Source organism: Phyllobates terribilis, unplaced genomic scaffold (genome assembly GCF_046119375.1).
Source record: "Phyllobates terribilis strain yellow unplaced genomic scaffold, ASM4611937v1 Scaffold_1__5_contigs__length_1240528914, whole genome shotgun sequence".
Classification (NCBI taxonomy): Eukaryota; Metazoa; Chordata; class Amphibia; order Anura; family Dendrobatidae; genus Phyllobates; species Phyllobates terribilis.
The window spans coordinates 167,567,466-168,720,898 of record NW_027362761.1 but is presented as its reverse complement, the minus strand read 5'-3'; the positions used below and the strand labels follow the sequence as shown (position 1 = coordinate 168,720,898).

At 45.4% G+C, this 1,153,433-nt stretch overlaps 1 protein-coding gene across 1 annotated transcript; it reads left to right on the top strand.

Moving 5' to 3' along the window:
- The first annotated feature begins 262,554 nt into the window (after positions 1-262,554).
- LOC141166145 (doublesex- and mab-3-related transcription factor 1-like) lies at positions 262,555-794,236 on the top strand. Its single transcript, XM_073652547.1, has 6 exons — positions 262,555-262,770; positions 342,795-342,981; positions 436,971-437,254; positions 547,707-547,872; positions 769,829-769,870; positions 794,082-794,236. The coding sequence occupies exons 1-6, from the start codon at positions 262,555-262,557 to the stop codon at positions 794,234-794,236; spliced, it is 1,050 nt and encodes a 349-aa protein (XP_073508648.1).
- Positions 794,237-1,153,433: the final 359,197 nt, after the last annotated feature.

Sequence of the window (1,153,433 nt, the reverse complement as noted above, 5' to 3'; positions counted from 1 at the left end):
GGGGTAAAGATGAACTCCATAATGTATGTGGAGTTTCTCAAACAGCACTTCCTGCCATGGTTCAAGTAGAAGAACCGTGTATTCCGCAGCAAGATCATTTTCATGCATGATGATGCACCGTCTCATGCTGCACATAACACATCTGCATCTCTGGCTGATATGGGCATAAAAAGGGACAAACTTATGGTGTGAACCCCATGCTCCCCTGACCTCAACCCCATTGAGAACATCTGGAGCATCATCAAAAGGAGTGTCTATGATGGCGGGAGGCAGTTCACATCTAAGCAACAGCTCTGGGAGGGTATTCTGTCCTCATGCAAAACAATTGAAGCAGAAACCATCCAAAACCTGACAAATTCTATGGACGAGAGAGTTCAGAAGCTCCTTTCGAACAAGGGTTCCTATGTGCAAATGTAACATCACCTAGAATAAAGTTTTGAGTTGAAAACTGTTTGATTTCAGTTTCTAATAACCTGCTAATGCTTATAATTTCAAAAATGACCATTTTTTTGTTCTTTATTAAAATGAAAAGGTTGATCGAAGAGTGTGGGGGATCTAAGAGTGTGGCAACCCAGTAGTCAGGATTATTTTGAATTCTGACAATCTGAGGGTCATGTTGCAGGTAGTGCAGCAAGAAGGCACTCATGTGTCTTGCGCATCTAGGAGCCCCAAAATTATTTTCCGGGCTAGATGCAGCTAAAAATTATTATTAATTTGAAAGCTGGTGGAGCTTAGTATAGATGGCCTAATAGAATCAGTACTGCAAACTGCTACAAGGCCCAAATTATTTTCCAGCCAAGATACAGATAAACATGATTAGTCATTTTAAATCTGGTGGAGTTTAGTATAGATGGCCTAATAGAATCAGTACTGCACACTGCTACAAGGCCCAAATTATTTTCCAGCCAAGATACAGATAAACATGATTAGTAATTTTAAATCTGGTGGAGTTTAGTATAGATGGCCTAATAGAATCAGTACTGCACACTGCTACAAAGCCCAAATTATTTTCCAGCCAAGATACAGATAAACATGTTTAGTAATTTGAAAGCTTAAAACGGTTGGTGAAGTGATTTTAACAAATCATCAAGCTTTTACTCTCCCCAGGATGACACAGGGGTAGAAAAGTCATTTCGGATCCATGATTTGTTCATCATTATGAACGTGAGTCTGTCTACATTATCAGTGGAGAGCCACGTGCGCTTATCTGTCAGCACACCACCAGCTGTACTGAACACACGTTCAGACAGAACGCTGGCTGCGGGGCATGACAAGATCTCCAAGGTGTAAGTGGCGAGCTCTGGCCATTTATCCAGATTGGAAGCCCAAAAAGAACAAGGATCCAGTGACACAGTCATGGCTTCAATGTTTACTTGGAGATACTCCTGTACCATCGTCTCTAGGGGTTGACTATGTGTCAGACTTCTTGTCTCCTGTGGCCTTGCAAAGGATGGGCTAAAAAAGTAGTGAAATGATTCCGCAAAATTGATGTTACCAGCAGATACTGTGTTTCTGTTACGTTTTGAGTGCTGAACACTCGACGGTCCCACGGTTGGCAAGTTGGAACTGTGAGATTCACTACGTGCACCACTAGTATTTTGTGGAAAAGCACATGTAAGATTCTGCAACAGTCTCTGCTGATACTCCTGCATGCGTGCATCTCTTTCTATGGCAGGAATAATTTCTGCAAATTTACTTTTGTACTGGGGATCTAAGAGTGTGGCAACCCAGTAGTCAGGATTATTTCTAATTCTCACAATTCGAGGGTCATGTTGCAGGTAGTGCAGCAAGAAGGCACTTATGTGTCTTGCGCATCCAGGAGCACCAAGTCCCTGTTGTGTTGGTGGCGAGGTAACAATCATGCTTCCTTCCTCTTCCCTCTCCCCCCGACCTCGCACAACAGAAATGTGATCAAGGTCTCCCTCATCTGATGAGTCTTCCATCAGTTTGTCCTCCACTTCTTCCTGGGCTGCCTCAGTCGCTGCAACATGTGCAGAGTTGAATTCCACTGGGTAGGCACATCGCATTTTAGCTGCTGAAGTGGCAGGCCCAACGACTTCTGTAGAGATGTAATTCGCTGAGCTGCGGGATGCGAATGGCGGAAGTGGGCAAACAGCGACCGTGCCCTCTGCAGAAGGCCATCTAGTCCGGGATAGTGGGCTAAAAATTGCTGGACAACCAGGTTCAACATGTGAGCCATACAAGGCACGTGTGTGACATTGCCCCGGCGAAGGGCCGCACCCAGGTTTGCAGCATTGTCGCACATGGCCTTCCCTGGTTTCAGGTCCAGTGGAGACAACCATTCATGAAACTGGTTCTCCAGAGCTGACCACAACTCGTCAACTGTGTGACTCACATTTCCCAGACATTTCAAAGTAAAAACCACCTGATGACGTTGAGCCCTGCTGCCAGCATAGTAAGGAGGTGTGCAGGATCCCTTCTGCGCAGTTAGAAAGCTTGTGTCATGACCAGACAGGCTTTGGGTGCAGGTGGAGGACCGTGAGGAGGTTGAGGAGGCAGAAGCAGTGGAGGAACTTTGTGATAAAGAGGATTGACGCACAACTCGTGGGGATGGCAAGACTTGGATAGCAGCCCCTTGTCCTGCTATCACCATAGTTATCCAGTGCCCAGTCAGCGACATGTAACGCCCCTGTCCATGCCTACGCATCCAAGTGTCTGTGGTGAAATGCACCATGTCACACACAGAGTTTCTCAAGCGGTGATGTTGTGTGCGACATGCTGGTGGAGCGCAGGCACACCTTTCTTTGAGAAGTAGTGCCGACTGGGCATCTGGTACTGGGGCACTGCGACGGACATAAGGTCTCAAAAATCCTCTGTGTCCACCAGGCAAAAAGGCAGCAGTTCTGTAGCCAAGAGCTTGCAGATGGTGAAATTCAACCTCTTAGCTTTCTCATGGCTAGGAGGAAATGGTCTTTTACTTGTCCACATCTGAGGGACCGAGGGCTGGCTGTTGTGCTTAGACGGGGTTGAGAAGGGTGTCCCCGGCAAACTGCCGGTCTGTGAGGAAGATGCAGGCGGACATGTTAGGTTGACTTGATACAAAGGTGGTTCTATCGATGTCGGACAGTGCTGAACACCAGCTGGTGTTTCCAACTCCAAAGAAAATGATGACCTGCCAATCACGCTGGCTGTTGCGGGTAAAGAGGTGGCAGGTCTGCGCCCCAAAACAGGTGTGACTGCTGCCCCCCCTAGTCACAGAGGATGAAGAGTCCGCGGATGCACAAGATGTGGCAGACGGTGGTTGGTCCGGCCGGCTAGGCCGCATTGTAGCACAGTGAGCTTCCCACTGCAACTTATGCTTCATATCCTTGTGCCGGATCATGCATAAAGTGCTCAAACTATGTATTTTTTGGCCTCTACTTAGCTTTTGCAGACAAATGTTACAGATAACACGAGTTGGGTCATCCTTATCGATCTGAAAAAATGCCCAGGCTATGCAAAACTTAGCACCCATGCGACCTGAAGAGCCACCACGACTTGTGGTCAGAGGCAGTGTTGTGTTTGAGGATGCAGTTGTTGACGTGCTTCCAGTACTACGTCTCTGTCCAGGAAGGTGCAACCTGACCTCGTCGTCACTAGCATCCTCCTCCACCTCCTCTGCTGACCTCATCGACTGGCTGACTGTGGGTTGACAGTAAGTGGGATCTCCAACCTCGTCATCATCACCCTGTGTGTTATCACACCTGTCGTCCTCAGAGCCAACCTCTTCCTGCCCTGACAAAAAACTCAAGTTGTCGCTCCAATCAGGTATTTTTATCTCATCATCGTCTTTCTCATTGTCTCCACCAACAGGAGTTACAGTTTGGGAACGAGGGTCTACATTATCGTCAGAACCTTCTGCGTCTGTTCCTCGATCCGACTCATAAAGATTCTGGGCATCAGTGCAGATCATTTTCTTGTCTGGATTCACAGAAGCTCTGGAGCCGACCTCTGATTCCCAGGCTATAGCATGAGTAAACAGCTATGCAGACTCAACCATCTGTTCTACCCCATACTCAGATGGGCAGCTGGAGACTTGGGAGATGTGAGGAAGCAAGTGCGATTGGGGTGATACCTCTGAGGACTGGAGTATTTGTGATGTTGAAGTTGAGGTGGAGGTGATCCCACTTAAAGGAGCACTTGATATCCGTTGAAGCACTTGCCGTTTTTGTGCCTCACCTGGAAATAGTAGCGATTGGCGTGGCCATAAGAAAGGGATCTTATCACATTGTCCGCTAAAAGAAGTAGACATCTTAGTTTGGCGGGAAGATGGTCTTTCTTCTGCAGATGTTACTGTTGCTTTAACACCCACCCCACGGACACAACGTTTTTTTCCCTTCCCAACACGCCTATTCCCCTTTCCACCAGCAGCAGGCCTTTTTCCACTCATTTTGGTGGTTAACTAATTCACAACTCTGGAGTTGTTTGCACAAAAAACAATGGATGGGAACCGAGCTGAGCTGAGTGGCCAAACTGTGGTATTAGCCCAAAAGTATTGGCTGGGTTAAATGCAGATAAAAATTATATTGAATTTGCAACCTGGTGGAGGCTAGTATAGATGGACTAATAGAACAAGTCCCACACACTGCTACAAGCCAAAATATTTTTTCAGAGCTAGATGCAGATAAAAATTATATTGAATTTGCAACCTGGTGGAGGTTAGTATAGATGGACTAATAGAACAAGTCCCACACACTGCTACAAGCCAAAATATTTTTTCAGAGCTAGATGCAGAAAAGAATTAGATTGAATTTGCAACCTGGTGGAGGTTAGTATAGATGGACTAATAGAACAAGTTCCACACACTGCTACAAAGCGAAATATTTTTTCAGAGCTAGATTTAGATAAAAATTATATTGAATTTGCAACCTGGTGGAGGTTAGTATAGATGGACTAATAGAACAAGTCCCACACACTGCTACAAGCCAAAATATTTTTTCAGAGCTAGATGCAGAAAAAAATTATATTGAATTTGCAACCTGGTGGAAGTTAGCATAGATGGACTAACAGAACAAGTCCCACACACTGCTAGAAGCTGAAATATTTTTTCAGAGCTAGATGCAGAATAAAATTATATTGAATTTGCAACCTGGTGGAGGTTAGTATAGATGGACTAATAGAACAAGTCCCACACACTGCTAGAAGCCAAAATATTTTTTCAGAGCTAGATGCAGATAAAAATTATATTGAATTTGCAACCTGGTGGAGGTTTGTATAGATGGACTAATAGAACAAGTCCCACACACTGCTACAAGCCGAATTTTTTTTTCAGAGCTAGATGCAGAAAAAAATTAGATTGAAATTGCAACCTGGTGGAGGTTAGTATAGATGGACTAATAGAACAAGTCCCACACGCTGCTGCAAGCCGAAATATTTTTTCAGAGCTAGATGCAGAAAAAAATTATATTGAATCCTCTGTGTCCACCATGCGGAAAGGCAGCATTTCTGTAGCCAAGAGTTTGCAGATGGTGAAATTCAACCTCTTAGCTTTCTCATGGCTAGGAGGAAATGGTCTTTTACTTGTCCACATCTGAGGGACCGAGGGCTGGCTGTTGTGCTTAGACGGGGTTGAGAAGGGTGTCCCTGGCAAACTGCCGGTCTGTGAGGAAGATGCAGGCGGACATGTTAGGTTGCCTTGATCCAAAGGTGGTGCTATCGATGTTGGACAGTGCTGAACACCAGCTGGTGTTTCCAACTCCAAAGAAAATGATGACCTGCCAATCACGCTGGCTGTTGCGGGTAAAGAGGTGGCAGGTCTGCATCCCAAAACAGGTGTGACTGCTGCCCTCCCTAGTCACAGAGGATGAAGAGTCCACGGATGCACAAGATGTGGCAGACGGTGGTTGGCCCGGCCAGCTAGGCCGCATTGTAGCACAGTGAGCTTCCCACTGCAACTTATGCTTCATATCGTTGTGCCGGTTCATGCATGAAGTACTCAAACTATGTATTTTTTGGCCTCTACTTAGCTTTTACAGACAAATGTTACAGATAACACGAGTTGGGTCATCCTTATCGATCTGAAAAAATGCCCAGGCTATGCAAGGCTTAGCACCCATGCGACCTGAAGAGCCACCACGACTTGTGGTCAGAGGCAGAGTTGTGTTTGAGGATGCAGTTGTTGACGTGCTTCCAGTACTACGTCTCTGTCCAGGAAGGCGCAACCTGACCTCGTCGTCACTAGCATCCTCCTCCACCTCCTCTGCTGACCTCATCGACTGTCTGACTGTGGGTTGACAGTAAGTGGGATCTCCAACCTCGTCATCATCACCCTGTGTATTATCACACCTGTCGTCCTCAGAGCCAACCTCTTCCTGCCCTGACAAAAAACTCAAGTTGTCGCTCCAATCAGGTATTTGAGTCTCATCATTGTCTTCCTCATTGTCTCCACCAACAGGAGTTACAGTTTGGGAACGAGGGTCTACATTATCGTCAGAACCTTCTGCGTCTGTTCCTGGATCCGACTCATAAAGATTCTGGGCATCAGTGCAGATCATTTCCTCATCTGGATTCACAGAAGCTCTGGAGCCGACCTCTGATTCCCAGGCTATAGCATGAGTAAACAGCTCTGCAGACTCAACCATCTGTTCTACCCCATACTCAGATGGGCAGCTGGAGACTTGGGAGCTGTGAGGAAGCAAGTGCGATTGGGGTGACCCCTCTGAGGACTGGAGTATTTGTGATGTTGAAGTTGAGGTGGAGGAGAGCCCACTTAAAGGAGCACTTGATATCCGTTGAAGCACTTGCTGTTTTTGTGCCTCATCTGGAATTTGTAGCGATTGGCGTGGCCGTAACAAAGGGATCTTATCACATTGTCCGCTAAAAGAAGTAGACATTTTAGTTTGGCTGGAAGATGGTCTTTCTTCTGCAGATGTTACTGTTGCTTTAACACCCACCCCACGGACACAACGTTTTTTTCCCTTCCCAACACGCCTATACCTCTTTCCACCAGCAGCAGGCCTTTTTCCACTCATTTTGGTGGTTAACTAATTCACAACTCTGGAGTTGTTTGCACAAAAAACAATGGATGGGAACCGAGCTGAGCTGAGTGGCCAAACTGTGGTATTAGCCCAAAAGTATTGGCTGGGTTAGATGCAGATAAAAATTATATTGAATTTGCAACCTGGTGGAGGTTAGTATAGATGGACTAATAGAACAAGTCCCACACACGGCTAAAAGGCAAAATATTTTTTCAGAGCTAGATTTAGATAAAAATTATATTGAATTTGCAACCTGGTGGAGGTTAGTATAGATGGACTAATAGAACAAGTCCCACACACTGCTACAAGCCAAAATATTTTTTCAGAGCTAGATGCAGAAAAAAATTATATTGAATTTGCAACCAGGTGGAGGTTAGTATAGATGGACTAATAGAAAAAGTTCCACACACTGCTACAAGCCGAAATATTTTTTTAGAGCTAGATGCAGAAAAAAATTATATTGAATTTGCAACCTGGTGGAGGTTAGTATAGATGGACTAATAGAACAAGTCCCACACACTGCTACAAGCCGAAATATTTTTTTCAGAGCTAGATGCAGATAAAAATTATATTGAATTTGCAACCTGGTGGAGGTTAGTATAGATGGACTAACAGAACAAGTCCCACACACTGCTAGAAGCTGAAATATTTTTTCAGAGCTAGATGCAGAATAAAATTATATTGAATTTGCAACCTGGTGGAGGTTAGTATAGATGGACTAATATAACATGTCCCACACACTGCTAGAAGCCAAAATATTTTTTCAGAGCTAGATGCAGATAAAAATTATATTGAATTTGCAACCTGGTGGAGGTTTGTATAGGTGGACTAATAGAACAAGTCCCACACACTGCTACAAGCCGAATTTTTTTTTCAGAGCTAGATGCAGAAAAAAATTATATTGAATTTGCAACCTGGTGGAGGTTAGTATAGATGGACTAATAGAACAAGTCCCACACACTGCTACAAGCCAAAATATTTTTTCAGAGCTAGATGCAGATAAAAATTATATTGAATTTGCAACCTGGTGGAGGTTAGTATCGATGGACTAATAGAACAAGTCCCACACACTGCTACAAGCCAAAATATTTTTTCAGAGCTAGATGCAGAAAAAAATTATATTGAATTTGCAACCAGGTGGAGGTTAGTATAGATGGACTAATAGAAAAAGTACCACACACTGCTACAAGCCAAAATATTTTTTTAGAGCTAGATGCAGAAAAAAATTATATTGAATTTGCAACCTGGTGGAGGTTAGTATAGATGGACTAATAGAACAAGTCCCACACACTGCTACAAGCCGAAATATTTTTTCAGAGCTAGATGCAGATAAAAATTATATTGAATTTGCAACCTGGTGGAGGTTAGTATAGATGGACTAACAGAACAAGTCCCACACACTGCTAGAAGCTGAAATATTTTTTCAGAGCTAGATGCAGAATAAAATTATATTGAATTTGCAACCTGGTGGAGGTTAGTATAGATGGACTAATATAACATGTCCCACACACTGCTAGAAGCCAAAATATTTTTTCAGAGCTAGATGCAGATAAAAATTATATTGAATTTGCAACCTGGTGGAGGTTTGTATAGGTGGACTAATAGAACAAGTCCCACACACTGCTACAAGCCGAATTTTTTTTTCAGAGCTAGATGCAGAAAAAAATTATATTGAATTTGCAACCTGGTGGAGGTTAGTATAGATGGACTAATAGAACAAGTCCCACACACTGCTACAAGCCAAAATATTTTTTCAGATCTAGATGCAGATAAAAATTATATTGAATTTGCAACCTGGTGGAGGTTAGTATAGATGGACTAATAGAACAAGTCTCACACACTGCTAGAAGCCAAAATATTTTTTCAGAGCTAGATGCAGAAAAAAATTAGATTAAATTTGCAACCTGGTGGAGGTTAGTATAGATGGACTAATAGAACAAGTCTCACACACGGCTAAAAGGCAAAATATTTTTTCAGAGCTAGATGCAGATAAAAATTATATTGAATTTGCAACCTGGTGGAGGTTAGTATAGATGGACTAATAGAACAAGTCCCACACACTGCTACAAGCCAAAATATTTTTTCAGAGCTAGATGCAGAAAAAAATTATATTGAATTTGCAACCAGGTGGAGGTTAGTATAGATGGACTAATAGAACAAGTACCACACACTGCTACAAGCCAAAATATTTTTTTAGAGCTAGATGCAGAAAAAAATTATATTGAATTTGCAACCTGGTGGAGGTTAGTATAGATGGACTAGTAGAACAAGTCCCACACACTGCTACAAGCTGAAATATTTTTTCAGAGCTAGATGCAGATAAAAATTATATTGAATTTGCAACCTGGTGGAGGTTAGTGTAGATGGACTAACAGAACAAGTCCCACACACTGCTAGAAGCTGAAATATTTTTTCAGAGCTAGATGCAGAATAAAATTATATTGAATTTGCAACCTGGTGTAGGTTAGTATAGATGGACTAATATAACAAGTCCCACACACTGCTAGAGGCCAAAATATTTTTTCAGAGCTAGATGCAGATAAAAATTATATTGAATTTGCAACCTGGTGGAGGTTTGTATAGATGGACTAATAGAACAAGTCCCACACACTGCTACAAGCCGAATTTTTTTTTCAGAGCTAGATGCAGAAAAAAATTATATTGAATTTGCAACCTGGTGGAGGTTAGTATAGATGGACTAATAGAACAAGTCCCACACACTGCTACAAGCCAAAATATTTTTTCAGAGCTAGATGCAGATAAAAATTATATTGAATTTGCAACCTGGTGGAGGTTAGTATAGATGGACTAATAGAACAAGTCCCACACACTGCTACAAGCCAAAATATTTTTTCAGAGCTAGATGCAGATAAAAATTAGATTAAATTTGCAACCTGGTGGACGTTAGTATAGATGGACTAATAGAACAAGTCCCACACACGGCTAAAAGGCAAAATATTTTTTCAGAGCTAGATTTAGATAAAAATTATATTGAATTTGCAACCTGGTGGAGGTTAGTATAGATGGACTAATAGAACAAGTCCCACACACTGCTACAAGCCAAAATATTTTTTCAGAGCTAGATGCAGAAAAATATTATATTGAATTTGCAACCAGGTGGAGGTTAGTATAGATGGACTAATAGAAAAAGTACCACACACTGCTACAAGCCGAAATTTTTTTTTAGAACTAGATGCAGAAAAAAATTATATTGAATTTGCAACCTGGTGGAGGTTAGTATAGATGGACTAATAGAACAAGTCCCACACACTGCTACAAGCCGAAATATTTTTTCAGAGCTAGATGCAGATAAAAATTATATTGAATTTGCAACCTGGTGGAGGTTAGTATAGATGGACTAACAGAACAAGTCCCACACACTGCTAGAAGCTGAAATATTTTTTCAGAGCTAGATGCAGAGTAAAATTATATTGAATTTGCAACCTGGTGGAGGTTAGTATAGATGGACTAATATAACATGTCCCACACACTGCTAGAAGCCAAAATATTTTTTCAGAGCTAGATGCAGATAAAAATTATATTGAATTTGCAACCTGGTGGAGGTTTGTATAGGTGGACTAATAGAACAAGTCCCACACACTGCTACAAGCCGAATTTTTTTTTCAGAGCTAGATGCAGAAAAAAATTATATTGAATTTGCAACCTGGTGGAGGTTAGTATAGATGGACTAATAGAACAAGTCCCACACACTGCTACAAGCCAAAATATTTTTTCAGAGCTAGATGCAGAAAAAAATTATATTGAATTTGCAACCTGGTGGAGGTTAGTATAGATGGACTAATAGAACAAGTCCCACACGCTGCTGCAAGCCGAAATATTTTTTCAGAGCTAGATGCAGAAAAAAATTATATTGAATTTGAACCTGGTGGAGGTTAGTATAGATGGACTAATAGAACCAGTCCCACACACTGCTACAAGCCAAAATATTTTTTCAGAGCTAGATGCAGATAATAATTATATTGAATTTGCAATCTGGTGGAGGTTAGTATAGATGGACTAATAGATCAAGTCCCACACACTGCTACAAGCCAAAATATTTTTTCAGAGCTAGATGCAGAAAAAAATTATATTGAATTTGCAAGCTGGTGGAGGTTAGTATAGATGGACTAATAGAGCAAGTCCCACACACTGCTACAAGCCAAAATATTTTTTCAGAGCTAGATGCAGATAAAAATTATATTGAATTTGCAACCTGGTGGAGGTTAGTATAGATGGACTAATAGAACAAGTCCCACACACTGCTACAAGCCGAAATATTTTTTCAGAGCTAGATGCAGAAAAAAATTATATTGAATTTGCAACCTGGTGGAGGTTAGTATAGATGGTCTAATAGAACAAGTCCCACACACTGCTACAAGCCAAAATATTTTTTCAGAGCTAGATGCAGATAAAAATTATATTGAATTTGCGACCTGGTGGAGGTTAGTATAGATGGACTAATAGAATGATGCTATGCACAAAAGGTTTTACTTCACTAGGTGCAGTAAAAAAATTTGTATTCTATACACAGGTGGTGTAGCTTGCAACACAGATAGGCTACTCTACTGACTAACACACATTTCAAGAGGCCAAAAAGGATTTGCTAGATTTAGCCAAATGCTGTGAAAAAAACTTGCACAGCACTGGCACAGACCTGCCTGGCAAAAAGTGATAGGAACTGATGTAACCTAGCCCTGAAAAGGACTGCAATTACAATTAGTCTTTACTCCCAACCTATCTATTTAAGAGCCCAGACCTGCCTGATAAAAGTCGTAGGAAATGATGTAACCTAGACCTCAAAAGTACTGCAATCACAACTATTCCCTACTCCCAAGCTATCTGTAGATTTGTGCGAAAATTGGCTTGAAATTAACAAAGTATAGCACACATAGCAACAGCGGTGCCGTCTAACACGCAGCTGCTGCAGTGAGTAAATGGTGGCGACGGGGAAAATGGCTGGGTCTTATAGGGCAAGGACATGTGACATAAACTGCCAATGACACATGCCCTTGCTTGTGTGAAAAAAAGCAGTTCGCTCCGTGTGTGCGCTGCTGATAGGCTGACAGATTGCACCTCCCCACTGTAAATGCCAGAAAGAGAAAAAAAAATGGAGATCTTCATTATTTCTGCAGAGATCCATCCCCTGCCCCTCCCCCCACCCCGCTGTACACTCAAACTGCATATTAACATTAATTTTCAGCATTACTGAGAAAAAATCCAGTTATGATTTTGGTGCACGAACAGTTATCGAACATAACCTCGAACAGCCAAATTTTTTTAAAATTGTTCGTGTTCGTCGAACGGCTCGAACACCGCCCAAAACAGCTCGAATTTGAGATTGGCGAACAGTTCGAGTCGAACACCGCTCATCTCTACTCATGATGTGGTCACTATCCTCCCCTGACCTCATCCCTATTGAGAACCTTTGGAGTATCGTCAAGCAAAAGATCTATGAGGGTGAGAGGCAGTTCACATTAAAATAGCAGCTCTGGGAGACTATTCTGACATCCTGCAAAGAAATTCAAGCAGAAACTATCCAAAAACTCTCAAGTTCAATGGATGCAAGAATTGTGAAAGTGATATCAAAGGAGTCGATTGTTAACATAAAGATTTGGAAAATTTGTGGATACCCTCCTCGCTGCCAATTATTGAAAATTATTCACAGGATATTATTAAACTTGCACTTTTTATTCAACATGTTTCAAAATGTCAAGCACTCTTTGACACTTTGAAACACGTTGAATAAAACCTGCAATGGGGTAGGGTTTTTTTTCTATTGGTTTATTTTGAATGAGGCATAAGGTGGGTGACTTGAACTTTCATATTTTTAAATATATTTTTTTTACTTTTCACTTGCTTCAACCGTCACCTTATGAGACTTAAAACTGCGATCTTCTGATTGCTTGTGCTACACATAGCAGGGCTTCAGCCCTGCTATGTATAGCAGACATGATCATATGCTATGAAACCCGGCCACTGCTCGGTGCTCATAGCAGATTGGCAGTGATAACCACGAGGGTGTTCTGCAGACCCTCAGTTCTCATGCGAAACCATCAGCTCTCTGCAATCATGTGATAGGGGTGCCGATGGGCGGGGTTAGTGACGCGCTTCCGGTGTGCGCATGTTAAATGCCGTGGTAAGAGATTGACAGCGGCACTTAACATGTTAACAGACGCGGGTGAATCGCGATTACACCCGTGGCTGTTAGGGGCACAAGACAGCTGATCTAATCAGCTGTGATGTGCCTCAAAAGATGCGAGCTCAGAGCCCGCATCAAAGGGAGGGAGGCGACCTATGACGTACCTATACGCCATAGGTCGTGAATTGGTTAAATGGAATCTGACATCTGATGCATGCTGCCACAGGCAGCATGTATCAGACTCTGCCTGCGTGATTTCAGCCATATATGTTTAACTTTAATACTCTTCAGCATACGAGAGACTAGTTAGACATATGGGTCCTCTGGGGCTTCCCCCCACTCGCCCAGCAAATTCATCAAAAGTAGCGGCTTTCCTTCACCAGAAATATTATTTTTGAATGAATTTGGCACATCTTATTCTTGCATACCCCTCACTAAGACTGAGGTACAAAAGTCAGGTCTAAAAGGGGTTGTTGCTCGTGCAAAGTACATTTTAATCAATTATATAATTAAAGTGGTTGTCCACTATTTTAACTTTGATGTCTTTTCCTTGGGATAGGTCATCAATGTCAGATTGGTGGGGGTGTGACACCCGAACCGTTGCTGATAAGCTGTTCTTGATGTTGGTGGCTTCCAGAAGTGCTCAGTTACAGAACTGCTCCGTCAACTGATAGTGGCCACAGCCGGGTATTGCACATCCATCCCCTATTCAAATCATCAGATAGATCATCAGTGTTAAAGTTTTGGACAACCTCTTTAAGTTCCACAGTTGGATGTGTTAAAAAAATGTTCCTGTGCCACTTATATAGTGCCATTAAATCCACAGGGCTTTATAGACATAATCATCACTGTCCCTAGTGGGGCTCACAAAGTTTCCCTAACTGTATGTCTTTTGATAGTGGGAGGAAGCCAGAGAACCCAGAGGAAACCCATGCAAACATTGGGAGAACATACAAACTTCTTACAGATGTTGTATTTTGTGGGATTTGAACCCAGCACCCCAGTGCTGCTAGGCTGCAGTGCTAACCACTGTTCCACGATGCTGTCCATACGTAAAGTGTAATGGCTGTGTCTGACCGTGCATGAACATGGTGTGATCATACCACAGCACCTGCTTCTAGTATACATCCTGCCTACAGTAAAAGGGTTTTTTCCCACAAACAGATAACATTTTAATCAATAGATCTTGGAATAAAATGAGTTCCACAATTGGATGTGGAACTTATTTCTGTGAGGTAAAACAAATACAGGCAGGGAAATGTTTTTTTCTGACAGAAAGAATCAGCTGTGATCCCCTGCTGTAATTTCTGTATACTCTTTTCCTTCCTCCCCTGCCCAGGAGGTGTGGTATGATCAGACCGTGTTTCTGCACGGTTAGACACAGCCATTACACAGTACACAGCAGGGGCACATTTATAAGATTAGCTCAGCACAGGAACATTTTTTTATAACTAAGTTTTTATTGCATTTTTAATATAATATTACATACATGGAGAACATGAACATTCAATCAAATCAGTGGAAGCAATCAAGACAAGATAATCGTAACGAGTATCATTTCTATCAATCAGGAAAGCTAAGCTAACAACCAAAAAGAGATGAAATCTAATATTGGTATCCATTCTTAAATTATTGTTTAACAAGAATAAAGACATGACAAGACAAAAACCATAATGATGGGGAGGGAGGGACAGAATAATAGCTATAGTTATTCCAGGTATCTGGACAATGCTACTATTTATATCCATAGACTTCAAGTGTCTCGATATGAAATGTATATATCCCATAGATACCACACCGATCTATGATGTTCCATTGTGTTGTTTAGTATAGCTGTAAGATATTTCATACCTCTAATATCCTGTATTCTCAGTTGTAATTCTTTAAACTAAGGAATCTGGGTCGACTTCCACTTATATCCTATCAGACTCCTAGCAGCAGTTGTTATATGTAGCAGGAGTTGTTGCGTTTTTCTACCGAGCTGAACTGATGGAATGTTTAATAAATAAAATTTTAGGATCTAAAGGGACCCGAAGGCTAATGACTCTAAAAATCAGAGACCTAACATTATCCTATAGACCCTGAAGGACCGGGCACAACCAGAACATTTGGGGTAAATCCCCACTGATGATCCACACCTCCAGAAAATGTCAGGAATAATGATGAGGGAGCACTAAAATGCTCGGGTACTCGTTGCTCGGCAAATTGGAATGCTCGAGTGCACGTTTCGAATAACGAGCCCAATGAAAGTCTATTTGAAACTCAAGCATTTTTCTGGCAGCTCCCCCCGGCGGTCTGCAGAGGGCCTAAAAATTGTCCAAATTGATGGGAACAGTGCTCAAATGACATGGGAACATCATGGGGAAGATGCCTGGAAGCATTTCCGACTCCCAGGTCACTGCTGTCAACAATGTTCTCAGAGGTATTATGCCACTTTTACAGACTCACAATAAAACATGCAAAAACAAAACCAAAATGGATTTTCCTGGGAAATATGTTAAGGAACATCCTTTCCAGGGTAATGACTTGTATATAAGGTAAAATAAATAACCAAAAACAAAAATTCTCCTCCACACCCTGGGCTATGTTCACACATAGCGTTTTTGATGTGTTTTTGCACTTTTGCAATGCTTTCAACCATGACAAATGCATTCACCGGGAAATGTCATTTTAACATTTTACAACCTTACCTGGCCATGTGCTTTGTGAAACATCATCAGACACATCCTGTTTCATTTATGAAGGTGGGATTGTGAAAGTTACAAACACTAATTTTACAGCCTTCCTGTTCTTAAAGGGCCAGCAGTCGGCTATGATTTGCTGTTCCCATTATTAAAGAGTGGGTCTCCTATACTGTTATTGCATATGTAGTGACTGCAAGGGCTGCCAAAAATTTGGACGCACTCCAATATCTCTTTGAAGAGACATAAAGGAGGATCTCAGTAAAAAAAATGTTCCTATTATAAAATTATTAAAAATTTGGGAAAAACCACGCTAGCAATTTAAAGACACATAGAGCTGGGCCACAGTACCAAGTACGACATGTTCCCATTGTAAAGGAGAGGGTCTGCTATACAGTTATAGGGTATGCAGTGAGTCCAATGGCTGCCAAAATTTAGGAAAAACCCCACTAACAATTTAGGTTTGTTATACAGTTATAGGGTATTCAGAGAGTCCAACGGCTGCCAAAATTTAGGGAAAACCCCACTAACAATTTAAACACACATAGAGGTTGGCCACAGTAATGACATTTTCCCATGAGAACTGAAAAGGTCTGCTATACAGTTATAGGGTATGCAGTGAGTCCAACTTCTACCAAAATTTAGGAAAAACCCCACTAACAATGTAAAGACACATAGTACTGAGCCACAGTAACGACATGCTCCCATTAGAAAAAAGAGGGTCTGCTCTTCAGTTATAGGGTATGCAGTGAGTCCAACGGCTGCCAAAATTCAGGAAAAACCCCACTAACAATTTAAACACACATAGAACTGGGCCACAGTAACGACAGGTTCTCATTAGAAAGGAGAGGGTCTTCCATCCAGTTATAGGGTATGCAGTGAGTCCAACGGCTGCAAAAATTTAGGAAAAACCCCACTAACAAATTTAAAGACACATAGAGCAGGGCCACAGTAACGACATGTTCCCAATAGAAAGGAGAGGGTCTGCTATACAGTTATAGGGTTTGCAGTGAGTCCACCAGCTTCCAAAATTTAGGAAAAACATCGCTAACAATTTAAATACACATAGAGGTGAGCCACAGTAACGACATGTTCCTGTTAGAAAGGAGAGGGTCTGCAATACATTTATAGGGTATGCAGTGAGTCCAACGGCTGTCAAAATTTAGGAAAAACCCCATTAACAATTTAAACACACATAGGGCTGGGCCACAGTAACTACGTGTTCCCATTAAAAAGGAGAGAGTCTGCTATACAGTTATAGAATATGCAGTGAGTCCAACGGCTGCCAACATTTAGGAAAAACCCTACTAACAATTTAAAGAAACATAGAGCTGGGCTACTGTAACGAGTACGACATGTTCCCATTAAAAAGGAGTGGGTCTCCCATACTGTTTGCCTATGCAGTGAAGCAATAGTTGCCAAAAATTTGGAGGAACTCCAATGTTCCTTGCAAGAAACGGAGAGGTCGGAGGGGTTCCTGAAAACAATGTTCCCATTATTAGGAAGTGAGTCTTCCATACTGTTTGCAATGCAGGGAATGCAACGGCTGCCAAAAATTTGGAGGAATTCCAATGCCCCTTGCCAAGAGACGTAGAGGCCAGAGGGCCTCCTGAAAATAATGCACCCATTATTAGAAAGTTTGTCTCCCATACTGTTTGCCTATGCAGTGATTACAACAGCTGCCAAAAATTTGGAGGAACTCCAATGTCCCTTGCAAGAGACGTAGAGGTTGTAGGGCCTAATGAAAACAATGTTCCCATTATTAGGAAGTGGGTCTCCCATACTGTTTGCCTATGCAGTGAATGCAAGGGCTGACAAAAATTTGGAGGAACTCCAATGCCCCTTGCAAGAGACGTAGAGGTCAGAGGGCCTCCTGAAAACAATGTTCCCATTATTAGGAAGTGGGTCTCCCATACTGTTTGTGTATGCAATGAATGCAATGGCTGCAATAATTTAGAGGCACTACAATGCCCCTTGCAAGAGACATATAGATTGCAGGGCCTCCTGAAAATAATGTTCCCATTATTAGGAAGTGGGTCTCCCATACTGTTTGCCTATGCAGTGAATGCAACGACTTCCAAAAATTTAGAGGATCTCCAATGTCCCTTGCAAGAGACATAGATATGGTAGATATAGTGGTGATATGGAGAAGGATGAGGAGGTAGACAAGAGCAAACAGATAAAATCAGGAAGTGTATACCCATGTCTGGGTGTAAAGACAGAGGTGCATGGGAATAGAGTTAGACCTCCCAAAAAAAACACTGTATTTGAGTTCATGTTACACTGCTATCATTCAGTGGTGTTGAGAAATCTGGCCCAATCCAGCTCTTGTTCATTTTTATAAGAGTCAGCCTGTCAGTATTTTCAGTTGACAGGCGGATGCGCCTTTCGGTTATAATTGCATCGGCGGCACTAAATATAATTGCACCGGCGGCCCGCTCTGACAAAACGCTTGCGGCAGGTCAGGCCAGGGCCTCCAAGATCATGCCACTTGTCCAGCTTGGATACCCAATAATGATAAGGCACAGAGGAATCACGGAAGACGTTGGTACGGTCAGCAAGGTACTCCCTCACCATCTTCTGAAACTTTTCCCTACTTGAGAGAATGCCCCTTGCCTCAGGGCTTCTGCGATGGGAGGGTCTGAGAAAACTGTCCCAGAACTTTGACAGTGTTCCCCTGCCTCTGCTGGATTGCATTTGTGTCTCTCTCGCCTGTACTCCTTTGTTGTCCAGCGAACTGTGACCTCTGCCACCAGCGTTTTCTGATGGGAATTTTTTAAATAATTATGCAACAAGGGCCTTCTTGTACTGCACCATTTTATTAGGCCTGTCCTGTAAAGAAATAAGAGACAGAAAGTTCTCCTTGTCGCGTGGGTCTAGAAGTGTCAGCAACCAGTAATGCCTGTCACCCAAAATTTGGACAATGCAAGGGTCACGGGAAAGGCAGCGTAACATAAACTCAACCAAGTGTGCCAGACTGCTAACAGGCAAGACTTCCATGTCCTCACCAAGAGGATGACTGACCATACTCTCATCCTCTTCTTCCGCCCTGACCTCAGGCCATCCACGCTGAACAGTCGGTATGACAGTTGTGAAGATAGTACCATCTATAGCCCAGGAAACTAGCTCCTGTTCTTCCTCCTCCTCCTCCTCTTTCTCATTGTCATCCAATCCACATTGGGATGAGATGAGGCTGATCTGTGTGGAATCACCTTGTATGGTTTTTTGCTCTATCTCGCCGTGCTTCGTCTGCAATGCATCCTCTTTAATTGTGAGCGGAGAGTGTTTCAGGAGACAGAGAAGTGGGATGGTGACGCTAATTATGGCGTCATCGCCACTCACCATCTTGATGGACGCCTCAAAGTTTTTGAGGATGGTACATATGTCTGACATTCATGTCCACTCCTGAGGTTTTATGTGTGGAGTCTGACCTGAATACTGATGGCCTTGTTGATTCTAGTAGTCAACAACTGCCCTCTTCTGCTCACAAATCCTTCCCAACATCTGAAATGTAGAGTTCCAACGTGCGGGGACATCGCAGATCAGTCAATGAGCTGGAAGCACGGCAAGGGCGGTGGAAGCTGTAGCTGACTTTCTAAAATGGGCACACATGCGGCGTACTTTGACTAGCAGATCTGGGTAGGTTTTGAGAAACCGGTGAACCATGAGGTTAAGCACATGGGCCAGGCATGGTACGTGTAAGCTCAGAGCCCCCACCAGGTTCCCGAAATTGTCACACACCATCATGCTTGGCTGTAGGTTCAGCAGTGTCAGCCACAGATTTGCCTGCTGTTTCAGAGCTGTCCACAACTCTTCAGGGTTGTACTGATTGTCACATAAGCATTTTAGCTTCAGCACAGCCTGTTGCCGCTTGGCCGAGGCAGTGCTGCAGTGCTTCCAGCTTGCGACTGATATGGTCATTTCGGAGATGAAGGCTGAAGAGGAGGAGAAGGTGCAGGAGCTGTAGAATTTGGGGGGCAACCCTGGTTGATCCAAAGTCCGCAATCCTCTGTGTCGGGAGGACATGTTCCATCCCAAGGTCCGACTGGGTCCCGGCTTCCACTATATTAACCCAGTTTGCGTCAGCGCGGTGTACCATCCCTGCCTTCAAGCACTTGTCCACGTGTCCGTGGTTAGGTGGACTTTCCCAGTAACTGCATTGTTGAGGGCATGGCTAATATTGTGGGACACGTGCTCGTGTAATGTGGAGACTAGTGTTGAGCCACCCCCATAGTGTTCGGGTTCGGTTCATCGAACACCGTCGAGCACAGTTAAAACCAATGGCAGGGATTGTCTGCCACTCACTGTAATGCCACAGCCATGGTGGTTGTGGCATTACAGTGGTTGCCCAAATTAATGGGAACAGTGCTCACAGCGAACATGAAAAGCAGGCAATTCAGCAGCGGCATCCACCAGTACCCGACAGTTTAGAACAGAAAGAATAGAGCATCACACATAGATTAGATAGATAGAAACATGTCAGTCACATATATAATAAGTATAGTGACAGTGTTGGTTACTGTACTTGTCATTTAGTGTTAAAGGATTTATTAAAAAAAAATAATAGTGTTTTCATGCACCCGTCTCTTTAAAAAAGTCGGCCGGCAATTCAGCATCGGTAGATTAGATAGATAGAAACATGTCAGTCACATATATAATAAGTACAGTGATAGTGTTGATTACTGTACTTGTCATTTAGTGTTAAAATAAAGGATTTATTAAAAAAAAAATTGGCATGGGGTTCCCCGTAATTTTAGTCTCTAGCGAAGGTTAAGCAGATGTTTGAAGCCTGGGAAGGGGGTAATACTCACAGAGCTTCCCAGGCTACTAATATCAGCCCCCAGCTGAATACCTAGCCTTTACAAGCTATTAAAATGGGGCACCCAAAAAAAAAATTTCGTGGGGTCCCCCCTATTTTAATATCTAACAAAGGCTAGGCAGACAGCTGGGGGCTGATATTAATAGCCCAGGAAGAGTGCCATTGTGGCGCCCCTGAGGGTTCAGTCGCCACAGAGGTACTGCACCTCACCCAGAGGTGTGGTGTCTCCCTTCTCTAAGGTAAGGAGGGAGTGCTGCACAGAACCTCACACACCTGCATCCAACACTACACTGCTCCAGGCCGGCTGGAGGGGCAACATGCAGAGCGCAGCTGCAGAGCCCTGACCCTGGCTGGAGTGGGGGAACCCAAAGGTAGGAGGAACCAGTAGTAGGTGTGGGAGGAGGAAGTAGTTAAAGGAAGCACTTTAGTAGGAGTATAAATAGGGAAGCCATCTTAGGGTGGCAGTTCAGTAGTAGTGTGAGTTCTAGGGAGCTGTTCAGAAGAACTGCTCGGGACTGTTCGGAGGAACAGTCCTGGAGCAGAGTCTCAGGAGGAGATCTACTCCACAATTAGGGCCAGGTCAGAAGGCCCCTGAGGGGAGCAGGGAGTAGGCTCTGTTCTACAGAAAGGATCCCAGGGGGTACGGCGCGTGCAGGACGGCACCCGTACGCCCCGCATCTGTCAGAAGACAGAGGGATTGCTGCGGCATTTTAATCCCCCAGGAGGGTCAAGTGGGTCCCAGATCCGACGTACAGGAAGGACTTCCGAACACCCGAAGAGATTGAGAGTGGGCAGCACAGAGCAGGAGGGAGAAGGACCAGAGTAAAGACGTCCAAAATAGGAACACGAGAAAGTGGGGTTCTGCCAGTTATTCCCAAGTTGCCTGAGGAAGGATTGGGCCCCTGCCTGGTGAGCGCAGCGTGTCGTGAGAGGCCTACACCTGTACAGTGCGCCTGTGGACCATCTGAAGAATTGTGAGTAAAATCTCGGATGACTGCACCGTACTGCCTCCGTCCATTCTTTCATCGGCGCCATTGTTCTCTCCCTGCACTACAACGCACTACAACGCCCAGCGCAACCACCATTCACCTACACTGTCCTGAGGCCCGCTCCACCTGTGGGGAGCCGTCCCATCATTAGCTGCCCTAACATCTGCCTCAGAGGACTGTTGCAGCGCTGGTGATCCTCACCAGACACCACAGGTGGCGTCACGAACTCTCTAAAAATAAACCCCTTTTGCACTGACCGCCCTGGGTCACGGACCAGGCCAGCCACCGTGATATTCCCCGCCAACCGGCATTCAGAGGCCCAGCTGCCGTGCACCCCACGGCCCTGGGGGCGCGTCACCATGAATATTGGCATCCTCCCAGGCTAGAAACACCAGCCGTCAGCCGCCCCAGAAATGGCGCATCCATAGGATGCGCCAATTCTGGCACTTAGCCTCGCTCTTCCCACTGCCCTGTAGCGGTGGCAGTGGGGTAATAGGGTTGGGGTTGATGTCAGCTTATAATGCCAGCTGACATCAAGCCCAGGTTAGTAATGGAGAGGCGTCTATAAGACACCCCCATTACTAACCCCATAGTCAAAGTTAAAAAAAACACAAACACCCAGAATAAAGTCCTTTAATTGAAATAAAGACACATTCCTTTAATGTTCTAAATTAAACCCTACTTACCGTATCGCCCATTCCAGCTGAAGCCAATGTCTTCTGCAATAAGAGTAAAATAATAAACCAACCTCATCCTTACCTTTCCATGGTTCCCAGGACAGCTTCAGCTCTGCTACATTGACATGACAGGCTGGATCGTAGCAGAACGCTGCCATCCAGCTTGCCATGCCGCAGACACTGAGAAGCTCCTCAGTGAAGCTCCTCAGTGTCTCGCTGTGACGGCATCCAGATGAGCTGAGTTCATGCCCACACTGGGATGGCATTGGGATGACAGGTTGGATCGCAGCTGAGCGCTGTCATCCAGCTGGACAAGCTGGATGACAGCGCTCAGCTGTGATCCAGCCTGTCATCAGAATGCCATCCCAGCGTGGAAGAATTCTCCTGCTCAAGCGCTGAGCGCAGGAGAATTCTCCCACGCTGGGATGGCATTGAGATGACAGACTGGATCGCAGCTGAACGCTGCCATTCAGCATGCCATCGTTTATAGACACTGCAGAGCGCAGGCATGCTTGCGCTCTGTAGTGTCTCTGAAGGATGTCAAGTTGGATGGCAGCATTCAGCTGCGATCCAGCCTGTCATCTCAATGCCATACCTGCAGACCCGCAGCATGTCATTTTCTCTTGTGTGTCTGCATGTGGACTTTCCCCATAGATTAACATCTATGAGGAAAGTTCACATGTAAAAATATTGTGCCACTCGTTTGCATAAAATAAGGGTGAAAGCTGTGCGGCTATTCTGCAACATCGGGGCCGCAGGCGGTTCCTGACCGTGGGCACATACCCTTAAAAGTTAAGAGAATCCTAGAATGTCTACTATGTCTTCATAGCAGAAAAGTTGTTTATTGAACCATGGCTTAGTCTGAGTATTGTTTAGGCTATCCGGTAGTCTAGGATTAAGCAGGAAGGAAGTCAGGGGGGAATGTTCAGAGATAAGAGGGAATGTTTTAGAACATAAGTCCCATATAAATTTAGTAAAGGTTATTGGGCCCAGCATATGTGTATCCAATTTATTAGAGGAAGTCCCCCAAAGGATGGAATTGGGATGTATTGGGGCTAGTCAAAGTCTCTCAACCTCCATCCATCTAGAACATGTTCTCTGGTTAGACCATGCAGGGATATGGTGTAGATGGGTAGCACAATGATGCTTAACAACATCAGGGTCTCCCAAACCACCCCTTGACTTGCCTGCCAATGAAATTAGATTTTTAATCCTATGCCTTTTGTGTTCCCACATAAACAGAAGGATAAGAGATTGAATATTGCTTACCTCTTTATAAGGCCACGGCTCCACAATTAGTATTTGGTTAGTATTTTTTCACAGAAGTGGGAGCCAAAACCAGGTAAGGAACAATCAGAGAAAGGGTATAACAGAAACAAGTGCGCTAATTTTGCATTTATCACCCACTCCTAGTTTTGGCTCCCACTCCTGAGAAAAAATACTGACCAAATACTGATAGTGGAGTCATGGCCTAAAGGACACTTACAGGTAGGGTTTCAAACAAGTAAAGGAGCTTCGGAAGTAAGGTCATTTTGACAGCTGAAATTATCCCAAACCACAAGATTGGGAGACCATCAGTCTCCTGGTTCTGTAAACAAGTTAGGATAATTATGTTGGTATATTGTTTTGTAGCTTGATGTCAGTCGTATTCCCAACTATGTCAGAGAAGATTCTTTCCACTTATAGTTGTCATTTTCTTTTAATTGGTTAACCAATGTAGTCAGCATATTGAGGGTTATGGATGATTGGGTCAAGACTAGTGTTGAGCATTCCGATACTGAAATATCGGGTATCGACTGATATTTGCGGTATTGGAGTTCCGATACTGAGTTCTGATACTTTTAGAATATCGAATACCGGAATCGGAAGTTCCCATACTGCCTACGCTCTGCAGTGTCTCTGAAGGATGACAAGCTGGATGGCAGCGCTCAGCTGCGATCCACCCTTTCATCAGAATGCCATCCCAGCGTGAGAGAATTCTCCTGCTCTCACGGAAAGCGCAGGAAAATTTTCCCACGCTGTCAGTGACGTGCATGAGGTGAGCCGAGTTCATTGGACATGACTAGTGTTGAGCCACCCAGTAGAGTTCGGTTCGGTTCGTCTAACACCGGGATGTTCGTGGAACTGTTCGTCGAACACCTTAGAACACTGTCGAACATCGTCGAACACCGTTAAAACCAATGGCTGGCAAATAAAAACAAATAGAAAATACCTTCAAAGGTGTCCAAAAGCTGACAAACTGCTCAGAAGACACTCTCTTTAAAAAAGCCGGCCGGCAATTCAACATCGGTACCCGACAATTTAGAACAGAAAGAATAGAGCATCACGCATAGATTAGATAGATAGAAACATGTCAGTCACATATATAAGAAGTACAGTAACAGTGTTGGTTACTGTACTTGTCATTTAGTGTTAAAGGATTTATTAAAAAAAAATAATAGTGTTTTCATGCACCGTCTCTTTAAAAAAGCCGGCCGGCAATTCATCAGCGGCATACATCGGTACCCGACAATTTAGAACAGAAAGAATAGAGCATCACACATAGATTAGATAGATAGAAACATGTCAGTCACATATATAATAAGTACAGTGATAGTGTTGATTACTGTACTTGTCATTTAGTGTTAAAATAAAGGATTTATTAAAAAAAAAATTTGCGTGGGGTTCCCCGTAATTTTAGTCTCTAGCGGAGGTTAAGCAGACTTCTGGGGCAGATGTTTGAAGCCTGGAAAGGGGGTAATACCCACGGAGCTTCCCAGGTTACTAATATCAGCCCCCAGCTGAATACCTAGCCTTTACTAGCTATTACAATGGGGGATCCCCAAAAAAATGACATGGGGTCCCCCCTATTTTAATAGCTAGCAAAGGCTAGGCAGACAGCTGGGGTCTGATATTAATAGTCCTGGAAGGGTGCCATGAATATTGGCCCCCTCCCAGGCTAGAAACACCAGCCGTCAGCCGCCCCAGAAATGGCGCATCCATAGGATGGCACTTAGCCTCGCTCTTCCCACTGCCCTGTAGCGGTGGCAGTGGGGTAATAGGGCTGGGGTTGATGTCAGCTTATAATGCCAGCTGACATCAAGCCCAGGTTAGTAATTGAGAGGCGTCTATAAGACACCACCATTACTAACCCCATAGTCAAAGTTAAAAAAAACCACAAACACCCAGAATAAAGTCCTTTAATTGAAATAAACACTCAATTCTTTATTGTTCTAAATTAAACCATACTTACCATCACGCCCATTCCAGCTGAAGCCAACGATCTCCTGCAATAAAAATAAAATAATAAACCAACATCATCCTTACCTTTCCATGGATCCCAGGACGGCTTCAGCTCTGCTACATTCACATGACAGGCTGGATCGCAGCCGAAAGCTGCCATCCAGCTTGCCTTGCCGCAGACACTGAGAAGGGCAGGCATGCTTGCGCTCCTCAGTGTCTGGCTGTGACGGCATCCAGATGAGCTGAGTTCATGTCCAATGACCTCTGCTCACCACATGCACGTCACTGACAGCGTGGGAGAATTCTCATGCGCATGCGGTGAGCGTGAGGGAATTCTCCTGCGCTCACGGCAAGCGCAAGCACAGGAGAATTTTCCCACGCTGTTAGTGACGTGCATGAGGTGAGCTGAGTTCATTGGACATGATCTCGGCTCATCTGGATGCCATCACAGCCCGACACTGAGGAGCGCAAGCATGCCTGCGCTTCTCAGTGTCTGCGGCATGGCAAGCTGGATGGCAGCTTTCGGCTGCAATCCATCCTGTCATGTGAATGTAGCAGAGCTGGAGCCATCCTGGGAACCATGGAAAGGTAAAGATGAGGTTGCTTTATTATTTTACTTTTATTGCAGAAGACATTGGCTTCAGCTGGAATGGGCGTGATGGTAAGTATGGTTTAATTTAGAACATTAAAAAATTGTGTTTTTATTTCAATTAAAGGACTTTATTCTGGGTGTTGTGTTTTTTTTAAATACTTTACTAGAAATTCATGGCGATCATGTCTAATATTGGCGTGACCCCATGAATTTCGGGCTTAGGGCCAGCTGATAATACCAAGCTGGCCCTAACCCCTTTATTACCCAGTGAGCCACCGCACCAGGGCCCCCATTTTAATAGCTAGTAAAGGCTAGGTATTCAGCTGGGGGCTGATATTAGTAGCCTGGGAAGCTCCATGGGTATTTACCCCCTTCCCAGGCTTCAAACATGTGGCCCATCCGTCTGCTTAACCTCCACTAGAGACTAAAATTATGGGGAACCCCACGCAAATTTTTTTTTTAATAAATCATTTATTTTAACACTAAATGACTAGTACAGTAATCAACACTATCACTGTACTTCTTATATATGTGACTGACATGTTTCTATCTATCTAATCTATGTGTGATGCTCTATTCTTTCTGTTCTAAATTGTCGGGTACCGGTGTATGCCACTCATGAATTGCTGGCCGGCTTTTTTAAAGAGACGGTGCATGAAAACACTATTATTTTTTTAATAAATCCTTTAACACTAAATGACAAGTACGGTAAGCAACACTGTCACTGTACTTCTTATATATGTGACTGACATGTTTCTATCTATCTAATCTATGTGTGATGCTCTATTCTTTCTGTTCTAAATTGTCGGGTACCGGTTTATGCCGCTGCTGAATTGCCGGCTTTTCATGTAATACATTCTACATTATTCTTAGTTGTTTTCCTTCATGTAGAATTAACCTACAAAGAAAGAAAGGGTTTATTTTCATTCCGATATTTGTGTCCCATTGACTTGCATTGGTTTCCGGTATGGGAATCGGCGATATCCGATATTTTTTGGGTATCGGTCCGATCCAATCCGATCCGATATTTCCCGATATCGGAAGGTATCGCTCAACACTAGTCAAGACGTATAGCTCCAGCTAATGGTTCTATATGACAGAGTAAAGAGGACAAAGAGCATCCCTGATGGGTTCCATTGTGAATTGAGAAAGGTTGAGAAAGCGCATGCTGGAGTTTGATCGAATACAGACTTTTCAGAGCTGTAGCAAATGGTCATGATAATCCAAGTTGGTTTAAAGGGAATCTGTCACCCCCTGGGAGATTACAGACTTCTACTATGGGCATACAGGTTATAGAAAAGTAAATCTATGCATACCTGTATGGTCCATAGTAGAGGTTTGATTGCAGACAAATGTGTTTTTATCAACTCGGCTTTGCACAGGCTTGGCGTCCCCTGGATGCCAAGAAAACCCCGTGTATCTTCTTAGTAATCCCCGAAATCCCAGCCTATGTGTTTATTTACCATATTCCCCCCCTCCCCTTCATGTCACAGTGCCCTGTGACGTGCACTTGTCTCCCTCACTTCCCGGGCATACGTAAAACGCTGCTCACATAAAGTGCGCTTTGTTTCCTCCCGACCCTGTCTGTCTGCACTGCGCCACAGAGTTCTATTGCGCAGGCACCAGGAAGTGAGGGAGAACAGTGCACATCACAGGGCCCTGTGACATGCAGGGGAGGGGGGAATATGATAAATAAGCACATAGGCGGGGATTTCGGAAATTAATAAACAGGCGGTGATTTCTTGGCACGTGGGGGACGCCAAACCTCTGCAAAACCGAGTTGATAAAAACACATTTCTCTGTAATCAAACCTCTACTATGGGCCATACAGGTATGTATAGATTTACTTTTCTATAACCTATATGCCCATAGTAGAGGTCTAATAAGTCCCAGGGGGTGACAGATGGCCTTTAAAGTTTCAAACATGAAAGGCCAACCTAAATGGTCAAAGGCCTTGTCAGCGTCCAAACTTAGTAAAAGTGCTGAGTTCTCCATCTTATTTACTACTTCTATGAGGTCTATAACTTTTCTTGTATTTTCCCCTCCCTGTCTGCAAGGTATAAGCCCAACCTGGTCTTTATGAACCAGATGAGGGAGCCAAGTTGACAGGCGCAATGCTAATATTTTAGTGAAGATTTCTAAATCTGTTGAGTAGGGCTACGGGACTGTCATTAGTGCATTAAATAGGGTAGCTAAGTGGGGTGTTAAGAGTGTTTTAAATGTTCTATAATATAAGTAGGTCAATCCATCAGGACCAGGTGATTTACCGTTAGGGAGTGATTTAAGAACCTCATCTATTTCTTCTGAGGTAATTTCCTTATTAAGGTAACTTTTGCCTTCCTCAGGAAGTCTACATTGTTGAAGGAAGAATTGATTGTTTGCCCTTTTCTCTTCTAGGTTGGAAGGGGGGTTATTCTTAAGGGAATTTAGATTAAATAAATAATCATGAAAAATCTTAGCAATTTTGGCAGGATCATAAAGGGTTTACACCTCTACTGTCTTTAAGTGCATATAAAGATGTTTTTCCTCTATCTTCTTAAAGTTGCTTTGCCAGAAGTGAATGGGATTTATTCCCCTTATCATAGAACTTTTGTCTGCTGTATAGTAATACTTTTTCAGTTTTAAGAATAGTAATATCCCTCAGCTGGGAACGAGTTATGACAATGTCCTTATCATTTAAGGTTTTTAGTAGATCAGTCAATAGGTCTGTTCTGTCTTTCTTAATGCCAGAACCTATTGCTATGCAGGTTCCCCTTAGAACAGCCTTGTGGCCTTCCCATACAGTTGAAAACCTAGGGACTGAGTCCTTATTGGTCTCAAAATGTTCAACAATTCCTTCCTTCAACTCATTTTTGTAAATTATGTTTTTAAAGCGCACCTGTCAGCAGGATTGTGCTCAGTAAACTCCATACACTGTCAGGTGGGCACCATTACACTGATTAAAATGATAGCTTGGTGGATGAAATCCGTCCTGTGGTTCTTGTGTAATCTTTACTTTCAGCTTGGAGATAATGATACACTTGTGCTTTGGGGTGGGCTCTATCTGTTTCCTTGCTTGCTTGTTCAGTTATATGTTCTTATTACAGCTCACTGATGACTCACTGACCTGCCTCCTATTTTACATAATGCATTTAGTAGTGAGGGGCTAGGTAAAATAGGAGGCAGTTCAGTAAAGGCACAGTGAGCTGTCATAAGAGCATACTGATGAATATGTAAGCAGATCACCACATAGAGCCCACCCCACAGGCCGCCCCGAATCACGAGCATATCATTATCTCCAAACTGAAAGTAAAGATTACACAAGAACCACAGCACGTATTTCACCAACTAATATATCATTTTAATCAGTGTAACGGTGCCCACATTACAGTATATGTAGTTTACTGAGCACAATCCTGCTGACAGGTGCCCTTTAAGGAAGGTTTTGGTCATCCTCCAATAACTCTTTTTTGTCTGGATCGATGATTGATTTAGGGTGAGTATCATAGGTGCATGATCTGATCATGCGATCACATCCTTGTTCACCTCTTATGTAATTCTTGGTGTTTGAATATTTCCAAAGAAGCAGTCTATCCTGGTGTGGGTTCCATGTGGAGGACAAAAAAAATGAAAAGTGTTTTTTGTTGGGTGATTAATACGCCACAGATCATATAAAGTATAATTGCGAATCGTTTTCCTAAAATTAGCTGATAATTTACATTGCGACTAGAGATGAGCGGTGTTCGACTAGAACTGTTCGCCAATCTCAAATTCGAGCTGTTTAGGGCGGTGTTCGAGTTGTTCGACGAACCCGAACGATTTGCAAAAAAATCGGCTGTTCGAGGTTATGTTCGATAACTGTTCGTGCACCAAAAGCGTGTCCTGCATGTCTGGCGCTATTTAGAGCACCAATCATGCAGGGATTGTCTGCCACTCACTGTAATGCCACAGCCATGGTGGTTGTGGCATTACAGTGATTGCCTAAATCGATGGGAACAGTGCTCACAGTGAAACATGAAAAGCCGGCAATTCAGCAGCGGCATACACCGGTACCCGACAATTTAGAACCGAAAGAATAGAGCTTCACACATAGATTAGATAGATAGAAACATGTCAGTCACACATATAAGAAGCACAGTGACAGTGTTGCTTACTGTACTTGTCATTTAGTGTAAAGCATTTATCAAAAAAAATAAGTGTTTTCATGCACCGTCTCTTTAAAAAAGCCGGCCGGCAATTCAGCATCTGTACTGTACCCGACAATTTATAACAGACAGAATAGAGCTTCACACATAGATTAGATAGATAGAAACATGTCAGTCACATATATAATAAGTACAGTGACAGTGTTGCTTACTGTACTTGTCATTTAGTGTAAAGGATTTATTAAAAAATATAATAGTGTTTTCGTGCACCTTCTCTTTAAAAAAGCCGGCTGGTAATTCAGCAGCGGTACCCGACAATTTATAACAGACAGAATAGAGCTTCACACATAGATTAGATAGATAGAAACATGTCAGTCACATATATGTGAAGTACAGTGACAGTGTTACTTACTGTACTTGTCATTTACTGCAAAGGATTTATTAAAAAAAATAATAGTGTTTTCATGCACCGTCTCTTTAAAAAAGCCGGCCGGCAATTCAGCATCTGTACTGTACCCGACAATTTATAACAGACAGAATAGAGCTTCACACATAGATTAGATAGATAGAAACATGTCAGTCACATATATGTGAAGTACAGTGACAGTGTTACTTACTGTACTTGTCATTTACTGCAAAGGATTTATTAAAAAAAATAATAGTGTTTTCATGCACCGTCTCTTTAAAAAAGCCGGCCGGCAATTCAGCATCTGTACTGTACCCGACAATTTATAACAGACAGAATAGAGCTTCACACATAGATTAGATAGATAGAAACATGTCAGTCACATATATAATAAGTACAGTGACAGTGTTGCTTACTGTACTTGTCATTTAGTGTAAAGGATTTATTAAAAAATATAATAGTGTTTTCGTGCACCGTCTCTTTAAAAAAGCCGGCCGGCAATTCAGCAGCGGTACCCGACAATTTATAACAGACAGAATAGAGCTTCACACATAGATTAGATAGATAGAAACATGTCAGTCACATATATATGAAGTACAGTGATAGTGTTGGTTACTGTACTTGTCATTTAGTATTAAAATAAAGGATTTATTATTAAAAAAAATTGGCGTGGGGTTCCCCGTAATTTTAGTCTCTAGCGGAGGTTAAGCAGACAGCTGGGGCAGATGTTTGAAGCCTGGGAAGGGGGTAATACCCACGGAGCTTCCCAGGCTACTAATATCAGCCCCCAGCTGAATACCTAGCCTTTACTAGCTATTAAAATGGAGGACCCCCCCAAAAAAAATGACGTGGGGTCCCCCCTAATTTAATAGCTAGCAAAGGCTAGGCAGACAGCTGGGGGCTGATATTAATAGCCCAGGAAGGGAGCCATGAATATTGGCCCCCTCCCAGGCTAGAAACACCAGCCGTCAGCCGCCCCAGAAATGGCGCATCCATAGGATGCGCCAATTCTGGCACTTAGCCTCGCTCTTCCACGCTGCCCTGGTGCGGTGGCAGGGGGTAATAGGGCTGGGGTTGATGTCAGCTTATAATGCCAGCTGACATCAAGCCCAGGTTAGTAATAGAGAGGCGTCTATAAGACACCCCCATTACTAACCCCATAGTCAAAGTTAAAAGAAAACACAAACACCCAGAATAAAGTCCTTTAATTGAAATAAAGACACAATCCTTTATTGTTCTAAATTAAACCATACTTACCGTCACGCCCATTCCAGCTGAAGCCAACGATCTCCTGCAATAAAAGAAAAATAATAAAGCAACCTCATCCTTACCTTTCCATGGTTCCCACGACAGCTTCAGCTCTGCTACATCGAGATAACAGGCTGGACCGCAGCAGAACGCTGCCATCCAGCCTGTCATCCCGCAGACACTGAGAAGCGCAGGCATGCTTGCGCTCTGCAGTGTCTGGCTGTGACGGCATAAAGATGAGACGAGTTCATGTCCAATGAACTCGGCGCACCTCATGCACGTCACTGACAGCGTGGGAGAATTCTCCTGCACTCAGCACTTCAGCGTGAGAATTCTCCCACGCTGTCAGTGACGTGCATGAGGTCAGCTGAGTTCATTGGACATGAATGAGCTCACCTCATGCACGTCACTGACAGCGTGGGAAAATTCTCCTGCACTCAGCGCTTCAGCGTGAGAATTTTCCCACGCTGTCAGTGACGTGCATGAGGTGAGCGCATTCATGTCCAATGAACTCAGCTGACCTCATGTATGTCACTGACAGTGTGGGAGAATTTTCACGCTGAAGTGCTGAGTGCAGGAGAATTCTCCCACGCTGTCAGTGACGTGCATGAGGTGTGCCGAGTTCATTGGACATGAGCTTGTCTCATCTTTATGCCGTCACAGCGAGACACTGAGGAGCGCAAGCATGCCTGCGCTTCTCAGTGTCTGCGGGATGACAGGCTGGATGGCAGCATTCTGCTGCGGTCCAGCCTGTCATCTCGATGTAGCAGAGCTGAAGCTGTCGTGGGAACCATGGAAAGGTAAGGATGAGGTTGCTTAATTATTTTACTTTTATTGCAGAAGACATTGGCTTCAGCTGGAATGGGCGTGACGGTAAGTATGGTTTAATTTAGAACAATAAAGAATTGTGTGTTTATTTCAATTAAAGGACTTTTTTCTGGGTGTTTGTGTTTTTTTAAATACTTTACTAGAAATTCATGGTGGTCATGTCTAATATTGGCGTGACCCCATGAATTTCGGGCTTAGGGCCAGCTGATAATGCCAAGCTGGCCTTAACCCCTTTATTACCCAGTGAGCCACCGCACCAGGGCCCTGGATGAGTTGGGTACAGCGCCAGAAGATGGCGCTTCTATGAACGCGCCATTTTCTGGGGCGGCTGCGGACTGCAATTTGCAGCGGGTGGGGCCCAGAAAGCTTGGGCCTCCCTGCGCTGCGGATTCCAGCTCCCAGCTGCCTAGTTGTACCTGGCTGGGCACAAAAATAGAGCGAAGCCCCACGCATTTTTTTTTAAAATTATTTCATGAAATCCATGGAATAATTAAGAAAAAAAGGGCTTCCCTATATTGTTGTGTCCAACCAGGTACAAATAGGCAGCTGGTGGTTGGGGGCAGCCCGTCCCTGCCTGCTGTACCTGGCTGGACACAAATATAGTGCGAAGCCCCACGTCAATTTTTTTTTAATTATTTCATGAAATAATTTTTTTAAAAAAGGGCTTCCCTATATTGTTGTGTCTGGCCAGGTACAAATAGGCAGCTGGTGGTTGGGGGCAGCCCGTTCCTGCCTGCTGTACCTGACTGGACACAAATATAGGGCGAAGCACCACGTCAATTTTTTTTAAATTATTTCAGGAAATTCATGAAATAATGAAAAAAAAATTGATGTGGGGCTTCGCCCTATATTTGTGTCCAGTCAGGTACAGCAGGCAGGATCGGGCTGCTCCCAACCACCAGCTGCCTATTTGTACCTAGCCGGACACAACAATATAGGGAAGCCCTTTTTTTCTTAATTATTCCATGAATTTCATGAATTAAAAAAAAAAATGCGTGGAGCTTCGCCCTATTTTTGTGTCCAGCCAGGTACAACTAGGCAGCTGGGGGCTGGAATCTGCAGCGCAGGGAGGCCCAAGCTTTCTGGGCCCCACCCGCTGCAAATTGCAGTCCGCAGCCGCCCCGGAAAATGGCGCGTTCATAGAAGCGCCATCTTCTGGCGCTGTACCCAACTCATCCAGGGCCCTGGTGCGGTGGCTCACTGGGTAATAAAGGGGTTAAGGCCAGCTTAGCATTATCAGCTGGCCCTAAGCCCGAAATTCATGGGGTCACGCCAATATTAGACATGACAGCCATGAATTTCTAGTAAAGTATTTAAAAAAAACACAACACCCAGAAAAAAGTCCTTTAATTGATATAAACACACAATTCTTTATTGTTCTAAATTAAACCATACTTACCGCCACGCCAATTCCAGCTGAAGCCAATGATCTCCTGCAATAAAAGTAAAATAATAAAGCAACATCATCCTTACCTTTCCATGGCTCCCACGACAGCTTCAGCTCTGCTACATCGAGATGACAGGCTGGACCGCAGCAGAACGCTGCCTTCCAGCCTGTCATCCCGCAGACACTGAGAAGCACAGGCATGCTTGCGCTACTCAGTGTCTGGCTGTGACGGCATCCAGATGAGCCGACAATGAACTCGGCTCACCTCATGCACGTCACTGACAGCGTGGGAAAATTCTCACGCTGAAGCGCTGAGTGCAGGAGAATTTTCCCACGCTGTCAGTGACGTACATGAGGTGAGCCGAGTTCATTGTCGGCTCATCTGGATGCCGTCACAGTCAGACACTGAGGAGCGCAAGCATGCCTGCGCTTCTCAGTGTCTGCGGGATGACAGGCTGGATGGCAGCGTTCTGCTGCGGTCCAGCCTGTCATCTCGATGTAGCAGAGCTGAAGCTGTCCTGGGAACCATGGAAAGGTAAGGATGAGGTTGCTTTATTATTTTTCTTTTATTGCAGGAGATCGTTGGCTTCAGCTGGAATGGGTGTGATGGTAAGTATGGTTTAATTTAGAACAATAAAGAATTGTGTCTTTATTTCAATTAAAGGACTTTATTCTGGGTGTTTGTGTTTTTTTTTTAGCTTTGACTATGGGGTTAGTAATGGGGGTGTCTTATAGACGCCTCTCCATTACTAACCTGGGCTTGATGTCAGCTGGCATTATAAGCTGACATCAACCCCAACCCTATTACCCCCTGCCACCGCTACAGGGCAGCGTGGAAGAGCGAGGCTAAGTGCCAGAATTGGCGCATCCTATGGATGCGCCATTTCTGGGGCGGCTGACGGCTGGTGTTTCTAGCCTGGGAGGGGGCCAATATTCATGGCTCCCTTCCTGGGCTATTAATATCAGCCCCCAGCTGTCTGCCTAGCCTTTGCTAGCTATTAAATTAGGGGGGACCCCACGTCATTTTTTTGGGGGGGGTCCTCCATTTTAATAGCTAGTAAAGGCTAGGTATTCAGCTGGGGGCTGATATTAGTAGTCTGGGAAGCTCCGTGGGTATTACCCCCTTCCCAGGCTTCAAACATCTGCCCCAGCTGTCTGCTTAACCTCCGCTAGAGACTAAAATTACGGGGAACCCCACGCCAATTTTTTTTAATAATAAATCCTTTATTTTAATACTAAATGACAAGTACAGTAACCAACACTGTCACTGTACTTCATATATATGTGACTGACATGTTTCTATCTATCTAATCTATGTGTGAAGCTCTATTCTGTCTGTTATAAATCGTCGGGTACAGATGCTGAATTGCCGGCCGGCTTTTTTAAAGAGACGGTGCATGAAAACACTATTATTTTTTTTAATAAATCCTTTGCAGTAAATGACAAGTACAGTAAGCAACACTGTCACTGTACTTCATATATATGTGACTGACATGTTTCTATCTATCTAATCTATGTGTGAAGCTCTATTCTGTCTGTTATAAATTGTCGGGTACCGCTGCTGAATTGCCGGCCGGCTTTTTTAAAGAGACGGTGCACGAAAACACTATTATATTTTTTAATAAATCCTTTACACTAAATGACAAGTACAGTAAGCAACACTGTCACTGTACTTCATATATATGTGACTGACATGTTTCTATCTATCTAATCTATGTGTGATGCTCTATTCCTTCATGTCTAAATTGTCGGGTACCGGTGTATGCCGCTGCTGAATTGCCGGCCGGCTTTTTTAAAGAAAGCGTCTTCTGAGCAGTTTGTCAGCTTTTGGACACCTTTGAAGGTGTTTTCTATGTGTTCCTATGTGTTTTTGTTTGCCTGCCATTGGTTTTAACGGTGTTCGACGGTGTTCTAAGGTGTTCGACGAACAGTTCGACGAACAGTTCCTCGAACATCCCGGTGTTCGACGAACCGAACCGAACCCGAACACTACGGGGGTGGCTCAACACTAATTGTGACCCATTTGGTAAGGAACCACTGAGGGATAACCGATCCATTGAGTCCGAGAATATAACATTGAAATCTCCTCCAATTATCCAAGTGGATGAAGGAAGGTTTGAGAGCTTTAAAAACACCTGATTTAGGAATTGATTTTTTAGGTTTTAGGTATGTATACATTGCACAGTATGATTGGTATGTCTCTATATGTCCCTTGGAGTAGGATGTATATACCTTGGGGATCACTAATTGTTGATATAATTTGAACCGGACATGTCCCAGATATCAGTTTTGCTACTCCCGCTTTTTTCTTAGCCTGGGAACCCAAGTTGATCGTTGAGTATAAATGTTTGGCAAAATTGCAATTCCCTTGCAAGCGTAGATGTGTTTCCTGTAAAAAAAGCTATATCTGCTCGTTGTTTACGTAATTCATTGAAGATCATATGTCTCTTGATGCTTGAACTGAGACCCTTAACAATTAGAGTTAACATTTTAGCCATCATGCCTGATAAAGTGTTGTGGAGCATATGAGGTTCTACCTAAAACACCATTCTGTTGGACTACAAGTTCAAGACTTACCAATTCCCACCCCAGGATTAGCGAATGGCCCATTGTTAGCTTCCAGCTATTCTGAATTCTGGTGGATAATATACAAGAGGGAGACAAGGACACTACACATATCATAGGAACAAAAATATATACACATCAAAGATCTTGCCAATAGGAGGAGAGAGAGGGGGTACAGAAGGTAATATCCCCCCATCTTCCACCCCCCCCCCCTGCAAGGGTTATAGCAAAAATTTCAATAAGGACTATAGAAAACAAGTGATAACTTTTACCGCCCTCAACATTTTCAAGGGGAAAACCGGGTAAAAAATAAACCCTTTTAGGGGGTTAGCGGCTGTGGAAGCCAAGCCCAGGCACCTAATAGAAAAGGTAAGGCCCAGTTAAGGAGGAGAGCAAGACATTCCCTAGATATAACAAAATATGAGAGAAAGCAAAATGCAGTTAACGATAATTAGTTTGACAACAATCAAATATTCTGTAAGGCTAAGTGCTCACGATGCAGAAATGCTGCGGAGCGTTTCTGCATCTCACTGACAGAAAAAACTTGTGCGGATTTTACATGCGTTTTTTCTGCCAGGTAGAAGCGTTTGTGAAGCGTTTTTAACATGAGATTTCGCATGTGTTTTGTCAACCGCTTTTCCAAGCGATTTTAGAATCACTTGGAAAAGTGCTTGACTACTTGGTCACACTATATAAATCCATGCAACCGGCATGGATTTATGTAGTGTGACCAAGTTATGATGCTACAAATGCAGCATCAATAGTAAAAAAAATAATAAAAATGGTGAAAGATAAAAAAAAAACATTATACTCACCTTCCGATGGCCCCCGATCTCCTTCTCCGGTGCGTCCGCTGGGATCAGACAGGGGGCCATCAGAAGGTAAGTATATGTTTATTTTTTATTTTAATTCTTTTTTAACTACAGGTACTATGGTACCCGGGTATGAAGGAGAGTCTCCTCTTCTCCAGACCTGGGTACCATCCGCGCATTGAATTGCATAATATCTGCATGTGTACGTGTAGTCATGCGGATATTATGCGGTCCAATGCAAGTCAATGGTGGCTAAAAAGCTGCGATTCCACAAAATTAATGGTTGTGCTGCGGATTTTTCCGCAATGATAATCCACAGTGGAAATTTCCACAGCATGTGCACAGCACATTCGGATTATCATTGGGAAACATGGCGAACAACTTAACATGCATTTTTAATGCGTTTTCGCGGCGGAAATGGTGCCGCGGAAACGCATTAATTCCGCATCGTGGGCACGCAGCCTTAAAGTGATCAGATGTATGGTCGAGATCATCTAAGATCTAGACTTAGTAACAAACAACAGCATTCTTCTTAACCCAGTCATCCTGGAGAACAGGGTCCATCAAGTCAGATCTGGCTGTTCTGGTGTTCTAGGGGGAGGACCGCCCCTTTTGAAGCTCACATTCTGCCACAATGGGGAAGACGGAGCAGAAGGCAGTTCCGATTCCCAATCCGCTAAATTAGGCAGTTCAATCTCCAGGTCAGAACAAAAGGTCGGCAGATCCTTGTAAGAAAGTAGGGTCGTTATATGTCCATCCTTTTTCACCATAAGAGCAAATGGAAATCTCCAACTATATCTGAGACTCTTGTTCTTCAGATAGAGGAGAAGTGGTTTAAGGTGTTTTCTTCTCTGGAGGGTAATCCATGAGAGGTCCGGGGTACAGCTGAATGAGGGTTCCCTCGAACGCAGTTCTGCGGAGTGCACGAGCCTTAGACATTATGTCCGGTATTAGCTGGAAGTCATGTACGCAGCAAATCACATCATGTGGTTGGGCTTGAGATCCCTTAGGGTGTAATGCTCTATGTGCTCTGTCCAGTTTTATTTTGTGGGATGCAGGATGGCCTAAGATAGAATTGAATATCGACTCAAGTATTGCATGGAGGTCCTCTGACACAGCTGCCTAAGGGATAACCCCTTAGTCCTATATTATTGCGTCGACCTCTGTTGTCTAAGTCTTCAAGATGTTTGTTGCTTCGCCCAGAGCTTTAACATATGATGTGACACTTTCTATATTTTGGAAATGTACTGTCTAGTGCTATCATGCTCAGATTCTGTAGAGTCCACCCTGTCTGCAAAGAGCTTGACATCGTGGCGTATGGATTTGATTTCTGCTCTACAGACATTTTTGACTTCCGAGACAAGTGACTTGAAGTCATCTTGGGTGGGTAATTTGCGGAGATATTTTTCTAAAAGATTGTGGTCTGAGGCAAAGTCCATATCTCCTGATTCAGCATATGAGGTAGGGGAGGTCTTGGGAACCATCCTCATTATCCTGGGGGGAGACCAGGGCAGACAGTGATGGCATTGCTCCTAACTCCATATTTGGGGGATCAGACCATGTAGATTTATTTTTTGTCAGTCCCATTTTGTGAACCGATTGCGTTACGATTTTGGATTTTTAACCCCTTCCCGACCAGTCGATTATATGTTTTGACACTTTTGTTTTTTCCTCCCCTTCTTTCAATAGTAATCATTTTTTGATTGTTCTGTTCACATAGGGTTTGTTTTATGCGGGACAAGTTGTACTTTTGAATGACACTTTTCAATTTATTATCTAATGCACAGGAAAGTGGGAAAAAAATTCCAAGTGCGGCAAAATAGTAAAAAGAGCAAAGTTCCACAATTGTTTTTTTGTTTTTTTATTTACCATGTTCGCTATATGGTAAAACTAAACTGGCAATATGATTCTCCAGGTTAGTACGATTACGCAGATACCAAACATGCATAGTTTTTTTTATTTAAGTGGGGAATTGTAAGAAAACATTTTTTCCGAGACTTGTAACATTTATCAATTTTTAGTTGATGTTGCTGTGTGGGGGCTTATTTTTGCACCCTGAGCTGACATTTTTACAGATACCATTTTGACAAAGATACAATGTTTGATCGCCTCTTACTGCATTTTTTTGCAGTGCTGTGGCTTTCAAAACAACTCGCAATTCTGGTATTTCAGTTGATTTTTTCGTTATGTTGTTTACTAATTGGGTTACCGTATTTTGCGGACTATAAGACACACCGATCACATGTGAGTGCCGGGATTAGTTTTTGATGGACACATCATTTCTCCTCATGCACCACGAAAGGATTGCAGAGTGCCAACCGCTTTTTTAACGTTATAAGTAGTGTTGAGCCACCCCCGTAGTGTTCGAGTTCGGTTCGGTTCGTCGAACACCCGTGTGTTCGCCGAACTGTTCGTCGAACTGTTCGTCGAACACCTTCGAACACCGTTAAAACCAATGGCAGGCAAACAAAAACACATAGAAACACATAGAAAACACCTTCAAAGGTGTCCAAAAGCTGACAAACTGCTCAGAAGACACAACTAACACATGGAAAAGTGACAAGTACATATAGTCATGCGAAAAGAAAAGAGGTGGAGGAGTAAAAGGAGGGGGAGACACAGATATAGGCATGTCATGCCCTTCTAAAATCCAAAAAGTGAGAAGCCGACACGTTCAGTCCGCTCCTGCCCGTGCCACCTCCGTGTCGCCGGGTTTGTGCCAGAGCCACGGTGAACCCTGACGGCCAGCCCCCCTCTCCCAATACTGGTGCCTGTCCGCTGGTGGGTCGAGCGAGCCCCCCTGTGGTGGAGGCAGCTCTAAGCTTTTTAATTTAAATTGTCTCTCTAATTTGAATAAATACACTTTAAATCCATTTACAAGGATCTATTGGAGGGCAAGTCTCATGCCAGCAGCCACGTAATTCCAGCTCCAGTAGCGTCCACTAAAGCTGCTGCAGTTAAAAAGCTTTTATAAGGATCGAGCTCGGCTGTCCACCGCAAGGCATCCTACTGCCAGTCCGAGCCCCTATGCCTTGGGGTGCCTCCTGATGCTCTTCACTGAGTATCCCGTGGTCCCGAAGCATTTCCTTTGAAAAAATGAAGTGTCCAAACTACAGGTGGTGTAGCTTGCTTAACAGCCGGGATAATCCGCTGACTAGCAGACCCTGCTACTAGGCACAAAGTATTTCCTGGGCTAGATGCAGTTAAAAATTTGTAATTAGATACTCTCGTTGGATGCTGAGAAAGCATTCCATAGAGTCTCCTGGCACGCCATATATGATTCTCTTAAAAAGCTTGGGGTAGGGGTCTAGGGGACCCTTTTATAGCCAAAATCACGGCCCTGTATCGCAATACGTCACCTAGGCTGAAGATAAATGGAACTGTAGCACCCTGAGGGCTCGGTTGCTACAGAGGTATTGCACCTCACCCAGAGGTGTGATATCTCACTCTCAGGTAAGGATGTAGTGTGGATCAGGACCCGACACCTGCATGCATTACACACATTGCCGTGGGGCAGGGCGACCAATATGCCCCTGAGATGGGCACGACAGTCCCTGTCCCTGGCTGGAGTGGGGGGAGGGAACACTGAGGAAGGGGAACCCTGTAGTGCAGGAGCAGGGAGGAAGCAGTTCCTGGGTGCATTGAGAAGGGAGTATAAAAGGTGGGCACCATCTTAGTTCAGTGCAGAGAAGTCTGAGCAGAAGTGGCAGGGAGCAGGGGCTCTGCATGAGCTCTGCTCCGGAGGCGGGCCTAGTAACAGAGGCCCAGGCCTGGAAGAGGGAGAAGGAAGGAAGAGGAGCGGAGAAGGCTCCAGGAACGAGGAACGAAGGGATCTCAGGGGTGCGGACGGGCAAGTCACCACCGCACGCCCGAATCCACCTGCGTGGAGGGGTCAGGCCAAAGGGGGAGACCGGTCCCCGAAACTAGTGGAGGCAGGAAACGACCCTCAGCTAGAAACAGGAGCCTGTGACATTTTATGTGGAGCAGCCCCTCGCTACACCCGCTAGGAAGGCACCAGATAGGGTCAGGGAAACTGGCGCCAAGTTTACCAAGAGGAGGCCCGAGGCAGCCGGACAGAAGGGTTGGTAAGAAAGGCCAGACAAAGGACACACAAAGGGGGTCCTGTGAAGCACTCCAAAGTTATCTGGGAGTTGTCTGAGCCCCTCACCTGGTGAGCACAGTACGACGTGGGCAGCCGTTACCTGCAGACGTGGTCTGGATAATAAGAACTGTGAGTAAAGGCCCTGGACTGCATCACTGACTCCGTGTCATTACTGCTGCTGCCCTGCACCATCACCCCCATCCTCCGCATACACTGCCCTGAGGCTATACTCCTCCCATGGGGAGTTATGCTACGCTCTGCTGCACCCACAACACCAGCCTCAGCGGTCTGCCCTGGAGCGGCGGTTCACTCTGACCGCAATCCACGGGTGGCGTAGTCGGACATTTAAACATCAAAACCACATCAATAGTTCCACCACTGGTTTGACTGCCCTGAGCCACGGAACCGGGTTGCCGCCACGGAGACTACAACCACCAGCATCCACCAAAAAGGGTCCGGCTCCGGGTGTTCCAAGGCCCAGGGGGCGCGTCAGAACATTTTCATCACCTTTCACAATCACCAATGGGACAAGGCAGGGATGTTCTCTGTCCCCTCTCTTATACATCCTAGTGACGGAGCACCTGCTCTCATCAATTCGCCATAACCCCAATATTAGGTGGATTGAGGTGGGAGGCACCGAGTACAAGTGCTCTCTATTTGCTGATGATGTCCTAGTATATATCACTCAGTCACATATATCCATCCATGCTGTTATGGCTGAAATAGATCACTTTGTTACATGGTCAAATTTTAAAATCAATGCAGCGAAGTCTGAGGCCCTCGATGTCTCCCTCCCCAAATCCATATAGGATTCCATCCAGTCCAACTTTCCCTTTGCCTGGCCCTCACAGGGTATCAAATACTTAGGAATTCCTATTCATAGAGACCTCTCCCATCTATGTTATCTTAATTTTGGGCCCTTTATTGAACAACTCCATACAGACCACGGTTGGCAAGTTAGAACTGTAAGATTCACTACGTGAACCACTGGTGTTTTGTGGAAAAGCACATGTACACTGTGTTCCAAATTATTATGCAAAAAGTGTTTAGGAGTGATAAGGGAAGAATTTGTTTGTTTGTCAGTTAAACTCATTGATGGTGATGTGTGTCAGGGCTCTTTATATCACTGTAAGCAATTGCAGACACCTGTGCTAATTAGTTTGGCAGGTGTGTCCAATGAAAGGCAAGACTACTTAAGAAGGCTGTCTCACATTATTAAGCAGCCTACATTTTCTGCCAAAATGGGAAAGAAAAAGGATGTGTCGGCTGCTGAGAAGCAACAAATTGTGGAGTGTTTAGGTCAAGGCATGACTACAATCAACATTGTGCGATGATCAGGATGAAGTGTCTTGGCAATCAAGAAGTATGTAGCTGATTCACAGTACACACGTGTGCGTGCTGATAAGGGCAAATTGAGGACTCTTTCCTACAGGCAATTACGTCAGGTTGAAAGAGCAGCGGCAAAAAAGCCTTGTCATAGCAGCAGACAAGTTTTTGAAGCTGCTGGTGCCTCCAACGTCCCCCGAACAACAAGATGCAGGGTCCTTCAGAGGTTTGCAGCTGTGCATACGCCATCCTGTCGACCTCCTCTATCCACTTCACACAAGCAGAAACGGCTCCAGTGGGCCAAACATTACATGAAGACTGATTTCAAAACTGTTTTGTTCACGGATGAGTGCCGTGCAGCGCTCGATGGTCCAGATGAATGGAGTGGAGGATGGCTGGTTGATGGACACCCCACGCAAACACGGCTACAGCGCCAACAAGGAGGAGGTGGAGTAATGTTTTGGGCTGGAATCATGGGGAGAGAGATTGTCGGCCCCTTTAGGATCCCTGAAGGCGCTAAAGATGAACTCCATAATGTATGTGGATTTTCTCAAATAGCACTTCCTGCCATGGTTCAAGAAGAAGAACCGTGTATTTCACAGCAAGATCATTTTTCTGCATGATAATGCACCATCTCATGCTGCACATAAAACATCTGCATCTCTGGCTGATATGGGCATAAAAGGGGACAAACTAATGGTGTGACCCCCATGCTCCCCTGACCTCTACCCCATTCAGAACCTTTGGAGCATCATTAAAAGGAGTGTCTATGATGGCGGGAGGCAGTTCACATCTAAGCAACAGCTCTGGGAGGGTATTCTGTCCTCATGCAAAACAATTGAAGCAGAAACCATCCAAAACCTGACAAATTCAATGGACGAGAGAGTTCAGAAGCTCCTTTCGAACAAGGGGTCCTATGTGAAAATGTAACATCACCTAGAATAAAGTTTTGAGTTGAAAACTGTTTCATTTCAGTTTCTAACAACCTGCTAATGCTTATAATTTCAAAAATGACCATTTTTTTGGTCTTTATTAAAATGAAAAGGTTGATCGAAAAGTTTGGGGGATCTAAGAGTGTGGCAACCCAGTAGTCATGATTACTTCGAATTCTGACAATATGAGGGTCATGCTGCAGGTAGTGCAGCAAGAAGGCACTTATGTGTCTTGCGCATCTCGGAGCCCCAAAATTATTTTCCGGGCTAGATGCAGCTAAAAATTATTATTCATTTTAAATCTGGTGAAGCTTTAGTATAGATGGCCTAATAGGATCAGTGCTGCACACTGCTACAAAGCCCAAATTATTTTCCAGTCAAGATACAGATAAACATGATTAGTAATTTTAAATCTGGTGGAGCTTATTATAGATGGCCTAATAGAATCAGTGCTGCACACTGCTACAAAGCCCAAATTATTTTCCAGCCAAGATACAGATAAACATGATTAGTAATTTGAAAGCTTAAAACGGTTGGTAGGGTGATTTTAACCAATCATCAAGCTTTTACTCTCCCCAGGATGACACAGGGGTAGAAAAGTCGTTTCGGATCCATGATTTGTTCATCTTTATGAACGTGAGTCTGTCTACATTATCAGTGGAGAGCCGCGTGCGCTTATCTGTCAGCACACCACCAGCAGCGCTGAACACACGTTCAGACAGAACGCTGGCTGCGGGGCATGACAAGATCTCCAAGGCGTAAGTGGCTAGCTCCGGCCATTTATCCAGATTGGAAGCCCAAAAAGAGCAAGGGTCCAGTGGCACAGTCGTGGCTTCAATGTTTACTTGGAGATGCTCCTGTACCATCGTCTCTAGGCGTTGACTATATGTCAGACTTCTTGTCTCCTGTGGCCTTGCAAAGGATGGGCTAAAAAAGTGGTGAAATGATTCCGCAAAATTGATGTTACCAGCAGATACTGTGGTTCTGTTACGGTTTGAGTGCTGAACACTTGACAGTCCCACGGTTGGCAAGTTGGAACTGTGAGATTCACTACGTGCACCACTGGTATTTTGTGGAAAAGCACATGTAAGATTCTGCAACAGTCTCTGCTGATACTCCTGCATGCGTGCATCCCTTTCTATGGCAGGAATAATTTCTGCAAATTTACTTTTGTACCGGGGATCTAACAGTGTGGCAACCCAGTAGTCAGGATTATTTCTAATTCTCACAATTCGAGGGTCATGTTGCAGGTAGTGCAGCAAGAAGGCACTCATGTGTGTTGCGCATCCAGGAGCACCAAGTCCCTGTTGTGTTGGTGGCGAGGTAACAATCATGCTTCCTTCCTCTGTCCTCTCCCCCCAACCTCGCACAACAGAAATGTGATCAAGGTCTCCCTCATCTGATGAGTCTTCCATCAGTTCGTCCTCCACTTCTTCCTGGGCTCCTGCACCTTCCTCACTAGTTTGGCTGCTACCATGTGCCCTGGTAAAACCATCTCCCCCACCCTCACATGCCTGCCGCCTTGGTGCTGCCGACCGTCTTGACCTTGCAGATGTTAGCCCTTCCGCATACAACTCCTCCTCCTCTACTTCCTCCACCTCCTCTTGTGCCACCACCTGACTCCGAATTCTGTTTAACATGTGCTCCAGCATGTAAATCACCGGAATAGTCATGCTGATAATGGCATCGTCAGCACTAAACATCTTTGCCGCCATTTCAAAACTGTGCAGAAGGGTGCATAGGTCCCTGATCTGAGACCACTCCTCCAGCGTGATTTGCCCCACCTCTGGATCTCGTTGGCCCAGGCTATACGTCAGAACGTATTGCACCAGGGCTTGTCGGTGCTGCCACAGTCGCTGCAACATGTGCAGAGTTGAATTCCACCGGGTAGGCACATCGCATTTTAGCCGGTGAAGTGGCAGGCCCAACGACTTCTGTAGAGATGTAAGTCGCTGAGCTGCGGGATGCGAACGGCGAAAGTGAGCACACAGCGACCGTGCCCTCTGCAGAAGGCCATCTAGTCTGGGATAGTGGGCTAAAAATTGCTGGACAACCAGGTTCAACACGTGAGCCATACAAGGCACGTGTGTGACATTGCCCCGGCGAAGGGCCGCACCCAGGTTTGCAGCATTGTCGCACACGGCCTTCCCTGGTTTTCCCTGGTTTCAGGTCCAGTGGAGACAACCATTCATGAAATTGGTTCTCCAGAGCTGACCACAACTCCTCAGCTGTGTGACTCACATTTCCCAGACATTTCAATGTAAAAACCGCCTGATGACGTTGAGCCCTACTGCCAGCATAGTAAGGAGGTGTGCAGGATCCCTTCTGCGCAGTTAGAAAGCTTGTGGCATGACCAGACAGGCTTTGGGTGCAGGTGGAAGACCGAGAGGAGGTTGAGGAGGCAGAAGCAGTGGAGGAACTTTGACATAAAGAGGATTGACGCACAACTCGTGGGGACGGCAAGACTTGGACAGCATCCCCTTGTCCTGCTGTCACCATAGTTACCCAGTGCCCAGTCAGCGACATGTAACGCCCCTGTCCATGCCTACTCGTCCAAGTGTCTGTGGTGAAATGCACCCTGTCACACACAGAGTTTCTCAAAGAAGCGGTGATGTTGTGTGCGACATGCTGGTGGAGCGCAGGAACACCTTTCTTTGAGAAGTAGTGCCGACTGGGCATCTGGTACTGGGGCACTGCGACGGACATAAGGTCTCGAAAATCCTCTGTGTCCACCAGGCGGAAAGGCAGCATTTCTGTAGCCAAGAACTTGCAGATGGTGAAATTCAACCTCTTAGCTTTCTCATGGCTAGGAGGAAATGGTCTTTTACTTGTCCACATCTGAGGGACCAAGGGCTGGCTATTGTGCTTAGACGGGGTTGATAAGGGTGTCCCCGGCAAACTGCCGGTCTGTGAGGAAGATGCAGGCGGACATGTTAGGTTGCCTTGATCCAAAGGTGGTGCTATCGATGTCGGACAGCGCTCAACACCAGCTGGTGTTACCACCTCCAAAGAAAATGATGACCTGCCAATCACGCTGGCTGTTGCGGGTAAAGAGGTGGCAGGTCTGCGCCCCAAAACAGGTGTGACTGCTGTCCCCCCAGTCACAGAGGATGAAGAGGCCGCGGATGCACAAGATATGGCAGACGGTGGTTGGCCCGGCCGGCTAGGCCGCATTGTAGCACACTGAGCTTCCCACTGCAACTTATGCTTCATGTCCATGTGCCGGTTCATGCATGAAGTACTCAAACTATGTATTTTTTGGCCTCTACTTAGCTTTTGCTGACAAATTTTACAGATAACACGAGTTGGGTCATCTTTATCGATCTGAAAAAATGCCCAGGCTATGCAAGGCTTACCACCCATGCGACCTGATGGGCCACCACGACTTGTGGTGAGAGGCAGAGTTGTGTTTGAGGATGCAGTTGTTGACGTGCTTCCAGTACTACGTCTCTGTCCAGGAAGGCGCAACCTGACCTTGTCGTCACTAGCATCTTCCTTCACCTCCTCTGCTGACCTCATCTCTTGGCTGACTGTGGGTTGACAGTAAGTGGGATCTCCAACCTCATCATCATCATCCTGCCCTGACAAAAAACTAAAGTTGTCGCTCCAATCAGGTATTTGAGTCTTATCATCGTCTTCCTCATTGTCTCCACCAACAGGAGTTACAGTTTGGGAATGAGGGTCTACATTATGGTCAGAACCTTCTGCGTCTGGTCCTGGATCCGACTCATAAAGATTCTGGGCATCAGTGCAGATCATTTCCTCATCTGGATTCACAGAAGCGCTGGAGTCGACCTCTGATTCCCAGGCTATAGTATGAGTAAACAGCTCTGCAGACTCAACCATCTGTTCTACCTCATACTCAGACGGGCAGCTGGAGATTTGGGAGCTGTGAGGAAGCAAGTGCGATTGGGGTGACACCTTTGAGGACTGGAGTATTTGTGATGTTGAAGTTGATGTGGAGGAGAGCCCACTTAAAGGAGCACTTGATATCCGTTGAAGCACCTGCTGTTTTTATGCCTCATCTGGAATTTGTAGCGATTGGCGTGGCCGTAAGAAAGGGATCTTATCACATTGTCCGCTAAAAGAAGTAGACATTTTAGTTTGGCTGGAAGATGGTCTTTCTTCTGCAGATGTTACTGTTGCTTTAACACCTACCCCACGGACACAACCTTTTTTCCCCTTCCCAACACGCCTATTCCCCTTTCCACCAGCAGCAGGCCTTTTTCCACTCATTTTGGTGGTTAACTAATTAACAACTCTGGAGTTGTTTGCACAAAAAAACAATGGATGGGAACCGAGCAGAGCTGAGTGGCCAAACTGTGGTATTAGGCCAAAACTATTGGCTGGGTTAGATGCAGAAAAAAATTATATTCAATTTGCAACCTGATGGAGGTCAGTATAGATGGACTAATAGAGAAAGTCCCACACACTGCTAGAAGGCCAAATATTTTTTCAGAGCTAGATGCAGATAAAAATTATTTTTAATTTGCAACCTGATGGAGGTCAGTATAGATGGACTAATAGAGAAAGTCCCACACACTGCGAGAAGGCCAAATATTTTTTCAGAGCTAGATGCAGATAAAAATTATTTTTAATTTGCAACCTGATGGAGGTCAGTATAGATGAATTAATAGAACAAGTCCCACACACAGCTAGAAGCCCAATATTTTTTCAGAGGTAGATGCAGAAAAAAATATATTCAGTTTGCAACCTGATGGAGGTCAGTATAGATGGACTAATACAACAAGTCCCACACACAGCTAGAATCCCAATATTTTTTCAGAGGTAGATGCAGAAAAAAATATATTCAGTTTGCAACCTGATGGAGGTCTGTATAGATGGATTAATAGAACAAGTCCCACACACAGCTAGAAGCCCAATATTTTTTCAGAGGTAGATGCAGAAAAAAATATATTCAGTTTGCAACCTGATGGAGGTCAGTATAGATAGACTAATACAACAAGTCCCACACACAGCTAGAAGCCCAATATTTTTTCAGAGGTAGATGCAGAAAAAAATATATTCAGTTTGCAACCTGATGGAGGTCTGTATAGATGGATTAATAGAACCAGTCCCACACACAGCTAGAAGCCCAATATTTTTTCAGAGGTAGATGCAGAAAAAAATATATTCAGTTTGCAACCTGATGGAGGTCAGTATAGATGGACTAATACAACAAGTCCCACACACAGCTAGAAGCCCAATATTTTTTCAGAGGTAGATGCAGAAAAAAATATATTCAGTTTTCAACCTGATGGAGGTCTGTATAGATGGATTAATAGAACAAGTCCCACACACAGCTAGAAGCCCAATATTTTTTCAGAGGTAGATGCAGAAAAAAATATATTCAGTTTGCAACCTGATGGAGGTCAGTATAGATGGACTAATACAACAAGTCCCACACACAGCTAGAAGCCCAATATTTTTTCAGAGGTAGATGCAGAAAAAAATATATTCAGTTTGCAACCTGATGGAGGTCTGTATAGATAGACTAATACAACAAGTCCCACACACAGCTAGAAGCCCAATATTTTTTCAGAGGTAGATGCAGAAAAAAATATATTCCGTTTGCAACCTGATGGAGGTCTGTATAGATGGATTAATAGAACAAGTCCCACACACAGCTAGAAGCCCAATATTTTTTCAGAGGTAGATGAAGAAAAAAATATATGCAGTTTGCAACCTGATGGAGGTCAGTATAGATGGACTAATACAACAAGTCCCACACACAGCTAGAAGCCCAATATTTTTTCAGAGCTAGATGCAGAAATAAATTATATTCAATTTGCAACCTGATGGAGGTCAGTATAGATGGACTAATAGAATGATGCTATGCCCAAAAGATTTTACTTCACTAGGTGCAGTAAAAAAATTGGTATTCTATACACAGGTGGTATATCTTGCAACACAGATAGGCTACTCCACTGACTAACACACTCTGCAATAGGCCAAAAAGGATTAGCTTTGCTAGATTCAGCCAAATGCTGTGAAAAAAACTTGCACAGCACTGGCACAGACCTGCCTGGCAAAAACTGATAGGAACTGATGTAACCTAGTCCTGAAAAGGACTCCAATTACAATTAGTCTTTACTCCCACAATCTATCTATTTAAGAGCACAGACCTGCCTGATAAAAGTCGTAGGAAATGCTGTAACCTAGTCCTTAAAAGGACTGCAATCACAACTATTCCCTACTCCCAAGCTATCTGTAGATTTGTGCGAAAATTGGCTTGAAATTAACATGGTATAGCGCACACAGCAACAGCGGTGCCGTCTAACACGCAGCTGCAGCAGTGAGAAAATGGTGGCGACGGGGAAAATGGCTTGGTCTTATAGGGCAAGGACATGTGACATACACTGCCAATGACACATGCCCTTGCTTGTGTGAAAAAAAGCACTTTGCTCCGTGTGTGCACTGCTGATAGGCTGACAGATTGCACCTCCCCACTGTAAATGCGGGAAAGAGAAAAAAAAAATGGACATCTTCATTGTTCCTGCAGAGATCCATCCCCTGCCCCTCCCCCCACCCCGCTGTACACTCAAACTGCGTATTAACATTAATTTTCATCATTACTGAGAAAAAATCCAGTTATGATTTTGGTGCACGAACAGTTATCGAACATAACCTCGAACAGCCGAATTTTTCTCAAATCGTTCGTGTTCGCCGAATGACTCGAACACCGCCCAAAACAGCTCGAATTTGAGATTGGCGAACAGTTCGAGTAGAACAACGCTCATCTCTAGTTATAAGACACACCGGACCAAAGGGGAAGTGGAAGCGGCTGCATGCGCAGATTGAGATCACAAGAGCAGAGATCTCGTCTATTGAGATGTGGGCTCCCGATATCCCAGTCTGCTCATGCGCCGCCTCTGGTGACTGTTTTTCCGAAGACCACCTAGGGAAATCAATGGGAAGGAGATTCCGCTGACATTTTATGAAAGCTCAAGGCTCGCAGCCTTGTACGGCCGGGACACCCCCTTTTCCCCGCCGGCCTCGTGTTGCAGTGACTCTGCCTCCTGTGACCCTGCTTCACCGCAGCCAGTAAGCTACATTTGTATTATAAAATTGTGGGGGAAAAAGTGCGTCTTATAATGCGAAAAAGATGGTAATTTATTTTATATTTTGATAGATTGGACTTTTATGAACCTAGTGATACCAAATATGTGTATATTTTGATTTATTTCTTTATTTTTAATGGGGGAATAGGTGGGTGATTTGAACTTTAATATTTTCTATTTTCTTCATATTTTTTTAAAAACATTTTTTTTACTCTTTCTACGGTATTCGTTAGTCTTCTTACGGGGCTTGAACCCCCAGTCTTCTCATCTGTAGTACTATACACAGCAATACCACAATATTGTTATGTATAGTGAAAAATCACGGTCTACTATGAACACCAGCTACAGGCTGGCTCTCACAGTAGTAGCATCATGACAGGCTTGGGGTTTTTAAGCTGACCCCAGACCGTCATAGCAACCCATCGACGCCTCACGAGCGCGTCATAGGCGAGCAGATAGGTGCATAGAATAATGCGCCCGCCTGTTGGCACGGATTAGATAACACTGTCACAGATAACCCCTTTACCTCCCAAGCCCGTTTTCACCTTCATGACCAGACCAAATTTTATAATTCTGACCAGTGTCACTTTTTGAGGTAATAACTGTGGAACGCTTCAACGGATCCCACTGATTATTAGACTGATTTTTCGTGACATATTGTACTTCATGATAGTGGTAAAATTTGTTCGATATGACTTTCCTTTATTTGTGAAAAATCGGAAATTTGGCAAAAATGTGGAAAGTTTAACAATTTTCAAACTTGTAATTTTTATGCCCTTAATCCAGAGAGTTATGTCACGCAAAATAGTAAATAAATAACATTTTTCACATGTCTACTTGACATCAGCACAATTTTTGAAACATAATTGTTTTTGTTAGGAAGTCAGAAGGGTTAAAAGTTGACCACCAATTTCTCATTTTTTCAACAAAATTTACAAAACCTTTTTTTTAGGGACCACATCATGTTTGAAGTGACTTTGAGGGATCTATATGACAGAAAATACCCAAAATTGACACCATGTTAAAAACTGCACCCCTCAAGGTACTCAAAACCACATTCAAGAAGTTTATCAACCCTTCACGTGCTCCACAGGAATTAATGGAACGTGGAAGGAAAAAATTAGCATTTAACTTTTTTTCACAAATTTTTTTACTATAGACCCAATGTTTTGAATTTTCAGAAGGATAACAGGAGAAAATGGACCCCAGATTTTTTTGCAATTTCTTCTGAACATGCTGATACCCCATATTGGGAAAACCACTGTTTAGGCACATGGCAGGGCTCGGAAGGGAAGGGAGCACCGCTTAACTTTTTAAAAGCAAAATTTGTTGTAACCATTAGGAGACTCCATGTCATGTTTGTAGAACCACTGATGTGCCTAAACAGTGGAACCCGCCCCACAAATATCTAGGTGTGTGGAGAGCACCTTGAACCCCCAGATGCTTCACAGAAGTTTGCAACGTTGAGCTGTGAAAATAAAAAAAATCACGTTTTTCCCCACAATTTTAGCCCCAATTTTTTTATTTTCACAAGGGTAACACCGGTAACCCAGATGTGGTCGAAAACTACTTTTGAGGCACATTGCAAAGCTTAGAAGGGAAGAAGTGCCATTTTGGAGATCACATTTTGCTGGAATGGTTTGAAGGTGCCATGTTAAAATGGCAGAGCCCCTGAGGTGCTAGGGGCACAAATTACACCTCTCAATGAATTCATCTAGGGTTGCAGTGAGCATGTTGACACCACATGTGCCTCACAGAAATTTATACCATTGGGTGGTGAAGAAAGAATAGTTACATTTTTGCAGGTAAAATGTTGTTTCAACCCCAAATTTTTTAATTTTTATAAGGGCTAATAGGAAAAAATGTATACAAATATCTAAAGACTGACCTTCACTTCCAAAACAGAAAACTGGTGTGTACAGGTGCTTACTAAGAGTAGCCATCTCCATATATAACCAATGAATAAAGTAGCACTCCACATATGTAGGATCCTGCTACATATATGGAGATGGCTTCTCTTAGTAAGCACCTGTACACACCTGCTTTCTATTTTGGAAATGACGGTCAGTCTTTTGATATTTGTATACATAGACTTTCTGACTAGGCACTCCACCTCTAAGCCTCAGGCGGTTTTAATTATAGCAGAATCCGACCTTCCCATATACATGTAGACTGTATGTCATGTAGAGGATTCACATTAGGCAGGTTCCCAGCAACGAGAGTCGCCTTACCGTGGCTATCGGGTACACATGAATTGGCCAATTAATGTGCTAAGAATTCTCATTTATTTCTATTTTCTAGATCAGTAATGCAATTCAAATTTTATATATTTCATGTTTGCATACTATAGTATTATAGTGTGCTACTTTATTTGTTATTAATAAGAAAAAATGGACCTCTCAGTTTGTTGTGCAATTTCTCCTGAGCACGCCAATACTCTACATGTAATCATGAACTATTTTTGAGGCACTGTGAAAAACTCTGAAAGGAAAGGGCGCCAAAATTTACTGCATATTTTACTGTTATGGTTTGCAGGTGCCATGACCCACTGGGAGAGCCCCTGAGGTACCAGAACAGCAGAACCCCCCATAAGTGACACTATTTTACAAACTACACCTTTCAATGAATTCATCTATGGGTGCAGTGATCATATTGACAACACGGGTGTGACACATAATTTTATACCAATTGGATAGTGAAGAAAAAAATAATTACACTTTTACCACCAAAATTTTGTTTCAGCACCAGATTTTACAATTTCACACTGAGAAATGGGTAAAAATGGCACCAAACTGTGTCACATCATTTTTACCGAATGTAGAAATACCCCATATGTGGCAGTGCAGTACTGCTTAACCACACTATGAGACTTGGGAGGGACGGAGCACTAATTGCCTCCTGGAGTGCATATTTTCCTAGAATAGTTTGCAAACTCCATAGACAGAGACCCCAAGTGCTAGAAGAGCAGAATACCTCCCTCAAGTGACCCCAGTTTGAAAATGATACCCCTTTGGGAATCTATCTACAAGTGTAGTGATTATTTTGACTCCATGGGTGTTTGCTAGAAACAACCAGCAGTGGATGTTGCTGAGTGAAAATTGCAAATCTGCTATTGAAGTGCCCGTATGTTGTAGTGCCCAGTAGTGATGAGCGAGCACTAAAATGCTCGGGTGCTTGAAGCTCGGGTCGAGCACATTGGAATACTCGGGAGCTCGACCCGAGCAACGAGCCCAATGTAAGTCTATGGGAAACTCGAGCATTTTTCTGGCGGTTCCCCCCTGGCGGTCTGCAGAAGGTCAAAAATTGCCCAAATCGATGGGAATGGTGCTCAATTAAATGTCAGGCAGGCAGAATATATAGGCAGACAGGCAGGCAGGGTATATAGGAGAGTGCATGAAAAACATAGCAGGGCACTTGGAACACACTAGTGCCCTCCGATTTTCATGCACCCGTCTCTTTAAAAAAGCCGGCCGGCAATTCATCAGCGGCATACACCGGTACCCGACAATTTAGAACAGAATGAATAGAGCATCACACATAGATTAGATATGTAGAAACATGACAGTCACATATATAATAAGTACAGTGACAGTGTTGGTTACTGTACTTGTTATTTAGTGTTAAAATAAAGGATTTATTAAAAAAAAAGAATAGTGTTTTTGTCTCTTTAAAATAGCCGGCCGGCAATTCATCAGCAGCATACACCGGTACCAGACAATTTAGAACAGAAAGAATAGAGCATCACACATAGATTAGATATATAGAAACATGTCAGTCACATATATAATAAGTACAGTGATAGTGTTGATTACTGTACTTGTCATTTAGTGTTAAAATAAAGGATTTATTAAAAAAAAAATTGGCATGGGGTTCCCCGTAATTTTAGTCTCTAGCGGAGGTTAAGCAGACGTCTGGGGCATATGTTTGAAGCCATGGAAGGGGGTAATACCCACAGAGCTTCCCAGGCTACTAATATCAGCCCCCAGCTGAATACCTAGCCTTTACCAGCTATTAAAATGGGGGACCTCAAAAACATTATGTGGGGTCCCCCCTATTTTAATAGCTAGCAAAGGCTAGGCAGACAGCTGGGGCTGATATTAATAGCCCAGGAAGGGTGCCATGAATATTGGCCCCCTCCCAGGCTAGAAACACCAGCCTTCAGCCGCCCCAGAAATGGCGCATCCATAGAATGCGCCAATTATGGCACTTAGCCTCACTCTTCCCACTGCCCTGTAGCAATAGCAATGGGGTAATAGGGTTGGGGTTGATGTTAGCTTATAATGCCAGCTGGCATCAAGCCAGGTTAGTAATGGAGAGGCGTCTATAAGACACCCCAATTACTAACCCCATAGTCAAAGTTAAAAAAAACCACAAACACCCAGAATAAAGTCCTTTAATTGAAATAAACACACAATTCTTTAATGTTCTAAATTAAACCATACTTACCATCACGCCCATTCCAGCTGAAGCCAATGATCTCCTGCAATAAAAATAAAAAATAATAAAGCAACCTCATCCTTACCTTTCCATTGTTCCCAGGACGGCTCCAGCTCTGCTACATTCACATGACAGGCTGGATCGCAGCCGAAAGCTGCCATCCAGCTTTCCATGCCGCAGACACTGAGAAGTGCAGGCATGCTTGCGCTCTGCAGTGTCTCTGAAGGATGACAAGCTGGATGGCAGTCCAGCCTGCATACATGATGAGGACAAAATGCTGATAAAACAATTCATCGTGGGTTAAGGTCCCAGGAGGAGAGCGGAACTGTGCGGTGGTGGGCCTTAGATCATCCAAATGCCACCTTTGACACCCTGAAGGACATGACTATTAAGGGCCTTCAGCCCCTGGAAACATCAGGTGCTGCTATCCAGTGTTACCAGGGTGGGGCCACCCAAATGGCCACAGCACTCACTGCCCCTTCTTTAGCGGCTGAGACAAAAGTGCAAACAGTGCCCCCTAGTGAGCTGGACAGCCTGCACTCTGAAGTGCATCAGCTAAGTAAAACCCTGACCACTGTCCTGAGCGCCCTGCAGCTATGGACGGAGCCCGAGCCGGAAGGAAGGATCCTACTCGCCGACATTCCTGAGGATGTCCCCTGGATGAGTAGAAGAAGGAGGACAACGCCACCCTGTGGGAGGACCAACGACCAACGTCGCCCTCCAGGAGAACTCATCTGCTACCGTTGCCACAAGGCAGGCCACACCGTGCGGATCTGTCCTTTAAACAGGCAAACCCTGGGGCCAAGGGCCGACACCCAGGAGTAGATCAACCAGGCCCATCTAGCTGGTACGACCGGTTTGTAGGAGGAAGGCCTTTCCTGTCCATCTTGCTGGATGGCATAGCAACACCTGCATTACTGAACACCGGCTAACAGGTAACCATCATACCTGATGTCCTCTACAAAAGGTACTGGTCCATAGATGAACTCCACCCGCCAGCCCTGAACCTCTCTGTGTATGCCTCTAATGGTCTTCCTCTTAACCTAGTGGGGACGTGACAGTGAAGGTGGGGAGAGTGGAACTAAAGGACCAAGGACTGATTGTCATAGAATCTAACCCTGGTGATACCAATCCATATATGATACTTGGTACAAATATTGCTGGTAACTGTTTGGGAGAAGTGTTGTTTTTACTCCAACAGATTGCTGACACTGCCAAGCCAGGTAAGAGGAAGGTGCTCCAGAAGGAAATTCACGCCCTCCTGTACCAGCAACAGGTAAAGCTAACCGGTGGTGAGATTGGTAATGTACGGGTGACAGTGATTCCCCCAATGAGTGAAATGCTGATTTGGTGTAGGGCAGCAATAGGTCTCAAGGGACAGAACTACCAGTTGGTAGTAGAGCCCATCAGTTCAGAACACAGACCTACACTCTTAATTGCAGAGGGGTAGTTGATGTACGCAATGGGAGGGTACCCGTACGTCTCCTAAATTGTGGGGAGGAGGAAGTTAAATTGCCACAATACACCACCGTTGCCAGACTGTACACTGTGAATGATGATGCCATACACACAGTTGAATCCTTGACCCCATCGGATACAGTGGAGGATGATGACTCCGAAGCTCAGATGGAGGAATGGTGTCAACAGTTCCATGTTGGGACTGACGCCACTCCTTTCCATCAGAAACACAGTGTTTACAGAGTGATTCAGCAATATGAACAGGTGTTTAGTAAACACCCAGTTGATTTTGGAAGGGTTAAAGGGGTACAACACCACATACCCACCGGTAACCATCCACCCATTAAGGAGCGTTACAGACCCATACCACCAGCACATTACCAAAAAGCCAAAGAAATGTTGCATGACATGAAAAAGGCAGGGGTGGTAAGGGATAGCTGTAGCCCCTGGGCAGCTCCCCTGGTCCTGGTCAGAAAAAAGGACGGTAGCATGAGGATGTGTGTAGATTACAGACAAATTAATCTAATAACACATAAAGATGCATACCCTTTGCCCCGTATAGAGGAATCCCTGGCTGCCCTAAAATCTGCCAATTATTTCTCTACATTGGATCTCACTAGCAGGTACTGGCAAGTCTCTGTTGCTGAGGAAGACCGGGAGAAGACAGCCTTCACCACCCCGATGGGATTGTGCGAATTTAACAGCATGCCATTTGGACTCTGCAATGCACCCGGAACGTTCCAGAGGTTGATGGATTGTTGCTTGGGACACCGGAACTTTGAGACAGTGCTGCTATACTTGGATGACGTTATCGTGTATTCGATGACGTATGAAGACCATCTAAAGCACCTGGCGGAGGTATTTGAGGAATTGTCCCGGTATGGGATGAAACTAAAACCTTCTAAGTGCCACCTGCTCAAACAGAAGGTTCAGTACCTGGGACACGTAGTCAGCTCAAAGGCAGTAGCAGCAGACCTGGAAAAGGTCATTGCCATCCAGAAGTGGCCTGAACCAAGGAACGTCAAAGATGTACGTCAATTTCTGGGACTGGTCGGGTCCTACAGGAGGTTCATTAAGGACTATACCAAAAAGGTAGCACCTCTACAAGATCTCCTGGTAGGACAGTCCAAAAGAGGTAAAAGTCCCCCATTCCAGTGGGGCAAAGAGCAGACTGAGTCCTTTGCATCAATGAAGGAAGTCTTAACCGGTGAGGAAATCCTGGCTTACCCCGACTACAGCCAACTTTTCCTGTTGTACACCGATGCCAGCAATGAGGGACTGGGAGCTGTGTTGTCCCAGAAGTAAAACAGCAGAGAAACGGTAATTGCCTATGCCAGTAGGAAGCTTCACCCTACTGGGAGGAACCCGGAGAATTACAGTTCCTTCAAGCTGGAGTTCCTTGCCTTGGTCTGGGCTATCACTGAAAGATTCAAGCATTAACTAGCCTTAACTAAATTTACAGCCTTTAGCGACAATAATCCCTTGACACACCTGGAGACAGCCAGGTTGGGAGCCATGGAACAGCGTTGGGTGGCCAGACTGTCGAATTATCAGTACACAATCAAGTACCGGGCTGGTCACAAGAACACCAATGCTGATGCTCTGTCAAGAATGCCCCACCAGTCAGACACTGAGGATGAAGTGGATGACCTAGAAGAAGTTGTATTACCTGCTTTTCACAGAAGCGGAGAGGTCCACGAGCAACACACCTCCAGAAGACGTCATGGTAGGACGCTGAATCCTTTACCTCATCACAGTTGAAATGAGACCCAGGACAGTGACCGGGTTGTCAGCCTCAACAAAGGACTGATAACCCAAGAAGGTTCTCACCTGGAGAAGGATGCTCCTCCACAAGCCAAACACCTGTGGAATGAGAGAAGCCGGCTGTTCCTCTACAGAGAAAAGCTGTGCAGAAGGTATGTCAACCATAGAACCCATGAAATGGTGGGGCAGATTGTAGTACCCAGGATGGATATCCAGATGGTGTTAGAGGCCTACCATGACCAAGCAGGTCACTTTGGCTGGAAGAAGCTAGAAACCATTTATTGGTGCGACCCCCCGCCAAACCTGCTAGGAAGGCGCCATATAGGATAGCGGGAAGCGTAGGCCAACGCTTACCCGACACGGTCCGCGGTAGCCGGACAGAAGTTTGGTCACTGGTGGGGCACGAGAGGCCAGAGAAAGGACAGAAGGGGGTCCTGTGCCATACTCCTGAATTGCCTGGGGGTTGACCGAGCCCCTCACCTGGTGGACGTAGCACGGCTTGGGCAGTCATTGCTGACAGAAGTGACTTGGATAACAACTGTGAGTAAAAGACCCTGGACTGCATCATTGGACTCTGTGATTTCTGCTGCACCTGCACCATCACCCCCAGCATCCACTTACACTGCCCTGAGGCTACACTCTTCCCGTGGGGAGTTATCCTACCCCTGTGCTGCACACCAACACCAGCCTCAGCGGTCTGCCTCGCAGCGGCGGTTATCCCTGACCGCAATCCACGGGTGGCGTAGTCGGACATTCACAAAACACTGATAAATAGCCTGTCACAATTTGGTCTGACCACCCTGAGTCACGGGATCGGGTTGCCACTACCCCCAGCATTGTACAGAAGCCTGGTTCCGGGTACCCCACAGCCCAGGGGGCGAGTCAGCTTTGGCGTAGTCGGCAGGATTGTGACCAACCCGCCACAAACAGGTATTGCGTGCCTGAAAAGAGACTGTTTCACTGTATTGAAAATGGCGCCCGCCCCGGCAGAACTGACGCGATAATGTGCGCGCCAAAAGATAACAGGAAGCCACCTCCCATCGTGGGCCAGGTCCCAGAATGGCGCCAAAGAAGGAGCCCACCCCCAACAGCCATGCGTGCGGCTGTAGAGATGTCCATCAAGGTGGGGGGGCTGCCCCTGAGAGTGATTGTCAGCAGATTGCCCCAGGACCAACCCCAACAGGGTCGGAAAAAGAAGAAAACCGAGGGGCAGGGTGTGGTTTGGATCAGTCTCGCCAGATCACACCTGGAGATGGAGAGGAGCATGAACTCCAGCACCCTGGCAAGCGGCCTGCTGCAGGACGAGGCATCCCCGTGCAGCCTCACGGAGCTGATGGCTCACCTCCCCGCAGAAGACCCTGGGTTCTTGCGGACAGCACTGGAGGAGTTGGACCGGAGGATGATCCGGGCGCAGAGGGAAGTCATCGTCGGATGGAGGGAGGAGATGACTCGGCGGGTCGCGACCCGGCTGCAAGAGATGCTGCCAGCACCCGGCAGTGCGCCTGCCCCCGAGGACAGACAGAGGAGACCGGAGGCCGAGAACAGCACTGCCGCGGAGGCAGGTAAGGCGGACACCCCTGCCCCGGGTCCTTATGCCGTAAGCTTACCCCTGGATCTCGCCACAGAGCCAGAAGTCCCGGGAGCCGCTGCAGCTTCCACGCTCCCGCCGCATACACCTGGGCCTCAAGCCGCGAACACCGCCGCTGAGCCACGCCCCACGTCATGCCCCCTGACCCCGGGTGCGGTCGAAAGCAGCCCGCTCCAGGCCCGGTCACAAGGCTTGACCTTCCCAGACGCCTCCCAACCGCGTGCGCCTCCGATCCCGAAGCCACCACCCCTTGGGACAGCCAGCTCGCCGGACCAGATGGAGAGCCGGTCCGTGTACCAGAGGGATGGGTTCACCACAGTCAGCGGAAAAACCTTTCCGCAGATGTCGAGGTCCCACTTGCTCCGCTCTTGCCCCTACCACAGCCAGTCATCGTCTCTCAACTCCCGGAGGAAGAGGTCCAGGTAGGATGGGACCAGACTGGGAAGGATTTGATGGGGATCGCACATTAGACGCGGTCACTCGCAGTCCACAGGCGAGAGATCTGTGAGCAGCTTGCGAGGGAGGAGCGGGCACGGTGCCGGAAGAGGGAGCAGCTGCAGGCCCGAAGCGCGGAGGAGAAGACACAGACTCGTAGAAACCCCCAAGCAGCATGCGGTCCAAAAGTAGCTGGGACCGTGGTGAAGTTCCACCAGGAGAAAGGGTGGGGGTTTATCCAGTACTCTGCCACAGCCACAGACCTCTATGTTGACAGGAGGGATGTGGAGGGTCACCTGCCAGCGGGTCACCCGAAGCGGGAGTTGTTCCCGGGAGATCGGGTAATATATACCCGACATCGAGGCCTAAAAGGGTGGTATGCCCTCAATGTTCAGAGGGTGGAGGAGGAACAGTACCAAGATCATTGCTACCCAGATGACCCGGATGGGTCTGAAGAACACTTTGAGGAGGAAGAAGGTGCGCAAGGAGGACACCGCTACTGAGGAGCGGCAGCGTACAAATGTATATAGTTACCCGTCAGGGTAAGGAGACTGTTACCTAGAGTTACCCGGCATCGGGTCAGTTAAAACCGGCTGAGGACTGGGAGCAGCCAACTTAGTGAACTATCCGGCCGAGGACTGGGAGTGGTCAATTCTGTAAATAGTTGCACTTCCTAAAATGCCCCCTACTGGTTTTATAAGAAACTACAAAAACTGACCTCAGAACAAAAACCTGTTAGAGGTGGCCGAAGATGAGGTCCAGCAGCTGGATCAGCTATGCCCTGCAGCCACCCCAGGGCCTACATTGAGGGTTTATGAACGGGTCCCTCCTGTTAAAAGTTTTGCCAAGTTTGCACTTTATTGAAAAATGGACACCTGGTCGCAAGTTGCACAGTGGCCAATGAAGAAAAGAATTTACTTAAAAGAAAAAAATGTTTTACCTGAAAAAGTTTTATATATAGAATTGTTATATATGCTGCTTGGAGAGTTACATGATATTGAAAATGTTTTGCATGATGAAAGTGTTTCCCATAAAGGGAATTGAATAATGTCGGCCGTTTTATAACCTAACTTTAATTCTGCATGTCTTGTAAATCAAATGTTTTTACTCTTTTCCAGCCCGAGGATGTGCTGTGGTTTACCAGGGGGGGGGATGTAGCGCCCCAAGGGTTTGGTTGCTACAGGGGTATTGCACCTCAACCAGAGGTGTGATATTCCACTCTCAGGTAAGGATGGAGTGTGGACCAGGGCTCAGTTAGCTGCATGCACACACACACACTCACCCCATTTCCAGGGGACAGCTCGATGGTGCTCCCAGCTGCGGGCACAACTGACCATGTCCCTGGCTGGAGTGGGGAGTGGGGAGAGAACTCAGTGGTGTAGGAGCAGATAGGGGGCGGTTTCTGGAGCATAGAAAGGAGCTCATTGGGTGCAGGTCACCTGAGCTCAGACACACAGAAGCAGATAAAAGGTAGAAGCCATCTTAGTAGTGCAGAGCAGAGTAGCAGTTCAGTCAGAGCTGACAGGGAGCCACGGCTCAGCCTGAGCTCAGCTCCACGAGGCAGGCCTAGAGAGAAGGCCGGGGCCAGAGAGGAGAAGAGGAGAAGGAGAAGGAAGGAAGGAGAAGAGACAGAGGAGTGGAAGCGCTCCAGAAACAAGAAGGCAGAAAGGACCCTAAGAGAGCAGAACGGACTGCAACCGTTGCAAACCCACATTATATCGGGTGAAGGGTCAGGCTGTGGAAGGGTACCAGATTCCCAAGTTGGTGGAGGTAAATCATCCCTCAGCCAAGAACCGGAGGTCGTGATCATTTATTGGTGTGACCCCCCGCCAAACCTGCTAGGAAGGCGCCATATAGGATAGCGGGAAGCGAAGGCCAACGCATACCCGACACGGTCCGCTGTAGCCGGACAGATGTTTGGTCACAGGTGGGGCACGAGAGGCCAGAGAAAGGACAGAAGGTGGTCCTGTGCCATACTCATGAATTGCCTGGGGGTTGACCGAGCCCCTCACCTGGTGGACGCAGCACGGCTTGGGCAGAAGTGACTTGTATAACAACTGTGAGTAAAAGACCCTGGACTGCATCATTGGACTCTGTGTGATTTCTGCTGTGCCTGCAACATCACCCCCAGCATCCACTTACACTGCCCTGAGGCTACACTCTTCCCGTGGGGAGTTATCCTAACCCTGTGCTGCACACCAACACCAGCCTCAGCGGTCTGCCTCGCAGCGGCGGTTATCCCTGACCGCAATCCACGGGTGGCGTAGTCGGACATTCACAAAGCACTGATAAATAGACTGCCACAATTTGGTCTGACCACCCTGAGCCACGGGATCAGGTTGCCACTACTACCCCCAGCATCATACATAAGCCCGGTTCCGGGTACCCCACGGCCCAGGGGAGAGTCACTAACATACTTTCTGCTTTCGAAGCTGAGCTATTCAAGGAATTCTGTCACCTGTATGGATGCAAGAAGATCCGGACTACGCCATATCATCCGCAAACCAACGGTATGTTGGCAAGAGCAGTACAGGAGGGTGCAGGCCTGTGTCGAAGACAGTCTAAACAAGATGAGAGAAAATACAAGAAGAGCAGTATAACAAACATGCACCAGCAGAACCCTTGGCACTAGGAGAAGTAGTGCTATAGCGGAAAAGACGAGGTCACAAGCTCGATGACCAGTGGGAAAGAGAGCCCTACACAGTGTTAAACTACAAATTTGACAACACCAAAACCTGACTGATCAGCAAGGATGGAGGTAAGACAACTGCAACAGTCTCAAGAGACCACTTGAAAGTGTGCCCAGGTCTACTGAAGACACCAGAGGAAGAAGCACCTCTTGTAATACCGGAGAAACCCAAGGAAGATGTACTTCATATAGTTCTAGGAGACTTCCCTGCGGACTGGCCTCAACTTGATGGAGCAGTTATTATACCAGTAATACACTTCTGTCAACCACCTGAAGAGTCTACACCACAAGAAGAACCTATGAGCGCCCTAGAAAAACCTGCTTAGGAACAGGAAGAGTCCCCAGTAAGAATAGGATCACCAATTAAAGCGGAGCCTGAAGGCCCAGTAATCAGTGCACTTACCAGTCCCATAGAGAGATTTAGGCAGTTTTATAATCTACCAGCACATAGATCTGACAGGTTAACAGAGAGTGCATGCACAGACACCAGTATCACCCCAGTGCTTCGAAGGTCCACATGCAGCACACAGGGCCAAAGCCCTGCCAGGTATAGGGAATAGATACAAAATGCCTATAGTGTAAATAGTTACCCAGTTGGGTATTGCCTACTTTTATTTATTGTGTGAAGGTGAAATTAATGTGTGCCTTTAGTTACCCATAAGGGTATAAAGACATGTAGGCTGAGGACTGTGAGCAGCCAAAAACTTTCCCTTGTAAATAGTTGCGCTTATCAAAGTGCGGCATTATTTGTTTCATAAAAAGACCACAGAACAAAAACCCATTTGGCGTGGCCGAAGACGAGGTCCAACACCTGGATCACTTATGCCCTGTCGCCATGCCCAGGGCCTACGTTGAGGGTTTTCAGGCGGGTCCCTTATGTTAATCTTGTTACGCTTTCATCAGTGAAATGGACACCTGGTGACGGGACTTACTGTAACCTTGTTATTGTTAATTATTGTTACATGTTTAAATGCTTCAGTCCAGGAGTACTGAGTTGTACTAGGCGGGAATGTGGCCCCCTGCCACTACAGGTACCACAGGACACAAAAGGGTGCATGGACTGACTTCTCCACAAGAGGCCCTCACTACATGCAGACACCTCCACCCTTCCACCTCATACCACCAGAGGGAGTCCTGATATATATACTGGAGGGTGGAGTTAGGCAGTCAGTTTAGTCTGAGAGTGTGCTGGCACTGAGACCAGTGAAGGAGCAGCACGTCTGCTGCTGTGCTGAGGGCCCCGAGAGTGACCTAGGCAAGAGGAGAGGAGAGAGGAGTTAAGGGGGCAGAGGAGCATCTGATGCTCACCCCAACACACAAACCGGACACCGGGTCTGCGCCTACAGGGTCCTCTATACCCAGTAGGGACTACCGGCATGCCAGGAGGCTTCCAGACTCCCTGCTCATCCTGAAGCTACCATCAGATACAGGACTAGGAACCAGAAAACAGAAAATACCCAAAATTGACACCTTGTTAAAAACTGCACCCCTCAAGGTACTCAAAACCACATTCAAGAAGTTTATCAACCCTTCACGTGCTCCACAGGAATTAATGGAATGTGGAAGGAAAAAATTAGCATTTAACTTTTTTTCACAAATTTTTTTACTTTAGACCCAATGTTTTGAATTTTCAGAAGGATAACAGGAGAAAATGGACCCCAGATTTTTTTGAAATTTCTTCTGAACATGCTGATACCCCATATATGTGGGAAAACCACTGTTTAGGCACATGGCAGGGCTCGGAAGGGAAGGGAGCACCGCTTAACTTTTTAAACACAAAATTTGTTGTAACCATTAGGAGACTCCATGTCATGTTTGTAGAACCACTGATGTGCCTAAACAGTGGAACCCGCCCCACAAGTGACCCCATTTTAGAAAATAGATCCCTCATGCAATATATCTAGGTGTGTGGAGAGCACCTTGAACCCCCAGATGCTTCACAAAAGTTTGAAACGTTGAGCTGTGAAAAAAAAAAAATCACGTTTTTCCCCACAATTTTAGCCCCAACTTTTTTATTTTCACAAGGGTAACACCGGTAACCCAGATGTGGTCGAAAACTACTTTTGAGGCACATTGCAAAGCTTAGAAGGGAAGAAGTGCCATTTTGGAGATCACATTTTGCTGGAATGGTTTGAAGGTGCCATGTTAAAATGGCAGAGCCCCTGAGGTGCTAGGGGCACAAATTACACCTCTCAATGAATTCATCTAGGGTTGCAGTGAGCATGTTGACACCACATGTGCCTCACAGAAATTTATACCATTGGGTGGTGAAGAAAGAATAGTTACATTTTTGCAGGTAAAATGTTTTAACCCCAAATTTTTAATTTTTATAAGGGCTAATAGGAAAAAATGTATACAAATATCTAAAGACTGACCTTCACTTCCAAAACAGAAAACTGGTGTGTACAGTTGCTTACTAAGAGTAGCCATCTCCATATATAACCAATGAATAAAGTAGCACTCCACATATGTAGGATCCTGCTACATATATGGAGATGGCTTCTCTTAGTAAGCACCTGTACACACCTGCTTTCTATTTTGGAAATGACGGTCAATCTTTTGATATTTGTATACATAGACTTTCTGACTAAGCACTCCACCTCTAAGCCTCAGGCGGTTTTAATTATAGCAGAATCCGACCTTCCCATATACATGTAGACTGTATGTCATGTAGAGGATTCACATTAGGCAGGTTCCCAGCAACGAGAGTCGCCTTACCGTGGCTATCGGGTACACATGAATTGGCCAATTAATGTGCTAAGAATTCTCATTTATTTCTATTTTCTAGATCAGTAATGCAATTCAAATTTTATATATTTCATGTTTGCATACTATAATGTTATAGTGTGCTACTTTATTTGTTATTAATAAGAAAACATGGACCTCTCAGTTTGTTGTGCAATTTCTCCTGAGCACGCCAATACTCTACATGTAATCATGAACTATTTTTGAGGCACTGTGAAAAACTCTGAAAGGAAAGGGCGCCAAAATTTACTGCATATTTTACTGTTATGGTTTGCAGGTGCCATGACCCACTGGGAGAGCCCCTGAGGTACCAGAACAGCAGAACCCCCCATAAGTGACACTATTTTACAAACTACACCTTTCAATGAATTCATCTATGGGTGCAGTGATCATATTGACAACACGGGTGTGACACATAATTTTATACCAATTGGATAGTGAAGAAAAAAATAATTACACTTTTACCACCAAAATTTTGTTTCAGCACCAGATTTTACAATTTCACACTGAGAAATGGGTAAAAATGGCACCAAACTGTGTCACATCATTTTTACCGAATGTAGAAATACCCCATATGTGGCAGTGCAGTACTGCTCAGCCACACTATGAGACTTGGGAGGGACGGAGCACTAATTGCCTCCTGGAGTGCATATTTTCCTAGAATAGTTTGCAAACTCCATATACAGACACCCCAAGTGCTAGAAGAGCAGAATACCTCCCTCAAGTGACCCCAGTTTGAAAATGATACCCCTTTGGGAATTTATCTACAAGTGTAGTGATTATTTTGACTCCATGGGTGTTTGCTAGAAACAACCAGCAGTGGATGTTGCTGAGTGAAAATTGCAAATCTGCTATTGAAGTGCCCGTATGTTGTAGTGCCCAGTAGTGATGAGCGAGCACTAAAATGCTTGGGTGCTTGAAGCTCGGGTCGAGCACATTGGAATACTCGGGAGCTCGACCCGAGCAACGAGCCCAATGTATGTCTATGGGAAACTCGAGCATTTTTCTGGCGGTTCCCCCCTGGTGGTCTGCAGAAGGTCAAACATTGCCCAAATCGATGGGAATGGTGTTCAATTAAACGTCAGGCAGGCAGAATATATAGGCAGACAGGCAGGCAGGGTATATAGGAGAGTGCATGAAAAACATAGCAGGGCACTTGGAACACACTAGTGCCCTCCGATTTTCATGCACCCGTCTCTTTAAAAAAGCCGGCCGGCAATTCATCAGTGGCATACACCGGTACCTGACAATTTAGAACAGAAAGAATAGAGCATCACACATAGATTAGATATGTAGAAACATGACAGTCACATATATAATAAGTGCAGTGACAGTGTTGGTTACTGTACTTGTTATTTAGTGTTAAAATAAAGGATTTATTAAAAAAAAAGAATAGTGTTTTTGTCTCTTTAAAATAGCTGGCCGGCAATTCATCAGCAGCATACACCGGTACCAGACAATTTAGAACAGAAAGAATAGAGCATCACACATAGATTAGATAGATAGAAACATGTCAGTCACATATATAATAAGTACAGTGATAGTGTTGATTACTGTACTTGTCATTTAGTGTTAAAATAAAGGATTTATTAAAAAAAAAATTTGCGTGGGGTTCCCCGTAATTTTAGTCTCTAGCGGAGGTTAAGCAGACGTCTGGGGCAGATGTTTGAAGCCATGGAAGGGGGTAATACCCACGGAGCTTCCCAGGCTACTAATATCAGCCCCCAGCTGAATACCTAGCCTTTACCAGCTATTAAAATGGGGGACCTCGCAAAAAAATTATGTGGGGTCCCCCCTATTTTAATAGCTAGCAAAGGCTAGGCAGACAGCTGGGGCTGATATTAATAGCCCAGGAAGGGTGCCATGAATATTGTCCCCCTCCCAGGCTAGAAACACCAGCCGTCAGCCGCCCCAGAAATGGCGCATCCATAGAATGCGCCAATTCTGGCACTTAGCCTCACTCTTCCCACTGCCCTGTAGCAATGGCAATGGGGTAATAGGGTTGGGGTTGATGTCAGCTTATAATGCCAGCTGGCATCAAGCCAGGTTAGTAATGGAGAGGCGTCTATAAGACACCCCAATTACTAACCCCATAGTCAAAGTTAAAAAAAACCACAAACACCCAGAATAAAGTCCTTTAAATGAAATAAAAACACAATTCTTTAATGTTCTAAATTAAACCATACTTACCATCACGCCCATTCCAGCTGAAGCCAACGATCTCCTGCAATAAAAATAAAATAATAAAGCAACCTCATCCTTACCTTTCCAGCTCCAGCTCTGCTACATTCACATGACAGGCTGGATCGCAGCCGAAAGCTGCCATCCAGCTTGCCATGCCGCAGACACTGAGAAGCGCAGGCATGCTTGCGCTCTGCAGTGTCTCTGAAGGATGACAAGCTGGATGGCAGTCCAGCCTTCATACATGATGAGGACAAAATGCTGAAAAAACAATTCATTGGGGGTTAAGGTCCCAGGAGGAGAGCAGAACTGTGCGGTGGTGGGCCTTAGATCATCCAAATGCCACCTTTGGCACCCTGAAGGACATGACTATTAAGGGCCTTCAGCCCCTGGAAACATCAGGTGCTGCTATCCAGTGTTACCAGGGTGGGGCCACCCAAATGGCCACAGCACTCACTGCCCCTTCTTTAGCGGCTGAGACAAAAGTGCAAACAGTGCCCCCTAGTGAGCTGGACAGCCTGCACTCTGAAGTGCATCAGCTAAGTAAAACCCTGACCACTCTCCTGAGCGCCCTGCAGCTATGGACGGAGCCCGAGCCGGAAGGAAGGATCCTACTCGCCGACATTCCTGAGGATGTCCCCTGGATGAGTAGAAGAAGGAGGACAATGCCACCCTGTGGGAGGACCAACGACCAACGTCGCCCTCCAGGAGAACTCATCTGCTACCGTTGCCACAAGGCAGGCCACACCGTGCGGATCTGTCCTTTAAACAGGCAAACCCTGGGGCCAAGGGCCGACACCCAGGAGTAGATCAACCAGGCCCATCTAGCTGGTACGACCGGTTTGTAGGAGGAAGGCCTTTCCTGTCCATCTTGCTGGACGGCATAGCAACACCTGCATTACTGGACACCGGCTAACAGGTAACCATCATACCTGATGTCCTCTACAAAAGGTACTGGTCCATAGATGAACTCCCCCCGCCAGCCCTGAACCTCTCTGTGTATGCCTCTAATGGCCTTCCTCTTAACCTAGTGGGGACGTGACAGTGAAGGTGGGGAGAGTGGAACTAAAGGACCAAGGACTGATTGTCATAGAATCTAACCCTGGTGATACCAATCCATATATGATACTTGGTACAAATATTGCTGGTAACTGTTTGGGAGAAGTGTTGTTTTTACTCCAACAGATTGCTGACACTGCCAAGCCAGGGAAGAGGAAGGTGCTCCAGAAGGAAATTCGCGCCCTCCTGTACCAGCAACAGGTAAAGCTAACCGGTGGTGAGATTGGTAATGTACGGGTGACAGTGATTCCCCCAATGAGTGAAATGCTGATTTGGTGTAGGGCAGCAATAGGTCTCAAGGGACAGAACTACCAGTTGGTAGTAGAGCCCATCAGTTCAGAACACAGACCTACACTCTTAATTGCAGAGGGGTAGTTGATGTACGCAATGGGAGGGTACCCGTACGTCTCCTAAATTGTGGGGAGGAGGAAGTTAAATTGCCACAATACACCACCGTTGCCAGACTGTACACTGTGAATGATGATGCCATACACACAGTTGAATCCTTGACCCCATCGGATACAGTGGAGGATGATGACTTCGAAGCTCAGATGGAGGAATGGTGTCAACAGTTCCATGTTGGGACTGACGCCACTCCTTTCCATCAGAAACACAGTGTTTACAGAGTGGTTCAGCAATATGAACAGGTGTTTAGTAAACACCCAGTTGATTTTGGAAGGGTTAAAGGGGTACAACACCACATACCCACCGGTAACCATCCACCCATTAAGGAGCGTTACAGACCCATACCACCAGCACATTACCAAAAAGCCAAAGAAATGTTGCATGACATGAAAAAGGCAGGGGTGGTAAGGGATAGCTGTAGCCCCTGGGCAGCTCCCCTGGTCCTGGTCAGAAAAAAGGACGGTAGCATGAGGATGTGTGTAGATTACAGACAAATTAATCGAATAACACTTAAAGGTGCTTACCCTTTGCCCCGTATAGAGGAATCCCTGGCTGCCCTAAAATCTGCCAATTATTTCTCTACATTGGATCTCACTAGCAGGTACTGGCAAGTCTCTGTTGCTGAGGAAGACCGGGAGAAGACAGCCTTCACCACCCCGATGGGATTGTGCGAATTTAACAGCATGCCATTTGGACTCTGCAATGCACCCGGAACGTTCCAGAGGTTGATGGAGTGTTGCTTGGGACACCGGAACTTTGAGACAGTGCTGCTATACTTGGATGACGTTATCGTGTATTCGATGACGTATGAAGACCATCTAAAGCACCTGGCGGAGGTATTTGAGGCACTGTCCCGGTATGGGATGAAACTAAAACCTTCTAAGTGCCACCTGCTCAAACAGAAGGTTCAGTACCTGGGACACGTAGTCAGCTCAAAGGCAGTAGCAGCAGACCTGGAAAAGGTCATTGCCATCCAGAAGTGGCCTGAACCAAGGAACGTCAAAGATGTACGTCAATTTCTGGGACTGGTCGGGTCCTACAGGAGGTTCATTAAGGACTATACCAAAAAGGTAGCACCTCTACAAGATCTCCTGGTAGGACAGTCCAAAAGAGGTAAAAGTCCCCCATTCCAGTGGGGCAAAGAGCAGACTGAGTCCTTTGCATCTATGAAGGAAGTCTTAACCGGTGAGGAAATCCTGGCTTACCCCGACTACAGCCAACTTTTCCTGTTGTACACCGATGCCAGCAATGAGGGACTGGGAGCTGTGTTGTCCCAGAAGTAAAACAGCAGAGAAACGGTAATTGCCTATGCCAGTAGGAAGCTTCACCCTACTGGGAGGAACCCGGAGAATTACAGTTCCTTCAAGCTGGAGTTCCTTGCCTTGGTCTGGGCTATCACTGAAAGATTCAAGCATTAACTAGCCTCAACTAAATTTACAGCCTTTACCGACAATAATCCCTTGATACACCTGGAGACAGCCAGGTTGGGAGCCATGGAACAGCGTTGGGTGGCCAGACTGTCGAATTATCAGTACACAATCAAGTACCGGGCTGGTCACAAGAACACCAATGCTGATGCTCTGTCAAGAATGCCCCACCAGTCAGACACTGAGGATGAAGTGGATGACCTAGAAGAAGTTGAATTACCTGCTTTTCACAGAAGCGGAGTGGTCCACGAGCAACACACCTCCAGAAGACGTCATGGTAGGACGCTGAATCCTTTACCTCATCACAGTTGAAATGAGACCCAGGACAGTGACCGGGTTGTCAGCCTCAACAAAGGACTGATAACCCAAGAAGGTTCTCACCTGGAGAAGGATGCTCCTCCACAAGCCAAACACCTGTGGAATGAGAGAAGCCGGCTGTTCCTCTACAGAGAAAAGCTGTGCAGAAGGTATGTCAACCCTAGAACCCATGAAATGGTGGGGCAGATTGTCGTACCCAGGATGGATATCCAGATGGTGTTAGAGGCCTACCATGACCAAGCAGGTCAATTTGGCTGGAAGAAGCTAGAAACCATTTATTGGTGCGACCCCCTGCCAAACCTGCTAGGAAGGCGCCATATAGGATAGCGGGAAGCAGAGGCCAACGCTTACCCGACACGGTCCGCGGTAGCCGGACAGAAGTTTAGTCACTGGTGGGGCACGAGAGGCCAGAGAAAGGACAGAAGGGGGTCCTGTGCCATACTCCTGAATTGCCTGGGGGACGTAGCACGGCTTGGGCAGTCATTGCTGACAGAAGTGACTTGGATAACAACTGTGAGTAAAAGACCCTGGACTGCATCATTGGACTCTGTGTGATTTCTGCTGCACCTGCACCATCACCCCCAGCAACCACTTACACTGCCCTGAGGCTACACTCTTCCCGTGGGGAGTTATCCTACCCCTGTGCTGCACACCAACACCAGCCTCAGTGGTCTGCCTCGCAGCGGCGGTTATCCCTGACCGCAATCCACGGGTGGCGTAGTCGGACATTCACAAAACACTGATAAATAGCCTGCCACAATTTGGTCTGACCACCCTGAGCCACGGGATCGGGTTGCCACTACTACCCCCAGCATTGTACAGAAGCCTGGTTCCGGGTAACCCACAGCCCAGGGGGCGAGTCAGCTTTGGCGTAGTCGGCAGGATTGTGACCAACCCGCCGCAAACAGGTATTGCGTGCCTGAAAAGAGACTGTTTCACTGTATTGAAAATGGCACCCGCCCCGGCAGAACTGACGCGATAATGTGCGTGCCAAAAGATAACAGGAAGCCACCTCCCATCGTGGGCCAGGTCCCAGAATGGCGCCAAAGAAGGAGCCCACCCCCAACAGCCATGCGTGTGGCTGTAGAGATGTCCATCAAGGTGTGGGGGCTGCCCCTGAGAGTGATTGTCAGCAGATAGCCCCAGGACCAACCCCAACAGGGTCGGAAAAAGAAGAAAACCGAGGGGCAGGGTGTGGTTTGGATCAGTCTCGCCAGATCACACCTGGAGATGGAGAGGAGCACGAACTCCAGCACCCTGGCAAGCGGCCTGCTGCAGGCCGAGGCATCCCTGTGCAGCCTCATGGAGCTGATGGCTCAGCTCCCCGCAGAAGACCCTGGGTGCTTGCAGACAGCGCTGGAGGAGTTGGACCGGAGGATGGTCCGGGCGCAGAGGGAAGTCATCGCCGGATGGAGGGAGGAGATGACTCGGCGGGTCGCGACCCGGCTGCAAGAGATGCTGCCAGCACCCGGCAGTGCGCCTGCCCCCGAGGACAGACAGAGGAGACCGGAGGCCGAGAACAGCACTGCCGCGGAGGCAGGTAAGGCGGACACCCCTGCCCCGGGTCCTTACGCCGTAAGCTTACCCCTGGATCCCGCCACAGAGCCAGAAGTCCCGGGAGCCGCTGCAGCTTCCACGCTCCCGCCGCATACACCTGGGCCTCAAGCCGCGAACACCGCCGCTGAGCCACGCCCCACGTCGTGCCCCCTGACCCCGGGTGCGGTCGGAAGCAGCCCGCTCCAGGCCCGGTCACAAGGCTTGACCTTCCCAGGCGCCTCCCAACCTCGTGCGCCCCCGATCCCGAATCCACCACCCCTTGGGACAGCCAGCTCGCCGGACCAGATGGAGAGCCGGTCTGTGTACCAGAGGGATGGGTTCACCACAGTCAGCGGAAAAACCTTTCCGCAGAGGTCGAGGTCCCACTTGCTCCGCTCTTGCCCCTACCACAGCCAGTCATCGTCTCTCAAGTCCCGGAGGAAGAGGTCCAGGTAGGATGGGACCAGACTGGGGAGGATGTGATGGGGTTCGCACAGGAGACGCGGGCAGTCACAGTTCACAGACGAGAGATCTGTGAGCAGCTTGCGAGGGAGGAGTGGGCACGGTGCCGGAAGAGGGAGCAGCTGCAGGCCCGAAGCGCGGAGGAGAAGACACAGACTCGTAGAAACCCCCAAGCAGCACGCGGTCCAAAAGTAGCTGGGACCGTGGTGAAGTTCCACCAGGAGAAAGGGTGGGGGTTTATCCAGGACTCTGCCACAGCCACAGACCTCTATGTTGACAGGAGGGATGTGGGGGGTCACCTGCCAGCGGGTCACCCGAAGCGGGAGTTGTTCCCGGGAGATCGGGTAATATATACCTGACATCGAGGCCTAAAAGGGTGGTATGCCATCAATGTTCAGAGGGTGGAGGAGGAACAGTACCAAGAGCATTGCTACCCAGATGACCCGGACGGGTCTGAAGAACACTTTGAGGAGGAAGAAGGTACGCAAGGAGTACACCGCTACTGAGGAGCGGCAGCGTACAAATGTATATAGTTACCCGTCAGGGTAAGGAGACTGTTACCTAGAGTTACCCGGCATCGGGTCAGTTAAAACCGGCTGAGGACTGGGAGCAGCCAACTTAGTGAACTATCCGGCCGAGGACTGGGAGTGGTCAATTCTGTAAATAGTTGCACTTCCTAAAGTGCCCCCTACTGGTTTTATAAGAAACTACAAAAACTGACCTCAGAACAAAAACCTGTTAGAGGTGGCCGAAGATGAGGTCCAGTAGCTGGATCAGCTATGCCCTGCAGCCACCCCAGGGCCTACATTGAGGGTTTATGAACGGGTCCCTCCTGTTAAAAGTTTTGCCACGTTTGCACTTTATTGAAAAATGGACACCTGGTCGCAAGTTGCACAGTGGCCAGTGAAGAAAAGAATTTACTTAAAAAAAAAAAATGTTTTACCTGAAAAAGTTTTATATATAGAATTGTTATATATGCTGCTAGGAGAGTTACATGATATTGAAAATGTTTTGCATGATGAAAGTGTTTACCATAAAGGGAATTGAAAAATGTCGGCCGTTTTCTAACGTAACTTTATTTCTGCATGTCTTGTAAATCAAATGTTTTTACGCTTTTCCAGCCCGAGGACGTGCTGTGGCTTACCAGGGTGGGGATGTAGCGCCCCAAGGGTTTGGTTGCTACAGGGGTATTGCACCTCAACCAGAGGTGTGATATTCCACTCTCAGGTAAGGATGGAGTGTGGACCAGGGCTCAGTTAGCTGCATGCACACACACACACACTCACCCCATTTCCAGGGGACAGCTTGATGGTGCTCCCAGCTGTGGGCACAACTGACCATGTCCCTGGCTGGAGTGGGGAGGGGGGAGAGAACCCAGTGGTGTAGGAGCAGATAGGGGGCGGTTTCTGGAGCATAGGAAGGAGCTCATTGGGTGCAGGTCACCTGAGCTCAGACACACAGAAGCAGATAAAAGGTAGAAGCCATCTTAGTAGTGCAGAGCAGAGTAGCAGTTCAGTCAGAGCTGACAGGGAGCCGCGGCTCAGCCTGAGCTCAGCTCCACGAGGCAGGCCTAGAGAGAAGGCCGGGGCCAGAGAGGAGAAGAGGAGAAGGAGAAGGAAGGAAGGAGAAGAGACAGAAGTTTGGTCACAGGTGGGGCACGAGAGGCCAGAGAAAGGACAGAAGGGGGTCCTGTGCCATACTCATGAATTGCCTGGGGGTTGACCGAGCCCCTCACCTGGTGGACGCAGCACGGCTTGGGCAGAAGTGACTTGTATAACAACTGTGAGTAAAAGACCCTGGACTGCATCATTGGACTCTGTGTGATTTCTGCTGTGCCTGCAACATCACCCCCAGCACCCACTTACACTGCCCTGAGGCTACACTCTTCCCATGGGGAGTTATCCTACCCCTGTGCTGCACACCAACACCAGCCTCAGCGGTCTGCCTCGCAGCGGTGGTTATCCCTGACCGCAATCCACGGGTGGCATAGTCGGACATTCACAAAGCACTGATAAATAGACTGCCACAATTTGGTCTGACCACCCTGAGCCACGGGATCAGGTTGCCACTACTACCCCCAGCATCATACAGAAGCCCGGTTCCGGGTACCCCATGGCCCAGGGGAGAGTCACTAACATACCTTCTGCTTTCGAAGCTGAGCTATTCAAGGAATTCTGTCACCTGTATGGATGCAAGAAGATCCGGACTACGCAATATCATCCGCAAACCAACGGTATGTTGGCAAGAGCAGTACAGGAGGGTGCAGGCCTGTGTCGAAGACAGTCTAAACAAGATGAGGGAAAATACAAGAAGAGCAGTATAACAAACATGCACCAGCAGAACCCTTGGCACTAGGAGAAGTAGTGCTAAAGCGGAAAAGACGAGGTCACAAGCTCGATGACCAGTGGGAAAGAGAGCCCTACACAGTGTTAAACTGCAAATTTGACAACACCAAAACCTGCCTGATCAGCAAGGATGGAGGTAAGACAACTGCAACAGTCTCAAGAGACCACTTGAAAGTGTGCCCAGGTCTACTGAAGACACCAGAGGAAGAAGCACCTCTTGTAATACCGGAGAAACCCAAGGAAGATGTACTTCATATAGTTCTAGGAGACTTCCCTGCGGACTGGCCTCAACTTGATGGAGCAGTTATTATACCAGTAATACACTTCTGTCAACCACCTGAAGAGTCTCCACCACAAGAAGAACCTATGAGCGCCCTAGAAGAACTTGCTTAGGAACAGGAAGAGTCCCCAGTAAGAATAGGATCACCAATTAAAGCGGAGCCTGAAGGCCCAGTAATCAGTGCATTAACCAGTCCCATAGAGAGATTTAGGCAGTTTTATAATCTACCAGCACGTAGATCTGACAGGTTAACAGAGAGTGCATGCACAGACACCAGTATCACCCCAGTGCTTCGAAGGTCCACATGCAGCACACAGGGCCAAAGCCCTGCCAGGTATAGGGAATAGATACAAAATGCCTATAGTGTAAATAGTTACCCAGTTGGGTATTGCCTACTTTTATTTATTGTGTGAACTGAAATTAATGTGTGCCTTTAGTTACCCATAAGGGTATAAAGACATGTAGGCTGAGGACTGTGAGCAGCCAAAAACTTTCCCTTCTAAATAGTTGCGCTTATCAAAGTGCGGCATTATTTGTTTCATAAAAAGACCACAGAACAAAAACCCGTTTGGCGTGGCCGAAGACGTGGTCCAACACCTGGATCACTTATGCCCTGTAGCCATGCCCAGGGCCTACGTTGAGGGTTTTCAGGTGGGTCCCTCATGTTAATCTTGTTACGCTTTCATCAGTGAAATGGACACCTGGTGACGGGACTTACTGTAACCTTGTTATTGTTAATTATTGTTACATGTTTAAATGCTTCAGTCCAGGAGTACTGAGTTGTACTAGGCGGGAATGTGGCACCCTGCAACTACAGGTACCACAGGACACAAAAGGGTGCATGGACTGACTTCTCCACAAGAGGCCCTCACTACATGCAGACACCTCCACCCTTCCACCTCATACCACCAGAGGGAGTCCTGATATATATACTGGAGGGTGGAGTTAGGCAGTCAGTTTAGTCTGAGAGTGTGCTGGCACTGAGACCAGTGAAGGAGCAGCACGTCTGCTGCTGTGCTGAGGGCCCCGAGTGTGACCTAGGCAAGAGGAGAGGAGAGAGGAGTTAAGGGGGCAGAGGAGCATCTGATGCTCACCCCAACACACAAACCGGACACCGAGTCTGAGCCTACAGGGTCCTCTATACCCAGTAGGGACTACTGGCATACCAGGAGGCTTCCAGACCCCCTGCTCATCCTGAAGCTACCATCATATACAGGACTAGGAACCACGAAGGCACCGGCATCCAGGGATAGTGGTTGCCAAAGAAAAGTCCTACTACCAAGTGGTCAAGTGAGAGAGCAACACAACATAGGAGCTAGGCCGAGTTCCAGATGGGCCAGAAGCTTAGAGAGAGGAAGACACGGATCAGGAGGCCTTATACCCACTCACTGGGGAGAGTCCTGAAGTGCACCCTTCCTGGCAAGTACCCTGGACCATACCTGCCGTTACACCAGTAAAGGTACTGAAGCGAATCCCCTGTGTGCGTGTCATTCCTCCTGACCTGGCCACCTCTCGCCTGCATCCCATCTATCAACCCTGCCCCGGGGGCCCGCTCCACCTGTGGGGAGCAGAAACATCCCAGCTGTCATCCCATCACCCCCCCGGAGGTCTGCCGCAGCCATGGTAACCATTACCAGAAACCACAGGTGGCGTCACGAGACAAACTGTTGACAAACTCCCTTTTAAAGAGTGACCCCAGGGTACGGGCCCAGGAGCCGACTGCCGTGACATCCCATAGAAGGCCCGGGTACCGAGTCCCCCATATCCCCCCTGAGCGAGTCACATACCCTAAGTGATTAGATGACTTTATTCTTCTGGCTTTTGCGATTACAGCGATAGCAGAATTATATTGTTTTTTTATTTCAAATTGTAATCTTTATTGAAATCAGGTATTCAATTTTTACAGGAAAAGAAAAAAAAATTAACCATTTTAAATTTTTCACTATCATTTATAGGTTGTCAACCAATTTTATACTATAGTAATACTTTAACATTTAGTTAAACATTTTCAAGTATATAAAGAGCAAAAACTCACGAACAAACAAACAGATAGACTCAGACAAAAGGAAAGGGGGGGATATGATATGGAATTGTGGCACCCTGCTACTACAGTTACCACAGAACCCAAAAGGGTGCATGGACGGACTTCTCCACAAGAGGCCCTCACTACAAACAGACACCTCCATCATTCCACCTCATACCACCAGAGAGAACCCTGTTAGGGATATATATACAGGAGGGTGGAGTTAGGCAGTCAGAGAGTCTGAGAGAGTGCTGACACTGAGAGCAGTGAAGAAGCAGCATATGAGCTGCGGTTCTAAGGGCCCCGAGTGTGGCTGAGGCAAGGAGAGAGGAGTTAAGGGGGCAGAGGAGCATCTTAGGCTCAGCCCAGGACACAAGCTGGACACCAGGTCCGTGCCTACAGGGTCCTCTACACCCAGTAGGGACAACTGGCATACCAGGAGGCTTCCAGACTACTGGTCATCCTGAAGCTACCATCAATTACAGGATTAGGAACCTCTAAGGCCTCAGCGTCCAGGGATAGTGGTTGCCAGAGAAAGGTCCTACTCCCAAGCTGACAGGTGAGAGAGTGAAACAGCATAGAACTAGGCCAAGTTCCAGGCTGGCCAGAAGCTTAAGGGAGAGGAAGAAATGATTCAGGATTAAATCCCCTGTGTGCGTGTCCGTCATTCCCCCTGACCTGGCCACCTCTCACCTGCATCCCTTCCATCAACCCTGACCCGGGAGCCCGCTCCACCTATGGGGAGCAGAAACATCCCAGCTGCCATCCCATCACCACCGAGGTCTGCAGCAGCGCCGGTACTCATTACCGGGAACCACAGGTAGCGTCACGAGACAAACTGTTAACAAACCCCCTTTTAAAGAGTGACCCCAGGGTACGGGTCCGGGAGCCGACTGCCGTGACATCCCACAGAAGGTCAAGGCCCGGATACCGAGTCTCCCCCATATCCCCTGGGTGAGTCATCTCTTCCTGGATTTAGTGTCCATTGCCAGCGGGTACTGTGTGCCATATTTGAACTGTGTTTGAACTGTGGTGAACATCACTGCCATTACCGCGTCGCCACGCGGGAAGAAGAGGGGCGTAACCGCAGGAACCATACAGACGTGACCGTTGGTAGCGCGCGAAGCTCAAGCCCCCCCTCGCGCTCGGACGCAGCACCAGGAAGCGTCAGGTCCTAGAAGGAGACCGTCGTCTCCGTAGCTGCGGCCTATTTGAAAAGGAAAAAGAAGGTAGGCTACAGTTTATTAGGGGGGCGCAACCATGGCCGATGACCAGCAAGACGCCGGAGCACCAGTTAACGCTCCTGATGCTCAACTCGCACCCGGCGCTGTTCAGACCGGAGCGGCCGCCCCACCAGCAGGGGTTGTGACTCCGGTGATACCCATGGCCATGCCGTATGTCCCTGGAGCGAAATGGCTTCCCCAGTATGACGGCAAACCAGACACCCTGTCTGGATTCAAACGGAAAATATGCAGTGTACTGGACATGTACTCAATGACTGGTAACAGAGAGCCGCTGTTGTGCTGGGACAATTCACTGGTGCCGCAGAGCGGGAAATTGAAACCTGGCCAGCCGCAGACCAGGAATCAGTATCTATTATATTCAAGAGACTGCAAACTGCCTTTGAAAACCGCACTGAGACAGATCTTCGGATGAGGTTCTACCACTGTACCCAGAAACCTGAGGACAGTATCCGGGACTATGCCTGGCATTTACAAGAGGCCCTGCGGGCCCTGAAACAGGTTAGTCCAGCCAGCATACATGATGAGAACAAAATGCTGACAGAACAATTCATTAGCCTTCAACTTATTGACTGGGACAAAGTTCTTAATCAATGGAATACGAATAGTAAATGGGAAACCTTCAAAAGAATTCTGAATACTCAGTGCGAGAGGTATATACCGTATGGGAATAAAAGGGCCAGAAATAAGAGGAAACCAATATGGTTGAACAAGAACGCAAAAGGGGCGTTAAATAGCAAAAAAGAGGCATTCAAGAGATTAAAACAGGAAAACAGTAAGGAGGCACTAATGTGTTACAAGGAAAAAACAAATAAAAATAGCGAAGGAGGAAACAGAGAGACGTATTGCTAGGGAAAGTAGATCAAATCCCCAACTGTTCTTTACGAATATAAATAGTAAAAGGATTAAATCGGATAATATTGGACTGATAAAAAGTGAGGAAGGCAAAATCATAGAGAAAGATGAGGATAAAGCTAATCTATTAAATAATTTTTTTTCGACAACTTTCACAAAGGAAATCGAACTAACAGGAGAAATGAGAAGTGACAAACTTAATCCTCCACTAAGTATGACAAATCTAACCCAAGCTGGGGTACAGAAACGCCTCAGTAACATTAAAATAAACAAATCACCAGGACCTGATGGCATACACCCACGGGTACTAAGGGAACTAAGTAATGTGATAGACAGACCGTTATATCTTATATTTAAGGACTCTGTTGAGACTGGGTCTGTGCCACTTGATTGGCGACAGGCGAATGTAGTGCCAATATTCAAAAAGGGAGCGAAAAGTGACGCCGGAAGCTATCGGCCGGTGAGTCTGACGTCCGTTGTGGGCAAAATTTTTGAAAGCTTCATTAAAGAGGCAATTACGGAGCATCTTGATGCTAATAATCTTTTAATCCCGAACCAACATGGATTCATGAGGAATCGCTCCTGCCAAACAAACCTGATTGACTTCTACGAGGAGGTTAGCTCTCGAGTAGATCAGGGGGAACCAGTGGATGTCGTGTATCTCGACTTCTCAAAAGCATTCGATAGCGTGCCACATAATAGGTTGGTATACAAAATGAGAATGATGGGGCTGGGGGAAAATGTCTGCAAGTGGGTAGCTAACTGGCTAAAGGATAGAAGGCAGAGGGTGGTTATAAATGGAATATACTCAGATTGGGTAAGCATCACTAGTGGGGTACCACAGGGGTCTGTACTAGGCCCAATGTTATTTAATATCTTTATTAACGACATAGTCAACGGGATAAATAGTAAAATATCAATATTTGCAGATGACACAAAGTTATGCAAAACAATTAATACAAAAGAGGACAGTGCAGACCTACAGAGGGATTTGGGTAGGTGGAGCATTAAATGGCAAATGAGGTTTAACGAGGAGAAATGTAAGGTCATACATATGGGAAGGAAAAATGGAATTCACCAGTACTCACTGAATGGGAAATCATTGGGGAATTCAGAGATGGAGAAGGACTTGGGCATCTTGATTGATAGCAAACTAAATTGGAGTGTCCAAAGTCAGGCCGCTGCTGTAAGGGCAAACAGGGTAATGGGACGTATCAGAAGAGGTATAGCTGCAAAGGATGAGAACATTGTTCTTCCACTGTACAAAGCACTGGTCAGACCACACTTGGAATACTGTGCTCAGTTATGGGCCCCAATATATAGAAAGGATATAAATGAGCTTGAAAAGGTACAAAGGAGGGCAGCAAAATTAATAAAGGGAATGGAGGGACTGCAATACCCAGAGAGGTTGTCAAAACTAGAACTATTCAGCCTGGAAAAGAGAAGGTTGAGGGGGGACATAATAAATGTGTACAAATATGTTAGGGGACAGTATAGAGATCTTGCCCGGGATTTCTTCAAAAGGAGGGATATTACGGTAACAAGAGGGCACTCACTAAGACTGGAAGAGAAAAGGTTTCAGCACCAGCATAGGAAGGGGTTCTTTACGGTAAGAGCAGTGAGAAAATGGAATTCACTGAGTGAGGAGACGGTAATGTCGGATGCACTACACCAGTTCAAGCGGGGACTGGATGCATTTCTAGATACCAGTTAGATTTCAGCATATACTTAAAAATAAAATAAAATAGTAGGTTGATACAGGGATTTATTCTGACTGCTGGTTTCAGAGTCGGGAGGGAATTTTTCCTCAGGTGAAGATTGGCCAAATCATTTGGGGTTTTTGCCCTCCTCTGGATCAACTTTAGCAATTACAGAACTAACAGGTCGAACTTGATGGACGCAAGTCTTTATTCGGCTTTACAAACTATGTTACTATGTTACTGGGGGTTGAGGTCCAAGGAGGAGAGCAGAACTGTACGGTGGTGGGCCTTAGATCATCCAAATGCCACCTTTGATACCCTGAAGGACATGGCTATTAAGGGCCTTCAGCCCCTGGAAATGTCAGATACCGCTATCCGGCGTTACCATTGTGGGACCACCCCAATGGCCACAGCACTCACTGCCCCTTCATCAGCGGCTGAGACGAAAGTGCAAACAGTGCCCCCTAGCGAGCTGGACAGCCTGCGCTCTGAAGTGCGTCAGCTAAGTAAAACCCTGACCACTGTCCTGAGCGCCCTGCAGCTACAGGGGGAGCCCGAGCCAGATGGAAGGATCCTACTTGCCGACAGTCCTGAGGATGTCCCCTGGATGAGTAGAGGAAGGAGGACAATGCCACCCTGTGGGAGGACCAACGACCAACGTCGCCCTCCAGGAGAACTCATCTGCTACCGTTGCCACAAGGCAGGCCACATCGCGTGGATCTGTCCTTTAAATGGGCAAACCCTGGGGCCAAGGGCCGACACCCAGGAGTAGATCAACCAGGCCCATCTAGCTGGTATGACCGGTTTGTAGGAGGAAGGCCTTTCCTGTCCATTGTGCTGGATGGTGTCAAGCAAAATGTGTTTTTGTCCTAGTTTTAAAAAATGAGAGATGTCTTAAATCTCCACCCACCTGTTCAATTGGAAGGGACATACATAGAACTCACTCTAGCTTTCCCCAAACCTCAGGAATTTTAATAACCACCATAAAAAATCTCAGCCCAAGAGAACAAGCATTCTGGTGTAAACTGGATTTTCCCTCCAAGATCCTATTGTCTAATTGTACAAACGTTTAATGTCGATTTTAATAATGCACATGATGGTCACAAACACAGGGACCACATTTTTGGAATGCTCACCTTTTTCCAATTATAATAGTATATCTTGCATAACTGAGTAACCACCGGAAGCCCGGGAAATGGGTTCTGAGCTTCTGAGCGTCATAGAGATATCATATTTAATATCCATCTTCATGAATATTGGTGACGGCAAGCATGATGTCTCCATCTTAAATGTGGGACCCCCCCACACCAAGATATGAAATCTGAAGGATTTCTATGTCTTATGCAGCTGGGTGGGTTCACAAAACTGAGCCACCGTGTGAGGTAAACACCATGGGTGTCTCCTAAGGTTTTGGCCCCTTACTAAAAACCAGAATGGGCATTTTAAGTCATTCTTGCTAGGGACGTCAGACACATGCACACCTCGCTGCATGGAAGAATCACATCTAATTTCCGGGGAGCCGTCCCCTCCACAGAATCTGAGACCATCACCTCATGGCGCAGGTTTTGCTATTACTTATCCCTTTTATTTTAATAACTGTTTTATGCATATATGTAAATTGTCTCTTTATAATATCTTGTATATCTTTTGTAAACACTGCCCACTTTCAGGAGTAAATCATTATTATTTACCAGCTTCGTTCTTCTTGTCCTATGTCGAGCAAACACATTCCTCACCTGCTAATTCACGTTACCTAACAGGTACCTGATCACCCTGTTAAGCGATCGGTGGTGGCAGTATACCAGTATTTATGTGATATTGTGGTTTGAGGGTGGCTGGACGGAGGTATATATACGTTCCTGGAAGGAACTGTTGGTATATATACGTCCTGTCACATCACGTGCCACAATAGTCGACATAAATTAGAGCAGCTGCGCCCGTGCTTATCCTCAGTCAATACCGTGTTTGACCAGCAGGATAAGGGGGCACCAGAGGGCTGCAAAGTCTGACCAAGTGTCCTCCCTGACAGATGGCATAACAACACCTACACTACTGGACACCGGGTCACAGGTAACCATCTTACCTGATGTCCTCTACAAAAGGTACTGGTCCATAGATGAACTCCACCCGTCAGCCCCAAATCTCTCTGTGTATGCCTTTAATGGCCTTCCTCTTAACCTAGTCGGGGTTAAGGAAGTGACAGTGAAGGTGGGAAGAGTGGAACAAAAGGACCAAGGACTGATTGTCATAGAGTCTAACCCTGGTGATACAAATTCATATATGATACTTGGTACAAATGTTGTTGGTAACTGTTTGGGAGAAGTGTTGTTTTAACTCCAACAGATTGCTGACACTGCCAAACCAGGGCAGAGGAAGGTGCTCCAGAGAAAGATACGAGCCCTCCTGTACCATCAACAGGGAAAACTAACAGGTGGTGAGATTGGTAATGTATGGGCGACAGACCCGATACCCATTGTGATTCTCCCAATGAGGGAAATGATGATTTGGTGTAGGGCAGCAATACGTCTCAAGGGACAGAACTACCAGGCGGTAGTAGAGCACGTTAACTCAGAACACAGACCTACACTCCTAACTGCTAGAGGGGTAGTTGATGTACGCAATAGAAGGGTACCCGTACGTCTCCTAAATTGTGGGGAGGAGGAAGTTAAATTGCCACAATACGTCACTGTTGCCAGACTGTATACTGTGAATGATGCCATACACACAGTGGATTCCTTGACCCCACCGGATACAGTGGAGGACAATGACTCCGAAGATCAGCTGGAGGAATGGTGTCAACAGCTCCATGTTGGGACTGACGCCCCTCCTGTCCATCAGAAACACGGTGTTTACAGAGTGGTTCAGGAATACGAACAGGTGTTTAGTAGTGTTGAGCGATACCTTCCGATATCAGGAAATATCGTATCGGATTGGATCGGGCCGATACCCAAAAAGTATCGGATATCGCCAATTCCGATACCGGAAACCAATGCAAGTCAATGGGACACAAATATCGGAATGAAAATAAACCCTTTCTTTCCTTGTAGGTTAATTCTACATGAAGTAAAACAACTAAGAATAATGTAGAATGACATGAAAAGCCGGCAATTCATCAGCGGCATTCACCGGTACCCGACAATTTACAACAGAAAGAATAGAGCTTCACACATAGATTAGGTAGATAGAACCATGTCAGTCACATATATATGAAGTACAGTGACAGTGTTGCTTACTGTACTTGTCATTTAGTGTAAAGGATTTATTTTAAAAAATATTAGTGTTTTCGTGCACCGTCTCTTTATAAAAGCCGGCCGGCAATTCAGCAGCGGTACCCGACAATTTATAACAGACAGAATAAAGCATCACACATAGATTAGATAGATAGAAACATGTCAGTCACATATATAATAAGTACAGTGACAGTGTTGCTTACTGTACTTGTCATTTAGTGTAAAGGATTTATTTAAAAAAATATTAGTGTTTTCGTGCACCGTCTCTTTAAGAAAGCCGGCCGGCAATTCAGCATCTGTACCCGACAATTTAGAATAGAAAGAATAGAGAATCACACATAGATTAGATAGATAGAAACATGTCAGTCACATATATATGAAGTACAGTGACAGTGTTGATTACTGTACTTGTCATTTAGTGTTAAAATAAAGGATTTATTTAAAAAAAAATTGGCGTGGGGTTCCCCTTAATTTTAGGCTCTAGCGGATGTTAAGCAGACAGCTGGGGCAAATGTTTGAAGCCTGGGAAGGGGGTAATACCCACGGAGCTTCCCAGGCAACTAATATCAGCCCCCAGCTGAATACCTAGCCTTTACTAGCTATTAAAATGGGGGAACCCCCCCAAAAAAATAACGTGGGGTCCCCCCTAATTTAATAGCTAGCAAAGGCTAGGCAGATAGCTGGGGGCTGATTTTAATAGCCCAGGAAGGGTGCCATGAATATTGGCCCCCTCCCAGGCTAGAAACACCAGCCGTCAGCCGCCCCAGAAATGGCGCATCCACAGGATGCGCCAATTCTGGCACTTAGCCTCGCTCTTCCCACTGCCCTGTAGCGGTGGCAGTGGGGTAATAGGGCTGGGGTTGATGTCAGCTTATAATGCCAGCTGACATCAAGTCCAGGTTAGTAATGGAGAGGCGTCTATAAGACACCCCCATTACTAACCCCATAGTCAAAGTAAAAGAAAAACACAAACACCCAGAATAAAGTCCTTTAATTGAAATAAACACACAATTCTTTATTGTTCTAAATTAAACCATACTTACCATCACGCCCATTCCAGCTGAAGCCAACGATCTCCTGCAATAAAAGAAAAATAATAAAGCAACCTCATCCTTACCTTTCCATGGTTCCCACGACAGCTTCAGCTCTGCTACATCGAGATGACAGGCTGGACCGCAGCAGAACGCTGCCATCCAGCCTGTCATCCCGCAGACACTGAGAAGCGCAGGCTTTATTTAAAAAAAAAATGGCGTGGGATCCCCCATAATTTTAGTCTCTAGCGGAGGTTAAGCAGACGGCTGGGGCAGATGTTTGAAGCCTGGGAAGGGGGTAAAACCCACGGAGCTTCCCAGGCTACTAATATCAGCCCCCAGCTGAATACCTAGCCTTTACTAGCTATTAAAATGGGGGAACCCCCCCAAAAAAATAACGTGGGGTCCCCCCTAATTTAATAGCTAGCAAAGGCTAGGCAGACAGCTGGGGGCTGATATTAATAGCCCAGGAAGGGTGCCATGAATAATGGCCCCCTCCCAGGCTAGAAACACCAGCCGTCAGCCGCCCCAGAAATGGCGCATCCATAGGATGCGCCAATTCTGGCACTTAGCCTCTCTCTTCCACACTGCCCTGGTGCGGTGGCAGGGGGTAATAGTGGTGGGGTTCATGGCAGCGCCAGCTGCCATGAAGCCCAGGTTAGTAATGATGGGCGTCTGTAAGACACCCCCATTACTAACCTACAAAGTGTTAAAAAGAAAAGACACACTACACCCAGAAAAAAATAATTTATTTGAAATAAAACACACCATTTTATTTAATTCTTAGTTTACTAAAAATAATAGTTACCTGTCCACGTTCCTGCGCTGATCTCCCATGCACAGCTGTCACATCTGGAGATGGTGACAGCTGTGCATGGCTACTGTAAGCTCACACTGCCGGGAACACGTCCGCTCCTGGCAGCGGGAGCCACTGACTGAGGTCACCGGAGTGCATTCAGTCAGCGCAGCTCCGGAGACCTCCTTTACGGCACTGCTGTACCGTGGGAATTTCTCACGATACAGCAGGGCCGTAAAGGAGCTAACCGGAGCAGCACTGCCTGAACTCCGGTGAACCCTTACGGCCCCGTCATTCTAGCAGCGGCAGCGGTTCAGAGCGGTCACATTCTATGTGGCTGCTCTGAACTGGAGATCATCGTGGGACACTCGTGGACTACTACAGAGGGGTAAGGATAAGGTTGTGGTTTATTATTTTATATTTTATTACAGGAGATCGATGGCTTCGGGGAATTAGGTGTCTAGGTGAGTATAGGTGTAGTTTTTTATTTTTTACTTTATTTTAGGTGGCGATCGGCGGGGACAGGTAATGTATGAACTAATTTATTGTAGGTAACCACTGGCCACCAATGACATGTATTTAAAATTTATTGGGGCACAGTAGGGCAATTTAAATAGCAGGATCAGGCTGATGGGAACTACTGCTCCCATCGAGCTGATCCTGCTGGCACGAGTGGACGGGGGACAGACATAGGCCGATGGGAGTAGTAGTGTCACATCGGCCTATGTCTGCCTGCACGCACAGACACCGCGCACACCCGCACAAACATCGCACAGACACCCCGCACACACACCCCGCACACACACCCCGCACACACACCCCGCACACACATCCGCACACACACTAATCATGACCGGTCTGATGGTCTGGGAGGTGAGGCTGACCTGTGCGGCCGTGGGAAAGTTCATGTGAGTTCATGCAGTCAAGCATGAACTCACATGAACCCTCTGAGGGCACCGCGGCTACTTCAAATGAACAGCTGATCGGCATCACCTGATACCTCAGCTGTTCATTTGAAATAACCGGCGGGAAAGCGCAGCACAGAACGGGAAAGCCGGCGGTGAAGTCTTTTCACTGCCGGCTTCCCCGCCCGGGTCCTTCGCTCCTTGGTGCTGCGCTCCCCGCCCGGTCCTAATTTACAATTGGGATTGGAGGTGGCGAGGGGAGCGGAGGATCGGGGTGGGAGGCTGCGGGGAAGCAGTATGGGGCTGTGTGATTGTTTAAAAGCCGGCGGCTTTTTACCGCGCGCCGGCTTTTAAACAATCAGGAGAATTCTCCCCAGCCGGGATGGCATTCTGATGACAGGCTGGATCGCGCTGCCATCCAACTTGTCATCCTTCACAGACACTGCAGAGCGCAGGCATTATGGGAACTTCCGATTCCGGTATTCGATATTGTAAAAGCATCGGAATTAAGTATCGGAATTCCGATACCGCGAATATCGGCCGATACCCGATATTACAGTATCGGAATGCTCAACACTAGTGTTTAGTAAACACCCACTTGATTTTGGAAGGGTTAAAGGATTACAACACCACGTACCCACCGGTAACCATCCACCCATTAAGGAGCGTTACAGACCCATACCACCAGCACATTACCAAAAAGCCAAAGAAACGTTTCATGACATGAAAAAGGCAGGGGTAGTGAGGGTTAGCTGTAGCCCCTCGGCAGCTCCCCTGGTCCTGGTCAGAAAGAAGGACGATAGCATGAGGATGTGAGTAGATTACAGACAAATTAATCGAATAACACATAAAGATGCATACCCTTTGCCCCGTATATAGGAATCCCTGGCTGCCCTAAAATCTGCCAATTATTTCTCTACATTGGATCTCACTAGCGGGTACTGGCAAGTCTCTGTTGCTGAGGAAGACCGGGAGAAGACAGCCTTCACCACCCCGATGGGATTGTGTGAATTCAACAGCATGCCATTTGGACTCTGCAATGCACCCAGAACGTTCCAGAGGTTGATGGAGTGTTGCTTGGGACACCGGAACTTTTAGACAGTGCTGCTATACCTGGATGACGTTATCGTGTACTCGAGGACGTATGAAGACCATCTAAAGCACCTGGCAGAGGTATTTGAGGCATTGTCCCGGTATGGGAAGAAACTAAAACCTTCCAAGTGCCACCTGCTCAAACAGAAGGTTCAATACCTGGGACACATAGTCAGCTCAGAGGGAGTAGCACCAGACCCGGAGAAGGTCACTGCCATTCAGAAGTGGCCTGAACCAAGGAACATCAAAGAAGTACACCAATTTCTGGGACTGGTCGGGTACTACACGAGGTTCATTAAGGACTACAACAAAAAGGCAGCACCTCTACAAAATCTCCTGGTAGGACAGTCTAAAAGAGGTAAAAGTCCCCCATTCCAGTGGGGCAAAGAGCAGACTGAGTCCTTTGCATCAATGAAGGAAGTCCTAACCGGTGAGGAAATCCTGGCTTACCCCGACTACAGCCAACCTTTCCTGTTGTACACTGACGCCAGCAACGAGGGACTGGGAGCTGTGCTGTCCCAGAAGCAAAACGACAGAGAAAAGGTAATTGCCTATGCCAGTAGGAAGCTTCGCCCTACTGAGAGGAACCTGGAGAATTACAGTTCCTTCAAGCTGGAGTTCCTGGCCTTGGTCTGGGGTATCACTGAAAGTTTCAAGCATTACCTAGCCTCAACTAAATTCACAGCCGCTGAATCCTTAACCTCATCACAGTTGGAAGGAGACCCAGGACAGTGACCCGGTTGTCAGCCTCATCAAAGGACTGATAACCGAAGAAGATTCTTACCTGGAGAAGGATGCTCCTCCACAAGCCAAACACCTGTGGAATAAGAGAAGCCGGCTGTTCATCTACAGAGAAAAGCTGTGCAGAAGGTATGTCAACCCCAGAACCCATAAAATGGTGTGGCAGATTGTTGTACCCAGGACGGATAGCCACATGGTGTTAGAGGCCTACCATGACCAAGCAGGTCACTTTGGCTGGAAGAAGCTGGAAACCCTGCTGAAGGACCGGTTCTATTGGGTTGGAATGTGGAGCTCCATAGAAAGGTGGTGCCGGAATTGTGGGCCCTGCAGCCTCAGAAGGAAAGACTATGGCAGCCAGAAAGCACCCTTGCAGTCCATCAAAACAACCCAACCCCTGGAGATTGTCACTCTGGATATCCGGACAAGTTGCTATCAGATCAAGGCCCTGCTTTCGAAGCTGAGCTATTCAAGGAATTCTGTCACCTGTACGGATGCAAGAAGATCCGGACTATGCCATATCATCCACAAACCAATAGTATGTGCGAGAAAATGAATAACATCATTATAGATCTGTTAAAAACCCTGCCTTTGGAAGAGAGGAGCCAGTGGCCAGACAAACTACCTGATCTAGTGGACCTGTATAACCACATACCCATGAGTTCTACTAATTGTACCCCAGCGTACCTCATGAGAGCAAGACCAGGAAAATTGCCCATGGACCTGGAGCTCGGAGTGGTAGAACCTGCTGCAGATACGTCCACTGAAGACTGGGACACAAGTCGGCAAGACCAGCACAGGAAACTACAGGCCTGTGTCGAAGACAGTCTAAACAAAGTGAGGAAAAGACAAGAAGAGCAGTATAACAAACATGCACCAGCAGAACCCTTGGCACCAGGAGAAATAGTGCTAAAGTGGAAAAGAAGGGGTCACAAGCTCGATGACCAGTGGAAAAGAGAGCCCTACACATTGTTAAACTCCAAATTTGACAACACCAAAACCTGCCTGATCAGCAGGGATGGAGGTAAAACAACCGCAACAGTCTCAAGAGACCACTTGAAATTGTGCCCAGGTCTACTGAAGACACCGGAGGAAGAAGCACCTCTTGTAATACCGGAGAAACCCAAGGAAGATGTACTTCATACAGTTCTAGGAGACTTCCCTGCGTACTGGCCTCAACTTGATGGAGCAGTTATTATACCAGTAATACACTTCTGTCAACCACCAGAAGAGTCTCCGCCACAAGAATAACCTATGAGCGCCCTAGAAGAACCTGTTCAGGAACAGGAAGAGTCCCCAGTAAGAGGAGGATCACCAATTGAAGCGGAGCCTGAAGGCCCAGTAATCAGTGCACTTTCCAGTCCCCTAGAAAGATTGAGGCAATTTTATAATTTATCAGCATGAAGATCTGACAGTTTAACAGAGAGTGCATGCACAGACACCAGTATCACCCCAGTGCTACGAAGGTCCACACGCAGCACACAAGGCCAAATCCCTGCCAGGTATAGGGAATAAGCACAAAGTGCCTACATTGTAAATAGTTTCCCAGTTGGGTATTGTCTACTGTTATTTATTGTGTGAACTGAAAATAATGTGTGCATTTAGTTACCCGTAAGAGTATAAAGACTTGTAAGCTGAGGACTGTGAGCAGCCAGGAAGTGTCCATTGTAAATAGTTGCACTTATCAAAGTGCCCCCCTTATTTGTTTCGTATTGCAAAGACCACAGAACAAAAACCCGTTTGGCGTGGCCGAAGACGTGGTTCAACACCGGGATCATTTATGCCCTGTAGCCACGCCCAGGGTCTACGTTGAGGGTTTTCAGGCGGGTCCCTCATACTACTCTTGTTGCACCTTCATCAGTGAAATGGACACCTGGTGACGGGACTTACTGTAACATTGTTATTGTTATTACTGATGTTGTTACCTGTTTGAAATGTTTCAGTCCAGGAGTACTGAGTTGTACTAGGGGGGAATGTGGCACCCTGCCACTACCGGTACCACAGGACCCAAAAGGGTGCATGGACTGACTTCTCCACAAGAGGCCCTCACTACAAACAGACACCTCCACCCTTCTACCTCATACCAGAGGGAGCCCTGTTAGGGATATATATACTGGAGGGTGGAGTTAGGCAGTCAGAGAGTCTGAGAGTGTGCTGACACTGAGAGTAGTGAAGAAGCTGCATGTGAGCTGTGGTTCTGAGGGCCCCAAGTGTGGCCGAGGCAAGGAGAGAGGAGAGAGGAGTTAAGGGGGAAGAGGAACATCTCTGGCTCACCCCAGGACACAAGCCGGACACCGGGTCCACGCCTACAGGGTCCTCTACACCCAGTAGGGACAACCGGCATACCAGGAGGCTTCCAGACCCCTGGTCATCCTGAAGCTACCATCAATTACAGGACTAGGAACCACGAAGGCCCCAGCGTCCAGGGATAGTGGTTGCCAGAGAAAAGTCCTATTACCAGGCTGACAGGTGAGAGAGTGAAACAGCATAGAAGCTAGGCCAAGTTCCAGGCAGGCCAGGAGCTTAATGGAGAGGAAGAAACAGATCAGGAGGCCTTATACCCGCTCACTGGGTAGAGTCCAGAAGTGCACCCTTCCTACTAAGTACCCTGGACCATACCTGCCATTACACCCTGTAAAGGTACAGAAGCAAATCCCATGCGTGCGTGTCCATCATTCCCCCTGACCTGACCACCTCTCACCTGCATTCCTTCCATCAACCCTGCCCCGGGGGCCTGCTCTGCCTGTGGGGAGCAGAAACATCCCAGCTGCCATCCCATCACCCCCGGAGGTCTGCAGCAGCGCCGGTACTTATTACCGGGAACCACAGGTGGCGTCACGAGACAAACTGTTAACAAACCCCCTTTTAAAGAGTGACCCCAGGGTACTGGCCCGGGAGCCGACTGCCTTGACATCCCACAGAAGATCAAGGCCCGGGTACCGAATCTCCCCCATATCCCCCTGGGCGAGTCAGAATGTTATGACTTATTTATCGCCATTAGTGATGAGCGAACACGCTCGCCACTACTCGGCACTCGCCCGAGCATCATGGTGCTCGACAAGCTCGGCACTCGGCGAGTATTTCCAGGGTTGCTCGGGCGGGAACTCGGGTCCACTCCCTGAATGTTTGGCGCGCTTTAGAGAGCCAATGAACATGCAGGGATTGCCTGCCATGCTCTGTAATGCCGTAGCCATGTTGGTTGTGGGACTTACAGTGATTGGCTGGCCGCACAGCATCATCAAGTCTATATAAGACCTGGCACCGCCATGCTTGTCACATTCACTCCGGATCAGACAGTGTAGGGAGAGCTGCTGCTGTGTCAGGGAGAGATTTAATCATGTATTAGGTAGTGTAGGGAGAAAAACCGTACATTACACATATCCATCTTAACAAACAGTCCTTTCGAGGACTAACTAATAGAGATGAGCGGTGTTCGAATTGAACTGTACGCCAATTTCAAATTCGAGCTGTTTTGGGCGGTGTTCGAACCCGAACGATTTGCAAAAAATCCGGCTGTTCGAGGTTATGTTCGATAACTGTCCATGCACCAAAATCGTAACTGGATTTTTTCACAGTAATGCTGATAATCAATGTTAATACACAGTTTGAGTGTACAGCGGGGCGGGGGGAGGGGCATGGGATGGATCTCTGCAGAAATAATGAAGATCTCCATTTTTTTTTCTCTTTCCCGCATTTACAGTGGGGAGGTGCAGTCTGTCAGCCTATCAGCAGCGCACACATGGAGCGAAGTGCTTTTTTTCACACAAGCAAGGGCATGTGTCATTGGCTGTGTATGTCACATGTCCTTGTCCTATAAGACCCAGCCATTTTCCTCGTCGCCACCATTTTCTCACTGCTGCAGCTGAGTGTTAGACGGCACTGCTGCTGCTGTTAGCGCTATATTGTGTAACTGAATTGCAAGCGAATTTTCTCTTAAATAGACAGAAAGGTTTAGGGAGTAGGCACTAGTTTGTAATTGCAGCCCTTTTGAGGGCTAGGTTACAGCAGTTCCTAGCACTTTTAGCAGGCAGGTCTGTGCTCTTAAATAGACAGTAGGTTGGGAGTAGTGACTAGTTGTAATTTCAGCCCTTTTGAGGGCTAGGTTACATCAGTTCCTATCACTTTTTGCCAGGCAGGTCTGTTTTAGTGCTGTGCAAGTGTTTTTCACAGCATTCGGCTAAATCTAGCAAATTCTTTTGGGCCTCTTGCAGTGTGTGTTAGTCAGTGGAGTAGCGCATCTGTGTTGCCAGCTACACCACCTGTGTATGTAATACAATTTTTTTACTGCACCTAGCCAAGTAAAACCTTTTGGGCATACTAGCAGTGTGTGGTACTCATTGTATTAGGCCATCTATACCAAGCTCCACCAGCTTTCAAATTAATAATAATTTTTAGCTGCATCTAGCCCAGAAAATAATTTTAGGCTTAGTAGCAGTGTGTGGTACTCATTGTATTAGGCCATCTGTACCAAGCTCCACCAGCTTTGAAATTAATAATAATTTTTAGCTGCATCTAGCCTGGAAAATAATTTTGGGCATATTAGAAGTGTGTGGTACTCATGGTATTAGGCCATCTATGCCAAGCTCCACCAGCTTTGAAATTATTAATAATTTTTAGCTGCATCTAGCCCGGAAAATAATTTTGGGCTTAGTAGCAGTGTGTGGTACTCATTGTATTAGGCCATCTATACCAAGCTCCACCAGCTTTGAAATTAATAATAATTTTTAGCTGCATCTTGCCTGTAAAATAATTTTGGGCATATTAGCAGTGTGTGGTACTCATTCTATTAGGCCATCTATACTAAGCTCCACCAGCTTTGAAATTATTAATAATTTTTAGCTGCATCTTGCATGTAAAATAATTTTGGGCATATTAGCAGTGTGTGGTACTCATTCTATTATGCCATCTATACCAAGCTCCACCAGCTTTCAAATTCCTAATAATTTTTAGCTGCATCTTGCCTGGAAAATAATTTTGGGCCTGTAGCAGTGTGTGGTACTCACTCTATTAGGCTATCTATACCAAGCTCCACCAGCTTTCAAATTCCTAATAATTTTTAGCTGCATCTTGCCTGGAAAATAATTTTGAGCCTGTAGCAGTGTGTGGTACTCATTCTATTAGGCCATCTATACCAAACTCCACCAGCTTTTAAATTACTAATAATTTTTAGCTGCATCTTGCCTGGAAAATAATTTTGGGCCTGTAGCAGTGTTTGGTACTCATTCTATTAGGCCATCTATACCAAGCTCCACCACCTGTGTATCTAATAAAATTGTTTTACTGCTTCTAACCCAGCCAATCTTTGGGCTAGTACCACAATTTGGCCACTCAGCTCTGCTCGGTTTCCATCCATCGTTTTTTGTGGAAACAACTCCCGAGTTGTCAATTAGTTAACCACCAAAATGAGTGGCAAAAGGCCTGCTGCTGGTGGAAAGGGGAATAGGCGTGCTGGGAAGGGAAAAGAAGGTTGTGTCCGTGTGGTAGGTGTTAAAGCAACAGAAACATCTGCAGAAGAAAGACCATCTTCCAGCCAACCTAAGATGTCTACTTCTTTTAGTGAACAATGTGATATGATACCTTTCTTACGGCCACGACCATCGCTACAAATTCCAGATGAGGCACAAAAACAGCAGTTGCTTCAGCGGATATCAAGTGCTCCTTTAAGTGGGCTCTCCTCCACCTCAACTTCAACATCACAAATACTCCAGTCCTCAGAGGTGTCACCCCAATCACACTTGCTCCTCACAGCTCCCAAGTCTCCAGCTGCCCGTCTGAATATGGGGTAGAACAGATGGTTAAGTCTGCAGAGCTGTTTACTCATACTATAGCCTTGGAATCAGAGGTCGGCTCCAGAGCTTCTGTGAATCCAGACGAGAAAATGATCTGCACTGATGCCCAGAATCTTTATGAGTCGGATCCAGGACCAGATGAAGAAGGTTCTGAGCATAATGTAGACCCTCGTTCCCAAACTGTAACTCCTGTTGGTGGAGACAATGAGGAAGACGATGATGAGACTCAAATAGCTGATTGGAGCGACAACTTGAGTTTTTTGTCAGGGCAGGAAGAGGTTGGCTCTGAGGACGACGGGTGTGAGAACACACAGGGTGATGATGACGAGGTTGCAGATCCCACTTACTGTCAATCCACAGTCAGCCAGTCGATGAGGTCAGCAGAGGAGGTGGAGGAGGATGCTAGTGACGACGAGGTCAGGTTGCGCCTTCCTGGACAGAGACGTAGTACTGGAAGCACGTCAACAACTGCATCCTCAAACACAACTCTGCCTCTGACCACAAGTCGTGGTGGCTTTTCAGGTCGCATGGGTTCTAAGCTTTGCATAACCTGGGCATTTTTTCAGATCGATAAGGATGACCCAACTCATGTTATCTGTAACATTTGTCACCAAAAGCTAAGCAGAGACCAAAAAATCCATAGTTTGAGTACTTCATGCATGAACCGTCACATGGATATGAAGCATAAGTTGCAGTGGGAAGCTCACTGTGCTACAATGCGGCCCAGCGGGCCTGGCCAACCACCGTCTGCCCCATCTTGTGCATCCGAGGCCTCTTCATCCTCTGTGACTGGGGGGACAGCAGTCACACCTGTTTTGAGACGCAGACCTGCCACCTCTTTACCCGCAACAGCCAGTGTGATTGGCAGGTCATCATTTCATTTGGAAGTGGAAACACCAGCTGGTGTTGAGCGCTCTCCGACATCAAGAGCACCACCTTTGGATCAAGGCAACCTAACTTTTCTGCCTGCATCTTCCTCACAGACCGTCAGTTTGCCGGGGACACCCTACTCAACTCCATCTAAGCACAACAGCCAGCCCTTGGTCCGTCAGATGTGGACAAGTAAAAGACCATTTCCTCCTAGCCATGAGAATGCTAAGAGGTTGAATTTCACCATCTGCAAGCTCTTGGCTACAGAAATGCTGCCTTTCCGCCTGGTGGACACAGAGGATTTTCGAGACCTTATGTCCGTCGCAGTGCCCCAGTACCAGATGCCCAGTCGGCACTACTTCTCAAAGAAAGGTGTGCCTGCGTTCCACCAGCATGTCGCACGCAACATCACCGCTTCTTTGAGAAACTCTGTGTGTGACAGGGTGCATTTCACCACAGACTCTTGGACGAGGAGGCATGGACAGGGGCATTACATGTCGCTGACTGGGCACTGGGTAACTATGGTGACAGCAGGACAAGGGGCTGCTGTCCAAGTCTTGCCATCCCCACGAGTTGTGCATCAATCCTCTTTATCTAGAATTCCTCCACTGCTTCTGCCTCCTCAACCTCCTCTCGGTCCTCCTCCTGCACCCAAAGCATGTCTGGTCATGCCACCAACTTTCTAACTGCGCAGAAGGGATCCTGCACACCTCCTTACCATGCTGGCAGCAGGGTTCAACGTGATCAGGCGGTTTTTACTTTGAAATGTCTGGGAAATGTGAGTCACACAGCTGAGGAGTTGTGGTCAGCTCTGGAGAACCAGTTTCATGAATGGTTGTCTCCACTGGACCTGCAACCAGGGAAGGCCATGTGCAACAATGCTGCAAACCTGGGTGCGGCCCTTCGCCGGGGCAATGTCACACATGTGCCTTGTATGGCTCACGTGTTGAACCTGGTTGTCCAGAAATTTTTAGCCCACTATCCCGGACTAGATGACCTTCTGCAGAGGGCACGGTCGCTGTGTGCTCTCTTCCGCCGTTCGCATCCCGCAGCTCAGCGACTTAAATCTCTACAGAAGTCGTTGGGCCTGCCACTTCACCGGCTAAAATGCGATGTGCCAACACGGTGGAATTCAACTATGCACATGTTGCAGCGACTGTGGCAGCACCGACAAGCCCTGGTGCAATACGTTCTGACTTATAGCCTGGGCCGACGAGATCCAGAGGTGGGGCAAGTCACGCTGGAGGAGTGGTCTCAGATCAGGGACCTATGCACCCTTCTGCACAGTTTTGAAATGGCGACAAAGATGTTTAGTGCTGACGATGACATTATCAGCATGACTATTCCAGTGATTTACATGCTGGAGCACATGTTAAACAGAATTCGGAGTCAGGTGGTGGGACAAGAGGAGATGGAGGAAGTAGAGGAGGAGGAGTTGTATGCAGAAGGGCTAACATCTGCCAGGTCCAGACGGTCGGCAGCAGCAAGGCGGCAATCATGTTAGGGTGGGGGAGAGGGATTAACCAGGGCGCATGGTAACAACCAAACTAATGAGGAAGGTGCAGGAGCCCAGGAAGAAGTGGAGGACGAACTGGCGATGGGCATGGAAGACTCATCAGATGAGGGAGACCTTGATCACATTTCTGTTGTGCGAGGTTGGGGGGGAGAGGGCAGAGGAAGGAAGCATGATTCTTACCTCGCCACCAACACAACAGGGACTTGGTGCTCCTGAATGCGCAAGACACATGAGTGCCTTCTTGCTGCACTACCTGCAACATGACCCTCGAATTGTCAGAATTCGAAATAATCCTGACTACTGGGTAGCCACACTATTAGATCCCCGGTACAAAAGTAAATTTGCCGAAATAATTCCTGCCATAGAAAGGGATTCATGCATGCAGGAGTATCAGCAGAGACTGTTGCAGAATCTTACATGTGCTTTTCCACAAAACACCAGTGGTGCACGTAGTGAATCTCACAGTTCTAACTTGCCAACCGTGTGACTGTCGAGTCTTCAGCACTCAAACCATAACAGAAACACAGTATCTGCTGGTAACAGCAATTTTGCGGAATCCTTTCACCACTTTTTTAGCCCATCCTATGCAAGGCCACAGAAGATAAGAAGTCAGACACATAGTCAACGCCTAGAGACGATGGTACAGGAGTATCTCCAAGTGAACATCGTAGCCATGACTGTGTCACTGGACCCTTGCTCTTTTTGGGCTTCCAATCTGGATAAATGGCCGGAGCTCGCCACTCACGCCTTGGAGATCATGTCATGCCCCGCAGCCAGTGTTCTCTCTGAACATGTGTTCAGCGCTGCTGGTGGTGTGCTGAGAGATAAGCGCACGCGGCTGTCCACTGACAATGTAGACAGACTCACATTCATAAAGTTGAACAAATCATGGATCCGCAAGGACTTTTCTACCCCTGTGTCATCCTGGGGAGAGTAAAAGCTTGAGAATTTGTTAAAATTACCTGACCAACCGTTTTAAGCTTTCAAATTAATAATAATTTTTAGCTGCATCAAGCCCGGAAAATAATTTGTGCCTGTAGCAGTGTGTGGTACTCATTCTATTAGGCCATCTATACTAAGCTCCACCAGCTTTCAAATTACTAATAATTTTTAGCTGCATCTAGCCCGGAAAATAATTTTTTGCCTGTAGCAGTGTGTGGTACTCATTCTATTAGGCCATCTATACTAAGCTCCACCAGCTTTCAAATTACTAATAATTTTTAGCTGCATCATGCCTGGAAAATAATTTTGGGCTTGTAGCAGTGTGTGGTACTCGTTCTATTAAGCCATCTATACTAAGCTCCACCAGCTTTCAAATAAATAATAATTTTTAGCTGCATCTTGTCTGGAAAATAATTTTGGGTATAGTAGCAGTGTGTGGTACTCATTCTATTAGGCCATCAGCTTTCAAATTAATAATAATTTTTGTTCTCTCTGAACGTGTGTTCAGCGCTGCTGATGGTGTGCTGACAGATAAGCGCACGCGGCTGTCCACTGACGATGTAGACTGACTCATGTTCATAAAGATGAACAAATCATGGATCCGGAAGGTCTTTTCTACCCCTGTGTCATCCTGGGGAGAGTAAAAGCTTGAGGATTTGTTAAAATCACCTCACCAACCGTTTTAAGCAACTCTGGGGCAATTGATGCCACTTAAGTGGTGTGTGTGCCCCAAATTTTTTGAAAAAATGGAGACTCTTTTTGGAGTCCCCTTGCTGTGTTTTACGTGACGTTGGCATCGTCAATTACAGGTGGGTTGGGTCTTCTCCCCCCTTTTAACCGTAAGAAACTACATACACTATGGCTTGGGGTAACACAGATGGTTGAGTGTGAAGAGCTGTTTACTCAGAGGTCTGCTCCAAAGCTTCAGCGTCTGCTAGTCAGCACAGTAACCCAGCTGTGAAGCAAGCTGCACCGCCTGTGTATCTAATAATGATTTTTAACTGCATCTAGCCTAGGCAGACTGTGGTGGCCCCTCAACCAAACCCAGACGCTCAGCCCCCTACCGCCCCCCTTTCATTGACAATACAATCATGTAACTCTTACAACTGGATGGGTGAGGATCTGTCACAGCTTTATTAACTGTTTATACTCATGACATTAGAAAGGCATTTTATTTCTAAAATAATTCAGCTTGTTGCAGCATGCCCTGTGCCTCCAGTCTCCACAACGGCAAGTGGGCCAACAAGTGTAACTCTCCAACATGTCCTTTCTATTTCCAGGCCACGGAGGATCCTGTGTACTCGTATGCAGGACTCTAACTCCCATCCATTACTCTTAACGCTTGTTCCACTCTGTCCTGGAGTCCTGACTGGAATATGTCCAGTCCAATATCCATTAAGTGAACACAGTCGGGCTGTATGAGGCCTGCTTTATCTCCTTCCAGTTGTCCGCCTCTGTCTCTTATAAATTTTGGCATCCAAATATTTATTAGCCGCCTTGTCCGTTTGATGGCCGTGATGTCTCGGGCACCTTGCCATACCGCGCTCGGCACAAACTCTGACTATTTTTGTGAAAAATTTTCTGAAGCGCTCAGTGTCTAGTTTCATTATTGCCATTAGTTATGCGCTCTTGTGATAACCTAGGTCATTTCCCTGGCCTGTATAACTAAGATGACCGGACCTCTTGCCTCTCTCCCTACCTTGATTACCTCCATTAGTACCTGTGGCCATTGCAGGCCTCTAATACCTCTCCAGTTGAAATATGTGTTATGAAACTCTAATTTCTTCCCGCCTGGGCGGACTTTCGCCTTTTTTTCTGCCCAATATATATATGAGTGGCCTATCACCCACACTGTTGGCTTAGCATCACCTGTAAAAGAAACAAACCACGTTAGGATAACAAGTCCGGTCTTATGTATCTCGCCAAACACGTGGATCGCCATCTTCCTATCCTCTGAACTTCCGTTTGTGACAGTCCTGCTCTTGCTGCTTCAGTGGCCGCACCTATGCGGAATGAGTGTGTCCCATAATCTTTGGGGTGGTTCCCTGCCGATGTTAGGCATTTATTAAATATAGCTTGGAACTGGTATCTTGATAATGGCGTTCCATCAATGTGTGATAGGAAGAAATTACTTTGTGATCTGATGGTTATATATGTTTTTACTATTGTTACCTGACTCAGCGTACCATTTATGGGTTGTAGAAGTACCCAAGTGCCCCTGCCCGCTGGAACCATTTTCGATTTGCGTATGCATAGACGTATTGCATTATTGGCTATGACTACATCCTGGTGTAATAAGCCTCCACTGGTGTTAATTTTGGATTGAGGGACTAATTCGCTTATTAGTGTTGCTTAGTGTTGCTTCGAATTGTGAGTATCATGTTAATGGTGTTAGGGATATGATGTGAGAAATCAGTTTTAGTGCACGGGACGGGACGTCTACACTCCTGACTTGGCTGACCCCTTTTCCACCCTTTTATGGATTGTCTGATGATGAATCTCTTTGTCACATCTCCCCAATTCAGTAGTTGGAAGTGAAATGCTACTCCGGTCAGACACCGCTGCCCTGACACCCCTGATATGCCCCTCATCATTAGCTGGTGGAGAAATTCTATGGTGACTTGTAATCTGGCATGTTCATATTGGTCAACCCGTCTGCCTGCTACTAGTCATGTCCACTGTTCCCATGCTTTTCCGTATGCTTGCCACATCGATGGGGCAACTGACGCTCTGATTAATGGCATCAACTATTCTCCACTAGATCCCATAGGGAGGGTGGGCAACTGTTGCCCGATGGGTGGGCGTTGGGGAGGAGCTCTGTGAAAATCTGCCAATTGAATTGTGATAAAGCGTTAGCAGCAGCGTTAGACCCCTCAGCATCGTGGCTAGCGCGGACCCATACATTGTGTTTTAGGCACAGGAATGCTAGCCGGCGTAGTAGGCCTAGCACTGGGAGAGACGATGATGCCTTATTATTAATGAAGTGCGCTAGGCTGGTGTTTTTTGTTATGAAGAGTAAATTTTTGTTAGCCTGGCGCGTGCCCCATATTTCTATTGCTACCACTATTGGAAACACTTCCAGGACTGTCTGTTTTTTCGTCAGCACTTGTTCTGCCCAATACAGAGGCCATAAGCTTGTGCACCATTGGTTATTTAGTATCACTGCATATCCGCCTGATTCTGCCGTCCCGGTGAATAATCTTAGTTGAATGTTGGACTGTTCTGCTGACATAAATAATGTGTGACCGTTGAATGATTATAAGAAGGTTTTCCACACCTCCAAGTCCGCCCGTAGCTGCCTGCTGATTCTGATTGTATGACTCGGTTTAGATGCCCCTTTTGTTGCGGGCGATAAATGAAGAGAAAAAACCCTTCCGACTGGCATCACCCGGCTCGCAAACACGAGGAGACCTAGTAATACTTGCATCTGCTGTAGTGTGACTTTCCATACTGCGCAAAAAACCTAGATCAGGTGTAATGTTTTGGTATTTTTTCCCATGGGAGGCGGAACAACCTTGCTGTGGTGTCGATTTCGATGCCTAAGAACGATTTTTTTTATTTGTGGGGCCTATGTTTTTGGTTGGGCATAATGGGACTCCAAACCGACGGGAGATGTTTGTGAATTCGTTGAGTAAGGGGCAGCGAAAGTGGATGACCAATCGCCACATGGCTTAAAAAGAAAGGAAAAAATCAGCTCACCCACCTAGAAGATCAACAGCACGGAGCCAGGAGTGCTACCAGACGAACATGAGGAACCAGGAAGATTCAGCTAAACAAATCTTCTAAAATCCACTTTTTATTGGGTCATACAAAAAATATTTTAAAAGTCCACCTTGGAGAAGAACAGCAAATGCGTTTCGAACTAAAGGTTCTTAATCATTGCATAGCAAAAAAACAGCAAGGAAGAGGTATTTATATGTCATGTCCTGCTATGCACCTGTTCAAGGCTGAGTTAATCAAAAATTTAAACACACATACCATGTTAAAATCGGATAGCATAGAAACAATGCATATAAATGTAAATAATCCAAAAGAAAAAGTAAAGAAGAAAAAAGGAACATATATGTAATAATAATCTATAAATGATCATTCATAATGATTAGTATTGAGCGAGCACTAAAATGCTCGGGTGCTCGAAGCTCAGGCCGAGCTCGCCGTGATACTCGGGTGCTCGACCCGAGCAACGAGCCCAATGTTAGTCTATGGGAGACTCGAGCATTTTTGCGGTGGCACCCCCGGCAGTCTTTTAAAAGCCTAACAAGTGCCCAAAACGATAGTGACAGTGCTCAAATGACATGGGGACAGCATGGGGATCGCCCCAGGAAGCATTTCTGACCCCCAGGTCACTGCTGTCAACAACGTGGTCAGAGGTATTAAGCCACTTTTACGGGCTCACAATAAAACATTCAAAAACGAAAGTGAAACTTTTTTCTGTGAAATATGTTAAGGAACATCCTTTCCAGGGAAAAGACTTGTGTATAAGTTAAAATAAATGACCAAAAACAAAAATACTCCTCCACACCTTCGGCTATGTTCACAAGTAGCATTTTTTATGCGTTTTTGCACTTTTGTATTGCTTTCAACTATGACAAATGCATTAAACGGGAAATGTCATTTTAACATTTTACAACCTTATCTGGCCATGTGCTGTGTGACACATGCATAAAGTGCTGAAAAGACATGGGAACAGCATGGGGAAAACCCCTGGAAGCATCTCTGACTCCCAGGTCACTGTCTAAAAGTGTGGCCATCATAAGTGATCCTTGCCGCATCAGAAGATGCAGACTTGCAACTATCCCCATGCAAGTTCTAGTCCCAGGGCAGTGTTCAATTGTACCTCCCCTATTCCTTGCAATACAAGCGCAAGTATGCAGCCTGCCACCCACCCCCCCAGGCTGCAATACCATACTGCTTGCTTGAACTTGAAATTGGGCCTTTTAGGCATGTGGAGGTGGAATCTGGCCACCACGTCATGGCTGTGTTGGCAGCCTTGAATCCATACTCAGTCCACAGCCGCCCGGCGGCTGGGTGTCCATACTCGGTCCCCAGCCGCCCCGCGGCCGGGTGTCCACACACGGTCCCCAGCCACCTGGGGGCAGCCAGGTGTCCGTAAACGGTCCCCAGCCGCCCCTATTTCTCCTTGGAACATCCCCCCCCACACTTTTCTTAGCCCGACCTGCTTTAGGCAGCATTGGACGAGCCCACCAGAAAACCAGACTCCTCCGGTGGGCCCTGACTTCTCCATCGGTGGAGTTGAGAGTGCCAAGGTGAGGAGCATGATGATGATGACAGAAGTTAGCATCTGCTATGCTTTCTTTTAATACAAGTGTAAGTGTGCAGCCTGCCACCCACCCACCCCCAGACTGCAATTCCATACTGCTAGCTTGCACTTGAAATGGGGCCTTTTAGTTTGGAGGAGGCCGAAGCTGGCCACTACCTCATGGCTGCTTCGGCATCGAGGTATCCATACTCAGTCCCCAGCTGCCCCTATTTGTCCTGGTGTGCCTTATACATAAGATTAAGCGCGTATACCAAAACATTACCTGTGCCCTCCCCAGTGCATTTAGTGGGAAGGAGAGCCTATTCCGCTGTAGTGTGTGCATGCCAAACCCCTGTTCATGGTACATGCGAAGATGCCTCCCACCTTGCACCTGTCATTGCAGACTTGCAACTATCCCCATTCAAGTCCTTGTCCCAGGGCAGTGTTCAATTGTACCTCTCCCATTCCTTGCAATGCAAGCGCAAGTATACAGCCTGCCACCCACCCACCCCCAGGCTGCAATACCATACTGCTTGCTTGCTTGCACTTTAAATTGGGCCTTTTAGGCATGTGGTGGCGGAATCTGGCCACCACGCCATGGCTGTGTCGGCAGTCCCCAGCCTCCTGGTGGCCGGGTGTCCCCGCTTGCTCCCCAGCCTCCAGGGGGTGGCCGGGTGTCCATACTCGGTCCCCAGCCACCTCTATTTGTCCCGGTAAGCTTTCCCACACTTTTCTTAGCCTGGCCTGCTTTAGGGCAGCATTGGCCGAGCCCACCGGACTATCAGACCCCTCCGGTGGGCCCTGGCTTCTCCATCAGGGGAGTTGAGAGTGCCAAGGTGAGGAGCATGATGAGGATGATAGAAGTTAGCATCTGCTTTGTTTTGTTATAATGCAAGTGCATGTATGTAGTAGCGGCTAGGCCTGAGGTGGTCAGCGTTTTGGCGCATATCCTACCTCCTCCAAGGATTGCTGGATGTTTTCCTGCTACTATCCAAGTTCTATGACTCCCGTTAAAACAAATCTTCAGGTGATAAATGATGGATGAGGTAGTGGCAAAGGAGAAAGAGCAGGAGGAACAGGGACCATTCACATCAATATCAGGCCAGTCAACCAGATATGTCTTGTAGGATATGTTTCTGCAACAAAAGGAGCGGTTCGGTTACACGGTTATAGGGCATACAGTGAGTGCAATGCCTACCAAAAATTTCGAGGCACTCCAATGTCCCTTGGAAATGACATGGAGGTCAGAGGGCGTTAACTAAACCTTTTTTTCCATTTATAGCAACTGGGTCTCCTGTGCACTGTTGGCCTAAGCAGTGAATGGAAGGCTTTCCAAAAATTATGAGGAACTGCAATGCCCCTTACAAGAGCCATGTGTGGCACTCCAGGGGTCTGGCCACCACAGTAATAGAGATATTACGTCGAAGAGCAAGTGGGAGGTTTCCTGGTCAGGATCCTTTAAACATGCAACATCCTCCTGCCCCAGTCCTGGGAGGGGAGAATTCTCCCCTTATAAACTGGATCTGGGGCGGGGTTGAGTGAGTCAGAGAAGAGAGAACAGTCAGAGGCCAAGTGAGAGCAAGGGAAAGTAACAGCAAGGAACTCTGTAGGAGCTAGGAGCTAAAGACCAGGGGCTTGAAGCTGAGCAGAGCTCGCCCTGGCAGAAGACAATAGGAACCGGACACATGAGTCCGACGCTGTGAGGACTTATATATTCAGCAGCAGAAACAAGCCAGCAGGGGATTTCAGGTCCTCTGGCCATAGAAGCCCGGAGGCTCAGTCACAAGCAAGGGACCAGCACCGCCATCGTGGAGTGGAGGCTAACAGAAGGCCCCAAGTCACCAGCCATACAGGTGAGCACTACACGGTACACTCAGGGACGTGGGCTACTTCTACCTGCTTACAGCAAGGTAGCCCGGAAGAGTGCAGACAGACGGGGAGGCCTACAACTCCACCTGGCCAGGGGAACTCATGCTTGCTCACAGACTGACCAGGCCTCTTATGCTAGCCAGTACTCCCGGGAGGGTCTACCTTACAATCATCAGTAAAGACCCTGAACTGCACTGCAAAGACTCTGAGTCGTTCCTGCTGCGCTCGTGCACCATCACCCCCATCATCCACACTCACTGCCCTGAGGCTATACTCCTCCCGTGGGGAGTTATCCCATTCTCTGCTGCGCACACAACACCAGCCTCAGCAGTCTGCCTCGCAGCGGTGGTACTCCCTGACCGCAATCCACGTGTGGCGCAGTCGGACAATTAACCTCAAAACCTAAGAAAGACTGCCACTGGTTTGACCAGCCTGAGCCACGGGACCGGGTCACAGCCACGGAGACTACAGACCCCAGAGACCCGGCACTGGGTATCCCACACACGTGTACACACGGCCCAGGGGGCGCGTCACATGCAGAACAGCATATTACAAACATAAGTCCCATTATTGGGCAGTGGGTGTCCCATAGTATTTGCTTATGCCTTGCAAGCAAAAGCTGCCAAAAATTAGGATGGAGCAACTTGCAATGCCCCTTACAAGAGCCATGCAGTACAACATATTACAAACATAAGTCCCATTATTGGGGAGTGGGTCTCCCATAGTATTTGCTTATGCTTTCTAAGCAAAAGCTGCCAAAAATTAGGATGGAGCAACTTGCAATGCCCCTTACAAGAGCCATGCAGTACAGCATATTACAAACATAAGTCCCATTATTGGGGAGTGGGTGTCCCACAGTATTTGCTTATGCTTTCCAAGCAAAAGCTGCCAAAAATTAGAACAGAGCAACTTGCAATGCCCCTTACAAGAGCCATGCAGTACAGCATATTACAAACATAAGTCCCATTATTGGGGAGTGGGTCTCCCATAGTATTTGCTTATGCCTTGCAAGCAAAAGCTGTCAAAATTTAGGACGGATCAACTTGCAATTCCCCTTACAAGAGCCATGCAGTACAGCATATTACAAACATAAGTCCCATTATTGGGGAGTGGGTCTTCCATAGTATTTGCTTATGCCTTTCAAGCAAAAGCTGCCAAAAAGTAGGACGGAGCAACTTGCAATGCCCCTTACAAGAGCCATGCAGTACAGCATATTACAAACATAAGTCCCATTATTGGGGAATGGGTCTCCCATAGTATTTTCTTATGCTTTCCAAGCAAAAGCTGCCAAAAATTAGGACGGAGCAACTTGCAATGCCCCTTACAAGAGCCATGCAGTACAGCATATTACAAACATAAGTCCCATTATTGGGGAGTGGGTGTCCCATAGTATTTGCTTATGCCTTGCAAGCAAAAGCTGCCAAAAATAAGGACGGAGGAACTTGCAATGCTGACACCCTGGTGGTATAGTGGTGCTGGAGGCTGAGGATAAGGAGAAGAAGATAAAACAGCCGAAACGAGGAAGCGTATACCCATGTGTGGAGCGGTGCATGTGAATACACCTCCCGAAATAACACAGTGGATTTGACTTTATGTTACTCTGCTGTCATTTGGTGGTGATGAGAAGTCTGGCCCAATCCAGCCCTTGTTCATTTTGATAAGGGTCAGCTTGTCAGCATTGTCAGTTGACAGGCGAGTGCGCTTATCAGTTATAATTCCACCAGCGTCACTAAAAACACGCTTCGATAACACGCTAGAGGCAGGGCAGGCCAGGACCTCCAAGGCGTACAGAGCGAGTTCATTCCAAGTGTCCAGCTTGGATACCCAATAATTAAAAGGCACAGAGGAATCACGGAGGGCACTGGTACGGTCTGCAAGGTACTCCCTCACCATCTTTTGAAACTTTCCACTCCTTGTGAGAGTACCCCACGCCTCAGGGCCTGTAAGCTGAGTGGGTGTCAGAAAACTGTCCCAGAACATTGACAGTGTTCCCCTGCCTCTGCTGGATTGGAGTTGCATCTCTCTCGCCTGTACGCCTTGGTTGGGCAATGAACTGTGACCTCTGCCGCTAGCGTGTTCAGATGGGAATTTTTTTAATAGTTCTGCAGCAAGGGCCTTGTGGTACTGCCCCATTTTTGTAGACCTCTCCACCTCAGGAATAAGAGAGTGAAAGTTCTCCTTGAAGCGGGGTCTACAAGTGTCACCAACCAGTAATGACTGTCACCCAACATTTTGACAACGCGAGGGTCACGGTTAAGGCAGCGTAACATAAAGTCAGCCATGCGTGCCAGACTGGTAAGGGGCAAGATTTCCGTGTCCTCACCAAGATGACGACTGACCATGCTCTCCTCCTCCTCCTCCTCTTCCTCCTCCCCCCTGTCCTCAGGCCACCCACGCTGAACCGACGGTATGACACTTGTACAGGTACTACCGTCTACAACGCATGATAGCAGCTCCTGTTCTTCCTCCTCCTCCTCCTCCTCCTCCTCTCCCTCATTGTCCCCCAATGCACGTTGGGATGAGATGAGACTGGGCTGTGTGTAATCGCCCGCTACGGCTTCTTGATCCATCTCATCATACTCTGGCTGCAATGTCTCCTCTTTAATTCTCTGCAGAGAGCGTTGCAAAAGACAGACAAGTGGGATGCTGACACTAATGATGGCGTCATCGCCACTCACCATCTTGGTGGCCTCCTCAAAGTTTGTCAGGATGGTACATGTGTCAGACATCCAGGTCCACTCCTGAGGTCTTATGTGTGGAGTCTGACCTGAATATCGATGGCCTTGTTGCAGCTGGTACTCCACAACTGCTCTCTTCTGCTCACAAATCCTTAGCAACATGTGGAGGGTAGAGTTCCAACGTGTGGGGACATCACACACCAGTCGGTGTGCCGGAAGCTGCAAACGCTGCTGCAACACTGCAAGGGCGGCGGAAGCTGTAGCCGACTTGCGAAAATGAGCTGACAGGCGGCGTACTTTCACGAGCGGATCTGGCAACTCGGGGTATGATTTAAGAAACCGCTGAACCACGAGGTTAAGCACATGAGCCAGGCATGGTACGTGTGTGATCTCACCTCGCCTCAGAGCCGCCAAAAGGTTACGGCCATTGTCACACACGACCATGCCGGGATGTAGGTTCAGTGGTCTCAGCCACAGATCTGCCTGCTCTTTCACATCTGTCCACAACTCACAAGCAGTGTGAGGTTTATCACCTAAGCTTATGATTTTCAGCACAGCCTGTTGCCGCTTGGCGGAGGCAGTACTGCAATGCTTCAAGCTTGTAACTGATGTGGTGATATCTGAGATGGAGGCTGAACATGAGGAGGAGGAGAAGGATGCACAGGAGCTGTACACTGTGGGGGCAACTCTGACTGACATAGGGCCCGCAATCCTCGGTGTGGGGAGGATGTGTTCCGTCCCAAGGGCCGACTGGGTCCCGGCTTCCACTATGTTTACCCAGTGTGCCGTCAGAGAGATGTACCATCCCTGGCCACAAGCACTTGTCCACGTGTCCGTTGTCAGGTGGACTCTCCCAGTAACTGCGTTGTTGAGGGCACGGCAGATGCTTTGGGACACGTGCTTGTGTAGTGCGGGGATGGCACAACGGGCAAAATAGTGTCGGCTGGGGACCGAGTACCGAGGGACGGCCACCGCCATAAGATTGTGGAAGGATTCTGTCTCCACCAGCCTAAAAGGCAGCATTTCCAACGCAAGCAGTCATGAAATGTGCGAATTTAGGACTGTGGCCTGTGGGGCGTTAGCTGCGAATTTCCGCTTTCGTTCAAAGGTCTGGGATATGGACAATTGAACGCTGCGGTGGGACGTGGACGTGGACGTTGATGCTGTTTCTTGAGAAACTGCCATAACAAGCGAAGAGTGAGAGGAGGGGGCATCTTTACATGCAGTATGGACAGGGGATTGCCTTGCACACACAACAGGGGGTTCTATTGCACGCACAACAGTGGAAGAAGCAGTGGTGACACCCGCTGACACTGGTCGTGGACCCTGGGTTTCGCCCCACAAAGTCGGGTGCTTTGCTGCCATGTGCCTGATCATGCTGGTGGTGGTCAGGCTGGTAGTTTTGTCACCCCTGCTGATGCTGGCATGGCAGGTGGAACATATAGCCTTTTTAAAGACTCGGACTCTTTAAAAAAGTTCCAGACTCTGGAAGACCTACCGCTTGTACTGGCAACATCCCTCGTGTTGGTGTTACGGGGAACGGTTGCCTGCCTTCTGTCTGCGGTCACCACACTGCTTCTTCCTGCCTGTTGGGGTACTCTGCCTCCCTCCCCCTGTGTGCTGCTGGCCTCACTCTGCATGTCCTCTTTCCACGTTGGGTCAGTTACTAGATCATCCACCACGTCCTCCTCTTCCACTTGTGCACCACGATCCTCTTCCTCACTTCCTGGCAATTGTGTCTCGTCATCGTCCACCTCTTGTGACAGATTGCCAAAAGTCGACTTCTTGTGGCTGTTCAAATATTTGGGCATCGCAACATGGGATCTCCTCTTCCACCTCTTCAAGCGTATCAGGCGAGGGGCCAAATATGGAAATGGACCAGTGAACAGCTCTTCAGAGTGTCCAAGTGTGGGATCATTTGCTGTCTGACGACACTCGGCATGGTGGGAGGAAGGAGCATCAGGGTGAGGAGGAGTATGTGGTCGAGACTCACGGCTACTAAGAGTTGACCGTGTGGAAGGCAGACTGGAGGTGGTGGTGCCCAGGTAACTGGAAGTATTATCTGCTATCCAATTAATAACCTGTTCACACTGATCAGTTCTCAATACTGGTGTTATTCTGTGCTTCCCTAGTAATTCGGTCACCTTTGCCACAGCCCCATCCTCTGCACGAACCATCACCAGAGCGTCCACTTCCACGTCCCTTGCCACGCGCCTTGCCCATTGTAAATGAAGTAAAATAGCTTACACTTGCACTATCAATGGAAAAAGGGTAATAAAGAGTAGATTAGAACCGTGAAAGAGGAAAACCACATTTATTCTTTACTGGGGTATACCACACTTTTTTAAATAGAGATATTTGCGGCTGAACAGTGAGCGACACACTCAAACTGCTTTTTTTTTAGATACCAAAGGCCCAAAACTGGATAGTACAGCGATTTGACCCGTGGAACTGTGAAACCACACTGGGATGTCGGGCCTACACAAGACTATTTTCAACAGATATATTTTTGTGTCACAACAGACAGGAGACACTATTGTTTTTCTTTACGGAAAATATACCAAAACCTGAAAAATAGAGATTTTTTACCGTGGGATGGCAAAACCACAGTTATTGCTTACTGGGGTATACCACACTTTTTTAAATAGAGATATTTGCAGCTGAACAGTGAGCGACACACTCAAACTGCTTTTTTTTTAGATACCAAAGGCCCAAAACTGGATAGTACAGCGATTTGACCCGTGGAACTGCGAAACCACACTGGGATGTCGGGCCTACACAAGACTATTTACAACAGATATATTTTTGTGTCACAACAGTCAGGAGACACTACTGTTTTTCTTTACGGAAAAAACTACCAAAAGCTGAATAATAGAGATTTTTTACCGTGGGATGGCAAAACCACAGTTATTGTTTACAGGGGTATACCACACTTTTTTAAATAGAGATATTTGCGGCTGAACAGTGAGCGACACACTGAAACTGCTTTTTTTTAGATACCAAAGGCCCAAAACTGGATAGTACAGCGATTTGACCCGTGGAACTGCGAAACCACACTGGGATGTCGGGCCTACTCAAGACTATTTTCAACAGATATATTTTTGTGTCACAACGGTCAGGAGACACTACTGTTTTTCTTTACTGAAAAAACTACCAAAACCTGAATAATAGAGATTTTTTACCGTGGCATGGCAAAACCACAGTTATTGTTTACTGGGGTAAACCACACTTTTTTAAATAGAGATATTTGCGGCTGAACAGTGAGCGACACACTCAAACTGCTTTTTTTTTAGATACCAAAGGCCCGAAACTGGATAGTACAGCGATTTGACCCGTGGAACTGCGAAACCACATTGGGATGTCGTGCCTACACAAGACTATTTTCAACAGATATATTTTTGTGTCACAACAGTCAGGAGACACTACTGTTTTTCATTAGGGAAAATATACCAAAAGCTGAATAATAGAGATTTTTACTGCGGGATGGCAAAACACAGTTATTGTTTACTGGGGTATACCACACTTTTTTAAATAGAGATATTTGCGGCTGAACAGTGAGCGACACACTGAAACTGCTTTTTTTTTAGATACCAAAGGCCCAAAACTGGATAGTACAGCGATTTGATCCGTGGAACTGCGAAACCACACTGGGATGTCGGGCCTACACAAGACTATTTTCAACAGATATAATTTTGTGTCACAACAGTCAGGAGACACTACTGTTTTTCTTTACTGAAAATATACCAAAACCTGAATAATAGAGATTTTTTAACGTGGGATGGCAAAACCACAGTTATTGTTTACTGGGGTATACCACACTTTTTTAAATAGAGATATTTGCGGCTGAACAGTGAGCGACACACTGAAACTGCTTTTTTTTTAGATACCAAAGGCCCAAAACTGGATAGTACAGCGGTTTAACCCATGGAACTGCGAAACCACACTGGGATGTCGGGCCTACACAAGACTATTTTCAACAGATATATTTTTGTGTCACAACAGTCAGGAGACACTACTGTTTTTCTTTACGGAAAAAACTACCAAAACCTGAAAAATAGAGATTTTTTACCGTGGGATGGCAAAACCACAGTTATTGCTTACTGGGGTATACCACACTTTTTTAAATAGAGATATTTGCAGCTGAACAGTGAGCGACACACTCAAACTGCTTTTTTTTTAGATACCAAAGGCCCAAAACTGGATAGTACAGCGATTTGACCCGTGGAACTGCGAAACCACACTGGGATGTCGGGCCTACACAAGACTATTTACAACAGATATATTTTTGTGTCACAACAGTCAGGAGACACTACTGTTTTTCTTTACGGAAAATATACCAAAACCTGAATAATAGAGATTTTTTACCGTGGGATGTCAAAACCACAGTTATTGCTTACTGGGGTATACCACACTTTTTTAAATAGAGATACTTGCAGCTGAACAGTGAGCGACACACTCAAACTGCTTTTTTTTTAGATGCCAAAGGCCCAAAACTGGATAGTACAGCGATTTGACCCGTGGAACTGCGAAACCACACTCGGATGTCGGGCCTACACAAGACTATTTTCAACAGATATATTTTTGTGTCACAACAGTCAGGAGACGCTACTGTTTTTCTTTACGGAAAAAACTACCAAAAGCTGAATAATAGAGATTTTTTACCGTGGGATGGCAAAACCACAGTTATTGTTTACAGGGGTATACCACACTTTTTTAAATAGAGATATTTGCGGCTGAACAGTGAGCGACACACTGAAACTGCTTTTTTTTAGATACCAAAGGCCCAAAACTGGATAGTACAGCGATTTGACCCGTGGAACTGCGAAACCACACTGGGATGTCGGGCCTACTCAAGACTATTTTCAACAGATATATTTTTGTGTCACAACGGTCAGGAGACACTACTGTTTTTCTTTACTGAAAAAACTACCAAAACCTGAATAATAGAGATTTTTTACCGTGGCATGGCAAAACCACAATTATTGTTTACTGGGGTAAACCACACTTTTTTAAATAGAGATATTTGCGGCTGAACAGTGAGCGACACACTCAAACTGCTTTTTTTTTAGATACCAAAGGCCCGAAACTGGATAGTACAGCGATTTGACCCGTGGAACTGCGAAACCACACTGGGATGTCGTGCCTACACAAGACTATTTTCAACAGATATATTTTTGTGTCACAACAGTCAGGAGACACTACTGTTTTTCATTAGGGAAAATATACCAAAAGCTGAATAATAGAGATTTTTACTGCGGGATGGCAAAACCACAGTTAGTGTTTACTGGGGTATACCACACTTTTTTAAATAGAGATATTTGCGGCTGAACAGTGAGCGACACACTGAAACTGCTTTTTTTTTAGATACCAAAGGCCCAAAACTGGATAGTACAGCGATTTGATCCGTGGAACTGCGAAACCACACTGGGATGTCGGGCCTACACAAGACTATTTTCAACAGATATAATTTTGTGTCACAACAGTCAGGAGACACTACTGTTTTTCTTTACTGAAAATATACCAAAACCTGAATAATAGAGATTTTTTAACGTGGGATGGCAAAACCACAGTTATTGTTTACTGGGGTATACCGCACTTTTTTAAATAGAGATATTTGCGGCTGAACAGTGAGCGACACACTGAAACTGCTTTTTTTTTAGATACCAAAGGCCCAAAACTGGATAGTACAGCGGTTTAACCCATGGAACTGCGAAACCACACTGGGATGTCGGGCCTACACAAGACTATTTTCAACAGATATATTTTTGTGTCACAACAGTCAGGAGACACTACTGTTTTTCTTTACGGAAAAAACTACCAAAAGCTGAATAATAGAGATTTTTTACCGTGGGATGGCAAAACCACAGTTATTGTTTACTGGGGTATACCACACTTTTTTAAATAGAGATATTTGCGGCTGAACAGTGAGCGACACACTCAAACTGCTTTTTTTTTAGATACCAAAGGCCCAAAACTGGATAGTACAGCGATTTGACCCGTGGAACTGTGAAACCACACTGGGATGTCAGGCCTACACAAGACTATTTTCAACAGATATATTTTTGTGTCACAACAGTCAGGAGACACTACTGTTTTTCTTTACGGAAAATATACCAAAACCTGAATAATAGAGATTTTTTACCGTGGGATGGCAAAACCACAGTTATTGCTTACTGGGGTATACCACACTTTTTTAAATAGAGATATTTGCGGCTGAACAGTGAGCGACACACTCAAACTGCTTTTTTTTTAAATACCAAAGGCCCAAAACTGGATAGTACAGCGATTTGACCCGTGGAACTGTGAAACCACACTGGGATGTCGGGCCTACACAAGACTATTTTCAACAGATATATTTTTGTGTCACAACAGTCAGGAGACACTACTGTTTTTCTTTACGGAAAATAAACCAAAACCTGAATAATAGAGATTTTTTACCGTGGGATGGCAAAACCACAGTTATTGCTTACTGGGGTATACCACACTTTTTTAAATAGAGATATTTGCGGCTGAACAGTGAGCGACACACTCAAACTGCTTTTTTTTTAGATACCAAAGGCCCAAAACTGGATAGTACAGCGATTTGACCCATGGAACTACGAAACCACACTGGGATGTAGGGCCTACACAAGACTATTTTCAACAGATATATTTTTGTGTCACAACAGTCAGGAGATGCTACTGTTTTTCTTTACGGAAAAAACTACCAAAAGCTGAATAATAGAGATTTTTTACCGTGGGATGGCAAAACCACAGTTATTGTTTACAGGGGTATACCACACTTTTTTAAATAGAGATATTTGTGGCTGAACAGTGAGCGACACACTGAAACTGCTTTTTTTTTAGATACCAAAGGCCCAAAACTGGATAGTACAGCGATTTGACACGTGGAACTGCGAAAACACACTGGGATGTCGGGCCTACTCAAGAATATTTTCAACAGATATATTTTTGTGTCACAACGGTCAGGAGACACTACTGTTTTTCTTTACTGAAAAAACTACCAAAACCTGAATAATAGAGATTTTTTACCGTGGGATGGCAAAACCACAGTTATTGTTTACTGGGGTATACCACACTTTTTTAAATAGAGATATTTGCGGCTGAACAGTGAGCGACACACTCAAACTGCTTTTTTTTTAGATACCAAAGGCCCGAAACTGGATAGTACAGCGATTTGACCCGTGGAACTGCGAAACCACACTGGGATGTCGTGCCTACACAAGACTATTTTCAACAGATATATTTTTGTGTCACAACAGTCAGGAGACACTACTGTTTTTCATTAGGGAAAATATACCAAAAGCTGAATAATAGAGATTTTTACCGCGGGATGGCAAAACCACAGTTATTGTTTACTGGGGTATACCACACTTTTTTAAATAGAGATATTTGCGGCTGAGCAGTGAGCGACACACTGAAACTGCTTTTTTTTTAGATACCAAAGGCCCAAAACTGGATAGTACAGCGATTTGATCCGTGGAACTGCGAAACCACACTGGGATGTCGGGCCTACACAAGACTATTTTCAACAGATATAATTTTGTGTCACAACAGTCAGGAGACACTACTGTTTTTCTTTACTGAAAATATACCAAAACCTGAATAATAGAGATTTTTTAACGTGGGATGGCAAAACCACAGTTATTGTTTACTGGGGTATACCGCACTTTTTTAAATAGAGATATTTGCGGCTGAACAGTGAGCGACACACTGAAACTGCTTTTTTTTTAGATACCAAAGGCCCAAAACTGGATAGTACAGCGGTTTAACCCATGGAACTGCGAAACCACACTGGGATGTCGGGCCTACACAAGACTATTTTCAACAGATATATTTTTGTGTCACAACAGTCAGGAGACACTACTGTTTTTCTTTACGGAAAAAACTACCAAAAGCTGAATAATAGAGATTTTTTACCGTGGGATGGCAAAACCACAGTTATTGTTTACTGGGGTATACCACACTTTTTTAAATAGAGATATTTGCGGCTGAACAGTGAGCGACACACTCAAACTGCTTTTTTTTTAGATACCAAAGGCCCAAAACTGGATAGTACAGCGATTTGACCCGTGGAACTGTGAAACCACACTGGGATGTCGGGCCTACACAAGACTATTTTCAACAGATATATTTTTGTGTCACAACAGTCAGGAGACACTACTGTTTTTCTTTACGGAAAATATACCAAAACCTGAATAATAGAGATTTTTTACCGTGGGATGGCAAAACCACAGTTATTGTTTACAGGGGTATACCACACTTTTTTAAATAGAGATATTTGTGGCTGAACAGTGAGCGACACACTGAAACTGCTTTTTTTTTAGATACCAAAGGCCCAAAACTGGATAGTACAGCGATTTGACCCGTGGAACTGCGAAAACACACTGGGATGTCGGGCCTACTCAAGAATATTTTCAACAGATATATTTTTGTGTCACAACGGTCAGGAGACACTACTGTTTTTCTTTACTGAAAAAACTACCAAAACCTGAATAATAGAGATTTTTTACCGTGGGATGGCAAAACCACAGTTATTGTTTACTGGGGTATACCACACTTTTTTAAATAGAGATATTTGCGGCTGAACAGTGAGCGACACACTCAAACTGCTTTTTTTTTAGATACCAAAGGCCCGAAACTGGATAGTACAGCGATTTGACCCGTGGAACTGTGAAACCACACTGGGATGTCGTGCCTACACAAGACTATTTTCAACAGATATATTTTTGTGTCACAACAGTCAGGAGACACTACTGTTTTTCATTAGGGAAAATATACCAAAAGCTGAATAATAGAGATTTTTACCGCGGGATGGCAAAACCACAGTTATTGTTTACTGGGGTATACCGCACTTTTTTAAATAGAGATATTTGCGGCTGAACAGTGAGCGACACACTGAAACTGCTTTTTTTTTAGATACCAAAGGCCCAAAACTGGATAGTACAGCGATTTGATCCGTGGAACTGCGAAACCACACTGGGATGTCGGGCCTACACAAGACTATTTTCAACAGATATAATTTTGTGTCACAACAGTCAGGAGACACTACTGTTTTTCTTTACGGAAAAAACTACCAAAAGCTGAATAATAGAGATTTTTTACCGTGGGATGGCAAAACCACAGTTATTCTTTACTGGGGTATACCACACTTTTTTAAATAGAGATATTTGCGGCTGAACAGTGAGCGACACACTCAAACTGCTTTTTTTTTAGATACCAAAGGCCCAAAACTGGATAGTACAGTGATTTGACCCGTGGAACTGCGAAACCACACTGGGATGTCGGGCCTACACAAGACTATTTTCAACAGATATATTTTTGTGTCACAACAGTCAGGAGACACTACTGTTTTTCATTAGGGAAAATATACCAAAAGCTGAATAATAGAGATTTTTTACCGTGGGATGGCAAAACCACAGTTATTGTTTACTGGGGTATACCACACTTTTTTAAATAGAGATATTTGCGGCTGAACAGTGAGCGACACACTCAAACTGCTTTTTTTTTAGATACCAAAGGCCCAAAACTGGATAGTACAGCGATTTGACCCGTGGAACTGCGAAACCACACTGGGATGTCGGGCCTACACAAGACTATTTTCAACAGATATATTTTTGTGTCACAACAGTCAGGAGACACTACTGTTTTTCTTTACGGAAAAAACTACCAAAAGCTGAATAATAGAGATTTTTTACCGTGGGATGGCAAAACCACAGTTATTGTTTACTGGGGTATGCCACACTTTTTTAAATAGAGATATTTGCGGCTGAACAGTGAGCGACACACTCAAACTGCTTTTTTTTTAGATACCAAAGGCCCAAAATTGGATAGTACTGTGATTTGACCCGTGGAACTGCGAAACCACACTGGGATGTCGGGCCTACACAAGACTATTTTCAACAGATATATTTTTGTGTCACAACAGTCAGGAGACACTATTGTTTTTCTTTACGGAAAATATACCAAAACCTGAATAATAGAGATTTTTTGCCGTGGGATGGCAAAACCACAGTTATTCTTTACTGGGGTATACCACACTTTTTTAAATAGAGATATTTGTGGCTGAACAGTGAGCGACACACTCAAACTGCTTTTTTTTTAGATACAAAAGGCCCAAAACTGGATAGTACAGCGATTTGACCCGTGGAACTGTGAAACCACACTGGGATGTCGGGCCTACACAAGACTATTTTCAACAGATATATTTTTGTGTCACAACAGTCAGGAGACACTACTGTTTTTCTTTACGGAAAATATACGAAAACCTGAATAATTGAGATTTTTTATCGTGGGATGGCAAAACCACAGTTATTGCTTACTGGGGTATACCACACTTTTTTAAATAGAGATATTTGCGGCTGAACAGTGAGCGAAAAACTCAAACTGCTTTTTTTTTAGATACCAAAGGCCCAAAACTGGATAGTACAGCGATTTGACCGATGGAACTGCGAAACCACACTGGGATGTCGGGCCTACACAAGACTATTTTCAACAGATATATTTTTGTGTCACAACAGTCAGGAGACACTATTGTTTTTCTTTACGGAAAAACTACCAAAAGCTGAATAATAGAGATTTTTTACCGTGGGATGCCAAAACCACAGTTATTGTTTACTGGGGTATACCACACTTTTTTAAATAGAGATATTTGTGGCTGAACAGTGAGCGACACACTCAAACTGCTTTTTTTTTAGATACAAAAGGCCCAAAACTGGATAGTACAGCGATTTGACCCGTGGAACTCTGAAACCACACTGGGATGTCGGGCCTACACAAGACTATTTTCAACAGATATATTTTTGTGTCACAACAGTCAGGAGACACTACTGTTTTTCTTTACGGAAAATATACCAAAACCTGAATAATTGAGATTTTTTACCGTGGGATGGCAAAACCACAGTTATTGCTTACTGGGGTATACCACACTTTTTAAATAGAGATATTTGCGGCTGAACAGTGAGCGACACACTCAAACTGCTTTTTTTTTAGATACCAAAGGCCCAAAACTGGATAGTACAGTGATTTGACCGATGGAACTGCGAAACCACACTGGGATGTCGGGCCTACACAAGACTATTTTCAACAGATATATTTTTGTGTCACAACAGTCAGGAGACACTACTGTTTTTCTTTACGGAAAAAACTACCAAAAGCTGAATAATAGAGATTTTTTACCGTGGGATGGCAAACCACAGTTATTGTTTACAGGGGTATACCACACTTTTTTAAATAGAGATATTTGCGGCTGAACAGTGAGCGACACACTGAAACTGCATTTTTTTTAGATACCAAAGGCCAAAAACTGGATAGTACAGCGATTGGACCCGTGGAACTGCGAAACCACACTGGGATGTCGGGCCTACTCAAGACTATTTTCAACAGATATATTTTTGTGTCACAACGGTCAGGAGACACTACTGTTTTTCTTTACTGAAAAAACTACCAAAACCTGAATAATAGAGATTTTTTACCGTGGGATGGCAAAACCACAGTTATTGTTTACTGGGGTATTCCACACTTTTTTAAATAGAGATATTTGCGGCTGAACAGTGAGCGACACACTCAAACTGCTTTTTTTTTAGATACCAAAGGCCCAAAACTGGATAGTACAGCGATTTGACCCGTGGAACTGCGAAACCACACTGGGATGTCGGGCCTACACAAGACTATTTTCAACAGGTATATTTTTGTGTCACAACAGTCAGGAGACACTACTGTTTTTCTTTACGGAAAAAACTACCAAAAGCTGAATAATAGAGATTTTTTACCGTGGGATGCCAAAACCACAGTTATTGTTTACTGGGGTATACCACACTTTTTTAAATAGAGATATTTGTGGCTGAACAGTGAGCGACACACTCAAACTGCTTTTTTTTTAGATACCAAAGGCCCAAAACTGGATAGTACAGCGATTTGACCGATGGAACTGCGAAACCACACTGGGATGTCGGGCCTACACAAGACTATTTTCAACAGATATATTTTTGTGTCACAACAGTCAGGAGACACTATTGTTTTTCTTTACGGAAAATATACCAAAACCTGAATAATAGAGATTTTTTGCCGTGGGATGGCAAAACCACAGTTATTCTTTACTGGGGTATACCACACTTTTTTAAATAGAGATATTTGCGGCTGAACAGTAAGCGACACACTCAAACTGCTTTTTTTTTAGATACCAAAGGCCCAAAACTGGATAGTACAGCGATTTGACCCATGGAACTGCGAAACCACACTGGGATGTCGGGCCTACACAAGACTATTTTCAACAGATATATTTTTGTGTCACAACAGTCAGGAGACACTACTGTTTTTCTTTACGGAAAATATACCAAAACCTGAATAATTGAGATTTTTTACCGTGGGATGGCAAAACCACAGTTATTGCTTACTGGGGTATACCACACTTTTTTAAATAGAGATATTTGCGGCTGAACAGTGAGCGACACACTCAAACTGCTTTTTTTTTAGATACCAAAGGCCCAAAACTGGAAAGCACAGCGATTTGACCCGTGGAACTGCAAAACCACACTGGGATGTCGGGCCTACACAAGACTATTTTCAACAGATATATTTTTGTGTCACAACAGTCAGGAGACACTACTGTTTTTCTTTACGGAAAAAATTACCAAAAGCTGAATAATAGAGATTTTTTACCGTGGGATGGCAAAACCACAGTTATTGTTTACTGGGGTATACCACACTTTTTTAAATAGAGATATTTGCGGCTGAACAGTGAGCGACACACTCAAACTGCTTTTTTTTTAGATACCAAAGGCCCAAAATTGGATAGTACAGTGATTTGACCCGTGGAACTGCGAAACCACACTGGGATGTCGGGCCTACACAAGACTATTTTCAACAGATATATTTTTGTGTCACAACAGTCAGGAGACACTACTGTTTTTATTTATGGAAAATATACCAAAACCTGAATAATAGAGATTTTTTACAGTGGGATGGCAAAACCACAGTTATTGCTTACTGAGGTATACCACACTTTTTTAAATAGAGATATTTGCGGCTGAACAGTGAGCGATACACTCAAACTGCTTTTTTTTTAGATACCAAAGGCCCAAAACTGGATAGTACAGCGATTTGACCCATGGAACTGCGAAACCACACTGGGATGTCGGGCCTACACAAGACTATTTTCAACAGATATATTTTTGTGTCACAACAGTCAGGAGACGCTACTGTTTTTCTTTACGGAAAAAACTACCAAAAGCTGAATAATAGAGATTTTTTACCGTGGGATGGCAAACCACAGTTATTGTTTACAGGGGTATACCACACTTTTTTAAATAGAGATATTTGCGGCTGAACAGTGAGCGACACACTCAAACTGCTTTTTTTTTAGATACCCAAGGCCCAAAACTGGATAGTACAGCGATTTGACCCGTGGAACTGCGAAACCACACTGGGATGTCGGGCCTACACAAGACTATTTTCAACAGATATATTTTTGTGTCACAACAGTCAGGAGACACTACTGTTTTTCTTTACGGAAAAAACTACCAAAAGCTGAATAATAGAGATTTTTTACCGTGGGATGGCAAAACCACAGTTATTGTTTACTGGGGTATACCACACTTTTTTAAATAGAGATATTTGCGGCTGAACAGTGAGCGACACACTCAAACTGCTTTTTTTTTAGATACCAAAGGCCCAAAATTGGATAGTACAGTGATTTGACCCGTGGAACTGCGAAACCACACTGGGATGTCGGGCCTACACAAGACTATTTTCAACAGATATATTTTTGTGTCACAACAGTCAGGAGACACTACTGTTTTTCTTTACGAAAAATATACCAAAACCTGAATAATAGAGATTTTTTTACTGTGGGATGGCAAAACCACAGTTATTTCTTACTGAGGTATACCACACTTTTTTAAATAGAGATATTTGCGGCTGAACAGTGAGAGACACACTCAAACTGCTTTTTTTTTAGATACCAAAGGCCCAAAACTGGATAGTACAGCGATTTGACCATGGAACTGCGAAACCACACTGGGATGTCGGGCCTACACAAGACTATTTTCAACAGATATATTTTTGTGTCACAACAGTCAGGAGACGCCACTGTTTTTCTTTACGGAAAAAACTACCAAAAGCTGAATAATAGAGATTTTTTACCGTGGGATGGCAAAACCACAGTTATTGTTTACTGGGGTATACCACACTTTTTTAAATAGAGATATTTGCGGCTGAACAGTGAGCGACACACTCAAACTGCTTTTTTTTTAGATACCAAAGGCCCAAAATTGGATAGTACAGTGGTTTGACCCGTGGAACTGCGAAACCACACTGGGATGTCGGGCCTACACAAGACTATTTTCAACAGATATATTTTTGTGTCACAACAGTCAGGAGACACTACTGTTTTTCTTTACGGAAAAAATTACCAAAAGCTGAATAATAGAGATTTTTTACCGTGGGATGGCAAAACCACAGTTATTGTTTACTGGGGTATACCACACTTTTTTAAATAGAGATATTTGCGGCTGAACAGTGAGCGACACACTCAAACTGCTTTTTTTTTAGATACCAAAGGCCCAAAATTGGATAGTACAGTGATTTGACCCGTGGAACTGCAAAACCACACTGGGATGTCGGGCCTACACAAGACTATTTTCAACAGATATATTTTTGTGTCACAACAGTCAGGAGACACTACTGTTTTTCTTTACGGAAAATATACCAAAACCTGAATAATAGAGATTTTTTATGGTGGGATGGCAAAACCACAATTATTGCTTACTGAGGTATACCACACTTTTTTAAATAGAGATATTTGCGGCTGAACAGTGAGCGATACACTCAAACTGCTTTTTTTTTAGATACCAAAGGCCCAAAACTGGATAGTACAGCGATTTGACCCATGGAACTGCGAAACCACACTGGGATGTCGGGCCTACACAAGACTATTTTCAACAGATATATTTTTGTGTCACAACAGTCAGGAGACACTACTGTTTTTCTTTACGGAAAATATACCAAAACCTGAATAATTGAGATTTTTTACCGTGGGATGGCAAAACCACAGTTATTGCTTACTGGGGTATACCACACTTTTTTAAATAGAGATATTTGCGGCTGAACAGTGAGCGACACACTCAAACTGCTTTTTTTTTAGATACCAAAGGCCCAAAACTGGATAGTACAGCGATTTGACCGATGGAACTGCGAAACCACACTGGGATGTCGGGCCTACACAAGACTATTTTCAACAGATATATTTTTGTGTCACAACAGTCAGGAGACACTACTGTTTTTCTTTACGGAAAAAACCACCAAAAGCTGAATAATAGAGATTTTTTACCGTGGGATGGCAAAACCACAGTTATTGTTTACTGGGCTATACCACACTTTTTTAAATAGAGATATTTGCGGCTGAACAGTGAGCGACACACTCAAACTGCTTTTTTTTTAGATATCAAAGGCCCAAAACTGGAAAGCACAGCGATTTGACCCGTGGAACTGCAAAACCACACTGGGATGTTGGGCCTACACAAGACTATTTTCAACAGATATATTTTTGTGTCACAACAGTCAGGAGACACTACTGTTTTTCTTTACGGAAAAGATTACCAAAAGCTGAATAATAGAGATTTTTTACCGTGGGATGGCAAAACCACAGTTATTGTTTACTGGGGTATACCACACTTTTTTAAATAGAGATATTTGCGGCTGAACAGTGAGCGACACACTCAAACTGCTTTTTTTTTAGATACCAAAGGCCCAAAATTGGATAGTACAGTGATTTGACCCGTGGAACTGCGAAACCACACTGGGATGTCGGGCCTACACAAGACTATTTTCAACAGATATATTTTTGTGTCACAACAGTCAGGAGACACTACTGTTTTTATTTATGGAAAATATACCAAAACCTGAATAATAGAGATTTTTTACAGTGGGATGGCAAAACCACAGTTATTGCTTACTGAGGTATACCACACTTTTTTAAATAGAGATATTTGCGGCTGAACAGTGAGCGATACACTCAAACTGCTTTTTTTTTAGATACCAAAGGCCCAAAACTGGATAGTACAGCGATTTGACCCATGGAACTGCGAAACCACACTGGGATGTCGGGCCTACACAAGACTATTTTCAACAGATATATTTTTGTGTCACAACAGTCAGGAGACGCTACTGTTTTTCTTTACGGAAAAAACTACCAAAAGCTGAATAATAGAGATTTTTTACCGTGGGATGGCAAACCACAGTTATTGTTTACAGGGGTATACCACACTTTTTTAAATAGAGATATTTGCGGCTGAACAGTGAGCGACACACTCAAACTGCTTTTTTTTTAGATACCAAAGGCCCAAAACTGGATAGTACAGCGATTTGACCCGTGGAACTGCGAAACCACACTGGGATGTCGGGCCTACACAAGACTATTTTCAACAGATATATTTTTGTGTCACAACAGTCAGGAGACACTACTGTTTTTCTTTACGGAAAAAACTACCAAAAGCTGAATAATAGAGATTTTTTACCGTGGGATGGCAAAACCACAGTTATTGTTTACTGGGGTATACCACACTTTTTTAAATAGAGATATTTGCGGCTGAACAGTGAGCGACACACTCAAACTGCTTTTTTTTTAGATACCAAAGGCCCAAAATTGGATAGTACAGTGATTTGACCCGTGGAACTGCGAAACCACACTGGGATGTCGGGCCTACACAAGACTATTTTCAACAGATATATTTTTGTGTCACAACAGTCAGGAGACACTACTGTTTTTCTTTACGGAAAAAACTACCAAAAGCTGAATAATAGAGATTTTTTACCTTGGGATGGCAAAACCACAGTTATTGTTTACAGGGGTATACCACACTTTTTTAAATAGAGATATGTGCGGCTGAACAGTGAGCGACACACTCAAACTGCTTTTTTTTTAGATACCAAAGGCCCAAAATTGGATAGTACAGTGATTTGACCCGTGGAACTGCGAAACCACACTGGGATGTCGGGCCTACACAAGACTATTTTCAACAGATATATTTTTGTGTCACAACAGTCAGGAGACACTACTGTTTTTCTTTACGGAAAATATACCAAAACCTGAATAATAGAGATTTTTTGCCCTGGGATGGCAAAACCACAGTTATTCTTTACTGGGGTATACCACACTTTTTTAAATAGAGATATTTGCGGCTGAACAGTGAGCGACACTCTCAAACTGCTTTTTTTTTAGATACCAAAGGCCCAAAACTGGATAGTACAGCGATTTGACCCGTGGAACTGCGAAACCACACTGGGATGTCGGGCCTACACAAGACTATTTTCAACAGATATATTTTTATGTCACAACAGTCAGGAGATGCTACTGTTTTTCTTTACGGAAAAAACTACCAAAAGCTGAATAATAGAGATTTTTTACCGTGGGATGGCAAAACCACAGTTATTGTTTACAGGGGTATACCACACTTTTTTAAATAGAGATATTTGTGGCTGAACAGTGAGCGACACACTGAAACTGCTTTTTTTTTAGATACGAAAGGCCCAAAACTGGATAGTACAGCGATTTGACCCGTGGAACTGCGAAAACACACTGGGATGTCGGGCCTACTCAAGACTATTTTCAACAGATATATTTTTGTGTCACAACGGTCAGGAGACACTACTGTTTTTCTTTACTGAAAAAACTACCAAAACCTGAATAATAGAGATTTTTTACCGTGGGATGGCAAAACCACAGTTATTGTTTACTGGGTATACCACACTTTTTTAAATAGAGATATTTGCGGCTGAACAGTGAGCGACACACTCAGACTGCTTTTTTTTTAGATACCAAAGGCCCAAAACTGGATAGTACAGTGATTTGACCCGTGGAACTGCGAAACCACACTGGGATGTCGGGCCTACACAAGACTATTTTCAACAGATATATTTTTGTGTCACAACAGTCAGGAGACACTACTGTTTTTCTTTACGGAAAAAACTACCAAAAGCTGAATAATAGAGATTTTTTACCGTGGGATGGCAAAACCACAGTTATTGTTTACAGGGGTATACCACACTTTTTAAAATAGAGATATTTGCGGCTGAACAGTGAGCGACACACTCAAACTGCTTTTTTTTTAGATACCAAAGGCCCAAAATTGGATAGTACAGTGATTTGACCCGTGGAACTGCGAAACCACACTGGGATGTCGGGCCTACACAAGACTATTTTCAACAGATATATTTTTGTGTCACAACAGTCAGGAGACACTACTGTTTTTCTTTACGGAAAATATACCAAAACCTGAATAATAGAGATTTTTTGCCGTGGGATTGCAAAACCACAGTTATTCTTTACTGGGGTATACCACACTTTTTTAAATAGAGATATTTGCGGCTGAACAGTGAGCGACACTCTCAAACTGCTTTTTTTTTAGATACCAAAGGCCCAAAACTGGATAGTACAGCGATTTGACCCGTGGAACTGCGAAACCACACTGGGATGTCGGGCCTACACAAGACTATTTTCAACAGATATATTTTTGTGTCACAACAGTCAGGAGACACTACTGTTTTTCTTTATGGAAAAAACTACCAAAAGCTGAATAACAGAGATTTTTTACCGTGGGATGGCAAAACCACAGTTATTGTTTACTGGGGTATACCACACTTTTTTAAATAGAGATATTTGTGGCTGAACAGTGAGCTACACACTCAAACTGCTTTTTTTTAGATACCAAAGGCCCAAAACTGGATAGTACAGCGATTTGACCCGTGGAACTGTGAAACCACACTGGGATGTCGGGCCTACACAAGACTATTTTCAACAGATATATTTTTGTGTCACAACAGTCAGGAGACACTACTGTTTTTCTTTACGGAAAATATACCAAAACCTGAATAATAGAGATTTTTTACCGTGGGACGGCAAAACCACAGTTATTGCTTACTGGGGTATACCACACTTTTTTAAATAGAGATATTTGCGGCTGAACAGTGAGCGACACACTCAAACTGCTTTTTTTTTAGATACCAAAGGCCCAAAAGTGGATAGTACAGCGATTTGACCCGTGGAACTGCGAGACCACACTGGGATGTCGGGCCTACACAAGACTATTTTCAACAGATATATTTTTGTGTCACAACAGTCAGGAGACACTACTGTTTTTCTTTATGGAAAAAACTACCAAAAGCTGAATAATAGAGATTTTTTACCGTGGGATGGGAAAACCACAGTTATTGTTTACTGGGGTATACCACACTTTTTTAAATAGAGATATTTGTGGCTGAACAGTGAGCTACACACTCAAACTGCTTTTTTTTTAGATACCAAAGGCCCAAAACTGGATAGTACAGCGATTTGACCCGTGGAACTGTGAAACCACACTGGGATGTCGGGCCTACACAAGACTATTTTCAACAGATATATTTTTGTGTCACAACAGTCAGGAGACACTACTGTTTTTCTTTACGGAAAATATACCAAAACCTGAATAATAGAGATTTTTTACCGTGGGATGGCAAAACCACAGTTATTCTTTACTGGGGTATACCACATTTTTTTAAATAGAGATATTTGCGGCTGAACAGTGAGCGACACACTCAAACTGCTTTTTTTTTAGATATCAACGGCCCAAAACTGGATAGCACAGCGATTTGACCAGTGGAACTGCAAAACCAAACTGGGATGTCGGGCCTACACAAGACTATTTTCAACAGATATATTTTTGTGTCACAACAGTCAGGAGACACTACTGTTTTTCATTAGGGAAAATATACCAAAGGCTGAATAATAGAGATTTTTACCGCGGGATGGCAAAACCACAGTTATTGTTTACTGGGGTATACCACACTTTTTTAAATAGAGATATTTGCGGCTGAACAGTGAGCGACAAACTCAAACTGCTTTTTTTTAGATATCAAAGGCCCAAAGCTGGATAGTACAGCGATTTGACCCATGGAACTGCGAAACCACACTGGGATGTCGAGCCTACACAAGACTATTTTCAACAGATATATTTTTGTGTCACAACAGTCAGGAGACTCTACTGTTTTTCTTTACGGAAAAAACTACCAAAAGCTGAATAATAGAGATTTTTTACAGTGGGATGGCAAACCACAGTTATTGTTTACAGGGATATACCACACTTTTTTAAATAGAGATATTTGCGGCTGAACAGTGAGCGACACACTGAAACTGCTTTTTTTTTAGGTACCAAAGGCCCAAAACTGGATAGTACAGCGATTTCACCCGTGGAACTGCGAAACCACACTGGGATGTCGGGCCTACTCAAGACTATTTTCAACAGATATATTTTTGTGTCACAATAGTCAGGAGACACTACTGTTTTTCATTAGGGAAAATATACCAAAAGCTGAATAATAGAGATTTTTACCGCGGAATGGCAAAACCACAGTTATTGTTTACTGGGGTATACCACACTTTTTTAAATAGAGATATTTGCGGCTGAACAGTGAGCGACAAACTCAAACTGCTTTTTTTTTAGATATCAAAGGCCCAAAGCTGGATAGTACAGCGATTTGACCCATGGAACTGCGAAACCACACTGGGATGTCGAGCCTACACAAGACTATTTTCAACAGATATATTTTTGTGTCACAACAGTCAGGAGACTCTACTGTTTTTCTTTACGGAAAAAACTACCAAAAGCTGAATAATAGAGATTTTTTACAGTGGGATGGCAAACCACAGTTATTGTTTACAGGGGTATACCACACTTTTTTAAATAGAGATATTTGCGGCTGAACAGTGAGCGACACACTGAAACTGCTTTTTTTTTAGGTACCAAAGGCCCAAAACTGGATAGTACAGCGATTTCACCCGTGGAACTGCGAAACCACACTGGGATGTCGGGCCTACTCAAGACTATTTTCAACAGATATATTTTTGTGTCACAATAGTCAGGAGACACTACTGTTTTTCATTAGGGAAAATATACCAAAAGCTGAATAATAGAGATTTTTACCGCAGAATGGCAAAACCACAGTTATTGTTTACTGGGGTATACCACACTTTTTTAAATAGAGATATTTGCGGCTGACCAGTGAGCGACACACTCAGACTGCTTTTTTTATAGATACCAAAGGCCCAAAACTGGATAGTACAGCGATTTGATCGGTGGAACTGCGAAACCACACTGGGATGTCGGGCCTACACAAGACTATTTTCAACAGATATATTTTTGTGTCACAACAGTCAGGAGACATTACTGTTTTTCTTTACTGAAAATATACCAAAACCTGAATAATAGAGATTTTTTACCGTGGGATGGCAAAACCACAGTTATTGTTTACTGGGGTATACCACACTTTTTTAAATAGAGATATTTGCGCCTGAACAGTGAGCGACACACTGAAACTGCTTTTTTTTTAGATACCAAAGGCCCAAAACTGGATAGTACAGCGGTTTAACCCATGGAACTGCGAAACCACACTGGGATGTCGTTCCTACACAAAACTATTTTCAACAGATATATTTTTGTGTCACAACAGTCAGGAGACACTACTGTTTTTCATTAGGGAAAATATACCAAAAGCTGAATAATAGAGATTTTTTACCGTGGGATGGCAAAACCACAGTTATTGTTTACTGGGGTATACCACACTTTTTTAAATAGAGATATTTGCGGCTGAACAGTGAGCGACACACTCAAACTGCTTTTTTTTTAGATACCAAAGGCCCAAAACTGGATAGTACAGCGATTTGACCCGTGGAACTGCGAAACCACACTGGGATGTTGGGCCTACACAAGACTATTTTCAACAGATATATTTTTGTGTCACAACAGTCAGGAGACACTACTGTTTTTCTTTACGGAAAAAACTACCAAAAGCTGAATAATAGAGATTTTTTACCGTGGGATGGCAAAACCACAGTTATTGTTTACTGGGGTATGCCACACTTTTTTAAATAGAGATATTTGCGGCTGAACAGTGAGCGACACACTCAAACTGCTTTTTTTTTAGATACCAAAGGCCCAAAATTGGATAGTACTGTGATTTGACCCGTGGAACTGCGAAACCACACTGGGATGTCGGGCCTACACAAGACTATTTTCAACAGATATATTTTTGTGTCACAACAGTCAGGAGACACTATTGTTTTTCTTTACGGAAAATATACCAAAACCTGAATAATAGAGATTTTTTGCCGTGGGATGGCAAAACCACAGTTATTCTTTACTGGGGTATACCACACTTTTTTAAATAGAGATATTTGCGGCTGAACAGTAAGCGACACACTCAAACTGCTTTTTTTTTAGATACCAAAGGCCCAAAACTGGATAGTACAGCGATTTGACCCGTGGAACTGCGAAACCACACTGGGATGTCGGGCCTACACAAGACTATTTTCAACAGATATATTTTTGTGTCACAACAGTCAGGAGACACTGCTGTTTTTCTTTATGGAAAAAACTACCAAAAGCTGAATAATAGAGATTTTTTACCGTGGGATGCCAAAACCACAGTTATTGTTTACTGGGGTATACCACACTTTTTTAAATAGAGATATTTGTGGCTGAACAGTGAGCGACACACTCAAACTGCTTTTTTTTTAGATACAAAAGGCCCAAAACTGGATAGTACAGCGATTTGACCCGTGGAACTGTGAAACCACACTGGGATGTCGGGCCTACACAAGACTATTTTCAACAGATATATTTTTGTGTCACAACAGTCAGGAGACACTACTGTTTTTCTTTACGGAAAATATACGAAAACCTGAATAATTGAGATTTTTTATCGTGGGATGGCAAAACCACAGTTATTGCTTACTGGGGTATACCACACTTTTTTAAATAGAGATATTTGCGGCTGAACAGTGAGCGAAAAACTCAAACTGCTTTTTTTTTAGATACCAAAGGCCCAAAACTGGATAGTACAGCGATTTGACCGATGGAACTGCGAAACCACACTGGGATGTCGGGCCTACACAAGACTATTTTCAACAGATATATTTTTGTGTCACAACAGTCAGGAGACACTACTGTTTTTCTTTACGGAAAAACTACCAAAAGCTGAATAATAGAGATTTTTTACCGTGGGATGCCAAAACCACAGTTATTGTTTACTGGGGTATACCACACTTTTTTAAATAGAGATATTTGTGGCTGAACAGTGAGCGACACACTCAAACTGCTTTTTTTTTAGATACAAAAGGCCCAAAACTGGATAGTACAGCGATTTGACCCGTGGAACTGTGAAACCACACTGGGATGTCGGGCCTACACAAGACTATTTTCAACAGATATATTTTTGTGTCACAACAGTCAGGAGACACTACTGTTTTTCTTTACGGAAAATATACCAAAACCTGAATAATTGAGATTTTTTACCGTGGGATGGCAAAACCACAGTTATTGCTTACTGGGGTATACCACACTTTTTTAAATAGAGATATTTGCGGCTGAACAGTGAGCGACACACTCAAACTGCTTTTTTTTTAGATACCAAAGGCCCAAAACTGGATAGTACAGTGATTTGACTGATGGAACTGCGAAACCACACTGGGATGTCGGGCCTACACAAGACTATTTTCAACAGATATATTTTTGTGTCACAACAGTCAGGAGACACTACTGTTTTTCTTTACGGAAAAAACTACCAAAAGCTGAATAATAGAGATTTTTTACCGTGGGATGGGAAACCACAGTTATTGTTCACAGGGGTATACCACACTTTTTTAAATAGAGATATTTGCGGCTGAACAGTGAGCGACACACTGAAACTGCATTTTTTTTAGATACCAAAGGCCAAAAACTGGATAGTACAGCGATTGGACCCGTGGAACTGCGAAACCACACTGGGATGTCGGGCCTACTCAAGACTATTTTCAACAGATATATTTTTGTGTCACAACGGTCAGGAGACACTACTGTTTTTCTTTACTGAAAAAACTACAAAAACCTGAATAATAGAGATTTTTTACCGTGGGATGGCAAAACCACAGTTATTGTTTACTGGGGTATTCCACACTTTTTTAAATAGAGATATTTGCGGCTGAACAGTGAGCGACACACTCAAACTGCTTTTTTTTTAGATACCAAAGGCCCAAAACTGGATAGTACAGCGATTTGACCCGTGGAACTGCGAAACCACACTGGGATGTCGGGCCTACACAAGACTATTTTCAACAGGTATATTTTTGTGTCACAACAGTCAGGAGACACTACTGTTTTTCTTTACGGAAAAAACTACCAAAAGCTGAATAATAGAGATTTTTTACCGTGGGATGCCAAAACCACAGTTATTGTTTACTGGGGTATACCACACTTTTTTAAATAGAGATATTTGTGGCTGAACAGTGAGCGACACACTCAAACTGCTTTTTTTTTAGATACCAAAGGCCCAAAACTGGATAGTACAGCGATTTGACCGATGGAACTGCGAAACCACACTGGGATGTCGGGCCTACACAAGACTATTTTCAACAGATATATTTTTGTGTCACAACAGTCAGGAGACACTATTGTTTTTCTTTACGGAAAATATACCAAAACCTGAATAATAGAGATTTTTTGCCGTGGGATGGCAAAACCACAGTTATTTTTTACTGGGGTATACCACACTTTTTTAAATAGAGATATTTGCGGCTGAACAGTAAGCGACACACTCAAACTGCTTTTTTTTTAGATACCAAAGGCCCAAAACTGGATAGTACAGCGATTTGACCCGTGGAACTGCGAAACCACACTGGGATGTCGGGCCTACACAAGACTATTTTCAACAGATATATTTTTGTGTCACAACAGTCAGGAGACACTGCTGTTTTTCTTTATGGAAAAAACTACCAAAAGCTGAATAATAGAGATTTTTTACCGTGGGATGCCAAAACCACAGTTATTGTTTACTGGGGTATACCACACTTTTTTAAATAGAGATATTTGTGGCTGAACAGTGAGCGACACACTCAAACTGCTTTTTTTTTAGATACAAAAGGCCCAAAACTGGATAGTACAGCGATTTGACCCGTGGAACTGTGAAACCACACTGGGATGTCGGGCCTACACAAGACTATTTTCAACAGATATATTTTTGTGTCACAACAGTCAGGAGACACTACTGTTTTTCTTTACGGAAAATATACGAAAACCTGAATAATTGAGATTTTTTATCGTGGGATGGCAAAACCACAGTTATTGCTTACTGGGGTATACCACACTTTTTTAAATAGAGATATTTGCGGCTGAACAGTGAGCGAAAAACTCAAACTGCTTTTTTTTTAGATACCAAAGGCCCAAAACTGGATAGTACAGCGATTTGACCCATGGAACTGCGAAACCACACTGGGATGTCGGGCCTACACAAGACTATTTTCAACAGATATATTTTTGTGTCACAACAGTCAGGAGACACTACTGTTTTTCTTTACGGAAAATATACCAAAACCTGAATAATTGAGATTTTTTACCGTGGGATGGCAAAACCACAGTTATTGCTTACTGGGGTATACCACACTTTTTTAAATAGAGATATTTGCGGCTGAACAGTGAGCGACACACTCAAACTGCTTTTTTTTTAGATACCAAAGGCCCAAAACTGGAAAGCACAGCGATTTGACCCGTGGAACTGCAAAACCACACTGGGATGTCGGGCCTACACAAGACTATTTTCAACAGATATATTTTTGTGTCACAACAGTCAGGAGACACTACTGTTTTTCTTTACGGAAAAAATTACCAAAAGCTGAATAATAGAGATTTTTTACCGTGGGATGGCAAAACCACAGTTATTGTTTACTGGGGTATACCACACTTTTTTAAATAGAGATATTTGCGGCTGAACAGTGAGCGACACACTCAAACTGCTTTTTTTTTAGATACCAAAGGCCCAAAATTGGATAGTACAGTGATTTGACCCGTGGAACTGCGAAACCACACTGGGATGTCGGGCCTACACAAGACTATTTTCAACAGATATATTTTTGTGTCACAACAGTCAGGAGACACTACTGTTTTTATTTATGGAAAATATACCAAAACCTGAATAATAGAGATTTTTTACAGTGGGATGGCAAAACCACAGTTATTGCTTACTGAGGTATACCACACTTTTTTAAATAGAGATATTTGCGGCTGAACAGTGAGCGATACACTCAAACTGCTTTTTTTTTAGATACCAAAGGCCCAAAACTGGATAGTACAGCGATTTGACCCATGGAACTGCGAAACCACACTGGGATGTTGGGCCTACACAAGACTATTTTCAACAGATATATTTTTGTGTCACAACAGTCAGGAGACGCTACTGTTTTTCTTTACGGAAAAAACTACCAAAAGCTGAATAATAGAGATTTTTTACCGTGGGATGGCAAACCACAGTTATTGTTTACAGGGGTATACCACACTTTTTTAAATAGAGATATTTGCGGCTGAACAGTGAGCGAAACACTCAAACTGCTTTTTTTTTAGATACCAAAGGCCCAAAACTGGATAGTACAGCGATTTGACCCGTGGAACTGCGAAACCACACTGGGATGTCGGGCCTACACAAGACTATTTTCAACAGATATATTTTTGTGTCACAACAGTCAGGAGACACTACTGTTTTTCTTTACGGAAAAAACTACCAAAAGCTGAATAATAGAGATTTTTTACCGTGGGATGGCAAAACCACAGTTATTGTTTACTGGGGTATACCACACTTTTTTAAATAGAGATATTTGCGGCTGAACAGTGAGCGACACACTCAAACTGCTTTTTTTTTAGATACCAAAGGCCCAAAATTGGATAGTACAGTGATTTGACCCGTGGAACTGCGAAACCACACTGGGATGTCGGGCCTACACAAGACTATTTTCAACAGATATATTTTTGTGTCACAACAGTCAGGAGACACTACTGTTTTTCTTTACGGAAAATATACCAAAACCTGAATAATAGAGATTTTTTTACTGTGGGATGGCAAAACCACAGTTATTTCTTACTGAGGTATACCACACTTTTTTAAATAGAGATATTTGCGGCTGAACAGTGAGAGACACACTCAAACTGCTTTTTTTTTAGATACCAAAGGCCCAAAACTGGATAGTACAGCGATTTGACCATGGAACTGCGAAACCACACTGGGATGTCGGGCCTACACAAGACTATTTTCAACAGATATATTTTTGTGTCACAACAGTCAGGAGACGCCACTGTTTTTCTTTACGGAAAAAACTACCAAAAGCTGAATAATAGAGATTTTTTACCGTGGGATGGCAAAACCACAGTTATTGTTTACTGGGGTATACCACACTTTTTTAAATAGAGATATTTGCGGCTGAACAGTGAGCGACACACTCAAACTGCTTTTTTTTTAGATACCAAAGGCCCAAAATTGGATAGTACAGTGATTTGACCCGTGGAACTGCGAAACCACACTGGGATGTCGGGCCTACACAAGACTATTTTCAACAGATATATTTTTGTGTCACAACAGTCAGGAGACACTACTGTTTTTCTTTACGGAAAAAATTACCAAAAGCTGAATAATAGAGATTTTTTACCGTGGGATGGCAAAACCACAGTTATTGTTTACTGGGGTATACCACACTTTTTTAAATAGAGATATTTGCGGCTGAACAGTGAGCGACACACTCAAACTGCTTTTTTTTTAGATACCAAAGGCCCAAAATTGGATAGTACAGTGATTTGACCCGTGGAACTGCAAAACCACACTGGGATGTCGGGCCTACACAAGACTATTTTCAACAGATATATTTTTGTGTCACAACAGTCAGGAGACACTACTGTTTTTCTTTACGGAAAATATACCAAAACCTGAATAATAGAGATTTTTTATGGTGGGATGGCAAAACCACAATTATTGCTTACTGAGGTATACCACACTTTTTTAAATAGAGATATTTGCGGCTGAACAGTGAGCGATACACTCAAACTGCTTTTTTTTTAGATACCAAAGGCCCAAAACTGGATAGTACAGCGATTTGACCCATGGAACTGCGAAACCACACTGGGATGTCGGGCCTACACAAGACTATTTTCAACAGATATATTTTTGTGTCACAACAGTCAGGAGACACTACTGTTTTTCTTTACGGAAAATATACCAAAACCTGAATAATTGAGATTTTTTACCGTGGGATGGCAAAACCACAGTTATTGCTTACTGGGGTATACCACACTTTTTTAAATAGAGATATTTGCGGCTGAACAGTGAGCGACACACTCAAACTGCTTTTTTTTTAGATACCAAAGGCCCAAAACTGGATAGTACAGCGATTTGACCGATGGAACTGCGAAACCACACTGGGATGTCGGGCCTACACAAGACTATTTTCAACAGATATATTTTTGTGTCACAACAGTCAGGAGACACTACTGTTTTTCTTTACGGAAAAAACCACCAAAAGCTGAATAATAGAGATTTTTTACCGTGGGATGGCAAAACCACAGTTATTGTTTACTGGGCTATACCACACTTTTTTAAATAGAGATATTTGCGGCTGAACAGTGAGCGACACACTCAAACTGCTTTTTTTTTAGATATCAAAGGCCCAAAACTGGAAAGCACAGCGATTTGACCCGTGGAACTGCAAAACCACACTGGGATGTTGGGCCTACATAAGACTATTTTCAACAGATATATTTTTGTGTCACAACAGTCAGGAGACACTACTGTTTTTCTTTACGGAAAAAATAACCAAAAGCTGAATAATAGAGATTTTTTACCGTGGGATGGCAAAACCACAGTTATTGTTTACTGGGGTATACCACACTTTTTTAAATAGAGATATTTGCGGCTGAACAGTGAGCGACACACTCAAACTGCTTTTTTTTTAGATACCAAAGGCCCAAAATTGGATAGTACAGTGATTTGACCCGTGGAACTGCGAAACCACACTGGGATGTCGGGCCTACACAAGACTATTTTCAACAGATATATTTTTGTGTCAAAACAGTCAGGAGACACTACTGTTTTTATTTATGGAAAATATACCAAAACCTGAATAATAGAGATTTTTTACAGTGGGATGGCAAAACCACAGTTATTGCTTACTGAGGTATACCACACTTTTTTAAATAGAGATATTTGCGGCTGAACAGTGAGCGATACACTCAAACTGCTTTTTTTTTAGATACCAAAGGCCCAAAACTGGATAGTACAGCGATTTGACCCATGGAACTGCGAAACCACACTGGGATGTCGGGCCTACACAAGACTATTTTCAACAGATATATTTTTGTGTCACAACAGTCAGGAGACGCTACTGTTTTTCTTTACGGAAAAAACTACCAAAAGCTGAATAATAGAGATTTTTTACCATGGGATGGCAAACCACAGTTATTGTTTACAGGGGTATACCACACTTTTTTAAATAGAGATATTTGCGGCTGAACAGTGAGCGACACACTCAAACTGCTTTTTTTTTAGATACCAAAGGCCCAAAACTGGATAGTACAGCGATTTGACCCATGGAACTGCGAAACCACACTGGGATGTCGGGCCTACACAAGACTATTTTCAACAGATATATTTTTGTGTCACAACAGTCAGGAGACGCTACTGTTTGTCTTTACGGAAAAAACTACCAAAAGCTGAATAATAGAGATTTTTTACCGTGGGATGGCAAACCACAGTTATTGTTTACAGGGGTATACCACACTTTTTTAAATAGAGATATTTGCGGCTGAACAGTGAGCGACACACTCAAACTGCTTTTTTTTTAGATACCAAAGGCCCAAAACTGGATAGTACAGCGATTTGACCCGTGGAACTGCGAAACCACACTGGGATGTCGGGCCTACACAAGACTATTTTCAACAGATATATTTTTGTGTCACAACAGTCAGGAGACACTACTGTTTTTCTTTACGGAAAAAACTACCAAAAGCTGAATAATAGAGATTTTTTACCGTGGGATGGCAAAACCACAGTTATTGTTTACTGGGGTATACCACACTTTTTTAAATAGAGATATTTGCGGCTGAACAGTGAGCGACACACTCAAACTGCTTTTTTTTTAGATACCAAAGGCCCAAAATTGGATAGTACAGTGATTTGACCCGTGGAACTGCGAAACCACACTGGGATGTCGGGCCTACACAAGACTATTTTCAACAGATATATTTTTGTGTCACAACAGTCAGGAGACACTACTGTTTTTCTTTACGGAAAATATACCAAAACCTGAATAATAGAGATTTTTTATGGTGGGATGGCAAAACCACAATTATTGCTTACTGAGGTATACCACACTTTTTTAAATAGAGATATTTGCGGCTGAACAGTGAGCGATACACTCAAACTGCTTTTTTTTTAGATACCAAAGGCCCAAAACTGGATAGTACAGCGATTTGACCCATGGAACTGCGAAACCACACTGGGATGTCGGGCCTACACAAGACTATTTTCAACAGATATATTTTTGTGTCACAACAGTCAGGAGACACTACTGTTTTTCTTTACGGAAAATATACCAAAACCTGAATAATTGAGATTTTTTACCGTGGGATGGCAAAACCACAGTTATTGCTTACTGGGGTATACCACACTTTTTTAAATAGAGATATTTGTGGCTGAACAGTGAGCGACACACTCAAACTGCTTTTTTTTTAGATACCAAAGGCCCAAAACTGGATAGTACAGCGATTTGACCGATGGAACTGCGAAACCACACTGGGATGTCGGGCCTACACAAGACTATTTTCAACAGATATATTTTTGTGTCACAACAGTCAGGAGACACTACTGTTTTTCTTCACGGAAAAAACCACCAAAAGCTGAATAATAGAGATTTTTTACCGTGGGATGGTAAAACCACAGTTATTGTTTACTGGGCTATACCACACTTTTTTAAATAGAGATATTTGCGGCTGAACAGTGAGCGACACACTCAAACTGCTTTTTTTTTAGATATCAAAGGCCCAAAACTGGAAAGCACAGCGATTTGACCCGTGGAACTGCAAAACCACACTGGGATGTTGGGCCTACACAAGACTATTTTCAACAGATATATTTTTGTGTCACAACAGTCAGGAGACACTACTGTTTTTCTTTACGGAAAAAATTACCAAAAGCTGAATAATAGAGATTTTTTACCGTGGGATGGCAAAACCACAGTTATTGTTTACTGGGGTATACCACACTTTTTTAAATAGAGATATTTGCGGCTGAACAGTGAGCGACACACTCAAACTGCTTTTTTTTTAGATACCAAAGGCCCAAAATTGGATAGTACAGTGATTTGACCCGTGGAACTGCGAAACCACACTGGGATGTCGGGCCTACACAAGACTATTTTCAACAGATATATTTTTGTGTCACAACAGTCAGGAGACACTACTGTTTTTATTTATGGAAAATATACCAAAACCTGAATAATAGAGATTTTTTACGGTTGGATGGCAAAACCACAGTTATTGCTTACTGAGGTATGCCACACTTTTTTAAATAGAGATATTTGCGGCTGAACTGTGAGCGACACACTCAAACTGCTTTTTTTTTAGATACCAAAGGCCCAAAATTGGATAGTACAGTGATTTGACCCGTGGAACTGCGAAACCACACTGGGATGTCGGGCCTACACAAGACTATTTTCAACAGATATATTTTTGTGTCACAACAGTCAGGAGACACTACTGTTTTTCTTTACGGAAAATATACCAAAACCTGAATAATAGAGATTTTTTTACTGTGGGATGGCAAAACCACAGTTATTTCTTACTGAGGTATACCACACTTTTTTAAATAGAGATATTTGCGGCTGAACAGTGAGCGACACACTCAAACTGCTTTTTTTTTAGATACCAAAGGCCCAAAACTGGATAGTACAGCGATTTGACCATGGAACTGCGAAACCACACTGGGATGTCGGGCCTACACAAGACTATTTTCAACAGATATTTTTTTGTGTCACAACAGTCAGGAGACGCTACTGTTTTTCTTTACGGAAAAAACTACCAAAAGCTGAATAATAGAGATTTTTTACCGTGGGATGGCAAAACCACAGTTATTGTTTACTGGGGTATACCACACTTTTTTAAATAGAGATATTTGCAGCTGAACAGTGAGCGACACACTCAAACTGCTTTTTTTTTAGATACCAAAGGCCCAAAATTGGATAGTACAGTGATTTGACCCGTGGAACTGCGAAACCACACTGGGATGTCGGGCCTACACAAGACTATTTTCAACAGATATATTTTTGTGTCACAACAGTCAGGAGACACTACTGTTTTTCTTTACGGAAAATATACCAAAACCTGAATAATAGAGATTTTTTTACTGTGGGATGGCAAAACCACAGTTATTTCTTACTGAGGTATACCACACTTTTTTAAATAGAGATATTTGCGGCTGAACAGTGAGCGACACACTCAAACTGCTTTTTTTTTAGATACCAAAGGCCCAAAACTGGACAGTACAGCGATTTGACCATGGAACTGCGAAACCACACTGGGATGTCGGGCCTACACAAGACTATTTTCAACAGATATATTTTTGTGTCACAACAGTCAGGAGACGCTACTGTTTTTCTTTACGGAAAAAACTACCAAAAGCTGAATAATAGAGATTTTTTTACCGTGGGATGGCAAACCACAGTTATTGTTTACAGGGGTATACCACACTTTTTTAAATAGAGATATTTGCGGCTGAACAGTGAGCGACACACTGAAACTGCTTTTTTTTTTAGATACCAAAGGCCCAAAACTGGATAGTACAGCGATTTGACCCGTGGAACTGCGAAACCACACTGGGATGTTGGGCCTACTCAAGACTATTTTCAACAGATATATTTTTGTGTCACAACAGTCAGGAGACACTACTGTTTTTCTTTACTGAAAAAACTACCAAAACCTGAATAATAGAGATTTTTTACCGTGGGATGGCAAAACCACAGTTATTGTTTACTGGGGTAAACCACACATTTTTAAATAGAGATATTTGCGGCTGAACAGTGAGCAACACACTCAAACTGCTTTTTTTTTAGATACCAAAGGCCCAAAACTGGAAAGCACAGCGATTTGACCCGTGGAACTGCGAAACCACACTGGGATGTCGGGCCTACACAAGACTACTTTCAACAGATATATTTTTGTGTCACAACAGTCAGGAGACACTACTGTTTTTCTTTACGGATAAAACTACCAAAAGCTGAATAATAGAGATTTTTTACCGTGGGATGGCAAAACCACAGTTATTGTTTACTGGGGTATATCACACTTTTTTAAATAGAGATATTTGCGGCTGAACAGTGAGCGACACACTCAAACTGCTTTTTTTTTAGATACCAAAGGCCCAAAACTGGATAGTACAGCGATTTGACCCGTGGAACTGCGAAACCACACTTTGATGTCGGGCCTACACAAGACTATTTTCAACAGATATATTTTTGTGTCACAACAGTCAGGAGACACTACTGTTTTTCTTTACGGAAAAAACTACCAAAAGCTGAATAATAGAGATTTTTTACCGTGGGATGGCAAAACCACAGTTATTGTTTACTGGGGTATACCACACTTTTTTAAATAGAGATATTTGCGGCTGAACAGTGAGCGACACACTCAAACTGCTTTTTTTTTAGATACCAAAGGCCCAAAATTGGATAGTACAGTGATTTGACCCGTGGAACTGCGAAATCACACTGGGATGTCGGGCCTACACAAGACTATTTTCAACAGATATATTTTTGTGTCACAACAGTCAGGAGACACTACTGTTTTTCTTTACGGAAAATATACCAAAACCTGAATAATAGAGATTTTTTACCGTGGGATGGCAAAACCACAGTTATTGTTTACTGGGGTATACCACACTTTTTTAAATAGAGATATTTGCGGCTGAACAGTGAGCGACACACTGAAACTGCTTTTTTTTTAGATACCAAAGGCCCAAAACTGGATAGTACAGCGATTTGACCCGTGGAACTGCGAAACCACACTGGGATGTCGGGCCTACTCAAGACTATTTTCAACAGATATATTTTTGTGTCACAACGGTCAGGAGACACTACTCTTTTTCTTTACGGAAAAAACTACCAAAACCTGAATAATAGAGATTTTTTACCGTGGGATGGCAAAACCACAGTTATTGTTTACTGGGGTAAACCACACTTTTTTAAATAGAGATATTTGCGGCTGAACAGTGAGCAACACACTCAAACTGCTTTTTTTTTTAGATACCAAAGGCCCAAAACTGGATAGCACAGCGATTTGACCCGTGGATCTGCGAAACCACACTGGGATGTCGTGCCTACACAAGACTATTTTCAACAGATATATTTTTGTGTCACAACAGTCAGGAGACACTACTGATTTTCTTTACGGAAAATCTACCAAAAGCTGAATAATAGAGATTTTTTACCGTGGGATGGCAAAACCACAGTTATTGTTTACTGGGGTATACCACACTTTTTTAAATAGAGATATTTGCGGCTGAACAGTGAGCGACACACTCAAACTGCTTTTTTTTTAGATACCAAAGGCCCAAAATTGGATAGTACAGTGATTTGACCCGTGGAACTGCGAAACCACACTGGGATGTCGGGCCTACACAAGACTATTTTCAACAGATATATTTTTGTGTCACAACAGTCAGGAGACACTACTGTTTTTCTTTACGGAAAACATACCAAAACCTGAATAATAGAGATTTTTTACCGTGGGATGGCAAAACCACAGTTATTGCTTACTGGGGTATACCACACTTTTTTAAATAGAGATATTTGCGGCTGAACAGTGAGCGACACACTCAAACTGCTTTTTTTTAGATAGCAAAGGCCCAAAACTGGATAGTACAGCGATTTGACCCATGGAACTGCGAAACCACACTGGGATGTCGGGCCTACACAAGACTATTTTCAACAGATATATCTTTGTGTCACAACAGTCAGGAGACGCTAGTGTTTTTCTTTACGGAAAAAACTGCCAAAAGCTGAATAATAGAGATTTTTTACCGTGGGATGGCAAAACCACAGTTATTGTTTAAAGGGGTATACCACACTTTTTTAAATAGAGATATTTGCGGCTGAACAGTGAGCGACACACTGAAACTTCTTTTTTTTTTAGATACCAAAGGCCCAAAACTGGATAGTACAGCGATTTGACCCGTGGAACTGCGAAACCACACTGGGATGTCGGGCCTACTCAAGACTATTTTCAACAGATATATTTTTGTGTCACAATGGTCAGGAGACACTACTGATTTTCTTTACTGAAAAAACTACCAAAACCTGAATAATAGAGATTTTTTACTGTGGTAGGGCAAAACCACAGTTATTGTTTACTGGGGTAAACCACACTTTTTTAAATAGAGATATTTGCGGCTGAACAGTGAGCAACACACTCAAACTGCTTTTTTTTTAGATACCAAAGGCCCAAAACTGGAAAGCACAGCGATTTGACCCGTGGAACTGCAAAACCACACTGGGATGTCGGGCCTACACAAGACTATTTTCAACAGATATATTTTTGTGTCACAACAGTCAGGAGACACTACTGTTTTTCTTTACGGAAAAAATTACCAAAAGCTGAATAATAGAGATTTTTTACCGTGGGATGGCAAAACCACAGTTATTGTTTACTGGGGTATACCACACTTTTTTAAATAGAGATATTTGCGGCTGAACAGTGAGCGACACACTCAAACTGCTTTTTTTTTAGATACCAAAGGCCCAAAATTGGATAGTACAGTGATTTGACCCGTGGAACTGCGAAACCACACTGGGATGTCGGGCCTACACAAGACTATTTTCAACAGATATATTTTTGTGTCACAACAGTCAGGAGACACTACTGTTTTTCTTTACGGAAAATATACCAAAACCTGAATAATAGAGATTTTTTTACTGTGGGATGGCAAAACCACAGTTATTTCTTACTGAGGTATACCACACTTTTTTAAATAGAGATATTTGCGGCTGAACAGTGAGCGACACACTCAAACTGCTTTTTTTTTAGATACCAAAGGCCCAAAACTGGATAGTACAGCGATTTGACCATGGAACTGCGAAACCACACTGGGATGTCGGGCCTACACAAGACTATTTTCAACAGATATATTTTTGTGTCACAACAGTCAGGAGACGCTACTGTTTTTCTTTACGGAAAAAACTACCAAAAGCTGAATAATAGAGATTTTTTACCGTGGGATGGGAAAACCACAGTTATTGTTTACTGGGGTATACCACACTTTTTTAAATAGAGATATTTGCAGCTGAACAGTGAGCGACACACTCAAACTGCTTTTTTTTTAGATACCAAAGGCCCAAAATTGGATAGTACAGTGATTTGACCCGTGGAACTGCGAAACCACACTGGGATGTCGGTCCTACACAAGACTATTTTCAACAGATATATTTTTGTGTCACAACATTCAGGAGACACTACTGTTTTTCTTTACGGAAAATATACCAAAACCTGAATAATAGAGATTTTTTTACTGTGGGATGGCAAAACCACAGTTATTTCTTACTGAGGTATACCACACTTTTTTAAATAGAGATATTTGCGGCTGAACAGTGAGCGACACACTCAAACTGCTTTTTTTTTAGATACCAAAGGCCCAAAACTGGATAGTACAGCGATTTGACCATGGAACTGCGAAACCACACTGGGATGTCGGGCCTACACAAGACTATTTTCAACAGATATATTTTTGTGTCACAACAGTCAGGAGACGCTACTGTTTTTCTTTACGGAAAAAACTACCAAAAGCTGAATAATAGAGATTTTTTTACCGTGGGATGGCAAACCACAGTTATTGTTTACAGGGGTATACCACACTTTTTTAAATAGAGATATTTGCGGCTGAACAGTGAGCGACACACTGAAACTGCTTTTTTTTTTAGATACCAAAGGCCCAAAACTGGATAGTACAGCGATTTGACCCGTGGAACTGCGAAACCACACTGGGATGTTGGGCCTACTCAAGACTATTTTCAACAGATATATTTTTGTGTCACAACAGTCAGGAGACACTACTGTTTTTCTTTACTGAAAAAACTACCAAAACCTGAATAATAGAGATTTTTTACCGTGGGATGGCAAAACAACAGTTATTGTTTACTGGGGTAAACCACACATTTTTAAATAGAGATATTTGCGCTGAACAGTGAGCAACACACTCAAACTGCTTTTTTTTTAGATACCAAAGGCCCAAAACTGGAAAGCACAGCGATTTGACCCGTGGAACTGCGAAACCACACTGGGATGTCGGGCCTACACAAGACTACTTTCAACAGATATATTTTTGTGTCACAACAGTCAGGAGACACTACTGTTTTTCTTTACGGATAAAACTACCAAAAGCTGAATAATAGAGATTTTTTACCGTGGGATGGCAAAACCACAGTTATTGTTTACTGGGGTATATCACACTTTTTTAAATAGAGATATTTGCGGCTGAACAGTGAGCGACACACTCAAACTGCTTTTTTTTTAGATACCAAAGGCCCAAAACTGGATAGTACAGCGATTTGACCCGTGGAACTGCGAAACCACACTTTGATGTCGGGCCTACACAAGACTATTTTCAACAGATATATTTTTGTGTCACAACAGTCAGGAGACACTACTGTTTTTCTTTACGGAAAAAAATACCAAAAGCTGAATAATAGAGATTTTTTACCGTGGGATGGCAAAACCACAGTTATTGTTTACTGGGGTATACCACACTTTTTTAAATAGAGATATTTGCGGCTGAACAGTGAGCGACACACTCAAACTGCTTTTTTTTTAGATACCAAAGGCCCAAAATTGGATAGTACAGTGATTTGACCCGTGGAACTGCGAAATCACACTGGGATGTCGGGCCTACACAAGACTATTTTCAACAGATATATTTTTGTGTCACAACAGTCAGGAGACACTACTGTTTTTCTTTACGGAAAATATACCAAAACCTGAATAATAGAGATTTTTTACCGTGGGATGGCAAAACCACAGTTATTGTTTACAGGGGTATACCACACTTTTTTAAATAGAGATATTTGCGGCTGAACAGTGAGCGACACACTGAAACTGCTTTTTTTTTAGATACCAAAGGCCCAAAACTGGATAGTACAGCGATTTGACCCGTGGAACTGCGAAACCACACTGGGATGTCGGGCCTACTCAAGACTATTTTCAACAGATATATTTTTGTGTCACAACGGTCAGGAGACACTACTCTTTTTCTTTACGGAAAAAACTACCAAAACCTGAATAATAGAGATTTTTTACCGTGGGATGGCAAAACCACAGTTATTGTTTACTGGGGTAAACCACACTTTTTTAAATAGAGATATTTGCGGCTTAACAGTGAGCAACACACTCAAACTGCTTTTTTTTTAGATACCAAAGGCCCAAAACTGGATAGCACAGCGATTTGACCCGTGGATCTGCGAAACCACACTGGGATGTCGTGCCTACACAAGACTATTTTCAACAGATATATTTTTGTGTCACAACAGTCAGGAGACACTACTGATTTTCTTTACGGAAAATCTACCAAAAGCTGAATAATTGAGATTTTTTACCGTGGGATGGCAAAACCACAGTTATTGTTTACTGGGGTATACCACACTTTTTTAAATAGAGATATTTGCGGCTGAACAGTGAGCGACACACTCAAACTGCTTTTTTTTTAGATACCAAAGGCCCAAAATTGGATAGTACAGTGATTTGACCCGTGGAACTGCGAAACCACACTGGGATGTCGGGCCTACACAAGACTATTTTCAACAGATATATTTTTGTGTCACAACAGTCAGGAGACACTACTGTTTTTCTTTACGGAAAACATACCAAAACCTGAATAATAGAGATTTTTTACCGTGGGATGGCAAAATCACAGTTATTGCTTACTGGGGTATACCACACTTTTTTAAATAGAGATATTTGCGGCTGAACAGTGAGCGACACACTCAAACTGCTTTTTTTTAGATAGCAAAGGCCCAAAACTGGATAGTACAGCGATTTGACCCATGGAACTGCGAAACCACACTGGGATGTCGGGCCTACACAAGACTATTTTCAACAGATATATTTTTGTGTCACAACAGTCAGGAGACGCTAGTGTTTTTCTTTACGGAAAAAACTGCCAAAAGCTGAATAATAGAGATTTTTTACCGTGGGATGGCAAAACCACAGTTATTGTTTAAAGGGGTATACCACACTTTTTTAAATAGAGATATTTGCGGCTGAACAGTGAGCGACACACTGAAACTTCTTTTTTTTTTAGATACCAAAGGCCCAAAACTGGATAGTACAGCGATTTGACCCGTGGAACTGCGAAACCACACTGGGATGTCGGGCCTACTCAAGACTATTTTCAACAGATATATTTTTGTGTCACAATGGTCAGGAGACACTACTGTTTTTCTTTACGGAAAATATACCAAAACCTGAATAATAGAGATTTTTTACCGTGGGATGGCAAAACCACAGTTATTGTTTACAGGGGTATACCACACTTTTTTAAATAGAGATATTTGCGGCTGAACAGTGAGCGACACACTCAAACTGCTTTTTTTTTAGATACCAAAGGCCCAAAACTGGATAGTACAGCGATTTGACCCGTGGAACTGCGAAACCACACTGGGATGTCGTGCCTACTCAAGACTATTTTCAACAGATATATTTTTGTGTCACAACGGTCAGGAGACACTACTCTTTTTCTTTACGGAAAAAACTACCAAAACCTGAATAATAGAGATTTTTTACCGTGGGATGGCAAAACCACAGTTATTGTTTACTGGGTAAACCACACTTTTTTAAATAGAGATATTTGCGGCTGAACAGTGAGCAACACACTCAAACTGCTTTTTTTTTAGATACCAAAGGCCCAAAACTGGATAGCACAGCGATTTGACCCGTGGATCTGCGAAACCACACTGGGATGTCGTGCCTACACAAGACTATTTTCAACAGAAATATTTTTGTGTCACAACAGTCAGGAGACACTACTGTTTTTCTTTACTGAAAATATACCAAAACCTGAATAATAGAGATTTTTTACCGTGGGATGGCAAAACCACAGTTATTGTTTACTGGGGTATACCACACTTATTTAAATAGAGATATTTGCGGCTGAACAGTGAGCGACACACTGAAACTGCTTTTTTTTTAGATACCAAAGGCCCAAAAGTGGATAGTACAGCGGTTTAACCCATGGAGCTGCGAAACCACACTGGGATGTCGGGCCTACACAAGACTATGTTCAACAGATATATTTTTGTGTCACAACAGTCAGGAGACACTACTGTTTTTCTTTACCGAAAAAACTACCAAAACCTGAATAATAGAGATTTTTTACCGTGGGATGGCAAAACCACAGTTATTGTTTACTGGGGTAAACCACACTTTTTTAAATAGAGATATTTGCGGCTGAACAGTGAGCAACACACTCAAACTGCTTTTTTTTTAGATACCAAAGACCCAAAACTGGATAGCACAGCGATTTGACCCGTGGAACGGCGAAACCACACTGGGATGTCGGGCCTACGCAAGACTATTTTCAACAGATATATTTTTGTGTCACAACAGTCAGGAGACACTACTGATTTTCTTTACGGAAAATCTACCAAAACTGAATAATAGAGATTTTTTACCGTGGGATGGCAAAACCACAGTTATTGTTTACTGGGGTATACCACACTTTTTTAAATAGAGATATTTGCGGCTGAACAGTGAGCGACACACTCACACTGCTTTTTTTTTAGATACCAAAGGCCCAAAATTGGATAGTACAGTGATTTGACCCGTGGAACTGCGAAACCACACTGGGATGTCGGGCCTACACAAGACTATTTTCAAAAGATATATTTTTGTGTCACAACAGTCAGGAGACACTGCTGATTTTCTTTACGGAAAATATACCAAAACCTGAATAATAGAGATTTTTTACCGTGGGATGGCAAAACCACAGTTATTGTTTACAGGGGTATACCACACTTTTTTAAATAGAGATATTTGCGGCTGTACAGTGAGCGACACACTGAAACTGCTTTTTTTTTAGATACCAAATCCCCAAAACTGGATAGTACAGGGATTTGACCCGTGGAACTGCGAAACCACACTGGGATGTCGGGCCTACTCAAGACTATTTTCAACAGATATATTTTTGTGTCACAACGGTCAGGAGACACTACTCTTTTTCTTTACGGAAAAAACTACCAAAACCTGAATAATAGAGATTTTTTACCGTGGGATGGCAAAACCACAGTTATTGTTTACTGGGGTAAACCACACTTTTTTAAATAGAGATATTTGCGTCTGAACAGTGAGCAACACACTCAAACTGCTTTTTTTTTAGATACCAAAGGCCCAAAACTGGATAGCACAGCGATTTGACCCGTGGAACGTCGAAACCACACTGGGATGTTGGGCATACGCAAGACTATTTTCAACAGATATATTTTTGTGTCACAACAGTCAGGAGACACTACTGTTTTTCTTTACGGAAAACATACCAAAACCTGAATAATAGAGATTTTTTACCGTGGGATGGCAAAACCACAGTTATTGCTTACTGGGGTATACCACACTTTTTTAAATAGAGATATTTGCGGCTGAACAGTGAGCGACACACTTAAACTGCTTTTTTTTTAGATAGCAAAGGCCCAAAACTGGATAGTACAGCGATTTGACCCATGGAACTGCGAAACCACACTGGGATGTCGGGCCTACACAAGACTATTTTCAACAGATATATTTTTGTGTCACAACAGTCAGGAGACGCTAGTGTTTTTCTTTACGGAAAAAACTGCCAAAAGCTGAATAATAGAGATTTTTTACCGTGGGATGGCAAAACCACAGTTATTGTTTAAATGGGTATACCACACTTTTTTAAATAGAGATATTTGCGGCTGAACAGTGAGCGACACACTGAAACTTCTTTTTTTTTAGATACCAAAGGCCCAAAACTGGATAGCACAGCGATTTGACCCGTGGAACTGCGAAACCACACTGGGATGTCGGGCCTACTCAAGACTATTTTCAACAGATATATTTTTGTGTCACAATGGTCAGGAGACACTACTGATTTTCTTTACTGAAAAAACTACCAAAACCTGAATAATAGAGATTTTTTACTGTGGGAGGGCAAAACCACAGTTATTGTTTACTGGGGTAAACCACACTTTTTTAAGTAGAGATATTTGCGGCTGAACAGTGAGCAACACACTCAAACTGCTTTTTTTTTAGATACCAAAGGCCCAAAACTGGAAAGCACAGCGATTTGACCCGTGGAACTGCGAAACCACACTGGGATGTCGGGCCTACACAAGACTACTTTCAACAGATATATTTTTGTGTCACAACAGTCAGGAGACACTACTGTTTTTCTTTACGGAAAAAACTACCAAAAGCTGAATAATAGAGATTTTTTACCGTGGGATGGCAAAACCACAGTTATTGTTTACTGGGGTAAACCACACTTTTTTAAATAGAGATATTTGCGGCTGAACAGTGAGCAACACACTCAAACTGCTTTTTTTTTAGATACCAAAGACCCAAAACTGGATAGCACAGCGATTTGACCCGTGGAACGGCGAAACCACACTGGGATGTCGGGCCTACGCAAGACTATTTTCAACAGATATAATTTTATGTCACAACAGTCAGGAGACACTACTGATTTTCTTTACGGAAAATCTACCAAAAGCTGAATAATAGAGATTTTTTACCGTGGGATGGCAAAACCACAGTTATTGTTTACTGGGGTATACCACACTTTTTTAAATAGAGATATTTGCGGCTGAACAGTGAGCGACACACTCAAACTGCTTTTTTTTTAGATACCAAAGTCCCAAAATTGGATAGTACAGTGATTTGACCCGTGGAACTGCGAAACCACACTGGGATGTCGGGCCTACACAAGACTATTTTCAACAGATATATTTTTGTGTCACAACAGTCAGGAGACACTACTGTTTTTCTTTACGGAAAATATACCAAAACCTGAATAATAGAGATTTTTTACCGTGGGATGGCAAAACCACAGTTATTGTTTACAGGGGTATACCACACTTTTTTAAATAGAGATATTTGCGGCTGAACAGTGAGCGACACACTGAAACTGCTTTTTTTTTAGATACCAAAGGCCCAATAGTGGATAGTACAGCGGTTTAACCCATGGAACTGCGAAACCACACTGGGATGTCGGGCCTACACAAGACTATTTTCAACAGATATATTTTTGTGTCACAACAGTCAGGAGACACTACTGTTTTTCTTTACCGAAAAAACTACCAAAACCTGAATAATAGAGATTTTTTACCGTGGGATGGCAAAACCACAGTTATTGTTTACTGGGGTAAACCACACTTTTTTAAATAGAGATATTTGCGGCTGAACAGTGAGCAACACACTCAAACTGCTTTTTTTTTAGATACCAAAGGCCCAAAACTGGATAGCACAGCGATTTGACCCGTGGAACGGCGAAACCACACTGGGATGTCGGGCATACGCAAGACTATTTTCAACAGATATATTTTTGTGTCACAACAGTCAGGAGACACTTCTGATTTTCTTTACGGAAAATCTACCAAAAGCTGAATAATAGAGATTTTTTACCGTGGGATGGCAAAACCACAGTTATTGTTTACTGGGGTATACCACACTTTTTTAAATAGAGATATTTGCGGCTGAACAGTGAGCGACACACTCAAACTGCTTTTTTTTTAGATACCAAAGGCCCAAAACTGGATAGTACAGCGATTTGACCCGTGGATCTGCGAAACCACACTGGGATGTCGTGCCTACACAAGACTATTTTCAACAGATATATTTTTGTGTCACAACAGTCAGGAGACACTACTGTTTTTCATTAGGGAAAATATACCAAAAGCTGAATAATAGAGATTTTTACCGCGGGATGGCAAAACCACAGTTATTGTTTACTGGGGTATACCACACTTTTTTAAATAGAGATATTTGCGGCTGAACAGTGAGCGACACACTCAAACTGCTTTTTTTTTAGATACCAAAGGCCCAAAACTGGATAGTACAGCGATTTGATCCGTGGAACTGCGAAACCACACTGGGATGTCGGGCCTACACAAGACTATTTTCAACAGATATATTTTTGTGTCACAACAGTCAGGAGACACTACTGTTTTTCTTTACTGAAAATATACCAAAACCTGAATAATAGAGATTTTTTACCGTGGGATGGCAAAACCACAGTTATTGTTTATTGGGGTATACCACACTTATTTAAATAGAGATATTTGCGGCTGAACAGTGAGCGACACACTGAAACTGCTTTTTTTTTAGATACCAAAGGCCCAAAAGTGGATAGTACAGCGGTTTAACCCATGGAACTGCGAAACCACACTGGGATGTCGGGCCTACACAAGACTATTTTCAACAGATATATTTTTGTGTCACAACAGTCAGGAGACACTACTGTTTTTCTTTACCGAAAAAACTACCAAAACCTGAATAATAGAGATTTTTTACCGTGGGATGGCAAAACCACAGTTATTGTTTACTGGGGTAAACCACACTTTTTTAAATAGAGATATTTGCGGCTGAACAGTGAGCAACACACTCAAACTGCTTTTTTTTTAGATACCAAAGACCCTAAACTGGATAGCACAGCGATTTGACCCGTGGAACGGCGAAACCACACTGGGATGTCGGGCCTACGCAAGACTATTTTCAACAGATATATTTTTGTGTCACAACAGTCAGGAGACACTACTGATTTTCTTTACGGAAAATCTACCAAAAGCTGAATAATAGAGATTTTTTACCGTGGGATGGCAAAACCACAGTTATTATTTACTGGGGTATACCACACTTTTTTAAATAGAGATATTTGCGGCTGAACAGTAAGCGACACACTCAAACTGCTTTTTTTTTAGATACCAAAGGACCAAAACTGGATAGTACAGCGATTTGACCCTTGGAACTGCGAAACCACACTGGGATGTTGTGCCTACCCACGACTATTTTCAACAGATATATTTTTGTGTCACAACAGTCAGGAGACACTACTGTTTTTCATTAGGGAAAATATACCAAAAGCTGAATAATAGAGATTTTTACCGCGGGATGGCAAAACCACAGTTATTGTTTACTGGGGTATACCACACTTTTTTAAATAGAGATATTTGCGGCTGAACAGTGAGCGACACACTCAAACTGCTTTTTTTTTAGATACCAAAGGCCCAAAACTGGATAGTACAGCGATTTGATCCGTGGAACTGCGAAACCACACTGGGATGTCGGGCCTACACAAGACTATTTTCAACAGATATATTTTTGTGTCACAACAGTCAGGAGACACTACTGTTTTTCTTTACCGAAAAAACTACCAAAACCTGAATAATAGAGATTTTTTACCGTGGGATGGCAAAACCACAGTTATTGTTTACTGGGGTAAACCACACTTTTTTAAATAGAGATATTTGCGGCTGAACAGTGAGCAACACACTCAAACTGCTTTTTTTTTAGATACCAAAGACCCAAAACTGGATAGCACAGCGATTTGACCCGTGGAACGGCGAAACCACACTGGGATGTCGGGCCTACGCAAGACTATTTTCAACAGATATATTTTTGTGTCACAACAGTCAGGAGACACTACTGATTTTCTTTACGAAAATCTACCAAAAGCTGAATAATAGAGATTTTTTACCGTGGGATGGCAAAACCACAGTTATTGTTTACTGGGGTATACCACACTTTTTTAAATAGAGATATTTGCGGCTGAACAGTGAGCGACACACTCAAACTGCTTTTTTTTTAGATACCAAAGGCCCAAAACTGGATAGTACAGCGATTTGACCCTTGGAACTGCGAAACCACACTGGGATGTTGTGCCTACACAAGACTATTTTCAACAGATATATTTTTGTGTCACAACAGTCAGGAGACACTACTGTTTTTCATTAGGGAAAATATACCAAAAGCTGAATAATAGAGATTTTTACCGCGGGATGGCAAAACCACAGTTATTGTTTACTGGGGTATACCACACTTTTTTAAATAGAGATATTTGCGGCTGAACAGTGAGCGACACACTCAAACTGCTTTTTTTTTAGATACCAAAGGCCCAAAACTGGATAGTACAGCGATTTGATCCGTGGAACTGCGAAACCACACTGGGATGTCGGGCCTACACAAGACTATTTTCAACAGATATATTTTTGTGTCACAACAGTCAGGAGACACTACTGTTTTTCTTTACCGAAAAAACTACCAAAACCTGAATAATAGAGATTTTTTACCGTGGGATGGAAAAACCACAGTTATTGTTTACTGGGGTAAACCACACTTTTTTAAATAGAGATATTTGCGGCTGAACAGTGAGCAACACACTCAAACTGCTTTTTTTTTAGATACCAAAGACCCAAAACTGGATAGCACAGCGATTTGACCCGTGGAACGGCGAAACCACACTGGGATGTCGGGCCTACGCAAGACTATTTTCAACAGATATATTTTTGTGTCACAACAGTCAGGAGACACTACTGATTTTCTTTACGGAAAATCTACCAAAAGCTGAATAATAGAGATTTTTTACCGTGGGATGGCAAAACCACAGTTATTGTTTACTGGGGTATACCACACTTTTTTAAATAGAGATATTTGCGGCTGAACAGTAAGCGACACACTCAAACTGCTTTTTTTTTAGATACCAAAGGCCCAAAACTGGATAGTACAGCGATTTGACCCTTGGAACTGCGAAACCACACTGGGATGTTGTGCCTACCCACGACTATTTTCAACAGATATATTTTTGTGTCACAACAGTCAGGAGACACTACTGTTTTTCATTAGGGAAAATATACCAAAAGCTGAATAATAGAGATTTTTACCGCGGGATGGCAAAACCACAGTTATTGTTTACTGGGGTATACCACACTTTTTTAAATAGAGATATTTGCGGCTGAACAGTGAGCGACACACTCAAACTGCTTTTTTTTTAGATACCAAAGGCCCAAAACTGGATAGTACAGCGATTTGATCCGTGGAACTGCGAAACCACACTGGGATGTCGGGCCTACACAAGACTATTTTCAACAGATATATTTTTGTGTCACAACAGTCAGGAGACACTACTGTTTTTCTTTACCGAAAAAACTACCAAAACCTGAATAATAGAGATTTTTTACCGTGGGATGGCAAAACCACAGTTATTGTTTACTGGGGTAAACCACACTTTTTTAAATAGAGATATTTGCGGCTGAACAGTGAGCAACACACTCAAACTGCTTTTTTTTTAGATACCAAAGACCCAAAACTGGATAGCACAGCGATTTGACCCGTGGAACGGCGAAACCACACTGGGATGTCGGGCCTACGCAAGACTATTTTCAACAGATATATTTTTGTGTCACAACAGTCAGGAGACACTACTGATTTTCTTTACGGAAAATCTACCAAAAGCTGAATAATAGAGATTTTTTACCGTGGGATGGCAAAACCACAGTTATTGTTTACTGGGGTATACCACACTTTTTTAAATAGAGATATTTGCGGCTGAACAGTAAGCGACACACTCAAACTGCTTTTTTTTTAGATACCAAAGGACCAAAACTGGATAGTACAGCGATTTGACCCTTGGAACTGCGAAACCACACTGGGATGTTGTGCCTACCCACGACTATTTTCAACAGATATATTTTTGTGTCACAACAGTCAGGAGACACTACTGTTTTTCATTAGGGAAAATATACCAAAAGCTGAATAATAGAGATTTTTACCGCGGGATGGCAAAACCACAGTTATTGTTTACTGGGGTATACCACACTTTTTTAAATAGAGATATTTGCGGCTGAACAGTGAGCGACACACTCAAACTGCTTTTTTTTTAGATACCAAAGGCCCAAAACTGGATAGTACAGCGATTTGATCCGTGGAACTGCGAAACCACACTGGGATGTCGGGCCTACACAAGACTATTTTCAACAGATATATTTTTGTGTCACAACAGTCAGGAGACACTACTGTTTTTCTTTACCGAAAAAACTACCAAAACCTGAATAATAGAGATTTTTTACCGTGGGATGGCAAAACCACAGTTATTGTTTACTGGGGTAAACCACACTTTTTTAAATAGAGATATTTGCGGCTGAACAGTGAGCAACACACTCAAACTGCTTTTTTTTTAGATACCAAAGACCCAAAACTGGATAGCACAGCGATTTGACCCGTGGAACGGCGAAACCACACTGGGATGTCGGGCCTACGCAAGACTATTTTCAACAGATATATTTTTATGTCACAACAGTCAGGAGACACTACTGATTTTCTTTACGAAAATCTACCAAAAGCTGAATAATAGAGATTTTTTACCGTGGGATGGCAAAACCACAGTTATTGTTTACTGGGGTATACCACACTTTTTTAAATAGAGATATTTGCGGCTGAACAGTGAGCGACACACTCAAACTGCTTTTTTTTTAGATACCAAAGGCCCAAAACTGGATAGTACAGCGATTTGACCCTTGGAACTGCGAAACCACACTGGGATGTTGTGCCTACACAAGACTATTTTCAACAGATATATTTTTGTGTCACAACAGTCAGGAGACACTACTGTTTTTCATTAGGGAAAATATACCAAAAGCTGAATAATAGAGATTTTTACCGCGGATGGCAAAACCACAGTTATTGTTTACTGGGGTATACCACACTTTTTTAAATAGAGATATTTGCGGCTGAACAGTGAGCGACACACTCAAACTGCTTTTTTTTTAGATACAAAGGCCCAAAACTGGATAGTACAGCGATTTGATCCATGGAACTGCGAAACCACACTGGGATGTCGGGCCTACACAAGACTATTATCAACAGATATATTTTTGTGTCACAACAGTCAGGAGACACTACTGTTTTTCTTTACTGAAAATATACCAAAACCTGAATAATAGAGATTTTTTACCGTGGGATGGCAAAACCACAGTTATTGTTTACTGGGGTATACCACACTTTTTTAAATAGAGATATTTGCGGCTGAACAGTGAGCGACACACTGAAACTGCTTTTTTTTTAGATACCAAAGGCCCAAAACTGGATAGTACAGCGGTTTAACCCATGGAACTGCGGAACCACACTGGGATGTCGGGCCTACACAAGACTATTTTCAACAGATATATTTTTGTGTCACAACAGTCAGGAGACACTACTGTTTTTCTTTACGGAAAAAACTACCAAAAGCTGAATAATAGAGATTTTTTACCGTGGGATGGCAAAACCACAGTTATTATTTGCTGGGTATACCACACTTTTTTAAATAGAGATATTTGCGGCTGAACAGTGAGCGACACACTCAAACTGCTTTTTTTTTAGATACCAAAGGCCCAAAACTGGATAGTACAGTGATTTGACCCGTGGAACTGCGAAACCACACTGGGATGTCGGGCCTACACAAGACTATTTTCAACAGATATATTTTTGTGTCACAACAGTCAGGAGACACTACTGTTTTTCTTTACGGAAAAAACTACCAAAAGCTGAATAATAGAGATTTTTTACCGTGGGATGGCAAAACCACAGTTATTGTTTACAGGGGTATACCACACTTTTTTAAATAGAGATATTTGCGGCTGAACAGTGAGCGACACACTCAAACTGCTTTTTTTTTAGATACCAAAGGCCCAAAATTGGATAGTACAGTGATTTGACCCGTGGAACTGCGAAACCACACTGGGATGTCGGGCCTACACAAGACTATTTTCAACAGATATATTTTTGTGTTACAACAGTCAGGAGACACTACTGTTTTTCTTTATGGAAAATATACCAAAACCTGAATAATAGAGATTTTTTGCCGTGGGATGGCAAAACCACAGATATTCTTTACTGGGGTATACCACACTTTTTAAATAGAGATATTTGCGGCTGAACAGTGAGCGACACACTGAAACTGCTTTTTTTTTAGATACCAAAGGCCCAAAACTGGATAGTACAGCGATTTGACCCGTGGAACTGCGAAACCACACTGGGATGTCGGGCCTACTCAAGACTATTTTCAACAGATATATTTTTGTGTCACAACGGTCAGGAGACACTACTCTTTTTCTTTACGGAAAAAACTACCAAAACCTGAATAATAGAGATTTTTTACCGTGGGATGGCAAAACCACAGTTATTGTTTACTGGGGTAAACCACACTTTTTTAAATAGAGATATTTGCGGCTGAACAGTGAGCAACACACTCAAACTGCTTTTTTTTTAGATACCAAAGGCCCAAAACTGGATAGCACAGCGATTTGACCCGTGGAACGGCGAAACCACACTGGGATGTCGGGCGTACGCAAGACGATTTTCAACAGATATATTTTTGTGTCACAACTGTCAGGAGACACTTCTGATTTTCTTTACGGAAAATCTACCAAAAGCTGAATAATAGAGATTTTTTACCGTGGGATGGCAAAACCACAGTTATTGTTTACTGGGGTATACCACACTTTTTTAAATAGAGATATTTGCGGCTGAACAGTGAGCGACACACTCAAACTGCTTTTTTTTTAGATACCAAAGGCCCAAAACTGGATAGTACAGCGATTTGACCCGTGGATGTGCGAAACCTCACTGGGATGTCGTGCCTACACAAGACTATTTTCAACAGATATATTTTTGTGTCACAACAGTCAGGAGACACTACTGTTTTTCATTAGGGAAAATATACCAAAAGCTGAATAATAGAGATTTTTACCGCGGGATGGCAAAACCACAGTTATTGTTTACTGGGGTATACCACCCTTTTTTAAATAGAGATATTTGCGGCTGAATAGTGAGCGACACACTCAAACTGCTTTTTTTTTAGATACCAAAGGCCCAAAACTGGATAGTAAAGCGATTTGATCCGTGGAACTGCGAAACCACACTGGGATGTTGGGCCTACACAAGACTATTTTCAACAGATATATTTTTGTGTCACAACAGTCAGGAGACACTACTGTTTTTCTTTACTGAAAATATACCAAAACCTGAATAATAGAGATTTTTTACCGTGGGATGGCAAAACCACAGTTATTGTTTACTGGGGTATACCACACTTATTTAAATAGAGATATTTGCGGCTGAACAGTGAGCGACACACTGAAACTGCTTTTTTTTTAGATACCAAAGGCCCAAAAGTGGATAGTACAGCGGTTTAACCCATGGAACTGCGAAACCACACTGGGATGTCGGGCCTACACAAGACTATTTTCAACAGATATATTTTTGTGTCACAACAGTCAGGAGACACTACTGTTTTTCTTTACCGAAAAAACTACCAAAACCTGAATAATAGAGATTTTTTACCGTGGGATGGCAAAACCACAGTTATTGTTTACTGGGGTAAACCACACTTTTTTAAATAGAGATATTTGCGGCTGAACAGTGAGCGACACACTCAAACTGCTTTTTTTTTAGATACCAAAGGCCCAAAACTGGATAGTACAGCGATTTGACCCTTGGAACTGCGAAACCACACTGGGATGTTGTGCCTACACAAGACTATTTTCAACAGATATATTTTTGTGTCACAACAGTCAGGAGACACTACTGTTTTTCATTAGGGAAAATATACCAAAAGCTGAATAATAGAGATTTTTACCGCGGGATGGCAAAACCACAGTTATTGTTTACTGGGGTATACCACACTTTTTTAAATAGAGATATTTGCGGCTGAACAGTGAGCGACACACTGAAACTGCTTTTTTTTTAGATACCAAAGGCCCAAAACTGGATAGTACAGCGGTTTAACCCATGGAACTGCGAAACCACACTGGGATGTCGGGCCTACACAAGACTATTTTCAACAGATATATTTTTGTGTCACAACAGTCAGGAGACACTACTGTTTTTCTTTACGAAAAAAACTACCAAAAGCTGAATAATAGAGATTTTTTACCGTGGGATGGCAAAACCACAGTTATTGTTTGCTGGGTATACCACACTTTTTTAAATAGAGATATTTGCGGCTGAACAGTGAGCGACACACTCAAACTGCTTTTTTTTTAGATACCAAAGGCCCAAAACTGGATAGTACAGTGATTTGACCCGTGGAACTGCGAAACCACACTGGGATGTCGGGCCTACACAAGACTATTTTCAACAGATATATTTTTGTGTCACAACAGTCAGGAGACACTACTGTTTTTCTTTACGGAAAAAACTACCAAAAGCTGAATAATAGAGATTTTTTACCGTGGGATGGCAAAACCACAGTTATTGTTTATAGGGGTATACCACACTTTTTTAAATAGAGATATTTGCGGCTGAACAGTGAGCGACACACTCAAACTGCTTTTTTTTTACATACCAAAGGCCCAAAATTGGATAGTACAGTGATTTGACCCGTGGAACTGCGAAACCACACTGGGATGTCGGGCCTACACAAGACTATTTTCAACAGATATATTTTTGTGTCACAACAGTCAGGAGACACTACTGTTTTTCTTTATGGAAAAAACTACCAAAAGGTGAATAATAGAGATTTTTTACCGTGGGATGGCAAAACCACAGTTATTGTTTACTGGGGTATACCACACTTTTTTAAATAGAGATATTTGTGGCTGAACAGTGAGCTACACACTCAAACTGCTTTTTTTTTAGATATCAAAGGCCCAAAGCTGGATAGTACAGCGATTTGACCCATGGAACTGCGAAACCACACTGGGATGTCGAGTCTACACAAGACTATTTTCAACAGATATATTTTTGTGTCACAACAGTCAGGAGACTCTACTGTTTTTCTTTACGGAAAAAACTACCAAAAGCTGAATAATAGAGATTTTTTACCGTGGGATGGCAAACCACAGTTATTGTTTACAGGGGTATACCACACTTTTTTAAATAGAGATATTTGCGGCTGAACAGTGAGCGACACACTGAAACTGCTTTTTTTTTAGATACCAAAGGCCCAAAACTGGATAGTACAGCGATTTGACCCGTGGAACTGCGAAACCACACTGGGATGTCGGGCCTACTCAAGACTATTTTCAACAGATATATTTTTGTGTCACAACAGTCAGGAGACACTACTGTTTTTCATTAGGGAAAATATACCAAAAGCTGAATAATAGAGATTTTTACCGCGGGATGGCAAAACCACAGTTATTGTTTACTGGGGTATACCACACTTTTTTAAATAGAGATATTTGCGGCTGACCAGTGAGCGACACACTCAAACTGCTTTTTTTATAGATACCAAAGGCCCAAAACTGGATAGTACAGCGGTTTAACCCATGGAACTGCGAAACCACACTGGGATGTCGGGCCTACACAAAACTATTTTCAACAGATATATTTTTGTGTCACAACAGTCAGGAGACACTACTGTTTTTCATTAGGGAAAATATACCAAAAGCTGAATAATAGAGATTTTTACCGCGGGATGGCAAAACCACAGTTATTGCTTACTGGGGTATACCACACTTTTTTAAATAGAGATATTTGCGGCTGAACAGTGAGCGACACACTCAAACTGCTTTTTTTTTAGATACCAAAGGCCCAAAACTGGATAGTACAGCGATTTGACCCTTGGAACTGCGAAACCACACTGGGATGTTGTGCCTACACAAGACTATTTTCAACAGATATATTTTTGTGTCACAACAGTCAGGAGACACTACTGTTTTTCATTAGGGAAAATATACCAAAAGCTGAATAATAGAGATTTTTACCGCGGAATGGCAAAACCACAGTTATTGTTTACTGGGGTATACCACACTTTTTTAAATAGAGATATTTGCGGCTGAACAGTGAGCGACACACTCAAACTGCTTTTTTTTTAGATACCAAAGGCCCAAAACTGGATAGTACAGCGATTTGATCCGTGGAACTGCGAAACCACACTGGGATGTCGGGCCTACACAAGACTATTTTCAACAGATATATTTTTGTGTCACAACAGTCAGGAGACACTACTGTTTTTCTTTACTGAAAATATACCAAAACCTGAATAATAGAGATTTTTTACCGTGGGATGGCAAAACCACAGTTATTGTTTACTGGGGTATACCACACTTTTTTAAATAGAGATATTTGCGGCTGAACAGTGAGCGACACACTGAAACTGCTTTTTTTTTAGATACCAAAGGCCCAAAACTGGATAGTACAGCGGTTTAACCCATGGAACTGCGAAACCACACTGGGATGTCGGGCCTACACAAGACTATTTTCAACAGATATATTTTTGTGTCACAACAGTCAGGAGACACTACTGTTTTTCTTTACGAAAAAAACTACCAAAAGCTGAATAATAGAGATTTTTTACCGTGGGATGGCAAAACCACAGTTATTGTTTGCTGGGTATACCACACTTTTTTAAATAGAGATATTTGCGGCTGAACAGTGAGCGACACACTCAAACTGCTTTTTTTTTAGATACCAAAGGCCCAAAACTGGATAGTACAGTGATTTGACCCGTGGAACTGCGAAACCACACTGGGATGTCGGGCCTACACAAGACTATTTTCAACAGATATATTTTTGTGTCACAACAGTCAGGAGACACTACTGTTTTTCTTTACGGAAAAAACTACCAAAAGCTGAATAATAGAGATTTTTTACCGTGGGATGGCAAAACCACAGTTATTGTTTATAGGGGTATACCACACTTTTTTAAATAGAGATATTTGCGGCTGAACAGTGAGCGACACACTCAAACTGCTTTTTTTTTACATACCAAAGGCCCAAAATTGGATAGTACAGTGATTTGACCCGTGGAACTGCGAAACCACACTGGGATGTCGGGCCTACACAAGACTATTTTCAACAGATATATTTTTGTGTCACAACAGTCAGGAGACACTACTGTTTTTCTTTATGGAAAAAACTACCAAAAGGTGAATAATAGAGATTTTTTACCGTGGGATGGCAAAACCACAGTTATTGTTTACTGGGGTATACCACACTTTTTTAAATAGAGATATTTGTGGCTGAACAGTGAGCTACACACTCAAACTGCTTTTTTTTTAGATATCAAAGGCCCAAAGCTGGATAGTACAGCGATTTGACCCATGGAACTGCGAAACCACACTGGGATGTCGAGTCTACACAAGACTATTTTCAACAGATATATTTTTGTGTCACAACAGTCAGGAGACTCTACTGTTTTTCTTTACGGAAAAAACTACCAAAAGCTGAATAATAGAGATTTTTTACCGTGGGATGGCAAACCACAGTTATTGTTTACAGGGGTATACCACACTTTTTTAAATAGAGATATTTGCGGCTGAACAGTGAGCGACACACTGAAACTGCTTTTTTTTTAGATACCAAAGGCCCAAAACTGGATAGTACAGCGATTTGACCCGTGGAACTGCGAAACCACACTGGGATGTCGGGCCTACTCAAGACTATTTTCAACAGATATATTTTTGTGTCACAACAGTCAGGAGACACTACTGTTTTTCATTAGGGAAAATATACCAAAAGCTGAATAATAGAGATTTTTACCGCGGGATGGCAAAACCACAGTTATTGTTTACTGGGGTATACCACACTTTTTTAAATAGAGATATTTGCGGCTGACCAGTGAGCGACACACTCAAACTGCTTTTTTTATAGATACCAAAGGCCCAAAACTGGATAGTACAGCGGTTTAACCCATGGAACTGCGAAACCACACTGGGATGTCGGGCCTACACAAAACTATTTTCAACAGATATATTTTTGTGTCACAACAGTCAGGAGACACTACTGTTTTTCATTAGGGAAAATATACCAAAAGCTGAATAATAGAGATTTTTACCGCGGGATGGCAAAACCACAGTTATTGCTTACTGGGGTATACCACACTTTTTTAAATAGAGATATTTGCGGCTGAACAGTGAGCGACACACTCAAACTGCTTTTTTTTTAGATACCAAAGGCCCAAAACTGGATAGTACAGCGATTTGATCCGTGGAACTGCAAAACCACACTGGGATGTCGGGCCTACACAAGACTATTTTCAACAGATATATTTTTGTGTCACAACAGTCAGGAGAAACTACTGTTTTTCTTTACGGAAAATATACCAAAACCTGAATAATAGAGATTTTTTACCGTGGGATGGCAAAACCACAGTTATTGTTTACTGGGGTATACCACACTTTTTTAAATAGAGATATTTGCGGCTGAACAGTGAGCGACACACTGAAACTGCTTTTTTTTTAGATACCAAAGGCCCAAAATTGGATAGTACAGTGATTTGACCCGTGGAACTGCGAAACCACACTGGGATGTCGGGCCTACACAAGACTATTTTCAACAGATATATTTTTGTGTCACAACAGTCAGGAGACACTACTGTTTTTCTTTACGGAAAATATACCAAAACCTGAATAATAGAGATTTTTTACGGTGGGATGGCAAAACCACAGTTATTGCTTACTGAGGTATACCACACTTTTTTAAATAGAGATATTTGCGGCTGAACAGTGAGCGACACACTCAAACTGCTTTTTTTTTAGATACCAAAGGCCCAAAACTGGATAGTACAGCGATTTGACCCATGGAACTGCGAAACCACACTGGGATGTCGGGCCTACACAAGACTATTTTCAACAGATATATTTTTGTGTCACAACAGTCAGGAGACGCTACTGTTTTTCTTTACGGAAAAAACTACCAAAAGCTGAATAATAGAGATTTTTTACCGTGGGATGGCAAACCACAGTTATTGTTTACAGGGGTATACCACACTTTTTTAAATAGAGATATTTGCGGCTGAACAGTGAGCGACACACTGAAACTGCATTTTTTTTAGATACCAAAGGCCAAAAACTGGATAGTACAGCGATTTGACCCGTGGAACTGCGAAACCACACTGGGATGTCGGGCCTACTCAAGACTATTTTCAACAGATATATTTTTGTGTCACAACGGTCAGGAGACACTACTGTTTTTCTTTACTGAAAAAACTACCAAAACCTGAATAATAGAGATTTTTTACCGTGGGATGGCAAAACCACAGTTATTGTTTACTGGGGTATACCACACTTTTTTAAATAGAGATATTTGCGGCTGAACAGTGAGCGACACACTCAAACTGCTTTTTTTTTAGATACCAAAGGCCCAAAACTGGATAGTACAGCGATTTGACCCGTGGAACTGCGAAACCACACTGGGATGTCGGGCCTACACAACAAGACTATTTTCAACAGATATATTTTTGTGTCACAACAGTCAGGAGACACTACTGTTTTTCTTTACGGAAAAAACTACCAAAAGCTGAATAATAGAGATTTTTTACCGTGGGATGCCAAAACCACAGTTATTGTTTACTGGGGTATACCACACTTTTTTAAATAGAGATATTTGTGGCTGAACAGTGAGCGACACACTCAAACTGCTTTTTTTTTAGATACAAAATGCCCAAAACTGGATAGTACAGCGATTTGACCCGTGGAACTGTGAAAACACACTGGGATGTCGGGCCTACACAAGACTATTTTCAACAGATATATTTTTGTGTCACAACAGTCAGGAGACACTACTGTTTTTCTTTACGGAAAATATACCAAAACCTGAATAATAGAGATTTTTTACCGTGGGATGGCAAAACCACAGTTATTGTTTACTGGGGTAAACCACACTTTTTTAAATAGAGATATTTGCGGCTGAACAGTGAGCGACACACTGAAACTGCTTTTTTTTTAGATCTCAAAGGCCCAAAACTGGATAGCGCAGCGATTTGACCCGTGGAACTGTAAAACCACACTGGGATGTTGGGCCTACACAAGACTATTTTCAACAGATATATTTTTGTGTCACAACAGTCAGGAGACACTACTCTTTTTCTTTACGGAAAAAACTACCAAAAGCTGAATAATAGAGATTTTTTACCGTGGGATGCCAAAACCACAGTTATTGTTTACTGGGGTATACCACACTTTTTTAAATAGAGATATTTGTGGCTGAACAGTGAGCGACACACTCAAACTGCTTTTTTTTTAGATACAAAATGCCTAAAACTGGATAGTACAGCGATTTGACCCGTGGAACTGTGAAACCACACTGGGATGTCGGGCCTACACAAGACTATTTTCAACAGATATATTTTTGTGTCACAACAGTCAGGAGACGCTACTGTTTTTCTTTACGGAAAAAACTACCAAAAGCTGAATAATAGAGATTTTTTACCGTGGGATGGCAAACCACAGTTATTGTTTACAGGGGTATACCACACTTTTTTAAATAGAGATATTTGCGGCTGAACAGTGAGCGACACACTGAAACTGCATTTTTTTTAGATACCAAAGGACAAAAACTGGATAGTACAGCGATTTGACCCGTGGAACTGCGAAACCACACTGGGATGTCGGGCCTACTCAAGACTATTTTCAACAGATATATTTTTGTGTCACAACGGTCAGGAGACACTACTGTTTTTCTTTACTGAAAAAACTACCAAAACCTGAATAATAGAGATTTTTTACCGTGGGATGGCAAAACCACAGTTATTGTTTACTGGGGTATACCACACTTTTTTAAATAGAGATATTTGCGGCTGAACAGTGAGCGACACACTGAAACTGCTTTTTTTTTAGATACCAAAGGCCCAAAACTGGATAGTACAGCGATTTGACCCGTGGAACTGCGAAACCACACTGGGATGTCGGGCCTACACAACAAGACTATTTTCAACAGATATATTTTTGTGTCACAACAGTCAGGAGACACTACTGTTTTTCTTTACGGAAAAAACTACCAAAAGCTGAATAATAGAGATTTTTTACCGTGGGATGCCAAAACCACAGTTATTGTTTACTGGGGTATACCACACTTTTTTAAATAGAGATATTTGTGGCTGAACAGTGAGCGACACACTCAAACTGCTTTTTTTTTAGATACAAAATGCCCAAAACTGGATAGTACAGCGATTTGACCCGTGGAACTGTGAAAACACACTGGGATGTCGGGCCTACACAAGGCTATTTTCAACAGATATATTTTTGTGTCACAACAGTCAGGAGACACTACTGTTTTTCTTTACGGAAAATATACCAAAACCTGAATAATAGAGATTTTTTACCGTGGGATGGCAAAACCACAGTTATTGTTTACTGGGGTAAACCACACTTTTTTAAATAGAGATATTTGCGGCTGAACAGTGAGCGACACACTGAAACTGCTTTTTTTTTAGATCTCAAAGGCCCAAAACTGGATAGCGCAGCGATTTGACCCGTGGAACTGTAAAACCACACTGGGATGTTGGGCCTACACAAGACTATTTTCAACAGATATATTTTTGTGTCACAACAGTCAGGAGACACTACTCTTTTTCTTTACGGAAAAAACTACCAAAAGCTGAATAATAGAGATTTTTTACCGTGGGATGCCAAAACCACAGTTATTGTTTACTGGGGTATACCACACTTTTTTAAATAGAGATATTTGTGGCTGAACAGTGAGCGACACACTCAAACTGCTTTTTTTTTAGATACAAAATGCCCAAAACTGGATAGTACAGCGATTTGACCCGTGGAACTGTGAAACCACACTGGGATGTCGGGCCTACACAAGACTATTTTCAACAGATATATTTTTGTGTCACAACAGTCAGGAGACACTACTGTTTTTCTTTACGGAAAAAACTACCAAAAGCTGAATAATAGAGATTTTTTACCGTGGGATGGCAAAACCACAGTTATTCTTTACTGGGGTATACCACACTTTTTTAAATAGAGATATTTGCAGCTGAACAGTGAGCGACACACTCAAACTGCTTTTTTTTTTAGATATCAAAGGCCCAAAACTGGATAGCACAGCGATTTGACCCGTGGAACTGCAAAACCACACTGGGATATCGGGCCTACACAAGACTATTTTCAACAGATATATTTTTGTGTCACAACAGTCAGGAGACACTACTGTTTTTCTTTACGGAAAAAACTACCAAAAGCTGAATAATAGAGATTTTTTACCGTGGGATGGCAAAACCACAGTTATTGCTTACTGGGGTATACCACACTTTTTTAAATAGAGATATTTGCGGCTGAACAGTGAGCGACACACTCAAACTGCTTTTTTTTTAGATACCAAAGGCCCAAAACTGGATAGTACAGCGATTTGACCCATGGAACTGCGAAACCACAGTGGGATGTCGGGCCTACACAAGACTATTTTCAACAGATATATTTTTGTGTCACAACAGTCAGGAGACACTACTGTTTTTCTTTACGTAAAAAACTACCAAAAGCTGAATAATAGAGATTTTTTACCGTGGGATGGCAAAACCACAGTTATTGTTTACTGGGGTATGCCACACTTTTTTAAATAGAGATATTTGCGGCTGAACAGTGAGCGACACACTCAAACTGCTTTTTTTTTAGATACCAAAGGCCCAAAACTGGATAGTACAGCGATTTGACCCGTGGAACTGCGAAACCACACTGGGATGTCGGGCCTACACAAGACTATTTTCAACAGATATATTTTTGTGTCACAACAGTCAGGAGACACTGCTGTTTTTCTTTATGGAAAAAACTACCAAAAGCTGAATAATAGAGATTTTTTACCGTGGGATGCCAAAACCACAGTTATTGTTTACTGGGGTATACCACACTTTTTTAAATAGAGATATTTGTGGCTGAACAGTGAGCGACACACTCAAACTGCTTTTTTTTTAGATACAAAAGGCCCAAAACTGGATAGTACAGCGATTTGACCCGTGGAACTGTGAAACCACACTGGGATGTCGGGCCTACACAAGACAATTTTCAACAGATATATTTTTGTGTCACAACAGTCAGGAGACACTAGTGTTTTTCTTTACGGAAAATATACCAAAACCTGAATAATTGAGATTTTTTACCGTGGGATGGCAAAACCACAGTTATTGCTTACTGGGGTATACCACACTTTTTTAAATAGAGATATTTGCGGCTGAACAGTGAGCGACACACTCAAACTGCTTTTTTTTTAGATACCAAAGGCCCAAAACTGGATAGTACAGCGATGTGACCGATGGAACTGCGAAACCACACTGGGATGTCGGGCCTACACAAGACTATTTTCAACAGATATATTTTTGTGTCACAACAGTCAGGAGACACTACTGTTTTTCTTTACGGAAAAAACTACCAAAAGCTGAATAATAGAGATTTTTTACCGTGGGATGGCAAAACCACAGTTATTGTTTACCGGGGTATACCACACTTTTTTAAATAGAGATATTTGCGGCTGAACAGTGAGCGACACACTCAAACTGCTTTTTTTTTAGATATCAAAGGCCCAAAACTGGAAAGCACAGCGATTTGACCCGTGCAACTGCAAAACCACACTGGGATGTCGGGCCTACACAAGACTATTTTCAACAGATATATTTTTGTGTCACAACAGTCAGGAGACACTACTCTTTTTCTTTACGGAAAAAACTACCAAAAGCTGAATAATAGAGATTTTTTACCGTGGGATGGCAAAACCACAGTTATTGTTTACTGGGGTATACCACACTTTTTTAAATAGAGATATTTGCGGCTGAACAGTGAGCGACACACTCAAACTGCTTTTTTTTTTAGATACCAAAGGCCCTAAATTGGATAGTACAGTGATTTGACCCGTGGAACTGCGAAACCACACTGGGATGTCGGGCCTACACAAGACTATTTTCAACAGATATATTTTTGTGTCACAACAGTCAGGAGACACTACTGTTTTTCTTTACGGAAAATATACCAAAACCTGAATAATAGAGATTTTTTACCGTGGGATGGCAAAACCACAGTTATTGCTTACTGGGGTATACCACACTTTTTTAAATAGAGATATTTGCGGCTGAACAGTGAGCGAGACACTCAAACTGCTTTTTTTTTAGATACCAAAGGCCCAAAACTGGATAGTACAGCGATTTGACCCGTGGAACTGCGAAACCACACTGGGATGTCGGGCCTACACAAGACTATTTTCAACAGATATATTTTTGTGTCACAACAGTCAGGAGACACTACTGTTTTTCTTTACGGAAAAAACTACCAAAAGCTGAATAATAGAGATTTTTTACCGTGGGATGGCAAAACCACAGTTATTGTTTACTGGGGTATACCACACTTTTTTAAATAGAGATATTTGCGGCTGAACAGTGAGCGACACACTCAAACTGCTTTTTTTTTAGATACCAAAGGCCCAAAATTGGATAGTACAGTGATTTGACCCGTGGAACTGCGAAACCACACTGGGATGTCGGGCCTACACAAGACTATTTTCAACAGATATATTTTTGTGTCACAACAGTTAGGAGACACTACTGTTTTTCTTTACGGAAAATATACCAAAACCTGAATAATAGAGATTTTTTACCGTGGGATGGCAAAACCACAGTTATTGCTTACTGGGGTATACCACACTTTTTTAAATAGAGATATTTGCGGCTGAACAGTGAGCGACACACTCAAACTGCTTTTTTTTTAGATACCAAAGGCCCAAAACTGGATAGTACAGCGATTTGACCCGTGGAACTGCGAAACCACACTGGGATGTCGGGCCTACACAAGACTATTTTCAACAGATATATTTTTGTTTCACAACAGTCAGGAGACACTACTGTTTTTCTTTACGGAAAAAACTACCAAAAGCTGAATAATAGAGATTTTTTACCGTGGGATGGCAAAACCACAGTTATTGTTTACTGGGGTATACCACACTTTTTTAAAAAGAGATATTTGCGGCTGAACAGTGAGCGACACACTCAAACTGCTTTTTTTTTAGATACCAAAGGCCCAAAATTGGATAGTACAGTGATTTGACCCGTGGAACTGCGAAACCACACTGGGATGTTGGGCCTACACAAGACTATTTTCAACAGATATATTTTTGTGTCACAACAGTCAGGAGACACTACTGTTTTTCTTTACGGAAAATATACCAAAACCTGAATAATAGAGATTTTTTACCGTGGGATGGCAAAACCACAGTTATTGCTTACTGGGGTATACCACACTTTTTTAAATAGAGATATTTGCGGCTGAACAGTGAGCGACACACTCAAACTGCTTTTTTTTTAGATACCAAAGGCCCAAAACTGGATAGTACAGCGATTTGACCCATGGAACTGCGAAACCACACTGGGATGTCGGGCCTGCACAAGCCTATTTTCAACAGATATATTTTTGTGTCACAACAGTCAGGAGACGCTAGTGTTTTTCTTTACAGAAAAAACTACCAAAAGCTGAATAATAGAGATTTTTTACCGTGGGATGGCAAAACCACAGTTATTGTTTAAAGGGGTATACCACACTTTTTTAAATAGAGATATTTGCGGCTGAACAGTGAGCGACACACTGAAACTTCTTTTTTTTTAGATACCAAAGGCCCAAAACTGGATAGTACAGCGAATTGACCCGTGGAACTGCGAAACCACACTGGGATGTCGGGCCTACTCAAGACTATTTTCAACAGATATATTTTTGTGTCACAACGGTCAGGAGACACTACTGTTTTTCTTTACTGAAAAAACGACCAAAACCTGAATAATAGAGATTTTTTACCGTGGGATGGCAAAACCACAGTTATTGTATACTGGGGTAAACCACACTTTTTTAAATAGAGATATTTGCGGCTGAACAGTGAGCGACACACTGAAACTGCTTTTTTTTTAGATACCAAAGGCCCAAAACTGGATAGTACAGCGGTTTAACCCATGGAACTGCGAAAGCACACTGGGATGTCGGGCCTACACAAGACTATTTTCAACAGATATATTTTTGTGTCACAACAGTCAGGAGACACTACTGTTTTTCTTTACGGAAAAAACTACCAAAAGCTGAATAATAGAGATTTTTTACCGTGGGATGGCAAAACCACAGTTATTCTTTACTGGGGTATACCACACATTTTTAAATAAAGATATTTGCGGCTGAACAGTGAGCGACACACTCAAACTGCTTTTTTTTTAGATATCAAAGGCCCAAAACTGGATAGCGCAGCGATTTGACCCGTGGAACTGCAAAACCACACTGCGATGTTGGGCCTACACAAGACTATTTTCAACAGATATATTTTTGTGTCACAACAGTCAGGAGACACTACTGTTTTTCTTTACGGAAAAAACTACCAAAAGCTGAATAATAGAGATTTTTTACCGTGGGATGGCAAAACCACAGTTATTGTTTACTGGGGTATACCACACTTTTTTAAATAGAGATATTTGCGGCTGAACAGTGAGCGAGACACTCAAACTGCTTTTTTTTTAGATACCAAAGGCCCTAAATTGGATAGTACAGTGATTTGACCCGTGGAACTGCGAAACCACACTGGGATGTCGGGCCTACACAAGACTATTTTCAACAGATATATTTTTGTGTCACAACAGTCAGGAGACACTACTGTTTTTCTTTACGGAAAATATACCAAAACCTGAATAATAGAGATTTTTTACCGTGGGATGGCAAAACCACAGTTATTGCTTACTGGGGTATACCACACTTTTTTAAATAGAGATATTTGCGGCTGAACAGTGAGCGAGACACTCAAACTGCTTTTTTTTTAGATACCAAAGGCCCAAAACTGGATAGTACAGCGATTTGACCCGTGGAACTGCGAAACCACACTGGGATGTTGGGCCTACACAAGACTATTTTCAACAGATATATTTTTGTGTCACAACAGTCAGGAGACACTACTGTTTTTCTTTACGGAAAAAACTACCAAAAGCTGAATAATAGAGATTTTTTACCGTGGGATGGCAAAACCACAGTTATTGTTTACTGGGGTATACCACACTTTTTTAAATAGAGATATTTGCGGCTGAACAGTGAGCGACACACTCAAACTGCTTTTTTTTTAGATACCAAAAGCCCAAAATTGGATAGTACAGTGATTTGACCCGTGGAACTGCGAAACCACACTGGGATGTCGGGCCTACACAAGACTATTTTCAACAGATATATTTTTGTGTCACAACAGTCAGGAGACACTACTGTTTTTCTTTACGGAAAATATACCAAAACCTGAATAATAGAGATTTTTTACCGTGGGATGGCAAAACCACAGTTATTGCTTACTGGGGTATACCACACTTTTTTAAATAGAGATATTTGCGGCTGAACAGTGAGCGACACACTCAAACTGCTTTTTTTTTAGATACCAAAGGCCCAAAACTGGATAGTACAGCGATTTGACCCGTGGAACTACGAAACCACACTGGGATGTCGGGCCTACACAAGACTATTTTCAACAGATATATTTTTGTGTCACAACAGTCAGGAGACACTACTGTTTTTCTTTACGGAAAAAACTACCAAAAGCTGAATAATAGAGATTTTTTACCGTGGGATGGCAAAACCACAGTTATTGTTTACTGGGGTATACCACACTTTGTTAAAAAGAGATATTTGCGGCTGAACAGTGAGCGACACACTCAAACTGCTTTTTTTTTTAGATACCAAAGGCCCAAAATTGGATAGTACAGTGATTTGACCCATGGAACTGCGAAACCACACTGGGATGTCGGGCCTACACAAGACTATTTTCAACAGATATATTTTTGTGTCACAACAGTCAGGAGACAATACTGTTTTTCTTTACGGAAAATATACCAAAACCTGAATAATAGAGATTTTTTACCGTGGGATGGCAAAACCACAGTTATTGCTTACTGGGGTATACCACACTTTTTTAAATAGAGATATTTGCGGCTGAACAGTGAGCGACACACTCAAACTGCTTTTTTTTTAGATACCAAAGGCCCAAAACTGGATAGTACAGCGATTTGACCCATGGAACTGCGAAACCACACTGGGATGTCGGGCCTACACAAGACTATTTTCAACAGATATATTTTTGTGTCACAACAGTCAGGAGACGCTAGTGTTTTTCTTTACGGAAAATACTACCAAAAGCTGAATAATAGAGATTTTTTACCGTGGGATGGCAAATCCACAGTTATTGTTTAAAGGGGTATACCACACTTTTTCAAATAGAGATATTTGCGGCTGAACAGTGAGCGACACACTGAAACTTCTTTTTTTTTAGATACCAAAGGCCCAAAACTGGATAGTACAGCGATTTGACCCGTTGAACTGCGAAACCACACTGGGAAGTCGGGCCTACTCAAGACTATTTTCAACAGATATATTTTTGTGTCACAACGGTCAGGAGACACTACTGTTTTTCTTTACTGAAAAAACTACCAAATCCTGAATAATAGAGATTTTTTACTGTGGGAGGGCAAAACCACAGTTATTGTTTACTGGGGTAAACCACACTTTTTTAAATAGAGATATTTGCGGCTGAACAGTGAGCAACACACTCAAACTGCTTTTTTTTTAGATACCAAAGGCCCAAAACTGGATAGCACAGCGATTTGACCCGTGGAACGGCGAAACCACACTGGGATGTCGGGCCTACACAAGACTATTTTCAACAGATATATTTTTGTGTCACAACAGTCAGGAGACACTACTGTTTTTCTTTACGGATAAAACTACCAAAAGCTGAATAATAGAGATTTTTTACCGTGGGATGGCAAAACCACAGTTATTGTTTACTGGGGTATACCACACTTTTTTAAATAGAGATATTTGCGGCTGAACAGTGAGCGACACACTCAAACTGCTTTTTTTTTAGATACCAAAGGCCCAAAACTGGATAGTACAGCGATTTGACCCGTGGAACTGCGAAACCACACTTTGATGTCGGGCCTACACAAGACTATTTTCAACAGATATATTTTTGTGTCACAACAGTCAGGAGACACTACTGTTTTTCTTTACGGAAAAAACTACCAAAACCTGAATAATAGAGATTTTTTACCATGGGATGGCAAAACCACAGTTATTGTTTACAGGGGTATACCACACTTTTTTAAATAGAGATATTTGCGGCTGAACAGTGAGCAACACACTCAAACTGCTTTTTTTTTAGATACCAAAGGCCCAAAACTGGATAGCACAGCGATTTGACCCGTGGAACGGCGAAACCACACTGGGATGTCGGGCCTACGCAAGACTATTTTCAACAGATATATTTTTGTGTCACAACAGTCAGGAGACACTTCTGATTTTCTTTACGGAAAATCTACCAAAAGCTGAATAATAGAGATTTTTTAACGTGGGATGGCAAAACCACAGTTATTGTTTACTGGGGTATACCACACTTTTTTAAATAGAGATATTTGCGGCTGAACAGTGAGCGACACACTCAAACTGCTTTTTTTTTAGATACCAAAGGCCCAAAACTGGATAGAACAGCGATTTGACCCGTGGATCTGCGAAACCACACTGGGATGTCGTGCCTACACAAGACTATTTTCAACAGATATATTTTTGTGTCACAACAGTCAGGAGACACTACTGTTTTTCATTAGGGAAAATATACCAAAAGCTGAATAATAGAGATTTTTACCGCGGGATGGCAAAACCACAGTTATTGTTTACTGGGGTATACCACACTTTTTTAAATAGAGATATTTGCGGCTGAACAGTGAGTGACACACTCAAACTGCTTTTTTTTTAGATACCAAAGGCCCAAAACTGGATAGTACAGCGATTTGATCCGTGGAACTGCGAAACCACACTGGGATGTCGGGCCTACACAAGACTATTTTCAACAGATATATTTTTGTGTCACAACAGTCAGGAGACACTACTGTTTTTCTTTACTGAAAATATACCAAAACCTGAATAATAGAGATTTTTTACCGTGGGATGGCAAAACCACAGTTATTGTTTACTGGGGTATACCACACTTTTTTAAATAGAGATATTTGCGGCTGAACAGTGAGCGACACACTCAAACTGCTTTTTTTTTAGATACCAAAGGCCCAAAACTGGATAGTACAGCGGTTTAACCCATGGAACTGCGAAACCACACTGGGATGTCGGGCCTACACAAGACTATTTTCAACAGATATATTTTTGTGTCACAACAGTCAGGAGACACTACTGTTTTTCTTTACCGAAAAAACTACCAAAACCTGAATAATAGAGATTTTTTACCGTGGGATGGCAAAACCACAGTTATTGTTTACTGGGGTAAACCACAGTTTTTTAAATAGAGATATTTGCGGCTGAACAGTGAGCAACACACTCAAACTGCTTTTTTTTTAGATACCAAAGACCCAAAACTGGATAGCACAGCGATTTGACCCGTGGAACGGCGAAACCACACTGGGATGTCGGGCCTACGCAAGACTATTTTCAACAGATATATTTTTGTGTCACAACAGTCAGGAGACACTACTGATTTTCTTTACGGAAAACCTACCAAAAGCTGAATAATAGAGATTTTTTACCGTGGGATGGCAAAACCACAGTTATTGTTTACTGGGGTATACCACACTTTTTTAAATAGAGATATTTGCGGCTGAACAGTGAGCGACACACTCAAACTGCTTTTTTTTTAGATACCAAAGGCCCAAAACTGGATAGTACAGCGATTTGACCCTTGGAACTGCGAAACCACACTGGGATGTTGTGCCTACACAAGACTATTTTCAACAGATATATTTTTGTGTCACAACAGTCAGGAGACACTACTGTTTTTCATTAGGGAAAATATACCAAAAGCTGAATAATAGAGATTTTTACCGCGGGATGGCAAAACCACAGTTATTGTTTACTGGGGTATACCACACTTTTTTAAATAGAGATATTTGCGGCTGAACAGTGAGCGACACACTCAAACTGCTTTTTTTTTTAGATACCAAAGGCCCAAAACTGGATAGTACAGTGATTTGATCCGTGGAACTGCGAAACCACACTGGGATGTCGGGCCTACACAAGACTATTTTCAACAGATATATTTTTGTGTCACAACAGTCAGGAGACACTACTGTTTTTCTTTACCAAAAAAACTAACAAAACCTGAATAATAGAGATTTTTTACCGTGGGATGGCAAAACCACAGTTATTGTTTACTGGGGTATACCACACTTTTTTAAATAGAGATATTTGCGGCTGAACAGTGAGCGACACACTGAAACTGCTTTTTTTTTAGATACCAAAGGCCCAAAACTGGATAGTACAGCGGTTTAACCCATGGAACTGCGAAACCACACTGGGATGTCGGGCCTACACAAGACTATTTTCAACAGATATATTTTTGTGTCACAACAGTCAGGAGACACTACTGTTTTTCTTTACCGAAAAAATTACCAAAAGCTGAATAATAGAGATTTTTTACCGTGGGATGGCAAAACCACAGTTATTGTTTACTGGGGTATACCACACTTTTTTAAATAGAGATGTTTGCTGCTGAACAGTGAGCGAAACACTCAAACTGCTTTTTTTTTAGATACCAAAGGCCCAAAACTGGATAGTACAGCGATTTGACCCGTGGAAATGCGAAACCACACTGGGATATCGGACCTACTCAAGACTATTTTCAACAGATATATTTTTGCGTCACAACAGTCAGGAGACACTGCTGTTTTTCATTACGGAAAATATACCAAAAGCTGAATAATAGAGATTTTTTACCGTGGGATGGCAAAACCACAGTTATTGTTTACTGGGGTATACCACACTTTTTTAAATAGAGATATTTGCGGCTGAACAGTGAGCGACACACTCAAACTGCTTTTTTTTTAGATACCAAAGGCCCAAAACTGGATAGTACAGCGATTTGACCCGTGGAACTGCGAAACCACACTGGGATGTCGTGCCTACACAAGACTATTTTCAACAGATATATTTTTGTGTCACAACAGTCTGGAGACACTACTGTTTTTCTTTACGGAAAAAACTACGAAAAGGTGAATAACAGAGATTTTTTTACCGTGGGATGGCAAAACCACAGTTATTCTTTACTGGGGTATACCACACTTTTTTATATAGAGATATTTGCGGCTGAACAGTGAGCGACACACTCAAACTGCTTTTTAGATACCAAAGGCCCAAAATTGGATAGTACAGCGATTTGACCCGTGGAACTGCGAAACCACACTGGGATGTTGTGCCTACACAAGACTATTTACAACAGATATATTTTTGTGTCACAACAGTCAGGAGACGCTACTGTTTTTCTTTACGGAAAAAACTACCAAAAGCTGAATAATAGACATTTTTTACCGTGGGATGGCAAACCACAGTTATTGTTTACAGGAGTATGCCACACTTTTTTAAATAGAGATATTTGTGGCTGAACAGTGAGCGACACACTGAAACTGCTTTTTTTTTAGATACCAAAGGCCCAAAACTGGATAGTACAGCGATTTGACCCGTGGACTGAGAAACCACACTGGGATGTTGGGCCTACTCAAGACTATTTTCAACAGATATATTTTTGTGTCACAATGGTCAGGAGACACTACTGTTTTTCTTTACTGAAAAAACTACCAAAACCTGAATAATAGAGATTTTTTTACCATGGGATGGCAAAACCACAGTTATTGTTTACTGGGGTAAACCACACTTTTTTAAATAGAGATATTTGCGGCTGAACAGTGAGCAACACACTCAAACTGGTTTTTTTTAGATACCAAAGGCCCAAAACTAGATAGTACAGCGGTTTAACCCATGGAACTGCGAAACCACACTGGGATGTCGGGCCTACACAAGACTATTTTCAACAGATATATTTTTGTGTCACAACAGTCAGGAGACACTACTGTTTTTCTTTACCGAAAAAACTACCAAAACCTGAATAATAGAGATTTTTTACCGTGGGATGGCAAAACCACAGTTATTGTTTACTGGGGTAAACCACAGTTTTTTAAATAGAGATATTTGCGGCTGAACAGTGAGCAACACACTCAAACTGCTTTTTTTTTAGATACCAAAGACCCAAAACTGGATAGCACAGCGATTTGACCCGTGGAACGGCGAAACCACACTGGGATGTCGGGCCTACGCAAGACTATTTTCAACAGATATATTTTTGTGTCACAACAGTCAGGAGACACTACTGATTTTCTTTACGGAAAATCTACCAAAAGCTGAATAATAGAGATTTTTTACCGTGGGATGGCAAAACCACAGTTATTGTTTACTGGGGTATACCACACTTTTTTAAATAGAGATATTTGCGGCTGAACAGTGAGCGACACACTCAAACTGCTTTTTTTTTAGATACCAAAGGCCCAAAACTGGATAGTACAGCGATTTGACCCTTGGAACTGCGAAACCACACTGGGATGTTGTGCCTACACAAGACTATTTTCAACAGATATATTTTTGTGTCACAACAGTCAGGAGACACTACTGTTTTTCATTAGGGAAAATATACCAAAAGCTGAATAATAGAGATTTTTACCGCGGGATGGCAAAACCACAGTTATTGTTTACTGGGGTATACCACACTTTTTTAAATAGAGATATTTGCGGCTGAACAGTGAGCGACACACTCAAACTGCTTTTTTTTTTAGATACCAAAGGCCCAAAACTGGATAGTACAGTGATTTGATCCGTGGAACTGCGAAACCACACTGGAATGTCGGGCCTACACAAGACTATTTTCAACAGATATATTTTTGTGTCACAACAGTCAGGAGACACTACTGTTTTTCTTTACCAAAAAAACTAACAAAACCTGAATAATAGAGATTTTTTACCGTGGGATGGCAAAACCACAGTTATTGTTTACTGGGGTATACCACACTTTTTTAAATAGAGATATTTGCGGCTGAACAGTGAGCGACACACTGAAACTGCTTTTTTTTTAGATACCAAAGGCCCAAAACTGGATAGTACAGCGGTTTAACCCATGGAACTGCGAAACCACACTGGGATGTCGGGCCTACACAAGACTATTTTCAACAGATATATTTTTGTGTCACAACAGTCAGGAGACACTACTGTTTTCCTTTACCGAAAAAATTACCAAAAGCTGAATAATAGAGATTTTTTACTGTGGGATGGCAAAACCACAGTTATTGTTTACTGGGGTATACCACACTTTTTTAAATAGAGATGTTTGCTGCTGAACAGTGAGCGAAACACTCAAACTGCTTTTTTTTTAGATACCAAAGGCCCAAAACTGGATAGTACAGCGATTTGACCCGTGGAAATGCGAAACCACACTGGGATATCGGACCTACTCAAGACTATTTTCAACAGATATATTTTTGCGTCACAACAGTCAGGAGACACTGCTGTTTTTCATTACGGAAAATATACCAAAAGCTGAATAATAGAGATTTTTTACCGTGGGATGGCAAAACCACAGTTATTGTTTACTGGGGTATACCACACTTTTTTAAATAGAGATATTTGCGGCTGAACAGTGAGCGACACACTCAAACTGCTTTTTTTTTAGATACCAAAGGCCCAAAACTGGATAGTACAGCGATTTGACCCGTGGAACTGCGAAACCACACTGGGATGTCGTGCCTACACAAGACTATTTTCAACAGATATATTTTTGTGTCACAACAGTCTGGAGACACTACTGTTTTTCTTTACGGAAAAAACTACGAAAAGGTGAATAACAGAGATTTTTTTACCGTGGGATGGCAAAACCACAGTTATTCTTTACTGGGGTATACCACACTTTTTTATATAGAGATATTTGCGGCTGAACAGTGAGCGACACACTCAAACTGCTTTTTAGATACCAAAGGCCCAAAATTGGATAGTACAGCGATTTGACCCGTGGAACTGCGAAACCACACTGGGATGTTGTGCCTACACAAGACTATTTACAACAGATATATTTTTGTGTCACAACAGTCAGGAGACGCTACTGTTTTTCTTTACGGAAAAAACTACCAAAAGCTGAATAATAGACATTTTTTACCGTGGGATGGCAAACCACAGTTATTGTTTACAGGAGTATGCCACACTTTTTTAAATAGAGATATTTGTGGCTGAACAGTGAGCGACACACTGAAACTGCTTTTTTTTTAGATACCAAAGGCCCAAAACTGGATAGTACAGCGATTTGACCCGTGGACTGAGAAACCACACTGGGATGTTGGGCCTACTCAAGACTATTTTCAACAGATATATTTTTGTGTCACAATGGTCAGGAGACACTACTGTTTTTCTTTACTGAAAAAACTACCAAAACCTGAATAATAGAGATTTTTTTACCATGGGATGGCAAAACCACAGATATTGTTTACTGGGGTAAACCACACTTTTTTAAATAGAGATATTTGCGGCTGAACAGTGAGCAACACACTCAAACTGCTTTTTTTTTAGATACCAAAGGCCCAAAACTAGATAGCACAGCGATTTGACCCGTGGAACGGCGAAACCACACTGGGATGTCGGGCCTACGCAAGACTATTTTCAGCAGATATATTTTTGTGTCACAACAGTCAGGAGACACTACTGTTTTTCTTTACTGAAAATATACCAAAACCTGAATAATAGAGATTTTTTACCGTGGGATGGCAAAACCACAGTTATTGTTTACTGGGGTATACCACACTTTTTTAAATAGAGATATTTGCGGCTGAACAGTGAGCGACACACTCAAACTGCTTTTTTTTTAGGTACCAAAGGCCCAAAACTGGATAGTACAGCGATTTGACCCGTGGAACTGCGAAACCACACTGGGATGTCGGGCCTACACAAGACTATTTTCAACAGATATATTTTTGTGTCACAACAGTCAGGAGACACTACTGTTTTTCTTTACGGAAAAAACTACCAAAAGCTGAATAATAGAGATTTTTTACCGTGGGATGGCAAAACCACAGTTATTGTTTACTGGGGTATACCACACTTTTTTAAATAGAGATATTTGCGGCTGAACAGTGAGCGACACACTCAAACTGCTTTTTTTTTAGATACCAAAGGCCCAAAATTGGATAGTACAGTGATTTGACCCGTGGAACTGCGAAACCACACTGGGATGTCGGGCCTACACAAGACTATTTTCAACAGATATATTTTTGTGTCACAACAGTCAGGAGACACTACTGTTTTTCTTTACGGAAAATATACCAAAACCTGAATGATAGAGATTTTTTACCGTGGGATGGCAAAACCACAGTTATTGCTTACTGGGGTATACCACACTTTTTTAAATAGAGATATTTGCGGCTGAACAGTGAGCGACACACTGAAACTGCTTTTTTTTTAGATACCAAAGGCCCAAAACTGGATAGTACAGCGATTTGACTCGTGGAACTGCAAAACCACACTGGGATGTCGTGCCTACACAAGACTATTTTCAACAGATATATTTTTGTGTCACAACAGTCAGGAGACACTACTGTTTTCTTTATGGAAAAAACTACCAAAAGTTGAATAATAGAGATTTTTTACCGAGGGATGGCAAAACCACAGTTATTGTTTACGAGGGTATACCACACTTTTTTAAATAGAGATATTTGTGGCTGAACAGTGAGCGACACACTCAAACTGCTTTTTTTTAGATACGAAAGGCCCAAAACTGGATAGTACAGCGATTTGACCCGTGGAACTGTGAAACCACACTGGGATATCGGGCCTACACAATACTATTTTCAACAGATATATTTTTGTGTCACAACAGTCAGGAGACACTGCTGTTTTTCATTACGGAAAATAGACCAAAAGCTGAATAATAGAGATTTTTTACCGTGGGATGGCAAAACCACAGTTATTGTTTACAGGGGTATACCACACTTTTTTAAGTAGAGATATTTGCGGCTGAACAGTGAGCGACACACTGAAACTGCTTTTTTTTTAGATACCAAATGCCCAGAACTGGATAGTACAGCGATTGGACCTGTGGAACTGCGAAACCACACTGGGATGTCGGGCCTACTCAAGACTATTTTCAACAGATATATTTTTGTGTCACAGTGGTCAGGAGACACTACTGTTTTTCTTTGCGGAAAAAACTACCAAAAGCTGAATAATAGAGATTTTTTACCGTGGGATGGCAAAACCACAGTTATTGTTTACTGGGGTATACCACACTTTTTTAAATAGAGATATTTGCGGCTGAACAGTGAGCGACACACTGAAACTGCTTTTTTTTTAGATACCAAAGGTCCAAAACTGGATAGTACAGCGATTTGACCCGTGGAACTGTGAAACCACACTGGGATGTCGGGCCTACTCAAGACTATTTTCAACAGATATATTTTTGTGTCACAACGGTCAGGAGACACTACTGTTTTTCTTTACTGAAAAAACTACCAAAACCTGTATAATAGAGATTTTTTACCGTGGGATGGCAAAACCACAGTTATTGTTTACTGGGGTAAACCACACTTTTTTAAATAGAGATATTTGCGGCTGAACAGTGAGCAACACACTCAAACTGCTTTTTTTTTAGATACCAAAGGCCCAAAACTGGATAGCACAGCGATTTGACCCGTGGAATGGCGAAACCACACTGGGATGTTGGGCCTACGCAAGACTAGTTTCAACAGATATATTTTTGTGTCACAACAGTCAGGAGACACTACTGATTTTATTTACGGAAAATCTACCAAAAGCTGAATAATAGAGATTTTTTACCGTGGGATGGCAAAACCACAGTTATTGTTTACTGGGGTATACCACGCTTTTTTAAATAGAGATCTTTGCGGCTGAACAGTGAGCGACACACTCAAACTGCTTTTTTTTTAAATACCAAAGGCCCAAAACTGGATAGTACAGCGATTTGACCCGTGGAACTGCGAAACCACACTGGGATGTCGTGCCTACACAAGACTATTTTCAACAGATATATTTTTGTGTGACAACAGTCAGGAGACACTGCTGTTTTTCATTAGGGAAAATATACCAAAAGCTGAATAATAGAGATTTTTACCGCGGGATGGCAAAACCACAGTTATTGTTTACTGGGGTATACCACACTTTTTTAAATAGAGATATTTGCGGCTGAACAGTGAGCGACACACTCAAACTGCTTTTTTTTTAGATACCAAAGGCCTAAAACTGGATAGTACAGCGATTTGATCCGTGGAACTGCGAAACCACACTGGGATGTCGGGCCTACACAAGACTATTTTCAACAGATATATTTTTGTGTCACAACAGTCAGAAGACACTACTGTTTTTCTTTACTGAAAATATACCAAAACCTGAATAATAGAGATTTTTTACCGTGGGATGGCAAAACCACAGTTATTGTTTACTGGGGTATACCACACTTTTTTAAATAGAGATATTTGCGGCTGAACAGTGAGCGACACACTGAAACTGCTTTTTTTTTAGATACCAAAGGCCCAAAACTGGATAGTACAGCGGTTTAACCCATGGAACTGCGAAACCACACTGGGATGTCGGGCCTACACAAGACTATTTTCAACAGATATATTTTTGTGTCACAACAGTCAGGAGACACTACTGTTTTTCTTTACGGAAAAAACTACCAAAAGCTGAATAATAGAGATTTTTTACCGTGGGATGGCAAAACCCCAGTTATTGTTTACTGGGGTATACCACACTTTTTTAAATAGAGATGTTTGCTGCTGAACAGTGAGCGACACACTCAAACTGCTTTTTTTTTAGATACCAAAGGCCCAAAACTGGATAGTACAGCGATTTGACCCGTGGAAATGCGAAACCACACTGGGATGTCGGACCTACTCAAGACTATTTTCAACAGATATATTTTTGTGTCACAACAGTCAGGAGACACTACTGTTTTTCTTTACGGAAAAAACTACCAAAAGGTGAATAATAGAGATTTTTTACCGTGCGATGGCAAAACCACAGTTATTGTTTACTAGGGTATACCACACTTTTTTAAATAGAGATATTTGTGGCTGAACAGTGAGCGACACACTCAAACTGCTTTTTTTTTAGATACCAAAGGCCCAAAACTGGATAATACAGCGATTTGACCCGTGGAACTGCGAAACCACACTGGGATATCGGGCCTACACAAGACTATTTTCAACAGATATATTTTTGTGTCACAACAGTCAGGAGACACTGCTGATTTTCATTACGGAAAATATACCAAAAGCTGAATAATAGAGATTTTTTACCGTGGGATGGCAAAACCACAGTTATTGTTTACAGGGGTATACCACACTTTTTTAAATTGAGATATTTGCAGCTGAACAGTGAGCGACACACTGAAACTGCTTTTTTTTTAGATACCAAAGGCCCAAAACTGGATAGTACAGCGATTTGACCCGTGGAACTGAGAAACCACACTGGGATGTCGGGCCTACTCAAGACTATTTTCAACAGATATATTTTTGTGTCACAATGGTCAGGAGACACTACTGTTTTTCTTTACTGAAAAAACTACCAAAACCTGAATAATAGAGATTTTTTACCGTGGGATGGCAAAACCACAGTTATTGTTTACTGGGGTATACCACACTTTTTTAAATAGAGATATTTGCGGCTGAACAGTGAGCGACACACTCAAACTGCTTTTTTTTTAGATACCAAAAGCCCAAAACTGGATAGTACAGCGATTTGACCCGTGCAACTGCAAAACCACACTGGGATGTCGTGCCTACACAAGACTATTTTCAACAGATATATTTTTGTGTCACAACAGTCAGGAGACACTACTGTTTTTCTTTACGGAAAAAACTACCAAAAGTTGAATAATAGAGATTTTTTACCGAGGGATGGCAAAACCACAGTTATTGTTTACGAGGGTATACCACACTTTTTTAAATAGAGATATTTGTGGCTGAACAGTGAGCGACACACTCAAACTGCTTTTTTTTAGATACCAAAGGCCCAAAACTGGATAGTACAGCGATTTGACCCGTGGAACTGCGAAACAACACTGGGATATCGGGCGTACACAAGACTATTTTCAACAGATATATTTTTGTGTCACAACAGTCAGGAGACACTGGTGTTTTTCATTACGTAAAATATACCAAAAGCTGAATAATAGAGATTTTTTACCGTGGGATGGCAAAACCACAGTTATTGTTTACAGGGGTATACCACACTTTTTTAAATAGAGATATTTGCGGCTGAACAGTGAGCGACACACTGAAACTGCTTTTTTTTTAGATACCAAAGGCCCAAAACTGGATAGTACAGCGATTTGACCTGTGGAACTGCGAAACCACACTGGGATGTTGGGCCTACTCAAGACTATTTTCAACAGATATATTTTTGTGTCACAATGGTCAGGAGACACTACTGTTTTTCTTTACTGAAAAAACTACCAAAACCTGAATAATAGAGATTTTTTACCGTGGGATGGCAAAACCACAGTTATTGTTTACTGGGGTATGCCACACTTTTTTAAATAGAGATATTGGCGGCTGAATAGTGAGCGACACACTGAAACTGCTTTTTTTTTAGATACCAAAGGCCCAAAACTGGATAGTACAGCGATTTGACCCGTGGAACTGCGAAACCACACTGGGATGTCGTGCCTACACAAGACTATTTTCAACAGATATATTTTTGTGTCACAACAGTGAGGAGACACTACTGTTTTTCATTAGGGAAAATATACCAAAAGCTGAATAATAGAGATTTTTACTGCGGGATGGCAAAACCACAGTTATTGTTTACTGGGGTATACCACACTTTTTTAAATAGAGATATTTGCGGCTGAACAGTGAGCGACACACTCAAACTGCTTTTTTTTTAGATACCAAAGGCCCAAAACTGGATAGTACAGCGATTTGATCCGTGGAACTGCGAAACCACACTGGGATGTCGGGCCTACACAAGACTATTTTCAACAGATATATTTTTGTGTCACAACAGTCAGGAGACACTACTGTTTTTCTTTACGGAAAATATACCAAAACCTGAATAATAGAGATTTTTCACCGTGGGATGGCAAAACCACAGTTATTGTTTACTGGGGTATACCACACTTTTTTAAATAGAGATATTTGCGGCTGAACAGTGAGCGACACACTGAAACTGCTTTTTTTTTAGATACCAAAGGCCCAAAATTGGACAGTACAGCGGTTTGACCCGTGGAACTGCTAAACCACACTGGGATGTCGGGCCTACACAAGACTATTTTCAACAGATATATTTTTGTGTCACAACAGTCAGGAGACACTACTGTTTTTCCTTACTGAAAAAACTACCAAAATCTGAATAATAGAGATTTTTTACCATGGGATGGCAAAACAACAGTTATTGTTTAGTGGGGTATACCACACTTTTTTAAATAGAGATATTTGCGGCTGAACAGTGAGTAACACACTCAAACTGCTTTTTTTTTTAGATACCAAAGGCCCAAAACAGGATAGCACAGCGATTTGACCCGTGGAACTGCGATACCACACTGGGATGTCGGGCCTACGCAAGACTATTTTCAACAGATATATTTTTGTGTCACAACAGTCAGGAGACACTACTGATTTTCTTTACGGAAAATCTACCAAAAGCTGAATAATAGAGATTTTTTACCGTGGGATGGCAAAACCACAGTTATTGTTTACTGGGGTATACGACACTTTTTGAAATAGAGATATTTGCGGCTGAACAGTGAGCGACACACTCAAACTGCTTTTTTTTTAGATACCAAAGGCCCAAAACTGGATAGTACAGCGATTTGACCCGTGGAACTGCGAAACCACACTGGGATGTCGTGCCTACAGAAGACTATTTTCAACAGATATATTTTTGTGTCACAACAGTCAGGAGACACTCCTGTTTTTCATTACGGAAAATATGCCAAAAGATGAATAATGGAGATTTTTACCGCGGGATGGCAAAACCACAGTTATTGTTTACAGGGGTATACCACACTTTTTTAAATAGAGATATTTACGGCTGAACAGTGAGCGACACACTCAAACTGCTTTTTTTTTAGATACCAAAGGCCCAAAACTGGATAGTACAGCGATTTGACCCGTGGAACTGCGAAACCACACTGGGATGTCGGGCCTACACAAGACTATTTTCAACAGATATATTTTTGTGTCACAACAGTCAGGAGACACTACTGTTTTTCTTTACTGAAAATATACCAAAACCTGAATAATAGAGATTTTTTACCGTGGGATGGCAAAACCACAGTTATTGTTTACTGGGGTATACCACACTTTTTTAAATAGAGATATTTGCGGCTGAACAGTGAGCGACACACTCAAACTGCTTTTTTTTTAGATACCAAAGGCCCAAAACCGGATAGTACAGCGATTTGACCCGTGGAAATGCGAAACCACACTGGGATGTCGGACCTACTCAAGACTATTTTCAACAGATATATTTTTGTGTCACAACAGTCAGGAGACACTACTGTTTTTCTTTACGGAAAAAACTACCAAAAGCTGAATAATAGAGATTTTTTACCGTGGGATGGCAAAACCACAGTTATTCTTTACTGGGGTATACCACAATTTTTTAAATAGAGATATTTGCGGCTGAACAGTGAGCGACACACTCAAACTGCTTTTTTTTTAGATACCAAAGGCCCAAAACTGGATAGTACAGCGATTTGACCCGTGGAACTGAGAAACCACACTGGGATGTCGGGCCTACACAAGACTATTTTCAACAGATATATTTTTGTGTCACAACAGTCAGGAGACACTACTGTTTTTCTTTACGGAAAAAACTACCAAAAGCTGAATAATAGAGATTTTTTACCGTGGGATGGCAAAACCACAGTTATTCTTTACTGGGGTATACCACAATTTTTTAAATAGAGATATTTGCGGCTGAACAGTGAGCGACACACTCAAACTGCTTTTTTTTTAGATACCAAAAGCCCAAAACTGGATAGTACAGCGATTTGACCCGTGCAACTGCAAAACCACACTGGGATGTCGTGCCTACACAAGACTATTTTCAACAGATATATTTTTGTGTCACAACAGTCAGGAGACACTACTGTTTTTCTTTACGGAAAAAACTACCAAAAGTTGAATAATAGAGATTTTTTACCGAGGGATGGCAAAACCACAGTTATTGTTTACGAGGGTATACCACACTTTTTTAAATAGAGATATTTGTGGCTGAACAGTGAGCGACACACTCAAACTGCTTTTTTTTAGATACCAAAGGCCCAAAACTGGATAGTACAGCGATTTGACCCGTGGAACTGCGAAACAACACTGGGATATCGGGCGTACACAAGACTATTTTCAACAGATATATTTTTGTGTCACAACAGTCAGGAGACACTGGTGTTTTTCATTACGTAAAATATACCAAAAGCTGAATAATAGAGATTTTTTACCGTGGGATGGCAAAACCACAGTTATTGTTTACAGGGGTATACCACACTTTTTTAAATAGAGATATTTGCGGCTGAACAGTGAGCGACACACTGAAACTGCTTTTTTTTTAGATACCAAAGGCCCAAAACTGGATAGTACAGCGATTTGACCTGTGGAACTGCGAAACCACACTGGGATGTTGGGCCTACTCAAGACTATTTTCAACAGATATATTTTTGTGTCACAATGGTCAGGAGACACTACTGTTTTTCTTTACTGAAAAAACTACCAAAACCTGAATAATAGAGATTTTTTACCGTGGGATGGCAAAACCACAGTTATTGTTTACTGGGGTATGCCACACTTTTTTAAATAGAGATATTGGCGGCTGAATAGTGAGCGACACACTGAAACTGCTTTTTTTTTAGATACCAAAGGCCCAAAACTGGATAGTACAGCGATTTGACCCGTGGAACTGCGAAACCACACTGGGATGTCGTGCCTACACAAGACTATTTTCAACAGATATATTTTTGTGTCACAACAGTGAGGAGACACTACTGCTTTTCATTAGGGAAAATATACCAAAAGCTGAATAATAGAGATTTTTACTGCGGGATGGCAAAACCACAGTTATTGTTTACTGGGGTATACCACACTTTTTTAAATAGAGATATTTGCGGCTGAACAGTGAGCGACACACTCAAACTGCTTTTTTTTTAGATACCAAAGGCCCAAAACTGGATAGTACAGCGATTTGATCCGTGGAACTGCGAAACCACACTGGGATGTCGGGCCTACACAAGACTATTTTCAACAGATATATTTTTGTGTCACAACAGTCAGGAGACACTACTGTTTTTCTTTACGGAAAATATACCAAAACCTGAATAATAGAGATTTTTCACCGTGGGATGGCAAAACCACAGTTATTGTTTACTGGGGTATACCACACTTTTTTAAATAGAGATATTTGCGGCTGAACAGTGAGCGACACACTGAAACTGCTTTTTTTTTAGATACCAAAGGCCCAAAATTGGACAGTACAGCGGTTTGACCCGTGGAACTGCTAAACCACACTGGGATGTCGGGCCTACACAAGACTATTTTCAACAGATATATTTTTGTGTCACAACAGTCAGGAGACACTACTGTTTTTCCTTACTGAAAAAACTACCAAAATCTGAATAATAGAGATTTTTTACCATGGGATGGCAAAACAACAGTTATTGTTTAGTGGGGTATACCACACTTTTTTAAATAGAGATATTTGCGGCTGAACAGTGAGTAACACACTCAAACTGCTTTTTTTTTTAGATACCAAAGGCCCAAAACAGGATAGCACAGCGATTTGACCCGTGGAACTGCGAAACCACACTGGGATGTCGGGCCTACGCAAGACTATTTTCAACAGATATATTTTTGTGTCACAACAGTCAGGAGACACTACTGATTTTCTTTACGGAAAATCTACCAAAAGCTGAATAATAGAGATTTTTTACCGTGGGATGGCAAAACCACAGTTATTGTTTACTGGGGTATACCACACTTTTTGAAATAGAGATATTTGCGGCTGAACAGTGAGCGACACACTCAAACTGCTTTTTTTTTAGATACCAAAGGCCCAAAACTGGATAGTACAGCGATTTGACCCGTGGAACTGCGAAACCACACTGGGATGTCGTGCCTACAGAAGACTATTTTCAACAGATATATTTTTGTGTCACAACAGTCAGGAGACACTCCTGTTTTTCATTACGGAAAATATGCCAAAAGATGAATAATGGAGATTTTTACCGCGGGATGGCAAAACCACAGTTATTGTTTACAGGGGTATACCACACTTTTTTAAATAGAGATATTTACGGCTGAACAGTGAGCGACACACTCAAACTGCTTTTTTTTTAGATACCAAAGGCCCAAAACTGGATAGTACAGCGATTTGACCCGTGGAACTGCGAAACCACACTGGGATGTCGGGCCTACACAAGACTATTTTCAACAGATATATTTTTGTGTCACAACAGTCAGGAGACACTACTGTTTTTCTTTACTGAAAATATACCAAAACCTGAATAATAGAGATTTTTTACCGTGGGATGGCAAAACCACAGTTATTGTTTACTGGGGTATACCACACTTTTTTAAATAGAGATATTTGCGGCTGAACAGTGAGCGACACACTCAAACTGCTTTTTTTTTAGATACCAAAGGCCCAAAACCGGATAGTACAGCGATTTGACCCGTGGAAATGCGAAACCACACTGGGATGTCGGACCTACTCAAGACTATTTTCAACAGATATATTTTTGTGTCACAACAGTCAGGAGACACTACTGTTTTTCTTTACGGAAAAAACTACCAAAAGCTGAATAATAGAGATTTTTTACCGTGGGATGGCAAAACCACAGTTATTCTTTACTGGGGTATACCACAATTTTTTAAATAGAGATATTTGCGGCTGAACAGTGAGCGACACACTCAAACTGCTTTTTTTTTAGATACCAAAGGCCCAAAACTGGATAGTACAGCGATTTGACCCGTGGAACTGAGAAACCACACTGGGATGTCGGGCCTACACAAGACTATTTTCAACAGATATATTTTTGTGTCACAACAGTCAGGAGACACTACTGTTTTTCTTTACGGAAAAAACTACCAAAAGCTGAATAATAGAGATTTTTTACCGTGGGATGGCAAAGCCACAGTTATTGTTTACTGGGGTATACCACACTTTTTTAAATAGAGATATTTGCGGCTGAACAGTGAGCGACACGCTCAAACTGATTTTTTTGTAGATACCAAAGGCCCAAAATTGGATAGTACAGCGATTTGACCCGTGGAACTGCGAAACCACACTGGGATGTCGTGCCTACACAAGACTATTTTCAACAGATATATTTTTGTGCCACAACAGTCAGGAGACACTACTGTTTTTCTTTACGGAAAAAATTACCAAAAGGAGAATAATAGAGATTTTTTACTGTGGGATGGCAAAACCACAGTTATTCTTTACTGGGGTATACCACACTTTTTTAAATAGAGATATTTGCGGCTAAACAGTGAGCGACACACTCAAACTGCTTTTTTTTTAGATACCAAAGGCCCAAAATTGGATAGTACAGTGATTTGACCCGTGGAACTGTGAAACCACACTGGGATGTCGGGCCTACACAAGACTATTTTCAACAGATATATTTTTGTGTCACAACAGTCAGGAGACACTACTGTTTTTCTTTACGGAAAATATACCAAAACCTGAATAATAGAGATTTTTGACCGCTGGATGGCAAAACCACAGTTATTGCTTGCTGGGGTATACCACACTTTTTTAAATAGAGATATTTGCGGCTGAACAGTGAGCGACACACTCAAACTGCTTTTTTTTTAGATACCAAAGGCCCAAAACTGAATAGTACAGCGATTTGACCCGTGGAACTGCAAAACCACACTGGGATGTCGTGCCTACACAAGACTATTTTCAACAGATATATTTTTGTGTCACAACAGTCAGGAGACACTACTGTTTTTCTTTACGGAAAAAACTACCAAAAGCTGAATAATAGAGATTTTTTACCGTGGGATGGCAAAATCACTTTTATTCTTTACTGGGGTATACCACAATTTTTTAAATAGAGATATTTGCGGCTGAACAGTGAGCGACACACTCAAACTGCTTTTTTTTTAGATACCAAAGGCCCAAAACTGGATAGTACAGCGATTTGACCCGTTGAACTGTGAAACCACACTGGGATATCGTGCTTACACAAGACTATTTTCAACAGATATATTTTTGTGTCACAACAGTCAGGAGACACTACTGTTTTTCTTTACGGAAAAAACTACCAAAAGCTGAATAATAGAGATTTTTTACCGTGGGATGGCAAAACCACAGTTATTCTTTACTGGGGTATACCACACTTTTTTAAATAGAGATATTTGCGGCTGAACAGTGAGCGACACACTCAAACTGATTTTTTTGTAGATACCAAAGGCCCAAAATTGGATAGTACAGCGATTTGACCCGTGGAACTGCGAAACCACACTGGGATGTCGTGCCTACACAAGACTATTTTCAACAGATATATTTTTGTGTCACAACAGTCAGGAGACACTACTGTTTTTCTTTACGGAAAAAACTACCAAAAGGAGAATAATAGAGATTTTTTACTGTGGGATGGCAAAACCACAGTTATTCTTTACTGGGGTATACCACACTTTTTGAAATAGAGATATTTGCGGCTGAACAGTGAGCGACACACTCAAACTGCTTTTTTTTTAGATACCAAAGGCCCAAAATTGGATAGTACAGTGATTTGACCCGTGGAACTGCGAAACCACAATGGGATGTCGGGCCTACACAAGACTATTTTCAACAGATATATTTTTGTGTCACAACAGTCAGGAGACACTACTGTTTTTCTTTACGGAAAATATACCAAAACCTGAATAATAGAGATTTTTGACCGTGGGATGGCAAAACCACAGTTATTGCTTGCTGGGGTATACCACACTTTTTTAAATAGAGATATTTGCGACTGAACAGTGAGCGACACACTCAAACTGCTTTTTTTTTAGATACCAAAGGCCCAAAACTGGATAGTACAGCAATTTGACCCATGGAACTGCGAAACCACACTGGGATGTCGGGCCTACACAAGACTATTTTCAACCGATATATTTTTGTGTCACAACAGTCAGGAGACACTACTGTTTTTCTTTACGGAAAAAACTACCAAGAGCTGAATAATAGAGATTTTTTACCGTGGGATGGCAAAACCAGTTATTGTTTACTGGGGTATACCACAATTTTTTAAATAGAGATATTTGCGGCTGAACAGTGAGCGACACACTGAAACTGCTATTTTTTTAGATACCAAAGGCCCAAAACTGGATAGTACAGCGATTTGACCCGTGGAACTGTGAAACCACACTGGGATGTCGTGCCTACACAAGACTATTTTCAACAGATATATTTTTGTGTCACAACAGTCAGGAGACACTACTGTTTTTCCTTACTGAAAAAACTACCAAAATCTGAATAATAGAGATTTTTTACCATGGGATGGCAAAACAACAGTTATTGTTTACTGGGGTATACCACACTTTTTTAAATAACGATATTTGCGGCTGAACAGTGAGTAACACACTCAAACTGCTTTTTTTTTTAGATACCAAAGGCCCAAAACTGGATAGCACAGCGATTTGACCCGTGGAACTGCGAAACCACACTGGGATGTCGGGCCTACGCAAGACTATTTTCAACAGATATATTTTTGTGTCACAACAGTCAGGAGACACTACTGATTTTCTTTACGGAAAATCTACCAAAAGCTGAATAATAGAGATTTTTTACCGTGGGATGGCAAAACCACAGTTATTGTTTACTGGGGTATACCACACTTTTTGAAATAGAGATATTTGCGGCTGAACAGTGAGCGACACACTCAAACTGCTTTTTTTTTAGATACCAAAGGCCCAAAACTGGATAGTACAGCGATTTGACCCGTGGAACTGCGAAACCACACTGGGATGTCGGGCCTACACAAGACTATTTTCAACAGATATATTTTTGTGTCAGAACAGTTAGGAGACACTACTGTTTTTCTTTACCGAAAAAACTACCAAAAACCTGAATAATAGAGATTTTTTACCATGGGATGGCAAAACCACAGTTATTGTTTACTGGGGTATACCACACTTTTTTAAATAGAGATATTTGCGGCTGAACAGTGAGCGGCACACTGAAACTGCTTTTTTTTTAGATACCAAAGGCCCAAAACTGGATAGTACAGCGATTTGACCCGTGGAACTGCGAAAACACTCTGGGATATCGGGCCTACACAAGACTATTTTCAACAGATATATTTTTGTGTCACAACAGTCAGGAGACACTGCTGTTTTTCATTACGGAAAATATACCAAAAGCTGAATAATAGAGATTTTTTACCGTGGGATGGCAAAACCACAGTTATTGTTTACAGGGGTATACCACACTTTTTTAAATAGAGATATTTGCGGCTGAACAGTGAGCGACACACTGAAACTGCTATTTTTTTAGATACCAAAGGCCCAAAACTGGATAGTACAGCGATTTGACCCGTGGAACTGTGAAACCACACTGGGATGTCGTGCCTACACAAGACTATTTTCAACAGATATATTTTTGTGTCACAACAGTCAGGAGACACTACTGTTTTTCCTTACTGAAAAAACTACCAAAATCTGAATAATAGAGATTTTTTACCATGGGATGGCAAAACAACAGTTATTGTTTACTGGGGTATACCACACTTTTTTAAATAGCGATATTTGCGGCTGAACAGTGAGTAACACACTCAAACTGCTTTTTTTTTTAGATACCAAAGGCCCAAAACTGGATAGCACAGCGATTTGACCCGTGGAACTGCGAAACCACACTGGGATGTCGGGCCTACGCAAGACTATTTTCAACAGATATATTTTTGTGTCACAACAGTCAGGAGACACTACTGATTTTCTTTACGGAAAATCTACCAAAAGCTGAATAATAGAGATTTTTTACCGTGGGATGGCAAAACCACAGTTATTGTTTACTGGGGTATACCACACTTTTTGAAATAGAGATATTTGCGGCTGAACAGTGAGCGACACACTCAAACTGCTTTTTTTTTAGATACCAAAGGCCCAAAACTGGATAGTACAGCGATTTGACCCGTGGAACTGCGAAACCACACTGGGATGTCGGGCCTACACAAGACTATTTTCAACAGATATATTTTTGTGTCAGAACAGTTAGGAGACACTACTGTTTTTCTTTACCGAAAAAACTACCAAAAGCTGAATAATAGAGATTTTTACCGTGTGATGGCAAAACCACAGTTATTGTTTACTGGGGTATACCACACTTTTTTAATTAGAGATATTTGCGGCTGAACAGTGAGCGACACACTCAAACTGCTTTTTTTTTAGATACCAAAGGCCCAAAACTGCATAGTACAGCGATTTGATCCGTGGAACTGCGAAACCACACTGCGATGTCGGGCCTACACAAGACTATTTTCAACAGATATATTTTTGTGTCACAACAGTCAGGAGACACTACTGTTTTTCTTTACTGAAAATATACCAAAAACCTGAATAATAGAGATTTTTTACCATGGGATGGCAAAACCACAGTTATTGTTTACTGGGGTATACCACACTTTTTTAAATAGAGATATTTGCGGCTGAACAGTGAGCGGCACACTGAAACTGCTTTTTTTTTAGATACCAAAGGCCCAAAACTGGATAGTACAGCGATTTGACCCGTGGAACTGCGAAAACACTCTGGGATATCGGGCCTACACAAGACTATTTTCAACAGATATATTTTTGTGTCACAACAGTCAGGAGACACTGCTGTTTTTCATTACGGAAAATATACCAAAAGCTGAATAATAGAGATTTTTTACCGTGGGATGGCAAAACCACAGTTATTGTTTACAGGGGTATACCACACTTTTTTAAATAGAGATATTTGCGGCTGAACAGTGAGCGACACACTCAAACTGCTTTTTTTTTAGATACCAAAGGCCCAAAACTGGATAGTACAGCGATTTGACCCGTTGAACTGTGAAACCACACTGGGATGTCGTGCCTACACAAGACTATTTTCAACAGATATATTTTTGTGTCACAACAGTCAGGAGACACTACTGTTTTTCTTTACGGAAAAAACTACCAAAAGCTGAATAATAGAGATTTTTTACCGTGGGATGGCAAAACCACAGTTATTCTTTACTGGGGTATACCACACTTTTTTAAATAGAGATATTTGCGGCTGAACAGTGAGTGACACACTCAAACTGCTTTTTTTTTAGATACCAAAGGCCCAAAACTGGATAGTACAGCGATTTGACCCGTGGAACTGCGAAACCACACTGGAATGTCGGGCCTACACAAGACTATTTTCAACAGATATATTTTTGTGTCACAACAGTCAGGAGACACTACTGTTTTTCCTTACTGAAAAAACTACCAAAATCTGAATAATAGAGATTTTTTACCATGGGATGGCAAAACAACAGTTATTGTTTACTGGGGTATACCACACTTTTTTAAATAGAGATATTTGCGGCTGAACAGTGAGTAACACACTCAAACTGCTTTTTTTTTTAGATACCAAAGGCCCAAAACAGGATAGTACAGCGATTTGACCCGTGGAACTGCGAAACCACACTGGGATGTCGTGCCTACAGAAGACTATTTTCAACAGATATATTTTTGTGTCACAACAGTCAGGAGACACTACTGTTTTTCATTACGGAAAATATGCCAAAAGCTGAATAATAGAGATTTTTACCGCGAGATGGCAAAACCACAGTTATTGTTTACTGGGGTATACCACACTTTTTTAAATAGAGATATTTACGGCTGAACAGTGAGCGACACACTCAAACTGCTTTTTTTTTAGATACCAAAGGCCCAAAACTGGATAGTACAGCGATTTGACCCGTGGAACTGCGAAACCACACTGGGATGTCGGGCCTACACAAGACTATTTTCAACAGATATATTTTTGTGTCACAACAGTCAGGAGACACTACTGTTTTTCTATACTGAAAATATACCAAAACCTGAATAATAGAGATTTTTTACCGTGGGATGGCAAAACCACAGTTATTGTTTACTGGGGTATACCACACTTTTTTAAATAGAGATATTTGCGGCTGAACAGTGAGCGACACACTCAAACTGCTTTTTTTTTAGATACCAAAGGCCCAAAACCGGATAGTACAGCGATTTGACCCGTGGAAATGCGAAACCACACTGGGATGTCGGACCTACTCAAGACTATTTTCAACAGATATATTTTTGTGTCACAACAGTCAGGAGACACTACTGTTTTTCTTTACGGAAAAAACTACCAAAAGCTGAATAATAGAGATTTTTTACCGTGGGATGGCAAAACCACAGTTATTCTTTACTGGGGTATACCACAATTTTTAAAATAGAGATATTTGCGGCTGAACAGTGAGCGACACACTCAAACTGCTTTTTTTTTAGATACCAAAGGCCCAAAACTGGATAGTACAGCGATTTGACCCGTGGAACTGAGAAACCACACTGGGATGTCGGGCCTACACAAGACTATTTTCAACAGATATATTTTTGTGTCACAACAGTCAGGAGACACTACTGTTTTTCTTTACGGAAAAAACTACCAAAAGCTGAATAATAGAGATTTTTTACCGTGGGATGGCAAAGCCACAGTTATTGTTTACTGGGGTGTACCACACTTTTTTAATTAGAGATATTTGCGGCTGAACAGTGAGCGACACACTCAAACTGCTTTTTTTTTAGATACCAAAGGCCCAAAACTGCATAGTACAGCGATTTGATCCGTGGAACTGCGAAACCACACTGCGATGTCGGGCCTACACAAGACTATTTTCAACAGATATATTTTTGTGTCACAACAGTCAGGAGACACTACTGTTTTTCTTTACTGAAAATATACCAAAAACCTGAATAATAGAGATTTTTTACCATGGGATGGCAAAACCACAGTTATTGTTTACAGGGGTATACCACACTTTTTTAAATAGAGATATTTGCGGCTGAACAGTGATCGGCACACTGAAACTGCTTTTTTTTTTAGATACCAAAGGCCCAAAACTGGATAGTACAGCGATTTGACCCGTGGAACTGCGAAAACACACTGGGATATCGGGCCTACACAAGACTATTTTCAACAGATATATTTTTGTGTCACAACAGTCAGGAGACACTGCTGTTTTTCATTACGGAAAATATACCAAAAGCTGAATAATAGAGATTTTTTACCGTGGGATGGCAAAACCACAGTTATTGTTTACAGGGGTATACCACACTTTTTTAAATAGAGATATTTGCGGCTGAACAGTGAGCGACACACTCAAACTGCTTTTTTTTTAGATACCAAAGGCCCAAAACTGGATAGTACAGCGATTTGACCCGTTGAACTGTGAAACCACACTGGGATGTCGTGCCTACACAAGACTATTTTCAACAGATATATTTTTGTGTCACAACAGTCAGGAGACACTACTGTTTTTCTTTGCGGAAAAAACTACCAAAAGCTGAATAATAGAGATTTTTTACCGTGGGATGGCAAAACCACAGTTATTCTTTACTGGGGTATACCACACTTTTTTAAATAGAGATATTTGCGGCTGAAGAGTGAGTGACACACTCAAACTGCTTTTTTTTTAGATACCAAAGGCCCAAAACTGGATAGTACAGCGATTTGACCCGTGGAACTGCGAAACCACACTGGAATGTCGGGCCTACACAAGACTATTTTCAACAGATATATTTTTGTGTCACAACAGTCAGGAGACACTACTGTTTTTCTTTACGGGAAAAACTACCAAAAGGTGAATAATAGAGATTTTTTACCATGGGATGGCAAAACCACAGTTATTGTTTACTAGGGTATACCACACTTTTTTAAATAGAGATATTTGTGGCTGAACAGTGAGCGACACACTCAAACTGCTTTTTTTTTAGATACCAAAGGCCCAAAACTGGATAGTACAGCGATTTGACCCGAGGAACTGCGAAACCACACTGGGATATCGGGCCTACACAAGACTATTTTCAACAGATATATTTTTGTGTCACAACAGTCAGGAGACACTGCTGTTTTTCATTACGGAAAATATACCAAAACCTGAATAATAGAGATTTTTTACCGTGGGATGGCAAAACCACAGTTATTGTTTACAGGGGTATACCACACTCTTTTAAATAGAGATATTTGCGGCTGAACAGTGAGCGACACACTGAAACTGCTTTTTTTTTAGATACCAAAGGCCCAAAACTGGACAGTACAGCGAATTGATCTGTAGAACTGCGAAACCACACTGGGATGTCGGTCCTACTCAAGACTATTTTCAACAGATTTATTTTTGTGTCACAATGGTCAGGAGACACTACTGTTTTTCTTTACTGAAAAAACTACCAAAACCTGAATAATAGAGATTTTTTACCGTGGGATGGCGAAACCACAGTTATTGTTTACTGCGGTATAACACAATTTTTTAAATAGAGATATTTGAGGCTGAACAGTGAGCGACACACTCAAACTGCTTTTTTTTTAGATACCAAAGGCCCAAAACTGGATAGTACAGCGATTTGACCCGTGGAACTGCAAAACCACACTGGGATGTCGTGCCTACACAAGACTATTTTCAACAGATATATTTTTGTGTCACAACAGTCAGGAGACACTACTGTTTTTCTTTACGGAAAAAACTACCAAAAGCTGAATAATAGAGATTTTTTACCGTGGGATGGCAAAATCACTTTTATTCTTTACTGGGGTATACCACAATTTTTTAAATAGAGATATTTGCGGCTGAACAGTGAGCGACACACTCAAACTGCTTTTTTTTTAGATACCAAAGGCCCAAAACTGGATAGTACAGCGATTTGACCCGTTGAACTGTGAAACCACACTGGGATATTGTGCTTACACAAGACTATTTTCAACAGATATATTTTTGTGTCACAACAGTCAGGAGACACTACTGTTTTTCTTTACGGAAAAAACTACCAAAACCTGAATAATAGAGATTTTTTACCGTGGGATGGCAAAACCACAGTTATTCTTTACTGGGGTATACCACACTTTTTTAAATAGAGATATTTGCGGCTGAACAGTAAGCGACACACTCAAACTGATTTTTTTGTAGATACCAAAGGCCCAAAATTGGATAGTACAGCGATTTGACCCGTGGAACTGCGAAACCACACTGGGATGTCGTGCCTACACAAGACTATTTTCAACAGATATATTTTTGTGTCACAACAGTCAGGAGACACTACTGTTTTTCTTTACGGAAAAAACTACCAAAAGGAGAATAATAGAGATTTTTTACTGTGGGATGGCAAAACCACAGTTATTCTTTACTGGGGTATACCACACTTTTTTAAATAGAGATATTTGCAGCTGAACAGTGAGCGACACACTCAAACTGCTTTTTTTTTAGATACCAAAGGCCCAAAATTGGATAGTACAGTGATTTGACCCGTGGAACTGCGAAACCACAATGGGATGTCGGGCCTACACAAGACTATTTTCAACAGATATATTTTTGTGTCACAACAGTCAGGAGACACTACTGTTTTTCTTTACGGAAAATATACCAAAACCTGAATAATAGAGATTTTTGACCGTGGGATGGCAAAACCACAGTTATTGCTTGCTGGGGTATACCACACTTTTTTAAATAGAGATATTTGCGACTGAACAGTGAGCGACACACTCAAACTGCTTTTTTTTTAGATAGCAAAGGCCCAAAACTGGATAGTACAGCAATTTGACCCATGGAACTTCGAAACCACACTGGGATGTTGGGCCTACACAAGACTATTTTCAACCGATATATTTTTGTGTCACAACAGTCAGGAGACACTACTGTTTTTCTTTACGGAAAAAACTACCAAGAGCTGAATAATAGAGATTTTTTACCGTGGGATGGCAAAACCAGTTATTGTTTACTGGGGTATACCACAATTTTTTAAATAGAGATATTTGCGGCTGAACAGTGAGCGACACACTGAAACTGCTTTTTTTTTAGATACCAAAGGCCCAAAACTGGATAGTACAGCGATTTGACCCGTGGAACTGTGAAACCACACTGGGATGTCGTGCCTACACAAGACTATTTTCAACAGATATATTTTTGTGTCACAACAGTCAGGAGACACTACTGTTTTTCTTTACGGAAAAAACTACCAAAAGCTGAATAATAGAGATTTTTTACCGTGGGATGGCAAAACCACAGTTATTCTTTACTGGGGTATACCACACTTTTTTAAATAGAGATATTTGCGGCTGAACAGTGAGAGACACACTCAAACTGCTTTTTTTTTAGATACCAAAGGCCCAAAACTGGATAGTACAGCGATTTGACCCGTGGAACTGCGAAAACACACTGGGATATCGGGCCTACACAAGACTATTTTCAACAGATATATTTTTGTGTCACAACAGTCAGGAGACACTGCTGTTTTTCATTACGGAAAATATACCAAAAGCTGAATAATAGAGATTTTTTACCGTGGGATGGCAAAACCACAGTTATTGTTTACAGGGGTATACCACACTTTTTTAAATAGAGATATTTGCGGCTGAACAGTGAGCGACACACTCAAACTGCTTTTTTTTTAGATACCAAAGGCCCAAAACTGGATAGTACAGCGATTTGACCCGTTGAACTGTGAAACCACACTGGGATGTCGTGCCTACACAAGACTATTTTCAACAGATATATTTTTGTGTCACAACAGTCAGGAGACACTACTGTTTTTCTTTACGGAAAAAACTACCAAAAGCTGAATAATAGAGATTTTTTACCGTGGGATGGCAAAACCACAGTCATTCTTTACTGGGGTATACCACACTTTTTTAAATAGAGATATTTGCGGCTGAACAGTGAGTGACACACTCAAACTGCTTTTTTTTTAGATACCAAAGGCCCAAAACTGGATAGTACAGCGTTTTGACCCGTGGAACTGCGAAACCACACTGGAATGTCGGGCCTACACAAGACTATTTTCAACAGATATATTTTTGTGTCACAACAGTCAGGAGACACTACTGTTTTTCTTTACGGGAAAAACTACCAAAAGGTGAATAATAGAGATTTTTTACCTTGGGATGGCAAAACCACAGTTATTGTTTACTAGGGTATACCACACTTTTTTAAATAGAGATATTTGTGGCTGAACAGTGAGCGACACACTCAAACTGCTTTTTTTTTAGATACCAAAGGCCCAAAACTGGATAGTACAGCGATTTGACCCGAGGAACTGCGAAACCACACTGGGATATCGGGCCTACACAAGACTATTTTCAACAGATATATTTTTGTGTCACAACAGTCAGGAGACACTGCTGTTTTTCATTACGGAAAATATACCAAAACCTGAATAATAGAGATTTTTTACCGTGGGATGGCAAAACCACAGTTATTGTTTACAGGGGTATACCACACTCTTTTAAATAGAGATATTTGCGGCTGAACAGTGAGCGACACACTGAAACTGCTTTTTTTTTAGATACCAAAGGCCCAAAACTGGACAGTACAGCGAATTGATCTGTGGAACTGCGAAACCACACTGGGATGTCGGTCCTACTCAAGACTATTTTCAACAGATTTATTTTTGTGTCACAATGGTCAGGAGACACTACTGTTTTTCTTTACTGAAAAAACTACCAAAACCTGAATAATAGAGATTTTTTACCATGGGATGGCGAAACCACAGTTATTGTTTACTGGGGTATAACACAATTTTTTAAATAGAGATATTTGCGGCTGAACAGTGAGCGACACACTCAAACTGCTTTTTTTTTAGATACCAAAGGCCCAAAACTGGATAGTACAGCGATTTGACCCGTGGAACTGCAAAACCACACTGGGATGTCGTGCCTACACAAGACTATTTTCAACAGATATATTTTTGTGTCACAACAGTCAGGAGACACTACTGTTTTTCTTTACGGAAAAAACTACCAAAAGCTGAATAATAGAGATTTTTTACCGTGGGATGGCAAAATCACTTTTATTCTTTACTGGGGTATACCACAATTTTTTAAATAGAGATATTTGCGGCTGAACAGTGAGCGACACACTCAAACTGCTTTTTTTTTAGATACCAAAGGCCCAAAACTGGATAGTACAGCGATTTGACCCGTTGAACTGTGAAACCACACTGGGATATCGTGCTTACACAAGACTATTTTCAACAGATATATTTTTGTGTCACAACAGTCAGGAGACACTACTGTTTTTCTTTACGGAAAAAACTACCAAAACCTGAATAATAGAGATTTTTTACCGTGGGATGGCAAAACCACAGTTATTCTTTACTGGGGTATACCACACTTTTTTAAATAGAGATATTTGCGGCTGAACAGTAAGCGACACACTCAAACTGATTTTTTTGTAGATACCAAAGGCCCAAAATTGGATAGTACAGCGATTTGACCCGTGGAACTGCGAAACCACACTGGGATGTCGTGCCAACACAAGACTATTTTCAACAGATATATTTTTGTGTCACAACAGTCAGGAGACACTACTGTTTTTCTTTACGGAAAAAACTACCAAAAGGAGAATAATAGAGATTTTTTTACTGTGGGATGGCAAAACCACAGTTATTCTTTACTGGGGTATACCACACTTTTTTAAATAGAGATATTTGCAGCTGAACAGTGAGCGACACACTCAAACTGCTTTTTTTTTAGATACCAAAGGCCCAAAATTGGATAGTACAGTGATTTGACCCGTGGAACTGCGAAACCACAATGGGATGTCGGGCCTACACAAGACTATTTTCAACAGATATATTTTTGTGTCACAACAGTCAGGAGACACTACTGTTTTTCTTTACGGAAAATATACCAAAACCTGAATAATAGAGATTTTTGACCGTGGGATGGCAAAACCACAGTTATTGCTTGCTGGGGTATACCACACTTTTTTAAATAGAGATATTTGCGACTGAACAGTGAGCGACACACTCAAACTGCTTTTTTTTTAGATACCAAAGGCCCAAAACTGGATAGTACAGCAATTTGACCCATGGAACCTCGAAACCACACTGGGATGTTGGGCCTACACAAGACTATTTTCAACCGATATATTTTTGTGTCACAACAGTCAGGAGACACTACTGTTTTTCTTTACGGAAAAAACTACCAAGAGCTGAATAATAGAGATTTTTTACCGTGGGATGGCAAAACCAGTTATTGTTTACTGGGGTATACCACAATTTTTTAAATAGAGATATTTGCGGCTGAACAGTGAGCGACACACTGAAACTGCTTTTTTTTTAGATACCAAAGGCCCAAAACTGGATAGTACAGCGATTTGACCCGTGGAACTGTGAAACCACACTGGGATGTCGTGCCTACACAAGACTATTTTCAACAGATATATTTTTGTGTCACAACAGTCAGGAGACACTACTGTTTTTCTTTACGGAAAAAACTACCAAAAGCTGAATAATAGAGATTTTTTACCGTGGGATGGCAAAACCACAGTTATTCTTTACTGGGGTATACCACACTTTTTTAAATAGAGATATTTGCGGCTGAACAGTGAGAGACACACTCAAACTGCTTTTTTTTTAGATACCAAAGGCCCAAAACTGGATAGTACAGCGATTTGACCCGTGGAACTGCGAAAACACACTGGGATATCGGGCCTACACAAGACTATTTTCAACAGATATATTTTTGTGTCACAACAGTCAGGAGACACTGCTGTTTTTCATTACGGAAAATATACCAAAAGCTGAATAATAGAGATTTTTTACCGTGGGATGGCAAAACCACAGTTATTGTTTACAGGGGTATACCACACTTTTTTAAATAGAGATATTTGCGGCTGAACAGTGAGCGACACACTCAAACTGCTTTTTTTTTAGATACCAAAGGCCCAAAACTGGATAGTACAGCGTTTTGACCCGTTGAACTGTGAAACCACACTGGGATGTCGTGCCTACACAAGACTATTTTCAACAGATATATTTTTGTGTCACAACAGTCAGGAGACACTACTGTTTTTCTTTACGGAAAAAACTACCAAAAGTTGAATAATAGAGATTTTTTACCGTGGGATGGCAAAACCACAGTCATTCTTTACTGGGGTATACCACACTTTTTTAAATAGAGATATTTGCGGCTGAACAGTGAGTGACACACTCAAACTGCTTTTTTTTTAGATACCAAAGGCCCAAAGCTGGATAGTACAGCGTTTTGACCCGTGGAACTGCGAAACCACACTGGAATGTCGGGCCTACACAAGACTATTTTCAACAGATATATTTTTGTGTCACAACAGTCAGGAGACACTACTGTTTTTCTTTACGGGAAAACTACCAAAAGTTGAATAATAGAGATTTTTTACCTTGGGATGGCAAAACCACAGTTATTGTTTACTAGGGTATACCACACTTTTTTAAATAGAGATATTTGTGGCTGAACAGTGAGCGACACACTCAAACTGCTTTTTTTTTAGATACCAAAGGCCCAAAACTGGATAGTACAGCGATTTGACCCGAGGAACTGCGAAACCACACTGGGATATCGGGCCTACACAAGACTATTTTCAACAGATATATTTTTGTGTCACAACAGTCAGGAGACACTGCTGTTTTTCATTACGGAAAATATACCAAAACCTGAATAATAGAGATTTTTTACCGTGGGATGGCAAAACCACAGTTATTGTTTACAGGGGTATACCACACTCTTTTAAATAGAGATATTTGCGGCTGAACAGTGAGCGACACACTGAAACTGCTTTTTTTTTAGATACCAAAGGCCCAAAACTGGACAGTACAGCGAATTGATCTGTGGAACTGCGAAACCACACTGGGATGTCGGTCCTACTCAAGACTATTTTCAACAGATTTATTTTTGTGTCACAATGGTCAGGAGACACTACTGTTTTTCTTTACTGAAAAAACTACCAAAACCTGAATAATAGAGATTTTTTACCGTGGGATGGCGAAACCACAGTTATTGTTTACTGGGGTATAACACAATTTTTTAAATAGAGATATTTGCGGCTGAACAGTGAGCGACACACTCAAACTGCTTTTTTTTTAGATACCAAAGGCCCAAAACTGGATAGTACAGCGATTTGACCCGTGGAACTGCAAAACCACACTGGGATGTCGTGCCTACACAAGACTATTTTCAACAGATATATTTTTGTGTCACAACAGTCAGGAGACACTACTGTTTTTCTTTACGGAAAAAACTACCAAAAGCTGAATAATAGAGATTTTTTACCGTGGGATGGCAAAATCACTTTTATTCTTTACTGGGGTATACCACAATTTTTTAAATAGAGATATTTGCGGCTGAACAGTGAGCGAAACACTCAAACTGCTTTTTTTTTAGATACCAAAGGCCCAAAACTGGATAGTACAGCGATTTGACCCGTGGAACTGCGAAACCACACTGGGATGTCGTGCCTACACAAGACTATTTTCAACAGATATATTTTTGTGTCACAACAGTCAGGAGACACTACTGTTTTTCTTTACGGAAAAAACTACCAAAAGTAGAATAATAGAGATTTTTTACTGTGGGATGGCAAAACCACAGTTATTCTTTACTGGGGTATACCACACTTTTTTAAATAGAGATATTTGCGGCTGAACAGTGAGCGACACACTCAAACTGCTTTTTTTTTAGATACCAAAGGCCCAAAATTGGATAGTACAGTGATTTGACCCGTGGAACTGCGAAACCACAATGGGATGTCGGGCCTACACAAGACTATTTTCAACAGATATATTTTTTTGTCACAACAGTCAGGAGACACTACTGTTTTTCTTTACGGAAAATATACCAAAACCTGAATAATAGAGATTTTTGACCGTGGGATGGCAAAACCACAGTTATTGCTTGCTGGGGTATACCACACTTTTTTAAATAGAGATATTTGCGACTGAACAGTGAGCGACACACTCAAACTGCTTTTTTTTAGATACCAAAGGCCCAAAACTGGATAGTACAGCAATTTGACCCATGGAACTTCGAAACCACACTGGGATGTTGGGCCTACACAAGACTATTTTCAACCGATATATTTTTGTGTCACAACAGTCAGGAGACACTACTGTTTTTCTTTACGGAAAAAACTACCAAGAGCTGAATAATAGAGATTTTTTACCGTGGGATGGCAAAACCACAGTTATTCTTTACTGGGGTATACCACACTTTTTTAAATAGAGATATTTGCGGCTGAACAGTGAGAGACACACTCAAACTGCTTTTTTTTTAGATACCAAAGGCCCAAAACTGGATAGTACAGCGATTTGACCCGTGGAACTGCTAAACCACACTGGGATGTCGGGCCTACACAAGACTATTTTCAACAGATATATTTTTGTGTCACAACAGTCAGGAGACACTACTGTTTTTCCTTACTGAAAAAACTACCAAAATCTGAATAATAGAGATTTTTTACCATGGGATGGCAAAACAACAGTTATTGTTTACTGGGGTATACCACACTTTTTTAAATAGAGATATTTGCGGCTGAACAGTGAGTAACACACTCAAACTGCTTTTTTTTTTAGATACCAAAGGCCCAAAACTGGATAGCACAGCGATTTGACCCGTGGAACTGCGAAACCACACTGGGATGTCGGGCCTACGCAAGACTATTTTCAACAGATATATTTTTGTGTCACAACTAGTGTTGAGCCACCCCCGTAGTGTTCGGTTTCGGTTCGGTTCGTCGAACACCGGGATGTTCGAGGAACTGTTCGTCGAACTGTTCGTCGAACACCTTAGAACACCGTCGAACACCGTTAAAACCAATGGCAGGCAAACAAAAACACACAGAAACACATAGAAAACACCTGCAAAGGTGTCCAAAAGCTGACAAACTGCTCAGAAGACACTCTCTTTAAAAAAGCCGGCCGGCAAATTCAGCAGCGGCATACACCGGTACCCGACAATTTAGACAAGAAGGAATAGAGCATCACACATAGATTAGATAGATAGAAACATGTCAGTCACACATATAAGAAGCACAGTGACAGTGTTGGTTACTGCACTTGTCATTTAGTGTAAAGGATTTATTAAAAAAAATATTAGTGTTTTCATGCACTGTCTCTTTAAAAAAGCCGGCCGGCAATTCAGCATCTGTACCCGACAATTTAGAACAGAAAGAATAGAGCTTCACACATAGATTAGATAGATAGAAACATGTCAGTCACATATATAATAAGTACAGTGATAGTGTTGCTTACTGTACTTGTCATTTAGTGTAAAGGATTTATTTAAAAAAATAATAGTGTTTTCATGCACCGTCTCTTTAAAAAAGCCGGCCGGCAATTCAGCAGCGGTACCCGACAATTTAGAACAGAAAGATAGAGCATCACACATAGATTAGATAGATAGAAACATGTCAGTCACATATATATGAAGTACAGTGATAGTGTTGGTTACTGTACTTGTCATTTAGTATTAAAATAAAGGATTTATTATTAAAAAAATTGGCGTGGGGTTCCCCTTAATTTTAGGCTCTAGCGGAGGTTAAGCAGACGGCTGGGGCTGATGTTTGAAGCCTGGGAAGGGGGTAATACCCACGGAGCTTCCCAGGCTACTAATATCAGCCCCCAGCTGAATACATAGCCTTTACTAGCTATTAAAATGGGGGACCCCCCAAAAAAAATGACGTGGGGTCCCCCTTAATTTAATAGCTAGCAAAGGCTAGGCAGACAGCTGGAGGCTGATATTAATAGCCCAGGAAGGGAGCCATGAATATTGGCCCCCTCCCAGGCTAGAAACACCAGCCGTCAGCCGCCCCAGAAATGGCGCATTCATAGGATGCGCCAATTCTGGCACTTAGCCTCGCTCTTCCACGCTGCCCTGGTGCGGTGGCAGGGGGTAATAGGGTGGGGGTTGATGTCAGCTTATAATGCCAGCTGACATCAAGCCCAGGTTAGTAATGGAGAGGCGTCTATAAGACACCCCCATTACTAACCCCATAGTCAAAGTTAAAAAAAAACACAAACACCCAGAATAAAGTCCTTTAATTGAAATAAAGACACAATCCTTTATTATTCTAAATTAAACCATACTTACCATCACGCCCATTCCAGCTGAAGCCAACGATCTCCTGCAATAAAAGAAAAATAATAAAGCAACCTCATCCTTACCTTTCCATGGCTCCCACGACAGCTTCAGCTCTGCTACATCGAGATGACAGGCTGGACCGCAGCAGAACGCTGCCATCCAGCCTGTCATCCCGCAGACACTGAGAAGCGCAGGCTTGCTTGCGCTGCTCAGCGTCTCTCTGTGACGACATCCAGATGAGCCGAGTTCATGTCCAATGAACTCGGCTCACCTCATGCACGTCACTGACAGCGTGGGAAAATTCTCACGCTGAAGCGCTGATTGCAGGAGAATTTTCCCACGCTGTCAGTGACGTGCAGGAGGTGAGCTGAGTTCATTGGACATGAGCTCACCTCATGCACATCACTGACAGCGTGGGAGAATTCTCCTGCACTCAGCACTTCAGCGTGAGAATTTTCCCACGCTGTCAGTGACGTGCATGAGGTGAGCCGAGTTCATTGGACATGACCTCGGCTCATCTGGATGCCGTCACAGCGAGACAGTGAGGAGCGCAAGCATGCCTGCTCTTCTCAGTGTCTGCGGGATGACAGACTGGATGGCAGCGTTCTGCTGCGGTCCAGCCAGTCATCTCGATGTAGCAGAGCTGAAGCTGTCGTGGGAACCATGGAAAGGTAAGGATGAGGTTGGTTTATTATTTTTCTTTTATTGCAGGAGATCGTTGGCTTCAGCTGGAATGGGTGTGATGGTAAGTATGGTTTAATTTAGAACAATAAAGAATTGTGTCTTTATTTCAATTAAAGGACTTTATTCTGGGTGTTGTGTTTTTTTTAAATACTTTACTAGAAATTCATGGCGGTCATGTCTAATACTGGCGTGACCCCATGAATTTTGGGCTTGGGGCCAGCTGATAATACCAAGCTGGCCCTAACCCCTTTATTACCCAGTGAGCCACCGCACCAGGGCCCTGGATGAGTTGGGTACAGCGCCAGAAGATGGCGCTTCTATGAACGCGCCATTTTCCGGGGAGGCTGCGGACTGCAATTTGCAGCGGGGGGGGCCCAGAAAGCTTGGGCCTCCCTGCGCTGCAGATTCCAGCCCCCAGCTGCCTAGTTGTACCTGGCTGGACACAAAAATAGGGCGAAGCCCCACGTACTTTTTTTTTAATTATTTCATGAAATTCATGAAATAATTAAGAAAAAAAGGGCTTCCCTATATTGTTGTGTCCGGCCAGGTACAAATAGGCAGCTGGTGGATGGGGGCAGCCCGTTCCTGCCTGCTGTACCTGGCTGGACACAAATATAGTGTGAAGCCCCACTTCAATTTTTTTAAATTATTTCAGGAAATTCATGAAATAATTAAAAAAAAATTGACGTGGGGCTTCGCACTATATTTGTGTCCAGCCAGGTACAGCAGGCAGGAACGGGCTGCCCCCAACCACCAGCTGCCTATTTGTACCTGGCCGGACACAACAATATAGGGAAGCCCTTTTTTTCTTAATTATTTCATGAAATAATTTAAAGAAAATTGACGTGGGGCTTCGCCCTGTTTTTGTGTCCAGCCAGGTACAACTAGGCAGCTGGGGGCTGGAATCCGCAGCGCAGGGAGGCCCAAGCTTTCTGGGCCACCCCCGCTGCAAATTGCAGTCCGCAGCCACCCCGGAAAATGGCGCGTTCATAGAAGCGCCATCTTCTGGCGCTGTACCCAACTCATCCAGGGCCCTGATGCGGTGGCTCACTGGGTAATAAAGGGGTTAGGGCCAGCTTGGCATTATCAGCTGGCCCTAAGCCCGAAATTCATGGGGTCACGCCAGTATTAGACATGACCACCATGAATTTCTAGTAAAGTATTTAAAAAAAACACAACACCCAGAAAAAAGTCCTTTAATTGAAATAAACACACAATTCTTTATTGTTCTAAATTAAACCATACTTACCATCACGCCCATTCCAGCTGAAGCCAACGATCTCCTGAAATAAAAGAAAAATAATAAAGCAACATCATCCTTACCTTTCCATGGTTCCCAGGACCGGTCCAGCTCTGCTACATCGAGATGACAGGCTGGACCGCAGCAGAACGCTGCCATCCAGCCTCTCATCCCGCAGACACTGAGAAGCGCAGGCTTGCTTGCGCTCCACAGTGTCTCTCTGTGAGGGCATCCAGATGAGCCGAGTTCATGTCCAATGAACTCGGCTCACCTCATGCACGTCACTGACAGCGTGGGAAAATTCTCCTGCACTCAGCGCTTCAGCGTGGGAGAATTCTCACACTGAAGCGCTGAGTGCAGGAGAATTCTCCCACGCTGTCAGTGACGTGCAGGAGGTGAGCTGAGTTCATTGGACATGAGCTCACCTTATGCACGTCACTGACAGCGTGGGAGAATTCTCCTGCACTCACCGCTTCAGCGTGAGAATTTTCACACGCTGTCAGTGACGTGCATGAGGTGAGCCGAGTTCATTGGACATGAACTCGGCTCATCTGGATGTCGTCACAGAGAGACGCTGAGCAGCGCAAGCAAGCCTGCGCTTCTCAGTGTCTGCGGGATGAGAGGCTGGATGGCAGCGTTCTGCTGCGGTCCAGCCTGTCATCTCGATGTAGCAGAGCTGAAGCTGTCGTGGGAACCATGGAAAGGTAAGGATGAGGTTGCTTTATTATTTTTCTTTTATTGCAGGAGATCGTTGGCTTCAGCTGGAATGGGCGTGATGGTAAGTATGGTTTAATTTAGAACAATAAAGGATTGTGTCTTTATTTCAATTAAAGGACTTTATTCTGGGTGTTTGTGTTTTTTTTAACTTTGACTATGGGGTTAGTAATGGGGGTGTCTTATAGACGCCTCTCCATTACTAACCTGGGCTTGATGTCAGCTGGCATTATAAGCTGACATCAACCCCAACCCTATTACCCCCTGCCACCGCACCAGGGCAGCGTGGAAGAGCGAGGCTAAGTGCCAGAATTGGCGCATCCTATGAATGCGCCATTTCTGGGGCGGCTGACGGCTGGTGTTTCTAGCCTGGGAGGGGGCCAATATTCATGGCTCCCTTCCTGGGCTATTAATATCAGCCCCCAGCTGTCTGCCTAGCCTTTGCTAGCTATTAAATTAGGGGGGACCCCACGTCATTTTTTTTGGGGTGTCCCCCATTTTAATAGCTAGTAAAGGCTATGTATTCAGCTGGGGGCTGATATTAGTAGCCTGGGAAGCTCCGTGGGTATTACCCCCTTCCCAGGCTTCAAACATCAGCCCCAGCCGTCTGCTTAACCTCCGCTAGAGCCTAAAATTAAGGGGAACCCCACGCCAATTTTTTTAATAATAAATCCTTTATTTTAATACTAAATGACAAGTACAGTAACCAACACTATCACTGTACTTCATATATATGTGACTGACATGTTTCTATCTATCTAATCTATGTGTGAAGCTCTATTCTGTCTGTTATAAATTGTCGGGTACCGCTGCTGAATTGCCGGCCGGCTTTTTTAAAGAGACAGTGCATGAAAACACTATTATTTTTTTTGATAAATCCTTTACGCTAAATGACAAGTACAGTAAGCAACACTGTCACTGTACTTCGTATATATGTGGCTGACATGTTTCTATCTATCTAATCTATGTGTGAAGCTCTATTCTGTCTGTTATAAATTGTCGGGTACCGCTGCTGAATTGCCGGCCGGCTTTCTTAAAGAGACGGTGCATGAAAACACTATTATTTTTTTTGATAAATCCTTTACGCTAAATGACAAGTACAGTAAGCAGCACTTTCACTGTACTTCGTATATATGTGTCTGACATGTTTATATCTATCTAATCTATGTGTGAAGCTCTATTCTTTCGGTTCTAAATTGTCGGGTACCGGTGTATGCCGCTGCTGAATTGCCGGCTTTTCATGTTTCACTGTTGGCACTGTTCCCATCGATTTGGGCAATCACTGTAATGCCACAACCACCATGGCTGTGGCATTACAGTGAGTGGCAGACAATCCCTGCATGATTGGTGCTCTAAATAGCGCCAGACATGCAGGACACGCTTTTGGTGCACGAACAGTTATCGAACATAACCTCGAACAGCCGAATTTTTTGCAAATCGTTCGGGTTCGTCGAACAACTCGAACACCGCCCAAAACAGCTCGAATTTGAGATTGGCGAACAGTTCTAGTCGAACACCGCTCATCTCTAGTCACAACAGTCAGGAGACACTACTGATTTTCTTTACGGAAAATCTACCAAAAGCTGAATAATAGAGATTTTTTACCGTGGGATGGCAAAACCACAGTTATTGTTTACTGGGGTATACCACACTTTTTGAAATAGAGATATTTGCGGCTGAACAGTGAGCGACACACTCAAACTGCTTTTTTTTTAGATACCAAAGGCCCAAAACTGGATAGTACAGCGATTTGACCCGTGGAACTGCGAAACCACACTGGGATGTCGTGCCTACAGAAGACTATTTTCAACAGATATATTTTTGTGTCACAACAGTCAGGAGACACTACTGTCTTTCATTACGGAAAATATGCCAAAAGCTGAATAATAGAGATTTTTACCGCGGGATGGCAAAACCACAGTTATTGTTTACTGGGGTATACCACACTTTTTTAAATAGAGATATTTACGGCTGAACAGTGAGCGACACACTCAAACTGCTTTTTTTTTAGATACCAAAGGCCCAAAACTGGATAGTACAGCGATTTGACCCGTGGAACTGCGAAACCACACTGGGATGTCGGGCCTACACAAGACTATTTTCAACAGATATATTTTTGTGTCACAACAGTCAGGAGACACTACTGTTTTTCTTTACTGAAAATATACCAAAACCTGAATAATAGAGATTTTTTACCGTGGGATGGCAAAACCACAGTTATTGTTTACTGGGGTATACCACAGTTTTTTAAATAGAGATATTTGCGGCTGAACAGTGAGCGACACACTCAAACTGCTTTTTTTTTAGATACCAAAGGCCCAAAACTGGATAGTACAGCGATTTGACCCGTGGAAATGCGAAACCACACTGGGATGTCGGACCTACTCAAGACTATTTTCAACAGATATATTTTTGTGTCACAACAGTCAGGAGACACTACTGTTTTTCTTTACGGAAAAAACTACCAAAAGCTGAATAATAGAGATTTTTTACCGTGGGATGGCAAAACCACAGTTATTCTTTACTGGGGTATACCACAATTTTTTAAATAGAGATATTTGCGGCTGAACAGTGAGCGACACACTCAAACTGCTTTTTTTTTAGATACCAAAGGCCCAAAACTGGATAGTACAGCGATTTGACCCGTGGAACTGAGAAACCACACTGGGATGTCGGGCCTACACAAGACTATTTTCAACAGATATATTTTTGTGTCACAACAGTCAGGAGACACTACTGTTTTTCTTTACGGAAAAAACTACCAAAAGCTGAATAATAGAGATTTTTTACCGTGGGATGGCAAAGCCACAGTTATTGTTTACTGGGGTATACCACACTTTTTTAAATAGAGATATTTGTGGCTGAACAGTGAGCGACACACTCAAACTGATTTTTTTGTAGATTCCAAAGTCCCAAAATTGGATAGTACAGCGATTTGACCCGTGGAACTGCGAAACCACACTGGGATGTTGTGCCTACACAAGACTATTTTCAACAGATATATTTTTGTGCCACAACAGTCAGGAGACACTACTGTTTTTCTTTACGGAAAAAATTACCAAAAGGAGAATAATAGAGATTTTTTACTGTGGGATGGCAAAACCACAGTTATTCTTTACTGGGGTATACCACACTTTTTTAAATAGAGATATTTGCGGCTGAACAGTGAGCGACACACTCAAACTGCTTTTGTTTTAGATACCAAAGGCCCAAAATTGGATAGTACAGTGATTTGACCCGTGGAACTGTGAAACCACACTGGGATGTCGGGCCTACACAAGACTATTTTCAACAGATATATTTTTGTGTCACAACAGTCAGGAGACACTACTGTTTTTCTATACGGAAAATATACCAAAACCTGAATAATAGAGATTTTTGACCGTGGGATGGCAAAACCACAGTTATTGCTTGCTGGGGTATACCACACTTTTTTAAATAGAGATATTTGCGGCTGAACAGTGAGCGACACACTCAAACTGCTTTTTTTTTAGATACCAAAGGCCCAAAACTGGATAGTACAGCAATTTGACCCATGGAACTGCGAAACCACACTGGGATGTCGGGCCTACACAAGACTATTTTCAACCGATATATTTTTGTGTCACAACAGTCAGGAGACACTACTGTTTTTCTTTACGGAAAAAACTACCAAGAGCTGAATAATAGAGATTTTTTACCGTGGGATGGCAAAACCAGTTATTGTTTACTGGGGTATACCACAATTTTTTAAATAGAGATATTTGCGGCTGAACAGTGAGCGACACACTGAAACTGCTTTTTTTTTAGATACCAAAGGCCCAAAACTGGATAGTACAGCGATTTGACCCGTGGAACTGTGAAACCACACTGGGATGTCGTGCCTACACAAGACTATTTTCAACAGATATATTTTTGTGTCACAACAGTCAGGAGACACTACTGTTTTTCCTTACTGAAAAAACTACCAAAATCTGAATAATAGAGATTTTTTACCATGGGATGGCAAAACAACAGTTATTGTTTACTGGGGTATACCACACTTTTTTAAATAGAGATATTTGCGGCTGAACAGTGAGTAACACACTCAAACTGCTTTTTTTTTTAGATACCAAAGGCCCAAAACTGGATAGCACAGCGATTTGACCCGTGGAACTGCGAAACCACACTGGGATGTCGGGCCTACGCAAGACTATTTTCAACAGATATATTTTTGTGTCACAACAGTCAGGAGACACTATTGATTTTCTTTACGGAAAATCTACCAAAAGCTGAATAATAGAGATTTTTTACCGTGGGATGGCAAAACCACAGTTATTGTTTACTGGGGTATACCACACTTTTTGAAATAGAGATATTTGCGGCTGAACAGTGAGCGACACACTGAAACTGCTTTTTTTTTAGATACCAAAGGCCCAAAACTGGATAGTACAGCGATTTGACCCGTGGAACTGCGAAACCACACTGGGATGTCGTGCCTACAGAAGACTATTTTCAACAGATATATTTTTGTGTCACAACAGTCAGGAGACACTACTGTTTTTCATTACGAAAAATATGCCAAAAGCTGAATAATAGAGATTTTTACCGCGGGATGGCAAAACCACAGTTATTGTTTACTGGGGTATACCACACTTTTTTAAATAGAGATATTTGCGGCTGAACAGTGAGCGACACACTCAAACTGCTATTTTTTTAGATACCAAAGGCCCAAAACCGGATAGTACAGCGATTTGACCCGTGGAAATGCGAAACCACACTGGGATGTCGGACCTACTCAAGACTATTTTCAACAGATATATTTTTGTGTCACAACAGTCAGGAGACACTACTGTTTTTCTTTACGGAAAAAACTACCAAAAGCTGAATAATAGAGATTTTTTACCGTGGGATGGCAAAATCACATTTATTCTTTACTGGGGTATACCACAATTTTTTAAATAGAGATATTTGCGGCTGAACAGTGAGCGACACACTCAAACTGCTTTTTTTTTAGATACCAAAGGCCCAAAACTGGATAGTACAGCGATTTGACCCGTTGAACTGTGAAACCACACTGGGATATCGTGCCTACACAAGACTATTTTCAACAGATATATTTTTGTGTCACAACAGTCAGGAGACACTGCTGTTTTTCTTTACGGAAAAAACTACCAAAAGCTGAATAATAGAGATTTTTTACCGTGGGATGGCAAAGCCACAGTTATTGTTTACTGGGGTATACCACACTTTTTTAAATAGAGATATTTGCGGCTGAACAGTGAGCGACACACTCAAACTGATTTTTTTGTAGATACCAAAGGCCCAAAATTGGATAGTACAGCGATTTGACCCGTGGAACTGCGAAACCACACTGGGTTGTCGTGCCTACACAAGACTATTTTCAACAGATATATTTTTGTGCCACAACAGTCAGGAGAAACTACTGTTTTTCTTTACGGAAAAAATTATCAAAAGGAGAATAATAGAGATTTTTTACTGTGGGATGGCAAAACCACAGTTATTCTTTACTGGGGTATACCACACTTTTTTAAATAGAGATATTTGCGGCTGAACAGTGAGCAACACACTCAAACTGCTTTTTTTTTAGATACCAAAGGCCCAAAATTGGATAGTACAGTGATTTTATCCGTGGAACTGTGAAACCACACTGGGATGTCGGGCCTACACAAGACTATTTTCAACAGATATATTTTTGTGTCACAACAGTCAGGAGACACTACTGTTTTTCTTTACGGAAAATATACCAAAACCTGAATAATAGAGATTTTTGACCGTGGGATGGCAAAACCACAGTTATTGCTTGCTGGGGTATACCACACTTTTTTAAATAGAGATATTTGCGGCTGAACAGTGAGCGACACACTCAAACTGCTTTTTTTTTAGATACCAAAGGCCCAAAACTGGATAGTACAGCAATTTGACCCATGGAACTGCGAAACCACACTGGGATGTCGGGCCTACACAAGACTATTTTCAACCGATATATTTTTGTGTCACAACAGTCAGGAGACACTACTGTTTTTCTTTACGGAAAAAACTAAAAAGAGCTGAATAATAGAGATTTTTTACCGTGGGATGGCAAAACCAGTTATTGTTTACTGGGGTATACCACAATTTTTTAAATAGAGATATTTGCGGCTGAACAGTGAGCGACACACTGAAACTGCTTTTTTTTTAGATACCAAAGGCCCAAAACTGGATAGTACAGCGATTTGACCCGTGGAACTGTGAAACCACACTGGGATGTCGTGCCTACACAAGACTATTTTCAACAGATATATTTTTGTGTCACAACAGTCAGGAGACACTACTGTTTTTCCTTACTGAAAAAACTACCAAAATCTGAATAATAGAGATTTTTTACCATGGGATGGCAAAACAACAGTTATTGTTTACTGGGGTATACCACACTTTTTTAAATAGAGATATTTGCGGCTGAACAGTGAGTAACACACTCAAACTGCTTTTTTTTTTAGATACCAAAGGCCCAAAACTGGATAGCACAGCGATTTGACCCGTGGAACTGCGAAACCACACTGGGATGTCGGGCCTACGCAAGACTATTTTCAACAGATATATTTTTGTGTCACAACAGTCAGGAGACACTATTGATTTTCTTTACGGAAAATCTACCAAAAGCTGAATAATAGAGATTTTTTACCGTGGGATGGCAAAACCACAGTTATTGTTTACTGGGGTATACCACACTTTTTGAAATAGAGATATTTGCGGCTGAACAGTGAGCGACACACTGAAACTGCTTTTTTTTTAGATACCAAAGGCCCAAAACTGGATAGTACAGCGATTTGACCCGTGGAACTGCGAAACCACACTGGGATGTCGTGCCTACAGAAGACTATTTTCAACAGATATATTTTTGTGTCACAACAGTCAGGAGACACTACTGTTTTTCATTACGAAAAATATGCCAAAAGCTGAATAATAGAGATTTTTACCGCGGGATGGCAAAACCACAGTTATTGTTTACTGGGGTATACCACACTTTTTTAAATAGAGATATTTGCAGCTGAACAGTGAGCGACACACTCAAACTGCTTTTTTTTTAGATACCAAAGGCCCAAAACCGGATAGTACAGCGATTTGACCCGTGGAAATGCGAAACCACACTGGGATGTCGGACCTACTCAAGACTATTTTCAACAGATATATTTTTGTGTCACAACAGTCAGGAGACACTACTGTTTTTCTTTACGGAAAAAACTACCAAAAGCTGAATAATAGAGATTTTTTACCGTGGGATGGCAAAATCACATTTATTCTTTACTGGGGTATACCACAATTTTTTAAATAGAGATATTTGCGGCTGAACAGTGAGCGACACACTCAAACTGCTTTTTTTTTAGATATCAAAGGCCCAAAACTGGATAGTACAGCGATTTGACCCGTTGAACTGTGAAACCACACTGGGATATCGTGCCTACACAAGACTATTTTCAACAGATATATTTTTGTGTCACAACAGTCAGGAGACACTACTGTTTTTCTTTACGGAAAAAACTACCAAAAGCTGAATAATAGAGATTTTTTACCGTGGGATGGCAAAACCACAGTTATTCTTTACTGGGGTATACCACAATTTTTTAAATAGAGATATTTGCGGCTGAACAGTGAGCGACACACTCAAACTGCTTTTTTTTTAGATACCAAAGGCCCAAAACTGGATAGTACAGCGATTTGACCCGTGGAACTGAGAAACCACACTGGGATGTCGGGCCTACACAAGACTATTTTCAACAGATATATTTTTGTGTGACAACAGTCAGGAGACACTATTGATTTTCTTTACGGAAAATCTACCAAAAGCTGAATAATAGAGATTTTTTACCGTGGGATGGCAAAACCACAGTTATTGTTTACTGGGGTATACCACACTTTTTGAAATAGAGATATTTGCGGCTGAACAGTGAGCGACACACTGAAACTGCTTTTTTTTTAGATACCAAAGGCCCAAAACTGGATAGTACAGCGATTTGACCCGTGGAACTGCGAAACCACACTGGGATGTCGTGCCTACAGAAGACTATTTTCAACAGATATATTTTTGTGTCACAACAGTCAGGAGACACTACTGTTTTTCATTACGAAAAATATGCCAAAAGCTGAATAATAGAGATTTTTACCGCGGGATGGCAAAACCACAGTTATTGTTTACTGGGGTATACCACACTTTTTTAAATAGAGATATTTGCAGCTGAACAGTGAGCGACACACTCAAACTGCTTTTTTTTTAGATACCAAAGGCCCAAAACCGGATAGTACAGCGATTTGACCCGTGGAAATGCGAAACCACACTGGGATGTCGGACCTACTCAAGACTATTTTCAACAGATATATTTTTGTGTCACAACAGTCAGGAGACACTACTGTTTTTCTTTACGGAAAAAACTACCAAAAGCTGAATAATAGAGATTTTTTACCGTGGGATGGCAAAATCACATTTATTCTTTACTGGGGTATACCACAATTTTTTAAATAGAGATATTTGCGGCTGAACAGTGAGCGACACACTCAAACTGCTTTTTTTTTAGATATCAAAGGCCCAAAACTGGATAGTACAGCGATTTGACCCGTTGAACTGTGAAACCACACTGGGATATCGTGCCTACACAAGACTATTTTCAACAGATATATTTTTGTGTCACAACAGTCAGGAGACACTACTGTTTTTCTTTACGGAAAAAACTACCAAAAGCTGAATAATAGAGATTTTTTACCGTGGGATGGCAAAACCACAGTTATTCTTTACTGGGGTATACCACAATTTTTTAAATAGAGATATTTGCGGCTGAACAGTGAGCGACACACTCAAACTGCTTTTTTTTTAGATACCAAAGGCCCAAAACTGGATAGTACAGCGATTTGACCCGTGGAACTGAGAAACCACACTGGGATGTCGGGCCTACGCAAGACTATTTTCAACAGATATATTTTTGTGTCACAACAGTCAGGAGACACTACTGATTTTCTTTACGGAAAATCTACCAAAAGCTGAATAATAGAAATTTTTTACCGTGGGATGGCAAAACCACAGTTATTGTTTACTGGGGTATACCACACTTTTTGAAATAGAGATATTTGCGGCTGAACAGTGAGCGACACACTCAAACTGCTTTTTTTTTAGATACCAATGGCCCAAAACTGGATAGTACAGCGATTTGACCCGTGGAACTGCGAAACCACACTGGGATGTCGTGCCTACAGAAGACTATTTTCAACAGATATATTTTTGTGTCACAACAGTCAGGAGACACTACTGTTTTTCATTACGGAAAATATGCCAAAAGCTGAATAATAGAGATTTTTACCGCGGGATGGCAAAACCACAGTTATTGTTTACTGGGGTATACCACACTTTTTTAAATAGAGATATTTACGGCTGAACAGTGAGCGACACACTCAAACTGCTTTTTTTTTAGATACCAAAGGCCCAAAACTGGATAGTACAGCGATTTGACCCGTGGAACTGCGAAACCACACTGGGATGTCGGGCCTACACAAGACTATTTTCAACAGATATATTTTTGTGTCACAACAGTCAGGAGACACTACTGTTTTTCTTCACTGAAAATATACCAAAACCTGAATAATAGAGATTTTTTACCGTGGGATGGCAAAACCACAGTTATTGTTTACTGGGGTATACCACACTTTTTTAAATAGAGATATTTGCGGCTGAACAGTGAGCGACACACTCAAACTGCTTTTTTTTTAGATACCAAAGGCCCAAAACCGGATAGTACAGCGATTTGACCCGTGGAAATGCGAAACCACACTGGGATGTCGGACCTACTCAGGACTATTTTCAACAGATATATTTTTGTGTCACAACAGTCAGGAGACACTACTGTATTTCTTTACGGAAAAAACTACCAAAAGCTGAATAATAGAGATTTTTTACCGTGGGATGGCAAAATCACATTTATTCTTTACTGGGGTATACCACAATTTTTAAATAGAGATATTTGCGGCTGAGCAGTGAGCGACACACTCAAACTGCTTTTTTTTTAGATACCAAAGGCCCAAAACTGGATAGTACAGCGATTTGACCCGTTGAACTGTGAAACCACACTGGGATATCTTGCCTACACAAGACTATTTTCAACAGATATATTTTTGTGTCACAACAGTCAGGAGACACTACTGTTTTTCTTTACGGAAAAAACTACCAAAAGCTGAATAATAGAGATTTTTTACCGTGGGATGGCAAAACCACAGTTATTCTTTACTGGGGTATACCACAATTTTTTAAATAGAGATATTTGCGGCTGAACAGTGAGCGACACACTCAAACTGCTTTTTTTTTTAGATACCAAAGGCCCAAAACTGGATAGTACAGCGATTTGACCCGTGGAACTGAGAAACCACACTGGGATGTCGGGCCTACACAAGACTATTTTCAACAGATATATTTTTGTGTCACAACAGTCAGGAGACACTACTGTTTTTCTTTACGGAAAAAACTACCAAAAGCTGAATAATAGAGATTTTTTACCGTGGGATGGCAAAACCACAGTTATTGTTTACTGGGGTATACCACACTTTTTTAAATAGAGATATTTGCGGCTGAACAGTGAGCGACACACTCAAACTGCTTTTTTTTTAGATACCAAAGGCCCAAAATTGGATAGTACAGTGATTTGACCCGTGGAACTGCGAAACCACACTGGGATGTCGGGCCTACACAAGACTATTTTCAACAGATATATTTTTGTGTCACAACAGTCAGGAGACACTACTGTTTTTCTTTACGGAAAATATACCAAAACCTGAATAATAGAGATTTTTGACCGTGGGATGGCAAAGCCACAGTTATTGCTTGCTGGGGTATACCACACTTTTTTAAATAGAGATATTTGCGGCTGAACAGTGAGCGACACACTCAAACTGCTTTTTTTTAGATACCAAAGGCCCAAAACTGGATAGTACAGCAATTTGACCCATGGAACTGCGGAACCACACTGGGATGTCGGGCCTACACAAGACTATTTTCAACCGATATATTTTTGTGTCACAACAGTCAGGAGACACTACTGTTTTTCTTTACGGAAAAAAACACCAAGAGCTGAATAATAGAGATTTTTTACCGTGGGATGGCAAAACCAGTTATTGTTTACTGGGGTAGACCACAATTTTTTAAATAGAGATATTTGCGGCTGAACAGTGAGCGACACACTGAAACTGCTTTGTTTTTAGATACCAAAGGCCCAAAACTGGATAGTACAGCGATTTGACCCGTGGAACTGTGAAACCACACTGGGATGTCGTGCCTACACAAGACTATTTTCAACAGATATATTTTTGTGTCACAACAGTCAGGAGACACTACTGTTTTTCTTTACGGAAAAAACTACCAAAAGCTGAATAATAGAGATTTTTTACCGTGGGATGGCAAAACCACAGTTATTGTTTACTGGGGTATACCACACTTTTTGAAATAGAGATATTTGCGGCTGAACAGTGAGCGACACACTCAAACTGCTTTTTTTTTAGATACCAAAGGCCCAAAACTGGATAGTACAGCGATTTGACCCGTGGAACTGTGAAACCACACTGGGATGTCGTGCCTACAGAAGACTATTTTCAACAGATATATTTTTGTGTCACAACAGTCAGGAGACACTACTGTTTTTCATTACGGAAAATATGCCAAAAGCTGAATAATAGAGATTTTTACCGCGGGATGGCAAAACCACAGTTATTGTTTACTGGGGTATACCACACTTTTTTAAATAGAGATATTTACGGCTGAACAGTGAGCGACACACTCAAACTGCTTTTTTTTTAGATACCAAAGGCCCAAAACTGGATAGTACAGCGATTTGACCCATGGAACTGCGGAACCACACTGGGATGTCGGGCCTACACAAGACTATTTTCAACCGATATATTTTTGTGTCACAACAGTCAGGAGACACTACTGTTTTTCTTTACGGAAAAAACCACCAAGAGCTGAATAATAGAGATTTTTTACCGTGGGATGGCAAAACCAGTTATTGTTTACTGGGGTATACCACAATTTTTTAAATAGAGATATTTGCGGCTGAACAGTGAGCGACACACTGAAACTGCTTTTTTTTTAGATACCAAAGGCCCAAAACTGGATAGTACAGCGATTTGACCCGTGGAACTGTGAAACCACACTGGGATGTCGTGCCTACACAAGACTATTTTCAACAGATATGTTTTTGTGTCACAACAGTCAGGAGACACTACTGTTTTTCTTTACGGAAAAAACTACCAAAAGCTGAATAATAGAGATTTTTTACCTTGGGATGGCAAAACCACAGTTATTGTTTACTGGGGTATACCACACTTTTTGAAATAGAGATATTTGCGGCTGAACAGTGAGCGACACACTCAAACTGCTTTTTTTTTAGATACCAAAGGCCCAAAACTGGATAGTACAGCGATTTGACCCGTGGAACTGCGAAACCACACTGGGATGTCGTGCCTACAGAAGACTATTTTCAACAGATATATTTTTGTGTCACAACAGTCATGAGACACTACTGTTTTTCATTACGGAAAATATACCAAAAGCTGAATAATAGAGATTTTTTACCGTGGGATGGCAAAACCACAGTTATTGTTTACAGGGTATACCACACTTTTTTAAATAGAGATATTTGCGGCTGAACAGTGAGCGACACACTGAAACTGCTTTTTTTTTAGATACCAAAGGCTCAAAACTGGATAGTACAGCGATTTGACCCGTGGAACTGCGAAACCACACTGGGATGTCGGGCCTACTCAAGACTATTTTCAACAGATATATTTTTGTGTCACAACGGTCAGGAGACACTACTGTTTTTCTTTACTGAAAAAACTACCAAAACCTGAATAATAGAGATTTTTTACCGTGGGATGGCAAAACCACAGTTATTGTTTACTGGGGTATACCACACTTTTTTAAATAGAGATATTTGCGGCTGAACAGTGAGCGACACACTCAAACTGCTTTTTTTTTAGGTTCCAAAGGCCCAAAACTGGATAGTACAGCGATTTGACCCGTGGAACTGTGAAACCACACTGGGATGTCGTACCTACACAAGACTATTTTCAACAGATATATTTTTATGTTACAACAGTCAGGAGACACTACTGTTTTTCTTTACGGAAAAAACTACCAAAAGCTGAATAATAGAGATTTTTTACCGTGGGATGGCAAAACCACAGTTACTCTTTAATGGGGTATACCACACTTTTTTAAATAGAGATATTTGCGGCTGAACAGTGAGCGACACACTCAAACTGCTTTTTTTTTAGATACCAAAGGCCCAAAACTGGATAGTACAGCGATTTGACCCGTGGAACTGCGAAACCACACTGGGATGTCGGGCCTACACAAGACTATTTTCAACAGATTTATTTTTGTGTCACAACAGTCAGGAGACACTACTGTTTTTCCTTACTGAAAAAACTACCAAAACCTGAATAATAGAGATTTTTTACCGTGGGATGGCAAAACAACAGATATTGTTTACTGGGGTATACCACACTTTTTTAAATAGAGATATTTGCGGCTGAACAGTGAGCAACACACTCAAACTGCTTTTTTTTTAGATACCAAAGGCCCAAAACTGGATAGCACAGCGATTTGACCCGTGGAACTGCGAAACCACACTGGGATGTCGGGCCTACGCAAGACTATTTTCAACAGATATATTTTTGTGTCACAACAGTCAGGAGACAATACTGATGTTCTTTACGGAAAATCTACCAAAAGCTGAATAATAGAGATTTTTTACCGTGGGATGGCAAAACCACAGTTATTGTTTACTGTGGTATACCACACTTTTTTAAATAGAGATATTTACGGCTGAACAGTGAGCGACACACTCAAACTGCTTTTTTTTTAGATACCAAAGGCCCAAAACTGGATAGTACAGCGATTTGACCCGTGGAACTGCAAAACCACACTGGGATGTCGGGCCTACACAAGACTATTTTCAACAAATATATTTTTGTGTCACAACAGTCAGGAGACACTACTGTTTTCTTTACTGAAAATATACCAAAACCTGAATAATAGAGATTTTTTACCGTGGGATGGCAAAACCACAGTTATTGTTTCCTGGGTTATACCACACTTTTTTAAATAGAGATATTTGCGGCTGAACAGTGAGCGGCACACTCAAACTGCTTTTTTTTTAGATACTAAAGGCCCAAAACTGGATAGTACAGCGATTTGACCCGTGGAAATGCGAAACCACACTGGGATGTGGGACCTACTCAAGACTATTTTCAACAGATATATTTTTGTGTCACAACAGTCAGGAGACACTACTGTTTTTCTTTAAGGAAAAAACTACCAAAAGGTGAATAATAGAGATTTTTTACTGTGCGATAGCAAAACCACAGTTATTGTTTACTAGGGTATACCACACTTTTTTAAATAGAAATATTTGTGGCTGAACAGTGAGCGACACACTCAAACTGCTTTTTTTTTTAGATACCAAAGGCCCAAAACTGGATAGTACAGCGATTTGACCCGTGGAACTGCGAAACCACACTGGGATACCGGGCCTACACAAGACTATTTTCAACAGATATATTTTTGTGTCACAACGGTCAGGAGACAGTACTGTTTTTCTTTACTGAAAAAACTACCAAAACCTGAATAATAGAGATTTTTTACCGTGGGATGGCAAAACCACAGTTATTGTTTACTGGGGTATACCACACTTTTTTAAATAGAGATATTTGCGGCTGAACAGTGAGCGACACACTCAAACTGCTTTTTTTGTAGATACCAAAGGCCCAAAACTGGATAGTACAGCGATTTGACCCGTGGAACTGTGAAACCACACTGAGATGTCGTACCTACACAAGACTATTTTCAACAGATATATTTTTGTGTTACAACAGTCAGGAGACACTACTGTTTTTCTTTACGGAAAAAACTACCAAAAGCTGAATAATAGAGATTTTTTACCGTGGGATGGCAAAACCACAGTTACTCTTTACTGGGGTATACCACACTTTTTTAAATAGAGATATTTACGGCTGAACAGTGAGCGACACACTCAAACTGCTTTTTTTTTAGATACCAAAGGCCCAAAACTGGATAGTACAGCGATTTGACCCGTGGAACTGCGAAACCACACTGGGATACCGGGCCTACACAAGTCTATTTTCAACAGATATATTTTTGTGTCACAACAGTCAGGAGACACTGCTGTTTTTCATTACGGAAAATATACCAAAAGCTGAATAATAGAGATTTTTTACCGTGGGATGGCAAAACCACAGTTATTGTTACAGGGTATACCACACTTTTTTAAATAGAGATATTTGCGGCTGAACAGTGAACGACACACTGAAACTGTTTTTTTTTAGATACCAAAGGCCCAAAACTGGATAGTACAGCGATTTGACCCGTGGAACTGCGAAACAACACTGGGATGTCGGGCCTACTCAAGACTATTTTCAACAGATATATTTTTGTGTCACAACGGTCAGGAGACATTACTGTTTTTCTTTACTGAAAAAACTAACAAAACCTGAATAATAGAGATTATTTACCGTGGGATGGCAAAACCACAGTTATTGTTTACTGGGGTATACCACCCTTTTTTAAATAGAGATATTTGCGGCTGAACAGTGAGCGACGCATTTAAACTGCTTTTTTTGTAGATACCAATGGCCCAAAATTGGATAGTACAGCGATTTGACCCGTGGAACTGTGAAACCACACTGGGATGTCGTGCCTACACAAGACTATTTTCAACAGATATATTTTTGTGTCACAACAGTCAGGAGACACTACTGTTTTTCTTTACGGAAAAAACTACCAAAAGCTGAATAATAGAGATTTTTTACCGTGGGATGGCAAAACCACCGTTATTCTTTAATGGGGTATACCACACTTTTTTAAATAGAGATATTTGCGGCTGAACAGTGAGCGACACACTCAAACTGCTTTTTTTTTAGATACTAAAGGCCCAAAATTGGATAGTACAGTGATTTGACCCGTGGAACTGCGAAACCACACTGGGATGTCGGGCCTACACAAGACTATTTTCAACAGATATATTTTTGTGTCAAAACAGTCAGGAGACACTACTGTTTTTCTTTACGGAATATATACCAAAACCTGAATAATAGAGATTTTTTACCCTGGGATGGCAAAACCACAGTTATTGCTTACTGGGGTATACCACACTTTTTTTAAATAGAGATATTTGCGGCTGAACAGTGAGTGACACACTGAAACTGCTTTTTTTTTAGATACCAAAATTCCCAAAGCTAGATAGTACAGCGATTTGACCTGTGGAACTGCGAAACCACACTGGGATGTCAGGCCTACTCAAGACTATTTTCAACAGATATATTTTTGTGTCACAATGGTCAGGAGACACTACTGTTTTTCTTTACTGAAAAAACTATCAAAACCTGAATAATAGAGATTTTTTACCGTGGGATGGCAAAATCACAGTTATTGTTTACTGGGGTATACCACACTTTTTTAAATAGAGATATTTGCCGCTGAACAGTGAGCAACACACTCAAACTGCTTTTTTTTTAGATACCAAAGGCCCAAAACTGGATAGCACAGCGATTTGACCCGTGGAACTGCGAAACTACACTGGGATATCGGGCCTACGCAAGACTATTTTCAACAGATATATTTTTGTGTCACAACAGTCAGGAGACACTACTGATTTTCTTTGCGGAAAATCTACCAAAAGCTGAATAATAGAGATTTTTTACCGTGGGATGGCAAAACCACAGTTATTGTTTACTGGGGTATGCCACACTTTTTTAAATAGAGATATTTGCGGCTGAACAGTGAGCGACACACTCAAACTGCTTTTTTTTTAGATACCAAAGGCCCAAAACTGGATAGTACAACGATTTGACCCGTGGAACTGTGAAACCACACTGGGATGTCGTGCCTACACAAGTCTATTTTCAACAGATATATTTTTGTGTCACAACAGTCAGGAGACACTACTGTTTTTCATTACGGAAAATATACCAAAAGCTGAATAATAGAGATTTTTACCGCGGGATGGCAAAACCACAGTTATTGTTTACTGGGGTATACCACACTTTTTTAAATAGAGATATTTGCGGCTGAACAGTGAGCGACACCCTCAAACTGCTTTTCTTTAGATACCAGAGGCCCAAAACTGGATAGTACAGCGATTTGACCCGTGGAAATGCGAAACCACACTGGGATGTCGGACCTACTCAAGACTATTGTCAACAGATATATTTTTGTGTCACAACAGTCAGGAGACACTACTGTTTTTCTTTACGGAAAAAACTACCAAAAGGTGAATAATAGAGATTTTTTACCGTGGGATGGCAAAACCACAGTTATTGTTTACTGGGGTATACCACACTTTTTTAAATAGAGATATTTGCAGCTGAACAGTGAGCGACACACTCAAACTGCTTTTTTTTTTAGATACCAAAGGCCCAAATGTGGATAGTACAGCATTTTGACCCATGGAACTGTGAAACCACACGGTAAGGTCGGGCCTACACAAGACTATTTTCAACAGATATATTTTTGTGTCACAATAGTCAGGAGACACTACTGTTTTTATTTACGGAAAAAACTACCAAAATCTGAATAATAGAGATTTTTTACCGTGGGATGGCAAAACCACAGTTATTGTTTACTGGGGTATACCACACTTTTTTAAATAGAGATATTTGCGGCTGAACAGTGAGCGACACACTCAAACTGCTTTTTTTTTAAATACTAAAGGCCCAAAACTGGATAGTACAGCGATTTGACCCATGGAACTGCGAAACCACACTGGGATGTCGGGCCTACACAAGACTATTTTCAACAGATATATTTTTGTGTAACAACAGTCAGGAGACACTACTGTTTTTCTTTACGGAAAAAACTATCAAAAGCTGAATAATAGAGATTTTTTACCGTGGGATGGCAAAACCACAGTTATTGTTTACTGGGGTATACCACACTTTTTTAAATAGAGATATTTGCGGCTGAACAGTGAGCGACACACGCACACTGCATTTTTTTTAGATACCAAAGGCCCAAAACTGGATAGTACAGCGATTTGACCCGTGGAACTGCGAAACCACACTGGGATGTCGGGCCTACACAACACTATTTTCAACAGATATATTTTTGTGTCACAACAGTCAGGAGACACTACTGTTTTTCTTTACCGAAAATATACCAAAAGCTGAATAATAGAGACTTTTTACGGTGGGATGGCAAAACCACAGTTATTGTTTGCTGGGGTATACCACACTTTTTTAAATAGAGATATTTGCAGCTGAACAGTGAGCGACACACTCAAACTGCTTTTTTTTTTAGATACCAAAGGCCCAAAACTGGATAGTACAGCGATTTGACCCATGGAACTGCGAAACCACACTGGGATGTCTGGCCTACACAAGACTATTTTCAACAGATATATTTTTGTGTCACAACAGTCAGGAGACACTACTGTTTTTCTTTATGGAAAATATACCAAAACCTGAATAATAGAGATTTTTTACCGTGGGATGGCAAAACCACAGTTATTGTTTACTGGGGTATACCAGACTTTTAAATATATAGATTTGCAGCTGAACAGTGAGCAACACATTCAAACTCTTGTTTTTTTTAGATACAAATGGCCCAAAATGGATAATACAGTGGTTTGACCCGTGGAAGTGCAAAACAACACTTCTGTTTCTCTAGCCTACACCAGACTATTTTCAACAGTTATATTTATGTCTGAAAAATCAGAGACACGCTTTTTTTTGGGGGGGGAACGACACACCAAAAGGTTAATAAGACGGGTATTTGTACAGTGTGAAGGAGGAAAAAAAATGGAGGATTTAGATGAAAAAAAAGGATTTTTCCTGGCCCCCGACACCTGGTGCTAAGTCCAGCCATTTCAGCAACAGGAGCACACAGGACTGTAATGCAGCGTTTGCTGGTATAACCACTGTGTCTCCTATACAGCCTGCCTGCCTGGTATCTGGAATGGATATTAGTCCTGAAAAGGACTGTTTCTTTGTTCTGGCAGCCTTTACAGACCCTACACTAACTATTTCGCAGTTTATATCTCTCCCTAAATCAGCAGCGCTGTCCCTACACTGTCTAATCCGGAGCGACTGGGTCCAAGATGGCGGCGCCCGGTTTTAAATACTCGAGGTGACGCTGTGCGGCCAGCCAATCACTGTAATGCCCACAAACAACATGGATGCAGCATTACAGTGACTGGCTGGCAATCCCTGCATGTTCATTGGCTCTGTAAAGAGCGCCAAACATGCAGGGCGGAGACCCGAGCTCCCGCCCGAGTAACCCGGAAATGCTCGGTGCTCGCCGAACATCCCGAGTAGATATGAGCGTTGTTCTGCTCGAACTGTTCGCCAATCTTAAATTCGAGCTGTTTTGGGCGGTGTTCTAGCCGTTCGGCGAACACGAACGATTTGAGAAAAATTCGGCTGTTCGAGGTTATGTTCGATAACTGTTCGTGCACAAAAATCATAACTGGATTTTTTCTCAGTAATGATGAAAATTAATGTTAATACACAGTTTGAGTGTACAGCGGGGTGGGGGGAGGGGCAGGGGATGGATCTCTGCAGGAATAATGAAGATCTCCATTTTTTTTTCTCTTTCCCGCATTTACAGTGGGGAGGTGCAATCTGTCAGCCTACCAGCAGCGCACACATGGAGCGAAGTGCTTTTTTCACACAAGCAAGGGCATGTGTCATTGGCAGTGTATGTCACTTGTCCTTGCCCTATAAGACCAAGCCATTTTCCCCGTCGCCACCATTTTCTCACTGCTGCAGCTGCGTGTTAGACGGCACCGCTGTTGCTGTGTGCGCTATACCTTGTTAATTTCAAGCCAATTTTCGCACAAATCTACAGATAGCTTGGGAGTAGGGAATAGTTGTGATTGCAGTCCTTTTAAGGACTAGGTTACAGCATTTCCTACGACTTTTATCAGGCAGGTCTGTGCTCTTAAATAGATAGATTGTGGGAGTAAAGACTAATTGTCATTGCAGTCCTTTTCAGGACTAGGTTACATCAGTTCCTATCAGTTTTTGCCAGGCAGGTCTGTGCCAGTGCTGTGCAAGTTTTTTTCACAGCATTTGGCTGAATCTAGCAAAGCTAATCCTTTTTGGCCTATTGCAGAGTGTGTTAGTCAGTGGAGTAGCCTATCTGTGTTGCAAGATATACCACCTGTGTATAGAATACCAATTTTTTTACTGCACCTAGTGAAGTAAAATCTTTTGGGCATAGCATCATTCTATTAGTCCATCTATACTGACCTCCATCAGGTTGCAAATTGAATATAATTTTTTTCTGCATCTAGCTCTGAAAAATATTTGGGCTTCTAGCAGTGTGTGGGACTTGTTCTATTAGTCCATCTATACTGACCTCCATCAGGTTGCAAACTGAATATAATTTTTTTCTGCATCTAGCTCTGAAAAAATATTTGGCCTTCTAGCAGTGTGTGGGACTTTCTCTATTAGTCCATCTATACTGACCTCCATCAGGTTGCAAACTGAATATATTTTTTTCTGCATCTACCTCTGAAAAAATATTGGGCTTCTAGCTGTGTGTGGGACTTGTTCTATTAATCCATCTATACAGACCCCCATCAGGTTGCAAACTAAATATAATTTTTTTCTGCATCTACCTCTGAAAAAATATTTGGGCTTCTAGCTGTGTGTGGGACTTGTTCTATTAGTCCATCTATACTGACCTCCATCAGGTTGCAAACTGAATATAATTTTTCTCTGCATCTAGCTCTGAAAAATTATTTGGCCTTCTAGCAGTGTGTGGGACTTGTTCTATTAATCCATCTATACAGACCTCCATCAGGTTGCAAACTGAATATAATTTTTTTCTGCATCTAGCTCTGAAAAAATATTTGGGCTTCTAGCTGTGTGTGGGACTTTCTCTATTAGTCCATCTATACTGACCTCCATCAGGTTGCAAATTAAAAATAATTTTTATCTGCATCCAGCTCTGAAAAAATATTTGGCCTTCTAGCAGTGTGTGGGACTTTCTCTATTAGTCCATCTATACTGACCTCCATCAGGTTGCAAATTGAAAATAATTTTTTGTCTGCATCTAGCTCTGAAAAAATATTTGGCCTTCTAGCAGTGTGTGGGACTTTCTCTATTAGTCCATCTATACTGACCTCCATCAGGTTGCAAACTGAATATATTTTTTTTCTGCATCTACCTCTGAAAAAATATTGGGCTTCTAGCTGTGTGTGGGACTTGTTCTATTAATCCATCTATATAGACCTCCATCAGGTTGCAAACTGAATATAATTTTTTTCTGCATCTACCTCTGAAAAAATATTTGGGCTTCTAGCTGTGTGTGGGACTTGTTCTATTAGTCCATCTATACTGACCTCCATCAGGTTGCAAACTGAAAATAATTTTTTGTCTGCATCTAGCTCTGAAAAAATATTTGGCCTTCTAGCAGTGTGTGGGACTTTCTCTATTAGTCCATCTCTACTGACCTCCATCAGGTTGCAAATGAAAAATAATTTTTATCTGCATCTAGCTCTGAAAAAATATTTGGCCTTCTAGCAGTGTGTGGGACTCATTGTATTAGTCCATCTATACCAAGCTCCACCAGCTTTTAAATTAATAATAATTTTTAGCTGCATCTAGCCCTGAAAATAATTTTTCTTACCAATAGTGGTAGCAATAGAAATATGGGGCGCGCGTCTGGCTTACAAAAATATACGCTTCATAACAAAAAACACCAGCCTAGCGCACTGCATTAATAAGATGGCATCATCGTCTCCCCCAGTGCTAGGCCTACTACCCAGGCTAGCATTTCTGTGCCTAAAACACAATGTATGGGTCCGCGCTAGCCACTATGCTGAGGGGTCTAAAGCTGCTGCTAACGCTTTATAACAATTCAATTGGCAGATTTTCACAGAGCTCTTCCACAACGCCCACCCATCGGGCAACAGTTGCCCACCTTCCCTATGGGATCTAGTGGCGAATAGTTGATGCCATTAATCAGAGCGTCAGTTGCCCCGTCGACGTGGCAAGCATACGGTAAGGCATGGGAAGAGTGGACACGACTAGTAGCAGGCAGACGGGTTGACCAATGTGAACAAGCCAGATCACAAGTCACCATAGAATTTCTCCACCAGCTAATTATGAGGGGCATATCAGGGGCGTCAGCGCAGCGGTGTCTGACCGGAGTAGCATTTCACTTCCAACTACTGAATTGGGGAGATGTGACAAAGGTTCATCATCAGACAATCCATAAAAGGGTGGAAAAGGGGTCAGCCAAGTCAGGAGTGTAGACGTCCCGTCCCGTGTCACTAAAACTGATTTCTCACATCATATCCCTAACACCATTAACATGACACTCACAATTTGAAGCAACACTACTGTCTACTGCATTTGTGATCGCCTTCTTCGGGGCGCTATGCATAAGCGAATTAGTCCCTCAATCCAAAATTACCACCAGTGGAGGCTTATTACACCAGGACGTAGTCATAGCCAATAATGCAATACGTCTACTTATACACAAATCGAAAACGGTTCCAGCGGGCAGGGGCACTTGGGTACTTCTACAACCCACAAACGGTACACTGAGTTGGGTAACAATAGTAAAAACATATCTAACCATCAGATCACAAAGTAATTTCTTCCTATCACACATTGATGGAATGCCATTATCAAGATATCAGTTCCAAGCTATATTTAATAAATGCATAACATCGGCAGGGAACCACCCCAAAGATTACGGGACACACTCATTCCGCATAGGCGCGGCCACGGAAGCAGCAAGAGCAGGACTGTCAGAAACGGAAGTTCAGAGGATAGGGAGAAGCGATCCACGTGTTTGGCAAGATACATAAGACCGGACTTGTTATCCTAACGTGGTTTGTTTCTTTTACAGGTGACGCTAAGCCAACAGTGTGGGTGATAGGCCACTCGTATATGTATTGGGCAGAAAAAAGGGCGAAAGTCTGCCCAGGCGGGAGGAATTTAGAGTTTCATAACACATATTTCAACTAGAGAGGTATTAGAGGCCTGCTATGGCCACAGGTACTAATGGAGGTAATCAAGGTAGGGAGAGAGGCAAGATGTCAGGTCATCTTAGTTACACAAGCCGGGGGAAACAACCTAGGTCATCATAACAGCGCATAACTAATGGCAATAATGAAACTAGACACTGAGCGCTTCAGAGAATTTTTCACAAAACTAGCGATAGTATGGTCAGAGATTGTGCCGATAGCGGTATGGCAAGGTGCGCGAGACATCACGGCCATCGAACGGATAAGGCGGGTAATAAATATTCGGATGGCAAAATTTAGAAGAGGCAGAGGCAGTGTAGTGGTACGACACCGACAAATGGAAGGAGATAAAGCAGGCCTCATACGGCCCGACGTTGTTCACTTAATGAATATTGAACTGGACATATTCCTGTCAGGACTCCAGGACGGAGTGGAACAAGCGTTAAGAGTGATGGGTGGGGGTCAGAGTCCTGCATACGAGTACGCAGGATCCTCCGTGGCCTGGAAATAGAAAGGACATGTTGGAGAGTTACACTTGTTGGCCAACTTGCCGGAGTGGAGACCCAGGGCATGCTGCAACAAGCTGAATTATTTTAGAAATAAAATGCCTTTCTAATGGAATGAGTATAAAGAGTTAATAAAGCTGTGACCGATCCTCACCCATCCAGTTGTAAGAGTTACATTATTGTATTGTCAAGGAAAGGGGGGCGGTAGGGGGGCTGATCGTCTGGGTTTGGTTGGGGGTCCCCACAGTCTGCCTAGGCTAGATGCATTTAAAAATTCTTATTAGATACACAGGCGGTGCAGCTTGCTTTGCAGCTGGGCTACTACACCCAAAGTATTGCCTAGGCTAGATGCAGTTAAAAATTCTACGCTGACTAGCAGACACTGAAGATTTGGAGCAGACCTCTGAGCTCTTCAGACTCAACCATCTGTGTTACCCCAAGCCATAGTGTATCTAGTTTCTTACAGTTAAAAAGGGGGGGAGCGACCCAACCCACCTGGAATTGACGATGCCAAGGTCACGTAAGACACAGCAAGGGGACTCCAAAAAGAGTCTCCATTTTTTCCCAAAATTGTGGCACAGACACCACTTAACCCTAGAACGCATACCTGGGGCCTCGCAGGCCCGACCTGTTAATTGTTTTCTATTTTCTGCAAGATTACTTTAGTTAGAATTTTGAAAATCTAGGTATTCTTCATGTATATAGTTGTTTGTCATTTGAGTTTGAGTTATTCCATGTTATTTGCACACGAGCCTAAAAGGCCCCAGGTATATGAAAGTGTAGATTTTTATGGTCATGCGTTCTAGGGTTAAGTGGCATCAATTGCCCCACAGTTGCATAAAACGGTTGGTGAGGTGATTTTACCAAATCCTCAAGGTTTTAGTCTCCCAAGGATAACACAAAGGTAGAAAAGTCCTTGCGAATCCATGATTTGTTCATCTTTATGAACGTGAGTCTTTTTACATTCTCAGTGGACAGACGCGTGCGCTTATCTGTCAGCACACCACCAGCAGTGCTGAACACACGTTCAGAGAGAACACTGGCTGCAGGGCATGACAAGATCTCCAAGGCGTGAGTGGCGAGCTCCGGCCATTTTTCCAGATTGGAATACCAAAATGAGCAAGGGTCCAGTGACACAGTCATGGCTTCGATGTTCACTTGGAGATACTCCTGCACCATCCTCTCTAGGCGTAGACTATGTGTCAGACTTCTTGTCTCCTGTGGCCTTGCAAAGGATGGTCTAAAAAAGTGGTGAAACGATTCCACAAAATTGCTGTTACCAGCAGATACTGTGTTACTGTTACGGTTTGAGTGATGAAGACTCAACAGTCCCACGGTTGGCAAGTTAGAACTGTGAGATTCACTACGTGCACCACTGGTGTTTTGTGGAAAAGCACATGTAAGATTCTGCAACAGCGTCTGCAGATACTCCTGCATGCGTCAATCCCTTTTTATGGCAGGAATTATTTCGGCAAATTTACTTTTGTACAGGGGAACTAAGAGTGTGGCAACCCAGTAGTCGGGATTACTTCGAATTCTGACAATCTGAGGGTCATGTTGCAGGTAGTGCAGCAAGAAGGCACTCATGAGTCTTGCACATCCAGGAGGACCAAGTCCTTGTTGTGTTGGTAGTGAGGTAAGAATCATGCTTCCTTCCTCTGCCCTCTCCCCTCAACCTCGCACAACAGAAATGTGATCAATGTCTCCCTCATCTGATGAGTCTTCCATGCCCATCGCCAGTTCGTCCTCCACTTCTTCCTCGGCTCCTGCACCTTCCTCAACAGTTTGGCTGCTACCATGCGCCCTGGTTAATCCCTCTCCCCCACCCTCCCATGCCTGCCGCCTTGGTGCTGCCAACCGTCTGGACCTTGGAGATGTTATCCCTTCCGCATACGACTCCTCCTCTACTTTCTCCACCTCCTCTTGTCCCACCATCTGACTCTGAATTCTGTTTAGTGTGTGCTCCAGCATGTAAATCACCGGAACAGTCATGCTGATAATGGCATCGTCGTCAGCACTAAACATCTTCGTCGCCATTTCAAAACTGTGCAGAAGGGTGTGTGGCGCCCCTGAGGGTTCAGTCGCCACAGAGTTACTGCATCTCACCCAGAGGTGTGGTATCTCACCCTCAGGTAAGGAAGGCATATGGCTCGGGACCCTAACACCTGCATCCAACACATACCCGCAGTGGGGGTAGGGCAAGATTGCTCCTAAGGGAGAGCACAGTCCCAGGTCCCTAGCTGGTGGAAGGGTCCTATGTAGTGGGTGCTTAGGGGATCAGCTTAGCAGAGCACATGACAGGAAGAGTATAAATAGGAAGCTATCTTAGAAAGAGCAAGCCATTCAGAGGAGGAAAAGTGACAGGAGCAGAGGCTCGGCATGAGCTCTGCTCCAGAGGCGGGCCTAGCCTGGGAGGCCCAGGACTGAAGGAGAGAAGAGAGGAGTGGGAGCAGGAAGGCTCCAGGAACCGAAGGGACCCTAAGGCTATGGGCCGTGCAGAAGGCCACCCATACTCCTGCTGCTACCAGGAGGTAGAGGGGTCAGACCAGATAAGGGGAACCGGTCCCTCAACTAGCGGAGAAACAGCAAGGCTCAACTAGAAACCGGAGGCTGCAGCATTTCATGTACTGCAGGTAAAAGTCCACACCAGTCTCAGTAAGAAGGTAGCCACATAGGACCCAGGGGACGGAACACAAGTCGCCCGCCAAGGCCCGAGGATACCGGATAGAAGTGTCACTGGGTGTGAGGTGCAGGTAGAAGGCCAGAGAAAGGACACACAGAAGGGGGTCCTGCTAAGTACTCCGGAGCTATCTGGGGGTGGACTGAGCCCCTCACTGAGTACGCACAGCATGACGGGTGAGATTGCTCTGGTACCTGTAATCTGGACTGCAACAACTGTGAGTAAAGATCTTGGGACTGCATCACACGGACTCTGTGTTCATTACTGACTCCCTGCACTACAACCACCATCATCCACCCACACTGCCCTCTAGCTACACTCTTCCTGTGGTGAGTAATAATACCATTGCTGCAAAACCACCAGCTTCAGAGGACTGTTCCGCAGCGGCGGCCCCTTTTGCCCCACTCCAGAGGTGGCGTAGTCGGACATTATAAAACCCAAATATACAAATTACCCTTGGATTGACCGCCCTGGATCACGGACCGGGTCACCGCCACAGTGACTACAACCCCCAGCATCTACCGGCCCGGCTCAGGGTACCCCACGGCCCAGGGGGCGCGTCAACTTCATAGGTCCCTGATCTGAGACCACTCCTGCAGCGTGATTTGCCCCACCTCTGGATCTCGTTGGCCCAGGCTATACGTCAGAACGTATTGCACCAGGGCTTGTCGGTGCTGCCACAGTCGCTGCAACATGGTCAGAGTTGAATTCCACCGTGTCGGCACATCGCATTTCAGCCGGTGAACTGGCAGGCCCAACGACTTCTGTAGAGATGTAAGTCATTGAGCTGCGGGATGCGAACGGCAGAAGTGAGCACACAGCGACCGTGCCCCCTGCAGAAGGCCATCTAGTCCGGGATAGTGGGCTAACAATTTATGGACAACCAGGTTCAACACGTGAGCCATTCAAGGCACGTGTGTGACATTGCCCCGGCGATGCAGCATTGTCGCACACGGCCTTCCCTGGTTGCAGGTCCAGTGGAGTGAACCATTCATGAAACTGGGTCTCCAGAGCTGACCACAACTCCTCAGCTGTGTGACTCACATTTCCCAGACATTTCAAAGTAAACACTGATGCCTTGAGCCCTGCTGCCAGCATAGTAAGGAGGTGTGCAGGATTCCTTCTGCGCAGTTAGAATGCAGGTGGCATTACCAGACAGACTTTGGGTGCACGTGGAGGACCGAGAGAAGGTTGAGGAGGCAGAAGCAGTGGAGGAACTTCGAGATAAAGAGGATTGACACACAACTCGTGGGGACGGTAAGACTTGGACAGCAGCCCCTTGTCCTGCTGTCACCATAGTTACCCAGTGCCCAGTCAGCGACATGTAACGCCCCTGTCCATGCCTACTCGTCCAAGTGTCTGTGGTGAAATGCACCCTGTCACACACAGAGTTTCTCAAAGAAGCGGTGATGTTGTGTGCGACATGCTGGTGGAGCGCAGGCACACCTTTCTTTGAGAAGTAGTGCCGACTGAGCATCTGGTACTGGGGCACTGAGACGGACATAAGGTCTCGAAAATCCACTGTGTCCTCCAGGCGGAAAGGCAGCATTTCTGTAGCCAAGAGCTTGCAGATGGTGAAATTCAACCTCTTAGCTTTCTCATGGCTAGGAAGAAATGGTCTTTTACTTTTCCACATCTGAGGGACCGAGGGCTGGCTGTTGTGCTTAGACGGGGTTGAGTAGGATGTCCCCGGCAAACTGCCGGTCTGTGAGGAAGATGCAGGCGGACATGTTAGATTGCCTTGATCCAAAGCTGGTGCTCTTGATGTCAGAGAGCGCTCAACACCAGCAGGTGTTTCCACTTCCCAATGAACTGATGACCTGCCAATCACACTGGCTGTTGCAGGTAAAGAGGTGGCAGGTCTGCGTCCAAAAACATGTGTGACTGCTGTCCCCCCAGTCACAGAGGATGAAGAGGCCGCGGATGCACAAGATGGGGCAGACGGTGGTTGGCCCAGCCTGCTAGGCCGCATTGTAGCACAGTGAGCTTCCCACTTCAACTTATGCTTCATATCCATGTGCCGGTTCATGCATGAAGTACTCAAACTATGGATTTTTTGGCCTCTACTTATGTTTTGGTTACAAATATTACAGATAACACGAGTTGGGTCATCCTTATCATTCTGAATAAATGCCCAGGCTATGCAAGGCTTAGAGCCCATGCGACCTGAAGAGCCACTACGACTTGTGGTCAGAGGCAGAGTTGTGGTTGAGGATGCAGTTGTTGACGTGCTTCCAGTACTCCATCTGTGTCCAGGAAGGCGCAACCTAACCTCGTCGTCAATAGCATCTGTGACGCCCCGCTGTGCTTGGTATCACATATCCTAGAAGAGTGTATTGATGGAATCCTCCACAAGAGGCCCCCATAAACATTCACACATCTCCACCTTCCACCTCAGACCAGCAGAGGGAGCCCGTTAGGGATATAAATAGGGAAGGTGGAGCTAGGCAGTTCAGTTCCTCTGAAGAGTTCCTGCAGTAGAGAAGCCTAAGAGAGGTCAGTCTGCAGTGGAGCTCAGTCTAGTCTAGAGAACTCAGTTAATAGTTCAGCAGTGGAGCACGAGGCTCCTGCTAACTAGATTCAGTAAGGCATAACCGGAATCCCTGGAGAACTACAAGTCCCAGGATGGCTAAGGTGCTGATACGTAACAGAGCCAGGAGACGCTTTGGCCCCGCATAGTGGGAGCGTGAACTCCAAGAGAAGGCCCTACCACAAGGTCAGCCAGTGCAGGACAGAGACAAAGTTAGGCCTAGCTCCAGGCAGGTCAGAAACTTACTACGCAGAGGCAAGAAACAGGAGGCCCTACACCCGCTCATTGGGGAGGATCCTGATATTCACACTTCACCCTACAGTGCTCCGGGATGTGCCTGAATTTCCTCCAGTAAAAGGTACTGAAGTGACTACCGTGTCCGTTCCCATTCTTGCTCTGACCCAGCTGGGTCTCGCCTGTCCTGCATTCCACCTGCATACGCTGCCCTGAGACCTAGCTCCACCTGTGGGGAGCTATACCATCGAGCAGCCTTATCACGGGTCTCAGTGGACTGCTGCAGCGCTGGTGCTTCTCACCAGATACCACAGGTGGCGTCACAAACTCTTATAAAATTAACAATTATCCACTATTTTAAAGAGTGACCCCAGGGTACGGGCCAGGAAGCCGACCACCGCGACATCCCCAAGGCCAGGCAAAGGCCCGGGTACCGAGTCATCCCCATCCCCTGGGCTAGTCACATCCTCCTCCACCTCCTCCGTTGACCTCATCGACTGGCTGACTGTGGGTTGACAGTAAGTGGGATCTCCAACCTCGTCATCATCACCCTGTGTGTTATCACACCCGTCGTCCTCAAAGCCAACCTCTTCCTGCCCTGACCGAAAAGTCAAGTTGTCGCTCCAATCAGGTATTTGAGTCTCATCATCGTCTTCATCATTGTCTCCACCAACAGGAGTGACAGTTTGGGAACGAGGGTCTACATTATGCTCAGAACCTTCTTCATCTGGTCCTGGATCCGACTTATAAAGATTCTGGGCATCAGTGCAGATCATTTCCTCGTCTGGATTAACAGAAGCTCTGGAGCAGACTTATGTTTCCCAGGCTATAGTATGAGTAAACAGCTCTGCAGACTCAACCATCTGTGTTACCCCATACTCAGACGGGCAGCTGGAGACTTGGGAGCTGTGAGGAAGCAAATGCGATTGGGGTGACACTTCTAAGGACTGGAATATTTGTGATGTTGAAATTGAGGTGGAGGAGAGCCCACTTGAAGGAGCACTTGATATCCGCTGAAGCACCTGCTGTTTTTGTGCCTCATCTGGATTTTGTAGCGATGGGCGTGTCCGTAAGAAAGGGATCGTATCACATTGTCCACGAAAAGAAGTCGACATCTTAGCTTGGCTGGAAGATGGTCTTTCTTCTGCAGATGTTACCCCCCCACTGCGGGGGGGCTCGACCCACCAGCGGACAGTCACCAGTATTGGGAGAGGGGGGCTGGCCGTCAGGGTCCACCGCGGCTCTGGCACAAACCCGGCGACACGGAGGTGGCACGGGCAGGAACGAACTGGCCGTGTCGGCTTCTCACTTTTTGGATTTTAGAAGGGCATGACATGCCTATATCTGTGTCTTCCCCTCCTATTACTCCTCCACCTCTTTTCTTTTCGCATGACTATATGTACTTGTCTCTTTTCCATGTGTTAGTTATGTCTTCTGAGCAGTTTGTCAGCTTTTGGACACCTTTGAAGGTGTTTTCTATGTGTTTCTATGTGTTTTTGTTTGCCTGCCATTGGTTTTAACGGTGTTCGAAGGTGTTCGACGAACAGTTCGACGAACAGTTCGGCGAACACACGGGTGTTCGACGAACCGAACCGAACTCGAACACTACGGGGGTGGCTCAACACTAATCCCGAGTAGCGTGATGCTCGGGCGAGTACCGAGCAGTGTCGAGCATGTTCGCTCAACACTAATAATGATACATGAAATCATGTCTGATGTTTAAACCCGCTGTTACACATGTATTTAAGGTATAAATCCACCAACTTTCTCTGTTAAGGAGCTTTTTCCTATAATCATCCACCAAATCTCCACCAATCGCCACGGCCCACGGAGGGGACACCACAGTCAGTGAATCCTTCCTTATTTAGTATAGAGTCTACCAATACTTTGGGCATATTAGCCCAGCTGTGAAGCAAGCTGCACCGCCTGTGTATCTAATAATAATTTTTAACTGCATCTAGCCTGGGCAGACTGTGGTGACCCCCAACCAAACCCAGACGCTCTACATCTAACCCAGCCAATCATTTGATAGTATTGCTAGTAGCAGAGTCGCATGGGCTGACATTTGTCACCAAAAGCTAAGTAGAGGCCAAAAAATCCATAGTTTGAGTACTTCATACATGAACCGTCACACGTATATGAAGCATAAGTTGCAGTGCGAAGCTCACTGTGCTACAATGCGGCCTAGCGGGCCGGGACAACCACCATCTGCCCCACCTGTGTCATTCTGCGGAGACTAAAAGCTTAAGGATTTTGGAAAATCACCTCACCAACCATTTTAAGCAACTCTGGGACAATTGAAGCCACTTAAGTGGTGTCTGTGCCACAATTTTGGGAAAAAATGGAGACTCTTTTTGGAGTCCCCTTGCTGTGTTTTACATGATGTTGCCATCATCAATTCCAGGTGGGACGGGTCTCTCCCCCCCTTTTAACCGTGAGAAACTACATACACTATGGCTTGGGGTGACACAGATGGTTGAGTCTGAAGAGCTGTTTACTCATACTATATCCTGGGAATCAGAGGTTTGCTCCAAAGCTTCAGTGTCTGCTAGTCAGCGGAGTAGCCACCGCCTGTAGATCTAATTACACTTTTTTTTTTCAAATTCAAGTTTTTTTTTATTTTTGTGTTGAAAAAGTACAAGAAAATACAATATACATAGTAAAAGGGATAGTATAACTATAAATCTATGCATAACGACAGTACGTTGGGGGGTACAGGGAGGGTTTTCCATCAATATCCAGATCAAGCATGTATTTTTCCATATGAAAGATAGAGAGAGAGGGAGCGGACCACGGCACACCACCAATCAATAGAGTACGAATATGATCATTGTTGTGCCGACATCACGGATAACTTTAGTTGGGGGCTAGATGGTAGGCGTCAGAGTTTTGCAAATCAGTCCAATCCCTCGAAATCACACAGTATCTATCAACATCAGCCGGTGAGATGGCAATCAGATGCTCTATCCTATTAAGGAGGGAGATCTCCGCAAACCATTCCTCCACAGTGGGTGGGTCTCTGCTTTTCCAGTGTCGTGGAATGACATTCTTAGCCGCCTGTATTAGGTAGCCTATTGATTACCATTTATAACTACGTTTGCTTATTGGTAACATTGATAAAAGGAGGGCTTCTGGTGTATTAAGGATAGTCAAACCAGTTATTTTCTCAATCATAGGAGCCACCTTTGCCCAAAATGCATTTATTATAGGGCATGCCCACCATATGTGTGACATTGTCCCTTCCCCCTCCCCACATCTCCAACATCTATCTGAGACCACTGGATACCATCTATGAAGGACTGCTAGTACCCGGTACCATCAAGAGATAATTTTGAAGGAGGTTTCCTGAGCTTTGGACCCTATTGAGGTTTTATGTGTTAGGAAGAAACATTTATCCCATTGTGAGTCAGAGAAGGCCTTCCCCACTTCCCTTTCCCATGCACCGCAGAATCCTGGCCTGTTGTCAGTTACCTGCTCAATGAGGAGATTATACAGTAGGGAGATGGAGTGTGTAGGGGGTGACATTGATAGGCTCAATTTTTCAAAGTTTGTGAGATCTCTATGAAGATGTGTGCGCTTCTTCACAGTTGAATAGAAGTGTTGTAACTGGCTATATTCAAAATTAGACTTCAGTGAAGTGGCTCTTCCCTGTAACAAGTCATTGAGGGGGAGCAGCGAAGTATTGGAGATGACATGAGAGAATAATATCGGATGGGATTTATTTGAACCGAGAAATCTATTTGCAGATAATCCTGGTGGGAAATTTGGATTATCTGAAATCAGGAGCAAGGGGCCCTGGGGGTCGATTGAGGATAAGCTTTTTTTTTGGGATCTCAAAGCCAAAGCAGTGCCATAAGTACTATATGACATGAGGCCAAGAGAGGGGACAATTAAATGGGCGCACCATGGGAGAGTGGTAAGAGCTTTAGGACAAATGGATTGAGCTATTTTGACCCGCAATTTCCCCTCCGAATGATGGAAGAAGTCCAGGATTCTAGCGTGTACTGCTGCCTTGTAATGCCTTCTACAATCCGGAAGGCTAAGGCCCCCTTTTTGTTTCTGTCTGATCAGAATGTCCCCCCGAATGCACTGACGCCCACTTGCCCATATCAATCTGCAAAAGCTACTGCGTAGTCTTTTCCAAAAATTTGAGGGAATTACCACGGGAATGGTTTGGAAGAGGTATAAGAGTTTAGGTAGGATGTTCATTTTTAGTATATTTATTCCTTCACCGGCCAAGAAGTAAGATCTCTATGGAGTTGTTCAATAAAGGGCCAAAAATTAAGATAAAATAGACCTGAGAGGTCTCTATGAATACGAATTCCTAAGTATTTGATACCCTGTGAGGGCCAGGCAAAGGGAAAGTTGGACTGGATCGAATCCTGTATGGATTTGGGGAGGGAGACATCGAGGGCCTCAGACTTCGCTGCATTGATTTTAAAATTTGACCATGTACCAAAGTGATCTATTTCAGCCATAACAGTAGTGATGGATATATGTGGTTGAGTGATATATACTAGGACATCATCAGCAAATGCAGAGCACTTGTACTCGGTGCCTCCCACCTCAATCTCCCTAATATTGGGGTTATCGTGAATTGATGAGAGCAGGGGCTCCATCACTAGGATGTATAAGAGAGGGGACAGAGGACATCCCTGCCTTGTCCCATTGGTGATTATGAAAGGTGATGATAATGTTCCATTTATCTTCAGCCTAGCTGACGGATTGCGATACAGGGCCATGATTTTGGCTATAAAAGGGTCCCCTACCCCAAGCTTTTTAAGAGAATAATATATGGCGTGCCAGGAAACTCTATGGAATGCTTTTTCAGCATCCAACGAGAGTATCTAATTACAAATTTTTAACTGCATCTAGCCCAAGCAATACTTTGGGCCTAGTAGCAGTGTCTGCTAGTCAGCGGATTAACCCAGCTGTTAAGCAAGCTACACCACTTGTAGTTTGGACACTTAATTTTTTCAAAGGAAATGGTTCGGGCCCCCGGGACACTCAGTGAAGAGCATCGGAGAGGCACCCCAAGGCACAGGGGCTGGGACTGGCGGTAGGACGCCTTGCGGTGGACCGCCAAGCTCTATCCTTATAAAAGCTTTTTAACTGCAGCAGCTTTAGTGGACGCTACTGGAGCTGGATTTACCGTGGCTGCTGGCATGACACTTGCCCTCCAATAGATCCTTGTAAAAGGATTTAAAGTGTACTCATTCAAATTAGAGAGACAATTTAAATTAAAAAGATTAGACCTGGCTCCACCGCAGGGGGGCTCGCTCGACCCCCCAGCGGACATTCACCAGTATTGGGAGAGGGGGGCTGGCCGTCAGGGTCCACCGCAGCTCTGGCACAAACCCGGCGACTTGGAGGTCACACAGGCAGGAACGGACTGGCCGTGTCGGTTTCACACTTTTTTGGTTTTAGAAGGGCATGACATGCCTATATCTGTGTCTCCCCCTCCTTTTACTCCTCCACCTCTTTTCTTTTCACATGACTATATGTACTTGTCACTTTTCCATGTGTTAGTTGTGTCTTCTGAGCAGTTTGTCAGCTTTTGGACACCTTTGAAGTGTTTTCTATGTGTTTTTTATGTGTTTCTATGTGTTTCTATGTGATTTTGTATGCCTGCCATTGGTTTTAACGGTGTTCGAAGGTGTTCGACGAACAGTTCGATGAACAGTTCGGCGAACATACGGGTGTTCGACGAACCGAACCGAACTCGAACACTACGGGGGTGGCTCAACACTACTAACTAATCCATCTGCAGAGATATCAGGCAGGCAGTGTATATAGGCAGGTAGGCAGGGTATATAACAGACTGCAGTGCACATAGGACAAGAGGCTCCATTCCAGTTCTGCCTTCTGCTGCTGTTATATTTCTAGAAATAGGCCCAGGTCTCAGGGGCCAGGAATAATTTTTTAGCATATTAATCCTCATAATTTGCTTAAAAAGCAATCCAGAGAACACCGTTTTTCTGCGCCATTTGCTTGTTGGCACTGCAGAATACAGCCAGGTCCTTTCCATATTACAGCGCTAAAAATCCAGCTATTTAAAACTGTGTTTTCTCTGTCACATGGATCACATATATGTTTTCAGAAAATACTGCCATTTCTGGCCCGCATTAAATTTTTTTTCAGTGTGTCAGCAAAGTTTTTGACACTGGTTTGCTGTTCAAAACAGTTACCTACAGGCCAGGTATTTAAAACTGTGTTTTCTCTGTCACACGGATTACATATACGTTGTCAGAAAATACTGCCATTTCTGGCCTCCATTAAAAAAAAATTTCAGTGTGTCAGTGAAGCAATTGGCACCAGATTACTGTTCAAAATAGTTACCTACAGGCCAGGTATTTAAAACTGTGTTTTCTCCGTCACATGGCTCACTTATACGTTGTCAGAAAATACTGCCATTCCTGGCCTCCATTAAAAATTTCCTTTAGTGTGTCAGTGAAGCAATTCACACCAGTTTGCTGTTCAAACTACTTACCTACAGGCCAGGTATTTAAAGCTGTGTTTTCTCCGTCACATGGATTACATATATGTTTTCACAAAATACTGCCATTTCTGGCCTCCATTAAAAAATTTTTTCAGTGTGTCAGTGAAGCAATTGACACCAGATTGCTGTTCAAAATAGTTACCTACAGGCCAGGTATTTAAAACTGTGTTTTCTCCGTCACACGGCTCACATATACAGTACGTTGTCAGAAAATACTGCCATTTCTGGCCTCCATTAAAAATTTCTTTTAGTGTGTCAGCAAAGTTTTTGACACTGGTTTGCTGTTCAAAACAGTTACCTACAGGCCAGGTATTTAAAACTGTGTTTTCTCCGTCACACGGATTACATATATGTTTTCAGAAAATACTGCCATTTCTGGACTCCATTAAAAAAAAATTTCAGTGTGTCAATGAAGCAATTCACAGCAGTTTGCTGTTCAAACTACTTACCTACTGGCCAGGTATTTAAAACTGTGTTTTCTCCGTCAAACGGCTCACATATAAGTTCGCTCCAAACTCAGTCATTTGTAGTGAGCTTGGAAGATACTGTCCTCCATTTAAAATGGGCAAGGCACGTGGCAAGGGACGGGGAATTGGACGTGATGGTAATGGTGCATACAGAGGCTGAGGACAAGGCCGTGGGCAAGCCGAAATTGTGCCACAACAAACACCCACATCTTCTCGCCTGAGCAGTGTCAAAAGGTTGTTGATTGGATAGCATATAATGCTTCCAGTCACTTAGCCACCACCACCACCTTCCACACGGTCAAGTCTCAGTAGCCGTGAGTCTGGACCGACCGCATATTCCTCACCCTGATCCTCCTTCCTCCCACCATGCCGAGTATCCAGAGGCAACTGATCCCACACTTGGACACTCTGAAGAGCTGTTCACTTTTCCATTTATAGATTCCGGCCTCTCGCCCGGTCCACTTGAAGCGGGGCAAGAGGAGATCGCGTGTAGCGATCCCCAAATATTTGAGCAGCCACGGTCACACGAAGGCAACGGTGGGAAAGTGCCACAAGAGGTGGATGATGATGAGACACAATTGCCAGAAAGTCAGGAGGAGGACCAGGCTGCAGAAGTGGAAGACGAGGTGGTGGACAATATAGTAACTGACCCAACCCGGCAGGAGGACATGCAGAGCGAGGACAGCAGCACACAGGGGGAGGGAGGCAGAGCACCCCAACAGGCAAGAAGAAGCAGTGTGGTCCCCACAGACAGAAGGCAGTCAACTGTTCCCCGCAACACCAATATGAAGGAAGTTGCCAGTACAACTGTTAGGTCTTCCCGAGTCTGGTTGTTTTTAAAAGACTCTGCCGATAACCCCAAAAAGGCCATTTGCACCACCTGCCAGGCCATCATCAGCTGGGGTGGCAAACGACCACCCTGACCACCACCAGCATGATCAGGCACATGGCAGCAAAGCACCCGACTTTGTGGGCCGAACCCCAGGGTCCAGGAACAGTGTCTGCGGGTGGCACCATTGCTTCTTCCGCTGTTGTGGATGCAAGGCAATCCCCTGTCCATGGTACATGCGGAGATGCCTCCTGCCCTGCACCTGTCGTTGTACAATCTCAAGTAGCAGCATCAGAAAGCATGTCCTTGTCCTTATCCCAGCGCAGCATTCAGTTGTCCATACCCCAGTCCTTGGAACGCAAGCACAAATATGCAGCCAACGCCCCACAGGCCACACTACAATATTCTCACATTTCACGACTGCTTGCGCTCGAAATGTTGCCTTTTAGTCTCGTGGAGACGGAAGCATTCTGCAACCTGATGGCGGTGGCCGTCCCTCGGTACTCGATCCCCAGCCTCCACTATTTCTCCCGGTGTGCCGTTCCCGCATTACACAAGCACGTGTCCCAAAACATTAGCCATCCTAACCACGAACACGTGGACAAGTGCTTGTGGGAAGGGATGGTACATCTCGCTGATGGCAGACTGGGTTAACATAGTGGAAGCCGGGACCCAGTCGGACCTTGGGACGGAACACGTCCTCCCAACGCCAAGGATTGCAGGCCCTAGGTCAATCAGGGTTGCCCCTGCGGTCTACAGCTCCTGCACCTCATCCTCCTCAGCCTCCTCCTCTTCAGCCTCCATCTCCGAAATGAACACATCTGTCACAAGCTGGAAGCACTTCAGCACTGCCTCGGCCAAGCGGCAACAGGCTGTGCTGAAACCAATATGCTTAGGTTAAAAATCGCACAATGCTGAAGAGTTGTGGACAGCTCTGAAAGAGCAGGCAGATCTGTGGCTCACACCGCTGAACCTGCAGCCAGGCATGGTCATGTGTGACAATGGCTGGAACCTGGTGGCGGCTCTGAGGCGAGGCGAGCTCACACACGTACCATGCCTGGCCCATGTGCTTAATCTCGTGGTTCATCGGTTTCTCAAATCCTACCCGGAGCTGCCAGATTTGCTTTTTACATTACGCCACCTGTGTGCCCATTTTAGAAAGTCAGCTACAGATTCCACCGCCCTTGCAGTGTTTCAGCAGCGTTTGCAGCTTCCGGCTCACAGACTGGTGTGTGATGTCCCCACGCATTGGAACTCTACACTGCAGATGTTGGGAAGGATTTGTGAGCAGAAGAGGGCAGTTTTTGAGTACCAGCATCAACAAGGCCGTCGGTATTCAGTTCAGACTCCACACATAAGACCTCAGGAGTGGTCATTGATGTCAAACATATGTACCATCCTCCAAAACTTTGAGGACTCCACCAAGATGGTGAGCGGCGATGACGCCATAATTAGCGTCACAATCCCGCTTCTCTGTCTTCTGAAATGCTCTCTGCTCACAATCAAAGAGGATGCATTGCAGGTGGAGCACGATGAGATGGAGCAAGGAACCATACAGGGTAATTACACACGGCCAAGCCTCATCTCATCCCAACGTGGATTGGGTGATAATGAGGAAGAGGAGGAGGAAGGACAGGAGCTAGTTTCATGCACTATAGACGGTACTACCTGCACAGCTGTCATACCGTCTGTTCAGTGTGGGTGGCCAGAGGACAGAGAGGAGGAGGAGGAGGAGAGCATGGTCAGTCATCCTCTTGGTGAGGACACGGAAGTCTTGCCTGTTAGTAGTCTGGCAGGCATGGCCAAGTTTATGTTACGCTTCCTTTCCCATGACCCTCGCGTTCTCAAAATTTTGGGTGACAGCCATTACTGGTTGGTGACACTTCTAGACCCACGCTACAAGGAGAACTTTATATTTCTTATTCCTGAGGCGGACAGGTCTACAAAAATGGGGCTGTACCAGAAGGCCCTTGTTGCCGAACTATTAAAAAAATTCCCATCTGAAAACGCTGGAGGCAGAGGGCACACTTCGTTGGACAACCAAGGAGTACAGGCGAGAGAGACACAACTTCAATCCAGCAGAGGCAGGGGAACATTGTCAAAGTTCTGGGAGAGTTTTCTCAGACCCTCCCATCGGACAGGCCCTGAGGCGCTGCGTACTCTCACAAGGAGTGCAAGTTTTGGGAAGATGCTGAGGGAGTACCTTGCCGACTGTACCAACGTCCTCCGTGATTCCACTGTGCCTTATAATTATTGGGTATCCAAGCTGGATATGTGGAATGAACTTGCTCTCTATGCCTTGGAGGTCCTGGCCTGCCCTGCCGCCAGCGTTTTATCAGAGCAGGTTTTTAGTGCCGCTGGTGGAATTATAACTGATAAGTGCATCCGCCTGTCAACTGAAAATGCTGACAGGCTGACTCATAAAAATGAGCAAGGGCTGGATTGGACCAGACTTCTCCACACCACCGAATGATAGCAGTGTAACATAAACTCCAATCCAGTGTCTTTTCTTGAGAAGTGTATTCCCATGCACCTTTTCACACCCACACATGGGTATACGCATCCTGATTTTGGCTATTTGCTCTTGTCCTCCTCCTTCTCCTCATCCTCCACCACCATATCACCAGGGTGACCGTGGTCCGTGATGCAACACCCACCTAATTTTTTTAAGGGGTGTTTATGATGCCCATAAAAATTTTTTTGATACAGTATGTTCTTGTATAACCCCCCAGGGGTAAATGTTTGTCAGCCCATACACTTAGTGCAAGGGCATTACAAAAATAGGAGGCCCGCTCGTTTCTAATGGGAACATTTTTTTATGAGGCCCTCCTCCACGTCTCTTCTAAGGGGCATTGAAGTCCCTCCGAATTTTTGGCAGCCCTTGCATTCACTGCATAGGCCAACACTATGGGAGACTCTATCCTTTCTAATGGGAATTTGTCATTCCTTGTTACTGTGGCCCTGCTCTGTGTGTCTTTAAATTCTTAGTGGGGTTGTTCCTAAAATTGTCAGCCGTTGGACTCACTGCATACCCTATAACTGTATAGCAGACCCTCTACTTTCTAATGGGAACATGTCATACCTTGCTACTGTGGCCCTGCTCAATGTGTCTTTAAATTCTTAGTGGGGTTTTTCCCAAATTTTGGCAGCCCTTGCAGTCACAGCATCGGCATAATTACTTATAGGAGACCCACTCCTTTATAATGGGAACATTTTTTTTACTGAGACCCTCCTCTATGTCTCTTCAAAGGGGTATTGGTTGCGTCCAAATTTTTGGCAGTCCTTGCAGTCACTGGATACGCAATAACAGTATAGGAGACCCACTTGCTGATAATGGGAACAACAAAGCATAGCCGGCTGATGGTTCTCTAACAATAGCTATGGCCGACTGCTGGCCTTTTAAGAATAGTAAGGGCTGTCTGATGTCCCTATAAAAATAGGCTTCATGACTTTCAGAGTCCCTCCATCATAAATAAAACTGGAAGTGTCTGATGATGTGTCACACACCACACTGCCAGCTAAGGTTGTAAAATGTTAAAATGACATTTCCCGGTGAATGCATTTGTCTTAAAAATAAACTTAAAAAAACAAAACAATAGGATCTTTCTTTAGTATAAAAAACAGCGTCACCAATTTAACAACAATGTAATCACATTGTTCAGCTCATGCACCTCCTCCTCCATCTCCGAAATGACCACATCAGTCACAAGCTGACAGCACTGCAGCACTGCCTTGGCCAAGTGGCAACAGGCTGTGCTGAAGATAGCATGCTTAATGCTTAATTGACAAACCACCCAGTGCTGCAGAGTTGTTGAAAGCTCTAACACAGCAGCATGATCTGTGGCTCTCACTGCTGAACATACAGTCAGGCATGGTCGTGTGTGACAATGGGCAGAACCTGGTAACGGAAAAATGACAGCCGGGGTAGATACGGTTTCCGTCTATGCCAGTCCTTTCACTGAGCTAAAGAATATGGCTGTGGTGAAATACAACTCCCACTGACAAGATGTTTCAGATTGAAAAACATTGTGCCCACCAGAGGATTTGATTCTGAGGGCTAACCTTTCTCCCCCTCTCAAGAGCCCCATAGCAGCTGCAAAGTTAGCGCTATCATAAACTTTCCTGAGGTAGAAGCCAAGGCACACCAGATGATTCTCTGGGGGGACCGTCCAACCCTGTCGATAATCAGTCATGGCTAAGAAAAGTGTGTGGAAAGGTTCCCGGACACTCTATGGCTGCTTTTTTAATGTGGATCGGCCATGCTTATGCATATTATTTCTCAAACCGCATTACAGATCAGGCCATTGTCCAACTCTGTATTCAAGAAATTAAATGCGCAAAGAAAGATGTGTGTGTGTATGTCAAAGCACCACCGACAAGGGCGAGTTGATGTTGGATGGACTGCCATTGCTTCTGCAATAAGCTGCATTACAGGACTTCCTGTGAGAAATGACATGCAGGGTAGATAGGGTTTCCCACTATGCCAGTCCTTTCACCGAGCTAAATACAACTGTCAGCAAAAAAAAGTTGTGGACTGGCTCCGTACCATCCCTGGCCACATTCACCTGTCCACGTGTTTGTGGTTAGGCGGTCCTTCCCAGTAAGTGCACTGGGGAGGGCATGGGTAATGTTGTGGGACCCATGCTTGTGGAAGGCAGAGGCAATACCGGGAAATATAGTGGCGGCTGGGGACCGAGCATGGACACCCAGCCGACGCCGGCATGAGGTTGTGAAAACCTTCCACCTCCACAAGCTTAAAAGGCCATATTTCAAGTGCAAAAAGCTGCCCACAAATCTGGCAGTTTAGTGTTGTGGCCTGTGGGTGGGTGGGTGGCTGGCTGCATACTTGCACTTGCATTCCAAGTAACAGAAAACTAAGCAGATGGTGGCCTCTATCATCATCATGGCCTCACCTCGGCTCTATGAACTCTCCTGAAGGAGAATCCAGGGCCCGCCGGAGGAGTCTCCGGTTCTCTGGCGGGCCCGTCCAACCCTGCCGAAAAGCAGCCCTGGCTAAGAAAAGTGTGGGGGAAGGCTTTCTTGACACTGTATGGCTCCTTTTTTAATGTGTATCGGCCATGCTTATGCATGTTATTTCTCAAACCGCATTACAGATCAGGCCATTGTCCAACTCTGTATTCAAGAAATTAAATGCGCAAAGAAAGATGTGTGTGTGCGTCAAATCACCACCGACAAGGGCGAGTTGATGTTGGATGGGCTGCCATTGCTTCTGCAACAAGCTGCATTACAGGACTTCCTGTGAGAAATGACATGCAGGGTAGATAGGGTTTCCCTCTATGCCAGTCCTTTCACCGAGCTAAATACAACTGTCAGCAAAAAAAAGTTGTGGACTGGCTCCGTACCATCCCTGGCCACATTCACCTGTCCACATGTTTGTGGTTAGGCGGTCCTTCCCAGTAAGAGCACTGGGGAGGGCACGGGTAATGTTGTGGGACCCGTGCTTGTGGAAGGCGGAGGCGATACCGGGAAATATAGTGGCGGCTGGGGACCGAGTATGGACACCTGGCCGCCGCCGGCATGAGGTTGTGAAAAGCTTCCACCTCCACGAGCTTAAAAGGCCATATTTCAAGTGCAAAAAGCTGCCCAGAAATCTGACAGTTTAGTGTTGCGGCCTGTGGGTAGGTGGGTGGCTGGCTGCATACTTGCACTTGCATTCTAAGTAACAGAAAACTAAGCAGATGGTGGCCTCTATCATCATCATGGCCTCACCTCGGCACTATGAACTCTCCTGAAGGAGAATCCAGGGCCCGCCGGAGGAGTCTCCGGTACTCTGGCGGGCCCGTCCAACCCTGCCGAAAAGCAGCCCTGGCTAAGAAAAGTGTGGGGGAAGGCTTTCTTGACACTCTATGGCTCCTTTTTTAATGTGTATCGGCCATGCTTATGCATGTTATTTCTCAAACCGCATTACAGATCAGGACATTGTCCAACTCTGTATTCAAGAAATTAAATGCGCAAAGAAAGATGTGTGTGTGTGTGTCAAATCACCACCGACAAGGGCAAGTTGATGTTGGACGGGCTGCCATTGCTTCTGCAACAAGCTACATTACAGGACTTCCTGTGAGAAATGACATGCAGGGTAGATAGGGTTTCCCTCTATGCCAGTCCTTTCACCGAGCTAAATACAACTGTCAGCAAAAAAAAGTTGTGGACTGGCTCCGTACCGTCCCTGGCCACATTCACCTGTCCACGCGCGTTTGTGGTTAGGCGGTCCTTCCCAGTAAGTGCACTGGGGAGGGCACGGATAATGTTGTGGGACCCGTGCTTGTGGAAGGTGGAGGCGATACCGGGAAATATAGTGGCGGCTGGGGACCGAGTATGGACACCCGGTCACTGGCGGCATGAGGTTGTGAAAAGCTTCCACCTCCACGAGCTTAAAAGGCCACATTTCAAGTGCAAGCAGCTGTCAAAAATTTGGCAGTATAGTATTGCAGTCTGTGGGAGGGTGGGTGGCTGGCTGCCTGCATACTTGTGCTTGCATTGCAAGGAATGGGGTAGGGACAACAGAACGCTGCAGTGGGACAAGGACGTGGACGGTGATTGTTGCAATTCTGCAACGACAGGTGCATGGTGGGAGGCATCAAATTCATCTATTGTGAATTTTGACGTATGTTTAGGATAATTATCCATTTGTAGAAGCCTCCCTCTTTTAAACTTCAGCTTTTTTACAGATGGAGTTATGTTTGCATCAAGAATCCTAAAGCATGATTGATCAAACCCCATGATTAATTGTTGGCGAGATGTTCTTTTACAGAAATTGTGTGCCCTTTTTTCTCCACACATACCTTTGATTATTGTTGCCAAAGAGTTCTATTTTAACCTCATCAGTCCACAGGACTTGTTTCCAAAATGCATCAGGCTTGCTTACAAGTTATTTTGCATACATCTGATGTTGAATTTTATGGTGAGGACACAGGAGAGGTTTTCTTCTGAAGACTCTTCTATGAAGGCCATGTTTGTGCAGGTGTCTCTGAACTCTAGAACAATGTACCAGAACATCAGAGTCTGCTAAATCTTTCTGAAGGTCTTTTACAGTTAAGCGGGGGTTCTGATTTGCCTCTCTAGCAATCCTACAAGCAGCTTTCACTTAAATTTTGCTTGTTTATCCAGACTTTATCTTGACCTCCACTGTTCCTGTTAAAGCCATTTCTTAATTTCATTTTGAACTGAGTAAAGGGCACTTGAAAACGCTTTGCTATCTCTTTATATCCTTCTGCTTTGTGGGCCAACACCATTTTCAGAGTGCTAGGCCGCTGCTTAGAAGAACCCATAGCTGCTGTTTTTTGGCACAAGGGTTTTTTATAAAGCTGGTAAAGTCGCATCACCTGGCCTTTCATGATAATGAACAAACTATAAGCCTAACAGGCTAATTAAAGTCTGAAACTTTGGTCAACGTTATCTGAGCACACAAATCTCCAAGTGTGCCCAAACTTTTGCATCGGCCCATTTATCTTTTTGTAATTTTAAAAATGTAAAAATTACTAATATATATATATTTATTTATTTTTTGCCCAAAATACAAAAGAAATGAGTCATCTTTAACTTTAGGCCTTATGGAGATAATTTCATCTTCAACTTGCTTAACTGTTCACAGTAACACTAATTTTGACCAGGGGGGGCCAAAGTTTTACATGCCACTGTATCTTCTCACAGAAACCCAACATGTTGTTTAAACACGACTTATCTTTCATGAATCCATGCTAATTGTCAGTTATTATGTTATTCTCTGTGATATATTTTTGCAGGTCATCTATTGTAATGCCTTAAAACATTTTGCACACCACTGATGTCAGACTTCGGCCGATTTCACATATCCGTATATTTCCGGTACCGGAAAAAAATGGTATAGAAGATATCCGTGTGTCACACGTGTGGCAAGCGTGTGCCGCATCAGGATCACATGTACCACCGCTTGTGAATCAGAGCTGCAGTTTACGCTGTTCCCAATTGCCAGGTGCTGAATGCTGCCCTCATCATAGTTCCGTGCCGGTGCTGTGATCAGCACCAGCAGGGACAATGATAAGGGTAATAGTAGTCTGCTCCTGCAGTGTCCACATGTAAAAATAAGAATAAAATAAAAAATCCATATACTCACCTAAGTGTCCCCCACTGTAATCCATGCGGTCGATCAGAAAAGGAGCCGGGGAGAATGAGCTGCTGCAGTGATTTCTACTGAGCTCAATGAGTGACAGAACACCGCTCCTGAGCTCAGCAGAAATCCAGCGCCCTCTCGCTGCAGCGGCTCATTCTCCCCGACTCCTCTGCTGATTGGACACATGGATTACAGCAGGGGACCCTTAGGTGAGTATTTGTATATTTTATTCTTACTTTTACAGGTGGACACTGCGGGAGCAGACTACTACTAACCTCATCATTCTCTCTGCTGGTGCTGATCGCAGAGCTGGCAGGGAACAATGATGAGGGCAGCATTCAGCACCTGGCGCTTGGGAAAAGTGCTAACTGTAGCGCTGCTTACCAGGCCCCGGTACGTGTCACACTGATGAGACATGGATGTCATTCGTCTGTCTTCAGCATGAGACACTTTAGCGTACCATGCATTCGCAAAAAAACTGACATGTCAGTGCATGGAGCAAACAGACACACGATCCATGGAAGTACACTGACATGTGCGCAGACCCATAGATTTGAATGGGTCTGTGTGTGTCAGTGTCTCCAGTACGTGCAGAAACTGTCACCACACGGCACTGACCATATTACAAGATAGTCTAAGAAAATGAGATACAGTGATCTGTCAGTTACTGAGCTCAACTCCCTCAATATCCATGAAAGAATGCCATCTGGTCTGAGGGATTTGTCAATATTTAATTTGCCCAGATACCGAAGTCCTTCTCCTTGTGTGAATTTACTTTTATTGGGTGGTGAAATTTGATACCCAGCCCATGCAATTCATTGAAAATCTGATTAAATGAGCCATTCGCAGTTTCACTGTACCGTCCGCGTGTACTTACATGTGCATGGCTTAATCTTTGAGACAAGCATATGCTACTGGCAGGATCAATCCTGATGTGCTGAACAAATGATCTGGAATTTTCCACTCAGGATTGTCATTGCTTTTAAATCCGCAGCATGTCCATTTTTTGTAGCATTTCTACAGCGTTTCCCGCCTATTGACTTCAATTGAACAGCAGCAAACCCGCAGGTATAAATATACTTGCGGATTTGCTGTGGATTTGACTGACTCAATTGAAATCAATGAGCCAAATACGCTGCAAAAACGCAGAAAGAATGGTATCCGGGCCAGGAAAGAAGACTACTTCTCCCATCATCCGACTGTGATTGATGTGGCTGCTGTATAAGTGACCCGAATCACATTGGAACACTCGGATTACGTCATGACAATGGACAGGTGAGGGATATGGTTTTTACAGGAAATGAGGGATTCGAGGATTAGGAGAACAATAAATAAATTATTAAAACCGTGTGTAATTTTATTTCAATAAAAGACTTTATTTTGGCCGTGTTTTTATTGAAAAACCATCATAAACCTTACTATGGGGTGAGTAATGAGGGCGTCTATAAGACGCCTTTCCATTACTAACCTGGGCTTCATGTCAGCCGCTAATACAAGGCTGACATGAACCCCAACCTAATAACCCCACTCGCCACCACTACACGGCAGTGGGAAGGCCAGAGGCTAAAGCGCCAGATTTGGTGCATCTTATGGATGAGCTATTTCTGGGACTGCTGAGAGCTGATATTATTAGCCGTGCAGGGGGCCAGGATCCATGACCCCTTCCCTGGCTGTTAATATCAGCCCACAGCTGTCTGCTTAGCCTTTTTTGGTTAGACTTTATAAGGGGACCCTACATCAATTTTTTTCTGGGGTCCCCCTGTAATCTACCCATAAAGGCTAAGTAACTAGCTGTGGGCTGTTATTAATAGCCAGGGAAGATTTTTGGCTAATGGCCACTACTAATATCAGCTCCCAGCGGTCGGCTTTTCCTCTGCTGGTTATGAAAATGACTCAGGAGTCCAAGCAATATTTTTTTTTAAATTTAGGCTCTGTGTCCGTGATCTGTACTTAGCAGTGCCTTGAATGCAGCATATTTTTGCTGCGTCCAAAACACTGCGTTCTATTGTATGCAATTAAATTCGCATGTGTTCACTGAACTGTGCGGATTCACCCCATTCAATACATTCTAGTGGTCAACTTTCTGTTGTGGAAATTAGCAAGAGAATTTGACATGCTCCAAGACATCCAACCTCCAACTGGCTGTCATTTACCGCCCCCCAGGGCCAGCCACCACCTTCTTAGACCACTTCACCACCTGGCTACGTCACTTCCTTTCCACTGACATCCCCACTATCATCATGTGCGATTTCAACATCCCCATTGACACTTCCCACTCATCTGTCTCTAAGCTTATATCCCTCACTTCCTACTTTGGCCTTGCTCAATGGTCTTCAGCCCCCACTCACAAAGATGGCCACAAACTGGACCTCATCTTCACCCGCCTCTGTTCCCTGACCAACCTCTCTAACTCTCCTCTCCATCTTTCTGACCAATCCCCCATCCAGAAACTTGAACACCCTCGCAGAAATCTTAAACACCTCAACCTACACTCACTCTCTGAATCCCTCCTCCCTCTTGCAGACATAAATTCTTTACATGATGCAGATGCCGCTTCCACCTTATATAACACCACAACAGCTGCAGCTCTTGAATTGATCGCCCCCTCATACATAATACCACAGCTCGCTCAATCAGCAGGCAGCCCTGGCATACAGCCTGACTAAAAAACTGAGACGGGCTTCCAGGATTGCTGAGCGGAGATGGAAAAGGTCCCACTCCAACGAGTACTTCATCGCATTCAAACAAGCCCTCACTACTTTCAGGTCCACGCTCACTGCATCAAAACAAACATATTTCTCATCTCTCATATCCTCCCTGTCAATTCTCTCCTCCATCCCCCAGCACCTTCTCCCTCTCCACTCATCTCTGCTGAAAACTTTGCCTCATTGTTCAAGCAGAAGATTGACAGCATCAGACAAAGATTTTGAGATAAGTCCTCACAGTCCCTCCTCATATATACTCAAGTCTCCTCCTCCAAAACCAGCTTCTCTGCCATCTCTGAAGATCAACTTTCCCCTTTACTCTCCAAGTCACATCTCACCACCTATGAACTTGACCCAATCCCGTCACACCTCATCCCAAACCTTACCGCAGTCTTCATCACAACCCTAACCCACCTCTTCAACCTGTCACTAACAACTGGTGTCTTTCCCTCATGCTTCAAACATGCCTCGATCACACCCATCCTCAAAAGCCATCCCTTGACCCATCCTCTCTGTCTAGCTATTGCCCCAAATCACTTCTCCCCTATGCCTCAAAACTACTGGATCAACACGTCCATCTTGAGCTGTCCTCCCACCTCTCCTCATGCTCCCTCTTTGACTGCCTCCAATATGGCTTCCAACCGCACCATTCTACTGACACTACTCAGTCCTTCTCCTTATGGACCTGTCATCTGCCTTTGACACAGTAGACCATTCCCTCTTACTACAGACTCATCTCTCGGCATTAGAGACTTGGCCCTATCTTGGATCTCCTCATACCTAACAGACCGGACATTCAGCATCTCCCACTCACACACCACCTCCTCATCTCGCCCCCTATCTGTCGGTGTTTCCCAAGGTTCAGTTCTAGGACTCCTGCTCTTCTCCATCTACACCTTCGGCTTGGGACAGCTCATAGAGGCTCACGGCTTTCACTATCACCTCTATGCTGACGACACACAGATCTATCTCTCTGGACCTGATATCACCTCCCTACTAACCAGAATCCCACACTGCCTGTCTGCTATTTCATCTTTCTTCTCTGCTAGATTCCTAAAACTTAATATGGATAAAACTGAATTCATCATATTTCCACCATCTCGCTCAACCCCCCATCTGACCTATCTATTAAAATCAATGGCTGTCCACTCTCCCCAGTCCCCCAAGCTCGATGCCAAGGGGGAACCCTTGACTCTGATCTCTCCTTAAAATCTCATATCCAATCCCTTTCCATTTCCTGCCAACTCCAGCTGAAAAATATTTCCCGGATCCGCACATTCCTCCACCACGAATCTGCAAAAACCCTAGTGCACGCCCTCATCTTCTCTCGCCTCAACTACTGCAATCTCCTGCTCTGTGGCTTCCCTTCTTACACTCTCGCACCCCTACAATCTACCCTAAGCTCTGCTGCCCGACTAATCCACCTGTCCCCCCGCTATTCCCTGGCCTCTCCTGTCTGTCAATCCCTTCACTGGCTCCCCATTGCCCAGAGACTCCATTTCAAAGCCCTAACCATGTCATATAAAGCCATCCACAACCTGTCTCCTCCATACATTTGTGACCTGGTCTCCCGATACTTACCTGCACGCAACCTCCGATCCTCACAAGATCTTCTTCTCTACTACCCTTTTATCTCCTCTTCCCACAATCGCATACAAGATTTCTCTCGTGCATCCCCCCCTACTCTGGAACTCTCTACCCCAGCATATCAGACTCTCGCCTACCTGAAAAGCCACCTCTTCCAACAATCCTACAACCTGCAGTAACCCTGGCTCCACCATACCACTTCATGACCAGCTGTACCCTCGCCTACTGTATCCTCAACCAACCCTTGTAGGTTGTGAGCCCCCGCAGGATATCACCCAAGTGCAGTGCGATTCCCGCCGATGCCAGCAACAGAGGAGATGGAGAAATTGATTTCTCCATTCTTTTCACAGCTGTGCTGCTATCCTATCTGTGCGAAAGGATCGGAGCACTTAGCACTGACTCTCGGTTCCCGCTCGCAGCAGAGCAGGTGCCGAATGTCATTAGCATATCGCATCCGATGCTATTGCATCGGATGCCATATGCTAGTGGGACCCTGGCCTAAATAGGAGACTCTGTGAAAGATGCTGGCAGTTAATACCATGATTGTTTTCAATTGTATCAGTGAACCACAATTTCACGTAATCTTTTCTGAGCTTCCATACAGGATTGTGGGAGGGAGATTTGTGCATTTGTTGCTTACTCCCTGCTTTCTTGCTTTCTCCCACTCATATCACACAGCATTCAATGTGTTGCCAAGTTTTGTATTTCTTGAGAACAAGGCAGTAACATTTTTCTTTTAATACAGGATTGTAGCGAGAAAAGTTTCACTCCACCTTTCTGATCTTTACATGTGGAAAGAAGCAAGATGTCCATCAACGTAGAGCCACTTAAGAAGATGCAAAGCTCTGTCTCTATAAGGGGCAATGGAAAGATTACATCACGCTTACCTAAGTGTGCCCGTTGCAGGAACCATGGCTATTCATCTCCTTTGAAGGGTCACAAGCGTTTCTGTATGTGGAGGGACTGCCAGTGCAAAAAATGCAGCCTTATTGCAGAAAGACAGCGTGTTATGGCTGCCCAGGTAAATAGGAATTTATTTTTGTTTTTATTTAAGGTTTTTTTCATGTTTTTTTTTCTTGTAAGGTGTAAATATTTCATTTGTACATAGATACAGAAATATCCAATTTCAAAGACTATATTCCACAGTACTCTCCAAATGTCCATTCAGTTTGCTTTATTCACAGATTTCAGGTGCATATGAAGAATAGTATCCCAGAAAAACCTAGGGGAATTTCACATGTGAGTATGCTTTCTCAAGGCCTCAAGAAAATAATGCATTTTCACACATGAAACAGCTTGGGTTTCCTGGGATTCTATTCCTCTTGTACATCTTCTTATCCATGAATAAAGGATATTCAATGAACATCTGGTGAATGACGTGGACTATATTCTTTGACGTTGCATTGTTCTATGGTTCTACTTTGTATCACTGAGCACCATTGAAAGTGCCTATTCGAGCTGCAACTAAGGATCTGTATTTGTATCCTTTAGGGTTCACTCACATCTGTGTATATAAAATCCCTCAGATTCTCAACCATAAAAGTTGGAAAGTGTCAGGCGTATGTCTTTCCGTATGTTATGCGAGTGCTATGTGAGTTTGGGATATTTTTCTTGCCTAGCATCCATATGACATGCGTATGCAATTCGTATGCAATGTGTTTTTAACATCATCTTTTACACACTATAATGCTTTTTGTAGCTTAAAACTTGTTTACAAAACTAATATAGCAATCTTCTATACAGTTATAGATAGATGATGGAAACATATAACTTATAATAGATAGATAATAAATAGATATATGATAGATAGATAGAATAGATAGATATCTTGCGGATATATAATTTCACAAGCATCCTACATATTATAAACTTGCACCCTTTACAACCTTTAGTGACTTTCATGTGGAGTTTATTTTCCAGCTTTTCAGGCCTGTTTAACCTAATAAATAAATAAACAATTAAAAAATGATGTGGGGTCTCCCCTATTCTTGATATAGTTAGCAAAGGTAAAGCAGACAACTGAGAGCTGATATTATCAGGCTGGAAAGGCTCACTAAAAAGGACAAAAATTAAAAAAAACATCATAGAAAAGGAAACAGTCTTACCAGCACCAGGTCAGATTACCAATGTACTAGCAGGATGCAGCCGACCCCCAGGATAAATCGGACCTGGTGTTGGTAAGACTGTTTCCTTTTCTGTCATGTTTTTTGAATTTCCGTTTTTTTTCTGTGAGCTTTTCTTAATTTTAGTGTTAGGACTCGCAAGTTTGAGGACCCTTGATGAGGGTTGCGAATTTGTGTATCTTGGCCAAAATATTGACCAATACCTCGTGTAATGTATTTATTTTATACATTATTTTTCATCTTTTTATTGCACATTTTTCCATTTTATGCAGAATACAGCCAAGCCCTTTAGTGTTGTTTGGGTGAATTGGGGCATCTTGTCTTGTGGGGTGCACTTATATTGTCCTTGGCAGCCCATCTGATCTAATAGTATGGTTGTCATCAATAGGCTATAAGCCAGACAATTTGCATCATACATACAGGTGCATCTCACTAAATTAGAATATCATGAAAAAGCTAATTTATTTCAGTTCTTCAATACAAAAAGTAAAATTCATATATTACATAGAGTCATTATAAACAGAGTGATCTCTTTTAAGTGTTTATTACAGTTCATTTTGATGATTGCAGCCAATGAAAACACAAAAGTCATTATCTCAGTAAATTAGAATACTTTAAAACAACAGCTTGAAAAATGTTTTTAAAATCCAAAATGTTGGCCTGCTGAAATGTATGTTCAGTAAATGCACTCAATACTTTTTCGGGGCTCTTTTTGCATCAATTACTGTATGAATGCGGAGTGGCATGGAGGCGATCAGCCTGTGGCACTGCTGAGGTGTTATGAAAGCCCAGGTTGCTTTGATAGCCGCCTTCAGCTCGTCTGCATTGTTGGGTCTGATGTCTTTCATCTTCTTCTTGACAATACCCCATAGATTTTCTATGGGGTTAAGGTCAGGCAAGTTTGCTGGCCAATCAAGCACAGTGATACTGTTGTTTTTAAACCAGGTATTGGTGCTTTTGGCAAGGTGGACAGGTGCCAAGTCCTGCTGGAGAATGAAATTTCCATCTCCTAAAAGCTTGTCGGCAGAGGGAAGCATGAAGTGCTCTAAAATTTCCTGGTAGATGGCTGCGCTGACTTTGGTCTTGATAAAACACAGTGGACCTACACCACAGATGACATGGCTCCCCAAACCATCACTGATTGTGGAAACTTCACACTAGATCTCAAGCAGCTTGAGAACTGAAATAAATTAACTTTTTGATGATATTCTAATTTAGTGAGATGCACCTATACCTGTGTGACTGGCATCCTATGCAAACCTCACCTGTGTGCATTTTTAATACTACACCGTCACCCCCTCCATGAATTGGTAGGTTTGTGAGTGGCTGTCCGCATCCGTATTTTTCACCTGTGCTGCCTCTGCCTTTATCATGGGGGTCTGCAGCATCCTGCTAGTCTATTGGTAATCTGACCTAGTGTTGGTAAGACTGTTTCCAGGCTGGAAAGGTCCCTGGTTATTGGACCCTTTCCAGCCTAAAAATACCAGCCCGCAGCCGCCCCTGAAGTGGCGCATCACATTAGATGTTCTTTGCCTTCAATCTTCTCCATTGCCCTGATGTGTTGGCAATCAAGGGTTGGGGCCTCGGGTTGATGTCAGCTGTGATTTGTCAAAAATAAAGTATTTTTGGTATGTGTATTTTTTTTATTACTGGGCTAGTAATGGGGGTGTCTATCAGATGTAGTCCGACGTGCAAGTCCTAGTCCGACGTAGTCCAGGAAATCCGATGTAATATCGGGAATCTGACGTAGTCCACAAATGGAAACCTGAAAAACATAAAAAGATAGAAATAGGACACTGGACCTCATTCACCAATCTATTACAAAAAAAAGGGTCCCACGCAGGTCCGACGTAGTCTAGCACTTCCCACAACGTTCCCCAATTTTCTCTTTAAAAGCCAATGGAGCCTTGTTCTTAGTCTCCATAGACTTTTAGTAGCAGCCACTCCCGGCTCACACTGTTCTCTGCGAGACCTGGCGGCTCTGAACAGCGATGACTTCAGTAACGATAACGCTCATCAGAGTGGCACAGACACAGAGGACAGCACCATTACCCTGATTGCCACGCACCAGAGTAATCGGGGAGAGTGAAGGCAAAGCGCCAGAATTGGCTTATCTAATTTGATGTGCCTCTTCTGGGGTGACTGTGGGCTGGTATTTTTAGGCTGAGAAGGGCCTAATAATCATGGACCTTCCCAGAATGTTAATATCAGCTCACAGCTGTCTGCTTTACCTTTGCTGGTTTCATAAAATAGGGGGGCCCATGTCGTTTTTATTATTTTTTCATTAGGTTAAAAAAGCCTAAAATACTGTAGAATAAACTTCACATGAAAGGCACTAAAGGTGACTGTTTATAATATGTAGGGGGCTTGTGAAATTATATATCTGCACTATATTCATCTATTCTACTGTATCTATCACCTATCTATTCTGAGGGTTCTGGCTGTGATTTTCCACTGCTTGATTGATGACATTTCGTGGTTCCTTTGAGATGTGTGCGTAAATATCGGACGGCATACAGATGATCCGTGTGCCGTCCGATTTTTTTTCACACACCCATTGACTTGCGTTGGTGAGTCTCGTCTGATATACACTGCCATACATAGCATGCTGTGATTTTTTTCCTCAGCCTCAGTAAATAACATTAGTGCGAGTTCAATGCAATTTTTTATCACAATACTTGCATTGTATTTATACGCAGATGTGAGCAAACCTGTAAAGGGAACCTGTCAGGTCCCCCATGCCCTCCAACCCAGCAACATTCCCATATGTCTTACTATATCCCCTGCCTAACCAACCCTTATAATGTTATTCACTTAAATCCATGTTTAAAAAAGTATTTATAACCTACGTTTTTCTTATGCTAATTAGACCTTTGACTATTCCATGGGCATTAGTTTCTCAAGACCAGTCTGCCCTCTTTACATGTTATCATGCCCCTGTGGGCTTGAGGAAAAACTGAGGTTATAAATAGTGATGAGCGAGTGGGCTTGGCACTGCTCGTTATTGATCGAGCATTAAGATGCTCGGGAACTCTCATTACTCGACAAAGTATCGTGGGTGCTTGAGCGCAATACTCGAGGCCCTGACCCGCATATTTCACTGCTGTTAGACAGCCAATCAACATGCGGGGATTGTCTGCCATACACAGTAACGCAGTAGCCACGTTGGGTACTGGAATTACCATGATTGGCTGGCTGTATTGTGTCATCGGGTCTATCTAAGACCCGAGAGACCTGATGCTCGGCCCATTGACCTCTGCAATTAGAGCATAAAATTAATATTCACTTCTTCCCCCACTCATCTTTTGGCACCAAGAGATGGGCGGAGGAAGCAGTGAATATACATTTAGAATTTACATCTGCTTATCTGGCAGATGAGTTATTTAATACAAAAGACAGTCCACATCCTTACATTCCTGCCCTCTTTTAACAAGGTCGTCCTCTACCATTCTGGAACCTAGAAGACAACATGTAGCATATAACATTCGCATAAAACCATTTACCTTCTCTTCTGGGGTATTGAGCGTCCATTGATGGTGAGTGCACTAACACCAAAAATTAAAGACCACAAGTTCTTCGGCCGGTAGGCCAACACAACATCCGCCAACAGTCCATGGGCACATACCATGTCCTTCTGAGTCCTTTTTTCATAAAAACAATGGCCCTTAGCCCCACACAGCAACAGCTCCAGCAGTCCAGGAGCATAGTCCATACAGGCCTGACTTGGCTCGAATCTTTGGGTTGTTCACCCCCCCCCCTTAGTTTGCTAACAACAGTCCCTTCAGGTTACACAGTCCATAAAAGCAGAAAGGGTTTGAGAGTCCCTTAATCCAGCAGGGTCATACGCAACTGTGCTTAAAATCATCTGGGAGGGGGAAAACCATAACTCTTTGGCTGTCCTGGCCAACATCCAGGGGGTTCCCGGTTAATTTGGGGCCTCCTGCCCTCTGGAACACAAAACAGTTCCTTCCATGCATCCTTTTTGGTGTAACTGGCACAACTGGACCGCTTGGGCCGCATCTATCATTTTTTCCACCATCTTGGATACCGTGCCTGCCTTACACCAGGGTTTCCCTCACTCCAGCCTGTCTGAAATAGGGAGTTGAGTGGGGGCTCTAAGACACGATCACGGTGGCCGGAGCACTGGCCTCCTCAGTCAGAGCTGGATTTCTGCTTCTGGTGGTGGAGGACAAGCTCCTGGACCACAATTCCCCACTGTTCTTTTTTGTTCACCCAATAGTGCTGGAAAGTGCCTCACTGGAAGGCGTTGGAGCTTTTGTTGAGATGTTTACCGGTCGCAGCTGTTCGGCCGCCTGAGGGTTCACTTTTTCCAGCCGTATTGCCCCGGGGTCTTTCTCACCTGGAGGAATAACAGTCACCACGACCATATACTGCCCTTGCGGTCTGTTCTTTTTTGGCGAAACGTAGGCGATTTCCTGATCATATATCTTGTTCACAGTGATCGCCTCTTGTATTAATTCATAGACTTTCGCAGAATTGCAGTGCCACACGCCCCTATGTCATACGGAAGCTGACTTCGCCACCTCTGGGATCTGCAATTGAGCCCGTACCCACTTCTACTTTTCCCTCTCCCTCTTCCCGTGGATCACCCGGGATACCCATCGGATCTTCTCGGGGGCTGGGGTTTCTCCATGTACATGCGTGGTAGGCAAGTGGGAGTTGCTTCCGGGACCGGGGTCTTGTTAGGGGGTCGGGGAGAACTTACGGCTGTCACCGCCAGCAGGGCCTTCAATCGTGCTGCTCGACTGCAGGGCTTCAACCATACTGACACGGCCGCTTCTTCTCAGAGGTCAGGCTTGGGCTTGGGGACTGGTCCAGAAACTTTGGCCTTGAGGTCCTGTTCCGGGTGCTGTTTTTTTCAACAGGTTCGGCGAGATCCAGCAGTGGCTCCAGTACTCCCGGCCGCATCTCCTGCTCCTGCTCTCTCATCCTTTGCTGCTATTCAGTTCGTCTGGACCCACTGCTTTGTGCTGCGTTATGATATCTCTCCTTAGTCACTTGTTTGTCTCTCTGTCTGCTCACCAACAATGGCGCTGGCCTGCTTTTCTGGGGGTGCACTTTTCCATGGCTCCCCCTCTTCCTGGGTGTAGCTACTTCCGGTTCACCTGCCCATTTTCTGGCAGTCTCTGCCCACTCTCCATTGACTTACTGTAATGGGTGTGGTTTATTTTTCTTTCGTTGCACCCATTGGGAGTGGGTACTGCTCACCATAGACTGGCTTTTCTAAACAAGCCACTTCCTAGGGTGGACGGATTTTCGCGCAGTTCCTCTTGTATGGCCACAATGGGCCGGTCCATCTAGCCTTTTAGCGCAAATCACTGCCATCATGTCGTCGGTGTTCAGCGCCATCTTTGTTTACACAAGATCCTTCCCTGCATCTGTCAAATTTTCTTGATGCATGAATCGATGCTACCAACTACGCCAAATGTAATGTGCTATAGAGCAGTAGTCATTACTGAGCTGCTGTATGGTTTTGCTCTAGTACTTTACAGACAATGGGTGTCCCAGTCCCAGTGTACTGTAGGGTGTGGGGTGTATCACACTCACTTGTAGGCTGCAGGTCTCAACTGCCTCCAGGCTTCCGTCCACAGGAACCGCCACACACAATGCATAGGACACCAAGTTCTTTGTAACAGTCAAACATGTAGTAGACAGTTCATAAAGTGGGATAGTGTAAACATAAATCCTCTAAAACTAGATTTTATTTAACAATCTTAAAAACACCAAAAACATCCCATGTGATAAGAGAAATATACTCCCGTCACTAAATGTAACTAGGCAAAAAACATTAAAAACCAACATCCCTACAGGATATTATTAGGCCATACAGGCGCAGATAGTAGATACTTATTTTGCCCTATTAATGGCCTGAAAAGATCCGGCCTATTATGGGGTTAGCACCCTAAGGTAGCGAGTTTGGCGCCCCCGTTCCTCGACGGCTGTCTCTCACTCACCCTGTTATGCCCTATGATGGTGAGCTAAACACAGAATGAGTAACTGCCTATTCTAATATATTATGCACTAGCTATTGAACCCGTTCTACTCTTGGGTGGCGAGCATTTTTATTGGTATATGGTCTCCCATGCCAGTATGTGCTGCCCCCCTCCTTGTATTTGTGCTGCCCCCATCCTGTCCCCCCCATCCAATCCTGGTATGCATGGCACCCCTCACCCCCAATCCTGGTATGCGTGGCACCCCTCACCCCCAATCTTGGTATGCGTGGCACCCCTCTCCCCCAATCCTGGTATGCTTGGCACCCCTCACCCCCAATCCTGGTATGCGTGGCACACCTCACTCCCAATCCCGGTATACGTGGCACCCCTCATCCTTATCCTGGTGTGTATGGTATCACTCATCCTGGTATGCATGGTACCCCATCCCTCATCCCTATCCTGGTGTGTATGGTATCCCTCACCCTGGCATGCATGGTACCCCATCCCTCATCCCTATCCCGGTATGCATGGCACCCCTCATCCCCAATCCCGGTATGCCTGGCACCCCTCATCCCAAATCCCGGTATGCGTGGCACCCCCAATCCCGGTGTGCATGGCACTCCTCGCCCCCAATCTCGGTATACGTGGCACCCCTCACCCCCAATCCAGGTATGTGTGGCACCCCTCACCCCAATCCCAGTATGCGTGGCACCCCTCATCCCTATCCTGGTATGCGTGGCATCCCTCATCCCTATCCTGGTATGCGTGGCACCCCTCATCACTATCCTGGTGTGTATGCCATCCCTCATCTCTATCCCGGCATCCGTGGCACCCCTCACCCCCAATCACGGTATGCATGCCACCCCTCACCCCCAATCCCAGTATGCATGTTACCCCTCACCCCCAATCCCGGTATGCGTGGTACCCCTCACCCCCAATCCCGGTATGCGTGGCACTCCTCACCCCCAATCTCGGTATGCGTGGCACCCCTCACCCCCAATCCCGGTATGTGTGGCACCCCTCACCCCAATCCTGGTATGCGTGGCACCCCTCATCCCTATCCTGGTATGTGTGGCACCCCTCATCCCTATCCTGGTATGCCTGGCACCCCTCATCACTATCCTGGTGTGTATGGCATCCCTCATCCCCAATCCCGGTATTCGTGGCACCCCTCATCCCCAATCCCGGTATGCGTGGCTCCCCTCATCCCCAATCCCGGCATGCATTGCACCTCTCATCCCCAATCCCGACATGTGTGGCACCCCTCATCCCCAATCCTTGTATGCGTGGCACCCCTCATCCCCAATCCCGGTATACGTGGCACCCCTCACACACAATCCCGGTATGCATGGCACCCCTCACCCCCAATCCCGGTATGAGTGGTACCCCTCACCCCCAATCCCGGTATGCGTGGCACTCCTCACCCCCAATCCCGGTATGTGTGGCACTCCTAACCCCAATCCCGGTATGCGTGGCACCCCTCATCCCTATCCTGGTATGCATGGCACCCCTCATCACTATCCTGGTGTGTATGGCATCCGTCATCCACAATCCCGGTATGCGTGGCACCCCTCATCCCCAATCCCAGAATGTGTGGCACCTCTCATCCCCAATCCCGGCATATGTGGCACCCCTCACCCCCAATCCTTGTATGCGTGGCACCCCTCATCCCCAATCTCGGTATGCGTGGCACCCCTCATCCACAATCCTGGTATGCGTGGCACACCTAATCCCCAATCACGGTATGTGTGGCACCCCTCATCCCCAATCCTGGTATGCGTGGCACCCCTCACTCTCAATCCTGATATGCATGGTCCCTTCACCCCCAAATCCTGGTATGCGTGGTACCCCTCACCCCCCAATCCTGGTATGTGTGGTACCCCTCACCCCACAATCCTGGTATGCATGGTCACCTCACCCCCCAATCCTGGTATACGTGGTACCACTCACCCTCAATCCTGGTATGTGTGGTACCCCTCACCCCACAATCCTGCTATGCATGGTCCCCTCACCCCACAATCCTGGTATGTGTGGTACCCCTCAGCCCACAATCCTGGTATGCATGGTCCCCTCACCCCACAATCCTGGTATGTGTGGTATCCCTCACCCCCAATCTTGGTATGCGTGGCACCCCTCACCCCCAATCCTGGTATGCTTGGCACCCCTCACCCCCAATCCTGGTATGCGTGGCACACCTCACCCCCAATCCCAGTATGTGTGGCACCCCTCACCCCCAATCCCGGTATGCGTGGCACCCCTCATCCTTATCCTGGTGTGTATGGTATCACTCATCCTGGTATTCATGGTACCCCATCCCTCATCCCTATCCTGGTGTGTATGGTATCCCTCATCCTGGTATGCATGGTACCCCATCCCTCATCCCTATCCCGGTATGCATGGCACCCCTCATCCCCAAACCCGGTATGCCTGGCACCCCTCATCCCAAATCCCGGTATGCGTGGCACCCTGCACCCCCAATCCCAGTATGCGTGGCACTCCTCGCCCCCAATCTCGGGATGCGTGGCACCCCGCACCCCCAATCCACAAAAACCAACAATTCAGAATTATTATTATTTTTTTTTTTTCGTTTTTTTTATGCCAATCCATGTGCGATAAAATTGATAAGGCAGTGTTATTTTTGGGTCAGTACGTTTACAGTGATACTATATTTATGTAGTTTTTTTATGTTTTGGCGCCTTTACACAATAAAAACTATTTTATAGAAAAAAATTATTTTTTTGCATTGCTTTATTCTGAGAGCTTTAACTTTTTTATTTTTCGGCTGATGGAGCTGTATGGTAGAGATGAGCGGTGTTCGACTAGAACTGTTCGCCAATCTCAAATTCGAGCTGTTTTGGGCGGTGTTCGAGTTGTTCGACGAACCCGAACGATTTGCAAAAAATTCGGCTGTTCGAGGTTATGTTCGATAACTGTTCGTGCACCAAAAGCGTGTCCTGCATGTCTGGCGCTATTTAGAGCACCAATCATGCAGGGATTGTCTGCCACTCACTGTAATGCCACAGCCATGGTGGTTGTGGCATTACAGTGATTGCCCAAATCGATGGGAACAGTGCCAACAGTGAAACATGAAAAGCCGGCAATTCAGCAGCGGCATACACCTGTACCCGACAATTTAGAACCGAAAGAATAGAGCTTCACACATAGATTAGATAGATATAAACATGTCAGCCACATATATACGAAGTACAGTGACAGTGTTGCTTACTGTACTTGTCATTTAGCGTAAAGGATTTATCAAAAAAAATAATAGTGTTTTCATGCACCGTCTCTTTAAAAAAGCCGGCCGGCAATTCAGCAGCGGTACCCGACAATTTAGAATAGAAGGAATAGAGAATCACACATAGATTAGATAGATAGAAACATGTCAGTCACATATATAAGAAGTGCAGTGACAGTGTTGATTACTGTACTTGTCATTTAGCGTAAAGGATTTATCAAAAAAAATAATAGTGTTTTCATGCACCGTCTCTTTAAAAAAGCCGGCCGGCAATTCAGCAGCGGTACCCGACAATTTATAACAGACAGAATAGAGCTTCACACATAGATTAGATAGATAGAAACATGTCAGTCACATATATATGAAGTACAGTGATAGTGTTGGTTACTGTACTTGTCATTTAGTATTAAAATAAAGGATTTATTATTAAAAAAATTGGCGTGGGGTTCCCCTTAATTTTAGGCTCTAGCGGAGGTTAAGCAGACGGCTGGGGCAGATGTTTGAAGCCTGGGAAGGGGGTAATACCCACGAAGCTTCCCAGGCTACTAATATCAGCCCCCAGCTGAATACATAGCCTTTACTAGCTATTAAAATGGGGGACCCCCCCAAAAAATGACGTGGGGTCCCCCCTAATTTAATAGCTAGCAAAGGCTAGGCAGACAGCTGGGGGCTGATATTAATAGCCCAGGAAGGGTGCCATGAATATTTGCCCCCTCCCAGGCTAGAAACACCAGCCGTCAGCCGCCCCAGAAATGGCGCATTCATAGGATGCGCCAATTCTGGCACTTAGCCTCGCTCTTCCACGCTGCCCTGGTGCGGTGGCAGGGGGTAATAGGGTTGGGGTTGATGTCAGCTTATAATGCCAGCTGACATCAAGCCCAGGTTATTAATGGAGAGGCGTCTATAAGACACCCCCATTACTAACCCCATAGTCAAAGTTAAAAAAAACACAAACACCCAGAATAAAGTCCTTTAATTGAAATAAAGACACAATCCTTTATTGTTCTAAATTAAACCATACTTACCGTCACGCCCATTCCAGCTGAAGCCAACGATCTCCTGCAATAAAAGAAAAATAATAAAGCAACCTCATCCTTACCTTTCCATGGTTCCCACGACAGCTTCAGCTCTGCTACATCGAGATGACAGGCTGGACCGCAGCAGAACGCTGCCATCCAGCCTCTCATCCCGCAGACACTGAGAAGCGCAGGCTTGCTTGCGCTGCTCAGCGTCTCTCTGTGACGACATCCAGATGAGCCGAGTTCATGTCCAATGAACTCGGCTCACCTCATGCACGTCACTGACAGCGTGGGAAAATTCTCACGCTGAAGCGGTGAGTGCAGGAGAATTCTCCCACGCTGTCAGTGACGTGCATAAGGTGAGCTCATGTCCAATGAACTCAGCTCACCTCCTGCACGTCACTGACAGCGTGGGAGAATTCTCCTGCACTCAGCGCTTCAGCGTGAGAATTCTCCCACGCTGAAGCGCTGAGTGCAGGAGAATTTTCCCACGCTGTCAGTGACGTGCATAAGGTGAGCTCATGTCCAATGAACTCAGCTCACCTCCTGCACGTCACTGACAGCGTGGGAGAATTCTCCTGCACTCAGCGCTTCAGTGTGAGAATTCTCCCACGCTGAAGCGCTGAGTGCAGGAGAATTTTCCCACGCTGTCAGTGACGTGCATGAGGTGAGCCAAGTTCATTGGACATTAACTCGGCTCATCTGGATGCCCTCACAGAGAGACACTGTGGAGCGCAAGCAAGCCTGCGCTTCTCAGTGTCTGCGGGATGACAGGCTGGATGGCAGCGTTCTGCTGCGGTCCAGCCTGTCATCTCGATGTAGCAGAGCTGAAGCTGTCGTGGGAACCATGGAAAGATAAGGATGATGTTGCTTTATTATTTTTCTTTTATTTCAGGAGATCGTTGGCTTCAGCTGGAATGGGCGTGATGGTAAGTATGGTTTAATTTAGAACAATAAAGAATTGTGTGTTTATTTCAATTAAAGGACTTTTTTCTGGGTGTTGTGTTTTTTTTAAATACTTTACTAGAAATTCATGGTGGTCATGTCTAATATTGGCGTGACCCCATGAATTTCGGGCTTAGGGCCAGCTGATAATGCCAAGCTGGCCCTAACCCCTTTATTACCCAGTGAGCCACCGCATCAGGGCCCTGGATGAGTTGGGTACAGCGCCAGAAGATGGCGCTTCTATGAACGCGCCATTTTCCGGGGTGGCTGCGGACTGCAATTTGCAGCGGGGGTGGCCCAGAAAGCTTGGGCCTCCCTGCGCTGCGGATTCCAGCCCCCAGCTGCCTAGTTGTACCTGGCTGGACACAAAAACAGGCGAAGCCCCACGTCAATTTTCTTTAAATTATTTCATGAAATAATTAAGAAAAAAAGGGCTTCCCTATATTGTTGTGTCCGGCCAGGTACAAATAGGCAGCTGGTGGTTGGGGGCAGCCCGTTCCTGCCTGCTGTACCTGGCTGGACACAAATATAGTGCGAAGCCCCACGTCAATTTTTTTTAAATTATTTCATGAATTTCCTGAAATAATTTAAAAAAATTGAAGTGGGCTTCGCACTATATTTGTGTCCAGCCAGGTACAGCAGGCAGGAACGGGCTGCCCCCATCCACCAGCTGCCTATTTGTACCTGGCCGGACACAACAATATAGGGAAGCCCTTTTTTTCTTAATTATTTCATGAATTTCATGAAATAATTAAAAACAAATTGAAGTGGGGCTTCGCACTATATTTGTGTCCAGCCAGGTACAGCAGGCAGGAACGGGCTGCCCCCAACCACCAGCTGCCTATTTGTACCTGGCCGGACACAACAATATAGGGAAGGCCTTTTTTTCTTAATTATTTCATGAATTTCATGAAATAATTAAAAAAAAAGTACGTGGGGCTTCGCCCTATTTTTGTGTCCAGCCAGGTACAACTAGGCAGCTGGGGGCTGGAATCTGCAGCGCAGGGAGGCCCAAGCTTTCTGGCCCCCCCCCCGCTACAAATTGCAGTCCGCAGCCACCCCGGAAAATGGCGCGTTCATAGAAGCGCCATCTTCTGGCGCTGTACCCAACTCATCCAGGGCCCTGGTGCGGTGGCTCACTGGGTAATAAAGGGATTAGGGCCAGCTTGGTATTATCAGCTGGCTCCAAGCCCAAAATTCATGGGGTCACGCCAGTATTAGACATGACCGCCATGAATTTCTAGTAAAGTATTTAAAAAAAACACAACACCCAGAATAAAGTCCTTTAATTGAAATAAAGACACAATTCTTTATTGTTCTAAATTAAACCATACTTACCATCACACCCATTCCAGCTGAAGCCAACGATCTCCTGCAATAAAAGAAAAATAATAAACCAACCTCATCCTTACCTTTCCATGGTTCCCACGACAGCTTCAGCTCTGCTACATCGAGATGACTGGCTGGACCGCAGCAGAACGCTGCCATCCAGTCTGTCATCCCGCAGACACTGAGAAGCGCAGGCATGCTTGCGCTCCTCACTGTCTCGCTGTGACGGCATCCAGATGAGCCGAGGTCATGTCCAATGAACTCGGCTCACCTCATGCACGTCACTGACAGCGTGGGAAAATTCTCACGCTGAAGTGCTGAGTGCAGGAGAATTCTCCCACGCTGTCAGTGATGTGCATGAGGTGAGCTCATGTCCAATGAACTCAGCTCACCTCCTGCACGTCACTGACAGCGTGGGAAAATTCTCCTGCAATCAGCGCTTCAGCGTGAGAATTTTCCCACGCTGTCAGTGACGTGCATGAGGTGAGCCGAGTTCATTGGACATGAACTCGGCTCCTCTGGATGTCGTCACAGAGAGACGCTGAGCAGCGCAAGCAAGCCTGCGCTTCTCAGTGTCTGCGGGATGACAGGCTGGATGGCAGCGTTCTGCTGCGGTCCAGCCTGTCATCTCGATGTAGCAGAGCTGAAGCTGTCGTGGGAACCATGGAAAGGTAAGGATGAGGTTGCTTTATTATTTTTCTTTTATTGCAGGAGATCATTGGCTTCAGCTGGAATGGGCGTGATGGTAAGTATGGTTTAATTTAGAACAATAAAGGATTGTGTCTTTATTTCAATTAAAGGACTTTATTCTGGGTGTTTGTGTTTTTTTTAACTTTGACTATGGGGTTAGTAATGGGGGTGTCTTATAGACGCCTCTCCATTACTAACCTGGGCTTGATGTCAGCTGGCATTATAAGCTGACATCAACCCCAACCCTATTACCCCCTGCCACCGCACCAGGGCAGCGTGGAAGAGCGAGGCTAAGTGCCAGAATTGGCGCATCCTATGAATGCGCCATTTCTGGGGCGGCTGACGGCTGGTGTTTCTAGCCTGGGAGGGGGCCAATATTCATGGCACCCTTCCTGGGCTATTAATATCAGCCCCCAGCTGTCTGCCTAGCCTTTGCTAGCTATTAAATTAGGGGGGACCCCACGTCATTTTTTTTGGGGGGTCCCCCATTTTAATAGCTAGTAAAAGCTATGTATTCAGCTGGGGGCTGATATTAGTAGCCTGGGAAGCTCCGTGGGTATTACCCCCTTCCCAGGCTTCAAACATCTGCCCCAGCCGTCTGCTTAACCTCTGCTAGAGCCTAAAATTAAGGGGAACCCCACGCCAATTTTTTTAATAATAAATCCTTTATTTTAATACTAAATGACAAGTACAGTAACCAACACTATCACTGTACTTCATATATATGTGACTGACATGTTTCTATCTATCTAATCTATGTGTGATGCTCTATCTTTCTGTTCTAAATTGTCGGGTACCGCTGCTGAATTGCCGGCCGGCTTTTTTAAAGAGACAGTGCATGAAAACACTATTATTTTTTTAAATAAATCCTTTACACTAAATGACAAGTACAGTAAGCAACACTATCACTGTACTTATTATATATGTGACTGACATGTTTCTATCTATCTAATCTATGTGTGAAGCTCTATTCTTTCTGTTCTAAATTGTCGGGTACAGATGCTGAATTGCCGGCCGGCTTTTTTAAAGAGACGGTGCATGAAAACACTAATATTTTTTTTAATAAATCCTTTACACTAAATGACAAGTGCAGTAACCAACACTGTCACTGTGCTTCTTATATGTGTGACTGACATGTTTCTATCTATCTAATCTATGTGTGATGCTCTATTCCTTCTTGTCTAAATTGTCGGGTACCGGTGTATGCCGCTGCTGAATTTGCCGGCCGGCTTTTTTAAAGAGAGTGTCTTCTGAGCAGTTTGTCAGCTTTTGGACACCTTTGCAGGTGTTTTCTATGTGTTTCTATGTGTTTTTGTTTGCCTGCCATTGGTTTTAACGGTGTTCGACGGTGTTCTAAGGTGTTCGACGAACAGTTCGACGAACAGTTCCTCGAACATCCCGGTGTTCGACGAACCGAACCGAACCCGAACACTACGGGGGTGGCTCAACACTACTGTATGGCGACTTGTTTTTTGTGGAACAACAAGACCGTGTTCACTAAAGGGGTTAACTAGTGGGACAGTTTTATAGGTCATGTCGTGGCGGACGATATATGTACTTTTATTGTTTTTTTTTTTTTCATAATAATATTTATTTATGGATACAGTATATTTTTTATTTTTTTGTATTATTTTTTTCATTTTTAATATTTTTACAAATTTATTTATTTTATTTGTTTCACTTTCTGACACTTTTGGAACTTTTACACATTGTCGCACTATGGGACTTTCACTTTTTACATTCTGATCGCCTGTATAGCACTGGAATGCAACAACATCCCTGTGCTCTATACAGGCTGTCAGAGCTGCAGAGGGAGAAGTTACTTTGATCGCGCACTGTGTATGATCAAAGTAACTTTTTGCTGTCTGGTAACCTGGATGTTGTCATGACGACATCCGGGTGACCATGACAATCACCGAGACCCGGCTCAGACATCGCTGGATGCTGGAGAGGAGGTATGTATTGGCATTTACCTCCGCTTGCCACTGAAATGCTGCGATCGACTTCAATCGCAGCATTTTGGAGGTTAATGTGCAGGGAGCGGTGTGGGACCGCTCGCTGCACATAGTACCAGGTGTCAGCTGTGACAATCAGCTGATACCCGGCGGCGATCGCCCCTCACCACTATTACCACATACGTCAGAAAGGGGCTAACCACCTTCTGACATGAGACATATCCATACGTCCCTGTGGCCTGGTACTTATTCACCACGGACGTATGGATACGTCTAGGCGAAAAGTCTGCCGCTGGGTGTCAGTTGATTCTGACAGCTTTAACCTGTTAAATGCTGTGATCGCAGTGTGGCGCCCCTTAGGGTTCGGTCGCCACAGAGGTATTGCATCTCATCCAGAGGTGTGGTATCTCACTCTCAGGTAAGGAAGGAGTACAGCTCAGGACCCTAACACCTGCATTCACTACACCACATTTTCGGGGGACAGGGCGAGATTGCTCTATGGGAGAGCACAGTCCCTGGTCCCTGGCTGGAGTGGGGGAAACCACCTAGAGAGGGGGAACCATATAGTGGATGGGGTGGAGGAAGTAGATCCTGGGAGCACATGACAGAGAGAGTATAAAATAGAGACACCATCTTAGTCAGTGGAGTTCAGTCAGAGGAGGAAAGTAACAGGAGCAGAGGCTCTGCACGAGCTCTGCTCCAGAGGTGGGCCTAGTCAGGAGGCCTGAGCCTGAGAGGAGAAGAAGCAGGAAAGGCTCCAGGAACGATGAGTGAAGGGACCCTAGGGGTACGGGCCGTTTAGAAAGCCACCCGTACGCCCGCTGCTACCAGGAGGTAGAGGGGTCAGGCCAGATAAGGGGAACCGGTCCCTCAACTAGTGGAGAAACTGCAAGGCTCAACTAGAAACCAGAGGCTGCAGCATTTCATGTACTGCAAGCCGAAAGTCCATACCAGTCTGACTAAGAAGGTAGCCACATAGGACCCAGGGGACAGAACAGACGTCGCCCGCCAAGGCCCGAGGGTACCGGATTGAAGTGTCACTAGGTGTGAGGTGCAGGGAAGAGGCCAGAGAAAGGACACACAGAAGGGGGTCCTGCTAAGTACTCCAGAGCTATCTGGGGGTGGACTGAGCCCCTCACTGAGTAAACACAGGACGACATGGGAAGTCGTGATCTGCAGTGATGACTTGGAATGAAACAACTGTGAGTAAAGGACCTGAGACTGCATCCCACTGACTCCGTGTTTATTACTGACTCCCTGCACAACAATCAGCACCATCATCCACTCACACTGCCCTGAAGCTACACTCTTCCTGTGGGGAGTTATACCACCCTTGCTGCAAAACCACCAGCTTCAGAGGACTGTTCCGCAGCGTCAGCCTCATTAGCCGCACTCCAGAGGTGGCGTAGTCGGACATTATAAAAACCCATATAAATAACCCCTTGAATTGACCGCCGTTGGTCACGGACTGGGTCACCGCCACAGTGACTACAACCCTCAGCATCTACTGGCCCGGCTCCGGGTACCCCACGGCCCAGGGGGCGTGTCAGCAGCATTTAGTGTTTAGGCAGAGTGAAGAAAGCGGGGTCCCGATCTTTGCCATGGTTGGCATGTCACCAGAGCTAGGAGAGTCAATTTTACCACACGCGTAATGACATAAACCCCACACCCCTGAAAAAAAAAAAACAATTCCTGAATTGCTGGTTATTGCTCAATCTGCCTCCCAAAAATCAGAATAGAAAGTGATCAAAAAATGGTACCAATAAAAATGTCAAGTCGTCCCGCAAAAAACGAGCCCTCACATGACTCTGTCGGCTGAAATATGGAAAAATTATAGCTCTCAAAATATAGCGAAGCAAAAACTATTTTTTGCAATAAAAAGCGTCTTTTGATGTGTGACAGCTGCCAATCATGAAAACCCAATATAGATCTGGTATTGCTGTAATCGCACCGACCCAAAGAATAAAATTGCTTAATCAATTATACCGCAGGAAGAATGGCGTAAAAAATAAATAAAACCAAACCTTGTTCATTCTGCCTCCCAAAGATCGCAGGAAGGCTTGGCTCACATTTATGCTGCGCTCTGCGTTTTCACCAGGGTTTCCATGTAAATCTCTGAAAATATGTTATTCAGACAGAACCCCGGTGGAAGATTCCCTATAATGAGGCAGGTGGAGACATTGTGAACGCCGTCTGGCCTATGATCTATGGGCGTCCGTCTTTTTATTAGGCATGCATAAAAGCGTCCACAGTTTCGTGCTCTTCTAAAAAGGACAACGCTGAACAGAGGCCAGACGGCGTCCAGAGTAACTCTGCTGCCTTATTATAGTGAATGGATCTCTCAGGGGTTCATCTGAATAATGACACTCGGAGATTTAGATGAAACCTTCAATATAAGTGCTCATTGTAAAGTGCAGGATAAATGTGATCCAAAATCCACAAAAAAAGCAAGACTCAGGTCCTTCATCTGTTATCGGAAAAATAGGGGTTTCCACGTTACTGGTAGCACAAAGGCTCTGGAAACCCGCAATGGCTCATTGCCGCCCAAAGGAAATCCAACGAATTCTGCACTCTCAAATCCGAATTCCCCCCTCCCTTCTGAGCTCAAGTGTGTGCCTAAACTGCAGTTAGCTTCCACATGTTTGCCATTTCTGTAGAGATGACAGCCTGCCTAATTTAAAGGTGCATTTCTCCAGAAGCATGAGCTGGACATAAATTACTGTTCACTACAACTTAATGGGCACTCCAACGGCAGTTTGCAATTTTCATTCAGCAACATCCACTGCAGCTTGTTACTGGAATAGACCATGGAGTCAAAATCGTCACTACACCTGTAGATGAATTCCCAAAGGGGTATAATTTCCAAAATGGGGCCACCTGAGGGAGGTATTCTGCTCTTCTAGCACTTGGAGACTCTGTATATGGAGTTTGCAAACTATTCTAGGAAAATCTGTGCTCCAGGAGGCAAATAGCGCTCCGTCCCTCACGAGTCTCGCCATATGGCTAACCAGTACTGTACAGCCATATATGGGGTATTTCTACATTCAGCAGAAATTGAGGGACAAATTTTGGTGCCATTTTTACTCATTTCCCCTTGTGAAAATTTAATTATTTTTTTCTTCTGATAATTCTGTGATCCACCTGTGATTAGAGATGAGCGTTGTTCTACTCGAACTGTTCGCCAATCTCAAATTCGAGCTGTTTTGGGCGGTGTTCGAGCCGTTCGGCGAACACGAACAATTTGAGAAAAATTCGGCTGTTCGAGGTTATGTTCGATAACTGTTCGTGCACCAAAATCATAACTGGATTTTTTCTCAGTAATGATGAAAATTAATGTTAATACGCAGTTTGAGTGTACAGCGGGGTGGGGGGAGGGGCAGGGGATGGATCTCTGCAGGAACAATGAAGATCTTCATTTTTTTTTTCTCTTTCCCGCATTTACAGTGGGGAGGTGCAATCTGTCAGCCTATCAGCAGCGCACACACGGAGCGAAGTGCTTTTTTTCACACAAGCAAGGGCATGTGTCATTGGCAGTGTATGTCACATGTCCTTGCCCTATAAGACCAAGCCATTTTCCCCGTCGCCACTATTTTCTCACTGCTGCAGCTGCGTGTTAGACGGCACTGCTGTTGCTGTGTGCGCTATACCTTGTTAATTTCAAGCCAATTTTCGCACAAATCTACAGATAGCTTGGGAGTAGGGAATAGTTGTGATTGCAGTCCTTTTAAGGACTAGGTTACAGCATTTCCTACGACTTTTATCAGGCAGGTCTGTGCTCTTAAATAGATAGATTGTGGGAGTAAAGACAAATTGTAATTGGAGTCCTTTTCAGGACTAGGTTACATCAGTTCCTATCAGTTTTTGCCAGGCAGGTCTGTGCCAGTGCTGTGCAAGTTTTTTTCACAGCATTTGGCTGAATCTAGCAAAGCTAATCCTTTTTGGCCTATTGCAGAGTGTGTTAGTCAGTGGAGTAGCCTATCTGTGTTGCAAGATATACCACCTGTGCATAGAATACCAATTTTTTTACTGCACCTAGTGAAGTAAAATCTTTTGGGCATAGCATCATTCTATTAGTCCATCTATACTGACCTCCATCAGGTTGCAAATTGAATATAATTTTTTTCTGCATCTAGCTCTGAAAAAATATTGGGCTTCTAGCTGTGTGTGGGACTTGTTGTATTAGTCCATCTATACTGACATCCATGAGGTTGCAAACTGAATATATTTTTTTCTGCATCTACCTCTGAAAAAATATTGGGCTTCTAGCTGTGTGTGGGACTTGTTCTATTAATCCATCTATACAGACCTCCATCAGGTTGCAAACTGAATATATTTTTTTCTGCATCTACCTCTGAAAAAATATTGGGCTTCTAGCTGTGTGTGGGACTTGTTGTAATAGTCCATCTATACTGACCTCCATCAGTTGGCAAACTGAATATATTTTTTTCTGCATCTACCTCTGAAAAAATATTGGGCTTCTAGCTGTGTGTGGGACTTGTTCTATTAATCCATCTATACAGACCTCCATCAGGTTGCAAACTGAATATATTTTTTTCTGCATCTACCTCTGAAAAAATATTGGGCTTCTAGCTGTGTGTGGGACTTGTATTAGTCCATCTATACTGACCTCCATCAGGTTGCAAACTGAATATATTTTTTTCTGCATCTACCTCTGAAAGAATATTGGGCTTCTAGCTGTGTGTGGGACTTGTTCTATTAATCCATCTATACAGACCTCCATCAGGTTGCAAACTGAATATATTTTTTTCTGCATCTACCTCTGAAAAAATATGTGGCCTTCTAGCAGTGTGTGGGACTTTCTCTATTAGTCCATCTATACTGACATCCATCAGGTTGCAAACTGAATATAATTTTTTTCTGCATCTAGCTCTGAAAAAATATTTGGCCTTCTAGCAGTGTGTGGGACTTTCTCTATTAGTCCATCTATACTGACCTCCATCAGGTTGCAAATTAAAAATAATTTTTATCTGCATCTGCAGTACCTCTGAAAAAATATTTGGGCTTCTAGCTGTGTGTGGGACTTGTTCTATTAGTCCATCTATACTGACCTCCATCAGGTTGCAAATTGAATATAATTTTTATCTGCATCTAGTTCTGAAAAAATATTTGGCCTTCTAGCAGTGTGTGGGACTTTCTCTATTAGTCCATCTATACTGACCTCCATCAGGTTGCAAATTAAAAATAATTTTTCTCTGCATCTACCTCTGAAAAAATATTTGGGCTTCTAGCTGTGTGTGGGACTTGTTCTATTACTCCATCTATACTGACCTCCATCAGGTTGCAAACTGAATATATTTTTTTCTGCATCTACCTCTGAAAAAATATTGGGCTTCTAGCTGTGTGTGGGACTTGTTGTATTAGTCCATCCATACTGACCTCCATCAGGTTGCTAATTAAAAATAATTTTTATCTGCATCTACAGTACCTCTGAAAAAATATTTGGGCTTCTAACTGTGTGTGGGACTTGTTCTATTAGTCCATCTATACTGACCTCCATCAGGTTGCAAATTGAATATAATTTTTATCTGCATCTAGCTCTGAAAAAATATTTGGGCTTCTAGCAGTGTGTGGGACTTTCTCTATTAGTCCATCTATACTGACCTCCATCAGGTTGCAAATTAAAAATTATTTTTATCTGCATCTACCTCTGAAAAAATATTTGGGCTTCTAGCTGTGTGTGGGACTTGTTCTATTAATCCATCTATACAGACCTCCATCAGGTTGCAAACTGAATATAATTTTTTTCTGCATCTAGCTCTGAAAAAATATTTGGCCTTCTAGCAGTGTGTGGGACTTGTTCTATTAGTCCACCTATACTGACCTCCATCAGGTTGCAAATTCAAAATAATTTTTTGTCTGCATCTAGCTCTGAAAAAATATTTGGCCTTCTAGCAGTGTGTGGGACTTTCTCTATTAGTCCATCTATACTGACCTTCATCAGGTTGCAAACTGAATATATTTTTTTTCTGCATCTACCTCTGAAAAAATATTGGGCTTGTAGCTGTGTGTGGGACTTGTTCTATTAATCCATCTATACAGACCTCCATCAGGTTGCAAACTGAATAAAAATGTTTTCTGCATCTACCTCTGAAAAAATATTTGGGCTTCTAGTTGTGTGTGGGACTTGTTCTATTAGTCCATCTATACTGACCTCCATCAGGTTGCAAATTGAATATAATTTTTTTCTGCATATAACCCAGCCAATAGTTTTGGCCTAATACCACAGTTTGGCCACTCAGCTCTTCTCGGTTCCCATCCATTGTTTTTTTGTGCAAACAACTCCAGAGTTGTGAATTAGTTATCCACCAAAATGAGTGGAAAAAGGCCTGCTGCTGGTGGAAAGGGGAATAGGTGTGTTGGGAAGGGGAAAAAAGGTTGTGTCCGTGGGGTAGGTGTTAAAGCAACAGTAACATCTGCAGAAGAAAGACCATCTTCCAGCCAAACTAAAATGTCTACTTCTTTTAGCGGACAATGTGATAAGATCCCTTTCTTACGGCCACGCCAATCGCTACAAATTCCAGATGAGGCACAAAAACAGCAGGTGCTTCAACGGATATCAAGTGCTCCTTTAAGTGGGCTCTCCTCCACATCAACTTCAACATCACAAATACTCCAGTCCTCAAAGGTGTCACCCCACCGTGAAATACACTTTTCTTCTTCTTGAACCATGGCAGGAAGTGCTGTTTGAAAAAATCCACATACATTATGGAGTTCATCTTTAGCGCCTTCAGGGATCCTAAAGGGGCCGACAATCTCTCTCCCCATGATTCCAGCCCAAAACATTACTCCACCTCCTCCTTGTTGGCGCTGTAGCCGTGTTTGCGTGGGGTGTCCATCAACCAGCCATCCTCCACTCCATCCATCTGGACCATCGAGAGCTGCACGGCACTCATCCGTGAACAAAACAGTTTTGAAATCAGTCTTCATGTAATGTTTGGCCCACTGGAGCCGTTTCTGCTTGTGTGAAGTGGATAGAGGAGGTCGACAGGATGGCGTATGCACAGCTGCAAACCTCTGAAGGACCCTGCATCTTGTTGTTCGGGGGACGTTGGAGGCACAAGCAGCTTCAAAAACTTGTCTGCTGCTATGACAAGGCTTTTTTGCCGCTGCTCTTTCAACCTGACGTAATTGCCTGTAGGAAAGAGTCCTCAATTTGCCCTTATCAGCACGCACACGTGTGTACTGTGAATCAGCTACATACTTCTTGATTGCCAAGACACTTCATCCTGATCATCGCACAATGTTGATTGTAGTCATGCCTTGACCTAAACACTAGTGTTGAGCCACCCCCGTAGTGTTCGAGTTCGGTTCGGTTCGTCGAACACCCGTGTGTTCGCCGAACTGTTCGTCGAACTGTTCGTCGAACACCTTCGAACACCGTTAAAAAAAATGGCTGGCAAACAAAAACACATAGAAACACATAGAAAACACCTTCAAAGGTGTCCAAAAGCTGACAAACTGCTCAGAAGACACAACTAACACATGGAAAAGTGACAAGTACATATAGTCATGCGAAAATAAAAGAGGTGGAGGAGTAAAAGGAGGGGGAGACATAGATATAGGCATGTCATGCCCTTCTAAAATCCAAAAAGTGAGAAGCCGACACGGCCAGTCCGCTCCTGCCCGTGCCACCTCCGTGTCGCCGGGTTTGTGCCAGAGCCGCGGTGAACCCTGATGGCCAGCCCCCCTCTCCCAATACTGGTGCCTGTCCGCTGGTGGGTCGAGCGAGCCCCCCTGTGGTGGAGGCAGCTCTAAGCTTTTTAATTTAAATTGTCTCTCTAATTTGAATGAATACACTTTAAATCCATTTACAAGGATCTATTGGAGGGCAAGTCTCATGCCAGCAGCCGCGTAATTCCAGCTCCAGTAGCGTCCACTAAAGCTGCTGAAGTTAAAAAGCTTTTATAAGGCATCCTACTGCCAGTCCCAGCCCCTATGCCTTGGGGTGCCTCCTGATGCTCTTCACTGAGTATCCCATGGTCCCGAAGCATTTCCTTTGAAAAAATTAAGTGTCTAAACTACAGGTGGTGTAGCTTGCTTAACAGCCGGGATAATCCGCTGACTAGCAGACACTGCTACTAGGCACAAAGTATTTCCTGGGCTAGATGCAGTTAAAAATTTGTAATTAGATACTCTCGTTGGATGCTGAGAAAGTATTCCATAGAGTCTCCTGGCACGCCATATATGATTCTCTTAAAAAGCTTGGAGTAGGGGTCTAGGGGACCCTTTTATAGCCAAAATCACGGCCCTGTATCGCAATACGTCACCTAGGCTGAAGATAAATGGAACTGTAGCACCCTGAGGGCTCGGTTGCTACAGACGTATTGCACCTCACCCAGAGGTGTGATATCTCACTCTCAGGTAAGGATGGAGTGTGGATCAGGATCCGACACCTGCATGCATTACACCACATTGCCGTGGGGCAGGGCGACCAATATGCCCCTGAGATGGGCACGACAGTCCCTGTCCCTGGCTGGAGTGGGGGGAGGGAACACTGAGGAAGGGGAACCCTGTAGTGCAGGAGCAGAGAGGAAGCAGTTCCTGGGTGCATTGAGAAGGGAGTATAAAAGGTGGGCACCATCTTAGTTCAGTGCAGAGAAGTCTGAGCAGAAGTGGCAGGGAGCAGGGGCTCTGCATGAGCTCTGCTCCGGAGGCGGGCCTAGTAACAGAGGCCCAGGCCTGGAAGAGGGAGAAGGAAGGAAGAGGAGCGGAGAAGGCTCCAGGAATGAGGAATGAAGGGATCCCAGGGGTGCGGACGGGCGAGTCGCCACCGCCCGCCCGAATCCACCTGCGTGGAGGGGTCAGGCCAAAGGGGGAGACCGGTCCCCGAACTAGTGGAGGCAGGAAACGACCCTCAGCTAGAAACCGGAGGCTCTGACATTTTATGTGGCGCAGCCCCTCGCTACACCCGCTAGGAAGGCACCACATAGGGTCAGGGAAACTGGCGCCAAGTTTACCAAGAGGAGGCCCGAGGCAGCCGGACAGAAGTGTTGGTAAGAAAGGCCAGACAAAGGACACACAAAGGGGGTCCTGTGAAGTGCTCCAAAGTTATCTGGGAGTTGTCTGAGCCCCTCACCTGGTGAGCACAGTACGACATGGGCAGCCGTTACCTGCAGACGTGGTCTGGATAATAAGAACTGTGAGTAAAGGCCCTGGACTGCATCACTGACTCCGTGTCGTTACTGCTGCTGCCCTGCACCATCACCCCCATCCTCCGCATACACTGCCCTGAGGCTATACTCCTCCCGTGGGGAGTTATGCTACGCTCTGCTGCACCCACAACACCAGCCTCAGCGGTCTGCCCTGGAGCGGCGGTTCACTCTGACCGCAATCCACGGGTGGCGTAGTCGGACATTTAAACATCAAAACCACATAAATAGTTCCGCCACTGGTTTGACCGCCCTGAGCCACGGAACCGGGTCGCCGCCACGAAGACTACAACCACCAGCATCCACCAAAAAGGGTCCGGCTCCGGGTGTCCCAAGGCCCAGGGGGTGCGTCAGAACATTTTCATCACCTTTCACAATCACCAATGGGACAAGGCAGGGATGTCCTCTGTCCCCTCTCTTATACATCCTAGTGACGGAGCACCTGCTCTCATCAATTCGCCATAACCCCAATATTAGGTGGATTGAGGTGGGAGGCACCGAGTACAAGTGCTCTCTATTTGCTGATGATGTCCTAGTATATATCACTCAATCACATATATCCATCCATGCTGTTATGGCTGAAATAGATCACTTTGTTACAAGGTAAAATTTTAAAATCAATGCAGCGAAGTCTGAGGCCCTCGATGTCTCCCTCCCCAAATCCATATAGGATTCCATCCAGTCCAACTTTCCCTTTGCCTGGCCCTCACAGGGTATCAAATACTTAGGAATTCCTATTCATAGAGACCTCTCCCATCTATGTTATCTTAATTTTGGGCCCTTTATTGAACAATTCCATACAGACCACGGTTGGCAAGTTAGAACTGTAAGATTCACTACGTGAACCGCTGGTGTTTTGTGGAAAAGCACATGTACACCGGGTTCCAAATTATTATGCAAAAAGTGTTTAGGAGTGATAAGGGAAGAATTTGTTTGTTTGTCAGTTAAACTCATTGATGGTGATGTGTGTCAGGGCTCTTTATATCACTGTAAGCAATTGCAGACACCTGTGCTAATTAGTTTGGCAGGTGTGTCCAATGAAAGGCAAGACTACTTAAGAAGGCTCTCTCACATTATTAAGCAGCCTACATTTTCTGCCAAAATGGGAAAGAAAAAGGATGTGTCGGCTGCTGAGAAGCAACAAATTGCGGAGTGTTTAGGTCAAGGCATGACTACAATCAACATTGTGCGATGATCAGGATGAAGTGTCTTGGCAATCAAGAAGTATGTAGCTGATTCACAGTACACACGTGTGCTTGCTGATAAGGGCAAATTGAGGACTCTTTCCTACAGGCAATTACGTCAGGTTGAAAGAGCAGCGGCAAAAAAGCCTTGTCATAGCAGCAGACAAGTTTTTGAAGCTGCTTGTGCCTCCAACGTCCCCCGAACAACAAGATGCAGGGTCCTTCAGAGGTTTGCAGCTGTGCATACGCCATCCTGTCGACCTCCTCTATCCACTTCACACAAGCAGAAACGGCTCCAGTGGGCCAAACATTAAATGAAGACTGATTTCAAAACTGTTTTGTTCACGGATGAGTGCCGTGCAGCGCTCGATGGTCCAGATGGATGGAGTGGAGGATGGCTGGTTGATGGACACCCCACGCAAACACGGCTACAGCGCCAACAAGGAGGAGGTGGAGTAATGTTTTGGGCTGGAATCATGGGGAGAGAGATTGTCGGCCCCTTTAGGATCCCTGAAGGTGCTAAAGATGAACTCCATAATGTATGTGGATTTTCTCAAGCAGCACTTCCTGCCATGGTTCAAGAAGAAGAACCGTGTATTTCACAGCAAGATCATTTTTCTGCATGATAATGCACCATCTCATGCTGCACATAAAACATCTGCATCTCTGGCTGATATGGGCATAAAAGGGGACAAACTTATGGTGTGACCCCCATGCTCCCCTGACCTCTACCCCATTCAGAACCTTTGGAGCATCATTAAAAGGAGTGTCTATGATGGCGGGAGGCAGTTCACATCTAAGCAACAGCTCTGGGAGGGTATTCTGTCCTCATGCAAAACAATTGAAGCAGAAACCATCCAAAACCTGACAAATTCAATGGACGAGAGAGTTCAGAAGCTCCTTTCGAACAAGGGGTCCTATGTGAAAATGTAACATCACCTAGAATAAAGTTTTGAGTTGAAAACTGTTTGATTTCAGTTTCTAACAACCTGCTAATGCTTATAATTTCAAAAATGACCATTTTTTTGGTCTTTATTAAAATGAAAAGGTTGATCGAAAAGTTTGGGGGATCTAAGAGTGTGGCAACCCAGTAGTCATGATTACTTCGAATTCTGACAATATGAGGGTCATGCTGCAGGTAGTGCAGCAAGAAGGCAGTTATGTGTCTTGCGCATCTCGGAGCCCCAAAATTATTTTCCGGGCTAGATGCAGCTAAAAATTATTTTTAATTTTAAATCTGGTGGAGCTTATTATAGATGGCCTAATAGGATCAGTGCTGCACACTGCTACAAAGCCCAAATTATTTTCCAGTCAAGATACAGATAAACATGATTAGTAATTTGAAAGCTTAAAACGTTTGGTAGGGTGATTTTAACCAATCATCAAGCTTTTACTCTCCCCAGGATGACACAAGGGTAGAAAAGTCATTTCGGATCCATGATTTGTTCATCTTTATGAACGTGAGTCTGTCTACATTATCAGTGGAGAGCCGCGTGCGCTTATCTGTCAGCACACCACCAGCAGCGCTGATCACACGTTCAGACAGAACGCTGGCTGCGGGGCATGACAAGATCTCCAAGGCGTAAGTGGCTAGCTCCGGCCATTTATCCAGATTGGAAGCCCAAAAAGAGCAAGGGTCCAGTGACACAGTCGTGGCTTCAATGTTTACTTGGAGATACTCCTGTACCATCGTCTCTAGGCGTTGACTATGTGTCAGACTTCTTGTCTCCTGTGGCCTTGCAAAGGATGGGCTAAAAAAGTGGTGAAATGATTCCGCAAAATTGATATTACCAGCAGATACTGTGGTTCTGTTACGGTTTGAGTGCTGAACACTTGACGGTCCCACGGTTGGCAAGTTGGAACTGTGAGATTCACTACGTGCACCACTGGTATTTTGTGGAAAAGCACATGTAAGATTCTGCAACAGTCTCTGCTGATACTCCTGCATGCGTGCATCCCTTTCTATGGCAGGAATAATTTCTGCAAATTTACTTTTGTACCGGGGATCTAACAGTGTGGCAACCCAGTAGTCAGGATTATTTCTAATTCTCACAATTCGAGGGTCATGTTGCAGGTAGTGCAGCAAGAACGCACTCATGTGTGTTGCGCATCCAGGAGCACCAAGTCCCTGTTGTGTTGGTGGCGAGGTAACAATCATGCTTCTTTCCTCTGTCCTCTCCCCCCAACCTCGCACAACAGAAATGTGATCAAGGTCTCCCTCATCTGATGAGTCTTCCATCAGTTCGTCCTCCACTTCTTCCTGGGCTCCTGCACCTTCCTCACTAGTTTGGCTGCTACCATGCGCCCTGGTAAAACCATCTCCCCCACCCTCACATGCCTGCCGCCTTGGTGCTGCCGACCTTCTGGACCTTGCAGATGTTAGCCCTTCCCCATACAACTCCTCCTCCTCTACTTCCTCCACCTCCTCTTGTGCCACCACCTGACTCCGAATTCTGTTTAACATGTGCTCCAGCATGTAAATCACCGGAATAGTCATGCTGATAATGGCATCGTCAGCACTAAACATCTTCGTCGCCATTTCAAAACTGTGCAGAAGGGTGCATAGGTCCCTGATCTGAGACCACTCCTCCAGCGTGATTTGCCCCACCTCTGAATCTCGTTGGCCCAGGCTATACATCAGAACGTATTGCACCAGGGCTTGTCGGTGCTGCCACAGTCGCTGCAACATGTGCAGAGTTGAATTCCACCGGGTAGGCACATCGCATTTTAGCCGGTGAAGTGGCAGGCCCAATGACTTCTGTAGAGATGTAAGTCGCTGAGCTGCGGGATGCGAACGGCGGAAGTGAGCACACAGCGACCGTGCCCTCTGCAGAAGGCCATCTAGTCTGGGATAGTGGGCTAAAAATTGCTAGACAACCAGGTTCAACACGTGAGCCATACAAGGCACGTGTGTGACATTGCCCCGGCGAAGGGCAGCACCCAGGTTTGCAACATTGTCGCACACGGCCTTCCCTGGTTTCAGGTCCAGTGGAGACAACCATTCATGAAATTGGTTCTCCAGAGCTGACCACAACTCCTCAGCTGTGTGACTCACATTTCCCAGACATTTCAATGTAAAAACCGCCTGATGACATTGAGCCCTACTGCCAGCATAGTAAGGAGGTGTGCAGGATCCCTTCTGCGCAGTTAGAAAGCTTTTGGCATGACCAGACAGGCTTTGGGTGCAGGTGGAAGACCGAGAGGAGGTTGAGGAGGCAGAAGCAGTGGAGGAACTTTGACATAAAGAGGATTGACGCACAACTCGTGGGGACGGCAAGACTTGGACAGCAGCCCCTTGTCCTGCTGTCACCATAGTTACCCAGTGCCCAGTCAGCGACATGTAACGCCCCTGTCCATGCCTACTCGTCCAAGTGTCTGTGGTGAAATGCACCCTGTCACACACAGAGTTTCTCAAAGAAGCGGTGATGTTGTGTGCGACATGCTGGTGGAGCGCAGACACACCTTTCTTTGAGAAGTAGTGCCGACTGGGCATCTGGTACTGGGGCACTGCGACGGACATAAGGTCTCGAAAATCCTCTGTGTCCACCAGGCGGAAAGGCAGCATTTCTGTAGCCAAGAGCTTGCAGATGGTGAAATTCAACCTCTTAGCTTTCTCATGGCTAGGAGGAAATGGTCTTTTACTTGTCCACATCTGAGGGACCGAGGGCTGGCTATTGTGCTTAGACGGGGTTGATAAGGGTGTCCCCGGCAAACTGCCGGTCTGTGAGGAAGATGCAGGCGGACATGTTAGGTTGCCTTCATCCAAAGGTGGTGCTATCGATGTCGGACAGCGCTCAACACCAGCTGGTGTTACCACCTCCAAAGAAAATGATGACCTGCCAATCACGCTGGCTGTTGCGGGTAAAGAGGTGGCAGGTCTGCGCCCCAAAACAGGTGTGACTGCTGTCCCCCCAGTCACAGAGGATGAAGAGGCCGCGGATGCACAAGATATGGCAGACGGTGGTTGGCCCGGCCGGCTAGGCCGCATTGTAGCACACTGAGCTTCCCACTGCAACTTATGCTTCATGTCCATGTGCCGGTTCATGCATGAAGTACTCAAACTATGTATTTTTTGGCCTCTACTTAGCTTTTGCTGACAAATGTTACAGATAACACGAGTTGGGTCATCTTTATCGATCTGAAAAAATGCCCAGGCTATGCAAGGCTTAGCACCCATGCGACCTGAAGAGCCACCACGACTTGTGGTGAGAGGCAGAGTTGTGTTTGAGGATGCAGTTGTTGACGTGCTTCCAGTACTACGTCTCTGTCCAGGAAGGCGCAACCTGACCTCGTCGTCACTAGCATCTTCCTCCACCTCCTCTGCTGACCTCATCTCTTGGCTGACTGTGGGTTGACAGTAATTGGGATCTCCGACCTCATCATCATCACCCTGTGCGTTATCACACCCGTCGTCCTCAGAGCCAACCTGTTCCTGCCCTGACAAAAAACTAAAGTTGTCGCTCCAATCAGGTATTTGAGTCTTATCATCGTCTTCCTCATTGTCTCCACCAACAGGAGTTACAGTTTGGGAATGAGGGTCTACATTATGGTCAGAACCTTCTGCGTCTGGTCCTGGATCCGACTCATAAAGATTCTGGGCATCAGTGCAGATCATTTCCTCGTCTGGATTCACAGAAGCGCTGGAGTCGACCTCTGATTCCCAGGCTATAGTATGAGTAAACAGCTCTGCAGACTCAACCATCTGTTCTACCTCATACTCAGACGGGCAGCTGGAGATTTGGGAGCTGTGAGGAAGCAAGTGCGATTTGGGTGACACCTTTGAGGACTGGAGTATTTGTGATGTTGAAGTTGATGTGGAGGAGAGCCCACTTAAAGGAGCACTTGATATCCGTTGAAGCACCTGCTGTTTTTGTGCCTCATCTGGAATTTGTAGCGATTGGCGTGGCCGTAAGAAAGGGATCTTATCACATTGTCCGCTAAAAGAAGTAGACATTTTAGTTTGGCTGGAAGATGGTCTTTCTTCTGCAGATGTTACTGTTGCTTTAACACCTACCCCACGGACACAACCTTTTTTCCCCTTCCCAACACGCCTATTCCCCTTTCCACCAGCAGCAGGCCTTTTTCCACTCATTTTGGTGGTTAACTAATTCACAACTCTGGAGTTGTTTGCACAAAAAAACAATGGATGGTAACCGAGCAGAGCTGAGTGGCCAAACTGTGGTATTAGGCCAAAACTATTGGCTGGGTTAGATGCAGAAAAAAATTATTTTGAATTTGCAACCTGATGGAAGTCAGTATAGATGGACTAATAGAGAAAGTCCGACACACTACTAGAAGGCCAAATATTTTTTCAGAGGTAGATGCAGAAAAAAATATATTCAGTTTGCAACCTGATGGAGGTCAGTATAGATGGACTAATACAACAAGTCCCACACACAGCTAGAAGCCCAAATATTTTTTCAGAGGTACTGTAGATGCAGATAAAAATTAGTTTTAATTTGCAACCTGATGGAGGTCAGTATAGATGGACTAATAGAGAAAGTCCGACACACTACTAGAAGGCCAAATATTTTTTCAGAGGTAGATGCAGAAAAAAATATATTCAGTTTGCAACCTGATGGAGGTCAGTATAGATGGATTAATAGAACAAGACCCACACACAGCTAGAAGCCCAATATTTTTTCAGAGGTAGATGCAGAAAAAAATATATTCAGTTTGCAACCTGATGGAGGTCAGTATAGATGGACTAATAGAACAAGTCCCACACACTGCTAGAAGCCCAAATATTTTTTCAGAGGTACTGTAGATGCAGATAAAAATTAGTTTTAATTTGCAACCTGATGGAGGTCAGTATAGATGGACTAATAGAGAAAGTCCGACACACTACTAGAAGGCCAAATATTTTTTCAGAGGTAGATGCAGAAAAAAATATATTCAGTTTGCAACCTGATGGAGGTCAGTATAGATGGACTAATACAAGTCCCGCACACAGCTAGAAGCCCAAATATTTTTTCAGAGGTACTGTAGATGCAGATAAAAATTATTTTTAATTTGCAACCTGATGGAGGTCAGTATAGATGGACTAATAGAGAAAGTCCGACACACTACTAGAAGGCCAAATATTTTTTCAGAGGTAGATGCAGAAAAAAATATATTCAGTTTGCAACCTGATGGAGGTCAGTATAGATGGACTAATACAACAAGTCCCACACACAGCTAGAAGCCCAAATATTTTTTCAGAGGTACTGTAGATGCAGATAAAAATTAGTTTTAATTTGCAACCTGATGGAGGTCAGTATAGATGGACTAATAGAGAAATTCCGACACACTACTAGAAGGCCAAATATTTTTTCAGAGCTAGATGCAGAAAAAAATTATATTCAGTTTGCAACCTGATGGAGGTGAGTATAGATGGATTAATAGAACAAGACCCACACACAGCTAGAAGCCCAATATTTTTTCAGAGGTAGATGCAGAAAAAAATATATTCAGTTTGCAACCTGATGGAGGTCAGTATAGATGGACTAATAGAACAAGTCCCACACACTGCTAGAAGCCCAAATATTTTTTCAGAGGTACTGTAGATGCAGATAAAAATTAGTTTTAATTTGCAACCTGATGGAGGTCAGTATAGATGGACTAATAGAGAAAGTCCGACACACTACTAGAAGGCCAAATATTTTTTCAGAGGTAGATGCAGAAAAAAATATATTCAGTTTGCAACCTGATGGAGGTCAGTATAGATGGACTAATAGAACAAGTCCCACACACTGATAGAAGCCCAAATATTTTTTCAGAGGTACTGTAGATGCAGATAAAAATTAGTTTTAATTTGCAACCTGATGGAGGTCAGTATAGATGGACTAATAGAGAAAGTCCGACACACTACTAGAAGGCCAAATATTTTTTCAGAGGTAGATGCAGAAAAAAATATATTCAGTTTGCAACCTGATGGAGGTCAGTATAGATGGACTAATACAAGTCCCGCACACAGCTAGAAGCCCAAATATTTTTTCAGAGGTACTGTAGATGCAGATAAAAATTATTTTTAATTTGCAACCTGATGGAGGTCAGTATAGATGGACTAATAGAGAAAGTCCAACACACTACTAGAAGGCCAAATATTTTTTCAGAGGTAGATGCAGAAAAAAATATATTCAGTTTGCAACCTGATGGAGGTCAGTATAGATGGACTAATACAACAAGTCCCACACACAGCTAGAAGCCCAAATATTTTTTCAGAGGTACTGTAGATGCAGATAAAAATTAGTTTTAATTTGCAACCTGATGGAGGTCAGTATAGATGGACTAATAGAGAAAGTCCGACACACTACTAGAAGGCCAAATATTTTTTCAGAGGTAGATGCAGAAAAAAATATATTCAGTTTGCAACCTGATGGAGGTCAGTATATATGGATTAATAGAACAAGACCCACAAACAGCTAGAAGCCCAATATTTTTTCAGAGGTAGATGCAGAAAAAACTATATTCAGTTTGCAACCTGATGGAGGTCAGTATAGATGGACTAATAGAACAAGTCCCACACACTGCTAGAAGCCCAAATATTTTTTCAGAGGTACTGTAGATGCAGATAAAAATTAGTTTTAATTTGCAACCTGATGGAGGTCAGTATAGATGGACTAATAGAGAAAGTCCGACACACTACTAGAAGGCCAAATATTTTTTCAGAGGTAGATGCAGAAAAAAATATATTCAGTTTGCAACCTGATGGAGGTCAGTATAGATGGATTAATAGAACAAGACCCACACACAGCTAGAAGCCCAATATTTTTTCAGAGGTAGATGCAGAAAAAAATATATTCAGTTTGCAACCTGATGGAGGTCAGTATAGATGGACTAATAGAACAAGTCCCACACACTACTAGAAGCCCAAATATTTTTTCAGAGGTACTGTAGATGCAGATAAAAATTAGTTTTAATTTGCAACCTGATGGAGGTCAGTGTAGATGGACTAATAGAGAAAGTCCGACACACTACTAGAAGGCCAAATATTTTTTCAGAGGTAGATGCAGAAAAAAATATATTCAGTTTGCAACCTGATGGAGGTCAGTATAGATGGATTAATAGAACAAGACCCACACACAGCTAGAAGCCCAATATTTTTTCAGAGGTAGATGCAGAAAAAAATATATTCAGTTTGCAACCTGATGGAGGTCAGTATAGATGGACTAATAGAACAAGTCCCACACACTGCTAGACGCCCAAATATTTTTTCAGAGGTACTGTAGATGCAGATAAAAATTAGTTTTAATTTGCAACCTGATGGAGGTCAGTATAGATGGACTAATAGAGAAAGTCCGACACACTACTAGAAGGCCAAATATTTTTTCAGAGGTAGATGCAGAAAAAAATATATTCAGTTTGCAACCTGATGGAGGTCAGTATAGATGGATTAATAGAACAAGACCCACACACAGCTAGAAGCCCAATATTTTTTCAGAGGTAGATGCAGAAAAAAATATATTCAGTTTGCAACCTGATGGAGGTCAGTATAGATGGACTAATAGAACAAGTCCCACACACTGCTAGAAGCCCAAATATTTTTTCAGAGGTACTGTAGATGCAGATAAAAATTAGTTTTAATTTGCAACCTGATGGAGGTCAGTATAGATGGACTAATAGAATGATGCTATGCCCAAAAGATTTTACTTCACTAGGTGCAGTAAAAAAATTGGTATTCTATACACAGGTGGTATATCTTGCAACACAGATAGGCTACTTCACTGACTAACACACTCTGCAATAGGCCAAAAAGGATTAGCTTTGCTAGATTCAGCCAAATGCTGTGAAAAAAACTTGCACAGCACTGGCACAGACCTGCCTGGCAAAAACTGATAGGAACTCATGTAACCTAGTCCTGAAAAGGACTGCAATTACAATTAGTCTTTACTCCCACAACCGATCTATTTAAGAGCACAGACCTCCCTGATTAAAGTCGTAGGAAATGCTGTAACCTAGTCCTTAAAAGGACTGCAATCACAACTATTCCCTACTCCCAAGCTATCTGTATATTTGTGCGAAAATTGGCTTGAAATTAACAAGGTATAGCGCACACAGCAACAGCGGTGCCGTCTAACACGCAGCTGCAGCAGTGAGAAAATGGTGGCGACGGGGAAAATGGCTTGGTCTTATAGGGCAAGGACATGTGACATACACTGCCAATGACACATGCCCTTGCTTGTGTGAAAAAAAGCACTTCGCTCCGTGTGTGCGCTGCTGATAGGCTGACAGATTGCACCTCCCCACTGTAAATGCGGGAAAGAGAAAAAAAAATGGAGATCTTCATTGTTCCTGCAGAGATCCATCCCCTGCCCCTCCCCCCACCCCGCTGTACACTCAAACTGCGGATTAACATTAATTTTCATCATTACTGAGAAAAAATCCAGTTATGATTTTGGTGCACGAACAGTTATCGAACATAACCTCGAACAGCCGAATTTTTCTCAAATTGTTCGTGTTCGCCGAACGGCTCGAACACCGCCCAAAACAGCTCGAATTTGAGATTGGCGAACAGTTCGAGTAGAACAACGCTCATCTCTACTAAACACTCCACAATTTGTTGCTTCTCAGCAGCCGACACATCCTTTTTCTTTCCCATTTTGGCAGAAAATGTAGGCTGCTTAATAATGTGAGACAGCCTTCTTAAGTAGTCTTGCCTTTCATTGGACACACCTGCCAAACTAATTAGCACAGGTGTCTGCAATTGCTTACAGTGATATAAAGAGCCCTGACACACATCACCATCAATGAGTTTAACTGACAAACAAACAAATTCTTCCCTTATCACTCCTAAACACTTTTTGCACAATAATTTGGAACACAGTGTACATGTGCTTTTCCACAAAACACCAGTGGTTCACGTAGTGAATCTTACAGATCAAACTTGCCAACCGTGGTCTGTATGGAGTTGTTCAATAAAGGGCCCAAAATTAAGATAACATAGATGGGAGAGGTCTCTATGAATAGGAATTCCTAAGTATTTGATACCCTGTGAGGGCCAGGCAAAGGGAAAGTTGGACTGGATGGAATCCTATATGGATTTGGGGAGGGAGACATCGAGGGCCTCAGACTTCGCTGCATTGATTTTAAAATTTGACCATGTAACAAAGTGATCTATTTCAGCCATAACAGCATGGATGGATATATGTGATTGAGTGATATATACTAGGACATCATCAGCAAATAGAGAGCACTTGTACTCGGTGCCTCCCACCTCAATCCACCTAATATTGGGGTTATGGCGAATTGATGAGAGCAGGTGCTCCGTCACTAGGATGTATAAGAGAGGGGACAGAGAACATCCCTGCCTTGTCCCATTGGTGATTGTGAAAGGTGATGAAAATATTCTGACGTGCCCCCTGGGCTTTGGGACACCCGGAGCCGGACCCTTTTTGGTGGATGCTGGTGGTTGTAGTCTCTGTGGCGGCGACCCGGTTCCGTGGCTCAGGGCGGTCAAACCAGTGGCGGAACTATTTATGTGGTTTTGATGTTTAAATGTCCGACTACGCCACCCGTGGATTGCGGTCAGAGTGAACCGCCGCTCCAGGGCAGACCGCTGAGGCTGGTGTTGTGGGTGCAGCAGAGCGTAGCATAACTCCCCACGGGAGGAGTATAGCCTCAGGGCAGTGTATGCGGAGGATGGGGGTGATGGTGCAGGGCAGCAGCAGTAACGACACGGAGTCAGTGATGCAGTCCAGGGCCTTTACTCACAGTTCTTATTATCCAGACCACGTCTGCAGGTAACGGCTGCCCACGTCGTACTGTGCTCACCAGGTGAGGGGCTCAGACAACTCCCAGATAACTTTGGAGCGCTTCACAGGACCCCCTTTGTGTGTCCTTTGTCTGGCCTTTCTTACCAACCCTTCTGTCCGGCTGCCTCGGGCCTCCTCTTGGTAAACTTGGCGCCAGTTTCCCTGACCCTATGTGCTGCCCTCCTAGCGGGTGTAGCGAGGGGCTGCGCCACATAAAATGTCACAGCCTCAGGTTTCTAGCTGAGGGTCGTTTCCTGCCTCCACTAGTTTCGGGGACCGGTCTTCCCCTTTGGCCTGACCCCTCCATGCAGGTGGATTCGGGCGTGCGGTGGCGACTCGCCCGTCCGCACCCCTGGGATCCCTTCGTTCCTCGTTCCTGGTGCCTTCTCCGCTCCTCTTCCTTCCTTCTCCCTCTTCCAGGCCTGGGCCTCTGTTACTAGGCCCGCCTCCGGAGCAGAGCTCATGCAGAGCCCCTGCTCCCTGCCACTTCTGCTCAGACTTCTCTGCACTGAACTAAGATGGTGCCCACCGTTTATACTCCATTCTCAATGCACCCATGAACTGCTTCCTCCCTGCTCCTGCACTACAGGGTTCCCCTTCCTCAGTGTTCCCTCCCCCCACTCCAGCCAGGGACAGGGACTGTCATGCCCATCTCAGGGGCATATTGGTCGCCCTGCCCCACGGCAATGTGGTGTAATGCATGCAGGTGTCGGGTCCTGATCCACACTCTATCCTTACCTGAGAGTGAGATATCACACCTCTGGGTGATGTGCAATACCTCTGTAGCAACCGAGCCCTCAGGGTGCTACAGTTCCATTTATCTTCAGCCTAGGTGACGTATTGCGATACAGGGCCGTGATTTTGGCTATAAAAGGGTCCCCTAGACCCCTACCCCAAGCTTTTTAAGAGAATCATATATGGCGTGCCAGGAGACTCTATGGAATGCTTTCTCAGCATCCAACGAGAGTATCTAATTACAAATTTTTAGCTGCATCTAGCCCAGGAAATACTTTGTGCCTAGTAGCAGTGTCTGCTAGTCAGCGGATTATCCCGGCTGTTAAGCAAGCTACACCACCTGTAGTTTGAACACTTAATTTTTTCAAAGGAAATGCTTCGGGACCACGGGATACTCAGTGAAGAGCATCAGGGGGCACCCCAAGGCATAGGGGCTGGGACTGGCAGTAGGATGCGGTGGACAGCCGAGCTCGATCCTTATAAAAGCTTTTTAACTGCAGCAGCTTTAGTGGACGCTACTGGAGCTGGAATTACGCGGCTGCTGGCATGAGACTTGCCCTCCAATAGATCCTTGTAAATGGATTTAAAGTGTATTCATTCAAATTAGAGAGACAATTTAAATTAAAAAGCTTAGAGCTGCCTCCACCACAGGGGGGCTCGCTCGACCCACCAGCGGACAGGCACCAGTATTGGGAGAGGGGGGCTGGCCGTCAGGGTTCACCGCGGCTCTGGCACAAACCCGGCGACACGGAGGTGGCACGGGCAGGAGCGGACTGAACGTGTCGGCTTCTCACTTTTTGGATTTTAGAAGGGCATGACATGCCTATATCTGTGTCTCCCCCTCCTTTTACTCCTCCACCTCTTTTCTTTTCTCATGACTATATGTACTTGTCACTTTTCCATGTGTTAGTTGTGTCTTCTGAGCAGTTTGTCAGCTTTTGGACACCTTTGAAGGTGTTTTCTATGTGTTTCTATGTGTTTTTGTTTGCCTGCCATTGGTTTTAACGGTGTTCGAAGGTGTTCGACGAACAGTTCGACGAACAGTTCGGCGAACACACGGGTGTTCGACGAACCGAACCGAACTCGAACACTACGGGGGTGGCTCAACACTAAAAATCACCTCACCAACCATTTTCAGCAACTCTGGGGCAATTGATGCCACTTAAGTGGTGTCTGTGCCACAATTTTTGGAAAAAATGGAGACTCTTTTTGGAGTCCCCTTGCTGTGTTTAACTTGACGTTGGCATCGTCAATTCCAGGTGGGTTGGGTCGCCCCCCCCCCCTTTAACCGTAAGAAACTACATACACTATGGCTTGGGGTAACACAGATGGTTGAGTCTGAAGAGCTGTTTACTCAGAGGTCTGCTCCAAAGCTTCAGTGTCTGCTAGTCAGCGTAGTAGCCCAGCTCTGAAGCAAGCTACACTGCCTGTGTATCTAATAAGAATTTTTAACTGCATCTAGCCTAGGCAGACTGTGGGGACCCCCAAGCAAACCCAGACGCTCAGCCGCCCTACCACCCCCTATCCTTGACAATACAATAATGTAACTCTTACAACTGGATGGGTGAGGATCGGTCACAGCTTTATTAACTCTTTATACTCATTCCATTAGAAAGGCATTTTATTTCTAAAATAATTCAGCTTGTTGCAGCATGCCCTGGGTCTCCACACCGGCAAGTTGGCCAACAAGTGTAACTCTCCAACATGTCCTTTCTATTTCCAGGCCACGGAGGATCCTGCGTACTCGTATGCAGGACTCTGACCCCCATCCATCACTCTTACGCTTGTTCCACTCCGTCCTGGAGTCCTGACAGGAATATGTCCAGTCCAATATCCATTAAGTGAACACCGTCGGGCTGTATGAGGCCTGCTTTATCTCCTTGCAGTTGTCGGTGTCGTATCACTACACCGCTTCTGTCTCTTCTAAATTTTGCCATCCGAATATTTATTACCCTCCTTGTCCGTTCGATGGCCGTGATTTATCGCGCACCTTGCCATACCGCTATCGGCACAATCTCTGACTATACTATAGTTAGTTTTGTGTAAAATTCTCTGAAGCACTCAGTATCTAGTTTCATTATTGCCATTAGCTATGCGCTCTTGTAATGACCTAGGTAGTTTCCCCCGGCCTGTATAACTAAAATGACCGGACCTCTTGCCTTTCTCCCTACCTTGATTACCTCCATTAGTACCTGTGGCCATTGCAGGCCTCTAATACCTCTCCAGTTGAAATATGTGTTATGAAACTCTAATTTCCTCCCACCTGGGCGGACTTTCGCCCATTTTTCTGCCCAATATATATACAAGTGGCCTATCACCCACACTGTTGGCTTAGCATCACCTGTAAAAGAAACAAACCACGTTAGGATAACAAGTCCGGTCTTATATATCTCGCCAAACACGTGGATCGCCATCTACCTATCCTCTTAACTTCTGTTTCTGACAGTCCTGCTCTTGCTGCTTCCGTGGCCGCGCCTATGCGGAATGAGTGTGTCCCGTAATCTTTGGGGTGGTTCCCTGACGATGTTAGGCATTTATTAAATATAGCTTGGAACTGGTATCTTGAAAATGGCGTTCCATCAATGTGTGATAGGAAGAAATTACTTTGTGATCTGATGGTTATATATGTTTTTACTATTGTTACCCGACTCAGTGTACCGTTTGTGGGTTGTAGAAGTACCCAAGTGCCCCTGCCCGCTGGGACCGTTTTCGATTTGCGTATGCGTAGACGTGCATTATTGGCTATGACTACGTCCTGGTGTAATAAGCCTCCACTGGTGGTAATTTTGGATTGAGGGACTAATTCGCTTATGCATAGCACCCCGAAGAAGGCGGTCACAAATGCAGTAGACTGTAGTGTTGCTTCGAAGGCTGGTGTTTTTTGTTATGAAGAGTATATTTTTGTTAGCCAGGCGCGCCCCCCATAATTCTATTGCTACCACTATTGGGAAGAGTTCCAGGAGTGTCTGTTTTTTTGTCAGCACTTGTTCTGCCCAAAACGGAGGCCATAAGCTTGTGCACCATTGGTTATTTAGTATCGCTGCACATCCCTACAGATGGGCTACTCCAATGAGTAACAGACACTGCTAGAGGCCCAAAAGGTTTTACTTGGCTAGATGCAGTAAAAATTGCTATTAAATACAAAGGTGGTGTAGTATGGTACAGATGGGCTACTCCAATGAGTAACAGACAGTGCTACTGGCCCAAAAGGTTTTACTTGGGTAGATGCAGTAAAAAAATGTTATTAAATACAAAGGTGGTGTAGCTTGGTACAGATGGGCTACTACAATGAGTAACAGATACTGCTACTATGCCCAAAAGGTTTTACTTGGCTAGATGCAGTAAAAAATTGTTATTAAATACAAAGGTGGTGTAGCTTGGTATAGATGGGCTACTGCAATGAGTAACAGACACTGCTACTATGCCCAAAAGTATTTACTGGGCTAGATGCCGTAAAAAAAATGTATTAAATACAAAGGTGGTGTAGCTTGGTACAGATGGGCTACTCCACTGGCTACCAGACACTGCTACTATGCCCAAAAGGTTTTACTGGGCTAGATGCAGTAAAAAATTGTTATTAAATACAAAGGTGGTGTAGCTTGGTACAGATGGGCTACTAGAATGAGTAACACACACTGCTACAGGCCCAAAAGTATTTACTGGGCTAGATACAGTAAAAAATTGTTATTAAATACAAAGGTGGTGTAGCTTGGTACAGATGGGCTACTCCACTGACTACCAGACACTGCTACTATGCCCAAAAGGTTTTACTTGGCTAGATGCAGTAAAAACATTGTTATTAAATACAAAGGTGGTGTAGCTTGGTACAGATGGGCTACTACAGTGAGTAACAGACACTTGTACAGGCCCAAAAGTATTTACTGGGCTAGATGCAGTAAAAAATTGCTATTAAATACAAAGATGGTATAGCTTGGTACAAATGGGCTACTACAATGAGTAACAGACACTGCTACAGGCCCAAAAGTATTTACTGGGCTAGATGCAGTAAAAAATTGCTATTAAATACAAAGGTGGTGTAGCTTGGTGCAGATGGGCTACTCCACTGACTACCAGACACTGCTACTATGCCCAAAAGGTTTTACTTGGCTAGATGCAGTAAAAAATTGTTATTAAATTCAAAGGTGGTTTAGCTTGGTACAGATGGGCTACTCCAAAAGGTAACAGACACTGCTACTATGCCCAAAAGGTTTAACTTGGCTAGGTGCAGTAAAAAATTGGTATTAGATACACAGGTGGTGTAGCTTGCAACACAGATAGGCTACTCCACTGACTAACACACACTGCTAGAGGCCAAAAAGGATTGGCTTAGCTAGATTTAGCCAAATGCTGTGAAAAACACTTGCACAGCACTGGCACAGACCTGTCTGGAAAAAAGTGCTAGGAACTGCTGTAACCTAGCCCTCAAAAGGGCTGCAATTACAACTAGTCCCTACTCCCTAAACCTATCTGTCTATTAAAGAGCAAATTCACTTGCAATTCACACAGTTACAAAGTATAGCGCCCACAGCAGCAGCGGTGCCATCTAACACTCAGCTGCAGCAGTGAGAAAATGGTGGCAACGGGGAAAATGGCTGGGTCTTATAGGGCAAGGACATGTGACATACACAGCCAATGACACATGCCCTTGCTTGTGTGAAAAAAATCACTTTGCTGCGTGTGTGCACTGCTGATAGACTGACATACTGCACCTCCCCACTGTAAATGCGGAAAAAAAAAAAAAATGGAGATCGGCATTATTTCTGTAGAGATCCTTCCCCTGCCCCTTCCCCTGCCCACTCTACACTGAAACTGTCTATTAACATTGATTAACAGTATTACTGTGAAAAAATCCACTTACGATTTTGGTGCATGAACAGTTATCGAACATAACCTCGAGCAGCCGGATTTTTTGCAAATCGTTCGGGTTCGTCGAACACCGCCCAAAACAGCTCGAATTTGAGATTGGCGAACAGTTCGAGTCGAACACTGCTCATCTCTACTTTAGAGTTTTCCCTCACATATGAGGTATTGGGGTGCTCAGGAAAAATTGCACAACAAATTTTTGGGTCCATTTTTTCCTGTTGCCCTTGCGAAAATAAAAAAATTGGGGTCTAAAGTAACATTTTTGTGAAAAAAGTTAAATATTCGTTGTTTTCTTCCACATTCCAAAAATTCCTGTGAAGCACCTGAATGGTTAATAAACTTCTTTAGTGTGGTTTTGAGCACCTTGAAAGGTGCAGTTTTTATAATGGTGTCACTTTTGGTATTTTCTGTCATAAAGGCCCCTCAAAGTCACTTCAAATGTGATGTGGGCCCTAAAAAAATGGTTTTGCAAATTTTGTTGGAAAAATTAGAAATTGCTAGTCAACTTTTAACACTTATAACTTCCTAACAAAAAAAAATTGGTTCCAAAATTGTGCTGATGTAAAGTAGACATGTAAAAAATGTTATTTATTAACTATTTTGTGTGACATATCTCTCTGCTTTAAGGGCATAAAAATTCAAAGCTTGAAAATTGTGAAATTTTCGCCAAAATTCTGATTTTTTTCACAAATAAACGCCAGTCAGATCAAATACATTTTTTACCACTGTCATGAAGTACAATATGTCGTGAAAAAACTGTCTCAGAATCAGTAGGATCTGTTGAAGCGTTCCAGAGTTATAACCTCATAAAGTGACAGTGGTCAGAATAGCAAAAATTGGGCTGGTCATTAAAGTGCAAACAGCTTTCGGGGGTAAAGGAGTTAAAATTTATCTTATGTATATATGTTATATAATTTTATGTATATGAGACTATATTTGTACTTTCATATGTAATTACATCATTTCCTTCCACTTTTATGTTTAAAATGGAATTATTAACTTAGGGTGTTGCTCTATGACTAAGAACCATTTGGTTCGAAACCCGTAAGGTCATCCCTTTTCCACACTTTACTTTCCTTGAAAAGGATTTTAACAAGATCTAATAAAGAAAATATTTTTTATTTACAAATGTGATGTTGGATATCAGCATTGTTTCTCCTGCTTGCTGCCAACACAGCATTTCTTGCACTGCCTAAGACTAATCCCACTAACTCAACTGAATATAGGTGACCTGGACTTTTCCATTTACAAATTGTTTCCCCTATTTATGAACATTATGAACCCCCACATTGCTCCTCTTTATGCAGTATGAGACCCCACATAACCCTCTATATACAGTATGAGGCCCCACACAGCCCCTCACTGCGCATGCACGGGGAACATAGCGCATCATAGCACATGCGCAGTGAAGCTGTGTAGTTCGCAGCTGCACTGCACATGCGCTATAACGCTCTATCCCCGCGCATGTGCAGTGAGGCTGTGTGATTACTAGTTTTACTGCGCATGCATGGGGAACATAGCACGTCATAGTGCATGCGCAATGAAGCTGGTAATCACACAGCCTCACTGCGCAGGCCGCCGGACATATACAAGTGTGCCTGCGCCCCACAATATCAGCGCTTGTCGGGAGCAGAATTCAAATAAATGGGTGTCGCCAGCAGTGAGTGAATGTGTGTGACCCACTACTCAGGTAGCGTCAGCCCTCCCTGGGAAAAGGTGTACTCGGACGGCGGGCCGGTGGAAAAAGGGAAGGGGATGCAGTCGCGGCCTTGGCCCGGTCCGTGCCCAGGGCACACACACCAAAAATATGGGCTTCGGGATGGATGAGTGGTTATTAACGACTACGCCACCTGTGGTACCTGGTGAAGGCCACCAGCGCTGCTGAAGTCCTCTGAGGCGGGACGTTGTGGCAGCCGAAGATGATACTACTCCCCACAGGTGGAGCAGCGCCTCAGGGCAGAGACGAGGATGGAGGGAGTTGTAGTGTAGGAGGTCTGGTGCTGCGTAGTGCGGTGCAATACAGAATAAAGAGTCCGGAGGACATAGGGGTTGACTTCCAGGGTTTTTGCTCACGATGAAGAGTACAGCTGCAAGGCTTCTCCCTGCTTCTCTATGGAGTTCTGCGGTCAACAGGGATGGGGGGTCCAACAACCTCCGAGTAATTCCAGTGCTTAATCAGGACCCCGCCCCAAAGTGTTCCTAGACTTCAGACCGAGTCCTCTCCTGTCTGTGTGTGTGTAGATAGGCCAGGTCTCCCTCTGGACTATGCACAGAACAAGGGTACGGGTGGTGACTACGCTCCGTCCGTTACCAGGTGGGATCCTCTGGGCCTACCGGACTTCCCTGACCAGGACGTAGAGTAGCAAGATCAGGTGTCGGGGGCCGGTACCCCTCTTTCAGCCGGAATCCCTCTGACTAGATCAGCATAGCGGGGACAGGTGGCGTATACCGCTCCGTCTGCATCCCCCTTGAGATCCTTTTGCGGTGGAGCTACACTCCTGAGCTCCGGGCCTTCTTGGTCATGGTCCTTGACTGGGCTGAGACATACATCATCTGCAACCTGCCCCTCGACCCAAGGCCAGGGTACGAGGGCCGTGTCTCCCTCCGCTGCAGGTCCACACAGGATCCACGTTCAGCGTGTGAGATCACAATACCAAGACAGTCAAAGAACTAAAAGACAAAAGACCATGAGCCAAGATGGCTGTGTATTAAATATGAATTTTAAAGTGTCACTAAAATTTGAGTCCTCCACCCTCACCCACTAGTTGGTTCCCCTATCTCTTGGTTCCCCAATCTCCCAACTTCCAGTAGGGGCAGCACCTAGTGCTTACTAGCCCCATCTGGTGGGAGAAGTGTGGTGTTGGATGTGAAGGAAGGGTCCTGACCATCGCACTGTTCTTACCTCAGAGGAGGAACACTACACCCCATTAAAGAGGTGCAGCATCCCTGTGGCGGTCGAACCCTCAAGGGGCGCTAGAAATTCTGCGCCTGCCCATGACTGAATATGACAAGCATGCCCCTTTGACTGAATGAGCAGGTAGGATCTAAGTATATTAAACTTTATAAAATCATTATAGCTGCACCAATTTTCATGAAAACAGCTTGTAAGTGATGAACATTCCATCACTAACAACACAATGGGGGCAGTCTACAGGGTAGCTAGGACATGACAGATTCCCTTTAAGAGTATACATTTTAAAAAGGGGATCTTGTTTATGAGTAAAACAACAGCAAAAAAAAACACCTCTCATTGTCACTTAAAGTGAAGTGGTCCATAAAAGTACAGGTTTTGTAAATTTCACTGAAAAACTGAACAATTTGCTGGTAAACTTTTAACCCTTTTAACAACCCAACAGAAAAAAGATGTTTAAAAATCATGCTGATGTAAAATAGACATATGGAAAAAGTTATTGCGATATGACAATCTCTTGTAAGGGCATCCAAAATCAAAGTTCAACAATTTTTAACATTTTTCATATTTTCATAAATAAACTCAAATCATATGGACCTGATTTTGTCACTAACAAAGTAAAATGTGTCGCAAATAAACTATCTCGAATCACTGGGATCAATTGAAGCGTTCCAGAGTTTTTACCACATAAAGTGACACTGGTCAGAATTGTAAAATGTGGCCTTGTCAGGAAGGTGAAAACTGGCTTTGGAAGGAAGGGATTAAAAAAGTTGTAGAAATGTAATGTGGAAAGGGTGAAGTCTGCAAGATAAAACATACTTTAACCCCTTCAACACCAGGCCATTTTCCTTTTTTGTTTTTGTTTTTTCCTCCCCTTCTTCCAAGAGCCATAACTTTTTTATTTTTCCATTAATATAGCCAGCCGTATGAGAGCTTGTTTTTTGCTGGTTGAGTTGTACTTTTGAATGACATAATTTATTTTGCTACACACTGTACTGGAAAATGGTAAAAAAAAATCCAAATGCAGTGAAATTGCAAATAAAATTGCAATTCCACAATTTATTTTATTATTATTTACCATGTTTACTATATGGTAAAAGTGACCTGGCAATATGATTCTCCTGGTCAGTTTGAGTGCGTAGATATTTTTTTATTTAAGTGATGAAAAAAAATTCTGAAATTTGTGCAAATTTTTTGGGGGCTTTTGTCTCTATTGTCCAAGACCCCCTATCACCTTCATTTTTCAAAACATGGGCTATGTGAGTGCTTTTTTTTTTTGTGCCCTGAGGGATCTTTTATATGTCAGTATGTCCTGTACGAGTGGTGGCGGTTTCTACACTTACCGGAGACACTGACACATGCAGACCAATTAAAATCAATGGGTCTGTGTACACCTCAGTATGTTTTTGCAGACCATGTGTCCGTGTGCTCCACACAGAGACAAGTTTGTTTTTTTGTGGACACACGATCCACAAAACGTACCACATGGATGAGATCCTTGCGTCATCCGTATGACACGTACCGATGCCTGGGAATGTCGCTGTTCTCAGGCGCCGGTACTGAACTCTACCCTCATCATGGTTCCCTGCCGGCGCTGTGATCAGTAGTCTGCTCTCGGTGTCCCCAACTGTGAAATTAAGAATAAAATAATAAAATCCATATACTCACCTCTCGTAGGTGTCCCTCACTGTTATACATGCGACTGCTGCTGCAGAGGAGCCGGGGAGAAAGAGCTGCTCCAGAGATGCAGCTCAGGAGCGGGGTCCTGTCATTCACTGAGTTCAACTCCGGAGAGGCTCATTCTCCCAGGCTCCTCTGCAGCAGCGGTCGCATGGATGACAGCGGGGGACATCTAGGAGAGGTGAGTATAAGGATTTTATTCTTTTATTCTTAATTTTACAGGAGGGGACACTAAGAGTACAGTACTACTACCCTCACAGCGCCGGCAGGGAGCCATTATGAGGGCAGCGTTCAGCACTGGCAGCTAAGAACAGCGCTACCTGTAGTGCTGATTCCCTGGCGCCTGTCCGTGTGATCCAGATGCGGCACACGAATGCCACATGTAAAACACATGACTCGCCCAGGGAAATATGGGGGACTCGGTACCCGGGCCTTTACCTTCTTGGGATGTCACGGCGGTCGGCTCCCGGGCCAGTACCCTGGGGTCACTTCTTAAAAGGGCTTGTTGTTGAAGGGATGATAAACGGTTTTGCCTCGTGTTGCTGTAATAGTGGGGAAGGATGTAGCCTTCCCTAGGCACTGAAGTAGTTAAGGAAAATGTTCCCTTAGTTAATCCTCTCTGAACTGTGGTAGGCCAAGCTAAGGGGTTAGCTTCAGTGGTCCAGTCAGTAGAGTAGAGGGGGAACTTAGTGCCCGGATCAAGCCTTGAGTGATATAGAGCTTGTTCCAGGCATAATTCATTGTGGGCTGCAGTACCTGTAAACAGCCACAAGATGCCACTGTCCTGGGTGCAGATGTCAGGTTGAGTCTGCTAGCAGTGTTACAGACAGGGATGAGTTAATGCTGTGTGATGACAGCTCACTGAGGGTGGGCACATTAGGAAAATCTCTGTTTAGTTTCCAGAATCAGGAAGTGATTCTTCAGTAAGAGATTGGACAGCAAATCGTTCAGGCAGCCTGACTATAGTGACTGCTAGGGTAGACGGGAGCTCCATACCCTCAGACAGTGGGATCACCAGTGTGCAAGTCTCCTCACACAAGAGCACGAGTCCTGTCAGCCGGCTGGAGAAACTCATCAAAGGTAGTGAGGACCCGGGGCACTTCTAGTCTGCAGGAAGCAGAGGAAGATAAATAGGACTCTAGGCTAAGACGTGGGTGAGAGATATCGGATCCAGTTCACTGTCAGTACTACAGAAGAGTCTCTTGGGCCAGAGATTAGAGTCACAGAGATGCTTCACATAAAGAGGGAACCAGGGCTGATGGAGTTACCAGCGCCTGTGAGAGAGATGATAACCTGTCGGGCCTTATCCATTATATCTGCCTGTAAATATTGTACATATTCCTCTTCCCCAAGTAAAGTCCAAGTTCTGGTTAAGAACCTCGTGTCCTCTGAATTTATTGCTGCTCTGGTCCCAGAAGAGAAATGCCTGGAGACAGCCACAATCGGATGGCTTGAAGTAAGTGAAGAGCACTACATACAAAGCCACACTTCAGAGGGAGGACACGTATTGTCTGTAGGGTGCCATAGCGAGAGGGGGCTACAGCTCGCCCATGACTACCTCGCTGGGGCACCTTACATTGCCACCTGTGGTTCCTGGTAATAGGTACCAGCGCGGCTGCAGACCTCCAGGGGTGATGGGATGGCAGCTGAGATGTTTCTGCTTCCCACAGTCGGAGCGGGCCCCCGGGGCAGGGTTGATGGAAGGGATGCAGGTGAGAGGTGGCCCAGCCGGGTCAGGGGAGAATAATAGACACACACACAGGGGATTCGCTTCAGTACCTTTACTGGTGTAGACGGCAGGTACGGTCCAGGGTACTTGGTAGGAAGGGTGCACTTCTGGACTCTCCCCAGTGAGCTGGTATAAGGCCCACTTGTCTGTTTCTTCCTCTCTCTCTGAAGCTATTGACCTGCTTGGAACTAGGCCTAGCTTCTGTACTCTTTCTCACTCTCTCACCTGTCTGCTTGGTGGTAAGAACTTTCCTCTGGCTACCACTATCCCTGGAAGCTGGGGCCTTCATGGTTCCTAGTTCTTTGGATGGTTGCAGCTTCAGGTTGACCAGGGGTCTAGAATCCCCTTGGTATACCGGTTGTTCCTACTGGGCGTAGAGGACCCTGTAGGCGCAGACCCGGTGTCCGGCTTGTGTTCTGGAGTGAGCCTAAGATGCTCCTCTGCCCCTCAACACTTCTCTCTCCTCTCCTTGCCTCCGGTCACGCTCTAGGCCCTCAGGCTTCAGCAAGTGCTTTAGGCCTTAACTTGCCCTCAGCACAGCAGCTAACATGTGCTGCTACTTCGCTGCTCTAAAGTGTCAGTACACTCTCCCTATCTAACTCCACCCTCCAGTATATATATCCCGAACAGGGCTCCCTCTGGTGGTATGAGGTGGACGGTGTCAGGCAAAATGTATTTTTGTCCTAGTTTTAAAAATGTTGAAAGGACAGCCAGAGATATCATAAATCTCTGTCCCTGTTCACTTGGAAGGGACCTCCATAGAACTCTACTCTTGCTTCCCCAAACAAGGAATTTTTATAACCGCCATAAACCTCAGCCAAGAGCAAGCACACTGGTCTACACTGGATTACCCCTCCAAAGCCCTATTGTGCAACTGTACAAACTTTTAATGTCGAGTTTAATAACGCACATTACTGTCACAAACACATGGACCACATTTTTGGGATACTCACCTTTTCCCAGTTATGATGGAGTATCTTTCATAACTCGGAAACCACCAGAAACCTAGGAAATGGGTTCTGAGCTTCTGAACGTCATAGAAATATCATATTTGATATCAATCTCCGTGAATATTGGTGATGGCAAACATGATGTATCCATCTTGGATGTGGGGCCCCCCCCATACCAAGATATGGAAGATGAAGGATTTTTATGTCTTGTGCAGCTGAATGGGTTCACAAAACCAAGCCCCCGTGTGAGGTAACCAACATCTGTGTGTCCTAGCGTTTTGCCTCCTTACTAAAAACCAGAACGTCCATGTTGGCGCATTCCAACCCAGGGACGTCAGACGCAAGCACTCCTCGCTGCGTGAAGGAATCACACCTAATTTCCGGGGAGCTATCCCCCCACAGAATCTGAGACCATCACCTCGTGGCTAAGGTTTTGCTATTATTTACCCCTTTTATTTTAATAACTGTTTTATGCATATATGTAAATTGTCTCTTTTATAATATCTTGTATATCTTTTGTAAACACTGCTAATTTTCGGGAGTAAATTATTATTATTTACCAGCTTCGTTCTACTTGTCCTATGTCGAGCAAACACGTTCCTCACCCGCTAATTCACGTTACCTAATGGGTACCCGATCCACCTGTTAATAGATCGGTGGTGGCAGCATACGGTGTATTTATGTGATATTGTGGTTGAGGGTGGCTAGGTTGAGGTATATATATGTTCCTGGAAGGAACTGGTGGTATATATACTTCCTGTCACATCACATGCCATAATAGTCGACATAAATGAGAGCAGCTTCGCCCTGTTGCTTATCCTCGGTCAATACCATGTTTGACCAGCAGGATAAGGGGGCGCCAGAGGGCTGCAAGGTCTGACCAAGTTTTCCTGACAGAAGGGTGGAGGTGTCTGTCTGTACTGAGGGCCTCTTGTGGAGAAGTCCATCCATGCACCCTTTTGGGTCCTGTTGTACCTGTGGGTAGCAGAGTGCCACATTCCCCCCTAGTACAACTCAGTACTCCCAGACTGAAGCATTTTTGTAACCAGGTAACAACAACAGTTATAATTATAATAAAAATAACACATGGATAATATATGTACAAGCTTTGAAAAATTAAAAAATGTAACAAAAACCAACTGGCTAACTATCTACATCGGACAGTACTGGGCCACTCACAGTTATTGACCTCAAAGTCTCTGGTTTTTGCAATAAATGCAGGCAATAAAGGCATGTTATAGCTAAAACACATAACAAAGGCACACAATAAATAACAATAGGCAATACCCGCACTGGGTAACCATGTACAAGTTTGACACATTTTTACACTTTAGGCTTTTGTACTTTATTCCCTATACCTGGTAGGGATTTGGCCTTGTGTGCTGCGTGTGGATCTGCGTAGCACTGGGGTGATACCGGTGTCTGTCTCTGACGTGCATGCACTATCCGCTGACCTATCAGGTGTACGTGTGGGTAAGTTATAGAACTGCCTCAACATCTCTATAGGGCTGGCAAGAGCACTGTTTACTTGACCCTCAGGCTCTGCTTCAACTGGTGATCCTCCTTTTACTGGGGACTCTTCCTGTTCTTGAGCAGGTTCTTCCAGGGCACTCACAGGTTCTTTTTGTGGTGGAGGTTCTTCTGGTGGCTGACAGAAGTGTATCACTGGTATGATAACTGCTCCATCGAGTTGAGGCCAGTTCACGGGGAAGTCTCCTACAACTGTATGAACTACATCTTCCTTGGGTTTTTCCGGTATTATAAGATGTACTTCTTCTTCCTGTGTCTTCAGTAGAGCTGGGAACAATTTCAAGTGGTCTCTTGAGACTGCTGTGGTTGTCCTACCTCCATCCTTTCTGATAAGGCAGGTTTTGGTGTTGTCAAATCCGGAATTTAACACGGTGTAAGGCTCTCTTTCCATTGGTCATCGAGCTTGTGACCTCTTCTTTTACGCTTTAGCACTATTTCTCCGGGTGCCAAGGGTTCTGCTGGTGCATGCATGTTATACTGGTCTTCTTGTCTTTCTCTTTCTTCAACACAGGCCTGTACTTTCCTGTACTGCTCTTGCCGATTTGTGTCCCTTACTTCAGTGAACATATCTGCAGCAGGTTCTACCACTCCGAGTTCCAGGTCCATGGGCACTTTTCCGGGTCTTGCTCTCATGAGGTACGCTGGGGTACAATTAGTAGAACTCACAGGTATGTGGTTATACAGGTCGACCAGGTCAGGTAGTTTGTCTGGCCCCTGGTTCCTCTCTTCCAAAGGTAGGGTTTTTAACAGGTCAATGACTATGTTATTCATTTTCTCGCACATACCATTGGTTTAAGGGTGATATGGTGTAGTCCGGATCTTCTTACATCCATACAGGTGACAGAATTCTTTGAATAGCTCAGCTTCAAAGGCAGGGCCTTGATCTGTTAGCACCATGTCCGGGTATCCATGGGGCCTGCAGAAGTAGGTTTGGAATGTTCTTGCTGCAGTTTCAGCTGTCAGGTCCTTGACAGGGCTACCACCAGGAACTGGGAATAGTGATCCACCATGGTCAGGGCATAGGAATAGCCTGATCAGCTGGGTGACAGTTTGACGTGATCCAGAGCGACAATCTCCAGGGGTTGGGTTGTTTTGATGGACTGCAAGTGTTCTTTCTGACTTCCGTAGTCTTTCCTTCTGAGACTACAGGGCCCACAATTCCGGCACCACCTTTCTATGGAACTCCGCATTCCAACCCAATAGAACCGGTCCTTCAGCAGGATTCCCAGCTTCTTCCAGCCAAAATGACCTGCTTGGTCATGGTAGGCCTCTAGAACCATCTGGATATCTTTCCTGGGTACTACAATCTGCCACACCATTTCATGGGTTCTGGGGTTGACATACCTCCTGCACAGCTTTTCTCTGTAGATGAACAGCCGGCTTCTCTCATTCCACAGGTGTTTGACTTGTGGAGGAGCATCCTTCTCCAGGTGAGAACCTTCTTGGGTTATCAGTCCTTTGATGAGGCTGACAACCGGGTCACTGTCCTGGGTCTCCTTCCAGCTGTGATGAGGTAAAGGGTTTAGCGTCTTACCATGACGTCTTCTGGAGGTGTGTTGCTCTTGGACCATTCCATTTCTGTTGAAAGCAGGTAATTCAATTTCTTCTAGGTCATCCACTTCATCCTCGGTGTCCGACTGGTGGGGCATTCTTGACAAGGCATCAGCATTGGTGTTCTTGTGACCTGCCCGGTACTTGATTGTGAACTGGTAATTCGACAATCTGGCCACCCAATGCTGTTCCATGGCTCCCAACCTGGCTGTCTCCTGGTGTGTCAAGGGGTTATTGTCAGTAAAGGCTGTAAATTTAGTTGAGGCTAGGTAATGTTTGAATCTTTCGGTGATAGCCCAGACCAAGGCCAGGAACTCCAGCTTGAAGGAACTGTAATTCTCTGGGTTCCTCTCAGTAGGGCGAAGATTTCTACTGGCATAGGCAATTATCTTTTCTCTGCCGTTTTGCTTCTAGGACAACACAGCTCCCAGTCCCTCATTGCTGGAGTCTGTGTATAACAGGAAAGGTTGGCTGTAGTCAGGGTGAGCCAGTATTTCCTCACGGGTTAGGGCTTCCTTCATTAACGCAAAGGACTCAACCTGTTCTTTACCCAACTGGAATGGGGGACTTTTACCTCTTTTGGACTTTTGGAGATCTTGTAAAGGTGCTGCCTTTTTGGTGTAGTCCTTAATGAATCTCCTGTAGTACCCGACCAGTCCCAGGAATTGACATACTTCTTTGATATTCTTTGGTTCAGGCCACTTCTGGATGGCAGTGACCTTCTCTGGGTCTGGTGCTGCTCCCTCTGAGCTGACCATGTGTCCCAGGTACTGAACCTTCTGTTTGAGCAGGTAGCACTTGAAAGGTTTTAGTTTCATTCCATACAAGGACAATGCCTCAAATACCTCTGGCAGGTGTTTTAGATGGTCTTCATATGTCCTTGAGTACACGATAATGTCATCCAGGTATAACAGCACTGTTTCAAAGTTCCAGTGTCCAAGCAACACTCCATCAACCTCTGGAACATTCCGGGTGCGTTGCAGAGTCCAAATGGCATGCTGTGGAATTCACATAAGCCCATCGGGGTGGTGAAGGCTGTCTTCTCCCGATCTTCCTCAGCAACAGAGACTTGCCAGTACCCGCTAGTGAGATCCAATGTAGAGAAATAATTGGCAGATTTTAGTGCAGCCAGGGATTCCTCTATATGGGGCAAAGGGTATGCATCTTTATGTGTTATTCGATTAATTTGTCTGTAATCTACACACATCCTCATGCTACCGTCCTTTCTGACCAGGACCAGGGGAGCTGCCCAGGGGCTACAGTCCCTTACTACCCCTGCCTTTTTCATGTCATGCAACATTTCTTTTGCTTTTTTGGCAATGTGCTGGTGGCATGGGTCTGTAAAGCTCCTTGATGGGTGAATGGTTACCTGTGGGTATGTGATGTTGTATCCCTTTGACCCTTCAAAAATCAAGTGAGTGTTTACTAAACACCTGTTCATATTCCTGAACTACTCTGTAGACACCGTGTTTTTGATGGACAGGAGTGGCGTCAGTTCCAACATGGAGCTGTTGACACCATTCCTCCAGCTGGGCTTAGGAGTCATTGTCTTCTACTGTGTCTGATGGGGTCAAGGGTTCCACTGTGTGTATGGCATTATTATTCACAGTATACAGTCTGGCAACAGTGGCGTATCTTGGCAATTTGACTTCCTCCTCCCCACAATTTAGGAGGCGTACGGGTAGCCTTACATTGTGCACATCAACTACCCCTCTATCAGTTAGGAGTGTAGGTCTGTGTTCTGAGCTGATGGGCTCTACTACCACCTGGTAGTCCTGTCCCTTGAGACCTATTTCTGCCCTACACCAAATCAGCATTTCACTCATTGGGGGTATGACAATGAGTATCGGGTCTGTCACCCATACATTACCAATCTCATCACCTGTTAGTTTTACCTGTTGCTGGTACAGGAGTGCTCGAATCTCTCTCTGGAGCACCTTCCTCTGCCCTGGTCTGGCAGTGTCAGCAATCTGTTGGAGTAAAAACAACACTTCTCCCAAACAGTTACCAACAACATTTGTACCAAGTATCATATATGGGTTTTTATCACCAGGGTTAGACTCTACCACAATCAGTCCTTGATCCTTTAATTCCACTCTTCCCACCTTCACTGTCACGTCCTTAACCCCGACTAGGTTAAGAGAAAGGCCATTGGAGGCATACACGGTGAGGTTTGGGTCTGGCGGGCAGAGTTCATCTATGGATCAGTGCCTTTTGTAGAGGACATCAGGTATGATGGTCATCTGTGACCCAGTGTCCAGTAGTGCAGGTGTTGCTATGACATCCAGCACGATGGACAAGAAAGGTCTTCCTCCTACAAACCGGTCGTACCAGCCTGATGGGCCTTGTTGGTCTACTCCTGGGTGCTGGCCCTCGGCCCCAGGATTTGCCCATTTAAAGGACAGGTCCGGGTGAGGTGGCCTGCCTTGTAGCAGATTAATTCTCCTGGAGGGCGACGTCGGTCATTGGTCCTTCCACCGGCTGGCGTTGTCCTTCTTCTTCTCCTCATCCAGGGACATCCTTGGGACTGTCGGTGAGTAGGATCCTTCCATCCGACTCGGGCTCTGCCTGTAGCTGCAGGGCGCTTAGCACGGTGGTTTCAGGGCCAGCAGTGCCTCTTGTAAGCGCCAGGCATAGTGACGGATACTATCCTCATGTTTCTGGGCACAGCGGTAGAACCTCATAAGGAGATCTGTCTCAGTTCGGTTTTCAAAGACAGTTTGCAGTCTCTTGACTATAATAGGTACTGATTCCTGGTCTGCAGCTGGCCTGGTTTCAACTTCGCGCTCTGCGGCACCAGTCAATTGTCCCAGCACAACAGCGGCTCTCTGTTTACCAGTCATTGAGTACATGTCCAATACACTGCATATTTTTCTTTTGAACCCAGACAGGGTGTCTGGTTTGCCGTCATACTGGGGAAGCCACTTCACTCCGGGGACGTACGGTAGGGCCATGGTTATTATTAGAGTCATGGCCCCTGCTGGTGGGGCGGCTGCTCCGGCCTGAGCAGCACCGGGCGCGGGTTGAGCATAGGGGGCGTTAACCGGTGCTCCGGCGTTTTGCTGGTCGTCGGCTATGGTTGCGCCTACCTTCTTTCCTTTGATCAGGTAGGCCACAGCCCCCGAGGGATTACCCGTCGAGCAACTCCAGAGCAGGACCTTGCTTCTCCCTCGCGGTTGACTTCAGAGTGCGCGCTTCCTGGGACGGCAGTCTCCTTCCAGGACCTGACGCTTCCTGGTGCTGCGTCAGAGCGCGAGGCAGGGCTTAAGCTTCGCGCGCTACCAATGGTCACGCCTCTTTGGTTCCCGCGGTTACGCCCCTCTTCTTCCCGCGCGGCGAAGCGGTAATGGCGGCGATGTTCACCACAGTTCGGAATACACAGTTCAAACACGGCACAAAGTACCCAGTGGCAACGGGCACGAAATTCTGTTCGTGACACCAGGGAGAGATGACTCGCCCAGGGGAATATGGGGGTCTCAGTACCCGGGCCTTTACCTTCTTGGGATGTCACGGTGGTCGGCTCCCGGGCCCGTACCCTGGGGTCACTTCTTAAAAGGGATTGTTGCTTGAAGGGATGATAAATGGTTTTATCTCGTGACGCCACCTGTGGTTCCTGGTAATAGGTACCAGTGTTGCTGCAGACCTCCAGGGGTGATGGGATGGCAGCTGAGATGTTTCTGCTCCCCACAGGCCGAGCTGGCCCCCGGAGCAGGGTTGATGGAAGGGATGCAGGTGAGAGGTGGCCCAGCCGGGTCAGGGGAGAATAATAGACATGCACACAGGGGATTCGCTTCAGTACCTTTACTGGTGTAGATGGCAGGTACGGTCCAGGGTACTTGGTAGGAAGGGTGCACTTCTGGACTCTCCCCAGTGAGTGGGTATAAAGCCCACTTGTCTGTTTCTTCCTCTCTCTGAAGATCTTGACCTGCTTGGAACTAGGCCTAACTTCTGTACTCTTTCTCACTCTCTCACCTGTCTGCTTGGTGGTAAGAACTTTCCTCTGGCTACCACTATCCCTGGAAGCTGGGGCCTTCATGGTTCCTAGTTCTTTGGATGGTTGCAGCTTCAGGTTGACCAGGGATCTAGAATCCCCTTGGTATACCGGTTGTTCCTACTGGGCATTGAGGACCCTGTAGGTGCGGACCTGGTGTCCGGCTTGTGTTCTGGGGTGCTCCTCTGCCCCCCAACACTTCTCTCTCCTCTCCTTGCCTCCGGCCATGCTCTAGGCCCTCAGGTTTCAGCACATGCTTTAGGCCTTAACTTGCCCTCAGCACAGCAGCTAACATGTGCTGCTTCTTCGCTGCTCTAAAGTGTCAGCACACTCTCCTTACCTAACTCCACCCTCCAGTATATATATCCCTAACAGGGCTCCCTCTGGTGATATGAGGTGGAAGGGTGGAGGTGTCTGTGTGTACTGAGGGCCTCTTGTGGAGAAGTCCATCCATGCACCCTCTTGGGTCCTGTGGTACCTGTGCGTAGCTGGGTGCCACACACACACGGGCACACGAGGCACAAATATCTCCGGTACTGGTTTTTCCGGGCCAGAGATATCCGGACGTGTGAAACCGGCCCGAGCTGACTTTTTTACTGATACCATTTTGTTGAAGATACAATGTTTTCAGAATTTCTTATCGTATTTTATTGCCCAAAAATCTTAATTCTGGCATTTAGATTTTTAGATTTTTTTTCTCATTACACTGCTTACCCATCAGATTAATTTATTTAATATTTTGATAGATTGGGCATTTCTGAACGCAGCAATGCTAAATATGTGTATTTTTTTTAATTGTTTTATTATTAATTGGGCAAAGGTGGGTGATTTGAACTTTTGTGTTTTTTTTGTTCAGAATTTTAAAAACTTTTTATTTTTTCACTTTTTTACTGTATTTGTTAGCAGGGCTGTGGAGTCGGTAAGCCAACCCTTCGACTCCTCAATTTCCATGACAGCGACTCTGACTCTGTGGCGCCCCTGAGGGTTCAGTCGCCACAGAGATACTGCACCTCACCCAGAGGTGTGGTGTCTCCTTCTCTCAGGTAAGGAAGGAGTACTGCCCAGAACCCCAACACCTGCATCCAACACTAGACTGCTCCAGGCTGGCTGGAAGGGCAAGACACAATGTGTTTCCTGCTGAGCCCTGTCCCTGGCTGGAGTGAGGGGAACCCAGAGGTAGGGGGAACCAGTAGTGGGTGTGGGTGGAGAAAGTTGTTTAAGGGAGCACTATAGTAGTAGGTAAATATAAAGGGAAGCCATCTTAGGAGATCAGTGGAGTAGTTAATTGAGTAGTGAGAGAACAGTTCAGAAGAACAGTCTGGAGTAGAGTCTCAGTAGGAGCTCTGCTCCACAAGTAGGGGCCTAGTGATAGAGGCCCAGGAGGGGAGCAGAGGAGTAGGCTCCGTTCTAAGAAGGGATCCTAGGGGGTACGGCGAGTGCAGGAAGGCACCCGTACGCCCCGAATCTGTCAGAAGACAGAGGGATCGTAGGCCGCAAGAAGGGGACGGCCCCTGGCCTAGTTGTGTACTCCAGGTCTCGGCTGGAAAAACCGGAGGCTTCTGGCTCATATAGTCAGTTGCCAAAGCCGCATTCTAATCCCCAGGAGGGTCAAGCAGGTCCGGGAACTCCGACGCACAGGAGGGACTTCAGAGCACCCGAGCGGGATTGAGAGTGGGCAGTGCAGAGCAGGAGGGAGAAAGTCCAAGCGTAAAGACAGTCTAGTTAGGAATACGAGAAAGTGGGATTCTGTCCGGTACTCCTAATCTGCCTGAGGAAGTGCTGAACCCCTATCTGGTGAACGCAGCGCGACGTGGGAGGCTGGCACCCGTACAGTGCACCAGTGGAACTGTCATAAGAACTGTGAATAAAAACTCGGATGACTGCACCGCTCTGCCTCCGTCCCTTCTTTCATCTGCGCCATCTTTCCCTCCCTGCATCAAAATGCCCAGCGCAACCATCATCTTCCTACACTTCCGTAACACCAGCTCCAGAGGACTGCTCCACAGCAGCGGCATCCCCTTAGCCGCATTCCACAGGTGGCGTCACGAATAGTGTTGAGCCACACCCGTAGTGTTCGAGTTCGATTTGGTTTGTCAAACATCCGTATGTTCGCCGAACTGTTCGTCGAACACCATTCAAACCAATGGCAGGCAAACAAAAACACATAGAAACATATAGAAAACACATAGAAAACACTTCAAAAGGTGTCCAAAAGCTGACAAACTGCTCAGAAGACACAACTAACACATGGAAAAGTGACAAGTACATATAGTCATACGAAAAGAAAAGAGGTGGAGGAGTAAAAGGAGGGGGAGACACAGATATAGGCATGTCATGCCCTTGTAAAACCAAAAAAGTGCGAAGCCGACACGGCCAGTCCGTTCCTGCTCGTGCGACCTCCGTGTCGCCGGGTTTGTGCCAGAGCTGCGGTGGACCCTGACGGCCAGCCCCCCTCTCCCAATACTGGTGACCGTCCGCTGGTGGGTCGAGCGAGCCCCCCTGCGGTGGAGGCAGGTCTAATCTTTTTAATTTATATTGTCTCTCTAATTTGAATGAGTACACTTTAAATCCTTTTACAAGGATCTATTGGAGGGCAAGTCTCATGCCAGCAGCCGCGGTAATTCCAGCTCCAGTAGCATCCACTAAAGCTGCTGCAGTTAAAAAGCTTTTATAAGGATCGAGCTTGGCGGTCCACCGCAAGGTGTCCTACCGCCAGTCCCAGCCCCTGTGCCTTAGGGTGCCTCCCCGATGCTCTTCACTGAGTGTCCCGGGGGCCCGAACCATTTCCAAACCAAGTGTCCAAACTATAGATGGTGCAGCTTGCTTAACAGCTGGGTTAATCCGCTGACTAGCAGACACTGCTACTAGGCCCAAAGTATTGCTTGGGCTAGATGCAGTTAAAAATTTGTAATTAGATACTCTCGTTGGATGCTGAGAAAGCATTCTATAGAGTCTCCTGGCACGCCACATATTATTCTCTTAAAAAGCTTGGGGTACGGGACTCTTTTATAGCCAAAATCATGGCCCTGTATCGCAATCCGTCAGCTAGGCTGAAGATAAATGGAACATTATAATCACCTTTCATAATCACCAATGGGACAAGGCAGGGATGTCCTCTGTCCCCTCTCTTATACATCCTAGTGATGGAGCACCTGCTCTCATCAATTCACGATAACCCCAATATTAGGGGGATTGAGGTGAGAGGCACCGAGTACAAGTGCTCTGCATTTGCTGATGATGTCCTAGTATATATCACTCAACCACATATATCCATCACTGCTGTTATGGCAGAAATAGATCACTTTGGTACATGGTCAAATTTTAAAACAAATGTAGCGAAGTCTGAGGCCCTCAATGTCTCCCTCCCCAAATCCATACAGGATTCCATCCAGTCCAACTTTCCCTTTGCCTGGCCCTCACAGGGTATCAAATACTTAGGAATTCGTATTCATAGAGACCTCTCCCCTCTATTTTATCTTAATTTTGGGCCCTTTATTGAACAACTCCATAGAGATCTTACTTCTTGGCCGGTGAAGGATTTTTCCTGGTTCGGCAGAATAAATATACTAAAAATGAACGTCCTACCTAAACTCTTATACCTCTTCCAAACCATTCCCGTGGTAATTCCCTCAAATTTTTGGAAAAGACTACGCAGTAGCTTTTGCAGATTTATCTTGGCAAGTGGGCATCCACGCATTCATGGGGACGTTCTGATCAGACACAAACAAAAGGGGGGCCTTATCCTTCCGGATTGTAGAAGGTATTACATGGCAGCAGTACACGCTAGAATCCTGGACTTCTTCCATCATTCGGTGGGGAAACTGTGGGTCAAAATAGCTCAATCCATTTGTCCTAAGCTCTTACCACTCTCCCATGGTGCGCCCATTTAATTGTCCCCTCTCTTGGTCTCATGTCATATAGTACTTATGCCACTGCTTTGGCTTTGAGATCCCCCAAAAAATGCTTATCCTCAATCGACCCCCAGGGCCTCTTGCTCCCGATTTCAGATAATCCAGATTTCCCACCAGCACTATCTGTAAATAGATTTCTCGGTTCAAATAAATCCCATCCGATATTATTTTCTCATGTCATCTCCAATACTTCGCTGCTCCCCTTCAATGACTTGTTACGGGGAAGAGCCACTGCCCTGAAGGCTAATTTTGAATATAGCCAGTTACACCACTTCTATTCAACTGTGAAGAAGCGCACACATCTTCATAGAGATCTCACAAACTTTGAAAAATTGAGCCTATCATTGTCACCCCCTACACACTCCATCTCCCTACTGTATAATCTCCTCATTGCCCAGGTAACTGACAATAGGCCAGGATTCTGCGGTGAATGGTAAAGGGAAGTGGGGAAGGCCTTCTCTGACTCACAATGGGATAAATGTTTCTTCCTAACACATAAAACCTATAGGGTCCAAAGCTCAGGAAACCTCCTTCAAAATTATCTCTAGATGGTACCGGGTACTAGCAGTCCTTCATAGATGGTATCCAGTGGTTTCAGATAGATGTTGGAGATGTGGGGAGGGGGAAGGGACAATGTCACACATATGGTGGGCATGCCCTATAATAAATGCATTTTGGGCAAAGGTGGTTCCCATGATTGAGAAAATAACTGGTTTGACTATCCCTAATACGCCAGAAGCCCTCCTTTTATCAATGTTGCCAATAAGTAAACATAGTTATAAAAGGTCATCAATAGGCTACCTAATACAGGCAGCTAAGAATGTCATTCCACATCACTGGAAAAGCAGAGACCCATCCACTGTGGAGGAATGGTTTGCGGAGATCTCCCTCCTTAATAGGATGGAGCGTCTGATTGCCATCTCACCGGCTGATGTTGATAGATACTGTGTGATTTCGAGGGATTGGATTGATTTGCAAAACTCTGACGCCTACCTTCTAGCCCCCAACTAAAGTTATCCGTGATGTCGGCACAACAATGATCATAATCGCACTCTATTGATTGGTGGTCTGCCGTGGTCCGCTCCCTCTCTCTCTATCTTTCATATGGAAAAATACATGCTTGATCTGGATATTGATGGAAAACCCTCCCTGTACCCCCCAATGTACTGTCGTTATGCATAGATTTATAGTTATACTACCCCTTTTACTATGTATATTGTATTTTCTTGTACTTTTTCAACACAAAAATAAAAAAGAACTTGAATTTGAAAAAAAAAATTGTAATTAGATCTACAGGCGGTGGCTACTCCGCTGACTAGCAGACACTGAAGCTTTGGAGCAGACCTCTGATTCCCAGGCTATAGTATGAGTAAACAGCTCTTCAGACTCAACCATCTGTGTTACCCCAAGCCATAGTGTATGTAGTTTCTTACGGTTAAAAGGGGGGGGGGGAGACCCGACCCACCTGAAATTGACGATGGCAACGTCATGTAAAACACAGCAAGGGGACTCCAAAAAGAGTCTCCAGTTTTTCCCAAAATTGTGGCACAGACACCACTTAAGTGGCATCAATTGTCCCAGAGTTGCTTAAAATGGTTGGTGAGGTGATTTTCCAAAATCCTCAAGCTTTTAGTCTCCCCAGAATGACACAGGTGGGGCAGATGGTGCTTGTCCCGGCCCGCTAGGCCGCATTGTAGCACAGTGAGCTTCGCACTGCAACTTATGCTTCATATCCGTGTGACGGTTCATGCATGAAGTACTCAAACTATGGATTTTTTGGCCTCTACTTAGCTTTTGGTGACAAATGTTACAGATAACACGAGTTGGGTCATCCTTATCGATCTGAAAAAGTGCACAGGCTATGCAAGGTTTAGAGCCCATGCGACTCTGCTACTAGCAATACTATCAAATGATTGGCTGGGTTAGATGCAGAGCGTCTGGGTTTGGTTGGGGGTCCCCACAGTCTGCCTAGGCTAGATGCAGTTAAAAATTATTATTAGATACACAGGCGGTGCAGCTTGCTTTGCAGCTGCGCTAATACGCCCAAAGTATTGGTTGTCTCTATACTAAATAAGGAAGGATTCACTGACTGTGGTGTCCCCTCCGTGGGCCGTGGTTATTGGTGGAGATTTGGTGGATGATTATAGGAGAAAGCTCCTTAATAGAGAAAGTTGGTGGATTTATACTTTAAATACACTTGTACCAGCGGGTTTAAACATCAGACATGATTTGATGTATCATTATGAATGATCATTTATAGATTATTATTATATATATGTTCCTTTTTTCTTCTTTTCTTTTTGCTTTGGATTATTTACATTTATATGCATTGTTTCTATGCTATACGATTTTAACATGGTATGTGTGTTTAAATTTCTGATTAACTCAGCCTTGAACAGGTGCATAGCAGGACATGACATATAAATGCCACTTCCTTGCTGTTTTCTTGCAATGCAATGATTAATAACCTTTAGTTCGAAACGCGTTTGCTGTTCTTCTCCAAGGTGGACTTTTAAAATATTTTTTGTATGAATCAATAAAAAGTGGATTTTAGAAGATTTGTTCAGCTGGATCTTCCTGGTTCACCGGGGCGGCAGAATCAGGCGAATATGCAGCGATACTAAATAACCAATGGTGCACAAGCTTATGGCCTCCGTATTGGGTAGAACAAGTGCTGACAAAAAAACAGACAGTCCTGGAACTGTTTCCAATAGTGGTAGCAATAGAAATATGGGGCACGTGCCTGGCTAACAAAAATATACTCTGCATAATAAAAAACACCAGCCTAGCGCACTTCATTAATAATATGGCATCATCGTCTCTCCCAGTGCTAGGCCTACTACGCCGGCTAGCATTCCTGTGCCTAAAACACAATGTATGGGTCCGCGCTAGCCACGATGCTGAGGGGTCTAACGCTGCTGCTAACGCTTTATCACAATTCAATTGGCAGATTTTCACAGAGCTCCTCCCCAACGCCCACCCATCGGGCAACAGTTGCCCAGTCTCCCTATGGGATCTAGTGGAGAATAGTTGATGCCATTAATCAGAGCGTCAGTTGCCCCGTCGATGTGGCAAGCATACGTTAAGGCATGGGAACAGTGGACATGACTAGTAGCAGGCAGACGGGTTGACCAATGTGAACAAGCCAGATTACAAGTCACCATAGAATTTCTCCACCAGCTAATGATGAAGGGCATATCAGGGGCATCAGCGTAGTGGTGGCTGACCGAAGTAGCATTTCACTTCCAACCACTGAATTGGGGAGATGTGACAAAGAGATTCATCACCAGACAATCCATAAATGGGTGGAAAAGGGGAAGCCAAGTCAGGAGTGTAGACGTCCCGTCCCGTGTCACTAAAACTGATTTCTCACATCATATCCCTAACACAATTAACATGATACTCACAATTCGAAGCAACACTACTGTCTACTGTATTTGCGATCGCCTTCTTCGGGGCGCTATGAATAAGCGAATTAGTTCTTCAATCCAAAATTACCACCAGTGGAGGCTTATTACACCAGGACATAGTCATAGCCAATAATGCAATACGTCTACTCATACGCAAATCGAAAACGGATCCAGTGGGCAGGGGCACTTGGGTACTTCTACAACCCACAAATGGTACGCTGAGTTGGGTAACAATAGTAAAAACAAATATAACCATCAGATCACAAAGTAATTTCTTCCTATCACACATTGATGGAACGCCATTATCAAGATACCAGTTCCAAGCTATATTTAATAAATGCCTAACATCGGCAGGGAACCACCCCAAAGATTATGGGACACACTCATTCTGCATAGGCGCGGCCACGGAAGCAGCAAGAGCAGGACTGTCACAAATGGAAGTTCAGAGGATAGGGAGATGGCGATCCACGTGTTTGGCGAGATACATAAGACCGGACTTGTTATCCAACGTGGTTTGTTTCTTTTACAGGTGATGCTAAGCCAACAGTGTGGGTGATAGGCCACTTGTATATATATTGGGCAGAAAAAAGGGCAAAAGTCCGCCCAGGCGGGAGGAAATTAGAGTTTCATAACACATATTTCAACTGGAGAGGTATTAGAGGACTGCAATGGCCACAGGTACTAATGGAGGTAATCAAGGTAGGGAGAGAGGCAAGAGGTCCGGTCATCTTAGTTATACAGGTCGGAGGAAACGACCTAGGTTATCACAAGAGCTCATAACTAATGGCAATAATGAAACTAGACACTGAACGCTTCAGAGAATTTTTCACAAAAGTAGTCAGAGATTGTGCCGAGCGGGGTATTGCAAGGTGCCCGAGACATCACGGCCATCGAACGGACAAGGCGGCAAATAAATATTTGGATGCCAAATTTTATAAGAGACAGAGGCGGACAACTGGAAGGAGAGAAAGCAGGCCTCATACGGCCTGACTGTGTTCACTTAATGGATATTGGACTGGACATATTCCTGTCAGGACTCCAGGATGGAGTGTTAAGAGTGATGGATGGGGGTCAGAGTCCTCCATACGAGTACGCAGGATCCTCCATGGCCTGGAAATAGAAAGGACATGTTGGAGAGTTACACTTGTTGGTCAACTTGCCGTTGTGGAGACTGGAGACACAGGGCATGCTGCAACAAGCTGAATTATTTTAGAAATAAAATGCCTTTCTAATGTCATGAGTATAAACAGTTGATAAAGCTGTGACCGATCCTAACCCATCCAGTTGTAAGTAAGAGTTACATGATTGTATTGTCAATGAAAGGGGGGCGGTAAGGGGGCTGAGCGTCTGGGTTTGGTCGGGGGTCCCCACAGTCTGCCTAGGCTAGATGCAGTTAAAAATTATTATTAGATACACAGGCGGTGCAGCTTGCTTCACAGCTGGGCTACTACGCTGACTAGCAGACACTGAAGCTTTGGGGCAGACCTCTGAGTAAACAGCTCTTCAGACTCAACCATCTGTGTTACCCCAAGCCATAGTGTATGTAGTTTCTTACGGTTAAAAGGGGGGGGGAACCCAACCCACCTGTAATTGACGATGACAACGTCACGTAAAACACAGCAAGGGACTCCATAAAGAGTCTCCATTTTTTCCAAAAATTTGGGGCACAGACAGCACTTAAGTGGCATTAATTGCCTCAGAGTTGCTTAAAACGGTTGGAGAGGTGATTTTAACAAATCCTCAAGCTTTTACTCTCTCCAGGATGACAAAGGGGTAGAAAAGTCCTTGCGGATCCATGATTTGTTCATCTTTATGAACGTGAGTCTGTCTACATTGTCAGTGGACAGCCGCCTGCGCTTATCTATCAGCACAACACCAGCAGCACTGAACACACGTTCAGAGAGAACAAAAATTATTATTAATTTGAAAGCTGGTGGAGCTTAATATAGATGGCCTAATAGAATGAGTACCACACACTGCTACTCTGCCCAAAATTATTTTCCAGACAAGATGCAGCTAAAAATTATTATTAATTTGAAAGCTGGTGGAGCTTGGTATAGATGACATAATAGTATGAGTACCACACACTGCTACAGGCCCAAAATTATTTTACAGGCAAGATGCAGCTAAAAATTATTAGGAATTTGAAAGCTGGTGGAGCTTAATATAGATGGCCTAATAGAATGAGTACCACAAACTGCTACAGGCCCAAAATTATTTTCCGGGCTAGATGCAGCTAAAAATTATTATTAATTTGAAAGCTTAAAATGGTTGGTGAGGGGATTTTAACAAATCCTCAAGCTTTTACTCTCCCCAGGATGACACAGGGGTAGAAAAGTCCTTGCGGATCCATGACTTGTTCATCTTTATGAACATGAGTCTGTCTACATTATCAGTGGACAGCTACGTGCACTTATCTGTGAGCACACCACCAGCAGCGCTGAACACACGTTCAGAGAGAAAGCTGGCTGCGGGGCATGACAAGATCTCCAAGGCGTGAGTGGCGAGCTCCGGCCATTTATCCAGATTGGAAGCCAAGAAAGAGCAAGGGTCCAGTGACACAGTCATGGCTTCGATGTTCAGTTGGAGATACTCCTGTACCATCGTCTCTAGGCGTTGACTATGTGTCTGACTTCTTATCTCCTGTGGCCTTGCAAAGGATGGGCTAAAAAAGTGGTGAAAGGATTCCTCAAAATTGCTGTTACCAGCAGATACTGTGTTTCTGTTACGGTTTGAGTGCTGAAGACTCGACAGTCCCACGGTTGGCAAGATAGAACTGTGAGATTCACTACGTGCACCACTGGTGTTTTGTGGAAAAGCACATGTAAGATTCTGCAACAGTCTCTGCTGATACTCCAGCATGCGTGAATCCCTTTCTATGGCAGGAATTATTTCGGCAAATTTACATTATTTCGAATTCTGACAATTCGAGGGTCATGTTGCAGGTAGTGAGCCAGAAGGCACTCATGTGTCTTGCACATCCAGGAGGACCAAGTCCCTGTTGTGTTGGTGGCGAGGTAAGAATCATGCTTCCTTCCTCTGCCCTCTCCCCCCAACCTCGCACAACAGAAATGTGATCAAGGTCTCCCTCATCTGATGAGTCTTCCATGCCCATCGCCAGTTCGTCCTCCACTTCTTCCTGGGCTCCTGCACCTTCCTCACTAGTTTGGCTGCTACCATGCGCCCTGGTTAATCTCTTTCCCCCACCCTCCCATGCCTGCCGCCTTGGTGCTGCCGACCGTCTGGACCTTGCAGATGTTAGCCCTTCCGCATACAACTCCTCCTCCTCTACTTCCTCCACCTCCTCTTTTCCCACCACCTGACTCCGAATTCTGTTTAACATGTGCTCCAGCATGTAAATCACCGGAATAGTTAGCTGATAATGGCATAGTCAGCACTAAACATCTTTGTCGCCATTTCAAAACTGTGCAGAAGGGTGCATAGGTCCCTGATCTGAGACCACTCCTCCAGCGTGATTTGCCCCACCTCTGCATCTCGTTGGCCCAGGCTATAAGTCAGAACGTATTGCACCAGGGCTTGTCGGTGCTGCCACAGTTGCTGCAACATGTGCAGAGTTGAATTCCACCGGGTTTGCACATCGCATTTTAGATGGTGAAGTGGCAGGCCCAACGACTTCTGTAGAGATGTAAGTCGCTGAGCTGCGGGATGCGAATGGCGGAAGTGAGCACACAGCGACTGTGCCCTCTGCAGAAGGCCATCTAGTCCGGGATAGTGGGCTAAAAATTTCTGGACAACCAGGTTCAACACGTGAGCCATACAAGGCACGTGTGTGACATTGCCCGGCGAAGGGCCGCACCCAGGTTTGCAGCATTGTCGCACACGGCCTTCCCTGGTTTCAGGTCCAGTGGAGACAACCATTCATGAAACTGGTTCTCCAGAGCTGACCACAACTCGTCAACTGTGTGACTCACATTTCCCAGACATTTCAAAGTAAAAGCCGCCTGATGACATTGAGCCCTGCTGCCAGCATAGTAAGGAGGTGTGCTGGATCCCTTCTGCGCAGTTAGAAAGCGGGTGGCATGACCAGACAGGATTTCGGTGCAGGTGGAGGACCGAGGGGAGATTGAGGAGGCAGAATCTGTGGAGGAACTTCTAGATAAAGAGGATTGACGCACAACTCGAGGGGACGGCAAGACTTGGACAGCAGACCTTTGTCCTGCTGTCTCCATAGTTACCCAGTGCCCAGTCAGCGACATGTAACACCCCTGTCCATGCCTACTCGTCCAAGTGTCTGTGGTGAAATGCACCCTGTCACACACAGAGTTTCTCAAAGAAGCGGTGATGTTGTGTGCGACATGCTGGTGGAGCGCATGCACACCTTTCTTTGAGAAGTAGTGCCGACTGGGCATCTGGTACTTGGGCACTGCGACGGACATAAGGTCTCGAAAATCCTCTGTTTCCACCAGGCGGAAAGGCAGCATTTCTGTAGCCAAAAGCTTGCTGATGGTGAAATTCAACCTCTTAGCTTTCTCATGGCTAGGAGGAAATGGTCTTTTACTTGTCCACATCTGAGGGACCGAGGGCTGGCTGTTGTGCTTAGACAGGGTTGAGTAGGGTGTCCCCGGCAAACTGACGGTCTGTGAGGAAGATGCAGGCGGAAAAGTTAGGTTACCTTGATCCAAAGGTGGTGCTCTCGATGTCGGAGAGCGCTGAACACCAGCTGGTGTTTCTACTTCGAAATGAAATGATGACCTGCCAATCACACTGGCTGTAGCGGGTAAAGAGGTGGCAGGTCTGCGTCTCAAAACAGGTGTGACTGCTGTCCCCCCAGTCACAGAGGATGAATAGGCTGCAGATGCACAAGATGGGTAGACGGTGGTTGGCCCGGCCCGCTAGGCCGCATTGTAGCACAGTGAGCTTCCCACTGCAACTTATGCTTCATATCCATGTGACGGTTAATGCATGAAGTACTCAAACTATGGATGTTTTGGCCTCTACTTAGCTTTTGGTGACAAATGTTACAGATAACATGAGTTGGGTCATCCTTATCGATCTGAAAAAATGCCCAGGCTATGCAAGGCTTAGAACCAATGCGACCTGAAGAGCCACCACGACTTGTGGTCAGAGGCAGAGTTGTGTTTGAGGATGCAGTTGTTGACGTGCTTCCAGTACTCCGTCTCTGTCCAGGAAGGCGCAACCTGACCTAGTCGTCACTAGCATCCTCCTCCACCTCCTCTGCTGACCTCATCGACTGGCTGACTGTGGGTTGACAGAAAGTGGGATCTGAAACCTCATCATCATCACCCTGTGTGTTCTCACACCCGTCGTCCTCAGAGCCAACCTCTTCCTGCCCTGACAAAAAACTCAAGTTGTCGCTCCAATCAGGTATTTGAGTCTCATCATCGTCTTCCTCATTGTCTCCACCAACAGGAGTTACAGTTTGGGAACGAGGGTCTACATTATGCTCATAACCTTCTTCATCTTCATCTTCATCTGGTCCTGGATCCAACTCATAAAGATTCTGGGCATCAGTGCAGATCATTTCCTCATCTGGATTCACAGAAACTCTGGAGCCGACCTCTGATTCCCAGGCTATATTATGAGTAAACAGCTCTGCAGACTCAACCATCTGCTCTACCCCATACTCAGATGGGCAGCTGGAGACTTGGGAGCTGTGAGGAAGCAAGTGCGATTGGTTTGACACCTCTGAGGACTGGCGTATTTGTGATGTTGAAGTTGAGGTGTAGGAGAGCCCACTTAAAGGAGCACTTTGTCCACTAAAAGAAGTAGACATCTTAGTTTGGCTGGAAGATGGTCTTTCTTCTGCAGATGTTACCCCCCCCACCACCACGGGGGGGCTCGACCCACCAGCAGACAGGCACCAGTATTTCTTCTGCAGATGTTACTGTTGCTTTAACACCTACCCCACGGACACAACCTTTTTTTCCCTTCCCAACACGCCTATTCCCCTTTCCACCAGCAGCAGGCCTTTTGCCACTCATTTTGGTGGTTAACTAATTGACAACTCTGGAGTTGTTTGCACAAAAAACGATGGATGGAAACCGAGCAGAGCTGAGTGGCCAAATTGTGGTACTAGCCCAAAAGGATTTTATTAGATACACAGGTGGTGGAGCTTGGTATAGATGGCCTAATAGAATGAGTAACATGACGCGCCCCTGGGCCTGTGTCGCACTGCATTGCGCACGCGGGAGCTTACCCGGAGCCGGATCTCTTGAGGGTTGTAGTCTCGTGGCGGTGACCGGGTCCGTGCCCAGGGAGTCAGACTAAGTGGCAGTCTATGGCAGTAGATGTTAACTTGATCGACTACGCCACCCGTTGAGTGTGGCTTTGAAGCCGCCGCTGCAGAACAGTCCACTGAGGCCAGGTGTATAAGGATGTGCAGCGTGGTGGTATAACCCCCAACGGGAGGGGTATGGCCTCAGGGCAGCAGGGATAGATGATGGGGGTGATGGTGGTACACGAGCGCAACAAAGACAACTCGGAGTCTTGGTGGTGCAGTTCAGGGTCTTTACTCACGGTTACTCGGTTACTGCTCCAGGCCACCGCTGCAGAGGTGGCCGCCTGTGTCGCGCTGTGCTCACCAGGTGAGGGGCTCGGTTAACTCCCAGGTCTTTCTGGAGTGCTTTGCAGGACCCCCTTTATGTCCCCTGTTTCTGGTCTTCAACCCCACTAGTGACCACGCTTATGTCCAGCTGCCTCGGACCTTCTTGGTGGGCAAACGTTGGCCTGCGCTTCCCAGGTCCTATGTGGTGCCTTTCTAGCGGGTGTGGCGAGGGGCTGCTCCACATGTAATGTCGCAGCCTCCAGTTCTTAGTTGAGGGTAGTTTCTCTCCTCCACTAATTTGGGATCCGGTTCCCATCTTCTTGACCTGACCCCCCTACTCAGGTAGCGGCGGGCGTGTGGTGGCTACCAGCCAGTCCACACCCCTGGGGTCCCCTCTGTCCTTCCTGGAGCCCAGTCTGCTCCTCTTCCTCCTTCTTCCCTCCTCCAGGCTCAGGCCTCCTGACAGGGCCTGCCTGTGGAGCAGAGCCCATAAAGCAGCTCTGCTCCCTGTCTTCTCCTCTCTCAACTCTCTCTAAGATGGTGCCTCCCTTTATACTCCTGTACAGAGTGCACCCAGGATCTACTTCCCCCACGCACACACTACCGGGTTCCCTTCTCTAGGTGTTCCCTCCCCCCACTCCAGCCAGGGACATGCTCACTCGTGCCTGCATAACTAATGGGAGCACCGTCGAGCTGTCCCCCGGAAATGTGGTGTAGTGCATGTGGGTGTTAGGGTCCTGAGCCACACTCCATCCTTACCTGGAAGTGAGATATCGCACATCTGGGTGAGATGCAATACCTCTGTAGCAACCGAACCCTCGGGGTGCTACATTCCCCCCTGGCAAAACCCAGCACGTCCGCGGGCTGGAACTGAGCAAAAGACAGGGTATACATTAGAACATGCAAATTTTTCATAAACAACAAGTATAACAGGTATCAACATTCAGTTTCCCTTTATGGGAACGGCTCTCTCTTAAACGGTATAAGTGCATATGTACTGTTCTGGAACTCTTTTTCATAGTAACACATTCTAGCATATAAATTTTTCATATAAAACATTTCTAGCATCAGATCCACGAAGAAGTCTCTTTATAACAGGTCACAGTTTATTCTGCAACCAGGTGTCCATTTTCCTAAAACAGGGAGACGTAACCAGGTAGGGGTCTGTCCTGCCCCGAGTCCTTAACAGTCTTTAGTCCGTCCTGGGTTACGCTCCAACTATGTACACAGGATTCCCGGTAAATCCACCAAGGACTCCTATACATTACTAGAAACACATAATTATTTACAGGATATGGCCGCTCTCAGTCCTCGGCCAGGTAGGGGTGGCTGTTCTCAGTCCCCAGCCAGTTAGAGGGAAAAGGGGTGGCTGTTCTCAGTCCCCAGCCAGATAGGGGATAAGGGAAACAGTTCTCTTTCTGTCCCAACGGGGACCACACTCTTAGTGGAAACAGTCCCACAACAGTCCTTATACCCGGTCGGGTAACTATTTACATCTCCTCTTTTACCGTTTACGATTAACGGTGTGCTCCACACGCTCCTTTCTCTTTCTCAGGTTCAGACCCGTCCTGGCCCTCTTGGTACTCGGGGTCTGAGTGGTACTGTTAATGACGCCCGGGGTCAGGGGGTGCGACTTTGGGCCTGGGCGCGGGCTAGTGGTGGCAGTGCCCAGGTCTGGAGGGCTCGGCTGCAGGGCTTGTTGCGGGGTCTGGAGCAGGTCTGCGTCTGCAGCGCCCGGGGTCGGCGGCTCCACCGGGTGGCCCGGGAGCAGGCTGACGCTGGCAGCGTCCGGGACAGGGAGACTCCTCTTACCTGCTCCCGCGACCGCTCCTGCGTCACGCGTCTTCTCCTGGTGCTGGTCGGGGCCCGCGACGACTGGGGCGCTGCCGATGCTGGGCAGCTTAGTCTGCTGCCGGTCCGCCATCTTGCTGTCCGTTCCTGGTGTCCTCCTCCCCCCTGGTGGACCGTGGCCTACCTGGCGATGATCCTCTTCCGTAGGCCGCGGCTCCGCAGTTGATCATCAGGGTCGAGGACCTTCCGTCGCGCTCCAGTGACGTCGGCGTCTGCTGGGCTCCTTCCAGGACCTTACGCAACGTCCGGACGTGAGGCGGGGCTTCAGTTCTCGCGCGCTTTCGGAGTCCACGCCCCTCTTCTTCCCGCGCGGCGTCCTCAAGATGGCGCCCAATGGCGGGAAAACTCCACAGATGGCGGGAAGAAGGCTGAAGATGGCGCCGGATGGCGGGAACCTTCACGGATGGCGGGAAGAAGGCTGAAGATGGCGCCGGATGGCGGGAAAACTTCACCACAGGTGAGTTTGAAAGTCTCTTGTTCAGGAACGCAGTACCCGGTGGTTGCGGGCACGAAATCCTGCCGACTACGCCAAAAGTTGACGCGGCCCTGGGCCTGTGTCGCGCTGCATTGCGCACGCGGGAGCTTACCCGGAGCCGGATCTCTTGAGGGTTGTAGTCTCGTGGCGGTGACCCGGTCCGTGCCCAGGGAGTCAGACTAAGTGGCAGTCTATGGCAGTAGATGTTAACTTGATCGACTACGCCACCCGTTGAGTGCGGCTTTGAAGCCGCCGCTGCAGAACAGTCCACTGAGGCCAGGTGTATAAGGACGTGCAGCGTGGTGGTATAACCCCCAACGGGAGGGGTATGGCCTCAGGGCAGCAGGGATAGATGATGGGGGTGATGGTGGTACACGAGCGCAACAAAGACAACTCGGAGTCTTGGTGGTGCAGTTCAGGGTCTTTACTCACGGTTACTCGGTTACTGCTCCAGGCCACCGCTGCAGAGGTGGCCGCCTGTGTCGCGCTGTGCTCACCAGGTGAGGAGCTCGGTTAACTCCCAGGTCTTTCTGGAGTGCTTTGCAGGACCCCCTTTATGTCCCCTGCTTCTGGTCTTCAACCCCACTAGTGACCACGCTTATGTCCAGCTGCCTCGGACCTTCTTGGTGGGCAAACGTTGGCCTGCGTTTCCCAGGTCCTATGTGGTGCCTTTCTAGCGGGTGTGGCGAGGGGCTGCTCCACATGTAATGTCGCAGCCTCCGGTTCTTAGTTGAGGGTAGTTTCTCTCCTCCACTAATTTGGGATCCGGTTCCCATCTTCTTGACCTGACCCCCCTACTCAGGTAGCGGCGGGCGTGTGGTGGCTACCAGCCAGTCCACACCCCTGGGGTCCCCTCTGTCCTTCCTGGAGCCCAGTCTGCTCCTCTTCCTCCTTCTTCCCTCCTCCAGGCTCAGGCCTCCTGACAGGGCCTGCCTGTGGAGCAGAGCCCATAAAGCAGCTCTGCTCCCTGTCTTCTCCTCTCTCAACTCTCTCTCTAAGATGGTGCCTCCCTTTATACTCCTGTACAGAGTGCACCCAGGATCTACTTCCCCCACGCACACACTACCGGGTTCCCTTCTCTAGGTGTTCCCTCCCCCCACTCCAGCCAGGGACATGCTCACTCGTGCCTGCATAACTAATGGGAGCACCGTCGAGCTGTCCCCCGGAAATGTGGTGTAGTGCATGTGGGTGTTAGGGTCCTGAGCCACACTCCATCCTTACCTGGAAGTGAGATATCGCACATCTGGGTGAGATGCAATACCTCTGTAGCAACCGAACCCTCGGGGTGCTACAAACACATACTGCTACAGGCCCAAAATTATTTTCCAGGCAAGATGCAGCTAAAAATTATTAGTAATTTAAAAGCTGGTGGAGCTTAGTATAGATGGCCTAATAGAATCAGTACCACACACTGCTAATATGCCCAAAATTATTTTACAGGCAAGATGCAGCTAAAAATTATTAGAAGTTTGAAAGCTGGTGGAGCTTAGTATAGATGGCCTAATAAAATGAGTACCACACACTGCTAATATGCCCAAAATTATTTTACAGGCAAGGTGCAGCTAAAAATTATTAGTAATTTCAAAGCTGGTGGAGCTTGGTATAGATGGCCTAATACAATAAGTACCACACACTGCTACTAAGCCCAAAATTATTTTCCGGGCTAGATGCAGCTAAAAATTATTATTAATTTCAAAGCTGGTGGAGCTTGGTATAGATGGCCTAATACAATGATTACCACACACTGCTACTAAGCCCAAAATTATTTTCCAGGCTAGATGCAGCTAAAAATTATTATTAGTTTCAAAGCTGGTGGAGCTTGGTATAGATGGCCTAATACAATGAGTACCACACACTGCTACTAAGCGCAAAATTATTTTCCAGGCTAGATGCAGCTAAAAATTATTATTAATTTCAAAGCTAGTGGAGCTTGGTATAGATGGCCTAATACAATGAGTACGACACACTGCTACTGATCCCAAAATTATTTTCCGGGCTAGATGCGGCTAAAAATTATTATTAATTTCAAAGCTGGTGGAGCTTGGTATAGATGGCCTAATAGATTGAGTACCACACACTGCTAAATGCCCAAAAGGTTTTACTTGGCTAGGTGCAGTAAAAAATTTGGATTACATACACAGGTGGTGTAGCTTGCAACACAGATAGGCTACTCCACTGACTAACACACACTGCAAGAGGCCCAAAAGGATTTGCTTAGCTAGATTTAGCCAAATGCTGTGAAAAACACTTGCACAGCACTAAAACAGACCTGCCTGGCAAAAAGTGATAGGAACTGATGTAACCTAACCCTCAAAAGGGCTGGAATTAGAACTAGTCACTACTCCCAACCTATCTGTCGATTTAAGAGCACAGACCTGCCTGCTAAAAGTGCTAGGAACTGCTGTAACCTAGCCCTCAAAAGGGCTGCAGTTACAAACTAGTCCCTACTCCCTAAACCTTTCAGTCTATTTAAGAGAAAATTCGCTTGCAATTCAGTTACACAATATAATGCTAACAGCAGCAGCAGTGCCATCTAACACTCAGCTGCAGCAGTGAGAAAATGGTGGCGACAGGGAAAATGGCTGGGTCTTATAGGGCAAGGACATGTGACATACACAGCCAATGAGACATGCCCTTGCGTGTGTGAAAAAAACACTTCGCGCATTATTTCTGCAGAGATCCATCCCATGCCCCTCCCCCCGCCCCGCTGTACACTCAAACTGTGTATTAACATTGATTATCAGCATTACTGTGAAAAAATCCAGTTACGATTTGGGTGCACGAACAATTATCGAACATAACCTGGAACAGCCGGAATTTTTTCAAATCGTTCGGGTTCATCGAACGGCTCGAACACCGCCAAAAACAGCTCGAATTTGAGATTGGCGAACAGTTCGATTCGAACACCGCTCATCTCTAGTCACGAACAATCCCAAAAACCCCATATAAAAGTACCTCCCTTTTGCACTGACCGCCCTGGGTCATGGACCGGGCCAACAACCGTGATATCCACCAGCGAACAGAGGCACGGCTGCCGAGTACCCCATGACCCTGGGGGCACGTCAACTCCCTCATACATGGCTCATGTTTAAGTGATAAATTTACTGTAGCACAGATTCATCTCAGCTGAAAGTCTAGACCCTTAGATCAGGAATTGAATAGACATTTATAAAACATTTCATAACTTTCTCAAATTCTTATGAAAAAATATTCCCCACAAACTGCATTGAATTACTGTACCCAATTTATTATATATTTTAGGAGTCGGAGTCAGTCCATTTTAGACCGACTCCACCAAAATAGGCTCCGATTCCACAGCCCTTGTTAGTTGCCTTAGGATACTTGAAGCTGCAATTGTCCCATCGCTTATGCTATACATAGCAGTGCTTTAGCCAGCGCCAGAGGCCAGTGTTCACAGGATGATCGTAATGACGGGCACTGGGGTTATCAGCAGACCCCCAACTGTCATGACAACCCATCGACGCCCTGCGATTACTTCGGGTTTTAACTGGTTAACAGACATAGGCGGAGCACTGCTCCATTTTCAGCTGTTAAAAGCACATAATGGCTGATTAAATTAGCCGTCACATGCATGGAAAGATGCGGGCTCAACATGTGAGCCCGCATCAAATGCAGGGACACGACATGACATAAATATAGGCCTTATGTCTTGAAGAGGTTAAATGGAACCTGTCAGATTCCTTAACTTCCATAAACTGCCACCATGACTCTACTGCATCCCATTTCTTCATTTTGATAAGCTCCGCCTTAAACCTTTAGCGATTTCTCTATAATTGTAAAATGACGTATTAATCCGCGCATGTGCTATGAAAATCTGCGAGGACTAGTCCAGTGAGGCATTCATTTCATCTCATTTGGACCAATGTTAGGCTTCGATCTCATGATGAGCTCTTGGTGCATTTTTGATGCTGTGTGTTTTTGCTGCATCAAAAATGCAGCATCTTACAGTTCCAGCAAAGTGGATTGCATTTATAGAAATCTCATGCCCCCTGTGCTTCTTTTTAACGCTGCATAAACTCACCTTCGATGCAATTTTCAAATCCACAGTATGTTAATTTCCCCATAGACTTGCATTAGATGCGGAAAATCTGCAGCAAAAAATGCACATGCGTCAAAAACTCATGTAATCCACATCTAAGTATACCAATAAAGTTTTGTCAAAGCAAATAACCAGGAAATATCAAAAACAAAGCAGCTTTATTTAAAGAATGTCACACCAAACAGAGACAAAAAAAGCAGTGTCAAAAACACAATAAAATGCACGTTAAAAAAAACACGCAAGAAAACGCAATGAAAAAATGCAAGTAATCTATTTTAAATAATAGTTTCAGAAATTCTTCAACATCAAAAATGCACCAAAAGTTCATTGTGGCCTTAGTTTTTGGGGCCATGCATATGTCCAATTTTTTCTTCGGACCAAGTCTTTCCTAGGACTGTCGTAGGAAAAAAAATCATGGCATATACTATTTGAATCCATAAATCATATTGCACTCGGCCATGCAAGTGTATTTGTGTGTGGAGCTCATCGGACAGCACTCTGATGATTATGTACTATCTAGTGGGGACTGTTTTTAACTAGGTTTATTTCATATGTGTCACTTTTCTTTTATGACCTATCCTGTTATTTCACCTCTGTATTTCATTATGAAATAGCTATATACCGTATTTTTCGGACTATAAGACGCACCGGACCATAAGACGCACCTAGGTTTTAGAGAAGGAAAATAAAAAAATAAAAATGTAAGCAAAAAATGTGGTCATGATGCACTTTTAAGGGGGAGGGGGTCTTCTGCTGACACTGGTATAGGGGTAATGTCCCCCAGTTCTGATAATATCCCCCATCCTGGTATATATGCCGCCCTCCTTCCTTTTATATGTGATCCCCATCCCCATCCTGGTATGCCTGGCATCCCTCCATCCTGGTATGCATGGCACCCCTCATACCTATCCTGGTATGCATGGCACCCCTAATCCATGTCCTGGTATGCATGGCACCCCTCATTCCCAATCCTGGTATGCATGGCACCTATCATCCCTGTCCTGGTATGCATGGCACCCCTCATCCCTGTCCTGGTATGCATGGCACCCCTCATCCCTGTACTGGTATGCATTGCACCCCTAGTCCCTGTCCTGGTATGCATGGCACCCCTAATCCCTGTCCTGGTATGCATGGCACCCCTCATCCCTGTCCTGGTATGCACGGCACCCATAATCCCTATCCTGGTATGCATGGCACCCCTCATCCCTGTCCTGGTATGCATGGCACCCCTCATCCCTGTCCTGGGATGCTTGGCACCCCTAATCCCTGTCCTGGTATGCATGGCACCCCTCATCCCTGTCCTGGTATGCATGGCACCCCTAATCCCTGTCCTGGTATGCATGGCACCCCTAATCCCTGTCCTGGTATGCATGGCACCCCTAATCCTCATCAGACTGCACATTAAAAAAAAATAAACACTCATACTCACCTCTCTTCTCTCCTCCAGCGCTGCGTCCTGTCTGCCTGCACTGATCTCTCCAAGTGAGCCGCGCATGACGTCACTGCCATGCGCGGCTCACATAGAGAGATCGGCTGCCGGAAGTCACTGCTCCCCATGCCGGGACTGTGTGCGTGGGGAGCAGTGACTTCACACTCCTTCAGAGCCGGCACACAGCGGAGCTGCGCTGCGGCTGCTGCTGGCTATCTCCTGTGCCCGCTCATTAAAGGGCATGAATATTCACCCCCTCCCCACGTCCATAGACGTGGAGAGAGGTTGAATATTAATGTCCTTTAACGGCAGGCACAGTAGATAGCCGGCAGCAGCAGCCGCAGCGCGGCTACACTGTATACCGCTATTAAGGAGCAAGAATATTCAGTGCTCCCCACGCCTCATGGGCCTGGGGAGCATGGAATATTAATTTTATTTAGCAGCGGGGACAGTGTAGGCTGCAGCAGGCAGCTGCTGCCTCCTGTGCCCTGCTCCTCCACCGATACCGCTCCCCCCACACCCCACATAAATATACACCCATTATACACCCATATACAACATTCGGACTATAAGACGCACCCCCCATTTTCCTCCAAAATTTTGGAGGAAAAAAGTGCGTCTTATGGTCTGAAAAATCCGGTAAACAGACATGGACTGTATATCCAAAAATCATACATTGATCTAATGCCTACTTGGCAGTGGGCTTCATAAATTCTGATTAGAATGTTAGGCCACGGCCCCACTATCAGTATTCGGTCAGTATTTTTTCCGGAGTCAGTAGTGGGAGCCAAAACCTGGTGAGGAGCAATCAGAGAAAAGGTATAATCCAAAAAAGTGCACCTATCTGCATTTATCACACACTCCTGAGAAAAAATACTGACCAAATACTGATAGTGGGGCCGTAGCCTTACACTAAGGACCTCATGTTCAGTTTTATAAATTAATGCCTGGAGAAATTAGATCCAATGTATGATGTTTGGATGTGCGGTCCATGTCTTTTTCTACAGTCATAGCATATTTCATTATGACCTACAGCCTGAGAACCTGCGCTGTCACTAAACTCTAGGTATTTTCTCACTTCATTTTATTAATTTTGTCTCCAGGTAGCTTTAAGGAGGCAGCAGGCACAAGAAGAGGAATTAGGAATAAGCCATCCAATCCCTCTACCAAGTGCAGCAGAGTTGCTTGTAAAACAGGAGCATGGCAGCAACAATTCCTGCCCACTGCTGGAAAATAATTGCCCTCAGGTAACAAATGGATCTACTGAGCTAGCATTGACCAGCATATCAGGTAAGCACATGTCAAGGAGGAAACTAGGCTAGAATCACACGTACAAAGGGCTTTAGGCCTCATTCACTTGTTTGGATTGTGTGTCATCCTTATGTCACCTATGTGTCCATTTTTACTATCAGTGTAAAATCAATGTTTTTCACGCATGGATAAAAAAAATAAATAAATTACAGTTTCTCCTATACTTTACAATGTTAAATATGGACAACACATGAATGGTGCACGAATGCCATCTTTGTGCTGTATGTGTTTTTCACGGACCCATAGACCTGTATTTGCCCTTTTCATCCATGCTGCCAGAAAAAAATGGACGTCTTTGTGAGCTGTGTAAAGACACATGGTCCATGAAAACACAGGCATGTTAATAGCACCATAGGTTATAAAGGGTTCGTGTTGTATCCGTGAAAAAAACGGATGCAACACTTACGTACAACAGGGGCGTGGGAATGAGGCCTTAGGCTATGGTCCCACTATAAGTATTCGCTCAGTATTTTTTCTCAGGAGTGGGAGCCAAAACCATAAGTGAGTGATAAATGCAGAATTTGTGCACTTGCTTCTATTATACCTTACGATATATCTTCTAATATACCTATACGATGTCGAGGGGGCGCCATACGGAGGGCAGAGGGAGCCCCCTCCCTGAGTTCTAAATGCTGCGATTGATATCGATCGCACAATTTAGGGGGTTAAACTACCAGCAGTGAGTGCCAGTTGTCAGCAGAACACCCGGCGGCAGTCGCACAATATCGCCAGGATGTATCCATATGTCCAAGGTCGGGAAGTACTTCTGGACATATGGATACATCTAAGGTTGTGAAGGGGTTAAAGCGTAACCGTTGTTTTAATTTTTATTTGATAGAGATGACTCGCCCAGGGAGATATGGGGGGAAACTCGGTACCCGGGCCTTTACCTTCTTTGTAGGATGTCACAGCAGTCGGCTCCCAGGCCCGTCCTCTGGGGTCATTCTTTAAAAGGGGTTTGTTAACAGTTTTGTCTTGTGACGCCACCTGTGGCTCCTTGTAATGGGTACCAGTGCTGCTGCAGACCTCCGGGGGTGATGGGATGGCAGCTGAGATGTTTCTGCTCCCCACAGGCGGAGCGGGCCCCCGGGGCAGGTTTGATGGAAGGAATGCAGGTGAGAGGTGGCCAGGTCAGGGGGAATGATGGACATGCACACAGGGTATTCACTTCAGTACCTTTAGTGGTGTAACGGCAGGTATGGTCCAGGGTACTTAGTAGGAAGGGTGCACTTCTGGACTCTCCCCAGTGAGCGGGTATAAGGCCTCCTGATCCATTTCTTCCTCTCCCTAAAGCTTCTGGCCAGCCTGGAACTTGACCTAGCTTCTATGCTGTTTCACTCTCTCACCTGTCAGCTTGGTAGTAGGACTTTTCTCTGGCAACCACTATCCCTGGACGCTGGGGCCTTCGTGGTTCCTAGTCCTGTAAATGATGATAGCTTCAGGTGTACCAGGGGTCTGGAAGCCTCCTGGTATGCTGGTTGTCCCTGCTGGGTGTAGAGGACCCTGTAGGTGTGGACCCGGTGTCCTGGGGTGAGCTTGTGGAAGTGAGGTTCAAAGGACCCCAACCCTTTGCTTATCCCTTGCCAAATTAACTTATTCAAGTGTATACGTGAAGCTTTGATATCAGACAGACAGAGTCAGATACTGAATTTCTCTTGAAGAGAAATGGCGCAGGAAAGATGTGTTTATTATTCTAGCATAACATATATATGTTCAGTATGGAGGAAAGTCCCAATAGGGTGTCGCCCTGAGGCAATTGAGCAATCACAGTGGTCTCTGGCCCATGATATAGATAAGTCTCATTATGTTGTCCTATGGGGTTAAGTGTTTCCTCCCCAGATATTCTCCTCATTTGTCAGGATATTCTCTTGGGAGGTGTCATGTTTTATAACCAGTTCCAACTAATCCTTTCAGGATATTTATATAGTGCCACACGAGTACAGATATCTTATATATATATATATATATATATATATATATATATATATATATAAATATATCACAGTTTTCATAATATATATTAAAGTGAGGGTATATATGACTAAATGATATCCAATATAACAGATATATGCAAAACAAGGTTCATAACATATAACAGAATATAAATATAGATATTTAGTATACATCAGAGTTTCATATAATGTTTTTTAGTAGATTTTAGAATCTTATCTTTAATAGTCGCCCCTAAAAACATTTTTGAAACCCTTCATCAGACCCCCTCTCTGCTTAGCACTTGTAGAAATACATAGCAAAAATTTCACACAAAAGAATCTAGAGGTTACATTTAATAATATAAATTCTAGATATAACTAAATGAATACTGCTTTCACAGCTCCCTTCTCCTTTGGCAGTGGGTGAATGCTCCAGCCGAAGTGCAAACACACAGACTTGCCCACGTACTTCTCCGCCCCTAGTGGGAGGAGCCAGCCGAAGCCGGATTCCCCAGACAAGCCTGTCCGCTACACTGCCGGTTGGACACGAACACACACAAACCACGGCAAACAAGGGAACTATACAGCTGCCACAATCAAGTGTTAAGGCCCCTTCACACATAACGAGATCGCCAGCGAAATCGCTACTGCGCGACGGGGCCTTTAGACTTATTACTTAAGACTTGACTGTTTAATCTGGATTGTTGTCAAAGATTCTTAAATCCAGTTATTAGTTTCTTCATCAGTCATTACCATTATAGGATCCACAGTTTTTATATTAATTTCCGTATACAAGGAACAACACAACATGCCATCATCGCTAGTATAATCATTATTACAAGAATTGCCATCCCCACCTGAACTAACCATTTCTGCCAGCCACTCATCCATGAGAAATACTGGTCCCATGGATCCTTGATCCCTGAATTTTCTTTAAATTCTTCTGATAAACTAGTAAGTTTCTTTAGAGCAATTATTACTTTGCCTGTAGGGCCAACATTATCTGGAATATAGGTACAACAAGAGTCCCCGAACATCTTACATACGCCCCCTTCTTCTGAGTAATTGCTACCTGGGACTCGGGATTCTGAACACTCACAAAAACAATGCAGGAAAGGATATACAGTCTCATGGCTGTGCTGGTGCTGGGGTCTTCTTGCAATGTGAAGCGTGGATCCAAGTGGCCTTCCCTTCGACTTTGACTGATGTAGGTGTCACCAAAATCACTTGGAATGGGCCCTCGTATCTGGGAGGACTTCCGGACGTGCTTCTTAGCGACCACCCAGTCTCCAGGTTTGATTGAGTGAGTATGCTCGTCACTGTCAGGATCTGGGATAGAAGACAAAACTGCAGCATGTGTTATTGCAAGTTCTTTGGACAATTGTATTACATAGTTAACAATGGTATCACTACCTGCAACCATCTCTTGGGGGAAATACCCTCCCAACCTTGGGGCTCATCCAAACAAAATCTCATAGGGAGTCAGTTTGTGTTGGCCTGTCGGGGTGTTTCTGATTGAGTATAGGGCAATGGGAAGACCGTCTGGCCAGGGAATTTGTGTCTCCTGATTAATCTTCAACAATTTGGACTTTAAAGTACCATTCAGTCTCTCAACCTTCCCAATACTTTTGGGATTGTAAAGCGTATTAAGGCCTAAGCTAGTTCCTACCATACTCCACAGATCCCTGTAGAGTTGGGCCGTGAATGCTGGTCCCTGGTCACTTTCTACTGCTTCTGGTACCCCAAACCTACACACAACCTCTGTCATCAGTTTCTTAGCTAGCTGTGGTGCGGGCTGTCATGTTAGTGACTGGGTAGGCCTCAGGCCAGCCTGAAAACATATCCACTATTACCAGAACATATTCATATTTCCCTACTTTGGGCATCTGAATATGGTCAACTTGGATTCTCTGAAATGGGTATAGTGGTTTTGCCAGATGTTTTGGTGGAGTCTTCTCTGTTTTTCCTGGATTGCAAGTTGCACAGATCAAGCAGGCCTTTGTGTATTGCAGAATGGGTGTTGATATTCCAGGTGCCAAGTATAATTTGTTTATCTTTTGGAACATCTGATCTTTTCCCAAGTGTGTGGCTCCATGAGCCCATGAGATTGCCGCTGGATATAATGTTCGTGGAAGGCTTACTCTTGGACCTAACATCCATAGGCCATACTTGACCTGCTTGGCTCCCGACTTTTTCCACTCTTCTTTTCCTTCTGCTCCAGCTTCTGCCTGATGTTTGTATAGAAAGGTCCATGGTGGTGTTATATGTTCATTCTTATTCTGATCTTGGATTTGTCTCTGACTTCTTGTCATAGCTATTGTTTGGGCTGGGATTTGTTGTTCCTGCCGTGCCACTTCTGCTTTCTCTTTCCCTGGGCACCACTGAAGGGCCGCGTCCTTGGCTGCTTCATCCTCATAATGATTACCCAGGGCTTCTTTTGTATCCAAGCGTCTGTGTGCTCGGACTTTGATTACAGCTACTTCATTATGTTGTCCTATGGGGTTAAGTGTTTCCTCCCCAGATATTCTCCTCATTCGTCAGGATATTCTCTTGGGAGGTGTCATATTGAATCCTTTGTCTCGTCTCCTTCTTGTAAATAATTTGAAAGTTCACTTTTATGACCAGTTCCAACTAATCCTTTCAGGATATTTATATAGTGCCACACGAGTACAGATATCTGATATATATATATATCAAGGTTTTCATAATATATATTAAAGTGAGGGTATATATGACTAAATGATATCCAATATAACAGATATATGCAAAACAAGATTCATGACATATAACAGAATATAAATATAGATATTTAGTATACATCAGAGTTTCATATAATGTTTTTTCGTAGAATTTAGAATATTATCTTTAACAAGCTTTAGATTCTCCTCTGCCCCCTTGACTCCTCTCTCCTCTCTCCTTGCCTCGGCCACACTCGGGGCCCTCAGCTCAGCAGCAGATGTGCTGTTTCTTCACTGGTCTCAGTGCCAGCACACTCTCTGACTCTCTGACTGACTGACCCTGCCTAACTCCACTCTCCAGTATATATATCCCTAACAGGGCTCCCTCCGCTGGTATGAGGTGGAAGGGTGGAGGTGTATGTTTGGAGTGAGGGCCTCTTGTGGAGAAGTCCGTCTATGCACCCTTTTGGGTCATGTGGTACCTGTAGTAGCAGGGTGCCACATTCCCCCCTAGTACAACTCAGTACTCCTGGACTGAAGCATTTTAAACAGGTAACAAGTAACAATAATAACTACAATAACAATGTTATAGTAAGTCCCGTCACCAGGTGTCCATCTCACTGGTGAAGATGTAACATGAGCAGTATGAGGGACCCGTTTGAAAACCCTCAACGTAGGCCCTGGGCGTGGCTACAGGGCATAAGTGATCCAGGTGTTGGACCACGTCTTCGGCCACGCGAAACGGGTTTTTGTTCAGTGGTCTTTTTAATATAAAACAAATAAGGGGCACTTTAATAAGTGCAACTATGTACAATGGTCAGTTTTTGGCTGCTCACAGTCCTCAGCCTACAAGTCTTTATACCCTTATGGGTAACTAAATGAACACATATTTTCCAGTTCACACGCAAATAACAGTAGGCAATACCCAACTGGGTAACTATTTACACTGTAGGCATTTTGTATTTATTTCCTATACCTGGCAGGGATTTGGCCTAGTGTTCTGCGTGTGGACCTTCGTAGCACTGGGGTGATACTGGTGTCTGTGCATGCACTCTCTGTTAACCTATCAGATCTACGTGCGGGTAGGTTATAGAACTGCCTCAATCTCTCTATAGGACTGGCAAGTGCACTGTTTACTGGGCTTTTAGGCTCTGCTTCAACTGGTGATCTTCCTCTTACTGGGGACTCTTCCTGTTCCTGAGCAGGTTCTTCTAGGGCGCTCACAGGTTCTTCTTGTGGTGGAGGCTCTTCTGGTGGTTGACAGAAGTGTATCACTGGTATGATAACTGCTCCATCAAGTTCAGGCCAGTCCGCAGGGAAGTCTCCTAAAACTGTATGAACTACATCTTCCTTGGGTTTTTCCGGTCTTATAAGAGGTACTTCTTCCTCCTATGTCTTCAGTAGACCTGGGCACAATTTCAAGTGGCCTCTTGAGACTGTTGTGGTTGTCTTACCTCCATCCTTGCTGATCAGGCTGGTTTTAGTGTTGTCAAATCTGGAATTTAACCCGGTGTAGGGCTCTTTTTCCCACTAGTCATCGAGCTTTTGACCTCTTAATTTCTGCTTTAGCACTATTTCTCCGGGTGCCAAGGGTTCTGCTGGTGCATGCTTGTTATACTGGTTTTCTTGTCTTTCTCTCATCTTGTTTAGACTGTCTTCGACACAGGCCTGTACTTTCCTGTGCTGCTCTTGCCGACTTGTGTCCCTGTCTTCAGTGGACGTATCTGCAGCTGGTTCTACCACTCCGAGCTCCGGGTCCATGGGCAAGTTTCCAGGTCTTGCTCTCATGAGGCTAAAGGGCCCACAATTAGTAGAACTCATTGGTATGTGATTGTCAGGCAAAATGTATTTTTGTCCTAGTTAAAAATGAGAGATGTCTTAAATCTCCATCCCCTGCTCATTTGGAAGTGGCTACATAGAACTACTCTTGCTCCCCCTCAACCATGGAATTTTTACAACCGCCATAAAACATCAGCAAGCATACTGGTATACCCAGGATTTTCCCTCCAAAATCCTATTGTCTTATTGTACAAACTTTTAATGTCGATTATAAATATGCACATGACTGTCACAAACACAGGGACCACATTTTTGAGATGTTCACCTTTTTCCAAATGTGATGGTGTGGTTTTCGTGGCTGGAAGACCACCAGGAACCTGGGAAATGGGTTCTGAGCTTCTGAGCATCATAGATATATCATATTTGATATCCATCTTCATGAATATTGGTGACGGCAAACATGATGTCTTCATCTTGGATGTGGGACACCCCCATACCAAGATATGAAATCTGAAGGATTTTTATGTCTTATGCAGCTGGGTGGGTTCACAAAACCGAGCTCCCATGTGAGGTAAACAGCATGGGTGTCTCCTACAGTTTTGGCCCCTTACTAAAAACCAGAACGGGCATTTTACTTCATTCTTACCCGGGACGTCAGATGCATGCACTCATCGCTGCATGGAAGAATCATATTTAATTTCCGGGGAGCCGTCCCCCCACAGAATCTGAGACCATCACCTCGTGGCGCAGGTTTTGCTATTACTTATCCCTTTTATTTTAATAACTGTTTTATGCACATATGTAAATTGTCTCTTTTATAATATCTTGTATATCTTTTGTAAACACTGCCCACTTTCGGGAGCAAATCATTATTATTTACCAGCTTCGTTCTTCTTGTCCTATGTCGAGCAAACACGTTCCTCACCCGCTTATTCACGTTACCTAACAGGTACCCAATCCACCTGTTAAGCAATCGGTGGTGGCAGTATACCAGTATTTATGTGATATTGTGGTTTGAGGGTGACTGGACGGAGGTATATATACGTTCCTGGAAGGAACTGGTGGTATATATGTGTCCTGTCACATCACGTGCCACAATAGTCGACATAAATGAGAGCAGCTGTGCCCTGGTGCTTATCCTCGGTCAATACCGTGTTTGACCAGCAGGATAAGGGGGCGCCAGAGGGCTGCAAGGTCTGACCAAGTGTGTTTTTATGACAGTGATTATACAGGTCCACTAGGTCAGGTAGCTTTTCTAGCCACTGGTTCCTCTCTTCCAAAGGTAGGGTTTTTAACAGGACTATAACGATGTTATTCATTTTCTCGCACATACCGTTGGTTTATGGGTGATATGGTATAGTCCGGATCTTCTTGCATCCATACAGGTGACAGAATTCTTTGAATAAATCAGCTTCAAAAGCAGAGCCTTGATCTGTTAGCCCCTTGTCCGGATATCCATGGGATCAGCAGAAGTAGGCTTGGAACGTTCTTGCTGCAGTTTCAGTTGTCAGATCCTTGACAGGGGCTACCACCAGGAACCAAGAATAGTGATCCACATTGGTCAGGGCATAGGAATAGCCTTATCTGCTGGGTGACAGTTTGACGTGATCCAGAGCGACAATCTACAGGGGTTGGGTTGTTTTGATGGACTACAAGGGTGCTTTCTGGCAGCCGTAGTCTTTCCTTCTGAGGCTACAGGGCCCACAATTCTGACACCACCTTTCTATGGAGCTCCGCATTCCAACCCAATAGAACCGGTCCTTCAGCAGGGTTTCCAGCTTCTTCCAGCCAAAGTGACTTGCTTGGTCATGGTAGGCCTCCAACACCATCTGGATATCCGTCCTGGGTATTACAATCTGCCACACCATTTCATGGGTTCTAGGGTTGACATACCTTCTGCACAGCTTTTCTCTGTTGATGAACAGCCAGCTTCTCTCATTCCACAGTTGTTTGGCTTGTGGAGGAGCATCCTTCTCCAGGTGAGAACCTTCTTGGGGTATCAGTCCTTTGATGAGGCTGACAAACGTTTCACTGTCCTTGGTCTCCTTCCAGCTGTGATGAGGTAAAGGGTTTAGCATCTTACCATGACGTCTTCTGGAGCTGTGTTGCTCGTGGACCATTCCATTTCTGTGGAAAGCAGGTAATTCAATTTCTTCTAGGTCATCCACTTCATCCTCGGTGTCCGACTGGTAGGCATTCTTGACAGGGCATCAGCATTGGTGTTCTTGTGACCTGCCCGGTACTTGATTGTGAACTGGTAATTCGACAGTCTGGCCACCCAACGCTGTTCCATGGCTCCCAACCTGGCTGTCTCCAAGTGCGTCAAGGGGTTGTTATTAGTAAAGGCTGTAAATTTAGTTGAGGCTAGGTAATGCTTGAATCTTTCAGTGATAGTCCAGACCAAGGCCAGGAACTCCAGCTTGAAGGAACTATAATTCTCCGGGTTCCTCTCAGTCGGGCGAAGCTTTCTACTGGCATAGGCAATTACCTTTTCTCTGCCGTTTTGCTTGTGGTACAACACAGCTCCCAGTACCTCGTTGCTGGCGTCGGTGTACAACAGGAAAGGTTGGCTGTAATCGGGGTAAGCCAGGATTTCCTCACCGGTTAGGGCTTCCTTCATTAACGCAAAGGACTCAGCCTGTTCTTTGCCCCACTGGAATGGGTGACTTTTACCTCTTTTGGACTGTCCTACCAGGAGATCTTGTAGAGGTGTTGCCTTTTTGGTGTAGTCCTTAATGAACCTCCTGTAGTACCCGACCAGTCCCAGAAATTGACATACTTCTTTGATGTTCCTTGGTTCAGGCCACTTCTGGATGGCAGTGACCTTCTCCGGGTCTGGTGCTACTCCCTCTGAGCTGACTACGTGTCCCAGGTATTGAACCTTCTGTTTGAGTAGGTGGCACTTAGAAGGTTTTAGTTTCATCCCATACCGGGACAATGCCTCAAATGCCTCCGCCAGGTGCTTTAGATGGTCTTCATGCATCCTTGAGTACACGATAACATCATCCAAGTACAGTAGCACTGTCTCAAAGTTCCGGTGTCCCAAGCAACACTCCATCAACATCTGGAACGTTCCGGGTGCGTTGCAGAGTCCAAACGGCATGCTGTTGAATTCGCATAATCCCATCGGGGTGGTGAAGGCTGTCTTCTCCTGGTCTTCCTCAGCAACAGAGACTTGCCAGTACCCACTAGTGAGATCCAATGTGGAGAAGTAATTGGCAGATTTTAGGGCAGCCAGGATTCCTCTATACGGGGCAAAGGGTATGCATCTTTATGTGTTATTCGATTAATTTGTCTGTAATCTACACACATCCTCTTGCTACCGTACTTCTTTCTGACCAGGACCAGGGGAGCTGCCCAGGGGCTACAGCTATCCCTTACCACCCCTGCCTTTTTCATGTCATGCAACATTTCTTTGGCTTTTTGGTAATGTGCCGGTGGTATGGGTCTGTAACGCTCCTTAATGGGTGGATGGTTACTGGTGGGTATGTGGTGTTGTACCCTTTTGACCCTTCCAAAATCAAGTGGGTGTATACTAAACACTTGTTCATATTCCTGAACCACTCTGTAGACACCGTGTTTTTGATGGACAGGAGTGGCGTCAGTCCCAACATGGAGCTGTTGACACCATTCCTCCAGCTGAGCTTCGGAGTCATTGTCCTCCACTGTATCCGGTGGGGTCAATGACTCCACTGTGTGTATGGCATCATTATTCACAGTATACAGTCTGGCAACAGTGGCGTATCGTGGCAATTTAACTTCCTCCTCCCCACAATTTAGGAGACGTACAAGTACCCTTCCATTGCATAGATCAACTACCCCTCTAGCAGTTAGGAGTGTAGGTCTGTGTTCTGAGTTGATGGGCTCTACTACCGCCTGGTAGTTCTGTCCCTTAAGACCTATTGCTGCCCTACACCAAATCAGCATTTCACTCATTGGGGGAATTGTGGCGCCCTGCTGCGCATTGGTGCCACAGAACCCAGAAGGGTGCATGGATGGATTTCTCCACAAGAGGCCCTCACACATTCACACACCTCCACCCTACCACCTCAGACCAGCAGATGGAGCCCGTTAGGGATATATATAGGGAGGGTGGAGCCAGGCAGCTGAGATTAGTTCCTGCTTAGAGACAGAGAGAGACAGAGCTCAGAGTTGAGCTGAGAGCGTGCTGATGCTCAGAGAGCAGCGAAGAGGCAGCAAGCTGGCTGAAGTGCTTAGGCAAGCCAAGGCCTATAGCACGTGTGAAGGCCTAGTGAGGACCTTGAGTGGGCCGAAGGCAAGAGGAGAAGGAAGAAGTAGCAAGGGGGCAGAGGAGCATACCAGGCTCACCCCGATATATATACCGGACACTGGGTCCGCGCCTACAGGGACCTTTTATACCCAGTAGGAACCACCGGAACCCCTGGAGGACTACAGGTCCCAGGTTCACCAAACACTGATTACAGTACCAGGGTAGGAGTCACAGAGGTCCCAGCGTCCAGGGAGAGTGATCTCCAAAGAGAAGGCCCTACCACCAGGTCAGCAGGTGCAAAGAGAGACAGTAAACAAGCTAGGCCTAGCTCCAGGCAGGTCAGAAGCTTAAAGAATAAAGCAACGGATCAGGAGGCCCTATACCCGCTCACCCTGGACCGTGCCTGCAGCATCACCAGTAAAGGTAATGAAGCTTACCCCCGTGTGAGTGTCCGTCTTTCCTCCGAGACCGTCCTGCCGTCTCTTCCCTGCATCACCATCCATTACACCCCACGCTGCCCTGGAGCTAGCTCTACCTGTGGAGAGCCACACTATCCTTGCTGCCGTAACACCAGCTCCCAAGGACAGCTCCGCAGCGGCGGCTCTCTCTAGCTGCAATCCACAGTTGGCGTCACGAACACTTTCCACATCCCCTATAAACTATCCCCCCTTTTACTGACCGCCCTGGGTCATGGACCGGGCCAGCAACCGTGAAATACCCTAGCAACCAGAGGCCCGGCTGCCTAGTACCCCACGGCCCAGGGAGCGCGCCATGTTTTGGCATCACAAACAGGATTCCGTGCCCGTTGCCACTGGATACTGTGCGCCTTATAAGACTGTAATTCTCACTGTGGTGAAGTTTTCCCGCCATTCCCAAGATATCCCGCCATTGTCCGCCATCTTCCTGTAGCCGCACGGGAAGAAGAGGGGCGTAACTGCAGGAATCGGAGAGGTGTAACCGCTGGAAGCGCGCGAAGCCCAGGACACGCCCCACCCCTGACGTCGAACCAAGAAGTGTCAGGTCCTGGAAGGAGCCCAGAGGACGCTCTGACGTCAGACGCGAGCGACGCAAGGTCCTGGAAGCAGACCGTCGACCACAGAGCTGCGGCCTACCTAATAAAGAAAAGTGAAGAAGGTAGGCTCCGGTTCACTATGGGGGGCGCAGCAATGGCCGACGACCAGCAAGCCGTCGGAGCACCGGTTAACGCTCCAAATGCACAACCTGCACCCGGCGCTGCACAGGCCGGGGCGGCCGCTCCACCAGCAGGGGTCATGACCCCGTTGATACCCATGGCCCTGCCGTATATCCCTGGAGCAAAGTGGCTCCCCCAGTATAATGGCAAACCAGACCCCCTGTCCGGATTCAAGAGAAAAATATGCGGTGTGCTAGACATGTATGCTATGACTGGTAAGCAGAGAGCCGCTGTCGTGTTGGGAGAATTGACTGGTGCCGCAGATCGGGAAGTTGAAACGTGGCCAGCCGCAGACCAGGAATCAGTATTCATCATCTTTAAGAGACTGCAAACAGTGTTTGAAAACCGCACTGAGACAAATCTCCGGATGAGGTTCCACTGTGTCCAGAAACCTGAGGACAGTGTCCGGGAGTTTGCCTGGTGCGTACAGGAAGCCCTGCGGGCCCTGAAACAGGTTAGTACAGCCAGCATACAAAGTGAAAATAAAATGCTGACAGAACAGTTCATCCGGGGGTTGAGGTCCCAGGAGGAAAGCAGAACTGTACGGTGGTGGGCCCTAGACCATCCAGATGCCACCTTTGACACCCTTAAGGACATGGATATAAAGGGTCTGCAGCCTCTGGAAACATCAGACACTGCTATCCAGCGTTACCAGGGTGGGACCACCCCAGTGCCTGCAGCACCCACTGCTCCTTCATTAACGGCTGAAACAAAGATGCAAACAGTGCCCCTAGTGAGCTGGACAGCCTACACTCTGAAGTGCGCCAGTTAAGTAAAACCCTGGCCACAGTCCTGAGCACTCTGCAGCTACAGGAGGAGCCTGAGCCAGAAGGAAGGATACTACTCGCCGACAGCCCAGAGGATGTCCCCTGGATGAGAAGAAAAAGGAGGACAACGCCACCCGGAGGAGGACAACGCCACCCCGTTGGAGGACCCACTACCAAAGTTGCCCTCCAGGAGAGTTTGTCTGCTATCGCTGCCAGAAGGCAGGCCACACAGCGTGGAACTGTCCTTTAAACGAGAAAACCCTGGGGCCGAGGGCCGACACCCAGGAGTTAATCAAGCAGGCCCATCAAGCTGGTACCATCCATTCATGGGATGAAGACCTTTCCTGTCCATTGTGCTGGATGGCATCGCGATACCTGCCCTGCTGGACACTGGATCTCAGATAACCATCATGCCAGATGTCCTCTACAAAAGGTTCTGGTCCATAGATGAACTTCACCCGCCAGCTCCAAACCTTTCCGTGTATGCCTCCAATGGCCTTCCCCTTAACCTAGTCGGGGTTAAGGATGTGGCAGTAAAGGTGGGAAGAGTGTAACTGAAGGACCAGGGACTAATTGTAGTAGAGATTAATCCTGATGATACAGACTTGTACATGATACTTGGTACTAATGTTGTTGGTAACTGTTTAGGAGAAGTGTTATTCTTGCTCCAACAGATGGCTGACACTGCCAAGCCAGGGCAGAGGAGGGTGCTCCAGAAAGAGATCTGAGCCCTTATGTACCAGCAACAGGTAAAGCTAACAGGTGGTGAAATTGGTAATGTACGGGTGACAGACCCGATACCCATTGTGATTCCCCCGATGAGTGAAATGCTGATTTGGTGTAGGGCAGCAATAGGTCTCAAAGAACAGAACTATCAGGCAGTAGTAGAGCCCACTAGTTCGGAGCACAGACCTACACTCTTAACTGAAAGAGGGGTAGTGGATGTACGCAATGGGAGGGTGCCCGAACGCCTCCTAAACTATGAAGAGGATGAAGTTAAATTAGCATGATATGCCACTGTTGCTAGATTGTACACTGTAAATAACAACTCTATCCACATAGTGGAGTCCTTAACCTCACCAGACAGAGTGGAGGATAACGACTCGGAAACCCAGGTGGGGGATTGGTGTCAACAGCTCCATGTTGGGACTGACGCCACTCCTGTCCATCAGAAACAGGGTGTACACACGGTGGTTCAGGAATACGAGGGAGTATTCAGCAAACACCCTCTTGATTTTGGGAGGATTACAGGGGTACAACACCATATACCCACAGGTGACCATCCACCCATCAAAGAATGTTACAGGCCAATCCCACCATCAGACTACCAGAAAGCGAAGGAAATGTTGCACGACATGAGGAAGGCAGGGGTAATAAGAGATAGTTGTAGCCCCTGGGCAGCTCCTCTGGTCCTGATCAGGAAAAAAGATGGAAGCATGAGAATGTGTGTAGATTACAGACAGGTAAATCGCATAACACATAAAGATGCATACCCTTTGCCCCATATAGAGGAATCCCTGGCTGCAGTAAAGTCTGCAAATTACTTCTCTACCCTTGACCTCACTAGTGGGTACTGGCAAATAGCAGTTGCTGAGGAGGACCGGGAGAAGACGGCCTTCACTACCCCGATGGGGCTCTGCGAGTTCAACAATATGACGTTCGGACTCTGCAATGCCCCTGGAACGTTCCAGAGATGGAGTGCTGTTTGGGACACCGTAACTTCGAGACCATGCTGCTTTACCTGGATGATGTGATAGTGTACTCCAAGACGTATGAGGACCATTTGAAGTACCTGGCGGAGGTATTTGAAGCATTGTCCCGGTATGGGATGAAATTGAAGCCTTCCAAGTGCCACCTGCTCAAACGGAAGGTTCTGTACCTGGGGCACATCGTCAGTCCAGAAGGAGTAGCACCAGACCCAGAGAAGGTCACTGCCATCCAGAAATGGCCGGAGCCGAAGAATCTCAAGGAGGTATATCAGTTCCTGGGACTGGTCGGGTATTACCGGAGATTTGTGAAGGACTACACCAAGAAGGCAGTGCCTTTGCAAGATCTCCTGGTAGGACAGTCCAACAGAGGCAAGAACCCCCCCTTCCAGTGGGGTAAAGAGCAGGCTGAGTACTTTGCAGTGATGAAAGAGATTCTGACCGGCAAAGAAATCCTGGCCTACCCTGACGACAGCCAACCATTCCTGCTGTACACTGATGCCAGCAATGAGGGACTAGGAGCTGTGTTGAGTCAGAAGCAGTATGGCAAGGAGAAGGTGATTGCCTATGCTAGTAGGAAGCTTCACCCGACCGAGAGAAATCCAGAAAACTATAGCTCCTTCAAGTTGGAGCTCCTGGCCTTGGTCTGGGCCATCACTGAACGATTCAAGCACTACTTGGCCTCCAGTAAGTTCACGGCTTACACTGACAACAACCCCTTGACACATCTAGAGACAGCCAAGTTGGGAGCCATGGAACATCATTGGATGGCCCGGCTGTCAAACTATCAGTTCACCATCAAGTACCGGGCAGGCCACAAGAACGCCAATGCCGATGCCCTATCCAGAATGCCGCACCAGTCGGATACTGAAGAAGAAGTGGATGACCTGGAAGAGATTGAGCTACCTGCCTTCCACAGAAATGGGATGGTCCACGAGCAGCGCACCTCCAGGAGGTATCGTGGTAAGACACTAAACCCTTTGCCTCACCACAGTTGGAAGGAGACCCAGGACAGTGACCCAGTTGTCAGCTGTATCAAAGAACTGATAACCCAGGAAGGTTCCTCCCTGGAGAAGGACGCGCAAGCCAAGAAACTGTGGAATGAGAGAAGCTGGCTGTTCATCTATAGAGAGAAGCTGTGCCGAAGGTATCTCAACCCGAGGACCCATGAGATAGTATGGCTGATCGTAGTGCCCAGGACAGACATCCAAATGGTATTGGAGGCCTACCACGATCAAGCAGGGCACTTTGACTGGAAGAAGCTGGAAACCCTCCTGAAGAATCGGTTTTATTGGGTTGGAATGTGGAGTTCCATAGAGAGGTGGTGCTGGGATTGTGGACCCTGTAGCCTCAGCAGAAAAGACTACAGCAGCCAAAAGGCACCCCTGCAGTCCATCAAGACAACCCAGCCCCTGGAGATCGTCGCCTTGGATCACGGCAAGCTGTCACCCAGCAAGTTAGGCTACTCGCATGCCCTGACCATGGTGGATCACTGCTCCCGGTTCCTGGTGGTAGCCCTGTCAAGGATCTGACGCCAGAAACTGCAGCAAGGACGTTTCAAGCCTACTTCTGCAGGCCTCATGGATACCCGGATAAGATGCTGATGGATCAAGGCCCTGCCTTTGAAGCCGAGCTGTTCAAAGAGTTTTGCCATCTGTACGGGTGTAAGAAGATCCGGACTACACCGTACCACCCCCAAACCAATGGGTTATGTGAAAAGATAAATAACATAGTCATCGACCTGTTGAAGACCTTACCTCTAGAAGAAAGAAACCAGTGGCCAGACAAACTACCTGACCTTGTAGATCTGTACAATCACATACCTGTGAGTTCCACCAATTGTACTCCAGCATACCTCATGAGAGCAAGACCCGGTAAGTTGCCCATGGACCTGGAGCTTGGAGTGATAGAGCCAGAAGCAGATATGACCACTGAAGACTGAGATGTGACCCGACAGGAGCAGTACAAGAGAGTACAGGCCTGTGTCATAGACAGTCTAAATAGGGTGAGAGATAAGCAGGAAGCGCAGTACAACAAGAGTGCACCAGCCGAACCCTTGACACCTGGAGAGGTTGTGCTGAAACGAAAGAGAAGAAGCCACAAACTTGATGACCAGTGGGAAAGGGAACCTTACACTGTGTTGAATTCCAGATTCGACAATAGGAAAACCTGTCTAATTAGCAAAGACGGAGGAAGAACAACTGCAACGGTATCAAGAGACCATCTGAAGTTGTGCGCAAGTCCGCTGAAGCCCCAGGAGGTAGTGCCTCTTACCGTACCGGAGGAGCCTAAAGAAGAAGTACTCCATACTGTCTTAGGAGATTTTGAGGGGAAATTGGCTGCAACTGGATGGAGCAGTAATAATACCTGTGCTACACTTCTACCAACAGCCAGAAGACACTCCACTGCAAGTAAGCCCTGTAAGTGCCCCAGAAGAGCCTGCTCAGGAAGAATCCCCGGAAGAAGGACCACCGGTAGAAGCAGAGCCAATAGGCTCAGTATCCAGTGAACTTGCCAGTCCCGTTGAGAGGTCAAGGCAGTCTTGCAGTCCACTAACACATAGAGCGGAAAATAGCTCAAGCATCCAGACTACACGCATTCCAGTACTACGTAGGTCATCGCGTAGCACAAAAGACCAGACCCCTGTCAGGTATAGAGAGTAGATAGAGAAACACTGACAGTGTAAATAGTTACCCAGTCGGGTATTGCATATTGTTTATTGTATAAACTGAAATTAACTATATGTGTTTATTTAATTACCCGTCAGGATATATATAAAGGACTCGGTGGCTGAGGACTGTGAGCAGCCCAAAAACTGTCATGTACATAGTTGCACTCCCTGGAGCTCCTTCTAAATGACCACGTAACAAAAACCCGTTTGGCGTGGCCGAAGACATGGTCCAGCACCTGGATCACCTATGCCCTGTAGCCATGCCCAGGGCCTACGTTGAGGGTTTTCAGGCGGGTCCCTCATGTTCCTTCATCGGTGAAATGGACACCAAGTTACGGGACTTGCTGTGACTTAATTAATGTTATTTATAATTGTTATTATTGTATTAAAATGTTACCTGTAATGTTCAAGAAAAGTGCCTCCCATAAAGGGAAGAAATTTTATTGTTTAACCTGTTTTGAAAAAAAATGCCAGGAGTACTGAGTTTTACTAGGGGGGAATGTGGCGCCCTGCTGTGCATTTGTGCCACAGAACCCAGAAGGGTGCATGGATGGACTTCTCCACAAGAGGCCCTCACACATTCACACACCTCCACCCTACCACCTCAGACCAGCAGAGGGAGCCCGTTAGGGATATATATAGGGAGGGTGGAGCCAGGGAGCTGAGATTAGTTCCTGCTTAGAGACAGAGAGGGACAGAGCTCAGAGTTGAGCTGAGAGCGTGCTGACTCTCAGAGAGCAGCGAAGAGGCAGCAAGCTGGCTGCAGTGCTTAGGCGAGCAAAGGCCTACAGCACGTGTGAAGGCCTAGTGAGGGCCTTGAGTGGGCCAAAGGTGAGAGGAGAAGTAAGAAGTAGCAAGGGGGCAGAGGAGCATACCAGGCTCACCCCAATATATATACCGGACACCGGGTCCGCGCCTACAGGGACCCTTTATACCCAGTAGGAACCACCGGAACCCCTGGAGGACTACAGGTCCCAGGTTCACCAAACGCTGATTACAGTACCAGGACTAGGAGTCACGGAGGTCCCAGCATCCAGGGAGAGTGATCTCCAAAGAGAAGGCCCTACCACCAGGTCAGCAGGTGCAAAGAGAGACAGTAACCAAGCTAGGCCTAGCTCCAGGCAGGTCAGAAACTTAGAGAATAAAGCAACAGATCAGGAGGCCCTATACCCGCTCACTGGGGAGAGTCCAAAAGTGCGCCCTTCGCCTGGAGTACCCTGGACCGTGCCTGCAGCATCACCAGTAAAGGTACTGAAGCTTACCCCCGCGTGAATGTCCGTCTTTCCTCTGAGACCGTCCTGCTGTCTCTCCCCTGCACCACCATCCATTACACACCATGTTGCCCTGGAGCTCGCTCTACCTGTGGAGAGCCACACCATCCCTGCTGCCATAACACCAGCTCCAGAGGACTGCTCCGCAACGGCGGCTCCCTCTAGCCCCAATCCACAAGTGGCATCACGAACACTTTCCACATCCGCTATAAACTATCCCCCCTTTTACTGACCGCCCTGGGTCATGGACAGGGCCAGCTACCGTAATATCGCCTAGCAACCAGAGGCCCGGCTGCTGAGTACCCCACGGCCCAGGGGGCGCGTCAGAATAACAATGGGTATCGGGTCTGTCACCCGTACATTACCAATCTCACCACCTGTTAGTTTTAACTGTTGCTGGTACAGGAGGGCGCAAATTTCCTTCTGGAGCACCTTCCTCTGCCCTGGTTTGGCAGTGTCAGCAATCTGTTGGAGTAAGAACAACACTTCTCCCAAACAGTTACCAACAACATTTGCACCAAGTATCATATATGGATTTGCATCACCAGGGTTAGACTCTATGACAATCAGTCCTTGGTCCTTTAGTTCCACTCTCCCCACCTTCACTGTCACGTCCTTAACCCCTACTAGGTTAAGAGGAAGGCCATTGGAGGCATACACAGAGAGATTTGGGGCTGGCGGGTGGAGTTCATCTATGGACCAGTACCTTTTGTAGAGGACATCAGGTATGATGGTTACCTGTATCCCGGTGTCCAGTAGTGCAGGTGTTGCTATGCCATCCAGCACGATAGACAGGAAAGGCCTTCCTCCTACAAATCGGTCGTACCAGCTGATGGGCCTGGTTGATCTACTTCTGGGTGTTGGCCCTTGGCCCCAGGGTTTGCCCGTTTAAAGGACAGATCCGCCCGGTGTGACCTACCATGTGGCAACGGTAGCAGATGAGATTTCCTAGAGGGCGACGTTGGCCGTTGGTCCTCCCACAGGGTGGCATTGTCCTCCTTCTTCTCCTCATCCAGGGGACATCCTCAGGACTGTCGGCGAGTAGGATCCTTCCATCCAGCTCGGGCTCCACCTGTAGCTGCAGGGAGCTCAGGACTGTGGTCAGGGTTTTACTTAGCTGACGCACTTCAGAGGCTGTCCAGCTCGCTAGGGGGCGCTGTTTGCACTTTTGTCTTAGCCGCTAATGAAGGGGCAGTGAGTGCTGTGGCCATTGGGGTGGCCCCACCCTGGTAACGCTGGATAGCAGTATCTGATGTTTCCAGGGGCTGAAGGCCCTTAATAGCCATGTCCTTCAGGGTGTCAAAGGTAGCATTTGGATGATCTAAGGCCCACCACTGTACAGTTCTGCTCTCTTCCTGGGACCTCACCCCCGGATGAATTGTTCTGTCAGAATTTTGTTCTCATCATGTATGCTGGCTGGACTAACCAGTTTCAGTGCCCGCAGGGCCTCTTGTAAACGCCAGGCATAGTCCCGGATATTATTCTCAGGTTTCTGGGCACAGTGGTAGAACTTTATCCGAAGATCTGTCTCAGTGAGGTTTTCAAAGACTGTTTGCAGTCTCTTAAATATAATGGATACTGATTCCTGGTCTGTGGCTGGCCAGGTTTCATCTTCCCGCTCATGGGCACCAGTCAATTGTCCCAGTACAACAGCGACTCTCTGTTTACCAGTCATTGAGTATATGTCCAATACACCGCATATTTTCCTTTTGCACCCAGACAGGGTGTCTGGTTTGCCATCATACTGGGAAGCCATTTCGCTCCATGGACATACGGCAAGGCCATGAGTATCACTGGAGTCACGACCCCTGCTGGTGGGGCGGCTGCTCCGGCCTGAGTAGTGTCGGGCGCGAGTTGAGCATCGGGAGCGTTAACCGGTGCTCCGGCATCTTGCTGGTCGTCGGCCATGGTTGCGCCCCCCTATTAAACCGTAGCCTACCTTCTTTTTCTTTTTCGGGTAGGCCGCAGCTCCGCAGACGACGGTCTCCTTCCAGGACCTGACGCTTCCTGGTGCTGTATCAGAGCGCGAGGCGGGGCTTGAGCTTCGCGCGCTACCAATGGTCACGCCTCTCTGGTTTCCACGGTTACGCCCCTCTTCTTCCCGCGCGGTGACGCGGTAATGGCGGCAATGTTCACCACAGTTTAAACACAGTTCAAATACGGCACACAGTACCCGATGGCAAAGGGCACGAAATCCTGTTCGTGACACCAGGAAGAGATGACTCGCCCAAGGGGATATGGGGGGAAACTCTGGACCCGGGCATTTACCTTCTTTGTAGGATGTCACAGCTTCTGGCCAGCCTGAAACTTGGCCTAGCTTCTATGCTGTTTCACTCTCTCACCTGTCAGCTTGGTAGTAGGACTTTTCTCTTGCAACCACTATCCCTGGATGCTGGGGCCTTCGTGGTTCCTAGTCCTGTAAATGATGATAGCTTCAGGTGGACTAAGGGTCTGGAACCTCCTGGTATGCCGGTTGTCCCTACAGGGTGTAGAGGACCCTGTAGACGCGGACCCAGTGTCCGGCTTGTGTCCTGGGGTGAGCTTTAGATGCTCCTCTGCCCCCTTAACTCCTCTCTCCTTGCCTCAGCCACACTTGGGGCCCTCAGCACAGCAGCAGATGTGCTGCTTCTTCACTGGTCTCAGTGCCAGCACACTCTCTGACTCTCTGACTGACTGACCCTGCCTAACTCCACCCTCCAGTATATATATCCCTAACAGGGCTCCCTCTGCTGGTATGAGGTGGAAGGGTGGAGGTGTCTGTTTGGAGTGAGGGCCTCTTGTGGAGAAGTCCGTCCATGCACCCTTTTGGGTCCTGTGGTACCTGTAGTAGCAGGGTGCCATAAATCAATAGTACACATGAAAATAAGCAACTTTGTAATATATCTTATCAGAGAAAACAGTTTCTTTCTCCTTCTGGACTGATCTTTCACTGTCAAAATTCTCAATTTCTGGGTAAAATTCAGTGAAGACAGATTTTTACATTACTGAGATATGAGATTGCGGTTGCTACTGCTAGATGGGAGGGAGAACTCCGCATATACAGTAGATGACAGAAATCGCACATAGGCCACTGCCCCACTATCAGTATTTGGTCAGTATTCGGTCAGTATTTTTTCTCAGGAGTGGGAGCCAAAACTAGGTGAGGAACAATCAGAAAAAAGGTATAGTAGAAACAAGTGCACCAATTCTGCATTTATCACCCACTCCTGATTTTGGCTCCCACTCCTGAGAAAAAATACTGACTGAATTTTTACCAAATAGTGATAGTGGGGCAGTGGCCTAAAAGCGAACCTTTCACTGGATTTTTTTAATTTTAACCAAGTACCAACACCACATTCTGCTGTTCTACTGATTCTGGAACAAATTTTCCTTTTCATCTGTGCTTCTCCATTCCAAAATAATCCCACTAAGGCTAAATGCCCATGATGCAGAAATGCTCCGGATTTTTCCTGAGCGTTTCTGCATCTCCCTGGCAGAAAAAACGCATGCGGATTTTGCATGTGTTTGTCCTGCCAGGGACAAGCGTAAGTGAAGCGTTTTTACATGCATTTCCGCATGCGGGTTGTCAAGTGCTTTCCAAGCGATTTTAGCATCACTTGGAAAGTGCTTGACTACTTTCGTCACACTATATAAATCCATGCAACAGGCATGGATTTATATAGTGTGACCGTAAAAGAATGGTAAAAAATAAATATTAAAATATTATACTTACCTTCTGATGGCTCCCGTTTGCCTTATCCGATCCGTCCGGTGTCCCTGGTGTCTAGCGGTGATCTAAAAGGACCTTCCATGACGTCATTTAGTCATGTGACGGGTCACGAGAGGCAGGTGCTTTTAGACCATCGCGAGCTGCCGGCGAGCCAGGACGGATCGCTATGGAGACCGGGGGCCATCGGAAGGTAAGTATAATGTATATTTTTTATTTTATTCTTTTTTTTTACAGGTACTATGGTACCCGGGTCTGGAGGAGAGTCTCCTCTTCTCCAAACCCGGGTACCATCCGCACATTGAACCGCATGATATCCGCATGTGCACATGAAGTGATGCGGATATTATGCGATTCACTGCAAGTTAATGGCGGCGAAAACGCCTTGATTCTGTAAAATAATTGGTAGTGCTGCGGATTTTTCGGCAATGATAATCCGCAGTGGAAATTTCCGCAGCATGTGCATTGCCGCTGCAGTAATGCTTAAAAAATGCATAGTGGGCACACAGCCTAAGTCATAAAGATACAAATTTAGTTTTTAGCCATCTGGGCTTTTTTATGTGGACAGAACAAGTATTTGACGTTTTAGGATTTCAGCACATCCATAAAAATTGGGAGTGTTTATAGTGATTTAGAGATGTTGGGATTGGCAGTGAAGTTGAATGCTATTGATTTTGGTCAGGAAGACGTGATTTTTTTCTGAAATATAATACACAAGATGACAATAAAGTTATTCTATACAAACTTGCTAGAATCAAAAATAACTATACTTTCCCTACCATTTTATACATGGATTAAAGGTAACCTGTTGTGTCAAAAAGCGCTTTTAACCTTTTGATATGGGATCAATATGCAGGTTGATAGCGTCCTAAAGCTGTGCGGCTGCACTGACTGACAGCCAGCTCTGTACTGATGCACTATAGAATGAGCTGTTAGTTAATTCCAGGGCATGGTTGGATTTTGTTTGTGGGCACACTGGAACTTAACCTTTGAGTCTATGGGGCTGTTCACATATCAGTGGAGGATCCGGTGGAGGAAGAGGAGTTGTCACTGTCTGAAAACTGTTCTGCTTCAGAAGCAGATTCGGTTTCACTCCTGGAACTGTTGAAGCAAAGCAGGGTGGACACTTGCTCCACAGTAAATGTTCTGTGGATCAATAAACACACAGAGGGCCAAAATGAAAAACTTGGACAAAGTCATGGGCCAACCAGTATACTAATGGGCCCCACAAAGTCCTCCATACAGAATAATGGGTCCCACATATTTTTCAATACAGAATAATGGGCCCCACAAAGTCCTACATACTGAATAATGGACCAGCATAGTCCTCCATACAGAATAATGGGCCCCACATAGTCCTCCATGCAGAGTAATAGGCTCCACATCGTCCTCCATGCAGAATAATGGGCCCCACATAGTTTTCAATACAGAATAATGAGCCCCACAAAGTCCTCCATACAGAATAATGGCCCCACATAATCCTCCATACAGTATAATGGCCCAACATAGTCCTCCAGATAGAATAATGGGCCCATATAGTGCTCCATACAAAATAATGCGCCCCACATAGTCTTCCATACAGTATAATGGCCCCACATAGTGCTCCATACAGAATAATGACCCTACATAGTTCTCCATACAGAATAATGAACCCACATAGTCCTCCATACAGAATAATGACCCCACATAGTGCTCCATACAGAATAATGAACCCCACATAGTCCTCCATACAGTTTAATTGCCCTACATATTCCTCCATACAGAATAATGGGCCCCACATAGTCCTCCATACAGTATAATAGGCTCCACATAGTCCTCCATACAGAATAATGACCCCACATAGTCCTCCATGCAGAATAATGACACCACATAGAGGTGGTGGTTCTGGTGTCGCGGGCCAAATGAAACCACCGTGGGCCAGATTTGGCCCACGGGCCGGAGTTTGACACGTGTGGTCGAGGGGAGGAGGGATGATCAAGGGGGTGATTTGGAGATTTGGGAAGAAGTTATTGAAACTAAACTAGAAATTTGACAGCTCTTGGACGTAGTGTATCTCTCTTCTCTACTAAAATAATCACAAGGGGAGAAGACGGAGGCACAGGCCAAGTGCTGCCATATTTACTAAATATTGGGCTTTAGAGCACTGTGATAGGATCCATCACAGTGATAAAGGTCAGGAACCAGCAGGAATAATTCCTGCTGTTGGCGAGTACCGGTTTGCAGATCTTGGCGGGCGCACTGCACATGGCATTTTGCTTCGAGAAAAGGAAGAGGGGGGCTGGGGAATGGCGGTTCCAGTACTGAGGTACCGTGAGGGGCCTGTGTACATCGTTTCCCTCTCTCTGACACATTAGATCATGTCAGAGGAGAGAGAAATGATTTTGAAATCCGATTTCACTTTTTTTTTAACGTGATCGCCATTATTTATTAAATATCATGTGATTGGGGACCGAAAAAAAGGCCCTGAGCGTGTTCTCCAGGGTCAGAGCTACCCTCGGTAGCTGAAACCCTGGAGATGTTCTGACGCCGTGGAGCGCTATTCACTTATTTCTCAGCGCTGTTAAAAAGCGGTGCAGAGGAATATGCCCCATTAACTGTCGCTGTTTAAAGGCTTATCAACGGTCATTACGGGGTAAAGGCCTCTTTCAGAAGTCAGTGACAGAGTTTTTACTATCAGGCTGTTTGCCCACAGTGAGATTTTTGTGAGTTTTTAATGCTGCGTATTGTCATATTTTGTCTTATTTCCAGCAAAGTGGATGGGACTTATAGAAATCTCAAGTCCTCTATGCTTTTTTTTTTAATCAGCGTAAACTGACCTACGATGTGGGTTTAAAATCTGCAACATGACACTTTCTCCTATGGGTACGTTGAGTGTTATGTGCGGATTTTCCCCATAGACTTGCATTGCATGCCAAAAATCTGCAGGGAAATAATGCATGTGTTGTTAGTGTGTTTCCGCTGCGGAAAAGCATAAAAAAGGTATGTTTTCCCCATATGACTATATCAGTAAAGTTTTGTCAAAGCCAAATACCAGGAAGTTTTAAAAACGAAGCAGCTTTATTTATAACATGATATATCAACAAAAAAAAAACGCAATATGAAAAGCGCGATAAAAACGCAGTGAAAAAAAATAGTGCAGAAGATCTGCAACATCAAAAGCTCATCATGGAAACGTAGCCTTTAGAGTTTGGTCAGTGTTTTGTCAGTTTTTCTCGGATGAAAAAAATTGATGGAGGTTTCTCAACAGTCTCACATCAAACAGTCCTTGAAAATCGGGCAGCACCAGTGCTATACGTGAAAAATATGGATAGCACTCATACGATAAAAACTGATGACTGCATGAACCCTAAAGGACAGCTCATGAACCCATCACAGTCAATATACATTTCCACATTCTATCCCCCCCACCTCAAAAGCATAATGTTATGCTGATTTTTATACAATCATAAAGGAAAAAAGGAAAACACCCACAATTTTTCAAAAGATTTAAATAATAAATATGAAGGAATATGTGCTGTCAGCATAAATGAATGCCAGATGCGGAGTTTATTCCTGTCATCATTGTCCTGTGGGAGTGAGTTTATTGCCAAGGCTGCTGCGTGACCTTACAATCCAATGTGATGAAGAAGAATGCTGGCCTATCAACCTAGCCATGCCAGCCAACAAGGGAGTAACAGCCAAGGAACAAATGGTATTTGAAATGATATGCTTCTCGTGATATTCTATGCAAACAATAAACTGTTGTATCATCAATGAAAAGGATTCGTAACCTTACAATAATCTGATTTCACACAGATTTTACAAATATTCCAGTTAATGCCAAACTTGGACTGAATGCTTACATAGACGTGCCCTTTCTACCGCTGTAATAATTCTGATTTAGTAAAGTTTTTTTGCTATGCCCTATTAGGTCATGTTAGCCCCTTTCTGACATGGCCAACTTTTGTTTTTTTGTTTTTTTTTCCTCTTCTTTATCCAAAAGTCAGAAGTTTTTTATTTTTACATCCGCATAGACATTTGAGGGCTTGTGTTTTTTTTATTTGGACCGAGTTGTACTTTTGAATGACGCTATTAATTTTATTGCATAGTGTACTGGAAAATGAGAGAAAAAAATCAAGTTATGAAAAAAATGCAATTCAGACATGTATTTTGGGAATTGATTTTATGGTGTATATTATGTGGTAAAAATGACTTCACAATATGATTCTTCTCATCAGTGCGATTACCTCGATAACAAAATTGTCCTGTTATTTTCTTTTAAATTTTAGTGGTGAAAAAAAATCTGAACTTATTAAAAAAAACCTTTCAATTGTGTCAACATTTTTCAACACCTGTAACATTTTGATTTTTCAGTCGATGGAGCTGTGTGAGGACTTATTTTTTGCAGGGTGAGACTTTTTTATTGATATTATTTTGGGATAAATCTAACATTTTGATTACAGCATTTACCAATCAGGTTAATTATTTTTTATATTTTGAGAGATAGAATTATTTTGGACTCGTCGATAGCACACATGTGTATTTTTATATTATTTTTATTTTTAATGGGGAAAAAGGGGCTGATTTGAACTTTTATTTATTTATTTTTTCATTTTTTTAAATATATTTATATATATATATATATAAATATATATATATATATATATATATATATATGTATACATATTTTTTACTTTTCACTGTTTTTATTAGTCCCCTTATGGGATTTGAATCTGCGATCATCTGATCCCTTGTGCTATACACAGTAATACCACAGTATTGCTACACATAGTAAAAATCATGGTCTCCTTTGAAGCCCAGACACAGGCTGAGTTTCAAGGAAGCTCTGTAATGACAGGCACGGAAGTCTTCAACAGAACCTCGGCAGTCATAGCAACCCAATGGTGATCATATCAGTGGCGCCGATGGTGTGGCACCCCAGGAGTCTGGTTGCCGCATTGGAACTGCCTCCCTCACAGGGGGTGATGCCATGCCTGGAAGCAAAGAGGGGTCCCCTTATCAGGTCACACCAGCTTCCAACATATTACCTGGCTCCAGACCAGAAGGGGGAGCTCTAACCCGGTTTCAGGGGAGCTTCCCCTTTAAATTGGAGCCCGGAGGCGGGGGTTAGAAAAGTCAGTTGGAGTGAGAAAAGTCAGTTGGAGACGGGAGTGAGAGACAAGGGAGAACCTGGGGAGGGGAGCTGTGACCAAGCTCGCCCCAAGAGAAAAGCGCCAGAAACCGAACACCGGAGTCTGTGGTTGTTCGGGTACTGAAGTCCCAGCAGATAAATCCGGAGGGCAGGAGACTGCAGGTCTCCTGGCCCCACCAAACACCTGGCGGCTTAGCAGCATACTAGAGCCCAGAGCCGCCACGAAGGAGCGACACCTGTAAAAGACTGATCACTCAGGAAAGAGGGCCGCAGCATAGCTTTAGGCAGCAGAGCCAAAGAGGACAACGCAAAAGGAAGGCCTACAACCCCACCAGGCGAGGTGGATCCCAAATTGCTTCTAGGCTGCCCAGATCTCCATTACCTTCTGTTACCAGTACCCCGGTCTGCACCATCAAACATCAAGTAAAGGTAGAGGAAACCGCCATTCTAGTGTCATCTAGTCATTATCAGCACCCTCAGTCCTGCACCACAACATCCACAATCCCCTACATACGTGTACTGGTAGCCCTGGGGCCCCGCTCTACCAGTGGGGAGCAAATCCATCCCAGCTTCGTCACCAACAGCCCCAGAGGTCTCTTTCAGTAGTGGCAGCCACCTATAGCCTGATACCATTGGTGGCATCACAAAACTTTTCCCCTAAATAAACTGTCCTTTTTATTGACCACCCAGGGTCCTGGACCGGTCACGCCCCTGTGACTATCCCAAGGAACCAACTGACCAGGTGGCGAGTACCCCACATTCCTAGGGGGCTCGTCATTTTTGGCACTGTGAACAGGATGCCCAACTTGCCAGATGGGGGAGAAGACCCAGAAGAGCTGGAGGAGATAGAGCTACCAGCTTTCCATCGTCACGAGGTAACCCAGTGCTCCCACTGTGTGAGGTACAAGCGCTCTGCCAACAGAGAGTCCACGTTTAACCCATTGCCCCACCATGGATGGGCAGAGAAGCAGGATAGCGACCCAGCTGTCCACCTAGTAAAGGAGTTGCTGACACAAGCTGACTCGTACCCTGGTCCAGATGCTCCACAGGAGACCCAACAGTTGTGGAAGGAGAAGGGCAAGCTGTTCATCTATGGGGGAAAGCTGTGTCAAAGAAGCATCAACTCCCGGACACATAAACTGGTCTGGCAGGTAGTAGTCCCGAAGCGGGATGCGCCAATGGTCTTAGAGGCGTACCATGATGGAGCAGGACACTTCAGGTGGAAAAAGTTGGAAGTCCTGCTACGTGAGCGATTCTACTGGGTTGGCATGAGGAAAGCAATCGAGAGATGGTGTCAAGAATGTGGTCCATGCAACATGAGACGGAAAGACCATGATAGCCAGAGAACTCCCCTGCAGCCCATAGTCACCAAACAACCACTTGAACTAGTAGCCTTGGAGCATGTGAAGCTAGCCCCAGGCCGGTCAGGCTATGTCTACACTCTCACAGTAGTAGTAGACGACTACTCCTGATTCCTGGTAGTAGTGCCAGTGAAGGATCAGACAGCTAAGACGGCAGCCAAAGGGTTTCAGCAACACTTTTGTCGCCCGCACGGTTACCCTGAATGAGTGCTTACTGACCAAGGCACAGCCTTTGAAGCAGAAGTGTTTCAGGAATTCTGTAACTTGTACGGCTGCAAGAAAATAAGGATGATGCAGTATCATCCCCAGACCAATGGGTTATGAGAGAAAATGAACCAGGTATTATTGACCTGTTGAAGACGCTGCCCCTTGAAGAGCGTAGCCTGTGACCAGAGAAGTTACCGGATTTGGTAGACCTATATAACCACATTCCGGTGAACTCCACGAACTGTAGACCCGCCTACCTGATGAGGGCAAGACCTGGCAAGTTATGCATTGACTTAGACATGTGAGTTTTAACACTTGAGATAACATCACAAGATGCAGACTGGGATATGGAGCGGCAGCAACAATACCGCAAGGTGCAAGAATATATACTCAATGAGAAAGGAGAGTTTTATCGGCATACAGCATGAATTTTATTACATCATTTAATAAATATAAAATTGTACAGACAGTAATAAACGTAAGTTGCATAGAGATAGCAGCAAAAACCACTGATGTCAAAAATCTTAAAGTTAGATAGAACTCATGAATTCCACAAAAAGTGAGTAGAACAGAGTATAGCCAAGCCTACACTATATGGCAGATTTTTAGGTCAGTTAGATAAGTTACTAGTAAAATAATAACTAGTAGAATAAATAATTGCAAGCTAGGACTAATGTATTATTGGCCTCTGCTTGGGCCAGAGCTTTCTTTACATTGCCCCCCCGGCACCTATGTGAATTACATCAATTCCACGAATGATGTACTGGCTCCTGACGGCCTGGGCGCGCGGCCAGGGCAGGTGCGGCGGGGCATGCGCCTTATATTAACATCAGGCCACACCCAGATACACCCCATGTGATGGGTCACATGAGGCCACACGTGACCGACACTATGGGGTTTAAGATACCCGTTCCTCTATTTCTCCTCATTCCCCTTGAGGAAGTGGCCCTTGTTGACTGCGAAACGCGCATCGGGGCACACCAACACAATCTCACAACCGCTGATGCCTACTTGTTTGTCTATCTGGTAAGACCAATAATGACCTGCTATATTTGTAATAGATAGCTCTCCTCTGCCATGCACCAACACAGTATGGCATATGGATAATACATTAGTCCTAGCTTGAAATTATTTATTCTACTTTTTACTAGTAACTTATCTAACTGACCTAAAAATCTGCCATATAGTGTAGGCTTGGCTATACTTTATTCTACTCACTTTTTGTGGAATTTATGAGTTCTATCTAACTTTAAGATTTTTGACATCAGTGGTTTTTGCTGCTATCTCTAAGCACCTTACCTTTATTACTGTCTGTACAATTTTATATTTATTAAATGATGTAATAAATCTCATGTTGTATGCCGATAAAACTCTACTTTCTCATTGAGTATGTATATTATGAGTCGGCACTCTTTGGCGCTTGTGGGAAGTACCTTCTCCCACAGACACCAATATAGCTATAGAAGGGTTGCATTATTAGTATTAAGGTGCAAGAATATGCAGAGAGAAGTTTGTCCCAGGAGAGACAGAGGCAGGAAAGAACTTATAATCAGCATGCACCTGCAGTTCCCTTGTCACCTGGAGAACTAGTACTCAGAAGGAAGAGACGAGTTCACAAATGAGACGATCAGTGTGAGCTTGAGCCATACACCATCTTACCTTCAAAATTCGACAACACCAAGGTATGCCTCATCAGTAAAGATGGAGGAGAGACTTTGGCGGCAGTTTCAAGAGACCACCTAAAGATATGCCCTGATCAATTGAGATACCAAGAGGTAGACCAAAACAGCCCCCAGCACACAGAAAAGGTGGAAGAGACGGTCCAAACCATCCTTGGATAATTTCCCTGGTCTTGGACGCAGGTGAACCAAGCCTACGTGGTACCTCTCCTGACTTTTCCCCTAGTAGCCTTACCAGAAGCCGCAGAGACTCTAGAACAGCTGGGAGACCAGATGGCCCTAGCAACAGATGCCACAACTGCAGTGGAACAAGTAACTCTACCCCCTGCTAGAGGTGAATCTGTCAGTCCCATGGTAAGTATAGGAGTTCGCAGAAGGCAATCTGGTATACCAGTACTACGTAGGTTAACAAGTAGCGTAGTGAATAGTGCACCCACCACACCAGCGGCACTAGAGACCCGGGTAGGTCATTTGCAATAACTGTACTGTGTAGATCTACCCGTAGTACCAGAGGTCAGCTCCCTGCCCGTTATAGGGACAAAGGTGTAATAAGATAATAGTGTACAGTATATAATTGCAACCATTAAGTATGAGAGCCTACAGAGACTTCCTGTAAGAAAGTTTAAGCAATTGTGAGTGCATATGGTTATTATACAGGGTGGTCCAAAAGTAGGTGGCCAGAAAATAATAACATTTATTTTGATTTATATATAAAATTATATTTACTAACACAAGCATAACATTGACAATTAAATTTTATTCTGAACACTAATACAAAAGCCCTTAAATGTTATCAGCGCAGGTGCTCAAACTGTTTTCCATTACAATTTGCACAGCTTTGAAGTCGCCTCTTACGCTTCGACAAACTTTTTTGCACAAATCTCTTTGGGTATTAATTTCTTGAAATGCATCTCTTATGTAATTTTTCAAATCACTGACACTTTTTGGTTTTCGACTATAAACTTTGTCCTTGAGTACTCCCCAAAAGAAAAAATCCATTGGGGTCAAGTCTGGTGAACGTGCCGGCCAATCAAGTGGGCCTCTTCGGCCAATCCATTTATTAGGAAATATTTCATCAAGATACTCGTGGACTACTCTGGAATAATGTGGAGGGGCCCCATCTTGTTGGAAATAAAGGTCATTTGAATTAGGCTGTTGCTGTAACTGGGGAACAACTTGATTCATTAGAATTTCGAGATACTTATCTCCTGTGACTGTTCCATCAAAAAATATTGGTCCTAAACACCAAAACTTGAAATACCTCCCCAAACATTGACACCAGGCTCATTTAGATGTTGCTCTAATGCATGTTCTCATTATACCAGTAAATACAATTATGTCTGTTAATATGGCTGGATAATGTGAAAGAAGCTTCATCACTCCACATAATGTTATCTAAAATTACTTGATTTTCTTCAGTTTCGTTAAGCATAATCTCACTAAATTACAGCCGCCTGTCTGGATCATCCTTCAATAAACCATGAATTAGACGTGGACGATAAGCTTTCCACCCAATAGATTTCAGGATTCGCATGATAGAAGCTCGTGAAATTCCCAATTCCAAAGAGGCTCTTCTGGTGGACTTTTTTGGACTCTGAACAAATGTTTCAGCAACAAGTTGTCTATTATCTTCTGTACAGACTGTTTTGGGTCGAGCAGTTTTTGGAGCATTAAGGATTGAGCCAGTGGCATTGAATTTGTCACAAATGCGGTAAATGGTTTGTCTCTTTGGGGCTTGAGTACCAAATCTTTCAACCCAATTTTCTCTAACGGTTTCAGCATTTTGAGACTTCCAATACTCTGTTAAAATCCATTTTCTTTGATCTGTATGTAAATTATTTGCCATTATGTGTTATCTGAATTATCTGAAAAGAAAACAGATTTGGGGGAGATCTATCTGTGAAAACTAGATCTGTGAAACTGGCTCAGTTGCCCTTAGCAACCAATCCGATTCCACCTTTCATTTTCCAAAGAGTCAGTGAGGAATGAAAAGAGGAATCTGATTGGTTACTAAGGGCAACTGAGCCAGTTTCACTTTACACCATGTTTGATAAATCTCCCCCCTCATAAACCTTTTACACTTTCTGTCCACCTACTTTTGGACCACCCTGTCTTTATGGACAAATGGACCACAGGACTAGATATGGCCAGAACAATATTGAGTAAAGTTAATTGTTAGCCTTGAAAATAAACCGCAGGCGTGGCCGAAAACCAGGCCCACCGACAGAGTCCCCTGAATCCACGCCCAGAGATGATACATGAAGTTGGTTAAGGCAGTTCCCACCAACTAACCTTCAGGTACCCGGAAAAAGACAATTCCCGAATAGCGGCATAAAGAATAAGGACCACAATGACTGCTCCCAATTTTTTTTTTTTTTTTTGCTGTTGTTGTTCTGTAATTTTTGCCTTTTTGAGACTTTGTAAATTTTTGGTAATATGAATTGTTATTGTTGTTAATTGTTTAACTCTAAAGGTGTCCTCAGTCCAGGAGTACTGAATTTAAGTAGGGGGGAATGTGTCACCCCAGGAGTACGGTTGCCAAATTGACATTGCCTCCCTCACAGGGGGTGATGCCATGCCTGGAACCAAGAAGGGGTCCCCTTATCAGTTAACACCAGCTTCCAACATATTTCCTGGCTCCAGACCAGAAGGGGGAGCTCTAACCCGGTTTCAGGGGAGCTTCCCCTTTAAATTGGAGCCCGGAGGCGGGGGGTTAGAAAAGTCAGTTAGAGTGAGAAAAGTCAGTTGGAGTCGGGAGTGAGAGATGAGGGAGAACCTGGGGAGGGGAGCTGTGACCAAGCTCGCCCCAGAGAAAAGCGCCAGAAACCGGACACCAGAGTCCGTGGTTGTTCGGGTACTGAAGTCCTGGCAGCTAAATCCGGAGGACAGGAGACTGCAGGTCTCTTTGCCCCACCAAACACCTGGCGGCTCAGCATCTTACTAGAGTCTGGAGCCGCCACGAAGGAGCGACACCTGTAAAAGGCTCGAGCTGCCTGCCATACAGGCTAGGATTTAATGATCACTCAGGAAAGAGGGCCACAGCATAGTTTTAGGCAGTAGAGACAAAAAGAGGATGGAAGGAAGGCCTACAATCCCACCTGGCGAGGTGGATCCCAAATTCCTTCTAGGCTGCCTGGATCTCAATTACCTTCTGTTACCAGTGCCCCAGTCTGCACCATCAAACATCAAGTAAAGGTAGAGGAAACCACCATTCTAGTGTTGTCTAGTCATTATCTGCACCCTCAGTCCTGCACCCCAACATCCACAATCCCCTACATAAACCGTACCGGAAGCCCTGGGGCTCGGCTCTACCAGTGGGGATCAAATCCATCCCAGCTGCGTCACCAACAGCCCCAGCGGTCTCTTTCAGCAGCGGCGGCCACCTATAGCCTATAGTACCCCATGGTCGTAGGGGGCGTGTCAATGGCCCCATAGAATGATGCGCCCTCATGCTGACGCACTGTTACTGCCGCTGCCAGTGATCAACAGGGCCATTTAACAAGTTAACAATCACGGGTGGTGCTCTGCACCACACACGGCTGTTGGTAGAAGGTTCTGGCTGTAACATACAGCCATTTGTTGGCAAGTATGAGGCTGCAGCTCCAGAGCAGCTCATTCTCCCCGGCTCCTCGGCAACAGCGGTCAGAGGATTACAGTGGGGACACCTAAGTGAGGTGAATATATGGATTTTATTATTTCATTTTTTATTTTTACAGGTGGGGACACTGCGGGAGCAGACACTACTACCCTCATCATTGTCCCTGCTGGTGCTGATCGCAATGCCGGCAGGAAACCATGATGAGGGCAGTGTTCAGCACCGGTGCTTGGGAACAGCGCTAATTGTTGCGCTGGTTCCCAGGCGCTGGTCCATGTCACACTGATGACACACAGATGTCTTCCATGTGTGTTCAGCGTGAGGCTCTTTTGCGGACCGTGTATCCGCAACAAAATGGACATGTCAGCGTGTGGAGCACACCGACACATTGTCCGTGGAAACACAATGACATGTTTGCAGCCCCATAGATTTTAATGGGTCTGCATGTGTCAGCGTCTCCGGTATGTGTGGAAACTGTCACCACTCGTACAGGAGATACTGACGTGTGAAAGAGCCCTAACTGCGATCAGAGCTGAAAGTGAAAGACCTATAAAGAGACTAAGCAAAAAAAAATTGCAAATATATATAAAAAACAAAAAATCACAAAATAATAATAAAATATATATATATACATATATATATATATATATTGTACCCAAAAATAAATCTTTTTATGGAAAAAATAAGCAAGAGAAGAACGTCCGGAACGATGCAACCTATAAAACTGTTCTCCTAGTTAACCCCATCAGTGAACACCGTCAAAAAAACTGGTCAAAAGATGATGCTTTTTCATCATACTGACGAACAAAAAGTGGTATAAAACATGATCAATAAGACGAATGTAAATAAAAATGGTATCTCTGAATACATCATCTTGTCCTGCAAAAAGTAAGCCACCATACAGTTCCATCAGCAGAAAAATGAAAAAGTTATAGCTCAGAATAAAGTGATGCAAAAATAATTATTTTTTCTAGAAGATAGTTTTTATTGTGTGAAAGTGCCAAAACATAAAAGAATTAGAAATGCGGTACCGCTGTAATCATTCTGACTCGAAGAATAAAGCTGCCTTATCAATTTCATCACAAGCGGAACGGTATAAAAAAAAAATTCCTGAGTTTCTGGTTTTTGTTCATTTTGCCTCTCAAAAATTGGAATAGAAAGCGATCAAAAAATGTTAGGCACCCAACAATGGTACCAATAAAAGTGTCAACTCGTTCCACAAAAAACAAGCCTTCACTTGACTTTGTAGGCAGAAATATGGAAAAATTATAGCTCTCAAAATATGGCGATGCGCAATGAAAAAAGCATATTTTAGTGTGTGAAGGTAGTCAGAAAAAAAAAAGTATGTAAATCTGGTATCGCTGTAATCGCGCCAACCCAAAGAATAAAGTTGGCTAATCACTTATACCGCACAAGGAATGGCGTAAAAAACAAATAAAACAAATTCTTCACCTGTTGTTGATTTGTTCATTCTGCCTCCCAAATATCGCAGTAAGACTCAGCTCACATTTATTCTGCGCTGAGCACTTACACCAGGGTTTCCTTGTAAATCTCTGAAATATGTGAGTCAGATGGAACTCCCCGCGGAAGATTCCCTATAATGAGGCAGATGGAGGCACTGTGGATGCAATCTGGCCTGTGATCCGGCGGTGCCTATCTTTTTTGGCATGCATAAAAATGCGGTCGGCCATAGTTTTGTGAACCTCTGAAAAGAAGTACAACGCTGAACTGAGGCCAGACAGAGTCCAGAGTAACTCTGCTGCCTCATTAAATAGAATAGATCCCTCAGGGGGTTCATCTGAATTACATAATTCGGAAATTTAGATGGAAATCCCGATATACAGGTGCTTCTCACAATATTAGAATATCATCAAAAAGTTAATTTATTTCAGTCCTTCAATACAAAAAAGTGAAACTCATATATAGAGTAGTGATGAGCGAGCACTAAAATGCTCGGGTACTCGTTGCTCGGGTCGAGCAAATTGGAATACTCGGGTGCTCGACCCAAGCAACGAGCCCAAGGCGGCTCCCCCCAGTGGTCTGCAGAGGGCCTAAAAATTGACCAAATCGATGGGACCAGTGCTCAAATGACATGGGAACAGCATGGGGAAGACCCCTGGAAGCATTTCTTACTCCCAGGTCACTGCTGTCAACAACGTTGTCAGAGTTTTACGCCACTTTTACAGATTCACAACAAAACATACAAAAACAAAATGGATTTTCCTGGGAAATATATTAAGGAACTTGTATATAACTAAGGACTTGTATATAAGGCAAAATAAATAACCAAAACCAAAAATACTCCTCCACACCTTGGGCTATGTTCACACGTAGCGTTTTTGATGCGTTTTTGCACTTTTGAATTGCTTTCAACAAAGACAAATGCATTCACTGGGAAATGTAATTTTAACATTTTACAACCTTATCTGGCCATGTGGTGTGTGACACATCATCAGACACATTCATACAGAGCTGAAAAGTCATGGGAACAGCATGGGGAAGACCTCTGGAAGCATTTCTGACTCCCAGGTCACTGCGTAAAAGTGTGCCCATCATAAGTGATCCTTGGCGCATGCAAAGATGCCTCCCACCATGCACCTGTCGTTGCAAACTTGCAACAGCCACCATCCACATCCTTGTCCCAGTGCAGCGTTCAGTTGTCCCTACCCCATTCCTTGGAATGCAAGCGCAAGTATGCAGCCGGCCACCCACCCACCCACAGGCTGCAATACTATACTGCCAAATTTTTGACAGCTACTTGCACTTGAAATGCGGCCTTTTAGGCTCATGGATGCAGAAGCTTTACATAACCTCATGCCGGCGGCAGCCGGGTGTCCATACTTGGTCCCCAGCCACCACTGTTTCTCCCGGTGTCGTCTCCGCCTTCCACAAGAATGGGTCCCACAACATTACCCGTGCCCTCCCCAGTGCACTTACTGGGAAGGACCGCTTAATCACAAACACGTAGACAGGTGAATGTGGCCAGGGACGGTACCAAGCCAGTCCACAGCTTTTTTTGCTGAGTTGTATTTCACCACAGCCATATTCTTTAGCTTGGTGAAAGGACGTGGGAAACCATATCTACCCAGCTGTCATTTCTCCCAGGAAGTCCTCTAAAGCTGCTTTCACTTGAAATGTGGCCTTTTAGACCCGTGGAGGTGGAAGATTTTCATAACCTCATGCCGGCGGCGGCCGGGTGTCCATACTCGGTCCCCAGCCGCCACTATTTCTCCCGGTATCGTCTCACATGTTCCTATTAGAAAGGAGAGGGTCTGCTATACAGTTATAGGGTATGCAGTGAGTCCAACGGCTGACCAATTTTAGGAAAAACCCCACTAAGAATTTAAAGACACATAGAGCAGGGCCACAGTAACAAGGTACAACATGTTCCCATTAGAAAGGGGAGGGTCTGCTATACAGTTATAGAGTATGCAGTGAGACCAATGGCTGACCAAATTTAGGAAAAACCCCACTAATAAATTAAAGACACATAGAGCAGGGCCACAGTAACGACCAATTCCCATTAGAAAGGAGAGAGTCTGCTATACAGTTATAGGGTATGCAGTGAGTCCAACGGCTGACCAATTTTAGGAAAAACCCCACTAAGAATTTAAAGACACATAGAGCAGGGTCACAGTAACAAGGTACAACATGTTCCCATTAGAAAGGAGAGGGTCTGCTATACAGTTATAGGGTATGCTGTGAGTCCAATGGCTGACCGATTTTAGGAAATTCCCCACTAACAATTTAAAGAGACAGAGCAGGGCCACAGTAACAACATATTCCCATTAGAAAGGAGAGAGTCTCCCATAGTGTTGGCCTATGCAGTGAATGAAAGGGCTGCCAAAAATTTGGTGGCACTTCAATGCCCCTTGGAAGAGACATGGAGGAGGGCCTCATAAAAAATGTTCCCATTAGAAAGGAGCGGGCTTCCTATACTTGTAATGTCAATGCACTAAGAGTATGGGCTGACAAACATTTACCCCTGGGGGGTATACATGAACATACTGTATAAAAATTTTTTTTTACGGGCATCATAAACACCCTTTAAAAAAATTATGTGAGTGTAGCATCACGGACCACAGTCACCCTGGTGATATGGTGGTGGAGGATGAGGAGAAGGAGGAGGATAAGAGCAAATAGCCAGAATCAGGGAGCTTATACCGATGTGTGGGTGTGAAAATGTGAATGGGAATACACCTCCCAAAAAAAAGACACTGGATTTGAGTTTATGTTACGCTGCTATCATTCGGTGGTGTTGAGAAGTCTGGCCCAATCCAGCCCTTGTTCATTTTTATAAGAATCAGCCTGTCAGCATTTTCAGTTGACAGGCAGATGCACTTATCAGTTATAATTCCACCAGCGGCACTAAATACCCGCTCTGATAAAACGCTGGCGGCAGGGCAGGCCAGGACCTCCAAGGCATAGAGAGCCAGTTCATTCCATGTATCCAGCTTGGATACCCAATAATTATAAGGCACAGCGGAATCACGGAGGACGTTGGTGCGGTCGGCAAGGTACTCTTTCAGCATCTTCCCAAACTTTGCTCTCCTTGTGAGAGTACCCCACGCCTTAGGGCCTGTGCAATGGGAGGGTCTGAGAAAACTCTCCCAGAACTTTGACAGTGTTCCCCTGCCTCTGCTGGATTGACGTTGTGTCTCTCTCGTGTGTACTCCTTGGTTGTCCAACGAAGTGTGCCCTCTGCCGCCAGCGCTTTCTGATGGGAGTTTTTTTAATAGTTCCGCAATGAGGGCCTTCGGGTACAGCCCCATTTTTGTAGACCTGTCCGTCTCAGGAATAAGAGATATAAAGTTCTCCTTGTAGTGTGGGTCTAGAAGTGTTACCAACCAGGAATGACTGTCACCCAAAATTTTGAGAACGCGAGGGTCATGGGAAAGGCAGCATAACATAAACTCAGCCATGCGTGCCAGACTACTAACAGGCAAGGCTTCCATGTCCTCATGAAGAGGATGACTGACCATGCTCTTCTCCTCCTCCTCCTCTCTGTCCTCTGGCCATCCACGCTGAACAGATGGTATGACAGCTGTGCAGGTAATATCGTCTATAGTGCATGAAACTAGCTCCTGTCCTTTCTGCTCCTTCTCATTTTCCTCATTGTCAATCCATGTTGGGATGAGATGAGGCTTGGCTGTGTGTAATCACCCTGTATGGTTCCTTGCTCCATCTCATCGTGCTCCGCCTGCAATGCATCCTCTTTGATTGCAAGCAGAGAGCGTTTCAGAAGACAGAGAAGCGGGATAGTGACGCTGATTATGGCGTCATCGCTGCTCACCATCTTGATGGAGTCCTCAAAGTTTTGGAGGATGGTACATATGTCTGACATCCATGTACACTCCTGTGGTCTTATGTGTGGATTCTGAACTGAATATCGACGGCCTTTTTGATGCTGGTACTCAACAACTGCCCTCTTCTTCTCACAAATCATTCCCAGCATCTGCAGTGTAGAGTTCCAACACGTGGGGACATCACACACCAGTCTGTGAGCCGGAAGCTGCAAATGCTGCTGAAACACGGCAAGGGCGGCGGAAGCTATAGCTGACTTTCTAAAATGGGCACACAGGCGGTGTACTTTAAAAAGCAGATCTGGCAGCTCCGGTAGGATTTGAGAAACCGCTGAACCACGAGGTTAAGCACATGGGCCAGGCATGGTACGTGTGTGAGCTCGCCTCAACTCAGAGCCGCCACCAGGTTCCGGCCATTGTCACACACGACGATGCCTGGCTGTAGGTTCAGCGGTGTGAGCCACAGATCTGCCTGCTCTTTCAGAGCTGTCCACAACTCTTCAGCATTGTGCGGTTTGTCACCTAAGCAAATTAGCTTCAGGACAGCCTGTTGTCGCTTGGCCGAGGCAGTGCTGCAGTGTTTCCAGCTTGTGACTGATGTGTTCATTTCGGAAATGGAGGCTGAAGAGGAGGAGAAGCTGAGGAGGATGAGGTGCAGGAGCTGTAGACCATGAGGGCAACTCTGAATGACCTAGGGCCCGCAATCCTTGGCGTCGAGAGGACGTGTTCCGTCCCAAGGTCCGACTGGGTCCCGGCTTCAACTATGTTAACCCAGTGTGCCATCAGCGAGATGTACCGTCCCTGCCCACAAGCATTTTCCCACGTGTCCGTGGTTAGGTGGACTTTCCCGGTAGCTGTGTTGTTGAGGCCACGGCTAATGTTTTGGGACACGTGCTTGTGTAATGCGGGGACGGCACACCGGGAGAAATAGTGGTGGCTGGGGACCGAGTACCGAGGGACGGCCACCGCCATCAGGTTGCGGAATGATTCCGTCTTCACGAGCCTAAAAGGCAACATTTCGAGCGCAAGCAGTCGTTACATGTGAGAATTTAGTAGTGTGGCCTGTGGGGCGTTGGCTGCATATTTGTGCTTGCGTTCCAAGGACTGGGGTATGGACAACTGAACGCTGTGCTAGGACAAGGACATGGACGTGCTTCCTGATGCTGCTACTTGAGAGTGCGCAACGACAGGTGCAGGGCAGAAGGCATCTTCACATGCACCATGGACAGGGGATTGGCTTGCATGCACAACAGCAGAAGAAGCAATGGTGCCACCTGCAGACACTGTTCCTGGACCCTGGAGTTCGGCCTACAAAGTCGGGTGCTTTGCTGTCATGTGCCTGATCATGCTGGTGGTGGTCAGGCTGGTCATTTTGCCACCCCTGCTGATGCTGGCCTGGCAGGCGGTGCAAATGGACTTTTTAGGGTTATCAGCAGAGTCTTTAAAAAACAACCAGACTCGTGAAGACCTAACAGTTGTACTGGCAACTTCCTTCGTATTGGTGTTACGGGGAACGGTTGCCTGCCTTCTGTCTGCAGCCACCACACCACTTCTTCCTGCCTGTTGGGGTGCTCTGCCTCCCTTCCCCTGTGTGCTGCTGTCCTCGCTCTGTATGTCCTCCTGCCAGGTTGGGTCAGTTACTATATCATCCACCACCTCGTCTTCCACTTCCACACCCTGGTCCTCCTCCTGACTTTCTGGCAATTGGGCCTCATCATCGTCCATCTCTTGTGACACTTTCCCACTGTCGTCTTCATGTGACCGTGGCTGTTCAAATATTTGGGCATCGCTACTTGCGATCTCCTCTTGCCCTGCTTCAAGTGGACCAGGCAAGATTCCCGAATTTATAAATGGAAAAGTGAACAGCTCTTCAGAGCGTCCAAGTGTTGGATCATTTGTCTTCGGGTACTCGACATGGTGGGAGGAAGAAGTATCAGGGTGAGGAATATGCGGTCCAGACTCACGCCTACTGAGACTTGATCGGGTGGAAGACAGGGTGGTGGTGGTGGTGGTGGCTAAGTGACTGGAAGTATTATCCGCTATCCAACCAACAACCTTTTGACACTGCTCTGGGTTCAATAGGGTTGTGCTGCGGTCCCCTAGGAATTGGGACAGGAAGGTCAGGCGAGAAGATGTCTGTGCTTGTTGTGGCAAAATTTCATCTTGCCCACGGCCTTGTCCTCGGCCCTTGCATGCACCATCACCATCAAGTCCAGTTCCACGTCCCTTGCCACGTGCCTTGCCCATTTTAAATGGAGGACATTATCTTCCACGCTCACTACAAATGACTGAGTTTGGAGTGAACTTCTATGTGATCTCCTCCTGACGAAGCTGAGGCGAAATGCGCATCGAGGCGTCCAGGCAGACTGTTATTACAAGCGCCCCTGCTCTCCTGATGATGACCGAAGGTATCTATTCCTAATTCTGTGATTAACATAACGTATGATCAAATGAGGTATCAGGCCGACCATAAACATTTGTCCCTGGTCATCTATTTTGATCTGAGAGACTGACACTACTATCTGTCAGCAGGTCACAGTGTTCCTATCAGCAATTCAAGCTAGTTATCCGTCATTGCTTTATGTGCATTATTCTTAGGACAAACATTATCTTATCTTTTGATATGCATTGATATTTTATATACACAGTTTTTGTTACTGTATATTTATTATAAAAACATCTCTTTGTCTATAATGTGACTGATCTATTTCTTGCTGGCATTTTATTTCGATCACTATGTTGAATACTATTATAACATAATTTGTGTAGGAGCTTCATTGACTTGGGGTTATGGCTCACAACTCTTCCTTGTTATTTTGGGATTATATACCCTGTAATCCTTACCGTTTTAGCTGTCCTCTTCCCGTAACCTTTCACGTGATGTGTCTTACATAATTATGTACTGAATAAAATTATAATATTTCGTATATATCTCTAATGTGTCTTGGGTATCTTTTTATTTTTTCTTATCAGTACACTATATATTGGATTAATTCTATAATACCTATAAGACTTTAGTTTGATTTTTGTTGTAGCATTTGGAGATTGCATTTGACTTTGGTGATCTGCTTGTGTTTAGGTTTTCTATGTGATCTGTGTGATGGAGAAAACAGAGTTTTAAATACCTGCCCTGTAGGTAAGTAGTTTGAATAACAAACTGGTGTGAATTGCTTCACTGACACACTAAAGGAAATTTTTAATGGAGGCCAGAAATGGCAGTATTTTCTGACAACGTATCTGTGATCTGTGTGACGGAGAAAACAGAGTTTTAAATGCCTGGCCTGTAGGTAAGTAGTTTGAATAGCAAACTGGTCTGTTGTTGCTTCACTGACACACTAAAGGAAATTTTTAATGGAGGCCAGAAATGGCAGTATTTTCTGACAACGTATATGCCATCTGTGTGACGGAGAAAACAGAGCTTTAAATACCTGTACTGTAGGTAAGTAGCTTGAACAGCAAACTGGTGTGAATTGCTTCACTGACACACTAAAATAAATTTTTAATGGAGGCCAGAAATGGCAGTATTTTCTCACAACCTATATGTGACCCGTGTGACGGAGAATACAACGTTTTAAATACCTAACCTGTAGGTAAATAGTTTGAAGAGCAAACTGGTGTGAAATGCTTCACTGATACATTAAAGGAAATTGTTAATGGAGGCCAGAAATGGCAGTATTTTCTGACAACGTATATGTGATCCGTGTGACGGAGAAAACTGAATTTGAAATACCTGGCCTGTAGGTAAGTAGCTTGAACAGCAAACTGGTGTGAAATGCTTCACTGACACACTGAAAGAAATTTTTAATGGAGGACAGAAATGGCAGTATTTTCTGACAACGTATATGTGATTCGTGTGATGGAGAAAATAGAGTTTTAAATACCTGGAGTGTAGGTAAGTAGCTTGAACAGCAAACTGGTGCGAATTGCTTCACTGACACACTGAAAGAAATTTTTAATGGAGGCCAGAAATGGCAGTATTTTCTGACAACATATATGTGATTCGTGTGACGGAGAAAATAGAGTTTTAGATACCTGGACTGTAGGTTAGTAGCTTGAACAGCAAACTGGTGTGAATTGCTTCACTGACACACTGAAAGAAATTTTTAATGGAGGCCAGAAATGGCAGTGTTTTGTGTCAACCTATATGTGACCCGTGTGATGGAGAAAACAGAGTTTTAAATACCTGCCCTGTAGATAAGTAGTTTGAACAGCAAACTGGTGTGAATTGCTTCACTGACACATCAAAAGAAATTTTTAATGGAGGCCAGAAATGGCAGTATTTTCTGACAACGTATATGTGATTTGTGTGACGGAGAAAACTGAGTTTTAAATACCTGGCCTGTAGGTAAGTAGTTTGAGCAGCAAACTGGTGTGAATTGTTTCACTGACACACTAAAGGAAATTTTTAATGGAGACCAGAAATGGCAGTATTTTCTGACAACGTATCTGTAATCTATGTGACGGAGAAAACAGTTTTAAATACCTGGCCTGTAGGTAAGTAGTTTGAACAGCAAACTGGTGTGAATTGCTTCAATAATACACTAAAGGAAATTTTTAATTGAGGTCAGAAATGGCAGTACTTTCTGACAACGTATATGTGATCCGTGTGACGGAGAAAACAGAATTTTACATACCTGGCCTGTAGGTAAGTAGTTTGAACAGCAAACTGTTGTGAATTGCTTCACTGACACACTGAAAGAAATTTTTAATGGAGGCCAGAAATGGCAGTATTTTCTGACAAAATATATGTGATTCGTGGGATGGAGAAAACAGAGTTTTAAATACCAGGCCTGTAGGTAAGTAGGTTGAACAGCAAACTGGTGTGAATGGCTTCACTGACACACTGAAAGAAATTTTTAATGGAGGCCAGAAATGGCAGTATTTTCTGACAATGTATATGTGATCCGTGTGACAGAGAAAACAGAGTTTTAAATACGTAGCTTGTAGGTAAGTAGTTTAAACACAAACTGGTATGAATTGCTTCACTGACACACTAAAGGAAAATGTTAATGAAGGCCAGAAATGGCAGTATTTTCTGACAACGTATATGTGATCCGTATGACGGAGAAAACAGAGTTTTGAATACCTAGCTTGTAGGTAAGTAGTTTGAACACAAACTGGTATGAATTGCTTCACTGACACACTGAAAGAAATTTTTAATGGAAGCCAGAAATGGCAGTATTTTCTGAAAACGTATATGTGATCCGTGTGACGGAGAAAACAGAGTTTTAAATACCTGGCCTGTAGGTAAGTAGTTTCAACAGCAAACTGTTGTGAATTGCTTCACTGACACACAAAAGGAAATTTTTATTGGAGGCCAGAAATGGCAGTATTTTCTGACAACGAATATGTGACCCGGGTGACGGAGAAACAGAATTTTAAATACCTTGCCTGTAGGTAAGTAGTTTGAACAGCAAACTGATCTGAATTGCTTCACTGACACACTAAAGTAAATTTTTTAATGGAGGCCAGAAGTGGTAGTATTTTCTGGCAACGTATCTGTGATCTGTTTGATGGAGAAAACAGAATTTTAAATACCTGGACTGTAGGTAAGTAGCTTGAACAGCAAACTGGTGTGAATTGCTTCACTGACACACTGAAAGAAATTTTTAATGGAGACCAGAAATGGCAGTATTTTCTGACAACGTATATGTGATTCGTGTGATGGAGAAAATAGAGTTTTAAATACCTGGACTGTAGGTAAGTAGCTTGAACAGCAAACTGGTGTGAATTGCTTCACTGACACACTGAAAGAAATTTTTAATGGAGGCCAGAAATGGCAGTATTTTCTGACAACGTATATGTGATTCGTGTGATGGAGAAAATAGAGTTTTAAATACCTGGACTGTATGTAAGTAGCTTGAACAGCAAACTGGTGTGAATTGCTTCACTGACACACTAAAAGAAATTTTTAATCGAGGCCAGAAATGGCAGTATTTTCTGACAACGTATATGTGATCTATGTGATGGAAAAAAGAGAGTTTTAAATACCTGGCCTGTAGGTAAGTAGTTTGAACAGCAAACTGGTGTGAATTGCTTCACTGATACACTAAAGGAAATTTTTAATGGAGGTCAGAAATGGCAGTAATTTCTGACAACATATATGTGATTCGTGTGATGGAGAAAACAGAGTTTTAAATACCTGGCCTGTAGGTAAGTAGGTTGAACAGCAAACTGGTGTGAATTGCTTCACTGACACACTGAAAGAAATTTTTAATGGAGGCCAGAAATGGCAGTATTTTCTGACAACGTATATGTGATTCGTGTGATGGAGAAAATAGAGTTTTAAATACCTGGACTGTATGTAAGTAGCTTGAACAGCAAACTGGTGTGAATTGCTTCACTGACACACTAAAAGAAATTTTTAATCGAGGCCAGAAATGGCAGTATTTTCTGACAACGTATATGTGATCTATGTGATGGAAAAAAGAGAGTTTTAAATACCTGGTCTGTAGGTAAGTAGTTTGAACAGCAAACTGGTGTGAATTGCTTCACTGATACACTAAAGGAAATTTTTAATGGAGGTCAGAAATGGCAGTAATTTCTGACAACATATATGTGATTCGTGTGATGGAGAAAACAGAGTTTTAAATACCTGGCCTGTAGGTAAGTAGGTTGAACAGCAAACTGGTGTGAATTGCTTCACTGACACACTGAAAGAAATTTTTAATGGAGGCCAGAAATGACAATATTTTCTGACAACGTATATGTGATCCGTTTGACGGAGAATACAGAGTTTTAAATACCTAGCTTGTAGGTAAGTAGTTTGAACACAAACTGGTATGAATTGCTTCACTGACACACTAAAGGAAATTTTTAATGGAGGCCAGAAATGGCAGTATTTTCTGACAACATATATGTGATCCGTGTGACGGAGAAAACAGAGTTTTAAATACCTGGCCTGTAGGTAAGTAGTTTGAACAGAAAACTGTTGTGAATTGCGTCACTGACTCACAAAAGGAAATTTTTAATGGAGGCCAGAAATGGCAGTATTTTCTGACAACGTATATTTGATCCGTGTGACGGAGAATACAGAGTTTTAAATACCTAGCTTGTAGGTAAGTAGTTTGAACACAAACTGGTATGAATTGCTTCACTGACACAATAAAGGAAATTTTTAATGGAGGCCAGAAATGGCAGTATTTTCTGACAACGTATATGTGATCCGTGTGACGGAGAAAACAGAGTTTTAAATACCTGGCCTGTAGGTAAGTAGTTTGAACAGCAAACTGGTGTGAATTGCTTCACTGACACACTAAAGGAAATTTTTAATGAAGGCCCGAGATGGCAGTATTTTCTGACAACGTATATGTGATTCGTGTGAAGGAGAAATAGGGTTTTAAATACCTGGCCTGTAGGTCAGTATTTTGAACAGCAAACTTATCTGAATTGCTTCACTGACACACGAAAGTAAATTTTTAATGGAGGCCAGAAGTGGTAGTTTTTTCTGACAACGTATCTGTGATCTGATTGACGGAGAAAACAGAGTTTTAAATACCTGGACTGTAGGTAAGTAGCTTGAACAGCAAACTGGTGTGAATTGCTTCACTGACACACTAAAATAAATTTTTAATGGAGGCCAGAAATGGCAGTATTTTCTGACAACCTATATGTGACCCGTGTGACGGAGAATACAACGTTTTAAATACCTAACCTGTAGGTAAATAGTTTGAAAAGCAAACAGGTGTGAATTGCTTCACTGACACACTAAAGGAAATTTTTAATGGAGGCAAGAAATGGCAATATTTTCTAACAACGTATCTGTGATCTGTGTGATGGAGAAAACAGAGTTTTAAATACCGGGGGTGTAGGTAAGTACTTTTAACAGAAAACTGGTGTGAAATGCTTCACTAATACACTAAAGGAAATTATTAATGGAGGTCAGAAATGGCAGTAATTTCTGACAACGTATATGTGATCCGTGTGACGGAGAAAGCTGAATTTTAAATACCTGGCCTGTAGGTAAGTAGCTTGAACAGCAAACTGTTGTGAATTACTTCACTGACACACTGAAAGAAATTTTTAATGGAGGCCAGAAATGGCAGTATTTTCTGACAACGTATATGTGATTCGTGTGATGGAGAAAATAGAGTTTTAAATACCTGGACTGTAGGTGAGTAGCTTGAACAGCAAACTGGTGTGAATTGCTTCACTGACACACTGAAAGAAATTTTTAATGGAGGCCAGAAATGGCAGTTTTTTCTGACAACGTATATGTGATTCGTGTGATGGAGAAAATAGAGTTTTAAATACCTGGACTGTAGGTAAGTAGCTTGAACAGCAAACTGGTGTGAATTGCTTCACTGACACACTAAAAGAAATTTTTAATCGAGGCCAGAAATGGCAGTATTTTCTGACAACATATATGTGATCTATGTGATGGAAAAAATAGAGTTTTAAATACCTGGCCTGTAGGTAAGTAGTTTGAACAGCAAACTGGTGTGAATTGGTTCACTGATACACTAAAGAAATTTTTAATGGAGGTCAGAAATGGCAGTAATTTCTGACAACATATATGTGATTCGTGTGATGGAGAAAACAGAGTTTTAAATACCTGGCCTGTAGGTAAGTAGGTTGAGCAGCAAACTGGTGTGAATTGCTTCACTGACACACTGAAAGAAATTTTTAATGGAGGCCAGAAATGACAGTATTTTCTGACAACGTATATGTGATCCGTTTGACGGAGAATACAGAGTTTTAAATACCTAGCTTGTAGGTAAGTAGTTTGAACACAAACTGGTATGAATTGCTTCACTGACACACTAAAGGAAATTTTTAATGGAGGTCAGAAATGGCAGTATTTTCTGATAACGTATATGTGATCCGTGTGACGGAGAAAACAGAGTTTTAAATACCTGGCCTGTAGGTAAGTAGTTTGAACAGCAAACTGTTGTGAATTGCTTCACTGACACACAAAAGGAAATTTTTAATGGAGGCCTGAAATGGCAGTATTTTCTGACAACGTATATGTGATCCGTGTGATGGAGAAAACAGAGTTTTAAATACCTGGCCTGTAGGTAAGTAGCTTGAACAGCAAACTGGTGTGAATTGCTTCACTGACACACAAAAGGAAATTTTTAATGGAGGCCATAAATGGCATTATTTTCTGACAATATATATGTGATTCGTGTGACGGAGAAAACAGAGTTTTAAAAACCTGGCCTGTAGGTAAGTAGTTTGAGCAGCAAACTTGTGTGAATTGCTTCACTGACACACTGAAAGAAATTTTTAATGGAGGCCAGAAATGGCAGTATTTTCTGACAACCAACATGAGAACCGTGTGACGGACAAAATAGAGTTTTAAATACCTGGCCTGTTGGTAAGTAGTTTGAGCAACAAACTGGTGTAAATTGCTTCACTGACACACTAAAGGAAATTTTTATTGGAGGCCAGAAATGGCAGAATTTTCTGACAACGTATATGTGATTCGTGTGACGGAGAAAACAGAGTTTTAAATATCTGGTCTGTAGGTTAGTAGTTTGAACAGCAAACTGGTGTGAATTGCTTCACTGACACACTGAAAGAAATTTTTAATGGAGGCCAGAAATGGCAGTATTTTCTGACAACGTATATGTGATCCGTGTGACGGAGAAAACAGAGTTTTAAATACCTGGCCTGTAGGTAATTAGTTTGAACAGCAAACTGGAGTGCATTGCTTCACTGACACACTGAAAAAATTTTTTAATGGAGGCCCGAATTGGCAGTATTTTCTGACAACGTATATGTGATCCGTGTGACGTAGAAAACAGAATTTTAAATAACTGGCCTGTAGGTAAGTAGTTTGAACAGCAAACTGGTGTGAATTGCTTCACTGACATGCTAAAGAACATTTTTAATGGAGGCCGGAAATGGCAGTATTTTCTGACAACGTATATGTGATCCGTGTGATGGAGAAATCAGAGTTTTAAATACCTAGCTTGTAGGTAAGTAGTTTGAATACAAACTGGTATGAATTGCTTCACTGACACACTGATAGAAATTTTTAATGGAAGCCAGAAATGGCAGTATTTTCTGACAACGTATATGTGATCCGTGTGATGGAGAAAACAGAGTTTTAAATACCTGGCCTGTAGGTAAGTAGTTTGAACAGAAAACTGGTGTGAATTGCTTCATTGACACACTAAAGGAAATTTTTAATGGAGGCCAGAAATGGCAGTATTTTCTGACAACGTATATGTGATTCGTGTGATGGAGAAAATAGAGTTTTAAATACCTGGACTGTAGGTAAGTAGGTTGAACAGCAAACTGGTGTGAATTGTTTCACTGACACACTGAAAGAAATTTTTAATGGAGGCCAGAAATGAGAGTATTTTCTGACAACGTATATGTTGTCCGTTTGACGGAGAATACAGAGTTTTAAATACCTAGCTTGTAGGTAAGTAGTTTGAACAGCAAACTGGTGTGAATTGCTTCACTGATACACTAAAGGAAATTTTTAATGGAGGCCAGAAATGGCAGTATTTTCTGACATCATATATGTGATTCATGTGATGGAGAAAACAGAGTTTTAAATACCTGGCCTGTAGGTACGTAGTTTGAACAGCAAACTGGTGTGAATTGCTTCACTGACACACTAAAGGAAATTTTTAATGAAGGCCTGAGATGGCAGTATTTTCTGACAACGTATTTGTGATTTGTGTGAAGGAGAAACAGAGTTTTAAATACCTGGCCTGTAGGTAAGTAGTTTGAACAGCAAACTGATCTGAATTGCTTCACTGACACACTAAAGTAAATTTTTAATGGAGGCCAGCAGTGGTAGTTTTTTATGACAATGTATCTGTGATCTGTTTGACGTAGAAAACAGAGTTTTAAATACCTGGCCTGTAGGTAAGTAGCTTGAACAGCAAACTGGTGTGAATTGCTTCACTGACACACAAAAGGAAATTTTTAATGGAGGCCATAAATGGCAGTATTTTCTGACAATATATATGTGATTTGTGTGACGGAGAAAACAAGAGTTTTAAAAACCTGGCCTGTAGGTAAGTAGTTTGAACAGCAAACTTGTGTGAATTGCTTCACTGACACACTGAAAGAAATTTTTAATGGAGGCTAGAAATGGCAGTATTTTCTGACAACCAACATGTGACCCGTGTGACGGACAAAACAGAGTTTTAAATACCTGGCCTGTTGGTAAGTAGTTTGAACAACAAACTGGTGTAAATTGCTTCACTGACACACTAAAGGAAATTTTTATTGGAGGCCAGAAATGGCAGAATTTTCTGACAATGTATATGTGATTCGTGTGACGGAGAAAACAGAGTTTTAAATATCTGGTCTGTAGGTTAGTAGTTTGAACAGCAAACTGGTGTGAATTGCTTCACTGACACACTGAAAGAAATCTTTAATGGAGGCCAGAAATGGCAGTATTTTCTGACAACGTATATGTGATCCGTGTGACGTAGAAAACAGAATTTTAAATACCTGGCCTGTAGGTAAGTAGTTTGAACAGCAAACTGGTGTGAATTGCTTCACTGACACACTGAAATAAATTTTTAATGGAGGCCAGAAATGGCAGTATTTTCTGACAACCTATACGTGACCCGTGTGACGGAGAAAATATGTTTTAAATACCTGGCCTGTAGGTTACTAGTTTGAACAGCAAACTGGTCTGAATTGCTTCACTGACACACTAAAGAACATTTTTAATGGAGGCCAGAAATGGCAGTATTTTCTGACAGCGTATATGTGATCCGTGTGATGGAGAAATCAGAGTTTTAAATACCTAGCTTGTAGGTAAGTAGTTTGAACACAAACTGGTATGAATTGCTTCACTGACACACTGGTAGAAATTTTTAATGGAAGCCAGAAATGGCAGTATTTTCTGACAACGTATATGTGATCCAAGTGATGGAGAAAACAGAGTTTTAAATACCTGGCCTGTAGGTAAGTAGTTTGAACAGCAAACTGGTGTGAATTGCTTCACTGACACACTAAAGGAAATTTTTAATGGAGGCCAGAAATGGCAGTATTTTCTGACAACGTATATGTGATACGTGTGACGGAAAAAACAGAGTTTTAAATACCTGGCCTGTAGGTAAGTAGTTTGAGCAGCAAACTGCGGTGAATTGCTTCACTGACACACTGAAAGAAATTTTTAATGGATGCCAGAAATGGCAGTATTTTCTGACAACGTATATGTGATCCGTGTGATGGAGAAAACAGAGTTTTAAATACCTAGCTTGTAGGTAAGTAGTTTGAACACAAACTGGTATGAATTGCTTCACTGACACACTGAAAGAAATTTTTAATGGAGGCCAGAAATGTCAGTATTTTCTGACATCGTATATGTGATCCGTGTAACGGAGAAATCAGAGTTTTATATAGCTGGATTTCTAGCTCTGTAATATGGAAAGGACCTGGCTGTATTCTGCAGTGCCAAAAAGCAAATGGCGCAGAAAAACGGTTTTATCTGGATTGCTTTTTAAGCAAATAATGAGGATTAACATCCAAAAAAAAGTATTCCTGGCCCCTGAGACCTGGGCCTTTGTATAGAAGTATCTAACAGCAGCAGAAGGCAGAATTGGAATGGAGCCCCTTTTGCTATATGCACTGCATTCTGCTATATACCCTGCCTGCCTATATACACTGCCTGCCTGATATCTCTGCAGATGGATTAGTTAGTCCTCAAAAGGACTGTTTGTTAAGATGGATATGTGTAATGTACGTTTTTTCTCCCTACACTATCTAATACACAAGCAAATCTCTTCCTGACACAGCAGCACCTCTCCCTACACTGTCTGATTCCTGAGTGACTGTGACGAGCATGGCCGTGCCAGGTCTGATATAGACCTGATGACGATGTGCGGCCAGCCAATCGCTGTAATGCGACAACCAACATGGCTACGGCATTACAGTGAGTGGCAGGCAATCCCTGCATGTTGATTGGCGCTCTAAAGAGTGCCAAACATGCAGGGAGGGGACCCGAGCTCCCGCCGAGCAACCCCGGAAATACTCGGCGAGCGCCAAGCATCTTGAGCAGTGAGATGCTCGGGTGAGCACCGAGCAGTAGCGAGCATGCTCGCTCATCACTAATATCATTGTCATTACAAGCAGAGTGATCTATATCAAGTGTTTATTTCTGTTAATGTTGATGATTATGGCTTACAGCCAATGAAAACACAAAAGTCATTATCTCATTTAATTAGAATACTTTATAACACCAGCTTGAAAAATTAATTTAAAATCGAAATATTGGCCTACTGAAATGTATGTTCAGTAAATGCACTCAATACTTGGTCGGGGCTCCTTTTGCATCAATTTCTGTATCAATGCGGCGTGGCATGGAGGCGATCAGCCTGTGGCACTGCTGAGGTGTTATGGAAGCACAGGTTGCTTTGATAGTAGTCTTCAGCTCATCTACATTGTTGGATCTGGTGTCTCTCATCTTCCTCTTGACAATACCCCATAGATCCTCTTTAGGGTTAAGGTTAGGCTAGTTTGCTGGCCAATCAAGCACAGTGATACTGTTGTTTACAAACCAGATATTTGTACTTTTAGCAGTGTGGACAGGTACCAAGTCCTACTAGAGCATGAAATTTCCATCTCAAAAAAGCTTGTCAGCAGAGAGAAGCATGAAGTGCTCTAAAAATTTCCTGGTAGACGGCTGCGCTGACTTTGATCTTGATAAAAAACAGTGGACCTACACCAGCAGATGACATGGCTCCTCAAACCATCACTGATTGTGGAAACTTCACACTAGACCTCAAGCAGCTTGGATTATGTGTCTCTTCACTCTTCCTCCAGACTCTGTAACCTTGATTTCCAAATGAAATGCAAAATTTACTTTCTTCTGAAAACAAAACTCGGGACCACTGAGCAACAGTCCAGGTCAAAACCAGGGGAGGAGTCCTGAGGAGATAATTTGCATATTACCACTGCATTTTGGGGTAAGTGAAGAGTCTCCGTGAGCTCAAAGAACACTGGATTTTGGCTGTTGGAGCTGAAAAGAGGACATCGGTAAACCAGGGGAGGAGTCCTGAGGAGATAATTTGCATATTCCCACTGCATTTTGGGGTAAGTGAAGAGTCTCCGTGAGCTCAAAGAACACTGGATTTTGGCTGTTGGAGCTGAAAAGAGGACATCGGTAAACCAGGGGAGGAGTCCTGAGGAGATAATTTGCATATTCCCACTGCATTTTGGGGTAAGTGAAGAGTCTCCGTGAGCTCAAAGAACACTGGATTTTGGCTGTTGGAGCTGAAAAGAGGACATCGGTAAACCAGGGGAGGAGTCCTGAGGAGATAATTTGCATATTCCCACTGCATTTTGGGGTAAGTGAAGAGTCTCCGTGAGCTCAAAGAACACTGGATTTTGGCTGTTGGAGCTGAAAAGAGGACATCGGTAAACCAGGGGAGGAGTCCTGAGGAGATAATTTGCATATTCCCACTGCATTTTGGGGTAAGTGAAGAGTCTCCGTGAGCTCAAAGAACACTGGATTTTGGCTGTTGGAGCTGAAAAGAGGACATCGGTAAACCAGGGGAGGAGTCCTGAGGAGATAATTTGCATATTCCCACTGCATTTTGGGGTAAGTGAAGAGTCTCCGTGAGCTCAAAGAACACTGGATTTTGGCTGTTGGAGCTGAAAAGAGGACATCGGTAAACCAGGGGAGGAGTCCTGAGGAGATAATTTGCATATTCCCACTGCATTTTGGGGTAAGTGAAGAGTCTCCGTGAGCTCAAAGAACACTGGATTTTGGCTGTTGGAGCTGAAAAGAGGACATCGGTAAACCAGGGGAGGAGTCCTGAGGAGATAATTTGCATATTCCCACTGCATTTTGGGGTAAGTGAAGAGTCTCCGTGAGCTCAAAGAACACTGGATTTTGGCTGTTGGAGCTGAAAAGAGGACATCGGTAAACCAGGGGAGGAGTCCTGAGGAGATAATTTGCATATTCCCACTGCATTTTGGGGTAAGTGAAGAGTCTCCGTGAGCTCAAAGAACACTGGATTTTGGCTGTTGGAGCTGAAAAGAGGACATCGGTAAACCAGGGGAGGAGTCCTGAGGAGATAATTTGCATATTCCCACTGCATTTTGGGGTAAGTGAAGAGTCTCCGTGAGCTCAAAGAACACTGGATTTTGGCTGTTGGAGCTGAAAAGAGGACATCGGTAAACCAGGGGAGGAGTCCTGAGGAGATAATTTGCATATTCCCACTGCATTTTGGGGTAAGTGAAGAGTCTCCGTGAGCTCAAAGAACACTGGATTTTGGCTGTTGGAGCTGAAAAGAGGACATCGGTAAACCAGGGGAGGAGTCCTGAGGAGATAATTTGCATATTCCCACTGCATTTTGGGGTAAGTGAAGAGTCTCCGTGAGCTCAAAGAACACTGGATTTTGGCTGTTGGAGCTGAAAAGAGGACATCGGTAAACCAGGGGAGGAGTCCTGAGGAGATAATTTGCATATTCCCACTGCATTTTGGGGTAAGTGAAGAGTCTCCGTGAGCTCAAAGAACACTGGATTTTGGCTGTTGGAGCTGAAAAGAGGACATCGGTAAACCAGGGGAGGAGTCCTGAGGAGATAATTTGCATATTCCCACTGCATTTTGGGGTAAGTGAAGAGTCTCCGTGAGCTCAAAGAACACTGGATTTTGGCTGTTGGAGCTGAAAAGAGGACATCGGTAAACCAGGGGAGGAGTCCTGAGGAGATAATTTGCATATTCCCACTGCATTTTGGGGTAAGTGAAGAGTCTCCGTGAGCTCAAAGAACACTGGATTTTGGCTGTTGGAGCTGAAAAGAGGACATCGGTAAACCAGGGGAGGAGTCCTGAGGAGATAATTTGCATATTCCCACTGCATTTTGGGGTAAGTGAAGAGTCTCCGTGAGCTCAAAGAACACTGGATTTTGGCTGTTGGAGCTGAAAAGAGGACATCGGTAAACCGCGCGCCTACCGGCGCGCGCATTTTGAAGCTTTTTTTTGAAGCTTTTTTCACTGTTTTCAGAACATTAACAGTAAGAACATGGAAGAGTCCAGGAGCCATTTGGTGAGCTGCATATCCTGCTACATGTTCACAGACTTGCCAGTGGAAAAGCCAAACTTCACATGCCAGAAATGCAAGCTTGTGTCCCTGTTGGAGGAAAAGTTGCGAAATCTAGAAGAGAGGTTAACTACCTTGAAAATCATTAAGGAAGGTGAAGAGTTCTTAGACAGAGCAGAATTATCTCTTCATGATTCAGAAAGAGAAGAAATTCGAACTGCACCTGAGGAAACAAAGGAATGGAAGCATGTGACCCAGAGAAGCAGGAGGATAGAGAGGCAGTCAGCACCTATACTGCTCAGGAACCAGTACCAGGCTCTCTCGCAGGAGAACCATGAAGAAATACAGCAAGATAAGACTTTGCCAGCAATGAATAACCTTGTAAGCCCTCAGAATCCTCCTGGATGGAGAAAGAAGAATGTTGTGAAGAAAAAACGGAGAGTGGTGGTCATGGGGGATTCCCTGTTAAGAGGAACAGAGGCTGCTATCTGCAGACCAGACATAACCTCAAGAGAAATGTGCTGTCTTCCAGGAGCAAAAATTAAAGATGTGTCTGACAGGATATCAAGACTCTTCAGACCTACAGATCACTACCCATTCCTGCTAATACATGTGGGGACAAATGACACCGCAAGAAAGGACCTGGAAACCATCTGCAGTGACTTTGAAGACTTGGGCAAGAAAGTGAAAGAATTGGGAGCGCAGGTGGTCTTCTCATCCATCCTCCCAGTGGATGGCCATGGAACAATGAGGTGGAATAAGATTCTACAGGTGAACAACTGGCTACGTCGATGGTGCCGTCAACAAGGATTTGGATTTCTGGATCACGGAATGAATTACCTATACGATGGACTACTTGCTAGAGATGGGGTGCACCTTACGAAGACTGGAAAACATGTATTTGGAAATTGCCTTGCTGCACTCATCAGGAGAGCTTTAAACTAGAACAATGTGGGAAGGGAAGCAAAAGGCCAGAAAAAGCCATACAGCTGACAAATACTATTGAGATCTCTGCTACTGGAAGTGGAAAGGAAGAACAAAGACAAAACAATTTAAATAATAAAAATATGGGAGGAAGAGAAACCAATCACAAACTAAAATGTTTTTATACAAATGCACAAAGCATGGGCAACAAACAAGGAGAATTAGAACTACTAACGCAGGAAAAGAAATATGATGTCATTGGAATCACTGAAACTTGGTGGGACGATACACATGATTGGAATAAAAGGCTAAAAGGATACAACTTATTTGCAAGAAACAGACTTGATAAACGAGGAGGAGGTGTCGCATTGTATGTTAGAAAAGCGTATATCTGCACAGAGATTGAAGCTTCAGAGACTGGGAGTTCTGTGGAAACTGTTTGGGTAAGAATACAAGGAGAGAACAACGGAAAGGACACCATTGTAGGCATTTACTACAGGCCACCTGGGCAAGCTGAAGATATGGATGAACTCTTTATGTATCAAATGACCAAGTTCTCAAAAAAATATGACGTAGTGGTCATGGGAGATTTCAACTATCCAGACATTTGTTGGGAATCTCTCTCAAGTAAAACTAACAGGTCAAGCAAATTCTTATCCTCTCTTGCTGACAACTTTATCTTCCAAAAGGTAGGGGAGAAAACAAGGGGATCTGCTACTTTGGATCTAATCCTTATAAACAAGGAGGAAATGGTTGAGGAGGTAAAAGTGGCTGGGACCCTAGGAGGCAGCGATCATGCTATTATAGAATTTTGGATAACTAGAGGAGGAAGACATGTGAAGACTCAAACTTCAAGGTTAGATTTTAGAAAGGCAGATTTTAAGAGACTCAGAAAGAGAATAGGAGGGATCCAATGGCTGGATGTCCTTAAGGACAAAAATGTCCAGGAAGGATGGGAAATTTTTAAAAATGAGATTCTCAAAGCACAATCGTTAACAATCCCGAAAAGTAGGAAGAATGGGAAGCATTTAAGGAAACCAGGATGGATGAACACAGAACTTAAACACATGCTAAAAAGAAAGAAAGAAATGTTTATTAAATGGAAAGAGGGAGGCATATCTAAAGAAGATTATAATGCAGTCTGCAGATCCTGCAGGGCATGTATCAGGTTAGCTAAAGCTGACAATGAATTAAGGCTTGCAAGAGATGTCAAAAGCAATAAAAAAGGATTTTGGGGGTATGTCAAAAGTAAAAGAAAAGTCAAAGATGCTATAGGATTTTTACAGGCTGAAAATGGAGAAATTGTAAGAGAGGATGTTGAGAAGGCCAAACTTTTTAATTCCTATTTTGCATCTGTTTTCTCTCAGAAAGAAAATGTAACATCAACTGATCTTCACTGTCCTTTTAAAGGAATAGAAGAATCCAAGTTATCTGTAAACAGAAAGATTGTGAGGGAATATTTAGCTAACATAAATGAGTTCAAGTCTCCAGGTCCAGATGAATTACACCCCAGAGTACTGAAGGAGATCGTAGAAGAAATTTTAGAACCACTCTCCATAATCTTTGAAAATTCTTGGAGAACAGGAGAAGTCCCAGAAGACTGGAGAAGAGCAAATGTTGTTCCTATCTTCAAAAAGGGGAAGAAGGTGGACCCAGGGAACTATAGGCCGGTGAGTCTGACTTCTATACCAGGAAAGATCTTTGAAAAAATTATTAAACAACATGTATGTAAGTACCTGGATAAGAATGAAGTGATTAACCAGAGTCAGCATGGGTTTATAACTAACAAGTCATGTCAGACTAACTTAATTTCCTTCTATGACAGAATCACTGACTGGGTGGATCAGGGAAATGCTGTAGATATAGTATATCTTGACTTCAGCAAAGCATTTGACAAAGTATCTCACACCATCCTTATTGAAAAAATGACCAAGTATGCAATGGACCAGGCAACTGTTAGGTGGATTCATAACTGGCTTAGTGATCGGACTCAAAGGGTGATTGTAAATGGCTTCACATCCAGCTGGATGAATGTCTCAAGTGGGGTACCACAGGGCTCCGTCCTGGGACCTGTATTGTTCAACATCTTTATCAATGATTTAGATGAAGGAATTGAGGGTAAACTGATTAAATTTGCTGATGACACAAAGCTAGGAGGGATAGCTAATACTAGAGAAGAGAGAGAGAGGATTCAAAAAGACCTAAATAAACTGGAGCAGTGGGCAGCAACCAACAGAATGGTTTTTAACAGGGAAAAATGCAAAGTACTACATCTGGGCAATAAAAATGAAAAAAGCATATACAGAATGGGAGGAATAGAGCTAAGCAACAGTACATGTGAAAAAGACTTAGGTATACTAATAGATCATAGACTGAACATGAGTCAACAGTGTGATGCAGCAGCAAAAAAGGCAAATACAATTCTGGGATGTATTAACAGAAGCATACAGTCTAGATCACGTGAAGTCATTATTGGTCTTTACTCCTCTTTGGTCAGACCTCATCTGGAATACTGTGTACAGTTTTGGGCACCACATTTTAAAAAAGACATAGACAAACTGGAGCAAGTTAAGAGAAGAGCGACCAGAATGGTGACTGGTCTGCAAACCATGTCCTATGAGGAACGGTTGCAGGATTTGGGAATGTTTAGCTTGCAAAAAAGAAGACTGAGAGGAGACTTAATAGCTGTCTACAAATATGTCAAGGGCTGTCACATTGTAGAAGGATCATCTTTATTCTCATTTGCACAAGGAAAGACTAGAAGCAATGGGATGAAACTAAATGGGAGGAGACACAGATTAGATATTAGAAAAAACTTTTTGACAGTTAGGGTGATTAATGAGTGGAACAGGCTGCCACGAGAGGTGGTGAGTTCCCCTTCAATGGACGTCTTCAAACAGAGGCTGGACAGACATCTGTCTGAGATGATTTAGTGAATCCTGCTTTGAGCAGGGGGTTGGACCAGATGACCTAGGAGGTCCCTTCCAACTCTACCATTCTATGATTCTATGATTCTATGATTCTTTTTCTCCTTGGCCCTGGTAAGCCGCTTCTGGCATTGTCTATTGGTCATGAGTGGCGTGACAAAAGTAATGTTACACTTGTAGCCCATGTCCTGGATACATCTCTGTGTGGTGGCTCCTGAAGCGATGACTCCAGTATCAGCCACTCCTTGTGAATCTCCCCCAAATTTTTGAATGGCCTTCTCTTAACAATTCTTTCAATGCTACAGTTTTCCCGGTTTCTTCTGTACCTTTTCTACCGCACTTTTTCTTTCCACTCAACTTTCCATTAATATGCTTGGATACAGCACTCTGTGAACAGCCAGCTTCTTTAGCAATGACCTTTTGTGGCTTACCCTCCTTGTGGAGTGGGTCAGTGACTGCCTTCTGGACATCTGTCAAGTCAGCAGTCTTCCCCATGATTGTGGAGCCTACTGAAACAGACTAAGGGACCTTTTCAAACGCATAGGAAGCCTTTGCAGGTGTTTTTTGTTAATTATTCTAATTTACTGAGATAATGACTTTTGTGTTTTCATTGGCTGTAATCCATAATAATTAACATTAACAGAAATTAACACTTGAAATAGATCACTCTGTTTGTAATGACTCTATATAATATATGCGTTTCACTTTTTTGTATTGAAGAACTGAAATAAATTATCTTTTTGATGATATTCTAATTTTGTGAGAAGCAGCTGTAAGTGCTCAGCGTAGAGTGCCGGATAAATTTGATCTCAAACGTTATGTAAAATGTTCTCAATAAAAGAGTTAATTCAAGCCACAAAAAAAGCAAGTCCCCACTCAGGTCCATCATCTGTTAACGGAAATATAGGGGGCTTCCACGTTTCTGGTAGTACACATTTTTTGGAAAAGACCTATGGCTCCACACCCCACAAAAGAAATCCAGCCAATTCTGCATTCCCAAATCCAAATGCTCCCCTCCCTTCTGAGCCCCACTGTGTGCCTATACCACATTTAGTGTCCACATGTTTGGTATTTCTGAAACGATGATGTGGCACCCCAGGGGTCCAGTTGCCACAGTGGCATTGCCTCCCTCAAAAGAGGTAATGCCATGCCTGGAAGCAGGCAGGGATTCCCTAGTCAGATATACTAAACATGCAACACTTTCCTGGCTCCAGGCCAGCAAGTGGAGCCCCCTCCCCTTGGCAACTGGGATCTGGGGGCGGGGTTAGTGATTCTTAGTGTGAGGAGTAGTGTTGAGTGATACCTTCCGATATTTGGAAATATCAGATCGGATTAGATCAGACCGATACCCAAAAAATATCGGATATCGCCAATTCCGATACCGGAAACCAATGCAAGTCAATGGGACACAAATATCGGAATGAAAATAAACCCTTTCTTTACTTGTAGGTTAATTCTACATGAAGGAAAACAACTAAGAATAATGTAGAATGTCTTACATGAAAAGCCGGCAATTCAGCAGCGGCATACACCGATACCCGACAATTTAGAACAGAAAGAAAAGAGCATCAGACATAGATTAGATAGATAGAAACATGTCAGTCACATATATAAGAAGTACAGTGAAAGTGTTGCTTACTGTACTTGTTATTTAGTGTTAAAGGATTTATTTAAAAAAATAATAGTGTTTTCATGCATCGTCTCTCTAAAAAAGCCGGCCGGCAATTCAGCATCGGTACCCGACAATTTAGAACAGAAAGAATAGAGCATCACACATAGATTAGATACATAGAAACATGTCAGTGACATATATAAGAAGAACAGTGGTAGTGTTGATTACTGTACTTGTCATTTACTGTTAAAATAAAGGATTTATTAAAAAAAAAAATTGGCGTGGGGTACCCCGTAATTTTAGTCTCTAGCGGAGGTTAAGCAGAAAGCTGGGGCAGATGTTTGAAGCCTGGGAAGGGGATAATACCCACGGAGCTTCATAAGCTACTAATATTAGCCGCCAGCTGAATATCTAGCCTTTACTAGCTATTAAAATGGGGAACCCCCAAAAAAATGACGTGGGGTCCCCCCTATTTTAATAGCTAGCAAAGGCTAGGCAGACAGCTTAGGGCTGATATTAATAGCCCAGGAAGGGTGCCATGAATATTGGTCCCCCTCCACGTATTTTTTTTAAAATTATTTCATGAAATTAATGAAATAATTAAAATAAAATTGACGTGGAGCTTCGCCCTATTTTTGTGTCCAGCCAGATACAGCAGGCAGGAGCGGGCTGCCCCCAACCACCAGCTGCCTTTTTGTACCAGGCCGGACACACAATATAGGGAAGCCCTTTTTTTTTAATTATTTCATGAATTTCATGAAATAATTAAAAAAATAAATACCTGGGGCTTCGCCCTATTTTTGTGTCCGGCCAGGTACAACTGGGCAGCTGGGGGCTGGAATCCACAGCGCAGGGAGGCCCAAGCTTTCTGCCCCCCCCCGCTGCAAATTGCATTCCACAGCCACCCCAGAAAATGGCGCGTTCATAGAAGCACCATCTTCTGGTGCTGTACCCAACTCATCCAGGGCCCTGGTGCGGTGGATCACTGGGTAATAAAGGGGTTAGGGCCAGCTTGGTATTATCAGCTGGCCCTAAGCCCGAAATTCATGGGGTCACGCCAATATTAGACATGACCGCCATGAATTTCTAGTAAAGAATTTAAAAAAAACACAACACCCAGAATAAAGTCCTTTAATTGAAATAAACTCACAATTTTTTAATGTTCTAAATTAACCAATACTTACCATCACACCCATTCCAGCTGAAGCCAATGTCTTCTGCAATAAAAGTAAAATAATAAAGCAACCTCATCCTTACCTTTCCATGGTTCCCAGGATGGCTCCATCTCTGCTACATTGACATGACAGGCTGGATCGCAGCCGAAAGCTGCCATCCAGCTTGCCATGCCGCAGACACTGAGAAGAGCAGGCATACTTGCGCTCCTCAGTGTCTGGCTGTGATGGCATCCAGATGAGCTGAGTTCATGTCCAATGAACACAGCTCACCTCATGCATGTCACTGACAGCGTGGGAGAATTCTCCTGCGCTTGCCGTGAGCGCAGGAGAATTATCTCACGCTCACGGCAAGCGCAGGAGAATTTTTTAATGTTCTAAATTAAACCATACTTACCATCACACCCATTCCAGCTGAAGCCAATGTCTTCTGCAATAAAAGTAAAATAATAAAGCAACCTCATCCTTACCTTTCCATGGTTCCCAGGACGGCTCCAGCTCTGCTACATTGACATGACAGGCTGGATCGCAGCCGAAAGCTGCCATCCAGCTTGCCATGCCGCAGACACTGAGAAGTGCAGGCATGCTTGCGCTCCTCAGTATCTGGCTGTGACGGCATCCAGATGAGCTGAGATCATGTCCAATGAACTCTGCTCACCTCATGCACGTCACTGACAGCGTGGGAAAATTCTCCTGCGCTTGCGCTTGCCGTGAGCGCAGGAGAATTCTCTCACGCTCACCGCATGCGCAGGAGAATTCTCCCACGCTGTCAGTGACGTGAATGAGGTGAGCCGAGGTCATTGGACATGATCTCGGCTTATCTGGATGCCGTCACAGCCAGACACTGAGGAGCCCAAGCCTGCCTGCGTTACTCAGTGTCTGCGGCATGGCAAGCTGGATGGCAGCTTTTGGCTGCGATCTAGCCTGTCATGTCAATGTAGAAGACCTAGAGCCGTCCTGGGAACCATGGAAAGGTATGGATGATGTTGGTTTATTATTTTATTATTATTGCAGGAGATCGTTGGCCTCAGCTGGAATGGGCATGATGGTTAGAGATGAGCGGTGTTCGACTAGAACTGTTCGCCAATCTCAAATTCGAGCTGTTTTGGGCGGTGTTCGAGTTGTTCGACGAACCCGAACGATTTGCAAAAAATTCGGCTGTTCGAGGTTATGTTCGATAACTGTTCGTGCACCAAAAGCGTGTCCTGCATGTCTGGCGCTATTTAGAGCACCAATCATGCAGGGATTGTCTGCCACTCACTGTAATGCCACAGCCATGGTGGTTGTGGCATTACAGTGATTGCCCAAATCGATGGGAACAGTGCCAACAGTGAAACATGAAAAGCCGGCAATTCAGCAGCGGCATACACCTGTACCCGACAATTTAGAACCGAAAGAATAGAGCTTCATACATAGATTAGATAGATATAAACATGTCAGCCACATATATACGAAGTACAGTGAAAGTGCTGCTTACTGTACTTGTCATTTAACGTAAAGGATTTATCAAAAAAAATAATAGTGTTTTCATGCACCGTCTCTTTAAAAAAGCCGGCCGGCAATTCAGCAGCGGTACCCGACAATTTAGAATAGAAAGAATAGAGAATCACACATAGATTAGATAGATAGAAACATGTCAGTCACATATATATGAAGTACAGTGACAGTGTTGCTTACTGTACTTGTCATTTAGTGTAAAGGATTTATTAAAAAATATAATAGCCTGCGCTTCTCAGTGTCTGCGGGATGACAGGCTGGATGGCAGCGTTCTGCTGCGGTCCAGCCTGTCATCTCGATGTAGCAGAGCTGAAGCTGTCATGGGAACCATGGAAAGGTAAGGATGATGTTGCTTTATTATTTTTCTTTTATTTCATGAGATTGTTGGCTTCAGCTGGAATGGGCGTGATGGTAAGTATGGTTTAATTTAGAACAATAAAGAATTGTGTGTTTATTTCAATTAAAGGACTTTTTTCTGGGTGTTGTGTTTTTTTTAAATACTTTACTAGAAATTCATGGTCGTCATGTCTAATATTGGCGTGACCCCATGAATTTCGGGCTTAGGGCCAGCTGATAATGCCAAGCTGGCCCTAACCCCTTTATTACCCAGTGAGCCACCGCATCAGGGCCCTGGATGAGTTGGGTACAGCGCCAGAAGATGGCGCTTCTATGAACGCACCATTTTCCGGGGTGGCTGCGGACTGCAATTTGCAGCGGGGGTGGCCCAGAAAGCTTGGGCCTCCCTGCGCTGCGGATTCCAGCCCCCAGCTACCTAGTTGTACCTGGCTGGACACAAAAACAGGGCGAAGCCCCACGTCAATTTTCTTTAAATTATTTCATGAAATAATTAAGAAAAAAAGGGCTTCCCTATATTGTTGTGTCCGGCCAGGTACAAATAGGCAGCTGGTGGTTGGGGGCAGCCCGTTCCTGCCTGCTGTACCTGGCTGGACACAAATATAGTGCGAAGCCCCACGTCAATTTTTTTTAAATTATTTCATGAATTTCCTGAAATAATTTAAAAAAATTGAAGTGGGGCTTCGCACTATATTAGTATCCAGCCAGGTACAGCAGGCAGGAACGGGCTGCCCCCATCCACCAGCTGCCTATTTGTACCTGGCCGGACACAACAATATAGGGAAGCCCTTTTTTTCTTAATTATTTCATGAATTTCATGAAATAATTAAAAAAAATTGAAGTGGGGCTTCGCACTATATTTGTGTCCAGCCAGGTACAGCAGGCAGGAACGGGCTGCCCCCAACCACCAGCTGCCTATTTGTACCTGGCCGGACACAACAATATAGGGAAGGCCTTTTTTTCTTAATTATTTCATGAATTTCATGAAATAATTAAAAAAAAAGTACGTGGGGCTTCGCCCTATTTTTGTGTCCAGCCAGGTACAACTACGCAGCTGGGGGCTGGAATCTGCAGCGCAGGGAGACCCAAGCTTTCTGGGCCTCCCCCCCGCTACAAATTGCAGTCCGCAGCCACCCCGGAAAATGGCGCGTTCATAGAAGCGCCATCTTGTGGCGCTGTACCCAACTCATCCAGGGCCCTGGTGCGGTGGCTCACTGGGTAATAAAGGGGCTAGGGCCAGCTTGGTATTATCAGCTGGCCCCAAGCCCAAAATTCATGGGGTCACGCCAGTATTAGACATGACCGCCATGAATTTCTAGTAAAGTATTTAAAAAAAACACAACACCCAGAATAAAGTCCTTTAATTGAAATAAAGACACAATTCTTTATTGTTCTAAATTAAACCATACTTACCATCACACCCATTCCAGCTGAAGCCAACGATCTCCTGCAATAAAAGAAAAATAATAAACCAACCTCATCCTTACCTTTCCATGGTTCCCACGACAGCTTCAGCTCTGCTACATCGAGATGACTGGCTGGACCGCAGCAGAACGCTGCCATCCAGTCTGTCATCCCGCAGACACTGAGAAGCGCAGGCATGCTTGCGCTCCTCACTGTCTCGCTGTGACGGCATCCAGATGAGCCGAGGTCATGTTCAATGAACTCGGCTCACCTCATGCACGTCACTGACAGCGTGGGAAAATTCTCACGCTGAAGTGCTGAGTGCAGGAGAATTCTCCCACGCTGTCAGTGATGTGCATGAGGTGAGCTCATGTCCAATGAACTCAGCTCACCTCCTGCACGTCACTGACAGCGTGGGAAAATTCTCCTGCACTCAGCGCTTCAGCGTGGGAGAATTCTCACGCTGAAGCGCTGAGTGCAGGAGAATTCTCCCACGCTGTCAGTGACGTGCAGGAGGTGAGCTGAGTTCATTGGACATGAGCTCACCTTATGCATGTCACTGACAGCGTGGGAGAATTCTCCTGCACTCACCGCTTCAGCGTGAGAATTTTCCCACGCTGTCAGTGACGTGCATAAGGTGAGCTCATGTCCAATGAACTCAGCTCACCTCCTGCACGTCACTGACAGATGAACTCGGCTCATCTGGATGTCGTCACAGAGAGACGCTGAGCAGCGCAAGCAAGCCTGCGCTTCTCAGTGTCTGCGGGATGAGAGGCTGGATGGCAGCGTTCTGCTGCGGTCCAGCCTGTCATCTCGATGTAGCAGAGCTGAAGCTGTCGTGGGAACCATGGAAAGGTAAGGATGAGGTTGCTTTATTATTTTTCTTTTATTGCAGGAGATCGTTGGCTTCAGCTGGAATGGGCGTGATGGTAAGTATGGTTTAATTTAGAACAATAAAGGATTGTGTCTTTATTTCAATTAAAGGACTTTATTCTGGGTGTTTGTGTTTTTTTTAACTTTGACTATGGGGTTAGTAATGGGGGTGTCTTATAGACGCCTCTCCATTACTAACCTGGGCTTGATGTCAGCTGGCATTATAAGCTGACATCAACCCCAACCCTATTACCCCCTGCCACCGCACCAGGGCAGCGTGGAAGAGCGAGGCTAAGTGCCAGAATTGGCGCATCCTATGAATGCGCCATTTCTGGGGCGGCTGACGGCTGGTGTTTCTAGCCTGGGAGGGGGCCAATATTCATGGCTCCCTTCCTGGGCTATTAATATCAGCCCCCAGCTGTCTGCCTAGCCTTTGCTAGCTATTAAATTAGGGGGGACCCCACGTCATTTTTTTTGGGGGGTCCCCCATTTTAATAGCTAGTAAAGGCTATGTATTCAGCTGGGGGCTGATATTAGTAGCCTGGGAAGCTCCGTGGGTATTACCCCCTTCCCAGGCTTCAAACATCTGCCCCAGCCGTCTGCTTAACCTCCGCTAGAGCCTAAAATTAAGGGGAACCCCACGCCAATTTTTTTAATAATAAATCCTTTATTGTAATACTAAATGACAAGTACAGTAACCAACACTATCACTGTACTTCATATATATGTGACTGACATGTTTCTATCTATCTAATCTATGTGTGATGCTCTATCTTTCTGTTCTAAATTGTCGGGTACCGCTGCTGAATTGCCGGCCGGCTTTTTTAAAGAGACAGTGCATGAAAACACTATTATTTTTTTAAATAAATCCTTTACACTAAATGACAAGTACAGTAAGCAACACTATCACTGTACTTATTATATATGTGACTGACATGTTTCTATCTATCTAATCTATGTGTGAAGCTCTATTCTTTCTGTTCTAAATTGTCGGGTACAGATGCTGAATTGCCGGCCGGCTTTTTTAAAGAGACGGTGCATGAAAACACTAATATTTTTTTTAATAAATCCTTTACACTAAATGACAAGTGCAGTAACCAACACTGTCACTGTGCTTCTTATATGTGTGACTGACATGTTTCTATCTATCTAATCTATGTGTGATGCTCTATTCCTTCTTGTCTAAATTGTCGGGTACCGGTGTATGCCGCTGCTGAATTTGCCGGCCGGCTTTTTTAAAGAGAGTGTCTTCTGAGCAGTTTGTCAGCTTTTGGACACCTTTGCAGGTGTTTTCTATGTGTTCTATGTGTTTTTGTTTGCCTGCCATTGGTTTTAACGGTGTTCGACGGTGTTCTAAGGTGTTCGACGAACAGTTCGACGAACAGTTCCTCGAACATCCCGGTGTTCGACGAACCGAACCGAACCCGAACACTACGGGGGTGGCTCAACACTAATGATGGTAAGTATGGTTTAATTTAGAACAATAAAGGTGTGTTTATTTCAATTAAAGGACTTTATTCTGGGTGTTGTGTTTTTTTTTTTAACTTTGACTATGGGATTAGCAATGGGGGTGTCTTATAGATGCCTCTCCATTACTAACCTTTGCTTGATGTCAGCTGGCATTATAAGCTGACATCAACCCCAGCCCTATTACCTCACTGCCACCGCTACAGGGCAGTGGAAAGAGCGAGGCTAAGTGTCAGAATTGGCGCATCCTATGGATGCGCCATTTCTGGGGTGGCTGACAGCTGGTGTTTCTAGCCTGGTAGGGGGCCAATATTCATGGCACCCTTCCTGGGCTATTAATATCAGCCCCCAGCTGTCTGCCTCGCCTTTGCTAGCTATTAAAATAGGGGGGACCCCAGATCATTTTTTTGGGGGATCCCCCATTTTAATAGCTAGAAAAGGCTAGGTATTTAGCTGGGAGCTGATATTAGTAGCCTGGGAAGCTCCGTGGGTATTACCCCCTTCCCAGGCTTCAAACATCTGGCCAAGCCGTCTGCTTAACCTCCGCTTGAGACTAAAATTACGGGGAACCCCACGCCAATTTTTTTTTAAATAAATCCTTTATTTTAACACTAAATGACAAGTACAGTAATCAACTCTATCACTGTACTTATTATATATGTGACTGACATGTTTCTATCTATCTAATCTGTGTGTGATATTCTTTCTGTTCTAAATTGTTCGGTACCGATGGTGAATTGCCGGCCGGCTTTTTTAAAGAGACGGTGCATGAAAACACTATTATTTTTTTTAATAAATCCTTTAACACTAAATGACAAGTACAGTAACAAACACTGTCACTCTATTTCTTATATATGTGACTGACATGTTTCTATCTATCTAATCTATGTGTGATGCTCTATTCTTTCTGTTCTAAATTGTCGGGTACCGATGCTGAATTGCCGGCCGGCTTTTTTAAAGAGAGCGTCTTCTGAGCAGTTTGTCAGCTTTTGGACACCTTTGAAGGTGTTTTCTGTGTGTTTTTATTTGCCTGCCATTGGTTTTAATGGTGTTCGACGGTGTTCGACAGTGTTCTAAGGTGTTCGACAAATAGTTCCACGACCATCCCGGTGTTAGACGAACCGAACCGAACCCGAACACTACGGGGGTGGCTCAACACTAGTTATGTCCTATGAACTCGGCTCACCTCATGCACGTCACTGACAGCGTGGGAAAATTCTCCTGCGCTTGCCGTGAGCGCAGGAAAATTCTCTCATGCTGGGATGGCATTCTGATGACAGACTGGATCGCAGCTGAGCACTCTCATCCAGTTTGTCATCCTTCAGAGACACTGCAGAACGCAGGCATTATGGGAACTTCCAATTAGGGTATTCAGTATTCTAAAAGTATCAGAACTCAGTATCGGAACTCCGATACCGTGAATATCGGTCGATACCCGATATTTCAGTATCGGAATGCTCAACACTAGTGAGGAGTTGAAGAGAGGACGTCGAGGCGAGAGGAGCTTGGGACTGGAGCTGCGCGGCAGCAAACCCCAGAAGAAGCACCAGCACAGAAGAACCGGACATCGGAGTCCGGGGGCTGTGGGGCACTGAAGGCCCAGCCGCAGAAACCGGAGGGCAGGAGACTGCAGGTCTCCTGGCCCCATCAGACGCCTGCAGGCTCAGCAGCAACACAGGGTCCAGCACCGCCACGTGGGAGTGACGAGCCAGCAAGGCCCGAGCTGCCTGCCAGACCGGTGAGCGCAGAAACGCTGCACTCAGGGACAAGGGCCACTGTAAAGCTACAAGAAACAGGGCCAAAGAGTTTAGTGGAAAGGGAAGGCCTCCAACTTCACCTGGCAAGAAGGATTCTTTACTTGCTTCCAGGCTGCCCGGACTTCCATTTCTAGCCAGTACCCAAGTCCCGGCTTGTCAAATCAGCACCAGTAAAGACCCTGGGACTGCACTTCCTTGTCTTTGTGTTTCTTGCTGCACCATCAACCCCTGCACTACAATGCCCAGCACAACCTGCAACATCATCTACACTGCCCTGGAGCTAGCTCTTCCTGTGGAGAGCCACACCATCCCTGCTGCAGTAACATCAGCTTCAGAGGACTGCTCCGCAGTGGTGGCTCCCTTTAGCCGCATTCCACAGGTGGCGTCACGAACTCTATAAAGACTCTATAAATCCCCTATATATAACCCCTTTTATTGACCGCCCTGGATCACGGACCGGGTCACCGCCACTGTGACATTCCCCCAGCATCCTCCGGCCCGGCACCGGGTACCCCACGGCCCAGGGGGCATGTCAATGAGAGCTCACTTAATTTTGCTTTTCTCCAGAAGCAAGTGATGGGCATAATGTTCTGAGCACTAAAACTTACTTGGCACTAAAATGTAGGGGCACTACAATAGTAGATTTGCAATTTTCACTCAGCAACGTCCACTGTTGCTTGTTTCTGGAAACACCCATGGAGTCAAAATCATCACTATACTTCTAGATAAATTCCCGAAGGGGTATAATTTCCAAAATTGGGTCACTCTCCAAGCACTTAGTTGCTCTGTATATGGAGTCTGTAAACTATTCTAGGAAAATCTGCGCTCCACATATGGGGTACTTCCACGTTCAGCAGAAACTGTGGGACAAATTTTGGTGCCATTTTACCCATTTCCCAGTGTTAAAATGTAAATCTGGGGCTAAAATTATTTTTTTGTGGTAAAAATGGAATTATTTTTTCTTCACTGCACAATGGTATAAAATTATGTGACACACCAGTGGTGTCAATATGATCACTGCACCCTTAGATTAATTTATTCAGAGATGTAGTTTGTAAAATGGGGTAAATTATGGATGGTTCTGCTGTTCTGGTACCTCAGGGGCTCTCCCAGTGGGTCATGGCACCCGCAAACTATTAACAGTAAAATCTGCACTAAATTATGGCGCTCCTTCCCTTCTGAGATTTGCACTGTGCCTCAAAAGTAGTTCCCGATTATATGTAGTGTATTGGAATGCTCATGTGAAATTGCACAACAAACTGAGAGGTCCTTTTTTCCTATTAGCCCTCATAAAAATAAAAAATTTGGGGCTAAAACAAAATTTCAGCTGTAAAAATGTAGTTATTCTTCACCGCCTAATGGTATAAATTTGTGTGACACACATGTGGTGTCAACATGGTCACTGCACCCCTAGATGAATTCATTGGGAGGTGTAGTTTGTAAAATGATGTCACTTATGAGGGGTTTCTGCTGTTCTGGCACATCAGGGGCTCTGCCAATGAGACATGGCACCCTCAAATGATTCCAGCAAAATCTGAACTCCAATATGGCTCTTCCCTTCTGAGCTTTGCACTGTGCCTCAAAACTAGTTTTCGACCACATATGGAGTATTGGTGTACTGAAACACAACAAATTATACGATTCAATGTAACCTGTTACCTTGTGAATATAAAAAAAATTGGGGCTTAAAGAACATTTTTGTGGGAAAAATTAGATTTATTTTTATTTTTACAGCTCAATGTTATAAACTTCTGTGAAGCACCTGTGGGTTCAAGGTGCTCACCACACATCTAGATACATTCCTTGAGGGGTGGAGTTTCCAAAATGGGGTAATTTGTGGGGGGTTTCCACTGTTTAGGCACATCAGTAGCTCTCCAAACATGACATGTCTTCTGCTAATGATTCCAGCAAATTTTGCTATCAAAAAGTCAAATGGCGTTCCTTCTCTTCCAAGCCCTGTCGTGCGCCCAAGCAGTTGATTTTCCCCACATATGGGGTATCGGCATACTCAGGAGAAATTGCACAACAAATTGTATGGTGCAATTTCTCCTGTTATTCTTGTGAAAATAAAAAAATGGAGAAAAAAGAACATTTTGTGTGAGAAAAAAATTAGTTTTTATTTTCACAGGTCACCATTATAAACTTCTGTGAAGCATCTGGGCAATCAATGTTCTCATTATGCATCTAGAAACATTCCTTGAGGGGTGGAGTTTCCAAAATGGGGTCATTTGTGGGGGCTTCCACAGATTAAGCGCATCAGTAGCTCTCCAAACACGACATGTCGTCTGCTAATGATTCCAGTAAATTTAGCTATCAAAAAGTCAAATGGCGTTTCTTCCCTTCTGAGCCCTGCCGTGCACCCAAGCAGTTGATTTTCCACACTTATGGGGTATCGGCATACTCAGGAGAAATTGCACAACAAATTGTATAGTGCAATTTCTCCTGTTATTCTTGTGAAAATAAAAAAATGGGGCTAAAAGAACATTTTGTGAGAAAAAAATTAGTTTTTATTTTCACAGCTCAACATTATAAACTTCTGTGAAGCACCTGGGCATTCAAGGTTCTCATTATGCATCTAGAAACATTCCTTGAGGGATATAGTTTCCAAAATGGGGTCATTTGTGGGGGCTTCCACTGTTTAGGCACATGAGGATCTCTCCAAACGCGACCTGGCGTCCACTAATAATTTTAGCAAATTTTACGTTTACATAGTAACATAGTTTTTAAGGTTGAAGGAAGACTAAGTCCATCTAGTGCAACCCTTATCCTAACATGTTGATCCAGAGGAAGGCAAACAAAAAACCATGTGGCAAACACTAAGCTCCACATTGGGGAAAAAAATTCCTTCCTGACTCCACATACAATCAGACTAGTTCCCTGGATCAACGCCCTATCAAGGAATCTAGTATATATAACCTGTAATATTATACTTTCCAAGAAAGGCATCCAGGCCCTTCTTAAATTTTAGTAGTGAATCCCTCATTACAACACCATGCAGCAGAGAGTTTCATAGTCTCTCTACTCTTACAGTAAAGAATCCGCGTCAGTTATTATGATTAAACCTTCTGTCCTCCTGCTGAAGTAGAAGATGCCCCCTTGTCCCCGTCTCAGGCCTCAGAGTAAAAAGATCAGTAGAAAGGTCTTTGTACTGTCCCCTCATATTTTTGTGCATAGTAATAAGATCACCCCTAAGCTTTCGTTTTTGCAAACTAAATAACCCAAAGTGTAATAACCTGTCTTGGTATTGCAGACCCCCCAGTCCTCTAATAACCTCGGTCGCTCTTCTCTGCACTCACTCTAGTTCAGCTAGGTCTTTCTTATACACCGTAGACCAGAACTATACACAGTATTCTAAGCGTGGTAGCACTAGTGACTTCTATAGAGGTAAAATACGTCATGAGCATCTATGCCTCTTTTAATGCATCCCATTATTTTATTTGCCTTTGCAGCAGCTGCCTGACACTGGCCACCAAACGTGAACTTGTCGTCCACCAATACACCCAGGTATTTTTCAGTGACAGTTTTGCCCAGTGTTTTACAATTAAGCATATAATTATACATTTTATTTCCTCTGCTCAATTGCATTACCTTACATTTATCCCCATTAAAGCTCATTTGCCATTTATCAGCCCAAGCTTCTAGTTGACATAGATCATCCTGTAATATAAAATTGTCCTCCTCTGTACTGATTACCCTGCAGAGTTTAGTGTCATATGCAAATATTGAAATACTACTCTGCATGCCCCCTACAAGGTCATTAATAAATATTTTGAAAATAAATGGGCCCAATCCTGACCCCTGTGGTACCCCACTGTTAATTGTGAGCCAATCTGAGTGTGTTCCATAAAGAACCATCCTTTGTTTCCTATCACTGAGCCAGTTCTTAACCCACTTACATATATTTCCCCTATCCCCATTGTATCAACTTTTTGTGTGGAACCATATCAAAAGCTTTTGAAAAGTCCATACACAAAATCCACTGCATTTCCTTGGTCCAGTCCGGAACTTACTAACTCGCCCCCAGGGCAGTGGGGTACTCTTTGGGAGGAATCACGGTGGCTCGCCCAGGGAGGTCAGTGCACAAAGGGGTATCACTTATTAGTAAAAAGTTCAGAGAGTTCGTGACGCCACCTGTGGTGTCTGGTGAAGATCACCAGCACTGCAACAGTCCTCTGAGGCAGATGTCAGGGCAGCTAAAGATGGTACGGCTCCCCACAGGCGGAGCGGGCCTCATGGCAGTGTAAAATAGATGAATGGTGTGCTGGGCATTGTAGTGCGGGGGAGGAAGAATGGCGCCGGTGAAGAAACAGTCAGAGGCTGTTCGATGCAGTCGTCCAAGATTTTACTTACAGTTCTTAGGCAATTCACAAGTGCACTTTACAGGTGAAGGCCTCCCTCGTCGCGCCGCGTTCACCGGACAGGGATTCAATCCTTCTTCAAGCAGCTTAGGAATGCCTGGTGGAACCCCACTTTCTCGTGTTCCTACTTTGACCGTCTTCACACTTGGTCCTTCTCTCCGCTGCCCTACGCTGCCTACTCTCAATCCCGCTCGGGTATGCTGAAGTCCTTCTTGTACGTCGGATCCGGGACCAACCTGACCCCCTGGAGATTAGAATGAAGCAACCGATCCCTCCTGACACCTGGCAGGAGCGGGGCGTACAGGTCCCGTCCTGCACGTGCCGTACCCCCTGGGATCCTTTCCTTAGAACGGAGCCTACTCCCTGCTCCCCTCCGGGGCCTCTATCCTGGGCCCTAACTTGTGGAGCAGAGCTCCTGTTGAGCCTCTGCTCCCAGACTGTTCCTCTGAACAGGCCTCACTAAACTCCACTCACTCCACTACTGAACTCTCTCTACTGCCCTAAAATTGCTTCCCTTTTATATCTACTGTATAAGTGCTTCCTGTATCTGCATCCTCCACCCACACCCACTATTGGTTCCCCCTACCTTTGGGTTCCCCCCTACTCAAGCCAGGGTCAGGGCTCAGCAGAAAACTACATTGCGTCTTGCCCCTCCGGCTGGCCTGGAGCAGTGTGATGTTGGATGCGGGTGTTTTGGGGTTCCGTGCGGCACTCCCATCTTACCTGAGAGAAGGGAGACACCACACCTCTGTGTGAGGTGCAGTATCTCTGTGGTGACTGAACCCTCAGGGGCACCACATTCCCCCCCGGTGAAACACAGCATGTCCGCGGGCTGGAACAAAGCAAAACAAAGAATAAATGACATGCAAAAATTTTTAAGATGCATCCGCATCTAAGATCACAAACACATAACATTTCTTCCCATTATGGGAGGCACATTTTCTTTAAACGTTACTGGTTACATTACATTATAAAAGAGTATAAGAGCACTTTTCATATGAAACATTTTCAAGAGAGTTCCTGCACCAGGGAGCAACAGTAGCAGCATGAGGGACCCGTCCGCAAACCCCCAACGTAGGCCCTGGGCGTGGCTGCAGGGCATACCTGATTTAGATACTGGACCTCGTCTTCCGCCACGCCAAACGGGTTTTTGTTCTGAGGTACCATATTTCAAGTATAAAACCAAGAGGATGCACTTTAAGAAGTGCTGAATAGAGATGAGCGGTGTTCGAATCGAACTGTTCGTCAATCTCAAATTCGAGCTGTTTTGGACGGTGTTCGAGCCGTTCGGCGAGCACGAACGATTTGAAAAAAATTCGGCTGTTCGAGGTTATGTTCGATAACTGTTCGTGCACCAAAATCATAACTGGATTTTTTCTCAGTAATGCTGAAAATTAATGTTAATACGCAGTTTGAGTGTACAGCGGGGCGGGGGGAGGGGCAGGGGATGGATCTCTGCATAAATAATGAAGATTTCCATTTTTTTTCTCTTTCCCGCATTTACAGTGGGGAGGTGCAATCTGTCAGCCTATCAGCAGCGCACACATGGAGAGAACTGCCTTTTTCACACAAGCAAGGGCATGTGTCATTGGCAGTGTATGTCACATGTCCTTGCCCTAAAAGACCCAGCCATTTTCCCCGTCGCCACCATTTTCTCACTGCTGCAGCTGCGTGTTAGACGGCACCCCTGTTGCTGTGTGCACTATACTTTGTTAATTTCAAGCCAATTTTCGCACAAATCTACAGATAGCTTGGGAGTAGGGAATAGTTGTGATTGCAGTCCTTTTAAGGACTAGGTTACATAATTTCCTACGACTTTTATCAGGCAGGTCTGTGCTCTTAAATAGATAGGCTGGGAGTAAAGACTAATTGTAATTGCAGTCCTTTTCAGGGCTAGGTTACATCAGTTCCTATCACTTTTATCAGGCAGGTCTGTGCTCTTAAATAGATAGGTTGGGAGTAAAGACTAATTGTAATTGCAGTCCTTTTGAGGGCTAGGTTACATCAGTTCCTATCACTTTTTGCCAGGCAGGTCTGTTTTAGTGCTGTGCAAGTTTTTTTCACAGCATTTGGCTAAATCTAGCAAAGCAAATCCTTTTTGGCCTCTTGCAGTGTGTGTTAGTCAGTGGAGTAGCCTATCTGTGTTGCAAGCTACACCACCTGTGTATAGAATACCAATTTTTTTACTGCACCAAGTGAAGTAAAACCTTTTGGGCATAGCATCATTCTATTAGTCCATCTACACTAACCTCCAAATTCAATATAATTTTTATCTGCATCTAGCTCTGAAAAAATATTTGGGCTTCAGCTTGTAGCAGTGTGTGGAACCTGTTCTATTAGTCCATCTATACTAACCTCCACCAGGTTGCAAATTCAATATAATTTTTTTCTGCATCTAGCTCTGAAAAAATATTTCAGCTTGTAGCAGTGTGTGCGACTTGTTCTATTAGTCCATCTATACTATCCTCCACCAGGTTGCAAATTCAATATAATTTTTTTATGCATTTAGCTCTGAAAAAATATTTCGGCTTGTAGCAGTGTGTGGGACTTGTTCTATTAGTCCATCTATACTAACCTCCACCAGTTTGCAAATTCAATATAATTTCTATCTGCATCTAACTCTGAAAAAATATTTTATTTGGGCTTCAGCTTGTAGCAGTGTGTGGGACTTGTTCTATTAGTCCATCTATACTAACCTCCACCAGGTTGCAAATTCAATATAATTTTTTTCTGCATCTAGCTCTGAAAAAATATTTCGGCTTGTAGCAGTTTGTGGGACTTGTTCTATTAGTCCATCTATACTAACCTCCACCAGGTTGCAAATTCAATATAAATTTTTTCTGCATCTAGCTCTGAAAAAATATTTCGGCTTGTAGCAGTGTGTGGGACTTGTTCTATGAGTCCATCTATACTAACCTCCACCAGGTTGCAAATTCAATATAATTTTTTTCTGCATCTAGCTCTGAAAAAATATTTCGGCTTGTAGCAGTGTGTGCGACTTGTTCTATTAGTCCATCTATACTATCCTCCACCAGGTTGCAAATTCAATATAATTTTTTTCTGCATTTCGCTCTGAAAAAATATTTCGGCTTGTAGCAGTGTGTGGGACTTGTTCTATTAATCTATCTATACTAACCTCCACCAGTTTGCAAATTCAATATAATTTCTATCTGCATCTAGCTCTGAAAAAATATTTTATTTGGGCTTTGGCTTGTAGCAGTGTGTGGAACTTGTTCTATTAGTCCATCTATACTAACCTCCACCAGGTTGCAAATTCAATATAATTTTTTTCTGCATCTAGCTCTGAAAAAATATTTGGGCTTGTAGCAGTGTGTGGTACTCATTGTATTAGGCCATCTATACCAAGCTCCACCTCCTTTGAAATTAATAATAATTTTTAGCTGCATCTAGCCCTGAAAATAATTTTTCTTCCCAATAGTGGTAGCAATAGAAATATGGGGCGCGCGCCTGGCTAACAAAGATATACGCTTCAATAACAAAAAACACCAGCCTAGCGCACTGCATTAATAAGATGGCATCATCGTCTCTCCCAGTGCTAGGCCTACTATGCCGGTTAGCATTCCTGTGCCTAAAACACAATGTATGGGTCCGCGCTAGCCACGATGCTGAGGGGTCTAAAGCTGCTGCTAACGCTTTATCACAATTCAATTGGCAGATTTTCACAGAGCTCTTCCCCAACGCCCACCCATCGGGCAACAGTTGCCCACCCTCCCTATGGGATCTAGTGGCAAATAGTAGATGCCATTAATCAGAGCGTCAATTGCCCAGTCGACGTGGCAAGCATACGGTAAGGCATGGGAAGAGTGGACACGACTAGTAGCAGGCAGACGGGTTGACCTATGTGAACAAGCCAGATCACAAGTCACCATAGAATTTCTCCACCAGCTAATGATGAGGGGCATATCAGGGGCATCAGCGCAGCGGTGTCTGACCGGAGTAGCATTTCACTTCCAACTACTGAATTGGGGAGATGTGACAAAGATTCATCATCAGACAATCCATAAAAGGGTGGAAAAGGGGTCAGCCAAGTCAGGAGTGTAGACTTCCCGTCCCGTGTCACTAAAACTGATTTCTCACATCATATCCCTAACACCATTAACACGACACTCACAATTTGAAGCAACACTACTGTCTACTGCATTTGCGATCGCCTTCTTCTGGGCGCTATGCATAAGCGAATTAGTCCCTCAATCCAAAATTACCACCAGTGGAGGCTTATTACACCAGGACGTTGTCATAGCCAATAATGCAATACGTCTACGTATACGCCAATCGAAAACGGTTCCAGCGGGCAGGGGCACTTGGGTACTTCTACAACCCACAAACGGTACACTGAGTCGGGTAACAATAGTAAAAACATATATTACCATCAGATCACAAAGTAATTTCTTCCTATCACACATTGATAGAACGCCATTATCATGATATCAGTTCCAAGCTATATTTAATAAATGCATAACATCGGCAGGGAACCACCCCAAAGATTAAGGGACACACTCATTCCGCATAGGCGCTGCCATGGAAGCAGCAAGAGCAGGACTGTCAGAAATGGAAGTTCAGAGGATAGGGTGATGGCGATCCACGTGTTTGGCGAGATATATAAGACCGGACTTGTTATCCTAATGTGGTTTGTTTCTTTTACAGGTGACGCTAAGCCAACAGTGTGGGTGATAGGCCACTCGTATATATGCTGGGCAGAAAAAAGGGCGAAAGTCCGCCCAGGGGGGAGGAAATTAGAGTTTCATAACACATATTTCAACTGGAGAGGTATTAGAGGCCTGCTATGGCCACAGGTACTAATGGAGGTAATCAAGGTAGGGAGAGAGGCAAGAGGTCTGGTCATCTTAGTTATACAGGCTGAGGGAAACAACCTAGGTCATCACAAGAGCGCATAACTAATGGCAATAATGAAACTAGACACTGAGCGCTTCAGAGAATTTTTCACAAAACTGACTATAGTATGGTCAGAGATTGTGCCGATAGCGATATGGCAAGGTGCGCGAGACATCACGGTCATCGAACGGACAAGGCGGGTAATAGATATTTGGATGGCAAAATTTAGAAGAGACAGAAGCGGTGTAGTGATACAACACCGACAACTGGAAGGAGATAAAGCAGGCCTCATACGGCCCGACGGTGTTCACTTAATGGATATTGGACTGGACATATTCCTGTCAGGACTCCAGGATGGAGTGGAAAAAGCATTAAGAGTGATGGGTGGGGGTCAGGGTCCTGCATACTAGTACGCAGGATCCTCTGTGGCCTGGAAATAGAAAGGACATGTTGGAGAGTTACACTTGTTGGCCAACTTGCCGGAGTGGAGACCCAGGGCATGCTGCAACAAGCTGAATTATTTTAGAAATAAAATGTCTTTCTAATGGAATGAGTATAAAGAGTTAATAAAGCTGTGACCGATCCTCACCCATCCAGTTGTAAGAGTTACATTATTGTATTGTCAAGGAAAGGGGGGCGGTAGGGGGGCTGAGCGTCTGAATTTGGTTGGGGGTCCCCACAGTCTGCCTAGGCTAGATGCATTTAAAAATTCTAATTAGATACACAGGCGGTGCAGCCTGCTTCGCAGCTGGGCTACTACGCCCAAAGTATTGCCTAGGCTAGATGCAGTTAAAAATTCTACGCTGACAAGCAGACACTGTAGCTTTGGTGCAGACCTCTGAGTAAACAGCTCTTCAGACTCAACCATCTGTGTTACCCCAAGCCATAGTGTATGCTGTTTCTTACAGTTAAAGGGGGGGGTGGAGCGACCCAACCCAACTGGAATTGACGATGCCAACGTCACATAAGACACAGCAAGGGGACTCCAAAAAGAGTCTCCATTTTTTCCCAAAATTGTGGCACAGACACCACTTAACCCTAGAATGCATACCTGGGGCCTCGCTGGCCCGGCCTGTTAATTGTTTTCTATTTTCTGCAAGATTACTTTAGTTAGAATTTTGAAACTCTAGGTATTCTTCATGTATATAGTTGTTTGTCATTTGAGTTTGAGTTATTCCATGTTATTTGCACACGGGCCTAAAAGCCCCAGGTATGTGAAAGTGTAGATTTTTATGGTCATGCGTTCTAGGGTTAAGTGGCATCAGTTGCCCCACAGTTGCTTAAAATGGTTGGTGAGGTGATTTTACCAAATCCTCAAGCTTTTAGTCTCCCCAGGATAACACATGGGTAGAAAAGTCCTTATGAATCCATGATTTGTTCATCTTTATGAACGTGAGTCTGTCTACATTCTCAGTGGACAGCCGCGTGCGCTTATCTGTCAGCACACCACCAGCAACACTGAACACACGTTCAGAGAGAACGCTGGCTCCAGGGCATGACAAGATCTCCAAGGCGTGAGTGGCGAGCTCCGGCCATTTTTCCTGATTGGAATCCCAAAATGAGCAAGGGTCCAGTGACACAGTCATGGCTTCGATGGAAATACTCCTGTATCATCCTCTCTAGGCGTTGACTATGTGTCAGACTTCTTGTCTCCTGTGGCCTTGCAAAGGATGATGTAAAAAAGTAGTGAAACGATTCCACAAAATTGCTGTTACCAGTAGATACTGTGTTACTGTTACGGTTTGAGTGATGAAGACTCGACAATCCCACGGTTGGCAAGTTAGAACTGTGAGATTCACTACGTGCACCACTGGTGTTTTGTGGAAAAGCACATGTAAGATTCTGCAACAGCGTCTGCAGATACTCCTGCATGCGTGAATCCCTTTCTATGGCAGGAATTATTTCGGCAAATTTACTTTTCTACCGGTGATCTAAGAGTGTGGCAACCCAGTAGTCGGGATTACTTCGGATTCTGACAATCTGAGGGTCATGTTGCAGGTCGTGCAGCAAGAAGGCACTCATGTGTCTTGCGCATCCAGGAGGACCAAGTCCTTCTTGTGTTGGTGGCGAGGTAAGAATCATGCTTCCTTCCTTTGCCCTCTCCCCCCAACCTCGCACAACAGAAATGTGATCAAGGTCTCCCTCATCTGATGAGTCTTCCATGCCCATCGTCAGTTCGTCCACCACTTCTTCCTCGGCTCCTGCACCTTCCTCAACAGTTTGGCTACTACCATGCGCCCTGGTTAATCCCTCTCCCCCACCCTCCCATGCCTGCCGCCTTGGTGCTGCCGACCATCTGGACCTTGGAGATGTTATCTCTTCCGCATACGAATCCTCCTCTACTTCCTCCACCTCCTCTTGTCCCACCACCTGACTCTGAATTCTGTTTAATGTATGCTCCAGCATGTAAATCACCGGAATAGTCATGCTGATAATGGCATCGTCGTCAGCACTAAACATCTTCGTCGCCATTTAGAAACTGTGCAGAAGGACGTGTGGTGCCCCTGAGGGTTCAGTCGCCACAGAGTTACTGCATTTCACCCAGAGGTGTGGTATCTCACCCTCAGGTAAGGAAGGAGTATGGCTCGGGACCCTAACACCTGCATCCAACACATACCCGCAGTGGGGGTAGGGCGAGATTGCTCCTAAGGGAGAGCACAGTCCCAGGTCCCTAGCTGGCGGTAGGGGTCCTATGTAGTGGGTGCTTAGGGGAGCAGCTTAGGGGAGCACATGACAGGGAGAGTATAAATAGGAAGCCATCTTAGAAAGAGCAAGCCAGTCTGAGGAGGAGAAGTGACAGGAGCAGAGGCTCTGCATGAGCTCTGCTCCAGAGGCGGGCCTAGCCTGGGAGGCCCAGGACTGAAGGAGAGAAGAGAGGAGTGGGAGCAGGAAGGCTCCAGGAACTGAAGGGACCCTAGGGGTATGGGCCGTGCAGAAGGCCACCCGTACGCCCGCTGCTACCAGGAGGTAGAGGGGTCAGGCCAGTTAAGGGGAACAGGTCCCTCAACTAGCGGAGAAACAGCAAGGCTCAACTAGAAACCGGAGGCTGCAGCATTTCATGTACTGCAGGCCAAAGTCCACACCAGTCTCACTAAGAAGGTAGCCACATAGGACCCAGGGGACGGAACACACGTCGCCTGCCAAGTCCCGAGGATACCGGATAGAAGTGTCACTGGGTGTGAGGTGCAGGGAGAAGGCCAGAGAAAGGACACACAGAAGGGGGTCCTGCTAAGTACTCCGGAGCTATCTGGGGGTGGACTGAGCCCCTCACTGAGTATGCACAGCACGACGGGGGAGATTGCTCTGATACCTGTAATCTGGACTGCAACAACTGTGAGTAAAGATCTTGGGACTGCATCACACTGACTCTGTGTTCGTTACTGACTCCCTTCACTACAACCACCATCATCCACCCACACTGCCCTGAAGCTACACTATTCCTGTGGGGAGTAATAGTACCATTGCTGCAAAACCACCAGCTTCAGAGGACTGTTCCGCAGCGGCGGCCCCTTTGGCCGCACTACACAGGGGGCGTAGTCGGACATTATAAAACCCATATATACAAATTACCATTGGATTGGCCGCCCTGGGTCACGGACCGGGTCACCACCACAGTGACTACAACCCCCAGCGTCTACCAGCCCGGCTCCGGGTACCCCACCCCAACTTCATAGGTCCCTTATCTGAGACCACTCCTGCAGCGTGATTTGCCCCACCTCTGGATCTCGTTGGCCCAGTCTATACGTCAGAACGTATTGCACCAGGGCTTATCCGTGCTGCCACAGTCACTGCAACATGTGCAGAGTTGAATTCCACTGTGTCGGCACTTCGCATTTCAGCCGGTAAACTGGCAGGTCCAGCGACTTCTGTAGAGATGTAAGTCGTTGAGCTGCGGGATGCAAACGGCGGAAGTGAGCACACAGCGACCGTGCCCTCTGCAGAAGGCCATCTAGTCCGGGATAGTGGGCTAAAAATTGATGGACAACCAGGTTCAACACGTGAGCCATACAAGGCACGTGTGTGACATTTCCCCGGCGAAGGGCCGCACCCAGGTTTGCAGCATTGTCGCACACGGCCTTCCCTGGTTGCAGGTCCAGTGGAGACAACCATTCATGAAACTGGGTCTCCAGAGCTGACCACAACTCCTCAGCTGTGTGACTCACATTTCCCAGACATTTCAAAGTAAACACTGATGCTGTTGAGCCCTGCTGCCAGCATAGTAAGGAGGTGTGCAGGATTCCTTCTGCGCATTTAGAAAGCAGGTGGCATTACCAGACAGACTTTGGGTGCAGGTGGAGGACCGAAAGGAGGTTGAGGAGGCAGAAGCAGTGGAGGAACTTCGAGATAAAGAGGATTGACGCACAACTCGTGGGGACGGTAAAACTTGGACAGCAGCCCCTTGTCCTGCTGTCACCATAGTTACCCAGTGCCCAGTCAGCGACAGGTAACGCCCCTGTCCATGCCTACTCGTCCAAGTGTCTGTGGTGAAATGCACCCTGTCACACACAGAGTTTCTCAAAGAAGCGGTGATGTTGTGTGCGACATGCTGGTGGAGTACAGGCACGCCTTTCTTTGAGAATTAGTGCCGACTGGGCATCTGGTACTGGGGCACTGCGACGGACATAAGGTCCCGAAAATCCTCTGTGTCCATCAGGCAGATGGTGAAATTCAACCACTTAGCTTTGTCATGGCTAGGAGGAAATGGTCTTTTACTTTTCCACATATGAGGGACCGAGGGCTGGCTGTTGTGCTTAGACGGGGTTGAGTAGGGTGTCCCCGGCAAACTACCGGTCTGTGAGGAAGATGCAGGCGGACATGTTAGGTGGCCTTGATCCAAAGGTGGTGCTCTCGATGTCGGAGAGCGCTCAACACCAGCAGGTGTTTCCACTTCCAAATGAACTGATGACCTGCCAATCACACTGGCTGTTGCGGGTAAAGAGGTGGCAGGTCTGCGTCCAAAAACATGTGTGACTGCTGTCCCCCCAGTCACAGACGATGAAGAGGCCACGGATGCACAAGATGGGGCAGACGGTGGTTGGCCTGGCCGGCTAGGCCGCATTGTAGCACAGTGAGCTTCGCACTGCAACTTATGCTTCATATCCATGTGCCGGTTCATGCATGAAGTACTCAAACTATGGATTTTTTGGCCTCTACTTAGCTTTTGGTGACAAATATTACAGATAACACGAGTTGGGTCATCCTTATCGATCTGAAAAAATGCCCAGGCTATGCAAGGCTTAGAGCCCATGCGACCTGAAGAGCCACTACGACTTGTGGTCAGAGGCAGAGTTGTGGTTGAGGATGCAGTTGTTGACGTGCTTCCAGTACTCCGTCTCTGTCCAGGAAGGCACAACCTAACCTCATCGTCAATAGCATCTGTGACGCCCCGCTGCGCTTGGTATCACAGATCCTAGATGAGTGCATTGATGGAATCCTCCACAAGAGGCCCCCATAAACATTCACACATCTCCACCTTCCACCTCAGACCAGCAGAGGGAGCCCGTTGGGGATATAAATAAGGAAGGTGGAGCTAGGCAGTTCAGTTCCTCTGAAGAGTTCCTGCAGTAGAGAAGCCTAAGAGAGGTCAGTCTGCAGTGGAGCTCAGTCTAGTCTAGAGAACTCAGTTAATAGTTCAGCAGTGGAGCACGAGGCTCCTGCTAGATAGATTCAGGGAGCCCAGTTAGAGCTTAAGGTGTGCCGGCGCCATAAGATCGGTGAAGCGCGGCAAGCTGCCGTTAGTGTGTATAGCCTAGTGAGGGCCCGAGTAGGCCGAAGGCGAGTGGCGAGTTAGTACATAAGGGGCAGAGAAGCTTAACCAGCTCACCCCGAAGCATTTACCGGACACCGGATCCGAGCTTACCGGGATCTCTATGACCCAGTAAGGCATAACCGGAATCCCTGGAGAACTACAAGTCCAAGGATCGCTAAAGTGCTGATACGTAACAGAGCCAGGAGACGCTTAGACCCCGCATACTGGGAGCGTGAACTCCAAGACAAGGCCCAACCACAAGGTCAGCCAGCACAGGACCGAGACAAAGTTAGGCCTATCTCCAGGCAAGTCAGAAACTTACTACGCAGAGGCAAGAAACAGGAGGCCCTACACCCGCTCATTGGGGAGGATCCTGATATGCACCCTTCACCCTACAGTGCTCCGAGATGTGCCTGAATTTCCACCAGTAAAAGGTACTGAAGTGACTACCGTGTCCGTTTCCGTTCTTGCTCTGACCCACCTGGGTCTCGCCTGTCCTGCATTCCCCCTGCATACGCTGCCCTGAGGCCTAGCTCCACCTGTGGGGAGCTATACCATCGAGCTGCCTTATCACCGGCCTCAGTGGACTGCTGCAGCGTTGGTGCTTCTCACCAGATACCACAGGTGGCGTCACGAACTCTTATAAAATTAACAATTATCCACCCTTTTAAAGAGTGACCCCAGGGTACGGGCCCGGGAGTCGACCACCGAGACATCCCCAAGGCCAGGCAAAGGCCCGGGTACCGAGTCATCCCCATCCCCTGGGCTAGTCACATCCTCCTCCACCTCCTCTGGTGACCTCATCGACTGGCTGACTGTGGGTTGACAGTAAGTGGGATCTCCAACCTCGTCATCATCACCCTGTGTGTTCTCACACCGGTCGTCCTCAGAGCCAACCTCTTCCTGCCCTGACCAGAAAGTCAAGTTGTCGCTCCAATCAGGTATTTGAGTCTCATCATCGTCTTCATCATTGTCTCCACCAACAGGAGTTACAGTTTGGGAACAAGGGTCTACATTATGTCAGAACCTTCTTCATCTGGTTCTGGATCCGACTCATAAAGATTCTGGGCATCAGTGCAGATCATTTCCTCGTCTGGATTAACAGAAGCTCTGGAGCAGACCTCCGTTTCCCAGGCTATAGTATGAGTAAACATCTGTGCAGACTCAACCCTCTGTGTTACCCCATACTCAGACGGGCAGCTGGAGACTTGGGAGCTGTGAGGAAGCAAGTGCGATTGGGGTGACACCTCTGAGGACTGGAGTATTTGTGATGTTGAAGTTGAGGTGGAGGAGAGCCCACTTGAAGGAGCACTTGATATCCGTTGAAGCACCTGCTGTTTTTGTGCCTCATCTGGAATTTGTAGCGATGGGCGTGTCCGTAAGAAAGGGATCGTATCACAAATGGCCACGAAAAGAAGTAGACATCTTAGTTTGGCTGGAAGATGGTCTTTCTTCTGCAGATGTTACTCTCCCCCCCACTGAGGGGGGGGCTTGACCCACCAGCGGACAGGCACCAGTATTGGGAGAGGGGGGCTGGCCGTCAGGGTCCACTGTGGTTCTGGCACAAACCCGGCGACACGGAGGTGGCACTGGCAGGAACGGACTGGCCGTGTCAGCTTCGCACTTTTTTGGTTTTAGAAGGGCATGACATGCCTATATCTGTGTCTCCCCCTCCTTTTACTCCTCCACCTCTTTTCTTTTCGCATGACTATATGTACTTGTCACTTTTCCATGTGTTAGTTGTGTATTCTGAGCAGTTTGTCAGCTTTTGGACACCTTTGAAGTGTTTTCTATGTGTTTTCTATGTGTTGCTATGTGTTTTTGTTTGCCTGCCATTGGTTTTAATGGTGTTCGAAGGTGTTCATCGAACAGTTCGACGAACAGTTCGTCGAACATACGGGTGTTCGACGAACCGAACCGAACTCGAACACTATGGGGGTGGCTCAACACTTGTGCTGAACTATGTACAATGTCAATGTCCGGCTGCTCACAGTCCTCAGCCTGTATACCCTGAGGGTAATGGTAGATACACACACTTTTTGGGAAACATTTTTAAACTTTATACGTGAACATTCACTATTGCAAGGGGCAGGGCCTGCTTTTGGCGCCATTCTGGGACCCGGCCACGATGGGAGGCTCCATTTTGTTGTCCTTTAACACGCCCATAATGGCGCCCGTTCTTCTGGGGCGGGCGCCACATTCAGAGCAGAAAACACTTCTTTAGGCACACAATACAAGCAGATGGCGGGTTGGTCACGTATCCTGTTTGTAACACTAGTTGGATGACTCGCCCCCAGGGCAGTGGGGTACTCTTTGGGAGGAATCACGGTGGCTGGCCCAGGGCGGTCAGTGCACAAAGGGGTATCACTTATTAGTAAAAAGTTCAGAGAGTTCGTTATGCCACCTGTGGTGTATGGTGAGGATCACCAGTGCTGCAACAGTCCTCTGAGGCAGATGTCAGGGCAGCTAAAGATGGTATGGCTTCCCACAGGTGGAGTGGGCCTCAGGGCAGTGTAAAATAGATGAATGGTGCGCTGGGCGTTGTATTGCAGGGGAGGAAGAATGGCGCCAGTGAAGAAACAGTCAGAGGCTGTTCGATGCAGTCGTCCAAGATTTTACTTACAGTTCTTAGGCAATTCACAAGTGCACTTTACAGGTGAAGGCCTCCCTCGTTGCGCCGCGTTCACCGGACAGGGATTCAATCCTTCTTCAAGCAGCTTAGGAATGCCTGGCGGAACCCCACTTTCTCGTGTTCCTACTTTGACCGTCTTCACACTTGGTCCTTCTCTCCGCTGCCCTACGCTGCCCACTCTCAATCCCGCTAGGGTATGAAGTCCTTCCTGTATGTCGGATCCGGGACCAACCTGACCCCCTGGAGATTAGAATGAAGCAACCGATCCCTCATGACACCTGGCAGGAGCGGGGCGTACGGTGTTGTCCTGCACACGCCGTACTCCCTGGGATCCTTTCCTTAGAATGGAGCCTACTCCCTGCTCCCCTCCGGGGCCTCCATCCTCGGCCCTAACTTGTGGAGCAGAGCTCCTGATGAGCCTCTGCACCCGGACTGTTCCTCTGAACAGCCCTCACTTACCTCCACTCACTCCACTACTGAACTCCCTCTACTGCCCTAAAATGGCTTCCCTTTTATATCTACTGTATAAGTGCTTCCTGTATCTGCATCCTCCACCCACACCCACTATTGGTTCCCCCTACCTTTGGGTTCCCCCCTACTCCAGCTAGGGCCAGGGCTCAGCAGAAGACTACATTGCATCTTGCCCCCCCGCCTGGCCTGGAGCAGTGTGATGTTGGATGCGGGTGTTTTGGGGTTCCGTGCGGCACTCCCATCTTACCTGAGAAAAGGGAGACACCACACCTCTGGGTGAGGTGCAGTATCTATGTGGCGACTGAACCCTCAGAGGCGCCACATTACCTCTTCATAAAAGCTGATCAGATTAGTTTGACAGGAGCGGTCCCTTTTAAACCCATGTTGATATTGGGTCATGAGGTTATTCTTCTCCAGATACTCTAGCATAGCATCTCTTAGAAAACCCTCCAGGATTTTACAGTAGAGATTAAGCTTACTGGCCTATAACTTCCAAGTTCAGTTTTTGTCCCCTTTTTGAATATTGGCACCACATTTGCTATACGCCAGTCCTGTGGTACAGACCCTGTTATTATGGAATCTTTAAAGATTAAAAATAATGGCCTGTCTATGACCTTACTTAATTCCTGCGGTACTTGCTGGTGTATCCCATCCAGGCCCGGGGATTTGTCAACTTTAGTGATTTTTAGACTCCGCCGTATTTCCTGCTGGGTTAAGCAATGGAGAATTTTTGTTATCACTGATCATGTTTTCTGTCATGCGATTTTCTTGTGTAAATACTGTTGTATCGACGTACGCACTGCACGATGAAAGTAACTTCTCCCTGTGCAGCGCTGACAGGCTGCATAGCACAGGGTTGCTGCTACATCCCTATGCTGTACAGACAATCAGACTGCTGCAAAAATTGAAAATCCCATAATGGGACAATGTGTAAAAGTAAGAAAAGTGTCAGAAAGTGAAAAAATAAAAATATTTTAAAAAATATATATATAAAAAAAATTTAAAAAAATAATCCCCAAAAAAGAAAAATATATTATACCCTTAAATAAATAATATTCTGAAAAAAACAAACAAACAAAACAATAAAAGTACACGTATTGCCGCGTTCGTAATGACCTGACCTATAAAACTGTCCCGCTAGTTGACCCCTTTCGTCAATATGGTCAAAAATTAAAATAAAAAATTAAGCAATAAACTATGCTTCATCATCATACTGTCGAACAAAAATGGAATAAAACGCAATTAGAAAGATGAATGTAAATGAAAATGGTACTGCTGAAAACGTCATCTTGTCCCGCAAAAAACAAGCCACCATACAGCTATATCAGCCGAAAAATAAAAAAGTAATAGCTCTCAGAAGAAAGTGATGCAAAAAAAATTATTTTTTCTATAAAATAGTTTTTATTGTGTAAAAACTCCAAAAAATAAAAAAAAAGATATAAATGTGATATCGCTGTAAACGTACTGACCCGAAGAATAAAGCTACCTTATCAATTTTACCACATATGGAACGGCATAACAAAAAAAAAAAAAAAAACAGTTCCTGAATTATTGGTTTTTGTTTATTCTGGCTCCCAAAAATCGGAATATAAAGCGATCAAAAAATGTTGCGTGCCTGAAATTGGAACCAATAAAAACGTCAACTCGTCCCGCAAAAAACAAGCCATCACATGACTGGGCCAAAATATGCAAAAATTATAGATCTCAAAATATGGCAATGCTAAAATTAGTCTTTGCAATAAAAAAAGTGCCTTTTAGTGTGTGACAGCTGTCAATCATAAAATCCCGATATGAATCTGGCACCGCTGTAATCGCACCGATCCGAAGAATAAAGTCATCAAATCACTTATACCGCACGAGAAACAGAGTAAAAAAATAACTCTAGGGTTAGGATTTTGCTAGGGTTAGGGTTGTGCTAGGGTTAGGGTTATGCTAGGGTTAGGGTTGTGCTAGGGTTAGGGTTAGGATTGTGCTAGGGTTAGGGTTGTGCTAGGGTTAGGGTTGTGCTAGAGTTAGGGCTGTGCTCGAGTTAGAGCTGTGCTATAGTTAAGGTTGTACTAGGGTTAGGCTTAGGGTTGTGCTAGGGTTAGGGTTGCGGTAGGGTTAGTGTTTTGCAAGGGTTAGGGTTGTACTAAGTTTACGGTTGTGCATGGGTTAGGGTTGTGCTAGTGTTTTGCTATGGTTAGGATTGCGCTAGGGTTAGGGATGCACTAGGGTTAGGGTTGCTCTAGAGTTAGGGTTGCGTTAGGGTTAGGGTTATGCTATGGTTAGGGTTGTTCTAGAGTTAAGGTTGAGATTTTTTCAAAAGTAAAGAAAAAAAATTATGACGATACTGCAACTAGTGTTGATGCACCGAGTATCTAAGGTGCTCGAGTGATATGCTCGAATCTCAGCCCCCTATGTTTAGCGGCCAAAAAAACTTGCGTGGATTGCCAGCAATTCACGAGTGATCCCTGCATGTTTTTTTTGGATGTCTAACAACCGTGAAACATGTGGGGCAGGGAATCAAGCATGTCATTCAAGCACCCACGATACAGGGTGCATACCTAAATACCTGATGCAAGCACTTGCGCTCAAGACTAATGACAACTTATTCAATATGATGACCTAATGTTATCAATTTCTGTGTTGTACCGCTGGGTTCAAAATGTTCACTATACCTCTTGATTAAATCCTTGAGGGGTCTAGTTTCCAAAATGGGGTCACTTGTGGGGGGTTTCCACTGTTTAGGCACATCAGGGGCTCTCCAAATGTGACATGGCGTCCACTCTCAATTCCTGCCAATTTTGAGTTCAAAATGTCACACAGTGCTCCTTCCCTTCTGAACCCTGCCATTTTTCCAAACAGTGTATTTTCCCAACATATGGGGTATCGGCGTACTCAAGAGAAATTGCACAAAAGTTTTTGGGGTCCACTTTCCCTGAGGTATCTAGTTTTCTAAATGGTGGCACTTGTGGTGGGTTTCCACTATTAAGTCACATCAGGGTCTCTCCAAACGTGGCATGGCGTCTGCTAATAATTCAAGCAAATTTTACATTCAAAAAGTCAGATGGCGCTCCTTCCCTTCAGAGCACTGCTGTGCGCCCAAACATTTTTGGGAAAAAAGTTAAATGTTCATTTTTTTCTTCCAGATTCCAAAAATTCCTGTGAAGCATCTGAAGGGTTAATAAATTTCTTGAAAGGGGTTTTGAGGACCTTGAGGGTTGCAGTTTTTAGAATGTTGTCACTTTTGGGTATTTTCTGTCATAAAGACCCCTCAAAGTCAGTTCAAAAGTGATGTGGTCCTTAAAAAAATGGTTTTGTAAATTTTGTTGGAAAAATTAGAAATAGCTGGTCAACGTTTAACCCTTATAACTTCCTAACAAAAAAAAAATTTTAGTTCCAAAATTGGGCTAATGTAAAGTAGACATGTGGTAAATGTTATTTATTAACTATGTTGTGTGACATATCTCTCTGATTTAAGGGCATTAAAATTCAAAGTTTGAAAATTTGCGAAATTTTCAAAATTTGCACCAAATTTCAGATTTTTTCACAAATAAACGCTAGTCACATCGAAGAAATTTTACCACTATCATAAAGTACAATATGTCACGGAAAAATAGTCTCACAATCAGTGTGATTCGTTGAAGCGTTTCAGAGTTATTACTTCATAAAGTGACTGGTCAAAATTGTAAAAATTGGCCTGGTCATTGACGTGCAAACCACCCTCGGAGGTAAAGGGGTTAAGTGCATAAAAATTAAAAGTTTGAAAATTGCAAAAAAAATTTCACAAATAAACTCAGTTATGGTACAAATTTTACCACTATCATGAAGTACAGTATGTCACGGAAAATCAATTTCAGAACCAAAGGGATCCGTTAAAGCATTCCAGAATTATTATGTACCACATAAAGTGACACTGGTCAGAACTGTAAAATTTGGCCTGGTCAGGAAGGTGAAAACAGGCTTGGTTGTGAATGGGGTTAAGCTTGTTTCTGCATATCCTGTTTTTTTTAGATAATGTAATAAATGAAGCCATAGTCATATCCTCAATGCATAGCATGTATGCATGCCTTTTCACAGGATGAGGCAAACAAAGTTTCTTCTGTTTTTAGGTTTTGCCTGTAATTTGCTGCTACATTAAATTTAGGCTAGCCTTTTCATGTTTTGAAGAAACCTTGAATAAACTTTTCTGTACTTATAGTTATATGTTAGATAAAATTTTTGCTTTTTAGTACAGTTAGCTCTTTATTATGGTAACCGGGTCAGTATGTTATACTATTAAATCTATGTTTATGGCAATGATTTGGAGCTTTGTATCGAGGGTCACTGTCCCTCGAGAATGGTTTGCTAGACATAATCTACAAAATAATAGTCCCAAAAAGGATAAGTAAACATGCACTTCTTATAGTAAATAGCTCAAATGTTATTGATTATATGTACTGTTAGTTCCATATGCATATGTTCTATATAAATGGAGAGTAGACCCTTAGAATCGTCCCCTCAGGTTACCGAAGGATTTGCTGTCTACAACTATCTGTATGACTAATAATGGCTCCAACTGCTACAATGATATGTTATCAAATAAGTCAACATGAAATATTGCAGTTAGAATGACATTTGGAAAGGAGGAGATTTCATTTATTTTATTTCATATCTAATTATTGGGTCTTTGCTGTTATGGTAGACATTTAAAGAAGATGTCCAGTACTTTATTCTTTATTCCCCCCCGCAATGTATCCCCCCGAGGCCCCTAAGACTTATTGTAAATACCTTGTGTTGCTGATAATGACTGTGAGCGGCGCTATCGGTGACCGCTCTTAGGCATCCCTTGACACAACGCTGACGTCACGACAAGTGAGGCGTGACTCAATGCTGGGGTCCCCTCAGTGGCTACTGGGTTGTGGGCGGGGTTACCCCCCGCATCACATCCAGGATCCACCATGTGCTTTCCCAATGAATGGGGAGAGGCAGAGCGCGGTGGATGCTGGGTGTGACGCAGAGGGTAACCCCGCCCACAGCCTGACATCCACCGTGGAACCAGGAAGATAAAGACCCCCGGCTGCTGCCAGCACTTGTCGTGACAACAGTGGATGTCAGAGCCTGCTGCAGCTGGGGGTCACGTGATGCCTGTGAGCGGCCAGTGAAAGCGCCGCCCACAGGCATTATCTGCAATGGAAGGTATTTGCAATAAGTTTTAGGGGTGCCGGGGGGGATACATGGGAGGGGGGAATATAAAGTAGTGGACAACCCCTTTAAGTGTATGGCATTTTAATGGCATTTTACGTGAGGATACAGCATGTGTTTATTACTTTGATTTAATATTGTCTTTTTCATTACTAAAATGAACCAGTTAGGCTTCAGTTTATTTTAGAGTCCCCCGGGGTTCTGTTATGTGTCTATTTTTATACCTGAAGAAAAAGCGCATCATGCAGAATCCCCCCCTTCCTGCAAAATGGGATTTGGGTGTATACACCGATGCGGCCATAACATAATGGTTCTGACGGAGTTACTTTGTGCTTTGTCGTATCATTTTCGGGCGTATACACCTACTGGAGGCAAATACTCAGACACTGTGTCCGAGTGTACACCTCCAGTAGGCATATACATCCCAAAATTATGTACGACAGAGCACACGGTGACTTCGTCAGCACCGATATAGTAAATGGCCTCATTGGCTTATGCATCCAAATCCTGTTTTGTGGGCGGTTTTGACATAAGGCCTGATGGGACCACTTAACATGGTGAAGAACGCAGTGTGAAAGGAACCTAAGTGATTTATATGTTGCAACAAGTTTTTGCATTTAAAGTGGTTGTACGTCAATGAAAAATGTGTTTCAAATCTGCTTAGAACTGTTAGTGGGAGACTGTTAGTGATCTCCTGACAGGGAAACCACAGACAGGATTTTCTCTGGCTACTCCGACTATGAGATTCTAGGGGATGCCTCATCTTCACACTTTACCACTTGTTCAAGGCGGTGGACGTACCCAGGGACTCTGGGTTAAGGCTTTGTCGTAGCTGCTGGCCGGTGGTGCAGGCTAGTAGGGACAAAATCGGCAGAATGATCAGTAAACAAATCTAGGCATGAATCAGGAATTCCCTTTAAATAACTTGCAGCCCTGCCTATGTGAAGTAGCAGGGAGCCAAGAAATTAACTCTTGAGCTACCAATATAAACGGTAATTTAAGTCAGAGAGAACACAGGACTAGTGTTGTCGCTTTGACCGAGGGTGCAGAGCCACCCAATGACAGAAGCAGAGAGGGAAAGGGCAGGCAACGACATAGATATCTCAATGGAAATAGTAAAAGTCATACTCACCTTAGAGATCCCCTTCACCTCAGTTATGTTCAGTCCACTTGTATGTCCTGCTTCAGTTATGAAGTACTATCACAAACATGTGACCGCTGCAGTCAATCATTGGCTATATCGGTGACCCTGGTGGTGTTGAACCCATGATTTTTTTTTTTTATATTAGAGCATTCTAAGCTATTTTTTAAAACTATTTTACATGGCTTGCTAATGCCTTTGGATAAAATGAGCAAGCGTATGAATAACTGATTCATATTAAAATCTATCTTTCATTCAAATTTTAAGAAAAAACTAACATTTCTATGTCATGCAGGGTAGGTCATCATTCCCATTAGGTGTAGACAGGTTAATGGTTCATGTAAACAATTTTTACAATAGGTATGTGTTACATGCTGTCAACATGTAGTTGTTGTTTTTTTGTTTAGAATATTGCAATTTTTTCTTGTGTCTTCCAGAGAACAGGATGCTTGCTGAGGATATCCCTTCTTTTACTAGCAGAGGGCATGTGGACAACACTTCTGACTTTGTTGTGGATCCTGCTTACTGCAGTAGCTTCTATCAACCACCTCTCTATCCCTATTACAACAATCTGTACAATTATACACCCTACCAAATGACTGTGACTGCTGATCCCACAAGTGCTGGTGATTTGAGTGCCATAGGTGGAGCGCCAATAAAGAACACTTTTAGAAGCATCCCTGCTGCTTATGTCCAGGCTCAATCAGGAAATCAATGTCAGGTAAAGGATAGCAAATCCCAAAAGCATTCTGTCGTATAAGGTTTTATTTTTTTTCTCATTTTATAATTATATGGGTTCTATAATTTTAATTTATCTCTGATCTCTGGTGTAATGGTATTTTTTAATAATTGAAATATACTTGAAAAAAGGAATAAAGATTAGCAGATTACAATAAAAACAAATTAAATCAGGTTTGTGGCATATATGTAACATATTATGGTAATATACAAATTTCTTATACATATAACACACTAAAAAACAAAGGAGGGATACATAAGAGACATGCAAATAAGACAGAAGGGAAAGAGGATGAGTAAGGCTATGTGCCCACGATGTAGAAATGCTCTGGATTTTTTCCTGAACGTTTCTACATCTCCCTGGCAGAAAAAATGCAAGCGGCATGGATTTATATAGTGTGACCAAGTTAATAGTAAAAGAATGGTAAAAAATAAACATTATACTCACCTTTTGATGGCCCCCGGTCTCCTTCTCCGGTGCGTCCGGTGTGTTGGGTGGCTCACGGTGGTATAAAAGGACCTTTCATGACGTCATTTAGTCATGTGACAGGTCACGCGACCGCCGACGTCAGTGGTCGCGTGACCTGTCACATGACTAAATGACGTCATGGAATGTCCTGTTACACCATCGCGAGCCGCCGGGGAGCCAGGACGCATCACTAAGGAGGCCGGGGGCCATCAGAAGGTGAGTATAATGTTTATTTTTTATTTTAAATTCTTTTTTTTCTACGGGTATTATGGTACCCGAGTCTGGAGGAGAGTCTACTCTTCTCCAGATCCGAGTACGATCCGCACATTGAATCGCTTAATATCCGCATGTGCACATGTAGTGATGTGGATATTACGCGCTTCAATGCAAGTCAATGGAGGCGAAAACGCCGCGATTACGCAAAATTAATGGTAGTGCTGCGTATTTTTCCACAATGAAAATCCGCAGCGGAAATTTTCACAGCATGTGCACAGCACATGCGGATTATCATTGGGGAACATTGCTGACCTTCTACCAAGCATTTTTTAAGCATTTCCGCTGCAGAATCGCTTAAAACACGCATCGTGGGCACACAGCCTAAGGGTATTAGGAGTCGAAGGGTAGAAGGAGATATGACCTAGTGAATAAATTTGGGTGTCCCATGGGGGACCAAATGAGGTTGAATCTCTCAACTGTTTCATCATTCAGAGCTGTGTGGTATTCTGATTTGTGATCCTGCTGTAAAAGTCATATACACACAGGAAGGGGGGTGGTTTCCATTGAGAAGCTATCAGACATCTTGTGGCCGTTAATATGTTTAAGAGAAGTCTAACTGTTCTTTTAGATATATTTTGCGGAAAAATATTAAGTAAAAAGTGTTGAGGATCTAGTGACGCGCCCCCTGGGCCGTGGGGTACTCGGTAGCCGTGCCGGTCGATGCTGGGGGATGTCACGGTAGCAGTGACCCGGTCCGTGACCCAGGGCGGTCAATAAAAGGGGGAGCTAAAAGGGGAATAAAGTCTTTATATATATAATGTTAGTGACGCTACCTGTGGTATGCAGCTATATGGAGCCGCCGCTGCGGTGCAGATCTTCTGGAGCAGATAGTGATGCAGCAGAGTTGGTTCAGCTCTCCAAAGGCAGAGCTTAGCTCCAGGACAGGATGTAGTGATACTATAGGGTGGATGTGGTTGGTGTGGTGTAATGCAGGTGATGGCGCAGATAATGACCAGTCCACAACTTAATGGCGGTTTCCTCTTATCTTTACTTGCGGTTTTTAAGCATACCGGGGCATGGGTACTAGTTGGTAGTAGAGGTCCGGACGGCCTTGAAGCAAGTTGGGGATCCACCTCGCCAGGTAAAGTTGTAGGCCTTCCCTCTGCACTAATCTCTTTGGCCCTGCTGCTTGTAGCCGTGCTGCTGCCCTCGTCCCTGAGTAAAACGTCTGTTCCTCACCCGTATGGCAGGCAGCTCGGGCCTTCTTGGAGTATCGCTCCCACATGGCGGTGCTGGGCCCTATGGTGCTGCTAAGCCTCTGGGCGTCTGATGGGGCCAGGAGACCTGCAGTCTCCTGCCCTCCTGATTCTGCTGCTGGGCCTTCAGTGCCCCACAACCTTGGATTCCAGTGTCCGATTCTTCTGCGCTTCTCTCCTCTGGGGTGAGCTGGCTTACAGCTCCACTCCCCAGGTCTTTCCTCGTCGCTGTCCGGTCTTCAACTCTTCTCAATTCACAACCAACTCTTTCTAACCCCGCATCCATATTCCAGTGTGAACGGGAGGAGCTCCCCTTTCTGGTCTGGAGCCAGGAAAGTGTTGTATACTAGTAAACCTGATTAGGGGACCACTCCTTGCTTCCAGGCATGGCATCACCCCTTGTGAGGGAGGCAATGCCACTGTGGCAACCAGAGTCCTGGGGTGCCACATTAGCCATAGGTCTTGATCAAACATCTGTTTAATCAAAGTTTGTACATTTGTTCAAAATGGTCTTATCAGGGAGCAGTCCAAGAATAGATGAAATATAGATCCTGTCGACAAGGCATATCTCCAACATAAGGGGAAAATGGGTGGATCTAATTTATGTAGAAGCTCAGGAGTATGGTACCAGAAGTGGAGGATCTTGTATTGGTTCTCTTTATAGGTGATACAAGATGCCAAAATGGCTGCTCTCGTCAATACAAATCTCCAATCAGAATCGCTTAGGGCTGTACCCAGATAACTTTCCCATTTGAGCATTTATGGATACGTAGCCAAGGAGTTTCCATCGGGGTTTTGTATAATGTTCTAAACATCGGATTTTAAGCCTTTCGTTGACGGACCATTTCTACAAAGTCTTTCAAAGAATGTTGGGATAGAAACCTAAAAACAGCGAAGTAAAGATGAGGCAAAATGACTGCTCTTAATGTATTGGAATAATGGGAGAATACAACTGGCTAATTTAGATTTAATCTCATCATATGGGAGCAAAGTTCTTGTCTTATAGTTAGTTATGTCTGCAAAATTAGACAGACCAGTGTGAGCCCATGTTCCCATTATTGAGGGGGTAAAGCTTTCAGGGAAATTTGGATGGAATAGGAAGGAAGGAAGAGAAGAGTTTGTGGATGATAACTTTAATTTTTTGGAGCAGGTCCTCCCAATGTCTCTGGTGAAATTCACTGGGCCCAGTAGTTCATTTGAAGGAGGATTGTAAAACTCATTCCATATCAGAGAGTTAGGGTGGGCTGGGGCAAGCCAAAGTTTTTCAATTTCCATCCATTTCGTGTAAGCATGTTTAGATGACCATGCAGGGATTCTGTGTAAGTTAGTAGCCCAGTGATAATGGATAAAATGAGGGCTCCCGTATTATTGTCATTCAGCAAAATTGACTTTGAGATTCTGTCGCATTTTCCTGGCCATATGAATTTCAAATTGGCTGCCTGAAGTGACCTTAAAGGGGTTTTCCCATGAGCAAAAGTTAATTTTAATCACTATATCTTGGAATAATAATAAGTTCCACAATTGGATGTGTTTAAATAAAATGTTCCTGTGCTGAGATAATCTTATAAATGTTCCCCTGCTGTGTACTGTGTAATGTCTGTGTCTGACCGTGCAGGAAAATGGTCTGATCATACCACAGCTCCTGGGCAGGGGAGGAAGCAGAACAGTATACAGACATTACAGCATGATATTGCAGCTGATTATTTTTGTGAGGTAAAACATTTCCCTGCCTATTTGAGTTTTACCTCAAAGAAATAATTATTTATGATCCCATGCTGTAATGTCTGATACTTTTTTTTTCTATCCCCCTGGCCAGGAGATGTTGAATGATCAGACCGTGTTCCTGCATGGTCAGACACAGCCATTACATGGATATTACGGAGGAGGTTCAGTTTGGGGATTGGTATATTTAATGAGAGAGCTACTGTTTTAGGTGTTTGTTTTGTAGCCAGACAAGGAACCAAGCTCTGATAAAGTGGAGTGTAGATAGGGAAGATAAAGGTGAGGATTGGTGACTGTTAAGCTATGTGCCCACGATGCAGAAATGCTCTGGATTTTTTCCTGAGCGTTTCTGCATCTTCCAAGCATAAAAAACGCAAGCGGATTGTACATGCATTTTTCCTGCCAGGGACAAGCGGATGTGAAGCGTTCTTCACATGCATTTCCGCATGCGGGTTGACTAGTGCTTTCCAAACAATTTTAGTATCACTTGGAAAGTGCTTGATAACTTGGTCACACTATATAAATCCATGCAAACGGCATGGATTTATATAGTTTGACCTCAAAGAATGTTAAAAAATAAATATATACTTACCTTTTGATGGCCCCTGGTGTCTTTATTCGATGTGTCTCGGCTTGCCGGCAGCTCGCAGTACACTGAAAGCACCTGCCGATGTCAGCAGTCGTGTGACCCGTCACATGACTAAATGACATCATGGCAGGTCCTTGAGTCCACCGCAATCTGCCAGTAAGCCAGGATAAAGACACCAGGGGCCATCAGAAGGTAAGTATAATGTTTATTTTTTATTTTATTCTTTTTTTTACAGGTTCCATGGTACCCGGGTCTGGAGGAGAGTGTCCTCTTCTCCAGACCCGGGTACCATCCGCACATTGAAACGCATGTAATCCGCATGTACAGATCCAGTGATGCGGATTACATGCGTTCCAATGCAAGTCAATGGCGGAGAAAACGCAGCGCTTCCGCAAAATAATTGGTAGTGCTGCGTTTTTTTCCGCAAATATAATCCGCAGCGGAAATTTCCGCAGCATGTGCTGGAACATGGCAGACCTTCTACCAAGCATTTTTTAAGCGTTTCTGCAGCGGAATATCATCAGCAAAAAGGGAACGTTTAAATAACCCCTTCACCACCTTGGGTTTTTCCGTTTTCGTTTTTTGCTTCTTTTTTTACCAGAGCTGTAACTTTTTTATTTTTCCATCAATAAGGCCATGTAGGGTTTGTTTTTTGCTGGACGAGATGTACTTTTGAAGACACCATTGGTTTTACCATATTGTGTACTGGGAAACGGGGAAAAAAATCCAAGTGCGTTGAAATTGCAAAAAACTTCAATTCCACAATAGGTGTTTTTTTTTTTTTTACCAAGTTCACTGAATGCTAAAACTGACCTGCCATTATGATTCTAAAGGTCATTATGAGTTCATAGATACCAAACATGTAAAGGTTCTTTTTTATTTAAGAAGTGAAAAAAAAATCTAAAATTTGTAAAAAAGAAAAAAAAAAGGCGCCATTTTCCGAGACCCATTGCGTCTCTATTTTTCGGGATGTGGGATCGGATGAGGGCTTATTGTTTTGCGCGCTGAACTGATGTTTTTACTGATACCATTTTAATGTTGATACGATGTTTTGATCGCCTGTTATTGCATCTTATTGTGGCGACCAAAAAACGTAATTCTGTCATTTTCATTCTTTTTTGCATTACGCCGTTTACCCATCAGATTAATTATTTATATATATTTATAGATTGGGCGATTCTGAACGCTATGATACCAAACGTGTATTTTTGATTTTCTTTTAATTGTTTTATTTTGAATGTAGTGAAAGGGGGGTGATTTTAACTTTTATATATGTTATGTTTTTATAAGTCATATTGCACGACTCGTTAAAAGGTCGATTGTGACTTGTAGGATTGCTTCTTCCAATAGGTGGTGCTATAGAGTACAAGTCCTCTTTTCCTCTGAAGAGGCAATTTGCATATTAACTTTTATATATATTTTATTAAAGATTTTTTTACTTGATTCAGTAGTCTCCATGGGAGACTAGAAGCTGCGATCATCTGATCGCTTGTGCAACTTATAGCAGGGCTTCAGCTCTGCTATGTGTTGCAGAAATGCTCATTTGCTATGAACGCAGACCGCTGGACGGCGCTCATAGCAGATCGGCAATGACAACCACTGGGGTCTCCTGACAACCCATCGGCACTCCGCGTTCATATAACGGGTGTGCCGATGAGCAGAATTACTGGCGCACTTCCAGCGTGGCCATGGTAAATTCCGCTGTCGGAGATTGACAGCGGCATTTAACTTGTTAACAGCTGCGAATGGATCATGATTCCACCTGCGGCTGTTAGTGGCACACAACAGATGTGCCTGAAAAGGTGCAGGCTGAGTGCCGGAGCCCGCACCAATGAGGGGGAGGCAACCTATGACGTACCTATACTTCATTGGTCGTAAAGCGGTTAATGTCTGGGTTTGATATAATAGCAGCAGCAAGAGGCTCTACATAGGGCGAAGAGTAGTGGAGATAATGGGCACCCCTGTCTGGTACCATTCTTTATTGTGAATGGTTTGAGGGAGCTATGGGGAAGTCTAATTGTTGCTGAGGGTTTGAAATAGACTGTCAGACTGGGGTGGAGTTCATCCTGGAAGGTTTTGTAATATAAGTAGGGTAAGCCGTCAGACCCCGGTGTTTTCCTATTTAGCAATTGTTGTACAGTATTATATCTTTAATTTCCTTCTCTGTGATATGAGCATTTAACATCGTGATTGCCTCAGTAGGGAGAGTGGGTAAGTGGCAAGAGTTCAAAAAGGAACTAATAAGAGTATCTCTTATGGGGTGATTAGACTGGGAAAGATTAGGAAGTGAATAGAGTTGTGAGAAATATTCATGGAAGATATCTGCTATCTCTTTTGGATCATATGTTATTTGATTTTTTTTATTAGTTTTAGGGCATAGGGAGAGGACTGCTCCATGTGGTCTTTAAGCTGTTTAGCTAGCAATGGGTGGTGTTTATCGGCTCTATCATAATGAACTTAACCTTAGAGACATTTCCACACACTGTTCATGGCTAGCGTAGCTTTACACCAATGATTTTAGATAGTTAATTGTTGCATTTTTTTTCTACATTCTCTCTTTTTAGAGCTCATTCAGACATCTGTTTTTTGCGTACAAGTTTTAGCTGTGTTTTTTATCTGATCAGCTGTCATGTGCCCCTGACTGCCGCCCATGGAATCGCGTCCATGTCACATGACTGCGGGTCGCCAATGGGTTGGCATGACAACCCGAGGTCTGCAGGAGACCCCTGTGGTTGTCTTTGCTGGGATGCTATGAGCTCCACCCAGGGCTCGAAGTTCATAGCAAGTGAGCAATTCAGCTACACACAGGTGATCTGATGATCGCAGCTTCTAGTCTCACATGGAGACTACTGAAGTCAGTAAAAAGTAAAAAAACAGTTTTTAAAAATATTAAAAAGTTTTTAAAAATATAAAAGTTTAAATCACCCCCCTTTCACCCCATTCAAAATAAAACAATAAAAAAAAATCACATATACACATATTTGGTATCACTGCATTCAGAATCGCCCGATCTATCAATATAAAAAAAGAATTAACCCCTTTCCAGCCCAAGGCATACTAATACATATCTGTGCCCTGGCGATTTCGCCCATACACAAGCTGTGCGGGTGCAATCACCGCTGGGTTAATGTGCACCACTCCCAGCACATTAACCCCCGAAATGCTGCGATCGAAGTCCCGCAAAAAACAAGCCGTCACATGACTCTGTCGGCAGAAATATGTAAAAATTATAGCTCTCAAAATATGGCAATGCAAAAACTAGTCTTTGCAAAAAAAAAGCATCTTTTAGTGAGTGACAGCTGTCAATCATAAAAACCCGATATAAATCTGGCATCGCTGTAATCGCACCGACCCTAAGAATAAAGTTGTCTAATCACTTATACCATACGAGGAAAGGCCTAAAAAATAAACTCTAGGGTTAGGGATGTGTTAGGGTTAGGATTGTGCTAGGGTTAGGGTTGTGCAAGGGTTAGGATTGTGTTGGGGTTGGAATTTTTTCAAAAGTAAAGAAAAAAAATTTAGATGATATGGGGACTAGTGTTGAGTGCAAGTGCTCGCTACTTGAGTTTTCATCCGGTGCTTGCGTATGCACCGAGTATCGTGGGTGCTCGAGTGACATGCTCGGGTCTCCGACCTATATGCTTCGCGACCAAAAAAATCTTGCGAGATAGCCTGCCATGCACGAGCGAACCCTGCATGTTTTAGGTGTCTAACAACCGTGAAACATGCGGAGCGGGGACTCGAGCATGTCACTCGAGCACCCGAGATACTTGGTGCATACCAGAGTACCCAAACTCAAGTAATGAGCACTTGCACTCAAGACTAATGACAACTTATTAAATATGATGACCTAATGTTATCAATTTCTGTGTCATACCTCTGGGATCAAAATGTTCACTATACCCCTTGATAAAATCCTTGAAGGGTCTAGTTTCCAAAATGAGGCCACTATTTAGGTGCATCAGGGGCTCTCCAAACGCGACATGGTGTCCGCTCTGAATTCCAGCCAATTTTGCGTTCAAAAAGTCACATATTGCTCCTTCCCTTCTGAACCTTGCCGTCCGCCCAAACAGTGTATTTTCCCTACGTATGGGATATGGGGTTTGGCGTACTCAGAAGAAATTGCATAAAAGTTTTTGGGGTTCATTTTCTCCTCTTACTGTTGTGAAAATAAAAAATTTGGGGCCAAAACATAATTTTTATGGTAAAAGCTTGATTTTTTTATTTTTACGGCTCAATGTTATAAACTTCTCTGAAGCACCTGGGGGTTCAAGGTGCTCACCATACATCTAGCTAAGTTCCCTGAGGGGTCTAGTTTCCAAAATGGTGTTACTTGTGGGGTGTTTTCACTGTTTAGGTACATCAGGGGCTCCCCAAACGCAACATGGCATCCACTAATTATTCAATCAAATTTTACATTCAAAAAGTCAATTGGCGCTCTTTCCCCTCCAAACCCTGCCGTGCTCCCAAACAGTGGTTTTCCCCACATATGGGGTATCAACGTGCTCAGGAGAAATTGCACAACAAATTTTGGGTTCCGTTTTTTCCTGTTACCCTTGCAAAAATAAAAAAATTGGGGTCTAAAATAACATTTTTGTGAAAAAAGTTAAATGTTCATTTTTTTCTTCCACTTTCCAAAAATTCCTGCGAAGCACCTGAATAAGCTTCTTGAATGTGGTTTTGAGCACCCTAAGGGGTGCAGTTTTTAGAATGGTGTCACTTTTGGGTATTTTATGTTATGAAGGCCCCTCAAAGTCACTTCAAATGTGATGTGGTCCCTAAAAAAATGGTTTTGTAAATTTTGTTGAAAAAATTAGAAACCGCTGGTCAACTTTTAACCCTTACAACTTCCTAACCCAAAAAAATTTTGGTTCCAAAATTGTGCTGATGTAAAGTAGACATGTGGTAAATGTTATATATTAACTATTTTGTGTGACATATCTCTCCGATTTAAGGGCATAAAAATTCAAAGTTTGAAAATTGTGAAATTTTCTAAATTTTTGCCAAATTTCCGTTTTTTCCACAAGTAAACGCAAGTCACATCCAAGAAATTTTACCACTATCATGAAGTACAATATGTCACGAAAAAACAGTCTCAGAATCATTGGGATCCGTTGAAGCATTCCAGAGTTATTACCTCATAAAGTGACAGAGGTGGTTAGAATTGTAAAAATTGGCCTGGTCCTTAAAGTGCAAACCACCTTTGGGGGTAAAGGGGTTAATCTGATTGGTAAACGGCGTAACGAGAAAAAAATCAAATTGCCAGAATTACGTTTTTTTGGTCGCAGCAACATTGCAATAAAATGCAATAACGGGCGATCAAAACATTGTATGTACCCCAAAATGGCATCAATAAAAACATCAGCTCGGCACACAAAAAGTAAGCCCTCACCCAGCCCCAGATCCCAAAAAATCGAGACGCTATGTGTCTCGTAAAATGGCCACTTTTTTTTAATAATAAACTTTGGATTTTTTTCATTACTTAAATAAAAAAATGAACCTATACATGTCTGGTATCTACGAACTCGTAATGACCTGGGGAATCATAATGGCAGGCGAGTTTTAGCATTTAGTGAACATGGTAATAAAAACAAAATAAAAAACAACTGTGGAATTGCACTTTCTTTTGCAATTTCACCGCACTTGGAATTCCCTCCCCCCATTTTCAAGTACATGATATGGAAAATCAATGGATCATTCAAAAGTACAACTCGTTCTGCAAAAAATAAGCCCTCACATGGCCATATTGACCAAAAAAATTTTAAAATTATGGCTCTGGGGAGAAGAAGAGTAAAAAACGAAAACGCAAAAATGGAAAATGGCCGTGGTGTGAAGGGGTTAATTAAATAAATTATAGATGGCTGGAGAGGTTAAAGTGCTGATAATATGTATGGTTAAATATATGGTGCTTATGCAAAACAAGCACTAGAATTGAAAAGATATGAGGTGCTGATGTGGATGTGTGATGAATAATAATAATGAATCCGTCATATACATCATATATTGATGACATATACAGCCATGTACGAAGTGCTCATGGAGGTGACATGTAGATCGGGAGCAGAGAGCAGTCATTATATGTCTCATGTTTCGCCTCTCATAGCCTCTGGAGGGAGATTCTCATGAAGATCAGTGTCCGGCCCATAGATCTAACCAACTCATTTACATATAAGAAAAACATGGATTTCTCGGGAATAAGATGTCGAATCGCAGATATCAAGGCATTTCAGTTTAAGTTCATTATTTCCGTGTCCATTTTGGGCACAATGCACTAGCACTTTACATTCATCAATTTTTTTCTATGCAATCTGTCTATAATACATGATAATTGCAGTTCTCCTTTAACTTTACAGTTGGATTTTGGTTACCATTGCCTTAATAGCTTTTATACTTAGCAAATCAGTGTTTTTAGTCCCTTTTTTCGATATCTTGTGATGTATGTACCCAATTTAATCTGTCTATAATAAAATAAATGTAATTTTAGTGAGATATTTAGTTCTGCCTCCTTTTTTCATTTGGTGGGTGCTAACATAGGAAAATGTAGCCAAAATATGAAGAAATTAAAACAGCTAGATTACAAGGGCAAGCGGGAGAGAGAACATTTAGAATTGTTTTATTTTCCCTTTGGTCTCTTCAGTGCAGGGCTGTGGAGTCGGAGTCATGGAGTCGGAGTCGGTGCCCATTTTGGTGGAGTCGGAGTCGGTATAAAATGTACCAACTCCGACTCCTAAAATATATTGTAAATTGGGTACAGTAGTTCAATGCAGTTTGTGGGGAATATTTTTTCATAAGAATTTGGGAAAATTATGAAATGTTCTATAAATGTCTGTCCTATTCCTGATCTAAAGGTCTAGACTTTTAGCTGAGATGAATCTGTGCTACAGTAAATTTATCAATTAAACATGAGCCATGTACAGTATAAAGGAGTCGGAGTTGGAGTCGGTGTTATGGAAATTGAGGAGTCAGAGGTTTGGCTTACGGACTCCATAGCCCTGCTTCATTGTATACCTTTTTTACCAGAAATAAAAGTATGTATTTCAAAACATAAATGGCTTCATACTCTGATCACACTGGAGTCATAGCTTTTGTTTTTACAAAATTATCCAATTATTTCTTAACTGTGTTAAAAAAAAATCAGCAGAAAGTCTGAATTTAGTCTTGAGTCTTTTTCATATTTTTGTTTAAATCACAATTGAGAAGGTTATCTTTTTAGAGTTTCTTAAATGGTACTTTTCCTTACAAGACTCTATTCAAATCAGGCTTCTTGCACATTGCACTTATTTATAATTTGGCCACCACAAAAAAATCATAAGTATATGTCAGGGAGTACTCTGGACCGATACCCCTAATATATGGCTTTATCATGTCTTGAACAGAGCCTAAAGGTTCCCAAACATATTAGACTAAAGTTTGCCAAACTTGCCGGTATCAGCGGGATCAGGCAACAGTTTAACGTGCATGGGGGCTCTCGTCTCTATCCCAAAACGTTATGTCAGGGAGATAAAGGTTTGAATTTTAAACCCTGACTTTTTTATTATCCATGACAAACTGATGAAAGAGTGTTACTATTGTGATCTACAATTATTCCTAAATTTGATGTGCGTGAATACCAGTTTGTATTATGAAGCGTGGTGGTTGGTTACTTGCGGACTACTGTCAGGGACAAGTACAGAAAACATTGTAGGACCTTAAAATTTGAACAACTACCGTGACATGTCAAGAGATTTACAACTTGTTTCTAAGTCATGAATTGCATACAATTTCCAAGCATGCCACTTGCTTCTTAAGTATATTTCTTTCGCCTTCTTTCCTTTCCTAGAAAAAAAAAGATATAAAGTTACTGCTCTTTAATGTCAAAAAGGACAAATCTGTTATGTATGCTCACTAAAATGAGATTGATAATCCTGAAATGATTTATTGCACACGCCTATCCAAAACACACTTCATTGCAGAGCATTTATAACACAAATCATTTGTGATAATGTTTATTCCAAATCCATGGTCAGAAATATATCACTATATTACTACCTGTCTTCAAGGTTTGATAAAATGTTTTTTAGCTGAGCGTGCCACCAGTGTTGAATTTGCATGATATTTGTTATTATAATCTTGACTTTTTCTATGTTTTTTTTCTGTAAATGTTAACGTATGATATAACCAATTTCTGTTGGAGTTTAGAGGTGTTCTCCATGAAATATATTGTGCTTGCACTTTGGAGGTCAAGGAAAGAATAAAAATAAGAACATGCCCAAAATGAATAAATATAAGTTAAAGAGCAATCAGGACAAGAGAGATCCAGAAATGTAGTAATAATTATTAACTAGATGTTGCCATTCTCCATGTCAAAGTGGTGTGTCCCTACACATTCTAAGGCACACCTGTCAAACTATTGCCCATGGGCCAAGTATGACATGCAGGATGATTATATTGGGGGCGCAACGCCGGCACCAGCCACACGCCTGGCATCGTACTTTCAAATGTATTGGCAGCCTGGACGGAAGAAGGAGCTGACTCTCCCTTTGCTATCATTACCCCTCTGCATCCAACGACTCAGCGCAGCGGGCGCTATGATGTCACTGTTTCACGCCCTCTGTGCCATCCAGTGCAAAGCTGCAGAAGACACGCTGCGGAGACTGGTGCAGCAGGGAACAGGGAGAGGTGAGTGTTTTGTTTTTTTTTCATACAGAATAATGGGCCCCGTATATATATGTATATATATATATATATATATATATATATATATATATATATACGGGGCCCATTATTCTGTATGGAGGACTATGGGGGTCATTATACTGTGTGGACGACTATATGGAGCCATTATATTGTATGTAAGACAATGGATGTCCATTATACTGTATGGAGGACTACTTGGAGCCATTAAACTATATGGAGGTGACGCGCCCCCTGGGCCGTGGGATACTTGGCAGCCGGGCCTATGGATGCTGATGGGGGATATCACGGTGGCTGGCCCGGTCCGTGACCCAGGGCAGTCAGTAAAAAGGGGGGAGCTTTATAGGGGATTTTGGAAAGTGTTTGTGATGCCACCTGTGGATTGTGGCTAGAGGGAGCCGCCTCTGCGGAGCAGTCCTCTGGAGCTGGTGTTACGGCAGCAGGGATGGTGTGGCTCTCCACAGGTAGAGCTAGCTCCAGGGCAGCGTGGGGTGTAATGAATGGTGGTGCATGGGAGAGACGGCAGAACGGTCCCGGAGGAAAGACGGACACTCACACGGGGGTAAGCTTCAGTACCTTTACTGGTGATGCTGCAGGCACGGTCCAGAGTACTCCAGGCGAAGGGTGCACTTTTGGACTCTCCACAGTGAGAGGGTATAGGGCCTCCTGATCTGTTGCTTTATTCTCTAAGCTTCTGACCTGCCTGGAGCTAGGCCTAGCTTGGTTACTGTCTCTCTTTGCACCTGTTGACCTGGTGGTAGGGCCATCTCTTTGGAGAGCACTGTCCCTGGATGCTGGGACCTCCGTGACTCCTAGCCCTGGTACCGTAACCAGTGTTTGGTGAACCTGGGTCCTGTAGTCTTCCAGGGGTTCCGGTGGTTCCTACTGGGTATAAAGGGTCCCTGTAGGCGCGGACCCGGTGTCCGGTATATATATCGGGGTGAGCCTGGTATGCTCCTCTGCCCCCTTGCTACTTCTTCCTTCTCCTCACGCCTTCGGCCCACTCAAGGCCCTCACTAGGCCTTCACACGTGCTGTAGGCCTTGGCTCTCCTAAGCACTAGAGATGAGCGGTGTTCGACTAGAACTGTTCGCCAATCTCAAATTCGAGCTGTTTTGGGCGGTGTTCGAGTTGTTCGACGAACCCGAACGATTTGCAAAAAATTCGGCTGTTCGAGGTTATGTTCGATAACTGTTCGTGCACCAAAAGCGTGTCCTGCATGTCTGGCGCTATTTAGAGCACCAATCATGCAGGGATTGTCTGCCACTCACTGTAATGCCACAGCCATGGTGGTTGTGGCATTACAGTGATTGCCCAAATCGATGGGAACAGTGCTCACAGTGAAACACGAAAAGCCGGCAATTCAGCAGCGGCATACACCTGTACCCGACAATTTAGAACCCGAAAGAATAGAGCTTCACACATAGATTAGATAGATGGAAACATGTCAGTCACATATATAAGAAGTACAGTGACTGTGTTGATTACTGTACTTGTCATTTAGTGTAAAGGATTTATTAAAAAAATATTAGTGTTTTCATGCACCGTCTCTTTAAAAAAGCCGGCCGGCAATTCAGCAGCAGTACCCGACAATTTATAAGTCAGAATAGAGCTTCACACATAGATTAGATAGATAGAAACATGCCAGTCACATATATAAGAAGTACGGTGACAATGTTGATTACTGTACTTGTCATTTAGTGTAAAGGATTTATTAAAAAAAATAGTAGTGTTTTCATGTACCGTCTCTTTAAAAAAGCCGGCCGGCAATTCAGCAGCGGTACCCGACAATTTAGAATAGAAGGAATAGAGAATCACACATAGATTAGATAGATAGAAACATGTCAGTCACATATATATGAAGTACAGTGACAGTGTTGATTACTGTACTTGTCATTTAGTGTTAAAATAAAGGATTTATTAAAAAAAAAATTGGTGTGCGGTTCCCCTTAATTTTAGGCTCTAGCTGAGGTTAAGCAGACAGCTGGGGCAGATGTTTGAAGCCTGGGAAGGGGGATATACCCACGGAGCTTCCCAGGCTACTAATATCAGCCCCCAGCTGAATACCTAGCCTTTACTAGCTATTAAAATGGGGGACCCCCCAAAAATTTGACGTGGGGTCCCCCCTATTTTAATAGCTAGCAAAGGCTAGGCAGACAGCTGGGGGCTGATATTAATACCCCAGGAAGGGTGCCATGAATATTGGCCCCCTCCCAGGCTAGAAACACCAGCCGTCAGCTGCCCCAGAAATGGCGCATCCATAGGATGCGCCAATTCTGGCACTTAGCCTCGCTCTTCCCACTGCCCTGTAGCGGTGGCAGTGGGGTAATAGGGTTGGGGTTGATGTCAGCTTATAATGCCAGCTGACATCAAGCCCAGGTTAGTAATGGAGAGGCGTCTATAAGACACCCCCATTACTAACCCCATAGTCAAAGGTAAAAAAAAACACAAACACCCAGAATAAAGTCCTTTAATTGAAATAAAGACACAATTCTTTATTGTTCTAAATTAAACCATACTTACAATCACCCCCATTCCAGCTGAAGCCAACGATCCCCTGCAATAAAAGAAAAATAATAAAGCAACATAATCCTTACCTTTCCATGGTTCCCACGACAGCTTCAGCTCTGCTACATCGAGATGACAGGCTGGACCGCAGCAGAAAGCTGCCATCCAGCCTGTCATCCCGCAGACACTGAGAAGCGCAGGCTTGATTGCGCTCCTCAGCGTCTCTCTGTGACGGCATCCAGATGAGCCGAGTTCATGTCCAATGAACTCGGCTCACCTCATGCACGTCACTGACAGCGTGGGAAAATTCTCACGCTGAAGCGCTGAGAGCAGGAGAATTCTCCCACGCTGTCAGTGACGTGCATGAGGTGAGCTCATGTCCAATGAACTCAGCTCACCTCATGCACGTCACTGACAGCGTGGGAAAATTCTCCTGCACTCAGCGCTTCAGCGTGAGAATTTTCCCACCCTGTCAGTGACGTGCATGAGGTGAGCTGAGTTCATTGGACATGAGCTCACCTCATGCACGTCACTAACAGCGTGGGAGAATTCTCACGCTGAAGCGCGGAGTGCAGGAGAATTTTCCCACGCTGTCAGTGACATGCATGAGGTGAGCCGAGTTCATTGGACATTAACTCGGCTCATCTGGATGCCGTCACAGAGAGACACTGTGGAGCGCAAGCAAGCCTGTGCTTCTCAGTGTCTGCGGGATGACAGGCTGGATGGCAGCGTTCTGCTGCGGTCCAGCCTGTCATCTCGATGTAGCAGAGCTGAAGCTGTCATGGGAACCATGGAAAGGTAAGGATGATGTTGCTTTATTATTTTTCTTTTATTTCAGGAGATCGTTGGCTTCAGCTGGAATGGGCGTGACGGTAAGTATGGTTTAATTTAGAACAATAAAGAATTGTGTGTTTATTTCAATTAAAGGACTTTTTTCTGGGTGTTGTGTTTTTTTTAAATACTTTACTAGAAATTCATGGCGGTCATGTCTAATATTGGCGTGACTCCATGAATTTCGGGTTAGGGCCAGCTGATAATGCCAAGCTGGCCCTAACCCCTTTATTACCCAGTGAGCCACCGCACCAGGGCCCTGGATGAGTTGGGTACAGCGCCAGAAGATGGCGCTTCTATGAACGCGCCATTTTCCGGGGTGGCTGCGGACTGCAATTTGCAGCGGGGGTGGCCCAGAAAACTTGGGCCTCCCTGCGCTGCGAATTCCAGCCCCCAGCTGCCTAGTTGTACCTGGCTGGACACATAAACAGGGCGAAGCCCCACGTCAATTTTCTTTAATTATTTCATGAAATAATTAAGAAAAAAGGGCTTCCCTATATTGTTGTGTCCGGCCAGGTACAAATAGGCAGCTGATGGTCAATTTTTTTTAATTATTTCATGAATTTCCTGAAATAATTTAAAAAATTGAAGTGGGGTTTCGCACTATATTTGTGTCCAGCCAGGTACAGCAGGCAGGAACGGGCTGCCCCCAACCACCAGCTGCCTATTTGTACCTGGCCGGACACAACAATATAGGGAAGGCCTTTTTTTTTTAATTATTTCATGAATTTCATGAAATAATTAGAAAAAAAATACGTGGGGCTTCGCCCTATTTTTGTGTCCAGCCAGGTACAACTAGGCAGCTGGTGGCTGGAATCTGCAGCGCAGGGAGGCCCAAGCTTTCTGGGCCCCCCCCCCCCCGCTGCAAATTGCAGTCCGCAGCCACCCCGGAAAATGGCGCGTTCATAGAAGCGCCATCTTCTGGCGCTGCACCCAACTCATCCAGGGCCCTGGTGCGGTGGCTCACTGGGTAATAAAGGGGTTAGGGCCAACTTGGTATTATCAGCTGGCCCTAAGCCCGAAATTCATGGGGTCACGCCAATATTAGACATGACCGCCATGAATTTCTAGTAAAGTATTTTAAAAAAACACAACACCCAGAATAAAGTCCTTTAATTGAAATAAACACACAATTCTTTATTGTTCTAAATTAAACCATACTTACCATCACACCCATTCCAGCTAAAGCCAACGATCTCCTGCAATAAAAGAAAAATAATAGAGCAACATCATCCTTACCTTTCCATGGTTCCCACGACAGCTTCAGCTCTGCTACATCGAGATGACAGGCTGGACCGCAGCAGAACGCTGCCATCCAGCCTGTCATCCCGCAGACACTGAGAAGCGTAGGCATGCTTGCGCTCCTCAGTGTCTCGCTGTGACGGCATCCAGATGAGCCGAGGTCATGTCCAATGAACTCGGCTCACCTCATGCACGTCACTGACAACGTGGGAAAATTCTCCTGCACTCAGCGCTTCAGCGTGAGAATTCTCCCACGCTGTCAGTGACGTACATGAGGTGAGCTGAGTTCATTGGACATGAGCTCACCTCATGCACGTCACTGACAGCGTAGGAGAATTCTCACGCTGAAGCGCTGAGTGCAGGAGAATTTTCCCACGCTGTCAGTGACGTGCATGAGGTGAGCTGAGTTCATTGGACATGAACTCACCTCATGCACGTCACTGACAGCGTGGAAAAATTCTCACGCTGAAGCGCTGAGTGCAGGAGAATTTTCCCACGCTGTCAGTGACGTGCATGAGGTGAGCCGAGTTCATTGGACATGACCTCGGCTCATCTGGATGCCGTCACAGCCTGACACTGAGGAGCGCAAGCATGCCTGCGCTTCTCAGTGTCTGCGGGATGACAGGCTGGATGGCAGCGTTCTGCTGCGGTCCAGCCTGTCATCTCGATGTAGCAGAGCTGGAGCCGTCCTGAGAACCATTGAAAGGTAAGGATGAGGTTGGTTTATTATTTTACTTTTATTGCAGGAGATCGTTGGCTTCAGCTGGAATGGGCGTGACGGTAAGTATCGTTTAATTTAGCACAATAAAGAATTGTGTGTTTATTTCAATTAAAGGACTTTATTCTGGGTGTTGTGTTTTTTTTAACTTTCACTATGGGGTTAGTAATGGGGGTGTCTTATAGATGCCTCTCCATTACTAACCTGGGCTTGATGTCAGCTGGCATTATAAGCTGACATCAACCCCAGCCCTATTACCCCACTGCCACCGCTACAGGGCACTGTGGAAGAGCGAGGCTAAGTGCCAGAATTGGCGCATCCTATGGATGCGCCATTTCTGGGGCGGCTGACGGCTGGTGTTTCTAGCCTGGGAGGGGGCCAATATTTATGGCACCCTTCCTGAGCTATTAATATCAGCCCCCAGCTGTCTGCCTAGCCTTTGCTAGCTATTAAAATAGGGGGGACCCCACGTCATTTTTTTTGGGGGGTCCCCCATTTTAATAGCTAGTAAAGGCTAGGTATTCAGCTGGGGGCTGATATTAGTAGCCTGGGAAGCTCCGTGGGTATTACCCCCTTCCCAGGCTTCAAACATCTGCCCCAGCCATCTGCTTAACCTCTGCTAGAGCCTAAAATTATGGGGTACCCCACGCCAATTTTTTTTTAAATGAATCCTTTATTTTAACACTAAATGACAAGTACAGTAACCAACACTATCACTGTACTTCTTAAATATGTGACTGACATGTTTCTATCTCTCTAATTTATGTGTGATGCTCTATCTTTCTGTTCTAAATTGTCGGGTACAGATGCTGAATTGCCGGCCGGCTTCTTTAAAGAGACGGTGCATGAAAACACTATTATTTTTTTAAATAAATCCTTTACACTAAATGACAAGTACAGTAAGCAACACTGTCACTGTACTTATTATATATGTGACTGACATGTTTCTATCTATCTAATCTATGTGTGATGCTCTATTCTGTCTGTTATAAATTGTCGGGTACTGCTGCTGAATTGCCGGCCGGCTTTTTTAAAGAGACGGTGCATGAAAACACTAATATTTTTTATAATAAATCCTTTACACTAAATGATAAGTACAGTAACCAACACTGTCACTGTGCTTCTTATATGTGTGACTGACATGTTTCTATCTATCTAATCTATGTGTGATGCTCTATTCCTTCTTGTCTAAATTGTCGGGTACCGGTGTATGCCGCTTCTGAATTTGCCGGCCGGCTTTTTTAAAGAGAGTGTCTTCTGAGCAGTTTGTCAGCTTTTGGACACCTTTGAAGGTGTTTTCTATGTGTTTCTATGTGTTTTTGTTTGCCTGCCATTGGTTTTAACGGTGTTCGATGGTGTTCTAAGGTGTTCGGCGAACAGTTTGACGAACAGTTACTCGAACATCTCGGTGTTCGACGAACCGAACCAAACCCGAACACTACGGGGGTGGCTCAACACTACTAAGCACTGCAGCCAGCGTGCTGCCTCTTAGCTGCTCTCTGAGCGTCAACACGCTCTCTGCTCAACTCTGAGCTCTGTCCCTCTCTGTCTCTAAGCAAGGACTAATCTGAGCTGACTGGCTCCACCCTCCCTATATATCCCTAACTGGCTCCCTCTGCTGGTCTGAAGTGGTAGGGTGGAGGTGTGTGTATGTGTGAGGGCCTCTTGTGGAGAAGTCCATCCATGCACCCTTCTGGGTTCTGTGGCACCAATGTGCAGCAGGGCGCCACATTCCCCCCTAGTAATACTCAGTACTCCTGGACTGAAGCATTTTTTCAAAACAGGTTAAACAATAAAATTAACATTTCTTCCCTTTATGGGAGGCATTTTTCTTGATCGTTACAGGTAACATTATAATACAATAATTACAACTATAGATAACATTAAAGCTACAGCAAGTTCCGTAACTTGGTGTCCATTTCACCGAAGAAAGAACATGAGGGACCCGCCTGAAAACCCTCAACATAGGCCCTGGGCGAGGCTACAGGGCATAGGTGATCCAGGTGCTGGACCACGTCTTCGGCCACGCCAAATTGGTTTTTGTTCCGTGGTCACTTAAGGGGCACTCCAGGGAGTGCAATTATGTACATGACAGTTTTTGGGCTGCTCACAGTCCTCAGCCACCGAGTCCTTTATATATACTGTCAGGAAAATGCCGGCCGGTGGGTGCAGCTCTCTGGCGCCCCCATGTCTCTCAGGTCAGTCAAGGTACTGCACCTAGATTAAGTAGTGCCAGGAAGCTGCTACCAGCGGGAGAAAACACTGTGGTGTGTTGTCCCTTACACGTCACCAATCTGTGACGCCACAATACAGGCACAACTCTCTGCCACCCCCTCGCCTCCCAGGTCAGTCAAGGTACTGCACCTAGAGCGAGTGGTCGCCGGAGAGGCCGTCCTGTAGCCCACTGGGTATTTGATGCCCTCTGCAGTGAGGGCAGTATATATATATTTCCCTGGCTGCGCCAGTAATATATATCCACACCTCCGACCTTCACTGCCAGCCTTCCTCAAATCCCCCAGATGGTATGCTGCCACCAGTTCTGGTTTGATACAGCCCGGTATTAATGGACTTGTATCGGGTCAGGAACCAACCCGGTAGCGTTTATGGCTTCGGGGAGGAGAACGATTACAGAACAAAAGAAACAGAACTATTAAATTTTATATTTAATCCAAAAGTGAGGCAGTGTTTAGGAAAAATATATACATAAGGATGTTACAAAGGGGGCATTAAAATACATAAAAAGTTACATAAAATAAACAGGGTAAAGAGTGAAAATTACCTACACTACATGATCGCAGAGACGATTCAATATAGTGGGAGGGGGGGTTCTCCAGATTGCTGTTATTGAACAGGACCCTTTGCGCATAATTCGTATTACCCCCAGCAATGAGTGCCCCTGTCTTCTCCATAGACTGTTTTATGCCTAAGGGAGTTCTGGCCACACGCCCCTTGTGGTGACATCATGTGGGCCGGTCTCCAGCCTGTGCATTTTTATTAGAAAATGCTAGCTTCTGCGATAACTCATCGTTCGTTGATCGCAGAAGCTCGCAAACTACGCCATATTTTCCCTCACGATTTTATCTTTCTTTTGATATCACGCATCCCACAGCTGCATTCTACTATTCGGGTGTTTTTGCGCTGCAGCTCCCTGATTGTGGTTACAGCCGTGGAAAAATACCTGCATATTCTGGGGCTGATTTTGTCACTACCCATTTGGGTCTCGTTATTGTCGGACCTATGGAACTCATATTATTTCATAACTAATATCGGAGTCAGTGAGTCTGCAAATTCCCCTTTGAAGCTCGGGGAAGACCCTTCACAGTTACACACAAATTAGGGAAGCCTGTATTTTAAGTACCTCCTGCGTCTTTCAGGGACAAGAGGCCTGCTTCCTAACGAAGTTTTCACACTTCTTCCCTGGCCGTGTGTGAATAACTATTTATCAGTCGTGCATTAATTGGGGCTTTGTGCTGGCAGAGGAAAATAGGACAGCTCGGTGCTGACAAGTGGTGATAATTTGCATTAGACACTGTATGATTGTCATCTCTGGACAAACACTACAGCAGAGGGCATGGGAGAAGGGCTAATATTCTGTTAAGCTGTCCCTGATATCAATATTTTATAATATTCCTGACATATACCCTTACGGGTAGCCAAATATACACATATCTTTCAGTTTATACAATAAACATTATGTAATACTGTAAGGAAAATATAAATGTCAGGAAAATGTTCTTCCATATCTGCCTGACAAAGATGTTCACCCCCCTCCCTTATTCCCCTTCTGCTCAGCACAAAAGCCCCAATTAACACACACCTGGTAAATAGTTTATGAAAACATGGCCAGTCAAGGAGTGTTATAACTTCATTAGGAAGTAAGCATTTTGTCTCTGAAAGATGTGGGAGGTAATTAAAATGCAGGCTGGCACTAATTTGCGTGTAACTGTTGAAGCTTCTTCCTGAGCCTCAAAGGGAAATTTCTACACGCACTGACTCCGATATGAAATATGAAATCTTGTGAGTTCCATAGGTCCGACAGTAACGGGACCCATATGTGTAGTGACCCAATCAGCCCAGGAATGTATAGGTAGCTTTCCAGGGCTGTAATCAAAATCAGGGAACTGTAGCGCAAAAACACCAGAATGGCAGACTGCAGTTATGTGATGTGTGATATCTAAATAAAGATAAAATCATAAGGGAAAAAATGGCGTAGTTTGCAAGCATCTGCGATCAACGAGCGATGAGTTATCGCAGAAGTTAGCGTTTTTAATAAAAATGTACAGGCTGGAGACCAGCCCACATGATGTCACCCCAAGGGGCGTGTGGCCAGATCTTCCCTTAGGTATAAGAGAACTCATGGACAGTACAGGACCACTCATTGCCAGGGGGGAATAAGAATTATAAGCAACGGGTCCTGTTCAATAACAGCATATAAGATAAGATAAGATAAGATAAGATAAGATATACTTTATTTATCCCGGAGGAAATTGCGGTATCACAGCAGCAGAACACAGATCTCGAACATGACACATATGATAACAAAACATTTGGAATGCTTTAGACATTGCTTTTCAGACATTTGTTAAACACCCCCATAGCTGTTGGAACAAACGATCTCCTGTATTTTTCCTTTTTACACCTTAGTTGTATTAGGCGATTGCTGAATGTGCTCTTCTGTTTCGCAAACAGTTCATAAAGTGGGTGTGTGTTGTTGCCCATTATAGCTCTGCACTTCTTCTTAATCCTATCCTCTACCACTTCTTCAAAAGTCCCAAGCTGTAGGCCCACCGTCGCGCTAGCCTTCTTTATAAGTTTGTTGAGCTTGTTGGCGTCAGCAACACGCACACTGTTACCCCAGCAAATTATTGCCGCAAAGGTGGCACTAGCCACAATGGATTGGTAGAACACCTCAAGCATTTTGCCACACACATTAAAAGACCTTAACTTCCTTAGGAAGTACAATCTACTCATCCCCTTCTTGTAGACCTTCTCCATGTGGCACTTCCAGTCTAGCTTGCTATCCAGGTAAACCCCCAAATATTTGAAACTGTCCACCATCTCCACATCCTGACCGTCAATGGTAACAGGTAGGCATACCTTCTTGCACCTTCCATAGCTCATCACCAACTCCCTGGTTTTCTTAACATTTAGTTCTAGATGGTTAGCCTGGCACCATACTACAAAGTCCGCAACCACCCTTCTATATTCCTCTTCGTCCTGGTCCTTCCCAATACCGCCAACTATCACAGAGTCATCCGAGTACTTCTGGAGGTGACAACGGTCTGATTTATACTGAAAGTCAGCTGTGTACAATGTAAAGAGGAATGGCGACAGCACTGTTCCCTGCGGGGCTCCGACACTGCTCAGTACACTATCTGATGTAGCCGTCCCCCACCTAACAAACTGTGGCCTATCCGACAGGTAGTCAATTATCCAATTCACAAGTCCCTCATCCACCGCCATTTTAATCAACTTTCCTCGCAGTAAGAGTGGCTGTAATGTGTTGAACGCACTAGAGAAATCAAAGAACAAAGCACGCACTGTGGTTCCATCATTGTCCAAAAAGGAATGTACTGTTTGTAGCAGAGACGCTACAGCATCGTCCACACCCAGTCCCTGCCGGTACGCAAACTGAAGAGCATCAGTATGCGCCATCACCCTCGGACACAAGTGAGCAAGTACTATTCTCTCCAAGGACTTCATCGCATGCGATGTTAAGGCCACCGGTCTATAGTCCCCCGGGGAAGCCGGGAAGGTAGTCTTGGGAATCGGCACCAGGCAGGAAGTCTTCCATAGCACTGGTACTCTCTTTGATTGTAAGCTCTGGTTAAAGAGATGCTGGAAGACAGTACATAACTCATTTGCACACACTCTGAGGACACGTGGACTGAGACCGTCAGGCCCTGCTGCTTTGCCAATGGCCAGCTTACTAAACTGGTCCCTCACGTCATTTTTGGAGACCGAGAAATGATCTATTTCACCCCCTGTTAATTTAGCTAGTTGTTCCCCGGCCTCCTCCCCCTTCCCTGCTGCTACCGCACCTTTATTGCTGAATCTATTGAAGAACTGATTCATTTCATTAGCCATTGTAAGTCCACCACCCCCCTGCTCCGACCTTGCCTTAAACCCAGTCACTAGCTTCATTCCAGCCCACACCTCTCTGGAGCTTTTTTGTGCAAATTGATTTTCTAATTTAACTCTGAATGCCTCACGGGCAATCTTAATTTTCCCCTTTAGGTCTCGCTGTATAATTTTCAATGCCTCCTTGTCCTTCCTTTTAAAAGCCAGTTTTTTCATGTTTAGTAAATGTTTCAACTCTTTTGTAATCCATGGCTTATTGTTTGCATAACACCGAATCTCTTGAACAGGTACTACAATATCCATACAGAAGTTGATGTAATCAGTAACTCTGCCAGTAATCTCATTAACATTACATTTCTCTTTCATGGTACACAACACCTCCCAGTCTGTACAGTCAAAGCAGTCTTGTAACGCCTCCTCTGCTGCTGGACACCACTTCCTTATCTTTTTAATTGTCACTGGTTGTTTGCGGACGTCTGGTTGGTAAGCAGGAGACAATAGTATGAGGTTGTGGTCAGATTTCCCCAGGGGGGGTAATGCAGCCGATGAATAAGCATTCTTAACATTAGCAAAGAGGAGATCCAGTGTGATGTTGTCCCGTGTAGGACATTTGACATATTGATAGAACTTTGGTATTGCAGATGAGATCTTTACTCGATTGAAATCCCCAGAAATTACAGTTAGAGAGTTTGGGTGTTTAGTCTGAAGCCGGGCCATCACCCCTGACAACACATCCCCAGCAGCCTCTGGGTTCGCAGATGGTGGTATATACATCACAACTACAATAACAAGAGTGAATTCTCTAGGCAGATAGTAAGGCCTGAGGCCCACTGCTAACAGTTAATATTCCAACCAGAGAGCCCCTCCTCCACCTATATTGAATCGTCTCAACGATCGTATAGAGTAAGTTGTCTTCTTTTAACCCTGTTTATTTTATGTAACTGCCTATGTATTTTAATGTCTCCTTTATAACATCCTTGTATATATTTTTCCTAAACACTGCCTCCCTTTTGGATTCAATATAAAATTTAATAGTTCTGTTTCTTTTGTTCTGTAATCGTTCCCTTCCCCGAAGCCATATACGCTACCAAAACGCAGGCGTCAGGCCAGGCCTGTATTATATTTCAAACTCGGCCGGTGGTGGCAGAGAGTATTAATAATTGGGCTATCGTGAAGCTGACAGTGACCGTACGGAGGGCGTTAAACACGGTTTCCCGGCTGTGGAACCCAGGGTGTTGTGCCATACGCTCACTGGTCGCTTACCGATACCTACGTAGAGAGTAGTCTGGATTGCGTGCTCGCGACTCCGGACGAAATACGGACAGCGTGACGGCACGGTGAGATATTGTGTGATCTCCCCGGTGTCGTCCTGACAGTGTGTGTTGTGTGGATTCCCTGACAAATTGGTGGCAAGCGGTGGGATATTACAGAACACCTGTGGCTGGATTGAGCAAAACTTCCTGTCACGGTTATTGCGAGAATTCTGTGCAGAGTTTTAAGAAATCAGACTGTGTTTTAATATTTTTTTATCTGGGACATTACTATATGCGTAGCAGTTGCATCCCCTCCCTTCTCTTGTTTTTCTATCTTATCTTTTATTTGGCAATAATGGCTACACGTGGAGAGCCCTGGTATCACCAGCAGACAAAGATCACTATCACTGCCCTCTGTGAGCTGAGGCAGAATGACCCCACGGGCAAAACCAAGGTCCAAATGATTGCTGAACTGTTGCAAGGTGATGCAGAGCCTGTCCGACAGCAGTGCCCTGATGATGGGGCGGCCAGCCAAGGCCCGGATGGCTCTGCTGCAGGGGTCCCACCTATGATTGCCAGCCATACCCGCAACCAGGGTAGTGTGGACCCCCACCTGCAGATGGCCTTGGAGCAGATCGCCGCAGATGATCGTGATGGACGACTGCAGCTGATCCTGAAATTCCAGGAGCGAGCAGAGCAATGGGCCCAAGCCGACCGAGAGGCTGCTGAGCGACAAGCTGACTGAGCGGAGCGCCAGGCCCAAGCCGACCGAGTGGCTACTGAGCGCCAGGCACAAGCTGACCGTGAGGAGCGCCAAGCTGACCGACAACACCAGCTGGAGCTAGCCCGGATTCCGAAGGAGTCACCCTCTACGCAGACCCGTGAGTCCAACAGTGCCAGCTGCTTTAAACCCCGTCCCGAGCACTTCCCTGTGATGGAAAAGGATTGGTGACTTGGACACATTTCTGCGAGGCTTTGAAAAGGCCTGCAGGCAGTATCAGTTGTCCACAGACCAGTGGGCAAGATATTTAACTCCAGGGCTCCGAGGAAAAGCCTTGGAGGTGTTTGCTTCCCTCCCTCAAGAACAAGATGGAGACTATGAGGCCATCAAGCAGGCCCTGATAAAAAAGTACCAGCTGACTCCGGAGGTTAACCGGAAAAAGTTCAGAGCCCTCCAACGTGGACCACATGACACCTACAGTGATGTGGTAGACGGGCTCAGAGCCAACTTTGAGCAGTGGATATGACTCGCCCCCTGGGCCGTGGGGCACTCGGATCCTGGCAATAGGGGAATGATGGGGGCAGTAGTGGCTACCCGGTCCTTGGCTCAGGGTGGTCAGACCAGTGGTAGTCCCTTTATAAGCTTTAAGTGATGTCCGTCTACGCCACCCGTGGATTGCAGTCAGTGCGGACCGCCGCTGCCAGGTAGACCGCTGGGGCTGATGATGTATGCAGCTGGGATAGTGTGACTCCTCACGGGAAGAGTGCGGCCCCAGGGCAGTATAATGGAAGATGGGGGTGATGGTGTAGGGCATCCCAGTACCGTTAGTGCTGGAGGAGCAAGGAGCACACAGACAACAGATTGCAGTCCAGGGTCTTTACTAGAACAGGTGAACTGACCCACAAACAGTCCCAGCTAGGAGGGGACCTGGATGTCTGAGAGCAATTGGGAAATTGGCCCTGGTCAGGTTGAGGGTGTAGGCCTACCATGCTCTCTGCGCTCCTTCTGGCTATCTCCTCCTGGTAGGGTAACAGCCCACGGTTCCGAGCTCTCCGTGTATTTTCGCCTGTATGGCCTGCAATGTGGGTCCCTTTCTACTCCCGGCCTGGTACGGCTTTGCTGGTCCCTTCTGTTGTGGCAGGGCCTCCGGGCTTCTTAGTCCAAGGAACATACAGTCCCCTGCGGACTGGTTATCTGCTGCAGGACGTGGAATCCTCACAGCCTCAGACACCAAAGTCTGGTAAAATGGAGTTCTTTGTCTGCCAAGACAGGCTCACTTCGCCTCTTGTCTCTGGCTTGTGGCTCTTCTACTTCCACACTTCCTCTTAGGGTGCAATACAACTGTCCCTCTCTGCTCTGGGACACGTCTCAGTCCAGAGACAGGTCGTCCAGTTCTCTCTAACCCTGCCTCCAGTTCCAGCTTTTATAGGGGCAGCCTGCTCCCCCTACTGGCCTGAGACAGGAAGTATTGCATGCTAATGTTCCCCTGACTAGAGAACCTCCCCCTTGCTCTCAGACACAGCTTTATTATATTTGTGGCTTCCAGGCCAGGGTGACACATTCCCCCCTAGTAAAATTTAGTACTCCAGGACTAAACAATAAGCAAAGACAATATGCATGACCATAAAACATTATCAGGAAAGTGACGCACAGATTGAGTTCTTAAGGTCACAGTGTGGTCTGTGACCGGGTGTCCATATCACCAACACAACGGGGAGCCTTAACCAGGTGGGGGTCTGTCCTACCCCAAGTCCTTCACAGTCTTAGTTCATCCCTTGGTTAGGCTCCGAACGCAGTCCATACAAGGTCCCGGTTATAAAAATCAATAACCTTTGAGTCCTTACGGTAACTGCAAGAAACTGAAACACAGAATTACCAAACATGCATGTAACTTTGCAAACATTTCAACATTTGGCAACAGGGTTATTTACAATTTTAGTGTACCCTATATTCTCCAGCGAGCGGGTATCTGCCCCTTTGTGCTCCTGGTTGACCTGCGTAACCCACTGTCTGGTGGTGGACTGACCTGGCTTTCCCCACTAGCATTAGGGGTACAGCTACCAGCTTTTGTGTACAGGTAGGGCAGGCAGCTGTCTGCGGGTCCTTGGCTTACCGCAGGCATGGCAGGCTCACTGTCAGCAGAGAGTTGACTCTCCTGGGCTGCTGGTACAGGCTCTTCTGCCTCTGGAACTGCTTGCTCCTCTTCACCTTCCGGCTCTGGTGCAGGTCGTTGTTGGGCCGGTTGCAGGAAATGCAGGACGGGTACCACTATGGCATCGTTTATTCGAGTCCAGGACTGAGGGAACTCTCCGAGAACAGTGCTGATCATTTTTTCCTTGTCCTCTGCGGGTTCAAGGTCACTTTGATCCTCTTCTGCACTACGGAGTTGCTTGGGGCACCTTTTTAGGTGGTCTCTGGAGACGGTACTAGTGGTTTCTCCTCCGTCCTTGGTGATCACGCACACCTTCGGGTTGTCGTGATCAGACTGCAGTACGGTGTAGGTTTCCCTTTCCCACTGGTCTTCCAACTTGTGTAGCCTTCTCTTTCGCTTCATGACCTGCTCACCAGGTTCTAGGGGACCAGCAGGGGCATGTTGGTTGAAGAGTCTTTCTTGACTTTCTCTCACCTGGGCCAGGCTCTTCTGCACACTCTCCTGTACCTTCTTGTACTGCAGTCACCTCTCTGTATCCCACTCCGCAATCGGGGAGGTGTCCTCAGGTGTTAGGACTCCCATCTCCAGGTCTACGGGCAGCTTACCTGGTCTGGCTCGCATCAGGTAAGCCGGGGTGCAGTTTGTAGCATTCACCGGGATATGGTTGTATAAGTCTATCAGGTCCGGCAGTTTTTCTGGCCACAGGCTGCGTTCCTCCAGGGGCAACAACTTCAGGAGATCAGTGACTATATTGTTCATTTTCTCACACATCCCATTGGTTTGTGGGTGGTAAGGCGTTGTCCGAATCTTCTTACAGCCATAGAGGTTGCAGAACTCTTGGAAGATTTCAGCCTCGAACGCTGGACCCTGGTCTGTCAGGACCTGTTCCGGATAACCGTGTGGACGGCAGAAGTATTGCTGGAAGGCTCTGGCCTCCATTTGGGCTGAAAAAAGTCTTTCACTGGGACCACCACTAGAAAACGGGAATAGTGGTCCACGATTTTCTGGGCGTAGATGTATCCTGACCGGCTTGGAGCCAATTTGACGTGGTCCAGAGCAACCAGCTCAAGAGGTTGCTGGGTGACGATGGGCTTCAAGGGTGTCTTCTGGCTGGTGCGGTCTTTTCTCCTTAAGTTACAAGGGCCACAGTCCCGGCGCCACTTCTCTACAGCCCCTCTCATGCTGACCCAAAAGAACCGTCCTCTTAGCAGGAACTCCAGTTTCTTCCAACCGAAGTGCCCCGCTCTGTCATGGTAAGCCCCCAGGACCATAGCTGCATCCCGCTTTGGGACCATGACTTGCCAGGTCAGCTCGTGTGTCCGGTGGTTGACAAGTCGTCTGCACAGCTTGCCTTCATAGAGGAACAGCTTGCTCTTCTCTTTCCATAGCTCCTTGGCTTCCTCTGGAGCATCCGGACCTAAGCGGGCGTCTTCCTGGGTCAGCAGATCTTTCACCAGGTGGATTGCAGGGTCACTATCTTGGGTCTCGGCCCAGCTGTGGTGAGGTAGGGGATTGATCATAACGGTTGGTAAATCCTCCTCCTTCACGCGGTGGGAGTATTGAGCGGCTCCATACCGGTGAAACGCGGGGAGTTCTACCTCCTCCAGCTCTTCTGGGTCTTCTTCACCTTCAGGTAAGTGAGGCATTCTCGACAGGGCATCAGCGTTGGCATTGGTTTTGCCTGCCCGGTACTTGATCACGAAGTCATAATTGGAGAGACGAGCCATCCACCGCTGTTCCAGGGCACCAAGTCTTGCATTGTCTAGGTGTGTTAACGGGTTGTTGTCCGTGTACATAGTGAACTTTGCGGAGGCCAGGTAATGCTTGAAGCGTTCCGTTACGGCCCACACCACCGCCAAGAATTCTAGCTTGAAAGAGCTGTAATTCTCCGATTCCTCTCTGTGGGCCTCAGCTTCCCGCTGGCGTACGCGATCACCCTTTCTCTGCCCTGTTGGTTTTGTGACAGTACGGCTCCCAGTCCCACATTACTGGCGTCTGTGTGGAGAATAAAAGGCTGGCCATAATCAGGGTAGGCCAGGATCTCATCCCCCGTGAGGGCCATCTTCAACGGGTGGAAGGACTCCTCTTCCGGTTAATCCCACTTGAAGGGTGGCTTTTGACTTCTGGACTTAGACTGTCCAATCAGGAGGTCCTGCATAGGAGCTGCCATCTTAGTGAACCCGGGGATGAACCTTCGGTAGTAGCCTACCAACCCGAGGAACTGCCTTACTTCTTTGATGTTCGAGGGGCTGGACCAGCTCTTGATTGCCGTGACCTTGTCAGGGTCGGGGGCTACTCCTTCCGCACTTACCACGTGCCCTAGGTACTGGACATTTGGTTTCAGCAGGTGACACTTCGATGGTTTCACCTTCAGGCCATAGCCTGCCAGGGCTTCGAACACCTCGGCCAGGTGTGCTTTAGATGGTCCTCGTAAGTCTTCGAATAGACGATCACGTTGTCCAGGTAAAGGAGGACCGTCTCGAAGTTTCGGTGCCCTAGACAGCATTCCTTCAGCATCTGGAAGGTCCCTGGTGCATTGCAGAGCCCGAAGGGCATACGGTTGAACTCACTCAGTCCCATCGGGGTGGTGAAGGCGGTCTTCTCCTTGTCAGCCTCTGCCACAGGAACCTGCCAGTACCCGCTAGTAAGGTCCAAAGTAGAAAAGAAGTTAGCTGATTTTAGTGCGGCTAAAGACTCCTCTATTCTAGGCAGCGGATATGCGTCTTTGTGGGTGATACGGTTGATTTGTCTATAGTCCACGCACATTCTCATGGTGCCGTCTTTCTTTTTTACCAGAACCAGGGGGGCTGCCCATGGGCTACAGCTATCTCTAATGACCCCAGCTTCTTTCATTTCCCGCAGCATACCCTTGGCGTTCTGATAATGTGCAGGGGGCACAGGCCTGTGTCTCTCTTTTATTGGTGGGTGGCTCCCTGTGGGGATGTGGTGTTCTATCCCTTTTACTCTGCCGAAGTCCAGCGGGTGCTTACTAAAACTCTCTCGTACTCCTGTACCTCCCGGTAGACTCCTTGTTTTTGGTGCAGGGGAGTGGAGTCAGCACCCACATGGAGTTTCTGGCATCACTCCTCCTTTTGTTTCTGGGAGCCATTACCCTCCGCCTGAGGAGAGGTAGGCAAAGGCTCCACGGCCCTGATAGCTTTGTGTTCGACAACAAACAGTTTGGCGAGTGTAGCGTACCTGGGTAAGTGTACCTCTCTCTCCCCAATGTTGAGAATGCGAACGGGCACCCTCCCATGGCAGACATCAACCACCCCCCGGGCTGTCAAAATGGTGGGCCTGCTGTCTGAGTACACAGGTTCTACCATGGCTTGGTAGTCTCTACCTCTCAACCCGATTGCAGTCCGACACCAGATCATCATTTCACTTTTGGGAGGCATGGAAATGGGGAATGGGTCACTCAGTCTTACGCTACTGATCTCACCACCAGACAGTTCTACCTGCTGTTGTCTCATCAGGGCTTTTATCTCCTTGTTGAGGACTCTCTGTTGGCTGGAACTAGCATTCACCGCCACCTGTTGTAGAATTACAATTACCTCTGAAAGCTAATTTTTTGACTTTCACGACGGTCAATGTCCACAATAATTACTCCCTGTGCCAGTAGTTCAACTTTACCAATTTTAATGGTCATCTCCTTGAACCCCATCTGCGGCACGGGCAAGCCATTACTGGCGATGATGCTCAAGTTACTGTCTGGATACCGTGTGATATCAGCATCAGTCCAATACTGCTTAAAAAGTACATAAGGGATAGTGGTTACTTGCGACCCAGTATACAGCAAGGCGCTCATGGGGATACCGTCCAGCACTAGAGATGAGCGTTGTTCTACTCGAACTGTTCGCCAATCTCAAATTCGAGCTGTTTTGGGCGGTTTTCGAGCCGTTCGGCGAACACGAACAATTTGAGAAAAATTCGGCTGTTCGAGGTTATGTTCGATAACTGTTCGTGCACCAAAATTATAACTGGATTTTTTCTCAGTAATGATGAAAATTAATGTTAATATGCAGTTTGAGTGTACAGCGGGGTGGGGGGAGGGGCAGGGGATGGATCTCTGCAGGAACAATGAAGATCTCCATTTTTTTTTCTCTTTCCCGCATTTGCAGTGCGGAGGTGCAATCTGTCAGCCTATCAGCAGCGCACACACGGAGCGAAGTGCTTTTTTTCACACAAGCAAGGGCATGTGTCATTGGCAGTGTATGTCACATGTCCTTGCCCTATAAGACCAAGCCATTTTCCCCGTCGCCACCATTTTCTCACTGCTGCAGCAGCGTGTTAGACGGCACCGCTGTTGCTGTGTGCGCTATACCTTGTTAATTTCAAGCCAATTTTCGCACAAATATACAGATAGCTTGGGAGTAGGGAATAGTTGTGATTGCAGTCCTTTTAAGGACTAGGTTACAGCATTTCCTACGACTTTTATCAGGGAGGTCTGTGCTCTTAAATAGATAGATTGTGGGAGTAAAGACTAATTGTAATTGGAGTCCTTTTCAGGACTAGGTTACATCAGTTCCTATCAGTTTTTGCCAGGCAGGTCTGTGCCAGTGCGGTGAAAGTTTTTTTCACAGCAATTGGCTGAATCTAGAAAAAAGCTAATCCTTTTTGGCCTATTGCAGAGTGTGTTAGTCAGTGGAGTAGCCTATCTGTGTTGCAAGATATACCACCTGTGTATAGAATACCAATTTTTTTACTGCACCTAGTGAAGTAAAATCTTTTGGGCATAGCATCATTCTATTAGTCCATCTATACTGACCTCCATCAGGTTGCAAACTGAATATAATTTTTTTCTGCATCTAGCTCTGAAAAAATATTTGGCCTTCTAGCAGTGTGTCGGACTTTCTCTATTAGTCCATCTATACTGACCTCCATCAGGTTGCAAATTAAAACTAATTTTTATCTGCATCTACAGTACCTCTGCAAAAATATTTGGGCTTCTAGCTGTGTGTGGGACTTGTTGTATTAGTCCATCTATACTGACCTCCATCAGGTTGCAAACTGAATATATTTTTTTCTGCATCTACCTCTGAAAAAATATTGGGCTTCTAGCTGTGTGTGGGACTTGTTGTATTAGTCCATCTATACTGACCTCCATCAGGTTGCAAACTGAATATATTTTTTTCTGCATCTACCTCTGAAAAAATATTGGGCTTCTAGCTGTGTGTGGGTCTTGTTCTATTAATCCATCTATACAGACCTCCATCAGGTTGCAAACTGAATATAATTTTTTTCTGCATCTAACTCTGAAAAAATATTTGGCCTTCTAGCAGTGTGTGGGACTTGTTCTATTAGTCCACCTATACTGACCTCCATCAGGTTGCAAATTCAAAATAATTTTTTGTATGCATCTAGCTCTGAAAAAATATTTGGCCTTCTAGCAGTGTGTGGGACTTTCTCTGTTAGTCCATCTATACTGACCTCCATCAGGTTGCAAACTGAATATAATTTTTTTCTGCATCTAGCTCTGAAAAAATATTTGGCCTTCTAGCAGTGTGTCTGACTTTCTCTATTAGTCCATCTATACTGACCTCCATCAGGTTGCAAATTAAAAATAATTTTTATCTGCAGCTACAGTACCTCTGAAAAAATATTTGGGCTTCTAGCTGTGTGTGGGACTTGTTGTATTAGTCCATCTATACTGACCTCCATCAGGTTGCAAACTGAATATATTTTTTTCTGCATCTACCTCTGAAAAAATATTTGGGCTTCTAGCTGTGTGTGGGACTTGTTGTATTAGTCCATCTATACTGACCTCCATCAGGTTGCAAACTGAATATATTTTTTTCTGCATCTACCTCTGAAAAAATATTGGGCTTCTAGCTGTGTGTGGGACTTGTTGTATTAGTCCATCTATACTGACCTCCATCAGGTTGCAAACTGAATATATTTTTTTCTGCATCTACCTCTGAAAAAATATTGGGCTTCTAGCTGTGTGTGGGACTTGTTGTATTAGTCCATCTATACTGACCTCCATCAGGTTGCAAACTGAATATATTTTTTTCTGCATCTACCTCTGAAAAAATATTGGGCTACTAGCTGTGTGTGGGTCTTGTTCTATTAATCCATCTATACAGACCTCCATCAGGTTGCAAACTGAATATAATTTTTTTCTGCATCTAGCTCTCAAAAAATATTTGGCCTTCTAGCAGTGTGTGGGACTTTCTCTGTTAGTCCATCTATACTGACCTCCATCAGGTTGCAAACTGAATATAATTTTTTTCTGCATCTAGCTCTGAAAAAATATTTGGCCTTCTAGCAGTGTGTCGGACTTTCTCTATTAGTCCATCTACACTGACCTCCATCAGGTTGCAAATTAAAAATAATTTTTATCTGCATCTACAGTACCTCTGAAAAAATATTTGGGCTTCTAGCTGTGTGTGGGACTTTTTGTATTAGTCCATCTATACTGACCTCCATCAGGTTGCAAACTGAATATATTTTTTTCTGCATCTACCTCTGAAAAAATATTTGGGCTTCTAGCTGTGTGTGGGACTTGTTGTATTAGTCCATCTATACTGACCTCCATCAGGTTGCAAACTGAATATATTTTTTTCTGCATCTACCTCTGAAAAAATATTGGGCTTCTAGCTGTGTGTGGGACTTGTTGTATTAGTCCATCTATACTGACCTCCATCAGGTTGCAAATTAAAAATAATTTTTATCTGCATCTACAGTACCTCTGAAAAAATATTTGGGCTTCTAGCTGTGTGTGGGACTTGTTGTATTAGTCCATCTATACTGACCTCCATCAGGTTGCAAACTGAATATATTTTTTTCTGCATCTACCTCTGAAAAAATATTTGGGCTTCTAGCTGTGTGTGGGACTTGTTGTATTAGTCCATCTATACTGACCTCCATCAGGTTGCAAACTGAATATATTTTTTTCTGCATCTACCTCTGAAAAAATATTGGGCTTCTAGCTGTGTGTGGGACTTTTTGTATTAGTCCATCTATACTGACCTCCATCAGGTTGCAAACTGAATATATTTTTTTCTGCATCTACCTCTGAAAAAATATTGGGCTTCTAGCTGTGTGTGGGACTTGTTGTATTAGTCCATCTATACTGACCTCCATCAGGTTGCAAACTGAATATATTTTTTTCTGCATCTACCTCTGAAAAAATATTGGGCTACTAGCTGTGTGTGGGACTTGTTCTATTAATCCATCTATACAGACCTCCATCAGGTTGCAAACTGAATATAATTTTTTTCTGCATCTAGCTCTGAAAAAATATTTGGCCTTCTAGCAGCTGTGTGGGACTTTCTCTGTTAGTCCATCTATACTGACCTCCATCAGGTTGCAAACTGAATATAATTTTTTTCTGCATCTAGCTCTGAAAAAATATTTGGCCTTCTAGCATTGTGTCAGACTTTCTCTATTAGTCCATCTATATTGACCTCCATCAGGTTGCAAACTGAATATATTTTTTTCTGCATCTACCTCTGAAAAAATATTGGGCTTCTAGCTGTGTGTGGGACTTGTTGTATTAGTCCATCTATACTGACCTCCATCAGGTTGCAAACTGAATATATTTTTTTCTGCATCTACCTCTGAAAAAATATTGGGCTTCTAGCTGTGTGTGGGACTTGTTGTATTAGTCCATCTATACTGACCTCCATCAGGTTGCAAACTGAATATATTTTTTTCTGCATCTACCTCTGAAAAAATATTGGGCTACTAGCTGTGTGTGGGTCTTGTTCTATTAATCCATCTATACAGACCTCCATCAGGTTGCAAACTGAATATAATTTTTTTCTGCATCTAGCTCTGAAAAAATATTTGGCCTTCTAGCAGTGTGTGGGACTTTCTCTGTTAGTCCATCTATACTGACCTCCATCAGGTTGCAAACTGAATATAATTTTTTTCTGCATCTAGCTCTGAAAAAATATTTGGCCTTCTAGCAGTGTGTCGGACTTTCTCTATTAGTCCATTGATACTGACCTCCATCAGGTTGCAAATTAAAAATAATTTTTATCTGCATCTACAGTACCTCTGAAAAAATATTTGGGCTTCTAGCTGTGTGTGGGACTTTTTGTATTAGTCCATCTATACTGACCTCCATCAGGTTGCAAACTGAATATATTTTTTTCTGCATCTACCACTGAAAAAATATTTGGGCTTCTAGCTGTGTGTGGGACTTGTTGTATTAGTCCATCTATACTGACCTCCATCAGGTTGCAAACTGAATATATTTTTTTGTGCATCTACCTCTGAAAAAATATTGGGCTTCTAGCTGTGTGTGGGACTTGTTGTATTAGTCCATCTATACTGACCTCCATCAGGTTGCAAATTAAAAATAATTTTTATCTGCATCTACAGTACCTCTGAAAAAATATTTGGGCTTCTAGCTGTGTGTGGGACTTGTTGTATTAGTCCATCTATACTGACCTCCATCAGGTTGCAAACTGAATATATTTTTTTCTGCATCTACCTCTGAAAAAATATTTGGGCTTCTAGCTGTGTGTGGGACTTGTTGTATTAGTCCATCTATACTGACCTCCATCAGGTTGCAAACTGAATATATTTTTTTCTGCATCTACCTCTGAAAAAATATTGGGCTTCTAGCTGTGTGTGGGACTTTTTGTATTAGTCCATCTATACTGACCTCCATCAGGTTGCAAACTGAATATATTTTTTTCTGCATCTACCTCTGAAAAAATATTGGGCTTCTAGCTGTGTGTGGGACTTGTTGTATTAGTCCATCTATACTGACCTCCATCAGGTTGCAAACTGAATATATTTTTTTCTGCATCTACCTCTGAAAAAATATTGGGCTACTAGCTGTGTGTGGGTCTTGTTCTATTAATCCATCTATACAGACCTCCATCAGGTTGCAAACTGAATATAATTTTTTTCTGCATCTAGCTCTGAAAAAATATTTGGCCTTCTAGCAGTGTGTGGGACTTTCTCTGTTAGTCCATCTATACTGACCTCCATCAGGTTGCAAACTGAATATAATTTTTTTCTGCATCTAGCTCTGAAAAAATATTTGGCCTTCTAGCAGTGTGTCGGACTTTCTCTATTAGTCCATCTATACTGACCTCCATCAGGTTGCAAATTAAAAATAATTTTTATCTGCATCTACAGTACCTCTGAAAAAATATTTGGGCTTCTAGCTGTGTGTGGGACTTTTTGTATTAGTCCATCTATACTGACCTCCATCAGGTTGCAAACTGAATATATTTTTTTCTGCATCTACCTCTGAAAAAATATTTGGGCTTCTAGCTGTGTGTGGGACTTGTTGTATTAGTCCATCTATACTGACCTCCATCAGGTTGCAAACTGAATATATTTTTTTCTGCATCTACCTCTGAAAAAATATTGGGCTTCTAGCTGTGTGTGGGACTTGTTGTATTAGTCCATCTATACTGACCTCCATCAGGTTGCAAACTGAATATATTTTTTTCTGCATCTACCTCTGAAAAAATATTTGGGCTTCTAGCTGTGTGTGGGACTTGTTGTATTAGTCCATCTATACTGACCTCCATCAGGTTGCAAACTGAATATATTTTTTTCTGCGTCTACCTCTGAAAAAATATTGGGCTTCTAGCTGTGTGTGGGAATTTTTGTATTAGTCCATCTATACTGACCTCCATCAGGTTGCAAACTGAATATATTTTTTTCTGCATCTACCTCTGAAAAAATATTGGGCTTCTAGCTGTGTGTGGGACTTGTTGTATTAGTCCATCTATACTGACCTCCATCAGGTTGCAAACTGAATATATTTTTTTCTGCATCTACCTCTGAAAAAATATTGGGCTACTAGCTGTGCGTGGGACTTGTTCTATTAATCCATCTATACAGACCTCCATCAGGTTGCAAACTGAATATAATTTTTTTCTGCATCTAGTTCTGAAAAAATATTTGGCCTTCTAGCTGTGTGTGGGACTTTCTCTGTTAGTCCATCTATACTGACCTCCATCAGGTTGCAAACTGAATATAATTTTTTTCTGCATCTAGCTCTGAAAAAATATTTGGCCTTCTAGCAGTGTGTCAGACTTTCTCTATTAGTCCATCTATACTGACCTCCATCAGGTTGCAAATTAAAAATAATTTTTATCTGCATCTACAGTACCTCTGAAAAAAATATTTGGGCTTCTAGCTGTGTGTGGGACTTTTTGTATTAGTCCATCTATACTGACCTCCATCAGGTTGCAAACTGAATATATTTTTTTCTGCATCTACCTCTGAAAAAATATTTGGGCTTCTAGCTGTGTGTGGGACTTGTTGTATTAGTCCATCTATACTGACCTCCATCAGGTTGCAAACTGAATATATTTTTTTCTGCATCTACCTCTGAAAAAATATTGGGCTTCTAGCTGTGTGTGGGACTTGTTGTATTAGTCCATCTATACTGACCTCCATCAGGTTGCAAACTGAATATATTTTTTTCTGCATCTACCTCTGAAAAAATATTGGGCTTCTAGCTGTGTGTGGGACTAGTTGTATTAGTCCATCTATACTGACCTCCATCAGGTTGCAAACTGAATATATTTTTTTCTGCATCTACCTCTGAAAAAATATTGGGCTTCTAGCTGTTTGTGGGTCTTGTTCTATTAATCCATCTATACAGACCTCCATCAGGTTGCAAACTGAAAATAATTTTTTTCTGCATCTAGCTCTGAAAAAATATTTGGCCTTCTAGCAGTGTGTGGGACTTTCTCTGTTAGTCCATCTATACTGACCTCCATCAGGTTGCAAACTGAATATAATTTTTTTCTGCATCTAGCTCTGAAAAAATATTTGGCCTTCTAGCAGTGTGTCGGACTTTCTCTATTAGTCCATATATACTGACCTCCATCAGGTTGCAAATTAAAAATAATTTTTATCTGCATCTACAGTACCTCTGAAAAAATATTTGGGCTTCTAGCTGTGTGTGGGACTTGTTGTATTAGTCCATCTATACTGACCTCCATCAGGTTGCAAACTGAATATATTTTTTTCTGCATCTACCTCTGAAAAAATATTGGGCTTCTAGCTGTGTGTGGGACTTGTTGTATTAGTCCATCTATACTGACCTCCATCAGGTTGCAAATTGAATATAATTTTTTTCTGCATCTAACCCAGCCAATAGTTTTGGCCTAACACCACAGTTTGGCCACTCAGCTCTGCTCGGTTACCATCCATTGTTTTTTTGTGCAAACAACTCCAGAGTTGTGAATTAGTTAACCACCAAAATGAGTGGAAAAAGGCCTGCTGCTGGTGGAAAGGGGAATAGGCGTGTTGGGAAGGGGAAAAAGGTTGTGTCCGTGGGGTAGGTGTTAAAGCAACAGTAACATCTGCAGAAGAAAGACCATCTTCCAGCCAAACTAAAATGTCTACTTCTTTTAGCGGACAATGTGATAAGATCCCTTTCTTACGGCCACGCCAATCGCTACAAATTCCAGATGAGGCACAAAAACAGCAGGTGCTTCAACGGATATCAAGTGCTCCTTTAAGTGGGCTCTCCTCCACATCAACTTCAACATCACAAATACTCCAGTCCTCAAAGGTGTCACCCCAATCGCACTTGCTTCCTCACAGCTCCCAAATCTCCAGCTGCCCGTCTGAGTATGAGGTAGAACAGATGGTTGAGTCTGCAGAGCTGTTTACTCATACTATAGCCTGGGAATCAGAGGTCGACTCCAGCGCTTCTGTGAATCCAGACGAGGAAATGATCTGCACTGATGCCCAGAATCTTTATGAGTCGGATCCAGGACCAGACGCAGAAGGTTCTGACCATAATGTAGACCCTCATTCCCAAACTGTAACTCTTGTTGGTGGAGACAATGAGGAAGACGATGATAAGACTCAAATACCTGATTGGAGCGACAACTTTAGTTTTTTGTCAGGGCAGGAACAGGTTGGCTCTGAGGACGACGGGTGTGATAACGCACAGGGTGATGATGATGAGGTTGGAGATCCCACTTACTGTCAAACCACAGTCAGCCAAGAGATGAGGTCAGCAGAGGAGGTGGAGGAAGATGCTAGTGACGACGAGGTCAGGTTGCGCCTTCCTGGACAGAGACGTAGTACTGGAAGCACGTCAACAACTGCATCCTCAAACACAACTCTGCCTCTCACCACAAGTCGTGGTGGCTCTTCAGGTCGCATGGGTGCTAAGCCTTGCATAGCCTGGGCATTTTTTCAGATCGATAAAGATGACCCAACTCGTATCATCTGTAACATTTGTCAGCAAAAGCTAAGTAGAGGCCAAAAAATACATAGTTTGAGTACTTCATGCATGAACCGGCACATGGACATGAAGCATAAGTTGCAGTGGGAAGCTCAGTGTGCTACAATGCGGCCTAGCCGGCCGGGCCAACCACCGTCTGCCATATCTTGTGCATCCGCGGCCTCTTCATCCTCTGTGACTGGGGGGACAGCAGTCACACCTGTTTTGGGGCGCAGACCTGCCACCTCTTTACCCGCAACAGCCAGCGTGATTGGCAGGTCATCATTTTCTTTGGAGGTGGGAACACCAGCTGGTGTTGAGCGCTGTCCGACATCGATAGCACCACCTTTGGATCAAGGCAACTTAACATGTCCGCCTGCATCTTCCTCACAGACCGGCAGTTTGCCGGGGACACCCTTATCAACCCCGTCTAAGCACAATAGCCAGCCCTCGGTCCCTCAGATGTGGACAAGTAAAAGACCATTTCCTCCTAGCCATGAGAAAGCTAAGAGGTTGAATTTCACCATCTGCAAGCTCTTGGCTACAGAAATGCTGCCTTTCCGCCTGGTGGACACAGAGGATTTTCGAGACCTTATGTCCGTCGCAGTGCCCCAGTACCAGATGCCCAGTCGGCACTACTTCTCAAAGAAAGGTGTGCCTGCGCTCCACCAGCATGTCGCACACAACATCACCGCTTCTTTGAGAAACTCTGTGTGTGACAGGGTGCATTTCACCACAGACACTTGGACGAGTAGGCATGGACAGGGGCGTTACATGTCGCTGACTGGGCACTGGGTAACTATGGTGACAGCAGGACAAGGGGCTGCTGTCCAAGTCTTGCCGTCCCCACGAGTTGTGCGTCAATCCTCTTTATGTCAAAGTTCCTCCACTGCTTCTGCCTCCTCAACCTCCTCTCGGTCTTCCACCTGCACCCAAAGCCTGTCTGGTCATGCCACAAGCTTTCTAACTGCGCAGAAGGGATCCTGCACACCTCCTTACTATGCTGGCAGTAGGGCTCAACGTCATCAGGCGGTTTTTACATTGAAATGTCTGGGAAATGTGAGTCACACAGCTGAGGAGTTGTGGTCAGCTCTGGAGAACCAATTTCATGAATGGTTGTCTCCACTGGACCTGAAACCAGGGAAGGCCGTGTGCGACAATGCTGCAAACCTGGGTGCGGCCCTTCGCCGGGGCAATGTCACACACGTGCCTTGTATGGCTCACGTGTTGAACCTGGTTGTCCAGCAATTTTTAGCCCACTATCCCAGACTAGATGGCCTTCTGCAGAGGGCACGGTCGCTGTGTGCTCACTTCCACCGTTCGCATTCCGCAGCTCAGCGACTTACATCTCTACAGAAGTCGTTGGGCCTGCCACTTCACCGGCTAAAATGCGATGTGCCTACCCGGTGGAATTCAACTCTGCACATGTTGCAGCGACTGTGGCAGCACCGACAAGCCCTGGTGCAATACGTTCTGACGTATAGCCTGGGCCAACGAGATTCAGAGGTGGGGCAAATCACGCTGGAGGAGTGGTCTCAGATCAGGGACCTATGCACCCTTCTGCACAGTTTTGAAATGGCGACGAAGATGTTTAGTGCTGACGATGCCATTATCAGCATGACTATTCCGGTGATTTACATGCTGGAGCACATGTTAAACAGAATTCGGAGTCAGGTGGTGGCACAAGAGGAGGTGGAGGAAGTAGAGGAGGAGGAGTTGTATGCGGAAGGGCTAACATCTGCAAGGTCCAGACGGTCGGCAGCACCAAAGCGGCAGTCATGTGAGGGTGGGGGAGATGGTTTTACCAGGGCGCATGGTAGCAGCCAAACTAGTGAGGAAGGTGCAGGAGCCCAGGAAGAAGTGGAGGACGAACTGATGGAAGACTCATCAGATGAGGGAGACCTTGATCACATTTCTGTTGTGCGAGGTTGGGGGGAGAGGACAGAGGAAGGAAGCATGATTGTTACCTCGCCACCAACACAACAGGGACTTGGTGCTCCTGGATGCGCAACACACATGAGTGCCTTCTTGCTGCACTACCTGCAACATGACCCTCGAATTGTGAGAATTAGAAATAATCCTGACTACTGGGTTGCCACACTGTTAGATCCCCGGTACAAAAGTAAATTTGCAGAAATTATTCCTGCCATAGAAAGGGATGCACGCATGCAGGAGTATCAGCAGAGACTGTTGGAGAATCTTACATGTGCTTTTCCACAAAATACCAGTGGTGCACGTAGTGAATCTCACAGTTCCAACTTGCCAACCGTGGGACCGTCAAGTGTTCAGCACTCAAACCGTAACAGAACCACAGTATCTGCTGGTAACATCAATTTTGCGGAATCATTTCACTACTTTTTTAGCCCATCCTTTGCAAGGCCACAGGAGACAAGAAGTCTGACACATAGTCAACGCCTAGAGACGATGGTACAGGAGTATCTCCAAGTAAACATTGAAGCCACGACTGTGTCACTGGACCCTTGCTCTTTTTGGGTTTCCAATCTGGATAAATGGCCGGAGCTAGCCACTTACGCCTTGGAGATCTTGTCATGCCCCGCAGCCAGCATTCTGTCTGAACGTGTGTTCAGCGCTGCTGGTGGTGTGCTGACAGATAAGCGCACGCGGCTCTCCACTGATAATGTAGACAGACTCACGTTCATAAAGATGAACAAATCATGGATCCGAAACGACTTTTCTACCCCTGTGTCATCCTGGGGAGAGTAAAAGCTTGATGATTGGTTAAAATCACCCTACCAACCGTTTTAAGCTTTCAAATTACTAATCATGTTTATCTGTATCTTGACTGGAAAATAATTTGGGCTTTGTAGCAGTGTGCAGCACTGATCCTATTAGGCCATCTATACTAAAGCTTCACCAGATTTAAAATTAAAAATAATTTTTAGCTGCATTTAGCCCGGAAAATAATTTTGGGGCTCCGAGATACGCAAGACACATAAGTGCCTTCTTGCTGCACTACCTGCAGCATGACCCTCATATTGTCAGAATTCGAAGTAATCATGACTACTGGGTTGCCACACTCTTAGATCCCCCAAACTTTTCGATCAACCTTTTCATTTTAATAAAGACCAAAAAAATGGTCATTTTTGAAATTATAAGCATTAGCAGGTTGTTAGAAACTGAAATCAAACAGTTTTCAACTCAAAACTTTATTCTAGGTGATGTTACATTTTCACATAGGACCCCTTGTTCGAAAGGAGCTTCTGAACTCTCTCGTCCATTGAATTTGTCAGGTTTTGGATGGTTTCTGCTTCAATTGTTTTGCATGAGGACAGAATACCCTCCCAGAGCTGTTGCTTAGATGTGAACTGCCTCCCGCCATCATAGACACTCCTTTTAATGATGCTCCAAAGGTTCTGAATGGGGTAGAGGTCAGGGGAGCATGGGGGTCACACCATAAGTTTGTCCCCTTTTATGCCCATATCAGCCAGAGATGCAGATGTTTTATGTGCAGCATGAGATGGTGCATTATCATGCAGAAAAATGATCTTGCTGTGAAATACACGGTTCTTCTTCTTGAACCATGGCAGGAAGTGCTGTTTGAGAAAATCCACATACATTATGGAGTTCATCTTTAGCGCCTTCAGGGATCCTAAAGGGGCCGACAATCTCTCTCCCCATGATTCCAGCCCAAAACATTACTCCACCTCCTCCTTGTTGGCGCTGTAGCCGTGTTTGCGTGGGGTGTCCATCAACCAGCCATCCTCCACTCCATCCATCTGGACCATCGAGCGCTGCACGGCACTCATCCGTGAACAAAACTGTTTTGAAATCAGTCTTCATGTAATGTTTGGCCCACTGGAGCCGTTTCTGCTTGTGTGAAGTGGATAGAGGAGGTCGACAGGATGGCGTATGCACAGCTGCAAACCTCTGAAGGACCCTGCATCTTGTTGTTCGGGGGACGTTGGAGGCACAAGCAGCTTCAAAAACTTGTCTGCTGCTATGACAAGGCTTTTTTGCCGCTGCTCTTTCAACCTGACGTAATTGCCTGTAGGAAAGAGTCCTCAATTTGCCCTTATCAGCACGCACACGTGTGTACTGTGAATCAGCTACATACTTCTTGATTGCCAAGACACTTCATCCTGATCATCGCACAATGTTGATTGTAGTCATGCCTTGACCTAAACACTCCACAATTTGTTGCTTCTCAGCAGCCGACACATCCTTTTTCTTTCCCATTTTGGCAGAAAATGTAGGCTGCTTAATAATGTGAGAGAGCCTTCTTAAGTAGTCTTGCCTTTCATTGGACACACCTGCCAAACTAATTAGCACAGGTGTCTGCAATTGCTTACAGTGATATAAAGAGCCCTGACACACATCACCATCAATGAGTTTAACTGACAAACAAACAAATTCTTCCCTTATCACTCCTAAACACTTTTTGCATAATAATTTGGAACGCAGTGTACATGTGCTTTTCCACAAAACACCAGCGGTTCACGTAGTGAATCTTACAGTTCTAACTTACCAACCGTGGTCTGTATGGAGTTGTTCAATAAAGGGCCCAAAATTAAGATAACATAGATGGGAGAGGTCTCTATGAATAGGAATTCCTAAGTATTTGATACCCTGTGAGGGCCAGGCAAAGGGAAACTTGGACTGGATGGAATCCTATATGGATTTGGGGAGGGAGACATCGAGGGCCTCAGACTTCGCTGCATTGATTTTAAAATTTGACCATGTAACAAAGTGATCTATTTCAGCCATAACAGCATGGATGGATATATGTGATTGAGTGATATATACTAGGACATCATCAGCAAATAGAGAGCACTTGTACTCGGTGCCTCCCACCTCAATCCACCTAATATTGGGGTTATGGCGAATTGATGAGAGCAGGTGCTCCGTCACTAGGATGTATAAGAGAGGGGACAGAGGACATCCCTGCCTTGTCCCATTGGTGATTGTGAAAGGTGATGAAAATGTTCTGACGCACCCCCTGGGCCTTGGGACACCCGGAGCCGGACCCTTTTTGGTGGATGCTGGTGGTTGTAGTCTTCGTGGCGGCGACCCGGTTCCGTGGCTCAGGGCGGTCAAACCAGTGGCGGAACTATTTATGTGGTTTTGATGTTTAAATGTACGACTACGCCACCCGTGGATTGCGGTCAGAGTGAACCGCCGCTACAGGGCAGACCGCTGAGGCTGGTGTTGTGGGTGCAGCAGAGCATAGCATAACTCCCCACGGGAGGAGTATAGCTTCAGGGCAGTGTATGCGGAGGATGGGGGTGATGGTGCAGGGCAGCAGCAGTAACGACACGGAGTCAGTGATGCAGTTCAGGGCCTTTACTCACAGTTCTTATTATCCAGACCACGTCTGCAGGTAACTGCTGCCCACGTCGTACTGTGCTCACAAGGTGAGGGGCTCAGACAACTCCCAGATAACTTTGGAGCACTTCACAGGACCACCTTTGTGTGTCCTTTGTCTGGCCTTTCTTACCAACACTTCTGTCCGGCTGCCTCGGGCCTCCTCTTGGTAAACTTGGCGCCAGTTTCCCTGACCCTATGTGGTGCCTTCCTAGCGGGTGTAGCGAGGGGCTGCGCCACATAAAATGTCAGAGCCTCCGGTTTCTAGCTGAGGGTCGTTTCCTGCCTCCACTAGTTCGGGGACCGGTCTCCCCCTTTGGCCTGACCCCTCCACGCAGGTGGATTCGGGCGTGCGGTGGCGACTCGCCCCTCCGCACCCCTGGGATCCCTTCATTCCTCGTTCCTGGAGCCTTCTCCGCTCCTCTTCCTTCCTTCTCCCTCTTCCAGGCCTGGGCCTCTGTTACTAGGCCCGCCTCCGGAGCAGAGCTCATGCAGAGCCCCTGCTGCCTGCCACTTCTGCTCAGACTTCTCTGCACTGAACTAAGATGGTGCCCACCTTTTATACTCCCTTCTCAATGCACCCAGGAACTGCTTCCTCCCTGCTCCTGCACTACAGGGTTCCCCTTCCTCAGTGTTCCCTCCCCCCACTCCAGCCAGGGACAGGGACTGTCGTGCCCATCTCAGGGGCATATTGGTCGCCCTGCCCCCCGGCAATGTGGTGTAATGCATGCAGGTATCGGGTCCTGATCCACACTCCATCCTTACCTGAGAGTGAGATATCACACCTCTGGGTGAGGTGCAATACGTCTGTAGCAACCGAGCCCTCAGGGTGCTACAGTTTCATTTATCTTCAGCCTAGGTGACGTATTGTGATACAGGGCCGTGATTTTGGCTATAAAAGGGTCCCCTAGACCCCTACCCCAAGCTTTTTAAGAGAATCATATATGGCGTGCCAGGAGACTCTATGGAATGCTTTCTCAGCATCCAACGAGAGTATCTAATTACAAATTTTTAACTGTATCTAGCCCAGGAAATACTTTGTGCCTAGTAGCAGTGTCTGCTAGTCAGCGGATTATCCCGGCTGTTAAGCAAGCTACACCACCTGTAGTTTAGACACTTAATTTTTTCAAAGGAAATGCTTCGGGACCATGGGATACTTAGTGAAGAGCATCAGGAGGCACCCCAAGGCATAGGGGCTGGGACTGGCAGTAGGATGCCTTGCGGTGGACAGCCGAGCTCGATCCTTATAAAAGCTTTTTAACTGCAGCAGCTTTAGTGGACGCTACTGGAGCTGGAATTACGCGGCTGCTGGCATGAGACTTGCCCTCCAATAGATCCTTGTAAATGGATTTAAAGTGTATTCATTCAAATTAGAGAGACAATTTAAATTAAAAGCTTAGAGCTGCCTCCACCACAGGGGGGCTCGCTCGACCCACCAGCGGACAGGCACCAGTATTGGGAGAGGGGGGCTGGCCATCAGGGTTCAACGCGGCTCTGGCACAAACCCGGCGACACGGAGGTGGCACGGGCAGGAGCGGACTGGCCGTGTCGGCTTCTCACTTTTTGGATTTTAGAAGGGCATGACATGCCTATATCTGTGTCTCCCCCTCCTTTTACTCCTCCACCTCTTTTATTTTCGCATGACTATATGTACTTGTCACTTTTCCATGTGTTAGTTATGTCTTCTGAGCAGTTTGTCAGCTTTTGGACACATTTGAAGGTGTTTTCTATGTGTTTCTATGTGTTTTTGTTTGCCTGCCATTGGTTTTAACGGTGTTCGAAGGTGTTCGACGAACAGTTCGACGAACAGTTCGGCGAACACACGGGTGTTCGACGAACCGAACCGAACTCGAACACTACGGGGGTGGCTCAACACTATCCAGCACCACGGGTAAAACCGGGCGCCCCCCAATGTACTTATTACGCCAATTGTAAGGGCCTGGTGATCTTATGCCTGGGGGTTGACCCTCTGCCTCAGGTTGAACCCGTTTAAATTACAGTACCTGGAAATGTGTCCGGGCTGGTTGCATCGACGGCAAATGGACTGTCCATCCTCTGCGTAGCGGTCTGTGGGCCTCCCTCGGAACAACGGGATCCTCCTCTGTCGACGCCATGGGACATCCTCCGGACTTGAAGCCAGCTCAATGGGTCTTGACGGGTCCACTTGTAACGCCTGGACGGTCCTGGTCAACGCCGAGACGCTCCTGGTCAGCTCCTGGACTTGGTGGTGCAGATCTTTCAACGGGGCTTGGTTCAGGGCCTGTGCATCAGCCCCCACAGAGTCCATAGAGGAGGGCGCCGCCTCCTGGTGGTAGGTGAGAGCAGGGCGCCGGGGGGTTTATAGCGCCACTGGTTGCGGGTTCACGGAGCACCCTTATGGCCCTGTCCTTAAATTGGGCAAAGGTCAGATCAGGGTTCTGAAAGAACATGAGGCGCAGTTGGGCCCTGTGGGCGCTAGACAGCAGGCCTTCTATGAATTGTTCTGTTAGCAGCTTGTCCGTTTCCTGCACGCTGCCAGGGTCAGTTTGTTTGATGGCCCTCAAGGCTTCCTGAAAATTTAGGGCATAGTCTCTGATGCTGTCCTGTGCCCGCTGCTTACATCCATAGAACCGCATTTTAATTTCTGCTGAGGTACGGGTATCAAAGGTACCTCACAGCCTGGCCAGAATGTCCTTCACATTCCTTTTCTCCTCAGCGGGCCACGACTTTCCCTCCCGCTGGGCTGCGCCAGTTAACTGCCCCGTCAGTATGCTGACCTTCTGTTCCTCTGTCAGGGGGTAAACTTGGAACAAACTGTACAGCCTTTCCTTAAAATCAGTCAGGGCATGGGGCTCCCCTGAGTACTTAGGCAGCCAGGCCGCTCCAGGGATGTAGGGCAGGGAAAATGGCATCATCGCTGCTACAGCTGTGCTGGTGGTAGTGGGTGCCTCTGTGTCTGACATCTTCCTCCCCCCTAGTTAAGCGCGGCCTACCTTCCGACAATCCTCTTCTGTAGACCGCGGCTCCGCTGATGCTGCTCCGGACGAGGACCTTGCGTCGCGTCCTGGTGACGTCAGCGTCGCTCTCTCTCCCTTCCAGGACCTTGCGCAGCGTCGGTGCGTGGGGCGGAGCTTCGGGTCTCGCGCGGTTTGGGCGTCCATGACCCTCTTCTTCCCATGCGGCGTCCTGAAGATGGCGTCCGATGGCGGGAAAACGGCTGAAGATGGTGGGAATCGACGGAAGATGGCGGGAGACGGCTGGAAATGGCGGGAAACGACTCCGGATGGCGGGAAACCTCTTTTCTGGTGCGTGTACAGTCTTTTTCAGGCACGCAATACCTGTTTGTGGCGGGTTGGTTACTATCCTGCCGACTACGCCGAAGCTGACTCGCCCCCTGGGCCGTGGGGCACTCGGATCCGGGCAATAGGGGAATGATGGGGGTAGTAGTGGCTACCCGGTCCTTGGCTCAGGGTGGTCAGACCAGTGGTAGTCCCTTTATAAGTTTTAAGTGATGTCCGACTACGCCACCCGTGGATTGCGGTCAGTGCGGACCGCCGCTGCCAGGGCAGACCGCTGGGGCTGATGATGTATGCAGCTGGGATAGTGTGACTCCCCACGGGAAGAGTGCGGCCCCAGGGCAGTATAATGGAAGATGGGGGTGATGGTGAAGGGCGTCCCAGTACCGTTAGAGCTGGAGGATCAAGGAGCACACAGACAACAGATTGCAGTCCAGGGTCTTTACTAGAACAGGTGAACTGACCCACAAACAGTCCCGGCTAGGAGGGGAACTGGATGTCTGAGAGCAATTGGGAAATTGGCCCTGGTCAGGGTGAGGGAGTAGGCCTACCGTGCTCTCTGCGCTCCTTCTGGCTATCTCCTCCTGGTAGGGTAACAGCCCACGGTTCCGAGCTCTCCGTGTATTCTCGCCTGTATGGCCTGCAACGTGGGTCCCTTTCTACTCCAGTCCTGGTACCGCTTTGCTGGTCCCTTCTGTTGTGGCAGGGCCTCCGGGCTTCTTAGGCCAAGGAACATACAGGCCCCTGCGGACTGGTTATCTGCTGCAGGACGTGGAATCCTCACAGCCTCAGACACCAAAGTCAGGTAAAATGGAGTTCTTTGTCTGCCAAGACAGGCTCACTTCGCCTCTTGTCTCTGGCTTGTGGCTCTTCTACTGCCACACTTCCTCTTAGGGTGCAATACAACTGTCCCGCTCTGCTCTGGGACACATCTCAGTCCAGAGACAGGTCGTCCAGTTCTCTCTAACCCTGCCTCCAGTTCCAGCTTTTATAGGGGCAGCCTGCTCCCCCTACTGGCCTGAGACAGGAGGTATTGCATGCTAATGTTTCCCTGACTAGAGAACCTCCCCCTTGCTCTCAGACACAGCTTTATTATATTTGTGGCATCCAGGCCAGGGTGACACATATCCGAGGACTGTCAGTCACCACCTTCGAGGACCTGAAAGATCTGATGGTGAAGGCCCAGTTTCTTCATCTTTGCCCATTGGAAGTGAGACAGTTTGTGCTTGACCGGGAGCCGAGGGAAGCCGCCAAAGCAGCCCAGATTGCGGATACCTATGAGGCCAACCGCACACCAGAGGTGCGGAAGTCAGCCACCGCCAGCTGGAAAGGGGGTAAGCAGACAACCGCCCCCAGTGTTCCAGCCAGCCGGCCCTCAGCGGGTCCTGCCCCATCTTTTATCACCCGGCCCGCATCTGACTCCCGTAAGTGCTATACCTGTGACAAGACTGGTCACATCAGCCTCACCTGCCCGCAGAGGCAGTAGAAGAACCCCACACCTAAGGCCCAGGGGTCTGCTGCAGCAGTTCTTTTTGTGGGTGGGGTGGTTGGGGGGGTCTGTGACAATTTGCAATCAGTCACCGTGGGTGATAAAGTCACTATGGGGCTCAAGGTTACCGGAGCCGAACGGACCCTCATCCGCCCTGAGTTGTCGTCCCCTGAAGATCTTATCCCTGGGAAAACCCTGACTGTCACCGGGATTCGGGGTGTTCACTGTTTTTTGCCCATGGCCCGGGTTTTCCTAGACTGGGGTGCGGGGAGGGGGTTGCGGGAAGTGGGGGAGTCAGAGAACTTCCCGACCAATGTTTTATTGGGGACTGATCTGGGATGATTGATTGCCCAATATGTTCCTGACAACCCTCCCAGAACTGATATGTCATATAATGCCACTGTCGATGACGTCTGTGATGAGAATGCCAGTGATATGAACACTAATATGATGTATAATGATGATATGTGTTGTGGGAACGGAGTGCTCAGCCACGTCTCCCGGCGGGGTGATGTTGCTGAGGACCCCCAAGACGGAGCCAGCACGAGTGCTGAGGGCAATAGGAGCAGGCCCGGGGACCTTGAAGCCAGTGGTCCCGTGCCGCCGCCCAGTGTCACGACGGACTGTCACTTGGCTGGTGGCAGCTGCCCCATAACTGACACGGCTCCAGAAGTATTGGGGGATGGTGGGGAGTTGGTGCCTCCACCCTGTCAGGCTGATGGTAATGGTTTGTTGTCCTCCGGGAAGACGGCCTACATAGCCGCTGTCACCCGGAGTATAAGTACCCAGAACGCACGCGATGCGCTGCCTTCTGGGCCTTCATCCCGTGGTGGGACAACAGAACTGGCTGTGGACCCAGAGCCGGTCCCAGACGGTTCCAGTGAGGTTGGGGCCCTAACGTCACTTCTGGCTACCTCCAGCCAGAAGTTCCAGGCGGCTCTGTGCACAGATGTCAGCCTAGAGGCGTTAAGGGACCTCGCAGAGAAGCCCATCTCCGAATCCGATAAGGAGAGGGTATTCTGGGATAAGGGAAGGTTGTACCGAGAAACTGTCCCCTGTAACCCCAAACAGGAGTGGATGAGGGAGAGACAGCTGGTCATGCACTATCAGTTTAGGGGGGAGTTTTGCGGGTTGCCCATGAGATTCCTCTAGCTGGACACTTTGAGGTCCGCAAAGCAAAGGCCCGGCTGTCGCACCACTTCTATTGGCCCCAAATGGGGACAGACATTGCCAACTGCTGCAGCTCCTGTATCACGTGCCAAAGAGTGGGGAAGTCGGGGTGTGCCCCCAAAGGCTCCCCTGATCCCTTTGCCCGTGATAGAGGAGCCTTTCCAGAGGATTGCTGTGGACATCATTGGCCCGCTGGCTATCCCCAGCAGCTCTGGAAAGCAGTTCATCCTTACTGTGGTAGACTATGCTACCCGGTACCCAGAGGCAGTAGCTCTGTCCTCCATTCGAGCCGATAAGGTGGCGGATGCACTGCTGGCCATTTTTTCACGGGTAGGATTTCCCAGGAAGATGCTCACAGACCAGGGGACTCAGTTCATGTCTCGCCTAATGGAAGCTGTCTGTAAGAAAATGCAGGTGCAGCACCTGGTATCAAGTTCATATCACCCACAGACCAATGGGTTGTGTGAACGATTCAATGGTACCCTTAAGCAGATGCTTAAGATGCTGGTCGAGTCACATGGGCGCGACTGGGAGCGGTACCTCCCACACCTGCTCTTTGCTTACAGAGAGGTACCACAGGCCTCGACGGGGCTCTCCCAATCTGAGCTCCTGTATGGCCTACGAGTCCGGGGGCCCCTTGCTCTGGTAAGAGAATTCTGGGAAGGGGAACTGAACACCCTCGAATTGTCCATCATAGAGTATGTCATGCTGCTCCGTGACAAAATGTAGGCCATGACGCAGCTGGCGCAAGAGAATATGGTGCAGGCCCAGGCCAGCCAGAAGCTGTGGTACGATCGGAATGCCCGGGAGAGGGTGTACGAAGTGGGTCAGAAGGTGTGGGTCCTAGTCCCAATGACCCAGAACAAGCTTCAGGTGGCCTGGGAAGGCCCATACCCCATATGCCAGCGCCTCAATGACGTGAACTACGTGGTCACCATTGACCATGCCAGGAAGAGGCAGAAGGTCTTCCACGTCAACATGATGAAAGCTCATCATGACAGGGAGGCCTGTGCCCTTCCTGTATGTAGCGTCCCCGAAGAAGGTGAGACAGAAGTCCTGGTGGACTTACTGGCTGCCGCCCGGGACGGAGGGTCTATTGAGGACGCGGAATTCAATCCGCAGCTATCCACGGACCAGAAGTCCCAGCTGCGAGAGGTGTTCCGGCCTTACTTGACCCTCTTCACGGGTCTCCCCGGGAGGACACAGCTAGCTGTCCACCAGGTGGACACAGGGAGTCACCCCCCAGTTCGTCAATCCGCTTACCGTGTCTCTCTAGAGGTGCAGAAAGACATGAAGGCAGAGATAGATGAGATGTTGGACCTAGGGGTGATCCAGTGGTCAAAAAGTGCCTGGGCCTCACCTGTAGTCCTGGTCCCGAAAAAGGACCGGACCACCCGGTTCTGTGTGGACTACAGGAGGCTTAATGCCATCACAGGTCCTGATACATACCCGATGCCACGCATCGATGAGCTGCTGGATTGCTTAGCCGGGGCAAGGTACTTAACAATTATGGACCTGAGTCGAGGATACTGGCAGATTCCTCTGTCTCAGGAGGCCCAGGAGAGGTCCGCCTTCATTACACCGTTCGGGTTGTATGAACACCTTGTCATGCCCTTTGGCATGAGGAATGCACCTGCCACTTTCCAGAGATTAGTCAACCAGCTGCTCGAGGGACTGGAGGGGTTCGCGGTTGCGTACCTGGATGACATTGCCGTCTTCAGTCCCACCTGGGAGGAACACCTGGCGCACCTGGAACAGGTGCTCAGACGAGTCCAGGGTGCTGGGTTGACTATAAAGCCTGCAAAGTGTCAGGTAGGCATGACGGAGGCGCAGTACCTCGGACACCGAGTGGGTGGCGGAACTCTGAAGCCAGAGCCCGGGAAGGTTGATGCCATCACCTCCTGGCCCTCCCCCAAAACCAAGAAGCAGGTGATGTCCTTCTTGAGTACGGCAGGGTACTATAGGAAGTTTGTTCCCAACTATAGTGCCCTTGCTAAGCCTCTGACGGACCTCACGAAAAAGAAGCTGCCGCAGACAGTCGACTGGACAGCTGACTGTGAGCGGTCCTTCACGGCGCTGAAAGCTGCCCTGGCCAGTTCCCCAGTACTGCAGGCCCCGGACTTCACCCGGCGGTTTGTAGTCCAAATGGATGCCAGTGCGTTTGGCCTGGGTGCTGTGCTCAGCCAGGTAAATGGGCAGGGGGAAGAGCATCCGGTGATGTTCCTCAGCCGCAAGCTCTTACCCTGGGAAGTGGCATACTCTACTGTGGAGAAGGAGTGTCTCGCTATAGTGTGGGCCCTGCGGAAGCTGCAGCCCTATCTATACGGGCGCAACTTCACCATAGTGACTGACCACAACCCCCTCAGCTGGCTGCACCGGGTGTCCGGTGACAATGGTAAACTACTGCGGTGGAGCCTGGCTCTACAGCAGTATGATTTTACCATTCAGCACAAGAAGGGTAGTGAACATGGCAACGTCGATGGGCTGTCCCATCAAGGAGAGACCGAGGAGGTAGTCTTAAAGGGGCGATCTGTAAATCACCCCTTACGCCACCTCAAAGAGGGGGAGATGTAAGGAAAATATAAATTTCAGGAAAATGTTCTTCCATATCTGCCTGACAAAGATGTTCACCCCCCTCCCTTATTCCCCTTCTGCTCAGCACAAAAGCTCCAATTAACACACGCCTGGTAAATAGTTTATGCAAACACGGCCAGCCAAGGAGTGTTATAACTTCGTTAGGAAGTAAGAATTTTGTCTCTGAAAGACGCAGGAGGTAATTAAAATGCAGGCTGGCACTAATTTGTGTGTAACTGTTGAAGCTGCTTCCTGAGCCTCAAAGGGAAATTTCTACACGCACTGACTCCGATATGAAATATGAAAACTTGTGAGCTCCATAGGTCCGACAGTAACGGGACCCATATGTGTAGTGACCCAATCAGCCCAGGAATGTATAGGTAGTTTTCCAGGGCTGTAACCAAAATCAGGGAACTGTAGCGCAAAAACACCAGAATAGCAGACTGCAGTTGTGATGTGTGATATCTAAATAAAGATAAAATCATAAGGGAAAAAATGGCATAGTTTGTAAGCTTCTGCGATCAACGAGCGATGAGTTATCGCAGAAGTTAGCGTTTTTAATAAAAATGTACAGGCTGGAGACCAGCCCACATGATGTCACCACAAGGGGCGTGTGGCCAGATCTCCCCTTAGGTATAAGAGAACTCATGGACTGTACAGGACCACTCATTGCCAGGGGGGAATAAGAATTATAAACAATGGGTCCTGTTCAATAACAGCATATTCCAACCAGAGAGCTCCTCCTCCACCTATATTGAATCATCTCCACGATCGTATAGAGTAAGTTGTCTTCTTTTTACCCTGTTTATTTTATGTAACTGCCTATGTATTTTAATGTCTCCTTTATAACATCCTTATATATATTTTTCCTAAACACTGCCTCCCTTTTGGATTAAATATAAAATTTAATAGTTCTGTTTCTTTTGTTCTGTAATCGTTCCCTTCCCCTAACCCATATACGCTACCAAAATGCAGGCGTCCGGCCAGGCCTGTATTATATTTCAAACTCGGCTGGTGGTGGCAGAAAGTATTAATAATGGGGCTATCGTGAACCTTACAGTGACCGTACGGAGGGCGTTAAACATGGTTTCCTGGCTGTGGAACCCAGGGTGTTGTGTCATACGCTCACTGGATGCTTACCGATACCTACGTAGAGAGTAGTCTGGATCGTGTGCTCGCGACTCCGGACGAAATACGGACAGCTTGACGGCACGGTGAGATATTGTGTGATCTCCGCGGTGTTGTCCTGACAGTGTGTGTTGGGTGGATTCCCTGACAAATACCCTACTGGGTAACTATTTATACTACAGGTATTTTTAACTTACTCCTTATACCTGACAGGGGTCTGGCCTATTGTGCTACGCGATGACCTACATAGCACTGGAATGCGTGTAGTGTGGATCCTTGCGCTATCTATGTGTTGGTGGACTGCAAGTCTGCCTTCACCTCTCTACGGGACTGGCAAGTACACTGCTTACTGGGCCTACTGGCTCCGCTTCTACCGGTGATCCTTCTTCCGGGGATTCTTCCTGAGCACTCTCTTCTGGGGCACTTACAGGTATTACTTGCGGTGGATAGTCTTCTGGCTGTTGGTAGAAGTGTATTACAGGTATTATTACCGCTCCATCTAGTTGATGCCAATCTGCCGGGAAATCTCCTAAGACAGTATGGAGTACTTCCTCTTTAGGCTCCTCTGGTACGGTCAGAGGCACTTCCTCCTGGGGCTTCAGCCGACTTGGGCACAGCTTCAGTCGTTCTTCCTCCGTCTTTGCTAATTAGACAGGTTTTCCTATTGTCGAATAGGAAAACAACCTAGTGTAAGGTTCCCATTCCCACTGGTCATCAAGCTTGTGGCTTCTTCTCTTTCGTTTCAGCACAACTTCTCCAGGTGTCAAGGGTTCGGCGGGTGCACTCTTGTTGTACTGTGCTTCCTGCTTATCTCTCATCCTATTTAGACTGTCTTCGACACAGGCCTGTACTCTCTTGTACTGCTCCTGTCAGGTCACATCCCAGTCGTCAGTGGACATATCTGCTTCTGGCTCTACCACTCCAAGCTCCAGGTCCATGGGCAACTTTCCGGGTCTTGCTCTCATGAGGTACGCTGGAGTACAATTGGTGGAACTCACAGGTATGTGATTGTACAGATCTACCAGGTTAGGTAGTTTGTCTGGCTACTGGTTTCTTTCTTCTAGAGGTAAGGTCTTCAACAGGTCGATGACTATGTTATTCATCTTTTCACATAATCCATTGGTTTGGGGGTGGTACGGTGTAGTCCGGATCTTCTTACACCCATACAGATGGCAAAACTTTTTGAACAACTCAGCTTCAAAGGCAGGGCCTTGATCCATCAGCACCTTATCCGGGTATCCATGGGGCCTGCAGAAGTAGGCTTGAAACGTCCTTGCTGCAGTTTCTGACGTCAGATCCTTGACGGGGGCTACCACCAGGAACCGGGAGTAGTGATCCACCATGGTCAGGGCATACGAGTAGCCTGACCTGCTGGGTGACAGCTTGACGTGATCCAAAGTGATGATCTCCAGGGGCTGGGTTGTCTTGATGGACTGCAGGGGCACCTTCTGGCTGCTGTAGTCTTTTCTTCTGAGGCTACAGGATCCACAATCCCGGCACCACCTCTCTATGGAACTCTGCATTCCAACCCAATAAAACCGACTCTTCAGGAGGGTTTCCAGCTTCTTCCAGCCGAAGTGCCCCGCTTGATCGTGGTAGGCCTCCAACACCATCTGGATGTCTGTCCTGGGCACTACGATCTGCCATACTATCTCATGGGTCCTTGGGTTAATAATAATAATAATTTTTATTTATATAGCGCCAACATATTCCGCAGCACTTTACAATTAAGCGGGGACATGTACAGACAATAAATTCAATACAAGGTGAGACAGTTTAAACAGTTACTTCAGGAGTGAGGTCCCTGCTCGCAAGCTTACATTCTACAAGGAAATGGGGGGACACAATTGGTGGAAAGTGCTTGTTATTTCAGGTCTGGCAATTATAATAAGTCGGGATTATCATATAAAGCTGTATGATCCGGTCATCAGCCTGTATGTTCAAGTGCAATACTCAATTACCGAGTGCAGTTATCGTGTGCATGGAGGGTGTAGAGACAGATAAACGTTAGGGAGCAGATTCCGAATAGTATTTAGGAGGGAACAGGGGAAAGTTAGTTTACTGGGTATTTGAGATGGTAGGCTTGTTTAAAGAGATGGGTTTTTAAAGCGCGCTTGAAGACATCGGGGCTAGGCATCAATCGAATCATCTGGGGTAGAGCATTCCAGAGAACTGGCGCAGCACGAGAGAAGTCTTGGAGATGGAGGTGCGAAGTTCGGATTATGGGGGATGTTAGTCTTAGGTCATTTGTGAACGGAGGGCACGTGTAGGACGATAGACTGAGATGAGAGAGGAGATATAAGGTGGAGAACTGTGGAGAGCTTTGTGGGTGAGAGCAATGAGTTTATATTGGACCCTGTAGCGAATGGGTAACCAGTGTAATGACTGGCACAAGGTGGAGGCATCAGTGAAGCGGCTGGACAGAAATACGACCCTGGCTGCCGCATTCAGGACAGATTAGAGAGAGGAAATTTTGGTAAGAGGGAGACCGATCAGAAGAGAGTTGCAGTAGTCCAGACGAGAGAGAATAAGAGCGACAGTAAAAGTTTTAGCAGTTTCAAAAGTGAGAAAAGATCGGATTCTGGATATGTTTTTAAGATGCAGGTAACAAGAGCGAGTGAGTGATCGGATATAGGGAGAAAAGGAAAGGTTAGTGTGGAATATGACTCCAAGGCAGCGGGCGTGCTGCTTGGGAGTTATGGTTGAACCCTCCAAGGTAATTTCGATGTTAGGTAGAGTTAGGTTAGTAGAGGGGGGAAACACAAGAAGTTCAGTTTTGGAGAGATTCAGTTTAAGATAGAGGGAGGACATGATGTTAGACACAGCAGACAGACAATCCTTGGTATTCTGTATTAGGGTAGGGGTGATGTCAGGGGAAGAAGTGTATAATTGGGTGTCATCAGCATAGAGATGATACTGGAACCCAAATCTGCTGATTGTTTGTCCAATAGGGGCTGTGTATAAAGAGAAGAGGAGGGGGCCTAGGACTGAGCCCTGCGGAACCCCGATGGTAAGGGGATGAGGAGGAGAAGAGGAGTCGGCAAAAGAAACAGTGAAGGAGCGGTCAGAGAGGTAGGAGGAGAACCAGGAGAGAACGGTTTCCTTGAGGCCTATAGAGCGGAGCATAGTGAGGAGGAGCTGGTGATCCACAGTGTCAAATGCTGCAGAGAGATCCAGGAGAATCAGCAGGGAGCAGTGACCTTTGGATTTGGCTGTTAGTAGATCATTAGAGACTTTAGTGAGGGCAGTTTCAGTGGAGTGTAAGGAGCGGAAACCAGATTGTAGAGGGTCGAGGAGAGAGTTATCTGAGAGATAGCGGATTAGACGGGAATGGACCAAGCGTTCCAGGAGTTTAGAGATAAAGGGACGATTAGAGACAGGTCTGTAGTTAGCAGTGCAGTTCTGGTCCAGGGATGGCTTTTTAAGTAAAGGGGTTATGATGGCATGTTTAAATGAGGAGGGAAAGATACCTGAAGAAAGAGAGAGGTTAAATATTTTAGTTAGGTGAGTGTTGACCACCGGTGAGAGGGACTGCAGGAGATGTGAAGGAATGGGGTCAATGTTGCAGGTTGTAGGCAGAGCAGAAGCGAGGAGCTGGGTAACTTCTTCTTCTGTAAAAGGCTCAAAGATGGCAAGTGAGCTTGAAGTGCGGCAGGGAAGGGGATCCAGGCACTGAGGAGATTGGGCTGAGATGTCCTGATGGATGTGGTTGATTTTTTCAAAGAAATAAGAGGCCAGATCCTCCCCGCTGAGGTTGGTGGTGGGGGCCTGTGCTTTAGGTTTCAGGAGGGAGTTTAAGGTTTCAAAAAGTCGTTTTGGATTGTTGGACATTGAAGTGATGAGGGTGGTGAAGTAAGATTGTTTGGCCAGATGAAGGGCAGAGTTATAGGTTTTGAGCATGAATTTATAGTGGATGAAGTCCTCTGCTAAAAGAGATTTTCTCCACTGACGCTCAGCACACCTTGAGCAACATTGAAGAAAACGTGTTTGCATCGTGTGCCAGGGCTGCCGTTGTCTGTGTCGGATCTTTCTGGGAGTAGAAGGAGCTGCTTCATCTAGGGAACTCTTCAGTGTGTTATTGTAGTGTGACAATGCTAAGTCTGGACAGGAGAAGGAGGAGATGGGGGCTAAAGATGTGTGGAGATTGTCCATAAGCTGCTGAGTATTAATGGTACGTGTATTCCTATAAGTGTGGTAAGTGGGGGTGTCCCGGGTGAGGAGACAATTCTTGACAGAGAAGGAAAGAAGGTTGTGGTCCGAGAGCGGGAGAGGGGAGTTTGTAAAGTCATCCAGTGAGCAGAGACTGGAAAAAAACAGGTCCAGAGTATTCCCGTCTTCATGGGTAGGAGAATTAGTAAGCTGTGAGAGATGGAATGAAGAGGTTAGAGAAAGTAGATGAGAGGCAGATTGGGAGAGGGGATCATCGATGGGGATGTTAAAGTTACCCATGATGAGGGTGGGGATGTCACAGGATAGAAAGTGAGGAAGCCATGTGGCAAAGTGATACAAGAACTGGTGGGAGGAGCCTGGAGGGCGATACACAACTGCCACTCACAGGGAGAAGGGTTTAAAGAGTCTGATGGTGTGGACTTCAAAGGAAGGAAACATAAGTGAGGGAACTGGGGGGATGACCTGGAAAGCACATTGCGAGGAAAGGAGTAGACCAACACCTCCACCCTGTATGTTGCCAGGTCTGGCGGTATGTGAAAATTTCAGCCCATCAAACGAGAGAGCAGCAGCAGCGGTGGTGTCTGGCTGCTGAATCCAGGTTTCTGTGATAGCCAGAAGGTTAAGGGAATTAGAGAGGAAAAAATCATGGATGTAAGTTAGTTTGTTACACACAGACCGTGCGTTCCAGAGAGCGCAATGGAAATCGATAGGAGAGGGTATGCACTGAACGTTAATAAGATTAGCAGGGTTTCTATATGCAGCTGGAGGTGAGTAATGTATGCTAGTGGAGGGGGGCCCAGGGTTGGGGGAGATGTCGCCTGCGCCTAGTAAATGTAGAAAGAAGAGAAAGAGGAGGTGGTGCAATGATTGGTATGAACATTTTGAGTGTTGTATGGAGGTAGAGGATGGTTTGCAGTGGGTGAGGAATGTCAGTAGAGCCTCAACGTTATACATGGGAGAGGGGAGAAGGGAGTGGTTGATATAGAGAGAGTGCACAGAATGTGTTAAAGGGCGGGCGAGTTGTGAGAAAGCAGAAGTGAAAACAAATAAAAAGCAGATTGATAAGATTAATGCATAATGCAGTATGACTGACCGAGAAGTATGTTTGTATGAATATCTTATGCACCTTACCTGTCTCCTGCCCTGCCCAACTGCCATTGTATAACTGCACTTTTAACTATTGCACTTAAAATCTATTGCACGCGTGACCCAGCACGCGTGCTATCCCGAGTCAGAGCTGAATATATATGAAATGAAATGTCTACTAAAAACCAGCACCAGTTGGTCATACTGAGTAATTAGTCAATTAGTACGAGGCCAAAGCAGGCAATGCTATGCAGAGTAAACACCCAATGTTAAACAAAGAGGCCATAAAACAGTGACATAGAAAGCTTTGAACACTAAAATAGGAAAAGGAAAAAAAAAAAAAAACACAACGGATGGAGCTATTAAATACCATGGAAAAAGCTTGCTAGAGAATATGACTTTGTTCACACATCATCAGACAGCACACAAAAACGGATGGAGCAATTAAATACCATGGAAAAATCTTGCTAGAGAATATGACTCTCTTCACACACCATCAGACAGCACACAAAAACGGATGGAGCAATTAATTACCATGGAAAAATCTTGCTAGAGAATATGACTTTGTTCACACATCATCAGACAGCACACAAAAACAGATGGAACAATTAAATACCATGGAAAAATCTTGCTAGAGAATATGACTGTTCACATATCATCAGACAGCACACAAAAATGGATGGAGCAATTAAATACTTGTGTGAAGAAGAAGAGAAGAGAGTGGATTATCAGCTTCCTGCCATTGTATAACTGCACTTTTAACTGTTGCACTTAAAATCTATTGCACGTGTGACACAGCACGCGTGCTATCCCGAGCCAGAGCTGAATATAAGGTTGTGTTGACATACCTTCAGCACAGCTTCTCTCTATAGATGAACATCCGGCTTCTCTCATTCCACAGTTGCTTGGCTTGTGGAGACGCGTCCTTCTCCAGGGAGGAGCCTTCCTAGGTTATCAATTCTTTAATACGGCTGACAACCGGGTCGCTGTCCTGGGTCTCCTTCCAACTGTGGTGAGGCAAAGGGTTTAGTGTCTTACCATGATACCTCCTGGAGGTGCGTTGCTCGTGGACCATCCCATTTCTGTGGAAGGCAGGTAGGTCAATCTCTTCCAGGTCATCCACTTCTTCTTCAGTGTCCAACTGGTGAGGCATTCTGGACAGGCATCGGCATTGGCGTTCTTGTGGCCTGCTCGGTACTTGATGAACTGATAGTTTGACAGCTGGGCCATCCAACGCTGTTCCATGGCTCCCAACTTGGCTTTCTCTAGATGTGTCAAGGGGTTGTTGTCAGTGTAAGCCGTGAACTTACTGGAGGTCAAGTAGTGCTTGAATAGTTCATTGATGGCCCAAACCAAGTCCAGGAGCTCCAACTTGAAGGAGCTATAGTTTTCTGGATTCCTCTCAGTCGGGCGAAGCTTCCTGCTAGCATAGGCAATCACCTTCTTGCCATACTGCTTCTGACTTAACACATCTCCTAGTCCCTCATTGCTGGCATCAGTGTACAGCAGGAAAGGTTGGCTGTACTCAGGGTAGGCCAAGATTTCTTCGCCAGTCAGAATCTCTTTCATCACTGCAAAGGAATCAGCCTGTTCTTTACCCCACTGGAAAGGGGGGTTCTTGCCTCTGTTGGACTGTCCTACCAGGAGATCTTGCAAAGGTGCTGCCTTCTTGGTGTAGTCCTTCAGAAATCTTCGGTAATACCTGACCAGTCCCAGGAACTGACGTACCTCCTTGAGATTCTTTGGCTCCGGCCATTTCTGGATGGCAGTGACCTTCTCCGGGTCTGGTGCTACTCCTTCTGGACAAACGATGTGCCCCAGGTACTGAACCTTCCGTTTGAGCAGGTGGCACTTGGAAGGCTTCAATTTCATCCCATACCGGGACAACGACTCTGCCAGGTGCTTCAAATGGTCCTCATACGTCTTAGAGTACACTATCACGTCATCCAGGTATAGCAGCACGGTCTCGAAGTTTCGGTGTCCCAATCAGCACTCCATCAATCTCTGGAATGTTCTGGGGGCATTGCAGAGTCCAAACGGCATACTATTGAACTCGCAGAGTCCCATCGGGTTAGTGAAGGCTGTCTTCTCCCGGTCCTCCTCAGCAACTGCTACTTGCCAGTACCCATTAGTGAGGTCAAGGGTAGAGAAGTAATTTGCAGACTTTAATGCTGCCAGGGATTCCTCTATATGGGGCAAAGGGTATGCATCTTTATGTGTTATGCGATTTACCTGTCTGTAATCTACACAAATCCTCATGCTTCCATCCTTTTTCCTGACCAGGTCCAGGGGAGCTGTCCAGGGGTTACAGCTATATCTTATTACCCCTGCCTTCCTCATGTCATGCAACATTTCCTTCGCTTTCTGGTAGTGTGCTGGTGGGATTGGCCTGTAACGTTCTTTGATGGGTGGATGGTCACCTGTGGGTATATGGTGTTGTACCCCTTTAATCCTCCCAAAATCAAGTGGGTGTTTGCTGAATACTCCCTCATATTCCTGAACCACCCTGTGTACACCCTGTTTCTGAAGGACAGGAGTGTCGTCAGTCCCAACATGGAGCAGTTGACACCTATCCCCCACCTGGGTTTCCGAGTCGTTATCCTCCACTCTGTCTGGTGAGGTTAATGACTCCACTGTGTGGATAGCGTTGTTATTTACAGTGTACAATCTAGCAACAGTGCCATATCATGGTAATTTGACTTCATCCTCTCCATAGTTTAGGAGGCGTACGGGTACCCTCCCATTGCGTACATCCACTACCCCTCTGGCAGTTAAGAGTGTACGTCTGTGCTCCGAACTAGTGGGCTCCACTACCGCCTGATAGTTCTGTCCTTTGAGACCTATTGCTGCCCTACACCAAATCAGCATTTCACTCATCGGGGGAATCACAGTGGGTATCGGGTCTGTCACCCGTACATTACCAATTTCACCACCTGTTAGCTTTACCTGTTGCTGGTACATAAGGGCTCGGATCTCTTTCTGGAGCAGCCTCCTCTGCCCTGGCTTGGCAGTGTCAGCCATCTGTTGGAGCAAGAATAACACTTCTCCAAAACAGTTACCAACAACATTAGTACCAAGTATAATGTACAAGTCTGTATCATCAGGATTAGTCTCTACTACAATTAGTCCCTGGTCCTTCAGTTCCACTCTTCCCACCTTTACTGCCACATCCTTAACCCCCGACTAGGTTAAGGGGAAGGCCATTGGAGGCATACACGGAAAGATTTGGACCTGGCGGGTGAAGTTCGTCTATGGACCAGAACCTTTTGTAGAGGACATCTGGCATGATGGTTACCTGAGATCCAGTGTCCAGCAGGGCAGGTGTCGCGATGCCATCCAGCACAATGGACAAGAAAGGTCTTCCTCCCACCATCCTACAAGTTTGATGGGCCTGCTTGATTTACTCCTGGGTGTCGGCCCTCGGCCCCATGGTTTGCTCGTTTAAAGGACAGTTCCGCGCTGTGTGACCTGCCTTCGGGCAGCGATAGCAGATGAACTCTCCTGGAAGGCAACATTGGTCGTTTGTCCTCTCACGGGGTGGCATTGTCCTCCTACGGGGCGGCATTGTCCTCCTTCTTCTTCTCATCCAGGGGACATCCTCAGGCCTGTCGGCGAGTAGTATCCTTCCTTCCGGCTCGGGCTCCTCCTGTAGCTGCAGGGTGCTCAGGACAGTGGCCAGGGTTTTACTTAACTGGCACACTTCAGAGCGTAGGCTGTCCATCTCGCTAGGGGGCACTGTTTGCATCTTTTTTTCAGCCGTTAATGAAGGAGCAGTGGGTGCTGCAGGCACTGGGATGGCCCCACCCTGGTGACGCTGGATAACAGTTTCTGATGTTTCCAGGGGCTGCAGACCCTTTATAGCCATGTCCTTAAGGGTGTCAAAGGTGGCATCTGGATGATCTAAGGCCCACCACCGTACAGTTCTGCTCCTTTCCTGGGACCTCAACCCCCGGATGAATTGTTCCATCAGCATTTTATTTTCATTCTGTATGCAGGCTTGAATAACCTGTTTCAGGGCCCGCAGGGCTTCCTGTAAGTGCCAGGCGTAGTCCCGGACACTGTCCTCAGGTTTCTGGACACAGTGGTAGAACCTCATCTGGAGATCTGTCTCAGTGCGGTTTTCAAACACAGTTTTCAGTCTCTTAAAGATGATGGATACTGATTCCTGGTCTGCGGCTGGCCAGGTTTCAACTTCCCGCTCTGTGGTACCAGACAATTGTCCCTGCACAACAGCGGCTCTCTGTTTACCGGTCATAGAATACATGGATAGCACACCGCATATTTTTCCCTTGAATCCAGACAGGGTGTCCGGTTTGCCATTATACTGGGGGAGCCACTGCGCTCCAGGGATATACGGCAGGGCCATGGGTATCAACGCGGTCACGACCCCTGCTGGGGGAGCGGCCGCTCCGGCCTGTGCAGCGCCGGGTGAAGGTTGGGCATCTGGAGGGTTAACCGGTGCTCCATCGGCTTGCTCGTCGTCTGCCATTGCTACGCCCCCCTAGTGAAACGGAGCCTACTTTCTTCACTTCCTTTTCAGGTAGGACGCAGCTCCGCAGGCGACGGTCTTCTTCCAGGACCTTGCGTCGCTCGCGTCTGACGTCAGAGAGTCCTCTGGACTCCTTCCAGGACCTGACGCTTCCTGGTTCGACGTCAGGGGCGGGGCGTGTCCTGGGCTTCCAGTGGTTACGCCTCTCCGATTCTCACGGTTACGCCCCTCTTCTTTCCGCGCGGTGACAGGAAGATGGCGGACAATGGCGGGAAATCTCGGGAATGGCGGTAAAACTTCACCACAGTGAGTATTACAGTCTCTTAAGGCGCACAGTACCCGATGGCAACGGGCACGGAATCCTGTTCGTGATGCCAAAACATGATGCGCCCCCTGGGCCGTGGGGTACTCGGCAGCAGGGCCTATGGATGCTGATGGGGATATCATGGTTACTGGCCCGGTCCGTAACCCAGGGCAGTAAGTAAAAAGGGGGAGCTTTATAGGGGATTTGGGAAAGTGTTCGTGACACCACCTGTGGATTGCGGCTAGAGGGAGCCGCCTCTGTGGAGCAGACCTCTGGAGCTGGTGTTATGGGAGCAGGAATGGTGTGGCTCTCCACAGGTAGAGCTAGCTCCAGGGCAGCGTGGGGTGTAATGGATGGTGGTGCAGGGGAGAGACGGCAGGACGGTCCCGGAGGAAAGACGGACACTCACACGGTCGTGAGCTTTAGTACCTTTACTGGTGATGCTGCAGGCACGGTCCAGGGTACTCCAGGCGAAGGGCGCACTTTTGGACTCTCCCCAATGAGCGGGTATAGGGCCTCCTGATCCGTTACTTTATTCTCTAAGCTACTGACCTGCCTGGAGCTAGGTATAGCTTAGTTACTGTCTCTCTTTGCACCTGCTGACCTGGTGGTAGGTCCTTCTGTTTGGAGATCACTCTCCCTGGATGCTGGGACTTCCATGACTCCTAGCCCTGGTACTGTAATCAGCGTTTGGTGAACCTGGGGCCTGTAGTCCTCCAGGGGTTCCGGTGGTTCCTGCTGGGTATAAAGGGTCCCTGTAGGCGCGGACCCGGTGTCCGGTATATATATCGGGGTGAGCTTGCTATGCTCCTCTGCCCCTTTGCTACTTCTTCCTTCTCCTCTCGCCTTCAGCCCACTCAAGGCCCTCATTAGGCCTTCACACGTGCTGTAGGCCTTGGCTCGCCTAAGCACTGCAGCCAGCTTTCTGCCTCTTAGCTGCTCTCTGAGCGTCAGCACGCTCTCTGCTCAACTCTGAGCTCTGTACCTCTCTGTCTCTAAGCATTGACTAATCTGAGCTGACTGGATCCACCCTCCCTATATATATCCCTAACAGGCTCCCTCTTCTGGTGTGAGGTGGTAGGGTGGAGGTGTGTGAATGTGTGAGGGCCTCTTGTGGAGAAGTCCATCCATGCACCCTTCTGGATTCTGTGGCACCAATGCGCAGCAGGGCGCCACAGAGGACTATGTGGGGTCCATTATACTGTATGTAGGACTATATGGGGCCATTATACTGTATTGAGCACTATGTGGACTCATTATACTGTATGGAGGACTATGTGGGGCCTAATATATTGTATGGAGGACTACGTGGGAATTCCATACTACCACCACATGTGTACTCTGGACTAATTGGAGACTCATCGGAAAAATACAGAAAAGGAGAAGGAAAACCGACAAGAGTCCAGATAGAAAAGCAGGCACATTTCCAAGCGACAGTTATATTGATAAATATTAATTCAAACAGTTATCTGGCAAAATTAGGTACAATAATGATAAAATAGATAAAAATGATAATGAATGTGTAAATCAAAGTGTATAATAAAAATATCAGTAAATATATAGAACTCACAATAAAGTACAACTATGCATTGATCAATAGAAAAACCTAAATGCTAGAATCGGGTAGAATAGCCAAGTGCTAGCAATATATCAGGCAAGAAATATAAGTATAGATATGTGGTAGTGAGCAGCGTTGTAAGTGCGTACTTAGGTGCCTGAGGTCCACATGGTTACTATTTAATAAGACATGTAGTTATCATAGGTCTGTGCCTATAATCAAATGCTGTGTCCAAAATCATATCATGGGACAATACCTGTGAGAGAGGGTCAGTGGTAGTTTGTCACTCAGATGCGTCCAAACCCGGCGCACTTTTCAGCGTCTGCCTTTTGTCTGCTCTAAGCCAGATCACCAAGAAAATACCTGCCCACACAGGCCCACCCTGAAGCACAAGTATGTTCATCATAGTGACATCCAGACACTTAGACAGCTAGAGAGGCTGCCAGCCAGAGAGAGAGAGAGAAAGTTCCAGCCAAAGAGAGACAGCCAGCCAGAGAGAGACAGCTAGAGAGGAAGAGAGACAGCCAGAGAGGAAGAGAGACAGCCAGCCAGAGAGAGACAGTCAGCCAGAGATGGAGAAAGACAGCCAGAGAGAGACAGCCAGTCTGAGACAGCCAGAGAGGGAGAGAGACAGCATGCCAGAGATAGCGAGACAGCCAGAGAGAGACTCAGCCAGCCAGAGAGAGACAGCCAGAGAGATAAACAGCCAGCCAGATAGACTCAGCCAGCCAGAGAGAGACTCAGCCAGCCAGAGAGGGAGAGAGACCACCAGAGAGAGAGACAACCAGCCAGAGAGGGAGAGAGACAACCAGAGAGAGAGACAGCCAGCCAGAGAGTCAGCAAGCCAGAGAGAGAGTCAGCCAGAGAAAGAAACAGCCAAAGAGACAGCAAGAGAGGGAGAGAGATGGCAAGTCTGAGAGGGAGAGAGACAGCAAGCCAGAGAGGGAGAGAGACAGTTAGCCAGAGAGGGAGAGAGACAGCCAACCAGAGAGAGCGAGGCAGCCAGAGAAAGAGATAGCAAGAGAGAGTCAGACAGCCAGCCAGATAGAGAAAGCCAGCCAGAGAGCTAGTCAGCCAGTCTTTTCTTGCTGATCACCAGAATAAGACTCTGCCTACAGTCCCACACCGAAGCACGAGAATCTCATTAACTCAGGGGCGGACCTACCGCCCGTGCAGCCGGTTCATTGAACGGGGGTCCCTGAGGGAGAGGGGGCCCGTCCAGCCTCCAGCAGGGCCGCCATCAGGGCATGACTGCCCGGACTCCAGCATGGGGCCCGGCCGGTCGGGGCCCCCTCGGAGCCCCGTTGGGGCCCCCTCTTGTGCGTCTCCTCATGGGGCCCCCCCGCAGGACCCCCCGCCGTCCCATGACCGGATATGTCCCTGCGCTCAGCATGTGACGCAGGGACATCTCCGGTCATGTGACGGCGCCGGCACAATACTTACCCCTCCCCGTGCCTCCGCAGCGTCTTCCGCGTCCTCTGACGGTGACGTCTCAGGTCAGAGGGCGCGGTGACGTCTTTACACCGCGCGCGCTCTCTCCTGACCTGTCACAGTGTAGAGCGGGAAGACGCGGGCGATACTGGAGTCCGGATCAGCATCAGGTGAGAAGGAGTGAGGTGAGCATTTGATTTTTTTTTTTTATGTATGGTGGCATGGGACATTATATGAGGGGGGGGAGTGGGTGTGACATCCTGCATGGGGCATTATATGGGGGGGGGGGTGGTGTGACATCCTGCATGGGGCATTATATGGGGGGGTTGACATCCTGCATGGGGCATTATGTGGGTGAGGGGGCATCCTGCATGGGGCATTATATGGGGGGAGAGGTGACATCTTGCATGGGGCATTATATGGGGGGGTGGTGGGACATCCTGCATGGGGCATTATATGGGGGGGTGACATCTTGCACGGGGCATTATATGGGTGGGTGACATCCTGCATGGGATATTATATGGGGGGAGAGGTGACATCCTGCATGGGGCATTATAAGAGTGGAAGGGGGGAAGTGACGTCCTGCATGGGGCATTATATGGGGCGGGGTGGTGTGACATCCTGCATGGGGCATTATATGGGGGGGTGACATCCTGCATGGGGCATTTTATGGGGGGTAGAGGTGACATCCTGCATAGGGCATTAAAAGGGGGGTGTCATCCTGCATGGGGCATTATAAGGGGGGAACAGCCTGCATGGAGCATTACATGGGGGCCAATATTCTGTATGGAGCGTTATATGGGGGTCAGTATTCTGTATGGAGCGTTATATGGGGGACAGTATTCTGTATGGAGCGTTATATGGGGGCCAGTATTCTGTATGCAGAGTTATATGGGGACCAGTATCCTGTATGGAGCGTTATATGGGGACCAGTATCCTGTATGGAGCATTATAAGGGGGTCAGTATCCTGTATGGAGCATTATGTGGTGCCCATAATACTGTATGGAGGACTATACTGTCCGGTCTGCACTGTGCGCTGTGAGGATTTGCCGGTTTCTGAGCTATTGTAGAATTTACAATAAATTTCGCTCATGTAATGGGGCATTATAAGGGGGGAAACAGCCTGCATGGAGCGTTATATGAGGGCCAATATTCTGTATGGAGCGTTATATGGGGGACAGTATTCTGTATGGAGCATTATATGTGGGCCAGTATTCTGTATGCAGAGTTATATGGGGACCAGTATCCTGTATGGAGCGTTATATGGGTCCCGTATCCTGTATGGAGCGTTATATGGGGACCAGTATCCTGTATGGAGCATTATATGGGGTCAGTATCCTGTATGGAGCATTATATGGTGCCCATAATACTGTATAGAGGACTATACTGTTCAGTCTGCACTCTGTGCTGCGAGGATTTGCGGGTTTCTGAGCTATTGTAGAATTTACAATAGATATCGCTCATGTAATGTAGTAAGTGAAATCCTTGGCCTTGTACTATATATATATATATTTCTCTGCGGTATCTGTGCATCATGAATCATGATATGTGTTAAAGGGGCCCACTGAAACTCTGTCGCCCAGGGCCCACAAAAACCTGGAGCCGGCCCTGGGGGTAAGTATAACAAGTTTTATTTTTTTTAAATACAATTAACTAGGAGTGGGGGGAATCAGAGATGCACGGGGGGGATGAGAGAGGCACGGGGGGGGGGGGGGCAAAAAATTCTTGCACAGGGGCCCACTACAGTCTGTGTCCGCCCCTGCAGTAACTCGACTGCAGACATTGATTACACAAGAACCACAAGAGGGATTTTGTCACCTCAGGTATCATTTTAATCAGTGTTACAGCCCCAACATGACAATGCCTGTAGTTTACTTAGTAAAATCCTGCTGACAGGTTTCCTTTAAAGAAAAACTAACAGGTCTGTGAGAGCCAGAATTCTTGCTGGTTGGTAGATGATCAAAGTAGGTGATCAAATACTTATTTCATGCAATAAAATGCCATTTAATTATTTCAAAATCATACAATGTGTTTTCTGTTTTTTATTTTTAGACTCTGTTTCTCACATTTGCAGTTTACCTATGATAAAAATTACAGACCTCTCCATTCTTTGTAGGTGGGAAAACTTGAAAAATCGTCAGAGTATCAAATACTTATTTACCCCACTGTATAACCCATGTATTCCACTACATAATGTATATCTTTGCGAAATTTCCAGACTAAACATCACAGTGGAAATGACCATCAACAATATAGACACATGATAGACCTAGTGATGGAGCAGGAGGCCAAGCCAATCAGTTCTTGGTTCTATAGTCTAAATCTGCAGCCAGAACTGGAGTCTCATATTACGGGTAAAGAGGCGCTGGCAGGCTAGTCAATCTACAGCAGCGAATTTGAGAGACACAAACCACTATGTGTCAGTGAGTAGGGATATCAATATGCCAAGTAGTAATTCGCGCTTAAGGAGCGGGATACAGACACAAAGAGAGGTGTTGGAAGTAAAAAGTGGGTCTTTATTAGAATATCAAGATATAAAATGTAAAAAGTATAAAAAGAATATATAAGGAAGAGGGGGTTTTTTGAGTAAGGGCTAAAAAATGGGGGGGTCTAGAATCTAAAAAACACACACTGGGGTGTGTATAGTGAAACAATGGTCCTGAGGAACAAAATTGCTGGGTACAGATAGATCCTCTGTGGAGCTCAGAGTGGGAGGACCTGTAAGGAAAAGGAGTGGGTGGTTAGGATATTTTAAGATTTTTTAAGATTTTTAAGATTTTTTTAAAAATATTTAAAATTATTTTAAAATTGGTCCTGGAAGAGTTGTATGGGGTGGTATGAATGGATTAATACCTGATCAGATGAGTAGGGATGATCAGGTGGGTCGTCCCGGGCGATCCTCAGGTTAATACCTATGGTTTCATATATGATGAGTAACTGGTATGATACGGTGATATGGTACAATGTGGGGGTCTTAGTACCTGTATATGGGGTCGTGCTCCTGAGTCCAATCTGTCGATCACGTAGTAGGGATGCGGCTTATTGGGGGGTATGTTAACCTGCTCAGTGGCTGGATTCCATTGCAGGCGGTACCTCTGAATGATAGCAAAAAAAATAAGTAAGGCTAGTAAGAGGGTGGTGGGTTGGGTATGCTGGTCTAAAATGGGGGGGAAGATGGAGGTTACCTGGCTTTCATCATACTCAGATATGTGGTGGTTGGTATCTAAATGGTCCAGATATGTGGTGGTTGGTATCTAAATGGTCCAGAGAAATCTGGTATTTAAGCAGCCGTGGGGATCCACAAGTGGTTTTTTGTATCACAGTTAGGTGGCCTTACGTGGGGGTAATAGCAATCGGTCGTGCAGGGTGTACCGCTGTCTGATGTGGTTGGCAGAAGTGTCCTGGATCCGGAGCGGGAGCGGAGTCCCGGCCGGTGACTACCGCTTCCCGCGTCTTCCGGATGTAGAAGCAAGCGTGCTCCCTGCAGAGAGCGCTTGAGGATCTGGGTCACGTGACGGCACGTGATGCTTAAGATACGGTAGCTGTAGTGGGGCAATCTCCAACGCGTTTCGAAAGGCTCGGCTTTCTTCTTCAGGGATAGCCTCACACAGCGCTATGGCACCTATATATGGTCTGATGGGGGTGTGGTCCTGTGAGTACCTGTCAATCTGTCAGTCAGCAAATGCAAATAATTCAATTTCGCTGTTAAGTCCTCTGGGTTTGAGGGTGTTTAATTGAAAGATCCATTTGCTTTCTGTTCTAGACATAGTTTTGATGAAATCACCCGATCTCCAATGTTTTGGCACAATTTGGATCCCTGTGACCTGGGTCCCATTAGGGCATCCTTTGTGTTTTTCCATATAGTGTTTAGATAGTGGGTGTCCGATATACTTGTTTTTTATATTTCTTAGATGTTCATTAATTCTGACGTTCATAGGCCGTTTCATTCTCCCCACATACATTTTTTTACATGGGCATAGTATACCATATATCACCCCTGTAGTGGTGCATGTGATAAAGTCCTCAATGGGGTATATCTCAGGTCCATGGCTGACAGTACACTGTTTAGGCGTTTTTAATGTTTTGCACATTTTACATTTTTTGCACGGAAAAAAACCTTTAATTTTTTGTTGAAAGGGGGTGTGTGGTTGGTTGTGTTGTTGGTAATGGTTTATTGTTGGGGCTATGATGTTTCCTAGGTTCCGTGCTCTTTTGTATATGAATTTTGGTTTGTCAGTAAGTAGTTCTCCGATTATTTTATCATCCCTAAGTGTGTGCCAGTGTTTAGTGACAATTTTTCTGAATAGGTAAGTATTGGAACAGTATGGTGTGATTATTGGGATATTTAACTGGTGTTTCACCGGTTTTTCATATGGGGTTTTTTTATTATTATTATTGGATATCCCCAAGAGGTTTTCTCGTGGTATTTTGGCTACCAAATTTACCGTTTCTTTCAGGAATAATGCAGAATTCCTGAAAGAAACGGTAAATTTGGTAGCCAAAATACCACGAGAAAACCTCTTGGGGATATCCAATAATAATAATAAAAAAAACCCATATGAAAAACCGGTGAAACACCAGTTAAATATCCCAATAATCACACCATACTGTTCCAATACTTACCTATTCAGAAAAATTGTCACTAAACACTGGCACACACTTAGGGATGATAAAATAATCGGAGAACTACTTACTGACAAACCAAAATTCATATACAAAAGAGCACGGAACCTAGGAAACATCATAGCCCCAACAATAAACCATTACCAACAACACAACCAACCACACACCCCCTTTCAACAAAAAATTAAAGGTTTTTTTCCGTGCAAAAATGTAAAATGTGCAAAACATTAAAAACGCCTAAACAGTGTACTGTCAGCCATGGACCTGAGATATACCCCATTGAGGACTTTATCACATGCACCACTACAGGGGTGATATATGGTATACTATGCCCATGTAAAAAAATGTATGTGGGGAGAACGAAACGGCCTATGAACGTCAGAATTAATGAACATCTAAGAAATATAAAAAACAAGTATATCGGACACCCACTATCTAAACACTATATGGAAAAACACAAAGGATGCCCTAATGGGACCCAGGTCACAGGGATCCAAATTGTGCCAAAACATTGGAGATCGGGTGATTTCATCAAAACTATGTCTAGAACAGAAAGCAAATGGATCTTTCAATTAAACACCCTCAAACCCAGAGGACTTAACAGCGAAATTGAATTATTTGCATTTGCTGACTGACAGATTGACAGGTACTCACAGGACCACACCCCCATCAGACCATATATAGGTGCCATAGCGCTGTGTGAGGCTATCCCTGAAGAAGAAAGCCGAGCCTTTTGAAACGCGTTGGAGATTGCCCCACTATAGCTACCGTATCTTAAGCATCACGTGCCGTCACGTGACCCAGGTCCTCAAGCGCTCTCTGCAGGAAGCACGCTTGCTTCTACAACCGGAAGATGCGGGAAGCGGTAGTCACCGGTCGGGACTCCGCTCCCGCTCCGGATCCAGGACACTTCCGCCAACCACATCAGACAGCGGTACACCCTGCACGAGCGATTGCTACTACCCCCACGTAAGGCCACCTAACTGTGATACAAAAAACCACTTGTGGATCCCCACGGCTGCTTAAATACCAGATTTCTCTGGACCATTTAGATACCAACCACCACATATCTGGACCATTTAGATACCAACCACCACATATCTGAGTATGATGAAAGCCAGGTAACCTCCATCTTCCCACCCATTTTAGACCAGCATACCCAACCCACCACCCTCTTACTAGCCTTACTTATTTTTTTTGCTATCATTCAGAGGTACCGCCTGCAATGGAATCCAGCCACTGAGCAGATTAACATACCCCCCAATAAGCCGCATCCCTACTACGTGATCGACAGATTGGACTCAGGAGCACGACCCCATATACAGGTACTAAGACCCCCACATTGTACCATAATACCGTATCATACCAGTTACTCATCATATATGAAACCATAGGTATTAACCTGAGGATCGCCCGGGACGACCCACCTGATCATCCCTACTCATCTGATCAGGTATTAATCCATTCATACCACCCCATACAACTCTTTCAGGATCAATTTTAAAATAATTTTAAATATTTTTAAAAAAATCTTAAAAATCTTAAAATATCCTAACCACCCACTCCTTTTCCTTACAGGTCCTCCCACTCTGAGCTCCACAGAGGATCTATCTGTACCCAGCAATTTTGTTCCTCAGGACCATTGTTTCACTATACACACCCCAGTGTGTGTTTTTTAGATTCTAGACCCCCCCCCTTTTTTAGCCCTTACTCAAAAAACCCCCCCTTCCTTATATATTCTTTTTATACTTTTTACATTTTATATCTTGATATTCTAATAAAGACCCACTTTTTACTTCCAACACCTCTCTTTGTGTCTGTATCCCGCTCCTTAAGCGCGAATTACTACTTGGCATATAACTTTCAGAGCAATTTCTTGCCATTGTGACCACACACAAAAAGTATTTAACGGTAACGCATATGAAGAGCAAATTTGTTTTGTGAGGCTAAGTGCCCACAATGCAGAAATGCTGCATATTTTTTCCTCTTCTTCCTGGCAGGAAAAAGGCATGCGGATTTTACATGCGTTTTTCATGCCAGGTAGAAGCGCTTGTCAAGCGTTTTTGCTTTCAGTTCTGCATTTGGGTTATCAAGCGCTTTTCCAAGCGATTTTAGCATCACTTGGAAAAGTGCTTGACAACTTGGTCACACTATATAAATTCATGCAACCGGCATGGGTTTATGTAGTGTGACCAAGTAATAGTTAAAAAAAAAGAATAAGAATGGTAAAAAATAAAGATTATAGCTACCTTCCGATGGCCCCCGATCTTTTCTCCCCTGCGTCCAGTCTCTTGCACTGCTCGCGGTGGTGTGAAAGGACCTTTCATGATGTAATTTAGTCATGTGACAGGTCACGTGACCACCGACATCAGTGGTTACGTGACCTGTCACATGACTAAATGACATCAGAGAAGGTCCTTTTAGACCATCGTGAGCCGACCAACACACCAGACGCATTGCTAAGGAGCCATCGGAAGGTAAGTATAATCTTTATTTTTCATTTTTAATTTTTTTTTTACAGGTACCATGGTACCTGGGTCTGGAGGAGAGTCTCCTCTTCTCCAGACCTGGGTACCATCCGCACATTGAATCGCTTAATATCCCCATGTGCACATGTAGTGATGCGGATATTAAGCGATTCAATGCAAGTCAATGGCGGCAATTACGCTACGTGTCTGCAAAATTAATGGACATGATGCGTATTTTTCCGCAATGACAATCCGCAGCGGAAATTTCCACAGCATGTGCACAGCACATGCGGATTATCATTGGGGATCATGGGGCACGTATTACCAAGCGTTTTTTAAGTGTTTTTGCTGCGGAAATTTTGCGGCAAAATGCTTGAAAAACGCATAATGGGCGCTCAGCCTGAGAAATTAGATAGTAAAATTGATTGAGCACAAGAGAAATATAGGAATAGGGGGTGGAAGCATGGTTGTAAACCAGCACTGGACTTTTGGGGGCTGATTTGTATTGCTTGCAGTTTTCTTCAGATCCAAAGAATATATCTCACTCATATGAGACGGGTATACAGTTTGTTCTGTCTGGATCAATGTTCCTCTTGTCTATGAGTTATAGAATATGTATTATTACATCTTCCACCCTGCAGACTTATGCTAAAAAGTATCATAGTGTCTATGGCAGTTCAAGTATGACATGAACAGAAGCCATAATTATTTCAGCAGGTAATATAAAAGATTTTTTTTACTCGATAGTGCTGATAGATCTATATCTCTCTAGTGTCACGGCAGTTTGAGATTCTGATGGCAACATATTGTTTATGGGTCAGTGACTTTGTCTAAAACAGTAGCTTGGAACAGAATAGCAGATGTTAATTAAGTATGTCTATCAACATGGACAGATATAGATGTTTCCTCTCATAGGAATGCCAGCATCTGCAATGATTCAAGCTAGTGTCTCGCCTGTGCTTTGCTTTTTATACCACAGTACGTGGTTCAGCTTAAGAAGAATCTACCAGTTTCCATACAGCTTCCTTATAATGTGTTTTGTGCAATATGCTAGCAATTCTGCGGGGCATTTATGCATATAGCATTTATGCATACTTTATCGAAGTGCCATAGTTTATCAACGTGCCACGGCAGTTAGATATGGCAGTTCTAATATTCACCTTTCTTCTCTTCTTACAGGTATATATATCTCACTCCTCTGCCACGTGTTATCTATTCTGAAATCTGCATTGTATCTCCATGTCACTTGCAATGCTCTGCAGCTAACCACTGGTATATATATCTCACTCCTCTGCTACGTGTTATCTATTCTGAAATCTGCATTGTTTCTCCATGTTACTTGCAATGCTCTGCAGCTAATCACTGGTATATATATCTCATTCATCTGCGTTGTTTAATCCATGATACTTTAAGGTCATCACACTTACTTTAACAGTTTATGACCCATGTTGAGTTGCCAGTCTGTTTTTTTTTTCTGCAGTTTTATTGTCTCCTGTTGTCTTAAGCTAGTTTATTGATTGCTAATGAGTTAAATCTGCGTAGATCTAAGCAGATACGACTCTATATATTGAGACATAGTCAAGGGGCAGCATTTATGCGGGGGCATTTATGCATATAGCATTTATGCATACTTTATCATAGTAACATAGTAACATAGTTTGTAAAGCCGAATAAAGACTTGCGTCCATCAAGTTCGACCTGTTAGTTCTGTAATTGCTAAAGTTGATCCAGAGGAGGGCAAAAACCCCAAATGATTTGGCCAATCTTCACCTGAGGAAAAATTCCCTCCCGACTCTGAAACCAGCAGTCAGAATAAATCCCTGTATCAACCTACTATTTTATTTTATTTTTAAGTATAGTATCGAAGTGCCATAGCTTATAAAAGTGCCACGGCAGTTAGATATGGCAGTTGTACAGGGCAGGGGACAGGTAAGACATGCAAGACAATTAAACAAACTTGCTTCCAGGTCATCTGTTTTGCAAACAGTATTCACCATTTGTGCCATTTACATTCTGGCTGCTACAATCATCCACATTCACCGTTCTCCCACAAACTCGGCACAATTTATTCATATTAACCCCTCTCTCCTCTCTTCTCCTATGTACAGCTGTCATGCTCTCTTCACAATGTTATACCACACAGATCCATTCATTCCCACCATACAACACAGGAAACGCTCTCACAAATCACTCAACCATCTGCTCACTCTCTGTATCTTCCTTCTCTTAGTCGCAGGTGATATTTCTCCTAATCCAGGACTCTCCAGTAATAATAACACTAACTCTTTCCCTGTTACATTCAGAAACCCTGCTAATCTCATTAATATTCCCTACATATCTTCTGTCTAATTCAACTGTGCCCTTTGGAATGCGCACTCAGCATGTAATAAACTCTCTTACATCCATGACTTTTTCCTCTCTAATTCCCTCAACCTTCTGGCTCTCACCGAAATCTGGATCCAGCAGTCAGACACCACCGCCGCTGCAGCTCTCTCCTATGGTGGCCTACACTTCTCTCATACCCCGAGACCTGACAACAGATCAGGTGGAGGTGTTGGTCTGCTTCTTTCAACAAAATGTACTTTTTAGGTTATCGTCCCAGTACCCTCCCTTATCTTCCCTTCTTTTGAGGCCCACACAGTCAGGCTCTACCGGCCCTTCTCCCTGCGAGTGGCGGTTGTCTATCGCCCTCCAGGTGCCTCCCGTCAGTTCCTGGATCACTTTGCTGCCTGGCTTCCAAATTTTCTATCCTGCGACATCCCCACTCTAATCATGGGAGATTTTAACATCCCAATTGGCGATTCTCTTTCCCCATCTGCCACTCATCTTTTATCCCTAACCTCCTCCTTCGGCCTTTCACAGCTTGCTAATTCTCCTACACATGAAGACGGGAACACATTGGACCTGATTTTCTCCCGGTTTTGTGCAGTACATGACTTTACTAACTCTCCCCTTCCACTCTCTGACCATAATCTTCTTTCATTCTCTGTCAAGAACTATGACTCTACTCAATAAACCCCCACTTTCCACACTTATAGAAATATACGCGCCATTAACACCCAGAAATTTATGAAAAAGTTGCAATCATCATTAGCCCCAATCTCCTCCCTCTCATGTCCCGATTCTGCATTGAAGCATTATAACAAAATATTGCTATGCGCCCTGGATGAAGCCGCACCTCCTACACAAAGAACAATTCGGCTTAGGCTGCGACAACCCTGGCACACGACTCAAACACGTCTTATCCAGAAGTGCTCCAGGTGCACTGAACGGCTGTGGAGAAAATCTAATCTGCCCGAAGATTTCCTCCATTATAAATTTATGCTGAAAACGTATAACTCTGCCCTTCACCTCTCCAAACAAACCTACTTTAACAATCTCATCATCTCACTTTGCAATAATCCTAAACACCTCTTTGACTCTCTCCTCAATCAAACAGCACAGGCCCCAACCACCGACCTCAGAGCTGACGATCTGGCCAATTATTTCAAAGAAAAAATTGACCATATCCGACAGGAAATTTTCTCCCAATCCCCAAACGTTATGCATGCTCTCCCCCACCACATTGTATGTTGCTCACTTTCTGACTTCGAACCAGTCATGGAAAATGAAGTGATCAGGCTCCTTGCATCTTCTCGCCCTACTACCTGCACCAGTGACCCTATTCCCTCACATCTCCTTCAGTCGCTTTCTCCAGCTGTCACCACTCACCTAACTAAAATTTTCAACTTCTCCCTTTCATCTGGTATCTTTCCCTCTTCTTTTAAACATGCCAGCATACATCCATTACTTAAAAAACCATCCCTTGACCAGAACTGCACGGCCAACTACAGACCTGTTTCCAATCTTCCATTTATCTCTAAACTCCAGGAATGCCTGGTCCATTAACGTCTAATCCCCTATCTCTCAGACAACTCTCTTCTTGACCCTCTACAATCTGGTTTCCACTCTTTACTAGTGTTGAGCCACCCCCATAGTGTTCGAGTTTGGTTCGGTTCGTCGAACACCCGTATGTTCGCCGAACTGTTCGTCGAACTGTTCGTCGAACACCATTAAAATCAATGGCAGGCAAACAAAAACACATAGGAACACATAGAAAACACATAGAAAACACTTCAAAGGTGTCCAAAAGCTGACATTCTGCTCAGAAGACACAACTACGACATGGAAAAGTGACAAGTACATATAGTCATGCGAAAAGAAAAGAGGTGGAGGAGTAAAAGGAGGGAGAGACACAGATATAGGCATGTCATGCCCTTCTAAAACCAAAAAAGTGCGAAGCCGACACGGCCAGTCCGTTCCTGCCCATGCGACATCCGTGTCGCCGGGTTTGTGCCAGAGCTGCGGTGGACCCTGACGGCCAGTCCCCTCTCTCAATACTGGTGCCTGTCCGCTGGTGGGTCGAGCAAGCCCCCCTGGGGTGGAGGCAGGTCTAAGCTTTTTAATTTAAATTGTCTCTCTAATTTGAAGGATTACACTTTAAATCCTTTAACAAGGATCTATTGGAGGGCAAGTCTGATGCCAGCAGCTGCGGGAATTCCAGCTCCAGTAGCATCCACTAAAGCTGCTGCAGTTAAAAAGCTTTTATAAGGATCGGGCTTGGCGGTCCACCGCAAGGCGTCCTACCGCCAGTCTCAGCCCCTGTGCCTTGGGGTGCCTCCCGATGGTCTTCACTGAGTGTCCCGGGAGCCCGAAGCATTTCCTTTTAAAAAATTAAGTGTCCAAACTAGAGGTAGTGTAGCTTGCTTAACAGCTGGGATAATCCGCTGACTAGCAGACACTGCTACTAGGCACAAAGTATTTCCTGGGCTAGATGGAGTTAAAAATTTGTAATTAGATACTCTCGTTGGATGCTGAGAAAGCATTCCATAGAGTCTCCTGGCACGCCATATATTATTCTCTTAAAAAGCTTGGGGTAGGGGTCTAGGGGACCCTTTTATAGCCAAAATCACGGCCTTGTATCGCAATATGTCACCTAGGCTGAAGATAAATGGAACATTTTCATCACCTTTCATAATCACCAATGGGACAAGGCAGGGATGTCCTCTGTCCCCTCTCTTATACATCCTAGTGACGGAGCACCTGCTCTCATCAATTCGCCATAACCCCAATATTAGGTGGATTGAGGTGGGAGGCACCGAGTACAAGTGCTCTGCATTTGCTGATGATCTCCTAGTATATATCACTCAATCACATATATCCATCCCTGCTGTTATGGCTGAAATAGGTCACTTTGTTACATGGTCAGATTTTAAAATCAATGCAGCGAAGTCTGAGGCCCTCGATGTCTACCTCCCCAAATCCATACAGGATTCCATCGAGTCCAACTTTCCCTTTGCCTGGCCCTCACAGGGTATCAAATACTTAGGAATTCGTATTCATAGAGACCTCTCCCATCTATGTTATCTTAATTTTGGGCCCTTTATTGAATAACTCTATACAGACCACGGTTGGCAAGTTAGAACTGTAAGATTCACTATGTGAACCACTGGTGTTTTGTGGAAAAGCACATGTACACTGTGTTCCAAATTATTATGCAAAAAGTGTTTAGGAGTGATAAGGTAAGAATTTTTTTGTTTGTCAGCTAAACTCATTGATGGTGATGTGGGTCAGGGCTCTTTATATCACTGTAAGCAATTGCAGACACCAGTGCTAATTAGTTTGGCAGGTGTGGCCAATGAAAGGCAAGACTACTTAAGAAGGTTGTCTCACATTATTAAGCAGCCTACATTTTCTGCCAAAATGGGAAAGAAAAAGGATGTGTCGGCTGCTGAGAAGCAACAAATTGTGGAGTGTTTAGGTCAAGGCATGACTACAATCAACATTGCCAAGACACTTCATCCTGATCATCGCACAATCAAGAAGTATGTAGCTGATTCACAGTACACACGTGTGCGTGCTGATAAGGGAAAATTGAGGACTCTTTCCTACAGGCAATTACATCAGGTTAAAAGAGCAGCGGCAAAAAAAGCCTTGTCATAGCAGCAGACAAGTTTTTGAAGCTGCTGGTGCCTCCAACGTCCCCCGAACAACAAGATGCAGGGTCCTTCAGAGGTTTGCAGCTGTGTGTAAGCCATCCTGTCGACCTCCTCTATCCACTGTGCACAAGCAGAAACGGCTCCAGTGGGCCAAACAATACATGAAGATTGACTTCAAAACTGTTTTGTTCACCGATGAGTGCCGTGCAACACTCGATGGTCCAGATGGATGGAGTTGAGGATGGCTGGTTGATGGACACCCCATGCAAACACGGCTACGGCGCAAACAAGGAGGAGGTGGAGTAATGTTTTGGGCTGGAGTCATGGGGATAGAGATTGTCGGCCCCTTTAGGATCCCTGAAGGGGTAAAGATGAACTCCATAATGTATGTGGAGTTTCTCAAACAGCACTTCCTGCCATGGTTCAAGAAGAAGAGCTGTGTATTCCGCATCAAGATCATTTTCATGCATGATAATGCACCGTCTCATGCTGCACATAACACATCTGCATCTCTGGCTGATATGGGCAAAAAAGGGGACAAACTTATGGTGTGACCCCCATGCTCCCCTGACCTCAACCCCATTGAGAACCTCTGGAGCATCATCAAAAGGAGTGTCTATGATGGCGGGAGGCAGTTCACATCTAAGCAACATCTCTGGGAGGGTATTCTGTCCTCATGCAAAACAATTGAAGCAGAAACCATCCAAAACCTGACAAATTCAATGGACGAGAGAGTTCAGAAGCTCCTTTCGAACAAGGGTTCCTATGTGCAAATGTAACATCACCTAGAATAAAGTTTTGAGTTGAAAACTGTTTGATTTCAGTTTCTAATAACCTGCTAATGCTTATAATTTCAAAAATGACCATTTTTTTGTTCTTCATTAAAATGAAAAGTTTGATCGAAGAGTGTGGGGGATCTAAGAGTGTGGCAACCCAGTAGTCAGGATTATTTCGAATTCTGAGGGTCATGTTGCAGGTAGAGCAGCAAGAAGGCACTCATATGCCTTGCGCATCTAGAAGCCCCAAAATTATTTTCCGGGCTAGATGCAGCTAAAAATTATTGTTAATTTGAAAGCTGGTGGAGCTTAGTATAGATGACCTAATAGAATCAGTACTGCAAACTGCTACAAGGCCCAAATTATTTTCCAGCCAAGATACAGATAAACATGATTAGTAATTTTAAATCTGGTGGAGTTTAGTATAGATGGCCTAATAGAATCAGTACTGCAAACAGCTGCAAGGCCCAAATTATTTTCCAGCCAAGATACAGATAAACATGATTAGTCATTTTAAAACTGGTGGAGTTTAATATAGATGGCCTAATAGAATCAGTACTGCAAACTGCTACAAGGCCCAAATTATTTTCCAGCCAAGATACAGATAAACATGATTAGTAATTTTAAATATGGTGGAGTTTAGTATAGATGGCCTATTAGAATCAGAAATGCACATTGCTACAAGGCCCAAATTATTTTTCAGCCGAGATACAGATAAACATTATTAGTAATTTTAAATCTGGTGGAGTTTAGTATAGATGGCCTAATAGAATCAGTACTGCACACTGCTACAAGGCCCAAATTATTTTCCAGCCAAGATACAGATAAACATGATTAGTAATTTGAAAGCTTAAAACGGTCTGTGAGGTGATTTTAACAAATCATCAAGCTTTTACTCTCCTCAGGATGACACAGGGGTAGAAAAGTCCTTTTGGATGCATGATTTGTTCATCTTTATGAACGTGAGTCTGTCTACATTATCAGTGGAGAGCCGCGTGCGCTTATCTGTCAGCACACCACCAGCAGCGCTGAACACACGTTCAGGCAGAACGCTGGCTGCAGGGCATGACAAGATTTCCAAGGCGTAAGTGGCGAGCTCGGGCCATTTATCCAGATTGGAAGCCCAAAAAGAGCAAGGGTCCAGTGACACAGTCATGGCTTCAATGTTTACTTGGAGATACTCCTGTAACATCGTCTCTAGGCGTTGACTATGTGTCAGACTTCTTGTCTCCTGTGGCCTTGCAAAGGATGGGCTAAAAAAGTGGTGAAATGATTCTGCAAAATTGATGTTACCAGCAGGTACTGTGTTTCTGTTACGTGTTGAGTGCTGAACACTCAACGGTCCCACGGTTGGCTAGTTGAAACTGTGAGATTCACTACGTGCACCACTGGTGTCTTGTGGAAAAGCACATGTAAGATTCTGCAACAGTCTCTGCTGATACTCCTGCATGCGTGCATCCCTTTCTATGGCAGGAATAATTTCTGCAAATTTACTTTTGTACCGGGGATCTAACAGTGTGGTAACCCAGTAGTCAGGATTATTTCTAATTCTCACAATTCGAGGGTCATGTTGCAGGTAGTGCAGCAAGAAGGCCCTCATGTGTCTTGCGCATCCAGGAGCACCAAGTCCCTGTTGTGTTGGTGGCGAGGTAACAATCATGCTTACTTCCTCTGCCCTCTCCCCCCAACCTCGCACAACAGAAATGTGATCAAGGTCTCCCTCATCTGATGAGTCTTCCATCAGTTCGTCCTCCACTTCTTCCTGGGCTACTGCACCTTCCTCACTAGTTTGGCTGCTATCATGCGCCCTGGTAAAACCATCTGCCCCACCCTCACATGCCGGCCGCCTTGGTGCTGACGACAGTCTGGACCTTGCAGATGTTAGCCCTTCCGCATACAACTCCTCCTCCTCTACTTCCTCCACCTCCTCTTGTGCCACCACCTGACTCCGAATTCTGTTTAACATGTGCTCCAGCATGTAAATCACCGGAATAGTCATGCTGATAATGGCATCGTCAGCACTAAACATCTTCGTCGCCATTTCAGAACTGTGCAGAAGGGTGTATAGGCCCCTGATCTGAGACCACTCCTCCAGCGTGATTTGCCCCACCTCTGGATCTCGTTGGCCCAGGCTATACGGCAGAATATATTGTACCAGGGCTTGTCGGTGCTGACACAGTCGCTGCAACATGTGCAGAGTTGAATTCCACCGGGTAGGCACATCGCATTTTAGCCGGTGAAGTGGCAGGCCCAACGACTTCTGTAGAGATGTAAGTCGCTGAGCTGCGGGATGCGAATGGCGGAAGTGAGCACACAGCGACCGTGCCCTCTGCAGAAGGCCATCTAGTCCGGGATAGTGGGTTAAAAATTGCTGGACAACCAGGTTCAACACGTGAGCCATACAAGGCACGTGTGTGACATTGCCCCGGCGAAGGGCCGCACCGAGGTTTGCAGCATTGTCGCACACGGCCTTCCCTGGTTTCAGGTCCAGTGGAGACAACCATTCATGAAACTGGTTCTCCAGAGCTGACCACAACTCCTCAGCTGTGTGACTCACATTTCCCAGAAATTTCAAAGTAAAAACCGCCTGATGACATTGAGCCCTGCTGCCAGCATAATAAGGAGGTGTGCAGGATCCCTTCTGTGCAGTGAGAAAGCTTGTGGCATGACCAGACAGGCTTTGGGTGCAGGTGGAGGACCGAGAGGAGGTTGAGGAGGCAGAAGCAGTGGAGGAACTTCGAGATAAAGAGGATTGACGCACAACTCGTGGGGACGGCAAGACTTGGACAGCAGCCCCTTGTCCTGCTGTCACCATAGTTACCCAGTGCCCAGTCAGCGACATGTAACGCCCCTGTCCATGCCTACTCGTCCAAGTGTCTGTGGTGAAATGCACCCTGTCACACACAGAGTTACTCAAAGAAGCGGTGATGTTGTGTGCGACATGCTGGTGGAGCGCAGGCACACCTTTCTTTGAGAAGTAGTGCCGACTGGGCATCTGGTACTGGGGCACTGCGACGGACATAAGGTCTCGAAAATCCTCTGTGTCCACCAGCCGGAAAGGCAGCATTTCTGTAGCCAAGAGCTTGCAGATGGTGAAATTCAACCTTTTAGCTTTCTCATGGCTAGGAGGAAATGGTCTTTTACTTGTCCACATCTGAGGGACCGAGGGCTGGCTGTTGTGCTTAGACGGGGTTGAGAAGGGTATCCCCGGCAAACTGCCGGTCTGTGAGGAAGATGCAGGCGGACATGTTAGGTTGCCTTGATCCAAAGGTGGTGCTATCGATGTCGGACAGCGCTGAACACGAGCTGTTGTTTCCACCTCCAAAGAAAATGATGACCTGCCAATCACACTGGCTGTTGCGGGTAAAGAGGTGGCAGGTCTGCATCCCAAAACAGGTGTGACTGCTGTCCCCCCAGTCACAGAGGATAAAGAGGCAGCAGATGCACAAGATGTGGCAGACGGTGGTTGGCCCGGCCCGCTAGGCCGCATTGTAGCACAGTGAGCTTCCCACTGCAACTTATGCTTCATATCCATGTGCCGGTTCATGCATGAAGTACTCAAACTATGGATTTTTTGGCCTCTACTTAGCTTTTGCTGACAAATGTTACAGATAACACGAGTTGGGTCATCCTTATCGATCTGAAAAAATACCCAGGCTTTGCAAGGCTTAGCACCCATGCGACCTGAAGAGCCACCACGACTTGTGGTCAGAGGCAGAGTTGTGTTTGAGGATGCAGTTGTTGACGTGCTTCCAGTACTACGTCTCTGTCCAGGAAGGTGCAACCTGACCTCGTCGTCACTAGCATCCTCCTCCACCTCCTCTGCTGACCTCATCGACTGGCTGAATGTGGTTTGACAGTAAGTGGGATCTCCAACCTCGTCATCATCACCCTGTGTGTTATCACACCCGTCGTCCTCAGAGCCAACCTCTTCCTGCCCTGACAAAAAACTCAAGTTGTTGCTCCAATCAGGTATTTGAGTCTCATTATCGTCTTCCTCATTGACTCCACCAACAGGAGTTACAGTTTTGGAACGAGGGTCTACATTATGGTCAGAACCTTCGGCATCTGTTCCTGGATCCGACTCATAAAGATTCTGGGCATCAGTGCAGATCATTTCCTCGTCTGGATTCACAGAAGCTCTGGAGCCGACCTCTAATTCCCAGGCTATAGTATGAGTAAACAGCTCTGCAGACTCAACCATCTGTTCTACCCCATACTCAGACGGGCAGCTGGAGACTTGGGAGCTGTGAGGAAGCAAGTGCGATTGGGGTGACACCTCTGAGGACTGGAGTATTTGTGATGTTGAAGATGAGGTGGAGGAGAGCCCACTTAAAGGAGCACTTGATATCCGTTAAAGCACCTGCTGTTTTTGTGCCTCATCTGGAATTTGTAGCGATTGGCGTGTCCGTAAGAAAGGAATCTTATCACATTGTCCGCTAAAAGAAGTAGACATCTTAGTTTGGCTGGAAGATGGTCTTTCTTCTGCTGATGTTACTGTTGCTTTAACACCTACCCCACAGACACAACCTTTTTTTCCCTTCCCAACACACCTATTCCCCTTTCCACCAGAAGCAGGCCTTTTTTCACTCATTTTGGTGGTTAACTAATTGACAACTCTGGAGTTGTTTGCACAAAAAACAATGGATGGGAACCGAGCAGAGCTGAGTGGCCAAACTGTGGTATTAACCCAAAAGTATTGGCTGGGTTATATGCAGTAAAACAATTTTATTACATACACAGGTGGTGGAGGTTAGTATGGATGGACTAATAGAACAAGTCCCACACACTGCTACAAGCCCAAATATTATTTCAGAGCTAGATGCAGATAAAAATTATTTTTAATTTGCAACCTGGTGGAGGTTAGTATAGATGGACTAATAGAACAAGTCCCACACACTGCTACAAGCCCAAATATTTTTTCAGAGCTAGATGCAGATAAAACATATTTTTAATTTGCAACCTGGTGGAGGTTAGTATAGATGGACTAATAGAACAAGTCCCACACACTGCTACAAGCCCAAATATTTTTTCAGAGCTAGATGCAGATAAAAAATATTTTTAATTTGCAACCTGGTGGAGGTTAGTATAGATGGACTAATAGAACAAGTCCCACACACTACTACAAGCTGAAATTTTTTTTCAGAGCTAGATGCAGATAAAAATTATTTTTAATTTGCAACCTGGTGGAGGTTAGTATAGATGGACTAATAGAACAAATCCTACACACTGCTACAAGCCCAAATTTTTTTTCAGAGCTAGATGCAGATAAAAATTATTTTTAATTTGCAACCTGGTGGAGGTTAGCATAGATGGACTAATAGAACAAGTCCCACACACTGCTAAATGCCCAAATATTTTTTCAGAGCTAGATGCAGATAAAAATTATTTTTAATTTGCAACCTGGTGGAGGTTAGTAAAGATGGACTAATAGAATGATCCTATGCCCAAAAGGTTTTACTTGGCTAGGTGCAGTAAAAAAAATTGTATTCTATACACAGGTGGTGTAGCTTGCAACACAGATAGGCTACTCCACTGACTAACACACACTGCAAGAGGCCAAAAAGGATTTGCTTAGCTAGATTTAGCCAAATGCTGTGAAAAAAACTTGTACAGCACTGGCACAGACCTGCCTGGCAAAAAGTGATAGGAACTGATGTAGCCTAGCTTTCAAAAGAACTGCAATTACAATGAGTCCCTACTCCCAACCTATCTATTTAAGAGCACAGACCTGCCTGGTAAAAGTCACAGGAAATGATGTAACCTAGTCCTCAAAAGGACTGCAATCACAACTATTCCCTATTCCCAAGCTATCTGTATATTTCAGAGAAAATTGGCTTGAAATGAACACTCAAAGTATAGCGCACACAGCAACAGCGGTTCCGTCTAACACGCAGCTGCAGCAGTGAGAAAATGGTGGCTACGTGGAAAATGGCTGGGTCTTATAGGGCAAGGACATGTGACATACACTGCCAATGACACATGCCCTTGCTTGTGTGAAAAAAAACAGTTCGCTCCGTGTGTTCGCTGCTGATAGGATGACAGATTGCACCTCCCCACTGTATATGCGGGAAAGAGAAAAAAAAATTGAGATCTTCATTATTTATGCAGAGATCCATCCCCTGCCCCTCCACCCGCCCCGCTGTACACTCAAACTGGGTATTAACATTAATTTTCAGCATTACTGAGAAAAAATCCAGTTATGATTTTGGTGCACGAACAGTTATCGAACATAAACTCGAACAGCCGAATTTTTTTCAAATCGTTCGTGTTCACCGAACGGCTCGAACACCGCCCAATACAGCTCGAATTTGAGATTGGCGAACAGTTCGAGTCGAACACCGCTCATCTCTACTCTTTACATTCTACTGAAACTGCCCTCACTAAAATCTCTAATGATCGACTGACAGCTAAATCTAATGGTCACTACTCCCTGCTGATTGTCCTGGATCTCTCTGCAGCATTCAACACTGTGGATAACCAGCTCCTCCTCACTATGCTCCGCACTATTGGCCTCAAGGACACTGTTCTCTCCTGGTTCTTCTATCGCTCTGACCGCTCCTTCTCTGTCTCTTTTGCCGGCTCCTCCTCCTCTCTCCTTCCCCTTACTGTCGGGGTTCCTCAAGGTTCAGTCCTAGGCCCCCTTCCTTTCTCCTTATACACCGCCCCTATTGGACAAACAATCAGCAGATTCGGTTTTCAGTACCATCTCTATGTTGATGACACCCAATTATACACCTATGCTCCGGACATCACCCCTGCATTACTACAAAAGACAAGTGATTGTCTTTCTGCTGTGTCTAACATTATGTCCTCCCTCTGCCTAAAACTGAATCTGTCAAAAACTGAACTACTCGTGTTTCCTCCCTCCACTAACGTACCTGTGCCGGAGATTGCCATTTCCGTTTGTGGCTCAACCATTATTCCCCAGCAACAAGCCCGCTGTCTTGGGGTCATTTTTGATTCAGATCTTTCCTTCACTCCTCTCATCAAATCACTCGCTCGTTCATGTCATCTACACCTCAAAAACATCTCAAGAATCAGGATATTTCTCACCTTTGACTTGGCAAAAACTCTTACTGTAGCTCTTATTCATTCTTGTCTTGACTATTGCAACTCTCTACTAATTGGTCTCCCTCTTACTAAACTCTCCCCTCTCCAATCCATCCTTAACGCAGCAGCTAGGATCATATTCCTCGCTAACCGCTACACCGATGCCTCTTCCCTGTGCCAGTCATTGCATTGGTTGCCCATCCAATATATAGTTCAATTTAAACTTATCACATTTACCCACAAAGCGCTCCATGCCTCAGTACCCCCTTACATATCCTCCCTTGTCTCAGTCTACTACCCTACACGTGCCCTCCATTCTGCCAATGACTTAAAACTAAAATCCTCCATAATCCAAACTTCCCACTCCTGTCTCCAAGATTTCTCGCGTGCTGCGCCAATTCTTTGGAATGCACTACCCAGGACAGTTTGATTAATTCCCAATACCCACAGTTTCAAGCGGACCCTAAAAACCCATTTCTTTAGACTGGCGTATCGCCTCAACACACTATCTGTCCGTCCCAGTTTTCCCCCATATTAAAATCTTCTTCAATTTCAGGTTTATGCCATCCATGTACTTAATAGCCTCAGTCAGGACTGTACACAAACTGGCTGGCGACCAGTCCATGTATTATTATTTATCCTATTTAGTATATCAAGGCTGCATTATACAATATATGTACACTTTACCTTTTGTGCCTCCCCCATTTCCTCATAGACAGTAAGCTTGCGAGCAGGGCCCTCACTCCTTTTGATTTGAGAAATGCTTATTCTGTACTGTTTGTATAAGTCCCCCCTAAAATTGTAAAGTGCTGTGGAATATGTTGGCGCTATAAAAATAAAAATTATTATTATTATTATTCTGCAATTTGCATTGCTTTTGATTTTCAGTTGTATCCTATTAAAATATGTAAATCTGTACCAGCTGTTTTCTTGTAATTTATTCTTAATTATTGCAGTGTCATAGAGTGCATATTATTAACCATGTGCCCTTGACATTGGCTCTGCTGTCAAGTTGTTAGAAGAGGAAATGTCACAAAGATAGACCACTTTGTATTAGAGGATGTATGAAATGCCCTTATAAAACATGAGTTTTGCGTAGCCAGCTTTCCTGTAAGTAATTAACGGTGATGTTAAAGGGTTGTCATAGGATAAGTCATCAATATCAGATTGGTGCGCACCCTGTCAGTCCGCTGTTCCCGCTGCAGGCAGCAGCCGGATGTGATAAGTTGCGAACTGGAACAGGACAGCTCCATCAACTGCATAGTGGCTGCAGCATGGTACTACAGGTTCACCCCTTTTTATTTGAATAGGGGTGTATGTGCAGTACCCGACCACCCTTGACCACTATGCAGTTGACAGAGCTGTGTTATGCAGCAGTGCAACTGATCACATCCGCTGCCTGCACAGCCCGAACAGCTGATAGCTGTAGTTGTCGCACCCCTACTGATCTGATATTGATGATCTAACGATAAGCCATCAATATTACAGTACAGACAACCCCTTTAAGTTGTAACATCCTTTGTGCACTGCAAAGAAGCCAACATAAGTAATACAGACGTTATTATCACTTATTATTTAATAGACATCACAAATCTTAAATGGAATATATAATTAAAAAAAGAAAATGTTTATAAAAATCTGAGAGCAGCATGATGTGTGGTGCCCCTGCTGCGCTTGAGTGCCACAGATCCTAGAGGGGTGCATGAACGGATTCCTCCACAAGAGGCCCTCATAGCATACACACACCTCCACCTTCCACCTCAGACCACCAGAGGGAGCCCGTTAGGGATATAAATAGGGAAGGTGGAGCTAGGCAGTTAGTTCCTCTGGAGAGTTCAGCAAATGCAGGTCTGAATGCAGAGCCGAGCTCAGTCAGTTTTCTAGTCAGACCCAAGTAGCTCAGGTTAGTGAGCTTAAGGTGTGCGACGCCGTAAGAGCGGTGAAGCGCGGCAAGCTGCCGCTAGTGTGTGTAGCCTAGTGAGGGCCTCGAGCGAGGCCGAAGGCTAGAGTAGTGAGTAGCATTGGGGGCAGAGGAGCTGTTCAAGCTCACCCCAGAAAACATATACCGGACACCGGGTCCGCGTCTACAGTCCATATATCCCCCTGTAGAGACAACCGGAGACCCCTGGAAGACTTCAGGTCCCAGGATCACCCAAGAGCTGATACGTACCAGAGCCAGGAGTCACGGAGGCCCCGCAAGCTGGGAGCGCGTACTCCAAGAGAAGGCCCTACCACAAAGTCAGCCAGTGCAGGACAGAGATAAAGTTAGGCCTAGCTTCAGGCAGGTCAGAGACTTACTACACAGAGGCAAGAAACAGGAGGCCCTATACCCGCTCACTGGGGAGGATCCTGATATGCACCCTTCACCCTACAGTGCTCTGGAATGTGCCTGAACTTCCATCAGTAAAAGGTACTGAAGTGACTATCGTGTTTGTCCCCGTTCTTGCTCTGACCTATCTGGGTCCCACCAGTCCTGCATCCCTTCTCCTACATTGCCCTGAGGCCTAGCTCCACCTGTGGGGAGCTATACCACCCAAGCTGCCTTAACACTGGCCTCAGTGGGCTGCCGCAGCGCTGGTGATCCTCACCAGACACCACAGGTGGCGTCACGAACTTTTATCTAATTATCCACCCTTTTAAAAGAGAGGCCCAGAGTACGTGCCCGGGAGCCGACCGCCGAGACATCCCCTGAAACTACCAACAAGGCCCGGGTGCCGAGTCCTCTCCATCCCCTGGGCTCGACATCTCTCTTTCCTGGCGTCATGAACAGGATTCCGTGCCCGCTGCAACGACGGAGTGTTATGCCCGTTGCCACCAGGTACTGTGCGCCTTTAATCAAAAACTGTGTATTTGACTGTGGTGAAGAGAGCCGCCATTGTTGGGCCGCTGAGCGGGAAATTTAGAGGCGTACCTGTAAAAGCGCGCGAAGCCCCGGACACGCCCCACGCCTCGACATCAAACCAGGAAGCGCCAGGTCCTGGAAGGAGCCGCGGTGAGCGCTCTGACGTAGGACGCAAGCGACGCAAGGTCCTGAAGGAGACCGTCACCTGCGGAGCTGCGGCCTACCGGAAGAAAAGAAGGTAGGCCACGGTTCGCTAAGGGGGCGCCAGAATGTCCGGGGGACAGCACAATGCCAGAATACCGGTTAACTACCCTGATGTTCAACCCGCGCCCGACACCGAGCAGGCCGAAGTAGCCGCTCCACCAGCAGCGCCTGTAACCCTGTCATAACCATGGCCCTACCGTATATCCCTGGAGAGAAGTGGCTCCCTCAGTACAGAAGCAAACCAGATACCCTGTCTGTATTTAAGTGGAAAATATGTGGTATTCCGGACATGTACTCTATGACAGGCAAGCAAAGAGCCGCCGTTGTATTAGGACAATTGACTGGTGCTGCGGAGCGAGAAGTAGAAACTTGGTCGGCCGCAGATCAGGAGTCAGTGTCCGGAATCTATAAAAAGTTACAGACTGTCTTTGAGAATCGTACTGAGACAGATCTCCGGATGAGATTGTACAACTGCTCTCAGCAACCGGAGGACAGTGTTCGGGACTGTGCCTGGCATTTACAAGGGGCCCTGCAGGCTCTGAAACAGGTTAGTCCCACCAGAATCAATGATGAAAATAAAATGCTGAAGGAACAGTTTATCTGGGGACTGAGGTCCCAAGAGGAGAGCAGGACTGTGTGTTGGTGGTCCCTGGATCATCCAGATGCCACCTTTGACACCCTTAAAGACATGGCTATAATAGGACTGCAGCCCCTGGAAACAGCTGCTATCCAATGTTACCAGGGTGGGGCCACCCCAGTGCCTGCAGCGTCCACCTTTTCCCTGGTGGCTGCTGAAGCCAAGGTTCCAGCAACGTCCCCTAGTGAGCTGGACAGCCTGCGCTCTGAAGTGCGGCAGTTGAGCAAAACCCTGACCACTGTGCTGAGTGCCCTGCAGCTGAGGATGGAGCACGAAGAGGAGGGAAGGATCCTGCTAGCCGACAGCCCTGAGGATGTCCCCTGGATGAGAAGGAGGAAGAGGACAACGCCAACCCTTGGGAGGATCAGCGACCCACGCCGTCCACCGAGGAACCGCTGCCACAAGTCCGGCCACACTATCCAGAGCTGTCCTTTAAATGAGAAAACCCTGGGGCTGAGGGCTGACACCCAGGAGTAAATTCCCCAGGCCCCTCAGACTGGTACAACATGTTCGTGGGAGGATAACCTTTCCTGTCCATTGTGCTGGACGGCATCCCGACACATGCTCTGCTGGACACAGGATCTCAGGTAACCGTCATGCCTGACGTCCTCTACAGAAGGTTCTGGTCCATAGACGATCTACGCCCGCCAGCTCCAAATCTTTTCGTTTACGCCTCAAACGGCCTCCCCCTTAACATAATCGGGGTTAAGGATGTGGCAGTGAAGGTGGGGAGAGTGGAACTGAAGGACCAGGGACTAATTGTAGTAGAGACTAATCCTGATGATACCAATTTGTATATGGTACTTGGCACTAATATTGTTGGTAACTGTTTGGGAGAAGTTGTGTTCTTGCTCCAACAGATAGCTGACACTGCCAGACCAGGTCAGAGGAGGGCGCTGCAGAAGGAAATCCGAGCCCTGATGTACCAGCAGCAAGTAAAGTTAACAGGTGGTGAGATTGGTAATGTGCGGGAAACAGACCCCATACCCATTGTGATTCCCCCAATAAGTGAAATGCTTATCTGGTGTAGAGCAGCAATAGGTCTTAAAGGACGGAGCTACCAGGCGGTAGTAGAACTGACTCGCCCCCTTGGCCGTGGGGCACTCGGATCCGGGCAATAGGGGAATGATGGGGGTAGTAGTGGCAACCCGGTTCCGTGGCTCAGGGTGGTCAGGCCAGTGGTAGTCTGCTAAGTGCCATTGATAACGTCCGATAGTCTGCTAAGTGCCATTGATAACGTGGATTTGCGGTCATTAGGAACCGCCGCTGCAGGGCAAACCGCTGGGGCTGATGGTGTATGCAGCTGAGGTGGTGTGACTCCCCACGGGAAGAGTGCAGCCCCAGGGCAGTGTAGTGGATGGTGGGAGTGATGGTGGTGAGAGTCCCAGTGCTGATAGTGCTGGAGGAGCAAGGAGCACACAGACAACAGGTTGCAGTCCAGGGTCTTTACTAGAGCAGGTAAACTGACCCACAAACAGTCCCGGCTAGGAGGGGACCTGGATGTCTGAGAGCAATTGGGAAACTGGCCCTGGTCAGGGTGAGGGTGTAGGCCTACCGTGCTTTTCTGTGCTCCTTCTGGCTATCTCCTCCTTATAGGGTAACAGCCCACATTTCCGAGCTCTCCGTGTATTCTCGCCTGTATGGCCTGCGTTGTGGGTTCCTTTCTGCTACCGGCCTGGTGCGGCTTTACTGGTCCCTTCTGTTGTGGCAGAGCCTCCAGGTTTCTTAGGCCAAGGAACATACAGTCCCCTGCGAACTGGTTATCTGCTGTGGGATGTGGAATCCTCCCAGCCTCAGACACCAAAGTCTGGTAAATTGTGTTCTTTGTCTGCCAAGACAGGCTCACTTTGCCTCTTGTCTCTGGCTTGTGGCTCTCCTTCTGCCACACTTCCTCTTAGGATGCAATACAGCTGTCCCTCTCTGCTCTGGACACTTCTCAGTGCTGAGACAGGTCGTCCAGTTCTCTCTAACCCTGTCCCCAGTTCCAGCTTTTATAGGGGCAGCCTGCTCCCCCTACTTGCCTGAGACAGGAGGTATTGTATGCTAATGTTCCCCTGACCAGAGAACCTCCCCCTTGCTTTCAGACACAGCTTTATTATATTTGTGGCATCCAGGCCAGGGTGACACATTCCCCCCTAGTAAAATTTAATACTCTGGAACTAAACAATAAACAAAGACAATATGCATGACCATAAAACATTATCAGGAAAGTGACGCACAGATTGAGTTCTTAAGGTCACAGTGTGGTCTGTGACTGGGTGTCCATATCACCAACACAACGGGGAGCCTTAACCAGGTGGGGGTCTGTCCTACCCCAAGTCCTTCACAGTCTTAGTTCATTCCTTGGTTAGGCTCCGAACACAGTCCATACAAAGTCCCGGTTATTAAAAGTCCATAACCTTTGAGTCCGCACGGTAACTGCAAGAAACTGAAATACACTATTAATAATCACGCAGGTAACTTGGCAAACATTTTAACATTTGGCAACAGGGTTATTTACAAATTTAGTGCACCCTATATTCTCCAGCGAGCAGGTATCTGCCCCTTTGTGTTCCTGGTTGACCTCCTTAACCCACTGTCTGGTGGTGGACCGACCTGGCTTTCCCCACTAGCGTTAGGGGTACAGCTACCAGCTGGGTGTACAGGTAGGGCAGGCAGCTGTCTGCGGGTCCTTTGGCTTACCGCAGGCATGGCAGGCTCACTGTCAGCAGAGGGTTGACTCTCCTGGGCTACTGGTACAGGCTCTTCTGCCTCTGGAACTGCTTGCTCCTCTTCACCTTCCAGCTCCGGTGTAGGTTGTTGCTGAACCGGTTGCAGAAAATGCAGGACGGGTACCACTATGGCAACGTTTATTCGAGTCCAGGACTGAGGGAACTCTCCGAGAATGGTGCTGATCATTTCTTCCTTGTCCTCTGTGGGTTCAAGGTCACTTTGATCCTCTTCTGCATTACGGAGTTGCTTGGGGCACCATTTTAGGTGGTCTCTGGAGACAGTACAAGTGGTTTCTGCTCCGTCCTTGGTGATCACGCACACCTTCGAGTTGTCGTGATCATACTGCAGTACGGTGTAGGGTTCCCTTTCCCACTGGTCGTCCAACTTGTGAAGCCTTCTCTTTCGCTTCAGGACCTGTTCACCAGGTTCTAGGGGACCAGCAGGGGTGTGTTGGTTGAAGAGTTTTTCTTGCCTCTCTCTCACCTGGGCCAGGCTCTTCTCCACACTCTGCCATACCTTCTTGTACTGCAGTTGCCTTTCCGTATCCCAGTCCGCATCCGAGGAGGTGTCCTCAGGTGTTAGGACTCCCATTTCCAGGTCTACGGGCAGCTTACCTGGTCTAGCTCGCATCAGGTAAGCCGGGGTGCAGTTTGTAGCATTCACCGGGATATGGTTGTATAAGTCTATTAGATCCGGCAGTTTTTCTGGCCACAGGCTGCGTTCCTCCAGGGGCAACGTCTTCAGGAGATCAATGACTATATTGTTCATTTTCTCACACATCCCGTTGGTTTGTGGGTGGTAAGGCGTTGTCCGAATCTTCTTACAGCCATAGAGGTTGCAGAATTCTTGGAAAATTTCAGCTTCGAACGCTGGACCCTGGTCCGTCAGAACTTGTTCTGGATACCCGTGTGGACGGCAGAAGTATTGCTGGAAGGCTCTGGCCGCCATTTGGGCAGTCAAGTCTTTTACTGGGACCACCACTAGAAAACGGTAATAGTGGTCCACGATTGTCAGGGCATAGATGTATCCTGACCGGCTTGGAGCCAATTTGACGTGGTCCAGAGCTACCAGCTCAAGAGGCTGCGTGGTGACGATGGGCCTCAAAGGTGTCTTCTGGCTGGTACGGTCCTTCCTCCTTAGGTGACAAGGGCCACAGTCTCTGCACCACTTCTCTACAGCCCCTCTCATGCCGACCCAAAAGAACCTTCCTCTTAGCAGGAACTCCAGTTTCTTCCAACCGAAGTGCCCGCTCTGTCATGGTAAGCCCCCAGGACCATAGCTGCATCCCGCCTTGGGACCACGACTTGCCAGGTCAGCTCGTGCGTCCGGTGGTTGACAATCCTTCTGCACAGCTTGCCTTCGTAGAGGAACAGCTTGCTCTTCTCTTTCCATAGCTGCTTGGCTTCCTCTGGAGCATCCGGATCTATGCGGGCATCTTCCTGGGTCAGCAGATCTTTCACCAGGCGGATGGCAGGGTCACTATCTTGGGTCTCGGCCCAGCTGTGGTGAGGTAGGGGATTGATCATCACGGTTGTTAGATCCTCCTCAATCACGCGGTGGGAGTATTGAGCGGCTCCATACCGGTGAAACGCGGGGAGTTCTACCTCCTCCAGCTCTTCTGGGTCTTCGTCACCTTCAGGTAAGTGAGGCATTCTCGATAGGGTGTCAGCGTTGGCATTGGTTTTGCCTGCCCGGTACTTGATCACGAAGTCATAATTGTAGAGACGGGCCATCCACCGCTCTTCCAGGGCACCAAGTCTTGCATTGTCTAGGTGTGTTAACGGGTTGTTGTCCGTGTACACAGTGAACTTTGCGGAGGCCAGGTAATGCTTGAAGCGTTCCGTCACGGCCCACACCACCGCCAAGAATTCTAGCTTGAAAGAGCTGTAATTCTCCGGGTTCCTCTCGGTGGGTCTCAGCTTCCGGCTGGCGTACGCGATCACCCTTTCTCTGCCCTGTTGGTTTTGGGACAGTACAGCTCCCAGTCCCACATTACTGGCGTCTGTGTGGAGAATAAAAGGCTGGTCATAGTCAGGGTAGGCCAGGATCTCATCCCCTATGAGGGCCATCTTCAACTGGTGGAAGGACTCCTCTTCCGGTTGATCCCACTTGAAGGGTGGCTTTTGACTTCTGGGCTTAGACTGTCCTATCAGGAGGTCCTGCATAGGAGCAGCCATCTTAGTAAACCCGGGGATGAACCTTCGGTAGTAGCCTACCAACCCGAGGAACTGTCTCACCTCTTTGATGTTCGAGGAGCTTGGCCAGCTCTTGATTGCCGTGACCTTGTCAGGGTCGGGGGCTACTCCTTCCGCACTTACCACATGCCCTAGGTACTGGACTTTTGGTTTCAACAGGTGACACTTCGATGGTTTCACCTTCAGGCCATAGCCTGCCAGGGCTTCGAACACCTTGGCCAGGTGCTTTAGATGGTCCTCGTAGGTCTTCGAATAGACGATCACGTCGTCCAGGTAAAGGAGGACCGTCTCGAAGTTTCGGTGCCCTAGACAGCATTCCATCAGCCTCTGGAAGGTCCCCAGTGCGTTGCAGAGCCCGAAGGGCATACAGTTGATCTCATTCAGTCCCATCGGGTGGTGAAGGCGGTCTTCTCCTTGTCAGCCTCTGCCACAGGAACCTGCCAGTACCCGCTAGTAAGGTCCAAAGTAGAAAAGAAGTTAGCTGATTTTCGTGCGGCTAAAGAATCCTCTATTCTAGGCAGCGGATATGCGTCTTTGTGGGTGATATGGTTGATTTGTCTATAGTCCACGCACATTCTCATGGTGCCGTCTTTCTTATTTACCAGAACCGGGGGGGCTGCCCAGGGGCTACAGCTATCTCTAATGACCCCAGCTTCTTTCATTTCCCGCAGCATACCCTTGGCGTTCTGATAATGTGCAGGGGGTACAGGCCTGTGTCTCTCTTTTATTGGTGGGTGGCTCCCTGTGGGGATATGGTGTTCTATCCCTTTTACTCTGCCGAAGTCTAGCGGGTGCTTACTAAATACTCTCTCGTACTCCTGTACCACCCGGTAGACTCCTTGTTTTTGGTGCAGGGGAGTGGAGTCAGCACCCACATGGAGTTTCTGGCACCAGTCCTCCTTTTGTTTCTGGGAGCCATTACCCTCCGCCTGTGGAGATGGAGGCAAGAGTTCCACGGCCCTGATAGCTTTGTGTTCGACAACAGTTTGGCGAGTGTAGCGTACCTGGGTAAGTGTACCTCCCTCTCCCCAATGTTGAGAATCCGAACGGGCACCCTCCCATGGCGGACATCAACCACCCCCCGAGCTGTCAAAATGGTGGGCCTGCTGTCTGAGTACACGGGTTCTACCATGGCTTGGTAGTCTCTACCTCTCAGCCCGATTGCAGTCCGACAACAGATCATCATTTCACTTTTGGGAGGCATGGAAATGGGGAATGGGTCACTCAGTCTTACGCTACCGATCTCACCACCAGACAGTTCTACCTGCTGCCATCTCATCAGGGCTTTTATCTCCTTGTTGAGGACTCTCTGTTGGCTGGAAATAGCATTCATCGCCACCTGTTGTAGAATTACAATTACCTCTGAAAGACAATTTTCAATCACGTTAGTACCCACAGTTATTTTAGGGTGACTTTCACGACGGTCAATGTCCACAATAATTACTCCCTGTGCTGGCAGTTCAACTTTACCAATCTTAATGGTCATCTCCTTGAACCCCATCTGTGGCACGGGTAAGCCATTACTGACGATGAGGCTCAAGTTACTGTCTGGATACCGTGTGATATCAGCATCAGTCCAATACTGCTTAAAAAGTACATAAGGGTTAGTGGTTACTTGCGACCCAGTATCCAGCAAGGCACTCATGGGGATACCGTCCAGCACCACGGGTAAAACCAGGCGCCCCCCAACGTACTTATTACGCCAATTGTAAGGGCCTGGTGATCTTATGCCTGGGGGTTGGCCCTCTGCCCCAGGTTGGACCCGTTTAAATTACAGTACCTGGAAATGTGTCCGGGGTGGTTGCATCGACGGCAAATGGGCTGTCCATTCTCTGCGTAGTGGTCTGTGGGCCTCCCTCGGAATGACGGGATCCTCCTCTGTCGACGCCACGGGACATCCTCCGAACTTGAAGCCAGCTCGATGGGTCTTGACAGGTCCACTTGTAATGCCTGGACGGTCCTGGTCAATGCCGCAACGCTCCTGGTCAGCTCCTGGACTTGGTGGTGCAGATCTTTCGATGGGGCTTGGTTCAGGGCCTGTGCATCAGCCCCCACAGAGTACATAGGGGAGGGCGCCGCCTCCTGGTTGTAGGTGAGAGCAGGATGCCGGGGGTTTATAGCGCCACTTGTTGCAGGTTCACGGAGCACCCTTATGGCCCTGTCCTTAAATTGGGCAAAGGTCAGATCAGGGTTCTGAAAGAACATGAGGCGCAGCTGGGTCCTGTGGGCGCTAGACAGCAGACCTTCTATAAACTGTTCTGTTAGTAGCTTATCCATATCCTGCACGCTGCCAGGGTCAGCTTGTTGGATGGCCCTCAAGGCTTCCTGCAAATTTAGGGCATAGTCTCTGATGCTGTCCTGTGCCCGCTGCTTACATCCATAGAACCTCATTTTCATTTCAGCGGAGGTACGTGTGTCAAAGGTACCCCGCAGCCGGGCCAGAATACCCTTCACAGTTCTTTTCTCCTCAGTGGGCCATGACTTTACCTCCCTTTGGGCTGCGCCAGTTAACTGCCCTGTTAGTATGCTAACCTTCTGTTCCTCTGTCAGGGGGTAGACTTGGAACAAACTGTACAGCCTTTCCTTAAAATCAGTCAGGGCATGAGGCTCCCCTGAGTACTTAGGCAGCCAGGCTGCTCCAGGGATGTAGGGCAGGGAAAAGGGCATCACCGCTGCTGCGGCTGCGCTGGTGGTAGTGGGCGCCTCTGTGTCCGACATCTTCCTCCCCCCTAGTTAAGCGCGGCCTACCTTCCGACGATCCTCTTCTGTAGGCCGTGGCTCCGCTGATGCTGCTCCGGACGAGAACCTTGCGTCGCATCCTGGTGACGTCAGCGTCGCTCTCTCTCCCATCCAGGACCTTGCGCAGCGTCGGTGCATGGGGCGGAGCTTCGGGTCTCACGCGGTTTGGATGTCCACGCCCCTCTTCTTCCCATGTGGCGTCCGATGGCGGGGAAAAGGCTGAAGATGGCGGGAACCGACAGAAGATGGCGGGAGACGGCTGAAAATGGCGGGAAACGGCTCCGGATGGCGGGAAATCTCTTCTTCAGGTACGTGTACAGTCTTTTTCACGCACGCAATACCCGTTTGTGGCGGGTTGGTTACTATCCTGCCGACTACGCCAAAGCTGACTCGCCCCCTGGGCCGTGGGGCACTAGGATCCGGGCAATAGGGGAACGATGGGGGTAGTAGTGGCAACCCGGTTCCGTGGCTCAGGGTGGTCAGGCCAGTGGTAGTCTGCTAAGTGCCGTTGATAACGTCCGACTACGCCATCCGTGGATTTGCGGTCATTAGGAACCGCCGCTGCAGGGCAGACCGCTGGGGTTGATGGTGTATGCAGCTGAGGTGGTGTGACTCCCCACGGGAAGAGTGCAGCCCCAGGGCAGTGTAGTGGATTGTGGGAGTGATGGTGGTGAGAGTCCCAGTGCTGATAGTGCTGGAGGAGCAAGGAGCACACAGACAACAGGTTGCAGTCCAGGGTCTTTACTAGAGCAGGTAAACTGACCCACAAACAGTCCCGGCTAGTAGGGGACCTGGATGTCTAAGAGCAATTGGGAAATTGGCCCTGGTCAGGGTGAGGGTGTAGGTCTACCGTGCTTTTCTGCCCTCCTTCTGCCTATCTCCTCCTTATAGGGTAACAGCCCATGTTTCCGAGCTCTCCGTGTATTCTTGCCTGTATGGCCTGCGACGTGGATTCCTTTCTGCTCCCGGCCTGGTACGGCTTTACTGGTCCCTTCTGTTGTGGCAGAGCCTCCAGGTTTCTTAGGCCAAGGAACATACAGTCCCCTGCGGACTGGTTATCTGCTGTGGGATGTGGAATCCTCCCAGCCTCAGACACCAAAGTCTGGTAAATTGTGTTCTTTGTCTGCCAAGACAGGCTCACTTTGCCTCTTGTCTCTGGCTTGTGGCTCTCCTTCTGCCACACTTCCTCTTAGGATGCAATACAGCTGTCCCTCTCTGCTCTGGACACTTCTCAGTGCTGAGACAGGTCGTCCAGTTCTCTCTAACCCTGCCCCCAGTTCCAGCTTTTATAGGGGCAGCCTGCTCCCCCTACTGGCCTAAGACAGGAGGTATTGCATGCTAATGTTTCCCTGACCAGAGAACCTCCCCCTTGCTCTCAGACACAGCTTTATTATACTTGTGGTATCCAGGCCAGGGTGACACAGACCCCATTAGCTCCGAGCACAGACCTACACTCTTAACTGCCAGAGGGGTAGTGGATGTACGCAATAGGAGGGTGCCCGTCCGTCTTCTCAACTATGGGGAATATGAGGTCAGACTACCACGCTATGCCACTGTTGCCAAGTTACATGCTGTAAATAACAACTCCATTCACACGGTGAAGTCCTTAACCTCACCAGATTAAGTGGAGGATAATTACCCTGCAACCCGGGTGGAGGATTGGTGTCAACAGCTCCATGTTGGGACAGACACCACTCCAGCCCATCAGAAGCAGGGTGTAAACTGGGTGGTTCAGGAATACGCGCAGGTGTTCAGTATGCACTCACTTGACTTTGGGAGGATTAAGGGGGTTCAACACCATATGCTCACAGGTGACCATCCACCCATCAAAGAACGTTACAGGCCTATACCACCAGCACACTACCAGAAGGCCAAGGAGATGTTACACGACATGAAGAAGGCAGGGGTAGTAAGGGATAGTTGTAGTCCCTGGGTAGCTCGCCTAGTTGTAGTCAGGAAAAAGGATGGAAGCATGAGAATGTGTGTAGATTACTGACAAGTAAATCGCATTACTCATAAAGATGCATACCCTTTACCATGTATTGAGGAATCCCTGGCTGCCTTAAAGTCTGCAAATTACTTTTCCTCCCTTGACCTCACTAGTGGGTACTGGCAAGTAGCTGTGGCTGAGGAGGATCGGGAGAAGACGGCCTGACGGCCTTTACCACTCCGATGGGACTCTGCAAGTTCAACAGTATGCCGTTTGGACTCTGCAATGCCACCGGGACGTTCCAGAGATTGATGGAGTGCTGCCTGGGACACCGCAACTTCGAGACTGTGTTACTATACCTGGATGACGTGATAGTGTACTCCAAAACGTATGAGGACCACTTGAAGCACCTGGCAGAGGTATTTGAGTCACTGTCCCGGTATGGGATGAAGCTGAAGCCCTCAAAGTGCCACCTGCTCAAGAGAAAGGTACAGTACCTGGGGCACATTGTCAGCCCAGAAGGGGTAGCACCAGCCCCGGAGAAGGTCACTGCCATCCAGAAGTGGCCGGAGCCGAAAAACCTAAAGGAGGTGCGTCAGTTCCTGGGACTAGTAGGATACTACCGGAGGTTTGTAAAAGACTACACTAAGAAAGAAGCCCCTCTGCAACACCTCCTGATAGGACAGTCCCCCAAAGGCAGAAATCCCCCGTTCCACTGGGGTAAGGAGCAAGCCGAGTCATTTCAGGAGATGATGGAGATCCTGACAGGTGACGAGATCCTAGCCTACCCTGACTACAGCCAACCGTTCCTGTTGTATACTGATGCCAGCAGCGATGGGCTGGGAGCTGTCCTAAGTCAGAAGCAGAATGGCCAAGAGAAAGTGATTGCATACGCAAGTAGGAAGCTCCGCCCGGCTGAGAGGAATCCAGAGAACTACAGCAGCTTCAAGTTGGAGTTACTGGCCTTGGTCTGGGCCATCACTGAAAGGTTCAAGCACTATCTAGCCTCCGGTAAGTTCACTCCCTTCACTGATAACAACCCCTTGACTCATCTTAAAACAGCCAAGCTAGGAGCCCTGGAGCAACGATGAATGGCTCGGCAGTCAAACTATCAATTCACAATTAAATACCGGGCGGGCCACAAGAACACCAACGCCGATGCCCTGTCCAGGATGCCTCACCAGTCAGACACAGAAGAAAAGTGGATGACCTGGAGGAGATTGAGCTACCTGCCTTTCACTGAAATGGGATGATACACGAGCAACGAGCCTCCAGGAGGCAGCGTGGGAAGACGTTAAACCCCCTGCCTCACCACAGCTGGAAGGAGACCCAGGACAGTGACCCGGTTGTCAGCCGTATTAAAGAGCTGATAACCCAAGAAGGTTCCTCCCTGGAGAAGGAAGCGTCTCTCCAAGCCAAGCAGCTGTGGAATGAGATGATATGGCAGATAGTGGTCCCCAAGACAGACATCCAAATGGTGTTGGAGGCCTACCACGATCAGGCAGGGCACTTTGGCTGGAAGAAGCTAGAGACCCTGCTGAAGTGTCGATTCTACTGGGTAGGAATGCGCAGCTCCATTGAGCGGTGGTGCCGAAACTGTGGACCCTGTAGCCTCAGAAGAAAAGACTACAGCAGCCAGAAGGCACCCTGCAACCCATCAAGATGACTCGACCCCTGGAGATCGTGGCCCTGGACCATGTCAAGGTGTCACCCAGCAGATCAGGGTACTCCTATGCCCTGACCATGGTGGATCACTACTCCAGGTTCCTGGCGGTCGCCCCCGTCAAAGACCTGATGGCAGAGATGGCAGCAAAAACGTTCCAGGCGTGTTTATGCAGACCCCACGGATACCCTGAGCAGGTGCTGACGGACCAAGGCCCGGCCTTTGAGGCTGATTTTTCAAGGAGTTCTGCCATCTCTACAGGTGTAAGAAGATAAGAACTACACCGTACCACTCACAAACCAAGGGCTTCTGTGAAAAGATGAATAACATCATCATCGACCTGCTAAAGACCATACCACTTGAGGAGAGAAATCAGTGGCCAGACCTACTACCTGACCTAGTAGATCTGTACAATCACATACCAGTAAGTTCCAACAATTGCACTCTGGCATATCTCATGCGGGCAAGACCAGGAAAGCTTCCCATGGACCTGGAGCTTGGTGTTGTAGAACCTGAAGCGGATGTGACCACTGAGGACTGGGACACGACCAGACAGGAGCAGTACAGAAGAGTACAGGCCTGTGTCGAAGACAGTCTCACTCGGGTGAGGGACAAGCAGGAGGCCCACTACAACAAAAGTGCGCCCGCAGAACCCTTCACACCAGGAGAAGTAGTGCTAAAAAGGAAATGGAGAAACCACAAACTTGATGACCAGTGGGAGAGAGAACCCTACACTGTGTGGAATTCAAGATTTGATAATAGGAAAACCTGGCTAATTAGTAGAGACAGAGGAAGAACGACTGCAACAGTATCCAGGGACCATCTGAAGTTGTGTCCAGATCTGCTAAAGTCCCAAGAAGAAGTGCCTCTCACCAAACCGGAGGAGCCTAAAGAAGCAGTAATACACACTGACTTAGGAGATTTCCCGGCAGATTGACCTCAACTAGGAGGAGCAGTAATCATACCTGTAATCACCTTCTACCCACAGCAAGAAGAACCTGTAGGTACCCCAGAAGAGCCTGCTCAAGAAGAGTCCCGGGAAGAAGGATCTCCGACTGGAGCAGAGCAAGAAGGCCCAGCTAATGGTAAACTTGCCAGTCCCGTAGAGAGGCCAAGGCAGTCTAGCAGCCCCTCTACACCTAGTACTGATAGAATGGAAGGTAGTGCAAGTACTAGTGCCTCACGCATTCCAGTACCACGCAGGTCCATACGTAGTACCAAAGGTCAGATCCCTGTCAGATACACTGAGTAAAATAGTTAAACTTCTGACAAGTGTAGATAGTTACCCCTGGGGTAGTATATAGAATTGTATTGTATAATATTGCATAGTATTGTGTATTTTCATATATTTATGTATTAACTTGTGTTCTGCTTATAATGGACAATTCAAGTGATATGGACACTTTACCTAATTACTTCCCATTGCCCGTATGGGCACCTAAGAGCTCTGTGGCTGAGGACTATGTGCAGCCCAAAGACTTTTCTTTGTAAATAATTGCACTTCCTGGAGTGCCCCCCCCTTAGGTGACCTCAGAGGAAAAACCTGTCTGGAGTGGCCCTATTGGAGGTCCAACTCAGGATCTCCATGCCCTGCAGCCACCTCAGGGCCTACGTTGAGGGTTTGGGACAGGTCACTCAAGCTACTAAGTACTATTCCCCGTGAGATGGACATCCTACCAGGGAACCTCACCAAAAGAGACTTAAATTCTGGGGTTGCTTATTGGAATGTATATATTTGTTATTTATAATGTTTATTATGTAACATTTAAGCAAGTGCCTCCCATAAAGGGAAGATTGTTATTATTGTTGTTATAAAATGTAATTCAGCCCGGGAGTGCTGAGCTTTGCTAGGGGGGAATGTGGCGCCCCTGCTGCGCTTGAGTGCCACAGATCCTAGAGGGGTGCATGAACGGATTCCTCCACAAGAGGCCCTCATAGCATACACACACCTCCACCTTCCACCTCAGACCACCAGAGGGAGCCCGTTAGGGATATAAATAGGGAAGGTGGAGCTAGGCAGTTAGTTCCTCTGGAGAGTTCAGCAAATGCAGGTCTGAATGCAGAGTCGAGCTCAGTCAGTTTTCTAGTCAGACCTAAGTAGCTCAGGTTACTGAGCTTAAGGTGTGCCGATGCCATAAGAGCGGTGAAGGAGGCAAGCTGCCGCTAGTGTGTGTAGCCTAGTGAGGGCCTCGAGCGAGGCTGAAGGCTAGAGGAGTGAGTAGCATTGGGGGCAGAGGAGCTGTTCAAGCTCACCCCAGAAAACATATACCGGACACCGGTATATCCCCCTGTAGAGACAACCGGAGACCCCTGGAAGACTTCAGGTCCCAGGATCACCCAAGAACTGATACATACCAGAGCCAGGAGTCACGGAGGCCCCGCAAGCTGGGAGCGCGTACTCCAAGAGAAGGCCCTACCACAAAGTCGCCCAGTGCAGGACAGAGATAAAGTTAAGCCTAGCTTCAGGCAGGTCAGAAACTTACTACACAGAGGCAAGAAACAGGAGGACCTATACCCGCTCACTGGGGAGGATCCTGATAGGCACCCTTCACCCTACAGTGCTCCGGAATGTGCCTGAACTTCCATCAGTAAAAGGTACTGAAGTGACTATCGTGTCTGTCCCCATTCTTGCTCTGACCCATCTGGGTCCCACCTGTCCTGCATCCCTTCTCCTACGTTGCCCTGAGGCCTAGCTCCACCTGTGGGGAGCTATACCACCCAAGCTACCTTAACACGGGCCTCAGTGGGCTGCCACAGCACTGGTGATCCTCACCAGACACCACAGGTGGCATCAAGAACTTTTATCTAATTATCCTCCCTTTTAAAAGAGAGGCCCAGAGTACGGGCCCGGGAGCCGACAGCCGCGACATCTCCTGAAACTACCAACAAGGCCCGGGCGCCGAGTCCTCCCCATCACCTGAGCTCAACAGATGTAAGTGCAGAGACCCTGATTCCAGTTATGTGTTACTTAATAGGCTGCTTATATAGTTCCATAAAATCAGTGTTTTATTAACAGATTATCACTACTGACTAGGTGTCAATCAGTGGGTTGCGCGGGGTTATCTGCAGCAGAGAAAATGGCAATTTTATGAAAAATACACCATGCTGACATGCAAGTGAGACATCGCGGGAATTTAAGGTCTCTGTCCTGGAGACAGATTCGCTTCAAAACTTTTATTTTTAGATATTTTTTTCATTCCAGAAAATACAAAAAATGGTATTTTCTACTTTTAATCACTAGGTGAAACGGCTGCAAACATTTGTCATCAAAACTGATTATAATGCTAGCTAGCATTATGACTGCTGAAATTGTGCACAGAAGCTGATCGCATGAGTCTGATGTCACTCCTCCCCTTCTGGGTATTTGCTGAAGGAGGGGAGGAGGAAGAAGTTTAGGATCACAATGCAGAGCCATTTTGTTGGTGACTACACTGTGATATTGATGTGTGGACAGGGTCACTGAAGACCAGTGACCCTAGTGCCCCACCTGTTCTTACTGTCGCAACCCTTGTCTGCCCAAATAGTTGTTGAGAATCAATGAAATCGCTGGTGCTTACCCTGTTTGTTCCTCTGTGCGTTTGCGGCTGACAATGCCTGTAATGCCAAACACCATTAGATACTGATGGCAGAGGTAAATTACAGTTCAATCTACAAAAAAATGGCTCCAGGCTCCACTTACAGATGTACACATGGCAGGGAGTGTACACAGCTGTTGCAGCCACGGAATATGAGATAGGGCTGGGTCAAATACTCTTGCATTTGCTGTGTTTAAAGGGAATCTGTCAGCAGTTTTTTGCTATCTCATCTGAGAGCAGCCTGATGTAGACAAAGAGACCCTGAATCCAATGAGGCATCACTTAGACTACTGGTTGCAGCCGTTCTCATACAATCAGAGTTTTTAGATTTAGCAATGAAGCTGAGCTGAGAAAGCTAACCCCGCCCACCCCAAGCTCTGTATATACAATGTCCATAGACAGTGAGCTGCCTATCACAGGAAGAGGCGTGTCAGACCAGCGCTAAGTCACAGCAATGATAAGCTCCTTGTGCTAAAACAATCATTGCAAGCAAACAAAACCTCAGAGCTTGATAAGAGAGGCATCACTGAAATCTGTGTTTAACCCCTACCTCATGCTGTCTTCAGATTATATAGCAAAAACCTGCTGACAGATTCCCTTTAAGTTTTGTGCTGTGACACATTGCACACAAGCAAATACAAATGGCAGCTCTCAATGGCTGAAGAAAAAAAATAAAAAAATAACCTATTATACCTGTAAATTTACTCTTACAAATAATCATAATTTGTAATCATTAATTTAAAAAAATTGATAGGTCCTTTTTACAGGTAGAATATCAGGAAGAAACTCGGTATCAAATCAATATCCAAGTTCGTCACGGGGACCTTGAAGAACGATTAGACATACCTTAAATTTTAAAAACTCGGGGAAAACATACTTATGTTCATATGCAAATAAGAGTACTGAGGGTGGGGCTGTACGGTCCAAAGCACCCTTCCTCCCACAGTTTCTCCTTTCTGTTCCCCTGGCTGCATTGATTGACATGAGGTAGCTATGGAACCTGTTGGAGGAAGAGTGTTTTGGAGCACAGCCACCAAGCACCTCATTTGGATTTGAATATGAAAAATGTTTTCTCCAAAATGATTCAACAGGGTTTTAAACTGGAGGATCTGTATTCATTTTGTTATTGATTTAGAGTTAGATGCCAGCAACAAGACCATTGGTTATACCTCTTTTGGTCTATGTTGCTGGTGGACAAAACCAATAATGGAGGACATGATAGCAAATTCACTTGTGCCATGTTTGGTCATTTTTATACAGTAAGTTGTGGATTCTGTTTCTATATCTTGACAGAATCCAAACATTCCCAAACAATACATATAAATGGATATTTTATATTCCATTGACATGCTGCAGAAAAAAAATAAGATTATTATTATTAATTATTATAGTGAGATTTATTCCATGGCGCTTTACATGTGAAAAAGGAGGTATACATAGCAAAAACAATTACAATAATCTTGTACAAAAACGAGTCGCCAACTGGTACAGGAGGAGAGAGGACCCTGCCAGTGAGAGAGTGAGGACAGTCTACACAGTTTATTCTTTAGTGCAGGTTCTGTGCTGAAAACCATTGGAATACTTATATTAAATTTCAATGGATCTAAACCACGTGCAGGCTTGTAGCGGACTTGTAAGATTCAGTTAAGGATTTGCATTCATAGTTTGCAGCAGATTTGCCTCCTATGTGAATATAGCCTAATAGTAAGGTTGATCCTGCAGCAGCTTCTGCAGGAGAAATGTGGCTGCTAGTAGCTTTCATGTCTATAGCAGGTGATGCCTGTACATTATGCAAGCAGAAAAATAAAACTTGTTGAACATCAAAATCATTGAGTGTACGTAAAATGTGTCAGCCTGTGAGAATCTTCTGACCCAGTTTGTATGGATTCTAATTGCACTTTTTCGAGAAACTTTTTTTTTTCTACATTTAGTACTTTTGATGTTTGGCAAGGTTTTTTGTTTGCATATTTGGATTCTGACCTGAAGTGTAGTCCATGCACTACTATATTATTAAATTAAAAAGTCAAATGATCACCAATTCCATTGCCCACACACTAAAGTCAGCTAAACTGCTGAATGTAGTGGGACCTGTCGACCATCTGATGCATGCTTGATGAGAGATAGCTGTCAGCAGTACGAGCATTTAACTGACTCTTATTTGCAGTGTTGGCATCTTAAGGTCGCATATTCAGTATTTGATCAGTATTTTACATCAGTATTTGTAAGCCAATACCAGAAATGGAACAATCAGATGAAAAGTATAACAGAAACATGTGCATCACGTCTGCATTTTCCACCCACTCCTGGTTTTGGCTTACAAATACTGATGTAAAATACTGACCAAATACTGAACATGTGAACGTGGCCTAAGGCTTCATCTTTGCTATTTTGTGCATTATCAGTTTTTTACTTACCAACTATCAACTTAGTGTTTTCTCTTTTTGTAGATGAAAAGAAATGATAACCGTCTTCCAGGACACAACACAGGCTCCCAATACAGGATGCACTCTTACTACCCACCATACATTGGGCAGACTATGGCCACAACTGCTTGTGTCCCACCCATCTTTAGTTTTGAGGAAAACCTATCCTACCCTGAGGTGAAAGGAAGTGGTAAGTCTCGTTGTGTTGCATGAAATTTTACTGACCATGTGCAGTGTTTGTATTTTTCCTAGTGCCACTGTAATGATTTCCAGATCCTTTGCACAGTTAACTTATATGGTAATTCTTACTATTTTACATTAGCTAATAAACATTTTTACCAAAGCATATTCAAGATACAGTTGTATAATCAATATGGGCTTAAAATGCAGACTCTTAGCTTAATTTGAGGATATTCACATCCTAATTGGGGTAAGGGTTTAGGAATTACAGCTGTCTCTTTTTAAGGGACCAAAAGTAATTGGACAATTATCTCAAAAGCTCTTAATGGGCTATTCCCTCGTTAACCCATCATTAATTAAGTAGGTAAAAGGTATGGAGCTGATTCCAGGTATGGTATTTACATTTGGAAGCTCTTGCTTTGAACCCACAACATGTGGACAAATTTACTCTCAATGGAAGAGAAACAGACCATCATTAGGCTGAAAAAAAGAAGAAATGCATCAGAGAGGTAGCAGAAATGTCATCAGTGGCCAGATCAATAGTTTGGTACATTCTTCAAAAAAAAGCAGCACACTGGTGAGCTTGGGAACTTGAAAAGGCCAGGACCTAAATGGAAGACAACATTGGTGGATGATCACACAGGCGCATGGTTTGCTACAATGAAAAACTCTAGCTATCATCACATGAGCGGGGCAAATGTTTAGCCTCTGAATGTAAATGCCATTCAATGAAAACAAGCAGAGATCTTGAAAAGCAATAGAAACTGATTAACCCAAAGTTAATTTCCTACCTATCCATGCAGGGGATAAGAGCTGTAGTAAATAAATCTACTTCCCATGCTACGAATGTGCAGAGCATCACTGCTGCATAGAAAGCACTACAAGCTCGCTGCATGGGACAAGGAACAGAATGAGGTGCTTTTTTGTGACCAGCAGCAATAATTCTCACTCATTACATACACCACAGAAGGCTTTCTAAAGTGATAAGCCCCAGTTCATCAAACTGTTTTTTTCCAGAAATCTGGAGTTGCTGAACAGTCTTGTGACTTTCTGCCTTTTTCCACTAGTGCAGACAAATTTTTGAAAAGTGTGTGAATTTTAGCAGAAGAAGGTGTGGCAGAGTGTGCCTGACAATTTCATCATAATTTATGGCACAAAATCTGTGTAATTTACAGTAGAAATGCACTCCAGTCTCTGATTTCTTATACTGGCATACAGCAGCTGAAAGATTCAGCAAATTCATGATGAATTTGGTGCATCTTACCCGGGCCATGGAGTGGATCTGTATCTGACAGAAGATGGGAGCACACTGTTACATGCAGAATTTCTTGAAAGATTCATAGGTTGAATGTTAAAAAATTGGTCAGAGAGCGCAAAGAACAAGCAAGACGATAAATACAGATTGTAACATATACCATTATTGATGATAAGCATAGTGTACAAGACATCTGCATCCATTAATTCTGGAGTTTTGTTTTCTGCCCGTACATTGGAATAAGAGGCTCCACTACAGGACACAATGAGCAGAGATAAATGGATGAATTGGGATAATTTTGTAGGTCAGAGTTGAGGCATCTTTCTGTAGGGTGAATTTTCCTTCATATTTAGTCTGTTTATTTGCTAGACCCTTTATTAATTTTTTTTCTTCCAAGAAAAATTCCTTTAACCAATTTTACTGGTAAAAGAAAGCATACCCTTCCTTGTCCAGTTTAAAGGCCCCGTCACACTAAGCGAAGCTACAGCGATCCCGACAACGATACGACTTGTCAGGGATCGTTGCTGCGTCGCTTTGTGGTCGCTGGTGAGATGTCAAACAGTCAGATCTTCCCAACGACGCAGCAACGATGCGGCGACCCATAACGATCTGTATAACGATGCACGCCTATGTGTTTCTGTGTCTGAGTAGTCAACAAGGTCGTTGGTAAGGTGTCAAACACACCGATGCATGCTACCCAGCGGGGCCTCAACGATCAAAGAAATGTCCAGACCATACCGACACGACCAGCGATCTCACAGCAGGGGCCTGGTCGCTGCTAAGTGTCAAACGTAGCGAGATCGCTACTGAGGTCACTGTTGCGCCACCAAACTTGTGACTCAGCAGCAATCTCGCTAGCGATCTCGCTTAGTGTGACGGGGCCTTAAGTTGTGGTGAATCGATTGTTTACTTCAGCTTTGCCACGGTGGACGATAACCCTAACCTTGCCATTTAGCAAAGATAAATTAATTTAGTCTTTAATTTTAGGACCCCTCCATGATTAGCTATTGCACAATTGTCTTCTCGTCAGGGAAATAAGGCAGGCGTGAGTGGAATAACCTTCAGGGGAGCTATGCTGTCCTTCTGTCGGCCGCTGTCTTTGAAAATTGCCTGCAGAGTTAGTGAGCAGGAACAGTTAAGATTTACAAACAATGATGAAGCTTGTCACGCATCTTTCTCCATTCATCATTGGGGCCGCCGGAGCCGGGCGGTGAAGTGTTTTTCATAAAAACCAGCTCAGTGTGAAATACACCTCGCTGCAATGTTTACTGCTCTGAAACTCGTCACAGCCCTTTATAGTAAATCCAGATTGCGATGTGACATTACAGTATATCATTGCGGAGCGCGGTGGGGTTTACACTAGGAATGAGTGCAGTTCACACCAGATGAGATGTCCAGATTGAGTTATGTAGGAATTTGGCTGTTAGATGGGGATACTTATTTTTTCCCTCTTATGTTTTGTTTTGTGTCTTTTTTCTATCTAGGAAAGTTAACTTCTTTTTCTACATCCTTCTTTTCCTCATGATTTATCTTGATCTGTTCATTAGATGCTCCCCTCTTCATTTTCTTAACCTGGGATTCAGAGATTGGAAATGTTATTATGATTCACAAGCTCACATTGTGTAGGGCAATATACTTTATATACTGAGGCATATATCAGGTAAACACATACCTTATGGAGGATAACGTATTACAAATCCTGCTTGCTTTCTGTCTCTGTCCAGTGCTGCATGTAATGAAATTGCCATGTCTAGCGATTAAAATCGAGTGCTTCTTGTGTTGTAAAACTGGGATCTTCAACAGCTGCTAGCCTTATAGTAGTCTACACATGCCTAGTAGTGATGAGCGAGCATGCTCGCCACTGCTCGGTACTCGCCCGAGCATCTCAGTACTCGAGATGCTCGGAGCTCGCCGCGTACTTTCGAGATGCTCGGGTCCCCGTCCTGGATGTTTGGCGCTCTTTAGAGCACCAATCACGCAGGGATTGTCTGCCACTCATTGTAATGACGCAGCCATGGTGGTTGTGGCATTACAGTGGTTGCCCAAATCGATGGGAACAGTGCTCACAGTGAAACATGAAAAGCCGGCAATTCAGCAGCGGCATACACCGGAACCCAACAATTTAGAACAGAAAAAATAGAGCATCACACATAGATTAGATAGATAGAAACATGTCAGTCACATAAGTATAGTGACAGTGTTGGTTACTGTACTTGTCATTTAGTGTTAAAATAAAGGATTTATCATAAAAAAATAATAGTGTTTTCATGCACCCGTCTCTTTAAAAAAGCCGGCCAGCAATTCATCATCGGTACCCGACAATTTAGAACAGAAAGAATAGAGCATCACACATAGATTAGATAGATAGAAACATGTCAGTCATATATATAATAAGTACAGTGATAGTGTTGATTACTGTACTTGTCATTTAGTGTTAAAATAAAGAATTTATTAAAAAAAAAAATTGGTGTGGGGTTCCCCGTAATTTTAGTCTCTAGCGGAGGTTAAGCAGATGGCTGGGGCATATGTTTGAAGCCTGGGAAGGGGGTAATACCCACGGAGCTTCCCAGGCTACTAATATCAGCCCCCAGCTGAATATCTAGCCTTTACTAGCTATTAAAATGGGGGACCCTAAAAAAAATAACGTGGGGTCCCCCCTTTTTTAATGGCTAGCAAAGGCTAGGCAGACAGCTGGGGGCTGATATTAAGAGCCCAGGAAGGGTGCCATGAATATTGGCACCCTCCCAGGCTAGAAACACCAGCCATCAGCCGCCCCAGAAATGGCGCATCCAATATGATATACCCGTAAAGAAAAAATGTGTAATTTAACAATCACTTAAAATATAAGACTGGGTTTTCATGTGATGTTTGGGGGTTGTAGTGTGCCTTGTGGTCAAAGAAAACATTTGGCAAAATTGGCTATTATTTGCTGCAGTTCAGCAAGTCAAGGTACAGCACATGAAGCAGTTTGATAAACTCTTTTCTATTCCATCATGACTGTACCTTTGAGCACAAAATGAGGTCCGTAAACACGAAGGGGTCACGTCAAAACATTTTCGCCAGAATTCTGGCATAAAACTGCTCAAAAGTTTTTTTTCCCCAGGCCTGGCTGGGTCTGCCAACCTCTTGAAAAGTAGGTGGAGGATGAAGTGGAGTGGCGTATATTGTACTGCAGTACAAATTTTGAAGCGGCGCAAGCCAGTTGAAAAATGCGCCAAACTCATTAAGATTTATACTCCTTTAAATTCATTTAGCGCGTCTCACACTGCATGTGTACTGTTCATCAAGACTGACGTGCAATACTTCAGCCTGTGTACTGTTCTTCAAGACTGACGTGTAATACTCCAGTCTTCATGAATCAGGACCATAGTTTTAAAGTTTGGTGTGGAGAAACTCTAGTGGTTCTCAATAGAGCCCTGACCTAAACCCAATCAAACACCTTTTTTTATAGTGAGTTTACTGTGTCTAGATGGGAGAAGGGCGCTGTTGCTTCTAAATGGCTGCTACAGTTAAGTAGGGAGGAGAGCCCTCAGAGTTTCCTAGATGAAAGTCGGATAGTTTTTCATGCCCTCATCTGATCCCAGCCTGAGGGTTAATAGGAACTTGTGAGAAATGTTACATAGCTTTTCTTACCTTTGTAGAAATATCCATTTGCCAACTGATCGCTAAAAGGTTAAGTGCACACGTGTATGAGTTGTGGATTTGTCACTTGTACTTATCAAGCAGATTTTGTCACTATATCACACAAATTTTTCAGCAAAAGCCCATGTTCATGCTGCCATACATTCACACAGTGCAGTTTTCGGTGATAAACCTTGGTGGACCTGGATTATTGCCTTTTACGTGAAGTGAACAGGCGTCTTCTAGTTAAGACAATTGCAGAAATGGTGGAAAGAAAAATAACAAGTGAATGAAGTAATGGAAAACATGATTATTGCTACACATATCTGCATACTTTTTAAGCGTTAAATGGCTTGTCCAGGCAATTTTTTTAAAATTAGACCTGCAGCAGTTAAATGCCGCCCCTACTGGATAAGGAAGAAATAAGTAGTGCTCCTGAGCAGCAGTATATAAGAGCAGTAGGTGAGTATAGGCTGGGTCTGGTTTTAAAAGAAACAGTGGGGGAATGGACAATGCTTTAATGGGAAGCTGTCACCATGAGAATGCTGTCCAGTCTGCAGGCAGCATGTTATAGAGCAGAGGGAGATGAGTAGATTGATATATAGTTTTGTGAGAAAAGATTCAGTGTAACCTGTGTTTGCATCAGGGGCGGACACAGACTGTAGTGGGCCCCTGTGCAAGAATTTTTTGGGGGCCCCCCCCTGCCCTTCATAGGGGGCATGAAGGGCCTCCCCCCGTGCATCTCAAGTCCCCCCGTGCATCTCTGATTCCCCCCACTCCTAGTTAATTAATTGTATTTAAAAAAAATAAAACTTGTTATACTTACTCCCAGGGCCGGCTCCAGGTTTTTGTGGGCCCTGGGCGACAGAGTTTCAGTGGCCCCTTTAACACATACCATGATTCATGATGCACAGATACCACAGAGAAATATATATATATAGTACAAGGCCAAAGATTTCACTTACTACATTACATGAGCGATATCTACTGTAAATTCTACAATAGCTCAGAAACCGGCGAATCCTCACAGCGCACAGTGCAGACCGGACAGTATAGTCCTCCATACAGTATTATGGGCACCATATAATGCTCCATACAGGATACTGACCCCCTTATAATGCTCCATACAGGATACTGACCCCCTTATATGCTCCATACAGGATACTGACCCCCTTATAATGCTCCATACAGGATACTGGTCCCCATATAATGCTCCATACAGGATACTGGTCCCCATATAACGCTCCATACAGGATACTGGTCCACAAATAACACTGCATACAGAATACTGGCGCCCATATAACGCTCCATACAGAATACTGTCCCCCATGTAACGCTCCATACAGAATACTGACCCATATAACGCTCCATATGGAATATTGGCCCCCATATAACGCTCCATGCAGGCTGTTCCCCCCTTATAATGCCCCATTACATGAGCGATACCTATTGTAAATTCTACAATTCTATAATGCTCCATACAGGATACTGACCCCCTGATAATGCTCCATACAGGATACTGGTCCCCATATAATGCTCCATACAGGATACTGGTCCCCATATAACGCTCCATACAGGATACTGGTCCCCATATAACACAGCATACAGAACACTGGCCCCCATAAATTGCTCCATACAGAATACTGACCCCCATATAACGCTCCATACAGAATACTGATCCCCATATAACGCACCATACAGCATACTGACCCCCATGCAGGATGTCACACACACCCCCCCACCTCCATATAATGCCCCATGCAGGATGTCAATTCCCCCTCCCCCTCTTATAATGTCCCATGCAGTATGTCACCCCTCCATATAATGCCCCATGCAGGATGTTACCTCTCCCCCCATATAATGCCCCATGCAGGATGTCACCTCTCCCCCTTATAATGCCCCATGCAGAATGTCACCCCCCCATATAATGCCCCATGTAGGATGTCACACCCCCCATATAATGCCCCATGCAGGATGTCACAAACCCCCATATAATGCCCCATGCAGGATGTCACCCCCCCATATAATCCCCCATGCAGGATGTCACCCCCCCCATATAATGCCCCATGCAGGATGTCACCCCCCCTACCCCCCCTACCTTTGGAAGTGCATTGAGGTGAAGGGTACATTGCTGGAAAAGGAAGAAAAAAAAAAAAAAACCTCTTTAAATCTCTTAGTTTGCAAGTGTGAACGAGCTGCGTGTGTCCGGAGCGTAAGTGCGAACGAAAGTAAGTGTGTGACTTGTTTTTCAGTGACTTTGGATTCAGGGAGTTTGGAAGGGAGGACTTAGGACTGAATTGCTGACTGTATTTCATTCTTTTTTTACTTTACTTTTTACTTAATTAATCCACCTGACCTACTTATCTGATTCCCCCGTCCATACTTGATACTTAACTGATCCCCCGCCGATATCTAATTGATACACTTGCACATCCCTAATTGATCCCCGTCCATACACCTATATATAAATAATTGTGTTTTGTACTTGTATATATATACTGACTGTATCCCCATATTTAGAATGACGTCCATGTTGGCCGGAGCCGTGCAGTGTACATCTTGCGCAATGTATGCATTCCGTGAGCAACCGCTCGAGGATCCATACTGCTGCGAGAGATGTGAGCATATCGTGCACTTGGAAGCCCAAATTCTGGATCTAAGTGCTCAGATAGCGATACTGAGGAGCATCGACAACATGGAACGGAGTTTGCTACTCACCGAGCAGACACTCAATGGGTCAATACTGGGGGTGGAGCATAGAGGGGAAGTGCAGGCTGAACAGGCAGGGAGCTGGATAACAGTTAGGAGGGATAGAGGGAAGAAGTATAGGAAGGCTGGTTCAGAACCGGCATTATTGGAGCACGACAGATCCTCTGACCGCCGGGGGAGTGTATGCTCCAGTAATGAGGGGGAGGGGGGAAGTGTAGGGCAGGCAAGACAGGTTCTGGTAGTGGGTGACTCTATTATTAGGGGGACAGACAGGGCAATCTGTCACAAAGACCGGGATCGCCGAACGGTGTGCTGCCTCCCTGGCGCTCGAGTCCGGCACATCGCGGATCGGGTTGACAGGTTACTGGGTGGGGCTGGCGAAGACCCAGCAGTCATGGTCCACATCGGCACCAATGACAAAGTGAGTGGTAGATGGAGGGTCCTTAAAAATGATTTCAGGGACCTAGGTAGGAATCTTAGGGCAAGGACCTCCAAGGTAGTTTTCTCAGAAATACTACCAATCCCGCGAGCCACACAGGAGCGCCAACGGGAAGTTAGGGAGGTGAATAAGTGGCTAAAGAGTTGGTGCAAGGCAGAAGGGTCTGGGTTCATGGAGAACTGGGCCGACTTCGCGGTCGGCTACAGGCTCTACCGTAGGGACGGGCTGCACCTCAATGGGGAGGGTGCAGCGGTGCTAGGGAAGAAGATGGCTAACAGGTTGGAGGAGTTTTTAAACTAGAGACGGGGGGGAAACCAAGGAAATAGGTGGGATGTGAGGCAAACAAGGGGGAAGGGGAGAAGTGAATATAATGAGGGTGGAGAGGGGGGTGGGGATAGTACAGTTAGATCGTTAGAGAAGAATAGGATGCTAAATAACCCCAAAGTTTTATCTTGCATGCTGACCAACGCAAGAAGCCTGACCAATAAGGCGGATGAGCTGCAGGCGCTTATATCGGAGGAGAGGTATGACATCGTAGGTATAACAGAGACTTGGCTAGACGATAGCTACGACTGGGCGGTAAATTTATTAGATTATAGTTTATTTAGAAGGGACCGGAAACAGGGGAAAGGTGGAGGAGTCTGCTTATATGTAAAGTCATGTCTAAAACCCAGACTAAGGGAAGATATAGGAGAGGGAGAAGAGGGGGTCGAGTCCATGTGGGTAGAGATAGAGGGAACTAAAAATAATAATAAAATATTACTGGGGGTCTGCTATAAGCCACCAAATATAACAGAGGAGAATGAGAATCTGCTATTAGGACAAATAGACAAAGTAGCAAAACATAATGAAGTGATTGTAATGGGGGATTTCAACTACCCGGATATTGACTGGGAAACAGAAACCTGTAGATCTCAGAAAGGAAAAAGGTTCTTGACAAATATTAAGGATAATTATCTCTCCCAACTAGTGCAGGAACCAACGAGAGGGAAGGCCGTGTTGGACTTAATATTGACTAATAGGCCTGATAGAATAACTGAGGTACAGATAGGGGGGCACCTAGGTAATAGCGACCATAATATTATCGACTTCAAAATGCCCTTCAGTAGGGTTATCAATAAGGGAACAACAAAAACATTAAACTTTAGGAGGGCGAAGTTTGATCAGCTGAAAGAAAGCCTTCAACTTATTGACTGGGACAAAGTTCTTAATCAAAGGAATACGTATAGTAAATGGGAAACCTTCAAAAGAATTCTGAATACTTAGTGCAAGAGGTATATACCGTATGGGAATAAAAGGGCCAGAAATAAGAGGAAACCAATATGGTTGAACAAGAACGTAAAAGGGGCGTTAAATAGCAAAAAAGAGGCATTCAAGAGATTAAAACAGGAAAACAGTAAGGAAGCACTAATGTGTTACAAGGAAAAAACGAGAACCTGTAAAAAACAAATAAAAATAGCGAAGGAGGAAACAGAGAGACGTATTGCTAGGGAAAGTAGATCAAATCCCAAACTGTTCTTTACGTATATAAATAGTAAAAGGATTAAATCGGATAATATTGGACCGATAAAAAGTGAGGAAGGCAAAATCATAGAGAAAGATGAGGATAAAGCTAATCTATTAAATAATTTTTTTTCGACAACTTTCACAAAGGAAATCGAAATAACAGGAGAAATGAGAAGTGACAAACTTAATCCTCCACTAAGTATGACAAATCTAACCCAAGCTGGGGTACAGAAACGCCTCAGTAACATTAAAATAAACAAATCACCAGGACCTGATGGCATACACCCACGGATACTAAGGGAACTAAGTAATGTGATAGACAGACCGTTATATCTTATATTTAAGGACTCTGTTGAGACTGGGTCTGTGCCACTTGATTGGCGACAGGCGAATGTAGTGCCAATATTCAAAAAGGGAGCAAAAAGTGACACCGGAAACTATCGGCCGGTGAGTCTGACGTCCGTTGTGGGCAAAATTTTTGAAAGCTTCATTAAAGAGGCAATTACGGAGCATCTTGATGCTAATAATCTTTTAATCCCGAACCAACATGGATTCATGAGGAATCGCTCCTGCCAAACAAACCTGATTGACTTCTACGAGGAGGTTAGCTCTCGAGTAGATCAGGGGGAACCAGTGGATGTCGTGTATCTCGACTTCTCAAAAGTGTTCGATAGCGTGCCACATAATAGGTTGGTATACAAAATGAGAATGATGGGGCTGGGGGAAAATGTCTGCAAGTGGGTAGCTAACTGGCTAAAGGATAGAAGGCAGAGGGTGGTTATAAATGGAATATACTCAGATTGGGTAAGCGTCACTAGTGGGGTACCACAGGGGTCTGTACTAGGCCCAATGTTATTTAATATCTTTATTAACGACATAGTCAACGGGATAAATAGTAAAATATCAATATTTGCAGATGACACAAAGTTATGTAAAACAATTAATACAAAAGAGGACAGTGTAGACCTACAGAGGGATTTGGATAAGCTGGGTAGGTGGAGCATTAAATGGCAAATGAGGTTTAACGAGGAGAAATGTAAGGTCATACATATGGGAAGGAAAAATGGAAGTCACCAGTACTCACTGAATGGGAAATCATTGGGGAATTCAGAGATGGAGAAGGACTTGGGCATCTTGATTGATAGCAAACTAAATTGGAGTGCCCAAAGTCAGGCCGCTGCTGTAAGGGCAAACAGGGTAATGGGATGTATCAGAAGAGGTATAGCTGCAAAGGATGAGAACATTGTTCTTCCACTGTACAAAGCACTGGTCAGACCACACTTGGAATACTGTGCTCAGTTATGGGCCCCAATATATAGAAAGGATATAAATGAGCTTGAAAAGGTACAAAGGAGGGCAACAAAATTAATAAGGGGAATGGAGGGACTGCAATACCCAGAGAGGTTGGCAAAACTAGGACTATTCAGCCTGGAAAAGAGAAGGTTGAGGGGGGACATAATAAATGTGTACAAATATGTTAGAGGACAGTATAGAGATCTTGCCCGGGATTTGTTCAAAAGGAGGGATATTACGGTAACAAGAGGGCACTCACTAAGACTGGAAGAGAAAAGGTTTCAGCACCAGCATAGGAAGGGGTTCTTTATGGTAAGAGCAGTGAGAATATGGAATTCACTGAGTGAGGAGACGGTAATGTCGGATTCACTACACCAGTTCAAGCGGGGACTGGATGCATTTCTAGATACCAGGCAGATTTCAGCATATACTTAAAAATAAAATAAAATAGTAGGTTGATACAGGGATTTATTCTGACTGCTGGTTTCAGAGTCGGGAGGGAATTTTTCCTCAGGTGAAGATTGGCCAAATCATTTGGGATTTTTGCCCTCCTCTGGATCAACTTTAGCAATTACAGAACTAACAGGTCGAACTTGATGGACGCAAGTCTTTATTCGGCTTTACAAACTATGTTACTATGTTACTATGTTACCATATAATGACCCATGCCCCCATACATGAAAAAAAAAAAAAAATCCAATACTCACCTCACTTCTTACCAGCTGCTGGCGCTGCTCCGGACTCCAGCGTTGTGCGCGTCTTTCCGCTCTGCACTGTGGCAGGTCAGGAGAGAGCGAGCGTGGTGTAAACACATCACCGCGCCCTCTGACCTGAGACGTCACAGTCAGAGGACGCAGAAGACGCTGCGGAGGCACGGGGAGGGGTAAGTATTGTGCTGGCGCCTTCACATGACCGGAGATGTCCCTGCGAGGGGGCCCCGACCGGCCGGGCCCCATGCTGGAGTCAGGGCAGTCATGCCCTGATTGCGGCCCTGCTAGAGGCTGGAGGGGCCCCCTCTCCCTCGGGGGCCCCCGTTCAATGAACCGGCTGCACGGGCGGTAGGTCCGCCCCTGGTTTGCATCATTTACACCTCTGCTCTTTCTGGGATTTTGGGTCCAGTGGGTGGTCCTGTCAGTGACTGACATCTTTTTTTTTTTGTATAAGTGTGCATAGAGAGATAGCTGTCTGTCACTGTTAGGACCGAACCCTGAACCGAAAATTCCAAACATATCACAAAACTAAATATCAATCAGCTTAGATCCCTCTGCTCAATAGCATGGTGCCCGCATATTGCATTTTCTTGGAGACAGGTTTCCTTTAATTACTTATTATATTGTCGATCAGCACTTGTTTTTACATTTTTTTGTAGGGCCCTGAAAGAGGACCTTACCAGCTCTCCTGAGATTAGTAAAATAAATACTTGTAGTTCCCATAAACAACAATTCCAATCATGTTTTCATACACTCTGCATGTTTTCCTCTTTTATTCCTCCTAAAAGTTGACAAATAAATTGATAATATTATTAGTGATGAGAAAGCTTGCTCGTTTCTTGAGTTTTCCGAGTATCTTCAGCGTGCTTGGGTGTTATGTTTGAGTCACGCCGTGCTCATGATTTGTGACTGTTTGACATCTTTAATACATGTGAGGAATGCCTGTTTCTTAGGCATTCCTCACATGTAGGTATTAAAGCAAGTGTAGTACTACAGAAAGTTAAAACTTAACATTTATTACAACTGAATAAAAAGTGATACACCAGTCACAAGGACCTAAAAACAAGTATATGCCTGTCTGTGGTAGTGAGTAACCATATTAATCAATAACTCATTATGTCCAGGAATACGAGCATATGTAATACCAACATAGTCTACCCGTAACATAACACAGATAATGGCAGAAATTGGTGGAGCTCTCAAGACAATGTCTCAGCATATCATGTCTCATCACATAGGAACCTTAATACATTTAAACTGATTATGGTGAGCATTTAAACCTTATATATATACTAATGGAATGACCTCACCAAATATAATGTCAGTTCTTGCTCTCTGGCTTTAAGACAGCTCCATGTGGTGGGGCATCCAGACCTTTTCAGCCTCCAGCACCACACAGCACACCGCTCCCAACGCGTTTCATTGCCTCAGCTAATCATCAGGGGAGAAGAGGGTGTCATACAGTATAAAAGCTGGCATTAATCGCTCAGCTTATCCATTAGACAGCGCAAATATCAAACAAATAAGTCCTCCTTTTGAATATGCCCACGCTGACACGCGAGCGAGTCACTTCCGGTTCCGGCGAACTGACGTCCGGTATGTGAAACGTAAGTGTCGGCCGTGACGCGCAAACGTCACATCCGATGCGCGTGTCCTAAAGGAAGCTGGCGCGCAGACCAGGAGACAACGAGTAGGGGGAATGAACACAATGTGCCCACACGTAGCACACTGCGGTGGGTGGTAGCAAAACGCCCACCCAAAATCACCCCAGCCAGGAGGAGTGTCCGAAAAGAAACAGTATAGGACACTACTCCGGCCACATACCATATGCTGCGCAGTATACAATAACCACGTACAGCATGCCCCAATGGTCAATAGACCGGAGATATTTCACAGGTCAAGTCAGACCAGTGGTACTGAGGCAGAAGCAAAACGAGCACACATAATGCCCAAAAAGGGGAGAAAGTTGAGGTCAAACAGTTTAAGAAGTGTAAAAAGTGTAAAAATAGGGAGGGAACTAGGGAGGACTGCACCTCCAAAGAAAAGGGAGGGGGGAGAGGGGAAGGGGGGAAGGAAGAGAGGGAGGAGAGTGGATGATAGGGCATAAATAGCAGGAATAGATATTGATCAAAAACCCAAATATAACAAATGAATACATAGAGGGGAGGAGAAATAGCGCGGGGGACTACAAAGCCCTATTAATAAACTAATTAGGACTGTCCCTACCTGTCAGTGCAGGTTGGCACCCTAAAACCTGCGCAAGTGGCGCCCCCACTCAGCGGCGGCTGTCCCTACTCTCCTCACCCTAGCTCACCCTGCACTCATAGAAAAGACCTATAAGACAACTGTTCATTTAGGCCGTGAGGGGCCATTGTCTGCAACCTAAAAATCCACTTGGTCTCCCTTTGGAGAATCAGCTTATCCCAATCACCCCCTCTTGGTGGGGCAATCACTTTATCAATTCCCATAAATCGTATCATATCCATGTCATTAGGATGCACGTTGTTCACATGCCTTGCCAGGGGGGTGTCCCTTTTCAGGGCAATATCACATTGATGTTCCCCCACTCTTCTTCTGAGTTCTCTTTTAGATTGTCGATCAGCACTTGTTTTTACATTTTTTTGTAGGGCCCTGAAAGAGGACCTTACCAGCTCTCCTGAGATTAGTAAAATAAATACTTGTAGTTCCCATAAACAACAATTCCAATCATGTTTTCATAGCACTCTGCATGTTTTCCTCTTGTATTCCTCCTAAAAGTTGACAAATAAATTGATAATATTATTAGTGATGAGAAAGCTTGCTCGTTTCTCGAGTTTTCCGAGTATCTTCAGCGTGCTTGGGTGTTATGTTTGAGTCACGCCGTGCTCATGATTTGTGACTGTTTGACATCTTTAATACATGTGAGGAATGTCTGTTTCTTAGGCATTCCTCACATGTATTAAAGCTGTCAAACAGTCGCAAATCATGTGCACAAAGTTACTAAAACATAACGGCCAAGCACGCTAAAGATACTCGGCGAGTACCCGAGCATGCTTGCCCAAAGGGTTAACAGAACATACTCGCTCATCACTAATAATTATGTGTCATTACTCTCCTTGTCAAATATGTGTGTTCCTACACAGTTGGTTCGATACAGTCATCCCTGTTTGGACAGTGTCAGTGTGTAGGGACACACCCTCAACTGGTAACAGCCAGTTGTTAATTTATTGATACACTTCTAGGAGGAACAACACCACCTACAGTACTAAGGAAAGTTGCTCCAGGAGCATTATCTCATGGGAAATACAGAGCAGGCATATTAGAACAGACATGTCTGGAGAGCTGACAGGCCCTCTTTAAAACCTGCTTGGATAGATTTATCAGTAGGGTTGCAGGGTAAATCAATATATGAATTGCAGATTAATCAGAATAATGCATTTTTTATTATCTGATGCAATACATTGGACATTTTTCTTTATCTCCTTCATGCACCAAAAATGTAATTCCTTTTGTTAACCACCAACCTTTACTCATCAATAGAGATGAGCGATGTTCGACTCGAACTGTTCGCCAATCTCAAATTCGAGCTGTTTTGGGCGGTGTTCGAGCCGTTCGGCGAACACGAACGATTTGAAAAAAATCCGGCTGTTCGAGGTTATGTTCGCTAACTGTTTGTGCACCAAAATCATAACTGGATTTTTTCTCAGTAATGCTGAAAATTAATGTTAATACGCAGTTTGAGTGTATAGCGGGGTGGGGGGAGGGGTAGGGGATGGATCTCTGCATAAATAATGAAAATCTCCATGTTTTTTTCTCTTTCCCGCATTTACAGTGGGGAGGTGCAATCTGTCATCCTATCAGCAGCGCACACACGGAGTGAACTGCTTTTTTTCACACAAACAAGGGCATGTGTCATTGGCAGTGTATGTCACATTTCCATGCCCTATAAGACCCAGCCATTTTCCACGTAGCCACCATTTTCTCACTGCTGCTGCTGCGTGTAAGATGGCACCGCTGTTGCTGTGTGCGCTATACCTTGAGTGTTCATTTCAAGCCAATTTTCTCTGAAATATACAGATAGCTTGGGAGTAGGGAATAGTTGTGATTGCAGTCCTTTTGAGGACTAGGTTACATCATTTCCTACGACTTTTATCAGGCAGGTCTGTGCTCTTAAATAGATAGGTAGGGAGTAGGGACTAATTGTAATTGCAGTCCTTTTGAGGGCTAGGTTACATCAGTTCCTATCACTTTTTGCCAGGCAGGTCTGTGCCAGTGCTGTGCAAGTTTTTTTCACAGCATTTGGCTAGATCTAGATAAGCAAATCATTTTTGGCCTCTTGCAGTGTGTGTTAGTCAGTGGAGTAGCCTATCTGTGTTGTAAGCTACACCACCTGTGTATAGAATACAATTTTTTTTACTGCACCTAGCCAAGTAAAACCTTTTGGGCATAGCATCATTCTATTAGTCCATCTATACTAACCTCCACCAGGTTGCAAATTAAAAATATTTTTTATCTGCATCTATCTCTGAAAAAAAATTTGGGCTTGTAGCAGTGTGTGGGACTTGTTCTATTAGCCCATTTATACTAACCTCCACCAGGTTGCAAATTAAAAATAATTTTTATCTTCATCTAGCTCTGAAAAAAAAATTTGGGCTTGAAGCAGTGTGTGGGACTTGTTCTATTAGTCCATCTATACTAACTTCCACCAGGTTGCAAATTAAACATAATTTTTATCTGCATCTAGCTCTGAAAAAATATTTGGGCTTGTAGCAGTGTGTGGGACTTGTTCTATTAGTCCATCTATACTAACCTCCACCAGGTTGCAAATTAAATTTTTTTTTTATCTGCATCTAGCTCTGAAAAAAAATTTGGGCTTGTAGCAGTGTGTGGGACTTGTTCTATTAGTCCATCTATACTAACCTCCACCAGGTTGCAAATTAAAAATAATTTTTATCTGCATCTAGCTCTGAAAAAAATTTGGGGTTGTAGCAGTGTGTGGGACTTGTTCTATTAGTCCATCTATACTAACCTCCACCAGGTTGCAAATTAAAAATAATTTTTATCTGCATCTAGATCTGAAAAAAAATTTGGGCTTGTAGCAGTGTGTGGGATTTTTTCTATTAGTCCATCTATACTAACCTCCAACAGATTGCAAATTAAAAATATTTTTTATCTGCATCTAGCTCTGAAAAAAAATTTGGGCTTGTAGCAATGTGTGGGACTTGTTCTATTAGTCCATCTATACTAACCTCCACCAGGTTGCAAATTAAAAATAATTTTTATCTGCATCTAGCTCTGAAAAAAAAATTTGGGCTTGTAGCAGTGTGTGGGACTTGTTCTATTAGTCCATCTATACTAACCTCCACCAGGTTGCAAATTAAAATGAATTTTTATCTGCATCTTGCTCTGAAAAAATATTTGGCTTGTAGCAGTGTGTGGGACTTGTTCTATTAGTACATCTATACTAACCTCCAACAGGTTGCAAATTAAAAATAATTTTTATCTGCATCTAGGTCTGAAAAAAAATTTGGGCTTTAGCAGTGTGTGGGACTTGTTCTATTAGTCCATCTATACTAACCTCCACCAGGTTGCAAATAAAAAATAATTTTTATCTGCATCTAGATATGAAAAAAAAATTGCGCTTGTACCAGTGTGTGGGACTTGTTCTATTAGTCCATCTATACTAACCTCCACCAGGTTGCAAATTAAAAATAATTTTCATCTGCATCTAGCTCTGAAAAAAAATTTGGGCTTGTAGCAGTGTGTGGGACTTGTTCTATTAGTCCATCTATACTAACCTCCACCAGGTTGCAAATTAAAAAAAAATTTTATCTGCATCTTGCTCTGAAAAAAAATTGGGCTTGTAGCAGTGTGTGGGACTTGTTCTATTAGTCCATCTATACTAGCCTCCACCAGGTTGCAAATTAAAAATTATTTTTATCTGCATCTAGCTGTGAAAAAAAATTTGGGCTTGTAGCAGTGTGTGGGTCTTGTTCTATTAGTCCATCTATACTAACCTCCACCACCTGTGTATGTAATAAAATTATTTTACTGCATCTAACCCAGCCAATACTTTTGGGCTAATACCACAGTTTGGCCACTCAGCTCTGCTCGGTTCTCATCCATTGTTTTTTGTGCAAGCAAATCCAGAGTTGCCAATTAGTTAACCACCAAAATGAGTGGAAAAAGGCCTGCTGATGGTGGAAAGGGGAATAGGAATGTTGGGAAGGGAAAAAAAGGTTGTGTCCATGGGGTAGGTGTTAAAGCAACAGTAACATCTGCAGAAGAAAGACCATCTTCCAGTCAAACAAAGATGTCTACTTCTTTTAGCAGACAATGTGATAAGATCTCTTTCTTACGGCCACGCCCATCAATACAAATTCCAGATGAGGCACAAAAACAGCAGGTGCTTCAACAGATATCCAGTGCTCCTTTAAGTGGGCTCTCCTCCCCCTCAACTTCAACATCACAAATACTCCAGTCCTCAGAGGTGTTACCCCAATCGCACTTGCTTCCTCACAGCTCCCAAGTCTCCAGCTGCCCGTCTGAGTATGGGGTAGAACAGATGGTTGAGTCTGCAGAGCTGTTTACTCATATTATAGCCTGGGAATCAGAGGTCGGCTCCAGAGAATCTTTGAATCCAGACGAGGAAATGATCTGCACTGATGCCCAGAATCTTTATGAGTCGGATCCAGGAACAGACGCAGAAGGTTCTGACCATAATGTAGACCCTCGTTCCCAAACTGTAACTCCTGTTGGTGGAGACAATGAGGAAGACGATGATGAGACTCAAAATACCTGATTGGAGCGACAACTTGAGTTTTTTGTCAGGGCAGGAAGAGGTTGGCTCTGAGGACGACGGGTGTGATAACACACAGGGTGATGATGACGAGGTTGGAGATCCCACTTACTGTCAACCCACAGTCAGCCAGTCGATGAGGTCAGCAGAGGAGGTGGAGGAGGATGCTAGTGACGACGAGGTCAGGTTGCGCCTTCCTGGACAGAGACGTAGTACTGGAAGCACGTCAACAACTGCATCCTCAAACACAACTCTGCCTCTGACCACAAGTCGTGGTGGCTCTTCAGGTCGCATGGGTGCTAAGCCTTGCATAGCCTGGGCATTTTTTCAGATCGATAAGGATGACCCAACTCGTGTTATCTGTAACATTTGTCAGCAAAAGCTAAGTAGAGGCCAAAAAATCCATAGTTTGAGTACTTCATGCATGAACCGGCACATGGATATGAAGCATAAGTTGCAGTGGGAAGCTCACTGTGCTACAATGCGGCCTAGCGGGCCGGGCCAACCACCGTCTGCCACATCTTGTGCATCCGCTGCCTCTTCATCCTCTGTGACTGGGGAGACAGCAGTCATACCTGTTTTGGGACGCAGACCAGCCACCTCTTTACCCGCAACAGCCAGTGTGATTGGCAGGTCATCATTTTCTTTGGAGGTGGAAACACCAGCTGGTGTTGAGCGCTGTCCAACATCGATAGCAACACATTTGGATCAAGGCAACCTAACATGTCCGCCTGAATCTTCCTCACAGACCGGCAGTTTGCCGGGGACACCCATCTCAACCCCATCTAAGCAAAACAGCCAGCCCTCGGTCCCTCAGATGTGGACAAGTAAAAGACCATTTCCTCCTTGCCATGAGAAAGCTAAGAGGTTGAATTTCACCATCTGCAAGCTCTTGGCTACAGAAATGCTGCGTTTCCGCCTGGTGGACACAGAGGATTTTCGAGACCTTATGTCCGTCGCAGTGCCCCAGTACCAGATGCCCAGTCGGCACTACTTCTCAAAGAAAGGTGTGCCTGCGCTCCACCAGCATGTCGCACACAACATCACCGCTTCTTTGAGTGACTCTGTGTGTGACAGGGTGCATTTCACCACAGACACTTGGACGAGTAGGCATGGACAGGGGCGTTACATGTCGCTGACTGGGCACTGGGTAACTATGGTGACAGCAGGACAAGAGGCTGCTGTCCAAGTCTTGCCGTCCCCACGAGTTGTGCGTCAATCCTCTTAATCTCGAAGTTCCTCCACTGCTTCTGCCTCCTCAACCTCCTCTCGGTCCTCCACCTGCAACCAAAGCCAGTCTGGTCATGCCACAAGCTTTCTAACTGCGCAGAAGGGATCCTGCACACCTCCTTACTATGCTGGCAGCAGGGCTCAATGTCATCAGGTGGTTTTTAGTTTGAAATGTCTGGAAAATGTGAGTCACACAGCTGAGGAGTTGTGGTCAGCTCTGGAGAACCAGTTTCATGAATGGTTGTCTCCACTGGACCTGAAACCAGGGAAGGCCGTGTGGGACAATGCTGCAAACCTCGGTGCGGCCCTTCGCCGGGGCAATGTCACACACGTGCCTTGCATGGCTCACTTGTTGAACCTGGTTGTCCAGCAATTTTTAGCCCACTATCCCGGACTAGATGGCCTTCTGCAGAGGGCACGGTCGCTGTGTGCTCACTTCCGCCATTCGCATCCCGCAGCTCAGCGACTTACATCTCTACAGAAGTCGTTGGGCCTGCCACTTCACTGGCTAAAATGTGATGTGCCTACCCGGTGGAATTCAACTCTGCACATGTTGCAGCGACTGTGTCAGCACCGACAAGCCCTGGTGCAATATGTTCTGACATATAGCCTGGGCCAACGAGATCCAGAGGTGGGGCAAATCACGCTGGAGGAGTGGTCTCAGATCAGGGACCTATGCACCCTTCTGCACAGTTTTGAAATGGCGACGAAGATGTTTAGCGCTGACGATGCCATTATCAGCATGACTATTCCGGTGATTTACATGCTGGAGCACATGTTAAACAGAATTTGGAGTCAGGTGGTGGCACAAGAGGAGGTGGAGGAAGTAGAGGAGGAGTTGTATGCGGAAGGGCTAACATCTGCAAGATCCAGATGGTCGGCAGCACCAAGGCGGCAGGCATGTGAGGGTAGGGGAGATGGTTTTACCAGGGCACATGGTAGCAGCCAAACTAGTGTGGAAGGTGCAGGAGCCCAGGAAGAAGTCGAGGACGAACTGATGGAAGACTCATCAAATGAGGGAGACCTTGATCACATTTCTGTTGTGCGAGGTTGGGGGGAGAGGGCAGAGGAAGGAAGCATGATTGTTACCTCGCCACCAACACAACAGGGACTTGGTGCTCCTGGATGCGCAAGACACATGAGTGCATTCTTGCTGCACTACCTGCAACATGACCCTCGAATTGTGAGAATTAGAAATAATCCTGACTACTGGGTTGCCACACTGTTAGATCCCCGGTACAAAAGTAAATTTGCAGAAATTATTCCTGCCATAGAAAGGGATGCACACATGCAAGAGTATCAGCAGAGACTGTTGAAGGATCTTACATGTGCTTTTCCACAAAATACCAGTGGTGCACGCAGTGAATCTCACAGTTCCAACTTGCCAACCGTGGGACCGTCAAGTGTTCAGCACTCAAAACGTAACAGAAACACAGTATCTGCTGGTAACATCAATTTTGGGGAATCATTTCACCATTTTTTTAGCCCATCCTTTGCAAGGCCACAGGAGACAAGAAGTCTGACACATAGTCAATGCCTAGAGACGATGGTACAGGAGTATTTCCAAGTAAACATTGAAGCCATGACTGTGTCACTGGACCCTTGCTCTTTTTGGGCTTCCAATCTGGATAAATGGCCTGAGCTCGCCACTTACGCCTTGGAGATCTTGTCATGCCCCGCAGCCAGCTTTCTGTCTGAACGTGTGTTCAGCGCTGCTGGTGGTGTGCTGACAGATAAGCGCATGCGGCTCTCCACTGATAATGTAGACAGACTCACGTTCCTAAAATGAACAAATAATGGATCCGAAAGGACTTTTTTACCCCTGTGTCATCCTGGGGAGAGAAAAAGCTTGATGATTTGTTAAAATCACCTCACCAACCATTATAAGCTTTCAAATTACTAATCATGCTTATCTCTATCTTGGCTGGAAAATAATTTGGGCCTTGTAGCAGTGTGCAGTACTGATTCTATTAGGCCATCTATACTAAACTCCACCAGATTTAAAATTATTAATCATATTTATCTGTATCTTGGCTGGAAAATAGTTTGGGCCTTGTAGCAGTTTGCAGTACTGATTCTATTAGGCCATCTATACTAAACTCCACCAGATTTAAAATTACTAACCATGTTTATCTGTATCTTGGCTGGAAAATAATTTGGGCCTTGTAGCAGTTTGCAGTATTGATTCTATTAGGCCATCTATACTAAGCTCCACCAGATTTAAAATTACACTGGTCAACGCAATTTTTCTGTCAAAAGGTTTTAAAACATATTTTAAGTCAATTTTGGCTGCTGATTACTAGTACGAACTCCGTTTTTGGCTATCACATCAGGATTTCGAGATATTTTTTATGTAAAATACTCCTATCGAATGTTTTTTGATAAAAACCTCATGATTTTTGTTACTACATTTTGTATATTTTTAATCAAGGAATAACAAAAATTACAAAGTCTGTGTACAGCAAATCAAATATACTTACAAAATTAAACTTCAAAATATAAAAACACATATATATGGCACACAGATGAATGGCAAATGGCAGTTAATTGAACTTTCTTTTCTTGGCTGATCTGTGATGTACAGCTTCTGGGTTGTCTCTCATCAAGCTCCAGCAATAGTCAGCCATCATATGTGAGTCCCACCGGCCTTGATACCGTTCTTCCATTGTTTTAATGTCCTGATGAAAACGCTCCCCTTGTTCCTCGCTCATATCCCCAAGGTTCTCTGGAAAAAAGTCCAAATGGCTGTGTAAATAGTGAATCTTGATACTCATCCTACATCCAATATTTTGCAGACTCATTAGTAGTTCTTCCACAATCTCTTCATAGTTGTCTGCTTTCTTATTCCCTAGAAAATTCTGCACCACATTACAAAATGCATTCCAAGCACTTTCTTCTGTCTCATTCATTGATGTGATAAAGTTTGGGTCTCTCATAAGTGTTCTTATTTGAGGTACATCAAATATTCCAGCCTTTTTCTTCTCTTCACTAATACCAGAAAAAGTTGAACATATATAGTTAAAGCATTCTCCACTGTGATTGAGAGCTTTGACGAACTGCTTCATCAATCCAAGTTTTATGTGCAAGGTAGGAAAGACAATGTTCTTCCTATCCACTAGAGGATCATGGATGACATTCTTATCGCCAGATGCCAAACTCTGTCGCTGAGGCCATTCAGTTTTCACCCAATGCTCTGCTGTAGCTCTACTGTCCCAGTAGCACAGAAAACAAGGGTGTTTGAAAACTGTTTTTTTACTTTCTTATCATAACAAATGGGAATTATGCATGTTCAAAGAAAACAAAGATATTCTCACATTTATTGGGAGACTAAATGAAAACTAAATTTACCTTAGTGAACCGTATAAACCGTCACTTTTCATACACTACTTATATTTTTCATGGAATTATTGAAAATTGGCTATATACCTGTAGCGCAAAAACGTGATGTGATAGAGAAATGATAAGATCAGATTTGAATTCAGCACCCTCAAATTAGTCTAAAACTGTTCTTAAAGTCCATGCCAGAATTTATTTTTTTTTGTACACCAGTGTTATTAATAATCATGTTTATCTGTATATTACCTGTAAAATAATTTTGGCCTTGTAGCAGTTTGCAGTATTGATTCTATTAGGCCATCTATACTAAGCTCCACCAGATTTCAAATTATTACTAATCATGTTTATCTGTATCTTGCCTGTAAAATAATTTTGGCCTTGTAGCAGTTTGCAGTACAGATTCTATTAGGCCAGCTATACTAAGCTCCACCAGATTTCAAATTAATAATAATTTTTGGTCTCTCTGAACATGTGTTCAGTGCTGCTGGTGGTGTGCTGACAGATAAGCGCACGCGGCTGTCCACTGACAATGTAGACAGACTCACGTTCATAAAGATGAACACATCATGGATCCAAAAGGACTTTTCTACCCCTGTGTCATCCTGGGGAGAGTAAAAGCTTGAGGATTTGGTAAAATCACCTCGCCAACCGTTTTAAGCTTTCAAATTAATTATTAGTTTTATCCGTATCTAGCCCGGAAAATAATTTTGGGGCTCCGAGATGTGCAAGACACATTAGTGCCTTCTTGCTTCACTACCTGCAACATGACCTTCAGATTGTCAGAATTCGAAATAATCCTGACTACTGGGTTGCCACACTCTTAGATCCCCCACACTCTTCGATCAACCTTTTCATTTTAATAAAGAACAAAAAATTGGTCATTTTTGAAATTATAAGCATTAGCAGGTTATTAGAAACTGAAATCAAACAGTTTTCAACTCAAAACTTTATTCTAGATGATGTTACATTTGCACATGGGACCCCTTGTTCGAAAGGAGCTTCTGAACTCTCTCGTCCATTGAATTTGTCAGGTTTTGGATGGTTTCTGCTTCAATTGTTTTGCATAAGGACAGAATACCCTTCCAGAGCTGTTGCTTAGATGTGAACTGCCTCCCGCCATCATAGACACTCCTTTTGATGATGCTCCAGAGGTTCTCAATGGGGTTGAGGTCAGGGGAGCATGGGGGTCACACCATAAGTTTGTCCCCTTTTATGCCCATATCAGCCAGAGATGCAGATGAGACGGTGCATTATCATGCATGAAAATGATCTTGCTGCGGAATACACGGTTTTTATTCTTGAACCATGGCAGGAAGTGCTGTTTGAGAAACTCCACATACATTACGGAGTTCATCTTTACCCCTTCAGGGATCCTAAAGGGGCCGATAATCCCTCTCCCCATGATTCCAGCCCAAAACATTACTCCACCTCCTCCTTGTTGGCGCCGTAGCCGTGTTTGCATGGGGTGTCCATTAACCAGCCATCCTCCACTCCATCCATCTGGACCATCGAGCACTGCACGGCACTCATCGGTGAACAAAACAGTTTTGAAGTCAGTCTTCATGTATTGTTTGGCCCACTGGAGCCGTTTCTGCTTGTGTACAGTGGATAGATTAGGTCGACAGGATGGCTTACGCACAGCTGCAAACCTCTGAAGGACCCTGCATCTTGTTGTTCGGGGGACGTTGGAGGCACCAGCAGCTTCAAAAACTTGTCTAATGCTATGACAAGGCTTTTTTGCCGCTGCTCTTTTAACCTGACGTAATTGCCTGTAGGAAAGAGTCCTCAATTTTCCCTTATCAGCACGCACACGTGTGTACTGTGAATCAGCTACATACTTCTTGATTGTGCGATGATCAGGATGAAGTGTCTTGGCAATGTTGATTGTAGTCATGCCTTGACCTAAACACTCCACAATTTGTTGCTTCTCAGCAGCCGACACATCCTTTTTCTTTCCCATTTTGGCAGAAAATGTAGGCTTCTTAATAATGTGGGACAGCCTTCTTAAGTAGTCTTGCCTTTCATTGGACACACCTGCCAAACTAATTAGCACAGGTGTCTGCAATTGCTTACAGTGATATAAAGAGCTCTGACACAAATCACCATTAATGAGTTTAACTGACAAACAAAAAAATTCTTACCTTATCACTCCTAAACACTTTTTGCATAATAATTTGGAACACAGTGTAATTTTCCACAAAACACCAGTGGTTCACGTAGTGAATCTTACAGTTCTAACTTGCCAACCGTGGTCTGTATGGAGTTGTTCAATAAAGGGCCCAAAATTAAGATAACATAGAGGGGAGAGGTCTCTATGAATACGAATTCCTAAGTATTTGATACCCTGTGAGGGCCAGGCAAAGGGAAAGTTGGACTGGATGGAATCCTGTATGGATTTGGGGAGGGAGACATCGAGGGCCTCAGACTTCGCTGCATTGATTTTAAAATTTGACCATGTAACAAAGAGATCTATTTCAGCCATAACAGCAGGGATGGATATATGTGATTGAGTGATATATACTAGGACATCATCAGCAAATGCAGAGCACTTGTACTCGGTACCTCCCACCTCAATCCACGTAATATTGGGGTTATGGTGAATTGATGAGAGCAGGTGCTCCGTCACTAGGATGTATAAGAGAGGGGACAGAGGACATCCCTGCCTTGTCCCATGGGTGATTATGAAAGGTGATGAAAATGTTCCATTTATCTTCAGCCTAGGTGACGTATTGCGATACAAAGCCGTGATTTTGGCTATAAAAGGGTACCCTAGACCCCTACCCAAAGATTTTTAAGAGAATAATAGATGGCATGCCAGGAGACTCTATGGAATGCTTTCTCAGCATCCAACGAGAGTATCTAATTACAAATTTTTAACTGCATCTAGCCCAGAAAATACTTTGAGGATAGTAGCAGTGTCTGCTAGTCAGTGGATTATCCCAGCTGTTAAGCAAGCTACACCACCTGTAGTTTGGACACTTAATTTTTTCAAAAGAAATGCTTCGGGCCCCCGGAACACTCAGTGAAGAGCATCGGGAGGCACCCCAAGGCACAGGGGCTTTCTTACTGGCGGTAGGACGCCTTGCGGTGGACCGCCAAGCTCGATCCTTATAAAAGCTTTTTAACTGCATCAGCTTTGGTGGACACTACTGGAGCTGGGATTCCCGCAGCTGCTGGCATCAGACTTGCCCTCCAATAGATCCTTGTAAAAGGATTTAAAATGTACTCATTCAAATTAGAGAGACAATTTAAATTAAAAAGATTAGACCTGCCTCCACCGCAGGGGGGCTCGCTCGACCGACCAGCGGACAGGCACCAGTATTGGGAGAGGGGGGCTGGCCGTCAGGGTCCACTGCAGCTCTGGCACAAACCCGGCGACACGGAGGTCGCATGGGCAGGAACGGACTGGCCGTGTCGGCTTTGGACTATTTTGGTTTTAGAAGGGCATGACATGCATATATCTGTGTCTCCCCCTCCATTTACTCCTCCACCTCTTTTCTTTTCACATGACTAGTGTTGAGCCACCCCCGTAGTGTTCGGGTTCGGTTCGGTTCGTCGAACACCGGGATGTTCGAGGAACTGTTCGTCGAACTGTTCGTCGAACACCTTAGAACACCGTCGAACACCGTTAAAACCAATGGCAGGCAAACAAAAACACATAGAAACACATAGAAAACACCTTCAAAGGTGTCCAAAAGCTGACAAACTGCTCAGAAGACGCTTTTTTTAAAAAAGCCGGCCGGCAATTCAGCAGCGGCATACACCGGTACCCGACAATTTAGACAAGAAGGAATAGAGCCTCACACATAGATTAGATAGATAGAAACATGTCAGTCACATATATATGAAGTACAGTGACAGTGTTGCTTACTGTACTTGTCATTTAGTGTAAAGGATTTATTAAAAAATATAATAGTGTTTTCATGCACTGTCTCTTTAAAAAAGCCGGCCGGCAATTCAGCATCTGTACCCGACAATTTATAACAGACAGAATAGAGCTTCACACATAGATTAGATAGATAGAAACATGTCAGTCACATATATATGAAGTACAGTGACAATGTTGCTTACTGTACTTGTCATTTAGTGTAAAGGATTTATTTAAAAAAATAATAGTGTTTTCATGCACCGTCTCTTTAAAAAAGCCGGCCGGCAATTCAGCATCTGTACCCGACAATTTATAACAGACAGAATAGAGCTTCACACATAGATTAGATAGATAGAAACATGTCAGTCACATATATATGAAGTACAGTGATAGTGTTGGTTACTGTACTTGTCATTTAGTATTAAAATAAAGGATTTATTATTAAAAAAAATTGGCGTGGGGTTACCTTAATTTTAGTCTCTAGCGGAGGTTAAGCAGACAGCTGGGGCAGATGTTTGAAGCCTGGGAAGGGGGTAATACCCACGGAGCTTCCCAGGCTACTAATATGAGCCCCCAGCTGAATACATAGCCTTTACTAGCTATTAAAATGGGGGACCCCCCCAAAAAAATGACGTGGGGTCCCCCCTAATTTAATAGCTAGCAAAGGCTAGGCAGACAGCTGGGGGCTGATATTAATAGCCCAGGAAGGGAGCCATGAATATTGGCCCCCTCCCAGGCTAGAAACACCAGCCGTCAGCCGCCCCAGAAATGGCGCATTCATAGGATGCGCCAATTCTGGCACTTAGCCTCGCTCTTCCACGCTGCCCTGTAGCGGTGGCAGGGGGTAATAGGGCTGGGGTTGATGTCAGCTTCTAATGCCAGCTGACATCAAGCCCAGGTTAGTAATGGAGAGGCGTCTATAAGACACCCCCATTACTAACCCCATAGTCAAAGTTAAAAGAAAACACAAACACCCAGAATAAAGTCCTTTAATTGAAATAAAGACACAATCCTTTATTGTTCTAAATTAAACCATACTTACCGTCACGCCCATTCCAGCTGAAGCCAACGATCTCCTGCAATAAAAGAAAAATAATAAAGCAACATCATCCTTACCTTTCCATGGTTCCCACGACAGCTTCAGCTCTGCTACATCGAGATGACAGGCTGGACCGCAGCAGAATGCTGCCATCCAGCCTGTCATCCCGCAGACACTGAGAAGCGCAGGCATGCTTGTACTCTGCAGTGTCTGGCTGTGACGGCATAAAGATGAGACGAGTTCATGTCCAATGAACTCGGCGCACCCCATGCACGTCACTGACAGCGTGGGAAAATTCTCACGCTGAAGCGCTGAGTGCAGGAGAATTCTCCCACGCTGTCAGTGACGTGCATAAGGTGAGCTCATGTCCAATGAACTCAGCTCACCTCCTGCACGTCACTGACAGCGTGGGAGAATTCTCCTGCACTCAGCGCTTCAGCGTGAGAATTCTCCCACGCTGAAGCGCTGAGTGCAGGAGAATTTTCCCACGCTGTCAGTGACGTGCATAAGGTGAGCTCATGTCCAATGAACTCAGCTCACCTCCTGCACGTCACTGACAGCGTGGGAGAATTCTCCTGCACTCAGCGCTTCAGTGTGAGAATTCTCCCACGCTGAAGCGCTGAGTGCAGGAGAATTTTCCCACGCTGTCAGTGACGTGCATGAGGTGAGCCGAGTTCATTGGACATTAACTCGGCTCATCTGGATGCCCTCACAGAGAGACACTGTGGAGAGCAAGCAAGCCTGCGCTTCTCAGTGTCTGCGGGATGACAGGCTGGATGGCAGCGTTCTGCTGCGGTCCAGCCTGTCATCTCGATGTAGCAGAGCTGAAGCTGTCATGGGAACCATGGAAAGGTAAGGATGATGTTGCTTTATTATTTTTCTTTTATTTCAGGAGATCGTTGGCTTCAGCTGGAATGGGCGTGACGGTAAGTATGGTTTAATTTAGAACAATAAAGAATTGTGTGTTTATTTCAATTAAAGGACTTTTTTCTGGGTGTTGTGTTTTTTTTAAATACTTTACTAGAAATTCATGGTGGTCATGTCTAATATTGGCGTGACCCCATGAATTTTGGGCTTAGGGCCAGCTGATAATGCCAAGCTGGCCCTAACCCCTTTATTACCCAGTGAGCCACCGCATCAGGGCCCTGGATGAGTTGGGTACAGCGCCAGAAGATGGCGCTTCTATGAACGCGCCATTTTCCGGGGTGGCTGCGGACTGCAATTTGCAGCGGGGGTGGCCCAGAAAGCTTGGGCCTCCCTGCGCTGCGGATTCCAGCCCCCAGCTGCCTAGTTGTACCTGGCTGGACACAAAAACAGGGCGAAGCCCCACGTCAATTTTCTTTAAATTATTTCATGAAATAATTAAGAAAAAAAGGGCTTCCCTATATTGTTGTGTCCGGCCAGGTACAAATAGGCAGCTGGTGGTTGGGGGCAGCCCGTTCCTGCCTGCTGCACCTGACTGGACACAAATATAGTGCGAAGCCCCACGTCAATTTTTTTTTAATTATTTCATGAATTTCCTGAAATAATTTAAAAAAATTGAAGTGGGGCTTCGCACTATATTTGTGTCCAGCCAGGTACAGCAGGCAGGAATGGGCTGCCCCCAACCACCAGCTGCCTATTTGTACCTGGCCGGACACAACAATATAGGGAAGGCCTTTTTTTCTTAATTATTTCATGAATTTCATGAAATAATTAAAAAAAATTGAAGTGGGGCTTCGCACTATATTTGTGTCCAGACAGGTACAGCAGGCAGGAACGGGCTGCCCCCTACCACCAGCTGACTATTTGTACCTGGCCGGACACAACAATATAGGGAAGGCCTTTTTTTCTTAATTATTTCATGAATTTCATGAAATAATTAAAAAAAAAATACGTGGGGCTTCGCCCTATTTTTGTGTCCAGCCAGGTACAACTAGGCAGCTGGGGGCTGGAATCTGCAGCGCAGGGAGGCCCAAGCTTTCTGGGCCCCCCCCGCTGCAAATTGCAGTCCGCAGCCACCCCGGAAAATGGCGCGTTCATAGAAGCGCCATCTTCTGGCGCTGTACCCAACTCATCCAGGGCCCTGGTGCGGTGGCTCACTGGGTAAAAAAGGGGTTAGGGCCAGCTTGGTATTATCAGCTGGCCCCAAGCCCAAAATTCATGGGGTCACGCCAGTATTAGACATGACCGCCATGAATTTCTAGTAAAGTATTTAAAAAAAACACAACACCCAGAATAAAGTCCTTTAATTGAAATAAACACACAATTCTTTATTGTTCTAAATTAAACTATACTTACCATCACGCCCATTCCAGCTGAAGCCAACGATCTCCTGCAATAAAAGAAAAATAATAAACCAACCTCATCCTTACCTTTCCATGGTTCCCACGACAGCTTCAGCTCTGCTACATCGAGATGACAGGCTGGACCGCAGCAGAACGCTGCCATCCAGCCTGTCATGCCGCAGACACTGAGAAGAGCAGGCATGCTTGCGCTCCTCAGTGTCTCGCTGTGACGGCATCCAGATGAGCCGAGGTCATGTCCAATGAACTCAGCTCACCTCATGCACCTCACTGACAGCGTGGGAAAACTCTCCTGCACTCAGCGCTTCAGCGTGAGAATTCTCCCACGCTGTAAGTGACGTGCATGAGGTGAGCCGAGTTCATTGGACATGACCTCGGCTCATCTTTATGCCGTCACAGAGAGACAATGTGGAGCGCAAGCAAGCCTGCTCTTCTCAGTGTCTGCGGGATGACAGGCTGGATGGCGGCGTTCTGCTGCGGTCCAGCCTGTCATCTCGATGTAGCAGAGCTGAAGCTGTCGTGGGAACCATGGAAAGGTAAGGATGAGGTTGCTTTATTATTTTATTTTTATTACAGGAGATCGTTGGCTTCAGCTGGAATGGGCGTGACGGTAAGTATGGTTTAATTTAGAACAATAAAGAATTGTGTCTTTATTTCAATTAAAGGACTTTATTCTGGGTGTTTGTGTTTTTTTTAACTTTGACTATGGGGTTAGTAATGGGGGTGTCTTATAGACGCCTCTCCATTACTAACCTGGGCTTGATGTCAGCTGGCATTATAAGCTGACATCAACCCCAACCCTATTACCCCACTGCCACCGCACCAGGGCAGCGTGGAAGAGCGAGGCTAAGTGCCAGAATTGGCGCATCCTATGAATGCGCCATTTCTGGGGCGGCTGACGGCTGGTGTTTCTAGCCTGGGAGGGGGCCAATATTCATGGCTCCCTTCCTGGGCTATTAATATCAGCCCCCAGCTGTCTGCCTAGCCTTTGCTAGCTATTAAATTAAGGGGGACCCCACGTCATTTTTTTGGGGGGGTCCCCCATTTTAATAGCTAGTAAAGGCTATGTATTCAGCTGGGGGCTGATATTAGTAGCCTGGGAAGCTCCGTGGGTATTACCCCCTTCCCAGGCTTCAAACATCTGCCCCAGCTGTCTGCTTAACCTCCGCTAGAGCCTAAAATTAAGGGGAACCCCACGCCAATTTTTTTAATAATAAATCCTTTATTTTAATACTAAATGACAAGTACAGTAACCAACACTATCACTGTACTTCATATATATGTCACTGACATGTTTCTATCTATCTAATCTATGTGTGAAGCTCTATTCTGTCTGTTATAAATTGTCGGGTACAGATGCTGAATTGCCGGCCGGCTTTCTTAAAGAGACGGTGCATGAAAACACTATTATTTTTTTAATAAATCCTTTACACTAAATGACAAGTACAGTAAGCAACACTGTCACTGTACTTCATATATATGTGACTGACATGTTTCTATCTATCTAATCTATGTGTGATTCTCTATTCCTTCTATTCTAAATTGTTGGGTACAGATGCTGAATTGCCGGCCGGCTTTTTTAAAGAGACGGTGCATGAAAACACTATTATTTTTTTTGATAAATCCTTTACACTAAATGACAAGTACAGTAATCAACACTGTCACTGTACTTCATATATATGTGACTGACATGTTTCTATCTATCTAATCTATGTGTGAAGCTCTATTCTGTCTGTTATAAATTGTCGGGTACAGATGCTGAATTGCCGGCCGGCTTTCTTAAAGAGACGGTGCATGAAAACACTGTTATTTTTTTTAATAAATCCTTTACACTAAATGACAAGTACAGTAAGCAACACTGTCACTGTACTTCATATATATGTGACTGACATGTTTCTATCTATCTAATCTATGTGTGATTCTCTATTCCTTCTATTCTAAATTGTTGGGTACCGATGCTGAATTGCCGGCCGGCTTTTTTAAAGAGACGGTGCATGAAAACACTATTATTTTTTTTGATAAATCCTTTACGCTAAATGACAAGTACAGTAAGCAGCACTTTCACTGTACTTCGTATATATGTGGCTGACATGTTTCTATCTATCTAATCTATGTGTGAAGCTCTATTCTTTCGGTTCTAAATTGTCGGGTACCGGTGTATGCCGCTGCTGAATTGCCGGCTTTTCATGTTTCACTGTTGGCACTGTTCCCATCGATTTGGGCAATCACTGTAATGCCACAACCACCATGGCTGTGGCATTACAGTGAGTGGCAAACAATCCCTGCATGATTGGTGCTCTAAATAGCACCAGACATGCAGGACACGCTTTTGGTGCACGAACAGTTATCGAACATAACCTCGAACAGCCGAATTTTTTGCAAATCGTTCGGGTTCCTCGAACAACTCGAACACCGCCCAAAACAGCTCGAATTTGAGATTGGCGAACAGTTCTAGTCGAACACCGCTCATCTCTACACATGACTATATGTGCTTGTCACTTTTCTATGTGGTAGTTGTGTCTTCTGAGCAGTTTGTCAGCTTTTGGACACCTTTGAAATGTTTTCTATGTGTTTTCTATGTGCTCCTATGTGTTTTTGTTTGCCTGCCACTGGTTTTAACGGTGTTCGAAGGTGTTCGACGAACAGTTCGACGAACAGTTCGGCGAACATACAGGTGTTCGACGAACCGAACCGATCTCGAACACTACGGGGGTGGCTCAACTCTACTCATCAACATCTTTCAGAACTTTTGTGGTAGGTGTGAAAATGTCTAAAACACATAATAAACTTTGTGCATTATGCTTGGTGAATATCCCTCATTGTTCCACAAACTATAGACGCTTCCTGAAGAGGGGATTCTGGTATGCTGTCAGAAGTGCAGGTGCTTACCTTTTTACGTTCTCCGGGTGAACTGATACACGTAATCCTTTTTGGATGTCTCACTGTAAAGTGATAATAGGGCTTTTTTGCAGCTCAATCGAGTTTCTTTCCTTTGCCCTTTAATGTACAAGAACAGCCTCTTGCTGTTTGCTTATCCAGCGCTAATGTTGTGGTTTTACTTTAGAAGATACTTGTTGAGCTACAAGTTAGCATGAAGCCAAAACTTAAAGGGGCTTTCAGAAAACCTCTGTGCCCCCACTCCAGTTTGTTTTTTATTAAAAAAAAAAACAACTTTACTTATTCGCACTCCCCAGGTTGAGCGCTGAATCTCCGCCTCTGCTCCTGGTGACCGTCAACAGTACTGCAGCCAATCAGTGAGCTCAGAGATTCTACCCAAGTTGACTGCATGAGCTGTTCAGAGTCTTTGAACTCACTGACCGGCTGCAGTGCTGCTGACGTAACAGCAGTACTGCAGACAATAATAGCAGTAGCAGCGTTAGAGACTCAGCACTGGACCTGGGGAGGGTGTGTACAGTACAGATTGTTTTGTTTTTTAAACAAACTGCAGCCAAGTAACTGTTTTTGTGAAACTGGAAAACCCTTTCAACAAAGCATTAACCCTTTACCTATTTATCCTTACCGTAGTTAATGCACAGCCTAACAGGTTGATTGTATTTTGAAATTCTTCAGCTTTAAAAATGTGACAGTAAGAAATACATTCAGTTTTGTATTATATGTAAACTTGTTACCCCCTTAAGAATAATAACATGTTTCTTAAAGATTTAGGGCCCTGAATTATCAAAGCTTTTATGGTCACCAATGATTCAAAAAGCTTTGAAAAGTTGCCAGTGATTGGCGCAATGCCAAAAGGTACTGAAAAAGTGTGAAAAAAAACCTCCCAAGTGAGGTGAAACTGTGAAAAAAATTGCAATTCTTTCATTGTATTTTGCAAATTTCTGCCATTGTATGGTAAAAACTACCTGGAAACATGATTCTTAAGGTCTGTACAATTAAAGAAATACCAATTTTATTAAATTGTTGAAAAAAAAAATCTGAAATTTGTTAAAAAAAGGTGATTTGTGTCACCATTTTCCGAGACTGGTAATGATAATTCATCTGTCGATAGAGCTGTGTCAGGGCTTTGAATTTGGTGTCCTGAGCTACTGTTCTATTGATACCTATTTGGGGTACATACAATGTTGTTATTGGTGTTCATTGAATTTTTTTTTAGAGAGGTGAAGTGACTGAAAACAACCATTTTGGCATTTGACTTTTTTTTCTTTTTATGAGATTTGCCGTATGGGTTAAATAACTTTGTATTTTGATAGACCAGACTTTTTCAGATGTGGCAAAACCAAATATGTTTAATTTTTCCATTTTTTGGAATTTCTTTATTTTATTGTGGGGAAAAAAGGGATGACTCAAAATGTTATATTTTTAATTTTTTTTAGTCCCCTTAGGGGACTTGAAGCTATTATCATCTGATCAATTATACTATATACCGTTATAGTACAGTATGGCAGTATATAGTGAAAACTGAGGTTTCCTCAAGAGTACTATTTTGGCTGCCATGGGGGCCTTCAGTAGGCTCCCGGCTAGCATGATAACCCACCTGTGCAACTGCTCCATTTAAACGCAAATGCCAGATTGACCACGGCATCTAATTAGTTAACAGCAGCGATTGGAGCTGAGCTCTAAGAAGCTAAGAATATTTGTTGAGCTAGTTTTATATCACTTTCCAAGTCCACTATTATGAACTCGTCTTGTAAGTTTAGGTTTTTTTTGTTGTAGACCAATGGAGGCTTCATAAATTCAGAAACCTGGTGGGAAGAACTACCTAAGATCACTGTTATGTACTTCACAGAGGGACCTAGCAAGACCGACACCAAACCAGCAAAGGCGCAGCCACAGACGCACTTGTCACAAGCTGCCCAGCTAGGTGAGCCCTTGAGGGCCAGGAATACTCTTCACCCAGTTCCCAGTAAATGGAAGGGGAACTTTGGCAGAGCTCTTTCCAGGCCCACTGTCACCAGACAGCTGGCATATGGTGACGCGGGTGGTGCCTAGTCGAGGACCAGGTGAGTACCTCAGGAAGTGAAACCAGAAGAGAAAATGAGAAAACCCCTGAAAAGATAACGAAACCTAATGCTAGCGCCACTCACCACTAAGTACATAGGGAACTGCAATAAACAGCAAAGGACTGAGTAGGGAGCAGGATTATATAGCCCGCCTATTGATCAGGTGTTGATTACCTCCCAATCATCCCCAGACAGCCACTCCCTGCTAGCTTCAGCAGCAGATTAGGCATAGTCTGCTTAATACCAGACACCACAGCGTCCTGTGTTGCTTGGCAACCGGGGAAGACAGCGTCCCATCTTCCCCGGGCAGCGAAATCAGTGAGAGACACGAAGACCCGCGTCCTCACAGATCCCACAACACCAGAACGCGACACTCCATAAGATTGGGACCATTTCCCTGAACACGTAGTAGCTCCACCTCCAGGGTCAGAACAGTGTCAGCGCTTGCTACCGGGGTAGCGTAGCACCGGACCTGCTCCATTCCCCGGTGGGAGCACAACCGATTCGTAACAATCCCCTTGTGTTTCCTATTACTTGTTCAGTTTTGCAGTTAAATGGTTGAAAGTTATGTATAAATGGTGTTCTCTTCATACTGTCCATTCTGTTAGATGTTAACAGTATTCCGGTAGTCACTTAGTTACACCCCTCCAGGGTTCACACCACCAGTGGGTCCACACCCACCAGCATTACAGTCACTAAATTTGTAAAGTGTTTTGCAGCAGTTTTTTGGTGAATACACTTTGATGAATTGCCCCCTGAGTGTACTTTTCAAATCATTAATTATATTGATCCCCGATTCCTGCCTGTAGATTTCTCTAAATGTCTAGAAGCTTACTCAGTTACTCAAACCAGAGGCGTACCTAGGGGAGGCAGCCGGGGCATGGCCCCGGGAACAGATGGCAGGGGGGTGTTGTCGGGTTGCCTAATGGGGCGATCCGAAGTGTCTCCCCCGGCAGCTGCATTCAGAGCGCCAGCAGCTGCATTCAGCGCGCCGGCTCCCAGTGTTCAATTGTACTCATGTCTTTCAGAATCCTGAAAGTGTGCAGTGCATGCGCTGTGAGAATTCAGAAGCCTGCAGTCACATAGAGTGACTGCAGGCTTTCATTTCAAACCTGGACATGCCCTTTAATTATAACATGAAGCTCTTCAGTATGCCAATCCTAACCATGTAATATACTCACTGTCAGGATTCAGCAAGTTCCAGCAGTCAGCACATGGCCACTTTACTCATATGAATTCTTGCCCCGGGTGCTAGAAGACCTACATACACCTCTGACTCAAACAATACCTGTAAAGCATGAGTACGCAACATTTTTAGGTGTGAGTAGCACATTGTGAGATTGCCATAATAGAACATACAGGAAATAATTATTTGATCCCTTGCTGTTTTTATAAGTTTGCCCACTGACAAAGGCATGAACAGTCTATAATTTTAAGGGTAGGTTAATTTTAACATTGAGAGATAGAATGTCCAAAAAAATCAAGAAAATCACATTGTATAAATTAGATAAATGTATTTGCATTTTGCAGTGAGAAATAAGTATTTTGTCCCTCTGGCAAACAACACTTAATACTTGGTGGCAAATCCCTTGTTGGCAAGCACAGCAGTCAGACATTTTTTGTAGTTGATGATGAGGGTTATGCACATATTAGGAGGAATTTTGGTCCACTCCTCTTTGCAGATCATCTCTAAATCATTCAGATTTTGAGGCTGTTGCTTGGCAACTCGGAGCTTCAACTCCCTCCATAAGTTTTCTATGGGATTAAGGTCTGGAGACTGGCTTGACCACTCCATGACCTTAATGTGCTTCTTTTTGAGCCACTCCTTTGTTGCCTTGACTGTGTGTTTTGGGTCATTGTCTTGCTGGAAGACCCAGCCACAACCCATTTTTAATGTCCTGGCAGAGGGAAGGAGGTTGTCACTCAGGATTTTACAGTACATGACTCCATCCATTCTCCCATTGATGCGGTGAAGTAGTCCTGTGTCCTTAGCAGAGAAACACCCCCAAAACATAATGTTTCCACCTCTATGCTTGACAGTGGGGACAGTGTTCTTTGGGTCATAGGCAGCATTTATCTTCCTTCAGACACGGCGAGTTGAGTTAATGTCAAATAGCTCAATTTTTGTCTCATCTGACCACAGCACCTTCTCCCAATAACTCACAGAATCATCCAGGTGTTCATTGGCAAACTTCAGATGGGCCTGCATATGTGCCTTCTTAAGCAGCAGGACCTTGCGGGCACTGCAGGATTTTAAACCTTTAAGGCGTAATGTGTTACTGATGGTTTTCTTGGTGACTGTGGTCCCAGCTGCCTTGAGATCATTAACAAGTTCCTCCCGTGTAGTTTTAGGTTGATCTTTCACCTTCCTCATGATCAAGGATACCTCACGAGCTGAGATTTTACATGGGGCCCCAGATCGATGTCGACTGACAGTCATTTTGTATTTCTTCCATTTTCTTACTATTGCAGCAACAGTTGTCTCCTTCTCACCCAGCATCTTACTTATGGTTTTGTAGCCCATTTCAGCTTTGTGCAGGTCTATGATCTTGTCCCTCACATCCTTAGAAGGCTCTTTGGTCTTGCCCATGTTGTAGAGCTTACAGTCCGACTGATTAATTGAGTGTGTGCATAGGAGTCTTTTATACAGGTGACTATGTAAGACCGCTGTCTTTAATGCAGGTGTCAGGAAAACTTGGTCAGACCTTGCAGCCCTCTGGCGCCCCCTTATCCTGCTGGTCAAACACGGTATTGACCGAGGGTAAGCAACAGGGCGCAGCTGCTCTCATTTATGTTGACTATTGTGGCACGTGATGTGACAGGACGTATATATACCACCAGTTCCTTCCAGGAACGTATATATACCTCAATCCAGCCACCCTCAAACCACAATATCACATAAATACACAGTATGCCCCCACCACCGCTCTCTTAACAGGTGGATCGGGTACCCGTTAGGTAACGTGAATTAGTGGGTGAGGAACGTGTTTGCTCGAAATAGGACAAGAAGAACAAAGCTGGTAAATAATACTAATTTGCTCCCAAAAGTGTTTACAAAAGATATACAAGATATTATAAAAGAGACAATTTACATATATGCATAAAACAGTTATTAAAATAAAAGGGATAAGTAATAGCAAAACCTGCACCACAAGGTGATGGTCTCAGATTCTGTGGGGGGGACGGCTCCCCGGAAATTAGGTGTGATTCCTCCACGCAGCGACGAGTGCTTACGTTTGACGTCCCTGGGTTGGAATGAGCCAAAGATGGACGTTCTGATTTTTAGTAAAGAGGCAAAACACTAGGACACACCCCTGTTGTTTACCTCACACAGGGGCTCGGTTTTGTGAACCCAACCAGCTGCACAAGACATAAAAATCCTTCATTTTTCATATCTTGGTATGGGGAGGCCCCACATTCAAGATGGATACATCATGTTTGCCGTCATCAATATTCACGAAGATTGATATCAAATATGATATTTCTATGATGTTCAGAAGCTCAGAACCCATTTCCTCGGTTTCTGGTGGTTTCCCAGTTATGAAAGATACACCATCATAACTAGAAAAAGGTGAGCATCCCAAAAATGTGGTCCACGTGTTTGTGACAGTCATGTGCATTATTAAACTCGACATTAAAAGTTTGTACAGTTACACAATAGGCCTTTGGAGGGGAAATCCAGTGTAGACCAGTATGCTTGCTCTCGGCTGAAGTTTATGGCGGTTATAAAAATTCCTTGTTTGGGGGAAGCAAGAGTAGATTTCTATGGAGGTCCCTTCCAAATTAACAGGTGGCAGAGATTTAAGACATCTCTGGCTGTCCTTTCAACATTTTTAAAACTAGGACAAAAATACATTTTGCCTGACACCTCCCCCTTTTTAGACTGCGCTATGGAGTTAGGACCTTCTGGTACTCCGACAGGCATATCTCTGGAGGCTCCCCTCGCCGGGACAACCCATCGGCATTGCCATGCTCGCTGCCTTTGCGGTGTTGTAGTCGCACTGCTGGAGAGTGAGGCTCCAGCGTAACAACCTTCCGTTGGTACCAGACATGGAGTGCAGCCAACTTAGGGGGTTGTGGTCAGTCACAACAGTGAAGGGGTGCCCGTAAAAGTAAGGCTGTAAGCGGTGCAGGGCCCACACAATGGCCAGGCACTCCTTCTCTATGGTGGAATAGGCCACTTACCTCGGCAGCAGTTTCCGGCTTAGATACAACACGGGGTCGACCTGGCTGAGCACAGAACCGAGGCCAAACTCACTGGCGTCAATCTGTACGAAGAATGGCCATGTGCCGTCGACCGCCGTTAGCACAAGGGGAGCTGCTCAGGGCACCCTTCAAAGCCCAAAAGGCCACCTCGCATTCATCTCTCCATTTGACTGGATGGGGTTGGCGTCTCTTGGCGAGGTCTGTCAAGGACTTTCCTGGCTTAATGGTCAAGCCCGCCTGGTGAATGCGCGCAAACACCTGCTGCAGATGCTCGAGGTGATCCTCCCAGGTGGGACTGAAGATGGCAATGTCATCCAGGTATGCCACTGCGTACCTCTCCAGTCCCTGGAGCAGGTGGATGACCATTCGCTGGAAAGTGACAGGGGCATTTTTCATGCCAAAAGGCATGACCATGGATTCATACAATCCGAAGGGGGTGATAAAGGCGGACTTCTCCTGGGTCTTGGGGCTCAAGGGAATCTGCCAATATCCCCGACTCAGATCCATAATGGAGAGATAGCTCGCGCTGGCTAACCGCTCAAGCAGCTCCTCAATGCGTGCATTGGTTGTGCATCAGAGGCTGTGATAGCGTTGAGACCACTGTAGTCCACACAGAACCGGGTGGTCCAGTCCTTCTTTGGCACCAGGACTACAGGTGAGGTCCACGCGCTCTTGGACCGCTTAATCACCCCCAACTTCAGTATCTCCTCAACCTCCTGGTGCATGACATGCTTCACCTCGTCGGAGATTCGATAGGCTGTCCGCCGGAGTGGGGCATGATTCCCAGTGTCCACTTCATGGACCGCCACCTCAGTCCTGCCAGGCATGTTGGTGAACACTGCTTGGAAGGGTTTCAGCACTGCTCGCATCTGAGACCTCTAGGGTGCGGATAGCAATGCGCTAATCTCTACATCCTCTAGGGACCCGCTGGCCTTCGCTTGGGCCAGCATGTCCAAGAGGGGGTTGTCCTCCCCATCCTCGGGCAGGCTGCAGACCGGTAGGATGCAGGCTCCACGTTCTTGGTGAGCCTTCATCATATTAACGTGAAAAGCCTTCCGCCTACCCCGCGCGTGGTCAAGAGTGATCACGTAGGTGACCGGGTTGAGCTATTGGTGAATGACATACGGGCCTTCCCAGGCCGCCTGAAGCTTGTTCTTTGGTACGGGGACCAGCACCCACACCTTCTGACCCACCTGGTAGGTCCGCTCTTGGGCGTTCTGGTCGTACCAATGCTTCTGGTCAGCCTGGGCTTGCGCCATGTTGTCATGCACCAACTGCGTCAAGGTCTGCGTCTTGTCACGGAAGCGCATGACATCCTCCACGATGGACACTCCTGGCTTGGCTCTTCTTCCCAGAATTCCCTTATCAACCCAAGGGGTCCTCGAACACGCCTGCCATACAGGAGCTCAAAGGGGAGAACCCCATCGAGGCCTGTGGAATCTCTCTGTAAGCAAATAGCAGGTGTGGGAGGTAACGCTCCCAGTCGCATCCCTGGGTCTCAACCAGAATTTTTAACATCTGTTTGAGGGTACTGTTGAATCTCTCACACAAACCAGTGGTTTGTGGATGATACGCGCTTGATACCAGATGCTGCACCTGCATTTTCTTACATAGGGCCTTCATTAAGCGAGACATGAACTGTGTCCCCTGGTCGGTAAGCATCTCCCTGGGGAAGCTTACTGGTGAAAAGATGGCCAAGAGGGCGTCCGCCACCTTATCCGCCCTAATTGAGGACAGGGCTACTGCCTCCGGATACCAGGTAGCATAGTCTAACACAGTAAGGATGAAACGTTTTCCAGAGCTGCTGGGTATGGCCAGTGGTACCACAATGTCCACAGCCGGGCCATGGTTTTGCTGACCCCCAAGTGTCCAGCGAGTGGAATCTCATTGGTGATCCGCAACAACTCATCCCTGAAATGGTAGGGGATGACCAGCTGTCTTTTCCTCAGCCACTCCTGTTGGGGTGTAAAGGGAACTGTCTCCCGATACAACCTCGCTTGGTACCAGAATACCCTCTCCTTATCCGACTCGGAGGTGGGTTTCTCAGCAAGGCTCGTTAAAGTCTCTAGGCTAGCATCTAAGTGCAGAGCTGCCTGAAACTCCTGGCTGGAGGAAGCCAAAAGTGAGGTTAAGGCCACATCCTCACTGGGACCCTCTGGGACCGGCTCTGGGTCCATAACTAATTCCATTATTCCTCTCTCCGAGGAGGGTCCAGAAGGCAGGGCGTTACTTGTGATCTAGGCACTCTGACTGCGGGTAACATCGGCTATATAGGCCGTCTCCCCGGTGAATAACACCGTCCCATCAGCCTGCGCGGCTATGAGTTCTACTTCCCCATCCTACTATATTTCCTCAGGCGCATTGCTACTTATGGGGCAGCTACCATCAGCCAGATCACCATCTGTTGTGACACTGGTCACTGGCACAGCACCACCTGCTTCATGGTCCCCGTGCCTCTTCCCATTACCCTTAGCACTGATACTTGCTCCTGCTAGGGGATCCTCAGCAATATCACCCCGCAGCGTGACATGGCTGAGTTCTCCTGTACCTTCAGATACATCATCATCATCATCATCATCATCAGGTAAAGCTTTGGCATTCATATTATCAGCATTAACCTTACCAACCGGATCAGATCGGGGAGGGGTGTCAGGGACATAATAAGCAAACATCCTCCCCAAATCAGTTCCCAACAAAACATTTGCAGGTAGGTTTTCAGATACTCCCACTTCCTTCACCCCACTCCCCGCACCCCAATCAATAAAAACCCAGGCCATGGGCAAGGGGCATCGGACGCCCCCAATCCCGGTGACAGTCAGGGTCTTTCCCGGAATAAGCTCTTCAGCGGACACCAGTTCGGGTCGGATGAGGGTTCGTTCGGCCCCAGTGTCCTTGAGGCCTACAGTGACAGTGTCCCCCACAGTGACAGACTGCAAGTTTTCACAGGCTCTCCCAACCGGCCCACCCACCAAAAGAACTGATGCACTAGGCCCTGGGGCCTTGGATGGGGAGTTCTTCCTCTGCTTCTCTGGGCAAGTGGCGCTGAGATGACCAGTCTGGCTGCAGAAATAACACTTGCGGGCATCAGATGCAGGCCGGGCGTTGGTAACGGGATCAAGGCATCCGGAAGGTCGGCTGGCAGGGGCAGGGATGGTGGTTGATGGCTTACCCCCTTTCCAGCTGGCGACGACCGGCTTCCACACCTCCGGTCTCCGGTTGGCCTCGTAGGTGTCTGCGATCTGCGCTGCTTTATTGGCATCTGGTGGCTCCCGATCCATCACGAACTGCCGTACCTCAGTCGGACACAGATGCAGGAACTGGTCTTTCACCATCAGGTCCTTTAGCTGCTCAAAGGTGGTAGCTAACAGTCCTTGGATCCACTGCTCAAAGTTGGTTCTGAGCCCATGCACCACATCGCTGTAACTGTCGTGCGGTCCACGTTGGAGGTTCCGGAACTTTTTACAGTACACCTCAGGAGTCAGTTGGAACCTCCAGGTTAGGGCCTGCTTAATGGCATCATAGTTCCCATCTAGGCCCTGAGGAAGAGCCAGAAACACATCCAGAGCTTTGTTTCACAACCCTGCAGTTAAGTACCGGGCCCACTGGTCCTCAGGCAGCTGGTACTGTCTGCAAGTCTTTTCAAAACTCCTCAGAAAGGTGTCGAGGTCGCCGTCCTTTTCCATCACAGGAAAATGCTCTGGACGGGGTTTAAACAGGGTCGCATTGTTGGTCTCACCGTTCCGTGAGGTGGATGATGAGATCCCGAGTTGGGCCATCTGCAGTTCATGGGCCCTCTGAGCTTGGGCCTGCCGCTTGGCTCGCTCGGCCTCTCGCTTGGCCTCTCGCTCGACTCGCTCGGCCTCTCGCTTGCCTCGCTCGGCCTCTCGCAGGGCTTGGGCCTCCGCTCGCTGCTCGGCAGCCTCCTGGTGCTGCTGAATTACTTACAACCATCCTTCATGATCCTCTGCAGGAAGTTGCTGTAGAGCCATCTGCAGATAGGGGTCCACGCTGCCCTGGTCGCTGAGGCGTGCATCTACAGGTGGGACCCCTGCAGCAGTACTGTCCATATCTCGGCTGACCCCTGGCCCTGCTGAGGTCTGGAGAAGGGCTTGCTCGATCTCCAGTTGCGCCAGTGCAGCAGCCATTTGTTATTTGCTTTTGTCGAGGGGGTCAATGCCTTTGGTTATATTCCAATAAGAGTGTCCTTTTTCTGCTGGCTGAACCAGAGCTCCCCAACTATGACCATGATCACCAAAATACAAATAGAAAAGAAAAAACGAAGAAGGGTAGGGGTAACTGCTACACATACAGTATTGTCTCAGATCTAATAAACACTGAGTTCAATCTTCAAAACTTTTGTGCAGGGTCCAGGTAAGAACCGTGCAAGTTTTTAGTGAGAGGAATGATTGCTCAAACCAGATCACTAATGTCCTATGATCCCAACGCTGCCACCAATTTGTCAGGAAAACTTGGTCAGACCTTGCAGCCCTCTGGCGCCCCCTTATCCTGCTGGTCAAACACGGTATTGACAGAGGATAAGCAACAGGGCGCAGCTGCTCTCATTTATGTTGACTATTGTGGCACGTGATGTGGCAGGACGTATATATACCACCAGTTCCTTCCAGGAACGTATATATACCTCAATCCAGCCACCCTCAAACCACAATATCACATAAATACACAGTATGCCCCCACCACCACTCTCTTAACAGGTCCCCTTTAGGCAACGTGAATTAGCGGATGAGGAACGTGTTTGCTCGACATAGTACAAGAAGAACGAAGCTGGTAAATAATACTAATTTACTCCCAAAAATTGGCAGTGTTTACAAAAGATATACAAGATATTATAAAAGAGACAATTTACATATATGCATAAAACAGTTATTAAAATAAAAAGGATAAGTAATATCAAAACCTGTGCCACGAGGTGATGGTCTCAGATTCTGTGGGGGGGGGACGGCTCCCCCGAAATTAGGTGTGATTCCTCCACGCAGCGAGGAGTGCTTGCGTCTGACGTCCCTGGGTTTGAATGAGCCAAAGATGGACGTTCTGGTTTTTAGTAAAGAGGCAAAACACTAGGACACACCCCTGTTGTTTACCTCACACGGGGGCTCAGTTTTGTGAACCCACCCAGCTGCATAAGACATAAAAATCCTTCATTTTTCATATCTTAGTATGGGGGGGCCCCACATTCAAGATGGATACATCATGCTTGCCGTCACCAATATTCACAAAGATTGTTATCAAATATGATATTTCTATGACGTTCAGAAGCTCAGAACCCATTTCCTCGGTTTCTGGTGGTTTCCCAGTTATGAAAGATACACCATCATAACTAGAAAAAGGTGAACATCCCAAAAATGTGGTCCACGTGTTTGTGACAATCATGTGCATTATTAAACTCGACATTAAAAGTTTGTACAGTTACACAATAGGGCTTTGGAGGGGAAATCCAGTGTAGACCAGTATGCTTGCTCTCGGCTGAAGTTTATTGCGGTTATAAAAATTCCTTGTTTGGGGGAAGCAAGAGTAGATTTCTATGGACGTCCCTTCCAAATGAACAGGGGACGGAGATTGAAGACATCTCTGCCTGTCCTTTCAACATTTTTAAAACTAGGACAAAAATGCATTTTGCCTGACAGCAGGTAACGTGTTGATTAGGAACGTCTAACTGGTCTGTAGAAGCCAGAAGTCATAATGGTTTGTAGGGGATCAGATACTCATTTCTCACTGCAAAATGCAAATACATTTATCTAATTTATACAACGTGATTTTCTTGATTTTTTGGGGGATATTCTACCTCTCAATGTTAAAATTAACCTACCCTAAATTTACAGACTGTTCATGTCTTTGTCAATGGGAAAACTTACAAAAACAGCAAGGGATCAAATAATTATCTCCTTCACTGTAAATGGGTATTCCAATCTGAGACATTTATGTGTCATAAATGTTTAATCTGTTGTCTTTCCACTTATGTGACATTTTGGCCCTATGAGGATCATACAGGTTGTGCACCCTAAAAGGAGGAGCAGCAGTGCAAAATAATCCATTGGCTCAGAGCACATACAGCAAAGCCCCGACAAAGCCCATACTCACCAAGCTTAGAAATAGAGAATATACTGTAGATTTACAGAAACCAGCAAGAGTTTAGAGGAATTTAAAGGACATAGGTGATAACTTGCTGATCGGTGAGTGTCCTACTGTTAAAGCTTTTATCCCCGTTATAGAATGGCATGGCAGGGGCCCAACCTCCACTCCATTCATGCTCTTTGGGGCTGCTGGAAAAAGCATAGCGCTGTGTTGGGCAGCCCCATAGGAAATGAATGGAGCAGAGGTCAAGCATACACACTACAGCTCCATTCTATTGTGGATAAAAGTTCCCCATTTTGCCGATCAGTGCCGGTCTAAGTGGACTTCCACCAATCAACAAGTTATGACAGATAACTCAGTGGTACTACAAAACTAATATTTGTCTACACAAAATGGTCATTTTCAGTCTATTGCAAGTGATTTTCTTTTTGTTTTGCCTAGGTGAAGAAAAATTATATATAGATCTATGTATATATACATATATATATATATATATATATATATATATATATATATACATATATATATATATATACATGTATATATATATATATATATTTATATATATATAAAAATATATATATATAAATATATATATATATATATATATATATATATATATATATATATATATACTCCCTGACAAAAGTTATGGCGCTTATCCATGTTATGTAAATAAAAGCTTATACCCTGACATTAAATTCATCCATTGGTTTTATACATTACTCATTTGAAAGGTGAAACCCTCCCAAATTTGGTTTAGGTTAAGAAAATAAATTGGCATCAATGCAGAAACATTGATCATTTAATGAACACAGAATGATCAGATTTTGGCAAGACAAAAGTTTTGTCGCCTGCTCAAATAATGCACCCAATCCTAGTTTACATCCTCACCAGTGCTCAGTAAATGATTGGTTAATTAGTGGGTGTGTATAAAAAGAAACCCAGCACCCCAGACCTTCACTTGAACTACAACTTGAGCTCTGACAACATGCCAAAAATCCACCCTGCGACCAAAGTCTTGATTACCTTGAGGCTGAAGACCAGATCCACTGCAGAGGTGGCTGGCACCTTTAATGTGTCTCAGCGTCAAGTACAAAGAATTGAAAAAAGATTTGAAGAGACTGGAGATGTGTTTGACAAGCCCAGGTCCGGCAAACCCCGCAAGACAACTGCTCAGGAGGAACGTTTGTTGGTTAGAAAATCCAAAGCAAGCCCCTCTTCCACTGCAGCAGAGCTCCAACAGGCCTGGTCACCTCAAGTCCCTGTGTCAACTAGAACAGTTTGTAGGATTCTGTCTCGAAATGGCCTCCATGGTCGAATCAGTGCCCATAAGCAAGCATTAAACAAAAGGCAAATAAAAAACCGTGTGGCATTTGCAAAGTCCCACAGCCTGCTAAACAGATGGACACTGGAAAAGTGGCAGAAGGTGGATTTCTCTGATGAATCTTCAGTAGAATTACACCACAGCTGCCGCAAATACTACAGGAGACCTACTGAAGCCCGTATGGATCCAAAATACACCCAGAAAACAGTTACATTTGGTGGTGGAAAGATCATGATCTGGGGTTACATTCAGTATGGGGGTGTGTGAAACATTTGCAAGGTGGAAGGCAATATCAATAGCCTAAAATATCAAGAAGTATTAGCTACCTTTTACATTCCATAAAATGGGTCAAATTCTGCAGCAGGATGGTGCTCCATCTCATACATCCATCTCTACAACAAAGTTCCTCCAGGCAAAAAAGATCAAGGTGCTCAAGGACTGGTCAGCCATCAGACATCAACATCATTGAGCATGTTTGAGGTAGGATGAAAGAGGAAGCTTAGAAGACAAAACCAAAGACTCTAAATGAACTCTGGAAGGCATGTAAGACTGCATTCTTTGCTATTCCTGATGACTTCATTAATAAATTGTATGAATCATTGTTGAACCGCATGGATGCAGTCCTTCAAGCTCATGGAAGTCACACATAATATTAAATATGACTCTAATAGCACCACAACTTCATTCACCAATGTTCTGCAACATATATTTGTATTTTAAGATAATTATTTGTTTGAATATCACATTACTTTCTGTGGGCGCAAACTTTTATCTTGCCAAAGATCATTCTGTGTTCATTAAATGATTAATATTTCAGCACTGATGCTAATTTATTTTCTTTACCTAGACCAAATTTGGGAGGGTTTCAACTTTCAAAAGAGTAATTTATAAAAACAATGGATGAATCTAACATCAGGTTATGAGCCTTTATTTATATAACATGGATAAGCGACATAACTTCTGTCAGGGAGTGTATATGTATATATATATATATATATATATATACATATATATATATATATATATATATATATACATACATACACATATACATGTTGCATTTCTTGACCCACTGGCCTCAGCCTTTCAGCATGTAGTTGTGACGCCCAGCTGCGCTTGGTATCACAGATCTTAGAAGTGTGCATTGATGGATTCCTCCACAAGAGGCCCCAATAATCGTTCACACATCTCCACTTTCCACCTCAGACCAGCAGAGGGAGCCCGTTAGGGATAGATAAATAGGGAAGGTGGAGCCAGGCAGCAGTCAGTCGAGTCAGAGTCTAGTTCAGTCTGGTTTAGCAGTGAGTCCAGTACAGTCTGAGAAGAGATACCTCAGAGGACAAAAGCCTGTTCCAGCTCCTGCAATTGCTATCCTGCAGTGGAGCTTATCTAGATCAAGACTCCGTGTAGCTCAAAGAGGTGAGCTTTAGGTGTGCCGGCGCCATAAGATCGGTGAAGCTCGGCAAGCTGCCGCTAGTGTGTGTAGCCTAGTGAGGGCCCGAGTAGGCCAAAGGCAAGTGGAGAGTTAGTACATAGAGGGCAGAGGAGCTTAACTAGCTCACCCCGAAGAATTTACCGGACACCGGGTCTGAAGTTTACCGGGATCTCTATGACCCAGTAAGACATAACCGGAATCCCTGGAGAACTACAAGTTCCAGGATCGCTAAAGTGCTGATACATAACAGAGCCAGGAGACACATAGGCCCCGCAAGCTGAGGAGCGTGTACTCCAAGTAAAGGCCCTACCACAAGGTCAGCCAGCGCAGGAGAGAGACGAAGTTAGGCCTAGCTCCAGGCCGGTCAGAAACTTACTGCGCAGAGTCAAGTAACAGGAGGCCCTAAACCCGCTCATTGGGGAGGATCCTGACGTGCACTCTTCACCCTACAGTGCTCCGGGACGTGCCTGAATTTCCATCAGTAAAAGGTATTGAAGTGACTATTGTGTCTGTCCCTGTTCTTGCTCTGACCCAGCTGGGTCTCGCCTGTCCTGCATCCCCCTTCATACCCTGCCCTGAGGCCGAGCTCCACCTGTGGGGAGCTATACCATCAAGCTGCCTTATCATCGGCCTCAGGGGACTGCGTAGCGCTGGTGATTCTCACCAGAAGCCACAGGTGGCATCACAAACTTTTATAAAATAAACAAACTATCCACCCTTTTTTTTTAAAGAGAGACTCCAGGGTACGGGCCCGATAGCCGACCACCGCGACATCCCTAAAGGCAAAGGCCCGGGTACCGAGTCATCCCCATCCCCTGGGCTAGTCATCTCTCTCTGGCGTCACGAACAGGATCGCGTGCCCGCTGCAACGGCGGAGTGTTATGCCCATTGCCACCAGGTACTGTGCGCCTTTATTCTGAACTGTCTACGTAAAGTTGTGGTGAAAATTGCCGCCATTGTTGGGCGCCGAGCGAGAAGAAGGGCGTAACCGTGGGAAAATTAAAGGCGTACCTGCAAAAGAGTGCGAAGCTTCGGAGACACCCCACGCCTCGACGTCAAACCAACAAGCGCAAGGTCCTGTAAGGAGCGTCGCTGAACGCTCTGACACAGGACGCAAGCGACGCAAGGTCCTGAAGACAACCGTTACCTGCGGAGCTCCGGCCTACTGGAAGAAAAACTAAAAGGTAGGCCACGGTTAACTAGGGGGGCGCCAAGATGTCCGACGAACAGCAGAACGCCGACATGCCGTTCAACGTCCCAGAAGTTCAACCCGCGCCCGACGATGAGCAGGCCGAAGCTGCCGCTCCACCAGCAGCGCCCGTAACACCTGTCATTCCTATGACTTTACCGTACATTCCTGGAGCAAAGTGGCTCCCTCAGTACAACGGCAAACCAGATACCCTGTCTGGATTCAAACGGAAGATATGTGGTATCTTGGACATGTACTCCATGACAGGCAAACAAAGAGCCGCTGTTGTATTAGGACAGCTGACCGGTGCTGCGGAACGGGAAGTGGAAACATGGTCGGCCGCAGACCAGGAGTCAGTGTCCACAATATTCCAAAAACTGCAGACTGTCTTTGAGGATCTTACTGAGGCGGACCTCCGGATGAGGTTCTACAGCTGTTCCCAACAGCCGGAGGACAATGTTCGGGACTACGCCTGGCGTCTACAGGGGGCCCTGCGGGCTCTTAAACAGGTCAGTCCAACCAGCATTGAAAATGAAAACAAAATGCTAAAGGACCAGTTTGTCCGGGAACTGAGGTCTCCAGAGGAGAGCAGGACTGTGCGTTGGTGGTCCCTGGATCATCCAGAAGCCACCTTTGACAACCTTAAGGACATGGCTATAAAAGGACTGCAGCCCGTGGAAGCAAATGCCATCCAACGTTACCAGGGTGGGGCTACCCCAGTGCCTGCTACACCCACCTTCTCCCCAGTGGCTGCTGAAGCTAAGGTTCCAGCAACGTCCCCTAGAGAACTGGACAGTCTGGGCTCTGAGGTGCGTCAGTTGAGCAAAACCCTGACCACTGTGCTGAGTGCTCTGCGGCTGTGGATGGAGCCCGCGGAAGGAGGGAAGATCCTGTTAGCCGATAGCCCTGAGGATGTCACCTGGAAGCGTAGGAGTAGGCCAACACCACCCTCGCCGAGGACTAGTGACCAACGCCGGCCACAGAAAGACCCTGCCTCCTACCGATGCCTCAAGACCAGACACATCGCCCAGAATTGTCCTTTAAACGAGAAAACCCTGGGTCCGAGGGCCGACACCCAGGAGTAAACTCACCAGGCCCATCAGACTGGTACTACAGGTTCGTCGGAGGAAGACCTTTCCTGTTCATTGTGTTGGACGGGATCCTGACGCATGCCCTGCTGGACACAGGATCTCAGGTAACCATCATGCCTGACATCCTCTACAAGAGGTTCTGGTCCATGGACGACCTACATCCGCCAACTCCAAATCTTTCTGTTTATGCCTCAAATGGACTCCCCCTTATCCTACTCGGTGTTAAGAATGTGACTGTAAAGGTGGGGAGAGTGGAGATAAAGGACCAGGGGCTAATTGTAGTAGAGACCAATCCTAATGACACCAACCCGTATATGGTACTAGGCACTAACATTGTTGGTAACTGTTTGGGAGAAGTTGTGTTCTTGCTCCAACAGATAGCCAACACTGCCAGACCAAGACAGAGGAGGGCACTGCAGAGGGAAATCTGAGTCCTGATGTATCAACAGCAAGTAAGGTTAACAGACGGTGAAATTGGTAACGTGCGGGTAACAGACCCCATACCCATTGTCGTCCCCCCAATGAGTGAAATGCTCATCTGGTGTAGAGCTGCTATAGGTCTTAGAGGACAGAGCTACCAGGTGGTAGTAGAACACCTTTGCTCCGAGCACAGACCCAAGCTCTTAACTGCCAGGGGAGTGGTAGATGTACGCAATGGGAGGGTGCCCGTCCGTCTTCTCAATTTAGGGGAAGATGACGTCAGACTGCCACGTTATGCCACTGTTGCCAAATTACATGCTGTCAATAACAACTACATAAGCGAGGCGGAGTCCTTAACTTCACCAGACGAAGTGGAGGATAATGACCCTGCAACCCAGGTGGAGGATTGGTGTCAACAGCTCCATGTTGGGACAGACACCACTCCTGCCCATCAAAAACAGGGTGTACACCGGGTGGTTCAAGAATACTCGCAGGTGTTCAGTAAACATCCACTTGACTTTGGGAGGATTAAGGGGGTTCAACATCATATCCCCACAGGCGACCATCACCCAATCAAAGAACGTTACAGGCCTATACCTCCAGCTCACTACCAGAAGTCTAAGGAAATGCTGCAGGACATGAGAAAGGTGGGAATAATAAGGGATAGTTGTAGTCCCTGGGCAGCTCCCCTAGAGCTAGTTAGGAAAAAGGACGGGAGAATGTGTGTAGATTACCGTCAAGTAAATCGCATTACACATAAAGATGCATACCCTTTACCACGCATAGAGGAGTCCCTAGCTGCCTTAAAGTCTACAAATTACTTTTCCACCCTTGACCTCACTAGTGGGTACTGGCAAGTAGCTGTGGCTGAGGAGGATCGGGAGAAGACGGCCTTCACCACCCCGATGGGACTCTGCGAGTTCAACATTATGCCGTTTGGACTCTGCAATGCCCCCGGAATGTTCCAGAGATTGATGGTGTGCTGCCTGGGACACCGCAACTTCGAGACTGTGTTACTTTACCTGGACGATGTAATAGTGTACTCCAGAACATACGAGGACCACTTGAAACACCTGGCAGAGGTATTTGAGTCACTGTCCCCGTACGGGATGAAGTTGAAGCCCTCAAAGTGCCACCTGCTCAAGAGAAAGGTACAGCACCTGGGGCACATTGTCAGTCCGGAAGGGGTAGCACCAGACCCGGAGAAGGTCACAGCCATCCAGAAGTGGCTGGAGCCGAAGAACCTCAAGGAGGTGCATCAGTTCCTGGGACTAGTAGGATACTACCGGAGGTTTGTAAATGTCTACACTAAGAAAGCAGCTCCTCTGCAAGACCTCCTGGTAGGGCAGTCCCTCAAAGCCAGAAACCCCCCATTCCACTGTGGTAAGGAGCAAGCCGAGTTGTTTCAGGAGATGAAGGAGATCCTGACAGGCGATGAGATCCTAGCCTACCCTGACTACAGCCAACCGTTCCTGCTGTACACAGATGCCAGCAATGAAGGACTGGGCGCTGTCTTATGTCAGAAGCAGAATGGCCAAGAGAAAGTGATCGCATACGCAAGCAGGAAGCTCCGCCCCACTGAGAGGAACCCAGAGAACTATAGCAGCTTTAAGTTGGAGTTCCTGGCCTTGGTCTGGGCCATCACTGAAAGGTTTACGCACTACCTGGCCTCCAGCAAGTTCACTGCCTTCACTGATAACAACCCCTTGACCCATCTTGAAACAGCTAAGTTGGGGGCACTGGAACAACGATGGATGGCTCGGCTGTCATACTACCAATTTACAATTATATACCGGGCGGGCCGCAAGAACGCCAACGCCGATACCCTGTCTAGGATGCCTCACCAGTCAGACATAGAGGAAGAAGTGGATGACCTGGAAGAGATAGAGCTACCTGCCTTTCACCGGAGTGGGAGGATCCACGAGCAACAAGCCTCCAGGAAGCAGCGTGGAAAGACGTTAAACCCCCTGCATCACCACAGCTGGAAACAGACCCAGGACAGTGACCCGGTTGTTAGCCATATCAAGGATCTGATAACCCAAGAAGGTGCCTCCCTGGAGAAGGATGAGTCTCTGCAAGCAAAGCAGCTGTGGAACGAGAGAAGCCGGCTGTTTATCTACCGTGAGAAGCTGTGCCGGAGGTACGTTAATCCAAAAACCCATGAGATGGTATGGCAGATAGTGGTCCCAAAGACAGACATCCAGATGGTATTAGAAGCTTACCACGATCAGGCGGGGCACTTTGGCTGGAAAAAGCTAGAGACCCTGCTGAAGTGTCGATTCTACTGGGTAGGAATGCGCAGCTCCATTGAGAGGTGGTGCTGGGACTGTGGACCCTGTGGCCTTAGAAGAAAAGACTACAGCAGCCAGAAGGCACCCCTGCAACCCATCAAGACGACTCGATCCCTGGAGATCGTGGCCCTGGACCATGTCAAGTTGTCCCCCAGCAGGTCAGGGTATTCCTATGCTTTGACCATGGTGGATCACTACTCACGTTTCCTGGTGGTCGCCCCCGTCAAAGACCTGACGGAAGAAACAGCAGTAAAGACGTTCCAAGCGTATTTCTGTAGACCCCATGGTTACCCTGAGCAGGTGCTGACGGACCAAGGCCCGGCCTTTGAGGCTGAGTTGTTCAAGGAATTCTGCCATCTCTACGGGTGTAAGAAGATAAGAACTACATCGTACCACCCACAAACCAACAGTCTCTGCGAATAGATGAACAACATCATCATCGACCTGCTAAAGATCATACCACTTGAGGAGAGAAACCAGTGGCCAGACCTACTACCTGACCTAGTGGATCTGTATAATCATATACCAGTAAGTTCCACCAATTTAACTCCAGCATATCTCATGAGGGCAAGGCCAGAAAAGCTGCTCATGGATCTGGAGCTTGGTGTTGTTGAGCCTGAAGCTGATATGACCACTGAGGACAGGAACACGACCAGACAAGAGCAGTACAGGAGGGTACAAGCCTGTGTCGAGGACAGTCTCACTCGGGTGAGAGAAAAGCAGGAGACTCAATTCAACAAAAAGGCACCCGCAGAACCCTTCACACCTGGTGAAACAGTATTGAAAAGGAAAAGACGCAACCACAAACTTGATGACCAGTGGGAAAAAGAACCCTACACTGTGTTACCGTCAAGATTTGATAACAAGAAGACATGCATAATCAGTCGAGACGGAGGAAAAACGTCTACAACAGTGTCCAGGGACCACCTAAAGTTGTGTCCAGAATTACTGAAACCCCAAGAAGAAGTGCCTCTCACCAAACTGGAAGAACCTGAAGAGGCAGTGATACACACTGACCTAGGAGACTTCCCAGCTGATTGGCCTCAAATAGGAGGTGCAGTAATCATCCCAGTACTCCAATTCTACGAACAGCCAGAAAACCCTCCACAGCAAGTTGAACCTGGAAGTGCAGTAGAAGAGCCAGCTCAAGAAGTATTCCCGGATGAAGGATCCCCGGTTGGAGCAGAGCAAGAGGGCCCAGCCAATGGTGAACTTGCCAGTCCAAGAGAGAGGTTAAGGCAGTTTTACAACTTGGTCACATGTAGAGCTGGTAGAGTAACTGACAATGCAGACTCTGATACCCCACAGACCACCGCACTACGCAGATCAACACGTAGCACGAGAGGTAAACCCCCTGCTAGGTACACACAGTAGATGGTCAAAATTTCTGAAAATGTAGATAGTTACCCCTGGCGTATTGTGTACTAAATTGGAATGTATTGTATATTTGTGTATTTTCAATGCATATGTATGCCGTCATTAATTTGTGCTTTACCCTATTAATTTCTTTGCTATTTACCTAAGAACTGCGTGGCTGAGGACTATGTGCAGCCCAAAAACTGCTTTTGTACATAATGTGGGGAGTTATACCATCAAGCTGCCTTATCATCGGCCTCAGTGGACTGCGCAGTGCTGGTGATTCTCACCAGAAGCCACAGGTGGCGTCATGAACTTTTATAAAATAAACAAACTATCCACCCCAGGGTCCGGGCCCGGGAGCCGACCACCGCGACATCCCTAAAGGAAAAGGCCGGGGTACCGAGTCATCCCCATCCCCTGGGCTAGTCATAGTTCAACAGTCTGACAAGGGAGGTTGCTGCTTAAGGGCAAAGGTGAGGATGTGCTTCCATGAGCGAGTCAGCTGCCTGTAATGACCTCCTCTTAGCATGGTAGAGTTGTCGATCTTTCCTTTAATGCTAGCACAAGTAAGAAGTCAATGCACAGTTGTTTTATTTGACATGACTACCAGGTTAAGAGTGCGTAATGGCTAGAGGGGTCAGATAAGCAGAATGTATTGTGTCAGCCTGTCTCACTTCAAATACTCCACTAAACGTTTACTGATGAGCCATGGATTGGGTTAAATAGCAAGATAATTGCAGCACCCATCTTACTTGTTATTGCTTGTATTACATCTGTATCTGCTCTTGCCCCAGGCTGTGGAAGATGTTTTTTCTCTCCACATCTACTGTATATACAGTCTCTAGTATTGTCAAGCAACTGTTGTGGAGCCAAGCGAGTTATTGTGAATGGCTTACTTCTCAGGAGAAGGGGGAAAAAAAGGAAAATGTCAAAACTTCCTGAAAATAACTTTCTGCCAAGCATATCAGCAGCATATTTGTGTGACAGACGCAGTTTTGTATTGCGTTCTTGTATAAACCATGATACTAACTAGACATTCTCAATTGAAAGCACTGTACTGTTCTTCTGTTTAGAACCACCTGCAGAGCAATGACGGCTTTTCACACTTTACAAGGTTACCTTCGAACTTTTATATTTTTGTATAGAACTTTAGGGCTCACTGCAACTTAGGTGTATTTCAAATAGAAGATATTTTAATTTTTAATATTTAATTTTTCTTTTCTGTTGGCACTTACAGATTATGTGATTTTTCTCCAAATTCAATTGATATGACTTAATGATTTTGTACAATTACTTTTATATTGATTAAGTATCTAAATAATGAATGAAGGACATCAGTAAATAGTTTTGGTTAAGAATATCTTACAATTTTGTACATATTGCTGGTTAACAGACCTATATGTTTCATGGTTACAGTCTACAAACAAATAACCCCGTGTACAGTGAGATTCCTTAGTTAGTACAATCTCACCTTTGTGCAACTTAAAATTTAGATTTTTCTGTGTGTACTGACCAGTAGGGCCCTAGAGAACGATGCATGAAAGACAATTTAGGTTTCTGAGCATTTACAGTGATATATAGGTTGCTCCCAGTGTACAGTGGCATGTAAAAGTTTGGGCACCCCTGGTCAAAATTACTGTTATTGTGAACAGTTAAGCAAGTTGAAGATGAAATGATCTCTAAAAGGCCTAAAGTTAAAGATGACACATTTCCTTTCTATTTTAGGCAAAAAAAATATATATATTTTCACCTTTTACATTTGAAAAACTACAAAAAAGAAAATAGGCCAATGCAAAAGTTTGGGCACTCTGCATGGTTAGTACTAGTGTTGAGCGAGCACTAAAATGCTCAGATGCTCGAAGATCGGGCCGAGCTCACCGTGATACTCGGGTGCTTGATTCGAGCAGCGAGCCCAATGTTAGTCTATGGGAGACCCGAGCATTTTTGCGGCGGCACCCCCGGCAGTCTGTAGAAAGCCTAAAAAGTGCCCAAAACGATAGTGACAGTGCTCAAAAGACATGTGGACAGCATGGGCATTGCCCCAAGAAGCATTTCTGACCCCCAGGTCACTGCTGTCAACAATGTGGTCAGAGGTATTAAGCCACTTTAACGGGCTCACAATAAAACATTCAAAAACAAAACTGAAACAGTTTTCCTGTGAAATATGTTAAGGGGTTAAGACTTGTGTATAAGGTAAAATAAATAACCAAAAACAAAAATACTCCTCCACACCTTGGGCTATGTTCCCAAGTAGCATTTTTTATGTGTTTTTGCACTTTTGTATTGCTTTCAACCCTGACAAATGCATTCACCGGGAAATGTAATTTTAACACTTTACAATCTTATCTGGCCATGTGCTGTGTGACACATGCATACAGTGCTGAAAAGACATGGGAACAGCATGGGGAAGACCCCTGGAAGCATCTCTGACACCCCGGTCACTGCCTAAAAGTGTACCCATCAGAAGTGATCCTTTCCGCATCAGAAGATGCAGACTTGCAACTATCCCCGTGCAAGTCCTTGTCCCAGGGCAGTGTTCAATTGTACCTCCTCCATTCCTTGCAATGCAAGCGTAAGTATGCAGCCTGCCACAGACCCACCCCCAGGCTGCAATACAATACGGATAGCTTGCTTGCACTTGAAATGGGGCTTTTTAGTTTGGAAGAGGCCGAAGCTGGCCACTACCTCATGGCTGCTTTGGCAGCGAGGTATCCATACTCAGTCCCCAGCCGCCCCGCGGCCGGGTGTCCACACATGGTCCCCAGCCGCCTGGGGGCAGCCAGGTGTACATAAACCGTCCCCAGCCACCCCTATTTCTCCTTCAAACTTCCCCCACACTTTTCTTAGCCTGGACTGCTTTAGGGCAGCATTGGACGAGCCCACCAGACAACCAGACTCCTCCGGTGGGCCCTGGCTTCTCCATCAGGGGAGTTGAGAGTGCCAAGATGAGGAGCATGATGATGATGATAGAAGTTAGCGTCTGCTTAGTTTTCTTGGAATGCAAGCGCATGTATGTAGTAGCGGCTAGGCCTCAGGTGGTCAGCCTTTTGGCGCATATCCTAACTCCTCCGAGGATTGCTGGATGTTTTCCTCCTACTATCCCAGTTCTATGACTCCCGTTAAAACAAAGTTTCAGGTGATGAATGATGGATGAGGTGGTGGCAAAGGAGAAAGAGCAGGAGGAACAGGGACCATTGACATCAATATCAGGCCAGTCAACCACACATGTCTTGTAGGATATGTTTCTGTACCAAAAGGAGCAGTTCGGCTACACAGTTAAAGGGCATGCAGTGAGTGCAATGCCTAACAAAAATTTCGAGGCACTCCAATGACCCTTGGAAGTGACATGGAGGTCAGAGGGCCTTAACCAAACCATTTTTTCCATTGATAGCAACAGGGTCTCCTGTGCACTGTTGGTCTAAGCAGTGAATGGAAGGCTTTCCAAAAATTATGAGGAACTGAAATGCCCCTTGAAACAGACGTGGATTACAGCACACTAAAAACCTTCTACCCATTATTGGAGAGTGGGTCTCCCTTAGTGTTCGCCTATGCATTGAAAAGCAAAAGCTGACTAAAATTAAGAGGAAATGCAATGCCCGTTGGAAGAATGGTGGAGGTCGCAGTGAAATAAAAAGACAATATCAATGCTCCTTGGAAAAGTGGTGGAGGTCGAAGTAGCTTAACAAGACGGTTTTAATGCCCCTTGGAAGAATGGTGGAGGTTGCAGTAGCTTAAAAAGACGGTTTTAATGCCCCTGGGGAAAGTGGTGGAGATCGCAGTAGCTTAACAAGACGGTTTTAATGGACCTTGGAAGAGACGTGGAGGTCTTAGTGGAATAAAAAGACAATATCAATGCCCCTGGTAAAAGTGGTGGAGGTCACAGTAGCTTAACAAGACGGTTTTAATGCCCCTTGGAAGAATGGTGGAGGTCACAGTGGAATAAAAAGACAATATCAATACCCCTTGGAAGAGTGGTGGAGGTCGCAGTGGATTAAAAAGACAATATCAATGCCCCTTGGAAGAGTGGTGGAGTTCGCAGTAGCTTAACAAGACGGTTTTAATGCCCTTGGAAGAGACGTCGAGGTTGCAGTAGCTTAACAAGACGGTTTCAATGCCCCTTGGAAGAATGGTAGAGGTCACAGTAGCTTAACAAGACGGTTTTAATGCCGCTTCGAAGAGCGGTGGAGGTCGCAGTAGCTTAACAAGACGGTTTTAATGCCCCTTGGAAGAGTGGTGGAGGTCACAGTAGCTTAGAAAGACGGATTAAATGCCCCTTGGAAGAGACGTGGAGGTCACAGTGGAATAAAAAGACAATATCAATGCCCCCTTGGAAGAGGGGTGAAGGTTGCAGTGGAATAAAAAGACAATATCAATGCCTCTTGGAAGAGTGATGGAGGTTGCAGTAGCTTAACAAGATGGTTTTAATGCCCCTTGGAGAAGTGGTGGAGGTCACAGTAGCTTAAAAAGACGGTTTAAATGCCCCTTGGAAGAAACGTGGAGGTCGCAGTGGATTAAAATGACAATATCAATGCCCCTGGGAAAAGTGGTGGAGGTCGCAGTAGCTTAATAAGACGGTTCTAATGCCCCTGGGGATAGTGGTGGAGGTTGCAGTAGCTTAACAAGACGGTTTTAATGCCCCTTGTAAGAGACATGGAGGTTGCAGTAGCTTAACAAGACGGTTTTAATACCCCTTGGAAGAGTGGTGGAGGTCACAGTAGCTTAAAAGGACGGTTTAAATGCCACTTGGTAGAGACGTGGAGGTCACAGTGGAATAAAAAGACAATATCAATGCCCCATGGAAGAGTGTTGGAGTTCGCAGTGGAATAAAAAGACAATATCAATGCCCCTTGGAAGAGTGGTGGAGGTCGCAGTAGCTTAACAAGACGGTTTTAATGCCCCTTGGAGAAGTGGTGGAGGTCACAGTAGCTTAAAAGGACGGTTTAAATGCCACTTGGTAGAGACGTGGAGGTCACAGTGGAATAAAAAGACAATATCAATGCCCCATGGAAGAGTGTTGGAGTTCGCAGTGGAATAAAAAGACAATATCAATGCCCCTTGGAAGAGTGGTGGAGTTCGCAGTAGCTTAACAAGACGGTTTTAATGCCCCTAGGAAGAGACGTCGAGGTTGCAGTAGCTTAGCGAGACATGGAGGTTGCAGTAGCTTAACAAGACGGTTTTAATGCCCCTTGGAAGAGACGTGGAGGTTGCAGTAGCTTAACAAGATGGTTTTAATGCATCTTGGAAGAGACGTGGAGGTCACAGTAGCTTAACAAGATGGTTTTAATGCCCCTTGGAAGAGACGTGGAGGTCGCAGTAGCTTAACAAGATGGTTTTAATGCCCCTTGGAAGAGACGTGGAGGTTGTAGTAGCTTAACAAGACGGTTTTAATGCCCCGTGGAAGAGTGGTGGAGGTTACAATAGCTTAAAAAGACGGTTTAAATGCCCCTTGGAAGAGACGTGGAGGTCACAGTGGAATAAAAAGACAATATCAATACCCCTTGGAAGAGTGGTGGAGGTCGCAGTGGAATAAAAAGACAATATCAATGCCCCTTGGACGAGTGGTGGAGTTCGCAGTAGCTTAACAAGACGGTTTTAATGCCCTTGGAAGAGACGTCGAGGTTGCAGTAGCTTAACAAGACGGTTTCAATGCCCCTTGGAAGAATGGTAGAGGTCGCAGTAGCTTAACAAGACGGTTTTAATGCCCCTTCGAAGAGCGGTGGAGGTTGCAGTAGCTTAACAAGACGGTTTTAATGCCCCTTGGAAGAGTGGTGGAGGTCACAGTAGCTTAGAAAGACGGATTAAATGCCCCTTGGAAGAGACGGGGAGGTCACAGTGGAATAAAAAGACAATATCAATGCCCCCTTGGAAGAGGGGTGAAGGTTGCAGTGGAATAAAAAGACAATATCAATGCCTCTTGGAAGAGTGATGGAGGTTGCAGTAGCTTAACAAGATGGTTTTAATGCCCCTTGGAGAAGTGGTGGAGGTCACAGTAGCTTAAAAAGACGGTTTAAATGCCCCTTGGAAGAAACGTGGAGGTCGCAGTGGATTAAAATGACAATATCAATGCCCCTGGGAAAAGTGGTGGAGGTCGCAGTAGCTTAATAAGACGGTTCTAATGCCCCTGGGGATAGTGGTGGAGGTTGCAGTAGCTTAACAAGACGGTTTTAATGTCCCTTGGAAGAGACATGGAGGTTGCAGTAGCTTAACAAGACGGTTTTAATACCCCTTGGAAGAGTGGTGGAGGTCACAGTAGCTTAAAAGGACGGTTTAAATGCCACTTGGTAGAGACGTGGAGGTCACAGTGGAATAAAAAGACAATATCAATGCCCCACGGAAGAGTGTTGGAGTTCGCAGTGGAATAAAAAGACAATATCAATGCCCCTTGGAAGAGTGGTGGAGGTCGCAGTAGCTTAATAAGACGGTTTTAATGCCCCTTGGAGAAGTGGTGGAGGTCACAGTAGCTTAACAAGTCGGTTTTAATGCCCCTTGGAAGAGACGTGGAGGTCGCAGTGGAATAAAAAGACAATATCAATGGCACTTGAAAAAGTGGTGGAGGTCGCAGTAGTTAACAACACGGTTTTAATGCCCCTGGGAAAAGTGGTGGAGGTCGCAGTAGCTTAACAAGACGGTTTTAATGCCCCTTGGAAGAGACGTGGAGGTTGCAGTGGAATAAAAAGACAATATCAATGCCCCTTGGAAAAATGGTGGAGGTCGCAGTACCTTAACAAGACGGTTTTAATGCCCCTTGGAAGAATGGTTGAGGTCGCAGTAGCTTAACAAGATGGTTTTAATGCCCCTTGGTAGAGACGTGGAGGTTGCAGTAGCTTAACAAGACGGTTTTCATGCCCCTTGGAAGAGACGTGGAAGTTGCAGTAGCTTAACAAGACGGTTTTAATGCCTCTTGGAAGAGACATGGAGGTCGCAGTAGCCTAACAAGATGGTTTTAATGCCCCTTGGAAGAGACGTGAAGGTTTCAGTAGCTTAACAAGACGGTTTTAATGCCCCTTGGAAAAGACGTGGAGGTTGCAGTAGCTTAAAAAGACGGTTTTAATGCCCTTTGGAAGAATGGTGGAGGTCATAGTAACTTTAAAAGACGGTTTAAATGCCCCTTGGAAGAGACATGGAGGTCGCAGTGGAATAAAAAGACAATATCAATGCCCCTTGGAAAAGAGGTGGTGGTTGCAGTAGATTAACAAGATGGTTTTAATGCCCCTTGCAAGAGCGGTGGAGGTCGCAGTAGCTTAACAAGAGGGTTTTAATGCCCCTTGGAAGAGTGTTGGAGGTTACAGTAGCTTAAAAAGACGGTTTAATTGCCCCTTGGAAGAGACGTGGAGGTCACAGTGGAATAAAAAGAAAATATCAATGCCTCTTGGAAGAGTGGTGGACGTCGCAGTGGAATAAAAAGACAATATCAATGCCCCTTGGAAGAGTGGTTGAGTTCGCAGTAGCTTAACAAGACGGTTTTGAAGCCCCTTGGAAGAGCGGTGGAGGTCATAGTAGCTTAAAAAGACGGTTTAAATGCCTCTTGGAAGAGACGTGGAGGTCGCAGTGGAATAAAAAGACAATATCAATGCCCGTGGAAAAGAGGTGGAGGTCGCAGTAGCTTAACAAGATGGTTTTAATGCCCCTTGGAAGAGACTTGGAGGTTGCAGTAGCTTAACAAGACGGTTTTAATGCCCCTTGGAAGAGCGGTGGAGGTCGCAGTAGCTTAACAAGACGGTTTTAATGCCCCTTGGAAGAGTAGTGGAGGTCACAGTAGCTTAGAAGGACGGTTTAAATGCCTCTTGGAAGAGTGGTGGAGGTCACAGTAGCTTAGAAAGACGGTTTAAATGCCCCTTGGAAGAGACGTGGAGTTCACAGTGGAATAAAAAGACAATATCAATGCCCCTTGGAAGAGGGGTGAAGGTTGCAGTGGAATAAAAAGACAATATCAATGCCCCTTGGAAGAGCGGTGGAGGTCGCAGTAGCTTAACAAGATGGTTTTAAGGCCCCTTGGAGAAGTGGTGGAGGTCACAGTAGCTTAAAAAGACGGTTTAAATGCCCCTTGGAAGAGACGTGGAGGTCGCAGTGGATTAAAAAGACAATATCAATGCCCCTGGGTAAAGTGGTGGAGGTCGCAGTAGCTTAATAAGACGGTTTTAATGCCCCTGGGAATAGTGGTGGAGGTTTCAGTAGCTTAACAAGACGGTTTTAATGCCCCTTGGAAGTGACGTGGAGGTTGCAGTAGCTTAACAAGACGGTTTTAATACACCTTGGAAGAGTGGTGGAGGTCACAGTAGCCTAAAAAGACGGTTTAAATGCCCCTTGGAAGAGACGTGGAGGTCACAGTGGAATAAAAAGACAATATCAATTCCCCATGGAAGAGTGTTGGAGGTCGCAGTGGAATAAAAAGATAATATCAATGCCCCTTGGAAGAGTGGTGGAGGTCGCAGTAGCTTAACAAGACGGTTTTAATGCCCCTTGGAAGAGACGTGGAGGTTTCAGTAGCTTAACAAGATGGTTTTAATGCCCCTTTGAAAAGACGTGGAGGTTGCAGTAGCTTAACAAGACAGTTTTGATGCCACTTGGAAGAGCGGTGGAGGTCATAGTAGCTTAAAAAGACGGTTTAAATGCCTCTTGGAAGAGACGTGGAGGTCGCAGTGGAATAAAAAGACAATATCAATGCCCTTGGAAAAGAGGTGGAGGTCGCAGTAGCTTAACAAGACGGTTTTAATGCCCCTTAGAAGAGACGTGGAGGTTGCAGTAGCTTAAAAAGACGGTTTTAATGCCCCTTGGAAGAGCGGTGGAGGTCGCAGTAGCTTAACAAGACGGTTTTAATGCCCCTTGGAAGAGTGGTGGAGGTCACAGTAGCTTAGAAAGATGGTTTAAATGCCCCTTGGAAGAGACGTGGAGGTCACAGTGGAATAAAAAGACAATATCAATGCCCCTTGGAAGAGGGGTGAAAGTTGCAGTGGAATAAAAAGACAATATCAATGCCCTTGGAAAAGAGGTGGAGGTCGCAGTAGCTTAACAAGACGGTTTTAATGCCCCTTGGAAGAGACGTGGAGGTTGCAGTAGCTTAACAAGACGGTTTTAATGCCCCTTGGAAGAGCGGTGGAGGTCGCAGTAGCTTAACAAGACGGTTTTAATGCCCCTTGGAATAGTGGTGGAGGTCACAGTAGCTTAGAAAGACGGTTTAAATGCCCCTTGGAAGAGACGTGGAGGTCACAGTGGAATAAAAAGACAATATCAATGCCCCTTGGAAGAGGGGTGAAGGTTGCAGTGGAATAAAAAGACAATATCAATGCCCCTTGGAAGAGTGGTGGAGGTCGCAGTAGCTTAACAAGATGGTTTTAATTCCACTTGGAAGAGACGTCGAGGCTGCAGTAGCTTAACAAGACGGTTTCAATGCCCCTTGGAAGAATGGTAGATGTCGCAGTAGCTTAGCAAGACGGTTTTAATGCCCCTTGGAAGAGCGGTGGAGCTCGCAGTAACTTAACAAGACGGTTTTAATGCCCCTTGGAAGAGTGGTGGAGGTCACAGTAGCTTAGAAAGACGGTTTAAATGCACCTTGGAAGAGACGTGGAGTTCACAGTGGAATAAAAACACAATATCAATGCCCCTTGGAAGAGGGGTGAAGGTTGCAGTGGAATAAAAAGACAATATCAATGCCCCTTGGAAGAGCGGTGGAGGTCGCAGTAGCTTAACAAGATGGTTTTAATGCCCCTTGGAGAACTGTTGGAGGTCACAGTAGCTTAAAAAGACGGTTTAAATGCCCCTTGGAAGAGACGTGGAGGTCGCAGTGGATTAAAAAGACAATATCAATGCCCCTGGGTAAAGTGGTGGAGGTCGCAGTAGCTTAATAAGACGGTTTTAATGCCCCTGGGAATAGTGGTGGAGGTTGCAGTAGCTTAACAAGACGGTTTTAATGCCCCTTGGAAGTGACGTGGAGGTTGCAGTAGCTTAACAAGATGGTTTTAATACCCCTTGGAAGAGTGGTGGAGGTCACAGTAGCCTAACAAGACGGTTTAAATGCCCCTTGGAAGAGACGTGGAGGTCACAGTGGAATAAAAAGACAATATCAATGCCCCATGGAAGAGTGTTGGAGGTCACAGTGGAATAAAAAGATAATATAAATGCCCCTTGGAAGAGTGGTGGAGGTCGCAGTAGCTTAACAAGATGGTTTTAATGCCCCTTGGAAGAGACGTGGAGGTTTCAGTAGCTTAACAAGATGGTTTTAATGCCCCTTGGAAAAGACGTGGAGGTTGCAGTAGCTTAACAAGACGGTTTTGATGCCCCTTGGAAGAGCGGTGGAGGTCATAATAGCTTAAAAAGACGGTTTAAATGCCTCTTGGAAGAGACGTGGAGGTCGCAGTGGAATAAAAAGACAATATCAATGCCCTTGGAAAAGAGGTGGAGGTCGCAGTAGCTTAACAAGACGGTTTTAATGCCCCTTGGAAGAGACGTGGAGGTTGCAGTAGCTTAAAAAGACGGTTTTAATGCCACTTGGAAGAGCGGTGGAGGTCGCAGTAGCTTAACAAGACGGTTTTAATGCCCCTTGGAAGAGTGGTGGAGGTCACAGTGGCTTAGAAAGACGGTTTAAATGCCCATTGGAAGAGACGTGGAGGTCACAGTGGAATAAAAAGACAATATCAATGCCCCTTGGAAGAGGGGTGAAGGCTGCAGTGGAATAAAAAGACAATATCAATGCCCCTTGGAAGAGTGGTGGAGGTCGCAGTAGCTTAACAAGATGGTTTTAATGCCCCTTGGAGAAGTGGTGAAGGTCACAGTAGCTTAAAAAGACGGTTTAAATGCCCCTTGGAAGAAACGTGGAGGTCACAGTGGATTAAAAAGACAATATCAATGCCCCTGGGTAAAGTGGTGGAGGTCGCAGTAGCTTAATAAGACGGTTTTAATGCCCCTGGGAATAGTGGTGGAGGTTGCAGTAGCTTAACAAGACGGATTTAATGCCCCTTGGAAGTGACGTGGAGGTTGCAGTAGCTTAACAAGACGGTTTAAATACCCCTTGGAAGAGACGTGGAGGTCACAGTGGAATAAAAAGACAATATCAATGCCCCATGGAAGAGTGTTGGAGGTCGCAGTGGAATAAATAGAAAATATCAATGCCAGTTGGAAGAGTGGAGGAGGTCGCAGTAGCTTAACAAGACTGTTTTAATGCCCCTTGGAGAAGTGGTGGAGGTCGCAGTAGCTTAACAAGACGGTTTTACTGCCACTGGGAAAAGTGATGGAGGTCGCAGTAGCTTAGCAAGATGGTTTTAATGCCCCTTGGAAGAGACGTGGAGATTGCAGTGGAATAAAAAGACAATATCAATGCCCCTTCGAAAAATGGTGGAGGTCGCAGTAGCTTAACGAAACGGTTTTAATGCCCCTTGGTAGAGACGTGGAGGTTGCAGTAGCTTAACAAGACGGTTTTCATGCCCCTTGGAAGAGACGTGGAAGTTGCAGTAGCTTAACAAGACCGTTTTAATGCCCCTTGGAAGAGACGTGGAGGTCGCAGTAGCCTAACAAGATGGCTTTAATGCCCCTTGGAAGAGACGTGGAGGTTTCAGTAGCTTAACAAGACGGTTTTAATGCCCCTTGGAAAAGACGTGGAGGTTGCAGTAGCTTAACAAGACGGTTTTAATGCCCCTTGGAAGAATGGTGGAGGTCATAGTAACTTTAAAAGACAGTTTAAATGCCCCTTGGAAGAGAGATGGAGGTCGCAGTGGAATAAAAAGACAATATCAATGCCCCTTGGAAAAGAGGTGGTGGTTGCAGTAGCTTAACAAGATGGTTTTAATGCCCCTTGCAAGAGCGGTGGAGGTCGCAGTAGCTTAACAAGAGGGTTTTAATGCCACTTGGAAGAGTGCTGGAGGTTACAGTAGCCTAAAAAGACGGTTTAAATGCCCCTTGGAAGAGACGTGGAGGTCACAGTGGAATAAAAAGAAAATATCAATGCCTCTTGGAAGAGTGGTGGACGTCGCAGTGGAATAAAAAGACAATATCAATGCCCCTTGGAAGAGGGGTGAAGGTTGCAGTGGAATAAAAAGACAATATCAATGCCCCTTGGAAGAGTGGTGGAGGTCGCAGTAGCTTAACAAGATGGTTTTAATGCCACTTGGAAGAGACTTCGAGGCTGCAGTAGCTTAACAAGACGGTTTCAATGCCCCTTGGAAGAATCGTAGATGTCGCAGTAGCTTAGCAAGACGGTTTTTCTGCCCCTTGGAAGAGTGGTGGAGGTCTCAGTAGCTTAGAAAGACGGTTTAAATGCCCCTTGGAAGAGACATGGAGTTCACAGTGGAATAAAAAGACAATATCAATGCCCCTTGGAAGAGGGGTGAAGGTTGCAGTGGAATAAAAAGACAATATCAATGCCCCTTGGAAGAGCGGTGGAGGTGGCAGTAGCTTAACAAGATGGTTTTAATGCCCCTTGGAGAAGTGGTGGAGGTTGCAGTAGCTTAACAAGATGGTTTTAATACCCCTTGGAAGAGTGGTGGAGGTCACAGTAGCCTAAAAAGACGGTTTAAATGCCCCTTGGAAGAGACGTGGAGGTCACAGTGGAATAAAAAGACAATATCAATGCCCATGGAAGAGTGTTGGAGGTCGCAGTGGAATAAAAAGATAATATCAGTGCCCCTTGGAAGAGTGGTGGAGGTCGCAGTAGCTTAACAAGACGGTTTTAATGCCCCTTGGAAGAGACATGGAGGTTTCAGTAGCTTAACAAGATGGTTTTAATGCCCCTTGGAAAAGACGTGGAGGTTGCAGTAGCTTAACAAGATGGTTTTGATGCCCCTTGGAAGAGCGGTGGAGGTCATAGTAGCTTAAAAAGACGGTTTAAATGCCTCTTGGAAGAGACGTGGAGGTCGCAGTGGAATAAAAAGACAATATCAATGCCCTTGGAAAAGAGGTGGAGGTCGCAGTAGCTTAACAAGACGGTTTTAATGCCCCTTGGAAGAGACGTGGAGGTTGCAGTAGCTTAACAAGACGGTTTTAATGCCCCTTGGAAGAGCGGTGGAGGTCGCAGTAGCTTAACAAGCCGGTTTTAATGCCCCTTGGAAGAGTGGTGGAGGTCACAGTAGCTTAGAAAGCCGGTTTAAATGCCCCTTGGAAGAGACGTGGAGGTCACAGTGGAATAAAAAGACAATATCAATTCCCCTTGGAAGAGGGGTGAAGGTTGCAGTGGAATAAAAAGACAATATCAATGCCCCTTGGAAGAGTGGTGGAGGTCGCAGTAGCTTAACAAGATGGTTTTAATGCCACTTGGAAGAGACGTCGAGGCTGCAGTAGCTTAACAAGACGGTTTCAATGCCCCTTGGAAGAATGGTAGATGTCGCAGTAGCTTAGCAAGACGGTTTTAATGCCCCTTGGAAGAGAGGTGGAGGTCGCAGTAGCTTAACAAGACGGTTTTAATGCCCCTTGGAAGAGTGGTGGAGGTCACAGTAGCTTAGAAAGACGGTTTAAATGCACCTTGGAAGAGACGTGGAGTTCACAGTGGAATAAAAAGACAATATCAATGCCCCTTGGAAGAGGGGTGAAGGTTGCAGTGGAATAAAAAGACAATATCAATGCCCCTTGGAAGAGCGGCGGAGGTCGCAGTAGCTTAACAAGATGGTTTTAATGCCCCTTGGAGAAGTGGTGGAGGTCACAGTAGCTTAAAAAGACAGTTTAAATGCCCCTTGGAAGAGACGTGGAGGTCGCAGTGGATTAAAAAGACAATATCAATGCCCCTGGGTAAAGTGGTGGAGGTCGCAGTAGCTTAATAAGACGATTTTAATGCCCCTGGGAATAGTGGTGGAGGTTGCAGTAGCTTAACAAGACGGTTTTAATGCCCCTTGGAAGTGACGTGGAGGTTGCAGTAGCTTAACAAGATGGTTTTAATACCCCTTGGAAGAGTGGTGGAGGTCACAGTAGCCTAAAAAGACGGTTTAAATGCCCCTTGGAAGAGACGTGGAGGTCACAGTGGAATAAAAAGACAATATCAATGCCCATGGAAGAGTGTTGGAGGTCGCAGTGGAATAAAAAGATAATATCAATGCCCCTTGGAAGAGTGGTGGAGGTCGCAGTAGCTTAACAAGACGTTTTTAATGCCCCTTGGAAGAGACGTGGAGGTTTCAGTAGCTTAACAAGATGGTTTTAATGCCCCTTGGATAAGACGTGGAGGTTGCAGTATCTTAACAAGACGGTTTTGATGCCCCTTGGAAGAGCGGTGGAGGTCATAGTAGCTTAAAAAGACGGTTTAAATGCCTCTTGAAAGAGACATGTAGGTCGCAGGGGAATAAAAAGATAATATCAATGCCCTTGGAAAAGAGGTGGAGGTCGCAGTAGCTTAACAAGACGGTTTTAATGCCCCTTGGAAGAGACGTGCAGGTTGCAGTAGCTTAACAAGACGGTTTTAATGCCCCTTGGAAGAGCGGTGGAGGTCGCAGTAGCTTAACAAGACGGTTTTAATGCCCCTTGGAAGAGTGGTGGAGGTCACAGTAGCTTAGAAAGACGGTTTAAATGCCCCTTGGAAGAGACGTGGAGGTCACAGTGGAATAAAAAGACAATATCAATGCCCCTTGGAAGAGGGGTGAAGGTTGCAGTGGAATAAAAAGACAATATTAATGCCCCTTGGAAGAGTGGTGGAGGTCGCAGTAGCTTAACAAGATGGTTTTAATGCCCCTTGGAGAAGTGGTGGAGGTCACAGTAGCTTAAAAAGACGGTTTAAATGCCCCTTGGAAGAAACGTGGAGGTCACAGTGGATTAAAAAGACAATATCAATGCCCCTGGGTAAAGTGGTGGAGGTCGCAGTAGCTTAATAAGACGGTTTTAATGCCCCTGGGAATAGTGGTGGAGGTTGCAGTAGCTTAACAAGACGGTTTTAATGCCCCTTGGAAGTGACGTGGAGGTTGCAGTAGCTTAACAAGACGGTTTTAATACCCCTTGGAAGAGTGGTGGAGGTCACAGTAGCTTAAAAAGACGGTTTAAATGCCCCTTGGAAGAGACATGGAGGTCACAGTGGAATAAAAAGACAATATCAATGCCCCATGGAAGAGTGTTGGAGGTCGCAGTGGAATAAAAAGACAATATCAATGCCAGTTGGAAGAGTGGAGGAAGTCGCAGTAGCTTAACAAGACGGTTTTAATGCCCCTTGGAGTAGTGGTGGAGGTCGCAGTAGCTTAACAAGACGGTTTTACTGCCACTGGGAAAAGTGATGGAGGTCGCAGTAGCTTAGCAAGATGGTTTTAATGCCCCTTGGAAGAGACGTGGAGGTTGCAGTGGAATAAAAAGACAATATCAATGCCCCTTGGAAAAATGGTGGAGGTCGCAGTAGCTTAATGAGACGGTTTTAATGCCCCTTGGAAGAGACGTGGAGGTTTCAGTAGCTTAACAAGATGGTTTTAATGCCCCTTGGAAAAGACGTGGAGGTTGCAGTAGCTTAACGAGACGGTTTTGATGCCCCTTGGAAGAGTGGCGGAGGTCATAGTAGCTTAAAAAGACGGTTTGAATGCCCCTTGGAATAGACGTGGAGGTCGCAGTGGAATAAAAAGACAATATCTATGCCCCTTGGAAAAGAGGTGGAGGTCGCAGTTGCTTAACAAGACGGTTTTAATGCCCCTTGAAAGAGACGTCGAGGTTGCAGTAGCTTAACAAGATGGTTTTAATGCCCCTTGGAAGAGACGTGGAGGTCACAGTGGAATAAAAAGACAATATCAATGCCCCTTGGTAGAGTGGTGGAGGTCGCAGTAGCTTAACAAGACGGTTTTGATGCCTCTTGGAAGAGTTGTGGAGGTCATAGTAGCTTAAAAAGACGGTTTAAATGCCCCTTGGAAGAGACGTGGTGGTCGCAGTGGAATAAAAAGACAATATCAATGCCCTTGGAAAAGAGGTGGAGGTCGCAGTAGCTTAACAAGACGGTTTTAATGCCCCTTGGAAGAGACGTGGAGTTTGCAGTAGCTTAACAAGATGGGTTTAATGCCCCTTGGAAGAGACGTGGAGGTTGCAGTAGCTTAAAAAGACGGTTTTAATGCCCCTTGGAAGAGTGGTGGAGGTCACAGTAGCTTAAAAATATGGTTTAAATGCCCCTTGGAAGAGATGTGGAGGTCGCAGTGGAATAAAAAGACAATATCAATGCCCCTTGGAAGAGTGGTGGAGATCGCAGGAGCTTAACAAGACGGTTTTAATGTCCCTTGGAAGAGTGGTGGATGTCACAGTAGCTTAACAAGACGAGTTTAATGCCGCTTGGAAGAGACGTGGAGGTCGCAGTGGAATAAAAAGACAAAATCAATGCCCCTTGAAAAAGTAGTGGGGGTTACAGTAGCATAACAAGAAGGTTTTAATGCCCCTGGGAAAAGTGGTGGAGGACGCAGTAGCTTAACAAGACGGTTTTAATGCACCTTGGAAGAGATGTGGAGGTCGCAGTGGAATAAAAAGACAATATCAGTGCCCCTTGGAAAAGTGGTGGAGGTCGCAGTAGCTTAACAAGACGGCTTTAATGCCCCTTGGAAGAATGGTGGAGGTCGCAGTAGCTTAACAAGACTGTTTTAATGCCCCTTGGAAGAGATGTGGAGGTCGCAGTAGCTTAACTAGACGTTTTTAATGCCCCTTGGAAGAGATGAGGAGGTCGCAGTAGCTTAACAAGACAGTTTTAATGCCCCTTGGAAGAGACGTGGGGATTGCAGTAGCTTAACAAAACAGTTTTAATACCCCTTGGAAGAGACGTGGAGGTTGCAGTAGTTTAACAAGACGGTTTTAATGCCCCTTGGAAGAGACGTGGAGGTTGCAGTAGCTTAACAAGACGGTTTAAATGCCCCTTGGAATAGGCGTGGAGGTCGCAGTGGAATAAAATGACAATATCAATGCCCCTGGGAAAAGTGGTGGAGGTCGCAGTAGCTTAACAAGATGGTTTTAATGCCCCTTGGAAGAATGGTGGAGGTCATAGTAGCTTTAAAAGACGGTTTAAATGCCCCTTGGAAGAGACGTGGAGGTCGCAGTGGAATAAAAAGACAATATAAATGCCCCTTGAACAGAGGTGGAGGTTGCAGTAGCTTAACAAGATGGTTTTAATGCCCCTTGCAAGAGCTTTGGAGGTCGCAGTAGCTTAACAAGATGGTTTTAATGCCCCTTGGAAGAGTGGTGGAGATTACAGTAGCTTAAAAAGACGGTTTAAATGCCCCTTGGAAGAGACGTGGAGGTCACAGTGCAATAAAAAGACAATATCAATGCCTCTTGGAAGAGTGGTGGACGTCGCAGTGAAGTAAAAAGACAATATCAATGCCCCTTGGAAGAGTTGTGGAGTTTGCAGTAGCTTAACAAGACGGTTTTAATGCCCCTTGGAAGAGACGTCGAGGTTGCAGTAGCTTAACAAGATGGTTTCAATGCCCGTTGGAAGAATGGTACAGTTCGCATTAGCTTAACAAGACGGTTTTAATGCCCCTTGGAAGAGCGGTGGAGGTCGCAGTAGCTTAACAAGACGGTTTTAATGCCCCTTGGAAGAGTGGTGGAGGTCACAGTAGCTTAGAAAGACGGTTTAAATGCCCCTTGGAAGAGAGGTGGAGTTCACAGCGGAATAAAAAGACAATATCAATGCCCCTTGGAAGAGTGGTGGAGGTCGCAGTAGCTTAACAAGATGGTTTTAATGCCCCTTGGAGAAGTGGTGGAGGTCACAGTATCTTAAAAAGACGGTTTAAATGCCCCTTGGAAGAAACGTGGAGGTCACAGTGGATTAAAAAGACAATATCAATGCCCCTGGGTAAAGTGGTGGAGGTCGCAGTAGCTTAATAAGACGGTTTTAATGCCCCTGGGAATAGTGGTGGAGGTTGCAGTAGCTTAACAAGACGGTTTTAATGCCCCTTGGAAGTGACGTGGAGGTTGCAGTAGCTTAACAAGACGGTTTTAATACCCCTCGGAAGAGTGGTGGAGGTCACAGTAGCTTAAAAAGACGGTTTAAATGCCCCTTGGAAGAGACGTGGAGGTCACAGTGGAATAAAAAGACAATATCAATGCCCCATGGAAGAGTGTTGGAGGTCGCAGTGGAATAAAAAGACAATATCAATGTGAGTTGGAAGAGTGGAGGAGGTCGCAGTAGCTTAACAAGACGGTTTTAATGCCCCTTGGAGAAGTGGTGGAGGTCGCAGTAGCTTAACAAGACGGTTTTACTGCCACTGGGAAAAGTGATGGAGGACGCAGTAGCTTAGCAAGATGGTTTTAATGCCCCTTGGAAGAGACGTGGAGGTTGCAGTGGAATAAAAAGACAATATCAATGCCCCTTGGAAAAATGGTGGAGGTCGCAGTAGCTTAACGAGACGGTTTTAAAGCCCCTTGGAAGAGACGTGGAGGTTTCAGTAGCTTAACAAGATGGTTTTAATGCCCCTTGGAAAAGACGTGGAGGTTGCAGTAGCTTAACGAGACGGTTTTGATGCCCCTTGGAAGAGTGGCGGAGGTCATAGTAGCTTATAAAGATGGTTTGAATGCCCCTTGGAATAGACGTGGAGGTCGCAGTGGAATAAAAAGACAATATCTATGAACCTTGGAAAAGAGGTGGAGGTCGCAGTTGCTTAACAAGACGGTTTTAATGCCCCTTGGAAGAGACGTCGAGGTTGCAGTAGCTTAACAAGATGGTTTTAATGCCCCTTGGAAGAGACGTGGAGGTTGTAGTGGAATAAAAAGACAATATCAATGCCCCTTGGTAGAGTGGTGGAGGTCGCAGTAGCTTAACAAGACGGTTTTGATGCCTCTTGGAAGAGTGGTGGAGGTCACAGTAGTTTAAAAAGACGGTTTAAATTCCCCTTGGAAGAGACGTGGAGGTCGCAGTGGAATAAAAAGACAATATCAATGCCCTTGGAAAAGAGGTGGAGGTCGCAGTAGCTTAACAAGACGGTTTTAATGCCCCTTGGAAGAGACGTGGAGTTTGCAGTAGCTTAACAAGATGGGTTTAATGCCCCTTGGAAGAGACGTGGAGGTTGCAGTAGCTTAAAAAGACGGTTTTAATGCCCCTTGGAAGAGTGGTGGAGGTCACAGTAGCTTAAAAAGATGGTTTAAATGCCCCTTGGAAGAGACGTGGAGGTCGCAGTGGAATAAAAAGACAATATCAATGCCCCTTGGAAGGGTGGTGGAAATCGCAGGAGCTTAACAAGACGGTTTTAATGTCCCTTGGAAGAGTGGTGGATGTCACAGTAGCTTAACAAGACGAGTTTAATGCCGCTTGGAAGAGACGTGGAGGTCGCAGTGGAATAAAAAGACAAAATCAATGCCCCTTGAAAAAGTAGTGGGGGTTACAGTAGCTTAACAAGACGGTTTTAATGCCCCTGGGAAAAGTGGTGGAGGACGCAGTAGCTTAACAAGACGGTTTTAATGCACCTTGGAAGAGATGTGGAGGTCGCAGTGGAATAAAAAGACAATATCAGTGCCCCTTGGAAAAGTGGTGGAGGTCGCAGTAGCTTAACAAGACGGCTTTAATGCCCCTTGGAAGAATGGTGGAGGTCGCAGTAGCTTAACAAGACTGTTTTAATGCCCCTTGGAAGAGATGTGGAGGTCGCAGTAGCTTAACTAGACGTTTTTAATGCCCCCTGGAAGAGATGAGGAGGTCGCAGCAGCTTAACAAGACAGTTTTAATGCCCCTTGGAAGAGACGTGGGTATTGCAGTAGCTTAACAAAACAGTTTTAATACCCCTTGGAAGAGACGTGGAGTTTGCTGTAGTTTAACAAGACGGTTTTAATGCCCCTTGGAAGAGACGTGGATGTTGCAGTAGCTTAACAAGACGGTTTAAATGCCCCTTGGAATAGGCGTGGAGGTCGCAGTGGAATAAAATGACAATATCAATGCCCCTGGGAAAAGTGGTGGAGGTCGCAGTAGCTTAACAAGATGGTTTTAATGCCCCTTGGAAGAATGGTGGAGGTCATAGTAGCTTTAAAAGACGGTTTAAATGCACCTTGGAAGAGACGTGGAGGTCGCAGTGGAATAAAAAGACAATATAAATGCCCCTTGAACAGAGGTGGAGGTTGCAGTAGCTTAACAAGATGGTTTTAATGCCCCTTGCAAGAGCGGTGGAGGTCGCAGTAGCTTAACAAGATGGTTTTAATGCCCCTTGGAAGAGTGGTGGAGATTACAGTAGCTTAAAAAGACGGTTTAAATGCCCCTTGGAAGAGACGTGGAGGTCACAGTGCAATAAAAAGACAATATCAATGCCTCTTGGAAGAGTGGTGGACGTCGCAGTGAAATAAAAAGACAATATCAATGCCCCTTGGAAGAGTGGTGGAGTTTGCAGTAGCTTAACAAGACGGTTTTAATGCCCCTTGGAAGAGACGTCGAGGTTGCAGTAGCTTAACAAGATGGTTTCAATGCCCGTTGGAAGAATGGTACAGTTCGCATTAGCTTAACAAGACGGATTTAATGCCCCTTGGAAGAGCGGTGGAGGTCGCAGTAGCTTAACAAGACGGTTTTAATGCCCCTTGGAAGAGTGGTGGAGGTCACAGTAGCTTAGAAAGACGGTTTAAATGCCCCTTGGAAGAGAGGTGGAGTTCACAACGGAATAAAAAGACAATATCAATGCCCCTTGGAAGAGGGGTGAAGGTTGCAGTGGAATAAAAAGACAATATCAATGCCCCTTGGAAGAGTGGTGGAGGTCGCAGTAGCTTAACAAGATGGTTTTAATGCCCCTTGGAGAAGTGGTGGAGGTCACAGTAGCTTAAAAAGACGGTTTAAATGCCCCTTGGAAGAAACGTGGAGGTCACAGTGGATTAAAAAGACAATATCAATGCCCCTTGGTAAAGTGGTGGAGGTCGCAGTAGCTTAATAAGACGGTTTTAATGCCCCTGGGAATAGTGGTGGAGGTTGCAGTAGCTTAACAAGACGGTTTTAATGCCCCTTGGAAGTGACGTGGAGGTTGCAGTAGCTTAACAAGACGGTTTTAATACCCCTTGGAAGAGTGGTGGAGGTCACAGTAGCTTAAAAAGACGGTTTAAATGCCCCTTGGAAGAGACGTGGAGGTCACAGTGGAATAAAAAGACAATATCAATGCCCCATGGAAGAGTGTTGGAGGTCGCAGTGGAATAAAAAGACAATATCAATGCCAGTTGGAAGAGTGGAGGAGGTCGCAGTAGCTTAACAAGACGGTTTTAATGCCCCTTGGAGAAGTGGTGGAGGTCGCAGTAGCTTAACAAGACGGTTTTACTGCCACTGGGAAAAGTGATGGAGGACGCAGTAGCTTAGCAAGATGGTTTTAATGCCCCTTGGAAGAGACGTGGAGGTTGCAGTGGAATAAAAAGACAATATCAATGCCCCTTGGAAAAATGGTGGAGGTCGCAGTAGCTTAACGAGACGGTTTTAAAGCCCCTTGGAAGAGACGTGGAGGTTTCAGTAGCTTAACAAGATGGTTCTAATGCCCCTTGGAAAAGACGTGGAGGTTGCAGTAGCTTAACGAGACGGTTTTGATGCCCCTTGGAAGAGTGGCGGAGGTCATAGTAGCTTAAAAAGATGGTTTGCATGCCCCTTGGAATAGACGTGGAGGTCGCAGTGGAATAAAAAGACAATATCTATGAACCTTGGAAAAGAGGTGGAGGTCGCAGTTGCTTAACAAGACGGTTTTAATGCCCCTTGGAAGAGACGTCGAGGTTGCAGTAGCTTAACAAGATGGTTTTAATGCCCCTTGGAAGAGACGTGGAGGTTGTAGTGGAATAAAAAGACAATATCAATGCCCCTTGGTAGAGTGGTGGAGGTCGCAGTAGCTTAACAAGACGGTTTTGATGCCTCTTGGAAGAGCGGTGGAAGGTCATAGTAGTTTGAAAAGACGGTTTAAATGCCCCTTGGAAGAGACGTGGAGGTCGCAGTGGAATAAAAAGACAATATCAATGCCCTTGGAAAAGAGGTGGAGGTCGCAGTAGCTTAACAAGACGGTTTTAATGCCCCTTGGAAGAGACGTGGAGGTTGCAGTAGCTTAACAAGATGGTTTTAATGCCCCTTGGAAGAGACGTGGAGGTTGCAGTAGCTTAAAAAGACGGTTTTAATGCCCCTTGGAAGAGTGGTGGAGGTCACAGTAGCTTAAAAAGATGGTTTAAATGCCCCTTGGAAGAGACATGGAGGTCGCAGTGGAATAAAAAGACAATATCAATGCCCCTTGATAGAGTGGTGGAGATCGCAGGAGCTTAACAAGACGGTTTTAATGTCCCTTGGAAGAGTGGTGGATGTCACAGTAGCTTAACAAGACGAGTTTAATGCCGCTTGGAAGAGACGTGGAGGTCGCAGTGGAATAAAAAGACAAAATCAATGCCCCTTGAAAAAGTAGTGGGGGTTACAGTAGCTTAACAAGACGGTTTTAATGCCCCTCGGAAAAGTGGTGGAGGACGCAGTAGCTTAACAAGATGGTTTTAATGCACATTGGAAGAGATGTGGAGGTCGCAGTGGAATAAAAAGACAATATCAATGCCCCTTGGAAGAGTGGTGGAGGTCGCAGTAGCTTAACAAGATGTTTTTAATGCCCCTTGGAGAAGTGGTGGAGGTCACAGTTGCTTAACAAGATGGTTTTAATGCCCATTGGAAGAGACGTGGGGGGCCCAGTGGAATAAAAAGACAATATCAATGCCCCTGGGAAAAGTGGTGGATGTCGCAGTAGCTTAACAAGATGGTTTTAATGCCCCTAGGAAGAGACGTTGAGGTTTCAGTAGCTTAACAAGACGGTTTTAATGCCCCTTGGAGAAGACGTGGAGGTTGCAGTAGCTTAACAAGACGGTTTTAATGCCCCTTGGAAGAATGGTGGAGGTCATAGTAGCTTTAAAAGACGGTTTAAATGCCCCTTGGAAGAGACGTGGAGGTCGCAGTGGAATAAAAAGACAATATCAATGCCCCTTGGAAAAGAGGTGGAGGTTGCAGTAGCTTAACAAGATGGTTTTAATGCCCCTTGGAAGAGTGCTGGAGGTTACAGTAGCTTAAAAAGACGGTTTAAATGCCCCTTGGAAGAGACGTGGAGGTCACAGTGGAATAAAAAGACAATATCAATGCCTCTTTGAAGAGTGGTGGACGTCGCAGTGGAATAAAAAGACAATATCAATGCCCCTTGGCAGAGTGGTGGAGTTCGCAGTAGCTTAACAAGACGGTTTTAATGGCCCTTGGAACAGACGTCGAGGTTTCAGTAGCTTAACAAGACGGTTTCAATGCCCCTTGGAAGAATGCTAGATGTCGCAGTAGGTTAAAAAGATGGTTTTCATGCCCCTTGGAAGAGCGGTGGAGGTCGCAGTAGCTTAACAAGACGGTTTTAATGCCCCTTGGAAGAGTGGTGGAGGTCACAGTGGAATAAAAAGACAATATCAATGCTCCTTGAAAGAGGGGTGAAGGTTGCAGTGGAATAAAAAGACAATATCAATGCCTCTTGGAAGAGTGGTGGAGGTCGCAGTAGCTTAACAAGATGTTTTTAATGCCCCTTGGAGAAGTGGTGGAGGTCACAGTAGCTTAAAAAGACGGTTTAAATGCCCCTTGGAAGAGACGTGGAGGTCGCAGTGGATTAAAAAGACAATATCAATGCCCCTGGGTAAAGTGGTGGAGGTCGCAGTAGCTTAATAAGACGGTTTTAATTCCCCTGGGAATAGTGGTGGAGGTTGCAGTAGCTTAACAAGACGGTTTTAATGCCCCTTGGAAGTGACGAGGAGGTTGCAGTAGCTTAACAAGACGGTTTTAATACCCCTTGGAAGAGTGGTGGAGGTCACAGTAGCTTAAAAAGACGGTTTAAATGCCCCTTGGAAGAGACGTGGAGGTCACAGTGGAATGAAAAGACAATATCAATGCCCCATGGAAGAGTGTTGGAGGTCGCAGTGGAATAAAAAGACAATATCAATGCCACTTGGAAGAGTGGTGGAGGTCGCAGCAGCTTAACAAGACGGTTTTAATGCCCCTTGGAGAAGTGGTGGTGGTCACAGTAGCTTAACAAGACAGTTTTAATGCCCTTTGGAAGAGACTTGGGGGGCCCAGTGGAAGAAAAAGACAATATCAATGGCTCTTGAAAAAGTGGTGGAGGTCGCAGTAGCTTAACAAGACGGTTTTAATGCCCCTGGCAAAAGTGGTGGAGGTCACAGTAGCTTAGCAAGATGGTTTTAATGTCCCTTGGAAGAGACATAGAGGTTGCAGTGGAATAAAAAGACAATATCAATGCCCCTTGGAAAAATGGTGGAGGTCGCAGTAGCTTAACGAGACGGTTTTAATGCCCCTTGGAAGAGACGTGGAGGTTTCAGTAGCTTAACAAGATGGTTTTAATGCCCCTTGGAAAAGACGTGGAGGTTGCAGTAGCTTAACAAGACGGTTTTATGCGCCTTGGAAGAGCGGTGGAGGTCATAGTAGCATAAAAAGACGGTTTAAATGCCCCTTGGAAGAGACGTGGAGGTCGCAGTGGAATAAAAAGACAATATCAATGCCCCTTGGAAAAGAGGTGGAGGTCGCAGTAGTTTAACAAGACGGTTTTAATGCCCCTTGGAAGAGACGTGGAGGTTGCAGTAGCTTAACAAGATGGTTTTAATGCCCCTTGGAAGAGCGGTGGAGGTCGCAGTAGCTTAACAAGACGGTTTTAATGCCCCTTGGAAGAGTGGTGGAGGTCACAGTAGCTTAGAAAGACGGTTTAAATGCCCCTTGGAAGAGACGTGGAGGTCATAGTGGAATAAAAAGACAATATCAATGCCCCTTGGAAGAGGGGTGAAGGTTGCAGTGGAATAAAAAGACAATATCAATGCTCCTTGGAAGAGTGGTGGAGGTCGCAGTAGCTTAACAAGATGGTTTTAATGCCCCTTGGAGAAGTGGTGGAGGTCACAGTAGCTTAAAAAGACGGTTTAAATGCCCCTTGGAAGAGACGTGGAGGTCGCAGTGGATTAAAAAGACAATATCAATGCACCTGGGTAAAGTGGTGGAGGTCGCAGTAGCTTAATAAGATGGTTTTAATGCCCCTGGGTATAGTGGTGGAGGTTGCAGTAGCTTAACAAGACGGATTTAATGACCCTTGGAAGTGACGTGGAGGTTGCAGTAGCTTAACAAGACGTTTTTCATACCCCTTGGAAGAGTGGTGGAAGTCACAGTAGCTTAAAAAGACGGTTTAAATGCCCCTTGGAAGAGACGTGGAGGTCACAGTGGAATAAAAAGACAATATCAATGCCCCATGGAAGAGTGTTGGAGGTCGCAGTGGAATAAAAAGACAATATCAATGCCACTTGGAAGAGTGGAGGAGGTCACAGTAGCTTAACAAGACGGTTTTAATGCCCCTTGGAGAAGTGGTGGAGGTCACAGTAGCTTAACAAGACGGTTTTAATGCCCCTTGGAAGAGACGTGGGGGGCCCAGTGGAATGAAAAGACAATATCAATGGCACTTGAAAAAGTGGTGGAGGTCGCAGTAGCTTAACAAGACGGTTTTTCATGCCCCTGGGAAAAGTGATGGAGGTCTCAGTAGCTTAGCAAGATGGTTTTAATGCCCCTTGGAAGAGAAGTGGAGGTTGCAGTGGAATAAAAAGACAATATCAATGCCCCTTGGAAAAATGGTGGAGGTCGCAGTAGCTTAACGAGACGGTTTTAATGCCCCTTGGAAGAGACGTGGAGGTTTCAGTAGCTTAACAAGATGGTTTTAATGCCCCTTGGAAAAGACGTGGAGGTTGCAGTAGCTTAGCAAGACGGTTTTGATGCTCCTTGGAAGAGCGGCAGAGGTCATAGTAGCTTAAAAAGATGGTTTGAATGCCCCTTGGAAGAGACGTGGAGGTCGCAGTGGAATAAAAAGACAATATCTATACCCCTTGTAAAAGAGGTGGAGGTCGCAGTAGCTTAACAAGACGGTTTTAATGCCCCTTGGAAGAGACGTGGAGGTTGCAGTAGCTTAACAAGATGGTTTTAATGCCCCTTTGAAGAGACGTGGAGGTTGTAGTAGCTTAAAAAGATGGTTTTAATGCCCCTTGGAAGAGTGGTGGAGGTCACAGTAGCTAAAAAGATGGTTTAAATGCCCCTTGGAAGAGACGTGGAGGTCGCAGTGGAATAAAAAGACAATATCAATGCCTCTTGGAAGAGTGGTGGAGGTCGCAGTGGAATAAAAAGACAATATCAATGCCCCTTCGTAGAGTGGTGGAGGTCGCAGTATCTTAACAAGACGGTTTTGTTGCCTCTTGGAAGAGCGGTGGAGGTCATAGTAGCTTAAAAAGACGGTTTAAATGCCCCTTGGAAGAAACGTGGAGGTCGCAGTGGAATAAAAAGACAATATCAATGCCACTTGGAAAAGAGGTGGAGGACGCAGTAGCTTAACAAGACGGTTTTAATGCCCCTTGGAAGAGACTTGGAGGTTGCAGTAGCTTAACAAGATGGTTTTAATGCCCCTTGGAAGAGACGTGGAGGTTGCAGTAGCTTAAAAAGACGGTTTTAATGCCCCTTGGAAGAGTGGTGGAGGTCACAGTAGCTTAAAAAGATGGTTTAAATGGCCATTGGAAGAGACGTGGAGGTCGCAGTGGAATAAAAAGACAATATCAATGCCTCTTGGAAGAGTGGTGGAGGTCGCAGTGGAATAAAAAGACAATATCAATGCCCCTTGGAAGAGTGGTGGAGATCGCAGTAGCTTAACAAGATGGTTTTAATGCCCCTTTGAAGAGACGTGGAGGTTGCAGTAGCTTAAAAAGATGGTTTTAATGCCCCTTGGAAGAGTGGTGGAGGTCACAGTAGCTTAAAAAGATGGTTTAAATGCCCCTTGGAAGAGACGTGGAGGTCGCAGTGGAATAAAAAGACAATATCAATGCCTCTTGGAAGAGTGGTGGAGGTCGCAGTGGAATAAAAAGACAATATCAATGCCCCTTGGTAGAGTGGTGGAGGTCGCAGTATCTTAACAAGACGGTTTTGTTGCCTCTTGGAAGAGCGGTGGAGGTCATAGTAGCTTAAAAAGACGGTTTAAATGCCCCTTGGAAGAAACGTGGAGGTCGCAGTGGAATAAAAAGACAATATCAATGCCACTTGGAAAAGAGGTGGAGGACGCAGTAGCTTAACAAGACGGTTTTAATGCCCCTTGGAAGAGACTTGGAGGTTGCAGTAGCTTAACAAGATGGTTTTAATGCCCCTTGGAAGAGACGTGGAGGTTGCAGTAGCTTAAAAAGACGGTTTTAATGCCCCTTGGAAGAGTGGTGGAGGTCACAGTAGCTTAAAAAGATGGTTTAAATGGCCATTGGAAGAGACGTGGAGGTCGCAGTGGAATAAAAAGACAATATCAATGCCTCTTGGAAGAGTGGTGGAGGTCGCAGTGGAATAAAAAGACAATATCAATGCCCCTTGGAAGAGTGGTGGAGATCGCAGGAGCTTAACAAGACGGGTTTAATGCCCCTTGGAAGAGACGTGGAGGTCGCAGTGGAATAAAAAGACAAAATCAATGCCCCTTGAAAAAGTGGTGGGGGTTACAGTAGCTTAACAAGACGGTTTTAATGCCCCTGGGAAAAGTGGTGGAGGTCGCAGAAGCTTAACAAGACGGTTTTAATGCACCTTGGAAGAGATGTGGAGGTCGCAGTGGAATAAAAAGACAATATCAGTGCCCCTTGGAAAAGTGGTGGAGGTTGCAGTAGCTTAACAAGACGGCTTTAATGCCCCTTGGAAGAATGGTGGAGGTCGCAGTAGCTTAACAAGACTGTTTTAATGCCCCTTGGAAGAGATGTGGAGGTCGCAGTAGCTTAACAAGACGGTTTTAATGCCCCTTGGATGAGACGAGGAGGTCGCAGTAGCTTAACAAGATGGTTTTAATGCCCCTTGGAAGAGACGTTGGGATTGCAGTAGCTTAACAAGACAGTTTTAATACCACTTGGAAGACACGTGGAGGTTGCAGTAGTTTAACAAGACGGTTTTAATGCCCCTTGGAAGAGACGTGGAGGTTACAGTAGTTTAACAAGACGGTTTAAATGCCCCTTGGAAGAGGCGTGGAGGTCGCAGTGGAATAAAAAGACAATATCAATGCCCCTGGGAAAAGTGGTGGAGGTCGCAGTAGCTTAACAAGATGGTTTTAATGCCCCTTGGAAGAGACGTGAAGGTTTCAGTAGCTTAACAAGACGGTTTTAATGCCCCTTGGAAAAGATGTGGAGATTGCAGTAGCTTAACAAGACGGTTTTAATGCCCCTTGGAAGAATGGTGGAGGTCATAGTAGCTTTAAAAGGCGGTTTAAATGCCCCTTGGAAGAGACGTGGAGGTCGCAGTGGAATAAAAAGACAATATCAATGCCCCTTGGAAAAGCGGTGGAGGTCGCAGTAGTTTAACAAGACGGTTTTAATGCCCCTTGGAAGAGACGTGGAGGTTGCAGTAGCTTAACAAGATGGTTTTAATGCCCCTTGGAAGAGCGGTGGAGGTCGCAGTAGCTTAACAAGACGGTTTTAATGCCCCTTGGAAGAGTGGTGGAGGTCACAGTAGCTTAGAAAGACGGTTTAAATGCCCCTTGGAAGAGACGTGGAGGTCATAGTGGAATAAAAAGACAATATCAATGCCCCTTGGAAGAGGGGTGAAGGTTGCAGTGGAATAAAAAGACAATATCAATGCCCCTTGGAAGAGTGGTGGAGGTCGCAGTAGCTTAACAAGATGGTTTTAATGCCCCTTGAAGAAGTGGTGGAGGTCACAGTAGCTTAAAAAGACGGTTTAAATGCCCCTTGGAACAGACGTGGAGGTCGCAGTGGATTAAAAAGACAATATCAATGCACCTGGGTAAAGTGGTGGAGGTCGCAGTAGCTTAATAAGATGCTTTTAATGCCCCTGGGTATAGTGGTGGTGGTTGCAGTAGCTTAACAAGACGGATTTAATGACCCTTGGAAGTGATGTGGAGGTTGCAGTAGCTTAACAAGACGTTTTTCATACCCCTTGGAAGAGTGGTGGAAGTCACAGTAGCTTAAAAAGACGGTTTAAATGCCCCTTGGAAGAGACGTGGAGGTCACAGTGGAATAAAAAGACAATATCAATGCCCCATGGAAGAGTGTTGGAGGTCGCAGTGGAATAAAAAGACAATATCAATGCCACTTGGAAGAGTGGAGGAGGTCACAGTAGCTTAACAAGACGGTTTTAATGCCCCTTGGAGAAGTGGTGGAGTTCACAGTAGCTTAACAAGACGGTTTTAATGCCCCTTGGAAGAGACGTGGGGGGCCCAGTGGAATAAAAAGACAATATCAATGGCACTTGAAAAAGTGGTGGAGGTCGCAGTAGCTTAACAAGACGGTTTTCATGCCCCTGGGAAAAGTGATGGAGGTCTCAGTAGCTTAGCAAGATGGTTTTAATGCCCCTTGGAAGAGAAGTGGAGGTTGCAGTGGAATAAAAAGACAATATCAATGCCCCTTGGAAAAATGGTGGAGGTCGCAGTAGCTTAACGAGACGGTTTTAATGCCCCTTGGAAGAGACGTGGAGGTTTCAGTAGCTTAACAAGATGGTTTTAATGCCCCTTGGAAAAGACGTGGAGGTTGCAGTAGCTTAGCAAGACGGTTTTGATGCTCCTTGGAAGAGCGGCAGAGGTCATAGTAGCTTAAAAAGATGGTTTGAATGCCCCTTGGAAGAGACGTGGAGGTCGCAGTGGAATAAAAAGACAATATCTATACCCCTTGTAAAAGAGGTGGAGGTCGCAGTATCTTAACAAGACGGTTTTGATGCCTCTTGGAAGAGCGGTGGAGGTCATAGTAGCTTAAAAAGACGGTTTAAATGCCCCTTGGAAGAAACGTGGAGGTCGCAGTGGAATAAAAAGACAATATCAATGCCACTTGGAAAAGAGGTGGAGGACGCAGTAGCTTAACAAGACGGTTTTAATGCCCCTTGGAAGAGACTTGGAGGTTGCAGTAGCTTAACAAGATGGTTTTAATGCCCCTTGGAAGAGACGTGGAGGTTGCAGTAGCTTAAAAAGACGGTTTTAATGCCCCTTGGAAGAGTGGTGGAGGTCACAGTAGCTTAAAAAGATGGTTTAAATGGCCATTGGAAGAGACGTGGAGGTCGCCGTGGAATAAAAAGACAATATCAATGCCTCTTGGAAGAGTGGTGGAGGTCGCAGTGGAATAAAAAGACAATATCAATGCCCCTTGGAAGAGTGGTGGAGATCGCAGGAGCTTAACAAGACGGTTTTAATGCCCCTTGGAAGAGTGGTGGATGTCACAGTAGCTTAACAAGACGGGTTTAATGCCCCTTGGAAGAGACGTGGAGGTCGCAGTGGAATAAAAAGACAAAATCAATGCCCCTTGAAAAAGTGGTGGGGGTTACAGTAGCTTAACAAGACGGTTTTAATGGCCCTGGGAAAAGTGGTGGAGGTCGCAGTAGCTTAACAAGACGTTTTTAATGCACCTTGGAAGAGATGTGGAGGTCGCAGTGGAATAAAAAGACAATTTCAGTGCCCCTTGGAAAAGTGGTGGAGGTTGCAGTAGCTTAACAAGACGGCTTTAATGCCCCTTGGAAGAATGGTGGAGGTCGCAGTAGCTTAACAAGACTGTTTTAATGCCCCTTGGAAGAGATGTGGAGGTCGCAGTAGCTTAACAAGACGGTTTTAATGCCCCTTGGATGAGACGAGGAGGTCGCAGTAGCTTAACAAGATGGTTTTCATGCCCCTTGGAAGAGACGTTGGGATTGCAGTAGCTTAACAAGACAGTTTTAATACCACTTGGAAGACACGTGGAGGTTGCAGTAGTTTAACAAGACGGTTTTAATGCCCCTTGGAAGAGGCGTGGAGGTCGCAGTGGAATAAAAAGACAATATCAATGCCCCTGGGAAAAGTGGAGGAGGTCGCAGTAGCTTAACAAGATGGTTTTAATGCCCCTTGGAAGAGACGTGAAGGTTTCAGTAGCTTAACAAGACGGTTTTAATGCCCCTTGGAAAAGATGTGGAGATTGCCGTAGCTTAACAAGACGGTTTTAATGCCCCTTGGAAGAATGGTGGAGGTCATAGTAGCTTTAAAAGACGGTTTAAATGCCCCTTGGAAGAGACGTGGAGGTCGCAGTGGAATAAAAAGACAATATCAATGCCCCTTGGAAAAGCGGTGGAGGTCGCAGTAGCTTAACAAGATGGTTTTAATGCCCCTTGGAAGAGTGGTGGAGGTTACAGTAGCTTAAAAAGACGGTGTAAATGCCCCTTGGAAGAGACGTGGAGATCGCAGTGGAATAAAAAGACAATATCAATGCCTCTTGGAAGAGTGGTGGAGGTCGCAGTGGAATAAAAAGACAATATCAATGCCCCTTGGAAGAGTGGTGGAGGTCGCAGTAGCTTAACGAGACGGTTTTAATGCCCCTTGGATGAGACGAGGAGGTCGCAGTAGCTTAACAAGATGGTTTTAATGCCCCTTGGAAGAGACGTTGGGATTGCAGTAGCTTAACAAGACAGTTTTAATACCACTTGGAAGACACGTGGAGGTTGCAGTAGTTTAACAAGACGGTTTTAATGCCCCTTGGAAGAGACGTGGAGGTTGCAGTAGTTTAACAAGACGGTTTAAATGCCCCTTGGAACAGGCGTGGAGGTCGCAGTGGAATAAAAAGACAATATCAATGCCCCTGGGAAAAGTGGTGGAGGTCGCAGTAGCTTAACAAGATGGTTTTAATGCCCCTTGGAAGAGACGTGAAGGTTTCAGTAGCTTAACAATACGGTTTTAATGCCCCTTGGAAAAGATGTGGAGATTGCCGTAGCTTAACAAGACGGTTTTAATGCCCCTTGGAAGAATGGTGGAGGTCATAGTAGCTTTAAAAGACGGTTTAAATGCCCCTTGGAAGAGACGTGGAGGTCGCAGTGGAATAAAAAGACAATATCAATGCCCCTTGGAAAAGCGGTGGAGGTCGCAGTAGCTTAACAAGATGGTTTTAATGCCCCTTGGAAGAGTGGTGGAGGTTACAGTAGCTTAAAAAGACGGTGTAAATGCCCCTTGGAAGAGACGTGGAGGTCGCAGTGGAATAAAAAGACAATATCAATGCCTCTTGGAAGAGTGGTGGAGGTCGCAGTGGAATAAAAAGACAATATCAATGCCCCTTGGAAGAGTGGTGGAGGTAGCAGTAGCTTAACGAGACGGTTTTAATGCCCCTTGGAAGAGACGTGGAGGTTTCAGTAGCTTAACAAGATGGTTTTAATGCCCCTTGGAAAAGACGTGGAGGTTGCAGTAGCTTAACAAGACGGTTTTATGCGCCTTGGAAGAGCGGTGGAGGTCATAGTAGCTTAAAAAGACGGTTTAAATGCCCCTTGGAAGAGACGTGGAGGTCGCAGTGGAATAAAAAGACAATATCAATGCCCCTTGGAAAAGAGGTGGAGGTCGCAGTAGTTTAACAAGACGTTTTAATGCCCCTTGGAAGAGACGTGGAGGTTGCAGTAGCTTAACAAGATGGTTTTAATGCCCCTTGGAAGAGCGGTGGAGGTCGCAGTAGCTTAACAAGACGTTTTAATTCCCCTTGGAAGAGTGGTGGAGGTCACAGTAGCTTAGAAAGACGGTTTAAATGCCCCTTGGAAGAGACGTGGAGGTCATAGTGGAATAAAAAGACAATATCAATGCCCCTTGGAAGAGGGGTGAAGGTTGCAGTGGAATAAAAAGACAATATCAATGCCCCTTGGAAGAGTGGTGGAGGTCGCAGAAGCTTAACAAGATGGTTTTAATGCCCCTTGGAGAAGTGGTGGAGGTCACAGTAGCTTAAAAAGACGGTTTAAATGCCCCTTGGAAGAGACGTGGAGGTCGCAGTGGATTAAAAAGACAATATCAATGCACCTGGGTAAAGTGGTGGAGGTCGCAGTAGCTTAATAAGACGGTTTTAATGCCCCTGGGTATAGTGGTGGAGGTTGCAGTAGCTTAACAAGACGGATTTAATGACCCTTGGAAGTGACGTGGAGGTTGCAGTAGCTTAACAAGACGTTTTTCACACCCCTTGGAAGAGTGGTGGAAGTCACAGTAGCTTAAAAAGACGGTTTAAATGCCCCTTGGAAGAGACGTGGAGGTCACAGTGGAATAAAAAGACAATATCAATGCCCCATGGAAGAGTGTTGGAGGTCGCAGTGGAATAAAAAGACAATATCAATGCCACTTGGAAGAGTGGAGGAGGTCACAGTAGCTTAACAAGACGGTTTTAATGCCCCTTGGAGAAGTGGTGGAGGTCACAGTAGCTTAACAAGACGGTTTTAATGCCCCTTGGAAGAGACGTGGGGGGCCCAGTGGAATAAAAATACAATATCAATGGCACTTGAAAAAGTGGTGGAGGTCGCAGTAGCTTAACAAGACGGTTTTCATGCCCCTGGGAAAAGTGATGGAGGTCTCAGTAGCTTAGCAAGATGGTTTTAATGCCCCTTGGAAGAGAAGTGGAGGTTGCAGTGGAATAAAAAGACAATATCAATGCCCCTTGGAAAAATGGTGGAGGTCGCAGTAGCTTAACGAGACGGTTTTAATGCCCCTTGGAAGAGACGTGGAGGTTTCAGTAGCTTAACAAGATGGTTTTAATGCCCCTTGGAAAAGACGTGGATGTTGCAGTAGCTTAGCACGACGGTTTTGATGCTCCTTGGAAGAGCGGCAGAGGTCATAGTAGCTTAAAAAGATGGTTTGAATGCCCCTTGGAAGAGACGTGGAGGTCGCAGTGGAATAAAAAGACAATATCTATACCCCTTGTAAAAGAGGTGGAGGTCGCAGTAGCTTAACAAAACGGTTTTAATGCCCCTTGGAAGAGACGTGGAGGTTGCAGTAGCTTAACAAGATGGTTTTAATGCCCCTTTGAAGAGACGTGGAGGTTGCAGTAGCTTAAAAAGATGGTTTTAATGCCCCTTGGAAGAGTGGTGGAGGTCACAGTAGCTTAAAAAGATGGTTTAAATGCCCCTTGGAAGAGACGTGGAGGTCACAGTGGAATAAAAAGACAATATCAATGCCTCTTGGAAGAGTGGTGGAGGTCGCAGTGGAATAAAAAGACAATATCAATGCCCCTTGGTAGAGTGGTGGAGGTCGCAGTATCTTAACAAGACGGTTTTGATGCCTCTTGGAAGAGCGGTGGAGGTCATAGTAGCTTAAAAAGACGGTTTAAATGCCCCTTGGAAGAAACGTGGAGGTCGCAGTGGAATAAAAAGACAATATCAATGCCACTTGGAAAAGAGGTGGAGGACGCAGTAGCTTAACAAGACGGTTTTAATGCCCCTTGGAAGAGACTTGGAGGTTGCAGTAGCTTAACAAGATGGTTTTAATGCCCCTTGGAAGAGACGTGGAGGTTGCAGTAGCTTAAAAAGACGGTTTTAATGCCCCTTGGAAGAGTGGTGGAGGTCACAGTAGCTTAAAAAGATGGTTTAAATGGCCATTGGAAGAGACGTGGAGGTCGCAGTGGAATAAAAAGACAATATCAATGCCTCTTGGAAGAGTGGTGGATGTCGCAGTGGAATAAAAAGACAATATCAATGCCCCTTGGAAGAGTGGTGGAGATCGCAGGAGCTTAACAAGACGGTTTTAATGCCCCTTGGAAGAGTGGTGGATGTCACAGTAGCTTAACAAGACGGGTTTAATGCCCCTTGGAAGAGACGTGGAGGTCGCAGTGGAATAAAAAGACAAAATCAATGCCCCTTGAAAAAGTGGTGGGGGTTACAGTAGCTTAACAAGACGGTTTTAATGCCCCTGGGAAAAGTGGTGGAGGTCGCAGTAGCTTAACAAGACGGTTTTAATGCACCTTGGAAGAGATGTGGAGGTCGCAGTGGAATAAAAAGACAATATCAGTGCCCCTTGGAAAAGTGGTGGAGGTTGCAGTAGCTTAACAAGACGGCTTTAATGCCCCTTGGAAGAATGGTGGAGGTCGCAGTAGCTTAACAAGACTGTTTTAGTGCCCCTTGGAAGAGATGTGGAGGTCGCAGTAGCTTAACAAGACGGTTTTAATGCCCCTTGGATGAGACGAGGAGGTCGCAGTAGCTTAACAAGGTGGTTTTAATGCCCCTTGGAAGAGACGTGGGGATTGCAGTAGCTTAACAAGACAGTTTTAATACCACTTGGAAGACACGTGGAGGTTGCAGTAGTTTAACAAGACGGTTTTAATGCCCCTTGGAAGAGACGTGGAGGTTGCAGTAGTTTAACAAGACGGTTTAAATGCCCCTTGAAAGAGGCGTGGAGGTCGCAGTGGAATAAAAAGACAATATCAATGCCCCTGGGAAAAGTGGTGGAGGTCGCAGTAGCTTAACAAGATGGTTTTAATGCCCCTTGGAAGAGACGTGAAGGTTTCAGTAGCTTAACAAGACGGTTTTAATGCCCCTTGGAAAAGATGTGGAGATTGCCGTAGCTTAACAAGACGGTTTTAATGCCCCTTGGAAGAATGGTGGAGGTCATAGTAGCTTTAAAAGACGGTTTAAATGCCCCTTGGAAGAGACGTGGAGGTCGCAGTGGAATAAAAAGACAATATCAATGCCCCTTGGAAAAGCGGTGGAGGTCGCAGTAGCTTAACAAGACGGTTTTAATGCCCCTTGGAAGAGTGGTGGATGTCACAGTAGCTTAACAAGATGGGTTTAATGCCCCTTGGAAGAGACGTGGAGGTTGCAGTGGAATAAAAAGACAAAATCAATGCCCCTGGAAAAAGTGGTGGGAGTTTCAGTAGATTAACAAGACGGTTTTAATGCCCCTGGGAAAAGTGGTGGAGGTCGCAGTAGCTTAACAAGACGGTTTTAATGCACCTTGGAAGAGACGTGGAGGTCGCAGTGGAATAAAAAGACAATATCAGTGCCCCTTGGAAAGGTGATGGAGGTCGCAGTAGCTTAACAAAACGGCTTTAATGCCCCTTGGAAGAATGGTGGAGGTCGCAGTAGCTTAACAAGACTGTTTTAATGCCCCTTGGAAGAGATGTCGAGGTCGCAGTAGCTTAACAAGACGGTTTTAATGCCCCTTGGAAGAGACTTGGGGATTGCCGTAGCCTAACACGACAGTTTTAATACCCCTTGGAAGAGACGTGGAGGTTGCAGTAGTTTAACAAGACGGTTTTAATGCCCCTTGGAAGAGACGTGGAGGTTGCAGTAGCTTAACAAGACGGTTTAAATGCCTCTTGGAAGAGGCGTGGAGGTCTCAGTGGAATAAAAAGACAATATCAATACCCTTGGGAAAAGTGTTGGAGGTCGCAGTAGCTTAACCAGATGGTTTTAATGCCCCTTGGAAGAGACGTGGAGGTTGCAGTAGCTTAACAAGATGGTTTAAATGCCCCTTGGAAGAGCTATGCAGTACAGCATCTCAAAAACATTATTCCCATTATTGGGGAGTGGGTCTCCCATAGTCTTTGCCTATGCTTTCCAAGCAAAAGCTGCCAAAAATTAGGACAGAGGAACTTGCAATGCTGGCAACACGGACCAAGGTCACCCTGGTGGTATAGTGGTGGTGGAGGCTGAGGATAAGAAGAGCAAAATACAGCCAAAATGAGGAAGCATATACCCATGTGTGGGTGTGAAGCGGTGCATGGGAATACACCTCCCGAAATAACACAGTGGATATGACTTTGTGTTACTCTGCTGTCATTTGGTGGTGATGAGAAGTCTGGCCCAATCCAGCCCTTGTTCATTTTGATAAGGGTCAGCTTGTCAGCATTGTCAGCTGACAGGCGAGTGCACTTATCTTTTATAATTCCCCCAGCGGCACTAAAAACATGCTCCGATAACACGCTAGCGGCAGACCTCGTACAGAGCGAGTTCATTCCAAGTGTCCAGCTTGGATACCCAATAATTAAAAGGCACAGAGGAATCATGGAGGACGCTGGTACGGTCGGCAAGGTACTCCCTCACCATCTTTTGAAACTTTCCACTCCTTGTGAGAGTACCCCACGCCTCAGGGCCTGTAAGCTGGGCGGGTCTCAGAAAACTCCCAGAACTTTGACAGTGTTCCCCTGCCTCTGCTGGATTGGAGATGCGTCTCTCTCGCCTGTACGCCTTGGTTGGGCAATGAACTGTGACCTCTGCCGCTAGCGTATTCAGATGGGAATTTTTTTAACAGCTCTGCAGCAAGGGCCTTCTGGTACTGCCCCATTTTTGTAGACCTCTCCACCTCAGGAATAAGAGAGTGAAAGTTCTCCTTGTAGCGGGGATCTAAAAATGTCACCAACCAGTAATAACTGTCGCCCAACATTTTGACAACGCGAGGGTCACGGTTAAGGCAGCGTAACATAAAGTCAGTCATGGGTGCCAGACTCGTAACGGGCAAGACTTCCGTGTCCTCACCAAGAAGACGACTGACCATGCTCTCCTCCTCCTCCTCCTCCCCCCTGTCCTCAGGCCACCTATGCTGAACCGACGGTATGACAGTTGTACAGTTATTACCGTCTACTCCGCATGATACCAGCTCCTGTTCTTCCTCCTCCTCCTCCTCTCCCTCATTGTCCCCCAATGCACGTTGGGATGAGATGAGGCTGGGCTGTGTGTAATCACCCGCTATGGCTTCTTGATCCATCTCATCATACTCTGGCTGCAATGCCTCCTCTTTAATTCTCTGCAGAGAGCGTTGCAAAAGACAGACAAGTGGAATGCTGACGCTAATGGTGGCGTCATCGCCACTCACCATCTTGGTGGACTCCTCAAACTTTGTCAGGATGGTACATATGTCAGATATCCAGGTCCACTCCTGAGGTCTTATGTGTGGAGTGTGACCTGAATATCGACGGCCTTGTTGCAGCTGGTACTCCACAACTGATCTCTTCTGATCACAAATCCTTTGCAACATGTGGAGGGTAGAGTTCCAACATGTGGGGACATCACACACCATTCGGTGTGCCGGAAGCTACAAACGCTGCTGCAACACAGCAAGGGCGGTGAAAGCTGTAGCCGACTTGCAAAAATGAGCTGACAGGCGGAGTACTTTGACGAACAGATCTGGCAACTCGGGGTACGATTCAAGAAACTGCTGAACCACGAGGTTAAGCACATGAGCCAGGCATGGTACGTGTGTGATCTCGCCTCGCCTCAGAGCCGCCACCAGGTTACGGCCATTGTCACACACGATCATGCCTGGATGTAGGTTCAGCGGTCTCAGCCACAGATCTACCTGCTCTTTCACAGCTGTCCACAACTCAAAAGCAGTGTGAGGTTTATCACCTAAGCTTATGAGTTTCAGCACAGCCTGTTGCCGCTTGGCTGAGGCAGTACTGCAGTGCTTCCAGCTAGTAACTGATGTGGTGATATCTGAGATGGAAGCTGAACATGAGGAGGAGGAGGAGGAGGATGCGCAGGAGTTGTACACTGTGGGGGCAACTCTGACTGACATAGGGCCCTCAATACTCGGTGTGGGGAGGATGCGTTCCGTCCCAAGGTCTGACTGAGTCCCGTCTTCCACTATGTTTACCCAGTGTGCCGTCAGGGAGATGTACCGTCCCTGGCCACAAGGACTTGTCCACGTGTCCGTTGTCAGGTGGACTCTCCTAGTCACTGCGTTGTTGAGGGCACAGCAGATGTTTTGGGACACGTGCTTGTGTAGTGCGGGGATGGCATATTGGGCAAAATAGTGTCGGCTGGGGACAAAGTACTGAGGGACGACCATCATCATAAGGTTGCGGAAGGATTCTGTCTCCACCAGTCTAAAAGGCAGCATTTCCAACGCAAGCAGTCATGAAATGTGCAAATTTAGGACTGTGGCCTGTGGGGCGTTGGCTGCGAATTTGCGCTTTCATTCAAAGCTCTGGGATATGGACAATTGAACGCTGCGGTGGGACGTGGAAGTGGACGTTGATGCTGTTTCTTGAGAAACTGCCATAATAAGTGAAGACTGAGAGGAGGGGGCATCTTTGCATGCCGTATGGACAGGGGATTGCCTTGCACGCTCAACAGGGGGTTCTATCACACGCACAACAGCGGAAGAAGCAGTGGTGACACCCGCTGACACTGTTCGTGGACCCTGGGGTTCGCCCCACAAAGTCGGGTGCTTTGCTGCCATGTGCCTGATCATGCTGGTGGTGGTCAGGCTGGTAGTTTTGTCACCCCTGCTGATGCTGGCATGGCTGGTGGTACAAATGGCCTTTTTGGGGTTATCAGCAGAGTCTTTAAAAAAATTCCAGACTCTGGAAGACCTACCGGTTGTACTGGCAACGTCCCTCATGTTGGTGTTACGGGGAACTGTTTCCCGCCTTCTGTGTGCGGCCAACACACTGCTTCTTCCTGCCTGTTGGGGTACTCTGCCTCCCTCCCCCTGTGTGCTGCTGGCCTCGCTCTATGTGTCCTCCTGCCACGTTGGGTCAGTTACTAGATCATCCACCACCTCCTCCTCTTCCACTTGCGCACCACGATCCTCCTCCTCACTTCGTGGCAATTGTGTCTCGGCATCGTCCACCTCTTGTGACAAATTGCCAGAGTCGACTTCCTGTGGCCATGGCTTATACTCGCACTATCAATGGAAAAAGGGTAATAAAAAGCAGATTAGAACCGTGGAAGAGGAAACCCACAGTACTATTTGTCTGGCCTACACGAGAATCTTTTAAACAGATATATTTGTGACTGAACAGACAGGGAGACACTATTACTGTTTTTTTTATGTAAAACAGGCCAAAAGCTGGAAAATACAGAGATTTGAACCGTGGAACTGCAAAACCACAATTCTAATTTACTGGCGTATACCAGACTTTTTTAAATAGATATATTTGGGGCTGAACAGTCAGCGACATACTCAGACTGTTTTTTTTATGTAAAAAAGACCCAAAAGAGGATAATACAGAGATTTGACCAGTGGAACTGCAAAACCACAGTTATAGTTATGTGGCGTACACCAGAATCTTTCAAACAGATATATTGGCGTCTGACCAGTCAGGGAGACACTATTACAGTTTTTTTTATGGCAAAAAATGCCAAAAACAGGATAAAATAGAGGTTTGACCCATGGAATTGCAAAACCACAGTTATAGTTATGTGGCGTACACCAGAATCTATTAAACAGATATATTGGTGTCTGACCAGTCAGGGAGACACTATTACAGTTTTTTTTACGTCAAAAAATGCCAAAAGCAGGATAATACAGAGATTTGACCCATGGAACTGCAAAACCACAGTTATAGTTATGTGGCGTACACCAGAATCTTTTAAACAGATATATTGGTGTCTGACCAGTCAGGGAGACACTATTACAGTTTTTTTTTACGGCAAAAATGCCAAAAACAGGATAATACAGAGATTTGACCCGTGGAACTGCAAAACCACAGTTATATTTTTCTGGCCTACACCAGACTCTTTTAAACAGATATATTGGTGTCTGAACAGTCACAGACACACTCAATTTTTTTTTGGGGGGTGGGGAATACCAAAAGGTTAATAAGATGAGTATTTGGACAGTCTGTCTGAGGAAAAAAAAAAATACAGGATTTAGATGAAAAAAAAAAATTTTTTCCTGGCCCCTGAGACCAGGGTGATAAGTCTAGCAATTTGACCAACAGGAGCACACAGGACTGTAATGCAGCTTTTGCTGGTATAACCACTGCGTCTCCTATACAGCCTGCCTGCCTGCCTGATATCTGGGATGGATATTAGTCCTGAGAAGGACTGTTTGTTTGATTTGGCAGCCTTTAGAGACCCTACATTACCTATTTCGCACTATATATCTCTCCCTAACTCTGCAACACTGGCTGATCCGGAGCGACTGTGTCCAAGATGGCGGCGCCCGGTTTTAAATACTCGAGGTGACGCTGTATGGCCAGCCAATCACTGAAATGCCCACAAACAACATGCCTGCGGCATTACAGTGACTGGCTGGCAATCCCTGCATGTTCATTGGCTGTGTAAAGAGCGCCAAACGTGCAGGGCGGAGACCCGAGCTCCCGCCCGAGTTACCTGGAAATGCTCGGTGCTCGCCGAACATCCCGAGAAGCGTGATGCTCGGGTGAGTAACGAGCAGTGTCAAGCATGCTCGCTCAACACTAGTTAGTACCTATTAGCACCACCTTTTGAAAGTATCACAGCTTGTAAATGCTTTTTGTGGCCAGCCAGGAGTCTTTTAATTCTTGTTTGATGTATTTTTTATCCATTCTTCATTGGAAAATTCATCCAGATCTGTGAGATTCCTGGGTAGTCTTGCATGCACTGCTATTTTGAGGTCTGGCCACAGATTTTCAATGATGTTCAGACCAGGGGACTGTGAGGGCCATTGTAAAACATTCAGCTTGCATCTTTCGAGATAGTCTGTTGTGGATTTTGACGTGTGTTTTAAGATCATTATCCATTTGTAAAAGCAATCTTCTTTTTAACTGCAGATGTTTTACAGATGATGTTATGTTTGCATCAAGAATTTGTTGAAATTTAATTGAATCCATTCTTCCCTCTACCCGTGAAATGTTCCCCGTGCCATTGGCTGCAACACAACCTGAAAGCATGATTGATCCACCCCCATGCTTCATGGTTGGCAAGATGTTCTTTTCCTGAAATTCTGTGCCCTTTTTTCTCCACAGGTACCTATGATGATTGTGGCAAAAGAGTACTATTTTAACCTCATCGGTCCACAGGTCTTTCAAAATGCATCAGGCTTGTATAGATGTTCTTTTGCATACTTCTGACACTGAGTTTTATGGTGAGGACGCAGGAGAGGTTTTCTTCTGATAACTCTTCCATGAAGGCCATATTTGTGCCAGTAACATAGTAACATAGTTTTTAAGATTGAAGGAAGACTAAGTCTATCTAGTTCAACCCATAGCCTAACATGTTGATCCAGAGGAAGGCAAAAAAAAACATGTGGCAAACACTAAGCTCCACATTGGGGAAAAAAATTCCTTCTTGACAAAATTCCTTCCTGACAATCAGACTAGTTCCCTGGATCAACGCCCTATCAAGGAATCTAGTATATATAACCGGTAATATTATACTTTTCAAGAAAGGCATCCATGCCCTTCTTAAATTTTAGTAGCTAATCACTCATTACAACATCATGCGGCAAAGAGTTCCATAGTCTCACTGCTCTTACAGTAAAGAATCCGCGTCTGTAATTTTGATTAAACCTTCTTTCCTCCAGACGTAGAAGATGCCCTCTTGTCCCCGTCTCAGGACTCAGAGTAAAAAGATCAGTAGAATGGTCTTTCTACTGTCCCCCTTTATACTTGTACATAGTAATAAGATCACCCCTAAGCCTTCGTTTTTCCAAACTAAATAACCTCAAGTGTAATAACCTGTCTTGGTATTGCAGAGCCCCCAGTCCTCTAATAACCTTGGTCACTCTTCTCTGCACCTGCTCTAGTTCAGCTATGTCTTTCTTATACACCGGAGACCAGAACTGTACACAGTATTCTAAGTGTGGTCGCACTAGTGACTTGTGTAGAGGTAAAATTATGTTCTCCTCATGAGCAACTATGCCTCTTTTAATGCATTCCATTATTTTATTTGCCTTTGCAGCAGCTGCCTGACACTGGCCACCAAACGTGACCTTGTCATCCACCAATACACCCAGGTCTTTTTCAGTGACAATTTTGCCCAGTGATTTACAATTAAGCATATAATTATACATTTTATTTCCTCTGCCCAAGTGCATTACCTTATATTTATCCCCATTAAAGCTCATTTTCCATTTATCAGCCCAAGCTTCTAGTTTACATAGATCCTCCTGTAATAAAAAGAAGTGTCGGAACAGTGAAACAATGTACCACAACTCCAGAGTCTGGTAAATCTTTCTGAAGGTCTTTTGCAGTCAAGCGGAGGTTCTGATTTGCCTCTCTAGCAATCCTACGAGCAGCTCTTACTGAAATTTGTCTTGGTCTTTCACACCTTATCTTGACCTCCACTGTTCCTGTTAATTCCCATTTCTTAATTACATTTCAAATTGAAGAAAGGGCAATTTGAAAATGCTTTGCTATCTTTTTATATCCTTCTCCTGCTTTGTGGACCTCCACCATTTGCAGAGTGCTAGGCAGCTGCTTAGAAGAACCCATGGCTGCTGTTTTTTGGAACAAGGTTAGAGGAGGCTGGGTTTTTATAAAGCTGGGAAATTTGCATCACCTGGCCTTTCCTAATGATGATAATGAGCAAGCCACAACCCTAACAGGCTAATTAAGGTCTGAAAACTTGGTCAAAGTTATCTAAGCACATAAATTTCCAAGGGTGCCCAAACTTTTGCATCTGCCCATTTTCCTTTTTGTAATTTTTAAAATGAAAAAAAAAAGACTAATATATGTGTATATATACAGTTATATGAAAAAGTTTGGGCACCCCTATTAATCTTAAGCTTAATGTTTTATAAAAATTGGTGTTTTTGCAACAGGTATTTCAGTTTGATATATGTAATAACTGTTGGACACAGTAATGTTTCTGCCTTGAAAAGAGGTTTATTGTACTAACAGAAAATGTGCAATCTGCATTCAAACAAAATTTGACAGGTGCATAAGTATGGGCACCTCACCAGAAAAGTGACATTAATATTTAGTAGATCCTCCTTTTGCAAAAATAACAGCCTCTAGTTACTTCCTGTACCTTTTAATGATTTCCTGGGTCCTGGATGAAGGTATTTTTGACCACTCCTCTTTACAAAACAATTCCAGTTCAGTAAAGTTTGATGGTCGCCGAGCATGGACAGCCCTCTTCAATGATCCCACAGATGTTCAATGATATTCAGGCCTGGGGACTGGGATGGCCATTCCAGAACATTGTAATTGTTCCTCTGCATGAATGCCTGAGTAGATTTGGAGCGGTGTTTTGGATCATTGTCTTGCTGAAAGATCCATCCCCTGCGTAACTTCAACTTTATCACTGATTCTTGAACATTATTGTCAAGAATCTGCTGATACTGAATGGAATCCATGCGTCCCTCAACTTTAACAAGATTCCCGATGCCGGCATTGGCCACACAGCCCCAAAGCATGATGGAACCTCCACCAAATTTTACTGTGGGTAGCAAGTGTTTTTCTTGGAATGCTGTGTTTTTTTGCCGCCATGCATATCGCCTTTTTGTATGACCAAACAACTCAATCTTGGTTTCATCAGTCCACAGGACCTTCTTCCAAAAAGAAATTGGCTTCTCCAAATGTGCTTTTGCATACCTCTGTTTGTGGCGTGTTTGCAGAAACGGCTTCTTCCGCATCACTATCCCATATAGCTTCTCCTTGTGCAAAGTGTGTTCTATAGTTGACTGATGCACAGTGACACCATCTGCAGCAAGTTGATGCTGCAGCTCTCTGGAGGTGGTCTGAGGATTGTCCTTGACTGATCTCACCATTCTTCTTCTCTGCTTTTCTGATGTTTTTCTTGGCCTGCCACTTCTGGCCTTAACAAGAACTGTCCCTGTGTTCTTCCATTTCCTTACTATGTTCCTCACAGTGGAAACTGACAGGTTAAATCTCTGAGACAGCTTTTTGTATCCTCCCCCTGAACAACTATGATGAATAATCTTTGTTATCAGATCATTTGACAGTTGTTTTGAGGAGCCCATGATGTCACTCTTCAGAGGAGATTCAAACTGGAGAACAACTTGCAAGTGGCCACTTTAAGTAGCTTTTCTCATGATTGCATACACCTGGCTATAAAGTTCAAAGCTCAATGAGGTTACAAAACCAAAAAAAGTGCTTTAGTAAGTCAGTAAAAAGTAAGTAGGAGTATTTAAAACAAGAAAATGATGAGGGTGCCCATACTTATGCACCTGACAAATTTTGTTTGAATGCAGATTGCATATTTTCTGTTAGTACAATAAACCTCATTTCAAGGCAGAAACATTACTGTGTCCAACAGTTATTACATATATCAAACTGAAATAGCTGTTGCAAAAACACCAATTTTTATAAAACATTAAGCTTAAGATTAATAGGGGTGCCCAAACTTTTTCATATAACTGTATGTATATGTTGTTGTTTTTTTTACTAAAATACAAAGGTAATGTGTCATCTTGAACTTTAGGCGTCTCAGAGATCATTTCATCTTGCTTAAGTTGCTTAAGTGTTCACAATAACAGTAACTTTGACCAGGGGTGCCCAAACTGTTACATGCCACTGTATATTTATGACATTGATGTGTATTTAACAGGACCTCTCTGCTTTCCTATAATGTATATTTTAATAAATACTTGTATTTTTTATGAAATAATACTTCTGGAGCATTTTTGCTTATAGCATTGAGCATTCCTCTGACATTCCTTCTACCAATTCACTATACCCTATAGCACTGTTATCACTGATGGGACAGTGTGAGTCTATGAGAAGAGAAATTGACTGACAAGCTCTTCCAGAATTATTACTTGATGGAAAATGCAAGTATCTAAAAAAAAAATGTTGTCAAAGTTGACATGCCCATTTTTATTATTAGCAGCATCGTCATGTGATCCCCAGTCTGACCATTACTCCTGGGCATGATGTCCTGTTCATACAAGACATCAGTGCCTGACTTCCTCTGAACTACAAGTTGACATTATCTTCTATCAATTTGTTCCTACCAGCTCCACCCTCCTTGTTCCTCTGTATGTCTCCAGTGCAGTTAAAGATATAATTTCTGCTTTATATAGGAGATCAATCATATAGTAAATAATCCATACAATTATCAAGTGCAGAGATACATATCTCTCCTGACTCACACTAAGACCAGCTTCAGACTTCTGTATTTAGCAATGACCAGACTGACTGGATGGCAATGCCCAGACTGCTTTTGGTCTTCTGGCCAGAACTAAAAGCTTTGTATATGCTTTTGAGGTTGTTAGTTTATGTCAAGAGACCCACAGTCAGTCTGGGCACTGTGATCCATACATAGACTTTGAAATGCAGCCATGTGAAGCGGGCCTAAATGTCTATACAAAATAGTGTATTATAATAACCCGGCACTCAAAAACATAGATTAATTTTCTTGATTTGATTTTAACGAGGTTTAATACAGTGTACAAACGTTTTGGTCACTTAGGACCTTCATCAGTGTACTAAAACAACAAAACAAAGGGAATAACAATCAATATATAGTCACAGAGGTTGAAAAAAGCAAAAAACGCCATTATATAACAATATATATAATATATGACATGTAGTTTATAGTTGTGGCAATTGTGGACTACCTGTACTGGGAGGATCAAGGAAGAGGGGGAAGGAGGCATGAGGTAGATGTCCCAGAAATGGAAGAAAAGAAAGAGTACATACCAGTATTTGTTTGTTTAGAGTTTCATGAGGTGGACAGAAGCCACTAAGGAGGCTGTGGAGAGAAAGGGTATTATTAGGAAAAGAAGGTAATAGCCGCTGGGTCCAGAGAGGGGTCAGTGGTGGACACATACCTTGCATTAATGTATGGGCTGCATGGAGCTATAGGAACGCGGTATCCACCGCTTGTTCCGGAGATGTGTGGTGTGGACTGTATGTGGTAGGCCTTAAATAGGCTGTGGGTGGGTCTAGTGTGGATGAATGAACATTGATGGCAGTGGGATGCCCAGGATGCGCGCAATGCTGGAAGGATCTGCCAGACCGGAAGTGACGCGGCGGCCACGTCACCAGGTCCTGTAGCTGAGTGGCGGTCACGTGGGCGGAAGTGTAGTGCCGCTTGCGTTCCACTCTGTGGGCTGTGCGTTCCACTGTGCAGCTGGTGAGAATGGCTGGCTATTGCAGGGGATAATGCAAAAATAATGAAAAAGAGAAAGAAGAATCCAAAGTAGGGACATCAGGAGGGATCAGGGAAGAAGGCTGGGATCTAGGGAGGATTCTAGGAGATAAGGAAAAAGAACGTTAGAATACATACAGTGATACACATACCAGAATTTGAATGCTAATTATGGAAGACACTAGCAAGTATTTACAGATTATGCAGTCATACTCATAAATGGGGCACATACTATACATAGAACCAAAATAAACGTAGAACCAGAAGATCTCATACATTATCATAACGCAACATGTGCTGGAAAATCTTATGTGTAAGGACCGAGTTAGTATGAGTTCAACGCCAAGGTTGTGATGTTATTTATTAGAGGGATATTGTTCAGGTAAAAGACAGAAGATCATATTCTCGATTGAGTCCCCTAGGTGTAAGCGTAGTTCATGGAACCAATAGGCTTCAAGGTGCTTAAGCATACGTATACGGTCACCCCCCGGCGTGGTAATGGTACATGGTCAATAACCTGGAATTTAAGTTGTGAAACTGTGTGGCCGGCTGATGTGAAGTGATTGGGTAATGGTAATAGTAAGTTCTTAAAACGTATAGTAGATTTATGTTTTGATATACGGTCTTTGACGGATTATGTTGTTTCTCCAACGTAAATAAGCCCGCATGGGCATTTGATTAGATAGATCACAAAGGTTGAGTTACAAATGTAATAGTCCTTGATTTGGTACTGTTTACCTGAGTGTGGGTGGTAAAATGTGTTACCTCTGGTGACATTGTTACACTGGTAGCATTGTAAACATGGAAACGTGCCGGTTTTCGGGTTTGATAGAAATCTTTGTCTAGGTAAAGCTTTAGTCACGCCAAAATCAGCTCGAATTAGTTGATCTCTGATATTGGGGGCTCTCTTAAAGCAAGGTAAGAAGGGGCAATTAAATTCCGGTACAGAGGGATATGCTGTTTGTAATATTTTCCAGTGTTGTCATTTTGTTATGAAGGATGAGTACAGCCGGATGGTAGGTATGGACAAAAGGAATGCGGTTAGAAGTTGTGGGTCGGATGTTGGCCCTAGGTTGCAAGGATTTTTTTAACAGATCGGGGGGATATCCAAGTTCCTCAAATTTGCATTGCATTTCTTTGCGTCTAAGGTCAATCTTGGAATTAAGGTCTGAGGAAATCGTGAATTTAAGTCCCTCCCATGCTGAGTTGATAGTATTGAAGAAATCTGTAAGTGACTCGACCGAGCCCCCCCATATGCAGAATATATCATCTGTATATCAACTCAGCATGGGAGGGACTTATATTCACGATTTCCTCAGACCTTGATTCCATCAATTTCCTAGACACTAGAATCATAAAGAACCAGGAGGGGATACTCTCTACTGACCTCTATGTTAAACCCACTGACCGAAACGGGCTACTCCGTTTTGAAAGCTTACACCCCAAATCCACGGTTTCCTCAATCCCCAAGTCACAATTCCATCGTGTGAAATGGATAGTCAGTGATCCGACCATTTGTGACCTTAGACTCAAACAAATGCAAGTGACGGCCTCTGTGTCGCTTCCAGTCCGGCAGGTCCTTCCAGCATTGCACACATCCTCGGCGTCCCACTGCCACCAATGTTCATTCATCCACACTAGACCCACCCACAGCCTATTTAAGTCCTACCACACATCTCCGGAACAAGCGGTGGATACCGCGTTTCTATAGCTCCATGCAGCCCTTACATTAATGCAAGGTATGTGTCCACCACTGACCCCCCTCTGGACCCAGCGGCTATTACCTTCTTTTCCTAATAATACCCTTTCTCTCCACAGCCTCCTTAGAGGCTTCTGTCCACCTCAAGAAACTCTAAACAAACAAATACTGGTATGTTCTCTTTCTTTTCTTCCATTTCTGGGACATCTACCTCATGCCTTCTTCCCCCTCTTCGATGATCCTCCCAGTACAGGTAGTCCACAATTGCCACAACTATAAACTACATGTCATATATTATATATCTTGTTATATAATGGCGTTTTTTTTTTTTCAACCTTTGTGACCATATATTGATTGTTATACCCTTTGTTTTGTTGTTTTAGTACACTGATGAAGGTCCTAAGCGACCGAAACATTTGTACACTGTATTAAACCTCATTAAAATCAAATCAAGAAAATTAATCTAAGTTTTTGAGTGCCGGGTTATTATAATAGACTTATACTTGGCATGGTACCATACCCGGGCACCAACCCATACCAGGAGTGCGATAGTTTTTCTAATATATACAAAATAGTGTATCCTATGAGATGCAACCTCACTGCTCCTTTATGTTTGTAAGAATTGACATGGAGAAATTTCTCACAAGCAGGAGGCAGAGGAGATATACTGCATCACATAGAATAGACAATTCTATGTTACTGATTTATCACTGTTTCTATTAGATAGAACTTATCAGCTGAGCAAGTGTAGTGGAATGAGAATCCCCCCCCCCCCTTCTGTCTCTGAAGAGCTAGCGACATACTTATACTTGAAAATGTAGGTTGTGTTGGGGAAGAAGGAGTCAAGACATCACATTTGCTAAAATAGGTTTACATAAAAGCTTCTACATTATTAATATTATTCTGGTCTGCAGTATATAAGGTACAAAAAGCTGGGGTGATTATTCAAAAACTCTTCGCTATAAGAAGTTTTCTTTTAACTAAAGCCCCCGTCACACTAAGCGAGATCGCTAGCGAGATCGCTGCTGAGTCACAGCAACAGCGACCTCAGCACCGATCTCGCTACGTTTGACACGTAGCAGCGACCAGGCCCCTGCTGTGAGATTGCTGGTCGTGTCGAAATGGCCTGGACCATTTTTGATCGTTGAGGTCCCACTGGGTAGCATGCATCAGTTTGTTTGACACCTTACCAACGACCTCGTTGGCGACTCAGAACTGAGAAGTCGTCCCTCATTGAGGTCTGAATCGTCAGAGTAGCAGCTATGTGACAGGGTCTCAACGACCGCTGACATCATTATACAGGTCGCAACGGGTCGCCGTAATGTTGCTGCATCGTTGGGAAGATCTGACTGTTTGACATCTCACCAGCGACCACATAGCGACGCAGCAACGATCCCTGCCAGGTTGTATCATTGCCGGGATCGCTGTAGCGTCGCTAAGTGTGGTACCTTGAGTCTCCCCACCATGCTTCCCTTCAGATAGAATACAGGCATGCCCTACAAACTAAATCATTAATCCATCTGATCAAGTGGAATAAAGATCTCTATTCATAGCTTTATCTTTCACACTTTCTTCTAAGTGCCAGGAATGAGCACTCTAGAAAGTACACAATGAACTTGTCAAAGCTTGGGTGACTGAGATAATCCTAATTACCTTAAATGTTGGTAACATGGTTAATAGCTTACAAGAGGTAAAATGAAATAGATCTCTGGTTCTACTAGAGGTTATATTTTAGGGGTCCAATATTAGTCATTTTTGTTTAATTTTAGCTTCTTTCCACTAAAAGCAACTGAATTTATTTATTTATTATGAGCAGAGTTGATTTTTTTTTGCATTTTAGAAAAATAACACATTGCAGTCCTAATGTATGATCTGGAATTTTAGAAGTTCCTATCCTGGAATGTACTTTTTTAGATACCAATGTACTTTGTGCCAAATTTGCTAAACTGTCTCAACTGTTAAATTTGTTGCAAGTCAAATGACAGAAACACCTGATTGTCAACAGATATTTACACAAAGGAAAAGACAGATTTAGTATGGCTAAAAAAAGAACCAATATCAAGAGATGTCAGAAAAATATATATATTTGTAACTCTGTATCTATAATGGTACAAACCAACAAAATATCACATTATTTTAGACAAAAAGTGAATGGTATGAGTCGAAATAGAAACAATATACAGTATATTTATATACTGTTTCTTCTTCTTTCGTCTCATATAATTTACATTTTGTTATATATACTGTATATATACCATACATATATATATATATATATATATATATATATATATATATATACTGGTGCATATCATTAAATTAGAATATCATCAAAAAGCTAATTTTTCAGTTCTTCAATACAAAAAGTGAAACTCATATAGAGTCATTACAAACAGAGTAATCTATTTCAAGTACTTATTTCTGTTAATGTTGATGATTATGGCTTACAGCCAATGAAAACACAAAAGTCATTATCTCAGTAAATTAAAATAATTAACAAAAACCACCTGCAAATGCTTCCTAAGCATTTAAAAAGGTCCCTTAGTCTGTTTCAGTAGGCTCCACAATCATGGGGAAGACTGCTGACTTGACAGATGTCCAGAAGGCAGTCAGTGACACGCTCCACAAGGTCCCAGAGTTCCAATTTTCATTTGGAAATCAGGTCCCAGAGTCTGGAGGAAGAGTGGAGAGGCACACAATCCAAGCTGCTTGAGGTCTAGTGTGATGTTTCCACAATCAGTGATGGTTTGGGGAGCCATGTCATCTGCTGGTGTAGGTCCACTGTGTTTTATCAAGACCAAAGTCAGCGCAGCCGTCTACCAGGACATTATAGAGCACTTCATGCTTCCCTCTGCCAACAAGCTTTTTGGAGATGGAAATGTAAATTTTCCAGCAGGACTTGGCACCTGTCCACACTGCCAAAAGTACCAGTACCTGGTTTAAAAACAGCAATATCACTGCTTGATTGGCCAGCAAACTCGCCTGACCTTAACCCCATAGAGAATCTATGGGGTATTGTCAACAGGAAGATGAGAGACACCAGACCCCACAATGCAGACGAGCTGAAGGCTGATAAAGCAACCTGGGCTTCCATAACACCTCAGCAGTGCCACAGGCTGATCGCCTCCATGCCACGCCGCATTGATGCAGTAATTGATGTAAAAGGAGCCCCGACCAAGTATTAAGTGCATTTACTGAACATACATTTTGGATTTGAAAAACATTTTTCAAGCTTTTGTTATGAAGTATTCTAATTTACTGAGATAATGTGTTTTCATTGGCTGTAAGCCATAATCATCAACATTTACAGAAATAAACACTTGAAATAGATCACTCTGTTTGTAATGACTCTATATAATATATGAGTTTCACTTTTTGTACTGAACTGAAATAAATAAACTTTTTGATGATTCTAATTTAGTGAGATGCACCTGTGTATATATATATATATATATATATATATATATATATATATATATACCACTCAATCACTCAAAAAAATAAAGGGAACACTCAAATAACACATCCTAGATCTGAATGAATGAAATATTCTCATTGAATACTTTGTTCTGCATAAAGTTGAATGTGCTGACAGCAAAATCACACAAAAATAATCAATGGAAATCAAATTTAATAACCAATGGAGGCCTGGATTTGGAGCCACCCCCAAAATTAAAGTGAAAAAAAACACTACAGGCTGATCCAACTTTGATGTAATGTCCTTAAATCAAGTCAAAATGAGGCTCAGTATTGTGTGTGGCCTCCACGTGCCTGTATAACCTCCCTACAATGCCTGGGCAGGCTCCTGATGAGGTTGGGGATGGTCTCCTGTGGGATCTCCTCCCAGACCTGGACTAAAGCTGCCGCCAACTCCTGTACAGTGTGTGGTGCAACGTGACGTTGGTGGATAGAGCGAGACATGATGTCCCAGATGTGCTCAATCGGATTCAGGTCTGGGGAACGGGTGGGCCAGTCCATAGCTTTAATGTCTTCATCTTGCAGAAACTGCTGACACACTCCAGTCACATGAGGTCTGGCATAGTCCTGCATTAGGAGGAACCCAGGGCCAACCGCACCAGCATATGGTCTCACAAGGGGTCTGAGGATCTCATCTCGGTACCTAAAGGCAGTCAGGCTACCTCTGGCGAGCACATGGAGGGCTGTGCGGCCCTCCAAAGAAATGCCACCCCACACCATTACTGACCCACTGCCGAACCGGTCATGCTGAAGGATGTTGCAGGCAGCAGATCGCTCTCCATGGCGTCTTCAGACTCTGTCACGTCTGTCACATGTGCTCAGTGTGAACCTGCTTTCATCTGTGAAGAGCACAGGGCACTAGTGGCGACTTTGCCAATCCTGGTGTTCTGTGGCAAATGCCAAGCGTCCTGTACGGTGTTGGGCTGTGAGCACAACCCCCATCTGTGGACATCGGGCCCTCATACCTCCCTCATGGAGTCGGTTTCTAACCGTTTATGCAGACACATGCACATTTGTGGCCTGCCGGAGGTCATTTTGTGGGGTTCTGGCAGTGCTCCTCCTGTTCCTCCTTGCACAAAGGTGGAGGTAGCGGTCCTGCTGCTGGGTTGTTGCCCTCCTACGGCCCCCTCCATGTCTCCTGGTGTACTGCCCTGTCTCCTGGTAGCGCCTCTAGCTTCCGGACACTACGCTGACAGGCACAGCAAACCTTCTTGCCACAGCTCGCATTGATTTGCCATCCTGGATGAGCTGCACTACCTGAGAAACTTCTGTGGTTGTAGAGTCCGTCTCATGCTACCATGAGTTTGAAAGCATAACCAACATTCAAAAGTGACCAAAACATCAGCCAGAAAGCATTGGTACTGAAATGTGGTCTGTGGTCCCCACCTGCAGAACCACTCCTTTATTGAGTGTGTCTTCACAATTGCCAATAATTTCCATCTATTGTCTATTCCATTTGCACAACAGCATGTGAAATTGATTGTCAATCAGTGTTGCTTCCTAAGTGGACAGTTTGATTTTGCAGAAGTTTGATTTGCTTGGTGTTATTTAAGTGTTCCCTTTATTTTTTTGAGCAGTGTATGTCAAATGATCTTTTCAATATCAAATTTTATAGTAATATATTTGAATGAAGATGTTCAGACAAAAGGCGAAAGTACATTTAGAAATATCTTTGTCACGATTCCTCCAGTGTGGTGAGTGGCAGTTCGGCCATCCAATATGGGGCACTGGCATGCTGATCTGTCAGTATCATGATAGACAGTTCGACCATCCAATCTGCGGCTTGGGCGTGCTGACCTGTCAGTGTGGTGAGTGACAGTCCAGTTGCCCTATCAGGACTGAGGCATGCTGGGTTTTCTACAGGTGTCTCCTGTCTGCCTCTTATCACTGCCAGTTGTAGCTCAGCTGAGTTTGGTGTGTGTTAGCTCTGTGCTTTGTGTTCTAGTATTTTGATCTTTGTTGACCAACCTTGGATTTACCTTTGACCATCCGTTTGCCCAGCCCCTTTGTATTGATCCGCTACCTTCTTGGAATTCTGCACTCGGACTACACCTTTGCCTCTTCCCTCTATTTATGACGTACTTTCCTGGTTTTTGACCTCGGACTCCCTGACTTTCCCACCTCACGGAGGGTCTTTTAGCAGTGACTAGTATCACATTAAAACTGGCTGTGCATTTGTCTTTTTCACCAGTATGGATCCTGTTCATACTTTCTGTGACCAGGTGGCGAATCTGAAGCTGATGATTCAGAATCAGGCTAAGGAATGCCAGAGTCTTGAATTGTCGCAATATCAGTTGCAGGGTCAGATTATTAGTCTAATGAAAACTTCCTATAGCCCTCCACTGCCGGCAGTGACTGTGATGTTGGTTCCTTCTGACGTACAGTTGGTCTCACCGGAACCTGTGATGGCCCTCCCTGATAAACTTTTGAGAGAGAGAGACCAGTTTTGGGTGTTCAGGGAGAGCTCTAGGCAATGTTTTACCCCTGCTACCTAAGTCTACAGGGAATGAGTTTCAGCACATAGGATAATCATGACCCTACTGTGAGGGGGCCCCCAGACCTGGGCATTTTCTTCGTCCCCACAATCCCCAGAACAGTCTTCTGTTGATGCCTTTATTGACATGTTAGGTTTGACAAACTCGACAGGATCCAGGTCACTGGGGCAAAGATCATGAACCTGGCACAGGGGGGCCGCACTGCTGAGGACTATTGCACCGAGTTCTAGCAGTGGTTCACTGAAGTTCTATGGAATGGTGCAGCTCTTAGGTGTCAATTACACAAAAGTCTTTCCGAAACTCTTAAGGTTGCTCTGGTTCTTCATGATTCTCATTGTTCTCTGGTGGAGGCCATGACCCAGGCCATATGGATGGATGGCAGAACCCATGAGAGATGGGATGAGCAGCAGGGTGCCCGTTATACTCCTCCTGAGGAGGTTCATTTACTGGAATTGGAGCCATTGGAAGTGGGAGCTGCCAATTCTCGAGCTGTGGAGAAAAGATGTAGACAAGGTCTTGGACTCTGTCTATACTGTGGTCTCGCAGGACATTTTTTAAAGGACTGACCAACTCGACAACAAATATAGCCTTGAGGATACTCTTAAAACATAGCTTTTACTTCTTCATATAAAAAAACATAGTATTCTCCATCAATATGGATACGATAAGCATGCATCCTAATTAACAACCGGACATAGATTTAACCAAATCAGGTATCTCAATATACATCATTTGTCCTGGTTATTAAATACATCATTGTTCATAGAAAAGTGCTTAAGTGCATTATTAAAAAGAAAGACGTGTGGATCTCACCCATTTTGCTTGTAGACACCATCAGGGGTTATTGTCCATGCCCATATATTTTTCTTCTTGGACTAGCACTACCCTGCCATGCCCCAGGTGGTAGCTCCTGCCCTAACCGGGGCAGAACCCAAGTATACCTTATGCTTTATCCCATGTAAAACCCTCCCAACGTGTTTCTTTCTCCTTTCAGAGAAATCATCAGGGGAGTCTGTTTGGTTGGGAAGGCACCTATGCTGCAGAGAAAAATAGTAACTCAGTGCTCCTAAAGTGCCAAAAGTGTTAAAAAAAAAAAACCTTTCCAAGAACCTTACAGTGGTGAGTGTTCTTTATTAGCGGTGCAGAGTGCTGCCACCACTCTTTTCAGCAAAAAATGTATATGGGGAGACCCAACTCGCCCTCAAGCGAATAAGTCAGTGGAAAAATGCCTAAGTCTGAGTAATTATTAAGGAGGTCTCCCAGGCTTCAAGGTACCTTTTTTTTCCTCTGAAAAAGTACTGCTTAATACGGTTTTGTACTTCAAGAACCATGTATTGCCAGCACTGGCTTTTATAGACTGTGGGTCTGCTGCTACCTTTATTGATTTGGGACTTGTTCTGAAATTAGGATTAGGGTCAGTAAGTTTGGAAAAAAGCATTCAAATTTTTGCTATTGACAAAACACTGCTACTTCAGAAGTTTGACAAACGGGTAACGGTTGAGTTTACGCTTTAGCTGGAAGAACTTCACTCTAAATCCATTTCCTGTTTAGTCTTGAATAAGTTACCTGCTGGGGTGGTATTGGGAATTCCATTTCTGCCTCTTCACAATCCTGTTATTGATTAGTGTCAGAAGAAAATTGTTAAGTGGAGCCTCAGTTGTCATAAGAAATGTCTCAGTTCGGTACAAATATGCTCCGCTAATCTGGGGGGTCTGCCGGGTTACCTAAAAGACTTCGGAGATGTGTTTTTGGACAGAGAGGCAGAGACATTACGTCCCCATCTTTTTTATGGTATTGCTATGGATCTTGTCCCTGGTGCCAAATTACCTAAAGCTCGCTTTTACCATTTGTCTGGGCCTGGATGTACCTCCATGAAAAATTATGTGAATGATAGTTTACCGGAGGGTCATATCCATCCTTCCTCCTCCCCTGTAGCTGCTGGATTTTTCTTTGTAAAAAAGAAAGATGGTGGCCTCCATCCTTCCCTTGATTTCCGAGAACTGAACAAAATGACACTTAAGAATACTTACCAACTTCCACTCATCCCCGACCTATATAATCAGTTGATGTGAGCTAAATGGTTTTCTAAACTTGACCTTATAGGGGCTTACAATTTGATACGCATCAGGAAGGGTGATGAGCGGATTTAACCCATTACTTGCCAAATTAGCAATTTATTTTTTTTTTTAAATGACAGATTTTTAATGATTTAGGTCCTAATGAATCAGAAACATAATTTGCCAAATTTTTACAAGTACGGATTTTTCAGAAAAGGGCATCCCTATTTTGGGACATTGGCAGAAAGTGATAGCAAAAACTCAGAAAAGATAGAACTTATTCAACTTTATTTTTTGCATTTTTTGATTACAAACTATTATGTAAGATCACAAAGTCTTGATTCCATATATAAAGGGAATATCTTTTACCAACTAACACAAAAAGCCCTTTTATCTATTTATTATGAAAGATAATCTTTAATAGTCATATTTGACAAATATAACATACAAAAAGTGCCCGTAAAGTGCCCATAAAAAGTGACCTAGTGCAGGCAGAAATATACATTCATCATGATTAATTTTTCCTATTTTCACACCTTCTTACTGAAGATGATAATCTTTCGCTCATTGATATATAATATATAGGTGTGAACTTGAACAAAAAACAGCCTATACATAATAGGTCACTAATCTTAAAAACAGCAGGAGAAGGTTATTGTAGGTGGGACTTATGAATACATATCTATTATTTCCCAAACTGCATCAATATACCACATACATGTCAAAGGCTCAACCCTATATATGGAGTCCTTAATCAGCTGCTTTACACATATTACAGTATGATATTCACAAGGTTAACCTGTGCTAATCCCCCTCACAGTTTGAGTTTATATGATAAGCTGATACTCCATTCCAAAATACTTTTTCAAGACAATAACATGATCAAAAATAGGACTTATCTGAAATATGTATTTAGGTTGCCCCCATCATTCCTCCAAACTCCTCGACGCGTTTCCCCGTTGTTTAGTGGTTCATCAGGAGAAGATCATCCTGCAGAGAGCTACATTGTGCCACTCTATCCCCTTCCTTATATGTGTTCACCACGTGAAATCTGATTGAATCCACTTCCACAATCCAGAGACAGAGCCTCATTCACAATCATTATACTCCTCTGTCTCCTCTCTCTACTACACATGCTCTAATGGTGATTCAGACACTAGAGGTTCCCAATGTCTACTGCGCATGCCTGAAAGTCCCGTTTGTAGCCAATTTGTATCCTTAATCTATCTCCACTGTGCATGTGTTAGTCGCGATTCAGACAGTAGAGGTCTCTGTTCCTACTGCGCATGACCTCCCTTCCCTCCGGAGCCCTGAAGTCCTCACCTCCCATCTAATCTGATGCTGACGTCATCTCCCTGTCAGGAAGTGTTTCTGCCGCTGCCTTGTTGATGCTGCCATGATTTAACCCATACATGACAGGTAATGCAGCTCTTTCAGAGTCCAGGCATTAAGGATGTGTGTGTCAAATCGCTCCTGAAGCTTCACATATAAAGCATGTTGTTTCATTTTGCTTATGTGATCCATATACATTGTGGTTGTCTATAGGGTCATTTAACAATGAAAATGCTTCCCCTAATGAATAATCTACGTGGCAAGCTGTCCTTCAATACATAGGTTATCCTATACCCCTTACCGGGGATTAGGTTATACCCTCAGTTATTTTTCCTAGGGGAAATATCATATCTGTCATATATATATTAGATAATTTAATTTTTGATATTAGATAAATATAATTTAATAATCAGGCCACTAAGCAGGTTGATAAACCATGGGTTTTAGAATCAAATAAAACAGCAGAAATTCTGCTGTTCATTGAGTCCCACCGGAGTGAGGGTGTTCAATCTGTATATCCATTGGCACTCCTTCTGTAAGAGTAGCCTATCCCAATTTCCCCCTCGTGGGTTTTTTCTTATTACTTCTATTCCACAGAAAGATAGAGATTTGGGGTCATTTTGATGGCACTCTCTTATATGGCGCGCTATGGGGTATCTCTCTTGTGTTTTATGTCCCCCAGGTGTTCCCCAATACTTCTTCGCAGTTCTCTCTTTGTTTTACCAATGTAGCTGCGGGGGCATGAGCAAGTAGCCATATATATCACCCCCTCCGATTTACAGTTGGCAAAATCTCTCATATAAAAAATCTTTTTACTCATGGATCCCACGAATTGTTTACTGGGTACAACCCATGGGCAAAACTTGCAACTTCCACATCTATAGGTCCCACAGACTTTTCGATCTAGCCATGTTCCCTGATGTGCTGGTTGTTTATACAAGGAGTGGACCAATCTGTCTCTAATCGATCATCCCTTCCTATATGTAATCTTTGGATATGGGGGCACACATCCCTTAAGGTCTGGATCAGCCATTAGGATCCCCCAATGTCTTTTAAGGATATTATACACCTCATTGGATCTAGTGTCAAAAGTGCCTATGACTCTCATCGGTCCCCTCTCATCCTCCCCACCCCTAGGGTTTAGTAAAGTGTGTCTATTCTGGATTTTTGCAAATGTAAAGGCACTATCCAGTACCGTTTCTGGGTAACCCTTTTCCATAAAGCGGGATTTTAACTCCTGCGATTGCATCAGGAAGTCTCTGTCGTCTGAGCAATTGCGTCTAATGCGCAAAAATTGCCCTTTGGGGATGCCCCTTCTTAGGAGGGGTGGGTGATAGCTTTCCCATTTGAGGAGGCTATTGGCCGCAGTGGGTTTCCTGTGGGTCCGAGTTGTGATGGATCCTTCCTTATTTTTACTGATGACTATATCCAGAAAAGTAATCTCGTGTCTTCGAATTTCTGATGTGAATTTCATCCCTATTTTATTCACATTTAGACAATTCATAAAGTCACCAAATTCTTTCATAGACCCAGACCAAAAAATCAAAACGTCGTCAATAAAACGTGTCCACATCACTATATGTGGAAACCACCAGTTGTCCTCCTGCAGTACAATAGTCTCCTCCCACCAGCCCAGGAAGAGGTTAGCATACGAAGGGGCACAGGGATTCCCCATCGCTGTCCCCCTGAGCTGGTGGTAGGTCCTCCCATTGAACCCAAAATAGTTGTGACTAAGGATGAAAGACAAAAGATCCAGAACAAACTCGTTGTGTGGTTTCATCTGGGTGGATCTTGTACTTAAGAAGTGTTGTACACCTTTTATTCCAGCCCAATGGGGGATGTTGCTGTAAAGCGATTCAACATCTATAGACGCCAAGAGAGTGCCATCATCAATGTTAATACCCTCAAGTTTTTTCAGAAGGTCGGAGGTGTCCTTTATATGTGAGGGGAGAGAGGTTACGAAGGGATTCAGGATTTTATCGACATAAATCCCTAAGTTTTGTCCTATAGACCCCACCCCTGATACTATTGGTCGCCCCTTTAAGGGGGTCAGACCCTTATGTACCTTGGGTAGGGCATAGAAGGTGGATACTACAGGGTAATTCGGCAGTAAAAATTCAAATTCATTCTTAGAAATCATCCTTTTTTCAAGATTAACTATCAGAATGGATTTCAGTGTTTCCAAATATTGCGTAGTTGGGTCAAATTTCAATATCTCATATGTTTCAGTATCTTTCAAAATTGATTCACACATAGCCAGATAAAGGGGGTTGTCAAGAATGACCAAATTCCCCCCCTTATCTGATGGTTTTATAATCAGATGTTTATTCATTTCCAAATCATTAATGGCTTCTAGTTCAAATTTTGTTAGGTTTGCTTTAGAATTCATGGGATAGGGATTTTTCAAGTTGGATAATTCCTCCTCTATAACTTTCAAGAAAATATCCACACTATCCAGTTCCCCTTTTGGGGGTGTTCTGGTGCTCTTGTTTTTGAGCTCAGTAAATGGCCCTAGGCCCTGTGTTTGCTCATTTTCTTCCAACAAACCTGCCAGTGTTTCTACTGCCCCTATTTCATTCTCTGAGATCCCCAATCTATAATACTGTTCTCTTTTTTCCTTTACAAAATGTTTGTGCCATTTTAATTTACGTCCAAAGAGTTGCATGTCTTTTACCCATGTGAAGGGATTAAAGGGGGTTGTGGGGACAAAGGTGAGGCCCTTCTGTAAAACATTAATTTCCTCATTAGACAGATTATAAGTGGTCAGATTAATAATCTGGCCCTTATTCAGTTGGTCCGGTTTCTCAATTGATAACCTCCCGGGGCTCTTTGGTCCAAAAAAGACCCCGATGAGGAAGAGGGTGATGGTACCGGATCTGGATTTGCTGTGACATCCAATGTTGGAATAGCCTGCCTTAATGTTGCCAATGGTGTCACACTCATCTGTCTCCCCATATCTCTGTATTGACCCTGTCGCATATTTCCTCCCCCTCGTCCTCGCCATTTATTTTTTGAGGATCTACCTCTCTCTCCACCTCTAAACCTCCACCTATTCCTGAGGCCCAAACCTTCTTGATCTGAACTTTCTGCTTCAGATGATGATATATCAGTATTATTTATTGGTGAAATGGACACAAAATTATATGCCCTATTATCTTTAAATTCATTAAAGTCTCTAAGGAACTGATTATGCTTCCTTTCCTTTATTATGGTCTGGAACCGCTCTACCGATGACTGGAGTAGTGCTTCCCTTTTACCAAAATCAGGATCTCCTTTCAATTTCAAAGTTCTCTCTATAAGTCCATTCAAGTGGGCTTTCGTACGCTCAAAGTTCTTTCTCTCCTCTTGGAGAAGGATGTGCATAAACCTCAACGAGGAAGCTATAGATTCTTTTTGCCAGGCCTCAAGTACGTGGGTATTCGCGAGGAGTGGTGATGGAGAAATATTAATTCTCAGTCCATTCGGTACTATTTCATTCTTGATATAGTTCTCCAGGGCTTTAATTTCCCACAGTGATTTCAAATTCTCCTTATATCCAGTATATAGATCCTTGAAGGGGGTTTTAATGGATACCTGACTGTTGTCCCCCACCGGTATTGGCTCTGTGGAAAATGCCTGATTAGCATCCTCCATCCATGATTCAGTGTTTATAGGACTCTCTGCAGGATGATCTTCTCCTGATGAACCACTGAACAATGGGGAAACACGTCGAGGAGTTTGGAGGAATGATGGGGGCAACCTAAATACATATTTCAGATAAGTCCTATTTTTGATCATGTTATTGTCTTGAAAAAGTATTTTGGAATGGAGTATCAGCTTATCATATAAACTCAAACTGTGAGGGGGATTAGCACTGTTAACCTTGTGAATATCATACTGTAATATGTGTAAAGCATCTGATTAAGGACTCCATATATAGGGTTGAGCCCTTGACATGTATGTGGTATATTGATGCAGTTTGGGAAATAATAGATATGTATTCATAAGTCCCACCTACAATAACCTTCTCCTGCTGTTTTTAAGATTAGTGACCTATTATGTATAGGCTGTTTTTTGTTCAAGTTCACACCTATATATTATATATCAATGAGTGAAAGATTATCGTCTTCAGTAAGAAGATGTGAAAATAGGAAAAATTAATCATGATGAATGTATATTTCTGCCTGCACTAGGTGAATTTTTATGGGCACCTTACGGGCACTTTTTGTATGTTATATTTGTCAAATATGACTATTAAAGATTATCTTTCATAATAAATAGATAAAAGGGCTTTTTGTGTTAGTTGGTAAAAGATATTCCCTTTATATATGGAATCAAGACTTTGTGATCTTATGTAAATGTTTATGCCATGGCAGGTTTTCTTTCGGGTCCTATAAACACTGAATCATGGATGGAGGATGCTAATCAGGCAATTTCCACAGAGCCAATACCGGTGGGGGACAACAGTCGGGTATCCATTAAAACCCTCTTCAAGGATCTATATACTGGATATAAGAAGAATTTGAAATCATGGTGGGAAATTAAAGCCCTGGAGAACTATATCAAGAATGAAATAGTACCGAATGGACTGAGAATTAATATTTCTCCATCACCACGCCTCGCGAATACCCATGTACTTGAGGCCTGGCAAAAAGAATCTATAGCTTCCTCGTTGAGGTTTATGCACATCCTTCTCCAAGAGGAGAGAAAGAACTTTGAGCGTACGAAAGCCCACTTGAATGGACTTATACAGAGAACTTTGAAATTGAAAGGAGATCCTGATTTTGGTAAAAGGGAAGCACTACTCCAGTCATCGGTAGAGCGGTTCCAGACCATAATAAAGGAAAGGAAGCATAATCAGTTCCTTAGAGACTTTAATGAATTTAAAGATAATAGGGCATATAATTTTGTGTCCATTTCACCAATAAATAATACTGATATATCATCATCTGAAGCAGAAAGTTCAGATCAAGAAGGTTCGGGCCTCAGGAATAGGTGGATGTTTTAGAGGTGGAGAGAGAGGTAGATCCTCAAAAAATAAATGGCGAGGACGAGTGGGAGGAAATATGCGACAGGGTCAATACAGAGATATGGGGAGACAGATGAGTGTGACACCATTGGCAACATTAAGGCAGGCTATTCCAACATTGGATGTCACAGCAAATCCAGATCCGGTATCATCATCCTCTTCCTCATCGGGGTCTTTTTTGGAACAAAGAGCCTCGGGAGGTTATCAATTGAGAAACCAGACCAACTGAATAAGGGCCAGATTATTAATCTGACCATTTATAATCTGTCTAATGAGGAAATTAATGTTTTACAGAAGGGCCTCACCTTTGTCCCCACAACCCCCTTTAATCCCTTCACATGGGTAAAAGAAATGCAACTCTTTGGACGTAAATTAAAATGGCACAAACATTTTGTAAAGGAAAAAAGAGAACAGTGTTATAGATTGGGGATCTCAGAGAATGAATTAGGGGCAGTAGAAACACTGGCAGGTTTGTAGGAAGAAAATGAGCAAACACCGGGCCTAGGGCCATTTACTGAGCTCAAAAACAAGAGCACCAGAACACCCCCAAAAGGGGAACTGGATAGTGTGGATATTTTCTTGAAAGTTATAGAGGAGGAATTATCCAACTTGAAAAATCCCTATCCCATGAATTATAAAGCAAACCTAACAGAATTTGAACTAGAAGCACTTAATAATTTGGAAATGAATAAACATCTGATTATAAAACCATCAGATAAGGGGGAGAATTTGGTCATTCTTGACAACCCCCTTTATCTGGCTATGTGTGAATCAATTTTGAAAGATACTGAAACATATGAGATATTGAAATTTGACCCAACTACGCAATATTTGGAAACACTGAAATCCCTTCTGATAGTTAATCTTGAAAAAAGGATGATTTCTAAGAATGAATTTGAATTTTTACTGCTGAATTACCCTGTAGTATCCACCTTCTATGCCCTACCCAAGGTACATAAGGGTCTGACCCCCTTAAAGGGGCGACCAATAGTATCAGGTGTAGGGTCTATAGGACAAAACTTAGGGATTTATGTCGATAAAATCCTGAATCCCTTCGTAACCTCTCTCTCCTCACATATAAAGGACACCTCCGACCTTCTGAAAAAACTTGAGGGTATTAACATTGATGATGGCACTCTCTTGGCGTCTATAGATGTTGAATCGCTTTACAGCAACATCCCCCATTGGGCTGGAATAAAAGGTGTACAACACTTCTTAAGTTCAAGATCCACCCAGATGAAACCACACAACGAGTTTGTTCTGGATCTTTTGTCTTTCATCCTTAGTCACAACTATTTTGGGTTCAATGGGAGGACCTACCACCAGCTCAGGGGGACAGCGATGGGGAATCCCTGTGCCCCTTCGTATGCAAACCTCTTTCTGGGCTGGTGGGAGGAGACTATTGTACTGCAGGAGGACAACTGGTGGTTTCCACATATAGTGATGTGGACACGTTTTATTGACGACGTTTTGATTTTTTTTTCTGGGTCTATGAAAGAATTTGGTGACTTTATTAATTGTCTAAATGTGAATGAAATAGGGATGAAATTCACATTAGAAATTAGAAGACACGAGATTACTTTTCTGGATATAGTCATCAGTAAAAATAAGGAAAGATCCATCACAACTCGGACCCACAGGAAACCCACTGCGGCCAATAGCCTCCTCAAATGGGAAAGCTATCACCCACCCCCCTTAAGAAGGGGCATCCCCAAAGGGCAATTTTTGCGCATTAGACGCAATTGCTCAGACGACAGAGACTTCCTGATGCAATCGCAGGAGTTAAAATCCCGCTTTATGGAAAGGGGTTACCCAGAAAGGGTACTGGATAGTGCCTTTACATTTGCAAAAAAACAGAATAGACACACTTTACTAAACCATAGGGGTGGGGAGGATGAGAGGGGACCGATGAGAGTCATAGGCACTTTTGACACTAGATCCAATGAGGTGTATAATATCCTTAAAAGACATTGGGGGATCCTAATGGCTGATCCAGACCTTAAGGGATGTGTGCCCCCATATCCAAAGATTACATATAGGAAGGGACGATCGATTAGAGACAGATTGGTCCACTCCTTGTATAAACAACCAGCACATCAGGGAACATGGCTAGATTGAAAAGTCTGTGGGACCTATAGATGTGGAAGTTGCAAGTTTTGCCCATGGGTTGTACCCAGTAAACAATTCGTGGGATCCATGAGTAAAAAGATTTTTTATATAAGAGATTTTGCCAACTGTAAATCGGAGGGGGTGATATATATGGCTACTTGCTCATGCCCCTGCAGCTACATTGGTAAAACAAAGAGAGAACTGCGAAGACGTATTGGGGAACACCTGGGGGACATAAAACACAAGAGAGATACCCCCATAGCGCACCATATAAGAGAGTGCCATCAAAATGACCCCAAATCTCTATCTTTCTGTGTAATAGAAGTAATAAGAAAGAACCCACAAGGAGGAAATTGGGATAGGCTACTCTTACAGAAGGAGTGCCAATGGATATACAGATTGAACACCCTCACTCCGGTGGGACTCAATGAACAGCAGAATTTCTGCTGTTTTATTTGATTCTAAAACCCATGGTTTATCAACCTGCTTAATGGCCTGATTATTAAATTATATTTATCTAATATCAAAAATTAAATTATCTAATATATATATGACAGATATGATATTTCCCCTAGGAGAAATAACTGAGGGTATAATCCAATCCCCGGTAAGGGGTATAGGATAACCTATGAATTGAAGTACAACTTGCCATGTAGATTATTCATTAGGGGAAGCATTTTCATTGTTAAATGACCCTATAGACAACCACAATGTATATGGATCACATAAGCAAAATGAAACAACATGCTTTATATGTGAAGCTTCAGGAGCGATTTGACACACACATCCTTAATGCCTGGACTCTGAAAGAGCTGCATTACCTGTCATGTATGGGTTAAATCATGGCAGCATGAACAACGCAGCGGCAGAAACACTTCCTGACAGGGAGATGACATCAGCATCAGATTAGATGGGAGGTGACGACTTCAGGGCTCCGGAGGGAAGGGAGGTCATGCGCAGTAGGAACAGAGACCTCTAGTGTCTGAATCGCGACTAACACATGCACAGTGGAGATAGATTAAGGATACAAATTGGCTACAAACGGGACTTTCAGGCATGCGCAGTAGACATTGGGAACCTCTAGTGTCTGAATCACCATTAGAGCATGTGTAGTAGAGAGAGGAGACAGAGGAGTATAATGATTGTGAATGAGGCTCTGTCTCTGGATTGTGGAAGTGGATTCAATCAGATTTCACGTGGTGAACACATATAAGGAAGGGGATAGAGTGGCACAATGTAGCTCTCTACAGGATGATCTTCTCCTGATGAACCAATAAACAACGGGGAAACGCGTTGAGGAGTTTGGAGGAATGATGGGGGCAATCTAAACACATATTTCAGATAAGTCCTATTTTTGATCATGTTATTGTCTTGAAAAAGTATTTTGGAATGGAGTATCAGCTTATCATATAAACTCAAACTGTGAGGGGGATTAGCACTGTTAACCTTGTGAATATCATACTGTAATATGTGTAAAGCATCTGATTAAGGACTCCATATATAGGGTTGAGCCCTTGACATGTATGTGGTATATTGATGCAGTTTGGGAAATAATAGATATGTATTCATAAGTCCCACCTACAATAACCTTCTCCTGCTGTTTTTAAGATTAGTGACCTATTATGTATAGGCTGTTTTTTGTTCAAGTTCACACCTATATATTATATATCAATGAGTGAAAGATTATCGTCTTCAGTAAGAAGGTGTGAAAATAGGAAAAATTAATCATGATGAATGTATATTTCTGCCTGCACTAGGTCACTTTTTATGGGCACTTTACGGGCACTTTTTGTATGTTATATTTGTCAAATATGACTATTAAAGATTATCTTTAATAATAAATAGATAAAAGGGCTTTTTGTGTTAGTTGGTACAAACTATTATGCAAACAATATGTTTATGCACTTTTTTTCAAAATATTATATTACAAAATTCTCCAAATAACTCAGTTAGGGGAATGGAATACAGCAAAACACTTAGCACGAAGGGGAACATCACACGGTTTGCAAATTCTGGTTGTTTTTTTCTTTCATAAAGCACACCTTCTTTGTGTAGCAATCGGCTCTATCAAATGATTACCAGGATCGAATCTGACGTCATCACTAACTCGGCCACCTAATAGTTTACTCCGTTGAGGTCCACATCGCTTTAGGGTTGATTGTGTTCTTTTGCTTAGATAGGCCAATGCATTCCTCCTCCTTACACTTAGCAGTGGCACACTTTCTTCTGGATTTGCCTTTTGATATGCCCTCCAGGTGTTGACAACGGCAATGTCTATCATTTGAGTGAAAAGGGGCCACCACCACTTTTTGGAACGGATTCTGACACGGTACAGGGAGATTTGTTTGTCCAATAAATCAACTCCCCCAATGTGGGAATTATATTCCTGAACCATCAGCGGCATTGAGATTTGGACATGTTTTTTCTGTTTTTGAGAGTACCTACGAGCTGTTGACAAAGGCTCTATTGTGTTGAAGTTCGTGCCAAACGTGACAACCTTATTATCCTTTAATTTCACCACAAGAATGTTATTTGCTTTATCAAACCGGTAATCACAAAATCCTCTTTCCTTTTGTTTTTCAATCTCCTTGCTTGGCATAAGAGGACACTGTTTTGTGTGATTTTCTCTAATAGTGCCAGTAGCTTGGATGTTTTTGTTTTTCAGCATCACCAGAGCATCAATACTTGTAAAGAAATTGTCAAACAATAACTTGTAACTGAATGACTGGGAATTAGGAATTACATTTGTAAGTTGTGAAATTACTCTCAAGCCTAACGGTCCTTCCTCTTTGTCAGACTTATCACAGTATAGCACATATTTGTAGACGTAGTCTTTGGAACTGCACAGACACCAAATTTTGGAGCCGAATTTTATTGGCTTACCTCGCATGTACATTTTTGTAGGGTGTTTGCCATAGTAGCGGACCATCATTTCATCTAAGGAAAGTTCCCGGTGGAATACACCAAATTTCAGGAATTCTTTCCCCAGAACTTCAAAGAATAAACTAAATTTGTACATCTTGTCAGACTTGTCAATTTTAGAATTGTCATTTAGGTGTATATATTTTTTAATTTCCCTAAAACGGTTCTTTGACATTGCTTTGTACACCAATGGAACTCCCACATCTTGAGCTTGTTCCCAGTACATGTCCTCTTGGGGGAGAGAATGATATCCAGACAGTAATAATATGCCTAAGAAAACTTGTAATTCTTCCTTGCTGATGGAAAAGGAGGGTTTATTTTTTTGGTTTGCATATAGCATGCTTTGGGTCAAAATAATATCCATAACATCATGGGAAAAAAACTCTTCAAATACTTCAACTTCATTTTTATTTTCTAAAAGGTCACAAATGTTGCTTATTTCGGACGAATCCTGGTCCGCACTGCTTTCATATGCTGGTTGACATTTTTTCCATTTTGGAGTTGCTGCACATTGTAATATTTCTGTTGCATTTTTTTTTTCTTGCTCACAACTGGTTTTGAAGTTGGATTCCTTGGTCGTTTTCTGCTACTGGTACTTGAAGTTCCTGCTGAGGTGGATGGTAAATTCTCAGTTGATGCCACCTCAGGAGCCTCTTCAATTTCTGTTGAAGTGTGCAATACCTCCAAAGTTCCTGCTACATCATTCAATTCATGAGCAAGAAGCTCATTTTCCTGAAAATCTTCCTCATCAGTTGCCTCATCAGGGTCAGGAGGCACAATCACTACTTCAACATCAGAAACTTCCACTTCTTGGTCATCTAATTCCTCAAGATAACCTAGTATTTCATCAACAGTAAATCCATTTTTATATCGATATGCCATGTTCTTACTGCTGATACAACAAAAACAAAAATGAGTATAGTAACATTTAGAAAACTATAGATAAAAATATATATAAATATTTTAAATATATATATAAATATATTTCACATTTCACTATCCATTCATAAAACAAGCTAAATAAACAATTGTGATGAATAAAAACATAAAATACCAACCTTATATACTGTGATGTGATCGTAAACAATATCTGACAAGTCAGCAAGTTACAGGGTCTGTTCTCCTGAGTGTCTCCAGTACAGCTGGGATATCAGGTTTCACAAAGCATATATAGTCAGAAAGGTACTGGGGAAGGGGGGTGGAGGGGTGAGGGATTTCCAGACTTTCTGGTAAGAAGGAAGAAATGAGACTAAAAGACCTCTGCCTGCCATATCAGTTGTAAATGATTTAGGGTTATGTATAAAAACTAGTGTATCAAACAAAAATTTCCATGTTAAAAAAAATCATCGAAAATAGATAGTGCATTCTGCCAATGTCCCAAAAATGGGACGGCAATTTCACTTGAATATAACTCTGGCCTTGGTAAATCTACATCAATGCCATTGCATTATATACCTTCCTTCAAGTATAAACAATAGTTCTAATAACTTTGTGATCACAGAACTGTGATTTTAAATAATAATTTCAGCTTATGATCCTAATTTTGAAAAAACCTCGAAAATAGGTGCTGTGAAAGCTCTCTGGGTGGAAGAATATTCAATTAAAAATGACAATGACATGATTTCCTGTTTTGAAAACATTCATTTTACAAACACAACACAAAAAATTGGACCTAATTATAAAATCTTAGTTGCTAGAAGCAAAAGATTAGGCGTCCCAAAAAAAGGACATTGGTAGATAATGGGCCAAGGGTTTATTAGAAAATCATGTCATGTCATTTGGGTTAACTAATGCACTGGGAGTATTTCAAAACCTTATGAATGATGTTTTTTCTGATTTCATTGGGAGATTTGTTGTGATTTACTTTGGTTATATTTTAATTTTTCCGCCTGATTCTCACCAGGAACATGTCCGTGTAGTATTACAAAAGCTGAGGGAGAATTCTTTGTTTGATAAAATTGAGAAATGTATTTTTTCTGTTCAGGAAATTTCATTCCTGGGGTTCATTTTATCGGCTGATGGGTTTACAGTGGATCCTGGGAAGGTGCAAACCCTAATAAATTGGGTCTAACCAAGTCACCTGAAAGCGTTTCAACATTTTCTAGGATTCGCCAATTATTATAGGAAATTCATTAGGGATCTTTCTCAGATTGCTATACCTCTTACTGACCTCACATGTAATGGGGCAGATCTCAAGGTTGGGCCACCGGATGCTATTCAGACTTTTGAAAAATGGAAAGTGTTTTATGTTTGCTCCTGTTCTTATCCAACCCGATCTCCGAGAACCATTCATTGTTGAGGTGGATGCTTCGGAGGTTGGAGTATGGGCCGTTTTATCTCGGTTCCAAAACTCTGACCAATTTGCAGCCATGTGCTTTTTTCTCAAGAAATTTTTTGTCTGCTGAAAGAAATTATGATGTTGGGAATTGTGAGTTACTCACTGTTAAATTAGACTTTGAGGAATGGAGACATTTTTTGGAGGGGGCAGTTCATCAAGTCACTGCAGTGACTCACCATAAGAATTTAGCGTATATTGAATCAGGTAAACGGCTAACTCCTAGACAGGCCAGGTGGTCCTAATTTTTCTCTAGGATCATTTTCTCTACCACGATCAGGTCGGGGTCCAAGAATGTGAAGGCTGATGCATTATCATGAAGTCTAAATTCAGTTTCTCCATTCTCTCTAAGGGCAATGTGATTTCTATGATATTATCAGAGTTGGAGACTGAGATCCGAAAATTCCAGTTATTGGCCCCCTCTGCCACTCCAGGGTCTAAATGATTTGTGCCTGTGTACCTAAGATTGTGTCTGTTGCAGGAGCTTCATGATTCTGTCTCAAGTGGTCATCCTGGGGTGACGGCTACCCAGAAAGCTATTACTAGGATTTTTTTGGTGAACATCTATGAATAAAGATTTGTATCCGCTCGTGAAGTTTGCGCATGCGCTAAAGTCTGTCATAACCGACAGGGGAATTGGTTCCATTGCCAATTCCAGAAAGACTGTGGATTCATCTGTCCGTGGATTTCATCACGGATTTGCCTCTGTCGGGTGGGAAAACTGTTATTTGGGTGGTTATTGACCGATTCAGTAAACAGGCTCATTTTGTTTCTTTATCAGGGTTACCTAATGCTGAGACACTCTAGAGGTTGTTTATTTGCCATGTTGTGAGATTACATGGAATTCTGACAGAACTTATCTGATAGAAGAGTGCAATTTGTCTCCAACTTCTGGAGAGCTTTTTGTAAGAAACTGGGGGTTGACTTGTCATTTTCCTTTGCTTACCACTCTGAAACCAATGGTTAGACAGAAAGGACAATCAATCTTTGGAGCAAATTTTAAGGTGTTTTGTAGCGGCTCAGCAGAAGGACTGGTCTTCATTTTTATCTCTTGCTGAGTTTGCCTTTAACACTCGGGTCAATCAGTCCACTGGGAACACGCCGTTTTTTGTAATTATGGTTTTCATCTCCATTTTGGTGAATTTTCTAGGATGTCCTGTGATGGAGGTCACCATGCAGAAACTTGGAGATGTCTTCAGGGAGGTTCAAAAGAATATGGTGGCTGCTCAGATTCGGCAAAAATGGAAGGCTGATTGAAAACTTTTGTCGGGTTCTTTCTTTAAAGTAGGTGATAAGATTTGGTTGTCATCCAAAAATATTAACCCCTTTCTGGCCCAAGGCGTACTAATACGATCTGCGCCCTGGGCCTTAAGAGCCTGATACGTATTAGTACGTCCTGGCGATTTCGCCCACACACAGGCTGTGCGGACAAGATCGCTGCCGGGTGTCAGCTTATTGTCACAGCTGACACCCGGTGCTATGTGCAGGGAGCGGTCCCGCACTGCTCCCTGCACATTAACCCTACAATGCGTATCGGAGGCCTTTTAGGCCCAGGTGCTAACTTTTTTGCTATTATCTGCAAAATTACTTTAGTTAGAATTTTGAAACTCTAGGTATTCCTCAAGAATATCGTTGTTGGTAATATCCAGTTGTTCGTATAATTTTTTGGATAGGCATTTTGGTGTAACAATGCTTTTTTGCCGAAAACCACATCTGTTCGGAATGGGGCCCTGCTATTTTTTTTTCATGTACTCAGCAGTGTTTGTGTCTCAAGTAACTTTATTTGTAGTCAGGGTTGCTGGTGGAGGGGCCTGGGGGTGGATCATGCCATGTGAGGATGTCATGTGATTTTGGGAGGGAGTGATAAGGCCTAGAAGGAAGATGTATCGCTTCTGCAAAAAATAAGTCCTGGAAAAATATCTCAAAAGAGGAACTTTATGCATATATTGGACTTTTACTGCTGGCTGGGAGTCAAAAATCGTATGATGTTCCAATCAGAGAATTATTTCTGGACCCACTTTCTGATCCACACTATAAAGCGACAATGGCAGTGGACAGATATGAGGAAATTAGAAGAAACATTCGATTTGATGATAAGCGAACTCGTGCAGCGAGGTTCCAAACAGACAAATTAGCCCCTATCAGTTATATCTGGAACATATTTATCAAAAATTGCACCAAACTTTACAATCCTAGTACTAATGTTACAGTAGATGAGCAACTTGAACCCTTCAGAGCATGTTGCAAGTTCATACAAGACATGCCCAGTAAACCAGCCAAGTATGGAATAAAAATCTTCTGGATGTGTGATTCTGCAAATTATTATAGCATAAATGGGTTTATCTACTGTTTCAAAGAAGTTGATGCACCAGTACAGAAAGATCTAGGGTCTGAGATTGTGAAAACACTTGCTGTACCAGTATACAATTCAGGTAGAAACATTACCATGGACAATTATTTTACCAATGTTGCACTGGGAAATTTTTTCCTTGAAAAAGCTGTTACACTTGTTGGTACTATGAATCCAAACCGACGAGAAATTCCTCAAGCAATGAAACACAATTCACAGCGAGCACTTTATGAGTGTCTTTGGTTTCAACAACAAAGCAACACTGGTATCTTACAAAGCAAAGGAGAAATCCGTTATATTACTCAGTACCATGCATTATGATTGCAGTATTGACAGCAATGACAGGAAATTGAGGCCAGAAATCATCCTGTATTACAATAAAACTAAAGGAGGCGTAGACAAAATGGATGAAATGGTGGGAGAATATTCATGCAAGAGGCAAACAAGACATATTTTTTCAAATATGCTTGATGTAGCAGCCCTGAATTCATTCATTATTTATACAGAAACTCACCCAGAATTCCATGCAAGGAGGAAGGACAGGAGACGCCTATTCTTGAAGAACCTTTGCCATGAACTTGTAATGCCTCACATGATGGAGCGAAGCAACATGAAATGCTTGCCAAAGCAAACTAAAGAAGCAATGAAACAGTGTGGCGTACAGTTTCAGGATATTCCAGGGCCAGGAGAAAGAAAACGAAAGCATTGTTTCATTTGTCCAAGAAACTTAGGAAAACTGAGCGATATTGTACCACTTGTGGGGAAAATGTCTGTAAAAACATTCTTCAGAAAAGATAACATGTGCAAATTGTTTGGAAGACCAATAAAATTGAAAAGAAAAAGTTAGAAAAGAAATGTAGCTGCAGCTAGTTTACTCTAGATTTATATACCTTTGTGGGTTTTTCATATCTTTGTTTGAAATGTGGAAAAAAAAATGTTTTTTTGGTGTTTTCTACAAAAAATTATAACTAAAATGTTGTGCATTATTCATATCTTATTTTGCAATTTTGAAATAAACTTGTAAAAGTTATTTATGTGAGTTTCTCCATATGGATTTGCACAGGGGCTTAAAAGGCCCCCGTTACGTAAAACTGTAGATTTGTGATGTCACGCATGCTAGGGTTAACCCCCGAAAAGCTGCGATCAAAATCGATTGCAGAATTGCGGGAGCAAGGAGAGGTAAGCGCGATGCTTACCTCCTCTGCCGGTGTCCCGCAGTATCTGAGTCTGGTCCCGGATGTTGTCATGGTGATCCACTGCTGCTTTCTATGAAAAAGTGAAAGTCCCAAAAATGAAAAAAATTATTCAAAAAATAAAAATATATTGTACCCATAAATAAATAATCTTGCCAAAAAGAAAAAAACAATAAAAGTACACATATTTGGTATCACCGTGTCCGAAACGACCTGGCCTATAAAACTGTACCACTAGTTAACTCCTTTAGTAAACAAGGTAAAAAAAAAAACAAAGCAAAAAACGATGCTTTATCATCATACCACCAAACAAAAAATGGAATAAAAAGCGATCAAAAAGACAAATATAAATAAAAATGGTGCTGCTGAAAACGTCATCTTGTCCCGCAAAAAACAAGCCATCATACAGCTCCAACGGCAGAAAAATAAAAAGTTATAGCTCTCAGAATAAAACGCAAAAACAATTTTTTTCTATAAAATAGTTTGTATTGTGTAAAAGCGCCAAAACATAAAAAAAACAATATAAATGTGGTACCGCTGTAAACGTACTGACCTGAAGAATAACGCTGCCTTATCAATTTTACCATATGGGGAATGGCATTAAAAAAAAAAAAAAAAAAAAAAAACAATTCCTGAATTGTTGGTTTTTGTTTATTATGCCTTCCAAAAATCGGAATAGAAAGCAATCAAAAAATGTCACTTGCCCAAAAATGGTACCAATAAAAATGTCAACTTGTCCTGCAAAAAACAAGCCATCACATGACTCTGTCGGCCGAAATATGGAAAAATTATAGCTCTCAAAATATGGCGATGCAAAAACTAGTCTTTGCACAAAAAAAAGGGGTTTTTTAGTGTGTGACAGCTGTCAATCATAAAAACCCGATATGAATCCGGCATTGCTGTAATCGCAACGAACCGAAGAATAAAGTCATCTAGTCACTTACACCGCACGAAGGATTGGTGTAAAAAATAAACTTTAGGGTTAGGGTTGTGCTAGGGTTAGGGTTGTGCTATGGTTAGGGTTGTGCTAGGTTTTTTCCTTCCACATTCCATTAATTTCTGTGAAGCACCTGAAGGGTTTATAAACTTCTTGAATGTGGTTTTGAGGACTTTGAGGGGTACAGTTTTTAGAATAGTGTCACTTTGGGGTATTTTCTGTCATGTAGGCCCCCCAAAGTCACTTTAAATGTGATGTGGTCCCTAAAAAATGGATTTGTAAATTTTGTTTGGAAAATGAGAAATCACTGGTCAACTTTTAACCCTTAACAAAAAAAAAATGTTTGAAAATTTGTGCTGATGTAAAGATATGTGGGAAATGTTATTAACTATTTTGTGTGACATAATTCGCTGGCTGGTTTAATGGGCAAAAAATCAAAAGTTTGAAAATAGTTTTTTTTCACAAATAAACGCAAGTCATGTTAAACAAATTTTACCACTGTCATGAAGTACAATATGTCACGAAATAACAGTCTAAGAATCAGTGGGATCCATTGCAGCGTTCCAGAGTTATTACCTCATAAAGTGACAGTGGTCAGAATTGTAAAATTTGGCCTGGTCATGAAGGTGAAAACAGACTTTGGGGGTGAAGGGGTTAAACAAGTTTGTCCCTTTGATTTTGTCTCCCTCATTGTCATCTCCTCTGGTTTCTGTCAATAACAGTTTAGAGTACGAGGTACAAAAAATTGTGGATTCTTGGATGGTCCATAATTCTTCAGAGTATCTAATTCATTGGAAGGGACACAGGCCAGAGGAGAGATCCAGTGTTCCAGCCCGAGATGTGAAGGCCGATAGCTTGGTCAGGGCCTTCCATTCTAGGCTTTCTGGGAAACCTGGGGGTCCGGGGGCCCGCTAGAAGAGGGGGTACTGTCACGATTCCTTCTCTCAGTGTGGTGAGTGGCAGCTCAGCCTCCAATCTCAGATATGGGCCTGTTGAGCTGTCAGTATCATGAGAGACAGCTCGGCCGTCGTCCAGTCTGAGGCTTGTGCATGCTGACCTGTTGGTGTGGTGAGTGACAGTCCAGTTTGCTAAATCAGAGGGTGTGGGGGGGCGTGCTTGGTTTCTTACAGGTGTCACCTGTTCAGAATGATTTCCAGGCTATTTAGCTTGTGGTGTTCCTCTTATCTCTGTCAGTTGTAGCTCTGCTCAGTTTGGTGTTTGTTAGCTCTGTGCTTTATGTTCTAGTATTTTGATCTTTGTTGACCGACCTTGGATTTGCCTTTGACCCTCCGTTTATCTAGCCCCTTTGTCTTGATCCGCTACCTTCTTGGAATTCTGACCTGTAACATGACTGCACCTTTGCCTCTCTCCTCTGATTATGATGTACCCTCCTGGCTTTTGACCTCTGACCCCCTGACTTCCCCATCTCATGGCATGTCCGTAAATAGTGTCACAGTATTCTAGCATAGTTATCTACTGCATCCTTGAGTTGGAGTACCCTTGAGCAAAAAGATTTCTTACTAGATTTGTATGAAATAGAACAGAAAAAAATCTGTATACCTTAGTATGAAACGAGTAGAGTAGGACCCCGTAGATGTCTAGAATGCAAAAAGTGTTGAAACTAATCCAGCGGCTATGGGCAGTAGAATTTTTTCTTTTTTTAAAATGTTCAGTTTATTTAGTACCCATTAAAATACAGTGCAGCATGTTGCAGCCACAGGGCTAGACTTAAAGAACAACAATCCTACGCGTTTCAGCTATAGGAAGTCTTAGTCATGGATCTTCCATGACTTAAAAAAAAAAAAAGAGAAAAAATTCTACTGCTCATAGCCGCTGGATTAATTTCAACACTTTTTGAATTATCTTCAATCTGGCTGGAGCCGAAGGAAAATCCGTGCGCAGGGGGAGAATCCAGAACGTAGGAGGACGACTGAGAAGGAGTGAGCTGAATAACTCTCTACAATTTTTTATTTACTGGATAGATGTCTATAGGTGCCGTATTATGGCTTCAAGCAATTCTTATTTAAAAAGTGAACATCTTAATAAGCCATTAGACACAAGGTGGAAAAGGATGTCTGTATGTGATGTGTACCAAATGTCACATTAGAGTTTAGGAGAAAATAAGATAGCTATATGGTAAACATACGAAGGTAGGTTTCTTATTATCATGATAACTAAGAAAAAATCTGCATTTCACACACTATTTTCATATCTTCATTAAGTCATCCGAGGAGGATGAGTTCATCAAGATCTTGATGTGTGTCGTGGTTTATGAAGTGCATCTATGAATAATTCTTATATTCAGATCTAGAGAGGTAATAGGGATGGGGCTTAGAATGTGGAGCTGTGGGTGCGTCAACCATTTATTCCATATCTTTAAGGTGCCACAGTTTAGATTTATGTACTGAACCTATGTTATTTTTATTAGTAAGTGTATTGCTTTTTTTTTTCGGTTATTCATTGATACGTAGTTGAAATTATAAGACTGATCTATCCATCTGGAATTCACTGTGTCTATTTGGTAGAAGCGACATTTATCTTATATGTAGATTGTAAATATGTAGTGACTCCCCGGCGCCTGCGCAATAGAACCCTGCAGCGCGGTGCACAGACAGACGGGGCCGGGGGGAAACAAAGCACGCTCTATGTGAGTGGCGGGGATTAGTTAAAAGATAGACGTGGATTTCTTGGTGTCCAGGGGACGCCAAGCCTGTGTAGAACCTAGTTGATAAAAACACATTTCTCTGCAATCAGACCTCTGGTATGTGTCATACAGGTATGTATAGATTTACTTTTGTATCTCCCAAGGGGTGACAGATTCCCTTTAATCTAGGAAAATAGATCCTGATTCCAACAATATATCACTTAGTTTACAGGGTGCAGCAGTTGTGACACAGAGTTCTTAGATGTAGCATGTAGCAGAGCTCAAAAAGCTAACCCCGCCCACACCACATCTTTCTGTGTACATTGTCAATTGACAGTGAGCTGCTTATCATAGGGAGGGGGAGTGGTCAATCTAGCAGGCTTGTGAGACCTAGCCCTGGCAGTGATAATCTCCTTGTGATAAATCCTTCATTGTAAGTAAACAGCACACAGTCTAATAACCAACACATCGCTGAATACAGTGTTTTAACCTCTACCTCATGCTGTCCTCAGATTACATAGCAATAAACAGCTGACATATTCCCTCTTAGGCTGTGTGCCTACGATGCAGAATTAATGCATTTCCGCGGCATGCGTTAACGCATGTTAAGTTGTCTGCCATGTTTCCCAATGATAATCCGCATGTGTTGTGCACATGCTACGGAAATTTCTGCTGCGGACTATCATTGCAGAAAAATCTGGACTCTCCTCCAGACCCGAGTACCATAGTACCTGTAGTTAAAAAAGAACTAAAATAAAAAAAAAAACATACTTACCTTCTGATGGCCCTCTGTCTGCTCTCGGGGGTGCTGCTGGCTCTTCAGCTGCTCACGGTGGTAAAAGGACCTTCCATTACGTAATTTAGTCATGTCACGTCAGCCGTCGCGTGACCTGTCAAATGACTAAATGACGTCATGGAAGGTCCTTTTACACCACTGTGAGCCGCCGAAGACACCGGACGCACCGGAGAAGGAGACCGGGGTCCATCGGAAGGTGAGGATAATGTTTTTTTTTATTTTTTATAATTTTTTTGTACTATTGATGCTGAATCATAACTTGGTCACACAACATAAATCCATGCCTGTTGCATGGATTTATATAGTGTGACCAAGTTGTCAAGCACTATTCCAAGTGATGCTAAAATCGCTTGGAAAGCGCTTGACAACCGGCATGCGAAATCACATGTTTAAAACGCTTCACAAACACTTCTACCTGTCAGAAAAAAAATCCGCATGTGTTTTTTCTGCCAGGGAGATGCAGAAACGCTCCGCAGTATTTCTGCATCGTGGGCACTTAGCCTAAGGCTAGATTTGGTGCTATAGCGTTCCACTCAGATCTACATATAAAAATGAAATAAAGGATAGACAGACATGTAATAACCATGGAACCAGTTGAGGTTTGACGGAATGCTGTGTCAGTTTGTAGTCACAGGTTACAACTGAGTTTTATTTTTGATTGTTTTTTTTTAAGGTCATAGTAAAAATTAGGCCCTATGATTAGTGATGAGCGAGCATGCTCGCTACTGCTCAGTGCTCGCCCGAGCATCTCACCGCTCGAGATGCTCGGCGCTCGCCGAGTATTTTCGGGCTGGTCGGGCAGGAACTCGGGTCCCCTCCCTGCATGTTTGGCACTCTTTAGAGAGCCAATGAACATGCAGGGATTGCCTGCCATGCACTGTAATGCCATAGCCATGTTGGTTGTGGGCATTACAGTGATTGGCTGGCCGCACAGCATCATCAGGTCTATATCAGACCTGGCGCCGCCATGCTCGTCACAGTCACTCCGGATCAGACAGTGTAGGGAGAGCTGCTGCTGTGTCAGGGAGAGATCTGATCGTGTATTAGGTAGTGTAGGGAGAAAAACGTACATTACACATACCCATCTTAACAAACAGTCCTTCAGAGGACTAATCCATCTGCAGAGATATCAGGCAGGCAGGGTGTATAGGCAGGTGGTGTATATAGCAGACTGCAGTGCATATAGCACAAGAGGCTCCATTCCAATTCTGCCTTCTGCTGTTGTTAGATATTTCTCTACAAAGGCCCAGGTCTCAGGGGCCAGGAATACTTTTCTTTGGATCTTAATCCTTATTATTTGCTTAAAAAGCAATCCAGAGAACACCATTTTTCTGCGCCATTTGCTTGTTTTGGGAGAGGTGATGCTGCGTCAGGGACAGATTTGCTTGTGCATTAGGTAGTGTAGGGAGAAAAACCGTACATTACACATATCCATCTAACAAACAGTCCTACTGAGGACTAATCTATCTGCAGAGATCAGGCAGGCATGGTGTATAGGCAGGCAGTGTATATAGCAGACTGCAGTGCATATAGCACAAGAGGCTCCATTCCAATTCTGCCTTCTGCTGCTGTTAGATATTTCTATACAAAGGCCCAGGTCTCAGGGGCCAGGAATACTTTTCTTTGGATCTTAATCCTCATTATTTGCTTAAAGAGCAATCCAGAGAACACCATTTTTCTGCGCCATTTGCTTGTTGGCACTGCAGAATTCAGCCAGGTCCTTTCCATATTAGAGTGCTAGAAATCCAGCTATTTAAAACTGTGTTTTCTCCGTCGAACGGATCACATATACGTTGTCAGAAAATATTGCCATTTCTGGCCTCCATTAAAAATTTCCTTTAGTGTGTCACTGAAGCAATTCACTGCAGTTTGCTGTTCAAACTACTTACCTACAGGCCAGGTATTTAAAACTGTGTTTTCTCCATCAAACGGATCACATATACATTGTCAGAACATACTGCAATTTCTGGCTTACATTAAAAATTTCCTTTAGTGTGGCATGGAAGCAATTCACACCAGTTTGCTATTCAAACTAGTTACCTACAGGCCAGGTATTCAAAACTCTGTTTTCTCCATAACACGGATCACATATACGTTGTCAGAAAATACTGCCATTTCTGGCCTCCATTAAAATATTCCTTTAGTATGTCATTAAAGCAAATCACCACAGTTTGCTGTTCAAACTACTTACCTACTGGTCAGGTATTTAAAACTCTGTTTTCTCCGTCACACGGATCACATATACTTTGTCAGAAAATACTGCCATTTCTGGTCTCCATTAAAAATTTCCTTTAGTGTGTCAGTGAAGCAATTCACACCAGTTTGCTGTTCAAACTACTTACCTACAGGCCAGGTATTTAAAACCGTGTTTTCTCCTTCAAACGGATCACATATACGTTGTCAGAAAATACTACCATTTCTGGCCTCATTAAAAAATGTCCTTTAGTGTGTCAAATGAAGCAATTCCCCACAGTTTGCTGTCCAAACTACTTACCTACAGGTCAGGTATTTAAAACTCTGTTTTCTCTGTCACACGGATCACATATTCGTTGTCAGAAAATACTGCCATTTCTGGCTTCCATTAAAAATTTCCTTTAGTGTGTCATTGAAGCAATTCACCGCAGTTTGCTGTTCAAACTACTTAGCTACAGGCCAGGTATTTAAAACTGTGTTTTCTCCGTCAAACGGATCACATATACGTTGTCACAAAATACTGCCATTTCTGGCCTCCATTAAAAATTTCCTTTAGTGTGTCAGTGAAGCAATTCACACCAGTTTGCTGTTCAAACTACTTACCTACAGGCCAGGTATTTAAAACTCTGTTTTCTCTATCACACGGATCACATATAAGTTCGCTCCAGACTCATTTGTAGTGAGCGTGGAAGATACTGTCCTCCATTTAAAATGGGCAAGGCACGTGGCAAGCGACGGAGAACTGGACGTGATGCTAGTGGATGCATGCAGAGGCCGAGGACAAGGCCGTGGGCAAATTGTGCCACAACAGACACCCACATCTTCTCGCCTGACCTTCCTGTCCCAATTTCTAGGGGACAGCAGCACACCACTATTGAACCCAGAGCAGTGTCAAAAGGTTGTTGGTTGGATAGCAGATAATGCTTCCAGTCACTTAGCCACCACCACCACCACCACCCTGTCTTCCACACGGTCAAGTCTCAGTAGCCGTGAGTCTGCACTGCATATTCCTCACCCTGATCCACTCTGAAGAGCTGTTCACTTTTCCATTTATAGATTCGGGCCTCTCGCCCGGTCCACTTGAAGCTGGGCAAGAGGAGATCGCGTGTAGCGATGCCCAAATATTTGAGCAGCCACGGTCACACGAAGGCGAAGGTGGGAAAGTGTCACAATGGGTGGACGATGATGAGACACAATTGCCAGAAAGTCAGGAGGAGGACCAGGGTGTGGAAGTGGAAGACGAGGTGGTGGATGATATAGTAACTGACCCAACCTGGCAGGAGGACATGCAGAGCGAGGACAGCACACACAGGGGGAGGGAGGCAGAGCACCCCAACAGGCAGGAAGAAGCAGTGTGGTGGCCGCAGACAGAAGGCAGGCAACCGTTCCCCGCAACACCAATACGAAGGAAGTTGCCAGTACAACTGTTAGGTCTTCCAGAGTCTGGTTGTTTTTTAAAGACTCTGCCGATAACCCCAAAAAGGCCATTTGCACCTCCTGCCAGGCCAGCATCAGCAGGAGTGGCAAAACGACCAGCCTGACCACCACCAGCATGATAAGGCACATGGCAGCAAAGCACCCGACTTTGTGGGCCGAACCCCAGGGTCCAGGAACAGTGTCTGTGGGTGGCACCATGGCTTCTTCCGCTGTTGTGCATGCAAGCCAATACCCTGTCCATGGTGCATGCGAAGATGCCTCCTGCCCTGCACCTGTCGTTGCACACTCTCAAGTAGCAGCATCAGGAAGCACGTCCATGTCCTTGTCCCAGCGCAGCGTTCAGTTGTCCATAGCCCAGTCCTTGGAACGCAAGCGCAAATATGCAGCCAACGCCCCACAGGCCACACTACTAAATTCTCACATTTCATGACTTATTGCGCTTGAAATGTTGCCTTTTAGGCTCATAGAGACGGAAGTATTCCGCAACCTGATGGCAGCGGCCATCCCTCGGTACTCGGTCCCCAGCCGCCACTATTTCTCCCGGTGTGCCGTCCCCACATTACACAAGCACGTGTCCCAAAACATTAGCCATGCTCTCAACAACGCAGTTACCGGTAAAGTCCACCTAACCACGGACACGTGGACAAGTGCTTGTGGGCAGGGATGGTACATCTCGCTGATGGCACACTGGGTTAACATAGTGGAAGCCGTGACCCAGTCTGACCTTGGGACGGAACACGTTCCCCAGGTTCTCCCGACGCCAAGGATTGCGGGTCCTAGGTCAATCAGGGTTGCCCCCACGGTCTACAGCTCCTGCACCTCATCCTCCTCAGCCTCCTACTCCTCTTTAGCCTCCATCTCTGAAATGACCACATCAGTCGCAAGCTGGAAGCACTGCCGCACTGCCTCGGCCAAGCAGCAACAGGCTGTGCTGAAGCTAATATGCTTAGGTGAAAAAATGCAGATCTGTGGCTCACACCGCTGAACCTACAGCCAGACATGGTCATGTGTGACAATGGTCGGAACCTGGTGGCGGCTCTGAGGCACGGCGAGCGCACAGATGTACCATGCCTGGCCCATGTGCTTAACCTCGTGGTTCAGTGGTTTCTCAAATCCTACCCGGAGCTGCCGGATCTGCTTGTTAAGGTACGCCGCCTGTGTGCCCATTTTAGAAAGTGAGCTACAGCGTCCACTGCCCTCGCCGTGTTTCAGCAGTGTTTGCAGCTTCCGGCTCACAGACTGGTGTGTGATGTTCCCACGCATTGGAACTCTACACTGTAGATGTTGGGAAGGATTTGTGAGCAGAAGAGGGCAGTTTTTGAGTACCAGCATCAACAAGGCCATCGGTATTCAGCTCAGACTACACACATAAGACCTCAGAAGTGGACATGGATGTCAGACATATGTACAATCCTCCAAAACTTTGAGGACTCCACCAAGATGGTGAGCGGCGATGACGCCATAATTAGCGTCACCATCCCGCTTCTCTGTCTTCTGAAATGCTCTCTGCTCACAATCAACGAGGATGCATTGCAGGCGGAGCACGATGAGATGGAGCAAGGAACCATACAGGGTGATTACACACAGCCAAGCCTCATCTCATCCCAACGTGGATTGGGTGACAATGAGGAAGAGGAGGAGGAGGAGAGGAGGAAGGACAGGAGCTAGTTTCAAGCACTATAGATGGTACTACCAGCACAGCTATCATACCGTCTGTTCAGCGTGGATGGCCAGAGGACAGAGAGGAGAAGGAGGAGAGCATGGTCAGTCATCCTCTTGGTGAGGACACGGAAGTCTTGTCTGTTAGTAGTCTGGCACGCATGGCTGAGTTTATGTTACGATGCCTTTCCCATGACCCTCGAGTTCTCAAAATTTTGGGTGACAGTCATTACTGGTTGGTGACACTTCTAGACCCACGCTACAAGGAGGACTTTCTATCTCTTATTCCTGAGGCAGACAGGTGTACAAAAATGGGGCAGTACCAGAAGGTGCTTGTTGCGGAACTATTAAAAAAATTCCCATCTGAAAACGCTTGCGGCAGAGGGCACACTTCGTTGGACAAACAAGGAGTACAGGCAAGAGAGACACAACTTCAATCCAGCAGAGGCAAGGGAAGACTGTCTAAGTTCTGGGAGAGTTTTCTCAGACCCTCCCATCGCACAGGCCCTGAGGTGGTTGGTACTCTCACAAGGAGTGCAAAGTTTGGGAAGATGCAGAGGGAGTACCTTGCCGACCGTACCAACATCCTCCGTGATTCCGCTGTGCCTTATAATTATTGAGTATCCAAGCTGGATACAAGGAATGAACTGGCTCTCTATGCCTTGGAGGTCCTGGCCTGCCCTGCCGCCAGCGTTTTATCAGAGCGGGTTTTTAGTGCCGCTGGTGGAATTATAGCTGATAAGCTCATCCGCCTGTCAACTTAAAATGCTGACAGGCTGACTCTTATAAAAATGAACAAGGGCTGGATTGGGCCATACTTCTCAACACCACCGAATGATAGCAGCGTAACATAAACTCAAATCCAGTGTCTTTTCTTGGGAGGTGTATTCCCATGCACCTTTTCACACCCACACATGGGTATACGCTTCCTGTTTTTGGCTATTTGCTCTTGTCCTTCTCCTCATCGCCACCACTATATCACCAGGGTGACCGTGGTCCATGAAGTAACACCCACATAATTATTTTAAAGGGTGTTTATGTTAAATTTTTATACAGTATGTTCATGTATACCACCAGGGGTAAATGTTTGTCAGCCCATACACTTAGTGCATAGGCATTACAAGTATAGGAGGCCCATTCCTTTCCAATGGGAAAAAAATTTTATGAGGCCCTCCTCCACGTCTCTTCCGAGGGGCATTAAAGTGCCTCCAAATTTTTGGCAGCCCTTGCATTCACTGCATAGGCCAACACTATGGGAGACTCTCTCCTTTCTAATGGGAACTTGTCATTACTGTGGCCCTGCTCTGTGTGTCTTTAAATTCTTAGTGGGGTTCTTCCTAAAATTGGTCAGCCGTTGGACTCACTGCATACTCTATAACTATATAGCAGACCTTCTCCTTTCTAATGGGAACATGTCGTACCTTGTTACTCTAGCCCTGCTCCGTGTGTCTTTAAATTCTTAGTGGGGTTTTTCCTAAAATTGGTCAGCCGTTGGACTCACTGCATACCCTATGACTGTATAGCAGACCCTCTCTTTTCTAATGGGAACATGTCGTACCTTGTTACTGTGGTCCGGCTCCATGTGTCTTTAAATTCTTAGTGGGGTTTTTCCTAAATTGGTCAGCCGTCGGACTCACTGCATACCCTATAACTGTATAGCAGACCCTCTCTTTTACAATGGTAGCATGTTATACCTTGTTACTGTAGCCCTGCTCTGTGTGTCTTTAAATTCTTAGTGGGGTTTTTCCTAAAATTGGTCAGCCGTTGGACTCACTGCATACCCTATAACTGTATAGCAGGCCTTCTCCTTTCTAATGGGTACATGTCGTACCTTGTTGCTGTGGCCCTGCTCCGTGTGTCTTTAAATTCTTAGTGGGGTTTTTCCTAAAATTTGTCAGCCTTTCGACTCACTGAATACCCTATAACTGTAGAACAGACCCTCTCCTTTCTAATGGGAACATGTCGTACCTTGTTACTGACGCGCCCAGGGGATGGGGATGACTCGGCGCCAGCCTTGTGGTTGGTTTTGGGGATGCCACGGTGGCCTGATCATGCTGGTGGTGGTCACTCTTAAAAAGCTAGGAATGGGGAAATTATATAGGAGAGGGAAAGTTCGTGACGCCTCCTATGGTGTCTGGTGAGGATCACCAGCACTGCAACAGTCCTCTGAGGCCGGTGTTCAGGCAGCTTAGCTGGTACGACTCCCCACAGGTCGAGCGGGGCCTCAGGGCAGCGTAGGAGAAGGGATGTAGGACAGATGGGACCCAGCTGGGTCAGGGGAAGAATAGGCACACACACGACAGTTCACTTCAGTACCTTTACTGGTGGTGTTTAAGGCACGATCCAGGGCACTGTAGGGTGAAGGGAGCATATCAAGACTCTCCCAATTGAGCAGGTGTGGCTCCTCCTGTTTCTTGCCTTTTCCTCATAAGTTTATGACCTGCCTGGAGCTAGGCCTAACTTGGTCTCTGTCTTGCACCTGCTGACCTGGTTGTAGGGCCTTCTGTTGGAGATCACACTCCCCGGTCTCTTGGGCCTCTGTGACTCCTGACCCTGGTATAACAGTCAGCTTTTTGGTGTGCCTGGGACATATAGTTTGCCAGGGGTTCCAGTTATTCCTGCTGGGGATATAGGCCCCCTGTAGGCGTGGACCTGGTGTCCTGTAAATGGTTTTGGGGTGCGCGGGTAAAGCTCCTCTGCCCCCTATGTTACTCTCTTTCCATTCGCTTTCGGCCACGCTCGGGGCCCTCACTAGGCTTCACACTGGCAGTAGGCCTCGCTACTCTTCACCACTCTTACGGCGTCGGCACGCCTTAGGCTCACTGAGTCTGGGCTGGACTGCTAACCTTTCTGACTGCAGCAGACTGTAGACTGCAAGCTCCAGGCTGTAGATTCCAGACTGACTCAGGCTTCAGACTAGACTGAACTGCCTAACTCCACCTTCCCTTTTTATATCCCTATCCGGGCTCCCTCTGCTGGTCTGAGGTGGAAGGTGGAGGTGTGTGAATGTTACGAGGGCCTCTTGTGGAGGAATCTGTCCATGCACCCCTCTGGGATCTGTGGCACCAATGCGCAGCAGGGCGCCACATTATTGTGGCCCTGCTCCGTGTGTCTTCAAATTCTTAGTGGGGTTTTTCCTAAAATTGGTCAGCCGTTGGACTCACTGCATACCATATAACTGTATAGCAGACCCTCTCATTTCTAATGGGAACATGTTGTACCTTGTTACTGTGGCCCTGCTCCGTGTGTCTTTAAATTCTTAGTGGGGTTTTTCTAAAATTGGTCAGCTATTGGACTCACTGCATACCCTTTAACTGTATAGCAGACCCTCTCCTTTCTAATGGGAACATGTTGTACCTTGTTACTGTGGCCCTGCTCTGTGTGTCTTTAAATTCTTAGTGGGGTTTTTCCTAAAATTGGTCAGCCGTTGGACTCACTGCATACCCTATAACTGTATAGCAGACCCTCTCCTTTCTAATGGGAACTTGTCATACCTTGTTACTGTGGCCCTGCTCTATTTGTCTTTAAATTCTTAGTGGGTTTTATTCAAAATTTTGGCAGCCCTTGCAGTCACAACATGGGCATTACCACTATAGGAGACCCGCTCCTTTATAATGGGAACACATTTTTTACTGAGACCCTCCTCTATGTCTCTTCAAAGGGGTATTGGGTTGTGTCCAAATTTTTGGCAGCCCTTGCAGTCACTGGATATGCAATAACAGTATAGGAGACCCACTTGTTAATAATGGGAACAACAAAGCATAGCCGGCTGATGGCTCTCTAACAATAGCTACGGCCGACTGCTGGCCTTTTAAGAATAGTAAGGGCCGTCTGATGTCCCTGTAAAAATAGGCTTTATGACTTTCAGAGTCCCTCCGTCATAAATAAAAAAGAATGTGTCTGATGATGTGTCACACACCACATTGCCAGATAAGGTTGTAAAATGTTACAATGACATTTCCCGGTGAATGCATTTGTCTTAAAAAATAATGTAAAAAAAACAAAACATTAGGATCTTTCTTTAGTATAAAAAACAGCGTCACCAATTTAACCTCAATGTAATCACATTGTTCAGCTCACGCACCTCCTCCTCCATCTCCGAAATGATCAAATCAGTCACAAGCTGACAGTACTGCAGCACTGCCTTGGCCAAGCGGCAACAGGCTGTGCTGAAGATAACATGCTTAATGCTTAATTGACAATCCGCCCAGCGCTGCAGAGTTGTTGAAAGCTGTAACACAGCAGCCTGATCTGTGGCTCTCACTGCTGAACATACAGTCAGGCATGGTCGTGTGTGACAATGGGCGGGACCTGGTGACGGAGAAATGACAGCCGGGGTAGATACGGTTTCCCTCTATGCCAGCCCTTTCACCGAGCTAAAGAATATGGCTGTGGTGAAATACAACTCCCCCTGAGAAGCTGTTTCAGATTGAAAAACATTGTGCCCACCAGAGGATTTGATTCTGAGGACTAACCTTTCTCACCCGCTCAAGAGCCCCATAGCAGCTGCAAAGTTAGAGCTATCATGAACTCTCCTGAGGTAGAAGCCAAGGCACACCAGAGGATTCTCTGGTGGGACCGTCCAACCCTGCTGAGAAGCAGTCCTGGCTAAGAAAAATGTGTGGGAAGGTTCCCGGACACTCTATGGCTGCTTTTTTACTGAGGAGGAAACACACGCAAACACGGGGAGAACATACAAAGTCCTTGCAGATGATGTCCTTGCTGGGATTTGAACCCAGGATCCCAGCGCTGCAAGGCTTCAGTGCTAACCACTGATTTAATGTTCTGCCGTTCACCCTCTAATATCTAACAGGCTGGAGAAACTTGCACCTATTGCCACTCTATCTTCAGCTCCTTTGTGAGAAAATGTATTTGGGCAGCCACTCAGTCTACCAAATAAAATTCCTGAGAAGGAAATTGGGGATGGCTTCGCTACTGGTACAGGGGGCAGAGCTAATACCATGGCGTCATACCATAGTTTGCTGAAAATATTCCAGGCTGGTAGAAGGCAAGCAAATTCCCACAGAAAAGTACCAGCAGTAATGTTCAGGCCACATTTCAAGTGCAAGCAGCTTTAGAGGACTTCCTGGGAGAAATGACGCGCAGGGTAGATACGATTTCCTTCTATGCCAGTCCTTTCACCGAGCTAAATACAACTCTCAGCCAAAAAAGTTGTGGACTGGCTCCGTACCGTCCCTGGCCACATTCACCTGTCCACGTGTTTGTGGTTAGGCGGTCCTTCCCAATAAGTGCACTGGGGAGGGCATGGGTAATGTTGTGGGACCCGTGCTTGTGGAAGGCAGAGGCTATACCGGGAAATATAGTGGTGCCTGGGGACCGAGTATGGACACCCGGCCGCCACCAGCATGAGGTTGTGAATAGCTTCCACCTCCACGAGCTTAAAGGGCCACATTTCAAGTGCAAGCAGCTGTCAAAAATGTGGCAGTATAGTATTGCAGCATGTGAGTGGGTGGGTGGCTGCATACTTGTGTGACGCCTCTCCTCAAAAAGCCCTTTTTCTTTACCCTGGGAGATGGGGGACTCAGAGTCGGGTCCTGTGATGGAGAGATGGGGTGCAGCCGTGGCCCGGACCCGACCCGTGCTCAGGGCCGTCACATTAAAAAGGATGGTGTGGGCTTATACGGGTTGAGTGGCTGACTCCGACTACGCCACCTGTGACACCTGGTGAAGGCCACCAGAAATGCCGCAGTCCGCTGAGGCCTGGTGTTATGGCAGCCGTCATTGTTACTACTCCGCACAGGCGGAGCAGGGCCTCAGGGCAGAGAGACAGGATGGAGGGGGGGTAGTAGTAGAGGAGACCGTGTGCTGCGTCGTGTGGTGTAGCGCAGAATAAAAAGTCCGGAGGCCATAGGGGTGAACTTTCAAGGCTTTATTCACATTAGAGATGGCAGTAGGAAGGCGACTCCCTGCTCCCCGCGGAGTCCTGCGGTCACCAGGGACGGAGGTCCGATAACCTCCGAGCAAGTCCAGCATTCAATCGGGACCCCGCACCAGAGTGTTCCTGAACTACAGACCGTATCCTCTCCTGTCCATGTGTGTGAATAGGCCAGGTCTCCCTCTGAGCTCCTCTCAGAACAAGGGCACGGGTGGCAGCTCCGCTCCTTCCGATACCCGGTGGGATCCTCAGGGCCTACTGGGCTTTCCTGACCAGGACATAGAGTATCAAGGTCGGGTGTCGGGGACCGGTACCCCTCTTGCAGCCGGACTCCCTCTGAATATATCAGGTGGTGAGGACAGATGCCGTACGCCGCTCCATCTGCATCCTCCCCGGGATCCATTTGCTGTGGAGCTACACTCCTAAGCTCCGGGCCTTCTTGGTCGTGGTTCTTGATCAGGTTGAGACATTCCTCGTCTGCAACCTGCCCGTCGTCCCAAGGCCGGGGTACAAGGACTGTGTCCCCATCCTCTGCAGATCCACACAGGATCCACTTTCAGGGTAGGAGATCACAGTACATGACAGCCAGGCAAGTTGACTAACCAGGACCATCAAAGAACTAAACTACAAGGACCAAGAACCAAGATGGCTTTTTATTAAATATGAATTTTAAAGTGTCACTATATTGTAAGTCCTCCACCCTCACCCACTAACTGGTTCCCCTAACTCTTGGTTCCCCAGTCTCCTTGTACCCAGGAGGGCAGCACCTAGTGCATTCTGGCCCCCTCTGGTGGAGAAAAGTGGTGTTGGATGCAAGGGTTGGGTCCCGACCATCACGCTGTTCTTACCTCAGAGGAGGAACACTACACTCCATTAGAGAAGTGCAGCATCCCTATGGCGGTCGAACCCTCAGGGGCGCCACACTTGCACTTGCAATCCAAGTAACAGAAAACTAAGCAGATGGTGGCCTCTATCATCATCATGGCCTCACCTCAGCACTATGAACTCTCCTGAAGGAGAAGCAAGGGCCCGCCAGAGGAGTCTCCGGTTCTCTGGTGGGCCCATCCAACCCTGCCGAAAAGCAGCCCTGGCTAAGAAAAGTGTGGGGGAAGGTTCCCGGACATTCTATGACTGCTTTTTTAATGTGGATCATCCATGCTTATGCATGTTATTTCTCAAAATGCATTACAGATCAGGCCATTGTCCAACTCTGTATTCAAGAAAGTAAATGCGCAAAGAAACATATGTGTGTGTGTCAAAGCACCACCGACAAGTGCGAGTTGATGTTGGATGGGCTGCCATTGCTTCTGCAACAAGCTCAATTAGAGGACTTCCTGGGAGAAATGACACGCAGGGTACATACGGTTTCCCTCTATGCCAGTCCTTTCACCGAGCTAAATACAACTCTTAGCAAAAAAAGTTGTGGACTGGCTCCGTGCCGTCCATGGCCACATTCACCTGTCCACGCGTTTGTGGTTAGGCGGTCCTTCCCAGTAAGTGCACTGGGGAGGGCACGGGTAATGTTGTGGTACCTGTGCTTGTGGAAGGCGGAGGCGATACCGGGAAATATAGTGGCGGTTGGGGACAGAGTATGGACACTCAGCCGCCGCCGACATGAGGTTGTGAAAAGCTTCTGCCTCTACGAGCCTAAAAGGTCACATTTCAAATGCAAGCAGCTGTCAAAAATGTGGCAGTATAGTATTGCAGCCTGTGGGTGGGTGGGTGGCTGGCTGCATACTTGCGCTTGCATTCCAAGGAGGTAGGGACAACTGAATGCATGTGTCTGATGATGTGTCACACACCGCATGGCCAGATAAGGTTGTAAAATGTTAAAATGACATTTCCTGGTGAATGCATTTGTCTTGGTTGAAAGCAAATCAAAAGTGCAAAAACACATCAAAAACGCTACGTGTGAACATAGCCCAAGTTGTGGAGGAGTATTTCTGTTTTTGGTTATTTATTTTGCCTCATATACAAGTCATTACCATGGAAAGGATGTTCCTTAACATATTTCCCAGGAAAATCCATTTTGGTTTGGTTTTTTGTATGTTTTATTTTGAGTCCGTAAAAGTGGTGTAATACTCTGACCATGTTGCTGATAGCAGTGATCTAGGAGTCAGAGATGCTTCCAGGGGTCTTCCCCATGCTGTTCCCATGTCATTTAAGCACTTTTCCCCTTCGATTTGGGCAATTTTTAGACCCTCTGCAGACCGCCGGGGGGAGCCGCCTGAAAAATGCTTGAGTTTCCCATAGACTTACATTGGGCTCGTTGCTCGGGTCGAGCACCAGAGTATCCCAATTTGCTCGACCCGAGCAACGAATATCCGAGCATTTTAGTGCTCGCTCATCACTAACTATGATATTTGAATGCTGTTTCTGTTACTTTTGACAGCAGTAAAAGCTTAGTGTGCATCAATATTTTTGACCTTAAAACAGTCCAGGTACATTGTAAGGCAGTGAGGTTTATTGGTTGCCATTTGAATTAATCATACATCTGTATCATGGTTCTGGGAGTCATAACGCCAGTGTGACCATACGTATAGCATGCTATGATTTTCTCCCGTTGGATTTCTACAGCCAAAGAGTAGTGTTGAGCATTCCGATACTGAAATATCGGGTACCGACCGATATTCGAGGTATCGGAGTTCCGATATTGAGTTCCGATACTTTAAGAATATCGAATACCGGAATCGGAAATTCCCATAATGCCTGCGCTCTGCAGTGTCTTTGAAGGATGACAAGCTGGATGGCAGCGCTCAGCTTACTGTACTTGTCATTTAGTGTTAAAGGATTTATTAAAAAAAATAATAGTGTTTTCATGCACCGTATCTTTAAAAAAGCCGTCCGGCAATTCAGCAGCGGCATACACCGGTACCCGACAATTTGCAACAGAAAGAATAGAGCATCACACATAGATTATATAGATAGAAACATGTCAGTCACATATATAAGAAGTACAGTGACAGTGTTGCTTACTGTACTTGTCATTTAGTGTAAAGGATTTATTAAAAAAAATAATAAAGTTTTCATGCACCGTCTCTTTAAAAAAGCCAGCCGGCAATTTAGCAGCGGTACCCGACAATTTAGAATAGAAAGAATAGAGAATCACACATAGATTAGATAGAAACATGTCAGTCACATATATAAGAAGTACAGTGACAGTGTTGATTAGTGTACTTGTCATTTAGTGTTAAAATAAAGGATTTATTAAAAAAAAATTGGCGTGGGGTTCCCTGTAATTTTAGGCTCTAGCGGAGGTTAAGTAGACAGCTGGGGCAGATGTTTGAAGCCTGGGAAGGGGGTAATACCCACGGAGCTTCCCAGGCTACTAATATCATCCCCCAGCTGAATACCTAGCCTTTACTAGCTATTAAAATGGGGGACCCCCCCAAAAAAAATGACGTGGGGTCCCCCCTATTTTAATAGCTAGCAAAGGCTAGGTAGGCAGCTGAGGGCTGATATTAATAGCCCAGGATGGGTGTCATGAATATTGGCCCCCTCCCAGGTTAGAAACACCAGCCGTCAGCCGCCCCAGAAATGGCGCATCCATTGGATGTGCCAATTCTGGCACTTAGCCTCGCTCTTCCCACTGCCCTGTAGCGGTGGCAGTGGGGTAATAGGGCTGGGGTTGATGTCAGCTTATAATGCCAGCTGACATCAAGCCCAGGTTAGTAATGGAGAGGCGTCTCCTGATGTGCCCTCCCTTCACAGGGTGGGTGAAACGCATAGAGACGTTTGATGGCCAGAGGATCTTGTCACTATACTGCAGATGTAGGATAGGCATGTTATTCATTTATATGAGTCTTTCTACTATTAGGAGATTTAGGTAATGCAATTCGTCAGCTATTGCTCGCAAATTATGGAGATCTTCTACTCTCACAATAGGAATTACGGGTGCTCCACAAATACGCCTTGCTAATATATTTTGTAACTATCACAATCTTAGCGTGTGTTTTAGATGCTGTGAGTGACATAAACTAAGGAGTGCATTACTAAAACATACAGCAATCCTATACATTGGATATGGCATATGTATAACACTAGAATCCCCCATCAACATTTCAGTAGGGTATTTTTGTTACCAGTCTCCCCCATTATTACCTAACATAATAGATTGTCCTCATTCACTCTGGGCATTCTTATCCACTGTCCTGTGAATGATTATTTATGCTAGATAGACCAGCACATAGCACGGTAGAATTGGATTATCACATTTTAATGTTTATAATAAAGGTTACATTTTAGCATTATAATCCACCCTGGTCAGTGATATTATTATATATCTCTATAGCATTCATTGCTGCCCAAAAATGCTAGAAAAATGCATGCAAAAATGAGCGGTTTTGCAGCTCTGTTTTTTCTGCCAAGAGATGCAGAGATGGTGCCGAAATTTCTGCATCTAAATACTCAACTTGTGCACATACCCTAATGGGTGCAGAAAATCTCACCAAAAACTCCTCTCATGAACGTAGCCTAAGGGTGTGGTCACAAGTTGCGTTTTTGCTGCTTTTTTCTGCAAACAAACCTACTCTCTTGGAAGTAAAGAAGCTGCTTACAAAAAGCAGGTTTTGCTGCATATTCGCTGTGTTTTTATTGTCTCTTGTACATGCTAATAAAGTTTAGTGCCTCCCAAAAAAAGATGATGCAACTCGTTAGGTTTTTGCACCAAAAACACAGCAAAAACCAATACCTTCGCTTTTTGCTGCGTTTTTGCACTTACCCATTACTTCCTGTGTGTGAAGGAATGCTGAAAGAAATAACATGCTGCATTTTGCAAAAATGCAGCAGTTTTACAAAACTCTCCAAAAAAACAATGCGTGTGCATGAGATTTCTGAAATTTCATAGCTTTTGCTGCTACTGTAAAATAAATCTGCATAAAAAAAACAGCAAAAACTCAACATGTGAACATAACCTAAGGCTATGTTCACACGTGTTGGGTTTTTCTGCATTTTTTTCAGCAGATTTTTATGCAAATTTTCAGCTGCATTTTGCAGTACCAAAGTCAATGAGAAACCAGAATTCTCTGTTCACACATCTTGTGTGGTGAAAAAAAAAGCATCAAAAATGCACCAAAATTTGCTTAAGTGTTTTTCAGCGTTTTTGATGGCAAAATAGAATGGGGTTCTTTTTTTCACAGAACTTTATGTACATGCATAAATAGAGACAGATGGACAGTAAAAAAAAACGCAGCAAAACAAGCGTTTTTGACGCAGCTGATTTTCTGCCAGAGATCAGTTTTGCTGCAGATTTGTGGCGTAAAAAAACCCAACATGTGTAAGCATAGTCTAAAAGACACATTTTTGGGGATTGCTGTTGCAAGTTGCAAAAGATATAAGCCACGTTCACATATTCAGTATTTGGTCAGTATTTTAACCCAGTATTTGTAAGCCAAAACCAGGAGTGGGTGATAAATACAGAAGTGGTGACATGTTTCTATTATACTTTTCCTCTGACTGTCCCACTCCTGGTTTTGGCTTACAGATACTGAGGTAAAAAACTCCCCAAATACTCAACATGTGCATGTGGCCTTAACAAATTTGTTTTAGTATTAATGGTTAAACATTAGTGCCAGGTATGGGAATAGAAATTCATTATAGTGCAAATGAAAAACTCATTGATATATTAGAATCTCTCACATAGGAAAAATGGTATCATAAAGACGAATAACAATTTTTTCTTTAGGAAATGTTTTCTTCTACTGCTCCAATCCTTGCCCTTGTTGGGATAAAGCCAGATGGGAATACTGGGCATTGCACTTGTGTAAATGAGCCATTATTAGTAATGTGTATCTAACAGACTGGCATGCCAGTGCTAATTGCTTGCTGGAAGAGATGCGGGGAGAAATTTGGTAGGATAGCTAGTTATTCCGTTCATGAACAGCATGACCGTGTACTGCCAACACGGGTTCCATGGTTCAACATGCCCCCATCTTCCAGCACTCACCTTTCCCCCACCAAATAAAAACACTGCACCTGTATTTCTTTGGATAAATTTGGCCACAGCGGCCATTTTATTAACAAACAACATTAACATATTAACAGTGTTATAAAATAAATAAGAAGGGAGGGTTCTTGGAGTTAAAATTATATCTGACATAAATTAAACTGAACTCGAACCACCATATTACCCTCAGCCGTCCATCACCAGCTCAAGGGCACCAAAAGCTCCTAGGGTAAAACCCCGTCCAGAGCCCAAAACCAAATGCCAGATCACCCCGGTTAATCAAGGCACTGCCTGTGATTATCCAATATTCTTTCCACCGGCACTTCTGTGCCAACTCCAAGATCCCTACCCCCCGCCACCAACGAACAGCCCTGACCACCTCAGGCTCGTGAGCGCCCCAACACAACAAAAGCCCTTTCGATCCCCTCCTGTATGACCAATGCCCATAAATCAATGCCAATATCATTCAAATGTACGCCGTCCTTTTTCCAAAAATCTCCAACTCCCACTTCCAGATCAAGATGCCGCACGCTTACTCCCCCGTTCCTGGCAACAAAAGCTGATATAGCTCTGTTCAACTTTATAAGTGCCCTATTAATTCCCTTCAATGATCTGGCCTCCCTCCATTTTTCTCTGGGCACAATGTCAGACCACACTGTCAACACCTCAGGAAAAGATGTCCATAACCTTAACAGACCGATTCGAATGTCCCTCATCAATTCCCTAACCGGCCGAGCCGTCCAAATCATTTCCCCCCATATGCACCACCAAAATATCCGGAGCCCGATCCAAACGAGCTGCTTTATGGAATTCTGGCACCACCCTTCTCCAAACCATCCCTCGAAAAACCCAACCACCGAACCACCGCTTGCTCCCTGCTAAAACCCATTTGCCTACCGTCCGGCCTCACGTCCGCCCTCAGCGCCCCCCCAATTGACGAAAGAGTGTCCTAGCATCCAAACTAACAACGGGACACCACCAGCAACAAGATAACCAAAAGGTATTCGAATCTCAAAAGGCAAATTACCTAAGACCGCATACCTAATGCCTTACATAAGACAGGTAACGATCAGAACTCCACCTCCCAATACGTTTTATCACATCCTTGCCTAACCCCAAGCCATCCGCTTCTGATGCCGCACCAATTCTGAATGAATGTGACCCGTATACCTCAGGGCTAAGGCCCAGCTCAGCAATCCCCTTTTTAAACACCGCTATGAATTGAAAACGTGACAAAAAGTCTCCATTTTCATGACACAATAATGGGCCCTTCCGCCCTGGCCAAACCTGCCAATAAGCCAATAAACATCTCTTAGGACAAAGAAAAGATCCCATAACCTCACCCAATATTACTCGTTTTCTTTTGCCCAATTGATCCGTCTTCCCCCACCTAATCCAAAATTCAATACCCCCATCTCGACCACTCATATCCTCAGCAAACAAACCCCCAACCTTATTCCTGCTTGGTGCCACCAATTCACCTACTCTTAGCGCGCCAAAAAACGCCAATGAAAAAGCCAACCTAAACAGTGTGGCTTCAAAAACTGAACAACAAATCTTATCCAATACAAAACCCAAACGTTCCAAAATACTAAAGGTAACCGGCCTCCTTTTATCCAACTCTTTACCTCTTCTCCTAAAGCCCTTGAGAGCTTGCTTCACTAAAAAGGACTTCGTAACATCCTTTATCCCCTGCAATTTAAAACCAAACGCTAAACCTGCAACAAACTTGCCAACTTTTGAAACCGACCATCCGCTCTCCGCTGCCCTTCCCACGAGAAACAACACCGCCATCTCTCTATCTCCATCACTCTCCATCACACCCCACTGCATAATCCAACTTTGCCATACTCGCCACGATGCCTCGTATAATGCCCAGGTCTGTCTCGTGATGGACTCCCGTTATTAACCATCCCGCTCTTCCATAACCAGCTGCCACAAGCGCGAAGGGCATTCCTGTCCCACGTCCTCTGCCTCTGGAGCTAGCGTCCGAAAACGATCCCACTGAAAACGAGACAAGGCATCTGCTATGGAATTTTGTACACGTGGAACATGTACCACTGAAATCCAAGCGTTCAGCTTAAGACAACAAAGTACTAGTTCCCTCAGTAGCCTAATCACAGGCGGAGACGAGGCCGACAAACTGTTGATGACAGACACCACTCCCATGTTATCGCAGTGAAACCGAATTCTCCTGTTGGCGAAACACTCTCCCAAATGGTAACCGCAACAACAATAGGAAACAATTCCAAAAATGCCAAGTTCCTCATAAGACCCCACTCTTTCCACACCTTCGGCCACTCGCCAACGCTCCACCGCCCTTTCCAGTAGGCCCCCGTAACCGACACCTCCTGCCGCATCCGTAAATATCTCACAATCAAAACTGCTCAAGAACTCCTGCGGGATTACTGACCTGCAGTTATAACTTTCCAAAAACAATTTCCAAACTTTTAGATCCTCCTTGTGGTCCTTATTAAGGCGAATGAAATGATGCGGCGCGCGCACTCCTGCTGTCGCTCCTGACAACCTGCGACAAAATATTCTGCCCATTGGCATAATCCAGCAGGCAAAAATTCAAATGCCCTAACAGCGACAGTAGCTCCCTCAGGGTCACCTTGCGCAACTTCCTGATCCTATCGACCTCCTGTTTAAGCAAACTCAATTTATCATCCGGTAACCGACACTCCATTCTTTCGGTATCAATTACAATGCCCAAAAAACTTAAAATGGTGCCAGGTCCTTCCGTTTGTTCTTCTGCTAACGGCACGCCAAAATGCTCTGCTACCCACACCATAGTACCTAACAAATTCCTACACAACAACGATTGCGGGGGGCCTATAAACAAGAAGTCATCCAAATAATGAATGACCGACTTAACAGAAGCCAGGTCCTTCACTACCCATTCCAAAAAGGAGCTAAACGTTTCAAACAAAGAACACGAAATTGCACAACCCATTGGCAAACACCTATCCACATAGTACTCCCCTTCCCAAAAACAAACTAACAACGGGATGCTATCCGGGTGAACTGGCAACAACCTAAAGGCTGACTCGATATCAGTCTTAGCTAGCAACGAGCCTGGCCCGTATCTCCGTACCCAATGCACTGCCGCATCGAATGATGTATATTCAACCGAACACAACTCCTGCGCAATACCATCATTAACCGAAAGCCCCTTCGGGTACGACAAATGCTGAATTAAGCGAAACTTATTCAGCTCTTTCTTGGGCACAACCCCCAAAGGCGAGATAATCACCTTTCTACTAGGCAATTCCTGAAACAGTCCAGCCATCCTGCCCAATTCCACCTCCTTAGCCAGCTTCACACTAACCACTTCCGGATGAAGGGAAGCCGACGTCAAATTTTTAACTAAAAAGGGGGGCCTCATGATCAGGAGGAGGGATTCTAAACCCTTCCAAAAAACCATCTGCAATGACCTTAGCCTTCAATTGATCCGGATACCTACTTAGAAAGGGGGGCCATCGCGTGAACCCTCACCGGAGTCACCCCTTTAACCGGTACCCACTGTCGGCTTTCCCTTACCCTTCTTAAAGCATTTTGATGCTCCGTGCAAACTTCCGTTACAATGGGAGCACACATGTTTAAATTTACAGGAACTTGCATTGGCCGTCATTAAATTGCCAGCAAGTTCCCGCTTCCTTTTTTTTTTTTTTTGGGCTGTGTGCCCCTTGACTACTTCCCCCGTGTCCTGCTGACTGATTCCCGCTACTGTTGCTCCCGTGAAAGGACTGCCCATACCTCAGTGGGGCCATAACCTTCAACCACAACCCAATGTCCTTTTGATCCCATCTGATCTCTGGGTGGACAGCTTTCCTCTGCCTAAATTGCTCGTCATATCGTAACCACGCCTGACCCCCATAAGTACCATGAGCCTCCCCAATAGAATAAAGATAGCAAAATAAACCTGAGCAATTATCCGGAGCTTTTTCCCCAATAACGCTAGCCAATATTGCAAAAGCCTGTAACCAATTAACAAACGTCTGAGGAATCAACCTCCACCTACGCTTCTCTTCTTCCTCTTTACTATCGTCCTTTTTACCCTTATCCAGATTAAACTTTTCCAGCGGAAGAAGGGAAAAAGTTTCAACATAGTCATCCCGCCAAACTTTTTCCTTTCTTCTTCCTCTTTTTTTTTTTTTTTTAAGTGTGCCCCCAACGGCCCCTCAAAGCACACATATATCTCCCCTTTTGGCCTATCATCCAGCTTTACGGTATCCGCTTTGTCCTTCTCTGCCTGTACGCAAACCGATGCCCCAGAAGGTGTCCCGGCTGCATTCACCGCCGACCTGGCCGACTCGCTCCCCACCTGCGACAACACCGGTTGACTAGGTACCCACGCCGCCGCAGGTAACAAACCCCCTTGATTAACTCCACCACCGTCTATTCTAGCCAAAATTTGCGACATGCTAAACAAAATGTCCCTAAGACCCACTACATCTGACCCACGACCTCCCCTAGTATTTTCCCCGCTGGGCCCAGCCAACTGCCTATCACCTCCCCCATCCACTAATGACCCAGCAGGCGACAAACAATACATGGACGCATACTCACCAAGCTGCGCAGGTGCTGTGTCCCTGCCAGCCGAACGTCCCGAGTCCTGATGAATCCTGGATTCGCTTTGATCCTTGCCACACTCTGATTCGCCAGACTCCTGCTGCTGCTCAAGGCCCGCGCCCCTGGCCTCCTCGTCACCAGAGGGGACCTGAGCACGTGCCGATGTCCCCGTCAATCGTCTCCCGCCGGTCCCGGCTCCGGTCCTCCCCGCCATCCGTGGCACTCCTCGAATTCCAGACCTGGACTCCCTAGCCCGATCCGTGGTGGTCCATGGGTGACCGCCAGGTAGCCCTGTGCTGCTGCCCGCCGCTCCACTGGCATGAATTTGCTGACTCGAGCCAGGCAGCAGGACTCCTGCTGCTGCCTGCCCATGCACCTGGGCTGCTGTCTCCTTCTGCTGATGTCCCTGGCAGGCACCCCGACTGGTACATCGCCAGGTGTGCCTGCCGTGCTGGTGGTCCCTCTGGTCCGCTCATCCGCTCTGGGGCTCCGATTCCTGGTGGGCAAGCGGTGCCGTGCATCAACGCCGGCTCCTGCAGTGGGGGGCGTGTCCAGGCGCCCTCCGCTCGCTTCCTGAGCACCCCTGTCACATGACTCCAGTTCCGGAAGTGACGTTTGACGCACTTCCGGTAAATCCCCGCCCACCGGAAGGTGACGCGACTGCAGCGCGGGCCTTGCTTCCGGCGCAGCCCGGGCTCTAGTATTGCGGCGCGCCGCCGTAGCAGGCCGCACTACAGCCGAGCGGGGCGCCTTGGTCACGGACCGGGACCCGATGCTGGAGGAGCCCGCAGGCCGGCTGGGCGGATTCCTGCCGCGGCGGGCGCACCAGCGGGGGTTTCCGCTGGCCCGCTCACCGGACGCAGGGTCCCCTGAGGGGCTCCGCAGCCTGCGCCTGCTGCCCGTGCTAACCATCTCCGGGGAGAGCTTCTCGGGGGGCCGCGTCCTCCTGCCGCTTCTTCCAGATCCCGACGGGGGTTCTTCTGCCCCGGCGTTCCCCAGCAATCCCGACAGCTGGGACTCGAGCCACCCTCCACGCCTGGATCTAGCAGCCTCCCTCAGCTTGGTGATCAGGGAATCAACGGTCTCCATAGTCCTGGTAAGTGTACCAAACAATGGGAAAGTGGCAGTTTTTTTTTTTGTTTTTTTTAAGTTCAGCAACTTTCCCCGCTGACTTCCTTCCTGGACTGACCGTTTTCCCGCACTTTTCCTTATTATATCCCCCCCCCCCTTTCCCAATGCCCGCCCCTCCAGGCTTATAACCAATCCCGATATTGGGATTAAAATTACACCCTCATGGCCCATCCCGGTCATGTGGGGCTTCCATCTAGTTACACTTGCTTCCAGCCCCCTTCTTTATCTTTTCAGGTATCTATTGAAGATAGTTGTCACAATACAACAGATGCGGACCTCCCAGGTCAGATGTTGATAAGGTTTAAACACATCTATAATTTAGTAAAGTGTGTTGGATGAGGTTAATCACGTGTCCAGTAATATATTGCACCTTTGGGACCATGGCTCTCTTCCAGAGTGAACTGTCCAGTTTATTCATGCTTCACTTCTTGACAAATGATTTATCCCGATGGAGAAATACAATTGTTCCAGCAGTGAGGGTTATGTGGGATAAAGGGAAGATCATGTGCGCTTCCCATTCTTTTGTTCCTCTAGTGACCCACGAAACCTAGATAAATATCTCTTTCTTTCACCAGGAGTTATCCATTACTGGCCATTGTTTGAAGGAGATGTGCCACATACATGACAGGCTTAATGCCTCGTATTTTTTCAGCAATTTTTCAGTTTGTATAAAACCCCATTATTTAGCAATTGTTTTTTTTTGGCCTTTCTAAGTCTGTAACATTTAAAAGTGCATTTATTTCTGGTATTTTTTAAATCCTGCAAAGAAATCTAGGGAATAATGACAGGAATGCCAAAAGCTATTTTTGAAGAAGGAAAAAAAATAAAAAAAATGCTGTATATGTGAATTTTACAGCAATTTGCTATAGGCTATAATATTTGGTTGTTTTTGTGAAAAGAGATTGTTAAATATTAATGCTCATATTTTACAGTACTTTGGTCCCAGGTAGCATAAGGAAGAGTAAATTGTCTAACATTTCTAGCAAATATTTACCAAAAAGTGTTCACCATGTTGATTCATTTGGTGCATCTTCTATGTTCCTGGTCTAGTTTTAAGCAGCCTCAGTTTAAAACACAAATGTACACTCGAAAAGAATAATGTTTGCCAGCTCACCATTCCTCAGCAGTGATCATAAGTGATAAGAGGTGGTGTGATGCACGGATACTCTCCCAACCAGTTCTTGGGTAGTTAGTAGGACAGAGGAGCACCCTCGAGAAAATCCTATGCGTTTTAAACCCAGCAAGGTTCTTAACCATGGCTCAAAATGCCCAGTTTCCAGTAAATATTAATTTCTACTTATGTTCTTAGTGAAAATAAACTATAAAGTTGTAATACTTTTTCATTGGTGCTGGATTACAACCAAACTTCTCTGTCTTACTAAGTTTAACCTTTTGCCCTTCCTGACAGAGCTCCATTTTTCATATCTGACATGTGTCTCTTTATGTGGTAATAACTTTGGAATGCTTATTCCAATACCAGTGATTCTGAGATTGTTTTTCGTGATATTTTGCCCTTTATGTTAGTGGTAAATTTAGGTTGGTAAGATTTACGTTATTCTCTGAAAATATTGGAAATTTGGTGAAAAAATTTCAGCTTTCAAACTATTTCAAATACCATGCAAATAGTTAATAATAGCATTTCTCTTAAGTCAAGTTTATATCACTCTCATTTTTAAACACCTTTTTATTTCACTAGGATGTTAAAAGGGTGAAAAGTTTACCAGCAATTTTTCATTTTTTTTAGCAAAATTTATAAAAACTATTTTTTGCAGACCTATTCAGTTTTGTAGTGACTTTGAGTACCTACATATTAGAAAACTCCAAAAAGTGATACTATTTTAAAACTGCGCCCCTCAAAATATTCAAAGCCACATTCAGAAAGTTTGTTAACTTTTCAGGTGCTTCACAGAAATGAATGCAAAGTGGAATGAAAAATTACCTTATTTCAGCTATAATAATTTATCCTCAAATGTTTCATTTTCATTAGCTCTAATGAGAGAAGATGTACCCACATTTTTCATATATATATTTTCTAGTAAATGCCGCAATACCCCATATGTGGTCAGACACTTAGCAATGTACAGAAAAAAATATATATATATTTCAGCTCACCTGGGTCAGCCTGCTCGGTCCACTTTCTCATGAGGCACGGTGCTCGGATTGTAAAGACCCCGTCTGGGAGACATTAGGCAGTGATGAAGAGATAGTTATCCAGCATCTCGTAAAAGTGACTTAAAAAATAGCCTTTATTTTGAAAAAAATATTTATAAAGGACTTTCCTTTCAGGAACAGTTTTCCATTATACAACTGAATACTCTGTCAGATAATGACATGAAAGAAAACCTTGTGAATGATGGCATGTTTTTTTCTAGAATATCTAATGAGGATTTTTATCCCATACAGTCGAGAGCTCCCATTATGGATGATTTTTAGTTAATGGTATAAAATGATTTAAAACAAAACTATTCTAAAAAAACAGATAAGGATAATCTAACAAGGGGGGAAAGAAGAGCTTTAAATAACATAAAAAATAATCCCAATATTATAGTGAAGAATTCTGACAAAGGGGGGTCAGTAGTAGTATTGGATAAAGAGCTTTATGCTAGAGAAGTAAATAAAATTTTGAATGATGAACAGTCATATCATAAGATAAGTTATGATCCCACACAGATTATAGGAGAAAAATTGGATAAGATCTTACAAGAAGGGGTGGACCTGGGTATCCTGAGTTTAAAGCAACAGGATTATTTACAACCCAGTAATCCAAGAATACCGATTTTTCATGCTTTACCAAAAACGCACAAGGACCAGTTTCCACCCCCTCTAAGCAGGGCCGTATTTGCCCTTAGGCACTTGTAGGCACGTGCCTAGGGCGCTGGAATTCGGGGAGGGCGGCGCCTGAGCGTGGTTTTTTTTTTTTGTGCTTTTTTTTTTTTTGGTTCGTGCCCCGAGCCAGCCGGGTGGCTCCATCCCCCCCTACCCTCCCTAATGAACGCTTACTCTGATTGTGATTGGCTGCTTACTGCACACATGGTCAGTGACATCATTAAGGTCCTGAAGTAAGTTTGCTGAAATCGCTGGCAATGCCGGGCATAATATATAAAGTACAGGAGACTGGAGTCACTGACAACAGTGTGACACTTCTATTATTTCAGCGTCAGACAGGACAAGGGGGTGGATGTGCGGCAGGAGAGGAGGCAGCAGCTCAGGGTAATAAATGGAGGTATATATATAAAATAGAATATAATAAGCAGCACTGAGTGTCACACGGCCCTGCCTGACATAGCCGAGCATTTAACCCCATAAGCAGTGGGCTATGTTATTACAATAATAATGTTATTTTTTTTCTTTTTAATTTCTGCGCTTTCGTCTTTCCCTTCTTCCTTCCTTTTTTTTTAAACCAGTGATACTCCATTTTATAAGGATTTACTAAAAAATGTGCAATAAAAAAAAACAAAAAAACACACGAGCATAGAGCATCGGATGCGATATGCTAATGACACTCGGCTCCTGTTCTGCTGCGAGTGTGATCCGAGTGTCAGTGCTTTGTGCTCCGATTCTCTCACATGACAGAATTGCAACACAGCTGTGGAGGAGACGGAGAAAGTAATTTCTCCATCTCCTTCACTGCCGGTGTCTGTGGGAATTGCATTGCACTCAGGTGACATTTGAGTGCACTGCCCCATAGTGTTACACTGCCCCATAGTGTTACACTGCTCAAGTACAATCCTATTTTTTTATCGTATTGCACTTGTCCGATTTATTCGCTCGTGTGTCAGCGAGCCCTTGTAGTTTTTAGAGATCGTACTTTTGTGGACACTTTGATACCAAATGTGATTTTATTTTTTTGAACACTTCTTTATTGTTCACTAGGGTAAAGGTGGGAATGATTCCAATTTTTATCTGATGATCACCGAGCATCCCAGTAGACAATGGGATTTTCAAATGAAGCGTCATCAAAAGGAAGCAGAAAAAGAAAAAAGCTGTTGGATAGTGTAGTTAAAGCTCCACTCCTGCAGTTTTTTATTTTACTGCTGGAGTGGCGCTTTAAACCTCACTGCCATGCCAGTGAATGGGTCTGCGCATATGACAGTGTGTTTCCACAGACTGTGTGTCCGTGGGCAAAACACGCTGACATGTCAGTTTTTTACATGCTGCAAGGGCCACAAAACATCCCGTACTGATGACACATGGTTGACATCCGTGTGTCATCAGTGTGACACGTACCGGTGCCTGGGAATTAGTGAACAGTTAGCGCTGTTCCCAAGCGCCAGGTGCTGAACACTGCCCTCATCATTGTCCCCTGCCGGCGCTGCGATCAGCACCAGCAAGGGACAATGATGAGTAGTATTCTAATCCAGCTGTGTCCTGGTGTAAGAATAAAATAAAAAAATTATTATACTCACCTGTCCGAAGATGTCCCCCACTGTAACCCATCTGACCGTTCAAGCCGAGGAGCCGGAAAGAATGACTCACTCCAGCGAGCGAGCCCAGAACCTCCGCTGTGCTCAGTGAGTGACAGGACACCGCTCACTGAGCACAGCATCAGTGCTGCAGAAGTCATTCTCCCTGGCTCCTCGGCGTGAACGGTCAGATGGGTTACAGTGGGGGACATCTTTGGACAGGTGAGTATAATGATTTTTTTTATTTTATTCTTATTTTTACACCAGGACACAGCAGGAGCAGAATACTACTCATCACTCATTGTCCCTTGCGTGTGCTGATTTCAGCACCGGCAGGGGACAATGATGAGGGCAGCGTTCAGCACCCGACACTTGGGAACAGCACTAACTGATGCGGCACTAACTGAATGCACACGGATATCTCCGGTCCTGTTTTTTCCAGTACCGGAAATATCAGGACATGTGAAACTGGCCTAACACTGCATGTGTGGTGCACAGATCATAGTTAGTCTGTAAGAGCCTGTAAGGGTATGTGCACACGATCAGCAATCGCTGTGGATTGGACACAGTGCAAACCGTAGCGTCCAGATGTTAGAGCATAGTGAATGGGATTTCAAGAAATCCCATCCACTATGCGTCTCCGTGCATCTGCGGATTACCCGCGGACACGTACATGTGGCGCGTCTTCACAGACCACAGCATGTCAATTTCTCTTGCGGAGACTAGCGACTCCGCAAGAGAAATTAGATCACTGTAATGTTTAGGATGCAGTGAGTCCGCATGGTTCAATGAAAACATGCGGGTTCACCTGCATGCAGCGCTTTGGACGCAGCATAAAGTATACTGTGTTCAAAGCGCTGCCAATACCGACCGTGTGCACATACCCTAATGCGTATCCAAGCACTTATTCTTAAGAATCAGAATCTTCTCCAGCGCTAGCAGATGTCACAGCACTGACTGATGCAGAAAGGACATTTACAAGCAATATCAGATACTAGACAGTAACACAGGTCAGCAATAACCAGGAGTGAGCAGTCTGTACAGGAGTTGACACTCTGAGGACAGGGCAAAAAGTAATCTGTACTGCTTCAATAGATGCCTATACAGGTGTGTAATGAGGTTCTGGCTTTACAGTCAAAGGACTGGAGTTATAACAGTGAGAAAATTTGTATTATTTGCAAGAAGAGCCGTTTTTTGAGCCAAAAAGAGCCGGCTCTTTTTGGTGAGCGGAGCCAAGTGAGCCAGATCACCAAAAAGAGCCGGACTGCCCATCACTACTCTGCTGCTGCGATCTGGAAAGAAGAGGAGGAGCCTGGCACTTGAAGTTCCCGCGGAGGCCCGGGCAGCACATCGCTGGCGGCGGCTCATCTCAGCAGGCAGCGCCGGTAATTGTGTCCTGTTGTGATGTGCCATTGCGCCGACACTGCCACCCAGGCCGTGGTGCCGGTGCATGATGCTGGCTGAGGAGCTGCCGCTTCTGCAGACAGTCTGCTCTGCAGCATAATTGATGATGGCGGGCGGCAAGCGGCGAGGCGGGCAGCGGGATCATAGTTTAGGCGCAGACGCACAGTCAGCAGCTGCCGCCGGTACTGTGTTCTGTGCTGTGCACAGACAGTACAGCCAGTGGGCAGCAGTGCCAGCCTGACAGAGCCCAGACTGCCTGAGTCTCTGACTAGTCTCAGACTCTGAGGAGTCTGACTAGTCTGTGACTGTTGTCACTGGTCAGATATGATGGCAGGCAGCAGCAGGGAGGGACACAGTGGGGTCTGAATCTCAGACATGTACTGCATCAGGCACTGCAGCATTGCATATGGGCCATATGCAATGCTGCAGTCCCTGCTGCAGCCCAGTTCTGTGTGGGCCGCTCCCATCCCCCCCACCCCCATATACAATGCTGCAGCCCTGTGGTCTGTGCGGGCCCCTCCGATCCCCCCCCCACCCCCATATACAATGCTGCAGCCCTGTGGTCTGTGTGGGCCGCTCCCATCCGCCCTACCCCCATATGCAATGCTGCAGCCCTGTGGTCTGTGTGGGCCGCTCCCATCCCCCCCACCCCCATATGCAATGCTGCAGCCCTGTGGTCTGTGTGGGCTGCTCCCATCCCCCCCACCCCCATATGCAATGCTGCAGCCCTGTGGTCTGTGTGGGCCGCTCCCATCCCCCCCACCCCATATGCAATGCTGCATCCCTGTGGTCTGTGTAGGCCGCTCCCATCCCCCCACCCCCATATGCAATGTGCAGCCCAGTTCTGTGTGGGCCGCTCCCATCCCCCCCACCCCCATATGCAATGCTGCAGCCCTGTGGTCTGTGTGGGCCGCTCCCATCCCCCCCACCCCCATATGCAATGCTGCAGCCCTGTGATCTGTGTGGGCCGCTCCCATCCCCCCCACCCCCATATGCAATGCTGCAGCCCTGTGGTCTGTGTGGGCCGCTCCCATCCCCCCCACCCCCATGTGCAATGCTGCAGCCCTGTGATCTGTATGGGCCACTCCCACCCCCCCACCCCCATATGCAATGCTGCAGCCCTCTGGTCTGTGTGGGCCGCTCCCATTCCCCCTACCCCCATATGCAATGCTGCAGCCCTGTGGTCTGTGTGGGCCCCTCCGATCCCCCCCCACCCCCATATACAATGCTGCAGCCCTGTGGTCTGTGTGGGCTGCTCCCATCCGCCCTACCCCCATATGCAATGCTGCAGCCCTGTGGTCTGTGTGGGCCGCTCCCATCCCCCCCACCCCCATACGCAATGCTGCAGCCCTGTGGTCTGTGTGGGCCGCTCCCACCCCCCCACCCCCATATGCAATGCTGCAGCCCTGTGGTCTGTGTGGGCCACTCCCATCCCCCCCACCCCCATATGCAATGCTGCAGCCCTGTGGTCTGTGTGGGCCGCTCCCATCCCCCCCACCCCATATGCAATGCTGCATCCCTGTGGTCTGTGTGGGCCGCTCCCATCCCCCCACCCCCATATGCAATGTGCAGCCCAGTTCTGTGTGGGCCGCTCCCATCCCCCCCACCCCCATATGCAATGCTGCAGCCCTGTGGTCTGTGTGGGCCGCTCCCATCCCCCCCACCCCCATATGCAATGCTGCAGCCCTGTGGTCTGTGTGGGCCGCTCCCATCCCCCCCACCCCCATGTGCAATGCTGCAGCCCTGTGATCTGTGTGGGCCACTCCCATCCCCCCCACCCCCATATGCAATGCTGCAGCCCTGTGGTCTGTGTGGGCCGCTCCCATTCCCCCTACCTCCATATGCAATGCTGCAGCCCTGTGATCTGTGTGGGCCGCTCCCATCCCCTCCCCACCCCAACCTTTTATATGTGCTGCATGGAATGGGGGGGGGGGGAGCTACATAAAACTTGGGGAAACGGCCGCGACGGGGGGGAAGATATTGGATGCGAGGGGGGCACGACGTGGGGGGGACGTGACGGGAGTTGAGGGTGGGCGTGACCGGAGGGGGCGACCACTGACAGTGCCTAGGGCAGCAGAAACTCCAAATACGGCCCTGCCTCTAAGACCTATAGTCTCAGGTATAGGTTCACTGCTGGAGAGATTGGGTTCATGCTTGGATTATAGGTTACAACCATTGGTAGTGATATCACCCAGTTATTTGAGGGACAGTAAGCATGTTCTAACTATCATGAATGATGTGAAATGGAGTGAGGATCTAACCTGGATGACCTGTGATGTCAGTACTTTATATTCCTGCATTCCGCACAGTTTGCACATTCAAGCATTAACGGAGCAACTAAATACGAATTCTAATTACTCTGATGAAATGAAGAAATACATTCTTGATGTTACTCTTTTCTTGCTTCAAAATAATTACTTCAAGTTTTCCCATCAGTTTTATGCACAGTGCCAGGGATGTTCCATGGGGGCCAAATTCTCACCATCCCTGGCAAATCTGTACATGAACTGGTGGGAATCTAAATACATTTATGCTATTTCTAACCCTTATTCAGACTACCTGCGGTATTACATGCGCTTCATAGATGATATTTTAATTTTTGGAGCGGACAGGAGAGTGACATTCTCGGGTTTGAAAATTATTTGAACACTAATGAATTGAATTTATCCTTTACCATTGAAGCAAGAAAGGAAGAAATTTCCTTTTTAGATTTGAAATTAAATATAAAGTTATAAGAAAACTTTATTCTTCAGATCAGTGGAAGTTTAAAAATAATGTTGAGAGTAGTATTCTGCTCCTGCTGTCTCCAAGAATGACTTGCTGCAGCGAGCAGGCCCCTGAACTGCGCTGTGCTCACTGAGCAGTGTCCTGACACTCACTGAGTTCAGCACAGTTCAGGGGCCCACCTGCTGCAGCGAATCATTCTCCCCTGCTCCTCAGTTTGTGCGGTCTCCTCAAGCCACCGATCACATTGATGAAGAAATGTTGGTCTGATGGATTACAATATGGGACACTGGATTATTTCAACTTCGGACAGGTGAGTATAAAGATTTTTTATTTTGTTCTTATTTTTACACCTGTTGGAGACAGCAGGAGCAAAATACTACTCTCAACATTGTCCCTTGTTTGTGCTCATCACAGCGTTAGCAGGGGACAATGATGAGACTTGCCTCCACTCGTCGCTTGGGAACAGCTTGAACTATATCGCTGATTCCCAGGTGCTGGTACATGTCACACTGAAGGCACACTGATGTCATCCATGTCTCATCAGTGTGCACGTGTGCGGGAAGTTTTGTGGCCCGTGCGGCGTGCAAAAATGGACATGTCAGCCCACGGACAAAGTCCATGGAAACACACTGTACATAGACCCATAGATTTGAATGGGTCTACATGTGCAAGTGTCTCCAGTACCTGTGAAAACTGGTACCACATGTACTGGAGACACTGATGGGGGCCTACAGAGGTATTACCTTTCATTGCAATTCTGCCTTTGATGATAAAGAGACTTGCTGAAAACTCTTCCTGAAAAGACAGGAAGTATGACTCAAAAAAATCAAAGTGGCCAGTGTGAAAGTTACAAGATTACTAATTTAATTTTCTTGTGCTTTAAACAATAGGTCATTTTCTGATGATAGCTTCCCTTTGAGCCATGTTCCTACATAGCGCAAATACGACAAGTTTTTTTAGCTGCGTTTTTTTCGTGCAGAAAATCTGCTACGTCTACGCTGCAACTCCATGCAAAGTGGACCCACTAAAAAGTACATTGCTTTACTGATTGTATTTGGTATGGTTTTTTTTAAATTACAGGCTTCTGTTGGGAACCTAAAAAAAAAAAACCTGAAAAAAAGCAAAATGTTGCTTCAACTCTGCAGCCAAAATGCATGAAATAAAGGAAAAAACACAATAATCAAAAAAGATTGTTATTATGGTGCGGACACCTGCAGAAAATATAAAAGCAGCAAAAAAAAAGTGCCGCATTTAAGCTATGCGTGACCCATGGCTTTAAGGTTCTTGAATTCTCCTGATTTAGTAGTAACCCTGAAACCCACAACAATTAGTATACACTAGTAAAGGAGAAATGAATATCATAACTATTAATACATTTGATATTATAACTGACCCTCTGGTGATTCCCCAGTGGAATTATGCAGTACATATCAGGGTCATTGTTGTAAGCAAGTGACATTCACTGATTCGTAAATCTTACTTATATACAGTATTTGTCTATCCAAATAAATAGGCACCTTGCATAATAAGGATGAGTTCAGACACTGAAGAAATAGACCACAGAATGTGTTGTGTATATTTGTCAGATGCATGGTTGCACCTAATAAGCATGATGCAAATTAGAAAAATCCTATATTATTGAGAAATATATCAAGTAGGCTTTCTGTGATTTTAACAGCAGGCTTGGAGTGCTACATTATTTCTACAAGTACAATTTTTGTTCCATTTAGTGTGTCCTGTCATAACAATTCTGTTTTTAAATTCAAGCACTCTGCACTCATATGCGTGTTTCAAGTTTTCCCAGATTTTTACCAGAACTTATATTGAAATTAGGTTTCAGCATGTAGAATTGTTTATTTTCATAATGTAGGGACCTGTGACTGTACTGCACATATGCAACTACAGACATGTATGTAGTGAAATAACCTCTTTGTTTAGAAATTATACTATTTATACTTAAAGGGGTCATCCGATGGCAAAGCATTTTTCCCTATTTAGTCCCATGATTCTAAGCTATTTTCTAGTATACTTGCTTTAAAAATTCCCTATTGTTCCCTAACTACACTGTTAGGGAACAGCTATTGTAATTTTTTTAGGGAACAGCTGTTGTATTTTTTCCTATCTCCTGTCTGATGATTAGTTTGGGTACCACCAGTGCATGGTGGGATACTCAGACAAAGCATCAGGGAACAGAGTCTGTGGTCACTGTCACAGCCTCTGCCCCCTCCCTGAAATGAAGCATCATCAGTGATGATCATTTCAGGGGGGTGATCACTGCTCTGTCCCTGAGTGTTTCCCTTGTGCAGTGTGCCCCTCAGTGTCCTGTGCGTGTGGTCTGCTTAGCTGAATAGTAATAAGCCAGCAGCAGAGCGGTGTTGATATACCCCGCAGAGGCCAGTCATGTTGTGGCGCCCCTGAGGGTTCAGTCGCAACAGGGGTACTGCACCTCAGAACGAGGTGTGGTATCTCCTCTCCCAGGTAAGGATGGAGTACCTCACAGGACCCCAACCACACACTCAACACTATACCACTCCAGTTCTGAAGGGGGCCTAAAGCACCATAGTGCTGCCCTGGGCCTGAATGGAGGAGTTGGGAGGAACCAAAGTTAGAGGGAACCATGTAGTGAGTGAGGGTGGAGGAAGCACTTTACTTTAGCACTTAATAGAATCATATATAACTGGAGGCCATCTTAAGAACCGGGTCTTTGGTCATGGGTCTTTGGAACGGCAGGTCAGCACAAGGCTGCAGCTGCCTCAGGGTCCACGGTTCTCGGTCTCGGGCCTCGAGACGGGGGATTGGGGAAGTGTTAAAACCGGCTCTGTCCCCGGTCAGAGTCCAACCAAGAAAGCCCAGGAGGGGAGCAGAGGAGATAGGCTCCACAGGTGAAAGGATCTCAGGGGGTGCGGACGGAGCGGAGTCGCCACCTGCATACCTTATTCTGGCCCAGCCAGAGAGGCCCTGCCGCAAGACGGGGTACCGGTCCCCGATTATCTGACTTTGCACTTCATGTCTCTGTCGGAAAAGTCCGGAGGCTTATGTGGATCCCAGGGGGATACAGACGGAGCGGAGTCACCACCTGTATGCCCTAATCTGAGTTCATCCAGAGGGACCCGGCCTTACACCACGTTCTCACCACAAGTCACCAAAAAGGGCACCCAGTCGGTCCGGGAACTACACGTTACCCACAAGGGACATCGCAGTACCCGTACGGGACTCAGTGGGGGACACAAAGCGGGAGAAGTACAACAGGAGAGGAACACTTTAGAGCGGGGGTCCTGTCCAATGCTCCTGAACTACATGGAGTGTGCAGAACCCCACCCTGGCTGCCGCTGCTCGCCGTGTGACAGCAGAGAGAAGCTCTGAGCTGAGAAAACGATACCGTGAGTAAAGACTTGGATGACTTCAACTACTGCCTCTGTCTGTTCTTTCCTCCGCAGCTCTGCACTCGCCAGCGCTCTATTCTGCATCCATCCCTACGCTGCCCTGAGTCCCCGCTACACCTGTGGGGACCCGAACCATCTATAGCTGCCTGAACACCGGCGCTTGGAAAGCGCTTGTCAACTTGGTCACACTATATAAATCAATGCAAATGGCATGGATTTATGTAGTGTGACCTTAAAGAATGGTTAAAAATAAAAAAATAAATCTATACTTACCTTCTGATGGCCCCCGGAGTCTTGCTTCGCTCCATCCTGGCTGCCGGCAGATCGCGGTACACTGAAGGACCTGCCGTTACATGACTATGACGTCAGTGCAGGTCCTCCAGTCCACCGCGATCTGCTGGCATGGGAGGACAAGCGCAGCGGGGGCCATCAGAAGGTAAATATAACATTAATTTTTTATTTTATTCTTCTTTTCACAGGTTCTATGGTACCCGGCTCTGGAGGAGAGTCTCCTGTCCTCCACACCCGGGTACCATCCGCACATTGAAACGCGTGGAATGAAGGCCTTCTACCATGTGTTGCGCTTTATAAGCGTTTCTGCAGCGGAATTGCCGCTGTGGAAACGCTTAAAAAACGTATCGCGGGCACACAGCCTTAGTCTGCAGCATGTCAGTTTATGGCGTACATTTTCACTATAGATTTCAGCCAAATCTGCAGTATCTTCACAACATATTCTGATTTCTGAATGATTCGGTGTGGATTTTGCCATTGCAGATTTGGCGCTGCATATTATTGATTCCAAGGGAATGTTCCCTTTAAAGGGGTTGTCCATTTGTTTTATATTTATAATCTATCCTAAGCTCAGTGGGGGTCTGGCACTCAGCAGAGCCATTGATCAGCTGTTATGAGCTCTGGCGGAGGCCGCTGGATAACAGGCGATTGGTGGTGCCATTTACACATACAGATCTCTGCTGCAAATCTTGCCTTGAACTGTGATACTGGTATGCTGTGCATTGCAAAAGCTAAAATCGGTGAAAATCCGCAGTATAAGGCTATGTGCCTACGATGCAGAAATGCTCAGGATTTTTCCTGAGCGTTTCTGCATCTCCCTGGCAGAAAAAACGCATGCGGATTTTACATGCGTTTTTCCTGCAAGGGACAAGCATAAGTGAAGCATTTTTCACATGCGATTTCGCATGCGGGTTGTCAAGCGCTTTCCAAGCGCTTTTAGCATCACTTGGAAAGTGCTTGACAACTTGGTCACACTATATAAAGCCAAGCAACCGGCATGGATTTATATAGTGTGACCAATTTATAGTAAAATAATGGTAATAAATAAACATTATATTCACCTTCCGATGGCCCCCGGTCTCCTCCGGTGCGTCCAGTGTGTTGGGCCTTCCATGACGTCATTTAGTCATGGCGTCGACGGTCGCATGACCTGTCACATGACTAAATGACGTCACGGAAGGTCCTTTTAGACCATCGCAAGCTGCCGGGAAGCCAGGACGCACTGTACAGGAGACCGGGGGCCATCAGAAGGTGAGTATAATGTATTATTTTATTTTAAATTCTTTTTTTTACAGGTACTATGGTACCTGGGTCTGGAAGAGAGTCTCCTCCAGACCCGGGTACCATCCGCACATTGAATCGCTTAATATCCGCATGTGCACATGTAGTCATGTGGATATTAAGTGATTCAATGCAAGTCAGTGTGGCAAAAATGCCACAATTATGCAAAATAATTGGTAGTGCTGCGTATTTTTCCGCAATGATAATCCGCAGTGGAAATTTCCGCAGCATGTACACAGCACATGCGGATTATCATTGGGGAACATTGCAGACCTACTAACAAGCGTTTTTTAGCATTTCTGCGGAGGAATTTCCGCTGCGGAAACACTTAAAAAACGCATAGTGGGCACACAGCCTAATTGTTGTGCTGCAGAATTAAAATCTGAACCACTTGTCAATTCTCGCTGCAAATATTGTCTACAGAATGTAGGTAAGATGTTGGCAAAATCTTATCTTACCACTTCTGCTGTAACTAGTGTTAATCAAACAGTTTTAGTGTATAAAAGTCTGTCCGTGCAATGACACCTATGACTGAAGATGAGGCCGTCTGGTGCGTTATGATACTGCTTACTTTGTAGTTGCATGTGTAGTAGTGTTGTCGGTGTGAGACATATCATAAATTGATGTCTTGATTAACAGGCAGTTTATCAGGATGCGGGGCGTGTGGTTATTGTGAAAGTACAATCCCTTGCTTCACGCTGATAGCATGAGCCGGCTTAGGTAAACTATAAAAATGACTGTAATCAAACATAATAAGTGTTGACACTGAACATGTCAGAGCATGGCACACACTGCTGTGATTTAGATCTGCACTGGTCTACCAATGCGTTTAACTTAATTACACCATAGATTTCTCCATTGATGAACACGGGTTGAATTAATACATGAGCACTAATGCACCTTCCAACCATTATTGTTGTACATGGAGCAGTGGCAGATGTCGGCAGTTAGTTACACAAACATTAGTATTAACGATTGGCCATTTGGAATTGGTGACAAACTGCAGCCTAGCGAAATCTTGAGTCTGAAACCAATCAGCAAGTTAATGAGGAGAGAAATTGCCACTGCAGCTGCCCTTAATTACATTCAGGCTTGGCAGGAGCTGGGACGCATAGGGCTGCAGGTAGGATGGCAAACCAGAGGTCGCAGGACCTGCCTTCCTGTCTTCTTTTCAGTAGCAATAGTGACTTGTAAGTGATTTTAGAATCATCCATCCTTGGAATGGCTCTAATAATTTTGTTTGTTTTATTATCTCCAATTGTAAAGACAGTTTCAAGTTTTCTTCTGTGTTTTATACTTTGTAAAGTAGCTAATGTTCTACATGCAATTGTTGAAATTGTATTATAGCATTAAATATGTGAATATGTCATTTTAGACACAGCATATTTTCATACACTTATACATGTGCATCAACTCCCAGCTAAGAGTTGATTGGCGACAGTTATTTCTGATTTATGACCGCTGATCCCTTCATTAAAGGAATTGTGTCATTGGAAAATGATCTACTGTTTAAATAAAGGCTTTATGGTAAATATATTTTTTACAAAATGTTTGTTGATTTTTGTTTTTAATTCTCCATATTAGTAACTTAAAAAAAAATTAAATCCTGATCTCTGCAGTTTTCACTCTCCACTGACTTCTGCAGACATTTCATTATCTCTCTGTAGCCATCACATTACTAGCACATGCACCATTACAATCATGAGCAATATCTACAGTACCAGTCAAAAGTTTGGACTCACATGTTCTTGCAATAGCTTTCATTGTTTTATTGGAATGTGCACGTTGTAGATTCAGACTGAAGGCAACAAAACTACCAAGGAACACAGAGTAAGAAGAAAGTGAGAAAAAAAACAGGGGTACTCCAGGGAGATACATTTTTTTGTACTGTCTCTGCCCTCATACACTATAAATATGAGATGGTCAGTGCAGTTTTATGATCTTTATAACCCTTGCAATTCCGTGTAACAGGATCTGCTCCTCACTGCTCCCCCCTCCCGTCTGGGTCATTAGATCATACACAAGTGTTCAGCTCCCCTCTGTAAGGAACAGCCAGCCTGAGAAGAGAGGTGGTAGCCTGCTTCCTGCTAGCAGCCCTGCAGACAGGGAGACATTATCAGGGGTCTGGCTGCTGTTACTAAAAGCCAGGAGCAGGCCATGTCCCCTCACCATGGACTGCAGACAGGGAGACATTATCATGGGGCTGCTGTGACAGAAGCTGCTTTTCACTGCACTACTCACGCCTCCATCTGGGACATTATAGCAGTTTGAAGCTCCCCCGCTGTTATCAGCCAGTCTTCTGATAATAACTGTATCTCTGCAGAGAACAGGGGGAGTGGCCACACCCCTTCTTCTCAGGCTGGCTGTTCCTTACAGAGGGGAGCTGGACACTGGTGTATGATGTAATGACCCAGACTGGAGGGGGGAGCAGATCCTGTCACACGGAATTACAAGGGTTATGAAGATCATAAAACTGCACTGGAATGTCTTTCCAACAGACTTGAAGGAGATCCCGATGGTGCTGAGCACTTGTTGGCTACTTTGACCACTCTGCTGTCAAACTCATCCCGAACTATCTCAATTGTGTTAAGTTCAGGTGATTGTGGAGGCCATGTCATCTGACACAGCACTCCATCTCTCTTTCTCTTTGTCACATAGCCCTTAGACATCCTGGAGGTGAGTTTTAGGTACCGTATTTTTCGTACCATAAAACACACCTAGGTTTTAGAGGAGGAAAATAGAAAAAAAAATGTAAGCAAAAAATGTGGTCATGATGCCCTGTTATGGGGGAGGGGGACTGCTGTTGACATTGGTATTGGGGTAATGTCCCCCAATTCTTCTAGTATTCCTCCATCCTGGTATGTATGGCCCCTCCTTCCTGTTATACGTGACCCTCATCCCCATCCTGGTATATGTGGCCCTCATCCCCATCCTGGTATACGTGGCCCTCATCCCCATCTTGGTATGCATGGCACCCCAATCCCCCATCCTGGCATTCATGGCACCCCTTGATCCCCCATCCTGGCATGCATGGCACCCCTTGATCCCACATCCTGGTATGCATGGCATCCCTTGATCCTGGTATGCTTGGCACCCCTTGATCCTGGTATGCATGGCACCCCTTGCTCCTGGTATGCATGGCACCCCTTGATCCCCCATCCTGGTATGCATGGTAGCCCTTGATCCTCCATCCTGGTATGCATGGCACCCCTTGATCCTTCATCCTGGTATGCATGGCACCCCTTGATCCTGGTATGCATGGCACCTCTTGATCCTGCTATGCTTGGCACCTCTTGATCCTGGTATGCTTGGCACCCCTTGATCCTGGTATGAATGGCACCCCTTGATCCGGGTATGCATGGCACCCCTTGATCCCTCATCCTGGTATGCATGGCACCCCTTGATCCCTCATCCTGGTATACATGGCACCCCTTGATCCTGGTATGCATGGCACCCATCTTACTGGTATGCATGGCACCCCTTGATCCTGGTATTCTTGGCACCCCTTGAGCCCCCATCACGCAGCCCACAAAAAAATAAACAATCATGCTCACCATCTCTCTCCTCCAGCACTGCGTCCCGCTCTTCCTGGGCTGTCTAGCATGAACTGCGCGCTTGAGATCTCAACAGAGTGGCTCAATGACATTGAGGTCAAGAGACTGAGATGGCCACTCCAGAACCTTCACTTTGTTCTGCTGTAGCCAATGACAGGTCGACTTGGCGTTGTGTTTTGGATCGTTGTCATGTTGGAACGTCCAAGTACATCCCATGCGCCGCTTCTGGGCTGATGAGTGCAAATTTTCCTCAAGTATTTGCTGATAACGTGATGCATTCATCTTTCCTTCAACTTTTACAAAGTTTAATGTGCCTTTGTAGCTCACACATCCCCAAAACATCAGCGATCCACCTCCGTGCTTTACTGTAAAAATGGTGTTCCTTTCATCATAGGCCTTGTTGACCTCTCTCACATAAAAAAAACATTAAAAATAACCTTTACTAGATATCATTAAAATATTGCCTTAAGGTACACAAACAAATACTGTATAACATAGAATAGACATAAAATTTGTGAAAAGATTATCAAATGCTGTTAGCTCAGATGGATATATAGAAAGACATCAAGCTATAGGCTACAACGTCTAACAAGACGACATGTAGTCCAGAGAGACCCAACCATTCAGAATCTCTCACAAAAGCCTATTCTTATATAACAGTCATAGATCATAATAGCAAGATTAGCCACTAAGAGTAACGCTAGAATGTATTACTCATTTATTTTGATTCAAAAAGATCCCCGGTGGAGGCGACATCAGAACAATATCACCTGTTAATGTGAATATGCTCAATAACTATCTGCAGTTAGCAGTATAATCACCAAGTGATAGTAGTATTCCAAAATTACAAACTAATATATACATAAATAACTTCCCCAGGCTGGGTTATAATAGCAGGTTCCCTTGCAAACAAAAAAAAAGGTTCATATAGTATGAAGTATGCACAGATGAAGCAATACCTCCCACTGCAGTTGTAGATATTTCAGATAAAGTGCATATAGAGTTAAATAGCATAAATAATTACTCATCTTAATATGCAGGAAAAAAAAAGTTCATATAGTATGAAATATGCACAAATGAAGCAATACTTCCAACTACAGTTGTAGATGTTTCAGATAAAGTGCATATAGAGTTAAAGAGCATAAATAAATACTCATCTTAATATGCAGGGACAAAAAAAAAAGGTTCATATAGTATGAAGTATGCACAGATGAAGCAATACCTCCCACTACAGTTGTAGATATTTCAGATAAAGTGCATATAGAGTTAAAGTGCATAAATAATTACTCATCTTAATATGCAGGGACACTGCCTTCCCAGTATAATATAGGGGTTCTACATTCCTCGACGCGTTTCCCCGTGTAAATCAAGGTTCATCAGGAGAAAAAATGGGATGATAATGTAATTAGTTATCCTGCTGATGGTTTGCAGTCTATCTTATGCGACCATGAGCCTTCTTAATATACCCCATCTGATTTAATTAATCACCCCCTCCTTCCTTAATCTGGAGGAAAAAACTCTATTGATACCATCAGAAGAAATTGTCCCCTCCCTGTGCAGCAACACATGTCTAACATACCTTCATCCACTAGAGGTCTGAGGCACATACTGCTCAAAACCAAGATATGTGTTCCTTAATGGTGGCAACTCAGTAAGGCCAGTAGTGTGAATGTGACTCGCCCCCTGGGCCTGTGCTGTGCAGGGGAATACCCGGAGCCGGATCGCTGGGGGTTGTAGCTCCGTGGTGGTGACCCGGTCCGTGCCCAGGGTGGTCAAACCAGTGGCAGTCTATTGGTGTTATAATAAGTGTCCGACTACGCCACCCGTGGATTGCGGTCAGTGGGGACCGCCGCTGCGCTGCAGACCGCTGAGGCTGGTGTTGTATGCGCAGCCATGTATGGGATAACTCCCCACGGGAGAAGTATTGCCTCAGGGCAGTTAATGTGGATCATGGTGGTAATGGTGTGAGCGTCCCAGTACTAATGGTGCTAGTGCGGCGATGAAACACAGAGACGTGTGGTTGCAGTTTCCAATGCTTTACTCACAGTTTTTTACTGGTCCTAGTCACCTCGGTACCGACGGTGACTGCCCAAGCCGTGCTGCGTCCACCAGGCAAGGGGCTCGACCAACTCCCAGGCAATTCCAGACCGTGGCACAGGACTCCCTTCCTTTCCTTTCTCTGGCCGTCCCCACCAGTGACCCACCTTTGTCCAGCTTCCTCGGGCCTTCTGTCGGCGAAACCTCTCTCCGGTTTCCCTGACCCTATGTGGTATGCTTTCCTGGTGGATGTAGTGAGGGGTCGCACCAAGATGTGATCACAACCTCCGGTTTTGGCTGAGGATTAGTCACCTCCACCAATTTGGGATCCGGTACCCTGCTCTGCCAACCCTTCACCCGTTATCTCATGGGTTCTTAGGGTTCCTTCTTCACTCGTGTCTCTGGGCCTTTCTCTGTATTCCAGTTCCTTGCTTCCTTTCTTACTGTCCTTTCTGTTCATTCTCCTTTCTCTCTCTCTCAGGCTCCAGCCTCCTGACGAGGCCTGCCTGCAGAGCAGAGCCCATGCAGGGGCTCTGCTTCCTGTCTTCTCCTCAGACTGTCTCCACTGAACTGACTACTGTCCTAAGATGGTGCCCACCTTTTATACCTCCCTCTATGTGTGAGCCCAGGTGACTAGCAACCAATGGGCTCCTACCTATGCCCAGAGACCCACCCCTATCTGCTCCTACACCACTGGGTTTTCCTCCCCCTCCCCACTCCAGCCAGGAACAGATGCTGTCGTGCCTGCACTTCTGTCTAGTGGGAGCACAGTTGAGCTGTCCCTCGGAAATGGGGTGTGTGTGGTGCATGCAGCTTACTGAGTCCTGGTCCACACTCCATCCTTACCCGGGAGTGGAATATCACACCTCTGGTCTGAGGTGCAATACCCCTGTAGCAGCCGAGCCCTCGGGGTGCTACAAATGTATATCAGGGATCACACTCTACAGTTATAGATCAAACATATGATACATAAATATTGAAGTCCAGGATACAGATAGATAACACTTCAAAAAGTAAAGAATGCATTAAGAGGTGGAGGTGGGGGGGAGGGGGTTTGAGGGAGACAAACATAGAGCATTTGAGTGTTATCGATGCTTGTGATAGACAGGATGATATGCAAGAAAAACTTATATATGATAATCACAGGAAATTATTAAATAACCATGCTGGCTGATCATAGTGGTCCCTATTAATTAGATGAAACAACAACAATTTTGTTGTTCGTTGAGACCATTCGGAGTCAAGGTACATAATCTGAAAATCCACTGACATTCCTTTTGGAGTAAAAGCTTATTCCAATCACCCCCCCCTCTCATTTTTCCGGACCACCTTTAATACACAAAAGGAAACTGCGTTCGGGTTATCAGAATGATATTCCCTAATCTGGCGGGCAAGAGGGGTATCCCTCTTGGGTCGCACATCCCCAAGATGTTCTCCAATTCTTCTCCGCAGTTCCCTTTTGGTCTTCCCAATGTAATTCTTGGGGCAGGGGCAAGTTGCCATTTATATTACTCCTTCCATCTTGCAATTTGCAAAATCCCTCATTAAGAAGGCTTCCCCCCCATACTCCCAGTAAAGCTTTTACATGGTCTTAACCACGGAGAAAATTTACAATTTCCGCATCTAAAGGTACCGCACGTTCTACGTTCAAGCCAAGACCCCTGTTTAATAGGCCGTTTATAGAGACTGTGGACCAAACGGTCCCGAATGGATCGTCCTTTCCTATAGGTAACGCTAGGATAGTCAGAAACAAACCCCTTGAGATCTGGGTCCATCTTAAGGATACCCCAGTATTTAAGGACAATTGTAGACACCTCATTTGCCCTGCTGTCGAACGTACCAATAATTCTGGTTGGACCATTATCATCATCCTCATTAGTTATTGGATATAGCAATCTTTGTCTATTCTGACCACTGGCATGAATGTAAGCTGTTTCGATAACCTTATCAGGATCCCCCCTACTTTTAAAACGGTCCCTCAGCTCGCTAGACTGGGATAAAAATACCTCCTGGTTGGAACAGTTTCTCCTAATAAGTAAAAACTGTCCCTTGGGAATGCCCTTTTTGAGTGGACCTGGGTGGTGGTTCTCCCATCTGAGGAGACTGTTTGCTGCGGCCGGTTTTCGGTAGGTTCGTGTAGTAATGAACCCTTCCTGATCTCTACCAATCATTAAATGCAAAAAAGTTAAATCATCCCCCCTTATTTCAGATGTAAACCTCATATTAATTTCATTCATATTGAGACACTGTATAAATTTCTGGAAATCATCCACCGACCCTGACCACAGCAGGAAAACGCCATAGATAAACCGAGACCACAGCAAAATAAATGGAAACCACCATGATTCCTCCCGCAACACTACAGTCTCCTCCCACCAGCCCAGGAAGAGATTTGCATACAGTGGGGCAGAGGGGCTCCCCATCGCGGTCCCCCTGAGCTGGTGGTAGGTCTTGCCGTTAAAGGAAAAATGATTATGGGTAAGTATGAACGACATCAAATTACATTCGAAATGGTTATGTGTGGGAAATTGTGTTGCCCTAGTCCCCAAAAAATGCTGCAAACCTTTAAGACCCGCCTCGTGTGGAATGTTGCTATAGAGAGCTTCCACATCAATAGATGCAAATAGCACCCCATCACCAACATTTACCCCTGCAAGCTTCACCAGGAGGTCCGATGTGTCCCTCAGATGTGACGGTAAAGATGATAGAAATGGTCGTAGTACTTTGTCCACATATACTCCCACATTTTGACACAAGGAGCCCACCCCCGATACAATAGGACGACCCTTAAGAGGCCCTTGTGCAATTTAGGAAGGGCATAGAAAGTAGGGGTCACAGGGTGAGTAGGTAGAAGAAACTCATATTCATTCTTTGAGATAACATCTTGGGGATGTGCGACACAAGAGGGATACCCCTCTTGCCCGCCACATTAGGGAATATCATTCTGATAACCCGAACGCAGTTTCCTTTTATGTATTAGAGGTGGTCTGGAAAAATGAGAGGGGGGGTGATTGGAATAAGCCTTCACTCCAAAAGGAATGTCAGTGGATTTTCAGATTATGTACCTTGACTCCGAATGGTCTCAACAAACAACAAAATTATTGTTGTTTCATCTAATTAACAGGGAGCACTTTGATCAGCCAGCGTGGTTATTTAATAATCTTCTGTAATTATCATATATAAGTTTTTCTTGCATATCATCCTGTCTATCACAAGCATCGATAACACTCAAATGCTCTATGTGTGTCTCCCTCAAACCCCCTTCTCCTCCTCCCCCCTCCGCCTCTTAATGCATTCTTTACTTATTGAGGTGTTATCTATCTGTATCCTGGACTTCAATATTTATGTATCATATGTTTGATCTATAACTGTAGAGTGTGATCCATCATATACATTCACACTACTGGCCTTACTGAGTTGTCACCATTAAGCAACTTATATCTTGGTTTTGAGCAGTATGTGCCTCAGACCTCTAGTGGATGAAGGTATGTTACACATGTGTTGCTGCACAGGGATGGGACAATTTCTTCTGATGGTATCAAAGGAGTTTTTTCCTCCAGATTAAGGAAGGAGGGGTTGATTAATTAAATCAGATGGGGTATGTTAAGAGGGCTCCTGGTAGCATAAGATAGACTGCAAACCATCAGCAGGATACCTAATTACATTATCTTCCCATTTTTTCTCCTGATGAACCTTGATTTACACGGGGAAACGCGTCGAGGAATGTGGAACCCCTATACTATACTGGGAAGGCAGTGTCCCTGCATATTAAGATGAGTAATTATTTATGCTCTTTACCTCTTTATGCACTTTATCTGAAATATCTACAACTGTAGTGGGAGGTATTGCTTCATCTGTGCATACTTCATACTATATGAACCTTTTTTTTTTCCTGCATATTAAGATGAGCAATTATTTATGCTCTTTAACTCTATATACACTTTATCTGAAATACCTACAACTGTAGTGGGAGGTATTGCTTCATCTGTGCATACTTCATACTATGTGAACCTTTTTTTTTTTTTTGCAAGGGAACCTGCTGTTATATCCCAGCCTGGGGAAGTTCTTTATCTATATATTAGTTTGTAATTTTGGAGTACTACTATCACCTGGTGATTATACTGCTAACTGCAGCTAGTTATTAAGCATATTCACATTAACAGGTGATATGCTGAGAAGAATTAGAAGATTCAGGAATCATCTTACATTGTACTGATGTCGCCTCCACCGGGGATCTTTTTTGAATCAAACTAAATGAGTAATATATTCTAGCGGTACTCTTAGTGGCTAATCTTGCTATTATGATCTATGACTGTTTTATAAGAATAGGCTTTTGTGAGAGACTCTGAATGGTTGGGTCTCTCTGGACTACATGTCGTCTTGTTAGACGTTATAGCCTATAGCTTGATGTCTTTCTATATATCCATCTGAGCTAACAGCATTTGATCATCTTTTCACAAATTTTATGTTTATTTATATGCTATATAGTATTTGTTTGTGTGCCTTAAGGCAATATTTTAATGATATCTAGTAAAGGTTATTATTTTTTATATTTTTTTTTATGTGAGATATAATTATATACCCATGAGGTTATCCTATTTCTGTAATCTGACTTGTTGACCTCTCTCCAAATGTAACATTTATGGTTGTGGCCAAAAAGGTCAATTTTGGTCCCATCACTCCAAATTACCTTGTTCTAGAAGTTTTGAGGCTTGTCTTTGTGCTGTTTGGCGTATTATAGTCGAGATACTTTGTGGCATTTGTGCAGTAATGGCTTTCTTCTGTCGACTCAACCATGTAGCCCATTTTTCTTCAAGTGCCTCCTTGAATTTTGAAACAGCCACACCGCTAGTTGTCAGAGAGTCCTCAATTTCAGCTGATGTTATTTGTGGGTTTTTCTTTGCACCCCGAACAATTTTCCTGGCAGCTGTGGCCGCAATTTTCGTTGGTCTACCTGACCATGGTTTGGTTTTTACAGAGCCCTTGATTTTCCATTTGTTAATCACAGTTTGAAAGCTGCTGACAGTTATTATCAATTCTTTGGTTATTTTTTTGTATCCCTTTCCTGTGTTATATAGTTCAACTACCTTTTCCCGTAGATCCGTTGACAATTCTTTTGCTTTCCCCATGACTTACAATCCTGAAACGTCAGTGGCTGGACGAAAGATGCAAGAGTCTGTCTGGATCCCAGAAACTCACTCAGCTTTTATGAACACACACTGATTACAAGCAAACAGGTCACAGTTGAGGATGTTACCTTTAGTAACCATTCAAACCCATTTGTGTCAAATTATGTGCATGTTATCAGGCCAAAATCACCAGATCACCAGGGTATGTGAACTTTTGATCAGGGTCATTTGGACGTTTTTGGTTGTCATTAAGATTCAAAAAGAGAAACCACAGTAGTTTGACAATAAATAGCTTCTCCCAACCAATAACTATGAATGGAAAAAAAGTTTTTTTTGTTATCATTCATATTCTCTGAAACAATGCCAAGAAAGGAAAAATTCTGCCGGGGTATGTAAACTTTTGAGCACAACTGTATGTATATAATTTATGAGTGTCGTTTTCTGAGGGACTGTAAATGTAATTTCAAAAGCTGTAAACTGATGAGCGTATCCTCTGCAGCAGTAGTAATTTTTGTCTTCTTTTCCTGGGGTAGTCCGCATGACAATTGATGGTTTTCATGACTGCAATTGAGGATATCTTCAAGGTTTTAGCAATTTTCCAGATTGACTGAACTTCATGCCTTAATGAAATTATGGAGTGTTGTTTCTTTTTAATTTTCTTTTCTTGTGGTTGTTGTCATATTATGGCTTAGAACAATTGTAGAATAGGGCTTAGCAGTCTATGTAACAGTTTACTAACAATGCTTCTGCAAAACACACCTGAGCCATGGCAATAGCAAAAGCCAATCTAGGTGATAACCTGATGAAGCTTCTGTAGAGAATGCCAAGGATGTGTAAAGTTGTCATCAGAGTAAAAAGGGGGAGGAGTCTTTAAGGAATCTATCGTTTAACATACACTACTCACAAAAAGTTAGGGATATTTCACTTTCGGGCGAAATTAATGGAAAAAGTTCCCCCTACAGTGATAATTGATCATGAAAGTAGGGCATTTAATTAGAAGCATGCAATGGTGGTTCCTCATCTCAAACAATTTATTGAAACAAAAGCCAACAACGGTGGTGGATATACCCCAACAAAAAATGTCAATGTCTCAATAACTTGTCATGTGGCCCTAAGGATCAATTAAAGCTTGACAACGACATCTCATGCTGTTCACAAGTGGAGTTATTGTCTACGGAGGCATGGCATCCCACTCTTCTTGAGGTGCGACCCTCAGGTCATTGAGGTTCTGGGGTACAGACTTACGAGCCTGTCTGGTGACAACAGTAGCTGATGCATAGCGCTCTCCTTGATATCTCCAACATCGTTGGTGGCCATCATTTCTGCTCAGAGGGAATCAACTTTCATCAGTGAACAGCACTGAGGCCCACTGGTCTCTGGTCCAGCGTAGATGCTCCTTGGCCCATGCAAGATAATGACGCCTGTGCCTGGTACCCTTGTAGGTCATCTAGCATGCAGACAATGGTGATGTAACCAATTTCAAATGGTCTGACATGACACTTGGGTGCCTTTCATCTCTCTTAAATGTGCCTGAAGTTGCGTGGCATTCATCATCCGGTTCCGAAGGGCGTTGTTCACAATGACGTGGTCATCAGTGTGGAATGTGGCCAAAGGATGTCTACTTCTCTGCCTTTCTGTGACTCAAGTCTGTATCTCTGTTGCAACCTGCTATTGACACTCTGTGATACTCTATGCACAGTGGCCACTTCCGTCTGAGAACATCCTGCTTGAAGCCTTGCAATGGTGAGGTACTGTTGATCAATTGTTAGGTGTCATCTTGGTCTCATGATGTCAAAATGTGAACAGCATGATGTTGTGGACTGTTTAAATACCAATTCTAACTGAACCTCAAAATTTATTGGCCGATTCATGGATCAAACACCTGTTGTGAATTTTGTAATTAAGCTCCTTGTTAGAGAACAGCAAGTTACTGAAACATTGAACAGTTGGATATGTGCATTCAAAAGTTTAGAGAAGGTCACATTAAGTCCACCTGAAAAGGTTAGAGTGCATGTGACGTCCGCGGTAGTGGATACACTATGCCGTGGACCAAAGAGAGCTTGGAGGGGCGCGGCTAGGTGAACACCTGACTCTTAGCTAGAACCCCTGATGGTGGGGTTAGATTTGGCTCCAGGATGGACCCTAGGTGCTACTCCAGGACAGAACTCGGACGCATGGCAGCTGACCCCCAAAGAGGCAGGTAGATGGAATGGCCAAGACTGGATGGACTTTTGACAATTACAGGCAGACACGGCAGGAAGACTGGAATACACGGCAGGTGTGGACAGGTACAGCAGGTATACAGACTGGCATGGCTGGTATACAGACTGGTACGGCTGGAATACAGACTGGCAATGCAGGTATGGATAGTATACAGACTGGCAAGGCATGTGTTGGCAGGTACGGCTGATATACAGACAGGCTGGTGCTGGCGGGCATGGCTGATAGGCAGGTGCTCGCAGGCACAGCTGATATTATTTATTATTATAGCGCCATAAATTCCATGGTGCTTTACATGTGAAAAGGGGTATAGATAGCAAACAGCAAGTACAATAATTTAAGCAAACGAGTCACTGACTGGTGATATACAGGTAAGCAGGTGTTGGCAAGCACGGCTGGAATACAGGAATACAAGACAAGTACGGCCAGACAGGTACAGGTTCAGTGTCCCCCATTGGGATATAAATAGGGAAGGCGGAGCTAGGCAGTTCAGTCTGGTCTGAAGTCTGAAGTCTGTAAGGAGTTCAGTTACAGTCTAAGTCTGGAATCTACAGCCTGGAGTATGCAGTCTAAAGTCTGGTGCAGCCAGAGAAAGTCAGTCCAGCCCAGACTCAGGGAGCTCAGGTTAGTGAGCCTAAGGCGTGCCGACGCCGTAAGAGTGGTGAAGAGTAGCGAGGCCTACTGCCCGTGTGAAGCCTAGGGAGGGCTCCGAGCATGACCGAAGGCAAGTGAAGTAAGTGAGCTACATAGGGGGCAGAGGAGCTTAGCCAGCTCACCCCAAGACCATATTCTGGACACCGGGTCCGTGTCTGCAGGGATCTCTAGGACGAGCAGAAAACTACCGGAACCCCTGGCGAACTACATGTCCCAGGAACACCAAAAGCTGACTGTCATACCAGGGTCAGGAGTCACGGAGGCCCAAGAGACCGAGGAGTGTGATCTCCAACAGAAGGCCCTACCACCAGGTCAGCCGGTGCAAGACAGAGACCAAGTTAGGCCTAGCTCCAGGCAGGTCATAAACTTATCAGGAAAAGGCAAGAAACAGGAGGCCCCACACCCGCTCACTGGGGAGAGTCCTGAAATGCGCTCTTCACCCTACAGTGCCCTGGATCGTGCCTGAAACACCACCAGTAAAGGTACTGAATTGAACTGTTGTGAGTGTGCCTATTCTTCTTCTTCTGACCCGGCTGGGTCCCCTCTGTTCTGCATCCCTTCTCCTATGCTGCCCTGAAGCCCCGCTCCACCTGTGGGGAGCCGCACCAACTAAGCTTCCTGACCACCGGCCTCAGAGGACTGTAGCAGCGCTGGTGATCCTCACCAGACACCACAGGTGGCGTCACGAACTTTCCCTGTCTCATACACCTTTCCCCCAATTCCTTGCTTTTAAGAGTGACCCCAGGGTACGGCCCCGGGAGCCGGCCACCGCGGCATCCCCCAAAACTAACAGCAAGGCCCGGGCTCCGAGTCGTCCCCATCCCCTGGGCGCGTCATCTCTTCCTGGCGTCACGAACAGGATTCCGTGCCCGCTGCAACGACGGAGTGTTGTGCCCATTGCCACCGGGTACTGTGCGCCTTTAATGAGAACTGTGGCGAAGATCGCCGCCATTGTTGTGCCGCCGTGCGGGAAGAAGGGCATAACCGCGGAAAACTGAGAGGCATACCTGCTGAATCGCGCGAAGCCCCGGACACGCCCCACGCCTCGACGTCAATTCAGGAAGCGCCAGGTCCTGGAAGGAACGCCGGTGAAAGTTCTGACGTAGGACGCAAGCGACGCAAGGTCCTGAAGAAGACCGTCACCTGCGGAGCTGTGGCCTACCAGAAGAAAAGAAAAGAAGGTAGGCCACGGTTCGCTAGAGGTGCGCCAGAATGTCCGAAGAACAACACAACGCCGGAGTACCGGTTAACCGCTCTGATAATCAACCCGCGCTCGGCACCGAGCAGGCCGGAGCAGCCGCTCCACCAACAGGGCTTGTAACCTCTGTCATACCGATTGCCCTACCATACATCCCTGGAGCGAAGTGGCTCCCCCAGTACAGTAGCGAACCAGATACCCTGTCTGGATTCAAAAGGAAAATATGCAGTATACTGGACATGTACTCTATGACAGGCAAGCGAAGAGCCGCTGTTGTATAGGGACAATTGACTGGTGCTGCGGAGCGAGAAGTAGAAACCTGGTCGGCCGCAGACCAGTAGTCAGTGTCCGCAATCTTTAAAAAGTTACAGACTGTCTTTGAGAATCGTACTGAGACAGACCTCTGGATGAGGTTCTACAACTGCTCTCAGCAACCGGAGGACAGTGTTCGGGACTATCCCTGGCATTTACAAGGAGCCCTGCGAGCTCTGAAACAGGTTAGTCCAAGCAGCATCGATAATGAAAATGAAATGCTGAAAGAACAGTCTATCCGGGGACTGAGGTCTCAAGAGGAGAGCAGAACTGTGCGTTGGTGGTCCCTGGATCATTCAGATGCCACCTTTAACACCCTTAAGGACATGGCTATAAAAGGACTGCAGCCCCTGGAGACAACTGATATCCAATGTTACCAGGGTAGGGCCACCCCAGTGCCTGCAGCGTCCACCTTTTCCCCGGTGGCTGCTGAAGCCAAGGTTCCAGCAACTTCCTCTAGTGAGCTGGACAGCCTGCGCTCTGAAGTGCGTCAGTTGAGCAAAACCCTGACCACTGTACTGAGTGCCCTGCAGCTGCGGACGGAGCCCGGGGCAGAAGGAAGGATCCTGCTAGCCGACAGCCCTAAGGATGTCCCCTGGATGAGAAGGAGGAGGAGGACAACGCCACCCCATGGGAGGACCAGCGACCAACGCCGCCCGCCGAAAGACCCTGTCTGGCACTACTGCCACAAGACAGGTCACGCCGTCCGGAGCTGTCCTTTAAACGAGCAAACCCTGGGGCCGAGGGCCGACACCCAGGAGTAGACCCCTCAGGCCCAAACTGGTACCGCAGGTTCGTGGGAGGAAGACCTCTTCTGTCCATCGTGCTGGATGGCCTCGCGACACCTGCTCTGCTGGACACTGGATCTCAGGTAACCATCGTGCCTGATGTTATCTACAAAAGTTTCTGGTCCATAGACAAACTTCACCCACCAGATCCAAATCTTTCCGTGTATGCCTCAAACGGCCTCCCCCTTAACCTAGTGGGGGTTAAGGATGTGGCAGTAAAGGTGGGAAGAGTGGAACTGAAGGACCAGGGACTAATTGTAGTAGAGACTAATCCTTATGATACAGACTTGTATGTGGTACTTAGCACAAATATTGTTAGTAACTGTTTGGGAGAAGTGTTGTTCTTGCTCCAACAGATAGCTGACACTGCCAGACCAGGGCAGAGAAAGGCGCTCCAGAAAGAGATCCGAGCACTTATGTACCAGCAACAGGTAAAGCTAACCGGCAGTGAAATTGGTAATGTACGGGTGACCGACCCGGTACCCATTGTGATTCCCCCGATGAGTGAAATGCTGATTTGGTGTAGAGCAGCAATAGGTCTCAAAGGACGGAGCTACCAGGCGGTAGTAGAGCCCCTTAGCTCGGAACATAGGCCTACACTCTTCACTGCCAGAGGGGTAGTGGATGTACTCAATGGGAGGGTGCCCGTACGCCTCCTAAACTATGGGGAGGACGAGGTTAGATTACCACACTACGCCACTGTTGCCAAACTGTACACAGTAGATAACAACTCCATACACACGGCGGAGTCCTTAACCTCACCAGACGAAGTGTAGGATAATGACCCGGGAACCCAGGTGGAGGATTGGTGTCAACAGCTCCATGTTGGGACAGACACCACTCCTGCCCATCAGAAGCAGGGTGTACACTGGGTGGTTCAGGAATATGAGCAGGTATTCAGTAAGCACCCACTTGACTTTGGGAGGATTAAGGGGGTTCAACACCATATCCCCACGGGTGACCATCCACCCTTCAAAGAACGTTACAGGCCTATACCACCAGCACACTACCAGAAGGCGAGGGAGATGTTGCACAACATGAAGTAGTCAGGGGTAGTAAGGGATAGTTGTAGTCCCTGGGCAGCTCCCCTAGTTCTAGTCAGGCAAAAGGACGGAAGCATGAGAATGTGCGTAGATTACAGACAAGTAAATTGCATTACACATAAAGATGCATACCCTTTACCATGTATAGAGGAATCCCTGGCTGCCTTAAAGTCTGCAAATTACTTCTCCACCCTTGACCTCACTAGTGGGTACTGGCAAGTAGCCGTTGCTGAGGAGGATCGGAAAAGACGGCCTTCACCACCCCGATGGGACTCTGCGAGTTCAATAGTATGCCGTTTGGACTCTGCAACGCCCTCGGAACGTTCCAGAGATTGATGGAGTGCTGCCTGGGACACTGCAACTTCGAGACTGTACTACTATACCTGGACGACGTGATAGTGTACTCCAAAACGTATGTGGACCACTTGAAGCACCTGGCGGAGGTATTTGAGTCGCTGTCCCGGTATGGAATGAAGCTGAAGCCCTCAAAGTGCCTCCTGCTCAAGCAAAAGGTACAGTACCTGGGGCACATCATTAGTCCAAAGGGAGTAGCACCAGACCCGGAGAAGGTCACTGGCATCCAGAAATGGCCAGAGCCTAAGAGCCTCAAGGAGGTACGTCAGTTCCTGGGACTAGTTGGGTATTACTGGAGGTTTGTGAAGGACTATACCAAGAAAGCGGCGCCTTTGCAAGATCTCCTGGTCGGACAGTCTGGGAGAGGCAGAAACCCCCTGTTCCAGTGGGGTAAGGAGCAAGCTGAATCCTTTGAGGTGATGAAGGGGATCCTGACCGACGAAGAGATCCTAGCCTACCCTGACTAGAGCCAACCGTTCCTGCTGTACACTGATGCCAGCAACGAAGGATTAGGAGCTGTACTGAGTCAGAAGCAGAATGGCAAAGAGAAGGTGATTGCCTTTGCAAGCAGGAAGCTCCGCCCGACCGAGAGGAACCCAGAGAACAATAGTAGCTTCAAGTTGGAGTTCCTGGACCTAGTCTGGGCCATCACCGAGAGGTTCAAGCACTACCTAGCCTCCAGTAAATTCACTGCCTTCACTGATAACAACCCCAGTCTGCAGTGGAGCTCAGTCAGACTCAAGCAGCTCGAGTTACGTGAGCTAGGAGCATTGCTGACGCTCAGAGAGCAGCAGAAGAGGCAGCCACCTAACTGCCAGTGTGTATAGCCTAGTGAGGGCCCGAGTAGGCCGAAGGCTAGAGGAGTGAGTAGCATTGGGGGCAGAGGAGCTTTACCAGCTCACCCCAGAAACCATATACCGGACATCGGGTCCGAGTCTGCAGGGATTCTTTACACCCAGCAGAAGACAACCAGAACCCCTGGCGAACTACATGTCCCAGGAATACCAAACGCTGACTGTTATACCAGGGTCTGGAGTTACCGAGGCCCCATATACCAAGGAGTGTGTACTCCAACAGAAGGCCCTACCACAGGATCAGCCGGTGCAGAACAGAGACTAAGTTAAGCCTAGCTCCAGGCAGGCCAGAGACTAACACTAAGCGGCGAAGAAACAGGAGGCCCTACACCTGCTCACTGGGGAGAGTCCTGCAGAGCACCCCTCACCCTACAGTGCTCCGGACGGTACCTGCATTTCCACCAGTAAAAGGTACAGAAGCAAACCGTGTGTGCGTGTCCCCTGTTCTTCCTTGGACCCGGCTGAGTCACCGCCATATCGTGCACCTCGTCAAACATCGCTGCCCTGAGGCCTAGCTCCACCTGTGGGGAGCTACACCATCAAAGCTGCTGTAACACCGGCCTCAGTGGAATGCCGCAGCGCTGGTGATCCTCACCAGACACCACAGGTGGCGTCACGAACTTTGACATTTCATTTTCCCCCTTTTTTAAGAGAAACCCCAGGGTACGGGCCCGGGAGCCGAGTAGTCCCCATCCCCTGGGCGCCACATCTCTCTAACTGGCATCACAAACAGGATTGTGTGCCCGTTGCCACTGGGTACTGTGCGCCTTAAGAAACTGTAAAACTCACAGTGGTGAAGTTTTTCCCGCCATTCTCTGGAGTTTCCCGCCACTGGCCGCCATCTTTCCGGTCGCCGCGCGGGAAGAAGAGGGGCGTAACCGCTGGAAGCGTGCGAAGTCGAGGACATGCCCCACGCACTGACGCAGCGTCAGGTCCTGGCAGGAAGCCCCAGCGAATGCTCTGACGTGGAACGTAAGCGAAGCAAGGTCCTATCAGCAGACCGTCACCTGCGGAGCTGCGGCCTACAGAAGGAAGGTAGGCCACGGTTCACAAGGGGGGCACCAAGATGTTGCAGCAACGACCCGATGTCTCGGCCCAGGCTGACTGCCTCGATGATGCACCCGCGGCCGCCGCCGTGCAAGTCGCAGAAGCCGGTCCATCACCAAGGCCTGTAGCCCCTATCGTACCATTGACTTTACCACACATGCCTGGGGCAAAGTGGCTCCCCCAGTACAGCAGCAAGCCAGACACCCTGTCTGGATTCAAGTGCAAAATATGCAGCATCCTGGACATGTATTCTATGAAGGGCAAACAAACAGCTGCAGTTGTTGTGGGACAATTGACTGGTGCTGCGGAGAGAGAAGTAGAGACTTGGTCGGCCGCAGACCAGGAATCAGTGTCCGCAATTTTCAAAAAGTTACAGACTGCCTTTGAGTACGGCACTGAGGCAGACCTCGGGATGAGGTTCTACCAATGCTCTCAGAAACCGGAGGACAGCGTTCGGGACTATGCCTGCCGTTTACAAGGGGCCCTGCAAGCTCTAAAACAGGTTCGTCCAACCAGCATAACTGATGAAAGTAAAATGCTAAAATAACAATTTGTCCGGGGGCTGAGGTCCCAAGCAGAGAGCAGGACTGTGCATTGGTGGTCCTTGGATCATCCAGATGCTACCTTTGACACCCTTAAGGATATGGCTATAAAGGGACTGCAACCCCTGGAGACGGCAGATACTGCAATCCAACGTTACCATGGTGTGGCCACTCCAACGCCAGCAGCACCCACCTTTTCCCCGCTGGCTGCTGAAGCCAAAGTGCAGGCAGCGCCCCCTACTGAGCTGGACTGTCTGCGCTCAAAACCTGGCCACTGTGATGAGTGCCCTGCAGCTACGGACGGAGCCGGAGGCGGAGGGAAAGATCCTGCTAGCCGACTGCCCTGAGGATGTCCCCTGGATGAACCGGAGGAGAAGGAGGACATCGCCACCCTGGAGGAGGACATCGCCGCCCTGGAGGAGGACAACGCCATCCCCAGGAAGGACCAACAACCAGCGCCATCCTCACCAAGAGTTCATCTGCCACCACTGCCAGAAGGCAGGTCACACAGTGCACCAGTGTCCTTTAAACAAGCAAACCCTGGGTCCGAGGGCCAACACCCAGGAACAGACTCAGCAGGCGCCTCAGACTGGCACCGCAGGTTCGTGGGAGGAAGACCTTTCCTATTCATCATACTGGACGGCATTGCGATACCTGCCCTGCTGGACACCGGATCCCAGGTAATAATCATACCTGATATACTCTATAGCAAATACTGGTCCATGGACAGTCTCCAACCCCCAAACCCAGACTTTTCAGTATATGCCTCTAACGGCCTCCCTCTTGACCTACTTGGAGTTAAGAATGTAGCAGTAAAAGTGGGGAGAGTGGAGTTAAAGGACCAGGGACTCATTGTAGTGAAGACTGTCAATGAGGAAAATGGACTGAATGTGGTACTAGGCACTAACATTGTTGGTAACTGTTTGGAGGAGGTTGTGTTTTTACTCCAACAGCTCGCTGACGTTGCCAGACCAGGGCAGAAGAGAGCGATCCAGAAGGAGATCCGAGCCCTGATGTACCAGCAGCAAGTGAAGCTGACCGGTGGTGAGGTTGGTAATGTGCGGGTAACAGACCCCATACCCATTGTGATTTCTCCAATGAGTGAAATGCTTATCTGGTGTAGAGTAGCAATAGGTCTTAAAGGACCGAGCTACCAGGTGGTAGTAGAACCCCTTAGCTCGGAGCACAGACCTGCACTCTTAACTGCCAGGGGGGTAGTAGATGTACGCAATGGGAGGGTGCCCGTCCGTCTTCTCAACTATGGGGAGGACGAGGTCAGATTACCACGTTATGCCACTGTTGCCAAACTTTACACTGTAAATAATAACTCTATTCACACGGCGGAGTCCTTAACCTCCCCAGACCAAGTGGAGGATGATGACCCTGCAACCCAGGTGGAGGATTGGTGTCAGCAGATCCATGTTGGGACAGACACCACTCCAGCCCACTATAAACAGGGAGTACACTGGGTGGGTCAGGAATATGCGCAGGTATTCAGCAAACACGCACTTGACTTTGGGAGGATTAAGGGGGTACAACATTACATCCCCACAGGCAAACCATCCCCCCATCAAGGAACGGTACAGGCCTATACCTCCAGCACACTACCAGAAAGCCAAGGAGATGTTGCATGACATGAAGAAGGCAGGGGTAGCAAGGGATAGTTGTAGTCCCTGGGCAGCTCCCCTAGTTCTAGTCAGGAAGAAGGATGGGAGCTTGAGAATGTGTGTAGATTACCGTCAAGTAAATCGCATTACACATAAAGATGCATACCCTTTACCCCGTATTGAGGAATCCCTGGCTGCCTTAAAGTCTGCAAATTACTTTTCCACCCTTGACCTCACTAGGGGGTACTGGCAAGTAGCTGTGGCTGAGGAGGATCGGGAAAAGAAGGCCTTCACTACCCCGATGGGACTCTGCGAGTTCAACAGTATGCCGTTTGGACTCTGCAATGCCCCCGGAACGTTTCAGAGATTGATGGAGTGCTGCCTGGGACACCGCAACTTCAAGACTGTGTTACTATACCTGGATGACGTAATTGTGTACTCCAAGACGTATGAGGACCACTTGAAGCACCTGGCGGAGGTATTTGAGTCACTGTCCCAGTATGGGATGAAGTTGAAGCCCTCCAAGTGCCACCTGCTCAAGAGAAAGGTACAGTACCTGGGACACATTGTCAGTCCAGAGGGAGTAGCACCAGACCCGGAGAAGGTCACTGCCATCCAGAAATGGCCGGAGCCGAAGAACCTCAAGGAGGTGCGTCAGTTCCTGGGACTGATAGGATACTCCCAGAGGTTTGTAAAACATTACACCAAGAGAGCAGTGCCTCTGCAAGACCTCCTGGTAGGACAGTCCCCCAAAGGCAGAAATCCCCCGTTCTACTGGGGTAAAGAACAGGCTGAATCATTTCAAGAAATGAAGGAGATCCTGACAGGTGATGAGATCCTAGCCTACCCTGACTACAGCCAACCGTTCCTGCTGTATACTGATGCCAGTAATAAAGGATTGGGAGCTGTTCTAAGTCAGAAGCAGAATGGCCAGGAGAAAGTCATTGCGTATGCAAGCAGGAAGCTCCGCCCGACCGAGAGGAACCCAGAGAACTATAGCAGCTTTAAGTTAGAGTTCCTGGCCTTGGTCTGAGCCATCACAGAAAGGTTCAAGCACTACCTAGCCTCCAGCAAGTTCACTGCCTACACTGACAATAACCCCTTAACTCATCTTGAAACAGCCAAGCTGGATGCCATGGAACAACGATGGATGGCTCGGCTGTCAAACTACCAGTTCACAATTAAGTACCGGGCAGACCGCAAGAACGCCAACGCCGATGCCCTGTCCAGGATGCCTCACCAGTCAGATACAGAAGAAGAAGTGTATGACCTGGAAGAGATTGAGCTACCTGCCTTTCATCGGAATGGGATGATCCACGAGCAACGAGCCTCCAGGAGGCAGTGTCATAAGACGTTAAACCCTTTGCCTCACCACAGCTGGAAGGAGACCCAGGAGAGTGACCCGGTTGTCAGCTGTATCAAGGAGCTGATAACCCAAGAAGGTTCCTCCCTGGAGAAGGATGCGTCTCTCCAAGCAAAGCAGCTGTGGAATGAGAGAAGCCGGCTGTTTATCTACCGTGAGAAGCTGTGCCGGAGATACGTCAATCCCAAGACCCACGAGATGGTAAGGCAGATAGTAGTCCCCAAGACAGACATTCAAATGGTGTTGGAGGCCTACCACGATCAAGCGGGGCACTTTTTCTGGAAAAAGCTAGAGACCCTGTTGAAGTGTCGATTCTACTGGGTGGGAATGCGCAGCTCCATTGAGAGGTGGTGCAGAGACTGTGGACCCTGTAGCCTCAGAAGAAAAGACTGCAGCAGCCAGAAGGCGCCCCTGCAACCCATCAGGATGACTCGACCCCTGGAGATCGTGGCCCTGGACCAGGTCAAGTTGTCACCAAGCCGGTCAGGATATACCTATGCCCTGACCATGGTGGATCACTACTCCAGGTTCCTGGTGGTCGCCCCTGTCAAAGACTTGACAGCAGAGACAGCAGCGAAGACGTTCCAAGCGTACTTCTGCAGACCCCATGGATACCCTCAGCAGGTACTGACTGACCAAGGCCCTGCCTTTGAGGCTGAATTGTTCAAAGAATTCTGCCATCTGTACGGGTGTAAAAAGATCAGGACTACACCGTACCACCCCCAAACTAACGGTCTCTGGGAGAAGATGAACAACATTGTCATCTACCTGCTGAAGACCATACCACTAGAGGAGAGAAACCAGTGGCCAGACCTACTACCTGACCTAGTAGACCAGTACAATCATATACCAGTAAGTTCCACCAACTGCACTCCGGCATATCTAATGCGGGCAAGACCTGGGAAGTTGGCCATGGACCTGGAGCTTGGTGTTGTAGAACCTGAAGCTGATGTGACCACTGACGACTGGGACACGAACAGACAGGAGCAGTACAGAAGAGTACAAGCCTGTGTGGAAGACAGTCTCACTCGGGTGAGGGATAAACAAGAAGCACAATACAACAGAAGTGCACCAGCAGAATCCTTCACACCAGGAGAAGTGGTATTGAAAAGGAAGCGGAGGAACCACAAGCTTGATGACCAGTGGGAGAGAGAACCCTACACTGTGTTGAATTCAAGGTTTGACAACAGGAAGACGTGTCTGATCAGCAAAGATGGAGGAAGAACAACTGCAACAGTATCTAGGGACCACCTGAAGTTGTGTCCAGATCTGCTAAAACCCCAAGAAGAAGTGCCTCTCATTTTCCCAGAGGAACCTGATGAAGCAGTAATACATACTGATTTAGGGGACTTCCCGGCAGATTGGCCTCAAATCGGAGGAGCAGTCATAATTCCAGTACTCCAATTCTTCCAACAGCCAGAAGACCCTCCACAGCAAGTTGAACCTGTAAGTGCTGCAGAAGAGCCTAGTGCCGCAGAAGAGCCTGCTCAGGAAGAATCCCCGGAAGAAGGATCCCCGGCAGAAGGAGAGCAAGAAGGCCCAGCCAATGGTGAACTTGCCAGCCCAGTAGCGAGGTTAAGGCAGTTTTTCAATACCATCGCTAGTAGAACAAACAGGGTAGCTGAGAGAAACACTGACACTACACAGACCACCGCACTATGCAGATCTACACGTAGCACGAAAGGTCAACTCCCTGTCTGGTACACTAAGTAAAATAGTTAAACCCCGGCAGATGTAGATAGTTACCCCTGGGGTATTGTATTGTATAATACTGTATATTATTGCATTATCCTGTGTATGTATTGCTATGTATTTATTGCCTTTTACAGGCCTTTAACTTATATTTTGCCCCTCTAATGGACAATCCAAGTGAAACGGACACTTTACTTATTTGCTTCCCATTACCCGCTTGGGTATCTAAGAACTCTGTGGCTGAGGACTATGTGCAGCCCAAAGACGTATCTTTGTACATATTTGCACTCCCTTTGAGCAACCTCTCCGGAAGAGACTTGGACTTTCTGGTTGCTCATTGCCTACTGTTTATTGAACTATATATGTATATTTATCCATGTTCTGGTTATGCAACGTTCAAGTGTCCTAACCTCCCATAAAGGGAAGCTTGTTATTATTGTTTTTACAAAATGTGCTTCAGCCCAGGAGTGCTGAGTTCAACTAGGGGGGGAATGTGACGCCCTGCTGCGCATGGAGTCACAGATCCTGGAGGGGTGCATTTCGGGATTTCTCCACAAGAGGCCCTCAGAGCATACACACACCTCCACCCTACCTCAGACCACCACAGGGAGCCGGATAGGGATATAAATACGGAGGGTGGAGCTAGGCAGAGTCAGTCTGCTCCAGAGTTAAGAACAGAGCAGAAGACTCTGTTAGTTAGTTCTCCTCAGAAAGTGAATGGAGACAGAACAGTCTGGAGTCCACAGCCAGTTTCTGCAGAGTGAGACACAGAGAAACAGGTCAGTCTGCAGTGGAGCTCAGTCAGACTCAAGCAGCTCGAGTTAAGTGAGCTAGGAGCGTTGCTGACGCTCAGAGAGCAGCAGAAGAGGCAGCCACCTAACTGCCAGTGTGTTTAGCCTAGTGAGGACCCGAATAGGCCGAAGGCTAGAGGAGTGAGTAGCATTGGGGGCAGAGGAGCTTTACCAGCTCACCCCAGAAACCATATACCGGACATCGGGTCCGAGTCTGCAGGGATTCTTTACACCCAGCAGAAGACAACCAGAGCCCCTGGCGAGCTACATGTCCCAGGAATACCAAACACTGACTGTTATACCAGGGTCAGGAGATACCGAGGCCCCATATACCAGGGAGTGTGTACTCCAACAGAAGGCCCTACCACAGGATCAGCCGGTGCAGAACAGAGACTAAGTTAGGCCTAGCTCCAGGCAGGCCAGAGACTAACACTAAGCAGCGAAAAAACAGGAGGCCCTACACCTGCTCACTGGGGACAGTGCTGCAGTGCACCCCTCACCCTACAGTGCTCCAGATGGTACCTGCATTTCCACCAGTAAAAGGTACAGAAGCAAACCGTGTGTGTGTGTCCCCTGTTCTTCCTTGGACCCGGCTAAGTCACCGCCATATTGTGCACCTCATCAAACATTGCTGCCCTGAGGCCTAGCTCCACCTGTGGGGAGCTACAACATCAAAGCTGCCGTAACACCGGCCTCAGTGGACTGCCGGAGGGCTGGTGATCCTCACCAGACACCACAGGTGGCGTCACGAACTTTGACATTTAATTTTCCCCCTTTTTTAAGAGAGACCCCAGGGTATGGGCCCGGGAGCCGACCACCGCGGCTTCCCCCAAGACCAGGCATTAAGGCCCGGGCGTCGAGTAGTCCCCATCCCCTGAGCGCCACACGAGCATGGCCGAAGGCAAGTGGAGTAAGCGAGCTACATAAGGGGCAGAGGAGCTTAGCCAGCTCACCCCAAGACCATATACCGGACACCGGGTCCGTGACTGCAAGGATCTCTAGGACCAGCAAAAAACTACCGGAACCCCTGGCAAACTACATGTCCCAGGAACACCAAAAGCTGACTGTCATACCAGGGTCAGGAGTCACGGAGGCCCAAGAGACCGGGGAGTGTGATCTCCGACAGAAGGCCCTACCACCAGGTCAGCCGGTGCAAGACAGAGACCAAGTTAGGCCTAGCTCCAGGCAGGTCATAAACTTATCAGGAAAAGGCAAGAAACAGGAGGCCCCACACCCACTCACTGGGGAGAGTCCTGAAATGCACCCTTAACCCTACAGTGCCCTGGATCGTGCCTGAAACACCACCAGTAAAGGTACTGAAGTGAACTGTTGTGTGTGTGCCTATTCTTCTTCTTCTGACCCGGCTGGGTCCCCTCTGTTCTGCATCCCTTCTCCTACACTGTCCTGAGGCCCCACTCCACCTGTGGGGACCGCACCAACTAAGCTGCCTGACCACCGGCCTCAGAGGACTGTAGCAGCGCTGGTGATCCTCACCAGACACCACAGGTGGCGTCACGAACTTTCCCTATTCCATACACCTTTCCCCCAGTTCCTTGCTTTTAAGAGTGACCCCAGGGTACAGCCCCGGGAGCCGGCCACCGCGGCATCCTCCAAAACTAACAGCAAGGCCCGGGCGCCGAGTCGTCCCCATCCCCTGGGCGCTTCATCCCTGCTGGGGGATGGGAGAAGCGTGCAGGGACGCTGGCACTACACTGAATTCTAGAATCATCCTGAAATTTTGCCCGAAAGCCAAATATCCCTACCTTTTTGTGAGTAGTGCACAGTATATCACAAAAGTGAGTACACCCCTCACATTTTTGTAAATATTTTATTATATTTTTTCTTTCGACAACACTGAAGATATGACACTTTGATACAATGTAAAGTAGTCAGTGTACAGCTTGTATAACAGTGTAAATTTGGTGTGCCCTCTAAATAACTCAACACACAGCCATTAATGTCTAAACCACTGGCAAGAAAAGTGAGTACACCCCTAATGGAAAATAGTTTTCAGTAACTCTGCTATCTGCTCGAGGTCTTCAGTAACTTTATCTGCCTGAGGTCTACTGTTACTCTGCAGAGTCACTGAAGACTTCAAGCAGATTGCAGAGTCACTGATGACCTCAAGCAGATTGCAATTTGTCCGTGGTGCCAGTATTTAACCCTCTAAATGCTGCAAATGATATAGATCGCAGCATTTAGTGCGCCAAGCAGAGGGAGGAAGCCACTCTGCCCTTGTATTGGCACCACCGCGACATCATCGCAGGGGCCCAATCATTGCCATGGTGACCCGATGTCCGGGTCACCAGAGCTAGCAAAGTGGTTAGATCATGCTCAGAACATGATGTAGCAAGTTTGTGTGTCAGTGCAGCACTGACAGCTTATAAGTAGTCTTGAGCATTCCGATACTGAAATATCGGGTATCGGCCGATATTCGCGGTATCGGAATTCCGATACTTAATTCCGATACTTTTACAATATCGAATACCAGAATCGGAAGTTCCCATAATGCCTGCGCTCTGCAGTGTCTCTCAAGGATGACAAGCTGGATGGCAGCGCTCAGCTGCAATCCAGCCTGTCATCAGAATGCCATCCCAGCGTGAGAGATTTCTCCTGATTGTTTAAAAGCCGGCGGGCGGTAAAAAGCCGCCGGCTTTTAAACAACCACACAGCCCCATACTGCTTCCCCGCAGCCTCCGACCCCGATCCTCCACTCCCCTCGCCACCTCGATCCCCTCCCGATCGTAAGTTAGGACCGGGCGGGGAGCGCAGCACCAAGGAGCGGGGAGCGAAGGACCCGGGCGGGGAAGCCGGCGGTGAAAAGACTTCACCGCTGGCTTCCCCGTTCTGTGCTGCGCTTTCCCGCCGGTTATTTCAAATGAACAGCTGAGGTATCAGGTGATGCTGATCAGCTGTTCATTTGAAGTAGCCGCGGTGCCCTCAGAGGGTTCATGTGAGTTCATGCTTCACTGCATTGCATGAACTCACATGAACTTTCCCACGGCCGCACAGGTCAGCCACACCTCCCAGACCATCAGCCCATCATGATTAGTGTGTGCGCGGTGTCTGTGCGTTGTCTGCGGGTGTGTGCGGTGTCTGTGCGATGTCTGCAAGTGTGTGTGGTGTCTGTGCGATGTCTGCGAGTGTGTGCGGGTGTGCGGGTGTCTGTGCGATGTCTGCGAGTGTGTGCGGGTGTGCGCGGTGTCTGTGCGATGTCTGGGGGGTGTGTGCGTGCAGGCAGACATAGGCCGATGTGACACTACTACTCCCATCGGCCTATGTCTGTCCCCCGTCCAATCGTGCCAGCAGGATCAGCTCGATGGGAGCAGTAGTTCCCATCAGCCTGATCCTGCTATTTAAATTGCCCTACTGTGTCCCCAATAAATTTTAAATACATTTCATTGGTGGCCAGTGGTTACCTACAATAAATTAGTTTATACATTACCTGTCCCCGCTGATCGCCACCTAAAATAAAGTAAAAAATAAAAAACTACACCTATACTCACCAAGACACCTAATTCCCCGAAGCCATCGATCTCCTGTAATAAAATCTAAAATAATAAACCACAACCTTATCCTTACCCCACCGTAGTAGTCCACGAGTGTCCCACCATGATCTCCAGTTTAGAGCAGCCACATAGAATGAGACCGCTCTGAACCGCTGCCGCCGCTAGAATGATGGGGCCGTAAAGCAGCCCCGTCACTGCATAAGCGGGCTCGCCGGAGTTTAGGCAGCGCTGCTCCGGTTAGCTCCTTTACGGCCCTGCTGTATCGTGAGAAATTCCCACGGTACAGCAGTGCCGTAAAGGAGGTCTCCGGAGCTGCGCTGCCTGAATGCACCACGGTGACCTCAGTCAGGGGCTCCCGCTGCCGGGAGCGGACGTGTTCCCGGCAGCGTGAGCTTACAGCAGCCATGCACAGCTGTCATCATCTCCAGATGTGACCGGTGCATGGGAGATCAGCGCAGGAACGTGGACAGGATACTATTTTTTTTTTAGTAAACTAAGAATTAAATAAAATGGTGTGTTTTATTTCAAATAAATTATTTTTTTCTGGGTGTAGTGTGTTGTTTTCTTTTTAACACTTTGTAGATTAGTAATGGGGGTGTCTTATAGACGCCCATCATTACTAACCTGGGCTTCATGGCAGCTGGCACTGACATGAACCCCAACCCTATTACCCCACTGCCACCGCACCAGGGCAGCATGAAAGAGCGAGGCTAAGTGCCAGAATTGGCGCATCCTATGGATGCGCCATTTCTGGGGCGGCTGACGGCTGGTGTTTCTAGCCTGGGAGGGGGCCAATATTCATGGCACCCTTCCTCGGCTATTAATATCAGCCCCCAGCTGTCTGCCTAGCCTTTGCTAGCTATTAAAATAGGGGGGACCCCACGTCATTTTTTTTGGGTGGGTCCCCCATTTTAATAGCTAGTAATGGCTAGGTATTCAGCTGGGGGCTGATATTAGTAGCCTGGGAAACTCCGTGGGTATTACCCCCTTCCCAGGCTTCAAACATCTGCCCCAGCCGTCTGCTTAACCTCCGCTAGAGACTAAAATTAGGGGGAACCCCACGCCAATTTTTTTTTTAATAAATCCTTTATTTTAACACTAAATGACAAGTACAGTAATCAACACTATCACTGTACTTCTTATATATGTGACTGACATGTTTCTATCTATCTAATCTATGTGTGATTCTCTATTCTTTCTATTCTAAATTGTCGGGTACAGATGCTGAATTGCCGGCCGGCTTTTTTAAAGAGACGGTGCATGAAAACACTAATATTTTTTTAAATAAATCCTTTACACTAAATGACAAGTACAGTAAGCAACACTGTCACTGTACTTCATATATATGTGACTGACATGTTTCTATCTATCTAATCTTTGTGTGATTCTCTATTCTTTCTATTCTAAATTGTCGGGTACCGCTGCTGAATTGCCGGCCGGCTTTTTTAAAGAGACAGTGCATGAAAACACTAATATTTTTTTAAATAAATCCTTTACACTAAATGACAAGTACAGTAAGCAACACTGTCACTGTACTTCATATATATGTGACTGACATGTTTCTATCTATCTAATCTATGTGTGAAGCTCTATTCTTTCTGTTATAAATTGTCGGGTACCGGTGTATGCCGCTGCTGAATTGCCGGCTTTTCATGTTTCACTGTGAGCACTGTTCCCATCGATTTGGGCAACCACCTCCCCCAATATATTCTACATTATTGTTAGTTGTTTTCCTTCATGTAGAATTAACCTACAAGGAGAGAAATGGTTTATTTACATTCCGATATTTGTGTCCCATTGACTTGCATTGGTTTCCGGTATCGGAATCGGCAATATCCGATACTTTTTGGGTATCGGCCTGATCCAATCCGATCTGATATTTCCTGATATCGGAAGGTATCGCTCAACACTACTTATAAGGCATAGGAATGCCCCTGCATCCCTATGCTTTATAAGCGATCAAGCTGCAAAAAGTGAAAGTCCCATGGTGGGACAAAGTAAAAAAAAGTGGAAAAAAAGCAAGTTTGTGTGTCAGTGCTGCACTGACAGCTTATAAGGCATAGGAATGCCCCTGCATCCCTATGTTTTATAAGTGATCAAGCTGCAAAAGTGAAAGTCTCATAGTGGGACAAAGTAAAAAAAAGTGGAAAAAATGATAAAAATCTATTAAAAAAAAAATATCACAAAATAATAATGAAAAAATATATATATTGTACCCATAAATAAATATTTTTATGAAAAAAAATTACACATATTTGGAATCGCCGCCTCCAGAACAACCTGACCTATAAAACTATCCCACTAGTTAACCCCTTCAGTGAATACCGTGAAAAAAAAACAAAAAAACGATGCTTTATGATGATAATGCAGAACAAAAAGTGTAATAAAACGTGATCAAAAAGACGAATGTAAATAAATATGGTATCTCTGAAAACGTCATGTTGTCCCGCAAAAAACAAGCGGCCATTCAGCTTCATCAGTGGAAAAATAAATAAGTTATATCTCTCAGAATAAAGCGATGCAAAAAAATTTTATTTGTTTTTATAAAATAGGTTTTATTGTGTAAAAGCGCCAAAACATAAAAAAAATATAAAAAATTGGTAACGCTTTAATCGCACCGACTCGAAGAATAAAGCTGCCTTATCAATTTTACCACATGCAGAACGACATTTAAAAAAAAAAAAAAAAACAATTCCTGAATTGCTGATTTTTGTTAATTTTGCCTCCCAAAAATCGGAATAGAAAGCGATAAAAAAAGTCATATGCCCGAAAATGGTACCAATAAAAATGTCAACTCGGTTCGCAAAAAACAAGCCCTCATATGACTCTGCCGGCCGCAGTATGGAAAAATTATAGCTCTCAGAATATGGCGATAGAAAAGCTAGTTTTTGCAATTAAAAGAGTCTTTTTGTGTGTGACAGCTGCCAATCATAAAAAACAGCTATAAATCTGGTATTGCAGTAATTGCACCGCCCCGAAGAATAAAGTAGTCTAATCACTTAAACCGCATGACGAACTGCGTAAAAAATAAATAAAACCAATTCTTCACCTGCTGTTGATTTTTCCATTCTGCCTCCCAAAGATTGCAGTAAGGCTCAGCTCACATTTATCCTGTGCTCTACGCTGAGTGCTTACACTGGAGTTTCCGTGTAAATCTCTGAAATACGTGATTCAGACGGAACTTCCAGCGGAAGATTCCCTGCAATGAGGCAGATGGAGGCACCGTGGACGTTGTCTGACCTGTGATCTGGCAGTGTCCGTCTTTTTTGTCATGCATAAAAGCGCTGTCAGGCATAGTTTTGTGCACTTCTGAAAAGAAGGACACCGCTGAACAGAGGCCAGATGTGCATAGTGTATAACCAGGCTGAGAACATATCTTGAACAATTTCTAGTGTTCTCCCTATATCAAACGATTAATTAGGACAGTGGAGTACTCCTGAATATGCCAAGAAGCACCAAAGAATTGGAGTAACTCTAAAGCCACCAAAGGATGAAGAATAAAAACATAATTAATTATCCAAATAACATTAAGAACCACATATATGTACACATGCCATGTATAGCATCAAGGTTAAATAGAAGGAGGAGACATGGAAACATGCAGGAAGTTTAGTCGTCATCATGCCGAGCGTATGTCGGGTGAACTTCAACCCTCTGATGTCATTAGACATGCGCACAGCATCTAATAGACAGACACAAGGAACGTAAAAGGCACAAGGTAGCGGTGCACTTGCGCGAAATCAGATGCCGTTTTTAAGTGGACTACGGGTGCTGCCATAAAGTCATGAACAGAGAATGTCTCTGAGAAGCACCAGTGCATGAGTGGTAAACAAAGTGATGCTGTGACATGTAATGAGGTAGAGTACTTACAATAAAATATGCGACCATACAACTTGATTTTAAGGCAAAAAATTGTCGCCATTAAAGTAACAATGTGCAAAGTATTAAATAAAGTGACAGTGCAATGAATCAGATAGAACAAAGATCAGTTCATATGTAGCAATATAAGGTAGATTTCTTAAGATGTTAAAAAGAGGTTGACAAGGCAATAATAAACTTGCAACAAATCTGGATGCCTATATAGAAGTGTAGTGAGCTAAAAACGCAAACTGAGAAAAGCATGCAAAAAAAGTGAGAAAAAAAAATAGAAGTGGATCAGATAACAAATCAAAATGTCACCAATGTCCACAGTATATCACCCCACAAGGTAGTCACTATTGAGTCCCCTATATTATGATATAGATCCTATTGTATTAAACATTTAGAACAATAATACACTCTCATACATATGCAATATATACATTATAGTTTCAAGACAAAATAAATATCAAAGACAATAGTTTTCCCCAACATATGGGGTATCAGCATGCTCAGGAGAAATTGCACAACAAATTTTGGGGTCCATTTTCTCCTGTTACTCCTTTTGAAAATAAAAATTTATGGCTAAAATAACTTTTTTGTGGGAAAAAATGTGATTTTTTTTTTATTATTTTCTCGGCTCTACGTTATAAACTTCTGTGAAGCACCTGGGGGTTTAAGGTGCTCACCACACATCTAGCTAAGTTCCATGAGGGATCTAGTTTCCAAAATGGTGTCACTTGTGGGGGGTTTCCACTATTTAGGCATATCAGGGACTCTCCAAACACGACATGGCGTCCACTAATTATTCCAGCAAATTTTACATTCAAAAGTGAAATGGTGCTTCTTCCCTTCTGAGCACTGCCGTGCCCGCAAACAGTGGTTTGCCCTCAGATATGGGGTATCGGCGTGCTCAGGAGAAATTACACAACAAATTTTCTATTTTCTCCTGATACCCTTGTGAAAATTTAAAAATTTGGGTGTAAAGTAACATTTTAGTGAATAAAAGTCAAATGATAATTTTTTCCTTCCACATTCCATTAACTCATGTGAAGGACCTGAAGGGCTAATAAACTTTTTGAGTGTGGTTTTGAGCACCTTGAGGTATACACCTTTGGGTATTTCTGTCACATAGGCCCCTCAAAGTCACTTCAAATGTTTTGTGGTCTCTAAAAATATGGTTTTGTAAATTTGTTGGAAAAATGATATGCAAATTGCCTCTTCAGAGAAAAAGAGGACTTGTACTCTATAGCGCCACCTATTGGAAAAATGAGAAATCACTGGTCAACTTTTAACCCTTATGACTTCCTAACAAAAAAAAAAAAATCCAAAATTGTGCTGATATAAAGTAAATATGTGGGAAATGTTATTTATTAACTATTTTGTGTGACATAACTCTGATTTAAGGGCGTGAAAGTTTGAAAATTGCTAAATTTTCAGCAAATTTAGTTTTTTTTCACAAATAAACACAAGTTATATCGAAAGAAATTTTACATTTATCATCAAGTGCAATATGTCACAAAAACAATCTCAGAATTACTGGGATTCGTTAAAACGTTCCAGAGTTACAGTATTACCTCATAAAGTGACACTGGTAAGAATTATTAAATTTGACCCGGTCATGAAGGTGAAAATAGGCTCAGGGTTGAAGGGGTTAAGCAAAACGTAAGTTTGTTTCCATATGAAAAGGTCCATCATTATATTTGAGATAAGGAAAAACGTCCTCAATTGTAGGCATTTTTTTATATAAATATCAAGGTTAGCTGGCGACTTTGTCCAAGTTTTTAATTTTGGCCCTCTGTATTTCAGTTTGGCACCCCTGCATTAGACTAATGTTGGCTGAACTTGCCAATATTGACCAGTTCAGCCCAGACTCTAAGGTGCGTCAGCCAACTGAACATCAGGGAGATATTGATTTTGCATGTCCTATTTCTGACTGCCAATTGCTTTGTTCTCTTGTAGATAAGCTGCCAGCAGAGATATCTTTAGGTGGTTTACTCATAGAGAACATAGGAGTGCTCGGCCTCTGCATGGGAGAGATGGCCGAAATGCCTGTTGGTCGAATGATCAGCCGAAATATTATTCAGCTGATAGCCATCTAATGTGTATGGCCGGCTTCAGACAGCCAGGTAAAAAGATATCTGGAACAATGGGATCTGGACAAAAAAAAAAATCAAGATCGTGGATTTGGTAACAATACTAGAAGTCATCGGTGAAAATGAAAAACAACATTCTAACTAAAGAACCTAGTACCAAACATAAAACATGCTATAAAAATGTTATGGTTTGTGACTAGTGTTGAGCGATACCTTCCGATATCAGGAAATATCGTATCGGATTGGATCGGGCCGATACCCAAAAAGTATCGGATATCGCCAATTCCGATACCGGAAACCAATGCAAGTCAATGGGACACAAATATCGGAATGAAAATAAACCCTTTCTTTCCTTGTAGGTTAATTCTACATGAAGTAAAACAACTAAGAATAATGTAGAATGACATGAAAAGCCGGCAATTCATCAGCGGCATTCAACGGTACCCGACAATTTACAACAGAAAGAATAGAGCTTCACACATAGATTAGGTAGATAGAACCATGTCAGTCACATATATATGAAGTACAGTGACAGTGTTGCTTACTGTACTTGTCATTTAGTACCCGACAATTTACAACAGAAAGAATAGAGCTTCACACATAGATTAGGTAGATAGAACCATGTCAGTCACATATATATGAAGTACAGTGACAGTGTTGCTTACTGTACTTGTCATTTAGTGTAAAGGATTTATTTTAAAAAATATTAGTGTTTTCGTGCACCGTCTCTTTAAAAAAGCCGGCCGGCAATTCAGCAGCGGTACCCGACAATTTATAACAGACAGAATAGAGCATCACACATAGATTAGATAGATAGAAACATGTCAGTCACATATATAATAAGTACAGTGACAGTGTTGCTTACTGTACTTGTCATTTAGTGTAAAGGATTTATTTAAAAAAATATTAGTGTTTTCGTGCACTGTCTCTTTAAGAAAGCCGGCCGGCAATTCAGCATCTGTACCCGACAATTTAGAATAGAAAGAATAGAGAATCACACATAGATTAGATAGATAGAAACATGTCAGTCACATATATATGAAGTACAGTGACAGTGTTGATTACTGTACTTGTCATTTAGTGTTAAAATAAAGGATTTATTTAAAAAAAAATTGGCGTGGGGTTCCCCTTAATTTTAGGCTCTAGCGGAGGTTAAGCAGACAGCTGGGGCAAATGTTTGAAGCCTGGGAAGGGGGTAATACCCACGGAGCTTCCCAGGCAACTAATATCAGCCCCCAGCTGAATACCTAGCCTTTACTAGCTATTAAAATGGGGGAACCCCCCAAAAAAAATAACGTGTGGTCCCCCCTAATTTAATAGCTAGCAAAGGCTAGGCAGACAGCTGGGGGCTGATTTTAATAGCCCAGGAAGGGTGCCATGAATATTGGCCCCCTCCCAGGCTAGAAACACCAGCCGTCAGCCGCCCCAGAAATGGCGCATCCATAGGATGCGCCAATTCTGGCACTTAGCCTCGCTCTTCCCACTGCCCTGTAGCGGTGGCAGTGGGGTAATAGGGCTGGGGTTGATGTCAGCTTATAATGCCAGCTGACATCAAGCCCAGGTTAGTAATGGAGAGGCGTCTATAAGACACCCCCATTACTAACCCCATAGTCAAAGTTAAAGAAAAACACAAACACCCAGAATAAAGTCCTTTAATTGAAATAAACACACAATTCTTTATTGTTCTAAATTAAACCATACTTACCATCACGCCCATTCCAGCTGAAGCCAACGATCTCCTGCAATAAAAGAAAAATAATAAAGCAACATCATCCTTACCTTTCCAATAAAGAATTGTGTGTTTATTTCAATTAAAGGACTTTATTCTGGGTGTTGTGTTTTTTTAAATACTTTACTAGAAATTCATGGTGGTCATGTCTAATATTGGCGTGACCCCATGAATTTCGGGCTTAGGGCCAGCTGATAATGCCAAGCTGGCCTTAACCCCTTTATTACCCAGTGAGCCACCGCACCAGGGCCCTGGATGAGTTGGGTACAGCGCCAGAAGATGGCGCTTCTATGAACGCGCCATTTTCTGGGGCGGCTGCGGACTGCAATTTGCAGCGGGGGTGGCCCAGAAAGCTTGGGTCTCCCTGCGCTGCGGATTCCAGCCCCCAGCTGCCTAGTTGTACCTGGCTGGGCACAAAAATAGGGCGAAGCCCCACGCATTTTTTTTTTTAATTATTTCATGAAATTCATGGAATAATTAAGAAAAAAAGGGCTTCCCTATATTGCTGTGTCCAACCAGGTAGAAATAGGCAGCTGGTGGTTGGGGGCAGCCCATTCCTGCCTGCTGTACCTGGCTGGACACAAATATAGTGCGAAGCCCCACGTCAATTTTTTTTTAATTATTTCATGAAATAATTTTTTTAAAAAAGGGCTTCCCTATATTGTTGTGTCCGGCCAGGTACAAATAGGCAGCTGGTGGTTGGGGGCAGTCTGTTCCTGCCTGCTGTACCTGGCTGGACACAAATATAGGGCGAAGCCCCACATCAATTTTTTTTTAAATAAATCCTTTATTTTAACACTAAATGACATTTGAGGAGTTAATAAAGATGCAGTCCCTAAATTATTATTTATTTTTTAATTAATTTTTCCCAAAACTTTTGACGTGGGCTTCGCCATATTTTTGTATGCCAGCCAGGTACAGCATCCAGCTTCTATGAACGCGTCATTTTCCGGGGTGGCTGCGGACTGCAATATTCAGCGGGGGGGGGGGGGCAGAAAGCTTGGGCCTCCCTGCGCTGCAGATTCCATCCCCCAGCTGCCTAGTTGTACCTGGCTGGACACAAAAATAGGGAGAAGCTTCACGTATTTTTTTTTTTAAATTATTTCATGAAATTCATGAAATAATTAAGAAAAAAAGGGCTTCCCTATTTTGTTGTGTCCAACCAGGTACAAATAGGCAGCTGGTGGTTGGGGGCAGCCCGTTCCTGCCTGCTGTACCTGGCTGTACACAAATATAGTGCGAAGCCCCACGTCAATTTTTTTTAAATAATTTCAGGAAATTCATGAAATAATTAAAAAAAACTGATGTGGGGCTTCGCCCTATATTTGTGTCCAGTCAGGTACAGCAGGCAGGAACGGGCTGCCCCCAACCACCAGCTGCCTATTTGTACCTAGCCGGACACAACATTATAGGGAAGCCCTTTTTTTCTTAATTATTCCATGAATTTCATGAATTTAAAAAAAAAATACGTGGAGATTCGCCCTATTTTTGTGTCCAGCCAGGTACAACTAGGCAGCTGGGGGCTGGAATCTGCAGCGCAGGGAGGCCCAAGCTTTCTGGGCCCCACCCGCTGCAAATTGCAGTCCGCAGCCGCCCCGGAAAATGACGCGTTCATAGAAGCGCCATCTTCTGGCGCTGTACCCAACTCATCCAGGGCCCTGGTGCGGTGGCTCACTGGGTAATAAAGGGGTTAAGGCCAGCTTGGCATTATCAGCTGGCCCTAAGCCCGAAATTCATGGGGTCACGCCAATATTAGACATGACCACCATGAATTTCTAGTAAAGTATTTAAAAAAAACACAAACACCCAGAAAAAAGTCCTTTAATTGAAATAAACACACAATTCTTTATTGTTCTAAATTAAACCATACTTACAGTCACGCCCATTCCAGCTGAAGCCAACGATCTCCTGCAATAAAAGTAAAATAATAAAGCAACATCATCCTTACCTTTCCATGGCTCCCACGACAGCTTCAGCTCTGCTACATCGAGATGACAGGCTGGACCGCAGCAGAACGCTGCCATCCAGCCTATCATCCCGCAGACACTGAGAAGCGGAGGCATGCTTGCGCTCCTCAGTGTCTGGCTGTGAGGGCATCCAGATGAGCCGAGGTCATGTCCAATGAACTCGGCGCACCTCATGCACGTCACTGACAGCGTGGGAAAATTCTCACGCTGAAGCGCTGAGTGCAGGAGAATTTTCCCACGCTGTCAGTGACGTGCATGAGGTGAGCTGAGTTCATTGGACATGACCTCGGCTCATCTGGATGCCGTCACAGCCAGACACTGAGGAGCGCAAGCATGCCTGCGCTTCTCAGTGTCTGCGGGATGACAGGCTGGATGGCAGCATTCTGCTGCGGTCCAGCCTGTCATCTCGATGTAGCAGAGCTGAAGCTGTCGTGGGAACCATGGAAAGGTAAGGATGAGGTTGCTTTATTATTTTTCTTTTATTGAAGGAGATCGTTGGCTTCAGCTGGAATGGGCGTGACTGTAAGTATGGTTTAATTTAGAACAATAAAGAATTGTGTCTTTATTTCAATTAAAGGACTTTTTTCTGGGTGTTTGTGTTTTTTTTAAATACTTTACTAGAAATTCATGGCGGTCATGTCTAATATTGGCGTGACCCCATGAATTTCGGGCTTAGGGCCAGCTGATAATGCCAAGCTGGCCTTAACCCCTTTATTACCAAGTGAGCCACCGCACCAGGGCCCTGGATGAGTTGGGTACAGCGCCAGAAGATGGCGCTTCTATGAACGCGCCATTTTCCGGGGCGGATGCAGACTGCAATTTGCAGCGGGTGGGGCTCAGAAAGCTTGGGCCTCCCTGCGCTGCGGATTCCAGCCCCCAGCTGCCTTGTTGTACCTGGCTGGACACAAAAATAGGGCGAAGCCCCACGTATTTTTTTTTTTAATTATTTCATGAAATTCATGGAATAATTAAGAAAAAAAGGGCTTCCCTATATTGTTGTGTCCGGCTAGGTACAAATAGGCAGCTGGTGGTTGGGGGCAGCCCGTTCCTGCCTGCTGTACCTGACTGGACACAAATATAGGGCGAAGCCCCACATCAGTTTTTTTTAATTATTTCATGAATTTCCTGAAATAATTTAAAAAAAATTGACGTGGGGCTTTGCACTATATTTGTGTCCAGCCAGGTACAGCATGCAGGAACGGGCTGCCCCCAACCACCAGCTGCCTATTTGTACCTGGTTGGACACAACAATATAGGGAAGCCCTTTTTTTCTTAATTATTCCATGAATTTCATGAAATAATTAAAAAAAAAAAAAACGTGGAGCTTCTCCCTATTTTTGTGTCCAGCCAGGTACAACTAGGCAGCTGGGGGATGGAATCTGCAGCGCAGGGAGGCCCAAGCTTTCTGCCCCCCCCCCCCCGCTGAAAATTGCAGTCCGCAGCCGCCCCGGAAAATGGCGCGTTCATAGAAGCTGGATGGTGTACCTGGCTGGCATGCAAAAATATGGCGAAGCCCTTGTCAAAAGTTTTGGGAAAAATTAATTAAAAAATAAATAATAATTTAGGGACTACATCTTTATTAACTCCTCAAATGTCATTTAGTGTTAAAATAAAGGATTTATTTTAAAAAAAAATGGCGTGGGATCCCCCATAATTTTAGTCTCTAACGGAGGTTAAGCAGACGGCTGGGGCAGATGTTTGAAGCCTGGGAAGGGGGTAAAACCCACGGAGCTTCCCAGGCTACTAATATCAGCCCCCAGCTGAATACCTAGCCTTTACTAGCTATTAAAATTGGGGACCCCCCCCAAAAAAATGACGTGGGGTCCCCCCTATTTTAATAGCTAGCAAAGGCTAGGCAGACAGCTGGGGGCTGATATTAATAGCCCAGGAAGGGTGCCATGAATAATGGCCCCCTCCCAGGCTAGAAACACCAGCCGTCAGCCGCCCCAGAAATGGCGCATCCATAGGATGCGCCAATTCTGGCACTTAGCCTCGCTCTTCCACGCTGCCCTGGTGCGGTGGCAGGGGGTAATAGTGGTGGGGTTCATGTCAGCGCCAGCTGCCATGAAGCCCAGGTTAGTAATGATGGGCGTCTATAAGACACCCCCATTACTAACCTACAAAGTGTTAAAAAGAAAAAACACACTACACCCAGAAAAAAATAATTTATTTGAAATAAAACACACCATTTTATTTAATTCTTAGTTTACTAAAAATAATAGTTTCCTGTCCACGTTCCTGCGCTGATCTCCCATGCACAGCTGTCACATCTGGAGATGGTGACAGCTGTGCATGGCTGCTGTAAGCTCACACTGCCGGGAACACGTCCGCTCCCGGCAGCGGGAGCCACTGACTGAGGTCACCGGAGTGCATTCAGTCAGCGCAGCTCCGGAGACCTCCTTTACGGCACTGCTGTACCGTGGGAATTTCTCACGATACAGCAGGGCTGTAAAGGAGCTAACCGGAGCAGCGCTGCCTGAACTCCGGTGAACCCTTACGGCCCCGTCATTCTAGCGGCGGCAGCGGTTCAGAGCGGTCACATTCTATGTGGCTGCTCTGAACTGGAGATCATCGTGGGACACTCGTGGACTACTACAGAGGGGTAAGGATAAGGTTGTGGTTTATTATTTTATATTTTATTACAGGAGATCGATGGCTTCGGGGAATTAGGTGTCTAGGTGAGTATAGGTGTAGTTTTTTATTTTTTACTTTATTTTAGGTGGCGATCGGCGGGAACAGGTAATGTATGAACTAATTTATTGTAGGTAACCACTGGCCACCAATGACATGTATTTAAAATTTATTGGGGCACAGTAGGGCAATTTAAATAGCAGGATCAGGCTGATGGGAACTACTGCTCCCATCGAGCTGATCCTGCTGGCACGAGTGGACGGGGGACAGACATAGGCCGATGGGAGTAGTAGTGTCACATTGGCCTATGTCTGCCTGCACGCACAGACACCGCGCACACCCACACAAACATCGCACAGACACCCCGCACACACACCCCGTACACACACCCCGCACACACACCCGCACACACACTAATCATGACCGGTCTGATGGTCTGGGAGGTGAGGCTGACCTGTGCGGACGTGGGAAAGTTCATGTGAGTTCATGCAGTCAAGCATGAACTCACATGAACCCTCTGAGGGCACCGCGGCTACTTCAAATGAACAGCTGATCGGCATCACCTGATACCTCAGCTGTTCATTTGAAATAACCGGCGGGAAAGCGCAGCACAGAACGGGAAAGCCGGCGGTGAAGTCTTTTCACTGCCGGATTCCCCGCCCGGGTCCTTCGCTCCTTGGTGCTGCGCTCCCCGCCCGGTCCTAATTTACGATTGGGATTGGAGGTGGCGAGGGGAGCGGAGGATCGGGGTGGGAGGCTGCGGGGAAGCAGTATGGGGCTGTGTGATTGTTTAAAAGCCGGCGGCTTTTTACCGCGCGCCGGCTTTTAAACAATCAGGAGAATTCTCCCCCGCTGGGATGGCATTCTGATGACAGGCTGGATCGCGCTGCCATCCAACTTGTCATCCTTCACAGACACTGCAGAGCGCAGGCATTATGGGAACTTCCGATTCCGGTATTCGATATTGTAAAAGTATCGGAATTAAGTATCGGAATTCCGATACCGCGAATATTGGCCGATACCCGATATTACAGTATCGGAATGCTCAACACTATTTGCGACTTATACTGCATCTGGGTAGGGTAGTTTAATCATCATGGAATACCACTATCAATTCCTTATTATAGCAAAAGGTGCCAGTAAAATATGTAACATTTGTCAGAGGATTGAAGTTGAGCCAAAAGTGGACCTTGCTGCATGGCAATCACCTTAAACATTTTAATTAATCTTCTTTAACCGCTTCACGACATATATATACGCTGGGCCTGCATGTCTTCAGGCACATGACAGCCGATCTGTTCAGAGTCAACGCGTTTCGAAGTCATCCAAAACTTCTTCCTCAGGACATAACCTTATACTATACTATACTTATACTATAAGGTTATGTTCTGAGGAAGAAGTTTTGGGTGACTTGAAAACGCGCTGACTTTGTAACATATCAATAAACAATTCTTTTATGAATTCATCGCCAACAAGCTTCTCCTTACAAGTAGGTTATCAGCGCGGGAAAAACATTTCATCCATACAGTATTTCCCTCTGGTCTGACGACCCATATCCTGCAACAGCTGTTCTCATGCTATTGAATTGTTGCAATGTACAACAGCACCAGGTGAGCGTGCACTCATATCTTTCATTTTGCTTATAATCGGATAAAATCCTGTTTGCGCTCTCTTTGCTCCCTAGCACTTCTCCTTCAATCTCTGACAGCGGCATTTTACATGTGCCGACAGGGATGCCTGTCATTCCATGCACGGTGCACCCGTCACGTAATTGTGGGGCGCCGATGGGTTGTCATGACAGCCGAGGGTCTGCTGAAAACCCCCCCATGCTTGTCATTACGATCCCTCTGTGAAAGCCAGCTATGTATTTCACAAGCAATCAGATGATTGCAACTTCAAGTCACTTTAAACCTAGTGAAAAGTTTAAAAAAAAGTTTTAAAAATATGGAAAATATTAAAAGTTCAAGTCACCCGCCATTAAAAAGAAAACACAAAAATATAAAATACACATTTGATATCGCTGCATTGGTAAATGTCTGATCTATCAAAATACAGAATAAATTAATCCGATCAGTAAACAGCATAACAAAAAAAAATCAAAATGCCACAATTATAGTCTTTTAGCCGCCGAAAACATTACAATAAAGTGCAGCATCGTATCTAACCCCACATGTTATCAGTAAAAACATCAGCTCAGGATGCAAAAAATAAGCTCTTTCACAGCCCCATATCCCAAAAATGAAAACTTTACGAGTCTCGGAAAATGGCGACAAAGGCAAAAAAAAAATTTCTTATAAATTTCCGAATTTTTTTCCACCACTTAAAAAAAACAAAAAAAACTATACATGTTTGGTATCTGCGTAGTCATACTGACCTGGAGAATCATATTGCCTTGTCAATTTTTCCACATAGTGAACATGGTAAATATAAAAACCATAAACAATTGTGGAATTGTACTTTTTCTTTGCAATTTCAAAGTACTTTTTTTTTCCCCGTACACTATGTGGTAGAATGAATGGTGACAATCAAAAGTACAACTTGTCCCCCAAAAAACAGGCCCCCATATGCTATATTGACAAAAAAATAAAAAAGTTGTGGCTGTTGGAAGAGGGTAAGGAAAGAATGGAAAATGGCCATGACGTTAAGGGGAGTAATCATCGTTTTAATTTTTATTTCAAAAATCAATAGCACACACTAAAATAAGCAACTGTGTAATATATCTTATCAAAGAAGTCTGCTTCTTTCTCTACTAAAATTGATCAGTCATTATCAAAATTCGTAATTTTTTAGGTAAAATCTGTATTCAGTGAGTATAGACTTTCCCATTACTGAGATAGGAGAAGGCAGTTGTTACGGATACAATTCTATATAGATGGGAGGAGCTAGAGACAGAGCTCCTCCTACCTTCCCCCTCCTATCTACATAGAGTCTCATCTGTAGCAACTGCCATCTCCTATCTCAGTAATGGGAAAGTCTGTCTTCACTGAATACACATTTTACGTAAAAAAATAAGAATTTCGATAATGACTGATCAATTTTGGCAGAGAAAGTATCAGATTTCCCTGCTAAGATATATTACAAAGTGACGTGAGCTCGGGCCATCAATAAGTTGCTATGACAGCCGGGGGTCTACTGAAGACCCTCGTGTTTGTCATTACGGAGCTGCTTTGAAACCCTGCCGGTGGCCGGGTTTCAAAGAAGACTGTGATTTTTACTATATGCCGAACGATGTTCTGGCATCGCTGTATATAGCACAAGCAATCGGACGATCGCAGCTTAAAGTCTCTTAAAGGGACTAACTAGAACAGTGAAAAGTAAAAAAAACAAATGTTTTTAAAAAATATGAAAAAAATACATAAAACATCAAATCACCTCCCTTTTCCCCCACTAAAAATTAAGGTATAAAAAAAAAAAAACATATCAGGCTTAGAAAGTTCGATACATCAAAATCTAAAAATAATTAACGTGATCGGCAAACACCCTAAACGAAAGAAAAAAATCAAGAACGCCTAAATTACTATTTTTGGTCGCTGCAATTCTACATAAAATGCTGTAACTGGAAATCAAAACTTCATATCCATCCCAAAATGGTATCAATAAAAACGTCATCTCGTCCCGCAAACAATTAAGCCATCATCCAGCTCCATCAGACATAAAATAAAAATGTTACGGGTCTTGGACAATGGCGACACAACCAGAAAAAAAAAATTTGGTTTAAACTTTTTTTTTTTTCACCACTAAAAATAAAAAAAAATGGACATATTTGATATCGCCATAATTGTATTTGACTCGCCCCCTGGGACGTGGGGCACTCGAGACCGGGCTTCAGGGCAATGCTGGGAGTAGTAGTGGCGACCCGGTCCCGTGGCTCAGGGTGGTCAGACCAAGGTTGTGGCAGTCTCTGTATCAGTATAATGCAATGTCCAACTACGCCACCCGTGGATTGCGGTCAATAAGAACCGCCGCTGCTGAGCAGACCTCTGAGGCTGATGTTGTGAGGGCAGCAGAGTGTAGTATAACTCCCCACAGGAGGAGTATAGCCTCAGGGTAGTGAGTGTGGATTATGGGAGTGATGGTGCACGAGCGCAGCAGGAACGACTCAGAGGCTTTGCAGTGCAGTTCAGGGTCTTTTCTGATGGTGATAAGGCAGACCCTCCCGGGAGTACTGGCTAGCATAAGAGGCCTGGTCAGTCTGTGAGCAAACTGGAGTTCCCCTGGCCAGGTGGAGTTGTAGGCCTCCCCTTCTATCTGCACTCTTCCTGGCTACCTTGCTGTAAGCAAGTGGAAGTAGCCCACGTCCCTGAGTGTACCGTGTGGTGCTCACCCGTATGACTGGTGACTTGGGGCCTTCTGATAGCCCCCGCTCCTCGATGGCGGTGCTGGTCCCTTGCTCGTGACTGAGCCTCCGGGCTTCTATGGCCAGAGGACCTGAAATCCCCTGCCGGCAGGTTTCTGCTGCTGGGTATATATAAGTCCCCACAGCCTCGGACTCCTGTGTCCGGTTCTTAGCGTCTTCTGCCAGGACGAACTCCGCTTAGCTCAAGTCCCTGGTCTTCAGCTCCTGCTCCTACAGAGCTCCTCGCTGTTACTTTCCCTGTGTCTGGAACAAACTCCAGGCTCTGATTGAACTAACACCGCCCAAGATCCAGTTTATATAGGGCAGGTTCCTCCCCTATCTGGTCAGGGACAGGAGGTGTTGCATGTTCAAGGGCTCCTGACCAGGGAACCTCCCACTTGCTCTCAGACGTGATATTTCTATCACTATGGCAACCAGACCCCTGGGGTGCCACATTCCCCCCTAGTGAATTTTAGTACTCCGGGACTAAACACATTTTTAAGAAAAACACAAATACAAGAGTATAAATAATAACAGGAAAAAGTACATTTTGTCTTGATGGTCACGGCATTTCCGTAACCGGGTGTCCATATCACCCAAGGTGAAGTCTTAGAACGGAGTAGGGGACCTGTCCAAAGCAAACCCCAAACGTTGGCCCTGGGCGTGGCTGCAAGGCGAAGCGAATTACTTTGGACCACACGGGACCACGCCAGACGGGTTTTTCTTCCGTGGCCGTCTTCGCAAGAGGCACCAAGTGCAACTATTTACATTGTAGTTCCGGTTATTCAGCATCCATAATCTGTCAGTCCATGAACTAGGAAAACTAGAAAGACATAATTAATAACCAGGTAACAAAAACATCAAACATTTTCAACTTTTACGTATGTACAGGTAGATATATACTTCGCATTAGATTCTCCAGCGAGCGGGCATCTGTCCTCTAGTGCTCCTGGTGGACCTACGTAACCCACTATCTGGCTCTGCACTACAGGGTGTAGGGGGTGTTGCGGGTAGGCCTGGCAGCTTCCTGCGTACTCTTTGGCTTACTAGGGGCACGACAGGCTCACTACTAGCAGAGGGTTGATTCTCCTGGGCTGTTTGTATGGATCCTTCTGCCTCCTGGGCTGGCTACTCTCCCGACAGTCCCTGTTCTTCTGTAGGCCCTTGAGGGGCTGGCTGGAGAAAGGTGAGGACGGGTACCACGACTGCGTTGTTGATTTGAGTCCAGGACCGGGGAAAGTCTCCGAGTACGGTACTGATCATTTCTTCCTTTTCCTCTGCGGGTTGAAGGATATCCTGGTCTTCCTCAGCGCCTTGTAGCTGCTTGGGACACTTCTTCAGGTGGTATCTGGAGACAGTGGCTGTGGTCTCTCCTCCATCCTTACTGATGACACATACTTTTGGGTTCTCATGGCTTGAGGGCAGTATGGTGTACGGGTCCTTCTCCCACTGGTCATCCAACTTGTGGAGCCGTCTCTTCCTCTTCAAGACCTGCTCTCCAGGTGCCAGGGGAACAGCGGGAGCATGTTGGTTATAAGTCCTCTCTTGCCTTCCTCTTGCTTGAGACAGACTTCGCTCTACGGTCTCCTGTACTTTCCGGTACTGCTGCTGCCGTTCCGTGTCCCAGTCTGCTTCTGGTGAGGTGTCTTCGGGTGTCAGGACTCCCATCTCCAGGTCAATTGGCAGCTTACCTGGTCTTGCGCTCATCAGGTAAGCCGGGGTGCAATTTGTATCATTCACCGGGATATGGTTGTACAAGTCAATCAGGTCTGGCAGCTTCTCCGGCCACAGGCTGCGTTCTTCCAGGGGCAACGTCTTGAGGAGATCAATGATGATATTGTTCATTTTCTCACACAGCCCATTGGTTTGGTGGTGGTAAGGCGTTGTCCTTATCTTCCTGTAACCATACAAGTTGCAGAACTCCTGGAAGACCTCCGCTTCGAAGGCTGGACCTTGGTCAGTCAACACTTGCTCCGGATACCCGTGAGGATGGCAGAAGTGCTGCTGGAAAGCTCTAGCTTCTGTTTGAGCCGTTAAGTCCTTGACAGGGACCACCACCAGGAACCGGGAGTAGTGGTCTACGATGTTGAGGGCGTAGACGTACGCGGACCTACTCGTAGCCAGCTTCACATGGTCCAGGGCTACCAATTCTAGTGGTTTCTTCGTGATGATGGGCTGCAGGGGGGTCTTCTGGCTGGCACGGTCCTTCCTCCTCAGGTTGCACGGGCCACAGTCTCTGCACCATCTCTCAATGGCCCCTCTCATGTTTACCCAGAAGAACCGGTCACGCAACAGGAACTCCAGCTTCTTCCATCCGAAATGCCCTGCTCCGTCGTGGTATGCCTCCAGGACCATAGCCGCGTCCCGTCTCGGGACCACTACCTGCCAGGTCAGCTCATGTGTCCAGGAGTTCACAGTTCTCTGGCACAGCTTCCCCTTGTAGAGAAACAGATTACTCTTCTACTTCCACAGCTGTTTGGTCTCCTCTGGGGCGTATGGGTCAAGGCGGGCATCAGCCTGTGTCAGCATTTCCTTCACCAGACGGACTGCGGGGTCACTGTCTTGAGTCTCTGCCCAGCTGTAGTGGGGTATGGGATTGAACGTAGCAGAGTGCCTGTCACTTACACGGTGGGAATACTGGGTAATCCCATGACGGTGGAACGCAGGGCGTTCGATCTCTTCCAGTTCCTCTGGATCTTCCCCTCAGTCCGGTAAGTTCGGCATCCTGGACAGGGCGTCTGCATTGGCATTTGAGCGTCTCGCCCGGTATTTGATGGTGAATTCATAGTTGGACAGGCAGGCCATCCATCTCTGCTCCAGGGCACCAAGTTTTGCAGTGTCCAGATGTGTCAACGGGTTGCTGTCCATGTACACGGTGAACTTGGAGGAGGCAAGGTAATGCTTGAAACGTTCCATCACTGCCCACACCACTGCCAGGAACTCTAGCTTGAATGAGCTATAATTCTCAGGGTTTCTCTCTGTGGGCCGTAGTTTTCGGCTGGCGTAAGCGATTACCCGTTCTCTCCCCTGCTGGATCTGGGACAGTACGGCTCCAAGCCCGATGTTGCTCGCGTCCGTGAGGAGGATAAAGGGCTGGCTGTATTCAGGGTACGCCAGGTTTACATCCCCCGTGAGGGCCTTCTTCAGCTGGTGGAAGTACTCCTCTTCCAGCTTTTCCCACCTGAAGGGTGGCTTCTGGTTTTTGGCCTTCCTGGATTGACCTATCCGGAGGTCCTGCATAGGAGCTGCCATTTTGGTGAAACCGGGAATGAATCTTCGGTAGTAGCCTACCAATCCGAGGAACTGCGCACTTCCTTTATGTTGGAGGGTCTTGGCCAGTCCTTAATCACGGTGATCTTATCGGGGTCAGGAGCCACTCCGTCGGCACTCACCACGTGTCCCAGGTACTGTACCTTTGGTTTCAGCAGGTGACACTTGGAGGGTTTCACCTTTAGGCCGTAGCTTGCCAATGCGTCAAACACCTCTGCCAGGTGTTTCAGATGGTCCTCGTAGGTTTTGGAATAAACGATGACATCGTCCAGGTATAACAGGAACGTCTCGAAATTCCGGTGTCCCAGACAGCATTCCATCAACCGCTGGAAGGTTCCTGGTGCGTTGCAGAGCCCGAACAGCATACAGTTGAATTCGCTGAGACTCATCGGGGTGGTGAACGCAGTCTTCTCCTTGTCCGCCTCTGCTACAGGAACCTGCCAGTACCCGCTAGTAAGATCCAAAGTGGAGAAGAAGTTAGCATATTTTAATGCAGCTAAAGATTCTTCTATCCTAGGTAACGGGTACGCATCTTTGTGTGTGATATGGTTGACCTTTCTGTAGCCTACGCACATTCTCATTGTGTTGTCCTTCTTTTTCACTAGAACCAGTGGAGCCGCCCAGGGGCTACAGCTGTCCCTGATTACCCCAGCCTCCTTCATGTCTCGCAACATCCCCTTTGCATGCTGATAGTATGCAGGGGGTACAGGTCGGTATCTTTCCTTTATGGGTGGATGGTCTCCTGTGGGGATGTGATGCTCTACCCCCTTTACTCGCCCGAAGTCTAGCGGGTGTTTACTAAAGACTCTTTCGTACTCCTGAACCACCCGGTAGACTCCCTATTTTTGGTGTGAGGGAGTGGAGTCATTACCCAAATGCAGCTGCTGACACCAATCCTCCATTTGTTTCTTAGAGCCGTTACCTTCCTCTGGTTGAGATGGAAGCAAGGGTTCTACGGCCTTTACAGAATTTTGGTTTATGGTGAACAATTTGGCTAGCGTGGCATACCGGGGCTGGTATACTTCTCTCTCCCCGATATTTATGATGCGGACAGGAACCCTCCCATGGCGTACATTGTCCACCCCCCGTGCTGTCAAAATGGTGGGCCTACTGTCTGAGTAAACGGGTTCCACCATTGCTTGGTAGTCTCTACCTCTTAGACCAATAGCTGCCCGGCACCAGATCATCATCTCACTTTTCGGGGGCATGGCAATAGGGAACGGGTCACACATTCTCATGCTACCAATCTCACCATCAGATAGTTCCACTTGTTGCCTTTTCATCAGTGCCCGGATCTCTTTTTGGAGAGCACGCTGCTGGCTGGAACTGGTGTTCTTGGCAACCTGCTGTAAAATGAGAATTATCTCTGCAAGACAATTTTCAATCACGTTAGTTCCCAAGGTTATTTTAGGGTGACTCTCATGACGGTCAATGTCCACAATGATCAGTCCTTGTGCCGCCAGTTCGACTTTACCGATTTTAATGGTCACCTCTTTGAATCCCACCTGCGGCACGGGCTGACCATTGCTGGCGATGATATTCAGGTCGTCATCTGGGTAGCGGGTTATGTCCAAGTCATTCCAGTACCGCTTAAAGAGCACATAAGGGATGGTAGTTACCTGTGACCCGGTGTCTAGTAGGGCACTCATTGGAATGCCATCCAGTACCACAGGCAAGACTGGACGTCCCCCTACATATTTATCACGCCAGTTCGAGGGGCCTGATGATCTTATGCCTGGGGGTTGGCCCTCTGCCCCAGGTTGTGCCCGTTTAAATGACAGTACCTTGCCATATGTCTGGGTTGATTGCAGCGGCGGCAGATGGGGTGTCCGTCCTCGTTGTATCTGTCGCTGGGTCTTCCTCTGGACGTTGGGATCCTCCTCTGTCGGCGCCATGGGATGTCCTCCGGTCCGGACGCCAGCTGGATCTTTCCTGGAGGAGAGACCTGTAAAGACTGCACAGTTCTGGTTAGCGCGGCTACGCTTTTAGTCAGCTCTTGTATCTGATAGTGCAGGTCTGTAGCCGGGTTGTTGTCCAAAGCCTGCGCACCAGCTCCTACAGACTCTGTAGACAAGGGTGCCGCCTCCTGATGATAGGTAATAGCAGGGCGCCGGTGGGTTACAGTGCTACCCCGTGCCGGTTCTCGGAGCACCCGGATGGCCCTGTCTTTGAACTTTGCAAAGTCTAAACCAGGGTTCTGCAAGGCCATTGCACGTAACTGGGTTCGGTGGGCGTTGGACAGCAGACCCTCAATGAATTGCTCAGTTAACAGTTCATCTGCATTCCGCACACTGTCAGGGTCTGCCTGTTTAATGGCTCCCAGGGCCTCTTGCAAACTCAAAGCATAGTCTCTTATACTGTCTTGGGCCCACTGCTTGCACCCATAAAATCTCATTTTGATCTCGGCTGAGGTGCGGGTATCAAAAGTGTCCTTCAGACAGGCCAAGATCTCCTTTACGGTCTCCTTGTCCCGGACTGACCAGGACTTTACTTCACGCTGGGCTGCGCCGGTTAACTGGCCTATCAATATGCTCTCTTTCTGTCCCTCTGTCAGGGGGTATACTTTAAATAGGCTGTACAGTCTCTCTTTAAAGTCGCTTAGGGTATGTGACTCCTCTGAGTATTGGGGCAGCCAGGCCTCTCCGGGGATGTATGGCATTGTGAACGGCATTACTGCGGCAGTGGCCACGCTGGTGGTAGAGGGTCCCTCCGTGTCCGTCATCTTCCTCCCCCCCTAGTTAAGTGTGGCCTACCTTCCGACGATCCTCTTCTGTAGGCCGCGGCTCCGCTGGTGCTGCTCCGGATGAGGACCTTGCGTCGCGTCCTGGTGATGTCAGCGTCGCTCTATCTCCCTTCCAGGACCTTGCGCAGCGTCGGTGCGTGGGGCGGAGCTTCAGGTCTCGCGCGGTTTGGAAGTCCACGCCCCTCTTCTTCCCGCGCGGCGTCCTGAAGATGGCGTCCGAAGGCGGGAAAACGGTTGAAGACGGCGGGAAACGACTGAAGATGGCGGGAGACGACTTAAGATGGCGGGAAACGGCTCCGGATGGCGGGAAACTTCACTCAGATAACTGCAAAGTCTTTTTCAGGCACGCAATACCCGTTTGTGGCGGGTTGGTCACAATCCTGCCGACTACGCCAAAAAGCTGACTCGCCCCCTGGGCCGTGGGGCACTCGAGACCGGGCTTCAGGGCAATGCTGGGAGTAGTAGTGGCGACCCAGTCCCGTGGCTCAGGGTGGTCAGACCAAGGTTGTGGCAGTCTCTGTATCAGTATAATGCAATGTCCGACTACGCCACCCGTGGATTGCGGTCAATAAGAACCGCCGCTGCTGAGCAGACCTCTGAGGCTGATGTTGTGAGGGCAGCAGAGTGTAGTATAACTCCCCACAGGAGGAGTATAGCCTCAGGGTAGTGAGTGTGGATGATTGGAGTGATGGTGCACGAGCGCAGCAGGAACGACTCAGAGGCTTTGCAGTGCAGTTCAGGGTCTTTACTGATGGTGATAAGGCAGACCCTCCCGGGAGTACTGGCTAGCATAAGAGGCCTGGTCAGTCTGTGAGCAAACTGGAGTTCCCCTGGCCAGGTGGAGTTGTAGGCCTCCCCGTCTATCTGCACTCTTCCTGGCTACCTTGCTGTAAGCAAGTGGAAGTAGCCCACGTCCCTGAGTGTACCGTGTGGTGCTCACCCGTATGGCTGGTGACTTGGGGCCTTTTGATAGCCCCCGCTCCTCGATGGCGGTGCTGGTCCCTTGCTCGTGACTGAGCCTCTGGGCTTCTATGGCCAGAGGACCTGAAATCCCCTGCCGGCGGGTTTCTGCTGCTGGGTATATATAAGTCCCCACAGCCACGGACTCCTGTGTCCGGTTCTTAGCGTCTTCTGCCAGGACGAACTCCGCTTAGCTCAAGTCCCTGGTCTTCAGCTCCTGCTCCTACAGAGCTCCTCGCTGTTACTTTCCCTGTGTCTGGAACAAACTCCAGGCTCTGACTGAACTAACCCCGCCCCAGATCCAGTTTATATAGGGCAGGTTCCTCCCCTATCTGGTCTGGGACAGGAGGTGTTGCATGTTCAAGGGCTCCTGACCAGGGAACCTCCCACTTGCTCTCAGACGTGATATTTCTATCACTGTGGCAACCAGACCCCTGGGGTGCCACATATTGGTGAGCAGAATCATATTGTAAGATGCTATTTACCACAAAATGTACACCATAAAAACAATTCCTAAATTAACAATGTCAGAATTGCGGGGATTTTTTTTTTTTCGCAATTTCACCGCACTTGGAATTTTTTTCTTATTCTCCAGTTCACTATGTGGTAAAATTAATGGTGTCGTTCAAAAGTGCAACTTGTTCTACAAAAACCTGGCCCTCATACATCTATGTGGACAGAAAAATAAGAGTTATGGCTCTGACAAGAAGGGGAGGGGAAACAAAAATGCAAAAATGGAAATTGGCCCCTTCATGAAGGGGTTAGTTCTTGCTTGTTTTTTACATAACACAGCAGTTGTAGAGTATCTTTTCTTAGACCTCGGCTTGGTGCTGTTTTATGGAAATTTATTAATAAACTGACTGGATATCATGACTCAGGAATGTCCGTGTAGAAAAGGGGGGCCGCATTATTCTCTGTTATCAGCTGCAAACAAACTGCAATAGAAAGCTCTTGTGGGTGACTGAGACAACCATCTTTCTGTATGCTTTTGCTCTGAAACAGCTTTCTGCAGATGAGTTTCTAACTTGCCATTTATTCCTAGATCATGTTTCAAGGGTTTTTTATGGCCTCTGACACTGACTAGGGTAGCTGCCTCTCCTAGTTGGTATTTATGAGATCATTTCTTACATTTGTAAAGAGCTACTTTTCATTTTCATCAGAGAAATGAATGTGTAGCAGTCATTTTTTTCACTATAATACCATTGCTGTCTGTTACAGGAACTTTTCAAGGACTGAGAAACCAGATTGTTCAAGAAACAGGTAAGCAATTTTTGTTTTGTGTTTTTGTAAGCCACATATCTTAATACTTTCCCTGCCAAGGACATCTCAAATCTCATAGGTCCTTTCAGGGTTTTAACTCATTAGTCAGGACTTATGATCACATCTCAGCTTGGATCACCGCTACAACAGTGATCCAAGGCTCATTCTGAAGCTGAGATTCTGTAATTGTGTGCCATCCCAGATATCAGGAGTTAGGCCAGGGCCCGACTATCAGTATCTGGTCAGTACTTTTTCTCACAAGTGGGAGCCAAAACCCGGTGAGGAACAATCAGAGAAAAGGTATAATAGAAACAAGTCACCAATTCGGCATTTATCACCCACTCCTGGCTTTGGCTCCCACTCCTGAGAAAAAATACTGATAGTGTGGCCGTGAACTTAAATTAAGAGCTGCATCTGTCTGCAGCTGTCACTTCAGACTCTTACTTTAAGGCCATTGTTCACATGTCCAGTATTTTACATCAGTATCTGTAAGCCCAAACCAGGAGTGGGTGATAAATACAGAAGTGGTGATGTGTTTCTATTTTAGTTTTCTCTGATTGTTTCACTCCTGGTTTTGGCTTACAAATACTGAGGTAAAATATTGACCAAATATTAAATGTTTGAACATGGCCTTCCCTATGATATCTCGGGATGGGTCACAGCTACAGCAACTTTTCTGGTCTCCTTTTGAAACTTACATGAGTTGTGGATCGCTGTTATAGCTTCGATGCAGACTGATATGGCCTGTTAAAATAGCCTAGCACCCCCAACTTTGTCCAGTGTGAAGGAGTTGAGGGGTGGGTGTGAAAGAGTTGACAGGCTGCAAGGACAGCAGACAGTTGATGTGTGATGACCTCCTGTCCCCGTGTAACAGTAGGGGGAAATCCCACCAGTAAGTAAAGTTAAAAAGAAAAAAAGGTTTTGAAAAATTAAAAAAGTTCTTAGGCTCACCTGGTGAGGTGGATTCACAAAGCCACATGTCAGGACACACCGACTTAGAACATTGGAAATCCAGTTTAGAAGGCACATGTGACGCGCCCCCTGGGCCGTGGGGTACCCGGTGCCGGGCCGGTGGATACTGGGGAAATGTCACAGTGGCAGTGACTCGATCCGTGACCCAGGGCGGTCAATAAAAGGGGTTATAGATAGGGGATTTATAGTGTTTTTATAGAGTTTGTGACGCCACCTGTGAAGTGCGGCTCAAGGGAGACGCCGCTGCGGAGCAGTCCTCTGAAGCTGATGTTACTACAGCAGGGATGGTGTGGCTCTCCACAGGAAGAGCTAGCTCCAGGGCAGTGTAGATATTGCAGGTTGTGCTGGGCGTTGTAGTGCAGGGGTTGATGGCGCAGCAAGAAACACAGAGACAAGGAAGTGCAGTCCCAGGGTCTTTACTGGTGTTGTTTAGACAAGCCGGGACTAGGGTACTGGCTAGAAGTGGAAGTCCGGGCAGCCTGGATGCAAGTAAAGAATCCTCTTGGCCAGGTGAAGTTGGAGGCCTTCCCTTTCCACTAAACTCTTTGGCCCTGCTGCTTGTAGCTGTGCGGTGGCCCTCGTCCCTGAGTGTAACGTTTCTGTGCTCACCCGTATGGCAGGCAGCTCGGGCCATGCTGTTGCATCGCTCCCTCGTGGCGGTGCTGGACCCTGCAGTCTCCTGCTCTCCAGTTTCTGTGGCTGGGCCTTCAGTGCCCCACAACCTCGGACTCCGGTGTCCGGTTCTTCTGTGCTGATGATTCTGAGGTGAGCTGCCGCGCAGATCCAGTCCCAGCTCCTCTCTCCTCGACATCCTCCCTTCAGCTCCTCACACTAAGACTAACTAACCCCGCCCCCAGATCCCAGTTGCCAAGGGGAAGGGGCTCCCCTTGCTGGTCTGGAGCCAGGAAAGTGTTGCATGTTTAGTATACCTGACCAGGGGACCCCTGCTTGCTTCCAGGCATGGCATTACCTCTATTGAGGGAGGCAATGCCACAGTGGCAACCGGACCCCTGGCGTGCCACATTCCCCACTAGTTAACTTCAGTACTCCCGGACTGAGGATACTTTTCAAAATTAACAAATAACAATAACAGTTCACATTACAAGATTATAAATATAACATTCTGCAACAGGTTACAGCACGATCTGTAACCGGGTGTCCATTTTCTTTAGTTAGGTGCTCTTCAGTGAACATGAGGGACCCGACCGAAAACCCTCAACGTAGGCCCTGGGCGTGGCTGCAGGGCTCAGATGATCCAGGTGTTGGACCACGTCTTCGGCCACGCCAAACGGGTTTTTGTTCTGAGGTCATTTGTTGTAATCATAAAACCAATAGGGGGCACTCTAATAAGTGCAACTATTTACAATGGAAAGTCCTTTGGCTATTCACCGTCCATAACCTACTAGTCTTTATACCCTTACCGGGTAACTAAATGCACACATGACCAACTTTTGCAATTCAATTTGAAAACACAACTTTTCTGCTTTACCCTTACGGGTAACTATATACAGCATACATTTTAGTTCTCTTATACTTTAATTCTTTACATTTTAGTTTCTCCAATGGGCAGGGAGCTGACCTTTTGTACTCCTGGTTGATCTACATAGTACATTGGTAGTCACTGCTCTACCCTGGTCCCTTGTGTCTACCCCCGGTGTGGTAGGTTCAGTGTGACCTACTCTATGGGTAGTCTGAGGTAATACTGGTAGGCTGGGTAACCTCCTACGAATTCTTTGACTCACCATGGGTACGACAGGTTGTCTGCTAGCAGAGGGTAGATTCTCCTGGTCTGCTGATGATGAAACCTATGTCTCTGGGGCCGACTGGTCTTCCAGCTGTTCTGGGACTTCTGCAGCTTCCGGTGAGGCCGCTTGGAGAAAGGTAAGGACCGGTACCACAATCGCACTGTTCACCTGGGTCCAAGACCGGGTAAATTCTCTGAGTACTGTTTGGACGACTTCCTCCACTCCTTCTGTGGGCTGAGACTTGTCTTGATCTTCTTCTGTGCGTTTCAACTGTTCAGGACATATCTTCAAGTGATCTCTTGAGACTGCCACTGAAGTTTCCCCTCCATCTTTGCTGAGGCACACTTTGGTGTTATCATAACTTGAAGGTAGGACGGTGTATGGCTCTACCTCCCACTGGTCATCTAATTTGTGGAGTCGTCTCTTTCTCTTAAGAACCTGCTCTCCAGGTGACAAGGGGACTAGTGTTGAGCCACCCCCGTAGTGTTCGAGTTCGGTTCGTCGAACACCCGTGTGTTCGCTGAACTGTTCGTCGAACTGTTCATCGAACACCTTCGAACACCGTTAAAACCAATGGCAGGCAAACAAAAACACATAGAAACACATAGAAAACACCTTCAAAGGTGTCCAAAAGCTGACAAACTGCTCAGAAGACACAACTAACACATGGAAAAGTGACAAGTACATATAGTCATGCGAAAAGAAAAGAGGTGGAGGAGTAAAAGGAGGGGGAGACACAGATATAGGCATGTCATGCCCTTCTAAAATCCAAAAAGTGAGAAGCCGACACGTTCAGTCCGCTCCTGCCCGTGCCACCTCTGCGTCGCCGGGTTTGTGCCAGAGCCGCGGTGAACCCTGACGGCCAGCCCCCCTCTCCCAATACTGGTGCCTGTCCGCTGGTGGGTCGAGCGAGCCCCCCTGTGGTGGAGGCAGCTCTAAGCTTTTTAATTTAAATTGTCTCTCTAATTTGAATGAATACACTTTAAATCCATTTACAAGGATCTATTGGAGGGCAAGTCTCATGCCAGCAGCCGCGTAATTCCAGCTCCAGTAGCGTCCACTAAAGCTGCTGCAGTTAAAAAGCTTTTATAAGGATCGAGCTCGGCTGTCCACCGCAAGGCATCCTACTGCCAGTCCCAGCCCCTATGCCTTGGGGTGCCTCCTGATGCTCTTCACTGAGTATCCCGTGGTCCCGAAGCATTTCCTTTGAAAAAATTAAGTGTCCAAACTACAGGTGGTGTAGCTTGCTTAACAGCCGGGATAATCCGCTGACTAGCAGACACTGCTACTAGGCACAAAGTATTTCCTGGGCTAGATGCAGTTAAAAATTTGTAATTAGATACTCTCGTTGGATGCTGAGAAAGCATTCCATAGAGTCTCCTGGCACGCCATATATGATTCTCTTAAAAAGCTTGGGGTAGGGGTCTAGGGGACCCTTTTATAGCCAAAATCACGGCCCTGTATCGCAATACGTCACCTAGGCTGAAGATAAATGGAACTGTAGCATCCTGAGGGCTCGGTTGCTACAGAGGTATTGCACCTCACCCAGAGGTGTGATATCTCACTCTCAGGTAAGGATGTAGTGTGGATCAGGAACCGACACCTGCATGCATTACACCACATTGCCGTGGGGCAGGGCGACCAATATGCCCCTGAGATGGGCACGACAGTCCCTGTCCCTGGCTGGAGTGGGGGGAGGGAACACTGAGGAAGGGGAACCCTGTAGTGCAGGAGCAGGGAGGAAGCAGTTCCTGGGTGCATTGAGAAGGGAGTATAAAAGGTGGGCACCATCTTAGTTCAGTGCAGAGAAGTCTGAGCAGAAGTGGCAGGGAGCAGGGGCTCTGCATGAGCTCTGCTCCGGAGGCGGGCCTAGTAACAGAGGCCCAGGCCTGGAAGAGGGAGAAGGAAGGAAGAGGAGCGGAGAAGGCTCCAGGAACGAGGAATGAAGGGATCCCAGGGGTGCGGACGGGCGAGTCGCCACCGCACGCCCGAATCCACCTGCGTGGAGGGGTCAGGCCAAAGGGGGAGACCGGTCCCCGAAACTAGTGGAGGCAGGAAACGACCCTCAGCTAGAAACAGGAGGCTGTGACATTTTATGTGGCGCAGCCCCTCGCTACACCCAATAGGAAGGCACCACATAGGGTCAGGGAAACTGGCGCCAAGTTTACCAAGAGGAGGCCCGAGGCAGCCGGACAGAAGGGTTGGTAAGAAAGGCCAGACAAAGGACACACAAAGGGGGTCCTGTGAAGCGCTCCAAAGTTATCTGGGAGTTGTCTGAGCCCCTCACCTGGTGAGCACAGTACGACGTCGGCAGCCGTTACCTGCAGACGTGGTCTGGATAATAAGAACTGTGAGTAAAGGCCCTGAACTGCATCACTGACTCCGTGTCGTTACTGCTGCTGCCCTGCACCATCACCCCCATCCTCCGCATACACTGCCCTGAGGCTATACTCCTCCTGTGGGGAGTTATGCTACGCTCTGCTGCACCCACAACACCAGCCTCAGCGGTCTGCCCTGGAGCGGCGGTTCACTCTGACCGCAATCCACGGGTTGCGTAGTCGGACATTAAAACCACATAAATAGTTCCGCCACTGGTTTGACCGACCTGAGCCACGGAACCGGGTCGCCGCCACGGAGACTACAACCACCAGCATCCACCAAAAAGGGTCCGGCTCCGGGTGTCCCAAGGCCCAGGGGGCGCGTCAGAACATTTTCATCACCTTTCACAATCACCAATGGGACAAGGCAGGGATGTTCTCTGTCCCCTCTCTTATACATCCTAGTGACGGAGCACCTGCTCTCATCAATTCGCCATAACCCCAATATTAGGTGGATTGAGGTGGGAGGCACCGAGTACAAGTGCTCTCTATTTGCTGATGATGTCCTAGTATATATCACTCAATCACATATATCCATCCATGCTGTTATGGCTGAAATAGATCACTTTGTTACATGGTCAAATTTTAAAATCAATGCAGCGAAGTCTGAGGCCCTCGATGTCTCCTTCCCCAAATCCATATAGGATTCCATCCAGTCCAACTTTCCCTTTGCCTGGCCCTCACAGGGTATCAAATACTTAGGAATTCCTATTCATAGAGACCTCTCCCATCTATGTTATCTTAATTTTGGGCCCTTTATTGAACAACTCCATACAGACCACGGTTGGCAAGTTAGAACTGTAAGATTCACTACGTGAACCACTGGTGTTTTGTGGAAAAGCACATGTACACTGTGTTCCAAATTATTATGCAAAAAGTGTTTAGGAGTGATAAGGGAAGAATTTGTTTGTTTGTCAGTTAAACTCATTGATGGTGATGTGTGTCAGGGCTCTTTATATCACTGTAAGCAATTGCAGACACCTGTGCTAATTAGTTTGGCAGGTGTGTCCAATGAAAGGCAAGACTACTTAAGAAGGCTGTCTCACATTATTAAGCAGCCTACATTTTCTGCCAAAATGGGAAAGAAAAAGGATGTGTCGGCTGCTGAGAAGCAACAAATTGTGGAGTGTTTAGGTCAAGGCATGACTACAATCAACATTGTGCGATGATCAGGATGAAGTGTCTTGGCAATCAAGAAGTATGTAGCTGATTCACAGTACACACGTGTGCGTGCTGATAAGGGCAAATTGAGGACTCTTTCCTACAGGCAATTACGTCAGGTTGAAAGAGCAGCGGCAAAAAAGCCTTGTCATAGCAGCAGACAAGTTTTTGAAGCTGCTGGTGCCTCCAACGTCCCCAGAACAACAAGATGCAGGGTCCTTCAGAGGTTTGCAGCTGTGCATACGCCATCCTGTCGACCTCCTCTATCCACTTCACACAAGCAGAAACGGCTCCAGTGGGCCAAATATTACATGAAGACTGATTTCAAAACTGTTTTGTTCACGGATGAGTGCCGTGCAGCGCTCGATGGTCCAGATGGATGGAGTGGAGGATGGCTGGTTGATGGACACCCCACGCAAACACGGCTACAGCGCCAACAAGGAGGAGGTGGAGTAATGTTTTGGGCTGGAATCATGGGGAGAGAGATTGTCGGCCCCTTTAGGATCACTGAAGGCGCTAAAGATGAACTCCATAATGTATGTGGATTTTCTCAAACAGCACTTCCTGCCAGGGTTCAAGAAGAAGAACCGTGTATTTCACAGCAAGATCATTTTTTTGCATGATAATGCACCATCTCATGCTGCACATAAAACATCTGCATCTCTGGCTGATATGGGCATAAAAGGGGACAAACTTATGGTGTGACCCCCATGCTCCCCTGACCTCTACCCCATTCAGAACCTTTGGAGCATCATTAAAAGGAGTGTCTATGATGGCGGGAGGCAGTTCACATCTAAGCAACAGCTCTGGGAGGGTATTCTGTCCTCATGCAAAACAATTAAAGCAGAAACCATCCAAAACCTGACAAATTCAATGGACGAGAGAGTTCAGAAGCTCCTTTCGAACAAGGGGTCCTATGTGAAAATGTAACATCACCTAGAATAAAGTTTTGAGTTGAAAACTGTTTGATTTCAGTTTCTAACAACCTGCTAATGCTTATAATTTCAAAAATGACCATTTTTTTGGTCTTTATTCAAATGAAAAGGTTGATCGAAAAGTTTGGGGGATCTAAGAGTGTGGCAACCCAGTAGTCATGATTACTTCGAATTCTGACAATATGAGGGTCATGCTGCAGGTAGTGCAGCAAGAAGGCACTTATGTGTCTTGCGCATCTCGGAGCCCCAAAATTATTTTCCGGGCTAGATGCAGCTAAAAATTATTATTAATTTTAAATCTGGTGAAGCTTTAGTATAGATGGCCTAATAGGATCAGTGCTGCACACTGCTACAAAGCCCAAATTATTTTCCAGTCAAGATACAGATAAACATGATTAGTAATTTTAAATCTGGTGGAGCTTATTATAGATGGCCTAATAGAATCAGTGCTGCACACTGCTACAAAGCCCAAATTATTTTCCAGCCAAGATACAGATAAACATGATTAGTAATTTGAAAGCTTAAAACGGTTGGTAGGGTGATTTTAACCAATCATCAAGCTTTTACTCTCCCCAGGATGACACAGGGGTAGAAAAGTCGTTTCGGATCCATGATTTGTTTATCTTTATGAACGTGAGTCTGTCTACATTATCAGTGGAGAGCCGCGTGCGCTTATCTGTCAGCATACCACCAGCAGCGCTGAACACACGTTCAGACAGAACGCTGGCTGCGGGGCATGACAAGATCTCCAAGGCGTAAGTGGCTAGCTCCGGCCATTTATCCAGATTGGAAGCCCAAAAAGAGCAAGGGTCCAGTGACACAGTCATGGCTTCAATGTTTACTTGGAGATACTCCTGTAGGCGTTGACTATGTGTCAGACTTCTTGTCTCCTGTGGCCTTGCAAAGGATGGGCTAAAAAAGTGGTGAAATGATTCCGCAAAATTGATGTTACCAGCAGATACTGTGGTTCTGTTACGGTTTGAGTGCTGAACACTTGACGGTCCCACGGTTGGCAAGTTGGAACTGTGAGATTCACTACGTGCACCACTGGTATTTTGTGGAAAAGCACATGTAAGATTCTGCAACAGTCTCTGCTGATACTCCTGCATGCGTCCATCCCTTTCTATGGCAGGAAAAATTTCTGCAAATTTACTTTTGTACCGGGGATCTAACAGTGTGGCAACCCAGTAGTCAGGATTATTTCTAATTCTCACAATTCGAGGGTCATGTTACAGGTAGTGCAGCAAGAAGGCACTCATGTGTGTTGCGCATCCAGGAGCACCAAGTCCCTGTTGTGTTGGTGGCGAGGTAACAATCATGCTTCCTTCCTCTGTCCTCTCCCCCCAACCTCGCACAACAGAAATGTGATCAAGGTCTCCCTCATCTGATGAGTCTTCCATCAGTTCGTCCTCCACTTCTTCCTGGGCTCCTGCACCTTCCTCACTAGTTTGGCTGCTACCATGCGCCCTGGTAAAACCATCTCCCCCACCCTCACATGCCTGCCGCCTTGGTGCTGCCGACCGTCTGGACCTTGCAGATGTTAGCCCTTCTGCATACAACTCCTCCTCCTCTACTTCCTCCACCTCCTCTTGTGCCACCACCTGACTCCGAATTCTGTTTAACATGTGCTCCAGCATGTAAATCACCGGAATAGTCATGCTGATAATGGCATCGTCAGCACTAAACATCTTCGTCGCCATTTCAAAACTGTGCAGAAGGGTGCATAGGTCCCTGATCTGAGACCACTCCTCCAGCGTGATTTGCCCCACCTCTGGATCTCGTTGGCCCAGGCTATACGTCAGAACGTATTGCGCCAGGGCTTGTCGGTGCTGCCACAGTCGCTGCAACATGTGCAGAGTTGAATTCCACCGGGTAGGCACATCGCATTTTAGCCGGTGAAGTGGCAGGCCCAACGACTTCTGTAGAGATGTAAGTCGCTGAGCTGCGGGATGCGAACGGCGGAAGTGAGCACACAGCGACTGTGCCCTCTGCAGAAGGCCATCTAGTCTGGGATAGTGGGCTAAAAATTGCTGGACAACCAGGTTCAACACGTGAGCCATACAAGGCACGTGTGTGACATTGCCCCGGCGAAGGGCCGCACCCAGGTTTGCAGCATTGTCACACACGGCCTTCCCTGGTTTCAGGTCCAGTGGAGACAACCATTCATGAAATTGGTTCTCCAGAGCTGACCACAACTCCTCAGCTGTGTGACTCACATTTCCCAGACATTTCAATGTAAAAACCGCCTGATGACGTTGAGCCCTACTGCCAGCATAGTAAGGAGGTGTGCAGGATCCCTTCTGCGCAGTTAGAAAGCTTGTAGCATGACCAGACAGGCTTTGGGTGCAGGTGGAAGACTGAGAGGAGGTTGAGGAGGCAGAAGCAGTGGAGGAACTTTGACAAAAAGAGGATTGACGCACAACTCGTGGGGACGGCAAGTCTTGGACAGCAACCCCTTGTCCTGCTGTCACCATAGTTACCCAGTGCCCAGTCAGCGACATGTAACGCCCCTGTCCATGCCTACTCGTCCAAGTGTCTGTGGTGAAATGCACCCTGTCACACACAGAGTTTCTCAAAGAAGCGGTGATGTTGTGTGCGACATGCTGGTGGAGCGCAGGCACACCTTTCTTTGAGAAGTAGTGCCGACTGGGCATCTGGTACTGGGGCACTGCGACGGACATAAGGTCTCGAAAATCCTCTGTGTCCACCAGGCGGAAAGGCAGCATTTCTGTAGCCAAGAGCTTGCAGATGGTGAAATTCAACCTATTAGCTTTCTCATGGCTAGAAGGAAATGGTCTTTTACTTGTCCACATCTGAGGGACCGAGGGCTGGCTATTGTGCTTAGACGGGGTTGATAAGGGTGTCCCCGGCAAACTGCCGGTCTGTGAGGAAGATGCAGGCGGACTTGTTAGGTTGCCTTGATCCAAAGGTGGTGCTATCGATGTCGGACAGCGCTCAACACCAGCTGGTGTTACCACCTCCAAAGAAAATGATGACCTGCCAATCACGCTGGCTGTTGCGGGTAAAGAGGTGGCAGGTCTGCGCCCCAAAACAGGTGTGACTGCTGTCCCCCCAGTCACAGAGGATGAAGAGGCCGCGGATGCACAAGATATGGCAGACGGTGGTTGGCCCGGCCGGCTAGGCCGCATTGTAGCACACTGAGCTTCCCACTGGAACTTATGCTTCATGTCCATGTGCCGGTTCATGCATGAAGTACTCAAACTATGTATTTTTTGGCCTCTACTTAGTTTTTGCTGACAAATGTTACAGATAACACGAGTTGGGTCATCTTTATCGATCTGAAAAAATGCCCAGGCTATGCAAGGCTTAGCACCCATGCGACCTGAAGAGCCACCACGACTTGTGGTGAGAGGCAGAGTTGTGTTTGAGGATGCAGTTGTTGACGTGCTTCCAGTACTACGTCTCTGTCCAGGAAGGCGCAACCTGACCTCGTCGTCACTAGCATCTTCCTCCATTTCCTCTGCTGACCTCATCTCTTGGCTGACTGTGGGTTGACAGTAAGTGGGATCTCCAACCTCATCATCATCACCCTGTGCGTTATCACACCCGTCGTCCTCAGAGCCAACCTGTTCCTGCCCTGACAAAAAACTAAAGTTGTCGCTCCAATAAGGTATTTGAGTCTTATCATCGTATTCCTCATTGTCTCCACCAACAGGAGTTACAGTTTGGGAATGAGGGTCTACATTATGGTCAGAACCTTCTGCGTCTGGTCCTGGATCCGACTCATAAAGATTCTGGGCATCAGTGCAGATCATTTCCTCGTCTGGATTCACAGAAGCGCTGGAGTTGACCTCTGATTCCCAGGCTATAGTATGAGTAAACAGCTCTGCAGACTCAACCATCTGTTCTACCTCTTACTCAGACGGGCAGCTGGAGATTTGGGAGCTGTGAGGAAGCAAGTGCGATTGGGGTGACACCTTTGAGGACTGGAGTATTTGTGATGTTGAAGTTGATGTGGAGGAGAGCCCACTTAAAGGAGCACTTGATATCCGTTGAAGCACCTGCTGTTTTTGTGCCTCATCTGGAATTTGTAGCGATTGGCGTGGCCGTAAGAAAGGGATCTTATCACATTGTCCGCTAAAAGAAGTAGACATTTTAGTTTGGCTGGAAGATGGTCTTTCTTCTGCAGATGTTACTGTTGCTTTAACACCTACCCCACGGACACAACCTTTTTTCCCCTTCCCAACACGCCTATTCCCCTTTCCACCAGCAGCAGGCCTTTTTCCACTCATTTTGGTGGTTAACTAATTCACAACTCTGGAGTTGTTTGCACAAAAAAACAATGGATGGGAACCGAGCAGAGCTGAGTGGCCAAACTGTGGTATTAGGCCAAAACTATTGGCTGGGTTAGACGCAGAAAAAAATTATATTCAATTTGCAACCTGATTGAGGTCAGTATAGATGGACTAATAGAACAAGTCCCACACACAGCTAGAAGCCCAAATATTTTTTCAGAGGTAGATGCAGAAAATTTTTTTATTCAGTTTGCAACCTGATGGAGGTCTGTATAGATGGATTAATAGAACAAGTCCCACACACAGCTACAAGCCCAATATTTTTTCAGAGGTAGATGCAGAAAAAAAATATATTCAGTTTGCAACCTGATGGAGGTCAGTATAGATGGACTAATAGAGAAAGTCCCACACACTGCTAGAAGGCCAAATATTTTTTCAGAGCTAGATGCAGACAAAAAATTATTTTGAATTTGCAACCTGATGGAGGTCAGTATAGGTGGACTAATAGAACAAGTCCCACACACTGCTAGAAGGCCAAATATTTTTTCAGAGCTAGATGCAGAAAAAAATTATATTCAGTTTGCAACCTGATGGAGGTCTGTATTGATGGATTAATAGAACAAGTCCCACACACAGCTAGAAGCCCAAATATTTTTTCAGAGGTAGATGCAGATAAAAATTATTTTTAATTTGCAACCTGATGGAGGTCAGTATAGATGGACTAATAGAGAAAGTCCCACACACTGCTAGAAGGCCAAATATTTTTTCAGGGCTAGATGCAGATAAAAATTATTTTTAATTTGCAACCTGATGGAGGTCAGTATAGATGGACTAATAGAGAAAGTCCCACACACTGCTAGAAGGCCAAATATTTTTTCAGCGCTAGATGCAGATAATAATTATATTCAATTTGCAACCTGATGGAGGTCAGTATAGATGGACTAATAGAACAAGTCTCACACACAGCTAGAAGCCCAAATATTTTTTCAGAGGTACTGTAGATGCAGATAAAAATTATTTTTAATTTGCAACCTGATGGAGGTCAGTATAGATGGACTAATACAACAAGTCCCACACACAGCTAGAAGCCCAATATTTTTTCAGAGGTAGATGCAGAAAAAAATATATTCAGTTTGCAACCTGATGGAGGTCAGTATAGATGGAGTAATAGAACAAGTCCCACACACAGCTAGAAGCCCAAATATTTTTTCAGAGGTAGATGCAGATAAAAATTATTTTTAATTTGCAACCTGATGGAGGTCAGTATAGATGGACTAATAGAGAAAGTCCCACACACTGCTAGAAGGCAAAATATTTTTTCAGAGCTAGATGCAGATAAAAATTATATTCAATTTGCAACCTGATGGAGGTCAGTATAGATGGACTAAGAGAGAAAGTCCCACACACTGCTAGAAGGCCAAATATTTTTTCAGAGCTAGATGCAGATAAAAATTATATTCAATTTGCAACCTGATGGAGGTCAGTATAGATGGACTAATAGAACAAGTCCCACACACAGCTAGAAGCCCAAATATTTTTTCAGAGGTACTGTAGATGCAGATAAAAATTATTTTTAATTTGCAACCTGATGGACGTCAGTATAGATGGACTAATACAACAAGTCCCACACACTGCTAGAAGGCCAAATATTTTTTCAGAGCTAGATGCAGATAAAAATTATTTTTAATTTGCAACCTGATGGAGGTCAGTATAGATGGACTAATAGAGAAAGTCCCACACACTGCTAGAAGGCCAAATATTTTTTCAGAGCTAGATGCAGATAAAAATTATATTCAATTTGCAACCTGATGGAGGTCAGTATAGATGGACTAATAGAACAAGTCCCACACACAGCTAGAAGCCCAAATATTTTTTCAGAGGTAATGTAGATGCAGATAAAAATTATTTTTAATTTGCACCTGATGGAGGTCAGTATAGATGGACTAATACAACAAGTCCCACACACAGCTAGAAGCCCAATATTTTTTCAGAGGTAGATGCAGTAAAAAATGTATTCAGTTTGCAACCTGATGGAGGTCAGTATAGATGGAGTAATAGAACAAGTCCCACACACAGCTAGAAGCCCAAATATTTTTTCAGAGGTAGATGCAGATAAAAATTATTTTTAATTTGCAACCTGATGGAGGTCAGTATAGATGGACTAATAGAGAAAGTCCCACACACTGCTAGAAGGCCAAATATTTTTTCAGAGCTAGATGCAGATAAAAATTATATTCAATTTGCAACCTGATGGAGGTCAGTATAGATGGACTAATAGAGAAAGTCCCACACACTGCTAGAAGGCCAAATATTTTTTCAGAGCTAGATGCAGATAAAAATTATATTCAATTTGCAACCTGATGGAGGTCAGTATAGATGGACTAATAGAACAAGTCCCACACACAGCTAGAAGCCCAAATATTTTTTTAGAGGTACTGTAGATGCAGATAAAAATTATTTTTAATTTGCAACCTGATGGAGGTCAGTATAGATGGACTAATAGAGAAAGTCCCACACACTGCTAGAAGGCCAAATATTTTTTCACAGCTAGATGCAGATAAAAATTATTTTTAATTTGCAACCTGATGGAGGTCAGTATAGATGGACTAATAGAGAAAGTCCCACACACTGCTAGAAGGCCAAATATTTTTTCAGAGCTAGATGCAGATAAAAATTATATTCAATTTGCAACCTGATGGAGGTCAGTATAGATGGACTAATAGAACAAGTCCCACACACAGCTAGAAGCCCAAATATTTTTTCAGAGGTACTGTAGATGCAGATAAAAATTATTTTTAATTTGCAACCTGATGGAGGTCAGTATAGATGGACTAATACAACAAGTCCCACACACAGCTAGAAGCCCAATATTTTTTCAGAGGTAGATGCAGAAAAAAATATATTCGGTTTGCAACCTGATGGAGGTCAGTATAGATGGAGTAATAGAACAAGTCCCACACACAGCTAGAAGCCCAAATATTTTTTCAGAGGTAGATGCAGATAAAAATTATTTTTAATTTGCAACCTGATGGAGGTCAGAATAGATGGACTAAGGGAGAATGTCCCACACACTGCTAGAAGGCCAAATATTTTTTCAGAGCTAGATGCAGATAAAAATTATATTCAATTTGCAACCTGATGGAGGTCAGTATAGATGGACTAATAGAGAAAGTCCCACACACTGCTAGAAGGCCAAATATTTTTTCAGAGCTATATGCAGATAAAAATTATATTCAATTTGCAACCTGATGGAGGTCAGTATAGATGGACTAATAGAACAAGTCCCACACACAGCTAGAAGCCCAACTATTTTTTCAGAGGTACTGTAGATGCAGATAAAAATTATTTTTAATTTGCAACCTGATGGAGGTCAGTATAGATGGACTAATAGAGAAAGTCCCACACACTGTTAGAAGGCCAAATATTTTTTCAGAGCTAGATGCAGAAAAAAATTATATTCAGTTTGCAACCTGATGGAGGTCAGTATAGATGGACTAATAGAGAAAGTCCCACACACTGCTAGAAGGCCACATATTTTTTCAGAGGTAGATGCAGAAAAAAATATATTTAGTTTGCAACCTGATGGAGGTCTGTATAGATGGATTAATAGAACAAGTCCCACACACAGCTAGAAGCCCAATATTTTTTCAGAGGTAGATGCAGAAAAAAATATATTCAGTTTGCAACCTGATGGAGGTCAGTATAGATGGACTAATACAACAAGTCCCACACACAGCTAGAAGCCCAATATTTTTTCAGAGGTAGATGCAGAAAAAAATATATTCAGTTTGCAACCTGATGGAGGTCTGTATAGATGGATTAATAGAACAAGTCCCACACACAGCTAGAAGCCCAATATTTTTTCAGAGGTAGATGCAGAAAAAAATATATTCAGTTTGCAACCTGATGGAGGTCAGTATAGATGGACTAATACAACAAGTCCCACACACAGCTAGAAGCCCAATATTTTTTCAGAGGTAGATGCAGAAAAAAATATATTCAGTTTGCAACCTGATGGAGGTCTGTATAGATGGATTAATAGAACAAGTCCCACACACAGCTAGAAGCCCAATATTTTTTCAGAGCTAGATGGAGGAAAAAATATATTCAGTTTGCAACCTGATGGAGGTCAGTATAGATGGACTAATACAACAAGTCCCACACACAGCTAGAAGCCCAATATTTTTTCAGAGCTAGATGCAGAAAAAATTATATTCAATTTGCAACCTGATGGAGGTCAGTATAGATGGACTAATAGAATGATGCTATGCCCAAAAGATTTTACTTCACTAGGTGCAGTAAAAAAATTGGTATTCTATACACAGGTGGTATATCTTGCAACACAGATAGGCTACTCCACTGACTAACACACTCTGCAATAGGCCAAAAAGGATTAGCTTTGCTAGATTCAGCCAAATGCTGTGAAAAAAACTTGCACAGCACTGGCACAGACCTGCCTGGCAAAAACTGATAGGAACTGATGTAACCTAGTCCTGAAAAGGACTCCAATTACAATTAGTCTTTACTCCCACAATCTATCTATTTAAGAGCACAGACCTGCCTGATAAAAGTCGTAGGAAATGCTGTAACCTAGTCCTTAAAAGGACTGCAATCACAACTATTCCCTACTCCCAAGCTATCTGTAGATTTGTGCGAAAATTGGCTTGAAATTAACAAGGTATAGCGCACACAGCAACAGCGGTGCCGTCTAACACGCAGCTGCAGCAGTGAGAAAATGGTGGCGACGGGGAAAATGGCTTGGTCTTATAGGGCAAGGACATGTGACATACACTGCCAATGACACATGCCCTTGCTTGTGTGAAAAAAAGCACTTCGCTCCGTGTGTGCGCTGCTGATAGGCTGACAGATTGCACCTCCCCACTGTAAATGCGGGAAAGAGAAAAAAAAAATGGAGATCTTCATTGTTCCTGCAGAGATCCATCCCCTGCCCCTCCCCCCACCCCGCTGTACACTCAAACTGCGTATTAACATTAATTTTCATCATTACTGAGAAAAAATCCAGTTATGATTTTGGTGCACGAACAGTTATCGAACATAACCTCGAACAGCCGAATTTTTCTCAAATTGTTCGTGTTCGCCGAACGGCTCGAACACCGCCCAAAACAGCTCGAATTTGAGATTGGCGAACAGTTCGAGTAGAACAACGCTCATCTCTAAAGGGGACGGCAGGTGCCTGCTGATTGTAAGTCTTCTCTTGCTTCTGTCTTGCCTGGGACAAACTTCTTTCAACACACTCTTTGCGGTATTGTTGTTGCCGCTCGGTATCCCAATCCGCATCTGGTGAAGTCGTCTCTGGTGTTAGGACTCCCATGTCCAAGTCATTAGGTAGTTTCCAGGTCTTGCTCTCATCAGGTAAGTGGGTGTACAGTTGGTGGAGTTCACCGGGATGTGGTTATATAGGTCCACCAAATCTGGTAACTTCTCTGGCTACAGGCTACGTTCTCCAAGGGGCAACGTCTTCAACAGGTCTATCACCACCTGGTTCATCTTTTTACACAAGCCGTTGGTCTGGGGTTGATACGGCGTCATCCTGATTTTCTTGCAGCCTTACAAGTTACAGAATTCCTGGAACACCTCTGCTTCAAAGGCTGGACCTTGGTCGGTAAGCACCCATTCAGGGTAACTGTGCGGGCGACAAAAGTGCTGTTGGAACGCTTTGGCTGCCGTCTGAGCCATCTGGTCTTTCACTGGCACTACTACCAGGAACCGGGAGTAGTGGTCTACTATGGATAGAGCGTAGACATAGCCTGACCTGCTTGGGGCTAGCTTCACGTGGTCCAAGGCTACCAGTTCTAGTGGCTGTTTGGTGATGATGGACTGCAGGGGAGCCCTCTGGCTGTCACAGTCTTTCCGCCTAAGGTTGCATGGACCACATTCTCGACACCATCTCTCGATTGCTTTCCTCATGCCAACCCAGTAGAATCACTCACTTCCAACTTCTTCCACCCGAAGTGTCCTGTTCCATCGTGGTACGCTTCTAAGACCATTGACGCATCCCGCCTCAGGACTACCACCTACCAGACCAGTTCATGTGTCCAGGAGTTGATGCTTCTTTGACACAGCTTTCCTTCGTAGATGAACAGTTTGCCCTTCTCCTTCCACAACTGTTGGGTCTCCTGTGGAGCATCTAGATCAGGGCACGAGTCAGCTTGCGTCAGCAACTCCTTGACTAGGCGGACAGCTGGGTCGCTATCCTGCGTTTCTGCCCATCCATGGTGGGGCAATGGGTTGAACGTGGTCTCTCTGTTGGTGGAGCGCTTGTCCCTCACACAGTGGGAGCACTGAATCACCCCATGATGATGGAAAGCGGGTATCTCTCTCTTACAGCTCTTCCGGGTCTTCTCTCCCATCTGGCAAGTTGGGCATCCTGGACTGCGCATCAGCATTTTCATTTTTATGCCCCGCCCGATACTTGATGGTGAACTCGTAGTTAGACAGTCGGGCCATCCATCGTTGCTCTAGGGCACCAAGCTTTGCAGTCTCCAGGTGCGTCAGAGGGTTATTATCTGTGAAGACTGTAAATTTGGAGGAGGCGAGGTAGTGCTTGAAGCATTCCGTTACAGCCCAGACTATGGCGAGAAACTCCAACTTGAAGGAACTGTAGTTGTCGGGGTTCCTTTCCATGGGCCGGAGCTTCCTGCTGGCGAAGGTAATCACTCTCTCTCTGCCTTGCTGTACCTGGGACAGCACCGCTCCCAATCTCACGTTGCTGGCATCTGTATGGAGTATAAAGGGTTGGCCATAGTCAGGGTAGGCCAGGACTTCATCTCCGGTGAGAGCCATTTTCAGTCGGGTGAAGGATTCATCTTCTGGTTTATCCCATTTGAACGGAGGTTTCGGGTTCTTGACCTTCTTGCACTGGCCTACCAGGAGGTCCTGCATGGGTGCTGCTATCTTGGTGAAACCCTTGATAAATCTCCTGTAGTAGCCTACCAGCCGAAGGAACTGCCGCACTTCCTTGACAGAGGAGGCTCTTGGTCAGTCCTTGATCACGGTGACTTTTTCAGGGTCTGGCACTACACCTTCGGTGCTTACCACATGACCTAGGTACTGCACCTTGGGCTTCAACAGGTGGCATTTGGACGGCTTTACCTTCAGGCCAAAACCAGATAGGGCTTCGAACACCTTGGCCAGGTGCTCCAGGTGGTCTTCATATGTCTTCGAGTAGACAATTACATCGTCCAGGTACAGCAGGACAGTTTTGAAGTTCTTATGTCCTAGGCAGCACTCCATTAACCGCTGGAAGATTCCTGGGGCGTTGCAGAGCCCGAATGGCATGCAGTTGAACTCGCTGAGGCCCATTGGTGTTGTAAACGCGGTCTTTTCTTTCTTTGTCCGCCTCTGCCACAGGAACCTGCCAGTACCCACTGGTGAGATCCAAAGTGGAGAAATAATTAGCAGATCTTAATGCAGCTAGTGACTCCTCAATTCTGGGTAATGGGTAGGCATTCTTATGTGTAATGCATTTAATCTGCCTGTAGTCAACACACATCCTCATTGTACCATCCTTCTTTCTCACGAGAACTAATGGAGCTGCCCAGGGGCTACAATTATCTCTGATCACCCCAGCCAGCCTTCATCTCCATAACATTCCTTTGGCACATTGATAGTGAGCTGGAGGTACAGGCCAGTAGCTCTCTTTAATGGGTGGATGATCTCCCATGGGGATATGATGTTGGACCCCTTTTACCTGCCCAAAGTCTAATGGGTGTTTACTGAAGACCCGCTCATACTCTTGGACCACCCGGTATACTCCATGCTTTTGGTGCAAAGGGGTGGAGTCAGTGCCCACTTGTAGCTTCTGACACCAATCCTCCTTCTGCCCCTTGGAGCCATTATCCTCCGCCGGTTTGGATAGAGGCAAGGGTTCCACTGTCTTTATTGAGTTGTTACTGACAGTGAATAACTTAGCAAGGGTAGCATACCGGGGTAAATAGACCTCTTTCTCCCCACATTTCAGGATGTGGATCGGTACTCTCCCCTTGCGGACATCGACTACCCACCTGGCTGTCAAGATGGTGGGCCTACTGTCAGAGTATACAGGTTCTACCAGGGCCTGGTAATCTTGACCCTTGAAACCAATTGCTGCTTGACACCATATCAACATTTCGCTCCTAGGGGGCATTGCAATGGGGAATGGATCACTCATCCTGACACTGCCAATTTCTCCACCAGACAGTTCTACCTGTTGTCTTTTCATCAGGGCTCTGATTTCTTTCTGTAGAACCCGCTGCAGACTGGAACTGGCAGTCTCTGCGACCTGTTGTAACAAAACGATAATTTCTCCAAGACAATTTTCTATCACATTAGTGCCTAAGGTTATCATGGGATGACTTTCTCGACGATCAATATCAACAATAATCTTTCCTTGTGATGGCAATTCTACTTTGCCAACTTTTATGGTCACCTCTTTATACCCCACCTGAGGCAAGGGCTGACCATTGCTGGCATAGATGTTAAGATGTTCATCTGGACTGTGGGTAATGTCTGAGTCAGTCCAGTATTGTTTATAAAGGATATATGGCATCATGGTCAGCTGGGACCCAGTGTCCAGCAACGCATTCATTGGGATGCCATCAAGCACGACAGGTAGGACCAGTCGTCCTCCCACGTACTTGTCTCGCCAGCTTTGTCGGCCTGGTCGTCTTACTCCTGGGGGTTGGCCCTCTGGCCCAGGTGTTGCTCGTTTAAATTGCAGAATCTTGTGTAGTGTCCCGCCTTTTTACAGCGGCGGCAGATGGGTTGTCCGTCCTGGTCGTAGCGATCGCTGTTCCTCCCTCTGATCGGTGGAATTCTTCCCTGTCGTGGCCACGGGATGTCATCTGGACTGGAAGCCAGCTGGATCTTCTCCTTTGGAGACACTTGCATGGCCTGCATGGTTTTGGTTAATGCAGCCACACTTTTGGTCAGCTCCTGGACCTGAAGGCACAGGTCTGCAGATGGGTCACTGTCCAGAGTCTGCGCGTCAGCCTCCACAGGTTCTGGGGAAATGGATGCTACCTCCTGGTGGTATGTGATAGCTGGGTGCCGGTGGGTTGCAGCGCAGCCTGGTGTTGATTCTCGCAGCACCCGGATGGCTCAGTCTTTAAATTGTGCAAAGTCCAGATCAGGGTTTTGCAGAGCCATAATGCGCAGCTGTGTCCTGTGAGCGCTGGACAGGAGCCCCTCAATAAACTCCTCAGTCAGCAATCTGTCCTCATCATGCACACTGTCAGGGTCTACCTGTTTGATGGCCCGCAGAGCCTCCTGCAGGTTTAGAGCATAGTCCCGTACACTGTCCTGCACCCTCTGTTTGCACCCGTAAAACTTCATTTTAATTTCTGCTGCAGTGCGGGTGTCAAAGGTATCCTTTAACCGGGCCAGTATTTCTTTTACAGTGCCTTTGTCTCTGCCGGGCCAGGACTTCACTTCTCTTTGGGCTGCACCAATTAGCTGTCCTATGAGGATGCTGACTTTTTGCTCCTCAGACAGGGGGTACACTTTAAACAAACTGCGCAGTCTCTCCTCAAATTCATTCAGGGTGTGTGACTCCCCTGAGTACTGGGGCAACCACGCCGCCCCCGGTATATATGGCATTGATAACGGCATCACAGTGGCAGCGGTCGCGCCTGTGTCTGAACCCTCCTCCATGTGGGGCATCTTCCTCCCCCCTAGTGAACCTCAGGCAGGTCCTGGGAGTCTCCTCACGCACCAGTATGCTGCTCTGCAGGCGGAAGGATCTCTTACCTGGCGGTTCCGGATCGGGGCTTCTTTCTTCCCCCTCAGAGGGCTGCAAACCACGTGATAACACCGTTCAATAAAGTCTATGGCACACAGGACCCGGTTATACCGGGCTTCGTGAATCCTGTTCGTGACGCCAAGTTGACACGCCCCCTGGGCCGTGGGGTACCCGGTGCCGAGCCGGTGGATACTGGGCGGTGAGCCGGTCCGTGACCCAGGGCGGTCAATAAAAGAGGTTATAGATAGGGGATTTATAGTGTTTTTACAGAGTTCGTGACGCCACCTGTGGAGTGCGGCTAAATGGAGACGCTGCTGCGGAGCAGTCCTCTGAAGCTGATGTTACTACAGCAGGGATGGTGTGGCTCTCCACAGGAAGAGCTAGCTCCAGGGCAGTGTAGATATTGCAGGTTGTGCTGGGCATTGTAGTGCAGGGGTTGATGGCGCAGCAAGAAACACAGAGACAAGGAAATGCAGTCCGAGGGTCTTTACTGGTGCTGTTTAGACAAGCCGCGACTAGGGTACTGGCTAGAAGTGGAAGTCCGGGCAGCCTGGAAGCAAGTAAAGAATCCTCCTGGCCAGGTGAAGTTGGAGGCCTTCCCTTTCCACTAAACTCTTTGGCCCTGCTGCTGGTAGCTGTGCGGTGGCCCTCGTCCCTGAGTGTAACGTTTCTGTGCTCACCCGTATGGCAGGCGGCTCGGGCCATGCTGTTGTGTCGCTCCCTCGTGGCGGTGGTGGATCCTGCGGTGCTGCTGAGCCTCCAGGCGTCTGATGGGGCCAGGAGACCTGCAGTCTCCTGCCCTCCGGTTTCTGCAGCTGGGCCTTCAGTGCCCCACAACCTCGGACTCCGGTGTCCGGTTCTTCTGTGCTGATGCTTCTGGGGTGAGCTGCCGCGCAGATCCAGTCCCCAGCTCCTCTCTCCTCGATATCCTCCCTTCAACTCCTCACACTAAGACTAACTAACCCCGTCCCCAGATCCCAGTTGCCAAGGGGAGGGGGCTCCCCTTGCTGGTCTGGAGCCATGAATGTGTTGCATGTTTATTATACCTGACTAGGGGACCCCTGCTTGCTTCCAGGCATGGCATTACCTCTTTTGAGGGAGGCAATGCCACTGTGGCAACCGGACCCCTGGAGTTCCACACATGGAACAGTTGGAACTGGACAACTGATTATACTGGATGGCAGAAAAACTGGCAAGACAGGACACACTGAAAGCCACTGAACCAGGAAGGCAGACGAGGAGTAAAATGGCTGGTCTGAAGCAGCACACAGATGTAGAAGGCTGAATTTCCAGCAAATCATAGGTTAATTTCAGTAGGAGTTCGTATCGTTCACAGCAAACCATGGGTTAAGCAACAGAGAGATAGTAGAGGGTTAACCAGCAATGACGAGCCAAGATCTCAATCTGCGCATTATCCACCTCTGGCAGCCATTTTCCTAAAGCCCACAATGGGCAGAGTGGGGACTATGCTCCTGCCTCACTGCTGACATCTTGTTGAAGCCCAAGGCCCACAGCCTCGCACCGCCGGGATAAGCGCTCCTCCCAGCCCGGGGCCCATCACTCCACTCCTGCCGCTGCTGGCTTCCTGCGGCAGTGACCCTGCTTCCTGCTACAGCGCTCCCCCGGGCCCCCTCCCTCCCTTAACGGCAAGCTACCGTAAATCTGCACTATAAGATGGACCCCCATTTTATTAAAAAAAAATTCATTCCTATTTTCCTCCCTAAACTTTTGAGTGCGTCTTATAGTCCACAAAATACGGTAAATATTTTTTTAAAAGACAAAATAAGAATTGCTAATGTTTTGTCACTTCCGCTTAAAAAATCAGTAAAAGTCAGAAGCACAAAAATTAAGCAGATTAAAAGTTATTCCTGCAAAAAACAAGTCCTCTAACATTCCTGTCACCGAATAAAACAAAAAAGTTCTAGCTCTTATGTAAGTTATGGCGACACAGATTTTTTTTTTATTAAATGGGATTTTATTGATAGTGATAAACTATAAGTAAACTATACATATGTAGTATTGCCAGTTCCATAACGACCTAAACGATAAAATGAGGACTAAGAATCTTACCCAGTAAACACTATAAAAAATATGTAAGAGAAAACCCACAATTGCAGTTTTATGATAATTTTGCTTAAAAAATGTTAATAAAAATTGATAAAATAAAGCTTTATGAAGCCCAAATTGATACCAAAAATACTACATTTGGTCACACAAAAAATAAACCCTCAGGCCCCTTTCACTTTACGTTCTTGGCCGCGTTCAGTGGTCCCATGGGGGCTTAAGTCCAAACCCCCAGCAAAAAGTAATCCGGATGTGTGCGCAGATGGGGCCATAGGCTATAATAGTGCCAAGAGAGTGAACGTGCGCTCTGCTGTGCAACATTTTCGGGCGTATACCCCTACTGGAGGAGGACACGTAGAAGCAGACTACTATGTCTGCCTGTCCGCCTCCAGTAAGTATCTATGCCTGAAAATAATGAACGACAGATCACACATTGATGCCTGAAACCCATTTTGCAAAAGAATGTGGGAAAGAATGCAATGTGTAAAATATAATGTTACAGGTCATGGGCAGTAAATTCTGTGATGGGTCGTTGATCCAGGGAACTAGTCTGATGCCGTATGTGGAGTTGAGAAGGGATTTTTCCCTAATATGGGGCAATTATTTATTAATGGTTTCTTTCCTATGGTGTATTTTAGACCTCTGTTCTCTACTTCAGAGCGCCAACAATCACAAAGTTATCGCCTTGCCTGTGGAGGAACACTGCTGTGCCATCACTTTGTGCCTCCCTTGTGTAGTTATTGCTAATAAGACAGCTAGGAGATGTTAGCATTTTTACTTACTTTGCTGTATATAAAATATAGAAAGGTGCAAAGGTTTATAAAAATATATATCTAATATGTGAAAAAACATTGTTATGGTTTCTTACACCTTTACTTTATAAACCATGTATTCTTACTTGCCACATTGCCCCATGTATGATGAGACAAGTGACTGCTGTGTGTTGTTTGTCTTTGTACAGTGTTTTCCCCACCGAGCAGCCAAGACTCTGTACTGATTTCCTTGTCCAGCAGCTCGTCAGTCACCAGTGAGAGCACCAAAGGTGTAGCCGAGTGTGAAGCTCCCACTGAAGCCTCTCCATATCCAGTCGCTGCTATTACTGATGATGGGGAGTGAGGTCGCCTGGATCAACCAACAATTCCATCAAGCATTACAGCAACAAGTCCAAAGTGCCTTTATTTAAAGGCAAAAGCAAGCTCAGGATTATTACCCTGCAGCAAACATAACCACCTGATGCATTGCTTTGCCTTTAAATACAAGTCTAGTTATAGTTCATCATTGATTTGTTGTATAATGTTATAGTTGCCTATGTTGTGCCAAGTTCTTAGTTTTTTACCTAAGAGGTCACAGTTTCGATGGTAATGGCTTCTGGGTAATAAATATGGTGTAAATGATAACTTACTAGCACTGTTACATCAGAATGTGCCTATAAACATGAGTAGCCACAAAGAGATTGGAGGCAACACAGATGAATGATGAAAAAATTGTCTTTTAACAGCCCATGTAGCTGTAGCAATGTTTCGGTTCAAAAATGTGGACCTTTCTCAAGCAATGTGAAAGTGCAATGCGCCAAGTATTTAAACCTGCTTAATAACACAAATTGATTAGTAGTAATTAATACAACATATACATTTTCGACATGATACAGATACAATCGATACATCATTTATCATGATTCATACAAAGTGTACAATATATAAAGTGCAAAAGTGCTAAGAAGACAAAAAAGATTCAAGTCATCATTATAAAAATCTTTTATATTCATAATTGATCATAGTCACCAGCCGTACATATTTAAATAGCCACATGACTCACCCCATAGTGTAAACATGAGAAGCACCAAAATCTCAGCATCCCTACTATCTCTATTGCGCATGTCCGGAAGGAATATAATAGTTCTGGAGCGCAATTGCGTTCCAAAGACCGGAAATGCCGACGCCGTCATAGAGACCTATATGAAACTGACCGCGCATGCGTGAGGACTGGAGGTGTCAACACATCCCTCACTGCGGTCATAGACAGACTTGTAGCCCGGGCATCCATGTTTATTAAGGGCAATGGCGGAATCGCTTCTTTATAGTCAGATGTTGCGAGTTAGGAGTATTATAAGTGGGGATAGTATGTTGGAGGCTTCTTTGGACTCAATGATGGATAAATTCAGGGTGAGGAATTACCCATGTAAACTCCTAGACAAATGGAAGGACAAAGTGAAGGGAGTGGACCGTAATAACCTGTTAAATAAACCAGTGAAAAAACATGGAAATTTGGATAGAATACCGATGGTAACGTCTTTTTGTGAGGAGAGCAAGATGGTGGCTAATATTGTTAAACGCCACTGGCCAATGCTAAACAAATGTCTACCTGAAATTAAAGAATTTCGATTACCTCCCCTGATATCTTACAAATGTGCTAAAAACATCAAGGATAGGTTGATCCGGGCGGACATTGGCTCCCGAAGAGAGATAGTTCAGAGTACATTAACAGGACAACGGAGAACAAGTTGTTTTCCTTGCCTTAATTTTATTAATTGTTCATTTTTACAGAAAGGCAATCAGTTTCAGCTTTCTAATGGTGGGGAGATTTACTCTATAAATCATTTTCTAACATGCTCATCTAATTATGTTATTTATCTATTCCAGTGTCCCTGTAATCTTTTTTACGTTGGGAAGACTACACTAGATTTTAGAATTAGACTCAACCAGCATAGATATACAATTCGGGAATAAAGACTTGACTTACCTGTTCCAAAACACTTTACTGAGATGCAACATTCAGAGAAACATTTGAAATGTAGAATTATTGATCACATACCACCCTTGAGACGGGGTGGAGACAGGATCCGTTTGTTGAAAATCAGAGAATTGGAATGGATTAAGAGATTTAAAACATTAAAACCCAATGGATTAAACGTTGATTATAAATTGAGTGTAACTATTTAGGGAAGTTTGCTTGCCTATTTCCTCCTTGTGATTATCTCTCAGTCATACATAATGTGGTTATTTTATAGAATTCTAATTAATATTTTATTATTAATTTTTCTTATTTTTCTTTATAGATCTACCACCACTGTCTGATGTTTGAGGACATGATTCATCCCTATCAAAATTAATAGTTTTTATACTTTATCTAAAATAGCGCAATGTTTGTATAGGAATATGATGACAAAAGATATGAATTGGGCTCCATATGATAAAATCTTCTTCTTAAATATATGAATTTATATAATATACTGTGGGGTTGCTACACAATTATTTATGGGAGTATATGGACTATTGGGTAGCCTGTGTTATGAGGGGTTGAGATTGGTGTAATTTGGGTACTTGTCTCCCATCTCAGTAAGGCCACTGGGTTGCCATCCCCAGCTAATGGGGGGCGTTCCCATGCCTCTCAGGCTCAAATGTCTGTGACTCCTACTTTTAAATGAGTGCAAGACTTAGTTATAATGTGCATTTTAGCACTGCGTCCCCTGCACTTTTATAATAAATATATATGCGCATTGCGCGCTCTGACATAGTGAGATTTGGGCGAGTTGCCCTTAATAAACATGGATGACCGGGCTACAAGTCTGTCTATGACCGCAGTGAGGGATGTGTTGACACTTCCTCACGCATGCGCGGTCAGTTTTATATAGGTCTCTGACGGCGCTGGCATTTCTGGTCTTTGGAACGCAATTGCGCTCCAGAACTATTATATTCCTTCCGGACATAGAGATAGTAGGGACGCTGAGATTTTGGCGCTTCTCATGTTTACACTATGGGGTGAGTCATGTGACTATTTAAATATGTACAGCTGGTGACTATGATCAATTATGAATATAAATGATTTTTATAATGATGACTTGAATCTTTTTTGTCTTCTTAGCACTTTTGCACTTTATATATTGTACACAATGTATGAATCATGATAAGTGATGTATCGATTGTATTTGTATCATGTCTAAAATGTATATGATGTATTAATTACTGCTAATCAATTTGTGTGATTAAGCAGGTTTAAATACTTGGCACATTGCACTTCCACATTGCTTGAGAAAGGTCCACATTTTTGGACCGAAACGTTGCTGCAGCCACATGGGCTATTAAAAGACAATTTTTTCATCATTCATCTGTGTGCTGCCTCTAATCTCTTTGTGGATATACATAGGACTGGTGTGTACCTGGGGGGCTTTGCAACTTTTTTCCATTTTTTGTGCTGCTTTTGATTCACCTTTTATAAACATGAGTAACTATCTTGCCTTATGGGTCACTTATGACAATAATCAGGAAAAACAGTGTTGTCCACTTGGCTACTTTAAATTTTCTAGAAAGAAAAAAAAACTTCAACTTGACGAGATATTTTAGGCTTCAATTCTCTAACTAATGAAATAGCTGTAAAATGCAGCTTGGGACTTTATGGGACACACAATTTAGAACCATTGGGCATACGGACATCATAAAAGGTGCCCTACTTCTTAGGACCAGAGGAGAAAACTAATGTGAAAATTAGAGAATGATGCATTATGTGCTGGCCTACTAATTGGAATGGGTTCCATACAATAAAGCCCCCGTCTCACATAGTGAGATCGCTAGCGAGATCGCTGCTGTGTCACGGTTTTGGTGACGTAACAGCGACCTTACCAGCGATGTCGCTATGTGTGACACTTTGCAGCGATCAGGCCCCTGCTGTGAGGTCGCTGATCGCTGCAAAGTGTCCTGGACCATTTTTTGGTCGTTGCCCTCCCGCTGGTCAGCACACATCGCTGTGTGTGACCAGTGGGAGCAGCGATCAGGCTGGTAACCATGATAAACATCAGGTTACTAGGGGCACACGCGCGCCTAGTAACCCGTTGTTTATCATGGTTACGAGCCTGCTAAAGTGAGCGGTAACCTCCCGCTCACTGTAGCAGAGTGGTAACCATGGTAAACAACGGGTTACTAGGTGCGCATGTGCCCCTAGTAACCCGATGTTTACCATGGCTACCAGCCTGCTCCTGCTTCAGCAGCAGGCTGGTAACCAGGAGCAGGACATCGTGGAAAGATTCTTTCCACGTTGTCGCTGCTCCCCTGATCGTTGGTGAGCCTGCCTGTTTGACAGCTCACCAGCGACCACATAGCGACGCAGCAACGATCCCTGACAGGTCATATCATTAAGTGTGACGAGGCCATAACACATCCTTCCAAGGACTGAGGTCAGTAGGTCAGCATTCAGATGCCTGCTATCTTCCAGATCCACAGAAGAGAAACATTGCATGCCACATCTCTGTGTCTGGTTATAGATCATTGGCAGATGCACAACTTTTACATCTGTTATATCTGATTCATTTAAACATATATAATGGTAAATCTGGAGAAATTCCCCTACTAAAAGTTTAGCAGATTGTTATAGCAAAGGCAATGCCCAAATTCTAATTCCTTGTGTAGCTCCAAACCAAAGCCACATTTTATCAATGGTACTGGTGATGCATATCTGAATACTGCCTGACATGGGCACAAATAATGGTGGTGAAAAGCAAAGAGCAGTGCACACTTGATAAACTAGGTTCCATTTTGTATTCCCTTTAATATGTAGATTGACAGTCTGACTTATATCTCAAGTTTTACCTTAATGTTGCAGTGTATGAGGCTTTTTTTTACATTTTTATAGATTTATAACTAATGCTTTTATTAACAAAAAAAAACATTTTTATGGTTAAGTGCAATCCGCACAGTGTTCACGGTTGGTCTAGTGGAGAAATGTTAGTGTGGTGTGTTCCTTCTCTTCTCCACACTCCTGGCTCAGATGCATTGTTCTCTGTTGTAGCAGCTGCACAGAAAATAAAAAATGTTATTGATGACTAAATCTACCTGTGTGTATACTTGGTAAGCTGTATTAAAAGAAAAAAAAAAGAAATTACTTGTATTTTTTTCGCTCTGTGCCTCTGAAAACATCTACTTGATTTCGCCCCCATCTGTTGTAATCAATAACCTGACCATCTTGTTTTTTTTATTAAATGTACTTACTCTTAATTTCATCCACCAGTGGTTTTAGAGAGAATAATGTGGAGTTACCTAATGGCTTTGACATTATAAATCACTTCTTGAGGCTGAATCGTATAGCGGTATCGATTGATCCTGATGTATCACAGAAATTTACTGTCACTTCTGTTTTCAATTAAAGATACAATCAGTCAGATAATGACTTAATTGGATTTTACAGAAGATTGAGTTTTATTGCATAGTGCTTTACGAGTTTAGTTAAGGGAGATCATTTTATCATACTTGTCAGCCAGTTACTGCAGTCCCTGGGCCCTTCTACCGCTGCTATTGTGACAAAGCCACACACAATAGGGCTGCGAGGGCTTATATTCTGATGACTATTAGGATATATTCATGGATTAAAGAGTGAAAGCACGGTAGAGATACGGGACACTGAGCCAAAGTCATTTTTTTCTTTTCCTTGCTGCTGATGGCAGCTTGGAAATAGTGTTTGAAGTTTTAACAATTCGGACCTGTAGCCCGACTCCCCCCCCCCCCCCTCCGCTTCCACCCTTCACTTGGCTACATAGGGGCTGCAAACTGAGCAAAGGCATGTCTTCCCACAGTGTAGAAACTAAACTGATATCAATGCTGATTCAATTCTTGTTTATTCACGTGCCCTGGCTTTTTAATTAAGATGCTTAACTCTTTTGACACCAAAGTCTAGGATAGAAGTGTAAAGTTGACCATTGACAAAATAATTTACAGGCTAAAGGTCTATCAGCTGACAAATAAAATTGACAATACCCTTATTTACTTTGGATTCAGCTTTAGTAAGTATCACTAATTCTTCAGGAGGGTTTCAATTTCACTGAAAAATCTCTCATTCTAACCAAAATCTTTGAGTGAGAATCTGCCAGCCCCCATATATTACCAAAAATCGAGGGATCCAAAGAGGAATATCCAATGTCTCTACAATGATAGAGACATAATGTCTGGAATTGAAGTATTGAATAAAGGTAGGTTGTATAAATAAAATGAAACTCACCAAAACCTGCACATCATTACAGAGAACCTGTCAGCTCTCCTCATATGTCTGTTTTAGTTAATATGTATGTATCATGTAATAGCAATTATGGGCTTTGTATCAAAAATCTATAAATTATATTGTTTCTCTGTTATTTCTTCTAAATATTTAAGTTACCATTCCCCTTACCCCAAGTAGTGCTGAGATCAGGGCACAGCCCAAATTTCCAACACCTAATTCACACATTTCCAGCAGGAATATCAAGAACAGCACAATGTAGAGTTACAAGCAAAGATACTCCTGAATTATTGAATCAGGAATGCAAATATTTGCTATAATAGATATCTTTGCAGTGGTGACAGGGTCTATTTAATGAACGGGTTAAAACCCTTATACAGATGGAAGTAATACAAACAATTGGTCATAAATAAGCTAAAATAACTATGTACCTGGGTAAGGCCACCAGACAGGCTCTGCTACCGTCACCCCGACGCACGTTTCGGTAGGAAAACCTTTTTCAAGGGGTGACCAATTGTTTGTATTACTTCCATCTGTATAAGGGTTTTAACCCTTTTGTTTCTGGGTATTTTAATTGTGATGGGATATTATTGTTTTGGAGGTACAATTTGGAAAAGGTATTCTTGATGGGTGGTATATATTTATTAATACATGTGACCCTGTTGCTGTCCCCCTTATATTTCCACTTGCTATATAGGCTGACCTTTCGGGCGCTGTGTCACAGTTTTTAACATTGTTTTATTCATGTGGATCCAGCACTCTGTGTCCACTCTGTCGTCCCCATTTATCTTTGTAATTTGTGTTTACTACATGTGTTAATAAAGGAATTTTCTTACTTCTTTACAATTTTGAACTTGTGTGGCCATCTTTTTGTTTCTCTGCTTCACAGAGGAACAATCCCCCCTTTCCAGTATATACTATGTGTATGTATATATATATATATACATATATATATATATATATATATATATATATATATATTTTTTTTTTATTTATATTTATGTATGTATGTATATATATATATATATATATATATATGGGCATATATTTATTATCATATATATGTTTCTATGTATATACAAAATGTGATAGTAATTACTGTTAGTAGACAGATATGTGCATGCTAATTAAATAAAGCTAGTATATAGATATGGGATAAATATATCTATGTACGTGGGATAGCTTGCCAGTGTGTGTATATATAAAAAAAAAATATATATATATATATATGTGTGTGTGTGTGTGTGTGTGTGTGTGTGTGTGTTTGTGTGTGTGTGTGTTTTTCACATATGTGTATATATTTCTTGATACAAAAAAGACAAACACATAAAAAAATCATATAAACACATAAAATTGATCTACAGAGCTAAAATATCTATATAAAAGGACACAATTGGATCTGTATATGAGAGTTTGATTCCATAGGATGTTTATTTCTTAACTTATTTTCTCAATAGTTATTTTAAACCCCTTAGCATGTGTTCTCAATAGTTTCTTTTAACTCCTCTGGTGCTAGGGTAAACAATTTGAAAATCCAGTAAGAATCACTAATATATAATATGTGTTCGTATATATATAAAAATGTATATATATCCTTATTTATTTTATATATATATATATATATATATATATATATATATAATAGATGCATATATGAGATGAAAAGGTGTAGGCATTTTCTGTACATCACTTAATGACCTCTTCTTCCCCACATTAGAGAGCAGCTTTACACCTGGACTGGCATGGTGCTCTCATGCACAGGGTATATACCACCTTGCACAGACTGACAGCCTCACATCATCAGGCAGAGTAGGGGGTCCCTCACTGAGTGTCCTCCACTTGCTGCACCATCTTCCCCCGGGTAAGTCCCGGCACATGGGAAGTGTAGTGACAGATGCCAGTGCACAGGTAAATCTATGGCCAGGTATCAGGCTGTGATCAGGTTAGGCTACAGAGGGCAGTCCGGCGATAAGGAATAGCTGCATGTCTAGCACTGTAGTTAGGCAGTGCACAGTGGGCAGCCTAGCAGGGGACAGCCTATTAGTCTACTGGCCATTATCCTGTGCTCGATCACTTGTACAGCCCTGGGCTGTATCCGATTCCCCAGCATGGGACCTGCTGCTTTCCTTGCCACAGACAGACAATATGCCTCCTGTCACTGTATGCATCATAAGTACACAGTGTAGCAGTCAACCTGCCCGTGCAGAATACAAATACCTGGCACCCATTCAGAGTAAACTGTGAACCAATTAAGGCTGTAGGTTCAGACTTTAAGCAATGAAATGTGAACTTATTCAATAAAGATCAGCTATTGCCATTACAGGGAGATTTACAGAAATGTCTCCACCAAACCCGACATATGAGAGATCAAGTAGTAATTGTCGGGGAAGGATTTTTTTCTGGTACAAAAGTTTTTTTTTTTATTGTACTGCATTGTAAATTGAGAGGTAGATAAATCTGTGGGACATGGAGATAAAACAGTAAAGTTAGGATACAGTGGTAAAGTGTGAGGCATTGGCAGGCATGTGTCTGGGCACCGGGTTCCCAGAGCAATCACCCTGTGCCCATACACTATGGCACTCATTCTCTTTCAGGCTATTCTGAGAGGCGATAACTACTAACGCCTTAGAGTCACCTTGAAATTTCCTCTGCTATTTTCCAATTAACAGCTTAATAGCCCTGGAAACCGAGTTCATGTGATGAAGTTTACTATGGCCCCTTTCTATGAAAGGATTTCTGCTGTGATCCCATTATGTGCTTGAATAAACCTTTTCTCAACATGCTAAGAGCACTGGAAGTTGTCAGGTGTTGGGTTACAATAGACTTTCAGGCAGGAGACATTGTGCCAACATAAATACAAACTTGGCCCTATAGGGGTATGTTGTCAAATAGTAGGATATGTACAACATTCCCAGCAAATTGAGTATGAGAAAAGGATTACAGCACTCTATCAATGGAGTGTTTAGATGTGCACTGCAGTGTGCACTGGGGGAAACAAGGGGCCTCTGGATGAGGGGACATAATAGAGGCCAGTCACTGTGATATATACTGACTGCTCAGAAGAAGGATCACTGCAGATTCCTCCCAGTGAGAATGTGTCATTATGTCATCCACATAATACTGCAGCTCACTGCTATCAGCAGAATGCAGAGATATTGGGAGGATTCATAGAGGATAGATACATAGGAAGAGATAAAACCCACAGTGTATGGAGACATAAACAGCACATATAGATATGAAAGTGATGCGACTTAATAGTATTAATATTAGATCAATTGACCTATAGATATTGTTATAGCAGAAGATGAGGTCCCTCAAGTTTAAAGGCCCCATCTATGCTATATAAATCTGACAGTTACTTTAGGTCAAAACAACAGCTGAATGTTCCTTCCTTGTATCAATAGAGACTAACGTGTCCTTTCTAGTCATCAGAATGTATCTAATTAAATGCGTCTAATTAAATGTGTCCGATTGAATGTTTCAACACAAGCATAGACATCACGAGAACAGAAACCAGTCTTTGTGTGCTAAATTGTATAATCGGACCATATATGGTAAATCCGTTTCCTGCCTTCAGGGTGTATATAAACCCTATGCTTTGTAATAAAGTTAGAGCTTGTTTGACACATACATCCTGTCCTGTGTCTCATTCTCTCCGATATCGTAATCCAAGGATAGAAGACCCAGAAAGCAGTGACGTCAGCTGGCGCCCGAACAGGGACCTGAGTTAATCTACCCAGGGGTGCTCGACCAGTCCGAGACGTGGGACGAGCGAAGCTCTCTGTTGGTGATATATACAGCGCTGAGGTAAGAATAACTGTTATATTCTACCTAAATTATATCACTACATAGAAGAGACTCCCTCACCCCCAAGCGGTCGGCTCCCAGGTAATTCACAGATTGTTGTCTGGCTCAGGTCCCTTTGAACCAGTAGAATCCCCTCTGATAAATTGTCAGTCCTGCCTTCTATCTTTTGGAAAAACTTAAGAATGAAAGTATGGATCCGATGATTGTGTTGTGGGTGTGTCTCAGGATCGGTGATTTTGGTCTGTCTTTCTGGTTGGCGTATAAGTCCTGGAAGGCTAGTAGTGGTGTGGTTCAGAAACCTTTGTGGCCCATTGTCTAAGTGACTGAGGAGTCTACTCTAAGTGAGGAGAACCGAAAGAATGGGGAACCAAAATGCCAATGAAGGCATTACTGCCAAAGACTTAGTAGTACGCAGAGAAGGGAAACAGGCACTGATTGGAATTGACAAAATATTGTGTAAAGCGGGAATGAATGAAAATGGAGAGATGAACGGAGAGAAATGGAAATCCTTCTTTAACTCCTATCATGGATGGCTGAAAGATAAGGTTCTGTTGAAAACAGTGGATGTATGGATGAATGCATGCACTCATTTTGAAGGAAAGATTGAAGAACTAGGAGACAGATGTTACAGACTGACAAAAACCGGAATGACAGATTTTTCTCCCTATCTGCCCCCGACGTCACCCCCACCCCAGTACCAGAATTCCCAGGAACCCAATTGCTGGGTTTGCCCCAGATGTGGAGAGCAGAACCCCTTGACAGCAGACATCTGTGTGGCATGTGGAGGACCGAGACCCCACCCAGCTAGTCTATTCCCAATGAGAACGGTAGTTGTGCCAGGAGCACCGGGAGCAGTAGCAGCAGCAGCAGCAGTAGGGGACGCAGTTGTTCCAGGTCAAGAAACCCGTACAATGTTAATGTATAGACCATGTAGTCCCTCAGAACAATTGGCATTGATTTCCCAGTTGCCAGATCCGTCCCAGTCCCGGATGGGTTTTGCCGGAATGATAAGAACCATACAGGATACATAAAAATGCAACTAGGTTGGATTTACAAGGGGTAATTAAGGGAAAATTGGCAGATGAAGCCCGCTATGATAGGTTAATAGATGAGACAAAAAAACAGTATGCCAATAGGACCGGACCCCTAGATGCAAAATCTAATGATGCAGCAGCCGGAGTCCTATTCGCAGCAGCGTTGGTAAAGGCATGTAAAGACAGACAGGCAGAGAGGCAGGTTACACTAGAAGACCGGGTTCAAGGTAAGGAAGAAGACCCCAAAGATTACTTTTGGGCATTAAGGAGAACTTGGTCAGAAATGGGATTTATTCCCGAAAATAAGACTAGTGAGAGGGTATTAGCAAGTGCTTTCATGAATGGACTAAAGAAAGAGATTGCAGAGAAGGTAAAAGCAAGTAGACCAGACTGGAGATCAGTGAAAGCAGAGGATTTGGCTAGAATAGCCCAGGGAGCACAGCATGACATAGCGCAGGCAAAGAGAGCTGCCAGAGTACACATCGTAGAGACTCCCCCTAGAAACAACAGAGACAAAGGACGGACTGCAGGAGGGGGACAGAGACTATGTTACGGATGTAGAAAGCCAGGACATTTTAGAAAGGACTGTAGGACCAATCCGTATCCAAATGCTCAGAGTACGGGTCCTCCAGCCGACCAAACAACACCCCCATAGGATAAGGGTAGCTTGCACATGAACCCCCTCATCTCCTTACCCCCAACTCCCAGTTGTATAGTGCAGGTGAACCTACCAGGGGGACATGAAATCGATTTCCAAGTAGATACGGGGGGGAACAATTCAGTAATTACGCAAGGTGATTGGCCATACCCTGACACTGATTTTTCACATCATGTCATTGCCACCCCCTTCAATTCCCCGTCTGTCCTGCTCCCTGTCACCAAGAGATTTCCCCTGCAAATTCAAGGAGCTACTGTACATAGCCAGCTCATGGTATCGCCCCAAGGCCAATGTAATCTTTTGGGAAATGATATGTTGTCCCAATTACAAGCACATATTGAATATCATCCCGATGGCACTGTCACCATGACCCCAGGTTTAAAACCAAGTACCCTTTGCAAAATTATGTCACTAGATATTGCAGGAATAGAAGAGAAAAATGAGTTTCCCCCGATATTGGAGCATGCTGTGCCACATGACTTTTGGGCCTCAGACAAAACAGATGTCGGTAGGTTAAGAGTTCAACCAGTAATGGTGAAATTAAAACCAGGAGCAATCTTACCTCAACAGAGGCAGTATCCCCTTAGCTCGGATCAGGAGAATGCCATAGCCCAGCAAGTCCAAAAATTACTACACAGGGGAGTCCTAGTCAAAACCCAGTCCCCTTGCAACACTCCCCTGTTCCCAGTAAAGAAAAAGAGCGTGCCAGGACAACCAGCCGCATATAGAATGGTCCATGACCTCCGGTTGGTTATCAAAGCCACAGAACTTCTAACACCAGTTGTGCCCAACCCGCATACTCTTCTGTCACAGATACCTTCTAACTCTCTTTGCTTTTCAGTGGTCGATTTGGCAAATGCATTTTTCAGTGTAACATTACATCCTGACTGCCAGTACCTGTTTGCTTTCACGTTCCAGGGCAGTCAATATACATGGACAGTGTTGCCACAGGGTGCCCAGAATTCACAGTTAATTGATGCGCTACAACTACCCAAAAAAGTAGCTGTCATAAAGGTAAGAGCACATACCAGACGCACCGACCAGGTGAGTAGAGGAAACGCGATGGCAGATGCAGCAGCAAAAACAGCAGCCTGCAAGCTGCTACAAGGGTCAACAGTACGTCAGTTAAGTGCCCCTAAAAACCCCTTTGTGTCGGAGGACATCTTATCCCAAATGCAGGCTCAGGCTCAAAAGGAGGAGGTTGATAAGTGGTTAAAGGAAGGTGCATGCCTGAATGAAGCAAATGGGGTATGGGGGAAAGGGACACGACGATGCCTTCCAAGGGCACTGTACCCAGCGGCTGCCCAGAGGCTACATGGACCGGTACACCAATCTAAAACGGCTGTGATGAGTGTGATGCAGAAACATTGGGTGGCACCAGGATTCTCCACCTGTATTGAACAACTAATAAAAGGGTGCATGATATGTGCTACACATAATCAGGGTAGAGTAGTTAAAACACCACCCAAACACACACCCGGCCCCTCTATCCATTCCAGAGACTGCAAATTGATTATATTCAGCTGCCAAAGTCAGGATCATGGGAATATGTGTTGGTCTGTATTGATTTGTTCGCAGGATGGCCAGAGGCTTTCCCGATTGCCAAAGCCACGGCTACGGCAACCGCAAAGAAACTGCTTGCGGAGGTGGTCTGCAGGTATGGGGTACCAGAGGTAATTGAGAGTGACAGAGGTACACACTTCACAGGTGAAATAATGAATGAAGTCATGTCAGCTCTAGGAATTCAACAAGCATTCCACACCCCATATCACCTGCAAAGTAGTGGTAAAGTGGAAAGACTGAATGGGACAATGAAATTAAAAATTCAGAAAGCCATGGCTGAAACAGGAAAACCATGGCCGGATTGTTTGCCGCTTGCTCTGTTTTCAGTAAGATATACGCCCAATAAAAAGACTGGACTCTCTCCATATGAGATATTGTTTGGCAACGTACCCAGCCTAGGGTGTTTCTATCCGCAAGCATTAGAAGTGAACAACCATGTGCTAAGTTCCTACGTGAGTGCTTTACACAAAAAGATTAAGCAAATACATGATAATGTCCTCAGTTCTCTTCCAGATCCAGATCAAGACTCTAGCAGCCATACGCTGCAACCTGGAGACTGGGTGGTTATAAAAAGACACGTGAGGAAAAGCCTAGATCCACGGTTTGGACCCTTTCAAGTTCTGCTGATGACAAGCACAGCCGTTAAGCTAGAGGGAAAAGAGGCCTGGATCCACGCGTCCCATTGCAAAAAGATACTAGGAGAACCAGCAGACAAAGAATGAAGACATTGTCTATACTTACCTGCATCCTTGCGACCACAGGTGCATGGACTACGTTGGGCACTACAGATGGAGGCGACAATAGATTCATTAAACACCATCTTGCTCTAATCGATGGACTAAAGAAGCAAAACCAGACTATTGCTAATTGTTGGATATGTACACATGCCCCTGTGACATCCACTAGCATACCCTTTCTCGCTGTTCCAGTCTCATGGGAAGAGATAAACTTTTGGGTGGACTGTTCAGATACTTGGGCCAATAATGCCACACAGAGATTGTGGAATACCACTGTTGGGATTCCCGTAGTAGGGTAGACAAAATTTCCCTGGTGGCAAAGGAACCTGACGGGTCAAATAATTCCCAGGTTGTATATAGCATTTAAAGGAGGGTAGTGGGTACCTCGTAACAAAACAAAAATTACTGATCTAGGGAAAATACCTGAACAAGGATTAAAAATAAGTTTTAATGCCACTTCAGGAAGCAGTGATGCTTTTAAACCTTCCCTGTTGGAAAGATATCTACACACTTCTAATTGGGTGAATAATGTCTATTTTAAAACCTTTCTAAATCCCGTTAATTGGTTTAAAGGTATCGATGGGTGGTTGGCTGGTATAGTGCAAGCTATTTTTCAGGTTTTGCTAATGTGTCTTGCGGTTTATTTGGTTTTTAAGTTTTTTCTAATGTGTATTCAGCGTTGTACTAAAAGAAAATATAGAAATTCAAATTGATAAATGAAGGAACAAAAGGACAGAATGTTATAGCAGAAGATGAGGTCCCTCAAGTTTAAAGGCCCCATCTATGCTATATAAATCTGACAGTTACTTTAGGTCAAAACAACAGCTGAATGTTCCTTCCTTGTATCAATAGAGACTAACGTGTCCTTGCTAGTCATCAGAATGTATCTGATTAAATGTGTCTAATTAAATGTGTCCGATTGAATGTTTCAACACAAGCATAGACATCACGAGAACAGAAACCAGTCATGTGTGCTAAATTGTATAATCGGACCATATATGGTAAATCCGTTTCCTGCCTTCAGGGTGTATATAAACCCTATGCTTTGTAATAAAGTTAGAGCTTGTTTGACACATACACCCTGTCCTGTGTATCATTCTCTCCGATATCGTAATCCAAGGATAGAAGACCCAGAAAGCAGTGACGTCAATACTGAGATGAAATGTAAAATAGATAAAACTTAGTGAAATGCATAGACAGATAGAAATATAAAGAAGACAAGAAAAAGTAGAGAACGAAAGGGATAATATTACAAGTAAACATGGCTAGAGAGGTAGGTAGAAGCACATAGGCAGATAATATAAGTAGCCGCAGATAGGTAAAGATAGTTAATAGGGGACAGAGATGATGCAAGAAGAACATATATATTTTTTTAAGAAATTTAAGAGATAAATTAATATCAGATCGATAGAAATGACTGATAAATACATATGTGAGAAATAGGAGATTTATATAGGCGATAGATGTGAACGATTGGTAGACATGATAGCTAGCTAACCAGAGGGATAGATAAATAGGTAGATAATGTAGATAGATATATAGACATTATAGGTAGGTAGAGATATAGATAGAAAGGTAGATATATAGATAATAGAGGGAATAGATAGATAGTAGAGGAATAGAAAGCTAGATAGCTAGGTAGAGGGTTAGATAAATAAATATTACAGGGACAGATTGATATACAGTATATCTACAAGGATAAATGAATAGGTGGGTAACTTAGATGGGTAGATCGATGAGAGATAGAGGTACTGTAAATAGATGAGAGAGATAAATTCATATTAGATGGATATGACTGATATAAATATGTAAGAAACAGTTATAAAAGAAATAGAAGAGATAAACAGGCGGTAGATGTGAGAGATTGATATGAGACTAACTAGATAAATAAATATGAGAGAAAAATATATAGGAGAGGTAGATATAGATATATAGTATATATAGATAGGAGATAGATATATGCACAGATAGATCCATATAGATATATACATAGTCATGAGAGATTTGACATAGATGTGGGAGAAATAGATAAGAGACACCACAGATAAGAGATGGTTATGAGAGTAGAGGAATAGATAGATGTGGCATCCTCCATCTCTTGTGCTTGTACATCTCCAGAGCTGTAGGGGAATGTATAGATGGGATGTATAGTGTGAAATCCGATGTGCAGCCCTGTATGGCGGCTGTGAATAGCGCTGTAAATCATATAGTGGAGCACCAGCAGGGACAATGAAATACTGGATATAGAAAAGCTTTAGAGCTCTGTATAAAAGTGACAAGAACATTTGTTAGTTCAGTGGAAAAATGTCCCGATGTTGGTACTGCTGCTATAACTAGTCTTTATTATTATGAATTCCACTCGTGAACCTGCCCAGCCAGAGGCGTGTTATTACTGGCATGGCAGGGGTTACATGCCCAAGAAGGTGCCCAGGATTAATGCTCATTGCACAGCAGCCAGTATCCCACACAGAGAACGCACTGGAGACAACTGGGATTTAATGAACTTCCCATCTATTCATACAATAAAGTTAATTCAGAGCTGGCAAATAGTAGCTGGGAGTGTGTAGCAAAATCTAACTGCATGTGCAGCCGTCCATCTTCATGACAATCTATTACAGCAGGTTCCTATTACACAAGTAACTTTATAAAAAGCAGCATTATTGTGCAATTCTTCAGTTTCATGGTTTCCTCCCCAACTCTTCCTGTAGACACAGGAGCCCATATTTTGTGGTGACTTAGGACACAGGCTGCAGCACTCATTACAGCCTCCTCTCTTCATTTATCTGCTCAGTAATCCTCCTGACATTTACTCTGTGTAATGGATGAGAGGGAAGGACATCTAGACTGCTAGCCTTACCTGCAAAGTATTTGTACAATGGGATTATGCTAGAGACACATTGGTTTATATTTCTCCTTCCATTATCTGAAGAGCACTGCCTTTCAACATCCCAAAGCCAGGGAGCATTCTTCAAAACGTTACCCTTCTGTGTATGTATAGTCCCTTTACATACAGCAAAAATCTAGATTATTCATTTGTTTTTCCAAGTGATTGTGACACTTCTTGCCACAAAGAGAAATTGATGAAATATTATTATGGTTTTAGCATAGCAGTATAAGTAAATGTTCCAGGCCTGACAACTACATTTACAAAATAAGGATATGTGCACATGCAGTCTTTTTGCAGAATTTTCAGAGCCGAAACTAAGAGAAAATGCCAAGTTTTTGTCAATGATTTTGAGAGTTTCCGCTAAACTTTTGCTCCAAAACCTCCTAAAAATACTCAGTGTGCACATACCCTAATGGTTATGGTTGAATTTGTGCTCTGGCAGAGTATGTATATTAAATGGGCTTTCCAGGCTTAAAGCAACACTCCAGTGTTTTTTATTTCAGCGCTGGAATGGTGCCACTAATGTAAGTTCACTGACCCTAGTATTATACTTACCAGTCACCATCTTCATCTGTTCCTGGAGCCACTCCGGTTCCAATCCACCATCTTGTGACCACAGCTTCTGACTGACCAGAAGTCAGATGTAATGGTCACAAAAGTCTATGAGAGCTTCTTTAGTGTTGAGTGAATTTGTTCGTCATTTCAAATTTGTGTTCGGGGTTCCGACTTGTTCGCGTCAAAAAATCGGCTCCGCCCCTGTAACATCCCTGATTTGCCACGCTGTCACGCAGATGTTCTGCGTGACAGCGTGGCAAATCAGGGATGTTTGCGGGTGGAGCCGATTTTTTGGCGCGAACATGTGGGAACTTCCATTTAAATACTGCATTTTGCGTTTACTTGTGTTATCTTTGTCTAATATTTAAATTTATTTTGTGATCTGAAACATTTAAGTGTGACAAACATGCAAAAGAATAAGAAATTGGGAAGGGGGCAAACACTTTTTCACATCACTATCAGGTAGCCAGCTCTTGAAGCTGATTTGCTGGAAGCAGTTAATATGAGCAATTTGACAAGTGCTGAATTGTGATGGCTGTGTAACTGGTTCAGCGCATCTCTAAAAGATCAGATATTATGGGATGTTTCCAGTATGTAATGGTTAGTACCTACGAGAGGTGGTTCAAGGATGGCAACCCAGTGAATAGGTAACAGCATCATAGACACCCATGGCTCAGGCGGAGTTTGAACCCAGAGGAGAATTTTTTTTAATACTAAAAGAAAAGTGATATGATAGTTGTCAGAACAAGCTGCACTGCTGGAACTGTGAACCATGGAAGAAGGTGATCTGGTTAATCACATTTTCTTTTACAAACTGGGTGGCCATGAGTTGATACCTGAAAAAGGTAAAAAAGACAAACCGGGAGAGACAGTGAAGGGTTCGGCACAATGTTGTGCTAGGAAACCTTGCACCCTGGCATTCATTAATGCTACTTGCCACAAGCCACCTACCTAAACACAGTTTCAGAACATGTATAGCCCCTTATGGCAATGGTATTCCCTAACATCAATGATCTCTTCCAGTAGTCTAGTAAAATAATGCAATACTGTAAAATTTGTTCAGGAATGGATTTCATAACATATCAAATAATTCAATGTGTTAATTTGTCCTTCTAATTGTTTCTAACATGTTTGATCCATGGAGGTCCCATCTCACAACTTACAGAACTTAAAGGGAACCTATCACCTCAGAAAATGCTATTTACCTGCAAATATAGAATTAATCTGTAGGTGAATAACGTTACAATGATGTCAGACTACCTTCCTGAAATGTTGCTACCGGGGGAAAAACTAACTTATTTCCTCCCTGCATTGTGTAGTTTACAGCCATGGAGGCATGCATGCAGCGGATACAGTCAACACTCATAGCACCGCTTTCTGTACTGTAAATGGCAGTGGTAAGCACACCTTGGAACTTTGATTGAAAGCTGGCTCTGCAGAGCATCTGTGCACAGCAAGCTGACACTCAAAGTGCTAGGGTGTGCTTACTGTGTAGCTGCACTGTGCATGCCCCTATGGCTGAAAGTTGGCGGCTCCCAAGAGGAAACAAGTTTATTTTCTCCCGGTATCCGCAGTTTCAGTAAGGTGGACGGTCAGCATTGGAATGGTATTTTCCCTCAGATTAACCCTTTATCTGCAGGTAGATATCACATTCTGAGGTAATTCCTGCTCATGTCTAGGTCCCAAATACCTTAAGTATCTCTAAATGTCTTGTTGAGTATATTCCTTATGTAAAGGCTTTACATATATATGTATATAAAAAAACATATATATGTATACATATATATGTGTTTGTGTGTGTATATATATATATATATATATATATATATATATATATATATATATATTGTATTGCTAATAAAAATATGGATATAGCCTACATATTGTAACATATTGTTTATATGCTTTGATAAAGTGTGGTCATTAGACCAAGTGTGGAATATATGATATACTCTGATACTGATAAGGTAGTTCTTTCACATGAACTGTCCTTGATGCACGCTATCCACAAAGTGTTTGCTAGGTGTCAATGCTGTAAGACAATGTTAATTGTTCTATGGTCTATGAAGTTGTGTGTTTCAAAGATTCATTATCCTGATTTGTACACAAGTGACTAGTGTTATATTTGCTTTGACAAATAGTGTTATTGTAACCAAAATACTGATTCAGATAATGTATGTACACTTACCATTATGTTCCATAAGAAATACACAGATCTATTGTCTAAAACAATGTTTATAGGTAAACTTCTCGAGATTACAAAACCTGGCCAATTCTGTATTATCGACGACTCACACTTATAAACATTAACCAGTTTTATGCTTCCATTGTCTAAACCTTATAAAAGTCACTGGAATCATGATACAGACAAAAGTGTATGCAATATCATCATATCATACTATTCCTTTAATTATGTATTTTACCTTTTAAATCAACTATTATAAATAAAATTGCGTTATATCGCAAAGGGTTGCCTTCTTTAAAGCCGTATCCGAACCTTTTTGCTAAAAACTTGGCATAACAATATATATATATATATATATATATATATATATATATATATATATATATATATATATAAAGGGCCACTAGTTGTAGGGTCAAAATCATTTGTTCCAAGAATTCGACAATCAGCATACCAGACTAAACAGACAGGTGAAGGATTTAGTTGAGAATAAAAGAGGACTTGCACATAATGGGGAGGGATCAATCCTAATCTACTAATTATGCCATGCACATGTAGTTTTCAACTGAGAAAAATCACATCACAGATCTTTTCCAACTTCCATCTTATGTGTATGAGGAGCTATACTGTGAAACCTACTTTTGAATGAATCCACACAAGCGATACAACGTAAATATTACTAACTGGTATTGAATGTAGATGAAATGCCAGTGTAATGTAATCTATATGAAGGAATAGACACTATTCCACTAACAGAATAAGTAGGCAGAGTAAATAATCACCATTATAGCAGCATTATAGCCCTCAGGTGTAACACTTGTGGTAAAGGATGACATGCACACTGGATGGATGAAAGCTGACCATAGAGGGTGGCCGTTGGAGAATGGGTGACAGGCTGTGATGAGGTTCTGTATGTGGGATTATGCTACAGAGGAGAATTAGGAGAGGCGGAGACATTAGAGGAGGGGAAGAGCTGCCACCTAACCCCTCACCATCTCATGCACACACTCACACAGCATGGACAGTACAGTGCCAGACAGCAGCAGCCTGATATCCTAATACTCCTGTGCACTAGGTTTCAGCACCACGTGTGGTCCTGCTGGGAGGACATCATCTGGAGATAAAGGACTGGACTTCCAGCTGCTCCACACAAGTGGACAAGCGAGGAGCAGAGCTCAGGATGTAGGACTCTGTGCCCAGGCAGGATGGTATTAGGAAGCAAGATACACAGGGTGTTGTATCCTGCAGCATCCACTGCGTCCAAGAAGGAGTCGTCACCACCTCACACCTCCTGAGGACAGGACTTCTATAGCCACAGAAGTCCAAGCCTGGTGTCACCTGCAAGATAATGAATGGTTACGGCTCTCCCTACCTATACATGGGGGGTCCAGTGTCACAGCCTCGATTACAGAGGACCCCAAAGTGTGCCCGATGTAGAAACCACGGAGTCCTCTCTTGGCTCAAGGGCCACAAGCGCTACTGCCGCTTCAAGGACTGTACTTGCGAGAAATGCATCCCGATCATTGAAAGGCTACGGGTGATGGCGGCACAGGTGGCACTCAGGAGGCAGCAGGCCAACGAGAGACTGGAGAGCCTCATACCAGACACCCTAAGACCTGTACAGGTGGGTACTGCCAGGAGCATAATGCCTTTTTTCACTCATCTCTTTACATTTAGTGGCAGGGAATATAGGGCCACAAATATTAAAAATGACAGAATAGTACTAGAAAGTAATGATGATACATAACCTACAAATAAAGAAGAAAAGGCCTAAAGCGATTCTATTAATGGCAATTATTAATTACAAATACACCTTATAGGATCAACTTTTTGTCCGCTTCCATGAACAGCCATGGTCATTCTCATTGGCATCACATCCTGCACTGCTTCTTCTCTTCATGTGCCAGTGAGTAGTTATGCGAATGCTAAGTGGCATTTCCTATGCGCACACTTGGCAGCTACCAGTCAGGATGGTCAAAGCACATAGTGCTGGCTGCAATATGTAGAAACAATTATATGTCTAAACACTGTAATAATAAATTTGTTGTCAGTTGCTGCTTATGCGGATTATCACATTATGATTTATTGAAACCCCCCAGGCCACTTTTCAGCTTAGATGAAGGAGACAAGTAGTGAAGCGTGTAAAATTGCTCAAGAAGGAAATCAAGTATAGCCTCAAGTTGTGCCAAAACATGTCACCAGTGAGGGGGGTCAAGTTACTGCAGAACTTTATTCTGAGCATCCTCACCGGGTGAGCCACTCCAGATCCCTGCAGGAAAACCTCTGCTCCTATTTATACAAGCAGTTTGTGCATTATGTAAAAGATATTTAGTCATGGATAATGACGCGCCCCCTGGGACATATTCCTTTTTGAGGGGAATACCCGGCACCGGATCAGATGGGGGGTTGTAGTCTCCGAGCGGCTGTGACCCGGCCCGTGCCCAGGGCGTCAAACTCAGTGTTATGTGGCAGTCCTACAGATGTTATTAAGAGTTCTTTTGTGTCGACTACGCCACCCGTTGTGATGCGGTCACTGTGGCCGCCGCTGCAGCAGGGTCCGCTGAGGCTGATGGTGGGTGCGCAGCTTGGTGGGATAACCCCCAACGGGAGGGGTATAGCCTCAGGGGGGACAGGTGCAGAGGATGGGGGTTGTGGTGGTGCAGTGCAGACGGCAATGAAGACAGAGTCGGGTTGTGCAGTTAAGGGTGTTTACTTACTGCAGATGTTGTACTGGTCACTCCAGCTTCGAGTGACCACCCGAGCCGTGCTGCGTCCACCAGGTCCTGGATCCAGCCAACCCCCAAACAAGTCCGGAGCGTGGCCCTGAGCTCTCCTTCTGTCCCGTTCTCTGGCCGTCCCCACCAGTGATCCACCTAGGTCCAGCTCCCTCGGGCCTTCTGTTGGGACACCCTTGGCCTTGGGTTCCCTGACCCTTCATGTGGTGTGCCTTCGGGGTGGATGTGATGGGTGACCGTGACAAACGCTGCCCACGGTCTCCGGTCTCTGGCTGGGGTGTGTTTTCTGCCCCCCCACCAGCTTGGGTTCCGGTACCCTGTGCCGACTCTTCACCCGGGGATTTAAGTTGGGATCTTGGAGTCCTTTTCTGCTGTTTCCCCCTCTGGGTCTCTCTCTCTCTTCTCCTCTCTCACTCTGGGTCTTTCTTCTCTGCTCTCAGACTTCCTCTCTGCAACTGACCCTGTTCTTAGTTGGTGCCCACCTTATATACACCCTCTATGTGTGAGCTCAGGTGACCAGCACCCAATGAGCTCCTATCTTTACCCAGGCTGCTCCCCCTATCTGCCCCTACACTACTTGGGATGTACCACCCCCCTCCCACTCCAGCCAGGAACAGACTCGGTCGTACCTGCACATTTCTAAGTGGGAGTACCGTCGGTCTGCTCCTCGGAAATGGGATGTGTGTAGTGCATGCAGCTTACCGAGCTCAGTTCCACACTCCATCCTTACCCGGGAGTGGAATATCACACCTCTGGTTTGAGGTGCAATACCCCTGTAGCAGCCGAATCCTCAGGGTGCTACATTCCCCCCTGGTAAATCACAGCACGTCCTCGGGCTGTAAGACATAACACCAAACATACAAATTTTTGCATAAACATATAAAATATATAAAACATTATATATATATAAAACTTTTCAGATAAAACATTCTCGTCGCCTCTGGCTCCTCCTCCGGTCACTGTGCAACGTGTGACCGGGTAAAGTGCGACAGTCTCTCTGGAAAACTGGTTTTCCTATAAAACCAGTAGGGGGCGCTTTAGGAAGCGCCACTATATACAGGGAAGTTGGCCGCTCTCAGTCCTCGGCCAGGTAAAGGGAAGGGAATGGCTGCTCACAGTCCTCAGCCTGGTATGGATACGGAATAACGGGTACACAGTTCACTCATGCTGGTCCCAACGGGGACTATATACATCTACTGCTCTGCCGCACTCAACGGCGTCTTCCTCCTGCTCTTTGCTTGTAGCTGGTTGTAACTTCAGACCCGTCCGGGTCCTCTTGCTCCTCCTCCTCGCACCGCAACTCCTCCTCCGTCAGGCGGTGTACGTGGAGGGCGTAAGGTCCTTTGGCACACTTGTGCCGGGTGAAGGTGACCTCGTCTCCGATGTAGAGGTCACGACCTCTGTGCCCCTCCGGCAGATGGGACTCCACGTCTCTGCGCGTGACAAAGACGTCGCCGGGGGTGTTGTTGTCTCAGATGAAGCCCCACCCATGCTGCTGGTTGAACTTGATCACTGTCCCGATGGTGCGGGGACAATGCGCTGCACGGGGGTCCCTCCTGGTCCGGCTCTTCTGCTCGGCGCTCCTTATTTGGGCCTGTTGTTCCCGGACCCGCCTCTCTCTCCGCTCCCTCGCGAACTCTTCGAGCTGCTGTCGGCAACACTCAGCACGCTCCGCTGCAGCTGCCCTGGTTTCCTGAGTGAACCCCATTAGATCTTCTCCGGTGGGGTCCCACTCAAACTGTGCTTCCGCTAGCGGGGGCGAGATCCGTGCCACGGGCTTCGGAGCCGGAATCAGGGGTTCATCCAGGGGTCTTAGTCTCTGCTGCCGTTCCAGCTCATGGTATTCTTCGGGCCAGATGAAGGGCCGCCCGTCCGGCCATGTGAGCTGGCTGAACAAGTCCTCCCCCAGGTGTGGCACCCTTGGTTTTACGGGTGCGGGCGCGGTGGTGGTGGCGCCCGGGTTGCCCAGGCCTTGCGGCCAGGCCTGGGGCACCTGGAAGGTGAAGGGCACCGTTAGGACGGCGGCGCCCTGGGCTACCTGGCCTTGCGGCCAGGCCGGAGGCTCCGCGGAGGTAGGGGGCGCTGTTGGTGATGCGGCGCCCGGGGGTACTAGGCCTTGCGACCAGGCTGGTGGTATTTCCTGCTTTGTCACGCTCCGGGTCGAGGCGCGTGACGTCACAGGGGTCGCTGCGGCGGCTTCCGGTCGGGGCCTAGTCCATAGCGGTGACATGGCGGCTACGGGCACAGCAGGGGGACTTTCGGGCTCTGCGACGGGGAGCTGGGGCAGGTGGGCGGTTTCCCGGCTTGGGGTATAGGCGTCCCCTTTACCTGCCTCCATGCGTTCGGCTCCCTTCTCGGCGCCGTCTTCGGCCTTTGGTCCTCCCGCGCCATCCTCAGAGGCGGTCTGTTTCCTCTTCCAGGGTAGCGTGCTCCGTTGACTGGTCTCAGCTTGCTGGGCCATCTCCCGGCTCCATTCCGCCAATATCTCGCGCTGTACCCGGGCCATCCTCCGTGCGAGGCCCTCCAGGGCGGTCTGTGCACACTCCCGGTCTCGGGGGAGCTGTGCTAGGACCTCCACTAGGCCTAGTGGGGTCGTGGTGTCTAGCAGGCTCCTGACCAACGGGTCGGTGCTGCTCTGCTCTTCTTCCAGCAGGCTCCTGGCCAGCGGGCCGGTGCTGCTCTGCTCTCCTTCCTCGGTCTCTAGCAGACTCCTGGCCAGCGGGCCGGTGCTATTCTGCTTTCTCTCCATATCCGGGTAAGCTCCTCCGCTACTCCTCGTTAGACTTCTTGCCTCCGGGTGCGCTCGCTCCAGACTGCTCCAGGCGGCACCCATCTTCGTTCTTTTCTTTCGTCTCCTCCCACTTAGAGGGCGGTCCCGGGGCAACTCGGTGACTGTCAGCTCCAGGGGCAGTTCTTTCACGCTGACAGACACCTCTAGCATCACAGTCTCTGTTGGTGGGGGCGGTTTCCACTTTTGGCGCCATTTTCTGTCCTGGCCCACGATGGGAGGCGGCCTCCTGCCCTCCTTTGGCACGCCCATAATGGCGTCCGCTGCTCTTCCAAGGCGGGAAATCTGCGGATTTGGCGGGAAGCGTCGCCCAGTGGCGGGAAACTCTGCAGATGGCGGGAACAAGCTGGAAATGGCGGACAATCGGCGGGAAACGACCTGTGATGGGGTCCGATGGCGTGGACCCTCCGGAACCGGCGGGAGACTTCTTTCTGAGGTAAACTTGCACTTTTCTTCAGGCACGCAGTACCCGGGTGTTGCGGGCACGTAATCCTGCCGACTACGCCAAAGTTGACGCGCCCCCTGGGACATATTCCTTTTTGAGGGGAATACCCGGCACCGGATCAGATGGGGGGTTGTAGTCTCCGAGCGGCTGTGACCCGGCCCGTGCCCAGGGCGTCAAACTCAGTGTTATGTGGCAGTCCTACAGATGTTATTAAGAGTTCTTTTGTGTCGACTATGCCACCCGTTGTGATGCGGTCACTGTGGCCGCCGCTGCAGCAGGGTCCGCTGAGGCTGATGGTGGGTGCGCAGCTTGGTGGGATAACCCCCAACGGGAGGGGTATAGCCTCAGGGGGGACAGGTGCAGAGGATGGGGGTTGTGGTGGTGCAGTGCAGACGGCAATGAAGACAGAGTCGGGTTGTGCAGTTAAGGGTGTTTACTTACTGCAGATGTTGTACTGGTCACTCCAGCTTCGAGTGACCACCCGAGCCGTGCTGCGTCCACCAGGTCCTGGATCCAGCCAACCCCCAAACAAGTCCGGAGCGTGGCCCTGAGCTCTCCTTCTGTCCCGTTCTCTGGCCGTCCCCACCAGTGATCCACCTAGGTCCAGCTCCCTCGGGCCTTCTGTTGGGACACCCTTGGCCTTGGGTTCCCTGACCCTTCATGTGGTGTGCCTTCGGGGTGGATGTGATGGGTGACCGTGACAAACGCTGCCCACGGTCTCCGGTCTCTGGCTGGGGTGTGTTTTCTGCCCCCCCACCAGCTTGGGTTCCGGTACCCTGTGCCGACTCTTCACCCGGGGATTTAAGTTGGGATCTTGGAGTCCTTTTCTGCTGTTTCCCCCTCTGGGTCTCTCTCTCTCTTCTCCTCTCTCACTCTGGGTCTTTCTTCTCTGCTCTCAGACTTCCTCTCTGCAACTGACCCTGTTCTTAGTTGGTGCCCACCTTATATACACCCTCTATGTGTGAGCTCAGGTGACCAGCACCCAATGAGCTCCTATCTTTACCCAGGCTGCTCCCCCTATCTGCCCCTACACTACTTGGGATGTACCACCCCCCTCCCACTCCAGCCAGGAACAGACTCGGTCGTACCTGCACATTTCTAAGTGGGAGTACCGTCGGTCTGCTCCTCGGAAATGGGATGTGTGTAGTGCATGCAGCTTACCGAGCTCAGTTCCACACTCCATCCTTACCCGGGAGTGGAATATCACACCTCTGGTTTGAGGTGCAATACCCCTGTAGCAGCCGAATCCTCAGGGTGCTACAATAATTATACAGATATGTAGCTATTTATCTATCATCTATATATTATCTATCTATCTATCTATCTATCTATCTATCTATATGTCTATTATCTATCTATGTATATATCTAGCTATCTATTATCTATTATTCTTTTGTCTATTTCTTTATATAGCTATATATTGCTAAATATATGAATAGGCATGATGTAATATAATGTATATCTAAACAAGAAGGAATTAAAATGCAGTAATATACATGCAGAGTTTATAGGGTTGTTAGATGTGTAGCTGCCAGGTTATTTGGTAACTTTCTAGAAGTGTCATCCTCCCTATACAGCATCTTCCTCAGTGTGCGGACTATACTGCTGTAATATGCAGGCAGTAATCAGCTTATTGTATCCTAATTGTCTGCAGGAAAAGGAAAGTCACTTCTCAGCATTTACATACAATCTCCACCGGATGTTGCATCTATAGAATACATAGCGGCACTTACAATGGAGCAATGCCCCCTTCTCAGTGACAAATGTACCATCCTGCTTCCACCTCTATGTACCTGGCACTGCCAGACTTCTGAGAACCTATTCCCACCGAGCTACCCATTCACCCACCTCTTTTGCTACTAGATACCTATACTAAACCGATGTTTCCAATATATTATGGCACATGTATTTATCTATAGAGGGAACTGGAATCTAAATAAATATATTCAACAATTAACTATTTTATAACATTGTTATATAGATTGTAGAGAGTGTCTTTTTAGACGTAGGATTATATATGTGGGGTCAATTAGATTGAAAAGGTTCAGTTTAAAACTAATTAACTAACATTAAAATATACAAAAATAGGTCTATTTACTGTATATATCCCTCTATCTATCTATCCCCCTATCTATCTATCTATCTATCTATCTATCTATCTATCTATCTATCTATCTGTCTATCTGTCTATCTCTATCTATCAATCTATCCCTCTATCTATCTATCTATCTATCTATCTATCTATCTATCTATCTATCTATCTATCTATCTATCTATCTATCTATCTATCTACCTATCTAGTTATCTATTTAGTAACAAAACCATAATGTACTTAAAAAACAAACATAAACTAATGAAAATATTATTTTATTAATTTTAAAACAGAAAAACTAGAAGCAATAGGAGATAGTGATACATCTATCTATCTTTCTATTTATCTATCTATCTATCTATCTATCTATCTATCTATCTATCTATCTCTCTATGTATCCTAAATCTATCGATCTATCAAAAACGAAAACAGCACTCCATTTAAGGAATTAAACCAAAAAAAGTGATTTAAAAGCCCATTGGGGCTCAGCAGCGTGTCTATCTATCTATTTATCTATCTAACTATTTATCATCTATCAATGTTTTCATCTAGTTATCTATCTGTCTATCTATCTATCTATCTATTCATTAAGATTTCTTTTTTTTATGATTGGATATGTGCAAACAATTATGTAATAATTTGATATTAGACATATTATTACTACTATTAACATATGAAAAAACATACAGCAATGTAAATACGCTTATACAGTGGAGTACTCAGCATGCACACTTTTATAGCTAATATGTTGTTGCTAGTCTTCTATATATGCTGGATTCACACACATTTTTTTCAGTTTTTTTTAAAAATGCTTGGAAAATGCCATGAATTTTAAGTGATTTTTTTTTATAGGTTTCTACAAATGCTTTGGCGGCATTTTTATTTTACTACTTGTGTAACATGTATTTTTTAGGACCCAGACAGAAAACTATGGGAAAAGGAGCCAGAAAAGAAATTACACTCCAAGAAGGCTGTTTTTTTTTTTAAGACAAAAACTGAAGGAGACTAAGAGCTAAAAAAGGGAGGCTGTGTATGTAGATTTTTCAGTGAATTGGTATAGACTTTAAAGTAACAATTGGCTGCAGAATTTTTGAAAATAAATAAATAAATCACTAAATAAACAGCCATTAAGAACATCAATGGCAGGAAAAACTCTTCAAAATGCTGTTTGTGAAAGCCCCTTACCATGGTGGTATTACATTTTTATGTATTGTTTAGGCTACATTCACACAACTGCATTATCGGTTCAAGAGCTGTCCGTGGAAAAAACTCACAGCACTCAGATCAATGTCATTCAACTGGGCTATTTGAATGACCTTTTTTTTTTTTTTCACATGGATCGAATGTGCGCATGAAAAAATCGTAGCATGTACTATTTGTTATTTGTTTCCACATTTTGGATGCGACTTGCCTGTTCAAGTCTATGGGTGCATTAAAAAACATCGGATCCCAAACAGATCAGTCATACAGCATCTGATTTTTACTGGTACATTGCAATTCCTTTAACATAGGAAACTGTATTTGGTCTTGTAAATTTTAACAACTGCTGTTCTATAAAAACAGATGCCATACAGATGACAATAAAGATGAAAAATTATTCATTTTTTCTTGATAAAAATCAGACAATTTTTTACGCTCATGTGAACTACAAGCACCGTTTATGCTTTAGGTGTTTATAAATAAAGTTAGTTGAAAGTAAAGGCTGAGATACATGACGCACCCCCTGGGCCATGTTGTGTAGCGTTGTGCACGCGGGGAATACCCGGAGCCGGATCCGATAGGGGTAGTAGTCCTCGTGGCGGTGACCCGGTCCGTGCCCAGGGTGTCAAACTAAGTGGCGTTATTGGTATGATGGTATTAGTGTCCGACTACGCCACCCGTTGAATGCGGCTATGAAGCCGCCGCTGCAGGGCAGTCCGCTGAGGCCGGTGGTACGGATGTGCAGCGTGGATGGTATAACCCCCAACGGGAGGGGTATGGCCTCAGGGCAGAGGATGAGAATGATGTTGGGAGAGATGGTGTGTATGTCCCAGCACTGATGGTGCCGGTGCGACGAGGAATCACTGAGACGTGCAATTGCAGTTTTCACAGCTTTACTCACAGTTCTTTATCAGGTCCCTTGTGCACAATTAGGACCACCCGAGCCGTGCTGCGTCCACCAGGTGCGGGACTCGGCCAACTCCCAGGCAGTTCCAGAGCGTGGTCCTGAGCTCCCCTCTCTTCCTTCCTACTGGCCGTCCCCACCAGGGACCCACCTTTGTCCAGCTCCCTCGGGCCTTCTGGTGGTGAAACCTTTCCCGGTTTCCCTGACCCTATATGGTATGCCTTCCTGGTGGATGTGGCGAGGGGTCGCACCAAAACTTGACCACGACCTCCGGTTCCTGGCTAAGGATAATTGGCCTCCACCAGTTTGGGATCCGGCACCCTGTTCTGCCAACCCTTCACCCGGTATCTTGTGGGATCTCAGGGTTCCCTCTGTGCTTGCGTCTCTGGGCCTTTCCTTGTGTTTCTGTTCCTTCTCTCTCTCTGTCTCAGGTCTCACTTCAGGCTTGCCTCTGGAGCTGGGCCCAGACTGAGCCACAGCTCCCTGTCAGCCCTCTCTGGCTGAGCTCCTCTCTGAACAGACAGACCCTGTCCTGAGATGGTGCCCACCTTATATACTCCCTTCTGACACCCGAGCCCAGGTGACCAGCACCCAATGGGGTCCTACCTATGCCCAGAGTCCCTCCCCTGTCTGCTCCTACACCACTGGGATATTCCTCCCCCCCTCCCCACTCCAGCCAGGGACAGAAGCTGTCGTACCTGCACATCTATCTGGTTGGAGTACCGTTGGTCTGTCCCCCGGAAATGGGGTGAGTGTAGTGCATGCAGCTAACTGAGCCCAGTTCCACACTCCATCCTTGCCCGGGAGTGGAATACCACACCTCTGGTCTGAGGTGCAATACCCCTGTAGCAGCCGAGTCCTCGGGGTGCTACATACACATAGTTTGTCATTTTACATGCAGTATTTTGAGCCAAAACCAGAAGTATACTCAGAATTCCTTTATATTTTTTCAATCCTTCTAAAAACACTAAAAACAGCTGCATCAATAACTGCACATAAGATTGTGATTCCAGCCTTAGACCTCATTCATATGCCCAGTTTACACATACGTGTTCTATTTCTTTTTTTTTCTGCAGCAAGAACACATACTCATTTTAATTCATTTTCACATGTTGTTTTTTTTATGATGGATGCGCTGCAAAAAAAAAAAAGAAAACAAGGATTGTGGATCAAAGTCATCTAAAAAATGCAGACCCATCCATATATTCCACCCATTTATTTTACTCACTTTTATAGCGCCATTAGTTCTGCGACTGTTTACATCATCATCACTGTCTACATCGGGGCTCACAATCTAAATTCCCTTTCAGTATTTCTTTGGCGTGAGGGAGGAAACCGGAGAACCTGGATGAAATCCACTCAAACACGGGGAGAACATACAAACTCCTTGCAGATGTTGTCCTTGTTGAACCCAGCACCCCAGTGTACAGTGCTAACCACTAAACCACCGTGCTGCACCCATGTTGCATCCATGTACTGTCCATTTTTTATTGACTAATACTAAGAGAAGCATAGGAAACCTCCAAAAGTTATATTTTACTCATTAAAGTAAAACTGATGACATACAGATGGTAGACATGGACCCATGGATCAAAAAATGGTTTAAAAATCAGATCCAGCACTATGATTAATATTGGTCCATTTTTTTTATGTTGAAGAAAAATAAATATGTGTGAATTTAGTCCTCTCTTTTGGTAATATTTTTGATGGTTAGTAACAAAAACCAGAATGTATTGAAAAAAAAACAATTGAAAAAAAAACTAATAAGAATATTATTCTATTAATTTTAAGACAACTAAAGTGAAAGAAATATGAGATAGTGAAACATAAAATATCTATCTATTTAAAAAATTAAAGAAAAAAAGTGATTTAATCGCCCACTGGGGCTCAGCAACGTTTCGGTCTATCTATCTATCTATCTATCTATCTATCTATCTATCTATCTATCTATCTATCTATCTGTCTGTCTGTCTGTCTATCTATCTATCTATCTATCTATCTCTATCTTGTCATCTAGTTATCTATCTTTCTATCTATCTATCTATCTATCTATCTCTATTGGTTTATGTTTATTATCTATCTATGTACATATATATCTATTGTTATTATATATACAGTATGTGTAAATTTCAAAGGAAGTAAAAAAAATCCACTTTTTTATATACAGGGTGGTCCAAAAGTAGGTGGACAGAAAATAATAACATTTATTTTGAATTATATTTAAAATTATATTTACTAACACAAGCATAACATTGACAATTAAATTTTATTATAATAATACATAAGCCCTTAAATTTTATCAACGCAGGTGCTCAAACTGCTTTCCATTACAATTTGCACAGCTTTGAAGTCTGCCTCTTACGCTTCAACAAGCTTTTTTGCACAAGTCTCTTTGGGTATTAATTTCTTGAAATGCATCTCTTATGTAATTTTTCAAATCGCTGAAACTTTTTGGTTTTCGACTATAAACTTTGTCCTTGAGTACTCCCCAAAAGAAAAAATCCATTGGGGTCAAGTCTGGTGAACGTGCCGGCCAATCAAGTGGGCCTCTTCGGCCAATCCATTTATTAGGAAATGTTTCATCAAGATACTCGCGGACTACTCTTGAATAATGTGGAGGGGCCCCATCTTGTTGGAAATAAAGGTAATTTGAATTAGGCTGTTGCTGTAACTGGGGAACCACTTGATTCATTAGAATTTCGAGATACTGTACTTATCTCCTGTCACTGTTCCATCAAAAAATATTGGTCCTAAAACTCCAAAACTTTAAATACCACCCCAAACATTGACACCAGGCTCATTTAGTTGCTGCTCTAATGTTAAATGCATGTTCTCATTATACCAGTAAATACAATTATGTCTGTTAATATGGCTGGATAATTTGAAAGAAACTTCATCACTCCACATAATGTTATCTAAAATTACTGGATTTTGTTTGATAAATCTCCCCCTTCATAACCTTATTACACTTTCTGTCCACCTACTTTTGGACCACCCTGTATATCTATTACTGTGTGAGAAAATAAAGCGGCATCTATATTCAGTCTGAACTCATCCCAACCTGCAGAAGCAGGACAAGAGTTACACCCACACCTGAAAGCATTAGAGAATCTCCTCATTAAAGAGACAAAACTATGGTGGGATAGTACTACTCTGCAATCCTACGTGGAAAAAAATATGATACAACGGGGATTGCGCATTAGAAAACTTGCTACACATGCATTTAATGATGAGTTTAGTACGAAGTGGTTTGATATTTTGGACAATTGTTCTTTTCAATTGATGAAGTTACTAATAACCTTTGAGGAACAACAGTTATCATCTACTAAACTGGAAATTTTAAAAATTAAATCACTCATTAATACACTTCCAATGGACAAAACATATGATGATTGGAATGCCTCTATGAAACAAAGAATTATTCGTTTGGAAAATGATATTGTTGCAATGAAAAAGAACAAGTTTGATAGAGACACACAAAACTATGCTAATAAAGAAGTTTACTTGTGGAAACAAAAAACGAGACATTCTTTCCAAAGACCAATACTCAGACAGGGAGGCATGCCAAATAATAACAAGAAAAGCACCTACAGGCATTTTGGCAAAAAAGTCAGTTTTTTGGAATCAGATTCATCCTGGGATAATTCAGAAGCCACCACCTCAGATGACCTTTCAGACTCCTCAACTGATTTTTTTAGTGCAACAAGACGCAATACTGCATACAATAAAAGTTCCATGGGTGTGAACACGCCCAATACTACTATAACGTCAAAAAACGGAAGAGGAGGAAACGAGGGGGCAGAAAACACAAAAGAACAAATATCGTACCCGCTGAGATACAAGAAGAAATACAATGCCCGCTAATCAACTTATCAAGTTATATATTGTCTGAATCCCAAATTTCTGTTTTATCTAAGGGACTGTCTTTTTCCCCTTCTAATGAATTTGACATATACAAAACCATGATGGATGTTAGAAAATTTGCAAGAGCACTGACTTTACGTTGTCATTTTTTTGAAGAACCAACTGATTTAATGAGTATAGATCAGAACCAGGGACAACTTAATTCGGAGACTTCAGAAATACCGAACATAGGGACTTATGAAGAACAAAAATCCCTTTTTGATCTACAATTATTACAGTCGGAGAATATACAGGACTGCACTAATTTGAATCATAAATATACCATCAAGAATCCTTACTACTATCCACTTCAATCAAGACCGGCCGTTCTAGATGACTTTCAGGAAGCTGTGGAAAGGGACTTGCATTCTCTAAAACAATCTCTAAAACATGAAGGGAGACTGGCTTCCAATTTGACTAAACTGGAAAGAGATGCTATCATGGATATTAAAAATAATAACGATCTTATTGTGAGACCAGCAGATAAAGGAGGAGCAGTGGTACTCCTAGATGGAGGCCTATATGAGAAAATGAATCTAGATATGTTACAGGACAGCAATACCTATGAAGCACTACCAAACGACCCTACATTTAAGTTTAAAAAAGAATTAGAAAATTTGTTAGCCAATGGTATACAATTGGGAGTCATCAATGATAAATTAGCAGAGGATCTTTTGGTTAAATGTCCTATTACTCCCATATATCATTCCCTTCCTAAAATACATAAAGGTATTTTTCCCCCACCCTTCCGCCCAATAGTGGCAGGTATTGGTAGTTTAAATGAAAAACTCAGTATGTGGGTCGATATATTCCTACAACCTTTAGTCAAACAATTACCTGGTTACATTAAAGATACTAAACATCTTATAGCATCTCTTGATAATACTGAATGGGGGTATTCATCCCTTTGGCTCTCATGTGATGTCATAGGTCTTTATCTGTGTATACCACACACATTAATGATCTCCATATTATCATACCATCTCCATACTTATAGCACTTATAGTGAAGATTTACAATGGTTTTTGGTGCTTTCAGTCGGATATTTACTCAGCCACAACTATTTTTCCTTTAATAAACAATTTTTTCTACAGACATGCGGAGCTTCAATGGGGGCGGGTTTCTCTCCCTCTATAGCCAATATTTTTATGGCCTTTTGGGAAAAACAGTACATTTTCTCTGACTCTGGTCCTTTCTCCTCCCATATCAGGTGGTATGGTCGCTATATAGATGACCTGCTCCTGATATGGGATGGGACAAGGTCAGAGGTGAATTAATTTTTCAAATTCATTTCGGATAATTCTATGAATCTTAAATTCACCCATAATATACAATCCAATTCGATTGATTTTTTAGATATTACTTTGACTCTGACTGATCACACCGTTACTGTCACACCCTATAGAAAAAGTTTATCAAGAAATTCTACCTTATTGGCTTCCTCTTGTCATAATAAAAAGACTATAATTAATATACCAGTAGGAGAGTTAATACGAACAAAAAGGAATACTAGTAACCCACGACAATATGAGGTTGAAGCAAAAAAAGTTCTAGATAGACTATCAGCCAGACATTACCCCAAATGGACTTTAAGAAGAGCAAACAACATAGTTGGCTCCAAAAACAGGAATGATATGATTGGACCTAAATTCAGTAATCACCCTTCAAATGGTGTGAATGGATCCAACCAGGTCACCTTTGTCTCTCAGTATAGCCCCTAATTTTCAATGATCAAAAATATTAACAAATATCTTCCTATGCTTTCTACAGATCCCAAATTGAGAGAAGTACTACTAACACCAATTAGATTCACAGCTCATAAGGCACCCACTTTGGGTGATCTTTTATCCCCTAGTCTTTTTCTCAAACAAGATCCTTCTAATTCTAGTACCTGGCTACACACAACTGGTTTTTATAAATGTGGTCACTCCATTTGCACTTGCTGCAGCCATGTTAAAAATGCAGCGACTTTTACATCTTTTTCTACCAATATAAAATATAACATAAAAAATTTTATTAATTGTAACACTACTTATGTCATATGTATTATTTCATGCAGTGCTTGCTGTCTCCAATACGTGGGATGTACGTGTACTCCCTTGAAAAAACGCATCAGACGGCATTTGTCAGATGCACATAATAAATTAAGTATCAGGTGTTCTGCAGCATCAAGACATTTTTCGTTATGCCATAATGGAGATACTTCAACATTTATAGTAACGGGCATAGAAAAAGTGTTGAAACCTCATAGAGGGGGTGATAATAGGAGAAAAAGCCTTAATAGAGAAAATTGGTGGATTTATACTTTAAATACACGTGTACCAGCAGGTTTAAATATCAGACATGATTTGATGTATCATTATGAGCGATTATTTATACATTATTATGTTTATGTTCCTTTTTTTTTTTTTTCTCTTGGATTATTCACATTTATATGCATTGTTTCTATGCTATACTGTTTTAGTATGGTATGTGTGTTTAAATTTTTGATTAACCTAGCTTAGAACAGGTGCATAGCAGGACATGACATATAAATACCACTTCATTGCTGTTTTTTTGCTATGCAATGATTAAGAACTTATAGTTCGAAACGCGTTTGCTGTTCCTCTCCAGGGTGGACTTTTAATATTTTTTGTATGACCCAATAAAATATGGATTTTAGAAGATTTGTTCAGCTGGATCTTCCTGGTTCCTCACCACCAGACAGTGGGTTGCGTAGGTCAACCTGGAACACTAAGGGGCAAATACCAGCTCGCAGGAGAGTGTAGGGTGTGATAGCAAATATAAATAGCCTGGAAAATGTTGAATTGTTTAAAATGTAATTGCATGACCAGTAACTACGCGTTTTCTCAGTTTCTTTCAGTTAATACATTGACTAACAGGTTATGAACTGTGAGTAACTGAGACTTTCCTGTAAATATGTTTGGAGCTAACCAACGGAAGGAACAAGGACTGTCAAAGACTTGGGGCTACGGCAGACCCCCCACCTGGTTAAAGCTCCCCGTTGTTGTTGGTGAAATGGACACCCGGTCACAGACCACACTGTGACCTTAAGAACTCAACCTGTGCGTTGTTTGCTTCTACCTGCCTTATAATGTTTTAATGGTCATGCATATTACTCTTGTTTTAAGCTTAGTCCCGGAGTACTAAGTTTTACTAGGGGGGAATGTGTCACCCTGGCCTGGATGCCACAAATGTTTAATAAAGCTGTGTCTGAAAGCAAGGGGGAGGCTCCCTAGTTAGGGACCATTAGCATGCAGCACCTCCTGTCCCAGGCCAGTAGGGGGAGCATGCTGCCCCTATAAAATCTGGAACTGGGGGCAGGGTTAGAGAGAGCTGGATGACCTGTCTATGAAGTGAGAGGCGTCCCAGAGAAGGAAGAGTCAGTTCAGCTGTAGCTGAGGAGGTCGTGTGGCAGTAGAGGAGCCACGAGCCAGGGACGGAAGGCGAGGTGAGCCTGTCCTGGCTGAGAGAGAAACTGATCTACCGGACCTTGGTGTCCGAGGCTGTTAGGATTCCAAGTCCTACAGCAAATAACCAGCCCGCAGGGGATTGTATATCCCTTGGCCTAAGGAGCCCGGAGGTTCCGCCACAGCAGAAGGGACCAGCAAAGTTGCACCAGGCCAAGAGTAGAAAGAGACCCAAGTTGCAAGCCATACGGGCGAGAAGACACGGCGAGCTCAGGAACGTGGGCTGTTACACCATGAGGAGGGAAATAGCCAGAAAGAGCACAGAGAGCACGGTAGGCCTTCACCCTCACCCTGACCAGGAGGTCTTCCCACTTGTTCTCAGACATCCAGGCCCCTTTCTAGCTGGGACTGTTTTTGGGTCTTCTCACCTGTTCCAATAAAGACCCTGAACTGTTCAAGAGGCCGTCGTTTCCTGGCTATTGCGATCGGAATCACCCCCTCCATTATCCACTTACACTGCCCTGGGGCTACACTCCTCCCGTGGGGAGTTATACTACTCAGTGCTGCACACTTACATCTGCCCCAGCGGTCTGCACTGCAGCGGCGGTTATCCATGACCGCAATCCACCGGTGGCGTAGTCGGAACTTCCCATACATATAACAAAAGACGGTTCCCCTTTAAGCCTGACACCCTGAGCACGGGACCGGGTCGCCACTACTACTACCCATCCGCATCCAGAGGCCCGGCCCTGAGTATCCCACGGCCCAGGGAGCGAGTCAGCTGCTTTGCACACTCTTGGCATTCTCTTGATGAGCTTCAAGAGGTAGTCACCGGAAATGATTTTCACTTCACAGGTGTGCCCTGTCAGGTTTAATAAGTGGGATTTCTTGCCTTATAAATGGGGTTGGGACCATCAGTTGTGTTGTGCAGAAGTCTGGTGGATACACAGCTGATAGTCCTACTGAATAGACTGTTAGAATTTGTATTATGGCAAGAAAAAAGCAGCTAAGTAAAGAAAAACGAGTGGCCATCATTCCTTTAAGAAATGAAGGTCAGTCAGTCCGGAAAATTGGGAAAACTTTGAAAGTGTCCCCAAGTGCAGTTGCAAAAACCATTAAGTGCTACAAAGAAACTGGCTAACATGAGGACTGCCTCAGGAAAGGAAGACCAAGAGTCACCTCTGCTTCTGAGGATAAGTTTATCCGAGACTCCAGCCTCAGAAATCGCAGGTTAACAGCAGCTCAGATTAGAGACCAGGTCAATGCCACACAGAGTTCTAGCAGCAGACACATCTCTTCAACAACTGTTAAGAGGAGACTTTGTGCAGCAGACCTTCATGGTAAAATAGCTGCTAGGAAATCACTGCTAAGGACAGGCAACAAGCAGAAGAAACTTGTTTTGGCTAAAGAACACAAGGAATGGACATTAGACCAGTGGAAATCTGTGCTTTGGTCTGATGAGTCCAAATTTGAGATCTTTGGTTCCAACCTCCGTGTCTTTGTGCGACGCAGAAAAGGTAAACGGATGAACTCTACATGCCTGGTTCCCACCGTGAAGCATGGAGGAGGAGGTGTGATGGTGTGGGTGTGCTTTGCTGGTGACACTGTTGGGAATTTATTCAAAATTGAAGGCATACTGAAGGAGAGTGATGGGCTGCTACGCCAGATGATCTGGCCTCCACAGTCACCAGACCTGAACCCAATCGAGATGGTTTGGGGTGAGCTGGACCGCAGAATGAAGGCAAAAGGGCCAACAAGTGCTAAGCATCTCTGGGAACTCCTTCAATGTTGTTGGAAGACCATTTCCGGTGACTACCTCTTGAAGCTCATCAAGAGAATGCCAATAGTGTGCAAAGCAGTCATCAAAGCAAAAGGTGACTACTTTGAAGAACCTAGAATATAAGACATATTTTCAGTTGTTTTACACTTTTTTGTTAAGTGTATAGTTCCACATGTGTTAATTCATAGTTTTGATGCCTTCAGTGTGAATGTACAATTTTCAAAGTCATGAAAATACAGAAAAATCTTTAAATGAGAAGGTGTCCAAACTTTTGCTCTGTACTGTATGTACAGAGCAGCTCTTCCTCTTTTGCTTTGTTCTGTTGACAGGGTGTTACTGACGACATCATTCTGATTAACAACCAGCTTCAGGATACCTAACTGTGGGGAGTCGGCTGCCAATCAGCATGACATCAGCAGTCATGCCCTGTCGACATAGCAGCCCAGAAGAAGAACTGCTCTGTTAACGTGAGGTCAAATGAAGCAGGAGAATCGCCAGCAGGAACATGTGATCCGTTGTAGTTATTAGCTACCTGCCTGTAAGTTTGTAGCCCCAAAGAAAGAATAAAATAGTCTCAGATAACCCTTTTAAGAACTATCTTCAGTTTAAAGAAGTAAAAGAAGTCCTGGAAGTGATAACATGGCTCACACAGAACCCTGATTTCAACATCATCGAGTCTGGGATTACATGAAAAGATAAGATTTGCACAAACCTACACCCACAGAGGATCCGTGGTTAGTTCTCTAAGATATATGGAACAGCTACAAAGTCTCTATATATGTGTGTTTCAGTTCCTCCACATTTGAATGGTCACATGAGCATAAGCGGATTATAATGAGGGCAATCTGGGCAATCTCCTGCGGCTCTGGGGGTGGCCCATGGCCAAATTGCCTTCATTATAATGTTTTGTGCGCCGTGCTGCCGATGCGGTGCACATATCCTGACAAGCAGGAGCGGGCTGTGCCGGGGGGACCCCGGGCCGCTCCCCCAGCAGCTGAAAACAGATAGCAGACATGGCTCTGTCTGCTGAAGTGATGTCACGCAGTGCGCCCGGCCTGCACTGCTGCTTACCACCGGAGAGGAGCTGGACCGGAGACAAGCCGGGGGATGGTGAGTGACTGCTTCCCAACGTACCCCCTGTGTATCTGTGTGCATGTATGATTGTGTTTATCTATGTATGTGTGATATGTCTGTTTATATGTATTTTTCTGCATGTCTTCAAATATTTTTAGGCTTGTATGTGTCTCTGTATATGTCTATATATGTGTGTGTGTGCCCATTTCTGCGACCCGTATATGTGCAAGTTTGCATGTATGTACGTGACTGCGTGTGCAACTGCGTATGCAACTGCGTATGCATGATTTTGTGTGTGTGTGCGCATGCCTGCTGGTTTCTGACTGCATGTGTGACTGCGTGTGTACTGGAACTAGTGAGCTACGTGCGGCCTCATGCTGTACCTAGTGAGCTACTTGCGGCCTCATACTGTACCCAGGGAGCTACGTGCGGCCACATACTGTACCTAGTGAGCTATGTGCGGCCTCATACTGTACTTTGGGACCTATGTTCGGCCTCATGCTATACCTAGTGAACTACGTGCAGCCTCATACTGTACCTAGTGAGCTACGTGCCGCTTCATGCTGTACCTAGTGAGCTACGTGCGGCCTCATGCTGTACCCAGTGAGCTACGAGTGGTCTCATACTGTACCTAGGGAGCTACGAGCGGCCCCATGCTGTACCTAGGGAGCTACTTGCGGCCTCAAATTGTACCTAGTGAGCTACGGTCGGCCTCGTGCTGTACCTAGGAGCTACATGCGGCTTCATGCTGTATCTAGGGAGCTACGTGCGGTCTCATATTGTACCTAGGGAGTTACGTGCAGCCTCATACTGGATTTAGGGAGCTACATGTGGCCTCATACTGGATTTAGGGTGCTACGTGTGGCCTCATGCTGGATCTAGGGAGCTATGAGCGGTCTCGTGCTGTACCTAAGGAGCTACGTGCAGCCTGATACTAGATTTAACGAGCTACGTGTGGCCTCATGCTGGATCTAGGGAGTTACGAGCGGCCTCATGCTGTACCTAGGGAGCTATATGCGGTCACATACTGGATTTAAGGAGCTACGTGTGGCCTCATACTGGATCTAGGGAGCTACGTGTGGCCTCACGCTGTACCTAGGAAGCTACGACCGGCCTCATGCTGTACCTAGGGAGCTACGTGCGGCCTCATGCTGTACCTAGGGAGCTACATATTGCCTCATGCTGTACCTAGGGAGCTATGAGTGGCCTCAAACTGTACCTAGGGAGTTACGTGCAGCCTCATGCTGTACCTAGGGAGCTACCTGCGGCCTCATGCTGTACTTAGGGAGCTACTTGCGGCCTCATGTTGTACCTAGGGAGCTACGTGCAGCCTCATGCTGTACCTAGAGAGTTACGTGCAGCCTCATATTGTACCTAGGGAGCTACGTACGGCCTCATGCTGTACCTAGGGAGCTACGTGCGGCCTCATGCTGTACCTAGGGAGCAACGTGCGGCGTCATGCTGTACCTGGGGAGCTACGAGTGGCCTCATGCTGTACCTAGGGAGCTATGAGCGGCCTCATCCTGTACCTAGGGTGCTACGTGCAGCCTCATATTGTACCTAGGCAGCTACGTGCGGCCTCATGCTGTACCTAGTGTGGTAAGACGACTCGCTCAGCCGCTTTTGGCAGTATACTCAGGAACCAGGTTTTCTCTGCAGGCTGTATTGTATGGCATAAAGCCTTACAGCTCCAGCAAAATAAACATGGCCTTACTGGCAAAGCGACAAAGCAAAAGATAAATGATAGCACAGTCCATAGGAGTGTGGGGTTCGCCCACACAGGTTGTTGCAGCTCCTTCATGAGCTTATGGCTTCCCAGTCTGGAGACCTTGCCTCTCCAAACACAGCCACAGAAAAAAAAATAGTGATTGAGCATTTAAGCTTGCTCAGGCACACCCTGAGGGGAGGTAGGGGGGAATGACTTCCCACTCGTCTCTATGCCATTCACACCAAACCACGCCGTTTGGGTGAATTTAACCCCCAACATATAACATGCTGGAGAAAAGTTGTTCAGTTCACACAGGCTAGCAGCCGGAGTGACACATACCTCCTCTCGCATATAACACCAGTGACTCTGTCACACTAGGGAGCTACGTGTGGCCTCATGCTGTACCTAGGGAGCTACGTGTGGTCTCATGCTGTACCTAGGGAGCTACGTGTGCCCTCATGCTGTACCTAGAGAGCTATGTGCGGCTTCATGCTGTACCTACGGAGCTAATTGTGGCCTCATACTGTACCTAGGGAGTTACGTGCGGCTTCATACTGGATCTAGGGAGCTACATGCGGCCTAATACTGGATCTAGGGAGCTACATGCAGCCTCATACTGGATATAGGGAGCTACGTGCGGGCTCAAACTGTATATAGATGGCTATGTGTGGCCTCACACTGTATCTAGGGATCTAAATGGGTGTTCATACTGTATCTGGAAGGCTATATGGGGGCTCATACTGTACCTAGGGAGCTACTCGCGGCCTCATGTTGTACCTAGGGAGCTACGTACAGCCTCATGCTGTACCTAGGGAGCTACGTGCGGCCTCATGCTGGACCTAGAGAGCTACATGTAGCCTTATGCTGTACCTAGGGAGCTACAAGCGGCCTCATGCTGTACCTTTGGAGCTACGAGTGGCCTCATGCTGTACTTAGGGAGCTACGTGCAGCCTCATGCTGTACCTAGGGAGCTACGTGCAGCCTCATGCTGTACCTAGGGAGCTATGTGTGGCCTCATGCTGTACCCAGGGAGCTACATACGGCCTCATGCTGTACCTAGGGAGCTAAGTGTGGCCTCATGTTGTACCTAGGTAGCTACGTACGGCCTCATGCTGTACCTAGGGAGCTACGTGCGGCTTCATGCTGTACCTAGGGAGCTACGTGCGGCCTCATACTGTACCTAGTGAGTTACGTGCGGCCTCATACTGGATCTAAGGAGCTACGTGCGGCCTCATACTGGATCTAGGGAGCTACGTGCGGCCTCATATTGAATCTAGGGAGCTACGTCTGGCCTCATACTGGATCTAGGGAGCTACATGCGGCCTCATACTGGATCTAGGAAGCTGCATGCGGCCTCATGCTGGATATAGGGAGCTACATGCGGCCTCATACTGTTGTCAGGTGGCTGCCGGACAGGTAGTGGACGGGAGGTATGTGTCCCCGAAGTGCCAAGCTTTGGTGATGTAGGACCCGGAGAAGCAGGCTCCAGCACACGTAGTGCTGAGAGGAATTTAATGGGCCCGGATTACAGGGCCGTGTTTTATGAGCAGCTGAAAGAGCTGGGGGGGGAACAGCTGCTCACTTACCTCCAGTCCAGGTCTTGGAAGGCTGATTTAAGACAGCTGCGCCTATCTCAGTCTGTCTGTGTGTGTTGGGCAAGGTGAGCAGACCTTGCATGTGCTTCTCAGACTCTGCAGGAGGCAGAAAAAAGCACTTTGTTTAAACGGCTGAGGTCGTGCTGCATGGACTTGTTATTTTGAGCTTTGTTCTGTTATTCCTTTTTGTGCCAGGAAAAGGCTGTTACTTTTGTTTCCTCACTGGTGTATGGACACTAAATAAACCACCGGTTTGTTTGAACCCGCGGACTGCATCACTGTGTGAACCTGTGCCTACCTCCAACGCGGCTCAGTGAGTACAAATCCCTACAATTGGTGGAGAATGTGGGCACAGATCCCAACCGGCAGTGTGACTGCTACAAGAAGACGTATATGTCCTGGGTAAAGTCGACCATAAGCCAGCAAGTGTCGCCAGACAAAATGGAGGACCTGCTTAAACATCTTGGCAGGCACAGCAGGCGCAACAAGCACAGCACCAGCAGCAACTTCAGCAACAGCAGGCTCAGCAAGCGCAGTTCCAGCAGCACTTCCTGCAGAGCCAGCACAGCCAGCAGAACATATAGCAGCAGCAACGGGAGCAGCAGCAGGAAACAAATAAACTTCTGATGCAGCAGTTCCAACAGCAGCAAAGATAAATGGAAATCTTGGCAGAGCAGATCCGTGGCAGGACGACCGCCACATCCTCAGATCCAGGTGATGTCTCTCACGTCAGGAAGACAGTAAGAAGAGCATTACAAAAGATGACCCCGGGTGATGACGTTGAGGCGTTCCTGATGGTCTTTGAGAGGGTGGCAGAGCGGGAGAAATTGCCTTCAGAGCAGTGGGCAGAGGTACTGGCGCCATATTTGTCAGGCGAGCCGCAGAAGGCCTATTATGACTTGGCCTTGCAAGACGCAAAAGAGTACGCTAAGTTGAAAACTGAGATTTTGGCACGCTTGGGAGAGACTCTGACTGTCAGGGCGCAATGGGTGCACCACTGGGCCTATTGCAGTGACAAACCTCCCCGGTCCCAGATATTCGACCTCCTACACCTGGTCTAAAAGTGGTTGCAACCTGAATCTTCCTCCCCAGCAGAGATGGTGGAGAAGGTCGTTATAGACAGGTTTATACACTCTCTCCCGAAGTCGGTGAAATCCTGGGTTGCCCAGGGACTTCCCCATAATGCCGATGACTTGGTGGGGTTGGTGGAAAGATGCCAGGCGTTTGATAGTCAGTTGGGAAAACAAGGGGTTGTAGCCTCTCAATACTGGCGTTCATAAAAGGCGGCGGAAACCCAAAAGAAGGGCGCTAGAGCCACACCTGGGGGGCGTCCTAGAGTTCAGGAGGGGTCTGAGTTGCTGCCCAAGGTCCCACCCCATAAAATAGTGTGGTGGAGATGTCATACCCCTGGCCATATTGCCGCCCGGTGTCCCATTATCTCTGAGCCAATGGACTGCAACATGGGCCAGCGTTGCTCCTATTTTGCCTACTCCGCCTGCAGCGCGGTTCCTCAACATGGCGAGGGCCCTCAGGCATGCTCAGTGTCAGTAAACGGGGTACAAGTCTCTGGGCTATTGGACTATTTGAAGTTTAGTGACCCTAATTAGGGCCACACTCCTTCATCGACTGGTTCCTGGGAAGGTGGTGGGAGTCCGGTGTATCCATGGGGACGCTAAGAACTATCCTGTGGCCCAGGTGGATGTAAACACGGACAGTGGCACCACATCACATGAAGTGGTGGTCGTTAAGGACCTATTGCATCCTATAATAATTGGACGTGACTTTGCATTATTCTGGGAAATGTGGGGGAAAGGCGGGGACACCTGGTTGATCGGACGACAGCTAGATCGCCCCTCAGGAAACTTACCCGCAGAACATGGTAGATGAGTTTCCCATGTGTGTGTTTGTGGGCGATGAGGATGAGGCAACATCCCCTGAGGCCAATATCCCTGAGCTGGAGGTGTCCGAGGGAAACTTTGGAACTGCCCAACTCAGGGATTTAACTATGAAAGGGGCCTTTGAAAATGTTACTGTGTTAAATGGGGTGCCTCTGGAACCGGGGGCTGACACTCGGTTCCCTCATTTTGCTGTGAATGGGGATTTGCTGTACAGAGTAACCAAGCCAAGGGGTGAGGTAATAGAACAGTTGCTGGTGCCAGGGCCCTATAGATGCAGGGTGTTAGACATGGCTCATTCTTATGTGTTGGGTGGACACCTGGGTGCAGACAAGACTCAGGAACGGATCCTCCAGAGATTCTATTGGCCAGGTTGCTATAGAGAAATAAAGAGTTATTGTGGTTCCTGCCCCACATGCCAGATAACCTCCCCAGTGGCCCACTTCCGCAGTCCCCTAGTGCCCCTACCTGTCATCGAGGTTCCATTCGAACGCATAGCAATGGATCTAGTGGGGCCTCTGGTCAAGTCCGCCCGAGGGCATCAGTATATCCTGGTAGTATTAGATTATGCTACATGGTATCCGGAGGCCGTACCACTATGAAACTCCTCCGCCAGGTGTACAGCCCGGGAGTTAGTCCACATGTTTTCAAGAACGGGGTTGCCTAAGGAGAACCTAACAGACCAAGGAATTCCATTGATGTCGAAGGTCATGAGGGAATTGTGCAAGACATTGCAGATTGCACAACTGAGAACCTCCGTGTACCATCCCCAGACAGACGGACTGTTCGAGAGGTTTAACAAAACATTGAAAGCAATGTTGAGGAAAGCAGTGGAAAAGGATGGCCGAGACTGGGACTGTCTGCTTCTCTATCTGTTGTTCGCCATCAGGGAAGTTCCCAAAGCTTCCACAGGTTTCTCCCCATTTGAACCACTCTATGGACGACACCCTCGAGGACTCCTGGATGTGGCGAACGAGTCCTGGGAAGCTGAGACCACTCCCTATAGGAGCGTGGTGGAGCACGTTGCCCAGATGCAAGAGATGATTGCCCACATGATGCCCATTGTGAGGGAGCACCTCCTCAAGGCACAAGAAGCACAGTCCAGGGTGTATAATAGGTCCGCCCGGATGAGATCGTTCAACCCAGGAGATTGAGTGCTTGTGCTAGTGCCCACAGTGGAGAAAAAGTTCATGGCAAAGTGGCAGGGCCCCCTATGAGGTGGTAGAGAAAGTGGGGGAAGTCAAGTATAAAATCCACCAACCAGGGAAGAGGAAGCCCTACCAAATTTACCATGTTAACTTGATTAAGCCATGGCAAGATAGAGAGCCCGTGGAAGCTCTCTGTTTATTGGCTGAGGCCAATGAAAAAGAGGTCAAGGTGGCAGAGTCACTGTCACGTGCCCAAAAGCAACAGTGCAAAGAGTTGCTACAGTGAAATAAAGACCTGTTTTCAGAGTTGCCAGGACTCACTCAGGTCTATAGAGTATGAGGTTCTCACAGAGCCTCATGTTCGCATCAATCTAAAACCATACCGGATCCCCAAGGCCCACAGAGAGGTGATCTCAAAAGAAGTGAGGCAGAAGTAGTTCTTCTTGTGAGAAGAACTACTCCATTGTAGAAAAAGAATGTTTGGTCATTAAGTGGGTGTTAGACATTCTGAGGTATGACCTGTTAGGTAGAAGGTTCAGGTTAGTGTCAAACCATGCCCCACTAAGGTGGATGCGAGAAAAGAAGGGGAACAATACCAGAGTGACTAGGTGGTTCCTGGCTCTACAAGATTTTAGTTTCCGGGTAGAGCATAGGCCTGGGAAACAACATGGGAATGCTGATGCCTTGTCAATGGTTTATTGTCAAGATGCCAAGCCCACCATCTTTGGGCAGAGGAGGGGGGGTATGTAGGTGGCTGCCGGACAGGTCGTGGACGGGAGGTATGTGTCCCCGAAATGTCAAGCTTCGGTGATGTAGGACCCGGAGAAGCAGGCTCCAGAACACATAGTGCTGAGAGGAATTTAATGGGCCCGGATTACAGGGCCGGGTTTTACGAGCAGCTGAAAGAGCTGGGGGGAAACAGCTGCTCACTTACCTCCAGTCCAGGTCTTGGAAGGCTGATTTAAGATGGCTGCGCCTGTCTCAGTCTGTCTGTGTGTGTTGGGCAAGATGAGCAGACCTTGCATGTGCTTCTCAGACTCTGCAGGAGGCAGAGAAAATCACTTTGTTTAAACGGCTGAGACCGTGCTGCATGGACTTGTTATTTTGAGCTTTGTTCTGTTATTCCTTTTTGTGTCAGGAAAAGGCTGTTACTTTTGTTTCCTCACTGGTGTATGGACACTAAATAAACCACCAGTTTATTTGAACCCACGGACTGCATCACTGTGTGAACCTGTGCCTACCTCAGTGAGTACAAATCCCTACACTGTATATAGATGGCTATGTGCAGCCTGACACTGTATCTAGGGATCTAAATGGGGGCTCATACTGTATCTAGGAGGCTATATGGGGGTCTCATACTGTATATAGGGAGCTATGTGGGGCTTATACTGTATATAGGTAGCTATATGGGGACTCATACTGTATATAGGGGGATTATGCGGGGGCTCGTACAGTATGTAGAGGGCTATGTGGGGCTCAAACTGTATATATGGGGCTATGTGGGTGCTCATACTGTATATAGAGGGATGTCTGCATAATGCAAACAAATACCGTATATACTCGAGTATAAGCCGAGTTTTCCAGCACATTTCTTGTGCTGAAAAAGCCCCCCTCGGCTTATACTCGGGTATATACTTGAGTATATAGAAATTCTGTTGGTGGATAGTGAAGGGGGGGGTTGCGGCAGCGGAGGAGCGGGGCACACGCAGTAGCTTGCTGCTGCAGCTACCACATGTGCCCGCTGCTAAAGGGAAATTAATTTTCCCTGACACTGCCATTGGCGTGGAGAAAAATGAATATTCATTCTCTTCAGTAATGGGCACAGAGGAGCTCTGAGCCGCAGCTCCTGCTGACAGTGCCCCTACTAAAGAGAATGCATATTCACTCTTCTCCACGCCCATAGTCACGGTGTGGAGAGGAGTGAATATGCCAGCAGCTCACATCAGCGTCTGACAGCGCATGGCAGTGATGCCATGCGCTGCTCAGATGCTGACATGAGCTGCTGCAACAGAACAGGATGCAGCTCTGGAGCAGAGGTGAGGAAGGAAGGTGAGTATAAGTGTTTATTTTTTTATGTGTGCAGTAATGGGGCCATTCATACCAGGATTGGGGGATGAGGGGTGCCATACCTACCAGGATTGGGGGATGAGGGGTGCTATACATATCAGGATTGGGGGATGAGGGGTGCTATACATATCAGGATTGGGGGATGAGGGGTGCCATACCTACCAGGATTGGGGGATGAGGGGTGCTATACATATCAGGATTGGGGGATGAGGGGTGCTATACATATCAGGATTGGGGGATGAGGGGTGCCATACCTACCAGGATTGGGGGATGAGGGGTGCTATACATATCAGGATTGGGGGATGAGGGGTGCCATACATACCAGGAATGGGGATGAGGAGGCCATGCATACCAGGATTGGGGATGAGGAGGCCATGCATACCAGGATTGGAGATGAGGGTGCCATACATACCAGGATTGGGTCTGAGGGTGCCATACGATTGGAGATGAGGGTGCCATACATACCAGGATTGGGGATGAGGGGACCATGCATACCAGGATTGGGATGAGGGGGCCATACATACCAGGATTGGGGGCCATGCATACCAGGATTGGGGATGAATGAGCAATGTGTACCAGGATGGGGAAATTTACCAGTAGCTGCTGCATTTCCCACCCTAGGCTTATGCTCAAGTCAATACGGTTTCCTATTTTTTTGTGGTAAAATTAGGTACCTCGGCTTATACTCGGGTCGGCTTATACTCGAGTATATGTGGCAATTATAATTAATATGTTAATATTAATATTGTGCAAAATTAAATTCAGCCTATTAGTGCGGCCTCCACAACAGTCATGTTCTCTCATGTGGCCCCTTGGGAAAATTAATCTCCCACTCCTGCTCTATGATGTATAGCGCTATGTTATGTATAGTGCTGTACCCAAGGGAAAAATTTGCGCGGCGCAATACATGCGCCGCTATCTCTGTCTTTTTCCATCTACAGATGTGCACCAGAGCACCTGTGTGTTGCTTACATGACCTATCACATGATTTATCAAAATGGATCATGTGACGTCATGTGATACATCAGGTAACGGGGAGGAGGTGGGGGCCCACGCCTTCTAAACTGCCCGCGGCCCTGGCTACTCTTAATCCACCCCTGCACATGAGTCATGGTTGAGCATGTTTGTTGCCACTCTGTTCAAGCTCTATGGGAATTATGGGACTAACTAACTGCTGTATTTAGTGGTAAAACCCCTCTAAACAAATATTCACCTTTGGACACTAATTTACAGTGTAAATAAATGTAAGTCACTGATGTACCACCAATCTGTATTTATTTATCCAGACTCTGGATGCTCCTGCATCCTAGGTGTATCTTTAGGCCAAACTTCAGTAGCATAGTATGCTGCAGAACACTCTACAGAGTGATGAAGGAGTGTCAGCCTAACTCTCCTGTGGTGAGTTACAGCTAAAATAACCTGATGCCTCTCATGAAAAGACATAAAATACAGCTCTGTAAGTCAGTACTGTATTTAATATCGGGTCCCAATTTCTTGCCTTTATTCGGGTCAGTGCCACTGAAACCTGTACTGTCACAATGACATCACAGGCTGAAAACTATGACATGGGGAGAGAAGCATGCTTTGAAAGATCACAGCATTAGTGTTGAGCGAGTATGTTCTATTAACCCTTTCGCCGAGTATGCTCGGGCCGAGCTACGAGTATTTACAGCTGCTCAGTGATATGTTTGAATCGCTCCTGTGTGCATGATTTGCTACAGTTTGACAGTTTTAATACATGGGAGGAATGTCTATTTCTTACAAATTCCTCACATGTAATAAAGCTGTCAAATAGTGTTGAGCCACCCCCGTAGTGTTCAAGTTCGGTTCGTCGAACACTCGTGTGTTCGCCGAACTGTTCGTCGAACTGTTCGTCGAACACCTTCGAACACCGTTAAAACCAATGGCAGGCAAACAAAAACACATAGAAACACATAGAAAACACCTTCAAAGGTGTCCAAAAGCTGACAAACTGCTCTGAAGACACAACTAACACATGGAAAAGTGACAAGTACATATAGTCATGCGAAAAGAAAAGAGGTGGAGGAGTAAAAGGAGGGGGAGATACAGATATAGGCATGTCATGCCCTTCTAAAATCCAAAAAGTGAGAAGCCGACACGTTCAGTCCGCTCCTGCCCGTGCCACCTCCGTGTCGCCGGGTTTGTGCCAGAGCCGCGGTGAACCCTGACGGCCAGCCCCCCTCTCCCAATACTGGTGCCTGTCCGCTGGTGGGTCGAGCGAGCCACCCTGTGGTGGAGGCAGCTCTAAGCTTTTTAATTTAAATTGTCTCTCTAATTTGAATGAATACACTTTAAATCCATTTACAAGGATCTATTGGAGGGCAAGTCTCATGCCAGCAGCCGCGTAATTCCAGCTCCAGTAGCGTCCAGTAAAGCTGCTGCAGTTAAAAAGCTTTTATAAGGATCGAGCTCGGCTGTCCACCGCAAGGCATCCTACTGCCAGTCCCAGCCCCTATGCCTTGGGGTGCCTCCTGATACTCTTCACTGAGTATCCCGTGGTCCCGAAGCATTTCCTTTGAAAAAATTAAGTGTCAAAACTACAGGTGGTGTAGCTTGCTTAACAGCCGGGATAATCCGCTGACTAGCAGACACTGCTACTAGGCACAAAGTATTTCCTGGGCTAGATGCAGTTAAAAATTTGTAATTAGATACTCTCGTTGGATGCTGAGAAAGCATTCCATAGAGTCTCCTGGCACGCCATATATGATTCTCTTAAAAAGCTTGGGGTAGGGGTCTAGGGGACCTTTTATAGCCAAAATCACGGCCCTGTATCGCAATACGTCACCTAGGCTGAAGATAAATGGAACTGTATTACCCTGAGGGCTCGGTTGCTACAGAGGTATTGCACCTCACCCAAAGGTGTGATATCTCACTCTCAGGTAAGGATGGAGTGTGGATCAGGACCCGACACCTGCATGCATTACACCACATTGCCGTGGGGCAGGGCGACCAATTTGCCCCTGAGATGGGCACGACAGTCCCTGTCCCTGGCTGGAGTGGGGGGAGGGAACACTGAGGAAGGGGAACCCTGTAGTGCAGGAGCAGGGAGGAAGCAGTTCCTGGGTGCATTGAGAAGGGAGTATAAAAGGTGGGCACCATCTTAGTTCAGTGCAGAGAAGTCTGAGCAGAAGTGGCAGGGAGCAGGGGCTCTGCATGAGCTCTGCTCCGGAGGCGGGCCTAGTAACAGAGGCCCAGGCCTGGAAGAGGGAGAAGGAAGGAAGAGGAGCGGAGAAGGCTCCAGGAACGAGGAATGAAGGGATCCCAGGGGTGCGGACGGGCAAGTCGCCACCGCACGCCCGAATCCACCTGCGTGGAGGGGTCAGGCCAAAGGGGGAGACCGGTCCCCGAAACTAGTGGAGGCAGGAAACGACCCTCAGCTAGAAACTGGAGGCTGTGACATTTTATGTGGCGCAGCCCCTCGCTACACCCGCTAGGAAGGCACCACATAGGGTCAGGGTAACTGGCGCCAAGTTTACCAAGAGGAGGCCCGAGGCAGCCGGACAGAAGGGTTGGTAAGAAAGGCCAGACAAAGGACACACAAAGGGGGTCCTGTGAAGCGCTCCAAAGTTATCTGGGAGTTGTCTGAGCCCCTCACCTGGTGAACACAGTACGACGTGGGCAGCCGTTACCTGCAGACGTGGTCTGGATAATAAGAACTGTGAGTAAAGGCCCTGGACTGCATCACTGACTCCGTGTCGTTACTGCTGCTGCCCTGCACCATCACCCACATCCTCCGCATACACTGCCCTGAGGCTATACTCCTCCCGTGGGGAGTTATGCTACGCTCTGCTGCACCCACAACACCAGCCTCAGCGGTCTGCCCTGGAGCGGCGGTTCACTCTGACCGCAATCCACGGGTGACGTAGTCGGACATTTAAACATCAAAACCACATAAATAGTTCCGCCACTGGTTTGACCGCCCTGAGCCACGGAACCGGGTCGCCGCCACGGAGACTACAACCACCAGCATCCACCAAAAAGGGTCTGGCTCCGGGTGTCCCAAGGCCCAGGGGGCGCGTCAGAACATTTTCATCACCTTTCACAATCACCAATGGGACAAGGCAGGGATGTTCTCTGTCCCCTCTCTTATACATCCTAGTGACGGAGCACCTGCTCTCATCAATTCGCCATAACCCCAATATTAGGTGGATTGAGGTGGGAGGCACCGAGTACAAGTGCTCTCTATTTGCTGATGATGTCCTAGTATATATCACTCAATCACATATATCCATCCATGCTGTTATGGCTGAAATAGATCACTTTGTTACATGGTCAAATTTTAAAATCAATGCAGCGAAGTCTGAGGCCCTCGATGTCTCCCTCCCCAAATCCATATAGCATTCCATCCAGTCCAACTTTCCCTTTGCCTGGCTCTCACAGGGTATCAAATACTTAGGAATTCCTATTCATAGAGACCTCTCCCATCTATGTTATCTTAATTTTGGGCCCTTTATTGAACAACTCCATACAGACCACGGTTGGCAAGTTAGAACTGTAAGATTCACTACGTGAACCACTGGTGTTTTGTGGAAAAGCACATGTACACTGTGTTCCAAATTATTATGCAAAAAGTGTTTAGGAGTGATAAGGGAAGAATTTGTTTGTTTGTCAGTTAAACTCATTGATGGTGATGTGTGTCAGGGCTCTTTATATCACTGTAAGCAATTGCAGACACCTGTGCTAATTAGTTTGGCAGGTGTGTCCAATGAAAGGCAAGACTACTTAAGAAGGCTGTCTCACATTATTAAGCAGCCTACATTTTCTGCCAAAATGGGAAAGCAAAAGGATGTGTCGGCTGCTGAGAAGCAACAAATTGTGGAGTGTTTAGGTCAAGGCATGACTACAATCAACATTGTGCGATGATCAGGATGAAGTGTCTTGGCAATCAAGAAGTATGTAGCTGATTCACAGTACACACGTGTGCGTGCTGATAAGGGCAAATTGAGGACTCTTTCCTACAAGCAATTACGTCAGGTTAAAAGAGCAGCGGCAAAAAAGCCTTGTCATAGCAGCAGACAAGTTTTTGAAGCTGCTGGTGCCTCCAACGTCCCCCGAACAACAAGATGCAGGGTCCTTCAGAGGTTTGCAGCTGTGCATACGCCATCCTGTCGACCTCCTCTATCCACTTCACACAAGCAGAAACGGCTCCAGTGGGCCAAACATTACATGAAGACTGATTTCAAAACTGTTTTGTTCACGGATGAGTGCCGTGCAGCGCTCGATGGTCCAGATGGATGGAGTGGAGGATGGCTGGTTGATGGACACCCCACGCAAACACGTCTACAGCGCCAACAAGGAGGAGGTGGAGTAATGTTTTGGGCTGGAATCATGGGGAGAGAGATTGTCAGCCCCTTTAGGATCCCTGAAGGCGCTAAAGATGAACTCCATAATGTATGTGGATTTTTTCAAACAACACTTCCTGCCATGGTTCAAGAAGAAGAACCGTGTATTTTACAGCAAGATCTTTTTTTGCATGATAATGCACCATCTCATGCTGCACATAAAACATCTGCATCTCTGGCTGATATGGGCATAAAAGGGGGCAAACTTATGGTGTGACCCCATGCTCCCCTGACCTCTACCCCATTCAGAACCTCTGGAGCATCATCAAAAAGAGTGTCTATGATGGCGGGAGGCAGTTCACATCTAAGCAACAGCTCTGGGAGGGTATTCTGTCCTCATGCAAAACAATTGAAGCAGAAACCATCCAAAACCTGACAAATTCAATGGACGAGAGAGTTCAGAAGCTCCTTTCGAACAAGGGGTCCTATGTGAAAATGTAACTTCACCTAGAATAAAGTTTTGAGTTGAAAACTGTTTGATTTCAGTTTCTAATAACCTGCTAATGCTTATAATTTCAAAAATGACCATTTTTTTGGTCTTTATTAAAATGAAAAGGTTGATCGAAAAGTTTGGCGGATCTAAGAGTGTGGCAACCCAGTAGTCATGATTACTTCGAATTCTGACAATATGAGGGTCATGTTGCAGGTAGTGCAGCAAGAAGGCACTTATGTGTCTTGCGCATCTCGGAGCCCCAAAATTATTTTCCGGGCTAGATGCAGCTAAAAATTATTATTAATTTTAAATCTGGTGGAGCTTAGTATAGATGGCCTAATAGGATCAGTGCTGCACACTGCTACAAAGCCCAAATTATTTTCCAGCCAAGATACAGATAAACATGATTAGTAATTTTAAATCTGGTGGAGCTTATTATAGATGGCCTAATAGAATCAGTGCTGCACACTCCTACAAAGCCCAAATTATTTTCCAGCCAAGATACAGATAAACATGATTAGTAATTTGAAAGCTTAAAACGGTTGGTAGGGTGATTTTAACCAATCATCCATCTTTTACTCTCCCCAGGATGACACAGGGGTAGAAAAGTCATTTCGGATCCATGATTTGTTCATCTTTATGAACGTGAGTCTGACTACATTATCAGTGGAGAGCCGCGTGCGCTTATCTGTCAGCACACCACCAGCAGCGCTGAACACACGTTCAGACAGAACGCTGGCTGCGGGGCATGACAAGATCTCCAAGGCGTAAGTGGCTAGCTCCGGCCATTTATCCAGTTTGGAAGCCCAAAAAGAGCAAGGGTCCAGTGACACAGTGATGGCTTCAATGTTTACTTGGAGATACTCCTGTACCATTGTCTCTAGGCGTTGACTATGTGTCAGACTTCTTGTCTCCTGTGGCCTTGCAAAGGATGGGCTAAAAAAGTGGTGAAATGATTGCGCAAAATTGATGTTACCAGCAGATACTGTGGTTCTGTTACGGTTTGAGTGCTGAACACTTGACGGTCCCACGGTTGGCAAGTTGGAACTGTGAGATCCACTACGTGCACCACTGGTGTTTTGTGGAAAAGCACATGTAAGATTCTGCAACAGTCTCTGCTGATACTCCTGCATGCGTGCATCCCTTTCTATGGCAGGAATAATTTCTGCAAATTTACTTTTGTACCGAGGATCTAACAGTGTGGCAACCCAGTAGTCAGGATTATTTCTAATTCTCCCAATTCGAGGGTCATGTTGCAGGTAGTGCAGCAAGAAGGCACTCATGTGTGTTGCGCATCCAGGAGCACCAAGTCCCTGTTGTGTTGGTGGCGAGGTAACAATCATGCTTCCTTCCTCTGTCCTCTCCCCCCAACCTCGCACAACAGAAATGTGATCAAGGTCTCCCTCATCTGATGAGTCTTCCATCAGTTCGTCCTCCACTTCTTCCTGGGCTCCTGCACCTTCCTCACTAGTTTGGCTGCTACCATGCGCCCTGGTAAAACCATCTCCCCCACCCTCACATGCCTGCCGCCTTGGTGCTGCCGACCGTCTGGACCTTGCAGATGTTAGCCTTTCCGCATACAACTCCTCCTCCTCTACTTCCTCCACCTCCTCTTGTGCCACCACCTGACTCCGAATTCTGTTTAACATGTGCTCCAGCATGTAAATCACCGGAATAGTCATGCTGATAATGGCATCGTCAGCACTAAACATCTTTGTCGCCATTTCAAAACTGTGCAGAAGGGTGCATAGGTCCCTGATCTGAGACCACTCCTCCAGCGTGATTTGCCCCACGTCTGGATCTCGTTGGCCCAGGCTATACGTCAGAACGTATTGCACCAGGGCTTGTCGGTGCTGCCACAGTCGCTGCAACATGTGCAGAGTTGAATTCCACCGGGTAGGCACATCGCATTTTAGCCGGTGAAGTGGCAGGCCCAACGACTTCTGTAGAGATGTAAGTCGCTGAGCTGGGGGATGCGAATGGCGGAAGTGAGCACACAGCGACCGTGCCCTCTGCAGAAGGCCATCTAGTCTGGGATAGTGGGCTAAAAATTGCTGGACAACCAGGTTCAACACGTGAGCCATACAAGGCACGTGTGTGACATTGCCCCGGCGAAGGGCCGCACCCAGGTTTGCAGCATTGTCGCACACGGCCTTCCCTGGTTTCAGGTCCAGTGGAGACAACCATTCATGAAATTGGTTCTCCAGAGCTGACCACAACTCCTCAGCTGTGTGACTCACATTTCCCAGACATTTCAAAGTAAAAACCGCCTGATGACGTTAAGCCCTACTGCCAGCATAGTAAGGAGGTGTGCAGGATCCCTTCTGCACAGTTAGAAAGCTTGTGGCATGACCAGACAGGCTTTGGGTGCAGGTGGAAGGCCGAGAGGAGGTTGAGGAGGCAGAAGCAGTGGAGAAACTTTGACATAAAGAGGATTGACGCACAACTCGTGGGGACGGCAAGACTTGGACAGCAGCCCCTTGTACTGCTGTCACCATAGTTACCCAGTGCCCAGTCAGCGACATGTAACGCCCCTGTCTATGCCTACTCGTCCAAGTGTCTGTGGTGAAATGCACCCTGTCACACACAGAGTTTCTCAAAGAAGCAGTGATGTTGTGTGCGACATGCTGGTGGAGCGCAGGCACATCTTTCTTTGAGAAGTAGTGCCGACTGGGCATCTGGTACTGGGGCACTGCGACGGACATAAGGTCTCGAAAATCCTCTGTGTCCACCAGGCGGAAAGGCAGCATTTCTGTAGCCAAGAGCTTGCAGATGGTGAAATTCAACCTCTTAGATTTCTCATGGCTAGGAGGAAATGGTCTTTTACTTGTCCACATCTGAGGGACCGAGGGCTGGCTATTGTGCTTAGACGGGGTTGATAAGGGTGTCCCCGGCAAACTGCCGGTCTGTGAGGAAGATGCAGGTGGACATGTTAGGTTGCCTTGATCCAAAGGTGGTGCTATTGATGTCGGACAGCGCTCAAAGAAAATGATGACCTGCCAATCACGCTGGCTGTTGCAGGTAAAGAGGTGGCAGGTCTGCACCCCAAAACAGGTGTGACTGCTGTCCCCCCAGTCACAGAGGATGAAGAGGCCGCGGATGGACAAGGTATGGCAGACGGTGGTTGGCCCGGCCGGCTAGGCCGCATTGTAGCACACTGAGCTTCCCACTGCAACTTATGCTTCATGTCCATGTGCCTTTTCATGCATGAAGTACTCAAACTATGTATTTTTTGGCCTCTACTTAGCTTTTGCTGAAAAATGTTACAGATAACACGAGTTGGATCATCTTTATCGATCTGAAAAAATGCCCAGGTTATGCAAGGCTTAGCACCCATGCGACCTGAAGAGCCACCACGACTTGTGGTGAGAGGCAGAGTTGTGTTTGAGGATGCAGTTGTTGACGTGCTTCCAGTACTACGTCTCTGTCCAGGAAGGCGCAACCTGACCTCGTCGTCACTAGCATCTTCCTCCACCTCCTCTGCTGACCTCATCTCTTGGCTGACTGTGGGTTGACAGTAAGTGGGATCTCCAACCTCATCATCATCACCCTGTGCGTTATCACACCCGTCGTCCTCAGAGCCAACCTGTTCCTGCCCTGACAAAAAACTAAAGTTGTCGCTCCAATCAGGTATTTGAGTCTCATCATCGTCTTCCTCATTGTCTCCACCAACAGGAGTTACAGTTTGGGAATGAGGGTCTACATTATGGTCAGAACCTTCTGCGTCTGGTCCTGGATCCGACTCATAAAGATTCTGGGCATCAGTGCAGATCATTTCCTCGTCTGGATTCACAGAAGCGCTGGAGTCGACCTCTGATTCCCAGGCTATAGTATGAGTAAACAGCTCTGCAGACTCAACTATCTGTTCTACCTCATACTCAGATGGGCAGCTGGAGATTTGGGAGCTGTGAGGAAGCAAGTGCGATTGGGGTGACACCTTTGAGGACTGGAGTATTTGTGATGTTGAAGTTCATGTGGAGGAGAGCCCACTTAAAGGAGCACTTGATATCCGTTGAAGCACCTGCTGTTTTTGTGCCTCATCTGGAATTTGTAGCGATTGGCGCGGCCGTAAGAAAGGGATCTTATCACATTGTCCGCTAAAAGAAGTAGACATTTTAGTTTGGCTGGAAGATGGTCTTTCTTCTGCAGATGTTACTGTTGCTTTGACACCTACCCCACGGACACAACCTTTTTTCCCCTTCCCAACACGCCTATTCCCCTTTCCACCAGCAGCAGGCCTTTTTCCACTCATTTTGGTGGTTAACTAATTCACAACTCTGGAGTTGTTTGCACAAAAAAACAATGGATGGGAACCGAGCAGAGCTGAGGAGCCAAACTGTGATATTAGGCCAAAACTATTGGCTGGGTTAGATGCAGAAAAAAATTATATTCAATTTGCAACCTGATGGAGGTCAGTATAGATGGACTAATAGAACAAGTCCCACACACAGCTAGAAGCCCAAATATTTTTTCAGAGGTAGATGCAGAAAAAAAAATATTCAGTTTGCAACCTGATGGAGGTCAGTATAGATGGACTAATAGAGAAAGTGCCACACACTGCTAGAAGGCCAAATATTTTTTCAGAGCTAGATGCAGACAAAAAATTATTTTGAATTTGCAACCTGATGGAGGTCAGTATAGGTGGACTAATAGAACAAGTCCCACACACTGCTAGAAGCCCAAATATTTTTTCAGAGCTAGATGCAGAAAAAAATTATATTCAGTTTGCAACCTGATGGAGGTCAGTATAGATGGACTAATAGAGAAAGTCCCACACACTGCTAGAAGGCCAAATATTTTTTCAGAGCTAGATGCAGAAAAAAATTATATTCAGTTTGCAACCTGATGGAGGTTTGTATAGATGGATTAATAGAACAAGTCCCACACACAGCTAGAAGCCCAATATTTTTTCAGAGGTAGATGCAGAAAAAAATATATTCAGTTTGCAACCTGATGGAGGTCAGTATAGATGGACTAATACAACAAGTCCCACACACAGCTAGAAGCCCAATATTTTTTCAGAGCTAGATGCAGAAAAAAATTATATTCAATTTGCAACCTGATGGAGGTCAGTATAGATGGAGTAATAGAACAAGTCCCACACACAGCTAGAAGCCCAAATATTTTTTCAGAGCTAGATGCAGATAAAAATTATTTTTAATTTGCAACCTGATGGAGGTCAGTATAGATGGACTAATAGAGAAAGTCACACACGCTGCTAGAAGGCCAAATATTTTTTCAGAGCTAGATGCAGAAAAAAATTATATTCAGTTTGCAACCTGATGGAGGTCTGTATAGATGGATTAATAGAACAAGTCCCACACACAGCTAGAAGCCCAATATTTTTTCAGAGGTAGATGCAGAAAAAAATATATTCAGTTTGCAACCTGATGGAGGTCAGTATAGATGGACTAATACAACAAGTCCCACACACAGCTAGAAGGCCAATATTTTTTCAGAGCTAGATGCAGAAAAAAATTATATTCAATTTGCAACCTGATGGAGGTCAGTATAGATGGAGTAATAGAACAAGTCCCACACACAGCTAGAAGCCCAAATATTTTTTTCAAAGGTAGATGCAGAAAAAAATTATATTCAGTTTGCAACCTGATGGAGGTCTGTATAGATGGATTAATAGAACAAGTCCCACACACAGCTACAAGCCCAATATTTTTTCAGAGGTAGATGCAGAAAAAAATATATTCAGTTTGCAACCTGATGGAGGTCAGTATAGATGGACTAATAGAGAAAGTCCCACACACTGCTAGAAGGCCAAATATTTTTTCAGAGCTAGATGCAGAAAAAAATTATATTCAATTTGCAACCTGATGGAGGTCAGTATAGATGGACTAATAGAATGATGCTATGCCCAAAAGATTTTACTTCACTATGTGCAGTAAAAAAATTGGTATTCTATACACAGTTGGTATATCTTGCAACACAGATAGGCTACTCCACTGACTAACACACTCTGCAATAGGCCAAAAAGGATTAGCTTTGCTAGATTCAGCCAAATGCTGTGAAAAAAACTTGCACAGCACTGGCACAGACCTGCCTGGCAAAAACTGATAGGAACTGATGTAACCTAGTCCTGAAAAGGACTCCAATTACAATTAGTCTTTACTCCCACAACCTATCTATTTAAGAGCACAGACCTGCCTGATAAAAGTCGTAGGAAATGCTGTAACTTAGTCCTTAAAAGGACTGCAATCACAACTATTCCCTACTCCCAAGTTATCTGTAGATTTGTGCGAAAATTGGCTTGAAATTAACAAGGTATAGCGCACACAGCAACAGCGGTGCCGTCTAACACGCAGCTGCAGCAGTGAGAAAATGGTGGCAACGGGGAAAATGGCTTGGTCAAATAGGGAAAGGACATGTGACATACACTGCCAATGACACATGCCCTTGCTTGTGTGAAAAAAAGCACTTCGCTCCGTGTGTGCGCTGCTGATAGGCTGACAGATTGCACCTCCCCACTGTAAATGCGGGAAAGAGAAAAAAAAATGGAGATCTTCATTATTCCTGCAGAGATCCATCCCCTGCCCCACCCCGCTGTACACTCAAACTGCGTATTAACATTAATTTTCATCATTACTGAGAAAAAAATCCAGTTATGATTTTGGTGCACGAACAGTTATCGAACATAACCTCGAACAGCCGAATTTTTCTCAAATCGTTCGTGTTCGCCGAACTGCTCGAACACCGCCCAAAACAGCTCGAATTTGAGATTGGCGGACAGTTCGAATAGAACAACGCTCATCTCTACTGTCAAACAGTTGCAAATCATGCACACGGGAGCGATTCAAACATATCACCGAGCAGCTGTAAATACTCGGAGTTCGGCCCGAGCATACTCGGAACAGAACATACTTGCTCAACACTACACAGCATACATCCAAGTCTGGTGAGTGGACATCACTTTTGCCTCACCATACACCTACAACCATGCCCCAGTCATTTGTAAGCAGACTCCTGTTTCATGAATGGACTGGAGACAAGTGCTGAAGTGCAGGTGTCCTGCACATCTCCTCTCCTAGTCTTCACACTATACAATCTGCCACACTCAAAGAACCTTGCTAAATGCTCTGATCACAGAATATATATAGTCGCAATAAAAATTATTCAACACTCATTCCCAACTGTGTTTATTATCAAAATTTGCAACTAACCAGTGAACAATTTAAACACCTCAAAACAAATAATATAACAAGTGGTTTCTCCAAATTCAACACAAAATGACTACAGCAGTCTCAGGGAAATTTTTTTTTATATATGTGGTGCCCTGCTGCGCATTGGTGCCACAGAACCCAGAAGGGTGCATGGATGGACTTCTCCACAAGGGGCCCTCACACATTCACACACCTCCACCCTACCACCTCAGACCAGCAGAGGGAGCCGTTAGGGACATATATAGGGAGGGTGGAGCCAGGCAGCTCAGTCTAGTCTTAGTTTCAGTTCAGTGTTCTGAGAGGAACACAGCTCAGAGTGAGCAGAGAGTGTGCCGACGCTGAGAGAGCGGTGAAGACGCAGCACACCAGCTGCCAAGTAGTGAGGGCCCTGAGTGTGGTCGACGGCAAGGAGAAAAAGGGGAGTGGAACTCAGGGGGCATAGGAGCATAGTAAGCTCACCCCGATATATATACCGGACACCGGGTCCGTGCCTACAGGGACTCCCTACATCCAGTAGGAATCACCAAAACCCCTGGAGAACTACAGGTCCACCTAATGCTGATTGCAGTACCAGGTCTAGGAGTCACAGAGGTCCAGTGTCCAGCGAGACAGCGAGAGTGATCTCCAAAGGAAAGGCCCTACAACCAGGTCAGCAGGTGCAGAGAGAGACAGTAACCAAGTTAGGCCCAGCTCCAGGCAGGCCAGAAGCTGAGAGAGTAAAGCAACGGATCAGGAGGCCCTATACCCACTCACTGGGGAGAGTCCAGAAGTGCGCCCTTCACCTGGAGTACCCTGGACCATGTCTGCAGCATCACCAGTAAAGGTACTGAAGCTTACCCCTGTGTGAGTGTCAATCCTTCCTCCGGGACCGTCCTGCTGTCTCTCCCCTGCACCACCATCCATTACAACCCCCACACTGCCCTGAGGCCCGCTCCACCTGTGGGGAGCTATTCCATCACAAGCTGCCCTATCATCTGCCTCAGAGGACTGCCCTGCAGCGGCGGCACCCCTTAGCCGCATTCCACAGGTGGTGTCACGAAAAATCCCAAAACCCCATATAATAAAAGTTTCCCCTTTTCACTGACTGCCCTGGGTCACGGACCGGGCCAGCCACCGTGATATCCCCCGGCAACTAGAGGCCCGGCTGCCAAGTACCTCACGGCCCTGGGGGCGCGTCATTGTTTTGGCGTCACGAACAGGATCGCGTGCCCGTTGCCACTGGGTACTGTGCGCCTTAAAAGACTGTAACCCTTACCGTGGTGAAGCTTTCCCGCCATTCCTGAAGTTTTGCCGCCATATCCGCCATTTTTCCTGTTGCCGCGCGGGAAGAAGAGGGGAGTAACCGCTGGAAGCGTGCAAAGCCTAAGACCAACCCCGCCCCAGATGTCGTACCAGGAAGCGTCAGGTCCTGGAAGGAGCGAGAGGACGCTCTGACATCAGACGCGAGCGACGCAAGGTCCTGTCGCTCCCGGAGCTGCAGCCTACCTGTTCACTAGGGGGGCGCAACAATGGCCCTGCCGTATATCCTGGGAGCGAAGTGGTTCCCCCAGTATAACGGTAAACTGGACACACTGTCTGGATTCAAGAGGAAAATATGCGGCATACTGGATATGTATTCGATGACTGGCAAGCAGAGAGCCGCTGTAGTGTTAGGACAATTGACTGGTGCCGCTGAGCGAGAAGTTGAAACCTGGCCAGCCGCAGACCAAGAATCAGTGTCCATCATCTTTAAAAGATTGCAAGCAGCGTTTTAAAACTGCACTGAGACAGATCTCCGGATGAGGTTCTACCAGTGTGTCCAGAAACCCAAGGACAGTATCCAGGACTATGCCTGGTGCTTACAGGAGTCCCTGTGGGCCCTGAAACAGGTTAATCCAGCCAGCATCCATGAGGAAAATAAAATGCTGATGGAACAGTTCATCCGGGGGTTGAAGTCCCAGGAGGAGAGCAGAACTGTACGGTGGTGGGCCTTAGACCATCCAGATGCCACCTTTGACACCATTAAGGACATGGCTATAAAGGGCCTGCAGCCCCTGGAAACCACAGACGCTGCTATCCAGCGTTACCAGGGTGGGGCCACCCCAGTGCCTGCAGCACCCACTGCTCCTTCACTAACGGCAGAAACAAGTATGCAAACAGTGCCCCCTAGCGAGCTGGACAGCTTACGCTCTGAAGTGCGCCAGTTAATTAAAACCCTGGCCACTGTCCTGAGCACCCTGCAGCTGCACGAGAAGCCTGAGCCGGAAGGAAGGATCCTGCTAGCCGACTGCCCTGAGGATGTCCCCTGGATGAGAAGAAGAAGGAGGACAACGCCACCCTGTTGGAGGATAACGCCGCCCCGGAGGAGGACAACGCCACCCCGTGGAAGGACCAATGGCCAATGGCGCCCTCCAGAAGACTTCATCTGCTACCGCTGCCATAAAGCAGGCCACACCACACGGACCTGCCCTTTAAACGAGGAAACCCTGGGGCCGAGGGCCGACACCCAGGAGTAGACCAACCAGGCCCATCAAACTGGTACCGCCGGTTCGTAGGAGGAGACCTTTCCTGTCCATCATGCTGGATGGCATCGCGACACCTGCCCTGCTGGACACAGGATTTCAGGTAACCATCATGCCTGATGTCCTCAACAAAAGGTTCTGGTCCATAGATGAACTTCACCTACCAGATCCAAACCTTTCCGTGTATGCCTCTAATGGCCTCCCCCTTAACCTAATCGGGGTTAAGGATGTGGCAGTAAAGGTGGGAAGAGTGAAACTGAAGGACCAGGGACTAATTGTAGTAGAGACTAATCCTGATGATACAGACTTGTATATGGTACTTGGCACAAATATCGTTAGTAACTGTTTGGGAGAAGTGTTGTTCTTGCTCCAACAGATGGCTGACACCGCCAGACCAGGGCAGAGGAGGGTGCTCCAGAAAGAGATCCGAGCCTTTATGTACTCGCAACAGGTAAAGCTAACAGGTGGTGAAATCGGTAATGTACGGGTGACAGACCCGATACACATTGTGATCCCCCCGATGAGTGAGATGCTGATTTGGTGTAGAGCAGCAATAGGTCTCAAAGGACGGACCTACCAGGCAGTAGTAGAGCCCCTTAGCTCGGAACATAGACCTACACTCTTGACTGCCAGAGGGGTAGTGGATGTACGCAATGGGAGGGTGCCAGTACGCCTCCTAAACTATGGGGAGGATGAGGTTAGATTACCACGCTACGCCACTGTTGCCAAACTGTACTCAGTAGATAACAACTGCATACACACGGCGGAGTCCTTAACCTCACCAGACGAAGTGGAGGATAATGACCCGGGAACCCCAGTGGAGGATTGGTGTCAACAGCTTCATGTTGGGACAGACACCACTCCTGCCCATCAGAAACAGGGTGTACACCGGGTTGTTCAGGAATATGAGCAGGTATTCAGTAAACACCCACTTGACTTTGGGAGGATTAAAGGGGTACAACACCATATCCCCACAGGTGACCATCCACCCATCAAAGAACGTTACAGGCCCATACCACCAGCACACTACCAGAAGGCGAAGGAGATGTTGCACGACATGAAGAAGGCAGGGGTAGTAAGGGATAACTGTAGTCCCTGGGCAGCTCCCTTGGTCCTAGTCAGGAAAAAGGATGGAAGCATGAGAATGTGTGTAGATTACAGACAGGTAAATCGCATAACACACAAAGATGCATACCCTTTGCCCCGTATAGAGGAATCCCTGGCTGCATTAAAGTCTGTAAATTACTTCTCCACCCTTGACCTCACTAGCAGGTACTGGCAAGTAGCTGTTGCTGAGGAGGATCGGGATGGCCTTTACTACCCCAATGGGACTCTGCGAGTTAAACAGTATGCCGTTTGGACTCTGCAATGCCCCCGGAACGTTCCAGAGATTGATGGAGTGCTGCCTGGGACACCTCAACTTCGAGACTGTACTGCTATACCTGGATGACGTGATAGTGTACTCCAAAATGTACGAAGACCATTTGAAGCACCTGGCGGAGGTATTTGAGTCGCTGTCCCGGTATGGGATGAAGCTGAAACCCTCCAAGTGCAACATGCTCAAGTGAAAGGTACAGTACATGGGGCACATCGTCAGTCCAGAAGGAGTAGCACCAGACCCGGAGAAGGTCACTGCCATCCAGAAATGGCCGGAGCCAAAGAGCCTCAAGGAGGTATGTCAGTTCCTGGGACTAGTCAGGTATTACCGGAGGTTTGTGAAGGACTATACCAAGAAAGCGGCGCCTTTGCAAGATCTCCTTGTAGGACAGTCCGGGAAAGGCAGAAAATCCCCGTTCCAGTGGGGTCAGGAGCAAGCTGAGTCCTTTGAGGTGATGAAGGGGATCCTGACCGGTGAAGAGATCCTGGCCTACCCTGACTACAGCCAACCGTTCCTGCTGTACACTGATGCCAGCAACGAGGGATTAGGAGCTGTGTTAAGTCAGAAGCAGAATGGCCGAGAGAAGGTGATCGCCTATGCAAGCAGGAAGCTCCGCCCGACCGAGAGGAACCCAGAGAACTATAGCAGCTTCAAGTTGGAGTTCCTGGCCCTGATCTGCGCCATCACCGAGCAGTTCAAGCACTACCTAGCCTCCAGTAAGTTCACTGCCTACACTGATAATAACCCCTTGACTCATCTGGAAACAGCCAAGTTAGGAGCCATGGAGCAACGATGGATGGCTCGGCTGTCAAACTACCAGATTACCATTAAGTACCGGGCAGGCCGCGAGAATGCCAATGCCGATGCCCTGTCCATGATGCCTCACCAGTCGGACACTGAAGAAGAATTGGATGACCTGGAAGAGATTGAGCTACCTGCCTTCCATAGAAATGGGATGGTCCACGAGCAGCGCACCTCCAGGAGGTATTGTGGTAAGATGTTAAACCCTTTGCCTCACCACAGCTGGAAGGAGACCCAAGACAGCGACCCGGTTGTCAGCCGTATCAAAGAACTGATAACCCAGGAAGGTTCCTCCCTGGAGAAGGACGCATCTCCGCAAGCCAAGCAACTGTGGAATGAGAGAAGCCAGCTGTTTATCTGTAGAGAGAAGCTGTGCTGAAGGTACGTCAACCCGAGGACCCATGAGATGGTATGGCAGATCGTAGTGCCTAGGATGGACATCCTGATGGTGTTGGAGGCCTACCACGATCAAGAGGGGCACTTTGGCTGGAAGAAGCTAGAAACCCTGCTGAAACGTTGGTTTTATTGGGTTGGAATGCACAGTTCCATAGAGAGATGGTGCCGGGATTGTGGACCCTGTAGCCTCAGAAGAAAAGACTACAGCAGCCAGAAGGCACCCCTGAAACCGATCAAGACAACTTGACCCTTGGAGATCGTGGCCCTGGATCATGTCAAGCTGTCACCCAGCAGGTCAGGATATTCCTATGCCCTTACCATGGTGGATCACTACTCCCGGTTCCTGGTGGTTGCCCCGTCAAAGATTTGACGGCAGAAACTGCGGCGAAGACGTTTCAGGCGTACTTCGGCAGGCCCCATGGATAACCGGAGCAGGTGCTGACAGATCAAGGCCCTGCCTTTGAAGCCGAATTGTTCAAGGAGTTTTGCCATCTGTACGGGTGTAAGAAGATCCGGACTACACCGTACCACCCCCAAACCAATGGGTTATGTGAAAAGATGAATAACATCGTCATCGACCTGTTGAAGACCTTACCGCTAGAGGAAAGAAACCAGTGGCCCGACAAGCTACCTAACCTGGTAGATTTGTAAAACCACATACCTGTGAGTTCCATCAATTGTACTCCAGCATATCTCATGCGAGCAACACCCGGAAAGTGGCCCATGGACCTGGAGTTTGGTGTAGTAGAACCTGAATCAGATATGTCCACTGAGGACTGGGACACGACGCGACAGGAACAGTACAGGAGAGTACAAGCCTGTGTTGAAGACAGTCTGAATAGGGTAAGAGACAAGCAGGAAGCACAGTACAACAAGAGTGCACCAGCAGAACCCTTCACACCTGGAGAAGGTGTGATAAAGAGAAAAAGAAGAAACCACAAACTTGATGACCAGTGGGAGAGAGAACCCTCCACTGTGTTAAATTCCAGATTTGATAACAGGAAGACCTGTTTAATTACCAAGGACGGAGGAAGAACGACTGAAACAGTATCTAGAGACCATCGGAAGTTGTGTCCAGGTCTGCTAAAGACCCAGGAAGAAGTGCCTCTCAACGTACCAGAGGAGCCTAAAGAAGAAGTACTTCACACTGAATTAGGAGATTTCCCGGCAGATTGGCCTCAACTAGGTGGAGCAGTAATAATACCTGTGATGCATTTCTACCAACAGCCAGAAGACCCTCCACAGCAAGTAGAACCTGCAAGTGCCCCAGAAGAGCCTGCTCAAGAAGAATCCCCGGCTGGAGCAGAGCAAGAAGGCCTAGCCAATGGTATGCTTGCCAGTCCCATAGAGCGGTTAAGGCAGTTTTACAATTTACCCACACGTAGAACTGACAGGGTAACAGACAGTGCAGACACAGATGCCATCCACACTGCCATACTACGCAGATCAACACGTAGCACCATAGGCCAGGCCCATGTCAGGTTCAGTGAATAAGTAGAAATACCTATAGTATAAATAGTTGCCCTGTGGGTATGTTGTTCTTGTGTGATTTTCATGTATTTAATTATTGATGTGTTTTGCCTTACAATGGACAATTTATATGAACATTAATTACACGTACGGGTGTATATATAAAGGACTCAGTGGCTGAGGACTGTGAGCAGCCCAAAAACTCTTATGTATGTAGTTGCACTCCTTGCAGTGCTCCTTAGTTGACCATGGAACAAAAACCCGTTTGGCGTGGCCGAAGACGTGGTCCAGCACCTGGATCACCTATGCCCTGTAGCCACGCCCAGGGCCTACGTTGAGGGTTTTCAGGTGGGTCGCTCATGTGCCTCATGTTCTTTCACCGGTGAGATGAACACCATTAACTTGTAAGACTCTGAGGACGCTCTATATTTGTATATATTTAATATGTTTTTAAACCTGTGACGTTCAAGAAAAGTGCCTCCCTTAAAGGGAAGTAATGTCAGCCGTATCAAAGAACTGATAACCCAGGAAGATTCCTCCCTGGAGAAGGACGCATCTCCGCAAGCCAAGCAACTGTGGAATGAGAGAAGCCAGCTGTTTATCTATAGAGAGAAGCTGTGACGAAGGTACGTCAACCCGAGGACCCATGAGAATGTATGGCAGATCGTAGTGCCTAGGACGGACATCCAGATGGTGTTGGAGGCATACCACGATCAAGCGGGGCACTTTGGCTGGAAGAAGCTAGAAACCCTGCTGAAAGGTCGGTTTTATTGGGTTGGAATGCGCAGTTCCATAGAGAGATGGGGAAAGGATTGTGGACCCTGTAGCCTCAGAAGAAAAGTCTACAGCAGCCAGAAGGCACCCCTGAAACCGATCAAGACAACTTGACCCTTGGAGATCGTGGCCCTGGATCATGTCAAGCTGTCACACAGCAGGTCAGCATATTCCTATGCCCTGACCATGGTGGATCACTACTCCCGGTTCCTGGTGGTCGCCCCCGTCAAGGATCTGACGGCACAAACTGCGGCGAAGACGTTTCAGGCGTACTTCTGCAAGCCCCAATGGATACCCGGAGCAGGTGCTGACAGATCAAGGCCCTGCCTTTGAAGCCAAATTCTTCAAGGAGTTTTGCCATCTGCACGGGTGTAAGAAGAGCCGGACTACACCATACCACCCCCAAACCAATGGGTTATGTGAAAAGATGAATAACATCGTCATCGACCTGTTGAAGACCTTACAGCTAGAGGAAAGAAACCAGTGGCCCGACAAGCTACCTGACCTGGTAGATTTGTACAACCACATACCTGCGAGTTCCACCAATTGTACTCCAGCATATCTCATGCGAGCAAGATCCGGAAAGTTGCCCATGGACCTGGAGCTTGGTGTAGTAGAACCTGAAGCAGATATGTCCACTGAGGACTGGGACACGACGCGACAGGAACAGTACAGGAGAGTATAAGCCTGTGTTGAAGACAGTCTGAATAGGGTAAGAGACAAGCAGGAAGCACAGTACAACAAGAGTGCACCAGCAGAACCCTTAGCACCTGAAGAAGTCGTGCTAAAGAGAAAAAGAAGAAACCACAAACTTGATGACCAGTGGGAGAGGGAACCCAAAACTGTGTTAAATTCCAGATTTGATAACAGGAAGATCTGTTTAATTACCAAGGACGGAGGAAGAATGACTGCAACAGTATCTAGAGACCATCTGAAGTTGTGTCCCGGTCTGCTAAAGCCCCAGGAAGAAGTGCCTCTCACTGTACCGTAGGAGCCTAAAGAAGAAGTACTCCACACTGAATTAGGAGATTTCCCGGCAGATTGGCCTCAACTAGGTGGAGCAGTAATAATACCTGTGATGCATTTCTACCAACAGCCAGAAGACCCTCCACAGCAAGTAGAACCTGTAAGTGCCCCAGAAGAGACTGCTCAAGAAGAATCCCTGGCTGGAGCAGAGCAAGAAGGCCTAGCCAATGGCATGCATGCCAGTCCCATAGAGAGGTTAAGGCTGTTTTACAATTTACCCACACATAGAACTGACAGGGTAGCAGACGGTGCAGACACAGATGCCATCCACACTCCTGTACTACGCAGATCAGCACGTAGCTCCAAAGGCCAGGCCCCTGTCAGGTTCAGTGAATAAGTAGAAATACCTATAGTATAAATAGTTGCCCCGTGCTTATGTTGTTCTTGTGTGATTTTCATGTATTTAATTATTGATGTGTTTTGCCTTACAATGGACAATTTATATGAACATTAATTACCCGTACGGGTGTATATATAAAGGGCTCAGTGGCTAAGGACTGTGAGCAGCTGAAAAACTCTTATGTATGTAGTTGTACTCCCTGGAGTGCTCCTTAGTTGACCACGGAACAAAAACCCGTTTGGCGTGGCCAAAGACGTGGTCCAGCACCTGGATCACCTATGCCCTGTAGCCACGCCCAGGGCCTACGTTGAGGGTTTTCAGGTGGGTCCCTCATGTGCCTCATGTTCTTTCACCGATGAGATGGACACCATTTACTTGTAAGACTCTGAGGACGCTCTATATTTGTATATATTTATTATGTTTTTACACCTGTAACGTACAAGAAAAGTGCCTCCCATAAAGGGAAGTAATGTTATTGTTAACCTGATTTTTAAAAATGCTTCAGTCCAGGAGTACTGAGTTTTACTAGGGTGGAATGTGGCGCCCTGCTGCACATTGGTGCCACAGAACCCAGAAGGGTGCATGGATGGACTTCTCCACAAGAGGCCTTCACACATTCACACACCTACACCCTACCACCTCAGACCAGCAGAGGGAGCATGTTAGGGACATATATAGGGAGAGTGGAGCCAGGCACCTCAGTCTAGTCTTAGTTTCAGTTCAGTGTTCAGAGAGGAACACAGCTCAGAGTGAGCAGAGAGCGTGCCGACGCTCAGAGAGTGGTGAAGATGCAGCACGCCAGCTGCCAAGTAGTGAGGGCCCCGAGTGTGGTCGACGGCAAGGAGAAAAAGGAGAGTGGAACTCAGGGGGCAGAGGAGCTTAGTAAGCTCACCCCGATATATATACCGGACACAGGGTCCGTGCCTACAGGGACTCCCTACACCCAGTAGGAATCACTGGAACCCCTGGAAAACTACAGGTCCCAGGTCCACCTAATGCTGATTGCAGTACCAGGGCTAGGAGTCACAGAGGTCCCAGTGTCCAGGGAGAGTAATCTCCAAAGAAAAGGCCCTACCACCAGGTCAGCAGGTGCAGAGAGAGACAGTAACCAAGCTACACCCAGCTCCAGGCAGGCCAGAAGCTGAGAGAGTAAAGCAACGGATCAGGAGGCCCTATATCTGCTCACTGGGGAGAGTCCAGAAGTGCGCCCTTCACCTGGAGTACCCTGGACCGTGCCTGAAGCATCACCAGTAAAGGTACTGAAGCTTACCCCTGTGTGAGTGTCCATCCTTCCTCCGGGACCGTCCTGCCGTCTCTCCCCTGCACCACCATCCAGTACAACCCCCTCACTGCCCTGAGGCCCGCTCCACCTGTGGGGAGCCATTCCATCACAAGCTGCCCTACCATCTGCCTCAGAGGACTGCCCCGCAGCGGCGGCACCCGTTAGCCGCATTCCACAGGTGGCGTCACGAAAAATCCCAAAACCCCCATATAATAGAAGTTTCTCCTTTTCACTGACTGCCCTGGATCACGGACCGGGCCAGCCACCGTGATATCCCCCGGCAACCAGAGGCCCGGCTGCCGAGTACCCCACGGCCCTGGGGGCGCGTCATATATATATATATATATATATATATATATATACAGTACAGACCAAAAGTTTGGACACATCTTCTCATTTAAAGATTTTTCTGTATTTTCATGAGTATGAAAATTGTATATTCACACTGAAGGCATCAAAACTATGAATTAACACATGTGGAATTATATACTTAAGAAAAAAGTGTGAATCAACTGAAATATTCCTTATATTCTAGGTTCTTCAAAGTCGCCACCTTTTGCTTTGATGACTGCTTTTCACACTCTTGGCATTCTCTTGATGAGCTTCAAGAGGTAGTCACTGGAAATGGTTTTCACTGCACAGGTGTGCCCTGTCAGGTTTAATAAGTGTGATTTCTTGCCTTATAAATGGGGTTGTGACCATCAGTTGTGTTGTGCAGAAGTCTGGTGGATACACAGCTGATGGTCCTACTGAATAGACTGTTAGAATTTGAATTATGGCAAGAAAAAAGCAGCTAAGCAAAGAAAGATCTTTGGCTCCAACCACCGTGTCTTTGTGCGATGCAGAAAAGGTGAACGGATGGACTCTACATGCCTTGTTCCCACCATGAAGCATGGAGTAGGAGGTGTGATGGAGTGGGGGTGCTTTGCTGGTGATTTATTCAAAATTGAAGGCATACTGAACCAGCATGGCTACCACAGCATCTTGCAGCGGCATGCTATTTCATCCGGTTTGCGTTTATTTGGACTATCATTTATTTTTCAACAGGACAATGACCCCAAACACACCTCCAGGCTGTGTAAGGGCTATTTGACCAAGAAGGAGAGTGATGGGGTGCAACGCCAGATGACCTGGCCTCCACAGTCACCAGACCTGAACCAAATCGAGATGGTTTGGGGTGAGCTGGACCGCAGAGTGAAGGCAAAAGGGCCAACAAGTGCTAAGCATCTCTGGGAACTCCTTCTAGATTGTTGGAAGACCATTTCCGGTCACTACCTCTTGAAGCTCATCAAGAGAATGCCAAGAGTGTGCAAAGCAGTCATCAAAGCAAAAGGTAGCTACTTTGAAGAACCTAGAATATAAGACATATTTTCACTGTTTCACTTTTTTTTTTTAAGTATATAATTCCACGTGTTAATTCATAGTTTTGATGCCTTCAGTGTGAGTATACAATTTTCATAGTCATGAAAATACAGAGAAATCTTTAAATGAGAAGGTGTGTCCAAACTTTTGGTCTGTACTGTATATATATGACGCGCCCCTGGGCCTGTATCGCGCTGCGTTGCGCACGCGGGGGCTTCCCCGGAGCCGGATCTGTTGAGGGTTGTAGTCTCGTGGCGGTGACCCGGTCCGTGCCCAGGGAGTCAGACTGAGTGGCGCTGCAATAGCAGTGATGTTAGATGACTACGCCACCCGTTGAATGCAGCTTTAGGGCTGCTGCTGCAGGGCAGACCGCTGAGGCCAGTGGTAGGATTGTGCAGCGTGGTAGTATAACCCCCAACGGGAGGGGTATGGCCTCAGGGCAGCCGACGTGGATGATGGGGGTAGCAGAAACCACTCGGAGACGGTACGGTGTAGTTCAGGGTCTTTACTGGTCACAAAGATAGACCCTCCCGGAGTACTGGCTAGCGATTGGGGCCTGGTCAGTCCTTGAGCAGATGGGATCTCTTTAAACACCTAAGCAAAATATCACATGAGGGGCCTAATAAATAGAGACAACCAGCAGACACATAGCCCCCCTAAAAAATAACTTTTATTAATAATCTCTAAAAAGGACCTAAAAGTCCATAGACAAACAACAATAATACTCTAAATGATAGGACATATAGAATCAGGTAATACACCGACCGGGAGGGAATACAGATTCAAGCTGTCCCTGTTATGTCCCTAAATCCTGTCCCTACCTGACAGCGGAGGTTGGCACCCTAATTTGTACTTCGTGGCGCCCCCGCTCAACGTCGGTATCCCTAATGTCCCTACAAGGACCCTTGTCTTAAATTAAACAAAACCACAATAGTGAGAAAGGGTAGAAAAAGTGAACGTATAAATACAGAAGCCGATAATAGGTCAATGATTATAGATGGCCAAATTCATTTGGTCGGGTAAACATAAATGCTCTAGGGTAGAGGAGCACAGTGCTTGTTTCTCCATAGCCAAAACAAATCAAATAGCAGCCAGAGCAATCAAATATGGACACATGCTACACTTTGATAGTCCAGCTATATACCTCAAAAGGGGGCTCAGAAAGCAAAATCCCACCCAGGTAGATGTCTCCCCATACATCAAATGGAATTTAAGTATTGGTATTTGAAAAAGCATAATATCTATATCAAAGTATCAGGTCCAGACTCTGTCTGTCATAGATGTACATAATAGTAGACAAAAAGAAGGACACTTATCATTATTAGTCCCTATACCTTTTCAAAAGACCAGAAAATGGCAATCAGAATATACATTTTCATTAGTAAAAAAACAATAACACTAAAACCTTAATGGTCCCCAATTCCAGCAGTCAGAAAGTAGATATCATTAGTAAGTAAAAAAATGACACTTATCCTTAGTAGTCCCAACGCGTTTCCCCCTAGTTTCCACCAGGGTTCATCAGGGGATCTGGGGAAGACCTCAATCCCTCACCCCAGATTGCCAGACAATGCTGCATGTGTAGGAAATTCTTGCACATATACCTCCCTTATAAACTCAGCTCAGCCCCATAATTAGTGATAATCGCAAACGCCTGTGTACTGCTGTCATCGTACACATGCCCGGCGTCCACCGCCAAATGTAAGTCCGTGGACCGCACATGGAACGCACGCACCCGGAAATGACGATATGCTAATGACGCCCACCGGAAATGACGTCACCAGACTGCATCAGAGTATCTGAAGCGCATCTGGAACGCACACACCCGGAAGTAACGGTGTCTAACTAGCGTCCATCGGGATATGATGTCATCCAAATGTGGCGGTACATGGTTAGGAGGCAAAGTCTACACCCATCCCCATATACGTTTGTCAGTAATTGTCATGGTAGCCAGCAATGCAAACACCGGCCAGACGGGCATACCTCCCACCAACATACCCCATATATTTAAAGTGCCATAGACGGACAGGTCGGCACCAGGGCTAAGATGTCCAAAAGTTATTCAGCGCAAAATAAATGTACACGCTGTACACCGGAGGACAAAGGCATTCAGTATATAATAAATAGGAAGGTTGGAGTCTGACTATTATATAATTGAAGTGTTATCCACATATTACAATGTTGTTTATCATCCACAGAGTATTTAACGCTGTTAGAGTAGGAGAAAAATAAGTCCCAAACATATAAATACATATTTAGCCACAATGGGTATATACATATGGTGATCATTAGACCAATACCATATAGGCTGGTTCTATTCGGCCCCTAATATCACATTCTTGGAATCAGATAAAACTCGAGAAGCTCAACTGTTCATTAATGCCCCCAGGGGCCATTGACTCCATCCAAAAGATCCAACGGGCCTCCCGTTGGAGTATTTTTTTATTCCAGTCACCCTGCCTGATTGACCGTGCCACAACCTCCAAAACCCTAAATGAAATGCATCTCACATCACCCCCATGTTTAGATATTATATGTCTGGCGAGTGGTGTATCCCTGCCATGCCTAACGTCTCCAAGGTGCTCGCCTATCTGGACGCGTAATTCACGTTTCGTTTTCCCGATATAATCCATTGGACACGTACACGTGCAGAGGTACACCACTCCTGACGTTTTGCAGTTGGCGAAATCTTTCATCTCGTATGTGCGTTTAGTCACTGCACTCACAAAACTCTTTGAAGGTGTGACAAATTTACAGAAGGAGCAGTGACCACATCTGAACGTACCCTTAGACCTACTTCTCAACCATGTGATCTCCTTCATCTGAGGCGTAAAGTGACTATGTACGACTGTATCCTTCACGGATCTCCCCCTCCTATATGTAACCGAAGGTGTTTTTGGGACCAAGCCCACCACATCCGGATCTGCTCGTAGGATCCCCCAGTATTTTTCAAGAATGCCCATTACTTTTCTTGACTGATCATCATAGGTGCCTATCAGTCGTGTGATGGACTCAGAGTTACATCTATCTCTTGGAGTGAGGAGGGACGATCTATCTGTCGTCCTTGCCTGTTGATATGCCTTGTCTATTACTCCTTCAGGATAACCCCTAGTTCTAAGCCTATGAGATAGATTACACGACTCAGATTGAAAGTCATTCCACGAGGAACAGTTCCTCCGCACCCTAAGGAACTGTCCCTTAGGAATGCCTCTTTTTAGAGGCGGAGGATGGAAGCTCCCCCACTCTAGAAGGCTATTGGTCGCAGAAGGTTTACGATACAGTGAAGTTTTTAAAGTACCATCACCATTTCTTGAGATTTTTAAATCCAGGAAGGAGATCTCATCCATTCCCACCTCACAAGTGAAGGATAGTCCAAAAGGGTTAACATTCAGATGTGCCACGAACATCCGAAAAGATGCCTCATCCCCTGCCCACAGGACGAGGATGTCGTCAATATATCTGCCCCAGAAAAGTATCCGTGGGGCCCAGACGACATCCTCGTCTCTGAACACAACAGTATCCTCCCACCAACCCAGGAGTAAATTAGCGTACGTAGGGGCACAAGGGCTCCCCATCGCTGTGCCCCTGAGTTGGTGGTAGTATCTCCCATTGTATAGAAAATAATTATGTCGTAATACAAAATCCAAAAGTTCCAGGAGAAATTTATTGTGTGGCCTCAGGTGTGTCCCTCTACTTTTCAAATAGTATTCGACGGCTGTTAAACCCACTTCGTGTCGAATACTACTATATAGAGCCTCAACATCAATTGAGGCCAAAATCGTATTGGAATCAATGGACACACCTTCTAATTTGTTCAAAAGGTCCATAGTATCCCTCAGATATGATGGGAGGGCTAGGACAAATGGTCTCAAGACCTTATCCAAATACACACTCGAATTTTGGCATAGGGCATCAATCCCTGCAACAATAGGTCTTCCCTTGAGGGGGCTGATGCCCTTGTGTATCTTGGGAAGTGCATAGAACGTCGCTGTTACAGGCCATTTCGGAATGAGGAAATCATATTCATTTTTCGAAAGCAGATTCATTGTCAGTGCACATGACAGAATCTTAGATAGTCCCACCATATATTCACTGCTGGGATCCTTCCGTAAGACTTCGTATGTGGACACATCTGATAGGAGACCCTGACACATTTCAATATACTGGGTGTCGTCCAAGACAACAATGTTGCCGCCCTTATCAGAGGGCTTCAGCACTACTGCATTATTAGCACCCAGGGATTCCAACGCCCTTTTTTCCCCCAAAGACAAATTAGAACGTGCTGGTTCATATCTTGGGTTAATATTACGGATCTCTTCAGAAACCAATTTAAGGAAGATATCTATGCCCCCTATGTCACCGACTGGGGGCATCCTAGTGCTCCTAGGTTTCAGATCAGAGAAGGGTCCGAGGCCAGGACTCCTCTGTCCCTCCTATCCGGGCCTTAGTGAGGGGGCTAACTTCCCTGTAGATATCTCCTCCTCCGACCCTGAGTCTTCAGATGCTGAAGGGGGAGTAAGGCACCTCGGTGGTAAGGTTAACCATAGAGGTAGGGGACGAGGGAGGAGGGGATACCAAAGGATACCCTAAAAACAGTGTTTACTGAGCTACTGAGTGCGTTTAAAGACAACATTAAATCTTGGTGGGAGGTACAATCCCTTGAGAGTTATATTAAACAAAAAATAGTCCCAAGAGGCCTGAGAATACACATTGCACCAGCACAAAGGTGTAGAACTCCGGGTCTGTTGTCTAGGTGGGAGGAGGAGTCTACAGCTTCCTCCATTAGGTTTATGCAGATTCTATTGAATGAGGAAAAAATAACATTGGAAAGAACTTCTAGTAGACTGAGAGAGCTAACTGAGGAAGTATTGAAATATAGGACTAACCCTGACTTTTCTAACAAGGAGGATAATCTAAAAACTGCGGTTGAACATTTTCAACTAAATATTAAAGATAGAAAACATAAGAGGTTTTTGAGGGACTGTGCAGACTTTCGTGAAAAGCGTGCCTATCCGGGCCTTAGTGAGGGGGCTAACTTCCCTGTAGATATCTCCTCCTCCGACCCTGAGTCTTCAGATGCTGAAGGGGGAGTAAGGCACCTCGGTGGTAAGGTTAACCATAGAGGTAGGGGACGAGGGAGGAGGGGATACCAAAGGAGATGGCAGGGACAAATTTTGGAACAAAGAGGGGGCAGTCTTATATCCCCATCTGCACAGTCCTCCTCTTCCTCATCGTCTTTTTTAGAAACAAGGGGCCTTCTTCCTTACAAACTGCGGGAACGCACTGGGCCCCAAACACACAGGTAATGGGCTATAGGACTAATGATCTTCCAGAGGATAATGAAAACCAGATAATTAATATATCTTCTTATGCTTTGTCTGATTGTGAGAGGTCTGTCCTCCGGAAAGGCCTCACATTTGTCCCAACAACGAGATTTGACCCTTTTTCTTGGATAAAAGATATTAACCTCTTTACCAGAAAATTAAAATGGAGAAAGTTTTTTCTGCATAATGACAGATTGAAGTGCCAACATTTGGGCATATCCCTGGAGGATCTCCCGGATGTGTTAACATTATCAGAATTATCAGAGGAGGGACAGAGGAGTCCTGGCCTCGGACCCTTCTCTGATCTGAAACCTAGGAGCACTAGGATGCCCCCAGTCGGTGACATATCTTCCTTAAATTGGTTTCTGAAGAGATCCGTAATATTAACCCAAGATATGAACCAGCACGTTCTAATTTGTCTTTGGGGGAAAAAAGGGCGTTGGAATCCCTGGGTGCTAATAATGCAGTAGTGCTGAAGCCCTCTGATAAGGGCGGCAACATTGTTGTCTTGGACGACACCCAGTATATTGAAATGTGTCAGGGTCTCCTATCAGATGTGTCCACATACGAAGTCTTACGGAAGGATCCCAGCAGTGAATATATGGTGGGACTATCTAAGATTCTGTCATGTGCACTGACAATGAATCTGCTTTCGAAAAATGAATATGATTTCCTCATTCCGAAATGGCCTGTAACAGCGACGTTCTATGCACTTCCCAAGATACACAAGGGCATCAGCCCCCTCAAGGGAAGACCTATTGTTGCAGGGATTGATGCCCTATGCCAAAATTCGAGTGTGTATTTGGATAAGGTCTTGAGACCATTTGTCCTAGCCCTCCCATCATATCTGAGGGATACTATGGACCTTTTGAACAAATTAGAAGGTGTGTCCATTGATTCCAATACGATTTTGGCCTCAATTGATGTTGAGGCTCTATATAGTAGTATTCGACACGAAGTGGGTTTAACAGCCGTCGAATACTATTTGAAAAGTAGAGGGACACACCTGAGGCCACACAATAAATTTCTCCTGGAACTTTTGGATTTTGTATTACGACATAATTATTTTCTATACAATGGGAGATACTACCACCAACTCAGGGGCACAGCGATGGGGAGCCCTTGTGCCCCTACGTACGCTAATTTACTCCTGGGTTGGTGGGAGGATACTGTTGTGTTCAGAGACGAGGATGTCGTCTGGGCCCCACGGATACTTTTCTGGGGCAGATATATTGACGACATCCTCGTCCTGTGGGCAGGGGATGAGGCATCTTTTCGGATGTTCGTGGCACATCTGAATGTTAACCCTTTTGGACTATCCTTCACTTGTGAGGTGGGAATGGATGAGATCTCCTTCCTGGATTTAAAAATCTCAAGAAATGGTGATGGTACTTTAAAAACTTCACTGTATCGTAAACCTTCTGCGACCAATAGCCTTCTAGAGTGGGGGAGCTTCCATCCTCCGCCTCTAAAAAGAGGCATTCCTAAGGGACAGTTCCTTAGGGTGCGGAGGAACTGTTCCTCGTGGAATGACTTTCAATCTGAGTCGTGTAATCTATCTCATAGGCTTAGAACTAGGGGTTATCCTGAAGGAGTAATAGACAAGGCATATCAACAGGCAAGGACGACAGATAGATCGTCCCTCCTCACTCCAAGAGATAGATGTAACTCTGAGTCCATCACACGACTGATAGGCACCTATGATGATCAGTCAAGAAAAGTAATGGGCATTCTTGAAAAATACTGGGGGATCCTACGAGCAGATCCGGATGTGGTGGGCTTGGTCCCAAAAACACCTTCGGTTACATATAGGAGGGGGAGATCCGTGAAGGATACAGTCGTACATAGTCACTTTACGCCTCAGATGAAGGAGATCACATGGTTGAGAAGTAGGTCTAAGGGTACGTTCAGATGTGGTCACTGCTCCTTCTGTAAATTTGTCACACCTTCAAAGAGTTTTGTGAGTGCAGTGACTAAACGCACATACGAGATGAAAGATTTCGCCAACTGCAAAACGTCAGGAGTGGTGTACCTCTGCACGTGTACGTGTCCAATGGATTATATCGGGAAAACGAAACGTGAATTACGCGTCCGGATAGGCGAGCACCTTGGAGACGTTAGGCATGGCAGGGATACACCACTCGCCAGACATATAATATCTAAACATGGGGGTGATGTGAGATGCATTTCATTTAGGGTTTTGGAGGTTGTGGCACGGTCAATCAGGCAGGGTGACTGGAATAAAAAAATACTCCAACGGGAGGCCCGTTGGATCTTTTGGATGGAGTCAATGGCCCCTGGGGGCATTAATGAACAGTTGAGCTTCTCGAGTTTTATCTGATTCCAAGAATGTGATATTAGGGCCCGAATAGAACCAGCCTATATGGTATTGGTCTAATGATCACCATATGTATATATCCATTGTGGCTAAATATGTATTTATATGTTTGGGACTTATTTTTCTCCTACTCTAACAGCGTTAAATACTCTGTGGATGATAAACAACATTGTAATATGTGGATAACACTTCAATTATATAATAGTCAGACTCCAACCTTCCTATTTATTATATACTGAATGCCTTTGTCCTCCGGTGTACAGCGTGTACATTTATTTTGCGCTGAATAACTTTTGGACATCTTAGCCCTGGTGCCGACCTGTCCGTCTATGGCACTTTAAATATATGGGGTATGTTGGTGGGAGGTATGCCCGTCTGGCCGGTGTTTGCATTGCTGGCTACCATGACAATTACTGACAAACGTATATGGGGATGGGTGTAGACTTTGCCTCCTAACCATGTACCGCCACATTTGGATGACATCATATCCCGATGGACGCTAGTTAGACACCGTTACTTCCGGGTGTGTGCGTTCCAGATGCGCTTCAGATACTCTGATGCAGTCTGGTGACGTCATTTCCGGTGGGCGTCATTAGCATATCGTCATTTCCGGGTGCGTGCGTTCCATGTGCGGTCCACGGACTTACATTTGGCGGTGGACGCCGGGCATGTGTACGATGACAGCAGTACACAGGCGTTTGCGATTATCACTAATTATGGGGCTGAGCTGAGTTTATAAGGGAGGTATATGTGCAAGAATTTCCTACACATGCAGCATTGTCTGGCAATCTGGGGTGAGGGATTGAGGTCTTCCCCAGATCCCCTGATGAACCCTGGTGGAAACTAGGGGGAAACGCGTTGGGACTACTAAGGATAAGTGTCATTTTTTTACTTACTAATGATATCTACTTTCTGACTGCTGGAATTGGGGACCATTAAGGTTTTAGTGTTATTGTTTTTTTACTAATGAAAATGTATATTCTGATTGCCATTTTCTGGTCTTTTGAAAAGGAATAGGGACTAATAATGATGAGTGTCTCTCTTTGAAAAGGTATAGGGACTAATAATGATAAGTGTCCTTCTTTTTGTCTACTATTATGTACATCTATGACAGACAGAGTCTGGACCTGATACTTTGATATAGATATTATGCTTTTTCAAATACCAATACTTAAATTCCATTTGATGTATGGGGAGACATCTACCTGGGTGGGATTTTGCTTTCTGAGCCCCCTTTTGAGGTATATAGCTGGACTATCAAAGTGTAGCATGTGTCCATATTTGATTGCTCTGGCTGCTATTTGATTTGTTTTGGCTATGGAGAAACAAGCACTGTGCTCCTCTACCCTAGAGCATTTATGTTTACCCGACCAAATGAATTTGGCCATCTATAATCATTGACCTATTATCGGCTTCTGTATTTATACGTTCACTTTTTCTACCCTTTCTCACTATTGTGGTTTTGTTTAATTTAAGACAAGGGTCCTTGTAGGGACATTAGGGATACCGACGTTGAGCGGGGGCGCCACGAAGTACAAATTAGGGTGCCAACCTCCGCTGTCAGGTAGGGACAGGATTTAGGGACATAACAGGGACAGCTTGAATCTGTATTCCCTCCCGGTCGGTGTATTACCTGATTCTATATGTCCTATCATTTAGAGTATTATTGTTGTTTGTCTATGGACTTTTAGGTCCTTTTTAGAGATTATTAATAAAAGTTATTTTTTAGGGGGGCTATGTGTCTGAAGATGGGATCTCCCCTGGCCAGGCGGAGTTGTAGGCCTCCCAAACTAACGATACTCTTCTGGCTACCTTGCTAGAGGCGGGTATAAGTAGCCCACGTCCCTGAGTGTACCGTGTGGTGCTCACCCGTATGGCCGGTGACTCGGGGCCTTCTAGTAGCTTCCGCTCCACGACGGCGGTGCTGGTCCCACGCGTGTGACCGTGCCTTCGGGTTTCTGGGCCAGGGGACCTGCAATCCCCTGCCGGTCAGTTTCTGCTGCTGGGTAGGAGTTAGTCCCCACAGCCTCGGACTCCGGGTCCGGTAAGAAATCTTCTCAGTCAGGGCGAGCTCTGCAGCTGCCAGCCCCTGACTCCTTGTAACACTGCTCCCACAGAGCTCCTGATGTTCTGTTCCTATATTTGCTTCTTTTCTCTGTCTCTACTTCTTCTCTACTCACTAACCCTGCCTCAGCCCTAGGTTTATATAGGGGAAGTTCTTCCCCTCCCAGGACTGGGCAGGAGGTGTGGCATGCATAGGATCACTGACCAAGAGACCTCCCACCTGCTCTCAGACATAACATTGCTGTTACTGTGGAAACCAGACCCCTGGGGTGCCACATTCCCCCCTAGTGAAATTTAGTACTCCGGGACTAAACATATTTTTTTTTTTTTTAGAAAAACATAACAAGGTACAACATTAATAATACAACAAGAAAAACACATAAAGATGGTCACGGCGTGTCCGCAACCGGGTGCAGTCTTTGAAGAAAAGCAAGGTGTCCATTTCACCAAAACAGGGAGACGTAACCAGGTAGGGGTCTGTCCTGCCCCGAGTCCTTAACAGTCTTTAGTCCGTCCTGGGTTACGCTCCAACTATACACAAAGGATTCCCGGTAAATCCACCAAAGACTCCTATAAATAACTAGAAACACAAAATTACACACAAGCAACTATAAACAGTTAAACATTATAAAATAGCTTAAACATTTAGATCCTCCAACGTGCGGGTAACTGGCCTCTAGTGGCCCTAGTGGACCTACGGAGCTGACTGTCTGGCCCTGAACTACAGGGTGTAGGAGCTGTCAAGGGTAAACTGGGCAGCTGTCTACCGGCTCTTTGTCTCACTAGGGGTACGGCAGGCTCACTATAAGCAGAGGGTTGATCCTCCTGTTCTGCTTGTGTGGAGTCTTCTGCCTCCTGGACCGGCTGTTCTTCCAGCTCTACCTGTTGCTCCGTAGGTGCTTGGGATGCTGGTTGGAGGAAGGTGAGTACGGGTACCACAACTGCACCATTGACTTGAGTCCAAGACCGAGGGAAGTCCCAGAGCACAGTACTAACTATATCTTCCCTTTTCTCTACGGGTCGATGGTCTTCTTGTTCCTCTTCAGGGTTCCGTAGCTGTTCAGGACACTTCTTCAGGTGATCCCGGGATACAATGGCTGTGGTCTCCCCTCCGTCTTTACTAATGGTACAGACCTTCGGGTTGTCGTGGCTTGAGGGCAGTACGGTGTACGGGTCCTTCTCCCACTGGTCGTCCAACTTGTGGAGCCGTCTTTTCCTCTTCAAGACCTGCTCTCCGGGTACCAGGGGAACAGCGGGAGCATACTGGTTGTAAGTTTTCTCTTGTCTTTCCCTAGCTTGACAGAGACTTCGCTCCACACTCTCCTGTAATTTCCGGTACTGCTGCTGCCTCTCTGTGTCCCAGTCTGCTTCTGGTGAAGTGTCCTCGGGTGTCAGGACTCCCATTTCCAGGTCAACAGGTAACTTACCAGGTCTCGCCCTCATTAGGTAAGCCGGGGTACAGTTGGTGGAACCTACCGGGATTTGGTTGTATAGGTCCACCAGATCGGGCAGCCTCTCAGGCCACAGACTGCGTTCTTCCAGGGGCAACGTTTTCAGAAGATCCATTACCACCTGGTTCATTTTCTCACAAAGTCCATTAGTTTGCGGATGATAGGGTGTCGTCCTTATCTTCCGGCAGCCATACAGATTGCAGAATTCCTGGAAGACCTCCGCTTCAAAGGCAGGTCCCTGGTCCGTCAGCACTTGGTCCGGGTATCCGTGCGGATGGCAGAAGTGCTGCTGGAAGGCTCTAGCTGCTGTTTGAGCCGTTAAGTCCTTGACGGGGACGACAACCAAGAACCGGGAGTAATGATCCACGATGGTTAACGCGTAGACGTAGCCACTTCTGCTTGGGGTCAGTTTTACATGATCCAAGGCTACCAGTTCCAACGGCTGCCGGGTGACGATGGACTGCAGGGGAGTCTTCTGGCTGGCACGGTCCTTCCTTCTTAGGTTACACGGGCCACAGTCTCTACACCACCTCTCAATGGTTCCCCTCATGCCTACCCAGTGGAACCGCCCGCGCAGCAGGAACTCCAGCTTCTTCCATCCGAAGTGTCCAGCCCCGTCGTGGTATGCCTCCATCACCATGGCTGCGTCTCTTCGTGGCACCACTACTTGCCAGATTAGTTCATGTGTCCGGGAGTTAACCATTCGGCGGCACAACTTCCCCTTATAAAGGAACAGTCGACTCTTCTCAGCCCACAGTTGCTTGGCTTCCTCCGGAGCGTCTGGGTCAAGGCGAGCCTCTGGCCGAGTCAGCATCTCCTTTACCAGCCGGACGGCAGGGTCACTGTCTTGCGTTTCCGCCCAGTTATAGTGAGGCAAGGGGTTAAACGTAGCGGCTTGCTTACTCCTTACCCGGTGGGAACACTGGATAGTCCCATGACGGTGAAACGCGGGGAGTTCGACTTCTTCCAGTCCCTCTGGATCTTCTCCTCCGTCCGGTAGATTTGGCATCCTGGACAGGGCGTCCGCGTTGGTATTGGAGCGTCCTGCCCGGTATTTGATTGTGAACTCGTAGTTGGACAGACGGGCCATCCATCTCTGCTCTAGGGCACCGAGTCTTGCTGTGTCCAGGTGTGTCAACGGGTTGTTATCCGTGTACACGATGAACCGGGAAGAAGCGAGGTAGTGCTTAAAGCGTTCGGTGACTGCCCACACCACTGCCAGGAACTCTAGCTTAAATGAGCTGTAATTCTCAGGGTTTCTCTCGGTGGGTCGCAGTTTTCGGCTGGCATAAGCGATTACTCGTTCTTTCCCCTGCTGGATCTGGGACAGCACAGCTCCTAGCCCGATGTTACTTGCGTCGGTGTAGAGGATAAAGGGCTGGCTGTAATCCGGGTACGCCAGGATTTCATCCCCCGTAAGGGCCATCTTCAGCTGGCGGAAGGACTCTTCTTCCAACTTCTCCCATCTGAAGGGCGGCTTCTGGTTCTTGGCCTTCCGGGACTGGCCTATCAGGAGGTCCTGCATAGGAGCTGCCTTTTTGGTGAAGCCGGGGATGAATCTGCGGTAATAGCCTACCAACCCAAGGAACTGCCGCACTTCCTTTACACTGGAGGGACTTGGCCATTCCTTAATTGCGGTGATCTTATCAGGGTCGGGAGCCACTCCATCAGCGCTCACCACGTGTCCCAGGTACTGCACCTTTGGCTTCAGGAGGTGACACTTAGAGGGTTTCACCTTCAGGCCGTAACTTGCCAGGGCTTCGAACACTTCCGCCTCATGTTTCAGGTGGTCCTCATAAGTCTTGGAATATACGATGACATCGTCCAGGTACAACAAGACCGTCTCGAAGTTTTTGTGTCCCAGACAGCACTCCATTAATCGTTGGAAGGTTCCTGGTGCGTTACAAAGTCCAAACGGCATACAGGTAAACTCGCTAAGTCCCATCGGGGTGGTGAATGCGGTCTTCTCCCGGTCCGCCTCTGCTACAGGAACCTGACAGTACCCGCTAGTGAGATCCAAGGTAGAGAAGAAGTTAGCAGATCTTAAAGCAGCCAAAGACTCCTCTATCCTTGGTAAAGGGTACGCATCCTTGTGTGTGATACGGTTGATTTTCCGGTAATCTACACACATCCTCATAGTGTTGTCTTTCTTTTTGACTAAAACTAGTGGGGCTGCCCAGGGGCTACAGCTATCCCGGATTACCCCAGCCTCCTTCATGTCTCTAAGCATCCCCTTGGCGTGTTGGTAATGTGCAGGGGGTACGGGTCGATACCTCTCTTTTATGGGAGGATGATCTCCCGTGGGGATGTGGTGTTCTACCCCCTTGACTCGCCCGAAGTCTAACGGGTGTTTACTAAACACTCTCTCATACTCTTGAACCACCCGGTAGACTCCCTGTTTCTGGTGGGAGGGAGTGGAGTCAGTTCCCAAGTGTAGTTGCTGACACCAATCCTCCATTACTTTCTTAGAGCCGTTACCTTCCTCCGGGTGAGATGGAGGCAAGGGTTCCACAGACTGTATAGAGTTTTGGTTGATGGTATATAATTTGGCTAGCGTGGCATACCGGGGTAGGTATACTTCCCTCTTCCCGATATTTATTAGGCGAACGGGCACCCTCCCATGGCGTACATTAACCACCCCCCGTGTTGTCAAAATGGTGGGCCTGCTGTCTGAGTAAACTGGTTCTACCATTGCCTGGTAATCTCTACCTCTCGGACCAATAGCTGCCCGGCACCAAATCATCATTTCACTTTTTGGGGGCATGGCAATAGGGAAAGGGTCACACATTCTTACGCTACCAATCTCACCACCGGAGAGTTCTAGCTGTTGCCGTCGCATCAGTGCCCGGATCTCTGTCTGGAGCACTCGCTGCTGGCCGGACCTTGCCTTCTTGGCAACCTGCTGTAAAAGGAAAATCACCTCTGCAAGACAATTTTCAATTACATTAGTTCCTAGAGTTATCTTTGGGTGACTCTCGTGTTTGTCAATGTCTACAATGATCAGTCCCTGTGCTGCCAGTTCGACTCTACCGATTTTGATGGTCATCTCTTTAAATCCGATCTGCGGCACGGGTTGACCATTGCTGGCGATAATACTCAAGTCGTCGTCAGGGTAGCGGGTTATATCCGAGTCATTCCAGTACTGCTTGAAGAGCACGTACGGGATGGTGGTGACCTGTGACCCGGTGTCCAGTAGGGCACTCATAGGGATGCCATCCAGTACCACAGGCAAGACTGGACGTCCTCCCACATATTTGTCGCGCCAGTTCGATGGGCCTGGTGATCTTTTTCCTGGGGGTTGGCCCTCTACCCCCAGGTTGTGCCAGTTTAAAGGACAGTACCTTGCCATATGTCCGGGTTGATTGCAGCGGCGGCAGATGGGTCGTCCGTCCTCGTCGTATCGGTCACTGGGTCTTCCTCTGGCCGGTGGGGCCCTCCTTGGTCGACGCCACGGGATGTCCTCCGGTCCGGATGCCAGCTGGATCTTCCCTGGAGTAGAAACCTGTAAAGTCTGCACAGTTCGGGTTAGCGCAGCAACGCTTTTAGCTAGCTCTTGGACCTGATGGTGCAGGTCTAGAGCCGGGTCATTGTTCAAAGCTTGCGCATCAGCCCCCACAGGCCCTGCCGACCAGGGCGCCGCCTCCTGGTGGTAAGTGATAGCTGGGCGCCTGTGGGTCACAACGCCACCCGGTGCCGGTTCTCGGAGCACCCGGATGGCTCTGTCCTTGAACTGTGCAAATCCCAGATGAGGGTCCTGTAAGGCCATTGCCCGCAACTGGGTTCGGTGGGCATTGCAATATAACCCCTCTATAAATTGTTCAGTCAACAGCCTGTCCTCGTCTCCCACGCCGTCAGGGTCGGTCTGCTTAACGGCTCTCAGGGCCTCTTGTAGGTTCAGGGCATAGTCCCTTATACTCTCATGTGCCCGCTGTTTGCACCCGTAGAATCTAAGCTTGATCTCGGCTGAGGTGCGGGTATCAAAGGTGTCCCTCAGCCGGGTTAGTATCCCTGCGACAGTCCTCCCCCCAGGTGGCCAGGACTTTACCTCCCTTCGGGCTGCCCCGGTTAATTGGGCCACCAGGATGCTCACTTTTTGCTCTTCTGTGAGGGGGTACACCTGGAAGAGGCTATCCAGCTTTTCTCTAAAGTCCTGCAGGGTATGTGACTCCCCTGAGTACTGGGGTAGCCAGGCTGCCCCCGGGATATAGGGCATGGTGAAAGGCATGACCGCAACAGCGGTGGCGCTGGCGGGGGTTGGAGCGGTGAAGCTCTCCTCCGTACCGACATCCTTCTCCCCCCTAGTGGACCGTGGCCTACCTTGCGATGATCCTCTTCCGTAGGCCGCGGCTCCGCAGTGGATCGTCAGGGTTGAGGACCTTCTGTCGCGCTCCTGTGACGTCGGCGTCTGCTGGGCTCCTTCCAGGACCTGACGCAACGTCCGGACGTGAGGCGGGGCTTCAGTTCTCGCGGGCTTTTCGGAGTCCACGCCCCTCTTTTTCCCGCGCGGCGTCCTCAAGATGGTGTCCAACGGCGGGAAAACTCCACAGATGGCGGGAAGAAGGCTGAAAATGGCGCTGGATGGCGGGAATCTTCACGGATGGCGGGAAGAAGGCTGAAAATGGCGCCGGATGGGAATCTTCACCACAGGTGAGTTTGAAAGTCTCTTGTTCAGGCACGCAGTACCCGGTGGTTGCGGGCACGAAATCCTGCCGACTACGCCAAAAGTTGACGCGCCCCTGGGCCTGTATCGCGCTGAGTTGCGCACGCGGGGGCTTACCCGGACCCGGATCTGTTGAGGGTTGTAGTCTCGTGGCGGTGACCCGGTCCGTGCCCAGGGAGTCAGACTGAGTGGCGCTGCAATAGCAGTCATGTTAGATGACTACGCCACCCGTTGAATGCAGCTTTAGGGCTGCTGCTGCAGGGCAGACCGCTGAGGCCGGTGGTAGGATTGTGCAGCGTGGTAGTATAACCCCCAACGGGAGGGGTATGGCCTCAGGGCAGCCGACGTGGATGATGGGGGTAGCAGAAACCACTCGGAGACGGTACGGTGTAGTTCAGGGTCTTTACTGGTCACAAAGATAGACCCTCCCGGAGTACTGGCTAGCGATTGGGGCCTGGTCAGTCCTTGAGCAGATGGGATCTCCCCTGGCCAGGCGGAGTTGTAGGCCTCCCAAACTAACGATACTCTTCTGGCTACCTTGCTAGAGGCGGGTATAAGTAGCCCACGTCCCTGAGTGTACCGTGTGGTGCTCACCCGTATGGCCGGTGACTCGGGGCCTTCTAGTAGCTTCCGCTCCACGACGGCGGTGCTGGTCCCACGCGTGTGACCGTGCCTTCGGGTTTCTGGGCCAGGGGACCTGCAATCCCCTGCCGGTCGGTTTCTGCTGCTGGGTAGGAGTTAGTCCCCACAGCCTCGGACTCCGGGTCCGGTAAGAAATCTTCTCAGTCAGGGCGAGCTCTGCAGCTGCCAGCCCCTGACTTCTTGTAACACTGCTCCCACAGAGCTCCTGATGTTCTGTTCCTATATTTGCTTCTTTTCTCTGTCTCTACTTCTTCTCTACTCACTAACTCTGCCTCAGCCCTAGGTTTATATAGGGGAAGTTCTTCCCCTCCCAGGACTGGGCAGGAGGTGTGCATGCATAGGATCCCTGACCAAGAGACCTCCCACCTGCTCTCAGACATAACATTGCTGTTACTGTGGAAACCAGACCCCTGGGGTGCCACATATATATATATATTTTTGTACCATGTTAGCCAGTAGAAAGAAAAATATTTAGATTTGAGGGTCCTCAGTGGTTGATACCTTATAATGGCTAACTGAAAAGATGGTAACAGATTGCAAGCTTTCGAGACTACTCAGGTCTCTTCCTCAGGCTAGTATAACCCAAAACCTCAAGAGTCACATATTTATACACAATAGGGCACAGAAATAATGCAATAGATGAGACTGGTGATGAAAAGCAGAGCTATTACTATGGGAGAAATAAACATTTCTGGCTGTAAATATTTAATCACAAGAGTAATACAAAATATAAAATGAATTAAAAAATTATAAATGGGTTAATTTTTAATTGTGATAAAAATAATAAAAATGATATTAATAATACATTTGTGAGGCCTAGTCCCAGTTAGTTAGTAAGTTAGTGTAGTGTTAGGCTGCGTGCCCACTATGCGTTTTTCAAGCGTTTTTGCCACGGAATTTCGGCAGCAAAAACGCTTAAAAAAGTTTGGTAATACGTGCCCCATGGTCCCCAATGATAATCCGCATGTGCTGTGCACATGCTGCGGAAATTTCAGCTGCGGGTTATCATTCCGGAAAAATACGCAGCATGTCCATTAATTTTGCGGACACGCAGCGTAATTGCCACCATTGACTTGCATTGAAACGCATAATATCAGAAGTTTACCTGTTCAATATATTTTAATTTTCTGCTGATGGAGATATGTTAGGGCTTGTTTTTTGCACCGTTGGCTTACATTTTTATTGATATAATTTTATGGTATATACAATGCTTTTTACTGCAATGCTTTTAAGGGGATGAAGTGATCACAAAAATGCAATTCTGGCTTTTCTATTTTTTGTATTTATAACAGCTATTATAAGGGTTAACTAATTTTATATTTTCATACATATTTAAATTTCTTTATTTTTAATGGCAGTGATTCAAATTTTTTATTTTTTTTTATTTTCATTTTTAACTTTAATTATTTTTTTGCTTTATTTTTTAGTCCCATTGGAAGTCTCTGGACTTCCAATCATGTGTAGTCCGCCCCTCTGAAGCCGGCACGCGTACACCTGGCTTCAGAGGATCAATGATAAGAGGTGAAGAAGCCGCGCGCATGCGCAAGGTAAGTGTGGCCCCCTGCTGCGCATTGGTGCCACAGAAACCAGAAGGGTGCATGGATGGACTTCTCCACAAGAGGCCCTCACACATTCACACACCTCCATCCTACCACCTCAGTCCAGCAGAGGGAGCCCGTTAGGGATATATATAGGGAGGGTGGAGCCAGGCAGCTCAGTGAGAAGTTAGTTAGTCTCTCAGACACAGAGAGGGACAGAGCTCAGAGTTGAGCAGAGAGCATGCTGACACTCAGAGAGCAGTGAAGAGGCAGCGAGCTGGCTGCGGTGCTTAGGCGAGCCAAGGCCTACAGCACGTGTGAAAGCCTAGTGAGGGCCTAGAGTGGACCGAAGGCGAGAGGAGAAGGAAGAAGTAGTGAGGGGGCAGAGGAGCATACCAGGCTCACCCCGATATATATATACCGGACACCCGGTCCGCGCCTACAGGGACATTTATACTCAGTAGGAACCACCGGAACCCCTGGAAGACTACAGGTCCCAGGTTCACCAAACGCTGGCTACAGTACCAGGGCTAGGAGTCCCAGAGGTCCTAGCGTCCAGGGAGAGTGATCTTCAAAGAGAAGACCCTACCACCAGGTCAGCAGGTGCCAATAGAGAGACAGTAACCAAGCAGACCTAGCTCCAGGCAGGTCAGAAGCTTAAAGAAGAAAGCAACGGATCAGGAGGTCCTATACCCGCTCACTGGGGAGAGTCCAAAAGTGCGCCCTTCACCTGGAGTACCCTGGACCATGCCTGCAGCATCACTAGTAAAGGTACTGAAGCTTACCCCCGAGTGTCCGTCTTTCCTCTGGGACCCTCCTGCCATCTCTCCCCTGCCCCACCATCCATTACACCCCACGCTGTCCTGGAGCTAGCTCTACCTGTGGAGAGCAACACCATCCCTGCTGCTGTAGCACCAACTCCAGAGGACTGCACTGCAGCAGCGGCACCCCTTAGCCGCATTCCACAGGTGGCGTCATGAACTTTCCCAAATCCCCTATACAATATCCCCCTTTTACTGACTGCCCTGGGTCACGGACCGGGCCAGCTACCGTGATATCCCCCAGCAACTAGAGGCCCGGCTGCCGAGCACCCCATGGCCCTGGGGGTGCGTCATGGTTTGGCGTCACGAACAGGATTCCGTGCCCGTCACCACCGGGTACTGTGCGCCTTAAAAAGACTGCAATACTCACTGTGGTGAAGGTTTCACGCCATTCCCGAGATTTCCCGCCATTGTCCGCCATCTTCCTGTCGCCGCGTGGGAAGAAGAGGGGCGTAACTGCGGGAACCTGAGAGGCGTAATTGCTGAATGCGCGCGAAGCCTAAGACATGCCCTGACGTCAAACCAGGAAGCGTCAGGTCCTGGAAGGAGCCGAGAGGACGCTCTGACGTCAGACGCGAGCGATGCAAGGTCCTGGAAGAAGACCGTCGCCCCTGGAACTGTGGCCTACCTGGTAAAGAAAGTGAAGAAGGTAGGCTCCAATTCACTAGGGGGGCGCAACCATGGCTGACGACCAGCAAGCCGCCGGAGCACCAGTTAACGCTCCTGATGCCGAACTTGCGCCCGGCGTTGCACAGGCCGGCGCGGCCCCTCCACCAGCAGGGATCGTGATCCCGTTATTACCTATGGCCCTGCCTTATATCTCTGAAGCGAAGTGGCTCCCCCAGTATAACGGCAAACCGGACACCCTGTCCGGATTCAAGAGAAAAATATGCTGTGTGCTAGATATGTATTCTTTGACTGGCAAACAAAGAGCTGCTGTCATGTTGGGACAATTGACTAGTGCCGCAGAGTGGGAAACTGAAACCTGGCCAGCCGCAGACCAGGAATCGGTATCCATCATCTTTAAGAGACTGCAAACTGTGTTTGAAAACCGCACTGAGACAGATTTCCGGATGAGGCTCTACCACTGGATCCAGAAACCTGAGGACAGTTTCCGGGACTACGCCTGGTGCTAACAGGAAGCACTACGGGCCCTGAAATAGGTTAGTCCAGCCAGCATACAGAATTAAAATAAAATGCTGACGGAACAGTTCATCCGGGGGTTGAGGTCCCAGGAAGAGAGCAGAACTGTACGGTGGTGAGCCCTAGATCATCCAGATTCCACCTTTGACTCCCTTAAGGACACGACTATAAAGGGTCTGCAACCCCTGGAAACATCAGATACTGCTATCCAGCGTTACCAGGGTGGGGCCACCCTAGTGCTTGCAGCACCCACTGCTCCTTCATTAACGGCTGAAACAAAGATGTAAACAGTGCCTCCTAGTGAGCTGAATAGCCTATGCTCTGAAGTGTGCCAGTTAAGTAAAACCCTGGCCACTGTCCTGAGCACCCTGCAGCTACAGCAGGAGCCCGAGCCGGAAGGAAGGATACTACTCACCGACAGCCCTGAGGATGTCCCCTGGATGAGAAGAAGAAGGAGGACAATGCCACCCCATAGGAGGACAACACCACCCCAGAGGAGGACAATGCCACCCCGTGGGAGGACCAAGGATCAACATCACCCTCCAGAAGAATTCATCTGCTACCGCTGCCAGAAGGCAGGCCACACAGTGCGGAACTGTCCTTTAAACAAGAAAACCCTGGGGCCGAGGGACGACACCCAGGAGTAAATCAAGCATGCCCATCAAACTGGTATCATTGGTTTGTGGGAGGAAGACCTTTCCTGTCCATTGTGCTGGACGGCATCGAGACACCTGTCCTGCTGGACACTGGATCTCAGGCAACCATCATGCCAGATGTCCTCTACAAAAGGTTCTGGTCCATAGACGAACTTCGCCTGCCAGCTCCAAACCTTTCCGTGTATGCCTCCAATAGCCTTCCCCTTAACCTAGTCGGGGTTAAGGATGTGGCAGTAAAGGTGGGAAGAGTGGAACTGAAGGACCAGGGACTAATTGTAGTAGAGACTAATCCTGATGATACAGACTTGTATATGGTACTTGGCACAAATATTGTCTGTAACTGTTTGGGAGAAGTGTTGTTTTTGCTCCAACAGATGGCCGACACTGCCAAACCAGGGCAGAGGAGGGTGCTCCAGAAAGAGATCCGAGCCCTTATGTACCAGCAACGGGTAAAGCTAACAGGTGGTGAAATTGGTAATGTACGGGTGACAGACCCGATACCCATTGTGATCCCCCCGATGAGTGAGATGCTGATTTGGTGTACAGCAGCAATAGGTCTAAAAGGACGGCGCTACCAGGCAGTAGTAGAGCCCCTTAGCTTGGAGCATAGACCTACACTCTTGACTGCCAGAGGGGTAGAGGATGTATGCAATGGGAGGGTTCCTGTACGCCTCCTAAACTATGGGGAGGACGAGGCTAGATTACTACGCTGCGCCACTGTTGCCAAACTGTACACAGTAGATAACAACTTCATACACATGGCGGAGTCCCTAACCTCACCAGACGAAGTGTAGGATAATGACCCGGGAACCCAGGTGGAGGATTGGTGTCATCAGCTCCATGTTGGGACAGACAACACTCCTGCCCATCAGAAACAGGGTGTACACCAGGTGGTTCAGGAATACGAGCAGGTATTCAGTAAACACCCACTTGACTTTTAGAGGATTAAAGGGGTACAACACCATATACCCACAGGTGACCATCCACCCATCAAAGAACGTTACAGGCCAATCCCACCAGCACACTACCAGAAAGCGAAGGAAATGTTGCACGACATGAAGAAAGCAGGGGTAATAAGAGATAGCTATAGCCCCTGGGCAGCTATCCTGGTCCTAGTCAGGAAAAAGGGTGGAAGCATGAGAATGTGTGTAGATTACAGACAGGTAAATCACATAACACACAAAGATGCATACACTTTGACCCGTATAGAGGAATCCCTGGCTTCATTAAAGTCTGCAAATTACTTCTCTACCCTTGACCTCACTAGTGGGTACTGACAAGTAGCTGTTATTGAGGAATATCGGTAGAAGACGGCCTTTACGACCCCAATGGGACTCTGCGAGTTCAACAGTATGCCGTTCAGACTCTGCAACGCCCCCGGAACGTTTCAGAGATTGATGGAGTGCTGCCTGGGACACTGCAACTTCGAGACTGTACTGCTGTACCTGGATGACGTGATAGTGTACTCCAAAACGTATGAGGACCATTTGAAGCACCTGGCAGAGGTATTTGAGTCGCTGTCCCGGTATGGGATGAAGCTGAAGCCCTCTAAGTGCCACCTGCTAATGCGAAAGGTACAGTACTTGGGGCACATCGTCAGTCCAGAAGGAGTAACACCGGACCCGGGGAAGGTCACTGCCATCCACAAATGGCTGGAGCCAAGGAGCCTCAAGGAGGTACGTCAGTTCCTGGGACTAGTCTGGTATTACTGGAGGTTTGTGAAGGACTATACCAAGAAAGCGGCGCCTTTGCAAGATCTCCTTGTAGAAAAGTCCGGGAGAGGCAGAAACCCCCTGTTCCAGTGGGGTAAGGAACAAGCTGAATACTTTGAGGTGATGAAGGAGATCCAGACCGGCGGAGAGATTCTAGCCTACCCTGACTACAGCCAACCATTCCTGCTGTACACTGATGCCAGCAACGAGGGATTAGGAGCTGTGTTAAGTCAGAAGCGGAATGGCCGAGAGAAGGTGATCGCCTATGCAAGCAGGAAGCTCCGCCCCAAAAGAGAGGAACCCAGAGAACTATAGCAGCTTCAATTTGGAGTTCCTGGCCCTTGTCTGGGCCATCACTGAGCGGTTCAAGCACTAAATAGCCTCCAGTAAGTTCACTGCCTACACTGATAATAACCCCTTGACTCATCTGGAAACAACCAAGTTAGGAGCCATGGAACAACGATGGATGGCTCATCTGTCAAACTACCAGTTCGCCATTAAGTACCGGGCAGGCTGCAAGAATGCCAATGCCGATGCCTTGTCCAGGATGCCTCACCAGTCGGACACTGAAGAAGAAGTGGATAACCTGGAAGAGATTGAGCTACCTGCCTTCCACAGAAATTGGATGGTCCACGAGCAACGTACCTCCAGGAGGTATCGTGGTAGGACACTAAACCCTTTGCCTCACCACAGTTGGAAGGAGACCCAGGACAGAGACCCGGTTTTCAGCCATATCAAAGAACTGATAACCCAGGAAGGTTCCTCCCTGGAGAAGGACGCGTCTACGCAAGCCAAACAACTGTGGAATGAGAGAAGTCGGCTGTTCATCTATAGGGAGAAGCTGTGCCGAAGGTACGTCAACCCGAGGACCCATGAGATGGTATGGCAGATCGTAGTGCTTAGGGCGGACATCCAGATAGTGTTGGAGGCCTACCACGATCAAGCGGGGCACTTTGGCTGGAATAAGCTAGAAACCCTGCTGAAAGGTCGGTTTTATTGGATTGGAATGCGCTGTTCCATAGAGAGATGGTGCTGGGATTGTGGACCCTGTAGCCTCAGAAGAAAAGACTACAGCAGCCAGAAGGCACCCCTGCAACCCATCAAGACAACTCGACCCTTGGAAATCGTGGCCCTGGATCATGACAAACTGTCACCCAGCAGGTCAGGATATTCCTATGCCCTGACCATGGTGGATCACTACTCCCGGTTCCTGGTGGTCTCCCCCGTCAAGGATCTGATGGCAGAAACTGCGGCGAAGACATTTCAGGCGTACTTCTGCAGGCCCCATGGATACCCGGAGCAGGTGCTGACAGATCAAGGCACAGCCTTCGAAGCCGAATTGCTCAAGGAGCTTTGCCATCTGTGTAAGAAGATCCGGACTACACAGTTCCACCCCCAAACCAATGGGTTATGTGAAAAGATGAATAACATCGTCATCGACCTGTTGAAGACCTTACCGCTAGAAGAAATAAACCAATGACCAGACAAGGTACCTGACCTGGTAGATCTGTACAACCACATACTTGTGAGTTCCACCAATTGTACTCCAGCATATCTCATGCGAGCAAGACCCAGAAAGTTGCCCATGGACCTGGAGCTTGGTGTAGTAGAACCCGAAGCAGATATGTCCACTGAAGACTGGGGAACGACGTGACAGGAACAATACAGGAGAGTACAAATGTGGCGCCCCTGAGGGTTCGACCGCCACAGGGATGCTGCACTTCTCTAATGGAGTGTAGTGTTCCTCCTCTGAGGTAAGAACAGTGTGATAGTCGTGACCCAACCTTTGCATCCAACACCACATTTCTCCACCAGAGGGGGCTAGTATGCACTAGGTGCTGCTCCCCCTGGTTACAGGGAGGCTGGGGAAACAAGAGTGAGGGGAACCAGTTAGTGGGTGTGGTTGGAGAACTTATAAGTTAGTTACACTTTAAATTTCATATGTAATAAAAAGCCATCTTTGGTTTTGGTCTTTGACTGTTCTTAGGTCGTAATCTCCCACCCTGATAGTGGACCCTGTGTGGGCCTGTAGAGGTCAGAGACACAGCCCTCATACCCCGGCCTTGGGACGAGGGGCAGGTTGCAGACGGGGAATGTCTCAACCCAGCCAAGGACCAGGACCAAGAAGGCCCGGAGCTTAAAAGTGTGGCTCCACAGCAAATGGATCCCAGGCAGGATGCCGACGGAGCGGTGTACGCCACCTGTCCTCACCAACCTGATATATTCAGAGGGAGTCCGGCTGCAAGAGGGGTACCGGCCCCCAACACCCGACCTTGCTACTCCATGTCCTGTTCGCGAAAGCCCGGTAGGCCCTGAGGATCTCACCGGGTATTGGACGGAGAGGAGCTGCCACCCGTGCCCTAGTTCTGAGAGGAGCTCAGAGGGAGACCCGGCCTATTTGCACACACACGGACAGGAAAGGATTCGGTCTGTAGTTCAGGAACACTCTGGTGTAGGGTCCCGACTGACTGCTGGACTTACTCGGAGGTTGAGGGACCCCCGTCCCTGGTGACCGCAGGACTCCGCGGGGAGCAGGGAGTCGCCTTCCTTCTGCCATCTCTAAAGTGAGTAAAGCCTTGGAAGTTCACCCCTATGGCCTCCGGACTTTTTATTCTGCGCTACACCGCAAGACGCGGCATCCGTTCTCCTCTACTACTACCCCATCCATCCTGTCCCTCTGCCCTGAGACCCTGCTCCGCCTGTGGGGAGTAGTAATAACTTTGGCCACCATAACAACATGCCTCAGTGGACTGCAGCAGCACTGGTGGCCTTCACCAGGTGCCACAGGTGGCGTAGTCGTAAATCAGCCACTCAACCCGGACGAGCACACACCATCATTTTTAATGTGACGGCCCTGAGCACGGGTCGGGTCCAGGCCACGGCTGCACCCCATCTCTCCATTAGTGTTGAGCCACCCCCGTAGTGTTCGAGTTCGGTTCGGTTCGTCGAACACTCGTGTGTTCGCCAAACTGCTCGTCGAACTGTTCGTCGAACACCTTCGAACACCGTTAAAACCAATGGCAGGCAAACAAAAACACATAGAAACACATAGAAAACACCTTCAAAGGTGTAGAAAAGCTGACAAACTGCTCAGAAGACACAACTAACACATGGAAAAGTGACAAGTACATATAGTCATGAGAAAAGAAAAGAGGTGGAGGAGTAAAAGGAGGGGGAGACACAGATATAGGCATGTCATGCCCTTCTAAAATCCAAAAAGTGAGAAGCCGACACGATCAGTCCGCTCCTGCCCGTGCCACCTCCGTGTCGCCGGGTTTGTGCCAGAGCCGCGGTGAACCCTGACGGCCAGCCCCCCTCTCCCAGTACTGGTGCCTGTCCGCTGGTGGGTCTAGCGAGCCCCCCTGTGGTGGAGGCAGCTCTAAGCTTTTTAATTTAAATTGTCTCTCTAATTTGAATGAATACACTTTAAATCCATTTACAAGGATCTATTGGAGGGCAAGTCTCATGCCAGCAGCCGCGTAATTCCAGCTCCAGTAGCGTCCACTAAAGCTGCTGCAGTTAAAAAGCTTTTATAAGGATCGAGCTCGGCTGTCCACCGCAAGGCATCCTACTGCCAGTCCCAGCCCCTATGCCTTGGGGTGCCTCATGATGCTCTTCACTGAGTATCCCGTGGTCCCGAAGCATTTCCTTTGAAAAAATTAAGTGTCCAAACTTCAGGTCGTGTAGCTTGCTTAACAGCCGGGATAATCCGCTAACTAGCAGACACTGCTACTAGGCACAAAGTATTTCCTGGGCTAGATGCAGTTTAAAATTTGTAATTAGATACTCTTGTTGGATGCTGAGAAAGCATTCCATAGAGTCTCCTGGCACGCCATATATGATTCTCTTAAAAAGCTTGGGGTAGGGGTCTAGGGGACCCTTTTATAGCCCAAATCACGGCCATGTATCGCAATACGTCACCTAGGCTGAAGATAAATGGAACTGTAGCACCCTGAGGGCTCGGTTGCTACAGAGGTATTGCACCTCACCCAGAGGTGTGATATCTCACTCTCAGGTAAGCATGGAGTGTGGATCAGGACCCGACACCTGCATGCATTACACCACATTGCCGTGGGGCAGAGCGACCAATATGCCCCTGAGATGGGCACGACAGTCCCTGTCCCTGGCTGGAGTGGGGGGAGGGAACACTGAGGAAGGGGAACCCTGTAGTGCAGGAGCAGGGAGGAAGCAGTTCCTGGGTGCATTGAGAAGGGAGTATAAAAGGTGGGCACCATCTTAGTTCAGTGCAGAGAAGTCTGAGCAGAAGTGGCAGGGAGCAGGGGCTCTGCATGAGCTCTGCTCCGGAGGCGGGCCTAGTAACAGAGGCCCAGGCCTGGAAGAGGGAGAAGGAAGGAAGAGGAGCGGAGAAGGCTCCAGGAACGAGAAACGAAGGGATCCCAGTGGTGCGGACGGGCGAGTCGCCACCGCACGCCCGAATCCACCTGCATGGAGGGGTCAGGCCAAAGGGGGAGACCGGTCCCCGAAACTAGTGGAGGCAGGAAATGACCCTCAGCTAGAAACCGGAGGCTGTGACATTTTATGTGGCGCAGCCCCTCGCTACACCCGCTAGGAGGGCAGCACATAAGGTCAGGGAAACTGGCGCCAAGTTTACCAAGAGGAGGCCCGAGGCAGCCGGACAGAAGGGTTGGTAAGAAAGGCCAGACAAAGGACACACAAAGGGGGTCCTGTGAAGCGCTCCAAAGTTATCTGGGAGTTGTCTGAGCCCCTCACCTGGTGAGCACAGTACGACGTGGGCAGCCGTTACCTGCAGACGTGGTCTGGATAATAATAACTGTGAGTAAAGGCCCTGGACTGCATCACTGACTCCGTGTCGTTACTGCTGCTGCCCTGCACCATCACCCTCATCCTCCGCATACACTGCCCTGAGGCTATACTCCTCCCGTGGGGAGTTATGCTACGCTCTGCTGCACCCACAACACCAGCCTCAGCAGTCTGCCCTGCAGCGGCGGTTCACTCTGACCGCAATCCACGGGTGGTGTAGTCGAACATTTAAACATCAAAACCACATAAATAGTTCCGCCACTGGTTTGACCACCCTGAGCCACGGAACCGGGTCGCTGCCACGAAGACTACAACCACCAGCATCCACCAAAAAGGGTCCGGCTCCGGGTGTCCCAAGGCCCAGGGGGTGCATCAGAACATTTTCATCACCTTTCACAATCACCAATGGGACAAGGCAGGGATGTCCTCTGTCCCCTCTCTTATACATCCTAGTGACGGAGCACTTGCTCTCATCAATTCGCCATAACCCCAATATTAGGTGGATTGAGGTGGGAGGCACCGAGTACAAGTGCTCTCTATTTGCTGATGATGTACTAGTATATATCACTCAATCACATATATCCATCCATGCTGTTATGGCTGAAATAGATCACTTTGTTACATGGTCAAATTTTAAAATCAATGCAGCGAAGTCTGAGGCCCTCGATGTCTCCCTCCCCAAATCCATATAGGATTCCATCCAGTCCAACTTTCCCTTTGCCTGGCCCTCACAGGGTATCAAATACTTAGGAATTCCTATTCATAGAGACCTCTCCCATCTATGTTATCTTAATTTTGGGCCCTTTATTGAACAGCTCCATACAGACCACGGTTGGCAAGTTAGAACTGTAAGATTCACTACTTGAACCACTGGTGTTTTGTGGAAAAGCACATGTACACTGTGTTCCAAATTATTATGCAAAAAGTGTTTAGGAGTGATAAGGGAAGAATTTGTTTGTTTGTCAGTTAAACTCATTGATGGTGATGTGTGTCAGGGCTCTTTATATCACTGTAAGCAATTGCAGACACCTGTGCTAATTAGTTTGGCAGGTGTGTCCAATGAAAGGCAAGACTACTTAAGAAGGCTGTCTCACATTATTAAGCAGCCTACATTTTCTGCCAAATTGGGAAAGAAAAAGGATGTGTCAGCTGCTGAGAAGCAACAAATTGTGGAGTGTTTAGGTCAAGGCATGACTACAATCAACATTGTGCGATGATCAGGATGAAGTGTCTTGGCAATCAAGAAGTATGTAGCTGATTCATAGTACACACGTGTGCGTGCTGATAAGGGCAAATTGAGGACTCTTTCCTACAGGCAATTACGTCAGGTTAAAAGAGCAGCGGCAAAAAAGCCTTGTCATAGCAGCAGACAAGTTTTTGAAGCTGCTGGTGCCTCCAACGTCCCCCGAACAACAAGATGCAGGGTCCTTCAGAGGTTTGCAGCTGTGCATATGCCATCCTGTCGACCTCCTCTATCCACTTCACACAAGCAGAAACGGCTCCAGTGGGCCAAACATTACATGAAGACTGATTTCAAAACTGTTTTGTTCACGGATGAGTGCCGTGCAGCGCTCGATGGCCAGATGGATGGAGTGGAGGATGGCTGGTTGATGGACACCCCACGCAAACACGGCTACAGCGCCAACAAGGAGGAGGTGGAGTAATGTTTTGGGCTGGAATTATGGGGAGAGAGATTGTCGGCCCGTTTAGGATCCCTGAAGGTGCTAAAGATGAACTCCATAATGTATGTGGATTTTCTCAAACAGCACTTCCTGCCATGGTTCAAGAAGAAGAACCATGTATTTCACAGCAAGATGATTTTTTTGCATGATAATGCACCATCTCATGCTGCACATAGAACATCTGCATCTCTGGCTGATATGGGCATAAAAGGGGACAAACTTATGGTGTGACCCCATGCTCCCCTGACCTCTACCCCATTCAGAACCTCTGGAGCATCATCAAAAGGAGTGTCTATGATGGCGGGAGGCAGTTCACATCTAAGCAACAGCTCTGGGAGGGTATTCTGTCCTCATGCAAAACAATTGAAGCAGAAACCATCCAAAACCTGACAAATTCAATGGACGAGAGAGTTCAGAAGCTCCTTTCGAACAAGGGGTCCTATGTGAAAATGTAACATCACCTAGAATAAAGTTTTGAGTTGAAAACTGTTTGATTTCAGTTTCTAATAACCTGCTAATGCTTATAATTTCAAAAATGACCATTTTTTTGGTCTTTATTAAAATGAAAAGGTTGATCGAAAAGTTTGGGGGATCTAAGATTGTGGCAACCCAGTAGTCATGATTACTTCGAATTCTGACAATATGAGGGTCATGTTGCAGGTAGTGCAGCAAGAAGGCACTTATGTGTCTTGCGCATCTCGGAGCCCCAAAATTATTTTCCGGGCTAGATGCAGCTAAAAATTATTATTAATTTTAAATCTGGTGGAGCTTAGTATAGATGGGCTAATAGGATCATTGCTGCACACTGCTACAAAGCCCAAATTATTTTCCAGTCAAGATACAGATAAACATGATTAGTAATTTGAAAGCTTAAAACGGTTGGTAGGGTGGTTTTAACCAATCATCAAGCTTTTACTCTCCCCAGGATGACACAGGGGTAGAAAAGTCGTTTCGGATCCATGATTTGTTCATCTTTATGAACGTGAGTCTGTCTACATTATCAGTGGAGAGCCGCGTGCGATTATCTGTCAGCACACCACCAGCAGCGCTGAACACACGTTCAGACAGAACGCTGGCTGCGGGGCATGACAATATCTCCAAGGCGTAAGTGGCTAGCTCCGGCCATTTATCCAGATTGGAAGCCCAAAAAGAGCAAGGGTCCAGTGACACAGTCATGGCTTCAATATTTACTTGGAGATACTCCTTTACCATCGTCTCTAGGCGTTGACTATGTGTCAGACTCCTTGTCTCCTGTGGCCTTGTAAAGGATGGGCTAAAAAAGTGGTGAAATGATTCCGCAAAATTTATGTTACCAGCAGATACTGTGGTTCTGTTACGGTTTGAGTGCTGAACACTTGACGGTCCCACGGTTGGCAAGTTGGAACTGTGAGATTCACTACGTGCACCACTGGTGTTTTGTGGAAAAGCACATGTAAGATTCTGCAACAGTCTCTGCTGATACTCCTGCATGCGTGCATCCCTTTCTATGGCAGGAATAATTTCTGCAAATTTACTTTTGTACCGGGGATCTAACAGTGTGGCAACCCAGTAGTTAGGATTATTTCTAATTCTCACAATTCGAGGGTCATGTTGCAGGTAGTGCAGCAAGAAGGCACTCATGTGTGTTGCGCATCCAGGAGCACCAAGTCCCTGTTGTGTTGGTGGCGAGGCAACAATCATGCTTCCTTCCTCTGTCCTCTCCCCCCAACCTCGCACAACAGAAATGTGATCAAGGTCTCCCTCATCTGATGAGTCTTCCATCAGTTCGTCCTCCACTTCTTCCTGGGCTCCTGCACCTTCCTCACTAGTTTGGCTGCTACCATGCGCCCTGGTAAAACCATCTCCCCCACCCTCACATGCCTGCCGCCTTGGTGCTGCCGACCGTCTGGACCTTGCAGATGTTAGCCCTTCCGCATACAACTCCTCCTCCTCTATTTCCTCCACCTCCTCTTGTGCCACCACCTGACTCCGAATTCTGTTTAACATGTGCTCCAGCATGTAAATCACCGGAATAGTCATGCTGATAATGGCATCGTCAGAACTAAACATCTTCGTCGCCATTTCAAAACTGTGCAGAAGGGTGCATAGGTCCCTGATCTGAGACCACTCCTCCAGCGTGATTTGCCCCACCTCCGGATCTCGTTGGCCCAGGCTATACGTCAGAACGTATTGCACCAGGGCTTGTCGGTGCTGCCACAGTCGCTACAACATGTGCAGAGTTGAATTCCACATCGCATTTTAGCCGGTGAAGTGGCAGGCCCAACGACTTCTGTAGAGATGTAAGTCGCTGAGCTGCGGGATGCAAACGGCGGAAGTGAGCACACAGCGACCGTGCCCTCTGCAGAAGGCCATCTAGTCTGGGATAGTGGGCTAAAAATTGCTAGACAACCAGGTTCAACACGTGAGCCATACAAGGCACGTGTGTGACATTGCCCCGGCGAAGGGCCGCACCCAGGTTTGCAGCATTGTCGCACACGGCCTTCCCTGGTTTCAGGTCCAGTGGAGACAACCATTCATGAAATTGGTTCTCCAGAGCTGACCACAACTCCTCAGCTGTGTGACTCACATTTCCAAGACATTTCAAAGTAAAAACCGCCTGATGACGTTGAGCCCTACTGCCAGCATAGTAAGGAGGTGTGCAGGATCCCTTCTGCACAGTTAGAAAGCTTGTGGCATGACCAGACAGGCTTTGGGTGCAGGTGGAAGACCGAGAGGAGGTTGAGGAGGCAGAAGCAGTGGAGGAACTTTGACATAAAGAGGATTGACGCACAACTCGTGGGGACGGCAAGACTTGGACAGCAGCCACTTGTCCTGCTGTCACCATAGTTACCCAGTGCCCAGTCAGCGACATGTAACGCCCCTGTCCATGCCTACTTGTCCAAGTGTCTGTGGTGAAATGCACCCTGTCACACACAGAGTTTCTCAAAGAAGCGGTGATGTTGTGTGCGACATGCTGGTGGAGCGCAGGCACACCTTTCTTTGAGAAGTAGTGCCGACTGGGCATCTGGTACTGGGGCACTGCAACGGACATAAGGTCTCGAAAATCCTCTGTGTCCACGAGGCGGAGAGGCAGAATTTCTGCAGCCAAGAGCTTGCAGATGGTGAAATTCAACCTCTTAGCTTTCTCATGGCTAAGAGGAAATGGTCTTTTACTTGTCCACATCTGAGGGACCGAGGGCTGGCTATTGTGCTTATACGGGGTTGATAAGGGTGTCACCGGCAAACTGCCGGTCTGTGAGGAAGATGCAGGCGGACATGTTAGGTTGCCTTGATCCAAAGGTGGTGCTATCGATGTCGGACAGCGCTCAACACCAGATGGTGTTACCACCTCCAAAGAAAATGATGACCTGCCAATCACGCTGGCTGTTGCGGGTAAAGAGGTGGCAGGTCTGCGCCCCAAAACAGGTGTGACTGCTGTCCCCCCAGTCACAGAGGATAAAGAGGCCGCGGATGCACACGATATGGCAGACGGTGGTTGGCCCGGCCGGCTAGGCCGCATTGTAGCACACTGAGCTTCCCACTGCAACTTATGCTTCATGTCCATGTGCTGGTTCATGCATGAAGTACTCAAACTATGTATTTTTTGGCCTCTACTTAGCTTTTGCTGACAAATGTTACAGATAACACGAGTTGGGTCATCTTTATCGATCTGAAAAAATGCCCAGGCTATGCAAGGCTTAGCACCCATGCTACCTGAAGAGCCACCACGACTTGTGGTGAGAGGCAGAGTTGTGTTTGAGGATGCAGTTGTTGACGTGCTTCCAGTACTACGTCTCTGTCCAGGAAGGCGCAACCTAACCTCGTCGTCACTAGCATCTTCCTCCACCTCCTCTGCTGACCTCATCTCTTGGCTGACTGTGGGTTGACAGTAAGTGGGATCTCCAACCTCATCATCATCACCCTGTGCGTTATCACACCCGTCGTCCTCAGAGCCAACCTGTTCCTGCCCTGACAAAAAACTAAAGTTGTCGCTCCAATCAGGTATTTGAGTCTCATCATCGTCTTCCTCATTGTCTCCACCAACAGGAGTTACAGATTGGGAATGAGGGTCTACATTATGGTCAGAACCTTCTGCGTCTGGTCCTGGATCCGACTCATAAAGATTCTGGGCATCAGTGCAGATCATTTCCTCGTCTGGATTCACAGAAGCGCTGGAGTCGACCTCTGATTCCCAGGCTATAGTATGAGTAAACAGCTCTGCAGACTCAACCATCTGTTCTACCTCATACTCAGACGGGCAGCTGGAGATTTGGGAGCTGTGAGGAAGCAAGTGCGATTGGGGTGACACCTTTGAGGACTGGAGTATTTGTGATGTTGAAGTTGATGTGGAGGAGAGCCCACTTAAATGAGCCCTTGATATCCGTTGAAGCACCTGCTGTTTTTGTGCCTCATCTGGAATTTGTAGCGATTGGCGTGGCCGTAAGAAAGGGATCTTATCACATTGTCCGCTAAAAGAAGTAGACATTTTAGTTTGGCTGGAAGATGGTCTTTCTTCTGCAGATGTTACTGTTGCTTTAACACCTACCCCACGGACACAACCTTTTTTCCCCTTCCCAACACACCTATTCCCCTTTCCACCAGCAGCAGGCCTTTTTCCACTCATTTTGGTGGTTAACTAATTCACAACTCTGGAGTTGTTTGCACAAAAAAACAATGGATGGGAACCGAGCAGAGCTGAGTGCCCAAACTGTGGTATTAGGCCAAAACTATTGGCTGGGTTAGATGCAGAAAAAAATTATATTCAATTTGCAACCTGATGGAGGTCAGTATAGATGGACTAATAGAGAAAGTCCCACACACAGCTAGAAGCCCAAATATTTTTGGTCAGAGGTAGATGCAGAAAAAAAATATATTCAGTTTGCAACCTGATGGAGGTCAGTATAGATGGACTAATAGAGAAAGCCCCACACACTGCTAGAAGGCCAAATATTTTTTCAGAGCTAGATACAGGAAAAAAATTATTTTTAATTTGCAACCTGATGGAGGTCAGTATAGATGGACTAATAGCGAAAGTCCCACACACTGCTAGAAGGCCAAATATTTTTTCAGAGCTGGATGCAGATAAAAATTGTTTTTAATTTGCAACCTGATGGAGGTCAGTATAGATGGACTAATAGAGAAAGTCCCACACACTGCTAGAAGGCCAAATATTTTTTCAGAACTAGATGCAGACAAAAAATTATTTTCAGTTTGCAACCTGATGGAGTTCAGTATAGATGGACTAATAGAACAAGTCCCACACACAGCTAGAAGCCCAAATATTTTTTCAGAGGTAGATGCAGAAAAAAATTATATTCAGTTTGCAACCTGATGGAGGTCTGTATAGATGGATTAATAGAACAAGTCCCACACACAGCTAGAAGCCCAATATTTTTTCAGAGGTAGATGCAGAAAAAAAATATATTCAGTTTGCAACCTGATGGAGGTCAGTATAGATGGACTAATAGAGAAAGTCCCACACACTGCTAGAAGGCCAAATATATTTTCAGAGCTAGATGCAGACAAAAAATTATTTTTAATTTGCAACCTGATGGAGGTCAGTATAGATGGACTAATAGAGAAAGTCCCACACACTGCTAGAAGGCCAAATATTTTTTCAGAGCTGGATGCAGATAAAAATTATTTTTAATTTGCAACCTGATGGAGGTCAGTATAGATGGACTAATAGAGAAACTCCCATACACTGCTAGAAGGCCAAATATTTTTCAGAGCTGGATGCAGATAAAAATTATTTTTAATTTGCAACCTGATGGAGGTCAGTATAGATGGACTAATAGAGAAAGTCCCACACACTGCTAGAAGGCCAAATATTTTTTCAGAGCTAGATGCAGAAAAAAATTATATTCAGTTTGCAACCTGATGGAAGTCTGTATAGATGGATTAATAGAACAAGTCCCACACACAGCTAGAAGCCCAATATTTTTTCAGAGGTAGATGCAGAAAAAAATATATTCAGTTTGCAACCTGATGGAGGTCAGTATAGATGGACTAATAAAACAAGTCCCACACACAGCTAGAAGCCCAATATTTTTTCAGAGCTAGATGCAGACAAAAAATTATTTTCAGTTTGCAACCTGATGGAGGTCAGTATAGATGGATTAATAGAACAAGTCCCACACACAGCTAGAAGCCCAAATATTTTTTCAGAGGTAGATGCAGAAAAAAATTATATTCAGTTTGCAACCTGATGGAGGTCTGTATAGATGGATTAATAGAACAAGTCCCACACACAGCTAGAAGCCCAATATTTTTTCAGAGGTAGATGCAGAAAAAAAATATATTCAGTTTGCAACCTGATGGAGGTCAGTATAGATGGACTAATAGAACAAGTCCCACACACAGCTAGAAGCCCAAATATTTTTTCAGAGGTAGATGCAGATAAAAATTATTTTTAATTTGCAACCTGATGGAGGTCAGTATAGATGGACTAATAGAGAAAGTCCCACACACTGCTAGAAGGCCAAATGTTTTTTCAGAGCTAGATGCAGACAAAAAATTATTTTCAGTTTGCAACCTGACGGAGGTCTGTATAGATGGACTAATAGAACAAGTCCCACACACAGCTAGAAGCCCAAATATTTTTTCAGAGGTAGATGCAGAAAAAAATTATATTCAGTTTGCAACCTGATGGAGGTCTGTATAGATGGATTAATAGAACAAGTCCCACACACAGCTAGAAGCCCAATATTTTTTCAGAGGTAGATGCAGAAAAAAATATATTCAGTTTGCAACCTGATGGAGGTCAGTATAGATGGATTAATAAAACAAGTCCCACACACAGCTAGAAGCCCAATATTTTTTCAGAGCTAGATGCAGACAAAAAATAATTTTCAGTTTGCAACCTGATGGAGGTCAGTATAGATGGATTAATACAACAAGTCCCACACACAGCTAGAAGCCCAAATATTTTTTCAGAGGTAGATGCAGATAAAAATTATTTTTAATTTGCAACCTGATGGATGTCAGTATAGATGGACTAATAGAGAAAGTCCCACACACTGCTAGAAGGCCAAATATTTTTTCAGAGCTAGATGCAGAAAAAAATTATATTTAGTTTGCAACCTGATGGAGGTCTGTATAGATGGATTAATAGAACAAGTCCCACACACAGCTAGAAGCCCAATATTTTTTCAGAGGTAGATGCAGAAAAAAATATATTCAGTTTGCAACCTGATGGAGGTCAGTATAGATGGACTAATAAAACAAGTCCCACACACAGCTAGAAGCCCAATATTTTTTCAGAGCTAGGTGCAGACAAAAAATTATTTTCAGTTTGCAACCTGATGGAGGTCAGTATAGATGGATTAATAGAACAAGTCCCACACACAGCTAGAAGCCCAAATATTTTTTCAGAGGTAGATGCAGAAAAAAATTATATTCAGTTTGCAACCTGATGGAGGTCTGTATAGATGGATTAATAGAACAAGTCCCACACACAGCTAGAAGCCCAATATTTTTTCAGAGGTAGATGCAGAAAAAAAATATATTCAGTTTGCAACCTGATGGAGGTCAGTATAGATGAACTAATAGAACAAGTCCCACACACAGCTAGAAGCCCAAATATTTTTTCAGAGGTAGATGCAGATAAAAATTATTTTTAATTTGCAACCTGATGGAGGTCAGTATAGATGGACTAATAGAGAAAGTCCCACACACTGCTAGAAGGCCAAATATTTTTTCAGAGCTAGATGCAGACAAAAAATTATTTTCAGTTTGCAACCTGATGGAGGTCAGTATAGATGGACTAATAGAACAAGTCCCACACACAGCTAGAAGCCCAAATATTTTTTCAGAGGTAGATGCAGAAAAAAATTATATTCAGTTTGCAACCTGATGGAGGTCAGTATAGATGGACTAATAGAGAAAGTCCCACACACTGCTAGAAGGCCAAATATTTTTTCAGAGCTAGATGCAGAAAAAAATTATATTCAGTTTGCAACCTGATGGAGGTCTGTATAGATGGATTAATAGAACAAGTCCCACACACAGCTAGAAGCCCAATATTTTTTCAGAGGTAGATGCAGAAAAAAATATATTCAGTTTGCAACCTGATGGAGGTCAGTATAGATAGACTAATAAAACAAGTCCCACACACAGCTAGAAGCCCAATATTTTTTCAGAGCTAGATGCAGACAAAAAATTATTTTCAGTTTGCAACCTGATGGAGGTCAGTATAGATGGATTAATAGAACAAGTCCCACACACAGCTAGAAGCCCAAATATTTTTTCAGAGGTAGATGCAGATAAAAATTATTTTTAATTTGCAACCTGATGGAGGTCAGTATAGATGGACTAATAGAGAAAGTCCCACACACTGCTAGAAGGCCAAATATTTTTTCAGAGCTAGATGCAGAAAAAAATTATATTCAGTTTGCAACCTGATGGAGGTCTGTATAGATGGATTAATAGAACAAGTCCCACACACAGCTAGAAGCCCAATATTTTTTCAGCGGTAGATGCAGAAAAAAATATATTCAGTTTGCAACCTGATGGAGGTCAGTATAGATGGACTAATAAAACAAGTCCCACACACAGCTAGAAGCCCAATATTTTTTCAGAGCTAGATGCAGACAAAAAATTATTTTCAGTTTGCAACCTGATGGAGGTCAGTATAGATGGATTAATAGAACAAGTCCCACACACAGCTAGAAGCCCAAATATTTTTTCAGAGGTAGATGCAGAAAAAAATTATATTCAGTTTGCAACCTGATGGAGGTCTGTATAGATGGATTAATAGAACAAGTCCCACACACAGCTAGAAGCCCAATATTTTTTCAGAGGTAGATACAGAAAAAAAATATATTCAGTTTGCAACCTGATGGAGGTCAGTATAGATGCACTAATAGAACACGTCCCACACACAGCTAGAAGCCCAAATATTTTTTCAGAGGTAGATGCAGATAAAAATTATTTTTAATTTGCAACCTGATGGAGGTCAGTATAGATGGACTAATAGAGAAAGTCCCACACACTGCTAGAAGGCCAAATATTTTTTCAGAGCTAGATGCAGACAAAAAATTATTTTCAGTTTGCAACCTGATGGAGGTCAGTATAGATGGACTAATAGAACAAGTCCCACACACAGCTAGAAGCCCAATTATTTTTTCAGAGGTAGATGCAGAAAAAAATTATATTCAGTTTGCAACCTGATGGAGGTCAGTATAGATGGACTAATAGAGAAAGTCCCACACACTGCTAGAAGGCCAAATATTTTTTCAGAGCTAGATGCAGAAAAAAATTATATTCAGTTTGCAACCTGATGGAGGTCTGTATAGATGGATTAATAGAACAAGTCCCACACACAGCTAGAAGCCCAATATTTTTTCAGAGGTAGATGCAGAAAAAAATATATTCAGTTTGCAACCTGATGGACGTCTGTATAGATGGATTAATAGAACAAGTCTCACACACAGCTAGAAGCCCAATATTTTTTCAGAGGTAGATGCAGAAAAAAATATATTCAGTTTGCAACCTGATGGAGGTCAGTATAGATGGACTAATAAAACAAGTCCCACACACAGCTAGAAGCCCAATATTTTTTCAGAGCTAGATGCAGACAAAAAATTATTTTCAGTTTGCAACCTGATAGAGGTCAGTATAGATGGATTAATAGAACAAGTCCCACACACAGCTAGAAGCCCAAATATTTTTTCAGAGGTAGATGCAGAAAAAAATTATATTCAGTTTGCAACCTGATGGAGGTCTGTATAGATGGATTAATAGAACAAGTCCCACACACAGCTAGAAGCCCAATATTTTTTTCAGAGGTAGATGCAGAAAAAAAATATATTCAGTTTGCAACCTGATGGAGGTCAGTATAGATGGACTAATAGAACAAGTCCCACACACAGCTAGAAGCCCAAATATTTTTTCAGAGGTAGATGCAGATAAAAATTATTTTTAATTTGCAACCTGATGGAGGTCAGTATAGATGGACTAATAGAGAAAGTCCCACACACTGCTAGAAGGCCAAATATTTTTTCAGAGCTAGATGCAGACAAAAAATTATTTTCAGTTTGCAACCTGATGGAGGTCAGTATAGATGGACTAATAGAACAAGTCCCACACACAGCTAGAAGCCCAAATATTTTTTCAGAGGTAGATGCAGAAAAAAATTATATTGAGTTTGCAACCTGATGGAGGTCTGTATAGATGGATTAATAGAACAAGTCCCACACACAGCTAGAAGCCCAATATTTTTTCAGAGGTAGATGCAGAAAAAAAGTATATTCAGTTTGCAACCTGATGGAGGTCAGTATAGATGGACTAATAGAGAAAGTCCCACACACTGCTAGAAGGCCAAATATTTTTTCAGAGCTAGATGCAGAAAAAAATTATATTCAATTTGCAACCTGATGGAGGTCAGTATAGTTGGACTAATAGAATGATGCTATGCCCAAAAGATTTTACTTCACTAAGTGCAGTAAAAAAATTGGTATTCTATACACAGGTGGTATATCTTGCAACACAGATAGGCTACTCCACTGACTAACACACTCTGCAATAGGCCAAAAAGGATTAGCTTTGCTAGATTCAGCCAAATGCTGTGAAAAAAACTTGCACAGCACTGACACAGACCTGCCTGGCAAAAACTGATAGGAACTGATGTAACCTAGTCCTGAAAAGGACTGCAATTACAATTAGTCTTTACTCCCACAATCTATCTATTTAAGAGCACAGACCTGCCTGATAAAAGTCGTCGGAAATGCTGTAACCTAGTCCTTAAAAGGACTGCAATCACAACTATTCCCTACTCCCAAGCTATCTGTAGATTTGTGCGAAAATTGGCTTGAAATTAACAAGGTATAGCGCACACAGCAACAGCGGTGCCGTCTAACATGCAACTGCAGTAGTGAGAAAATGGTGGCGACGGGGAAAACGGCTTGGTCTTATAGGGCAAGGACATGTGACATACACTGCCAATGACACATGCCCTTGCTTGTGTGAAAAAAGCACTTCGCTCCGTGTGTGCGCTGCTGATAGGCTGACAGATTGCACCTCCCCACTGTAAATGCGGGAAAGAGAAAAAAAAATGGAGATCTTCATTATTCCTGCAGAGATCCATCCCCTGCCCCTCCCCCCACCCCGCTGTATACTCAAACTGCGTATTAACATTAATTTTCATCATTACTGAGAAAAAATCCAGTTAAGATTCTGGTGCACGAACAGTTATCGAACATAACCTCGAACAGCCGAATTTTTCTCAAATCGTTCGTGTTCGCCGAACGGCTCGAACACCGCCCAAAACAGCTCGAATTTGAGATTGGCGAACAGTTCGAGTAGAACAACGCTCATCTCTACTCTCTATCACAGGATCCGACTCCGAGTCCCCCATCTCCCAGGGTAAAATAAAGGGCTTTTCGAGTAAGAGGCATCACACAAGCCTGTGTCGAAGACAGTCTGAATAGGGTGAGAGACAAGCAGGAAGCACAGTACAACAAGAGTGCACCAGCAGAACCCTTCACACCTGGAGAAGGTGTGATAAAGAGAAAAAGAATAAACCACAAACTTGATGACCAGTGGGAGAGGGAACCCTACACTGTGTTAAATTCAAGATTTGATAACAGGAAGACCTGTTTAATTACCAAGGACGGAGGAAGAACGACTGCAACAGTTTCTAGAGACCATCTGAAGTTGTGTCCAGGTCTGCTAAAGCCCCAGGAAGAAGTGCCTCTCATCGTACCGGAGGAGCCTAAAGAAGCAGTAATACATACTGAATTAGGAGATTTCCCGGCAGATTGGCCCCAACTGGATGGATTGGTAATAATACCTGTGCTACACTTCTACCAACAGCCAGAAGACCCTCCACAGCAAGTAGCACCTGTAGGTGCCCCAGAAGAGCCTGCTCAAGAAGAATCCCCGGAGGAAGGATCCCCGGTTTGAGCAGAACAAGATGGCCCAGCCAATGGTACACTTGCCAGTCCTGTAGAGAGGTTAAGGCAACCTTGCGGTTTCCCCACACGTAGAACTGACAGAATGGGAGGTAGTACAAACACCAGTACCACACGCATCCCAGTACTATGTAGGTAAACACGTAGCATGCAAGGTCAGACCCCTGTCAGATACAGAGAGTAGGAAGAGAAACTCTGATAGTATAAATAGTTGTCCCTTGGGGTATGTTATTCTTGTGCAATTTTCATGTATGTATTGATGTATTTTTGCCTTACAATGGACAATTTAGGTGACATGGACACTTTTCTTGTTGCATTTAGTTACCCGTAAGGGTATATATAAAGGACTCGGTGGCTGAGGACTGTGAGCAGCCCAAAAACTGTCATGTACATAGTTGCACTCCCTGGAGTGCCCCTTAAGTGACCACAGAACGAAAACCCGTTTGGCGTGGCCAAAGACGTGGTCCAGCACCTGGATCACTTATGCCCTGTAGCCACGTCCAGGGCCTACGTTGAGGGTTTTCAGGCGGGTCCCTCATGTTCCTTTGTCAGTGAAATGGACACCAGGTTACGGGACTTACTGTAACTGAATTAATGTTATTCATAATTGTAATTATTGTGTTATAAATGTTACCAGTAATGTTTAAGAAAAGCGCCTCCCATAAAGGGAAAAATTGTTATTTATTAACCTGTTTTTGAAAAAAATGCTTCAGTCCAGGAGTACTGAGTTTTACTAGAGGGGAATGTGGCGCCCTGCAGCACATTGGTGCCACAGAACCCAGAAAGGTGCATGGATGGACTTCTCCACAAGAGGCCTTCACACATTCACACACCTCCACCCTACCACCTCAGACCAGCAGAGGGAGCCCGTTAAGGATATAGATAGGGCGGGTGGAGCCAGGCAGCTCAGTTTAGTTTCAGTTAGTCTCTCAGACACAGAGAGAGACAGAGCTCAGAGTTGAGCAGAGAGCGTGCTGACGCTCAGAGAGCAGTGAAGAGGCAGCGAGCTGGCTGCGGTGCTTAGGCGACCCAAGGCCTACAATCCGTGTGAAGGCCTAGTGAGGGCCTAGAATGGGCCGAAGGTGAGAGGAGAAGGAAGAAGTAGTGAGGGGGCAGAGGAGCATACCAGGCTCACCCCGATATATATATACCGGACACCGGGTCCGCGCCTACAGGGACATTTATACTCAGTAGGAACCACCGGAACCCCTGGAGGACTACAGGTCCCAGGTTCACCAAACGCTGGCTACAGTACCAAGGCTAGGAGTCACAGAGGTCCCAGCATCCAGGGAGAGTGATCTCCAAAGTGAAGGCCCTACCACCAGGTCAGCAGTTGCCAATAGAGACAGTAACCAAGCTAGGCCTAGCTCCAGGCAGGTCAGAAGCTTAGAGAAGAAAGCAACGGATCAGGAGGCCCTATACCCGCTCACTGGGGAGAGTCCAAAAGTGTGCCCTTCACCTGGAGTACCCTGGACCATGCCTGCAGCATCACCAGTAAAGGTACTGAAGCTTACCCCCATGTGAGTGTCCGTCTTTCCTCCGTGACCGTCCTGCCGTCTCTCCCCTGCACCACTATCCATTACTCCCCACGCTGCCCTGGAGCTAGCCATCCCTGCTGCCATAGCACCAGCTCCAGAGGACTGCTCCGCAGCGGCAGCACCCCTTAGCCGCATTCTACAGGTGGCGTCACAAACTTTCCCAAATCCCCTATAAAATATCTCCCCTTTTACTGACCGCCCTGGGTCACGGACTGGGCCAGCTACTGTGATATCCCCCAGCATCTAGAGGCCCGGCTGCCGAGCACCCCACGGCCCTGGTGGCGCGTCATATGCATGCCCTCTCTATTAATCTAGCAGGTGTACGTGCGGGTAGATTATAGAACTGCCTTAATCTCTCTATGGGACTGGCAAGTGCACTGTTCACTGGGCCTTCAGGCTGTGCTTCAACGGGTGATTCTCCTCTTACTGGGGACTCTTCCTGTTCCTGAGCAGGCTTTTCCAGGTTCTTCTGGTTGTTGATAGAAGTGTATCACCGGTACTATAACTGCTCCATCAAGTTGAGGCCAGTCCGTATTGAAATCTCATAGAACTGTGTGAAGCACGTCGTCCTTGGGTTCTTCTGGTGCTATAGGAGGTACTCCTTCCTCCTTTGTCTTCAGTAGACCTAGGCACACTTTCAGATGGTCTCTTGAGACTGTTGCAGTTGTTTTTCCTCCATCTTTGCTAATCAGGCAGGTTTTACTGTTGTCAAATCTGGAGTTCAGGACTGTGTAGGGCTCTCTTTCCCACTGGTCATTGAGCTTGTGACTTCTTCTTTTCCGCTTAAGCACTATCTCTCCAGGTGCCAAGGGTTCTGCTGGTGCATGTTTATTGTACAGTTCTTCCTGTCTTTCCCTTACTCTGTTCAGACTATCTTCGACACAGGCCTGTACTCTCCTGTACTGCTCTTGCCGATTTGTATCCCAGTCTTCAGTGGACATATCTGCTTCAGGTTCTACCACTCCGAGTTCCAGGTCCATGGGCAACTTTCCGGGTCTTGCTCTCATGAGGTACGCTGGGGTACAATTAGTAGAACTCACAGGTATGTGATTATACAGATCTACCAGTTTGTCTGGTCACTGGTTCCTTTCTTCCAAGGGTTAGGTTTTCAGCAGGTCTATGATGATGTTGTTAATTTTCTCACACAAACCATTGGTCTGAGGGTGATATGGCGTAGTCCGGATCTTTTTGCATCCGTACAGATGGCAGAATTCTTTAAACAGCTCGGCTTCAAAGGCAGGGCCTTGATCCGTCAGCACTTCGTCCGAGTATCCATGGGGCCTGCAGAAGTATGCTTGGAACGTTCTTGCTGCAGTCTCTGCTGTCAGGTCCTTGACAGGGGCTACCACCAGGAACTGGGAATAGTGATCCGCCATGGTCAGGGCATAGGAGTAGCCTGACCTGCTGGGTGACAGCTTGACGTGATCCAGAGTGACGATCTCCAGGGGCTGGGTTGTTTTGATGGACTGCAAGGGTGCTTTCTGGCTGCCGTAGTCTTTTCTTCTGAGGCTAAAGGGCCCACAATTCTGGCACCACCTTTCTATGGAACTCCGCATTCCAACCCAATAGAACTGGTCCTTCAGCAGGGTTTCCAGCTTCTTCCAGCCAAAGTGACCTGCTTGATCATGGTAGGCCTCCAACACCATCTGGATATCCGTTTTGGGTACAACAATCTGCCACACCATTTCAAGGGTTTTGGGGTTGACATATCTTCTGCACAGCTTCTCTCTGTAGATGAACAGCCGGCTTCTTTCATTCCACAGTTGCTTGGCTTGTGGAGGAGCATCCTACTCCAGGTGATAACCTTCCTGGGTGATCAGTCTTTTGTTAAGGCTGACAACCGTGTCACTGTCCTGGTTCTCCTTCCAACTGTGGTGGGGTAGAGGATTTAGCGTCCTTCCCTGACGTCTTCTGGTGATGTGCTGCTCGTGGACCACTCCGCTTCGGTGGAAAGCAGGTAACTCAACTTCCTCTAAATCATCCACTTCATCCTCGGTGTCTGACTGATGAGGCATCCTTGACAGGGCATCAGCATTGGTGTTCCTGTGACTTGCCCAATACTTGATGGTGAACTGATAATTTGACAGTCTGGCCACCCAACGCTGTTCCATGGCTCCCAACCTGGCTGTCTCCAGGTCTGTCAAGGGATTGTTATCAGTAAAAGCTGTAAATTTAGTTGAGGCTAGGTAATGATTTCATAGATAGCCCAAACCAAGGCAAGGAGCTCCAGCTTGAAGGAACTGTAGTTCTCCGGGTTCCTCTCGGTAGGGCGTACCTTCCTGCTGGCAATTACCTTCTCTCTTCCATTCTGCTTCTGGGACAACACAGCTCCCAGTCCCTCGTTGCTGGCGTCAGTGTATAGCAGGAAAGGCTGGCTGCAGTCAGGGTAAGCCAGGATTTCTTCACCAGTCAGGATTTCCTTCATTACTGCAAAGGATTCAGCCTGTTCTTTGCCCCATTGGAATGGGGGACTCTTTCCTCTTTTGGACTGTCCTACCAGGAGGTTTTGTAGAGGTGCTACCTTTTTGGTATCGTCCTTTATGAACCTCCTGTAGTACCCGACCAGTCCCAGGAATTACTGTACTTCTTTGATACTTCTCGGTTCAGGCCACTTCAGGATGGTAGTGACCTTCTTCCGGTGTGGTGCTACTCCCTCCGAGCTGACTACGTTCCCCAGGTACTGAACCTTCTGCTTGAGCAAGTGGCATTTAGAAGGCTTTAGTTTCATCCCATACCAGGACAATGCTTCAAATACCTCCTCCAGGTGCTCCAGATGGTCCTCATATGTCCTCGAGTACACGATAACGTCATCCAGGTACAGCAGCACTGTCTCGAAGTTCTGGTGTCCCAAGCAGCATTCCATCAGCTTCTGGAACGTTCTGGGTGCATTGCAGAGTCCAAACGGCATACTGTTAAACTCACACAGTCCCATCGGGGTGGTGAAGGCCATCTTCTCCCGATCTTCCTCAGCAACATAGACTTGCCAGTACCCGCTAGTGAGATCCAGTGTAGAGAAGTAATTGGCAGATTTTAGTGCAGCCAGGGATTCCTCTATACGGGGCAAAGGGTATGCATCTTTATGTGTTATGCGATTAATCTGTCTATAATCTACACACATCCTCATGCTACCGTCCTTTTCCTGACCAGGACCAGGGGAGCTGCCCAAGGGCTACAGCTATCCCTTACTACCACTGCCTTTTTCATGTCGTTTAACATTTCCTTGGCTTTCTGATAATGTGCTGGTGGTATGGGTCGGTAACGCTGCTTAATGGGTGGATGGTTACCGGTGGGTATGTATTGTTGTACCCCTTTAACCCTTCCAAAGTCAAGTGGGTGTCTACTAAACACTTGTTCATATTCCTGAACCACTCTGTAAACACCATGTTTCTGATGGGCAGGAGTGGCGTCAGTCCCAACATGAAGCTATTGACACCAATTCTCCAGCTGAGCTTCGGAGTCATTGTCCTCCACTGCATCTGATGGGGTCAAGGACTCCACTGTGTGTATGGCATCATCATTCACAGTATAAAATCTGGCAATAGTGGCGTATCTTGGCAATTTAACTTCCTCCTCCCCACAATTTAGGAGACGTATGAGTACCCTCCAATTGCGTACATCAACTACCCCTCTAGCAGTTAAGAGTGTAGGTCTGTGCTCCGAGCTAATGGGCTCCACTACCTCCTGGTAGTTCGGTCCCTTGAGACCTATTACTGCCCTACACCAAATCAGCATCTCACTCATTGGGGGAATCACAATGGGTATCGGGTCTGTCAAACGTATATTACCAATCTCACCACCTGTTAGCTTTACCTGTTTCTGGTACAGGATGGCTCGAATCTCTCTCTGGAGCACCTTCCTCTGCCCTGGTTTGGCAGTGTCACCAATCTGTTGGAGTAAAAACAACACTTCTCCCAACAGTTACCAACAATATTTGTACCAAGTATCATATACAAGTCTGTATCACCAGGGTTAGATTCCGCTACAATCAGTCCTTGGTCCTTTAGTTCCACTCTCCCCACCTTCACTGTCACGTCCTTAGCCCCTACTAAGTTAAGATTAAGGCCGTTAGAGGAATACACAGAGAGGTTCGGGGCTGGCCGCTGGAGTTCATCTACTGACCAGTACTTTTTGTAGAGGACATCAGGTATGATGGTTACCTGTGAGCCGGTGTCCAGTAATGCAGGTGTGACTATACGTCCAGCACGATGGACAGGAAAGGCCTTCCTCCTACAAACCGATGGTACCAGCTTGATGGGCCTGGTTGATTTACTCCTGGGTGGTGGCCCTCGGCCCCAGGGTTTGCCCGTTTAAAGGACAGTTCCACGCTGTGTGATCTGCCTTGTGGCAACGGTAGCAGATGAAGTCTCCTGGAGGGCGACGTTGGTCGTTGGTCCTCCCACGGGGTGGTGTTGTTCTCCTCTGGGGTGTTGTTGTCCTCCTACAGGGTGGTGTTGTCCTCCTTCTTCTCCTCATCCAGGGGACATCCTCAGGGCTGTCGGCGAGTAGGATTCTTCCTTCCGGCTCGGGCTCCGTCTGCAGCTGCAGGGTGCTCAGGACTCAGGACTCAGCTGCAGGGTGCTCAGGACAGTGGCCAGGGTTTTACTTTGCTGACGCACTTCAGAGCGCAGGTTGTCCAGCTCGCTAGGGGGCACTGTTTGCATCTTTGTTTCAGCTGTTAATGAAGGAGCAGTGGGTGCTGCGGGCACTGGGGTGGCCCCACCCTGGTAATGCTGGATAGCAGTTTCCAGGGACTGTAGACCCTTTATAGGCATGTCCTTCAGGGTGTCAAAGATGGCGTCTGGATGATCTAAAGCCCACCACCGTACAGTTCTGCTCTCCTCCTGTGACCTCAACCCCCGGATGAACTGTTCCATCAGAATTTTATTTTCATCTTGTATGCTGGCTGAACTAACCTGTTTCAGGGCCCGCAAGGCTTCCTGTAAGTGCCAGGCATAGTTCCGGATACTGTCCTCAGGTTTCTGGGCACAGTGGTAGAACCTCATCCGGAGATCTGTCGCAGTGTGGTTTTCAAAGACAGTTTGCAGTCTCTTAAAGAAAATGGATACTGATTCCTGGTCTGCGGCTGGCCAGGTTTCAACTTCCCACTCTGCGGCACCAGTCAATTGTCCCAGCACAACAGCGGCTCTCTGCTTACCAGTCATTGAGTAAATATCTAGTACACCGCATATTTTTCTCTGGAACCCAGACAGGGTGTCTGGTTTGCCATCATACTGGGGAAGCCATTTTGCTCCAGGGATATACGGCAGGTCCATGGGTATCAACGGAGTCACGACCCTTGCTGGTGGGGCGGCCGCTCCAGCCTGTGCAGCGCCGGGCGCAAGTTGGGCATCAGGAGCGTTAACCGGTGCTCCGGCGGCTTGCTGGTCGTCGGTCATGGTTCGCCCCCCTAGTAAACCGTAGCCTACCTTCTTTACTTTGATCGGGTAGGCCGCAGCTCCGCAGGTGACGGATTTCCAGGACCTTGCGTCTCCCTCGCGGTTGACGTCAGAGCGTGCTCTTGACATCGGTCTCCTTCTAAGACCTGATGCTTCCTGGTTCGGCGTCAAGGCGCAAGTGGGGCCTGGGCTTCGCGCACTTCCAAAGATTACGCCTCTCCGATTCCCGCGGTAACGCCCCTCTCCTTCCCGCGCGGCGACAGGAAAATGGCGAATAATGGCGGGAAACCTTGGGAATGGCGGGAAATCTTCACCACAGTAAGTGTTACAGTCTTTTAAGGTGCACAGTACCTGGTGGCAACGGGCACGCAATCCTGTTCGTTGCAATGGGCACGAAATCCTGTTTGTGACGCCAAAAGCTGACATGCCCCCGGGGGCAATGGGGTACTCGGCAGCCTGGCCTATGGATGCTGGGTGGGGTATGTCACAGTGGCTGGCCTGGCATGGGGCACAGGGCGGTCAACCAAAAAGGGGATTGTAACTTGGATAGAAAATAAAAATAAAGTAAATAGCTCTTGATGCCACCTGTGGTACCTGGTAAGGTTTACCAGCGCTGCTGCAGACCTCCGAGGGGTAATCGGATGGCAGCTGAGGTGTTTCTGCTCCCCACAGGTGGAGCGGGCCCCCGGGGCAGTGTGGAGTTTGGTGGGTGGTGATGCTGGGACTATAGTGCAGGCGGGATGGCGCAGCAGGAGTAACTGACAGAGACAGGGGATTCGCTTCAATACCTTTACTGGTGCGAATGTCAGGTACGGTCCAGGGTACTCAGTAGAATGGGTGCACTTCAGGACTTCTCCATAGTGAGCGGGTATAAGGCCTCCTCTTCTGTGTCTGCCTCTCTGTATGCTCCTGGCCAGCCTGCAATTGGGCCTAGCTTATGTGTCGTGTTGTTCCTTCACCTGTCGCTCGGTAGTAGGACCTTCTGCTGGCAACCACTATCCCTGGTAACGCTGGGGCCTTCGTGGTTCCTGGTCCTGTAATGGGTCTAGCTTCTGGTCTGCTTGGGACTTGTAGTCCTCCTGGAATGCCGGTGATCCCTACTGGGTAAAAAGGGACCCTGTAGGCTCGGACCCAGCGTCCGGTTTGTATATCGGGGTGAGCCTATGATGCTCCTCTGCCCTCTCAACTCCTCTCACCTTTCTCCTCTTGCCTTCGGCCACACTCGGGGCCCTCAGAACTCAGTAGCAGATGCCCTGCGTCTTCACTGCTCTCAGCGTCAGCACGCTCTCAGACTCTCTGGCTAAAAACTGAGCTGCCTGGCTCCACCCTCCATATATATATCCCTAATGGGCTCCCTCTGATGGTATGAGGTGGAAGGGTGGAGGTGTTTTTATGTAATGAGGGCCTCTTGTGGAGAAGTCCGTCCTTGCACCCTTGGTCCTGTGGTACCTGTGCACAGCAGGGTGCCACAGAGCCGGTTGAAGACGGGTGAAAAGCTCCGACTGAAGAAATGACTGTTGGTGTAAAGTGTGATAAATGCTTTTTCCTTGCAGGAGGATGACCGGAAGATAGCTAGATAGAAAAATGTATTGTTTATGGAAAGTCCTAAAAAGGGGGTCCACAGTGCACAACTACCACCTGACCTTTAATTAAAGGGACAGTACTAGCGGAACACTATCTGAGGATAGTTAGGGGAGAACTACCAAAACTCCAAGGGGCTGGTTATGTTAACCAGGTAGAGCGTTAGCGATGATGCCAGGGACTGCTAGGCAGGGAATTTACATATGCAGACACAACTGCTGGTGGTTCTGGGGGCACCGGTGATCTGACAGATTTCCTTTAAACCTCATCCTTGATTTCACTTCACTTCATTCAACAGTGAGAACAGATCAGTCAGCTTGGATTTGTACTATTAATGCAAGGCTAACTAACCTGCTCTCTCCGCTGGAAAAAAGACCTTTACGGATGTGATGATACTAAAGTATGTTTAATCTTTGCAAATTGAATGTCCCGAGGGTCCAATCAAAATCGGCAATGCAAGTCAATTGGTCTGTGAAGAAATCGGACCGTACTCGGATGGCATCCGGGTGCAGTCTGATTTTCACGGACTGTCAGAATGGGCAGGTGGAAAAATATTTTTTTTTACATGTCTTCACGTATGAGAAAAATGGATAACACTCAGACCATATTCTGATTAAACTCTGATCAAAGTCTGATCAGAATAATTGTTCATTTTTCTTGTACGTGGAAAAATCGGACATATGAATGAGCTCTTATAGAGGAAAAATGCAGCAAAAAACACACAGTCCCACAGTGACTGCACAGTGAACTCATGAAATCACATGCACTTTTCTTGGGCTGTTAAATACAGCGTAAACTGCCCAGTATTTATGCTGTATGGAAACGTGGCCTAATTTTGAGAAAAGAGAAATGATTTACAGTGGTGTGAAAAAGTGTTTGCCCCCATCCTGATTACTTATTCTTTTGCATGTTTGTCACACTTAAATGTTTCAGATCACAAAACAAATTTAAATATTAGACAAAGATAACACAAGTAAACACAAAATGCAGTTTTTAAATGAAGGTCTTTATTATTACTTGGAGCCTCCTGAAAGCCACCAGCTTTTAGTCATCCAAGCATGCCTCCTGGGAGCCACCAGCTTTTAGTCATCCAAGCATGCCTCCTGGGAGCCACCTGCTTTTAGTTATCCAAGCATGCCTCCTGGGAGCCACCAGCTTTTAGTCATCCAAGCATGCCTCCTGGGAGCCACCAGCTTTTAGTCATCCAAGCATGCCTCCTGGGAGCCACCAGCTTTTAGTCATCCAAGCATGCCGGCGCAGCTTCAATCATCGTACTGTGGTCAGCGGCTGTAAGTACGCTGTGGATCTTTGACTGGATGAAAAATCATTCAGAAAACTTGGACGATATTCATCCATATTGTCGTCTGTGTGCCATCTGTGTGTCCGTATTTTACATTCTTGTGACTTCTGTGTGTAATCCATGTTTATACATCAACATTTTAAAATTAAAGGGAATCTGACGCGCCCCCTGGGCCGTGGGGATATCCGGAGCCGGGCCTTGTAGATAATGGGGGTTGTAGTCACCGTGGCGGTGACCCGGTCCGTGACCCAGGGCGGTCAAACGAGGGTAGTTTATGTAAAGTCCGATTACGCCACCTGTGGAATTCGGTTATTGGGAACCGCCGCTGCGGAGCAGTCCGCTGAAGCTGGTGGTATGTGCAGCAAGGTGATGTAACTCCCCACAGGAAGAGTGGAGCTTCAGGGCAGCATGTATGGATGATGGTGGTGATAGTGCCGGGATCAGTAATGACAACACGGAGTCATTGCAGTGCAGTCCCAGGGTTTTTACTGGTGGCAATTATATAGGCCCCAACGGGAGTAATTGCTAGGGATGAGGGCCTGGTCAGTCTGGGAGCAATCCTAGAATCCTCCTGGCCAGGTGGAGTTGTAGGCCTGCCGTTCTGACTGTACTCTTTGGCTATCCCGCTTATAGTCGTGTTGTAGCCCACGTCCCTGAGTGTGACGTGCTGTGCTCACCCGTATGGCTGGCGACTCGGATCCTCGCTCTTCTGTGGCAGTACTGGTCTTTTCGTGTGTCTGAGCCTCCGGGCTTCTATTGGCCAGGAGACCTACAATCTCCTGCCGTGTGGTTTATGCTGCTGGATATACAATCCCCACAGCCTCGGACTCCGGCGTCTGGTTCTCGATATGTACTCTGGCCAGGACGAACTAACTCCAGCTCCAGTCCCGGGCTCCTTGCTCCTTAGTGTCCTATCTCACTCCTGACACTAGACTAGACTAACTTAACCCCGCCTCCAGACCCAGTTATAAAGGGCATGATCCTCCCCTTTCTGGTCTGGAGCAGGAGGTGTTGCTTGTAATGTCTTCCTGGCCTGGAAACCCCTGTTTTGCTCCCAGACATGGCATTACTACCACTGTGGCAACCAGACCCTCTGGGGTGCCACAAATCTGTCACCACTTTGGAGTTAGTTATCAGACCTCTACTATGGGCATACAGGGTATAGAGAAGTAAATCTAGAGAGGTCTGAATGCAGAGAAAAGCGCTTTAATCAATTCTATCTTGTACAGGCTTGGCGTCCGGGGGACGCCAAGCAATCCCCGCCTATCTGATTATTATTCCCTCAAATCCCCGCTTGTATGCTTAATTATCATATACCCCCTCCCCTGCACATCACAGGGTCCTGTGACAGGCACTGTGACTTGCACTGTGCTCCCTGACTTCCCGGGCATGCGCAAAGTGCCGCTCACATAGAGCGCACTTTGCTTCATCCCGGCCCCGGGGAGGGTGGGAATATGATAATTAAGCGTATAGGAGGGGATTTGGGGGAATAATAAGCACATAGGTGGGGATTGCTTGGCGTTTCCCGGACGCTAAGCCTGTACAAAATAGAACTGATTAAAGCGCTTTTCTCTGCAATCAAACATTTACTATGGGCCATACAGGTAAGTATACATTTACTTTTCTATACCCTGTATGCCCATAGTAGAGGTCTGATAACTCCAAAGTGGTGACAGATTCCCTTTAACATGGTCAGTGCACCCATAGACTTGTATAGACTAGTCTCACCCGAGATACGGAAGACGATAGTACACATCAGTGTGCTGTCTAATTTTTACTCTGACAACTCACTTCCATAGGCTCATCTGAACGAGCCCTTAGGCTGACATTAACCTTCCCCGTCACTATTACAACAATTTTCAGTACAATAATGCTAGGGATACATGAAAACTTTTGCTGCGACACAGGTCACTTGTCTAAAGGTTGCTAGGTGTCAATACTACATCAAAGCGCAAGACAAGGGAGTGGGGTCGCATTGCGACCTCGAGGGTACCGCGACAAGAAAATCACAAAAAATCCAACCAGGTCTGATATTTTGCAATTTACTGTTTGTGTACCCTTGGGGTTGGTATGCAACCTCATTCATTTATATTTCTCTTTGATGTAGCAGCGACAACTAGCAATCTTTGGCAATGCAACCTATGTTAGCCTCATTAACTTGATAGAGCACTTAGATAGAATTGCTTTCCAAATATTAGAAAATTCATCCAAATAAATAACAGTAGGTAATTTTAGAATTAATAAATTGTGTGTAATTTTTAGTTCATGTTTGAAATTTTTCATTGTGGATACATCTCAGCAAGTTTCAGTTACATTGATCAGCAGTGTCTCCAAGTGAGATATCCATATCTTCAGGTTTGCATTATGCTGTTTGCCGTCATCCGGGTTGTTAAATACCTTGGCAATTTTGTCTAACCTAGTACTATTTGGCCTGAAACTAATTGTCTGCATTGTTTTTGTTGCATAGAGCCATCATTATGGTGCCTTATTGGGGAGCAAAGTAAATCCAGCAACAGCATGAAATGAAATAAGAAAAAAGTCTTGACTTGCAGAGTCACAAATGGAGCAAGAGAATGTCACCACTAACATGTTTTAGGTCCCTCAGGAATCTCAATGCATTAGGCCTCATTCAGACATCAGGTTTTTTCACATACAAGAAAAACAGACAGTTTCATTCATGATTTTCATCAGAGTTTGATCAATTTTTTCACTGATGACAAAAAAATTGTTTCTTCACCTTCTCCTTTCAGTCAGAATAGAATGGAAAGCACGCAGATAGCATCCGATAGCAACCCATAGACTTGACTTGCTGATTTTGATCTGACACTCAGATCAATTTTGAACATGTCTCCGTGATTTTACACGTACCTCTTGGTCCAAGGCAAAAAATTAGACAAGTGAACAGCCCCATAGACTATCATTGTTACGAGTACTATGCGTGAAAAACACTGATAGCAATCATGCGAGAAAAACTGACGCCTGAATAAGGCCTTATACTTAGTGTTTTTTTTAAAAAAAAAATCATCGTTATTTGTCAAAAAAGTTTTAAGGAATAATACAGTCATAAGGCAGAAATGTTCTGTAGTGGAACAGTAGAAACAAAAGCAAAAGGAGAAATACACCAACAAAGATGGTCATACAGAGCACAAAGTATTACTTGAACATTGAAAACATGAAATCCATCCATAACAGTAAAGCCAAACGTACAATGTAGTGCCGGATGAACCATTCCCTAATAACACAAATTAAGAAAGAAAACAGAAATGGAGGAAAGAGGGGGGATGTGAGGGATAGGCAGAGTAACCTGAGGAAAAAAGAATAAAGGGAGGTGGGAAAGGAAGGGGGAGGAAGGGAGGTAATCGGTCAAGGAGTCTTAGATCCATGGGCTCAGCTTTCCCTAATAAGGGCCCGATTTTCATCAGAGGTTCTAAATTCCATCCAGTAAAACCAAATCTTGTAAAAGTGCTCATAGGAATTACTGACAGTAGAAGTGAGTTCCTCCATCTGCATTATTTTATTCATTTTATAAAACCAGAGGGAAGCTGTCAGTGTGGAGTCCTTTTTCCAGAGCAAAGGAATGCATCCAGGTGCAGTCACAATTAGGAGCCTCAAAATAGAATAGCTCCAATTGTGGGGTGTGTTTTAAGTGATTTAACCAAAGAAAAGGCCAGCCAGGGATCAGGAATCAGAGACATATTTGTAAAGCTTTAATCATAGAATCATAGAATCATAGAATGGTAGAGTTGGAGGGGACCTCCTGGGTCATCTGGTCCAACTCCCTGCTCAAAGCAGGATTCACTAAATCATCTCAGACAGATATCTGTCCAGCCTCTGTTTGAAGACGTCCATTGAAGGGGATCTCACCACCTCTCGTGGCAGCCTGTTTCACTCATTGATCACCATAACTGTCAAAAAGTTTTTTCTAATATCTAATCTGTGTCTCCTCCCATTCAGTTTCATCCCATTGCTTCTAGTCTTTCCTTGTGCAAATGAGAATAAAGATGATCCTTCTACAATGTGACAGCCCTTGAGATATTTGTAGACAGCTATTAAGTCTCCTCTCAGTCTTCTTTTTTGCAAGCTAAACATTCCCAAATCCTGTAACCGTTCCTCATAGGACATGGTTTGCAGACCGGTCACCATTCTGGTCGCTCTTCTCTGAACTTGCTCCAGTTTGTCGATGTCTTTTTAAAATGTGGTGCCCAAAACTGGACGCAGTATTTCAGATGAGGTCTGACCAAAGAGGAGTAAAGTCCGATAATGACTTCACGTGATCTAGACTGTATGCTTCTGCTAATACATCCCAGAATTGTATTTGCCTTTTTTGCTGCTGCATCACACTGTTGACTCATGTTCAGTCTATGATCTATTAGTATACCTAAGTCTTTTTCACATGTACTGTTGCTTAGCTCTATTCCTCCCATTTTGTATATGATTTTTTCATTTTTATTTTATTTATTATTTACTTTGCTCAATCCCGACCCAGGCCTTCCTATCCTCCATTCCTACACCAGTCTAGGATTCTAGAAAGGTGAGAGGCAATATAGTAAGATCTGAAATCAGATAAAGCTATACCCCCAGAGGACTTAAGATGATATAAAACAGCTCTTCTGATCCGAGGTGGTTTACCCAACCATATAAACTTTGTTTGCATCGCAGCAAGACTCCTGAAGAAGGACGAGGGAACTCCAACTGGGAGGACTTGCATTACATATAAGATACAAGGAAGAATGTTCATTTTTAAAATTGACCCTCTACCAAACAATGTAAAGGCATTCCTCATCCATCTTGAGCAGTGCTCCTGCACTGATTGAGATAATTTATTAAAGCTGAGCGAATATGTCAGGTTTACGTCTTTCAGGAGTAAGATTCCTAAGTACTTTAAGGCTGAATTGGCCCATTTGAAACTGAACGTGGTTTTCAAGGGTGCTATAGCAAAGGAAGAAATGTTAATATTCATGGCCTCTGATTTGGAGAAGTTAATTTTTAAATTAGATAGGTTGTTGTATAAGCGGAATTCTGCAAATAAATTTGGAAGTGAGATAGCCGGGTTATTAATGAAAAAAGATTATTTGCATACGAGAATTGTGAATACAAGGGTCTGTAATATTAGTGTTGGACTGGATCCGACTAAGGAAGGGCTCCAGTATAAGTATAAAAATGGAGTGGGATAGTGGGGGCACCCTTATTGTGTACCATTGTGTTTAGCAAATTCTTGTTATAAGAACCCATTTAGCTTAACTCCAGCGGTCGGTTTTGAGTATAAGACGGAGATTCAATGTAGCATGTTATGTTTTAGTCCCAGGCTACATAGTGTCTCATTCATGCAAGACCAATTTACCCTGTCAAAGGCTTTTTCTGCATTTGTAGATAAGAGCATGAAATACTTACTGTTTTTATCTGGAAAGGTAGGCCACTACTGTCAGACATCGCATCTTCCTGATATGGAAATTTGCACTACTCGCAAGGATCTGGTATTCACAGGTGATATGAATAAAAAGGAATTTATTTTGAATAAAAATGTTAATTAAAAACAATTAAAAAGGGAAAGATAAAGATAAGAAATAAAATAAATTCGTGCACAGAGTCCATAGTGATAAAAGTTCTGTATTGCCCAACAAAGGGTGCAGTATTTAAGCCAAAATTCTGGCACATGGCCATGAGGCTTTTGCCCATGCCCAAACCAAAATAATATTATATATTACAAAGAGTTTGTTTTGTGCAAACAATTTCCAGGACTTTCTAATCTGAAAAATAGATGGGGTCTGATGGGTGCTGTTACTGCTGTCTTCATAAATACTTGTTAAGGGACATAAGATGTAATGAGAGAGACCATAAGTGATAATATCAATTGAATATTACTAATACATATAATCTCCGGGTAGCAAATTAAACAAGCTCTGTAGAATTGTTTATAACTACAGATTGTATGTAAGTTGGAACAGGGCTGTCAAAAAAAAATTAAAAAATCATCTCATCATTGACGTCACCACTACTCGATGCCCACCATCGAGGGCCGCATGATGACCCTATAAGGATTTTGAGTGAGGGGCACCTGATGACCCTATAAAGATTTTGAGTGAGGGCCATCTGATGACCCTATAAAAATTTTGAGTGAGTGCTGCCTGATGACTCTATAAAGATTTTGACTGAGGGCCGACTGATGACCCTTTAAAGATTTTGAGTGAGGGCCACCTGATGACCCTCTAAAGATATTGAGTGAGGGCCGCCTGATGACCCTCTAAAGATTTTAAGTGAGGGCCTAGACCTTTGATAGTGATTCCCTGCCTCTGTTGGACCTGGTGTGTTTCTCACTTGTCTCTCCTCCTAGGTTGCCCAAGGATCTATGACCTCTGCCGCCAGCGTTGTCAGATGGGAATTTTTGTACTAATTGTTCAACTAGAGCCTTCTGGTATTGCACCATTTTACTAGCCTTCTCTTCCACAGGAAGGAGAGATGGAAAGCTCTCCTTGCAGTGTGGGTCTAGAAGGGTGAACAACCAGTAATCAGTGTTGGGAAAAATGCATATAACGCGAGGGCCACGTAAAAGGCAGCAGGACAAAAAGTCAGCCGTGTGTGCTAGACTCCCAACTTTCAAGACTTTCCTGTCCCCACCAGAAGGATGACTCTGTTCCTCCTCCTCCTCAGCCTCTTCCTCCTCATTATCACCCAATCTGCGATGAGAAGATGAGGCTGGACTGTGTACTTTCTTCCTTCTTCTCCATCTTGTCCACATGCAAAGCTTCTTTTTTAATTGTGAGCAGCGAGTGTTTGGGTAGACACAGAAGTGGGATGGTTACGCTGATTATGCCGTCATTGTCGCTCAGCATCTTGGTTGATTCCTCAAAATTTTGTAGAACCTCACAGATGTCAGACATCAATTCCCACTTGTTGGTTGTTATGTGAGGAGGCTGAATGGAATACCGATAGGCATGTTGTAATTGGTATTCAACTACTGCCCTCTGCTGCTCACAAAGCTTTGCCAACATATGTAATGTGGAGTTCCAGCGCATGGTCATGTCACACACCAGTTAATGAACTGGCACTTCCAGGCAATGCTGCAGCACTGCAAGGCGGTGGCAGCTGTAGCTGACTTGTAGAAATGGGCACACACACGACATACCTTCACAAGTAGCTCAGGCAAATCTGGGTACGTTTTCAGAAACCGCTGAACCACTAACTTGAGCATGTGGGCCAGGCATGGTACGTGTGCAAGCTTGCCAATCTTCATTATCACACACGGCCATGCCTGGTTGTAGGTTCAGGGGCGAGAGCCACAGATCCGTCTGGTCTGTTATACCTTTCAACAACTCTGGGGCAGTATGCTGTTTGTCATATAAACAAATTAGTTTCAGCAGAGCCTGTTACTGTTTCACCGAGGCAGTGCAAAAGTGTTTCCAGCTTGCGACTTATATGGACAACGTGCCTTGACATGACAATTCAGAGATGGAGGAGGAGGAGGGGGTGCAGGAGCTGTTGTAGGAGGTGGAGGAAACCCTGATGGAACTAGAGTCTGCAATCCTTGGCGTCAGTAGCACATGTGCCATCCCAGGGAAATGTAGCGTCCCTGGCCACAAGCACTTGTACACGTATCAGTCATTAAGTGGACCTTCCCAGTAACTGCATTGGTCAGGTCATGGGTGATGATATGGGAGACGTGCTGGTGTAAGGCAAGGACGGCATACCGGGAAAAATAGTGGCGGCTGGTAACTGAGTACCGAGGGATGGTCGCCGCCATGAGGCTGCAGAAAGGCTCAGTGTCTACAAGCCTAAACGACAACATTTCCAGGACAAGCAGTTTGAGAATGTGCCTGTTTAGTGTTTGGGCCTGTACGTGGGTGGCTGGGTATTTTCTCTTGAGTTCCAAGGCCTGGGGTAGGTACAGCTAAACTCTGGGCTGGGATAAGGAATTGGACATGGTTGCTGATGGTGCTTGCGAGGACAGGTGCAGGGCGGGAGAAATTTGCACGTGCGTCATCGACAGGGCATTGGCAAACACGTCGCACAAGGGAAGATGCAGTGGTGTCACCCGTGTTTGGCCCACTTAGTCTGGTGCTTTGATGACATGTGCCTGAGCATACTGGTGGTGGTCAGGCTGGTAGTGGTCAGGTCCCTGCTGATCTTGGTATGACACAGGTTGCAAATGACCACTCTATTATCGTTCGCACTTTCTTTAAAAAAGGGCCAGGAACAAGACAGGGGTGCCCTCTCTCCCCTCTCTTTCACATCTCATGATGGAACATTTACTATCCTCACGATAATCCTGATATTAGAGGTATCAATATAGGGCAAACGGAATATAAATGCTCCTCCTTTGCAGATGATGTCCTTCTATACATTACAAGCCCACATAAGTCAATTCCATTTATCATGGCAGAAGTGGATCATTTTGGCACATGGTCCAGTTTCAAAATAAACACTTCAAAATCTCAGGCTCTTAATGTTTCCTTGCCAACTACCACTCACACTATCATCCAATCAAATTTTCCTTTTTCTTGGCCATCACAGGGTATAAAATACTTAAGGATACGCATACATAGTGATCAGCAGAGTAAATATATTAAAAATTATTATTTTACCTATACTGCTTTACCTTTTTCAAACTATCCTGGCCAGAATCCCTTTACATTTTTGGAAACCTCTACGTAGTAGCTTTTGTAAGTTCATCTGGCTGACTGGTCGTCCATGTATTCGTGGTGATATATTAGTCAGGTCTAAACAGATGGGATGCCTCGGTCTTCCGAATTGTAGAAAATACTGCTTGGCAGCAGTCCATGCCAGAATACTCGATTATTTTCACCATTAACATGGGAACCTTTGTTTTCATACAGCACAAACTAAATGTCCAAGGACATTAATTACATTTCCCTGGAAACCCCATCCCTCAGTCCTTAAACCCTCTCAACAATCCTACAGCACATACTGTACAATCCTAACCCTACGTCGAGACAATAAGAAGATCTCTCTAATTGACCCACAGGGCCCATTATACCCAATCTCAGACAATCCCACCTTTTTACCGGGGCTATCTTCCAATCGATTTCTGTGTAGAAGTAAATATCACCCTCTTCACTTTGCTCATGTACTATCTAAACCATCTTTAATACTCCTCAACAAGATATTTCAGGACTGCTCTATCCCTCCAAGAGCCGACTATGTTTATAGACAATTGCAACATTTCTATTCCCATGTTACAAAAGATAGATGGCTCAATTGGGATCTTACAAATTTAGAAAAACTGTGACTCTCATCTTCTCTGCCCTTGCACTCAATCTCATTGCTCTACAAACACCTAATAGCCCATACTACAACTGTCAGACCACCCTATTGCGCTGCATGGAAAAGAGAACTGGGCAAAACTTTTGAGGACTCACAATGGGCTAAATGTTTTCAATTTGCTCACAAAACTTCAATTGCAACCAAAGCTCAAGAGATCTCCTTTAAGATCATCTCCAGATGATACCGGGTTCCCGTATTACTCCATAAGTGGTTTCCCACAGTATCAGATGGAGATGTCGAGTGGAAGAGGGGACGATGACACACATTTGATGGAGTTGTCCCATTATAAGAGGTTTCTGGACTCAGGTAATTCAGACTATTCAAAAAATGACTAGTCTCTCTGTGCCCGTCTGAATCTCTTTTGCTCTTTATGATCCCAACTAGTTTCACCAGATACAAAAGATCTTTAATAAACTATACAGGATGCTAAGAGTGTCATTCCTCGTCACTGGAAAGTACTCGTCCACCTATTCTGGAGGAGTGGTTCTATGAAATAGCTCTTCTAAATAGGATGGAACAATTGATTGCCCAATCCCCCACTGACTGTGATAGATACTATGAGACTTGGAGAGACTGGATTGAATTCCAGGAATCCAATGCCTACTGTCTTTCATCAGACTGATGTGACCCACTCTTTTCTCCAGTGGGTTTCTTCTCTGTACTGATTATGGATTGGATTTTAGTAAAATCATAATTGTAATACTGATGGCTTAAAATGTTCCCTTCCTTTCCCTCCTTTTTCTTACTATAACTTGATGTTTTATTGGACGTTATACCATATATATTCTATGATATATTGATGCTGATATTGTCCTGTTTATTCTTCTTTTTTTTGTATTTTTGTAATTAAAAATTACAGGTGCTTCTCACAAATTTAGAATATCATCAAAAAGTTAATTTATTTCAGTTCTTCAGTCCAAAAAGTGAAACTCATATATTATATAGAGTCATTACAAACAGAGTGATCTATTTCAAGTGTTGGTTGAAATAGATGAGAGACAAGCCATGAAGGATTTCATTGCAGAAAGTCTGGAGAAGGGACATATCAGACCCTCATCTTTGCCCGTGGCGGCAGGGTTCTTCTTTGTGAAGAAAAAAGATGGCAGTCTATGTCCCTGTTTAGAGTTCCAGGAAATATGTCAAATTACCATACGTGATCCATACCTTCTTCCTCTGATTTCTGATATGTTCAGCCAGGTTGTGGGAGATAAGGTTTTCTCCAAGTTGGATTTAAGGGGAGCCTACAATCTGGTTAGAATCAGAGAAGGGGATGAATGGAAGACAGCGTTCAATACCCCAGAAGGTCATTTCGAGAGTCTGGTTATGCCTTTTGGCTTGACCAATGCACCTGCAGTATTCCAGCATTTCATAAATAATATTTTTCATCATTTGGTGGGGAGGTTTGTCGTGGTCTATCTGGACAATATTTTGGTTTATTCATCTGATTTTGAGACCCATTGGGGGCATGTTAAGCAGATGATCCAGATATTAAGGGATAACAAACTCTATGCCAAACTAGAGAAATGTGTTTTCGCTGTTCAGGAGGTGCAGTTTTTGGGGTACTCGTTGTCATCTTCAGGTTTTCGGATGGATCCGGAGAAGATCCATGCAGTCCTTGACTGAGAACGTCCCGAAAACCTGAAGGCCATACAACGTTTTCTGGCTTTACTAATTTTTACAGGAAATTCATCCAAAATTATTCTGTTTTAGTGAAACCCCTTACTGACATGACTAAGAAGGGGTCTGATTTTTTCAAAAGGTCGAATGCTTCCCTCCAGGCTTTTTCTTCCTTAAAGAATCATTTTGCCACTGTACCTATACTCAGTCAACCCGATGTTTTTCAACCCTTTATTGTGGAGTTCGATGCTTCGGATGTCGGGGTTGGGGCTGTGTTGTCTCAGAGTTCGTCCATGCGCCTTCTTTTCTAAAAAAAATGTCTTCAGCTGAGAGAAATGATGACGTGGGTAATAGGGAACTTTTGGCAGTCAAATTGGCATTTGAGGAATGGCGACACTGGTTGGAGGGGGCTTTCCATCCTATTACTGTTATTACTGACCATAAGAACCTGTCATATCTCCAGTCAGCTAAACGTTTCAACCCTAGACAAGCCAGATGGTCCTTGTCCCGATATTACAGAAAGGGGTAGTTATTTCGGTTCTTTTTCCTGAACTGGAGGGTGAGGTGCTGGAGACTCAGGGGGACACCCCTGCTTCCTGCCCTTCAGGAAAATTATTTGTACCACCTGATCTGTGCCGTAAAGTAATCAAGGAACATAATAACTCTGTGCTTGCTGGGCATCCACGTGGTAAGGCAACCACAGACCTCCTCTCTCGTCATTTTTGGTGGCCGGGGTTGCATTGGGATGTAATTGAACATGTAGCTGCTTGTAGTATTTGCGTGTGTTCTAAGGTTTCGCAGACCAGTCCATCTGGAACTCTTCTTCCACTACCTATCCCTAGCAGGCCATGGACACACTTGTCCATGGATTTTATTACTGACCAACCAGTTTCTGCAGCCAAAACTGTGGTTTTGGTAGTAGTAGATAGGTTCAGTAAAATGGGTCACTTTGTCGCTTTACCTGCACTTCCCAATGCTAAGACACTTGCTCAGATGTTCATAAATGAGATTGTGAAGCTTCACAGGGTTCCCTCCGATGTGGTGTCTGATCGGGGGACCCAGTTTGTTTCCAAGTTCTGGAAGGAATTCTGTTCTCGACTTGGGGTGCAGCTGTCCTTTTCCTCTGCCTTCCACCCTCAGTCGAATGGTCAGACCGAGCGGGTCAATCAGAACTTGGAGACATACCTCAGGTGTTTCGTCTCCGAAAATCAGGAGGATTGGGCATCCTACTCACTGCTGGCAGAATTTGCCATCAATAATCATCGTCAAGAATCCACTGGCAGGTCACCGTTCTTTGGTGCATATGACTATCATCCACAGTTTGGTACCTTCAGTGGGGGGGGGAGCTTCAGGAGTTCCTGAGGAGGAACGGTTTGCTTTGTCACTCTCCTCGGTATGGCAGGGTGTTCTGTGTAATTTTAAGACCATGGGTGACAGGTATAAATGTATGGCTGACAGAAAACGCTTGCGAGGTCCGGACCTGAATGTGAATGACTTTGTGTGGTTATCTACCAAGAAAATAAGATTGAAAGTTCCTTCTTGGAAGCTGGGACCTAGGTATATTGGTCCGTACAAAATAACCGCTGTCATTAACCCTGCAGCATTTCGTCTTGAACTTCTTCGGGCCCTTAAGGTCCATAATGTGTTCCACAGGTCTCTACTCAAAAGGTACGTAGAACCTCTTGAGCCCTCACCTCTACCACCGCCCCCAGTAATGGTTGATGGTAACCTGGAGTTTGAGATTTCAAGGATTGAAGTTTCTCATCTCCAACGTCGTTCTCTACAATAATTGGTGCACTGGAAAGGCTATGGTCCAGAGGAGAGGATGTGGGTTTCAGCATCAGAGGTGAGCGCTCCCAGATTGGTTCGCTCTTTTCACACCTCTTTTCCGGAGAAAACAGGTCCTGAGTAGTGTTGAGCCACCCCCGTAGTGTTCGAGTTTGGTTCGGTTCGTCGAACACCCGTGTGTTCGCCGAACTGTTCGTCGAACTGTTCGTCGAACACCTTCGAACACCGTTAAAACCAATGGCAGGCAAACAAAAACACATAGAAACACATAGAAAACACCTTCAAAGGTGTCCAAAAGCTGACAAACTGCTCAGAAGACATAACTAACACATGGAAAAGTGACAAGTACATATAGTCATGCGAAAATAAAAGAGGTGGAGGAGTAAAAGGAGGGGGAGACACAGATATAGGCATGTCATGCCCTTCTATAATCCAAAAAGTGAGAAGCCGACACGGCCAGTCCGCTCCTGCCCGTGTCACCTCCGTGTCGCCGGGTTTGTGCCAGAGCCGCGGTGAACCCTGATGGCCAGCCCCCCTCTCCCAATACTGGTGCCTGTCCGCTGGTGGGTCGAGCGAGCCCCCCTGTGGTGGAGGCAGCTCTAAGCTTTTTAATTTAAATTGTCTCTCTAATTTGAATGAATACACTTTAAATCCATTTACAAGGATCTATTGGAGGGCAAGTCTCATGCCAGCAGCCGCGTAATTCCAGCTCCAGTAGCGTCCACTAAAGCTGCTGCAGTTAAAAAGCTTTTATAAGGATCGAGCTCGGCTGTCCACCGCAAGGCATCCTACTGCCAGTCCCAGCCCCTATGCCTTGGGGTGCCTCCTGATGCTCTTCACTGAGTATCCCGTGGTCCCGAAGCATTTCCTTTGAAAAAATTAAGTGTCCAAACTACAGGTGGTGTAGCTTGCTTAACAGCCGGGATAATCCGCTGACTAGCAGACACTGCTACTAGGCACAAAGTATTTCCTGGGCTAGATGCAGTTAAAAATTTGTAATTAGATACTCTCGTTGGATGCTGAGAAAGCATTCCATAGAGTCTCCTGGCACGCCATATATGATTCTCTTAAAAAGCTTGGGGTAGGGGTCTAGGGGACCCTTTTATAGTCAAAATCACGGCCCTGTATCGCAATACGTCACCTAGACTGAAGATAAATGGAACTGTAGCACCCTGAGGGCTCAGTTGCTACAGAGGTATTGCACCTCACCCAGAGGTGTGATATCTCACTCTCAGGTAAGGATGTAGTGTGGATCAGGACCCGACACCTGCATGCATTACACCACATTGCCGTGGGGCAGGGCGACCAATATGCCCCTGAGATGGGCACGACAGTCCCTGTCCCTGGCTGGAGTGGGGGGAGGGAACACTGAGAAAGGGGAACCCTGTAGTGCAGGAGCAGGGAGGAAGCAGTTCCTGGGTGCATTGAGAAGGGAGTATAAAAGGTGGGCACCATCTTAGTTCAGTGCAGAGAAGTCTGAGCAGAAGTGGCAGGGAGCAGGGGCTCTGCATGAGCTCTGCTCCGGAGGCGGGCCTAGTAACAGAGGCCCAGGCCTGGAAGAGGGAGAAGGAAGGAAGAGGAGCGGAGAAGGCTCCAGGAATGAGGAACGAAGGGATCTCAGGTGTGCGGACGGGCGAGTCGCCACCGCACGCCAGAATCCACCTGCGTGGAGGGGTCAGGCCAAAGGGGGAGACCGGTCCCCGAAACTAGTGGAGGCAGGAAATGACCCTCAGCTAGAAACAGGAGGCTGTGACATTTTATGTGGCGCAGCCCCTCGCTACACCCGCTAGGAAGGCACCACATAGGGTCAGGGAAACTGGCGCCAAGTTTACCAAGAGGAGGCCCGAGGCAGCCGGACAGAAGGGTTGGTAAGAAAGGCCAGACAAAGGACACACAAAGGGGGTCCTGTGAAGCACTCCAAAGTTATCTGGGAGTTGTCTGAGCCCCTCACCTGGTGAGCACAGTACGACGTAGGCAGCCGTTACCTGCAGACGTGGTCTGGATAATAAGAACTGTGAGTAAAGGCCCTGGACTGCATCACTGACTCCGTGTCATTACTGCTGCTGCCCTGCACCATCACCCCCATCCTCCGCATACACTGCCCTGAGGCTATACTCCTCCCGTGGGGAGTTATGCTACGCTCTGCTGCACCCACAACACCAGCCTCAGCGGTCTGCCCTGGAGCGGCGGTTCACTCTGACCGCAATCCACGGGTGGCGTAGTCGGACATTTAAACATCAAAACCACATAAATAGTTCCGCCACTGGTTTGACCGCCCTGAGCCACGGAACCGGGTTGCCGCCACGGAGACTACAACCACCAGCATCCACCAAAAAGGGTCCGGCTCCGGGTGTCCCAAGGCCCAGGGGGTGCGTCAGAACATTTTCATCACCTTTCACAATCACCAATGGGACAAGGCAGGGATGTTCTCTGTCCCCTCTCTTATACATCCTAGTGACGGAGCACCTGCTCTCATCAATTCGCCATAACCCCAATATTAGGTGGATTGAGGTGGGAGGCACCGAGTACAAGTGCTCTCTATTTGCTGATGATGTCCTAGTATATATCACTCAATCACATATATCCATCCATGCTGTTATGGCTGAAATAGATCACTTTGTTACATGGTCAAATTTTAAAATCAATGCAGCGAAGTCTGAGGCCCTCGATGTCTCCCTCCCCAAATCCATATAGGATTCCATCCAGTCCAACTTTCCCTTTGCCTGGCCCTCACAGGGTATCAAATACTTAGGAATTCCTATTCATAGAGACCTCTCCCATCTATGTTATCTTAATTTTGGGCCCTTTATTGAACAACTCCATACAGACCACGGTTGGCAAGTTAGAACTGTAAGATTCACTACATGAACCACTGGTGTTTTGTGGAAAAGCACATGTACACTGTGTTCCAAATTATTATGCAAAAAGTGTTTAGGAGTGATAAGGGAAGAATTTGTTTGTTTGTCAGTTAAACTCATTGATGGTGATGTGTGTCAGGGCTCTTTATATCACTGTAAGCAATTGCAGACACCAGTGCTAATTAGTTTGGCAGGTGTGTCCAATGAAAGGCAAGACTACTTAAGAAGGCTTTCTCACATTATTCAGCAGCCTACATTTTCTGCCAAAATGGGAAAGAAAAAGGATGTGTCGGCTGCTGAGAAGCAACAAATTGTGGAGTGTTTAGGTCAAGGCATGACTACAATCAACATTGTGCGATGATCAGGATGAAGTGTCTTGGCAATCAAGAAGTATGTAGCTGATTTACAGTACACACGTGTGCGTGCTGATAAGGGCAAATTGAGGACTCTTTCCTACAGGCAATTACGTCAGGTTGAAAGAGCAGCGGCAAAAAAGCCTTGTCATAGCAGCAGACAAGTTTTTGAAGCTGCTTGTGCCTCCAACGTCCCCCGAACAACAAGATGCAGGGTCCTTCAGAGGTTTGCAGCTGTGCATACGCCATCCTGTCGACCTCCTCTATCCACTTCACACAAGCAGAAACGGCTCCAGTGGGCCAAACATTACATGAAGACTGATTTCAAAACTGTTTTGTTCACGGATGAGTGCCGTGCAGCGCTCGATGGTCCAGATGGATGGAGTGGAGGATGGCTGGTTGATGGACACCCCACGCAAACACGGCTACAGCGCCAACAAGGAGGAGGTGGAGTAATGTTTTGGGCTGGAATCATGGGGAGAGAGATTGTCGGCCCCTTTAGGATCCCTGAAGGCGCTAAAGATGAACTCCATAATGTATGTGGATTTTCTCAAACAGCACTTCCTGCCATGGTTCAAGAAGAAGAACCTTGTATTTCACAGCAAGATCATTTTTCTGCATGATAATGCACCATCTCATGCTGCACATAAAACATCTGCATCTCTGGCTGATATGGGCATAAAAGGGGACAAACTTATGGTGTGACCCCCATGCTCCCCTGACCTCTACCCCATTCAGAACCTTTGGAGCATCATTAAAAGGAGTGTCTATGATGGCGGGAGGCAGTTCACATCTAAGCAACAGCTCTGGGAGGGTATTCTGTCCTCATGCAAAACAATTGAAGCAGAAACCATCCAAAACCTGACAAATTCAATGGACGAGAGAGTTCAGAAGCTCCTTTCGAACAAGGGGTCCTATGTGAAAATGTAACATCACCTAGAATAAAGTTTTGAGTTGAAAACTGTTTGATTTCAGTTTCTAACAACCTGCTAATGCTTATAATTTAAAAAATGACCATTTTTTTGGTCTTTATTAAAATGAAAAGGTTGATCGAAAAGTTTGGGGGATCTAAGAGTGTGGCAACCCAGTAGTCATGATTACTTCGAATTCTGACAATATGAGGGTCATGCTGCAGGTAGTGCAGCAAGAAGGCACTTATGTGTCTTGCGCATCTCGGAGCCCCAAAATTATTTTCCGGGCTAGATGCAGCTAAAAATTATTTTTAATTTTAAATCTGGTGGAGCTTATTATAGATGGCCTAATAGGATCAGTGCTGCACACTGCTACAAAGCCCAAATTATTTTCCAGTCAAGATACAGATAAACATGATTAGTAATTTGAAAGCTTAAAACGGTTGGTAGGGTGATTTTAAACAATCATCAAGCTTTTACTCTCCCCAGGATGACACAGGGGTAGAAAAGTCGTTTCGGATCCATGATTTGTTCATCTTTATGAACGTGAGTCTGTCTACATTATCAGTGGAGAGCCGCGTGCGCTTATCTCTCAGCACACCACCAGCAGCGCTGAACACACGTTCAGACAGAACGCTGGCTGCGGGGCATGACAAGATCTCCAAGGCGTAAGTGGCTAGCTCCGGCCATTTATCCAGATTGGAAGCCCAAAAAGAGCAAGGGTCCAGTGACACAGTCGTGGCTTCAATGTTTACTTGGAGATACTCCTGTACCATCGTCTCTAGGCGTTGACTATGTGTCAGACTTCTTGTCTCCTGTGGCCTTGCAAAGGATGGGCTAAAAAAGTGGTGAAATGATTCCGCAAAATTGATGTTACCACCAGATACTGTGGTTCTGTTACGGTTTGAGTGCTGAACACTTGACGGTCCCACGGTTGGCAAGTTGGAACTGTGAGATTCACTACGTGCACCACTGGTATTTTGTGGAAAAGCACATGTAAGATTCTGCAACAGTCTCTGCTGATACTCCTGCATGTGTGCATCCCTTTCTATGGCAGGAATAATTTCTGCAAATTTACTTTTGTACCGGGGATCTAACAGTGTGGCAACCCAGTAGTCAGGATTATTTCTAATTCTCACAATTCGAGGGTCATGTTGCAGGTAGTGCAGCAAGAAGGCACTCATGTGTGTTGCGCATCCAGGAGCACCAAGTCCCTGTTGTGTTGGTGGCGAGGTAACAATCATGCTTCCTTCCTCTGTCCTCTCCCCCCAACCTCGCACAACAGAAATGTGATCAAGGTCTCCCTCATCTGATGAGTCTTCCATCAGTTCGTCCTCCACTTCTTCCTGGGCTCCTGCACCTTCCTCACTAGTTTGGCTGCTACCATGCGCCCTGGTAAAACCATCTCCCCCACCCTCACATGCCTGCCGCCTTGGTGCTGCCGACCGTCTGGACCTTGCAGATGTTAGCCCTTCCGCATACAACTCCTCCTCCTCTACTTCCTCCACCTCCTCTTGTGCCACCACCTGACTCCGAATTCTGTTTAACATGTGCTCCAGCATGTAAATCACCGGAATAGTCATGCTGATAATGGCATCGTCAGCACTAAACATCTTCGTCGCCATTTCAAAACTGTGCAGAAGGGTGCATAGGTCCCTGATCTGAGACCACTCCTCCAGCGTGATTTGCCTCACCTCTGAATCTCGTTGGCCCAGGCTATACGTCAGAACGTATTGCACCAGGGCTTGTCGGTGCTGCCACAGTCGCTGCAACATGTGCAGAGTTGAATTCCACCGGGTAGGCACATCGCATTTTAGCCGGTGAAATGGCAGGCCCAACGACTTCTGTAGAGATGTAAGTCGCTAAGCTGCGGGATGCGAACGGCGAAAGTGAGCACACAGCGACCGTGCCCTCTGCAGAAGGCCATCTAGTCTGGGATAGTGGGCTAAAAATTGCTGGACAACCAGGTTCAACACGTGAGCCATACAAGGCACCTGTGTGACATTGCCCCGGCGAAGGGCCGCACCCAGGTTTGCAGCATTGTCGCACACGGCCTTCCCTGGTTTCAGGTCCAGTGGAGACAACCATTCATGAAATTGGTTCTCCAGAGCTGACCACAACTCCTCAGCTGTGTGACTCACATTTCCCAGACATTTCAATGTAAAAACCGCCTGATGACGTTGAGCCCTACTGCCAGCATAGTAAGGAGGTGTGCAGGATCCCTTCTGCGCAGTTAGAAAGTTTGTGGCATGACCAGACAGGCTTTGGGTGCAGGTGGAAGACCGAGAGGAGGTTGAGGAGGCAGAAGCAGTGGAGGAACTTTGACATAAAGAGGATTGACGCACAACTCGTGGGGACGGCAAGACTTGGACAGCAGCCCCTTGTCCTGCTGTCACCATAGTTACCCAGTGCCCAGTCAGCGACATGTAACGCCTCTGTCCATGCCTACTCGTCCAAGTGTCTGTAGTGAAATGCACCCTGTCACACACAGAGTTTCTCAAAGAAGCGGTGATGTTGTGTGCGACATGCTGGTGGAGCGCAGGCACACCTTTCTTTGAGAAGTAGTGCCGACTGGGCATCTGGTACTGGGGCACTGCGACGGACATAAGGTCTCGAAAATCCTCTGTGTCCACCAGGCGGAAAGGCAGCATTTCTGTAGCCAAGAGCTTGCAGATGGTGAAATTCAACGTCTTAGCTTTCTCATGGCTAGGAGGAAATGGTCTTTTACTTGTCCACATCTGAGGGACCGAGGGCTGGCTATTGTGCTTAGACGGGGTTGATAAGGGTGTCCCCGGCAAACTGCCGGTCTGTGAGGAAGATGCAGGCGGACATGGTAGGTTGCCTTGATCCAAAGGTGGTGCTATCGATGTCGGACAGCGCTCAACACCAGCTGCTGTTACCACCTCCAAAGAAAATGATGACCTGCCAATCACGCTGGCTGTTGCGGGTAAAGAGGTGGCAGGTCTGCGCCACAAAACAGGTGTGACTGCTGTCCCCCCAGTCACAGAGGATGAAGAGACCGCGGATGCACAAGATATGGCAGACGGTGGTTGGCCCGGCCGGCTAGGCCGCATTGTAGCACACTGAGCTTCCCACTGCAACTTATGCTTCATGTCCATGTGCCGGTTCATGCATGAAGTACTCAAACTATGTATTTTTTGGCCTCTACTTAGCTTTTGCTGACAAATGTTACAGATAACACGAGTTGGGTCATCTTTATCGATCTGAAAAAATGCCCAGGCTATGCAAAGCTTAGCACCCATGCGACCTGAAGAGCCACCACGACTTGTGGTGAGAGGCAGAGTTGTGTTTGAGGATGCAGTTGTTGACGTGCTTCCAGTACTACGTCTCTGTCCAGGAAGGCGCAACCTGACCTCGTCGTCACTAGCATCTTCCTCCACCTCCTCTGCTGACCTCATCTCTTGGCTGACTGTGGGTTGACAGTAAGTGGGATCTCCAACCTCATCATCATCACCCTGTGTGTTATCACACCCGTCGTCCTCAGAGCCAACCTGTTCCTGCCCTGACAAAAAACTAAAGTTGTCGCTCCAATCAGGTATTTGAGTCTTATCATCGTCTTCCTCATTGTCTCCACCAACAGGAGTTACAGTTTGGGAATGAGGGTCTACATTATGGTCAGAACCTTCTGCGTCTGGTCCTGGATCCGACTCATAAAGATTCTGGGCATCAGTGCAGATCATTTCCTCGTCTGGATTCACAGAAGCGCTGGAGTCGACCTCTGATTCCCAGGCTATAGTATGAGTAAACAGCTCTGCAGACTCAACCATCTGTTCTACCTCATACTCAGACGGGCAGCTGGAGATTTGGGAGCTGTGAGGAAGCAAGTGCGATTTGGGTGACACCTTTGAGGACTGGAGTATTTGTGATGTTGAAGTTGATGTGGAGGAGAGCCCACTTAAAGGAGCACTTGATATCCGTTGAAGCACCTGCTGTTTTTGTGCCTCATCTGGAATTTGTAGCGATTGGGGTTGCCGTAAGAAAGGGATCTTATCACATTGTCCGCTAAAAGAAGTAGACATTTTAGTTTGGCTGGAAGATGGTCTTTCTTCTGCAGATGTTACTGTTGCTTTAACACCTACCCCACGGACACAACCTTTTTTCCCCTTCCCAACACGCCTATTCCCCTTTCCACCAGCAGCAGGCCTTTTTCCACTCATTTTGGTGGTTAACTAATTCACAACTCTGGAGTTGTTTGCACAAAAAAACAATGGATGGTAACCGAGCAGAGCTGAGTGGCCAAACTGTGGTATTAGGCCAAAACTATTGGCTGGTTTAGATGCAGAAAAAAATATATTCAGTTTGCAACCTGATGGAGGTCAGTATAGATGGACTAATACAACAAGTCCCACACACAGCTAGAAGCCCAAATATTTTTTCAGAGGTACTGTAGATGCAGATAAAAATTAGTTTTAATTTGCAACCTGATGGAGGTCAGTATAGATGGACTAATAGAGAAAGTCCGACACACTGCTAGAAGGCCAAATATTTTTTCAGAGCTAGACGCAGAAAAAAATTATATTCAGTTTGCAACCTGATGGAGGTCAGTATAGATGGATTAATAGAACAAGACCCACACACAGCTAGAAGCCCAATATTTTTTCAGAGGTAGATGCAGAAAAAAATATATTCAGTTTGCAACCTGATGGAGGTCAGTATAGATGGACTAATACAACAAGTCCCACACACAGCTAGAAGCCAAATATTTTTTCAGAGGTAGATGCAGAAAAAAATATATTCAGTTTGCAACCTGATGGAGGTCAGTATAGATGGACTAATACAACAAGTCCCACACACAGCTAGAAGCCCAAATATTTTTTCAGAGGTACTGTAGATGCAGATAAAAATTAGTTTTAATTTGCAACCTGATGGAGGTCAGTATAGATGGACTAATAGAGAAAGTCCGACACACTGCTAGAAGGCCAAATATTTTTTCAGAGCTAGATGCAGAAAAAAATTATATTCAGTTTGCAACCTGATGGAGGTCAGTATAGATGGATTAATAGAACAAGACCCACACACAGCTAGAAGCCCAATATTTTTTCAGAGGTAGATGCAGAAAAAAATATATTCAGTTTGCAACCTGATGGAGGTCAGTATAGATGGACTAATACAACAAGTCCCACACAAAGCTAGAAGCCCAATATTTTTTCAGAGGTAGATGCAGAAAAAAATATATTCAGTTTGCAACCTGATGGAGGTCTGTATAGATGGACTAATACAACAAGTCCCACAGACAGCTAGAAGCCCAAATATTTTTTCAGAGGTAGATGCAGAAAAAAATATATTCAGTTTGCAACCTGATGGAGGTCAGTATAGATGGACTAATACAACAAGTCCCACACACAGCTAGAAGCCCAAATATTTTTTCAGAGGTAGATGCAGAAAAAAATATATTCAGTTTGCAACCTGATGGAGGGCAGTATAGATGGACTAATACAACAAGTCCCACACACAGCTAGAAGCCCAAATATTTTTTCAGAGGTACTGTAGATGCAGATAAAAATTAGTTTTAATTTGCAACCTGATGGAGGTCAGTATAGATGGACTAATAGAGAAAGTCCGACACACTGCTAGAAGGCCAAATATTTTTTCAGAGCTAGATGCAGAAAAAAATTATATTCAGTTTGCAACCTGATGGAGGTCAGTATAGATGGATTAATAGAACAAGACCCACACACAGCTAGAAGCCCAATATTTTTTCAGAGGTAGATGCAGAAAAAAATATATTCAGTTTGCAACCTGATGGAGGTCAGTATAGATGGACTAATACAACAAGTCCCACACACAGCTAGAAGCCCAATATTTTTTCAGAGGTAGATGCAGAAAAAAATATATTCAGTTTGCAACCTGATGGAGGTCAGTATAGATGGACTAATACAACAAGTCCCACACACAGCTAGAAGCCCAAATATTTTTTCAGAGGTAGATGCAGAAAAAAATATATTCAGTTTGCAACCTGATGGAGGTCAGTATAGATGGACTAATACAACAAGTCCCACACACAGCTAGAAGCCCAAATATTTTTTCAGAGGTAGATGCAGAAAAAAATATATTCAGTTTGCAACCTGATGGAGGTCAGTATAGATGGACTAATACAACAAGTCCCACACACAGCTAGAAGCCAAATATTTTTTCATAGGTAGATGCAGAAAAAAATATATTCAGTTTGCAACCTGATGGAGGTCAGTATAGATGGACTAATACAACAAGTCCCACACACAGCTAGAAGCCCAAATATTTTTTCAGAGGTACTGTAGATGCAGATAAAAATTAGTTTTAATTTGCAACCTGATGGAGGTCAGTATAGATGGACTAATAGAGAAAGTCCGACACACTGCTAGAAGGCCAAATATTTTTTCAGAGCTAGATGCAGAAAAAAATTATAATCAGTTTGCAACCTGATGGAGGTCAGTATAGATGGATTAATAGAACAAGACCCACACACAGCTAGAAGCCCAATATTTTTTCAGAGGTAGATGCAGAAAAAAATATATTCAGTTTGCAACCTGATGGAGGTCAGTATAGATGGACTAATACAACAAGTCCCACACACAGCTAGAAGCCCAATATTTTTTCAGAGGTAGATGCAGAAAAAAATATATTCAGTTTGCAACCTGATGGAGGTCAGTATAGATGGACTAATACAACAAGTCCCACAGACAGCTAGAAGCCCAAATATTTTTTCAGAGGTAGATGCAGAAAAAATATATTCAGTTTGCAACCTGATGGAGGTCAGTATAGATGGACTAATACAACAAGTCCCACACACAGCTAGAAGCCCAATATTTTTTCAGAGGTAGATGCAGAAAAAAATATATTCAGTTTGCAACCTGATGGAGGGCAGTATAGATGGACTAATACAACAAGTCCCACACACAGCTAGAAGCCCAAATATTTTTTCAGAGGTACTGTAGATGCAGATAAAAATTAGTTTTAATTTGCAACCTGATGGAGGTCAGTATAGATGGACTAATAGAGAAAGTCCGACACACTGCTAGAAGGCCAAATATTTTTTCAGAGCTAGATGCAGAAAAAAATTATATTCAGTTTGCAACCTGATGGAGGTCAGTATAGATGGATTAATAGAACAAGACCCACACACAGCTAGAAGCCCAATATTTTTTCAGAGGTAGATGCAGAAAAAAATATATTCAGTTTGCAACCTGATGGAGGTCAGTATAGATGGACTAATACAACAAGTCCCACACACAGCTAGAAGCCCAATATTTTTTCAGAGGTAGATGCAGAAAAAAATATATTCAGTTTGCAACCTGATGGAGGTCAGTATAGATGGACTAATACAACAAGTCCCACACACAGCTACAAGCCCAAATATTTTTTCAGAGGTAGATGCAGAAAAAAATATATTCAGTTTGCAACCTGATGGAGGTCAGTATAGATGGACTAATACAACAAGTCCCACACACAGCTAGAAGCCCAAATATTTTTTCAGAGGTAGATGCAGAAAAAAATATGTTCACTTTGCAACCTGATGGAGGGCAGTATAGATGGACTAATACAACAAGTCCCACACACAGCTAGAAGCCCAAATATTTTTTCAGAGGTACTGTAGATGCAGATAAAAATTAGTTTTAATTTGCAACCTGATGGAGGTCAGTATAAATGGACTAATAGAGAAAGTCCGACACACTGCTAGAAGGCCAAATATTTTTTCAGAGCTAGATGCAGAAAAAAATTATATTCAGTTTGCATCCTGATGGAGGTCAGTATAGATGGATTAATAGAACAAGACCCACACACAGCTAGAAGCCCAATATTTTTTCAGAGGTAGATGCAGAAAAAAATATATTCAGTTTGCAACCTGATGGAGGTCAGTATAGATGGACTAATACAACAAGTCCCACACACAGCTAGAAGCCCAATATTTTTTCAGAGGTAGATGCAGAAAAAAATATATTCAGTTTGCAACCTGATGGAGGTCAGTATAGATGGACTAATACAACAAGTCCCACACACAGCTGAAAGCCCAAATATTTTTTCAGAGGTAGATGCAGAAAAAAATATATTCAGTTTGCAACCTGATGGAGGTCAGTATAGATGGACTAATACAACAAGTCCCACACACAGCTAGAAGCCCAAATATTTTTTCAGAGGTACTGTAGATGCAGATAAAAATTAGTTTTAATTTGCAACCTGATGGAGGTCAGTATAGATGGACTAATAGAGAAAGTCCGACACACCGCTAGAAGGCCAAATATTTTTTCAGAGCTAGATGCAGAAAAAAATTATATTCAGTTTGCAACCTGATGGAGGTCAGTATAGATGGATTAATAGAACAAGACCCACACACAGCTAGAAGCCCAATATTTTTTCAGAAGTAGATGCAGAAAAAAATATATTCAGTTTGCAACCTGATGGAGGTCAGTATAGATGGACTAATACAACAAGTCCCACACACAGCTAGAAGCCCAATATTTTTTCAGAGGTAAATGCAGAAAAAAAATATATTCAGTTTCCAACCTGATGGAGGTCAGTATAGATGGACTAATACAACAAGTCCCACACACAGCTAGAAGCCCAAATATTTTTTCAGAGGTAGATGCAGAAAAAAATATATTCAGTTTGCAACCTGATGGAGGTCAGTATAGATGGACTAATACAACAAGTCCCACACACAGCTAGAAGCCCAAATATTTTTTCAGAGGTACTGTAGATGCAGATAAAAATTAGTTTTAATTTGCAACCTGATGGAGGTCAGTATAGATGGACTAATAGAGAAAGTCCGACACACTGCTAGAAGGCCAAATATTTTTTCAGAGCTAGATGCAGAAAAAAATTATATTCAGTTTGCAACCTGATGGAGGTCAGTATAGATGGATTAATAGAACAAGACCCACACACAGCTAGAAGCCCAATATTTTTTCAGAGGTAGATGCAGAAAAAAATATATTCAGTTTGCAACCTGATGGAGGTCAGTATAGATGGACTAATACAACAAGTCCCACACACAGCTAGAAGCCCAATATTTTTTCAGAGGTAGATGCAGAAAAAAATATATTCAGTTTGCAACCTGATGGAGGTCAGTATAGATGGACTAATACAACAAGTCCCACACACAGCTAGAAGCCCAAATATTTTTTCAGAGGTAGATGCAGAAAAAAATATATTCAGTTTGCAACCTGATGGAGGTCAGTATAGATGGACTAATACAACAAGTCCCACACACAGCTAGAAGCCCAAATATTTTTTCAGAGGTACTGTAGATGCAGATAAAAATTAGTTTTAATTTGCAACCTGATGGAGGTCAGTATAGATGGACTAATAGAGAAAGTCCGACACACTGCTAGAAGGCCAAATATTTTTTCAGAGCTAGATGCAGAAAAAAATTATATTCAGTTTGCAACCTGATGGAGGTCAGTATAGATGGATTAATAGAACAAGACCCACACACAGCTAGAAGCCCAATATTTTTTCAGAAGTAGATGCAGAAAAAAATATATTCAGTTTGCAACCTGATGGAGGTCAGTATAGATGGACTAATACAACAAGTCCCACACACAGCTAGAAGCCCAATATTTTTTCAGAGGTAGATGCAGAAAAAAAATATATTCAGTTTCCAACCTGATGGAGGTCAGTATAGATGGACTAATACAACAAGTCCCACACACAGCTAGAAGCCCAAATATTTTTTCAGAGGTAGATGCAGAAAAAAATATATTCAGTTTGCAACCTGATGGAGGTCAGTATAGATGGACTAATACAACAAGTCCCACACACAGCTAGAAGCCCAAATATTTTTTCAGAGGTACTGTAGATGCAGATAAAAATTAGTTTTAATTTGCAACCTGATGGAGGTCAGTATAGATGGACTAATAGAGAAAGTCCGACACACTGCTAGAAGGCCAAATATTTTTTCAGAGCTAGATGCAGAAAAAAATTATATTCAGTTTGCAACCTGATGGAGGTCAGTATAGATGGATTAATAGAACAAGACCCACACACAGCTAGAAGCCCAATATTTTTTCAGAAGTAGATGCAGAAAAAAATATATTCAGTTTGCAACCTGATGGAGGTCAGTATAGATGGACTAATACAACAAGTCCCACACACAGCTAGAAGCCCAATATTTTTTCAGAGGTAGATGCAGAAAAAAAATATATTCAGTTTCCAACCTGATGGAGGTCAGTATAGATGGACTAATACAACAAGTCCCACACACAGCTAGAAGCCCAAATATTTTTTCAGAGGTAGATGCAGAAAAAAATATATTCAGTTTGCAACCTGATGGAGGTCAGTATAGATGGACTAATACAACAAGTCCCACACACAGCTAGAAGCCCAAATATTTTTTCAGAGGTACTGTAGATGCAGATAAAAATTAGTTTTAATTTGCAACCTGATGGAGGTCAGTATAGATGGACTAATAGAGAAAGTCCGACACACTGCTAGAAGGCCAAATATTTTTTCAGAGCTAGATGCAGAAAAAAATTATATTCAGTTTGCAACCTGATGGAGGTCAGTATAGATGGATTAATAGAACAAGACCCACACACAGCTAGAAGCCCAATATTTTTTCAGAGGTAGATGCAGAAAAAAAATATATTCAGTTTCCAACCTGATGGAGGTCAGTATAGATGGACTAATACAACAAGTCCCACACACAGCTAGAAGCCCAAATATTTTTTCAGAGGTACTGTAGATGCAGATAAAAATTAGTTTTAATTTGCAACCTGATGGAGGTCAGTATAGATGGACTAATAGAGAAAGTCCGACACACTGCTAGAAGGCCAAATATTTTTTCAGAGCTAGATGCAGAAAAAAATTATATTCAGTTTGCAACCTGATGGAGGTCAGTATAGATGGATTAATAGAACAAGACCCACACACAGCTAGAAGCCCAATATTTTTTCAGAGGTAGATGCAGAAAAAAATATATTCAGTTTGCAACCTGATGGAGGTCAGTATAGATGGACTAATACAACAAGTCCCACACACAGCTAGAAGCCCAATATTTTTTCAGAGGTAGATGCAGAAAAAAATATATTCAGTTTGCAACCTGATGGAGGTCAGTATAGATGGACTAATACAACAAGTCCCACACACAGCTAGAAGCCCAAATATTTTTTCAGAGGTAGATGCAGAAAAAAATATATTCAGTTTGCAACCTGATGGAGGTCAGTATAGATGGACTAATACAACAATTCCCACACACAGCTAGAAGCCCAAATATTTTTTCAGAGGTACTGTAGATGCAGATAAAAATTAGTTTTAATTTGCAACCTGATGGAGGTCAGTATAGATGGACTAATAGAGAAAGTCCGACACACTGCTAGAAGGCCAAATATTTTTTCAGAGCTAGATGCAGAAAAAAATTATATTCAGTTTGCAACCTGATGGAGGTCAGTATAGATGGATTAATAGAACAAGACCCACACACAGCTAGAAGCCCAGTATTTTTTCAGAGGTAGATGCAGAAAAAAATATATTCAGTTTGCAACCTGATGGAGGTCAGTATAGATGGACTAATACAACAAGTCCCACACACAGCTAGAAGCCCAATATTTTTTCAGAGGTAGATGCAGAAAAAAATATATTCAGTTTGCAACCTGATGGAGGTCAGTATAGATGGACTAATACAACAAGTCCCACACACAGCTAGAAGCCCAAATATTTTTTCAGAGGTACTGTAGATGCAGATAAAAATTAGTTTTAATTTGCAACCTGATGGAGGTCAGTATAGATGGACTAATACAACAAGTCCCACACACAGCTAGAAGCCCAAATATTTTTTCAGAGGTACTGTAGATGCAGATAAAAATTAGTTTTAATTTGCAACCTGATGGAGGTCAGTATAGATGGACTAATAGAGAAAGTCCGACACACGGCTAGAAGGCCAAATATTTTTTCAGAGCTAGATGCAGAAAAAAATTATATTCAGTTTGCAACCTGATGGAGGTCAGTATAGATGGATTAATAGAACAAGACCCGCACACAGCTAGAAGCCCAATATTTTTTCAGAGGTAGATGCAGAAAAAAATATATTCAGTTTGCAACCTGATGGAGGTCAGTATAGATGGACTAATACAACAAGTCCCACACACAGCTAGAAGCCCAAATATTTTTTCAGAGGTACTGTAGATGCAGATAAAAATTAGTTTTAATTTGCAACCTGATGGAGGTCAGTATAGATGGACTAATAGAATGATGCTATGCCCAAAAGATTTTACTTCACTAGGTGCAGTAAAAAAATTGGTATTCTATACACAGGTGGTATATCTTGCAACACAGATAGGCTACTCCACTGACTAACACACTCTGCAATAGGCCAAAAAGGATTAGCTTTGCTAGATTCAGCCAAATGCTGTGAAAAAAACTTGCACAGCACTGGCACAGACCTGCCTGGCAAAAACTGATAGGAACTGATGTAACCTAGTCCTGAAAAGGACTCCAATTACAATTAGTCTTTACTCCCACAACCTATCTATTTAAGAGCACAGACCTCCCTGATAAAAGTCGTAGGAAATGCTGTAACCTAGTCCTTAAAAGGACTGCAATCACAACTATTCCCTACTCCCAAGCTATCTGTATATTTGTGCGAAAATTGGCTTGAAATTAACAAGGTATAGCGCACACAGCAACAGCGGTGCCGTCTAACACGCAGCTGCAGCAGTGAGAAAATGGTGGCGACGAGGAAAATGGCTTGGTCTTATAGGGCAAGGACATGTGACATACACTGCCAATGACACATGCCCTTGCTTGTGTGAAAAAAAGCACTTCGCTCCGTGTGTGCGCTGCTGATAGGCTGACAGATTGCACCTCCCCACTGCAAATGCGGGAAAGAGAAAAAAAAATGGAGATCTTCATTGTTCCTGCAGAGATCCATCCCCTGCCCCTCCCCCCACCCCGCTGTACACTCAAACTGCGTATTAACATTAATTTTCATCATTACTGAGAAAAAATCCAGTTATGATTTTGGTGCACGAACAGTTATCGAACATAACCTCGAACAGCCGAATTTTTATCAAATTGTTCGTGTTCGCCGAACGGGTCGAACACCGCCCAAAACAGCTCCAATTTTAGATTGGCGAACAGTTCGAGTAGAACAATGCTCATCTCTAGTCCTGAGTGTCTGGAGGTTACTCATAGAGGGGAGGGGGGGTACTGTCATGGGTGTGTCGGAAGTGACAGACAGTCATCCTGATGTGGCCTGTAGGAGATCTCCAGTTTTGGCATTGCAGACAGCTTCCTAGATAGGAGACTGTCTTTAGGACCCAGCAACTACCTCCCTCTGGCCTGGGTGTATATATACCTGGTCTCTCTAGGTGGGCGTCACCGGTTATACTCATTCCTTTTTGGAGCTTGGCTGAAGTAGCATCACATCCTCTTTGGAGTCTTGAGGCCGTGTGCCCTGTTGGAGTTTCTTCTAAAGCTAAGTTATAATTCCCTGGTGTTGTCTTCCCCTTTTGTCTTTAGAGTGCAAGCGGAGGTTGACTAGTGCTCATCTCCTCCCACCCCCAGTTGTAGCCTATGCCAGGGATAGTAGGGTGAGGCACATGTTCGGCGACAGCTGCGGAGGCTGTATAGGGATGGTAGGGGAAGACAGGGTGACGCTAGTCCAGTTTAGGAAATCACCACTTCCCCTTTCCCTAGTGTCTGGGCTGCCTTTACCTTTCCCCCCTGTATTGCATTCACACTTGGCATGACAAAAACCTGCAGCAAAGGTTTGGGTGTGTCAGTGGTTTATATGCTAGCCTGCAGAGCAGAAGGCTATGTGCACGGAAAGCTTGTGTGAAGGCATAACACAGGCCTGTGAAGGCAAAGCAACTGATGCATCCCAGAGCCAGACGGCAGTTGCCCACGGCAACCAGTTTATATGGACTGTTTGGAGCACCCGGCTGCGATCCGGAGGAAACCATTTGCATTTACAGTAAGTTGTAAGTTCAGCAAATAAAGACATTTAAGTTGAACTTTCCTTGGGTCACTGCCTCATTACCGCACAGTTTGAACACCGCCACACTACAATATGGTGGAGAATGCGGCCAGTGTGAACTGAGGCATACCCCAAAAGCTGCATGTCCATGGTCAATCCTGCAAAGATACAGCTTGGGCCGGCTGGCAGCATGGAGGAGCTACTAAAGCAGTTCGTACTAACCCAGCGGCAGCAGCTGCAACAACAGCACAATCAGCAGCAGCAGTACTGTATCAATACAAGCAGAAAACTAATGAACTGATTTTGCAACAGATTTCTGCTCTGTGAGAGATGCCCCAGCACCGACCCTGATTCGTTCTGAGGCCCGGGACAAAGTCAGGTCAGCACTGAGGAAGATGAGTCCTGAGGACGACATGGAAGCTTATCTTACCGTGTTTGAACGCACAGAGGAGTGAGAGAGCTTGCCAATTGCTCAGTGGGCTGAGGTTGTGGCCCCATTACTGATGGGAGATGCCCAGAAGGCGTACTTTGACCTCACCCGGGAGGATGCCTTGAACTACGGGAAGCTGAAAGGTGAGATCCTTGCCCAAATGGGGGTTAACACTTATGTGCGGGCACAACATGTGTACCAGTAGTCCTTTGCGGAGTCCCGACCCGCTAGGTCTCAGGCATATGACTTGTTACAGTTGGTCAAAAATGGCTCCAGCCTGAGACCTTGAGCCCAGCCCAAATAGTAGAGAGGGTGGTGGTGGACCAGCTGGTGCGAACTCTGCCAGCAGCCATACAGCATTGGGTGGGGCAAAGGGACCCGGGTAACCTAGATCAAGTGGTTAGCCTGATCGAGCGGTATACAGCCACCCAGGACTTTGTAAGGGACACTGCCCCACTGCGGATAACCCGCCGGCCCCTGCAAGCCGAGGAGCCCAGAAGGGGGTCACGTCCCTCTGCTAGGGAGAGTCGGAACCCAGCCCACACTGAGGGGGTACCCCAGAGTGAGGGTGGCAGGAGACCAGTTTCCCCTAAATCGGTCTCCAGGTCTGGCGGTGCCACCGCTATTAGGCGCTGACAATGCCAAGGACCAGGACATGTGGCTGCCAACTGCCCCCTGACTGCTGAACCCATGGACTGCGGGTTTACTCGCCGGGTGCTTATGTATGCTCAGACCGTCTACACCGCGGATCCTGTCGGTCCAACGGGTGAACCCCATCTGTGCTAGGTGCACGTCAATGGACATCTAGCTGAGGCTCTCTTGGACTCAGGGAGTCTAGTGACCCTCGTCCATGGGTCATTGATCTCTGGGTTAGAATCCACTAGGGGTAAAGTCGGGTCGTGTGCATACATAGAGAACTCCACGAGTATCCGACAGTGGAGGTTACCTTTTCCACTCCGTGTGGAGAGCTTAAACATGTGGTGGGTGTGGTAAAAACTCTTCCTTACGGGACTGTGCTGGGAAGAGATTTACCACTGTTTTGGTCCTTGTGGGAGAGTAAGATTAACCCCCCCAGAATAAAGATGTGTCCAGGTGCGGAACCCGAAGATCCCGAGTCAGGGATACCTGCCGTAGGGGTCGTCAACCTAGGGACAGAGTGTGAATCCAATAGGTTTCCCCTAGAGGTATTGGCAGGACAGGTCGAGGAGACCCCATCGATCTCAGAGCTGGAAGTGTCCCGGGGAGCATTTGGGACAGCACAGTTACAGGATCCTACCCTGACCCGGGCACGGGAAAGGGTTATTGAGGTAAATGGGGTGGCTCAGCAACCGGGTGCAGAGACAGTTTTTCCGCGCATGCCGGTCAACCAAGATTTACTCTATAGGCTTGACAAGATCCGGGACGAGGTCATGAAACAGCTAGTAGTGCCTCAGTCACACCGTCGGGCGGTTCCCGAGATGGTCCACACAACTGCTTTTCCAGCATTCCTCACATGTATTAAAGCTGTCAAATAGTCGCAAATCATATTCACGGAGCGACAAAAACTTAACCCCCGAGCACGCCGAAGATAATAGGTGCTCGCCCGAGCATGCTCTTAAATCTCGAGCAACGAGCATGCTTGATCATCACTAGTGCTAACCATAATTTCTCTATCTCCATCCATTTATTATATGCCCAGAGTGAGACCCACAAAGGAATTCTACGTAGATGAGCGGCCCAATAATATTTAGTGATATCAGGGACAGACAGGCCACCATGGGTAATCAAAATTTGTTTCGATATTCTATGACGCTTCTCATCACAAATAAATCTCATGAAACCAGCCTGTAATGATTTGAGTTCACACAAAGGGACTTTGACTGGGAGAGTTTTGAAAAAGTACATTAATTTAGGAAGTAAATGTGGGAAATTAGATGAAAAAGTGTGTTATAGGAGGCAGTGATGTTAACCTCTAAATATGTGATTGTTTCTTCCTTCCAATGAAATTTATAATTTGGTTTAAGATGATCCACTGTATCTAATGGAAGGTTCAGCGGGAGGGCCTCCGTCTTGGAGGCATTGATCTTATACCCTGAGAGAAATCCATACTCTTTCAAAGTCAAAAGCAAGTTGGGTAGCGTGATGTGTGGTTTAGTGAGTGTTAATAGGACATCATCCGCAAACAATAATATCTTAAAAATCTTGACTCTCTCTGTCACCCCCTCTATATTGGGATTAATTCGTACCGCTGCTGCCCGTAGTTTTATGCATAGTGCAAACAAAAGGGGGAAAAAGGGGCACCCCTGTCTTGTTCCATTAAAGATTTTAAAGGAAGGGAAGGAGCAAAGGGATAATTTAATCAATGGAGAGGGAGATTTATAAAGGACTTTTAACGCTGTAAGAAAGGATCCCGAAATCCCAAATGCCCCCACAGTCTCAAACATAAAGGACCAATTGAGGCGGTCAAAAGCCTTCTCTGCATCCAAGCTTAGAAGTAATGCTCTGATCTTATTTTTGTTAGCCACTTCTACCAAATCCATGGCTCTCCTAGTGTTGTCTCCTCCCTGACGAAATGGGACAAATTCCACCTGGTCCTTATGTATAAGCTGCGGTAGCCAGCAATTCAATCTATCAGCAAGAAGACGGGTAAATATTTTCAAGTCCGAGTTGAGTAGCGCAATGGGTCTATAATTTGAACAATCTAGTGGGTCTCTACCAGAGAGTTAAACATTCTAACCATGTGAGGGACCAGCTCCTCTCTAAAAGACTTGTAATACAAGTAAGTCAGGCCGTCTGGACCTGGAGATTTACCCGTGGGGATGTCCTTAAGAATTTCCTGTACTTCCTCTGATGTAAAAGGTTTATTCAGAGAGTCAACTGCCTCTGGGGGGAGAACCGGTACATTCAGTTTGGACAGATAGCACTTCAAAAGCACAGACCTCCTATTTTGACTCACTAGTAAATGGTCTTGCAGATTATAAAGGTTTTTGAAGTATTTACAAAATATTTTTGAGATCTTAGCAGGATCATAATGAATTATTCCCTTCTCGCCTCTAAGACACTGAGGAGCCAGGGCCACAGAGCGTTCCTTTAATTGATTGGCCAAAAGAGTATGGGCTTTATTGCCCTTCTCATAATATTTTTGTCTGGAGTACAAAAGCATTTTCTCCACTTTACGCATGGCAAGATGTTTCAATTCCTCTCTTGTGACTATCAGCTTCCTCAGAACCCTCCTAGATGGCTCCATCACCAGCTTTCTCTCCAAACGTTTAATTTGAGAGGTGAGTCTAGCGTTAATCTGATTTGCATTTTTTTAACCTAGTCCCTTCTCTGATGCAATGACCCCTCATCACTGCCTTATGTGCTTCCCAAAGTACCGAGGGAGAGGACACTGATCCATTGCTGATCAGAAAAAATTCTTTCAGATTATCCAGCAGTATTTGCTTTGTATTAGGATCTTTTATCAAGAACTCATTCAATCTCCAGTTGAATCTCCATTACTGCAGTATCACATTCAACGCTATAGGTCACCATTTAGCACTTTTATATCTAGCTGTAGTGAACTTGCGCATGCGCATATACAATTCCTATACCTGTGGTTCTCTACCGCATTACTTTTCTGTATGGCATATTTTTCAGTGACTTCCGGTTTTTACACTGACCGGGATCGCATGCGCAGTTTGTTATGTTCACCTATTTCCACCCTTCTTCGATAAGCCGATGGAGCGGTTCGCTTTATTGGTTGAATGCTCACCATATGACCGGGGCTCACTCCATTGGTTGAGTGATTACCATGTGACTGGGCGCACATGCGCAGTTTGTTTTGTCACTCAATTACGCCCTTCGCTGCCAAGCTGACAGAGCGGTTTACTGTATTGGTTGAGCGCATACCATGTGGGTCCGGTCAGCACCCCCCCCCCCTGGAACACGCTGCTTTCGTCTTCCCATATGGCACACAGCAGGTATTCATTATTAATTATATTAATTGTGGTTTACTATATATAAATGCGGGCAACTGCTTGATATTTACCTCTTCACCCCTGATGAAGCTACACTTGCGGTAGGGATTCGCGTGGGGTTTTCTCCACCCTGAATTACATATTTGTTTTCAGGTGTGGTTTACTATTTTACCTTACCTCAGGCAGATCATGAAACTCCCTTTATATACCTTCTAGGGGCTTTTGGCCTCAAATTTTTGGGTGCAGCCTGATTGTTACAGGTATTATTTTGCATGTTTTTCCCTCAATATGTGTGCTTTATGTGGGTCTTATTTGTACCATGGGTTTCTGTGATTGTTATAATGTTTTCTTTACCTGTTATTCATGCATTGGCACTTTAGTGTGGCTTGCATTTTATACATGGCACACATTATAATATTATGAGGGATAGGGTTATCACTCAAACTGCATTAGTATATTGTGAGAGTATGGTTTGTCATCTAAACTGCATTTAAACTGGGTTGAGAAGCATTAGTATTTATCTGTTTGAGTTTTTGCTATTGACATTCTGTTTAGAGATGAGCGGTGTTTGACTCGAACTGTTCGCCAATCTCAAATTCGAGCTGTTTTGGGCGGTGTTCAAGCCGTTCGACGAACCCGAACGATTTGCAAAAAATCCGGCTGTTCGAGGTTATGTTCGATAACTGTTCGTGCACCAAAATCGTAACTGGATTTTTTCACAGTAATACTGTTAATCAATGTTAATAGACAGTTTCAGTGTAGAGTGGGCGGGGGGAGGGGCAGGGGATGGATCTCTGCAGAAATAATGCCGATCTCCATTTTTTTTTTCTTTCCCGCATTTACAGAGGGAAGGTGCAGTCTGTCAGCCTATCAGCAGCGCACACAAGCAGCGAAGTGCTTTTCTTTCACACAAGCAAGGGCATGTGTCATTGGCTGTGTATGCCACATGTCCTTGCTCTATAAGACCAAGCCATTTTCCCCGTTGCCACCATTTTCTCACTGCAAAAGCTGAGTGTTAGATGGCACCACTTCTGCTGTGGGTGCTTTGTAACTGTGTGAATTGCAAGCGAATTTGCTCTTAAATAGACAGATAGGTTTAGGGAGTAGGGACTAGTTGTAATTGCAGCCCTTTTGAGGGCTAGGTTACAGCAGTTCCTAGCACTTTTTGCCAGGCAGGTCTGTGCCAGTGCTGTGCAAGTTTTTTTCACAGCATTTGGCTAAATCTAGCTAAGCCAATCCTTTTGGGCCTCTAGCAGTGTGTGTTAGTCAGTGGAGTAGCCTATCTGTGTTGCAAGCTACACCACCTGTGTATCTAATACCAATTTTTTACTGCACCTAGCCAAGTAAAACCTTTTGGGCATAGTAGCATTTTTTAAAGCACCTAGCCAAGTAAAACCTTTTGGGCATAGTAGCAGTGTCTGTTACTCATTGTAGTAGCCCATCTGTACCAAGCTACTCCACCTTTTTATTTAATAACAATTTTTTACTGCATCTAGCCCAGTAAATACTTTTGGGCTTGTATCAGTGTCTGTTACTCATTGTAGTAGCCCATCTGTACCAAGCTACACCACCTTTGTATTTAATAACAATTTTTACTGCATCTAGCCCAGTAAATCCTTTTGGGCATAGTATCAGTGTCTGTTACTCAATGTAGTAGCCCATCTGTACCAAGCTACACCACCTTTGTACTTAATAACAATTTTTTACTGCATCTAGGCCAGTTAATCCTTTTGGGCCTGTAGCAGTGTCTGCTACTCATTGTAGTAGCCCATCTGTACCAAGCTACACCACCTTTGTATTTAATAACAATTTTTTACTGCTTCTAGCCCAGTAAATACTTTTGGGCCTGTAGCAGTGTCTGTTTCTCATTGTAGTAGCCCATCAATACCAAGCTACACCACCTTTGTATTTAATAACAATTTTTTACTGCATATAGCCCAGTAAATACTTTTGGGCATAGTAGCAGTGTCTGTTACTCAATGTAGTAGCCCATCTGTACCAATCTACACCACTTTTCTACTTAATAACAATTTTTTACTGCATCTAGCACAGTAAATACTTTTGGGCATAGTAGCAGTGTCTGTTACTCAATGTAGTAGCCCATCTGTACCAATCTACACCACTTTTCTACTTAATAACAATTTTTTACTGCATCTAGCACAGTAAATACTTTTGGGCCTGTAGCAGTGTCTGTTACTCATTGTAGTAGCCCATCTGTACCAAGCTACACCACCTTTGTATTTAATAACATTTTTTAACTGCATCTAGCCCAGTAAATACTTTTGGGCATGTAGCAGTGTCTGTTACTCATTGTAGTAGCCCATCTGTACCAAGCTACACCACCTGTGTATCTAATAAAATTGTTTTACTGCATCTAAACCAGCCAATCCTTTTGGGCTAGTACCACAGCTTGGCCACTCAGCTCTGCTCAGTTTCCATTAGTGTTGAGCCACCCCCGTAGTGTTCGAGTTCGGTTCGGTTCGTCGAACATCCGTGTGTTCGCCGAACTGTTCGTCGAACTGTTCGTCGAACACCTTTGAACACCGTTAAAACCAATGGCAGGCAAACAAAAACACATAGAAACACATAGAAAACACCTTCAAAGGTGTCCAAAAGCTGACAAACTGCTCAGAAGACACAACTAACACATGGAAAAGTGACAAGTACATATAGTCATGAGAAAAGAAAAGAGGTGGAGGAGTAAAAGGCGGGGGAGACACAGATATAGGCATGTCATGCCCTTCTAAAATCCAAAAAGTGAGAAGCAGACACGTTCAGTCCGCTCCTGCCCGTGCCACCTCCGTGTCGCCGGGTTTGTGCCAGAGCCGCGGTGAACCCTGACGGCCAGCCCCCCTCTCCCAATACTGGTGCCTGTCCGCTGGTGGGTCGAGCGAGCCCCCCTGTGGTGGAGGCAGCTCTAAGTTTTTTAATTTAAATTGTCTCTCTAATTTGAATGAATACACTTTAAATCCATTTACAAGGATCTATTGGAGGGCAAGTCTCATGCCAGCAGCCGCGTAATTCCAGTTCCAGTAGCGTCCACTAAAGCTGCTGCAGTTAAAAAGCTTTTATAAGGATCGAGCTCGGCTGTCCACCGCAAGGCATCCTACTGCCAGTCCCAGCCCCTATGCCTTGGGGTGCCTCCTGATGCTCTTCACTGAGTATCCCGTGGTCCCGAAGCATTTCCTTTGAAAAAATTAAGTGTCCAAACTACAGGTGGTGTAGCTTGCTTAACAGCCGGGATAATCCGCTGACTAGCAGACACTGCTACTAGGCACAAAGTATTTCCTGGGCTAGATGCAGTTTAAAATTTGTAAGTAGATACTCTCGTTGGATGCTGAGAAAGCATTCCATAGAGTCTCCTGGCACGCCATATATGATTCTCTTAAAAAGCTTGGGGTAGGGGTCTAGGGGACCCTTTTATAGCCAAAATCACAGCCCTGTATCACAATACGTCACCTAGGCTGAAGATAAATGGAACTGTAGCACCCTGAGGGCTCGGTTGCTACAGACGTATTGCACCTCACCCAAAGGTGTGATATCTCACTCTCAGGTAAGGATGGAGTGTGGATCAGGACCCGACACCTGCATGCATTACACCACATTGCCGTGGGGCAGGGCGACCAATATGCCCCTGAGATGGGCACAACAGTCCCTGTCCCTGGCTGGAGTGGGGGGAGGGAACACTGAGGAAGGGGAACCCTGTAGTGCAGGAGCAGGGAGGAAGCAGTTCCTGGGTGCATTGAGAAGGGAGTATAAAAGGTGGGCACCATCTTAGTTCAGTGCAGAGAAGTCTGAGCAGAAGTGGCAGGGAGCAGGGGCTCTGCATGAGCTCTGCTCCGGAGGCGGGCCTAGTAACAGAGGCCCAGGCCTGGAAGAGGGAGAAGGAAGGAAGAGGAGCGGAGAAGGCTCCAGGAACGAGGAATGAAGGGATCCCTGGGGTGCGGACGGGCGAGTCGCCACCGCACGCCCGAATCCACCTGCGTGGAGGGGTCAGGCCAAAGGGGGAGACCGGTCCCTGAACTAGTGGAGGCAGGAAATGACCCTCAGCTAGAAACCGGAGGCTCTGACATTTTATGTGGCGCAGCCCCTCGCTACACCCGCTAGGAAGGCACCACATAGGGTCAGGGAAACTGGCGCCAAGTTTACCAAGAGGAGGCCCGAGGCAGCCGGACAGAAGTGTTGGTAAGAAAGGCCAGACAAAGGACACACAAAGGGGGTCCTGTGAAGCGCTCCAAAGTTATCTGGGAGTTGTCTGAGCCCCTCACCTGGTGAGCACAGTACGACGTGGGCAGCCGTTACCTGCAGACGTGGTCTGGATAATAAGAACTGTGAGTAAAGGCCCTGAACAGCATCACTGACTCCGTGTCGTTACTGCTGCTGCCCTGCACCATCACCCACATCCTCCGCATACACTGCCCTGAGGCTATACTCCTCCCGTGGGGAGTTATGCTGTGCTCTGCTGCACCCACAACACCAGCCTCAGAGGTCTGCCCTGTAGCGGTGGTTCACTCTGACCGCAATCCACGGGTGGCGTAGTCGGACATTTAAACATCAAAACCACATAAATAGTTCCGCCACTGGTTTGACCACCCTGAGCCATGGAACCGGGTTGCCGCCACGAAGACTACAACCACCAGCATCCACCAAAAAGGGTCCGGCTCCGGGTGTCCCAAGGCCCAGGGGGTGCGTCAGAACATTTTCATCACCTTTCACAATCACCAATGGGACAAGGCAGGGATGTCCTCTGTCCCCTCTCTTATACATCCTAGTGACGGAGCACCTGCTCTCATCAATTCGCCATAACCCCAATATTAGGTGGATTGAGGTGGAAGGCACCGAGTACAAGTGCTCTCTATTTGCTGATGATGTCCTAGTATATATCACTCAATCACATATATCCATCCATGCTGTTATGGCTGAAATAGATCACTTTGTTACATGGTCAAATTTTAAAATCAATGCAGCGAAGTCTGAGGCCCTCGATGTCTCCCTCCCCAAATCCATATAGGATTCCATCCAGTCCAACTTTCCCTTTGCCTGGCCCTCACAGGGTATCAAATACTTAGGAATTCCTATTCATAGAGACCTCTCCCATCTATGTTATCTTAATTTTGGGCCCTTTATTGAACAACTCCATACAGACCACGGTTGGCAAGTTAGAACTGTAAGATTCACTACGTGAACCACTGGTGTTTTGTGGAAAAGCACATGTACACTGCGTTCCAAATTATTATGCAAAAAGTGTTTAGGAGTGATAAGGGAAGAATTTGTTTGTTTGTCAGTTAAACTCATTGATGGTGATGTGTGTCAGGGCTCTTTATATCACTGTAAGCAATTGCAGACACCTGTGCTAATTAGTTTGGCAGGTGTGTCCAATGAAAGGCAAGACTACTTAAGAAGGCTCTCTCACATTATTAAGCAGCCTACATTTTCTGCCAAAATGGGAAAGAAAAAGGATGTGTCGACTGCTGAGAAGCAACAAATTGTGGAGTGTTTAGGTCAAGGCATGACTACAATCAACATTGTGCGATGATCAGGATGAAGTGTCTTGGCAATCAAGAAGTATGTAGCTGATTCACAGTACACACGTGTGCGTGCTGATAAGGGCAAATTGAGGACTCTTTCCTACAGGCAATTACGTCAGGTTGAAAGAGCAGCGGCAAAAAAGCCTTGTCATAGCAGCAGACAAGTTTTTGAAGCTGCTTGTGCCTCCAACGTCCCCCGAACAACAAGATGCAGGGTCCTTCAGAGGTTTGCAGCTGTGCATACGCCATCCTGTCGACCTCCTCTATCCACTTCACACAAGCAGAAACGGCTCCAGTGGGCCAAACATTACATGAAGACTGATTTCAAAACTGTTTTGTTCACGGATGAGTGCTGTGCAGCGCTCAATGGTCCAGATGGATGGAGTGGAGGATGGCTGGTTGATGGACACCCCACGCAAACACGGCTACAGCGCCAACAAGGAGGAGGTGGAGTAATGTTTTGGGCTGAAATCATGGGGAGAGAGATTGTCGGCCCCTTTAGGAACCCTGAAGGCGCTAAAGATGAACTCCATAATGTATGTGGATTTTCTCAAACAGCACTTCCTGCCATGGTTCAAGAAGAAGAACCGTGTATTTCACAGCAAGATCATTTTTCTGCATGATAATGCACCATCTCATGCTGCACATAAAACATCTGCATCTCTGGCTGATATGGGCATAAAAGGGGACAAACTTATGGTGTGACCCCCATGCTCCCCTGACCTCTACCCCATTCAGAACCTTTGGAGCATCATTAAAAGGAGTGTCTATGATGGCGGGAGGCAGTTCACATCTAAGCAACAGCTCTGGGAGGGTATTCTGTCCTCATGCAAAACAATTGAAGCAGAAACCATCCAAAACCTGACAAATTCAATGGACGAGAGAGTTCAGAAGCTCCTTTCGAACAAGGGGTCCTATGTGAAAATGTAACATCACCTAGAATAAAGTTTTGAGTTGAAAACTGTTTGATTTCAGTTTCTAACAACCTGCTAATGCTTATAATTTCAAAAATGACCATTTTTTTGGTCTTTATTAAAATGAAAAGGTTGATCGAAAAGTTTGGGGGATCTAAGAGTGTGGCAACCCAGTAGTCATGATTACTTCGAATTCTGACAATATGAGGGTCATGCTGCAGGTAGTGCAGCAAGAAGGCACTTATGTGTCTTGCGCATCTTGGAGCCCCAAAATTATTTTCCGGGCTAGATGCAGCTAAAAATTATTATTAATTTTAAATCTGGTGGAGCTTATTATAGATGGCCTAATAGGATCAGTGCTGCACACTGCTACAAAGCCCAAATTATTTTCCAGTCAAGATACAGATAAACATGATTAGTAATTTTAAATCTGGTGGAGCTTATTATAGATGGCCTAATAGAATCAGTGCTGCACACTGCTACAAAGCCCAAATTATTTTCCAGCCAAGATACAGATAAACATGATTAGTAATTTGAAAGCTTAAAACGGTTGGTAGGGTGATTTTAACCAATCATCAAGCTTTTACTCTCCCCAGGATGACACAGGGGTAGAAAAGTCGTTTCGGATCCATGATTTGTTCATCTTTATGAACGTGAGTCTGTCTACATTATTAGTGGAGAGCCGCGTGCGCTTATCTGTCAGCACACCACCAGCAGCGCTGAACACACGTTCAGACAGAACGCTGGCTGCGGGGCATGACAAGATCTCCAAGGCGTAAGTGGCTAGCTCCGGCCATTTATCCAGATTGGAAGCCCAAAAAGAGCAAGAGTCCAGTGACACAATCGTGGCTTCAATGTTTACTTGGAGATACTCCTGTACCATCGTCTCTAGGCGTTGACTATGTGTCAGACTTCTTGTCTCCTGTGGCCTTGCAAAGGATGGGCTAAAAAAGTGGTGAAATGATTCCGCAAAATTGATGTTACCAGCAGATACTTTGGTTCTGTTACGGTTTGAGTGCTGAACACTTGACGGTCCCACGGTTGGCAAGTTGGAACTGTGAGATTCACTACGTGCAACACTGGTATTTTGTGGAAAAGCACATGTAAGATTCTGCAACAGTCTCTGCTGATACTCCTGCATGTGTGCATCCCTTTCTATGGCAGGAATAATTTCTGCAAATTTACTTTTGTACCGGGGATCTAACAGTGTGGCAACCCAGTAGTCAGGATTATTTCTAATTCACACAATTCGAGGGTCATGTTGCAGGTAGTGCAGCAAGAAGGCACTCATGTGTGTTGCGCATCCAGGAGCACCAAGTCCCTGTTGTGTTGGTGGCGAGGTAACAATCATGCTTCCTTCCTCTGTCCTCTACCCCCAACCTCGCACAACAGAAATGTGATCAAGGTCTCCCTCATCTGATGAGTCTTCCATCAGTTCGTCCTCCACTTCTTCCTGGGCTCCTGCACCTTCCTCACTAGTTTGGCTGCTACCATGCGCCCTGGTAAAACCATCTCCCCCACCCTCACATGCCTGCCGCCTTGGTGCTGCCGACCGTCTGGACCTTGCAGATGTTAGCCCTTCCGCATACAACTCCTCCTCCTCTACTTCCTCCACCTCCTCTTGTGCCACCACCTGACTCCGAATTCTGTTTAACATGTGCTCCAGCATGTAAATCACCGGAATAGTCATGCTGATAATGGCATCGTCAGCACTAAACATCTTCGTCGCCATTTCAAAACTGTGCAGAAGGGTGCATAGGTCCCTGATCTGAGACCACTCCTCCAGCGTGATTTGCCCCACCTCTGAATCTCGTTGGCCCAGGCTATACGTCAGAACGTATTGCACCAGGGCTTGTCGGTGCTGCCACAGTCGCTGCAACATGTGCAGAGTTGAATTCCACCGGGTAGGCACATCGCATTTTAGCCGGTGAAGTGGCAGGCCCAACGACTTCTGTAGAGATGTAAGTCGCTGAGCTGCGGGATGCGAACGGCGGAAGTGAGCAGACAGCGACCGTGCCCTCTGCAGAAGGCCATCTAGTCTGGGATAGTGGGCTAAAAATTGCTGGACAACCAGGTTCAACACGTGAGCCATACAAGGCACGTGTGTGACATTGCCCCGGCGAAGGGCCGCACCCAGGTTTGCAGCATTGTCGCACACGGCCTTCCCTGGTTTCAGGTCCAGTGGAGACAACCATTCATGAAATTGGTTCTCCAGAGCTGACCACAACTCCTCAGCTGTGTGACTCACATTTCCCAGACATTTCAATGTAAAAACCGCCTGATGACGTTGAGCCCTACTGCCAGCATAGTAAGGAGGTGTGGAGGATCCCTTCTGCGCAGTTAGAAAGCTTGTGGCATGACCAGACAGGCTTTGGGTGTAGGTGGAGGACCGAGAGGAGGTTGAGGAGGCAGAAGCAGTGGAGGAACTTTGACATAAAGAGGATTGACGCACAACTCGTGGGGACGGCAAGACTTGGACAGCAGCCCCTTGTCCTGCTGTCACCATAGTTACCCAGTGCCCAGTCAGCGACATGTAACGCCCCTGTCCATGCCTACTTGTCCAAGTGTCTGTGGTGAAATGCACCCTGTCACACACAGAGTTTCTCAAAGAAGCGGTGATGTTGTGTGCGACATGCTAGTGGAGCGCAGGCACACCTTTCTTTGAGAAGTAGTGCCGACTGGGCATCTGGTACTGGGGCACTGCGACGGACATAAGGTCTCGAAAATCCTCTGTGTCCACCAGGCGGAAAGGCAGCATTTCTGTAGCCAAGAGCTTGCAGATGGTGAAATTAAACCTATAGGCTTTCTCATGGCTAGGAGGAAATGGTCTTTTACTTGTCCACATCTGAGGGACCGAGGGCTGGCTATTGTGCTTAGACGGGGTTGATAAGGGTGTCCCCGGCAAACTGCCGGTCTGTGAGGAAGATGCAGGCGGACATGTTAGGTTGCCTTGATCCAAAGGTGGTGCTATAGATGTCGGACAGCGCTCAACACCAGCTGGTGTTACCACCTCCAAAGAAAATGATGACCTGCCAATCACGCTGGCTGTTGTGGGTAAAGAGGTGGCAGGTTTGCGCCACAAAACAGGTGTGACTGCTGTCCCCCCAGTCACAGAGGATGAAGAGGCCGCGGATGCACAAGATATGGCAGACGGTGGTTGGCCCGGCCGGCTAGGCCGCATTGTAGCACACTGAGCTTCCCACTGCAACTTATGCTTCATGTCCATGTGCCGGTTCATGCATGAAGTACTCAAACTATGTATTTTTTGGCCTCTACTTAGCTTTTGCTGACAAATGTTACAGATAACACGAGTTGGGTCATCTTTATCGATCTGAAAAAATGCCCAGGCTATGCAAGGCTTAGCACCCATGTGACCTGAAGAGCCAACACGACTTGTGGTGAGAGGCAGAGTTGTGTTTGAGGATGCAGTTGTTGACGTGCTTCCAGTACTACGTCTCTGTCCAGGAAGGCGCAACCTGACCTCGTCGTCACTAGCATCTTCCTCCACCTCCTCTGCTGACCTCATCTCTTGGCTGACTGTGGGTTGACAGTAAGTGGGATCTCCAACCTCATCATCATCACCCTGTGCGTTATCACACCCGTCGTCCTCAGAGCCAACCTGTTCCTGCTCTGACAAAAAACTAAAGTTGTCGCTCCAATCAGGTATTTGAGTCTTATCATCGTCTTCCTCATTGTCTCCACCAACAGGAGTTACAGTTTGGGAATGAGGGTCTACATTATGGTCAGAACCTTCTGCGTCTGGTCCTGGATCCGACTCATAAAGATTCTGGGCATCAGTGCAGATCATTTCCTCGTCTGGATTCACAGAAGCGCTGGAGTCGACCTCTGATTCCCAGGCTATAGTATGAGTAAACAGCTCTGCAGACTCAACCATCTGTTCTACCTCATACTCAGACGGGCAGCTGGAGATTTGGGAGCTGTGAGGAAGCAAGTGCGATTGGGGTGACACCTTTGAGGACTGGAGTATTTGTGATGTTGAAGTTGATGTGGAGTAGAGCCCACTTAAAGGAGCACTTGATATCCGTTGAAGCACCTGCTGTTTTTGTGCCTCATCTGGAATTTGTAGCGATTGGCGTGGCCATAAGAAAGGGATCTTATCACATTGTCCGCTAAAAAAAGTAGACATTTTAGTTTGGCTGGAAGATGGTCTTTCTTCTGCAGATGTTACTGTTGCTTTAACACCTACCCCACGGACACAACCTTTTTTCCCCTTCCCAACACGCCTATTCCCCTTTCCACCAGCAGCAGGCCTTTTTCCACTCATTTTGGTGGTTAACAAATTCACAACTCTGGAGTTGTTTGCACAAAAAAACAATGGATGGGAACCGAGCAGAGCTGAGTGGCCAAACTGTGGTATTAGGCCAAAACTATTGGCTGGGTTGGATGCAGAAAAAAATTATATTCAATTTGCAACCTGATGGAGGTCTGTATAGATGGACTAATAGAACAAGTCCCACACACAGCTAGAAGGCCAAATATTTTTTCAGAGGTAGATGCAGAAAAAAATTATATTCAGTTTGCAACCTTATGGAGGTCAGTGTAGATGGACTAATAGAACAAGTCCCACACACAGCTAGAAGGCCAAATATTTTTTCAGAGGTAGATGCAGAAAAAAATTATATTCAGTTTGCAACCTTATGGAGGTCAGTATAGATGGACTAATAGAACAAGTCCCACACACAGCTAGAAGGCCAAATATTTTTTCAGAGGTAGATGCTGGAAAAAATTATATTCAGTTTGCAACCTTATGGAGGTCAGTATAGATGGACTAATAGAACAAGTCCCACACACAGCTAGAAGGACAAATATTTTTTCAGAGGTAGATGCAGAAAAAAATTATATTCAGTTTGCAACCTTATGGAGGTCAGTATAGATGGACTAATAGAACAAGTCCCACACACAGCTAGAAGGCCAAATATTTTGTCAGAGGTAGATGCAGCAAAAAATTATATTCAATTTGCAACCTTATGGAGGTCAGTATAGATGGACTAATACAACAAGTCCCACACACAGCTAGAAGCCCAATATTTTTTCAGAGGTAGATGCAGAAAAAAATATATTCAGTTTGCAACCTGATGGAGGTCTGTATAGATGGATTAATAGAACAAGTCCCACACACAGCTAGAAGCCCAATATTTTTTCAGAGGTAGATGCAGAAAAAAATTATATTCAGTTTGCAACCTTATGGAGGTCAGTATAGATGGACTAATAGAACAAGTCCCACACACAGCTAGAAGGCCAAATATTTTTTCAGAGGTAGATGCAGAAAAAAATTATATTCAGTTTGCAACCTTATGGAGGTCAGTATAGATGGACTAATAGAACAAGTCCCACACACAGCTAGAAGGCCAAATATTTTGTCAGAGGTAGATGCAGAAAAAATTATATTCAGTATGCAACCTTATGGAGGTCAGTATAGATGGACTAATACAACAAGTCCCACACACAGCTAGAAGCCCAATATTTTTTCAGAGGTAGATGCAGAAAAAAATATATTCAGTTTGCAACCTGATGGAGGTCTGTATAGATGGATTAATAGAACAAGTCCCACACACAGTTAGAAGCCCAATATTTTTTCAGAGGTAGATGCAGAAAAAAATATATTCAGTTTGCAACCTGATGGAGGTCTGTATAGATGGATTAATAGAACAAGTCCCACACACAGCTAGAAGCCCAATATTTTTTCAGAGGTAGATGAAGAAAAAAATATATGCAGTTTGCAACCTGATGGAGGTCAGTATAGATGGACTAGTACAACAAGTCCCACACACAGCTAGAAGCCCAATATTTTTTCAGAGCTAGATGCAGAAAAAAATTATATTCAATTTGCAACCTGATGGAGATCAGTATAGATGGACTAATAGAACAAGTCCCACACACAGCTAGAAGGCCAAATATTTTTTCAGAGGTAGATGCAGAAAAAAATTATATTCAGTTTGCAACCTTATGGAGGTCAGTATAGATGGACTAATAGAACAAGTCCCACACACAGCTAGAAGGCCAAATATTTTTTCAGAGGTAGATGCAGAAAAAAATTATATTCAGTTTGCAACCTTATGGAGGTCAATATAGATGGACTAATAGAACAAGTCCCACACACAGCTAGAAGGCCAAATATTTTTTCAGAGGTAGATGCAGAAAAAAATTATATTCAGTTTGCAACCTTATGGAGGTCAGTATAGATGGACTAATAGAACAAGTCCCACACACAGCTAGAAGGCCAAATATTTTTTCAGAGGTAGATGCAGAAAAAAATATATTCAGTTTGCAACCTGATGGAGGTCTGTATAGATGGATTAATAGAACAAGTCCCACACACAGCTAGAAGCCCAATATTTTTTCAGAGGTAGATGAAGAAAAAAATATATGCAGTTTGCAACCTGATGGAGGTCAGTATAGATGGACTAGTACAACAATTCCCACACACAGCTAGAAGCCCAATATTTTTTCAGAGCTAGATGCAGAAAAAAATTATATTCAATTTGCAACCTGATGGAGGTCAGTATAGATGGACTAATAGAATGTTGCTATGCCCAAAAGATTTTACTTCACTAGGTGCAGTAAAAAAATTGGTATTCTATACACAGGTGGTATATCTTGCAACACAGATAGGCTACTCCACTGACTAACACACTCTGCAATAGGCCAAAAAGGATTAGCTTTGCTAGATTCAGCCAAATGCTGTGAAAAAAACTTGCACAGCACTGGCACAGACCTGCCTGGCAAAAACTGATAGGAACTGATTTAACCTAGTCCTGAAAAGGACTCCAATTACAATTAGTCTTTACTCCCACAATTTATCTATTTAAGAGCACAGACCTGCCTGATAAAAGTCGTAGGAAATGCTGTAACCTAGTCCTTAAAAGGACTGCAATCACAACTATTCCCTACTCCCAAGCTATCTGTAGATTTGTGCGGAAATTGGCTTGAAATTAACAAGGTATAGCGCACACAGCAACAGCGGTGCCGTCTAACACGCAGCTGCAGCAGTGAGAAAATGGTGGCGACGGGGAAAATGGCTTGGTCTTATAGGGCAAGGACATGTGACATACACTGCCAATGACACATGCCCTTGCTTGTGTGAAAAAAAGCACTTCGCTCCATGTGTGCGCTGCTGATAGGCTGACAGATTGCACCTCCCCACTGCAAATGCGGGAAAGAGAAAAAAAAATGGAGATCTTCATTGTTCCTGCAGAGATCCATCCCCTGCCCCTCCCCCCACCCCGCTGTACACTCAAACTGCGTATTAACATTAATTTTCATCATTACTGAGAAAAAATCCAGTTATGATTTTGGTGCACGAACAGTTATCGAACATAACCTCGAACAGCCGAATTTTTCTCAAATTGTTCGTGTTCGCCGAACGGCTCGAACACCGCCCAAAACAGCTCGAATTTGAGATTGGCGAACAGTTCGAGTAGAACAACGCTCATCTCTAGTTTCCATCCATTGTTTTTTGTGCAAACAACTACAGAGTTGTCAATTAGTTAACCACCAAAATGAGTGGCAAAAGGCCTGCTGCTGATGGAAAGGGGAATAGGCGTGCTGGAAAAGGAAAAAAAGGTTGTGTCTGTGGGGTAGGTGTTAAAGCAACAGTAACATCTGCAGAAGAAAGACCATCTTCCAGCCAAACTAAGATGTCTACTTCTTTTCGTGGATAATGTCATACGATCCCTTTCTTACGGACACGCCCATTGCTACAAATTACAGATGAGGCACAAAAACAGCAGGTGCTTCAACGGATATCAAGTGCTCCTTCAAGTGGGCTCTCCTCCACCTCAACTTCAACATCACAAATACTCCAGTCCTCAGAGGTGTCACCCCAATCGCACTTGCTTCTCACAGCTTCCAAGTCTCCAGCTGCCCGTCTGAGTATGTGGTAACACAGATGGTTGAGTCTGCACAGCTGTTTACTCATACTATAGCCTGGGAAATGGAGGTCTGCTCCAGAGCTTCTGTTAATCCAGATGAGGAAATGATCTGCACTGATGCCCAGAATCTTTATGAGTCGGATCCAGGATCCATCTGAGCATAATGTAGACCCTCGTTCCTAAACTGTAACTCCTGTTGGTGGAGACAATGATGAAGACGATGATGTGACTCAAATACCTGATTGGAGCGACAACTTGACTTTTTGGTCAGGGCAGGAAGAGGTTGGCTCTGAGGACTGTGGGTGTGAGAACACACAGGGTGATGATGATGAGGTTGGAGATCCCACTTACTGTCAACCCACAGTCAGCCAGTCGATGAGGTCAGCAGAGGAGGTGGAGGAGGATGCTATTAACGATGACGTTAGGTTGCGCCTTACTGCACAGAGACGGAGTTCTGGAAGCACGTCAACAACTGCATCCTCAACCACAACTCTGCCTCAGACCACAAGTCGTGGTGGCTCTTCAGGTCGCATGGGCTCTAAGCCTTGCATAGCCTGGGCATTTTTTCAGATCGATAAGGATGACCCAACTCGTGTTATCTGTAATATTTGTTACCAAAAGTTAAGTAGAGGCCAAAAAATCCATAGTTTGAGTACTTTATGCATGAACCGTCACATGGATATGAAGCATAAGTTGCAGTGGGAAGCTCACTGTGCTACAATGCGGCCTAGCGGGCCGGGCCAACCACCGTCTGCCCCATCTTGTGCATCCACGGCCTCTTCATCCTCTGTGACTGGGGGGACAGCAGTCACACATGTTTTTGGATGCAGACCTGCCACCTCTTTACCCGCAACAGCCAGCGTGATTGGCAGGTCATCATTTCATTTGGAAGTGGAAACACCAGCTGGTGTTGAGTGCTCTCCGACATCGAGAGCACCACCTTTGGATGAAGGCAACCTAACTTTTCCGCCTGCATCTTCCTCACAGACTGGCAGTTTGCCGGGGACACCATACTCAACCCCGTCTAAGCACAACAGCCAGCCCTCGGTCCCTCAGATGTGGACAAGTAAAAGACCATTTCCTCCTAGCCATGACAAAGCTAAGAGGTTGAATTTCACCATCTTCAAGCCGTTGACTACAGAAATGCTACCTTTCCGCCTGGTGGACACAGAGGATTTTCGAGACCTTATGTCCGTCACAGTGCCCCAGTACCAGATGCCCAGTCGGCACTACTTCTCAAAGAAAGGTGTGCCTGTGCTCCACCAGCATGTCGCACACAACATCACCGCTTCTTTGAGAAACTCTGTGTGTGACAGGGTGCATTTTACCACAGACACTTAGACAAGTAGGCATGGACAGGGGCGTTACATGTCGCTGACTGGGCACTGGGTAACAATGGTGACAGCAGGACAAGGGGATGCTGTCCAAGTCTTGCGGTCCCCACGAGTTGTGCGTCAGTCCTCTTTATCTAGAAGTTCCTCCACTGCTTCTGCCTCCTCAACCTCCTCTCGGTCCCCCACCTGCACCCAAAGCCTGTCTGGTAATGCCACCCGCTTTCTAACTGCGCAGAAGGAATCCTGCACACCTCCTTACTATTCTGGCAGCAGGGCTCAACGGCATCAGGCGTTGTTTACTTTGAAATGTCTGGGAAATGTGAGTCACACAGCTGAGGAGTTGTGGTCAGCTCTGGAGACCCAGTTTCATGAATGGTTGTCTCCACTGGACCTGCAACCAGGGAAGGCCGTGTGTGACAATGCTGCAAACCTGGGTGCGGCCCTTCGCCGGGGTAAGGTCACACACATGCCTTGTATGGCTCACGTGTTGAACCTGGTTGTCCAGCAATTTTTAGCCCACAATCCCAGACTAGATGGCCTTCTGCAGAGGGCACAGTCGCTGTGTGCTCACTTCCGCCGTTCGCATCCCGCAGCTCAACGACTTACATCTCTACAGAATTCGTTGTGCCTGCCAGTTCACCGGCTGAAATGCGATGTGCTGACACGGTGGAATTCAACTCTGCACATGTTTCAGCGACTGTGGCAGCACCGACAAGCCCTGGTGCAATGCGTTCTGATGTATAGCCTGGGCCAACGAGATCCAGAGGTGGGACAAATCATGCTGCAGGAGTGGTCTCAGATCAGGGACCTATGCACCCTTCTGCACAGTTTTGAAATGGCGACGAAGATGTTTAGTGCTGACGATGCCATTATCTGCATGACTATTCCAGTGATTTACATGCTGGAGCACACGTTAAACAGAATTTGGAGTCAGGTGGTGGGACAAGAGGAGGTGGAGGGAGTAGAGGAGGAGTCGTATGCAGAAGGGATAACATCTCCAAGGTCCAGACGGTCGGCAGCACCAAGGCGGCAGGCATGGGAGGGATTAACCAGGGCGCATGGTAGCAGCCAAACTGTTGAGAAAGGTGCAGGAGCCGAGGAAGAAGTGGAGGATGAATTGGCGATGGGCATGGAAGACTCATCAGATGAGGGAGACCTAGATCACATTTCTGTTGTGCGAGGTTGGGGGGAGAGGTCAGAGGAAGGAAGCATGATTCTTACCTCGCTACCAACACAACAGGGACTTGGTGCTCCTGGATGCGTAAGACACATGAGTGCCTTCTTGCTGCACTACCTGCAACATGACCCTCGGATTGTCAGAATTCGAAGTAATCCCGACTACTGGGTTGCCACACTCTTAGATCCCCGGTACAAAAGTAAATTTGCCAAAATAATTCCTGCCATAGAAAGGGATTCACGCATGCAGGAGTATCAGCAGAGGCTATTGCAGAATCTTACATGTGCTTTTCCACAAAACACCAGTGGTGCATGTAGTGAATCTCACAGTTCTAACTTGCCAACCATGGGACTGTCAAGTCTTCATCACTCAAACCGTAACAGTAACACAGTATCTGCTGGTAACAGCAATTTTGTGGAATTGTTTCACCACTTTTTTAGACCATCCTTTGCAAAGCCACAGGAGACAAGAAGTCTGACACATAGTCAACGCCTAGAGAGAATGGTACAGGAGTATCTCCAAGTGAACATCAAAGCATCAAAGCCATGACTGTGTCACTGGACCCTTGCTCATTTTGGGCTTCTAATCTGGGAAAATGGCCGGAACTCGCCACTCACGCCTGGGAGAACTTGTCATGCCCTGCGGCCAGCGTTCTCTCTGAACGTGTGTTCAGCGCTGCTGGTGGTGTGCTGACAGATAAGCACACGCGGCTGTCCACTGAGAATGTAGACAGACTCACGTTCATAAAGATGAACAAATCATGGATCCCCACCTGTGTCATCCTGGGGAGACTAAAAGCTTGAGGATTTGGTAAAATCACCTCACCAACCGTTTTAAGCAAGTCTGGGGCAATTGATGCCACTTAAGTGGTGTCTGTGCCACAATTTTTGGAAAAAATGGAGACTCTTTTTGGAGTCCCCTTGCTGTGTTTTATGTGACGTTGGCATCGTCAATTCCAGGTGGGTTGGGTCGCTCCCCCCCCCCTTTTAACCATAAGAAACTATATACACTATGGCTTGGGGTAACACAGATGGTTGAGTCTGAAGAGCTGTTTACTCATACTATAGCCTGGGAATCAGAGGTCTACTCCAAAGCTTCAGTGTCTGCTAGTCAGCGGAGTAGTCACTGCCTGTAGATCTAATTACAAACTTTTAACTGCATCTAGCCCAGGCAATACTTTGGGCCTAGTAGCAGTGTCTGCTAGTCAGCGGAGTATCCCAGCTGTTAAACAAGCTACACCACCTGTGGTTTGGACGCTTAATTTTTTCAAAGGAAATGCTTCGGGCCCCCGGGTCACTCAGTGAAGAGCATCGGGGAGATGCCCCAAGGCAAAGGGGCTGGGACTAGCGGGAGCACGCCTTGCATTGGACCGCCAAGCTCGATCCTTATAAAAGCTTTTCAACTGCAGCAGTTTTAGTGGACGCTACTGGAGCTGGAATTACCGCGGCTGCTGGCATCAGACTTGCCCTCCAATAGATCATTGTAAAAGAATTTAAAGTGTACTCATTCAAATTACAGAGCCAATTTAAATTACAGAGTTTAGACCTGCCTCCACCGCGGGGGGGCTCGACCCACCAGCGGACAGGCACCAGTATTGGAAGAGGGGGGCTGGCCGTCAGGGTCCACCGTGTCTCTGGCACAAACCCCATGACACGGAGGTCGCATGGGCAGGAACGGACTGGCCATGTCGGCTTCGCACTCCAGCGTAGTCCCTCTGCCCGCTCGCACCCGTAACCTCAAAGGGATGCGCAAGCAGCTTTTCTTTCCAGGGCTATTCCCCACCCAGCAGGAACGTGGGGGAGCTCAGGTCGGCCTTCCACTGTACTCCCTTACCTCCCTCGCCCTCTTTCCTTCTTCCGTTCTCCATCTAACACCTCGGCTCTGTGGTGTCCGCTCTCCCTCCAGCTCTCTCCTTCTCACAGGTGGACTACCGCGTGTATTCACACTGTGATGAATCTTTTGGGCCCAGGCATAAGAAGTTGTCGAGGTAATGGATAATATGTGCCCCCTTAGAAACGTCCATTACCACCCATTCGAGGAAGCAACTAAACGCCTCAAATAGTGAGCAGGATCTGGACCACCCCATGGGCAAACAGCGATCTATATAGTATGCTCCTTCCCAGAAGCAGCCCAATAGGTGGACACTATTCGGAGGCACAGGTAGTAAGTAACCGGAACGCCGCATCAATGTCTGTTTTGGCCATTAGGGTGACACTTCCCAACTTCTTGATCCGCCTGATTGCCTTGTCAAAGGATGTAAAGTATATACTATTGCACTTAGTTCCGCGTTGATGTTGCCGTTTACTGACCTGCCCCTTGGATATGACAAATGGTGGATTAGTCCGAATGTATTGGGTTCCGTTTTTGGCACAACTCACAATGGGGATACCACTACATCTTTTAAGGAAAGTGTTCTGAATGGAACCGCCATTCTACCTAAAGATATTTCTTTTTTTAATTTTCTTGTCACGACGTCTGGGTGTTGGTAGGCTGATTTTAGATTTTTACCCCAGCCTTTCTTGATTTTAGAAGGGCATGACATGCCTATATCTGTGTCTCCCCCTCCTTTTACTTCTCCACCTCTTTACTTTTCGCATGACTATATGTACTTGTCACTTTTCCATGTGCTAGTTGTGTCTTCTGAGCAGTTTGTCAGCTTTTGGACACCTTTGAAGGTGTTTTCTATGTGTTTTTATGTGTTTTTGTTTGCCTGCCATTGGCTTTAACGGTGTTCGACGAACAGTTCAACGAACAGTTCGGTGAACACACCGGTGTTCGACGAACCGAACCGAACCCGAACACTACGGGGGTGGCTCAACTCTAATTCTGTTTTCCTCACCTGGTGATTGCCATGGGTAGAACCCGAGCCTTATTGTTGGCCAGGCTTTGTTTATGTTTTTAATTGTTTTTATTGTTCTTGTTGTCTGTATTTATTGTTATGTCATTAAAGATTTATATTTGGTATTTATCGTGAGATCCCCATTTTTTGCATACCTTCTCTTTGTAATTTTTAGTCATTTGTTTATATGCACTGGGTTGACCTCCGATTTTTCTAGGTGGTGCCCAACTTTTTCCTTTTGAGACCGGGTCTTATATAAACCTCATGACGTGATGCGGCTGGTCAATCACAGTAATACCTGTGGTTAGCATGGCTACGGCATTACCATATATGTTAGGAAATTCCTGCATGTTTATTGGCTGTCTAACAGGTGCCAAACATGCGGGGCAGGTACTTGAGCATGGCACTCGATCACTCGCACAATACTCGATTGAGTAACGAACATGTCCAAACACCCCGATGCTTGGTCGAGTATCGAGCAGTGGCGAGCACGCTTGCTCATCATTAGTCTTTGTAAAAGCAGTAAAGCTGGTGTGTCTGATGTTGTCTAGGAGGATGCAGACATTTTATTATACAACAAGAATTCCCACCTAGATAAAAGGAGCATCTATTTCTAAATTTATGAATTTATATATACGGTAATTAAATTAATTTTCTCTAAAAATACCTATCGGTAGATAACTCTCAGTGGTTAGAGCGATGATCTATAATTTCATTGAGATTTGTGCCTTTATGCACTTTTCCATTTTTTTTGAGAGTAGTAAGCCAGTCAATCTTCAGCAGCATAATGTTATACTGGGGCAATCTACACAGGTCTATAGCCGTTAGTAATGTCCTAGTTGGGGTAAAATGATCACTGAGTATTATGAATGTATAAAAATATATGCTGGCCATTCTAACTAAACTTTCCACAACCAATCACACCACACTATATTTGGTCAAAGGGGTATTCTCTAGTTATTATATTGCTCTAATTAGTTAGACAGCATGAATATAAGCAAGTTTGCAATTGACTTGCTTTTCTATCTGCTATCAATATGCAATGACAGCATTCATCAAACAAAGTGTAGAGCTGGTTTCCATGGAGCTTGGCCACTAGTGCCTGCCCAGAACCTAGCCTAGAGAGTGCAGTAGTTACATTATAGGACAGACATTAACTCCTAACTACCAACTACCTCTCTCCAGCTCATTGATATCTATACAGCAGTTACGTATCTGCTTACCTCATTCCCCCCTTTCATCTCAACCCCTGTTCTAAATCTTGCAAAATCACCAAGCTACTGCATAGCAGCATTTGCTTTTTTCCACAGCAGCTTTCCTAATCATGGCTCTCACAGTCCCGAGCGGTGCATTTATTCAAATACCCTGTTATTTCTATATGTAAGTATAGTGATAGTGACTCGCCCAGGGGGATATGGGGGACTCGGTACTCAGGCCTTTACCTTCTTGGGAGGTCACGGCAGTCGGCTCCCAGGCCCGTACTCTGGGGTCACTCTTTAAAAAGGGTTTTTTGTTAATAACAGTTTTGTCTCGTGACGCCACCTGTGGTTCCCGGTAATGGGTACCGGCGCTGCTGCAGACCTCTGGAGCAGATGTTAGGGCAGCTGGGTTGGTGCGGCTCTCCACAGGCAGAGCACAGCTCCAGGGCAGTGTAGGCGCAGATGGTGATGCTGGGCATTGTAGTGCAGGAGCGATAACATGGTAGAAATTACCGACAGAAACAGTGGGTTGCAGTCATCCGAGTTTACTCTCAGTTATTTAGGTTCAGGTAGCACCATACAGGTGACAGTCTCCCACGTTGAGCTGCGTTTACTAGGAAGGGGTTCAGCACTCTCTCAAGTATCTCAAGAGCACTTAACGGGACCCCTCTTTGTATGTTCCTTTCTTAGCCGACTTCCCGCGCTGGGTCTCTCCCTCCTGCTCTGTGCCTCGCCACACAAAGTCCCGATCGGGTACCTTGAGATCCCTCTGGGCAACGTGAAGTTCCCGGACCTGGCTTGGTGCCCTTTTCGGTGGCTTAGGTACGAATGTGGCAACTGCACCCTGAAAGTGCGGAAGCCTCCGGTTTTCCAGCCGAGACTTGAAGTAACTCGGCTAGTCCAGGGACCGGTTCCCTTCTTGCGGCCTGATCCCTCTGACGCCTGGCAGATTCGGGCGTACGGGTGCCGTCCTGCACTCACCGTACCTCCTGGGATTCCTTCTGTTACTGTAGCCTTCCTCCCTAGCTCCCACTCCTCTCTCAGTCTTGGGCATGACAGACCAAGCCTGCCTCCCGAGCAGAGCTCCTGCAGAGCCCGTGCTCCTTTCACTTCTCCTCCTCTAACTTTCTACTCCCTCACTAAGATGGCTCCCCTATATATATCTATATCTACAAGTGCTCCTCTGTTCTGCGTCCTCTACCCACACCCACTTCTTGGTTCCGCCTCACTTTGGTTCGAGATGATGCGCCCCCAGGGCAGTGGGGTACTTGGTGTCTGGGCCTATGGATGCTGGGGGAGGATATGTCACAGTGGCTGGCCCAGTCCGCGGCCCAGGGCGGTCAACAAAAAAAAGGGATAGTATATATGGGATTTGTAGTTTGATCGTGACGCCACCTGTGGTTTCTGGTAATTTGTACCAGCGCTGCTGCAGATCTCTGAGGCAGTTGATAGGCAGCTAGGATGGAACAGCTCCCCACAGGTAGAGCGGGCCTCAGGGCAGTGTAGAGTTTGAAGGTGGGTGGTGATTCTGGGGCTTGTAGTGCAGTCGGGATGGCGCAGCAGGAGTAACTGACAGAGACAGGGGTTTCGCTTTAATACCTTTACTGGTGCGAATGTCAGGTATGGTCCAGGGCACTCGGTAGGAAGGGTGTAAAGGGACCCTGTAGGCGCGGACCCGGTGTCCGGTTTGTATACTCGGGGGTGAGCCTATGATGCTCCTCTGCCCCCTCAACTCCTCTCTCCTCTCCTCTTTGTCTTCGGCTACACTCGGGGCCCTCAATACAGCAGCAGACGTGCTGTGTCTTTGCTGCTCTCAGCATCAGCACACTCTCAGACTCTCTGACTCTCTGACTCTGTCTGACTGACTGAACAACCTGGCTCCACCCTCCATATATATATATCCCTAACAGGCTCCCTCTGGTGGTATGAGGTGGAAGGGTGGAGGTGTTTGTATGTAATGAGGGCCTCTTGTGGAGAAGTCTGTATATGCACCCTTTTGGGTCCTGTGGTACCTGTGAACAGCAGGGTGCCACATTCCCCCCTAGTTAAATTCAGTACTCCTGGACTGAAGCATTTTGTAACAGGTTACAACAATTACAATAATAATAATAACAATAATTAAGTTACAGTAAGTCCCGTAACCAGGTGTCCATTTCACCGAAGAAAGTGTAAAATGAGTAACATGAGGGACCCGCCTGAAAACCCTCAACGTAGGCCCTGGGCGTGGCTACAGGGCATAAGTGATCCAGGTGCTGGACCACGTCTTCGGCCATGCCAAACGGGTTTTTATTCAGTGGTCAAACAAGGGGGCATTTTTGATGAATGCAACTATTTACAAATAAAGTTTTTGGCTGCTCGCTGTCCTCAGTCTACAAGTCTCTGCACCCTGACGGGTAACTAAATGCACATATATTTTCAGTTTACACAATAAACAATAGACAATACCCCACTGGGTAACTATTTATAATGTAGGTACTTTGTGCTTATTCCCTAAACTTGGCAGGGATTTGTCCTTGTGTGCTGCGTGTGGACCTTCGTAGCACTGGGGTGTTACTAGTGTCTGTGCATGCACTCTCTGTTAATCTAGCAGGTGTACGTGCTGGTAGATTGTAAAACTGCCTTAATCTTTCTATGGGACTGGCAAGTGCACTGTCCACTGGGCCTTCAGGCTCTGCCTCAACTGGTGCTTCTCTTCTTACTGGGGACTCTTCCTGTTCCTGAGCAGGCTCTTCTAGGGCGCTCACAGGTTCTTCTTGTGGTTGATAGAAGTGTATCACCGGTATTATAACTGCTCCATCAAGTTGAGGCCAGTCCACAGGGAAATCTCCTAGAACTGTGTGGAGCACTTCTTCCTTGGGCTCTTCCGGTGCTATAGGAGGTACTTCTTCCTCCATTGTCTTCAGTAGACCTGGGCACACTTTCAGATGGTCTCTTGAGTCTGTTGCGGTCGTTTTACCTCCATCCTTACTAATAAGGCAGGTTTTACTGTTGTCAAATCTGGAGTTTAGCACAGTGTAGGGCTCTCTTTCCCACTGGTCATCGAGCTTGTGACCTCTTCTTTTCCGCTTCAGCACTATCTCTCCAGGTGCCAAGGGTTCTGCTGGTGCGTGTTTATTGTACTGGTCTTCCTGTTTTTCCCTCACCTTGTTTAGACTGTCTTTGACACAGGCCTGTACTCTCCTGTACTGCTCTTACTGACTTGTGTCCCAGTCTTCAGTGAACATATCTGCTTCAGGTTCTACCACTCCGAGTTCCAGATCCATGGGCAACTTTCCGGGTCTTGCTCTCATGAGGTACGCTGGGGTACAATTAGTAGAACTCACAGGTATGTGATTGTACAGATCTACCAGGTCAGGTAGTTTGTCTGGCCACTGGTTCCTTTCTTCCAAGGGTAAGGTTTTCATCAAGTCTATGACGATGTTCATTTTCTCATACAAACCATTGGTCTGAGAGTGATACAGCGTAGTCCGGATCTTCTTGCTCCCATACAGATGACAGAATTCTTTAAACAGCTCGGCTTCAAAGGCAGGGCCTTGATCCTTCAGCACTTTGTCCGGGTATCCATGGGGCCTGCAGAAGTATGCTTGGAACATTCTTGCTGCAGTTTCTGCCATCAGATCCTTAACAGGGGCTACCACCAGGAACCGGGAATAATGATCCACCATGGTCAGTGCATAGGAATAGCCTGACCTGCTGGGTGACAGCTTAACATGATCCAGAGCGACAATCTACAGGGGCTGGGTTGTTTTGATGGACTGCAAGGGTGCTTTCTGGCTGCTGTAGTCTTTCCTTCTGAGGCTACAGGGCCCACAATTCCGGCACCACCTCTCTATGGAACTCCACATTCCAACCCAATAGAACCGATCCTTCAGCAGGGTTTCCAGCTTCTTCCAGCCAAAGTGACCGGCTTGATCGTGGTAGGCCTCTAACACCATCTGGATATCCGTCCTGGGTACAACAATCTGCCACACCATTTCATGAGTCTTGGGGTTGACATACCTCCTGCACAGCTTCTCTCTGTAGATGAACAGCAGGCTTCTCTCATTCCACAGGTGTTTAGCTTGTGGGGGAGCACCCTTCTCCAGGTGAGAACCTTCTTGGGTTATCAGTCTTTTGATGAGGCTTATAACTGGGTCACTGTCCTGGGTCTCCTTCCAGCTGTGATGAGGTAGAGGGTTCAGCGTCCCTCCATGACGTCCTCTGGTGGCGTGTTGCTCGTGGACCACTCGGCTTCAGTGGAAAGCAGGTAATTCAACTTCTTCTAAATCATCCTCTTCATCCTCAGTCTCTGACTGGTGGGGCATCCTTGACAGGGCATCGTCATTGGTGTTCTTGTGACCTGCCCGATACTTGATGGTGAACTGATAATTTGACAGTCTGGCCACCCAACGCTGTTCCATGGCTCCCAACCTGGCTGTCTCCAGGTCTGTCAAGGGATTATTGTCAGTAAAGGCTGTGAATTTAGTTGATGCTACGTAATGCTTGAACCTTTCAGTGATAGCACAGACCAAGGCCAGGAACTCCAGCTTGAAGGAACTGTAATTCTCCGGGTTCCTCTCAGTAGGGCAAAGCTTCCTACTGGCATAAGCAATTACCTTTTCTCTGCCATTTTGCTTCTGGGACAACACAGCTCCCAGTCCCTCATTGCTGGCGTCGGTGTACAGCAGAAAAGGCTGGCTGTAGTCAGGGTTAGCCAGGATCTCTTCACCAGTTAGGACTTCCTTCATTACTGCAAAGGATTCAGCCTGCTCTTTGCCCCACTGGAATGGGGGACTCTTTCCTCTTTTGGACTGTCCTACCAGGAGGTCTTGTAGAGGTGCTACCTATTTGGTATAGTCCTTTATGAACCTCCTGTAGTACCCGACCAGTCCCAGGAATTGCCGTACCTCTTTGATGCTTCTCGGTTCAGGCCACTTCTGGATGGCAGTGACCCTCTCCGGGTCTGGTGCTGCTCCCTCTGAGCTGACTACGTGTCTCAGTTACTGAACCTTCTGCTTGAGCAAGTGGCATTTAGAAGGTTTTAGTTTCATCCCATACCGGGACAATGCTTTAAATACCTCCCCCAGGTGCTTCAGATGGTCTTCATATGTCCTCAAGTACACGATAACGTCATCCAGGTACAGCAGCACTGTCTCAAAGTTCCGGTGTCCCAAGCAACACTCCATCAACCTCTGGAACGTTCCGGGTGCATTGCAGAGTCCAAACAGCATGCTGTTGAATTCGCATAGTCCCATCGGGGTGGTGAAGACTGTCTTCTCCCGGTCTTCCTCAGCAACAGAGACTTGCCAGTACCCACTAGTGAGATCCAATGTAGAGAAATAATTGGCAGATTTTAATGCAGCCAGGGATTCCTCTATATGGGGCAAAGGGTATGCATCTTTATGTGTTATTCAATTAATTTGTCTATAATCTGCACACATCCTCATGCTACCGTCCTTTTTCCTGACCAGGACCAGGGGAGCTGCCCAGAGGCTACAGCTATCCCTTATTACCCCTGCCTTTTTCATGTCATGCAACATTTCCTTGGATTTTTGGTAATGTGCTGGTGGTATGGGTCTGTAACACTCTTTAATGGATGGATGGTTACTGGTGGGTATGTGGTGTTGTACCCCTTTAACCCTTCCAAAATCAAGTGGGCGTTTACTAAACACTTGTTCATATTCCTGAACCACTCTGTAAACACCGTGTTTTTGATGGACAGGAGTGGCGTCAGTCCCAACATGGAGCTGTTGACACCAATCCTCCAGCTGAGTTTCGGAGTCATTGTCCTCCACTGTATCTGGTGGGGTCAAGGATTCCACTGTGTGTGTGGCATCATCATTCACAGTATACAATCTGGCAACAGTGGCGTATCTTGGCAACTTAACTTCCTCCTCCCCACAATTTAGGAGACGTATGGGTACCCTCCCATTGCGTACATCAACTACCCCTCTAGCAGTTAAGAGTGTAGCTCTGTGCTCTGAGCTAATGGGCTCCACTACCGCCTGGTAGTTCTGTCCCTTGAGACCTATTGCTGCCCTACACCAAAGCAGCATCTCAATCATTGGGGGAATCACAATGGGTATCGAGTCAGTCACCCGTACATTACCAATCTCTCCACCTGTTAGTTTTACCTGTTGCTGGTACAGGAGGGCTTGAATCTCTCTCTGGAGCACCTTCCTCTGCCCTGGTTTGGCAGTGTCAGCAATCTGTTGAGTAAAAACAACACTTCTCCCAAACAGTTACCAACAACATTTGTACCAATTATCATATACGGATTGGTATCACCAGTTTTTGACTCCACTACAATCAGCCCTTGGTCCTTTAGTTCCGCTTTCCCCACCTTCACTGTCACATCCTTAACCCCTACTAGGTTAAGAGGAAGGCCATTAGAGGCATACACAGAGAGGTTCGGGGCTGGCAGGTGGAGTTCATCTATGGACCAGTACCTTTTGTAGAGGACATCAGGTATGATGGTTTCGTGTGAGCCGGTGTCCAGTAACGCAGGTGTCGCTATGCCGTCCAGCACGATGGACAGGAAAGGCCTTTCTCCTATGAAGTGGTCGTACTAGCTTGATGGGCCTGGTTGAATTACTCCTGGGTGTCAGCCCTCGGCCCCAGGTTTTGCCCGTTTAAAGGACAGTTCCGCGCGGTGGGCCTGCCTTGTGGCAACAGTAGCAGATGAAATCTCCTGGAGGGCGATGTTGGTCGTTGGTCCTCCCACGGGGTGGCGCTGTCCTCCTACGGGGTGGCATTGTCTTCCTTCTTCTCCTCATCCAGGGGACATCCTCAGGACTGTCGGCGAGTAGGATCCTTCCTTCCGGCTTGGGCTCCGTCTGTAGCTGCAGGGTGCTCAGGACAGTGGCCAGGGTTTTACTTAGCTGATGCACTTCAGAGTGCAGGCTGTCCAGCTCGCTAGGGGGCACTGTTTGCATCTTTGTTTCAGCCGTTAATGAAGGAGCAGTGGGTGCTGCGGGCACTGGGTTGGCCCCACCCTGGTAACGCTGGATAGCAGTCCCTGATGTTTCCAGGGGCTGAAGGCCCTTAATAGCCATGTCCTTCAGGGTGTCAAAGGTGGCATTTGGATGATCTAAGGCCCACCACTGTACGGTTCTGCTCTCCTCCTGGGACCTCAACCCCCGGATGAATTGTTCTTTCTGCATTTTATTCTCATCTTGTATGCTGGCTGGACTAACCGGCCCAGGGCCCGCAGGGCCTCTTGTAGACGCCAGGCATAGTCCTGGATACTGTCCTCATGTTTCTGGGCACAGCGGTAGAACCTCATCCGGAGATCTGTCTCAGTTCGGTTTTCAAAGACAGTTTGCAGTCTCTTAAATATAATAGGTACTGATTCCTGGTCTGCGGCTGGCCAGGTTTCAACTTCCCGCTCTGCGGCACCAGTCAATTGTCCCAGCACAACAGCGTCTCTCTGCTTACCAGTCATTGAATACATGTCCAATACACCACATATCTTTCTCTTGAATCCAGACAGGGTGTCTGGTTTTCCATCATACTGGGGAAGCCATTTTGCTCCAGGGATATATGGCAGGGCCATGGGTATTAACGGAGTTGCGCCCCCCTAGTGAACCGTAGCCTACCTCCTGTTTCTTTAATTGGGTAGGCTGCAGCTCCGCTGACTACAGTCTCCTTCCAGGACCTGACGCTTCCAGGTGCTGCGTCAGAGCGCGAGGCGGGGCTTGAGCTTCGCGCGCTTCTAGCAGTCATGCCTCTCCGATTCCCGTGGTTACGCCCCTCTTCTTCCTGCTCGGCAACGCGGTAATGGCGGCGATGTTCACCACAGTTTAAACACAGTTCAAATACGGCACACAGTACCAAGTGGCAACAGGCACGAAATCCTGTTTGTGACGCCAGAGTTGACACGCCCCCAGGGCAGTGGGATACTCGGTGTCCAGGCCTATGGATGCTGGGGGGGGGGGATATGTCACAGTGGCTGGCACGGTCCGTGGCTCAGGTCGGTCAACAAAAAAATGGGATAGTTTATATGGGATTTGTAGTTTGATCGTGACGCCACCTGTGGTTTCTGGTAATTTGTATCAGCGCTGCTGCAGATCTCTGTGGCAGTTGATAGGCAGCTGGGGCTTGTAGTGCAGTCGGGATGGTGCTGCAGGAGTAACTGACAGAGACAGGGGTTTTGCTTCAATACCTTTACTGGTGCGGATGTCAGGTACGGGTCCAGGGTACTTGGTAGGAAGGATGCACTTCAGGACTTCTCCCCAGTGAGCGGGTATAGGGCCTCCTGGTCCATGTTTCCCTCTCTCTAAGCTCCTGGACAGCCTGCAACAGGGCCTAGCTTATGTGTCGTGCTGCTCCTTCACCTGTCGCTTGGTAGTAGGACCTTCCGCTGGCAACCACTATCCCTGGGCACCGGGGCCGTTATGGTTCCTGGTCCTGTAATTGGTTTAGCTTCAGGTCGGCCAGGGACTTGTAGTCCTCCTGGTATGCCGGTGATCCCTACTGTGTATAAAGGGACCCTGTAGGCGCGGACCCGGTGTCCGGTTTGTATACTCGGGGATGAGCCTATGATGCTCCTCTGCCCCCTCAACTCCTCTCTCCTCTCCTCTTTGCCATTGGCCACACTCGGGACCCTCAATACAGCAGCAGACGTGCTGCATCTTCGCTGCTTTCAGCGTCATCACGCTCTCAGACTCTCTGACTCTGTCTGACTGACTGAACAACCTGGCTCTACCCTCCATATATATATCCCTAAAGGGCTCCCTCTGGTGGTATGAGGTGGAAGGGTGGAGGTGTTTGTATGTAATGAGGGCCTCTTGTGGAGAAGTCCGTCCATGCACCCTTTTGGGGCCTGTGGTACCTGTGAACAGCAGGGTGCCACCCACCCACTCCAGCCAGGGACGGGGCAGCAGAAAACAGTGCATATTGCCCTTTCAGCCGGTCTGGAGCAGTGTAGCGTTGAGTGCAGGTGTTAGGGTCCCGGGCAGTACTCTATCCTTACCTGAGAGAAGGAGATGCCACACCTCTGGGTGACATGCAGTACCTCTGTGGCAACTGAACCCTCAGGGGCGCCACAATAGCAGTGTTCACTAAGAACAAACCACTGATAGCTGATGTTATGTAGCTACGTTATAGCAGAACTTGAGCTGAGCTATATAGTTCTACTAATACTACAGTTCTACTAAAATTTACCAGAACTGTCCCTCAAGGAGGAGGGCCCACCCTGTCAGAAACCAGGAAGTAAAAACACTGTAAGGAGACTGTATAGCTCTGAACTACTCAGAAGACTACCTGAGAATTCAGCTTTAAGGCAACAAAACATATTAGATATAGATACACTACTCACAAAAAGTTAGGGATATTTGTTTTTTGGGCAAAATATATTAAAAACTTAAAAAGTTCAAGCTAGAGTGATATTTTATTATGAAAGTAGGGAATTTAAGTAGAAGCAAGCAATGGTGATTTTGTCATCTCAAACATTTTATTGATACAAAAGCCAACAACAGTGGTGGGTATAACTTGTCATGTTGCCTTGAACACCAATTACAGCTTGACAACGACATCTCATGAGGTTCACAAGTGGATGTATTGTCTGCTGAGGCATGGCATCCCAGTCATCTTGAAGGGCAGTCTCAGGTCATTGAGATTCTGGGGTACAGAGTTATGAGCCTCTAAACGGCGACTTAGCTGAGCCAATAGGTTTTCTATGGTATTCAGATTTGGAAAAAGTGCAGGCCACTCCATTTGAGCTTCCCCAGTCTCCAACAGCCATTCCCTAATGATGCAATCTCCATGAGCTGGAGCATTGTCATCCATAAAGATGAAATTAGGCCTGTGTTGTTCGTGGAGAGGCACAATGACTGAATTAATGATGTTATTCAAGTACTAGAGGCTTGTCACTAAGTGTTGGGCAGTTCTGTATTGACTACACAAACCTGCTCACACTTTAACACCACCACCACCAAAGGCTCGTCTGGTGACTACAGTGGCTGATGCATAGCGCTCTCCTTGACATCTCCAACATCATTGGTGGCCATTATTTCTGCTCAGCGTGAATTGACTTTCATCAGTGAACAGTGCTGAGGCCCAGTGGTGCCTCGTCCAGTGTAGAAGCTCTCTGGCCCATGCAAGATGGTCACCTACCATTGCAGGTCATCTAGCACACAGACCACGCTCATGTAAATAATTTCAAATGGTCTGACTTGACACTTGGGTGCCTCTCACCTCCCTTAAATGTGCCTGGAGTTGTGTGGCATTCATCATCCGGCTCCAAAGGCATTGTTCACAATGAAGCGGTCATCAGGATTTCCACTTCTCTGCCTTTCTGTGATCTTCCAGTCTTTCTGTATCTCTGTTGCAACCTGCTGATGACATTCTGTGACACTCTAAGCTCTGCTTGCGCTCTGCAGTGTCTCTGAAGGATGACCAGCTGGATGGCAGCGCTCAGCTTTGATCCAGCCTGTCATCTCAATGCCATCCCAGCGTGGGAGAATTCTCCTGCTCAAGCGCTGAGCGCTGAGAATTTTCCCACGCTGTCAATGACGTGCATGAGGTGAGCTGAGTTCATTGGACATGAGTTCACCTCATGCACGTCACTGACAGCGTGGGAAAATTCTCCTACACTCACCGCATGCGCAGGAGAATTTTCCCACGCTGTCAGTGACGTGCATGAGGTGAGCTGAGTTCATTGGACATGAACTCGGCTCATCTGGATGCTGTCACAGCCAGACACTGAGGAGCGCAAGCATGCCTGCGCTTCTCAGTGTTTGCGGCATGGCAAGCAGGATGGCAGCGTTCTGCTGCGGTCCAGCCTGTCATGTGAATGTAGCGGAGCTGAAGCTGTCGTGGGAACCATGGAAAGGTAAGGATGATGTTGCTTTATTATTTAACTTTTATTGCAGGAGATCGTTGGCTTCAGCTGGAATGGGCGTGATGGTAAGTATGGTTTAATTTAGAACAATAAAGAATTGTGTGTTTATTTCAATTAAAGGACTTTATTCTGGGTGTTTGTGTTTTTTTTTAACTTTGACTATGGGGTTAGTAATGGGGGTGTCTTATAGACGCCTCTCCATTACTAACCTGGGCTTGATGTCAGCTGGCATTATATGTTGACATCAACCCCAACCCTATTACCCCACTGCCACCGCTACAGGGCAGTGGGAAGAGCGAGGCTAAGTGCCAGAATTGGCTCATCCTATGGATGCACCATTTCTGGGGTGGCTGACGGCTGGTGTTTCTAGCCTGGGAGGGGGCCAATATTCATGGCACCCTTCCTGGGCTATTAATATCAGCCCCCAGCTGTCTGCCTAGCCTTTGCTAGCTATTAAAATAGGGGGGACCCCACGTCATTTTTTTGGGGGTCCCCCATTTTAATAGCTAGTAAAGGCTAGGTATTCAGCTGGGGGCTGATATTAGTAGCCTGGGAAGCTCCGTGGGTATTACCCCCTTCCCAGGCTTCAAACATCTGCCCCAGCCGTCTGCTTAACCTCTGCTAGAGACTAAAATTACGGGGAACCCCACGCCAATTTTTTTTTAATAAATCCTTTATTTTAACACTAAATGACAAGTACAGTAATCAACACTGTCACTGTACTTATTATATATGTGACTTACATGTTTCTATCTATCTAATCTATGTGTGATGCTCTATTCTTTCTGTTATAAATTGTCGGGTACCGATGCTGAATTGCCGGCCGGCTTTTTTAAAGAGACGGTGCATGAAAACACTAATATTTTTTTTAATAAATCCTATAACACTAAATGACAAGTACAGTAACCAACACTGTCACTGTACTTCTTATATATGTGACTGACATGTTTCTATCTATCTAATCTATGTGTGATACTCTATTCTTTCGGTTTTAAATTGTCGGGTACCGGTGTATGCCGCTGCTGAATTGCCAGCCGGCTTTTTTAAAGAGAGTGTCTTCTGAGCAGTTTGTCAGCTTTTCGACACCTTTGATGGTGTTTTCTATGTGTTTCTTTGTGTTTTTGTTTGCCTGCCATTGGTTTTAACGGTGTTCGACAGTGTTCGACGGTGTTCTAAGGTGTTCGACGAACAGTTCCACAAACATCCCGGTGTTCAACGAACCGAACCGAACCCGAACACTACGGGGGTGGCTCAACACTACTCCCTAGCTCAGCAGCACCTCTCCCTACACTGCCTGATTCCGGAGTAGACTGTGACGAGCATGGCGGTGCCAGGTCTGATATAGACCTGATGACGCTGTGCGGCCAGCCAATCACTGTAATGCTACAACCAACATGGCTGCGGCATTACAGTGTGTGAAAGACAATACCTGCATGTTCATTGGCACTCTAAAGAGCGCCAAACATGCAGGGAGGGGACCCGAGCTCCCACCAAGCAACCCTGGAAATACTCGGCAAGTGCCGAGCATCTCTAGCAGTGAGATGCTCGGGCAAGCACCAAGCAGTAGCGGGCATGTTTGCTCATCACTAATGATGTTGCTACTTGCAACTGCTTTTCTAGGTTTGCGTTGTTCTGGAGAGCAGTCAACTCTATTAGATGATTAGTTTTGTAAAGAATGGCTTTCCGCAGAACGGCTCACAGTGTGTCTCTTCAAAGTGGGAAATTCATTACTGCTCACATAACATTTATAGAACTCAAGCAGTGCAATGTCTGTTATGTATATGTCACATAGAAGACATTGAGCCTGCTGAATATACATCATATAGGATACACTGAGGCTGCTGTATATATCCTCAGAATTTTCCCCAGATGTGCGGCCATAATCTGTTGAGCGGTTGGAATTTAATCTCCTGATCCTTTTATTCTGTAGGGGATATGATAGAGAACACAGGAATGATATGGGGAAATAAAGAGACATAATTGTCATAGAATCAATTGTTTGGCAAACAGCTACCTAATGCGTATCATCAAGTTTAGAAATAAAGATCCTCATGGTTAGGAGATTGCACTCCACAGGATGGAGAAAGGATTAAAGGGTTGTTCCAGGCCCAAAAACGTTATTTCTAAATATCTATCTTTACACCCTAACCACTTTTGTAATTAGCTTTATTACACAATACCCTAATATCCTACACTTCTCCCTATCCTGGTAATCCTTAAATGTGTTTATTTGAATGCACATCCTGTGACATTTCGTTTGAAAGGACATAACAGGAGGCTGGGGCTACACTCACTCCCGCAGCGTCCATCTCCCCTACTTGAACAGGACATTATAAGGGGGCAGCGCTGCAGTTACTTACTAAAGTTTCCTTTGAAGATGTCATGGATCCATGGTGATAGAAGCAGAGTGCCGGCGCTGGGCTCACATCTCCTCTAGCTTCTATCTCCACCGTTGCATTTTCTAATTGGCAAACAAGATGTTGTAAGTATGCTGAGATAGAAGCAGTGAGTGACATCAGCATAGCTCCTGTTGACGATTCATTTGAGGGTGGTGCTAGAAGGTGTGGGGCCATGCTGGTGTCATACACTGCCTCTTTCTCCATCCCCTTACGACATCTTGCTTCACAGGCAGAAAATGCGGAGGTGGAGATAGAAGCAGAGTGCAGATGCGGCGCTCATCTCTCCCGCAACTTCTATCACCATGGATCTAGACATCTTCACAGAGCAGCGATGCAAGAAACTGTAATAAGCAACTGCAGCGCCACCCCCTGATGACATCCAGTTCCAGGAGGGCAATCGATGCTGCAGGGAAAAGAGTGCAGCCACAGACTCCTGTGATGTCCTGTTTCAGACTACTCTCAAACGAAACCTCACAAGAAGTGCAGTAAAATAAACATGTTTAGGGCTCATACTAATTTGCGAGAAAAATGGACGAGTGCAATCCGATAAAAAATCAGACTGCACTCTGACCAATGTTATTCTATGAGGCACATCTCATCTGCGATTTTTTTCTCAGCTGAAATTGGACTGAGAAAAATATTGCAGCATGCTGCGTATTGCCGCGTACCTCGGACGAGACTCGCCAATGCAAATCAATGGGTACGAGAGAAAAAACCTCACAGCACTCGGACTATGTGAGTGCCATCCGATTTTTACGAACCCGTCTCCTTGAAAACCCAACAATTCATCAGCCTTGTACAGTAAAATCACAGCGAGACCGACATTATAGAATAGAGAGAAGAATAGATATATGCATAGAATAGATAGTTAGAAAGATGTCAATGAAATATATATTTAGTGCATATTTAGTACTGTGTAGTTTTGTAGTTTACTGTACATTTATTTTAGCATTAAATTAATAAATTTCTTAAAAAAATGGCTTGGGTCCCCCCATAATTTTATGGGAAAAGGAAATGCGGATAGCTGTGGGTAGATGTTTATAGCCTGAGAAGAGAGTAATACCCATGGAGCTTCCCAGGCTATTAATATCAGCTCTCAGCTGTATACTTAGCCTTTACTGGTTATTACCATATTTTTCGGACTATAAGACGTACCAGACCAAATTTTGGAGTGGAAAATAGGAAAAAAAATATTTTTTATAAGATGGGGTTCCATCTTATAGTCTGAATAAGTATGGTATCTTACCTGGGGGGCGGTGGAGTGAGGGTCACAGGAGGCAGGGTCCTTCAGCGGGAAGTTGCAGTGGAGCAGGATTACAAGGCCCGCTCCCTCCCTCAGGAACCCGGCAGCTGCAGCAGAAAACGTGAGAATCTGTGGGGCCTGTGCCTGGCTGGAGCACTTAACCTGGCTGGGGCCCTTAGCCTGGCTGGTTCCTGTGTTGGGCCGGGGTCTGGCTGGGTTCCTGTGCAGGACCATTGCCGTTAGCCTGGCTTGTTCCTGGGCCAGGCCGGGGGCCTGTGCAGGGCTGGGGGGCCTGTGCTGGGCCTGTGCAGGGCCGGGGGGACGGTGCAGAGCCAAGGGGCCTGTGCCAGACCTGTGCTGGGCCTGTGCACGGCTGGGGGACCTGTGACAGGCCTGTGCAGGGCTAAGGGGCCTGTACCAGTCCTGGGCAGGGCTGGGGGACTTGTGCTGGGCCTGTGCAGGGATGCTGTTGCTGGTATGTTGGCCCATTCCTCCATGCAGTTCTCTTTTAGAGCAGTGATGTTTTGGGGCTGTTGCTGGGCAACACGGACTTTCAACTTTCTCCAAAGGTTTTCTATAGGGTTTAGATCAGGAGACTGGCTAGGCCACTCCAGGACCTTGAAATGCTTCTTACAAAGCCACTCCTTCATTGTCCTGGCGGTGTGCTTGGGACCATTGTCATGCTGAAAGACCCAGCCACATTTCTTCTTCAATGCCCTTGCTGATGGAAGGAGGTTTGCACTCAAAATCTCACGATACATGGCCCTATTCATTCTTTCATGAACACGGATCAGTCGTCCTGGTCCCTTGGCAGAGAAACAGCCCCAAAGCATGATGTTGCCACACCCATGCTTCACAGTAGGTATGTGTTCTTTGGATGCAACTCAGCATACTTTCTCCTTCAAACACAACGAGTTGTGTTTCTACCAAACAGTTCTACTTTGGTTTCATCTGACCATATGACATTCTCCCAATACTCTCCTGGATCATCCAAATGCTCTCTAGCAAACTTTAGACAGGCCCGGACATGTAATGGCTTAAGCACGTCTGGCACTGCAGGATCTGAGTGCCTGGCGGCGTAGTGTGTTACTGATGGTAGCCTGTGTAACATTGGTTCCACCTGTCTGCAGGTCATTCACTAGGTCCCCCTGTGTGGTTCTGGGATTTTTACTCAGCGTTCTTGAGATCATTTTGACCCACGGGGTGAGATCTTGTGTGGGGCCCCAGGTCGAGGGAGACTATCAGTGGTCTTGTATGTCTTCCATTTTCGAATTATTGCTCCCACAGTTGATTTCTTCACACCAAGCTGCTAGCCTATTGCAGATTCAGTCTTCCCAGCCAGGTGCAGGGCTACAATTTTGTTTCTGTTGTCCTTCGACAGCTCTTTGGTCTTCACCATAGTGGAGTTTGGAGTGTGACTGTTTGAGGTTGTGGACAGGTGTCTTTTGTACTGATAACAAGTTCAAACAGGTGCCAGTACTACAGGTAATGAGTGAAGGACAGAGGAGCCTCTTAAAGAAGAAGTTACAGGTCTGTGAGAGAAAGAAATCTTGCTTGTTTTTAGGTGACCAAATGCTTATTTTCCACAAAAATGTGACCCCAGGGGTCTGGTTGCCACAGTAATAGAAATATTATGTCTGAGGGCAAGTGGGAGGTTTCTCTGGTCAGGAGCCCTAAGCATGCAACACCGCCCGCCCAGACCTGGGAGGGGAGGAATCTATATAAACTGGGTCTGGGGCGGGATTAGGGAGTGAAGTCCCAGACAGAGACGCAGTCAGGTCTGGAGGAAAGCAGACACAGGGAGCTCTGTAGGAGCAGGAGCGAGTGCCAGAGGCTGGAAGCTAGAAAGCTCGCCTTGGCTGAAGACACTAAACCCGGACACGGAGTCCGAGGCTGTGGGGACATCCAGGTCCAGCAGCAGAATCCAACCGGCAGGGGATTCCATGTCCTCTGGCCATAGAAGCCCGGAGGCACGGGCACAAGCAAGGGACCAGCACCGCCATCGTGAAGCGGAGGCTAACGGAAGGCCCCAAGTCACCGGCCATACGGGTGAGCACCACATGGTATACTCAGGGACGTGGGCTACTTCTACCCGCATAGAGCAAGGTAGCCAGGAAAGAGTGCAGATAGTCGGGGAGGCCTACAACTCCACCTGGCCAGGGGAGATCCTACTTGCTTACAGACTGACCAGGCCCCTACTGCTAACCATTACTCCCGGGAGGGTCTGCGTTATACCATCAGTAAAGACCCTGAACTGCACCACACATCTCTGTGTTTCATCGCCGCACCAGCACCATCAGTACTAGGACGCTCACACCATCACTCCCATCATTCACACTAGCTGCCCTGAGGCTATACTTCTCCCGTGGGGAGTTATCCCATACTTGGCTGCGCATACAACATCAGCCTCAGCGGTCTGCAGCGCAGCGGCGGTCCCCACTGACGGCAATCCACGGGTGGCATAGTCGGACATTTGTCACATTACTAAGACTGCCACTAGTTTGACCGCCCTGGGCACAGACCGGGTCACAGCCATGGAGGACTACAACCCCCAGCGATCTGGCTCCGGGTATCCCCTGCACACCACAGGCCCAGGGGGCGCGTCAAATACTATATGTCCTAGTTATTCATAACTTAGATTTTTGAGATCCCAAGAGAATGGGGAATGTCACCCTGGTTCCAGCACAGTCTAGCATATAGAGATAGGGAGATAGACGGCACAGCCTTTCGGAAGCTCCTAGGGCAACTGTGTTTGGTCTCCACGCGTAGCAGGGGCCCCGTTGGATCTGATGACACCAGATCCAGCTCCCTAGGACCATCCATTAAGGAAGTGTAGCCCATTTAAGTTTTTAGAGTTTGTAGCTGAGAGAGACCAGGGGTGGAGATTAAGGAGTGACCCAGAGGGGTTAAGAGCTCCTGCAGTTAGAGCCCAGTGTCTTTTTCCTAGGAGGTCGCAACATCACATCGTGTGGGGGAAGTCCTAACAAAGGGGACCACAAGCCTCCCATGTGGCAGCCCCCCCCACAAGCAAGGCCTTCCATCTGACTGGTACCTGACTCTTAATAACTGCTTATATCTTTTGTACCACTACTACTGTGTTTGCATCTCTGACCATTATGTATGTTTAACCCTTATGTATATAATGTACTGTATAGTGTGTCCTTAAGGTAATTAAATATATAATTTAACCTTGGACTGCTCTTTTATCTCGATCCACGAGCTCTCATGGCCGTTGTTCGGTCCAGCGAGCATGCTACCGGGCTGGTTTCTAGCCCGATATAATTCCACCAGTCCTAGCGGGAATTATATGTAATAGAAACTGGTGGCAGCTCTACCAGGCCGACAAAGTTCTGCTTCACTGGGGCCAGTGAAGAAGCCTCTCATCCTGCCATGGGTGTGAGCGAGTGTGGTGCCACGTCAGTGACTGCGTGGGCCACCTCTTCTCACTCCTGGTGCCTTCCTGTACCTGTGTGGACAGGGGATGTCTGTGTAGAACTGTACCAATCTGACCTTACGCGTCCCCGAGGGGGGTGCGTAACGTCACATTGGTGCAAAGGGCAGATCCTTATCACGTGTTTCGTCTGGCGTAATTGTGACGTCAGGTGGGTGGCGAGGTGTGGATCCTGTTATGATCTGCAACAAGTACTAAGGAAAGAAGGGGGAAAGCTATCCCTACAGTAAGACTAAGCTGAATCCATACGATGTAGCGGGCTGCCTGTTCCTTGCGAATAGACCCGCCTTAGTCCTCGGCTAGTCTGAATGAAGATCTAATACATAAAGTGAAGGGGTCCCTAAAAGAACTAAAGACTGGATCAAAAATGGGACACCTCCTGAACAGAGAAAGTTGTTGCAGAACACAAAAAGATAAACTGACAAAGAGGTACTAGAGGTCCCAGAAGGACCAAGCAAACTGACAGAGATAGGCACAGAAGCACCTGGCTAGTAAAACAACACTGAAGTCCAGCACAGCCAAAAGTGCGGAGCTGGAATATAAAGGGAGATGGTCATGTGACCGCAAAGCACAAGATGGAAAAAAAAACAGGAGGGTTCTAACAGTACCTGCTCTTTTATGAGGATCCTCCGGATCCTCCAGGCCCAGGCCTATCCGGGAACCTCTTGTGGAAAGCTCCAACAAGCCTAGGAGCAGAGACATCATCCGCCCTTACCCAGAAGTTATCTTCGGGACTGAAACCCTTCCAGGAGACGAGATACTGTAATCTCCCTCTATGCCATCTAGAATTCAAGATACGAGAAATTTCATATTCGCCATCTTCCACCACAGGAGGAACTGTGACAGTGGCATCCCTATCTGATTCATCAGCTTTTTTCAACAAGGAAACATGAAACACAGGATTAATCTTACAGGAAGTAGGGACATCCAACCTGACTGCAGACGGGTTAACAACCTGAAGCAGTTTAAATGGACCCACAAACTTAGGACCCAGTTTTTTAGAGGGAATCCTCAACCGCAAGTTTCCTGAGGACGACCAAACCATGTCACCCACAGTAAACAAAACCTCCTTACGTTTCCTGTCAAAATACTTCTTGGACTTCTTGTTAGCCTTTTGAAGGTTGCAATGTACATTAGTCCAAACTCTCTCCAAATCACCAGAAAAATTCTCCTCCTCAAGCACCACCGACCCCAATTTGGAGAACGAACCAAAAGACGGATGTCTCCCAGTACAACAAAAAAATGAGAACACCCAGCTGAGGAGGATGTATGATTATTAAGAGCAAATTCTGCGAGAGGCAGAAACTCAGACCAGACCTCTTGATTGTCCGCCACAAAACAACGCAAAAACTGTTCTACATCCTGGTTCTTTCTTTCAGTCTGTCCATTAGACTCAGGATGATACCCAGACGAAAATGACAAATTGACTCCCAACCGGTCATAAAAAGCACACCAAAAGCGAGCCACAAACTGAGGTCCTCTATCAGAAACAATATCCGTGGGAACGGCATGAAGCTTGACAATCTCCTTAACAAACGCCTTAGCGAGAGTCTTGGCGCAGGGCAACTTAATGAATGGAACCAAATGACACATCTTACTAAAATGGTCCACTACCAAGATGACAGTAAAACCCTCGGACACAGGCAGATCAGTAATAAAATCCATTGTGAGATGCGTCCAAGGCACACTAGGAACCTCCAGAGGGCAAAGCAACCCCGCAGCAGGAGTATGTGAAACCTTTGACCTAGCAAACACAGTACATTGACGCACCCACTTGATGACTTTTTTCTGCCATCCAGGCCACCAAAAACTGCGACTGATAAGTCTCTTAGTCTCAGAAATTCCTGGATGACCTGCCAATCGAGACTTATGACACTTCTAGGCACGAACAACCTCCCATGGGGAGTGTTAGATGGAGAATCATCTTGAGCTTTCAGAATCCCATTCTCCAAAACGAAGTCCAATGCCGCCACCACAACTCTTTTCTGTAAAATGTTCTCCGCCTCCTTGGCACCGGCCGTAGGCGAGAAGCAGCGAGATAAATAATCGGCTTTAACATTCTTAGTACCAGGGATATAGGTAACAGAAAAATGAAACCTAGAAAAAAAAAGTGCCCATCTAGCTTGACGGGCATTCAAGCACTTGGCAGCATCCAGATAGATCAAATTCTTATGATCTGTGAAAACCTGAATAGGAAATCTAGCACCTCTCAAAAAATGACGCCAATGTTCAAAAGCGAGTTAATAGTCAGCAACTCCCGATTTCCAACATCATAATTCAGTTCGGTTTCCGAAATTTTTTTCGAAAAGAAGGCACAAGGATGTACTCCATCCCTGTTCTCCTGAGACAAAACTGCTCCGACCCCCACAGATGAAGCATCGACCTCGACCAAAAAAGGCTTGGTCTCATCAGGCTGCATAAGGGGCAGAACTGAACCTCTGTTTGAGATACTTAAACGCTTCAATGGCCTCAGTAGTCCACTGGACCGTATTTGCACCTTTCCTGGTGAGATCGGTTAGAGGCTTAACAATTACAGAAAAATTCTTAATGAATTTCCTGTAATAATTGGCAAAACCCAAAAATCTTTGTATAGATTTCAAACCAATAGGCCTAGGCCATTCCTGCACAGCCTGAACCTTCACGGGGTCCATCTCAAAGCCCTCACTGGAGACAATGTAGCCCAAAAAACACATTTTCTGCACAGCAAACTCACATTTCTCCAGCTTAGCAAAGAGTGAATTATCACTCAACAACTGCAAAACTTCACGTACACTCTGCCAATGGGACTCCAGATCTGGCGAATAAATCAAAATATCATCTAAATACACAACCACATTCTTAAAAATCAAAAATCTCAAGATGTCATTAATAAGGTTCTGAAAAAATGCAGGTGCATTGGTAAGACCAAAAGGCATCACCAGATTCTCAAAATGACCTACCGGAGTGTTAAAAGCAGTTTTCCATTCATCACCCTCCTTCACTCGTAACAAATTGTATGCCCCACGGAGATCAATCTTAGAGAACCACTTAGCCCCCACTAACTGGTTAAACAAGTCAGGAATTAACGGCAATGGATAGGAATTGCGTACGGTAATCTTATTAATTTCACGAAAATCCAGACATGGACATAAACCCCCGTCCTTTTTTTTAACAAAGAAAAATTCAACTGCCACAGGCGACTTAGAAGGTCTAATGTGACCAGCAGCCAGGCTAGTCTGTATGTACTCCTCCAAGGCCTTTCTTTCAGGGATAGTCAGATTAAACAAGCGACTCTTGGGAAGAGTAGCTCCCAGAACAAACTCAATGGCGCAATCATAATCCCTATGAGGAGGAAAAACTTGCGACTCCTCCTCCGAAAAAACCCTCCAAAAATCTTGAATAGGTACAGGTAATTCCCCTTTTTCCACAGCCGCAATGCGACCATTACATCATTTATCATAGCACTTCGGACTCCAAGACTTTATCATATTAGTAGACCAGTCCAGCAAAGGATTGTGCAGTTTTAACCATGGCAATCCTACAACGACCGGAGAGGGTAAATTATTTAATACAACCAAGTCCAAAATTTCTTGGTGAAGTCCATTGATAGTGAGGGGAAATGCAGAAACCTAGTGAGTAATACATTTCAAGGGAGTGTTATCAATTGCAATCACAGAAATAGGTGATGACAAAGGTTTGGATTTCAATTTAAGTTTCTCAAAAACCCTTTATCAATCACATTAAGTGTTGAACCACAATCCACAAATACCTGAAATTTTATCAAATTTTCCTGAAAAGTAGTACTCCCTGAAAGAAATACTCCTGCAGAACGTAAACAAGCTATACCGGCTAAAGACACAATCCCTCGACGAACCTCCGGTCTCTTTCCTGAGAACAGAGTGACATCGCCCCAACCTCCACCAGTTTTCTGCCATCTGAGCAGATTTTCTGGGGACTAGGACCTGGCATTACAGGAGTATTTACCTCATTCTGCCTAGATCTCAGCCTCCTATCCACACAAACAGCTAACTGCATGGCATCCTGCAGAGTCTCAGGTGCGGGGAATGCAATTATCAAATTCTTAACCCTTTCACCCAGACCAGCAAGAAATAGACATTTCAGAGCAGGATCATTCCATTTGACTTCTGAAGCCCACCTTCTAAAGTGTGTGCAATAATTTTCAACATCACCTGACCCCTGATTCAAACGCCTGAGTTCTGCCTCAGCAGATGAGATTCGATCAGGATCATCATATAATAGACCCATAGCAGAAAAAAATTCTTCTACCAATCTTAAGCATGGATCATTAGGTTGGAGAGAAAAGGCCCACCCTTGTGGTTCATCACGCAAAAGTGACATAATAAAACCAATGCGCTGTGATTCATTCCCAAAGGACCTTGGTCTCAAACGAAAATATAACAAACAAGCATTATAAAAAAAATAAAAAATCTTGCTGTTTACCATAAAAAACATCAGGCAATCCTACCTTGGGTTCCACAAAATGCACTCCAGAACAGCTACTCACGTGTTGCTGGAGCTTGGCCACCTGCAGAGACAATCCCTCCAAGCGTTGAGCCAAAGACTGGACGGAAGCCATACTGATCCCCGAATTTCTTTCCTTTTAGTTTTTTTTTTGGACTGGACTTACTGTTATGATCTGCAACAAATACTAAGGAAAGAAGGGGGAAAGCTATCCCTACAGTAAGACTAAGCTGAATCCCTACGATGTAGCGGGCTGCCTGTTCCTTGCGAACAGACCCGCCTTAGTCCTCGGCTAGTCTGAACGAAGACCTAATGCATAAAGGGAAGGGGTCCCTAAAAGAACTAAAGACTGGATCAAAAATGGGACACCTCCTGAACAGAGAAAGTTGTTGCAGAATACAAAAAGATAAACTGACAAAGAAGTACTAGAGGTCCCAGAAGGACCAAGCGAACTGACAGAGATAGGCACTGAAGCACCTGGCTAGCAAAACAGTAAAACAACACTGAAGTCCAGCACAGCCAAAAGGCCGGAGCTGGAATATAAAGGCAGATGGTCACGTGACCGCAAAACACAAGATGGAAAAAACAAACAGGAGGATTCTAACAGATCCTTCACATGTGGTAGCAGCGATGGGATTCTGCGGGGTCTCTCTGGTGTCATTCTTCACAAGTGGTGGCAGCGGTGGGATTCTGGAAGATCTCTCTGGTGCCATTCATAGCAAGTGGTGGCAGCGGTGGGATTCTGCAGGATCCCTTTGGTGCCATTCATCCTAAGTGGTGGCAAGCGGTGTGGAATCGAGATAATAGTGTGTATGAGTGTGGACCATATACTCTAAGACACTAAAGACTGCCAGTAGTAGCTTTTGCTGCTGGGGTCTTAAGATCAGCTCAGCAATAGACAGTCCGAGAGAAAATACTCTAAGGTGTGTGGGTGCATCAGGTTGCAGTTCGTGTCAGTGACCATAGAGTCCAAGGATGGCCAGTGGCACCAGAGGCAGAACCAAGGAGATGGCCAATGCTCCGGATGGTGGGGAGGAGGTGGAAGACGATGTCGCTCCAGAAGAAGAGGAGTCCCATCCAGGCTCCCCAGAGGGAGAGAGAGTCGCCGGCGGTCGGTCCCGCAGTGGGCCACCCACCATCTGCCCATCCACCCATCCAGGCAGGCTTGGATGACCTTGTGCAAACTGCCTTGGCCAGTCTCAAATCTGGGCGAGCATCAGCACATGACACTTTATTAAGGTAATGATCCTACCCACATTCATCCCTTTTGTCAATGAGAAACAGTGCTCAGGTCAATATCCAGTGACAGCTGCTCTTCACATACAGCAATTGGGATTGTCCGCAATTCATGCATTTAATGCGGCAGCAGTATGGTCACATCATTGAACTATACATTTGAGTCATATGTTTACATCATTTAAGGGGTCTTCGGATATAATATTTTCTAGTGTGCATAATAATCAGCCGCTCATATCTGTAAAGAACTGCATTTGGTTCTAATTATGTTTTCATTTTGAATATAATAAAATTAATTTTATGGTTGAATATACTCGTAAAAAAACTTTTTCTTCGGGGCACAAGTCCCGGTTGAGAGAGAGAGTGTGTTATGTCAGTACTATCTGCCTGAGGACCAGTGGGTCCGGTTCTTAATCCCTCGCCTTAGAAGTAAAGCCCTGGAAATCTTTGAGTACCTGCCCAGTGAGACCATCCTGAGCTATGAGGACATCAAGCAAGCTCTGGTCCGGCAGTACAACTTGACCCCTGAGATGTACCAGAAGAAGCTCTGGAGTATACAGTGGGGTCCTGCAGACAGCTGGGTCGATCACATGCGGGTCCTACTAAGAGTCGTTGATCAATAGACCAGGGGACTGGAACTCACCACCATCCAGCAGCTGTAGGAGCTCATCGCGACAGAGCAGTTTCTGTGGAACTGCCCGGAGGACCTCCAACAGTACCTCCGCAACTGGAAGCCAAAGGGGGCCTCTGCAACAGCGACACTTGCTGACGAGTACTCCAACAACAGGACTCCAGAGGCCAAGAAACTTGCTGGCTGTAGAGGGAGAAAGACGAACGCTGTGCCTGCTGTCCCTGCCCCCAGGCCCAAGGGGGCACCTACCCATGCTTTCCTCTCCATGCCGGTAGGTGAACCCCCAAGGCCTGACCCTCCAGACAACATCATGTCCACCCCTGCTCATGTTAATGTTATTGACATACCTACTGATGGGGATGTGGGGGTGGGTGATGTATTGTGTCCCTCTCCCCTCGGTGGGGAGGAGATTAATCAAGTCAGCTGTGAGAAGGCCTTAGAGGGTGGCCAGCCAGCAGGCTGTAACAGTTTGTTCTGTGAGGTTGTCACAGAGGGGACAGATTGGTGGGCAGACATCTGCGGAGAGGAAGCATGCCATGGAGGGCGGGGCAGTCCCAGGAGAGGTAGGGCTCTCAGGTAAGGCCTCATGGCAGGGTTCCTCCACAACCAGGGTGTCAGAGAGTGAGGGTAGTCCGTTTAGACCGGCGACATGGTCAGAAGCAGAGGAGAAGCGGCCACTACCCGCAGTCACGTGCGGTGGAGGCACTCGGGCCCCAGGGGCCCCTCGGGAGTCCGACGACTTCTCCCCTTCTGACCAAGTGGCTGCCGGGTCAGACGGAGGCCAGGAGACAGGTCCCGGGGAACTGACAGAAGACGTGGCAGTCTCAACTATTCTGACCACATCAGGCGGCGTTGGAGACTGATGACAGCCTGAAAGCTCTCAAGGCGCAGGCGGCACAGCCTCCCTTGGACTCAGCCCTCGAATGGGTGGTCTGGGACCAAGGACGGCTGTGCCGGGTAATGGTCCAGCAAGGTTCACCGGAGGTGTGGCCCAGGGACCGACAGTTAGTGGTACCCTATCCGTTCAGGGTGGAGTTGTTGCGGATGGTGCATAAGATTCCGATGGCCAGACATCTAGGGATCACTAAGACCAAGGCCAGGCAAGCCCAGCTTTCTACTGGCCAAGGATGGGGGCCGAGGTGACGGCCTACTGCCTGTCATGTGACACATGTGAGAGGGTGGGAAAAACGGGGCGGCACCCCAAAGCCACACTGGTAACTCTGCCCATCATTGAAGAGCCTTTCAGGAGGGTGGCTGTGGATTTGGTAGGCCTGATGGCCACTCCCAGCAGCTCCGGGAAATGCTTCATACTGACGGTAGTAGACTCTGCCACCCGGTACCTGGTACCCTTCGGGCCGACAAGGTGGCCACCGCCTTACTGGAGATTTTCTCCCGATTGGGCTTTCCCCAGGAAATGCTCACCGACCGGGGGATCCAGTTATGTCGCAGCTGATGGAGTCCCTCTGTAAGCAAATACAGGTGCAACATCTGGTGACCAGCACGTACCACCCACAGACCAACGGCTTGTGTGAGCGGTTCAATGGCACCCTAAAGTAGATGCTTAAGATGTTGGTTGACTCCCATGGGCACGACAGGGAGCGGTACCTCACACACCTGCCATTTGCCTACTGGGAGGTTCCACAGGCCTCAACGGGGTTCTCTCCCTTTGAGCTCCTGTACGGCCGGCGCGCGCGGGGCCCCCTGGCTCTGGTGAAGGAGGTATGGGAAGAGGACTTAGCCAACCCTGGAGTGTCGGTCATCGAATATGTTGTGTGCTTCCGTGACAAAATGCAGGCCTTGGCGCGGCTAGTGCACTATAATATGATGCGAACCCAGGCAGACCAGAAGTGATGGTATTACCAGAATGCTTGTGAGAGGACCTACCAGGTGGGTGAAAAGGTGTGGGTCTCCATATCCCAGGACAAGCTTCAGGCGGCCTGGGAAGGCCCATACCTTGTGCACCAGCAGCTCAATGCCATAACGTACCTGGTCACCCTGGACCAAGCCCGGGGAAGGCGGAAGGCCTTCCACATAAACATGATGAATGCCCATCATGAGCGGGAGGCCTGTGCCCTTCCAGTGTGCAATCTGCCAGAGGAGGGAGAGGCAGAGACCCTCCCGGACATGCTCGCCCAGGCTAGGGTGGGTGGGACCATCGAGAACGTGGAGGTTTGCCACCAGCTGTTGTCGGACCAACGGTCCCAGCTGTGGGCAACCACATACCCCTTCTGGGACTTGTTCAGCAATAAGCTCGGAAGGACACAGTCGGCCGTCAATCACGTGGACACCGGGGATCACCCCCAATCCGGCATTCAGCATACCGCGTCTCCCTGGAGATACAGCAGCACATTCACCAGGAGATTGACGAGATGCTGAAGCTGGGGGTCATCCAACCATCCAGCAGCGCTTGGGCTCGCCTGTGGTCCTTGTCCCAAAGAAAGACCGGACAACCCAGTTCTGCGTGGACTACAGGGGGCTCAACGCTGTCATGGTCACCGATGTGTACCCAATGCCGCTCATCGATGACCTGCTCGATCAGTTAGCCGGGGCCAAGTACCTGACCATCATGGATCTCAGCCAGGGATATTGGCAGATTCCCCTGACCCCTGAGGCATGGGAACACTCTTCCTTTATCACCCCATTCGAACTGTACGAGTCCACGGTGATGCCATTCGGCATGAAAAATGCCCCTGCCACTTTTTAGCAGATGGTCAACACACTGCTCAAGGGACTCAAAGGGTGACATTGCTAACTTCAGGCCCACCTGGGAGGATCACCTGGAGCATCTGGCACAGGTGTTCGGGCGGATCCAAGGGGCAGGCTTGACCATTAAGCCGGGAAAGTGCCAGCTGGGTATGAGTGAGGTCCACTACCTCGGACCTTGGGTAGGTGGGGGAGCTCTAAAGCCAGAGCCCGGGAAAGTGGATGCCATCGCATCCAGGCTCACCCCCAGTACCAAGAAATAGGTGATGTCCTTCCTGGGCACTGCCGGGTACTATAGGAGGTTCGTCTCTCACTATAGTAGCCTGGCGAAACCCCTGACGGACCTCACCAAGAAGAAGCTGCCCTCCGCAATCGATTGGACAAACGACTGTGAGACAGCCCTCCGGGCGCTGAAGACCGCCCTTTCTAGCTCCCCGGTACTAAAGGCAGCCGACTTCACGTGGCCGTTTGTTGTACAGACCGATGCCAGTGATTTTGGCCTTGGTGCCGTGCTCAGCCAGGTCGACACTACGGGCCATGAACACCCTGTTTTGTACCTGAGCTGAAAGCTCCTGCCGAGGGAGGTGGCCTATTCCATGATTCCAGAAGGAATGTCTGGCAATTGTGTGGGCCCTACAGCGTCTGCAGCCATACCTGTATGGATGCCAATTCACCATGGAAACAGACCACAATCCCCTCAACTGGTTACACACTGTATCCGGAACGAATGGGAGGTTGCTATGCTGGAGCCTCATGCTCCAGCAGTACCACTTCGCCATTCGCCGCAAAAAGGGCCGCGACCATGGCAATGCCGATGCCTTATCCTGACAAGGGGAAGTTGTGGATGGGCGTGCGGGGGAACACCAGGTGGTGCTGCCCCCTAGCGCCCTCTAAAGGGGGGTTTGTGAAGAATATTGAAAATATAATCCCATGTCAATTATTGTGCCCTGTTTGGTTTAGGATTATACAGATCTAGAGTGTACAGCTGTAACCGGACACTTTTGCAGCAAGCAGAAGGGAGGGGGCTGAGGGACAGTGAGTGACAAAACCCCCACCCTCAGTGAGTGACAAGACCCCCCTGTGGACCCCAGCCATGCAGCTCCCTTTGTGTCAAATACTATAATTCAATATCGAGTCATGCAAATACTATATGTCCCAGTTATTCATAACCTAGATTTTCAAGATCCCAAGAGAATGGGGAATGTCCAGCACAGTCTAGTGCATAGAGATAGGGAGCTACACAACACTTTCGGAAGCCCCTAGGGCCACTGTGGTTGGTCTCTACGCGTATCAGGGGCCCGACTGGATCCAATGACACCAGAACCGGCTCCCTAGGACCATCCATTAAGGAAGTATAGCCCACTGTAGCTTTTAGAGTTTGTAACTGAGAGAGACCAGGGGTGGAGATTTAGGTACAGCCAGGGGGCAGGAGGGGGAGAGACCCAGAGGGGTTAAGAGCTCCTGCAGCTAGAGCCCAGTGTCTTTTTCCTGGGAGGTCGCAACATCACATTGTGTGGGAGAAGTCCTGTAACAAAGGGGACCACAAGCCTCCCATGTGGCAGATCCCCCGCAAGCCAGGCCTACCATCTGACTGGTATCTGACTCTTAATAACTGCTTATATCTTTTGTACCACTACTACTGTGTTTGCATCTCTGACCATTATGTATGTATAACCCTTATGTATATAGTGTATTGTCTAGTGTGCCCTTAAGGTGATTAAATATATAATTTAACATTGGGCTGCTCTTTTATCTCGATCCATGAACTCTCACATCCGTTGTTTGGTCCAACAAACACGCTACCGGGCTGGTTTCTGGCGCGATATAATTTCTCGGTCCTAGCGGGAATTATATCTAATAGAAACTGGTGGCAGCTCTACCAGGCCGACAAGGTTCTGCTTCACTGGGGCTAGTGAAGGGGCCTCTCAGCCTGTCAGGGGTGTGAGCGAGTGTGGTGCCACATCAGTGACTGAGTGGGCCACCTCTTCTCACTCCTGATGCCTTCCTGTACCCGTGTGGACAGGGGGTGTCTGTGTAGAACTGTACTAATCTGACCATACGCATCCCCAAGGGGGTGCGGTGCAAAGGGCAGATCCATATCACGTGTTCTGTCTGGTGTAATTGTGACATCAAGCAGGTGGCGAAGTGTGGATCCTTCACATGTGGTGGCAGCGGTGGGATTCTGTGGGGTCTCGCTGGTGCCATTTTTCACAAGTGGTGGCAGCGCTGAGATTCTGCAGGATCCCTCTTGTGCCATTCATCACAGTATTCATGTACTGATGGAGGTTCTGATGTTTTACTGGACTGACGGAGGTTCTGATGATGTTTTACTGCACTGACGGAGGTTCTGATGATGTATTACTGTCCTGACAGAGGTTCTGGTGATGTACAGTGGAACAAGAAATTGACTCTCTATCTGTGCCGCTGTTAAACATTTCTGGCTTCAGCTTATCACTTAGAGAACAAAAGGATCTACAGTCTGAAATCGACATGCTGAATTCTTAGCTCCCCTGACAATCTTCAGTCAGAGCCACCCATAAACATTGGACTGTCAGTAAAACCTGTTGATATCAGCGAGTTCGGGCAAATTTAGTCTAATGTGTATGGGGGTCTTAACTACTATCTGAAGGGTATGGGCACACAACGTCTTTTAGACTTCTGCGAATCAGTGGAGATTTTGAGATGAAAGACGCTTCAGGACATATAATCGTCATTTTGTCCCAAAGTAATTTTTTTTTTCCTGCATCTTTTTGGTTGTCTTTTCTGACATGTTTTAGCCATCAGTTTTTGTTTATTTATTTTTTTAAATGGACCAGTCACTTCTTTTAGCCACTTCATGTCTTAGGAAACCTGAAGTGGTTAAAAAACCCCTCAAAAGACTGGGCATATGAACAGCGAGTCGTTTTTACAGTGCAGTGTATGAGTTCATTTCTTTTAGCATATATTTAGCACTTTTTCAGGCGGGTTACAGAGCGCATCTGCCTGAAAAAAAAAACGCTGTGTGCACATACCCTCAGTCTGACCGATCTGTAGGGGGCGTGCCCACTTAAAGTGCCTAGGACAGCATGAATGCCAAATACGGCACTATGGAAGCCCCTATATTTACAGGCTGGGCCATTTATATGGATACACCTAAATTAAATGGGAATGGTTTGTGATATAAACTTCCTGCTTGTGGCACATTAGTATATGGGAGGGGGAAAACTTTTCCAGATTGGTGGTGACCATGGCGGCTATTTTGAAGTTGGCCATTTTGGATCCAACTTTATTTTTTTCAAGGGTCATGTGACACATCAAACTTATTGAGAATTTCATAAGAAAAACAATGGTGTGCTTGGTTTTAACATAACTTTATTCTTTCATGGGTTTTTTACAAGTTTATGACCACTTATAAAATGTGTTCAAAGTGCTGCACATTGTGTTGGATTGTTAATGCAACCCTCTTCTTACACTCTTGACACACTGATAGCAACACCGCAGAAGAAATGCTAGCACAGGCTTCCAGGATCCGTTGTTTCAGATGCTGCACATCTCGTATCTTCACAGCATAGACAATTGCCTTCAGATGACCCCAAAGATAAAAGTCTAGGGGGTCAGATCGGAGAGACCTTGGTGGCCATTCAACTGACCCACGATGACCTATCCACTTGCCAGGAAACTGTTCATGTAGGAATGCTCGGACCTGACACCCATAATGTGGTGGTGCACCATCTTGTTGTAAAAACTCAGGAAACGTGCCATCTTCAGAGCATAAAGAGGGCAACACATCATCATGTAGTAATTTCAGATATCCAGTGGCATTGAGGTTTCCATTGATGAAGAATGGCCCCACTATCTTTGTACCCCATGTACGACACCATACCATCAAGATACGAGATACGCCGCGGTTACGTCTGAATCAAGTATTTCAGAGCTTTACATGGAAGCTCCGATGCATGTGCTCAGCGCAGAGCGCAGGATAAATGTGTGCCAAGCCTTACTGCGATCTTTGGGAGGCAGAATGAATAGATCAACAGCAGGTGAAGAATTGGTTTTATTTATTTTTTACGCCGTTCCTCATGCAGTATGAGTGATTAGATGATTTTATTCTTCGGGTCGGTGCGATTAGAGTGATACCAGATTTGGGTTTCATGTTTGGCTGCTGTCACACACTAGTTTTTGCATTGTCATATTTTGAGAGTTATAATTTTTCCATATTTATGCCGACAGAGTCATGTGAGTCCTTGTCTTTTGTGGTACAAGGTGACGTTTTTATTGGTACCATTTTCTGGCACATGACATTTTTTGATCGCTTTTTATTCCAATTTTTGGGAGGCAGAATAAACAAAAACCAACAATTCAGGAATTGTTTTCTTTTTCATACCATTCCGCATGTGGTAATATTGACAAGACAGTTTTATTCTTCAGGTAAGTACGATTACAGAGATACCACATTTATATCTTTTTTTATGTTTTGGCGCTTTTACACAATAAAAACTATTTTGTATAAAAAATAATTATTTTTGCATTGCTTTATTCTGAGAGCTATAACTTTTTATTTTTCCGCTGATGGAGCTATATGAAGGTTTGTTTTATGCGGAACCAGATGACGTTTTCAGCTATACCATTTTTATTTACATTTGTCTTTTTGATCGCGTCTTATTCCACTTTTTTGTTTGGTGGTATGATGATAAAGCATTGCTTTGTCTCTTTTTTTTTTTACGGTGTTCACTAAAGGGACAGTTTTATAGGTCGGGTCGTTCTGGACTCGATCTAACTACCTTGCTAGTGCCTGGTGACCCAGATGTCATCATGACGACATCGGGTCACCATGGCAATGTTCGGGACCCGACGATGACGGCGCGGGGTCTCCAATCCAAGAGTAGAGGGGTTTCTGTCCCTCTGCCAGCTCGCTAAATGCTGCGATCGCAGCATTTAGAGGGTTAAAGTGCCGGGAGTGGTGCGGGCACTGCTCCTGGCACTGAGAGCTGGATGACAGGTGTCAGAATCAGCTGACACCCAGCGGCGATCACGCACGCACAGCCTCTGTGTCCGCAAAATCGCCTGGACGTATCCATACGTCCAAGGTCGGTAAGTACCATGCCACAGGGACGTATGGATATGTCTAAGGTCAGAAAGGGGTTAAGGAGGGTTTTAGATTGTAAGCTCTTCCTCCTTCTGGAGTTGACTTATGGATTTTAATGTTTTCTATGACACGGACGTTCACTTGTTTTGTGGTTAGGAAATTGGTTGAAAAAACAATAAATAAAGCCGCGGCTGACCCCTTCCAACAAACTAAAGTATGTTTTTGGTGTTTTTCTTTGTGCTGTTATTTTATTATGAGGAAAAAAAGTTTTGTTGCACAGATGATTCAGTTTTTGGTCTCTTCAATCTGAAAATAGAACAGCCATGTTGACTGTAGCTATTAAAGAAGAACCCCCTGCTATTTCTTTCCATATTCCTTTCTAAATATTTATATAATGTAGTGTAAGTGTATTAAATTGCTTACCAATTGCTGTCGGTACCTAGTCACAGCATCGAGCCAGTCCTCTTCTGGACTTTGTGACTTAAAATCAGGCTAGCCGGCTCATGCAGGAATATATGTTTGGACCAGACGTTGTTTTCTCAATGTAAGTCTATGGAGCCAAATTCGGAGTCTCTCAGACTTAGGCCATGGCCCCACAATTAGTATTTGGTCAGTATTTTTTTTCAGGAGTGGGAGCCGTGGTCTTACAGTAGGAAAGCAGCTACCGCTCCACACATTAGGCCATGGCACACCATCATGGGCATCTATCATCTGATTCACTTATCTATATTCCAACATCTTCCTGCATCTCTTCAACATTTGAACAGTGGCTTACCTCTATAGGGAAACGCGTGGAGGCAGAGGCAGAGATCTGACAACTTGATTTATTCATCAAACAATAAGTAACACCTATTTTCTCTACCCCCCTTTTTCCCTCCAGTCAGTTGGACTCTGTCTATTATAGGCTCACACAGTGCTATACAGGGTGCAGTGAGGGAAAGGGAGGGACAGCCGCGTGCCAAAACCTCGCTATTTAGGGTGCTAACCCCAGCAGCCAGGCAGGGTGAGTAGTTATTACTGTTAGGGTTACTTAGGCATAGGTGGTGATCCTGGGTAATATAGCTAACCAACAACCCACACCACTACCACATCACTGTGTATTTTTGAACGTGACTGCACAGTTCTAGTGGATTTGGGTTGTCTCTTTGTGTTCTTCTACATTTTGTATCCCTATACTGTGACACCAAGAGACAACACGGTTGGTAGGTTGTTGGTGGGCCTCCTCCAGTCAGTCTAGATGTGTGACTGGATTTTCTTCTTTGTGTGTTTTTTGGTCGCATCAGGTCTACAGTGGTGTCTTTTTAATAAAATCTGATCTGACATTACAATAGATCGCTGTACTAAGCTTTGTGCTGCATTTATGTTACTAATGGTGGTTCTGGTGATGTATTCATGACTGAATTTGGTTCTGGTGATGTATTCATGCACTGATGGTGGTTTTGGTCATGTATTTCTGTATTGATGTTGGTTGTAATGATGTATTCATATATTGAATGTGGTTCTGGTGATGTATTTCTGTACTGATGGGGGACCCAGTGATGTATTTCTGTACTGCTAGTGGTCCTGGTGATGTATTCATGTACTGAATGTAGTTCTGGTGATGTATTCATGCACTGATGGTGGTTCTGGTGATATATTCATGTACTGATGGTGGTTTTGGTTATGTATTCATGTACTGGTAATGGCTCTGGTGATGTATTTCGATACTGATGGAGGATCTAGTGATATATTTATGTACTGCTGGTGGTTCTGGTGATGTATTCATGTACTTATGGTGGTTCTGGTGATGTATTTCTTCATTGATGTTGACTCTAATGATGTTTTTATGTACTGATGGTGGTTCTGGTGATTAATTTCAGTAATGATGTTGGTTCTGGTAAAGTATTTCTGTACTTATGGTGGTTGTGATACAGTATTTCTGTACTGTTGATGGTTCTTTTGATCTAGTATTGTGCTGTTATTGGTTCTGATCTTGTGCAAATGTAACAGTACACAAGATTACGTGATACGTGGCTTTGCTAATAAAGAATTGTGCCATCTGACATGTTAAGGATTAATACATTTGTATTCATGTTAGAAACATTAAAGGGGTTGTCCGGGTTGTGAAGAAAGTCTGCAGTCACTCTATGTCACAGTAGGCTTCTGGATCCTCAAACCCCATACATGGTATGCTGTCAGGATTCTCTAGTGCTGGCGGCGAGAGCGGCAGGTCATGTGATCACAAGAATGTGATTTGCATACATGTGGTCACGTGCTGACTAGACGTGCCTGCCTCACTCAGTTCACTTGTATTGAGAGGCGTCGAGCTCATCCAATCAGAATGTGGTCAGAAGTATATATATATCGCATAACTATGATCACATGACCGCACATTCATGCTTCCGACACTGTGGAATCCTGACAGCATGCAGTGCATGTGCTGTGAGGATTCAGATGTCTGCGGCCCCATAGAGTGACTGCAGATTTTTATCACATACCTGTAAAATTCAGCACTGTAACTTGCCATATTCTAACAGCATGTAATATACTCACTATCAGGATTCGGCTCTCCGTGCCAGTTCCAGCGGTCATCACATGACCACTCATATGTGATTTTCATACTTACAGTCATGTGACAATTAGCTTCTCTTCCTGCTCCTATCAATGAAGTAGGGGCTGTAGTATTTCACTGAACAACAAAGAATTAGGAAGAGCAGCTAGTCAACACGTGATTGTAAGTGTGCAAATCGCATATGACAACTCCTCAAACAGATTACGCTGTACACAGGAGGGGGGAGCCAAACTGAATTTTTGCCCCTGGTGCCAGAAAGCCTAGATTAATGGGAGACATCATTTTTTGTGAGTATCTGAAGTTACTTGTACTGTATACTGGTACCTTCCACCAGTCATTGTTTTGGGGTAATATTAGTGTTAGTACTGTGTTTTCTTTTAGCAATAATCAGTATAGTGGTATTATTTTATCACTCTCTGTTGATAATATATGGCCATGGTGTGACAGCATTTGCTTCTTGTATGTGGTATTATTGGTTTATTGGTCTTAGTATAATGGGTTTTGTTAAGTAACAGGATGATGGTTTTATTTAAACATTATGCAGTGGTAACATATGTTCATGATGTTGCGTCATTATTTGTCCCTTGTACTTGATATTATTGGCACATTGGTCTTGATATAGTCGGTTTTGTTAAGTAACAGGATGGTGGTTATAACTAACAAATAAAGTTGCACTCTGTCACGCTATAGCATGCAAACAATAAATATATGAAATTCAATTGCCTCACTGCCCTAGAAAATAGGAAAAATTAAAGATACTTAGTGCATAAATTGGCCAATTTATGTGTGCCCAGCAGCCAAGACAAGCCGATCCTCTTTGCTGGGAACCTAACCTAATTTGATTATGCTCCTGGGCTGATAGCCTACATTTATATGGGTAGGTAGGATCCTGCTGTGATTAAAACCGCCACAGTCTGATGGGTTGAGTCTTCAGTCAGAGGGTCTATGTATACAAATATGAAAGAGACCATCACTTCCAAACAGAGAACAGGTGTGAACAGGTGCATACTAAGAGTAGCCATCTCCATATATAACTTGGAAAAAATCCATTTTCTAGAGCAGTAATGCAATTCAAATTTCATACATTTCACGTTTGCATGCTATAGCGCTACAGAGTGCTACTTTATTTGCTAGTTATATACGAATACTCTTAGTATGCACCTGTTCACACCTGTTCTCTGTTTGGAAGTGACGATCAGCCATTGATATTTGTATTGTATACATAGGATGGTGATATATGGTCTTGGTAGGCAGCATTATTTGTTTCTTGTACTTTGTATTATTTGTTTATTGGTCTTGGTATAGTGGACTTTATATAATATTAGTATGGGGATAATCTTTGTTATGCGGTAACTGCATGATTGTATTACAGTATTTTTTGCTTTATAAGACTTACTTTTTTTCACCAAAAAGTGGGGGAAAAACAGTGCTTACTATAAAGCGAAAGTCTCAGGCAGCGGGGAAGCAGTGGGATTGGGGATGCGGTTAGCACAATATCGGGGATGCGGCCTGCTGCTTCTCTGCTGCCCACCACTGCACTCACATCTCCCTGCATCATCGCTTCACCTGGAGGAGCGGTGGTAAAGGAAGCCACCATAGCTGAGCCATGCAGGGACAGGAAAGCAGGGAAGTCTCATACTTACTTCCCCCTCATGTTCTTTCCGGGCGTCTAACTGTATACAGGACGCAGTGCACATAGTCGCGCACTGTCACCTGACGCTGAGTGATGTCACGTGACAGTCATGTGACAGTACAGCGCAGTGCCCAGCAAGAATAACAAGTTACCATAACTGAGATCTGCTATTACAAGGGGTGAACGGTGGGGATGAGTATGCAGTCTGAGGTCTGCAATTACAAAGAAGGAGTATGTGGGGGGGTATTACCTAAGGTCTGCCATTAAAGGAGGGGGGGGATGGTGGGAGGATGTATGTGATCTGAGGTATGCAATTACAAGGGGAGAGAGAGATCGTGGGTGTGAACGGAAGTCTGCTATTATAAGTGGGGAGGTTATGTGGTCAGGGGTATGCTATTAAAAGAAGGGGAGGTAGGTGAGGGTATCAGATCAGATACCCCCCTCCCTTGTAATTGCAGCACCCAGATTAGAGGTCTGCAATTACAAGTGGAGAGGATATCTGATATTAGATCTGCAATCAGTTACACAGGTCCTCCACAACAGCGCCTCATCCACAGATTCTCTCCCCCCACCGCCTTTAAAATAATGTTATTATTTATTTTACTAAATGTGTTAGCACATGGATTTGGCAAAATATTTTTTTTCTTATTTTCCTCCCCTAAAACCTAGGTGCGTCTTATAAAGCGAAAAATACGGTATTTAGAAGTATTACTTAGAAAATTAGTTGATTGCCATGTTTTTCTGTCAGATTAATATAAATTATTTGTATTTTTTTGAGGTGGGGGTTAGGGGGCTAATACAGACTCTATAAATGCTAATGCATCTGAGCAACATGCTAGTGTAAGGCCCAGATCCAAATTTTGCCCATAGGACTCTAGTTACGCCACAGTATTTAAGCATTTTATAGCAGAGTTATTTAGTACCTAATCCACTTCCATTCCTCCTACATAATACAAGGATCCAAGCAGCTGTGCCAATTAAAAATAACATAAGTTATGGCTGCTGAAGACTGAACAGGTAATGTGTGATATGAAGGTGTTGTTAAATACACTTTTTATATGTAGCTCACAACATAAATCATGTAAAAAACATATTTACTAATATTCCAAATGTGTTTTCTTATTACCCCTTTACCTGTAAGATCGGTATAATACACAGCCATTAGCTGTGTTTTCCGTGACTTTTTGGTGCTGTTTTTCTTTTTATTTCAGCTACAACCTTGTAGTAGCCAGATGATCATGGAAAGTCCGTGAATGTCTAGCTACAAAACATTTGATTTATGTGTTATTGTGATTTTTTTTTATCAAAATGTAGTATATTCTTGGTATGGCATATTTCAGGTGCACAAAATGTCACAATTATTAAAAATGCTTTTAAAAATATAGCAAAAAATTCTAATTTACCTACATCATAAAAAAAAGAAAAGCCAAATGTAATTTACAGTTTATCCATTAGATGGCTCCACTGTATCATACATTTTCCAACTGCATCACAACCCACAGGTAAAAGACTTGCAAGTTTTCTGTCAGATGAAAAGAATATTTATTTATACTAGTCATGTTTCATTTCTATCTTTTTATTCATGCTCATTGTAAAAGTCTGACAAAAAATCTCAGCTAGCCTCCACTCTCAAAACACAACAACGACTTGCACAATATATGTACTGAATGTAGAAATGTAATCAGTGTGTAAAGCAAAGTTAACTCAGTACTCGTCAATTATTGTAATAAAACAGTATATTTGTAACTGCTGTCATTTATTATTCTTCTCAATAAAAAATAAAATAAAAGCAGGAATATGATGGGTTGCTATGGGAAACAATGACATTTTATGACTTTTTTTGAATTTGTTATCATTTTCATGCATAAAAGCATGCCACCCCAAATGGAAAGTTGTGCTTGAGCTCTGAAAACCAAAAGCACTTTAGGAATGTTCAAAAACAACTGAAATACCAGATATACACAATTGTGCAAATGTTTTAGGCAGGTGGGGAAAAAATGTTGCAAAGTAAGCATGCTTTAGAAATTAGAAGTGTCAATAGTTTATTTTTATTAATTAACAAAATGCAAAGAGAATGAACAAAGGAGAAATCTACGTCAAATCAATATTTGTTGTGGCCACTAGTGATGATTGAGCGTGTATTGTTAACCCTTTCGGCGAGCACGCTCGTGTGCTCGCCGAGTATTTTCGGTGTGCTCGGCATCTAACAAACAGGCAATCCCTGTATATGTCACAGCTGTCTAACAGCAGTGACACATGCAGCAGCGGCGACAATAACATCGATGCCGAGCATGCTGAAAATACTTGGCGAACATTCAAGCATGCTCGCCAAAAGGGTTAACAATACACGCTCCATCATCACTAGCGGCCACCCTTTGCCTTCAACACAGCATAAATTCTTCTAGGTACACTTACACACAGTTTTTTAAAGATCTTGGCAGGGTGGTTGTTCCAAAAATCTTGAAGAACTAACCACAGATCTTCTGTGTATGTAGGCTTGTACAAATCTTTCTGTCTCTTTATGTAGTTTGATACTGATTTGATGATGCTGAGATTAGGGCACTGTGGAAGCCATATCATCACTTCCAGGACTCCTTGATCTTATTTATGCTAAATGTGGTTGTTGTCCTGCTGCAGAATACATTTTGAGCACATCTCCTTGATGGTATTGCATTATGGATAAATATCTGCCTGTATTTTTCAGCATTGAGGACACCATTGATCCCCAACTCCATTTGCTGAAATGCAGCCCCAAACTTGCAAGGAACATTTACAATGCTTCAGTGTTTATTTGTTTTACTCTCTTACACAGCACCATACTTTTCCATAGAACTTTACAGACATTATCACAGCTGTCCCTACAGGTGGCTAATAATCTAAATTCCCTACCAGTATGTTTTGCAATGTGTCAGGAAACCAGAGTACGTGGAGAAAAGCTAAGAAAAAACACGCAAACATGGGGAGGACATACAAACTCCTTGCAGATGTTATCCTTGGTGGGATTTGAAACCAGGACCCCAGCAGTGAAAGCTACAGTGCTAACCAATGAGCCTCTGTGCTGCCCCAAGTGTTGCCTGCAATTCTTCTATGAAGACCACTTTTTGTTTGACTGCATCGAACAGTAGATGGGTATAAATGGGTACCAGTGGTTCAGATCTAGTGGCACTGCTGGACATCTTCTGATTTCAAAGGGAAGAAAGCACAACGTGTCTTTCTTCTGCTACACTAAATAAAAACCTGGCTGATTCAGTATAACTACATTGTCTTACGCATCTGTTTCATCTTCAGGCATGATCTACTCCACATTGAGCATTGCAAGTGGCCAGGTGTTCCTCAGACAATCTCTCAAGGCCTTTTAAAGGGAATCTGTCACCATAAAAATGTAAGACAGTTTGCTGGCATCATGTTAAAGAGCAGAGGGAGCTGAGTAGGTTGATCTATGGTTTTGTGAGAAAAGATTTAGTGTAACCTGTGTTTTACCCTCTTAAACCTCTGCTCTTTCTGTGATTTTTGGTCCAGTGGGCTGTCGTATCAGTGACTGACAGCTTTCTTTGTGCATACAGAGAATGCTGACAATTTTGCTCACTGGACCAAAATTCCTAGAAAGAGCAGAGGTGTAAATGATGCAAACACAGGTTGCACTGAATCTGTTCTTATAAAACTATATATCAATCTACTCATTTGCCCTTGTTCTTTAAAGGGGTTGTCCGTTCTAAAATGAAAAGTCTGCAGTCACCCTGTGTGACAGCAGACTTGTGAATCCTCCCAGAGCACACCCTGTGCACTGTGTGCTGTGAGGATTCGCCGTTGTCAGCCCCAGAAACAGCGGTCAACTATGCAATATGCATACTCCTGGGCAGAACCCATATAGTGGGCGGCGTGGCCTCACTCAATACACTTGTATTGTACACTCTGGGAGGATTCACAAGTCTGCAGTCACACATGAACTGTTATTAGAGTCTATTAGAGATGAGCGTTGTTCTACTCGAACTGTTCGCCAATCTCAAATTCGAGCTGTTTTGGGCGGTGTTCGAGCCGTTCGGCGAACACGAACAATTTGAGAAAAATTCGGCTGTTCGAGGTTATGTTCGATAACTGTTCGTGCACCAAAATCATAACTGGATTTTTTCTCAGTAATGATGAAAATTAATGTTAATACGCAGTTTGAGTGTACAGCGGGGTGGGGGGAGGGGCAGGGGATGGATCTCTGCAGGAACAATGAAGATCTCCATTTTTTTTCTCTTTCCCGCATTTACAGTGGGGAGGTGCAATCTGTCAGCCTATCAGCAGCGCACACACGGAGCGAAGTGCTTTTTTTCACACAAGCAAGGGCATGTGTCATTGGCAGTGTATGTCACATGTCCTTGCCCTATAAGACCAAGCCATTTTCCCCGTCGCCACCATTTTCTCACTGCTGCAGCTGCGTGTTAGACGGCACCGCTGTTGCTGTGTGCGCTATACCTTGTTAATTTCAAGCCAATTTTCGCACAAATATACAGATAGCTTGGGAGTAGGGAATAGTTGTGATTGCAGTCCTTTTAAGGACTAGGTTACAGCATTTCCTACCACTTTTATCAGGGAGGTCTGTGCTCTTAAATAGATCGGTTGTGGGAGTAAAGACTAATTGTAATTGCAGTCCTTTTCAGGAAGGTTACATGAGTTCCTATCAGTTTTTGCCAGGCAGGTCTGTGCCAGTGCTGTGCAAGTTTTTTTCACAGCATTTGGCTGAATCTAGCAAAGCTAATCCTTTTTGGCCTATTGCAGAGTGTGTTAGTCAGTGGAGTAGCCTATCTGTGTTGCAAGATATACCACCTGTGTATAGAATACGAATTTTTTTACTGCACCTAGTGAAGTAAAATCTTTTGGGCATAGCATCATTCTATTAGTCCATCTATACTGACCTCCATCAGGTTGCAAATTAAAACTAATTTTTATCTGCATCTACAGTACCTCTGAAAAAATATTTGGGCTTCTAGCAGTGTGTGGGACTTGTTCTATTAGTCCATCTATACTGACCTCCATCAGGTTGCAAACTGAATATATTTTTTTCTGCATCTACCTCTGAAAAAATATTGGGCTTCTAGCTGTGTGTGGGTCTTGTTCTATTAATCCATCTATACTGACCTCCATCAGGTTGCAAACTGAATATATTTTTTTCTGCATCTACCTCTGAAAAAATATTTGGCCTTCTAGTAGTGTGTCGGACTTTCTCTATTAGTCCATCTATACTGACCTCCATCAGGTTGCAAATTAAAACTAATTTTTATCTGCATCTACAGTACCTCTGAAAAAATATTTGGGCTTCTAGCAGTGTGTGGGACTTGTTCTATTAGTCCATCTATACTGACCTCCATCAGGTTGCAAACTGAATATAGTTTTTTCTGCATCTACCTCTGAAAAAATATTGGGCTTCTACCTGTGTGAGGGTATTGTTCTATTAATCCATCTATACTGAACTCCATCAGGTTGCAAACTGAATATATTTTTTTCTGCATCTACCTCTGAAAAAATATTTGGCCTTCTAGTAGTGTGTCGGACTTTCTCTATTAGTCCATCTATACTGACCTCCATCAGGTTGCAAACTGAATATAATTTTTTTCTGCATCTAGCTCTGAAAAAATATTTGGCCTTCTAGTAGTGTGTCGGACTTTCTCTATTAGTCCATCTATACTGACCTCCATCAGGTTGCAAATTAAAACTAATTTTTATCTGCATCTACAGTACTTCTGAAAATATATTTGGGCTTCTAGCAGTGTGTGGGACTTGTTCTATTAGTCCATCTATACTGACCTCCATCAGGTTGCAAACTGGATATATTTTTTTCTGCATCTACCTCTGAAAAAATATTGGGCTTCTAGCTGTGTGTGGGTCTTGTTCTATTAATCCATCTATACTGACCTCCATCAGGTTGCAAACTGAATATAATTTTTTTCTGCATCTAGCTCTGAAAAAATGTTTGGCCTTCTAGTAGTGTGTCGGACTTTCTCTATTAGTCCATCTATACTGACCTCCATCAGGTTGCAAATTAAAAATAATTTTTATCTGCATCTACATTACCTCTGAAAAAATATTTGGGCTTCTAGCTGTGTGAGGGACTTGTTGTATTAGTCCATCTATACTGACCTCCATCAGGTTGCAAACTGAATATATTTTTTTCTGCATCTACCTCTGAAAAAATATTTGGCCTTCTAGTAGTGTGTCGGACTTTCTCTATTAGTCCATCTATACTGACCTCCATCAGGTTGCAAATTAAAAATAATTTTTATCTGCATCTACAGTACCTCTGAAAAAATATTTGGGCTTCTAGCTGTGTGCGGGACTTGTTGTATTAGTCCATCTATACTGACCTCCATCAGGTTGCAAACTGAATATATTTTTTTCTGCATCTACCTCTGAAAAAATATTTGGCCTTCTAGTAGTGTGTCGGACTTTCTCTATTAGTCCATCTATACTGACCTCCATCAGGTTGCAAATTAAAACTAATTTTTATCTGCATTTACAGTACCTCTGAAAAAATATTTGGGCTTCTAGCAGTGTGTGGGACTTGTTCTATTAGTCCATCTATACTGACCTCCATCAGGTTGCAAACTGAATATATTTTTTTCTGCATCTACCTCTGAAAAAACATTGGGCTTCTAGCTGTGTGTGGGTCTTGTTCTATTAATCCATCTATACTGACCTCCATCAGGTTGCAAACTGAATATATTTTTTTCTGCATCTACCTCTGAAAAAATATTTGGCCTTCTAGTAGTGTGTCGGACTTTCTCTATTAGTCCATCTATACTGACCTCCATCAGGTTGCAAATTAAAACTAATTTTTATCTGCATCTACAGTACCTCTGAAAAAATATTTGGGCTTCTAGCAGTGTGTGGGACTTGTTCTATTAGTCCATCTATACTGACCTCCATCAGGTTGCAAACTGAATATATTTTTTTCTGCATCTACGTCTGAAAAAATATTGGGCTTCTAGCTGTGTGTGGGTCTTGTTCTATTAATCCATCTATACTGACCTCCATCAGGTTGCAAACTGAATATATTTTTTTCTGCATCTACCTCTGAAAAAATATTTGGCCTTCTAGTAGTGTGTCGGACTTTCTCTATTAGTCCATCTATACTGACCTCCATCAGGTTGCAAATTAAAACTAATTTTTATCTGCATCTACAGTACCTCTGAAAAAATATTTGGGCTTCTAGCAGTGTGTGGGACTTGTTCTATTAGTCCATCTATACTGACCTCCATCAGGTTGCAAACTGAATATATTTTTTTCTGCATCTACCTCTGAAAAAATATTGGGCTTCTAGCTGTGTGTGGGTCTTGTTCTATTAATCCATCTATACTGACCTCCATCAGGTTGCAAACTGAATATATTTTTTTCTGCATCTACCTCTGAAAAAATATTTGGCCTTCTAGTAGTGTGTCGGACTTTCTCTATTAGTCCATCTATACTGACCTCCATCAGGTTGCAAATTCAAAATAATTTTTTTCTGCATCTAACCCAGCCAATAGTTTTGGCCTAATACCACAGTTTGGCCACTCAGCTATGCTCGGTTACCATCCATTATTTTTTTGTGCAAACAACTCCAGAGTTGTGAATTAGTTAACCACCAAAATGAGTGGAAAAAGGCCTGCTGCTGGTGGAAAGGGGAATAGGCGTGTTGGGAAGGGGAAAAAAGGTTGTGTCCGTGGGGTAGGTGTTAAAGCAACAGTAACATCTGCAGAAGAAAGACCATCTTCCAGCCAAACTAAAATGTCTACTTCTTTTAGCGGACAATGTGATAAGATCCCTTTCTTACGGCCACGCCAATCGCTACAAATTCCAGATGAGGCAAAAAAACAGCAGGTGCTTCAACGGATATCAAGTGCTCCTTTAAGTGGGCTCTCCTCCACATCAACTTCAACATCACAAATACTCCAGTCCTCAAAGGTGTCACCCAAATCGCACTTGCTTCCTTACAGCTCCCAAATCTCCAGCTGCCCGTCTGAGTATGAGGTAGAACAGATGGTTGAGTCTGCAGAGCTGTTTACTCATACTATAGCCTGGGAATCAGAGGTCGACTCCAGCGCTTCTGTGAATCCAGACGAGGAAATGATCTGCACTGATGCCCAGAATCTTTATGAGTCGGATCCAGGACCAGATGAAGAAGGTTCTGACCATAATGTAGACCCTCATTCCCAAACTGTAACTCCTGTTGGTGGAGACAATGAGGAAGACGATGATAAGACTCAAATACCTGATTGGAGCGACAACTTTAGTTTTTTGTCAGGGCAGGAACAGGTTGGCTCTGAGGACGACGGGTGTGATAACGCACAGGGTGATGATGATGAGGTCGGAGATCCCACTTACTGTCAACCCACAGTCAGCCAAGAGATGAGGTCAGCAGAGGAGGTGGAGGAAGATGCTAGTGACGACGAGGTCAGGTTGCGCCTTCCTGGACAGAGACGTAGTACTGGAAGCACGTCAACAACTGCATCCTCAAACACAACTCTGCCTCTCACCACAAGTCGTGGTGGCTCTTCAGGTCGCATGGGTGCTAAGCCTTGCATAGCCTGGGCATTTTTTCAGATCGATAAAGATGACCCAACTCGTGTTATCTGTAACATTTGTCAGCAAAAGCTAAGTAGAGGCCAAAAAATACATAGTTTGAGTACTTCATGCATGAACCGGCACATGGACATGAAGCATAAGTTGCAGTGGGAAGCTCAGTGTGCTACAATGCGGCCTAGCCGGCCGGGCCAACCACCTTCTGCCATATCTTGTGCATCCGCGGCCTCTTCATCCTCTGTGACTGGGGGGACAGCAGTCACACCTGTTTTGGGGCGCAGACCTGCCACCTCTTTACCCGCAACAGCCAGCGTGATTGGCAAGTCATCATTTTCTTTGGAGGTGGTAACACCAGCTGGTGTTGAGCGCTGTCCGACATCGATAGCACCACCTTTGGATCAAGGCAACCTAACATGTCCGCCTGCATCTTCCTCACAGACCGGCAGTTTGCCGGGGACACCCTTATCTAACCCCGTCTAAGCACAATAGCCAGCCCTCGGTCCCTCAGATGTGGACAAGTAAAAGACCATTTCCTCCTAGCCATGAGAAAGCTAAGAGGGTGAATTTCACCATCTGCAAGCTCTTGGCTACAGAAATGCTGCCTTTCCGCCTGGTGGACACAGAGGATTTTCGAGACCTTATGTCCGTCGCAGTGCCCCAGTACCAGATGCCCAGTCGGCACTACTTCTCAAAGAAAGGTGTGCCTGCGCTCCACCAGCATGTCGCACACAACATCACCGCTTCTTTGAGAAACTCTGTGTGTGACAGGGTGCATTTCACCACAGACACTTGGACGAGTAGGCATGGACAGGGGCGTTACATGTCGCTGACTGGGCACTGGGTAACTATGGTGACAGGAGGACAAGGGGCTGCTGTCCAAGTCTTGCCGTCCCCACGAGTTGTGCGTCAATCCTCTTTATGTCAAAGTTCCTCCACTGCTTCTGCCTCCTCAACCTCCTCTCGGTCTTCCACCTGCACCCAAAGCCTGTCTGGTCATGCCAAAAGCTTTCTAACTGCGCAGAAGGGATCCTGCACACCTCCTTACTATGCTGGCAGTAGGGCTCAACGTCATCAGGCGGTTTTTACATTGAAATGTCTGGGAAATGTGAGTCACACAGCTGAGGAGTTGTGGTCAGCTCTGGAGAACCAATTTCATGAATGGTTGTCTTCACTGGACCTGAAACCAGGGAAGGCCGTGTGCGACAATGCTGCAAACCTGGGTGCGGCCCTTCGCCGGGGCAATGTCACACACGTGCCTTGTATGGCTCACGTGTTGAACCTGGTTGTCCAGCAATTTTTAGCCAACTATCCCAGACTAGATGGCCTTCTGCAGAGGGCACGGTCGCTGTGTGCTCACTTCCGCCGTTCGCATCCCGCAGCTCAGCGACTTACATCTCTACAGAAGTCGTTGGGCCTGCCACTTCACCGGCTAAAATGCGATGTGCCTACCCGGTGGAATTCAACTCTGCACATGTTGCAGCGACTGTGGCAGCACCGACAAGCCCTGGTGCAATACATTCTAACGTATAGCCTGGGCCAACGAGATTCAGAGGTGGGGCAAATCACGCTGGAGGAGTGGTCTCAGATCAGGGACCTATGCACCCTTCTGCACAGTTTTGAAATGGCGACGAAGATGTTTAGTGCTGACGATGCCATTATCAGCATGACTATTCCGGTGATTTACATGCTGGAGCACATGTTAAACAGAATTCGGAGTCAGGTGCTGGCACAAGAGGAGGTGGAGGAAGTAGAGGAGGAGGAGTTGTATGCGGAAGGGCTAACATCTGCAAGGTCCAGAAGGTCGGCAGCACCAAGGCGGCAGGCATGTGAGGGTGGGGGAGATGGTTTTACCAGGGCGCATGGTAGCAGCCAAACTAGTGAGGAAGGTGCAGGAGCCCAGGAAGAAGTGGAGGACGAACTGATGGAAGACTCATCAGATGAGGGAGACCTTGATCACATTTCTGTTGTGCGAGGTTGGGGGGAGAGGACAGAGGAAGGAAGCATGATTGTTACCTCGCCACCAACACAACAGGGACTTGGTGCTCCTGGATGCGCAACACACATGAGTGCCTTCTTGCTGCACTACCTGCAACATGACCCTCGAATTGTGAGAATTAGAAATAATCCTGACTACTGGGTTGCCACACTGTTAGATCCCCGGTACAAAAGAAAATTTGCAGAAATTATTCCTGCCATAGAAAGGGATGCACGCATGCAGGAGTATCAGCAGAGACTGTTGCAGAATCTTACATGTGCTTTTCCACAAAATACCAGTGGTGCACGTAGTGAATCTCACAGTTCCAACTTGCCAACCGTGGGACCGTCAAGTGTTCAGCACTCAAACCGTAACAGAACCACAGTATCTGCTGGTAACATCAATTTTGCGGAATCATTTCACCACTTTTTTAGCCCATCCTTTGCAAGGCCACAGGAGACAAGAAGTCTGACACATAGTCAACGCCTAGAGACGATGGTACAGGAGTATCTCCAAGTAAACATTGAAGCCACGACTGTGTCACTGGACCCTTGCTCTTTTTGGGCTTCCAATCTGGATAAATGGCCGGAGCTAGCCACTTACGCCTTGGAGATCTTGTCATGCCCCGCAGCCAGCGTTCTGTCTGAACGTGTGTTCAGCGCTGCTGGTGGTGTGCTGACAGATAAGCGCACGCGGCTCTCCACTGATAATGTAGACAGACTCACGTTCATAAAGATGAACAAATCATGGATCCGAAATGACTTTTCTACCCCTGTGTCATCCTGGGGAGTGTAAAAGCTTGATGATTGGTTAAAATCACCCTACCAAACGTTTTAAGCTTTCAAATTGCTAATCATGTTTATCTGTATCTTGACTGGAAAATAATTTGGGCTTTGTAGCAGTGTGCAGCACTGATCCTATTAGGCCATCTATAATAAGCTCCACCAGATTTAAAATTAAAAATAATTTTTAGCTGCATCTAGCCCGGAAAATAATTTTGGGGCTCCGAGATGCGCAAGACACATAAGTGCCTTCTTGCTGCACTACCTGCAGCATGACCCTCATATTGTCAGAATTCGAAGTAATCATGACTACTGGGTTGCCACACTCTTAGATCCCCCAAACTTTTCGATCAACCTTTTCATTTTAATAAAGACCAAAAAAATGGTCATTTTTGAAATTATAAGCATTAGCAGGTTGGTTGTTAGAAACTGAAATCAAACAGTTTTCAACTCAAAACTTTATTCTAGGTGATGTTACATTTTCACATAGGACCCCTTGTTCGAAAGGAGCTTCTGAACTCTCTCGTCCATTGAATTTGTCAGGTTTTGGATGGTTTTTGCTTCAATTGTTTTGCATGAGGACAGAATACCCTCCCAGAGCTGTTGCTTAGATGTGAACTGCCTCCCGCCATCATAGACACTCTTTTAATGATGCTCCAAAGGTTCTGAATGGGGTAGAGGTCAGGGGAGCATGGGGGTCACACCATAAGTTTGTCCACTTTTATGTCCATATCAGCCAGAGATGCAGATGTTTTATGTGCAGCATGAGATGGTGCATTATCATGCAGAAAAATGATCTTGCTGTGAAATACACGGTTCTTCTTCTTGAACCATGGCAGGAAGTGCTGTTTGAGAAAATCCACATACATTATGGAGTTCATCTTTAGCGCCTTCAGGGATCCTAAAGGGGCCGACAATCTCTCTCCCCATGATTCCAGCCCAAAACATTACTCCACCTCCTCCTTGTTGGCGCTGTAGCCGTGTTTGCGTGGGGTGTCCATCAACCAGCCATCCTCCACTCCATCCATCTGGACCATCGAGCGCTGCACGGCACTCATCCGTGAACAAAACAGTTTTGAAATCAGTCTTCATGTAATGTTTGGCCCACTGGAGCCGTTTCTGCTTGTGTGAAGTGGATAGAGGAGGTCGACAGGATGGCGTATGCACAGCTGCAAACCTCTGAAGGACCCTGCATCTTGTTGTTCGGGGGACGTTGGAGGCACAAGCAGCTTCAAAAACTTGTCTGCTGCTATTACAAGGCTTTTTTGCCGCTGCTCTTTCAACCTGACGTAATTGCCTGTAGGAAAGAGTCCTCAATTTGCCCTTATCAGCACGCACACGTGTGTACTGTGAATCAGCTACATACTTCTTGATTGCCAAGACACTTCATCCTGATCATCGCACAATGTTGATTGTAGTCATGCCTTGACCTAAACACTCCACAATTTGTTGCTTCTCAGCAGCCGACACATCCTTTTTCTTTCCCATTTTGGCAGAAAATGTAGGCTGCTTAATAATGTGAGAGAGCCTTCTTAAGTAGTCTTGCCTTTCATTGGACACACCTGCCAAACTAATTAGCACAGGTGTCTGCAATTGCTTACAGTGATATAAAGAGCCCTGACACACATCACCATCAATGAGTTTAACTGACAAACAAACAAATTCTTCCCTTATCACTCCTAAACACTTTTTGCATAATAATTTGGAACGCGGTGTACATGTGCTTTTCCACAAAACACCAGCGGTTCACGTAGTGAATCTTACAGTTCTAACTTGCCAACCGTGGTCTGTATGGAATTGTTCAATAAAGGGCCCAAAATTAAGATAACATAGATGGGAGAGGTCTCTATGAATAGGAATTCCTAAGTATTTGATACCCTGTGAGGGCCAGGCAAAGGGAGAGTTGGACTGGATGGAATCCTATATGGATTTGGGGAGGGAGACATCGAGGGCCTCAGACTTCGCTGCATTGATTTTAAAATTTTACCATGTAACAAAGTGATCTATTTCAGCCATAACAGCATGGATGGATATATGTGATTGAGTGATATATACTAGGAAATCATCAGCAAATAGAGAGCACTTGTACTCGGTGCCTCCCACCTCAATCCACCTAATATTGGGGTTATGGCGAATTGATGAGAGCAGGTGCTCCGTCACTAGGATGTATAAGAGAGGGGACAGAGGACATCCCTGCCTTGTCCCATTGGTGATTGTGAAAGGTGATGAAAATGTTCTGACGCACCCCCTGGGCCTTGGGACACCCGGAGCCGGACCCTTTTTGGTGGATGCTGGTGGTTGTAGTCTTCGTGGCGGCGACCCGGTTCCGTGGCTCAGGGCGGTCAAACCAGTGGCGGAACTATTTATGTGGTTTTGATGTTTAAATGTCCGACTACGCCACCCGTGGATTGCGGTCAGAGTGAACCGCCGCTACAGGGCAGACCGCTGAGGCTGGTGTTGTGGGTGCAGCAGAGCGTAGCATAACTCCCCACGGGAGGAGTATAGCCTCAGGGCAGTGTATGCGGAGGATGGGGGTGATGGTGCAGGGCAGCAGCAGTAACGACACGGAGTCAGTGATGCAGTGCAGGGCCTTTACTCACAGTTCTTATTATCCAGACCACGTCTGCAGGTAACGGCTGCCCACGTCGTACTGTGCTCACCAGGTGAGGGGCTCAGACAACTCCCAGATAACTTTGGAGCACTTCACAGGACCCCCTTTGTGTGTCCTTTGTCTGGCCTTTCTTACCAACACTTCTGTCCGGCTGCCTCGGGCCTCCTCTTGGTAAACTTGGCGCCAGTTTCCCTGACCCTATGTGGTGCCTTCCTAGCGGGTGTAGCGAGGGGCTGCGCCACATAAAATGTCAGAGCCTCCGGTTTCTAGCTGAGGGTCGTTTCCTGCCTCCACTAGTTCGGGGAACGGTCTCCCCCTTTGGCCTGACCCCTCCACGCAGGTGGATTCGGGCGTGCGGTGGCGACTCGCCCGTCCGCACCCCTGGGATCCCTTCATTCCTCGTTCCTGGAGCCTTCTCCGCTCCTCTTCCTTCCTTCTCCCTCTTCCAGGCCTGGGCCTCTGTTACTAGGCCCGCCTCCGGAGCAGAGCTCATGCAGAGCCCCTGCTCCCTGCCACTTCTGCTCAGACTTCTCTGCACTGAACTAAGATGGTGCCCACCTTTTATACTCCCTTCTCAATGCACCCAGGAACTGCTTCCTCCCTGCTCCTGCACTACAGGGTTCCCCTTCCTCAGTGTTCTCTCCCCCCACTCCAGCCAGGGACAGGGACTGTCGTGCCCATCTCAGGGGCATATTGGTCGCCCTGCCCCACGGCAATGTGGTGTAATGCATGCAGGTGTCGGGTCCTGATCCACACTCCATCCTTACCTGAGAGTGAGATATCACACCTCTGGGTGAGGTGCAATACTTCTGTAGCAACCGAGCCCTCAGGGTGCTACAGTTCCATTTATCTTCAGCCTAGGTGACGTATTGCGATACAGGGCCGTGATTTTGGCTATAAAAGGGTCCCCTAGACCCCTACCCCAAGTTTTTTAAGAGAATCATATATGGCGTGCCAGGAGACTCTATGGAATGCTTTCTCAGCATCCAACGAGCGTATCTAATTACAAATTTTTAACTGCATCTAGCCCAGGAAATACTTTGTGCCTAGTAGCAGTGTCTGCTAGTCAGCGGATTATCCCGGCTGTTAAGCAAGCTACACCACCTGTAGTTTAGACACTTAATTTATTCAAAGGAAATGCTTCGGGACCATGGGATACTCAGTGAAGAGCATCAGGAGGCACCCCAAGGCATAGGGGCTGGGACTGGCAGTAGGATGCCTTGCGGTGGACAGCCGAGCTCGATCCTTATAAAAGCTTTTTAACTGCAGCAGCTTTAGTGGACGCTAATGGAGCTGGAATTACGCGGCTGCTGGCATGAGACTTGCCCTCCAATAGATCCTTGTAAATGGATTTAAAGTGTATTCATTCAAATTAGAGAGACAATTTAAATTAAAAAGCTTAGAGCTGCCTCCACCACAGGGGGGCTCGCTCGACCCACCAGCGGACAGGCACCAGTATTGGGAGAGGGGGGCTGGCCATCAGGGTTCACCGCGGCTCTGGCACAAACCCGGCGACACGGAGGTGGCACGGGCAGGAGCGGACTGGCCGTGTCGGCTTCTCACTTTTTGGATATTAGAAGGGCATGACATGCCTATATCTGTGTCTCCCCCTCCTTTTACTCCTCCACCTCTTTTATTTTCGCATGACTATATGTACTTGTCACTTTTCCATGTGTTAGTTGTGTCTTCTGAGCAGTTTGTCAGCTTTTGGACACCTTTGAAGGTGTTTTCTATGTGTTTCTATGTGTTTTTGTTTGCCTGCCATTGGTTTTAACGGTGTTCGAAGGTGTTCGACGAACAGTTCGACGAACAGTTCGGCGAACACACGGGTGTTCGACGAACCGAACCGAACTCGAACACTACGGGGGTGGCTCAACACTAGAGTCTATTTGCATTACTTGCATCAGCTGCAGGTTAACCAATTATTTGCTGCAAGCATCATGAATTGTTTTTTAGACTGTTTTCACTGCATTACAATCTGTGGATTTTATAACCTGTATTTGCTCTGGTTAAAGCATCAGTTGCTACAAGCTTCACAAAATGCTAATATCTGTTCACTTCACATTGCTACCTTACTACTTACATTTGTGTGTTGCTTCACACCTGTTGTCTACTCCCCTTTTGCCTTCCTGGTTCTGTGGCTTCCAGTGCTTCCTGCCTCACTTGTTTGTCTGCCAGTCTGCATAGCCAGTTATCCAAGTCCCCATTGTTCCTTCCGTGTCTGCTGTGCCTATGCCCTGAGTCCATGTGTCCACCCTTAACTCCGTCTTTGTGAATGCACCTTACCGGGTGAGCCTGACTCCTTGTAACTTTTAGATGTGTTCATCCTTTCCATGGTACATGACCAGTGACATGAAAATATCTTCCACAACCTCACCATCATAAAAGAGTTTGGCTGTTCTTCATCCAGTTTTAAGCCTCCCACACAGCTGTTTCTGTCTCAGTTAATGACTGTGTTTCAACCTACATATGAAAACCATGATCATTTTCACCTGTTTGGTATAATTGGTTACTCATACACCTGATTATAATCCTTCCAAATTCCTGACTGTGTGCAAGTGTACCTAGAAGAAGTGATGCTGTTTTGAAGGCAAAATTTGGTCACATCAATTATTTATTTGATTTAGATTTCTTTTTCATTCATTCACTTAGCATTTTCTTAATTGATGTAATAAACAATAGATACTTCTATTTATGAAAACATTTTTAATTTGCAGCATTTTTCCCACATCTGCCTAAAACTTTTGCACAATAGTATATATTAGCACATCAAGAAATTAGGGAAAACTTGGAATTAATGAAATAATAATATGAAAAGATGTACCAATAAAATGTATTTATCATACACATACCCCAAAGATTGGTTGCATCATTAAAGTGCCCCACTGCACTGGCGTACAATAATATAATGGAGCCCTCCCATAGTTCATCACACTAAGGCTGTGGCCCCAATATCAGTATTTGGTCAGTATTCGGTCAGTATTTTTTCTGAGGAGTGGGAGCCAAAACCAGGTGAGGAACAATTAGAGAAAAGGTATAATAGAAACAAGTCACCAATTCTGCATTTATCATCCACTCCTGGTTTTGGCTCCCACTCCTGAGAAAAAATACTGACCAAATACTGATAGTGGGGCCGTGGCCTAAGGGCTCATTCACACGAGCGTGTTTTTGAACCGAGTGCTGTAAATGAAAAAAACAGATAGCACTTGTACCAATGTTATTTATGAGGCAGTACCAATGAATAATAATCTTTTAATAATAATAATAATCTTTTTTTATAAAGCGCTAACATATTCCGCAGCGCTTTACATACATTATCATCACTGTCCCCATTGGGGCTCACATTCTAGATTCCCTATCAGTATGTCTTTGGAGTGTGGGAGGAAACCGGAGAACCCGGAGGAAACCCACGCAAACACGGGGAGAACATACAAACTCCTTGCAGATGTTGTCCTTGGTGGGATTTGAACCCAGGACCCCAGCGCCGCAAGGCTGCAGTGCTAACCACGGAGCCACCATAATGATGATTTACTGACCGAATGGGTGTGTTAAAAAAAAATCACAGCATGCACTAGTTTCTTATGTAAATTGATGGAGACTCATCCATTCAAGTCTTTGGGTGCTCAGAAAAAAATCAGATGACATAGTATAGCATCCGATTTTCCAGATATATTTCAATTCTGTACCATGGTAAACTGTAAATGGTCTTGTAAATGATTAAAAGCTGCTACTGTGAAAAAAATGAATTACTTTATGTATGGATTGCACACGGATGAAAAATCGTGCCACTTTTTTGGATGAAACTCTGACCAATTTTTTATAGGGTCATGTAAACCTACCCTTACATGCAGTGGATAAACCACACTTTCCTAGTTAGTTAATGAGCCTTCACTATAAAATGTGAGTTTCAGCACCTCTCTTATTGATAATGAAATGGTAAAGCATATTGAGAGAAACAAAAGAATGCCGCAAAGTTAGTGGATGGAAGGAACCTTTGCGATGGCTTCGGCCAGTTGTGCAAAAATTGGCCTTAGTTACTGAAAAATTGCATGGAATGTCTGAATTGGATTGTGATTTAGGAATATTTATGGAATTTTGTATTTCTTGGATGGTTCATTTCACAATAATGGTGGCTTACAGCCTATGTACTATTTTCACTTAATTAGTGATGTACTCCTGCTGCTTCCTACATCCGGTGGAAATACAAGAGTATCATTTTGGTAAATGATGCTCTTCTGAATTACCATTCCTTGTGTTGGTGTGAAGTGTAACTAATAGAGTGCTAAACTTTTTAGGGCTGGTTTAGAACTTAGGAAGTTACACGTGTTGCCAGTCCATCATGTTTTTAGTGCTAATTAACATAGCAGGGACACTGGAAAGCATCTCCTGTTACTGCCCATAACAAGCTCGCTTGGAAGCCAAAGACAGCAGAAGTGATAACCACAAATAACGTCAATGCGTTAAAGTGTCCATAAACACATCACTAATATTCCATTTATATTCCAAGTTTATGAGATTACTTGTTGTAATATATGTCACTATAACAAGGGAATTTTTACTCTTTCAAAGTCAGCAGGTATCTGAGATTTCTTTTGTTTGTTGTACATTGCAGGTAGTTGTCCTCTTCTGTGTGTTGCTAGTTTTTTCACAGTGAAGGCATATTTAGGCTGAAGGCTTAAAGATTTAAGAACAATTGTTCAGTACTGCACTTTTGATCTATGCAGAATTTGCTGAAAGTACAGTTCTGTTTTAGGCTATGTTCACACATATTGGGTTTTTCAGCGTTTTTTGCTGCAGATTTTTTTGCAAATTTTCAGCTGCGTTTTGCAGTACCAGCAAAGTCTATGAGAAACCAGAATTCTCTGTTCACACATCATGTTTTTTTTAAACAAAACCTACAAAAGACAAAAGACAAAAATATATCTCATACCCCACCATCATTATATATAAATGTAAAGCAAAGTTGCATAATAAATATAGGGTACTTAGTGAACTATTTTTGATCAAAAAAAGTATACAAGCCGTCCCACCAGCGGCAAGGTGACCCTAAATTGGGACGGTACCTATACTGCCTATATTAAAAACCTTACTGTATATCAAAGTTGAAGCAATGCATATAAAAGGGTAGACAAATAGGACCGGGTCCCAACTCCAGACCACCCAGGCCCGTGGTAAGCTACATATATACCAGTCAGCTCAACAAAGGGGATGCCACACCCTTAAATTGCACAGAATGCAAACAAGACAAAAAACCAGGCAATGTGAACTGAGGTCTAAGATGGTAGACATGCAAGAAATAGGAGCATGTTCACACTAGCAAAAAAGAAACAAAACCTACAAAAGACAAAAATATATCTCATACCCTACCATCATTATATATAAATGTAAAGCAAAGTTGCATAATAAATATAGGGTACTTAGTGAACTATTTTTGATCAAAAAAAGTATACAAGCCGTCCCACCAGCGGCAAGGTGACCCTAAATTGGGACGGTACCTATACTGCCTATATTAAAAACCTTACTGTATATCAAAGTTGAAGCAATGCATATAAAAGGGTAGACAAATAGGACCGGGTCCCAACTCCAGACCACCCAGGCCCGTGGAAAGCTACATATATACCAGTCAGCTCAACAAAGGGGATGCCACACCCTTAAATTGCACAGAATGCAAACAAGACAAAAAACCAGGCAATGTGAACTGAGGTCTAAGATGGTAGACATGCAAGAAATAGGAGCATGTTCACACTAGCAAAAAAGAAACAAAACCTACAAAAGACAAAAGACAAAAATATATCTCATACCCTACCATCATTATATATAAATATAAAGCAAAGTTGCATAATAAATATAGGGTACTTAGTGAACTATTTTTGATCAAAAAAAGTATACAAGCCGTCCCACCAGCGGCAAGGTGACCCTAAATTGGGACGGTACCTATACTGCCTATATTAAAAACCTTACTGTATATCAAAGTTGAAGCAATGCATATAAAAGGGTAGACAAATAGGACCGGGTCCCAACTCCAGACCACCCAGGCCCGTGGTAAGCTACATATATACCAGTCAGCTCAACAAAGGGGATGCCACACCCTTAAATTGCACAGAATGCAAACAAGACAAAAAACCAGGCAATGTGAACTGAGGTCTAAGATGGTAGACATGCAAGAAATAGGAGCATGTTCACACTAGCAAAAAAGAAACAAAACCTACAAAAGACAAAAGACAAAAATATATCTCATACCCTACCATCATTATATATAAATGTAAAGCAAACTTGCATAATAAATATAGGGTACTTAGTGAACTATTTTTGATCAAAAAAAGTATACAAGCCGTCCCACCAGCGGCAAGGTGACCCTAAATTGGGACGGTACCTATACTGCCTATATTAAAAACCTTACTGTATATCAAAGTTGAAGCAATGCATATAAAAGGGTAGACAAATAGGACCGGGTCCCAACTCCAGACCACCCAGGCCCGTGGTAAGCTACATATATACCAGTCAGCTCAACAAAGGGGATGCCACACCCTTAAATTGCACAGAATGCAAACAAGACAAAAAACCAGGCAATGTGAACTGAGGTCTAAGATGGTAGACATGCAAGAAATAGGAGCATGTTCACACTAGCAAAAAAGAAACAAAACCTACAAAAGACAAAAGACAAAAATATATCTCATACCCTACCATCATTATATATAAATGTAAAGCAAAGTTGCATAATAAATATAGGGTACTTAGTGAACTATTTTTGATCAAAAAAAGTATACAAGCCGTCCCACCAGCGGCAAGGTGACCCTAAATTGGGACGGTACCTATACTGCCTATATTAAAAACCTTACTGTATATCAAAGTTGAAGCAATGCATATAAAAGGGTAGACAAATAGGACCGGGTCCCAACTCCAGACCACCCAGGCCCGTGGTAAGCTACATATATACCAGTCAGCTCAACAAAGGGGATGCCACACCCTTAAATTGCACAGAATGCAAACAAGACAAAAAACCAGGCAATGTGAACTGAGGTCTAAGATGGTAGACATGCAAGAAATAGGAGCATGTTCACACTAGCAAAAAAGAAACAAAACCTACAAAAGACAAAAGACAAAAATATATCTCATACCCTACCATCATTATATATAAATGTAAAGCAAAGTTGCATAATAAATATAGGGTACTTAGTGAACTATTTTTGATCAAAAAAAGTATACAAGCCGTCCCACCAGCGGCAAGGTGACCCTAAATTGGCACGGTACCTATACTGCCTATATTAAAAACCTTACTGTATATCAAAGTTGAAGCAATGCATATAAAAGGGTAGACAAATAGGACCGGGTCCCAACTCCAGACCACCCAGGCCCGTGGTAAGCTACATATATACCAGTCAGCTCAACAAAGGGGATGCCACACCCTTAAATTGCACAGAATGCAAACAAGACAAAAAACCAGGCAATGTGAACTGAGGTCTAAGATGGTAGACATGCAAGAAATAGGAGCATGTTCACACTAGCAAAAAAGAAACAAAACCTACAAAAGACAAAAATATATCTCATACCCTACCATCATTATATATAAATGTAAAGCAAAGTTGCATAATAAATATAGGGTACTTAGTGAACTATTTTTGATCAAAAAAAGTATACAAGCCGTCCCACCAGCGGCAAGGTGACCCTAAATTGGGACGGTACCTATACTGCCTATATTAAAAACCTTACTGTATATCAAAGTTGAAGCAATGCATATAAAAGGGTAGAAAATAGCAAAAGGCAATGGTACTCACCAGCCAAGGTTTCAAGAAAAAATGCACACCAGGACACGGCCGGCCCCCTTTTGTTAGAAGGAGGTAACACAGGTGCAGAATGCTAATGAACAATCGCCCTCACTCACTCTCACTGGAGGGGCGACTACCCAGCATTAAAACTGCACACAGATGAAACTTGCAGTAGGGTGCAATTCACACACTCGCGGCACTGTGCCTAGCCAGCATCCTATTACACGCCCCTACTATTCGACTAGGCGGGATGCCCGGCACCCTATCCGTGCATCGCAGAGTTGTGAAGCCCCCACTCACAAGGTCACCATTACTGGGCCTGGCCGTGCCCTGGCAGATAAAAAAAGTGCAAAAAATATCATATGAGGTATTAGTTGATATTTTGGCCAAAATACGTAAGCTCGCAACCCATCGTCAAGGGTCCTCACGGTTTTGCGAGTCCCTACTCTAATATTAAAAACAGACAGCATAGCCAGAACAATAGACAGAATTTTTAGAAAATAGCAAAAGGCAATGGTACTCACCAGCCAAGGTTTCAAGAAAAAATGCACACCAGGACACGGCCGGCCCCCTTTTGTTAGAAGGAGGTAACACAGGTGCAGAATGCTAATGAACAATCGCCCTCACTCACTCTCACTGGAGGGGCGACTACCCAGCATTAAAACTGCACACAGATGAAACTTGCAGTAGGGTGCAATTCACACACTCGCGGCACTGTGCCTAGCCAGCATCCTATTACACGCCCCTACTATTCGACTAGGCGGGATGCCCGGCACCCTATCCGTGCATCGCAGAGTTGTGAAGCCCCCACTCACAAGGTCACCATTACTGGGCCTGGCCGTGCCCTGGCAGATAAAAAAAGTGCAAAAAATATCATATGAGGTATTAGTTGATATTTTGGCCAAAATACGTAAGCTCGCAACCCATCGTCAAGGGTCCTCACGGTTTTGCGAGTCCCTACTCTAATATTAAAAACAGACAGCATAGCCAGAACAATAGACAGAATTTTTAGAAAATAGCAAAAGGCAATGGTACTCACCAGCCAAGGTTTCAAGAAAAAATGCACACCAGGACACGGCCGGCCCCCTTTTGTTAGAAGGAGGTAACACAGGTGCAGAATGGTGTAACACAGGTGCCGGGCATCCCGCCTAGTCGAATAGTAGGGGCGTGTAATAGGATGCTGGCTAGGCACAGTGCCGCGAGTGTGTGAATTGCACCCTACTGCAAGTTTCATCTGTGTGCAGTTTTAATGCTGGGTAGTCGCCCCTCCAGTGAGAGTGAGTGAGGGCGATTGTTCATTAGCATTCTGCACCTGTGTTACCTCCTTCTAACAAAAGGGGGCCGGCCGTGTCCTGGTGTGCATTTTTTCTTGAAACCTTGGCTGGTGAGTACCATTGCCTTTTGCTATTTTCTAAAAATTCTGTCTATTGTTCTGGCTATGCTGTCTGTTTTTAATATTAGAGTAGGGACTCGCAAAACCGTGAGGACCCTTGACGATGGGTTGCGAGCTTACGTATTTTGGCCAAAATATCAACTAATACCTCATATGATATTTTTTGCACTTTTTTTATCTGCCAGGGCACGGCCAGGCCCAGTAATGGTGACCTTGTGAGTGGGGGCTTCACAACTCTGCGATGCACGGATAGGGTGCCGGGCATCCCGCCTAGTCGAATAGTAGGGGCGTGTAATAGGATGCTGGCTAGGCACAGTGCCGCGAGTGTGTGAATTGCACCCTACTGCAAGTTTCATCTGTGTGCAGTTTTAATGCTGGGTAGTCGCCCCTCCAGTGAGAGTGAGTGAGGGCGATTGTTCATTAGCATTCTGCACCTGTGTTACCTCCTTCTAACAAAAGGGGGCCGGCCGTGTCCTGGTGTGCATTTTTTCTTGAAACCTTGGCTGGTGAGTACCATTGCCTTTTGCTATTTTCTAAAAATTCTGTCTATTGTTCTGGCTATGCTGTCTGTTTTTAATATTAGAGTAGGGACTCGCAAAACCGTGAGGACCCTTGACGATGGGTTGCGAGCTTACGTATTTTGGCCAAAATATCAACTAATACCTCATATGATATTTTTTGCACTTTTTTTATCTGCCAGGGCACGGCCAGGCCCAGTAATGGTGACCTTGTGAGTGGGGGCTTCACAACTCTGCGATGCACGGATAGGGTGCCGGGCATCCCGCCTAGTCGAATAGTAGGGGCGTGTAATAGGATGCTGGCTAGGCACAGTGCCGCGAGTGTGTGAATTGCACCCTACTGCAAGTTTCATCTGTGTGCAGTTTTAATGCTGGGTAGTCGCCCCTCCAGTGAGAGTGAGTGAGGGCGATTGTTCATTAGCATTCTGCACCTGTGTTACCTCCTTCTAACAAAAGGGGGCCGGCCGTGTCCTGGTGTGCATTTTTTCTTGAAACCTTGGCTGGTGAGTACCATTGCCTTTTGCTATTTTCTAAAAATTCTGTCTATTGTTCTGGCTATGCTGTCTGTTTTTAATATTAGAGTAGGGACTCGCAAAACCGTGAGGACCCTTGACGATGGGTTGCGAGCTTACGTATTTTGGCCAAAATATCAACTAATACCTCATATGATATTTTTTGCACTTTTTTTATCTGCCAGGGCACGGCCAGGCCCAGTAATGGTGACCTTGTGAGTGGGGGCTTCACAACTCTGCGATGCACGGATAGGGTGCCGGGCATCCCGCCTAGTCGAATAGTAGGGGCGTGTAATAGGATGCTGGCTAGGCACAGTGCCGCGAGTGTGTGAATTGCACCCTACTGCAAGTTTCATCTGTGTGCAGTTTTAATGCTGGGTAGTCGCCCCTCCAGTGAGAGTGAGTGAGGGCGATTGTTCATTAGCATTCTGCACCTGTGTTACCTCCTTCTAACAAAAGGGGGCCGGCCGTGTCCTGGTGTGCATTTTTTCTTGAAACCTTGGCTGGTGAGTACCATTGCCTTTTGCTATTTTCTAAAAATTCTGTCTATTGTTCTGGCTATGCTGTCTGTTTTTAATATTAGAGTAGGGACTCGCAAAACCGTGAGGACCCTTGACGATGGGTTGCGAGCTTACGTATTTTGGCCAAAATATCAACTAATACCTCATATGATATTTTTTGCACTTTTTTTATCTGCCAGGGCACGGCCAGGCCCAGTAATGGTGACCTTGTGAGTGGGGGCTTCACAACTCTGCGATGCACGGATAGGGTGCCGGGCATCCCGCCTAGTCGAATAGTAGGGGCGTGTAATAGGATGCTGGCTAGGCACAGTGCCGCGAGTGTGTGAATTGCACCCTACTGCAAGTTTCATCTGTGTGCAGTTTTAATGCTGGGTAGTCGCCCCTCCAGTGAGAGTGAGTGAGGGCGATTGTTCATTAGCATTCTGCACCTGTGTTACCTCCTTCTAACAAAAGGGGGCCGGCCGTGTCCTGGTGTGCATTTTTTCTTGAAACCTTGGCTGGTGAGTACCATTGCCTTTTGCTATTTTCTAAAAATTCTGTCTATTGTTCTGGCTATGCTGTCTGTTTTTAATATTAGAGTAGGGACTCGCAAAACCGTGAGGACCCTTGACGATGGGTTGCGAGCTTACGTATTTTGGCCAAAATATCAACTAATACCTCATATGATATTTTTTGCACTTTTTTTATCTGCCAGGGCACGGCCAGGCCCAGTAATGGTGACCTTGTGAGTGGGGGCTTCACAACTCTGCGATGCACGGATAGGGTGCCGGGCATCCCGCCTAGTCGAATAGTAGGGGCGTGTAATAGGATGCTGGCTAGGCACAGTGCCGCGAGTGTGTGAATTGCACCCTACTGCAAGTTTCATCTGTGTGCAGTTTTAATGCTGGGTAGTCGCCCCTCCAGTGAGAGTGAGTGAGGGCGATTGTTCATTAGCATTCTGCACCTGTGTTACCTCCTTCTAACAAAAGGGGGCCGGCCGTGTCCTGGTGTGCATTTTTTCTTGAAACCTTGGCTGGTGAGTACCATTGCCTTTTGCTATTTTCTAAAAATTCTGTCTATTGTTCTGGCTATGCTGTCTGTTTTTAATATTAGAGTAGGGACTCGCAAAACCGTGAGGACCCTTGACGATGGGTTGCGAGCTTACGTATTTTGGCCAAAATATCAACTAATACCTCATATGATATTTTTTGCACTTTTTTTATGTGCCAGGGCACGGCCAGGCCCAGTAATGGTGACCTTGTGAGTGGGGGCTTCACAACTCTGCGATGCACGGATAGGGTGCCGGGCATCCCGCCTAGTCGAATAGTAGGGGCGTGTAATAGGATGCTGGCTAGGCACAGTGCCGCGAGTGTGTGAATTGCACCCTACTGCAAGTTTCATCTGTGTGCAGTTTTAATGCTGGGTAGTCGCCCCTCCAGTGAGAGTGAGTGAGGGCGATTGTTCATTAGCATTCTGCACCTGTGTTACCTCCTTCTAACAAAAGGGGGCCGGCCGTGTCCTGGTGTGCATTTTTTCTTGAAACCTTGGCTGGTGAGTACCATTGCCTTTTGCTATTTTCTAAAAATTCTGTCTATTGTTCTGGCTATGCTGTCTGTTTTTAATATTAGAGTAGGGACGCGCAAAACCGTGAGGACCCTTGACGATGGGTTGCGAGCTTACGTATTTTGGCCAAAATATCAACTAATACCTCATATGATATTTTTTGCACTTTTTTTATCTGCCAGGGCACGGCCAGGCCCAGTAATGGTGACCTTGTGAGTGGGGGCTTCACAACTCTGCGATGCACGGATAGGGTGCCGGGCATCCCGCCTAGTCGAATAGTAGGGGCGTGTAATAGGATGCTGGCTAGGCACAGTGCCGCGAGTGTGTGAATTGCACCCTACTGCAAGTTTCATCTGTGTGCAGTTTTAATGCTGGGTAGTCGCCCCTCCAGTGAGAGTGAGTGAGGGCGATTGTTCATTAGCATTCTGCACCTGTGTTACCTCCTTCTAACAAAAGGGGGCCGGCCGTGTCCTGGTGTGCATTTTTTCTTGAAACCTTGGCTGGTGAGTACCATTGCCTTTTGCTATTTTCTAAAAATTCTGTCTATTGTTCTGGCTATGCTGTCTGTTTTTAATATTAGAGTAGGGACTCGCAAAACCGTGAGGACCCTTGACGATGGGTTGCGAGCTTACGTATTTTGGCCAAAATATCAACTAATACCTCATATGATATTTTTTGCACTTTTTTTATCTGCCAGGGCACGGCCAGGCCCAGTAATGGTGACCTTGTGAGTGGGGGCTTCACAACTCTGCGATGCACGGATAGGGTGCCGGGCATCCCGCCTAGTCGAATAGTAGGGGCGTGTAATAGGATGCTGGCTAGGCACAGTGCCGCGAGTGTGTGAATTGCACCCTACTGCAAGTTTCATCTGTGTGCAGTTTTAATGCTGGGTAGTCGCCCCTCCAGTGAGAGTGAGTGAGGGCGATTGTTCATTAGCATTCTGCACCTGTGTTACCTCCTTCTAACAAAAGGGGGCCGGCCGTGTCCTGGTGTGCATTTTTTCTTGAAACCTTGGCTGGTGAGTACCATTGCCTTTTGCTATTTTCTAAAAATTCTGTCTATTGTTCTGGCTATGCTGTCTGTTTTTAATATTAGAGTAGGGACTCGCAAAACCGTGAGGACCCTTGACGATGGGTTGCGAGCTTACGTATTTTGGCCAAAATATCAACTAATACCTCATATGATATTTTTTGCACTTTTTTTATCTGCCAGGGCACGGCCAGGCCCAGTAATGGTGACCTTGTGAGTGGGGGCTTCACAACTCTGCGATGCACGGATAGGGTGCCGGGCATCCCGCCTAGTCGAATAGTAGGGGCGTGTAATAGGATGCTGGCTAGGCACAGTGCCGCGAGTGTGTGAATTGCACCCTACTGCAAGTTTCATCTGTGTGCAGTTTTAATGCTGGGTAGTCGCCCCTCCAGTGAGAGTGAGTGAGGGCGATTGTTCATTAGCATTCTGCACCTGTGTTACCTCCTTCTAACAAAAGGGGGCCGGCCGTGTCCTGGTGTGCATTTTTTCTTGAAACCTTGGCTGGTGAGTACCATTGCCTTTTGCTATTTTCTAAAAATTCTGTCTATTGTTCTGGCTATGCTGTCTGTTTTTAATATTAGAGTAGGGACTCGCAAAACCGTGAGGACCCTTGACGATGGGTTGCGAGCTTACGTATTTTGGCCAAAATATCAACTAATACCTCATATGATATTTTTTGCACTTTTTTTATGTGCCAGGGCACGGCCAGGCCCAGTAATGGTGACCTTGTGAGTGGGGGCTTCACAACTCTGCGATGCACGGATAGGGTGCCGGGCATCCCGCCTAGTCGAATAGTAGGGGCGTGTAATAGGATGCTGGCTAGGCACAGTGCCGCGAGTGTGTGAATTGCACCCTACTGCAAGTTTCATCTGTGTGCAGTTTTAATGCTGGGTAGTCGCCCCTCCAGTGAGAGTGAGTGAGGGCGATTGTTCATTAGCATTCTGCACCTGTGTTACCTCCTTCTAACAAAAGGGGGCCGGCCGTGTCCTGGTGTGCATTTTTTCTTGAAACCTTGGCTGGTGAGTACCATTGCCTTTTGCTATTTTCTAAAAATTCTGTCTATTGTTCTGGCTATGCTGTCTGTTTTTAATATTAGAGTAGGGACGCGCAAAACCGTGAGGACCCTTGACGATGGGTTGCGAGCTTACGTATTTTGGCCAAAATATCAACTAATACCTCATATGATATTTTTTGCACTTTTTTTATCTGCCAGGGCACGGCCAGGCCCAGTAATGGTGACCTTGTGAGTGGGGGCTTCACAACTCTGCGATGCACGGATAGGGTGCCGGGCATCCCGCCTAGTCGAATAGTAGGGGCGTGTAATAGGATGCTGGCTAGGCACAGTGCCGCGAGTGTGTGAATTGCACCCTACTGCAAGTTTCATCTGTGTGCAGTTTTAATGCTGGGTAGTCGCCCCTCCAGTGAGAGTGAGTGAGGGCGATTGTTCATTAGCATTCTGCACCTGTGTTACCTCCTTCTAACAAAAGGGGGCCGGCCGTGTCCTGGTGTGCATTTTTTCTTGAAACCTTGGCTGGTGAGTACCATTGCCTTTTGCTATTTTCTAAAAATTCTGTCTATTGTTCTGGCTATGCTGTCTGTTTTTAATATTAGAGTAGGGACTCGCAAAACCGTGAGGACCCTTGACGATGGGTTGCGAGCTTACGTATTTTGGCCAAAATATCAACTAATACCTCATATGATATTTTTTGCACTTTTTTTATCTGCCAGGGCACGGCCAGGCCCAGTAATGGTGACCTTGTGAGTGGGGGCTTCACAACTCTGCGATGCACGGATAGGGTGCCGGGCATCCCGCCTAGTCGAATAGTAGGGGCGTGTAATAGGATGCTGGCTAGGCACAGTGCCGCGAGTGTGTGAATTGCACCCTACTGCAAGTTTCATCTGTGTGCAGTTTTAATGCTGGGTAGTCGCCCCTCCAGTGAGAGTGAGTGAGGGCGATTGTTCATTAGCATTCTGCACCTGTGTTACCTCCTTCTAACAAAAGGGGGCCGGCCGTGTCCTGGTGTGCATTTTTTCTTGAAACCTTGGCTGGTGAGTACCATTGCCTTTTGCTATTTTCTAAAAATTCTGTCTATTGTTCTGGCTATGCTGTCTGTTTTTAATATTAGAGTAGGGACTCGCAAAACCGTGAGGACCCTTGACGATGGGTTGCGAGCTTACGTATTTTGGCCAAAATATCAACTAATACCTCATATGATATTTTTTGCACTTTTTTTATCTGCCAGGGCACGGCCAGGCCCAGTAATGGTGACCTTGTGAGTGGGGGCTTCACAACTCTGCGATGCACGGATAGGGTGCCGGGCATCCCGCCTAGTCGAATAGTAGGGGCGTGTAATAGGATGCTGGCTAGGCACAGTGCCGCGAGTGTGTGAATTGCACCCTACTGCAAGTTTCATCTGTGTGCAGTTTTAATGCTGGGTAGTCGCCCCTCCAGTGAGAGTGAGTGAGGGCGATTGTTCATTAGCATTCTGCACCTGTGTTACCTCCTTCTAACAAAAGGGGGCCGGCCGTGTCCTGGTGTGCATTTTTTCTTGAAACCTTGGCTGGTGAGTACCATTGCCTTTTGCTATTTTCTAAAAATTCTGTCTATTGTTCTGGCTATGCTGTCTGTTTTTAATATTAGAGTAGGGACTCGCAAAACCGTGAGGACCCTTGACGATGGGTTGCGAGCTTACGTATTTTGGCCAAAATATCAACTAATACCTCATATGATATTTTTTGCACTTTTTTTATCTGCCAGGGCACGGCCAGGCCCAGTAATGGTGACCTTGTGAGTGGGGGCTTCACAACTCTGCGATGCACGGATAGGGTGCCGGGCATCCCGCCTAGTCGAATAGTAGGGGCGTGTAATAGGATGCTGGCTAGGCACAGTGCCGCGAGTGTGTGAATTGCACCCTACTGCAAGTTTCATCTGTGTGCAGTTTTAATGCTGGGTAGTCGCCCCTCCAGTGAGAGTGAGTGAGGGCGATTGTTCATTAGCATTCTGCACCTGTGTTACCTCCTTCTAACAAAAGGGGGCCGGCCGTGTCCTGGTGTGCATTTTTTCTTGAAACCTTGGCTGGTGAGTACCATTGCCTTTTGCTATTTTCTAAAAATTCTGTCTATTGTTCTGGCTATGCTGTCTGTTTTTAATATTAGAGTAGGGACTCGCAAAACCGTGAGGACCCTTGACGATGGGTTGCGAGCTTACGTATTTTGGCCAAAATATCAACTAATACCTCATATGATATTTTTTGCACTTTTTTTATCTGCCAGGGCACGGCCAGGCCCAGTAATGGTGACCTTGTGAGTGGGGGCTTCACAACTCTGCGATGCACGGATAGGGTGCCGGGCATCCCGCCTAGTCGAATAGTAGGGGCGTGTAATAGGATGCTGGCTAGGCACAGTGCCGCGAGTGTGTGAATTGCACCCTACTGCAAGTTTCATCTGTGTGCAGTTTTAATGCTGGGTAGTCGCCCCTCCAGTGAGAGTGAGTGAGGGCGATTGTTCATTAGCATTCTGCACCTGTGTTACCTCCTTCTAACAAAAGGGGGCCGGCCGTGTCCTGGTGTGCATTTTTTCTTGAAACCTTGGCTGGTGAGTACCATTGCCTTTTGCTATTTTCTAAAAATTCTGTCTATTGTTCTGGCTATGCTGTCTGTTTTTAATATTAGAGTAGGGACTCGCAAAACCGTGAGGACCCTTGACGATGGGTTGCGAGCTTACGTATTTTGGCCAAAATATCAACTAATACCTCATATGATATTTTTTGCACTTTTTTTATCTGCCAGGGCACGGCCAGGCCCAGTAATGGTGACCTTGTGAGTGGGGGCTTCACAACTCTGCGATGCACGGATAGGGTGCCGGGCATCCCGCCTAGTCGAATAGTAGGGGCGTGTAATAGGATGCTGGCTAGGCACAGTGCCGCGAGTGTGTGAATTGCACCCTACTGCAAGTTTCATCTGTGTGCAGTTTTAATGCTGGGTAGTCGCCCCTCCAGTGAGAGTGAGTGAGGGCGATTGTTCATTAGCATTCTGCACCTGTGTTACCTCCTTCTAACAAAAGGGGGCCGGCCGTGTCCTGGTGTGCATTTTTTCTTGAAACCTTGGCTGGTGAGTACCATTGCCTTTTGCTATTTTCTAAAAATTCTGTCTATTGTTCTGGCTATGCTGTCTGTTTTTAATATTAGAGTAGGGACTCGCAAAACCGTGAGGACCCTTGACGATGGGTTGCGAGCTTACGTATTTTGGCCAAAATATCAACTAATACCTCATATGATATTTTTTGCACTTTTTTTATCTGCCAGGGCACGGCCAGGCCCAGTAATGGTGACCTTGTGAGTGGGGGCTTCACAACTCTGCGATGCACGGATAGGGTGCCGGGCATCCCGCCTAGTCGAATAGTAGGGGCGTGTAATAGGATGCTGGCTAGGCACAGTGCCGCGAGTGTGTGAATTGCACCCTACTGCAAGTTTCATCTGTGTGCAGTTTTAATGCTGGGTAGTCGCCCCTCCAGTGAGAGTGAGTGAGGGCGATTGTTCATTAGCATTCTGCACCTGTGTTACCTCCTTCTAACAAAAGGGGGCCGGCCGTGTCCTGGTGTGCATTTTTTCTTGAAACCTTGGCTGGTGAGTACCATTGCCTTTTGCTATTTTCTAAAAATTCTGTCTATTGTTCTGGCTATGCTGTCTGTTTTTAATATTAGAGTAGGGACTCGCAAAACCGTGAGGACCCTTGACGATGGGTTGCGAGCTTACGTATTTTGGCCAAAATATCAACTAATACCTCATATGATATTTTTTGCACTTTTTTTATCTGCCAGGGCACGGCCAGGCCCAGTAATGGTGACCTTGTGAGTGGGGGCTTCACAACTCTGCGATGCACGGATAGGGTGCCGGGCATCCCGCCTAGTCGAATAGTAGGGGCGTGTAATAGGATGCTGGCTAGGCACAGTGCCGCGAGTGTGTGAATTGCACCCTACTGCAAGTTTCATCTGTGTGCAGTTTTAATGCTGGGTAGTCGCCCCTCCAGTGAGAGTGAGTGAGGGCGATTGTTCATTAGCATTCTGCACCTGTGTTACCTCCTTCTAACAAAAGGGGGCCGGCCGTGTCCTGGTGTGCATTTTTTCTTGAAACCTTGGCTGGTGAGTACCATTGCCTTTTGCTATTTTCTAAAAATTCTGTCTATTGTTCTGGCTATGCTGTCTGTTTTTAATATTAGAGTAGGGACTCGCAAAACCGTGAGGACCCTTGACGATGGGTTGCGAGCTTACGTATTTTGGCCAAAATATCAACTAATACCTCATATGATATTTTTTGCACTTTTTTTATCTGCCAGCGCACGGCCAGGCCCAGTAATGGTGACCTTGTGAGTGGGGGCTTCACAACTCTGCGATGCACGGATAGGGTGCCGGGCATCCCGCCTAGTCGAATAGTAGGGGCGTGTAATAGGATGCTGGCTAGGCACAGTGCCGCGAGTGTGTGAATTGCACCCTACTGCAAGTTTCATCTGTGTGCAGTTTTAATGCTGGGTAGTCGCCCCTCCAGTGAGAGTGAGTGAGGGCGATTGTTCATTAGCATTCTGCACCTGTGTTACCTCCTTCTAAAAAAAGGGGGCCGGCCGTGTCCTGGTGTGCATTTTTTCTTGAAACCTTGGCTGGTGAGTACCATTGCCTTTTGCTATTTTCTAAAAATTCTGTCTATTGTTCTGGCTATGCTGTCTGTTTTTTTTCATATAAAAGGGTAGACAAATAGGACCGGGTCCCAACTCCAGACCACCCAGGCCCGTGGTAAGCTACATATATACCAGTCAGCTCAACAAAGGGGATGCCACACCCTTAAATTGCACAGAATGCAAACAAGACAAAAAACCAGGCAATGTGAACTGAGGTCTAAGATGGAAGACATGCAAGAAATAGGAGCATGTTCACACTAGCAAAAAAGAAACAAAACCTACAAAAGACAAAAGACAAAAATATATCTCATACCCTACCATCATTATATATAAATGTAAAGCAAAGTTGCATAATAAATATAGGGTACTTAGTGAACTATTTTTGATCAAAAAAAGTATACAAGCCGTCCCACCAGCGGCAAGGTGACCCTAAATTGGGACGGTACCTATACTGCCTATATTAAAAACCTTACTGTATATCAAAGTTGAAGCAATGCATATAAAAGGGTAGACAAATAGGACCGGGTCCCAACTCCAGACCACCCAGGCCCGTGGTAAGCTACATATATACCAGTCAGCTCAACAAAGGGGATGCCACACCCTTAAATTGCACAGAATGCAAACAAGACAAAAAACCAGGCAATGTGAACTGAGGTCTAAGATGGTAGACATGCAAGAAATAGGAGCATGTTCACACTAGCAAAAAAGAAACAAAACCTACAAAAGACAAAAGACAAAAATATATCTCATACCCTACCATCATTATATATAAATGTAAAGCAAAGTTGCATAATAAATATAGGGTACTTAGTGAACTATTTTTGATCAAAAAAAGTATACAAGCCGTCCCACCAGCGGCAAGGTGACCCTAAATTGGGACGGTACCTATACTGCCTATATTAAAAACCTTACTGTATATCAAAGTTGAAGCAATGCATATAAAAGGGTAGACAAATAGGACCGGGTCCCAACTCCAGACCACCCAGGCCCGTGGTAAGCTACATATATACCAGTCAGCTCAACAAAGGGGATGCCACACCCTTAAATTGCACAGAATGCAAACAAGACAAAAAACCAGGCAATGTGAACTGAGGTCTAAGATGGTAGACATGCAAGAAATAGGAGCATGTTCACACTAGCAAAAAAGAAACAAAACCTACAAAAGACAAAAATATATCTCATACCCTACCATCATTATATATAAATGTAAAGCAAAGTTGCATAATAAATACAGGGTACTTAGTGAACTATTTTTGATCAAAAAAAGTATACAAGCCGTCCCACCAGCGGCAAGGTGACCCTAAATTGGGACGGTACCTATACTGCCTATATTAAAAACCTTACTGTATATCAAAGTTGAAGCAATGCATATAAAAGGGTAGACAAATAGGACCGGGTCCCAACGCCAGACCACCCAGGCCCGTGGTAAGCTACATATATACCAGTCAGCTCAACAAAGGGGATGCCACACCCTTAAATTGCACAGAATGCAAACAAGACAAAAAACCAGGCAATGTGAACTGAGGTCTAAGATGGTAGACATGCAAGAAATAGGAGCATGTTCACACTAGCAAAAAAGAAACAAAACCTACAAAAGACAAAAATATATCTCATACCCTACCATCATTATATATAAATGTAAAGCAAAGTTGCATAATAAATATAGGGTACTTAGTGAACTATTTTTGATCAAAAAAAGTATACAAGCCGTCCCACCAGCGGCAAGGTGACCCTAAATTGGGACGGTACCTATACTGCCTATATTAAAAACCTTACTGTATATCAAAGTTGAAGCAATGCATATAAAAGGGTAGACAAATAGGACCGGGTCCCAACTCCAGACCACCCAGACCCGTGGTAAGCTACATATATACCAGTCAGCTCAACAAAGGGGATGCCACACCCTTAAATTGCACAGAATGCAAACAAGACAAAAAACCAGGCAATGTGAACTGAGGTCTAAGATGGTAGACATGCAAGAAATAGGAGCATGTTCACACTAGCAAAAAAGAAACAAAATCTACAAAAGACAAAAGACAAAAATATATCTCATACCCTACCATCATTATATATAAATGTAAAGCAAAGTTGCATAATAAATATAGGGTACTTAGTGAACTATTTTTGATCAAAAAAAGTATACAAGCCGTCCCACCAGCAGCAAGGTGACCCTAAATTGGGACGGTACCTATACTGCCTATATTAAAAACCTTACTGTATATCAAAGTTGAAGCAATGCATATAAAAGGGTAGACAAATAGGACCGGGTCCCAACTCCAGACCACCCAGGCCCGTGGTAAGCTACATATATACCAGTCAGCTCAACAAAGGGGATGCCACACCCTTAAATTGCACAGAATGCAAACAAGACAAAAAACCAGGCAATGTGAACTGAGGTCTAAGATGGTAGACATGCAAGAAATAGGAGCATGTTCACACTAGCAAAAAAGAAACAAAACCTACAAAAGACAAAAGACAAAAATATATCTCATACCCTACCATCATTATATATAAATGTAAAGCAAAGTTGCATAATAAATATAGGGTACTTAGTGAACTATTTTTGATCAAAAAAAGTATACAAGCCGTCCCACCAGCGGCAAGGTGACCCTAAATTGGGACGGTACCTATACTGCCTATATTAAAAACCTTACTGTATATCAAAGTTGAAGCAATGCATATAAAAGGGTAGACAAATAGGACCGGGTCCCAACTCCAGACCACCCAGGCCCGTGGTAAGCTACATATATACCAGTCAGCTCAACAAAGGGGATGCCACACCCTTAAATTGCACAGAATGCAAACAAGACAAAAAACCAGGCAATGTGAACTGAGGTCTAAGATGGAAGACATGCAAGAAATAGGAGCATGTTCACACTAGCAAAAAAGAAACAAAACCTACAAAAGACAAAAGACAAAAATATATCTCATACCCTACCATCATTATATATAAATGTAAAGCAAAGTTGCATAATAAATATAGGGTACTTAGTGAACTATTTTTGATCAAAAAAAGTATACAAGCCGTCCCACCAGCGGCAAGGTGACCCTAAATTGGGACGGTACCTATACTGCCTATATTAAAAACCTTACTGTATATCAAAGTTGAAGCAATGCATATAAAAGGGTAGACAAATAGGACCGGGTCCCAACTCCAGACCACCCAGGCCCGTGGTAAGCTACATATATACCAGTCAGCTCAACAAAGGGGATGCCACACCCTTAAATTGCACAGAATGCAAACAAGACAAAAAACCAGGCAATGTGAACTGAGGTCTAAGATGGTAGACATGCAAGAAATAGGAGCATGTTCACACTAGCAAAAAAGAAACAAAACCTACAAAAGACAAAAGTTCACTAAGTACCCTATATTTATTATGCAACTTTGCTTTACATTTATATATAATGATGGTAGGGTATGAGATATATTTTTGTCTTTTGTCTTTTGTAGGTTTTGTTTCTTTTTTGCTAGTGTGAACATGCTCCTATTTCTTGCATGTCTACCATCTTAGACCTCAGTTCACATTGCCTGTTTTTTTGTCTTGTTTGCATTATGTGCAATTTAAGGGTGTGGCATCCCCTTTGTTGAGCTGACTGGTATATATGTAGCTTACCACGGGCCTGGGTGGTCTGGAGTTGGGACCCGGTCCTATTTGTCTACCCTTTTATATGCATTGCTTCAACTTTGATATACAGTAAGGTTTTTAATATAGGCAGTATAGGTACCGTCCCAATTTAGGGTCACCTTGCCGCTGGTGGGACGGCTTGTATACTTTTTTTGATCAAAAATAGTTCACTAAGTACCCTATATTTATTATGCAACTTTGCTTTACATTTATATATAATGATGGTAGGGTATGAGATATATTTTTGTCTTTTGTCTTTTGTAGGTTTTGTTTCTTTTTTGCTAGTGTGAACATGCTCCTATTTCTTGCATGTCTACCATCTTAGACCTCAGTTCACATTGCCTGGTTTTTTGTCTTGTTTGCATTCTGTGCAATTTAAGGGTGTGGCATCCCCTTTGTTGAGCTGACTGGTATATATGTAGCTTACCACGGGCCTGGGTGGTCTGGAGTTGGGACCCGGTCCTATTTGTCTACCCTTTTATATGCATTGCTTCAACTTTGATATACAGTAAGGTTTTTAATATAGGCAGTATAGGTACCGTCCCAATTTAGGGTCACCTTGCCGCTGGTGGGACGGCTTGTATACTTTTTTTGATCAAAAATAGTTCACTAAGTACCCTATATTTATTATGCAACTTTGCTTTACATTTATATATAATGATGGTAGGGTATGAGATATATTTTTTTCTTTTGTCTTTTGTGGGTTTTGTTTCTTTTTTGCTAGTGTGAACATGCTCCTATTTCTTGCATGTCTACCATCTTAGACCTCAGTTCACATTGCCTGGTTTTTTGTCTTGTTTGCATTCTGTGCAATTTAAGGGTGTGGCATCCCCTTTGTTGAGCTGACTGGTATATATGTAGCTTACCACGGGCCTGGGTGGTCTGGAGTTGGGACCCGGTCCTATTTGTCTACCCTTTTATATGCATTGCTTCAACTTTGATATACAGTAAGGTTTTTAATATAGGCAGTATAGGTACCGTCCCAATTTAGGGTCACCTTGCCGCTGGTGGGACGGCTTGTATACTTTTTTTGATCAAAAATAGTTCACTAAGTACCCTATATTTATTATGCAACTTTGCTTTACATTTATATATAATGATGGTAGGGTATGAGATATATTTTTGTCTTTTGTCTTTTGTAGGTTTTGTTTCTTTTTTGCTAGTGTGAACATGCTCCTATTTCTTGCATGTCTACCATCTTAGACCTCAGTTCACATTGCCTGGTTTTTTGTCTTGTTTGCATTCTGTGCAATTTAAGGGTGTGGCATCCCCTTTGTTGAGCTGACTGGTATATATGTAGCTTACCACGGGCCTGGGTGGTCTGGAGTTGGGACCCGGTCCTATTTGTCTACCCTTTTATATGCATTGCTTCAACTTTGATATACAGTAAGGTTTTTAATATAGGCAGTATAGGTACCGTCCCAATTTAGGGTCACCTTGCCGCTGGTGGGACGGCTTGTATACTTTTTTTGATCAAAAATAGTTCACTAAGTACCCTATATTTATTATGCAACTTTGCTTTACATTTATATATAATGATGGTAGGGTATGAGATATATTTTTGTCTTTTGTCTTTTGTAGGTTTTGTTTCTTTTTTGCTAGTGTGAACATGCTCCTATTTCTTGCATGTCTACCATCTTAGACCTCAGTTCACATTGCCTGGTTTTTTGTCTTGTTTGCATTCTGTGCAATTTAAGGGTGTGGCATCCCCTTTGTTGAGCTGACTGGTATATATGTAGCTTACCACGGGCCTGGGTGGTCTGGAGTTGGGACCCGGTCCTATTTGTCTACCCTTTTATATGCATTGCTTCAACTTTGATATACAGTAAGGTTTTTAATATAGGCAGTATAGGTACCGTCCCAATTTAGGGTCACCTTGCCGCTGGTGGGACGGCTTGTATACTTTTTTTGATCAAAAATAGTTCACTAAGTACCCTATATTTATTATGCAACTTTGCTTTACATTTATATATAATGATGGTAGGGTATGAGATATATTTTTGTCTTTTGTCTTTTGTAGGTTTTGTTTCTTTTTTGCTAGTGTGAACATGCTCCTATTTCTTGCATGTCTACCATCTTAGACCTCAGTTCACATTGCCTGTTTTTTTGTCTTGTTTGCATTCTGTGCAATTTAAGGGTGTGGCATCCCCTTTGTTGAGCTGACTGGTATATATGTAGCTTACCACGGGCCTGGGTGGTCTGGAGTTGGGACCCGGTCCTATTTGTCTACCCTTTTATATGCATTGCTTCAACTTTGATATACAGTAAGGTTTTTAATATAGGCAGTATAGGTACCGTCCCAATTTAGGGTCACCTTGCCGCTGGTGGGACGGCTTGTATACTTTTTTTGATCAAAAATAGTTCACTAAGTACCCTATATTTATTATGCAACTTTGCTTTACATTTATATATAATGATGGTAGGGTATGAGATATATTTTTGTCTTTTGTCTTTTGTAGGTTTTGTTTCTTTTTTGCTAGTGTGAACATGCTCCTATTTCTTGCATGTCTACCATCTTAGACCTCAGTTCACATTGCCTGGTTTTTTGTCTTGTTTGCATTCTGTGCAATTTAAGGGTGTGGCATCCCCTTTGTTGAGCTGACTGGTATATATGTAGCTTACCACGGGCCTGGGTGGTCTGGAGTTGGGACCCGGTCCTATTTGTCTACCCTTTTATATGCATTGCTTCAACTTTGATATACAGTAAGGTTTTTAATATAGGCAGTATAGGTACCGTCCCAATTTAGGGTCACCTTGCCGCTGGTGGGACGGCTTGTATACCTTTTTTGATCAAAAATAGTTCACTAAGTACCCTATATTTATTATGCAACTTTGCTTTACATTTATATATAATGATGGTAGGGTATGAGATATATTTTTGTCTTTTGTCTTTTGTAGGTTTTGTTTCTTTTTTGCTAGTGTGAACATGCTCCTATTTCTTGCATGTCTACCATCTTAGACCTCAGTTCACATTGCCTGGTTTTTTGTCTTGTTTGCATTCTGTGCAATTTAAGGGTGTGGCATCCCCTTTGTTGAGCTGACTGGTATATATGTAGCTTACCACGGGCCTGGGTGGTCTGGAGTTGGGACCCGGTCCTATTTGTCTACCCTTTTATATGCATTGCTTCAACTTTGATATACAGTAAGGTTTTTAATATAGGCAGTATAGGTACCGTCCCAATTTAGGGTCACCTTGCCGCTGGTGGGACGGCTTGTATACTTTTTTTGATCAAAAATAGTTCACTAAGTACCCTATATTTATTATGCAACTTTGCTTTACATTTATATATAATGATGGTAGGGTATGAGATATATTTTTGTCTTTTGTCTTTTGTAGGTTTTGTTTCTTTTTTGCTAGTGTGAACATGCTCCTATTTCTTGCATGTCTACCATCTTAGACCTCAGTTCACATTGCCTGGCTTTTTGTCTTGTTTGCATTCTGTGCAATTTAAGGGTGTGGCATCCCCTTTGTTGAGCTGACTGGTATATATGTAGCTTACCACGGGCCTGGGTGGTCTGGAGTTGGGACCCGGTCCTATTTGTCTACCCTTTTATATGCATTGCTTCAACTTTGATATACAGTAAGGTTTTTAATATAGGCAGTATAGGTACCGTCCCAATTTAGGGTCACCTTGCCGCTGGTGGGACGGCTTGTATACTTTTTTTGATCAAAAATAGTTCACTAAGTACCCTATATTTATTATGCAACTTTGCTTTACATTTATATATAATGATGGTAGGGTATGAGATATATTTTTGTCTTTTGTCTTTTGTAGGTTTTGTTTCTTTTTTGCTAGTGTGAACATGCTCCTATTTCTTGCATGTCTACCATCTTAGACCTCAGTTCACATTGCCTGGTTTTTTGTCTTGTTTGCATTCTGTGCAATTTAAGGGTGTGGCATCCCCTTTGTTGAGCTGACTGGTATATATGTAGCTTACCACGGGCCTGGGTGGTCTGGAGTTGGGACCCGGTCCTATTTGTCTACCCTTTTATATGCATTGCTTCAACTTTGATATACAGTAAGGTTTTTAATATAGGCAGTATAGGTACCGTCCCAATTTATGGTCACCTTGCCGCTGGTGGGACAGGTTGTATACTTTTTTTGATCAAAAATAGTTCACTAAGTACCCTATATTTATTATGCAACTTTGCTTTACATTTATATATAATGATGGTAGGGTATGAGATATATTTTTGTCTTTTGTCTTTTGTAGGTTTTTTTTCTTTTTTGCTAGTGTGAACATGCTCCTATTTCTTGCATGTCTACCATCTTAGACCTCAGTTCACATTGCCTGGTTTTTTGTCTTGTTTGCATTCTGTGCAATTTAAGGGTGTGGCATCCCCTTTGTTGAGCTGACTGGTATATATGTAGCTTACCACGGGCCTGGGTGGTCTGGAGTTGGGACCTGGTCCTATTTGTCTACCCTTTTATATGCATTGCTTCAACTTTGATATACAGTAAGGTTTTTAATATAGGCAGTATAGGTACCGTCCCAATTTAGGGTCACCTTGCCGCTGGTGGGACGGCTTGTATACTTTTTTTGATCAAAAATAGTTCACTAAGTACCCTATATTTATTATGCAACTTTGCTTTACATTTATATATAATGATGGTAGGGTATGAGATATATTTTTGTCTTTTGTCTTTTGTAGGTTTTGTTTCTTTTTTGCTAGTGTGAACATGCTCCTATTTCTTGCATGTCTACCATCTTAGACCTCAGTTCACATTGCCTGGTTTTTTGTCTTGTTTGCATTCTGTGCAATTTAAGGGTGTGGCATCCCCTTTGTTGAGCTGACTGGTATATATGTAGCTTACCACGGGCCTGGGTGGTCTGGAGTTGGGACCCGGTCCTATTTGTCTACCCTTTTATATGCATTGCTTCAACTTTGATATACAGTAAGGTTTTTAATATAGGCAGTATAGGTACCGTCCCAATTTAGGGTCACCTTGCCGCTGGTGGGACGGCTTGTATACTTTTTTTGATCAAAAATAGTTCACTAAGTACCCTATATTTATTATGCAACTTTGCTTTACATTTATATATAATGATGGTAGGGTATGAGATATATTTTTGTCTTTTGTCTTTTGTAGGTTTTGTTTCTTTTTTGCTAGTGTGAACATGCTCCTATTTCTTGCATGTCTACCATCTTAGACCTCAGTTCACATTGCCTGGTTTTTTGTCTTGTTTGCATTCTGTGCAATTTAAGGGTGTGGCATCCCCTTTGTTGAGCTGACTGGTATATATGTAGCTTACCACGGGCCTGGGTGGTCTGGAGTTGGGACCCGGTCCTATTTGTCTACCCTTTTATATGCATTGCTTCAACTTTGATATACAGTAAGGTTTTTAATATAGGCAGTATAGGTACCGTCCCAATTTAGGGTCACCTTGCCGCTGGTGGGACGGCTTGTATACTTTTTTTGATCAAAAATAGTTCACTAAGTACCCTATATTTATTATGCAACTTTGCTTTACATTTATATATAATGATGGTAGGGTATGAGATATATTTTTGTCTTTTGTCTTTTGTAGGTTTTGTTTCTTTTTTGCTAGTGTGAACTTGCTCCTATTTCTTGCATGTCTACCATCTTAGACCTCAGTTCACATTGCCTGGTCTTTTGTCTTGTTTGCATTCTGTGCAATTTAAGGGTGTGGCATCCCCTTTGTTGAGCTGACTGGTATATATGTAGCTTACCACGGGCCTGGGTGGTCTGGAGTTGGGACCCGGTCCTATTTGTCTACCCTTTTATATGCATTGCTTCAACTTTGATATACAGTAAGGTTTTTAATATAGGCAGTATAGGTACCGTCCCAATTTAGGGTCACCTTGCCGCTGGTGGGACGGCTTGTATACTTTTTTTGATCAAAAATAGTTCACTAAGTACCCTATATTTATTATGCAACTTTGCTTTACATTTATATATAATGATGGTAGGGTATGAGATATATTTTTGTCTTTTGTCTTTTGTAGGTTTTGTTTCTTTTTTGCTAGTGTGAACATGCTCCTATTTCTTGCATGTCTACCATCTTAGACCTCAGTTCACATTGCCTGGTTTTTTGTCTTGTTTGCATTCTGTGCAATTTAAGGGTGTGGCATCCCCTTTGTTGAGCTGACTGGTATATATGTAGCTTACCACGGGCCTGGGTGGTCTGGAGTTGGGACCCGGTCCTATTTGTCTACCCTTTTATATGCATTGCTTCAACTTTGATATACAGTAAGGTTTTTAATATAGGCAGTATAGGTACCGTCCCAATTTAGGGTCACCTTGCCGCTGGTGGGACGGCTTGTATACTTTTTTTGATCAAAAATAGTTCACTAAGTACCCTATATTTATTATGCAACTTTGCTTTACATTTATATATAATGATGGTAGGGTATGAGATATATTTTTGTCTTTTGTCTTTTGTAGGTTTTGTTTCTTTTTTGCTAGTGTGAACATGCTCCTATTTCTTGCATGTCTACCATCTTAGACCTCAGTTCACATTGCCTGTTTTTTTGTCTTGTTTGCATTCTGTGCAATTTAAGGGTGTGGCATCCCCTTTGTTGAGCTGACTGGTATATATGTAGCTTACCACGGGCCTGGGTGGTCTGGAGTTGGGACCCGGTCCTATTTGTCTACCCTTTTATATGCATTGCTTCAACTTTGATATACAGTAAGGTTTTTAATATAGGCAGTATAGGTACCGTCCCAATTTAGGGTCACCTTGCCGCTGGTGGGACGGCTTGTATACTTTTTTTGATCAAAAATAGTTCACTAAGTACCCTATATTTATTATGCAACTTTGCTTTACATTTATATATAATGATGGTAGGGTATGAGATATATTTTTGTCTTTTGTCTTTTGTAGGTTTTGTTTCTTTTTTGCTAGTGTGAACATGCTCCTATTTCTTGCATGTCTACCATCTTAGACCTCAGTTCACATTGCCTGGTTTTTTGTCTTGTTTGCATTCTGTGCAAATTAAGGGTGTGGCATCCCCTTTGTTGAGCTGACTGGTATATATGTAGCTTACCACGGGCCTGGGTGGTCTGGAGTTGGGACCCGGTCCTATTTGTCTACCCTTTTATATGCATTGCTTCAACTTTGATATACAGTAAGGTTTTTAATATAGGCAGTATAGGTACCGTCCCAATTTAGGGTCACCTTGCCGCTGGTGGGACGGCTTGTATACCTTTTTTGATCAAAAATAGTTCACTAAGTACCCTATATTTATTATGCAACTTTGCTTTACATTTATATATAATGATGGTAGGGTATGAGATATATTTTTGTCTTTTGTCTTTTGTAGGTTTTGTTTCTTTTTTGCTAGTGTGAACATGCTCCTATTTCTTGCATGTCTACCATCTTAGACCTCAGTTCACATTGCCTGGTTTTTTGTCTTGTTTGCATTCTGTGCAATTTAAGGGTGTGGCATCCCCTTTGTTGAGCTGACTGGTATATATGTAGCTTACCACGGGCCTGGGTGGTCTGGAGTTGGGACCCGGTCCTATTTGTCTACCCTTTTATATGCATTGCTTCAACTTTGATATACAGTAAGGTTTTTAATATAGGCAGTATAGGTACCGTCCCAATTTAGGGTCACCTTGCCGCTGGTGGGACGGCTTGTATACTTTTTTTGATCAAAAATAGTTCACTAAGTATCCTATATTTATTATGCAACTTTGCTTTACATTTATATATAATGATGGTAGGGTATGAGATATATTTTTGTCTTTTGTCTTTTGTAGGTTTTGTTTCTTTTTTGCTAGTGTGAACATGCTCCTATTTCTTGCATGTCTACCATCTTAGACCTCAGTTCACATTGCCTGGCTTTTTGTCTTGTTTGCATTCTGTGCAATTTAAGGGTGTGGCATCCCCTTTGTTGAGCTGACTGGTATATATGTAGCTTACCACGGGCCTGGGTGGTCTGGAGTTGGGACCCGGTCCTATTTGTCTACCCTTTTATATGCATTGCTTCAACTTTGATATACAGTAAGGTTTTTAATATAGGCAGTATAGGTACCGTCCCAATTTAGGGTCACCTTGCCGCTGGTGGGACGGCTTGTATACTTTTTTTGATCAAAAATAGTTCACTAAGTACCCTATATTTATTATGCAACTTTGCTTTACATTTATATATAATGATGGTAGGGTATGAGATATATTTTTGTCTTTTGTCTTTTGTAGGTTTTGTTTCTTTTTTGCTAGTGTGAACATGCTCCTATTTCTTGCATGTCTACCATCTTAGACCTCAGTTCACATTGCCTGGTTTTTTGTCTTGTTTGCATTCTGTGCAATTTAAGGGTGTGGCATCCCCTTTGTTGAGCTGACTGGTATATATGTAGCTTACCACGGGCCTGGGTGGTCTGGAGTTGGGACCCGGTCCTATTTGTCTACCCTTTTATATGCATTGCTTCAACTTTGATATACAGTAAGGTTTTTAATATAGGCAGTATAGGTACCGTCCCAATTTATGGTCACCTTGCCGCTGGTGGGACAGGTTGTATACTTTTTTTGATCAAAAATAGTTCACTAAGTACCCTATATTTATTATGCAACTTTGCTTTACATTTATATATAATGATGGTAGGGTATGAGATATATTTTTGTCTTTTGTCTTTTGTAGGTTTTGTTTCTTTTTTGCTAGTGTGAACATGCTCCTATTTCTTGCATGTCTACCATCTTAGACCTCAGTTCACATTGCCTGGTTTTTTGTCTTGTTTGCATTCTGTGCAATTTAAGGGTGTGGCATCCCCTTTGTTGAGCTGACTGGTATATATGTAGCTTACCACGGGCCTGGGTGGTCTGGAGTTGGGACCTGGTCCTATTTGTCTACCCTTTTATATGCATTGCTTCAACTTTGATATACAGTAAGGTTTTTAATATAGGCAGTATAGGTACCGTCCCAATTTAGGGTCACCTTGCCGCTGGTGGGACGGCTTGTATACTTTTTTTGATCAAAAATAGTTCACTAAGTACCCTATATTTATTATGCAACTTTGCTTTACATTTATATATAATGATGGTAGGGTATGAGATATATTTTTGTCTTTTGTCTTTTGTAGGTTTTGTTTCTTTTTTGCTAGTGTGAACATGCTCCTATTTCTTGCATGTCTACCATCTTAGACCTCAGTTCACATTGCCTGGTTTTTTGTCTTGTTTGCATTCTGTGCAATTTAAGGGTGTGGCATCCCCTTTGTTGAGCTGACTGGTATATATGTAGCTTACCACGGGCCTGGGTGGTCTGGAGTTGGGACCCGGTCCTATTTGTCTACCCTTTTATATGCATTGCTTCAACTTTGATATACAGTAAGGTTTTTAATATAGGCAGTATAGGTACCGTCCCAATTTAGGGTCACCTTGCCGCTGGTGGGACGGCTTGTATACTTTTTTTGATCAAAAATAGTTCACTAAGTACCCTATATTTATTATGCAACTTTGCTTTACATTTATATATAATGATGGTAGGGTATGAGATATATTTTTGTCTTTTGTCTTTTGTAGGTTTTGTTTCTTTTTTGCTAGTGTGAACATGCTCCTATTTCTTGCATGTCTACCATCTTAGACCTCAGTTCACATTGCCTGGTTTTTTGTCTTGTTTGCATTCTGTGCAATTTAAGGGTGTGGCATCCCCTTTGTTGAGCTGACTGGTATATATGTAGCTTACCACGGGCCTGGGTGGTCTGGAGTTGGGACCCGGTCCTATTTGTCTACCCTTTTATATGCATTGCTTCAACTTTGATATACAGTAAGGTTTTTAATATAGGCAGTATAGGTACCGTCCCAATTTAGGGTCACCTTGCCGCTGGTGGGACGGCTTGTATACTTTTTTTGATCAAAAATAGTTCACTAAGTACCCTATATTTATTATGCAACTTTGCTTTACATTTATATATAATGATGGTAGGGTATGAGATATATTTTTGTCTTTTGTCTTTTGTAGGTTTTGTTTCTTTTTTGCTAGTGTGAACTTGCTCCTATTTCTTGCATGTCTACCATCTTAGACCTCAGTTCACATTGCCTGGTCTTTTGTCTTGTTTGCATTCTGTGCAATTTAAGGGTGTGGCATCCCCTTTGTTGAGCTGACTGGTATATATGTAGCTTACCACGGGCCTGGGTGGTCTGGAGTTGGGACCCGGTCCTATTTGTCTACCCTTTTATATGCATTGCTTCAACTTTGATATACAGTAAGGTTTTTAATATAGGCAGTATAGGTACCGTCCCAATTTAGGGTCACCTTGCCGCTGGTGGGACGGCTTGTATACTTTTTTTGATCAAAAATAGTTCACTAAGTACCCTATATTTATTATGCAACTTTGCTTTACATTTATATATAATGATGGTAGGGTATGAGATATATTTTTGTCTTTTGTCTTTTGTAGGTTTTGTTTCTTTTTTGCTAGTGTGAACATGCTCCTATTTCTTGCATGTCTACCATCTTAGACCTCAGTTCACATTGCCTGGTTTTTTGTCTTGTTTGCATTCTGTGCAATTTAAGGGTGTGGCATCCCCTTTGTTGAGCTGACTGGTATATATGTAGCTTACCACGGGCCTGGGTGGTCTGGAGTTGGGACCCGGTCCTATTTGTCTACCCTTTTATATGCATTGCTTCAACTTTGATATACAGTAAGGTTTTTAATATAGGCAGTATAGGTACCGTCCCAATTTAGGGTCACCTTGCCGCTGGTGGGACGGCTTGTATACTTTTTTTGATCAAAAATAGTTCACTAAGTACCCTATATTTATTATGCAACTTTGCTTTACATTTATATATAATGATGGTAGGGTATGAGATATATTTTTGTCTTTTGTCTTTTGTAGGTTTTGTTGCTTTTTTGCTAGTGTGAACATGCTCCTATTTCTTGCATGTCTACCATCTTAGACCTCAGTTCACATTGCCTGGTTTTTTGTCTTGTTTGCATTCTGTGCAATTTAAGGGTGTGGCATCCCCTTTGTTGAGCTGACTGGTATATATGTAGCTTACCACGGGCCTGGGTGGTCTGGAGTTGGGACCCGGTCCTATTTGTCGACCCTTTTATATGCATTGCTTCAACTTTGATATACAGTAAGGTTTTTAATATAGGCAGTATAGGTACCGTCCCAATTTAGGGTCACCTTGCCGCTGGTGGGACGGCTTGTATACTTTTTTTGATCAAAAATAGTTCACTAAGTACCCTATATTTATTATGCAACTTTGCTTTACATTTATATATAATGATGGTAGGGTATGAGATATATTTTTGTCTTTTGTCTTTTGAAGGTTTTGTTTCTTTTTTGCTAGTGTGAACATGCTCCTATTTCTTGCATGTCTACCATCTTAGACCTCAGTTCACATTGCCTGGTTTTTTGTCTTGTTTGCATTCTGTGCAATTTAAGGGTGTGGCATCCCCTTTGTTGAGCTGACTGGTATATATGTAGCTTACCACGGGCCTGGGTGGTCTGGAGTTGGGACCCGGTCCTATTTGTCTACCCTTTTACATGCATTGCTTCAACTTTGATATACAGTAAGGTTTTTAATATAGGCAGTATAGGTACCGTCCCAATTTAGGGTCACCTTGCCGCTGGTGGGACGGCTTGTATACTTTTTTTGATCAAAAATAGTTCACTAAGTACCCTATATTTATTATGCAACTTTGCTTTACATTTATATATAATGATGGTAGGGTATGAGATATATTTTTGTCTTTTGTCTTTTGTAGGTTTTGTTTCTTTTTTGCTAGTGTGAACATGCTCCTATTTCTTGCATGTCTACCATCTTAGACCTCAGTTCACATTGCCTGTTTTTTTGTCTTGTTTGCATTCTGTGCAATTTAAGGGTGTGGCATCCCCTTTGTTGAGCTGACTGGTATATATGTAGCTTACCACGGGCCTGGGTGGTCTGGAGTTGGGACCCGGTCCTATTTGTCTACCCTTTTATATGCATTGCTTCAACTTTGATATACAGTAAGGTTTTTAATATAGGCAGTATAGGTACCGTCCCAATTTAGGGTCACCTTGCCGCTGGTGGGACGGCTTGTATACTTTTTTTGATCAAAAATAGTTCACTAAGTACCCTATATTTATTATGCAACTTTGCTTTACATTTATATATAATGATGGTAGGGTATGAGATATATTTTTGTCTTTTGTCTTTTGTAGGTTTTGTTTCTTTTTTGCTAGTGTGAACATGCTCCTATTTCTTGCATGTCTACCATCTTAGACCTCAGTTCACATTGCCTGGTTTTTTGTCTTGTTTGCATTCTGTGCAATTTAAGGGTGTGGCATCCCCTTTGTTGAGCTGACTGGTATATATGTAGCTTACCACGGGCCTGGGTGGTCTGGAGTTGGGACCCGGTCCTATTTGTCTACCCTTTTATATGCATTGCTTCAACTTTGATATACAGTAAGGTTTTTAATATAGGCAGTATAGGTACCGTCCCAATTTAGGGTCACCTTGCCGCTGGTGGGACGGCTTGTATACTTTTTTTGATCAAAAATAGTTCACTAAGTACCCTATATTTATTATGCAACTTTGCTTTACATTTATATATAATGATGGTAGGGTATGAGATATATTTTTGTCTTTTGTCTTTTGTAGGTTTTGTTTCTTTTTTGCTAGTGTGAACATGCTCCTATTTCTTGCATGTCTACCATCTTAGACCTCAGTTCACATTGCCTGTTTTTTTGTCTTGTTTGCATTCTGTGCAATTTAAGGGTGTGGCATCCCCTTTGTTGAGCTGACTGGTATATATGTAGCTTACCACGGGCCTGGGTGGTCTGGAGTTGGGACCCGGTCCTATTTGTCTACCCTTTTATATGCATTGCTTCAACTTTGATATACAGTAAGGTTTTTAATATAGGCAGTATAGGTACCGTCCCAATTTAGGGTCACCTTGCCGCTGGTGGGACGGCTTGTATACTTTTTTTGATCAAAAATAGTTCACTAAGTACCCTATATTTATTATGCAACTTTGCTTTACATTTATATATAATGATGGTAGGGTATGAGATATATTTTTGTCTTTTGTCTTTTGTAGGTTTTGTTTCTTTTTTGCTAGTGTGAACATGCTCCTATTTCTTGCATGTCTACCATCTTAGACCTCAGTTCACATTGCCTGGTTTTTTGTCTTGTTTGCATTCTGTGCAATTTAAGGGTGTGGCATCCCCTTTGTTGAGCTGACTGGTATATATGTAGCTTACCACGGGCCTGGGTGGTCTGGAGTTGGGACCCGGTCCTATTTGTCTACCCTTTTATATGCATTGCTTCAACTTTGATATATAGTAAGGTTTTTAATATAGGCAGTATAGGTACCGTCCCAATTTAGGGTCACCTTGCCGCTGGTGGGACGGCTTGTATACTTTTTTTGATCAAAAATAGTTCACTAAGTACCCTATATTTATTATGCAACTTTGCTTTACATTTATATATAATGATGGTAGGGTATGAGATATATTTTTGTCTTTTGTCTTTTGTAGGTTTTGTTTCTTTTTTGCTAGTGTGAACATGCTCCTATTTCTTGCATGTCTACTATCTTAGACCTCAGTTCACATTGCCTGGTATCATGTTTTTTTTGTTGTTGCGTATTTTGTGCTTTGGTTGGGTTTTTGGAAAATAGAGCATGCCACTTCTTTCAGCGTTTTTTCACCCATATGAAGTAATGGGTGGTGAAAAAAATGCTGAAAAAATGCACCAAAATTTGCATCAGTGTTTTTTCAGCGTTTTTGATGGTAAAATAGAATGGGATTCTTTTTTTTCACAGAACTTTATGTACATGCATAAAAAGAGACAGAAGGACAGTGAAAAAAATGCTGAAAAAAACGCATAAAAATGCAGCAAAACCTGCGTTTTTGACACAGCTAATTTCCTGCCAGAGATTAGGTTTTACTGCAGATTTGTGACACTGAAAAACCCAACATTTGTGAACATAGCTTTAAGGCCTCCATGCGATTAAATAAAAAATTATCCAAACCCCTTATTCCAAACCTCCTGACAACATGCATTGTGGGAGATTGGGAAGTCAAAATTTAAATTCCCAATCTTTTTATTTTCTGGGAAGAGAAGCTGCTGACAGAAATGTCACTCAGTGGCTTTCTTCCCTCTGCCCAATGAAAAACACATGAAGGCACTGCCGTGTGGAGCTTTGAAATGGAAGACATAGCTGTTGTCTGTACTACTTTATGTATATGGCCAGGTCCTTAAAGGGGTTTTCCCACGAACAAAAGTATATTTTAATCACTAGATCTTGGAATAATAAAAAGTTCGACAAATAGATGTGTTTAACAAATATGTTCCTGTGCTGAAATAATCTTATAAATGTGCCCCTGCTGTGTAATGTCTGTGTCTTACCGTGCAGGAACATGATCTGATCATACCACAGCACCTGGGTAGGGGGGGGGGAGCAAAAAACTATACAGATATTACAACAGAGGATACTTTGAGATAAAATATTGTTTAAAAACAGGCATTGAAATGTATTACCTCACAGAAAGAATCAGCCTGCGATCCCGTGCTGTAATGTCTGTATACTCTTTTGCTTTCTCCCTTGCCCAGGAGATGTGGTATGATCAGACCATGTTTCTGCATGGTCAGACACAGCCATTACACAGTACACAGCAGGGGCACATTTATAAGATTATCTCAACACAGGAACATTTTATTTAAACACATTCAATTATGGAACTTATTATTATTCCAAGGTCTATTGATTAACTTTTCGTTGTGAGAAAACCATTTAAGTACACCGTCACTATTTGTTCACATTGAGCATTTTACATATTTCCCTCTGAATATGAGACTTATTTGCATCTTATATTAATGTCAATAGGGATTCAGGATCAGTCTATTCAACAGTTCTGACTGTATAAGCTTAATGGAGCTCTGACTTATAAGAAAAAAAATCTGATAAATTGCAGGACAACGAATAATACGTAAGAATTGCTTAACAAGAGGTATACTTTAAATGCCACGGGATAGTAAAGTGTGTACACAAAATAAAGAGAACCTGTAAACAGTATAGGCAAACAATGAGTGAATCCTCCACAGCTGTTGACAACAAGTTATGATGTCCATATGGGCATTTACAAGCCTTTTTATATTATATTGGAAATGAAAGAACACAATACAATTTGAACACAAAGAACATGTGCAGCAGAACGCTTCATCCCTAATGTACAACCCATCATGCCTTTATGGCACCGTAATAACATCACTCACTTGGGGTTCTTGTGGAATGCATCATCCGTGTTGTGTCAGCTTCCAGAGATGTTTCGGTGTCCATGTTATGCACTTCTGTTAGCCACTATACATTACTCATCGCATGGAAGTCTTCTCTTACGCCATATGTACATGTGACAGTTTTTATTTGAACACCTTACATGGGGATACATTTAGAGTACCTCTATCTTTTCAACAGATTTATTGCAAACATGGAACTGCCAAGAGATGGACCCTTATTAGTGCTAATTTAACCCCCCTTCACCCGCCGGCTATTTTCATTTTTTTTTTCTCCTCCCCTTCTTACAGGAGCCAGAAATCTTTTTTTTTTCCTTCAATATAGTCGAATGATGGCGTGTTTTTTGCAGGATGAGTTGTACATTTGAATGACACCATTGATTTTACCACACAGCGTACTGGAAAATGGTAAAAAAAATTCTAAGTGCGGTGAAATTGCAAAAAAGTACAATTCTATAATTGTTTTTGGGGTTTTTTATCGACCATGTTCACTATATCGTGAAGTAGACCTCACAATATGATTCTCCAGGTCAGTACGAGTTCGTAGATACCAAACATGTAGAGTTTTTTTTATTTAAGTGGTGAAAAAAATGCAGAAATTTGTTCGAAAATACTTTTTTTGTTTTCGTCACCATTTTCCGAGATCGATAGCATTTCCATTTTTCGGGATCTGGGGCTAAGCGAGGGCTTATTTTTTTGCGACCTGAGCTGACTTTTTTACTGATACCATATTGGGGTAGATACGATGTTTTGATCGCCTCTTATTGCATTTTATTGCAATGTTGCAGCGGACAAAAAAGCGTAATTCTGGTGTTTTGAATTTTTTTTCGTTACGCTGTTTACCGATTGGATTAATTTACATTATATTTTGATAGGTTGGATGAGGCGCCCTCCCTGAGCAGTTGGGGGATACTTGGATCCGGGTCAGTGTAGGTGTCACGGGGATGCGGTCGTGGCCTAGACCCGTTCCGTGCCCAGGGCTGTCTCATAAAAATTGGGCTTCTTTTAGGATGAGTGGTTGTTTGACTACACCACTTGTGGTTTCTGGTGAAGGCCACCAGCACTGCGACAGTCCTCTGAGGCTGGTGTTTTGGGAAGCTCGGTTAGTACTACTCCCCACAGGCGGAGTAGGCCTCAGGGCAGTGGTTGGTGAACTGTATGAAGGTATGGTGGGTGCAGTGCTGCGCAGGAATAAACAAGAAGAGGCGGTGAATGAAGTCATCTGGGTCTTTACTCACTTTAGATGAACTTTCAGCCGCAAAGCTTCTCTCTGCTACACACGGCGTACTGCGGCCACCGGGAAGGGGGTTCAGCACTTCCCAGGTAGATCAGGAGCACCTGTCCAGACCTCGTCAGTGTGTTCCTCTCCTTCTCCTTCTTCTCCCGCTTGTGTTCCTCCCTGGGATCCACTAAGCCGCCAGGCTTTTCCAACAGTGACGTGAAGTACACAGTCCGATATCGGGGGCCGGTCACCCCTCTTGCAGCAGGAATCCCTCTGGCTAAGCCAGAGTGAAGAATACAGGTGGCAACTCCGCTCCGTCCGTATCCCCCTGGGATCCTTTTGCCTGTGGAGCCTATCTCCTCCGCTCCCCTCCGAGGCCTTCTTAGATAAGGAGTCTGACCGGCTAGAGACAGTGGTTAACTCTGACCTGCTCCTCGTCTCAAGGCCAGAGTATGAGGACCGTGTATCTTTAGCCAGCTGCAGACTCTTGCTGGACCCTGACAGAAGACCACAATCAAAGACCTTGAACTTAAGATGGCCGTAGATTATATATCAATCTATAAGTGCTTCCTGTAAGTGTGTCCTCCACCCTCACCCACTACATGGTTCCCCCTATCTTTGGTTCCCCCCCATCTCCCCTATCCAAGGCCAGGGCAGCACCCTGGTGCATTTAGGCCCCCTTCAGGACAGGAGTGGTGTAGTGTTGAGTGTGAAGTGGGGTCCTGAGTGATGCTCCATCCTTACCCAGAAGAGGAGATACCACACCTCTATCTGTTCGTGACGCCAGGAAGAGATGACGCGCTCAAGGAATGGGGACTCGGCGCCCGGGCCTTGCTGTTTTGGTTTATGGGGATGTTGCGGTAGTCGGCTCCCGGGCCCGTACCCTGGGGTCACTCTTAAAAGCAAGGGATAATGGGGGAAAGGTGTATGGGATAAGAAAAGTTTGTGATGCCACCCGTGGTGTCTGGTGAGGATCACCAGCGCTGCTACAGTCTTCTGAGGCCGGTAGTCAGGCAGCTTAGTTGGTGCAGCTCCCCACAGGTGGAGCGGGGCCTCAGGGCAGTGTAGGAGAAAGGGATGCAGGACAGAGGGGACCCAGCCGGGTCAGAAGAATAATAGGCACACTCATAACAGTTCACTTCAGTACCTTTACTGGTGGTGTTTCAGGCACGATCCAGGGCACTGTAGGGTGAAGGGTACATTTCAGGACTCGCTCCAGTGAGCGGGTGTGGGGCCTCCTGTTTCTTGCCTTTTCCTGATAAGTTTATGACCTGCCTGGAGCTAGGCCTAACTTGGTCTCTGTCTTGCACTGGCTGACCTGGTGGTAGGGCCTTCTGTTGGAGATCACACTCCCTGGTCTCTTGGGCCTCAGTGACTCCTGACCCTGGTATATCAGTCAGCTTTTGGTGTTCCTGGGACATGTAGTTCGCCAGTGGTTCCGGTAGTTTATGCTGGTCGTAGAGATCCCTGCAGACGCGGACCCGGTGTCCGGTATATGGTCTTGGGGTGAGCTGACTAAGCTCCTCTGCCCCCTATGTAGCTCGCTTACTCCACTTGCCTTCAGCCACGCTCGGGGCCGTCACTAGGCTTCACACTGTCAGTAGGCCTCGCTACTCTTCACCGCTCTTACTGCGTCGGCACGCCTTAGGCTCACTAACCTGAGCTCCCTGCTTAGACTGCTTACTCGAGCCTGTAGATTCCAGACTAGACTGTAACTGGACTCCTTACAGACTTGACTAGACTCAGACTGAACTGCCTAGCTCCACCATCCCTATTTATATCCCTAATGGCTCCCTCTGGTGGTCTGAGGTGAAAGGTGGAGGTGTGTGAATGCTACGAGGGCCTCTTGTGGACGAATCCGTCCATGCACCCCTCTAGGATCTGTGGCACCAATGCGCAGCAGGGCGCCACATGGACATTTCTGAATGCAGTGATACCAAACATGTATCTTTTATTTTTTTATTGTTTTATTTTTAATAAAATATTATTTTATTAATTTATTTTTTATTTTTTTTTTAAACTTTTTACCATGGGCCAGCATTCACAGGAGAATCGTAATGCCAGCACAGGGGTCTTCAACAGACCCTCAGCTGTCATGGCAATCCATTGGCACCCTGCGATCACGTCGCAGGAGCGCTGATGAGAGTGTGGAATGACATGAGCCCCTGTTGGTGCATGTTATATGCCACTGTCAGTGATTGATAGCAAGATTTTAACAGGTTAACAGCCACTAGCGGAGCACCGCTCCACCCGTGGCTGTTAAAGGCAAACATGATGGCTGATTAAATCAGCCGTCATGTGTGGGAAAAGATGCAGGGACACTCCATATCACGAAAATATGCATCATATGTCGTGAAGGGGTTAATAAGTATAAAAGAGAGGAGAAACATCCATATAGTAGCTCATATGCACAATACCCTGAATGGGCCAAACTACCAGAATATATTCCGTAAAATTAAATTGTATCTATCTGTCAATGCAAAAAATGATAGAACAGCACCACAACTGCATAAAGCGGGTGGCAGGCTTCCCAAACAAAATTTCGAATTGTTGTAGTCTATAAAATATGAGTGGAGAGGTAACACTCCAAAATAGATGCAAAAAAAGTATGGACTTGTGCCAATGCTTCGGTTCACAGAAAGGCAGCACTCCAAAAATTAATTTTACAAAAAAAATCTATCTATCTATCTATCTATCTATCTATCTATCTATCTATCTATCTATCTATCTATCTATCTATCTATCTATCTATCTATCTATCTATCTCTATGGTTAAAAAATGGAGGCAGCAGACCAATTAGAATTATGAAAGAGTAAGTGGCTTAATAGCCCTTAGTGATGGCTACATTTTGGTTCAAGCAATATACAAGTGCATCTATTCCCCATTTATAGGAGCATCAATTACAACAGTAATCATAGAAATAAGGTGCAAAGTGCTAATCATATCCTACGGCCTTGTGAATGTCCATCGGCATGTTCTCTATATATACCCCCTGTATTTGAGCCTCTCTATTAATTATATTTTACTGTATCGAAGCCTCTCTTTTAATTATATTTTACTTTATTGTACATAATTATCCTTTACTCATAATGGCGCCATTCCCCTTATTGTACAATAGTGCGCAGTGTTTTGGATGCTGAGACGCGACACTTGAACACTGTTGTTCTTGATTGTATTTGACCTATTCCAATATGGGTGCTCTTCATCGTTCTGGGTTTGCGCTGAGTTACATTCCTTCCTCTTTCATCTACTTACTTCCTATGTATTACTGACATGCGCAATAGGGATTGTTAGACGCCATTGCTAGGCGTTGATAGTGAATCATGTTTGGACATAACTATGCACATATATTTTATGATGACCAATTAATGTTTTTTTTTATATTTTACACTGCTGATAAAACAATTTTGTCACTTCCATAAATTTTATTATGATTTGCTTATAAATGTTTATATATCACTGCTTTTTCCACTGTATTATCATGGGTATGATTAACACTATCTAGCACGAATATGCCGCATCCTACTGAGACTTTTGGGGCATTTGGGATCAAAAGGTCGCAGCGGTTGGCAGTTCGCAGGTCCTCTTTGGAGTCCGCTCAGCGTTTAACTTCGTGGTGCAGATTGATTTTCACTCAGTGTGAAAGGGGTTAGGAGTTCCTTTTTTATCCTACTGGGATTCCATATGGCTCTAATCTCAGCTGCTGCATCTTACTGTCACTCCTTTCCATTATTTAAACTCACCGCTAGCTCTCTCCTATGCCGGTTATTGGTTTTCTATGCTGACCTCCCTGGAGAAGTTGTTCCAGTTTAAGCTAAAGTGTTCCAGTTTGATTTTTCCCTGTTTGTCTCTCTCCCTGTGTTTCCATTCTGTATTAGTGAGACTAGTGTCTTGCTTCCCTACTCAATAGTTAGGGCTAGCTCAGGGCCAGCCAGGGCTTAGGCACGTGATCAAGCAAGTGATCGCACACGGGGGGGGGGGGGGGGGGGAACCAGTCTAGGGACAATAGGGAATGCAGGGTGCAGTCTCAGGTGAGTGTTTAGGGGTGTCCCTTCTCCCCTTTCTCTATCACCAGTGCACCCTTCTACCTTCTTTTCCTCGTTTGCTCTGGCGTGACATTATAACTGGTCAGTTTTTTTACGAATCTAACATGGCTTTTGCAAAACAGATGCAGAGTCTGTCTCTGGAAGTGACAGATCTGCGGTCTTTGGTTTTGCAGCAGCAACAGCAGACCTCAGGTCTAGTGGTCTCGGCAGCCAGCCAGATTCAACCTGAGCCCAAGGTGGCCCTCTCGGTCAGGTTATCTCAGTTGCTTTGGTTGGTAGATGAGTTTTTTGCGGCCCTAGGTCTCATATATGATGATCCTGACCAAGTCTCCCTTCTTGCTGAGTCCTCACTATGAACGCTTCAGCAGGGGCAATGGCCAGCGGCGGAGTTTTGCATAACTTAAACCTTCAAATAGGGGCCCTTCACAATGAACTAATTTCTTGTTATGTTCTTGAAGACCTTCTTACCTCTATTGTACAAAGCCTTCCTTGGTTGGTTATGCACAATATTGTTGTTGATTGGCAGTCCAGGGAGATAGGTGGAGTGATTTCTGTAAGAATAACTGCCTGAATACTCTTCTCTCTACCATCGCCACTAAAACGTTACCCTCTTTTCTTTCCAGATTTGACGATGTATTCTCAGAAAAGGGGTGTCAATAATTGCCCCCCATCATGCTTATGATTGCCCTGTTAACTTGCTTCCTTGGCCATTAAAGGCAGGCTATGAAAGATTATACACTAAAAGTCTTGCTAAGGGACATATTAGACTTCCTCTTCTCCTGTGGTGGCAGGGTTCTTCTTAGTCAAGAAAAAAGATGGGGGTCTGCACCCTTGTTTAGACTTTCATGAGTTAAATCAGATCACCAGCCGAGACCCTTATCCCCTTCGGCTCATTCCAGATTTATTTAATCAGATTGTTGGTGCTAAATGATTCTTAGGAGGGCCTATAATCTGATCAGAATCTGAGAAGGGGATGAGTAGAAATGACCTTTAATAATCCTGATGGGCATAATGAAAATCTCGTCATACCATTTGGTTTGACAGATGTTTTCCAACATTTTGTCAATGACATTTGTCATCATCTGGTGGGCTGATTTGTGGTGGTATATCTCGATGACATTTTGATTTACTCACCCGATTTTGAAACATATCAGGTACATGTCAGGCAGGTACTATAGATATTACGGACAAGTAAACTGTATGCTAAATTTGAAAAACGTTTATTCCCCATAGAGAAGCAATTTTTAGGATATCTGGTATCATCTTCGGGTTTCCATATGGACACTGATAAAGTCCGCCCAGTACAGGAATGGGATCCTCTGGAAAATCTGAAAGCGTTACAACTAGTGATGGACGAGCACTAAAATGCTCGGGTCCTTGTTACCTGAGTCGAGCAAATCATAATGCTCGGGTGCTCGACCCAAGTAACGAGTATAATGGAAGTCAATGGGAAACTCGAGAATTTTTCCAGCGTTCCCCCTCCAGAAGTCTGGAGGGGTGAAAAAAATTGGTCAAATCAATGGAAACAGTGCTGAAATGGCATGGGAACAGTATGGGGAAGATTCCTGGAAGCATCTCTGAATGATCTGGGAGCAATGTTGTTAGAGTATTACGCCAAGAATTTGTCAATGAGTTTTTTTTAAAAAACAATCGAGTTATAGACATTAGAAGAGATGTATGTCACCAGAATGAATACTCATTTCCAACAGATGATACCACCTAGTACTTATCCCTATACTAAACGCAGCTAACAGCGGTATTAATAGGGAATAGAATAGACTTTTTTTTCTTTTTTTTTGTGGTTACAGCAGCATGGACTATAAATGCAATAATCCCTGATTAGATGGCTGCAAAATGCTATCCCTTGTGTGATAGATCACCATACACAAATTGCAGATAAGAGAGGAAATATTGTAGCACATAGAATAGATTTGAATTAGCTCTGAAAAGAGTTTTTTTTATGTGGCCACACCAAACTGTAGAGGAATGCAAGCAACCCTGCCTGGTGTGAAGAATTTCTGAGTACAGATCACTGTAAAAATTATGAATCTGTCAATGAGTGTTTTGAAAAACACAATCAAGTTATAGACAGTGAAAGAGATGTATGTGACCACAATGAACACTCATCTCCAGCAGATGATACCAAGCACCTATCCCTATACTAAATTCAGCTAACAGCGATAATAATAGGGAATAATTTTTTTTTTTTGGTTGCAACATCAAGGACTATAAGGTAATAATCCCTTACTAGATGCCTGTAATATGCTATCCCTACTGCGACAGCTCACCCTACATGAATTGCAGAGAAGAGCGGTATTATTAGAGAATAGAATATATTTGAATTAGCCCTGAAAAAACTACCGTGTTTTTCGGACTATAAGACGCACTTTTTTCCTCCAAAATTTTGGAGGAAAGTGGGGGGTGCGTCTTATAGTCCGAACACTATCTACCTCTATGTGTGGTATGAGGTATGGGGGGAGCGGCAGCTGGGGATCAACGGGGCACAGGAGGCAGCAGGAGCTGCGCTGTGGTACAGTGCGCCAGCTATTGAAGAGACTGAATGGTCACTGCTCCTCACTCACAGAGTCCCGGCGGGGGGAGCAGTGACTATTCCAGCACAGCATCTCACACTGTGAGAGGGCGCATGGCAGGGACGCCATGCATGCCCTGCCATGCGCGGCTCACACAGTGAGAGTCTTGGCAGCAGAGCGGGACAGTGCTGGAGGAGAGAGGAGGTGAGTATAATTGTTTTTTTCTTGTGGGCAGCGTGATAGGGGCTCAAGGGGTGCCATACATACCAGGATGGGTGATAAAGGGGTGCCATTCATACCAGGATGGGGGCTCAAGGGGTGCAATATATGCCAGGATGGGTGATCAAGTGGTATCATGCATGCCAGGATGGGGGCTCAAGGGGTGCCATACATACCAGGATGGGGGCTCAAGGGGTGCCATACATACCGGGATGGGTGATCAAGGGGTGCCAAACATACCAGGATGTGTGATCAAGGGGTGCCATACATACCAGGATGTGGATCACGGGGGTCCCATGCATAACATGATGGGTGATCAAGGGGTGCCATGCATACCAGGATGGGGGAATCAAGGGGTGCCATGCATACCAGGATGGGGATAAGGGGGAACATACATACCGAGATGGGGGGTCAAGGGGTACCATACATACCAGGATGGGGGATCAACGGGTGCCATGCATACCAGGATGGGGGATCAAGGGGTATCATGCATACCAGGATGGGGGATCAAGGGGTGCCATACATACCAGGATGGGTGATCAAGGGGTGCCATGCTTACCAGGATGGGGGTCATGGGGTGCCATGCATACCAGGATGGTAGATCAAAGGTGTGCCATGAATACCAGGATGGGGGATCAAGGGGTGCCCTGCATTCCAGGATGGGGATGAGGGCCACATATACCAGGATGGGATGGTGGCCACGTATACCAGGAAGGAGGGGCCATACATACCAGGATGGAGGATATTAACAGAATTGGGGGACATTACCGCAATACCCGTGTCAGCAGCAGACCCCCTCCCCCATTACAGGGTATCATGACTAGTGTTGAGCCACCCCCATAGTGTTCGGGTTCGGTTCGGTTCGTCGAACACCGGGATGTTCGAGGAACTGTTCGTCGAACTGTTCATCGAACACCTTAGAACACCGTCGAACACCGTTAAAACCAATGGCAGGCAAACAAAAACACATAGGAACACATAGAAAACACGTTCAAAGGTGTCCAAAAGCTCACAAACTGCTCAGAAGACGCTTTCTTTAAAAAAGCCGGCCGGCAATTCAGCAGCGGCATACACCGGTACCCGACAATTTAGACATGAAGGAATAGAGCATCACACATAGATTAGATAGATAGAAACATGTCAGTCACATATATATGAAGTACAGTGACAGTGTTGCTTACTGTACTTGTCATTTAGTGTAAAGGATTTATTAAAAAGTATAATAGTGTTTTCGTGCACCGTCTCTTTAAAAGAGCTGGCCGGCAATTCAGCAGCAGTACCCGACAATTTATAACAGACAGAATAGAGCTTCACACATAGATTAGATAGATAGAAACATGTCAGTCACATATATATGAAGTACAGTGACAGTGTTGCTTACTGTACTTGTCATTTAGTGTAAAGGATTTATTAAAAAATATAATAGTGTTTTCGTGCACCGTCTCTTTAAAAGAGCCGGCCGGCAATTCAGCAGCAGTACCCGACAATTTATAAGAGACAGAATAGAGCTTCACACATAGATTAGATAGAAAGAAACATGTCAGTCACATATATATGAAGTACTGTGACAGTGTTGCTTACTGTACTTGTCATTTACTGCAAAGGATTTATTAAAAAAAATAATAGTGTTTTCATGCACCGTCTCTTTAAAAAAGCCGGCTGGCAATTCAGCATCTGTACCCGACAATTTAGAATAGAAGGAATAGAGAATCACACATAGATTAGATAGATAGAAACATGTCAGCCACATATATACAAAGTACAGTGACAGTGTTGCTTACTGTAATTGTCATTTAGTGTAAAGGATTTATCCAAAAAAATAATAGTGTTTTCATGCACCGTCTCTTTAAAAAAGCCGGCCGGCAATTCAGCATCTGTACCCGACAATTTATAACAGACAGAATAGAGCTTCACACATAGATTAGATAGATAGAAACATGTCAGTCACATATATAATAAGTACAGTGATAGTGTTGGTTACTGTACTTGTCATTTAGTATTAAAATAAAGGATTTATTATTAAAAAAAATTGGCGTGGGGTTCCCCGTAATTTAAGTCTCTAGCGGAGGTTAAGCAGACAGCTGGGGCAGATGTTTGAAGCCTGGGAAGGGGGTAATACCCACGGAGCTTCCCAGGCTACTAATATCAGCCCCCAGCTGAATACCTAGCCTTTACTAGCTATTAAAATGGAGGACCCCCCCCAAAAAAATGACGTGGGGTCCCCCCTAATTTAATAGCTAGCAAAGGCTAGGCAGACAGCTGGGGGCTGATATTAATAGCCCAGGAAGGGAGCCATGAATATTGGCCCCCTCCCAGGCTAGAAACACCAGCCGTCAGCCGCCCCAGAAATGGCGCATCCATAGGATGCGCCAATTCTGGCACTTAGACTCGCTCTTCCACGCTGCCCTGGTGCGGTGGCAGGGGGTAATAGGGTTGGGGTTGATGTCAGCTTATAATGCCAGCTGACATTAAGCCCAGGTTAGTAATGGAGAGGCGTCTATAAGACACCCCCATTACTAACCCCATAGTCAAAGTTAAAAAAAAAAACACAAACACCCAGAATAAAGTCCTTTAATTGAAATAAAGACACAATTCTTTATTGTTCTAAATTAAACCATACTTACCATCACGCCCATTCCAGCTGAAGCCAACGATCTCCTGCAATAAAAGAAAAATAATAAAGCAACCTCATCCTTACCTTTCCATGGTTCCCAGGACAGCTTCAGCTCTGCTACATCGAGATGACAGGCTGGACCGCAGCAGAACGCTGCCATCCAGCTTGCCATGCCGCACACACTGAGAAGCGCAGGCATGCTTGCGCTCCTCAGTGTCTGACTGTGACGGCATCCAGATGAGCCGACAATGAACTCGGCTCACCTCAGGTACGTCACTGACAGCGTGGGAAAATTCTCCTGCACTCAGCGCTTCAGCGTGAGAATTTTCCCACGCTGTTAGTGACGTGCATGAGGTGAGCCGAGTTCATTGGACATGACCTCGGCTCATCTGGATGCCGTCACAGCCAGACACTGAGTAGCGCAAGCAAGCCTGCGCTTCTCAGTGTCTGCGGGATGACAGGCTGGATGGCAGCGTTCTGCTGCGGTCCAGCCTGTCATCTCGATGTAGCAGAGCTGAAGCTGTCGTGGGAGCCATGGAAAGGTAAGGATGATGTTGCTTTATTATTTTACTTTTATTGCAGGAGATCATTGGCTTCAGCTGGAATGGGCGTGGCGGTAAGTATGGTTTAATTTAGAACAATAAAGAATTGTGTGTTTATTTCAATTAAAGGACTTTTTTCTGGGTGTTTGTGTTTTTTTTAAATACTTTACTAGAAATTCATGGTGGTCATGTCTAATATTGGCGTGACCCCATGAATTTCGGGCTTAGGGCCAGCTGATAATGCCAAGCTGGCCTTAACCCCTTTATTACCCAGTGAGCCACCGCACCAGGGCCCTGGATGAGTTGGGTACAGCGCCAGAAGATGGCGCTTCTATGAACGCGCCATTTTCCGGGGCGGCTGCGGACTTCAATTTGCAGCGGGTGGGGCCCAGAAAGCTTGGGCCTCCCTGCGCTGCAGATTCCAGCCCCCAGCTGCCTACTTGTACCTGGCTGGACACAAAAATAGGGCGAAGCTCCACGTATTTTTTTTTTAAATTCATGAAATTCATGGAATAATTAAGAAAAAAAGGGCTTCCCTATATTGTTGTGTCCGGCTAGGTACAAATAGGCAGCTGGTGGTTGGGAGCAGCCCGTTCCTGCCTGCTGTACCTGACTGGACACAAATATAGGGCGAAGCCCCACATCAATTTTTTTTTCATTATTTCATGAATTTCCTGAAATAATTTTAAAAAAATTGACGTGGGGCTTCGCCCTATATTTGTGTCCAGTCAGGTACAGCAGGCAGGAACGGGCTGCCCCCAACCACCAGCTGCCTATTTGTACCTGGCCAGACACAACAATATAGGGAAGCCCTTTTTTAAAAAAATTATTTCATGAAATAATTAAAAAAAAATTGAGGTGGGGCTTCGCACTATATTTGTGTCCAGCCAGGTACAGCAGGCAGGGACGGGCTGCCCCCAACCACCAGCTGCCTATTTGTACCTGGTTGGACACAACAATATAGGGAAGCCCTTTTTTTCTTAATTATTCCATGAATTTCATGAAATAATTAAAAAAAAAAATGCGTGGGGCTTCGCCCTATTTTTGTGCCCAGCCAGGTACAACTAGGCAGCTGGGAGCTGGAATCCGCAGCGCAGGGAGGCCCAAGCTTTCTGGGCCCCACCCGCTGCAAATTGAAGTCCGCAGCCGCCCCAGAAAATGGCGCGTTCATAGAAGCGCCATCTTCTGGCGCTGTACCCAACTCATCCAGGGCCCTGGTGCGGTGGCTCACTGGGTAATAAAGGGGTTAAGGCCAGCTTGGCATTATCAGCTGGCCCTAAGCCCGAAATTCATGGGGTTACGCCAATATTAGACATGACCACCATGAATTTCTAGTAAAGTATTTAAAAAAACACAACACCCAGAATAAAGTCCTTTAATTGAAATAAGCACACAATTCTTTATTGTTCTAAATTAAACCATACTTACCGTCACGCCCATTCCAGCTGAAGCCAATGTCTTCTGCTATAAAAGTAAAATAATTAAGCAACCTCATCCTTACCTTTCCATGGTTCCCACGACAGCTTCAGCTCTGCTACATCGAGATGACAGGCTGGACCGCAGCAGAAAGCTGCCATCCAGCCTGTCATCCCGCGGACACTGAGAAGCGCAGGCATGCTTGCGCTCCTCAGTGTCTCGCTGTGACGACATAAAGATGAGCCGAGGTCATGTCCAATGAACTCGGCTCACCTCATGCACGTCACTGACAGCGTGGGAGAATTCTCCTGCACTCAGCACTTCAGCGTGAAAATTCTCCCACACTGTCAGTGACGTACATGAGGTCAGCTGAGTTCATTGGACATGAATGAGCAAACCTCATGCACGTCACTGACAGCGTGGGAAAATTCTCACGCTGAAGCGCTGAGTGCAGGAGAATTTTCCCACGCTGTCAGTGACGTGCATGAGGTGAGTTCATTCATGTCCAATGATCTCAGCTCACCTCATGCACGTCACTGACAGCGTGGGAAAATTCTCCTGCACTCAGCGCTACAGCGTGAGAATTCTCCCACGCTGTCAGTGACGTGCATGAGGTGAGCTCATTCATGTCCAATGAACTCAGCTGACCTCATGTACGTCACTGACAGCGTGGGAGAATTCTCACGCTGAAGTGCTGAGTGCAGGAGAATTCTCCCACGCTGTCAGTGACGTGCATGAAGTGCGCCGAGTTCATTGCACATGAACTCGTCTCATCTTTATGCCGTCACAACCAGACACTGCAGAGCGCAAGCATGCCTGCGCTTCTCAGTGTCTGCGGGATGACAGGCTGGATGGCAGCGTTCTGCTGCGGTCCAGCCTGTTATCTCGATGTAGCAGAGCTGAAGCTGTCGTGGGAACCATGGAAAGGTAAGGATGAGGTTGCTTTATTATTTTTCTTTTATTGCAGGAGATCGTTGGCTTCAGCTGGAATGGGCGTGACGATAAGTATGGTTTAATTTAGAACAATAAAGGAATGTGTCTTTATTTCAATTAAAGGACTTTATTCTGGGTGTTTGTGTTTTCTTTTAACTTTGACTATGGGGTTAGTAATGGGGGTGTCTTATAGACGCCTCTCCATTACTAACCTGGGCTTGATGTCAGCTGGCATTATAAGCTGACATCAACCCCAAACCTATTACCCCCTGCCACCGCTACAGGGCAGTGGGAAGAGCGAGGCTAAGTGCCAGAATTGGCGCATCCTAAGGATGCGCCATTTCTGGGGCGGCTGGCGGCTGGTGTTTCTAGCCTGGGAGGGGGCCAATATTCATGGCTCCCTTCCTGGGCTATTAATATCAGCCCCCAGCTGTCTGCCTAGCCTTTGCTAGCTATTAAAATAGGGGGGACCCCACGTCATTTTTTTTGGGGGGTCCCCCATTTTAATAGCTAGTAAAGGCTAGGTATTCCGCTGGGGGCTGATATTAATAGCCTGGGAAGCTCCGTGGGTATTACCCCCTTCCCAGGCTTCAAACATCTGCCCCAGCCGTCTGGTTAACCTCCGCTAGAGCCTAAAATTATGGGGATCCCCACGCCAATTTTTTTTTAAATAAATCCTTTATTTTAACACTAAATGACAAGTACAGTAATCAACACTGTCACTGTACTTCATATATATGTGACTGACATGTTTCTATCTATCTAATCTATGTGTGATTCTCTATTCCTTCTATTCTAAATTGTCGGGTACAGATGCTGAATTGCCGGCCGGCTTTTTTAAAGAGACAGTGCATGAAAACACTATTATTTTTTTTTAATAAATCCTTTACACTAAATGACAAGTACAGTAAGCAACACTGTCACTGTACTTCATATATATGTGACTGACATGTTTCTATCTATCTAATCTATGTGTGATTCTCTATTCCTTCTATTCTAAATTGTCGGGTACAGATGCTGAATTGCCGGCCGGCTTTTTTAAAGAGACGGTGCATGAAAACACTATTATTTTTTTTTAATAAATCCTTTACACTAAATGACAAGTACAGTAAGCAACACTGTCACTGTACTTCATATATATGTGACTGACATGTTTCTATCTATCTAATCTATGTGTGAAGCTCTATTCTGTCTGTTATAAATTGTCGGGTACCGCTGCTCAATTGCCGGCCGGCTTTTTTAAAGAGACGGTGCATGAAAACACTATTATTTTTTTTGATAAATCCTTTACACTAAATGACAAGTACAGTAAGCAACACTGTCACTGTGCTTCTTATATGTGTGACTGACATGTTTCTATCTAATCTATGTGTGAAGCTCTATTCTTTCGGTTCTAAATTGTCGGGTACCGGTGTATGCCGCTGATGAATTGCCGGCTTTTCATGTTTCACTGTTGGCACTGTTCCCATCGATTTGGGCAATCACTGTAATGCCACAACCACCATGGCTGTGGCATTACAGTGAGTGGCAGACAATCCCTGCATGATTGGTGCTCTAAATAGCGTCAGACATGCAGGACACGCTTTTGGTGCACAAACAGTTATCGAACATAACCTCGAACAGCCGAATTTTTTGCAAATCGTTCGGGTTCGTCGAACAACTCGAACACCGCCCAAAACAGCTCGAATTTGAGATTGGCGAACAGTTCTAGTCGAACACCGCTCATCTCTAATCATGACCACATTTTTTGCTTAATTTTTTTCCTATTTTCCTCCTTTAAAACCTAGGTGAGTCTTAAGGTCTGGTGCGCCTTATAGTCCGAAAAATACAGTATCAATTTAATGTAGCAGCATCAAGGACTGTTATTTCATCAACCATTCTGAGGGAATATAGTGGAGCGTTTTGCATCTACTCAGCCTGATATAGAGGAGACCATGATTTTCTGTACTTGCTGTACAATGTCTCCTATCCTGGTAGTGAAATAAATCCTGTATGCAGTGTGAGAACTCCCTATGTGACGACCACCTGACAGCCCACAACAAATCACTGGATCATATGTAGCACCCTGAGGATTCGGCTGCTACAGGGGTATTGCACCTCAACCCTGGGGTGTGATATTCCACTCCCGGGTAAGGATGTGGGACTGAGCTCAGAAAGCTGCATGCACTACACACATCCCATTTCCGAGGAACAGACCAACGGTACTCCCACTTAGAAATGTGCAGGTACGACCGAGTCTGTTCCTGGCTGGAGTGGGAGGGGGGTGGTACATCCCAGTAGTGTAGGGGCAGATAGGGGGAGCAGCCTGGGTAAAGATAGGAGCTCATTGGGTGCTGGTCACCTGAGCTCACACATAGAGGGAGTATATAAGGTGGGCACCATCTAAGATCAGGGTCAGTCAGTCAGCCAGTCTTTGCAGAGCAGTGAAGGAAAGCAGAGGAGCAGAGCAGCCCCAGCCCAAGAGTGAGAGAGGAGAGCAAGAAAGACCCAGAGGGGGAGAAAGAAGGAACTCTGAGAGCCCAAATATAACCACAGGGTGAAGAGTTGGCAACAGGGTACCGGATCCCAAACTGGTGGGGGCTACAACATACCTAAGCCAGAGACCGGAGGCCGTGGGCAGGATCTGCCACGGCCACCCACCACATCCACCCTGAAGGCAAACCACGTGTAGGGTCAGGGAACCCAGAGGCAAAGGGTTCGCCAACAAGAGGCCCGAGGGAGCCGGACATAGGTGGATCCCTGGTGGGGAAGGCCAGAGACGAGGACAAGACAGAACGGGAGCTCAGAACCACGCTCCAGAACTACTTGGGGGTTGGCCGAGTCCAGGACCTGGTGGACGCAGCACGGCTCGGGTGGTCACTCAAGGCCGGAGTGACCGGAACATCTGCAGTAAGTAAAGAACCCTGAACTGCACAACCCGACTCTGTCTTTAATTATCATCTACGCTGCACCACCACAACCCCCATCCTCTGCACCTGACCCCCTGAGGCTATACCCCTCCCGTTGGGGGTTATACTATCTAAAGCTGCACCAACCCCATCAGCCTCAGCGGACCCTGCTGCAGCGGCGGCCGTAGTGACCGCAATCCAACGGGTGGCGTAGTCGACATAACGAACTTTGTAACATCTGTAGGACTGCCACATACTCTGAGCTTGACACCCTGGGCACGGACCGGGTCACAGCCACTCGGAAGACTACAACCCCCATCTGATCCGGCTCCGGGTATTCCCCTAAAGAATATGGCCCAGGGGGTGTGTCACATATACTAACAGAACCCACCGGCTCTTTTGGTTTCCAAAAATGTTCCCTCAACTAGAAGGTGGAGCCTCACAAAAGCATTTTTTCCCATTACTAAGGGGTGGATCTCCTAGACTGGTAAAGCGTATGGACTAAGTGCAAGGAATGCCAAAATTAGAAGGAAGCTATCCATTACCCCTTTGAAGTGATGCAGTGGAGGGCCTCAGAAAACATTTTTTTTCCCATTATAAAGGAGTGGGTATCCTAGACTGGTAATGCGCATGCACTAAGTGCATGGGCTGGAAAACATTTACCCCTGGGGGTATACATATATATAGAAAAGAAAGTTAGAGGTAGGCTTTTACAAATTATTAATGTGGGCATCATAGACACCCTTAAAAAAATATTTAGAACGAGGGTAGCATGATCACTCTGTTGATATGGGGGTGGAGGAATAGGAAGAGAAGGAGGAAGACGACACAAAAAGACAAAATCCTGAAGAGTATACCCATGTTTGCGTGAGAAGGGGTGCATGCGAATAGACCAGAAAAAAATAAACACTGGATTTGAGTTTATGTTCTGCTGCTTTCATCTGGTGGTGTTGAGAAGTCTGGGACAATCCAGCCCTTGTTCATTTTTATAAGAGTCAGCCTGTCTGCATTTTCAGTTGTCAGACGGATGCACCTATCAGTCATAATTAAAGATGAGCGAACCTTTCAAGGTTCAGTATTTTCAACTTCCCGGTGTTCACCAAACAATTCGTCGAACAGTTCGTCGAACATATCCGAATCCCATTGGATTCAGTGGGAGGCAAAACCAAACGTATACATAACACTTTCAAAGGGGCCCAAAAGCTGACAAAATAGCTCAAATTAGAGGCAGACACCATGAAAAGTGGCATCAATTGACCGACAGTACACATTTTATAATGGCACAGCAGCAGTTAGCCATGGGCCATGCATGAGGTATCAGGGTCTGCCGATCTTGGAGCCCTAGTGCTACAGGTAACATACATGAAGGAGACCCAACCACGAGTCTCCACATTTCCAAGAATTACTGGCACACACCACCAAAGTGGCATCAATTTCACTAGAGTAGAAATAGTATAATGGGGACTGACACCCCTTCCACTACAGCCAACCGTGCAGATGGAGACCCAATTAGTCTCCACATTTCTAAAAATTATTGTTAACCACAGCAGCAGCAACAGCAGGCACAGAAGCCACGACAAATATATCACAGACTGCAATAACGTGAGATCAATGCAGCACACTAAAAACTACACCATTGCCTAGTCTGCACAGTCTGCGATTGGGGTGCAAAAGTCCTTGGAGATCCATGACTTGGTCATCTTTATGAAAGTTACACTTTCAGGGGACAGCCGGATTCACTTATCCATCAGGACACCACCAGCAGGGCTGAAGACACGTTCTGAGAGAACACTGGCTGCCGGGAATGATTAAACCTCCAAGGCGTAACAGGCGAGCTCAGGCCACTCTTCCAATTTTGAAGACCAAAATGTAAAAGGGTCCAAACCCTCCCTGATGGTATTGATATTGAGATACTCCTGCACCATCCTCTCCAGTTGTTCACCATGTGTCAGACTTGTACTCTGTTGTACTGCTGCATGAGCTAGTCTAAAAAATGTGTGAAACGACTTACAGAAATTGCTTCTGCTGCTAATGTTTTTGCATTTTTGTATTGATGACTCGACATTGCCAGGGTTGGAAGTCTAGAGCTGTGATGCACACTGTGTGCCTCACTGATATCTTGGGGAAAACCTCTCTTTAGGTTGTGTAAAAGCGTGTTTCAATTCTCCAGCATGCCTGCGTCTCTATCCAGGGCAGGAAGCATCTGGCAAAATTTACTCTTGCACCATAAATCTAACAGAGTGGTAACCCAGCAGTCAGCACTATTTCAAATCCTAACACTACGGGGATCATGTTGCAGATAGTGCAGCAAGAAGGTGCTCAAGTGTTTGGCTCTTCCATGAGGTCCAAGCCCATGGTGTGTTGGTGGCTGGGTAACACTGATGCTTGTTTCCTAAGTCCCCTCCTACCAACCACGGAAAACAGAGAGGGGATGAATATCCTCTTCATCTCATGACTATTGCTTGCTCACCACCTCTTCCTGCTCCATTTGTTCCTCTTCTCCTGCATCAGTTTGTCTGGTATTACCAGCCCCCCTTGATCGCTGTAGTACACCCAACCTTGGCACCCACGTGTGTAACAACAGTGTGGAACTTAGAGACATTGTGATCCCTTCCGCATCTTCCTCTGCTTCCTCCTCTTCCTCTGGAACAATCACCTCCTCACGCAGACTATTTAAACTGTGCTCCAGCATGTAGGTGACCGGAATAGTGATGGTCATCTACGAGCTGATGACAGCATCATCAGCACTAACCATCTTAGTAGCCATTTCAAAACTGTGCAGAAGGGTGCAGAGGTCCTTCATCTGTGCCCACTCCACAAACGAGATTTGCACCACATCCATACTGCATTGCCCCTGGCTATATGACATAAGATACTGCCTCAGGGCTCTGCTGCCACAGTCACTGCAACATGTGCAGAGTGGAATTCCACCGTTTTGGCACATCGCATATCAACTGCTTAACCGCTATAGACAAAGACCTCTATATCCATGCAAGTCAATGACCTGCAGGGTGCGAACGGCGGAAGTGAGCACACAGTGCCTGTACTTTCTGCTGCAGCTCATCCTGGCTGGGATAATGATGCACCAATTACTGTACCACCAGGTTGAGGACGTGAGTCATGCAATGCACGTATGTGAGGTTGCCCCGGTTTAGGGACGCCACCTGGTTCGTAAAGTAATCACACACAGCCTTCCCTGGCTCCAGGTTTAGTGGAGATAGCTATTGCTCAAACTCAGCATGGATAGCTGTCCACAACTTTTTACTTGTGTGACTGCAATCTCCAAGACATATCAATTTTAACACTTTCTGATTGTGGTGAGCCCTGGCTGAGCAATACGGAGGTGGTGGGGATTCACTCTTCACTGTTGGAATGTATGTCTCATTAAAGCAGAGGTTGAGGGCGCAGATGGAGGCCATAGAGGAGGTGGAGGAGGCAGAAGCAGTGGAGTAAGTGTTAGATACAGAGGTTTGTCCCGCAAGCCTTGGGGATTCCAAGACTTGTGGAGCAGCCCCTTCCCCGCCTGACCCAACAGTCTCCAGAGTCACCCAATGCTCAGTTAGTGAGATGTAATGCCCATGGCCATGCTTACTCGTCCAGTTGTCTGTGTTGAATTGCACACTGGCAGACATAGATTTAGTAAAGGAACGGGTGATGTTGTCTGTGACATTCTGATATAGAGCAGGCACAGCTTTCTTAGAGAAGTAATGCAATGGTCATCAGCTTTCGGAAACAATCTGTATCCACCAGGCGGAAAGGCAGCATTTCCGTGGCCAACGGATTGGAGATGGTGGAATTGAACCTCTTAGCTTTGGCATGTGTAGGATGAAATAATCTTTTATGTGACCACAACTGTGGAACTGAGTGCTGGCTGCCGTGCTGAGAGAGGGTGGAGTAGGGTGAACATGACAAACTGCTGGACTATGAATGAGGTGCAGGCGGAGATGTTACAGTGGATTGAGAAAGATGTGGTGTGGTTGGTGAAGCAAAACCAGCAGGCACGTCCACTTCTGTTACAACTGACGTGCTCTCACTCAGCCTGACTGGAGCGGGTAATCAAGTGGAGGTTCTGTGGCTGGAAACCTGTGTGACAACACTTGACATGGTAAGGGAGAAGGAAGAAGCAGCAAATGCGGTTAATGCGACAGCCGATGGCTGGTGAGGCCTGCTAGTATGCATATTATCGCAGTGAGATTCCCAGAGTAACGCACGTTGATCGTGACGCGCCCAGGGGATGGGGAAACAACTCGGCACCCGGGCCTTGCTGTTGGTTTTGGGGAGGGGGGATGTCGCGGCGGCCGGCTCCCGGGCCCATACCTTGGGGTCACTCTTAAAAGCAAAGGGAAGGGGGGGGGAGGTGTATGGGAAAGGGGAAATGTTCGTGACGCCACCTGTGGTGTCTGGTGAAGGCCACCAGTGCTGCAACAGTCCTCCGGGCAGGTGTCAGGGCAGCTATAGATGGTTTGGCTCCCCACAGATGGAGCAGGCCTCAGGGCAGCGTAGAGAGGGTGTAGGATAGAGCGCTGGCGGGTGCAGAGCCGCGGAGGAAAGAACAGACCGAGGCAGTAGTTGAAGTCATCCAAGTCTTTTCTCACGGTGGTGCTTTCTCAGTTCAGAGCTTCTCTCTGCTGTCACACAGCGAGCTGCGGCCGCCAGGGTGGGGTTCAGCACACACCAGGTAGTTCAGGAGCGCTTGACAGGACCCCCGCTCTAAAGTGTTCCTCTCTTGTTGAACTTCTGCCGACTTGTGTCCCCCACTGAGTCCCGTACGGGTACTGCGATGTCCCTTATGGGTAACGTGTAGTTCCCGGACCGACTGGGTGCCCTTTATGGTGACTTGAGGTGAAAACGTGGCGTAAGGCCGGGTCCCTCTGGATGAACTCAGATTAGGGCATACAGGTGGCGATTCTGCTCCGTCCATATCCCCCTTGGATCCACTTAAGCCTCCGGACTTTTCCAACAGAGATGTGAAGTGCAAAGTCAGATAATCGGGGACCGCTAGGGTCTCTCTGGCTGGGCCAGAATAAGGTATGCAGGTGGTGACTCCGCTCCGTCCGCACCCCCTGAGATCCTTTCACCTGTGGAGCCTATCTCCTCTGCTCCCCTCCGGGCCTTCTTAGTTGGACTCTGACCGGGGACAGAGCCGGTTATAACTCTGCCCCAAGCACCCGTCTCAGGGCCTGAGACCGGGAACCATGGACCCTGAGGTGGCTGCAGCCTTGTGCTGACCTGCCGTCCCAAAGACCCACGACCAAAGACCCGGTTCTTAAAATGGCCTCCAGTTATATATGATTCTATTAAGTGCTAAAGTAAAGTGCTTCCTCCACCCTCACTCACTACGTGGTTCCCCCTAACTTTGGTTCCCCCCAACTCCTCTTTTCAGGCCCGGGGCTGCACTATGGTGCTTTAGGCCCCCTTCAGAACTGGAGTGGTGTAGTGTTGAGTGTGTGGTTGGGGTCATGTGAGGTACTCCATCCTTACCTGGGAGAGGAGATACCACACCTCGTTCTAAGGTGCAGTACCCCTGTGGCGACTGAACCCTCAGGAGCGCCACAATCGCACATGTGAAGGTTCATGCATGTAGTAGTCAATTTAATGCAATTTTTCCCTATACTGAGTTGTTTTTTGCAAAGTTGGCAGATAACATTAGTTGGCTCATCCTTTGTGCTCTCAAAAAAGGCCCCAGATAGGAAACCCTTACCACCCCTGCGAGCTTCAGACTCATAACTGCTGCTGGCCACAGCCACAGTTGTGGGTAAGGATGCAGTGCCCAGCGTGGTGGCATCACTCCATGTTTGTGCGGTAGGTCGCAATGTAACCTCTTTGTCTTCCTCCTCCTCAGCTGTGCTACTCAGCTGAATGCCTCTGGGTTCACACCAAGTGGGATCTACAACCTCATCATCATCCTCTCTGTTCTCCCATTCCTCGTCCTGAAAGTCACCCTCATCCATGAAGCGTACTGCTGTGCGGCTGCCAAAGATTAGGGAGTGGAGTAGCCCGTCCAGTAACAGCAGTTGTCAGTTTTCTTTGGATAGGACATGACTGTGTTGGTTCACTAGTGCTTTCACTAACATTCCCACCTACCCCACGTACACCTTGAATACCAAGCCTATTCCCCCTTCCACCACGACATTGCTTTTTCCCACTCATATTGAATGTACCCATCTCCTCTTTTAACCAACTGTTTAAGAAACCTATGCCCAGAACTGTGAGTCATCTGTCAGTAAATTACCAATCAGTATTTATTTGCTCAGATTGTGTGGCTGGAGCACACTATTAGCAACCAAAAATCATATTTTATACTGTGGAGCCCCGGATACTGCAGATTCTCAGCACAAAAGAGTTAGAAGCTGAGATGTGGCCTGTTGTATGTATCACAGTAGTAACAGAAGAAATTGGATTTTTTACTGTGGACGAGCTCTGGATACAGCTGAATATCACCGCAAAAAAATTACAAGCTGAGATGTGGCCTCCTGTATGTATCATATTAGTAACAGAAGAAATTAGATTTTTTACTGTGGACGAGCCCTGTATACAGCAGAATCTCAGCTCAAAAGAATTACAAGCTGAGATGTGGTAGCCAGGCCCATCAATGGTGACCTTGTAAATTAAAGGCTTTCTCCTCTGTTATGCACTCATAGGGTGCCGAGCAACCCACCTAATCGAATAGTAGGGGCGTGTAGTAATAGGTTGCTGGCTAGGCACTATGCTACATGTGTGTGAATTGCGCCCTATTGCAAGTTTCATCTGTGTGCAGTTTTAATGCCTGGCCATCACCCCCTCCATGGAGTAAGAGGTTGAGAGTGATTGTTTATCAGAATTCTGCACCTGTGTTACCTCCTTCTAATAAGGGGGTCTTCTGCATCCTGTTGTGCATTTTCCTTGAGATCTTAGCTTGTAAATACCATTGCCTTTTTGCTATGTTTCTGTGGAATTTTAAAAATTAATTTTATTGTTTTGGCTGTGCTGTTTTATTTTTTGAAAATATGTAAACTCCACTTTATTGATTGATCAACTTGTTATGTCATTCTAAATGAACACTCCTGTATATGTGTGTCTGCTGCACTCTATGAACTTCTTGACAAAGTTCAAGCATATGCTTGAGAAAGGCTCACACCTAGAGGTGAAATGTCGCTGTTATGAGCTATTAAAAAGTAATTTTTTTCACTTTTTTTAAATGGTCTGCTGCTTCCATTGTCTTTGAATCAATCTATCTATCTATCTATCTATCTATCTATCTATCTATCTATCTATCTATCTACAGTATCTATCTATCTATCTATCTATCTATCTATCCTTCATTAGATTTAGTGTACACATATTATACACAGTACACTCATGATGCATATTAGTGAATATAAATCTATTATCTATATATTATCTATCTATTATCTATCTATATATCTCAAATCTATCTATATATAGATAGATATATATGATATATATATATATTTAGATAGATGAACGTTTTTATTTGCACACATGGCAAATTAAAAGTTTGTTCACTTTTTTGATATTCCTACAGTGTGCTGCCTGCTTTTTTGCATCTATCTATGTGTATGTCCGTCCATCGGTCCAAACCATAAGACATCTCCGAAGAAGGAACTTCTCACCTTCACATTGAACATATGGGATTAATTATAGCTGGGGAAGAGAGAAACTAATTATAACTAGGGGAGAGAGAAACTAATTATATCTGAGGAAGAGAGAAACTAATTAAAACAGGGGTGAAGTGAGAGAGAGAGCTGACACTTTCATTTCCATTGAAGTAGGGGCCTCCTGCAGTGACCATGTAATTACAGCAGGGAGATTTTTTGGGGGAAGAGGACACTAAGGCTGATATTCGCTTACGCAGAGGAGGGGTAGTATGCTTCCAAACCAAAGAGCTTTCTCTGATCAAAGCACTGATCGCAGACTAGCTGGAGCCAGTGGTCAGTGATTCAGTGATGAATATAGGTGCTTGCATTGATTCGATATTTATGGGAGATATATATATTCAGCATCATAGCAAGGACGCACATAATGCCTTCACTCTCATCACTGTAAGGTCTTCAAAACCTCTCCAACTTAATATCGACCCAATAGATGGTGCTATCCATGCCATGTTTCATCTCTATAGACACATAAAATTGCGATAAGAAGCAAGATGACAATATCTACCACCTGGGACCTCCAGACCTAGCACATCCCACAAACAGCCCCCATATGAGCTCACCAAGGGGAGGTGTGTGGGCATAACCTTGATCTAATAAAAAGCAGAATTTGGATGTCTATCATTGTCATTCTGGAAGACATAATTCGCTGTGCGATTGTTTCATTTTTCCCAGATGGAGTGCTTCCCTTGATAAAGATCCATTCCTGTAACATCAGGTTTAGTAATTCTCTTTCGTTATTATTTTATGTAATTTTATGTAGTGAATTGTTTTGTTCCCATTTTGTATCATCTTGGTATATTTTTTATAAACACTGCTGACCTTTCCAGATTAAATATATACGGGTGCATCTCGCTAAATTAGAATATCATCAAAAAGTTAATTTATTTCAGTTCTTCAATACAAAAAGTGAAACTCATATATTATATAGAGTCATTACAAACAGAGTGACCTATTTCAAGTGTTTATTTCTGCAAATGTTGATGATTATGGCTTACAGCCAATGAAAACACAAAAGTCATTATCTTTTTGTATTGAAGAACTGAAATAAATTAACTTTTTGATGATATTCTAATTTAGTGAGATGCACCTGTAACATTTAATAACTCTTCCTCTTGCTCTGTAAACCGCATCCTTGAAGCTATTGGCTACCAGTAACGGGTATACAATTGGCCTGTATAAACAGTTGGTGGTACCGGGTTATATATATATTCCATGTGTTGAAATCAGAGGTGTATATACCATACGTTAACTGTGAGTTCCCCAATAACTGGCCTAGTAGTGGAAGCAGCCACGGCCGCGCACATCCCTTGTCAGTCAATTGCTTGAGGATTGGAGGCAGAGGAATTGCATTTGTGGCACCCTACTGCGCAGGGTGCCACAGAACCTGGAAGGGTGCACGGACGGAATTCTCCACAAGAGGCCCTAACTACATGCAAACACCTTCACCTTCCACCTCATACCAGCAGAGGAAGCCCTGATAGGGATATATAAAGGGAAGGTGGAGCCAGGCAGCTTAGTTTAGTGGAGTTTAGTCTAAAGTTAGTGCTCAGAGAGGAGCAGCAGGCTGCTGTGTGAGGCAAGCTAGGCCTCCAGCAGTATTGAAGCCTAGTGAGGGCCCCAAGCGTGGCCGAAGGCGAGTGGAAGAAAAGAGTGACAAAAAGGGGGCAGAGGAGCATACCAGGCTCACCCCAGTATATACACCAGACACCGGGTCCGAGCCTACAGGGACCCTTTACACCCAGTAGGGATAACCAGAATCCCAGGAGGACTACAGGTCCCTGGCAAACCTGAAGCTGGACACATGCAGGACTAGGAACCATGAAGGCCCTGACGTCCAGGGAAAGTGGTTACCAACCGGAGGTCCTACTTCAGAGCAACAGGTAGAGAAAAAGCAAGACACATAAGCTAGGCACAGTTACAGGCTGGCCAGAAACTTACACAGAGGCAGACACGGATCAGGAGGCCTTATACCCGCACCCTGGGGAGAAGTCCAAAAGTGCGCCCTTCACCTAGAGTACCCTGGACCATATCTACCAGCTGTACCAGTAAAGGTAACGAAGCAAAACCCCCTGTCTCTGTCCGTTACTCCGGCTGCGCCATTATATTTCTACTTGCACCACAACGGCCAGTGCACCCACCATCTATCTATCTACACTGCCTGAGGCCCGCTCCACCTGTGGGGAGCTGTACCATCTTTATCTGCCTTGTCACCTGCCTCAGAAACTGCTGCAGTGCGGGTGACCATCACCAGACACCACAGGTGGTGTCACGAAATTCTCAGAACTTTTATTAATAATCGCTACCCCTTTTGTGCACTGTCTGCCCTGGGCCAGCCACCATGATATACATATATACTGTCCCCCAAAACAATAAGGCCCACGGGGGGCGTGACACATTCCTTTGACAAACTGGTAACGCAGATCCATGCGCTGTCATCTCCCCAGTGTCATGCCTGACAAACTGGTAACAGCGGTGTGATCTGCGTGAACTCCCAGCTGTTATCCTTGACACTATCTAAAAGGAAAAATTAGGCGCAGCCCCAGCAAAACGGTATATGGGTGCAGGACTTCCCAGGCGAATACCAATACTCCAGATAAGCAAAAAAAGGAAGGTGTGGTGCCCCTGAGGGTCGCCACAGAGATACTGCACCTCACCCAGAAGTGTGGTGTCTCCTTCTCTTAGGTAAGGAGGGAGTGCTGCCCGGAACCCCAACACCTGCATCCAACACTACACTACTCCAGGCCGGCTGGAAGGGCAAGATGCAATGTGGTTTCCTGCTGAGCCCTGACCCTGGCTGGAGTGGGGGGAACCCAGAGGTAGGGGGTAACCAGTAGTGGGTGTGGGTGGAGGAAGTAGTTTAGGGGAGCACTTTGACAGTAGGTATATAATGGGAAGCCATCTTAGGGTGGTGGAGAGATTCAGTAAGAGGAGTGAGAGAAGACAGTCAGGGAGCAGAGTCTCGTTAGGAGCTCTGCTCCACAAGTAGGGCCCAGTCCTAGAGGCCCAGGAGGGGAGCAGAGGAGTAGGCTCCGATCTACAGAAGGGATCCTAGGGGGTAAGGCAAGTGCAGGACGGCACCCGTACGCCCCGAATCTGTCAGAAGACAGAGGGATCATAGGCTGCAAGAAGGGGACTGGCCCCTGGACCAGTTGTGTAACTTCAAGTCTCGGCTGGAAAAACCGGAGGCTTCTGGCTTTCATAGACCAGTTGCCGAAGCCCTATTCTAATCCCCGTGAGGGTCAAGCAGGTCTGGGAACTCCAGTAAGATAGGAGGGACTTCCGAGCACCCGAGCGGGATTGTGAGTGGTGAAGCGCAGGGCTGGAAGGAGAAGACCCAGAGCAAAGACGGTCTAGAGAGGAACACCAGAAAGCGGGGTTCCGTCTGGCACTCCTGATCTGCCTGAGGAAGAGCTGAACCCCTGCCTGGTGAGCGCAGCGCGACGTGGGAGGCTGGCACCCGTACAGTGCACCAGTGGAACTTTCATAAGAACTGTGAGTAAAGGCATGGATGACTGCGCCGTACTGCCTCCGTCCATTATTTCAGCTTTCCCTCCCTGCACTACAATGCCCAGCTCAATCCTCTCTTTCTACACTGCCCTGAGGCCTGCTGCTCCACCTGTGGGGAGCCGTTCCATCATAAGCTGCCCTAACATCTGCCTCAGAGGACTGCTCCGAGGCGGCGGCTCCCTTTAGCCGCACTCCATAGGTGGCGTCACGAACACTTTACTTTACAAATCCCCTATAAATAATTCCAGTTTCGGGTGACCGTCCTGGGCCACGGACCGGGTCAGCCACCGTGATATCCCCCATCAGCATCCAGAGGCCCAGCTGTCGAGTACCCCACGGCTCTGGGGGCGAGTCACCTTTCTGTCGTCACGAACAGGATACGTGACCAACCCATTAACAGCGGGTATTGTGTGCCTAAGGAACTGTTTTTCTACATTGAATGTGGCGCCCACCCCAGAAGAACGGGCGCCATTATGTGCGTGATCAAAAACAACAATATGGAACCTCCCATCGTGGGCCAGGTCCCAGAATGCCACCAAAAGCACAACCTGCCCCTTACAACTGTGACTGTCTGCATAGATGTGTCCGTCAAGGCAGGGAGGACATCGCAAGGAGTGACCGACAGCAGACTGCCATGGGACCGCCCCCGAAAGGGGAGGGGAGGAAGAGAGAAGGAATGGAGACAGGGTGTGGTCTTAACCAGTCTAGACAGACCACACCCGGCAGCCAGCATGGACGGAAGCCAGGATCAAGCCTACACCTCTGGCCTGCTGCAGTGGCAAGCGACCCCCCTCACCCTGGAGGGAGAAGCCAGTAAATTATCCCCGGAGGATGCGGAATTCCTCCAGGGTGAGAATCTAGAGCTGAGCCAACAAGTGGAACGGGCCCACCAAGCAGCGGTCACTAAGTGGAGGAGCGAGCTGCTAGAGAAATTGGCAGCACGGCGGAGAGCATCACTGGATGCCAGCAGCGGCACCCCAACCTCGGCAGAGCCCGCTGAATACCAGGAGGCCGTGTGCAGCACAGGAGCAGGTAGGAAGAAATCCCCTGTCCCAGGCGCTGCAAGCGCCGACCTACTCCTGGGTCTCCTACACCAGCACTCTCCATACCCCGCCATGCCCTCCCTGGAGCAGCTGCTCAGCCCGGAACCTCCACCCCCGGGAGCTGATCCTGAGGACCTTCCACTTGGTGCCCTCCAGGAACCTCCACTCCCGGGCGCCGAAGCCAGGAACCTCCTGCTCGGTTCCCTCCAGGAGCCTCCACCTCCGGCACCTGAGTGGGTGTACGGCGCTCCGGCCTTCGATTGGTCGGCCCGGTTCGAGGACCAGCAGCCATGCCCGCTACTCCCAACACCAGCGCCCCCGGTTACCTGCCCCAGCGGAGAAGAGTATAGTTGGCACAACCGGGGGGGGGAACCTGATGGGGTTCCTCTAGGAGACCCAGGCCGAAGCCCTGCAGAGGAAGGAGTTCTGCAGGTGGGAGCTTCAGCAGCTGGAGAAGGATCGGCGCGCTCAGCGGGCACGTTGTGAGCGACTGGAGGCCCGGAACAAGGCTGCAAAGGCTCAAGCCCGTCAGGCCTAGTGTGCCCACCCCAGCCCCCGTGAAGAAGGACTCGTGGTGAAGTTTGACCTGAAGGCTGGGTGGGGCTTCATACGAGATCCCGACTTCACGAGGGACATTTTTGTAAACAGGCGGGATGTGGAGCCCGAGCTGGAGCAGCGCCATCCCGACCGGAATCTGTACCCCGGTGACCGGGTCACCTACACTCGGCACCATGGGGAATGTGGGTAGTACGCCCTACAAGTGTACCACGTGATCGAGGACACCCCCCCCGCAGGACATACCTTATGACCCGACTGGGTCCGGTAAGAACCAGAAGTACCCCAGGCGAGGACCCCACTACTAGCCCAGCAGGTGGGACTGAACATTATGTAAATAGTCACCCGTAAGGGTACCACCAGTTTTTCTAATAGTATGTGAATAATTACCCATCAGGGTATACAGACTCCAGGCTGAGGACTGTGAACAGGCAAAAACGTATTGTGTATATAGTTCTGCACTTCTTAAAGTGCTTCCTATTGGTTTTATAAGTGTAATCAAATGACCTCAGAAGAAAAACCCATTTGGCGTGGCGGAAGATGTGGTCCAGCACCAGGATCACCTATGCCCTACAGCCGCGCCCAGGGCCTACATTGAGGGTTTGCAGACGGGTCCCTTATGCTGCTACCTTTACACCAGTTTAAAGAGTAAAAAGGACATCCTGTTACAGAATGTTATTAAAAATGTTTTATAGTGTAACAATAACCTGTAATGTTCAAGAATAAGTGCCTCCCAACAAGGGAAGAAATGTTTTTGTCATAATCTTATATGTGATGCATCTAAAAATTTGCATGTCTGTAATGTACCCTGTTTTGCTCTGTTCCAGCCTGTGGACGTGCTGTGTTTTACCAGGGGGGAGTGTGGCACCCCTGAGGGTTCAGTCGCCAAAGAGATACTGCACCTCACCCACAGGTGTGGTGTCTCCTTCTCTCAGGTAAGGAGGGAGTGCTGCCTGGAACCCCAACACCTGCATCCAACACTACACTACTCCAGGCTGGCTGGAAGGGCAAGATGCAATGTGTTTTCCTGCTGAGCCCTGTCCCTGGCTGGAGTGGGGGGAACACAGAGGTAGGGGGTAACCAGTTGTGGGTGTAGGTGGAGGAAGTAGTTTAGGGGAGCACTTTGACAGTAGGTATATAATGGGAAGCCATCTTAGGGTGGTGGAGAGATTCAGTAAGAGGAGTGAGAGAAGACAGTCAGGGAGCAGAGTCTCGTTAGGAGCTCTGCTCCACAAGTAGGGCCCAGTCCTAGAGGCCCAGGAGGGGAGCAGAGGAGTAGGCTCCGATCTACAGAAGGGATCCTAGGGGGTACATCGAGTGCAGGATGGCACCCGTATGCCCCGAATCTGTCAGAAGACAGAGGGATCGTAGGCTGCAAGAAGGGGACTGGCCCCTGGACCAGTCGTGTAACTTCAAGTCTCGGCTGGAAAACCCGGAGGCTTCTGGCTTTCAAAGACCAGTCACCGCAGCCTTATTCTAATCCCCATGAGGGTGAAGCAGGTCCGGGAACTACAGTAAGATAGGAGGGACTTCCGAGCACCCGAGTGGGATTGAGAGTGGGGAAGCGCAGGGCTGGAGGGAGAAGACCCAGCGCGAAGACGGTCTAGAGAGGAACACAAGAAAGTGGGATTCCGTCAGGCGCTCCTGATCTGCCTGAGGAAGAGCTGAACCCCTGCCTGGTGAGCGCAGCGTGACGTGGGAGGCTGGCACCCATACAGTGCACCAGTGGAACTTTCATAAGAACTGTGAGTAAAGACTCGGATGACTGCACAGTACTGCCTCCGTCCATTATTTCAGCTGCACAATCTTTCCCTCCCTGCAGTAAAACGCCCAGCACAACGCTCTCTTTCTACACTGCCCTGAGGCCTGCTGCTCCACCTGTGGGGAGCCGTTCCATCATAAGCTGCCCTAACATCTGCCTCAGAGGACTGCTCCGAGGCGGCAGCTCCCTTTAGCCGCACTCCACAGGTGGCGTCATGAACACTTTACAGATCCCCTATAAATAATTCCCCTTTTGGGTGACTGCCCTGGGCCACGGACCGGGTCAGCCACCGTGATATCCCCCACCAGCATCCAGAGGCCCAGCTGCCGAGTACCCCACGGCTCTGGGGGCGCGTCATAGGCAGCTCTCCAAAATAGAGATGACGCGCCCAGGGGATGGGGATGACTCGGCGCCCAGGCCTTGTTGTTGGTTTTGGCGATGCAGCGGTGGCCGGGTCCCGGGCCCGTACCCTGGGGTCACTCTTAAAAAGGAAGGAGGAAATTATATAGGATAGAGAAAGTTCGTGACGCCACCTGTGGTGTCTGGTGAGGATCACCAGCTCTGCAGCAGTCCTCTGAGGCCGGTGTTCAGGCAGCTTAGTTGTTGCCTCTCCCCACAGGTGGAGCGGGGCCTCAGGGCAGTGTAAGTGTAGGGATGCAGGACAGAGGGGACCCAGCCGGGTCAGAGGAAGAATAGGCACACACACGACAGTTCACTTCAGTACCTTTACTGGTGGTGTTTCTGGCATGATCCAGGGTACTTCAGGGTAAAGGGTGCATATCAGGACTCTCCCCAGTGAGCGGGTGTGGGGCCTCCTGTTTCTTGCCTTTCTTTGATAAGTTTTTGACCTGCCTGGAGCTAGGCCTAACTTGGTTTCTGTCTTGCACCTGCTGACCTGGTGGTAGGGCCTTCTGTTGGAGATCACACTCCCTGGTCTCTTGGGCCTCCGTGATTCCTGACCCTGGCATAATAGTCAGCTTTTTGGTGTTCCTAGGACATACAGTTTGCCAGGGGTTACGGTTATTCCTGCTGGGGATATAGGCCCCCTGTAGGCACAGACCTGGTGTCCGGTAAATGGCTTTACGGTGAGCTGGTTAAGCTCCTCTGCCCCCTATGTTGCTCTCTTTCCACTCGCCTTCGGCCATGCTCGGGGCCCTCACTAGGCTTCACACTGCAGCAGGCACACTGCGCTTCACCGCTCTTTTGTCGCCGGCATGCCCTAGGCTCAATAATCTGAGCTCACTGAGTCTGAACTGACCTGACAACCTCTCTGGCTGCAGCAGATTGTAGACTCTAGACTGCGACTCCAGACTTCAGACTGAACTGCATAGCTCCACCTTCCATTTTTATATCCCTATCCAGGCTCCCTCTGCTGGTCTGAGGTGGAAGGTGGAGGTGTGTGAATGCTATGAGGGCCTCTTGTGGAGGAATCCATCCATGCACCCCTCTGGGATCTGTGGCACCAATGCGCAGCAGGGTGCCACAGATACAAAAGAACATATTTAATCACCCATCAAAGCAACGCTTTCATCCATATGTGAACCTTCCTCAAGCCTTAAGAAAGCTTGACTAAGGTTCACATATGGATCTATCTATCTATCTATCTATCTATCTATCTATCTATCTATCTATCTATCTATCTATCTATCTATCCATAAAAAACAAAGGCAGCACTCCATAGTCCAAACTGTAGTGATTTATTGACCCATCATGCAAAGGCTACGTTTCGGTCCAACAGTGGAGACATTTTTCAAGCAGTGAATCATTACAACATGGTCAAATAAATAGGTGATTCCATCAATTTCATAATTAGTACGTAATCCAATTTTTACAGAATTACAAAAGTGATAATAGGGCTAGAAAGTGCACAGTCCGTTATATAATAATAACAACATACAATTAATTTCCACAGAAATATCCAACATATTAAAAGTATATCATGAAATATATGCATATCTCCTTTAACTACCACATACTGTATGTGTATAATATCTGATAATTACACCATTATACTTATGACTCACCCCTCCTCTGTTTACATTAGGACATGTGCCTGCACCCAAGCGCGCTATTCCCGACGTCCCGTAAGTTACACAGCGCATGTCAGCAGTGAATATGAATTAAAATCACCGATCGCATCTGTGCACGTGCGCCGCCATATTGTGGTTCAAGAAAATCCTTCTCTGCTCTATAACCTCACCCTAGCGCATGCGCAATCAATTCTTGAGGGAAAAGACGCCATCTTACTAGAGGGTCTCATCTACCTAACCATATAAGTGCATATTAGCAACAACTAATCTCTTATAAATATAAAAGCTTAGAATCATTAAATTATGTGCCCTATTCACATTCAATTCTATCCTAAAAAGAGCTTTCAATATTACATATTTTTTAAAGAAACATATTCAAGTCAATGCTGGGACCATACTTACTATAAACCCCAAATCTATAAAAGAAAACATAATCACACGTCTAATCATAACAACAATCCTACAAGAACTGAATCACATATCTCATAATTATAAAGAATAAATAACAACTTCCTTATATGGTCGAGTGAGTCATATTTCACAATAGTTCTTCAAAGAATGGAGATCTGTGAAAACACACAAAGATTACAATTAAGACATCATTAAAATCGGTTACACTATGAATAAAGGAGAGAATATACCTCTAGATTAATGTATGCAACTTAAAACATTAAGTCCATGTTGCCTAATGGATACTAATCTATATATCCACTCTAGCTCTTTCTTTTTGAGCAATTTCTCCTGATTACCGCTTCTTCTCAGTGGGGGAACATGATCTATTAAATAAAATTTTAAATCTCTCTCTCTATGTCCTGCCTCTGTAAATGGATGTACCTTTACAGGTAGATTCATTTTCTTTTTTCGCATAGTATAACGATGATGGTTAATTCTAGTTTTGAAATCATAAGTAGTTTCACCTACGTATATAAATTCACACGGACATTGTAAAATATACACAACAAAATCCATATCACATGTCAAATAGAATCTAGGTTTGTACACTTTACCAGAGTTTACCAGAGATAGGTGCTATCTACACTGCTCAAAAAAAAAAGGGAACACTTAAACAACAGAATATAACTCCAAGCAAATCAAACTTCTGTGAAATCAAACTGTCCACTTAGGAAGCAACACTGATTGACAATCAATTTCACATGCTGTTGTGCAAATGGAATAGACAATAGATGGAAATTATTGGCAATTATCAAGATACCCTCAATAAAGGAGTGGTTCTGCAGGTGGGGACCACAGACCACATCTCAGTACCAATGCTTTCTGGCTGATGTTTTGGTCACTTTTGTATGTTGGTTGTGCTTTCACACTCGTGGTAGCATGAGACGGACTCTACAACCCACAGAAGTTGCTCAGGTAGTGCAGCTCATCCAGCATGGCACATCAATGCGAGCTGTGGAAAGAAGGTTTGCTGTGTCTGTCAGCGTAGTGTCCAGAGGCTGGAGGCGCTACCAGGAGACAGACCAGTACACCAGGAGACGTGGAGGGGGCCATAGGAGGGCAACAACACAGCAGCAGGACCACTATCTCCGCCTTTGTGCAAGGAGGAACAGGAGGAGCACTGCCAGAGCCCAGCACAATGACCTCCAGCAGCCCACAAATGTGCATGTGTCTACACAAACGGTTAGAAACCGACTCAATGAGGGTGGTATGAGGGCTCGACGTCCACAGAAGAGGGTTGTGCTCACAGCTCAACACCGTGCAGGACTCTTGGCATTTGCCACAGAACACCAGGATTGGCAAAGTCGCCACTGGCGCCCTGTGTTCACACTGAGCACATGTGACAGACAAGACAGAGTCTGGAGACGCCGTGGAGAGCGATCTGCTGCCTGCAACATCCTTCAGCATGACCGGTTTGGCAATGGGTCAGTAATGGTGTGGGGTGGCATTTCTTTGGAGGGCCACACAGCCCTCCATGTGCTCACCAGAGGTAGCCTGACTGCCATTAGGTACAGAGATGAGATCCTCAGACACCTTGTGAGACCATATGCTGGTGCGGTTGGCCCTGGGTTCCTCCTAATGCAGGAAAATGCCAGACCTCATGTGGCTGGAGTGTGTTAGCAGTTTCTGCAAGATGAAGGCATTGAAGCTATGGACTGGCCTGTCTGTTCCCCAGACCTGAATCTGATTGAGCACATCTGGGACATCATGTTTCTCTCCATCCACCAACGTCACGTTGCACCACGACTATCCAGGAGTTGGCGGATGCTTTAGTCCGGGTCTGGGAGGAGATCCCACAGGAGACCATCCGCAACCTCATCAGGAGCATGCCCAGGCATTGTAGGGAGGTCATACAGGCACGTGGAGGCCACACACAATACTGAGCCTGATTTTGAATTGTTTTAAGTACATTACATCAAAGTTGGATCAGCCTGTAGTGTGTCTTTCCACTTTAATTTTGGTGGTGACTCCAAATCCAGGCCTCCATTGGTTAATAAATTTGATTTCCATTGATGATTTCTGTGTGATTTTGTTGTCAGCACATTCAACTTTGTACAGAACAAAGTATTCAATGAGAATATTTCATTCATTCAGATCTAGGATGTGTTATGTGAGTGTTCCCTTTATTTTTTTGAGCAGTGTATATATCTCTCTATCTGTCTATCTATCTATCCTTTCTACAGAAAGTCTGTCTTTTTGCATCACATACCTATAGAGTTTAGCCTCTTTTATGGAACTTATATGAGATGTACACAGGCTTGCACCCATCACTATTTTATATATTGTCCTTCAATTTTTTCTGTTCTATCAATCTATCTATGCAGTGTCCAGCTTGTTGCAAGTAGATGCAGCAGGTTAAAGCAGGTTGACTTTCACCTTAAGCCATGCTTTACATCTATCTATCAAATGAATGACTTTAAAAAGCTTTTTACAAGAACCTTGTGTTATTGAACTTATTGTGTGTTTGATAAATATTTAACCAAAATTTAGTAACAATGATCACGTGAGACTGCTAAAAGGTCATAGAACAAAGTAATATAACCACTTTAAATTCTTTAATTCTCTAATATACAAATTACATAGTGATTGTAGCACAGATTTCAGACCTGGACTACTGTACTTAAGTGCACAACCGAATCAGTGCTAAAGCAGTCAGACTAAGCTGTGTATGGCAGGCTGACATAACAAGAGGTAATGATTGCTCGTCCAAATAGTTAGTGATCTAGAATATATTGCCCAATCATGAGTAATATCCTACCACCATAATAATTAACCACAAATTTAAGTACAGTGTGTGTATTCTCTCCACACAGTCTTGTCTGACCAATCCTTTGTCGGACAGTGCTTCCCTGTTTTCTATGTCTTCTTTCAATTGCTTAATGGTCATCCTCATATCATTCTTGATGGTGTCCAGTTAGCTGACCTTTGGTCTTCCCTCTTTCTTTTTGCCATCGACCATTCCGAGCAGCATCTATACAGTGGCTGTATAGCTTGTAGCTGTAGCAAATTTGGGAGTAATCTTGTTAAACCGTTTATACACCTCTGCAGTGAGTCCATCTACACGTGGAGTTTTACCACCCGGCATAGCAGTTAGAGCCTTTTCTAGTTCCTCCAGTGACAGGGGACCATCCAGAGCCCTCCGCTCATCTTCAGACAATATGGGCAACCTGGCCATTTCTAAGAAATTTGAAATTTTTCCTTCTGGGGGTCTAAGAGTATAATGTCTTGTAAAATTAAAGCAGAACCTACAGAATCTCCCCCATAGACTCTGCTCAACCCCCATTTTGAGAGTGAAGCTTGTAACTATGGGACGGATCCCTTTGCACTGCAGTAGAAAGAGATAGTAAATGCCCTTGACGAGCCCAGGGGATGGGGATGACTTATTGCCTGGTCTTGGGGATGTCGCGGTAGTCAGCTCCCGGGCCCGTACCCAGGGCCTCTATTTAAAAGAGTGGATAATTATGTGAAAGTTCGTGACGCCACCTGTGGTGTCTGGTGAGGATCACCAGCGCTGCGGCAGCCCACTGAGGCCGGTGTTAAGGCAGCTTGGGTGGTATAGCTCCCCACAGGTGGAGCTAGGCCTCAGGGCAGCGTGGATGTAGGGATTCTGGACAGGGGGGCCCCAGCCGGGTCAGAAAAAGTATAGGCAAACACACAGTTCACTTCAGTACCTTTTACTGATGGAAGTTCAGGCACATTACGGAGCACTGTAGGGTGAAGGGTGCATATCAGGATTCTCCCCAGTGAGTGGGTATAGGGCCTCCTGTTTCTTGCCTTTGTGTAGTAAGTTTCTGACCTGCCTGGAGCTAGGCCTAACTTTGTCTCTGTCCTGCATCGGCTGACTTTGTGGTAGGGCCTTCTCTTGGAGTACATGCTCCCAGCTGGCGGGGCCTCCGTGACTCCTGGCTCTGGAACGTATCAGCTCTTGGGTGATCCTGGGACCTGAAGTCTTCCAGGGGTCTCCGGTTGTCTCTATAGGGGGATATACGGCCCTGTAGACGCGGACCCGGTGTCCGGTATATGTTTTCTGGTGTGAGCTTGTACAGCTCCTCTGCCCCCAATGCTACTCACTCCTCTAGCCTTCGGCCTCGAGGCCCTCACTAAGCTTTACACACTAGCGGCAGCTTGCCGCGCTTCACCGCTCTTATGGTGTCGGCACGCTTTGGGCTCACTAACCTGAGCTCTCTCTGGACTGAGCTCCACTCTGTATTCAGACCTGTACTTGCTGAACTCTCCAGAGGAACTGACTGCCTAGCTCCACCTTCCCTATTTATATCCCTATCCGGGCTCCCTCTGGTGGTCTCAGGTGGAAGGTGGAGGTGTGTGAATGCTATGAGGGCCTCATATGGAGGAATCCGTCCATGAACCCCTCTAGGATCTGTGACACTAATGCGCAGCAGGGGCGCCACATTCCCCCCTAGCAAAGCTCAGCACTCCCGGGCTGAAGTACATTTTTGAAACAACAATATAAACATGAACAATAACAATCTTCCCTTTATGGGAGGCACATTCTTAAACGTTGCATATAACATTAATAAGTAATAAATAGATATATGTATTGGAATAAGCAACCTAGAAGTCCAAGTCTCTTCCGGAGAGGTTGCTCAATAGGGCACTCCAGGGAGTGCAAATATTTACAAGAAAAGTCTTTGAGCTGGACATAGTCCTCAGCCACAGAGTTCTTAGGTACCCATACGGGTAATGAGAAGTAAATAGGTAAAGTGTCCATATCACTTGAATTGTCCATTAATAAAGGCAAAAATATAAGTTAAATGCATATAAAAGGCAATGAATACATGGCAATATACAAGATAATACAGTAATATACAATACAATGCTACATAATACCCCAGGGGTAAATATCTACACTTGTCAGAAGTTTAACTATTTTACTCAGTGTATCTGACAGGGGGTTGACTTCTCGTAGTACGTGTAGATCTGCGTAGTGCAGTGGTCTGTGTGGTATCAGTATTGTCAGCTACACGGTTTGTTCTACTAGTGATGGTATTGAGAAACTGCCTTAACCTCCCACTGGGCCTGGCAAGTTCACCATTGGCTGGGCCTTCTTGCTCTTCTCCTGCCGGGGATCCTTCGTCCGGGGATTCTTCTTGAGCTGTCTCTTCTGCAGCACTAGGCTCTTCTGCAGCACTTACAGGTTCAACTTGCTGTGTAGGGTCTTCTGGCTGTTGGAAGAAGTGGAGTACAGGTATTATTACTGCTCCTCCTAGTTGAGGCCAATCTGCTGGGAAGTCTCCTAAGTCAGTATGGAGTACTGCCTCTTTAGGTTCCTCCGGGATAATGAGAGGCACTTCTCCTTGGGGCTTTAGCAGATCTGGACACAACTTCAGGTGGTCTCTAGATACCGTAGCAGTTGTTCTTCCCCCATCTTTGCTAATCAAACAGGTTTTCTTATTATCAAATCTTGAATTCAACACAGTGTAGGGTTCTCTCTCCCACTGGTCATCAAGTTTGTGCTTTCTTCTCTTCCTTTTTAATACTACTGCACCAGGTGTGAAGGGTTCTGCTGGGGCACCTCTGTTGTATTGAGCTTCCTTCTTGTCCCTCATCCGAGTGAGACTGTCTTCGACACAGGCATGTACTCTTCTGTACAGCTCCTGTCTGGTCGTGTCCCAGTCCTCAGTAGTCACATCTGCTTCTGGTTCTACAACACCGAGCTCCAGGTCCATGGGCAACTTTCTTGGTCTTGCTCGCATGAGATATGCTGGAGTGCAATTGATGGAACTTACAGGTATGTGATTGTACAGATCTACCAGGTTAGGTAGTAGGTCTGGCCACTGGTTTCTCTCCTCAAGTGGTAAGGTCTTCAGCAGGTCGATGACGATGTTGTTCATCTTTTCACAGAGACCATTGGTTTGTGGGTGGTACGGTGTAGTTCTTATCTTCTTACACCCGTAGAGATGGCAGAACTCTTTGAACAACTCAGCCTCAAAGGCCAGGCATTGGTCCATCAGCCCCTGCAAAGGGTATCCATGGAGTCTGCAGAAACACGCCTGGAACGTTTTTGCTGCTGTCTCTGCCGTCAGGTCTTTGACGGGGTAGACCACCAGGAACCTGGAGTAGTGATCCACCATGGTCAGGGAATAGGAGCACCCTGACCAGCTGGGTGACAACTTGACATGGTCCAGGGCCACGATCTCCAGTGGTTGAGTCGTCTTGATGGGTTGCAGGGGTGCCTTCTGGCTGCTGTAGTCTTTTCTTCTGAGGCTACAGGGTCCACAGTTTTGGCACCACCGCTCAATGGAGCTGCGCATTCCTACCCAGTAGAATCGACACTTCAGCAGGGTCTCTAGCTTCTTCCAGCCAAAGTGCCCCGCCTGATCGTGGTAGGCCTCCAACACCATTTGGATGTCTGTCTTGGGGACCACTATCTGCCATACCATCTCATGGGTTTTTGGATTGACGTACCTCCGGCATAGCTTCTCACGGTAGATAAACAGCCGCCTTCCCTCTTTCCACAGCTGCTTTGCTTGCAGAGACGCATCCTTCTCCAGGGAGGAACATTCTTGGGTTATCAGCTCCTTGATACGGCTGACACTGTCCTGGGTCACTGTCCTGGGTCTCTTTCCAGCTATGGTCAGGCAAAGGGTTTAACGTCTTCCCACGCTGCCTCCTGGGGGCTCGTTGCTCGTGGATCATCCCATTCCGGTGAAAGGCAGGTAGCTCAATCTCCTCCAGGTCATCCACTTCTTCTGTGTCTGACTGGTGAGGCATCCTGGACAGGGCATCGGCATTGGCGTTCTTGCTGCCCGCCCGGTATTTAATTGTGAATTGGTAGTTTGACAGCCTAGCCATCCATCGCTGCTCCATGGCTCCTAGCTTGGCTGTTTCAAGATGGGTCAAGGGGTTATTGTCAGTGTAGGCAGTGAACTTGCTGGAGGCTAGGTACTGCTTGAACCTTTCAGTGATGGCCCAGACCAAGGCCAGGAACTCTAACTTAAAGCTGCTATAGTTCTCTGGGTTCCTCTCGGTCGGGCGGAGCTCCCTGCTTGCGTATGCGATCACTTTCTCTTGGCCATTCTGCTTCTGACTCAGTTCAGCTCCAAATCCTTCATTGCTGGCATCTGTGTACAGCAGGAACGGTGGGCTATAGTCAGGGTAGGCTAGGATCTCGTTGCCTGTCAGGATCTCCTTCATCTCCTGAAATGACTCGGCTTGCTCCTTACCCCAGTGGAATGGGGGATTTCAGCCTTTGGGGGACTGTCCTACCAGGAGGTCTTGCAGAGGGGCTGCTTTCTTAGTGTAGTCTTTTACAAACCTCCGGTAGTATCCTACTAGTCCCAGGAACTGACGTACCTCCTTGAGGCTCTTCGGCTCCGGCCACTTCTGGATGGCAGTGACCTTCTCCGGGTCTGGTGCTACCCCTTCTGGACTGACAATATGCCCCAGGTACTGTACATTTCTCTTGAGCAGGTGACACTTTGAAGGCATCAGCTTCATCCCATACCGGGACAGTGACTCAAATACCTCTGCTTCAAGTGGTCCTCATACGTCTCATCCAGGTATAGTAACACAGTCTCAAAGTTGCGGTGTCCCAGGCAGCACTCCATCAATCTCTGGAACGTTCCGGGGGCATTGCAGAGTCCAAACGGCATACTGTTGAACTCGCTGAGTCCCATCGGGGTGGTGAAGACCGTCTTCTCCCGATCGTCCTCAGCCACAGCTACTGGCCAGTACCCACTAATGAGGTCAAGGGTGGAAAAGTAATTTGCAGACTTTAAGGCAGCCAGGGATTCCTCAATACGTGGTAAAGGGTATGCATCTTTATGTGTAATGCGATTTACTTGTCTGTAATCTACACACATTCTCATGCTTCCATCCTTTTTCCTGACTAGCACTAGGGGAGCTGCCCAGGGACTACAACTATCCCTTACTACCCCTGCCTTCTTCATGTCGTGCAACATCTCCTTGGCTTTCTGGTAGTGTGCTGGTGGTATAGGCCTGTAATGTTCTTTGATGGGTGGATGGTCACCTGTGGGGATATGGTGTTGAACCCCCTTAATCCTCCCAAAGTCAAGTGGGTGCTTACTGAATACCTGCGCGTATTCCTGAACCACCCGGTGTACACCCTGCTTCTGATGGGCAGGAGTGGTGCCTGTCCCAACATGGAGCTGTTGACACCAATCCTCCACCTGGGTTGCCGGGTCATTATCTTCCACTTCGTCAGGTGAGGTTAAGGACTCCGCCGTGTATATGGAGTTGTTATTTACTGCGTGTAACTTGGCAACAGTGGCATAGCGTGGTAATCTGACCTCATCTTCCCCATAGTTGAGAAGACGGACGGGCACCCTCCCATTGCGTACATCCACTACCCCTCTGGCAGTTAAAAGTGTAGGTCTGTGCTCTGAGCTAAGGGGTTCTACTACCGCCTGGTAGCTCTGTCCTTTAAGACCTATTGCTGCTCTACACCAGATAAGCATTTCACTCATTGGGGAATCACAATGGGTATGGGGTCTGTTACGTGCACATTACCAATCTCACCACCAGATAGCTTTACTTGCTGCTGGTACATCAGGGCTCGGATCTCCTTCTGGATCGCTCTTCTCTGCCCTGGTCTGCCGGCGTTAGCGAGCTATTGGAGCGAAAACACCACTTCCTCCAAATAGTTACCAACAATGTTAGTGCCTAGTACCATATTCAGTCCTGAGTCATCAGAGACAGTCTCTACTACAATGAGTCCCTGGTACTTCAGCTCCACTCTCCCCACCTTTAGCGTCACATCCTTAACTCCGGCTAGGTTAAGAGGGAGGCCGTTAGAGGAATAGACTTAAAAATCTGGGTTCGGGGGTTGGAGACTGTCCATGGACCAGTATCTCTTGTAAAGGACATCAGGCATAATTGTTACCTGAGATCCAGTGTCCAGCAGGGCAGGTACCGCAACGCCGTCCAGGATTATGGACAGGAAAGGTCTTCCTCCCATGTAACTGCTGTGCCAGTCTGAGGGGCCTGCTGAGTCTATTCCTGGGTGTTGGCCCTCGGACCCAGGGTCTGCTCGTTTAAAGTGCAATCGCGCACTGTGTGGACTGCCTTCTGGCAGCGGTGGCAGACAAACTCTCATTGAGGGTGGCACTGGTTGTTGGTCCTTCCACGGGGTGGCGTCGTCTTCCTCCTCCTTCTCATCCAGGGGACATCCTCAGGGCTGTCGGCTAGCAGGATCCTTCCTTCTGCCTCATGCTCCATCTGCAGCTGCAGGGCTCTCAGTACAGTGGTAAGGGTTTTGCTCAACTGACGCACTTCCGAGCGCAGGCTGTCCAGCTCACTAGGGGACGTTGCTGGAACCTTGGCTTCAGCAGCCACCAGGGAAAAGGTGGACACTGCAGGCACTGGGGTGGCCCCACCCTGATAACATTGGATAGCAGTTGTTTCCAGGGGCTGCAGTCCTTTTATAGCCATGTCCTTAAGGGTGTCAAAGGTGGCATCTGGATGATCCAGGGACCACCAACGCACAGTCCTACTCTCCTCTTGGGACCTCAGTCCCCGGATAAACTGTTCCTTCAGCATTCTATTTTCATCATTAATGCTGCTTGGACTAACCTGTTTCAGAGCTCACAGGGCCCCTTGTAAACGCCAGGCATAGTCCCAAACACTGTCCTCCGGTTGCTGAGAGCAGTTGTAGAACCTCATCCGGAGGTCTGTCTCAGTACGATTCTCAAAGACAGTCTGTAACTTTTTAAAGATTGCGGACACTGACTCTTGGTCTGCGGCCGACCAGGTTTCTACTTCTCGCTCTGCAGCACCAGTCAATTTTCCTAATACAACAGCGGCTCTTTGCTTGCCTGTCATAGAGTACATATCCAGTATACCGCATATTTTCCGCTTAAATCCATACAGGGTATCTGGTTTGCCTCTGTACTGGGGGAGCCACTTCGCTCCGGGGCTGCTTCGACCTGCTCGGCGTCGAGAGCGGGTTGAGCATCAGGGTGGTTAACCGGTACTCCGGCGTTGTGCTGTTCTTCGGACATTCTGGCGCCCCCCTAGCGAACCGTGGCCTACCTTCTTTTCTTCTGGTAGGCCGCCGCTCCGCAGGTGACGGTTTTCTTCAGGATCTTGCGTCGCTTGCGTCCTATGTCAGAGCGCTCACCGGCGCTCCTTCCAGGACCTGGCGCTTCCTGGTTTGACATCGAGGCGTGGGGTGTGTCCGGGGCTTCGCGCGCTTCAGCAGGTACGCCTCTCAGTTTCCCGCGGTTACGCTCTTCTCCCCGCTCGGTGGCACAACAATCACGGCAATCTTCGCCACAGTTAAATACACAGTTTGCGATTAAAGGCGCACAGTACCCAGTGGCAACGGGCATAACACTCCGTTGTTGCAGCGGGCACAGAATCCTGTTCATGACACCAGGAAAGAGATGATGAGCCCAGGGGATGGGGATGACTCGGTGCCCGGGCCTTATTGCCTGGTCTTGGGGATGTCACGGTAGTCGGCTCCCGGGTTCATACCCTGGGCCTCTCTTTAAGGTGGATAATTATGTGAAGGTTCATGACGTCACCTGTGGTGTCTGGTGAGGATCACCAGCGCTGCGGTAGCCTACTGAGTCCGGTGTTAAGGCAGCTTGGGTGGTATAGCTCCCCACAGGTGGAGCTAGGCCTCAGGGCAGCGTGGATGTAGGGATGCAGGACAGGGGGGGCCCAGCCGGGTCAGAAGAAGGATAGGCAAACACACAGTTCACTTCAGTACCTTTCACTGATGGAAGCTCAGGCACATTCCGGAGCACTGTAGGGTGAAGGGTGCATATCAGGATTCTCCCCAGTGAGCGGGTATAGGGCCTCCTGTTTCTTGCCTTTGTGTAGTAAGTTTCTGACCTGCCTGGAGCTAGGCCTAACTTTGTCCCTGTCCTGCACCGGCTGACTTTGTGGTAGGGCCTTCTCTTGGCGTACACGCTTCCAGCTGGCGGGGCTCCTGGCTCTGGAACGTATCAGCTCTTGGGTGATCCTGGGACCTGAAGTCTTCCAGGGGTCTCTGGTTGTCTCTACAGGGGGATATACGGCCCTGTAGACGCAGACCCGGTGTCCGGTATGTGTTTTCTGGTGTGAGCTTGTACAGCTCCTCTGCCCCCAATACTACTGACTCCTCTAGCCTTCGGCCTCGCTCGAGGCCCTCACTAGGCTATACACACTAGCGGCAGCTGGCCGTGCTTCACCGCTCTCATGGCATCGGCACGCTTTGGGCTCACTAACCTGAGCTCTCTCTGGACTGAGCTCCACTCTGCATTCAGACCTGTACTTGCTGAACTCTCCAGAGGAACTGACTGCCTAGCTCCACCTTCCCTATTTATATCCCTATCCGGGCTCCCTCTGGTGGTCTCAGGTGGAAGGTGGAGGTGTGTGAATGCTATGAGGGCCTCTTGTGGAGGAATCCGTCCATGCACCCCTCTAGGATCTGTGGCACTAATGCGCAGCAGGGGCGCCACACCCTACTCTTTCACATTCTTCAAAAAAGATGATTCCCAGAAAGTCTCTTTTCCTCTCAGCTTTTTGCAATACCATCTGTGTAGCCAGGGGCTGGGCAGTTTTGAGCCTTCTTTGAGCATCAGGTGTAGGATCATCTATCATGTTAATTTCAGCCTGCCTGAGTTCCTGAAATATTGCCTGACCTGCTTTTTTAGTTTTCATTTTGTTCCCAGTTATTTCTCTAATAAATATCCCTCTCAGGTAGGTTTTCATATACTCCCAGACCATAGGAGTAGATGCTGATTCATTATTAATTTGGAAAAACTCTTTGAGGTCTACAGCCACTTTTTCTACATTTATGATCGGTAGCCAGAACTGATTTAATTTCCAGAGCCTCGGGGAGTTTATGCCCAATTTGAGTGAAACCTGAAGAGGACTGTGATCCATGATAACTCTAAGTAAGTATTGAACACCTCCCACCAGGCAATCCATAGACATATTCCCCAGCGCCAAATCTATGCGTGACAAGAAATTATGTGTTGTTGAATAACACGAGTATTGATAAGTATCAGGAAATCTATTTCTTCATAAATTTGGATGGGGTCATGTTTCACTTTATCCCAATGGGAGTCCATAATGTTGTTAACATCTCCAATAATCAAGAGCAGAGTCCCCTGATAAGATGCAGATAAAGCGAATATTTTTTGCATTACTTTACCAGAATAAGGAGGCGGGATATCCATGCCTTGTATTTTGCTTGATGATGAATCTCTGCCTGACCTTGGACCTCGTTCTGACTATCCAGCTGTTTAACCCCTTTGCTCTGATCGCTGTCCTCCTGGTATTTTGACCTTGGACCATTACCTGACTATGACTTTGTCTCTTCCCTCTGTGTACGATGTACCCTCATCGCTATTGACCTCAGACTCCTCGACTAACCCGACTCACGGCTTGTCCGTGAGAAGTGACTCAGAGCCACAGTCCTAGTTGTCCATGGGATTTATAGAAGTCTTCTCCAGCAACACAGCTCAGAGGCATGAATTTTTCTTCTGTCTGCTTTCGTGAATGTCCCCGTCTCACAGCCATATGTTGCAATTGCCAACAGAACAGAATTGCTTTGATCAGCCTTTGTTTGACAATGACTGAGACATACTTGAAAATACATATTTGATCAAAATTATTGAATTGCCACTGTGATTAATGAGGGATCCAAGAAAAATAAAACTGTCAACCACTTCTATTTCTTCTTTGTTAATCTTTATGTGATCTTCCTTTTGGTTGTAATCATGATTTTGGTCTTCTTGATGTTCAGGTGAAGTCCCATCTTCTCACTTTCATGTTTCAACTTCAGGATCAGCTTCTTCAAGTCTTTCTACCTCTCTGCCAGCAAGATTGTATCATCTGCATATCTTAGATTGATGATGGTTCTTCCACCTATTTTCACCCCAACATTCGAATCATCTAAGTCCAGCTTCCTCATTATTACTTCAGCATAGAGGTCGAAAAGTAAAGGAGATAGGATACATCTTTGATCTTGAACCATTCTGTATCTCCATACCTCATTCACACTGTAGCTTCTTGATTGTCAACGAGTGATCTTATCAGGTGTGCCAGCACTCCTACCTCACTCAGTGTTTCTGAAAGCATATCATGCTCAACACAGTAAAAAGTCATAGTGTGGTGCCCCTGAGGGTTCAGTCGCCACAGGGGTACTGCACCTCAGATAGAGGTGTGGTATCTCCTCTTCCAGGTAAGGATGGAGCATCACTCAGGACCCCACTTCACACTCAACACTACACCACTCCTGTCCTGTAGGGGGCCTAAATGCACCAGGGTGCTGCCCCGGGCTGGGATAGAGGAGATGGGAGGAACCAAAGATAGGGGGAACCATGTAGTGGGTGAGGGTGGAGGACACACTTACAGGAAGCAATTATAGATTGATATATAAACTATGGCCATCTTAAGTTCAAGGTCTTTGATTGTGGTCTTCTGTCAGGGTCCAGCAAGAGTCTGTAGCTGGCTGAAGATACACGGTCCTCGTACTCTGGCCTTGAGACGAGGAGCGGGTCAGAGTTAACCACTGTCTCTACCCGGTCAGGGTCCAGTCCTAAGAAGGCCTTGGAGGGGAGCAGAGGAGATAGGCTCCACAGGCAAAAGGATCCCAGGGGGATACGGACGGAGTGGAGTCGCCACCTGTATTCTTCACTCTGGCTTAGCCAGAGGGATTCCTGCTGCAAGAGGGGTGACCGGCCCCCGATATCTGACTGTGTACTTCACATCACTGTTGGAAAAGCCCGGCGGCTTAGTGGATCCCAGGGAGGAACACAAGCGGGAGGAGAAGGAGAAGGAGAAGGAGAGGAACACACTGACGGGGTCTTGACAGGTGCTCCTGATCTACCTGGGAAGTGCTGAACCCCCTTCCCGGTGGCCGCAGTACGCCGTGTGTAGCAGAGAGAAGCTTTGCGGCTGAAAGTTCATCTAAAGTGAGTAAAGACCCGGATGATTTCATTCACCGCCTCCGCTTGTTTATTCCTGCGTGGCACTGCACCCACCATACCTCCTTACAGTTCACCAACCACTGCCCTGAGGCCTACTCCGCCTGTGGAGAGTAGTACCAACCGAGCTGCCCAAAACACCAGATTCAGAGGACTGTCGCAGCGCTGGTGGCCCTCACCAGAAACCACAGGTGGCGTAGTCGAACAAACCACTCATCCTAAAAGAAGCCCATTATTTTAATGAGACAGCCCTGGGCACGGAACGGGTCTAGGCCACGACTGCATCCCCGCGACACCTACACTGACCCGGCTCCGAGTAACCCCACCGCTCAAGGAGGGCGTCTCAAACTTGGCGTATTCGGCAGGATTGCGTGCCCGCAGCAACGGAAGAAGTTAATCCCCATTGCCGACGGGTACTGTGCGCCTTTTCACAAAAAGACTGTCGTTACACACTAAATGTGGCGCCCGCCCAAGAAGAACGGACGCTATTATGTGCAAAAACAACAGCAACTTAAGACCTCCCATTGTGGGCCTGGCTCCGCAATGGTGCCAAAAGGGCCGACCGCCCCCTCCAGCAGAGACAGTCCGCATAGAAGTGTCCGTCAAAACGGATGGAACCTCCCAAGGAGTGCCCGTCAGCCAGCCATCCTGGAGCCGCCCCAAAAGAAGGAGGAGAAACAGACCGCACCTAGCAGCAAAGATGGAAGCAGCAAAGGAGATGCCCTCCGTCTCTGGCCAACCAGCTGCTACCCCCCTCACTATGGAGGGACTCTTCTTGACCGCGGAGGAGGCCGACTTCCTCCGCGGTGAAACGCAGGATCTGACCCGGAGGGTTGAAGAGGCCCAACGACTGGCCGCTGCAGAATGGAGGAAGGAGGTGCTGCAAAAGATCCAGGCCCACCGCCAGGGCCAGTCGCGCCTGACCAAAGAGGCCCCAGCCCAGGTGGAGGAAGCCCAGGAGGCCCCATGCAGCCCAAGAACGGGTAAGCCTGAAGCCCCTATCCGGGGCACGAGACTCACCGAAGCCCTCCTTGATCTCAAGCTGGCACCCCTGTCCCTGGGCGCCATCATATGGGAGCAACTCCTGGCTCCGGAGGCCGAGATCCGAGCCACTGCCACTGTAGGAGACCTGCTATGCCTCCCGACTCCCGATCCGGGGAACCCTGCGCCTACTTGGGTGAACACCTGCCCCAACCCGGACTGGGCCGCACCGATAGAGAGCCCGCAGCAAACCCCGTTATTGCCGCTGCCCGCGCCACCGGTCGCTTGCCCGGTGGCAGAAGAGTTTGCCTAGGATAACCGGGGGGCGACCTGATGGGCTTCCCCCGGGAAACCAAGACCGAGGCGCGGAGGTGGGAGGAGACTTGCCGAAAGGAGCTCCTCCAGTTCGAGAAGGAGCGGCGGGAGAAGCGGGTCCGCTGTGAGCGTCTGGAGGTGCGTGCCATGGCTGCCAAGTCACAGGCCCGTCAGGCGGAGACCACCTGCCCAAGCCCCTGGGAAGAAGGCGTTATTGTGCGCTTCCACCAGGTGGCAGGATGGGGCTTCATTCACAGCCCACAGTTCAACCGGGACGTGTTTGTCAACTGGCGGGACATCGAGCCGCAGCTGGAGCAGGGCCACCCTGGACGGAACCTCTACCCGGGCGATTTGGTGTCCTACACCCGCCACCACGGGGAGTATGGGTGGTATGCCCTGGATGTCCACAGGGTATTTAAGGATGATGCCCCCACTCACCTAGCTACAGAGGACCGGTCAGGCTCCGTCGGGAAAGATGAGCCATTTCACCGGTGTGGATACAACTTTTAAGCAGCCCCGGGAGATGCATCTCTCCCTTTTGTGTGAACAGTTATTTGTTTTGCTACACCCGGATTTAGTTGAAAGAGACATTTGTCCCTGCGGACATTGAGCAAGAGACAGACTAACTTGTATATAGTTTGCATCTATTTAGGTGCTTCCTATTGATTTTATGCAAAACCACTTCTACCTCAGACCTCAGAAGCAACACCTGTCTGGTTTGGCTCTACTGGAGGTCCAACTCAGGATCTCCATGCCCTGCAGCCATCCCAGGGCCTACGTTGGGGGTTTTGGACAGGTCCCTCATGCTGCTGAACTGACACTTTCTACCGTATTTTCTACAGTACTGTCTACATGCATAATGTCTCTCTGATGTTTTATATATTTATACTCTATATATATCTTGCAACGTTAAAAGTGTCCAAACCTACCATAAAGGGAAGAATGTTTTATTGTTTACAAAATATTCAAAATTTTGAATGTCTGTACCAATTCTGTGTTTCACCGGGGGGGAATGTGGCACCCCTGAGGGTTCAGTCGCCACAGGGGTACTGCACCTCAGATAGAGGTGATGGAGCATCACTCACGACCCCACTTCACACTCAACACTACTACACCACTCCTGTCCTGTAGGGGGCCTAAATGTACCAGGGTGCTGCCCCGGGCCGGAATAGAGGAGATGGGGGGAACCAAAGATAGGGGGAACCATGTCGTGGGTGAGGGTGGAAGACACACTTACATGAAGCTCTTATAGATTGATATATAATCTACGGCCATCTTAAGTTCAAGGTCTTTGATTGTGGTCTTCTGTCAGGGTCCAGCAAGAGTCTGTAGCTGTGTAATGCAGGTGCCGGAATGCAACGCACAGAGACAAAAGGCAGGGACAGTCGGAGATGATTATAAACAGTTTATATATATATAAAACAGGTATATTGAACAAGGGGATAACAAGAAGGGTATTGAATGGTAATTTGAAATATTAGCAGAATATGAAGTCTCTCAAAGTAATGTGGTGCACCCAGTCAGGGGAGTCACCACGTCAGTTCTTTATCTCTGTATATGGCTCTAGCGGGGGTCACCAGTTATTCCCGCTAGGCCGCAAGTCTTTTCCGGACAAAATCAATTAAAGCAAGTTTAGCTTCTTCCGCCCCAACTGTTCCCCTCCCAACCTGAGTACCTAAACATAACTGGCCCCGGTACCGTGAGTGAACAGAAGAAGTGACGGCCCTGTTCAAGTATGCAGCTCCTCTGCTTTCACTGGCATGACTTTCCTGGCTCAGCAGTCTCTCAACTCCTCTCTTCCTGGCTGTTGGAGGCAGTCTCTCAAGCCGGGGATAGGGGGGTCCAGACCTCGTCTGTCGGCGGGTGATGTCGAGTTCCGCGAACTCACTCAGCACCGCAAGCAGGTTCTGACTCTACTCAGTAGGTACAGCACTCGGGTCACATCTGTGAGGGATCCGGAGCTCATCCACCAGCGCCCGGCTGTGGCACCTCGCAGGCCTCCGGCTTAGGCCTGCCACGCGGGGATTCTCAGCATGCAGGGAGCACGTCTGCTCCTCTCTGCTGCTTGGCGCCAAAAATTCATCAGGCTTGGCGCGCTGGCCTCTTATCTCCAGGAAATCCTTCCTGGAAGTCACCTGACCGGGTCCAGCGTCTAAATCTGCTCTCCCTTCAACTTCTCTTGTATATCTTGGTTCCGCTTGACTGTGTCTGGCCAGCAGATGGCAGTCTCTCTCCATCTTTGAAGCATCATGTAAGAGTTCTCTTAAAGGCTCTTTCGCCTCTACTACATTCCTCCCTCCTGTTTGTTCGACAGTCCTCGGGCGAGTGGATTTCTTGCAGGATTGACGTCTGGGCAATGCAAGCTCAGACAGGAGTTGGGCACACTCCTGCGTTTTCTGTTGGATCTGACACCAGATAAACTCTTCTTGAGCATACCGGTTAGGAGGAATTCCGGCATTAGCCCACTCAGTTCTGCGGGGCTCCTCTTGCGGAGGTGACTCCGGGATATCCGATGAATCAACCTCTGGGGATTGCAAGTCACTTCTTGATTCATTCTGGGTCCCACTCGGGGTTGGCATCGACGGTTCTGACGGGCCCAACTGCATTGTAGTCCATCCTTCTTCATCCCCCAAGGTTCCTGTATGCGGCACCTCAGCCAATTTGTTTGAAGGCCCAACTTCGTTACATGCTTCTGCTTCAGAAGAGCAAGGTCGCAGCATATTACGGTGGACACCCTGGGTGTCGCGGTGTCATCCCCTTCGGGCCTGACCTCGTAGACTGGGTTGTCGGGGTTAATTTTCTTCACCACCTGATATGGTATCGCCTCCCAACGATGGTCCAGTTTACTCCCAAATCGTTTGGTCCTGACCAGCACACGGTCTCCTGGCTGGAGTGATCCACCTGAGGTCGGGGGCCGATCTGCATGCTCTACTTCCTGAAACTTCTGAGCGACCAATCTTCTCACCGTATGAAGCCGGCGCTTGTGCTCTCGAATCCAGGTACTCGAGCTACTGCCCGGGCCGGAGTCTTCTGAGTCTAGCTCTAGTTCAGTAATTTCTCGTCCACTCCTTCCAAACAGCAGCATGTAAGGGGTGTAGCCAGTAGTCGCATGAACTCGATTATTATACACCCACACCAGCTCGGACACAAATTCGGGCTACTTCATCTTTTTGTCCGCTTCCAGCTTTCGCAACATTTGCAACAGGGTTCGGTTGAAGCGCTCGCATGCGCCGTTCCCTTGAGGGTGGTAAGGCGTTGTTCAGGATCGGTCAATCCCATAGATATGGTATAGTTCATCCATCACTCTTCCTTGGAAGCAGGCCCCTTGGTCAGAATGTATTCACTTCGGACACCCATAAATCCGGATGAAATCCTGACAGATGGCCTTAGCTGTGGCTTCTGCTGTCTGGTCTTTGGTAGGGGTCACTACTGCGAACTTGGTAAAGTGATCAGTCATTTCCAAACAGTGTCCGTAACCATTGTATGAAGTTCCGATCATCAGATAGTCAATCATCAGGACTTCCAAGGGTGCAGAAGTTCGGATGGCCTGAATGGGAGCCCTTTGTTCCGGGGGTTTGTTCAACTCACACTGGCGACATGTTCGGCAGACCCCTTCAACTTCTTGCCGCAGTTGAGGCCAATACACCAGCTGTTGCAACCACCAAAAGGTCTTCTCCACACCGAAGTGAGCACCTCTTCTATGAGCCTCCTGGGCTAGCTGCGTTACCAGCACCTCTGGAACTACTACCTGCCAGGTAACATCAAACTCTCGAGGTAGCTGGATTCTTCGGCATAGCAAGCCATCCTTCAGGAAGAGCCTCTCCCACTGGCCTAGGATTTGTAGGGTAGTTGGAAGGGAAGCGGCCCTGGCCTCCTGGTCGGGTCGTTGACCAAGGGCGACCCATTCTCTCAGCTTTGCCAGCTCTGGGTCGGATTGTTGTGTATGTATCCACTCGTCTCTTGAAGGGCTCAGGATTTGAGTGGGCATCGGCTCCTCTCTGGTCTCCTGGGCGTCTACCACGGCTGCGGCAAACTGGCTGAAATCCGGAATCTCGTCGTCTTCTAGCTCCTCATCTCTTTCCCTCTTCGGGCCCGTCTGAGTAACCCGGGACAGGGCATCTGCATGAGTATTCAGAGCCTTGGGCCTATAGGCGATCTTATACTGGTATTTGGACATCCTTGCGACCCACCGCTGCTCTTCGCGGCCAGCTTGGCATTCTCCAAGTGGGCCAAAGGGTTGTTATCTGTCCGCACTTGCACTTCTGACCCATACAAGTACTCAGCAAATTTCTCGGTCATGGCCCACACTAGTGCCAGTAGCTCTAGCTTGAACGAACTGTAGTTGTCCGGATTCTTCTCCGTCTCGCGGAGCGACCTGCTGGCATACGCAATCACCCGCTCTTTTCCTCCTTGCACTTGAGCCAGGACTGCTCCCAGTCCATGCAAGCTTCCATCAGTGTACAACACGAAAGGCTGTGAAAAGTCAGCGAAGGTCAGAATTGGGGCATCCGTTAGCACCATTTTCAGTGCTCGGAATGCCTCTTCTTGTCGTGGGCCCCACTGAATGGGCTGCCGCTTGGCTCCCCCTGCCGTTCCTCTCAGCAATTCATTGAGCGGGATCGCAATCTTAGCAAAATCTTTAATGAATCTGCTGTAGTATCCAGCGAGCCCCAGGAATGCCCTCAGTTCTCTTAGAATGGCGGGTGTGGGCCACTTCTGCACGGCAGCTACTTTCTCCGCAGTGGGGTGCACTCCCTCACTGGACACAGTGTGCCCCAGATATTCAATTTCCCGCTTGAAGAGACCACACTTACGAGGCTTAATCTTCAGGCCATACCTCCGAAGCCGTTCTAACACTTGTTCCAGTCGGCGGAGATGATCTTCAAACGTAGCGGAATAGATAATGATATCGTCCAGATATATTAAAGTGGCTTCAAAGTAGAGGTCCCCCAAGCATCTCTCCATCAGTCTTTGGAAGGTTCCCGGTGCATTTATTAGCCCGAACGGCATCCGATTGAACTCAAACAGGCCCATAGGGAGAACAAAAGCTGTCTTCGGATGATCCTTCTCAGCTACTGGGACCTGCCAATAGCCACTGGCCAGGTCGAGGGAAGAGAAGAACTTGGCGCTTCCTAGCGCAGATAGAGACTCTTCAATTCTGGGAAGTGGATAGGAGTCCCGCACTGTACAGGCATTCAGCTTCCAATAGTCTACACAGAATCTCAGGGTACCATCCTTCTTCCGGACCAGCACGATAGGAGCCGCCCAAGGACTCTGACTTTCGCGGATCACGCCATTCCGCAACATGTGGGCCAACAGCTCTTTCATCTCCTGGTACATTTGAGGTGGGATCTGCCGATATCTCTCTAGATTGGGAGCAGTATTTCCGGTGGGTATTTTGTGTTGAATGTACCGAGTGCACCCGAAATCATCTTCATGTTGTGCAAACACTCCCTGATATCGCTGTAGAAGTTGTTAAATCTGCCTTACTTGTCCAGCAGAAAACTCAGTAAGATTAGCCTCCATTTTCTCCAAGAGGTGGCGCTCAGCCAACCGTTCTCTTCCATTCTCTTGGCTGTTGAGGGACACCTTCAGGGTCCATGGCTCTCCTTCCACAGGTGCCAGCCCTATAGGGTCAGCTCTCGTAAGGGCCTCTGCCATTATACAGACTCGCGCCACCTCTTGTCGGGGCAACAACTGTAAACTCGTGCCACTTAGATAGATGCAACGCACGGGCACTCGACCCTGCCGCACGGTGGCCGGGGTCCGAGCAACCAGGAGTCCTGAGACCGCTTCCTCTCCCTCCATTGGTTCAATTTGAATGTCCACGCCCTCTAAGGACACACGTGCCAGCACCGGTAAAGTGAGTACAGTCTGTCCCACTGGCAGTGTCATTGTGGCTTCGGGTGGTATCGATACCTTACCAAGGTACTGAGAGGTAGTGGGCAATTTTTGAATTTGACTGACCCGCACGAGATGCTGGAATATGGAATACTCTCTTGTTAGCTGGGTCACGAGTGGCGTGGGTCCAGTTGTTTATGTTACAGCCCTCGACCTCCTTCAGCACATTCATGCCCAGGGTTACAATGGGCCCATCGCCTTCGGGCCCTGTGGTCAGTACTATCCCCTTCTGACCGAGGTCCTTTCCACATGCCCGGACAGACATCTATACTACTCCCGCTACTGGGATAGGTCGTTGATTAGCAGCCACCAGCTTGACAGTGGGTTCCTGCCAGGAACGAGCAACTTCAGGAAAGTGGCTTTGGAAATACGCCTCAGGCATAGTGGTCATCTGAGACCCATTGTCCATTAGGCAGCGAATCCGCTGCCCATTAAATTCAGCCCAGATAATGGGCCTCTCGGAGACAATGTCTTCAGAGCTCCCTCTTCCACTCTCTGAAGCTCGAGACCCCACGGTATGCTCCACAACCGTGGGGCATCTTAGTTTAACAGCTGCCCCCGCCTCCTCCTTTCTCAGTTTGGACAGTCTTTGGAGATAGGCCCCCTACCACCGCAGGTCCAACACTCTGGTTGTCGTTCTACCGATAGGTCGGGTACATGACGTATTGGGGCCTGGTAGGAACATCTTTCTCGCTCTGGTTTCCACCCACGTGGGGCAGTAGGATGCATCGGCAAGGAGGCAGCAGGGGCCTTTCTAATAGTGTTCAGCTCACCCCGAATATCTCGAATTTCCTGATGTATCTCTCGTACCCAATCAGGCTCCTTGTTGGTGAATCCAGGGGTAATTGCCTCATGACTTCTTACTGTGGCTATGAGAACAGGAACTTCTTTCTCCAGGACTCTAGCTTCAGCCCCTACCTCCAGGAAGCCCAGATCAGGGCTCAAACGCAGCCGCTCCTTCAAGATCTGCCTCAGGGAAGGGTCTTTCAAGCCAGCAATCAGTTGGTCATGCAACACTTCACCCAATGGTCCCAGTCCTCGGTTCCCATCTCGAGCCTTCTTAGTGATATGGGCTGTCACTTCCTGTAATGCATTAACATACTGATTTACGGTCTCATTTTCCCCTTGGACCCGCTGAAACAACCGTAGACGCAAGTGTCCCAGATCTGTGGTGTCACCATGCATGTCCTCTAGGATTTTTATCACTTTGTCCACGATGTCACGGTCCCCAGGTGGGCGGTACATCACATTTTGCCGGGCCTCCCCATCAAGGGTTAGGAGGGCCAGTTCTGCCTGGGCTGGGGGATCGAGGGGATACATACATAGCATGCTTCTCAGTCTTTCTACCCAGTCCCAGAGTGACATGCCATCCCCCGTGAATTTGGGAAGTTGATTGAGCATAGCCCCCAGGTGTATATGGTTCCGGGCAGACCCAGCCCCAGACTGATCTGCCATCTTTGCGTCTGAATGTTGCATCCTGCCGACTACGCCAAATGTAATGCAGGTGCCAGAATGCAACGCACAGAGACACAAGACAGGGACAGTCGGAGATGATTATAAACAGTTTATATATATAAAACAGGTATTTTGAACAAGGGGATAACAACAAGGGTATTGAACAGTAATTTGAAATATTAGCAAAATACGAAGTCTCTCAAAGTAATGTGGTCCACGCAGTCAGGGGAGTCACCACTAGTGTTGAGCCACCCCCGTAGTGTTCGAGTTCGGTTCGGTTCGTCGAACACCCGTGTGTTCGCCGAACTGTTCGTCGAACTGTTCGTCGAACACCTTCGAACACCGTTAAAACCAATGGCAGGCAAACAAAAACACATAGAAACACATAGAAAACACCTTCAAAGGTGTCCAAAAGCTGACAAACTGCTCAGAAGACACAACTAACACATGGAAAAGTGACAAGTACATATAGTCATGCGAAAAGAAAAGAGGTGGAGGAGTAAAAGGAGGGGGAGACACAGATATAGGCATGTCATCCCCTTCTAAAATCCAAAAAGTGAGAAGCCGAGACGGCCAGTCCGCTCCTGCCCGTGCCACCTCCGTGTCGCCGGGTTTGTGTCAGAGCCGCGGTGAACCCTGACGGCCAGCCCCCCTCTCCCAATACTGGTGCCTGTCCGCTGGTGGGTCGAGAGAGCCCCCCTGTGGTGGAGGCAGCTCTAAGCTTTTTAATTTAAATTGTCCCTCTAATTTGAATGAATACACTTTAAATCCATTTACAAGGATCTATTGGAGGGCAAGTCTCATGCCAGCAGCCGCGTAATTCCAGCTCCAGTAGCGTCCACTAAAGCTGCTGCAGTTAAAAAGCTTTTATAAGGATCGAGCTCGGCTGTCCACCGCAAGGCATCCTAGTGCCAGTCCCAGCCCCTATGCCTTGGGGTGCCTCCTGATGCTCTTCACTAAGTATCCCGTGGTCCCGAAGCATTTCCTTTGAAAAAATTAAGTGTCCAAACTACAGGTGGTGTAGCTTGCTTAACAGCCGGGATAATCCGCTGACTAGCAGACACTGCTACTAGGCACAAAGTATTTCCTGGGCTAGATGCAGTTAAAAATTTGTAAGTAGATACTCTCGTTGGATGCTGAGAAAGCATTCCATAGAGTCTCCTGGCACGCCATATATGATTCTCTTAAAAAGCTTGGGGTAGGGGTCTAGGGGACCCTTTTATAGCCAAAATCACGGCCCTGTATCACAATACGTCACCTAGGCTGAAGATAAATGGAACTGTAGCACCGAGGGCTCGGTTGCTACAGACGTATTGCACCTCACCCAGAGGTGTGATATCTCACTCTCAGATAAGGATGGAGTGTGGATCAGGACCCGACACCTGCATGCATTATACCACATTGCCGTGGGGCAGGGCGACCAATATGCCCCTGAGATGGGCACGACAGTCCCTGTCCCTGGCTGGAGTGGGGGGAGGGAACACTGAGGAAGGGAAACCCTGCAGTGCAGGAGCAGGGAGGAAGCAGTTCCTGGGTGCATTGAGAAGGGAGTATAAAAGGTGGGCACCATCTTAGTTCAGTGCAGAGAAGTCTGAGCAGAAGTGGCAGGGAGCAGGGGCTCTGCATGAGCTCTGCTCCGGAGGCGGGCCTAGTAACAGAGGCCCAGGCCTGCAAGAGGGAGAAGGAAGGAAGAGGAGCGGAGAAGGCTCCAGGAACGAGGAATGAAGGGATCCCAGGGGTGCGGACGGGCGAGTCGCCACCGCACGCCCGAATCCACCTGCGTGGAGGGGTCAGGCCAAAGGGGGAGACCGGTCCCCGAACTAGTGGAGGCAGGAAACGACCCTCAGCTAGAAACCGGAGGCTCTGACATTTTATGTGGCGCAGCCCCTTGCTCCACCCGCTAGGAAGGCACCACATAGGGTCAGGGAAACTGGCGCCAAGTTTACCAAGAGGAGGCCCGAGGCAGCCGGACAGAAGTGTTGGTAAGAAAGGCCAGACAAAGGACACACAAAGGGGGTCCTGTGAAGCGCTCCAAAGTTATCTGGGAGTTGTCTGAGCCCCTCACCTGGTGAGCACAGTACGACGTGGGCAGCCGTTACCTGCAGACGTGGTCTGGATAATAAGAACTGTGAGTAAAGGCCCTGAACTGCATCACTGACTCCGTGTCGTTACTGCTGCTGCCCTGCACCATCACCCCCATCCTCCGCATACACTGCCCTGAGGCTATACTCCTCCCGTGGGGAGTTATGCTACGCTCTGCTGCACCCACAACACCAGCCTTAGCGGTCTGCCCTGTAGCGGCGGTTCACTCTGACCGCAATCCACGGGTGGCGTAGTCGGACATTTAAACATCAAAACCACATAAATAGTTCCGCCATTGGTTTGACCGCCCTGAGCCACGGAACCGGATCGCCGCCACGAAGACTACAACCACCAGCATCCACCAAAAAGGGTCCGGCTCCGGGTGTCCCAAGGCCCAGGGGGTGCGTCAGAACATTTTCTTCACCTTTCACAATCACCAATGGGACAAGGCAGGGATGTCCTCTGTCCCCTCTCTTATACATCCTAGTGACGGAGCACCTGCTCTCATCAATTCGCCATAACCCCAATATTAGGTGGATTGAGGTGGGAGGCACCGAGTACAAGTGCTCTCTATTTGCTAATGATGTCCTAGTATATATCACTCAATCACATATATCCATCCCTGCTGTTATGGCTGAAATAGATCACTTTGTTACATGGTAAAATTTTAAAATCAATGCAGCGAAGTCTGAGGCCCTCGATGTCTCCCTTCCTAAATCCATATAGGATTCCATCCAGTCCAACTTTCCCTTTGCCTGGCCCTCACAGGGTATCAAATACTTAGGAATTCCTATTCATAGAGACCTCTCCCATCTATGTTATCTTAATTTTGGGCCCTTTATTGAACAATTCCATACAGACCACGGTTGGCAAGTTAGAACTGTAAGATTCACTACGTGAACCGCTGGTGTTTTGTGGAAAAGCACATGTACACCGCGTTCCAAATTATTATGCAAAAAGTGTTTAGGAGTGATAAGGGAAGAATTTGTTTGTTTGTCAGTTAAACTCATTGATGGTGATGTGTGTCAGGGCTCTTTATATCACTGTAAGCAATTGCAGACACCTGTGCTAATTAGTTTGGCAGGTGTGTCCAATGAAAGGCAAGACTACTTAAGAAGGCTCTCTCACATTATTAAGCAGCCTACATTTTCTGCCAAAATGGGAAAGAAAAAGGATGTGTCGGCTGCTGAGAAGCAACAAATTGTGGAGTGTTTAGGTCAAGGCATGACTACAATCAACATTGTGCGATGATCAGGATGAAGTGTCTTGGCAATCAAGAAGTATGTAGCTGATTCACAGTACACACGTGTGCGTGCTGATAAGGGCAAATTGAGGACTCTTTCCTACAGGCAATTACATCAGGTTGAAAGAGCAGTGGCAAAAAAGCCTTGTCATAGCAGCAGACAAGTTTTTGAAGCTGCTTGTGCCTCCAACGTCCCCCGAACAACAAGATGCAGGGTCCTTCAGAGGTTTGCAGCTGTGCATACGCCATCCTGTCGACCTCCTCTATCCACTTCACACAAGCAGAAACGGCTCCAGTGGGCCAAACATTACATGAAGACTGATTTCAAAACTGTTTTGTTCACGGATGAGTGCCGTGCAGCGCTCGATGGTCCAGATGAATGGAGTGGAGGATGGCTGGTTGATGGACACCCCACGCAAACACGGCTACAGCGCCAACAAGGAGGAGGTGGAGTAATGTTTTGGGCTGGAATCATGGGGAGAGAGATTGTCGGCCCCTTTAGGATCCCTGAAGGCGCTAAAGATGAACTCCATAATGTATGTGGATTTTCTCAAACAGCACTTCCTGCCATGGTTCAAGAAGAAGAACCGTGTATTTCACAGCAAGATCATTTTTCTGCATGAAAATGCACCATCTCATGCTGCACATAAAACATCTGCATCTCTGGCTGATATGGGCATAAAAGGGGACAAACTTATGGTGTGACCCCCATGCTCCCCTGACCTCTACCCCATTCAGAACCTTTGGAGCATCATTAAAAGGAGTGTCTATGATGGCGGGAGGCAGTTCACATCTAAGCAACAGCTCTGGGAGGGTATTCTGTCCTCATGCAAAACAATTGAAGCAGAAACCATCCAAAACCTGACAAATTCAATGGACGAGAGAGTTCAGAAGCTCCTTTCGAACAAGGGGTCATATGTGAAAATGTAACATCACCTAGAATAAAGTTTTGAGTTGAAAACTGTTTGATTTCAGTTTCTAACAACCTGCTAATGCTTATAATTTCAAAAATGACCATTTTTTTGGTCTTTATTAAAATGAAAAGGTTGATCGAAAAGTTTGGGGGATCTAAGAGTGTGGCAACCCAGTAGTCATGATTACTTCGAATTCTGACAATATGAGGGTCATGCTGCAGGTAGTGCAGCAAGAAGGCACTTATGTGTCTTGCGCATCTCGGAGCCCCAAAATTATTTTCCGGGCTAGATGCAGCTAAAAATTATTTTTAATTTTAAATCTGGTGAAGCTTATTATAGATGGCCTAATAGGATCAGTGCTGCACACTGCTACAAAGCCCAAATTATTTTCCAGTCAAGATACAGATAAACATGATTAGTAATTTGAAAGCTTAAAACGGTTGGTAGGGTGATTTTAACCAATCATCAAGCTTTTACTCTCCCCAGGATGACACAGGGGTAGAAAAGTCGTTTCGGATCCATGATTTGTTCATCTTTATGAACGTGAGTCTGTCTACATTATCAGTGGAGAGCCGCGTGCGCTTATCTGTCAGCACACCACCAGCAGCGCTGAACACACCTTCAGACAGAACGCTGGCTGCGGGGCATGACAAGATCTCCAAGGCGTAAGTGGCTAGCTCCGGCCATTTATCCAGATTGGAAGCCCAAAAAGAGCAAGGGTCCAGTGACACAGTCGTGGCTTCAATGTTTACTTGGAGATACTCCTGTACCATCGTCTCTAGGCGTTCACTATGTGTCAGACTTCTTGTCTCCTGTGGCCTTGCAAAGGATGGGCTAAAAAAGTGGTGAAATGATTCCGCAAAATTGATGTTACCAGCAGATACTGTGGTTCTGTTACGGTTTGAGTGCTGAACACTTGACGGTCCCACGGTTGGCAAGTTGGAACTGTGAGATTCACTACGTGCACCACTGGTATTTTGTGGAAAAGCACATGTAAGATTCTGCAACAGTCTCTGCTGATACTCCTGCATGCGTGCATCCCTTTCTATGGCAGGAATAATTTCTGCAAATTTACTTTTGTACCGGGGATCTAACAGTGTGGCAACCCAGTAGTCAGGATTATTTCTAATTCTCACAATTCGAGGGTCATGTTGCAGGTAGTGCAGCAAGAAAGCACTCATGTGTGTTGCGCATCCAGGAGCACCAAGTCCCTGTTGTGTTGGTGGCGAGGTAACAATCATGCTTCCTTCCTCTGTCCTCTCCCCCCAACCTCGCACAACAGAAATGTGATCAAGGTCTCCCTCATCTGATGAGTCTTCCATCAGTTCGTCCTCCACTTCTTTCTGGGCTCCTGCACCTTCCTCACTAGTTTGGCTGCTACCATGCGCCCTGGTAAAATCATCTCCCCCACCCTCACATGCCTGCCGCCCTGGTGCTGCCGACCGTCTGGACCTTGCAGATGTTAGCCCTTCCGCATACAACTCCTCCTCCTCTACTTCCTCCACCTCCTCTTGTGCCACCACCTGACTCCGAATTCTGTTTAACATGTGCTCCAGCATGTAAATCACCGGAATAGTCATGCTGATAATGGCATCGTCAGCACTAAACATCTTCGTCGCCATTTCAAAACTGTGCAGAAGGGTGCATAGGTCCCTGATCTGAGACCACTTCTCCAGCGTGATTTGCCCCACCTCTGAATCTCGTTGGCCCAGGCTATACGTCAGAACGTATTGCACCAGGGCTTGTCGGTGCTGCCACAGTCGCTGCAACATGTGCAGAGTTGAATTCCACCGGGTAGGCACATCGCATTTTAGCCGGTGAAGTGGCAGGCCCAACGACTTCTGTAGAGATGTAAGTCGCTGAGCTGCGGGATGCGAACGGCGGAAGTGAGCACACAGCGACCGTGCCCTCTGCAGAAGGCCATCTAGTCTGGGATAGTGGGCTAAAAATTGCTGGACAACCAGGTTCAACACGTGAGCCATACAAGGCACGTGTGTGACATTGCCCCGGCGAAGGGCCGCACCCAGGTTTGCAGCATTGTCGCACACGGCCTTCCCTGGTTTCAGGTCCAGTGGAGACAACCATTCATGAAATTGGTTCTCCAGAGCTGACCACAACTCCTCAGCTGTGTGACTCACATTTCCCAGACATTTCAATGTAAAAACCGCCTGATGACGTTGAGCCCTACTGCCAGCATAGTAAGGAGGTGTGCAGGATCCCTTCTGCGCAGTTAGAAAGCTTGTGGCATGACCAGACAGGCTTTGGGTGCAGGTGGAAGACCGAGAGGAGGTTGAGGAGGCAGAAGCAGTGGAGGAAAAATGACATAAAGAGGATTGACGCACAACTCGTGGGGACGGCAAGACTTGGACAGCAGCCCCTTGTCCTGCTGTCACCATAGTTACCCAGTGCCCAGTCAGCGACATGTAACGCCCCTGTCCATGCCTACTCGTCCAAGTGTCTGTGGTGAAATGCACCCTGTCACACACAGAGTTTCTCAAAGAAGCGGTGATGTTGTGTGCGACATGCTGGTGGAGCGCAGGCACACCTTTCTTTGAGAAGTAGTGCCGACTGGGCATCTGGTACTGGGGCACTGCGACGGACATAAGGTCTCGAAAATCCTCTGTGTCCACCAGGCGGAAAGGCAGCATTTCTGTAGCCAAGAGCTTGCAGATGGTGAAATTCAACCTCTTAGCTTTCTCATGGCTAGGAGGAAATGGTCTTTTACTTGTCCACATCTGAGGGACCGAGGGCTGGCTATTGTGCTTAGACGGGGTTGATAAGGGTGTCCCCGGCAAACTGCCGGTCTGTGAGGAAGATGCAGGCGGACATGTTAGGTTGCCTTGATCCAAAGGTGGTGCTATCGATGTCGGACAGCGCTCAAGACCAGCTGGTGTTACCACCTCCAAAGAAAATGATGACCTGCCAATCACGCTGGCTGTTGCGGGTAAAGAGGTGGCAGGTCTGCGCCCCAAAACAGGTGTGACTGCTGTCCCCCCAGTCACAGAGGATGAAGAGGCCGCGGATGCACAAGATATGGCAGACGGTGGTTGGCCCGGCCGGCTAGACCGCATTGTAGCACACTGAGCTTCCCACTGCAACTTATGCTTCATGTCCATGTGCCGGTTCATGCATGAAGTACTCAAACTATGTATTTTTTGGCCTCTACTTAGCTTTTGCTGACAAATGTTACAGATAACACGAGTTGGGTCATCTTTATCGATCTGAAAAAATGCCCAGGCTATGCAAGGCTTAGCACCCATGCGACCTGAAGAGCCACCACGACTTGTGGTGAAAGGCAGAGTTGTGTTTGAGGATGCAGTTGTTGACGTGCTTCCAGTACTACGTCTCTGTCCAGGAAGGCGCAACCTGACCTCGTCGTCACTAGCATCTTCCTCCACCTCCTCTGCTGACCTCATCTCTTGGCTGACTGTGGGTTGACAGTAAGTGGGATCTCCGACCGCATCATCATCACCCTGTGCGTTATCACACCCGTCGTCCTCAGAGCCAACCTGTTCCTGCCCTGACAAAAAACTAAAGTTGTCGCTCCAATCAGGTATTTGAGTCTTATCATCGTCTTCCTCATTGTCTCCACCAACAGGAGTTACAGTTTGGGAATGAGGGTCTACATTATGGTCAGAACCTTCTGCGTCTGGTCCTGGATCCGACTCATAAAGATTCTGGGCATCAGTGCAGATCATTTCCTCGTCTGGATTCACAGAAGCGCTGGAGTCGACCTCTGATTCCCAGGCTATAGTATGAGTAAACAGCTCTGCAGACTCAACCATCTGTTCTACCTCATACTCAGACGGGCAGCTGGAGATTTGGGAGCTGTGAGGAAGCAAGTGCGATTTGGGTGACACCTTTGAGGACTGGAGTATTTGTGATGTTGAAGTTGATGTGGAGGAGAGCCCACTTAAAGGAGCACTTGATATCCGTTGAAGCACCTGCTGTTTTTGTGCCTCATCTGGAATTTGTAGCGATTGGCGTGGCCGTAAGAAAGGGATCTTATCACATTGTCCGCTAAAAGAAGGAGACATTTTAGTTTGGCTGGAAGATGGTCTTTCTTCTGCACCTACCCCACGGACACAACCTTTTTTCCCCTTCCCAACACGCCTATTCCCCTTTCCACCAGCAGCAGGCCTTTCTCCACTCATTTTGGTGGTTAACTAATTCACAACTCTGGAGTTGTTTGCACAAAAAAACAATGGATGGTAACCGAGCAGAGCTGAGTGGCCAAACTGTGGTATTAGGCCAAAACTATTGGCTGGGTTAGATGCAGAAAAAAATTATTTTTAATTTGCAACCTGATGGAGGTCAGTATAGATGGACTAATAGACCAAGTCCCACACACCGCTAGAAGCCCAAATATTTTTTCAGAGCTAGATGCAGAAAATTTTTTTATTCAATTTGCAACCTGATGGAGGTCAGTATAGATGGACTAATAGACCAAGTCCCACACACTGCTAGAAGCCCAAATATTTTTTCAGAGCTAGATGCAGAAAAAAAATATTTTTAATTTGCAACCTGATGGAGGTCAGTATAGATGGACTAATAGACCAAGTCCCACACACCGCTAGAAGCCCAAATATTTTTTCAGAGCTAGATGCAGAAAAAAATTATTTTTAATTTGCAACCTGATGGAGGTCAGTATAGATGGACTAATAGACCAAGTCCCACACACCGCTAGAAGCCCAAATATTTTTTCAGAGCTAGATGCAGAAAAAAATTATATTCAATTTGCAACCTGCTGGAGGTCAGTATAGAAGGACTAATAGAACAAGTCCCACACACTGCTAGAAGCCCAAATATTTTTTCAGAGCTAAATGAAGAAAAAAAATATTTTTAATTTGCAACCTGATGGAGGTCAGTATAGATGGACTAATAGACCAAGTCCCACACACTGCTAGAAGCCCAAATATTTTTTCAGAGCTAGATGCAGAAAAAAATTATTTTTAATTTGCAACCTGATGGAGGTCAGTATAGATGGACTAATAGACCAAGTCCCACACACCGCTAGAAGCCCAAATATTTTTTCAGAGCTAGATGCAGAAAATTTTTTTATTCAATTTGCAACCTGATGGAGGTCAGTATAGATGGACTAATAGACCAAGTCCCACACACTGCTAGAAGCCCAAATATTTTTTCAGAGCTAGATGCAGAAAAAAATTATTTTTAATTTGCAACCTGATGGAGGTCAGTATAGATGGACTAATAGACCAAGTCCCACACACTGCTAGAAGCCCAAATATTTTTTCAGAGCTAGATGCAGAAAAAAATTATTTTTAATTTGCAACCTGATGGAGGTCAGTATAGATGGACTAATAGAACAAGTCCCACACGCTGCTAGAAGCCCAAATATTTTTTCAGAGATAAATGAAGAAAAAAATTATTTTTAATTTGCAACCTGATGGAGGTCAGTATCGATGGACTAATAGACCAAGTCCCACACACTGCTAGAAGCCCAAATATTTTTTCAGAGCTAGATGCAGAAAAAAATTATTTTTAATTTGCAACCTGATGGAGGTCAGTATAGATGGACTAATAGACCAAGTCCCACACACCGCTAGAAGCCCAAATATTTTTTCAGAGCTAGATGCAGAAAAAAATTATATTCAATTTGCAACCTGCTGGAGGTCAGTATAGAAGGACTAATAGAACAAGTCCCACACACTGCTAGAAGCCCAAATATTTTTTCAGAGCTAAATGAAGAAAAAAAATATTTTTAATTTGCAACCTGATGGAGGTCAGTATAGATGGACTAATAGACCAAGTCCCACACACTGCTAGAAGCCCAAATATTTTTTCAGAGCTAGATGCAGAAAAAAATTATATTCAGTTTGCAACCTGATGGAGGTCAGTATAGATGGACTAATAGAATGATGCTATGCCCAAAAGATTTTACTTCACTAGGTGCAGTAAAAAAATTGGTATTCTATACACAGGTGGTATATCTTGCAACACAGATAGGCTACTCCACTGACTAACACACTCTGCAATAGGCCAAAAAGGATTAGCTTTGCTAGATTCAGCCAAATGCTGTGAAAAAAACTTGCACAGCACTGGCACAGACCTGCCTGGCAAAAACTGATAGGAACTGATGTAACCTAGTCCTGAAAAGGACTCCAATTACAATTAGTCTTTACTCCCACAATCTATCTATTTAAGAACTTGCACAGCACTGGCACAGACCTGCCTGATAAAAGTCGTAGGAAATGCTGTAACCTAGTCCTTAAAAGGACTGCAATCACAACTATTCCCTACTCCCAAGCTATCTGTATATTTGTGCGAAAATTGGCTTGAAATTAACAAGGTATAGCGCACACAGCAACAGCGGTGCCGTCTAACACGCAGCTGCAGCAGTGAGAAAATGGTGGCGACGGGGAAAATGGCTTGGTCTTATAGGGCAAGGACATGTGACATACACTGCCAATCACACATGCCCTTGCTTGTGTGAAAAAAAGCACTTCGCTCCGTGTGTGCGCTGCTGATAGGCTGACAGATTGCACCTCCCCACTGCAAATGCGGGAAAGAGAAAAAAAAATGGAGATCTTCATTGTTCCTGCAGAGATCCATCCCTTGCCCCTCCCCCCGCCCCGCTGTACACTCAAACTGCGTAGTAACATTAATTTTCATCATTACTGAGAAAAAATCCAGTTATGATTTTGGTGCACGAACAGTTATCGAACATAACCTCGAACAGCCGAATTTTTCTCAAATTGTTCGTGTTCGCCGACCGGCTCGAACACCGCCCAAAACAGCTCGAATTTGAGATTGGCGAACAGTTCGAGTAGAACAACGCTCATCTCTAGTCACCACGTCAGTTCTTTATATCTGTATATGGCTCTAGCGGGGGTCACTGGTTATTCCCGCTAGGCTGCAAGTCTTTTCTTGACAAAATCAATTAAAGCAAGTTTAGCTTCTTCTGCCCCAACTGTTCCCCTCCCAACCTGAGTACCTAAACCCAACTGGCCCCGGTACCGTGAGTGAACAGAAGAAGTGACGGCCCTGTTCACATATGCAGCTCCTCTGCATTCACTGGCGTGACTTTCCTGGCTCAGCAGTCTCTCAACTCCTCTCTTCCTGGCCGTTGGAGGCAGTCTCTCAAGCCGAGGATAGGGGGGTCCAGACCTCGTCTGTCGGCGGGCGATGTCAGGTTCCGCAAACTCACTCAGCACTGCAAGCAGGTTCCGACTCTCCTCAGTAGGTACAGCACTCGGGTCACATCTGTGAGGGATTCGGAGCTCATCCACCGGCGCCCGGCTGTGGCACCTCGCAGGCCTCCGGCTTAGGCCTGCCACGCGGGGATTCTCAGCATGCCGGGAGCACGTCTGCTCCTCTCTGCTGCTTGGCGCCAAAATCTCCTCAGGCTTGGCGCGCTGGCCTCTTATCTCCAGGAACTCCTTCATGGACGTTACCTGACTGGGTCCAGCATCTAAATATGCTCTCCCTTCAACTTCTCTTGTATATCCTGGTTCCGCTTGACTGTGTCTGGCCAGCAGATGGCAGTCTCTCTCCATCTTTGAATCATCATGTAAGAGTTCTCTTAAAGGGTCTCTCGCCTCTACTACAGCTGGCTGAAGATACACGGTCCTCGTACTCTGGCCTTGAGACGAGGAGCGGGTCAGAGTTAACCAGTGTCTCTACCCAGTCAGGGTCCTGTCCTAAGAAGGCCTTGGAGGGGAGCAAAGGAGATAGGCTCCACAGGCAAAAGGATCCCAGGGGGATACGGACGGAGTGGAGTCGCCACCTGTATTTTTCACTCTGGCTTGGCCAGAGGGATTCCTGCTGCAAGAGGGGTGACCGGCCCCCGATATCTGACTGTGTACTTCACATCACTGTTGGAAAAGCCCGGCAGCTTAGTGGATCCCAGGGAGGAACACAAGCGGGAGGAGAAGGAGAAGGAGAAGGAGAGGAACACACTGACGGGGTCTTGACAGGTGCTCCTGATCTACCTGGGAAGTGCTGAACCCCCTTCCCGGTGGCCGCAGTACGCCATGTGTAGCAGAGAGAAGCTTTGCGGCTGAAAGTTCATCTAAAGTGAGTAAAGACCCAGATGACTTCATTCACCGCCTTCGCTTGTTTATTCCTGGGTGGCACTGCACCCACCATACCTCCTTACAGTTCACCAACCACTGCCCTGAGGCCTACTCCACCTGTGGGGAGTAGTACCAACCGAGCTGCCCAAAACACCAGCCTCAGAGGACTGTCGCAGCGCTAGTGGCCCTCAACAGAACCACAGGTGGCGTAGTCGAACAAACCACTCATCCTAAAAGAAGCCCATTATTTTAATGAGACAGCCCTGGGCACGGAACGGGTCTAGGCCACGACTGCATCCCCACGACACCTACACTGACCCGGCTCCGAGTAACCCCACCGCTCAGGGAGGGCGTCTCAATAGTATAATCAATAAAGGCCATGTAGATCTTCCTCTGGTACTCTCTCATCTTTTCTTTAAACCACCTTAGTTTTGTGTTGTGATCACTAGTCCCCCTGCCCATGTGGAAGCCATGTTGGGTGTCAGAAAATTCTCTATTGAGGATGTTGTCCATGCACTTCTGAATGATCTTTAGAAGCACCTTGCTGATGAGGGGGAACGATTGTTCTATACTTGGCACAGTTCCTAGTGTTGCCTTTCTTTGGCAATATTATGAAAACTGATTATTTCCAGTCCTTCAGCCATGTACTGGTCCTCCAGATCACCTGGCAGAATGCTGTAAGTGCAGCACTTAGCAATGGTTTGAGCAGCTCTGCAGGGATTAGTGTTGAGCCACCCCCGTAGTGTTCGGGTTCGGTTCGGTTCGTCGAACACCTCATGCACGTCACTGACAGCGTGGGAAAATTCTCACGCTGAAGCGCTGATTGCAGGAGAATTTTCCCACGCTGTCAGTGACGTGCAGGAGGTGAGCTGAGTTCATTGGACATGAGCTCACCTCATGCACATCACTGACAGCGTGGGAGTATTCTCCTGCACTCACCGCTTCAGCGTGAGAATTTTCCCACGCTGTCAGTGACGTGCATGAGGTGAGCCGAGTTCATTGGACATGAACTCGGCTCATCTGGATGTCGTCACAGAGAGACGCTGAGCAGCGCAAGTAAGCCTGCGCTTCTCAGTGTCTGCGGGATGAGAGGCTGGATGGCAGCGTTCTGCTGCGGTCCAGCCTGTCATCTCGATGTAGCAGAGCTGAAGCTGTCGTGGGAACCATGGAAAGGTAAGGATGAGGTTGCTTTATTATTTTTCTTTTATTGCAGGAGATCGTTGGCTTCAGCTGGAATGGGCGTGACGGTAAGTATGGTTTAATTTAGAACAATAAAGGATTGTGTCTTTATTTCAATTAAAGGACTTTATTCTGGGTGTTTGTGTTTTTTTTAACTTTGACTATGGGGTTAGTAATGGGGGTGTCTTATAGACGCCTCTCCATTACTAACCTGGGCTTGATGTCAGCTGGCATTATAAGCTGACATCAACCCCAACCCTATTACCCCCTGCCACCGCACCAGGGCAGCGTGGAAGAGCGAGGCTAAGTGCCAGAATTGGCGCATCCTATGAATGCGCCATTTCTGGGGCGGCTGACGGCTGGTGTTTCTAGCCTGGGAGGGGGCCAATATTCATGGCTCCCTTCCTGGGCTATTAATATCAGCCCCCAGCTGTCTGCCTAGCCTTTGCTAGCTATTAAATTAGGGGGGACCCCACGTCATTTTTTTGGGGGGGTCCCCCATTTTAATAGCTAGTAAAGGCTATGTATTCAGCTGGGGGCTGATATTAGTAGCCTGGGAAGCTCCGTGGGTATTACCCCCTTCCCAGGCTTCAAACATCTGCCCCAGCTGTCTGCTTAACCTCCGCTAGAGCCTAAAATTAAGGGGAACCCCACGCCAATTTTTTTAATAATAAATCCTTTATTTTAATACTAAATGACAAGTACAGTAACCAACACTATCACTGTACTTCATATATATGTGACTGACATGTTTCTATCTATCTAATCTATGTGTGAAGCTCTATTCTGTCTGTTATAAATTGTCGGGTACCGCTGCTGAATTGCCGGCCGGCTTTTTTAAAGAGACAGTGCATGAAAACACTATTATTTTTTTTGATAAATCCTTTACGCTAAATGACAAGTACAGTAAGCAACACTGTCACTGTACTTCGTATATATGTGGCTGACATGTTTCTATCTATCTAATCTATGTATGATGCTCTATTCTGTCTGTTATAAATTGTCGGGTACAGATGCTGAATTGCCGGCCGGCTTTTTTAAAGAGACGGTGCATGAAAACACTAATATTTTTTTTGATAAATCCTTTACGCTAAATGACAAGTACAGTAAGCAGCACTTTCACTGTACTTCATATATATGTGGCTGACATGTTTCTATCTATCTAATCTATGTGTGAAGCTCTATTCTTTCGGTTCTAAATTGTCGGGTACAGGTGTATGCCGCTGCTGAATTGCCGGCTTTTCATGTTTCACTGTGAGCACTGTTCCCATCGATTTGGGCAATCACTGTAATGCCACAACCACCATGGCTGTGGCATTACAGTGAGTGGCAGACAATCCCTGCATGATTGGTGCTCTAAATAGCGCCAGACATGCAGGACACGCTTTTGGTGCAGGAACAGTTATCGAACATAACCTCGAACAGCCGAATTTTTTGCAAATCGTTCGGGTTCGTCGAACAACTCGAACACCGCCCAAAACAGCTCGAATTTGAGATTGGCGAACAGTTCTAGTCGAACACCGCTCATCTCTAGCAGGGATATCATCAATGCAAGGTGCTTTGTTGTTTGGCATCTGCCTCAGTGCTCAATCCACTTCACTTTCCCATAGGTCTGGTTCTGATTCCTCTGGACCCTCCTCATGCTGTCACTGGTGTATAGTTCTTTTGTGTATTCTCTCCATCTTTGCTTGATGTCATGTCGGTCACTAATTTCATTTCCATCATGGTATTTGAAGGTTGTTTGGTGTGTTTTGAAAGGCATCTTCACTTGTTTGTTGTGGTTGCACTTAATCAATTCACATCACATATTAGCTTCTTGGATGGCACATGCTCTTCAGCAGTTTTAGTGATGGGTCCTTTGAACTTTGCCACAATTCTTCTGGGCTCCCTTCTTCCTGCCTGAGCAGGTTGAACCTATTAATCACTTTGATTGCATACTGCTCAGAGATATTTCTGACATCAAACCTCCTCTGCTACAATGCTTAATCGTGCATAGTCAGAGTTTGGCTTTGGCTATTAGGAGTTGGTGATCAGAGCCACACTGTGAAATTGCTGGTGTTTTTGCAGAGAAAATTGATCCCTTCCATTTTTGCTGGCAGAGAATGTATTTTGTCTGGTTTCGATGCTGTCCATTTGAGGATGTCCAGGTGTAAAGGCACTGCTTTGGTTGGGTGAAGAAGGTGTTAGTGATTCTAAGCTTGTCCTGGGTTCACATCCCAAAGACAGCATCTGCAAGGAATTTCTATGTTCTCCTCGTGTTTGCGTGGGTTTCCTCTGGGTACTCCAATTTTCTCCCTCCAAAGACACACTGATAGGGAATGTAGATTGTGAGCCCCAATGTAGACAGCAATGATAATGTCTGTGGAAATTATTGGTCCGATTTAAGTAAGATAAATACTGTCAAGGCTTCCAGTGTTCATCTCTCTCATGTTCCATGATCTGATTGTATATCATTCTTTGCAGCTCAGTTAGCTCATGGGGGTTTTCCCCTTTTGTGTCATTCTCATCCAAATTAATTTAGATTTGTCTTCACTCTTCTCCAGTCATTTGAGCGATGCAGTCCAGTACGCAGGCCCACTGTCAAGCATCATATTTGAAACTGTTTATTACATTTTATTAATACCACCTGCAGTAAAAAAGAAAAGAACACTTTCCTGACTGCTGTCATTTTCTACAAGAGTTTACATGTCTGATCTCTGGGGGGGCAATGTGTGTCACCAACACCTAGGGTAAGACATGTATTTTGCACCCTTTAACACATGGATTGTAAGGGGTCCCTTCGACTGGCCCGATATTGAATCCCTTACCCCAACTCAAAAACATACTGTATTTTAAGAAAATACTGATATAATTATAATATGCTTTTACACCCTCTCCTTTTTTCTGCTTTTTCTTGAAATCCAACATAACATTTTTAAATATAAAAAGTTATACATTGTCAAATTGTTCTTTTTTATGTTTGATTTTTTATTATATAAATATGTATGAAACTATTTTATTACACTAGCCCTATACCTAACTGGAAACTTAGCCCTAACCCAAGCCATAAACCTAACTTCAGCCCTAGGTCTAACCCTAATCCTACTCCTAAACCTAACTTAAGTCTGTCCCCAGCCAAAACTTTAGTTATGGTTAGAAAACGTGTAAATCAGCTCTTAGTAATGAATGAAGTTAGCACTGAATCATGTGTGGTGCACAAAATTCAATGCTACATGCATTCATTAGCTGCTGATCTATTGTCATGTTACAACTTATGCACAGCACAGTAAACCAAATGATTATGTCAGTGGCTGCTGTGCTCTGCATAGCCATGACCTCAATAACAAAGCACATAAATGATGACACGTGCTCCTCTAATTCTTGACAATGGAATCAGAGGCGCCTCTTAATAATCAGGCACCTCCAAGTCCATCATGAGGAATGCTGGTCTTGATGAATCGTGCCAAAATATCTTTATTGCTTAACTCCCAAGCTCTAATACGGCAACAAACTGGGGAATTTTATTGACAATAGTGCAAAAGGGAAGGGGAGAGTTTGCCACTAGTGTTGAGCCAACCCTGTAGTGTTCGAGCTCGGTTCGGTTCGTCGAACACCCGTGTGTTCGCCGAACTGTTCGTCGAACTGTTCGTCGAACACCGTTAAAACCAATGGCAGGCAAACAAAAACACATAGAAACACATAGAAAACACCTTCAAAGGTGTCCAAAAGCTGACAAACTGCTCTGAAGACACAACTAACACATGGAAAAGTGACAAGTACATATAGTCATGCGAAAAGAAAAGAGGTGGAGGAGTAAAAGGAGGGGGAGACACAGATATAGGCATGTCATGCCCTTCTAAAATCCAAAAAGTGAGAAGCCGACACGTTCAGTCCGCTCCTGCCCGTGTCACCTCCGTGTCGCCGGGTTTGTGCCAGAGCCGCGGTGAACCCTGATGGCCAGCCCCCCTCTCCCAATACTGGTGCCTGTCCGCTGGTGGGTCGAGCGAGCCCCCCTGTGGTGGAGGCAGCTCTAAGCTTTTTAATTTAAATTGTCTCTCTAATTTGAATGAATACACTTTAAATCCATTTACAAGGATCTATTGGAGAGCAAGTCTCATGCCAGCAGCCGCGTAATTCCAGCTCCATTAGCATCCACTAAAGCTGCTGCAGTTAAAAAGCTTTTATAAGGATCGAGCTCGGCTGTCCACCGCAAGGCATCCTACTGCCAGTCCCAGCCCCTATGCCTTGGGGTGCCTCCTGATGCTCTTCACTGAGTATCCCGTGGTCCCGAAGCATTTCCTTTGAAAAAATTTAGTGTCAAAACTACAGGTGGTGTAGCTTGCTTAACAGCCGGGATAATCCGCTGACTAGCAGACACTGCTACTAGGCACAAAGTATTTCCTGGGCTAGATGCAGTTAAAAATTTGTAATTAGATACTCTCGTTGGATGCTGAGAAAGCATTCCATAGAGTCTCCTGGCACGCCATATATGATTCTCTTAAAAAGCTAGGGGTAGGTGTCTAGGGCACCCTTTTATAGCTAAAATCACGGCCCTGTATCGCAATACGTTACCTAGGCTGAAGATAAATGGAACTGTATTACCCTGAGGGCTCGGTTGCTACAGAGGTATTGCACCTCACCCAGAGGTGTGATATCTCACTCTCAGGTAAGGATGGAGTGTGGATCAGGACCCGACACCTGCATGCATTACACCACATTGCCGTGGGGCAGGGCGACCAATATGCCCCTGAGATGGGCATGACAGTCACTGTCCCTGGCTGGAGTGGGGGGAGGGAACACTGAGGAAGGGGAACCCTGTAGTGCAGGAGCAGGAAGGAAGCAGTTCCTGGGTGCATTGAGAAGGGAGTATAAAAGGTGGGCACCATCTTAGTTCAGTGCAGAGAAGTCTGAGCAGAAGTGGCAGGGAGCAGGGGCTCTGCATGAGCTTTGCTCTGGAGGCGGGCCTAGTAACAGAGGCCCAGGCCTGGAAGAGGTAGAAGGAAGGAAGAGGAGCGGAGAAGGCTCCAGGAACGAGGAATGAAGGGATCCCAGGGGTGCGGATGGGCGAGTCGCCACCGCACTCCCGAATCCACCTGCGTGGAGGGGTCAGGCCAAAGGGGGAGACCAGTCCCCGAAACTAGTGGAGGCAGGAAATGACCCTCAGCTAGAAACCAGAGGCTGTGACATTTTATGTGGCGCAGCCCCTCGCTACACCCGCTAGGAAGGCACCACATAGGGTCAGGGAAACTGGCGCCAAGTTTACCAAGAGGAGGCCCGAGGCAGCCGGACAGAAGGGTTGGTAAGAAAGGCCAGACAAAGGACACACAAAGGGGGTCCTGTGAAGCGCTCCAAAGTTATCTGGGAGTTGTCTGAGACCCTCACCTGGTGAGCACAGTACGATGTGGGCAGCCGTTACCTGCAGACGTGGTCTGGATAATAACAAATGTGAGTAAAGGCCCTGGACTGCATCACTGACTGCTGCCCTGCACCATCACCCCCATCCTCCGCATACACTACCCTGAGGCTATACTCCTCCCGTGGGGAGTTATGCTACGCTCTGCTGCACCCACAACACCAGCCTCAGCGGTCTGCCCTGGAGCGGCGGTTCACTCTGACCGCAATCCACGGGTGGCGTAGTCGGACATTTAAACATCAAAACCACATAAATAGTTCCGCCACTGGTTTGACCGCCCTGAGCCACGGAACCGGGTCGCCGCCACGGAGACTACAACCACCAGCATCCACCAAAAAGGGTCCGGCTCCGGGTGTCCCAAGGCCCAGGGGGCGCGTCAGAAGATTTTCATCACCTTTCACAATCACCAATGGGACAAGGCAGGGATGTTCTCTGTCCCCTCTCTTATACATCCTAGTGACGGAGCACCTGCTCTCATCAATTCGCCATAACCCCAATATTAGGTGGATTGAGGTGGGAGGCACCGAGTACAAGTGCTCTCTATTTGCTGATGATGTCCCAGTATATATCACTCAATCACATATATCCATCCATGCTGTTATGGCTGAAATAGATCACTTTGTTACATGGTCAAATTTTAAAATCAATGCAGCGAAGTCTGAGGCCCTCGATGTCTCCCTCCCCAAATCCATATAGGATTCCATCCAGTCCAACTTTCCCTTTGCCTGGCCCTCACAGGGTATCAAATACTTAGGAATTCCTATTTATAGAGACCTCTCCCATCTATGTTATCTTAATTTTGGGCCCTTTATTGAACAACTCCATACAGACCACGGTTGGCAAGTTAGAACTGTAAGATTCACTACGTGAACCACTGGTGTTTTGTGGAAAAGCACATGTACACTGTGTTCCAAATTATTATGCAAAAAGTGCTTAGGAGTGATAAGGGAAGAATTTGTTTGTTTGTCAGTTAAACTCATTGATGGTGATGTGTGTCAGGGCTCTTTATATCACTGTAAGCAATTGCAGACACCTGTGCTAATTAGTTTGGCAGGTGTGTCCAATGAAAGGCAAGACTACTTAAGAAGGCTGTCTCACATTATTAAGCAGCCTACATTTTCTGCCAAAATGGGAAAGAAAAAGGATGTGTCGGCTGCTGAGAAGCAACAAATTGTGGAGTGTTTAGGTCAAGGCATGACTACAATCAACATTGTGCGATGATCAGGATGAAGTGTCTTGGCAATCAAGAAGTATGTAGCTGATTCACAGTACACACGTGTGCGTGCTGATAAGGGCAAATTGAGGACTCTTTCCTACAAGCAATTACGTCAGGTTAAAAGAGCAGCGGCAAAAAAGCCTTGTCATAGCAGCAGACAAGTTTTTGAAGCTGCTGGTGCCTCCAATGTCCCCCAAACAACAAGATGCAGGGTCCTTCAGAGGTTTGCAGCTGTGCATACGCCATCCTGTCGACCTCCTCTATCCACTTCACACAAGCAGAAACGGCTCCAGTGGGCCAAACATTACATGAAGACTGATTTCAAAACAGTTTTGTTCACGGATGAGTGCCGTGCAGCGCTCGATGGTCCAGATGGATGGAGTGAAGGATGGCTGGTTGATGGACACCCCACGCAAACACGGCTACAGCGCCAACAAGGAGGAGGTGGAGTAATGTTTGGGCTGGAATCATGGGGAGAGAGATTGTCAGCCCCTTTAGGATCCCTGAAGGCGCTAAAGATGAACTCCATAATGTTTGTGGATTTTCTCAAACAGCACTTCCTGCCATGGTTCAAGAAGAAGAACCGTGTATTTCACAGCAAGATCATTTTTTTGCATGATAATGCACCATCTCATGCTGCACATAAAACATCTGCATCTCTGGCTGATATGGGCATAAAAGGGAACAAACTTATGGTGTGACCCCCATGCTCCCCTGACCTCTACCCCATTCAGAACCTCTGGAGCATCATCAAAAGGAGTGTCTATGATGGCGGGAGGCAGTTCACATCTAAGCAACAGCTCTGGGAAGGTATTCTGTCCTCTTGCAAAACAATTGAAGCAGAAACCATCCAAAACCTGACAAATTCAATGGACGAGAGCGTTCAGAAGCTTCTTTCGAACAAGGGGTCCTATGTGAAAATGTAACATCACCTAGAATAAAGTTTTGAGTTGAAAACTGTTTGATTTCAGTTTCTAATAACCTGCTAATGCTTATAATTTCAAAAATGACCATTTTTTTGGTCTTTATTAAAATGAAAAGGTTGATCGAAAAGTTTGGCGGATCTAAGAGTGTGGCAACCCAGTAGTCATGATTACTTCGAATTCTGACAATATGAGGGTCATGTTGCAGGTAGTGCAGCAAGAAGGCACTTATGTGTCTTGCGCATCTCGGAGCCCCAAAATTATTTTCCGGGCTAAATGCAGCTAAAAATTATTATTAATTTTAAATCTGGTGGAGCTTAGTATAGATGGCCTAATAGGATCAGTGCTGCACACTGCTACAAAGCCCAAATTATTTTCCAGCCAAGATACAGATAAACATGATTAGTAATTTTAAATCTGGTGGAGCTTATTATAGATGGCCTAATAGAATCAGTGCTGCACACTGCTACAAAGCCCAAATTATTTTCCAGCCAAGATACAGATAAACATGATTAGTAATTTGAAAGCTTAAAACGGTTGGTAGGGTGATTTTAACCAATCATCCATCTTTTACTCTCCCCAGGATGACACAGGGGTAGAAAAGTCGTTTCGGATCCATGATTTGTTCATCTTTATGAACGTGAGTCTGTCTACATTATCAGTGGAGAGCGGCGTGCGCTTATCTGTCAGCACACCACCAGCAGCGCTGAACACACGTTCAGACAGAACGCTGGCTGCGGGGCATGACAAGATCTCCAAGGCGTAAGTGGCTAGCTCCGACCATTTATCCAGATTGGAAGCCCAAAAAGAGCAAGGGTCCAGTGACACAGTCATGGCTTCAATGTTTACTTGGAGATACTCCTGTACCATCGTCTCTAGGCGTTGACTATGTGTCAGACATCTTGTCTCCTGTGGCCTTGCAAAGGATGGGCTAAAAAAGTGGTGAAATGATTGCGCAAAATTGATGTTACCAGCAGATACTGTGGTTCTGTTATGGTTTGAGTGCTGAACACTTGACGGTCCCACGGTTGGCAAGTTGGAACTGTGAGATTCACTACGTGCACCACTGGTGTTTTGTGGAAAAGCACATGTAATATTCTGCAACAGTCTCTGCTGATACTCCTGCATGCGTGCATCCCTTTCTATGGCAGGAATAATTTCTGCAAATTTACTTTTGTACCGGGGACCTAACAGTGTGGCAACCCAGTAGTCAGCATTATTTCTAATTCTCCCAATTCGAGGGTCATGTTGCAGGTAGTACAGCAAGAAGGCACTCATGTGTGTTGCGCATCCAGGAGCACCAAGTCCCTGTTGTGTTGGTGGCGAGGTAACAATCATGCTTCCTTCCTCTGTCCTCTCCCCCCAACCTCGCACAACAGAAATGTGATCAAGGTCTCCCTCATCTGATGAGTCTTCCATCGGTTCGTCCTCCACTTCTTCCTGGGCTCCTGCACCTTCCTCACTAGTTTGGCTGCTACCATGCGCCCTGGTAAAACCATCTCCCCCACCCTCACATGCCTGCCGCCTTGGTGCTGCCGACCGTCTGGACCTTGCAGATGTTAGCCCTTCCGCATACAACTCCTCCTCCTCTACTTCCTCCACATCCTCTTGTGCCACCACCTGACTCCAAATTCTGTTTAACATGTGCTCCAGCATGTAAATCACCGGAATAGTCATGCTGATAATGGCATCGTCAGCACTAAACATCTTCGTCGCCATTTCAAAACTGTGCAGAAGGGTGCATAGGTCCCTGATCTGAGACCACTCCTCTAGCGTGATTTGCCCCACGTCTGGATCTCGTTGGCCCAGGCTATACGGCAGAACGTATTGCACCAGGGCTTGTCGGTGCTGCCACAGTCGCTGCAACATGTGTAGAGTTGAATTCCACCGGGTAGGCACATCGCATTTTAGCCGGTGAAGTGGCAGGCCCAACGACTTCTGTAGCGATGTAAGTCGCTGAGCTGCGGGATGCGAACGGTGGAAGTGAGCACACAGCGACCGTGCCCTCTGCAGAAGGCCATCTAGTCTGGGATAATGGGCTAAAAATTGCTGGACAACCAGGTTCAACACGTGAGCCATACAAGGCACGTGTGTGACATTGCCCCGGCGAAGTGCCACACCCAGGTTTGCAGCATTGTCGCACACGGCCTTCCCTGGTTTCAGGTCCACTGGAGACAACCATTCATGAAATTGGTTCTCCAGAGCTGACCACAACTCCTCAGCTGTGTGACTCACATTTCCCAGACATTTCAAAGTAAAAACCGCCTGATGACATTGAGCCCTACTGCCAGCATAGTAAGGAGGTGTGCAGGATCCCTTCTGCACAGTTAGAAAGCTTGTGGCATGACCAGACAGGCTTTGGGTGCAGGTGGAAGACCGAGAGGAGGTTGAGGAGGCAGAAGCAGTGGAGGAACTTTGACATAAAGTGGATTGACGCACAACTCGTGGGGACGGCAAGACTTGGACAGCAGCCCCTTGTCCTGCTGTCACCATAGTTACCCAGTGCCCAGTCAGCGACATGTAACGCCCCTGTCCATGCCTACTCGTCCAAGTGTCTGTGGTGAAATGCACCCTGTCACACAGAGAGTTTCTCAAAGAAGCGGTGATGTTGTGTGCGACATGCTGGTGGAGCGCAGGCACACGTTTCTTTGAGAAGTAGTGCCGACTGGGCATCTGGTACTGGGGCACTGCGACGGACATAAGGTCTCGGAAATCCTCTGTGTCCACCAGGCGGAAAGGCAGCATTTCTGTAGCCAAGAGCTTGCAGATGGTGAAATTCAACCTCTTAACTTTCTCATAGCTAGGAGGAAATGGTCTTTTACTTGTTCACATCTGAGGGACCGAGGGATGGCTATTGTGCTTAGACGGGGTTGATAAGGGTGTCCCCGGCAAACTGCCGGTCTGTGAGGAAGATGCAGGCGGACATGTTAGGTTGCCTTGATCCAAAGGTGGTGCTATCGATGTCGGACAGCGCTCAACACCAGCTGGTGTTACCACCTCCAAAGAAAATGATGACCTGCCAATCACGCTGGCTGTTGCGGGTAAAGAGGTGGCAGGTCTGCGCCCCAAAACAGGTGTGACTGCTGTCCCCCCAGTCACAGAGGATGAAGAGGCCACGGATGCACAAGATATGGCAGACGGTGGTTGGCACGGCCGGCTAGGCCGCATTGTAGCACACTGAGCTTCCCACTGCAACTTATGCTTCATGTCCATGTGCCGGTTCATGCATGAAGTACTCAAACTATGTATTTTTTGGCCTCTACTTAGCTTTTGCTGACAAATGTTACAGATAACACGAGTTGGGTCATCTTTATCGATCTGAAAAAATGCCCAGGCTATGCAAGGCTTAGCACCCATGCGACCTGAAGAGCCACCACGACTTGTGGTGAGAGGCAGAGTTGTGTTTAAGGATGCAGTTGTTGACGTGCTTCCAGTACTACGTCTCTGTCCAGGAAGGCGCAACCTGACCTCGTCGTCACTAGCATCTTCCTCCACCTCCTCTGCTGACCTCATCTCTTGGCTGAGTGTGGGTTGACAGTAAGTGGGATCTCCAACCTCATCATCATCACCCTGTGCGTTATCACACCCGTCGTCCTCAGAGCCAACCTGTTCCTGCCCTGACAAAAAACTAAAGTTGTCGCTCCAATCAGGTATTTGAGTCTCATCATCGTCTTCCTCATTGTCTCCACCAACAGGAGTTACAGTTTGGGAATGAGGGTCTACATTATGGTCAGAACCTTCTGCGTCTGGTCCTGGATCCGACTCATAAAGATTCTGGGCATCAGTGCAGATCATTTTCTCGTCTGGATTCACAGAAGCGCTGGAGTCGACCTCTGATTCCCAGGCTATAGTATGAGTAAACAGCTCTGCAGACTCAACCATCTGTTCTACCTCATACTCAGACGGGCAGCTGGAGATTTGGGAGCTGTGAGGAAGCAAGTGCGATTGGGGTGACACCTTTGAGGACTGGAGTATTTGTGATGTTGAAGTTGATGTGGAGGAGAGCCCACTTAAAGGAGCCCTTGATATCCGTTGAAGCACCTGCTGTTTTTGTGCCTCATCTGGAATTTGTAGCGATTGGCGTGGCCGTAAGAAAGGGATCTTATCACATTGTCCGCTAAAAGAAGTAGACATTTTAGTTTGGCTGGAAGATGGTCTTTCTTCTGCAGATGTTACTGTTGCTTTAACACCTACCCCACGGACACAACCTTTTTTCCCCTTCCCAACACGCCTATTCCCCTTTCCAGGCCTTTTTACACTCATTTTGGTGGTTAACTAATTCACAACTCTGGAGTTGTTTGCACAAAAAAACAATGGATGGGAACCGAGCAGAGCTGAGTGGCCAAACTGTGGTATTAGGCCAAAACTATTGGCTGGGTTAGATGCAGAAAAAAATTATATTCAATTTGCAACCTGATGGAGGTCAGTATAGATGGACTAATAGAACAAGTCCCACACACAGCTAGAAGCCCAAATATTTTTTCAGAGGTAGATGCAGAAAAAAAAATATTCAGTTTGCAACCTGATGGAGGTCAGTATAGATGGACTAATAGAGAAAGTCCCACACACTGCTAGAAGGCCAATATTTTTTCAGAGCTAGATGCAGACAAAAAATTATTTTGAATTTGCAACCTGATGGAGGTCAGTATAGGTGGACTAATAGAACAAGTCCCACACACTGCTAGAAGGCCAAATATTTTTTCAGAGCTAGATGCAGAAAAAAATTATATTCAGTTTGCAACCTGATGGAGGTCAGTATAGATGGACTATTAGAGAAAGTCCCACACACTGCTAGAAGGCCAAATATTTTTTCAGAGCTAGATGCATAAAAAATTATATTCAGTTTGCAACCTGATGGAGGTCAGTATAGATGGACTAATAGAGAAAGTCCCACACACTGCTAGAAGGCCAAATATTTTTTCAGAGCTAGATGCAGAAAAAAATTATATTCAGTTTGCAACCTGATGGAGGTCTGTATAGATGGATTAATAGAACAAGTCCCACACACAGCTAGAAGCCCAATATTTTTTCAGAGGTAGATGCAGAAAAAAATATATTCAGTTTGCAACCTGATGGAGGTCAGTATAGATGGACTAATACAACAAGTCCCACAGACAGCTAGAAGCCCAATATTTTTTCAGAGCTAGATGCAGAAAAAAATTATATTCAATTTGCAACCTGATGGAGGTCAGTATAGATGGAGTAATAGATCAAGTCCCACACACAGCTAGAAGCCCAAATATTTTTTCAGAGCTAGATGCAGATAAAAATTATTTTTAATTTGCAACCTGATGGAGGTCAGTATAGATGGACTAATAGAGAAAGTCCCACACACTGCTAGAAGGCCAAATATTTTTTCAGAGCTAGATGCAGAAAAAAATTATATTCAGTTTGCAACCTGATGGAGGTCTGTATAGATGGATTAATAGAACAAGTCCCACACACAGCTAGAAGCCCAATATTTTTTCAGAGGTAGATGCAGAAAAAAATATATTCAGTTTGCAACCTGATGGAGGTCAGTATAGATGGACTAATACAACAAGTCCCACACACAGCTAGAAGCCCAATATTTTTTCAGAGCTAGATGCAGAAAAAAATTATATTCAATTTGCAACCTGATGGAGGTCAGTATAGATGGAGTAATAGATCAAGTCCCACACAGAGCTAGAAGCCCAGATATTTTTTCAGAGGTAGATGCAGATAAAAATTATTTTTAATTTGCAACCTGATGGAGGTCAGTATAGATGGACTAATAGAGAAAGTCCCACACACTGCTAGAAGGCCAAATATTTTTTTAGAGCTTGATGCAGAAAAAAATTATATTCAGTTTGCAACCTGATGGAGGTCTGTATAGATGGATTAATAGAACAAGTCCCACACAGAGCTAGAAGCCCAATATTTTTTCAGAGGTAGATGCAGAAAAAAATATATTCAGTTTGCAACCTGATGGAGGTCAGTATAGATGGACTAATACAACAAGTCCCACACACAGCTAGAAGCCCAATATTTTTTCAGAGCTAGATGCAGAAAAAAATTATATTCAATTTGCAACCTGATGGAGGTCAGTATAGATGGAGTATTAGAACAAGTCCCACACACAGCTAGAAGCCCAAATATTTTTTCAGAGCTAGATGCAGATAAAAATTATTTTTAATTTGCAACCTGATGGAGGTCAGTATAGATGGACTAATAGAGAAAGTCCCACACACTGCTAGAAGGCCAAATATTTTTTCAGAGCTAGATGCATAAAAAATTATATTCAGTTTGCAACCTGATGGAGGTCAGTATAGATGGACTAATAGAGAAAGTCCCACACACTGCTAGAAGGCCAAATATTTTTTCAGAGCTAGATGCAGAAAAAAATTATATTCAGTTTGCAACCTGATGGAGGTCAGTATAGATGGACTAATAGAGAAAGTCCCACACACTGCTAGAAGGCCAAATATTTTTTCAGAGCTAGATGCAGAAAAAAATTATATTCAGTTTGCAACCTGATGGAGGTCTGTATAGATGGATTAATAGAACAAGTCCCACACACAGCTAGAAGCCCAATATTTTTTCAGAGGTAGATGCAGAAAAAAATATATTCAGTTTGCAACCTGATGGAGGTCAGTATAGATGGACTAATACAACAAGTCCCACACACAGCTAGAAGCCCAATATTTTTTCAGAGCTAGATGCAGAAAAAAATTATATTCAATTTGCAACCTGATGGAGGTCAGTATAGATGGAGTAATAGAACAAGTCCCACACACAGCTAGAAGCCCAAATATTTTTTCAGAGCTAGATGCAGATAAAAATTATTTTTAATTTGCAACCTGATGGAGGTCAGTATAGATGGACTAATAGAGAAAGTCCCACACACTGCTAGAAGGCCAAATATTTTTTCAGAGCTAGATGCAGAAAAAAATTATATTCAGTTTGCAACCTGATGGAGGTCTGTATAGATGGATTAATAGAACAAGTCCCACACACAGCTAGAAGCCCAATATTTTTTCAGAGGTAGATGCAGAAAAAAATATATTCAGTTTGCAACCTGATGGAGGTCAGTATAGATGGACTAATACAACAAGTCCCACACACAGCTAGAAGCCCAATATTTTTTCAGAGCTAGATGCAGAAAAAAATTATATTCAATTTGCAACCTGATGGAGGTCAGTATAGATGGAGTAATAGAACAAGTCCCACACAGAGCTAGAAGCCCAAATATTTTTTCAGAGGTAGATGCAGATAAAAATTATTTTTAATTTGCAACCTGATGGAGGTCAGTATAGATGGACTAATAGAGAAAGTCCCACACACTGCTAGAAGGCCAAATATTTTTTTAGAGCTTGATGCTGAAAAAAATTATATTCAGTTTGCAACCTGATGGAGGTCTGTATAGATGGATTAATAGAACAAGTCCCACACAGAGCTAGAAGCCCAATATTTTTTCAGAGGTAGATGCAGAAAAAAATATATTCAGTTTGCAACCTGATGGAGGTCAGTATAGATGGACTAATACAACAAGTCCCACACACAGCTAGAAGCCCAATATTTTTTCAGAGCTAGATGCAGAAAAAAATTATATTCAATTTGCAACCTGATGGAGGTCAGTATAGATGGAGTATTAGAACAAGTCCCACACACAGCTAGAAGCCCAAATATTTTTTCAGAGCTAGATGCAGATAAAAATTATTTTTAATTTGCAACCTGATGGAGGTCAGTATAGATGGACTAATAGAGAAAGTCCCACACACTGCTAGAAGGCCAAATATTTTTTCAGAGCTAGATGCATAAAAAATTATATTCAGTTTGCAACCTGATGGAGGTCAGTATAGATGGACTAATAGAGAAAGTCCCACACACTGCTAGAAGGCCAAATATTTTTTCAGAGCTAGATGCAGAAAAAAATTATATTCAGTTTGCAACCTGATGGAGGTCAGTATAGATGGACTAATAGAGAAAGTCCCACACACTGCTAGAAGGCCAAATATTTTTTCAGAGCTAGATGCAGAAAAAAATTATATTCAGTTTGCAACCTGATGGAGGTCTGTATAGATGGATTAATAGAACAAGTCCCACACACAGCTAGAAGCCCAATATTTTTTCAGAGGTAGATGCAGAAAAAAATATATTCAGTTTGCAACCTGATGGAGGTCAGTATAGATGGACTAATACAACAAGTCCCACACACAGCTAGAAGCCCAATATTTTTTCAGAGCTAGATGCAGAAAAAAATTATATTCAATTTGCAACCTGATGGAGGTCAGTATAGATGGAGTAATAGAACAAGTCCCACACACAGCTAGAAGCCCAAATATTTTTTCAGAGCTAGATGCAGATAAAAATTATTTTTAATTTGCAACCTGATGGAGGTCAGTATAGATGGACTAATAGAGAAAGTCCCACACACTGCTAGAAGGCCAAATATTTTTTCAGAGCTAGATGCAGAAAAAAATTATATTCAGTTTGCAACCTGATGGAGGTCTGTATAGATGGATTAATAGAACAAGTCCCACACACAGCTAGAAGCCCAATATTTTTTCAGAGGTAGATGCAGAAAAAAATATATTCAGTTTGCAACCTGATGGAGGTCAGTATAGATGGACTAATACAACAAGTCCCACACACAGCTAGAAGCCCAATATTTTTTCAGAGCTAGATGCAGAAAAAAATTATATTCAATTTGCAACCTGATGAAGGTCAGTATAGATGGAGTAATATAACAAGTCCCACACACAGCTAGAAGCCCAAATATTTTTTCAGAGGTAGATGCAGATAAAAATTATTTTTAATTTGCAACCTGATGGAGGTCAGTATAGATGGACTAATAGAGAAAGTCCCACACACTGCTAGAAGGCCAAATATTTTTTCAGAGCTAGATGCAGAAAAAAATTATATTCAGTTTGCAACCTGATGGAGGTCTGTATAGATGGATTAATAGAACAAGTCCCACACACAGCTAGAAGCCCAATATTTTTTCAGAGGTAGAAGCCCCTCCCCCCACCCTGCTGTACACTCAAACTGCGTATTAATTTTCATCATTACTGAGAAAAAATCCAGTTATGATTTTGGTGCACGAACAGTTATCAAACATAACCTCGAACAGCCGAATTTTTCTCAAATCGTTCGTGTTCGCCGAACGGCTCGAACACCGCCCAAAACAGCTCGAATTTGAGATTGGCGAACAGTTCGAGTAGAACAACGCTCATCTCTATTTGCCACTAAAAGATTGTAAAGTTATTGCTTTTATTTTCATAAAGTTCTTAGAAAAATTACAGCTAGAATTGGCATTTATTTCTTTGTACAAGTTTTAATAAATTTCATCCTTCCTCAATAAATTTTGAATTTTAAAGTTGCTGATAGCTTACTGGATATACATGTCAGGAGGCTGTGCACATGTAGCACTTCATGAATAATAAGCCCATTACCCAGAGGTGGCTGGGTGTAATACAATGAATTTATATTACTCTTACAGCACCTTTATTTTGCACATTTTTGCATGTGTATACATATTGAAATGGCACACTAGCACTGATTTGTCATTTATGGGTATAGCAATCACCAATTCCTACAGTGTTGCCTAAAAGGGAACCTTACATCAAATTTTTCCAATATAAAGTATGGCCACCACCTTTAATGCCTGTTTTAGACTATTCTAATAACCTGCACGTAAGTCTCCGATCCCCTCTTTTATTATACCCCTTGTATGGTGCGGTGCGGTCCAATGGGTGTCGTTGTTCTTCCTTTAAATCAAAAAAAAAAAAAAGGGCACGGCTATGGGTTCTAATGTTGCGCCACCTTACGCTAACTGCTATATGGCGTCATTTGAAACACAGATCGTCTACACCCATCCCCTCTTCCAATCACATTCTATGATTTGGAAAAGGTACATAGATGATATCTTCTGTATCTGGGATGGCCCCCTGTCTTCTCTTGAGACATTCTTTGCTGATCTCAACATTGCATGGCCTGACTTGAAATTTACCATGACCCATGATCTATACCAGATCAGTTACCTAGATACAGTAGTCATCAAGAACAATACTGGCTCTCTCTCCACAGATCTGTATACCAAACCCACGGATCGGAATAGTCTCCTTCACTATTCCAGTAATCATCCTGTACACATTAAAAAATCCGTTCCCCGGTCCCAATTCAAGAGGGTCGAGCGGATTGTATCCAACCCCGACACCCGTAAACTAAGGCTACAAGAAATGCATCGGAAATTCACTGAAAGGGGCTACCCTTCCCCCTCCCTTCAGCCCTCGAAGGCTGCCTCTCATGATACACGTCCCGACACGTCCCGACAATTCAAATCGTATCCCCTTTGTACACACCTTCCACCCGTTTGCTTATATACTGCACAAGACTATCCGTAAACACTGGAACATCTTACGGACAGGCTACCCATCCATCACTAGCTTCCGTTATCCATTCATGCCCTGCTTCAAACGAGCCCCCAACCTTAGAGATTCACTCATCCGAGCTGATATTGGCACAAATCGACCCACATCCACACAACGTTTTCTTCAGAACCCCAAAATGGGTACTTTCCCGTGTCTACAGTGTAGACAGTGTAACAATGTATTGAAAGGTAACCTTATACACCATCCCCATTCTGGACGAAAATACCACATCAAAGGTTTCTTCACCTGTGAGAGCTCGTATGTGGTATATTTAATTAAATGCCCATGTGGACTCAACCTATACGTGACAGAATTTCCAAACATAAGTCCACAATCCGTTGTAAGAACCTTCTCTTGCCAATACCCCACCACTTCATATCAACAGGCCACAACATCTCCCAACTTACGTTTCAGGTGCTTGAACAGATTCCACCACCCCGACGGGGTGGCGATCGGATCCGCCTCCTCAAGCAACGTGAGGCGTTTTGGATCCATAGGTTGGATTCCCTTTCCCCAAGGGGCTTAAATAGGGATTATGACTTAATGTCCATTATCTAATGTCTCACCCCATAGTACCCTACCATGATCTATATGTGGTGTTTCTTTTCCAATACTTTGTCATCTATACTTATTCTGTTACTCATTCAGGAGATGTTATTGCATTGTATTTTATCTATAATTCAACTCATTTTATTGTTGTGCTATCATGCTTATGCCTGTCCACCTTATTGACATATATCGTTTCCTTTTTTACAGATTTGCCTGTTTGCCTGGTCCTCCCCCGTCTTCCCCTCCTGCTCCTGCACCCCTCCAGCATCAATCCGAGCGGTTTACACACCGTCACTAGCCTTGCGCCGCTCATCTCCATTGTGGAACGCAAGCTTTAGCCTAATGGAACGCACACGTGACCTATTTCCCGGCCCTCCCGGTCACGTGTCTCTGTTCACTTCCCTACATGCGCAATCGCAGAACGAAATGCTCCCACAGATGATTGGCTTTCCAATCATCCTCCTTCTTATTTAAATGCCCTCTTTCCCACTCTAAGCCACAGCATCTAGCGGTGGATGCCGCGCTGCCGGTCCTGAGTCCCCTACGAGCCCCCTAGCAGGTACATGCCCGGGTCTTTTCTCCCTAAACTGGCCATTGGATTTATATATTTATTTTCTTTGTCCACACATGTGTTGGTTGCGCTGCTTCCTACATGGTGTTTACCCTAATATTACACGCTTTTCTCCCCCTAGGCTGTCCTAGTTGACTCCTTCAGCTTATTTTCCTTTTTACCATTGACACGAGCGTACAGGTAGGTCCTACACTTTACATGGCCTTTCCCTCTTCCTCCCTCCTCTTGTGTTGCCCTTTATCTGTCTCCCTATTCCCCTATACCCCATTGCCCTGTCCTCCGTTGTTTTGTAACATTGTATGGTTTTTGCATATATTTATATACGGTTATTTTGAACAGTGATTTTCTGTATTCTTTAGTTGATGTTTTCTTTATTTGTCCATTTTTCAGTCAACTGAAGAAGGTCGTGTAGACCGAAACGTTAACGTATGTTTACTGTATATTTATATGGACTGTAATAAATTTTCTTAAGCAGAATTTTTTCGAGTGCCAAGGTTATTTTCACACGTTGTTCTTCCTTTGGCACATATTCTCTCGTCACAAGCACCGTCCTCCTGCTTTGTTTCAGGTGGATGATGCATTGTATGTCATCCGCACAGTGTCCTCCATCACGCTCCTGTTCAGACTCACTTCACTCTGCCCTGCAAAGTGCTGTAATGCACATGGGCCGACTTTACTTCAGGGTCATCTGTGCTCTTTGGCTACACCCATCAGACCGGACCGCACCAGTCAGCCTGATATTTACGACATCATCATCGTAAACTTCAAAATGAATGTCTATGGAAGAGTGCTGCTTTCTTTGTCACTTATTGTAAATTGTATGGCCTTTATTGAAGTGTCTCATGCGAGTTTTGCCACTTTATCATTGAAGCTTAAGTAAAGAGTGGTGGAATTTCTAATCAGTCTTCTTTTCTCCTTGTATGTGTGTTTCCCAATGGTGAACCCATATCGGTATTGGGTGCTGTGCTGTTTCAGCTGACCAATGGTGGACTCCCACCAATCGGCATTATTGGGGATTATATTCCTTATTCCCATCAGCTGTAAAACCTAGGATGTGTTTGAATTCAGCAGTAGTTGAACAGGTGCCATGGGCAGCACACTGGCTCAGTGGTTAGCACTGTTGCTTTACAGAGCTTGGGTCCTCGGTTGAAATCCCATTAAGGACAACATCTTCAAGGCGTTTGTATGTTTTCTCTGTGTTTGTGTGGCTCCTCTGGGTTCTCCGGTTTCCTCCCACACTCCAAAGACATACTGATAGGGAATTAAGATTGAAAACCCTATAGGGGACAGCAATGACAACGTATGTAAAGTCTTGCGGAATATTATGGTTCTATATAAGCAATGCATAACAATAGTACCGTACTATTCAAAGTCTATTGCAGTTAGAGAAACAGCAAAATCCTGTCTGGCACACTAAATGTTGTCTGGCGGATAGGTGATGAATTCTTCTGGTTGGAATACCCCTATAAAATGAGAACGACACTTTAACCTGTACATGACATACATTTTATGTTGATATATGCTTGAGAAGAAAATCTAATTTTTCTAGTTTGAGCTGGTAGAAGGAGCCTTACTTTGGGTAGATCCAGATCAAATGAAGAAATACTGTTCATTACATATACCCAATGATATGAGACCTCTTAGATTTAGTGATTGAGAATAAGAATTTTGTATATTTCGGTTGGAATTATTGAATTTATGGTATAACAGGGAAGCCTCCTAATAATGCTAGAAAAGAGCCATGTTCTTCCCTCCAGAAGAACCTCCTCAACTTCAGTGCCCTAATTGCGCTCACTTGGCTGCTACAGCGATAGCTGCAGTCATGTTCGGTGATAGCCCGCACTTTTGCAAGCATACTATGATCTGTCCTGTTAAATTATACTTTTTTTGTGGTAGTATCATAGGAAGTGGAAGACTTTCATGGTGACACCTGCACATGGAATGACAGTGAGAAAGTGTGTGCTGTTAGCTTCAGGGTAGGTAGTAACATATCTGACTAAACAAGCTGCCATAGATCTCAAGCGTTTGGCAATGTAATCTGCATTAGACTGTCAGAGGAAAGGGCAGGATCAAAGCATTCTTCTACTGGATATTGCACCCAGGGGCTTGCCGTTTAGTAAGCCTGCACTAACCTGGCTAATACATTTTCAGAAAAGAAGGGATTGAAGTGGAAAGGAAGCTTTTGCACCTGCAGCTCTGGCATTTTCAGCAAGCACATGGTATATATTAAAGTGGCACAGGTCCATTGCGTGGGCCTGATGTTACCAACATTACTTGGGAAACTTGGTGTTAAGGGGGAAACATTTGCCATTGTAGGGAAAGAGGGTTAAAGGTGACAAGGCAGTTTTGTAAAAAGTTACCAAGCTCAAAAAACAGCTTAAGATGTCTTGTGAGACAAGATTAGTTCAGATACCTGTCAACATTTTTCTTGACAAAAAGCAGTGCTACAATCAGTCACCATATTATCTTAGGTACATTCATTTCTTTTGTGATTGTTGAACTGATTGATTCATTTACATGTAGCTTCAGGATGTATTTAACAATGTTTTCCACTTTCTACAGTTGTATAAGTACAGTCCTATGCAAAATTTGGACTTGGGCCCCTGCCAGCATGTTGGACAGATGCAGGGGCCCCTGTAACATTTTTCTCTGACCTGTAATAATGTCCTCCTTCCTGACAGTCAGCTTGTAATAATGTACTCCAGATTGATCCCTTTCTTTATTAATGTCCCCTGTTCTGGCCCCCATCCTGTAATAATGTCCCTTGTCCTGTAATATTGTCTTCCATTCTGTAATAATGTCCTGTGTTCTGGTCCCCATCCTGTAATAATGTCCCTCATCTTGGCACCTTCTTTTAATAATGTCCCCTTATGGCGCCATCCTGTAATAATGTCCATTGCCCTATAATAATGTCTCCCATTCTGTAATAATGCCCCCGGTTCTGGTCCCCATTCTGTAATAATGTCCCTAATCTTGGTCCCTAACTTTAATAATGTGCCTCTCATGGCTACATCCTGTAATAATGTTCCCCATCTTGGTGCTATTCTCCAACCCATAAATAAAAAAACAAAAGTTACTTTTTTTTACCTCTCCTCGCTCCGATGGAGAGCAGCATCCTCTTTCTCTTTCACAGCTAGCAGGCACAGGGGGTTAAGCGCTGTGGTTGTTCTTTCATCCACATTTCTAGTTTCTGGGTAATTCGCTTTAGGTGCATAGGGGTGGGACTGTGAGTTGGGTCTTCTGCTACTGCTCCGACTCTATTATCTATATGACGTCACTGCTTTGTGAGTGACCTGGCCATGGGCAGTGCTTTTGCAGATTGATCTCCCAGCGGCCTCAATTAAGTCTTGGCTCAATTAAATCTCTAAAGGACGTCAATGAGCCGAGATCTCAATCTGCGCATGTGCCACTGGCACCATTTTACTGAAAACAGTCAGTAGATCAATCTGTGCAATTGCTGCCACATTTAATTGAGTATAGCTAGGAGATCAATCTGTGCAAGTGCCTCCACGGTGAGGAACTTTTAAACAGGAGGCAAATCATTCATAAAGCTGTGACCTGTCATACAGACACCAGAAGCAGATGGAGGGGCTGGAGCAAGAGCCGAAGACCCTACCCACAGTTCCGCCCCTATACACCTAAAGATTATTACACCCAAACGTCAAATGCTCATTAAAGCCTGAGCTAGCATTTCTTCTGCGGTGTTGCTATTAGTGTGTCAAGAGTGGGAGAAGAGGGTTGCATTGACAATTCAACACAATGGGCAGCACTTTGAACACATTTTATAAGTGGTCATAAACTTGTAAAAAACTCATGAAAGAATAAAGTTACGTTAAAACCAAGCACACCATTGTTTTTCTTATGAAATTCTCAATAAGTTTGATGTGTCACATGACCATCTTCCCATTGAAAAAAAAAAGTTGGATCCAAAATGGCCAACTTCAAAATGGCCGCCATGGTCACCACCCATCTGGAAAAGTTTTCCCCCTCCCATATACCAATATGCCACAAACAGGAAGTGGATATCACCAACCAATCCCATT

Excerpts from the sequence above, each read along its gene's own strand:
- LOC141166145 (XM_073652547.1), top strand. The coding sequence starts at position 262,555 with ATGTCCATCAACGTAGAGCCACTTAAGAAGATGCAAAGCTCTGTCTCT. Across the intron at positions 262,771-342,794 it reads AGCGTGTTATGGCTGCCCAG|GTAGCTTTAAGGAGGCAGCA; the intron begins GTAAATAGGAAT and ends TTTTGTCTCCAG. Across the intron at positions 437,255-547,706 it reads AATCAGGAAATCAATGTCAG|ATGAAAAGAAATGATAACCG; the intron begins GTAAAGGATAGC and ends CTCTTTTTGTAG.